This window comes from Camelus ferus, chromosome 17, assembly GCF_009834535.1.
Source record: "Camelus ferus isolate YT-003-E chromosome 17, BCGSAC_Cfer_1.0, whole genome shotgun sequence".
In the NCBI taxonomy this organism is placed as follows: Eukaryota; Metazoa; Chordata; class Mammalia; order Artiodactyla; family Camelidae; genus Camelus; species Camelus ferus.
Genome location: NC_045712.1, coordinates 23,824,611 through 24,850,670, shown reverse-complemented (window position 1 = coordinate 24,850,670; position 1,026,060 = coordinate 23,824,611). Strand labels below are relative to the sequence as shown.

Here is a 1,026,060-nt window from a genome sequence, read left to right as displayed (position 1 = left end):
GCCCCCGGCCAGCACTGACAGGGGCTCTAACTCTCCACGAGACGTGTTTTTCTGCCTCCAGGTGGAAGTGAAGAGTGTCAGCGCTGGGCTAAGTCAGGCTCTGATGGAGGCGGCCCTCCATCACCACCTAATGCCCCATCAGCACCTCAGCAGAATGGCCACGGCAAATTGCCTCCTCTGATAGCCACCCCTCCATGCCCTCAGAGAGTGGAGAGGAACAGGCGCTGGCCTCCCCCACCAAGACTGGGAAAGGGCTTCCCAGTCCGTTCCCATCCCTGCCCATTGCTGGGATCCATTTGTCTGTAATTCTGGAAACAAACTGTCCCTAACTTGCTCATTTTGCAGATGAGGAAATTAAGGCACAGAGGGTTTTGGCAACTTGGTGAATGAAACCAGCAAGCCAGGGATGTGTCTCCTGATGGAGTTATCTCTGCTCAATGTGAGAGCAGAGCATGAGATGTTTCCTGAGAGGGGGCAGGTCCACACATCCCGCCATCCACCTTCCCCTCTGCAACAGCCAGAGGCACCTGAAGTACATGGACATGAAATGGCAGGAGAGAGCAAGGCGAGACCCCAGGAAGTACCCACTTGAGCCATGGGCTGGGGAAACACCCTGGGAAGAGTCCTCAAACCTTCTGCTTCTTTTAAAAGCATCTCTTGGCTTTTGCCCACCAGAGGATTAGCCTCTGCTAGGTGGTTGAGGGGAGGACAGGACCTGGCTCCACTATCACTTAATTTAACTGATGGCTGCTGTTCCTGTGAGGGGCAGTTAGCACTTTTTTGCTGAGCCTTGAAGACAGATGAGGCTAGGTGTTCTTCGATTACTGAAAGAAGTTGATGCTGTGGGAGGTGGCAGCAGGGCCAGTAGGAGCAGTCTGCAGTGAGAGGCTAGACAGCCCAGAAGCTGCTCGGCCCCATTTCACAAGGCCCCTGCCTTCTAGGGGGTTGTGCCAGCACTCAGGACCCTCCCTGAGTTCCTTGGACACTAGACAGGGAGGAAAAGGGAGGCCTCCTGCCAGAAACCAGTCTAGCTTTTCCCATTAGCACTGAATATGGGGCTTTCCCTGAATCACGGCGCCACTGCAGCCCTGGGTTATGGCCTTGGATATCTCTGCCCGTTCTGGGGCCTGGGGTGACATTTGGCAAGGAGCAGGGAAGAAGGAGGTATGGACTCCTTCGTTACTGGTTGGAGTGGTCTGGAGATGTAGATCCTGGAGGATCCCCCCTCAGCCTGGAAATGTTGTCCCTGAAGCCAGGCCATTAGCCTCAAACACAGTCTAAATGCACTTATAATTCAGCAACTACCCAGGCCCTGGGAGGAGGAGGGTATTTTCCAACCCCTAACCCCCCGTCCCCTATGAAGTCTTCTATGACATTGACCCAAGGGGGAATGTGTGAGCCACGAGGATCTGCTGAGGAAGGTCATGCTGGATTGGAGGCTACTTTGCAGCCTGAGGGTACAAGGGAGGCTGGGGACACTCAAGACAGATGGGCAGCAGGCTGGAAGCTCCCGCTCCTCAGGCCACACAATGGGTCAAAGCAGACAGGGCTGTTCATCTCCCCGACCTGTATGGAAACACTCTCTCCTCTGCCAGCATGAAGTAGCACCAGGTTAGGCAAATGAAAGGAGCACCTGGTCTTAATGGAAGCCTGTGAGGTGTAGCAGGAAATGTGCAGGGCTGGAAGTTGGAGGGACAAGCAGGGCAGAGACTGGCTTGGGACCATTGTACCCCAGGTGGGGAAAGGGAAGTTGTTCAGGACACAAGGGCCCCAAGTGACTATGGCTTGCAGGGATTCTAGGTCCCTTCCCAACTGAAACCAGGGTCTAGGCAGGTAAGAAACAGCCTGGATGTTCTGGAGATGATCAAGCCACTTTCAAAGGACAACAGGACCTCTGTGGACTCCTCACTCTATTCCATAAATGGCAAATTGGGCCTCAGAGATGCCTTGGGCTGGACCCAAAGTCACCTAGTGAACAGTGGCACCTCTGAGGCCAGAACCCAGGCCCCTTGGGTCTTTGATTGGGGCCATTCATGGCACTCTCCTGTGGTCAGAGCTGGCCTATGTCCCATCTTGGGTATTTGTTTATCCTTTCCTTAATAGAGGCCAGTACTGTGGTCAGCAGAGCAAGGCAGTTACCAGGACAAATGCAGGCAGCAGAGGGCCCCATCAGCGGCCTAGAGACAGACCCTGGAGGTCTTGGAATTCCCAAGGCAGAGCCAAGCCCTCTGACTGCAGAGTAAGGCTGTCCTAGAGCCTCACTGGGCTCCAGGCAAGCAGAAGAGGGTGCTTGAAAAGCTGCACCCAGGTAGGCCAGTAAGGGTCTGGAGGAGAGTGAAGCGGCTTCTGCCTGCTTATGTTCCTACCAGCTGGAAGGCCTCTCCCACTCCAATTGCCACAGCCTCCTCGAGCCCAGTCTGGCAGCTCCAGAGCACCATCTTGCTGAGGTCTTAATTTCTAAATGAGTGAGGAGGAGCTTTGGAGAGGCAGAGGCGGGTGGAGAGACTCGCTGAGAGAGACAGAGAGACCTCGGGGAGGATGAGGATGTGGACTCAGCAGTTTGCAACAAACCACTCAGGTCTTGCCTGAAAATCCAAGCCAGCTGCCATCGGGTGGCTGGGAGCAGGCCATGGACAGGAAACACTGGCGATGAGTCAGGCATGGGGCAGGGGTGGGGGTGGTGCTTGACCCCAGGGATAGTAGGTACGCCAGGCATGGTCAGGCCCCTCAGAGGATAGGGCATGTCAAGTGCTGAGAATGACTAAATGACTATGTATTAATATATCACCTCTATCATGCTAGGGTCTGGGGTCAGGCCTGCCATGTGACCCCTGCCAGTCCTGCAGTCAGACCCCTGGGAGTGAGATGGATCCTGCCCTCATAACTCCACATAACCTCCTCCTAGGGCCCTGTACTGTTCTCTGCCAACCACATGTCTCTGATTGGACTGAGGGCTCCCCCTAAGCCCCCGTCACTCAGTGCCCCACCACAACCCCATACACGTACTGTAGAAATGCTGCTGAACACTCCAGGGCAACTTATTCCTGTTCTGGCTGGTCTCAGAACCCTGGCCCAGCTGTTCTTTAAAGCTGCTTTTTTTTTTTTTTTTAAATGGAGATGCTGGGGCTTGAACCACACTAAGCGCGCTCTCTACCACTGAGCTATTCCCCACCCTTGGTTTAGCTGTTCTTATAGAAATCTGGACAGGTCTGGAATCTCCTCATCCCAGGGTCTGCTGACCCCCTGGCCCTCTAGATTCGCTTTGACCTCACTGAGAGTTTTACTGTAGCTTCCTGGAAAACAGAGACTGCAAGGGCTTCACTCCCACTGGAGTGCCCCTACTCCCTACCTCCCCTTATATTCACTGTACAAAGGAAAAAGACTTACCCAGGTCATTGTGGCTTTCTTGTGATTTTCAGAAGAGAATTCTTGATGTTTCCTCCAGAAAGTGAATGAGAATCATAACCCCCATCATCATTGCCCCCTCTCCTCCAGCCTTTCCTTCCCCACTACATACCAGGCACGGGGCTGGAAAGATGCCTGATTCTCATAGTAACCTTCAAAGTAGATAGCATTAGCCCCATTGAGCAGATGGGGAAACTGAGGCTCCAGTGGTTCCAAGTGAATTGTTCCATCTGGCCGGGAAGCAGTAGAGATGGGATCTGACTCCCAGTCCAGCTCCTGCAGGGTTGAGGCATACTGTAGTCTTTAAAAAAAAAAAAATTAGTAAGTCCATCTTATCTCAATACGCAAAACTACGCACATGGCATGCAAATCAGCACTTCCTGCCCACCTTTGGGTTTGACTAACATTTAAAAGGCCTCCTCTGTCTTGCTTGGACTGAACCTCTCTGCTCTGCCTGCTCCACCTGAGGTACCTCCAGGCAGAGCTTTGCAGGAAGCATTTGGGGATCTGTCCCCACATAGCCAGGGAGCAGATCTCAGATCCCACGGGTAAGGTAAGGGTCCCCTGCCCCTTGCCTTGCCCTTCCCCTTTCCCTCCATGGATCCCTGGGCCCAGCAGAGATGAACATCTGCACTTTGGGATGCATGAGGAGAGGGAACTGCTTTCTGCTGCGAAAATACAGGAAGGCTCTCTAGAGGTAAAGGAGAGGACTTTCCAGGTGAAGGGAACATGGGAGAAGCAGTAAAAGGAGTGAAGGTAGGATCTGCTCCAGGGAAAGCCAGTGAAGCGTTTAAGGTCTGCTCTGTTTCGAGAAGTGAAGCTTCTCCATGATGAAAGAGCCCATTGCACTGGAGCAGGAAGGCCAGGAGGCCGGGAAGCAGGTGGCAGAGCTGGATACAGGCAGTGGCTGCAAATCATAGGAGAAATGTCCCATGAGCACAGGGTGGAAAGGACAGTCATCCCTGTGCTTTGGCCTGATTCATGGCTGGGGAGGCAGCAGACATCCACTCGGCCCAGGTGACCTTGAGCTCATTACCTAATGTCACTGCACCTCAGTCTCCTTGAAGGTAAAATGGGCTCAATAAGCCCCCTCATCTTCCTCTCAGAGCTGCTGAGAAGCCACTAGGGGCTTGACCCTTTGATACTAGTCGTAAGCACGCATGAAAGGGCTGCTCCCGTGGTGCCCTCCAGGTCCATGGAAGGAGGTGGGGCAATAGTGCCGCCCCCGCCCCTACACATTTCACCCAGTGGAGGTGATGAGCCAGGCCCAGCACACGCCAAGCCAGGGGCAGGACTGGGACCAGAGCACATTTCAGAGTGATGGGTCTGTGAGGTTGGGGCAAGGGGCAGAGGTCTTCCTGCAGCTACTGAGGCGCACAGGGAGAATGAGGTGGCCTGTGGGGCAATGTGACAGAAAGGGACAGGAGGTGGGTGGCCCAGGTCAGTTTAGAAGCTTCTCTTCTGTTAGAGAGGCTCCAGGAAGGATCCCAGGGACTAAAGAGATTTGCCCATTGAATTGTTCAGATAGGGGCAGTCGCTAAGTTAGGGGTGGGGGCGGTCCATCAAAGTCTTGTGGGCCTCTTCCACGACACTCGATTTCCAACTATCTTGTTAATCCACAAGAATTCATTTTAAACTAAACTTGATCAAATCCCCCATATAAAACAGATTGAAGAGGGGCCACTCTGATGGAGGATGGCAGGGGGTGGGGGTGGGGGCTCCAGAGGCTTCCAGAACAGAGTTAAAGTGCACACCCCATGCCAGAGGTGGGAATAAGGAGGGACAGGAGCTGGGCACAAGGCCTCAGCTCCAAACTGAGTCCGGACTCATTTCAAACCTCCTTGGAGGACGTTGGGAAAGGCCTTTCATAGCCATGGGTGTGCCTCAGGCTCCCATCTGCAGAATGGGTACCTCTTAGTACCCTCACCCTCAGTTGCCAAACAGGGGCTCCTGGGCTGCCTCCATCATGGAGAGGGGGCTATTTATTCATCATCCTGAAGCGCTGAGGTCTGGGCAAACTCATCTGCCTCCTAGCTCAGCTAATTGGAATCGCTTTCCCCCTTCTCCTCTGCCTCTCAGTAAATTATGCGAATTGCCCCAGTCAGAGGCCTGGGTGATGGACAGCCCTGTCACAGCAGCCTAAGTGTTTAGAGAGCAATTGTTCTGGGGAAGGCTGCCATTCCTCAAGCCTGTTCTGAGCCAGGGGCCATGGGGAGAGCCAGCCTGGCCCTGCCTGGGCGGCGGCCCCTGCTCCACCCCTGCCCAGCACCAGAGCCCGCTCCGCCCAGCCTGCCAAGCACCAGCTTCCTTACGTTATCCTTGTCATAACAATCAGAGCAGCCGAGAGGTATTGCTCTTAAACCCTCAACACACATTTTTATAACCTTTCTGTTTAATAAGAAAGAGACAGCTCCAATTAGCTGGGAATATGCTGCAGAAATGGGATTATTTTAAAAGCTCTGGCAATATTATAAAATAGCTTCAGTAAGTGAACAGCTGTTGCTGGGCCCCGCCCGCCATGCGCACTGCGCCTCCCGCACCCTCTCACCAGGCGGGGGGCCTCTCTCTCCTCCCCAGGCACCCCAGAGTCCCTGAGAACTTGTCTCTGGCCGGCAGTCACAGACCCCTCTTCTGGCAGCAGGAGTAAGCCGTGGGGTGCAGGACACAGCGCCCCCTGTTCCAGGCTGGAGGAGAGGGGTAGCTTAGGCGTCCCTCTATGACTGGACCATGGCCTTGCTGGAGTCCCGCCTTTCCCAGAAAAGCTTACGTGGGACATCACCTCTAAAGGGTGTCCAGTCCCCCACTGTTGCCCCATGACCTAGACATGTCCCCCGCTGTGACTGGACCACTGTCCACTGCTCAGGCCTTTCCAGCCTCTCTGTCTCTCTAACTAAGGAGGCAGGGCAGGGAGACCCAGCAACCCTGGTTACAGTTACTGTGCATTTTCTGAGTCCACTCTGCCCAAGCCTGCCCCAGGGCCAGGTAAGCATTTCACCTAAGGGTTCCCCACTCCTCCTTCTTAGGGCCAATTGCCACCCCCTCTTTGGAGCTTCCTCCACTCTCACCCACAGCCTGCGGCATTCCTTCCCTCCAGAAGGAGTCTTCTCTCTATTTCCTTGCCCACCACAGCTGGCAGCTTTATTAGTAAGAGTCCAAGCCCTATAGCTGTAGGTAGGGTCACGGGGGTCCTGTCCTTTCTCCCTCTTCCCATGTCTATTGGCAAAACTCTGCAGTAAGGGATTCTCAGACATCCCTCCAAAGCTCTGGGGTATATCTTCTCCATAGTCCCCACAGTGGCCGCCAGCCTCACCTGGGCCACTTGGGCAGTAGCTCAATGCCACCTGTTTCCTGGAGCCAGCCCAGCCACTGTGGGGAGGCCCTGGGTCCTCTTGGTCAGAAGGACAGAGGGTTCTGCCTTCCTACCCTTTCTGTCTGCTCAGCCCACAGTCCTAAGTCCCCCTCAAGGTTCAGGCTGAACAGTAGCTCAGGTCTGAACACCCTTCAGGGAAGGTTAGGCTTGGGAGGGAGCTCAGAGTTTGGCCCATGGAACCTGTCACTGCATGACTGGGGACACTGAGTCCAAAAGAGGGGACCCTCCAAGGCTATCTCCTAAAACAGGCTGGGAGGCAGGACCCAGGCTGTTGGTCTCGGCCCTGGCAGTTGACCCTTGTGGGCTCTGGCATCCGTGATGATGGAATTTGAACCCTTGGCCCTGCTGTGTTGGGATGGAATGAGCTCAGCCCTGGTTGCTCAGGGGACTACAAGCAACTCCCTCTCCTCTCTGAGAGTCTGGAGCTCAGTAAGGCCCTGCCTCTGAAGGCAGGACTCCTGGGACTGAGGAGGGTGAAGGGGACGCTGGGGCAAGCTGCTGGGCAGGGCAGCCTTCTGCGGGCACTCTGTGCCGGAGCCAGGGTAAGGACTGGGCCAGTGGGGAATCCTTGGGGTCCCCTAATGCTCCACTCATCCATCCCTGCCAAATCTCCTCCAGACCTGACTTGAGAGTGTAGAGCCTTAAGGTCCCTCTCAAGGTCCCTGGGAGGAGCAGCCTGTGGCCAAGGGAACACCTGCACGATGAGCTCCTCCCAGCACCATGACCCTGGCCTCACCAGGCCCAGGTCTTGGGGTCCCTGCCTGGGGAATAGGAACAATTTGGGGACATCCTTGGGAGGAGACCACAGCCCATCAACTGCAGTGCGATGCAAATGCACCATGTGCTAAATGGGGAAAAATGAATTTTACACCCAGACAAAGTGACTTTTATCATGTTAACGACCGTGGTTTGCTCATCATGTCTGCTGCAGTGAAATGGGGCCTGTGGATGTTTTCCTTTTAGTTCTGCTTTTAAATGGAGGCATTTTCCCCCCTCGTAGCAGACAAGCCAAGCCCCTCAGATTGGGATGACAGAAGTGCTGATTCAGCAAAAACAAAATGGAATAGTTTTTTTTTAAATCTTCATCTGTGCCTTCCAGCAAAAATAGAGCTCAGAATGAGGAGCTGGGGTGTGGTGTGAGGAGCCCTGGCCTGAGGCAGGAGAGTGACTCTGGCCCAGCTCACCCCCAAGTCCTCGTGTGACCTGGGACTTACCCATTCCTGACCTCAGCTTCCCCGTGGTACCAGAAAGGACGTGGGCTGGAGGTCCTTACAGTCAGAGAGCTGCTCTGCCCTGGCCCTTGCACAGATATCTGGGTCAAATTCATCATGCTCGGTGTGTCTGGGTCCAGAGCTGCCTTTTCCATCAGACTGGGACTTCCAGTGCGCAAGCCAGGGCAGCATCATCACTGAGTCCGTGGTGCCCCCAGTGGCAAGTACAAGGCCTTGCATGGAAGGGACACAGATGTTTGCTGATGGAGCCAGGATGAGTTCCTTGACATCTGCAAGGAGTGTCCAAGAGTAGATTCCGTTAGCCAAGATCCTAAGTTCCCCCACAAGCCCTGCAACCCGCACATATCATTGACACATGGCAACTCCATATTGTGCTCAACAAGAGTCAGGAAAACACCATCTGATGCTTTGTACAGCTGCCCAGCCTGGCACCCAGCTTCCCAGGAGGAGCTTGTGTTGCACCCAGTTGGGGAGTGCTCAGCTAAGGCAAATGAAGAGGCCTTTGGGGCTGGCATATCTGAGAAACCTCTGCTCTGACACTGTGCAGCACTGCTCTGGAAGGCTCACCCGGGTCAGGCAGGCAGGGCCTTGGATGAGCAGAGATCAGTGGACAATTAGCCAGCCCCAGTGGAGGTGATTAATCAACGTCTGAGACCTTCCATCTGGGTCTGCTGTGATCACTGCCGCGTCGGTGCCCTGGTGGAAGCCAGGGCCTGGGCTAGGCTGACAGGAGTGGTCTCGATTGCCGTCAGCATCTCCGTGGCCAGCCCAAACACCACTACCAACATTGCCTTCAGCAGCTCAGTGTTGCCATCACCATTACAGTCAGCCTTCACTGTCACCCCCACAGTAGCATCATCACCCAGCCAGGGACTCACCATCACCATCTCCATCCACGCTCACCTGTGCTTACTCTTTCCGATTCAAGACGCTTTCACACTGTCTCCTCATTCCATTCTCCCCAGTCCCAAAAGATACTTAGGTGCCTCACTAGTGGGGAGACTAAGGCATAGAGGAGGGAAAGGCCAGGGTGGTTAAACCAGAGTGAGAATCTGGCTTCCTGGCACATAGTCTACCATCACTGCCAACCCCTCCTCCCCTCACCCAGTACCACCTGCTCACAGAGCCATCAGCTTCCTCCCCACATCAATCAGAATAGGTTAAGTTAGGCTGCTGTAACAACAACGTAAAATCTTAGTGGCTTAAAATAATGAAGGTTTATTTCTTTTGGTTGCTACATGTCCTTCATAGGGCAGTCAAGGCTCTGCTCCATGTCATCCTCACATTGAGACCAGGCTGACTAAACAGTCAAAGTCTGGAAAACGGTCCTGGCAGAGGGAGAGAGGGCCTTGAAAGGTCTCACATCAGCAATTAACTGCTCTGGCTTGGAAATATTGCTTCTGCTCATCACTTATTGGTCAGAACCAGATGGCAGTCCCATTTGACCACTGAGGGCAGGAAGGGGCAATTCTACCTTCAGCCTGGAAGCAGGCAGAACAAGGACATTTGTCAACTGCCCAGTGGCTTTCACTGTTGTATTTCCTTCTCTCCCTGCCTCCACCTCCCAGCCCCATGCACCCACACTCTCCCCTGGCTCAGCAGGACTTTGAGTGTTGAGATAAAGCCTTCTCAGTCCCTCTGCATTCCTGCTGGGATTTCTGCTCCAGGAAAGGATGCCCCAAGGGGTTGAGGCTGAGTGAGCCTAGAGGACCTAGGAGCCTGTCCTTTCCCAGTGGAGCCTTGTGGAAAGGGAAGGAGAGTCTGAGCTGGGCTTCAGGGGGTGTCTCTGGCCACAGGTGTGGTAATGGTTGCAAAGGGAAAGGCTAAGTCATAGAGCGGCCTGTAGAGTCTTGTGAGGACTCAGAAAGGGTAGAAGACTCAACAGAAAGGCCAAGACAGAGGAGAATGATAAATGAGGTGGCCAGAGAGGCCCCCAGTGGCTCTGGGTGACCAGCTGTCTGGCTGGTTCTGGGCTGTGAGCCTCCTGGTCTGTGTGGGCATTTGTAAATCACCATTTGGGGTGCCTAGTCACAGACTGGATCTCCAGTTCTCTACCCTTGCAGCCTTGTCTCCAGGGGCTGAGATGCAGAAGGGGAGATTGAGGGGAGGGGGCTGCTTAGAGGCTCTGGATATCGGGTCTGAAATTCCAGATGTCAGCCCCAGGACTCTAGATTCCCAGCTTAGTGTTTATTTTGCTGTACTCCCATGGGCCAGGGCTGGGTGGGGGTGGGGGGGTGATGTGATGGGATAGGGAGAGTCTGCATCCAGGCGAGGTCACATCTGATTCTCCTGGTGCTGCGTGCCAGTGCCAAGGCAAATGTGGCTCTTCCCACATCATCCATCACTGGGCTACAGAAGGCTGGTCATGATCAATAAAACAAACAATTATCCTGTCATTACTGATTGCGAGCCTGGGGCAGGAGCAGCAGCTGAGGGAGGGGGCACTTGGGGTCTAGGGGAGCTTCTGATGAGGACAGTCCACATCTGGAGTTTTGGCCCAGGCTGCAGGTACAGGGGATGAGGATTGTGAAGGCTACCAGGCAAGGCTGCCCAGCAGTAGGGACAGGACCCAGAACAGGCAAAGCAGGGGCACTGAGCTCTGTCTGAAGGACTGGAGGAGGGGGCAGCACTGAATGAGCTGACTGGCCCCACCCTCTCACCCACTCCCCTCCTTCTGGGGTCTCTCACTGAGCAGCCTGAGCTTGGGGAAAGGGAAACATCATGGAAGGTAGTAACCATGAACCACAAATGGTAGTAACCAGCCACAAAGTAAGAACCCTTTTCTGCCTGCCTAGCCGACCTCCTGCATCTTGGGATCTTAAGTACTCAACCAGTATACCCAGGCAGGGGGGTGTCCAAGGCAGTGGGTATGGGTCTGACTGTGGGGGTTGGGGGAGGGGGAGCAACCGCAGCTCTGGAACCTGAGTTCCAGCTCCTGAAAGATGCTTGACTTCTGGCCTTGGAAAGGAGGACCTGCACTCCACATCCCTTGGAGGGGGGAGCAGGCCCATGGCCGGCTGACTCAACAGATAGGAACTGGGGCTGCACAGTTCAAACCCTCCAGTTCTGTTCCCTGTCCTATTCCCAGCCCCACTGAAGGGAAATCTCTCTCCATCAGAGGGAAGGGACGAAAGGAGAAGTGATTTATTATTCTATTCCATTATGCCTGTTTCCAGAGAAACTAATTACGGTGCATTGTTGTATTAGATACTTTCAGAAAGATTACATTTTCTTACTTTGGCCGATAAAAAAATTAAATCCATCAGTTTTCCTAAACACATTACAGTAAAGACAGACTTGCTCCTTGTAATTATTAATCAGTTGGATTTGGGGATGCAAAGCGTTTGACTTAAGCTCAGTACAGTCACGAACAATGTCCCGGGATCACATTTGGTATTGAAACAATTTTTCAATTTATTAAAAAGTCATTAAGGTGGTTGGGGTGGGAGGTGCAGGGAGCTGCGCTAAGCTGCTGAGTCAGGGCTGTGGATCCGCGAGTGGTGGCAGGCAAAGGGGGTTCTGCAAGCAGGAAGAGACCCCAGGACTGTCTCACTCCTAAGCCTGGCTCTATCTAAGGGGACTGTTCCGGGTGAAAGAGAATCCTAAGAAGTCAGCCCCTGCCTCCACCCCAGCAACCCTATCCTCTGCCTGTCCAGTCGTCCAGAGTCTGCCTTCCAGACTATGAGCTCCCTCGGACTTGGGAACAATTTGGCTACTGAGCCCTGAGCCACTTTCTGGTGCTCCCGTGACAAAAGCTGAGAGTCTGCCTGACTCCCACCCCTGGCAAGAGACAGATCCCTCCCACCAGCTCAGGCCCTCGGAGCCCCCAACTGAGACCATGTGGCTATTTGGAAGGACACCTGGTGTGGCCGAGTGCCTTGTTCCAATTACTGGCCCTGTTCACTCAATCATTTAATTACTCCTCTGACACTTCCTACTCCCAGGAGGGATTTGCAGGGGTTTAGGACGCTGGTGAGCTACAAGCCCAGCTCAGCCCGAGTCCTGGCTGGGGTGGGAGCTGAGGGGTAGCAGCTACTTGGGCTCAAGTCACAGCTCAACCACAGTGCAAACTGTCGACCTTGGACAAGTCAGTTAACCCTTCTGCGCCTCAGTGTCTGCTCCAGGAGAAAGGGCGAGCTGCCTTGTGTCCACACACGGGACAAGGGAGGTCACAAGATCTCATCTGTCCCTCTTCATCCAGAACTGTCATGCCACCCTCTGCCCCTCCGCCGTCAAAGTCCTGGCTCTTCTGTCAGGGGCTACTTCACACATGTTGTTCCCTCTGATTGTAATACCTACCCCCTCCCATGGAATTCTGGAGAATTCCACTCACCCTACCTTCAGGCCTCTGCTTTAATGACCTTCCGCAAATATGAATGGGCCTTGGAGTGATCCCCTGGCTCCTGGGCTGCTCCCTCTCATCACACAGTGCCCGACCAGGGTCTCGTCCGCCCTCATCAGGCATGGGCCCCAGAAAGGCCAAGTCCTGTCCCTGACATTCATCAGCAGAGCCAAGACCTTGTGCCCTCCCTTCATGTGAGGCCCCCCTGAGCCAGCCTTGGACCTTGGTGGACCAGACTGGCCATTCTTTCTGGGGCTTTCTGTTGGAGGACACGGGACCCCAGAGCCAGAGGACCAGACAATGCTGGACCTTCATAGGCTCTCTTGATCCAGTGCTGAGGGACCCTACCCAGCAGCAAGACCTCTCAGCTCTGTCCCTACCTCACTCCAGTGCCCTGCTCTGGACCTGTTTCCAGGGAGGGAGCCAGGCAGGGGAGCCAGCTCCACTCTCCGATGCCCCATACCCACCAAGAAACCCAGTATGAGGCAGGGGCTGGGGCATGGATTTGTGTTGCTACCGACTTCCGGGTTGCCCTGGCTAGCTCTGCCTCTATGTGCCTCAACTTTCCCCATATGTATAGCGTCCACCTATCCATTAGCTGAAGAGAGATGGAACTGGGGGTCAAATATTCTAATGGAAGGGAAGACTCCAGGCTAAGAAGAAGAACCGGGGAGCAGGGCTGGAGTTTGAGCGTCAGCATGATTGGGGGTGACTGGTGAGGTTGGGGCTGGCTCTGCTGCACAGGGTTGGGTTCCAAGCCTGACCTGCTCCCTATTGTCACAGGCACCACAGGCCACAGAGAAGGAACGCTGGGTGCTGGGCACCCTGCCCCCTGCACCTCTCACCTGCAGGCAGGTGGAATTGAGCGTGTTCCAGACACTCTATTTCCCAGGAATTTATGGAGGGTTTTATCTTCCCTCCTTGATCACCAGTGAGGGGAAGGAGAGGGCGCACTTGGCTCCCTCCCCGCCAGAGGGGCAAGGAACGGTAGCTGGCCACCCTGGAGCTTGGAAAATACTATCTAAATCCCACCTCAGCAAACCCCCCTTCCCCCTATGGGGCCTCGTCAGGGCCCGGCGGGTACGGGGAGGGGATGGCAGCCATTTAAGCTGTCACCAGCTCCATCAGAGGATTTAAATCACTGACACAGAGTAACAGCACTGTAGATTATAGTGCGGAAGCCACGAGGGCACAGCACAGCAGAGGCAGAGGAGGGGTGGGAGGGGAGTAAGGAGGTACGAGCTGAGAGAAGCATTGCCCTGGTACCTCAGTTGGGGGGCACTCTGCAGCTGAGGTGGGCCCAGAAGCAGGGAGCGCCTGAGCACCCTGCCTGCCCCTCCACTCAGACCAGCCTCTCACAGAAGCCCCCACACTCCTGGGCTACTCTAGGGCCCACTCCAGCTGGGGACCCATCCTTGGTGCCCTCCAGATAATGGCTGGGATCATGGCTCATGTCTCTCCCAGGCTCCCTGTGGCTCTTGTACCCAGAGGGCTCACAGCCATGGACACCCCTGTGAGTGGGTGGGGGTGAGGGAGGGGCCTGGGGGCACCTGGCAGGGATCCTGCCTGTTCCTGCTCAGAGGCGCCCAGCCATTGTCTTTGATTGCATGGTATTAGCCATAAATTACAGGCTTTGGGAGGCCGCATGTAAAAATAAAATAAAATAAGTGTCAAAAGACAGAGAAAATATTGATTCTTCAGGGAGAAGAAAGGATAGCTTGGTTAAATTAAAACTTTGAGAGGAAGGAGAGTGTGGGAAGATGGTTCCTAGGACTAGAGAGCAGCCTGGGGTGTGGTGGAGGTTGCGTGGGAGACCAAAATTCAGATGATCAACAAATATGCTGGTCCTGAGATCCTGGCCTATCCAGGACAACATGGAGGAGACAGGAGAAAGATGTGAAACATTCACTGGGAAGACAATAGACCCATGTGACTCACCAGGAGGGACCTCCAGGGACTCACTCACAGGCTGAGTGGGGCAGCTGGGCTCAGGCTGGGGTCTGGTTGGGATGTAGGAGCTCTCCGTGGTCACGAGGCCCATCTACTAAGTGAGAGGGCCAGTTCCCCACTTGCCCTCCCAGCCTAGGGAAAAATCCCAGGCCCCTCCCTCTCTGCCTGGGTCGGGGGACTGCAGGGAGGCCCATATTAGAGCCCAGCTTGCTCTACCCATCAGGCCCCCCCTCACCCTCTTTCTCCCCTCTCCCACTGAGAAAGACAGGGAGATTTCCCAAGGCTGCCTCAGTAAGGGCCGAAACAATAGAAAGATAGGGTGAAGGATGGACAGAGGCCCTGGCTGTCTGGCAGATGGACCATGTCCACAATGACATTTCTGCAGCAGGCAGGACTTCCTACTGGGGCCTGATACAGATCCCAGACCTGTAGCACCTTAAGGCCAAGGCAGGGAGGACACTCAGAACATGGGAGATGTCAGGCCCAAGGGGATAGACAGGAGTCCCTGGAAGTATTGGCTAATAAGAGCAGGAGTGGCAAAAGTGCCCCCCACCCCTCATCACAGTTTTCCTGGACCTCCAGGGACCACCGCTATAAAAGAAATCAGGACAATTCTGAAGCTACAGGCTATTTTTCTAGAGGCTCTTGGACTTCAGATTGGGGGACTCATTTGTTTCTTCAATGAACAAAATGCTCTAAAAGGACAACCTACTCCCAGTAACAGCCTTTGGGCCCTTCAGTCACTCATCATAGCCTTGGGAGGAGGGAGAGTCCAAGCTAGCCCTGCCAGGCTTCCTTTGTTCTTCTGAAGGGAGTCAAAGCAAGAGAATCCGTAGGGTGCTTGCCATGAGGAACAGAACTGGGCACAAGGGCTGGGCAGCTGGATGAAGCCTGACCTGGTTCCTGCCAGGGGTTGGGGGGCGGTTCCCAGAGGTGAGACACCTCATCATCAGGGTCACCTGCCTGAACGTCTCCCCTTTCCCTCACCTGCAGCCCCTGGCCCCATCCATCTAGCTGCTCCCACTTTCCTAGTTCACTGCACAGTCCTGCTTGACCTCAAAGGGTGGCAGGATGGGGCACTGCAGCAGGCTGGCTGGACCGGCCCTAGCATGGCCTGCGTCTAGCACCTGCTCCCCATCGGCAAGTGGGCCCCTGCCTGGGAGCACTTCCTCTGGTGAAGGTGTCCCCCTGACACCAGGCATCTGGGATGAAAGATGCCTGTCTTCCTGAAGTGGGGAGGGGAGCAGCCTCTGCTGCCAAGACCCCCCTATCCACCTTCCTGCCCAGTAGCCCTGAGGCTGGCCATGTTTGATTCTCCATTGGCACTCAAGGGCAAAGCTTGGTCCAGGCTTCTTCCTGCCACTCGGGCTCCCCAACCCTGCTAGTTAGATGTCTAGCTATGCTAGATGACCACACTGGATGACAACTCCAGGACTCAGGAGGTGTTGGGGTAGGTGACTCCTTGAGGGCCCCACTGGGATTGAGCCTAAAAGCCCCCTTCTCAGTGTCTACATCCTCAGCCAGTCCCTCCACCTCTGGTGTCCTTGAACTTGTCCTCCTGTCCCTGTAGACTGGCCCCTAGGGCAGCCTTTCTCCTCATCCTTCCTTCCTCAGGCTCCCTCACCCTGAGCCTCTTTGAGTCCCGTCCTTTTAACCCCCTCCCCCATCACCCCCTCCCCAGGCCAGCCAGGGGCCGTGCTGGCTGACTTCGCCTTGAAGCTCCCTTATCACAGTCTCCATCTCCTGCTGGCCTTAGCTGGAGCAAAATTGTTTTCTTTGCACCTGCCCTGAGCAGTGGGGCCAGAGCGGGTGCAGGGATGGGAATGGGCTATGGTGGGTGGAAATTTAAATTTTGAGATCCAAGGGCCTCCTGCACTTCCTCTTCCTGCACCTGGACCCCATCCCTGCCCCACCCCAACCCCGGAACCCAGGTACAGGCCTGGCCTAACCTGATTTGTCACTCATGCCCACACTCACCCTTCTCATCCTGGACTGAGCTGACCCAACAGACCCTTGGGGTGCCTCCTCCCACGTGCGAACATGCTCCCCCACCCCATGGGCTGGGACCCACACAAGCACAAGCCCAGATTCCTCTGGACCTCCATTGTGCACTTGTGCTCCCCTTTGGGCATGCACACACTCCCCCACATAAACATGTGCGCACTTAGTTGTGCATATGCCTAACACAGAGCTCCAGAAGGTCAGAGCTCAGAGAAGCCCAGAAGTCCTCCACTCCCCTAACCCAGTCCACATACCCTGATGTACAGATGGGAAAGCAGAGGCCCAGAGGAGAGGAATGGAAGCAGATATCCTGGGTGCAAAGTCCTGGGAGGGGTTAGGGGTCCAGGTAGTTTCCCCTCAGCTATGAAGAAAGGCCTCTCTGTTGGGCCACTCAGCTGGGGACATTCTCTCTCCAGCCTTTTTTCCTGCCTAGAGACATCAAGACCCCAGTGCTCTGCCCTGAGGTGCTCCAGCACCCCCTACATCCCTCATCCCCTGCCCTCCACTCTCTCCTCTCCGTCCCAGCTTTCTCTTAGAGCCACCTTCCCACCAGGAAAATCACCTCAGGCCCCAGCCATGCTCTGGAGGCCCAGCTCCAGGATATTGCTGTATGACTTCATGCAAGTCACTTCACCTCTCTGATCCTCCATTTCCTCAGCAAATGGGGATGATAACACATCTGACCTCATACCCTCACATGATCTTGTGAAGCTGAAAGACTCACCTGGAAGGAACTTAGTGCAGGGAACAGAATCCTGTACCAATATAATATTAAACAGCAACAATAAAGCTGCTGCCTTCCCTGCTCACCCTCCCTGGCCCCACCCTCGAGGATTTTTTCTTCTCTATCGAACTCCTTCCAAGAGTTGCCTGCACCCCAGCCACCACTTCCTCTCCATGCATACACTCCTAAATACGCATGCCCACCCACAGGAGTGTGCCCCTTAAATCCACACCCCCAACTGGTACTCGCACATGCTCACACACACGCACACACAAATGGTAAACAAAATATAATTCATTTGTAAAGGAGACTCCAGTTGTGCCATCCATCTTAAGCCAAAATTCAATACTTCCCAGCGCGGTCCACCGGGCCTTGATGAATGGACAGTACAAAAGGCTCCATCCCACGCACCCTGCTCTCTGGAATAACAGAACACTAGCCTCCAGGGGCCCCGCGGGGTGCAGAGGCAGGGCAGCGGCCTGGCCATCCAGAGAGGTGGTTCAAACAGTCTGGCTCACCAGGAGGGGCCAGAACTACTGGAACAGGAACTACTCTGATTTCAGCCTCCCATCTGTTCAGACAGGATTCAGACAGTCCCTCTCTGATTCTCTACTTTTTCTCTGGATCTTTTGGAGCCAGTGCAGCCTGACCTGAGGGTGAGATGAGGCCCCTTCAAATACCTGGACGCCAGCCCCCACCTCAATTCCACTCTCCCATCCTCAGCCTCTCCCCGTCTCTCAGACACCCCCTCTGAAACAAAAGTTCCCCATCCCTGCCTGCATCCATCTCTTTAGAGCCTGTGGCTACCTCCCAAATAACCCTGACCTTTGCTTAAGCAGATCCCCACCCCAGATCATCATTCCTTCCCTTCTTAATCTGGAGTTCTCCACATGATTCAAAGCCCAGCTCAAACGCCCTTCCTCCAGGAAGCCAGCCCTGACTCTCCTGGGAACAGCCTAAGCCCTAGACAGAGAGGGTGTCTGGAGCCACGAGGCGCGACTCAGTGAGCGAGGGCCCACCACGCAGGTCTCCGCAGGCCGAGGACGGGGCTCAGATGCAACCCAGGCCGGGGGTGGGGGGCATGCAAGGGATTAAGGGGAGCAGCGTGGCGAACGTGAGCTACCTGGCTGTGGCTCTGCAAGGCTGCTGCCGCGCCTTTCCCCCACCCTCAGCCTGAGTGAGCAGCCCGGCGTCGCTGTCGGCGCCCCGCGCCGCCGCGTTAGCTGCGGGGCTCGCTGAGCGAACATTCCTCCGCTCGCTCGCTCGGGGGAGTTTTATGGCCCGCGGTGCTTCCTCCGCAATGGCCTGTGCTGTTTACGAACCCCTCTCCGGCTTGGAAATAGACTGTCTTTCCTGAACGATTTTCTCTTTTCCCATTTACTAAACATTGATTTCCCCCCTCCTGCGCCTCTAATAGAGCAGAAACCAATACGTCTTTGTTTGCTTTTCTCGCGCGTTTGGGGCGCGGGCGGCGCGGGCGGCGGCGACAGGGCCAGGCGGCTGCTCCGCGCATGTGCATCCGGCTAGGTGGCACTGCCCTCCTCTGCGGCGACCCGGGCTGCCCCCGCACCGCTGCCCGCTGCCCGCAAGATACCGACGTCTGGGACACGGGGACGGGGTCGGGGCACATGTCAGGCCAACAGAGCCGACCAGGAGTCTGAGTCGTCTGAGACTGCTGCGAGGACTGGTAGCAGGGTTACCAGGACGCCAATTGGTTCCAATCGCCTCCAAGTCTTCTCCGTCCGCAATTCCATCAGCAGTGCCTCACCTCCTCCATATCCTCCTTTGAAGTCCAGGTGCTTCTGGATGAAGCTCCCATTGGTGCCTGGGGCTGCATTCAGTTGTGGCTAAGTGGGGCTGGGACGTTTATTCCTTCTTCCTTTCATGCATTCAGCCACCAAAGGTGTCAGAGCACCTGCTCTGAACCAGGCCCTATGCTGGGGACTTGGCATGGGGGACGCTGAGCAAGACAAGTGATGTGGTTCCTTTCCATCCTAGCCCTGCCCTCCCCTTCACACCACTGAAGAAGCAAACAGACCAGGGCAGGGAGGAGGGATAACTGGGCATGAGAAGACCTCAGTCACCTGTGAGTACAGCCTGATCCACACATTCCCCAGGCCAGCCCTCCCCCTGCAGTAGGGGGGCCATCTCCCTGCCACCAGGGAGCATGGGAGCCTGGCAGATGGAGCGCCTGCTAGACCAGGATTCACATGTGACCTTGTCAGTTTCTTCCTTTTCTGGGCCTCACTGTCTCCATCTGGAACATGGGTCCAGCACCAAAGTGAGCTAATATTACTGACCAAGGCCGGGGCTGCCCATCCCAACCTTTAGGAGTACCAGGCTTGCCAGCACCCAATGACCCACCCCAAGATAAGCTGCTACATCCCTGAGATCAAATTACACTGCCCTTAGTAGCTGTGGGATCTTGGGCTCATCTCTTCCCTCTCTGGAGCTGCTGGTGGTCCCTGCTTCATAAGGTTGTGCTGGGGATCAAATGGCATGAGGAAGCTCAGCTCCTGAAACACAGTAAGGACTCCATTGGTGGAGAACTCAGAGGGCTCAGAGATGGGAAATGTGGGTTTGGGTGAAAAGTCCCAAAGGGTGGGGAAAAACTGGGCCCCTGGCCTCCCTTCCCACTGGTTATATGGTTACACATTCACCCAGAACCCCTATGAGCCTCACAGCAGCCCTGTGAGGGGTCATGCAGAAACTATGGTTTGTTCCCATTTTACAGATGAGAAAGTGGGAGCTTAGAGAAAGGAAGGATCTTGCCCAAGTCACATAGCAAGAGAGAAGGAGACCTAGAACAGGGCCCAGGCCTACCAAGTCTAGGTTGGGGGGGTCTGCAGTCATTGAGTGGGTCAAGAGGAAGAGAGGGCACATCTGGCAGGCACACCTGCTGGGAGCAAAGGCCTGGAGGCAGAAACATATGTGACATAGGCTGGGGGAAGTGGAGGTCAGATTCAGTTTTGAAACTCCCCAGGAACTTGGCTCTGGCTTGTCTGTGACCAAGTAAAATGTGGGAGGGGCTTCTACAGAGTTGTGCCTTACAGAGAAGGGAAAACCAGAAGCCTTGTGGGCAGACACCCAGGGAAGGACTTAGGTTAGGGCAGATGCAAAGAGGGGCTTGGGCAGACAGAGGGGCAAAAAAATCAGACTAGGAGACACTGACAGGCTGGCAAATAGACAGGGAGACAGATGGGTAGATAGAGAGAGGCACAGATAGATGGGTAGACAATGGACAGATGGATAAACAAATGGACAGACCAATGAACTGACAGAGAGAGAGCACTGAGCAGGATTCAGCAGAGCCAAGAGGAGGAAGGGCAGCCCAGGCAGAAGTACTTGTGTGGACAATGGATCAGAGGTGAGGCTGAGAGTGATCTCTGGCCTTTGGGCAGTCAGGGAGGAGACTGACATCCTATTACAGTAAATCTCAGAGGCACAGGCCCCTGAGGAAAGCAGGGTTGGGTAGTGAGTGGTTGGGAAGTGGGAGAGGAGGTTGGTAGTTGCATCCCCACCAACCGCAGGCTGCTGTCCCACAACAGGACAAAGGCAGTACTCAGGTGGATCCGGTCATTCACATCCCCCAGGGATCACTGCACCCACAGCCCTGCATAGTTAGCTGGTGCCCAGTGTGCATTTGGAAGATGGACTTGGATCACAATGCCTTCTCTGCACCAAGAGCCAGCTGTGCAGCCGGCCTCTGGAGCAAGGTTGTGACTACCCAGGGCCGACTGGGGCAGGTGGTGGGCAAGCCTCGGCCACTCGGAGGAAGCCAGTTGCAGCCACAGCACAGGGAGCCTCCGTAGGGGCCTGGACCAATTAGGAAAGAAGGGGAGGCAGCAATAATTAAAAATTAAAAGCCAACAAGACAGCAGTTTAAAAATGGAAGGAGTGAGTGGAAAACAATTAGCAGAGATGAGGCAACAGGGCGGGCATGATACAAATGGAGCTGATCACAAAGCACTAATGACATCGGAAACCTAATTTTTACAGTGTCAGGACTTTGTGATGAAGCACTCGGCCTGCTCCCCTGAACCAGGCCTCGTGTTGTCTGGGGGCCATGGGACTCAATCTTCCTCTATGCACTGCAGAGGAGCCTGAATGGAGGGGCCAGGAGGGAGAGGGTATGGGCTGGTGGGGACTCTTGGAGGCAGGGAGGCCAAGCAAAAGTGCTGGGGGTGCCGAGCGAGGAGGCCAGGAAACCGAGGCACAAGCTGTGTGTGGGGGACAGATATTGCCCCCTCAGTGTCCCCACCAACAAGGCAGCAGTGGTGAAGGCACAGTCCTCCACAGCAGCCCGTTGCCGCGGAGACCAGGCGACCCTCCTGGCAGAGGGAGGCTGAGTCAGTTTGAGTAATGGCGGAGAACGCCGCTGCTGATGGGGAAAAATACATCTTCATAACAGGGTGAACCTTTTGGAAAATGGAATAAGTAAAATAATTGAGAGAAAGAAAATTGAGTTTTTATTGCTTTTTAAGTGTTTAAGTGGAGGTTTCATTTAGGGAAATTATCGTCGCTTTTATTTTTAGCCACTCCGTGGATTGGGGTGGGACCTGGGAGAGCTCTGATTCAGGAGGCTTGGGTCTCCCACCCCACTCCTAGGAGCGCCAGGGGCACCCTCATCTCACAGAAGAGAGAAGGATACCAAGGTCTCTAAGGAAAGTCTAGACCCCACTTTGCCTCCTAGTGTCTCTTGGGTCCTGCCTTCAGGCTGACCACTCACCTCCTCTCTTCTTGGTCCCCTGCTTTGGAATGGCCCCCCTTCACCTTGACAGCTCTTGCCACACAGTCTAGGATGGACCTGGAGCCTCCCCTGAGCCCCGTCACTCCCCTGAGCCTCCATGTGCTCTCTGTGTCATTTCCTGGCCCCTCCTGACTGGTCTTATGTCTCCTGTCCCTCGTCCCGAATGGCACGGCAGTGGAGGTGGAGAAGAGGGCTCAGTAAACCCTTACTGACTGACTCGTCGGTTCCATCAGAGGCGGGGGATGGAGAAGGATGCAGACAGTCTATGGATCTGATGCCCAGAAGGTGATGGCTGAGCCTCTCCAATACCCTCCTCCTAGTCCAGATGTCTACAGTCTCAGCCACGCTTCCCATCCCCATTTTCTCCCCTGCCCCAGCTCTGGCTGCAGCCCTTCTACACTCTGGAAATGGCTCAGGCCAAGGCCACCAAAGACCCCACCAGGCAGATCATGTGGCAAGCTTTTCTTAACCCCAGGGCCTTTGCTCATGCTATTCTCTCTGCTGAGAAAACTTCTTTCCTCTTACTTGACCCGACCAAGCATAGAGGGTATTCTCACTCTTCAGATCATGAATTAGGAGGCAGAAACTATGACATGCTCCTCCAGTCTCAAGACAGAATTTATTGGCACAAGTAACTGAAGAGTCCAAATTATGAGATTCAGGTATGGCTGGATACAGGTACTCAAACATTATTACCAGAACACAGCCTCTCTATCTTGTACTTCCTTGAGTGTAAACTTCTTGTCCAGTCAGGCCCTCCCATGTCCTTCCCTCTCTATATACCTCATACCTGCCCCTAGCAGAAGCCCTAGCATCAAATAGATCACATGCCCATCCCAGAAATTCACTATAGTCCTAGAGATGAAGGAAGCTAAATGGCCAGGCCTGTGTCAAACCAGAGAGATGGGGGGGGCATATGCTTATCCCCAGTCCATGGAGAGAGAATGATGGAGTCAGGGATTCCCCAGGGACAACTGGGAGTGCACAGCTGAGCCGGCCCCACCTCTACTGAGCATAAACAGGATCTTAACTCCCCTTTCCTTGATTAATTCCTTGAGGGCTGACTCTCTTCTTTTCTGGCCCCCTCTAGGCTGTAAACCCAGAGGCAGGAACTAGGCTGTCTTGTTCACTACGGCATCCCACTTAGTGCACATAAGTGATGGGGAGCCCCTCATGTTACAGTTGGGGAAACTGAGGCAGGGACTTGGCCAAGATCACACATGTATGTTCATGTTAAGTTGCCCTATGCTCTGCTCCTCACGTCATCTCCGTTGCTCCCTCCACCAACCCCTCCTCCCAGTATCTGTCTTGCCAAACCCTGAATCTGGTGCTTAGTGGGTGCTCAGGGCATATCACTGAATGAATGAATGAATGACTTTCTAGTGATAGGGGCTTTCACACATGGGGCCAATTCTTCTGTGCGCAAGATGTGGTAGGTCAAAAAGAACCCCCGGGCACCTGGGGCAGAGCCTAGGACCAGCATTGCCCATGGAGTAGGTCGTGGAGCATCCTGGAAGCTGGGTGGTATGTCTGTGTCCTGATGGCTGGCACTGCCCCGCCAGGGGAGGACCCCTGGGAAGCTGAGAGGACACACACTGCCCCCCTTGGGTCTCCTTCCCATGCTTTCCATTCTCTATGCCACCACCCAGTCCTGTCCTGGCCCCTCTGGTCTGTGACCTCAGTCATAATTCCTTTCCCCTTTCCTCAGCTTCTCTCTTGTCCCCAGGGTGCATTCCACAGCTGTCTCTGGCAGCCACCCCCTCCCACCCTGCCCTGGCAACTCCCCAGCCCCTCCCCACCCTGCCTCCACCTCCTGCAGCCCTGCCATCCCTCAGCCGAGTACGGCTGCTTTCCTCCAAGAAGTTAAGTTGAACTGATCAGCTGTTTAATGACCTGATGTGTTCATGGTCCACATGGCCCATTAGCAGAGGTGGCTGAGGTGGTGCACAGGTGGACAGCTGGGATGTCTCAGTGCCTGGGTGGACACCTGCCTGCCCACCTGGGAGCACAGCAGTGTAGGTGCGCTTCCTGGAGAGGCCAGGGCAACAGGAGAGGACTGTATACACACACACACACACACACACACACACACACACACACACACACCCCCTTGCTGAGTCTCCTCATGCATAAACACACACAGCCATGTCCCCACATCCCACATGGTTGGCCGTGTGGCCCCACACACACACACACCCACTAGCTTACTGTGCTGCAGCCAACAGTGGTTATAACCATCTCTCCTGGGCCTGGCACTCAAGGCCACCATGATCAAGCCTCAACAGACCACTCCAGCCAGATCTCCTCAAGTGGTCCCTGGACACAAGGACAGAGGAGGAGAGGCTCTCCATCTCCATCCATTAGTCTGTCTCTGTCTGTAGAGGTGCTCATCACTCTAGGGGAGCCCCTGGGGCAGACACTCTGAGATCCCTCTACAGGCGCCTTCTCTCTAAGCTTGAGCTGGGGTGCACTGTCCCTCGCTCTCTCTCAACCTGTGCTGGACAGCACCTGGGCTCTGACTTGCCCTGAGCTGATGCTCAGCACTGGAGGAGGCAGAACTCAGAGGAAAATGAGGCCTCACTGAGCACCTATTCTGTGCAAGGCTTTCACATCACTGTTGCATCTGGTCCTTGTCACTGTCCTAGTCACCCTGTCCCTGCCTGCACATCTTGCATCCCACTCCTCTCATGGACAAAGAATGAGGTCCTCAGGGAGTGCCCTTCCCCAGTCACACCCAGCCTGCCTAATCTCCAGTGTTCCTCGGCTGTTTTGCAAGCTCAGGGATAAATCTCAGTTGTATCTCTTCTCTGGACCAGACAGGAGTCGGGGCGGGGGGCAGGGTGTCCTTTTTGCTCACCACTAGCCCAGGCTCATCTTGCCACACTCAGCTGTGATACTCTGGTCCTGCCCTTTATGGGAGAAGTCCGCGTGCCAGGCAGTTCCTCAGGTCCTCACAGGCCCTGAAGCAGAAGTGCCCCATGATCCCATTTTACAGATGCAGAAAGTGAGACGTTGAGAGTTTAAGCAACTCACTTGCGAGTAAGCTCACAACAGAAGTGGCTGAGGTGAGAACTGACCCTGGGTCAGGTCATCAACAAGGCTGGCTGACACCCTGCACCTCTGATACAGAAGGGAGGACTGAAAGCCCGAGGCCAAGAAAGCAAGCTGCACGCTGGCCCCAAGCTCTCAGACTGCGGTATTCAGTGCACGGTGTTCTTTCAGGAGGACAAAGCCTCCTCCTAAGGATTTCCTGAGGCTCGGACTCCAGATTGCAGGGAGCGTGTAGCCTGCTGGGGCTGGGATGCGAACCCTTCCAGGCCACAGCTCATATTTGCATCTGGTAATGGGCTCCTTACTAGGCCCTTCTATCTCCACTGTCAAACAGCCTCCAGGGGCTTCTCTTTGTGGGGTGTCATTAGCTGTTCTTCCCCTTGGGAGGGAAGTGGCCAAAGGGGTCTTTGTCCAGTGGCCTTGAAAACTGACCTTGGATGAGTGAGTACAGTGGCCACTGTCCGCAGCCCCCTCAACTCCTTTTTCTCCCTAAGGGTGGGCGTGGCAGGGAGAGGAAGAAGGAAGGGGAGGGAGAAAGGAGAAGGGGGGAGGGAGAGGAAGAGATTGGGGGAAGATAGGGAGGAGGGAAAGGAGGCAGGGGAAGGGGGGAGGAGAGAGGGAAGGAGGAGGAAGGTGTAGGGAGAGAGGAGGAGGGAGGGAAGAGGAGGAGAGGAGGACGCACCAACCTGACCTGCAGAGAGGCTGGAGGGAGGGGGAGGCTGGCCGCAGGGGAGGCAGCGATGGCTGCAGGAGACAGATAAGGTTGGGGAGAAAGACACGCTCCACTGATGGGAGCACAGGGATTAGGGGCTCCAAGGGCCTGTCCTGGGCCTTTGGGTGGAAACTCGGGAAGAAGAGAAGCTGCCCTAATGAGAAGGGAGGAGAGAGAAGAGTGATCCCACTTCAGGGGACCCCTGTGCCCTTTGGGAGTGATGAAAAAGGCCCAGGCCCCTGGCCCCAGGCAGGGCAGCACAGAAGATCCCCTGAGCTCAGGGCCCACCCCCAATCAAAGATGACAAGTCATGGCTGTGGCCCGTCCTCTGCATGCTACCCTGACATCCTCACACCCTGGCAGGCGTATGCCAGCCCATGGTGGCAGCAGGGACTGTCCCTGCCCTGGTGGACCCTGGCGACCCTTCACACATGTGTCCACAGCCATGTCCTCACACACTCACAGTCACGCAGGTCTCTCAGATCCCCATATTCTGCCTGGTGCCTGTGGCCTCTCACCTGGGGCAGGTGAAGACATGCCCGTACCATCCAGGCTGCGCCCATTGCCAAGTGAGGGAAGAGCCCTGCGCCGCACACTGTCATTCTCAGCAGTAGATTCTGACACCTCTGTCCTCAGCCTCTGAGGCAGGATGAGGCAGGCCCCTTATGGAGGCCCCTGGGTTCCTGGACCCCAAGCTGGAGGAGCCCAGGCCTGAGGCTCCCTGAATCTGCACTGGTTGTGGGCCCGGGCCTGGAACCCAAGTCCCTCCTGGCCAGGGGAACACAGCTCTGCGTGGGTGGGGTGGGGCCCTGGCCTTGCTTGCAGTGCTGTGCCCAGTACCCGACCCACGTGGGCGCACTGTGGGCACTCACAGATGTCTCGGGTGCATGTGTCCTGAGCTGTTTGAAGTTGGGTCTCCCAGGGGCTTGGTGGGAAGGGGTGCCGCTTCTAGGCCCAGGTAGAACTGTTCAGGGACCTGCCTGAGGCAACCTCCTCCCTGGGGGAGTCCAGCTGATGAGACTAAGAGTCAGGAAAGGTGCTCAGTGTCAATGCTGTGGGATGAAGATAGGCCCTGTTGGCTGATAGCCTGGCTGCTGGGAGCAGGTGATGGAGATAAATGGTCCCTGTCCTGGGTGGGGGTCAGGGCTGGGTGAGGCAGCCTTGGGCCTGACGGATGACTCAGGGCTGGGCCAGGAAGTCGGGGAGGGCTCCTGCAGTGGATCTGCCTGGGTAGCAGGAGCCCAGCTGTCCACAGCCTACCAAGGCTACCTACCGCCTCCATGGGGGCTGAGGGTTTGGGGGGCAGAGGGGCTGGCCCCACCCTGTCACAGGTGTGGAAGCTGAAGCCCTGGTGAGCCCTCACCTGCCCTGGGCCAAGCCCCAACCTGGGCAGGAAGTGGGTTTTCCTGAGTGCTTTTGTCAAGGAGACCAAAACCTCCTCATGAATACCTCAGGGTGAGGGCTGGCTGCTAGAGGCTGGCTCCAGGCCTCATTTGTTCTTTGTTCATTTATTCATTCATTCCCATGTCTGCCCTGGTGTCCTTTCTGGGCTGCTAGAAACTCCTCTCTACCCAGGGAGCCCAGGCTCTCTCCTCTGGCCTGGAATCTCTTTGACCGTGTCACTCTCCTCCTGCCACACTGGCCTCCTGGCTGTTTCTCCAAGAAGCCTCTAGACCTTTACTTTTCCTGTTGTTGTTTTTCCACCTGGAACACCCCTGACTCAAGTGCATGTGGCCAGCAACCCCTGACATTCAGATGCTTCAGTGCCCTCCTCTCCTTGATTGCCCATCTGAAGCTGTCCCTGCCAATGTATATACATACAGTCCTGGTTTGTTTCCTTTAGAGCCTAAATATACCTTGTTTGTTGGTTCATTTGTTTATCATCTGTCTCCCATAGGCATTGGGAGCCCAAAGGAGAAGGCACCTCACCAAGCCCTCCCTGGGACCCAAGGTCTTAGCTGCTTTCTTTACTGGTCCATGAGTGCTCAGGTCCCCAGGGCCACTCAGGACAGTGTAAGGCAGGACCTGTTCATGGACCAGTAACAAGACTGTTGCCAGGGCAATGGGCTGCCCATCTCTGAGGGTCCCACATAAAGGCTTAACGCTTTGGATCCAGGTTGTCAGACAGAGTCTAGATGGCCAGGACCCCAAGGACCCTACACACCCAGAAAGCAGGTTCCCCAAGCCCTGCCTGGGCTAGGCCCTGGTTCTGGAGCCCAGACAGGATGCATGTGAAGGTTGACACCAAATCTGGTGCCTCCACCCCCAAGATGATGGAGATAAATGAGAAGTGCCTGGAGCTGTAGTGGATGACAAGGAGCCTGGTGCAGCCGAGGGATGCAGAGTTTGGGGACGAGATGCTGGAAGAATCTCTGATCCCTCCAGGACATTGCCCTCTGTGGCAAGGAAGAGATGGACTCCACAGGTTGTTGCCGGGGGTGGGTATGGGGTTGACTTCAGGGCCTAGTTCAGCCTCAGCCCACGAAGGGGCAATGCCAGAGCATTTAATGCCACCCTGGTGCCAAATCCTGGGTGGGGGACCAGCTTGGGGCTGTGGAACCTCAGTCAGCAGTTGTGGTTCCTCTCCTCACCTACTCCACCCTCTTATCTCCCTCTACCTGCCTAGCGTCCTCAGCCTCTAGGAAGGGTCTTCTTGGATACTGTCTAGGAATCAGTGGGCCTGGCTGGGGCATGGCTGTGGGTGCCTCGGGTAGTCAAGTTCCTGAGAACCATCCTAGTAGCTCCCAATCTCTGTTCCTTCCACCCAGCTACTATCCCAACCGCCCCCTGGGGAGGTGCTGGGATAGGAGCCACAAACCCCTTGTTCCTCTCATACGGAAGGGGTGTCCTGTGTCTTGGAGAAGTGTGGCTCCATCTTTCCTCAGCTCCTTGGAGGTCCAAGGCCACTAGATAACCTTAGGGTCTCTTTGGAGATCAAGTTCACAGCTCCAAAGAGAAAGGATGGAATGGGGCTGAATATGACTTCCACTGCTGCCACCTGGTGGTTGAAAGAGGCAAAGCACCTGCTATTGCAATTCCCAGAAGGAGGTGGAGGGAAGGGCATGCCTCACGTTTGGGGGCAGAGGCACAGGTGAGTCAGATATGCATCCCTCCCCCCGCCAGTCCTCCACTAGTATCCTGGCCGGGAATATGGGCCTTCATTTGCCTTGGATCAGAGCCTCCCAAAATGGTCTCAGACATGTGCCCATCAGAACCTTCCAGAATGCCTTCAAAGCAGATCTGGTATCAGAGATGGCCTGTTTGGCCTCCACTGTATTAAGGGAGGACCTAGGGCCTGAAGGACACCCAGGGCCACGCCTAATGGATCTTAGTGGCAGAGAAGAGGGGAAGGAGTGGGAGCTGGGAGGGTAGTGGGGAGAAGGGGGAGCAGAGAGGTGGGTGCAGCCCAGCTGAGCCCTGCCTGTCCTGTCCTTGCCTCACTCACAAATGCAGCTGGTTTTCTTTGCAGGACCTGAAGTGAGTCCCATAAGGCTCTCCTCAGTGCCCCACTGGTGTTGTAGTAACCCTCCTCCCTTCTCCAGAGCTGGGTGAGGGGGAAAGGGCTTGTTCAGGACCCAAAGGCCTTGGCCAATTGGCCTCAACAGAGGGTCCTCAGGAAGGAATAGATTTCCCTTCCTGCTACTCCTCAATTCCCCACAACTCTGCTGGCATCAAGGTTATTTCAAGGTCACCAAATCTACTGAAGGAATTATGATGTGGCAAGCAAAGTTAAAACTTGGTACCAAAAATGAACTTCTTGGAGTCCAAGGGGGAAAAAAATCAAATACATCCCATCAAATGGACTTTTTCTTCTTTCTTCTCAACCTCCTGGTACATCCTACCCTGCCATCCTGTCCTACTAGGGCTGGTCTCCTGACACAGTTTGCCCCTCCCCACCCACCACAGACCATGCTATTTCCCGAGTGGTACATTTCCTAAAGTCTCAATAATCATTCAGCCAAGAGTAACCTCCAAGAATAGATGATGTTGAAATCACTGCATGATAATCTGGAGGGAAAAAATGAACTTGGTTCCATACCTCATACCTTAAAACGAACACCAATTCCACTTGGATCAAAGCCAGATGGACTAAAGAATAAAGAACAAATTTCTAGAAGAAAACAAGGGGTTTTTGAAGAATAGATGATGTTGAAATCACTGCGTGATAATCTGGAGGGAAAAAATGAACTTGGTTCCATACCTCATACCTTAAAACGAACACCAATTCCACTTGGATCAAAGCCAGATGGACTAAAGAATAAAGAACAAATTTCTAGAAGAAAACAAGGGGTTTTTGTACAGCTTTAATCTGATATGACCTTTTATAAGTATAACAAAAAAATAGAAAAGCCATGAGAGAAAAAATTGGATACACTCAACTACATGAAAATCAAACATTTCCATATGGGGAAAAAAAATCAAAGTTTAAAGACAAACAACAAGCTGAGGGGAAAACTACTAATTTCGTATAGATAAAGGGTAAAGGGCCCCTATAAACCTAGAAGGGAAACACCAACAATCCCACCGAAAGTGGGCAGAGGAGAGGCACACAGAGTTACACAAAAGGGAATCCAAAAGACTTGACTGCTGAAATGATGCTCAACTTCATTTCTCTGAGAGAAATGCAGATTAAACAGGCGAAGTTGTGAAAGGTCGATGAACATTTCTGGTCAGCACATGGGAAACTTGTAGTGAGTTGCTTGTTAGAGTATAAATGGTGTGACCTCCATGAAAGCAACGTGGCAATATCTATCAAAATTAAAAATGCACATAGATCTTTTGGGCTAGCACTGCCCACTTCTAGGAATTTATCCTACAGATAAACTCACAAGCCTGTGAAATCCCACCCCAGGGTATTCGCTGTGTGATGTTTCTAAGAGTAATCGATTGGAAGCAGCCTACCCTGCGGAGCCTGGCTGAGCGTCCTCACCGTAAGTACTATGCAGCTATTAAAACGGAGGAGGGTGAGGCAGTGCCACACGAGGTGATGTATGAACAAGATGTGGTGTATGTTTAGGCTGTTAACCTTGTGTTCTTTAAAAGAAGGGTAAGTGTTCTGGAACCCTGCTGGTGCCCTTCAGAATGCTCAGCCCCCATCTCCCACACATCCTACGAAGTTGAGCTGCTTGGTGGCATCCACTTTGCCCTCTTGGTGATGGGTCTGGCCAAGGGGAGCTCACCGGGAATCTAGCAGGCACAAGGGGGACATCATGTTTATTCCCTGTTCCCTCCCAGACCATCCTCCTTTTGATGTTTCTAAACAGAGATCTGGTACATCCCTCCTTGCTCAAAATGCTGCATGGCTCCCTGTCACCCTCTGGATGGAAGCCAGATCCCTACCATGGACCGCAAAGCCCCACATGGCTTTTAAGGGTCTGCTTCTGCTGGCTGCCCGTTCGCTGTAATTCCAAACCTCTCCAAGATCCCTGGTCTCAGCAAAGTTCCCTCTGCCTCCAACCCTCCTCCTTTTCCAGGGGACAGCCTCAAAGGACCCCCTTGTCCTCCTCTGGCTACTGTGCCCCTGCCCTGAAAGCAGGGAGCACTCTTCCCTGCATCCCACCTGTGCTCCTGGAATGCAGTTTGGTGCAATGGACAGAGGTACCCCAAGGCTCTTGGTCTCTGAAGCCCTTTGGAGTCTGTGTTCTGCTGCAGGGCCCAGCTCTGGTCCTTCCAGACTTTGGAAAGAAGGTGGCCTGCTTGACTCACCCCTGGGAGGCTGGACCAAAAGAGGCCAGGGAGGACCTGGTGGGGGACTGGAGACCAAGGCTCAAGGAAAAGCCCTGGTAGGAAAGGATGTTGTTTGAGGCCAGGTAGGAACAGAACTGCAAGCAATCAGTAAGAAGCCATGTTTGTAAAAATAACTCGGCTGTCAGCAGTGATGAAACAATATAATAAATATGAGAAATAAATCTCGTTACCATGTAATGAGCTGCCTTATTAATGCGTTAAACTTGTAAGAAATCCTTAAGTGTTTAATTGGCACCTAATGAGGGTGCCAATTAGGGATCATTATACCTTCCTTGAAAAAACCCTAATTGGCAGGGGGTCATTTCAATCAATGCCACAGAGCCAGCTCCGGAGGGACCCCGTCCTGGAGGTGCATCTGGTAACTGTACCTGCAGGGCCACACCTCTGGTGGCTAGCCCCACTGGAGCCCACAGCAAGGTCAGGGCCACCGGGGTTGGACCCACCCAAAGTCACCAGGCACCAAGACTAAGTTTCTCCTGAGCCACCAAACCCCACTGCTGCTGAAAGCCCATCTGAAACGGTGCATCTGTCAGGAGGCTACCCTGTTCCTCCAACCAGACAGTGGGACTCAGGGCTGTCTGGAGGCTTCAAGAGGCCAAGAGCTCACTGAGCATCGTGACCATGGTTCTCCTCCAGTGCTCAGCACTCAGACTCTCAGCATCCCTCATGCAGCTAAATCTCATCCTGACTGCTTTTACAAGCAGCCTCATGTGCCTGGCGGGACCTGGGGTGGGCAATGGGACTCAGAGTGAATTCCATCCCTCCTATCTCCAGGACTCAGCCCCCCTTCCCAGGAAAAGTAAAGCCGAGCAGATCTATATTCCAGACCAGGCCAGCAGAAGAAAAGCGACCTGGGCAGCCAGAGCATGATTAATTACCAAATTAATCACTCGGGTAATTGCCAGAGAGCTGGGTGGAAAGCAGGGAAGGAGGCTGCTGCCCACCCGGGGCAAGGCCCAGCCAGGGGTAGGGGGCCATAACCCTGGCCCAGGCCTGGGGCGAGAGGGCAGAGGCAGGAGACTGGCTGCAGTCTGAGCAGATGGCTTGGACAGGATGGAGGCAGCAGACTGAGGGGCTTGGAAGCCAAACTAGGGGGTTCCAGAGTTCAGGAGAAGCCTTGCAGGCCTGTGAGTGGAGGATGGAGGTGCTGTGGGGGCAGTGGTGAGTGGGGCATGGCTGGGAGCCCCGGGAAAAGATGGCCAGCCAGGAGGACTGCGTGGGCACACTTGTAGGACTTGGAGGGAGGGAGGTAAGTGACTTTGGGGGCTATAGGTTGCAGGAAGGCCCCAGTTTCTTGCCTGGGGATGGGGAAGGCAGCTGGCATCTCTGAGATGGACAGAGCATGAAACAGGGCAAGGGACCAGCCCCTCCTCTGTGGCCTGTGGACTCCCAGGCTCCAGGGCCCTAAGCCAGGCTGGGGTTCTTGTAAAGGGAGAAGGGGACTAGTAGCCTCTACCATCTGCTGGTTTTCAGGAATTGTCAGGAACCTGAGGTATCCCATCCTTCCCCAGTGGAAGACCATTCAGGTGGCTAAGTGGAGTCAGGTCAGAGGGCTCTCTGTCCCCAGAGCTCAAGCCCTGACCTTTCTCTCCTGCCCCAGCTGTTCCCAGTTATTCCTCCCAGGCTGGATCCCAGAGGCTGGGCTGTGTTTTCAGGAGGCCCCAGATCAAGCCGGGTTTGGAGCAGGGGACTGCCCCATGGCCCTGCCCCTGCCTGGTAGTGGGAGGCTTGGTGGGACCACATGTGCTCCTGGGCAGAGGTAACTTTAGAACTTGGGCCACTCGGGAGGGTTTAGACCAGAGGCTGAGCCAGAAGGTATGACCTGAACCAGGTGCACCTGCAGCCCCTGTGGCCCCAGGGCTGCCCGAAGGCTGAGTCTACTGTGATTCAGAGTCTCCCACTCCTGTGAAGGCCCTGTAGCCCCTGGGCCACACTTTGAATCTTCAGCATGTTAAATTAGCAAATAATTACCTAGTGTTTCCTGTGTGTCAGGCACTGTTTTAGGCCCTCTACAAATACGAACTCTTAATCCTGTCAAGTAGTGGGTGACAGACACAACCAGCCTCTGATTTGCCCATCTGCCGGGACAAGCGGAGCCAATTGCAAGTATCAACTTCCACCTTCTGCAAAACCCACCAATCAGCATTTACTCTTTAGCATAATTTATTGGCATAACAACTTCCACCTCCCCCGACCTGAGTGAGGACTACTGGCGGAAAGTTCATCCCTGGCCCTCTCTTTTCAGACATGCCCCTTTCACTTTCAGTATATCCACCAATCAAAACTTCGCAGTACCCCTCATTTGCATAAGAACCCACCAATAAGCTCCTACCCATGGGGATAAATAACCAAGTCTGGGAGTTAGAAAGTAGGCCCCAGTCTGAATGGGAACCTGTTTTTGTGGGTCTTCCCTAAAGTCTGCATGCAGAGTGTGGGCTCCAGTATAACTGGAGATCTCTCTGCAAGTTTCCAAAAATAGGTCTGGATCTGCTGTTGCATTGTGTCTGTTTTTTTCTTTTTATTTTATTATTCCTTTCTGGCTCTAAGAGAGAGGGCCTGTCTTACACTTTACAGAGGAGGAAACTGAGTCAAGAAATTTAGGGCCTTACCTGTAGTCACTAGCGGATTAGTTGAGATTCAGGCCAGCTGGTTCATGGAGCAAAGAGCATTTGGCTGAGTCTAGTTGTCCCAGGGTCTTTGTGCAGAGGTCTCTGGTGTGTGTGGCATGTGCACCCACAGTGGGAGGCTGACTGTCCATGAGTTACACCCGGTTTTGATGGTGGTGTGCGGTCAGTCACACTGCTGGCTTCTCAGTCAGGCTGCATGTGGACACTTACCACTTTGTGGGAGCTGCCTGTTCCTTGCTTTCAGTTCCTGCCATCCCCAGCCCAGAGCGAGAAGTGGGACTGCCACATGGGATGCAGGCATGAACCACACCCATTCAGAGCGAGGCCATGGATTCCACAGAGCTAGCTTCAAAACTGGCTACAGGTGGGACAGTTAATTGATCTCATCTGGAAAGAAGTCTTCACAGTGGGGGAGGGGAGACAAGTCTCCTTTATCATCTTTCTATGCAATGCCCTTGTAGGCACTGAAAGGAGCTAAGATCTGAGGTAAAGACGGCATTGACAGTGGAAGTCCCAGGGCAGGCACAAGTGGCAGTGGGAAAGTTGCAGGAGGGAGTGATCTGCAGATATTGTGAGCTTAGCTCATGACCACCAAAGGGAATGCCCATCCTCCAGCCAGCTGAACCTGCCAGCAGGCCTGCCCTGTCTCCTGGGGACAAGAAGGTTGGCATTCTTCCCTCCCTATGGAAGCTGCCTGCTGAAGCTGAGGGGAGAGGCAGTCCCTGAACAACCCTCGGTGTTTGGCACAGACCCCTCCTGTCTCCAAATGCCCACAAGGGCTGCTCTGTTGACTGGTGAATCCTTGGGTTCAGCCTTTATCCCCTGCTGGGAGAAGTGACTAGATACCAAGTCAGGGCCCGCAGCCTAGACCTTCCAAAATATGCATGGAGGAGATCTTTGGGGATTGTTCTGGGAAGACCCATCCTCCATAATAAAAGTTCAAGTAAGCACATACGTTTATTGAAGACTCCACGTGCTTTCATATATTAAGTCTCATTTAATTCTCATGAGGGAAGGACCACTTACCAATCCTCCATTCAATGAATAGCCCTGAGCACCTGTTAGGTATCTGGCTCCGTTCTGGAGTCTCAAGACACAGACATGTGAAGTCTTCTTGACCCAGCCACAGTCCAGCCTGCTTCTGGCAGGGAGGAAGCAAACAGCTTCAGTGCACCAGCCACCCAGACTGCTGAAAAAAGCCTCAGGGACAAATTTCACTCAGAGCGCCCCAATATTGGCCCCACATGCTGAGCTCATGATCTAGGCCTGCACCGCCACCTGGTGGTCACATTGGAAAGAGCCCCAGAATACCCTTGCCAAGGGAAATTGGTCCACTCACCACTGAGGCTTGGGGAGGTTACCCTTGGGGATGGAAACAGGCCTCCTGGGTCCCTTTGGCATAGTGGAGAAGGGTGTGGTCTTTCTGGAGGAGTCATTCAGCAGCACCCTTGGCCTGGTGATCCTCGCAGAGCTGTCTGATAGACCCACTTCCCCACCAGCACCAGCGTGGAAGACAAGGGTACTCAGTAAGAGACAATGCTTATGGCACATAGGGTTGGCCCAGCGTAATGTAGGTGCCCCATGTTTGTAGGGGTCATCTGGTGAGATCTCCATCACTTGTGTCATGGCTGTGAGGAAGTCCATCGTCTCCTAAAACTTGTCCCTGCCCAGCCTGAAACGTCCCCCCTCAACTTGTGTCCAAACCCAGCACAAGGCCCAGCACCATGAAAGCCTTGCCTTATCCCTACTCAGAAGGGGTGTTTCTTCCTCTGAATTCCCTTGTCACTTTGCCTGTGCCTCTTGTCACCTCCTAGTGAGGGGTGAATTGTTGCTGTCAGCATTGTTGTTTGACTCTCATGCTGGGTGGGACTCTTCCAAGGCCAGCCCCCTGTGGGTGCCCCTCAGCCCCAGAGTCCAGCTGGGGCCTGGTTTGGAGGAGTTCGGAAGGACTGAAGAGAATAGTGAGTGGTGAGGGAAGGGACAGCTCTGTCTTCAGAGAACATTCCTTCTTTGGTAGTCTTGGATGTGAGCTCTGGGGTTAGCTCAGCTGGGGTCAAATCCAGGCCCTGCTGCATGCTAAGTAACCCTAGTGCTCTGTGCCCAGTTCCCCCACGTATAATACGAGGGCACAAGTGGTACCCAGGCTGTGGGGTTCCTGGGAGGAGTTAAACGGGCCTTGCTTCTGCCTGCCAGTGTCCTGGCAGGTTCACACACAGACTCCGGGGCTGACCCACCTGCAGGGATTTATGGCAGGAATTCTGCCCTCCTCCATTAGGGGCTTCAGAGTGTCACCTTATTGACCTGTTATTGAACTGCTGCTAAGTTCCTTAAGTCGCTCATAATCTGTTCTCAGCCTCCTCGGGGTGAAGAGCGTCTTGGCGATCTCTGCCAGGGAGGGGCCCACACTCCCATTACTTGGCTTTCTGGGGCCTCCAGCCTGCTGGCAGGGGAGCAGGGGTGGGGCAGTGGTTCTATATCTGCCTCCTGGACCTAAGTAGCAGGGCTGGGGCTAGGATGAGGTGAGTGAGGCACCCAGGGCACAGATTTGAGGAGGCATTCATGTTCAGGTTGGTGCAAGTGTAGTGCCAGCACCTGAGTGAGGGCTTCTGACATTTTAAACCCTAGGCTCCCATTCACCTCAGCCTAGTCCTGGCCCAGCCAGATAAGTCCCCACGTCAGGACCTGCAGTGTGAGGGCTGCTCTCCACACCACGTAGGGGAGAGGTTGAGTGCAGGAGGGATCCAAGGATGGGGCCAGAGGAGAATTCAGGGCCACCAGACAGGCGACTGGGCTGAGGATGGGGCAGGAAGGCATCTGCAGTGCCTATACATGCCAGCAGGTGGCAGCACAGGAGGGCATCCGAGGCTGGAAGGCTGACTGGAGAGCCAAGTGGGCAGTGCCTGCTGGGTGCCCCATCAGGCCCCAGCACCTTCCTATTTCTAGGATTGTCTGAGATTCCCTTCTCGAACGGTGTAGAGGAAGAGCCAGTCCCTGGGTGCTGGATCTCTTCCTCTGTACAATGGGTGACCGGATACCCTGCAAGAAGGGCACTGGCAATTAAGTGAGATTGTGTTGGGTTCACGTCAGCCGACTGACCTGGCCCTCTCTCCATGAGATGGTCCACTATATCTGGCACGTGGCAGGAGCTCAATAAACCATGCATAGTTATTATTATTATGTTATTAGTATTGGCATTGTTATTACCCTGTGCCCCTTTATCTCTTGCTGCACCGCAGGAAGTATACCTGACTACCCCCCCCAAACCCAGGCCTCCACGCCTCCAACAGAAGTACACTAGGGCTGGGCAGGCGGGAATGGCAGGGATAAACACCCCCTCTTCTCCTGTTTGACCAGAGGACAGGAGGCCTGTCAGCCACAAGGGCTGGGACATCTACTATTGTCCCTTCTACATTCTCCCAGGCTGGACCCCAGAGGCAGCCAGGTAGGAGGAGCTGAGGGCACTGGATGGGCCTCAGCCTGGCTGTCACTGGAAACATTGGGGAGGCCCCCAGGAGGTGGGCATATCCATCCATGCTGACATCCAGGAAGGCAGGAGCTGGACCAGTGATGTGAGAGTTGGGGAAACTGGGTGCCCCTTGAGAGTGATCTGTGGGGTGTTGGCAGATCCAGGTGGGAGGTGCCAGCACCCAGTGGCCACGTATCAGGGGAACAGAGCAGTGCAGACAAGGCCATGGCCTCCCACACCATCCCACACAGGCACACCTGGAGGATATGGGGCTGAGATTCAGGCTGCCATGGAGCCTCAGAGGTGACCAGGTCCTAGTCCTGGCCTAGGAAAGCTGGACTGAATCTGTGGCCCTTTCCCCTGAGATGGCTATGCATACGGGGTCTCAGGACATGCCCAACCTCCTGTCAGGTTAAAGGGAGTTGGGGGCTTAGAGCACCTTGAGCCACCCTGGTAGGGGCAGGCAGTATTGCTGTCCTCATGCTAAGGCCTGCTACAGGGACAGCTGGACAGGATAGGGTGGAGATGTCTGCTCTCAGCATCTGAACACCCCCCAGGCACACTCAGATCCTCTCCCTGCCTTCTTTTTCATAGAGATGTAGATATAAAGATATGGACGTACAGACTGTGTGTACACACATAACACACACACACTCATCCCTTCTTCCTATTTGACATCTATCTCTTCCCATCTCAAATGGCAATGCAGAGACCGGGCTGGTGCTGGGCCCCCAGTGAGGCTCGGTGATGTTTCTGGAAAGAATCCATTGCAAGGTCAGACTACTCCACCGGAGTTTCTGGGCTCACCTCCACAAGAACTTTCCTTTACATTCTGAACGCATCCCTGGCATCTGCCTGCAGTCAGGCAATGGGATTATTGTATTCACTTTGGCTTGAAGGTGACACCTCACTTGATTAAACAAGATGGCTCCTCCAAAGGCACCCATCTACGTCCACCCTGATACCACCCTGCAAACCGCTGCAGCTTCTGCCTGAAGCCCTGGTCGCTACTCATGAGGTGGGGTTTCATGTACTGATGTGTGGGGCTGGGGGCAGCTCCCAAGGGCCCTCTTGTAACAGTCAAGAGCAGCAACGGCAGGCAGGCAACACCATCTCACCCCTTCTGCCTGGCTGAGGGCAGTGAGGAGAGTTCTGATCAACCCACCAGGCCCAAGGTCACAGGGAGGACATGTCGCCTGGAAACTCTTACCCCGATGTTTATTGATCTCATACTCTGTGGAAGACCTGGGAACCTTCGGGAAATCTGGGTTTCCTCCAGGACTGGGAAAGAGCTAGAAAACAGAAGGTGGGTGGAAGGGAAGAGGTGACTGCGAGGGGACAAGGGATGAGGTGGCAGCTCCCGTCACCCACAGAAAGCCACCATTTGTCCATCACCTAGCCAAGCCCACCCACCAGGAAAGGGGTCTAGGGCAGGCAGTGGGAGAGAATGGGGACAGGGGTCCTCCTGGAGCCCCCGCCCCAGGCCCTGTTCTCCGTGCCAGCCTTACTCTGTAGACCGTTTTTAGGGTCTCCCAGACATCAGGTCTTCTGCAGCTCCACATTCTTTGGCTGAAGGGCTCTCCAACAGGATGCGGGTGCAAAGCCTATACATCCTGTCTCCTCTTGCCCTCAGGAGTCCTGCCAGTGTGCTGAGGAAAGGGGACACCTCCCCAAGGCCGGGGTTGGTCACGGAAAGACCCAGCTGTCTGACCCCAGTGTGGGAGGCCCATGGGGTGCTTGGCGCCCTCGCCCTTTACCCAAGGCCCTGTTCTGAAGCTCCCACCTCCAGCCCAGCCCTGGGAGCTCACCTCTTCCTTGTTTTCACTTAACTAGCCTGAAGGCTCAGCTCTCTAGCAGAGGGTCTGCATGTCACTTAGGGTCCTGGTTTGTGGGATTTTCAATGCTAAAATTGTGCGGCCCTGAGAAAACTAGGACAGTTGGTCACCCTGGTGTCATTCTCCCCCAGACCCTTTTGAACCATGCAGGTGGCTTCACACCCCCACCCACCCCCTGCACCCTTGTACTCTGGGAAAGACCATTTTTCCCCTATTGTTTCAGACCCAGCTCCTATGGGTCCAGAGGCACCATACCTCCCCTGCACCTTGGGGCTCCAGCCCCCTCCCACCTCTGGTCCCACAGGTCCTGTCCACTTGGCCTCTCCACCCAAGCGGATGGCAGGCATGTGACTCCATTCCACAGTTGAGGCATGAGGCCCCAGAGCAGCCTTGAACTCAGGACCAGAGGCGTTTCACCCAAATGAACAAGAAAGCCAACTCGGCTCCCACCTCATAGCTGGAATCCAAGCGGCCACACCTAGGTCCCCCACAGCTCCTCACCCATCCTGCCCCTCCTGGGGTTTCACACTCGGAGTGTCACAAGCTCACACTCTTTTTGTGTAAACATCTTAATTACATCTTTAATGCTCTTATATGGAGATACTGTGAGTTAAATTACAGCTTCTGTGCATCCTAAATTACCCACGGCCCTCCAGTTGGCTCAAGTGCTAACGTATTTATAGCATCTAGAGGAGGAATCAATCCAGAACCTTCCCCACGCAGGCCTCCTCGGCCCTCACATCCTGACACGTGGTATTTGCCCAGCAGAAGTTTTGTACATGCCACCCTCGTGTCCCCTCCAACCAGCAGAGGACAGCGAGGGCGGCAAGGCTGGGCCTGGGGGCATGCGGCTGTGCATGCTCATGTGCGCATGCGTGCCCAGTGGAGAAAAAGTGCTCAGTGCCTGGGGTCTGGCTTGGCCTACGGCCTTGTCCAGATGCCTCAGAATGGTAGAATTCCTGAGGGGCCTGGGGTGGGCGGACAATGGGTAGGTGGGCTGTGTGCTCAAAAAACAGACTAGGTCTCCTAGGTCTGTATCCCCACCAGGTTTCAGGCAGTCAGAATTCCCCCTGCTAGCCCGCAGCCTGCGGCCACTGCCCTTAGACCAATAGCCTCTCCCCCAACCCCAGATCACCAACATAACCAAGACAGGGAACCATTTCAGAAGCAGGTTACCTGGCATTTAGAGCCCAGTGAGGAGATGCAGTGGGCAGTGGACCCTCGCCTTTGCTTTCCTCTCCCTTCTGTCCCTGAACACTGAAGGCAGACAAGGTGGCCTACTCAGTGCTCTTCTACACACCATGGTGTAGGGGTCAGCTTGGAGTGTGGAGCTATGCAGAGGTCTCCATCCTGGCCCCTGTGCTGAGACAGGTGCAAATCCACATGTGGGCACATCTGCACACATCTATGAGGCCTCCCAGCAGGTCTGGCATGGCATCCCTCCACACCTGCTCCCCAACCTCCCCCCCCCTCAGCTCCCATCCTAGCTTGGGCCCAGCCAATAGCTGGCTGCCAGGGAGGGGTGTCTGGAAGACCTCATGGCCCCTCTGTAACATGGATGGACCCTGCATAGGAGCAGCCCTCCTCCTGGCATCCTTGCCCGCTGGGCATTCAGCTCTATCCCTGAGCCTCTCCCAGGGTGCCACCATACCGTCCCCAAGACCTGGCTGGTTGCCTCTCCCCACCCCAGAGGAGGCTCCAGATTGCAAAGACAGGTCTTGCCTTGACAGAAGGGAAACCCCCGACTCTCTTTCCCTTCCCATTCCCAACCCATGTCTCCTCCATTTCCTCCACATTAGAGGAACAGACTCTGATGTGAGGGGTCTGGAAAGGGAACAAGGCAGCCAGCAATGGCTCTTCACCTCCCTGACATGAGGGATGCTCTCCATGCCAGGCCCCTCAGATCAGAGGACATCAGTGGCCATAGGCCCAACCTGGCCAGGGGCCTCTCTTGGAGCATGGAAAGTTAGCAGGTGGGTCCTCGAAACAGCTGGGGCCTTGGCAGGGCAGGTCCTGAGAGTAGGTCTTAATGATCTCGGAGTAGGCAGCTCTGTGGGCACTGTGGCAGGTGTCTTCATCAGAGGTCCAGGCCACTCACGCGTGGATGGCGTTGGCTACGTCGGTGAACACCAGCCGGCTGGGCCTCTGCATCGGGCCCTGAGAAGGGAGAGTGGTCTGCAGAGAGATAGTCAGGGACATCAGGGACCTTGACCAAGGCCATGCACTCTCTGGCCCAGGCACCTCCACCTTCTGGTGGATGGACCAGGCTTGGAAAGCTATGTCTTTTGCCTGGAATGCCCTCTCACAAGCTCAGCTATGAAATTGGACCTGGCTCAGGTAACTCCTCCCCGATAGCCATCTCTAGCCTGTGCAGCAGCCTCAGCCTGCTGCAGCGCTTACCCTGTGGGCCCAGGGCCATGGAGGGGCTCACCTCTGTACCTCAAGCCCCAAAGCCCCAGCACAGGGGCTGGCACAAGGGAAGTGCACAGGAGACAGCTGTCAAATGGTCAGTAGGCCCACGTTCTGGGTGGACCGAGGTTCTCAGCCCAATTTCCTGACCATCCCAAGCAGGGAATGTATCCTAATCTGGATGACACAGGACTGGTAGAAAAACCAAGGGATCTCCGGACTCCCAGCCCAATTCTGCCTCTGTGGGGTCAAGGCTAGGAAGGATGCAAAGGGCATCATGGGTCGGGGGAGACCAAGCCTCCTCATGGTGCTCTGGCCCCTGAGGATTTCAGGGACTGGTGACAAGTGGCCAGGCAGCTCAGTGACTCTGGCAAGATAACAGCACAGGTACCTGACCCTTTGGACGTGGGAGGTGAATCTGTCTGGGGGCTCCACCTGACGGGGGTCTGCCAGTTACTAGGAACCCACCAGTCTACTCAGAGGTGCCACTGCCCCAGAGTCTGACCCCAATCACAACACACTCAGGACTGGGATCTCAGCAAGCAGAGGAACCCAGGGTCTAAGCCCCCCAACAGTCTCTCCCATCAGTCCTCTCCTGCTTTCCCCCTAGTTTGAGGGGGCGTACCAGGGGCAAGAATCAGGATTTTCATTTGTAAATGAGAAAATGAGGCTCAAAGAAGCCAATGGGGCTTTGAAGATCACTAGGCTATCAGTGGCAGAGCCACGCTGGATCCCAGAACTGCCCCAGTCTAGCCTTATGCAGTCAGCCTGTGGTGGCCACAGAGCAATTCTACCAGTTTCTAAACAAGCCTGGCTAAATCCCTATACCCAACACCTGCCACCTGACCACATGGCAGGTGCTAGAAAGCTGCATGAGAAAGGAGGGAGGGTGGGGGCAGAAGAGCCATGAACAGCCTGCGGGCTGGGTTGGGGAGCCTGCTCGGTGCCCACCTTGCCCTGCACGACCTGCACAGCGGCAGCGGCCTGCACGGAGGCAGCATCCCGCCCGTGCTCCAGCAGCTCTTGCTCCAGTTCATCTTGCTCCTCCGTGGGGTCGAAATTGTACATAGGCATGAGCTGGTGTCGTAGCTTCTCCAGCCTAGGGGTGGGGGCAGAGGCTGTTGGGGGCAGGGCAGGCCCGTCCCCTCCCACCAGCCCCCCAGCCCCTGCCTGCTGACCAGCTGACACCACTACATTTAGGACCCGAGGATTTCCCTTGGGATTGAATGAAAGACATTTTTGCCCCTATTGTGCTGGTTCTACCCCTCAGATGGGTGGCCTGGGAGGGATAGTCACCCACTCCTGGAACCAGGTGGGGCCATGGGCCACAGAGTTATCATTTGTAGGGGCCGTGGGGATGCCTAGGCCACGGCCTTGTGGGGTCCACAGCTCCTGAGGGGCTTGGGTGGGGAAAGGGTAGTCAAGGCAGCAGGTCAAGGGTGGCTCAGCCCTCCCCGAGGGAAAGAGATCACTCCCAACCCCAAGTGGGCAGAAGAGGCACTGACTCCCTGACAACAGAGGGGCCCTCATGATGGGAGGACTCTCCTTTCCCACCCGCGTCCCCTGGAGTCCAGCCCAGCATTGCCCGTGGACTGGAGTCTTAGATGGCACCTGGGGAGTTACCTCTTCTTCTTCCTGATGTACAAAACCTGCAAGAGAAGAGGCAGCATCAAATGGCCAGGAAAGGAGGCCCTGGTTAACCCAGCAGTCCCTCGGGACCGGGGACATGCTGAGGCTGATGAATGGGACATCTCTAGGTCCCCATGTCCTCAGGGACCCCATCCCAGAGACACATAAACCCCACATTCACACTTCCATTTGATGTTTATTAGATGCCAACAGTGCCTGGACTCAGATGCGGGCAGCGTTCCAGCCCGGGAAGAGCACACAGTCAGGCCTGGCTCACTAATACTGACTGTGGCTCCAGCCACTCACTGCGTGCCTCGGACTCCTCGGGGATGAAGTGGGGGTAAGGGGATACTTCAGCACACCCCCTCTTCTCAACTGTCCCCAGGCCCAAATTTCTTCCTCATGTATGGCCAAAAAGAACAGGGGCCAGGCAGTGGCCAGACTCTGCAAGGCAAGGCTGTGGGCCCAGTTCCTGGGATTTTCATGGGAGGCTGATGGCCCTCAGTGGACAGGGGCCGAGGAGGCAGGCCTGAGCCTCTGGACACCAGCCCAGACCAAACTTCAGAATCCTGATGCTGGAGGAACCTAGAAAGGCCCCTAAGTCCTAAGCCCCCATTGTACAGACTTGAAGATAAGGCCTAGGCAGCCTGAGAAAACATCCAAGACCCAAGAGCTCCAGGCTGGAGCAGGAAATCCTGGTACAAAGCACTAAGGGGAGGGAGGCAGGGGGTTAATCACGGTGACCACCTGAGCAGGGACTCCAGGGACCTCTGCCACCATGCTCATCCCTAAACTGGTGGTTTTTGACTACCAGTAGCATGACCACCTCTGACTGGGGAAAAGCTATGTCCCTAGACTCTGTCCCAAACCCCCACTCTTTGTGGCCCATTCACAGCTTGAATCTGGTTTGTTTCCTGGCTGGCCCACAGCTCCTCCTGCCGCTCACTCCTGAGGGACCCCAAAGGTGAAAGAAACCGAGGTGCCTCCTGCTCCCCCACCCGCTCCAGGACATCACATGTGGGCGTGCCTCTTGCTCTCCTGCGGATGGGATGCAACAGGAGCTCCAGGTTTCTGGCCCAGCCCCTGCCTGCCCTGAACCAGCGGCTGCAGCCCCAGCACCCTGTACTCCCTCCCCCTCAGCCCTGCCCCAACCTTTCCTCCCTGCCTTGCAGCCCAGTGATGCAGAAGGACCTTCAAGAGAGGCCAGAACATTTATCCAGTCTACACACCTTAGCTTTGCTGCTCCCTCTGCCCCAACTACTAACATCCACCCCACATGCCTTCCTTTTCAAATCTTCCCCACCCCTCACTGTCCAGCTGTAGCCCCACCTCCTCCAGGAAGCCCTCCCTGACTGTTCCACCTATGTGTGAGGCATAAAGCTTGGCACTGATTTACTCCTCCTCCTGGCTCCTTGAGTGACTCCTCCTCGTGGCTCAGGATTGGCATGACGGGAGAGGAAGCAGTACTCAAGGAACGTCTCTGGACCTGTCCTACAGTGCCCAGAGGCTGTTGCCTACCCTCCACTGCCTTTGCCCCATAATCTCCCTGCTGCTCTGATTTTGGTGATAAGGCCATCCATCGTGGCCCTCTGAATGTTCCTCCAGGATGAAGAGTAAGGAAGTCTTCCCAAGTTCCTGGGACAAAATCTTTGGCCAAGAGTGACAAGGGCAGATTTGAGACCCTTCTTTGCCTCTGAGGTTAGGGTGTCTCTGCCTGCTTAACCACCACATGGGTGCCAAACACTGGTGCTGTGCCTTGTCCCTGCCCCAGGAGACTGCCCAGTCCCCCACTTCACTCCGTGTGTTGCATCCCGGCTCTGCCTGCTGGCCAGCAGTTATTCCCTGGCAGCGATCCGGAGCCTGCAGGGATCACCGTATGGTGACCCTGGTTTATCAGCAGCTCCAGCCAGGCCATGGATGGACCATCCATTGCCCTGTTTATCAGAGAAACATGCCCCTGAGCCTAAGGCCAGCCGTCAGCCTGTGAGGGGCAGCGGGCAGAATGTAGGTGCACCACAGGTGCACTTCCACCCTCCCTGGTCTCAGCCTACACAATCTCCAGTGGTCCCTCAGTGACATTCTGAATGTCCAGGTATCATCTTAAGGGGAGAGCCCATATCTTCAGAGGCAGATTCCAGATCTGGGAGCATCACATCCACTCTCAGGGACATCCACAGACCTCACCCCAGCTCACCTCTGTCCTAGTCTGCCCAACTCTGCCCTTCTCATGACACTGGGGCCAGGCCTCCACTGTGAAGAATTAGCTTTAATGTTGCCCCCTCAGCTGTCCCAGACCACTCAGCCTAGGAAGCACCCCCCCCCAATTCCCCAACCCAGTCCCTATGGGCTTTCCTTGGCATCCCTGGTTTTATCTATCTCCCACTCCTTGTAAGAACCACAGAGCAGGACCTTGCCCCCCTAGTCCCTGGGGTCCCGGAGGTTTCACCCAGGGCAAGTGCTTAGTAAATGATTGCCAAGTAAACGAATGAATGAACACTGCCAGCAGCCTGCCATGCCTGGAGCTTCCCATCTGGACTCCACAGCCCACAATCTATCCCAATCGCCCTCTGGCCTCTACTTTTATTCCACCCCCACACTCACTTGCCTCACTGTCTGGCTTGCTGCTCACAGAACCTTCTGCCTACATCCAAACTTTTGCCCATCAGGACCCTCCCTCCACCTGGAACACCCTCCTTCATGACCCAGCTCAGAACACCATATATATCCCTCAGAACCTTCTCCAGTTCTTCCAATTGGAGGCAGCCTCTCTGGTCTCTGGACTCCAATAAGCAAATCCCCACAGAAGGGGAAGATTGGACTATCACTAACAGACAACTATGTTCTGATTAGATTCTCTAAAATCTAAACACTGACCACCCTCTGCCAACTGAAGGCCATCTGGGCCAGAACCAGCCTGCCCCAGCTCTCACCATGGCCACAGCCAGGCCAATCACTGTGATGATCCCAAAAGATAGAAGCATTGTGCCCACGCCGGCTGTGCCACCAGTCACATCAGGGATTCTGGTGTCATTAAAGCTGGTGGCTTCTGGGCTGAGGGTGGTGGTCTCAGAAGCTGGCCCATCTGTGGCAGGCTCCAGGTCAGGCTCAGAGGTGGGTGGGCGGCTGCTGAACCAGCCCCTAGCAGACGGGATCCTTGAGTCCATGCTGACACTGAGAGGGCCTGGCTGAGAGACAGCCTATGGTCGGTCAACCTGCCCACTCACTTCTGACATCAGGAGTGTCCCAGCCTGTGGCCCCCACTACCCATGTAGGTGGTCACGTCACTGGATAAAGGGAGCTCCCTGCCTCCCTGGGTGCTGGAAAGGAAAGAATAAAAAACATGAGGCTGAGGATGGGACTCCGTGGTGAGATGAAGTCCCCTAAGTTCTTAAGACACAGGAGAAACAGAAGTTTGAGGGCAAGGGCAAATTCAGGGGACATCAAGACATGTGTTTTCTATATCCATGGGTCCCCTGTGGATCTAGGAAACTGAAATGAAGCCCTGCCCCCTCTTTGTGGGTAAGAGGATCATAGTGATCACACTTGGAAGATGTGAAAGGTAGTGGAGAGGTTTGAAAGAAAAAGTCACTCCCCACTCCCCACGTTCCCATCTCTCACTCTCTGCACCCCACATCCCTCACCTCCTGTTTGGAGAAAAAAATTCTGCAGCTTTTTCCTTTCCTAGTGGGGAACACTTGCCCAAGAGTCAGACACGCCTGTCTTTGAACACCAGTTCAGCCACTTAACTGACCCTAGAGAAGTCACTCCCATCCCTCAGTGTCTCAGTTTTCCTGAGTCTAAGGTGGAGATATTAAGAGCATCTCCCACACAGAAAGGGTCAGAGAGTCACTGAAATGTCAGAATGAACCAGCCCCTAGAAAAGACTTGGCTCAGCACAAACTTCGACCACAGTAAGCAGCCAATAAATGTTAGATCTTCTACCCCTGGGCAACCCAGTTGCGAAAGGGGAGCCACAGAAGCCTTTGAACTCAGCCTGCTGTGTGGTCCAGCCTGTACTTGGAGTGGGGGCAGGGACAGGTGTGGTGAGACCAGAAGACAGGAAGGAGAGAGAGGCTAAGGTCAGGTCCTCTGGCAGAGGCTTCTCTGTAGGCTCTTGGGGTAATTGAACCCCCTAGAGCTAGGGGCTGTCAAGGACTAGGAGAAAATCAAGGAGAGCATATCTTCAGAGGGAAGGATGGAACTTCCACTCTGAAATGCCTTCTCTTCCCCTTCCCTCCTCCCTTGGGAGCAGAGGGTGGGAGATGCACCCAGTCCAGGGTGTGACTTAGGCCTTCCCAGGCCAAAGGGCCCTAGGCAAGCAGCGGGGAAGAGGTCCCAGCCAAACTGCAGAAGGGCAGGCCTAGGGAGAGGAGGGATGCACAGCTCACAGCTGCACGAACATCTCAGTGTGCAAGCTCATGGGTATACGTGGGGTGCCTCCCTGTGTAGGTGCATGGGTGTGTGAGGTGTGCACACAACCACGATGGCCTCTTAGGAAGGGGCAAGGCTGGCACAGGGATACGTGATGGCAGAGGCTCATTGTCCCTCTCTGTCCTTTTCCTCCAGCTACGCTGGGCACGTCAGGAAACCCAGGTTCTTTCTTGGCTCTGTCACTGACCCCAGATGTGACCTTGGGCCAGACCCTTAGCATTTGCTCTGGGTCTCTGTTTACTCCTCCTTTCAAACGAGAGAAAGGGCTCATCACTGCTGGGGACTGCCTCACAGTCCAAAGGACAAGTGAAGGAAACCAGGGAGAAAGGGGTGGGAACCACGACCTCCAAGAACCCAAGAACTGGCAAACCATTCTCCACCAGGTTCATCAGTCCTCCCTGCCCCAATCCCCATCTCCACCTCCGCGACTCAGATTCCTCCATTCTTGCACAAAAGTGGTGACCTCAGCACTTACTTAATCCTCTCTGGGGCGCCGAGCTCAGCCGAAGACGCTAGGAGTGGTGGCGACCCGCAGGATGCCAGGGCGGGGATGGGGGGAACCCCCCAGGCCCAGGGTGGGGGGCGGCAGATCCGACACAAGGTCCGCCCTCCCTGGGTGGACCTCCCTGGGCTGGGCCCGCGACGTCGCACCGCCCGCAAGCCGAGAGCGCCTGCTCTGCCAGCCTGGCCCGGGACTGGCAGAGCCGGGACTCACCGTGGGGGTGGGGTCGAGGCCAGCAGCCTCGCGGGTCTTCCAAGCTCCTGCTCCTCTCCTCCCTGGCCGCTCCGCGCCCCCGGCCCCGGATTGGCTGTCAGGCCCAGAGACCGCCCTGCATTGGCCCGCTTGCCTGCCGCTCGGATCTGGCTCTGCCCCCAACAGGAGCCGGAGCCGGGTGGCTGTTCTTGGGGGCCACCCCCCACCCCTCACGGCATATGCCGGAGTCCCGCCGGGGATGATGTGGGGCCAGGCCCTTCGTAAGCGCCAGAACTCCGGCCTCCTGCTAGCCCTAGCTCCACCTCCTCCAGGACAGACTCCCGCTCCCCAAACGCAGGTGGACGCAGGTTTGGGGAGAACACTAGACTGGAAGTCTTTGAGCCTGCGTCGAACTCTGGCTCGACCCACCACTAGCTTTGTGACCTAGAGCAAGATGCTTCTGTCCCCATGGATCTCAGCTTCCAGCTTAGATGGGCTCTGGTATGAGGGCTCTTAATAAACGACACCCACTCCGGGACAGAAATGGAGCATCTTTAGAGAAGTTGGGGCGGGATGGTATTATTACTGGAGTGATATATTGGTCACCTGGACCCAGGCAAGCCTACATACACCCCTCTATCCAAAGCGTAATCATCTCTGGGGAGGAGCCTTCAGATACCTTCTAATAATCCTCAGGTTTTCAAAGACGCTTATGGGGATCACCCGAATAGCTTGTTAACAAATACAGACCCTCCAGTCTGGGACGGATCCCGAGAAACCGTATGTTTAATAGTAGTTTAGTTAACAGTGATTTAGTTAATAGATTCGAGGGCAAAGGGGTAGCATTAGCAGACCACACTTCGCGGGACACTATCATGACTTTTAAAGGAGCAACTGAGGCTCACAGAGTTGCACCTGGACAAAATCTCCCGACGAATCAGACTTCAAACCATGGTCTACTACCTCCAGTTTCGAGCTCCCTGCTCCAAACCTAAACGGGAGCTGAAGGGTCAAGAGCGGCCCTGATGTCCAGTCACCAACCACCTGGACCTCAAGTCCTGGACGCTGGGTCCCTCCCCCCAAATTGGTACCCACCCCCCACCGTGGGACCCGCCCCAGTGCGGCCCTCTCGACATACAGACTACGTTAGGCCACGCCGCTGGGTCTCGCGCCCCAATTCTCGAACCCAGGGCGGCTGTTGATACGCCTGGATTTGAGCTGGCTACACACCTCCCCATCCGGGTACCCAAAACGCCGTCTCGGAGAAGCCACCGCAGGCTGGAGCCCTGTCCATGCTGTGACTTTCAGGAAGACTGTCCGTTCAGAGCCCTCGGGGAGCAACCCTAGACACAACACACGCTTTCCCACCCGTGGGCCTGCAGGCATAGTGGGCATGGCGTTCATGTCCTCCCTCACCCGCCCGCTGGGGCTTCCGAGGTGGAACGCAGCGGCTCTAGGAACCCTGGAGCTGGGTGACGGGATCCGCCCGAGCCCTCGCTCAGCTGCGCCGATCCCGGAAGCGGGGCGTCGGAAGGAGCTCACCGCGGCCCACGCACGTCCGGGAAACGAGCCCGCGGCAATTTCTTTAGTCGAGTGAGGTAACGCTTCAGGCAAGTATGAGGAACACACTCGAGACCCCCCTTTCCCCGTGTGCAGTTGGAAAAACAGGCCTGGGGAGAGGCGACCTCGCCTGTGTCAACGATACTGTGCGAAACTGAGGGAAACTGCACCCGTGACTTCGGGCCTCTCGAGGCAGCGCTCTGGTGGACAGAGCCGTCTCTGGAGTGCGAAGGACTTGGGTCTTGCCTGGGACCGTTCCTAGTTGGTGACGTTGGGCAAGTTACTTTCCTCTCGGAGTCTCCTTTTCTTCTCTGCTTGTCCCTGAAGATGTGGCACCACCTAGCAGGTGTTCAGTAAAGGCTAGTTTGAACCAAGCTTGGTCTCTGTGAAAGGAAAGGAGACCACTGATTTAAAATCTTCAGTTAAATTTGTTTGTGATAACTTAAATATAAAATTAACAAAAATTGTCAGTTTTTAGGTGGCATTTTTGGCTAATGTTTAGAATTATGGGTTAAATGGTGGGGGAGGGGATTTCCAGCATATAAATCAATGACAGTACGTGCAAAATGTCCGAAGCAAAGCTCCCAAGCAAAGGCAGTCTCCTCCCCTTAGTAGTATTGTTAAAAGCGTGCAACATTGAGTCCCTCTGTGTTGAGCTGGCTCCTAGGTCCTTGACATTCATTGACTGATGCACTGCTTGCCATGGAGCTGGTGTTATTTTCCCCATTTCAAGGATGAGGAAACTGAAACTCAGAAGTAATGACTTTCCCAAAGTCACACCTGCTGGGTTAAGTAGATCTGTCTAACCCCCAAGCCTGGGCCCTGATCCACACCGGCCCATTTATTAATAGGGACTGAGCAATGGGTTCAGATCACTTCAGCCAAAGATGTGAAGAAAACATCACTGGCCAAGATGAGAAGAATCAAATAGATGGGTGAGGGGCTAAAATGGAGTCAAGGAGGTAACAGAGCAAGAGCATGCCCTTTCTCAGGCAACAGGTCAGAGAGCGGTGAGTCATACAAGGCTCAGCTACTCTCCCGGTTCTCCTTCCCTATTCCAGGGTGACAGCCACACCTGAGGACCAGAGCCATGTTGAGGAGCCAGAGCCTGTGACTTCTCCATCTACACCCAGCTGGGGCCAGTCACCATCCTCAGCAGCTGACATCACAAGAAAGACTTGGGGACCTTGAGGAGTGCTCAAGGGATCCTTGGGGCAGAATGCTGAGGGCCCTCCTGTCTGGCCTAGGGTGGAGGGGAGGCATTTGGGGCTGCACCTTCACCTCATGGCGGCCTCATCTGCCTCTGGCTAGGTTGTTGAATGTCACAGAGCTGGTCAACCACTGGACAGCAGTCTTTGAGAAAAGGGGTATCCCTGAGGCCCGGGAATCCAGTGAGTACATCGTGGCTCATGTCCTTGGAGCCAAAACAGTTAAGTGCAGTGTTGTCAAGAGGACAGGAAGTAGGAGGAGGGAGGACCCTGGGGAAGAGACATCTAGGCTTTTTCACTCCAATGACAGTGCTGAGCTGAGAATGATGGGGTTTTTCTGAAGGAGTGTCTTGGGCAGATACTTATTCATTCATCCAAGAAACTTACAGTGGGTGCCAGGCACTAGGGGTTCAGGGATGACCAAGGTGGCTAGTGTTGGACCCACTGGCATTGTCCACAAAAGAAACCTGGATCAGGGGAGCCAGCCACTCACATTCTCTGTGGGGCAGTTTCAGAGCCTGAGGCCAGAACTTTGGACCCAGCCCCTGACACCTTGGCAGTTACAGTATATCCAGGAGCTGAGTAGCTACCGATTGCAAAGGTGAGCACCCATGAGCCAAACCTGAGGGCTCTGTGTAGGGAGCAAGGTCCAGCTCCCTTCGGCCCCACCAAGTCCATGGTCAGGGAGGAAGAAAGAGTCCAAGGACTAAGGAGGTGATGGGATGAGGGAGTGACTAGAGAGGGGTCATGGTAGTAAATAGGAAGAAGGGAGGGAGGGAAGGCCTTGGCTAGGAGTTCTTGGGCACAGGAGACGTGACTCTACCCAATACCTTTGGCCACAGTATCCCTCAACCCAGACATAGTCCTGTTGGTCCAGGCTCTGGCATTGATGATACCCTTCTGCCCCCTCTGCAGGATGCCTGTGCAGTACATCCTTGGTGAGTGGGACTTTCAGGGGCTCAGTCTGAAGATGGTGCCCCCAGTATTCATCCCTCGGCGGGAAACAGAGGTAAGTGTGCCTCCAGGACAGGGCAGGATGGGAATGAAGGGGGTTTAAGGCACCTGTCTTGTCCCAGACTTCCTCCAGGGGGCGCTGGGGCCCCATGGCTGCTATCTTTTAGAGGCAGTGCCCTTCCTGGCTGGCTGGGTAGGTGGGGCCAAGAGGAAAGAAGTCTCCTGCTGGCCTCCTTGACTGTCCTCATATCCCAAGCTACTGTCCCAGTCCCTAGGCTGGCAGTGGCTCAGGGTGCCCCAGTTAGTGCTGCCCACCAAGTGCTCAGCCTGTTCTTGTCATTTCCCCAGGAGCTGTCCAGTGGGCCCTCTGGCCTACCCAGCCCCGGGAAATAAGTGCCCACTTCTTCCTCGGGAGGCATGGGCAAAGTGGAGAGGGCTCCAGCTGGACATCTGGAAAGCTGGTACAGCTTTGTGACCTCGAGTAGTCACTGCCCCCTCTGGGCCCAGATGATGAGAGGGTTGGGCCTCCAAACCAGGGAATTGTTGGGATCTTTTTACCTTTTACACCCACTATCTAGTCAGGTAATCTCCTGTGTCTCTCAAATTACTAGGATTGGAAAGTGTGTGGTCCCAGCATGCTATCTCTAGGTGAGGCACCCTGATCCTGGGAGAGATGCTTTCTGTGGCCCTTTTTGGGCTTCTTCCTGACCTTGGAGGTGGCAGAGCTGGGAGCCAGTGAGAGCAGAGCAGGTAGAGGGATATGTGGGTGTGGCTGGTGGGCAAGCCAGAGGGCACCAGTTTCTGAGAAGGGATGTTTCTAGAAAGGCACACACATTCCTGGGAAAGATCAGGCCTCATCCACCTGCCCCAGCCAGGGACCCAGAGCCCCTCCTCACTTTCCGAGCCTCTCTTCCTCAGCCAAGAAACCCTCTGACCCCACCTGCTCCTGTACATCATGTGTTTGGGAGGCCAAGTCCTCGCCGTACTGCCAGTGTCAGGGCAGAGACAGTAGGGAATCTGAGACCTTGCTGAAGTCACAGGGCTGCCAAGGCAGGGAGCATGGGGGCAGCACTTGGACATCCTGACTTCTGGATCAGGGCCCCATACCTCACATGGGGCTGCCCCATCTCGGATTGGATGAGCTGGGATGAGTGCAGAGACCCAGAGCAGGATGTGGCCTGCAACCTGCAGGTTTTTGGGAGGTCAGCCCGTGGCTCCCCCAAGCATGTGACCTCTGGCCAGGAGGTCACTCAGTCTCTCCTGAGGCTGCCAAGGGTCAGGGCATGGGAGGGAAGCTACCCTGATGACCTTTGGGTCCCCTCAGAGCTGACCTGGCACCAACCATGTGTTTCAGGGTACTGAATGTTGGGTGTGGACTTCCGGCTCCCATGTGGGGGCCCCGCTTTCCTGGGTGGGTCTGGGCCAGGAGAACAGCTCTGCTGCAGGGGGTTGAGGGGAGGAGGGAGGCTGTGGTTGGGAGGCTAGATCCTTGCCTCACTGTACGGACATTTCTCAGAACTTGCCAGATTTGCCCCAGTGTGAAGCCGCATTGGGGGGGTGCTTTACCAGGAACTTGAGAGGACGTGGCCTGTGGCAGGGAGTGGGGAGAATGAGTGCAGGGGAAGGACCAAGTTGCCTGCATTCTCTCCATCCATTGTAGGGTGGTTTCTGATGATGAGTGCAAAATTCTAAAATGCAAAGTTGTAGGTGGCATGTGGCCTGACGAGTTGGATTTTCCCTGGGGGTGGGAAGGTGCCTCAGTCCCTGGCTTGGCAGTGTGAGCCATTGTCACCCAGCTTGGTGAGGTGAGGCTCTGTGCCCTATCTGTGATTAGCTTGAGAGAGGCAATGCCAATTTCCTGGGGCTGCCCGTCAGGAGTGTGATCCTAATGAAGGCGCTCATGGCACTCATGTCCTGCTGAGGCCTTGGGCTGACTTCTTGAGGGCTGTGGAGTCCTGTTGAGGCAGTGGCTCCAGGCAGAGCCGACAGCGGCCTGCTCTCTGCCTTCTTCCCACCTGCCCCTCTGCCCCCACCCCACTGTGCTCTTCTCTTGTTCACCTGGAAGTGGTGCCTTGGGCCTGTGACCAGCCTGGCTTTCAGCCTCCCTGAGGAACCTACCTACTTTAGGCTGAGGAGGCTCTTTACTAGGCAAGCAAGAGAGTTTCTGGACTTGCTGGGAGTGATCTCCACCCCTATCCACCCCCAGGTGGTCCCATAGCCAAGATGATCCCCTCATGGTCTGGAGTGTCAGAGAGAGACAAGAGGGCACTGATGACAGTGGGAGCCCAGTCTCAGCTTCACACCCTACCCAGGTAGCCATTCACATATATGATGTGTGCCTCTCAGGTCGAGGTGTCTCTGTGAGGTGGCTGGCCAGTGTGGTTGGCTGAGGGGTCATTCTCCAGCCAGGGTAGATCTGTCTGTGGCCAGGAAACCAAGGGAAGCTCATGCTCCTGACAAGTCTCAGCTGTCCAGTTGGCCGCTCAGTATGTGACCTCACCACTGAGACTGCAGACTCTCGGCCACAGCCCTCGACTGCTCACTCTGTGCCGGTCCCAGTGCTGTGGGCCCAGCTCGCTGCTGGCATCCTAAGTCTCCATAGTGCCTGGTATAGGGCCAGTGGGAGAGAGTGATGGAAAGCCTTCTCTGACTGGAGACAGACTGTTTGGTGCAGAAGGGGCTTGGAATAGGAAAGGTTAGACCCACTGATCAAGTTCTACCTGCCTTGGACTTGCTACCTTTGGGGACAGGTGAGCTTTACTCCTGGTTGGGGTGCCTGGAAGGATGAAATACTTCTGGGGACTTAGCACTGAGGAGCTTATGTGGAAAATGGGTTTGAGTGATCTAGAGCCCTCTGCTCCATTGGGGCCTAACTGTTGACATTGAGAGCTTGAGGGGACCTGGCGGTCTGAGACTCAGAGGGTAGCTTCCCGTGGCCACTGAACTGAGTGAGAGTTGGCCCAGCACTTGAGAAGTAGCCAAACCTAGAGGCCCCTCTGTGGGCCAAGCCCTGCTCATGTGGGACACACCGTGATGGGTTAGGTCCCTAGTCTTCCCATCATGGAGCCTTCAATCTGGCGGGAGAGGCAGACCCCATCCTAGATGTTAGGCACATAGTGAAGAAAGACCCTGGTGGGGGTTGAGGAAGCCTTTCTGAAGAATGTAGACCTATTTCAGATGAGGGAAATGCTTACTTGCTGACCCCTCCCATCATTCCCTGAGCCAGCCCTGCCTGGAATCCCAGGAGTCCCCAGCCTCCCCAGAACCTCTCCTGCTCTCATCCGAAGGGGCACCTTTGAGAAGGGACCACACTGCCCTTTCCCTGCTCCATGCCTGGCTACTTGGGCCCCCACTCTATTGCTGTTTAGAAACATTTTGGCCATTGGGCAGCATCTCTCCACCCTCACCTCCACCCTATAATGGCTTCCATGCACAGTCTGCAGGTGGCAGATGGATAGGTGAGACTTGAAACTCTGTTGTTTGTAAACAGCATCTGAAAGTGTCCCCCTGCCGCCAAGGCAGGTACGGTGCAGTTAGGCACCTCCCTCCATGTGGGCCCACTTACCCGCTGCCCTATGTATACCATAGCCCGCTTCAGATATGGGACTCAGGTGGGACTGTGTCATTCCCCATCCCTCCATGGAGGGAATTCTCCATCCTTTCAGCCTAGGAGCTTCTCTGGGGAGGTTATGAGGAAGCTGGGGACACATTGACCCCTGATTCTTGGCCACCATGAGCTGCAGGCCAGGCTCCAGGCGGGGCCTTAACCTCTGGGCCTTACTTTCCTTATGGACTGGTTGTGAGGATCTAACAGATTAGTATAGGGAAAGCTCTGGAAGCAGGGCCAGGAGAGGAGGTGGCCAGGGACCATCTTAGCACTGCTTTGAGCACAAAACAAGAAGATATCTCTAAAGGGATTAGCGAGGGCTTACTGAACACTTACCATGTATCAAGCCTGAAATCAATGCTTCATGAATGTGGTTCTGTTTAAACTACCCCCATCCCCTGTGAGGTGGGTTATCCACAACTGTGCTCAAGTTTACAGTTGGGGAAGTGGAGGCATGGAGAGACAGTGACCCACCTATGGCCTCAGCTGATACAAAGTTCAGTCTGGCTTTAGCCACCTCCCTTCTATGTTCACAAAGGGGCTAACCATGCTTCGGCTCTATGCCAAGACCTGCAGGGGCTAGGTCAGCACCAGCTCTGATCCAGATCTCTCTACCTTGTAGGAACTGGTTGAATGGGTGCTGGAAGAGGTGACCCAAAGATCCCGTGTGGTGAGAGCCCAAGGTGGCCCCCTGATCCTGGAGGTGGGCTGTGGATCAGGAGCCATCTCCCTCAGCCTGCTGAGCAAGCTCCCCCAGGTGAGCCCCCTGTGCATCCCTCCACCCCACCCTGGGTAGACTGTGACTGGCACTTACTGTCCTTCCTGCTGATCTCTCCGCAACCCATCTCTGCTAGAAGCCCTTGAGGGGGAATGACTGGAAGTAGGAGGAAGACAGAGCTCTTAGAGGTCACAGATTCCAGCTCCCATCCCCTTCTATCTGGCCTAACCCTGTCCACAGAGAGGAAAAAGCTATTGATAATTTTCCTCCTCTTCTAGTAGGGAATTGGAGGAGGGCTCTGGTCCCAAGGCCTGGCTTCTCCAAGCACCCTGCCTCCCATGTACCCTTTGTTCTTGGGGCAGAGCCAAGTCATTGCTGTGGACAAGGGAGAAGCTGCCATCTGCCTGGCCAATGAGAATGCTCACAGGTAGGTGGTCTTGGGGATAGAGGGTCAGGCTGGTGGAAGTCAGACTTAGGGGCCTGATCTCAACCCCTATGCAAGTATCAAACCCAGCACTGTCCGCACCCAAGAAGGAGGAGGCAATTGGGGTGGCTTGGCATGAGTCCCACAGGGTTACAAAAGAACAGTGGGAACCAGGTATATTGCTGATCCACGAAGGGTTTATTCTCCTAGTCAAGAGTAGGAGTCGGCCCCGCCATACTCACTTTTACTTTCCTATCTCTCCAGGCTTCAGTTGCAGGACAGGATTCGGATCATCCCCCTCGATGTGACCTTAGGTACCTTCCTCACCCATCTTCCCTGGGTGGGGATCCTGGGTACAGGTGCTGCTGGATGGATGAGGCACTCTGCAATGGTAGAGGGAGGGCTTCCCCAGCCTTCCTCGCTCTCTCACACGCGTGCGCGCGCACACACACACACACGTGGGGTATCTCAGAGTAGTCCTTGCTGAGGACAGGCAAGTCCCTATTGCCTCCTAGGCTGACCTGACCCCTGAAGAGATCAGCCTCAGTGTCTTCCTTACCTTCCATATCCCCGTACCTAGGGCTTGTTGTCAAGAGATAAGCAGAAGCTCAAAAGAAAGCCTTTGGGACCAGAATACTTGAGTGTCCCCCTGCCCCTGTCAGGCCCCAGCACAACACAACTTGGGCTCTGCCTTTACAGAGTGTCCTCGGGGGCCCTGGCACCAGTTCTGGTCCCATCACTTGTCCACAGGATCCTTGAGTTTGTGTGCCCCCTCCATGGAGTGTACAGCTGGTATAGCACTTGGCTCAGGATGGGACCAGTAGACAAAGTCACCAGGAATCAATTGACTGAGGCCAGGCCTGCCCTCCATACACTTAGTCCGTGTTGGCTATGAGGTGGAGTGGCAAGGCCTCTGGGGCTGCAGAGGACAGAGGCTCTTGCTTTGCGCAGGCAATCAGAGATGGCTGCCTCAAGGCGGCACCTGAGTTGAGTCTTGCTTACTGAGGAGATTTTTAACAGGAAGAAGAGAGGGCAGGGACACTCCAGGGGGAGAACTGCCATGTCACAGCATACACATTCCCAGCCAGGCTGCTGACTGGGGACCCTGGGCAGTAATCTGTAAGTCTAGTTTATTGGGTTCAGAGATAGGCTTGGGAAGAGGGATTACCCAAGGGACATGGTGGTGCCTGGAGCTACCACCCTTTACCTCCCATTCTCTGCTGTTTGTTCCCCTTGACCACAGAGGACAGCTGGGCACATATTCTACCCTGGGGCCCCGTGGACCTGATCGTCAGCAACCCTCCCTACGTCTTCCACCGGGACATGGAGCAGCTGGCCCCTGAGATCCTCAGGTGTGTGGTAGACCAGGGAGGCCAGGCCTGAGAAGGTCTAGTGGGATGGGCCTGTCCTGGAGGACCACACCATCAGGGGGATAGGGAGATTAGGGGGCTGAAAGGGGCAATGGTGTTGAAAGAGAGGCTCACTCTGGAACCCACAGACCTATTTGGGTTCAGCTTCTGCCTTCCCACTTAAGACCACTGAACCTCTCTGCACCTCAGTTTTCTGCCTCTGGAAAGGGAGTGGTAGAGCTTTGCAGGACCATGGAGAGGACTCAGTGATGACTAAAATATCAGACGTGGTGTACAGTACTTAGAAGGTGCTCGGATGGGTGCATCATTTTCCAGAAGACTGAGGCTAAGAGAGGGTCTTGTTCAAACTCGTGTGGGGGCTTAGCAGGAAAGCTGGGACTAAGACTCTACTCCAGGCTTTGCACTGAGCCATCCTGCTCTCAGAGGCTGAGAATCAGGGGTAGCCCAGAAGCTTCTGGATGAGGTAGTAGTGTGGGTTGGGGTGCTGGCTTCCCCTTTGCTGGCTCTCAGGAGTGGTCAGGGCCAGCTCTAGGCCTCCCCAGGCCAAGAATAGGAACATCTTTGTTGTGGGGAGGCCCTCATGCCCTGGACGTTGTCATTCTTTACGGATCACTGAACACTCCCAGCACTGCCTGGTGGGAGGCTGCCTATAAGAGGTAGGGGAATTGGAGCTGCCATCATTTGGGGGCTCCCCCTCTGGGTCCTCAGACTCTCCTTTCAGCCTAGAGCGTGAGTTCCATAGAGCCCTCTTTGTGGAAGCCCTGCTCAGCTTCTCCACAGCCATCCCAGGCCCTCACCTCCCACTGTTTTCCCCTTCAGCTATGAAGACCCAGTAGCCCTGGATGGTGGCGAGGAGGGCATGGACATCATTTCCCACATCCTGGCCCTGGCACCTCGACTCCTGAAGGACTCTGGGTATGGATGGGGTGTCTCCTGGGTCTAACCTCAGCAGCCTCTCCCTCCCAGTGTGTACTGGGCCTGCCCTGGCCATCATTCTACCTCTACTCCTCCCAGCTCAGGTAACCCAGAAGTGCAGGTCCAGCCCTGCCCAGTTGAGCTGACCCATTTCTCCCCCATATAGAAGCATCTTCTTAGAAGTGGACCCAAGACACCCAGAGCTCGTTGGCAGCTGGCTTCAGAGCCGGCCAGACCTGTTCCTCAATCTCGTGACTGTGCGCCGGGATTTCTGTGGGAGGTGAGGCTCTACCCAACCCCCAGCTCCCACAGCCACACTGGTCCTTCCACTCTGACTATTCCAGCTCTGGCTGTGGGGCAAGTGTGCAGTTCCCACACCCTGCTCATTCCCCAGGGCCCAGGCAGTGACTGCCCCCTTGTCCCTGTCTCCTTAGGCCCCGGTTCCTGCATATCCAGAGGTCTAGGCCACAGCGTGGTTGCCCTGCAGATGCCTGGCCCGTGCTCCAGCCTGCCAGAGTGGCTGGCTGACACTTCTACCTGGAATGCTACTTTAAGGGAGGTGGGTGGTGCCTTCCAGAACCTCAGATGCTTGCAGCATTTTCTGTGGCTCTGTGATTCCCCATGTTCTACATTTCTAGGAGATTTGAGGGTAGAAGCAAGGGCAGGGATGTCCTTCCTGGGGATGCCAAAAGCAAGGGTACCCACAGTCCAGCTTAGGAGCTGAACAGACCCAGGTTCCCAATCTGATTCTATCACATCAGTGTGGCAAAGGCAGGTTGCTCAGTGTCTCTGTGGGTGGAGTTGCTCTGGGGATGTTGAGAGATACAGCCAATAAAGTGGCAAGAGACCAGCAAGTGGTGACCTAATGTTTTGTTATTGTGGTTTGTGGGTCCCCTGACCCTTTGCCCCTAGGCAGTGCCGGGGGTAAGAGCTTCCTTCTGCCCCAGCGGGCCCGGCTGTCAGGCCCCACCTGGTGGGGGTGTGGGGTGCAGTGTGGAGAAGGGCACTTGTGCTCCTCCTGGCCTCAGATGCCAGGGCGCTTGGCACTGAGCTCCTCTCTCCCGGGGGTTGGCTTAGCCTTCCAGTGCCCCAGGTGCACTAAAGCACACTCCCTTGACTGGGTCTAGACTCTGAGCACAGTAATTGCATCTGAGCTTGAGCTTGGGGGTGGCTGCCTACTTTCTGGTGGGGAGGGGGCTGAGGGGTCTTGCTGCACAGTTCTGGGGTCACGTGTCCACATTCATTTAACAGTAGGGGGTGAGCAGGGCTTGTTTTACTTTTTATTCCCATAGTTTTTAGCTAAAATGTTCCTTCTAAGTCAGCCTTGGGGTTTCTGATAACCCATCTATCCCTGGTTGGGGCTGGGGAGAGTGAGAAGCTGAGGCGGTGAGCACAAGGTTGACCTCCACCCCAGCTCTGGTTGGCAGACTTGTGGCTGCCAGGAGGCCTGAAGGCCCAGCCCTTCTGTCCACAGCGGCAGGAGACCTCCAGGTTGGCAGGTGCTGGTGTTAGCCTGCATCAGAGTGGGTCCTGAGAAACATAGTGGACCAGGCTGGTGCGTTCTTTTGTATTCCCCTCTCCCATTCCTCCAACCTGTCACTTTCAAGGGCCTGACCTGGTGGTGCAGTGGCCAGAGGCAGTGTGGTCCAGTGGGCAGCATCCTCTGATGGAGCCAGGATGCTGGTTTCCAGGGCTGTGTCTTACAGTGGGACCTTGGCAGCTCCCTTCCCTGTGAGAAGTTGGCTCCAAGGTCAGTGCAAGGTAGCAGCCTCATTTTACTCTCAGTCAGCCAGTTGAAGGTTGTAGCTGGTATCTGAGTGCCCACTCCCGAGGCATGGACTCCACAAGAGGAGACATGGCCTGCCTGAGGTCACATAGTGGGAGGAAGTCAAATGGAGATGGGAAGTTAGGTCCCTGCCTTGGGGGGGGTCTGTATTGCTGGAGTTACACCTGGCCTGGGCGACTCCTCCGCTGTGGTTAGGGGTTGCGTTTGCCTTAGCAGAGGCCACGCTACAGCCCAAGGGCCCCAGTATCCTGCTTCTTGCCCAGCCCTAGCTGCATGGACCCTAAACTGCCTCTAGCTTCCTTTGAGGAGGAGCCAGGGACTTATCCTCATGGCTGCTCCAGAAGGACCTGGAAGGACAGGATGGGGCACAGCAGGGCAAGATGCCTGGCTTTCTGAGCCCCCATATACTCTCAGACCTTTGCCTGCCTCACCAGTGTTGCCCTTTCTCTCCTCCTACCTGTGCCCTTTGACTATTGATGCTGTCTTCAGCGGCATCTCAGGGCAGTTGCCCTGACCTAGCAGTCTCTTACCTCCTTGTCCCACAGCCTGGGCCACTCCTCAACCAGTGATGGCTTCCCTGATGGTCTAACCCTCCTGGCCTCAGGCTCATTACTGAGGAAGAACCTTGGCAAGCATGTGAGTATCACAGCCCAAGAGAGTGATGATGGGAAGTGACAGTATAGGGGCAGCTGGGGACACTGAAGCAGGAGCCACCCTTGGGACACCTTCCTTCTATAGGGCTTGACTCCCCTGGGGAAGAGGTTCAGGCCAAGTGGACTGGCAGGGTGGGTCTTCAAGCCTGCAGCCATGGGTTGACTGGGACTTGGACATTGAGCTCCAGTGTTGGAGCCACACCAGCCTGGATGCAGGTCCTGACATCTGCCCCTCGCTAGATGTGACCTTGGGTGGATGACTTCACCTCCCTCAGCCTTGGCTTCCAAATCTGAGAAATGGTATCAAGCGCTTTATCTTAATATGATTGCCAGGAGTCCATGGGTTGCACCTTTCATGGGGCACTATGAGTACCTCCATTGCCTGCCTTGGAGGGCAGACACAGGGAGGGCTCTGTACTCTCATGCTTTTCTTGTGCTTGGCACCAACACGAGGCAGACAGACACAGCAGTCTGGAAAGGAGGAAAGGCAGGGGTCTGAGTCTTGGGCTCTTGACTTCTCTCTGACCTCTGGAAATGGAGCCACTAAGGGGCTGGTAGCTTGGCAGCCAGATCTCCCCTTAGTCCCTCCTCTCCCTCCTCACCAGGACCTGAGTGCCCTGAGGTCCAAGCCAGAGTAACCAGTGCCTCTAGCATAGGGAAAACCAGTCTCACTCACCCTATCTCCTCCGTTCTCCTGGTGCCAGCGCCAGAGATGAGCTGCCTCCTTTAGCATGTGTTGTGGAGCCCTAAAGACAGAACAGCAGGAGAACGTGGGGCTGATGGTGGAATCTAGGTTCTGCAGGCACCTGAGGTCTTGAGGGATGTGCCTGCTACTCGCCCAGCCTCCTTTGAGCACAGGCAAAGGGGTAGGAGTCCCTGATGAATGTACTCTGGAAGAGCAATTCCCTCCCCTCTTCTGACAGTAGAGGAAACTGAGACTTTGCCTCACAGCTGGATGCTTTTCCCAGCTGCCATGGCTCTCTCCATGGGTCCTGTCTAGCTCCTTTATTGAAATGTGCCCTTTCTGCTCTCCCCTATTCCACCTGGACCCTGGGCCATTAACTTCTCTCAGTCCCCCCTTAAGCCCTTGGGTAGCTCCCCATGACCTGAGTGTGATCTCTGTGTCCTGCAGAGTCCAGGTCTGAAGAGGTGGGATGGCTATGAGAAGGGCCCTGGGGAGCCCTCCCAAAGCCCTATCAGTGCTCTGAGTAAGCGTCCATCAGAACAAAGTGTTCCACTGCTGATTGGCTTTGAGAGTTACTTTAACCTATTCAGGCCAACATGACCCTCCCTATTCACTTTCGGATTCTTTTTTCCACTGCTCTGGACTCCAGCCTCCCTATAGAGCTCTCCATTCCCTACACACCCCTCCTTCCCCTTGCCCCAGCAGTTCATTCATCAGGAATGCCCTTGCCTACCACTTCCAGTCCAAGATTATTCTTTTCTTCAAGTCCCAGCAGAAATGCTGTCTCCTCTGGAACACCCACTCTGACCTCTGTGTTCTCCCTTCTACAAGGTACCAGTGACATTCTACCCCATGCGTTTGGAACCTTTCTGTGTCTATCTCATCTCTGGGGTCCCATATGGATCTAGCATACTGCAAGCTCAGTGAATGTCCACCAGTAAGCCTATAGTATGTGCATTTTCTAGAATGGAGCTGGAATTTCCCATGTGGCTCACATCTGACCTGACAGCAGCTCTCACATATTCTGGGCAGCAGAGGGAGGAAGCTCTGAGGGCCTGGCCTCCCACCCGAGCCAGGCAGCTGTTTGGGTTGAGCCATAGCCACTAGGAGGGCTCAAGTGCAACTAATCTCTGCACAGTGGCCACGCCAGGAGTACAGGCTGTCCTTGGCGGCAGCAGGGGCGGGCACCAGGTTTCCTGGAGCTCTGGGCCCCAGCCAGAGTGTTGGCCAGAACAGCAGTCTGATCCCCGCCTCATGACCCCTCGGTTCTGGGACAGGCCGTCTGGGCAGGGATTGAGACCGTCAAAGCAACCCTCCCCCTCCTGTGGTCAGCAGGATGATGGCCCCAAAGATACCCACATCTTAATCCCCCAAACCTATGAGTGTGTTACCTTACGTGGCAAAAGGAACTTTGCAGATTTGATTAAGTTAAGGATCTTGAGATGGAATGATTATCCTGGATTATTCAGGTGGACTCAGTGTAATCACAGGTGAAAAGGCGAGGAAATGGATTCTCCCCAAGAGCCTCAAGAAAGAATGCCATCTTTCCAACACCTTGATTTTAACCTGGTAAAACTGATTTTGGATTTCTGACTTCCAGAACTGTAAGATGATATATTTGTGTTGTTTTAAAACACTGAATTTGTGGTTGTTATAGCAGCAATTAGAAACTAATACAGATTTTGGTACCCAAAATGAAGTGCTGCTCTAACAAGTACCTAAAAATGGAAGTAGCTTTGCAATTGAAATTTAGAAATGGGAAAAGACTGAAAATTTTTGAGGTGCATGATAGATTGCCTTGAATGCTTTTCCTCTGAGCAGTGAGGTGGCCGGGGTGGGGGTTGTGAACCCTCTACAATCTGGAGACATGAGCTGCCCAGGCCCACTGTCCACCTGTCTAAGAAAGGGGCCCAGCGTGGGCCCCAGAGAGTCTGGTCCGGGCACTGGGAGTGGGTGGAGAATGGGACTGAGACTGGGGAAGAGAGAGCAAAGCTGGCCTCCGTGGCCCATATCCATTGGCATGAGGACCACCTATGCTCTCAGAGATGATCTCAGAGACTGGATCTGAGCCTGTTCCTGGCTTCCATGGAGTCATGTGGTTGGCCCAGCATGCCTTGAGTTTGTAAGGATGAGCAGAGGGTGAGTAGGTACCATGTCTGTGAAATGAGTGCAGTAGCCCCTGACTCTAGGGGCAGAAAAGCAGCTCTGGCCAACACTCACCCCTCCATGTAAGCCTCGGAGATTCGGCTCCTTCCAGTCACCAGGCAGTGCCCAGCTCCTGCTATAGGTGTGGGCTGGGCTGTGTGGCTGGAATAGAATTTAGTCATTCCTGGGATTCTCAGCCTCATGGTCCCCAAAGCTGAAGTGGCTAATTGGAACCCTCGACTCTGCCTGTCCACGCCTGGACCAGGACCTCACTCCAGATGAGGGACACTCAGTGGCTCTGGAGGCACCATCCCACCTGGCCAAGGTCTGGGGCTCCTGAAGCCACAGCCCCAACTCAGGAGCCACATGGAGAGCTACTGGGGGGCCAGACAGTGGGCTGACGTGACTCATGCTGGGTCTGAGACTGAGAATCTGGGCGATGGACAGTCTGGACACCTGAGTTCAAGGGTCAGCTTAAGTCCCCTGATATGCTTTGGATGAAGCCAAGAAGGCCTGTTTGTATTGGCAGGGGTAAATTGTAGCAAGACACATGTCCAATCCCTGATTCCCTCTCTCTTAAACAGAGAAGGAAGGGGCTTACTCAAGATCATATAGCGCTTGCCTCCTGACTCCTGATGCAGTGCCCTCAGCCCCCATTGCTTCCAAGGGCCCTTGGTCATTTAATTGGATGGCTTGTGCGGCTGTTTTATATGGCTCTTCATGTAGCTCTGGGATGCACAAATTGTGGCTCATAAAGTCCTCAGGGCCAAACGGCTGATGTCAGCTCCATTAGCCCAACTGCACCAATGGGTGTGTGGACAGATCTGGGTCCCATCTGAAGCCTTGGTGGTAGTTGTGAGGAGAGTGGGATTTCCCCCAAGTAAGCGGCTCCTGCTCTGAGGGAACTGGTGATGCACCGCTGAAAGGACCTTTAGGCACCTTTGGCCTTGTAATCAGGAATCAGATGTGTAGGAGCTTCAAATTCTGGGACCACTCCACTTCCGAGACACACTCCCCTCAACCATCCTATAGGAAAATGGTCAAGAAAGGCCAGTTTGACAGTTCACAGAGTAGGAGAGGCAAAGGGAGCTTACCTCAGCCTTGCTGGGAGCCCTAGACTGAGCTGGCCTCCACTTGGTCCCCGGCCATGGCTGAGGATTCAAGGTGAGGTGGCTCAGACCAGCTCTGCCCCAGGGAAGGCAGGCCTGGCCTGGTGGCCCCTTTCCAGAGGCTGGGGTCTCTCCCAGAGACTCTGCCTCTCAGGGCTGGGGATGCCACCATATTGCCCCTTGTACTGAATCTGTAGCCCTCTCCTGGGACATGAGTTTGGGGGAGTGGAAAGATCAGATCTCCCACCTTGCTGAGCCCAGGGAGCGGATTGTTGGGGCTTGAGGCACCCACAAAGATCCCTGTGTGTAGATGAGAATATAAAGGCTCAGCAGGCCTGGGCTGGGGCTTGAACCCAAGTCTCTTCTTTGGCTCCCAGCCTCCAGCCTTTCATCAGCTGCAGACCCCGACCCTGCCTTGCTTTCCAAGAGTGGTCCTGCCTGCCAGGAGAGGCAGCCAAGGCCCTTTGCCATTCCTGGAAGTCAGTGTGAGGCCAAGCTGTGTGGGCAAGCAGAGTGAACCCCAAGCTAGAGCTGCCTGGGCCTTGCTTGCCCTTGGACCTTGCAGCTGAGCGAAGTATCCAACCAGCGCTCCCTGGGCCTTCCTCCTCCATCTCCTTGCCGTCATTTCTTGAGCTCCTGCTGGGCAATGGGCCCCAAGCAGCTGCTTTGCATTTATTAGTTTTAATCATGCTACCTCACACACTGGGTTTTTAATCATCTTCATGATGAGGAAACCAAGGCTCAGCAGGGTGCAGGTCACACAGCTGGACTGGAAGGGAGGCTGAGGCTGCTTTTGCTGCCCATATGACTGTCAGAGACACTGAGGTCAGCATAGCTGGATCCTGGGCTGCTCCCTTCAGGGCTCAATGCAGTGGTCCACCTGGGCTTATGGATCCTCGGAGCAGGAGCAGGGCTTGCCAGGGCTGATCCCAGAGGGCTTTCTGGAAGCCCAGTGTTTACGCCTATGGGCTCTTCTCCTGAGCTGTGTGCAACATAGGCCCAGACCTCGGTCTTCCAAGTCCCTACTGTGTGCCAGGCTCTGGGGAGATGACATCAATCAGAAGAGCCTATAAAATATGGAGATTGAATGGTGCACCCTGAACCAAGTGCTTCTGGGATTATCTCATTCGCCCTCAAGATATCCCATAAGGCAGAGTCTGTGAACCATCCCATCTTACAGACAAGGAAACGAACTGAAAAAGGTTAAGGAGCTTGCTCATATGCTGGCTGAACTGGGATTCTGGCACAAGCAGAATGACCCAGGACCTGGGCCTTTGCCATCACACCAGGCTTGAAGAGGATGAGGCACAGGACAGGGATAGAGCAGGCAGAGAGGGCAGTCTAGGCAGAAGCCTGGAGGCCTGAAATCATGTGAACAGAGATGTATAGGGGCAAGGCAGTGATGGTGGTGAATGCCCTTGGATGAGTTCTGAATGCATTTCTGGATACCAGGGGCCTAATTTAAGTTTCAGGGTATCTGAAGATCCAGATGTTAACATTTGGGGATGTAGCCTGGAGGCAGCACTTTAGATGGAGTTGAGAAGACCACCCTTCCAGGCCTGAGGGCTGTCAACCACAGTGACCAGGCATCTCCATGTGTAATGGTGCCATGTGCCACACATACTTTGTCATCAATCCTGTCTGCATGTCTTGGGCGCCTTCCTAGGCCCACTAGACAGATGAAAAGACTGAGGCTTAGCCTGCCCAACATCACACAAGCAGGAAGTGGCTGTGGTAGCATTTGAGCCCAGTCCTCTGACATCCCAGCTGGAAGGAGAGTGAGCAGGCCAACTGAGGCCAACTGCAGCTCAGGGCTCCAATTCCCCGAGGGGCCCCAGTGCCAAGCTGGGGTGGCCCCAGGGCTGACGTGGGCTTCCAGGGCAAAGAGGAAAGTGGTGAGTCAAACAAAAAGCACCAGATGTGGAGTGAGCTTTCCCCCCTCCCAGCTGCCCGGGTGCCAGACTTTCACACCCCACAGAAGAGGGGCCCACTGGGGAGGGGAGGGCAGTGAAAGTGGCTGCTACTGGAAGGAGGTTCCGATGTACTCCGGATGTGGGGTGGGACTGGCTGACTCCCAGACTCTGGTTCCCAGCTGACAGGTGGGTGAGGAAAGTGAGTCCCGTCTCTACATAAGCGGGTATAAAGCCTGCCGTATCATGGGAAGCACAGGTCCTCAGGTCTGGGTGGTTCCGGGAGGAGTGTGTGGATGTGCCTAAAACTCTTCTTGAAGGCATTCCACAGCTCAAGAACTGTCCAGAGCTCCCCACTGCCTGCCTGCATGGAAACCCTGCCTCTTGCTCATTCTGCCCAGCCCTCTTGCCCAGATCCCTAGAGCTGTGGAGTTTGTTCTGTTAAACTAAATTTCACATGGAACTCAAATAATATATATTTTTTTAAAGATAAAGACAGCATCTTAAACATAAATATATTTTATAAATTCAAATTCTCAACACTTTGTCAGTGTTAAGTCCATCAAGGCGAATAGTGATGAGTACTGTCGTTTGAACTGGGGGCTAGGGTGGAAGTGAATCTTATGTCAGCCTCAGAGTCCAGTTTCTTTCGGTGTTTGATTTTGGTGGCACAGGACCAAGTGACCCCTGATTCTCACAGATAAATGGTTACAAAAGTAGCAGTGTTTCCGACCACCTTGCAGTCTCCTTCATTCGCAGGGACAGCAGGAGAAGCTTTATGCCAAGCTCAGCCCAAATCTGGTTCTCTGGACACACAGGAAAGATTCTAAATGATCATAATTTGGTGTTGTGCCCATTTGAGTCTGTGTGGGGTTTTTTTAAAATTGGGCTTTTTCAATAGTTAAAAATATGAAAGAAAGAGGGGGAAAGGAAGAGAAGGGAAGGAGAGAGGGAAGGATGGGCAAGGGAGAGAGAAGGAACTCATGTGGGGCATCTGAGGATGCCCTCTCTCAGATTCTTGGTGAGGTTAGCCTCTGCCTCTCCTGGGAAGCCCACCCTGACTGCTCCATCCCTACGGGTCCTAAAGGTTCCAGTGTCTCCTCTCACCCAGCATTTGTCCCAGCAAGTGAATCTGGACTGCATGCTCCTGAAAAGTCTTTGGAGTTCACGACCTACTCCTGGCTCCAGCATGGACCTTCCAGATACTCAGTCCCTGGTTCTGGGGTGGGGAAGAAGGCCCCAAGCAGGGGACAAGGACTAGGGGCTTCCCTACACCCTGTGTGGTGCCTCTAGGGGTGGGAGGACTGGGGAACCCAGTGCCCCTGAGAGTCTGGGGTTTCTGTACCTTCATTTCTGGGAACTTGCTATGCTTTAGAAAGAGAGAAATGAGAAGCAAAACCCTAAGGCCCCAGCACACCCCCCACTCCTGTCTTCCTTCCGCTGAGTCACAGCCAAGAACCCAGCACCTCAGCCTCCTCTGAGGCCATCTGGGTGGGGTGGAATTCAGAGTCATGTGAGGACACAGCATCCGGGACAGGTCCTTTTTTCCTGCCAGTATTATCTGTGAGGGGCCCTGGGTTGCTAAGGCTGAAACTACCTCCCAAGCTTGGAGAAGGGGTGACTGAGGTCCTTATTTGTCGTGTCCCATTCCCAGGCATTTAGCATCAACTGTAAGACAGATGAGGTGGTTCAGGTGGGAACCTGTCATGGACTTGGACATCAGCTCCTCCTGACAGGCCTCCAATGAGTGGTTGGGTCCTTAGGCTTGCTCTGGTCAGCAGTGGGGAGCCATGAGGGCCAGGCCACATCACACGTGCACATCACAGAACCTGCACACCTCTACACAGGTGACCATAGGTACGTGCATGGTGACAGGTGTGGGACTTGAGCACTTGGGTCCATGTCCATGATCACAGGTGTCCACACAGGGCCTCCCTTGGATGGGGGAACTCCAGGCTCTGGGAACCAGTTCAGGACTGTATGTGTGTGGCATCTGTGAGGGTCCCTGTGTTGCTGAGGGTTGAGGCTACTTTCCAAGCTTGGAAAAGGGGTGACACGTTCTTAAGGGATGTCACCCTGTTTAGAGGCCCAACCACTATCTCTGAGTCATGGGAGCTCATGGGAACTCCCATTTTATGGAAAAGAAAGCTGAAGCCGAGAGGGCCTATGAATTGCCCAGGGTCACACAGCAAGTTGGGGAAGATCCGGAGGGGAATGAGCCAGACCCGGGCACCTGTCCATGTCCTTGACCTTTTTGGCCTGGTATTTGGGGCTTGGCACCCCTTGATGGCCACACTGCATCAAATTCTGGGTTGATTCTCCCAGCAAACCCACCTGGGGACCAACCACAGTGTCCTCCCAAGCCTCACTGACTATGCCCAGGGATTTCTCACACATTACATTGCTTTTTCTGTCCTAGCTGCCTGGAATGCCCTTTCTCTCAAGTAATCTCTGTCTCTCTGTGTCTGATTCCTCAGATAAAATCCAGACTTGCAAATTCTGCTGAAATTCTTCTTCCACTTTCTCTGATCCCCCCTGGAACTTTCCCCTGCCTCCAGCCTCCCTCAGCCTCTGTACCCCCTCACTCCCACCCACTGTTCACCCACCTATTCATCATAAAATTGACCCCCAGAGCCCTAGGCTGGGGGTACAGGGTTCTTTGGGGCTGAGAGAGTGGGAGCCACACCCAGGCCAGCTCCGCCCTCCAGACTTTGCCAGTCACTGGGGTGGGCCCAGGAACCAGGAGAGGAAACAGGGCCTCTGCCAGGCCTCAACCTTTGCCTGCAACTCTGCTTCTTCCCTGACGGTCCAGAGGCCTGGAGCACTGTACTCTAGGCAAGATTGACCCCTCAGAGTTTGCTATTCCAGGTTTTTCTTATTCCCCTGCACCCTGAGTACACCTCAGCTGGGAGCTAGAACTGTTTGGTAGGGTGGAGGGTAGGGTTTGAACAAAGAGTAGAGACCCCTCAGATTTGTTGGGTACTTCTCTTGTATTAAATGGCCCCAGACAGAGTTTTCTGCTCCTTTCCAGAGCTCTTGCCTTTCACTTGGTCTCAGGAAGCAGGTGAGAGGCTGCCTTTGCCCTATGAGACTGAGCCCCATCACTGCCTGGCTATCCCCTCGCTCCCCTCCACCCCTGACTGGGAGCCTAAGATTGTCAGGCCTACCCTTGGTGCTGGAGTGTGAAGGAAAAATTGACACTAACACTGCCCACAAGGAGCTCATGGCCTAGTGGAGGACAGAGGCAAGTAAACAGGCCCTTATCCTTGGGCCCTGCACCGTACATTCAGTCACTATCTGCTCAGCACTGTGCCAGGCACTGGGCATGGGCAGTGTGCAGATAAGGCCCTGCTCACATGGAGTATATCCCTTCACACTCAAGTTCCCACACAGCAGTTGCAATGCTTGGCTTGAGGTTTGTCTGCCTCAGAGGCCAGCTTGATAGGTGACCAAAATTGCCAGGGAGCTCACCCCCTGGAGTAGCCCTAAGCCAGCGAGGGGTGGCAGTTGGTGGATACGCACCCCAGCTTCCTTATCTCTTGGGTAGGACAACTCTAAGGTGTGTTCTGCACCATCTCTCAACCGAGGACTGACCTCAGTTGCCCACAGAGGGAACCCACTTATTAAGAAACCTTCTCTGGCTTCCTTTCCTTCCCTGTCTCACTTCTCCTCTCCTCCATGTCAGAAACTGGGAAGGTGCTGAGATTTCACCCAACCTGCAAGCTAGCAAATTGTCATACTGCTGAGGATGCTGGCAGAAGACACAAGACTCCTGCTTTAGGAACAAAGGTCAGTTTATTTTCTACAGTAACAGAGTAGACAGAGGATCAGCATTTTCTTGTACCACTTCCTGGAACCACAGTTCCCACAGAGTGACCCAATAAGGGCCAGATGATGCCTGCACATGCAATGGGTTGATGAGAGGAACCCTGAGCTCAGGGAACCCAAATCTTTTATAACAGGCTGTAAGCAAACTTGCCCAACCTTTGCCCCAGAGGGAGCTATTATCTTTATTAATGGTGGATAAAACAAATCTGCCTTTTTCCCTGGAGGGAGACAGTATCTCTACCTTCTAAGGCTGTTCACTGTAATCACCCTTGAAAGTGTTACTTGGAACAAGGGCAGTCAGTGCCTCTACCAGCAAGTGTACAGAAGTGGAAGACAACCAGGAAACATTGTCTTCCAATACCCTACTGGTGCTTCTTGACATCACCTCTGAAATAAGCTATTTATGTTTGGATCCTTGTCCCAGAGCCTGCCTCTGGGGAAAACCCTCCAAGAGTGGGAAGATGACACTAAACGGCATTAATGGATTTCTGATGTGGTTCTCATTTCTCCAGACCTGTCCTGCAAATAATGCAGGGGAGCCACACGAAGGAAGGTTTTTCCCTACCCAGAATCAATACTGTTGTGACTCCCAGGGAGGTGCTCTGAGGGACTCTTAGGGTTTCATTTTTCATGTTTAAATATTTAGTCCATATAGAATTTATCATGGTTGCCTGTGTGAAGTAGACATTGCACTTCATTTTTTCCCAATTGTTCCACTGCCATTTATTGGAAATTGTACCTGGTCTGTCACTCCTCTAATCTGCCTGGAGCCTATTATGTAGAATGTATCACAAGCACACAGATGATCAGTTCACAGTAAGTGGACTAGAGAACATGTGGGTATCACCATCACTGGTGAGGTGACACTCACCACTGGCACAGTGCGAGATAAACCCAACACTCACGGTGACACCATTCAGGCCCCAGGGAAATGCAGGGGGTTTTGAACCAGCCTCAGTGTTCACAGAGGATCTGAATGTGAATTGGGGAGGTTTATTTCTATAAAGATATTTAAAACTTAATAGAAATTTCAAAAAGTTGAATAAAATTTTAGTTTTAAATCTTTTTGATTTAGATTTTTACATTAGTTCATTATAACTCAATAGTTTGTATTTTGACTTAATTTTCACTAATTTTGATTATTTTAAAAACAACTTTTTGGACTATATTATAAATACTTTCAGTTTTAAAATATTTTAAATTTAATTTAGTTCATATTTTTGTGACCTTGGAATTTAATATTTTATTTTAACCTGTTAAATCACTACTGCTAATAGATAGAAATTATGAAAATCTTGATTAGAAAACATAATATTTTTCCTGGAATAAAAGCAAGAACAGTAAATGTTACAGAAAAAGTATGTAATACCTTTTAAATTAGGCACATCTTTACCTTCTGACTCACATCACTAGATGCCTGGACATGAGTAACAACTCTTAAACTCAAGCATATTTGATGTCTGACTTTCTGATATTTTATATGAATTTGAGACATATAAAAACTGCAGATTTACAGATTTATTATTGTTATGAAAGTTTATTTGTTGAGTAGGAGGATAGAGCATATTTTATTAGCAGTTTGTGGCTTGATTTATGATTTTAAATATTTAGATTCTGTAGTGAGGGCCTCTATTTGCCTTTCGCCTAGAGCACTGTGAACATCAGGGCCTGTGCTCCTGTGGAAGGAGCGGGTGTGTCCAGAGTTCTTCCTGCTGCAGTAAGGGCCAGAGAGAGAGTGCTTCTGGGACTCGTGTCTACATGGGCTCATGGCCAAGGGGGAGTCGGAGGAGTGGGGTGGGACTAGGGAGGAGACCCCAAGGAGAAAATTCATCAAATCTATACATTTACTCCTCACCAGGATTCTGTAAGATAAGAATTCATGACTGGCTCAAGTTATGCAGGGTGCCTGGCTCTGGAACCACCTATATGTAGCAGGACACCAGTGTCCCCTGCAAACCCAGTAGGTGCCACCTAGCAGCTCTTCCCACTCAGGTCGGGTGATTCCAGGTTCAGTCCTCCCATGGCAGCCTCCCAGTCAAGGCCAGCCTGGCCTTGGTGCAGATGTCATGGCCTCTGAGTGGTGGAGAATGCAGTGCTCCCACTGCCTGCTGCTGCAGGTCATGCCAGAGAATTATGATAATGAACTAGGTCCCTAGGCTGCCCCACCATCCTCCTGCAGGGCTCAAAGGACCTCTCAGTCACAGCCCCACCTCACAACCCCCGCCCAGGCACTGAATCTCAGCCCTTCTCAACCCCAGGCCTGGCCTCTAGGGGATGCGCTGGGGGCCCCCTTCTCTGTGACTTGTTGGGGGTGGGTGGGTAGCAGGCCTGGGGCTGTGCTCAGTCAGATCCAAGGATTGACCTGAGGACATGAGAGGAGAGGCAAGGGAGAGGAGAGTCTTGGCCAGTTAGGGTTCTCCATTCTTCTGAAGGCAAACAGGTTCTGAGTGGTTAAAAGGCTGCCCCAAGCCCCAAGGTCACCCAACCAGAGAGGGAGAACCTTACTTCTCTGTGCCAGCCCTGACATGCTCCCCGGTCCCCTCAGCCAGACTTCAAGGCCACTGCTGACCCTGGGACCCTGTGATAGGAATACTTATGGCAGCTCCCTGGAAGTGTGACTAGGCCCCAACCCAGTCTCAGAATAGGGTCACAACCCTCATGGCCTTCCTGGGGGCCCTGCAGCTTCTTTTTATTCTCTAAATAGGGTAACTATGGCTCTAATGGGCCAGATGTGTGCTCAGGATGCACAGCTGTGCACCGGTGGTAGGATCACACCAAGTGGCCTGACACTGGAGCAGGCCCCGTACCTCAGCTGTGGGACAGGGATCTGAGGGAGAGGCCCTGTAGGAAATGACTGGCCTGAAGGAGACACAGAAGTCCTGACCAGAAGTTGTCTGTCCACCAACAAGGGACTCAGCAAGCAGGGCCTGGCATTTTGCTCTCCCTTCTCCCTCTTAGCCCTTCATACCCCTGGCTGCTCACTCACACCTAACATCCCGCTTTCACCTGTGTCCCCACACCTGCACAAAGCCCTTCTCCCCAGGCACACACTCCCCTTTTCTCCCTACTCTTTCTGGTTGTCAACACTGTACCTGTCCCTGGGCTGGACGCTAGGTACTGAAGAGGCTGCACCAGATCTGGGCCTGTCCTGGCAGATCCCTTAGAAGGGCCCTCCAGACTCAGTGTCAAGATAGGGGAGTCTAAGGGGACACCCACAATCAGAGAGGGCTTACTGGAGGCAAGGACCCCGGCTGAGGCCTCAGCACCACATTCCCTTACCTAGGTCACAGCCCTGTCTCTGAGCCTCTCCCTGGAGTGGCCAGGAGGTTCCAGGAAGCATCCCCTCGCTCTGCAGCGCCAATTCCAAGAACTGAGGCTCCTGGCAGCTCTTGCCTAGGATCCTTTCCTAGAACACAGGCCTCACCCCGCCCAGGCTGCTGGGTCTTATTGGGCAGCTGGTGGAGGAAGGGAGGGAAGGGGTGCCCTGGGCGGGGCCTCTGGGGTCCAGACACTGAGAGGTGGGCTTAGGCTGTCAGTCTGGAGGGGGTGGCCACACTAGGGTTGAGGGGGAGGTCAATGTGTGTGAAGGCATTCTGACTCCCTGCCAGCTATGGGGGCGGGGGTAGGCCCAGTGTGTTCAGCTCAGAGCCTCCCTGCACACACAGGAGACTCACCCTTTAGTCTCAGAACTTGGGCCCAACTTGCTCCACTCCACCCTCCATCCCTCCACCACCACCCCAAAGTCCCATCTAGTAGGCAAATGACACAAGCCTTACTTTGGCCCCAGAGCAGGCCTTCATCAGATAACCTCCAGTGGTACAAGCCAGGGGACAGGAGTGGCAAGTTCTGAGCAGGGAAGGGGAGTGGAATAGTCAGTTCTTGGAAGGACATGACACCTATATTATTAATCTTGTTATAATTTCACCCTGCCTGATTATGACAGAGGAAATCATCTCACCCCACACCCTCAACAAGTTGGGTTGGGTAGGTGGGGTTGGGGGTGACAGGCCCTGATTCGTGGGCAAGGACAGGGCCCAACTTCCCTCAAGGTCACTGGGCCTCCCCCTCTGGGGCGTGTCCTCCACACACCCCGCTCAGCCTGAGCTGGCACCAGGCCCGCCCACCCGCCTGGGACCTGCCAGATCACATTGAGCAACCAGTTCCTGAGGAGCGTTGAAGGCTGTTTGGTTTAAAATTAACTCCCCCACTCCCCCCTCCCCTGCCTGCAGGCCTCCTCTGAGTTCTTGGAAGAGGCCTCTGCTCTTACTTCCTGGGAAGAGGCCTCTAGCCGCAGCTGCTTCGATTCTAGCGAAAACATCTCATCCAGGGTGGGGGCGGGGGTGCCCATGCCACGCCTTCTCTGCCTTCTACCAGGCCCAGGGATCCTCGTGGAGCCTAGCACTCCCTAATTCAGTCACTGAGACCCAGAGGAGATGGGGAGGTGGGGGGGATTATCACAGTGCTGAGAGGGGGTGCTACTGCCCCAAAGCTCACAGCCCCGGATCAGGCATCTGCTGGCTCTGAGTAGAGAAAAAGGGCTATAGAAACCCAGCCTGGGCACCTCTGGCATAGAGAGAGCGTGAGCTGATCATACTGACAGCAAACTCAGGACTTTGGTCTACTTTGAGACATATATGGCCCAGAGAGATAAAGCAATCTGCCCAGGGTCACCCAGCTTTGCCTGCCTCAGCTCAGCCTGCCCACTAGATGCCAGGGTGACAACACTGACCTGGGCAGGATGCCGAGGAGCCAGCCCCCTTAGGCACTCACACTGAGGTTAAGAGCTCTCTATTAGGACACTCCTCTTTGTCTCTTACCCACAATCCTCTAACTGCCCTGGGAACCCGTCTTCTGGATAAGCCTTCGTTTTCCAGTGTCTCCTTGCGCTCTTTGTCTCATGGGCTTTGGAGAAAAGATTTCCTGAGAACCTGCTCTCCTAACAGCTCCTCCTACTCTACCCGAAGGAACTGAGAAAAACAAAGGAATGTTGGCCAAGTGGAAAGGTCAACACGCGTGTGTGTACACACACACACACACACACACACTGTTGTTGCTCAAAAGTAGGACTGGTGGCAGTAGGGAGCAGAGAGGGGCTTCTTTGGAGAGGGCTGAGGGGTCAGGGGCACTTTTAGAACAAAGGTTTGGCTCAATCCAGACTATGAGTGAAATCCTCACTCCTGATGGAGGAGGAGCCCAGCTCTGGTGACGAGAATGGCACAGTCTGGCTCCTTGGTGCTGGGTGTGGGGTGAATCACTCCCTCTCCAGCCACACCATTGGAGTGTAGGTCTCCCTAGTGGGGGCTGTGCAAATGAGCAATCCTAGAGGACTGCCTGGAGGAGTTGTGGCAGTCTCAAGTTCCCTCAGCCCTCAGAGTCCACTTCTTGTGCTCTGGGCCTTGCCTGCTTCAGCCAGGCCTGGGTCATGGAAGCAACTGTCTTTCCATTGAGCATAAAGCTTTGGCCACACAAAAACCTCCTTCTTTGGGTCTGCTGCATCTCCTGCTTAGAGATGAGCATCAGCTTCTACTCACTCCGTATTTTCCCAAAGCCAGGCATGGCTACTCTCCAGCCACTCTGTGGCATGGGCACTACCACTATTTCTGTTTGACAGATGGGGAAACTGAGGCTCCAGGAGGTTAAATTATCCGCCTGTGATCCCAGGGTGATTTTGAAGGGGCTGAAATTTGAACTCTGCCAGAGTTCTTTCCACTTGGCTAATTTGCCTCTTCAAAGACATCCCCAGGGAACTTTCATGGGAAGCTGTGTGTGTGTGTGTGTGTGTGTGTGTGTGAGAGAGAGAGAGAGACAGACAGACAGACAGACAGACAGAGAGAAAGGGAGAAAAAGGGAAATAGAGAAATTTAGCCAAAGAATGGCTGTTTTGAACCTATTATAGAAAGTATGTTTTCTCCTCCCCAGGCTGGGGAGACCTGAGAAAACTCAAGTTCCAGGGAGATTCCCTAGGATGCATTGGGTGCCTAACACAGGCATGAATAAGTACTGGAGAAGTTAAGGAAGACTTCTCAGAAAAAGAGCATTTGAGTTTGGTTTTGAAGGGTGAGTAAGAGTTTGTCCTGGCAGAAGTGAGGAAGAAGGATATTCCAGGATGAATGATATAGTTGGAGGGCTGTTTGGAGGAAACCAGAATGGAATGGCTTGGCAGTTTGAGAAGCCATATCTTGGAGCCTAGGGTAAGACATGGGCGAGGTATGAGGGGAGCCTATGAAAATCACTAAGTGGGGAAGGCTGGACAAGATTGGGTTTGCAAGCCCCTCACTCTGAAGACGGTGGTAGGGCTGAAGGGGCCGATGAGGAGGCCATTAGGATGGTCCAGTCAGGTGAGTGACCAATGGTAAGCCTAGATCTGGGCAAAGCAGCCAGCAGGAGCAGCAAAAGGATAGCTTGAGAGGGATGAGGGGCAAAGGAGAGGGACTTGGAAATCAACAGGCTAGGGAGTTGAATGTGAGGGTTATCTCCAAGGTGGGAGGAGAGTGGAGGCATGTCTAGAGGGCAGTGAAGAGTCCAGGTCTGGACAAAGGGAGTCTGGGGGACCTTGAACCAGGCATTCAAGTTGCCAGAAGGCAGCCAACTCAAGTTCAAGAGTTCTAGGGTGGAGGGGGACAAGTCCTGGCCTGGGATTCAAAGCCCTGGGTTCCAACCCCATATGCCTGCTTCCTTTCTGGGTGTCTGGGTGACTCTGCCTCTCTGGGTCTCAGGCTTGCAGCTTTGAAATAGGACAGACCCAGAGGCACCTACCCAGCTTACCTCCCTCACTTATAACAGACCACTGAGGGCTGGGAGAGTAACAGGCCTGAGGGAATCCCATCTCCCAGGTGTGGGCAAGGGTAGCAGATGGCCTAGTCTCTACTGGAGCTACAAGAGAAGTTGCTAGACAGTTCGACTGGCTTAGCCTCCACCCCAGCCCATGCAGAGACCAGACAAAAGGTCTATTCACGAGGACTAGAACCCAAGGCCTTGGTTGGCAAATGATGCCTTAGGGTGAAGGGCTGGGCTGGAAGAGAGGGCAGCATCAGAGCTGGTGGGGTGAGGGGCTGCTTATAGCTATGGAGAGTTCCAGCCAGCTGCTCTGCAGGCCCCATGAGGCCCTCAGGGGCCCACCTGCCTGGCCCACCTCTCAAAGGGGATTAAAACAATGGACAAGGAATAGCTACAGTGACAGCTGCCGTGCTGCCAGGTTGAACTCTCTCAGACTTTTCTCTGTATCACCTCAAATAAATCCTCCTGGGGCCCCCCTGTCCCCTCTGAGAGCTGTGCTGTCACTGTTTCATAGCTGAGGAATCTTCTGAGGTTCAGTGAGTTTGCGGGAAACCCCCCAAAACCAAGTACACAGAACATGATGCACTTGTGTGCATCACTTGAGGGAAGGTGGGGGTAAAAGCAGGATGTGGGGGATGTGCTCACCAGGACTAGACCTCCAGGAACCTCCTCTACCTTGAGTCTCAGAAGTGGGAGCCCCAGCCTGCTGCCCCAGATTGTCCATTGGAATGACCCCTTGGGCAGCTGGCTGTGTGGCCTGCCTAAGCTGGGGAGGGGGCCCCACACCCTGCAGTCAAAGGTGGAGAGGACACATTCACCAGGAGAGGATGCTGAATTCCTGGCAAAGCTCCAACCTGCTTTATATTAAAACTGGTCTAACAGGTTGGCATGAAAGGGCTGCCCAGGCTTGCACGGGCTCCACTTCTTCTGGAGGAAGAGGGCCTTTGTGATGTCCTCAGAATCCTCCTGTCTTCTTGGTCAGGACTTATTTCAGGCTCTTTGCCCTTCTACTTCACTGTGGGCCAGGTGTGCAGGGTGGGAGAGTTCCCATCTAAGAGTGGAGCCAGCCCAGCCATAACCCCTGCCCTATTCAGACCTTTCTTTGGCTCTGATCCAGCAGGATTTGCTCAGTTGGCAGATTAGAAGCTGGACACAGGTACAGGGACCCTGATGATTCAGGGGGTGTTAGGACACTCCGTGATCATGAGTGAAGCATCCCAGCAAAACCTTTCATTGATTGACAAGAGAAACCTGGATGGCCTAGTGCCTCTGTCCCAGAGTCTTTCTAGAGGGACATCGTGAGTTCAAGGTGGGACACCACACAGGATCAATCTCTAAACCCACCTACCCTTGGTCTGGCAGAATCCTCCAGGGCCCAGCCCCTAGCCCTAACTCCTGCCCCCTCCTCCGGAAAGCCCTCCTGAATCATCCCACCCCTTCTGCATGCCCCCAGGGCATTGTGAGGGCCAAGGCTTTAGCATGCCAGCCCCTGGGAGGCAGAGCAGAGCAGCAGTTACACAAACAGCGTCTTGAGTCAGGGTTTGAACCCCGGCTCTGTCCCTCACAAGCTGTGTGATCCTGAAAAAGCCACAATTTCTCTCTCTCAGTCTTACTTACCTCTTCTGCTGTAAATGGGGACAACCTCTTCTGGTGTGGAAGGCTGCAGTGAGAACTTAATGGGGCACGAACCCCACCCAGATCACCTAGTTGCAGCCCTCGCCTCCTCCACTCTCCACCACACCCTATTCTGCCATATCCCATACCTCTCAACCTCCTTTCTGGGCTCCAGCCCCCAGGCCCTCATTAGGCCATCCCCATTCAGCTAACAGGTTCACCCCTTAGAAATGAGTATCAGATCATAGCATTTCCTTTCTAAACTCTGAAGAAATACTCCATCACACCAGAACACAGTCCATGTGCTCCCTCTGCCCTCTCTACCCATCCTGTCTCTTCAGCTCTCCTGGGCAGCCATCCCAGACTTCTTACTCCTGATCTTACCAGGTTTGTTCCTGCTTCAGGGCAGTTGCCCTGGCAGCTCCTTCCACCTGGATATCCTTTCTCTAAGTTGTCTGCATAACCAGCTCCTGCTCTTTGTTTGGATGTCCAGGATCAGTGCCACCCTGTTCCAGAGCTTTCCCCAACCCTCTCATTTGTGGCAATGTCCCCACCACCCAAAGCCACTCTCTTCCCTGCCCCCTGCTTTGCTTTCATTTCACTCTCAAAACCTGTCCTGAGTGCCCATTTGTCTACTTGTTTATTATCTTGTTTATTATTACCAGCCCATGAGCCCCACAAGGTTGAGGAATGTGTCCATCTTGTTCCCTGCTGTGACCCCAGGGCCTGGGTGAAGTCTGGCCTACTTGGTGCCCAAAGAGCACATGTACTGGGAAAGGATTTAATTGGTAATGGGTTACCACCAGTTATTGTTTGTATGTGGTATCTTTCTCCCCAGCCAGTGTGTGCTCCTTTCACCAGCCCAGAACCACCCAGGGGTGACTGCAGTGACCAGAGGATTTTCAGCATCTGTTAGTCTGGGTCTCTGACTTGGGTCTAGGGCCCAATGGCATGCCCTCCACTAATCCTGTTCTAGGCAGGCATCACTCACTCCCCTGATAGGTAAACGTGAAAAGAAGACTGAAACATAAAAATCTTGGAGGTCAGAAGTAGCTGCCAGCTCCTCCTTAGGCAAGAGCTAGACCCTGGCTTGGGCTGAGGTGAGGATGAGGGGGATAGGACCCTGTTGTCTAGGACACTGGTTCCAGAGACCTTAGCAGGTCTTAGCAGGCAGGGACACAGGGATAAAACCAGCATTCAAGAACAGCTCGCCTGAAAGCTGCCCCCCAGCCACCTGTCTTCGCTGCCTCCTGTAGTGCAGGGACAGGTGGGTAGTCGGGACCCTGAAGGGTTAGCTCTGTTCTGTGCCTCACCTCCTCAGACAGTCCCCTGCCCCCTCTGGGCCTCAGTTTCCTCAACTGTGGAGTATGGGTAATGTTTAGACACTCCCAGGGTTGTGGTGAACATGACATAAAGTGCAAAGCCTTTGTCCATTGCCAGCACCTGGCGGGCACCCTGAGACTTCTCCCTTCTGTGGACAACAAAGGGCTTCCTCCTGCTCCAGCAGCTTTCTCTCTGGGCCATGGCACCAGGTGGGAAATAGCCTGCCTTTGGCCGCTCTGTGTCCACTACCCCACTACTGGGTACTTGATCTGGGGGTGGAGCAGACAGAGGGGTCACCTCAGGCATTCTGGGAGTCACCAAGGGGCTGAGATCCAGGCTGAAACAATGAGGAACCAAAGACATCGCTGGCAGGGCCATGGTGACCTGGAGGAGGGCTGCTGTCGGGCCCTGCGGCCAGCAACAGACAAGGTGCCAGGCGGGACATGTGGGCCTGGGCCCCACTCCCAGTACAGAGAGCCCTCACCCACCTCTCACTCACTCTTACCCAGTAGCAGGTCCTTTCTTGGCCACAAATATCTCCATGCCTTCAAGGTCCTATGCCTCCATAGTTCTTGCTTTTTATCCTTTCCTGCCTCCTCCTTAACAACATGTCACTCCTCACACCTTCCTGCTTCCAACCTGCCAGCATTTGCCTCTTCTCAGCTGTAACTTCTAATTGCCTAGAGGCTAAGAAAATAGAAAGGTTAGAACTATTTCTAAACTAAGTGTTAAAAGGCTATGAATGAGGTTCAGAGGAGCTTTCCTGTGAGGTACTCAAGTAAAGGGGCAGAAAATTTCAGGACATGGTGGGATTCCAGGTGCTGAAGTGCTCCAAGATCAGACCATCAGACAATGGAGAGTGTTTACATTTTAGTTGCTCTTCCACCTACTTCTGGTTTCCAGGACCCTGAGTGCGAGAAGAGAGTCCTCAAACCCCAGCCAGCTGGGCCCAAACCCCATCACCACACCTCAGGTCAGATCCTGCCAGCTTACTGGCCACCATCCCCAACTCAACTGTCTGCAGCGCTGCACAGAATGACTCTTCCCCAGGCCTCCTTGTGGTTGGGAATATGAGCTTCCCAGTCATGCCCTGGTGCCTTTGCACTCCCTGTAAAGTGACTGGCCCTGACTTCTCTGACTGTTGGCCTCCTCATCTCAAAAGACGCTGGCCCCTGGAGCTGTCCATAGCACCCATTCCCCCCAGAATTCTCCACTTTGTCTTTAATTGACATCTCCTGTCTGTACCTCTATCAGGTCTGATGCTCCTCTGCCACCACCCCAAACCTGGCACTGGACCCTGCAGGCAATCCAACTGGCCTTTACCTCCTGCCTCCCACCCTCCAGAGGGAACAAGAGGAAAGGAGTGGAGAAAGGCCATTCCCTGCCCCCTCCACTCTTCAGTGGTCCACTAGCAGGGCTGCTCAGCCACATAGGTCTCTGGGCCTCTGCTGACCCAGATATAAAGTGGGGGATAACAATAATAAGATTGAAGGAGACAAACTGTGCAGAACTCAAAAGAGGCCCCACTGAGGGCTCTGTAAGTGAAAGATACAATTTTATTGTCGTTACAGAAAAATCAGTGGAAAAAAAAAAAGACTACCAAACTGTTTTTCAAAGTAATAATCACTTTATAAAGTCTTATCAGATATGTATTTCTTTCCCTCTCTCACGTGCAGGCACCTTCCTGGGCAGGAAACAGACCCAGAAGAGCTGGAGCAGCAGCTCTCAAAGTAGCATGTCCTCCCCACCAGCCCAGCACCCACACTCATGCAGGGCCTATGCCTCAGCGAGACCAGCTCTGTGCAGGTAGGGCTCTGCCCTGCGAGGGGGTGAGCGGCCAGCTCTGTTGGGCTCTAATGCCTTGGCTCCATTTTCTTGTCCATTTGCCCAATCTCCCAAAACAAGGTTGGGGGCAGAAGAGAGTGGACACTTTCACAGGGGGTGGGGCAGCACCAGGACATCCAGGACTGCCTTGGGTCCAGCAACACATCTCAGAATGGGGCTCTCCACCAGGAGGAGCTGGAGAAGCTGGGGCAGGGCTGGAGTCTCTGGAGCACTCAGGGCTCAGGGCAGAGAGGTATGGTTGGCTCACGCTGAGATCAACCCAAGGAGAATAAATAAATAAATACTGTATAACTGTGCAGTCCTTCAGCCTGGCCTGCTCTCCCATCAGGGGACTGTCACTGTTGACCTCAGTTCCTCTGGCTGCCATCCTCCCTGAGACAAAGGCTGGCTGGAAGGAGGGGGCCTGCTCCACTCTGTGGACTGAGAAACCAGGGCCAGCCAAGTCTATGCAGTTCAGGAGGCCACAGTAGGGAAGTGGGGGCCTGGGCCCAGCCCACAGGGTGAAACAAGGTCCTGCCTGTCTCCCTGTCTTCTGACAGATGGCCCACCACAATGGCTGCTGACCTCCAAGTCATGTGACACTTCCCCCTACCCCTGGCCCCAAGCTTTGCTCCTGCTGACTCTTCCTGGTCCAACTGCCAGATGCATGCAGGCACCAGGATAACTGGAGGAGGGATAGTGGGAGCCCAAGTCCAGCTAGGGCCGGCATCCCCTCTAGGATCTGGCTGGGTGAGGCTAGGTGATGCCTGGACAGGTCAGAGCTGGAAGGGGTACTGTCGGAGGTAGTCAGCCATGCGCCGGGGCAGTGGGAGGCAGTCCACGTCAGCCACCAGACGGTTGATGACGAGGCGGCACAGGTGCTGCAGGCTTCGAGCACTGCTTCTGCGCACAAAGGGCTGCACCAGTTTTAGGTGCACAGCAGTAGCAGGCAGTGCTGGGTCACCAGGCACATCTTCCTTAGGTGTAGACAGAGCCGGGGTAGGTGCAGGGTCAGGACTGTCGCTTCGGGTATCTGCAGCACAGGAGGCCACATAGTGCTGGACAAGGCTGACCACATCTGGGAAGGCCAGGATGCGCGGCCTGGACAGGCAGTTGGAGTCCAGGCGGAAGCTGGAGTCTGCATACTCGATGCGCACGTTGGTGGGGCCGCGGGTGGTTTTGACAGACAGTGTGAACAGGTAGCTGGGGTGGGTGCTGTCGCGTACTAGGAATGTGCCCTCTGGCATCCTCTGCAGGTGTTGCCGGGCCTCGCTGGCCGTAATGGAACCCCAATACCAGCCTAGGCAAGTGTAGAGGGGGCAAGAAAATGGTCACAGTGGAAATTAGCTGGGGGCACCAACCCAGGGCAGGGCAAGGCTCAGCTTCTCCCTTCATATGTCCCTAGGGAGGGCTGTACCTCCCCCATCAGACTCTTCTGGGCAGGGCCATGTCTCTCAAATTAGACTCAAAAGGCAGAACTAAACTTCTCCCATCAGACTTTCCAGGACAAGGCCTGTCTTCCTCCTCAGACTCACCAGATTCTCGAAGGTAGGAAAAGGTCTTGGCTATGCACAGCAGATCCTCCTCAGGGTCCAGAACCTTGGGCTCACTCTCTGACTTGGCTGGGGTCTCGTCGGCTGCCTCCTCCAGGAAGGTGCCAGCAGGCAAAGGCTGCATAGCTGGTTCGGGCAGCTCCAGGGACTGGGCCCACAGAGGCCGCTGCCCGATCTGCTCCACAGCCAGCAAAGGACAAGGTCTAGAAGAAGGTAGATGGGCAGTGAGTGGAGGCCCTGTGTTCTCCCTATTTCCAGGGATCCCCTATGCCCCAAACTGGCACATGACCTCCAGCCAGTCTGTCTCACTATGAACCCCAGTTTCTCCTCTGCCCACCCATGGGCTCAATGAGACCAGTACCCCACTTCCCACTTGTCATCAGTAAAGGCACCTTGATTACTTTCCCCACATATGAGCCCTCTTTTGAAAGAGACTTCTCCACCCTCCCACATTTATTAAACAGTAATTACAATCATCCCTCAGTATTCATGGGGACTGATTCCAGTTTGTGGGGACTGATGCCAGGAGCTGCTGTGGATACCAAAATCTGCTGATGCTAAAGTCTCTTATATGAATGGCATGGTACACTGAACACATGGGGCCCTCCGTATCCATGGGTTTCACATCTGCCACTATGGAGGGCCAACTGTAATCTCTGTATTTTGGACCAACCAAATACACAGATCATTCCCTATATGCCTTTTTAGCTCACAGTGGCCAGTTGGTGTCTCCACCACACTGATAGGATTCAATGCAAAGAGGCCTTACAATGGTGCTCTCCTGGCAGTGGTGGGCTGATTAAATGGCACTAGTCCTGGTTGAGCCAAGGGATGAGCCTGTGCGGGGTCCTCCAAGAGGCCCCAAGATTATGGTAGGATGTCTGAGGTCACATGTGACCTCTCCAATGATAAGAGTATCTGTTGGAGGGACCTAGGTCCACACTATCCAGGGCTTAGAGGCCAGAATAGTCTCCCCAAACAGATCAGACTCCCATCCTTTTCTCTGTTCCTCCAGCTGAGGGTCTGGGGTAGACAGTGGCCTCTAAAGGTGCTGGCAAGTCCCACCTCCCATAAACACAAGCTCCCACTGAAGGGCAGGGTACTCATTCCACCTTCCGGATCCCACCCTGACAAGCCTGCCCTACCAGGCACTAGATCTTATACAAACCTTGCTCTTCCCTAGACCTCAGCTTCTCTACCCGTGCCCCACCCCTCTCCATGAGGGTTCCTAGCAGCCCAGACACTGAGGGGTTTGGCCGCATTATATTCTCAGATGGCTAGAGTTGGGTTGTTGAACTGGCTGCAACTGGAGCAGTAGCTTCCCTTTAGGGGAAACCCACCCAGCATGGTGATCCTGGGGCTTCCTGGGAGTGAGGGGCATGGTCCTGGTTCCCAAGGAAGACTGCTTGTCCTCTCCTCCTCATCACAAAATCCTCAGGCCTAAGTTCTGGGTCTGGTCCCTTGCTGGATCTCAGGACACCAAGGTAATGAAACCCTGGGCCCTGCCCTAAAGGAGAACTAACAATCCAAAGTCATAAAAGCAAAGAATGTCATGGGGAAGTCAGGGTCTGCCTGCTCCTGAGCTGAGTTTGCTAGGCCAAAGGAAGGAGTAGCGGGGAAGGGACAGCAGGCAGAAATGACAGCATGGGTAAACACTGCCAGGTATTGCTTACGAGGCAGGAAGAGGTGGGCAGGAGCCGACAGCAGGAGCCAGACACAGGAACCAGATCTGGCAGTGTAGGTTATAGGTGACTCTTAGAAAATTTTAACAAATCAGGGCCCCATGATCACTTTGAGGAGAAGGGGCCCCAAGACCCTGGCACACCACAGCCTGCTAATACTTCTCCACCCCGACTCCCACTGCACTACAGAGCCCTGGAATCCCTTTTGGGGAGCTGGAGGCTGAGTTCCGAGGAACTGACTGGTGGCCTGCCTGCTGGGATCCAGGGCTCATCTCAGGCCCAGGAGACTTCCCGAAGTAGGGTAGGCTGCTAGCTGGTCAGGCCAGATGGAGCCCCCGGAGTTTAGCAGGGCACATGTGAATGTGGGTACCTCTAGGGCCAACATGGTGTCTGGGTGTGTGAATGGCTGTATTGGTCACCACAAGCTCCTGGTGAGTGAGTGTATATCTGGGAGGGGTGTGTCCACAGCTGTGTCATCGTCATGGTGGGGGCGGTGGCTGGTGTGTTCCAGGTGTGGGTGGCTTGTACGTGTGTGTGCCTACTATGGAGCTCAGCCTGTGAGTTCTGCCTGGGGACCAAGCCAATTAGGGCAAACAGCCCTGAGGGGGGATCCCTCAGCAAAGCCAACAACCCAGACCTATAGTGGAGAATCCCTGCTCCCTTCCTCAGGAGGGCACCAGCTGGTCTGTGGCTGTGTGTGTATGTGTAGGTCTTAAAAATCTCACTCCCTGACACCCAGCATCTGAGGTTCCAAGGGCATCTTCAGCTGGAGCAAAGTGAAAGAGAGTGTGGGACCCCAGAATTGGGGGGTTCCTGAAAACAAAGGCAGTGGTGGTGTGGGAAGGTGTTCTAGAATCCCAAAATTCAGAGAGGAGGAAGGGAGATACTGGAGACAATTAAGGAGAAATACTGAATTATTTCTTCCTAGCACCTAGTCTTCCTAGCACCTCCAGGACTCCTCCCTGGAAACAGGACTGCTCAGAACAAGGGGTACTTGAGCCTCACTCCACCTTCCACCCTTCCTCATTTGGTACCATGCCAGTTTTGATAACAGCAGCCACTGGGCCACCGAGCTCTCCCTGTCTGTGGAGCACCCACTCACATCTTTCTCTCTCCCTGGAGCTTTCTGAGCTCCTGTCAGATCAGTCTGGAGAGCATCAGACCCCTTGGTTGAAGGGGACCCTGAGGCTCTGGGCAGAAAGAACGTGCTAAGAATGCTTAGCTGAGGCCAAGACTGTCTTATCAGTGCCCACCCCCGCAAGTCTTTGGGAAACTTGGAGAAAGCAGGGCAGGAGCCAAGTTCCTTCTCACACTGGGATCCCAGACTGGGCTGAGAGGAGGGGTGAAGCTATTGTGGGGGTGCCCCAGACAGGACGGGGCTAAACCTAGGCTCTCCCAAGAGCTGCTTGTTTAGCAGGTGCCACCCTGAGGAGAGTCAAGGATCTCAGGCTGGCTTCTCCAGAAGAGCCTAATTGCTAGCAGGAGAGTGGATGACAGGACAGAGAGGGGCAGGGGCTGACCCAAGGTCATCAGTATGCCACCAGGCCAGCAGGCCAGGGTAGAGCTTTCTGGGCCCAGAAGGGGGTCTGGGCAGGTGAGCCAGGTCTTGAAGTCCGCGCTGCCTGAGGCGTCTACCTGCTTCGGCCTGAACCCCAGCTTAGCCCACCCTGTGTTTCTCCCGTCGCCAGTCGACCCTCAGTTTCCCTACCCACGGTGCGAGTAGAGGTGGTGACGATGTTGTCACCCCTCCCTATTGTCACTCCCGAGGTCTTTCCGGCGCTTTCTGACCCGTCAGGCTTTCTTAATACTCGGCACCTAGCACGAGGCCAGTACCCTGCCTTGTGCCAGCTCGGAGGCTGGGCGGGGGCGAAGAACAGCGCTTACCCCTGAACGCAGAGGACCATGTCCCGGCAGCGGCAGCGGCAGCTCCGGAGCTGGGGCTCGGCCAGACGGCGGTGGCTGGAGAGAGCGGGTCGCGCTCGCAGGTCTGGGTCCCGGGGCGCACAGGCGGCGGGCAGGGACTGAGAGGTGGCGGTGCGGGCGGGCCTGAAGGGAGCGGGGGGCAGGCCGGGAGGGCGGGGCGGGGCGAGCAGCCTAATCTTTTGTCCTCTGAGTTCCAGCCCTTCCCGGAAGCGATGTCTTCCTAGAACCGCCGGCTGTGCGGCCCGGCGGGGAGAGGTGCGGGCAGAGGCGTCGGCTCCCTAGTCTTGGGCCGAGGGCCGCTAAAGGAAACACCTTTGACAGATTTCCAAGAACTTTCCAGGAAAATGGGGCGGGACCCCGCTCACCGACCAATCGAAGTGCAGGAGGAGGAGCAGAGTGGTTGAGGAGGACCAATTATAGCGCTTGGACCCGAGGCTGACGTGACTATGTGGGGTTGAGCCTGACCTAGAGACCACTAGGGAATGACCGAGCAGAAGGCCAGGGAGGGGCCGGTGTTCTACAGACCCAAGTCCAGATTTTCTTCGGGCATTCCCCTTCCTTGGGGACAGGACCTCTTATCTCTGAAGAAGTGGTGACAGCAGGAGGGCGGGGTCACGGGCTCGTCTTCTTCAAGGCGGTTTGGTGTGCGGGCGCCCCCTGTGGGCTGCACCTGGACTCTGTGTGTGGGTCGCATGGGATATGGTTTGAAGAGGGACATTGGGGGATGGAAAAGATGTGGAAGGAGTACTCAGAACCGAGCAGGTCCACGGGGGTCAATCCTGACATCACCACAGCCAAAAGGATCCAGGCAAGAACGTTTTCTCTGAGACCTGGGGGAAAAGTCACCATAGCAACATTTGCACCAAGCAGGGCCATTCAGTCTCGACCCTAAGCTGGCCTCTGGCAGGCCCTCCAGTCAGGGAAGAAATGACTACTGACTTGGGGAGGCAGGCAAGGATAGTGAGCCCCCAGCTCAGCCCACTGGACAGTCTACATCTGTCTCTGGATTGGTGGGCCTCCTAAAAATGTGGGAGACCTGGAGCTCCAAACACCCAGAGAGAAACTGTAGGATGATAAGGTAGAGAGAAGGAGCAGTGACACCCCCTCCCATCTACATGGAGCACTTGCTACACTTTATCTTCAACAGCTGGTATTGCCCCCACTATGCAGACAAGACTGAGCCCCAGGAACAAAAGTCAGAAGCCCATGCTCCTACCTGCAATCCTCTCCACCTTTTCTGAGTTCACTGGACTCCCCAGGAAGCATCTTGAAAGACTATAGGGACTACGTACACCTTCTCCAAGCCCTTAGGCCAGAAAGAGAGGGAGAGAATTGGGGAAACGACAGGGTCTGCTCCCCACTCCCCACTGTCCAATGTGTATCCTCATGTTCCCAGGGAAGAAGGTAAGATTCAGATCTCCTGCCAGGGATGACAGACTGCTGGCAGTGTCCAGAGGCCTGGATGGTAGTGTCCAGACTTTCCCCAGGGCAGACAGGGCTGAGCTTGCCCTGCCTGGGAGGAGATGAAAAACAGAGAGATCCAAAAGCAAAGCCCTGTGAAACAGGACAAAATGACAAAATAATTGGTTCAAATGAGAAGTGACTTCAGGGAATCCACTTCTCCATAAATTTCCTAAAGAGAAGTTGAGCTTCAGTGTAGCCCCACCAAAATAGGCTAGAAGCTCCTTTAATGGGATGCTGATGGGCGTGGAACCCTTGTTACTCACTTTGACGGCTGGGGCACCTGGAGATCCCAGCCTGGGGCTCCTGCGTCAGATGCTATCTCTTCAGTAGGAACTGGCTACTGCCCTGCATTACTGTGAAGGCAAAGGGCCTTCGCAGTTGCCAAGCAACAGAGCTGGGATTTGAACCTAGTTCTCTGTGGGGACAAATCCCAAGCTCTCTACCCTAATACTGTACCGCTTCCTTCTCACTCTACTTTACTGAACACTTACTATGTGCCAGGTGTGCTCAGCAATTTCCAGCCCCATTTTATTTTCTTACTACTACATATTGCCCCCTCTTAATAGGTGATGAAACTGAGGCAGAGAGAGGTTACAGTATATCCTAGATCTCTCAGGCCCCATCCCTCCCCACACTTCCTCTTCTTGCGACATGCCAGCTTCTAGGCATCCTTCGGGATCCAACTTTCAGGTCCTCAGTGAAGCCTCCCTGTCTCCTGGCCAGTCAATGGCCGAGCACCAAGGATGTCCCCTTGAAAGCCCCCTACAGAAGTCGGTGATTATGCAGTTCTGTGTGTAAACTAAAGGGCCCCAAGGGTTTTGCCCTCCAACCGTCCTTTGTGAATTTGACAGTGTAATGCACCTTTCAGGCATGCTGGGGACAGTGATATGCCTCTGTTTTGCCCCAGGTGCCTGCTTGCCCTAGGTGTTGTGAGTCCCTGGAGCCATCTAATTATCACCTCTTGCCCTGATTGCTGGGCCAACACTGACACCCAGTGGCAATTCCTCTCCTAGTTTCTTGTGTCAAATCGCCTTAGATTCTCCCTTGCAGAAAAACCCCTGCCTTGCACCCCAGGAACTGGCCTTGCTGCAGGATCTCTCTGCCCCTCCCCACTCAGAACAGTCAGAAGATGGGTCACGAGACTATACGGGAGTTCCTTCCTCAAGGTCTGGCTCATTTGTCTCTATACTCTCACATGTGCAGCCTCTCTTCTCAAAGAACAGTGTGTGTGTGTTGGGGGAGGGAGGGTTCAGCTGCCCCCCTCCCATGCTGTTCAGGCACTTACTGGACCCCTTGGTCATTGTAAGCTACTCCAAAGGCCTCAGCCCCCATCCCCATAGATGTGCAGCTATCATGAAGGGCTGTGTGGCAGAATCTGCCACCATGAACCCACCCCTGCCCTGGCCCAGCCATCCCAAATACTAAATCCTCCCATCAGTGGGCAGGTGGCAGATACTTACTGGAACATGAGCAGTGAGGGGAAACCATGCATTCTGACTCACCTGGGTTAATTGGTCAGTTGCAAAACATGTGTCCATGATGTACCCATGTGGGGAATGTGTGTAAGCATTGGTACCGGTATGGACACCGCAAGGGGACAGACATCACCATTGCATACTTTTTACCTTTCTGTATGTTTTTTATTTATTATATAACAATCAAGTTTTACTTATGCAATTAAAATTTTTAATAAAAAGAGACCAGTTTGAAAACTACAAATATAAAAATTTTAGAACAATTGTAATCTAACTCTATTTTTAGAAAATAAGATATCTCAGAGACCATGGCATGCAGAGAAGTCCTTGTCTGTGACAAGGAGCCTGCCTCCACCCTCAACTCCCTAGCCTGCTGCTTATGAGTCGAGACCTGCTTGTCCAGAATGAAACATTGCTCAGCTTTGGGTTCATCTGGCTCAAACCAGCCACCCCCACAGAAGAAGGAGGATCCTTTTCTAGTCTCCAAGCAATGAAAATATCTGGATCACAGGCTTTATTCAAGGCTCTGGGATCTTGGATCAGATTCTCAGGTGAGGCTCAAGGAGAGAAGTCCTGGTCCAGCTAGGCATGAATGTGTGTGTGTTGTGTGCATGCCTGTGTATCTCTATGTGCATGTGTGCACACATGTAAATGTGTGATTGTGCATATGTGAACACGTGTGAGAATATGTACATATGGATGTGGGAGGGGGCAGAGGGGCACAGGAGAGGAGGGCATAATTTGAGGGTGAGAGCTGGGCCCTGGAGTTGTTCTTTGGGGGTTGGGATGGGGGCTCTGCCATGACAGCTACTGACTTCAGGCAGGTTTCTTGACCTCTCAAGACTTGTCTGTCTTATGTGTCTGTGTTGCAGGCTGTGTGGGATTGGTACTGCCCTCCCGTCTCCAGTCCCAGTGAGGTCATGGGGTGCCAGATAGAGCACTTCCCCAGTGTCTGGTCCAAAAGGATGGTTCAGTACTCTTAGTTGAGACTATCTTCAGGGCCTCTGCTTTTCTGAACCCTGCTAGCTTGAAGGTCTCCTTAAGGAAACAGAGCAGACCCTCAACACACCCTCATCCAGCTCAATCACTGTACAGAGAGGGTGCCCTTTCTCCTGGAGTTGCTGCACTGAAGAGCTTGGATAAGGCATCAGTGTGCATCCACATGTGTGTGTATGTGTGTTGGGGGTGCATAGGACAGGGAGCTTGCGGGGCCCCAATCCCAGAGCCAGAAGATACCTTTGAATACTTAAGCATATACATAGATAACCCATGGTTGGGACAGAGGTCGCGTTCCTGCAGTCCCGTTAATGGTCGGTAGATGGCAGCAGAGGACCGTGCAGGGATCCTGCCCCACCTCGCACCTTCCCAGTCCCAAGCACGACACCTCGTTTGGGATTGGGGGCGGGGTGTGAGAAGGATATACGGGAGTAGTGTAGATTTGTCCAAGGAGACAGCCACACACCCTGCGGCTCTAGACAAGTTGTTTCCTCTCAGGGGTCCTCAGTTTTCTCATCTGTGAAATGAGAGTTAACAGCCTGGGATGGGAAAACCGGTTTATTTATGTAAGGTAATCTAAGATGGGCTCAGAGTAGAGGCCTAAATGTGGAAGGGAAAACCATTTAGCTAATAAAGAATATCTGCCACTGGAGTGGAAGGAGGGGGCTTTTTAAACACACCAAAAGCTCAAACCATAAGGTGAAAAGTTGATGGATCTGACCAAATGGGAATTTAGAATTTTGGTCCAAGGACGCTGTATTCCCAACAGAATATGAGCAAGAGATGCACAGAAAGGGAGAGATGCCAGTGCTAGAGAGACGCCCAGAGCCACCAGGAACCAGAGAGACGAGAATCACAAAATTGCATTTCACTTGGCATGTTGGCAAAAATTAAGACTTTAGGTACTCTGGCGATCGGTCACTATTAAGGAAGTCAGAAGACTTACAAGTTACATACAGAAAGGTAAAAAGTACGCAATGGTGATGTCTGTCCCCTTGCGGTGTCCATACCGGTACCAATGCTTACACACATTCCCCACATGGGTACATCATGGATACATGTTTTGCAACTGACCAATTAACCCAGGTGAGTCAGAATGCATGGTTTCCCCTCACTGCTCCTAGCAACGTGCAGAGAAAACAACCGACTCAAGAGGCTACCTGAATCTCCAACAGAAACAAGACATCTGTGCTTTCACTTCCCTAGTGGTTGGTAAAATTCGGGGCTCACACAGCCCACGCGGGACCCGGCTGCGCTAGCCCTGGGAGCTCCCCGGCCGCCGGTGGAGCCTAGGAGGTTTCCGCCCCCTCGAGAAGCCACGTCCCCTATTTCTGCTGTGACTCTAGGGCTGGACCGCCAGGGGCTTCCGCCCCGTCCGGCCCCGTCCTGCAGGGCCCGCCTGGCCCTTTAAGGCTGACCGAGCCCGGCCCCAAGTCGGAGACGCGCGAGGGCGGGCGGGCGGTCACGTGGGCCGCCGGCGGCGCGACTCCCGGCTTTGGGCTCTGGGCGCTAGCGGCCGCCGGCTCCCGCGACCGCCGCCCCTGCCCGTCAACGGCGCCGCAGCCAGGTGCACCGCCGTCAGGTACGCCCTCGCCAGGTTCTCCCTCACTGGGCACCCTCCCCCTCCCCCTCCCGGAACCTCGCGGCCCATCCGCGCCCAGCCCTTTCCCCTTTGGACCTGTGGCCGGGCGGGACTCGCTTGTGCCCGGCTGCGCGACCACCGTCCCCTGCCGTGCGTCCTTACACTCCAACAATTCGCCCCGCTCTCCCAGCCCTGACCCGGCCCCGAAGCCCAGTCTAGTTTAGGGGCTCCAAGGCTGAGGTGTGTTTGAGGAGTCTGAGTGGAACTCACTCTTCTTCTCTCTCCCAGGTGCCCTGGACGCGCCAGGCTGGGGCCGCCGCCTCCGAGCGCCCCGCAGGGGCCATGGATGTCGAGACAACAGAGGAACAGGGGGGTCCTGTACCCGCGCCAGCCGCACCCAGCGGACCTTGCCCAGCCGGCGCTCCGGCCCTCGGGGGGCGGCGCGAGCCCAAGAAGTACGCAGTAACAGATGACTACCAGTTGTCCAAGCAGGTGCTGGGCTTGGGTGTGAACGGCAAGGTGCTGGAGTGCTTCCACAGGCGCACTGGGCAGAAGTGTGCCCTGAAGGTCAGTGACCCTTAGTGCTGCGTAGGTGACTTGGAGGGCCCAACAGCAGAGGCCTGTGGGTACAGGAAATGCCCAGGGCCCCTGTTAATCTTACTCTCAGCAGCACTTTTCATCCTCAAACTTCCTTGTAAAGTCAGGTCCTTCTTCCTTTAGAGATGGGGAAACTGAGGCTTAGCCTAGCTAAGCTCATGGTGTCCCAGGGAGCAGGGGGTGGAGTCAGTATGAGTAGAGCCTGCTGTACCCGGAAGTAGGGAAAGAGTGGCTCCTGATTCTGGGTTTCTGGCTGGGCTTATGTGTTTGGGCCCAAGGAGGACCTTCACTCAGCTTGGCTGTTCCTTCCATGAAAAGCTCTTCTGACTGAAATGGGTTTGAGTTTCTTTCTGCCTGTGACTGAGTCCCCATGAAAGCTTGAGGTGGGGCTACATTTTCCTGTGGCCCCTGCCTGCCCGGCTGCAGTGGTGGGAGCCTCTTAGGGCTGGCTGGTGGGCAAGGCTGATGCCCATCACACCTGTGGGCAGGAAGGTGCTGATGGGCTCTAGCTGAGTCACCAGACCCATGTTGAAAGGGGCAGGCCCTATTTCAAGTCTGACCCACCCTGTTTCCTGGGCAGAGGGCAGGCCAGCCATCTAGCCACGTCATGCCGCTGTAGGCCTGGCTAAGACCTCACTGATACAGGTGGAATCCAGGCAGTCCTGGGGATGGCTGATCTAGCCACATACTTCTGGGCCTAGGACCCTGCCCCATACCCAGAATCCCTTGAATCTGTCATCACTGGGAACTTTACTTAATTGCAGTTTGTGCCAGTGGCCACTTGGGTGGGTAGAGCATGGCAAGGAGAGTGGCTCCTGGAGGTTAGACTACAGCAAGGATCTTCTCATTTTATAGTCATTGCAATCATAAGCCTGAGCACAGAGTCCTGCAGATGTAGCTCTAATCTTTGGCCTGTATTTGCCAGCTCCATGACCTTGGACTAGCTCTTTGGACTCTTGAAATCAGGTTTCTGCCTCTCTGCAAGGGTTGATAAGATAAGGAGTTGATGTGAGCTTGGGATGAAATGATGCATGTAGAGTAATTGGTAAAGAAACTGGAGCAGCTCTGGAGAGGCTACAGGACTTATTTAGCATGCAGGGTTTGCAAGTGTCTGAGCAGGGGCCTGGGCCTAACTCTCTGTCTTCCCCAGTGGCACTAGGACTAATAGTCGTCTCCCCAGGGTGATCTTGGAAGGGATCATGAGAATGGGTCTTGAGGATGCTCAGGGCTGGGCCGGTGGGGCTAGGTCTCAGGCACAGCTTCTTGGCTTACTAACTCAGCAGTGGAGTGGGGTTAGGGGGCCCTTTTGGAGCCCCAGGCAGGGGATTCTCTGAGTCCTTCAGGGAAAAGGTGGCTCTTCTGAGGGGAGATGGGGGTAATGGGGTGAGAAGTGAGAATCTCCACCCTCTTCCTCAGCACTGTCTTAGCCCTTTCAGCCCTGCTAGGGTCAGGGGGCAGTCTGGGTAGACAAGAGGCTGACTGAGGCCAGAGTACCTCTTAATACTGAGGCTTTGGCCCTGTGAGCCAGGGCTGAGCTCTGACCAGCCCCTGTGGTACTCCAGATGCTGTGAGGGAGGAATGGAGAGTGTGAGAGGCTAGAGATCATGGGCCCAGGCAGCGCTGGCCTAGACCCAGGACTGGGTCTAGGCCCTTCCCCATAGGTGCTGTGTCTAACAAGTAACTTGGGGGAACTTGTGACTGCAACAACTTCCAAGGCATCTTCTCTTGAATCTAGGGCCTCAGTGCTCTCTGTTCTGGGCTGGGAACTGGGACAGGCTTACAGAACCCCTTAAGGCTTCAGGGGTGAGTGTGACTAGGGCTACTGGCTTGAGACCTTCAGGACCTGACCCTAGGTTGGCCCTCCAGGGGGACATGGATTAGATGTGGACCCCACCCCAGCACCTTCCTGTTCTTGCCAACCCCCACCCTCTCCAGTGACCAAGCCTAAAAGTCCGTACCCTACTGGGCAGGTTCACTCCATCTTTCAAGATGGGACAAACACAGCCTGAAGCACTTTGTACCTATACTGTGAGTGATGACTCTGCTTTGAGGAGGGAGGGGGCACCTTTCTGCTTATAGCCTCTGCTCCCTACCCAGGAGGCCCAGGACAGGGGGACCTCAGCACATGGGCAGGCCTGGGCCCCAGGAGCTCAGCCAGCCTGTGAATGGGTCTCAGCCCTCTCTCTGCCTCTACCTAGCCCCTTCTCCAGTTGCTCCAGGTCAGCCTAAGTAGAGGCCCTGGGCTCTGTGTCTCTCAGCTTCCCCAGACCATCCCAGGTCCCCAGGCTGGCCTGTCCTTGTCCTGTAGCCTGGATTTGTCCAGCCCACTCCTTCCTGGTGGTCCAGGTCTAGCGTCTTGATCGCTCTCTATGCCCATTCTCCTGGTCCTGTTGCTCAAGGTGGCAGATAGTGCTTAGTATGAAGCCTGAAACAGGGCAGGCGCTCATAAAGCAGGAAGAGCTGTGGTCGCTGTCCCTGTAGCTGTTGCTGCTCTTTGGGGGCCCTAGAGAAGTAGACTCCTCCTCCTTGGGGAGCTGGGCCTCTTCCCCTTTCCCTCAGCCCCTGATCACTGGCTTGGTCTATCTTGGCCTCATTCACACTCAGCGGCTCCCTCCCAAGGCCAGTTTCCGCCACCAGTGCTGTCAGTCCACTCTCCATTCCACCCTTAGCACTTGTTGCTGTCCCTTTGGCAGGAACTGGAGGTCTGCTTGCCAAGTATCCAGGGCAGGGGACTGCCTCCTACTGACCTCTTGCTTGTGACCCCTTCCAGTCCTAACTGGTTAATTGACACCCCTTAGCTTCACTCCTAACTGGACACAGCTCTGCCCATCTGTCCCCCATCAGTCACCCCATCATAGCTGAGATCCAGCCCCTCAATCCTTATCCCATATATGAAAATTGGAACCTGGAGTTAGTGGTCAGAAGTCACATGGCTTAACTGGGAGGGCGGATTATAGCAGAGGCCAGAATCCTCTTCCCTCCTGACTTCCTGCCAAGCCCACTTGTGGTCCTCAGCCTCTTGGCAGGCAGAAGTGACTTAAATAAAAACAATAAAAGAGGGGTTCTGCACATGGGAGGAGAAATGGAGTCTTCTTTCTGCCCCTGCTCTCTGGGCTCTGGGTCCACTGGAGCCTGTTGGAGGCCCCCAGGGCTCCCAGCGCCCTCCTCTTACTGTCTTTGTGGAGTGGAGTGGTGGGGTGCCAGATCCCCATGCCCAGGAAATCCCTGCATTGCTCCACAGGTGGGGCTGGCCTGTTGGAGCTGGTGCTGTAGAGCTGGATTTGAGGCTGGGTGGGGCTGCCAGGACAGCCAGGTACTTTCTCATCTGGCAGCTGCCACTCCTTCACCTGCCATCTCCAGACCGGTCAGATCAGCATCTGCGGGGCCTCTTGTTTACTGAGTCAACAAATCAGGAAGCATGTGGAGGGCTGGCAGCCCTGTACAGTGGGGTCTGGAGTCTGCAGTAGTGGTTTCACTGCACCTGAACATCTCCACAGGCTGCCCATCTCCTGGAAGGAAAGGCTCTGAGGAGGTCAAGCACTACCACACTCAAGTGGAGCCTTTGGAACTGCCAGGAGTAGGCCATTTGCTTTTTAAATGAGCATCCTAAGGAGGGCATCAAACCCTACGAAATGCCAATTGTGGGTTTTCCGCGGAGGTGGGTTGTTTTGAGATGCTTCACACCCTGCCTAGCCGGCCTTGGTCACAGCTTTAGAAGCTGTGCTCCTGGCTACTGTTGGGATTCCCTCTGCTGGGACTCCCAGAACCTTTTTCCCTTCCCACCCAGGAAGTGACTGCCATCTGTCCAGGTGTCAGGCCTTGGGGTTGTGGATTCTAATATTCTTGTAAATAGCTAACAGTTTTCCAGAGTGTTCTGTCTGGCTGACCCTGTTCTCAGTGTGCAATACGTGTTATCTTACCTAACTTGTTATTCCCATTTTATGGTTGAAGACACTGATACTCATAAAGGTGAATGCTTTGCCCAAGGTGGACAGCTGGTGAGTGGCAGGGCTGGGACATGAGCCTTGGCAGTTTGATGACAGAGTCTTAGCACCTTAGTCATCTCATGCCTCGTGCAAGTCTGTGGGGACATGGGAGGGTCTCTGAGACTTGGCCCCTGGAAGGATGCTGGCAACGTCCTCCATGGTTCCCCTGGGTCCTAAGTGATGCTGCTGGTATTTGTCTGTACCTGCCTAGCTCCCTCACTGTACAGGACTCTGTGCCTGTAAGTGGTGGTGGTCATGCAAGGCCAGTGCACGAGGACCATGATGGCCGTGGGACTGCACCAGAAAGGTTGTGTGGTTCGTCCCAGGCCTTCTGAATTTCAGGCAAGCGCAGCCTAGCAGAGTCCAGGGTGCCACAGGCAGGAAGTCAGGTTGGTGAGTGGGGGAGAGAAAACTGTCAGGACCGGGCCAGCCAGGGGCGGTTTCTGGAAGACATTGCCAGCTTTAATGCAGGCCTCTGGTCTGAGAAGGATGTGGATGACAGAGGAAGACCCAGGGTGTGACGACATGTCTGGCTTGGACAGCTCAGCACCTGCTGTGCAGTACCACTTCCCCACTCCCGAGTCTTGTGTCCTGGTCAGATATGGCTCATCTCAGCAGGGCTGGGGTCCGGGCCCTGACAAACTCTGGGGAGCTGTGGAGGGACCAAAGTGCTCCCGGAAGAAGAGGCGTTTACATAGGGCTTGAAGGATGGAGAGAAAAGGCCAGAGGTGACTCTCACTCTCCATCTGCCCACAACTCAGATTCATAGGTCGTCCACTAGAGGCCTCTCTCTTTGGTGACCTTCCCCACTAGGTGGGCAAAAATCTTCCCTCCTTCTCCCAGAGCTTATTTTTCTAGCATCACCAGGACCACCCTTGTGGACCACTGTTGCCAGGGGTTTTGTAGGGGCTTCTGGGTCACCTGGGCTGTTGTTCAGTTCAGGGCCTGGTCTCTATGACAACAGAGGTCTGTTATGTCTCTGCTGAGGTTTGCACTTGGGGAAGCTGTTTCCTACTTTGATCCCTTGTCTTCCTCTCCCAGGACCTCCTTGACACATCATCATAGGAGACCCCTGTGAGGGGGCAGCAGGTGGAGCATCTGGCTCTGTAGCCCCCCCAGCCTCCTTTCCTGGCAACGGGCTGCCATGTGTCCCAAGGTGATGGCCACCAGGCAAGAGCTGGGGACAGTGGTCATCCCTAGGTGAGGGCGTCTTCGCAGCACACCTGTATTGTAAAAGTGTTCACCAGGTCCCACCCGGATAGGTGAGTCTGCTGCTCTCAGGGCAGGGGGATCATGGCTCCAATGGACTCCCACAGGCTCCCATGTTTTCCCAGGAGAACTTCGGTTCTGCTGCCCTTTGTCCCACCTGTTCGAGGTCTCGTGTGGCTCCACATGAGAGGCCACCTGGGGTTGAGAGAGGAACAGGGCTCTGTGCTTAAAGTCCTTCCTGCTACTTTCTCCCCAAGTGACCTTGGAAAAAGGCAGTTTTGGAATTTTTTGCAAAACCACCATCATTTTGGTGCAGTTGAACCCTGGATTTGAATGTGTGGTGGGGAACGGGATGCGGTCTGGGTAGCTAACTCTCCCTGGGCTCCTGCTATGAGACTGCCCAGGCCCACAGACGCTGTCAGAGAGCGGAGATCTCATCTGGGGCGGCCTGGGTACAGTTTTTGGTGGCACTTTATTGGCCTTCATGAGGCCTCACTTGGGCTTACCCTGCACCTGGGGAAGCCAGCCCCTTGCAGGGTTGGAAAGAATGATGTGAAAGAAACGCCTCCCCACCTCTGCCCTTTTGGAACTAAGTGGATTAGGCCCTGTGTCATTGTGATGAGCACCCTGCTGTGTGGGAACCATGGGGGCCGGTTTACAGCAGGAGCACCAGGTGGGCCTTTTTGAGGATGAGGAGCCTCAGGAGGCCTTTTTAGCACTGGATGGATCAGGGATGCTGAGAAGATTGATTTTGCTTTTTTTGCAGGTTTGGTATTAGGTTTGCCTTTTTCTTTAGACGAGGGCTTTGTCCTTGCTACTTTCTCTTTGTGCTGCTTTCCCTCTTTCTGTCTTCTCTGCCTCCCTGTCCCTCTCCTTCTTGCCCATCTCTGTTTCTTCTGCTGTCGCTCAGTCCCTCCCCTCTCGGGCTGCCACCTTCTATCTGTCTCATGGGTTCGGGCCTGGCTTGCCTCTTCTCCACAGCCTGCGGGCTGAGAGCAGGCGGAGGACAGATGGGGGCTGGTCAGGTGCTCGGGACTCATCTTACTCATCCTAGTCACCCTGAAAGCCTGCCCCACCCCCCAGTGTCTGGTGGGGATAGGACAAGAAGGAGGCCGCTCACAGTGTTTCCTCCGCTCCTGGCCTTGACCGAGTGCTGTCCGCCTTGGCAGCTGGAGCATTGGAGTCAGGGGCATTTGGGCCAAGCTTGTAACCTGAGGCGGTTCCCTGTGGAGTCTGGGAAGTCAGCCTTGGCTGTGGCTTCTGCTAGTGGGTCTCCTTTTATGGCTCAGTGGTCTGAGACTTGCTGGGGACAATGGTGCAAGACCAGGAGCACTGTGACGCCCAAGGATTGCTGGATGAGGTCGGGGAGAGAAAGGGCCACAGCCTCCCAGCCAACTGAGAGAGCCTATGGAGGGGATGGGAGGGCTTGAGGTGCGAGGCGGAGTGTGCCTCTGTTTTAGGTTCAGAACTGCGCTGCCCCGCGCTAGCTGGGATGAGCACCCCAGAGCTGCTGGCTCTCTAGCCTGCACCCTGAACTTGACCCCACCCCACCCCCTAAGTGATGATCAGAGTCTATTTTCAGGAGCATGAAAGGCCAGGGCCTTGACCTGCCACAGTCATCACCCCATTCCTAAGGGTTCAGCCTCCAGGGGACTCAGCTTGTTCCATAGCTGTTCCCGCAACATAAACAGACCCCCTTCTCAGGATGTGGCAGTGGGACTGGCAGGTGGTCTTTATGCCCTCTGACAGGCAGCAGCATGGGGCGGGGGGATAAAAGCACCCACTTATCCCTGGAGTGCTTTCTACACACTGAACACAAACACAGCAGAGTCTAAGAATGGGTTGTCACCACCCCCATGTCCTGGATGCAGAGACTGAGGTCCAGGAAGGCAAACTAACTCACTCAGGATCACATAGCAGGACACGCCCAGGCTGGGCTGGAACCCCAGCCTGTCTGGCAGCCAAGCTGTGCTCTCAGCCATCCTTCCCTGTGTGCCAGGCCCCCTCCCGGGCCAGTGTGCCCATCTGTAATAAGGGGCTGGGTGCTCTGCTTGACCGGGGCCCCCCTTCTGGCTGTGAAGACCATTTTGGTGGGCAGTGACTATGAACAGTGCCAGGGGAACAGTCAGCTGGGGTGACACCACCGTGGGGTGTGTGTTCTGCTGGGAACAGGAGCTCTGGGGTTAAGACCCCTCTCCAGCGCACTCCGTGGCTCAGTTCGATCTCTGAGTCAGGCCAAGCCAGTACCAAGGTGCGTCTTTACCCTAGGAAGGCTGAGAGAGTACAGATGAGTCACTGCAGCCCATTCCCAGGGCAGGAGTGTCCCTCGGTGCTGCCAGGCCACCGTCCCAGCCTCCCAGAGGGTGAGGCCTTCCTCCCTCTTTCGCTTCCCCTTCCTCATGGCTGTGGCTCCAGAGACCAGGAGTTTCCCAGGAGCTGGTTGGGTGTTGGAGGCTTGGGAGCCTCCTAGCTGAACAGGAGCAGCAGAGAGAGGGGCCTGGGCCCAAGGCCAAGGAGGCTGGAAGCCTGGGCAGCCAGTTCCCCTGCCTCCCCTGGGAGGAGCCTGAGGAGGGCGATGGCTGCCCGCGCTCACCCAGGCCTGTGTGGGGAGCTGCAGGGACGTGGATGAAGCCCAGGGGAGTGGGAGAGCTGCCGAGCAGACGTGGTGTTGGCTTTGGGAGGAGCAGGTCTTGGGGGCAGAGTCAGACGTTTCTCTAGGGTCTCTGCAGCCCCCACTTCTTACTCTCTGTCATCTTTGTAACATCTCCTCTGGGAGAAAGAAACCAGCTGTCCTTCCGAGAGCTAGAGGCTGTTGGGTCCCCCTCTGCAGAGCTGGCCAGAGGCATGGCCAGCTGGGTGCCTCAGCAGGGGTCTCCTGGGCATGGCCTCACTCGCCCTGGTTGCCCCTGCTTAGGGAAGGTGGCCACTGCCTCTGTCGCCCTGCATGGGCTGGGCTGGCATGACTGCAGTACAGCTGGGGCACAGCCTCAGTGGCCGAGGTGGGGGTCTCTGCATGAGGAAGGCCCACTGAAGAGGCATTTCTGAGTTCAGAATAAAACACTTGTGTTTGCTAAAAGTTTTTCAGTCTTGCGAAGAATATGTCTTGTTTTCACGCTGTCATAGAAGAAATAGAACCAGGGTAATGTTTCACCAATTGTGTAGCTGATTTTGACAGAAAAATCATTTTCTCCTTTAAGAAGCTAAAGGAGAATAATAGGAGCTGGACCCTCTGAGCAAGCACTCGCAGGGCTCACGAGATGCCGTGCGGCCTCTCCTCAGCCCCGTGGGAAGGCCATGGGTGGAATGTGAGGGTCTGGCACCTGCCGGGGGCAGGGGAGTTCTGGTCCTGCTACTTACACACTGTGTAACCTCTGAGAGAGGGTGGAGGCCATAGCTCTTTCTGCTCCTCTTTCCCTACCTGTAAAGCAGGTGCTGATAGTCCCAGACCTGCCTGCCCCACTCATGGGTGAGGAGAGTGTGTGCCCATTTCACAGATGAGGAGCTGGGGCTCAGGGAGGTTAGGGGACCAACGCAAGGTTACCACACACTTTGCAGAAGGGGGCGTTGCTCGAGAGGGTGCTCAGAGGAGTTGCAGATGTAAAGGTGTCTGTCGAAGAAAGTGGGGGTGCCCCCTCCTCCAGTCTGCCAAAGCTGAGGGCTGGGTTAATTCCTTGACTTGGGTCCCTGGCTTAGGTTGTTTCCCATGGCCAGGGTTCCCCCCTGAGATCAGCCACGATCTCCCCACGCTGGAGGGTCTGCCCCCTCCTCACTGAGCCTTTCACAGCAAAACATGATCCACAGACTCTTGATCCTTGGTCCACTTTTGCAAAGCCCAGTCCTGCCTCTCTCGGGATCTGAGATCATTTTCTGTGACCTGCTGGATTGGAGGGAGCCCACCTCCCTGGGCCCCAGAGGCTGCACCTGAATATCCCCATAATCTGAAGAACATGGAGGTGAAGACTGTGAGGCCACCTCAAGGCAAGACACAGGAGAACCCTGAAGCCAAGCAAACCTTGAAGCCCATCTCTGCTCTGTGTGCACTTGGTCCTGTGCTAACCTGAGCTCTCTGTGTGTTCTCATTCCATCCTCACGGCCATTGAGGGATATGAGTACTGTCACTGTCCCCATTTTCCAGGTTGGTCCAGTAAGACTCAGAGAGATTGAATGGCCTGTGCATAGCCACAGGTGAGTGGAGGACGGAACTGTCCTCTGCATCTGGCACGCAGGTCTGTCTGACCTGGAGCCCTGTGTGGCCATAACTGGTTCTTCTTAGCTCATGGACCCTGGCCTAGGGCACTGGGACCCTTGGGCCTGCCCAGCTAGCACTCATGTTCCTCTGTCCCTCTCCCTCCCTGCCTAGGAGCCTAGCTTAGTTTTTTTTGGAAACCTTCATCCCCTCCCCCACACCTCTCTATTCCTCCCCAGACCTGGCACTTCTGCCTTTGTTTCCAGGTTTTCTGGGGCTGGTGGGAAGCAAACAAACTGAGACCACCAATATTTAGCAAATTGAAGGAGTTTTGTGTTCTTGAGACTTGACAATTTCAAGTGTGTGTTGGCTCTCCTGTTCGCAGAGCTTCCTGGGAAGACATTGAGCTTGGAGCCCCAGCTACTCCCTCCCGTCCCAGGACTATGGTGGGAGGTGAGGAGGGAGGCTCCCAGTCAGTCAGCTACTTGCACCCCCACTTCTGACCATCAGGTACCCAGCCTTGGCCTGGAATGTGAGCAGCTGTTTGGGGGCCCTCTTTGTTCCTGGGCTCCCTTGAGAGGGGCTGGCCTTCCCCATCTTGCCTGCTTTGCCAGGTTGTGGCTCTGGAAAGAAAGGAGAATGAAAGAGAAGGAGCCAGGACCAGTTCCCTAGGGCTTACATCCTCATCAAGCATCCTGATGGGCAGTAACTCATCCGTAGACCCGCACATGCTTGAGGACAGAGTGCCTGTGGTAGCATTCCCAGCCGCAGCTTCAGGCTTACCCACCCCTCGGCAGGGCAGGAAATGTTTGCAGGCATCGGGAGGAGATCTGTAAAATGGGCAGAACTTTCTGGGCATGAGAGTTGAATCCTGGTTCCCAAAGGACTCCTAGACTCGGAGATAGCCATGGGTGAACCCTGTAACCCAGAAAAACTATACAACTTCCCTGAGTCTCAGTCTTCTCAGCTGAAAATGATGGTCAGTGATGCCATTGTTGAAGGGGTATAATTGCCCAGTACCTAGCAGGGGCCCTGTGAACATCCGCCACCATCGTAATAACTGCCAAGTGGCAGAGCCTGGTCTAGCCCCAGGGACATGGGGCCAAGCTCCACATATAACAGGAGCAGAGCAGCCGTTTGCATTGTCCACACTGCTAGCGCTAACAGGTATGGATTCAAGTTTTGACTCTCACTACCCAGAGGTGTGACCGGGCAAGTTACTTAACCTCTTAGAGTCAGTTTCCCCACAGGTAAAGGATGATGCTGGTTCTTCTCAGGATATAGTGAGTGATGAATGAGGTGGTGTCTGTGGCCAAGCGCTGTGGCCAATGCAGCACTAGCTGAGCCCCAGGGAGAGACTGTTGTTATAAAGGCAGTCCTCACACTGCATCAGGCCTTGGGTCTTCAGCTGTGGCCTAGACGTTTGGGGTCAGTGGTATAATGTGAGCCAACCCTGAGACAGAGGACTGTATATGGCCAGAAGTTAATGGAGCGAGGTCTGTTCCCGCGTGGGGCCAACTAATCCATAGCAGCAAAATTGGTTCCATTCGTTCCCTTACTGAGCTACTAAAGCTGGGGAAATGAGTGCGTGAGAGAATAATGGCACATGTCTGAGGCTCTCACTTGAAACTGTGGCTAAAATGTTAGATTTGACATGGCCAGCAGATTTCCCGATAGCACTGGTGCCCTTGGCGGGAGGGAGAGGGTGAAGTCAGTGAGGAGGGGACGGCTCTGGCTTTAAAAGGAAGATACTGAGGCCCTAAGGAGGAAATTCCTGCTTAGAACCCTGAACTTGAGGTCAGTCTTCATCATCCCCTCACGAAACTATGGCCTATGCCCCAAGTTGGCAAAGCAGCCAGCAAGGGTCCCACGAGCTGGCCAGGAGCCAGGGCGCAGTGCAGTAATGACCCTCCCTGGTGCTAACAGCACAAAGGCAGGGTGGTCTCAACAACTGGCTATAAAGTGAATCCTCCTCTTCCAGTGGTGTCTCTCAGAAGATTAGAGCTACGACACATGGAAAAATTATCCTCACTAATCACAGAACTGGGAGCCAGAAGGGATGCCAGATGTGACTGAGTTGAAGACTCTTACAAGGAGGGAGTTTTGTCAGTTCAAAGTGCTTTTCTCATCCATGATCTCCCTCTGTAGAGAATTGGGGTTCTCCACATGAAAAAAATAACGAGTCATTTTTACAAATCTATGTATTTGTAAGTATTTTACAAATACGCAAACCTATGTTTTCCTATAACATTCTGTTCACTTTGGGCCCCCGAGCGTGTTTGCTGTGGTGTCATCAACAGCCCGGTCATCAGTGTACCTTTTCAGTGCTCCCGCCTGGCACTGAACAAAGCTGGAAGCCCAGGAAAGGGGAAACAATGTGACTTGTGGTGGCCCATAGGGCAGTGAGAAGAAATGGACCCGTGGCTTCCAGGAGGTTCCCTTTGCTATAGGGGTGGTGTCTATCAGGCTGTGGGTTGTCATGAAATCAAATTCGTATTTCTTAATTGCTGCTGCCTCACTGATGGGAGAGATTACAAGCCAGCTCTCCTCCCCCGGAAGGAGTGGGTGTTCCGGCAGAGGCCACAGAGCAGCTTGGCCTGGGCTGCAGGTTAATTGGCTGGGAGTATGGAGGTTGGGGTGGGGTTGGGGAGGCTACTTGTCCAGGCCCAGGCCTTGAGGCCTCCTGTGTGTGTGTGTAAGACAGACAGAGATACTGTGAACACTTAACTTGGGAAGAGCCTGCCCTGGGGTGAGCTGGGTGTGGACACTGACTATGTGTGTGGGCATTTGGGCCTGGGAAGGTGGCTGAAGAGTAGTGCTGGGGGCTGGTCCCAAGGCTGTCTTACAGAGTCACCGTAGACATCCCAGCTCTATTTGATTCTCTAGGAAGGCAGACAGGGTGCTTTTACAGCTCTGTGCAAGGGAGGCGATGGGCCCTGCCGTGGAGGTGGGGCCTCAGTGGGAGTGGAGGTCTGAGCAGAGTGGTCTGGGCTTGGTCACCTGCCCAGGCAAGGCTGTCAGAGGTTGAGTTGTTTTAGCAAGACCCCCAGTCTTTCTTGGGCACCTCTTTGTGCCTAGTTCTCTGTAGACACTTCAAAGAAATAGAAAATTTTGGACAAATAAATGGATAGTTGTATGGGTCCTACTCTCTGAGGGGGTTCAGAGTCAACATCACAGAGTATAGAGACACAAACATACCCACGGCCCACACACTGACACACATTCCTTGTCCCCAAACTACCTACACCCATACACACCCTTGCACACACTCCTTACATGCAGGTGCTTCTGTATGCACGCACCCATGTTTCCATGGGCACACATACGCACCTACATACACCTACACACACCCCTGCTCATGTGCACACCTCTGCACCCATGCACACATTTATTTCAGAACAAGTTGCCTGAGTTTTGCAAGCTGTAGTTTTGGCCAGGGCCCTCCGACTTGGGACCACACCGTCCTCTCAGTTCCCCTCGGGGGTGTGGGGGTTGTCTGGATGCTCTCTCAAAAGTCCTTTTCTCCCTGTCCCAGCCTCACCGTACTCCAGCCTGGCAGCCCCAGGGCAATGACTTCATCCTCTGGAGCGTCTTTTCCCTCAATCTTTAAATTGGGGCTGATGATCCCCACCCTGCTTGCCTCACAGGGTGGCTCTGAGCATTCCCATGAGATAAGGGAAAAGAGAGTGTCTTGTAAAATGCAAATTGTTTTCCAAACAGTCAAATGCTGCTGTTGAATTCCTGAACTCAGGAATTCCTCCACCTACATGTAAACCCTGTCCGCGGGTGAGAAGGGACACAGCGTGGAGGCAGTAAGGAGGCCTGGCCAGTTCCGAGGCTCCCATTCCTGCTGGTGATGCTGGAGGTGCGTGGGCAGGTGTCTGTGGGGCACAGGCTGCTCTGCCCTCAGCCTTTGCTGGGTTCACTGTCGGGTCAGATTGGCAGGGGTCTCAGGTGTCTGGCTGCAGGCTCTTGGGTAGGTAAGAGACTTTGGCAAAGGAGAGTGAGGGGAGAAGGATGGGGTGGGAAGCATTTGATCAAAGCTTGAAGCTAGTGTAGTATCATTGGTTTAAGGAAATGTCTCAGATTCGATGCTCGTCTGACTTCAGTGGGGACCCATGACACCAGTACACCTGGGAGCCAAGGTTCTGCCTCACAGGTGTGCGGGGATGCCTGTCGGGCACTAGCTGGAGCTGTGGAGCTGCCCGGGAGCCATCACAGACCCTCCAGCTTTGGTGGACCCCTTGGGGGGGGTGCTCAGGGGACGTAGGATGGGAGTGATGCTAGGGTGTAGGTCTGTTGGGTTGTCAGAAGGCCACCCCATCTTCTTTTCTCCAGAGCTATGACTGAGGACCAGGACACCAGGTGACCCCCATGAGGTTCAGGCATTTGGATATAGGGTCAGTGGAGACCCAGGGGCCAGTCCATGGGGGCAGTGATGTGGGAGTGGGGCTACAGTAGGTATTTTGCAAGGAGCCCTGACCAGAGGTCCTCCTTGTGGTTCCCATCCCCCTGGTCTAGCCCAAGCCTTGCCACTTAACACTGGGGAGAGAGAGGCACAGAAAGGCAAAGGACCAGCCCAAGGTCACACAGAATAGGAGTAGAACCTGGTGGCCTCCTGTCTCCTAGCCCTGTGCTCATTCCTGTGCCTGGGAAGGTGGAACCTGTGCTTGGGGACATCTTTTATGAAGGATGGTGAGGACTCATGTACACCTGCATGAATGAAGCCATCTTGTAATAATGGCCTTGTGAGCTGGAGCAGTCAGGATGGGCTCCTTGGAAGAGGAGGTAAAGTCTGGTTCACCAGAGAGGGTGGGTGAGGTACACTGGGGAGCAAGTTTGGCCAGGTTGTCATGTCTCCCATTTGTTGAGCCTTCCTGGGGCCTCCTCAATTTAATCTTATTCTGTCCTCGTGGTTGTGAGAATTTCTTTCTCTTACCCCCTCTCTACAAATTTGTTCATTAAATCTACAAATATTATCTGAGTCAGTGTTCTGGCCAATACTGGGACCCAGTGGTGACCAGGCAGACTGGCCCTGCCCTTGTGGGCCCACAGTCTGATGCAGTAGGCAGCATGGTGCCAGCCTTACTGGGAAACAGCTGTGTGATCTGGGGCCATTACTTTCCCTCTCTGTGCCTCAATTTCTCTGCTAAAGAGTGGTGGTAATAGTCTCTTCCTTGTAATATTTGTAAAGTGCTCAGAACAGAGCCAGTCACATTGGAAGTACAATATCTATAGTATGTATTTGTTTAAGGAGTCGTCAAAGGAATGCGCTAAGTGTAGGTGGTGAGAAAGTGCTGCACAGGAGGGAGGTAAAAAGAGCAATGATGGGAGCTTTCTGGGGAGCTGGCAGCATTTTCTGTCCAGGGCTGTGGGTCGTAGGGTGTGTGCAGTCATCAAAATTCACTGAACTGGATTTGAGGCCTGTATGAATGTAAAGTATACTCACTTCACTGTATGTGAAGTATACCTCAATAATCAAGCATCTATAGAAAGAAAAATAAAGGATGAAGGGAGAATCAGGGATCCTTTAGGTCCTCTTTAGACAGGGAAGTCAGGGAGGGCTTCTGAGAGGAGGTGACGTTGGGAGGAACTCCTGGAAGAGGTGAAGGCCCTGGCTGTGGGGAAGAAAGATGAGAACATTGAGGCTCTAAGAGGTTTGGGGCTATACTCAAGGTCAACTCGAGGGATCCAGAGTGACAGCCCAGGAAACATGTTGGCAGCTGGCCCTGGTTGAGGCCACTGCAGAGCTCTGGCCCCTGTAATCTCCCCTGCAGAGAGGCCCGAGGGCACTCATTGTGTTTTCAGGAGGCAGCTTCCTCCCTGCCCCTGTGCCTGTTCTAGTGGCCTTGGCATTCAGGGAAGGACTATTTTAATCTGTATGGGAAATTGGTTCCTAAATATGGACTGAGTAGGATGGGAGACGTTGAGAGGCTCCAACTCAGGGCAGTTCCACCTGCTCCTCCACCTCAGCAAAGCACAGGGTGCAGGCCCGGGCCATGAGGCTCTCTGGCCTCTCCTTGACCATCCACCTCCATCCTTCCTCCCCTCTTACCATACCCCTCTTCCCATCCTTTGTTTGTTCAGGAGCCCAATGTTTTCTGCTAGGCTCCAGCCAGGGACTTCCAGGTTAACCTGACCTACTTCTGCCTTCAAGCTCCTTCCAGTCTGGTGGGAGGTACAGAGGCAAAAACCACTGAGGGAACAGCTGGAGAATTTTCCAGAGGACAAGACATCTGAACTGAGCCCAGAAGGTTCCTCAAAGGGAGAAAGTTGGCTCAAAGGCGAAGGAGATGGAGTGAGAGTTCACATGGCATAAGCATAGAGTGAGGCCTATTTGAGACCAGCATGTACATCATTCTGACCAGAACCCAAAGTGTTCTGGGGTCAGAGGAATGAGCAGGGAGAGGAAGGCAAGGCCTGGATGCCAAGGGAGGAGGTGGCCTTTATTTGGAGGACCAAGGGTAGGGATTTAAAGGTAGAGAAGGGCCAGAGAGAGAGAGGTGGGGCTGAGGAACCCACCGAAAGTGTTCCAGCTGTGGGCTTGGGGTCTTATGAGAGAAGAGAGAGGACCCTGGTATAGGGATTGGGTACCAGAAGCAGGGCAGAGTGAGGAGGGGGTCCAGGAGCCAGCCTGGGGGCCCTGGTAGGACACAGTCAGGACAGGCTAGGGAAGAGGGGCCAGGGAGAAGTGTTAGGAGGCAAGCAGAGAAGGGGTGCAGAGAGGACAGAACAGGGAGGGAGGATGGCACATCTTTGACCCTGTGGCTAAAGTCTGAGGTCCCCCTGGCTAAAGCCACCTCAGGACACAATGTGGGTGAGCTGGTGTGGTGATTGGGGATGACCGAGCCTCTACCCCCAGCACTATTAAGTAAGAAGCTGGGGCTTGGGAGCTGTGTGGGCGTGGAACAGAGGGGTGTTCTGGGAGGCAGAGGCAGCATTCGCAAGGGATCCATGGTTTCCAGGCTGGGAGTGTCTCCTTACAGCTGCCTCCATGCACAGCCCGTCCTGGACTAGGGAGTGGAGCAGGGACCCTGGAGTGGAGGGGCTGGCCCAGCTCCTTGCACTCCAGGCCAGGGTCAAGGTGAATAGCTCCGGAGATGGAGCAGCCACGGGCCAGCAGATGCGAGAACCCACTGCCTTCCTCTCTACCCCGGTTGGTCTTTGCCTAGAGAGCTTGGTCCCAGAGCCTGCCCCACACAGTGCCCTGGCAGGAGGCACCATTCTGCAGGGGAGGAAACCAAGACCAGTAGTGGCCCAGGGTCCTGTGGGTGCTGAGCAAGATGAACCTGATCTGAGCCTATCTGGTCCTCAGCCCTGCTCCACTAGGAAACCAATGTGAGCAGCCCTACTAGGGGATGGCTCATCCCTGCTCTCCCTACTCTGGGCCATCTCCCTCTGCATGCTGACTTCTCCGCCCACTTCAGGATCTTGCTCATTTCCGGTGATTGGCCTTAAGGTTGGCAGCCAGAGCCCAGGGCTGAGTTAACCTGAACAAGGATCCTGCCGCCCGCCCGCCCACCTGCTGCCTACCTTGCTGTGATGCATCCTGTGGGGCTGACTCTGTCATTATTCAGTTTTACAGAGTTGTGGACTATGGCTTGGAGCTGTGATTGCCTGAGGTCACACTGAGTCATTGGAGGAATTTAGCCCCAGGCCCGGACCCCATGCCACCAGGCCATCTGTCACCTCCCTCAAGTAGGGTCCTCCCTGCCCCCAGACTCTATCTCTGGGTTTACATTCTTCTGCCATCCCACTGTGAAAATGAAGCTCGGGGATATGTGGCCCCTGGCCTGGGGTCTCACAGCTAATATGTGATTTGACTACAAAACCTACTCAATTTCCGCTTCCTTGCTGCCCCTGGGAAGGGAGACAGGGGTTTCTGTGGTCTTGAGCCCATCCAAGCTTTCCGCCACCTCCCAGGCCTTCCCAAGCTACCAGCTGGGCTGCTTGAAGCTAACCTCAATCAAATCCAGGTGCTCATTGGACCACGAATCAGGAAAACCTGGATTTGAGCCCTCATTTTGCCCTTCATAAGCTGAGTGACCTTAGGCAGGTCTCCGGTGTCTCTGAGCATACATGTCCTTGTCTGCAAAGTGAGGGCAGTGGCACCATCTGGGTGGCTACTGGAGAAGTGGGTTTTGAGTCTGACGCTTTCTGTGCCTACCTGCCCTCAGCTCCTGTACGACAGCCCCAAGGCCCGGCAGGAGGTGGAGCACCACTGGCAGGCCTCGGGCGGCCCCCACATCGTGCGCATCCTGGACGTGTATGAGAACATGCATCACAACAAGCGCTGTCTCCTCATTGTCATGGAATGGTATGCCCCCCCCACCCCCCACCTCAGCGCCTCACCGGTACCCCAGTGGCCCCCAGGCTCCCATCATTTTTTCAGGGCCCTCTCTGGTCTTTAGATAGCAGCCGCAGGAGACACCGCAGCCCCTGGGGGCGGGGGGGTGGAACCTGTGCAGCTGGCCACAGGGCATCCTACAAGGATGGGAAGGAAGCCACAGGGCTCTAATATGTCCTCCCTGGCTGTGATTTCCGCTCTGCGAGGAGAGGGTGGAAGAGCTGTCAGAGAAGGCCTCCAAGCCCTGAACACGGGTTGGGGGGAGATTTGGGGAAGAGCAGGACGTACACGGTCCCCTCAGCTTTCTCCTTCCCACCTGGATGTGTGCTCCCGTGGTCCCACCTGGTGCTGGAGCCAGCGGACTCCTCCACCCCAGGCTTCTCCACTAGCGCTGTGGCTCAGTCCTGACCTTTCTCAGACCCTGGGCCCTTTGTCTTGGCCTCCAGCTCCCCTCTGTCTTCCTTCCTTCCCCCTCACCCCACAGGGTAGCAGCTCTTGAGTCAGATTTGGGGTTCAGATCCTGGCTCTGCTGCCCACTAGCTGTGTGGCCTTGGGCAGTTGCTAACCTCTCTGAATCACTGTAACTCCCACATGAAATATGGAGGAAGATCTTAATGTAGCATTCACCCTGTTCATTCTAAGTGTTCCAGTGTATTGCTGATTCAATCTCCACTACTCTGTGAGGTTGGTGCTATAATCCCTGTTTTACAAACTAAGAAGCTGAGGCACAGAGAGGAGAAGGGACCAGCCCAGGATCACACAGCAGCACACATGAATGGTTTGCCCAGGGCACAGCCCACAGTAGATGCTCAGAGAACAATGGTCATGATGATGATAGTTGACATCCTCATTTGGGGAAACTTGGATGAGTGTGGGGCTACCAGGTAGGGACTGTGCCACTGGGAACACAGGGACTCCCTTGTGAAGATCTGAGCCCACCATCCTCCTCTAGTTCTAAGAGTTCAGTTCAACCCACCCAAGCTAACAGCCCACCACACAGCAGGCTCTGCAAGGCACAGGGAGGCTGAGAGTGACCTTTCCCCAGGGGAAGAGCAGCAGGGCTTGAGGCCTGGGCCTGTGATTCAGGGCAGGGGCGGGTTGACACCTGATTCTCCCTCTCCCTGCTTACAGTCACCTTGTCTTATAGCATGGAAGGTGGTGAGTTGTTCAGCAGGATTCAGGAGCGTGGTGACCAGGCTTTCACTGAGAGAGGTATGTGCGTGCAGCTGGACCAGGGATTTTGGCTGGGATGGATCATACAGAGTTTCTGTATGATGCTGGGCAAGGCCCTGCTCCTCTCTGTGTCTCAGTTTCCCCAGCTGAACAGGAGGGGGTGGGACAGAGTGTCCATCTCCCAAGGGGTTCTGTGAGTCTATGACACCTTGTCGGAGGTGGACTCCATGGCCTTGGGATGGAGGCTTCAAGGCCTCTTGATGCCAACCAGCAGCTGACCTGGGGAGAGGTAGCCCAGGCCTGCAGAAAGAGGTCCAGGTGAACTGCGGGCATTCCCAGAGGAACCTAGGCTGGTCTGAGTCAGGGTATGGGATGGGGGTTCTAGGTGGCAAGAGTGCTGTTACAGGCTCGTGCTTTCCCAGGAGGGATGATAGGGTGGAGTCCTCTAGGCTGCCTGACCCTTGACTGGCATCATTGACACCCCCTTACCTCCCATCTGTGTCTGCAGAAGCCGCAGAGATCATGCGGGATATTGGCACCGCCATCCAGTTCCTGCACAGCCAGAACATCGCCCACCGAGATGTCAAGGTGAGATTCCAGGACCCAGGTTGGGAGACCAGGGAAGAGAGTACCACCCATAAACCCCAATAGTCCCAGCATCCACCAGATGGAATCCAGGGTCCTTGGTCAGCATTCAAGACCTCTGCCCCCTGGCCCAGACTGCTCTTCTCAGCCTCTTCTCCCGTGGTCCCTGCAAACCCACTGTGCTCTAGTCAGACAGGTCTCCTTGTTTCCTTCAAAACTGTAATCTGAATTGCCATAAGAATGACTGAGTGCCGACCTCAAGCCAGTAGGTCCTAGTAAGAAGCATCTCATTTAATCCTCACCCAGCCTGTGAGATGGATGCTGTTACCCATTTTACAAATGAGGAGCCCTAGAGAGATTAAGTGTCTTGCTCAAGGCTGTGCAGTTGCTGCACTGGGATTCATTCATTCATTTGTTCATTCACCAAGGATTTTGGGGAGACACAATGTGCCAGGCCTCAGGCCGGGGCTGCCTCATGCTGTTGGGGCTTCTGTGAAGTAGCAGCCATAGTTTCAATAGGTTGGGCCCTCTAATGCCAGCATTTTAAGGCAAAGAAGCCATTGGCTGGGCACTGGAGAAAGGAGCAGAGGTAACCCAATCGCTGGACCTACTTGCCCTTCCAGTGGACAGGCTTGCGAGATGTTCTCTCCAAATTTCCTGCCCAGGGAGGACTGGATCTCAGAGGTGATCGGGATCAGGTGGATGAAATGTAAACTGAGGCAGCCTCACATACACACATACACACACTCAATGCATGTGCCAGCCCCCATCAGAGCAGAATCTATAACTCCCTTCGCCCCATTCCTAGAGCATGATCCCCTAGGCTGTTTCCTCCTGAGACTGGGCAGAGGAGACCTGAGGGTCCAGCTGCTGCATCAGGTCCTTCCTCTGGCTGAGTATCGCCAACCCATACAGTTAGCCTTTGATTTTGGATACAAGTGAAGCCACAATAGACTCACCTTCTGAACTCTTCCTTTATTTTGGCCTTGGCTTCCTTTTTTCCCTTGAGGGGAGAAAAGCCTTCTGCAGAGAAGATTCCTTTGTGTAGACTAAAACTGCTTCCTTGTTTTATCCCAATCCAAGGTAAGATTTTCTCAAATAGAACCTGAGAAATAGCTTTCACTGGCTCCAGACTGGAACTCCATCTAATGCCCCATCCTGCTACCCCAACTCTGCTGCCCTTCTCCATGGGCCTAGGTCCTACCTGTTCATTAAAAACCAGCTTCAGGGCTGCCTCCTCCATGCAGCCTTCATCCCTCAGACTCTCTGTGCTCTATAACCAGGAAGGTTGGCCTCTGTGCAGCTCCTTGGGGCCTAAGCAGAGAGGCCTTCTCCCTGAACAACCTCAAGGGGGCCTGTCCTGTGGGCTCATCCTGGGCTGGGCACAGGAAGTAGGCTTGACAGCACTGGATCAGAAGCCTAGCTTTCCCTCGAACCCTCATTTTGGCATTTCATGGCAGCATCACCAAATCAGCCTCAGAAGTTCCTGCCCCTGGGCTTTCTGTGGCACTTGGTTATCCACACCCTTGGTCGAACACCTGCCTCAGTTTCCACTCTGCCAAGTTACTTCTTAGCCAGCTTAGTCTTCTCCAAATTTGGCCCGCATTGTTGGTGGCCGAGAACAAGGTCTTTTTAATGAGATGGGCCTGGCTTCTCCTGCCTCAATCTAGAGGAAAGAGGGAGGGAGGAAGTCTGGCTAAAGATCACCCTGAGACTCTGCCCCCACCTGGAGCCTAACTCCAGACCAATGTTTTCTCTTCCCGGCCCAGCCTGAAAACCTGCTCTACACGTCCAAGGAGAAAGATGCGGTACTCAAGCTCACTGACTTTGGCTTTGCCAAGGAGACCACCCAAAATGCCCTGCAGACTCCCTGCTACACTCCCTATTATGTGGGTGAGTCCTTGGGTCACGCCTGGACCCTGCTGTGGTGTGAGGCAGCCGGTGGGTTGCCGAAGCCAAAGGGTTAAAGCCCAGTGAGGAGGGAGGGGAGGATTCTGTCTGCGTGGAGGCGGTGACTGGGGGGCCGGAGGCTGCAAAAATATTCTCTCAAACTCCAGCTTCTGCTTTTGAAAATAGATCCAGGAAAATTCTGGCTGTGGCCTGTGAGCTGAATGACATCACAGTGGCTCTAAATATATACGTGATAAAAGGCTGCCATCAGCTTGGGACAGAGCCCAAACGCGGTTGTTTTTCTCCAGTTTTTATCTTCCTGGGAGTCATGTTCAGAGAGGGAGCAGGCGTTTCCTCCTACATTAGAGGGATACAGGGTACCAGCCACCTGCCTTGTGGGAGAGAGTCCCTTAGGCCAGGGCACGGCTGGGACCCAGGGTGGTGCACAGACTCATGCTTCCTGGAGAAACTCCCTGCTCCCATGAGCGGGCAGCCCCCAGATCTGGACAGCCCCTGCTGCAAGTGGCCCTTCCCGGAGAGTGGGGCAATGACTCGTTTTACAGAAAGCTCTTCTCCTTCAGAATAAGCCTCCCAAGAGAGCTGGCTGTTTAAGGGGTAGGAAGCCCCTTGAGACAGCTGGAACAGCACTCTGTTTACCAGGATGTGTTTTGCGGTATTTTAACTTAGAAGTCTTCTGGCCTCCCCCTGCCATTGCACAGGTGGGAAGACCAAGGCCCCGTGGGAGGGTAGCGAAGCTGATAGTGGAACTCAGAGCCCTGGCCCCAGCTCTTCCTTGCCCGTGACCTAGCCTGTGCATTCAGGAGGCAAGGGACACAGGGCAGCTGGTGGGCTGAGGCCCTCTCACCTATGGCAGGACCCCACCAAACCCCAGACTGCCCCTTTCTCCCTCTCCTCTCTCACCAAGGCTGAGACTGGCCCAAAGTAGCTAGGAGGCTATCGTTTCTTACAACCCAGCCTAAAAGTGGATTTTTTTTTTCTGGGAGATGTTTTTCCTCCCCCAACTTCACACGCATGCTGCCTTCCCAGAAGGTGCCAGACACCAATCTGCTGTGCCCCTCCAGCAGCCCGGGCACCTGCTCTCCACCTTGCCCGGGCTTTAGGTACCTGCCTGGGCTCCAAGACCCTTGAGACTGAGAGCCCTCCTGTGCCCTCTGCCCTGGTAGCTCCTGAGGTCCTGGGTCCAGAAAAGTATGACAAGTCATGTGACATGTGGTCCCTGGGTGTCATCATGTACATCCTGTGAGTATAACCACCTCTGACTCCTGCACCCCCACCCCCATGTACCCTCAGTACCACTTCTGCCCCACCACCCGCCACCCTTGGTGAGGGGCTTAAGCAGGTCACACTTCATGTAGGTTGGCCTTCCCTCTGGTCATGGGACACCCCTCCTTCAGGCTGCCTGAAGGCCTCCCCAGGCCAAGGGCAGATGGTGTTCCTGGGATGAACCCCAGACTTGAGAGCCCTGGTGCCGTGGTGTCTGGCTGTCTGTCTCCCCAGTCAGGGTCTTGGGGAGGAGAAGGGGTCCACCCTGACACTGCCCCCATACCTGTGCCGAATGACTTCCGCCCTCCCCCAGCCTGTGCGGCTTCCCGCCCTTCTACTCCAATACCGGCCAGGCCATCTCCCCAGGGATGAAGAGAAGGATCCGCCTCGGCCAGTATGGCTTCCCCAATCCTGAGTGGTCAGAAGTCTCTGAAGATGGTGAGTGAACCTCTGCCCCAGCTTCTCCACCAGACCCCACCAGCCTTCCTTCTGGGAGAGACCACTTTTTTGACCTGATCCTAGCTCCCCCACATCTCAGCTGTGCGACCCTAGGCAAGTCACCTAACCTTTCTGAAACTCAATTTTTATGTCTACCAAATGGGCTCAAAACCTGCCTCCTCAAAACTTCCCCTAACTGTGTCTTTCATCCGTATTTTCCCTTTCAGGACCACAAACAAGTCTGCCTTTATCATTTATCTATTGCTGCTTCACAAATTACCCTGAACACTTAAAACAAGAAAAGAGGGTGGGGTAGGGCAGTAATAGCTCAGTGGTAAGAATGTGTGCTTAGCATGCATGAGGTCCTCAGTTCAGTCCCTGGTATCCATTAAAAATAAATAAATAAACTTAATTACGTCTCCCCCAAAAAATACAAATTAAGAAAGCAGGACAGGAAGCAGTTATTAACTCACTGTTTCTGTGGGTCAGGAATTAAGAGCATGTGTGGAGCTCGTGGTCTGTGGGAAGAGGGCTGGCTCTGAGGAACTGGGCAGCCTCACCACTCCCCTCTCTTCCATAGCCAAGCAACTGATCCGCCTCCTGTTGAAGACAGACCCCACAGAGAGGCTGACCATCACACAGTTCATGAACCATCCATGGATCAACGTAAGCGCCTTGTGGTCCCGTGGTGGGCAGGGTGACGACAAGCTAGAGGAGGGCTGCCAGGAGGGCGATGGCTCTGGAGGCCCTGACATGGGCCACAGATGTGTGGCAGTGCCCCACCTGTGACTTGCCTTTGCCCCTCACTGCTCCTATCAGGCTCCTTCACCCCCCGGGGCCTTGGTTTCCCCATCTGAGTCTGGAAGAAAGGGGGTGGGGTGGGGCAGCCAGTGCTGTCCCGGGTGCTTGCGGGATCTGATCCAGGGGCTTGGGGCTCCTTCCAGCAATCAATGGTGGTGCCGCAGACTCCACTCCATACGGCCCGGGTGCTGCAGGAGGACAGAGACCACTGGGATGAAGTCAAGGTGGGTGGACTCTACCTCAGTCTCCCTGCAGGTAACAGGGTTTTGGGAAAAGGGTAATGACCACCTAGAACCTGGGTCTTCCGCCCCCTCTCCCATTGACACAAGGTGTCAGTGACTGCACCAGTGGTCCAATCTTGGCACTCAGAGCACTGGGCTGCTACCCCATTCAGGGTAGTGCTCTGGGCTTGCTCCCTCAATGAAGCGGACCAGGGACTCAGTGAAGGGACTTTTGCCCCAGGCTTTGGCCACAACCCCTATTATAATCTGCAACATTGAAGAGTGTGGTCAGCATGGTTTTAAACTCAGCAGAGGCCAGATTTGAGCATATGGCGCAGCAGCTCAGAGCCAGGGCACCCAGGACACAATCTTTGGGTCCTAGTGCCCTGGGTGCACAGCAAGATGGCATTCCCTGTGGGCCTTGTGGTTCTGAGCAGGTGACATTGGTCCAAGTCCCTATCCTACTTATCCTTGGTGGTCCCAGGGATTCACTGTACTTCCTGTGCCTTAGTGGATAAGCTCAGAGTCTGCTGCAAGGGACTAGTGAGGATTAAGTGAGGCAAAAGGGTGGGCCCAGTGGTAGGTATACAGGAGGCCCTCGGGCAGCAAAGGCTGTCACTGACATAATTAAGGGGCTATCCAGACAGGAGGGTGATGGATCTTGAGGTCAGTATATACTGATCTTCCTCCACACCCGTCCCCAGGAGGAAATGACCAGCGCCCTGGCGACCATGCGTGTGGACTACGACCAGGTGAAGATCAAGGACCTGAAGACCTCTAACAACCGGCTCCTCAACAAGAGGAGGAAGAAGCAGGCAGGCGGCTCCTCGGCCTCGCAGGGCTGCAGTAATCAGTAGCTCATGGGGTCAGAGGAGCAGGGCCTCTCAGTCTGGAGGACACAGTGGAGTGTGCGGAAGCCTTGACCCGGAGAGCCCAGGGTCATTTTTTAAACAAAAGGGTTATTTTATTGTGTTTTAATTTGTTACTTGGAACTTCAGGATGGGGGACTATGACCCCAGTCCTTCAGGGTCCCAGCCTAGGTTGAGGCCCTAGAGAAGGGCCAAAGCCTGGGGGCTAGGGAGCGACCTGCTACAGCTGCTGTGCCTTTGGCCAGAGTGGCCTGAATGAACTGTGGCTCTGTGGTCCTGGGGCATGGCCTTAGACTTCTAGGCCACTGGGAGTTGTGGCTGGGCTTCCCTCCTTCTGTGGAAACAGTTCCCTGTAGGGTGGGCAGATGGGCCCGGCCTTGGGAAAGGCATCCGGTCACTGGTTGTCATGGTGACCAGGGACATGGTTGCTGTCTCTGAATGCTGAGTGAGTGAGCAAGGGAGGGAGAAGGGGCAATTGAGGGTCTGTGTGCCTTCTTGGGGAGGCTGCTCTCCCTCACGCTGCTTGCCCCGCTCAGACTCACCCCTCTTTGGTCTCACTGAGGACACAGGGTCAGTCTGCCAGCCTCCCGGGGTGGTCCAGCCCTGTCTTGCTGCAACCCCATCCCACAGGGCCCTTGGAATTCTCCTTCCATAGAGTTCCTGGGCCCAGCCACCCTGTTACTACAGCCCTCTACCCAAAGAGTGGCCTCTCATCTCAACTGAGGGTAGGAAGTATTTTTAACCCTTTTTTATTTTGGAGAATGTCACTGTGACAAAAGCCAGTGCAGTTTCCCTGCCCCAACCTGCTCATCGGATCCCAGAAAGGAAGGCCTCTCTCCTTAATGGCTCATCCTGTACTCTTGGTTGGTCCGAGGTGATGGCAGGGGTTGTCTCCTAGTGTACATCTGTGAGAGTGGATGGCTGGAGGCAGAGCCAAGAGGCTCCCGTTAATCAGGAGTCTCTCTATCCAGGTCAGACCCGAGGCAGCAGAAGGCTGCTCTGTGATGCTTAGAAGGTCTAGTCCTGGCTTTGGCCTGAGTCAGAGTGGAGAAGGCCCCTTCTTTCTGGTCCAGGCTCACCTAGTCCCATGCTGCCCACATAGCCTCAGGGTGCTGAATGCCTGATGTGGGCCCGGCAAGTGCCTGACACCCAGCTTGGTTCCTGGCTCCCAGTCCTTCTCTCACTGGCTGGGAAATCCTAGACCACCTTAGATAGGGCAACACTGCTGGGTTTTACATCCAAATATTAATAAACAACATTTTGGCATTTTCCCCTGGTCCCTGGGTTTCTCTCTGTCTATATGAGTGGACAAAAGTGGCCCAAGGGCATGTGCCCATACCCACTAGTGATTTCACTCCTGCTGCAGAGGGTGCCTCAGGCCTGGTAAACATGCCAGGCTGACTCCAGGGCCACCCTGGTCTCAGCAGGCATGGAGAGGTCAGAGGAGCTGAGGGATGGCAGCTACTCTGCACTGCTCCGGTGCACTGTGTGTGACACCCGCCCCCGGCCTGGTGTGCACCAGTGTCTGCCCACAGTGGCCACCCCCAGCTGTGTGCCAGCCTGCTGAAGGGCGGGCAGAGCGCCTGCTGCAATGCTGAGCTATTTTCAGAAGCTGCCAGATTTCATTTGGCAGCGAGAATGTTGAGGAGGGGAGGAGGCGGGACGCTGGAACCTGTCTTTTGATGACTCCAGCGACAGAGCACCCTCAGCCCTTGGGAGCCCTTGTGGGCAGCCTTGGGGGGGCCCTAACTGTGGCATATTCCCCCAGCCCCTGTCCTCCCAGTTTCCCAAGAGCTATCTGGCACCCACAGCCCCCGCCTCCCCCTCAATTCCCCCCAGGGGATGGGGGAGGGTGCGAAGATGTTAGAAGGCAGGGGCAGGCAAGCACATCTGAGGATGCTGCTTCCTAGCCTGCCGACCTTGGACAAGTCTCCCAGCTTTCCCGCCTCACACTCCTCAAGGGTGTAGTGGGGATGGTAGTGCCCACCCTGGGGAGTCATCTGGGGGATCTGGGCAGATGATGTGTGTGAAGTACTTGGTGAGGTGCCTGGTACATGGCTCGTGCCCAGCACCCATTTGCCACCCCAGCATACTTAGCTGTCAGGAAGGAGGGAAGTACCTGAAGTTGCTCAGAAAAAAAGCAGCCAGCATCAAATCTACCTCTGGGACTTTCCACCCAGAAAATCAGGCTCTCTCCACCCATGGGGTCTCACTCCCAAAGGCCTGCTCTCCAAAGCAACATCATATGGGCCTCCTGGACGTTGGTTCCAGCTCCAGGCTTCAAGGAGGGCGGCCCACCCTTCTGAAGGGCCCCTGGGCTCCCCAAATGAATTCTGGGGCCTTCACAGAGTCTGTGGTTCAGACCGACCCTCAACATGTACTTTGCCCAGTAAAACACAGGTCAGATGCAAAGGCAGGTGATTCTACCTAGTCACAAAGCTGCAGAGGTGCCGACTGACTCCTTCACTTGGCTGCTGAGTGGCCACTGCCCGAGACTGTGTGCTGGGTGCACGGGAGGCAGCAGTGGACGCTGTGCACAGAGTCTCACCTTGGGGAGTTTACACTCGTGAGGGAGAAGGACAAAATATCACACAAATACGTGTTCAGTCACGGGCTTGATACGGTCTGTGAAAGGAGGATGTGGCTTGAGAAGGTGTCATTATGTGGTTTAAGGCAAAGAGGGAATTTATGCTGCAGTGGCTGGGAAGGCTGCCTGATAGACTGCAGGGTTAAAGGCAGAACTGCAGGGACCAGGCCTCAGGGACAGAGGGGCGCTGTGCGCCCCTCAGCTCTGCCTGTCTGTGCCTCTGCTGAGGGCCAGCCTGGACCGTTTCCACATGAGGACCAGAGGTTCAGCAGTCCCAGCAGGGAGGCATCTGCTCAGGTGTCTGCACGCCAGCCCCAGGGAAGGATTCTTATTGGCCATACTTGGCCCCTGGCTGTTGTTGGGGAGGGCACGGCCTCTCCTGTGACTAGGTGGGGAGGTGTGCAGCAGAGGTAGTTAGCAGAGGATGGGAAGTTCACTCCTGTACCTCCCTCATCTGCTTGGCCACATCCAAGAGCCCATGAGGAAACTAGCCCAGGGACAAGCCCAGCCCTGCTGATTTCTAGCATCAGGCGCAACTCTCACGAGTCAGACCTGGGAGGCTGGATGCCTGGCTGAGTCACACTCTGGGGCCTCAATGTGGCTGTCTGTGAAATGGGAGCAAACCCTGACAATTAGCTGGTATCAGGTGAGCTAAGAAGCCAAGGGGCTACACGTGCACATCAGCCTATTTAGATACAGGCATTTGCACAGGTTTCATGTGGCTTCCATGGGAGCTTTTGGTAAACAACCCATAAGAGGTGTATTCACATGTGTGTGCGTGTGAGTGCACATGTATTTGTACGTGTGCATGTGTGGCGAGGGTTTCTTCCCAGTGATGCTCCCCCTGACCCAGCTGACAGCAGAGTTCTCTGTCTTGCAAACCTGGTGCTGGCTGGCTTCCAGAGGCCTGGCTCATTGCTATTCCACACCAGCCCCTCTCTGCCCTCGATTCAGCCCCTCCACTGCAGCGGCAGAATTGAGCCTCAAAATGCACCCTGCCGCAACCTCTGCAGGGGTCTCAATGATTCCAGACCTACTTGAAACTCTCTCTCTCTGGCAGGCATGCAGAGAGGGCACAGGCCCCGGGTAGCTGTCTCCAGACCTGGCTGCCTTGGATGAGCTTTTGCATCCCTAGTGAGTCCTCACAGCTGTCCCCATTCCTGGCAGGTTAAAATTCTTCCCTTTGTCCCTCTGGGCAGCCAGCATGTTCACCTCTTGGAATCGAGGCCAGCAGGCAGAGAAGGGTCTGGGAAGCCCACCTCCCACCCTGTGTGTGGGGTGGGCTGGGATTATTCAGTTTAGGGCCAGATCTGAGTTTTGGTTTACACGAAGCTGCGGACAAGGGAGTTCCTCTTTTTGAGGTTCTCCATCAATAAAATGAGACAATGATTAATCAGGGCCAGATGCTGTGGGCACCCTTGATAGACACGCTGCCATTGCTTCCTGGATTAGGAGTATACTCTGTGGTCTCAGGCAGAAAGTGCACTTTGCTGGGCTTCAGTTTTCTTATCTCTTAATATAGGAATAATCCTCACAAGGGCGGGGCAGGGCTTCAGTGGAGAAGGGGAAGGGTGGCCAAACCCAAAGGTGGTGGTCATCAATGCAGCCCAAGTGTCTGCTAGTCTGCCCAGCTGCCAAGACTCTGCCAGTTCTGCCCTCTCTCCAGTTCCCCTGATCAGGAGAAGGCAGCCAGTGACTCAAGGGAACCAGTTTCCTGGGACTCAGAGCACCTGGTCAGGGCAGGTTAATTGGGGTATGGGGCCACCTGCTGGTCACCTGGTGAGTATTTAGTAGATGCCTACTGTGTGCCACAGCCTGAGGGAACTGTGGTCCTGCCTGGGTGGAGGGGAAGACCACAACATCATGATGAATAGCTTGTTTACTGAGTGCCCGTTACACTCTAGGACTATACGGGATCACCTGGACCATCTCATTGAGTCCTCATGCTCCCATCTTACAGAGGGGGAGACAGCCCTCAATCTCTTAGGCAGAGGAGGTCAGAGGAAGGAATGCTGCTTTTGACTGGTGATAATCATAGAGGGCTTCCGAGAGGTGGTGGCACGTGAATTTGAAGGGCAAATTTGGATAGACGAAGATTTGGGAAAAGGGCATTCCAGCTGGCGGGTAAAGGGTGAGGCAACATAAGGAGGCAGGAGTGGGACGTGCCATATGGAGAACAAGTCTGCTTAATGAGTGAGAGGCAGCCATGGCAAGGAAGTCCCTCATTTCCTCATCCCATCTCCTGGAGGATGGGGAACTCAGGGGTGAAGCAGTCCCTCCTCCCCATATCCACATCTGCCTCCCCTAGAGATATACCTGGCTTTTGATGCTAGCTTGTCAGTCTGTCCACTTCCTACTGGTACAGCCTTTTCAGGTGGCTCCTGAAAATAGTTGCATCTTTTTACACTGGACTCCCTGGACCCTCAGGGTGTGGCAGGGGAGTCCTAGGGCCCTCCACCCCTGCTTCCAACAGAGCTGTTTTTTATATTGGAGTTTCTCCTGAGATTTGATTTGAATAAGAGCTTGTGTGCTTTTCCAAAGTGTACAGACCACTGAACTAGACACTTAACAAAATGTATCTCAAATCCTGTAGGTAGGCATTATGATTCCATTTTACAGATGGGAAACCAAGGCTCAGCATGATGAAGTAGCTTGCCAAGTTCCGTGACGGGACTCTGACATGGCAAAGTGGCTTCAAGATTATTCTTTCTCCCATTGCTCCTGTCCTCAGAATGTCCAGACTACTGGGGACAGGTGGACAACAGTTGCCTATACTGTCTGCTGGGCTGCTGCGGAGTGCCAACCAGGGAGCACGGCTGACAGGGTGAGCATGGCTGTCTTAGGCAGGGTTGCTTTCCTCTTTCTGGTGGGGAATTGAGAGAAAGTTGGGCAAAGGGGAGCCTACCTTATCCCCTAAAACCTGCCCCTGCTGCAGGGGCTGTGTGGATAAAGCAGACTATCCCCTATTCCCACCCCCAGGCTTCAGCTATGTTCACAGCAAGCCAGGGAGACCAGTCAGCTGTCAGACCTGATAGCTTCTCTGTGCAGGAGCAAGGTAGGCCCTTCAGCTGCCCTCGGGAGTAGCCCCCAGTGTGGAGACGCTCCCTAGGGCAGCCTAGCTTTCAGTTGACAGGACTTTGACTCATGGGCCATGTCTCCCCACCTGGGCGCTCAGAGCCCACCAAGGGAAGGGTGAGGGGCAGGCCTACTCAACTCTGGACCTGGTTTACCCCAGCCAATCCTTGGAGCCCATGTTTTGAGCACCCAGAGTGTGCCAAAGTGTCTCATACATGACCTCCTTTACATTTCTGTCCTTCCAATAGCCCTCCTAGGCAGGGGTTATGGCGATCTTGCAGATGAAGTCACTGAGGCTTGAGTGGCACTGGGATAAAGTGCCCAGGTCCCTATGTGTGGTGAGTGGCAGGGCCAGGGTCTGAACCCAAGAACATGGGGCTCTATGATCCCCTCCCTAACAGAAATGCTGTCCCTGCCCAAAAAGTCCCAGCCCTACCGGGTCCCTTCCCTGACCTGGCCTGGCTGGTGGTGTCACAAGCCTGCCAGTCCCTTCTCTGGATCTTCTGTGTCCTGGGCTGCTAGAGGAAGGGCCCTTCAGGGGAACCTCCCATTCTCTTTGCCCCCTGAACCTGGGCAGGGAGTGCCAGGTACCTTCCAGCAGGGTTTAAGTTCAGGACATTTCCCTGTAGATGAGATGGAAGGTGGGCTAGGTTGCAAAGCCTGGGACCCCCTTCCAGCTTTGCTCTGTGACCTTGGACAACCCCCTTAACTTCTCTGAGCCCATCTCCTCACTAGAACATGAGGACAACGACACTTGCCGCCTGGATTATGAGACTGAAAGGTAAGGAATGATGCCCTGAAGAACTCTTGGCATATCATAGATCCTGGAAAATGTCACCTCACTCAAGAGACTGTGGGGTTGGATGGTGTATTGGGAAATGTTGAGTTGTAGGCTAAAAGTCTTCAGAAAGGAGGCTGTCTTCCTGGGAAAAGCTGCAGTCAGAGCCCCCATCTAAGTAAGCTGCCCACCTGCCCTGGAGACCTCTCTCTTCCTGCAGGTCCCTGTCAGTAGGCCACTGAGGGAGACAGCAAGGCAGAGGAGGCAGCCAAGGCACGTCCAGAGAACTCCTCCTCACATGGTCATGAAGGTATCCAGGGACTGTGGGGCACAGGGCTGGTCACCACACCAGCCAGATGAGGCAATGGTCTGGCCTCAAGTACCTACTGTGGACAAGCCTCCTTGGACTATTGGCTGGGGCAACCTAAGCAGACGGAACTCCTTCTTTAATGACAGAGTCCATAACCAAAATGGGGTAACCAACAGGAATATGAAGGTCAGGGAAAGTCTCTGTGAAGAGGACACTCAGTTGAGGATGAATGACAAGAAGAGCAGAAGGCAGGGTATCCCAGGCAGAGAGAATAGCAAGTGCAAAGGCCCTGGGGCTGAAAAGACCTTCAAATATCTGAGGAGCAAAAATGAGTGCAGTATGCCTGGAGAGTGCTGGTCCAGCCTCCCTTGAACAGAAGTGAGCATGTAAACAGCCTTATGGGGCCCCAGGAAACTGGGCTTTTTGGAGCCTTTCTATAGGCTCTGCTACCGACTGCCTAGGGTCTTGCCCAGGGCTCAGGGTAGCTTGGCTAGATGTGAATCAACTACCCTCACCTGGCCCTCAAATCTACAAATGCACCATCTGCCCCTGAGATGGCTTTAATACTTTATTGTTAGCAATAAATTGAACTCACTAAACTGTGGATGCAAAGCTTGCTGGGGCTGTTAACATCAGGAAAACCAGTAGCTGTGTTTATTTCCACTTGGAGAAATTGCAATAAGATATAACTCACCTCTGGAGATAGATTCTATAAAGATAGGGCCTGTCTTCTGGGTCCCAGGAGAGAGAGGATCAATTCCTCCTAGTGAGCTCCCATAAAAGGGGTTCAATCTTGTTGGAATTATGGAAATTCTCCAGTGGGAGATCCTAGGGGGTGGGCTGTACAGAGATTCCTCAGCAGTAACCATGTACCATAATCTCAGCCAGCAGGAGACAAGGCCCTACTCTCTCTAGCCCACGAGTCAATGCAGGCCAGGGACCTGGGCTGGGAGCACTGCCAAGGGGTGAGTTGTCCCCAAGGTATTCTTCCCAGGATAGGCACCCCACTTCTCATACCTGCCCTTCAGGTCCTAACCCTGGTAAATTTTCTTCCTTTTGTTACTATGGTGGTCTAGTGGGTTTTCTCATAGAGCTAATTAGGTGGAATAAATCCTGCCCACTTAAAGATAGGAGGGCTGCCTGGAGGAGACAGAGATGCAGTGGATATGAAGAAATTTAGGAAAAGAGCAGGCAACCAGGTTCTGCCTTCTAGGATGAAGGTAATCAGAGGTCAGTTGACTCATCCAAGGTCATTCAAGGTAATTAGTGGGAGCTGTGAACAAAAGAAGGCTCCCTGGATATAGTCCTAAATTTGAGGATAAGGGAGGAGGGCATTGGGACTAGAGAGGCCTAGAGGAGCTTGTGGATTTCAGCTTCAGGGCTTCTGATGTTTCATTCTCAGAGTCCAGTTACCTGGATGTCATGGTCCTAGGTCTGGCACTGCTGATTCTAGGCTCTGCAGAAGGTTAAAGGTCAGCCCTTTTCCTCAAGGATTATAATCCTTCCTCAGCCTTATAATCCTCAAGGATTATAGCCACTGCTCTCTCCTGGTATAGAGAAGGGGGGTTGGTGTCAGGAAACACCTGGAGCTCTGGGGCTGGCTGCTGTGCACCATCCTGGACAAATTTCTTCCTCTCTTTGGAATCTCAGTTTCCTCACTGTAAAATGGCCACGATGATACTCATACGGTTCTCAGGAGGATTCAGTGTGAGAACATCATAACCACAGAACCTGCTGCTTCAAGAATTGAGATACTCCAACTCAGCTGGAGGGAGTGGTGGGCCTTGGACCATTTATACTGTGAGGAGGGGAGGGGAAGTGGTATCTGATTGACAGAGAGGGTTGGGGCAGCCAGGAGGCCAGATGCTCCTATGCCCTGCCAAGGCCTTTGCAGTGCATTGAGCGTTGTCTGCCACTTACTCAGGAGCGTTTCTAACAATCAAAATTTAAGGTCCAGGGAGCCAGAAGAAAACAGTCTTGAGAGGCCAGCAGCCAGCCTGGAGGAAAGAGAGAACAGGTGGAGGCAGGAGATGAATTCCTTTTCTCTGAAGGCCACACACGTACCCCTAAACTTGAATCACCCCCTGACTCCAGGACCAGTTGACAGGGCTGAGAAATCTTCAGATTGGGTAAGGGCCAAGGGCCACCTCCCAAGCACAAAACCAACCCTGAGGGTACATCTGGTCCTGGTCCAAAGAGGGAAAGCATTTAGCCCCCTGTTAGAGCCTCATCCCCTGGCAGTCTTTGTTCACCTGCCCCAGCACATATCTACAGCAACTCCTGCTTTCCAGGACTGAGATTCTGAGTCCAGTAGTCAAGGCCTGGCTTGGACCTGATGAATAATCAGATCGAAGACATGCAGTATGCTCCCAGGCCTGATTTACCCAACACCTCCAGACCACATCCACATTTCATCTGAGTCCACACCTTGGTTTCCACAAGAAGTAGCATTGGATTTGTGGTGGGCTTTAAAAACAGTCCATAGGTTTGTCAGTTGGTCACTGTTATGGTCAAACAAGTAACTTCCAAAGTTTGACTCTTTGGTATAATTGATACAAAGTGAAATCTTAAATGTAAAGTTAAACCATTTTAAATGAATGCATATACCGATGTAACCAGGGTCCCAGTCAGGGTATAGAACAATCCCATCATCTTAGAAACTCCCCAGTAACCCCTCATCACAGAATGCTGATCTGATTTCTATCATCATAGATGATATGATAACTTCTATTCTAGAAGTTCATATAAATGAAATTATATGGAATTTCAGTATGAAAGTAAATAGCTTTTTTGTGTCTGGTTTCTTTTGCTTCCTTGAGATTTATCCATGCTTTTGCAATAGTAGTCCTTTCCTTTTTTTTATTGCTGAAGAGTACTCCATTTTATGAATATATCATAATTTGGTGGTTACTTGACTCTAGTTTTTGACTATTATGAAAAAAGCTGCTATGAACATTCATGTATAAGTCTTTGTGTGAACATATGCTTTCATTTCTTTTGGGTAAATACTTAGGACTGAAATGGCTAGTAAATACCTAGTAAAATTTCTGGAAATAACATTAAGTGTATGTTTAACTGTCTGAGAAACTGCTAGATTTCAAAAGTGGTTGTATCATTTTGCATTCCCATCAGCAACTGATTGATTGACTGATTGATTGATTGAGGGGGGTAACTAGGTTTACTTATTTATTATTTTCTTTTTATTTAACAGAGGTACTGGGGATCAAACCCATGACCTCATGCACGCTAAGCATGCGCTCTACCACTGAGCTATATCCTTCCCTCACCATCAGGAATTTATGAGACTTCCAGTTACTCCACATCCTCATCATTTGGTGTTATTTGCCTTTTTTATCTTAGCCATTCTGATGGATATGTGGTAGTATTTCATTATAGTTTTAGTTTGCATTTTCCTGGTGATTAATGATGTTGGGAGCTTTTTCATGTGATTATTGGCCATTGACATACCTGTTCAAGTCTTAAGCCTATTTTCAAACATTGGGTTGCTTGCCTTTTTTATTATTGAGTTGTGGAAGGTTTTGATGTACTCTGGATACACAGCCATTGTCATAGGGTATGAGTTGGGAATGTTTTCTCCTGCACTATGGCTTACCCGCTCATTTTCATAATGGTGCTTTTGATGAGCAGTTTTTCATTTTTTTGAAATTCAATTTATCATTAGTTACTTTTATGATTAGTGTTTCCTATGTTTTCTCTAAGAAATTTTTACTTATCCCAAAGACACAAAGATATTCTTCATTTTTTTTTCCCTTTCCTAGAATCTGTATAATTTTAAATGCTTTTACATTTGGGGCCATGAGCCATCTATAATTGATTTTTTAGTAAGGTGAGAGCTCAGGATTGAGATTTATATTTTCATATGGATATCTAGATAGCTGCATTCTTCAAGAAAAATAAACATTTCTTTCCCTGCAGAATTGCTGGGGCACTCGTATCAAAAATCACTGGTATATACTTCTGGATTCTATTCTCTTCCATTGATTGTCTATATAATTGCCAACACCATACTGTCTTGATTACGTTTGGTCCATCAACATGGCATATCTTTCTATTTATTTAGGTCTTAGTTTTTCTTAGCAATATTTTATAGGCTAGAACATCTAGCATTACATTGAATCCCACCTAGTCTTTTTAGTTTTGGGGTTCTATTGGAAGTAGAATTTAAACAATTTTAATTTCCCTGTAGTTGATTACTATTTTATGACTAGTTTATGAAACTACAATTGATTTTTATATATTAATCTGTATTCTGTGACATTGCTAAATTTTCTCATCAGCTCTGGTAGTTTTCTACATTCACAATAACATTACCTGTGAATAAAGAGAGCTTTACTTCTTTATTTCCAATCTTTATGCCTCTATTTTTCCTGCAGAGTAAGACAGAGTAAGTATCTGAAGCTTTGTTTCTTGGGAGGCCATTCGATTGACTGCAGGGATGCCATGCTGTGATTTACACTTAAAAAACAATTCCTCTGGCTGCCTGGGAAGAATTGTAAGGGCAAAAGGGGAGGCAGGGAGACTGACAAGGAGGCTGCAGAATTCCAAGTGAGAGAGAGGGGTGGTTTAGCTTGGGATGATGGGAGATCTGGGGTGTATTTGGCCTTGGAGTCACAGAATTCACTGTGGAATGGATGTGGGGGAAGGAGAAGGGAACCAAAGATGATGCTAGACTGTTGCCTTGATGCTGCCTTTTGAGATGAGGACATTGGGGGTGAGGGTGCAGCTTTGGCCACTTTCATTTCAAGATGCTTTTAGACTTTCAGGGTGTCAGGAAGGCAGCTGGAGTGATGGAGCTTGAGGCACAGCGTTTTGGAAACATCATGATTTAGATGGACTCCAAAGCCACACAGCCAGACAAGACAGAAGAAAATGTGGAGAAGGATGAAAAGCAGACTTAATCCTGGGATAGAGGTTGGGAAGACATGAAGGAGTCAGGAAAGTCGACTGAGGAGGAACAGTGAGGTAGGAGGAAAACTAAAAGAGTATAGTCTTTTTGAAGTCCTCTTGAAGTAAGTGTTCCAAGAAAGAGATGGTCACTGTGTTCGATGCTGCCAAACAGGAAAAATGGAACAAGAACAGAGAAACCTTGATGACCATGTCGACTGAAATAAATGCACAGCCTAAAAGTTGAGAGTTATGTTTCATTTGGCAGGAGGACTTGAGCTGGGATGACAGCCCCTCAGATGGCTCTGAGGAACTGCTCCGAAGAGCTAGGGGAGGAGCTAGGATATACAGGAGCTTTACAATAAAGACCAGGTAGTTGGAACAACAAAAGATTGCTTGTTATCTAAAGAAAACTAGGCATCTCAAGTTAAAGAATTTAGTTCTTTTCTATGTATGGGAAGAAGCAAACATTTGGGCTCATTGAATTCATTCCTTTGACAAGCATCTAGCTATCTAGGGCCAGTATCTTGTCCTTTCTTATTCTGAGTCCCCTCAGAGGGCACCATTGTGAGTGGCTGCAGAGGCTGGGCTGCAGGCCTGTCCTCACTAGGGGGTGGCAGCAGCCTCTGATGACTTGGTTTCAGCATTCTTTGTTTACTGATATGGTTGCAGTATTTTCGTTCACAACCTCAACACAGGCATTTCAGTGGAGAAATAGGGCTCAAAGCCCAACTGGAGAGATGGGAGCTGTAGATACAGAAGTGGAGGCAGTGAGCGCAGAGAAGGGGAGTGGCAGCCTTTCTCTGAGCATCCATTGAGGAGCCTTGAGGGGCTCTAGGCATTTGCTGAGAGAACAAAGCCCTCACTGGCCATGGAGAAAGAGAAAAGTGGGCCCTGTGCTCTGGAAGTTAGGGCCTAGGCCAGCCAGGGTGGATGAGTTGATGAGACAGGCTGGGGCAAGAGTGGTGGATAAAGCTGGCACAGGAATCCATTGCCCAGTGCTGTCCCCTGCTCTCTACCATGAGTCCAGCTTCAAGACCTCCTCCATGCTCATCACCAGGAGGGATGAGCTCCAAGGAGGGTGGGAGGGTAGACTACAGAGTGCAGTGCTGCCCAGCTCCATGTCCTGACAATGTGTGTTATTTTCCCCAGAAAGCTGCACTGCTTTGCAGGTAAATTTGTCATAAAAGCACCATATATTCATTGGGAAATTGCAGAAAAGAGGGAAAGGTTCACTTCTTGGTACATTTTACTCTGCTTTGTTTCTACATGCAAGTGTTCTTGCATAATTATAACCATGCTGTGAATAGTTCAGGGCCTGATTATTTTTCATTGAATGTTATATAATAGACACTCTCCATGTTGATACATAACTTTCATTGTTGCTATTGGTTGCATAAAATTGCATGTGATAACGCCCTGTGTTCAATTAATTCATCTCCTAATGGTGGCCATTTGGGTTACTTCCAATATTTATAGACAGGTTTGCATTGGATGTCCATGTGTGGTGCTGTCCCTTGAACCATTTTCACAGAACTGACATTTTAGGGGTTTGTGATTCCCACTTACTATATTGCTGGTGGGGGGGTCAGCTAGACACACACCACTGAGAAACACTACATGAGGCAGGCTACTCTCATATTCGTAATTGTCTCCACACTATCATTTAAAACTTTTCTTTTTCATTGATGGGCCAAAGAAGGGGTCTCACTGTAGCTCCAATTGGTCTTTCTTTGATGGTGAGAGAAGATGCTCATTTTCTCACAGGTTCACTTACAGGTCTTACTTCCCCTCATGGGAGGGAGCAGATCCTATCAAGTGATCCACACTTTTACTTTCCAAATGGGCTCTCTGAATGGCTCTCCAGGCCCTGCCAGGGCTGTTCTTAACCACTGCAGCGATCTAGGGTCAAAACTTTGTGTCTTCCTGAACAGTCCCCATCCCGTACTCCAGCCAGTTTTCACAGTCACAGCAGTCCCTGCTGCCTGGTTTTCAGTGCCACTTCCCCAGGCCAGACCCACGTCCCGACATCAGGGAACAGTCACAGCAGCTTTTCAGCCTGCCCTGTAGATTCTCCGTAAGCCATCACTGTCATTCCCTCAGGAGGGAAACAGGCTCTCTTCTGAGAGCAGGCTGCAACTGAGGGGCAGGGTGTGGGGGCACAATTACTCTTGATGTCTTTGCACTAGGAATGAGGAAAGAGCCAAACCAGCAATTGGGATGGTACAGATATGTTTGCTTAACTTACAGTTGTGCTAAGAGCCTCTTTTGGGCCTTTACTGGACTGATTGATGAATCATCCAGAGCCTGGGGGATTAATTATTTTTGGCTAGGCAGGGGATTTCATGGACAGAGTCAGGTTACAAACTCCACTGCTCCTCTGGCTACTGCTCTCTAGAGGAATCAGAGCCCTCACACAATTTGGAGCCCACCTGATAATGCTTGGATTCCAGAGCTGTGGGTGCACACACATCATTGCACCATGTAGAGTTAGAAAAAGATTTCTCTAAAAATAACCACCGAGGAATATTTAATTTGATAGCAAGACTGTGACTAATGCATGAAACAGAGAGAGTCTGTGTGACAAGACACAGTACAATAATGGGGAGAAATTCATGTTTGACCTTTAAACCAGTGCAGAATGAAACAGACCTTAGCCTTGGCAGCTGAGGACCCTGTGGCTCTAGGGAAACTGGCTATGAGCAGGAGATAGATGGTCATGGAGGGGAACCAATGGGCTATGTGGTTCTCAAGGGTGTTACATCATGGAAATAGCTCGGGGAAATCAATACCTTTCGGTGTTAAATAGAGAGAAGGGGCTAGTGCTGAGCTAAGTGCTGCCTGGTAAGAGGCGGTTGCGGGAGACCAGCCCAGTTGGATGGGGGTGACCGAATCAGCTCTTACAGGCTTGCCTGGAGGAGAAGCAGGTTCCCCAAAGCAAAAAGACCCAGCATTTCTGGAAAGCAATCCAAGCTGGTGGGGTGGGAGCAAAGTTCCAATGTTGAGTGAACAATTACCTTCTGCTAGGTTCTGTGCTGAGAGTTTCCCAGGCATTTTCCTCATATGCATCCCTCATGTAGAAGCCATTATTATTCCCACTTGACAGAGGAGGCAACTGGGGTCAGAGAGGTTAAGCTACTTGCATGGAGTCCAGCTGCAAAGTGTCTGGAGCTGAATGTGAACCCAGAGCCTTCGAACTCTCTTTGCTCTTGCTAGGTCACTTATAACTTAAAAAAGCCCAAGAGCTGGCCATAGCCTCTAGTGACAGGTTGGGGTTGGAGTTGGGACAGGCTGAGTGTGGGTTGTGGTTTCGGCGGAGATCACCTGGTGATGAGTTCTCATGAAAAATTACCATGGCTCTTGGCATGGCATTTTTCTGGGTCAGAGTCGCTTCCACGATTGTTCCATAATTCATGATTACATATTTTAAATTCTGATCTATTGCCTTCAATGCTAATTGGAGAACAAAATAGGCTCCATTTTTTAGAGTTGTTTCTCAGTGGCAACAAGGTGGGCATTGGTGCTGCTGCTTTCTGGGTCAGAGTTCCTGGGGCACATTCCAAGTATACATCTAAGGTGTGCTCTCAGGGGCGAGTTCTTTAAATTTTTTTTTTTAACTTTTATCCTCTACTAAATGTTCCTCGAGAAAGAGATTAGCAGCAGTTCCTGATCAGACTCAGGGCCAGTTGTTTCTTGGCATGCTTGGTGACATTCTTTCCTAGACCCTCAGCACGGGCAGGGCTGTGGGGGACAGGCAGACTGTTAAGGTCGCAATTGAAGCAGGGGGCCCCAGGACCCCTCCTAGACTCTGGAGAGTTGGCCCTGCAGTGGGTAAGTTGCTCTTCTCTCTGAGCCTGGGAGAGAATGGCTGAGTCTACACTCAGGTGTGCCGCCTTGAGAATCAAGGAAGGATTGGCTTAAAGAGGAGAGGGAAGCCTGGAGCCGTCTTGGATGAGGAGTGGTTCTGCACAGCCTTTGTTGGGTATGCAGAGGATTAGGGAATGTATAGTGGTGTTTCTGAGCCCAGCACTCAAGTGGGTGGGTATTTGCCTAGGTTTCCCCCCAACATCCAAAGATCTCCTTGAGAGGTCTGGTCTTAGGGCCTGATCATACTCATGTCTTTCATCTCTGCTTCTGATCCAAGGCCCAGCACTGGTTGGTGCCCCATTGTCATGGGACCCGGTAAGGTCCCAAGACCTGGCCCTGCCTCCCACTCTAGCCACATGTCTCCCCACTCTCCACGTATTTACTTCCTCACTTATCACATCCTGGTCGCACCGGCCTTCCTGTTCTTCAGAGACATTGAGCTCCTTCCTCACCAGACCTACCTCCCCTAAATGCTGCTCTCTCTGCTTAGAGCACTTTCTCTCCTACTTTACCTGGCTGATTCATCTGCATTGTCAGGTTCCAGTTTAAACATCATTTCCTCCAGGAAGTCTTCTCTGATTTATCAAACCAGGTCAGGCCCCCTGGTGGATGCTCCCTTTGTGCACTGTGCTCCTCTGTCCTAGTACTTATGTCTCTAAATCAGAGATCTGCTTGTGTGATCATTGGTTCAGTGTCTCTGCCCCCGCACCCAGATGGTAAACTCTGTGACGGGAAAGACTGAACATCTTCTGCTTTGGACCTGGTCCATAACAGGTGCTCAATCAATATTTGGTGGATGAATGATTAAAATTTCCCATATGCTGAGGTGAAAATTATGAGGAGCTGGTGGGAGCAAAGTCTGAGTTCTCTTTCTAGCCCCAGCCCCACAGCAATTCAGAGATGGGGTAGGTGGTGCTACACCAAACAAACATGCTTTGTTTTGCACTTAATTCAAGCGAATTGGTGAAGGCATCGCAATTGGTTGCTTTTTATGTGCCGAGAAATTATCTCTGTCCTGATTTGCAATATCAGTGCTATTTTGGGCTGTTTTTCTCTTTTGGGTCTATTTGTATTGGAGCAATAATTTCACCCCTTGGCTACGCAGAGGCCCAATTAATATTACAAATACGGTCCCATAAAATTCACTTCTTGACATTAGAACGTTTTGTTGCTAATTACTCTCTAAGGTTTTTAATTTCAATTCCTCCTTGGTGACTTAGTGCAGAAATTCAAGGGCACAGTTATTTCCCCCAAAAGGAAAGGTGATCTAAGTGATGCCAAGTTTCTACCGTTTTGCCCCTCCTTCCAGGGGGTATCTTGTTTTTGATTCTATCTCCTTTCATTTTCTTGGGCAGAAATAAACAACAAACAAACAGAAACCATTTTGGAACAAAGATAAATTTCTGGGAAAAAAGCAAATACATATTTGCTAATGCATTCATTCAAGCTATATTTACTGAGTACCAACTATGTCTATGATCCTGCATGCTAGGCACTGAGAAAGCAACCCCCCCCAAAACCAAAAAAACCAGCATGATACTGGCTCTAGGTAGCTCACAGTCTTGAGTGGGCAGGAGGAAGGTGCTGAGAAGCCTGTGACTTTTCCAGAGGTGCTTCTCCTGGAGGGGCTTGATAGCTATAGCCCTGCCAGAAGTGTCAGATCAGTCTCCAGTGGTTGAAATCAGGGAAGCTTTGGTCACTTCTCATTTAAAAGACCCTGGCTAACTGGAAGGAATCTGCATTTTAATAATATTTTGAATGGGTTGGTAAAATAGGAACAGATGGTTAAAGTTTGTCATTTTAGGGAAAATAATGAAATATTGCACTGCTTAATCTGTCTCTTTTTCACACTCTTCCCTATCCCCTCCCCACCACAAAGATATTCACATGCAACAAAATCTAAAGCAAAATACTAATAATATCTTAGTCACTTAGGTCTCTTCACCTGAAAGGATTCTCTGTCAGCCATCTCTGTGTTAACCTACTCTGTTAGTCCTTTATTCCAATGTTACCTCCTGAGAGGAGGTTTCCTAAAAGGTGTTGCTTTGGGGGAACCTAAGGGGTGGTGGTGAAGTGAGACTAGCTTGGGTGTCTTTCTGCCATGAAGGGAATCAGCTCTGTAGATGTTTATTAATCAGAGCAGACTCGCTCTTAGATGAACCTAGCAGGCAGAGATGAGTTGGGTAACATGTGTTCTGAGCCTTCTATCCACCTGCCCCTGGGCTGCAGATGGGCATAAGTTCTAGGTGCAGGCACTTCCTGATCAGAAGGCATAATGTCACCACTATCACCTGCACTTTGTTTGCAATTGCCGCTATTCCCACTGCATTTCTCTAGGATTTTCCCATCATTCTGCTTGGACAGAGCATCAGCTGAGATCACCTGCTGGGAGAGGGAAGTGGGTGCTGCTCTGGCACCATGGCCAGAAACTCTTGGGAGAGTGAGCATCGTGTACCACTTGCCTATTGCTTGCTGACTTCAGTAGCAAGAGTCTCCAGGATGCTCCTGGATAAACATCATCTTTGTGGCCACACATTGTTTTATGAGCTGAGTCATCAGACTGGCTGGCTCCTTAAATGCTGCTGTCTGATTCTCCAGGCAGCAGAAAACATGGAGAGAAGATATGAAGTATAGCTCATTGAGCTTTGTAGAGGGCCAGTTTTATTTCACAAAGGTGATGAGGGATTTATCATTATGAAGTTTGCTTATGTTAAAAAACTGGTGATTAACTTGAGTTCCATTTAGGAGAAAAAGATGATGCTGTCTGCATTTCTTGTATGTTACTACAAAATGTTTGGTTATGGGCTATTTTTAATAGCCACCAGTCTTAAAGAATACCCTGCTGAAAGCTTGATTTCCTCTTCACTCATTTATTACAATGCAATTTATTATCTGAGGTTATGAGTTCAACCCCAAAGTAATAGTGACATGTTAATTCAAACTGTTTGCAGACTTCTTTATTTCTTAGATAAATTCCTCCACCATGATTATTTTTTACACAGCTACTCAGTAACATGTCTCAATGAATTTTTAATTAAAGCCAATGTGCCTATATCAAAAAAACTTAGTCTAATTAACTCAAGTTTCTGAATTTGGGGATTTGTGACTTGAAGTAAATTTCTCAGTTCTCTTTTCCAACCTATTTTATTAGACCTCAGGAAACATACAGGCAGATCATTCACCCAGGAGTATATGTTGAATTCCTATTAGGTGGCAGACACTATGTTAGTCTCTGTGGGGTAAAAATAAGTGAAGAGTGATCTTCACCATTGAAGAGGGAAACAGATGTTTGTCAATGTGCGTGGTGGACATGTTTGACCTCTTGGAGCAGGATGGGATAAGCAAGCAGTACAGGAAAAGCTCTCGTAGAAGAGCAAAATTCCCTTCAGTCAAGGGCAGTTGGGGAAGATTTCCTGGGGAAAGTGGCTCTTGGAGGGTGAGGAGGATCCATAAGTTTCAGGAGAGGAGAGTACATGGGCTGAGGGATATTTTACGCAAAGGCCCAGCAAGAGCCAGGGAATAGCATGTGCTATGTCTGGAGCTGGGATGGCCTTGGGGACTTCTGGGAGAGCAGTTTCCAGGAGATGACAGGATCTGAAATGAGACCTTAGGGGACAGAGAGCCAAATGGATTGTGTTGAAATAAAAGGGTCTGGAGTGGATAATTCTTCTTTGAACTCAGATGGAGAGAGGAGGAGGGAGGGAACGGGGGATGAGGGTACCAACAGGGCAGGTGTTCCTGGGACCACAGAAGGAGCCCATTGGGGCAGAACATGGTGAAAATGGGGGACAGGGGCAACAACAGTGCAGTAGGTTCCTGGGGATCCTGAGAAGGAGCAGGCAGTGCACCTGGGTGGTGGTGAGAACATACGGAAGAGTGGGTGGGAAGGAAGGGAGGGCAGGGTGCTGATTTGCAGAGGTCAGCTGGAAGTCAGTTCACATGCTAGGAGAGGTGTGTTTGTGTGAGGTGAGAGCGGATTGAAAGCCTTACTTAGTCGAGTGGACTGACAGCTTGAGGAAGGGCTCAGAGCACAAGCTGTGGGTAATGAGAGCAGGTGCATAGTCCTGATGAAGGCCGATTTTCCACAACGTGTGCTATGCCCTTTTGCTTCAACTCAGGACAACAATGTAAATTTAGTGCAAACAGCAAGACTGTAGGAGTCTGGGGCTTATGAGATGCCTTCCTTCTCACCTTGGCCCCTTTTCTTTTTCCTTTGCCCTCCCACCCCTGAGCTGAAGTGTGCAGTCATGGATTGGGATGGTCTTCATCTGGGGAAGTCATCATCTAAGATGGATTCAGATGGGAAACAACAGAGTAAACTTTGGGGAAAAGCTCTTGAGACTGTCATCACATACACCAGACAATGGAGTGGAACTAGAGGTTTTTTTTTTTTGTTTTGTTTGTTTTTTTTTTTTTTTTAAAGGAACTAGACCTTTTTAAGGTTGTTCAGAAGGTCTGTGTAACTTAGCCCTGCCTGCTGGATAGCTCTCTGGAGAAAGCTTTGTGGGACTGTGGCTTCATTCCGTGCCAAACATTCCACGGTGGCCATTGGCAGGGGGTCTATCTTCCTGGAACAGTAAGCTACATAAATAAGTATATCTCTTTCATTATGTTCTTGGACCAAAAAAAAAGTAGCTAGCTATTGAGAAACTCCATTATTTACAGAACATTTTCCAGGGGCAAGGGTGGGCAGCTTTCTTTGGTGGGAGGAGGAGTCCAGGTCAGGAATTGGGAGTCTGTGGCAATAATCCAGGTGAGCACAATCAGGCCTTAACAATCATAAAGGACATTGTGAATGAAGAATCAACAAGATCTGTTGATTGCCAAGATATAGATATTTTTGTATTAGTCTTGCTTCCTATTCAACAAGTGTGTGTCAGATGCTGGGCTGGGTGCTGATGGGCCAGAAAGGTGCCTTTGGCCTGGAGCTTGCCTTTTGGGAGCTGACAGTCTTATGGAAAAAGTAAGACACAAATGAACACAGCTTGAATCCCAGGCAAAAGAAGGATCCAATCTGCTAGCTGCAGGATCAGGGAAGGTTTTCTGCGGGTGAGGTGCTGAGCTGGGCTTTGAAGAGTGGGGATGTCCAAGAGGATGGTGAGCGGTAACATCACGGTTTTGACTTGGTAGTGCTGGTGACAGAGATGTATAGATTTGCTGGGATTAGGGCTAGGAACACCATGCGGTCCAGATGTAGGTGGAAAAAAGAAGTTCTACAGTTGCCATGACTTTCCTGGTCTTTGATGAGTTGTTGACCCAGGGCATGAGGTGATATTTGTAGGCCTAAGAGTGAATGAATTCTTAGGGAGGGGAGAAAGGAGGAAAGTTTAGGTACAGAACCAGAAACTCAGAATGGCCTGTAAGGGAGAGACCTAAGAATAGGAGAGAGAATACTCAGGGCAGGAACACAACTTCTCCCGCCCTCATCCCAACGAGGAAGTGCTTCCTTACAAGGAAGGTTGCTGATTGTTCCGGGGCCAAAAATTTACTGCGCAGGCCAAACAAGAACCAAGGAGGCGCCAGCGTCTTCGCCCTAAAAGGAGTCCCGGAGACCCAAGATCGAGGGGCACCACTATGCCCACCTGGTTCTCTCGCGGCGACCTCACCTTGCCGGTCCCGCGATGCGCAGGGTGGCTCCGGGACCTTTCCAGGGATGGGGTGGTGACAGCGCTTTGACGCTGGGTGACACCGGGAAGGGTCTGAAAACGGTATCGTTCCTTCCTTCCCCGGCTCTCCCCTTTCCGACTCGCGATTTAGCGGCGACCTCCGCCTGCCTGGCAGGAGGCAGTGGACGCCGAAGCCCGCGGGGGCCAGAGGGCCTCCCTCCTACCCAGCCCCGCCTCCTCCAGCTCCCACTGCCTCCCAGGGCCCTGGATCCGCCGAAGAGCTAGTCCTGACCCGGGCGGGGCCGTCCAATCGCCTCTCGCGGATTTCCCTCCGCTGGCGCGCGGCGGCGGCGGCGCGTGGGCTCGCGCTCCGGCGGCGCGAGCCCGGGCAGCGCGAGCCCCTGCGCGCCGGGGACCAGCGCATGCGCGGGCGTCCTGCGAGCCCGCTGAGGCGAGCCGAACCGCGGCGGCGCCGGGAGCCGAGCAGGGGAGCTGTGAGGGACGGAGCGGCGGCGCGGGAGCCGCGAGGACGGACAGGTGGCGAGCCCTCGCCCGCACCACCCGGGACTGCTGGGCCGGCCGTGGAGCCTCGCGGTCTGGACGTGTTGGCGGTAGCATCCCAGACGGCCTGTGAGGGATGCACCGCCCACTGCCCCGCGCCGCCTGACCGCCCCCGCCTCGGCTCGCGGTGCGCCACAGCCGGGCCCGCGGCCGTCCCCGCCGCTCTGTCGCCCGGCCGCCGCGCCCGCGGGGCCGCGTCCGGCCCGGCCATGTGGACCCCCACGGAGGAAGAGAAATACGGCGTAGGTAGGTGAGGCTCAGGCCTGACCGCGGCGGGGGTTCGGGGGACGCGCCCGTGCTCTCGGCCTCGTGCCGACCCCGCCTCGATTCGCGCCCGCGCGCCCCCGCCCCTGTCCGCAGGCTGCGCGGCCTCGGCGCGGGGCGAGCGCTGGGTGGGGGCGGCGCGGGCGCAGGGCGCGGGGGTGGGAGCGGGTCTCTGGGCGTCCGGAGGGCGGCAGGGGGCGCTGGCGGCGCGGCCTCGGAAGGTGCGGCGAGCGGGAGGGCCGGGCAGGGCCCCAGCGGCTGCGGGAGGAGGTTTCTGGTGTGGGGCACAGGACAGTTGTACCCAAGAAGCCAAATTCTGAGAATCTCTTTTCTCCGCTCCCAAACCTGTTTTAATGAGTTTCCGCACCTGAATTGATGAGACGGATGACTTTATTTTTGGACTGGAATCTTACCAAAAACAAAAAGGATAAAACACGTTGACATCATTTTCCCAGTTGAGAATTTTGCAGGCAATTGACTGGAAATGTTTGGTCCGTTTTAATTTGTATTAGAAATAATAATTACCTTATGGTAGGAAGTGTTTTTGCACATGTCCCAATGTTAAGTTTAGTGTGTATTAGAGTCATGGCTTTGTTAAGAAACCATCCAACCTCTTTTTAGATGAGACCATTTTCGTCTTAGAATCTTCTTTTTATCTGTTACAAGTATTAAACTCCAGAGGCTAAATAATTCTTCTAAAATTAAACTTCTTTAAAAATAATATTCAATAATTTAAGGGATTGAATGTTAGCTTTACTTTTATAGTGTTAATGTTTTGTGGCAATTTCATGATAGAGGAGTTTGGCCACATTGCATTATTCTAAGTCACCTGTCATCTTATTCAGTTAGAAACAGACTGAAAAATGAATGTACAGGTACCCCCTCCCCCAAGTTTTAATGGAAAATTATAGATGGATAATCTGTCTAAAGATAGATTTTTGTTTAGACAGATTCCAGTTTTACTGCAGCTCAGTCAAGGTTTAGTTCACAATTCACTACAAGAACATTTTAAACTGTCAGTGGTAACAAATGTTTAGGAATACCATCAGGCAAATTATGTAGAAGTTGAATTTATTTAAATTTAAGGACCTGCAGAGATCTGTGCTGGTAGGAAATCTTGTTTTGAAAGGTAACTTTCTGAAGTTTTAAATGAACTATGTGCTAAGGTCATATTGATGTGTGTTAGGATGGAAGTGATAAAAACAGCCCTAGTGCTAGTGTCTCTGTTGAGATGGAATCAGGAAATGATGTGAAGAGCTGGGATTCACCTCTGGGGACCATTTACCCTTTCTCTTAGAGCATTTCCTAAATACTAAAAGCATTCCGTAAAGAATTGATGATTTATCTTCTTCATGACTTTTTCTCAGACCTGCCTAGCCAGAATAACAAACAGTTGATGTGAAAGTGGTCGACTGTCCAGTGGCACCTAAGTGATAATTTCTTTCTTTCTGGGAAGGAACCTCTGTGTAGTGGAGTTAGCAGATTTCTGAGTCTTGGCTTCTTTTTATTGGTGTTGTGGGCAAGTTACTTAACATCATCTTCTTAATGTGTAAATTGGGGTTAATGTTTACCTACGGGGTTGTGAAAATCAAATGAGAGCGTACAAAGTGCTTAGTAAATGTTAATTTCTTCTTTTCCCCTTAGTACAGTACTTAGAATAATAATAACACGAGATATTTCCTCAGGTGTGTTAGTTCTGAAAAGGGGGCAATGCAAGGTAATCGAGATAGGCATACGTGAATCTCACAGCACTAGGATTTGGTATGTGATTTACTCAGGAAGATGAGTGAAATTCTTGCATTCCTAGGACTGTGGGTTTAGCTTTAGAAAAATTGTATTTTTTCCCTTCTGTGGAGGGGCACTGCATGGGGCACAGGGCAAGACTTAAATGGTTGTTAAAAGAGAGGGACATTTGTTCTGAAGACATAAGCAGCTGTGATCGAGTGTGATTTATTTGTCTTTTCTGCCAAACAAAGAATCTCTCTTCCTGCTTTTCTCATATCTTTCTTCTACTGTCTTTTCCTCAGCTATAGTCTAAAAGTTCTCGTATAGATTGTTTAAAACTCAGAATACGTTTTTTTCTATAAGCATGTTAAGGTTACACTCATAGGCCTTTTCATAAAAGCCAGTTCAATCTATAAAGTAGCCTGAATATTGTACTTACAGTGAGAAAAATAGTCAATTAAAAATGACATGTCAGCTACCTTGTTTAATTGCTAGCTTAAAAATCTAACCATTATCATTATTCCTATGAGAGAATGTTTTGAGTTTCAGCTTTGATTTTTATGATCAACTTGGAGCACAGATTTCTATTTCTGCTTGCTAATCCATAATCCTTACAGCAAGGAGGGAAAACTTGTACCTTCTCACCAATTTGGATAAATTGCTAGGATGTTGGTGAGGGAAGAAGTCCCCTGTTGCAGCGGTGCAAAGGAATTTTTTCCACTGTAGCTGTTCATCTGTATTTGACATTGGTAAGGTTTTTGAGACCCTGTGGTAATATCTTAATGCCTTTAAAATTTCTTACGATGTAGAAATTCTGTGTAGGTTGTAACATTTTCAAATTATTTGATTCATTCACTTAGGACTAGGCAATACCTAAGCCTCCCTTTCCATTGTAATGTTCTGTGATTGACTTTAGAGGGAGGGGAGGAAACTGCCCTTTTCTGAAGATGAGTGATGGTCCAGTCAGTGTGCTGGGGGCTCTCACTTATGTTACACCATGTAGATTCCAGGAGCAGTCCTAATGTTAACTTCATCATGCAGATGATGAAATTGCATCTCAGAGATTGTTAGTCCTTTTTTGTCCTTAACAATTGAATATCTCTTAATTTTCTTCTTGGCAATGGACAAAATTCTGTGATATACTTGTCTCTTACTGTCCTTCTCTAGTATTACAAGGGGCTGTTCTTTACCCTTTTAGCCTGTGTTCTGACTCCTTATGTTTCTTTCCATCTTAGATTCTCTGCTTTCCTTTCTATTGCCATGAATGCTTGGAAAGCCCTGCATCTTTTGACTCTTTATTTTACTTTTTCTAGAAGCTTCCTGTTCTAACGTGCATTGGGTGAGAAGAATCCAAGCATTTTTGCAAAACACCTGTCTTTTCCCATATTGATTGCACTCAAACTACCAAATATAGAAACCAAAGACCAAGAAAATACTTTGCCCATCCTCTAACAGCAGCAGCAGTAGTAACCATCACCAACAAATAAAACAAGAATGTTTTTAATTAAACTCCTAGACTAGGATAGTAGCAGAGGCTTGAGTACTTGTGTATTAGAAGTGGAAGCTGCTTCAGAAGGTCATCTTGTTTATTCTGCTGTCATGAGGTAAATTTTGTAATAATTGAGAGCATTTATTGCTTATTCTTTTCTAATCCCCACTTAGTAGACCATGAAAGAATTTCCTCATTACCAACCAGAATACCTTATATTTTAGTTTTGTAATGCTGTACTTATTTTTTTTTAATTTAAAAACATTGCATATTTTTTGCCTTACTTTTGATTTCCTTCTGCCTGATTTTCCCCAGATAGGGGAAAAAAAGCACTTAAAAAAAGCACTGAGTCCATAAAAGAAATTTAACTTCTTTTTAAAAATATTTATTTATTTATTTATTTATTTATTTATTTATTTATTTATTTATTTATTTATTTATTTATTTATATTGCCATGAAAATCACATTACATAAAATTTACCATGTTAATAATTTTTAAGTGTATGGTACAGTATATGTGCCTTCTTGTGCAACAGACCTCCAGAACTTTTTTATCTCATAAAATTGAATTCATTAAACAGCAACTCCCTCTCCACACTGCCACTCCCCCACCCCGCCTCCCCAGCCCTTGGCAACCACCATTCTATGTTCTGTTTCTAAGACCCTGCCAATGTTAGATAGCTCATGTAAGTGTAATCATCTAGCATTTGTCTTTTTGTGACTGGCCTAAAGAAATGTAACTTCTAATGATCCTGTAGTACAGAGGCATCTGAAGGTGAGGAAGGAATAGGTCCAAGAAGCCAGATCAGAAAGAACCAGTGTTCACAAAATTTCACTAAATCTGTTGGTAAATGAGCTTCAACTCAGTGAAACAGTGTGAGGGCAATGCCTCTCTAGTTACTTGCTCCATAAGGGAATCACAGCCTTTGAAGCCTCTGAAAGGGGCTCTCAGAGGTAAAGGTATCCACTTGCGGTAGAGAAGATGTCTCATACCCAGGACTTTATTTAGTTCTGAAGAGTGAGGATGTGCTTGATGTTTTATTATCAGGGGTTTAGTGTTCATAGGGAACATCCACGTCAGTGATTTTACTTGAGCCTTAAACATACTATCACCTTTCCCTTCTTTTTTTCTTTTTAAGCAGGTGAGAAAGAAATTAAGTGACTGATCTAAGGTACTTAAACCAATAAATGCCAAGTTGAGATTTGAACCTAGAACTTCGGAATTCTAATCCACAGCTGCTTTCATTACACCATGTTACCTCTGAAAGGAATTTGTCAGTAGTGTATGTCTCTGGCTCAAAAGATAAGACCTTCGTTACAGACTTTAACTTTAAATTGGCTAGTTATATTTAAGGAATTTTATTTCTATATTAAACATTTTTATATGACTACATAGTATGTATTCTGCTTCTGAATGTAGTGTTTGCATTGATGAGTACAGACTCAAGGCATGACAGTTCGGAAGGGAGATTTTAAATAGCTCTGAGGAGCTTGTTGAGTACTATTGCCCTCTTTTTAAATTTTATTTTATTTTTTTATTGAAGTACAGTCATTGCTGGTAGAGAGGAAAGAAGTTGAATTCAGGAAACATTTGTTGAGTGCCTTCTTAAACCAAACAAGCTTTGTTTTGATCTGATATTATGAAAAGCAAGCAGGAAATAAACAGCAGGAAATTACCAATATTTTAACAGAAGAGTCAATATGCAACAATATTCTATAGGCTATTGAAAAGTCATGGTTAATTTTATCATTGCAGTGCCATAAGAGACTATGCTTTTGAAATATTAAGCTAAATTGTAAACATGACACCATTTTCTTTTTAGACACATTCTGAAGCATCATGTCTCAAAGAATAGCCATTGAGGTTGACAGTGCTTTATAGGCATACCATACTTTTACATTGGTGCTGAATTTTAATTTTTAATAATTTGTATTACGAATGTTTGAATTCTTGTGTGTCTATTCTTGATGATAAGAATGATCTGAATTTATTTCCAATGAGTAAGCATTATTGGATATGTTATATTAGTGTTTTATTTCCAATGTTTTACTTTTACTGTAATGAACAAACCTGTTTATTGTTATTATGCTCTCAAGACTCTTGCATACCCCCTCTTGACTTCTGTATAGAAGAGCAAGATTTTTTTTCCACACAAAGGCTCTGGGAACTTTCATAAGTATTTTCAAATTATTTTAACTGTAGCCTGAGTACTTGTAGTTGACTTGCTATATCACACATTAGGATCCTCTAGTAAAGGTAATTACTATGTTGGGAAATGTCATTCAGAAACTTCCTGTTTTTCTACAATGGAATAAAATCCCAACCTCCTGCTTGCATCTGTTTTTTCCCTCTTCAGAACTCATTCGTGAGCTCTTGTTGATTGATGAGTGAGAACCAAAATTGTTGGAAGAATTAGCATATGATAAATGCAGAACTTTATATTACAGACTTAGTATCATACTTTGATCTTTCTTCAAATACATCTAGTGATGGTGCCCTCACCATTTTTTGAGATAGCCCATTTTATTCTTAGACAGCTGTGATGAGAACATTCTTCCTTGTTGAATAGACTCCCTATAATTTCTTATAAGTTTGTGTTCTGTATCTACACATAAATAATTTGCATCATAGCCCTTCAGTAATTCATAAAATTTTAGAATTGTAAAGGATTTTAGAGATAATATGGTTTAAGTCTCCAGTACTAAGTAAGACCAGTGGAATAGTTAACATTCATTGTTTACTGTATGCCCAGAACTTCCATATTATGGCTCTCATTTGCTTTTTTAGCCTCATTTGCTGACCTGCTTGTACTGTACACTTTAGCCAAACTGAACTTGCCCCAGGTCCTTCCGTCTGGACTTAATTATACCAGTGCTGCCATATGCCAGGATTGTTTGCCACCTCGCAAACACTTCTTGTTATTTGCTGCATCATGTCTTTGTCATATTATTCTTTCTACATGGGGTGCTTCCTCTCCCTCACCCCACTGTCCTTGTCTCTCAAATTCTTCCCTATCTGTTAAGGCTCCTGTTGTATGTTACTATCTTTGTAAATCTTTTTCTAGATCCTTGACCATACCCCTCTTTTTCTCCAACCAGACAGATTTTATTCTTTTAAATTCAGTGATACAGTGTACCTTACAGTGGTATATTTATTTTATCCTCTTCATTAGATTAATGTCTTTCCAACTTTTGACTATGATCTACAATAAGAAATACATTTGACATTATTATCTTTTATGTGTATATGTGTATACTGTACACATACATGAAAAAGTTAAACAAAAGTTTCATAATATAGTACTTTGTACAGTGTACTCTAATATTTTCTCTTCATTTCTATTTCATTAAAAAATTGCTCAATTGATTTTGTGACCCATGGTTAAAAAAACTGCTTTAGCCTGTGAACTCTTTAAAGTAAGGATTGTGCCATGTTTACAGTTGACCTTTGAGCAACACAAGGGATTGGGATGCTAACCCCTCACACAGTCAAAAATCTGTGCTCTGCTATTTCTGCCTCAGAAACAAAGAAATTGATAAATGACTCACCTGAGGGCAGGAAGCTGAAACATCTTGGGTGGAATCAGGACTCAAACCCTAGTTCTTTTGATTCTACATATTGTGATCTCTAATCAAATACAAGCTTTCCCCCACACTTAATTTAAAGATCTGTAAAATGAAAATATAGGTACTATATTTACTGAAAAAAATTGACATATAAATGGACCTGAACAGCTCAAGTCCCTGTTGTTCAAGGGTCAACTATATCTTTGTGTTCTTGACAGACGTAACTCAGTACCGCATGTAGAAGGTTTTATACACGTATTTGTAGCATTGAATTGTATACTTTTTGTTAATGTGATCTAAAGCTTGATATTTGGAGACTTTTGAGCTTCAATTTTATACTAATTACTCATACTGGTTTTATAACAGCTAAACTCTAGATTTTATATCATGTGAACTGAAGACAAGCTAGATCTCCTTTGTCCTGAACTTGTGCTATTGATAGTAAACATAAATGTGAAACTTTGTTTTTTTTTTTTTAACATTTTTTATTGATTTATAATCATTTTTCAATGTTGTGTCAACTTGGTTTTATTTTAGAAGATTTTACATTTATTTTCATTAAATTTCTTTGAGGGTAGGCTCTTTGTATTGGGCTTATCAGTACAACTTGTCTAGTCTTTTTGTAGCTTAAGTTTGTTATTCCACATATTATAATCTTTCCCTTGAGCCTTTCACTAAACAACTGATAAATCTGTCTTCTGTCCTTTTTCAAGTGGCTGATAAAACTGTCGAACAGAATAGGAAAAAATTTTACTACCTAGAGGGAAGTGTCCAGTTTATAAAGGAGTAGATTTTGTCCAGACGACTTACTGAAAATTTCATGACAGTACCAGCTGTGCCGCCTCTGTGACCCTGATAGTGTTTGAGGTTAGAGTGGGTTCCTAGCCAGACCATGATCTATGGCCAAGGAGGAAAGATGCTGCTAAGAGGTCTGTGTGGCCTTACATTTAAGTGTGGGGAGTGATAAAGATACAATAGCATTAAAAAATGTTAAGTCCATTTTCATCTTCATGTACAGGAGGCAGAGTGGCATCAAACTTTTCTTGAGTTTTGTTTCTGATATACTTTCTGCATTCCCTACACTTCGGATGTGCTGGACAACTCACTCTTTTCCAGACAAGCCTAAAACTTTCCTACCTTTGTCACTTTGCCTGGTTGTTATAATATGACAGGAATGCAATGACTGCCCTTCTCTGCCAGGGGAATGCCACCTTAAAAAGCTCAAATGTCATCTCCTCTTTGATGCCTTCCCCAGCTCTCCCTGATAATAAGCACTGCCTCTTGCTCCTGTAGCAGTTGGTACCAACCTCTAGTATGGCACTTATCCTTTAGATCATGTTTAATTGCATCTCTTTTCCCCAGGGGATTGAGCTTCTTGAGGACAAGGAATTTTGTCTACATGTTTGTAACCCTAGGATCTAGCATGTAGTGATCAATAAATGCTTAATTAGGAGTCCAACCTAGTGAAGAGTTTTATTTTGCTTTGTTAATCCTAATAGTATTTTCAAAAGCAGAGTACAACTCTAATAATATTTAATTGTTAGAAATTTGTGATGTCATGAATACACTTTTTTCCCCCTTGGCCTTTTCCTTTCTTGAACCTGTTAGGGAGATTTACTGCCTATAACTGAGTTTAGAGGACTGATTTGGGGTGGGAGCCTTAGGGTTATGAATCCATCTCATAGATTTTCATAGAGTTTCACAGTTATCACAACAGTGATTCAGAAAACTTGTAGCAGGTAATTGAGATGCAGTTTGAACTTACCCCAGCATACTTCTTTCATTTGACACTTTTGGGGAAGCTGTGTTTTATAAGGGACTTTTCCGGAAAACTCAAGATCAAACCTTTAAAAGCACCAAGGAAAGATTTTTTTGCTGGAATTTTTTCTAGAATATAATATGTTCTGTTCTTCCCTATATTATGAATTCAATATGTTGAATACATTTGATCTTTTTCTGTGTAGCATATCTCCTCTGATTACACAAGGTACATATTATAGAAATGTCAGTAAATACAGAAAAATACACAAACAAGAAAATAAGGGTTATCTTACTTTTGTTACCTAGACTTAACCTCTCTCAATATGTTGGTATATCTTTCCAGTCTTTTTTTTTCAGATGTGGACATTTAAAATAAATTTAGGATGGTACTGTTTATATTGCCCTATAGTCTTTTATTTTAAATCTATTATACTATGAATATTTTATATCTGGAATATTGTTTCAATGATTGGTGTTCCACCAATTGGGATTTTGATAGGGATTGCAGTGATTTTGTAGATTGCTTTGGGTAGTATTGTCATCTTTTTTCATTTATTTTTATTTTTTGGAGGGGTAATTAGGTTTATTTAGTTATTTTTAGTGGAGGTACCAGGGATTGAACCCAGGACCTTATGCATGCTAAGCACACATTCTGTCACTGAGCTATACCCTCCTTCCTTGTCATCTTAACCATATTAAGTCTTCTAGTCAGTGACCATGGATATCTTTACATTTATTTAGATTGTCTTTAATTTCTTTCAGTGGTGTCTTGTAATTAGCAGTGTACAAGACTTTCACCTTTTTGGTTAAATTTGTACCTAAGTTTTATTTTTATGACACTATAATAAATGGAATTATTTTGTTAATTTTGTTTTTATACTGTTCACTGTAAATGTATAGAAAAACAACTGATTTTTGCATGTTAATTTTATATCCTACAACTGCTGAGTTCATCTGTTAGCTGTAACATTTTTTTCTTTCTTTTTTGGGGGGGGTTCTTTTCTTTGAGGGGGGAGGTAATTAGGTTTATTTATTTATTTTACTTTTTTTTGGAGGAGTTACTGGGGATTGAACCCAGGACCTCATGCATGCTAAGCACATGCTCTACCACTGAGCTATATACCCTTGCCCCCCTGTTAGCTGTACATTTTTTTGAGGGGGAGTGGATTCTTTAAGGTTTTCTACATATAAGGTCTTGTCATCTACAGAGAAAGATAGTTTTATTTCTTCCTTTCATATTTGGATGCCTTTTGTTTCTTTTTCTTGCCTAATTACTACTCTGGCTAGAACTTCCAGCACTATGTTGAAAAGGTGAAAGCAGTCATCCTTTTCTTGTTCCTGATCTTAGAGGAAAAGCTTTCAGGCTTTCACCATTGAGTATGATGCTTGCTGTAGATTTTTCATATTTTTTCCTTTCTTTCTTAACAAGATTAATTTCCATTTCAGTTAACCAAGCTACTACTTGTTCATGTCCCTGCTGTGTGTGTTGTTGGTATTTGTAAAGCAACAAGTATTTGTTGTTTGTATTTGTAAAAATTTCTGGGCATTCTGTCTCTTCCTTCCTCTTAGTATTCATGCCCCATTTTGCTGCTAGTTCTGTGTCCTTCCCAAGATCAAAATATTAAAACTTTGTATGTATAATTTAAGAATAATTTAAAACCACACAAGTTAATATGTAGTTATTATTGGAAAAATAGCATGTAGAAATGAATAAAAGGAAAAGAAATTTACTTAGCCAGAATCTCACTACCCAGAGACTTATTTTATGTTTTCCCCCAGACTCCTAGTGAAATGAAAATGATTTGAAAGTTGAACTTCAGGATAAGTTTTAAAAGGTCAGTTTAATCTCCTTGAGTTAGCACATTAGAGTGGTTCTTTCAGATACTTTCACTTAGGAATATTCTTAATTGTGTGCTTCATAGAGACCATATAGTTTAAGATAAATTCCAACAATAGAAGAAAGCAACTCATGTTATTGTAGTGGTTGGAGATTGGTGGAAGCATTTCAAATATGTATGTTCAGTTTCCTTTAGAGTTACCATATGATCCAGCAATCCCACTCCTGAGCATATATCTAACTGGAAAGTTGGTACCTCATTGGATTCTTTTATTGATTCAGTAGACTTAAAAATTGAAGTTTAGTTAATTTACAGTGTTGTTTTAGTTTCTGGTGTACAGCAAAGAGATTCAATTATATATAAATAATGTTCTTTTCCATTATTCAGTACAAGGTACTGAATATAGTTCCCTGTGCTATACAGTAAGACCTTGTTGTTTATTTTGTATATAGTAGTTTGTATCTGCTAATCTCAAACTCCTAATTTATCCCTGCCCCCACTTCCCCTTTGGTAAGCATAAGTTTGTTTTCTATGTCTGTGAGTCTGTTTCTCTTCTGTAAATAAGTTCATTTGTACCATATTTTAGATTCCATGTATAAATGATATCATATGATAATTGTCTTTCTCTTACTTCACTTACTAGGATAACCTCTAGGTCTCTCCATGCTGGCATTAGACCCATCCATGGTACAGATAGCATTATTTCATTCTTTTTTATGGTTGAGTAGTAGTCTGTGTGTGTGTGTGTGTGTGTGTGTGTGTGTGTGTGTGTGTGTGTGTGTGTTTATCTATCTATATCTCTGTATCTATATCTCTATCTGTATAGATATAGAGATACAGATATATATCTCTCACATCATCTTTATCCTGTCATCTGTTGATGGACATTTAGCTTCCAAGTCTTGGCTACTCTAAATAGTACCTCTGTGACTTTGGGGTGCATGTATCTTATTGAATAGAATTTTCTCCAGATATATGCTCAGGAGTGGGATTGCTGGATCATATGGTAACTCTAAAGGAAATTGAAGATGATTCAAGGAAATGGAAAGATATCCCATGCTCTTCAATTGGAAAAATTAATAGTTAAAATGGTCATGCTACTCAGAGCAATCTGCAGATTTAATGTGATCCCTATCAAACTACCAAGGACGTTTTTCACAGAACTAGAACAAATCCTAAAATTTATATGGAACCATAAAAGGCGGGAATTGCCAAAGCAATCCTGAGGAAAAAGAGCAAAGCTGGAGGCATAACCCTTCCAGACTTCAGACAATACTATCAAGCTACAGAAATCAAAACAGCGTGGTATTGGCACAAAAACAGGTATTTGGATCAGTGGATCAGAGAGCCCAGAAATAAACCATCACACACCTATAGTTGATTAATCTTCAACAAAGTAGACAAGAATGTACAATGGAGAAAAGAGTGTCTCTTCAGGAAGTGGTGTTGAGAAAACTGGATGGCTGCATGTAAATCAGTGATGTTAGAACACTGTCTTACACCATATACACAAAAAAACTCAGAATGGCTTAAAGACTTAAATACAAGACATGACACCGTAAGACTCCTAGAAGAGAAAATAGGTAAAACATTTCTCTGATGTAAATTGCAGCAGTGCTTTTTCTTAGGTCAGTCTCCCAAGGCAACAAAAATAAAAGCAAAAATAAACAAATGGGACCTAATGAAACTTAAGCTTTTGCACAACAAAGGAAACCATAAACAAAATGCTAGTAGACAAGAATTTTTAGCTAAGAATTATATATTTATGTAATTTTAGATATAAAAGGAACCATAATGATGTAATTCAGTATTTTTGTTTTTCTCAGATAGGATCATCAAGGTCAGAGATAGTGACTTGCTCAAAGTCACACAGTTTGGCTATTTAGGTCTTGAGTTCACTGAAATCCTGATTTCCTGAACATTGTGTGCTATATCATCAAATCTTGGATAAAACCACCAGAAAATAGGAATCAGGCTAGATATATTTATTGGATGCTTACTATGTGGAAGGTTTATTTAATGGAGAAAACAAGCATACTCCTGTTCTTGAGAATTCTTTCAATTATAATTAATAGAAATTCACCTCAAACTGAAGCAGAAGGGAGAGTTCATTTGTTCACATAACCAAAAAAGGCATGAATTGATCTGGCCTTGGGATAGACTGGGAACAGGGACTCAAGACATTGGGACATCTATGTTTCCATTTTACTTTTTTGTGTATGCTGGTGGGTTGGACTCTCTTTTGCAGTCATTAACTTAAAAAAATTTTACTCTTTTCATTATTGGGGAACATAGCTCCTGGCAGCTCTGGGGTTACATCTTTACAGTGCATGATGGAATAGGAGCTACTTCCTGGTGGGAATGCTTCAGGGAATGAATGGTATGGCTCAGTCTACCATATATGCCACCTGTGGTTGAGAGGGTCTGACTGACAGCGTCACTGAAATCACATAGAATGGAAAAAATTCTGTAAAAAGTTTGGATTAGGAATGCTGGGCACATGGAACAGTAAGGCGATAAGACTACCTGATGCACATACACACCATGCATACAAAGCCATAGTTAATGTCAAATGTAAGGTAGAAATAGAATGTGCCAGAGGACTTTAGAGCCTGGGAGAAATATTTCTGAGAGTGAAAAGAATTGAGACTTGATGCATGATGCATGGGATCTTTGTGGGGGAAGAGGAAGCTTGAGAGGAGATCAAGGCAATAGGAAACAGTGAGGTATGAATTGGAGACTTGTGTAATGTGTTTTGAAGAACTGAACAGACCAAGTCTTGTGTCATTGGGTGAAGATTGGGAGGATAGGCTTGACTGAGAGTGTGAAGGGCCCTTGAATGTCAACATGAGAAATTTGGCTTTTATTTTGTGGGCAGTGGGGAGTCCATAAAACATTTTGATCAAGGGAAAAATCAATTTTAGGAATGGAAATGGAGGAGCATAAGAGTAATTTTAGATTCAGAAAAACTAGATAAAGAATAATGGGATTTACTTTCAGAGGAACTAGGGACTACTGTTCCTAACATGAAAAACCTATAATGATTGTGAACAGATCATTTAACTACCTTTATTTGCCTCTTCAGTAAAATAAAATAAAGGTACTGTACTTATCTTTCCTCACGTAAGATTAGAGTATATATATAATTTCAGTAAGAAAATATTGTGTTGTAGAATGCATTGTTACTTTATAAATTACCTTATTAACTTTGATTCATGTGAGAGAGTATTTTTCTCCATCGTATTTGGAGATTTTAAGTTGAAAATAGATTATTGATTGAGGAAATGATCATTACATTTTATCATCTCATAAAAGTAAATGGAACCAGTTCTTTGGGTTGCATTTTCTTTGAAGCTCTTTATTTTAATTAGGTAAATGACAGAAACAGGTTCTGAAACTAAGCTTCAGTGCTACATGTTAATACTCTTTTTCCTTCTAGTTGTATAATTTTTTTAACTACTAAGAATTCTCAAAACTGCCTTTGTAACTGTGATTTTTGACACCTGTTCCCTTAAACAGGGCTAGAACTATTAATGTGCTCTGCTTGTACTCCTGGGTCTCAAATACTTGGAGAGAAAGCTCCTTCCACTCCTCTTTCTGTATCTCTCCCTAATAATTCACTGTCTCTTTGGCCAAGATGAGAGACAGACCCCTTGCTGTCCTCTTCCATCTATCCTCCATGTGTCTACTCTTAGCTTCTCCATTTCCCACTCTGCAAACCACCTCTTTGAAATCTCTGTTCTTCTCCTGAGTCATCAGACATTACATGCTCCCCTCCCCACCTCATGGTACTTTGTACCAGGTACTGTTCTAAGCACTTTACGTATATTAACTCTAATCCTCACCATAATCCTGTGAAGTATATATTATTATCATCCCCATTTCTAAAGATGAGGAAACTGAGACACAGGAAGGCTAAATGTTTTGCCCATTTTCACACAACCAGTAAGTGGTAGAGTCAAGATTCAAACCCAGGGATTCTGCTTTTGGAGTCTGTATCATCAGCTTTAGCACCACTGGGAAGATGCATAACCTCTCTGGCCTCAGAACAAACCTACCTTTCTCCCAGAGCATAAACTTGAGAAACCATTTGGTTTTGCTTTTTAAGCCTTTTAAGTAAAAATTTTATTATATATCATTTGTTTTTTACAGCTGTTATCTTTAATTTAGTGGTGCTTTTTTAGGGGAAAAGGGGGCAAGTGTTAAGTTCTGTTTTGGGAATCTTATGAATGTTATGGGCAGTCTCTTCAGGGAAATCCACATGTGCAAAAATAAAAAAATTACCATGCATGTAAGACTATGGACTTCTTAAAGCTGATTTTTGGACTCAGGTTAAGAACCTTTACTTTAAAAATTTCAGCTTGTTTTTTTTCTCTACATTGTGTGTACATATTTTAGCCTGTCCTTAATGTTATTGATTTACTTTTCTAATTTTATTTTTTTATTGAAGTATAGTTGATTTACAGTGTTTCAGGTATACAGCAAAATGATTCAGTTATTCATATGTATACATATGTATGTGTTCTTTCCAGATTGTTTTCCATTATAGGTTATTATAAAATACTGAATATATTTCCTTGTGCTATACAGTAGGTCCTTGTTGTTTATCTATTTCACATAATAGATCTCAAATTCCAAATTTATCCCTCCTCCCCATTTCCCCTTTGGTAACCATAAGTTTGCTTTCTATGTCCATAAATCTATTTCTGTTTTGTAAATAACTTCATTTGTATCATTTTTTCAGATTCCATGTATAAGTGATATCATATAATATTTGCCTTTCTCTGTCTGACTTCACTTAGTATGATAATCTCTAGGTCCATCCATGTTGCTGCAGTTGGCATTATTTCATTCTTTTCTATGGCTGAATATTCCATTGTTTACACACACACACAACAAATCTTTTTTTCCTTTAAATGTATATATACTATTATAGTACTGTGCTCAGAACTTTATATGCTTTTTAAAATATTGAAGTACACTCAGTTACAATGCATCAATTTCTGCTATACAGCATCATGTCCCAGTCATGCATATACACATCTATATATATATTTGTCTTCATAATCTTTAAAGGTTATTAAAGAATTAAAGGTTATTAAAAATATTGAATATAGTTCCCTGTGCTATACAGAAGAAACTTTTAAAAAAATCTGTTTTTGTATGTAGTGGCTAATATTTGTAAATCTCAAACTCCCAAATTTATCCCTTCCCACTCTCTTTTCCCAGTAACTGTGTTTGTTTATTATGTCTGTGAGTCTGTTTCTGTTTTGTAGATGGGTTCATAGTGTCCTTTTATTTCTTTCTTTTTTTTTTTTTTTAAGATTCTACATATGAGTGACATCATATGCTATTTTACTTTCTCTTTCTGGCTTACTTCACTAGATTGATGATCTCTAGGTCCATCCATGTTGCTGCAAATGGAATTATTTTATTCTTTTTTATGGCTGAGTAGTATTCCTTTGTAAAAATATACCACAACTTCTTTATCCAGTCATCTGTTGATGGACATTAAGGTTGCTTCCATGTCTTGGCTATTGTAAATAGCACTGCTGTGAACATTGGGGTACATGTATCTTTTCGAATTAGAGTTCCCTCCAGATATATACCCAGAAGTGTGATTGCTGGATCATATGGTAGGTCTGTTTTCACTTTTTTTGAGAAATCTCCATACGGTTTTCCCTAATGGCTGCACCAAACTACATTCCCTCCAGCAGTGTAGGAGGGTTCCCTTTTCTCCACACCCTCTCTAACATTTCTCGTTCATGGACTTTTGAATGATGGCCATTCTGACCAGTGTGAGGTAGTTTTGGTTTGCATTTCTCTGATAACTAGTGATATTGAGCATTTTTTCATGTGCCTATCGGCTATTTGTATGTATTCATTGGAGAATTGCTTGTATAAAGCCTCTGCCCATTTTTGGATTGGGTTGTTTGTTTTTTTGTTGTTAAGTTGTATGAGCTGTTTATATATTCTGGTGATTAAGCCTTTGTCAGTCACATCATTTACAAATATTTTCTCCCATTCTGTAGGTTGTCATTTTGTTTTGCTTATGATTTCCTTTGCTGTGCAAAGCTTATAAATTTAATTAGGTCCCATTTGTTTATTTTTGCTCTTACTTCTATTGCCTGGGTAGATTGCCCTAGGAGAACATTGCTAAGATTTCTGTCTGATAATGTTTTGCCTGTGTTTTCTTCAAGGAGATTTATCATGTCTCATGTTAGGTTTCAGTCTTTAAGCCATTTTGAGTTTATTTTTGTGTATGGAGTGAGGGAGTTTTCTAACCTCATTGATTTACATGCTGCTATCCAGTTTTCCCAACACCACTTGCTGAAGAGATTGTCTTTTTTTATCACTGAGTAATATTCCATTGTGTATATATCCACACACACATACATACATATATATATATATATATATATATATATATGTATGTATGTATGTATGTATATATGTATATATACACACACCACTTATTCTTTATCCATTCATCTGTTAATGGACACTTAGGTTGCTTTCAAACCTTGGCAGTTGTAAATAGTGCTGCTTTGAATATTGGATGCATGTATCTTTTCAAACTAGTGTTTTTGTTTTTGTATATATATCCAGGAGTGAAACTGCCAGATCCTAGGGTAGTTCTATTTTTAGTTTTTTGAGGAACCTCCATATTGTTTTCCATAGTGGCTACACCAATTTACATTCCTACCAGTGATGTACTAGAGTTCCTTTTTCTCTGCACTCTCTCCAGCATTTGTTATTTGTGGTCTTTTTGATGATAGCTGTTGTAATGGATGTGAGGTGATATTTCATTGTGGTTTTATTTGCATTTCTCTGATGATTAGTAGTTTTGAGCAACTTTTCATGTGTCTGTTGGCCATCTGTATGTCTTCTTTGGAAAAATGTCTGTTTAGGTCTTCGCCATGTTTTCTGATTGGGTTGTTTGTTTTTCAATATTGAGTTGTATGAGTTGTTTGTATATTTTGAATATTAACCCATTGTTGGTCACAGCATTTGCAAATATTTTCTCCCATCTGTAGGTTAGCCTTTTGTTTTGTTGATGGTTTCCTTTTAAGTATGATTAGGTCCTATTTGTATATTTTTGCTTTTGTTTCCTTTGCCTTAGGAGTCAGATCCCAAAAATAATGCTGTAAATTATGTCAAAAAGTGTTCTTATTTTCTTTTAGAAATTTTATGATTTTCAGTCTTACATTTAGGTCTTCAATTCATTTTGAGTTTATTTTTGTATATGGTATGAGAAAATGTTCTAATTTTATTCTTTTACATGTAGCTGTCCAGTTTTCCAGCATCAGTCTCTTATTGAAGAGACTGTCTTTTCTCCATTGTATACTCTTGCCTCCTTTGTCATAGATTAATTGACTATAAGTGTGTGGATTTATTTCTGGGTTCTCTGTTGTGTTCTCTTGATCTATGTGTCTGTTTTTGTGCTAGTAGCGTGCTGTTTTGATTACTGTAGCTTTATAGTATAGTCTGAAGTCAGGGAGTGTGATACCTCCAGCTTTGTTCTTTTTTTCAATATTGCTTTAGTCATTTGGGGCCTTTTGTGATTCCATATAAATTTTAGGATTATTTGTTTTAATTCTATGAAAAATGTCATGGGCATTTTGATAGACATCGCATTAAATCTGTAAAATGGTTCGTGGACATTTTATTAGTATTAATTTTTCCAGTCCATGAACACAGGATCTCTTTCAATTTCTTTAAAGAATCTTCAGTTTCCTTCATCAGTGTCTTATAATTTTTGGAGCATATAGGTCTTTAACCTTCTTGGTTAAATTTATTCCTAGGGATTTTATTTATTTTTGAAGTGATTTTTACAGGGACATTGTTTTTGTACTTTCTCTTTCTGATAGTTCATTAGTAGTATATAGAAAAGCAACAGATTTCTGTATATTAATCTTGTCCCTGAACTTTACTGAATTCATTTTACTTCTGATAGTTTGTTGGTAGAGACTTAAGGATTTTCTCTATGTAGTATGATATCATCTGCAAAAAGTGACAGTTTTACTTCTTCTTTCTAATTTGGGTGTCTTTTTTTTTTTTTCTGGTTTGATTGTTGTAGCTAGGAGTTTCAATATGTGTGTTAAATAGAATTGGCAAAAGTGGGCATCCTTGTCTTTGTTGAATATGATGTTTGCTGTGGGTTTGTTGTAAATAGCCTTTACCAGGTTGAGATGTGCTCCCTCTTATACCCACTTTGATGACAGTTTTTATCATGAATGGATGTTGAATTTTGTCAGATGCTTTTTCTGCATCTACTTAGTGATCATATGATTTTTATCCTACGTTTTGTTAATGTGATGTATCACATTGACTGATTTGTGGATATTGAATAATCCTTGCATCTGTGGAATAAATCCCACTTGGTCATGGTGTATGATCCCTTTTATATATTGTTGGATTTGGTTTGCTAATATTTTGTTGATGAGTTTTGAATCTATATTCAGAGATATTGTCCTGTAACTTTCTTTTTTTGTAGTGTCTTTGTTTGGTTTTGGTGTCTGGGTAATGTTGGCCTCATAGAATATATTTGGGAGTGTTTCTTCTTCTTCAATTTTTTGGAATAATTTGAGAAGGATATATATTAGCCCTTCTTTGTATTTGGTAGAATTCTGTGAACCTGCCTGGACCTGGACTTTAGTATGCTGAGAGTTTTTGATTACTAATTCAGTTTCACTGCTATGATCAATCTGTTCAGATTGTCTATTTCTTCCTGATTTAGTCTTGGAAGATTTTATGTTTCTAGAAATTTATCCATTTTTTTTAGGTTGTCTAGTTTTTTGGTGTGCAACTGTTAATAGTACTCTCCTGTGATTTTTTTTTTTTTGTATTTTTCGTATCTGTGTGATACAGGTTGTAATATCTCCTCGTTCCTTTCTTATTTTGTAGTTTGTTTATTTAGGTCTTCTCTTTTTTTTCTGATGAACTTGCTAAAGGCTTATCAATTTTGGTTATCCTTTCAAAAAACTAGATCTTGGTTTCAATCATTTTTTCTGTTTTTTTTTTCCTCTTTTTTATTAATTTCCTTTCTGATATTTATTACTTCCTTCTTTCTGCTGACTTTGGGCTTCACTTTTATTTTTCTAATTACTTTAGATGATAGGTTAAGTTGTTTATTTGATATTTTTTTCACTTCTTGAGGTAGGCATGTATTAGAACTGCTTTTGCTGCATCCCATAGAGTTTGGAAAGTTGTGTATTTTCATTTGTCTTGATGTATTTTCTGATTTCCTCTTTGATTTCTTCATTGACTTTTTAGTAGCATGTTGTTTAGTCTCCACATGTTTGATTTTTCCCATTTTTTCTTCCTGTAATTGATTTCTAGTTTCATATTGTTGTGGTCCGGTTAAATGCTTGATATAAATTTTATTCTCTTAAATTTAAATAGATTCCAGCATGTGAATATCCTGGAGAATATTCTGTGTGCATTTGAAAAGAATCTGTATTCTGCTGTTTTTGAATGGATTATCCTGTAGATATCTATTAAATCCAATGGGTCTAATGTGTCATTTAAGACTACTATTTCCACATCCTCTGATATAAATCATAGCAATATTTTCTTAGCTCAGTCTCCTAAGGCACAAGAAATAAAATCAAAGATAGACAAATGGAACCTAATCAAACTTAAAAGCTTTTTGCACAGTGAAGGAAACCATCAACAAAATGAAAAGACAGCCTATGTAATGGGAGAATATATTTGCTAGTGACGTGACTGAGAAGGGGTTAATATCCAAAATATACAAACAGCTCATACAGCTCAATATGGAAAAAACAAACAACTCAATCAGAAAACAGGCAGGAGGGCTAAATAGACATTTTTCCAAAGAAGGCATACAGATGGCCAACAGGTATGTGAAAATATGCTCAACATCACTAAGTATTTAAAGAAATGCAAATCAAAACCACAATAAGATATCACCTCATACCAGTCAGAATGGCTAGCATCAAAAAGCATACAAATAATAAATGCTGAAGAGGGTGTGGAGCAAAGGGAACCCTTGTACACCATTGGTGTGAAGGTAAATTGATGTAGCCATTATGGAAAACAGTATGGAGATTCCTTAAAAAGCTAAAAATAGAGCTACCGTGTCATCCAGCAAACTCACTCCTTGGTTATATCAGGAAAAATGAAAAGATACATGCACCCAGTGTTCATAGAAGCACTATTTGTAATAGCAAATCATAGAAACAACCTGAGTGTCCATCAGCAGATGATTGGTTTAAGAAGATGTGGTATATACATATATATGTGTGTGTATACACATACATACATATATATGCATACACACACAGTGGAATATTATTCAGCCATAAAAATAATAAAATATTGCCATTTGAAGCAATGTAGTTGGACATAGAGAATATTATACTTAGTGAAATAAGTCACACTAAGACAGATATTAAATGATATCACTTATATGTGGAATCTAAAATACAGTACAAATGAATTTGTATACAAAACAGAAACAGACTCATAGACATGGAAAACAAACTTACGATTATTAAGGGGGAAAGGGAGGAGGGCAGGGACAAATTAGTATAGGATTAACAGATACAAACTACTATATGTAAAATAGATAATAAATATTTACTGTATAGCACAAAGAATTACATTCAGTATCTTGTAATAAACTATTATAGTATATACTCTGCAAAAAAACCTGAATCACTATGCTTTACACCTGAAACTAGCAAAACGTTGTAAATACTTAAAAAGAACTACTGTTTTCTTACTGATTTTCTGTCTGGATGATCTGTCCTTTGATATAAGCGGGGTGTTAAAATACCTTACTATTGTGTTATTGTATTTCTCCCTTAATATCTTTTAATATTTGATTTATATACTTAGGTGCGCCGGTATTAAAGTGCATATATGTTAATGAATGTTATATTCTCTTTTGTATTGAGCCCTTTACCCTTATATAATTCCCTTGGTCTTTTGTTATAGACTTTGTAGTTTCTTGTTAAAATTTTCACTGTATTCATCTATCATTTTCCCTAATTCATTAGCATTCTTTTTACTAATGCTTTGAAATCTTTATCTGGTAAATTATTTACCTCTGTTTTATTAGTTGTTTTTCCAGGTTTTGCCCTCATTATTTTATTTGAAACAAATTCCACTGCCTTCTCCTGTCTTCTCATTTTGCTTAATTTTCTCTCTTTAGGAAGTAAGATGAAGCATTTGCCTTTCCTTATCTTGAACGTATATTCTTGCATGGGTATGTCCTTGCATGGGTGTGTCCCTATACAGTTTGTGTGTGCATAGTGACTTTGGTGGCAGAGCTGTATCTGAATTGAGTATGAGTTATGTCTTCCCCCAGGGTGTTTTGGGAGCTATCACCTTGGTGGGAGGTAGGGCTGGAGATGGAGGGGTTAGATCTAGGTGTGAGCTGAGGGTTCTCCTGTGCTCAGGAGTGAGCCGGAGGTTCTCCTGTCCTCTTCAGAACTAGGTGTGAGCTGGGGGTTCTTCTGTGCTCAGTGGCTGACATTACCCTATAGGGGATAGGGTCAGGTCCCAAAGTGCTGGAGCAGCACCCCTGAGGGTTGGGTCCAAGTTGGCCCTGTTCGCATTAAATGCGTGCTCTCCCTTGTCTTAGCATCAGCACCTTCAGCCCAGAAGGGAGCAGTGCGGGAGGAGTAAGAATCAAAGTGTGCACCTGTTATTGGTGGGAACATGTTTTGGGGTGGTCCTGGTACACCAGTCAGAGTTCCAAATGCTCCTGATCTGCCTCTTCAGAGAGCACCAGCAGTGGCTGCCTCTATTTAGATGTATTTTTGGGTCCAGCCTGGCTCTGTCCCCATAACTGTGCATGCTCTTTGGCAACAACAGCCTTCACCCTAGTTAGGGAGCTGTGCTGCAGAGCAAGAGGGGCTGGGATGGGCACCCAGTGTGGGCTGGGGTGTCATGGGAAACTAGCCAGAGTCCCAGGCAGTCTCCTTCTGCTTCTTCCACCTTGTTTTGGGAGTGAGGTAATAGTAATTGAAAGTGGGATTTTGGAACAAGAATGATTGATACTTGGAACAGAATAATGTTCCAGAAATACATTGTTTATATTTATGAAACTAATATATGACATATGAAATATCTATGTAAACAATTAGAAGAAAATTAACTTAATAGTATAGGAGGAAGAATAATATAGATCAGTCCTGGAGTACAGTTCTTATAATGAATATCTTTTGTTTGACTTGGAGAAATAATTGAGTGGAAAGAGGTAGATATTTTTCTCTGAGCCACACTGGTACAGGCTCGGTTTGGACTATGAGTCTATTGCTAAGATAACCCATTTTCCAAATCAGAGATTTGATTTTGTAATATTACATTCGGCAGGCTGGTACAGCAATCCAAGACTGTGTAGTGGATTTGCTTCAGAATGTATCTTTTGACTCTTTATTTCATGATCTAGCCAAGATTAAACTTTCCTATGAATGTGTGTATGTATGTATATGTATATGTACATATATAAAGGTAGAAATGTTAGAGAAGTATATGTATAATTTAGACAAAATAGGTAAGCAAAACAAGAGACAAGTTAAAATATCCCTATTCTTATAACCTAGCTACAACCATTTTTATTTGTATGCTTCACACAAAAAAATGGAATCATGGTATAAATACTATTTATAATTTTTCTATTTAACATAGTATGAAAACTGTCAAGTATGTGTAAAATTTAAAAAAAAATTAGTATTTGTCTCTATTAATATGTTGTTTTTCAAAGGTCTTCAATCTTTCTTTGCCACCGATGAATTCTTAATTACTTGGATGTTGAAATGGTACAAAATTTAAAGAATAATGAATAGTAAAGGGCATAATTATTTTGAAGCTTACACTGACTAGTAATTTCTAATGTACCTGAAAGACACAGAGGATAATAGAGTGAAACAGTTTATTAATAATATGTTTATTCTTTGTGATATGCCTGCAAATAGGTTATAAGCCTGAAAATAGACCCATGATCATAGGGAGAAAACTCCACTTTCTTTCAAGCCTCTTGCTTCTCTAGGAAATAGTAATTTTTTTCTTTTCTATTTCTACATTTATTTAAAAAATCACTTGAAAGCCAGCCTTGAATGAAGATAGTTATTAAAATGGAAGGCTTACATAGGTTCTCTGAATATGCATGAAACACCCAGTTTCAAACAATGAAGGTTGTTGGTAATTTTAATGTTCTTAGTCAATTAGTGTTAAAGGTTAAGAAGACGGGAGTGCTGAATGCTCTGAAGATTGAAATAATAGCAAGGGTCTTGATAGAGAATTTGTTAGGGACTAGATGAACTGATGATGTTAAATTCTTAAATGCTCATGCAGTTAATTGTAGTTTTACTGTAAGTGATGACTTAGAGACTGCATACTTTTGATCTTAGCATTTGTAGACAGCTGTCTCGTGTTACTATGTGGGTGTCTGCAAGAACTTAAGAAACTCTGGAACATGATTTTTTTCTCCACTGTGATGAAGAGTTCAACCTAGTAAATCATAGGGAAGACCATTTTCTCCCCCACTTGGTACTTAAAGGAGGAAATGTTGATTAGTTTTTTCTGTTTCTTAACATTTTCCAAATCCGTATAGCATTAAATGATAGAAGTTGTATGACTGCTTTGTTATTTGTTCAGAATTTAGTTTTCCATTGGGAATTTAAAATATTTACAGAATACAAATATACGTTGGTAATGTTACAAGTATTTATAAATATAACCAAATACTCTAATTAAATAGTATAATAATTACCAATGTCTTAGTCCTGTTCAGGCTGCTGTAACAAAAATACTACAAACTGGATACCATAAACAACAGACATTTATTTCTTACAGTGCTGGTGGCTGTACAGTCTGAGATCAGGGTGCCAACATGGTCAGATTTGGATGAGGGCTCTTGTCAGGGTTGCAGACTGCCAACTTCTGTGTCCTTACATTGTAGTAGGAGTGAGGAATCTTTCTGGGTTCTTGATTTATAAAGGCACTAATCCCATTCATGAAGGATCCACTTTAATGATCTAATCATGTACCAAAGATCTCGCTTCCGAATACCATCACATTGGGGATTAGGTTTCAGCGTAGGAATTTTTGGGGGATATGAACGTTGTCTGTAGTAACCAGTAAGCAAATTTGATGTCTTTGGTTGAGATTAAATATATACATATATGTACACATACAAATAGATGATGATACACACACACACTTTTATAGCTTGGGTTTTTTTTTAAACAACTGAAAAGGCTGATATGAGGCAGTATGTCCCCTTCCTTCATCCTTTGCATTTTTATGCACATTGTAGAATCACAAGTGTCTGCTGGGATTTGGTTGATATTACATAGAATCTTATGATCAATTTGGGGAAAATCTGTATCTTAATACTGTTGAGTCTTGGAACCATTAGTATGAGGTATACCTTTATTTATTAGGCTCTTTACTATATCTAATGTCTTACAGTTTTCTATATAGAGTTCTTCCATATGTCTCTTAGATTTCTTTATAGTTACTTGACATTTTTGATGCTGTTGTAAGTGGTGTATTTCTAAAATATTTCATTTTCTAATTCTTTGTTCCTATATAGACTTTAAAAAATTCACCTTGTATCTTGTGACCTTGCTACACGTTCACATATTTTCTGTATTGGTTTCAGTTTTTAACTTCTGATTGTCAGTTTTTATAAGTTTATCTTTCTACAAATTTATCTAGATTCTAAATTTTCAAATTTTATTATGAAGTTTTATCTAATATCCTTTTATATATCATTTAATTATTGGTTACATTAATGTTTTTATTGCTGATATTTTGTACCTTTTTTGGATCAGTCTTGCGTAGATGTATATTAATGTCAATATTTCTAAAGAGTTTCAGATTATAAGACTTGATATATGAGAGTGTACATCCTTTAAGATTGACAAAGCTATTCTTGTTTTTTTGTATTATGTAAATTTTGGAATCAGTTTGTCAATTTCCTATTCTTTCTTTCTTTCTTTTCTTTTTTTTTTTTTAAATGGAGGTACTGGGAATTGAACCCAGGACCCTCATGCATGCTAAATGTGCACTCTACCGCTGAGTGATACCGTCCCCTAACAGTTTGTCAGTTTTCTAAAAATAAAAATACATGGGACTTTAATGGGTATCTAGATTTTCTCTGTTTTACATTTGCTTTTTATTTCATTAATCTTTGTTTATTTTTATTATGGGGATTCTGTTTCTTAAAGATAATCATATTTATTTATATAAAAATATCTTTCTGTCTGTAGTACATAAGAAGCTTACAATTTTTTTTTCTTTTTTTGAAGCTTACAATGTTTATTTTTTCTTAATTGGTACATACTTGCCACAAAAGGACGTATGAACTCAAGCCATGCTGAAAGAGAGTGAAAGACTCTGTTTACAGAAATGTTTTCACGCACATGCATCACTAAATAATAGTGATTTTGCCAACATGCACTTTGGTGTTCTGAACTACTAAATATTACCTTTCAAAATACAGATTAAGTTGGAAAGGACTTACATTTTTTGAAAAACGAATTAGAAAGGAGAGTATATATTTAAGAAAATTTAATGTTTAATTTCAGTGACACTGACCCTGTCTCAGTATTTAAAAATGCTAATTGATGTGTTTATCTTTGTTTTTCTAGTGATATGCAGCTTTCGAGGATCTGTCCCTCAAGGGTTGGTCTTAGAAATAGGAGAAACAGTCCAGATTCTTGAAAAGTGTGAAGGTAAGTATGGAACCATGAATTATAACACACAAATAGTGATTATTTTTTGCAGTATTTATATCTATTTTGTAATACTAGTTTATAAGCAATCATTCCGAAGCCATAATTAATCATGTTATGATACACTGCTATTTAAAATCATTCCTGATCTATGTTCAGCATAAAGCTATTTTGACTCTACTCTAATAGAGTAGACAAATATTAATAGAGCCAATAATTAAATAACTGTTGTTGGCTGTCAGGACATGATTCCTACGTACTATGTCAAATGATGATTTTTCATTTCCTATGGTCACATAGTCTTCCACTTAAGACTAGCTGCATTTGAATAGAATTGAACTATAATCAGTTCATTTCTATATTTCTGTCTCATTGGCTGGATGTGATCAGCCATAATTAAAACAAGGCAATAAATATGCTCAAATCAAGTTTGGCTTGACTGCTAGCCTTGTCCATGATATATTTGGATATTTCTCCTGTAATATTTATGCATTATTGAAAAATACCACATTCTTCAAAATTATGCACTCAAATCAGCAATCTATATGGGAGAAATACAGCTATGGAAACATTACAGAAAATCAGAGCACTGACAACAAAATTGACACCATAGGAAATAAGTTGGGCAGCCTAGGATAGCAATTTAGCATGACTAGAAACCATCTTAAATTATATAACAAGAGTGGAAATTTTGCCATGGGAGCATGGAGATAGTGCTCATGAAACTGGAGCTCTGATCCACTTGGCTACAGTTCAGATGGATATGGGAGTAAGTGCAACCTACCGTGACTCAGGAACCACATAAGTCTGGGAGTCCACTTTTCTGGAAAGGAAGCTCTAGTGCAGTACTTATTTTAGTAATTTTCTTAAAACAGAAGTATAAATCAAAACTACTTCATGATGCTCTTAGCAAAATAAGAATATAATTTTCTTAATCTGATACAGAATATCTACTAAATGCCTACAGAAAACATCATATTCAGTTGTGAAACATTGAAAGATTTCCCACTGAGATCTAAAAATGAGACTTATAAATTAAGACATTGTGGTTTGGGTGCAAAGACAGAATAATGACAGAGTAGAGGGTCCAGAAATAGATTGTCATGCTTATCATCCAGTGATATGTGAAAAAGGTGGTATTGCAGTGCAGTAGGGAAATGATGTTCTTTACACTAGGTGATGCTGGACCAGTTGGAATGAAAAATGATGGCCTCATCAATAAATGGTATTGCGTCAGTATTGAAATCAGTGAGCCTGGAATCCTACTTCACAGCATACACTCCGAACTCAATTCCAGTTGGATGGTAGATATAAATGTGAAATGTAAAACAGTAATGCACCTTGAAGGAAGCATAGGAAATATCCTTTTTGACCTAGAGGTAGACAAAGATCTTTTATTGATGAGTTGTACTTTTATTAAAATGAAGGTCTGTTCAACAGATATCATTAAGGAGAGGGGAAAGAATAAGTCACAGTGAGAGAGAGATGGATTAAAGGACTTGTATCCAGAGTGTATAAGGAACTATTGCGAATAAAAAATTAGAGGGAGAAGGGCAAAATGGCAGTATAGGAAGACCCTAAGCTCACCTCTTCTCCCGTGGACAAAGCAAATCTACACATGCACATAGAGCAGTTCTTCCCGCTAAAGACCTGAGAGCTGATTGAACAGCTGCTGTGCACATAGAAGGACCAAGTAGAAATGGGTAGAAAAGACGAAGACATGGTATCCACAGAAACCTCACCCCTGGTGACCTGCAGTAGTGAGGGATGTAACTGGGGATCCTGAGCACAGATTTGCCTGCCCTTGGACAAGGTTAAAAAAAAATAGCAGTTTAATGGGCATCTAGACTATATAGGAAGAAAATCCATTTACTAACTCTAGAGCTTCTGCCAAATTAACAAGGAACTGCTGGAGCCCTCTCTGAGGTCAGAGGCACCAGTGAGTGCCATTGTTTGAGTCTATCCAGAGCTCCCTTCAAGCCCACTCTAGCTCCAGCCATCCTGCAAAGATGACCTTGGGTGCAGTGTTCCCCAGGGACTACCTTTGCTTGGGCCTGATCCAGCCTAGACATTCCTTCAAGGCCACCTTGGATACAGCATTCCCCAGGGGTTGCCCCTTTCCCCCAGCCCAGACCTGATCCAGTTCTAGTCATCCCTCCACCACTACCTGCTGCTCTCCAGGGACTACGTCTAGCTTAGACCAGTCCAGCCCAGTCCATACCTTTGGCCTTGGGTGCAGCATTCCTCAGGGATGTCCCCTTGCCTGGACAGATGGCAGGTGCAAGCAGTCTGCACAGGTGATGCTCCCACATGAGACCATTCTTTCAAAACCAAGAGAGGTAGTAGCTATTTTGCCAGATTCATAGAAACAAAAACCAAAAGTCAAACAAAAGGAGATGGATGAGTACGTTTCAAATGAAAGAACAAAATAGGTGAGGGTATAGCTTAGTGGTAGAGTGTGTACCTAGCATGCACAAGGTCATGGATTTAGTCCCCAGTACTTCCATTAAAGGATAAATGAATAAATAAAAACCTAATCCCCCCCCAAATTAAAAAAATTTTAAGAATTAGGCACTAAAGCAAGCCTGATGAACAAGTGAAAGAACAAAATAAAACCCCATGAAAAGCCCCTAATGAAATGGAGAAATGGTCATAAGGATGCTCTCTGAACTTGGGAGAAAAATGGAGGAACTCAGTGAGAACTTCAACAAAGACTTAGAAGAAAGAGCCATTCAGAAATGAAGAATACAGTAACTGAAGAAAAAAAATACACTGGAGGGAATCAACAGCAGATCAGATGATACAGGACAGGTAAACTATCTGGAAGATAGAATAGTAGAAATCATCCAGTCAGAACAACAAAAAGAAGAAAGAATTTAAAAAACTTGAGAGTTTAAGGGACCTCTGGAACATCAAGTATACTAACATTTGCATTATAGGGGTCCCAGAAGGAGAAGAAAGAGAGAAAGGGACAGAAAACTTACTGGAAGAAGTAATGGCTGAAAACTTCCCTAACCTGGGGAAAGAAACAAGACATCCAGGACCAGGAGTCACAGAGAGTCCCAAACAAGATGAACCCAAAGGGGTCCACACCAAGACATATTATAATTAAAATGATTAAAGTTAAAGATAAAGAAGAATCTTAAAGGCAACAAGAGAAAAACAACTAACTAATTACATACAAGGGAAACCCCATAAGACTGTCAGCTGATTTCTCAGCAGAAACTTCATAGGCCAGAAGGGAATGACAGTATGTATTTACAGTGCTGAAAGGAAAGAACTTAAAACCTAGAGTACTCTATCCAGTAAGGTTATCATTCAAAATTGAAGGACAGGTGAAGAGTTTCCAACACAAGCAAAAACTAAAGGAGTTCATTACCACTTAACTGGCCTTACAAGAAATATTAAATATTAATTAAAAAATTTAAGTATAATACTAAGTTAGTTTCAGATGTACAGCATAGTGATTCAGTTATTATTTTTGCAGATTATATTCTACTATAGGTTATTATAAGATATTGAATATAATTCCCTGCTATACTGTAAATTCTCATTGTTTATCTATTTTATGTAGTAGTTTGTATCTGTTAATCCATACTCCTAATTTGTGCCTCTCTCCTGCCTCTCCCTTTTGGTAACCTTAAGTTTGTTTTCTGTGTCTATGAGTCTATTTCTGTTCTGTATATAGATACATTAGAATTATATTTTAGATTCCACATATAAGTGATTTCATAGAGTATTTGTCTTTGTCTGACTTATTTCACTAAGAATAATAGTCTCTAGGTCCATCCATGTTGCTGCAAATGGCAATGTTTCATCCTTTTTATGGCTGAGTAATATTCCATTTTGTACCACATCTTCTTAAGCCAGTCTTCTGGTGAGGGGCCATGGATTGTTTCCATGTCTTTGCTGTTGTGAATAGTGCTGCTGTGAAGACTGGGGTGTATTTATCTTTTCCAATAAGTGTTCAATTTTTCCAGATATACACCCAGGAGTGGGATTGCTGGATCACATGGTAGCTCTATTTTTAGTTTTTTAAGGAACCTACATACTGTTTGCCATAGTAGCTGCACAAATTTACATTCACACCAGTGGTATACAAAGATTCCCTTTTCTCCACACCCTCTCTAGCATTTGTTATTTGTAGGCTTTTTTTTTTGGTAGGCTTTTTGATAATAGCCATTCTAACTGGTGTGAGTGACATCTCCCTGTGGTTTTGATTTGAATTTCTCTAATAATTAATGATGTTAAGCATCTTTTCATGTGCGTGTTGGCCATCTGTATGTCTTCTTTGGAAAAATGCCTGTTTAGGTCTTGTGCCCATTTTCTGATTGGGTTGTTTGTTTTTTCCGTGTTGACTTGTATGAGCTGTTTGTATATTTTGGATATTAACCCCTTGTTGGTTGTATCATTTGCAAATACTTTTTCCCATGCTATAGGTTGTATTTTTGTTTTGTTGATGATTTCCTTTACTGTGAAAAAGCCTTTAATTTTGATTAGGTCTTATTTGCTTATCTTTGATTTTATTTCTTGTGCCTTAGGAGACTGATCTAAGAAAATATTGCTATGATTTATGTCAAAGAATGTTTTGCCTCTGTTGTCCCCAGGAGTTTCATGGTGTCGTGTCTTACAGTTAGGTCTTTAAATCATTTTGAGTTTATTTTTGTGTTTGGTGTGAGGTAATGTACTAATTTCATTGATTAACATGTAGTTGTCCAGCTTTTCCAGCACCATTGGTCAAAGAGACTGTCTTTTCTCCATGTATGATTCTTACCTCCTGTGTTGTAGATTAATTGACTGTAGATGCATGGCTTTATTTCTGGGCGCTCTATAGTGTTACATTGTCTTTGTGTATCTTTTTGTGCCAGTACCATGCTGTTTTGATTACTCTAGCTATGTAGTTTAGTCTGAAGTCTGGAAGGGTTATACCTCCAGCTTTGTCCTTTTTTCTCACAATTGTGTTGGCCATTCTGGGTCGTTTATGGTTACATATAAATTTTAGGATTATTTGTTTTTTTCTCTGAAAAATATCATGAGTATTTTGAGAGGAATTGCATTAACTTTGTCAATTGTTTTTGATAGTATGGCCATTTTAATAATATTAATTCTTCAAATTCAAGAGCATGGGATATCTTTCCATTTTTTTTAATCATCTTCAGTTTCCTTTATCAGTGTTCTGTGATTTTCAGCATATAAGTCTTTTACCTCCTTGGTTAAGTTTATTCCTGGATATTTTTTTTTTGATGTGATTTTAAATATAATTTCTAAAACTTTATTTTTCTGTTATTTCATTATTAATGGAAAGAAATGCAACAGATTCCTGTATGTTAATCTTGTATCCTGCTACCTTGCTGAATTTATTTATTAGTTCTAATAGTTTATATGTAGAGACTTTAGGGTTCTGTATACAGTATCATGTCATTGGCAAATAGTGACACTTTACCTCCTCTCTTCCAATTTGGATCCCTTTTATTTGTTTTTCTTGTCTGATTGCTGTGGCTAAGATTCTCAATATTGCGTTAAATAGAAGTGGTGAGAGTGGGCACCCTTGTCTTGTTCCTGAATTTAGTGGGAGGGCTTTCAGCTTTTCACTATTGAATATTATGTTAGTTGTGGATTTTTCATAAATAGCCTTTATTATGTTGAGATACGTCCCCTCTATAACCACTTTGATGAGGTTTTTAAATCATGAATAGATGTTGATTTTTGTCAGATGCTTTTTCTGCATCTGTTGAAATGATATGTGGTTTCGTCTTTTCCTTTTGTTAATGTGATATATAACATTGATTGATTTGCATATGTGGAACCATTCTTGTGACCCTGGAATAAATCCAGCTTGATCATGGTGTATGATCCGTTTTATGTGTTTGGATTTGGTTTGCTACTATTTTGTTGAGGATCAATATTCATCACAGATACTGGCCCATAACTGTGGTGTCCTTGGTTTTGGTTTCAGGGTGATGGTGGAATCATAGAATGAATTTTGGAGTGTTACCTTCTCGTTAATATTTTTTGGGGGAATAATTTGAGAAAGATAGGGTTAAGTTCTTTATATGTTTGGTAGAATTCCCCAGTGAAGCTGTCCAGTCTTGGACTTTGTTTGCAGGAAGTTTTTTTTTTTCCCCCTATTATAGATTATATTTCATTTCTAGTGATTTGTCTGCTGAAATTATCTGTTTCTTCTTCTTTTTTAAAATTTTGTTTTGGGGAGGTAATCAAGTTATTTATTTATTTTAATGGAGGTACTTGGGGATTGAACCCAGGACCTCATGAATGCTAGGCATGCACTCTACCACTGAGCTGTACCCTTCCCCTTATCTGTTTCTTCTTGATGCAGTTTTGGCAGGTTGTTTGTTTCTAGAAACTTGTCTATTTATTCTAGGTTGTCCAATTTGTTGACATGTAACTGTTAATAGTATTCTCTTATTTTTTTTTTTTTTGTATTTCTGTGATACTCACTGTTATTTCTCCTCTTTCATTTCTTATTTTGTTTATTTGGGTTCTGTCTCTTTACTTCATGGTCAGCCTGGATAGAGGTTTGTCAATTTTGTTTATCTTTTCAAAAATCTAGCTCTTGGCTTTATTGATCCATCCTTCCTTCCTTCCTTCCTTCCTTCCTTCCTTCCTTCCTTCCTTCCTTCCTCCCTCCCTCCCTCCCTTCCTCCCTTCCTTCCTCCTTTCCTTCCTTTCCTTCCTTTCCTCCCTTCCTCTCTTTCTTTCTTTCATCTCTATTATGTTTATTTCCTCTCTGATCTTTATTATTTCCTTCTTTCTGCTGACTGGGTTTTGTTTGTTCTTCTTTTTCTAATTCTCTTAGGTGGTAGGTTAGGTTGTTTATTTTAGATTTTTCTTGTTTCCTGAGGAAGGCCTGTATTGCCATGTACTTTCCTCTTAGACCTGCCTTTGCTGCATCCCATAGATTTTGTAAGGTTGTCTTTTCATTTTCACTTTTCTCAGGGTATTTTTTGATTTCTTCTGTTTTCATTGTTGACCCATTGGTTTTTTTAGTAGAATGTTGTTTAGTCTCCATGTGTTTGTTCTTTTCCCATTTTTCGTCCTGTGGTTGATTTCTAATTTCATACCATTATGGTCAGAAAAGATACTTGAAATAATTTCTATCCTCTTATATTTGTTGAGGCTTGTTTGTGACCTAGTATGTGCTCTATCCTAGAGAACATTCTGTGTGAATTTGAAAGACCATGTATTCTTTTTTTTTTTTTTAAATGTCGTGTCTTGGAGATATTAATTAAACCCAACTGGTCTGTTATGTCATTTAAGACCTAGTTTTGCCATATTGATTTTTTTTTTTGTCTGGATAATCTGTCCACTGATGTCAGTGGGATGTTAAATCTCCTCCTTATTATTGTATTGTATTGTCTATTTTTATTGTATTGTCTGTTTTTACCTTTATGTCTGTTAGTATTTGATTTATTTATTTAGGTGCTTCTGTATTAGGTGTGTACATGTTAACGAGTGTAATATCCTCTTGTATTGATCTCTGTCATTATACAACACCCTTTTTTTGTCTTAATGGCCTTTGTTTTAAAGTCTATTTTGTCTGATATGAACATTGCTGCCCCTGCTTTCTTGTTATTTCCATTTGCATGAAATACTTTTTCCATTCTCTCATTTTCAGTTTGAGTCTTTCATTCTGAAGTGAGTCATTTATAGGCAGCATATTGTAGGTTCTTGTTTTTTTAATCCAGTCTGCCACTCTGTGGCTTTTGATTGGTTCACTGAGTCCATTGACATTTAAAGTAAGTATGTACTTATTGCCATTTTAATCTTTGTTTTCCAGTTACTTTTATCATTCTTCTTTGTTCATTTCTTCTTTTAGTTTCTTTCTTTTTGTGGTTTGATTATTTTCTTTTATAGTTCCTTTCATTTTATTTTTGTATATATGTTGTATGTTTTTTGATTTGTGGTTACCATGGAGTTCAAGTATGTTGACCCATAACCATATCTACTTGCTTTAAACTGATTATCATTTAAGTTCAAACAGATTCTGAAGATCTACATTCTGTTACTTTGATGTCTTGTTTTATATCTTCATGATTATTCTTTTACTGTTAACTGTAGTTATAATCACTTTTACAATTTTTTGGTTATTTTTAATCTATGTACTGTCTTATTTAAGTGATCTTCAATCTTTTTATATATTTGCCTTTCCTATTGTGATTTTTGCTTTCCTATAGATTCTTCTTTTCTATTTAGAGAAGACCTTTCAATATTTCTTTTAGGTTAGGTTTAGTATTGCTGAATTCTTTTAGTTTTTGCTTCTCTGAGAAATTCTTCATTTTTCCTTCTATTCTAAATGATAATCTTGCTTGGTAGAGTATCCTAGGTTGCATGTTTTTTCCTTTCAGAATTTGAATATATTATGCTACACTCTTCTGACCTGCAAAGTTTCTGCAGGGAGATCATTTGATAACCTTACTGGGATTCCCTTGTACTTAACTCTGTTTTTCTTTTGCTGCCTTTAGAATCCCCTCTTTATCTTTAACTTTAGTCATTTTAATCATGATAATATCTTGTGTGTCTGAGTTCATCTTGTTTGGGACCCTCTGTGCTTCCTGTACCTGGATGTCTGTTTTCTTTTTTAGATTTGTTATGTTTTCAGGCATAAGTTCCTAAAATACATTTTCATTCCCTTCTGTCTCTCTTCTATTTCTGGAACCCCTATTATACATAGGTTGGCATGTTTTATATTATCCCATAGATCTTGTATGTTGCTTTTATTATTATTATTATTTTTTTTTCATTTGTCTTTCTGTCTGCTGTTCTGATTGGGTGATTTCCATTATTCTGTCTTCCAGGTCACTTATTCATTCTTTTGTATCATTTAGTTGTCTATTCATTGCTTCTAGTATTTGTTTTTATCTTGCCAACTGAATTATCTATTTTATATTGGTTCAACTTTGTAGTTTCTAGTTCCTTATTATAGTCACCTGCATTTCTATAAAAAGTCCTTCTTAATTCAGTTAGCATTTTTTTTAGCACCTTTTTGAACTTGGGATCTGGTAGACTGGTGAGCTCTTTTTCATTATTCTTTCAGGGGATTTATTTTGCTGTTTTAATGTGAGTAGTTCCTCTTCCTTTTCATTTTACTTAACTTTTTCTGTCTCTATGAATTTAAGAGTAATAGTTATCTACTGTGGTCTTGAAGGGCTTGCTTTCTTTCTTTCTTTCTTTCTTTCTTTCTTTCTTTCTTTCTTTCTTTCTTTCTTTCCTTTCTTTCCTTTCTTTCTTTCTCTCTCTCTTTCTCTCTCTCTTCCTCTCTTTCCTTTTGTGGAAGCGTTCTTGTGTAAACTGTGTGTGTCCAGTGTCTTCAGTGGGAGAGCTTATTTTGGTCTGGATGCCAGCCACATCTTTCCTCAGGGTATGCTGGCTGTTATTCCCTTGATAGGGGGTGTGATTGCTGTTGGAGGATTTATAGCCTATTCAGGGTGTGAGATGGGACTTCCTCTCTGCCCCTTGGCTGTCACTGCCCTGTCAGGGATGAGGTCTACTCCTTAGATGCTGGAGTAGAAGCCCTGAGGGTTGAGCTTAATCAGGCTGTGTTTCCCTTGAGTGTGTTCCCTACCCCATAGGAGGTGATTTCTGAAGCAAGTGAGATCTATGCACTCATAGGGGACCTATATGCTACCTTTGTAGACATCTATGACTCTGTTCAGAAACAGCACAAGATCACTTCCCTTCCTTTGTTGTGTTTGTCTCAGATCTGATGCAAGGCTGTGGTGTGGAGTTGACTGGGGTTGCAGGTCAGGGCACCTGTGGCTTTAGGAATTGAGGTGACTGGGTTGTCACCAGAGATCTGGGTTTCTTCTGTGGCAGTCTTCTGCCAGGACCTGTCTGGTCCAGATCCAGCTCTGAGCTGTGGTGTGGAGTGGGTGGAGTTTGGGCAGTGTCACTGGAAAATAAATCACTGCATGCCTCCTGCGTGCACTGACACTGGTCACTGCTGCCTTGCTCAGATCACACCCCAGGCCCTCCTAGTTGTCTCTGCATAGCTAGATCGAGTTCTCTCCCAGGGTTTGTCTGCCCGAGATTCAGCACTTCACTACTGCATGCTCCTGTGGCTCCATCCCATGTGCATCCTGACAGTGGCTGTATCTACTCAACTCACTGCCCTTGTGTGGAGTGGCCATCAGCACTCCACCTGGATCATGCCCTAGACCCACTGGTCTGTCTCTGCATAGCTAGACCAAATCTTTTCTGAGGGGCCCAGATCTCAAACCAGCTGTGGTGTGGAGTGAATGGGGCTGGGGTATTCAACTGTTTGGATTGGGGAGTGCAGTGAAGTAGCATCCGCCAGTGTGAGACTGTCTCTTCTCCAGTGTTGGCAAGTCAGCATGCACGCATTCTTCACAGATAGACTCTAGGCTTCTTCAGCCCTTCTGTCTCTCCCAGCAATTCTCCCAGCAGCCAAAGGGGCTTGTCTCCTTCATGCAGGGCCCCAGGACTGGGATGCTCAGATTGTAGCTTGACTTCCTTGCTCCCAGGACAGAAGAACTCCTTTACAACCAAAGCTTCAAGAAAGATCTCCATATAAAAGAGGCATTGGGTTAGGATCTGTGCCCCTGGGAGGGATCTGAAAGGGAGAGAAGGTCCACAGCAATTAGGCAAGAAAAATACTAAGAGTGGAATCCAAATTGGACAGGAGGAAATAAAACTGTCCCTGTTTTCAGATGACATGATACTATGTATAGAAAACCCCAAAGACTCCACCAAAAAACTGTTATTACCAATAAGTGAATTTAGTAAAGTTTCAGGATACAAAGTTAAGTTAAAGAAGTCAGTTGCATTTCTTTATGCTAAGAATGAACTGTCAGAAAGAGAAATTAAGAAAATAATCCCATTTACAATTGAAACAACAACAAAAAAAAAGCCTTCAGAATAAATTTAACCAGGGAGGTGAAAAATCTGTACTCTGAAAACTATAAGACATTGAATACAGAAATTGTAGACAACACACATAAATGGAAAGATGTACCATGTTCATGGATTGGATGAATCAGTATCATTAAAATGTCCATACTATCCAAAGCAGTCTGCAGGTTCATTGCAGTCCCTATCAAAATACTAACGTCATTTTCACAGAACTAGAACAAATAATCCTACAATTTGCAGGGAACCATAAAAGACCTTGTATAGCCAAAACAATGTTGGGAAAGAAGAATCAAGCTGGATGTATCATGCTCCCAGGATTGAAACTATACTACCAGGATATAGTAATCAAAACAGTATAGTACTGGCATAAAAACAGACACACAGATCAGTGGAACAGAATAGAGAGCCCAGAAATAAGCCCACATTTATATGGTCTATTAGTCTACAACAGAGAAAGCAAGAATATACAATGGAGAAAAGACAACCTATTTAGTAATGTTTGGAAAACTGGACAGCTGTATGCAAAAGAGTCAAACTGGATTTCTCACACTTTACACAAAAATAAACTCAAAATCAATTAAAGAGTTAATTATAAGCCCTAAAATCATAAAGAAAATATAGACAGTATGCTCTTTGACATTGGTCTTAGCAATATGTTTTTGCATCTGTCTTCTCAAGCAAGGGAACCAAAAGCAAAAATAAACGAATGGGACTATATCAAACTGAAAAGCTTTTGCACAGCGAAGAGAACCACCAACAAAACAAAAAGGCAGCCTACTGAATGGGAGAATATATCTGCCAACAATATATCAGATGGGGGTTCATATCCAAAATATACAAAGAACTCTTACAACTCAATATCAAAAAACCCCAAACAACCCAATTAAAAAGTGGGCAGAGGACCTGAATAGACATTTTTCCAAAGAAGACATACAGATAGGCAACATGCGCATGAAAAGATGTTCAACATCACTAATCATAAAGGAAAGCAAACTGAAACTGTAACGAGATACCACCCCACATGCGTGAGAAAAGATAAGAAACAATAGGTATTGGTCAGGATGTGGCGAAAAGAGAACTCTGATAAACCGTTTGTGGGAATGTAAATTTAGTGTAGCCACTATTGAAAACATTATGGAGGTTTCTCAAAAAATTAAAAATACAACTACTGTATGATCCAGCAATTCCATTTCTGGAACTTTATCTGAAGAAAACAAAAAAGTAATCCAAAGAGTTACATGTACCCCTATGTTCATTGAAGCACTATTTACAGTAGCCAAAATATGGGAGGAACTTTAGTGTCCATTAATAGATAAATGGATAAAGATGTGAGATATACACAGACACACACAGACACCCACACAGGAATATTTCTCAGCCATAAAAAAGAATTAGATCTTGCTGTTTGTGACTATAAAATAAGTAAGTCATGGGGATATAATATACACATAGGAAATACAGTTATTAATATTGTAACAACTTTTTATGGTGATGGATGGTAACCGGAATTATTCTGATGATTATTTCATAATGTGTAAAAATACGAAATCACTGTTTTGTACACCTTAAACTAATATAATATTGTGTGTTAATTGTAACTCAGTAAAACAAAATGAGACAGTGTGGTAGAAAAATGGGCAAAAGGGTTGGACTGGCTCCTCACTACACAGATATTCTGATGGCTTGTAAACATATGGGAAGGTATTTAGTCTCAGTCATCAGGGAAATGCAAATTAAACCACAGTGAGATACCATGACACAGCACTAGAATGACTGAAATTCAAAACACTGGCAATACCTAGTGCTGATGAGGATGTGGAACGACTGATACTCCCATACACTGCTGGTGGGAGAGACAGTGGGTTAACCACTTTGGAAGACTCTTTGGCACGGTTTACCAAAGCTGAATGTATGTGTACCTTATGATCCAGCAAGTCTACTCATAAGTGTAAATCCAACAGCAAAATACACATGTAAAATGTTAGTGGCAGCTTTATTCATAATTGCTGCAAACTAGAAAAAACCAAAATGCTCATCAGCAGTAGCATGGGCAAATAAATTATGATATATTCATATAATTGAATGTGACCCTGGAAGAAAAATTGATGTATTATTGCTACATACGATATGGATGAATATCATAGATAACACTTTTGACAAAAGAAGCCAGATGTAAGAGTTCATGCTGTTATGGTTTCATGTACATAAAATGTAGAACCAGGTCAAACTGTTAGCTGGTGATGTTTGTCAGATAGTGGTTAGATAACCACTTTATCTGGCTTCTCTTATCTAGAGTGTATCTGTGATACTGTTGTGTGTAGCAACCATTCATCCATTTTCCTTTCTGTATCACATTCAGTTTAAGGGTGTGTGTATGTTAGTGGTTGGAAGAGGTGTGCGTGCTTTTGGGATGCTGCTAATATTTTATTTACTGGGTGGTAGACATATGGATGCATACTCTGAAGATTTGTTTAGCTGTGTACTAATGATTTGCATACTTACGCATTTACACATCAGGAAAAAATGTATTTAAAAATAGAAGATCTTTGTAAACTAGGTAAAAATGTAAAGATGCAACAACATGGATGGATCCTAAAAATACTATGTTGAGCAAAGAACCAAATAGAAAAATTACATTCTGGATGGTTATATGAAATCCAAGAACAAGCAACACTGCAAATCTGTGGTGATGCGAAATGGAATAGTGATTACCTGTGGGAGAGGATTGACTGCAAAGAGGTATGAGGGAACTTTCGGGGTGATTGAGAAGTTCTGTGTTTTGATGAAATATGGGTTATATGGCTGTTGCATTTGTCAAAGCTCAGAGAACTATATGTTCATGAACTTTGCATTTCACTATATGTAAATTATGCATCAGTGAAATATATTCATGTGTAAAAAGGATGAAAATCAAATCACAGACTGGAAAATTTTTGCAATGATTTAGCTGACGAGGATAAACAACTAGAATATAAAAGAACACTTATAAACTAATAAGAATAAATAACAGATGAATAGAAAAATGAAAAAATATGATCAGGGACTACAGAAATGCTTAATCTTGTCAGCAGTCAAGGAATAGCAAGTTAAAACTGGAATAATGAACAATTTCACACATACTAGTTTGAGAAGACTAAATGTCTGACATATCTAAATATTGGCATGGATATATTTCAGTGGGAGTGCTTATACACTGCTGATACCTTGTCAGTTTAGATGTGTATATCCTGTGACTTAGCAGTTTAACTCTTAAGTTTATAACCTTAAAGAAGTGTTTTTAAAGCTATCCTCATCAAATCATTATGGGGTTATAAATTCTATTTAGTGGCTCACTATCAGCATTAATAAAAAGAATAAAATAAAAATATAAAAACTTTATTGCTGTATCACTTATGATCCAGTCAGGAGACAAATCACACTAATAATTTGCATAAGGAATATTTAATATCCATACATAATTGTTAACTAGTAAAAAGTGGCTAACTACTAAAAGGGGTGTAAGAAGATTCAAGGGGATATAGAAGTAGCAAATGCAGAAATCAACTATTTCTAGGGCTGAGGAAGAGCTGACAAGCAAGGAACCAAGAATTTAAAAGAATATTTTCCTGTCTCAAAGCTTAAGTTTAGATCCTTTTGGAAAGGGCATGGCTACCATAGAAACATCTAGCCTGCCCTTAATGAAGAAACTTGGTAGAGTGGATTGGAGCTGGTCTGTAGGAGCAACCTGCTAGGTAGTGTATGTATGTGTGTGCATACATTATATATGCATATAGTGTATACACACACAGATTTATTATAAGGAATTGACTCATGTGGTTACAGAGGCTGAAAAGTCACAGGATCTTAAGTCAGAAAGCTGGAGACTTAGGAGAGGGTCCTGAATCTCAGCATGTGAGATTTTGTGTGAGCTTCTTAAGAACAGTCTTTGTTTTCCTATAGCCCTCTGGCTCTCTGATATGCAAGTCCTACTAGCCTTAAAAGCCAGACGTTTTGGAAGCTCATCTTTTAGTGGAGGACCCCTAGACTGGGGAGCCCGATATGGAGTTCAGACCCCTTGCTTCTTGGGGAGAACCTCTTCAATTGTGATTATCTTCCCATTTGGGACTGCTTACTCAGGAGTGTGGGTCTTGACTATATCACATTTCTGCCCCTCCTATCCATCTTGTTGTGGTTCCTTTGTTATATCTTTAGTTGTAGAAAATCATTTCTGCTAGTCTTCAGGTTGTTCTCATTGGTAGTTGCTCTGTAAATAGGTGTAATTTTGGTATGCTTGTGGGAGAGGTGAGCTCAGGGTCTTCCTGCACTGCCATCTTGGCCACTGATGTGATTGGTTTTCCTTTTCTTATCTTGTCTTACTTTAGTATTTAGACTAAAATCACTGTAAGCATCAACAAAGGGGTGCTAACTTTCTAATTCATATAGAGAAATAGAGAAATGAAAGAAGATGTTTCATTATTACTAATATTATTGAAAAATTGTATAATAAATAAAGAGACTCCTTGGTTGGATACTTTTTTTATTAGTCTCTACTTTGCTGGATAAATATTCCCTATCACTTTCTAATGGCATGTAAAATTTTAAATTTTAATGAGATTTATGGATAATAAAATTTTGCATCTTTTTGATAAGAAGAAAGCCTTCTTGTAACTATAAAGGATTTATTTTTCTTAACTTTAGGAAATGATTTATGTGTGAAAATTATTAGAAAGTTTGAAATTACAGTATTTAGTGTATATTTGTGTAATACAGTTCTGAGCTATTACTTTTAAATGCCTTTGGCTGATTTCCCATTGTGCTTAGAAGTTAATGTTTAAAAGCAGATAAGAGTTTTATAATAATCATTTGCTCTTTACCTACCATATTCTAGGTAATAGTAGTTGATATTATACATTCATTATTTCAGCTAATTTTTAAAATAACCATATGAAACATTACCTCCATGTTTAGTTGAGGAAACTGAAGCTCAAAAGGTTGGAAGAAACATAGAGGGTATGTGGCAGAAAGAGGGTTCTGCTTGTCTGCCTGGAGTATTAAGCTGTTTGTCATTCATTGAGACTCTAGTTTTGGAAAATCCACTATTTATTGAGCTCCATTTCTAAAGTGTTGGATTGTTTGGGACTTGATATTTCTCCTAATAGGTTACTTTAATAACTGAATGAATGAACATGTATTTACTGTTTTTGGACATTTACACAATCAAGGTAGTTTTAATTCTCGATTTTCTGTTCACCAGGAACGTTTTCATTCATGGAGTATTATATGAGAGTTTAAGTTAGTAGTAGACAGTGGACCATAGAAAATAAGCCTCGGGATTTGAAGTTTTATATAGATAGGTGTTTGCCTCCCCTGGGTCTTTAAGATGGCCTGTTTTTGGTAGAGGAGCGTCGTAATTTTTAATTTTTGTAGTTTTCTGGACATATTTGAAACCAAATTTGTTGGGTGTCTAGAATGATGCTGATATTCTATGTTTCAAATGGCCTTTGATGAATGGCCTCAGGTACCTCAAACTGCTAAATCTCTTCTCTTTGTATTCTGAAGTCCTGTCTATTCACTGCTGTTTTGTCGTGTACCTTCATGTTCCTTGCTGCTATCTTAATGCTTTTTAAGTTTGAGGACAAAATGACCAGTTGAGCTTCCTGCAGGATTTTACATGTACTTGATTTGTTTTGACAAAATTCCTACTCTGCTTCATACTGTTCTGCCTATATCAGCTAAGAATACTCATTCTTCCACGATAAGCCTGTGTGTAGAGGGCAAGGAATAGTCCAGAGAGTCTATGTGAAAAAGAAATACCAGTCTTAAAAGGTGTTGCATCCGGAGGGGAAATGGGTAAGTAGGAGGGAAGCTCGCTTTGGAGATGTGGTAGTGAAGAGCTGTACAGGAGTAGCAGAAGCTCTGGAGTTAGCTCTGTTTAATTTGGATATTTTCTCTATGTAAATATGATTTGAAGTCCCTAGTATTCTCTGACAACTTAGTAATGTTGAAGACATAGATTATGTATGGCTTTATTTATTCTTCTTTTGATCTGTATGTCTTTTGGAAGCTATGTGGAGAGATTCAGCGCCTGCCATTTTTCTGGGGCCAAGTGAAAGTCACCCATTCTTTTACTTTCACCTTTTTTCCTTTTTTTTTGTTTATTAAGAAAAATGTCTTTAATAATTGTTTTACCAATTTTTCCATTTTGTCAAACTACTCGAAATCAAGTCACTTGAAACAACAATCTATCCTTACTTAATTTTAGTATGTGTGGGTCTAGAATCTGGGTGGGGCCAAGGGGCTTACCTCAGTTTCACAGCATCTGGGGTCTCTGCTGGGATGATTTGAATGGCTGGGGCTAGAAGAGCTGGGGCTGGTGGAGCTTCTCTCTCCCACGCACCGGCCGCTTCTCCTCAAGGCCTCTCCGTGTGATTACCTTGGGCTTTCATGTAACTTTTAGGCGTTCTTATGTTTAAGCGTGTGTGTATGTGTGTGGAATATGTAAATAGCACTTAATGGGGGATTATTTTTGTTTAGTCTGACAAGTTGGATTATTTAGTCCATTTGCATTTGATTTAATTATTGATCTAGTTAAGTTTAAGTCTGTCATCTTGGTCTTTGTGCCTTATTTTATTTTTTGACATCCTTTCTTGCCTTCTTAAAGTAACTTAGCATGTTATTATTCTGTTTATTTTCCTCTATTAGTGTGTTGGTTTTGAAGTATTTTGTTTGTCCCTTGGTGGTTACCCTAGAGTTTAAAACTGCATCCTTGACTTATTAGAGTCTACCTTAAATTTGTACTTTACCATTTCTAGCAATGTATGAACTTTACAGTGATTTGTTTACCCCTCTCTTACCTTTTGTATCATTGTTGTCATATATTTTACTTCTGTCTATATTCATTTGCCCACATTTTTTACCCTTTCCAGTTCTTTTTCTTTCTTTCTGCTTTTTCATGGTTCCATCTGGGATTATTTTCTTTTTACCATAAGTATTTCTTTTATAATGTTTTTTTAGTGCCGGTTTGCTGCAGATCCATTCAGCTTCTGTTTATGTGAATGTCTTTTTTAATTTGTCATCATTTTTGAAAGGTATTTTCCCTGAGTGTAGAATTCTAGGTTGATGAATATTTTTATTATTTTAAATATTTACTTCATTAATTTTTGGTTTCCATTGTTTCTGTGAAAAGTCAATGTGAGCATTGTTTCTCTAATGGTAATGTAGCTCCGTGTAGCTCTTTAGCCTCTCAGCTGCTTCTTTCTGCTGGGCTTCTTGGAACCTTACCCTGAATGAGCACTTTAGGAATTAGGCAATCCTGGGAGTGGAGATTGTATCAGGTAGCTCTTAGTGTCAACTCTTTTCTCCTTATCTCAACAGGACTCTTCATTTTTGCTGGTATATCCTCAGGGGAAAAACTCAGGTGAATGAGGAGCTCCTTTGATATGATTGATTCTCTTTCCCCAAGGATTTTAGTGCTTCAAATCTTGTCTATGATAGTTGCTTTACATTTCTCTTACATAATTGTTTCATATATTTTGCTCAGGTTTATTTTTAATGAAAAGTGTTTTGTCAGGGCTAGGACTAGAAGTTAGTAGAAGTATTTTATATATATTTGAATTCTAAAATAGTTTTAAAACTATCTTAATCAGTGGCAATATTATTGAAATTTGTTTACAGATTTCTGGAGTGACTGATCCTAAAGGAACAATAACTCATTTAGGAGTAAATGTTCTCAATTTTTAATGTACATTTATTTATTGCCAATTATTATCTTTTATACATCTCATAAATTAAGATTTAAAATAGCATTACATTGTGCAAATAAATATGCCAGGGTATTCTATAATAGTTATCAATGAAAATAATGGAAAGAGAACTTTGAACATAGACCTTTTGAATAATTATGTTCTCCCATTTTTGGGCTGAATTCTGTAAAAAGTTTCTTTTTTTGTACAAGTGGTTGGTACTTACTTTCCTACCTATTGGTTATAAAATTGGAAAAAGGATAAAGAATTGGATGGGCTGTGCATATTTTTATTGGTATACCAAAGAAAAAATTAGCATTTTTAGAAGTTTGTAGGGTTTTTTTTGGAGCTTAATTGTAAATTTGTTACTTAAATGGTCTCTAAGTGGATCTACATGTAAATCTGTCCTTCATAATGGATGATGATTTTTTTTTTTTGAATAGAGGTACTGGGAATAGAACCCCAGGACCTCATGCTTGCTAAGCTTGTGCTCTACCTCTGAGCTATACTCATTCCACCTGAATGATGATTTTTAAAATTAAACTATTTTAAATCATGATATGAAAGGAAGAGAAATTGTACTTGTTGTCTACCTGTCTCTACTTCCTCAGCAGCTGTTAGCCCTAGGGTGGGAGTTGGGGAATATATTTGTACTTTTTTTTCCTTTGTCAGATAGTGAAGAATACATTGTACCTTTGAAATAAAAAGTTTGAAACTTCTTATTGAAGGGTACTTTTTGTTGGACTTCATTTGATACTTTTGATCTAGCTTGATTGGTTTGCCCCCAGAATGTTTGTAAAGGACCGCTGATTGTTGACTGTCACATGGCTTGATCTTTATAGAGGCTTCATTCTTTTGGGTTAACACTGTGAACACTGTTCTGTAGCTTCTCTGTCAGTAGCAATTGTAGTGGTACTGTTGGCTCTCTTTGATAGTATAGCCTTACTTACATTGGGTGACTGGTAAGGACATTTCACAGTTTAAATGATGATGCATGTTTGACAAAGTCATATTCAGCAGTGTTTGAGTTTGTAGATATGAAAATGCCTAGCACAGATCATGGCACAGGGAGAGGTGACCACTATTTTTTGTCTGTATGTTGAAATAATTATAGCTTTCAGATGAATTAATCTTTAATATATATATTTATACACAAGATCCAGAGTGTTTTCCCAGTCTTCCCTCTTAATTTGTATTCCCTTTGTTATAAATCTAACCTAATAGAATTAAAATGTTCAAAAAATCTCTTTTTTTTTTAAATCAGGCTTGAACTGACTTTTAAATTTATATACCAAGTGTGTTTATACATTAGTCATGGAAGGTTAAGTTGGAAGGTTAACTCTGTTTAAGTTGAGAGTTAAGTTGAGAGATGTAAACCCTTAGACCTGTCTCATTTCATTTACACAGTAAATACTCACTGAGTACTTACTTAGAAACGGTAAGCACACATACACACTAGTGTGCTACTTTCCTATTTCTGTGACAGTTATCTAGTATTCTCAGTTCTATTTTTTGTACATTAATTACCTTCAAACAGTAGGAAATGTTTCTCTGAGTTCTATTATCTTTGAAAGCATAGTGAATCCCTAGCTGTCTTTCTAAAATCTACAGTTTGCTTTTTGTTCTTTAATCTAATGTGGTTATATTCTATTTAAAAATCTATTTTCCATATTTTTTCATCTCCTTTGTGGAATAATTGCTTAAATAGAATATACTTTGAATAACTCTTAAATTAAAATCCCTAGTGATTTCAGTATAAATTAGGGTTTAACATTATATCTCAATTAGAAATTGTCTCATTTATTACCTTAATTTTTAATCATATTTTATAACATGGCATTTTTAGAATCTAGATTTGTAATATTTTTAATGTAGACTTTTGGATATATGTTATTGAATTTCTGGCTTTACTAGTATATAATTAAAAAATTTATTTAGGCAAGCCAACTATTTTTAGTAAATGTAAGCAATAATGTTTAAGTTGATGAAATGCAAATGTGTCAGTTTTTCATTTATCTCCACGGGTATTATAATGCCTGGGTGAAGGAAATTTACATAGCATGGGGCTGCTTCTATATCAAATGAGGCCAAGATTGGAGAAATACAAAGTCCATAAGCAAACACTTTTATTAGACACTTGTGCCACAATGTCAGTATACTGCATGCTTTCACCAGGTCACTAAAATCAAATCTAATGTTTCAGGGTCCAGTTCATATCTTAGTAGCTTTTGGTTCTACTGTTGTTCTTCCACTTTAGTTTTCTGCTTTGTCATTTTCTATCTTATCTGTGAATCTTCTACAAATTAATATTTTTTAAAAGTGAGATTATGATTTGCGTTGATTTTTTTTTTAAAGTGGGATTACAACCTACATTTTATTTTGCTTTTTTACTTGGTACTCATTCTTTTTATGGCTCTTTTCAGCATAGAACTTTCTCAGTAGTGACTCTTACTTATTTCTTGTGTTGATGAATTTGATGTTAAAAAGAGTTTTTGTAAACCTAGCTTACAGGAAATGTAGTTTGACTTCTCATGAAAAACTATACATCTGGTGAAAAAATTATATAGACTAAGAAAGTAAGCTTTTTCTCTTAGGCCAGTCTGTATTTTGGGACAGTAAATCAAAAGAGACATTTTGGTTTATTATAGCTTATCCTATTTTTAATTTACTTTCTACATCTGGTTTATTTTGGTAGAAATCTTATTTCAAGTAACAAATAGAAAGACCACTAGTAGATGGATAGCTCTAGATGACATTTCGTATGAAGATGAGTTGTAACTAAAAGTCAGTTGAAACAGAGCTGTGGTTATAAACATGAGAGATTCAGTGGTGGCTTTTTAAGAGTAAAGGAATTACGGCTAAAGTCATGTACCTCATGTAAATAGTTTAGGTTCTATCAGAGATCACTAATTTTGGACAGGTTATATGGTGAAAAAATCATTTCTGTTTAATGTTGGAAGAGCTCCGTGGGTTTGGAGGCTCTTCATACTCGAAATTCTCTCCAGTTTTAGTTTCAGTGATTATACTTTCTGTTGCAGTAGTAAATCTTTTCTGTAAGAATGTTTGTATCAACAGACAGTGAGAAAGGAAGAAATAGATATTACTTCATGCACTAATTTGAACCTTTGTTAGATGGGTAAGAATATTTCTTTACTTGTATCCTTACTTTTCCAAAAATGATTTAAGAGGGTTGTTTAGGAGTATGTAGTTTTGGTTCCCTAATGTTTCTTAGAATGAATACCATTTCTATTAAGAAACTTGAGACTGCAATTTTTGTTTTCATAGGCCCAGTCTCCTTTGGAGAGGTTTAGAAATATGCTTTACAGTATTATTTAGAAAGCATAGGGTTTTAGTGTGTTTTGTTTCTCTGTCACTGCCCCCCCCCCACCAAATAATTGAGGTACTACAACGTATTAGACATTGTACAAAGCACTTCACATATATCAGCTTTAACTTTATCAGGTCCACTTGCCAGGTGAATATTTTCATCCCATGTATTACAGATTTATTCATTTTTTTCAGCCACTAAATATTTGAGTCTCTAATACAGGTCACACACTCTTTTGGGGCTCAGCTTTAAAAGTATGAAACAAAGTCCCTATTCAGGCCAGTATCCCTTGTGAACATAGATGGAAAAAATCCTCAACAAAATACTAGCAAATTGACTCTAGCAATGCATTAAAAGATACACCATGATCAAGTGGGATTTATCCTAGGATTGCAAGGGTTTTTCAAATATTTACATATCAGTCAGTGTGATATACCCCATTAACAAACTGAAGAATAAAAACTGTATGGTCATCTCAATAGATACAGAAAAAACTTTTGATAAAATTCAACATCCATTTATGATAAAAACTCTCCAAAAAATGGGCATAGAGGTACATACCTCAACATAATAAAGGCCAGATATAACATCATCATCATACTCAATGGTGAAAAGCCGAAAGCATTCCTTCTAAGATCAAGAACAAGACAAGAATCCCCAGTCTTGCCCCTTTTATTCAACATGGTTTTGGAAGTCTTTGCCACAGCAGTCAGAAAAGAAAAGGAAATAAAACGGATCCAAACTGGAAAAGAAGTAAAACTCACTGGTTGCAGATGACATGATACTATATATAGAAAATCCTAAAGATGCTACCAGAAAACTACTAGAGTTCATCAGTGAATCTGGCAAAATTAATTACACAATTAATACATGGAAATCTCTGTTGCATTTCTATATACTAACAACAAAATATCAGGAAAAGAAATTAAGGAAACAATCCAATTTACCATCACATCAAAAAAAATAAAATTCCTAGGAATAAACCTACCTAGGGAGGCAGAAGACCTGTACACTGAAAACTATAAGACACTAATGAAAGAAATTGATGGCAACACAAACAGTTGGAAAGATATACCGTGTTCTTGGACTGGAAGAATCAATGTAGTTAAAATGGCTGTACTACCCAAGGCAATCTACAGATGTATTGCAGTCCTTATCAAACTACCAATGGCATTTTTCACAGAACTGGGACAAAATTTTTTAAAATTTATATGGAAACATAGAAGACCCCAAATAGCCAAAACAATCTTGGGGAAGAAGAACAGAGCTGGAGGAATCACGCCCCCTAACTTCAGACTTTACTGCAAAGCTACCGTAATCAAAATGGTATGATACTGACACTCACAAAACAGACACATAGATCAGTGGAACAGGATAGAAAGCCCAGAAATAAACCCACATACCTGTAGTCAATTAATCTGCGACAAAGTAAGTAAGAATATACAATGGAGAAAAGATAGTCTCTTAAATAAGTCGTGCTGGGAGCACTGGACAGCTACATGTAAAAGAATGAAATCAGAACATTCTCTACACAAAAATAAACTGAAAATGGATTAAAGACCTAAGTGTAAGGCCAAATACCCTAAAACTCCTAGAGGAAAACATAGGCAGAACACTCTTTGACATAAATTGTAGCAATATTTTTTGGATCTGTCTCCTAAAGTAATGGAAATAAAAATAAAAATAAGCAAACGGGACCTAATTAAACTTAAAAGCTTTTGCACAGCAAAGGAAACCATAAACAAAATGAAAAGACAACTTACAGAACGGGAAAAAATATTTGCAAACAATGAGACTGAGAAGGAACTAATTTAGAAAATATACAAAGAGCTCATATATCTTAATATAAGAAAAAACCCTATAAAAAAATGGACAAAAGAAAATGCCATATGAGATCGCTTATATGTGGAATCTGAAAAAAATGACACAAATGAACTTATTTACAAAACAGAAACAGACTCACAGACATTGAAAATAAACATGATTACCCACGGGGAAGGTGGGGGTGGAGGGATAAATTGGGAGTTCAGAATTTGCATATACTATTATATATAAAATAGATAATCAACAAGGCCTTTCTGTATAGCACAGGGAGCTATATATTCAATACCTTGTAATAGCCTATAATGAAAAAGAAAGGAATATATATATATATATATATTTATATAACTAAATCAATATGCTGTACACCAGACATTAACAAAACATTGTAAATCGACTATACTTCAATAAAAGAGAGCAGAAGACCTAAATAGACATTTTTCAAAGACATCCAGATGGCCAATAGGCACATGAAAAGATGCTCAATATCACTAAGTATTTAGAGAAATGCAAATCAAAACCACAATGAGGTATCTATCACCTCATACCAGTCAGAATGGCATGCTGATGTATTACAGTGAGCATATAATGAGGCTCAAAGTCTAATAGTAGTCAGATCCTCTACCATCTTGAACCTGGTTGGTTCTTACTGGTTTTTGTTTTTTTCTCTTTGCAGCTTTGTCCTGAAACTTAGATAAGTTGGTTTCTATTTGAGGAAGGGCCAGAGATATGATCCTGGGGCAATAGAATGAGAGTAGTACATGGGAGATTTAATGAAACCAGGAAACAGAAAGTTTAGGCAGTACTCCCTGTCTGCCACCAGTAAGCTGTATGATTTTGGCATTTTCCTAACCCCTGACATTTTCATCTGGGAACTTTGAAGGACTTGATTATATATCCTCTGAAATCTTTTCTAATTTTTTTGTCTTAGTTGAAAGGAGTATTGTGCCTTTTGATGAAAATTGGAAATGTATTTATTCTAAGACTTTTTCTTTTGGAGTAAACTCCTAGTTAAGGTATACTAAGCACCTAAAACTTACTAGAGAGTTTTGTATGAATTTATTTATTTTCCTAAGAATATGTTTCTTACAAAAAATGACAGCAGTATGATTTTAATATCATTTTTATGCTTTGTTTTAGGTTGGTATAGAGGAGTTTCAACAAAGAAGCCAAATGTAAAGGTAATGAAAAGTTTGTTACCTTTTGTAATGTAGAAAGCTGCCTAGTATGTTTGATATAAAAACAATTCTTACTTGTCCATCTTTTAATCTTTTACAGTAGTCACATTCATTCTTTCCTTTACAGAATTGTATCAGACTCTACTCTGTCTCAGCAGTATTAAAATGGCTTTTTAAAAAGCACAGAAAATTCATGTGTGGTGACAGCTACAAAACTTACGTTGAAAAAGCCAATTTGGACATTTAATATTTTTTCCTTCAAATATTTGACAAAAAGTAAATCGACTTTTTCATAGACCTAGTCCTGTGGAGTCATATGATTAGTTAGATGAATTATTTCTAAAATGAAAAAAACTTTTAAATAATGTTCAATTAGATTGTCTCTGTTGGCGTAATGTTCTTATTAAAATATGAATTTAAATACAACTTTTAAGTGCAAAATACTAATTTTATGAAAGATTTTTGTGTTTATTTTATTACTAATTAATAGTAATTTGAGCAAACAAAATATTTTAATTGGCAGTTATAATACATTTAGCAACATTCTTCTCCAGTAATGCATTTGCAAAAGCTTTTTTCTGCTTTACTTTTTTCTATAATGTAATCAGTTTTCCTTATATATTTTCTGTAGCTTAATAATGTTTTATGCTTTTTCTTATATAGAAAATATCCAATTTATCATGTTATTTTTAATAAAAAAGAAAAATGTTCAGAGTTCTAACCATTAGTTTTGCCAGCAGAATTACTCATTTTGTTAGTTTTTAAGATAGTGATAATAAGACAGCATCTTCAAATTTTAATTCCTCATTGAGGCTTATTATCCTTGTCATTGTTGACATTTTGGGCCAGATAATTCTTTGTTATCTTGTGCATCGTAAGAAGTTTAACAGCATATATGACCTCTACTCACTAAATGTTAGTAAAACCCCCTTCTCACTTTGTGGCAATGGAAAATGTCTCCATACATTGCTAAAGGCTCTGGGCCTGGGGAAAGGTGGGGCGGTGGTGGTAAAATTTTCCCTGGTTGAGAATCACTGTGCATAGTTAATTTTTTCCCTCATATCTCTAGTTTAAAACACACTTTCAGGTGTTTTTCCCATTTCAGGGATGCTTATGTGGAAATAAATTATATTTATATTTTATGTTTTTTATCTTGATTTAAAGTTGTCAAATATTTAGAGCTTGAATAAATGAGAAATTTATAAATGATTGGAAAACAAAACAATACTAGTGTGGAGACGATGGCCTTTGAAATTATTTCATGTTTGTGTTTAAAATATCAATTGAAAACCTTGTAGAATGATACATCAGTGGTGATATTCTTGATGTATTATCCATTACTGTACAGAAAAGCACCCCAAAATGGTTAAAAATGAATCACCATTTTTGGTTAATGGTTAAAAATGAATCTCATGATTTTGTCTTTACTGGGATCATCTGGGCAGTTTTTCTGGTACAGGTGATGTCACCTGTAGCTACAGTTATCTGAGGGTTCAGCTGGCAGGAATATCCAAGAGTATTTCCGATGTCTGGCATCTTGGCAGGGATGGCTGGAAGGCTATCCTTAGCTAGATTTCTGAAATAGCTAGACTTCTCCATGTATAATCTCAAGGTCTCTCCCTCTCTGTATGGCTTCTCCAGCAGGGTAATCAGAGTTCTGTTGTAGAATTAAGGAAAATTGCTCCGAATCTCATACCTATTTTCTAAATTAGTTTTCCTACAATGAAGGTGTTTAGTCTGTGGGAGAGGCCATTTTTGTGATTAACTTAGCAATGATTTGATAAACTAATCAAAATGAGGAAGCCAAATTACGCTAAAGTGTTAGAGCTCGTTTTGTCTGATTGGACTCCTTTAATTTCTTCACTTTGGGCTATTGTGATACTTTTTGAGATTGTGTATTTTGGTAACACCAACTTAATTCTAGAATCTTAGATTACTGTAGTATTTATTAGCAACACATATCTGTTATACCTCTTGATAGCTTGTATTTGTATTCTTAAACTTAAAAAAATTAACAGATGGAAAGACAGTATTTATTAAATTTTATCTAGTGGCAGTGATATTTTGTGGACCCATGATTAAAATTCTTTTGTATTTGTGAAAGATAATCATTTAATGATTTTATACACATAGAATGATTTAAAAATGCATTCCTGTGTATCTTTTATTTGTCATAATATTGTGGTCACAGTAAATAAAAATTTCAGTAGGTTTTTCATACCTATTAGTTACAGAAAAATAAAAGAGGTGGCTTGTTAAATTGTATTTTAGTTACATATAATTTATACTAATAATAAACTTGAAATAACCCAAATAAAATAATACCTGAACCAGATAGCAAATACAGCATTCAGAAATTTGGTAAATGGTAAAACATTTTTTTGTATAAAAAAATTTCATTATAAAATACCCTTTCAGTTATGTAGTTTTGTGACCATGTGTTAAAATTGTACAATTTAAGAGAAGCATAATATGCAGGAAATATGTACTACTAAATTTATGAATTAAAGAATAAGAGAATAAGTTAAAATAAGAAAAAGGAGAACAGATATTTGATGGTAATTTTGTGCTTTTTATAAAGCATATGCCCAAAAGGAAAGGATGAAATTCAACAGAGTTTGTATTTATTTTCATTTTGTGGTTTCAGGATCAGTTTTTAAACCATAATTGTCTACTAGATACCTAGAATTCTGCCAGATAGGAACAGTACCTTATTGAATGTTTTGCACAGCAAAAGCAGAGGTATAGAGGCATGAAATTGCAAGATATGTTCAGGTAATGGTAAATAGTCCAAACTGGCTAGGGCATAGTGCAAGAGAATGATGGATAGTAAGTCAGGAAAGGTATGTTGGACCCATATTTAAAGGGTCTCATAATACGAAAGAATATAAGGAATGCTAAGGAATTTGGCTAATGTCTCTTTGACAACAGCGAATCTGTCATTTAACAGGGGTAAAGATTCACTATTGTCACAAGTATAACTATGGAATATGGTTTATTGCAAAAATGGTAAGCACCTGTTAAAAATACATATTGAAGTATTTATGGATGATTTCTGGAATTTGCTCTAAAATATGGCAGTGAATAAGAATATGTATGTGGGGATTAACTAATTAATGAGTCAAGATTGGCGAAATGTTGATCATTGTTGAAGCTGGGTGATATAGGTTCATGGAAGTTCATTATATTATTCTGTCTAAATTTTGTGTGTGTTTGAAATGGGGATGACATTATTTCTTATCTTGTAGAACTGTTAGTAATCAGTGTGCTTACATGAAGCTCTTAACACAGTGCCTAGCACAGCATAGTAAATACTTGTTTCTGTTGCTGTAACAACTACTATGATAGCACAGGGTGGAAATGAGACTTTAAAGACTGCCAGCACCTTGGAGGACAGAAAAAGAGGAACTAGCACAAAGACACTGAGAAATGGTGGTCATAGTTGGCTAAGGAGAAGAAAGCTTTTAAAAAACAGGGTAGTTAATGATTTCAAGTACTATGGAGTAGTCTAGTCTAGTAGAAAAGAATGGGTGCTGAGAAGGAGCCATTGCATTTGATAGTTAGAAGGCCATTGGTGATTTTTAAGAGAATCACATGTGATAGAATGATAGAATGGTAATGGCAGAAAGCCAGAGTCTGGTGAGTTCAGTGATTAGGAGAGAAGGCAGAGATGTTACTACAGTAGGTTACGGGTGAAAGAAAGGAGATGTAGATTCTCGAGAATACAATGTTGTAGAGCTGATTTTGTGAATAAAGGACTGATATTCGAATGTTTTCAGTTTGATTTATATAAAATTCTGGAAAATGCTAATAGTTTATAATGTCTTAAACCAGTTAAGTGGTTGCCTGCTAATAGTGTTGAAGAGGGGGTGGATTTCAAAAAGGTATGTGAAAACTTTTGGGGATGATTCAGATGTCATTATTTAATTGTGCCATGGTTTCACTGGTATATATATATATGCCAAAACATCAAATTCTACACTTTAAATATGTGTGGTTTGTGGTACATCAGCTATACCTTGGTAAAGATGTTAAAAAAATCATTAAATGGTTTTTATGTCAAGCCCTGAAGATACGATTTCACATTCACTTTGAGAGTTATCATCTCGGTTTCTCAATTTACTTTCTAGCTGTTGTTATTGTCTACAAAATAATCAGTAAACTATAATAAGAGAGTTTTATTCAGGCCAAGCTGAGGACTAGCGCAGAGTGTAGCCTCCCCCAAGGAAGAAAGCACTCCGGAGAGGCATGGTTTTCAGCACAGTTTTATATCTTGTCATAACAAAGAGCCTACATCAAACATGACAGGGGTACAAGATTTCAAAAGAGACAGATTAGCATATACACAATGAGTCAGTATGCCCTTGGTATCTGGGAGGCAAACCTTATCTTTGAAGAAGTAATAGCACTGGTGTCATAGGAAGGGAGGCATTTATCCCTGGTCTTCAAAGTGGACATTCTTTTTACTTCTGGATAACTCATTCTTTTCTTTAATGGTTAAACCAGATGTACAGTGTATGCTTAACAGAGTATAAGCCAGGCTATTCTAGTTGACATAAAGTTTAGGTCAAATCATGTATATGCCAGAATGGCTTCTCCCTACCCCTATATGCAAAAATTTCTTCCATCATTATACTTTATATTTCTGAGGTAATTAAAGATTTATATGCATTTATAGTAAGTAATATCAAGAGACCCGGTGTACCCTTTACCCCATATCTTCTGTTAATAACATCTTAGAAAACTGTAGTAAAGTATCAAAACCAAGGTATTGTTAACCAAGAATTTCAAGAATGGAGACCTGGTTGAGGCAAAAAAAAAAAAAAAAAAAAGTATTTATTTGGGGTTTATTAGGACTACGGCCCAGGAATTAAGCACTTGAATTGTGTTGTGCTGGACTACAAAATGGGGGAAGCTTATAAAGGCAAAACCCACAAGATTACATAAATTGTCAAGAATTAGAATTGGGGCCAACAAGAAGTGTTCTTGCTAAGCAAGGACTGGTTGGGGTTCAACATGATTACATAGTTGTGAAGCAAGATGGGTATGGAGGATGGAGGAAGGTGGGGAATACTTTGAAACTACAAGTTTGCAGCCAGCAACTGCTAGCAGCTGATGGTGTCCTTCAGTTTGACACAAGTTCAGAAAATTCAAGTTCTCAGTAGTGCAGGAACATGTCTGAAACCACATCTACAATGGCCCCTCAGCTCCATTTTGGCTTTTTGAACCATAGTTACTCTATTTTGATTTTTGGATGCTCTTAAATATGTCATCAATATTGACATAAATGTTCAAGGCAGAACATTTCCATCACAAGGATCTCTGGTGTTGCCTTTTTGTAGCTATACCCACTTCCCTCCACCTTTACCACTTCTTAATCTTTGACAACTACTAATCCGATCTCTCTTTTTATAATTTTGTCATTTTAAAATGTTGTATAAGTAGAATCATAAAATATGCATGTTTTTGAGAATGAGTATTTTCACTCAGCATAACTCTGGAAATTCATCCATGTTGTACATGTATTAATGGTTTATTACTTTTTACTTATTTTTGAGTTATATTCTATGGTATAGATATACCACCATTTGTTGGTGTATGATTGTAGTAGTCTCTTATGATCCTTTGTATATTTGTTCTATTAGTTATGGTGTCTCCTCTTTCCCTTTAAAAAAATTTTTTTTTACTTTTTTGAAGTATAGTCAGTTATAATGTGTTAATTTCTGACATACAGCATAATGTCCCAGTCATGTATATACATACGTATATTCGTTTTCATATTCTTTTTCATTAAAGATTATTATAAGATATTGAATGTAGTTCTCTGTACTATTCAGAAGAAATTTAAAAAAAATCTGTTTTTATATATAGTAGCTAACATTTGCAAATCTCAGACTCCCAAATTTATCCCTTTCTACTCGCTTTCCCTGGTAACCAACTTAATATTAATTAATTAATATGTAAAGTGGTTGCTACATTAAGAGATCTACTGTGTTGTTGATAGAGTATTTCTATGCTGAAATCTTGACTAACTAAATCTGCTGTTTTAATGTATATGAGATATTTAGTCACAAATTGCTTTTTCTAATGGAAAATCTTTTCTCTTTTACAGGGGATATTTCCTGCAAATTACATTCATTTGAAAAAAGCAATTGTCAGTAATAGAGGGTGAGTAGTTGGCCTTACTAAATTTATAATTTTTATTGGTTGCAGAAGAAGGTGTTTTTCTTTTTGGTTCATAGTATAAAATATGCCGTTGGCATGTTTTTCTGCTAAAAATATACTTGCTTTATCATATAAAATTCTCAGGACATAATTTTATCTTAATAAAATACTGACAACTATAATCTCTCTTCCTGTATACTGGAAAGGTAACCTGAGTTGTTATAAATTTTATAAAAATAGTTATGCATGCAGCATGTTTTTAAAAATAATACACTGTTTTGAGACTAGTCCTTGATAGGACAGGAGTTAGTGATAAGTCTGTCATTTTATTTTTGTATGTCAGAGTAAGGGAGACTTTTAAAATCTTCTCTTTTTGCAAGTAGAAATCGAAGAAATGGTAAAGGCATACCTTAAGGATAAAAAGACAGTGTACAAAATGGATGCATAATCACAAATTTGCAAAACAAAAGCAATCTCTGAATAGAAGAGAGACAAGATGTAAATAGGCCAAAATGTTCATATTTATTGTTTTTACACTTTTAAATTGTGGGTGTTTAAAATTTTTTTACTGTCATGTCTTATTTTTAAAAGTAATATGTATTACTATAAGATTGTGATTTTATTTTTTAAAATTCATCATTTTAAAATATAAATTTAGGGTACTATATAACTGTGATAGCTTTTGGTACTAGAAATAATGTTTTTGACCAGAAGTTGAATTAGTATCAGTATCCCTTTGGTAAGTTAAGGTTTAGTCAGCGAAAGAGATACTTATGAATCACTTTATGAGGTAGAATTTAATATAGGTAATTTTAGATACAGATTTGGAGAGTGAAAGAAAAAAAGGAGGAAATACTGATAGAACCTAGAATAATCACTAAATATACACTAAATAATCACTAAATAATAAACAGTAAAGCATTCAACACTCTAATGGCTGGGGATACAAAAGGTAATAGATTGGGTATACCAGAACCCAGAAACTTGGAAGATGGAACTTCAGATACTGGAATTCAAACATCTGAGGAGGGGATGTCACATGGCTACTGCAGGTATGTACAAAGAAGGGCAGTGAGGCTGTTTCTGGGAATGCCAAAAACAACTGGAGGCTGGATCCAGTTTTCTCTGGTTGAGAGTCATTTACAGAAACAGCTAGAAACATTTCTGCTTTCCTCCTTTTTTCCCTGAATCTTTCTAATGCCTCCAATTGACAAAGGAGTTTGTGAAACAAATTTGTAAATCCCAGCCTCAGAATCAGTATTTATAAGGGTAGACATGGAGATGAGAGTTATTGGTTAAATGTCTGGTATGCTTTCCAAGATAAAATTTGTTATTGAGGCACTGTAAGATTATAACTGAAAAGACTCTGACATGATTGTATAACCAGCATACTTCTTATTCTTCCCCTTCTCCTTTTATAAAACATCAAAGACACAGGATATAGAGAAGGAAAACATGAAAATCCAGTGTTGGTGAACCTTTGGGACAAATAATCTGCCACCTCAAGTTTATAAGTAAGGATGGCCAAAAGCATCAAGACCAGATAGAAGCTGTGTGAGGAAAGGAAAAGGGAGTAGTATCTAGACCAGGATCAGGAAAGCATATATTAGCAAGAGTGCTAATAAAATGTATTTTCTAAATGCAAATGAATCACTTTAAAATGCAGAAATAATACCCCTGATGTATAACACTATGATTAGGAATGGGACTAATGGGAGCTGAAATTGGGCAGAAGCTGCAGCCAGGGGACTGATACTGTAGGTCCCTACAGGCCATGTCAAGGATCTTAGCTTTTACTGAATGAGCCAAGAAGCTGGAAAAGACCTTTAGAAAGAGAAGGGACATGTTCTTATTTCATTTTAAAAGCGATATTCTGTGCTTCTAGTTGAGAGTAGAACTACAGCGGAGCAAGGGCAGAAGCAGGGAGATCTGGTAGAAGATTACAATACTCCATGGAAGACATCATGATCACTTGGACTCAGGTGTTCACTGGAGTGATAAGTGATAAAATGACTAGATATTCTGAAGTTAGAGCTGACAGAATTTGCTGATAGCATATGGCCCAAAGAGGAAATATAGATGCCTCCAAGCTTTGTGATCTTAATAACTGTAAGGATGTAGTTGCCATTCATTGACATGTGGAAGTTTGGGAAAACATACATTTTGGGGAAGAAAACCAAAGAATTCAATTTGGGGCATTTTAAATTTGAAATGACTCTTAGATATTCAAGTGGAAATGTCAGGTAGGCAGTTGGCTGTTTGTGGAGTTCTGGGGAGAGAGAGTATGGAGCTTGAGACATAAATTTGAAAGTCATCCGCTTATAGATGGTATTTAAAGCTGTGGGGCTGGATGAGAACAGTAAAGGAGTTACTGTAAGTGGAGAAGTGAAGTAAAGACAGAATTACTGGGGAACTGTAAGGTTTATAAACATAGGAGGAAAAGAAGAATCAGTCAAAAGAATCTGAAAAGATGTGGCCAGTGAGGAAGGTGGAGAAATGAAACAGTAGTGTCTTGGAGACCAAGCAAAGAAAATATTTAGGGGATGGACTAATCAAATATGTCTGGTGCTGTTGAAGTTGAGTGAGACTGAAGATGTTGTTCAAAGCAGTTTGGGTAGAGTGCGGGGAATGAAAGCCTGATGAGAAGGTATTTGAGAGAGAATGAAAGAAGAGGAAATAGAACACAGTTTTAAGACTCAAGTTATGGCCCTCATAAACAAAACTGAATGTCAAGTGACAGCATACTTAGTTTTGAAATAATTCTTCTATGTACTTCTTTTTAAAAAATCATTCTGACTCTTTTTATCTAATTTTTTATTTTGAAAAATTTCAAATCTACAGACAAGTTACAAGAATAATATAAATAAAACCCATATCCTTTTCTCTAGATTCACCAATTACCAACATTTTGCTGTATTGTGCTCATGTTCTCTTCCCAGCTCTGCTTTTTTATATGACAGTAAGTTTTAGGCATCCTAACCCGTTATTGCTAAATATTTTAGTATGTATACCTTAAGAAAAAACATATTATCTAACATAATCACAATTTGTTATATTCAAGAAGTGTAATGTTGATGTAATAATACTATAAAATATATAGTCCATATTCAAATGTCCCAAATTCTCCCATGAATGCCCTTTTATAACTGTTTTTATCTGACTGGTTTTTGCAGGTGGGGGTGTGGGGAGTGTCCATGATCCAATCAAGAATTAAATATTGTATTTCATCACTGTCACATTACAATCTCTTTTAGTTTAGTACAGTTCTCCAGCCTTGGTTTTCTTTTTCCCTTTCATGACATTGACTGTGTTGAAGTGTCCAGGCCAGTTGTTTTGTAAAATGTCCCTCAATTTGTGTTTGCCGGTTTCCTCATGGCTAGATTCAGCTTAAGCGTTTTGGATAGCAATACTGCATAGGTGGTGTTGCTGATTAAAATGGTCAAATTTCTCCTAGATATCTTCCCAGTGCTTGGTTAGATCAGCAGGACTGGAATTTAGGGCTCTCCCTTAGTGAATATTAGCCAGGAGTTGAAGGCCTCTTAGTCAGAGAACAGGCATTGCATTTCTATTGTGTGCATTCTTCATTGCATCCTACCACACTTGTGGGGAGCATGACTCTGTGCTCTCAGTGCTTCTTAGGGTGTATCATCTGCTTCTTGAAAAACTAGTGCCATTTGTATTGAAGTCCTTGTTTTTTATTTGGTTGACAGGGAGTGAAATTGCTTTACTAATTTATCTGTGGATATTTTCTTATGGGAACTTAATTTTCATATTTCAGTTATCTTTTTAAAGTGTTTCTTGATACCTGGGTTTTCTCATTCTTTAAAATGATTCAGGTATAGTTGCTACTTTTTGTAAAGTTTTGCTGAAAAACTTGCACATTTATTGTAAATTAAGAATTTCAGTGCTTATATCTCGTGCTTATACAGCCACGAGTTATTAGTGGCACACAATGAGCTTTATTTAGGCAGAGCTTTGACAAATTGCAAAGGAAAGTCCCTCAGAGCCAGAGACCTTCCAGAGACAGCAGGGCAGGGCATGGCACACCTAGAAGGGGGAGAGTGCACCGGAGAGGGGACTCAAGTGTCTAGATCATGTTACTCAGTTGCAAGATGGTAAGTCTCTGGGTTAGAGAGCATTGCAGGACAGCAGCAGCTTGGAGTCTTTTATAGCCTCAAGATTTGTCTTATCTATGGCTAGGAGGCATTGATTGCAATTTCATTAAATATGTAAAACAGGCAGGCTCTAAGTGGCTAAACATATTTCTACTTGGGCTATATTAAAAGCAGTTGGATGTGTAAAAATTTGGCATTGGTGGATTCTGAGTTACTGGTGCTCACTTGCTATGAAGAAGTAAACAACTTAGGGACCAATATATAGGAGGTCTTTTTGGCATATTTATATAACACCATGACATTATGAAACATATATTTTTATTCCTTAATTATGGGAAATTAGTGGCATGATTTGAATTAGGAATAACCAACTTCCGTAGTTTCAGGAGTTGTCAGTTTTACTGATCATTAGACAAATTTGAGTTCAATTGAAAAATACACCTTTTACTGCAGAAAAGAAGCTTGTAAATCTAGGGTCAAATTATAACTGACTAAATTTATTTTAGGAGGGAGTTATGAGGTATTGCAGGTACTCCTCTTATATTCTCTTTAAGGAAGTATTCATGTTTATATTATTTTTTGAATATTGCCTCTTTACTCTCAGTTTTAATCTCTGGCACTTTTATTCTTAACTTGTGTATTTACTGCAATAATTTCTGTCCTCATTAGAGATGAATGTGAATACAGTGATTTTTTTTTTTTTTAGAAATTCCCTCTTGCAGTAATTTCTTCTAAATTTTCAATCTTTCCCCTTTTACGAGATAATTTTCATCAACTTACCACTTCCTCAACTCATTTTTTTGTTTTTTCACAGCAAAACTATACAAGAGTTGGCTATACAACAGTGCTTATTGAAAACAGATAAGTAGTGCATTTGGTACATTATTTTTACTTAATATTTTTTATTTTTTGAAACACGTGCATATAATTCTATAACAAAACTTATTTATACTACTAAACATAAAACAAGCAAAGACTACTAAGTAGCTGATGGGAAAATAGTAACTTGTTAATGTTTTCTGAAGAATACTTAAGGTAGAGAGAAGTTTATGTATACACTCTAGGACTGTATTAAATCCTGAATTAAAATTCATATTTTCTTTGCTCAGGTCAGGATAACCACTTAATTCCCCACCTGAGTATCTGTTTTGTTAGTAACATTTTGAATTACTAAAGTAATTCAAGAATATTAGTTTCATGTTTGAAAAGTACTTCAATTTGAAGAGATGATTTTTAAATATATATTTTTATTGAAGTATAGTCAGTTGACCATGCTGCATCAGTTTCTGGTGTACAGCATAATTCTTCAGTCATACATGAACATACATATATTCCTTTTCATATTCTTTTTCATTATAGGCTACTACAAGATAATGAATATAGTTCCCTGTACTCTACATTATGTTATGTATTTTATATATATTAGTTAGTATCTGCAAAAGAAGAAATGATTTTTGAACATTTAGGAAAGAATGTGATGCTTGGTAAGAGTCATCATGCATTTGCCATGACCAAGTCATGCCAACACAGTGGATATAATGTGTTTTGGTTTCTGCAGTAATAGTCTCCCATTTCATATGTATGGATATATAAACAAGATGTTGACAGTGTTAAATTAATTTATAGTTGGTTGAAAATGTATCAAGGAATGTATATCACCTCTTTCTTTGTGCCAGTGCTTTATTATACTCCAGTTATTACCTGTGTTTCCTTTTCTTTAGCCCAATATTAAGTGCTTAGTAAACATAATAGGTAAATAAATGAATAAGTTAGAGTCTTTAATGATTTAATACTAACATAGTAGGTTTCTAGTGATGAGCTGTACAGTTTATCATTATCCATGTCTATACTGAATAAAAAAGACTAGATGATCTAGAAATACAAATTAGAGCACATTTTTTTCCATAAAAATTATTGGAAAAATCTGAGGTAGTTCACAAAATGAAAGGAAAAGGCTAAGGTACAAGTTTTCAGAAAGGATAGCAGCTGGAGTAGCTCTGTGATTCTGGATAGTAGGATTTACGTGATGGACAATCTTTTCAAGATGCCACTGCTCAAGCTTTACGCTGTTTTCCATCCTTATGTTGCTCCTCTTGAGATTTACATTATCAGGAAAGTGGAAGAATGGCAGAGGTGGGGTTGTGTGCACCTATTAGATTTAATAGATTAAATAGATACAATAGATGCAAAAAAAAAACCCCACTTAATTAAATCAGCATTCATTTAAAATACATATTTTTAGGAAAGTAGGAAAATAACACTGAAATTTTAGAGACAAGTCAAGAATATTCAGTATCAGTAGTTCTACTCTAAAAGTGCTATATCAATGGAATATTACTCAGCCATAAAATAGAAAGACATAATGCCATTTGTAGCAACATGGTGGACCTAGAGATTATAATACTAAGTGAAGTAAATCAGACAGAGAAAAACAACTATTATGTGATGTCATGTATATGTGGAATTAAAATTTTTTTTAAATTTACAAACCAGAAATAGACTCATAGACATAGAAAACAAACTGTGGTTACCAGGGGGAAAGAGGTGGGACTGATTAGGAGTTTGGGATTAACAGATACACATTACTGTATGTAAAATAGATAAACAACAAAGGCCTACTGTATAGTACAGGGAACTGTGTTCAGTTTCTTATAATGAACCATAATGTAATAGAAACTGAAAATAAATATGTATATGTATAACTGAATTGCTTTCCTATACGCCTGAAACTAACATTGTAAATTAACTATACTTCAATTTTAAAAAAGTGCTGTGTCTTAGGATATACCCTTCAGGGTCATAATATATTATTTTTAGCATGCTATTGCATTTCATTTTGTAGCATTTTCACTAACATTCTTGCTTCTCTATATACACATGAAATTTGTCACATGAAATAATTTTGATATAAAGATTATTCTGACTTTTTGATTGAGGCAGGTAACCTCTAGACTTTGAAAACATTAATGTAGAGATTAATTTTTCTTTAAGGATTTGATAAAACTTGTCAAAATGTCTGGGCCTGGAGAGTGACGAGAAAGACAGAGGAATAGGAATTTTCCACCATCATCTCCTGTGTCACCAAAGGATTGATTTTGACAACCTCCATGACAGGATTACTTTTGTGGAAGTCTGGGTGTCCAGTGAAGAAGCACATCATTAAAGCAAAAAATCTGAGAGTAGAAGCATGGAAGAGGGTAAGAAGAACAGTTTCACTTTACCTATGACATCCCTCTCCAGAGATGACACAGCTCAGTGCTACTAGAGACCCTGTCGGCCTGCAGTTTTTCCCTTGGACGAAAGTAAGACTATAGTGTGTGAGCAGTTGGCTTCCCTAGCCATGTGGGATGCTGCCCCAGAGGCCCACTTCTTTCTCACTTTAGCCAGAGTACTGAGGTGATTAGTACTGAGGTTGGGAGAGCCTGGGAGCATGGAAGAGAGGTAGGGATTTACAGCAAGCAGGACTCAGAAATCAACAAAGGGCCATGGATCCAACTACTTGGCGGGTTCCAGTCAGGAAGCTGCGTATGAGCTACTGGGAACACCTTTCTGCATACTCTGCCAGCTGGCCCACAAACACCTCACATGTTCCACACACCTCACCCAGCTCCCTGTGGCTGCATCACTGTACACACCCCCATGGATGGTAAGATGTGAGCTACTGTAGGTGGCTTACAGTTGTACACAGAAAGCCAGACAGGCTCTGTAGGTTCAGGAGAAGGTATACAACTTGAGCACTCTAGGGCACCACCCTAGGGAAAATAAATGAGGTCATCAGTCAGCATCTAACCTAGATTTGTGATGTTGAGAGAAGGCATACAATCTTAAGAATTCCTCTCCAAAAGGGAATAAGAGAGGTAGAGCAGAAGCATACATAGAAAAGATCTGCGAGAGCCTCAGGATTTTTACCTAGGCTGATTAGTAAAGGTGTTTGTCTCCTGAAGTCAGTCAGTAAAGACTGGAGGAAGTGGCTGCTTCTTCAAATAAAAGACAACAATGCAAGACTTCAAGGGATAAGAAGAATCAAGGAAACTCATGACACCACTGAAGGGACACATCAGTTTTCCATTAGCCATCCTGAAAGAAATTGAGATCTATGACTTGGCTGAAAAGGAACTAAACACAATTGTTTTAAAGAATCTCAGTGGCTATAAGAGTACATGGGTAGATAATGAAATCAGGAGAATATATGAGCAAAATGGGAAATTAATCAAAGAGATAGAAATCATAAAAAGAACCAAACATAAATTCTGGAGTTGAAAAGACAGCAGACTTGATCAAACAGAAGAAAGGATCTGTGAATTCAAATACAGGTCATTTGAAAGTATCCAGTCAGAAGAGAAAAAAGAAAAATGAATGAAAAGAAGTCCAGCCTATGGGACTTGTGGGCTACCATCAAGAGAACTAATAAATGTATTATATTAGTCCCAGAAAGAGAAGAGTGAGCAAGAAAGGGGGCAGAAAACTAATTTCAAGAAATGGCTGAAAACTTCTCAAACCTGAGGAAAGATAGAACATTCAGGTATGTGATGCTCAAAGCTCCCTAAACAGATTTAATTTAAAGACAGCTTCTCCAAGACATATTACATCAAACTTGCCAAAGTTAAAAACAAAGAGAATTTTGAAATATGTCAAAGATAAAGTCAAAAGGGTTATTAAAAATATCTTGAGATAAAGTAAAATGGAAACATACCCAAACTTACGGGATGCAGAAAAAGCATGTTTATGAGCGAAGCATATAGTGATAAATGCTTTCATTAAGGAAAAATATCTCCAAAAAACAATCTAACTTCATATCTCAAAAAACTAAAAAAAGAAGAACAAACTAAACCCAGAGTTATCAGAAGGAAGAAAATAATAATAAAAAAATAGAGCAGAAATATGAAATAGACTAGAAAAACAGTGTAAAAGATCATCAGAACTAAGAGTTGGTTTTTGAAAAGATAAAATTGACAGATCTTTGCTAGACTAAGAAAAAAGACTCAAAATCAGAAATGAAAGAGAAGACATTACAGCTGATACCACAAAAATAAAAAGGATCATAGGAATCTACCAGTAACACCTATACACCAACAAACTGGATAACTTGGAAGAGGATGGATTCCTAGAAACATACTAAGGCTGGATCATAAAGAAATAAACTCTGAACAGAGAAATGATGGGAAGGAGATTGAATCAGTTATTTAAAAACATGTAACAAAGACAAGCCTAGGACCTGATGATTTTCTGGTGACTTTGACCAAACATTTAAAGAATTAATGCCAGTTCTTCTCAAATTCTTCCAAAAAATTGAAGAGGAAGGGAGCTCCCAAACTCATTTCACAAGGTCAGTGTTACCCTGATACCAAAGCTAGACAAGAACATTACATGAAAAGAATTACAGGCCAGTATCATTGATGAACACAGATACAAAGCCCTCAAAAAAATCCTGGCTAACCAAATTCAACAGCGTGTTAAAAAACATACATCATGATCAAGTGAAATTTATCCCTGGGATGTAAGGATGGCTTAACATATGTAGATCAATAAATGTGATACACCACATTAAGAGAAGGAGTGATAGCCTCATATGATTATCTCAGTAGACATGGAAAAAGCATTTGATAAATACAGTATGCCTTCATATTAAAAACTCTCAAGAAGTTAGGTACAGAAGGAATATGCTTCATCATAATAAAGGCCATATGTAACAAGCCAGTAAGTTACTCTGGTACTCAGTGGTCAGGAATAAGATAAGAATGTCACTCTTACTAGTTCTGTTTAACACAGTACTGTAATTCTTAGGTAGAACAATTGAGAAAGAAAGAAAAAAAAAGGCATCTAAATGGGAAGGGAAGAAGTAAAATTGTTTCTTTTTACGTATGACATGATCGTATGTATTGAAAACCTTAAAGACTCCTCCAAAATATATTAGACCTAATAAACATATTTAGTAAAGTTGCAGGATACAAAATTAATATACAAAATCAGTAATGTTTCTATACAGTAACAATAAACCATCTGAAAAAGAAATTAAGAGAAAAATCCCATTTACAATAGCATAACAAATAAAATACTTAAGAATAAATTTCACTAAGGAAGTAAAAGATCTGTACACTGAAAACTACAAAACGCTGTTGAAAGAAGTTGAAAAAGACACAAATAAATGGAAATCTGTGTTTATGGATTAGAAGAATCAATATTGTTAAAATGTCCATACTATCCAATGCAACCTACAAAATTAGTGCAATCTCCTATGAATATTCTAATGACATTTTTCACAGTAATAGAAAAAACAATCACAAAATTCATATGGATCCAGAAAAGACTGCAAATAGCCAAAGAAATCTGGAGAAGGAAGAACAAAACTTGAGGCATCACACTTCTGATTTCAAACTTTATTACAGAATTGTAACAATCAAAATAGTATGACAAAAATATACACTTAGACCAGTGAAACAGCATCTACAGCCCACATTTATGGTCAACAAGTCTTCACCAAAGGTACCAAGAATATACAATGGGGAAAAGATAGCCTTTTTAATAAATGGTGTTGGGAAAACTAGATATACACATGCAAAAGAATGAATTTTACCTAATCTTACACCATATACAAAAACCAACTAAAAGTGAATTAAAGACTAAACTCTAAGACCTGAAACTGTAAAACTCCTAGAAAAAAAACTTAGGGGAAAAACTCCTTGACATTGTCCTTGTCAGTGATTTTTTTTTGATCTGATACCAGAAACACAGGCAACAAAAGCAAAAATAAATGCATGGGACTACATCAAGCAAAGGAAACAGTTAATAAAATGAAAAACCTGTGAAATGGAAGAAAATACTGCAAATCATATTTGATAATGGGTTAATATAAAAAATTATATATAAAAATTTATTTGGTCAGTGAATTGTTTGGGTAAAAGACAAAAACTTGATTATTAATTTACTTTCTGTAATGGTTTTTTAGGTGTTCTATTTCTCCTTAGTCAACTTTGTTAATATTTTTGTTAGTATATTGTTTCTATTTCCAGGAAATTTTTGCATCTCTCATTTTTCATATTTTTTGTCATAAAGGTTTTTATAGTATTTCTTAGGATATTTTAAAATCTTGACTGCAGTTTATGGTTATGTCCCTCCTTTTATACTGATATTGTTTTTGTGCTTTTTAAAATTCATTTTCACATCATCAGTCCTTTCTGAAGTTTGTTTTGATTTTGCAAAGAACCAGCCTTTTCACATTGCTGATCCTGACTCATCTCTCATTGTTTTCTATTCCATTTAGTATATTTGTCAGTTTTCATAAATAATGTTCTCTGTTTTCAATTTTTTGTTGACCTCTGAGTTTTAAAATTTTTTTAAATTGAAAATTTTGGTCAGTTTTTAGATTGGGCCCATAGTGAATTTATTTTTAGTCTTTTTTAATATAAGATTTGAAGATTATAGAATTCTCTCTGCATAATGCTTTAGCTGTATTACACAAAGTTTTATCCTTAGTATATGTTTCCAAATTGATTATCTGTAGAATATTCTCCTTTCTAGAGAAATGGAGACTAGTTTTATGTTTTTCTTTTGCTCTTCCATAATTTGTGGATTATAATGTAAACTAAAGCTCATCACCACACCCTTTAAAAATAGATGGGGAAAGGAAGAGGGAAGACATCAGTGAAGTAAAATTTATAAACATACACAATACAGCAAGGAATAATACATAGTAACTTCCCATCTTTGCTACCCATTTGATGATCTCTTTGCTTCAGCTAGTACCTCATCTATGGTATATGAACCCTTGGTAGCTCTCTATGTTTATGGATGCTGTAAGTCTTCCATAACTTTTACCACAGAGCATGGCAGTATTAGGCTGCTCCTTGAGGATCTCTTTGGGTTGCATCTATACTTTACCCCACTTCTGTTGTATAGCAGCAGACCTTTTTCTTCTTGGGGGCTGGTCAAAATTAATCATGCCAGCCAGTACCAAAACTGACTTTTTTTCCTGTTTACCCAGTGGCAGGAAGAACCTGAACCTGAAATGGCTTCATAATAACCTTAGATTTAACATAATTAATAATGTTCTCATCTGGTATATTCATGCTTCCATTGGATTCTGTATTGGCAGAGCCAGAGCCTGAGGGATGGGAAGCTAAAATATTGCAAGCGAGTCATTATGTTTGAGAGTAAGAAGTGCCCCTTCCATTTCTACTTCTCTCTCGACCCGTGTATTCTGCCTGTGGGAGAAACATAACTGTATATTGGTTGCTGGTTCAGAGCCTTTATTACATTATGTGGATAGCACCCCAGTCTTTAAAAAGATGGCATAACGAAGTCTTCTTTAGTTCTCTCTGTTGACTCTATACAGTCCAGTGCTCTGGGTAATGAAGTAATTAATAATATCAGTAAATCCTGTGGGTATCCGTTTCTTATTTTGCTTTTTTTTTTAAGTGAGTTCCTTCCTCATATTATAGTTTTAAACATTAATATGGTAGCAAATAAGGTATTCAAAAGACTACTGAAGGTCCATTGCCAGAAGTAAAGCAGGCATAGAAAGAAAATTCAAGTCCCATCCCTCTCATGATCAGTAGAGTCCACTGTAATAAACTTGCCTAACAGTGTTGGCTAATCCATCTGGAGTATGATACTGTAGCAGAGTCTCAGGGTAACCCACTGCTGTTGGCCAGTTCTCATTCAGCAGTTGTGGTACCAGATCAGCCTTGATGAGTGAAAGTCCATTCAGTTGAGCTTATGAATAGCTGCTGTCCCTTACACTACATTCATTTTGAGATGGCTGTGAAAGGAAACAGGTTGAATTTATGGGACACTGGGTGTATTAGGTGTAGAGCATAAGGAAAATTGACTTGTTCTGCAAGACAACTCACTTGGGTGAGCCAATCTAAAAGTCTCCAGGCAAGGCAAGGACACCTTCATCAGTAGAGAAGGAGGTCCTTTTTCTGCTGCAAAGGGAGAGTTAGTAGGAGTGAAACTTATGGTTTTCTAAGTTACTGGTGTTTCTTCTGTCTCTACCATTTTTTCCAAATCAGTAGCCTGCTTTTTATCTTAATATTTATAAAAGGCCAGACATTCAGCTTACATTGTAATTCATCAATGATCAAGATCAAAACTAGAGTTTGGTTTTTGGCTATTTGAACACTGAAGATGAAAGAGAAGATTGCTCAGAACTCTTACATAGAGCATCAGTAAAGTGAGCATTCAGCTTTTTGTAGCCCTGGTTTCTTGAGTAGAGATTATCCTTCCAATTAGATACTATGGAGTATATCAAATTGTCTCATCCATCTATTCTATGTCTGCTAGATTTATTTAACTCTTTGTTTGGCATACAGTTAAAGGGAGAAACAATAAGTCAGCAGTATCCAGAAGGTCTCTTGCTTTTGATTATGCTGGCCAAGTTATCCTTTTTTTTTTTTTTTCCTTAAACCTTATTGTTGGTATGTTTATCAACCTCAGACTTTCCCCCCAGGATACAGCAAAGAAGACAGTGTTAGACTCTTCTTATAATTGTATGGATTTCTGTTACATGTGTTCTGGGAAGCTTATCATTACCAGCATCACATATGGTTGGGGATCTGGGGCCTTGAAGTGGATGAGTAGATGCAAGAGGGAATAAAAAGGGAATCTATAAGGGTTCCCCCTATGGAACTATTGGGGGAGATACTTAGAGTCAGCTGCCAAAGAACAGTACGACGTGCATGAGCATCTCAAGGACTATGGGGTAGAGCTGTGTTTTGTGCAGTATTAGAGCAGGACAGGATTACGTCTTAAACTGTCATAGCTTGACATGGAATGAAAAGCAGGGACTTTTGTGATTATGCTTTCTTGCTTATGCTGTTACAATGCCTCCCAACTGTTCTCCCGCTTATATCCATGCCCTCCTACAGTTTATTGTCAGCACAGCTGCCAGAGTGGTTTTTAAAAAATATATAAATTAAATCATGTTATTCCTGTGCTTAAAACCCTTCAGTGGCTCCCATCTCACTCAAAGCAGAAACTAAAGTTCTTACAAAGGCTTATGAGGTTTTATGATTTGGCTTCCTGTTACTCTTCTGACCTCTTCTGCTGCTGTTCCTATTTCTCAATCTACTTCAATCACACTGGCTTCCTTGCTTTTAGTCAGACATATTAGGTATATTCCAGTCTTCAGGTTTTTGCTCATGCTGTTTCTTATGCTTGAATACTGTGCCTGGTTATCTCTTTACTTCCTTCTGGTCTTTTCACAAATATTCTCAGTGAGATACACCTTGACTTATGTATTTAATTCTGCCTCTCCCCCTTCCCTCCCTAACTCAAAACTGGATGTTCCCATAGGACTGCTGTCTCTGGAGACTGACTGTAGCTGCCACATAGTTGGTATCTTTATAATCTCTACTGCTTTGGAAATTGGGTTTTGTTTTTTTTTGTAAGTTTGGGGTGGTTGGAGCTCAGGTTATGAGCCTGTGCTATTGTCATAAGGAGTCTGAGGAATCAGGTGTCCACCATTTTCCACTTGTATAGTGGAAGGCAGCTCTGTCTCTACATTAGAGTTTTTCTCAAATATAGAATGGGAGTTACAATGCAGGACAGCTAGGAAAATAAAATCACAATTTTCTGTACCACTGCCACTCTCTTCTTCTGGGATTTTTGTTAGTAGTTTGAAGTTCTTTCACCTCACCCCCATGTCTCTTTAAGTACTCTTTTATACATCTTGTTACTGATTTTCTTTTGAATTATGTCTAGCATATACCCTTTGTGTTGAGGGTTTTTTTCCACTACTGGTATTTTTTGTCATTTAAAAAATTGTATCATTTATAAAATATATATAACATAGAATTTAGCATCTTAACTATTTTTTAGTGTATAATCCAGTGGCATTAAGAACATTCATAATATTATACAACCTTCACCAGGTACAATTCCAGAACTTTTTCCTCATCTCAAAGAGTAACTCTGAACCTTTAAGCAATAACTCTTTATTCCCCCTTTCACCCAGCCCCTGTTAATCTCTATTCTGCTTTCTTTCTCTGTGAATTTTCTTATTCTGGGTACCTTACATAAATGGAATCCTGCAATACTTGTCCTTTTGTGTCTGTCATATTTCACTTAGCATTGTGTTTTCAAAGCTCACCCGTGTTGTGGCATGTATCAAAATTTTACTCCATTTAAAGATTGAATAAAACTCCATTATATGTTTTATATATATATATAATTTACACATATATATAATTTACATATATATCACATTTCATTATTCCATTCAGTCATCATTTTGGCATTTTTGGCAATATTTTTCATATGCAAAATTCATAGTCGATTATTTTGCATACCCGTTGACTCTTGTTTTATTTCTTTTCTTTTGTTTCATATATTTCCTTTTTTAAATGAAAGTTACTCATTTCTCTTAGCATTTAATTATTTAATTTAAATTAAATATTTTAAAATGGTTATCAGACTTATAAAATCCTGAAAAGAATATTTTATTTTTAAGCCTTTGAATATTAGATTCTTTATGTGTTTTAGAATTTTGGTTTTTAGCAGTGGGAGATTTTGTTTTCCACCTCATTTTCTCTCTCTGAGCACATCTGTCTGGTGCTTGTATAGTTACTTCTACCTGCTTTCAAGGTCCCAATGTAGAACCAAGTCCTCCAGTAGCTTTTTAGATCTCCTTCCCCACAGTGACGTTCGCCTTATTCATACCAGCCTTCTTTGAATTCTTAGGTATGTGATATTCTTTTCCACCTCAGTGACTTCTTATATGCTGTTTCCTCTGAAGGTGGCACCACACCTAGTCCCTTCCGGTCACAACACACTTTTCCTGTCATGACCTTTTTTGCATCTTTTGGGCATTGCCAGTTCTTCAGAGAAGACTTCACTGATTCTCTTCTTAGGTCGTGTCCTCCAGCTAAAATCTCTGAGTGTACACTTTAATTTGTTCTTAGATTCATCACTGTCTGTATCTTTTTGTTGTGATTGTTTGTCTGTCTAATTCCCTATCCAGAATAAGAGCTCTCTGAAGATAGGGACCCTGTCAATTTTTGTCCACTGATAAATCCTTGGCATTTAGCACAGGGACTGGAATCATAATGGATGTTGCTTATAAGGTAGGCAGAGAGAAACCCAGTACCTTTCTGTTTCCAGGATCAGATTTCCTCTACCAGACCTAGAATTCCTCAATAGACACTAGTTTCTTAGAAAACACACCACCAGTATAAGGGAGAGCTTATAAAACTTTTTAAAACCTAATGTCTGAGTCTCCCCTGCCCAACCCATTTCCATCAGAGCATGAGCTAATTTGCATTGTTGATACATGTAAAGGACACAGATAATTTAAAATATTACTCTAAGCAAGACTTGGGTAGTGATGTGGTCTTACTTTAAAGAAAAAAGCTTAAAAACTGTCTTTAAAAGTTAAAAACTCTCTTTAAAGACAGTACTTCTAAAAGTAAAATTGTGGGTTTGTATAGAAAAACCTAAATGTTTTTACATTAATTCAGTTCAGTTATACTCTTGCAGTGTATTACTGCAAAAGAATCTTTATTCAGTTAGATGTACCTCTCTTTATATTTGCATGAGGTTAAATACGAGTTACACATGTTGAAAAGGGTAATGGATAGAATTATGGTATTTTATCAGAGATAATGTGGCTGTTTGTTGTGGCTTTGTTTCTAGGCAGTATGAAACTGTGGTTCCACTTGAAGATTCTATTGTGACTGAGGTTACATCGACTCTACAAGAATGGGCCAGTCTTTGGAAACAACTCTATGTGGTAAGTAGTAGATAACTAGTTTACCAGATCATTAAAGTTCCATTGTACTGAGCGAAAAAATTATTGTACCTATGCCGACTGCAAATTTTAAGATTTCTGAATATTTGCAGTTTTTCAAATGTATGTTTCTAATGTTTATTGAAACATAGCAGAGTTGACTTTTGTCCAACCTAAAGAGAGCACACTGTTCATATGCCTGCAGTTTCCTTTATTGTATACCAGTCAGTTTCATAACACAAGGACTATAGCTGTCTTACTCATTGCTGAATCACTAGAAGTTTTCATAAAATGTCTTTATTGAATGAATGAGCAAAATTCAGAATTACATTATAAACCTAATGGTGAGTAAGGGCCAAGAAGCTGTATCAACACTTTCTTACAGCTACTAACCTTAAAGGATATGTCATACATGATACTTTTTGCCAGATCAACAATTAATAGATTAATTAATAGATGAATAAAATCTCGGTTTATATCCTCTGGAAACTTAGAGAGTAGAGGGTGATAGGACACAAAAAATCTATACTAAAAATGAGTGACAAAGTTAACAACTTTGTAATAATTCAGTTGTACAAAGGCTCTTCTGACCATAATGGAGACAAACTAGAGATCCATAGCAGGTTACAGGAAAATATTGAAGAACTTAGGAATTAAACAACCCACTATTAAATAATCCATGTATCAAAGAGGAAGTCTTAAGAGAAATAAATATATTATAATGAATGTAAATTAAAATATAATATTAAAATCTGTGGAATGCAGCTAATGCAGTGCCACAAGGGGCATTTATTGCATTAAGTGCATCTAACAGAAAAAAGGCAGGGTGTCAAATCAGTAATTTTAGCTCCTACTTCAAGAATTTCAGTCAGATGGAGAAAGACACAGATAAATACGATATGAATATGATTTATCTTACATGTAAAATCTTAGAAAACAAAGCTCATAGATACAGATAACAGAGACAGATTGGTAATTGCCAGATGTGGGGGGGGAGTGTGGGAGAAAAGGGTGAAGGGGGTCAAAAGGTTAAAAAAAAACCACCCCATAAACCTAAGCAAGCAGAATAAAAGGAAAAAAAGAGCAGAAATTAATTAAATTAAAAATTGAAAAGCAATAGAGAAAAACCAATCAAACCAAAGCCAGTTTTTGAAGATACCAATAAAATTGATAAACATTTAGCAAAAGTCAAAAAATGAGATAAAATAGTAATTATCAATATATTAGGACTAAAGAAAGAGCTATCACTGTTGTTACCACAAACATTAAATGGGTAATAAGAGCGTAGTATAAACAACCTTATACATATAAATGACAGTTGAGATAAATAGAACAAATCCTTAATAACCACAAATTACCAAAACTCACTCAAGATAAAATAGATAATCTGAATATCCTAACAACTGTTAAAGTAATTGAATTTGTAATCAGCATCCTTCCAAAAAAGGAACGTCCAGGCACATATGGTTCCAGTGGTGAATTCTATTGGTAATCTAAAGACGAAGAACCACTACATAATATCAATGATTCAGAAAAAGCATTTGAGAAAATCCAATACTTTTATGATAAAAACTCTAAGCAGACTAGGAATAGAAGGGGACTTTCTCACCCTGATAAAGGGCATTTATAAAAACCTACTGCATACATCAAATACGTAATGTTAAAACTCTGCTTTGGGGAAAAGGTAAGGATGTCTATTCTCAACAAAGCTATTCAGCTTACTACTAGAAGATTTAACCAGTATGGTAAGGTAAGGCAAGGCAAGGAAAGAGGAGACGTATGTATTAGAATGAAGAAATAAAGCTGTTCCTGTTTGCAGACAATATGATTGGCTACGTAGGAAATCCCGGTGAAACTACAAACAAATACTAGAGTGTACAAAAGATAGTCCTGCAAATAAGTAAGTTTGCAGCTGCAGGATATCAGGTCAAAACATACACACAAACTCTCAGTCAATCATACTGCTGCATAATTGGCAGTGAACAATTAGAAACCAAATTTTAAAACACATAACATTTACAGTTGCTCAAAACTGAAACACTTGAGTATAAATCCAACAAAACATACAATTTCTGTATATTGAAAACCACAAAATGCTAATGAACAAAATCAAAGAAGACCTAAATAAATGGACAGACATGACATGTTCATGGATTGGAAGACTCATATTAAAATGCTTGTTCTGTTCCATTGATCCATATGTCTGTTTTTGTGCCAGTACCATGCTATTTTGATTACTGTAGCTCTGTAGTATTGTCTGAAGTCTGGGAGGGTTATTCCTCCAGCTTCATATAATTACTTTTTAAGTTATGTGTTACCTCTTTGGATTTGATGTTAATTCTACTGAGTTAACACAAGAGTGATTGACTTGGATAGAGTTTCGATAATTTTAAAACTGATAACTGCAGAATCAAATGACTGATTACAGTAAGGTCAAATTATACTAAAAGAAATAAACCAGTTTTGTCACTGTGAATATGAAAGGAGAAGCATTTTGGGGTATTAATTCAGTTTTGAGAAAACTTTTAAGCATGTTTGGAACAACTTGAGCATCTTAATCTGTTTTCTAACTGTAAATTTCTTAACTATAAATACAGATAAAATATTTATTATGAAAATTTAGCATCTGAAGTGAGACATGTTGTAACTATAAAATACATGTTAGAGTTCCAAGAGAGTACAAAGAAATGAATGGAAAATACTTGACATTTCTTACATGTTGAAATGATATAGAAGAACAGATCTGTGAGCTAGAGGACAAAGTAGTGAAACTCACTGCTGCAGAACAGAAAAAGGAAAAATAGTGAAGAGAAATGAGGACAGTTTAAGAGTCCTCTGGGACAACATCATGTGCACTAGTATTCTCATTATAAGGATCTCAGAAGGAGAAGAGGGAAAGTGCCTGAGAAAATATTTGAAGAGATAATAGCTGAAAACTTACCTAACCTATGAAAGAAAATAGTCACTTAAGTGCAGAAAGTACAGAGAATCCCATACAGGATGAACCCAAGGAGGGTCACAAGACACGTTGTGATTAAAAGGATAAAAATTAAAGATAAAGAGAGAATATTAAAAGCAGCAAAGGAAAAGCAACAAATAACATTCAGGGGAACTCCCAAAAGGTTATTAGCTGATTTTTTTTTTCCAGCAGAAACTACAGTCCAAAAGGTAGTGGCACAGTATATTTAAAGTGATTAAAGAGAAAAGCCTATTACCAAGAACACTCTACTCATCAAGACTCTTGTTCAGATTTGAGGGAGAAATCAAAAGCTTTACAGACAAGCGAAAGCAAAAAGAATTCAGCACTACCAAACCAGCTTTACAACAAATGTTAAAGGAACTTCTCTAGGAGAAAAAGAAAGGTCAGAACTAGAAACAAGAAAATTATAAAATGAAAAGCTCACCGGTAAAGGCAAACATACAGTAAAGTTAGGAAATCATCCACATACAAAGATAGTATTAGCGGTTAAAAGACAAGTAGTAAAATCATCTGCATCCACAATAAGTAGTTGAGGCTTACACAAAACAATTAGATATAAAATATGGTATTGAAAACAGAAACAATGAGGGGGAAGAGAGCACAAATGCAGGGTTTTAAAATGCATATGCAGTTAAGAGATCAGCAATTTAATGCAATCACACACACACACACACACACACACACATATATGTGTATATATATATATACAGAGAGAGAGAGAGACTGCTGTACAAAAACCTCACGGTTACTGCAAAGTCTGTAATAGATATACATATAAAAAAAGGAATCCAAACGTAACACTAAAAATAGTCAGATTACAAGAGAAGATAACAAAAGAAGGAAGGGGAAGAAAACCTACAAAAAAATTCAGAACAGGTAGCAAAATGGCAGTAAGAACATACATATCAGCAGTACCTTAAATGTAAACGGACTCAATGCTCCAACCAAAAGACACAGACTGGCTGAATGGATACAAAAACAAGACTCTTATATATGCTGTCTACAAAAGACTCATTTCAGATCTAGAACACATACAGACTGAGAGTTGGTGAGGGGGTGGAAATAAGTATTCTATGAAAATGGAAATCAAAAGAAAGCTGGAGTAGCAATACTTTCATCAGACAAAGTAGACTTTAAAATAATGTTACAAGAGACAAAGATCAAGGGATCAACCCAAGAATAAGGTGTAACAATTGTAAGTATATATGCACTTAACATAGGAGCATCTCAGTATATAAGGCAAATATTAACAGACATAAAAGGAGGAATTGTCAGTAACACAATAATAGTAGGTTTATATATTTGCTTACCAATTTTCCAGAGATATGAAAATACCTGAAATTGGGAGGCTGTATTGGAAAGAGGACTACTGCAAAGAATAATTTTTATGCTTTATATGCGAAGTTTGAAATTGCCATTACAGGTTTTAAATTCACTTTTTGATGAATGGAATGTTGCCTTTCTTTGCCATTTTAAAAAATCAGTGTTTCTGGTTAATTCTTTTCAGCCTGTTGTTAATATGGCAAGTGTCAAATGATTGTTTTTATTCTTTTATGCATGTAGGATGTCAGACATATAGCCAGTTGAATTCAAAACAAATGAATATAAGTCTTCTCCAAATGACTGTTTCTACTAGAAGAGAATAAAAATCTGTTATATTGCTAAAATCAGTCAGAAAAGTAAACATTCTCTGTTTTCCCTACTTAATTTCAACCCTTATATTTCTTTTCTTGATCTAACTTTACTAAGAGGCAATTAATTAACTGACTGTCCTCTGAGAATAAGTATACTTAAGAACCAGAAAGATCTAGGTCAGTAACGTCTAAAGTCTAATTTATCTGATTTTGAAACAAAAGGAAAATAATATAAATAAAAGATATTAAACTATGAGAAACAAGCCTCAACATATATGACTATAAAGATTAGTATTTTTCTGTATATAGACTTTATAAAAATCAGTAAGAAAACCAGTAAAGACACCAGTTCATAATCTGCAAAGGATCCAAACAAGCCATTCCATAGGCATTACATTAGGGAAGTAAGTATTCAGTCTTCCTAATAATCAAAGACATCCAAATTAAATCTATGAGATAAATTCTCATTAAAATTTACAGGTAAGAAAGTGGAAATTATCCTCTGCCATTGAATTTTTGCTAAAATGAACACCTCCATATTTTGCTGGTGGATATCAAGTGTTTGTTGGCACATTTGAAAAATAGTTTAGGAAAATTTAGATTCTTCTGACCGTATTAATTATAGTTCTGGGAATTTATTTTAAGATAATATTAAATATGGGAGTGTGGTGAATTGCAGTCTCATAAATTTATATTTCCATTAAAGCATTATTTGCAATGGCAAACAAATTTACTTCCTTGAATGTGCCAACTGTGGTCCGATTAAGACAGATGAGTTAGTGTTTATATCTAAAGAGTTGTTAGAAAAATTTTAATAATATGTTATATACTAAAATGAATATATACACAAATTATGTATAAAGTATAACATCATCTGTATTATAAAAACATTTTTGGAGAAAAATGAAGAATTCATCAAAATATTGAATCTTTCTGTTTTCAGAATTTTGAATTGTGAATATATATTACTTTGTTAGGAAAAATAAAGCTTTCATCAAAAAATAATGATATTGTGAAATAATACTACCAGTGTTAAGTGAATAGTATGTGTATACAAGAGCTTATGGTAAGAGATTACACTACCTAATTTGCTTTGTTGAGCTTTCATCATAGCATCAGCAAGTTATGTTACATTGTAGGGAAAGGGCTTTGGACCTGGACTCGAATTTGGGTTTTTTACTTTCTATGTCAGGCTTGTTATTAGGTCTTAGCTTCATAATACCCATTTTTAGCACAAGAGACTATTTCAAAGGCTTGTTAGAGATTAAATAAAATTGCATATAAAGCTTCAAGCATTCAATCAGTGTTAGTTGCATTATTCTGTTTTTGATATGAACTGTATGTCTCTTCTGGTATGCATAATTGATGTTTATTTTCTGATGTAGGTGATATTTAGGATGATAGGGATTTTGTCACTTAAGAAGTGTTTATGCATAGAGAAATAAATAGACTCAATGAAGTGGACTTCATTTATATAATGGAGCTTTTGGATAAGAGTACATATATACTCAAGCCAGGATAGAAAAACCCTCATCCCTCTGAGGCAGTTAAAACTGTAATCTCTCCATCCAGTAAGCTTATTTTGATGTGAAAAGGATTATCTGAGAATCATGATTTGTGGAAAACAGTGACATCATTACTCATTCCTGTCAAAACCAACATTGTCAAATTTTAGATAGATATTTATGCTACAAGTACTTTTTTTTTTAACTAAAAGCACATTAGAAGTCACATAGAGAAGACACCTTTCTCCTTTTGCCAAGATACCAATTGAGGCCAGTTATTAATAAAGCTGGAAAAAAATTTATTACCAATTATGCTTATTCTTCATTTTCAGAATTATCTAAATGAGAAAAAGAATTTTCCAACAACTAAGATGTCTTCCTCAAAAAAGTATGAGTTGTTTACATTTTCCATGATAGGGTTTAATATCCAATTATAGGGTCTATTAAGATGACACTATAAACTAGATAGAAAAGACACGTGTATTTGCATTAATTTTGGCCTATGAATTTTCCCTCATGTGTATAACTGAAATATTTTATAATTGTAGCTAAGTAGTTTTAATCATTTATTTGTACTATTTTAGGGTAACATAGTATTAGAAATTTTGCTTTTCTATTAAAAATTCACCTTTGAGTGGATATCTATGATGAAGTTTACCCTGTAGTTTACTTTTTTCCTTTGTGATGGAGTATAACAGTGCAGCAATGTTTTCATGTTATAGGAAGATACTAGAACATAGTTACTGAAGATGATATACTTTATAACAGTTCTACTATTGCTATAAAAGTTGAAAAAAATTTTAGGAATCCTAAAAATGAACAATTTTTAGATTTTACTAGAAATAAGGCACAGTTCTCCAAATTCTGATGAATATAGTGTCTTTGTAATCTTTGGAAGATTAAGTCTGTAAATGGAAGGCAGAATGTCATATTGAGACCCCACCTAAAGAGCAGAAGATACAAAATTTACTTTTATGTTTGTCTAAAGAATATTGATTTGTCAAATATTAAGAACATATGTGCTTACATCATCAGATGTTTAGGGTACATATAAGAGGAATTCAGCAGAGGGACATATAGTGGCTAAGTGCATGGGCTCTGGAGAGAGATTTCCTGAGTTCAGATTCTGATGTCACAACTTGCTAGTGGCATAATTTTGTGCCGATTAGCTTCCTCTTAGGAGATAATAATGGTGTCTGCCTCCTAGGGTTACCATGTTGTTTAAATGATATAAAAAGGTTGGAACAGTACCTGACACATTTTAAGTGCTTGGTTGAATGCTTGCTTACTTATTTCATTTTTGTTGTTATTTAATAAGAATGATATTTACTATTGTAGGAGTCTGTTCCTGAAGCAAGTCCTGTAGTTGCTTTAGTCCTATATTTTTTCAAATACATTCTAGCCCCATATCTCACCCTACCCTAAAAATTTCAATCTTTAGAACTGGCAAGCTCTTTTTCTTGCTGCATTTAAAAATATATTTTGTATATAACAAAATGATAAAGGGTTTCTCTCAAAATATGTTGTAAATCAGTATTTTAATAATTGAAGGCTTTTTTTAAAAAAATGATAATTTTTAGTGTGTTCTTTTTAATAGGTTTAAAATCTAAAAGAATATTTTGACAGACACACTGTGGCTATCCAGTAGCCAGATTCCTTTTCTTCCTTGTTAAGAGTCAGAACTGTTTAGGTTGGTGTCGTGTACAGCAAAAGTATCCATCTTCCCAGACTCCTTTGAAGCTAGGGGATGCTATGCAGTGTATTTCTGGCCATAAATTATACGCAGAAGTTTCTACAGGAATTTCTGGATAAGCCATTGCTTTTCTTCTAATAAATGACTTACTGTATTGGCATATTACTAAGAGATGACAATTATGTTAAAAAAATACCTTCTAAGGATTACAGAGCACAGAGATGGAAGATATTTAAGGTATTGCTGACATTGTAGAATCACCATAGAATCCCTAGACTGTTTACTTCTGAAATTTTTGTTATGTGAAAAAGTCTTTTATCTTGTCAAATCTTTTAATCATGTTTGTTAAATGCAGCCAAACACAACCCTAGTTGACTAATGAGATGTCATTGAAAGAATAATGAATTTACTCATTGAATGACTGATTCCTACTAATTTTAATTTAATGATTTTATTTGTTTTCCTCTAAAATGAGGGGCTTGCCTTCACTGTATCCAGTGAAATGGAAAGAAATTGATTTTTAAGTTTTTACACAAAATGCATGTTTTAAAATGTACTTTTTCTTTCAAATTGAAATTTCAATCATTTGATCTTTTTAATCCTATATGGCTTTAATACCAAAAATTCTGTAGAGTCCATGAAGACATAATAACTATAGAAAAGATAACCTTAAGTAGTTGATACCATTTCTCTTTATTTTTTTTCTGACTCTTTTTTCTTTTTATTTGCTGTTATTCATATTCACTTGTTTTAATCCTGATTTTGTTTTGTTTTGTTTTTAATTTGTGCTGATGTTCTTTGGACCTCTAACTGTAGGAATTTTTTAAAGGGTTAAAACATTTTTCAGAGAGGATTTGCACTTTATTTTGCCAGGTTCTTGGGATATTACTTTCCTGGAAATGTATTAAAATTTAGATTGAGGTTCCTTAGGCAATAGTCATAGTGTGAATTTTCTCCTCAGACCTATGCAAGTCCTCATTTGCAGTTAGTATTCCTTTTTGCTCCTCACCCCATCCAAAGCCAAAGCTGAGATGGATACCTAGTCTCAATATCTCTCTGTGCTTGGTAGGATTTTTTTTTCCCTCCTAACTCATTCACTAAGGATACCTGACCTGCCTTCTAGAATTCTAGCCTTCCCCCTTACCTCCACCCTAGCTCTTACCTCCCACCTAGCTCTGGCCTAAGATAGTTGGCTAAAGTCCAGGGATTGGTAGGTGCCCACAGGGCAAGTGCAGATTCCATGACAAATTCTCCTTGTTATGATGTTATAGTAGTTTATGGCCTTACTTTCCTAACCACTCAGCCATATATTAAATGTTTTATTTTCATTTTAATGTTATCTACCGTCTATAGATTTTATTTTATATGAAGGGGTTATCTCTGATTTGTGATATTTCTCCATTTTGTTCTATGCTCTTGAAAGCTTGTTTCTTTTTTAAAACAATTCTCTTCAAGGGTCCTCTTCTCTTGACTAAAAAAAAGGTAATTTATTGATGGTCTACTGTGGACTCAATACTGTTTATACATTTCTAACCATTTTGTATTCAGAGCAGTCTTTTGAGATGGCATTGATATTCTCACTTCATACTCTGGTGAAAAGTGAGGGAGTGACTAAGGTGACTTGATAATATGCTGTTTCCCTCTTCCTCTCTCATGGACCAGATTTTACTGGATAGGAGTTGGCGGGTGAACAAATCTTTTTGCTTCAAACCTTGCCTCCAACCAGATCCTAGAAAAATTCACCATACTGCTACATTGACTAATCTTTACCTTTCCATATTTGGCTTCATGTGAGTTCACAAATCAAAAATGAGTATCTTTCCCCTGTATGAATTCTTAATAGACTACATAATGGCGTTTCTTTAAACCCATTAAGAGTCAATATCAGGAAAAAAACTAATATTAATATCATGATCTGGCAAGTATTTGGTCCTGATCTATGTCAGTACAACAGTGGATGTAAAAGATTATTTAAAGATGTATGATTTTGTCTGATTTGCTTTTAGAGCTTTTCCTTCATATTGGGATCACTAAGACTGTTTTGGTTAATGGTTGTCCATAATTTTAGCAAGGATCTTTTAAACTATTGTCCTGGTTTAAAATAATCTTGAAAAAGAATACTGTTCATGAAAACTGTGAGAGGAGATTATGCAGTCCTAAAATTAGGCTAAAAAATGATACCTGGGACCTCATTACTGCTATGATGCCATAATGCATTTGGGTTTCATTTTACTTACCCTTGGATACCATTATGAACTGTGGTAGCTGTATTACAATGTTCATTTCCAATATTCTGTAAAAATAAATTTTCAGTGAGGAACGGCATCCTCCTGTTTAAAGGTAATTGGGATTGAGTTATTAGGCTTCTTTCAAACACACTTTTGATAGAAATGCATTTAATATTTCAGGCAAAGAGTGACAGATTGGCTGGGGAGCTGGAGTTCTTTCAGAGGCATCCCCAGCGGAGTTGCATGTCCTTTTACATTTACAATGTGCAGAGCACTAGGCCAGCAAATTATACCCAAGGACACTGTTTCAGGGAGACATTATCAGCTCTAAGGCTTGCTTTGTAAATCTGAGTTACGACAGCAGCATATTTTAAAAGCATAAAGTGTTATAATGTTTTCCTAATTTCTGGAAAATTTTGTTTTTACCTAACATAAACTGAAAGTGATTGTTTCAGATACGAAAGTTTCTAAAACTGTGGATCAAAAATATGCCGGAACATAGCAGTATTTAGAGATGGTTCAAAAGTATATAATTTCTTCCCCAAAAGAATAAGCAAGGGGCCAAGAAAATTTAGTATTATTCATGGAAAAGAGTATTTCTAAGAGAGCAGACATTTGCTTTTGTCAAAATTCTCTCCTAAATAAGAGCCCATTTTTCAGAAACTTGCTTTTAGAAGCTACATATATTTTCTTGCTTAATAAATCTACTTAATAATTTTTTCTTACATAAAGTTTTAATAATGTTTCCAAAATTGGCCAGCTTCTTTTTGCTTCCAGGTCACAACTTTCATCCAGGAGAATCTACCTCACTGGCTTCCATGACAAGTCATAATGGTCAAGTACAATACCAATTTAATTGCATTAGTAATTGGTAGAGGTGGAGGGTACATGGATTTTGGCATTATACAGCTAGGCCTGAATCCCAGCTTCCCAAGTTTTTCGCTTTGTGGCTTAGTGCAAGTTCTTTAAACACTCTTGAGTCTCAGTTTTCTCATCTGTAAAATTGAGACAAGAGCAAGCACAGAGGGTATCAGGAAGATAAGCAAAATAAATAACAGTATATGAGGGCCCTTTGCAGAGTATCTGCATATAGGAGGTGCTGAAGGTTGATCTAACTTAAGTGATTTTCTTAAAATTTTTGCTAATTGCTTGTGAAACTCTTTTTCCTCAGATGTCACAGTTCCTAAACCATCCTCTGGCTTCCTTATCCCTAACTAGATATTTTTAGAGTTGATACATTGTCATTAAATTGTTTCTTTGAAGCTTGATTGATCTTTCTTTGACAAAATATTCTTTTGAAGTTAAGATGACTCACTTTGTAGTATAAAGAAAGAGACCTTAGTCTTAAAATCTAATTTTAAAAATTCAGATTTCTTTCTGTTTAGAAAAAGACAGTATTTGATTTCCAAAATGTCCACAAGAATGCCTAGTTAACATACCAAATTGCCAAAAAACAAAAAAGTGGAGAAGGCATTATAGTATCCTGAAATTGGACATACCAGAGCTTATGTCCTTGCTGGTTTCCAGGAGAACTCATTTCATAGAAACAGGAAAGGATCATTCCCTGAATGACTAGAAATTTTGATTTCTTGAATGTTTAGAAAGCTCTAGAAAATTCATTGAATATAATATGCATGGAGGCAAACTCTCAAAGAATTTATTTCCTAAGAGAGACAATAAATATAAATCTATAAGCAAGTATACACATACAATAGATAGTCTCTTCCTGGAATATTTTTGGAAGAATGAGAGAGGTAATACACTCAAGTTTGTTTAGCTGTCTTTTTATTCTTTAGGGCTAATCTCACATTTTACCTCCTCAAGGAGGCTTGTCCTCATCACCCAATCTAAAGAGCCCTCATCTGTTTCTTCTTATTTTATTTATTGTTTCTTGTTGGCTGTATGTTACTCTGTGTTTGTGTATTTATTATCTGTCTTTACCACTAGACTTTTAGATCCACCATGGCAAGGGGCCAGGATTTTTCTTGTTTAATCTTGATATCTAGTACTTAACACTGTGCCTTTGCATCAGGCTGGATCCATTCAGGATGAAGAAACCACAGTAATTGGAATGGAGAAAGTGTAATGTATGTCTTGTTTGGATAAATGTCTGTTTAGGTCTTCTTATTTTTTGATTGGATTTTTTTTTTTTTTTGTTACTGAGTTGTATGAGGGTCAGTCGCATTACTTGCAAATATTTTCTCAGTCCGTAGGTAGTCTTGTTTTGTTTAAGGTTTCCTTTCCTGTGCAAAAGCTTGTGAGTTGAATTAGGTCCACTTCTTTATTTTTGTTTTTATTCCTTTTGCCTTGGGAGACTGATTGCTATGATTTTTGTCAGACAATGTTTTTGCCTGTGTTCTCTTCCAAGAGTTTTATTGTGTTATGTCTTATTTTTAAGTCTTTAAGCCATTTTGAGTTTATTTCTGTGTGTGATGTGAGGAAGTGTTTTAACTTCATTGATTTACATGTGGCTGTCCAGCTTTCCCACTAACACTTGCTGAGGAAACTGTCTTTTCTCCTTTGTATATTCTTGCCTCCTTTGTCAAAGATGAATCAACTGTATAGGTGTGTAGGTTTATTTCTTCTTCATTGATCTTTGTTTTTGTGCCAGTACCACACTGTTTTGATTACTATAGCTTTATAGTATTGTCTGAAGTCTGGGAGGGTTATGCCTCCAGCTTTGTTCTTTTTCCTCAGGATTGCTTTGGCAATTCTGGGTCTTTTGTGGTTCTATATAAATTTTAGGATTATTTGTTCTAGTTCTGTGGAAAATGTCCTGGGTAATTTGATAGGGATCACATTAAATCTGTAGATTGCTTTGGGTAGTATGGTCATTTTAACAATATTAATTCTTCCAATCCAAGAGCATGGGATCTCTTTTCCATTTCTTTAACACGTTATTCATCCACTGTGGATTGGGTCCCCCTTGAGGAAACACAACCGTCACACAGATTTGGGTGATGTGACAATCAGTGTTTAAATGATCATTAATTTTCTCTATCAGTATTTTATAGTTCTCAGCATATAAGTCTTTCACCTCTTTGGTCAGGTTTATTCGTAAGCATTTTATTTTTGGGGATGCAATTTTAAAAGGAATTTAAGAAATTTTCCTTTTCTGATATTTCGTCATTAGTGTAAAGAAATGCAATAGATTTCTGCATGTTAATCTTGTATCCTGCTACCTTGCTGAATTGTTTGTCAGCTCTAGTAGTTTTTGTGTGGAGCCTTTAGGGTTTCTATGTATAGTATCATGTTATCTGAATATAGTGACAATTTTACCTCTTCCCTTCCAATCCAAAAATGATTTCTTGTCTGATTGCTATGGCTAGGATTTCCAATATGATGTTGAATAGAAGTGGTCACCACCACCGAGACAAGAAGCAGACATCCTTGTTGTGGTCCAGATTTTAGCAAGAAGGCTTTGAACTTTTCATCATCGAGTATTATGTTGACTGTGGGTTTGTCATAAATAGTTTTCATTATGTTGAGGTATGTTCTCTCTGTATCCACTTTGGTAAGAGTTTTTATCATGAGGGGTGTTGAATTTATCAAATGTTTTTTCTGCATCTATTGAGAGGATCATGTGGGTTTTATCCTTTTGCTGATGTGGTGTATCACGTTGATTTTTTCATGTATGTTGAACTATCCTTGTGACACTGGGATGAATCCAACTTGATCATGGTGTATGATTTTTTTTGTATGTTGTTTATATATATCTTCTTTGCAGAAATGTCTGTTTAGATCCTTTGCCCATTTTTAATAGGATTATTTTTGCTATTGAGTTGTTTGAGTTCTTTATATTTTTTGATATTAACCCCTTATTGGATTCATGATTTGCAGATATTTTCTTCAGCTTAGTAGATTGCATTTTATTTTTGTTGATGGTTTCTTTAGCTGAGCAAAAACAAGCTTTTTAGGTTGATGTAGTCTCGCTTGTTTATTTTTTCTTTTTTTGCCTTTTCTTTTGGAGTCAGATCCAAAAATTCAGTGCCAAAATCTGTGTCAAATAGCTTGCTGCATATGTTTTCTTAACAGGAGTTTTATGGTTTCAAGTCTTACATGAAAGTCTAATCCACTTGAGGTAATTTTTGTTTGGCATAGTGGTCTGGTTTCATTCTTTTGCCTATGGCTGTCCAGTTTTTCCAAAACCATTTATTCAAGAGACTGTTCTTTCCCCATTGTATGCTTTTGGCTTTGTCAGAAATTAATTGACCATCTATGTGTGGGTTCATTTCTGGCCTCTCTCTTCTATTCCGTTGATCTATGTCTGTTTTTATACTAATATGATACTGTTTTTATTAATACAGCTTTGTAGTATAGTTGGAAATCAAGAAGCATGATACCTCCAGCTTTGTTCTTTCTCAAAATTGCTTTGGCTTTTCAGATTCTTTTGTGGTTCCATACACATTTTAGAATTATTTTTTCTAGTTCTGTGAAAAGTGAATTTGATAGGGATTATATTGAACCCACAGATTGTCTTGGGTAGAATGGACATTATAACACAATGTTAATTCTTCCAGTCCCTGAGTACAGAATATCTTTCCATTTGTTTGTGTCTTCTTCACTTTCTTTTGTCAGTGTCGTGTAGTTTTCAGTATAAAAGTCTCTCACCTTCTTGGTTAAATTTATTCCTATTTTGTTTCTTTTGATAAAACTAAATGGGGTTATTTTCTTAATTTCTGATAGTTCATTATTAGTGTATAGAAAACAAAGAAAGTCTAGCTAATGGCTTGTCTGTTTTTATGTTTTCAAAAAACTCTTAGTTTCATTGATTTTTTTTTTTTTTTTGACTCTGGGTCATTTATTACTGATTTAATTTTGTTATTTTTTCCTACTAACTTTATGCTTAGTTTGGCATCTGGGACACTTTTGCCTTCCGCCCCTGTGCTGATGAGTCCTGGAGGATAGCCAGTTAAGGACTTTCTTTTTCCTGCATCTTGTGAGAACCCTGAATGAAAGGCCCCCTGGCCACCAGAGACAGAAGATCAAGGTGTACATTCTCTGGCTGGTAGCCGCAGAAACCAGGGTACCAGGTGTGTGCACACACTTTTCCCAGGTAGATACCAGTGACCTGGAGTGGAGCAGAGGGAGAGTGCAAAAATGGCAGGTGCCAGCCTTCTCGATCCCTGGGGAAGGATTGCATTCTGTCCCTAGATTTTTCTAAGTTAGGAGCCTGACTCTCAGGCTACAGCTTTTAAGATATGCAAATGAGCCTAGGGAAAGACTGGGAGATAGACATTTGTGTTTGTTCCCTCTGTACTGAGCCCAAAGGCAGAACGGGGTGGGGGTGGGAGGGAAATAGCCACAGCAAGTTCTTGGGAGGCTGTTAAGAATTGTTTTTTTCAGATGTTTGCTATAGTGGGTAAGTCTTGTGGATGCAAGCCCTGTTGGCTTTCAGAGCTAGATGTTTTGGGGCCCCATCTCTCAGATGGAAGTTTTAAAAGGTGGAGTGCCAAATGTGCAGTCCAAACCCTTTATTTCTCAGAGAGGAGTAAAGAGTTGTGAATTTCCTCTCAGATTTGTCTCATTGTGCTATGGTTTGGGTTTATGTGTCTGGGACTTTCCTTCCCCTTTCAACGTGGACTTTTTCTCATGTGTAAGAGTCATTCAGCTAATTTCTGGGTTATTTTCTGAGGAAATTGTTCTGTGTGTAGCTATAGATTCAGTGCATCCTTGGAGGTGAGTTTAGGAGCCTCCTCTGTTGCCATCTTTTACCAGAACCCTTGCACTTCTGGTAAAATATCATACCAGAGTTTATGATATGCCTCTTACCCTTCAGGATTTTATATTTTAAATGAAAGAGAAAGTAAATATAAACCTCAGAGGAAGATAGTTTAACAAATAGGTTTTTGGCCAGATTATTTACTGTGATTTTTCATTTGTTTTTTGTTTCACCTACTTTTCTTTTCCTGCAGATTGCCTGTGTATGTTTTGATTGATTTGGAAGGAAAAACATCTTCAATTATTTGTTTAGTTTGCTTCAAAAATCATGTCACTGCCACTGTGGAAGTTCCTGTGATATTAAATGTGGATAGATACAGATGATCTTTATTGACATGTAGATATAGATGTAGATATATATCTGTTGTGTATTTCTTAAAGAAGATGAATTTGTTATAAATGAATTAATCAATCCTCATACTACTCCTAAGAGAGCTGGTTAATTTCTGTTTTTAGTGGCAAGGGAGCTGACATGTAGAGAAGTTAAATTACTTGACCATGTTATTTGCAGAGGTGGAAATAGAATTTTGAGTTTATGACTCATCTTATAACATAAAGACCAAACTGTACTTTTGGAAAATACATTTCTACTTTTTGCATTCTAATAAAAATGATTTTTACATTCTAATAAGAGCACCTAGATTCTAGTCCTGGATAATATTTAATCCCTTTGACCTATATTCTGAAAAATAGCCCCTGCTGTGATGAACAAGCCTCAAACCACTCTTTCACGTAGCTCCTTGAAAGTAAATGTTACTACCTTTGACTTTATAGATTAGCAAGTTGAGTTTAGGTTAGAAATGTTTTCAGATTCTTGCCTTCAGATGTATGAAACCATGTTTTTGAATGGTCTTTAAAAAAAGCATTCTGTGTCTATCTTATGGAATCATTCCTTTTCCTAAAGAAGAATTTAATTATTTAAAGATATTTCTATTTGATAAATATATAGAAAATTTTTAGAAAGTTTAGTAGTATAACTTACGCTTTCTGATTTGCCTGTGGATAATTATTGCACCACCGATCTGGGTATGTTACATGAGTAGATCTTATGGAATAAATAGTTCCGTACAATGTATATGGCTGCCAGTGACACTTGACATGTGTATGTGCAAAACTCATACCTTCCCATTAGGCTTAAGGAAGGTTTTACTGGCTTAACTAGTAATGACGTTTCCTATTAAGTTATCGGTTACTCATAGTCACTGATTAATCATGCCTGCTATTAGCTTGATTTCTTTGGTGCTCTAAGTAAACTATAATAAAGTTATAATAGATAATAGATAACTAATCCATTAATGTTAGACTGTGCTATGGTGATAGACTGATTTCAAGGTATTTTCACTAGGTTTTCAGTTAAAAGGACTTTTTAAGAATTTTTTATATCTATTTTATTTAATGCCACCTCCTTTCAGACAAGTTTTATTGACAATACTCTGTATTAACAGAAGAAAAAACTGAGTTTCAAAGAGGTAAAGTGCCTGATTCACAGTCATTTGGCTGGTAAATGATGGAGAGGAGTCTTTAGCCTTACAGACTACATATAACCTCTGTCTCATCACAGACCAATGCCAGAAGTCAGGCCCAGCTGGTAAAAGCTGCATGATGTAAAGTACCAGTGGCATGATGTGCTTGAGATTTTGAAGCAGGAAGAGGTCACTTCTGATAGAAGAGCAGTGTGGTGTAGGGGGATTTCTGGAAGACTCCCAAGTACACGTTAGCATTAAGATGGGTCCTAGAGGGTGGATGGATGGGAGGTCAGCAGGTAGAACTGAGCTATTCTCGCTGCTTCTGTTTACTGATTACAAAATCCAGGTAAATATGGCAGTAGGTTGATTTGAAGTAGTTTTTATACAATATGATCACGTTAGTGGATTTTATTAGTTGCCAAAAAGACCAAAATGAACAGTAAATTTGGGGACAATGAGCAAAAATGGTACTTATTATCAAGTTGGTTGGTAAATAATTCAAGTTCAGACATTCTAGGTTGAATGTTTATAAATAATTGGACAACATAAAGGTCAAGGCTAATTGTTGATGTTTATTTTTTGAAACTGTTCAACAAATATTCTAAAGCTGAGGTAAGGGAAAAATCTTTGTTTTCCCATTGCCTGGTGCACAGTAGGCACTGGTAAATAAATGAATGTTGAATTACTGATAAAATCTTATGCCTTTCTTAATTCACACTATGAGGTCACATTCTTTGATAGTTTTTTGATTGAACTTTCCTTCTTTAAAATTTGGGAACCAGTAGTAATCTCCTTGCTTATGGAACCATCTACAGATATGAGTATACACATAAATACAAATAGGCGTAAATACATATACATTTTAAAATCCTCAGCGACAGTAGCTTTATAGCTCAAAATCATTGTTAATGGCTGTATAATATTAAATATTACATCATGTGACTGCACTGTAATTTGTTCAACTATTCTTCTGTTGTTGGTTATTTACTTGATTTTCTATTATTTACAACTTTGACTAATACTGCAGTAAACGTATATATTTGGTGTGTATTATCTTTGCTCCTTAATTTAAGTTTTTAGTTTTTTCTTTTGAGCATTAGGAGTTGGAGGCCATATCACTGAGCAGTTAGTTCTGACTGTCTTGCTTACTCAGTGTTGTTGCTGTTTTAAATGTGGGGACCATTCAGTCTTACTTAGGATGCCTTAGTTTGAAAAACAGTTGTCATTTGGTCCACACTAGTTCAGAGGATACCTACTATCTATCATTTAGAAATGGGTAAGAAAAAAGCACAGATCAAAGGAATAATGAAGCCAGGAAAAACAAAAGTAAATATATTTTTGAACAGGTGATGGTAATGTTAAGTTTATGTATAGCAAAAATTTCCAAGAGAGAATATAGATCAAATGAGGATCTTTTTCAAGTTTTTAACTCAAAGTTAAAAGATAAGGAAAAAATGTTAAAAGACTGAGAAGGAAGGTAAGCAGAAACCATGCATAGTCAGTTTCTGAGGGAGATTTTCCACAGCCACTTGTGATTAGGGTCTGCTAATTACACAAACTGTGCATGATACATGGCAGAGAATCTTGGGGTTAGCATTCTCTGTGAATCCCAGGAATGAGGCTTGTAATATGAGAGTTTAGGAACAGATGAAATAGGAAAATGCTACATGAAGCAGAGAGACGCAGTGGTTCTAAGTTGGGGGAATTGCTTGCTGGGATGTTTCATAACTTAAAGCTGAAAGAAAGATTTGCACCACTGGCTGAACTTTGAAACCCTAGATACTTGTTTGCTAACAGAATGTCAGAGAATTTTGGTTTACTGTTTACATAACATCGTTTGTGGCTTCTCACCCATCTTTGAATTATTTGGATCAAGGGACTGCTTCTTTTGATATAAACAAATAAAGTTGTGTTCTGAGAGCTAGGGAGATAGACTTGAAAGACATTTACAATATAGCATTTTTTCCAACATGACCAAGGGGCCATCAGATGTTGACTTTGTTACAGTTCCGTTGTGTTGGGGTTTCTCCAGTTTGAGAACGCTAAACTCTAAAGGTTATGCAGTCTTTGCTCTGATCTTTTTTTGCTAATGATGAGGATACTTCTCCTAAGCAGTGTCAGGGCCATCAGGTAATTTTCTAACTCAGCCACAACTTTAATGTTAATTGTATCACTCCAGACGTAAGTTTCTTCACCGAGATCTCTGAGCACAACTTAGGAATGATTTTCCCCACCTTTTCTTGAATAAAGTTATTATGCCCAAAAGAGTTGGACACAGCAGTTCAGAAATGGTGCTTGGCGGTCTTTAAGTATAATTCATTGTTTGAAATTGGCCACTTAAATCCTCAACATGAGGGAATAATTGTGAATCTGTTGGAGTGAGTATGCTGACTGTGTGACCAGGTGGCAGCAGCAGACAGGGTATCTTGCCACAGTAACCTAGCAGGGTGCACAGTGGAGGTGACTATTGTCAGAAGCTCTGCTCGTCAAGCATGTCAGGATCTGCAGGAGCTGCTCCTCTCTCCTGATTAACGTTATGATAGGCTTGGGTTTGTTTTGTGTCTTTGCATCAGATAAATATATTTCCTTTCTTGTATGATTTAATATTTTTATTTGTAATTTTTTTTTCTTAAATTTACCTTGGTTATCCAGGATCTCATGTATATATGGAACCTGAGCTTTGCATATATAACAGTATTGGAAAGAACATAGATTTAGGAGTTAAGTATGCCTGGGTTCAAAACCTATATTTAGGCCACTCATACTCTGTGACTTTGATGTAGGTGTATAATTTCTGTGAGTCTCAGTCTCCCAGCCTACAAAATAATGAAGACAAAACCTTTCTGGTGGGTTGCTGTACAGATTACATTGTTTATCTAAAGCACCCAATACAATGATGGGCAATCAATGGTAGCAGTTGCTGTTATCCTTACTTCTAGCTCTAAATGGTGACTGATGTGTAAGCGCTGTTGTCTCTCCCTGCCCTCTGAGGATGAGGGCACTTGTGTTGCTAATTATCATTTCAAATCAGTATTTAATCATTCCTGGGACTTTCCCTTCACCCACAGTTCAAGCTGCTCTGATTGTGACTGTCACTTTTTACTGAGGACCACCGCTTCTTATTTCCTATGCATCACTTTTTAAACGCTGGTTAGTTCATCAGCCACTGTTTCATTTGTATTTCAAAATTTGTTAAATCACCTGACTTTGCAACATTCTGATGATATACCAAATCTATCTGAACTTCAAATTGCCTTTTAAAGAAGATGTTTTAGGGGGAAGTATGTGAGAATAGGAAAAAATTTTATTGGAGAGCAACTCCAATAAAAAATAAGAAACTTCACTATCCATGGACTACCTGTTTGAAGATTTTATTGGTGAGTACAGATACTTTAAGAACCACAGATTGTCAAATCTAGATTCCCTGTGTCTTCAGCGTAATTGCCGGTATATAATTAGATCTTTTCTCTTTACCTTGTGAGTCACAGAATTGGGTTTAATTCATTTTGGCTATTTATGATACGAGATTGGATAAAAATAAGTGCCTAGTATTTAATTTTGTGAAATACAGGTTAAATTTCAGTAACGATTATACCACTACATATTTGGTTGGAATGTTGCAACTTGAACGCTTGGCATCCCTTTTTCCATTGTATTTTCACTACATCCCAGAAGTTAGGCAGGAAAAATTGCTTTTCCCTTATCCCTTTGTTTTATAGATAAGGAAACTGAGGATTAGAGAATTGGTGTATCATAACCAAACTGAAGAAGATAGATTTGGTTTAGCTGAGTAGGCAAAATGGGAGTAGAATTTAGGTATCCTACTTTAACTCCAAGTTTTCCATTCTAAGAGATTTAGACTCGGTTAAATTGAACAAATTTATAGTACTTGTTAACCATTAATTATAAAGATATTAAAATGAAAAAGTTGGTGTTTTATATTATTCAGCTTTTCATTGTAATATCTGGATAATGCTAATACACATAAAATTTGTAATATTATACTGAGCCCTTTTCTTTAATATCTGTAAATTTATTTCAAGTGTTTAAAATTTGAAGAAAATTTTGATCTATGATATTGCAAATAAATAGCAACTGTTTATAGAAACAAGCAGAAAGGAAATAATTTGTAGCTAGATATTGATATTGAAATTAATTTGGTTTCAAATTGATATTTAATATAAAATAACTTAAAAAAAACCCTTACATTTAGGCCATAAAACAGCCATAAAAAAGAATGAAATTTTTCCATTTGCAGCAACATGAATGGACTTGGAGGGCATTATGCTCAGTGAAATAAGTCAGAGAAGAGAAAGACAAATACTGTGTGATACCACTTATATGTGGAATCTAAAAAATACAAAAAATTAGCGAGAATAACAAAAAAGAAGCAGACTCACAGATAAAGAGAACAAACTGGTGGCTCCCAGTGAGGAGGTGGGAGAGTGAGAGGTACAAACTATTGGGCATAAGATAGGCTACAAGGATATACTGTACAACGTGCGGAATATAGCCAGTATTTTGTGATAACTGTAAATGGAATGTAACCTTTAAAAAGTGTATAAAAGTAAAAGTAAAATAAACACATACCCCTGACATTTAATGAGCATTAAGTTTCATTTCCTCTTACTCTCTCAGCCTTCATGATCTAGAATTACCTAGTTGGAGTTTCAAATCTTGGATATTCTTAGGACTGCCTTGCTCTGAAAATTACTCTGCTAATCTGTCAGAACCAAATGCTGGGACACTTTTCCACTGGGTGTTACTACTGTAAAAACAAAGTGCCAGTCTTTTTTTGTCTCCTCATGCCGAGCATTTACATAACCACGCATTGTTAAAGTAGAACAATATATTTCAGGGAGGGATTTTTCTTTTCTTTTTTTTTTTTTTTAAGACAAATAGCATTTCTGTTCACTAGGTCTGTGGCACTCAGGTATTTTAAGGAATGCTTACATGTTGAACACCAGCCAGAATACTAGAATACATCAGATGGATACTTCCAGGTTTACATCTAGAAACCTGTCTGATGTGTGACAGATTGTTTGTATTATTCTCTAGATGTCTTTATTAAATTTTAAATATTTACATTAAAACATATAACTGAGCAGTGTATTAGAATAATTCTGGTTCTCTTTATTTGTTCATTGACTTTGCTCAGTTAATTTAGAAAGAGGGGTTCTTAAATTAGTTAAATTACCTAAAGCCAAATTATCCATTCCATAATTCCCTCCCTTTATTCTCTTTTTGTCTGTTTGAAAGCTTATTTGCAATTTAGCAGGGTTTTTTTGTTTTTGTTCTCATTTTATGGCCTTTTAGGTTTTGGTTTTTTCCCCCTGTATATTCCTCTTCTCTCTCCTGCCCTGCAGACATCATATATTCTCTCAACTGTAGCAATTCTTCCTTTGATATCTTTCAGCTTCTCTTTCTATCCAGTCCCTCTCCTGTCATCTGGAAATTCATCCTCTTTAACGAGATTTAGTTTGTTTCCTCCTCCAAACTGTTCATGTCACTCTTCTTTTACTAGGTTATTCTTCTACTCATAAGCTCTCCTTGACTTAGTTGTATTCTGCAGGAAGAATAGCTGAATTCTCTTCTCCGTATACACTACCTCTGCTCACTCAGTGTCGTGGTTTCACAAAAATGATTATTACCAAAGTGTAGTAACTAGATCGCTTCACTAAACAGCAGTTTCCTATTTCCAACTGTCTATTGGCTTGTTAGTCGTATCCGCTCAGATGTACTGCAGTTGGCTCAAGGCCAACATGTCCATTCCAGCCTCTGTGCTCTCTCATCTTTTATGTGTCATCAGGCTCTTGTGAGGATGAACTGGGATAATACATATGTAAGTCCTGGATAATTATGATTCAGGGTGCACTTGTGAAAGGGTATATGATCAATAGTGGGCAGTGCTAAGTATAACACAAGTTTGAAATTTATATTCTCATCAACAGTAAGTCATTCACTCAATCATTCATTCAACAATATTGAATGCTTTCGATGTTCAGTACATTACAGTATATGCCCCATATTTGCTGGGGATTCAGCAGTTAACAGAAAAGATAAGATCCCTGTCCTTTTGGAGCTTACTTTCTAGTGTAGGAAAGCAGATAATGAACAAACAGAAATGAATTAAATATATTCTGAGATACAGGGTATTTCACATTTCTGACTTATATCAAATCAGTAGGAAGTTATGGAGTTGGTGTTGCATTGCTATTTTAAAGGCAGTGTGAAAGAAGGTCTTCCAGATAGGGTGACTTCTGAAAGAGAGTTGAAGTAGGTGAGAAAATGAATCATGGTAATTTCTGGAAAGTGGTATTGTCAGATGAGTAACAAGTTCAAAGGCTCTGAGTTAGGAACACATTGGTTTTTTTCCAGGAACAAAGATGAGGTCATTGTATGTGTGGCTGTAGGGAACTGACAGGGGAGAGAGTTGTAAATGAAGTAAGAGCTACTTTAGACTTTGTATATCTTATTTATCTGAAGATTAAATGAAATGAAAGTCAGTGAGTATTTAGACAGAATATGGTTCTTTTCTTCCAAAGACAGTGCAAGCATTACATGACATAATTTATTCTCTTACCCATCTTGGTTCATTCCTTGGTCTTATTACACTTCTGATCTGTTCACTATGTTGTGTATGAAATGGCCTCACAATTTTAATAGAAAGGAACTAGAATTTTTGAAATGTTCTCCTATCCTCATTTCTTATGGGGAAAAAACTCAAGCATAATCTTGCTTAGTCCATAGTATATAACTACTAGAAGTCATTGAAATCATTTATCTAACAAGAAGCATGTCTTTACAACAAAAGACTTCAAGATATATTTTATGAAAGTTATGATGATTTATGATATATACTTGAGTGAAGCTTCCTCTGCTGGTATCTAAAAAGCTGTTACTTAGTTTCCTAATTGTGATATTAAAGTGACTTGAAAGACACTTTTCCCATACGGGTGAATCTTGTACTGTGACATTCTTTTGTGAGGTTTTATCTCTCACTTCCTAGTTTCCATGGAGACTTAGAATAATACATGCCATGGGACACAGCTATATTCTTAGATAGATGTAGAGAGTATCCAGTTTACTCTGAAGAGCAAGAAAGACTGACAATACTTTTTTTTCCCCGAGCTCAAATAATCCACGTATGGTATCAATATTTAAACCAAATGATTATACAAAGTCATCTGGCTTGCAGGACAATACTGTTACTATGCAAGGAGACAATGAGATCCAGTGAAATCTGTAGCTCAGAGAACACTGCTAACACCCAGGGTGAGCCTGTTCACTTGCTCAAGCATACTCTTTTCCCCCCTCCTTCTCCTCCTCCCTTTCTCTCATATGTATAGGAGATACATATATAGTATCTTACATCTATATATCTAAAATCCTGTTCTTCCTTGTACATGCTCTGATTCTTTCTAGTTCTACCTGATTCTTTTCAGTCACTGACTTAAGCAATCATATACATATATATATATATATATATATTCCTCCCTTTATATAATAACTTTATAAATTAATCTCAATTTTAAATGCAGTTGTCAAACTTGCTTTAAATTACATTGTTAAATTTTCTTTTAAAAAATGTGATATGTACCATTACTATATTATATGCAAGTCTTGAGTTTCTTTTATCAACACGTCTAAAGATATCCATAAGCTTTGTGCTTCTGTGACTGTCTTTATATTTCTCTCATTCTACTTACTAACAGTAGTGTGACAGGGTGGAGTGTTCTTCATCTCTCCCATTGTGGTAGTCATTGCGTCTATTTTAGTTTATGAACTTAGACATGAAACAAAATTTCAGCAAATTGAATCCAGCTATATAAGAAGGATAATACATCATGACCAAGTGTTGTTTATTTCAGAAGTAAAAACCTGGTTTAACTTTTAAAAATCAGGGTAGACTTCTGCATCTGCCCAAGATGAAGTAACTGGGACTATACATACCCTCCGACTTGAACAACAAAACACAGACAAAATATATAAAACAATGTCTTTAAAGAAATTGGATATCAGGCAACAAAAGGATAAGATAGTGCTCCTTGAGAGACGGGATATAAAGTGAGCTTTAAGATTACCTACGCTTATTGCCTGAAAGTTTCCACATTGCATCACAGGGAGATGGAATTCAGGTGGACCCTTATGTAAACTATGACTCTGGATAATAATTATGTGTAAATGTAGGTCATCGGTTATAACAGATGTACCACTGTGGTGGGGGACTTTATAATGGGGAGATTGCGTGTGTTGGGGCAGAGGGTATATGGGAAATGTCTGTGTCTTCATCTTAATTTTGCTGTGAACATAAAACTTACTTTTTTAAGTCTTTATTTTAAAAAACTGCAAGCATGGAGAAATAATCTAAAGTAAACCCCAATTATATTACATCCATTCATTCCTCCTTATCATAAACCCTTTTAATCATGTTTGTCTGAGTTTGTCTGTGACACATATCCCCAAATGACTAATTCCATATTCAACTGTGAAGATGTATCTTGCTGCTATAAATGCCATGTGCAATATGCAGATGTGACATATTCACATGCGCGCGCGCACACCCCCCCACTCTATCCCAACCCAATTACACAGTGATATGATCTTAGTATAGTCTGTCTTAGGCTGATTCCCATTCTTACTAGAGTATCTTTTGAAATTTCCTAATGAGCCTTATTATAGTTTGAGTTGTCTTTCTGAGTGTTTTAAATAATCATATTCTTTTGGATTTTCTCTGTTGAAAAATCTATATTTTCTCTTCCTGCCTTACATTAGACATGTTTCATATTTTGAAAGAATAGCATTAAAATATTTTTGATAGACATTAAATTATGTAGCTTGAATACAATATACATTTATGTAGAACTCTGTATGCCATTAGTCTAAGCTCAGACTTACATCTTACAAGAAAGGGTGTTAAAAAAGGATCCTAAAGTTGTTCAAGCAAACCACTTTGATTTAGGGGAAAAGTATTATTTCTAGGAGTGGCACATTGCTGCGGGCCTGAGGTGCTAGAGTCTGGAAACTCACTGCCTAGCAGCAGCCACGTAGTAACTGTCCATTCTCCAGGCAGCATTCTGCAGTCTCCAGTCCATTCTCGTGTCTTGGTGTATCACCTTTTTCAGCCACAGAGATTGTACTGTTTTAGCAAAGATTGCCTCTTACCTTTGTGATTACCTCCCATAAGGGCCACATGACAAGGGTTGTGTACATTCTTAATTACTTTTGTTTTGTTATAGTTTCTTTATCAAAATACTGATTTTCTGCTGTTGAACACACTTTGGTGGGATTGATAAATTAAATCTGTAACAAATGTTTCTTTTCACATTGATTAATATTTATTCTATTGAAATTCTATTGATAAAGAATATATTCTAGAATTTATCATCCTTGATCTTTTAAAATTTAGTCTAACGTATTAATAAAGGTAACTCAGTCATATTTTAAAATTACCATATGTTGATTATTTATCTGATCCAGTTTAATCATTACAACAATTTATGAGAAGAAACAGTTATTACCTCACTTGTTAGGAAAGATACTGAGGTGCAGAGAAGTTAGATGACCTGTTTGAGGTCACCTTTGGTCACTAACAAACTTTATGATTCACACCACCGACTTTGAAATTTTTTCATGCAAACCACATTAAGAAGTACATTTTACATTGCAACCTATTCCACGTATATAAATGTGTATGTATGTGTATATATACATATTTGTATGTAGACACCCATCGAAATACTGAAAAAAGTATTCTCTTTAAAATTTCTTTTTAAAATTTGCTGTACAATATTTTTTATTGAAGTATAGTTGATTTACAGTGTTGTGTTATTTTCTGGTGTACAGCAGAGTGATTCAGTTACATATATATTCTTTTTCATTATAAGTTATTACAAAATATTATAGTTCCCTGTGGTATGCAGTAAGTCCTTGTTGTTTATCTATTTTATGTGTAGTAATGTGTACCTGTTAATCCCAAACTCCTAATTTATCCCACCTTCTCCCTTTTCCCTCTTGTAACCATAAGTTTATTTTCTATGTCTGTGAGTTTTCTGTGTCTGTTTCTGTTTTGTAAATAAGTTCATTTGTCTCATTTTTTATATTCCACATATAAGTGGTATCATATAATATTTGTCTTTCTCTAACTTACTTCACTTAGTATGATAATCTCTGGGTCCATCCATGTTGCTGCAATTCACATTATTTCATTTTTTATGATTGAGTAATATTCCACCATTCTTTATGTATTCATCAGTTGATGGAGGTTTAGGTTGCTTCCATGTCTTGGCTAAATAGTGCTACTGTGAACACTGGGGTGCATGTATCTTTTCAAATTAAAGTTTTCATATTTTCCAGATATATGCCTGGGAGTGGGATTGCTGGATCATATGGTAACTCAATTTTTAGTTTTTAAGGAACCTCGGTACTTTTTTCCATAGTGGTTGCACCAATTTTGAAATAAGTGTTATTTGATAAAACAATACTTATTTCATACAGTATACTCTGTTACATCTGATCCAGTATAATTTAAAGCAGTTGCTGATCTCAACCCTCTAGATTTTATGACTTACTAATGGGATGCAATCCACGGTTTAAAGAATACTGATTTGCTAAGTGCTGTTAACTACATTACTTTATTTAATGTTAGTAATGACCTTTAGTAAGAAACATTGCTCCAGAGGAAAAGTCTTTCTCCAAGGCCAAAGAGCAAGTACCTTGTGAATCCAACATTTCCAACTCTGCCTAAGTCCCATGTTCTTACTTTTCCTCTCCTCCTTTCACCCCACTATCTCCAGCAGAAGGGAGAATAATTGTAAGCAAATTGTCATATTGTGGCTTATTTGGGTAGGAATAAGCCAGATAAATGCTTTGAGTCTTATGTTTAAAATTAATTTTCATGATGGTTAAAGTTAAATAGAAGAAATATATTAAAGCTTGCTGTTGAATTTGTTTTTCTAAGTAATTGAATTAAAGTTTTAATGTTTCAAAATTGAGCTTTCTCAAAGTGATTTATATTATCTTGCTTGTGCGGGAATAACATTTTTATAGATTTAACTCTCATATTCTGAAAGTAGAAAAGAACAAAGAATTTTTTCACAGACTTAAGTTAACTAAAATCTTGTATGTAGGTGAGACATACTATTATATTTCATATTCATAGTTTTATCTGTAGATTTTTTTCTGGGACTTTTTTATAAACTTTTATTTTCATTGTATCTATGTGTAGCCACCAAATATTAGAATCAGATATATTTAAATGCAAAACAGTAAAACCATATACATCGTTGGTATAAATATATAATTTAATCTAATGTGATCATATTTTATTCAGTGAAGAAACAAAAAGAGGGGAAGGGTATAGCTCAAGTGGTAGAGTGCATGCTTAGCATACACAAGGTCCTGGGTTCAATCCCCAGTACCTCCTCTAAAAATAAATAAGTAAACCTAAATAACCCCCCCTAAATGAAATAAAAATTTTTAAAAAGTTTAAAAAAGAAATTAAAATGATTTAAATAAAAATGTGAATGAATATTAAAGGCAACTTTTATAAATGGAATTAATATTAGTGTCATCTGAGAGTTTTCTGTTGTTATTTAAAACTGATAAGCTCACTACACATTTTATCCACCATTTGAGTATCTGCTGTTTGCAGATAACTTACACATAGTCCCTGCCCGCAGGAAGCCCATACTCTTACTAGACAGAGCAGCATGCAGCTGGTAGTGCTATGTGATGAATACTGTTTAAATTTTTTTAAAAAAAGATATGAGTAGAAGAGCCTGGGAAAGAGAGAGGTGGGGGGAATTTAACTGTGTCTGGTGGTCCTAGAGAAGGATACTAAAAGCAGAACCACGAACTGCCTCATAAATAATTAGTAGAATTCTGACTAGTAGAGAAAACGGGTAGTTTTCCAAGCAGAAGGAACATGGCATGAGAATGTGAAAAAGTGCATGGATGTTCTGAAGATTGTAGATGGTTTTGTATGATGTGATCCTTGATATGTGAAGGGAAAACAATGGAAGTTCATCATTCTGTTCAGGTTTTATATTTGTCAGACTCTCTCAGTCATTTTAAGTAATGAAAATTTACTACACAGGAACCTAGTAAAATCTAAAATGCTTAGGCCTCAAAAAGATTGAGTTTGGGGTTGGTTCTGGACCCAGAGTGGTTCTAGAAACTCTGGTTTAGGAGTTCCTCAGAGCTGAGTCCTAGACCCCCTTTTCTTCTGGCTCTCTTCCTAGGTCATACCCACAGCTTCAGAATCTACATACCAGTGTCTACCAGCTGTGTAGCTCTGGCCTTGACTTTTCTTCTGACATTCAGACCCATATATCTAGCTGCCTACTTGCTACCTGTAACTATAATAAGCATGGTTGTTTTATAATCTGTCTTATAATTCTGATAACTCAAGTCTTTGAAGTATCTTTCTGATGTTTGGTGTTTTACTGGCTCTACTCTGGTACCTCAGATGCTTGGATATCTGGCTATACTGTTCATTGTTTTAAAATTTTTTGTGTGGATATGTTTTGAGGCCTAGGATAAAAGTACCTTCCTCTAGAGAGAATTTGCATTTACATCTGCTGGATCTAGGGTACTAGTTTGGAACCATTTTCAACAAAACTAAGATTGAGGTTTCCTGGACTACACCAGTGATGCACATTGAACATCAAATTCACACAAAGCCACTGCAGTGGTGGTTACAGCCTCTAGGGAAAAGGCTCCTTACTCCATCTGTTTAGCACTAGACCATCTCCTCAGTCCCATAGGGTAATGTGATTTACTTCTAGTTTTCCTATCCAAAGTATAGCCCTTTGAGTTCCTAGTTTAATGGGGGAGTACCTCCTTTTAGATTCTCCACTTGGGTGAGCTCTTACATCTGTCCCCCCTAGCACAAAGGCTGTCAAACTGTGGTCTTGACTAGATTAGCAGTTGTCTTTAGGGCAAAAAGCAGGTTAGGTTATTTAGCTTCTTTCTCTGGGTTTTTGCTTTCTTTCAAAATTTGGCTTAATAATTCCTTACCATATTGTTGGCTCTTTGATTCTTTAAAGAAACTGGGTTTTGAAATATTTTATGTACTACTTTTAGATATTTTTAGTGAGAAGATTAAATAACTCAGTCTTAAATAACTGGAAGTGGAAATCTTCCTACTTACTTCTCCCTTGGATCTTCTCAGAGCACTTAAAACCTGGCACTTTCAAAATGAGACTCTCCCAGCCTCCTGTACTCTTTCAACTTGGTCTTTTCCCAGTACTTATTAGCTTACATGCACTTGAGAAGTCCATATGAACTCATCACCTCATTCACTATATTTTTATTGCTAAATATTTCTTTAATCTCTTAACCTCCATTGCTTCCATTCTGATCCATCATCTCTCACCAGTACAACTGTAATAGAATCTACATGTCCATTTTAAGGCTCCTATATTCAGTTCTTCATACTGTGTTCAAAATGACCTTTTAAAATTGACTTCATCATACCATTGCCCTTCCTAAAATCCTTTAATGGCTTTCTATAACTTTCAGAAAAAAACACCCAGGTGCTTACTGTTGACCAGGCTCTGATCTGTGCTGCCTCAGCCACAGGGGCTTAGTGATAGGTATCTATAATATATGACTAGAAAAGGCTGTTGGTCCCAGGTTATGAAGTTGCCTTTTATTTTTTAAGGCTATGGGGAGCCACAGTTTTTTTTTTTTAAGGAATAGAAGGATATAATTATATCTACTTTTGCAGCATTAATAATGGAATAGAGTAGCGTGGCAAGGCTAAGGAACCAGTGAATATGAGAAATAATGTAAGCCTGAGCCAGGGGAATTACAGAGGTTGCAGGGGTTGCATACAAGAAAATTTCTAGAAATAAAAATAGTGAGATCCAACAGCCAACTAACTGTGTGTTGTTAAGGGAAAAGAAGTCAAAGAAAATGTAGTAAAATATTTCACGTGTAAACTTATCAAGCAGTTACTATATATTGGGCACATAAAACTTTAGCATATTTTCTTTTATTCCTCACAGTCACCTTATGAGATAGGTATTATTAAAGTCTTCAGTTTTTCAGTAAGAGAAACTCTGATATAGAGAGGTTACTTCCTTTGCCCATTTCACACAGCTATCGTGTGATTGAGATACAATTTCAAACCTGGGTAGTGTGATTTCAAACCTGTGCTGTTTCTCAGCTGAGAGATTTAGTGGGCAGTAGTTGTGTTAGCTAAGATATAAAATGTAGCAAAGGACCATACTTTGAGGAACAAGTGTGTATATGTCTGAAGATGAGGAAGAAAGTGGGAAAATAGAAGATGAGTTTATTTCTGGACATCATGGAAAAGATATCCACACCCAAATGAAAACGTGGTTATGGATTTCCAGAGGGAGAGTGGAATTGGAGAATGAGGTTATGCAACCATCAGTCAGTGATATTTAGAGTCATGGAAGAGCCCAAGATTATGTAAGGAGAAAATATGACCTCATAAGTATTGTGTGAGGGTTCAGTTAGCTAACATGTAAAGAGCACTTCGCATAGTGCCTGGAGCACTCTTAAGTGATCAGTAAATGTTACCTATTATAATTATTATTGTATAACATAAATAGTAAGGATGAGAATGCAACAAAATTTTTGACGTGAAACATACAAGCATGATTTTCTTAAATTGAATTATGATGATATCATAGGTGTGTTGTGAAAGATCAGGCATTCTGTAGGAGGTGAGTAATTCTACATTCCTGAAACAGCAGAAAAGGTTTGGATTCTCATCTTTAGTATTATTTTTATATAGTGTTTTGTATTGATGTGAAGAACTCTTACTGTCAGTTTAAAAAATATTCTCAGTAGGATAAATATATTTCTTCAATGGTTAAATTTATTTGGAAAAATAAGCTGACTTAAATAATCTCTGACATCTGTAATAAAGAACCTAAGCTGTGATTGTCTGGCAGAGGAGTGACTGCTGTTAGTTTTTGCCTATTTTAAACAGATTCAAGTATGAATTTTTTTTAGCAATTTAATGAGTACAACCTACAAAGCTTATTTAATATTTAATGAAGAGACACAGTCATTAGCAGTAGGCTCTGAAATGTCACTGGTGTGCTGAGGTGCTGTTCGTCATTCACAAAGCTGAAAAGGTGGAGGCCAGCTTACCAAAGAAACTACCAAAGAGATAAAGCATGGAATCTGCAGTTAGGGGATGTGGAAGGCATGTTTTTTAGGACTCTGTGAAGCACGTAGGATGGCTGAGCCATCTATGACCATGAAGCAACAGCAGGAAACAAACCATTAGGTCTGCAGCAAAAAAATTTGTGGTCCACCATCATTTGATCTCCTACTTCTTCAAGGTCTGCATTTTGCAGTTGAAGGAAAGAGACAGGGTGAAATGTGGAGAATGTACTTAAATATAAAATATTGTTACAGACTTTTAAGTACTTAACAGACTTTGGGGAGGGAAAGTTTCAAAAGAAGAGGTGATAGAGGGCAATAAAAAAATTATAATGAGTAGTAAAGATGGTGAGTGCTACCGATCTTGAAAGTTAGAGATCAATGAGGATCACTTTGGGAAAGATGGTCAGGAATAGACAGTACATTTAAAAGATAGAAAGATTCCAAGAGGGTAGGAGGTAATAGGAAGTGTTCCAACCTCAAGAGACTGGGCAGTCTTATAATGTCATGCGTTGATCTTGTGGATAGGACCAACGTGGTACATCAGTTTAGTTAGCCATTTATTCTCTCGTTAAGTATTATTGAACTCCTCTTTGCAAGACCATCTGCAGGATATTGAGACCACATGTAATGTCCATTAACAGCAGTAGTTAGTTTTAGTTATCAATGCCAATGTAGGTGTCTTTATAAGGAATTTATTTTAATAGCATTGCAAAGTTACCAGAAATGTGAAGGGCAACCAAAATTTCTTATATACAGCTCATAGAAGGCAGTTTTGTATAAGGCAGAATTGAGAAGTGGGTCTGTAAAAATATCAGCCTGAAACTTAATTTAAACATTCCTGACTACACATATGAATAGCACCTCAAGTAAGAACATTTTAATACCTTCTACACTTGGAGGTACAGTTTTCTTTCTTCTGTCCCCAAGAGTGCGTTGGTGATCGTACCATGATACATTTTTCGTCTGTGAGAATAAGTAGGCTCCAGTAGACATCAGGCTAGTTATCCAGTAGACCAGGAGCTCGGTCTTAAACGCTCAGGCAACTAATTGGCAAATATATCCTGAAAGAGGTGGACTCTGCCTGGCATCTGTGTTGCCCCAGGGACCTTAAGCCAGTTTTTGCCTTGCTCACTTTTGTATCATGTACTCACTAACTTTTATGTCCACTCTATTAGGTTGCTTCATGTTTCCATATTTTGCCGTTTGCTTCCTAAAAACAGCCTACTTTCCTAAGGCTAAGGATCAAGAAATTTTAAGTATGTAAATAGCTGGCAGGGGTGGTTGTGGTGGGCAGTCTCTAAATACCATCCCCCTCCTTGTGAAATCCCTTCCACGTGAGTGTGGGCTGGACTTAATGACTGGAATACAGCCGAAATGATATGGTATTTCACTTCTGAGATTAGATTTTTTAAAGATTGGGATTTCCATCTTGGGTTCTCTCTGTCTCTTGGTCTCTCTCTCTTCCTGTCTGTTTGTCTCTGTCTCTGTCTCTTGGATCACTCACACTCTGGTGGAACCTAGCTGCCCTATTTCAAGATGGGCTATGGAGAAGCCCACGTGAGTGACTGAAAGCAGATTTTACTGCATTCAGGTCTTGAGATGACTGCAGCCCTGAGCCAGGACCATTCAACTAAGCCACTCCCAGATTCCCGATTCATAAAAATTGTGAGATCAAGTTTACAGTTTCCAACTTCTAAGTTGTAGGGTATTTTGTTATGCAGCAATAGATAGATAACTAAATAACTAACACAGCTAAGTGTTCTCTTGCCATGAATGTACGAGAAATTGTGATTCCATCCATGTTTACGAAAACAGAACTTTGAAACCAGTAACTGAGAGATGATTAATCATCCTGAGATATTATGTATTCTACTTATTTAATTATTTTCTCCCTTTCTACTATAATGCAAGATTCATGAAAGAAGGGATTTTGTTTTGTGCACTTCTATAACCCCAGTATGTAAATAGTCAAGCATACGCCTCTTGCACCATTTCTAAGTTGTTATAATTTACATATTCTCTGGAAATGTAGAATAGTGGTGATCACAATGACTTCCTATAAAGATATAGCTTACTTAAATGGAAATAGACTCTCCACAGTCTTTATTTTTAAGCTATCATATTGATCATTCAAGCCCATACATTTTTAATGTTTCATATTTTCATTTGAGAACAGTGCCTTGTAGAGATGGAGTTAATCTAATTTAAAAAGTCCTTCAATACCTCATTTAAGTAAGAGTGATGACCTCCTTCGCAGGTCACTCTTTCTCCTCCTGTCTCTGCTCATGTCACAGTCTCCTGGTCACCATATTTTAAATTGTACATGTTCCCTCTCAAACTCCTTATTCCCCTATCCTGCTTTTTCTCTGTAGCATTTATTACCTCTAAGATACTTTATATTCCTCTTATTTTATTTTTTTCTTTCTACTTTCTATTATAATTTAAACTTCATGAAAGAAGGGATTTTTTTAAATTATATTTTGTGCATTGCTGTAACCCCAGCATCTAAAATGATGCATGACACCATGTAGGTCCTCAGTAAACTTTGGATGAATTAGTGAATGCCTTTGTGTTTCTGGGAGAAGCATCTATTTTGACTCTTTTAAGTTAAGTCATATAAAATTGCTGATACTTGATTGATTTTGGACCTATAAAATGGCAGTTTCACATTCAACCTAATAAATGGCTGGTAACTTGGTTATTCATATGCAATATCACTAAATAAGAGGTTTTCTAAGAAAATTTATGCAATTTATTTATTGCCAATAACAGTATTATGTAGTGATAGTATATACATGCACTCTTGATATGAATATAATTTTGAAATTTTTAAGATTTCTATTAATAGGATTTTTCTATTACTTATGCCCCTTTTTACACTTAAAATTTTCCCATCTCTTTCACAAGCTATAGTAAGGAATATACTGAAGTTTTAATAGGTGTATTGTTCCTTTTCAGCTGCCATTGCTTAGAAACAAACAGTGCTGCTAACTGAATCTCAGAGATGCTTCTGGCTGATAAATAATAGGCTGGGTCTTAGCTTCTTTGTCAATATTTGCTGAAGAATGAGCATCCAAGAAGTAGTCTCAGAGTAAATTGAGTCTAACAGAAGGCAAAGCTGTCCTCTGCAGTCAGTATCAAGGAAGGGGGCCTACAGGGTGCTCTTTTTGAGAGGCTTCTGTGATGACAGGCCCAGAGCACTCTAAAAGATGGCTCCTTGCACCTCCACTGCATGATCCAAAAGACAAACCACCTGTCTGTGGACCCCGGTCCAGGACCTGCAGTCTTGCTCTACATTCTACTTTCTTACTTTCAGTATTTTAAAGCAATAAAAGCCCACAGCCTGACAGGATTTTTGTGCTGCCTTTAGATGACAGTCTGGGGGAAGAAATGCTGTATTACATGAGCATTTTGTTATTTTGTGGCAAAAATAGTTCAGAATATTAAGATATTATAGATTGGGGATAGTGCTGTTATTTGATAGCCTTATCTCATGTTCTTCGTATGTCATGTACTCATTGTATGTGCATTTTGGTGACTTGTGTGTAAAAATATGGGGAATTATGAGTACTAAATATTCTCTATCTGGATATGTGAGGTATAGTTATGCCACAGTCTTACTTCATAGGTTCCTCTCTTTTTTTGACCCCCTTAAATGTCTTCAGCCATGTTTTCTTGTTCATCTGTATAATCTCCCTGGGTGTCCTCATGCATATCCTCTACAGCCACAAACATATTTTCTGTATCTCTAACCCCATCCCAGCCTTATGCCATGAATTTATGACTCTTATAGCCAACAACCCACTGTATTTCTCTACTAAATCCCATAGATACTTCAATTCAACATGTTTAAAATTCTTCTCCTATACTCCCAAATACAGTCGGCTCAGACTCCTCTTGAAGAAACCTAGGAATCATCATAGGTTCTTTCCTTTCCTTCATGCCTTTGAATGATCAAGTTTCATCATTTCTGTTTCCTGAATACTTCCCAAATCTATTATTTCCTCTGTGGCTTTATCTCCACAGACCATCATCACTTCTTACCTGGACTTCTACAAAAGACTCTTACCTAGTTTTTCTGATCCAGGCTCATTCTGTCTCCACGTCTCATATTCCACATCTCTCAACAGTTGTACCCATCATTCCTACTACTACTACTTTCATAGTTACTTCATAAATCATAAATATGATATTATTTTCTAATTAAATACCTCCAATGACTTGCTGTCATCTACAGAATCCAGCCCACATTCTTTAACATGGTATAATACAAAGCTTTTCATGATTTGTCTCTGCTTCCCTCTCTAGCTTAATTTCTCCCTGTCTTCCCATAAATATTTAGTACTCTAAATGTTTCATTGCAAAAGATTCCAGTTCCCTGAAGGTGCCAGTTTTTCCACACCTCTGTGATTGTTTTCTTCATTCGGTTAACCACTGCTCTAATACATACCACTTGTGAGAAACCTTCCCAAGGTTAATTGCCCAACCTTTGTAGCTGCCTCTCCTAATATCACTTATCTGAGTATATTGTAGCTTACTGTTCATTCTTCTGGCCTTGTCACTAACCCTTCTGGACTTTAAGCCTTTTAGGCTTAAGGACTATTTTTTTTTTCCATCTATTTATCCACAGTATTACCGTAGGGTTTGGCACATAGTGGGTATTCAGTAAATGTGTGATTAATGAATGGGCAGAATGATACAGCAAAAGAGTAACGGATAAATTCACATGATCTCTCTGCCTAACAATTTCCTTACCAGTACATGGAGGTGATAGTATTTTCTCACAGTACTGCTATAATGATTCTGTGCACTAGGGAACTTGTTTGAGCTCTGTGTCTTACCTCTGCTGCATCTAAGTAGTGACCCTGGGTGAATCAGTTAGCCCTTCTGAATCTCAGATTCTTCCTTTGTCAAATGGAGGAGAGTATAATAATATCGGGCTCCGAGTGGTGTGGTGAAGATTACAAGAGATGTATTTTGCAAGAGCTTAGCAATGTCTGAAATGTAACAGGAGGTTCGTAGATTTTCCCTTTTTCCATCCTTCGTGTTCCCTAACTAATTTCTTTTCTTTAATTCAGCATCTGTTCTTGGGAAAGCTAAAATCTTTCTTTCAGTTTCATTCCGTTTGATCTCTCTTCTAAATTAACTGCTTTCTTTTGCTCCAGCTATTGAGTTCTTTATTTGATCTATTTTTCAATTTTGGGATCTTTATTTGATTTTTATAGATTTCAGTTCTGAGGTGAAATTATCTATCTTCTCATCCATTTAATGGAATATATTACTTATAGTTAATTTAAAGCCTTGTCTGATAATTCCAATTACAGACAAATATCTTGTGAGTCTCTTCCTATTTATTGTTTTTTCTTTGGTCATGTTTCTTGGTAAACCTGATAATTTTTTATTGAATGCCAGATATTTTATAAAAAAATTATAGAGGCTTTGTGTGGGATTCTAGTCCCCTAGAGAGAAATTTACCTTATCCCTGGCAGGCAGTTTCAGTAGGGGCAGATTATCTGATGAGGCTGCATTACAGTCTTGGTAAGGTGTGACCTACCTCTGATTCATATCCATTTCTAGGATATACCCTCTAATGGTTTCAACTGAGAAACTGGATTGTTTGCTGTGGCCTCTCTGCCTTGTCAAGCCCTGGCTCAAATTTTTGTATCCAAAACTCTGTTAAAATTTTTGTTCTACTTTAAGCTTGCTTTCTGTTAGGCTTTTTAACACTGAGGAATAAGCATTTTAAGAATCAGAAAATGCATAAAGAGGAAAAGTAGCACCCCTCAGTGAGCTTCTGTTTTCTTTTAAACCTTAATCCCACAAGTCCTGGAAGCCCTTGGCAGCATAAATCCCAGTTTTTATTTCCTAGTCCTTTGTGACTGACAAAAGCTCTCTCTTGGCTTCTCTGCCTCTTAGTCTGGCTTCTTAGCCTTTCTTTCCAACTCAAGAATAATTAAATGTCTGAGTGAGAAAGTGGCAGACAGAATGTGGCATTTACCTCATTGAGTTTTCCTTCCTTCCTGGGTCTTGGCCTTGTAAGGCCTAGCTCTCTGGCTTGAAAGCTCTTCAGCTTCAAAAAGATTTTCTTTGTACGTTTTCTAGCTTTTTTTTTTTTTTTTAAAGCTGTACTCACAGGACCATTGGGCCGCTGCCAGCTACTCCATCATCACTATGAGACAGAAGTTTTCATACTTTTTAATTTGATATGTCTTTAATCATTTACCTTTTTTTGATTTGCTTTTTGTGCTTTGCTTATTTGCATCCTTTTTTTCTTGATCATCAACTCTTTTGGTGATATATCTTGGTCCAAATTAGAGCTGAAATTTAGGCTTAGTGCCTATCTGTCCTGATCAATTTTTAAGGGATGAATCTTAGAAAGGAGAGTACAATAACCACAAAACCATATTGATCACTCCATTTTGTGTTACTTTTCCAGGCAACTTCTGGCCATTGCTGTACCTTTAAACTCTTAGGGAGAAGCAACATTGGAAGGAAGCTGTCTTATGTTTTAATCCACTAGCCTTGGGAATGAGAGGAAAGAGGATTCTGTGCCAGCACTTACTTCATCAGTATTTTGCCCAGCAAAGTTTGTCCTTTATCTTGATTTTATCCTGCTGATAGACAACCCTAATTGTTACTACTGATTTTATAGTGAAAGAACCATTAATAATGTTCTCAATGTTTGGTAGGGACAAAAGCATTATTGAAAGTGGTGCCCCATGGTACAGTACCCACCCTTCACACATACATCAGTTTAAGACAGTCTTCTTTGTCCTCAAGTGTTTCTCAAGGTGTTCTCTCTCTTCCCCATCTCTCTTTCCCTTCCCTGAGTGTGTGTGTGTTCTGGGAATCTTCACTTCTCACTTCAGTAGTTTTTCCAGTGTTTATTTTGAGACAGGTAGTTGACATCCCAAATCAGTTTATAATCTTACAAACAGAAAATTGCTTTTAAACAAGTTTTAGCCATATATGTTTTAGTCCCTCAAGCTATGTTTCATGTTAGTACCCCAAGCCCTAAATGCCACTCTAGTTTGATAAGTGCTTATTGATACTATATTATTTTCTTTTAATTTTATAACCATTTTTTATTGAAGTGTAGTTAATTTACAGTGTGTTAGTTTCAGGTGTACAGCAGAATGATTCAGTTATACATACATATATATTCTTTTTCAAATTCTTTTCCATTATAGGTTATTATAAGATATTGAATATAGTTTCCTGTGCAATACAGTAGGTCCTTGTTGTTTATCTATTTTATGAATAGTAGTGTGTATATGTTATATCCTAAACTGCTAATTTATCCTTACCCCCACCCCGCTTTCCCTTTTGGCAACTATAAGTTTGTTTTCTCTGTCTGTGAGTCCATTTCTGTTTTATAAATTTCATTTGTATCATTTTTTTTTATTTCCACATATAAGTGATAGCATATGATATTTGTCTTTGACTTACTTCACTTAATATGATGTATTACTTTTTAAAAAAATATATTGACGAATAGTTTACCTACAGTATAGTGCATCCATTTAGTGTCCAGTTTTATTAATTTTGACACTGGTGTTCTTGTCTTTAAGTTTATTTTATCCTATGTTAATATAGCCACTCCAGCCTTCTTATGCTTACTGTTTGCATGACATATTTTTTTTGTTTCATTTGCTTTCAACCTCTTCATGTCCTTATATTTAAAGTACATTTCTGTGACATGAATGTATATATGTTCATGTATAACTGAAAAATTGTGCTCTACACTGGAATTTGACACAACATTGTAAAATGATTATAAATCAATAAAAAATGTAAAAAAAAATCAGAGTTTGTCAGGGGATGGAGGGGTGGAAGGATGACTAGGTGGAGCAGGGGACTTTAAGGGCAATAAAAAAAAGTACATTTCTAGTAGGTAGCATTTAGTTGGGTCTTGCGTTTTATCCATTATGATATTATATGCCTTTTAATTAGAGCATTTATTATATTGGAGTTAATGTAATCATTTGATATATTTGATTTACATCTGCTATTTTTTGTTTGTCCCATCTTTCCTTTCTTTTTTTTCCTTTTCTATATTTTGTGGAATTACTTGAATACTTTTAGGAAATTGATTATAATTTATATTGACTTTGAGCTATATTTCTTTGGGTTTTTTTTGGTTATTTCTCTAGGAATGATAATATACATTTTAGCTTTTCATAGTCTGTGTAGAATTGATATTATACTACTTCACATGAAATGTAGATACCTTTCAACTGTGTAGGTGTATTTACAAAACACACCCACTGCCATTCTTTGTTACAGTTTTCATGTGTTTTACATCTCTCTATGCTATGACTCAATTAAGACAGTATTATAATTTTTTCTTTAATCAATCATACTTTAGAGAAATTAAGAGCAAAATAATAGTCTTTAACATTTGCCCTTATATTTACCATTTCCAATGTTACTCATCTCTGGAGATCCAGGATTTTCTCTTTGGTATCGTTTCTCTTCATTATAAAGAACTTTCTTTAGTATCTCTTGTAGTGTGAGTCTGGTAACAATGTAGTCTCTTAGTTTTCCTTTTTCTTAGAATGTCTTTATGTTATCTTCAGTTCTTAAATGATATTTTTTTCTGGATATTGAATTCTGAGTTGACTTTTTCTGGTACATTAAATACTGTTTTGCTATGATCTGGTTTCATAGTTTCTGATGAAAAGTCAGTGGAAATGTGAATCATTATTCTGCTGTGTGTAATTTACTGTTGTTCTCTGACTGCTTTAAAGATCTCTTCTTTATTTTTGGTTCTTAGTAGTTTGGCTAAGGTATACCTACACATGAATTCCTTTAGTTTGTTTGCAGATATGCTGAGCTTATTGAAAGTTCTAAATTTATACTTTTCACCAGTACTGGGAGGTTTTTTGCCATTATTTCTGCAAGTATTTTTTGTCTTACTTTCTCTCTGTCTCTGAGATCATAATTATATTAGAACTTTTGAAATTGTCCCACAGGGCTCTAAGGCTCTACTTATTTTTCGTTCAATTTTATTTTCTCTTTTCAGGTTAGATTAATTCTGTTGATTTGTCTTCAAGTCACTGACTTGTCTGTCATTTTTACTCTGCCATTAGCCTCAGTCTGAAATTTTTACTTTTCATATTGTATTTTCTGTTCTAAAATTTCTGAATTTTTTTTTAATGTTTTTCATTTTTTTTGCCTTGATGTCTTATTTTGTCATTTAATGTTTTTAATTTTTATGCTGAGATTTCTTATTTTGTCATTTATATATTTACTTTATTTCACTGAGTATAGTTATAATGGCTCTGTTAAAGTGTTTGTCTGACAATATCTTGACCTTCCCAGGTTTAGCATCTGTTGACTGTCTTTTCCCTTGAAACTGGGCTATATTTTCCTTCCTGATCGGATTTAGATCAAGTAACTTTACAACTTGGACACTATGAATACTATGTTGTAGAAAATCTGAATTCTCTTATATTGCTTCTGAGAGTGTTGATTTTATTTTAGCAATCAGTTATTTTAGCTAGACCAAAACTGCACACTATTATGCATGTGGTAAGCAGTGGCTCAGATCTTAGTTCAGTTTTCTAAGCCACAGGTATAAGCTGCCCTTATAAAAGAGAACCCAGAGAACATCCTAGACCCTTTCACTGTGTGAGGACATAGTGAGAAGTTCACAGTCTGCAGCCCAAAAGAGGGCCTTCACCAGAATCTGACCAGGCTGGCACTCTGATCTTGGACTTCCAGCCTTCCAAAACTGTGAGAAGTCAATTACTCTTTATAAGCCATCCAGCTTATGGTATTTTGTTATAGTAGCCCAAACAGACTAAGACTTATTATGTAAAAAACACTGGCTTTTTATTACTCTTCCTTGTCCTTAACCATTGATGAACTTTTTCAAAGCAACAGTATTGTAGCAACTATGTAAGTCATTCATTTCTAAGACTGAATATTTGTAAAGAAAGGAAATTGGTCTAGGTAAGTGAAAAATAAGCCTAAGAATGCTAAAAAGAAGTATTCTTTTTAATGTGGGAAAGAGGAGTAGCTTAACATAGATTTCTTGAACTTTTGTTTCTCTTATCAAATCTGAAAGGAGTGAAGAAGTTGGGCATATGTTGATTCATTGTTAATTACAGAGTATAGAGATAACAGGTTTCGTTATTAGTCACTGTTCTGCTTGTCTTTGACAATAGCTCTTAATGCAGGAAGAAAAGGCTTTTTTAGAAAAGAGAATTAGGAGCATTTCCAGTACCATTCCTTTGCATATGCCATTTCCTTGGATTTGAGCCTTGAAATAGCTTTACCCGGGTGTAATTCCAAAATAGACTTTTGTTTATTCTCTTTTGTATTTGAAAATGATACTGCTGATGATTTGAAATTACTTTTTATGGATAATCATAATGGCATGGTTTCTTTCCTCTAAGATGCAAATAGATTGATTCTGTTGTTAAAATAAGGACCAATACTGGCAGTAATAATTCAGAACTTATTATTGTCTCTTTTATTTTGCTTCCTACCTAATAGAAGTATAGTTAAAATGACAGCTTCATGGCATTTAATATCACTTACTTTTACAAATTCCTGGTCCCAAGTATTTCAGACTTTCATCTAAATGAGAACTCTTGATTTTCTGCCCATGGCCCTTGAACTGTGAGTTAAAGCTGCCATAAGCTTTAGCAAATGCTGATGAGATTCAAGGATCCCATAAGAGAGGTATACTGATGATTGAGAGAAAAAGCTTGCACTGGGGAAGAATTCATTGCACCAAGCAAATCAGTGACTCTAGGGAATGTCAGTAAGAGGCAATTCTCCCGTTTCCGTTCCCCATGCTTCAGACCTACCACACCCGTACATGCACATATACATCTTCAGAGGTTCCTGGTACCTCCAGTCCTTGAGCCTTTCTGCACATAAAGGGCTTGATTCTCACTGATTTCCTTCCTCTCCCCTCTACTCAACTGTCCTCCCACCCTGTCACCAGTGCTTAGTTTTCAGTCTTTTATTTTCGGCCAAGTTGTCTACTTTCAGGCTTTCAACGTTAACATTTGGAGGAGAGGGTAACAGTCTGATTTCTTACTGGTGTCTGCATCTGAGAAGAGGTACCTAGGGGAGCCAGGTTAAATGCTGCCTTTGAGTAGAGATTTGTTCTGTCTTACATAGAAGGCTGACTGAGCTTGAGAATACCTTAGCTGTCCATGCCCACTGTTAGGTAAGTCAGAATTGTGAATGGGTGCCCTTGGCACCAGCAAATGGAGTCTCCATTTTTCATACCACTAGTATTTTCCTTACCTTTCAGTTAGCTTTGTCCTTCTTATCAAGATGCTTGTCTGCTGTAGGGGAAGAATATGATCAGCTTACTTAATCTAACACTTAAGTCTTACCTCTCTGGCAAATATTTGTGTTGTGAAAAAGGATTGAAGCTATAAGGGGTGTTATTTTGATTATTAACAAGTCTGTGAGGGAGGATGAGTTTGGGTTGGGAGTGGAGTGAGGAAGACATCCTGGCCCCTGAGAGGTGGGGAATTAAATATATATGTCAAGCAAATAGATTGTATAGGAACACCCCATATTATTAAAGAGTTAAAAAAGAAAAGAATACATTGCTTCTTTGTGTTCTTATTTCTTACAAATATGTGCTTGAAGATCAGTATGAAATAGTTTGGGTTTAGAGATTTTGTTTTACAGAAATTTCCCTTTTGAAATTAATTTCAAGCCTTGGCCAACTATGTCGTTGAACAACCTAAAATGAAAGTTGAAATTCTTGGGCTTAAAGATATTTTTGGCAAAAAAGTTATTAAGGTTGCAAATACTGCAGTTTAGATATTTTTATGTTATACTGAGATGAGTTTTAGAGCTGTGGTGTATTATATAAACATTTTGAATAGGGTTATAGTTTAGTTGATATTAAGAAACTTAATTTTTTTCTGTTAAATATTTTTCAGTTTTGTTGAGATATATTTGATAAATACAGTTGTAATATATTTAAAAGGTACATGATGATTTGATATATATATACATTGTGAAAAGATTCCCGTGATTGAGTTAATATATTCATCACCTCACATACTTATCTTTTTTTTTTAACATTTTTTGAGTTATAGTCATTTTACAATGTTGTGTCAGATTCCAGTGTAGAGCACAATTTTTCAGCCATACATGAACATACATATATTCACTGTCACATTTTTTTTCGCTATGAGCTATGACAAGATCTTGTATATATTTCCCTGTGCTATACAGTATAATCTTGTTTATCTGTTCTACATTTTGGAATCCCAGTCTGTCCCTTCCTGCCCCCTGCCCCCTTGGCAACCACAAGTTTGTATTCTATGTCTGTAGTCTGTTTCTGTTTTGTATTTATGTTCTGTTTTGTTTTATTTTAGATTCCACATATGAGCGATCTCACATGGTATTTTTCTTTCTCTTTCTGGCTTACTTAGAATGACATTCTCCAGGAACATCCATGTTGCTGCAAATGGCATTATGTTGGTTTTTATCGCTGAATAGTATTCCATTGTATAAATATACCACATCTTCTTTATCCAGTCATCTGTTGATGGACATTTAGGCTGTTTCCATGTCTTGGCTATTGTAAATAGTGCTGCTATGAACATTGGGGTGCAGGTGTCATTTTGAAGCAGGGTTCCTTCTGGATATATGCCCAGGAGCGGGATTCCTGGGTCATATGGTAAGTCTATTCCTAGTCTTTTGAGGAATCTCCATACTGTTTTCCACAGTGGCTGCACCAAACTGCATTCCCACCAGCAGTGTAGGAGGGTTCCCTTTTCTTCACAGCCTCTCCAGCATTTGTCATTTGTGGACTTTTGAATGACGGCCATTCTGACTGGTGTGAGGTGATACCTCGTTGTAGTTTTGATTTGCATTTCTCTGATGATTAGTGATATTGAGCATTTTTTCATGTGCCTATTGATGATTTGTATTTCTTCCTTGGTGAATTGCTTGTTTAGGTCTTCTGCCCATTTTTGGATTGGGTTGTTTGTTTTTTTTCTTACTAAGTCGTATGAGCTGCTTATATATTCTGGAGAGCAAGCCTTTGTCGGTTTCATTTGCAAAAATTTTCTGCCATTCTGTAGGTTGTCATTTTGTTTGACTTACGGTTTCCTTTGCTGTGCAGAAGCTTGTAAGTTTGATTAGGTCCCATTTGTTTATTCTTGCTTTTATTTCTATTGCTTGGGTAGACTGCCCTAGAACATTTTTGAGATGTATGTCAGATAATGTTTTGCCTATATTTTCTTCTAAGAGGTTTATTGTATCTTGTCTTATGTTTAAGTCTTTGATCCATTTTGAGTCTATTTTTGTGTATGGTTTAAGGGAGTGTTCTAGCTTCATTATTTACATGCTGCTGTCCAGTATTCCCAACACCATTTGCTGAAGAGACTGTCTTTATTCCATTGTATATTCTTGCCTCCTTTGTCGAAGATTAGTTGACCAAAAGTTAGTGGGTTCATTTCTGGGCTCTCTATTCTGTTCCATTGGTCCATATGTCTGTTTTTGTACCAATACCATGCTGTTTTGATTACTGTAGCTCTGTAGTATTGTCTGAAGTCTGGGAGAGTTATTACTCCAGCCTCTTTCTTTTTCTTCAGTAATGTTTTGGCAATTCTAGATCTTTTGTGGTTCCATATAAATTTTATTATGATTTGTTCTAGTTCTGTGAAATATATCCTCGGTAATTTGATAGGGATTGCATTAAATCTATAGATTGCCTTGGCAGTATGACCATTTTGACAATATTGATTCTTCCATATCTTTATTTTTTCTCTTGCTATTCTTGTCAGTTACACTATCCTTATAAATCAAAGTTATTTTTGCCCCACAGGAGGAGACAGGTAATTTTCCCCTACTTTCTTCTCTGAAAATGTTTGTATAAAATGGAAATTATTTAAATGTATTTCTTACGTATTATCTGTTATTAAGATTTTCTGTTTCTTCTTGAGTCAAATTTAACATATTTTCTAGAAAAATACTGACTTTAATTTTGAAATATTCATTTAAAGTTTTCAAATAATTCCATTATGAGCTTTCAAATCTTAAAGTATATATCGTGTCTTATTTTGTTTTTCTCAGTTCTCAGAATGTTATATATCCACATCCCATATTTGAGACTTGATTATTAGTAGCAGTTAAAGAAAGAAGTATTGGAAAAGTTTGAATAAACTCAAGTTCTTAATGGTTAATCTTTTAGCAAGAAATAAAATGAGTAAGTAAGCCACCTACCTGTATATAAATAAAAGAATGTTCAAAAGTAAGAGGTAAAATGGAGAAGAGATCTGGACTTGTTCTCTTAACAACTTGAACTTTAGATGCAATGTTTAATTTCCATTAAGTTGAAACTAAATTACCATTAAGTTGAACTAGTTTTTAGTACCCATGGCAGGACATTTGTTCTCTTTGATGAGCAGTGCTTTTGATACAATTTTCTTTTAATTAGGTTTTAATAATTTTATATAGCATATATTAACCAATCTTTATGCATATGTAGTTTTAAAATAAAGATAGCATGCCTTATGACAGATCCTCTACAACTTTGCTCATTTATTGACTCAGGAGGCATCATTGTAGCACAATCTTTCTTTCCATACTGGGTTATAAGCAGTTTAGTAAAAGTCATTTTTAAATCAGGAGTATTAAAATTTAAAATTTCTCTGCAGAGTTCCAGGGATTCCTTCACAACAACGAGGCAAGTTCTACTTAACATGTGGTTGCAAAACAGCTTAATTATTTTAAATTTATGGTTTCCACTGACTCTTCAATATACTTTCCAAATACCCTGTGACCGTTCTTGCAAATATTAGATATTAGAGCTTTTGGAGAGGCTGAACGTCGTGTTGCTAAGATTTCTTTTTCTTCTTATTATTCTTTTTAAAAAATTCTTCAGCTTTGACAGGAACTAGGGATGATTATTCAGGAAAGCTAAATCTTAACCGCCAACCTAATTACAGGCATACCTCGTTTAATTGTGCTTTGCCTTTGTTGTGCTTCACAGACACTGCCGTTTTTACACATTGAAGGTTTGTGGCAACCTTGTGTCGAGCAAGTCTGTTAGTGCCATTTTTCCAATGGCATTTGCTCACTTCATGTTTCTGTGTCACATTTTGGTAATTCTCTCCATATTTCAAACTTTTTCATTATTATACTTGTTATGGTGATCTGTGATCAGTAATCTTTGTTGCTGCTACTCACTAAGGGCTCAGATGATGGTTAGTGGTTTTTAGCAGTGAAGTTTTTTTTAATTGAGGTACATGTATTGTTTCTTTAGACATAATACTATTACACATTTAATAGACTACAGTATAGCGTAAACATAATTTTTTACACATCTGGGAAACCACATTTACGTAACTTTCTTTATTGCAATATTCACTTGATCGTAGTGGTCTGGAACCAAACCTGCCCTATCTCTGAGGTATCCCTCATATACTGTTATTTGAATCTGCTGAGGATTAGGCGTCTCAGTAGAAAGGGATTTTTCAGCCTGAGTGAGGTATTTAGCTGTGGCATCAAGTAGTCCTAGGTAAATTGTGTACCCTGGGGCCAGTCTCCCAGATTGTTCATGTTGAATGTTCTGTGTTCTCTTCAGCTAATAAACCCAAGAATACCATGTGGTGTCGGGGCAATACTGGTGGAGCCTCTGGGGCTGGGACCTCTGGTCAAAAGAGCCCATTAGGTTGGCCTGGAAAAAGAAATTAACACTGCATTAATTGTAATAATCGTGCTGCATTCTGATTATATGATCCATTTCATTCTTAGTGCAGGGTTAGTATTCTTAGCTTTCTATTATTGGGAACAGTAGCTGATTTTCTGTTGGGAAAAAAAGTACTGTACAATTGTTCTGCTTATCTACATGACAAACTACCCCAAAGCTTAGTGGTTTAAAACAAATATTTATTATATTTCATTTTTCTCTGGCTGGATTGAGTTCAGTTTAGCAGTTTTCTCATAGGGTTTATTATTCTGCTGCAGTCAGATGCTGGTAGGATCTGTTGTCTCCTGAAGGCTTGACAGGGCTAAACATGGCATCTACATGGCCCACTCACACTCACATAGAGCCTCTCTTTGTGGCCTCTCTACGTAGCTTGGGCTTTTCACAGCATGGCAGCTGGATTCTGAGAGAGAACCTCCCAAGAGCATGTATTCCAAGAGATAGGAAGCATAAGAGCCAGACTAGTTAAGGGCTATGCTTAGAACTAGCCTAGCTCACTGCTGTCATGTTTGGTTGGTCAGAGCCTGCCAAATTTAAGGATGTAAAGAAATAGGCTCCACCTTATACCAGGGCACAGTCAGGGTCACATTTTTGTAGAAGAGAGTGTCAGGGACACATTTTTGGAATGGGAGATGTTATTGTCATCTTTGGAAAATACCATCTGCTAAAAGCTCTTGATTAAAAAAATAACTGTGTAATGCCTTAAAAGAGTATGTAAGTGTATTCTTGCATTGATATTGTATGTGTCTGCATGTTGTTACATAGATACTGTATGTACATGTATGCAAGTATATATTACGTGTATGCATATATAGATGCATACACACATATATATGATGTTTCAGTATCAGTGTATTTCATTATGTGTGGCTTTAAAAAACACACAACTGCACTTTTAATTAGTATTCACAATCTCAAAACCGTCTAACAGTTGAACTGTCTTTTCCCTGATGATTTGTGTTATCACTTCCTATGAAACTGTCTTATATCTGTTCCTCTGTTCTCAAACCTCTAACACCCCCTCCCACTGTACTCACTCTCAGCTAATGACCTTGCTTTTTATTTCCTTGAGAATAAAACAGCCAGAGGAAAAATTTAGTTCTATCACCAAATCTCCTACAACTACCTGTGTCATTACCCACTTTTGTGCCTTGTCTCTCTGTGACAATAGAGTATCCAGCCTAAATGAAACCTCCCCTTTTGCCCTGGGACCCATCCCTTCTTGGCTACTCAAGGATTTAATACCTGCATCATCAAATTTTCCCTTTACTAGATCATTCCCTTCAGCATACAAATAGCCTAAAATTGTGCTTCATTTTAAATCCCTCCTTGATGGCACAAACCTGTTTCACTACCCCATTTCTCTGCTTCCAGTTGTTGAAAATTCTACAAGAGTTGTCTGTGCTCTGTCTCCATTTCCTCCTTTTCCATTACTCTTAAACTCACTTTGGCCATTCCATCCATGGTCAGTGATGGCCACCACAAATCCAGTAGCCAGTTTTCAGTCTGTATTTTATGTAACCTTTCTGTGCATTTAGCAAAGTCCTCCTTAAAACATTGTTTTCAAAACTCTCCTTTTCCTCTTCCTCACTGCTTACTTCTTAATTTCCTTTGCTAGATTCTTTTCACTTTCCTGACCTCTAAATGTTTGACCTCAGGGTCAAACTTAGCATGTCCAAATTGAACCCTTTTCCTCTCTTCTAGGCATACCCCTCAGGCTAGGAAAAAGAATGATCCTTGATTCCATTCATATCCTGCATTTAATTTATCAGCTGATCATGACAGCTCTACCTGCAAAACTTGTCAAAATTCCAAACTCTAACATTTTTACCTTCACTCTTACTTTTGTCTAGTCAGCCACCATCCTGTGGATTGTTGCAATAAATAGCCTCCTAACTGGACACCCTCACCCCCAGTCCTCTTTGCCTTTTCATGGTTTATTCTCAACAGAGTACTCAGAGTAATCCTTTCAAGACTTAAGTCATATCATGTTACTCTTCTGCTCCAAATGTCACGTGGCTTCCCATCTTGCTGGGAATAAAAGCTAAAGCCCTTAACCTGGTTTGCAGAGGCCTTGCCTAATCTAGCTCGTGCTGCCTCTCTGACTGCATCATCACCACTTCCCCCTTGTTCGCTTTGCTCCAGGTGCACCGACCTTTATTCTCTGTGAACATGCCAAGTCCACTTCCACATCAAGGCATTTCCTCTTGCTGTTTCTTATGCCTCTAAAACTTCCCTAGTTTTCCCAAATGCTGTCTCCTTATTTCATTCAGGTTTCTACTTAAAGTTCTGCTTCCAAAGAAGCCTTTCCCTGACCATTCTACCCGAAGCAATAACTTCTCCCATGCCCCAGCCAAACCACCCTTGGTCACCTACTATCTCTATTCTGCTTTAATTTTTCTTCTTAGAACTTATCACCACCATTATTTATTTGTCTGTGGTCTGTCTCCGCTCTCTATAATGAAGGCATCATGAGAGTAGGGACTTTTGATCACAAGAAAGCGATAGAACTCAGCAGGTGCTCCATAAGCATTTGTTAATTGAGTGAATGCATAAAAACCTGTGTATGTATGCAGTGAATTGTTGTGTATGGCTTGATGGGAAAATAGTAATTCTAACTTTCTATTTTAAACTTGACCTGTGGCCCTGTTTTATCAAAAAGTAATGCATGTGCTGGAAGCAAACACCACATTGCCTTTATTGCTTATCTTCAAGATCTCAGTTTTCCAGATGCAATTTGCTTAGGCTTTGTTGCTTTCGAGCTGGCAAGAATTTGTGAGTTCTGCTGTTCTGTCAGCATTGTGTATTATCAGGGTGCTTAACTTTTCTTCATATGCTCACTAAGTGAAGAAAGTACGGCTTGATGTAGTTAGAGTATGTGATTCCTAAGGTCTTCTAGTTAAAAATAATTTCTCTTTAAGATGGGCCTTTAAAAATCTAATGCTCCATTAGGTGATTTCTAAATAGTATGATGTTACAAACATTTTAATCAATAAGATCATGGCCACTTAAAAACATTAGCAGATTCTACTAGTTTGTAATTTATTTTATAAGTAATTTTATTTACAAACACTTTAATCAAGCTTATTTTGGCAAGTATCTTTTTAGGGGAAATTCCAGATAGAGACTTTACTAACACGATGGTAAAGAATGATCTGTCTTTAAAGGCATTCTTTACAGATAAGTTACATTCCAAGAATTTTAATTATTATATAAAATTGTGCTTCTCTATAATAGAAATAGAAACTGAAAAATTCCTGAGTCAAGATTTCACTTGTGAGCAAATAGGAGTTTAGTTTTTAAACCTTTATTCTTAAGTAAACCTTTTTGCTAAGCATCTACAGTCACGGCATTTACGTTTTTTTGCTTGTAAGGTTAAAACCACTATGGTGTCCATAATTAAGTTCATTAAGATGTTTCTACTTAACTCTTACAAAGGTGACACTTTTTATTAAACTGAAGAGAGTAGAAATCTGTGACACTAGGGACACATACTGTTTTCTAAAGCTAATTAAAGCTAAATGAGGCCTGGAAACCTGGGATGACTCTCACTCCAGAGACTGTAGCTTTATAGTGAAACCTTAGTTCTTTCAAAATAGGGCAGATGATTCTCTCTCTTTCCCCAACCCCGACTTGAGTGTCCTTCCTGGAGAAACCAGAGATGTTGCTGGTGGTTGAGATCTTTGTTGTTACATACACAGTAATTTCAGTTAGAGAAAACAGCTCTACGCTCCTGTTCCATTCTATTCTGATTAAGTTTAGTAACTTTTACTGGAAAACAAACAGTCCAGGATGGAGTCGAGATAAACAGTATTTTGCATGATCCAGTTCAATCATATTGTTAGATTTCACTTTATAGAGATTTTTAAACAGTAGGAAGTAAGGACTTCGTTTTAAGATCTTTATTAAATAAGCCTCTTTTTACATTGCCTTTTTTAGAGGTTCAAAGAAATGAACACTTTTCATAGTTTAACTATTTCTCTTTCTTTTTTCATTCCCTTTCCATATCCCTTTTTTATTTTACCCAACACCAAAAATGCCCTTTCAGAAACATAAAGTAGATCTTTTCTACAAGCTACGCCATGTGATGAATGAACTTATTGACCTTCGAAGGCAGCTACTGTCTGGGCACCTGACTCAGGATCAGGTGCGGGAGGTTAAGCGGCACATCACCGTGCGCCTGGACTGGGGTAATGAGTAAGTATGAATATCGTTTGGGTATCTCTCAGTTTCATTTATGATCCGAGTTTATACCTGATCAAAGCTTCTCTTTAGTGATTAAAAGACGTTGTATTCTCCACTAAGCTTTGATCATGTTTACAATCAGTAGTTGTTTCTTTTAGTTTATAGCAAAGAACACTCATTGGTTCTACTCACTGAAACTCTCTCAGCCTCTGTTTTCACTTTTGGAAAATTAAATAATTGGACTACATTATATTCTGGAGTTTCTTCCAAATCAGATTTGTTGATTCTAGACCCCAGTAATCAGAATACTCTTTTGTTTCATCTTTTAGTACTTTTTAAATTTCATGTAAATTCAATGTCTTTTACATTTTATACAGTGAATCTGAATAAGCATATACTACAAATGGGAGCTGTCTACATCTGTACTTCAAAATATTCTTGACTTGTCATTTAAAAATAGTTCTGCATTTATGCAGTGGGTATGATTATTTGCTATCGCCAGACAAGTAAAATTCTAAGACTTTGGCAGGGAAGCTAGAGTAGATAGTATTCAGATTTTATTTCTTCCTAGATTTAATAATTGATACAATGTTCAAGTGCTTATCTCATTCTCTTAAAATGAGGTCCATTGAAACTTTGAAGTGCCTGAGTTGCTTCCTATTTAAGATAAATATATATAAATATATATATAATATATTTTATATATATATACACATACACACACACCCCTTAAGTATATTTTAGTACAAGTATTTAGTTCTTCTCCCCTTTGAGACATCATTGAAATGATAGAAAATAAAAGGAATGGGAGGAGCCCAGCAATAAATGGGATATATGAACCCATTTTTAGGAGCTGAAAAGTAGAGAGATGATTAGTGACGGAAGAAGCCCATAATATATGGAGGAACTTTAGCTAATGAAGGAGCTGCTCTGCCCTGCAGCTTCTAGAATCATGAAAGAAAGGGAGTATGCTTTGGAATTTAAAAAAGGACATGCTTAAAAGTCTGTAAAGGAATAATACTTCACCAACATGAGTAGAAAACCTGACAGCCAAGTGTTTCCCTTCGGATAAACAAATACAAATACCAACTGCCTAGAGGAAAACTGGGCAATGTAAGTTTGGCCTGGGACTTTGTTGCAGATTTCTTCAGATTGTGATATTTAAGGGTTTCAAAGTGTAATGACTAGATTTCTTCCATTTATGAGAAAGAGACGCTTGCTAGTCATCTACCCTCATAAAGAAAAGTCCCCCACACTCTTAGTGCCTTCTAAATTTGAGTGAACAGTTGACCCTTATCAGATATTTGGGAGAAATCCTTCCAGAGGGAAGAGAGAGACCAAGATAAACAAAATACCTGGCTCCAGAGAGACCTAGAGATAAGTAAAGAACTTGAAAAAAAATCTCTGAGTATCCTTAAAGAGAATCAGAAAGACTCATTATGTACTATAAAATGCTATGAAAAAGGATTGGAGAATGTGATTTCAAAAAAAAAATGCAGGAAGAGAACAGAAAGATAATTTTATCTTATATTTCGGAAAAGAAAACAGAGATGGGAAATGTTGAGGAAAGAATAATACAGAGGTTCAGTCCAGGGGGTCCAACATCAGACATTATAATTTCCAGGAAAAGAATAAAGGCGATAAAAGGGAAGTTCTAAAGAACTGATAGAAGATTTCCTAGAGCCAAAGGGCAGGTGAATTTAAAAGCTCTTAGAATTGAAAGAGCCCATCAGATACCTAGTGTAATGAATGGGGAGGAAGAACCAAAATCCACAGCGAGGCACCTTAAGATATTTCAGTATTCCAGGGATGAAGAGAAGCTTCTAAAAAGGTTGTCAGACAGAAAAACAGGTCTTACAAAAGAATAAGATTCACACCACAGCCTCACAAATTTTATCAGTAACACTTGATGCTAGAATATAATGATGTAATGTCTTCAAAATTCATTTGGGAAATGATTTGCCAGCCAGAATTTTATAAACAACTAAACTATCAAATCAAGTGTCAAGGCCAAATAAAGCCATTTTAAAGCATTCAAGGATATAGAAGTTACCTTTCATGGCTCCTTTCTTAAGAAGGGCCTTGAGGATGTGTCCTTGCAGAGTAATACCAGCCCAGCATGGTATTGTTTTTCAGTAGAAAAGAAAAAATTTACAACCCTAAATTAGTTATTTGTGACATTTTGAAGTTACAGCATCCTATCCTGGTTAATTTCATTAAATTACACTCTTTCTTGACTGTTAATAGGATTTCTTGACATGTACCACAGACTCCTGTATATACCATGAATTCAGGTGTACCATAGATCAGACAGTGTTCTCTAAATCTAACTTTGGGTAGTAAAAATCTTGGCAAAATGCAGTATGATAACTTACAGCATAGCTACTGATCCTGTCTCCTCATCCCCAAATAGTATGTTATTAAATGGTACCATTGCATTTATTTAAAAAAGCAATAATAGTAATAATTGCAAACATAATATGACTATGTGCCAAGCAAATTGTTGCACTGGAAATGACACTAACAGTTGCATAAATCATTATGTTGCAGTTTTAACTGCAACCATACATACCAGTAAATATAAGAGAAATATTTTAGAAATACTAGTATCTCTTTAGGATAAAGCTTGGAAAACAGACCAATTAGATTTTGCAGTCAAATCTGAAAACTTAAAGGTGATAGCTTGCAAACAAGTTCAATTACATTTGAAAAAGGTAGAGGCCATTATAAATACCTGTCAGTAAATTATAGTGCTATTCTACCTTCATTAATAACTTTTTATCTACAGAATGTGTATGTGCTTCTGTGTGTGTAGAGGGTAGTATTTATATGTTCATTTTGATAAAAACCAAAAACCAGGAGATTAGTTTTACCCCCAAACACATACTTTCCCCCTTCTCCCTCCCCTTTCCCCTGATCCTCCTCTCCTGGAGTCTCTGTATCTTCTTCCCTCCTTTTCCCCTCCCCTTCCACTTCTTTCCTTCCCCCTTCTTCTTCTTTTAATTTCTCTTTACCTACACTGGAAATTACAGTCACTTGAAAACTTAATTGAGAACTTTGTAGGTCTATAATATTATTAAAGGAAGCAGACATATGCTCCCCAAACAATAGGACTATTCTCTCTGATTCTCACTTGAATGAACCTTTTGAAAATTTTTCCTTCTTACTTTGAAAGAAGAAATGATTTAGTGCAAAAATAAAATCATATCATACTGTTCAGTTATATAAAGGAGACTGTTCTATGCAACAGTTGATCATTGATAACCATATCCGTTGTTCCCATTTTATGCCCTCATAGTTCCACACTTCTTATTCCACCACATTTTCATAAATGCCATAAAATATTGAAGCTTAGCACATGTTGGCATGTGGTGGGTGCACAATCCATGTTTGCTGATTGTATTTTTATGTTTTAATTGATGTAACTAAATATTAATCATATGTAAGTTTAAACCTTATGCCTTTTCCTGTATTTCAGAACCTGTTTCAGAAGCTATTAATAACAGCTACTAATTGTTTATTGAGCACATCTGTCTGTATCATTGTGGCAAGTGCATGGTCAAACTTTATATGCACTGTTACAATGAGATGCTGTTATGATCTTCCAAGGCAAGAAACATGTTTTCCATTGTTGCATAGTGAGTGGTAGAACTAGTGTTTGTACCTAGAACTGATCCCAAAAGCCGTATAGCTTCTGCAGGACTTTACTATCTCTATGATTATTTATAAGTGTAAGTCTTAAAACCAAATAAATTATTGTCAGTATTTCTGGTCTGTAGGTTATTCGATCTTTGTTCTATCATCTATACTCCTTGTCCCATAATGTGTATCTGCTTTAACACTGAGTTAGAACATTCAAGGATAGAAACTAAACTGGTACCCTTTTATTTAGAGTTTAAAAATACAGAGCTCTCCACATTTATATGACAACAATTTAAATTTTGTTTCCTGAGATTAGGAATTATTTATTTTGCCAAAAACTTGAAGATTCTGGCATTAAATGTATGTGACTTTCACTCGTTGGCCTCTTCGTGTATGTGTACACCCATTCCATAAGTGAAAGTTACTATAATTGTATTAGGCAGAAATCACATTTGTAATACTATGTTATAAAATACAGGAAGGGCATAAAACAAAGTAGTGTTCAAATTAACCAACCATTATTTCTGCTCAACTCTCCCGTTCAAAGAATAAGTCAGTTAATTACATTCTCTCCAAGGGAATTCTAAAATAATTTATCTAGCAATGTAATTTTAATGTGTTAATTTAATATTTTCATCACCTATTAAAGATGTTGAGAAAAGTTTCTTCTCAGTCTCTAATCTTATCACCATGGTAAATATAGCATAGCTGAGTTAAGTTGTGTAAGCCCACTACTGACACAGCTTAGTTGATCTCTGCCTTAGAAAAATACCTAAGTAAGAAATATTTTACTCTTAGAATAATTTATAGGAATTTTTGTATTTTTTCTTTAGGGAGAAAGTACAGATTTGAATAAAATATAAATATTTTATAAGCTGTTGAATTAGAATGTTTCTACAGATTTTAAGTATCAAATGAAAAAATTGGTATCTTTTTATTGTGAAGTCTTATCATTTAAGACAAATAACTGACAAATATGTAATAATTTCTAGTTATTTAATTGTCTTTCTCTCCCTCTCCCTCTATCATATTCTTTCCCTCCCCTGCCTCTCTTTTGTACCTTTTCTCAGATTTTCATAAATTGTATGTAACCCACCCACGTCTCTTTCTTCCTGCTTAGTTTATGTTGCTCACCAAGGGAATTACTCTTGGAGGAAGCAACACAAGCAGCAGTTTGGGTTGTAGTGTGTAGAAAATACTGCCACCCCATGCCCCACCCCAGCGAGTTTCCTCTGAGTAGATTTTTAGCTAGGACTCAGAAAGGTTTGTTCAGTACTTTCTCTTTAAGGGCATAGTGATATTTTCCAGCTTCAGGACATCTGAAATTAGCAGAAGCTTCCAGGGCTTTCTTAGATTTCTCCTGATGTAAGGTATTGTGCCCATCAATCAGTATTTTGCCCTACTTAAGAAGTCTGAGATAACTTTGTTTAAAGTGTACATGTGTCAGAATCGTCTGCCAAGTTACTATGTTCAGACGACTAATACCCACACACTCACTGGTTCTTGTGCATCTGTTTTGCCCACCATCATACCCTGCACTTAGCACAATGCCTGCACTTGACAGGCACTAGGTGAGCATATCTAAGTGCTAAGGTGGGTTTGTTCTTACGCCTGGTGGCCACTCATTCATCAGTCTGTATTTGTTTCCTTCTGGGTTAATGGATTGATACAAAAATCATTCCTCAGACTATTAATGACCAAATTGATTAAAATCACTTACAGCCATTAGTACTTAACTTCATGGTTATTAGTGGAAAGGCGGCAGTTACAGTGGAAATATCATGGGTTCAGAGTAAGACAGACCTAGCTTGAGACAAGCTCAACTCCACTCCCTTAAGAGACCACTTAGTTAACTTCTCTGGTCTTCAGTGTTCTCAATTATAAAATGGGTGTAATACTGTGTACTTCCCATAGTGCTTAGAGATGATATCCAAAAAACACCTATTCCAAGTAAATGTTCAGTAAAAAAGGTAGCTATTATCTTATATTTTATTATCTAAATACAAGTGTACCATGCTTTCATTAGTATATTATATCTGTATGCGCTCTTTACTCTAAGTGTTAGAAAAGGGCACTGCCCACAGAAAATCTTAGTATCTCTAGTCTTTTTCAACTGATTCTGGGGGAGAACTAAGTCATAAATGCATTAAAACTTCCTTTGTTTATAATTAATTAACTTTAAGTTATTTCCTGTGTTCTTTGGTTCGGGTGAGGAAACCCAGAAGAAAAAGAGGCAATAGAAAATAGACTAGAATATGGAACATTTAAAAGACATGTAAAATTCAAAGAATTTGATACAGAGATTCAGGGCCTTTAGAGAGGTGCATCTAAAAGAACATAGGAGCAAAAGTATGTCTCTTATTCACTCCTGCATCCCTAAGTTCAGCATGAGCCTAGTATGGAGTAGATGCCAATAAATATTTATTGAATTATTGGAATGAATGAACAAGTGATCAGTGACAAGTGGTGAGAGGCTAACTATTTTTGGGAAGACTGTTCACCTAAGCAATTAGACCACTTTGAAAACTCAGCTCTATACCACATCTGTATGTAGATATTTACATAGTTGTATGCCTCCTGCTTGTGTCCATCTGTTTAGGAGTCTATTTTTCAGACACTGTACCTCTTCAATCACAGCCCTTGTGCTGTAAGCCATAGTTTGGCTAATGATGTAACTACAACATAATGATAATTACAATAGCAGAAGCAGTTCACAATGCCTGATGAATGAGTGATTCACATGGATTAATCCTTAAAAACAGCTTATGATGGTAGAGAAGACAGTGTGACTTGGTGGGAGAGCCAAGATACAAACTAAGCAATCTGACATCAGAACCCATGCTCTTCAACTACTGTGTGGCACTGCCTACCTTTGCTGTGAAGATGGAGAAGAGACTAAGCTGACCATTCCCTGTGCTTACTGTTCACTGTTCTTAGAGAATACCATAGGAAGAAACAGCCAGAGTGAATATTATTCAGAGTGAATTTATAGTAAACATGTGTTGTTTCTCACTGTGCAGCATCTCTCCCTTCTTCCAATGAGGACATTCCTCCAATTTGACTTTTGAAAACTACTCTTTCTCCATTGAAGATGATCTTAGTAGAGGGAAATCAGTCTTTGGTTTTGTCAGATCACCTGTTAATCATTTTATTTCCTAAGATAATGAAATCAACTAAAAGGTACTGTGCTCTAGTGATTTCTAGGAGAGGGAAAACGCTCTGCTCTCAGGGGTAAATTAGCATGGTGAATGTGAACATTTGCTTGACTCAAAACTGCTGTATTCCCAGTATTTAGCACCACTGGTGTACATGATAGATCCTCAGAGAATATCTTTGAGGTTAGTGGGTGGATATATGGGTGGAGGGATAATTGAATGGACAAGCAAACTGAGGGTGTCGTAGTGCTAAGAGATGGAGTTTGCATGAATGCTGGTCTCCAGACAGGCCCCATCACTGTGCGGTGCACTACCACAGAACACGTACACTCAGCCCTGGCACTATTGACTTACATCCATCTGGATTTTTTTCTTAAACTATTGTATTGAAAACATCTATTTTGGAGGGAGGGTATAGCTCAAGTGGTAGAGCACATGCTTAGCTTGCACAAAGTCCTGGATTCATTTTCCGGTACCTCCTCTAAAAATAAATAAAGCTAACTACACGCACCCCAAAAAGAAAACACCTGTTTTGATTGGATTGTTTGTACAGTCCTTTTTGTTACTAAATTGTAATATTTAGATTATATCATACATTGTATGACCACCAGCAGTTAAAGAATACGTGTGAAATCTTCTCTCTTGATTTTTTTTATTTAAGAAGTTTCAATAGCATGACTACAGAAAATTTGTAAACTGTCTTAAGTGCTCATTGTATAATACCCCTTTCCTTATACAAGTACTAATATCATTTTTGTGATCTTTCCACTGTTTTTTCATATGCATGTAAAAGTATTTTAAATATTTGAGATCATTCTTTAAAGTGTAAATTGCTTTTTATCCTGAGAGAGGTAAAAAGGATGTGCTTCAGTGCTCTTTTGCTCTCCATGACACTGCTGCCTTTTCATGCTTTAAGTGTTAGAAACCAGAAGTCTGAAATAATTTCAGAGAAATTAAGAATAGTTAATAAGAGATGATTGAATAGAGTATTTCTTTGATTATGAAGGTAGGAAATAAAACCTCTTACAGATTTAAGTGCATTAACTTTAATAATCAGATTTGATGGCATAGTTTTACCATTAAACTATAAACTATTAAAATCATCCCCTCTTTAAAAACTCACATTTCTCTATTATAGAATAATGCAAGTTATAATAATAGATAATAGAAAAAGTTGAGTTTTTATCCTTTAGTAGAAAAATAGGTTTCTCCTTTTTTCTTGCCTACTAGAAGTACACATCTGAATTTTAATTCTTAATCACACTAATCATATTAGCCTATGTAATTAGTATCTTTGCTATACCTTCTTCATACAAGCTTGATTTCCCATTTTTATTTTAACAGTCTCACTACAATTTAACATCTTCATATCTTTTCCTATAAGTAGAATGTAAATTATAAATAAAATAAACCTGCATTTTGGATGTGTATATGGCCTTATTTTAAATAAATAAGATTTATGAAGAGAAAGAGCCTACAGAATTAGTTTTGCTAGCATATTCTGAACATAGTTCATAATCCAGGTGAAGAGAAAAAAAATAGACTTTAATAAGTGTGTGTGTGTGTATATATGGCCTGCATATATAAACATATATATATATAAGTTTAAAAAAAGAAGAAAAAATACATACTTGCATCATGTATGGAATAGTTTTGCTGGATGCGATAATTCATAACCCTTGTTTTAGAGTAGAGTGATCACAGAGCATCTCTGAAACCTTGATGAGAGTGATAGGCCCTCTCCTCGGAGAAAATGCATACATGAACACATGCACATACTTGTGTAAGTAGTTAAGAAACCATGACCCCATAATTCCGTCGGACTCCAGGTTTAGAACTGTTGTTCTAGAGAGTGAGGAAAGAGCTAACATATATTGAATACAGATTATGTACCATATTTGAACCCAAGAGTTCTGACTGTCCAGAGTTATTTCCACTGCCTCCCAGTCAGCCATTAACACCATCACTTATTCCTTCCTGCCCAAGTTATACCAGATCTTCTAAGTATTATTTTCTTTACTAGTAGTACTCCCCAGTTAAACTTACATCAAAAGTGTCTTAAGATACTGGCTAGTGTGGTAAGGTCTTTTCTATAAACCAGTGTCAGTAGTAATTAAATTTCAAATGAGATAAAAGTAAACCAAAACATATATGTCTTTGAATTTAATACCTTTTGAAGGTGATTTTTATATGTTTGACTTTGAATTATAAATCTACTTGGACCCTGAATAATTTTTTCATCTTAAGGGAAGTAATGCATGGCTGAGCCTTGAGCATATGTATGGGATGGGTAGAAATAGAAAAATAAATATGACTTATTAATCTAGGAAAACTCATCCTTAATGAACTCAAGGAGTCTATTATAAATGTGATACTGAATGAATCCTTTTTACCAACACAGGGGGAACCACTTCATGACTAAAACTGTCAGTTTAAAGATTCCTAGCCTCATTTATTTGCCTAAAGGTGAACACAGTTTGGTTACTGGATAAGATCATGTCCCTGCCAGAGCAGTGTCTGAACCTCTGTCCACAAGGTCATGGCAGGCATGGGCTTCCAGGCATACAGAGAGAGATGAATAATCTAAGGACATGACTTGCTGAATGTGGTCTTTCTCTTTACTAGGCATTTGGGCCTGGACCTGGTACCACGAAAGGACTTTGAAGTAGTGGATTCGGACCAGATTAGTGTTTCAGATCTTTATAAAATGGTAAGAAATACAACATGGGGTAGCTTGTTCCTGTACACTTTTTTTTCTCCTTTATTATCCCTAATTACATTATGAAACAATATTGCTAAAACCATTCCTTTGTCTTTGTTTCAGTGTATGTAAAGGGTCTTCCTTTTGGGGCAGTATATATATCACATTTGCTTTCTAAATGGAATTACTGTGTAGGGTTGTTGGGCCTACTGTAATGTCTAGGGATCAGTTCTCAGTTGGTTTTGCTGGTGAACAGAGCTCCTTCAGCCTGCAGCAGTTACTAAAATTCCAGCTCTTCCCACTTCTTAAAAAAGAGAAAGTAGTTGAAGCTGGAAAGAGGCGGTTATAAATGTAGTGATTAACCCTAGAAATAATGTACCAGTATTTCTAAGAGAGACAGAAACTGATAAATCCTTAGCTGTCTGTTGATTATAAAAGTGTATTGAGTTGATTAATGACCAAGATTATATTTTACAGGCTGAATGAGAGGAACTTTAAAGGTACAAAATTTTAAAGTAAAACAAATAAACATCAGAAACCTCAGGTGACTGTTAAGCTTAGAGTAAGGTACTGGGTAAAACCTCACTTTGAGGAGTATATATTGGTGAGAATTTCAAGTTTTAGAAGTAAAAATTTCTCTTTAAGAAGGTGTAATAATTTTAGGGCACATAGAGGATGCAAAGTATGTCACCTGGTCAGGGACCATGGGAAATTTACCTAAATAATACACAAATAACATATCAGTTGCTTTGGTATACTTGCTTCTGTATATTAAAAGTATACAGAAGGATTTGTGTTGCCTTAACTATGCTCTGTGCAAAGTGATAGGTGTGAGATACAGAAATTAAAGGTGAACAAGACTTATTCCTTCCCTCAATACTATTGCCATCTAGGGTATTGGTTCCTAACACTTTCTGGATTATGGAGGATCACATGAAATTTCTCCCCAGGACATGCAAGTATGGTTTTGCATATAAAATGTTGCACTCAGTTTTAGGGAATTGATGGTTGCCTCTGAAGCCCATGCACAATTTCTGTGTTTAGAAATTATTCTAGTGGGATCAAGTAGACCACAAACAGTTGCCATATATGTGCTGCATGTCATAATTAAGATATACACTGATGCTTTTAGAGGGAGTGACTGATTTCTTGGGTCTGGGAAAAATCAGTGAAAGCTTCCAGAGGCAGTAATGCTTAAGGTGAGTCTTAAGGGATGATCAGGGCTTCACCAGGAAGACAAAAAGGAAAAACATTCCAAAATGGCACAGAGCGTAGAGAAGTGGTAACTCCAGGAAACTATAAGATATTTGGTAACTGACTTGTAAGTATATGTTAGCAATTGGGAGATAAGGCCACAAAGGCAGCAAGAGCTAGATGATGAAGAGCTTTGTAAGCCCCAAGTTGATAGAACTGATAGTCTGGCAGAACCAAGGGAATAACATGATTGGATGTGGGTTTTAAATGCTGACTCTGGAAAGACAAACATTATATGATACCACTTATATGTGGAATCTGAAAAATAGTACTTATTTACAAAATAAACAGACTCATAGACATAGAAAACAAACTTATGGTTACCGAAGGGGGAAGGAAGGGAGGAGGGATAAATTGGGAGTATGGTGCAGTATTAGATGTCTTCAGTACCCCCACTTTGAACAACTGATAGATCATTCAGACAGAAAATCAATAAGGAGGACACATTGGACTTGAACTATACTTACTACCAAATGGACCTAACAGACATATACAGAATATTCTTTTCAAAGTCAGTGGCATCTAAAGTGCACACAGAAAAATTTCCAGGATAGATCATGTTAGGCTGCAAAATAAGTCTTAACAAATTTAAGAAGGTCAAAATCATATTAAATATCTTTTCTGACCACAGTGATTTGAAAATAGAAATCAATAACAGGAAGAAAACCAGAAGACTCACAAATATGTGCCAGTTAAGCAATACACTCCTGAACAAACAGGGGATCAAAGAAGAAATCAAAAGGGAAATTAAAAATCTTGAGACAAACAATAATGGAAACACAACATGCTAAAACTTAGGTATGCAGCAAAAGGAATTCTAAGAAGGAAGTTTATAGTGATAAATGCCTACATTAAGCAAAGAAAAATAACTTAAATAACTGAACTTTATACTTCAAAGAACTTAGAAAAGAACAAACTAAGCCCAAAGTTAGCAGAAGGAAGGAGATAACAAAGATCAGAGAAAAAATAATGAATAGAAAAGATCAGTGAAACTAAGAGTTGTTTTTTTGAAAAGATAAATAAGTTGGCAAGCCTTTAGCTGGACTTAGCAAGAAAAAAAGAGGACATAAACAAAATAATAAATGAAAAAAAAAGACATTACAGCTGATACAGTAGAAATACAGATGATCATAAGAGACTGCTATGAACAATTATACACCAACAAATTGGACAACCTAGATAGAAACATACAGCCTACCAAGAATTTAATTATGAAGAAATAGGAAAACTGTACAGACCAATAACGAGTAAGGAGATTGAATCAGTAATCAAAAACTTCCCAACACATAAAAGCCCAGGGCCAGATGGCTTCATGGGTGAATTTTATCAAACATTTAAGAAGGATAAACGCCAATCCTTCTGAAGCTCTTCCAAAAAAAAGTTGAAGAGGAGGGAACACTCCCAAACTTATTTTAAAATGCCAGCATTTCCCTGATACCAAAGCCAGATAAAGACACAACAAGAAAAGAAAACTGCAGGCCAATATCCCTGATGAATATAGATATAAAATTTTTGAATAAAATGCTAGGAAACCAAATTCAGCACAGTAAAAAGATCATACACCATGATCAAGTGGGATTTATTTCAGGATGGAAGAATGGTTCAGCATCTGCAAATCAATCAATGAAATACACTACATTAACAAAAGATAAAAATCATATGATGACTTCAGAAGATGTAGAAAGCATTTGACAAAATTCAACATCCTTTAATGATAAAAACTCACAACAAAGTGGGCACAGAAGAAGCGCACTTCAACAAAATGAAGCCATATATGATAAGCCCACAGTTAACATCATACCTAACAACGAAAGGTTCGAAGCTTTCCCTCTAAGATCAAGAACGAGACAAGAGTGCCCACTCTCACTATTCCTATTCAGCATAGTACTAGAAGTCCTAACCAGAGCAATTAGGCAAGAAAAAGAACGAAAGGCATCCAAATGGGAAAGAAGTGAACTGTCACTATTTGCAGATGGCCTGATCTTCTATATAGAAAACCCTGAAGACTCTACCAAAAAGCTGTTAGAATAAACAAATTTAGTAAAGTTTCAGGATACAAAATAAACATACATAAGTTAATTTTTCAAAAATCAGAATACACTGTGAACTATCTGAAAGAGAAGTAAAACAGTCCCATTTACAATAGCATCAAAACAATAAAGTGTTTAGGAATAAATTTAACCAAGGAAGTTAAAGATCTGTATACTGCAAACTATAAGACATTGGTGAAGAAATTAAAGAAGATAAAAATAAATGGAAAGATATCCCATGCTCAAGAACTGAAAGAGTTAATATTGTTAAAATACCCATATTACCAAAGCCATCTATAAATTCACTGTAGTCCCTACCAAAATTCCAGTGGTATTTTCCACAGAAATAGAATAACCAATCCTAAAATTCATATGGAACCACAGTAGTCCCTGAATAGACAAAGCAATCTTGAGAAAGAATATAGCTAGAGGCATCACACTCCCTGATTTCGAACTATATTACAAATCTAAAGTGATCAAAACAATGTGGTACTGGCATAAAAACAGGTACATAGACCAATAGAAAAGATTGGAACAGAATCAAGATCCCAGAAATAAACCCACACATATACAGTCAAGTAATATTTTGAAAAGAGAGTCAATACGGGGAAAGGATAGTCTCTTCAGTGAATGTTGACAAAACTGGATACTCACATGCAGAAGAATGAAATTGTACGCCTGTCTTACCCTACTCGCAAAAATTAACTCCAAATGGATTAAGGATGTAAATGTTAGACTTGAAACCATAAATATCCATAAAGAAATGGGAAAAGCTGCTTGACGTTGGTGTTGGCAATGATCTTTTGGATGTGACATCAAGAGCACAAGCGACAAATGTAAAAATCAACAAATGGAACTATATCAAACAAGAAGAGCTTCTGTACAGCAAAATACACAATCAACAAAATGAAAACCTGCAGAATAGGAGAAAATATTTGCAAACCATATATATGATAAAGGGTTAATATTCAAAATATGTAAGGAATACTTCATAACAAAGATGAAATGACCTGAGTTTTTAAATAGCCAAAAGATCTTTTTTTCTGAAGAGGACATAGAAATATATGAAAAGGTGTTCGGTATCACTAATCACCAGGGAAATGCAAATCAAAACCATAATGAGATATTGTCTCAATCTGTTAGATATTACTTCATACCTGTTTGCCTACCATCAAATAAATGCTGGCAAGGATGTGGAGAAAAGAGAACTCTTGTGCATTGTTGGTGGAAATATAAATTTGTATAGCCACTATGGAAAACAGTATGGAGGTTCCTCAAAAAATAGGAAATAGAACTATCATGTAATTTACAAATTCCACTCTGGGTATATATTCAAAGAAATTGAAATCAGAATCTCAAAAGAGATAGCTGCATTTCCATATTCATTGAAGTACTATTCACAATATCTGAGACATAGAAACAACCTAAGTGTCCATCGATGAATGAAGGGGTAAAGAAAATATGGTGTATATATAAGATGGAATTATTATTCAGCCTATAAAATAGAAGGAAATCCTGCCATTTGTGGCATGGATGAACTTGGAGAGTACTATGTTAAGTGAAGTAAGTCAGATAGAGAATGGCAGATACTTTGTGATCTCACTTATATGTGGAATCTAAAAAGGCTGAACTCACACAGGCAGAGTAGATCAGGGGCTGGGGAATAGCGGAAACGAGGAGGTGTTGGTCAAAGTGTACAAACATCCAGTTATAAGAGCATTAAATCCTGGGGGTCTAGTGTACAGCATGGTGATTGCACTTAACAGTAATGTATTATATACTTGAAAGTTACCAAAGGAGTAGATCTTAAAAGTTCTCACCATGGTGACAGCAACAACATAAAGGTAATTATGTTAGGTGAAGGATGTGTTAACTGACCTCATTGTGGTACTCATTTTGCAATAAATACATATATACCTTAAACTTATACAGTGTTGTATGTCAACTATATCTCAGTAAAGCTAAAAACAAAAAACTTTCCCAGAACATAGATCTGAGTATCTAGGTTGAAAAGGCCCAACAAGTATTTATTGCTTAATCGTGAAATTTCAGCTCACTAAAGCTGAAAGCTTCCAGAGAGAAAAATATGTCACCTACTGAAGGATTGTTGTAAGAATAAGCATTTGTCTTCCTAATAGCAAAATTGAAAAGCAGACAATAATGAACAATTGCCTTTAAAACTATGAGGGAAAGTAAAATTCACCTTAGAATTCTGTATTTACTTAGCCACATTATCCATCAAGTAGCCTAAAGAAAATTTTGGTCATTCAGAATCTCCAACCAAACCAAACCTCTCTCTTAGATCCCTTTTCAGGAAACTACTGAGAAATGAATTATTTCTTTAAAGTGAAGGAGTAAACCAAAAGATGTTGACAAGTACCATCCAGGAAAGGGATTCTGACTCAAATGGAAGGTACAAAGAATTCTTAGGTTAACATCAGTGGAAAGTCCCAGGATGATAGTTGTGAAGTAGGCCTAGAGAATAACTGGTCAAGATTAAAGCAGAAGGGCAGCCAGGAGGGATATGTATTTAATATAAATACAAATCCCTGGAAGGTATTTTATAGAGCTGTTGGAGGGCGCAGGAAAAGGCCCTGTAATGTAAGTAAAACTAAGTAGCTTCAGTATAAAAGCAGATAGTAGTAGAAGAAAGAAAGTTTAATTTTAAATTTTAAATGAAGTATACTGCGTGACTCGGCAGTGAATCATATTTGACAGTTATAGTACAATAAAAAGGTTTTAACCAAAACATGTGAGATATTAAGAAGATGGATTAAGGGAAATGGATGTAAACAACTACAAAAATCCTCAGCTACTGTAATAAGAAGCCCATAGATAAATCTCAAATTGGATTTTAAAAAGTGCAGTGTAAATATGACATTTAGAAATATTTGATAAATTCTAGGAAAAAATACATTAAAGAGTTGAAAGCACTTATCTCTGGGGAATAGGATAAAGTGAACAGAGGACTGATACTTTTACTGCAAGCCTTTAGGGCTTTTAACTTTTCATTAATTAATGTTTTAATAGATTAATATTTATATTTCCACTTCTGGATTTTTAAATCAGTTGATTATTTACTAACAATCAAGCATCATTTCCTTGGTGATCCTGACCCAGATATATCTTATATTTCCTTGTGAGACATACAATACCTAACACAATTCCCAACATACATAGCAGGCAATTAATTGTGTTATTCAGTTAAATAGAATGTCTAAAGCTACACCGTTTTTTCCCCATATTGGTAGACCTTTGTGAACTAAATGGACCAGAGACTTGAAAAGGCTGAAAATGACTTCTCTGTGGGGTAAAATTTGGCAGAGGCAATAATGTAGTTCATACATTCCGTGATTAATTTGTATTTTGATGTATTTTTGCAAAGCACTTTGGATATAAAAATTATGATAGATACTTTGTTCCCTAGGAGGGTAAAGTGGGTAAAGTGTAGACTTAGGTAGCAAACATGGGAACATAATACATTACAGCTCTAACACAGGTGATGGTGGCTCTAAAGAGGGAAGTACCAGCTGGCCAGCTGAAGGCTGCATGACAACAGGGTAGTGTTTTTTCCTTACTGTGGAAGACGTTCCAAAATGCTAGTTCCAGTGCCATTCTCTGGCCACTTGTGTGAGGTGCTTTCAGACTAGGCTGAAAAGTTCTCCCCAGATTTGATGCCTCTGAAGTTGTCAGCTGGGATGTTTTACACTGAAATTAGCTGTAAACTCCCATATACAGTTATAATTGAACATTTATGTTTGAGATTGGTAGTCATTTTTAAGAGTGAGTAAATTCACTTGAGAAAAATGACTTAGTGTAGCCCCTGAAAATAAGATAATGGAAAATATTTTAGGCCAGTAATCTTCCCAGTGCAATATGGGTCAGTAAACCATAGAAAGCTTGATATGTTTTGAAAGCCTGATTTTTTAAAAGCTTTTTTATAACCTGTTATATATAAAGTTTTCTCTTGTACATATACATTCTATGTGATGATTTCCCCAGTTGGTGAAAACCTGTTTTTGTTATATTTAATATGTATCATGGAAACATATAGTCCCATGGAATGAACATTAATCATTAATAATAATCAATGTAGCTAATAGTGCACATGAATATTTAATAATTAGCAAATATAGCTGGTGAGATACACTTAAATTAATATTTAATTAATATTAATTTTATTTAAGTTTTATTTAGAGTTAAATGTGTATATTTGTTAAAGAAATGAAACCATTCTGCTTAGCAACCATATTTCTTACCCACAGTTCACCAAATGAGCGCTGTCTCACAACCTCTAGGACCAAAAGGGAGCAGGATAGAAACTCGCATTTTTAAGTCTACCAGGACCAGAGAGTGAATGTGTGTGAACCCACCATTCTTGCTAACCAGGGTTTGCTTCTAAATGTGACTGACTTTTCTGAAATAACTAATAATGAAGAAGAATACCAATAATGAGAAGAAAACTAATTATAGATAACAGTGACCAACCACGTACAGTGTGTACTGGGCTGGGTTAATCTGCACAGAACCCTGTGAGGTTCAGCATAAAATGCTGTCCTCACTTTACAGATGAGGAAAAAATAAGTCAAGATTTAAAACCAGGATGTCCTGACTTGCACTTAGGTCCCTGACTACTATGTCATGCTGCTTCCCCGTCATGAAATTTTAGCCTCACAGTAATCTTGTGAGGAAGATAATAAAAGCTTTTATTTAAATTTTACAGTTGAGGAAAATGTCTCTTGAGAGAGTGAGCAATTTGTCCTATTTGCATGTAGCTGGGATTGCGATCTACTTCTAACTTTAGGCAGCAACAAAGAAACAGCATGGAGAGATGTTAGGGAGGGACTGCCTTGTGATTAAAGGCTATACCTTCTCCCATGTGGTGAGCCTGAAGAAGGTGGATCACACAGTGTAGGACGTGACGCAGTGTGTGGTGAGGACAGTGGCAAAGCAAAAATCTAGTAGCAAGCACCCACCTGTGAATTGGCTGGTACTCTAAAATGAAAGGGCCTGGATTTGGATCCAGACTTTGCCACCTTCTTGCTGTGTGGGACCCTTAGCATGTTAACTTCTTTACACTAAGCCTTAGTTTCCTCCATCAAATACAAATAATATTTGTCTAACAAGGTTATTAGGATTAAATGAGATCATATATGTAAAAGACATATCAGTGCCTAACATATAGAAGGTGCTTAATTAAAGTTAGTTTCCTTCCCAGTTGAGTGAAATTTCTTTCTTTCTTTCCATAGCATTTGTCAAGCCGGCAGAGCGTACAGCAAAGCACATCCCAGGTAAGCAGCTTAACCAGGCCTCGCAGTTTGTTCCCTCAGTTCTTATGACAAAATAGAGATGCAGCAGGAAATGACAGACACTGCTGACTTCCTGATTGTGTGGTGCCTCTCCTCTAAGGAGCCCTGACCTCCAGCTAGATTTAGCAAGTCTCCACTCCTCTGTGCAAATTTACATAAGCACAATGGAAACAAAGTAGACTGAGAGACTAAAATGAATCAGTCTGCAAACATCAAAATAGTATTCAGAATGGTATTTAGTATTAACATCTAACAGTGTAAATCAAGTGCATCACGATCATGACAGCAACTCTAAGAAATGACCTTGGAAATAGTTGTCTGGAGAATTTAGATGTTTCTAACCTGGTAGAGATTTTGAGTTCACGCAGAAGTTGAAATTACTGTTCCCATATCTCCTTCACTCTGTTTACTTTTCCCAGCTGCATATTTGCCCACTTCAGACCACACATATTGGTACAGCATCTGCTACTAGCAAAGAGAACACCTTCAGTCAATCTCTCTCTCTCAAATAGTCCCCTTCAGCGTATGAGGAGAGTTAATCAGTTAGTTTTAGTTTTATTTATGATCAATATAATGACTAACTAAAATAAAAATCACTGTTTTTTGCCTTCCTCATTAGGTAGATACAATGCGCCCACGTCATGGTGAAACCTGTCGGATACCAGTGCCACATCACTTCTTCCTCAGCCTGAAGAGTTTCACCTACAATACCATTGGGGAGGATACCGATGTCTTCTTTTCCTTATATGATATGAGAGAAGGCAAGCAGATCAGGTAAAAGTTATTAGAAGTTCTGGTGAGGTTGAGACTCTAGTAGGATGGTGTGTCCTGGTTCATAGGCATCTCTGGACTTCGGAGAAGATAGATGCACAGACAAGGCAAAACAAGATAAAGTAACCTCCCCTTATTTAGCTGAGAGTTTTGCCTCAAATCCCAGTGTACCTTGAAGTCATGTGTGGGCACTTTTGTATCTTGTGCCTATTTCCACATGGAAGCTCAAATCCTGATCTTGGCCATCACCACCTCAGGGAGAGAAAAGGATGCATCTATTCAATGCCAGAGAAAACACATAGGATAAACATAGAACAAAGCAAATTCAGCAAAGAGGCCCAGCTCTTGAATGCAGGAGACCCTGAGCTCTGCTCTCCTACATGTAGAGGAGAGGGTTCACAGGGAAATTGTCTAATGTCCTGTCTGAGAGCAGCCCCAGTCCTCACTATCAGTCTACGTTGTGAAAGGAAGGGCATCTTCTGGGCAAAAGGGAAAGCTGGCCTGACTCCATCACTGCTCTTTGTCTTGGATTGGAGGAGTAGCCACAGAAAGGGACTGACATGCATTAGACCATGTTTCTTGACAGAACAGTGAGACCCTTAGACATAAGCAACTGCAGCAGTGCTTTTTCCCTTGAAAGGTAGGGAGAAATCAAGGAAACACTCTAGCCTTCTCTTCCTCTAGAGGCTAGCCAAGGTTCTGAATGGATGAGATGCCCTTTGTAGCCAACTTGGAATTTTTGGAAGCCCAGGCATTTCTCTGTGGTTATTTTCTAGATGGGGCCAAGAGAAAATAAGTCTTGGGATATTTTTATATTGCTTGGGGACTTTCTGTGTTGAGTGCTTTATGGGTATTTTGTTGTTGTTGTTTTACTTAATAGCATTTTGAAATCAGTGGTTTCACTTTCCCAGTTGCATGTTACATGTGGCAAAATGAAAAATGAAAGTTGTAACAGAGTACAAAAGAGAAGCAGTTAATTTGCATGTTTCACAGTGCCTCTAATCTTATCCCTCCTCCCCACCAAAATTAAAGCACTGTGCTTCATTCTGGCATAAGAATAAAATAATACTCTCATTGACGAGGGCATGTGGGTTTTCCTTGCCTCCAGTGGCTCCCAGTATGTGCTTCTAGGAAAACTGTGGTAGAGGACGTGGTAGTGATGGTGATGGAAGCTCTAGCTGCTGCACAGGCAAGATTTACAGGCCAGGCAGGGCTGTGTGGACATAGATTCTGGCTGTTCTTATTTTTCTGCTAGACTAGAAGATTGTAAACTTTATTATTTATGTTTGTGTGTGAAAAAATCCTTTCTTCAAGATAAATTTTCTAAGAAAGTCCAATAAATTTTTAAATGACCTAATCATTTACAGCAACTCTACAAAAATTTTTTCTTAGTTTTTCCAATTTCTTCTTTTAAAATGTTTTATTGTTTCTTTTTTTTAACATTTTTTATTGATTTATAATCATTTTACAATGTGTCAAATTCCAGTGTTCAGCACAATTTTTCAGTCATTCATGGACATATACACACTCATTGTCACATTTTTTTCTCTGTGAGTTATCATAACATTTTGTGTATATTTCCCTGTGCTATACAGTGTAATCTTGTTTTGTTTTATTGTTTCTTGAGACTAAATTATAAGTAATAAATCCAAAGATAAAACAACTAGTGCATTGATGATCCTGCCTGGAACTACTCCACTGTTGAAGGAAAAGGGGAAATAACAGGAATCACATCATGCCCCTGCCTCTGCCTTACCTAGTACCCCATGGAACCACTGAAAGTCCATGGTTGCAGTTTGAAAATGAGAGCATACTACTTTGAGTGCCAGGGACTGTCTTCTCTCTCTGTGATCTGAGCACCACACACAGTGCCTGTGTCCAGTACGTTCTTTTTTGGGCTTACTGCACAGAGAAGAACCAGGCCCAGTAAAGGCACCCTCCTGCTCTGGTTTATAATCCGTGCAAGATCATCAATGCCCCAGTAGTTTTATCTTTGGATTTATTGTTTGTAATTTAGTCTCAAGAAATAATAAAACATTTTAAAAAAAGAAATGTTTAAAAAAATTTTTGTAGAGTTGCTGGCAATGATTAGGTCATTTAAAAATCCCCAGATATTAGAGAACTATACCACCTTCACATAATAAAATTGTAAGATTCTCAGTTGAAAATATCAATTTTCTTCAGTTTTGAGAGTGAACTAATAAGTAGAATTTTAGATTTAGGTTTAATCAATAAATGTTCTTCTTTCCATTAGGATTTGTGTACTTGTATAAGCCCTCAAAGATTTTAGGTCATTGGGCTGGTGTTACTAGATAAATATGCTTTCATTATGATTAGGTATTAAACTGGTCATACATTACTTTCTCAAAGCAGTTATCAGAAGTCACAAAAGGTTAGGGATGTATTACATCAAGTGTTCAGAGTGCTGAAACAGAGCTATCAGTTTAATTATTTCTGCTCCTCAAGATAACTCCTTGAGTGACTGTCTTTCCAATCCAATATTGCTAATCTAATCTCCAATCAAATGGTGCTAGTCTAGTGTTCAGTATTGCCGGGACACTCTTACCTTTGTGCTAAAGAACGCATGTGAGCAGGGGAACAGGCTAAAGAAAAAACCAGCTATTCCTCTACTGTAAGTTTCATTGCTGATTCCATAGGCAAACCTCGGGGGTCTAAAGTGAATGATAAATTGCAAATCCACATAGCACATTCTGATATATGTTGACTGATGAGTATTAGATGATCTACTGGAGAGCAGGAGCAGCAGCTGATAGGATAGGGCGTTGGCAGCTTTAACTATTTCTTGTGACATTTCATCGTTCCAAACAGAGTCATAAATATTTAGCCTTGAAACCTAAATCTCTAAGTAAGACCTCCCCCGGAGCTTCAGGTCCTGTTTCCTGCCAGACATAGTCCCTGGATGTCCTTCAGACACTTCTACCTCAACATATCTAAGCTGCATTCACTTTCTTTCCTCACACATATACTTCCTCCTGTGTTCTTTAAATCAAGTGAGAGGCATTATTGTTTGATCAGAGATCCAGGTCAGAAACTTAGGAGTCCTCTTAGGCTCCTCCTTCTCTATCTCCTCTTCTCAATTAATCACTGTATTCTGTTAACTTCTATCTTGTAATATCAGTCAGATCACTGCCTGCAGTTTATCCTTGCTGTCACCCCAGATCCTTCACATTTCTTCTGAAACATAGACTCCCTGAATGTCTCTTCTTACCCTAAGTTATTCTTCACACCACCATCATAATTCTCTAAAAAATGCAAATTGTTCATGTCAGTTCCCGCATAACCACATAATTGTTCATGCTGCTCTCAGTAAAGCTCTTGTGATTTAGCATGGCATAAAAGGTATAATTCTGCCTACTTCTCTAACCGTATTTCATGCATCCTCTTTTGCCCTGATGACTTATTTGGCTTTTTCTAAACATGCCTTACTCTTTTATGCCTCCCTACTTTTGTTGGCTTGGTAAATTCCATTTTTATTGCCTATGTCTCAACACTGAACTGTAAGCATCAAGAGAACAGAGATTTTTTTTTTTTAATCTGACTCACCGGAAAATTCCTTGAACATAGGAAGAGTATTGGCGTATAGTAGGTACTCAGTAGTTATTTGTTGAATGAATGAGTAGTCTACTTAAATGTAGCAACAAACCTAGTTATTTCTCTTACCACTTCCCTCTTTCTCTCTCTCCCTCCCTCTCTGTAAAACATATAACTCAGTGGTTTTTAATGTAAGAGTCAAGGAGAGTTTTACTGTAATTATTGAATCCAGCCAAGTGAAAAAATGATTAGTTCAATTTTGGCTATGTTGAATTTGAGGGGATTGCTAGACAAACCACAGGCCATGTGGTTGGGGCATCTGGGATACAGGTAAGCTGTCACAAATGAAGATGAGAATTTTCATAGGCATAGTTCCTGCATGCAAAAACAAAGCTGTCTAAAAATGTGATAGCATGTGAGAAGAGCAAAGAGCAAAACACAGGAAATATTTCAGTTATTAAGAAAACACTTTATGTAACTAACGTGCAGTGTGCTGTCAGGTAATGTAGGAGTTCATTTAAGGTTGGGGGAGAAGAGCAAGTAAAAGAGAAGAAACATTAAACAAAGCTGAAGGCATCACATTTCTTGATTTCAAAATATTTACAAAGCTACAGCAATCAAAACAGTATGGTACTAACACAACATTGTAAACTAACTATACTTCAATTGAAAAAACATTATGATACTGTCATAAAAACAGATACAAAGACTTGTGGAACAGAATAGACAGTTTGGAAATAAACCCACACATATACAGTCAACTGATCTTTGACAAAGGTGCTAAGAATACACAATGGGGAAAGGATAGCCTCTTCAATAAATGGTGTTGGGAAAGCTGGACACCCATATGCAAAAGAATGAAATTTTACCTTTGTAACACACACAAAAATCAACTCAAAATGGATTAAAGACTTAATGTAAGACCTGAAACCATAAAGCTCCTAAAAGGAAACAGAAAAAAAGCTTATGACATTGGCCTTGACAATGATTTTTTGGATACAACACCAAAAGAATAAGCAACAAGAGCAAAAGTAGACAAGTGAGATTATATCAAAATTAAAAATTTCATTCTGTACAGCAGAGGAAACAATCAAGAAAATGAAGGCAACCTATAAAATGGGAGAAAATTTTTGCAAAATAATATCCAAATCGGGTAAGGGATTAATATCCAAAATATATAAAGAACACAACTTAAAAACATAAAAACAAACAGAGCAATTAAAAAGCTGACAGAAGAACTAAACATTTTTCTGAAGAGAACATCAAAATGAAATGTTGCTCAGCATCACTAATCATCGGGGAGACGCAAATAAAAACCAAAATGAGATATCACCTCATACTGGTTAGAATGACTCGAGGATATGGTGAAAAGGGAACCCTGATATACTGTGGATGGGAATGTAATTTAATCCAACCACTGTGGAAAACAATATGGAGGTTCCTCAGAAATTAAAACTAGATCTACCATATGATCCGGCAACTCCACTTCTGGATATATACCCAAAGGAAATGAAAACATGATTTTGACAAGATAATGCACACTCATGTTCATCACAGCATTATTTACAATGATCAAGATACGGAAACAACCCAAATGCCTGTGGATGGATGAATGGATAAAAACAATGTGTTATATATACACAATGGAATATTACTCAGCCATGGGAAAGGAGGATGTCCTACTATTTTCAGCAGTATGGATGAATCTTGAGTACATTATGCTAAGTGAGTTAAGTCACACAGAGAAAGTATGGTATCACTTACATGTGGAATCTAAAGAAGTCAAATGGGGGAAAAAAGAATACAATGGTGATTGCCAGGGGATGTGAGGGGGGAATAAGATCAGTGGTGTTTAAGAGTACAAACTTGTAACAAGTAGTAAATAAGCTATAGAGATCTAACATACAGTATGATTAATAAAAGACAATAATATTGTACTATGATGCAGTGTGATAAGTGTTGCTTCAATGGCAATCATGTTACAATATATAAATATATCAAAGTAACACTGTACAGCTTAAGTTTACAAAATGTATCATGTCAAATTTATCAAATTAAAAAAAAAAAGATTAATGTTGGGGAGGATGTGGAGAAAAGGAAACCCTTGTACACTGCTGATGATGTAAACTAATGCAGCCACTATGGAAAACAATATAGGGGTTCCTCAAAAAATAGACAATAGAACTGTCCTATGATACAGCAATCCCACTTCTGGGTAAATGTATATATATACAAAGGAATTGAAATTAGGATCTCAAAGAGATAGCTGCATTCCCATGTTCATTACAGCATTATTTATAACAACCAAACAAGGAAGCAACTTAAGTTCCTACCAGTGGATGAATGGATAAAGAAATCTGTAGTATATACATACAGTGGAATATTGTTTAACCTTTAAAAAGAAGGAAATCCTGCCATTTGTAGTAAGATGGATAAACTTGGAGGATATTGTGCTTCATGAAATAAGCCAGATACAGAATAGATACTATGTAATACCACTTATATGAGGAGTCTAAACAGTCAGACTCTTAGGAGGAGAGAGTACAGTAGTGATTACTGGAGCCTAGGGGGAGAGGGAAATGGGGAGGTGTTAATTAAAGGGTACTTTTTCAGTTATACAAGATGAGTAAATTCTAGAGATCTACAATACAGCGTGGTGCCTACAGATAACTTATACTTAAATTTTTGCTAAGAGGATAAATCTTTTGTTAAGTGTTCTTATCTCGCAGTATAAATAAATACTAATAGGTAAAGTGAAAGGAAACTTCTGGAGATGATGGGTATGTTTATGGCTTAGATTGTGGTGATGGTTTCATGGGTGCATGCTTATCTCCAGACTCTTCCAGTTGTATACATTAAATATATACAGCTTTTCATATGTCAATCATGCCTCAATAAAGTTTAAAAAAAAAGAATTGTGGAGAAATGTGACTTTTTCTAGGAAGTGTTACATCTGACATCTGTGTAAGACAATGAGATGTATATGTATTTTCTATGTCATCACATAACCAGTATGACAAACATTATGCAGATTTTCTTCACTTGTGCTTTGAAACAGAATTTTCTAAGATAATCTGTGATCTCATTACAGACAAATAAAATTGTCTTTTTTTGAAATAAAAAAAGAAATTACCTTATTCTCATTTTTTTATTAAATGGCATTTATCACATTCTATATAGTTTAGTCATTTATTGTGTTTATCATTTATTGTCTATTTCCCCATTTTGTCTCTTCCTGGGCAGGGATGTATTTTGTTCACTAAGGTACCTGTGTGCCTGGAACACTTCTTGTCACCTAGTAAGTGTTCAGTAAATATTTGTTGAGTAAATGAGTGTAACTATCCAGAATGCTGCAAAGAGATAAAAAGGAAATGAAGAATGTGAAAGTATTAAGGTACATGGAGAATAGAATGAGAAAGGGTAATTAACATCTAGAATCACAGAAAAGGAGAAAAGTAAAAAATGAGAAGATGTACTTCAAGAAATAATGGCTGATAATTTTTCATCATTGATGAAAGGCATGAAGACACAAATATAAGGCTGCTTGTTTGCTTTGCTCTTACAAGGTTCCTGTTTGGGAGCCATGCACTTTGACAATTGTTAGAGGATGAAGAAGCCAAGGGTGTTAAACAGAACTTGCCCTCATTACCGCCACCTCACTCAATGGTAAATTTACAACATCCAAGTTGGGCCAAAATTAAAATGCTTTGTTCTTAACAAATACAGTATACGTTGGGAAAAGCCATGAAGCCCACTGATGGTTTATGGTATCTTGATTAAAGGTTTCACCAGTATCAAAAACGAAGAAGCCTTTTAAACTATTTGACTTTCTCTTTTTTATTGAAGTATAGTTGGTTTACAATGTTGTGTTAGTTTCTGATGTACAGCATAGTGATTCAGTTACACATATTCAGTATATATATATTCCTTTTCATATTCTTTTTCATTATAGGCTATTACAGAGTATCGAATGTAGTTAGCTGTGCCAGCAGATACTACTATTAGACTTTTTAAACACTGTTGCACATAGATTCAATTAGATTTTAAATTTAAAAAGTAAAGGTATTCACAGAATTCCTTAGGTTCCCTCACCCAACTTAAAGTCAGATGAGACCTTAAATACTGTCAAGGACTTCCATTGACACAGCACCCTTATGGAAGAGCCATGGTATAGCTGTTCCTTTAGCTGCTTCCCAACACTGACCTTTGTGAACAGCTGCCCAAGCATTGTTTGAGGGTTTGTCAGTAAATGGGTGCCTTTCTGTGCCCCTCAGTTTTGCTGAGTCTCTCCTCCACTTTTACACTCTAGTTGTCAACAAACCAGATCATTGGCAATTCCCCTGCCCCCAGATAAAGAAAAATAAATGAATTACATTTTCAGCTTAGGATATTAGAAAAAGAAAAATAAACCTAAAGAAAGTAGAAGAAAGTAATACAATAATAGAACTTAAAGAAATAAACAATAGAGAGGATCAATAAAATAAAAACTGATTCTTTGGGAAAAAACTTTAAAAAATAGACATACTAGTAGCAAGGGTAATCAAGAAGAAAGGCAAACTATAAGTATTAAAAATTTTATGGAACATTTTTAATTGATGTAAGAGTCACAAAACAAAATTAATCATTTTAAAGTGAGCAGTTGAATGTCATTTATTACATTCGCAATGTTGTGCAACCACCACCTCTGTTTAGTTCCAAAACATTGTCATCATCCCCAAAGGAAGCCCTGATAAACAGTTGTTCCTCATTCTCATTCATTCCTCCGCACCCCACTCCTGGAAGCTACCAGTCTGCATTCCATCTCTATGGATTTATCTGTTCTAGATATTTCATATAAGTGGATTCATACAGTGTGTGACCTTTTGCATCTGGAGTAATTTCACTTACGTTTTTAGGTTTTTTCATGTTGTTGCATGCATAAGGACCTCATTTCTTTATATGGCTGAATAATATTTCATTGTATGGTCATGCCACAATTTGTTTATTCAGTCATTCGTTGATAGACAGTTGTACTGTTTCTACCTTTTGGCTGTAGTGAAAAGTGCTGCTATAAACATGTATGTATGTGTATTTGTTTGAGTGCCTGTCTTCTGTTCTTTTAGGTTTATATATTGGTTTTAGGTATACACCTAGGAGTGGAACTGCTGGGTTATACAGTAATTCTGTATTTAACTTGAGAAACTGCCAAACTGTTTTCCACAGCAGCTGAACCATTTTACATTACTACCAGCAATGTATGAGGTTTCCAGTTTCTGCACATGCTCATCAGTGCTTGCTATTTTCTGGGTTTTTTTCCCTCCTCACTGTAACTTAAGTTGCATTTTCATGATGACTAATGATGGGAGCACATTTTCATGTTTTTAACCATTTGTGTATCTTCCTTGGAGAAATGTGTATTCAAGTCCTTTGCCCACTTTTAATTGGATGATTTGTCTTTTTGTTGAGTTTTAAGAGTTCTTTATGTTTCCTAGATACTAAGCCCTTATCTGATATATGATTTCCAAATCTTTCCCCTCCTGTAGGTTATCTTTTCACTTTCTTGATAGTGTCTTTTGATGCACAGCGGTTTTTGATGAAGCCTTGTATCTTTTTTTTTTTTTTGCTTGTATTTTTGGTGTCATGGTACACATTTTTAAATTGTATACATATACTATGAACAATTTGATACCAATAAATTTGTGCTCATATGTATAAGAATGCTGTTTTTGTAATAGCAAATATCTTAAGGCAGTCTAAATGTCCATAAGAGAAGAGAGGACTAAATAAGTAATAGTTTAGCCTTTGAAAAGATTGAGGTGAAAACAGGTGAGAGGGGGACTGAATTAGTTTTCTGTTGTTGCATAACAAATTAAAACAAATGTAATGGATTACAAAATTTCCCATTTTTTTAGTTCATAGTTCTGTAGGTTAGAAGTCTGCCAGGGCATTCTGGGTTCTTTGTTCAGGTTATCACAAGGCTGAAGTCAAAGGGTCAGTTGAGTTGTATTGTAATCTGAAAGCTGTAGGGGAAAATTTACTTACAAGTTTATGGTTTGTTATTGGCAGGATTCAGTTTCTTACGGTTGTCAGATAGAGGTTCCAGTTTCCTTGCTGGCTGTCAGCTGGGAACTGCTCTTAGCTCCTAATGGCCACCTGATTTTCTTGCTGTATAGCCCTCTGCATCTTCAGGTTAACAGCAACATCCTTCCCATGCCTTAAATCTCTTACTTTTCTGCAATTAGTGGGAGAAAATTCTGTGCTTTTAAAGGACTCATGGAATTAGGTCAGGCTCATCCACATAGTCTTCCTATTTTATGGTCAACTGTACCGTATAACATAACCTAATGCTGGGGTTAAAAGTCATCATACTTACAGTCCCAAGGATTATGCAACCCTAGGATTACTGGGGGGAAGTTTAGGAGACCATTTGAGGATTCTGCTTAAAACAGGGACTGCTTCTACATAAACATGTTCTATATAAGAAAGAAAGTTAATGAAATACTGTTCAGTGAAAATAGCAAGTTTACAACTGTATTATAGTTCGACTTGTCTTTGTGAGGAAAAACTATATATGTCTATATACATAAATATGTATTATAATAATATATTAAGAGGCTAAAATTTTTTAAAAGTCCTTGAACTGACAGATTTGAAGTTTTGATAGTAATTGTTTCTTAAAGTAGCTGACAACAGTCTTAAGGGAAAAATAGTTATAGCAAATTATAACAAATATTGGTTTTGCTGTATGAGTAGAAAAATATGAAAAAAATTTGTCATTTGTACTTCTCCCCTTCTTCCAGCCTTCTGGCTTGGTAGCCTGGAACAAAGATCTGCTTTGTTTTTGAGTGATAATGGGGTAAGAGAAAGATAAAGCTTATAAATGGCCAGAATTTAAAATGTCCTTTACATTTTTTTCCTAATATCATGGATTCCCTTTCTATAAGGAAGTCATCGCCTTTGTTAAAAATTTTTTTTTCTGCATATATGTCTGTCATGACTGTTAACCATTGTCTTAATCTATTTAATAATAACCACATAATCATCTCCTCAAAATAGTATAAACAATATTCTTTTAGAATTTGTGTGTTAAGATCTTTATTTGCTTCTGTATGGATAGTTTTTCTATTATGTGAATTTCCTTATTCACAGGAGGAGTATTACTGTGTAACTAATTTATTTCCTCTACACCACTGGTGTGCCTCTTGTTCTCGCTGGCCCTCTACAAATTTAGCAGAGTGCTCGAAAGCCTCTGAGTGCCAGTGATGGATTTCATCACTCAACTAGCTTTCCCTAAGGAGTCTTCAGTATACCACGTTTTTCTGCCAGGCCTTGGGAATACAGAGTTGCCCTCAAAAACTTAACCTCTCTTGATTATCATGTGAAAGCACTTATGGTAGCCATCTTTTCGTGGATGCTGTGCAAAGCAAGCCAAAATCCTTACTTCTTATTCTCTTGGAGTTTGCTCGACATTCAAAATACCCTTGTGTAGAATAAACTTTTTCTGGAAAATCAGCTGCTTCTGTAATTGAAGTAGAGGGCTCTGCCTGAGAGTCGAGCTTTGTACCCAAATGAGATAATCTGCCTCTATGAAAAATCTCAGGTACCTCTGGAGACAAATTTTCTTTTAAAATGGTGCCTTACACCTTTGTTTATTAAACCAGTTTTGCTCTTCTCTGCAAAAGAGGTCATGTCTTACAGTACAACAGGAGCTTATCTGTAGGAGCTCAGGCAGCCAGTCAAGGACCTGCACATCAGTCTTGATCTTTCCACCTAGGGCCCCATGGTATGGTCTAACCTATCTTAACTTGGTTTGGGACATAGACTCCAGCTTACTTCCAATACTCCCCCAAGGATTTTCTGTGAGTCCAAGCAGGAATAAGAGGAGCTAGTACCCTTGTCCTGGTGACTATCAACATCACTTTCATTTTCTACCCTGCTCTCATTGTCTGTATGCATAACTTCCCTGGAAATTACAAAGATCTAGGGAAATTAAAAATTAGTTCACTCTCTCATACAGAGTAAGCCAGGAATCTGTGCCCTATGGATGGAGAAGCCAATGCATGGATATTAAGTTAAACTATTTATAATCTTATTGTCTTACAAGTTTTCTCATTAATATATATTCTTATATAATGCAAAACTGAAAATATAGACGGAATGAATGCAAATATAGTTTAAAGCTAAATATATTTCACTCTAGTGGCCAAGCTAACCCAACATGCTTCTGCATATATGCCCAAGGCATCAGATCTTGCTCAGAAACTTTAGAGTGAAAATCTGCTTAGAGATAGGCAAAATGGAACTTTAATTTTAGATACGTACCTTGGCCTGTGGTTCAATCTGTGTCCTTTTTCATCTGAGCATAAGTTCAGAAATTGCTCTCCTATGTATGCCATCTCTTATTATATCCTGAGTCTAGATGTCAGACTGGAGAAAAATTTTAATACAATGTCCTACAGAGTCTGGACAAAAACAAAAGAAATGGTTGTGTTCTTTAAGAAGTTCTTTGTTTATAAGAAATTTGCCTTCTGCTCTGTCTAGACCATAATACACAGTGTAGAGTAGAATGCAAAGACTAATGCTTCTGATATAAGTTCAGAAAAATCCTCTGCCTAGAGAGGAATGTACAAAACTAAGGGGTTTCAGAATTAGAAGTTATAGTGGATTGGTACAGTCAAATGTTTATTTCTCACCTATTATGTGCTTCCACTAGTATGGGCTCTAGAGGTATGATAGTGAATAAGACACAAAAATTCTTGCCCTAGTGAAGCTTGTTTTCTAGTAGGGGTAGTCAGTCAATAAATAAAATAAATAAATAAGTTGTATAGTATATTTGGAAGGGTAAATGTCACAGGATAGAAAAAGTAGAGTATGAATGAGAATGTGCTATTTTGAATAAGGTATTCAGGGTAGGCCTTACTGAGAAGGTGAACATACCATGGGGCTATCTTCCAGGGGAGAGACCTCTTTTCTACCATCTTCTCACCTTTGGATCTCAAAATGACTTCCAAATTAATGAGGTGGAGCCAAGGGATGAAATTACAGCCATCCTTTTCACCCCTGGTCACTTAAAGGTAAATAAAGAAACTAAGTAGAAGGCCTTTGCAGTAATCCAGATGAGGGATGATGATGGCTTGGATTGGGGCTTTTTTTTAAGGTAGACCTGTGCTGGTTTCATTTCTGGTATGGAGGAGTGAGCTCCTAACAGCCTAGCCCTTCCACAACTATTAACAGTGGGTAAAATTCAAAAAAACAACCACATTAGGGTCCTGCAGAATGAACAAAACAAGCAAATTTTGGAGGGGAGTAAACCTTGGAGAAAGGGACTAACACAGGATGAGTTTCCTGTTTTTTGTGGGTTTGGTTGGAGCTGTAATCTCAGCATAGCATGGAGTAGCCAAAACTCCAATAGGAAGCCTGCCATATTTTTAGCCTGAGGTACCAAGAGACGGAGCTTGGGGCAAGCATGATCACTGATGGGAGTCCTGAAGAGAAGAGAGCAGGAGATAAAGAATCCCAAACTTTATATATCAACTCTTCCCATGTCACTGGCTGATCCCTCAGTCACACATATGCAAGGCATACTCAAAGCAGCTAGCAACTAAGACTAAGAGAAAACTGAGGTTTGACCTGCCATCAGTCACAGGAGAAACAGATTACAGGTTAAGTCTAACCAAGTTAATTCCTTATTAAAACAAAAATACTAACTGACCCTCTTCAGAAGAATATAAGAATATCGAGAGTCTTCACAACATAACTATGATGTCCAGGATACAACCCAAAATTATGGGACATAAGAGAACAAGGAAAACATGACCAGTCTTAGGGGAAAAGACAGTCAACAGAAGCCAATCCTGAGATAAATCAGATGTTGAAATTACCAGACAAGGATTTTAAAGCAGCTATTATAACATCTTCAGTAAATGAAAAGATAGTAAAAATTTCAACAGAAAAAACTTTTTAATACCAGATGGAAATTTTAGAATTGAAAAATAAAAATGTCACTGGAATAAAAATATCACTGGAAGAGACTAATTGAACCATGAGATGATAGCAGAGAGAACTGGTGAATTTGAAGACCAATATAAATCATCCAGTCTAAAGAAAAGAGAAAAATATTAAAGCAAAACAAAATAAACAACAAAGCATTAGGGTGACTATTTCAAAAGGCCCACATTGGAATTTCAGAAGAAAAGAAAAAGCATGGAACAGAGAGAACATTTGAAGAAATAATGGCAAATAACTTCCCAAATTTTGTGAAAGACGTAAATTTACAGATTTAAGAAGCCCATCAAAACCAAACAGGGTAAATATAACAAATTTTAAAAGCATCTAGTAAAAAATGACACGTTGTACACGGGAACAATTCATGTGATCATGGGCTTTTCATCAGAAACTATAGAGGCCATCTTTTAAATGTTGAAGGACAAACAAACACAAAATTATATATTCAGCAAAAAAGATCTTTCAAGGATGAAGAGAAAATAAAGACATTTTCAGATAAAGGAAAACAGAGAATTTGTCACCAGCAGAATTGCACTGCAAGACCTGTTAACAGAAGTTCTCCAGGCTAAAAGAAAGAATCGAAGGGAAACTCAGATATTCAGGAATGAATTAAGCATATTGTGGAAATGGTAAATATATTTTCCCCTTCATTTAAAAAAATGACTGTATAAAAAAAAGTAACATTTTCTTGAGTGTGTTCTAATGTATGTACATGTAGTGACTATGACAAGAATAGCAGAAAGGGTTGGGGAGTGGTTACTTAACCTCCACAGTTACAAAGTTTCTGCATTTTTTGTAAAATGGGAAGATATTAACTCTAAATTGCCTGTGAAAAGTTAAGGATGTGTAAAATAATGCAAAGAGGTACAGTTGAAAAGTCAGTAGATAAATGGAATTCTAAAATCTACCCAATAATGGAAGGTTCCTGAAACTGTTTTGGTTCTTTCTTCCTTCACATTCTAAAAGTACATGTTCATGGTGTCTTAGGGGCCAAATCCACATTAAGAAAGTATGATTTTAGGTATTATTCAAAACAGTAATGAGTTACCTTAGTGGCTAAATTTAATTAGTCTTTCTTAGAAAATTGCAAAACAGTAGAGGTGAAAATTATAAAGACAGTGGAAAAGAAAATATAACTTGTGGTAGGAGGAAAATCCTTTGTGAACAAAGTGGCAGTAAACTTCTGAACAAGTTTTCAACTTAAGTTGAAAACTAGAAAGTTGCCATAATATGCACACACTGATTCACTCCCTCAGTTCTTTAGTGTCAGCTGTGCAAGCAAAATGTTACAGAGCTTGCAGTGAACTGATAACCTTAATCAAATTAATTATTTGTTATAAACTCTCAAGAAACACTTTTAGCATTAAGTCTGTAGTTGCAGAAATTACTTTGTGTAGAATCTAGCTGAATTTATATTAAAGGCATTCTTTTCCCCATTTCTACTCCTTCTTCAAGGTCAAAGCCATAGTAGAGCGATTCACACAGGTTAGTCATTTCTATTCCTAGCATCCGCTTGGCTCCATGCCTCGGGATGGTAATTCCTACTAGGTACTGTCAGCACAAGACAATTCTCAAAGGATTCATTCCAGCCATTCTGGTCCAAAAGACCATTTAGCTGCTTTTTTCTTTTTAAATATGGCTACTGCAGATCACAATCTGCTAAAAACCAGCAGAGAGTATCTACCAGAGATATCAAGGGCCAGGTTGAGATATATCACCACTAAGGGCTTTGTTAAAGAAAAGAATTATTCAGACACTTAGTGGAGACAAGCAGACTTTGTTCAGGATTGTTGCAGTAGATACAAGGACCACTACAGTGGGGTCTTGCAGTAGAGGGGAGAGATTGGGCTCAGTTATGACTACAACAAGAGAAGGTAGGGATTTATAGACAGTGAGCCAGAGTAGAAGTCAAGGGATGGAAAATTACTAAAAAGAAACATCAGGGGTTGGGGGGATCCTGGCTACACTAGCCTAACAAGATTCTTCCTGAAGGCAAGCCAGTGTGATCAGATATCACCTGGGAGTAATGGGGAATGAGGAGCCTAATTGATACCGAGGGGGTAATATATTGAAGGTGGGGGATTCTGGCTAAACCAACTTAACACAGGATTCTTGCTACTATTAAACAAACTAAGAAGGACATGGAAGTCTAGAAGTGGAAACCTCATTGAAAAACTCAGAGGAACCTGACTAGAGTTTGGTCAAGGAGACAATCTCTTCCTACTCAAAATGTGCAGTCTTGGTGCGGCCAAAGAATGTCTGATCTAGCCCTGTTATGTTCCTGATCAAGAGAATCCCTGCTATCAGGAAAGCACAACTGGTAAATATGTAGACAAGACAGTTTCAGGTACTACAACAGCTAAGGAGACTGCTTTTTAAGAGGAAATTTCATAGCCCCAAGTGTTTTGTGAAGGCTTTTTGAGCCAGGTGATGAGCACAGCTTTGGGAAATAAGCTGTCAGGAAGCTTTTAAAGGTATGGGAGTGGAAGTCCTGTGATTCAGTGAATTGACAATAGGCTGTCGGCCCTTTTTCAGGAGAGGTGTGTAGACCTTTCTGTGCAAGGAGACTTTTACTCTTCAAACACATGCGGTGCCAGCCGGGGCCTGCTCTTTTCTGAGGCAACTGAATGTTCCCTTCTTTTTGCTTCTGTTACCAACTCTGATACCAACACAGACTTAATTTCTTTCATGATCTTAAATCTCAAATTTACAGAATACAGCTAAAGAGATTCCAAAGTAGTGGATGAAGGAAAATATGAAAAGATGAAAGAAAATACAGGATTGAAGTTTGTTATATTTCTTGTGTTTCTTTCAAAGAGCTTTATTGTTGTTAAAATATATTTAGCTGGGTGAGATTTAACTAATTTGTGTTCCTCTGGAAACCAGATGCTTAAAGAAACAGCTCAAATATAAGTCCTGTGGCTAGTGTCGTTAGAGTCACAATCTTGGAGGATCTCTGAGGCAAGATTCGCTGAGACACAACTTGTGGTGATTGGAAGTGTTTCTGTGAGAACCAGAGGCATTTCTTCATGAACTAGGGATTATTTTCTCTGCCTTCACAAAGCAGTGTAAAACATCTGCCTACATTTAAATCTGAAGTTATTAGAGATCATCTCAGGGCAAAAAGATTTTTTATTGACATGTAGTTGCCGTACAATATTATATGTTACAGATGTATAATATAGTGATCACAGTTTTTAAAGGTTATACTCCATTTATAGTTATTGTAAAATATCGGCTATAGTCCCCATGTTGTATGATATATCCTTGTAGTTTATTTTATACCTAGTAGTTTGTACCTCTTAATTCCCTATCCCTATATGCTCCTCTTGCCTTCCCTCTCCCCACTGGTAACCACTAGTTTGTTCTCTGTATCTGTGAGTCTGCTTCTTTTCTGTTATAGTCAGTAGTTTGTTGTATTTTTTAAATTTCACATTTAAGTGATATCATATAGTATTTGTCTTTGACTTATTTCACTTAGTTTTTCACTTAGTGTAATGCCCTCCAAGTCCATCTATGTTGTTGCAAATGGCAAAATGTCATTCTTTTTATGGCTGAGTAGTATTCCGTTGTGTGTGTGTATATATATTATACACACCACATCTTCTTTATCCATTCATCTGTTGATGGACACTTAGGTTGCTTCCATATCTTGACATTTGTAAATAAGACTCCTTTGAACATTAGGCTGCATATCTCTTTTACAGTTAGTGTTTTTGTTTGTTTGATAGATACCCAAGAGTGGAATCACTGGGACATATGGCAGTTCTATTTTTAGTTTTTTGAGAAACCTCTGTATTGTTTTCCACAGTGGTTGCACCAATTTACATTCTCACCAACAGTGTATGAGGGTTCCTTTCTCCCACATCCTCACAAACGTGTGTTATTTGTGTTCTTTTTCTTGATAGCCGTTCTGACAGGTGTGAGGTAATATGTCATTGTGGTTTTGATATGCATTTCCCTGATGATTAATGATGTTGAGCGTCTTTTCATGGGTCTTTTATGCCATCTGCTTTTCCTCTTTGGAAAAATGTCTATTCAGTTCCTCTGCCCAGTTTTTAATCGGGTTGTTTATTTTTTGCTGTTGAGTTGTATGAGCTGTTTTTGTACATTGGATATTAACCCTTTATCAGTCATATTATTTAAAAATATTTTCTCCCACTCAGTAGATCATCTTTTCATTTTGTTGATGGTTTCCTTTGCTGTGCAAAAGCTTTTAAGTTAATTAGATCCCATTTGTTTATTTTTGTTTCAATTTCCTTTGCTTTCGGAGACTGATCCAAAAAAATATTGCTTCAGCTTATGTCAGAGGGTTTTCTGCCTATGTTTTCCTCTAGTAGTTTTATAGTATCCAGTCTTACATTTAGGTCCATCTTGAGTTTATTTTTTTATATGGTATTAGAGAATGTTCTTTTCTAAAATTTTTTTTTATTGAAGTATGGTCAGTTTACAGTGTTGTTAATTTCTGGTATACAGCATTTATTTATATAAATTTATACATATATATATATATTCCTCTTCCTACTCTTTTTCACTATAGGCCATTACATGTATTGAATATAGTTCCCTGTGCTATACAGTAGGACCTTGTTGTTTATCTATTTTATATGTAGTAGTTAGTATCTACAAATCCTGAATTCCCAATTTATCCCTCCCCACCTGCTGCCTCCACACTCTGCTCTTAACCAGAGTGTGGTCAGCCATGACCAGTCTGTGGTTTTATCCTCCTGTCCATGAGGATAGCTCAATCTAGCCATGCTCTATCCCTAATATCAGCCCTGCTTAAAATTCTCCTGCCTCAGCCTTGTAAGTCAGGACGCATCAGGATTCCTGGACTTAACTTCTGAGGTCTCTCCTTGCCCTTGTCCTCAACTCTCTGAACTCACACTCCTGCTGGAGCCTACCTGCCTTACCCTGATTAGTGCTGCCAGATAAGCTGGGCTGCTTAACCCCTCTGTACTTCCATTTCGTCAGCTATAAAATAGTAGTGTCTGCTTCATCATTGTGTTAATACATGCAGGGTCCCTAGATTAGGCCTTGGCAGATAGAAAATTTCAGTAAGTATTCACAATTATCATTGTTATTACACATGTCAGAACTTTGCTCTTGAGTCCAAGCGTCAGTGGTTTTGTATGCTTTAGCTGGGCTTCTGAAAGACAGAAAGGGCAAATATAGGTCTATTGCCACTGCAAAGATTCTTTCTACCACAGAGGCCCCGCTTTTGCTGGGCACCTGGCAGACAGCCTCCCCTGAGACCTCAAGTGACCGAATCTCTGTTAGCTTTGCCTGGGAGGCAAGATAGCAGAGAGATTCCATCAAGCTAAGATGTCATCAGAGCCCTGTGGCAGCAGCAGGCACATTCAGAATGTTCATTTATTGCTATGGAGCCCATGAGAGCCTTTAAAGCAGGAAAAAGCTTTGTGTATATATATTGGAGTCTTCTTTGGGGAAAACTGCCCCTTTATTATTTTCTCATTTTGCCCTCAGCTACCTTGGTATTTTAATTGTGTTGTTTTTATAAAGTTATTAAAAGACAACAAGATTTTATTAGGTAAAATTTATTTTTATTTAGTAAGTCTCTTTAAGCTGTAAATTCTGTACTTGAGTCTTTGAGGGTTGCAGAGATGTAGGACATACAATCTCTGCTGCTTTACAGACAAGGACACTGGACTTAAAAGATGTGTTGGAGACCCCCAGGACAACCTCTTGTCCTTCACTAGAAGAACTTGTGGGACTCAGCATATAGTCTTACTCATAGCTGAGGTTTTTTACAATGACCCAGTAAGGATACACAGGTGGGTTGTAAGGAAGGTCTGAAGGGATCCTTGTGCAGGCTTCCGTATACCCTCTCCTTCACATGAGGGGTCACACATAGCACATTCTTCCAGCAGTGAAAATGCAGTAACGTGTGCAGTGTTTCTGGCTAAGAAGCCCATTAGAGACCCAGCAACCAGCATTCGTTGGGGCCTGTCACGTAGGCACCCCCTACCCCCTGCTTAGCATATACAAAATTCCCAGAAGGGAAGGAAGTGTTCAGCATAAACCATATTGTTCACGTAAACAGTCTAGGCATGGTGAGCCACCCTTAACTGTTGGAAACACTCCAAGAGCCAAATTCCCAGATGCCAGGCAAAAGCCAGCCTTGCAGGCAGGTTTTTCTAGGGATAGCAGTCTCAGTCCTGCTATATTAACTCTTCTCTGCACAGAGAAGTTGTCACATACGTACACAACTAGCTCTAATGCTACCCTGGTAGAGTCACTGCCATTATTGGTTAGATGTTAGAGAAAGAATAGGTCCCTCCTGACTGATGGTTCACAGAAACCTTTGTGATACCAAATGCTTGAGCAGTACCTTCAAAGGATAGGCAGGGTTTGAGCAGCAGAGAGAAGCAGGGAGACAGGATGCAGTGAACAAATAAGTACTTTTAGGGAAAGGCTATCAGGTATGTTGATGGCAGTAGGGGAACCTGGAAAGTCAGGGAGAGGACAGATGCTACAAAGCATGGACTACCAGGAGGAGGCTTTATCTGCAGAGATGGAGCATCTCTGAAAGTTTCTCTTTTTATGAGAAGAGTCGTATTGTTTAAGCCATATCTGCAGAAAATATGTCTAGCAGTAATTGATAGACTGACCTGGAGGTTGGAGTGCCTAGAGATAGAAGGCTACAGAAGATACTTGGATGTATTCCCGAAAGGCTTGGGCCTCAGAAGATGTTCATTTATTTATGGCCCACCTAAATCTATAGGAAATGTAAAATAAATGGAGAGGGCAAAAATGGAGTCTCCAAACACAGACTATGTCTGTGTCGTAAGATTACCCTTTAGTACCCTGGCTGGCAGGTCAGAGATGATTAGGCCTGTTTTAACACGTGCAGTGAATTTGTGCTAACTGCTGTAACGTTCTGAATGCAGAAAAGAGGTTGCATTTACTTAAAAATAATGTGTAACCTATACTTACTAGAGTACTCAGAAACTGCCAAGTTCCCATCCCAAGTCTGCACAAATATCTGGCTGTTTTGTCCCAGCCCCAGGCACAGATAGAGCACATTTTTCATGAAGCTGAAAATTACTCTATGTACACATCTGGGTTTCAAGTCTGCCCCACTCTCAACAAAAAGTTCAGAAGGGGCCAAAGGGCAGACTACATGGAACCTGTTCACTGGCAGTTTTTTATATCCTATCTGACCTTCCTAGATTCTTGTCCCAGATCCCTGGCCATTGACATCTCAGACTGCCTCACTTGGGACCTGTATTCCTGGCTCACAAAATTTTAGTTCACCCCATATGTGTAGATGTCTTCATCTATACTTTGACTGCTAGGTTCTCAGATGTCTCCTTGCCTCTCACATGCCCATTTCTAAGCCTTAGAGATCAGGAACTCCTGCCCTGGAGAGTGCCATTTCTTGCCCTGGCCCTCTGAACACCTTTCCTTCACCCCCAATACCCCATCTGTGTATCCTGACCCTAGTGTTGCCAGCACTGTAATTTTGTGCTTTGGAGCAATGCTGCTATGCAGTAGTACAGAGCCATTTGTCTCGGTGACCACCCCTCCCCTATAGAGCTATAGTGTCCAATAGAACTTTTTAGGATAATATAAATGTTCTGTTTATGGTAGAACATTATGGTATGCGTGGTAGCCACTAGATACATTTGCTGTTTAGCACTTGATACATGGCTAGCATGACTGAGAACTGAGTTGCTAATTTTATTAATTTTAATTAAACTTAAATATTCACAATTACATGTGGCTAGTGCCTGTCACATTGTGTGGCATGGCATGGAACCTGGTGGACTGAGTGATCTGGTGAACTGGTTGTGGAGGGCCATGGCAGAAAGGGTAGACTTGGTCCATGTGCACAGGATACCAAGAGGAGGGAAAGACATGAAGCCAAAGAGGAAAATTAAGGAAAAAGTCCTTTGTGGTCTCAAGTGCTTCCATTTGTGCACAATTTCTACATATATAATGCTTAGAGTTATGTACTATTTTTAAATTGGTTTACTTTTTTATCAATATTAAATCTCATTTTCACTATTTAAATATATATCACAAAAGACAATTATGTACAGGATTAGTGCAGACTTTGGAGCATTGAGACTTAAAGTCTTATCTCTATACATTACTAGCTATGTTACTGTAAGATTGTTTTTAAAATAATATAACCAATTTTCCATATTAAAGGAAAGTAAAAAAGAATTTGACATAGTGCAGTAGACATGGTTTCTATATCTTAAACTTAAAAAAAAATTAGAGTTCCTAAATACTTCTTTCAAAGTTTTAGTACTTAGGAAATCTTTATTTGCTGCTGTTCCCTGAGATTATTCCTGAGCTTCTCAGTTTTATACTTTAAAAGCCTAGAAAATATCTAGTGAAATATCTGACAGATTTAAATATTTATCTGGTTTTCAGGTTGGCTGAGGTTTCTAGCTTCTATTCAGGAAACAGTCAAGATTTTCCTGTTTCTTCTGAGTATGTTTATTTTGGTTTCTATAAACTCTGCCTTTCCCATCAGGACTCCCTCATGACATATAATATCATATTAAACAGCAAGACTTTGCCTCACCGAGGCACTGAAACAATAGCAGAATTAGTGACAAGAACAAGTTAATAAGTGTAAATAACATGTATTCTGGTATCCTTAATCAGAAGAATTACATAATTACAACAGGCCAAATTTGTAGAAATGTGTGTGTGTGTTTTATATGGCAGACCAGGAACAGCCTTAAACAAATACCATGATTTTTCTTTCATCTATGAATATGTATTCCTCTTTCCCTGTATCATGCCAGAGAGAAAACATGTGTAGTGAGTAAAGGAATGAAATTAAAAAGAACAATGTTCACATTTTGAACAAAGAGCCAAAGAAATGGAAATCACAGAACAAAAGAGTATCAGTAAGTATAAGTGTAGGTAATGAGGGAACGGGGAGCGAGATCAGGAAGATAACTCTTTTCATGGAAAACTTGGAGTATTCCTCCCAGGTTCCTATTTATCACATAAATTACTGTATGAAGGTGCTGATAAACTCTGAAATGTAGTACACACATTGGTAATTGCCATTTGTCCTGTTCAAAACCTTGGTGTGTGTTTGTGTCATTTTCATTGTGTTATATAGAAATTCCAAAGCCTGACTTTGAAGGCTGTGAAAAGTCTCAGAAATTAAATTCCTGGAGAGAATGCTGTTTGCTCTTTCAAATTTACTTGCAGTCAGATCCTGCTAGCGAAAGAATGAATTTTTGAGGTTATCTTCTTCCAGTTATTAGAATATTCATTAGGAAATGCCTTGATTGGAATATCTGGGGTATAATCTTTCATAAAAGACATTTATTTCTGTATTATTATCACCAAGACAGTATTTTTACATGAGGCCTTAGGGAGCAAGCACACTTTAGCATTTGTTTAAATCTTTCCAGTTTGCATAGTAAATAAATTGGAAAACATTGTAATAAATAAATAGGGAAACATTAGACCATGTTATCAGTGATTTTCTTTTAAAAGCTTTATTTTTCTGACAGTGCTTGGTCTTACATTTAAGTGCAATCGGATAAATTAAGAGGTAGCATTCTGTACACTTGATGAAAGAATTCTTGGATAAATTGTTTCTTTCAAACTTCATTCATTTATTGATTTGTCAGCATTTCTTTCAGGATTATGTACTCAGTCTGGGTTACTCTTGGGAAGTTGCAAAGAACCTGTTTACAAAGGGTACATTTGTCTATACCAGACAAAAGAGGTGTTCCCGAGTAGAGAGAAATGGCTGCTGTTCTAACATTGCTTGACATCAAGGGCTAGCATTACTTTTCTGTAATACTTCAGACTGCTTGCCCTTCAGCTGAGAAGTGTAAAAGTGTGGCACTTCTTTAGTCCGTCATTAGCAAAGTATATAGCAGGGTCATTCCCCACCCCACCCCCAGCTTCCCCACACAGAGGTACACCTTCCTCAGAAGCATTAAGACTTGAATGTTAGAGATGGCAAAGATAAACTGACTCAGTGTTGTGCTGTCCTGTCAGTAGAGCCTCACCCTCACTTCACCCCCATTTATTCATTAACATGATTTTTATCGTTAGAATCGGGAGCCTTATCCTGGGTGAGAGCATAAATCATTAGAGTAAAAACATCTGTTTGCAACTCCCCATGTAACTGATCGTTAAGTTACCATTTAGTTCATTTTCATGAGAAGTGCCTGATTTCTAAAGACCCTACAGGGGCTGTATAATTACAGAAACGCTATTAAAACTTTGAGAATATGTGATAACAGATTTACTCATGTGTCTCTTTTGCTTTAGAGAAAAGGAAAATAATCTGTTTTCTGGGATTTTTTGTCATTCAAGAGTCTCTGCTTATTCCATATTAGGCAAGGTATTGCCCTTCTGATCTCTCAGTCTTCTGGGTGGGAATGCCATGAACTTCAAAGAGACTAGGTGCCGTCAGCAGAGCTGGAATGGGGCTTGTCATAGAGTTTCTAATCAGAAGGATCAGGGTGCCCCATGTGTGTGATAGGAATCCTGGGAATAGCTCCGTTTCCTTCACCCAGCACCTCTGGGAGCCTGTGCAACTCAGATGCTCACTGTGCATCTCTCGGGCAGGATGTGGTTTGCAGCATTTCCCGGATATAGTTGCCCAGGGATCCCCTCCCCACTTCCACCGCAAACTTTTTTTTTCAATGCTCATTTCATAAGATGAAATACAGACAAAGCATGGGCTTTGAAGTCAAACGGCTTCAGATTTGAATTCTAGCCTTACCACTCTCTACTTTTTTATCTCAAGTCAGAAAAGTTTGACTCTCAGTTTCTTCAGAGGTGAAATACCTGTTAAGCAGATTAAATGCAATTAGGCAAGAAAAGAAACACTTTATACAACGCCTGGTACACAAAAAACACTCATTAAGTGGCTGGTGCTGCTGCTGCTGTACCAGGACTGTCTCCCAACCACATCTTTTCCCTGAGCTTCAGACTTGGGCTTTTAGCTGCCTGTTTTTTGTTCACCTACACATCCCAGAGAGATCTCGTATTCAGCATGCACATCTGAACTTTGTATCTTCCTCCTTGTATCTTCTCTCATTGACACTGCCACATTCGGTTAACTGCTAAACCTGCTCAGCTCTATCCCCTGAATATATCTCACATCCATTCACCTGTGTTGAGTCCCAGAATTGCATCATAGCTTTCCGGAACTACTTATTTTGTCTCTGGAGCGTTTTGTACTTTATCAATCTGCTTTCCACACTGCTGCCCAAGTGATCTTTCTAAAAAACTATGAGATCAACATGGCTTCTCATATTTGAACCCTCAAGCCTCTGTAAGGCACATAATGGGGTTTTCCAAACTTGCTGATCATAACAACCAATGGAGACCTTTTTAAAAATACAGATTCTTGGACTCCCTCCAGGAGTTCTTTCCTCTAGAGATTCTGATCCAGAAGACCTGGGATGAGGCACAGGAATCTGCACTTTTAATAAGCTGGCAGGTACTCCTGGTGATAGCCAAGCTTGGTGAACCCTCACATGTAATTAATACCATGGGTTTGCCCACTCTGTGTTGCATGACAATTTTGACCATGCCCTGGCTCTCCAGTGCCCTCTTAACTCATGACCTAAGCTTCCCCATTAACATGCTGCCTCATACTTAAGAGGGTCTGCACTTGGCACACTCTTCTCTTGGTATCCCCTTCTCTTCATCTCTAACTACCCTTTACCAAATGCCAGAAGCCTAGCAATATTGCAAGAATTTGGCCCAGTATCTCATTTAGGCAGCCTATCCTCATCCCGATGAAGCTTGTCAGCCTCTTTCTGTGCAATTAATTATAGCATTTGCATGTTGTGTTGCAGTTTTGGGTTTATGTATGTCTATCCCACTAGACTCAGAATCTTGAGGAGAGGGACCATTTCATTTCTATATTCCCAGCATCTAGCTCAGTTTCTGGAACATGGTAGGAGTTCATGAATGCTTGTTGAAAGAATAAAAAGGAGGGAGGAAAGCTGAGAAGAACTCTTAAACTGTACTAGGAGTCATAAAAATGTTCTTTGGAGCCTTGAAGTGTCTCACAGACAGGTAATGGTGAGGAGAGAGGCCTGAGTATGGAGGGTTCCTGCTCTTGTCCTTCCTCCCTGCGTCTAATTCAACCGAAGTATCTCTGTCTTTAAATTTTTCATATGTTGGTGAATAGTGTACGGTTTTGTTGAAAAGAAGGGAAAAGTTGATTCTAAAAATAAATTTGAAAGCCACAGCACTGATTTACCTTTATGAAACCCATTTATTCCTTTCTGCTCTCTGTGATTTAGAATGAAATGGGAAAACCTGAAGAACTTGAGAAATAAAGCCAAGGATCTAAATTGGAAAATGCGTCTGTGAGGAAATATTATAGATTTCCTAATCTTTTGGGTTTTACAGTGTAGTATGGCCTTGGGGCTACTTGCTGCTTTCAAGCACCTGGGAGGTTATCATGAGAGAGATGCTAAGTAGTTAGCATCCATCTCCATAGAGGACCAAATGAGAAGCATGAAGATTAAATTGAAAGAGTGGGGAGAATTCCTCTGAATTTATTTGAGAAGCGTGCTTATATTTCCAAAGCAGAGTCTTCAGGAAATAGCCTCCTTGAGGATTAGAAACTTTATCTCTGCCTCAGCACCTGGCACAGACTAGCGCCTCATTGTTGGTCACCAAACATTTGCTGTAGGGATGCATGAATTCCCATCAATGGAGAAGTGTATGAAATGCAGTGCCACCCAGGAATTAGAACTCTCATTAAAGCGAGTGATCTTAAAATTAAGACACTATTAGACTTGTCACAGATTCAAATTACGGTTTTCATTTGTAAGAACTTGCTCAATAATATGAAATTAATATAGCCTCATATACTGTTCATGCATAGCTCATCATAAAGACAAGTAAATATAGAGCAGTTCTCTCATAACATTGCTTATTGAAGAGTAAGAATTTAACCATCTCTTTTTTCTCTTGAAAGAATGGGTTTTCTTATCCAGATAAGAGAAAAACTGACCTGTTGTTCTCATATAGAAATGTGGATATTTGTAAGATCTCTGTAAATAAATTTTACTCTTTTGGCCATAGTTACTTTCACACTTTTGGGAAATAGGAGGAGATACTGTAGCTCTAGTTGGCAAATAGATTTAGTTAGCATTTATCAAACTATATTTGTGCTGACTCCATCTCCTTACACAAAGGCAGGTTGTGGGGTCGGAAGTCACCTATCCCGTTAAACTTAAACACAGTATTTTAAGCCTCTGAGAAGTCCTGAGGGTAGAAACCTGGCTAACTGTGTTTAATGTAGTATTTCCCAGCAGTGTTGATCACTTCTTTGCAGAACAGCTGTTGCCAAATCAGGAGCCATTGGTTAGATATTTGCCTTTAAATAGTTTGAATGTTAACAGAAAACAGCATTTATTTATCATACCCATTTATAAAGCTAGCAAAACAGGAAGTAATTTGATGTATACCTACAGCCCTTTGAAATGGAAAAGCAGTTATTTTGAGTTTCACAAATTGTAAAGAAGGCCAGATGAAACCAGATGCAGGAAAGGCTCTAGGAAATGTGAAGCTCAGGTGGGCACTGGAAGAACTGCCCAAGAAGAGACAGAAAACATGGATTTTAGTGAGCATCTGGGAGACTCTGACTGCCACAGCATGCTTGATCTCTTGCTCTTTCTCGCTCTGTGCTGACCATCTTATTTGCCCGTATTGGCCCATCCATGTTTCTGCACAGTGCGATGGTGATGCTACCCATCCAGTTTATGGTGACTTTTGTCAGCAAGCTTCCATATACCACACAGCAATTCTTAAGGGAATTTCCACTTTATTTCATTCAACATTTATTGAGCACCTGTCTTAGGTTAGCCTCTTGAAAGTACATGAGATATAGCACTAAGCAAAGGTCCTTGTTATTAAAGAGCTTATTCTCTCATGTAAGAGAAAGATAATAGGTAAAGAAAGAAAATAATTAGTGTGTGCTAAGTACTGTAAAGGAGAGAGAGGATAATGGGGGAGGGGTATTGCTCTTGCTAACATCATCAGAGTTGGCTTCTCTGGGAAACTTGACGTTTGAACTGAGCCACTTGGGCTGAAAGAGTAGCATTCTAGGCAGGAGTAATAGTATGTACAAAGGTCCTAAGGCAAGAGTGAGCTTGACTTGTTCAGGAAACTTACATCTAGGAGACCAGTGTGTGTGTGGAGAGTAATAAGAAAGGCTCTTGTGAGATGGGGCTATAAACATATGCCAAATGTTCCACATAAGGCCTTGCACATCTTAGAGATCTGATTTTTATTTTATCTGAGAGCAAGAGTAAGCCAAGAAAAGGTTTATTGTTGTTGCTTTTGTTTGTTTGTTGCAACAGCTTTAGGAGATAGATTTCACACACTGTAGAATTCATTCATTTAGTGGATACAGTTCAGTGACTTTGTATATTGAAGTTGTGCAAACTTTACCACAGTCAATTTTAGAACATTTTCATCACTCCCAAGAGAAATTCCATACCCTTTAAAAGTTACCCTGTTTCCTCCCAAACCCCTAGCTCTAGGATACCACTAATCTGTTTTCTGTTCCTATAGATTTGCCTGTTTTGGACAGTTCCTAGAAATGAGATCATACACTATGTGGTCTTTTGTGACTGGCTTTTATCACTCAGCATGATGTTTATGAGGTTCATCTACCTTGTAGCAAGTATCAATACGTCATTCCTTTTTTGACTAAATAATATTCCATTGTATGAATATACTTACCATGTTTTATTTGTCTATTCATTTGTTGATGGATATTTTGATTATTTTTACCTTTTGGCTATTATGAATAGTAGTGCTATGAATGTGCATGTACAAGTGTTTGGGTGGCCATATATTTCCATTTCTCTTTGATATATACTTAGGAGTGGAATTGCTGGATCATATATTAAACTATGCTTAATCTTTTGAGGAATTACCAGATGGTTTTCCAAAGTGGCTGCACCATTTTATATTCCACCAGCAATGTGTGATGGTTCCAATTTCTCTACCTCCTTGCCAACACTTGTTATTATCTGTCTTTTTGATTAAAGTCATTCTAGTAGAAGTGAAGCAGTACCTTCATTGTGGTTTTGATTTGCATTTCTCTAATGGTTAACAATGTTGAACAACTTTTCATATCCTTATTGGCCATTTGTTTATCATCTTTGTAGAAATGTCTATTGAAATCCTTTTATTATTGATTTGTAAGAATTCTTTATAAATTCTATATACAAGTCCCTTATCAGGTATATTATTTGAAAATATTTTCTTCCATTCTGTGGATTGCCTTTCCCTTTCTTGATGGTATACATTGAAACACAACAGTTTCTGATTTTGATTTAGTCCAGCTTATCTATTTTTTCTTTCATTGCTTTTGCTTTCAGTATCCTAGTCCTGCCTAAGAAACTATTGCTTAATCCCAGGTCATGAAGATGCATGCTTGTGTTTTCTTTTAAGAGTTGTATAGTTTTCACTCATACATTTACATCTGTAATCCATTTTTAGTTAATTTTTATATATAGTGTGAAATAGAGATTCAGCTTCATTCTTTTGCATGTGAATTTCCAGTTGTCCCATCATCATTTGTTAAAAATACTATTCTTTCCTCCATGAATTGTGTTGATACCCTTGTATAAAAAAAAATCACTTTAACCATATGAAAAGAGATTTTAAGATGGGAAGTGTTATAATTTGATTCACATTTTAAAAGGATAGGTCTTTTGAAGAATGAATTACAGAGAGGCAAAAAGGGAAGTAGAGAGATCAATTGGGAATATGTTATAGTAATCCCAGCTACAGTCCAGTGGTAGCCTAATCTAGTGGTACTAAAGGAGACAGAGAGATTTATAAAGTTTCAAGATTATTCTTTGGAGAAGGAATTGACTCAACTGAATGTCCTTTTTTCCACTCTCCTCTTGTCCACATGACAACCATAACTTCTACTTTTCCTTACTACATTTTCTTTCAGATGGTCTTGAGAATTTTTCCTGATGTTTTTGGTTGTCTTTTTTTCTTTTTTTTTTTTAACTTTACCTTTATGTTCTTAGTTCTTGTTTCTCTGATAAGCCTCAACTTCAGATTACTAAAACTACAGGCTTATTTGTATCTATACATACTGTTTCCTCCTTTACTCTCCTGTGTATTCTTGCAGTTCTCTGAGGAGGTAGGAACCTCTTTGGCTTTACCAATTATTTTTTCTCTCTCTGTCTCCAGTATCTCCCCTTCTGCTAGCATTTTTCCGTTGGACTGTAAATGTTCTTAGGTGTAGCCCATCTTTTTTTGAAGTCAAGTTTATTGAATTGTGATTTACATATATATAATAGAATTCACCCGTTTAATGCAGAGTTTAGTGAGTTTTCATAAATCTGTAGTTGGAAAACCACCACCATAGTCAAGAAATGGGCATTTACTACCCCAAGAATTTCCTTTAGGCACCTTAACAATCAGTTCTTGTTCTCCTTCCTCAGTCCTGGCAACTCCTGACCTGATTTCTAGCCCTACGGTGTTACTTTGTATAGAATTTAATGTGAATGGAAACATATAGTAAGTATATGGTCTTCTGTGATTGATTTCTTTCCCTTAGCATAATGCTTTGGAGATTCATGCATATTATTATAAATCTTTGTAGCTTGCTCTTTTTATTGTGAAGTAATATTCCGTTGTATGGATATACCGTTGTGTGGATTATCTGTTCATCTCTGATGAACATTTGGATTCTTTACTGTTTCTGGCTGTTATGAATAAAGCTGCTATAAACATTCACGTACAAGTCTTTGTGTGGACACATGTTTTCATTTCTCCTGAGTAAATAGCTAGGAAGAGAATTATTGGGTCATACAGTAAGTGTATGCTTAACTTTATATAAACTGTCAGGCTGTTTTGCAGAGTACCACTTTGCATTCTCCTCAACAGTTTATGAGAGTTCTAATTGCTCTGCATTCTTGCCAATCCTTGGTAGATTCAATTTTTAATTTTAGCCATTCCAGTAGGTGTGTAGTGATATCTCACTGTGCATTTTAATTTACATTTCTCTAGTTACTAATGATGTTTTCTTGAGCTTACTTGCCATCCCTTATAGTCTTTGGAAAAGATCTGTTCAGATTTTTTTGTCCATTTTTTGAGTTGTTACTTATTATTAAGTTCTGAGTTTTTTATATGTTTCCGATACAGTCCCTTCTTAGGTGAGTTTTTGTAAATACTTTCTTCCAGTCTGTAGCTTGTCTTTTCATTTTCTTAGCAGTGTCTTTCAAAGAGAAGATGGTTTTCATTTTGATAAAGTCCAGTTTGTTATTTTGTTGTGATTCACGGTATTTGCTTAATAATCCAAGATCACAAAGATTTTTCTACTGTGTGCTAAATATGGAAATACAAAAGTGAATAAGATACACAGAGGTACTTGTCTCATTTTTCTTGTATGTATTCTTACAGTTTTATACTTTTAGCTTTTATGTTTAGGTCTATGATCAATTCAAGTTAATTTCTTATAGGCAAGGATCAAGATTCATTTTTTTTTTACATGGATTGTTCAGCACCATTTGTTGAGACTACTGTGCTCCCTTACTGAATTTTGATACTTTTATTGAAAATTAATTGAATATGTACATGAGGGTTATCCATCTTTATAAACAGAGACTTCCCTCAACTCAACCTGCCCATTTAACTAAAAGTTCATCACTTTCCCCTCTTCACCTCTTCAAAGAGTCTTCAAAGACTATTTCTGCTTCCTTATTTCTTACTCTACACACTGACCTCTTTCTCTGTCATTCTGCTAAAATGGTTTTTGCCAGGATCACCAATGATCTCTGTCCTAACATCCGGTGGACACTGTTTTGTTGTTGTTTCCGGTGATTCCCAATGACCTTGGGCCTCACTGATTCCTCCTTCCTCTTTCAGATACTTTTTTCCCTTAACTAGTATAGCATCTCACCATCCTGTTTGTTTTGTTTGTTTGTTTGTTTGTTTTTCTGGCCTTTCTGTTTGTCCCTACATGTCTACTTTGCTAATTCTTTTAACTATTTCTTAAATATCAGTATCCCCCAGGATTCTAACCAAAGCCCTTTTTTCTTCTCATTCTGTGCATATTTCCTGCTGATTCTCATCTAATCCCCTAGCTGAAGAATCTCAAATTTATATCTGACCCAGATCGTTCCTGAGCTTCATTTCTGCACATTTAACTGCCTACCAGGGCCATGAGCTCTAGGAAGTAAAGTGCCTTGTATATATTGTTTTCACATTTCTGTTCCCATGTTTAGCACAGAGAATTTAATAACTTTGTTGAGTAAATGAGTACATGAACAAACTAAGCAACCTGTGCAGTTGATATTATAACACATCTTATAATTCTAATGTAATATTTAGTGTTGGCCCTTTTACTGATACCTCATATGTGTAAATAGTACATGACTCTGGGCACAGAAGTAAATTACTTTTAGAATCACATACTTCATCTGTGGCATGGCTCAATTTTCCTGTTATAGTTGGTAGAGATCCTTGGGATAAAGAGATGGGAATAAGATCCTGGGGAGGGACAGGAAGGAGATAAGAGAGCAAGGAGACATTTCTTCAGATGTTGGAAAAGCACTATTTCTAAAGCATTTCAGTCCAATAATTTCCTTTAGGAATTAACCTGCATTGTTTCGGAAATAAAATATTTTAATGGCCCTATTAAATTCTGATTACAGCTTTAGTTATAGTACATTATTTCTTTTTGACTTTTCACCCAATTTTTGTAAGCCCCTGCAACATTTTTTTCTTAGCCCTAAAATGATTCTCAAAAGTTATATAGGAAAATGTAAACTGGATAATGTAAGCTCTTTTGGACCTAGTATGATTGATATTTTTATGATGATCTATTTGTTCACATCAAAGAATGTATGTGCTTCTTATGGGCTTACTATCATACCCAAAGCTTTGAGGGTACTTTGGGAAAATAAAAGATGCAGTCCTCATTGGTGCCCTCAGGGAACACACACTTTTAGGGAGATAAGAGCCACAACTGGCAGATAAACTACAGCACCTGTTAAGCAGTGTGTAGTCTCTAATGCATGTTGCTTTGCAAGATAGTCTCCTGCCACTAGGCATGTACTTTTGGCCTCGCCTGTCACTTTGAGCTGTTCTGAAGGTGTTTAGGGTTTCTCTATAAATGCCCTTTTTATTTGTTCTGGAGCATGCGGTCCTTTACATTTCTTTGTTTCTCTCTCCTACGTTTCAGTGAGCGGTTTCTGGTGAGACTGAACAAGAATGGTGGGCCAAGGAACCCAGAGAAGATAGAACGAATGTGTGCCCTTTTTACAGTATGTGCAAATTCTCTTTCCCTTCTCTGCTATTGACTCTAACCAGGGTCCTGCTATGTGGATATTGTTGCCCTGGCAACAAGCATTTATTATTATTTCCCCCACATGCTGCGGAGAATAGAACTTGATTTATGTTTCTATCAGGTTTTAATGAAATATTTAAGAAAACTGAAATTAGCTACAGTTATTATTTGAAATTTTTGTTAAAGAAATACAATCAAGTACCTTTTACTGATACGCATTTTAGAAGCTATTTAATATAATAGATACTTACTATCTGAGAAAAGTCTTTCTTACTATTCTTATTGAAGACTATGGGGAATTTCTCTTTGTGTAAGTATAGTTTCTATAAAGGCACCCAGCAGATTTACAGCTTTGCAGAGTTTTAGTGAGTTCATATAAATAGAGACAAACTAGGTAGTCCTCCTCTTTCAAATACCAAACAGAGAGTCTTTTCCTGCCATGATCCATACTTTAGTTTTTTTCTGAATAACTATGCTGTGATTCATGGTCTCTGAGATCATGGACTCATGAGCTCAGAGAAGGCTTGGTAACCTGTTTATTGAAAGGTGCTAAGCCTCATAATCCTTGTGTATTCTTTAAGTTGATTCTGATCTACTAAAATTTTTTATCCAGTTACAAAACTTAACTGTTCAGCTTTATTTTTTTGAGTAACTAATTTGCTGAAGAAAACAAGACCGTGTCACAATTTTAAACCAGTTTTGACTATTGTGGATTCTTTGATCTGCTTCAGTGATACTGAGCTACATCAAAACCTCTTGAGTGCAGGGAGATGTGATGGTGTCACAGTGCCACTGCTCTTGTGTGTGATTGATGGATGACAGTCAGGTGTTTCAAAGCTTGTGGTGTGCCTCTTAAACATAAATGGGACTTACCTAGGGCTGTGATGTGTAACTTTCTCTAAGAGATAAAATTGGATTTGTTTTCTTGACTTTTTTGTTCATTTACTACAACTTTATCTATCAAAACCTCGAATGATGTTACTGCAGAATCAGAAGCCAGTTTTACAGGGATAACTTTTATTGAAAGCTTTCAAAGCTTAGGAGATAATTCAGGAAGAAAAAGCAGGAAAAGCAGATCCATGAAGGTGGCTAAGGGAGTTGAGATGGTTTAGTCTGGAAAGATCAGTACTCTTCAGTAGGAGAAGAACGAGGGAAAGAATCCACATTGCGGTTGATGGGATTTAGGTTAGAATTTTAGGAGAGAGCCTCTGAAGTAAGAGTGACTAAACACTGACATGGTTCTCTGGGGGCACCTTTCTGAAACAGTATTAGAGTGAGATGAGATACCCATTTGTCTAGAATGTCTCAGTGACCTTAAGAGATTTTTCTAGATCCTGGATCTCGATATTATTTGGCTAAAGCAGCAAAAGAAATCTTTGATTCCTTGTTCTTTGGCATTTTGGGAACAGAGCTGTGTGTGTGTACTGTCCTTGAAGATGATGAGTGCAGTCCTTGTCTCTTGAAAAATGAACTTAATTATGACGGTATTTGAATGTAATTACAGTAAATCAAAATTTTCACTTAGCAGCATTTTAATTATCTGTATGAGCCCAGAGGCCTAAGCTGTAGCTCCAGCTTTATAAATCAGAGATGCACATAATACTTACGATGTGCGGTTACTCTGCCACAACGGGAAGGCACAAGACTGCTAAAAATACCCACTTTTATAATTCCCTTTGCAGTACAGTCCTGGATTTTTTTTTAAAAAAAGATTCCAAAAATGATTTGAGAAATTTTTTCAAAGCACACAGGATTTTTGAACAAGATGGTGCTAGCCAGGATTTTCATGTTTTACTTTAAGCCATATGAAGTAATAATTTTGATAGAACCTGTTTTCTAATTATCTGAGACTTGAATTCCTCTTGTGAGCCAAAGGCATTCTCCAGATTGGCTATGTGTTACAGAGAAAATGACAGTTGTGGTCAGTGCCACCTGTTAGCTTACCTTAGCATCAAAGAAAGGGAACCATACAAGCAGAGCAGTTCTGCAAGGTTACTCAAGCTGACTTCGGAGCCACATTACAGATGGTCACATTATCCATGCACAGTCCTGTTCTTGGTAAAGCCTGTTTTTTTCTGACCATATTAGATTTCAGAGCTTCCTGTGCAGGAAGAATTTTATCCAAGAAGAGGTGTTTCACATTTACGTGAATGTCTAAATCAGTGAGGATTCTGATGACTTTCATGATTGACAGTGGCTGTGTGTATGAGCATGAGAGAGCACGTCTGTATATTTACTCTTTACTACATATCCAGTGCCTCCCACAAGTGCCTGGCAAGTACTAAGGTCTCAATAATGATTTGTTACATAAATAAATGAATATATGTTTATTTTCTGTTATAATTGAGTGACCAACTCAGAAAATGAACTTGTATTGTTTTGCATAAACTAGTTGGCATTGTATTTTTTACATTTATTTGCATTCTTTCACATTTCAAAATAGAATTTTAGGTAGTGATTTCTTGAGATTAAGAATGAACTTGGTTATTGTGTAGCAACATCATTTATTAAAATATTATGTTCTTTTCTGCAGCATGAGAATGAATAAATTGGCTGTGTTTTGTATTTGTAAATCCCATTATCTCTACAGGAAAAGGATATAGTCCAGGCACAAGGAAGTGCATTGACTTTTCCATGTTTTAAATGAAACATTAGTAACTGAGCCAAGATGCTGATCCCTGAGTTACTGCCCTCTCTACCCACCAGCTTGGGAATCAGCTTCCTAGTTATATAGGATGGAAGGGTATTACCCAGTGAGTAAATCTAAATTCAAACCCTGCTCACCAGATGAATGGTAGATGAGTCACCTCTCTTCCCTTCTTAGTTTTACAGGTTTTGTGACATAGATAGCCACACTTGGTACTTAGAGAGTGTATGTTTTGTAACTCTGTGGTAACTGTGTTTAACCATGTACTTATATTTAATAAGATAGCTTTTACATGGACCTCTGACATTGAAATTATGTAGAACTCACAAATAATAATTTTACTTAAATGATTTTCTTGTACTGATTATTATCATCTTATTTTTATTGACCTCAAATAAATACCACAGAGAGTTCTGGGTACCATGTACAACATGGTCATAAAGAGCCCCTGCCTATCCACTTAGAAAATACCGTAAGTTATATTTAAGGCTTCTTCCTTTTAGTCACTTGAACAGAGCCAAGGGAGAGGTCCCATGCTCTTGTATATAACCCATATGGTTAGTGTTTGGTCATCTTTGGTAACTGGCTTGAATTATTTAGGTATATGGGAATTTATAATTATACTAATCATTTGATAGTTTGGATTAACACAATTCAAGCTATGTAGAAGGAACCATTTCACTTTGAAATGTGCCAAACATTTATATATCCTTCAGTAATAGACATGTTTCAATCCCCAAAATTACATTAAAATGGTAATCTGGTTTTAAATTTGTTTGTATTTTAGTAGCCATCTTAATGTGTCAAAATACAGTGGTGTTTTGAGGATATCATTTTAAATGAAAGGAAATAGTGAAATAGAGCCTGAAACATCTTTTTTCAATATCAAAAGACAACTTTCATGTAAAAATATACCGTTTTGATTCCAGAGATACCAATTTATGTTGAATTATTTTGTAACCTATTTCATTATCAGCATAGTTCATTATTCCATCAAGAATTCGGCAAGATATTATAACCATCTAGAATCTAAAAGCTTCAATTTCCCCATTACACATTATTTTTTAATGTCTCCTTTTCTTTCATATACCTAGGACCAAGGAATCTTTTCCTAGAAGCAAAAGGGAAATCACAGGAACCTGTCCCTTTAAGGGCAGAGGTTACTATATCAGTCATCATTAATTCATAACAATGGCTGAGAGTGAGCAGCAAGCTGATGACCTGGTAAAAAGTCTGAAACAGAATATATGTTAAAGGGAGTTTTATTATTTCATGTATAACATGTTAAACAAAGTTTAAATATATACTCAAACATTTTATTTCAAAATGTGTTCTAAACATAAATAACTCAATATGTAAAATTATTTTCATAAGTCTAGTTTTAAAAGCTGCTGATTCTGGATCAGATTTGTTTACTTAAAGAAGGCCCTTAAAGTTTTCCAGATAGTTATTTTTAGCTTTATACTTTAGTACAAATGATACATATCCGAATTTAAAAGTGGGAGATCAAATTATTGAGGTTTCACTAAAATCAAATTAATCTCTTTTCAAAGGAACATATCTAGTGTATAATAATCTTTTGTGGACAACAGAATAAATGTAAAATTAGTAGAAAATAAAACTTTCAGAAATTCAGTCATTAAAGAACTCTTTAATGTTTTCCCATTTTTTTCTGTAGTAAAAACTTCTTTTATTACAAAATGTTTTTGTGTGATATTAGAATAAACATGGATAAGGCAATATCATGACAATTTCTAAAGTGGGAAGTTTCGTAGCTATTTGTTAGGTGGTCTAAATAAAAGCTGGAAAAAATTGTCAGTAAAATAAACTTTCAAAGACATGTAAGATATCCAAACTTTTACTGCAGGAATCTTATAAACACTAAACTGCTATATGCCTTAATCCCCTTCCCAGACCTTTAACATATGCTAAAAAGCGACGAAAGCAAACCATTGTGAGGCTCGAAATGGAATTTTAATTGTTTTCTGCGTATTTAATGCCTTAATTTACTTACTTTTTTCTCTTTTCTTAGGATCTGAGCAGCAAAGATATGAAGAGAGATTTATATATAGTTGCCCATGTGATACGCATAGGTACGGTCCACTTTATCCATTCACATGACTAAGACCAGCCCAGCTTGAGATGAGTATCTACTGTGTATGCCCTTTGTCGTCTCCCTCACTCTTACCTGTTACTTCAGGACTCAGCGTTAGCATCCAGCTGGTATCAGAGCTCTACCTTAAGTTCATCTGCTGTAGTAGCCGAGTTTGATATAAATGAATTCATTTTTTTCTCACTTGAAATTTTCTGCTTCGTATTTGTTTTTGGACCCATACTCTTTATTTCGAGTGGTCTGCTTTTTGACATTCTCTCCATCTAATGCCCTGTCTCTGTGCTAGCCCTCTGCCTCAGAGATCTTATAACAACTTTCTCGGGTTGCCAGCTCAATAGTGAATGGCCTTTGCTATGTTTTGTATCCAAAAGTATGTATCTATGCTATTTTCCACAAAATTAGAGTTTCTGTCATTACTGCAGTAGATGGATGGTATCTCACTTCTCCCCCACCCAAGATGAAAAAAAGGTGATTTTTTACTACCTGTGGTCCATTTGTCCAGTCTTATTTCAAGTTTCTGACATAATTTGGGGGCCTGAGACTAACCAAGTCTTCCTTAATAGATTTGGGTTCTGCCGTGTCTTGGACATTTTTGTCAAAGAGTATTTTTAATCCTTTGCCAACCAAACAATTTTGCTGTACTTTTCTTTTTTGTTTTGCCACACTTAATAAAGCATTTGTTGAGGTTCCAGTCTTTCATTTGCAAGTCTTCTTGCAGTTGTAGGCACGGCCTTGGTAAGCAGCTCAGAGAAGCTCCCATCCACTTTATGAGACTATTCTCACTCCCACAGTGGTTTGGGAGCAGCTTTGACAGCAGAATTTGGTTAGAAGAATAGCACGTTGCCCTCCTTATCTGTGTATATATGGTTTTTACCTGGCAGCTAAAATACTAAACTGTGTATCTTTAATACGTCTAAGAAGTTTATATCTATTAGCACACTGGTTTTTCTAAGAAATTCATGAAACCACTGTTTTATTCTCATATGATTAATAAATGGACTGTTGGTGTTGAGGTGGGTGGTGAGATTAATTGAATGTGGTGCAAGGGAAGAGCCCTGGCCAGAGGCTTGTTTGGCATTCCTCCACATAAATATCCTTGCATCTTTAAGTGGCTTTCTTTGTCTTTAGTCTCCAATTCAGAGGATCTCTAAAGTGCCTCTAGCTCTGGCATCCTTGCATGGCAATTCAGTGATGCTGTAGAGGAGCATGGAGTTCTTGGTCTGACTGGTGTTTTCTGCTGTGCTCCAGGCCGGATGCTCCTGAATGACTCCAAGAAGGGCCCTGCTCACCTGCACTACCGGCGACCATATGGCTGTGCGGTCCTAAGCATCCTGGATGTCCTGCAGTCGCTCACAGAATTAAAGGAAGAAAAAGATTTTGTTCTTAAGGTTTACACGTGAGTAATAGACATCAGAAATATTATCTGCAACATAAGACATCCCCAGCACTGCCCTTAAGAGTAGCATTTCTTGAGCTTTGCAGGGCAAAGAATCATCAGGATATGTAGGATAGGGAATTTTTTGAAAATGCAAAGATTTCCATCTAAGGTTTGGGGTGGGGCCCAGGCAAGTTGTGTTTTTAATAAACTTGCCAGGTGATTCTGAAGCCTCTGAACTTGGAACTTTCTATTCCAAAGTAAAAGTCTGGTAGTACACATTTCCTCTTCTATGTAAGACTAACCGACCTTATTTAAAGGAAAGCCAAAAATCTCGTTTCTCATGTGTCTTGGATATAAAAGAGTCATCTGTGTCTAATACTTGCCCACCAGCTATTGTAACTGAGCTGGCTACTGAAGTAGATTACTTCAAAGAATGATCATGAGTCAGGTTGTCCTGTCTTTGTAGAAAAGTCAGTTTTTCTGAGATGCTGAGGTTTCACTCTTGATTTCTGCCACCACAGATCTATAAGTCACATCTAGCTAAGCATGGCATTATTTTCAGTGTTCATTAGCCAGGGGATCTGCAGTGTGTATCCTCCTGACTCTTGTTAAGCACTAGAAGAAAACACAAAAAAGAAACAGAATCCAAGTATATTATCTGTCTTTGCTTATAGAGACTTAGGCATGAATCATAGCACTGAAAACATGCTCAGTGGTGAGTTTAGTGAGTTTTTAAAGCAAGTATATTTCTAATTGTGAGAATTTTTTAAAAAAACATCTGTCCTCTTTTGGTTTTAACTCAGTATTGGTTTTGCAAATTAAATCTAACACCGTCAATCACCAGGTTAATATATCTTCACCATAGTATTTGTGGGTATTTTTCTCTATTATCTGTTCTGTCTGATTCAGTCATCACGTGAACTAAATTCACAACTGTGCTTAATTTGGTCTTTGTATAATCAACCACATTTCATTAATTTCAAAATGAAAGCCCAAATCGCCGTATTAACCTGTTTTGCCTTAAACTCTGTTTTGTTCAGAGTTGTGTACTTGATGGGAGGAGGATCTTCCTTTGGAACAATAACTTACAGAGGAAATCTGGGTGGATTTTCTCTTCCTTTGATGCATCAGTCACAGACTCTTTCCGTACACCAGGATCTCTTCAGTGATGGGTGTTGGGACCTGCTTCTTGATACAACTTCCTCCCTTTGAAAAGGACTAAACAGAAATTGAGGATCATCATCATTATCATCTTACTCCACTCTATTCTTAACAAGGGCAGGGGCTTTATACAGTACTCCAGAATTGCATCTCTTTGCATATATCAGCTGTTCCTTGCTTCAGTGCAACTTCTCCTTGCAGATAGGGGCTTGCACAGCATCCCTCTTGAAATCATGCTGTCAAGCTTAACTGGCCTAATTGCTTCTAAAACAACAGCTTTCAGTACCAACATGTCACTCCGTAAGAAGTGGGATTCATGTGTAGCATTTTCTTAGCTTCTTCCTCTGAGCTGTGTCTAATGTATCAGTTCTAAAAAGCCAGAGAAAGTTGTTTTTATAGAGAAGAAAGTTTAAAAAAAATTTTGAAGGACTAACAGAGTTAAAATGTAGGATAATTTTTCCACTTGACAATACTAACAGACTTTCACAGAGACTTCCAACTGCATGTTTGTGAAATTGATTTTGTGTATTGTATGGAATTTCTCTATGATTAGTATTTTAAATCCACATTAGCACAGTGAATCCAGCCCTCAGGGGAAGTAATAGTTTCCAGTAAGTTTAAGGGGACATGTTTGATTGAATTGGAAGCTTTAAAGGTTTACTAATTGCTGCTGAAAGTGCTTTAACCTCTGCTAGGACAGAATTTTGAAATCTTTTGTATAGTTTTAATCAATGAACTGGCAAAATATCTCATTAGTTATTGACATTCTCATCATTTCTTTCATTATTTAGAGTCAATCTCAAGCCTCAGGCCCCTGTATGTCTTTTGCCATGATCACTTCTCTGGCTTTATAGACATTTAATATCATGTATTGGGAAGGCACCACATCCTTTTAAGAAAATCGCAGCAGGAAGCTGAGGCATAAAAATTATGTTCCTTTTTAATGAGCCAGAAGCCTTAAAAATCACAAATAAATAACCACTATATGAAGTTCATCCTGATGTAGATATCTTATATTTCCTCTTGGCCAGAGGGACAAGGGTCACAAGCAGGTGCAAGGTTTGCTGAACCTGGAGCCTAGAACATGAAAGGACAGGAATGCCAAGAAGCTAAAGCCAGCCTTGGGGTGGGGTGGGGGGTGTCCATAAATAATTCATGTGACCAAATATAAGATGCCTCTGAATATGTGATGACCACTGTCCAACTTAGAATGAAACAAGTCCAAACAAACATTTTTAGGCCAACCTAGTGATACAGGTAACTACTTAGAATATTAAATTTATCACTTTAGTTATATTTTAAATTATGTAGACTGTGTATTACACTTTATGAACTTAATCATATGTTATGTAAAATTGAGAAGTATTGCTTATTCCCCACTCTCGGATATTATAGGAAGATTTCATTCAAATTCTTTATGTGCAGTCATGCCATCAGGTCTTTGTCATCATTAGAACCATTTTCTGAGTCATCTGACAACAGTTTTCCAAGGTACATTATTTTCAGTTTCGTCAAGTTGATTTTGGTACATTGCTCCTTGATGATGCTTTCACTGGAAATTCATCATGAGGCCCAATTACATATTTGCTGAACAGTTGGACACTTGATGATTTCTTTGTTTTCATTTGTCCTGTAGTCCCATGTATGTGACTTTAATGATACAGCTACTGTGATGCTTTTAAGGTGAGTTTTACAGTAATATCCAACACTTCAATTTGGAGGTTACACCCAAGGATAATTACTAAATCTGTGTAGTTTTGCTCTTTAAAAACTTTTTTAACCAATTCTGTCAGGTAAACTTTATAAGCCTCTAAAACTTGCATTGATTGAACTTATTTGAGGAAAATGTAACTTACCCAAACAATGCTGTGATATTCGAAATAAAGGGATTCAGCAAAACAGCATGGTACTGGCACAATAACAGACATGTAGATCAGTGGAACAGAATAGAGAGCCCAGAAATAAACCCACAGACTTATGGTCAATTATTTTTGACAAAGGAGGCAAGAATAAACAATAGAGAAAAGAGAGTCTCTTCGGCAAGTTGTGTTGGGAAAACTGGACAACCACATGTAAATCAATGAGGTTAGAACACTCCTTCACACCATACACAAAAATAAACTCAAAACTGTTTAAAGACTTGTAAGACCAGACACTATAAACCTTCTAGAAGAAAACATAGGCAAGACATTTTCTGACAGAAATCTTAGCAGTGTTTTCCTAGGGCAGTCTACCAAGGCAATAGAAATAAAAGCAAAAATAAACAAATGGGACCTAATTAAATTTATAAGATTTTGCACAGCAAAGGAAACCATAGCAAAACAAAACAACTATCTACGGAATGGGAGAAAGTATTGGCAAAAGATGTGACTTACAGAGGCTTAATTTCCAAAATATATAAACACTCTTACAACTTAATAACAAAAAAACAAACAACCCAATCCCAAAATGGTCAGAAGACCTAAACAAGCAATTCTCCAATGAAGACATACAAATGGCCAGTAGGCGCATGAAAAAATGCCCAATGTCATTAATTATCAGAGAAATGCAAATTAAAACTACAGTGAGGTATCACCTCACACCAGTCAGAATGGCCATCATTAAAAAGTTTACAATGCTGGAGAGGGTGTGGAGAAAAGGGAACCATCCTACACTGTTGGTGGGAATGTAGTTTGGTACAGCCATTGTGGAAAACAGTATGGAGATTCTCCAAAAAACTAAAAATAGACTTACCATATGATCCAGCAATCCCACTCCTGGGCATATATCTAGAGGGAACTCTAATTCGAAAAGATACATGCACCCCAATGTTTATAGCAGCACTATTTACAATAGCCAAGACATGGAAACCTAAATATCCATCTGCAGAAGGATAAAGAAGTTGTATATTTATACAATGGAATACTACTCGACCATAAAAAACAATAAAATAATGCCATGTGCAGCAACATGGATGGACCTGGAGATCATCCTTCTAAGTTAAGTAAGCCAGAAAGAGAAAGAAAAATACCATATGATATCACTCATATGTGGAATATGAAAAAAGAAGACACTAATGAACTTACCTACAGAACAGAAACAGATTCACAGACTTAGGAAACAATCTTATGGCTACCAGGGGGAAAAGGGGTGGTAAGGGATAAATTGGGAATTCAAGATTTGCAAATATTAACTAGTATATATAAAATAGATACACAACAAGTTCATACTGGATAGCACAGGGAGCTATATTCAATATCTTGTAGTAACCTATAATGAAAAAGAATATGAAAACAAATATATGTGTGTATATGTATGACTGAAACATTATGCTGTACACCAGAAATTGACATTGAAAACTAACTAGACTTCAATAAATAAATCAATAAATAAAATTAATCTTTCATTTAATCTGTAATGATTCAAAAACAGCAATAACAAAAAGTATTAGAAATAGAAGTCATATCACAGGCTTTATAGAACATGTTATTTTTAAAGTATCTGTTCTTCTTTATGGTCAGCATTTAGTTTCTATTGCTGTTGGGTTATTATACCTTTTAGTAACCAATGTTAATAAGGGTACAAATCAGATTTAAAGGCTCCATTGATATTTTTATTAGTAAAGATTTAGACATTTCACATTTCTGTCCTAAAGGAAACTCTAATATAAATAAATGCAGTAGGTATAATCATTCATCACAAAGGTGCATGTAAGAATATAGACCATACAATACAAAAGCTGCTATAAAAGTGCATTTTAAAAATCATAAAGCGTAGCACAAAGGACAGTAGAAAGCCTGTATCAGTTATAATGAGAAATATAGTTGAGATGAAAAAAATCCCATTAGGTAAAAATTTCCAAAATAGAGGCAAAAACCAAAATTCACCTATATATTAATAAGTGACTTAGAAGTATAATAAGACACAAAAAATTAAGAATAAACAGGCTAAGTATAATAATTAAATACAAACAAAATGAAAACAAATGTCAAAATAATGGTGAAAAATAAACTGTAAGATGAAAGGTGTGAAATGAGTATACTGTATAAGAAGTATCAGGGATTGACAGGAAAAAAAATACATGCACACTGTAAAGTTAAATTTGTTTTCCTGTTTCATCCTCCAGGAACACATGTTCTCATGGGAAGCAGAGGGGCCCAGATAGGCACAGATATAACACGTCACAGCCTCACTCCCTCCCTCAACCCCACAAGCCATAGCAGAACCTGTGCCTGATACTTGGTCTCTGCAGAGTAGAGGGTGAATACACTGCTACCCTTAAATTTAGGTCCACACCCCATTCTGGAGATACTTACCTAAGAGTTCATGTTCTTAAGTTAAAGAAGTGTTGACCAGACTTACTTTTAACGTACCTACCTTCTCAGCTGGAGAAAGAAAGCAGAGTGAGAAGCCCAGGTGTCCTTGCCAACATCTGTGCCTCCAACTCACCAGTGTTCCAGAAAGCTCTTTTTCCCCTCCACAGGGATAGAAAGAGCACTTTATACCAATACAAGGTGGAATTTATAGTGAAGATCTGATTGTTGTGACCTTTGCATGTAATAATGAGTCGAAATTATTGTATCCAGTTTATTAGAAATACAACATAAAAGAACAATAAAAGCAAGAGATTTTAATATGCCTCTTGATAGGTAAGGCAAAAATTAAGGATGGAGATAAATATCTAAATCACATAAATAAATCTGACTTAGGAGAGAATCTGAATAAGGTTGGTGTGACAGGTAATAACAGCATCATTGAGCATTCACCGTGGGCTGTTATTACCTCTTTTGTTTACAGATGGGGAAACAGGACACAGAGTGGTGAGGCACATGCCTGAGCAGCCTTGTTAAGCGGCTCTTAGCCACTTGCTCTCCTACCTCTAAATAGGGTGAGCATAATTTATCATCTAAATCAGGAAGCTCTCATCAAACAGGGTGCTGTTGATGCCATGACAATAAATGTGACTGGAGTATCCCAGTCACCAGGCTTTAGGTATGGTCCTTCCAGCTCTAAAAAAAAATTTTGCCCAACAAACAGAATACAACTTTTCCAGTGCCCACGGAACATTTACAAAAATTATTCATAGAAAAAATTTCCATAAATTCCACAAAGTACAAGCCACACTCTGATCACAGTGCGATTAGCGTATTAGTCATCCAGAAGGGAAAAACCTTGCAATCATCCTGATATTAAAAAAGATACAAGACAAACGTCAACTTTCATTCCCAATTATTTAGCAATTTTAGCTTAGTAAACTAAGAATAAAAATGCCACTTGTTGCAGTTCACGGAGGCTAATGGATATCGGTAGATCGGTTCCAAGATTGGAATATTGAATATAGATTAAAAATGGATGTACCAGTGTAGAGTCACACAGGTATAAATTTGTGGTGTGTGTACATAATGTGTGTGTGTGTGTGTATGATATATTATATATGCAGTATAGACAAATGTGACACCTTTATTAGCAACAAAACTTAAATTTGAGATCATAGTTTACATATGTGAGCCACATTCATTTCCTATGGCTGCTGTGACAAATTACCACAAATTGGGTGGTTAAAAACAATAGAAATTTACTCTCACAGTCTGGAGTCCAGAAGTCCAAAATCAGTATGCCAGCAGGACAACACTCCTTCATGAGGCTTTAGACTAAAATGTGTTCTTTGCATCTTCCAGCTTCTGGAGGCCATCAGCATGCCTTGACTTGGGCCTTCATCACTCCAGTCTCTGTTAGTGTGGTCACATTGCTGCTTTCTCCTGCCTGTATCTTTTCTTGTGTCTATCTTAAATCTGTTACTGAACCTGGGCTTGCCCAGATAATCCAGGGTGATCTCATTTTAAGATCCTCAATTTAATTACGTCTGCAAAGACACTTTTTACAAATAAGGAAACATTCACAGGTTCCAGGGATTAGGATGTGGACATATCTTTTTAGGGCCTACTATTCAACCCACTCTAACTTGTGAATAACATTAACCATGAATTAGAAAGACTTTTAAAGTCTGGCAATGCAGAGATTGTGTGCTTTCTGAAAACAGGTTGGTCCCAAAAGAGGGAAGAGGCAGAACTGAGACGTTCATGTTAGGTCCTTCTAGAAGCACTGGCCAAAGAAGTCACTCCTTCTCCCAGGAAAGTGATGGGTGAGGTAGAAGTGTTACTCATGGAAGCCTTTAACCATCTAGAAAGAGGAGTAAAAGTAAATATTCCTGCTAACACACTATAATTATATTTATATATATGCTATTTGTCTTCCTTTTATATTGACTGTATTAAAATAAACATGTATAAGTTATAAATTTTTCAGAAATGAAAAGGCAGTTAGTTTCTCATGGCCCATGAAAGACCATCCAGAATGAAAGATTAGTTGATCTGTGTCAACTTGGTCTTAGAGACTCTGTTCAACTGGGCCACTTTTATAGAAATGTATGCTATTTTTCTTCATCCTTCTCAGTGCTTCTCTCTTCTTTTACACTACAAGTGAGGATGGCATAAACCAGTTGTCAGCATCAGTAGTGTTCCTAAATATGTAGATTGTTGCCTATTTTCTAGATTATTAGGACTTTCAGTCAAATAAAGGGAACATAAATCAGGTCATGCCCCAGGAAAAAGAATTTTAATATGAATTATTTGCACTAAATTAAGTTTTAAGCTGTGGTCAAAACTGAATACGTGCATGCAGTTAGGTGAAGTTAGACAGAATGGGAATGCTGACTGACATCAGGGAGACAAGTACCCTGCAGCCTGATTAGGAGTCAGGCTTTCAGGGTCACAGTACTCTGCAGCTTCTTCCTCTCTGGCCACCCATCCCGGCCCTGCTTTGGGGACCAGACAGACCTATGTTTAGACTACAGCTTCACCGCACTCTCCTCATGTGTAAAATGAACATGATAATTCCTGTCTTACAGAATTATGAGAATTAAGTGAAATAAAATATGGGAAAATACCCCAATCATATCCTGCCTATAGTAGGCATTCTTCTAAAAATGCAAACTTAAAGATCGTACAAATAACCGTTTAAAATTTCTTGAATACTCTCTTGTGTTGCCCACCTTGGAGAAAGATGAGAAGAAAGTTGGGTGAATACCTACAAGAAACACAGAAATCAAGAAGATAAGGAGGTAGTAGGGAAATGGGGCACAGTAACCTGTGCTCTAGCACATGAGTAAATGAGAAGAGTATTCTGAACCCTCTTTGTTGAGCAGAACCTGCACACCTGCTCTGATGCTTTAGAATGTTTAGAGAGCCCATGTAGAAAACCAAAAATCTCTCATCCTTCTATGTTATTCATTGAGTAAAATCCCTGGACATGCAGTGGTTGAAGTACTACTTCATTGCCTGTGCTGGTTGTCTCCTCTGTGGGGAAAGTGCCACAGAGACACACAGACCTCTTTCAGGTGACAATCCCTCATGCATCTTATGATTGAGGAAAAACTATCAAAATCAGTAATCATGCTCTAAATATTAATTTGATTGAATATAACATCATCATGCCTCATTATAATCACAACTCATTTGGTTAATAAATGCTTACATTTATAATTTGTCCTTACAAAATATCCTAGTGATTGGTTAAAATATGCTGATAATACTACATCCACTCAGTTTCAGATGATTTGAGTAGCTCCCTTGCATTCTGGAAAGGGAAATAATTGAAAAGCCAGTGTGGAGGTAGGTGATGATTACTCTGGTCCAAAAGAGAGGTGATAATGGCTGGACCAAGACCATGAAGAGGAGAGGTCAGATGTAATAGATTTTAAGATAGCAAAATCTACAGGACATGATGACAGCTGGAAGAGTTCTGGTTTAGTGAACTAGCAGGTCCCACTCAGTGAGAGGGAGACTCTGGGAGCAGACAGATGTGGAAGAAATGACAAACTCTTGTGTGGCCATGCAGGTCGGGAGCTTAGGGGTGATTCTTGACTGGAGATACTGCTTCGGGGCTTGGCAGCTTTTGGTGGTGGTTGAAACTATGGGAGCAGGTGAGATTGCCCAGAAAGCTTAAAAGATAAGAAGGAAATAGGCTGAAGGCAGATCTGTGAAGACCACTGGTAGTTAAGGGGTGTGCAGAAGGAGAGGCGCACCAGGGACAAGCCATCATGTGTCTGGCATCTGAATTGTGTGTGTTGGGTGGAAGGGTACATGTCGGTGAAATAATGCATGTTGTCACTGTTGATGTGGTTAATAAAGCACCAGCTGCATTATACTGCCAAAGAAACAGTGAGTGTTTTATTGGAGAAATACTAAAAATTATACCCCTATTGGAAGGAAGGAGTTAATTTTCAAGATTCTTCTGTTATTTATTTCTGTTTGTTTGTTTATAAGGATTTGAGATGGAACAGCGTGTTACTTTGATATATTTATATATTGCAATATAATTGCCAATCAGGCAATATTTATCACATTGCACCACTATAGTACAATACTATTGTCTGTGTTCATTATACCTGTGCATTAGTCAAGACTCTTCTTTTAATGTGAGGAGGGAGTATGCTATTTATGACAAACTGTAGTCAGATTTCTGTTAAACATGGTAACTACTGATTTTGTAAACCTAGAAAGTGACAAAAGTCTGACAGCAAGACAAGTCTTTGACTCCTCACTAGCAGGCACTTCTCTGATGCATTGACTGGTTGGAGGAGATGAGACAGTGTGCATGTCAGACAGGAAGGGCTGGATGTGCAGCTGCCAGCACCTCTCACTTTTGGTTTCCAACTGAGTTGCTAAATCACAAATGATCATTTTAAAGAACACTCTCTACCCTCCTTTGCTTGGAAGGAATTTTGCAAGCAGAAATGTTCCTCAAAGCTCTGGACTGTGAGAGCTTGTCTTTGACAGTGATAACATCTCTGAGTAAATGAGGCTTATCTATACTGACTGTGGAGTCTGAAGAGCCACTGATTGAATAACAAAATTAATCTAGTGACCAACCTCCTTTATCTCTGAATGGCCTCTACACAAACCATTTTATTTAGAAACCTGTTGTGCTTCACACTGCTGGATGGTATGTGATATAACTCCTGCTGGGATTCCTCCTTGGAAGTGGCTGTGCTGGACTGCATACTTCTAGTAACCATGGAGAGATCCTGTGGGTTTTTCTTTGTGCATGGGTTCTGTTTTCTAGGGTCAGTGAGTCCTCTTTATCCAACAGGGGAAGTGGGGAAGGGCCAAGGCTATGGAGACTCATGGTGTCACATGGAATTTTCAGGAAATGACCCTTATCTCATTGCAGTTTCATCAAGGGGTCTACATTAGGATAAGGAATTATTTCCTAGTCTCTGTTCCTAAGGTCTACCAAGGGGTTGTGTGGCTGCAGTGTTCTTGGAATTGTCCTTTAGAGGAGAGGACTCTAAATGTCAGAAATTAACAGAGGTGCAGTGTTGTTCCTCCATTCTCTCTTTTGTTCTAATCCCAAAGTCCCTAGGAAAGAACTTTAGTGTTACGTATTTAGTCATCCAGCCTTCTCTGCTAAGCCTTCTTCTGACTACAGAGGATTTCACAATGAACCAAATTCACTACTCTCCCAAACTTTTCTTTTTATCTTGGTCTGGCTGAAATACAGCCACAAGCAAATATCCATATTGCTCTGAGCTTAGCAGGATTTTCTTTGGGGACATTATAATGACAGTTGAATGACAGTATAAAGCCAATGCAAGGCATGGAAGTTTCTAAGCAGCAGTACTTGTCGAGAGGAACTATTTTTTTCTCCATCAGGAACTTTCCTCTAGTGCCTAGTTGTATGTGTGTGTGTAAGGGACTGAAAAAGAAAAATCTTATCACAAGGGAGAGTGCTACTTTAGTGCTATTTTTGCCACTTAAGAACATTTGCAGAGATTCATTTTAGAGTTTCTACTCTTTCCCCAAATGTGAATCTTCTGTGTGCCTTAACAGAAAATGAGCCTTGTCTAATTTAGTAAAATATACTGAATATACACTTTAGTTTCCCTTCAGACTTTGTGTTACACATTGAATGTCAGACCAGATGTGTATGACGCCTGTCCTTCTGTTGCAGGTGCAACAACGAGAGTGAGTGGTCCCAGATCCACGAGAATATCATCCGCAAGTCCAGTGCCAAGTACTCTGCCCCCAGTGCCAGTCACGGTAATGTACTTCTCCAGCTAGAAGACTGTGTGTTGCATTTGCAGTCACTGATCATACACACCTCAGTTGATTTGTGCTGATCTGTTGCCATATGTAAAGTTCAGTTCCCTACAGACATTTATTCTCCTGCCCAAGCAACTTCTATTTCTTTTTGTGATAATTTGAGACCTTCCCCAGTTACTTCTGACCAAGGTACATTTTCTTTTCTTTCTACTGTGGATTCCATTTGCTTTGAAAGGTAACTTGAGTTCCTGGTTGAATTCAGAGCGAAAGGAGGTGTTGCAGGGTTTGTCACATTGTGAAGTCTGTGTTTTTCTGAACAAAGATCACATAACCAGCCCCACCCTCAAAGACACAATATCACTTTTTCTATTCTTGTTCAGTGTTAGCATCATCAAGAAAGCCTGACACTAATGAGAATCAGTGATTAGTCTGCCAGTATCCATCATTCTGAAACTAAAATAGGAAATCTTTATTTCAAAGCAGCTTTCATCTTAGCTCAGCTTCTCCTTTTCTTTTTCCCTCCTTTTCTTTTAAAACTGTTTAATGTCTGTCTAAATTTTGGTGTAGTTCTATGTATTAGAATTAATTCTAAACTGAACATTAATTGCTTAATTAAATTAGAAGCACTATTTAAAAGCCTATGAGACCTAAATAGATATTTTTCCAAAGAAGACATACAGGTGATCAACAGGTACATGAAAAGATGCCCAACATCATCAATCATCAGAGAAATGCAAATTAAAACCACAGTGAAATACCACCTCATACTGTCAGAATATCTGTCATCAAAAAGGACACGAATAACGAGTGTTGGTGAGGATGTGAAGGAAAGGGAACCCTCATACACTATTGGTGGGAATGTAAATTGGTGCAGCCACTGTGGAAAACAGTATGGAGGATTCTCAAAAAAACTAAAAATAAAACTACCATATGATCCAGCAATTCGACTCCTGGGTATATATCCAAAAAAAAAGCACTAATTAAAAAAGATACGTGCACCCTACTGTTCATGGCAACATTATTTATAAGTGCCACATTATGAAAGCAGCCTAGGTGCCCATCAGCAGATGAATGGATAAAGAAGATGTGGTATAAATTCAATGAAATATTACTCAGCCATAAAAAAAGAATGAAATTTTGCCATTTGCAACAACACAGATAGAGTTGGAGGGTATTATGCTAAGTGACATAAGTTAAAGAAAGACAAATATTGTATGATATCACTTACATGTGGAATGTAAGAAGTAAAACAAACTAGTGAACATGACAAAAAAGAAAGACTCAGATATAGAGAACAAACTAGTGGTTACCAGTGGGAAGAGGGAAGCAGGGAGGGACAAGATAGGGGCATGAGATTAAGAGGTACAAACTACTATGTATAAAATCAATAAGCTGCAAGGATAGTTCACAGGGAATGTAGTCAATATTTTATAATAACTAAATGGAATATAACCTTTAAAAGTTGTGAATCACTATATTGTACACCTAAAACTTACATAATATTGTACATCAGCTATACCTCAATAAAAATACGTATATAATAAATAAAAATAAAAGCCTATGAACTTTTATATACCCTTTAAGATAGCTATCAAATTTACATAGAACTATGTTTCTCCTGATAGTTTTTAATCTCTAAATTATTTCATAACCTCTTTTATGTAATCTTCTTTGTTTTAACTTCCACAGACCTATTGTAAATAAAACATTGGTCTTAAATGACAACATAAAGTCACTACAAGGCATGACAGTTCCCAAAGTTGTTGAGAAAAACTTTTTTTCTCTATCAGGATCAGGAGATACTTCAACTAAGAGTGTCCTCAGAGCAGCCCCAAACTAGAGGCTACAAAGTTTGAGACCCTCAGCTGGAAGTCCTTGAATTCTCAAACTCTGCTGCATGGGCCTCTCTCCTTGTTTCTAAGTGACTGTTTTCTCTTATGTCTGTGCCTGGATGCGAAGGAAGTACATGCAGTGGCTGGAAGAGGGAAGGGAGTCCATATCTTTCACCTAAAATTAGGCTAAACCAAGAGGCAAATCTTGTTTTTAAAATATAGAAAAGTTACTAGCAATTTGGAAAACTGTTCATACCAGTATTTATAGTGTTCTTTGCTTTATTTACTTAATTCGGTTTATGAAGAGCTACTCTTGGCTACAAGTTCTTGGAACGTGATGTAATTAAAACATGGAGAACATTTTAAATGAGAGATGGTGGTAATAATACATTAAAAGAAATAACTGAAAGAGCAGTTTCTACCATCACCTCACCAGATTCAGATGTCGAATTTTGTCTTACTCCCCAGAGTGAGCAAGGGACCATGCTGTCTTCAGTGTGTGTGATTTTTGTCCAGAACTGACAGATACTGCCCATTTAAGCAGCTAGAAAAGCACTTCCCTTTGTGCTGGGGGCACCACAGGCTTCAGAGAGCCTCAGTTAGGACGGCCCTAGTGAGTGGAGGTCTCCACGTGTTTGTGGGATACCCAGAAGGAGAAATAGGCCGCTTTTCTTTGAAGCGTGTATCTCACTGCTTCTTGGCAAGGCTTAGCTTGGAAGCTTGTTAAGATCTTGGAAATTATGTGTTTCAACTCCCACATTAAAAGAAGAAATTGAAGCTCAAGGAAATGATTTAGTGGCTGAACCAGGAGCCCAGGTTTCCATACTCCAGGCCACTGGCATTTCCACTCTATTGTCAAGCTTCTGAACGTGGGTTTTCCACTGCTGGACTCTGGGGTCTTTGTGTCAGAGAATTTCATAGATTGTTCAAGGATAGTTCTGGTCTTTATTAGTCGCCTTAATTAAAGATACATCTTTATTAAAAATATTAATTCTTTTTGCTATAAACTCTCTCCCTTCTGAGTTAAGCGTCATGGCCAGCTTATTGCCTTGGCAATTCTGTTTCAGAAGTCAGTAGTGTTTTCCCCTCAAGTCAAATCATACAAAAATGCAGAAGGAATTGCGATATCGGTTTTGAGTGCTGAGAGTAAATGCGTCATCCAGCAGTAAACAGATCTCTTAGGTGCAGCTTTGATATGTGTGGCTCTTCATTTCCATTGTTGGCCTCTTAGATATGTAGCCACAAATCCAACTTTTAGCAAATAAAACAGTTGATGCATTGGTTTCCTGTATATTTTTTAATGGCTTTTAAGCACAGCTTTATTTATGTATCTTGGGCTAAAATTAATTTACATTATTAACTCTCATCCAGCTCTTCCACAAGGGATGGGGATAAAGAGGAACTGGGGCCAGGTTGCTGACCCTCCAATGTTCCATATAGGTTTCAGTTTATCCAGTTACTTTCTTATGGAATAGTCTCTAACTTGAGATGAAATTCAGTAAGAAAACAGTTTTCTTGTGTCAGGGATCAGATTAACAGAGAAATTGCATAGACTTAGTTGCTTTCACGCTCTTTGACTTGAGGGCTGGATGGTTGGTGGCAGAACACCAAGTGTTGCTGAGGGATGGTTGTGTACTTGGTAGGTGAGTGGGTCACTTTTCTGTGTTATTCATGGAGGCTCTTTGGTCCTGAGAACCATGCCTTAGCATTATTTGGCATGTGCCTTAATCACCCAGGGTTTCAGAACCAAAAAAGAGATCCAGAAGTTCCAGGATCCCAACCCCTTCAAAAGGAGATGGAGTTTTTTTTCTCCATTTTCTTTTTTTTTTTTTTTAATTGAAGTGTTGAAGTATAGTTGATTTACAGTATTAGTTTCAGGTATACAACATGTGATTCAGTATTTTTATAGATTATATGCCATTTAAAGTTATTACAAGATAATGATTGTACTTTCCTGTGCTGTACAATATATCCTTGTTGCTTATTTATTTTATACATAGTAGTTTGTATCTCTTAATCCAAGGAATGGAGTTTTTATAGCCTTCATTGGTGGTTTCTTTCATGTTTCATGTGCCTTTTCACTTGCTCTCTTGCATAAACTGAAGCCCTCTTATTGGTCACGTTTGGAGCCGGAGAGCAGCTACTCAGGTTCTCTCTCTTTTTTTTTTTTTTTTAACATTTTTTATTGATTTATAATAATTTTATAATGTTGTGTCAAATTCCAGTGTAGAGCACAATTTTTCAGTTATACATGAACATATATATATATTCACTGTCACATTTTTTTTGCTGTGAGCTACCACAAGATCTTGTATATATTTCCCTGTGCTATACAGTATAATCTTGTTTATCTATTCTACATTTTGAAATCCCAGTCTATCCCTTCCCACCCTCAGGTTCTCTTTGAGTAGCTCAGAAGCTACATATGACTTCTTGCCCCTTCAGTCTACATCCTCACAAATTGCACTTGGCATGTCTAGGCCAATTTGGTTGCTCAGAAAATAAGGTGATGGAAGGTAGTCTGTGAGTATTTGAATAAATCCTTGCCAATGCAGAATGGTAAGAGTGCCCTCATGGATTTTTTTTTCCTTTGCCTTCCAACTGCCATCTCAAATTCTGGAAAATGTCTCATCCTTAGCTATCTGCTCCAAGCTAGGCCATCTCCTAGGTCAGTGGATTCCTGTTCACTCAGAGGATATGATTTTAATGATAGCTGTGTAAAGATACTGCAGATAAATGAGCTGAGGTTGTGGTGTAGGGATGAGGACCTCCCAAACTGCTTTCTTCTGCAGAAATCATTGTGGTCTGGGTTCTGGCCCCCAGCCTTTCAGGTTCATAAACTAAATATAATTGAGTCCATCAAGTGATTAGGTTATAAAAATTACTTTAGGGTGACCAAATCCCAAACACAGATTATCTAACCAGAATGCCAACTGGAATACCATATGTCTGCTTTTCAGGGCACTGTGACCCTGGTGTTACTGACACCTGGGACTTCATGGGCATAAGCCCAGGATTTCTTGGGGAGATACATTTAGCTGAAGCAGTGAGATCATCCTGAGGTTCTATCTGGCTGCAGTAGAACTGTATTTCCTCCCCTGACCCAGCAGTGAGAGTACATGCTCCTAGTTACTAGAATACTTGGATCTGCTAGATCAGTGTCTGCGACTCTTCTGTCTGACTTCTCTCTTTCTCTGCTTCTCTGTCCCCTCTCCCCTCTCCATTCCCAGGCCATTCTTATTCTATAACTCTATTGGTTACTGTCTCCATTCTAGCTACCACTTTCTATATCAAAATTTTTCTCAAGAAAAATGCTGGATTTTGCACGTTTTCCTCTGAAAAAACTGTGATTCTTTGTATGTACTACAGTACAGAGTGGAAGTGTGGTTCTGAGTAAGATACTGCTTTTGTTTTTGCAGGTCTTATCATTTCTCTGCAGCTTCTTCGTGGAGACATGGAACAGATTAGGAGAGAAAATCCTATGATATTTAATAGGGGACTGGCAATTACAAGAAAATTGGGATTTCCTGATGTCATCATGCCAGGTAGGCAGAACTTCTTGGGGCTGGGATGGGAGAAGGGTTTGAGGATGGAGTCCAGTGCTTCTCTTATGGTGGAGCGGGTGGTGACGTGTGCGGTGGAGGAGCCCTGCAGCCATTAAAAGCCTCTATAGCCGAAGTCAGGTTGCTGGCTGCGGTCTGCAGCCAGTGGCTCCTTTGGCTCTTGTGGCATTTGTTCTTTTCCAGAAGCCCCCATATACGTATATTCACCAGTGCAACATGACAGTCCAGCAGCTGGGCTTCGTTGTCTCCTATGAAGACTAGATGGTAGGATTCAACACAGAACTTCTCATGGGGATGCTTTTTACACTCTTCTCTTTTATTACATTTCTTAGAAAAGAATCCCCTCACAATAACTTCCTCTTTAAGGAAAATAGTGCCTGTAGTATCAATGAATCCCAATTCATGTAGGAATAGCAGATAACATTTCTATCAGAAAAATGCATTGTAATGAAAAAAAAATTATATATTAGGAAAATGGATCAGGCAGAATGGTACAAATTGGGCACTGTGAATAGTACTACCTGGCCGGTTTCTCAGGAATTATTTAACCCCCTTCATCTAATGCCTGATGGGGAGCAAGGGAAGAGAGTGGGAATGCATTGACCCTCAAGTGTGGTTCCAGCAGATCAGTCCCTAGTTCATGCTTCCTAGTCAGGCAGATACAGGCGAAGCTGGAGAAGTGTATCCAAACAGGCCATCGGAGCCAAAGGGGCTGTAGGGAGTGAGGGAACAGTAGAGACATGGCTCAGGTGGATGGCAGGTGGTCTCATAACCACAGAAGATGTGAACAAGGAGGGGGAAAGCAGACCAGGCCAATAGCTGGTTGTCTGGATGGATTACAGAAGGAGTAGACCTACCCCTTCCCTTGAGTTTTAATGTTCCACTATAAGTTTGTTTGCCATTATTTAAAAGGGTCAAGCCAGACTAGACTGAACTAACTGATTGTGACCAGTCTAAATATCACCTACTTGGCTTCATGGTGCTCTAAAATCCTCTTGTTGGAAATATTCGCCAGCATGTACCCAGAGAGGAGTATGACCTGAGCGTAGGGAAGGCCCATATAATGGATTATAACACTGGCTGCCTTCTAACTGCCCACATTATGCCCAGACTTGTTCTCTGCTGCCTTCATTCTCTCTCCATAGACACTGTGAAAGCAGAGCAAGCTGCTGTGAACAGCTTTCATCTCCTGCTCATGCACACAGGAGGGACTTTTGGATAAGAATCCTGGGCCATTCGGTCAATTCCATATTTATCTTTAAATGTTAAGGAGACTTCATGCTTATGAAAGGCCCCCATCTGGCTGTTGTAGGATTGATGTCCTCCACAGGGTGTTTCTCCCATCCTGTCCTGACAGCATTCCTTAGCCCTCTATTGCCCTGGTAATCAGAAAAAGATGAGCCCAGGCATAGTCCTTGGCTTCTTGGTAATGTGTCATTGAAGAGAGAATCAGTGGTTACCAAAATTGACCTTGTGATCTTTTTAAAATTAGATATCCAGGCTCATGATGTGGAGTCATACATTCTTTAAAAAATGTACTTAAAGTCTTTTCTTTCTTTTAAGAAGGTATTTGTCTAAGATTCGGGCATTTCCTTCCTGTTGGCCTTCACAGAGTCATAGAATCAAAACAAAGTGAGCAAAGACTAGAAAAGAACAAGTAAGATTTGTAAAGCAAACTTTAATTTCAAGAGTTACAGTATTCAGACCTCATCTATGGAAAGAGATCTTTCTGTGGAGCACTCTGCATCTCTTTTTATCATTGGCACACAGGCTTATAAAGGACTTTTGGGTATGTTAGACATGACTGTGGAAATCAGCAGTATCAGGCATTGGTGAGGCAAACAGGTTAACGGGGTTTTCCCTCCCTTTGTCCCACAAGGCTGCAACACGGGCAGTCCTGGAATGTGCAGGCTGGAGCTGTGAGTGTACCACCTGCTGCGTTGTCTGCCCTTGAGGTACTGAGTGCTGGAGCTGAAAGTGAAGATTGATTCACAGGCAGGAAGCAGTTCTTGATGCATCTGTCCCTCTTTTACTCTTTCTCCCCCTGAGGAAAGAACTTTTTGAACAGATGGTCACTCTCAGGATTGTATGCTAATAATTGACAGCACCCTTAATGCACCCCAAGATACCATCAGACTGGGTTTGCCACCCTTGGGCAAGGTGATAGGGCTGGCCCTGCAGGTCCTGCTGGAGCAGTGGGAAAAGTGTGCAGCAGTGTTTTACACTGTGGTCAACCTGTCTTGGGAACCTGCCTGTGGCAGGAAGTCCCTTGGTAAGGTTGCGCCTCCACCTACAGCTGGCCCACTCTTTACCTGTGGGAATATTGTACCTGGGCTGCAGTGGTCCCTCAGCCCTTACAGTGCTGGCATGACCACATTACAAGTAGTTGCAACTTTTTGACACACAGACATATGGGAAATGAACAAGGAAATAAATTATGTCAGTAACTGTGAGCATGTCAACACTTAAGTCTGAGAAATTAGAGTAAATGGAAAAATTAGAATTATTCATATACTGTGATTCTTATTTTAAAACTACCAGCATTTGGCAGAAACCATCAGACACTCATTTGGGGAGGTCTTTTTTGTTAAATGACCCAGATAGGTCCTTGTCTGTAACTCTGTACAGTTACAGAGTTCAGACAGGCTTTAACCGCCCCGGCATCTAACTTACCATTTTGAGAAAGGTCCTTCCAGTGGTCTCCCCACTGCTTTCCGTGAGCGTGTATGTACACACCACGTGACTGCTGTGAACGGGAGATGTACTGCTCTTTGCCACAGCTGAGCCCTGACTCCATGGCCATCCAGCTGTGCTCATGACCCACGGTAGTGAGCAAGAGGCAAGGCACCGTTGCTGGTGGTCTGGGAGGTCCAAGAGAAGGCACATCAATCCAGGAAATGCCATCCTAGATTACAGAAGAATAAATAGATAAGAAAATTTAAGCCTAATTTTGAAACTGAGCACTTAACAATGTTTTGTTGATTTATCACAATATTTCTGTGGGTACTTCCTCCTTTCCTCCAGACTCAGTTTAGTACAAAAGCTAATAACTCCATAGTACACTTTTACTCCTTTCTTAGATTTTTTTCAAGAAAATGGGCAGGAAATACTGGAGCAGGAAAGGCATTTCAGGTGAACAAGTTGAAGTTAACTTTGTTTTCTGTGACTAATGTATCAGAATTAGCCAAAATAAAACTTTAAAGAAAACGGTCAGCCAGAAGACTGTAAACTGAAAGGAATGATCTAAAACCTCTTGCTCAGGAACAGACTGTACCCTTCTCCAGACCACATCTAAGCCCATAGAGATGTGCCACCAGCTTCTATGTAGTTCTCTAATTCTTAGCTTTCCTGGAAAGTCTGTTTCCTGGAGTTGGTGGAAATACAGAGCACTGCCATGGCTTTGTGGGAAATACAACATTTTAACTTGTTTTCTAAGTCTTGAATTTTCAAGATGTCATTAACTGTGGGTGATATGGGCCAAGTTTTCATAGTTAGTTAAATGAGCTTCTGTCTTGTCAGAAGAAACCTGCCCTTGATTGTGTTCTAGCTGATGACTAAGTGTTTCCTAAAGCAGTAGTTCTCTAGTTTCAGTGTCAGAATCACCAGCAAGGCTTGGAAAAACACAGATCGCTGAGCCCACCCCAAGGGTTTCTGATACAGCAGGATTGGGGTGGGACCCAGGAAGTCGCATTCCTCACAAGCTTTCGAGTGATGGTGATGCTGCTGGTTTAGGACCCTCTTTGAGAACTGGGTCCTACAGAGTAGTCTGCTTTAGGGATGCTTTGCTCCTCCCTGAGTCAGACCTGGCACAAGCTCCTCCCTGGGTTCCTCTCTGTGTTGCCCTGACCTTACCGGTTAGAAGGCAGCAAGCTATGCAGGCATGGCATCCCTCTAGGGAGCCCCCTGACTCTTGCCCTTGTGCTCAGAAATACACTCTGTCCTTTGTTTTGACCCCTGATAAAAAGTGCATGCTTCATCACCAACCTGCAAGTGAGGTTATTTTCTCTTTTCCTGTTTGTCTTAATTGTTCTTGTTTCTCTCTGTGCTGTCCCCTCATTCTCGCCCCTTTCTTTCTGGTGCAGAGATGAAGATAGTTGGGTGTAAGTTCCTGCTTTTGTGTGTCCTGTCTGCTTTTTGCCTGCTTTGTTTCCATCTTCATTTGTTTCATGGAATGTTGCAATACTCGGGTGGGATGTCATGTACATTATTAATCCTTCATCAGCCTCACATTTTGGGATGACTGACCAGACATTAGAGAAGCTGCCAGCTCAGCCTAGAAAACTGTGTATTACTTTGGGTGTTCATTAAGATCAGAGAAAACTAAGGACATGTTGGAATGTTTAGAAAACCGTAACAAGCCCTAGGTATATATAGATACAGGGATGGATTTATATGAGGTAGATCAGCTACTCCCATTGAAAAGAAAATGCGTAGTGCTTATCCCAAGCTACAGAGAATCAGAAAGGCAGAAAGCTTTTCTTTTCAGCTCTGCTGGACACATCTCATACAAACAGCAAACACACAGAGACATGACTTTTGAAGGAAAGCTCTCCTCAAGAGAGTGATGAAAGTATTTACCACAAGTAGATTCATAAGACTGTTGTCAGTCTGAGTGTCAAATGAAGCTTTGGCAATATCTTTAAGGCATTGTTTAGGAATGATTATATCTAATCCTACAGCAGGTAGGAAGACCATCACATCCCTTGCCCAGGAAAGGAGTAAGCATATACAGTGATGTCACACTATGCCCATTCCTGTCATCCTGTTGGAGCGGATAACATCACTGACTTGTAGCAATAGAAACCAGTAGAAGTGTGACACTGAAGACATGGTTAGAAAAATAAAGAACCTGTCTTTCCTGGATACTCTAAAGAAATCCTCCGAAGAGCCTTTTTATTTAGTCTCTTCCTCAAAATAAGAACTACTACAACATAAAACATTAGTGATGTGTCTGAAACTGTCCATATTGAATGGTAGTTAGCATCTCCACATCTCCGTGAATGCTGTCAGGAGACTCCTAATCTGACAACAGGTCAAATTGGCACCATCTCTAGCAGGCTGCTGTGTCTGCTGGGAGAAAGTTAATTCTAGTTTTTAGTCTTAAGGGAAAGAAAACACTATCCATAGAAGCCCTTCCTAATCCTATCTAGGATTAGACAAGGTCTAAATAATACAGTATTAGATACTATTATCCTAGAACCCAAAGCCTCCAAATATGTGACATGAGTAATTTATACAGAAGGAACATGAATATAATAAAGAATCCAAATAAGACCAAGTGTCCTAACCTGTGTGGGCTGTCCTGGATCATTTTTCCTGGGGTAGAATCCCACCTAGGCTGGGACAGTGTCGTTCCCAAATTCCAGGTAAGGCTGCAGTGTTTAGTAAGAGATTCTTTTGCCAACAGACATTCTGGTGCCTGAGCTGTACCTCAGAGGTTCTGCAACCTCTACAGAGACTGCTCTTAGAGAAGACCCGAAGAGCACCTTGTGAGCTGCTTCTCCAGAATCCTGCTGGAGGGCAGGTCTTTGGAGGACTAGACCTGGCCACTGAGCCATGCAATTCTCTCACTGCCGGATGCAGCTCTGTCACAGTGCTCCCCAGCCCCTGAATCTTTCTTGTAGTTGAAAAGCACTGTTTCATTCTAAGACCTCTCACTCCCTAAGAACCCATGTTACCGACCAATACCTGATATAATAAGATGGCCTCAGGTTCACTACTCTGCTCCTTCCCAACAGCTATTAAATGTAGATTTATAGGAATCTGGACTTTTAATGTGTAGTTGCAGTGTAGTGATGCTGTTATTGACAAATGAACACTCCAAGTGTCAGCAAACTATATATAGCCTACAGGCCAAATCCAACCAGCAGCCTGTTTTTGTACTACCTACCAGCTGAGAATGGTTTTTTACATTTTAAAAGAATTGTGAAAACAAAGAACATGTGAGAGTGATCTGTATGATCCACAAAGCCTAGAATACTTAACTATCTGGCCTCTTATAGAAAAAGTTTGCCAACCTCTGCTTACTCTTAAGTCCTTAGTTCTGTGGCATGCATCTATACCAACAATTGGCACTGGTTGCCATGTGAAACTGTGAAAGGGACAAAGATTATTTACTCTGAAGCTCTCTTACAAGAACAACCTCATCCATTCATCTTTCCATTCAAGGAACTCTGTTGCATGTTAGCCGAGCACCAATCATTCAGAGAAATGAAGCATTGCTGATGTTGTTAGATGCTCTGCCAACCTTGGGAAGCAGAGGACACCTAACAAAGGGAGGCAGGGCTGCCCTCATCAATACTTAATCCCACTCCCCACGGAGAAACCTCCCCTCTCCCAGCATTCCTCCATGCTGCCTGAGAGCTGCCCAGTTCCCCACCCCCAGCTAAATTTCACGAACGTCTTCCCAGCAGATTCCCACTTTCTGGTCCCCTGGTGTTAAACCCTGGAGAGCATCAGAATTACCTGATGATCATTAAAAATACATGTATACAAGCCCCACCCAAGGCCTACTGGCATCTCAAGGGGTGAATGTTAGAAACCTAGTTTTAACAAGCTCCCCTGGGTGATTCACATATAGCCAGCCAGTGGTCTGCAGACTAACTGCAGAAACCACTATTCAGGCCTCTCTTTCCCATCCTTATTGTAATGTGCCCATTCTCATCCCTCTCCTGGTAATATTTCCTGAAAATTGTTTCTGAAGTTTACAGGAGCTTCCTGGAGACAGTACCTTAACCCAAAGGCATGATTCCACTTGTAGGCTTGTGAACATGTAACATGCGATAAGGACAGCTAAAGAGCAGAGATCCTGGGAGGCTCCCTGTAAGGCAGGCCTGGGTCATTAGATCCTGGAGCTTTTCGCATTTGTTTCTTCTATTCCAGGAGAATTAGTGGAGAGCTCTATTTAAATGATCCCCCAGAGAGCTTTTGACAAGAAGGCCCTAACAACATTAACTATCACGAAGTGTCATTCTCAAAATTGAGGCTATAATTTGCAAAATTGCAACCCATAAGGCAGCCTAATACCCGTTCTAACTGAGAACGGCCCTGGTCTAGGCAGGTCTGCTCTCCAAATAACAGAGTGGCCAGAGATCTGATGAAATCAGGCTGCTTGAGTCTGTAACTCAGAGGGCACTTATATCGATAAATTTTCTCAGCTAGATGATCACCAAAGTCACTCTTTTTAAACAGAAAATTTTTACGTAAGACTATCTCAGTCCTTCCATTTGAAATTGGCATTTTGGTTTAAAATGCCCTGGAGAGTTGCTGTGTAGAAACTGTGAGCTCACTCTATAAAACCAACACAGACCAAATTCTGTCATTGTTAATCCCCAAGACAGTGCTCAATTTTATATTAATATTTTGTACATTACTAGGAAAAGTTTGAAATGTCTCATTTAAGGACGTATTCATTGTAATATGGTTAACCTTAATATAGAGCCGCAGAAATTTAAAACGTACAATCTAGAATTGTATTGCTGACAGCCAGCAGCTGCTTGTAGAAGTCACGTGGATTATCTTGAGAATAACTTCCAGGGTAATTTTAAACAAAGCACCTATTCCTTAGACGAGACATTAAAATCCTCTAGGCTGTTCACTTTATGCCAAGTCATCCTAGAAATGGAATAATTACTTAAATTCCATAGAAAAGCTAATAAGTAACTAAAAGGCTTTTATCAGAAGGTGCATGTTTCAATTGTTAAACATTCAAAGAGTAATCAACTCTGATTTATCCCATTATAATAGCAATAATCCATAGTAAAGTTCCCAGTTAACTTTGAATTTTACTTTCAGGACTGATTTTATTCGGTTTCTGTCCTGATACTAGCAAACTGATGAATCTGAGTTTCTCTTCTCCTTCTGCTAGCCTTCTCCACCCTCTCTGCACATGTGAGTGTTGTTTTAATGGTATGCCAGGAGGACCCAAGCAGTGATGTCCAAAAGAGGCAGATTAAAGTTCCAAACTCATCAGAATTCAAAGTAGAAGCTCTCCTCAGCCCAGGAGGAAAGTCTGTGCGGACTACAAGGGTGGGCGCCCTAAAGTCTGTCCCACCTACCCAGCAGTTGCATTTGTGTGTGATTTTCAGAACACATTTTCCTCTTCCCTCCATGGTGGCCTCAGGGCTATTTGTTTGGGGAAAATGACTTTCACACATTAGAGGAAGTTCTCTGGGCTGTCAAAGAATTGCTTCCCCACTTGTGCCAAGGTATTTTGAGAGCATCATGTGACCAGATAACCATAATTGCACTCTTGGGGTGCCTGAAGAATAGATGGTCTGGTCAGGAAGACCCCAAAAGCCCAAGATATATGCCAGACCTGGCCTTTCACTATTTCATGCATAAGAGACACTCAGGCACTTCCAAGTTAGGAAGGGTAGGCAGTGCAGAAAATAGGTCGTCATCATTATCTGACCAATCTGGGAAAACTCACTTGCTAACCAAAAACAAAACCTCTTTATGCCATTGTGATTCCAAGTAATGAACAGATTTAGATAGGCCAGTTTTTCTAAAAACAGAAGTAGAAAGAATTTCTGGCTTCTGAATTGGCTTGCTTTGCAAGTTAATTGTTCCATTAACTTTCAGTTGATTTCTTCAGGCTGCTAACACATCTTCACTTTGGCCTTACCTGTTTTCCTTTGCCATTTTCTTCCTTTAAAGATTTTTTCCCCCACAGCCTTTACTATGTTTTTTTGAAAGTCAAAACCCTTCTATAAAATGTGTAAGTAAAACTGTTCATGTTACAGGTTTAGAAGCCTAATTAATAAGCTCTTCCTATACATGGAAAGACAATCCCATCCCCCCTAAAAAACAGATGTGAGTTAGATCATTTCAGAACTGCAGTTTGAGCTACTCCTGCTCAGTCTCAAGCAGCAGGTATGAGCTGTGTGGGCTGGAGTCAGAGCGCGGCGAAGAAGGGCACAACAGACTGTCACCAGTGTTTTAGCACCTGTGCTTCTGGAGAATCATCTGCTCCCAGAGCACCTGCAACAAAAAGAAGAAAAACTAACAGTCCGGTGACTTCTGCCTGGCATTCCAGCAGGGAGTAGGATTTGGAGATAAGCCTCCAGAAGGAAGTAGTGTATCCTTTAGTTGGACTCAGAAGGGTTAAGGGTTGCACAAAGAAAACCTAGAAAAGACAAAGGAAACTACTTTTTTTTTTTTTTGAAGGAAAGGTGGAGGGAATGGTAGTTAAGACATAGAGGTGATTAAAATAAGTGTTATCCCCGTTGATTCTAAAATCTTTCCTCATTGGGAGGCTTAGATTACAGTTATTCTCCTGAAGAGGAGAGAGACTGAGCAGTTACCTGAAGTCTGCCTTTTCCCACCCTCGGCAAGCTGTGGTGAGCACCTTTAGCATTCAGATTTAGAGAGCACATGACTAACCAACCTGAGTTCTGCTGCTCTGATAACTGGTAGAATGTCCATTGTTATTAACCAAGCTTGGAATGCCCTGGGCACCCACCTGACCCTTGAAGGACCCAAATGCTAGCCTTGTCCTCCATGCATACAGGGCAGTGCGGCTTCTGTGGTCATGAAAACATGACTTTTCTTTCCCTACAGGCGATATCCGCAATGACCTGTACCTAACCCTGGAGAAGGGGGATTTCGAGAGAGGGGGAAAGAGTGTACAGAAGAATATTGAAGTGACCATGTATGTGCTTTATGCAGATGGAGAAATCTTGAAGGTAAGCTTTGCCAGTCAGTTTGGAGTGGAGCCTAATCCTGTAAAAATTTTAGTGCTTCTGTGGACTTGGTCCAGAGACCCATTCTCCTCAGGAAGGACTGAATTCAAATCACCCCATATGCACTCTTCTGTGCCTGTTCCTTTCTTCAAGGAATCCATGCAGCATGCTCTGATAATGACTTCTAGTGTCACACAGCCTTTTTAGAAACTTCCTACTGTCTGACCTGAATCCTTCCTGCTCCAATTTAGACCTATTCCCTTTAGTTCTGTCCTACATGTTACTTTTTCTGCTACCTGTCTAGCATCGAGCTGCCAACTTTTGGTAACTGTTACTAGTTCCCACTCTTTTTGTTCCTTGAGCTAATACAGGAAGTTATATTTGTTCTTTAGTAAAAGGTGGGACTTAGGTACTTGCTGGTTCCAAGTTATGGGACAAGGAATAGCAGACTCAGGCCCTAAAAGACTATTTCTAGCCAGTGCAGTACAAGGATTCTCTGTCACTCTTCATTAAAAGTGAAGACCGGGAGTGCTGTTTTTCTACTGCCATTATGTCAGTTTTCCCCTCAGCCATGTCATGGTGAAGTCCCTGGCAAATAAAAAGACACCATTTGTGTATCACTTGGTAGAGGGAAATCAGACTTTTACAAACCTTGCTTCTATACGTTGACAACAGCCTTATGTAGACAGCCTAGGAATGATCATCTACATTTTATAGAAGGAAAAAGGTAAAATTAGTCAAAATCATCTCCCAAAGTTAGAAAGAAACAGAAGATAATGTTGAAATGGTGGTAGAAAAAGTGATTTGTGTGTCATTTTAAAAACCCACCTCAAGAACTAAGTCATGTCTATTGTTTGCTGGATAATGCTGAGGTTAGCAGAGCTGTCAGCTGTTGACACTGCCCCATGTGGACAGGGAACTGCTCCTGATTGTATTGCCCACAGCAGACAGGGAAAGGGCATGGAATTGCATCTTCACAGCAATACTTGGGAACCAGGGTCAAGTTAAGTCTGGCCTACCTTGATTATATCCAAGGATAGTCAGCCAAGGGCAGCCTAAAATGCCAGTGCACCATTGGGCTGAAGATTAGAAAACAAGCACTCTCCTCTTAATTCTTTAATTATTTTTCTGATCTTGAAAGTGCTGTGTAAGTTGACTTCTCCTCTGAGTTCATTGTTTCCTTTCTTAATGAGGATGAAGAGCCAACCTTAGTGATTCAGACACACCACCAGGTTTATTGAACAATATATGTGGTTACTTCTGCCCCAAGGAAAACAAGGAGCATTGTGACTGCTGATTCCTTATGCCATCTGAACAGTTGTTTCCAAAAGTATCAAATCTAAGTCAAATGAATTTTCTCATCTAAAAGATTTGGCCTGATGGGAAAATGAGACCTGCACAATGGGGAAAGTGAAGTGTCCTCATAACACAGAAATCCAGGGGGTTCCTCCAGGAAGATAGTACCTTACTTTGCTTCTCTCTTCCAGGATTGCATCAGCTTGGGTTCAGGAGAGCCGAATAGGAGTTCCTACCACTCCTTCGTCCTCTACCACAGTAATAGTCCTCGCTGGGGAGAAATTATCAAATTGCCCATCCCCATTGACCGGTTCCGGGGCTCCCACCTGCGCTTTGAGTTCAGACACTGTTCTAGTGAGTGAGACTTCTCGTCACATTCCTTTGAGGATATGAATATAACCCTTTCCTCTCTGGAACAGAATTAAGAGGGTTCTTACTATTGGGGCAAGAAAATTAGATGGGATGTCATCAGAGGTTGTTCATTAGACAGTAATTCAAAAACATGGGCTCTGGTCTTGACTTTGCCTAGCATCTGCCCTGGACCCTCTGTCATTCCCTTTTGGGGGTTTCCTTTGTATGCTGCTTCTTAAAGAGGGCCTGCTTTATCAAGACTAGCAATTTAGTTTCTATTTGGGTCTGGATACCCTGTGTACCTTGGAATATAAATGGATACTCAGTCTAGTGCATCTCTCATCATTTTTGCCATCGGGTTACTACCTAATTAATGAACAAAATAAGGAACAAAGAAGTAAAGAGCATAAGTGATAAGCAAAAAGGGAATTTCTGTTAAAAAGCAAAGTTTGGGGCAAAACAACTAACTCTTGGCTCTGATTACAGCAAAGGACAAAGGGGAAAAGAAACTCTTTGGCTTTGCATTCTCACCCCTGATGCGGGACGATGGCACCACCCTCTCAGATGACATCCATGAGCTCTATGTATACAAGGTATGGGGCCTGGCTGTCTCTCACCCCGCTGAGGCCACTCTCACACGTGGTTCTCAGTTATGTAGTGTTCACTGGGCGGGCCAGGGTGTCCAGGGTGGTGAGCTGGCGGAGACAGCAGGACAGCTGTGGGCAGGCTTTTGTCTTCTAAATGTGGTGGGTTTCCTCCCACAAGTAATGCCAGCAGGGCCTTTGTTTCCCACCTCCTACTCCATTAGTAATGGAAATCTGTTCCAATACCTCTGTGCCATTGTGGCCTTGGCTAGTACATTCAGAGACCTGCTATTTGGGATTGTGGTTCTGTCAACTGTTGTAGCTGGTACTCTAGGTTGCCTGCACACCAGGCAGAGGCCACATGCCCTGCCATGTTCTCAAAAGCCGTGTAAGCCATTCTGGGGAGTTTCTGAACAGAAAGCACTCTTTTAAGAGGACCTGAGGCCCAAGGTCCGGCCTTAGGAAGATGAGGGCAAACATCAACCCAGGAATCCCTTGGGACCTGATTTTTACACATGGCATGGCTCAAGAGACATTTTATGTTCTCTACTTTTGCCTGCAGTGTGATGAGAATAGCACGTTTAACAACCACGCTCTGTACCTGGGCCTGCCCTGCTGCAAAGAGGACTACAATGGCTGTCCTAACATCCCCTCCAGCCTCATCTTCCAGCGCAGCACCAAAGAGTCTTTCTTTATTTCCACACAGCTCTCTTCCACCAAACTCACCCAGAACGGTAGGTGATGATGCCTACAGGGTGGTGCCCTGCACTGTCTTCAGTTGCTGGTTCCATGTTGTTGGTATATGTTAAGAGAGACAGAAAATACCACTTTTTCATGCCACAGTGAGGGGATTCTTTCCATTCAAAGTTGAAGGAATCATTTGGCAGTAGCAGCCTATGAGGTTTCCATGGTTTTAGCAGCTCACTAGTGCACTGTCAGACTTCACAGATGTGTCTTTAGCCTTGATCTCAGCACTCAAGACGCTGTTGTACTGCTCACAGCTATTTCTCTTGCTCCAGATCCCACTTGCCCTTGGCAGGGAGAGTCTGGGCTTTGCTTGTCCATGACATAGACAGGGTTCACCATCTTTTGGGCTTGCTTCCTAGTGGACCTCCTTGCTTTGCTGAAATGGAAGGCCTTTCCAGACCGGATCATGGACATCCTAGGGCGGCTGCGGCATGTCAGCGGGGAGGAAATTGTTAAGGTACGTCTTCACGCAGTTCACACATGCTGCCTGAGCAAGAATCTGGCCATAAGGCCTTATTTCCCCTTGATTTCTGCCAGTAAGCCTCTAAGACCACTTTTGGAGATTATATAATTAGCTGTCTAGAAATAAAAAAATTTTTTTAATTAGCCTCTTTTTTTAAAGGAGATATCACATCAATTTTATCACCTTTCAGAAACTGTATTTAAGCTTTAAGCCAATTTTCTGACTTGTTTTTCTTCCTAGAAAGCAAAACAGTAACTAAAGGGCAGTGGTAAAAGCACCCTCTCAGAAGTAGTCTCAGCCTGCAAGCCTCTAGGTCTCTCTCTCTCCCTTCCTTGGTTCCCTCACTTTGTAACGCTTTATTTACCACAGACCCAGCCTAATGTCTTTCTGGCTCTACTCTCTTGACTCTCTAGAGGAACTCTCAATACTCTACATTAACTGTAACTGCTGATTTTCCCCAGTCTCTCACTTAGATTCTGTATGAGAGAACTGTTCCTTATTCCCAGCCTCAACTGCTTTATGAAATACTTTTGTGGCATTTCCTATCAAAGGCCTGAGCAGACTGACTGCAACACTGCCAGACCCTAGTTGTTTTCTATAGGGCTTCCCTGCAGTTTGTAGAAACCAGCCTTTTGCCTTACCTGACTTTAGCTCTAGAAAACCCCCAGGCACTTCCTGATGGTGACAGCCCAGCAGATGGATTCTACACAATGGACTGAACTCAGATGAAGGAAAATGGAGGTGCTTTTGGTGATCAGCAAGAGCAGTGGAATGTAGGATAGAAATTAAATCTCAAGAAGGCAACCTGTCTATCAGTGTGCATTCTAACTTCTGTTGTTAGCACAGATGCACTGTCCATACTTTCATTTTACAGCTCCATTGACTCAATACCACACATCATGGTGTCTTCAAATGAGGAACAGTTTTAAAGCTGTGTACCTCTTTGCACTTTTATGGAGTCCTGTATAAACTTTGTGTTAATTAATTGATCAGAGTATCATAAAGTTTTAAAAGAACTCTTTTCAAATAAGCTAATACTAGTTTTTGAAACTTAAGATAAATTTACACTCCATACATTTTTTTCCTTCTAAACACATTAAAAATATTAACCAGTAAACAGACCAGGTATTAAGAAAAGTCTGTGATCTCTGTAAGGCTGAGTTGATGCATCCCTGACAGGAGAACATCCTAGTAGCACATCTGATTTTAGCATCAATATTTGTCTCAAACCAAAAGAGAATGTAAAGAGAATATGCTAGTGTTTTAAATTTTTTTACTTTTTATTAGAAGATTTGAAACATACAAAAAAAGTAGATAGACTAGTATATATAACCCTGCATGTACCCACCACCCAGCCCCAACTATCATCATAAACCTTTGGCCAGTCCTGCCCATCAACCCCCCACCCATGCCTTCTATCTTACATTGTTTTGAAATAAGTTGTAAACATTGTATCATTAAATTGCATTTTGACCTATTTATTATTCTCTCCCAGGACTTTTGCATTTTAGAAAGAAAAAGGCTCATGCTCAAAAAAAAAGATTCTTCCAGATCTTTTACCCTCATTGACAGTCCTCATCAGCTACACTCTCCCTTCTTCAGGGATACTTATTTCTAGACCAAAAAATAGTTTCTGTTGGTAAGGCCTAGATTGCCCCACCCTCATCCAGATGTCCTCTACAGAGCAAGGCCATAGTAGAGAATGAGGGACTACTGAACCTTATGGGTGTCCCAGGAAAGTGACCTCTTTTTCTCAAAACGAATTTGCCATCAAAATTATTTAGATTATCTCTATTTCAAGATTACTGTTCTACATGGATGTCCTAGGTTTTTTAGGTAATTGTTCTTTCCTTGGAAGTTTAGCACTTACCCAACAGGAAGAGCCTTTCTGGGTCTCTCTCTCAGGGCCCTTTGGACTATAAGCACACACCCCAGGTCCACCTGGTTGTCTCTTAGCTCGGTGGAGGCGGGGTACTAGATTGTTTATAAGTGGTGGTGTGAGATCTTAGATCTTTGACTGTTTATTGGGAGATAAATTCATTGATGTGTGGAAGTCTGACCATGCGTACAAGGTCCTAAGACCTGAACCTTTGACTTTTATGCTTTTGCAGTTTCTTCAGGACATCTTAGATACACTCTTTGTGATTTTGGATGATAATACAGAGAAATACGGCCTGTTGGTGTTTCAGTCTTTGGTAAGGCTCACCTTTCCTGATTTTTATTAATTATTACTGTCACATATTTTTAAAAATCTACGGATAACAGTTTATTAGAGAGACTCAATACAAGATGTAGATACTTTCTAGTAGAAAAGGAACTGAGGCATGTCACCCAAGGAAAACCAACAACCAACCTATCAGGCAGATCTCTGCGAGATCAAATGTGAAGAATTCAGTGTGGTCAGGTCTGGACCTCAACTTTGTAGTTTTGATACTCAGTCTCACCACTATTGCATGGTTGCCTACCCCCTGAAATAGTGACCTTCACCAACAAAAGGCCCAGAGACTAATACAGGAAATAGGACAGCCCGGTTTTGCACTTCTAAAGTAGGATACAGTCACCACCAGGAAAGGCAGAGACTCACTTGTTGTGGTTTGAGCATCACACGCTCCCTCTGCAGTTGTTTGGGAACCAGAATCCCAGAAGGTGGCTTAGTGAGAATGGATAGTGATTTGAATGGTTAGTGCATTTTCTTTAACATATCCAGTCCCACAGGAGGTCTGTGTATTCAAGGAGAATCAAATACTCTAAGTCTACCTGATAGATGAGGAGCAGAGGCAAGAATTAGAATGGTACTTGCAATGTTTGTGTCTCTCACTTTTCTTCCTCACTTCATTGGCCAGCCAGCCCCATGCACAGACTTTCTTAGGCGGGTTTGGCTCAGCATACAATTTTTTTTTTTTGAGACATCTTAGTGTTTATGCCACCTACGCGGGTATTGTTTTGCCTTCCCCTGGTCCATGTTGTACCGCCCAGCATTATTGTGAAGAGAGAAGCTCAAAGACTGGCATAGACAGATGAGTCCCAAGTTTGAAATGGGAGGCCAGAACGAACATGATGGAAATACAGACACAGAATGGAAATCTTACATTCCGTGGAAACACTAGAGAAAACAATGAGAGTTTGCCATTCCTTGAAGAATCAAGAGTTGTTTCCTGGGGATAGGTTTGAGTCCCCCAGTGAACCCTACTATCCTCCATCTCTCCCAGGTATTCATCATCAACCTGCTCCGAGACATCAAATATTTCCATTTCCGGCCTGTAATGGACACATACATCCAGAAGCACTTTGCTGGAGCCCTGGCATACAAGTAGGTAGTGCTTGGCATCATCATTAGGACTTGTGTTTGTATAGAAAGACAGGCTTTTAAAAAGTTCACTGGCAACCACCATTCATTCAGCTGACGTTTATTTTAAAGCTTCATTTATCTGTTTTTTCCTAGCTGTCGTAAAATACACATAACAAAATTTATCATCTTAATCATTTATAAGTGTACAGCTCAGTGACATTAAGTATGTTTACATTTTTATACAGCCATCAATCACCACCATCCATCTCCAGAACTCTTTTCATCTTGCAAAACTGAAACTCCTCATTCCCCGGGACCCAGTTCTTCTGTAATCACCATTATATTTTCTGTCTATAAATTTGCCTAATCTAGGTACCTCATATAAATTGAATCATACAATATTTGTCTCTTTGTGACTGACTTATCTCACTAATCATAATGTCCTCAGTGTTCATCCATGATGTAGCATGTGTCAGAATCTCCTTCCTTTTAAAGGCTGGATAATGTTCCATTGTATGTATATACCACATTTTGTTTATCCATTCATCTGTCAGGGAATACTTGGCTATATTCAACCACCTTTTAGCTATCATGAATAGTGCTGCTATGAATATGGGCATACAAATATCTCTTTGAGACCCTGCTTTCAGTTCTTTTGGGTGATCATATGGTAATTCTATTTTTAAATTTTTGAGGAACTACACAACAGTTTTTTACAGTAGCTGCACCATTTTACATCCCCACCAACATACACAAGGGTTCCAGTATCTCTCCATTCTCACCAATACTTGTTACTTTCTGGGTTTTGGGGTTTGTTTGGGTTTTTTTTTTGCATTTTGGAGTTTTTTTTAGTAGTAGCCTTTCTGATGAGTATGATGTGTATCTTGTGGTTTTGAGGTTTTGATCTGTATTGTCCTAATGATTAGTGATTTTGAGTATCTCTTCAAGTGCTTATTCACCATTTGTATATCTTCTTTGGAGAAGAATCTATTAAAGTCCTTTGCCCATTTTTGAATCAGGTTCGTTGGTTCTTTGTTGTTGAGCTGTAGCAGTTCTTTATATATTCTGGATATTAACCCTTTATCAGGGACATGATTTGCAAATCCTTTCTCCCATTGTATTTCAATGTGTTGATTGTGTCCTTTGATGCACTGAAGTCTTCCATTTTGATATAGTTCAGTTTATCTATTTGTATTTTGTTGCCTGTGCTTTTGATGTCATATCCAAGAAATGATTGCTTAATCTGATGTCATGAAGCTTTTCTCTTGTTTTTGTATGAGTTTACAGTTTTACCTCTTACATTTAAGTCTTTGATCCATTTTGAGTTAATTTTTGTTTACTGTGTAACTTGAGTCCAATTTTATTCTTCTGTGTGAATATTTAGTTTTCACAATGTAGTTTGTTGAAAAAGACTATTCTTTCCCCATTTAATGGTCCTGGCATCCCTGTTGAAAGTTATTTATTTATTTATTTATTTATTTATTTATTTATTTATTTATTTATTTATATTTGTGAGGATTTATTTCTGGACTATTTTATTCTGTTGATGTATATATCAGTCTTAATGCAAGTACCACCCTGTTTAAACTACTCTTTATAATCAGTTACTCTTTGTAGCAAGTCTGAAATCAGGAAGTATGAGTCCTCTAACTTTGTTCTTCTTTTTCAAGGTTTTGGCTATTTGGGGTCCCTGGAGATTCCATATGAGCTTTAGGATGGATTTTTCTATTTCTGCAAAAAATGCCATTGGGATTTTGATAGAGATTGCATTGAATTTGTAAATCACTTTGAGTAGTGTTGACATCTTAACCATACTGAGTCTTTTAGTCCATAAACACAGATGTGTTTCCACTTATTAGTATCTTCTTTAGTTTCTTCAGCAACATTTTGTAGCTTTCAAAGTACTAGTCTTTTACCCCTTTGGTTAAGTTTATCCCTAAGTATTTTATTCTTTTTTGATTCTACTGTGAATGGATCATTTTCTTGATTTCCTTTTTTGATTGTTCAGCATTAGTGTATAGAAAAACAATCAGTTTATGTATATTGATTTTTGTACCTGCAGTGTTGCTGAATTTATTTATTAGTTCTAACAGGGTTTCATACATACAAGATCATGGTAGCTGCAAATAGAAATAATTTTACTATTTCCTTTCCAATTTGGATGCCTTTTATTGCTCTTTCTTACTCAGTTGCTCTTCTAGTAATAATATGTCGAACAGAAGTAGCAAAAGCAGGCAAGCATCCTTGCCTTGTTCCTGATCTTAGAGGAACAGCTTTAAGTCTCTTACTGTTGAGTATGATGTTAGTTGTGGGCTTTTCACTGACATTTTAAACTATAGTTTATTACATGGTTGTCATACTTTTCCTCCTAAGAAATGGTGGCAAAGCTGCTAAAAATAGGTCTTGGTCTTTTGATGAGAAACATGTGAATAGCTAAATATATCACCCACAAATAAATGTCAAAGAAAATAAAAAGACAGTCAATAAGAGAGGTGGTATGAACAGTAAACATGGGAGACACTCACAGGTTATCTAGAACCATTAAAGCCATTTTAAAAGTCACCATGTTATTCTGTGGAATGAGCACAGTTTTTGGAAACATAAATAAAACCGAAGGTGGTAAGGCTGTGGAGTCACTGGAACTCTGACACTTTGATGTCACTTTGGAGAGCAGGCACTGTGCTATGTGCTTTACATGTGTCGTCTCATTAGAATTCACAATATTTTTGAGATGTTATATTGTTTCTTCTCTATTTTAAATGAAGAGAATGAGGACAGAGTGCACAAATAACTTGCCCAAGGATACAGAGCTAGAAACTGAGAGGCCCCCGAGGTGAATCCTGCTGTCTGACGAGGGCCTGTACTCTTGATCTCTGTGCTTCTAGCCATGTAAACGTGCAGAATTTCTGACGCTGTAACCCCATTCCACGCGAATGACTTCATCCTAAGGAAATGAGACCAGTGAGATGGAGGTGAAGCAAGGCGGGGGAATGTGGAACTGTACACCTTTATTCAGAGTGTTTTTCTTAAGTTACTTTTTTAGTTGCCTTTTAACCATGTCATTGGTGTATGTTCTGGAGCCTTAGCAAATTTAAACAAAACAAGAACATGCATCCAGTCCAAGACTTTGGTAGAACTTTCTTGTAATCAGAATAGATGTATGTCAGGGAGAGTGAAAAAAAGTGATTGTAACTGATAATTGCAATGTGGCAACTCTTTTTGGACAAGGAGTGTTGTCTGGTCTCAGATGATCTAAAGATTTCACAGCTGTAATGGATTCATCACTCCATTCTAGTTCATCAGCAGGATTATTTCCTGTGTGGCTAATTGAGAGCTGCAGATATTTCAGGCTGCATTGCTTTTCGATTAAAGTGGGGTCTCTATAACTGTTCTCTTTCCCAGGGAGCTAATCCGCTGTTTGAAGTGGTACATGGACTGCTCAGCGGAACTGATTCGGCAGGACCACATTCAGGAAGCCATGCGGGTAATGTACTGAGCTCGCTGTAGCCAAAGGGCTCACTCCTGCAGAACTTTGTGAGTAATCTCAATGGTGTGGTGTGCAGGACAAGTGTAGACATTCCATACACTTCTCTGCTTTCAGGAATCACCGCCTTGATCCACATAACTCCCATTTCCTCACTTTGATTTTTTTCCCTGGAAGGTCTTTATTCCTGATAGTTCTAAACAGGAGGAAGGGATGATGTGCATGTGGTTCCTGGCCTGCCTGGTTTTTGCCAACAACATCAGTCTTTGCTTCTACTGGCTAAAGTATCATATCTCCTTCTAAGCCAATGTTGGTGGCAACATTGATTAGAAATAAGATCTTTCAGTACTTTTCCCTTCTTTAGTAGTTAGTAAAAATTGTTTTTTGTAACTGTTTTAAGTAAAAAGAACTGAGTGAATGTACTGTATGTGGATATGTTGAGAAGAAGATAATCGTAAAACCTTGACCTTTGGAGGAACCCAGAGTCCCCCATGGTGACACCCCTGCTTGGACAGGTTCCATGACCAGGCAGCCCTTTGCATTGCTGGGCAGCTCCAGTTTACAGGCGACTGTCCTCATTGTGAATTATCTATACTTCCTAGTAACTTCTTTTCATGGCTACTGCTTCTACTGTAGAGAACCACTTATGAGGATGTTGATTGCTCTTTTGCTCAACAGTTCTCCAGATAGCTATTTGAAGAAATCTGTTGTATCCTGTGGGAACTCAATTGAAGCAAGTTCATGCTTGCTTATTTCTGTCCCTGTCTTTCCTTGTTCTTGAGTTACCTTTTTTAGTTGCCTTTTAACTATGTCTTTCCCACCCTTTCTAGTTAGTAATAGAAGAATGGCAGCAAAGTAGTTTTGCTCTTTCTCTTAATATACCATCATCTGTTCTAAGTACTAGTGGACCTATAATTTTGTTATTCTTGTCCACAAGATGTTTCTGTAAGTATCATCAGATTAAAGAGGCAAAATCAAGCCATAAATCCACGTTTCCTCTTGGGTCCTTCTCTGCACATTCTGTAAAAATCTAAGGCCACAAGTCTCATTTCTGTCCTCCTTCATGCAGTACATGTCTGCTAAGCAGTCCGCATCTGTCATGGGTGCTAAGATGCAAAGAGAAGATTGACTGACCTCTTTCCTTGAAGAACGCATCACCTGTGTTCTTAGAGGGTAGAGCACGGTTCTGAGTGTAATGTGAGGACAGGGCCTGGGTTTTGCTCTTCTCTCAGCCCCAGCATCCAGGATGTGCCTCATCTAGTATTAGAAGGGATACAAGTTGAGTTAAATGCCAAAGATTCTGTGTGAGTCATGAATTAATTGCTTAAAGTTACTGGAGAAGATATCTCAGAAGTTTTCTCCTAAGAATCATTCAGGCAGTCAGTATTGCTTGGTACCTACCATGTGTCAGACACTGTGTCAAACACTGGGGATTCAGCAGGGGCTCAAGCAGAAAAGGCTAGGCCTTCCTAGCACTTCCATTCAGGTGGAGAAAAGGTAGACAATAAACATGTCAGATAAATAACAAAGTCAGTGAGGGAAAATATTGATGAGTGCTCTGAGGGAAATAAACAGGATCATGGGATAGACTGGCTGTAGAGGAAGGTTTACTTCAGATCAAGAGTTTGGGGAAAGCTTCTATGAGGAGGTGACCTCTGAGCTGAAATCAGTGTTAAGAGTTGGGGAATAAGCATTCCAGACTGAGGAAACAGCATGTTTAAAAGCCTGGATGGGAAAGAGCTAGAGTTTTTAAGCAGCCATAAAGGGGCTGATGTGACCAAAGTAGGGGCTTTCAAATGCTAGAGTGGATGTGGGAGGTGACAGAGAGGAGGACCTGAGGGTCTGGCTAGATGGGCTGGTTGATGACAGGGTCTCTGATGAAGGTACAGAATTCCTGGAGAAGATCAGGTTTGGGTGGGGAAAAGAAAGAGTCCCATTTGGGGGAGCACTTTTCAGGGGCACTTTTTTGCTACTACCATTTCAAACTAACTTGAATGGTATCTAATACTGATGCATCTAGACATAAAGTTTTATGAGGCATTTCCCTGTTTTTCATCAGATTTCAGGTTACAAGTCCTCTTGACCAAACTGTTAAGTCTCCATCTGATCCTATTTTCATCCTTCTGCTCCGGATGCATATGCTTCTGGCCTGGCACCCCTTATTCTGGTACCATAAGCTGTGGACCAGGAAACCTCCTCTTCTTTATTGGTCATGATTCAGTATATCTTTTCACTCATGTCCCATCTCTTCCTTTCATTCTCAGTCATGACCTTTCCCAAAGTTCCTGTTGCTAAAGAAGATGAAAATAAAAGAGTCCTTATTTTCTTACTTGGTTATATGATTTGTTCCTGTGTGAATGACCTCTCGGGGAGTATCTTTGGTGGATTTGAGGGTAGCTTTTGGTGAGAGGTTCCAAAAAGACAGCACACTTTTCACTGCTAATCTACATCAGATCCTTACCAGGAAGCCAGGAAAAAGAAAGCACAATTGTCTCCTTGGTAATAGAAAGGTTGTAATAACTTTTAGGATCTCTTTTTCTTTCAGGTTTAGTAAGTAGAAAAAGACAGAGCAGCTGCTTCAGCAATAGTTAAGTGTTCCATTGTCTCCGCATGGGCTTGGGAACACTTGTGAACTTTGAACAGCTTCCATAAGATCCACCCTCACCTTTTACTCCACTCTTCTGCCCTCCTCTCTTTCCCCAGTTGTGTCTGCCACAGGTGACCAGCTCTACCTGGGTAAAAATCGAGAGGCGTAGGGAAAGGGGAAGTCAGGTGTTGATGGATGGCTGAAAGTGAGCTTGTTTTCCTTGCCCTCATCCAGGTTTTCACAGGGCCATCTTCAACAACAGCCTTGTACTCCTTTGCAGAGTGTTTTATGTTTTAGGACTTGATGGAGGAACTAAGCCCTCATACCCAGGAAGAACAAGCGACTTTGCTGTCTGGTTCTGCCTCCACTGTGCAACTAGTGGATGTTTCAGACCACTCAAAACATGTCTTATGTGGTAGTTGTTTCAAAATGAAAAACTGGTGATAAGGAAAACATTTTCCCTTTAAAAATTAGAGTATGTAGCAGACTTTCCAGGTTCGTTACAGGCCAGGTATTAAAAGGCTACTAGTAGGGAGATATAGCATTTATGGATATGAGGCCACACACTAACTTATTCTACGCGATCCTCTGGTGCAAACATCAGAACACACTTTTTTCTGAGGTAGCCATTTTTCACTGCCAACTAGGTTTAGTGTAGGGTACACACACCCTTCCCCCCAAAAAATGTTGCTTTGCTAAACCTGATAGATGGATAGATTATGAAAAGTGGGTTGGGAATTGTCTCCTGTTACATATTTCAGGTAACTGAGCTCCATTTGTTTCATCCTTGGATAAGTTTCTCCTCAGGGTTCAGTGTCTCTGCCTTTCTATTGTCTGGGATATCTTTAGCCTTTCTTTGAATAGAAAGTATAGTCTTGGATCTTGAATTTTCTAAAAAGAGAATTACTTTGCTCATAAGCACAGGCCAAGCTACATGGACTCCTCAGAATCAGATTTTCCTCCCAAGACATGTTATGGGAGGTTTTTCTTCTGTATTGGTCATGAACTGTTATGGCAAGTGTCCTGGTCTGGAAGAGGTTAGAGAGTGGGTGTGTCTGCTTCACCAGCTGCTGTGCAACTAGGGCAGGTTTTCTCCAGACTTGATCTCTGGCACCAAGTCAGGCCCCAGCTATTTTTCAGAGAAATAGAAGACTCTTTAAAGGATTCTTCCTTCTTGAAATAAATTCAGGAGAGGTTCTTACATCATTGCCTTTTAGCCTTTTATTTGTGGATATGAAAAAATGCAGAAAAATATAACATTCTTTTGAGCCTGTATGTTCTTGAATTCAGCTGCTTCCATAATAATTGGTGGTTCCTCACTTCCAGAACCTCATGAAATAATTTGATGATTCTCTCAGTAAGAAGAAAGTTTGGACTTTTGAGAAAGGCTTAAAAAGTTAAAGTGCTTGTCTTCATAGTTGAAATTGTCTGTCTCCTGATTGTGGTGTATAATTCACTGGTACTCTATCTTACATTCCCCCTTGTGTTAGTTCCTAGCCATCTTTAACACCTCTCTATCCCTTTTTCTCCCACACCTCCAGGCCTTGGAGTACCTTTTCAAGTTCATCGTGCAGTCAAGGATCCTGTACTCACGTGCCACCTGTGGGATGGAAGAGGAGCAATTCCGGTCCAGCATCCAAGAGCTTTTCCAGTCCATCCGGTTTGTGCTCAGTTTGGACAGCAGAAACTCAGAAACACTCCTTTTCACTCAGGTCTGTGAGCTGCAGGGAAGCTTTGCTGCTGGATTCTTGTCTGTCTTAGCAGGTGGTTTCTTTGTCCTCTGGCTTCCAGAGTCGAAGAAGCCCTGCCAGGCTCCTATGTGTTAGATAAGGGGTAATTTATAAGGAAATACCTAATAGAACAAAATGCTGCTTTTACTTCAAATCCAGCTATGCCTCAGCTTCCAAATATAAAATAGCCCAGTGGTGCTTTATTGTGGAGAAGAAGCACAACTTTGTTCTCAGGAGCTGCCTTTAGACCAGATTTATTTAGCTACCATAGTATTAGTGGTTCATGAACATCTTATTTATGGAGGATATTCAGACTATAGAGAGAATTTTATTTCCTAGTCACTATATTAATTTTTAAAACCTTATGTTAGTATTGGTCCATTTTAGGAATTTAGAGTGAAGTAGGTTGAAAAACAGCAGAAATAACTACAAAACTTCGGCTGAGAATTAGGATTAGATTCTGTTAGAAATAACAGTGTGGGAAGGAGTTTTGCTTCCTTATGTTAAAAATGTCTGGTCAGCTATTCAATTAACTTTTCCATGCAAGCTTACCCTGCAAAGGATCAAGGATATTGTTCATTACCCTAGTCACAAGGGAGTTTTCTCTCTCATAAATGAATGTCAGAATTTTATCTAATTAATTGCGCTTCTTTGATTTTTTTGAAGCCAGTTATTAACATCAAAACCTGTCAGCAAAGACCAGACAGCCTCTCTCATGTCCATTCAGTCAGTCATTACCAGGTCTGTCATTAGTGCAGATATATTTTAAAATATCTCACTTAAGATTAGAATAGTCTGCTTTTTCTGTTTTTCACTTGCTTAAATGTTGCCCCTTGATGCCAATTGCCTATAGGCCCGTTGCCCCAGAGAACAAGTAAGCAACTGGGAGGTAGTCTCTATAAAAGAGTGGAACATCTCAAGGTCACCAGGTATCTCTAATGAGAAAGGCTCCTTCCATGGGCTCCCCTTGTAAATACTGCAAGCAACTCATCTTTTCCTCCCTTTCTCTCCCCAAGCCTATCTATTCCTGCCAACAAGGGCTCAGAACACCTACTCCTCCCTTAGCTTGTGGAGATATGGTAGCTCAGAGGTAGCTGGCAGAGCCAGGCAGATATACTTTCTGAGAACTAAGCAATGCCCTCAATGGCTTATTCCTACCACATCAGGATAAATAGCTTAGATCTAGTCTCAGCTTAGACCTAAGTCAGAGTCAGACCTGCTCCTTTGGTGCCAGACTCATGTTTCATGAGTTTCAGAACTCTCAGCAAGTTTACTGTTCAATCAGACTTTATGTCTCTAATTCTAACCACTAGGACATGTTAGGGTGCAAGTATCCTGTCCTGGTGCGTAAGTTTAGGAAATTTCACCCTTTAAGAGAGCAAATCAGCTGCTGTTTGTTGCTGATTATGAAATACTTGCTTTTCCCCCTTTATCTTTTGTATCTAGCTGTTTATGATGCTTTGTGTTTGTACCGGTTCTAATTACTACAAAATGATCTCCTTGATATCCCAGGGCGTTATAAATCTGCAGATGGAATTTGCATAAGTTCGGTACTTGGGCCTGGCGTGAGCATAGACTGCAGTATGACAGACCTGTTTCCCCATGGTGTAAATGTTCACTCGCTCTAGGCCAGCATCTCACTGCCTGATGAAGCAGTCAGGAAAAACTGCCCCCTCCCTCCCAACCTGCCTCTTAGGAAGAGTACACTCTTGTGAAGAGTGTCGCAAAGTGACACTCCATTTCTCTTTGCAGGTCTTGGGTTAGTAGTGTAAGAGGACTGAGAAGCAGAAAAAGCCTCCTTTATGCTGCTTCCATTTAGCCAAGAAAGAATACAAGCCAGCATTTATTTAAAGCGTGTTGTGTACCAGTCATTCTACTGGAAACTAACTTTGCGCAGCTAATCTTTTTCCTCATACCCATACCAGGAGAGAAGTAATTGCATCATCCCCATTTTATAGATGAGAAAAATGAGGATTAGGCAGTAATTCACCCAAGGTTATGTGGCAGGTAAATGATAAAGCTGGCATTTAAACTCATGTCTGTCCAATTCCAAAATCCATTCTCTTTCTCCTAAACTACTCTGCCCCACAGAGGCTCAGCTTGCCCTCAGGAGGCCCAAAGCTGAGATCCTGGGAGAGAAGTCTCCAGACGCACACTCTCCCCTTGCTCGGGTCATCTGGGTCACTGAACACTGTGCCAACATCATCATCAGTCCTCAAAGTTCATGAGTAACTAAATCCACACATTCTCCATCCTTTTGGATTTATACTTGGGACTGCCAGGCATCATGTGAAGGAAATAATTTACAAAGTCTTCAGATTTCATGGTTTCAAATAAATGCTACTATTCTGGGGAAACAGTCCCGCCTTCAGAGCTGGATTGCTGGCTGCAGGGCTGTAAATGGAGTTCAACTACTGCTGCTTCGTGATGCTCAGTTTCTTCTGCCATGCTTTCTTTGAGAAGTTCCTAGCCTGAATTTGGGACCAAAATTAGAAAATCAAGAGCTCAATCACAGAAACAAACTAAAAATTATTATTTCATTTTATGAGCAAAAACAGCTGTGCATATTAAGTCATGTTGAGCTGGCTTCTCTATGTATTTCCTTCTCTTGCCAGCAAATGCCTTGGCAAGTTCTGAAAGCTTCAAGTGGCCTAGCCTCCAGTAAATTGTCTTATTTTGGTTTCCTTTTTGGTTCTCCCTGCTCCATATCCCAAGAGTGCTACAGGGATTGGTGGAGTCAAAGGCCAGAGAGGAGGCCACTGGAGGCACGGGTGCTGCAGTGCCTTCTCAGCCTCTCATCACCTTGTATCATCGTCTAAACATGCAAGATGGACACACACCTAACTCTGAGCTAACCAAGGCTTGGCTTTCTTCCACAGGCTGCACTCCTCAATTCCTTCCCAACCATCTTTGACGAGCTGCTGCAGATGTTCACTGTGCAGGAGGTGGCAGAGTTTGTGAGAGGGACTCTGGGGAGCATGCCCAGCACTGTGCACATCGGGCAGTCAATGGATGTGGTGAAGCTGCAGTCCATTGCCAGAACTGTGGACAGCCGCCTGTTTTCTTTCTCAGGTAAATCAAGTTAGGATAAGAGTCACACTCACCTTTCCTCCTTACTGGGATGTTGGTAATCAAAGGATCAGTTTTATCAACCATTATGCAAGAAACCAGTGGCTCTTAAAATGCAGAGTTTTTGGCAAAGTCTGTTAGGGAATGCAGCCAAAACCTAGGCCTACTGCCTTACTCACAGTTTATTCCCAGGGACCTGCATGGGGTGGCCTGCAGAACAACCTCCAGGCTCACAAATCTAGGCAGCTGCCAAAAATGGGGCAGGATGAGAAAGCAGAAGGAAAGGAGGGGGAACAAGAGAGAAGGGTCCAGCCAAAGGGAATAAGGTAAGTCAAGGAAATAAGAGACCCTGAAAGGGGACCCTGAGGACCCACTGTGCTTTCTTGGTTCCTTGCCTTACCAGTTAGATTCCTTTTCCTCTCTTTGAAGGAGCCATAAAGATTAGACAAAGAGATGGACAGGTAGGCCTCCATACTCCGAAAGAGACCAGGAGAGCCTAACAGATACCATCAGCAGCCCAGACTGTCTTTCGGGAAGAACTTCCAAATTCATACCTGAAACCACATTGAATGTGATTGGATACTCACTGGCCAGATGTTAACATCAGTATGAGCCTGGTCCTTTAAGCAGAGTATCACTATTATGAAATAAACTTCTTGGGCACAGAAATAAATCTGAAATACTAGCAAAACAGTTACTACCAGAATTTTTATAATTAGAATTTTTTGGTAGTAAAATCTTTTAAGTTTGACTTTTAAAGTACAAGAACAACAATTTCTCAGCCCAGGGCTACACACATTTGCGATAGTGAATAGATGCTCCCTTTAACTTATCTCTGCCTGTGTAAAATATTGCTGATGGTAAAGCTGCCACCAAGGAAGTCAGCTTTTCTCCATTAGTAACTGTTTATAGTAAATACTTCTCTTTTCACCAGTTCCTGGATTGAAGATAAAATCAGTGGGTTGGACGCACTATCACTGGGCTATTGTACATACTCAAGCCTTGAGCACTGCTTAAAGGCAGGTGCTTTCTGAATATATGAAAAGGCAGACAGCAGACTGCCCTTGTTGATATACTTTATTTCTAATATTTTTGCATATACTTGCTGCATCTCATGATCACTTAAGAAAAATTGTTCTTAAACTTTATGTGGCAGGAACTGTGTAGTTGAATTTTGAGATAACAAGCCACCATCAAATTTTTGTTTGCATCTCAATTTTATTGAATGCCTGAGTTGCAGCATCTTCCTTGAAGCAAGAGGACTTTTACTAGTAGTGTCATTTAACCAAATGACTTATATTCTAATATAGCTTATATTCTCAGGGCACATCAGTCTGGTCTCTTCTTCAGCAGGTTCCAATAATGAAATACTATTTTGTCTGCCGGCAGCTATTGGTTGTTACAAATCCTGTTCTGTTGGTATTTTAGTCTACAAAATACAGTAAGAACTTCTCTTTTATCCAAGGATCCTTTTAAGCATAGAATAATTGTCATTCCATTTTGTTTGAACATATTCTAAGTATTTGACAAGGCAGTCCCAAAATCTCTTGTATGCCATGTAATTTGTCTTCTGCTGGAAAAGGTTTTCATTCTGAATTTCATCGGAATACTTAGTTATGGTCAGCTATGAACAATAAATTCAAAACATCATGGCTTGTTCGTGTTACTGGTAGTCTGACTGAATCATGCTGGCCAGGTATGATGGTACTTGCATCACGCAGTCATTAACCACATAGGAGTGCAGGACACCAGAAACATGTTCACACTTGTATTTTACTTTGTCTTCTCACCACACCTGTGAAGTAAATGCAGACAAGGCCATTAGCACCTCATTCTACAGATGAGGGAAATAAGCCCACAGGAGGAGTCAACTTGCCTAGGGTCTTAGAGTGAATTAATAAAAGAACTTGAACTAGGATTTAGCCTTCCTTGATTCTGGAGTTCTAGAAATAGTCACCTGATGAAATGCTATTCAGTTAACAATGAGGAGAAAAGAAAAGAAGAACATGTGAATGTATGCAGTAGGATTGGCAGTGAGGGTTAGCTAATTATCAAAGGCTTATGACAAAAGTCCCGCTTCTGTTCCTTTCATTGCTGCGGACACTCGTAGTGTCCCAGAGGCCTGAGGGGAAAAGGGGGCAGACCTGGTGGCTGACACAAAGTAAATGCTCATGGGAGTGGAAGTGCCAGGTTGCCTGGCCAGGGTATCGTGAAGAGGGACCATTTATAATCCTGTTAAGTCTGTAAGTTCAATCAGTGTAGGTCATAGAACTAAATATGTCATTTAAATGGAGTTTTCACTGTAATCTGTGCTTTTAATTGGGAGTCTAGTCAGTTAAGAGATTTTATTTGGAAGCAACCTCCTAACATTCATCTTGCACAAAACACCATAGACATTTTGGTCTAAAATGAGAAAGAAGGAAAGAGAGATGGGAAGATAATGCTGTGGGTTGTCTCACAATGTCCAGGAAGTGGGCTTTTAGGCCCACATAAGGAAAGGGGGTGACTTCCAGCCTGGCTCCAGTCCCGGCCCCACCTGCTCTGAGACCAGCTGCATTCCCACAATGCCACTAGCTTCCAAAAGGAGCCAGTTCTCCTCTGAAGGGCATTTTCTCCTTTGTGTTTCCTCTCCCAGAATCCCGCCGCATCCTGCTTCCTGTGGTTCTCCATCACATTCACCTTCACCTGAGGCAGCAGAAAGAGCTGCTAATCTGCTCAGGGATTCTTGGCAGCATCTTCTCCATCGTCAAGACCAGCTCTCTGGTAGTGGCCCTAGATGCACTCCACCCCCCTCCCCCAGCTCTGTCCCTATCTTGTGTTACTTTAGCCAGAAGCACACCAGCAAAGATCACTGTACACTTCTCAGTCAGAGAAGCTTTCATCAGTGACAAGAAGGTGCTCAAGTGAATGGAGGCCTGCCTGTGTGTGCCCAGCAGGCTTCTCAACACAACAAAGTCTTGCTTTTTGAAAAAACTGCTCTATCATAGATACACCCAGAAATGTAATTATCAGTAGTGCCAGAAAGCTCAGTCCTGTGCATGCTGTGTTTCTACCTAAAGGTATAAATTCTGTGTTCCTGGGAGTGTTCTGAGGATACTCAGGCACAAGCACAGAGAGGCAGGCCCAGGCTGAGAGGCAGCTTGCTCATTCAGACTTTTCTGTCAGCTTCCTGGCAGCTTGATTCTACCCATATGGCATTGCTATACCATGCCAGATGAGATCAGGGTGTACTAGAGATAAATGATGCCTACAGGAGTTCTGAGCCTCATGGGATCAGGACTGTACTTTAGGGATCAGGTTTCAACTAGTAATGCTTTTGCCTATTTTCTTTCCTCTTTGCTTAATTTTCTAGAAGAGCTCCGTGGTAGGAGAGGAGGGAGGGAGGAAAGGAGGAAAGACATGTATTAGGCATGGCTAAGAGTAAGAATTTATTTTAATTATGTCTATTGTATATATTTATGATAATAGAAATACATATCTCTTATAGAAAATTTGGAAACGATAAGGAATTAGAAAGAAATTAAAAACAAGAATGAGGTTTTTATTACACCATCTTATTGAGATAAGGTTTCTAGAGAATAAAATTTCAAGTGCATTTAAAATGAAGGCCAGTAGCCAAGTGATAAGAGCATACAAGGTTAGGTTACCCATGAAGATAGAGCAGGAGAGGTGCTGAAAAGAGTGTGTTTGGTTTGAGCAAGATACAAGGACTCAATAGGGTACACTGGTATCCAGACTTAAAGTACCATCTGGTGATGAGGGCCCAGTCTGGCAGTGACACTGGTGGTTGTAGAGGCCCTATTGTTTGCTCTTGGCTCCAGACAAGGCCTGGCAGCTCTCCTTCCCACCAGGCCTCAGAGAGGCAACACCAGACACATAAGGTCTACCAGTAACTCAGGGTCACAGACTTGAGGGAGTGGGAAGCTTATTGGTAAAGGAAGGCGAGAAATTGAAGGGCAAAAAAAAAGGGAGGGAAGGAATGGAAGAGGCATGGGAACAGGTAAAAACCTGAAGGAGATGATCTGGTTGTATTTATGGGGCTAGAGAGTCAAGTGCAATTAGTTGCTTACAACTACTCAAAGAACCATCACAGGTAAGAGTGTTATGATCAGTTCAACAGATGAGAAAGAAGACTTGATTCCAAAAGCTGCTTAAATTCTTCATGTAGAATGGGGCAGAGAATAACTATATTGAATGGATGGGTAAGGGATTGATGAAATTTAAGCTCTGTGAGAGCAGATACCATCTTTCTTGTTCACTTCTGTATACTCAGGTTCTCAAACAGTGACTGGCACATGGTAAATACTTAATGAATGATGGGTTTGATGGATGAATGGACAGATGGACATTTGAACCAGTAATAATATAGACTGGAGATGGGGCAATGGATATCTCTTTGTGAGATAATGAAAATCAAGCTATAGGGTTTGAGATTGCATGTGAGAAGTCTATAAAAAGATAGCACAGACTCTTCCTAAATTCAGAACCCGCTGGCTGGGAAGCAGCCATTCGTGAGGAGGCATGCTCTGTTGTTTTTGTGAAGCTGCCCAAGAAAGACACACTGAGGCAGAGTCCTTCTGGTGGACCAGGGAACATGAGGAAAAATGCCCAGGAGCTAGAAGTAGGACCCAGGCATATCTGGGCAGCAGTCAGAGGCAAAGATTGAGGTCACTCAAGGAGAAAATGGTCCTCAGAAAGACTGACATACTTCTGTGTGCATTAGCAGTAGTGAAGGTGCTGCCACCACACCCTGTGGTGTGAGTACTCTTTACCATTTTCTTGAAGTATTAGTCAGCGGTGTTGTGCTTTCTCCTGACTTTTCTAGGGAAATCAAAGAAAACATTTAACCTCTGCCCTGTAGATTGAACTACTGTATCTGCCTGAGGTTCAGAATTGTGGGTATCAAGGTGGTGCTGGGTTAGGGTAAGGCCCCAGCCACCAGACCAGGGCAGCAGTGGCAGGTGTGCCTCACCTCCTCTCAGAGCCCTCATTCCAGGTTCTTTGACACTGCATGCCAGTGAGGCCGAGAGCTCAGTGTTGAGGATTCAGTCAGAAGACCGCTCCTGACATGGCTGACTTAGTAAGTACTGCCAGCTGCATGTCAGCCGGCCTGGTGCTAACGGTGTGCTCTCTCGCTGCTCGCTCCAGGAGGCAGATGTCATGGAGGAGGTAGAAATGATGGTGGAGAGCCTCTTGGACGTGCTCTTACAGACTCTGCTCACCATCATGAGCAAATCGCACGCTCAGGAGGCGGTAAGAGGGCAGCGGTGCCCGCAGTGCACAGCGGAGATCACTGTTAGTAACTAACATTCAGGTTTTCTTGCTTTCTTTTCTAACCTGGGGCTCCTCCACACCAAACCCCACCTCACCATCACACCACATTCATCGCAGCCTCCCTTCCTGCATGATTGTCAGCATGCTGCCTTCTTTCCTTCTTGAATCAGACTTCATCTCCACTCTGAAAGTTCTAGGGTCATACTCACAGGAGTCTGCTTAAGGGTAGATCCAGAGACTGCTTCTTGTCCTCTTTTCCTGCACACTGTCTCTATTGGCCTTTGCCTTTGAGCCAAGTAATTTTCTGTGATGGGGAATGAAGCAGAGATGTAGTACCAGGTTGGAGGTGAAAAATAGACTATTCCTTCTAGGAGCAGACTCAGCAGGCACTCGTAAATGATGTATGTGACAATAATTTTCTCAGTAATTGCTTGTATCTACAAATTAGTTGCATTTGTCCATAGTGTTTGTATCTAAATATCTAGCATCAGGAATAATGTGATGACGTAGAATTGCACCAGCATTACTGGACAATGATCTCCTGTGATCTAAATCTAATTAGAAACAGACTTGGAAAGCCTCTCAGGAGGGGCAGAGAGACACCCCTCAGGACTCTCACTCCTGTACACAGTGGACTTCTTAGCCCTGATGTTGGAACATGATAAACAGAGTGTATCAAATATTCCGGTTGGCAGGTGGGAGATTACAATGATCCCTTTGTAGAAAACCTTCTGAGGAAACAAGTCAAGCTCCAGCCTGTTAGGGAGAGCAGAGAGCAGGCATGTGTTCTGGAGCATTGGGCTTGGAAGGAATGTCTGCTCCCTTAGGAGCACCTATTGAGGGTACTCTCCTATTGAGGGTAAAAACATATGTGCTCTGGCATGTCCTGGTAACTCATCCTTCTTACTAACAAGAGCACAGTACTGGCAGTGAGCCAGACCTTGCTTTATGCACTTTACAAATATTAACTCATTTAGCAATACTAATGAAGTGATTAATTTTATGTGGATTTAGTGAAGATGATAATAAAAGTTTATTGAGCACTTCTTTTTATACTGAACTTTTTACTTCAATGTTTATGTACATTAATTCATCTGATCCTCACAACAAATCTATAAATTACGGCTTATTCTGCCCATTTTTTTAGATAAAACTGAAGATCATGTAAATGTATATATTTTATATACATATATGTATAATAATTTCATGGGTCTAAAAAGGATTTGAGAGACTAAAAAAAGTGTTGTCAAATTCCCATGAGTTTAAAAACATTTGAAAACTGCCCAAGTGAATTAACTTCCCTCCATTTCTTCTGAGGAGGTAACCTTCTAAGAGAAGGCTATGCTCAGCTGCCCTGTGCCAAAATTTTCCGTGAGATGATGAGTCTTTGGAGTCCTTAAGGTGGGGCTTTTGTCTGTGTGCCCCAGTTGGAACATGAAGAAATTTTAAAGACTCAGTTTTTATCTTTAAATTTTCATTTGTCCTAAAGCCCATAGCTCATCTTCTCATAAAGTTCATTTTGACCCCTCTGCTTTCCAGAGACTTTTGTTAACCTACTTTGTTTTGTCTGCCTAGTCTAGTGATCACATATAAGCTCTGGGAGGTCTCCAAGGAGATCCTTGTAGAAGGGCTGCTCCAGCCCAGCAGGATAGGCACAGTCCAGAAGCAGAAAAGGCTGAGCACCCTGTTCCCAGTAGCCCCTCCAGACTTCAGTATGGTACTCTGACAGCATATAATGACAGAGGATGATGTAGCCAAAACTTTCCTAGGAAGAAAGCTAGATTATCTGTCTCACTTTGTAGTACTTCATTATTATAGGTTAAGGTTTTCCAATTAACCCCATGCTGCAGAGGTTCCAAGCCCTCCAGGCCTCCCTTAGCAGAGAAGTAAACTCACTTTCAGGGCCAGAGTTGTTACCTTCACTTTCATGATCACTGGGGCCATCTCAGACCCTTCCTTCTCTCCTTGCCCTCTGTGGATTGGGGGAACACAGCTCTTGTGACTGGCCATGCTAAATGTTTTTTGGGTTGGTCCCCAGGGCGAGTATGTATCCTGCCTTCTCTCACTGCTCCGCCAGATGTGTGACACCCATTACCAACACCTCCTGGACAACTTCCAGAGCAAAGATGAACTCAAGGTAGGCAGAAAAGCACTGACCTTTCACCGGGAAAGGAAGCGTGCAGCTAAAACTGTGGAGGAGTTTTCCCCCTGCCAGGGGGTGAGTGCAAGTGACCAGTGCTGCCAAGGGTGTAGGATTTATCAGCCCCACTGTACAGCTGACTGTATGGCTTCCAGAAGCTAAAAGCCAGCAATATTCCCATACAGCCAGACCCCAGTTACTCTGGCAAGTTTTCCCTGAATGATAGCAGCCCTGTGACAATGTGCCTCTATGAGAGGCTACTTTGGGCCACGCTGATTGTCAGCAAACCAGGACTTTTCCCTTTCTTATGAACTCAACAGTCAATTTGTAGATTGCCCCTGAAACAAGTATCACTGTTTAGTAACTATAGTAATAATAGTGATGACAACTTTTCTTCAGTAAAATGTGTATCTGGAAGTTACCTGTAGAGAGCAAAAATGAGCACTTTCCATTGGCTGCCAGACTGGATCCAGAAAACTGAGGAACAGATAGTGCAGAAAAATGGACCTATGATCGGATGACAGGAGAGTATTCCCAAGTTTTGAATAATATCAGCTGCTGACAGACCCCTAGGGCTTTGCATTAGCACATGCTACTCAGTTCATCCCTGGATAAAGGAACTGTTACAAACTTTAAGGTCTATACTCTGCCTCCATCCAGAGTCAGGTCTCTTGCATTTCATAGTAATACATTACACTGTTTCTCTTTTGTGATCCTTACTAATCATATTGTATCAGTTAATAAGTATCACTTGTAACTTTCCAATATCTGATCCTGCCTGCCTTTTCACAGACATGGGTCTCTGCACATTGTTTTCATTAACTCATTGCAGTGAGGCCAGCCTGTCTTCTGGGAGGGATGACCCTGACAGCCCTCGAAGCAAGCCAAAAGTTAGCTAGAGCCAGGAGCTCACATCCAGGTCAAGCAGTTCTTGAGCTGAGTTGTGGAGCCTAGTTCTGGCTGTTCTAGATAATTTTCTCTCTCTCTCTGTGTGTGGCTAATTGATTCTCAATCAGAAGCTGAGGCTAGCATCATTCTCTTACTTTTTAATTAAGTATTTGTTTTTATCACAGCAATGTGTGTGTGTGTAATTTTAAAAGCCAAAAAATATTACAAAGCATGTAACATAAAACTGGTTCCTTGGCTCAGCCTGACCCATGTCTAATCACTACTCCTGTAAGCAGCCACTTTGAACTCTTGCTGTTCTTCAGGCAGCTTCTACTGACATTTTAAATTTTAAATTTTAGTTACTATTTCTTTCTACCACAGAAAATGAGGCTGACTCTCCTGAATCATTCCTCTCTCTTTCACACATGTCCTTCCTTTCATTCTTCCAATATAGTTTGCATACGTCTTTGTTTAAATTGGTCAACACTTCTTTATAACAGCTAAGTAAGTACTATGGTGAGCCAAGATTGTATTATTACAGTTCTTTTCTTGTAAAAATTTTTGTTTTTCCTGGAATTAATTGCCTCTTTTGTTATTTTTTTATTTATTTTTTGTTTTCTTTTAGTTTTCAAATCTGGCTAGGATCTCTTTCTCCCTCTATCAGTTCTGTAATATCTACCTCTTCTTCCAGCTTTCCTCGTGGTCAAATCTGTCAGTTGCTGTCAGATCACTTTTTTCCCCTTGAGACTTGCCCTGTTTTTATTTGTTTAGTCTCTTTCATGTCAGAGACTTTCCTCCTATATGTGTAGACTCCTGGATGTCAGACTGTGTCTGTAAGTGAGGTTCTTTGGTGCTAATTAGAAACTGTGTGTGCAGGGCTTGTCTCCAGCAGACTTTCCTGTAGATGACTAAAGAGGGTCTGACTGTTTGGTCATAGCATCCTCTAATTCCTCTATGTGTTGGCCTGTTCTCTTGGACTTGTCTGTTTCCTCAGTGGAAACTGTTCCTATTGATGGAGTAGCCTGTCAGTATTTGGGGAACCAGATAGCAAAAAGAGAGTCCAGGAGTCTTCCAGTACAGCAGGTAAACTTTCTGTCAGTGCCTATCTCATTTTGGCACTTCAGTACTCAACTGTTGCTGTATTCTTGAGGACAGATCCTCAGTGAGCAATACTCCAGAGGGCAGCTGTCAGCCTTCTGACAGGGTGAAGAAAGGCTGGTCACCTAGTGGCATGAGATGGCAAAAGAGATCTTAGGAAGACAATAAGCCAGCCTTCCTGTTTTTAGCCCTCATACCCAAGTCCCACAGAGATGCCTGGTGATGCCTACAGTTTCTGAGATTCTTGCTTCCTGTTGCTGTCACCTCCAAAGGCCCTTGGCTGTAGGCTTTCTCAAATAAACTACATCAGTTACCATGAGAGCTTTCAAAATTTATTGACCTCTTTTGATTACTGTGTTCTCCTCCCTTCTCTTCTTTGTCTCTGAGGGGGTGTGTATTTCTGTTGCTTGACTGTCATTTTAGGGAATTTGAGGAGAAACAGAAATGAGGGAACATGTTCAGTCCACTGCACTGAATATAGAATTCTGTGCATGTGTTCTTTTTTGTGACAGCCTTATTGAGATATAATTTGCATATTATAAAATTCACACTTTTAAATTATACAATTCAGTGTCTCTTTGATTATCCATCTTAAAAGACTTTCTCAAGTAGCAAGATTAAGTTAATAATTTAAAACTTCCCAAAAAGAAAAGCACAAGACAAGTTGGCTTAATTGGTGAATTCTACCAAATTTTTAAAAAAGAATTAATACCAATTCTTCACAAACTCTTCCAAAAATAGAAGAGCAGCTTTCCAACTAATTTAATGATGTCAGTGTTACCCAGATACAAAAATCAAAGACATCACCAGAAAAGCAAACTACAAACCAATGTCCCTTATGAATATAAATATAAAAATCTTCAGCAAAATACTAGCAAATTGAATCCAGCAACCTACTAAAAAAAATTGCATGCCATGATCAAGTGGGATTTACCCCAGAAATGCAAGGTTGACTTAACATATGACAATCAATTAGTGTGATACACCATTAAATAGAACAAAGGACAAAAAAAAAAAATGATCATCATTATGGATATAGAGAAAGTATTTTTTAAATCCACTAAGCTTTCATGATAAAATCATACAACAAACTAGAAATAGAAGGGAACTTCTTTAAACTGATAAAAGCATCTTTGAAAAACCCACAGCTAACATCATACTTAATAAAAAGACTGAATGCTTTCCTCTTAAGATCAGGAACAAGAGAAAAATGTCTACTCTAGCCAATTATATTCATTATATTGAAGGATCTAGCTAGGGCAATTAGACACAAAAAGGAAATAAAAGGCATCCAGATTGGAAAGGAAGAAGTAAAACTATCTCTATCTTCAAATGACATGATTTTGTACACAGAAAATTCTAAGGCATCCACAGAAAACAGTATCAGAATTAAGAAACAAGTTTGGCAAGGTTGCAGGATGCATAGTCAATATACAAAAAACAATTATGTTTCTTTACACTAGCAGTAAACAATCCAAAAATGAATTTAAGAAACCAGTTCCACTTACAGTATCATGAAATGGATAAAATAATTAGAGAAAGATATAAAGAAGACCTAAATTAAAGGAAAGACATCCATGTGCATGAATTAGAATACTTAATATCATTAGGATCACAATACTTACTGAAGTGATCTACAGGTTTGATACAAGACCTATCAAAGTTTCAGCTGCCTTTATGCAGAGAGTGATAATCTGATCCATAATTCATATGGAAATTTAAAGGACTCAGAATAGCCAAATAGTCTTAAAAACAGATAACAAAATTGGAGGATTCATACTTCCCAGTTTCAAAACTTACAACAAAATAACAGTAATCAAGATTGGTACTGGCATAAATATAGATATGTAAATCAGTGAAATAGGATTGAGAGTCCAGAAATAAACCTTTATATTTATAGTCAGTTGATATTCAGTAATGGTGCCAAGACAATACAATTAGGAAAGAAGAGTCTTTTCAACAGACTGTGGTGGAACAATTTGATACCTACATTCAAAAGAATGAAATTGTACCCCTACCTCACACCACATTAAAAATTAACTAGAAGAGGATCATAGACCTAAATGTAAGAGCTAAACTATAAAACTCTTAGAAAGAAACGTAGGAGTATATCTTTATGTCCTTTGGTTTAGCAGTAGTTTCTGAGATATGACACCAGAAAAACAAACAACAAAAGAAAAAATAGATAAGTTAGACTTTGTCAAAATTAGAAGCTCTTGTATTTCAAAGGACACCATCAAGAAAGTGAAAGACAACCCACAGAATGGAAGACAATATTGGCAAATCATATGTCTAATAAAGGACTTTTACCTAAACTATGTAAAGAATTCTTACAACTCAACAATAGAAAGACAAATAACCCAGTTTAATAATAGGCAAAGGCTTTTAATAGACATTTCCCCAAATAAGACATATAAATAGTCAATATACACATGAACAGATGTTCAACATCATTAGTCATAAGGGAAATGCAGATCAAAACCACTGCTACTTTACTTTGAAAATGGGTATAATCAAAAAAACAAGTATTGATATTAATTCTAACTTAAACATTTGGTAGAATTCACCAGTGAAGCCATCTGGTCCTGCGCTTTTCTTTGTGTGAAGCTTCTTAATTTTTAATTTGATCTCTTCACTTATGATAGGTATATCCACATTTTCTGTGTCTTCTTAAATGAATTTTGGTAGTTTGTATCTTTCTAAGAATTTGTCCATTTCATCTAGGTTATACAATTTGTTGGCATGCATTTATTCTTAGTAATCCCTTATAATCCTTTCTAGTTCTGTAGCATTGGTAATAATATCCCTTCTTCCATCCCTAATTTTAATAATTTGAGTCTTTTTTCTTAGGCTAGCTAAGGATTTGTCAATTTTGTTGATCTTTTTAAAGAACCAACTTTTGGTTTCTTTTTTCCTCTATTTTCCTCTTCTCTGTTTCATTAATTTCTGCTCTTTTATTATTCCCTTCCTTGGGCTTGCTTTAGTTTGCTCTTCTTTTTCTAGTTTCCTAAGGTGTAAGATAGGTTATTGATTTCAGATCTTGCTTCTCTTTATTATAGGCACCTAAGCTTTAGCTTCATTTGTTAAGTTTTGATTTGATATGATTTCACTTTTATTCATCTCAGAGTATTCCTAAGTTCCCTTGTGGTTTCTTCTCTGATGTGTTGGTTATTTGGAAAGGTACTGTTTAATTTCACATTTTTAAGGTTTCCCAGATTTCCTTCTGTTATTAATTTCTAACTCTCTTTCATAGTGGTTGGAGAACGTGCTATATTTGATTTCAGTTCTTTTAAATTCATTGAGGTTTTGTCTGTGGCCTAACATGATCTACCCTAGAGAAGAGAATGCACGTATCCTTCTATGTGCATTTGAGAAGAATGTGTATATTCTGCTGTTGTTGGATGAGTGTTCTATAGATGTCAGTTAGGTCTAGTTAGTCTGTAATATTGTTTAAAATTTCTTTCTTCTGCTGATCTTCCATTTAGTTTTTCTGTAGATTATTGAAAGTGGTACACTCCACTTAGTCTCCAAATATCATTGTTGAACTGTCTGTTTTTCCTTTAAGTTTTGTCAGGTTTTGTTTCATTCTAAGACTCTGTTTTAAGTGCATATGTTTATAATTCTGTCTTCCAGATCTATTGACCCCTTTATCATTATAACATGTTTTTTTTTTTTGTTAAGGTCTCTTGTTTGATGTTAACATAGCCATACCAGTTCTCTTTTGGGTACTGTTTTCATTGTACATTATTTATTTTTTTTACATTACATTTGTGTCTTTGCATCTAAAGTATTTTTGTATCTTGTAGACAGCATATAACTGGATTTTGTTTTATTTTTTATCCATTCTTTCTACCTCTGCCTTTTGATTGAAGTTTACATTTACTGTAATTACAGATAAGTTGGGATTTACACCTGCCATTTTGCTATTTGTTTTATATCAGCCTTATGTCTTTTTTGTTCCTTTATTCCTCCATTTCTGCCTTCTTTTATGTTAAAAAAAATACTTTTATTTAGCATGCTATTTTAATTCCCTTATTGTCTCCTTTAGTATATTTTTAACGTTATATTCTTAGTAGTTGCCGTAAGAATGACAATTAACAATTTAAAACAATCTAATTTGGATTAATACCAATTTAGTTTAATAGTATACAAAAAATTTACTCCAGTACAGGTTCAATCCTTCCCCTTCCTTTGAGCTATCATTGTCATGTAAATTATATCTTATACATTGTAATCTCATCAACACAGTTTTATAATTATTGCTTTATGCAGTTGTCTTGTAAGTTAAATAGAAGAGTTACAAACAAATGTACATATATACTGTCTTTTATATTTATCTATATAGTCGTCTTTCCTAGTGCACTTTATTTTTTCATGTAGATTCAAGTTACTGTCTAGTGTCCTTTTGTTTAAGTCTGAGAGACTCCCTTTAGTATTTCTTGTAGGGCAGGTCTACTGCTAACATTCTCTGGTTTTTGTTTTTTTTTTTTAATCTGAGAATGTCTTAATTTCTTCTTCATTTTTGAATGATAGTTCTCCTAGGTTTAGGATTCTTGGTAACATTCTTTCAGTACTTTGATATGTCATCCCACTGCCTTCTGGCCTCTATCATTTCTACTGACAAGTTGCCTGTTAATCTTATTGAGAATCATTTGTACACCATGAGTTGTTTTTCTCTTGTTTTTAAGATTCTCTCTTGTTTGGGCATCTGTCAGTTTAACTATGATGTGTCTATATGTAGGTCTCTTTGATTTTATCCTATTTGGAATTTACTGAGCTGCTTGGATGTATAGATTAAAGGGTTTTTTTTTTTTTTAATCAAATTTGGGGATTTTTTTGGCCAGTATCTCCTCTCTTTCTGATATTTTTAGTATTTGTATATTTGAACACTGGATGATGTCTGATGCTCTGTTCATTTTCCTTCATTTTTTCCCCTTTTTGTTCCTTGATATAATCTCAGTTGCCCTATGTTTAAATTCACTAATTCTTCTGCCAGTTCAAATCTGCTTTCAGCTCCTCTGGTGAAATTTTCATTTCAGTTATGGTGCTTTTCAATCCCAGAATTTCTGTTCAATGCTTTATAATAATACCTATTTTATTGATGTTCTCTATTTGGTAATATATTATTTGTATACTTCTATTTAATTCTCTAGGCATGATTTCCTTTAGTTCTTTGAACATATTATAATAGCCCATTTAAAGTCTTTTCCTAGTAAGTCCAACATTTAAGCTATCTCAGGAAAAGTTTCTCTTGACTTCATTCTTGTGTATGGGCCCTACTTTCCTATTTCATTTCACGTCTTACAATTTCTTTGTTGAAAACTGGACAACTTAAATAATGTAGCAGTTCTGGAAATCAGATTCCCTTTCCCCTGCCCACATCCCTAGGGTTTATTGTTCTTTTGTTTTTGTTGATGTTTGTTTGCTTGTTTAGTGACTTTCCTGGACTAATTCTTTAATGTCTATATTTTTTATTGTGTGCAGCCACTGAAGTCTTCAGTTAGCTTAATGTTCAGCTAATAACTGGACAGAAATGCCTTTAAATGCCTTAAATCAATGTCTTCCACACTTTCTAGATGTCTGTGTGTGAGGCTTGGAGCTTGCCTTCATGGTTCAGCAGTTTACCTCACTGCCTTAGACTTCACTTGCTTGCATAGAGCCTCAAAGTCAGCCAGAGGTGAAAGATTAGACTTCTTAGATCTTTTCTGGGAATGTGTATAGCCCTGCACACGTATGTGGTCTTCTAGGTTCTTAGGAATATGTCAGGGCTTTTCAAAACCCCATGTGATTGTCTCATTCCCCAGATTCTTTTAAGTGTTTTTACCATTCTCTTGTTTGCTTCAACTGATATAATTGCTTCATACATCTGGGATGTTAAATCTTTATGGCTGATTTTTTTCAACAAATGACCTTGGGATAAGGCTTTTCTCACTTAGTGAGCTCTGAGTCTGGTCAAATAAGACCTCTGAATGGGGCTTTCTCAGGTTGCTGCCAAACAGATCAAACAGTAACAGTTCTTTTAGGATGGTGCTTTTTTGGGAGCTCCAAAACCAGTTTGTCCCGTCTAGTGACTGCTAGGCTACTGGTTTTCACTACTACCATGGTTCTACAGCTGCTTGTTTTCAAGGATACCTTGAAGGTAGGGAGAGAGAGAAGATGGGAATGGGAAAATTTAGAATGCAATAAGGCTCACTATTCCTACTGAGGTTCAGTCATTTTTCTTGAATAATACTCCTTGGATTGTTGCAAACCTTTGATTAACCAGTCTTGGCCACTGTTCTTATTGTTTTCATGGAGAAGCACATTTTTGGAGGTATTTATTCTGCCATTCCTAATGTGCTTCTCCTGTCATTGTGTTCTTAACATCCAGGAGAGCAAGTTCTTATGGTCAAGTGCTCAGGGGCCATGCCCCAAAGATTGAAACTTATGAACTTAGGTGGATACCATTTCTGCTGAACTCCCTGTGCTTTGGTCTTTAGGTGTGGGCTGAGCAGCTGTAGAGTTGCCTCTGTTCTGCCCAGTTTGGGTCTGCTCCCATCTGGCCTGTGAGAGTGCCTTGAACTCACTCTCATGCAGCACTCTAGGAGAAAAGCAACTCACAAAGGGAACCAGAGTCTTACCCACTGGTCCCACCCATTCTTATGGTCTAGAGGTCAGGAGAGCCCTGTTGAGGAAATGTATGCTGCAGTGGTAGTGATGGTGTCTTACATGAGATTTTCCTCTCTGATCAGGAATTCCTGCTGAAGATTTTCTGTGTGTTCCGGAACCTAATGAAGATGAGTGTCTTTCCGCGGGACTGGATGGTGATGAGACTTCTCACAAGCAAGTGAGTGTGGAAGGGCCCTACACCAGCATCCACAGAACTGTTCTCAGACTAAGGAGAGTGTGTGTATGTGTGGGAAAGAAAGCAAAACAGAAATCAAGGTCAAGGCCATGGGAACAGAGAGGAGAGGGTAAATGTGAAAATGTTTGTAGGCACAATCAGCATGACTTGGCCATTTACCATAAGTTCAAGGAGAAGAAAGAGTCAATGATAGTTCAAAAATGCATTTTTAAGTGCCTGACAGATGATGTCATGGTAAGGATAGAGAAGGAAATATAATACCCAAAGAAGGATTCCTCCCTGAGGAATTTCTGTTCATTTGGCCTCTGTTGCTCTGTAGTTTCAGGCAGTATCCCAAGCCCTCTTGATTTGATTTATATTGTCTACCAGACACTGCTTACCTCCCACAGATTGTGCTAATTACCTACCAGAGACCTGGCTGTGAGGCTCTGACCACTTCTGCCTCTGGCCATAGAATTCATTCTAAGGCTGACTGCAAATTTTCTGCCCCATTCATATTTCTATCCTGCGCTTCTAACTGGCAAGCCAGACAAGTATTGCAGATGGTAAGGTACTGGCTCATCCAGTCTCCCTCCACTCAGGAGAAAACCACTCTCTAGCTTACTGCCTCCTCCCACTGATCTGCATTCTATGTTGGCATTATGCAGAATGTAGTGAAATTATTTATATTATACATATATTAGCAACGTATTAGCATGGTTTTTCTCCTTTGTACCTTTTATAGTGCTCTTTCTTTTCTTTTTTCAAAACTGCAAACATTGTATACACAACAGAAGAATGATTATAAAAAGAGTTGCACAGATACTTCCTCAAATAGTGGATTTTCCATTTAACTCCCTCTTGTTTCTATCTCTTAGCTCTCTACTGAGGGTTCTTCAGGCTCCCCAGACCATTCTGCAGGAGCAGCCTCTTCTTTCAAGGCTTTTACCTTTCAAATTTGTTACCCACTCTGCTGATGAACTAGTCTCTCTAATGCACTATTTGCCTTGCCCCTCTTCTGCACCAAAGCTTAGGTAGTTATTGTTAGTTGTAAGCTCCTTTTCCAGGCATCCAAAGCCCTCTGTAATCAAACGCTTACCTACCTGTCCTACTTCTCTTCCCCCTCCCTCAACCTATGCCCTCGTTTCCAGCAAGTCAGCCTCCCACTACCCACTATATGTGCCCGGGCTAAAATTGAGAATGATATTCTAGACCAAAGGCTGAAATCAAATGACTTATAGATGAAAATAATAATATATGACAAAAGTAGGGGTTTAATAACTATAAACTCCTATTAACAAGGGAAATAATAAGATTATACTGTAAGTCCTTTGGTGATCATAATATATGTTCATTATTCAGTCTTTGATCTGGAAGAAACCTTGAAGAACCGTCAAGCCCACTCCCCTCCTTTTATAGTCAGGGAATCAGGGGCCCAGAGAGAAGTAGTAGCAAGGCTAGGTAACAGCAGAGCGAGATCTAGAACCCTCTCTTGTGTTCTGTGCTGTTCTGCCAATTTTGTGGGGTTTGTGCCATCTGTCTCTTTCCTTTCTAGTCACATCTTACATGTGAGCTAGTTGTACTCCAGAAGTCTGTACACGGGCCGTAGACCATTGATGCAAAGCTAACTAATGCCATTGTTAGTCTTTTAACTCTGCCAACACCTTGTTCCCTTACTGCAGTATTATCGTCACTACTGTCCAGTACCTGTCTTCTGCGCTACACAAGAATTTCACAGAGACAGACTTCGACTTTAAGGTAGGAGCTTCTGAGATCCATCACTATCTAGGGTAATAACCAAAGGGTTACAGATAACCCTAGGGTAATAGTAAGCCAAAAGCCAAGTTCACTACTTTTGTTTTGTTTTACCTAAAACAACCATTTTCTTTTGCTCACAGTTTTGCAGGTCAGGAATTTGAGAAAGATTCAGCTAGGTGACTGCTAGGTGACTGGGGGCCTTCTTAATATGTTCATAGCTTCCAAACTTGGTAGTGATTAAAATATGACCTAGGAGTCCCCCTGTTGGAGATGTTGGGAGCCAGCCATGCATGAGGACGTTTTCTAGTCCAGAATCAACACGTTGTTTTCAGAGAAGTCAAAAAAAGGGGGGGAAAGTCCTGTTTGCAAAGATATTTTTTAAAAATCAATATCTTAACATTGTAAAATGAATTCTGTGCTACATGCATATATTTAGAATCTCTCCTTGCAAGGTTAAAGGCTTAGGCTGTCACATGTTTCCTCTCTCTCTGTCTCTCTAGGTGTGGAATTCTTATTTTAGCCTGGCAGTTCTGTTCATAAATCAGCCAAGCCTTCAGCTAGAAATCATTACTTCAGCCAAGAGGAAAAAGATTCTAGATAAGTAAGACATATGTCTCTTATTCATATCCCTACCATGTGCCCAGATGGGATTATATTTCCATGAGAGGCTCCTTCAGAAGTCCACAAGGTTCTCACCGGGGTAGCTTCCCAAGGAGCTAAATGTGAAAGTTGTTTAGAGCCAAATGACTTAGTATTTTGGGAAGCATTAGAAACAGTGCTGAAGTACTGGCCTCCTTGGGTTTGTAGCCCCATCTTCCTGAACCTTCTTCTGCTAATAGCTGATGCCTGTGTTCTATTCCCAGGTATGGGGACATGCGTGTGATGATGGCTTATGAACTGTTCAGCATGTGGCAGAACTTGGGTAGGTCTTTTCTCCATATTTTTCCCTTCCACATATTGCATAGCCAAATAAAAAGTGACAAGACTAATAACTTCCCCCAAGTTTTATGAATGTTAGCTCAAACCCAAGAGACCTTTACATATCTTTAACATAACACCTCAGATGGATGGCAGAGTGTAGCACATGTGCACAAAGCCCTTGGCAGGGAGAGTGGACTGAGAAATAAGACCCCAGTTATACATATGCACAGTCCCTTTTTTGGAGAACTAAAGTCAAAGGAGAAAAAGATGAGGACTACAGTAGTTTTTCCCAGCTTGAGAACTCATGCCTGTAAGATCCTCTGGGCTCTTCCTGCCCCAGTCCAGATGTTACAGGCCCAGAAGCATAGATCTTGGAGATACTCAGCACATGAGCAAGGGCAGCTATTCAGTTTAATTAAGATTGAAACACTTCTTGGGTCTCCGGTATTCAGGCATCCAGACCAGGTTCCTGCTGCCAATTGCATGAAGATCGCATGTAAGAAGGGAATTGCAGTCCCTAGGTCAGATTGATTTTAGTCTCCTTTCTTTTGACAGCTTCTCTTTACAGCTTCTCTAATATCCACTGCTTTGGATCTGAAATTTTTAGAGTTTTTAGTAGAATCCTTGGATCACCCTGGTGACTAGGTGGGCCATCCTTTGGTACTATAGGTTTCTTAGTGGCCTGTCAGGATGCTAGAGAAGCTGCTTTTACTCTTCCTAGTGAAGTCTGCTTTCAACTAAGCTCTGAAGTCTTAGGAATGATTGCCATAAAATCTTAAGAGTCCTCTGTTAACCATCCCAGTCACCAACACGAGAAGCAGCACGCAAGATACAAGTTATTCCCGCCAGCACCAAGGCCTTCCATCCGTAAGTGGGGATGCATGTCCCCAAATAGGCTTTCTGGGTTCAGTACTCTTACTCCCTGTATCTGGCACAGTTTGGGTATAGATTTTAACCTTGAAGTTGAAATTCCCAGGAACACAGGAGACTAACAGCTGTACCAAAGACGAAGATTAGAATATATAGAATCTGCCTCAGAGCTAACATCTGCTCCTCAGATAGCTTTCAACATGGAAAAAATCAAAAAGGTGTCAAATTTGGCTGATAAAGCCATTCCTGTCTCGTTGTTTTTGGTGGAAATGACATTTTCTGGTCCTCAAGAACTGACTTTACTTGATTGTAACAATTATTACAGAGTCCCACAGTTTGTCTCCTTGGTCTCTGAAGGACTAAAAGCAGAGCTCTGGAAGATAATTCTATTACTGTTTTGCCATTGCAAGGAAGAGAAAAGTTCTGTCCCATGGTCCTCAAAACTGGTCCTGGCTTCACATAATATGTCCCACATGGCAGTCTAGTCACAGGGAAACTCATATCACCCACTTCCCATGGAAAGGCCTCATTAGGAAAAATGAGGAATGAGCCAAGCTGATCTGAATAAATGTAGTGCTACCATCAAAAATGCAATGTGAAGACAAGAGATAGGGGTGGAGTAGGGATACACATAGAGTCTCTCAGCCAGTCTGTCAGGGTAGGACTGTGTAGGAGGCTCCTGCTAACTCAGGAGGGGCCCTCTTGGACATACTTGAGCACCTCAATGAAAGAGGTCCGTGACCTTCAGACCTCTCGTGGCTCGACCTAGGACTGAACATCCTCATCACTTACATGCCTCTGGGCTAGAGGCAGAAACTGCAGAGATAGAGCATTGTGTTTAAGCAGAAATTGATGGATTTTCCTTGCTAAATAAATGCTATAAACAGACCATCTGAAACTGTTGCAGGGTACTCAGAAATCCTATTCAATTTAGAGTAGTGAACTCTGTTCCTTGACCTCAGAATGATCTTCAGGTAGTTTGTAGAATCTCCCAGTAAATTCTTTAGAAAGACCATTTGTGCCTGTTGAACATTTGTTTTAACAAGGCTGGTCCAGTTTAGTCCTTGACCTCTAAAAAGCCAAGAGAAGGGAGTATCTCAGAAAACCATAGGGGAGAACTTGCTTTGGTCTCAGATGCTTCCAGTGCAGATCAGATCATGTGCTGTGACCCCACTTGGGAAGCTTCTGTGGAAGAAGCAATGCAAGCATGAACTAATATCTGTTGGGTTTTGTTGTTCAGGTGAACATAAGATCCATTTTATTCCGGGAATGATTGGTCCTTTTCTGGGTGTGACACTGGTCCCACAGCCAGAAGTGCGGAATATCATGATTCCCATCTTTCATGACATGATGGACTGGGAGCAAAGGAAAAATGGCAACTTCAAACAGGTAAGACAACACCTGGCAGTGTTAAGGGTGCTGTCCCCTGCAGTGGACCCCTTTTGCATGGATCTAGATGTCCAGGCTATATAGTTCCATTAGGATGGGCTATGACGTGGCTATCTTGAATCTTGTTCAAGGGTTCCCTTACTTTCTGGCCAGAATTGATTTGTGGATTTTCTTCATGAAGTTAGAAGCCAGAAAAGAATCAAAGGAAAGAAATTGAACATCATGTGAAAGGAACTTTCTGATCAAGTAGAGAATGGCTGAGACTAACTTCCCAGCTTCATTCAGGAGAAGGCTGGGAGTGTGTTGTCTTTCCTCCCCGGAAAATCCCCAAGGTATATGGTCCAGGTATTGGTAGGGCTAGAGCCCAGACCAGATGACTTCTTGTAACCTAGAATTTCATAGGCTCCTACAGAGAAGGGTGGGTCCATGAGGTGTAAGCCCTCAGCTTCTGATAAAGTGGCTTCAGGCTGTCCCTCTGTGCAATTCTTCTGCCACCCCTAAGGTAGAGGAGGTAGCCCCTGCCCTTTTATCTATAGCTCCAGGGACTAGGCCTAGAACCAATAGAGGTCAGTGGTAGAAAAGCCAATTTTAGCTAATAAAAGAAATAGCTTGCTAGCAACAAGAACTATCCACTGTAAGCTGAGAGTTCCTCTTTGCTGGTGGTTCTCAAAGAGAAGCTCCCAGGAGACCTCTAGGGGAGATTTCTATATTGGCTTGGGGATTGTACCAGTTCCTGACTAAGCTCACTCTCAGCCCTGTGATTCTGGGATGAACCAGTGATCTCAGAGTGAGTGACTGTAACAGTGAGGAGCAGACCAGGCAAACAGTAATTTTTAAATTATTTATTTATTTTTAACTATTTTAAAATTTAGATTAAAATTCACTCTTTGTGATTTACAGTTCTATAAATTTTGGCAAATACATAAAGTTATGTCACTACCACCATGAAGATTTTTTAAATTCCTTAGTTTCTGTTCTGTGGAAAGTGTAAAGTATTCCAACCAAGGGTTTTAATGTAGATTTTTTTTTTTTGCACCTATGCTGTTGATTGCTAAATGTGATAGTCTCATCATGATGCTGAATACATGTGTCTTTTTTTTTTAAGGTTTTTTAAATTCCTAAAAATCACATCTTGCTCCTCTTTTGTGGTCAGACCCTTCCCCTACCTTTAACCTATGACAGCCATTGATCTCCATCTCTATAGGTGTGCCTTTTCCAGAATGCCATGTGAATGGAATCATGTAGACTGTAGTCTTTTGAGACTGGCTACTTTCACTTCACATAATGCCTTTGAGAGATTCATCTGTGTTGTTAATGCTGTTGCTGAGTAGTATTCCATTACAGTTTATTCATTCACCATTTGAAAGACATTTGGGTTATTTACACTTTTTGGTGATTATGAATCACCAAAAATTTCTTTACAAGTTTTTGGATGACTATAAACTTTCATTTTAGGTAAATACCTAAGAATGGGGTTGTTGGTTATTATGGTAAATGTATAGTTAACTTTATAAGAAGCTATCAAACTGTTTTCCAAAGTGACTATAACATTTTGAAATCCCAGCAGCAGATTTTGAAAATTCCAGTTGATCTATATACTCATCAGCATTTGATATTATCTGTTTATTTTAGCCGTTCTAATAGGTGTACAGATGTTCATCATTTTGGTTTTAATTTCTGTTTCCCTAATGACTGATGATGATAAACATCTTTTAATGTGCTTGTTTACCACCTTTATATCTTCTTTGGTGAAATTATTTATTCAGAATTTGTATTCATTCTTAACTAGACTGTTTCCTTATTGTTGAGTTTTTAGGGATCTTTATATGTTCTGGATGTAAGTTCTTTGTTGAATATATGATTTACCAATATTTTCTCCCAGTCTTTAGCTTGTCTTTTCACTTATTAACCAGCATCTTTCATAGAACAAAAGCTTTAAATTTTTATGCAGTCTAATTGATCATTGTTTTTCCTGTATGGGTCTTGCTTTTAGGGGCATACCTGAGAACTCTTTGCCTAATTCAGGACCATAAAATTTTTTTCTCCTATGTTTCTTCTAGAAGTTTTATAATTTTACATTTAGATCCGTGATCTATTTTTTGAGATAATGTTTGTATAAAGTGTGAAGTATAGCTCAGGCCTTTTTTTTCCTTTTTGCATATGGATATTCAACACCTTTTGTTGAAAAGATTATTCTTTGTCAAAAATCAATTGACCATATACATGTGGTTCTCTTTCTGGACTCACCTGTCTTTTCTTTGATCTGTATGTCTAATCTTTCACCCATACCACATAGTCTTGATTATAGTAGCTTTATAGTTAGTCTTAAAATTAGGTGGTGTGAATTCTCCAATTTTGTTCTTTTTTTTTTTTTTAATATTGTATTAGCTATTCCAATTTGTTTTCTTATAAACCTCAGAATCACCATTTCAGTATCTACAAAAATTCCATCTTGGATTTTTATTGGGACTGTATTATAATCTATAGATCAAATTGGGAAGAATTTATATCTTAATAGTACTTAATAAATACTTCTAGTCCATGAAGACAGTATTTCTCTCTATTTAGGTGTTCTTTGATTTCTTTCATTAGTGTTTTGTAGTTTCAGTACACAGATCTTGCACATGTTGTTAGATTTATATGTAACTATTTCCTGGTTTTGGTGCTATTATAAACTATTCTGACTTAAAATTTTTAATTTCCAGTTGTTTGTTGCTAGTATATAGAAATATAGTTGTTTTGTACAGTAACATTGTATCTTGCAATGTTAAATTCACTTAATAGATCTGGAAGCTTTTTTGGAGACTCTTTGTGATTTTATATTTAGATAATCCTGTCACCTGCAAAAAGTCATGATTTTATTTCTTTCTTTCTAATCTGTTAGCCTCATTTCTTTTTATTGACTCGTTTCACTGGCTAGGACCTCTTGTCTAATGTTAAAGAAGAGTGATGAGAGTGGACATCCTTGCCTTGTTCTTAGTCTTAGGGGAAAGCATTCAGTGTTTCACTGAAGTATAATGCTAGCTCTAGGTGTTTCATAGATGCTCTTTATAATGGGTAAATAGTATTTAAGATAAGAATCCATTTTTGGAATGTGCAGCTCTAATGCCTTCAGAACTTCAGGAAATAACGACTTCAAACAGAAAGAAATTGTCGCTTTTGTATGTTGGTTCAATGTGTACCTCCTAATTGTGTAAAATGCACAACTGCCTGATGAAGGAACCCAGTTACCAAGAAGCAGATGACACTGCAGAACTGCACCGTAGGTCATCAGAGTCCACCAAAAGAAGATCCGGGCTGCACTGCACCACCACTAACACTGAAAACGGAAGGTTAGCTTTGTGGAAGCCTAAGTTGGAGCTCATTTGTTTCGCATTTCAGGACTCAGTTGATGAGCTGTGTTCTTTCCCCCAATAAGACTGTCATGAATAATTAATATCTAACAAGCCATACAAATCTTATTGCCCTTGATTTAAAAAATCTTGCTCTAGATTCCCTTTGATATTACATATTTTTAAAGAATGGTCTATTCTTCCCCACATTTCCACTTCCCACCCTCCTGTCAATTCAGTCTAATATATATTGTGCACCCACTTTTGTAGAAACTGCTGTCTCACATAACCTTCTAATCACCAAAATCCAGTGACTTTTTGGTCTCGGTTCTAGTTAGGCTTTCCACAGCTTTGGCTCTGTTTACTACTCCTGTACTTCTTACCACCTACTAAAACGATTTCTTCTAATTATAAAAATAATACTTATTTAATGTAGAAAAATTAAAACTGCAAATAAACTATAATGAAGAAAATTAACTCATAATCATACTACTATTAGTAACTCAAGGGGGAGAGGGACCAAGTATGTCTTTTTTTAGACTGTATTTCCCAATACATAGAGATTTTAAAGTTAAAAAGTGAGATCATTGTGTACATTGGTTTTTAATCTCCTTTTTTTAGTAACACCTTGTCAGCACTATCTCTTCATGTCAGTTAATGCTCCCCTGCACTACACTGTCAGTTTAGAGGCTACATGGTCTCCCATTGCATGGCTTGGACCACAGTGTAGTTTGTCATTCCAAATTTTTACCATTAATATTGAGAAAAACATGCCCATTTCTAATTATTTTCTTAAGTGAATCTTTCACCTGTAATTGCTGGATCAAAGAGCAAAACCATTTACGTTTGTACAATACTGTTTCTTCAGACAACCACTGTTCTCTGTAGACTGCTCAGACCCCAGGCCACCTTTTCTTTGTGTGCCCCATCCAAGCATTGCACATTTTGAGCCGGGTAGGCCATTGTCCCTGCCTCCTCTACCAGATGATGAGTTACTGGGGCCAAGTCTATTTCTTGTGCTTTTAGTTCTTAGAACCTATGCCTGAGACATGGGGGGTTCATGGAGATGAAAATCAAAGCTAACAATCATTGAGCACTTCCCATGAGTTAGGGCACAGGGATGCTGAAGAGAAGTATTAACTGCCATTACATTTCACAAATGAGGAAGCTTAGGCTTTGAGAGGTAGATATTTTGTACAGTAGGCAGCTGGTTATGTCACAGGACAAATATTTTTTGAATGACAAGGTGTCACATCAGGAATATTGGTTTTTTAGAATAAAACGAACTCCGCAGACCTGAAATTGTCAGTATTTCCAATTATGACGTGATATATTTGAAGAACTTATTAGCATTCTGTTTGACTTAGAGACATTGATTTTGCATACATTGATCTTCAGTGTCCCTGTTTTGGATTTCTCAATTTCTCCGAGTAACTTCTTCCTTTATCAGCACTGCAGAGGGTAATGAAGTCATGTCCCCAGATTCTTCCATCACTAGATCCTTTGCCCAGTACAGAAGTTCTAACACTTGAATAGGCATCAAAATGACCTGCAGGACTTGTTAAAATACAGACTGCTGCCCTTCAGCCCCTGACTTTCTGATCTAGTGGAGCCTGAGAATTTGCATCTCTATTTTTCTAACAAGATCTCTAGTGACTGATGTTGCCGGCCCAAGGACCCGTTTTGAGAACTCCCGGGAGTTGCTGCACCCATATTTGCACTGTTATGCTCTCTGCCGCTCCAGGTCCCCTCCCCACCTTTGCTCTGTTCTGGAAAGCACAACATGTACCTGCAAGTGTGAAGGGAGATCCCTCCCTGACTTTGCATGACCCCAGGCAAGTCCCTGGTGGGGCCTCTTCTCCACACAGAGAAAGCCAGATGGCCTCTCTCCCTCAGGGCTCCTAATCTCAGACTTTGTATTTCCTCTGAAATGTATATTCAAACAGCTGACTTCTCAGGCCAAACACAAATGTACGACAGTCTTCAACCTGGCCAGAGCAGACCACTATAAAAAGGACCATATTTATTCATCCATTCTCATTTTCTGCTGATGGGATTTCAGAAACTGTAATTGCCTTCAGTGAATTTCCTAATTCAATTATTCTTTTATTACTTCATTGCCTTAGGACTCTGGCCCTATGTGGAGTGAGAAAATGCTTTCATTTTTATTTTTATTTCATTAAATGCAGCTATGCCATTTTTTGTTTATATAAAAATCTATATAAATGATACCACAATTCCACATTTTAAAGGCTAATGAAGAGTTTAAAAGATTTTATCTCACATCACTTACAACTAACTTCTCACCTCAGTGTAAATCCAGTAAAGCCTATTAGAAAAGTGGCTAAGCAAATAAATGCCTTGCAGGTTAGTGGGAACAATGCAGTACTGTTCCTCACAGTTTAGGAATCCAATAACAAGTGCAGGGGACCCCAGTGATGAAGGAAGCAGCGAAGGAAGCAGCAACAGGGGCAGCAGCTCCAAGGACTTTAGGTCCTGTGAGGACAAAGACTGGAGACTTTTATCCTAAAGGAGACTCTCTGAAGGAAACACTCACATCTTCCTCAGCCCAGACTAGTGCCAGCCATTAGTGTGAGGACCAGCCCCCCAGAAGTCTTCCTTTGTGACTGGCTAACTAGACAGTAAAATTCTAACCAAATGTATTTTATACATACGGATTCTTTGGAGTGAATATTTTTTTAAGAAAGAAAAACACTTGACCAAGTCCTCTTTTGAATCCAAAATATTTTTCTCTCCAGGGAATCCTTGCCTTTTGCCACTAGATTGGGTAAAGAGTGTCTGAGATGTGTCAGTTCCAACTCTTATTTAAACTGCTAGAGTGAGAACCCTTCCTAATTGGGAGAGGCAGGATGGTTTCTTGGTGATAGATGAGATCCAGCCTTCTCCAGGATTTATTTGATACAAGGACAAAATCAGGAAGCAGTTCTCCAACATTCCTCACCCATTGCGGGGGCTGGGTTTCCTATTCTTCCTCTGAGGTCAGCTCACATTTACAAAGTCTCTGCTTCCCTCTAGGTGGAGGCCGAGCTGATTGACAAGCTGGACAGCATGGTGTCAGAAGGGAAAGGCGACGAGAGCTACAGGGAGCTCTTCAGCCTGCTGTAAGCTGCTTCAGCTCCAGGCACCCACTTTGGGGGCTGCTGAGGGGGGCTGATGAAGGATAGGGGTGCAGCCTGCACTGGGCAGGCTTCAGAGGTTGGGTATCAGGAGAGACTCGGGTTGTTCCTGGTGGTGGCAGTGCTCATCTTCTGTCAACAAGAAAGTGGCATCATGATGGCAAGCTTTCCCAGGAATTGCCATATTGACTGAAGAGGTGGAAACAAGTGGTAACTCTGAGCTCTTAGATTTGCTGATAGGAAAAGGATCATTGTATGTCTTCACAGCATGCACTGTATCCAGCTGAGCAAGGAGCTCTTGGGGACTCATTGAGAGCTCAGTGCCTGGTGTTTCTGGGGGAAAAAATTAAATCTCTGCTGTGTAAGACTAGTACAATCAGCTTGAAAAACACTACCATGGATTTTGTGACTTGAACAAGCCATACCCTCTTCTCCAGACCAGTTTCCATTTGTGAAGAAACAGGGTGGTTGTCTGCATAACGTCAGGGGCCCCGGGTGCACCAGTTGTGGCGTCTGCCTTGAGTTGAGGGAGGCCAAAAGAGCTTACAGAACTCGCCACAGGGCTAAGTCCAAAGAAGGGCCTCAGGAGAGCCATGGTCCTCCCAGATAGATAGTAGAGTTGGGTATTATATCTCCCTAAAAAACAAAAATTTAAGACATTTACAGCTCTAGAGCCCCCTCCCATCTCACTCATTATTTCTAGCTTTGATATTTGTTTTAGTGCCATTTTGAAGATAAGCCTGTAACATGTTTTCCGATAATAATACTGTACATTTACTTAGAACTTTATAGTGTACAGAATGTGTTGACTTTTCTTATTTAATCCTCACAACATACCTGTGAGGTGGGCAGGGCAGATCTTATCCGGATGAATAGAGGTGATGAAACTGAGCTCAGAGAAGTGGCAGGATGCCCTCGGTTGCATTGCCAGTAAGAAGCAGCTCTGGGTGCAACCTAGATGTTCCAGTTTCAAGAGGGGGAAATCTGGGGGAAATTATAGCTCAAGTGGTAGAGCGCATGTTTAACATACACAAGGTCCTGGGTTCAATCCCCAGTACTTCCTCTAAAGATAAATAAATAAATCTAGTTATCACCCCCCACCAAAAAAGGGGGAAATCTTAGGGTTTTGAGGGGTTTTTTGGTGGGGAATGGGAAGGGAGATATTTAGGTTTATTACTTATTTTTAGAGGACTGGAGACTTGAACCCAGGACCTTGTACATGCCAAGCATGCACTCTACCCCTTGAGCTATATCCTCCCCCTTCAAGAGGGGGAAATCTTACTGCGATACCCTGCCTACTTTGTTCCTGGAAGAGTCATACACTAAAATGTGAATTTATTTGAAATTTAAATAATTTTAATTTGGGAAAATGAATCCATCCTGTAGTATTTTAGTATTTGTCTTATGGCTGAAGATGTTTCTAGTTGTGGAAATAAGGCAGAGAAATCTCTTCCTAAGCCACTAACAGATGATTTTACTACAAAGTAAAATGCACAAAACTAATTTGCTGTTAATAATTATCTGACCAAATAGTGTTTCAAAAACTCTTCTAAATCATGTCTCAGAACTGAAAACTGCTGATGACCATGGAACAGCATTTCCCAACTTGTGTTTTAGGGAAGATGTTTGTAGGTGTGCTGAGAAAACAAAAACAAGTGGATCATAGGCTAATCTGGTTAGAAAAGACTCAATTAAACAAAATTGAATGGGCATCTATTAAAGAACTTCTCAAAGCCTTTAATGTACAGAAAGATGTGAAAAGTCTCCAAAAGGAAGGTGTAGTGATCAGCATTTTCTATGCTTGTTTGCCCACAGAACACCTCTCTCTGTCCTCTAGGGAAATGCCAATACAGTGGGAAATGCCAATACAGTGGCTTTATCCGCACAGCTCAGAGGTGATACCCAATGGTCCTGCCTTCTCTGTCTAGTAACATGGATCACTTGGGAAACCTTTACTTTCCCAGAAGCCTCAGGCTCAGTTTAGGTACTCTGAGCAATGAAGTTAATACAGTTGTCATCATAGTAGTAGTAGCAGTCAGGCTGTGGGTATGAGTCCCCAGTGCTGGGCCCTTGCCTGAGCCTTCCACTCCAGCTGACTTTCATGATCTTAGGGAGCTGCAGACAGTGTAGAAAGAAATCAGGAAAGAAACCTGGATCTGGGATTATCACTAGAGCAAACAAAGAGTCCAGGTCACCATCCGCTAGGAGAGATCCGTGGGAAGGCAGAGGATCTCAGAAGCCAGGCTCTTGGGAAGTCAGAGGCTGCTCTGAGGTAATAGGAACATGGGCTGGCAAGTGAGAAAAAACACCTGGGCATTTAGCTCTTGGCTGTGGTACATTTTGCATGGGAGCATCCCCTGACAGTGCAGATGACCTGCCCTCATGCTGGGCCCTCGAGACTGGTTGGAATCTTTCCCTTGATTTACATGAAAAGGTTGGTTTGTGTATTTTCTAAGTATGGCTCTAAGCAGTGATAGAGGCAGCCAGCCAATTGGCAAAGCCGGGCCCATCGCTCAGTGGACCCTTACTTAAGTGCTTGTTCAAAACAGACCTACCTTGCAGTGTGTACACCCTAAAGGAGCTGGGGGCATTGAAACCCCTCCCTCAGTTATGGCATCCATAGGAGCTTGTACAGGAGAGGGAAGATGTGTTCATTTTTTGCTTCCAGTTCAGTAATTGCTTTGTCTTTGCTTTCTGCTGCATGGAGTAGAACCCAGCTGTTTGGGCCCTACCCCAGGTAAGACTGCAGTGTGGTAAGTCTGCCGTCTCCAGATCCATCACAGGCCCCATGGACTCTGGGACCTCACTCTGGTGCCCAAGGAAAGCTCATGAGTTGTGCATTGTGTTTGCTTCTGCCAATAGCTTGCTGGAGAAGGTCGAACAGGAAACATGGCGAGAGACCGGCATTTCCTTTGTGACCTCAGTCACTCGCCTCATGGAACGTCTTCTTGACTACAGGTATTTCCTCAGGCACCTACCTGACCTGTTCTCTGGTTAGGATACTCTCCCCAGCAAGAGGATCCCCTGGCCTTAAAATTGAGACCCTGTGGCCATCAAAGTAGGACTGTTCTGGTGTTGAGTGCATCACCCGTCATTAGGAATCTACTGATGGCAAAGAGAGAGAAGGAGGAAGCCTCCCAGGGGTAGGCCAGGGCTTCCTGGGCTTACCCCCTGATGTGTGGGCACAGGTACCCAGGAGGGATCCCAGGGACATGCAGCCATCTGGCTTTTCATCCAGAAAGGTGAGGGCTCAGAGAAGTGGGCACAGCATAGGGGAAGAGAAAGGCTGTCTCCAGAGCAAGGCAGGGAACAACTGTAGGTCATTAGTGCAGACTTTTCTCAGAGTCATGTGGCAGATGGGCAGGAAAATATCACCTGGTACAGAAATGTGACGCAGGAAGACTTTCAGCTGGTTTTTCCAGGGACTGAGGACCCTACTTTGCCTTGCCTCCATTCTTTGTGTGAAGTCTGTTTATTTCTGCCCCTTGGTCCTGGCCATGAGCAGATTAGAGGAGGCAGCCTGTGAGCTCAGAGATCACTATGCTCTGTCCAATCTGAGAGTTGATATGAAATTAATTTTTTTCATGAAAGTCTGCCTTCTCAGTCATATCATGTCTTTTGAATTAGACTAAAAGTAACAATGAAGCTGTCATTGCAGCCTTAGCTGTTCTCTCAGCAGACTTCAGTTGGTAGCTAAGGATGCCTTTTGGGAACATAGAAGGTGATAAGGAATGAGGAGGAATGAGAGAGGAAACTCAGCTCCAGGCAGTAGCTGTCTTCTCTGTGCTACAAGTTGTGCAGTTACCATGGTGGAGCATTTTCAACCCATGGATCAGGAAATGAAGGAGCTTAGGCCACCTCTAATTGCTGCCAAGCAGAAGGTACTGCTATGCCAAGACTTCTGCTCAGCAGAAAACTCAGGTGTCCATTACACTGGCCTGGACATGGAAATGCAGTTCCTGAGAAATATGCTCACATCTTGAACATCCCCTCTTCCTGTAGCACAGTTGTGCTGATGCAAGCTTCAGCACATTTTTCCTGGACCTTGTAAGGTCACAGGTGGCCTTTGGGGGACCCCTTTTGGAAAGGGAATTCCTTTGTTCATGCCATATTCCCAGCCTTCCCTGTACTTGCCATCAGACAGGGAAGAGGGGTGGACAGAACTCTGTACCTGCCCCTCACTGCAGCATTTACTGACGCTCAGCCCTGTTCACTGTGGCCTACCAGAAAGAGCAGACATTACTTTCTTAGTCTCCAAGGCCTAGTTCTGGCTACCTGTTTGATTTATGTATCTATACGCAACTCAAACTCATATCCAAAATCAATTTCATTCTCCATAATTTCTTGTCTCAGTGATGGTACCTGTAAAACAAAGTTCATACTCTTTCATGTGGATCAAAGGCCCTTCCTAAACTGGCCTTTGCCCACCTTTCCAGCCCTGTCTCCTGCCAGTCCCCAGTACTCATGCCCTGCGCCCCAGCCTCTCAGTGTAGCTCCTTGGTAACTTGAAAGGAAACACCGTGATGTTTATGATGGCCTCATCTATTACAAGTATACCATGTGCTCTGTGCTTTACAAACATTGGCTCTGATCCCATAAGCAGCCCTAATGGGCAATCATCGTTTTTAACCAATGAGGAAATTTCATTGGTAAGAAGTGCCATTGCCAGAATTTGAACCAGATCTGTCTGACTCACGAGCTGTGCCCTAGCTCCTCATCCATGTTGTTGCCACTCACATCCTTCCCTTCAGGCTTCTCTAATACTGTACCCTAGCATTAGAGCAGTCTTCCCAGGAGTAGACTTCCAACCCACCCCTATCAAGGAGGCTTTCAAAGACAGGAGCTTACCTGGCTCTCTGTGCACATCTCAGAGGATGAGTCACCTTGGATGATAATTATTTATCACCTTTGTGACTCATCCAGCAGAAGAGAGCCAGCTCCTTGAGTACAGGGGCCTTGTTCTTATCTCCCTGGTCCCCTGCATGGAGCCTTGATGGTCCCCTGGCAGGTATGCAGTAATACTGATCGATTGGGTGAACCTACTGGGAAAACATGCAGGAACCAAAGAAATCTCTTCTTCTAACTCAGTGCAGTTTAGTTCAACAAGAACTTACTAATAAAATAGTTGTTGAAAGTTAAAATACATATATATCGATTATACAAATAATCAATAGGTTGTACTCCAGAGTGACCTGAACCTATAGTGTAGGGCTCAATTTTAGGCTGACATGAACCTTGGGTATTCAGAAGAGTACCTCTTCAACTTTTGTGTCAATGTCTTCAACTTCTGTGTGAATCCCAGACACCCTGTACCAGATGTAAAGGTGCTCATTGGTAGGAGCTGTGTATCCCAGGTCAGGAAGCAGAGCCTTAGGGAAGGTTTTCTTAGTGCCCAGGAATAGTCAGGGACAGAGCTTGAGTTGCCAAGCCCTTGGGGCTCTTCAAGTAAAATCTCCACCCAGAAGAGGCGACTGTGGGTTATGGAGCTTTCCTTTCCCAGGCCCCTCCAGTAGCACTGAGGGCTACCCCGCCTCTGGTCTAGGCCACAGCTAGTACACTGCACATAGCCAGATGCCTCAGAAGCCTCTTTAAGGAGACTCCCCTGCTCATCCCCCAGAGATAGAGTGAAAGGGGCACAATGGCTGCACCCAAATCAGAGACTTTAAAAGGTGTCCTGTCTGTTGAGCAGCCACACGGAAGTGATGCAAATCCACTTAGAAGGTAAGAGTTTGCTGTTAACAGGGCATGGAAGAGGCAGTCACGGAGAACAGAGGTGTGTAGGAATGCCCTTGGCATCACAGTGTTGAGGCCATTGCTTTTCTGTTTAATTGACTTGGCTGTAAAGTTCTGGTCATGGCCAAACAGAAGGTGATGCCTGGTAAATGTTTCAGATGCTTTCTAGGAAAAAAACAAACAATTGAATGCCAGCGTAGCTTGTTGAGATGTCACTGCCTTGCATGAGTCAACTTACTGCAGATGCCTTCTGTCACTTTGTGGGTATTTTGGAACAAGTTGGCCATCTGGTCCTTAAGTTCACTCCTCTTGAAAAGTCACAGCAGTTTACTGTCCCTGATAGCACTAAAGGACAGGTTCCGCAGTGGTGTGTTCAGGACCTTCATGTCTGGCTACAAAGGAGCCACATGCCTTATAGGGTGAAGACAAACCTTGGTTCCAAACCCTACAGAGCTGCCAACTCTTGACAGTGGCCTTCCAGAGGGGGAAGGACACTTGGCTTCACAGGATACCATGAGAGTTGTGTGGATTCTCAGTCTCCCTTTCTTTCAAAGAAACCACCTAAAAGAAGCCATCTCTCTGTGTGCTGGGATGCAGCTAGGAAGGTGGGACAACTGTTTGTGTCACATGACTATCCAGAGGCTCAGTGACTTGAATTAGGGCTCCTCACTCCCAGCCATGAGTCTCACTGGGTCCTGTGCCTGTCCATGGAGCAAAGCCAAGACACACTCTCCACTTGATCCTAGTGGTCCACAAACCCCCTTACGCAGCCTTTCCCCAGAGCTGCTAACACAGCTGCACAAGGAATTATATCTTCTCCAGAGTGGTGCAGGCTGCCATGGAAGGAGACACAGCAGACAGATGGGACTCTGGCTGGCTGGATGTACAGGAGGCTTCTTGCTGGATTCACTACTCTGGTTCTCATTCTTTCATCTCCTTGTGCTAGACCTCTGCTCCTTCCCAGAGGAGCTTGGCTTTGACCAGTCCCCTCCCTCCCTTGGCAAGGATCCCTTCTCTGTGTTCCCATTGTTCTGTGACAGGCCAGCCATGACCCCTCCTGCACCCTACCCTGCTCAGTGTGAATGCAGCTCAGCCCTGGCTGAAGCTACCCTTTAATCAGAAAGAAGCTCCAAACTCACTGCTCCTAGTTAGAGGGGATTCCAGAGACTAGTGCACAGGAAGGAGACCATAGGGAGAAATGCCAAAGAGGTGATGAACATGGCAGCCATGCCATGGTTGCTGTGGCCACAGGGTCCTGAAGGTAGGTCCCTGGAGTGGAGTGTCTTAGCTTCTATTAAACACTATCCTTCAAAATGAAACCTGCACTTTAAGGAAAGCTCTGTACCACCCCTTTTGGGAACTTGAGAATTTAACCTTCTACCTCACTACCTACCATACTCTGTTATGCTGAAGGCATTGGTAGGGCTCTACACTCTGCCACCAGAACAAGAGGTTCAGTTGAACAGAGATCTTTGAACCCTACAGATGGGTCCAAAGCTTAGAGGGAACTCGTAGTACAGTCTCAACTGTGGAAGAAGTTTCTGTTGGAGAGCAACCTAATCTTGAGTTTGGTCACATCAATACCTTAGTGACACTGCAGGTCTCTGTGTTGTCCCCAGAGCACCACTTCATGCCATGGGACATTCAACTGTGCTCTCCCTTCCAGGGACTGCATGAAAGGAGAGGAAACGGAGAATAAGAAGATTGGCTGCACTGTTAACCTGATGGTGAGAGAACATGGGCTCTTCCTCCTATCTGCCTTGTGGAATGGCTTCTGTCCTGCCCTGTGTTTGGCTTGTTCTTCCTATAATACATGGCTAGAAGCCTAAGGTTCTGAGTCATCAGCTCTGTTACTGGTATCTTAGAGACCTGTACCTCATCACTCCCATTCCCACTTGGGAAAGAAATGAAATGAGCTTCTCTTCGGACAGAGCTCTAGCCTGACTTCTTGGCAAGGTCCTGACAACCCTGACATACTCTAATTTCCATTCTGCCCTGGACCTCTTCCTCTTTCTCACTCCTCAGGGCTCCTGCAGATCTGCCAGTGGTTTCAGCCCCAGCAGGTGTGCCTTCTGGCTGGTCCTTTCTCTTTGTGGTCTGGCTGCCTCTACAGCCTGTCCTCCTGTCCTGTCCAGCACACCAGGGTTTTGGCCAACTGCCTAGAGCTCAGATACGGCCTCCACAGGTGGCAGCCTCTCTCAGCTTCATGTATATTTCCTTCTCTCTTACAGAACTTTTACAAATCTGAGATTAACAAAGAAGAGATGTATATTCGCTACATCCATAAGCTTTGTGACATGCATTTGCAGGCTGAAAACTACACAGGTGAGTGCGAAGGGAGAGAGCCACGCCAGCCCATGAGGACAGACTGACAGACGTGCACAGGTGGCAGAGAAAGGCTCTGGGCTGGTTCCTGCCAGATTTTAGCAGAGTATCAGGGCCCATGCTGCCCTCTCACCTCGCTTCTTTCCCACAACTCCTTTGTAACACGTGGTTAGAGAAAAAGCAGGTAGAACTTCCACTTGTGCCTTCATGCCTTGTCCTCTGCTGCCTCAGGCTGTTCCTCTCTCCTTGCCTCCTATTCACCGCTTCTGAGGCGGCAAGGGTGACCTCCCACTTCTGGTGTGCCAGTTTCAGAGCATCTTCAGCTCCCTGTCACTCCGTGTGAGCAGAGCTTTTTCAAGGACCCTCACAGCTGGAGCTAAGTGAGGCCATGACACAGGAACATCAGCCTAACCCTAGGACTTCCAGAACTTGCTGGCAGACCTGCCCTGCAGGCTGGCCTCTTTCCCTGCAGCTACACAGCAGCCCCACAATGAGCTCCCAATGCAGAGTATGGACCATGTTCACCTGACTTTCTAACAGGCCAGACAAGTGCCTTTTCATTGTATCTTCAATTTAATCCATTACTAAGGCATTTTGTAAAAGAACAAATTTAAAAGCATTTCAACTGAACTGCCACACTCTTATTTACTGAGCACTCCTCTGAGTCAGGAGGATATGTGTATCCATGTGTGTCCTGCCTGATCACCTTGTGCCATAGTCCCCCAAAATAGCCACCTTCTTCACTATGCTGACCAGCCATCACATCTTGGCCCTTGAGCCATTGGACTTGAATTTGTGTGATAGAGCAGAAAATGGAAGCTGTTCTTGTTCACAAGCTTTACTAGAATTAGATGAATTTTTAGAAACACAGAATCTTCCTTCCTTGTGTTATGTTAGATGTTAGAGAGTTTGGAATAGATGCCGCCTTTCCTGACCACAAAACTTGGCATGAATAAATCTGAAACGACCAGGCTGAATCTGCCATTTTCTGCGTCCACATGCACGCATGATCCCAGAAAACCTTTGAGAGGGCAGTGAAGTGATAGACTTTGAAAAATTCCGTGTATCAGTAGAAGCATTTACTAAACTCCTGGAGGACTGGACCATAACTAAGAGCCTAGGTCAGGAATTTGGACAGAGAAAGACCTTATCTCTGGTGGCTTCAGGAACAACATCTGAAAAGAACATAGACAGGAAAGAAAAAAAGATTTAACATGGTTTCCTAGATTCCAAAAGGAGGCCTTGAGGACCTCAGGGGCTTGTCCCCAGAGAAAAAGGGCTTCCCAGATCCAGTGAGGAGGCATGTATATCCCTGGCCAGGAGGTCTGATGACCAGAGCATAGGCAGAGAGGCAAGGATGATGAGGCGGAGCCTAGAAAGTGGCTGCAGGCGAATATGCCTGGCTAAAACTAGAAGTAGGTCACAAAATAATTAGAAAAGAGATTCTTCATAGTCATGGGGAGCAGATTTGAATAGGGCCTTGAAGGCCAGGCAGAAGTTAGAACTAATTAACTTGCCAGTAGGAGACACCCACTAAAATGAGCAAATAGAACAGGAGGGAGCAGACTGTGGAATGAGGACCCTGAGCAGCAGCCGTAATCCAGTGTGATTCACTCCTTGGGATTTAGGGAGCTGCAGTATTTAGCTGCAGTGGTTTCATAAACCCTCTCTAACTCCCCTACCTGTACGGGATGTGTCACTAGGCCTCTGCCCTGGGCCCAGCATCGACTTTAGTTTCCTCCTGGAATGGAGCCCATCACACAGCCATCAGCATACACACTCCTCCTCTCTGGTCCTTTTAGGAACAGTTGAGATGAGGAGAAACAGTCATTCCCAAGGCCATGGAAATGGAGGTCAGAAAATGGACCTGGAAGCACTGAGGCTGGCTTTGGGGGGGCTGGGAAAAGCCTTGGTCCATGCTCACCCCTCACAGCCAGTTCTGAGAAAGTTAAAAGAGAAGCTTTAGTCAGTTGAGCAAAAAGGAACCCAGGAACTCACTCTGACACGTCAGTGTGTTCCAAAGCAAAGTGGCTTGTGCAGACTGTCAGGTAGCTGGGCCATACTGTATCTGCAGCCGGAGCAGATGGCCAGGCTGAGAGAGGAAGGTGTTGACTAGAATATTTGTTTCCTTCATGCTGTGGTCAAGGGCTGTTGGCTGGCTGGACAACCCCCTCTCTCTCAGCTTTGGTATATCCAGCATCCTTGACCTGGCTTGCACATGCCTTGCCCTGGCATGCTGCTTAGCCGGGTCCCCTGGCACCTGGCTGCCCCTGGACCTCATATCGCCTGTCCCCACAGAGGCCGCATTCACACTGCTCCTCTACTGTGAGTTGCTGCAGTGGGAAGAACGGCCGCTTCGCGAATTCCTCCACTACCCGTCCCAGACAGAGTGGCAGCGGAAAGAGGGACTGTGCCGCAAGATCATCCACTACTTCAACAAAGGCAAGGTAGGTGTTATTAGGCAGGGCTTTGAGCCCCTAAGCTTCTGCTGTACCGCGTGGCATTCATTGTCAGGATGGCAGCAGCTGCAGAGGGTGCTGTGTGGGGCGGTGAGGGGGTGGATGCCCACGTGTGTGCATTAGATTTGGAGGCAGCATGATTTTCTCTAGGGAAAAAAATAACAGCTTAATTCTGTGGCTTGGAAGCCAATTCCAGATTAGGGGTGTAAGAGACAAGCCCACATGCCAGCTTTACACGTCTATAACTGCTGATGCTCCAAAGCAGGGGCTTCTGGGCCAGATTCACTTAAATTATTGTAGCTTTCTAGTCTGCCATGGAAAATGTGAGCTAAAAAATAAATGGATTTTAACCATAGCTGAAGAAGGCCTGTACTCCCTCTTACAGGGAGTTCTTGTCTTGGATTTCCCTTCCTCACAGCACAGCCTGGGCTCCCCTCATTAGAGTTAATTCTCCATCAAACTTGATTCTGTGGAATTAGTAGGCATTGTCAGCATTGGTTCAGACTTCCTTGGGGCTTCCCAGCTATTCTGCTCCCATCTCTGGGAGAGCTCCTTGTGGAGCCCTCTGACCATCATGTACTTTTGGGTGTGGCCCATGCACTGGAAAGGCTGGGGCTGTGTAAGTTGTTGAAGCTGTTCTCTCATTACTCAGCTTTGAGCATGTCTTAAAAAATAAGCTCTTTCAGGCAACTGTAGTGACTGACCTCCTGACTTATATGGAAATTGGTTTTTTGAAATGAGTTTTTTCATCATAAGAAAAAAGATTTAGACATTAATAGCTTTCACCCATAAACTGGAAAACATTCATCAATTTTACACAGCATAGATGATTTCTGTGTTTGTCAGAAACATTCACCCATGTGAGGGAATGCACTGTAAGCAAGAACCTTCCCAAAACCTCAGGAGCGCTCATGTAACCCAGTCCAGAACAAAGACCCATGCTTAGCTCTCAGCCAGCCACAGACGACTGACCCAAAGCCACCTCTCCTTGCTGGTCCAGGGATGGACTTAGAGTCCCATGCCAGCAAATTTTTAGGCTTTTCTTCCTGGCACCCAACTCACCTGGAGCTGCCACTTACCCATATGCCCAGGAAGCCCTCCCAGCTTGAAAGTAATGGTATAAGCGTGGTGTGAGTGCATTAAGTGTTTTCAGCGTATTAGCTCTCTTTTCTTTTCATGAGTACAGAGTAGAGAGTTAGGCTAATCTGATTGAGCCTAACAGTGGGTCATGTGAGCATTAGTGGTCCCCTTTTCATGCCACACGACAGGCTTAAAGCTTAAATTGGGGAGAAGGGTATAGCTCAATGGTGGAGCGCATGCTTAGCTTGCATGAGGTCCTGGGTTCAATCCCCAGTACCTCCATTAAAATAAATAAATAAATAACACCCCCCAACACCAAAAAAAGGCTTAATATGAATAAAGTAATGAAATGCAAACCCTGCCTGAATATTGTAAATGAGCAGGAACTGGCGGGCTGGGCTGGGAGGTCCCATGGGCCACCTTCTTGGGGATCTCTCCCTCCTTCCTGCCTTTGCTGTGACTTTCTGGGGGAGCAGGTTCTGTGTTGAGTACAGACCACTCAGTGAGCCTTTTCATGAGCTTATCCTCTAAGGGGTATTTATCAGATTCATTCTCTTGGTTTCATACAGAAGGCCCACTTTTTCTATTTCTGTGCCTCAGTACCTGATGGAGCCACTGGGTAGGGCTAACCAGTTCTCTTGAAAGCATTCAGGGTTGTTGTTTTTTTTTTTTTGAGGGGGGACATTGTTCTGGTTTTTTTTTTTTAACGGCTCCAGAAAAGCAAAACCTGGCTGCTGCAGGAAAAGTGCTCCTGTAGGGTTATTAGTGCCAGGAGGAAAGCTACCTTGGCAGCAGGAAGAGGGCAGAAAAGGAGGCTGCCAGAGGGGCCAGTAAAGGCGTTCTAACCCCCAGCACTTCCAGCATACCCTGCCTCGCAAGGCACGCCCTCCTAACTTTTTTTCCACACACTCCAACCTCTCTGTTACCTGCCTTGTACAGACAACCCAGTCTCCTTCGGTCCTTTCCTGAGTATCCAGAAGGACTGAATTAGACGTTCAATTCATGATCAGAGCCTAGCCCTGGGTATTCTCTCCAGTGGTTGTGGTTAACCTAGGAACCTGCTCCAAGGTGAGTTGGGCTTTGATCACAGAGGGTCAGCTCCTCCAGACCAGACAAGGAGAGAGGGACACTCCAAAGGGTATGGCATAGTGGGAGTTAAAAGAAGGAAGGAGAGGGATGAAGATGGGAGCTGGTGCTTCATCCCAGGGCAGAGGGAGTGGACAGGAAGGGAAGCTGGACAGAGGATTCGGACCCCTTTATCTGGCGTACACACCATCAGGACTGAACCAGCCTTCTCTGAGGGGGGCAGGCTTGCACCCGCCTGCCTGAGGGTTGCTATTGCTTACACTCCTTTGAAGGAATGAAGAGTCTGTTGTTCCTGTTATGTTGTTCGTAGACAGAGGTACAAAAACTGCCAGTCTGGAGTCCTAGACTTTTGCCTTCCTTTCCAGTTTGATTAGAGTGAGCCCTAAGTCAGTGCAACTTTTATGCCGTCAGTGGGGCAACAAGGATGTGTAAACACACGCCTGCCCAAGCTGGTAGAAGTGATTGTATTTCAAACACTGGTAAGGAATTTTAGAGCTGACTTTGCCTCCTGCCAGAAGGAAGGAAACCAAGAGAAAAGATGTAGGTGGGGAGGCATTATACCTGCAGCACATTCCCTTCCTGTGTTCAAAGATAGCTCTTGAAACTCCCAGACCCACCAGCACAACTCCTCAAGGCTGACAGAGTGTTTTAAAACTCTTGGTCCTGGCTGACTCTTGGGCTGTGGGAGCGGGCATAGAGCAGCAGGGCTATGAATTAGGCCAGAGATGCCAGCAAGGCAGATAAGCCCTGATCCTAGTAAGCGAGCAGACCCGCTTTGCTGGGAGCTGCCGTCAGCAGGCAGAGTGCCTTTAGCCCCACGTGGGGCCCTCATCACCTAAATGGGCAGTTTCCCGTGGGGCACTCCTGGTGGGCTGGCTGTCCGTCTGCACACAGCTCAGCTGCTTAGCCAACCCCCTTGGAGGCTGCCTGCCAGGCAGACTCTTTTATGGGCCCTTCGCTAAAACCTGCCCAGGCAGCACTTGGAGCGAAAAAGACAACGGACATGTGCCCCCATGAAAGCTATGATATGGAAGTACAAAAGGCTTTTTAGCTCTCTGAAGCAGAGGCATTGTGTTGGAGCAGGGAGTCAGGGTCTATTTAAAATCCTGTTTGTTTTGTTTCAGTATTTTTAATTGGCCCTGCAGTTCAATCCATATGGCATTAATTTCTTCAAAGGATGGAAATAACATGCTCTTTTTAAGAAACACAGTCCCACATGAAATAGAGCTGTTCTTCTCCCTGATGCTATTTCAAACCGATTTTTTAAACATAGTCCATATTAAACACTCATATTGAAATATTTATGGGTAAAATTATATGATGTCTGAGATTTGCTTTCAAAACTATGGGGAGGAGTAGATGGGTGGGGTATGAATGATCCAAGACTGACTATGAGTTGGTCATTGTTGAGGCTGGGTGATAAGTATCTAGGGGTTCATTCTTCTATTTTTCTATATGCTTAAATTTTTCCTATAATAAAAAATTTTGATCAGTAGTTAGAAGTTGGGGAGAAGAGCCTGGCTAAAATATCGAGTAAACCTATAGCACTCAATCTAACCAAGAAAGAAAGCACTATATTAAAAAGAGGAGGAAATGGGCAATATTGCCCCTTAGTGAAGGCCACTGCAGCCCTCCTCAGGCACCTGTTAGATGGACCTATCACTGTAACAGGAGCCACACCACAGAAACAGCCAGGGGCCTTGCCAGGCAAGGATTATCTGATGCCTACTCTAAAATTTGAATATTTCTATAAAGTAAATTGTCAGGCCTACTCCCAAGTCCTTGGGTAGCCACTTCCTGCTTGGTGTCCATACTTGTTTCTAAACTTAAATGATCTTAATTTAAAAGTCATTGTTTCCTTCATTAACTCATTAAATCAATCTTTACTGAGTACCTGCTCCTGCCTGGCACTGTTCTAGACTCTGAGGATAGAGTATATAAGCAGGATCCCTGCCCTCATGCAGTTTGTCATCTAACTGAGAGTAATACAACATAAAAGTAAGTATTTTTTAAAATAAGATGCTTACAGGGTAATGAAACAGAGAATGGGCAAGTGTCTGTCCTTGACAAGGTAGTCAGGGAAAGGCCTCTTGGAGGCGGAAACATTTGAGTAGAAACCTACTCACAGAGGTGGAAAGCTCTGCCTTGAGCCAGAAAGCCACTGGGCGGTGTATTGTGCTCCACAAATTGGTTCTGAGCATATGTTCTTTGTGACATACGAGTTGCAGGAGGCCTTTGGTTGTGCCCTGTGATGTGTTTGATATGGGCTTGGGCCATTCCGAGGATGCTTGAGATGCTGAAGCCTTGTTCCTATTTCTGACACAGAGCTGGGAGTTTGGGATCCCACTGTGCAGGGAGCTGGCATGTCAGTATGAGAGTCTCTACGATTATCAGAGCCTCAGCTGGATTCGGGTGAGCTTTGCCCCTTCCCCTACCCCAACCCTGACTCGGGGAGCAAGCACTTTGCTGGCATCAACTTCTGAGGGAGCATTCATTGTGGGCCCAGCCCTTGGTTTAGTGCTGTGGACAGTACAAGAGAAGCAGAGGCCAAGGTTCCTGTCCTCAAGATGCTTGCATTCTGGCTGGGGAACCAAAACTCGCACCTGACAAATGATTCTATGATCCAGCCCCAAGGGCCACTGGTGTGCAGGGAAGAGAGAAGCAGCATACGCAGGACAGGATGGGGGTTTCAGGGAGGAGGTGGAAGAAGCTTTTCCTGCAATGATTTTGTTCAGGGATGCTTCATCTGAAAACTTTATAAGATCTTTCCCTGCTTTGGCTTATGGTCACTTCTAAGCACCCAAGTAAGGGAAGTTTTTATTCCCTTCTTTGATGCAAAATATTCAGAATTAAGTGAAATGGACTTTGAAGATTTCCATAAAATTTTTCCTAGTTGCTGGTGCTGGGTTATGAATCATAACAGCTGCTAACTTCATTGGCAAAGAGAAGTCAAGAGCCTCAGTTCATCCTCCTCTTGCATCCTCATCAGCATGGCTAGCTCTGCTATGTCCCCTAATCCTCACCAGGATCTGGGCCTATATAGTAGATGCGGTTCTCTAGCAATAGCTTTTTGGTTGGTCTTTGAAGGCCACTGCTCCTTGGCAGGCTGGTTTGATTGAGTGAGTTAGAGCCATCTTCCCAATCAAAGTTCAGTGAGTTTCTCTGAATGTGAAGTCAGATGATCCAAGAGTAAAAAACTTACCAACTAATTGCAGACATCATGGTTATTTTTTGTTCAACTTTTAAAATTTTAAATCTCCTAAATGGGAATCAGTACCAGTGATGCTGGCAACTAAGCCTTGCTCACTCTGTTAGCATCTTCATTCAGATGATCAATGAACAAGAGCAATGCATTTGGACTGATGGAAAATGGTGCTGAGAATTGCTGTTAGCCACCTATAAGCAACACTAGCCAGAGGTCAGTTGGTACAGTATCAGTCAAAACCAGGAATCCCTGTCCAAAAAAAAAAAAATCCCATGTTAAGTGTGTGCCCCTGAAAGTACAGCAAGCCTGGTCTCTGTAGGGCTGGGTCTGCTCACTGGGAAGGACACTCAGGGCAGCCTCTCAGGCGTGTCCCTACTCCACCGTCAGGTGACAATGGAGAGAAAGGGCTTCAGCCTGTTCCATCAGGCGGCTCTTGGAGGAGAGGTTGATCATGGCTTGGGGTTCACTTTTCATCTAGATTGAGTCACCATATTCTCTTTCCAAAAGACAGTGTCTCTTTGGGCCTGGGAGAACTTGCTTCAGACACCCCTAGCAGTCAGGCCAACCTGAAGGCAACTGCCTTTCTTGTTCACAGAAAATGGAGGCCAGCTACTATGACAACATCATGGAGCAGCAACGCCTGGAGCCGGAGTTCTTTCGCGTGGGCTTCTATGGCAGGAAGTTTCCTTTCTTCCTTCGGGTGAGTTCATTCAGGTAGTCACAAGAGTTTCTATCATATTTTACACATAATTCATTTATATTTTTTTTCACTGTTTTCCCTATTCTACTGAATACTTCTTTTTGAAGGACTGACGAGTCAACAAAAAACACTTGGCTTTCACTGGACTGGCTACCAACTTTAGACTCTGTTTTACTCTGCTATATTTTGTAGCAACCTGGAACGTATGAGGGTGGTTTTCTTACTAAATCAACAAAGCTCCTTCAGGAAAAGACCAGGTTCTGAGAATGTCCCATAGGTATGTTTAGAAACCTTCCAACTTCTGCTTCCAGTGCCTGGAATCCTCCATTGTGACTGTTCTCAGCCAGGCAGGACATCAGTACAGTCCTGACCTCAACAGTAGGCTGGCCTCTTAGCATTTGTCATTTAAGATGAAGGTCCTTCCTCCTACCTGTGCTATAGGCTGTGCAGCCAGGATGGAGAACTGTTGATTTGTGATTTTTGTTTTCTTCATTCAGCACAGCCCAGAGGCTCCAGGATGAGCCAGCCTGGGCTTGTAGGCTGTGGCCCATAGGGATTTGTTGTTCTTAGATGACCTTAGTGAATCTGTGCTGATGAAAGGGCCCTAGGGCTGCAGTCGAGACCTAAGACTAGCTCTGATTGTTCCCAGTTCTAATGTCTTACTAAGGTTCAGGGTCCACAAGTCTCAAGAAGCAGCTGGGGAAGCTCATAGAATTCAGTGATATGTTTGGGATTCTGTCTTATTGGAGAAATTGCTTTAGCCAATGAGCAATAATAAGCTGGGTATCGAAGGTCAACTGGGCTTAATGGCTCCTTAAAAAAAAAAAAAAGTCTGCTAAGCAACAGAGTCCAGGCTGACCACATTTTAGATGTAAGGCTGGTCAACTTGCTCATTTCCTGGGCAGTAATCATTCTAGGCTATAAAAGAGAAATGATTTCTGTGACAACTAGTAATAGTGACAGAGACAGCATGCGCACTGCCCGATTGTGATCCCCATTCCACAAGAATGTTTCTAGTAGCAGAATGTGAGTGAGTTTCTCCTCTGGAAACAACCTCCTCCACTCTTGTTACCATCCGGCCCAGGTGTTTCCGAAGTGGCATATTTGTTGCCCCATCAGCGTGGATCCTACAGCAGCAGTAGAGGTAGATGTCAGCAGAAGAGGAAGAAGGAATTGTACAAGGAATTGTACAAAAGCATTTCTAGAAAGTCTTTTGATAAGCTAATGATTCTGGCCCTGTAACTCATTTCCATTTTACCTTTGCAAATTATGCCTTATTGTCATTTTCTTCTCCTGTTTAGTTCCACAATTTGTACATTATTAGCCAGACTTTACTTCCAAGCATCATTATTTGGGGTATTACAAAATCAGGCTGTGGTGTCCCCCATGTCTGTCCCTGCCAAGCAGGAGGTCTCCATCATGGTTCGACCTGGCTCCCTCCTGTCATGCTCATGTCAGAGGGCGCACCAGTGTCTCAGGTCTCTCAGAGCTTTCTGACAAGTAGGACCTGGCATAGAACCTGCACCTGAGGCATTCCATATAACGTTCAGAAGTGACAGTCTAAATATTCAAATGTGTTTCGAGGGTGCTGGTAATGGAGGAAAAATAACAAGGGGTGTTAGGAAGTGTCACCCATCAGTCCATCCTCTTCTCCACAGAAGGAGCTCTATTTCATGCATACAAATCTGCCTGGCCTGGCCACATGCTGCCTTACCCTCCCTCAGCTGCTCAGTTCATCTGTGGCAAATGGAAGACATCCAGTGGAGGTGGCCGTTTGCCTTGTAGATGGCAAGGACAAATGTAAAGCAGTGGCGGCCAGATCTGTCTCGTGTGGGGATACTGATGCTCTTGCCTGAGCAGATTTGAAACCAACAACCAGCCTCAAGGTCAATGCTATGTCCCTTCCTCCTGCTGGGTCTTCCCCAGAAGGCTAGGCCACTCTTTCACCGTCCCTGAACACCTAGGCCATCTATTACTTTAAGCCCTGTCAGCTTGAGTCTTTGGACCATCTGCCTGCCCTGCTTCACAGATGTGATTATCTACTAAATCCACTTGGAGACAGGAAAACATCCAGCCCTCCCTTCTCGGGGGAATTTCTCTTTCTCTTCATTTGACCCATGATCAGACACTGGTGAGGACTGTACATTTTTGAGTGGATATGAAAAGGCCAGTTTGTCACAGTTGCCTTCTTTGTCAGCTCTGCTTATCAAGCAAGTGTCTCTGTCTGTTGACTACTGGCCTGTTCCACTGGAGAGGCCATCCTGCTCCTCCTGATCTTGACCTCCCTTCCAGTGTTACCCTTCCATTCTGATCCATCTGGTCATGTGGCCTACCCTTAGCTGAGTTCTCCCATAGTAGGAGAAGAAGTGAAAAGTGGGCAGATTTCTTGTTCCAAAAAGGCTGAAGTCATCCACAGCCTGGCCTGTGATTATCTCTGTATCGGGAAGCGTACAGCTGGCCCTGTGGAACCCCTCCCTCTCTCCTCCTCTGCCTCACACTATGAGTCAAAGAATCTGATGAGGCAGCTAGACAGGCAAACAGATGTCCCCAGAGGGCTTCAGAGGGCTTCTCCAGCCACTCACTCTTGACCCACCATGACTTAGTCAGAGCAGCAGGGTTGAGGGTGCTTTATCCTGCCTTCAGTCCACAAAGAGAAAAACTGAGACCTAACCCATACCAAATATGATGTAACATGAGGTTTGAAGAAATGTGTAGTTAGAATGATGTTCTGCTGACACAGTTGCAAAGGAATTGCTGTCAGAGGGGTTTATTAATGCTCTCTGGACACTGCGCTGGATTTAGACTGTTTCTCCCAGCTGACAAAAGTGATCCTTCAGAAGCACACACCTGATCCCTGCCCATTGCTTGATGGCACCCATGGCAGCACCCTGCGACACACACCTGCAGGCCTCTTTGGTCACCTTCCCACCCGTTCTCCATAAGCACCTTCTTTCTAGCTGTGCCTTTTCCTGTCTTGGCTGTTGTTACCCTGGTTGTCATTGTACCCACATAGATTGCCCCCCACCGTTCACTGCTACGCTAACCCAGGTGCACCTTTCTGGACCCTTTCCAGGCCTGTCTGTTTCCAAAATCCCACTTCCCCCCCTGCAACCTTGAATCCCTTCCTGAGTGAGGTGCCCTCCCTCCTGCGAGCCTCCTGCAGCCTGTGCCCTGCCTCCCACCCTGGACTACCACATCACAGTGCACTTCTCCCTTCTCTCCCTCTCCCTTCTTGACCGTATTTTCCCTTAAGGGGCAGAGACTGAGTGCTGTGCACCACGCCTGCCACAGAGGCTCCAAGGACATGCTTGTGAGATGAGGGGGTGGGGGCTGCAGGCAAGGCATAGAGTGTGCTCTCCTGTTTGTGGCAGAACAAAGAATATGTGTGCCGTGGCCACGACTACGAGAGGCTGGAGGCCTTCCAGCAGAGGATGCTCAGCGAGTTCCCACAGGCCGTCGCCATGCAGCACCCCAACCACCCTGATGATGCCATCCTGCAGTGTGACGCCCAGTGTATCTTTTGACACTTGGTCGGGGGAGGAGGGCTGGGGCCCTGGGAGGTACAACCCACCCAGACAGCTGCCCCTCTGCCATGGTGTCAGCCTTACAGGCTAGGTCACCCATCAGTCCTGAACCAGAATGTGTCCTTATTACGGACCCACACTTAGCAGAGCTCTCGGCTGGCTCCTGCCAGCGCCTTCGTCCTCACCCTGCCCTCTGAAGGGCCTGCCTAGGCAGCCAGCAGCCATCACTGTGGACTCCTGCCAGAGGGATGCTACCACTTACTTCTGTGCCCTGCTCCACTCCCATGTACACCTCTTGTTACCCGGAGCCTTTGTCAGGAGGACTGAGGCACAGCTCTGGGGTTGGGGCAGAGGGAGTGCGAAAGAGATGGGGAGTGCCTGTTGTCTTAGTGGCACTTGCAAGTCTGAATGCAAACACTGGCCTGCCCCCTGTCCCTCACACACAGCTTTCTTAGAGACCTCATGACTGTCACCATGACTGGGAAGCTTTTTCCAGAGAAAGGAGGGCTGGTGGGGTCCTATGTGTTCTCTCTCCAGAGACCCCAGAGAGTATTTTATTAAAGGGTTGTTTTGCGGTGAATATAGTTTACCTACAGTGAGTGGGCAGGCCCAGGCCCTTGCAACTTTCTCATTCCTGTGGGGTAGGCACCTGCATTCTCCTGAACCCTTTCCCTTCTTTCTTAAAGGGGCACTGAGGAGCACCTGGCTATTGACATCTCACCATGGCTGAGTGCTCGGAGACTCACTACTGGAGCAGGGAGCAGGGCAGACAGGGAGATTTGGTCTAACTGTATTTGGGTCTGATCTGCCCTTTGAAATGCTGCTTTTACCATTAGAGAACAGGGGCTGTGGTGTCCTTCTCTCCTTTGGGGAGATGACAGGGGTCAGCTACTCAGGTCCATCTCTTTCAAGTCTGGGGTTCTCCTTCACTTCCTGCCCAGACTTGCAGATCTATGCAGTGACACCCATTCCAGATTATGTGGACGTCTTGCAGATGGACAGGGTCCCGGATCGTGTTAAGAGCTTCTACCGCGTCAACAATGTGAGGAAGTTCCGGTACGACAGGCCTTTTCACAAAGGCCCCAAGGACAAGGAGAATGAATTCAAGGTGAACAAATCTAGGGAAGCAGGGACAGCGTTTATAGTGAGGCCAGCAGCAAGCCCCACTTTCTCAGGAACTCATCAGTGTCTCATCCTTCGGGCAGGCGGGGTGTGGTAAAAATTGCTTAATGGCCTGAACCTACCTGTGCCTTCCCTACAGAGCCTGTGGATCGAGCGCACCACTCTGACCCTGACCCACAGCTTGCCTGGCATCTCTCGGTGGTTCGAAGTGGAGAGGAGAGAACTGGTGAGCCACATTTCAGGTGGGGCTGATGTTCTCAGCGGCTCCCTTAGCCCTTGCTTTGGGGGCCTTTCTCTACAGACTGTAGAAAGAGAATGCTCTGGCCACCTGCCTGCCTAGGCTGCCACAGGCAGTCCTGTGCCGGAGGCTTTGTGCCCCTTCCTTCTCTCATGTAATCCTCACAGCACCCCTAGGCAGCATGTGTTTTTGTTCTCCCAGTTTACAAATGTTAAATCTGTACTCTGAGATCCAGGAAGCCAGAGCTCTCTGACTTCAGAACCGGTGCTTGTCACTATTTACTGGACTTCTAAGTGCCTACAAATGGGATGAGAACATTAGAAAGGGCTCAGGAAGTCTCAAGTCCACAGGAACAAGGAAATCAGCATCACAGATCATAGGTCCCTGCTCTCAGGACCATAATGAGGGAGGGGTTGTCATTGTGCCTGGGATGACACCACCATGTGCTGTGTGCCCCCAGGTGGAGGTGAGTCCTCTGGAGAATGCTATCCAGGTCGTTGAGAATAAGAACCAGGAGCTGCGGGCCCTGATCAGCCAGTATCAGCACAAGCAGGTGCACGGCAACATCAATCTGCTCAGCATGTGCCTGAATGGCGTCATTGATGCAGCTGTCAACGGAGGCATCGCCCGCTACCAAGAGGTGAGCTCGGCCCTAGACCCAACCCACACAGGCAGTGTGGCTGGAAAGGTGGATCTCAGGCACTGCTTCTTGAGATTCCAGCCTCCTAGGACAAGCCCTCTCCTGGCTGTGCCTCAGCTGACTGAGGATGGTCCTGGGATGAGGCTTTAAGCTCCCCACCACTCCCTGTTTCCATGGCACAGCTCTCTTGTGGGGCCTTTTCTGCCTTTTTACTCTGTGAACTCTGGCAGATGGGTAACTCATCTGATTATGGAAGGATATTAAGTGGCCTCCAAGAGGAGCCCTGGGCTTTAGAAGAAGTGAGTTGTGGGCTAGCTAAGAGACTTGCCTCCTCACCCTGGCCACCAGCCCTGCCTGCCCTACCCAGGACATCCAGGCTCCAGGAAGGACTGGAACCAGCATTCAGGCTTAGATGACGTGGCTACCTGCAGTCCTTCTTAGACACAAAAAACACATCTGTGATTACAGGAGGTTCATGCAGGCCAACTAGAGGTACATTGGTGTGTGTATCTGTAAAGAGGCAGCCCAGTTTCCCTTCAGGTGGCACCTTCAGACTCTAAGTAGTAACCCTGGGAAGAGTCTTCCTGACTTGGCCTTTCCTTTCACAGGCCTTCTTTGATAAAGATTACATCACCAAGCACCCAGGAGATGCTGAGAAGATCAGCCAGCTCAAGGAGCTCATGCAAGAACAGGTCTGTCTTACACCAGCACCCCAATGTTCATAGCAGCACTATTTAAAATAGCCAAGTCATGGAAATAGCCTAAACGTCCATCGACAGATGACTGGCTAAGAAGTTGTGGTATATTTATACAATGGAATACAATTCAGCCATAAAAAAATTACAACATAATGCCAGTAGCAGCAACATAGATGTCCCTGGAGAGTGTCATTCTAAGTGAAGTAAGCCAGAAAGAGAAAGAAAAATACCATATGATATCACTCATATGTGGAATCTGAAAAAAAAAAGAAGACAAATGAACTTAAATATAAAACAGAAACAGACTCATAGACAGAATAAAAACTTATGGTTGCCAGTGGGGAGGGGGTGGGAAGGGATAGACTGGGAGTTTGAAATTTGTAGATACTGACAGGTGTATATAGAAAAACAAGTTTATACTGTATAGCACAGGGAAATATATACAAGATCTTGTGGTAGTTCATGGTGAAAAAGAATGTGAAAATGAATATATGTATATTCATGTATGACTGAAAAATTGTGCTCTACACCAGAAATTGACACAACATTGTAAACTGACTGTAACTCAATAAAAAAAAAAAAAAAAAAAAAAAAAACCGAACAGGTCTGTCTTAGAGGAGTTGGAGGCCAGTGTCTAGGAGGGAAAGGCCAGGCACCACTGGATGGCTATAGTACCAAGGGCTTCTTCCTGGCTAATAGAGTGGCCTTGTCTGTTACCCTAATAGGTCCATGTCCTTGGCGTCGGGCTGGCAGTTCATGAGAAGTTCGTGCACCCAGAAATGCGCCCTCTGCATAAGAAGCTGATTGATCAGTTCCAGATGATGCGGGCCAGCCTCTACCACGTAAGCTGGTCCCTGTCCTGCCCTGCTGCAGTATAACCAGGTGTCCCTTCCTCCAGATCTGTGCAGCAAGTCAAAGGAAGGGAAGTGAGAGGAGCAGAGGAGGCAAGTGTGAAGGAAAAGCTGTTCCACCGCAGGGGAGCAGGAGGCACAGGGTGTCTGCTCTATCCAGGAGAAGGATGCCCAGGATCCCTTGCTCACTCCCTCCCTAGGGAGGAGTCAGATTCAGGGTCAGAGAATGTTTTTATTCAGTGTGCTGTGCTGGTGAAGAGAGGTTTTCATATGAGGAGGAAAAGAGCTAAAAGTATATGGCCCACATGCAGGGATCTCTTTGGAGTTATTTTTCATCCCAAGAACTTACGAGGTAAGGCATAGCCTGAGCCAGCCTTCTCTCCCCATCTCCCTCCTTCTCCTCTCTCCTTTCCAATATTCACCCCTCTCTTTCCTCTCCCTCTCTTTTCCCTCTCTTTACCCTTCCCCTCTAACTCCCTGCCTTCCGTCTCTCCCTTTTCCTCTGTCATGTGTGGTGACCCAGGCTCATGTCTGAGAAAACCCAGGTGAGTAGTGCTTCTGTACTGGCTGCTCTTGGAGGGTCAGGCAGGTTCTGGGGTTGGCCCAGACCCTAGAAGGTCTCTCTGACTCTGACCTGACTCCTAGGTCTCCATGGCAGGGTTTGACTCAAGGACTGATGCACGCATGTGGAAGCAGGGCCTGTATTCCAAGGCTGCTTTCCCTCCAAGGGTTTTATGGGGAATGCTGGCTGGCTGAGATGAGAGTTCAGATGGTTATGAGCCTCCTGTTCACATACCCTTGCCTCATTTTCAACCACAGGGCTGACTCCAAGTGTTTTCTAGAGAAGGCTGCCCAGCAGGCTGGCTGTCAGATCTCAAAGGGTGTGAGCCCAATTACCTGCCACCCTCTTCTCACTGCCCAGGCGCACTAGGTAGAGGTGACAAGGAGATGATGCAAATTACTGTGGACAGAGCAGATGAACGACTAGCTACTGTATAGCACAGGGAACTACATTCAGTGGCTTGTACAGGGTAACCTGTAATGAAAAGGAATATGAAAAAGAATATGTATATATAACTGAATCACTGTGCTGTACACCGGAAACTAATACAACATTGTAAATCAACTATACTTCAATCAAAAAAGTTTTAAAGAAATAAAAATTTAAATTAAAAAAAAAGAAATGGCAAGGAGGCAAAGGAAGTAGAGCTGTTTGGTGTTGGGCAAGGCCATCATGGACAAGAAGTTCCCCTTCAGGGATGACCACTGGCCACAGACGCCCTGGGGAGGCTGGACCACTCAGACTCAGTGGGCCTGACCTGTTGACTTGCCTTGTGCTTGGCTGCTGGAGATTCTGGTCATCTCAGTCTCTCCAAGCCCTAGTGTGGGTCTCAGCCTGGTCCTGCACAAGTAAGGACAACATGAAATGTAAAAAGACAAAAAGATTGTCTGTAGTTTGAGAAGTGGGCCCTCTGGAAAGCTCATAAAACCTGAAGTTTCTCCTTGCTGTAATGGTTATACCCTGTGATAGTTCAAAGTGAAATATGCAGGGAAAGTTTATGTTTTCCCCTTAAAATTAGGATGTGCACTCAGTAAAGAGCTTGTGTCTGAATCTGATGGGTATTCCATTCCTTCTCATTCCCCTCTGTCTCCTGCCAGCTTGGGTAGTCTCTCTGTGTACAAACTTCCCCATCACAGCAGGTGACCCAGGTGAGCTGGGCCTGGCCACTGCGGGAAGAGGGTGTAGGGGAGGAGGGAGCTCTCTACCATGCAGGCTGTCAGGTCACTGCAGAGAGAAGCACAGGATGCTCGCCTACATGTGTCAAGGTCTCCAGGGCACACCTGGAGGTGTCCTCCCTAGCTGCAGAAACACATTTCAGCCTTCTTCGTACTTTGGAAAAAAGGGGTGGGAAAACTCCTGCTTCTTCAAGCCAAGCTCAGAAACATCCCCGGTGGACTTAGGGCCCACAGACTGTGAAGGACTTGAGGAAACCTTGGCAGTTGTGCTTTGTTTCCTCATAGTTGCAAATAGGGACACAAACCAACGTGCTGTCATCTAGGAGGATTTGGGATCAAAAGTTTCTGCCAAGTTTTCTACATACTTAATTTAATTATGCTAAAATAGAACTGTGCTGTCTTTCAGTTACTTGCATCAGGATTTTGTGTCCTGTCTCCCCATAGACTGGGTAACTTAGAGCTGGGCCATCTAGCAATCCAATAAAACCCAATTCCAGTCCTTATGTAAGAGGTGCGCACGCACTGACAGCTGCTGATCAGCTCTTTCTCTCCTATTTCCCAACTCTTGTTCTACTTACTCTGTAGTGAGAAAGTCTGTTAACATGCTCCTATGAACTCAGACCAGCCTCAGCCTACTCCAGGTGTTCTCCTAGGTGGTCGACCTGGGCTTCCCTCTGGTCTAGGCTGCGGTGAGGTTAGAAGGGTGCTTTAGCCATGAAGGGGTCACTGTCCAAAAGAAGCCAGCAGGTCAGGTTCAGCTGAAGTGTATGATTCTTTTGTTTTCTTTTACATTCCTATCCCCAGCCTGCTCTTCCCTCTCACCCCTTAATTACTTATTTATTCTTCACTCTCTGATGAAAGTGCATTCATTTCTCAGCAGGAGTTTCCGGGTTTGGACAAGCTAAGTCCTGCATGTTCAGGCACCAGCACCCCACGGGGAAATGTCCTAGCATCCCATAGTCCCATGAGCCCCGAGAGCATCAAGATGACCCACCGGCACAGGTATGACCTTAGGACTGAGGAGAGTCCCCTCCACAAAGGTAAGTCTGAATGTCAGAGATCAGAGCAAGGAAGTCCAAAATAGTGCTTGTGTGTATTTGCATGCTCTCTCACCCATGTGCACAGCAAACACGCAGCTCCTGCCACAGAATCCACACACTGCATCCAGTCATCCTGGATGACAGAGGGGTATACGTGGTGTTGTGGGAACACGGAGGAGGAGGCAGTTGGGTAAGTCTTGAAGGATAAGTAGAAGTTTGCTAGGCAGAAAAGAGTTGGGGTTAGGAGAGTGATGGAGCAAGGCCCAGGCAAAGTGACCAACATGTGCAGATGCCTCAAGATGTGAACAAGCCAGTCTGGTCAGCACTACAGGTAGAGCCAGGTGGCTGGAGTGTAGGATTCTGGGGCATGGAAGGGGGCTAGGACCAGCTCTGGATGGGCTCTGTTCATTCAGGCCTTTGGACTTGATCCCAGGGGGAGTGAGGATCACCAGTTGGCTTTAAGGAGGAGAACAACACGGACATTGAGGTGTGCCTGCTGTGCACCCAGGAGTCATGGTCGCTGGGGCTCCACTGAGGAGACTCCAAGTCTCCAGGGCAGGAAGACCAGGCCAGGGGAGGCGCCTGGAGAGGAGCCCCCACTTGGGTTTGTTTTCCAGTGTGAGCAGTAAGTCAGCACAGAGTGGGCACTCAGCAAATGGGAAGGAACGAGTGAATGGGGGCTGCGTAGCGCTGACAGAAGAGAACTGCTGGCAAGCCCGTGTCCACAGAGGTGGAAGGAAGCCAACAGATGGCTCACAGCCAGCTATTTTGATAGCTTCCCCAAACCAGGAAGACACCCCAACTGCCGAGCAGATCCCAGCAGGGGGCTGGTGCTGGCTCAGGGTAACAGGCCATTGCAAGGGGCACCTGGGACCCTTGATCTGATTCAGCGTATCTCCTTCATTCCTCCTGAGAAACTGCTGATCTCATCAGACTGAGTGGCCATAAACCACTTAATTCTAAGTAGAGGCTATGCCAGGCGACTGTTGGCCCTCCCAGACTGGGGGCCCCTGAGCAGCAGGGTGGGGTTCAGGACTCTTCAGGCCTCAGGTGGGTATGAGCATTAGCAATGGAACTGTCTAAACCAGTGATGACTGGGGCTTGGAGATGACTGTTGCACACACCCCATCACTCTCCCCTCACCACCTAGCAAGGTTCCTCAGCTCCAGGCCTGACTCCTTCCTATTTTCCACTCTTGTTCGCAGCCCCATGAACTTAATGGGCACCGGCCGCCATTCATCATCCTCTCTGTCCTCACACACATCTAGCGAAGCAGGAAATGTGGTGATGCTGGGTGACAGCTCCATGGGCGAGGCTCCCGAGGACCTGTACCACCATATGCAGGTACCAGAGCTGTCCGAGGAAAATGGCCAGGGCACTGTACCTGGAGGACTCACCTCTCTGCTGGCTGGTCTGGTGTGAGGGCTGGCATCCCTACCTAGTTCTCTAGTTCCTGAATTCAGAACAGCCAGAGCTCGCAAAGCTGCCTTCCCTCCACACCATCCCATGTTGCAGTTCCCAGGCCTTATTTCACAAGGAGATCTAGCTTCAATCTTGGCTACTTTTAGAGATACTGTGGGATAGCTCCTCTACCAAATTGCCCTCCTGCTTGGCATCCCTGATGGCTAAATCTTGCTTCCTCCATGGACAGCATCGCTAGAGTCGACCCAACAGCCCTGCTCCTTGGGGGGTATGGGTGGCCCTTAGTGCTGGCCAACAGCCTGACCTGCAACACGGCCAGGGTACAGACTCTGGGTCTGGGCACCTCATGGCATGAAGAAGCCAACTCTAGGCCAGTCTTACAGTGTTGGCCTCTATCCTGCTGATTTTTCTCCCTTTGCAGCTCGCGTATCCCAACCCCAGGTACCAGGGCTCAGTCACCAACGTCTCTGTTCTGTCCTCGTCCCAGGCAAGCCCTTCTTCCTCCAGCCTGAGTTCCACTCACTCAGCACCATCCCAGATGATTACCTCTGCCCCTTCCAGTGCCCGAGGTAAGGATGGCAGGGCGCTGCTTGCAGAAGGGAGAGGAGAGAGCCTCATGGGCCCCTCTTGTCCTCCTCTCATCTGTGGCTGTGTCTTTGAAAGCGGCCCTGTAACTTAGAGAATGCTCACCTGTACTTTCAGCACTAAGGACTAAGGGTTCCTACCTCCAGATGTCTTTCTCTGGCTGGCTTCAGACCCTGCTCTGGGCAGTGGCTGCAGTGGTGCTGCCCCTGAGGTAGCTAACCTTCACATCTCCACCTCAAAAGAGGACACAGCCTGGGAGAAAGCTCAGTTCTTCTCAGATGAAGTGTTTGTAAGAATAAAGCTCAAAGTTAAGGCAAAAGTGAGTTTTGTCTTGAGTAAGCAAACATGATGAAAAAGTATGAAAATTAAATTTGAAGACTAAAATTAATCCTGGAAAACAATGTTCTAAATGGTAACAATAACCAAAAAAAAAACTTTGTTCAGTTGGGAAAGGCTTTCTCAGGAGAGATGGCTCTATAAAAAGCTATTCACTTTGCCAATTATTGCTTGATTTCTTATTCAGTTGGATAAATATTGTTCTCTGAGGGCCAGCATCTTTTTCACATTCTCATTCTAGTTCCTGCAGTGAGACTTAATTCTCTGTCCTTTTAGATAGAAACATTTGCAGTGGAATGGAAATTAGCTATGGTGACTAAGGTCTAATGCTTCCCAGGGTTGGCTACACAGGATAGTAACAGAAGAGTAAGTGATCTGAGTTTACCAGCCAGTCACTGACTGTTGCTTCCAGACTTCAAAGGGATGGGAGTCTCTTTGTTCTTCTCATTATACTGAAGACAAAGAGAAACTGCACAAATGCATGACATAGAAGGTCATTAAGGAAAAAAAAACCAAAACGTCTTTCTTCAAAGCACACAAACCTGAGAGGTCCACAGTGGAAATGATAGAGAGAGAGAGAGGCAGTGGCCAACTGGAAAAAGCCTTGGCATATGGCAGAAGGGGATACGGTTGCAGCAGGCGCAGTTACAGACTTTCACCTGAAGCGTCTAGCCCAACCCCTCATTTCCTGTGGAGGAAACCGGTCCAGTGAGAGAGGCTTAAGACCATCCACCCAGTTCACGGCCAGGTTGATTTGGAGTACAAGTCTTTAGACTTGCCAGCCCTCAGTCTGATGCCCATTCCACTCCCATGATGGCCTTCCTAACATGGACTAAGGCACTTAGAAAAGGGGAGCCAGCATTTGAAGCAGGTGTTTCTAGTGTTAAGAAAAATAGATCAACATGCTGAAGATTTATCAATATGTGAGGGCTGCTCATATAAAGAAGGAACATGATCTGTTGTTATAAGGCACACTGAAAGATGGCTTTGGGAATAAAGCCAGGAAACCCTGTGAAGTTAGCCACGAATGCTGTACTGGAGTTCAATGGGTCTTAAGGTAAATGCTCCTGAATAGAGCTGCAGAAACAGATTTTTGTTGTGTGGGTTTTCCCCTAACCTGAAAACTCTCTTATATACTCGGCCATATCTAAGTCTTTATCTGAGTATTCTTGCTGAAGTCAGATCTCTGAACCATGATTGCTGATAAAAACAGGAGGCAGTAGGGAGGGATGTTTTAACTCACTTCCACTCTGACATTGCTCAGACACTTCCTGTAGGTGGTGCCCTGGAGAGGACAGAGACACCATCAGGGACCTCAAGGCTGGCTGGTATCACTTTTGTCCTTCCAGCTAACATTCACTGATCTATTCACTCATCAAGCTTTTATGAGTACTCAGTGAGGAGTCTGCCCGGCTCTTGCACCATCAGAGTAGAATAGAAATTATGTTCTGTTTGGAAGTAATCCCTCTATTTCAGATGGCTTGGTTATTGATCGCTGCATAATAAACCACCCACCAAAACTTAGTAGCTTAAAACAACAATTTACGGTCATCTCGCATGGTTCTGTGGGTTGATGGGGCTCACTGAGCAGTTCTCAGCTGCAGTCTCTCATTGGCTTGCAGTCAGATGTCACCAGGGGCTCAACTAGACTGGACACCAAGATGGCTTGGTCACGTGGCTGGCAGTTGATAGTGCCTGTCGGTGGGAGCTCAGCTGGAGCTGTCAACCTGAGTCCCTACGTGTGACCTCTCTCTGTAGTTAAGAGTTTCTCAGAGCACAAAACTGGCCTTCCCCAGAGCAAGCACCCCAAGCCACCCAGGCAAAAATGGCAAGACTTCCTATCACCCAGTCTTGGAAGTCCCAGAATGTTGCTTTTGTCACATTCTGTTGGTTAATCAAGTCACTAAGGCCAACCCAGATGCCAAGGTGGGGAATAAGACTCCAGCTCATGATGTGAGGAGGTGCATGTGTGTTTGGGGAAGGAAGGCATCGATGGTTGCTGTCTCTGGAGATAAGCTATCACAATGGCCAAACTCCAGAATATCCAGAATATCCAATAGCAAAAGGCTGATAGCAGCCCCTGTGCAGGCCCAGCATGTGTCAGGCCCACGTGTGAGGGAAGATAAAGACTGTGACCTGGTGTCATAGAGGAAGACTGATGTTTTTAGATAAATGAGGTAGATGCAGTGGTAGATGCACTAGGGGCACAGAAGGGAGGGAACAGTATCCTCTGGGGTTTGTGTCTGGTGTTACGGGTGAGGGGAAGGCCTTCATGGAGAAAGTGATCAGGAGAGTCCTTTGCGATGGAGTCGCTTTCCCCACTCCTAGGGGTGGTCCTGACACCATAGCTCTCCTCGCTGTGCCCACTGACACTCAGCTGCAGTTTTTGTTGCTTTGAAAACCTTCAAGGTGAAAGGCCCGCAAGACACAGTCTAGACTCTTGTAAGGCAGCGGCGCCCCCTGGTGGTCAAAAGACTGAGCAGGCTAGGAAACGGGGATTATGATTGATCTTGAATAAACTCACTCCGTCATGCAGAGACTTAGCCTCTACGGGGTTTACCAGACTACAGCTCAGGTAGTTCAGGTCCTGTGACACAGAAGCCCTTGTGGTGTTTAAATGTTCTCATGCACAGTAGCCATCACTCTCTCCTACCATGGGAAGAGGGCAGGGGGAAGGAAGTGAGATGGTAGAGTTAGAAGATCTGGTGGTAGCACATAGCACCCTTTTGTTTTGGCACCAGAGGGGCCTCCATAACATGGATACAAATCCTCAGCAGAGTCCCTGGGGCCTGCAGGCTGCTTTCCCTCCATCCTAGCCCCAGAGCGTGTATTGTACAGCTCTGGGGTTGGCTTGGTGAGCCAGACTGAGATCTGTGAGGTCAGGGACCATGGCCAACCGGAGCAAGGCAGTATACCATGTTCCAGCCACATGTCTGGTGTGGGATGCGTATTACGCCTGAGTGTGATGTAACCGAGTTGGTGCAAAGGGGCTGTGTCTCTGTGCACGCTAAGTGGAGGGCAGCCCTGTCCAGAGCTGTGGCCAGCAGGGCTCCCACTATAGAACTCAGTGGCATTAGGAGACATTTCCTTTTTTCTTTACACAGCCATCTTTCTGAGGTTACCTTAGAGCACACGTTCTAAAAGAAAATACTGAAACCAGTAAAGATCACCGAATAGTAGCAATTCAGGCCTGGTTGTTCAAAAAAGTATACTTTACTCATTCCCTTATCAATGAAGGATATTTTTAATAAGACTAGATTTTAAAGCCAGCCTTGAGGTTCTACAAACAGTATCACTCAGACCAAGTGTGGAAGAAGTCTACACAAATAATAATTGCATTACTGATTTTATACTGACTTCTTCGGTGTACTTAAGCCTCATCTTCTTGGACTAAAATGAGTACGAGAGGAATTTTTTGGTAACTCCTGGGGCAAGATGGCTGTAGAAGACCGCTTTAAGTTGTGCTCTGACAGTGTCTGCACAGCACACTCAAGGAAAGGCCCTGGAGAGCTTGGTTTTCAGGGACACAGATCCTCCAGAGCTACAGGTTCACCTCTCAGGTGGACCCCGTGGCTGGTCTCAGCTCTCCAGCCTCACTAAGAGAACACCACGAAGACTTTCAGTCACTTGAACCAGCAAGAGGCTGCCGGGCTGCCAGGGTCCAGTGACCCTCCCATGAGAGGTCCAGAAGATCCCCACTAGTTTGAAATGGGCATGCTGTGTCTGGCACAGTGGGTGATGCACATTTGGAGGGCTTTCTCAATTCTGTATCCCCAGGGAAAGCCAGCAAGTTTATTCTTACTACTTCTGAAGAAGGTCCCCTTGAGGACTGTTGGTTGATTCCTGGGCCCGTAGCTATGGCCTGCTCCAGTAGGGACTGAGCCACACCACCTCTGGCATGGTCTGGCCTCTGTAATGGCCCCTCAGGCCAGAGGGGTCACCACAGAGACATCATAATTATAGAGCATGAACGAAGTCAACTCAAGAGCCTGGGTTAAAGCCCCACAACTCCTAGACTAGCTCCACAGCCCCCTGAATTCACTGAAGAGCGGTCTTAGAGTGAGAAACCCTGGAGAGCCCTCCGTGTTCAGGGCCCTGGCCCCCCAGCCAGTCTGGCCAGGTCTGCAGTAGGATGGCCAGGAAGGCAGAGGCCAGGCACTGGGGGCCTGGAGTCTGGGAAAAGGTGGTAGGAGGCCAGCTGAGAACAGGGCCAGTGGTGTCTGGAGAAGGTAAGTGTGTGGAGACACACTGGGTCAAGTTAGAACTGTGCTGCTATGTTATCTGAGTGTCTCTGTTTTTGTGCGGTGGCTCCATTGTAAGCTGGCCTGGGTCCCCTGAGTGAGCCCAGCATCCCGGCCACACCTATCTCCCAATGCCGGATGCAGGGGGCCTCTAGGGCCTCAGCTCCAGTCCCCACTTCTCCTCACCACCTGCCTCTGAGCACAGCGAGGGGCCGTCAGTGGGTCCACACCGCTCCAGTCTGTAGTATGTCTGCCGTGGCTGGGATGCCAGGTGCAGGCCCCACCACTATCTAACCACCAGGCTCTGCTTCATTCCTCCTGCGCTTGCTGAGCTCATCCTCACCCCAACTACAGGGGACACTTACCCTGGTTCCGTGGCCCCAGGGATGCTTGCCTTCTGGGCCCTCCATCTGTGGCTTGTCATCTGTGCGTGATTGTTCTCACTTGGTTACAGGCTCTCCCTCTCTGCCAGATAAGTACCGCCATGCCCGGGAAATGATGTTGCTGCTGCCCACACACCGGGACCGCCCAAGCAGCGCCATGTATCCAGCAGCCATCCTGGAGAACGGACAGGTAGTAGACCCGGCCTACCGACTGCCCTCTGCTGCAAGTGTGTTGGCCTGGGCTTCCCTCATTGCACTTGCTAGGCTTTCTGTCTTGTCCTTTGTGTCTCCTTCATTCTGCCATAAGACCCTCAGAGGGCTGCTCCGGGCTCCTGGTGAGGACTGCAGTGAATCTGAGGACCAGCAGTCCAGACAGAGTACAGCTGTGGGTAGACCCACCATTGTTTGTGTGGCTCTCTGTCCTGACCAGACTCCCAAATTCCTCATCTGTAAACAGATGTAGATTGGCAGAGTAGATTGGTTCTTTGAAGGCAGTGGTGGGCGTGGTCTGGATGATGGCCTTCCGCCCTGTATGTATGAAGGACATCCTCATTGGAGCAAACTGCTTCTTTCATCCATCAGTCCATACACCTGAAGCCCCTCTCTACCTGCTGGGACTATTCTCCACACCATTTGCACAGCTCTCCAAATACCCTATCTGGGGGCCTTGCACAAGAAGCTGCAGAGATGAACTCTTTCCCTGTCTAGTCTGCCCTGCCTTTCTATCAGAGTCCATGAAAGTCACCTCCCCACAACTGTTACCTAGTCCCAGACGTGCCAGGACTTTCTCAGCCATACTCCCTCCCTGTGCCTCATCAGCCCTGCCAGGTGGAAGGAGCAGGTCTGCTTGGCAGCTGCCCATCAGAACAGTGAGTCCTGTCTGGGACTCAGGCTTGAGTGCTGCCCTTTGCCCTACCCCCAGTGCTAACGTGGAACAGGGCATCTCCAGGAGGCCAAACCTGCCGGTGCTCAGGGATGAAAGGGGTCCGTAAATCCTTTCTACCAGTGGGTCTACTTGGCAGGACAGAAGGATGTATTTAGATACCCTCAGGCGCCTGTGTCCTTTTCTTTTGGCCATGGACAAGACAGCCTGGAGCCCAGCCAGACACTGGAGGGTGGAGCTTCAAACGTTGCATATGGCAGGACTCAGAGCCGGAGAGTACGGACAGTTTTCCAGCTGGCCTGAAGTTCCCAACACGTCTCAAGCATGAGCTGTGCCACTGCTTTGATTTTCCAGTCTGATCTTGGAATGTCCTGGCTCCTGTGGCCCACCACACTGCCCCCAAGGTGTGACTGGTTGTTTTCACTCTATTTGATGTTTTTCTCCTTCCCTCAGCTGCCAAATTTCCAGCGGGCCCTGTTCCAGCAAGTGGTCGGAACCTGCAAACCCTGTAGTGATCCCAATCTGTCTGTGGCTGAAAAAGGTATTATTCCCTTTCCCAGGTGGCCTCCTCCCATGTCTGTCCCCATCCTGAACGTCTGACTCTTGTCCCTGAGCACCAGCTGGCCAAGTCAGAGCCACACTCTAACACCCAGGCCCGTCTATTTGTCCAGAGTCCCAACCAGTTCCTGTGTTCACTGTTTAACCCACGTCTGGCTTTATGCTGAGGTTTGGATCCTGTTTGTTTGTATCTCTCCCTTCTCAGGGTCCACCCTCAGGAAGACCATAGTGGCCGCCTGTCCTGAGTCCATCTTTATGCAGTCTCAGGCTGCTGTGTGAAAACGGTGGGCACCCACTCCCCTGGGATCCTCCCAGCCAGCCCCAGAATTCAGCAGGCCCTGTGACGCTTTTGGTTCCTCTTAACTTAAGCCCACAGGGACCTCTCCTTGTTGCTGAGAACAGACCTGTGACCAAGCAAGCCCCCCAAAATAATGGGAAGGACAGGCCATGGCAGTGAATTTGCCAGAGGCAGCCCTGTTCAAGGGACGCTCTGTGTCCCCAGAGGGAGTTCAGTCCTCCTGTAGCGGCTCTGGCCCGCAGCTGCCATGAGTCCCTTTTTTAAACTGCAAGCCCATCAACTGTACCATGCAACTGGGCAGTCCTTAGAACAGAGGCTGTTTAGATAGTGGGGTTTTACCTTATGTTCTGCTCCAGCAAGCTGGTGGAAGAACCAGGCTTGGACCCATATGACCCCAGCCCAGAGCCCCAGACTTGGAAACCTGAGTTAATCTCAACACAGAATACCTGTGTGGGGACTGTGCAGCCTACCTGCAACACAGAACCTGGCCCCACATCAGCCCCTCTCCCTGTCGGTTGCCCTCCCCTGTCCTCCATCTGTTGGAGTGTAGGGCACACTTAGTCCCCAACATATAACCTGCTGTCCCATCAGAACATGTCCCTCCAAAGCTGTTGTTGTGTTGTCATTGCACCTCCTCACCAAGTGCTGTCTGCTGTCCCCACTGTCATCATCCTCCCTTGCTCATCACGGAGGACATACCTCTGTGTCCTCTTTAAGGAGACCAAACACTGAGTCCACAACCTCAGCACCTGGTAGGCATCGGCACCTGGTGCTCGACAGCAGGGGCCACAGAGATTCTGGTCGAAGATGCCTTCCCACCCTCAAGGCTGCACACCCCAAAACATGTGGCTTACCTGGAACACTGCACCTGTGCCCCAAAACAGATTGCCTTTTTGGCCTCAATAGCCAGACTCTGCAGAGGCTTTTCTTTACCTGAGTTGTGGAGTGATCTCAGATCTAGCCAAGAGCACAGATGGGCTCAGCTCAAATGGGTACTGGTGGACAGACCAGGACCTTATGCCAAGTGGACCCAGAAGAGCTGCAGGCCTCAGACCAACCAAGCTGCAGCAAGAAACGACATGTCCACCCCCAGGTGTGGGAAGGAAAGAGGGCTGTCTGAGAACAAAGGGTGAGCCCAGAGCAGGCATGTTCAAACCACAAGGTCAGGACTTAGTGGGCAGCAAACTAGACATTTGCCTAGGGAGACAGGTAGGCCAGAGTAACAAATCCCTAAGCCTCTGCCTGGATTCCCCAGGGCAGGAACTGTACGTGCTTGTCACCATTCTCTTGTCATTAGGATCTTGAGTCCCACAAGGACTCCACTTCTCACTTACAGGTGCCTCTCTTTGCCAGACAGGGACTCCCAGACCAGGCAAGCCTGCCCTCAGGGCTGTGGGTTGTGCACTGGTGACCTCAGGCCAGTGGTAGCCTGTAACACAAAGAGAGAGAGAGAGAAATGGCCAGGACACAGTGGAGATTGCCCCCTCTTTTCCTAGGATAGGTCACTCCATCTTAGATTTTCCACTCGCCCCAAGGCACTTGTGTTGCATAGAAAAGGTCCACAGGTCTCACTGGTCACCAACAGCAGGCTCCAGGGTGAGGTGATGGTTCCTGGTTCATGTGGAGTGGCTCAGACAGGTACCCTGTGTAAACCATTGCAGCCTTGCCGGCTTTCTTCCCTCATAGCCTTCCTGCCCGCAAGCTCCTTCGGGCCCTTGTGGGTCACTTCTGCAGTCCCACGATCCTTGTAGGGTCTAGATGTGCACTTGAGATCTTGGCTGCCAGAGCCCCTTTGGGGAAGCTACCCAGACCCACCTCCAAGCTTCTTACTCCCTGAGATTTGGTGGCTTTTTATGGAGATGGAACTTTTCTTTCTGAGGAAAGGGAGTCTCAGTGCTGAGGGCCAGGAAACTCGCGCCACAGCTTGGGGAGAGCCGGCATGGGAATAGGCCCGCCCTGTTCTTAGGATGCTCAGGCTCTCTGAGGAGGCCCTCTGGCAGAATCCACCTGGTACTTGCCAGAGTAGAATTCTTTCCTCCTGAGTGCCCGTCCACCCAGCCACTGCCACACCCTCTGTCCTGCCACCAGCCACCAGCCATCCCATGAGACCTAGCTCTCCTTCTCAGGACTGAAGCTATAGAGGTACTTGAGTTCCTCCCTGTGTTCTGCTGCAACTCCACGGCAGTTCTTGACCAGTGAGGGAGATGAGGGTGGACATTATACCTGGCCACCTCCTCCTCAAAGACTGGGCTCCAGCTCCTCTTCCAGAGCCTTTCAGGTCCCATTAGGCCCTGGCATTCTGCACTCAGAACCTGGAGTGGGGAGAACCCGCACCCCAGCTCCTCAGGCTCACTTTAGCTGTGACTGCCTCAAATAAAGCCAGGTGCAGAGTGCTTCTCTCTTGCTGCTGAGAGCCCAAAAGGGAGATTGTGCTTGCCTGGCTCCGTCAGAGAAAGGGCATATTTCTTGTCAGTGGTATCCATTCTCCAGGAGGACTTGGCCAACAGCATTCACAGGTCCCCTGCTGCTCCTGCAGAGTGGCACCCTCGGACCCCAAGGTCCAGCCGTTCCTCCCCCTCTCCCCTCTTATAGAGTCACTCCCCCATCTGTGGCTGAGGGGCCAGTATTCTGGCGCTGGACCTTCCTTCGCACAGGTGGACACTCATGTGTTTCCGTTTGTCCAGGGCCCACTCTCCCCTGCATCCGTACCATGTGGGTGCCAGTAACCTGGCCTCTCTGTGTGCCCAAAAGCACCCACAGACTCCACAGCCCTCCTTCCTCCTGGGAAGCAGTAGGTCCTGCTGGACCTGAGCCATGGCTCCTCGGCTTTACACTCTTTCCTCCAGTGGGCACAGTGAATACCAGTCCTTGCCTCGAAAACCCCTCTCTGGATCCCAAATCTGGCCACGGGGCACAGAAGCATCAGGGATGGTCAGAGTGTGTACATTACCACAGGCCCTTTGGGGGGCAGCTCCTGCCCACGCAGCGGCTGTGGACGGAGGCAGTCTCTGCGCCCATCCTGCTCCCTGCGTTCCTGTTGGGCTGGGGCTCTGGGAGAGCCCTGACTCTTGATTTGAGTCAGAAGCTCCGCGGCTGCGCTCTGTTGTCTCAGTCTCGTCAGCCTGTTCTCTCTCCTCTTTTCTGCTCTCTCCTCTTCCTGGCAAATCTTGGAGGCTACAGACGTTGACTCCTTGCTGTGCTTCACTCAGCACTTGTCTCATCCTGACAGCTCTTCAGACATCAGTTCACTTGTTGCCATCCTCTTACATGGCTCTGTCCCTGGCCACTCTCCCCTGTGGGCCACTGTGTATTGCTTGGCCAGCGTTTTTTGTCCCAGGGGCTGGCATGTCATCCCCATGTGTGCACCACAGTACACACCAGGAGAAGCCGTAGGCTGTAGGACGGGCTTCTCCCAGAGGGTGGCTCAGGAAGTAATGTCCCTTCATGCCATCTGTTTTCACCCTTCAGCGGTGCCAGCAGCCCCCAGCAGCTGGAGCCTGGATAGCGGAGCCCGAGAGGCCCAGCCCTTCCTGTCTGCCCACATGGGGTGCATCCTGCCCCCCCCAGTGCCTCCCCGAAGCCTGCTGCATGGTAAGAAGACCTCCAGCGGGTCCCCCCAGGTAGTCCCTGGTCTCAGACCCTGCTCAGGGTCAAGGTCAGCAGCCCTCCAGGCTAAGACAGGCTGACTCAGCCAAGGAAGAATCATCCCCACCACAGAAAGGACCCTGCTGGGCTTTGGGGTCAGGAGGTGTCCAGGTGCAGCAGGTGAGCTCAGTAAGGCTTTTCTGACCCAGGAGGCTGAGGACAGAGGAACTGACTGTGCCAAGCTTGACAGTCACCAGCCCGTCATGGGCGGAGAGCTGCCACTGTCTGCGGCCTGTTGTTCTGCAGGCTCTGATGCACTTGACTTTCTTGACCTCCTGTGTGGTGTGGGGGTCTTTACTCCAGCAGCCTGTGTTTTGGAGAACTTGAGTGAAAAGAGAGCTTTTTCTGTGGCCTCCACTGCTGAGGGGTCCGCAGGAGATGCTTTCCATGTCTGCCCAGTTGGCCCAGCAAGATGTGCTGACGTGCAGCCCAAGAGGGGCCCCGGCTGAGGCTCTGGTTCTGTTCCCTTTGCAGGTCATTACTCCCTACACTTTGACGCCTTCCACCACCCTCTGGGTGACACCCCACCGGCCCTTCCTGCCCGGACCCTGCGCAAGGTAATGTACTGAAGTGACAGCCCCACCCGCTGTGAGATGGGTCATCTTGTCTGCTGGGATCCCCCTGAGGTTCTCCTCCTCTGCTCCTGTCCCCGAGATCCCAGCCTGGTAGAAGCTGGGGTAGGGCCAGAGCCACACTCGGGATGCAGGTGACCATTGTGTCCTGCAGCAGGTATGATGGGGGCAGGGAGGTCAGAGGGTCCTGGAGACAGCAACACATGGTACTCAGAGTGTGTGGGTGGCGAGCAGAGAGAAGCCAGGGGGTTCTCTGCCAACACCACAGCAGTTCAAGAGGTAAAGAAACATTCCTGTGGCGGATCGTAGGGCATCTTAAACTAGAATCCAGTCAAAACAAAAAGCATCAGGTACAAAACATTTATGAAAAACTCGTTAGTTTTCCTGCAAATTAAAAAAGACAGATTTTAGCAGCAGAACGCACTCATCTGATCCATGGCCCCCGCGAGGTTCTTTCTACCCTCCCCAACTGGCCTGACGATCCAGCCTTTCTGTCAGTACCCTAGAGCCACAGCCAGTGGCCTGGGATGCCCAGCAGCCAGGATGGGGCCATCTTTTGGTTGCAGGCGATTCTGGAGCTGCCCTGGCTTGCTGGGGACAGGGAGGAACGAGGGGTTGCTGGTGACAGAACAAGAACCATTCTGTTGATGAGGTCACTTTAGAGCTCAGTAAAAAGCAGTCTCTTGATCTCTTCATGTGGTAGGCCGGTCAGCCTACCTGGAAATAGGGATCCTAACATTTCTTGCTCTTCTTTTGCAGTCACCCCTGCACCCTATCCCAGCCTCCCCCACAAGCCCCCAGTCAGGCCTGGATGGCAGCAACTCGACGCTGTCCGGCAGTGCCAGCAGCGGCGTGTCTTCCTTAAGTGAGAGTAACTTTGGGCACTCCTCGGAGGCCCCTCCTCGAACCGACACCATGGACTCCATGCCAAGCCAGGCCTGGAACGCTGATGAAGACCTGGAGCCGCCCTACCTCCCTGTCCACTACAGTCTCTCCGAGTCCGCCGTCCTGGACTCCATCAAGGCCCAGCCATGCCGAAGCCACTCAGCCCCAGGATGTGTCATCCCTCAGGACCCCATGGACCCACCTGCGCTGCCCCCCAAGCCCTACCATCCCCGCCTGCCAGCCCTGGAGCACGACGAGGGTGTGCTGCTACGTGAGGAGGCCGAGAGGCCTCGGGGCCTGCACCGCAAGGCCTCGCTGCCTCCTGGGAGCACCAAGGAAGAGCAGGCTCGCATGGCCTGGGAGCACGGCCGAGGGGAACAGTGAGGGGCCGGGAGGCAGCTGGGACACCACCCTCAGTGAGCAGCTCACCCAACCACTCCAGGTCTGAAAAGCAAGTTCCCCTGCAGGGAGCCAGAGAGGCCTGGCACTCAGGAGAGAACCACCCCGAGTCTACGTTCTACTGCCGTGAACTCGTGTGTTGCCATGTACAGAGGCCACAGCAGCATGAAGGGTTGTGGCTTCTGTTTTTATTTCATTTTCTACATCTCCATTTCTATGGGTTTTCCTTTTTCCCTTGTGCAGTAGATGCTTTCTTCCTCCTGCAGTTCCAGACCACGTGGAGCTATGTGGAGATATTGCACAGACAGAATTGCTTTGCAGCTTTCCCGGGCCCCAGGAGTAGGAACCCAGGCCTTCCCTCCAGGGTAGAGACGCACAGAAGAATGGAAATTGCACTAGGAACCTCTTCCTTTACTGTGTGGACAGAAGAGCTCATGGTTGTATTCAGGGATTGCAAGGACCACGTGGACTACATGTCACAGGTGGACAAGGGGGCTACAAGCCATTTTGCACAAATACCTGCCCACCTGCCTGCTCTTCCATCCAGGAGTGTGTGACTGAGGGGCTGGTTGGGCCAACCTGCTGGCTCAGGCATGTGACCTGGCCTAACTGCACACCCGGGCACACTGCCAGGCTCCTGTGGGCCAGCCCTGCCTCCTGCTCTACCTTGGATTTTTCCCTCCATCGTTTTTTATTTCTGACCATTTGCTCCCCTCCACTCTTAATACATCCCATGCCCTGCAGAAGCCCCCTTGGCAAACAGATCTACAGTAGTTATCTCCGACCCTCTGGGGCTTGAATTGGGGTGTGAAGTCAGAGGGACTACCCTAGCCACCTTCCTCCCCAGGGCCCGGGTGGCCATGTGTTGAGAGATGAGTTGATATAGGAGGGAGGCTGAGGTGTGGCAGGGGCCGGAAATCCTCTGAGCTTTCAGAAGTGGCCAGAGTGCCTGTCATCCAGCTCCTGAATCAGGGATTTTCAGCACTACCTCCAAGCAGTGGGGTTGTCTGCCCAGCCAGGCTTCCAAGGCCTGAGGACTTGTGGTCAGATCAGCAAGCTCTTGGGTAAAAAGGGTGGGAGGGAGCTTCTCCTTTTAGAAGCAGAAGCCACACAGGTTGAATTGTCCTCTCCCAGTGGCCAAGTGCAGGGCCCCCGCTCCAGGCCCATGGGGACCACCACTCAGGGTTCAGGGCGGGCAGGAGGGCAGCTTCTCCAGCCTCCCCAGTCTGTTGGGCAGAAGACAGTGGTGTCTTTATAGGAAACTCTTTCAAGTCAGGGCACTGATTTTCCTCTTGCTTTATTATTTGGGGAGATAGGGTAGGGTGGTAATTAGTATTTTACCAGGGTGCTTCTAAGTTACTTAAAAGTCTACAAAACATTGTTTTCTCTCATTTGCTTGCGTTCACAACTTTTTTGGTCACAAGGCTGCCTTCTTGCTGAGCAGGTGTATTCTCTCCTAAATCCTCTTCTGCTGGCCCATCTGACCTCCATGGTCAGGGTGTTTTATGCTTGTAAACAAATGCCAGCTTGTTTTAACAGGAATGCCAGCAAAGTACGTATGAGGAAAGATGAGGGCCATGTTACCTTCAGGGCAGCTGGGAGTGTTCACCACCAGTCTGGGTCCTTTCTGATACTGTAAGGGTGACCCCAGGCAGAGTGGGTCAGTCCTGGCAGCCCTGACCTCGCAGGGCAGGCCTGGACCATCTGGTGTTCACAAGTGTGGCAGTCAGTGGGGACTAACTTTGGATTTCTTTGGTAGGAGGGCATCTTTAGATCTTAGGGCACTTCTGAACCTCAATCCCTGGACAAGGCAGTCATCATGTAAGAACATCTAACTTGTCCACCTGGTGACATGGGAGGGCAGAGAGGGGAGTGTGGGTTTGTTTGGCCTTGCCTCATGCAAGGTGAGCCAGGTCTGTTTTCCCTCTCCATTTTCCCTAGTTGGATGAAAAGGACATGTTCCAAACCCCCTTTTTTTTTTTTTTTTTTTTTTGGAGAATCAGCCAGTCTGAGGGGAAGTGGGAGGCCAGAGATGAGAATCCTCTGAAATGATTGTGAAATACTAATTTTCATTCTTTCAAGCTTATTTGTAAATACCTATTTGAATGCTGTGTATTTGTACAGGAATTTGAGCAAAAAATGTATAGAGTGTGATGTCCAATTGGTATTCAGCCCTATAAATGTTTTTAACCTCGGCATTCTGTGCTTATTTAAAATAAGAAAACTTCTAACCATTTCTTTTGTGTATTTATGTTTAAAATAAGAAATGATTTAAAAATGATCTTACCTGTACCAGAGAGCAAAGTTCAAAGAAAAAAATTTGTACTAGTGTCCTAAGAGGTATTTTACTGTATATATTGTGGTAGCATGTTCTCAATCCAACAAGTAATGTGAATTTTAGATGTAAATATCTGCCACTTGATTTCCCTACTCCCTTGACTGCTGTGATGTGAATTAAAGATGAATACCTGATACTGATCCACTGAATTCACTGAATGGGAGCAACGCAAGTGCCCCTCTCCAACCCTTGTCGCTGGGCTCCAAGCCCCATAGAAACCTCGTTTCTACCCTGAGCACAGAGCCAACCTTTCCCATGTCCTGCCTTCGAGAAAAGCCAGCCAAGGAGGACACCCCCTCCGAAGCCTGTCCGCTGACCCACAGGACCCTGCTCCGGAGGCGCCCTCGGCAGCCGGGGCCCTGAGCGCTCGGCTGGGAAGCAGAAGGCGGCGGGCCAGCGAGCCGGGCCAGGCTTCCGGAGCTTGTGAGGAAAACGGCGTGCTCTTCCCAACGTGGGGGGACAAACCTCTGAAGCCCCCGACAACCCGCAGTGAGGGGGGACGGTTCAGATCCCAGCACCACACAACTAGCCCTGACCCGGGCTGCTCTGAGCTCTGGGACTGCAGCCCCGAGGGGAGCCTTCCTGTGGGCCGCCCTCCAGCCCAGAGTCTGTCCACCCCGGCCGGGGTCCTTCTGTCGGAACGGGCGAGGCGGGCTCCGGCCACCCGCGGCTCAAGCGAGTGGGCACCTAAGCTGCTGGGGAAATTCGGCCATGGTCATCCCGCCTCGCAGGTGCTCCCCAAAGGCCAGGTCCCCCGCCCACGCGATCGTTTTTAAAAAAATAAAGAAACCTCTTCAGAGCGTTGCCTGCAGCCGGCCGCCCTCCCTATCCTGTCGGGTTGTGGCTGACCCCAGAGCCCATGACCTGCGCCACGAGTCGGCGCCTGGCCGGGGAGGTCGGCAAGGTTTTTCAGGCGGGCGTTAGGCCCAGAACAGGGCGTATGCTGGACAACTCAACAAGCCGCGGGGAAACGGCCGAATCCCACTTCAGCCCACGGTGCCCGGCCTCAGTCACAACCGCTGCCCATACTCAAGATGGCCGCCTGAGCCGCTTCCGTCGCCTCTGTGGCCGCTTCCTGCGGGCTGCTCTGGTTCAATCAGCGGCCGACAACTGTCTAGGGCCGAGGGCGGGCGACCCACCAGCCAATGGGGGAGGGTAGCGTGGAGCCGCCGGTCTGGGCTCCGAGGAGCGTGGGCCAATGGGGGTGCGGCGGGTGGGAGGGGGCGAAGGCCTCCCGCCAATGGGGAGCTAGGGCGCGCGGCCGGGACCTGAGGCAGCGCCGCGCGGCGGGCGCGGTTCAGTCGGGCGGTGGCGGCGGCGGGTGGAGGAGGATGTGGGCTACGCACGGGCTGGCGGTGGCGCTGGCTCTGAGCGTGCTGCCGGGCGGCCGGGCTCTGCGGCAGGGCGATTGCGAAGGTGCGGCGGGGTCGGGGTCCGTGCGCTGTGGCCGGCCAGGCGACGGCGCTGAACCCAGTCAAGCCGTGGGGCCGCCGAGAGGCTCGGGCTGGAATGGGCGGGGGTGGCGGCGGCGGCCGGCCCCAGAGGGGTCCTCCCGAGTTGGGGCCGACGCCGGGCCTGGAAGAGATTTCTTGGACCTAAAAAGCATTGGTCCGACGAGAAAAAGTTGGAACCAGATCGTTGAGAAAACTTGGCCTGAAATTGAGATAACGCCGGAGTTTTGGTCCTTTCCCATCACTGGGCAGAGGCTCTCGGGAGCGTCCCTGGCCCGGTTGGGAGTCCTAAGGGCCGGCCTTCGGCACCGCGCCTGGTCTGGTAGGGTTGCAGAGCCGCATTTCAGGGTTCGGTATTGTATTTGGAAATGAGCAGCATTTGGATCATTTTCCTTTTCGGCCTCCAGTTTGTCCATTTTGAGGGTCACAGTGAGTCCATCTCAAGGACACGTGTTCAGTCTCGGCTTACACTTTATGGAAAGAGCAGACAGAAGGCGTTTGTGGGTCATTAGGTGATGCTCGTTCCCCGCATGCCTTGGGTGTGCCAGGGGACCCAGCAACCTGGAGCCCCGTTCTGTCCACCTGTGGGCACTTGAAGAAATCCGGTGATGGAAAAACACCCTTCTCCATGTTTGCTGAGCATCTCTCTTCCCTCTCTTTTCCAGTTTGTATTTCTTATCTGGGAAGATTTTACCAGGACCTCAAAGACAGAGATGTCACATTCTCACCAGCCTCTATTGAAAAAGAACTTATAAAGTTCTGCCGTGAAGCAAGAGGCAAAGAGAATCGGTTGGTGAGTAGCCATTTGACCCTCCCCAGGCTGGCCTTAGCTGGCGTTTAACCCTCGGCTTCACCAGCCTCTGAGTTAAAGGTCCTGCCCACTTGTCTGTTCCGGAGGCCAGCTGCTCTCTCAGTGAACTAATGTGGGACTGAAGTGCTTCCCGTATTCTGTAGGTGTGATGTTACCCTCTTACTACTGATTAAGCATCTGTCTACTGTGTGCTGTGCACCAGGACTACTGGGGAGAGGAATGATAGACAAATGATGCAGTGGGATGGGTGTCATGAAGAAAATGGACCAGGGTGGTATGGTAGAGGGGGTGAGTGCTGATTTAGACAAAGTAGTCAAGAATTCTTCTGAGAAAGGGTCATCATTGTGGTGGGGGAAGAGCATCCCAGGCAGAGGGACCAGCTAGTGTGAGTGCCCAGAGGCCAGAAGTCTTGGCATGTGTGAGAACCGAAGAAGATAACAAAGTGCACACTGGGTAGATCAGGGCTGAACTGAGGACGAGAGCCCTAATGAAAAGATGGCTTTTGTAGCTTTAATTTCCCTGGCTGTCTCTGGTTTGTCTGTCTTTCTGTTTAAAGGTTTGAACCCTGGTGACTTTTAAATTCATACGGTGGCTGTCAGCTCTGGGACCGAGTGTGTAGTGAGAGCCTGGGTTGACACTGACTGAATCTGACTGCCAGTACAGGCGGGGACATGGGAGAATGAGGCCCTGGCAGAGAAGGAAAATGTTTTGAGATGTCAATACTCTTTGGAGAAGATGGCTCTCGAGTAGCACCTCCTGAAGGCCATTGTCCTTTCTTGCTGCAGTGCTACTACATTGGGGCCACAGATGATGCAGCCACCAAGATCATCAATGAGGTGTCGAAGCCCTTGGCCCACCACATCCCTGTGGAGAAGATCTGTGAGAAACTCAAGAAGAAGGACAGCCAGATCTGTGAGCTCAAGTACGGTGAGTGTGGCCAGGCCTTGTGCAGGCAACACTGTAGCCCTTCTGTGCTCCGGCAGTGATGGACTTGACTTTCTGGCTGGGGAGGCACGGGGAACTAGAGCCTCTGTGAGTGTGCCATGTGGCCTGGTAGGTGGTGCCCATGGTGCGGGTGGGGGGCGGCCTCAGGGTAGAGGTCAGAATCAACCTCTTTGAGGAAGTGACACTTCAGCAGACTCTGAAGGAGGTAGGGGGTTAGTCCAGGGCACAATCAATAGAAGAGCATTTCAAAGGCAACCCAGTGGCATGACAGGTGGGTGGTCAGGTCCCAGAGGGCAGGTGAGTGAAGATTTGGCTTTTAGTCTGAGGAAAGATGGGACTGTTAGTTTTGGAGCACAGAAGGGATGTGGGTTGACTGGGGTTTAACAGGCTTGTCCTGACTATAAGCGCTGAGGGCCAAGCGATCTTTATTTTAAGAAGTGCTGTGTTCCATCAGCCAAGCCCAAGGTTATGGGCTCATGGCATCTCTCTTGCTGAATAAGTCCGTGGTGGAAAAAACACTCCAGGTCTTCAGAAAGTCAGGGGCAGGAATATTGTCCTCTTCTGTAAAATTTTAAAACGGCACCAGCATATTTCATTGTGAATTGAGTGTCCAAGGGCCTGTGTTTGCCCACGTGCCTCAAGGATTCCAGGTCTTCTGAGAGTGATCCTGGTTCAGTGCTGATGGCTCAAGGTCTCTGCATGGTCACAAGTGGTTATGGAGAGTGAGCTCCTAATTCAAACGGGCCTGACCAGGGCCTGTGTTGGGAAACTGGGGCTAGGGGATCTGTCTACTCTGTCACGCTGTAGCTGTCCTTCTACGGTGATGTGAGCTCTACTGTGACTACTGAAGAGGCATTTGGAGTGGGAGCCACATTCCTCCTATACAGTTCCTCCTGTAAGGACCGTGTGGGCTCCATTCCTGTCCCTGGTGACATTGCACGTCTGTGGTGGACGTTGCCAGCATGAAACTCACCTTCCTGGTGAAGGGACCTTGGCCAGTTGCCCCTCTTGGAGGCAGTGGTCACTGACACACATGCATGTGTCTGGAAGTGTCTCTGCCCCTATGACCAGGAGGGCTGCTTGTTTAAGGGATGGTTTGGCTGTGCAGGACTATTGGGGGTCCCAAGCTGCTCCTGCCCAGCTGGTTACTCTCCCTGCTCTCACCTCCAGACAAGCAGATCGACCTGAGCACAGTGGACCTGAAGAAGCTTCGGGTTAAAGAGCTAAAGAAGATCCTGGACGACTGGGGCGAGACGTGCAAAGGCTGTGCAGAAAAGTCTGACTACATCCGGAAGATTAATGAACTGATGCCTAAATACGCCCCCAAGGCAGCCAGTTCACGGACTGATTTGTAGTCTGCCTGATCCCTGCTGCACCTGAGGGGAAAACAGTTCATCTGTGTCTTCCCCAAACAGCCTTTTTGTAATTTATTTTTTAGGCCGGCTCCTGACAAAGTCAGGTGTGAAGCCTGGAGCTTTCCTGATGATGCTGGGTCTACAACATCCCCTTGGGGGGATTCACTTTGTTCTGTGGCCGGTTTACTCTAGGACTTCGAAGTGTGTCTGGGATTTTTTTATTAAAGGAAGAAAATTTCTAGCTGTCCTTGGAGAATTAAAGTGAATACTGAAATAGGATTTTACCCCGAATGAAGATTTCACCGGTTTATGCTTTCCGGTTTACAGAGTTTTCAGGTATATTCACATTTGTCCCTCAGCCACCAGCCAGTACTGGAGATAGCAGGGCAGGACAGGGGGACCAAGGCCTGCGGGGTTGTACAGGACTGGAGCAGGGCCTGGGGAGCAGGCTGGGCTTGATAACCCTAACCCCGCATAGGACTATCTTATACCCACATGAGAAAGGCTGACATCAGGGCTTGGTGTGAACCCTTGTGGAGGGGATGTATAGTGTGCTTTTTCTGCAATGATGTTTTCAATAACTGCAAATGTTCAGTACTGTCACATTTCTAAAGATGCTCTTGGCCTGGCTACCTCCACCAATCACTGTCCAGATCTTGCCATCTACTCGCTCATTTGGGTTTGTGGTCTAGTGTCAGTCCCAAGCCTCTGATGCCTAATTGGGATTTTGCAAGACTGGAAGGAGTTGGTTTGTACAACAAGCTGAGGAGAGGATGCCTTTTGCCTTTGTTTACCCAAGAGAAGTCTTAACAGTTGAGGTCCTGAGAGCTTGTAAGCAGAGTGTCCCTAGTGTCTGATTTCTAAGTTGCTCTCTTTGGGGTTGGTGCTTGGGAAACCCAGTTGCCTGCGTGAGCTATGACTCCACAGAGACACTTCTGCTCCTCATACCTGCAGAGACCACCTGAAGGGAAGGACTAAGAAGCAGCACTTTCCAAGGAATTGCTTTGACCTCAGGTCACATCCTTTGTGCAGCGGATCCATTTGCCTATTGGAAGGGACTTCAGCCTGCTGTAAAGTCCATCAATGCTTGGTAGCAGCAGGACCACATATTTCACTTCCACCACACCATGTCTGAGGAAAGCAAGAAGGTGGAGCCACTTCTCAGGCCAGGCCTTCCCTGTTAGGGGAATTAGAAGGGCTGTTAAGATTTAACAAGCATTGTATCCTGAGCCCCTGAAAAGTGCTGGAGCCAGAAGTCTTAGAAGATGGAGCTGTCTCCCCTTACCACCCTAGGTCTGTGTTTCTGTGGCCCCCGTGTCCTCCAGGCCACACTGAACAGGGAAAACAACCCAACTACTACCACCCTAGGGCTGATAGCCAAGGTTATCTCTGCAGGGCTTAACTCCTTTCTGGAATATTTCCCGAGGCACGAAGTGTTACAGGTGTTACTTCTGTTTCCTCTTGCACGTGCCTTAGTCATTAACAGGAGCTGCTTTCTGGTTGTGGGAGGAGGGCAGGGCTGTGGTGCTCTCCACTCCACACTTTCTGTGGCTGAAGTTGGGTCAAGTTCTGCTGCGAAGCCTCCAGCAACTCTCCCTGGAGAATGAAAGATTCCCCAAGGGGCTTGGGCACGTGGGCAAGACTCCCGTCACCTTACCACCGGGAGAGGTAAGTGTTGCAAACTGAGTAACCACTGGTTTTGACCTCTTTGCCAGTGGCTCGGATGCCCAGAGCAGAGGGCAGGGCCCCGAGGCACCAAGGAGCCCATTCCCACTCCAGGAACTGCAGGTTTACGATTCCGGGTTTCTGTGCCTGGGCCTAGACGGGTCTCGCCTTCCTGCATGCATAGCCAGAGTCCTCATGGCCTTTCTGGGGACCAATGCCGGTGAACCTGAATGCAGGGAGTCGGCGTGCGACTTAGGGAGTGCCGTGTTTTGGTCCTCGCGTTTGTCAAGCCCCGAGTCGAGTTAGGAGATGCCGTGGCAGGGTATGGGGGTCACCCAAGCCTAGTGCTGGAATTGAGGGGAGCACTATGTAAAGAGGGCGCTGGGTCAAGGCCTAGTGCCCCCCACGCCTACAGAGGCTGCCACTCCACCCATCAGTGCGGGCTCCTGACGCGGGAGCCAGAGGCCGGGGTCTCGCAGCCTGCTGAGGTCGGGGACCGCAAAAGCCAGCTCTCGAGGGCGCGGAGCTCTCGGTCGAGCGGTGGCGCCAGAGCCCACTGCGCGGCCGCACTAGACCATTTGCCGCTGGGTCACGTGGCACGGGGCGGCGCAGCCGGATGACGCACGCCCGGCGGAGCTCTCGCCCCGCCCGTACGGGATCACGTGGCCGGCGCAGCCTGATAACGCAACGCCCAGCTCCTGGGCTCCGCTCCCGCCCCGCCGCCGCGCCGAGTCCTTTTGTCCAAGATGGCGGCGCCGGGGGCGCTGCCTCCTCGGCCGCCGCCGCCGCCGCTGTGAGGGGCCTGCGGGCCGCCCGCCCGCCTGCCGCGCCGGCGCCATGAAGAGGCAGAGCGAGCGAGACTCGAGCCCGAGCGGGCGCGGCTCGTCGTCGTCGGCCAAGCGGCCGCGGGAGCGCGAACGGGAGGCGGAGGCGGGCGGGCGGCGGGCGGCGCACAAGGCCTCGGGTGGCGCCAAGCATCCCGTTCCAACGCGGGCCCGCGACAAACCTCGCGGTAGCGGGGCCAGTGGGAGCGGGCATCGCGACGGCCGCGGCGCCGGGGACGCGAATCACCGTGCGAGCAGCGGCCGCTCCTCCGGTTCGGGCGCCGGTGGCGGGGGACGCGGTGGCAAGGCCTCAGGGGACCCAGGCGCTTCAGGGGCTTCGCCCCGCGTGTCTCCACTACCACCTCCTCCACCACCACCCGGGGCCGAGCCTGCGGGTCCCGGCTCGTCGGCGGCCGCACCCGAGTACAAGACTCTGCTCATCAGTAGCCTGAGCCCCGCGCTGCCCGCCGAGCACCTCGAGGACCGGCTTTTCCACCAGTTCAAGCGCTTTGGAGAGATCAGCTTGCGGCTGTCGCACACGCCTGAGCTGGGCCGCGTGGCTTACGTGAATTTCCGGCACCCACAGGACGCGCGTGAGGCCCGCCAGCACGCCCTGGCCCGCCAGCTGCTGCTCTACGACCGCCCGCTCAAGGTGGAGCCGGTGTACCTGCGCGGAGGCGGCGGCGGCGGCGGCGGTGGTGGCGGCGGCGGGAGCAGCCGCCGAAGCAGCAGCAGCAGCGCCGCCGCCTCCACGCCGCCCCCCGGGCCACCCGCGCCTGCCGACCCGCTCGGCTACCTCCCACTGCACGGCGGCTACCAGTACAAGCAGCGTTCGCTGTCCCCAGTTGCCGCCCCGCCACTGCGGGAACCCCGCGCCCGCCACGCCGCCGCAGCGTTTGCCCTGGATGCTGCCGCCGCCGCCGCCGTAGGACTGTCCCGGGAGCGGGCCCTGGACTACTACGGGCTCTACGACGACCGCGGGCGCCCCTACGGCTACCCGGCCGTGTGTGAGGAGGACCTGATGCCTGAGGACGACCAGCGGGCCACTCGCAACCTCTTCATCGGGAACCTGGACCACAGCGTGTCAGAGGTGGAGCTGCGACGGGCTTTCGAGAAGTACGGCATCATTGAGGAGGTGGTCATTAAGAGACCCGCCCGTGGTCAGGGTGGTGCATACGCCTTCCTCAAGTTCCAGAACCTGGACATGGCCCATAGGGCTAAGGTGGCCATGTCAGGCCGAGTGATTGGCCGCAACCCCATTAAGATAGGCTATGGCAAGGCTAACCCCACCACACGCCTCTGGGTGGGTGGCCTGGGACCTAACACCTCACTGGCAGCGCTAGCCCGGGAGTTTGACCGCTTTGGGAGCATTCGGACCATTGATCACGTCAAAGGGGATAGCTTTGCCTACATCCAGTATGAGAGCTTGGACGCCGCCCAGGCCGCTTGTGCTAAAATGAGGGGCTTTCCCTTGGGTGGTCCCGACCGCAGGCTGCGTGTGGATTTTGCCAAAGCAGAGGAGACTCGGTATCCCCAGCAGTACCAGCCTTCACCCCTCCCTGTGCATTATGAGCTTCTCCCAGATGGATATACTCGGCACCGAAACCTGGACGCTGATCTGCGGGTGCGGGATAGGACCCCCCCACACCTCCTGTACTCAGACCGAGACCGGACCTTTTTGGAAGGGGACTGGACCAGCCCCAGTAAAAGCTCTGACCGCCGAAACAGCCTCGAGGGCTACAGCCGCTCAGTGCGCAGCCGGAGTGGTGAGCGCTGGGGAGGAGATGGGGACCGGGGCCTGCCTAAGCCCTGGGAGGAGAGGCGGAAGCGGAGGAGCCTTTCCAGTGATCGCGGAAGGACAGCCCACTCCCCTTATGAGGAACGGAGCAGGACCAAGGGTGGTGGGCAGCAGGCGGACCGAGGCTCTGATCGCACCCCTGAGCGCAGCCGCAAGGAAAACCACTCCAGTGAAGGGACCAAGGAATCCGGCAGCAACTCCCTCAGCAACAGCAGACACGGGGCTGAGGAGCGGAGCCACCACCACCACCATGAGGCTCCAGACTCTTCCCACGGGAAGAAGACACGAGAGGGCGAGCGCAATCATCGGACCATTGAGGCTGAGCCCAAGTCTCTCGAAGAGCCAAAACACGAGACCAAAAAGCTCAAGAATCTTTCAGAGTATGCCCAGACACTGCAGCTGGGTTGGAATGGGCTTCTAGTGTTGAAAAACAGCTGCTTCCCAACATCTATGCACATCTTAGAGGGGGACCAAGGGGTTATCAGCGGTCTCCTCAAAGACCACACTTCTGGGAGTAAGCTGACCCAGCTGAAGATTGCCCAGCGCCTTCGACTGGACCAGCCCAAGCTCGACGAGGTCACACGACGCATCAAGCAGGGGAGCCCCAATGGCTACGCAGTGCTCCTAGCCACCCAGGCTTCCCCCATTGGGCCTGGCACTGAGGGGATGCCCGCGGTGGAACCAGGCCTACAGAGGCGGCTTCTCAGGAACCTGGTCTCCTACTTGAAACAGAAGCAGGCTGCAGGGGTGATCAGCCTGCCAGTGGGTGGGTCCAAGGGCAGAGACAGCACAGGCATGCTTTATGCCTTCCCGCCCTGCGACTTTTCTCAGCAGTACCTCCAGTCAGCACTGAGGACATTGGGCAAGTTAGAAGAAGAACACATGGTGATAGTTATAGTAAGAGACACAGCCTAGCCCAAACCTGTCTTCTCCAGCTCCACGTTTGTGTCACAAAAGCAGTTATTTTAAAATCTGAATCCTCTGCTGGGTTATTTCAGTTCATTTGGTAGGGGACCAAAGTCCTGTCCCCCACCAAAGCTAAGTTCTTAGGTTTTGGGGGGGTTTTTTTACAGTGATGAGAAGGGACTCCTTGTCATGTTGGTTTCTAGTGTACGAGATCCTGTCTGCTGTGTTCTGTATTTTTTTATTTTTTGACTAACTGTATGGAAAGCTGTCAGTAAAGCCTTTGTCAGAGGATGGATTTTTAATCCTGCTCAGCTCCTGGTTTAATCACGTTTTTGTTTTTGTTTTTTGTTTTTTTGCTCAAAGAATGGAAGGCTTTTCCCCGCTACATGCACACAAATGCCCTGTCATCTTTCCACCACTGGCATAGCTCACCGTCCTGCTGCACTAGTGGGTCTCAGCCCTTCAGATCTTTGGGCTGTCGGGACTATGTTCACATTTTTTAATCTTGGCTGAGAGCAGGTGGGTTTCAGTCTGCACGCAACCCTGCCTTGCCAACCAGAGGACCCCACGCACAGGAAGGGGTTGAGCCTAAGTCTGTACCCAGCAGCTGTGGTAGCTACTAGTTTTTGTTTTCCTGCCCCAAACTGTGTGTGTCCATCAAGCCTTTTTGAAGACAAGTAGTCTTTAGCAGTTGTGTGGTCTTGTAGTCATGGGAGGAGCAGTGCAATATTGATGTCAAGGGGTCTTGGTGCCATGGATCCGTGCAGCCTCCTTCTCTCGTTCAGCCTCCCTTCTAGCCTTAATGCAGCAGCCCAGGGATACCCAGTTGGGAGACAGAGCTGCCTCAGACTCCCAGGGACACTGGAGACCAAATGCTGGAATGGAGGGTGGGAGGCAGCTTTCCTTGGACTTTTTCTTGAACTTTACCCGGTGTTTGAATTCTTTTTTTTCCTTTGGTTGGTTGGGGGTGATGTGTCAATGGAGTGGGCCTCTGCCCAGTCTCTAGGGCTTTGTGGGAGACACTGAATCCCTGGGGCCCGAAGAGTTTTTGAGCGAGTATGGCGGGTTCGGAAGAGGCTGCTCTCCCCGGGGCAGGCGAGAGTGTGTGCCGAGGCCACCTGCCCTGCTGTCGAGGTGGGGACCACTGGGGGAGGTGCTTCTGTGGGGAAGCGTCGCATTGCCAAGGTGTTGGGCAGTGCTCGAGCTCAAAACCACTCGAGCTGAGTTGGGGAGGAATGTGGAGTCATCCTCAAGCTGGTAGGGAAAGATGGCTTGAAGGAGTCTTAAGTTCTGTGGCGACCTGTCTCTGCTATGGTAGTGTGGCCAGCATTGGCAGAAAAAGCCAGCAGTGTTGGGTCAGGAAGGGAAATCAGTCACACAGCAACTGACACCACAGAGCACAGCCCAGACACTATTTCAGGATGTTTGTGGCAGTTCAGATGTTCCAAAAGGATCATTGTCAAGGGTGAGGGAGAACAGAAGCTCCAGTAAGGGAAACAAGTCCCTAAATGACCAGGAACTCTGGGTTCTGTTGACCATGCCATCCCCTGTCTAGGTCTGGTGACTACCCTGGCTGGCACGAGGCAGCACAGGTGACAACTCATGCGGTGGAAGCTGGGGCTCAGTGCGGACTGCGTGCAGAATGCACGCCTCTCCACAAGGACAGTGGGAGGTGTCTTTTCAAGACCTTGGAGATCTAAGGTAAACAAGGGAATGTGCCTGGGGGAAGTGCCGCTCACTGGGCTTCAGCTGGTGTTCACGACTGAGAACAAGCATGTTCGTAACGGAAAACATTAACATAAGGAAGTGTGTTATGTGCCTGTTTGTACTCGAGCTTTGGCCACAACTGCCAGGTATCTGAGCAAATCAGTGTGGGGCACAGTGGCACCATTCCGGGCAGGAGTGGGCCTCGCCTCGATTAGAGCAGATGAGGTAGGGGGTGTCTTGAAGGCACACTGACAAATGCCATGGGCACAGGTCACAGCCACCTTGCTGTATTTAAGCCTGAAACTTCTCTGGGCTGTTCCTTCATAAAGTGGGTGCTCAGGACCCAGAATAAATACTATGCCTCCTAGCTTTCCCAGACAGAAACCTAAGAAATCTGGTTGGAGAAGACACTTAAACCCTTGCCTTGTTCACCCTTCTTCAGGGATAGGTGCTTTCTGGCCCCAAAATGAACTAGAGTGTTGATGAAGAACCACAGCTTGTGTGTGACTGTCTCTCTTGCTTGGACCCTCTTCTCAACTCCTTCCTTCCTTTCGCTCTTAAAGACACAGCAGGTTCTGTGACCGTCTCAGAAAGGCCTTGACTAGCACTACGGGGATCGGTCAGGTGGTCAAGGCCCTGGCAGATGTATGACATGCCCCCAGGGAGAGGTTTAGCTGCAGGCACCCAGTGCCTCCACCTGTGGTTCTGGTCCTGTCTGAGGTGTGGCTTTAACGCAAAATTTGCATTGGTGTTCTGCTACTGTTCCACTGTTTCTTCCTGAATTACTCAGAGCTCAAGCCCTGGCAGAGTAAGAGGGCTGATGTTTCCTTAGTCTCTTAGGGCACTTCCCTAAGGATGTGTTGTCAAGTCGACCAGGATTCTGCTTTCCTGTAGCAGGTTCCCATCTCCACCCAAGAGACCTGTGGGTGCTCCCAGCAGCTGCTGGCAGAGCTCAGGGAGACTGTCTCAGCTGAGTTGATGGCTAGAATATAATGCTTTTAGTACTTCTGGCTTTTAGCCTGTTTTCTTCTAATGCACCAGCAGAGTATTCCACTGGGTAGGTGTTAGCAACCCCTTTAAGCTAAGGCCTCTGCTCTCTGGAGGACCAAGAGGTGCCTGAGTGACACAGGCCCACTTCCGCATGTGTCATACATGCACAGTGCTCTGAAGCCCAGCAGGGCTTTACTGGCCCCTGATGAGTTTAGCTATCTTGTCTTGCTTGTTTACTTCACAAGTTTGTCCTCTTTTCTCAGCAGAGGGAGAAAAATCTCTTTAGCTATATCATACCTATAAGACAGAAACTGGGCAAACTCGAAGAGACTACATTCTATTTATTGTGGGAAAGATGGGGGTGGGGTGAGTGAAAAGGTAAGAGCAGCTGGTCCTTTCCCTGGTGGTGGCACAGCTGAACCACAGGCCAGTTTTCAAGGCCTGTGAAGTACCTGCAAAGCCAGCCCGCCCAAGCCCCACAAACTGCCAAAACTGAAGAAGTGCCCGGGTCTACCGTTGTAGTCCCTTAAAGGTACAGTAATGACAGTCACCCAACTACAGGGATGGCCAAAATGCTTTTGCTCCTTAGCTTTGCCAGCTCATTGCTCCAAAACTTCCCAGGACCCCTACCTTTCCAGCTCCACCAAATCTGTACTCCGGAGCTGCCTTCTTGATTCAGAACCCAGGATAGAGATGAGATGGGCACACAGTGAACGATGCCCTGAGCACCTCCCTCAACCCCATGCCTGGTCCTTCTCTGGGGGAGAGCGGCAGGCCAGGGTGAGGCACTGTAACTAAGCTGCTTTTCTCCCCAGAGCGCTTTATTTGGGCAGAATGTGTTCTCACCACCGTGCTGGACTGCCTCTCCTGGAAGGCGTCCTCTCTATTGCCTGGCTAGCGCTGCAAGGAAAGGGACAGACCCCCACTTTGGTAAGAGAACAGGGAAAGGCCATAAACAAAGACAGACTTGTAGTTTATTTTGTATTTTTTTTAAATAAATACACTTTACATTAAAGAAAAAGGCTTTTGATTTGTAATTTCCACATTGGGGAGAAAGGGAAGAAAAAAAGATTTTTGAAAAACTGAATCACAAAGAAAAATAGAGGGAGTGAACTTATATCCTAAGTTCCCTCAACTCCACAAAACCAATATCCACAACGACCTTGCTGCCCCCAAACCGAGAAGGCGGGTGAACCTAGGCATTTATTCAGCAAACAAGCAGTGCCTTCCTCCCCACCTCTGGCACCTCTGGAAGGAAAACAAATTATCCTGACAGCATATGAGGCAACAAAACAGGTTAAAAAATCATATATTATATTTATAATAAAATATTCTTAATCCTTATCAATTTAAGAAACCACGATTTTCCTTTTCATTTAAATATGTATGTAAAAATGCCTCTATATTGTTCTTTAGACATCATTTTCTTCCCTTAGAAAATGAAGTGCAGGGACAAGAGACCTGGTGGATATAAGTTCATACCCTCAGTTATAAATGCCTTTTTTTTTTCTTTTTAAGTTTTATAAAAAACTATTTCTTGTTCTTTAAGTAAAGAACATTATACAAAGAAAATATATTGTGAAATAACCCCAGAGACATGTTTTTTTTTCCCTTGAGGAAAGATATGTCCATCCTAGGAGAAGGGGGAAGCAGAATAGGGCCTAACCCCTGCTGTCTTTTTTTTGTGGTTGTTATTGTTTTTAGAAGGACCCTCAAGATTCCAGTGAGACTCTCTAAGCTATAATCCTCTGAATGCAGGGCATGCAGTTCGTTAAAAGAGCCCTGGGAGAAGGGGAAGGGAAGATGTTCTGAATTCATTTGACTCAGTTTCTCGCCTGCCAAGAATCTCTTCCACGTGGTGATGGCTCCTCACTCATTTAGAGATAGAATGATGTCATCTTCCAAATCAGAGTTGTCAGAGCTGTCGGCTGAAAGGTAAGAAAAGGGAGAGACTAGATTATGCACTAGGCTTACAGGAAGCTTTCTGAAGAAGGCACCTACATACACATACATTTATGCCTGAGCAAGGTTAATTACCAGTTTCCAGAAAGAAAACACATCAATTAACTCCTTGGAGCTGGCTCTGGAGAATATACTGTTTTGGCAACGGTGGTTCCCCTGGGACCTCTCGCTTGCTTACCTTTCAGAGGGCCTGGACATGGTGCCCTCTGCTTCCTAGAGGTTCTTCCTCCTGCCTGGAAGGCCCTAAAGGAACCAGGCAAGCCCACGCTAAAGCTTTCACCCATGGTGCTTTGGCTGCAGAGGGGTTGAGGTGATGTGAGCCCATGTAGTCCTTTGGCCTCCAGAGTCCTTCAGGGGTGAGCACAGGCCTGCCTGACCCCTAAGACCACTAAAAAGACAGGCTGGGCCTGAGCAAAGATGAAAGTTCTCTTAAACTCCTCCACCACTCTTCTCAGAAGACCTCATAAAGGCAGAGATACTCAACCGAGGATTCATTCCTCTGCAATTTCTGAATATAATCTGCAGGGAACAAATTCCCTAGAAGGTACAGGCCAGCATGCAGCAATCCCAGAGAGGGAGTGCCTAGGAACACAGGGCTGGAAGCCAGCAGTGGGTAGCTATGACACCCTGGAAGGTGGCACTGTGTCTCTGGCACACAAGGAATCTTCTGCTTGACCCTCTGCCTTCCAGGCAGTGAAGAGACCACATGAACACCTGGAAGGATCCATTAAGGGGTGACACTAAGCAGTAACAGAAAGAACCCTCAAAATGAGGTAGATACACACATCTAGCTGATGGAAATCGGACAGAAACATAGGAGCTAGCTGTAGTATTTGTTGAGCGAAGGTAAAGGGAAGATCTCAGTGCCCATTTGGATCACTCACAGCTCAGGAAACTGAAACAATTTTAACAAGGTCCCCAGGGAAGTGGGAAGACATCCTGAGCTGGAGCCCTGCAAATGCCCACAGGCTCTGAGGTCCCCCTGTGGAGAGGGACAGCCAGTGGTTCCAAAGAACCCCTCATCAGCCCCTTCCCAGATAACCTGAGAGACTCCACTCGAGGAAAGCTGAGGAAGAACTGCGTGTTCCCAAACCTTCATTCACTACAATCTCCTTTAGGAAGAAAACTGGAAGTGGATAAAGTAAAACTAAGAAAAGTAGGGCTGTGATTTAAAAGACAAAAAAAAAAGGCCTGAAAGTAAGCAAAAGAGTTGACTGGGAAAGAAAAAAATTTAAACAAAAAGAAAACAGAAAAAAAAAAAAGATGGCTGGGAAAAACCAGTGTTCCTGGGTCTAACAGGATGCAAGCACAGCCTGACTTCACAGTGAGGAGTGGGGAAAACAGGACGGAGATCAAACTAATACCTGACACAGCCAAACCACAAACTAGGCCTCGTCGGCTTCCTTACTGAAGGACCTCCAGGAGGAAGTGCCAGCAGGGAAGGGGGAGAAGCAGGGGCAGCACCGTGTCCCGGCCCACGGGATTGGGAAGAATCCCCCGGTGCTCATGCGACCTGTGAACCGACAATGCAAGCCCCACCTGCCTAACAGTATGTAACCGTCAGGTGTAGAGCCACTAAGAATTAAGAGTCTTCACAGCTGCATCACATCTAAGGACTAAATGCAGCCGAAGGAGAACACCACCACAATCATCTTTAAGCAAATAACCCGTCAGGCACAGGATTAACAGAACCCTCAGTGGTCAGGCACCGACTCCCCTCCTGGTGGTCAGGTGGCAGGTCACTCCCTCTACCTTCTTTAGCCTTTTCTCATCCTCCAAATGCTGAAGAGACCCAACCCCAGACTCTGGTCGGGACCTCTCCCTCTGAAAGGCCCTGGAGGCAAAGGCAGTTGATGTTACAGTCCCAGCAATGTGCAACCTCTTGCTCTACAACATACAGGCTTTTCAAAGGAGGGCAGAGCAGACAAACAAACACAAAGACCTCAGTGTCAAGGTATTTCTCTTCTGAGGGCCGGGGTTTTGCATCTGAAATCTATCACGTCTCTGTGGGATCCAAGGCTTACGCCAGGTTACATGTGGGGCACATGGGTGTGGTTTTCTATAGTCAACAGTGGCTTTTATCACACACTAAAGGGGCTCCATAAACCCCAAAAGCTTAAGAGCTAACGCTTTAGATGATTAGTGTGAGGCAAATGGTAAACCCAGGGTACAGAGGCTGCCCCCGTCTGCTCCGCTGTGAGCCGCTGTCGGTCTCTACAGGGAAGGAGCAGTGGAGGACGCACGCTGCCACCTCGGTGTCACCACCTCAGTTCTAGCCCCCAAGCTGCCATGTCCTCACACTGTCACCTACAACGGCATTTTCACATAAATATCCCCACCAAGTTAAAGTAACATTTTTACTGCTGACAGAAATGAGAGTTCTCCACATTACCTCTTGGGCTTGAAAGAAGGCATGTCCTAGACTAAACAGTTAAAGGCTGAAGGAGGCAGTAATGCTACAGGCCAAATACAAACTTAGTGGTTTTATATTCAAATTGAGAATGGAAAAAATCAGTGATACTCTTAGGTCAGGGGTACCAGCTGCTTCCCTAAACTACCTTATTACTTGTAATTGAAGGGAAACAGAACTTGTGCCCCACATCACAGATGACAAGAAAGTCCACTAAAACTTTCCCTTTTATTCCCATCAATACTGTCAAGTGTCCCTTGCCCCTTAGTCCCTCTTACCTGGCTCTCTGACCATGGCCAGGGGCAAGGCAAGTCCTCCTCGACTGAATCACCTCAACCTCCAAGTACGAAAAAATGGAAGTTGGCAAACAGCAGACGGGCAGATATAAGGAACTCCCGCCCAGCCCCACAGAGCTTCCTCAAAATACAGCTTTGGCAAGAAAGACAGTCTCCCCTAAGCCAACTGCCTTCAATCTTTGAGCGCTAGAATCATGTATAAGGTTCATCCCAAAGAAAATGGATTCAGGTCACTGGGGACTAGGAGAATCTCTTATATATGTGTTTAAATATATACAGCTAACTGCCCTCTCCTCCTACCACACACACTCCCATCCCGGCCCTCCCCCCTGCCACCAAACAAGCAATTACAAAAACCAAGCGTCTGCTCTGAAGAGGCCTGGCGTGTGCTGGGCCTAGGCCAGCACAATGAAACTCTGTACCTGTGCTGTTCAGTGTGGTAGCCACGTGTTGCTACTGAGCACTTGAAATGTGGACATGAAAATGAGGAAATGAACTTTTAACTGAATTAAAATTTTAATGGCCACAGGTAGGTAGTGGCTACCATGTTATGCATAACACCTCCCGTGGCTGTGAGAACGCTAGCCAGGTTAGCTACATGAAAAACGGGTGGTCATCACAGGGAGGGTTCCCCCGTCAGGCAGGGCAGCGCTAGGAAGAACCAGAGCCTGAGCAAGCAGGAATCTGTCAGCAGTGCCACATGTCACAGTGATGAGGCCAAATCTGCCCTCAAACAGAGCACAGCACAGAGCTTGCAGGCTCTTAGAACTACCAGCTGGTTTACCCAGGACCCGTTAGTAAAGTCAGGGGGCAACTTGACTTCAGAAAGCTATTCTAATGGGAAAGTACTAGAAAAATTGGAGCTTGTTCTTCATAACTTGGAACAAGAAAGGGGGAAAAAAAGGAACAATACAGAAGCCAAAGAAAAACATTTGTCCCCTGGTCCTTAAGAGGGATTAGGCAAAAGCAGACAGGAAAGGGCTCGCCACAAGAGCGCTGTTATTTCTTTATAACTTTAGAAAGGAGAAAGTAGAGAACCCCCACGAGCAGCTGTGTCTGACGATGTCTGATGTTCTGCCTCTTGGGAGAATGACACTGTGGCCTTTCATTCTAAGGCTAATCCTCTGAAGCAGGGGTTGACAAACTATAGTCTGGGCCAAACAAAACCTGCCACCTATTTTTGTAAATAGAATTTTATTAGAACACAGCCACATCATTAATTTATGTCTTGTTTCTGGCTGCTCTCACACAACAGCAGAGCTGAGGAGCTGCAACACAAAACCAAAAATATTTACTGTCCAGCCTTTATAAAAGAAGTTTGTCAACCCCTGTTTTAAAGATAAAAGATAGCAGCTATTTGGTTACACAGTCATCATGACAGGAGTGCAGAAGATCAGAGATGTGAAACTGCTCTTCCTCGTAGGGCACAGAGCCCCAGCACGGCTTGCCCTCTGGGCTGGGCTGACACAGGGAAGGGACCTTTCCCTGGGTACCAAGGCTCAGCCTCACGGTCAGCCCTAGACTTACTGTCCCCCAGGATCAGTTCCACTTCCTCGTCTGCATCAGAGTCTTCATCCTCCCCGTCCTCTCCCTCCTCTAGCAGGTTTGCTAGTTCCTCGTCAGAGGGAGAAAAGTCATTGTCCCCATCCTCCCCTGCATTCTCGTTGTTGTCATCCTCCTCCAACTCCGCCTCCAGCAACTGGTCAGTGTCAAGCTCATCTAGATCATCAGTGTCGTCGTCATCTTCATCATCATCTTCTTCCTCCTGTTCTTCCTCTTCCTGGTAAGAGAGCATGAGGCCCATTAGGACAAACACAGGCCCAGCCCATGTAGGCCACATGGGGAGTCTCTCCCTCCTTCCCAAAGGGGAGGAAGCTGTCAGCAGAGAGTGGTGATCTAGCTTAGCACCGACTTCATGGGCCAGCTAGTCGTGCCAATAAAGGGTAAGACAGGCACATACATGTCCCCCAAGACACTCAGAGCATTCCTCAGACAAGGATTACCGGTCACTCCACAAAGGCATTACCGGTCACGCGGCCCTCATCCAAGGAAACAGACAACTCACTTCACAGAAGTCTCTGCCATCAATATTCTGTGTTCCTAACTAACTAATAATGAACCTAAAAGGGCTCCTTCTCTCCTGCATCAACCAAACCAAATGAAATCAGTTGAGGCACTGGAACAAAAACTTCCACCTGGGATCTAAAAACAAATGCTTTAAGACAACAGAGGAAGCGGAGTGGTAGAGTGCACGCTTCGCATGCACAAGGCCATGGGTTCAATCCCCAATACCTCCATTAACTGAAAATAGAAAAGAAAGAACACAGCTGCTGAGTCATCAAATTCTTGTCCTTGCATGGATGTCAGTAAGCCCCTAACAGTGCTATCACAAGTGTCCAGTGATCTGAACGTCCAACAGAATAGACTTACAATATAGAACACTAACATAAGACACACACAAAGTATGCCAGAGAAACTGTCCATCCTTCCATTCTTAACAGATCTTCCCAAAGGTAGGAAAACTCACTAGAAAACTAATGAAATACTTGGCTCTGGGTACCCTAGGCTTTGCAAATGATATTTTGGCATCTGCCAGATTTCAATTTTGCACTAAAATCCAAACTGTTTCCCTACAAGCAAGAGAGGACACAAAGACACCTCTGCTTTGATAAGGATGACAAGTGTTCCCAAGTAAATGTGACCAATCCTTCTGCTCAAACATCAACTATCAGCACTGCCAGGAGCAAAATGATTCTAATTTCTGCAATAATAAAATATAAAATGCGTTTAACGCATGAGCCTAATGAAAGCCAAGACAGAACAAGCCCTACATCAGCAGAAGAAATATTTTTAAAACATTTTTTAAAGTGCTGCTGCATGCCAATCACTTAAAAACCAAACATCCCGTGCTCATCCAGCCACTGGTGCTCACTAGCTGTGAAGTAAACGAGGCTCACAGTCAGCAGAGCAGCTCTGCTTTATGAACTTTTGGTAATTTGGAACCACCATTTAGAGACTTTTTGATACACTGTTTGACCCACTGATTTAGACTTTTCAACAATTTCTGGCAGCTATGTAGAAAAACTGACCCCGTTAAATACCCACTAATTCTAATGCCTGTGCAAATATGTGTATGGTCTATACCAGAGTGGGTGTGCGCTGTGTGTACACGCGCACCCGTGATGACCTGAGAGCAATGTTCCACAGCCTTGCCACACGTCACCTCCATGGGGACAGCTGCTAAGCACTCGCCCACTGGAAAGGAACTAAGACTGCTTGGAGGCAGTAAAAATGAGCTGAGGCACAGACAAGCTTCTGGCCCCTACAAGCACATCAGCTCATACAAATAACTGGGAACGGAGAGAGGGATCAAAATTTAAGGAAATAATTCAAAGCGTTTACCAGATTACAACTTTTGCCTCTTTTTTCCAGGCACATTTTCATGGCCTTGACCAAAATTAGTTCTAATCCATGAATAAAGGTACCACAGTTAAAAACAAGCACATTAAGGAAGAGAGTCCCCAGGGCCCTGTGTTTCCTGAGCCTCTGTGGAAGAGAGTAATTACATTTAAAACTGAAGACAGTGTTAACTGTTTTCATTTTGAAGTTAACTTAATACATAGTTACTGAGATGCACATTCATCACTGTTGTCAGAGTCCAGGCCAGGAGAAAATGCTCGGGCTTTGGGATCCAACAAGCCTGGGTTACAATCTTGGCTCTGCTAAGTACATGTTGTGTGAACTTGGGCAATTTACATAAATTTTCAGTGTCTAAGGATGGCGTAACTTTGAAAAGCCCACATCTGAGTGGGTATGTAAAAGGTTAAGCTGTTCAAATAAGCAAATTTAAGGAAGATCAATCTTCATTTCTGAAAATATCAAAAGCTTAGCTGACCCAGGAGAACTGAGGAAAAGCTCCCAAATCAAGAGCAATCAGTGAAAATAGGTCAACCAAGGTCTAAGCTTTGGACTACAGACACCATTCCAAATTCTTCCAAGAATCTACAAACCCAACCTTTACTCCATCTTGTAGAAATAGTCTGTATTTATTCATCCCAGAAGGCCATGAGGACATATGTGACCATCCCAGGAGAAGGGAAATGAATACGAAGGGGGAGATCTACCTGAATTTCAAATAAAACACATCACTTCATCATTTATACTCTGTATTTAATGACCAATGGTTTAACATGTATTTTGTTACACATGAATATGGCTATAAACTCACTTTCCTAATTTTAAATCTGAAACCTGGATCATAAAACAGAGGCTCACAAGATATGTCCAAAATGCTGTGGTAGAATCTAATCCTGTGGCTGAACCCCAAAAAAGTCTAGGAAGCAATTTTAAGAGCATTTTTTGCAGGTTTAAGTACTGGTTGGTAACATGAGCCTCTCTTCTTCCTATCTAGACAATAAAACTTCCAGTGATGAGTGGTCAAAAAAGTGATCCAAAAAACTTAAAAGGATTATTTAATGAAAAAAGCAAATTTTGCTAGAATCCTGACTCAACTCCATTAACACTTAGATGAGGTTTTGGACCTAGGAATATCATTTTTTTAATTCTCTAAGACTGCTATTTTAGGGCTTAGAAACAGAGGAATTTAGGGCCAGGCTGTTTTAAACTACTAATAAATTTTCCTAAACAAAGAATTCCAAAACTCTTCCCTTCTCGGTTCCACCTTAAGTCGATTTCATGGTTACCGAAAGCCCAAACCCATGCAGATAAACCAACCCATTCCCCTCCTGTACAGAGACCAGGTCAACTGACAGGAGCTCACTCAGCTGCCCTCTGCTCCCCTCTCCACATCTAAACATGACTTGAACCCTAGTCTGAGGAAGAAGCAAGACTTCCACTCCCACTCTGACCTCAGTCTGTCCCAGGATCTTATAACCACAGCTGCATCTCTCTTACCCTCACTCCCTCACACTTGTCTCCACTGGCTTCTCACCTTCTCTGAAGATTTAGCTTCTCCAAACCTAACAACGTCTCAATTTACACAGGTTTCAAACTCCTTCCATCTATGGACTTTTGAAAAAGGTGACCTGAACGCTATGCCTGGCCTCCAGGTCTTCAGCTGCCACTTGCTCTCTCATCTACTCACTCAGTCTTCTCTTTAACTCTCAACAGTCCAGCTCCTGCCCACACCCCTCCCACAGTGCAGCAGTTAACGGTGTGTGCTCTGGAGGCAGACTGTCTCTGCAGAATCCAAACTCTACAGACACTACAATTGACTGTGAGGCAACAGACTTAGCCTCATAAGGTTGTTATTAGGATTTACAGGGGGAAAAAATGTATGCATGTATGTATATAATCTCTTTGGAAAGTGCCTGACTCATATGAAGTGACCAGTTAGTCTGTTGTTCTGTTATAATAACTAGAACCTTCATAAAGGAATACGAAGGCCTGAATGGCCAACCACGGAGCTTCTCTACAGTGACTGACTAACCAATCCTGGCCTCTACACTGGGCTGCTGATCTTTATCTGGTCCCTTCCAGATTTCCTAGGCACAGAGGTTCCTACAACTTAAAATTTATTTCTGCCTTCACATCTCCTCCAATTCATAAATCCTGAAGTCTCATTAGAAAGCTCTCATCTGTACCACAGAAATTTAAAATCCCTTAATGCTAAAACTGAATTAAAAGCACCCCTAAACCTAGCACCTTTCCACACTTTGCCCAGTTACCAGGTGAAAATCTCAAGCACCTTTCACTTCTCCCACTTCTGTGGCTTCATATCCAGTTTACTACCTCCCACAGACCTGGGGCCCCGGTACTCCCTCGCACTGCACTCACCACCTGCCTCCGCCCCCCTCCTGTCCATCCGCAGTCTCTCCAGCCCTCACGGTCTTATCCCCACATCAAAAGCCTCAGGAGCTCCAAAACGCTGCCCATGTTACAGAATGACAACAGAAGCAAAGACTATTTACTAAACATCTATTTAATGCTAACCTCTCTAAAATCTCAACTGCTTGTTAAAGGAGATGATTTAATTAAATGAGTGGCTCCTACTCAGAATCACCTGAGAAAGCTTTCTAAAATACACATGCCTCAATCTCACCCAGGGTCCAGGCCGATGGAACCAATCTCTACAAATGAAGCTCCCACAAGCCACCCTGTGCCCAGCAAGTCTATCCGGGCTATTTTTCCAACAGCATTTGCTTACTTCACGTCTCATGTCACATTTTGTAATTCTCACAATGTCTAACTTTTTCATTATTATAATATTTGTCAGCAGTGATCTTTGATGACTCATTGTAAGCTCAGATGATGGTTAGCACTTTTTCAGCAATATTTTTAAATTAAGGTATATACGTTTTTTTAAGACATAATGCACACCTAGACCACAACACAGTGTAAACATGACTTTTATATGCACTGGGAAACCAAACAAAATTCTTATGACTCACTTTACTGCAATATCCACTTTCATGCAGTGGTCTGGAACTGAACCCACATTATCTCCAAGGTATTCCTGTGTAAGTACTATGATTGACCTTCCCTCCTATATCAAAATGCCTTGCTCTCTAGGAGTTAATTTGATTTTTTAAATTAGTGCAGCATTTGTTTCTAGACCATTCGACATTCTTCTTGAATACATGTCTATTTTTCAAGAGAAATAGCTTTTAGCCTATACTGCCTTCAAAAAAATAACCAATCTTTTGGAAAACCAAACCTCTGGTCACACTTTAAGAACGGTTAATCTAAAAACCAGGATAGCTTTTTTAAAAATGCAATTAAAACCAAAGCCTACTGTCTTGACATTTCACCACGTCATATCTGCAAAATTTAAACTCCTGCTTCTCCTTTTGATACCTGTTCCTGGTGTTAACTATCCTTAAAAGCTACAGATTCACCTCAGGGTCATAAATGCTTGTGTTTTTCTCTCTTTGCCAGCAGAATATAACTCACATATATTTTAAATATTTTAGGGGGTGGAAAGCCTTTGAGGAGTCACTGACCAAGCTTTACAGCAGGTGTGTCATCAGTAAAGGCACTCAGCATATGCTTCTAGGCAGCGGAGAACACACAGGAAGCACAGCACAGTGCGTCCCGGATTCCAAAATGGAGTGGCGAAAAGAAAGCATTCTTCCCTTGTGTTTTTTGTTTTTTTTAAAGAAATTTAAGATTAATATAATTAGTTGAAATGTACTGCCTATTCAAAATCTAGGAATGCTGACCAATTACTAACCTTTGGTTTTTATAATTTTCCTAAAAGCCAACATCTAGTTGATTGAATTTATTTTTTTTAAAACAATACAGATACAAAATTCCAATGGATGTTAGGACCTTTGATAAGTGACTGACTTATCTCTGCTTTCATCAAATGCCTCAAGGCTAGTAGACTAGCAGCCTCAGGTATGGCTGTCAAATACACTGTACTACGTTTTCATTCAACAATACTGTGGTACAGTTCATCCTTTCTTCTTAATCTCTAAACTTATTTAAACATAAGGCCAAAAGACAACCATTTTTACTGTACATACATTATATCTCAATAAAGCTCTTTCAATAAATAAATATCAACCATTTATATAGGCACTTTATGCTAAACTATTTTATCAGATAGCAGCTGACCATTCAGGCTTCTGACTTTATTTTGCTAAAGTGAAAAGGCAAATTCAAAGGTGTCAGTCACAGGTGCCTACATCCCTGAGCCATGTAAGTCATACCTAGAACATCTGAGAAGACCTGAGAGCAGGTACCTGGACTAGGACAAAACTTTGAATAGCAAATGACTCATGAAAATGAAGTCTCCAGTTTTAAAATCAGGTGAAGCAAACAAAGGGAAGAGAGTTTAAAAAAAAAAAATCAAGGTGAAACAGGGAAGAGGGAGTGAGGAGAAATCTGATGGAGACAGAAAATGTAGCGAAACACTACTGCAGCAAAATACTAGGACACGTGAATCAACAGAATTAAGGTTAAAAATTCTTAAATTGCTTAAACAGATACGGTATTATTCCATTTAAACATCCCTAAATAAAAATCAAAACCTCAAGCTTAAGGGTAAAAACAGTTCTCTAATGGATGTCCTTCAAACATGACGTGCACTAGCTGATGCATAAGGTTCGTGGTATCAGTATGTAATGCAATGCGCCTTGCTCCTAAGAAATCCAGAAGCAATGCTTCACACACATTGCCACCTACAGACATCTAGTCCTCTCCCAGCTGGAAAACTTTCAGGCTCTTCCAGACAATGAGCCCTGGCCACTAGTCAGGGCCCTCTTTGAGTCTGCCCCTCTTCACCTTGGCTGTCTATGCCATGACAGCCTCTATTTTTCCTTCCTGCACCATAGTCAGAAATCCTAAAAACCAGCCGACACCTCTGTCTAATATCTTTCTCCCTTAACCTCTCAAAATGAAAGTTTAACAGAATCACAGAAGAAGATTGAATCAGCCTCTTCTCTGACCCAAGCCTCCCTGGAGAGGATGGAATGAGAAGAGAGGAACACTGACTTGTTCCTTTATAGTGGTCTCTTGCTTCCACAGCCAGCTACCCAAGATTCACTTCTCATCCATCACTCTACATTTGCCAGAAGAATGAGACCAGCCCAAAGAATAACCCCCCAGCATCCAAATATCTAGCTTCTCTTTTCTTGACCTCCTCCTCAAAGACAGACACTGGGTATTACATGGACCCAGGTGACAGTTTCCAGAGAAGACTACTTCCCACTGCTTTGTGAACTGCAAGGATGTGGGAGAGTAGGGATAAAGATAAATAAACCCAGTTTTTGCTTCAGACTTATAGTTCAACATGTAACATCCAAGAAGCTTGAGACAAAACTAGTACCTTGTAGTGATCTATAGTGACAGGTGTAGTGATGCATGAACCAAGGAGAACAGACAGTCTGCAGCCACCTATACCACTGTAATATACCAACAAACAGCTTAACAACATCACCATCTACATCTACTCAAGGATAAACTACATCCTGATTTATGACAGCTAAAGTGGAAAAGAGAATGCATAAAGTGAAGGTGGTGTCTAAGGAAGCAAAAGGCTACAAGAATAAAAGAACAGACACTACCAAGAAACTGACCCAAAGCAATCACACGACATTTGGAGGATCTTAAACCACTTGCAAGCTCTGGTACCAAGAAAGACTAGCAACACGTTCAAGTTAAACACTACAGCACTCAAGAAAACATGAAGATCCACATCACAAATAAATCAAAGATCTCAAGTATTCATCTGAAGACCTCTCCCGTTCACACATATCTCATAACTCGTGAAGTTTAAACGCTGCAGGCTCCTCTCACCCGTGAAACCAAGACTGAGACCCCTACAGCCACACAGCTGGAATGCATTAAAGGAAATCCTTTCTATAAGAGGGATTTCCTGGCTGCATTTGGTGAAGTGGTTTAAACTCTGGATCCTAACTGTCCTCTATAATAAACATGGTTTTTAAAAAACAATGGTACTTGTTCTGGGTTCTAGGCAGGTAAGAAGCTGGAGTCATCACTCCACCCTAACAAGTAAAAAGCTGAACGAACTAAAACATCATTAACCTTAGATTTGACAAAGAGGTGGGGTGACAGGGTAACCACTGCCTCCCAAATCGGAGAGACCAACATGCAAATGCAGACAACTACAACTTGCTAGAGCATAAACCCAGAAGAACAAACCTCCACAGGAACCAGTGCCAACATAGGAAAACCTAAACTGTAACTGACCAATGGCTGGAGACAATTCTGAGGAAAGTCTGAGAGAGAAACTTCCAGGGGACCCAGTCATCAGGGCCCCACACTTTTGTGAGTTTTACTACCAGGAACTTGACCGAGTTCTCATGGTGAATATTGGAGAAAAATCCCCTGTGCTTCTGGCAGGGGGAAGGAAAAGGTAACATGTATTTTGAAATGTATCAGAGCATTCTGTTCCTAACAAGGCCTACACTCAGGAGAAACTATTTAACAAGAGCCTAATCTGCTGAGATTTTATCAGAGCCTAACTGACCTGAGGGAAGGGAAATACCCATCTCCAGCCCACTCTAGCCATCCTGTCCTACCGAAAAAGGATGGAAGAAACTGAGAAGCATGTGTGAAGTTCACAGGACAGAGGTACAGACTCACTGAAAGACTGAGACCCACTTAGAGGACTATAAAATGCTTCCACTTCCCCAACACCTTACCACATTACTAGGCCTACAACAGTTCCTTTTATCCAGCACATCATATCCAGTTGTCAAGAAAAATTACAAGACATACTAAAAGGGGAAAAAACACAGTTTGAAGAGTCAAAGTAAGGATCAGATCCAGACTCAGATATGGGAGGGATTATCAGACTGGAAATTTAAAACACCTATGATGAAGATGCTAAGGGCTCCCTCATAGATAAAGCAGACAGCATACAAGAAGAGACAGGCAATGGAAGCAGAGAGCTGGAAATTCTAGAAAGAACCAAAAAGAAATGTTACCAATCAAAAATACCATAATAGAAATGAAGAGTGCTTTTGACGGGCTTTATTAGTAGACTGGACACTGCTAGGGAAAGAATCTGAGCTTGAGGATATCTCAATATATACCACCACAACCAAAAAGCAAAGAGAACGAAGACTGAAGACACAGAACAACATCCAATATCAACTGTGGTATAACTACAAAAGGTGTAACATACATGTAATGGGATTCTAGAAGGAGAAGGAAAAAAAGGAACAGAAAAAAGTATTTGAAATAATAATGACTGAAAATATCCCCCAAATTAATGTCAAACACCAAATCACAGATCCAGGAAGCTCTGAGGACACTGAGCAAGATAAATGTCCCCCAAACTCATACCTAGTCACATAATTTTCAAACTACAGAAAATCAAAGATAAGGAAAAAATCCTAAAGAAGCCAGAGTGGGGAAAACACCTTACCTATAACAGAACAAAGAAAAAAATTACATTCCACGTCTCCTCAGAAACTATGAAAGCAAGAAAAGGGTGGAGAGGAATATTTTAAATGTTGAGAGACAAAAACTACTAACCTATAATTCTGTGCCCTATAAAAGTATCCTTCAACAAGGATACTTGAAGGAGAACAAGTTTATACTGTAGAGCACAGGGAACTATATTCAGCATCTTGTAGTAACTTATGGTGAAAAAGAATATAAAAATGAATATATGTATGTTCATATATAACCGAAGCATCATGATATACACCAGAAATTGACACATTGTAAACTGACTATACTTCAATAAAAATATACCCCCAAAAAAGTGAAGAAATACTTTTTCAGTCACACAAAAACTGAGAGAATGTGTTGCCAGTAAACCTGCTTTGCAAGAAATGTTCAATAACTAATAGCCTTCCAAAACAGAAAGCACCAGGCCCTCATCGGTTCATGCTGAATTCTTTCTTTTTTTTTAACGAGAAAATCAAACAGAAGTTTAATAACATGTATACATGGGAGAGACTCAGGGAAAACTGAGTTAACTCCAAATTCTACCAAACACTTTAAAAAGAAATTATATCATTTCTTTAAAATTTCTCTTCTAGAAGACAGAAGCAGACTGAATAATTCCTAGCTCAGTCTGCGAAGCCAGCATTACCCTAATACCAAAGCCAAAAACATTGCAAGAAACAAAACTACAGACCAGTATTTTTTATGAACTCAGATGTAAAAATCCTGAACAAAACATTAGCAAACGAAATCCCACAATATATAAAAATAATAATACACCACAACCAAGTAGAAAGGTATTTTGTGGATATCAACAAACTGATTCAAAAGTTTATATGCAATGGCCCCAGAATAGCCAACACAATATTGAAGGAGAACAAAGGTTGAGGACTGACACTACTCAACTTTAAAATTCACTGTAAAGCTACAGTAATCAAAACAGTGTGGTATTGGAGAAAGAACAAACAGATCAATGGAACAGAATAGAGAACCAGAAATAGACCCAAATATAGCCAACTGAATCTTTTACAAAGGAGCACAGGTAGTATAATGAGAAAAAGTCTTTTAACAATAGATGTTTAAACAAATGGGCATCTACATGCAAAAAAATGAATCTAGACACAGATCTTACACCCTTCACAAAAATTAACTCAAAATGGATCACAGGCCTCAATGTAAAATGCAAAGCTATAAAACTCCTAGAAGATACAGTATAGGAGAAAATCTAGATGATCTCGGGTTTGGTGATAACTTTTTAGATGCAACCCCAAAAGCATAACATGTGACATAAATGACTGAGAAGCTGGACTTCATTAAAATAAAAACTTCTACTCTGTGAAAGACACTGTCAAGAGAATGAGAAGACAAACCACAGACTAGGAGAAAATATTTGCAAATGATATATCCAAAGATATTAGTTAGGCAAAATATTCAAAGAGCCCTTCAAACTTAGTAAAAACACAAGCAATCCAATTTTAAAATGGGCCAAAGAAGATAAACAGATGGCAAATAAGCATATGGAAAGATACTCCACATCATATGTCATCAGGAAAATGTAAAATAAAATGAAAGAGTCTTCCACTGGAAAGAAGCTTCCTGAAGTAGGGGAGAAGTTCAAAAAAGATTGTGGGAGAAAGACTCCTTCCTTTTGGTCTGGTAGCAGCCAGCCATGAGGAGGAGTCTCAAAAGGCTCAGTTATATAGTTTGCAGAAAACATTTGTAGCAGACTCACAACTGCAAGACTTAAATTTCTTTCTATTCAAAAAAGTTTGGGAGGAGGGTATAGCTCAGCAGTAGAGCGCATGCTTAACATGCACAATGTCCTGGGTTCAATCCCCAGTACCTCCATTAAAATAAATATAAATAAATAACCTAATAACCTCCCCCCACCCCAAAATTTTAAAAGTCTTAAACCACGTATTCTGACTATGTATAGGGGTTGTTCAACCGAAGGAATAAGTGTCTACTAATTTTTTAATTAAGCAAATAGTGAGAAACCACTACATACCTATTAAAATGGCCAAAATCCAAAACACTGACAGCACCTAATGCAGAAAAGATCATGGAGCAACAGAAACTCTCATTCACTGATGGCAGAAATGCAAAATCATACAGCCATTTTGGTACAGTTTGGCAGTTTCTTACAAAATTAAACATAACTCTTACTGTATGATCCAATAATCACACTCCTTGGTATTTACACAAAGGATTTGAAAACTGATGTCCACGCAAAAACCTGCACATGGATGTTTACAGGAGTTTTATTCTTTTTTTTAAATAGGTAATCTGAGTTTCATTTTTCTGAGATACAACTGACATATAACATTGTGTAAGTTTAAGGTGCACAATGTGTGGGTTTTGTTTTGTTTTGGTTTTTTTTTGAGGTATAGTTGATACAGGAGCTTTTATTCTTTTTTTTTTAATTGAAGTATAGTTGATTTACAATGTTGTCTTTCTGGTATATAGCAAAGTGATACACTTTGAGTACATACATTCTTTTTCAAATTCTTTTCCATTATAGGTCATTACAGCATATTGAATATAGTTCCCTACACGATACAGTAGGGCCTCATTGTTTTATCTGTTTTATATATAGTAGTTTGTATCTGCTAAATCCAAACAGCTAATTTATCCCTCCCTCACGCCATCTCCCCTTTGGAAATCATAAGTTTATTTTTCATGTCTGTGAGTCTGTTTATGTTCTGTAAATAAGTTCATTTGCGTTATACAGTATCTGTCTTTCTCTTCCTGACTTACTTCACTTAATATGATAATCTCTAGGTCTATCCATGTTGCTGCAAATGGCATTACTTCACTCTTTTTATGGCTGAGTAGTATTCCATTGTGTGTGTGTGTGTGTGTATATATATACATAGCCATGTATACACACACACACACACACACACACACACACCACATCTTCATCCATTCATCTGTCGATGAACATTTAGGTTGCTTCCATGTCTTGACTATTGTAAATAGTGCTGCTATGAACACAGGGGTGCATGTATATTTCCAAATTAGAGTTTTTTCTGGATATATGCCCAGGAATGAAATTGCTGGATCATACGGCAACTCTATTTTTAGTTTTTTAAGGAACCTCCATACTACTTTCCATAGTGGCTGTACCAATTCACATTCCCACCAAAAGTATAGGAGGGTTCCCTTTTTTGCACGCCCTCCAGGAGCTTTATACTTATTTGCCAAAACTTTATTCAAATTATGCCAAAACATAATTGCCAAAACTATTCAAAATTGCAAGCAAGATGTTCAGTATGTGAATGAATAAAGTGTGGTACATCCAAACAATGAACTATTCAGCATTAAAATGAAATGAACTATCAAGTCATGAAAAGATAAAGAACAAATCTAAATGCATATTACTAAATGAAAGAAGCCAATCTGAAAAGGCTTATACTGTGCGATTCCAACTATGTGACACTCTGGAAAAAGCAAAGCTATGGAACAGTAAACATATCAGTGGTTGTCAGGGGCTGGGGCAGGGAAGAATGAACCAGTGGAGCACAGAGGATGAGAGCAGTGAAACTACTATGTATGGGACTACAACAGAGGTACCATACTTCTGTCCAGACGTGAATGTACACTATCAAGAGTGAACCCTAATGTAAACCCATGGACTCTGGGTGATAATGATGTGTCAGTGTAGGTTCATCAGTTGTAACAAATGTACTACTGTGGTGCGGGATGCTGTTAACGGGGGAGGCTATGCCTATGGGGTCAGGGCGTTTATGGGAGATCTCTGTACCTTCTGCTCAATTTTGCTGTGAACCTAAAACTGCTCTAAAAAAAAATAATCTATTCCAGAAAAAGCAGAAAGTATTGTACTGAGGATGTCATTTTCAGTAAAGTGCTTTATAAAATAATATTCCCATGGTATCCAACAAGGATCATGACTATCTTTATCTGTGGGCAAAGGGAGAGGAAAGATAGGGCTGACAAACTGCCCTTCCCTAAGAGGGCTTCCCTCAGAGGAAGCACTGGTGCACAGTCCCTCTGGGATAAGAAGCAAGTCCTAAAGAAGGCTGTGCTCCAATCCCACAGTGACTACTAACTCCAAACACATACAAGCCCCCTTTCCCCATTCTGCTCAGAAACCCATTTCTTGGGATTATGAATTATCTCTGAGCTCTAGTAAAATTCATGCTTAGCCAGCTAGAACATTCCACCAGAGACAGAGATCAAGAGAGCTCACACAATGGATTGTAAAGTGAGTCTGTTTTAGCTTGATGATCCCAAGTGACAGAGAACTCAAGGATTCAATTTAGAGAACAAAGCATAGGTTCTTAACCTATGAAGCCCAACAGTGGAACACATACCTAAATCTCAAACTGGCGCAACAAAACGCCCTTGCTTAGTCAGTACTAAGTCCTGTCAGAAAGTGGCCCATAGTATTACACTTGCATCAGAAAAAAAAACCACTTTTAAAATTACCACTTTCAAAATGTTTGCTCTCACAAATTATTCTAAATCTTAAGTACAAACTGCTTGGGAAGGATGCTATTCCATTAGCCCTAAGCACTAGCATGATTCACCAAAGAGTAGCTGAGGGATGAGAATCAGACAGCGATGGCAGAGCAAACAGAAGAAAGTGCACCTCCTCTTGTCTTATGGTGGCCCCTGCTCTCACCCAGAACACCTCTGTGCCCTTAAAGAGGAGACAAAGCACCAAGACTAAGCAACACCATAGCAAAGGAAAGAAACAGAACTGAATCCAAGATCTGGAAAAAGGACACATTATCTGCTTTATTATCTGCAACAAGAAAGTAAAAAACCCAGTCATTCATTTTCAATTTTACATTACTCAGCAATTAATATTTCTCAGATTTGTCTGAAGAATCAGGCTAAGGGTGTATGCTTGGAAAGAGAATGTGTGAGTCTAGTAGGCAGTAAAGATCTGCTGAAACTCATTAAGTTTGAGAAACACTTCATAACTGACATCAACTGACTCACCACACAGGCCAGCACCTAGCATAACATGATCGTAAATTAAAATTCCCTATGAGAAAGGAAAAGCTAAGACTGGGACATTGATACCATCTACTCACCTTTTATAAATGTTTAATTTCTCAAAAGCATCAGTATCTTCCCTGTATCTATAAACTCACTCTATTGTTCTAAAAATAGATTATGCCATAAAAGCGAGAAAATGCAAACCAGAACTTTAAAAGGTTAAGCCATTTCTATGACCTATCCCAGCAGAGTGACTTCTCTGTTTTGTATTGACATTGGGAAAATGGCAGTCCGCTTATCCAGAAGCCAGACAGGGCACTGATACTGAGGGCGAGTTAAAGGAAATCTCTAAAACAAAATCAGAGATTGCTGAACTGCAAATCAATCTATAAATGGAAGTCAAGGACCATCAGGTACTGGTTAAAAGTTTTGTAATAACAGGATCTGCTTCCTTCTGAGTTTTAGTCATCAAGGGCCTTCAAAATATGCCAAATGGTAGCAAACACCCCTACAGCAAAAACTTAAACAAACAAACAAACAAACAAAAAAACCCTGATAGCAAAAAGCAGAAGAGCATAATCTCTATAAAGCATTATTTAGAAGGAAGAAATTTCAAAGACCACTGACCTGGTCCTCCTCTTCATCTTCATCCTCTGCCAGACGCTGCCTGCCCACTTCATACAGCCTGCATACTGTGTCCATGTTCAGAGAATCTATGCTGCCTTGGTTCTGAAATAGAACACCCAGTCCACAAGGGGCAGTTAGTTTTCAGAAGGCCCACATCCATGCCTCAACTATGCCTGGCACTCACATACCATGACCCTGTAACTATCAAAGCTTCTGATAACCAAAATTCTTGAACTGACTCTAAAAATGTTACACCTAGGATACAGAGGGAAAGAAAAACAGAATGAGAAGGCTTGGGCAGAGAAGGATATGGGCACAAAAGAGACCACCATCCCTGGAGCAAACCTGTTGCAAAGATGCTCTGGCGAGAGATCCAGACTCCTCTAAAATAAAGGGATGACAATGTGAGTCCAGGATAATAGGAGATAGAACTCTCTATGCTGGAAAATACTGGGATTTTCCTACTACTTCTCTTATACAGTGTATCTCTCCATGAAATGAGTGGGTTATCAATAATCTACCATCAGGAATGCACCAACTTGAGAACACATCTTCTATCAGACAATACCTGGATTACAAATTGGAAATGATCTTAAACATCACAATAGAACAGCAGGGTTTCTGCTAACTCCCTTTACCTCAATGACAGCAAGATAACAGTCTTTGGTGTCTGTGCATAGGTCAAAGATGTTCCGTTTCACATCAATGGTCGCTGGAAAACAGAATGTGACAAGACTCGGGATTGGACTACTGCTGTGATCTTAAAACCAGCTTTTCTGTTAGAGAATTCAAGTTGATTGTTCATAAATATTGCCATAACTCCTCTGCTTTTCAGTGAAAAATTATAATCCTCTCAGAAAATGGAGGATCTTAGAAAAGGAACACCAATACATGGCAAAATGACCAATGTCTGCCCCTTCATGCTTACCTATAGGTTTGTAGTCAGTTGCATTAAATGTTCGGAAGGATGACCCAAAAGGGCTTTTCATCCTCTCTTCCATTAAGTCTTCTTCATCATCTGCCTGCAGCATAGCTAGTTGGGAGGAAAAGGGGAAATGGGGCAGGGGAACAAAACACTATTAGAATCAGAAACATCCCCCATTCACAACTGTAGATACTAATTTTCACTGAAATCTTGAGACTTCAGTGAGTTTCCCTGTAGTAAATTCACTCTGCATCTAGTTAGTTCCTCTCAAAGCATCCTCTCCTTGCAAATCCAAACAATATCCTGAACCTCCCACAACAGTTAAAGCTGAAAGCTTACAAAATCCCAAGACCAAAAATGCAAAGGTTTTTCTTTACATTCATAATGATAACATATGGGAAATCACTGCATGAAATTTCTTTGTATACAAGATTTACTTGTTATCTTCAAAGCCAGTCACCTTGCACCCTAAATCAACATTGTTTTCATCAACAAATTTTGTTACCATTTATGCTATTATCTTTTATGTTTCAACTTTGAAATGTTTTCCAGTTCATACTTGAGAGACTTCTTAATAGGAAGTATCCAATTAAGTGAGGGGAGGGGAGAGAAGAAAGAGAAAATGATGAAAAATAAAACATTTATTACCTCCATACATCACTGTCCCCGTGTGGTTGAACACCACACGACACTGATCCAGTGCAGGAACTGTGTGTAAAAGATGGAAAGTACGAAGGTCCCACTAGGAGGGGAGTGGTCAAGGAAAACTGTTTTACCCGAAACTTCTTATCTAACCTCTTGGAGGAAATTCTGAAACATCACTTTTCTCCTCCTTCTTATTAATGATTTATAAGTCAATGAGATCAAGGTAAAACGATATCCTCACATACATGAAAGCCACATGAGTTCCCCTTCTCTTATCAGCAGTGCTTCATTTCACTCTTATGTATAGCAATCGATTTCTATAGAGTAAAAGCAAAATTCTTCTGAAGATAAATAAAACTCAATTTGATACTTGGGGAAGTGGGAGGCAGAAATCTGGTCATTCTTCCCAACACAAAGAAAACATGCTAGTAAGAATCATCAATAATTACCAATATCAACAAGAATCCACTGGAGATTCAATGACACTTCAAACCAAAGGAGAGGCACCAGGTTATTACCTGTGTGGTTACTTCAACTAGGTATTGGTAGAAAGATAAATTATTTCTGCATTACAAACTAGATAACAAATGGAAAGTGAGACATGGCTGTAAAGGATACAATCTCAGTATTAATGATGACCTCCAGCCCATTCGGATGGAAAACTCCACTGATGTTCATGTTGAACTTGTCAAACTTGTGGATGGCCTGCGCAGAGCGGACATCCCAAAGGACGCCGTCATTTAAGACAAGATCATCTGTAGGATTAAAGGTGGCACAGTTCCTCTTGTAGTTGTTGGCAAGATCTGGGTTAAACAGAGTCAACAGCTTGTTGCCAGTCTGAATATCATAAATCTTTAGAGAAGAAGGGGTGGGAAGAGAAAAGTCAGACCAATCCATCCGTTGACAAATTCAAACAGAAGCTGTGTTAAGTATCTTTCCCACACTTTCCAAATCCCATCAAAATTATAAAAGCCCTAATACTGAAAAATAACTGGAAAGTAGGAAGGCCACACACATCCAAGCAAAGTTTATGTGCTGTGCTTTCCATTCAGGGTTTGAAAAGTCTCTTTCCCACAAGTAAGAAAGTGAGAAGCTAAGACTGTAACAGGGATAAGAAAACCCTCTTCTTCCCAGTCCCCCTTTCAAGAAAAAGAAAATATTTCTAAGATTGAAAATGAGAAATTCTCCATATGGATTAACCAACGGTTATCCATAAAATACTCTTACAGGTTACTTTTTGGAGAAAGGCATCAATGAAATATATTTTTCTCCTTAAACTCCCAATATACCAGTTTAGCCCTACAATAGTAACAATTCCAAAGTCTACAATGTGCAACCCATGCAGAGACCAGATCTATCCCATCAGCTTACAGACATGATGTAATATTTCCAATCTTTAAAAAAAAAAAATCCTCCTTTAACAGAGGAACAAATAAGGAGACACCACAAGGAAACAAACAAATCCAGATCATGGGACAAGACAACTAGCCTGGTCTCTTCAAAATTCAATGTCATGAAAACTGGAGAAATGGTTCTTGGCTTTAAAATATTAGTGAGACATAACAATCAAATGCAATATGTGAATCTTGGCTGGATCCTGGTTCAAAAAAACAAAACAAAACATTTGAAACCAAACATATCAGAGAACAATTGGGAAAACTGAGTATGGAATGGTATTAGATGGTATTTGGGAATTACTATAAATTTCTTATATTTGATAACAGTGTGATTATGTAATAAAATGTCATTATTGCTAGGATATACATGCTATGAGACTTAGGGATAAAATGTCACAATGTTTGCAACTTACTTTCAGTGATTCAGAAAAACACACATTTACACAGAAAGAAAATACGGCAAAATATTAAACTGATCAATCTAGGTGATAGTTATATGTACTACTATTTCAACTTTTCTACATATTTTAACATTTTCAAATGAGAAGGTTGGGGAAAACCCTCCTTTCACCACCCCATATCCTCCACCTTAAGCTACTACCCCCACTTCTCTACCTATTTTTTTCAGCAAAACACTTCAGCAAAAGACTTATCTATACTCAGTGTCTCCACTTCTTTTCTCCTGTTCTCTCATGAACCGAGTCTAATCAGATTTTCATTCCAGTACACAAACTAGCTCCTGACAGGGTTAACAATGACCACCCTGTAACCAAGTCAAAGGTCATCTCTCAATTCTCATCTTATGCACCCCATCAGCAGTTTCTGACCCAGAAGATCAATCGGAAGCTTTTGAGTACCCTTACCTTCTAGGGCACATGTTTTTCCCAGGATCTCCTGCTGCCTAACTAGCCACTATCTTGGTCTCCTTCCCAAGTTCCTCCTCATAACGGCAACTTCTAAATATTGGCACATGCCAGGACTCCGTCCTCACTTTACTTCTCTAGCCTCCTTAATGACCTCATCCAAGTTCGTGGCTCTAAAAATACTGACAAGTGGATGACTCCCATGTTTATATCTCCCATCACAGACTTTTCTCCTGAACCCTGAATTTGTATATTCAACCATCCATTCCCTATCTGAATATCTAAGAGAATCACACATTTCATGTGTCCAAAACCCAGGGCCCAGAAGCATCACTTCTCATCACCTCCACCATGCCTACCTGGGCCCAGCCCCCCTGCAGCTCTCACATGTTAGTGGGCACAATATCCTCCTAACTGGACAGCCTGCTCTTGCTTCTCTCATAGAAACCAGACTCACACTTTAGGAAGTTTATATCTAGTCACATGCCCTCTTGCTCACCCTCCAGTGTCTTCATCTCTCAGAGGAAAAGCCAAAGGTCCTAAATAACACACTGCAAGATACTACATGGTATTCCGTACCTCCCCCGCCACTGACCTCAGTTCTTACCCTCCCCTTCTCCCTCCCACCTCCCAATTAAGGGCTTTTCCCTTGTCATTCCCTGTCTTAGATCACATTCCCCCAGACATCTGCGTGACACCCACACTTCCTTCAAGACGCTACATAAACATTATCCAATCAGTGACAATGATTATCCTAGTTAAAAAAGAAGTCTCCCATACCATCACCAAGCACTTCCTGCCTTTTGCCCTGCTTTCTTTTCACTGGCAGCACTTACCACCTGACATACCATATATTTGCTTCTTTACTGTCTCCTCAGTGAGGGTCCATAAAGGCAGGGACTTTATTTCATCTAAAACTTACTGCTTAAAAATATCTGCTGTGCTATATGAAATCGTTCTCAAATTGCCAGGTTAAGTTCATGTGCAGTCTTTTCACATTTTTCCCATAGAGGTTAGAACTACCCCATTACACTTCTGGATGCCATCTGGAAACACTATGACTGAGTAATTTCTTGTCACCGAAAGGACTTAAGTCCTCACATTCAGTCCATAAGAGTTCAGAATAAATGGACAAATCAGCTTGAAAGCAGTGGATTCTTAAGTACTTACGTGGGCAATGTCTCCTTTTGTGCCTATGACTCGATCCTGAGAGTGCTTACTGAACTCGACATAGTGATCTTCTGTGAAGGAATGCCTGTGAACAAACAACAAAAGTAATTAAGTAACTGACCTTCAGGACAGACTCATTCAACTGACTGAAAATAAAGCGATCCTCAGCCTCTTGCCTGACTATACTCACCTAAAGATTCTCAGTTCCCAAAGAGGAAAAAATTGTACACTTAATATTAAAAAGCAAATCCCTCCATCAGTTTTGTCCAAGCAGATCCAAAGTAATTAATGGGAACTACCTGGTTAAAAAATGGCTAGAAGGACACATGTGCCTTTGAATTATGCCCCAACAAAGTGCAACTTTCACATGTGAACATGAGAAAACATACAGATGTGCCATTTCGGATTAGTGAAGGGTCTACTGTATGATGGGAATGTATATACTGGGTGAGAATGTCCAGGAACTAAAAAAGATAAAATCTTGTTAAACATGAACCACAGATGAGGAAGAGAAGTGAGCAAAATAACTTACAGCATTCCTCTTTTTCCCAAAAGGCTTTGAGTCAAAGAATCAGATGAAAAGGGTAAATCATAAAACAGAGAGACTAGGTTGTAAAAGTAGATACATACTTCATATCAAATACTGATTTCATTCCCCAAAGTGCAGACAGAGGCTGGCTCCAAGTAGCAGATGTCAGCAGCAAGGACCCGTCCTAAAAGATGAGGGGAGGCCCAAGGTGGGTAATAATATGTTTATATAAATGCTACTTACCATGAGCATTTTAAAATCCAAGCATACAAAATATTGTTGGATTATGAAGAAAACAGAAATACTCTTAGGAACCAAGAAATGGTCAGAAGCTGCTGGGATTTAAGTAACATGTACCTCCTATGTCCTAAAAAGTAACTAAATTTAAGAGAATATTACATCCTCCTGAACTAGTAACAAAAATCCCAAGGGGGGGTGGCTTGGAAAGATGTCAGAGATGGTTCCTCCTTAATATTTGGCCATATTTCTGTCTCCTTCATCTGAAATATCAGTCAACTGAAAACAAGTGTTAGCCTCTCTAGCTAAGGATTCTTAAAGGTTTCTCAAGGAGAAAGCCCAATAAAAGGTGAGCCTCCTTTACTCTAAAATCAGAAAAATTATCCTTGTCATCTTAGCAGTCTTGACTTTTAGAAACAGCAAAGGTGTCAATTCCATCCACAGAACAGTACTAATAAATTATGAGCCACCACTGGAATCAAATAATGCTTGTTCTTCTAAAAATTCACAGTACGTAAGAGATTTCCTTCTGACATACACAAAAAACTCTTGTGGTCATAGCTGATAATCTGTTTCCAACCGAAGCAAATTTTTAAAAAATCTATCTTAAGGTCTTAGAACAAAGACTGGCAAACATAGGGCCAGAGAGTGAATACGTCAGGTTCTGCAGGCCATATGGTCTGTGTTTCATGCCACTATGGTACACAACTCTGCCACTGTAGCACAGAAGCAGCCATGATAATACACAAACGTATGAGCATGGCTGTGCTCCAATAAAACTTTATGTACAAATACAGGCAACTAGCCAGCCAGCCCACCGGCCCATAGTTCACCAACCTATCCTAGAAGAATGACTGGGAACAACCTAGAAGGAACCTTTACCCTAGAAGGTTCGAGGTGTGTGATAGCTGAGTTGTGACAGTTATAGCTGGCCTCTTCTTGTCCACTAAACACATTATAGAGCTTCAACTGCCCAGTGCAGGTGCCAAGCATCAGGAACCGCTCCCGTGCTGAGAATGCACAGCAGGTGAAGCCACTCTCATCCTCATTGGCTTCCCGGAACACTGAAATGGGGCGGAATCTAAGCAAAAAAAAAAGAAAAAAAGACAGAATCAGAGATAAGGAACATGCAAGAACATGGAAAAAGGAAACTGTTAGAAGGACAAAAGTATGTTTGAAATGGGTTCTTCATAAATATCATAGTGACCTTCAGCGGTTTATCTTCATTTTAAAAGAGAGAAAAGGACCTTCATTTAAAATTTTTAACATTAACAAAAATGCCCATGTTTAAAACCTGAGATCCTATGACCTGTATGTAAGACTGTAAAGAATCAGAATAGGAGGGGAGGAGCTACAGCTCAGTGGTAGAGTATGTGCTTGGCATGCACAAGGTCCTGGGTTCAATCCCCAGCACCTCCATTAAGAAAAATAAAGAATCAGAAAAGGAGACAACTTGGACCAGCACAAAAACAAATTTGGGAGCCTAGTTAGGGACAGAGTATTGCATGGGTTCTAGAAAATATACTAGTTATAACAAGAATGAAGATTATCTTATCAACGTTGCCAATAATCACACAAGGAATCCACCGCTGACAAAAGAAGGTATAGTTACAGTGTTCATGTAGTCCCACAAAGTAGGAATTCCTGGTATTGCAGGCCAAGAAATGGTTTTCTGGACTAATCACTCCATGCTGATACTGCCCATACATTTTGATTTAAACAGAAAAATCCTTCCAATTCCCAGGGAGTGAGGTTACCTCTCCTTACCTGCTAAAGATAAGGTGCCTATCAAAGCATCCGCCATCCACCCCTCCATACTTTGGAAATGATGCCCTGCGGTTTAGCCTTGAGGTAAAGTTTATTGGCGCTTGCCGCCTCTGTTTTGGCTCAGGACATTGGTGAGGAGTAAAGAGAGAGAAAGGTGGGCAGGTGGCAACTGGGTTCTTGCAGCGCGCGTGCTGCTCTCTAAGATATTCTGTGATGATACTGTCCAACGTAGGTGGGGAAGGAAGATGTCTGTCCAACTGCTTTTTTATGGCTGGGCTTTGGCTGTAGGCGCCATGGTCCGACTTCTGCCGCAACACTCTGATTTTCCTGCCATTGCAGGGTGATGGCCTCTCTCTGATAAAACTGATCCTACCAATCAAAGGGGAGTTGCCTGCATAAGATGGGCCAGGCAGAGCTAGTGAACCCTGGGGGGCCCGTGGCTGAGGATGAGCAGCAGGGGCAGAAGGGGCAGAGGCACCCACAGCAGTATGGCTGCCCAGTCGAGTTGCAATGCCATTGGCAATGCGAGGGGTACGGGGGAGAGACACAGGAGAAGCAGCAGCAGTGACTGGGGTGAAGGCAGAAGAATGGGAGGCAGCAGTCATGGGCAGGTCAGCTTCTTTAGTCAGCACGGTTGCTGTCTCCCCAAGCCCTTTAGAAATGAGATGGTTCCGTATCAGCAGAAGCAGCTCTTTCTCAGGAAAGGAGATCCTCGACTGGGCAACAACATCTGCTTTCTGCAGTCGTGCCAGGGACACATCAGTGCCAATGAGAAGTGGCTTTCCTGACACGCGTTCAATGAGCTCAGCAGCATACTTGCAGAACTTGACGTGGTCACTGCGCTTGTCCTGCAGCACAGGCTCCTTCATCAGCTGCTGGATCTGGCAGCTGCTAAAAAGGGGCAGTTTGCTGATGATCTGCCGGACAGTGCTACTGCGAGACAGGCCCACCAGGGCCTTGCAAGCCAGGGCCCGGATCTGGTCTGCATCTGTGATGGGCATCTTGATGGACAGTAAGGACAGAAGCACCTTGATGCCATTGTTGGACTGGACCACATTCCACATCTTGGCCAGAGTGTGCTCGCTGCTTTTGGGAGTCTGAGGCAGCTTTCTCCGAGGAGTTCCAGAGATAAATTTGCCAATACTAGAAATTCTGTTATCCGGGCCACACACACAATTGATGATAATCTGAAGTGCTGACTTCTGAATTTCAGCATCATGAATAAAAAACTCACCCTCAGCCACTCCCAAAATAATGCTGATACCTATCGGGGGGAAAAAAAACATTTCATATAACTCCTCATAAAACTAATAGCCAACTTCACTGGTTATTCCAGAGTCAAAATTTCTATTCATTTTGTTCCATTTAAAAGAAAATTACCACACTTTTTAAGAAAAGCACAAGGAATAGTTTGTGTAAAATGCAATCAGTTCTACTACAATGTATCTTTATGACGCAATACCTCATAAGCAGTTGTTAAATAGGGGAATGATGTCAGTATAATGTGGAAGTCACCAAGGTTCATGTGCAATTTTTCCTAGGTAAGGAGAGCAAAAATAGTGGGAATAAATTAAAACCTTCAGGAGGAAAGGAAAAAGCCCTCAGCCTGGCTGCTATAGTGGCAGCAGGAACTCTTTCTTCTATATATGAGAAAAGTTAAAAACAAGTGGCTATGCCTTGGACTTTCAGAGTGGTGCATCCTAGGACCCAGAGCAGGCACACTATTTGTCATGCTCACCTTAGCAGCAGCCCCCATAAGCCTGCTTATGAGGTATTTTCAAACAAAGTGTATGCTTTTGTTTTGTATATAACAGCTGCTATCCATTCTGAGCTGCCTGCCACTTACTAATTTTGTTAGGGCTCAGCTAACAAAGTTGCTTATTTTCACTGTCTGCCCCAACCCATTTTTCTCATGAATTCTATTTTTAGCACAACACTCTGCAGAGTAAAAAGGTTTCAGGAATGCACATGTAAACCATTATAGCAGAAACACCTGTACAACCCAGAAAACCTGAGTTTACTCACATGACTACCCTATATGAATCTAATGGCATGACTTACAAGGTACCCTCCTCTATTACCTTCTACTCTAATATTGCAAAATTCGGTCAGGTAAGTAACCACAACCAGAATGGCAAAGGAAAAAAATCCAGACCACGCAGTAACAAAAATGGCAAGGTACAACCTACCTACAGTAGAGACAGTGGAGCCGGCCTCATCTAGCACATCCACTGATTCTGCCAACTGGAGCTGGATTTTTGGCACAACAGTGAGAATAGCCAGGACATCCAAAGCAAAGCGCACAGTGTCATTCCTGGACAGGAAGAAGAATTAGTCAAAGGGAAACTAGGATACAGTCACAAGAAACAACAGTTAAAAGAGACAGACAGACAGACATACGATGGATCCGAACTACTACCTGTTTGGCTCTGTCCCTAGTCATGGCGTCAAAAGAGGTTCTGTAAGTCACTATGACATTACTTTCAAAAAACATGGGACTGGAATTTTCACCCATCAAATTGCTAAGATTAGAAACAAAGGATAATCCCCAGTGCTGGTGAAGATGTACAGAGACAAATGTTCTCAAACTTTTGGTGGGAGTAGAAATTAGGATACTCTTTTTAGAAAATAATCTGGAAATATGAAACAAGGTTCTTAAAATGTTCATAACCTTTGGCCCAGGAATTTCCCCTCTAGGAATCTGTCCTAAGAAAATAATCAGAAGCACAAACAAATATTTATGTATTAAGATGTCCATTATCACATCATGTAAAATAGCAAAAGAATTAAGAAAACTTACACAAATAAGAATACACGTGTTAAATTATGGTACACTCATACGATGAACTACTTTGACAATTATTTTCAAAGAACTCTAAAGGACAAAGGAAAAGGCTCAAAATAGAACATTAATGAAATAGAAAACTTAAGATAAAAAATTTTAAATCTGACAATACCAAGTATTGGCAAGAAGGTAGAAAAATGAAAACTCCCATTGACTGCTGTTGGGAGAAGAAAACACTACGATCATTTTCCAAGCAACTTGGCAACATCCACTAAAGATGAAATGCAGACACACTACAACCAAGGTTGTACACATCATGTCCTCAAGAGAGACTCCAAAAAGAGGTTTGTGGTACCATTCATTTGACAAGAAGAAAAGAAGTAACAGATACTAAATGTCCATCAATAGGAGAATAAAGTATAATATAGAAATATAAGAGTTCAAATAAATATCAACATGTATAAATCTCAAACACATAAGGATGACTGTATATCTAAAACTTATATTAAAAAAGTAAATAAAAATACAGGGCAAAAACCAAGTTGGCAAAAGACGCATACAGGATATATTTACATAATTTTAAGGAATACAAAAGAGTACTATATTGTTATTTATACACCCACACACGTATGGCATAGAAACATGAATGGAGACAATGCACACCAAATTCAGAAGATTGGTCACTTTGGGAGGCAGAAAGAGGAAAGGAATTGAGAAAGAAACAAATACAGCAACATGCCAACCCTGGGTATGGAGTAGTTGTTATTTTATTCTTGACCTTTAAGTATTTTGAGATATTTCATTTAAAAGATTTGCTTAAATATTATAATCTCAATTATGTATATTTACATACATTATGGAAAAAAGACTGAAGAAATTAACAGTGGCTGAGAATAATTTTCATTTCTAAGGTTCTGTATAATCTAAGCAGAAACAAGAGTTTAATTTTATTTTTAAAAATAAGCTTTTAAAGAACATACTTATATTTTAAGTAACCAAATATGGATTTACCACTCAGAAAATGTATTTATAACCTTCCTAGTTATCTTCTGAGTTTTCATCATCTTTAAAGCAATGTTCTCCAAGTAAATATAATAACCTACTTTAGTGCTCTAAAACAGTGGTTCTCAAATTTTAGCTAGGGGACCCCAGGAGTCTCTGAGACCCTTTCAAAAGGTGCTGAGATATAAAAACCATTTTCATAGTAACACTAAGCGGTTATTTCCATTTCTCAGTCTCATTCTCTCACGAGTGTATTGTAAAGCTTTCCAGAGGCTGTCATGTGTGATGTCACATAAGACTGAACACAAAAGCAGATATGAAATATGAAGCCAGACATTTTAAAAACTTGATGAAATCATCTGGTTTTATTTTAGAAACTTCATTAAAAAATACTAATAAGCAATGGGTTCAGATTTTTTAAATAAATTCATAAATAAATATTCTTACATCGTCTCAGTTTTCATTTCTAATATGTTAAGTATCAATAGATATAATACAAAAACAAAAGTTTTAGGGGGGGGTTCTAATAATTTTTAATATGGATCCTGAGTCCAAAAAGTTTGAAAGTGGCCGCTCCAAAAATACTCCCCTAGATTTAATATCCTGGGATTTTAGCAAACAAGCCATGTGCACCCTAAATAAGCCCCTTGTGTCTTATGGTAGTGGGCAGATAGGAAAAGAAAGTCAAGAACCACTGTTTATTAACCTTGTTACTATCTTCTCTTCAGATTCCTTTCCAAAATATGATTTAATTCTGTTTGTATCATCCTGAAATAGAATCCATCCAACCTTCTGATTCCATCAGCTGTCTTTTTTTCCTGACCCTTGTCCTGCTCTGCTCTGTTTTTAACTGAATGGTGAAAATCATAACAAGAGTAAAAAATAGTTTTATGTGAAGGTAAGATAAATATTATACATGGTTGTCAAGCAGTGGAGAGACATTTTAAGTCTAAGTACCAAAGGATACTGGACTCTAGTCTCAAGACAGGACTTCAACCCCACCTCTGCAGCTGTCACCTATGTAAATTACATAACTTCTCTAAGAGTACAGATGCTGATCCCTGCCTACTGTGCAGTATTCACAATCACCAAGACAAAGCACCCTATAAATTTAACATTACATTATCACACTTAATCTAGTTTCTCAGATTCAAGCCCAAAATTTCAATTCAACGGGTTTTTGTTAAGCACACACTATGAGAAAACCAACATCAATCTAGCAAAAAGCAAAATCTAACTTCTTTTGAAATCCCTCTCTGATCCCACCTTGCATAATAGGTCTTCCAATTGCAGGCAATAGAAATAAGCTGCAACAAGAGTTGGACACAAGACAGTTTGAGGAAGACTTCTGCTGGTTCCCAGTATAGCTGCGCTGGGCCATATTCTATCAAAAACTCCATCATCTCCACAATTTGTTCATGAGTATATGAACATGCCTAAAAGGAGAAAGATATATCACTAAAGAACTCTATCAATTTGCCTGCTTTCTTCAGCACAACTCAATGGCCAAAAGGTTTTAATAACAAAGCTTAGTAATAAATGCTTTCAAATCCCACAATTTTTGAGTCCACAGCCCATATGTGAAATAATAAATACATATATATTGTTTAATCTTTTATTTATAACTAGATTCACAATACCTTTTGCCCAAAAAAAATAACATAATGTTCAAATTATTGGTGCCTATATCTCACAGCTTAAGAAGAAAAAGAAGCACCATGTAAAATAATGGGTTTCTTTTCAATTTGTGATTTTTAAGACATGCAGTTACTAATCTTTGTTCCAAGACATACCAAGTTAAGTTCAAAAATGATAGAGAAGTGGAATTAGACACACCCTCTGAGAAAAGAAATTCCACACAGAAGGAAGTAGTACACAGGAGGATATCCAGTACTTTTCATAAAATAAAGCCCTTTTACGCACATTGCAGCTCATCTTTTAGTTCTAGTATCCCAGAGACGCACCAACTTACAAATGGAAGCAAAATAAGTCCCTGATACCTCCATTTTCAAGTATTCTGCCTCCACATAGTGCAAGTATAATCCGACAATGTACATCTCATGTCGACTTCACTGATATGAATGTGCATTTCAGGCCCAAGATGCTACAGAGAATATTAACAACATTCCCTTTAAGACACGGTTCTCTCACCTTGTATGGGGGCTGAGGATGAACAAGAATGCCACCCTCAGTCCTCTGAAGTGACTGCTTCACTTGTTCCAATTTAATAGCTAGGTGAGCCTCAAAGTACTTGCGCAAGGCCATGCAGGTATGTTTCCCAGTTTGGCGGCTGGCAAATATTTCATCATCGCTCAGAAGTGCACCCTGATCTTCCAAATTTAGAATCTCCAAAGTACTGATCTATTAAGAAAGAATGGACAAAAGATGGAGAAAACAAAAAAGAAAAGTAAAAGGAGAAGATTTCAGTTTATGCTCAAGAAGACTAACAAATATCAAAGTACATCTGTCTATACACATGCTAAGAGTAGCCACAAGAAAGCAAAACATTAAACTCATACTGAAAAATTACATAGCTTTCAATCATGTCAAAAGACACAGAGGCACAAAACTATTGCTTTTAGAAAGATCAAGCAATTCCCCCTACAGAATTACTATATTCAAGGCAAGTCTACAATGGCACAGTCCTCTAACTGCTTAAGAGGAAGAGAAATTTGTGAATGAACGAGAAAAAAAGACTTTATGAGAATGACAGGAAAATTCCTCCAGTCAGAAGCTTCCTCTCCTCAATGCTGCTGAAAGGCAACCTAGATAAGCAGGACCCCTGTTCCTCACAAAGAGAAGCCACTGAAGAACCTCACCAAGTTCACCAGACGACGAAGACCATCATAGCGGTCAAAGAGTTCCAACACAGCCCGGAAGGAGAAGCAGATTGAGAAAAACATAGTAGCATGGCAGCATCCTGAGGCATGAGAACATTCCATTAACCACAGGGTATAGTTCACCACATCAGATAGAACATTGTGGGGATGCATGCAAACCTGTAAAAAAATAAAAATAAAAACATAATTTTTAAAAACTAGGGTCAAAGGAGCTTTCAAAAGGGATGAAAAATTCACCAATGTAGACAGATAGCTTTGCAGAATACAATCATCATTCCTGGTCAAGTCATTCTGAGTTTAAAGCTTAAGTTACAAATGAAATTTTATAACAATCTACTCCAAGCTTGGAAACAACCTAAATTTAGAGAAATATTTAAATCCAACCTACACTTACTGAGTGCCAAATTTTGCAAATATTTACATCCTTTAATGCTCACAATGCTCTGTTGTACAGGTATTAGGATTCTCATGTAACAGATAAGGAAGAGGCTCAGGGAAGCACAGGACTGCCCAAGGGTGATAAAAGTGACCAAGCTGTCTGATAATAAATTCTCCAAGTTTATTATCCTCTCACTCACTCATTCATTCAAACATATTCTTGGCTTCTAAAGGTCAGACAATGAATTCTGAAGCATTATCCAGGTTTGCATGGTACTTTTTTTTTTTAATCTTAACCACAATTAATTTTGTACATACACACACAGATTAGGTTACTATTCTCAAAAGACCATATATTCTTGCATAATGTTGATCTCATGAGGTGAAAACATTAAAATCAAAACACTGCCTTACTAATAAATAAAGATGAAAAAAGACATTGTCCAAGAAGAATTTACCAGCTTCACTCTACCAGAAGAGTCACACCACACAGAATAGTAGAAAAATATTCCAGGCACAGGAATGACGAGCGCTTCCCTAGTAAGTGTCTAGGGACCCACTTATTTGCAAATGTACAACCCACTTACACTTTTTAAAAAAATCACTAAATAAAAAGTCTTAACTGGAAAAACAGAAAAACCAGCTAGGGGACCTCTGGAGCCCTGAGAACTGGGATGATTTTACTATTTCCACCACAAACTACTTGTTAACATATACAAAGTATCCTCTGTTGTTTTTACAACAGACTGACTCAAAAAAGCAAAATGTAACTCTACTGAGGGACATCTGAAATGAGCTTGACAATATCCTAATATCCTAATGCAACAGAAATGGCAAAAAGAAGCTCCCAGACCTGTCTTGGATTTTGTTGGTTTTTTTTTTTTTTTTTTTTCCAGAAAGTTAAGGGGGGGAAAGGACCTTTTCTAAAGAACCTTACATTTGGGAACTTTTCTAAAGAATTTTACATTTTTAAAATGTTGTAAAGATCAGACATTTATGCTCCTTGCTTCGTTCATTAAAACTTAATGCAGCTATTCATTTTTTTTTTTATCCAAAAGTCGTTCTGTCAGCGTACTAGAGTGTTCCCCACCCTATTCCACTCCCATACATTTGAAATGGACTGGACTTAACTCTTTCCATGGCATCCTGGTTGTAGGACAGGTAATACAAGCACATGGACACACCAGTTGCAGCCATAGAAGGACGAGGAATTTCCAGTAATTTCTGTACTCCACCATGGGCAACAAATTCTGTGGCAAACTTGTTATGGAGCAGGAGAGATGCTAGGTGCTAAACAAAGAGGACATATGTTACCATGGAATAATCTAGAACAAATATTTCTTCACAAAATATTAAGTTGCTAAATATAGGACTCCTCTGAAGTAGACAATCACTCCCTCACAACAGAAGTAAAACCGATACTGCTTATGGGAAACAAAAAACAAAAACATAACAAACTCTAAGAATCCATAACACTCCCTCCCAATATCAAAGGTTTCCATGAAGGTGAAAAACAAGAAAGGAAAAATACTGCTGTAAGTAATGACATAATCCTACAACCAATCTATCGTTACATAGCTTCGCTAAGAATTTCTGTTACCCTTCCCATTTTAATCATAGTCAGCTCTACGTTTTATTTAACTTTGGCTCAGTCACTGACTCATCATCTAATAAAATCCAAAACTGCCTTCTTTTAACTTGATCTTTAGTATATCCCCAAAGAACAATCTGTAGCAAATTATCAAAAGTAGTAAATTTTTAGAACTAAGCAGAATGTACTTTAAATAGATCTTCATTAAAAAACTGTTTTACTAAGTCTACAAAAGACAGGCCTTTGCTATCTTTTAAGCTTTGTTAACTTAATGTTCAATTCTTACTAGCCTCTCTGGGTGGACCTGATCTTCTGGGCAATTTTAAGGGCAGGGAGTGCAATGCAAGCAGCAGGCTACTCAATGACTCTGAACCCAGGCCAATGCGGATGGGGCCTCGGGAGAACTATGGCTCCCCCTCCTGTTTCTCATGCCAAGGTGTCTTATGGGTGGTGACACAGGCACATGGTACGAACAAGACACACATGATTTGATACCTGTATAAATCTCACTAAGGTCAATGGCAAAAAACAGGTATGTACCCTGTTCATAAGTTCTCTCAACACCTAGACTCAGACTGATCCTTACACATGATTCAAATCTCTTCCCTCTTTACTCTTCTTGTCTGTTACACAAACTTCTACCACACTCACACCCAGTCTTTCCCCAAGGAACAGCTAAACCATGTATGGTTCTCTCTCCAATACCTAGGCCATTGCATGTGGTGGTTTTTCTCAAAGTCACTACCATAAAGTGGCAGTTCCACCAGCAGGTGGGGAAAAAGAACAAGCAGGTTCAACTCTTACCTGCTCCTTAATTTTATTTGGCTCAACACAGTCCATAACCTGGCTCACCTCACTCATGTAGGCAAAGACAGTATTTTCTCTCTTTATATTGTACCTCCATGTAAGACATAGTTCTTAATTTACTACTTTAATTTACTACCTTCATCTATTTTGTTTCTACTACCTTCAACACCTGTTCCTTCTCCTACACAACTGAGTCTTCCTTTAAAGCGAAACAGTACACATAACTTTCTGCATTTTTTTATATCCCTATAAGGATCTGTTGTGTGATTTTTCCTTTTGTCCCTATTTCATCTTCTTTAATCCTTTATATGACTCTGCATCAAAACAGCTGAATAATGACAACCATTATAGTTCCTCATAACAAAAATCTATAGAAATAGCAACTGCCCAAATTCCTTCTTTCACTACATCCTTTTCAGGACAGGATGCTGCATCTAAAAGCAACACCTTTGGGCCACTGGAGACAATCTCATCTCTAGCTTCATCCCACTGTTCAAAGCATAATCATGAGTTTACACACTTTATACACACACACACACACTATATCCCACACAAGGGATACATGTTACTCCAAAGTATGTCTGACATCCTCCAAATTTAAAATTTCTGGGATCTGAAAGGAAAATTTCTTCATTTCATACACTCTGGAACTGTGCTATCCAATGCGGTAGTCACTGGCCACATGTGCTAATTTAATTTAAATTAACTAAAATTAAGTTAAAAATTCAGTGCCTTAGTGGCACTAACTACATTTTAAGTGCTTATATATGGCTTGCAGCTACTATACTGAACAGCAGAAAGAACATTTCCATCATCACAGAAAGTTCTACTTGACAGCATAGTTCTGGAATATCAGGAATAAAACTGCTAACTTTAAAGAGCCAGAGAGAACGTCATCTCTCTTTCAGAGGTCTTGTCTGGTAGCTATTATTTCTCAGGAAGAACAGACTAGTCCTTCCTTTGTGCCCCACATTTTTTTCACAACATCCGTAATATCTAAAAGAAACCACAGGTTTACATGCCTGTCTCTCTTAACCAAACCATAAAGAGCAGAGACTTAATTTGTCTAATATTGTAAACATCACAGAAGAGTCCTATGTTCATTAGTTACCTGTTGGGTAGAACTGTAACAGCCACGATGGTATGCATTCAACTTAACCTCTCTCTATTCAGTTTACCTTAATTATCATGAATAGGTATGGCTCTGGTGGGCTAGACTGACCTGCCCTCCCATATTTAGCCTCTTTGCAACCTAGAAAATCATTCACCTTTACTGAATTTGGGTATGCCTCTATTTCTTTATTCATTTTCTGGTTTATATTTTGTTCACCCTAGATAATCTAATATCATACAATATGCACATAGTTAAGAATTCAGAAAAAGTGTTGACTGGCAGAGGGAATACTGAAAAAGTAGTATGACATAAAGTACTATACACGTAGTTTCCCATTCCTAAATGTAACAATAACTGAGGCCACTCCCAGGTCTAGATCCACTTTCTCCCTTAACATTCAATCCTCTAGGACTGACCCCTGAATTTCTGTGGAGGCACTTGGTAAGCCTCATCTTTTCTACCTAAATAGGAAATTTTCATTTGTAACTATTTTGACACATCTGGCAATAGAAATACCCTGAACAATAAAATCCAGAGATGCACTATAGCAAACCACACAGGCCCATCCATGTCAAAATGTTCAGTGATCTAATATTCTTAAGAATTTTACCTTGAGTGCCTCAAATGTAAGCAGGACATCATTAGTCTGTTTCAAGTCAATATAGAACATCATCAACTCCCGTGATCCAAGTTGCATGAATATGGGAAGTAACTGAAATCAATACCAAAAGCAAGTCTTAACATTTGGATTTATTTTCACATATTTCCTATTCCATTATGAGGACAGAAGATTAAAGAAATGAGGTACCTCCTCCCACCTGTTTTATGAAGATAAACACAAACACACTTTGATCTAAAAGGCCTTATCAGAGGTGACATGCATAAGACTTTACCAGTTTGAGGCAGAGTTTTCTGTTTTAGAGTAAAAACACATTAATGTATGAAATGCTACAATAAAATATCCCAGAAATAAACACAGTAATCCCAAAGTGTGAACAGTACTTTCCTAATAAGCTTACCTCCTGATATTCTCCTAATGGGGTCAAATATTGGAGAATAAGTCGCTGCTCGATAGCAGGAGTCATAGGATAAAGAGTGTAATTGGTGCCAATCACCCAGGGGGACATTTCTGACCAGCTGCTGTTAGACAGCTCAACAAACATGCGATCTGGATCAGATGATGAGAAACCCAACTTTTGCTTGGCTTTCCTAAAGCTCTCTCTGTCACCCTGTTTTGCTGACTTGTTTTTCCTCAATCCTCCTTCCTCAGGTTTGGTTGCTGAGTTCATTCTGCTACTGGTCTTGTGGCCTGAATCAAGATGAAAGGAGATCTCCATGTCTCCAGAGGCTTCCTCTTGTTCACCATCCACTACATCTACAGCCATGTCGCCATAGTCCATATCCACAGCTTCTTCATCCAGAGGCAAAAGAGGCTCAGAGGAGAGCTTTCGAGGGCTAGGACGCTTGCTTTCTTGCCTCAAAGCCACTTCCTGAAGCTGTAGCTCCCTCAGTCTTCGAAGCACTATTGCCACCTTTCAACAGATAATGGAATAAAAGGGGTTATCTCTTCTACATCTTAATTTAAATGACTCTTAATAAGAAAATCTCATTTCTACTTAAGGAGAACTGGATGCTCATGCAGTTATCTCAATGCCTGGTAATAGTAAAGATTTGAAAAATACGTTGACTTCATTCCTACAGCTTGATGAAATAAATAATTCCCCAAAAAATTCCCCAGAGAACCCAAACCAGAAAACCTGCACATGAAACACATAATTCACAACACATCTGTCTGGATCAAGCTGGGCTGGGCCATCACACCTGAAGAGGCAGACACTAGTTACATTCACAATTTTTAAAAAATGTCTTTGAAAGTCAAAAGTTTCTCAAACTTTATCTGTTATAAGTTGTATTGTTAGATATTATCTACATTATACATATAATTACACAATCTATTTTTCAAATTTTCCACTTATGTTTTACATTTTCCTTTAAGTACTCATTTTTTGGGCCAATCCTAAACCACAGTATTATGCTTAGTTTTAAAAAGAGAAGAGTGATTAGGTTGGCAATTTACTTTAAACTGCATTTTAAAAAATGTGGATGGATAGAAAAATTGGAGAATGGATGGATGGGTATGTCATAAAACATAAGTGTAGAACAGTATGTATGCAGGTGTTCACTGTAAAATTCTTTCTATTTTGCCATATGTTTGAAATTTTTCATAATCCAAATATTGGGAAGGGAAAGAGAATGGTACAATTTTATTTGGTATAAACTAAGACGATTCTTGACAAATTAAAAACAGCTATTTTCAAGTTAAAAAAAAATAAAGTCAAAACTCTTATAAAAAAGTAATCTTGAAATACTGAAATTATAGCTACACTCTAGTACAAGGCAGTGAATAAAATCTATCTACTCAAGTTCGGATAGCAAGAAAGAACATGTGAATACTCTCCCATCTTATGCAAAAAAATCATTCTAACATGGTCCATACCAGCTGTGAATTTTCGTCCCTGTAGTTGGCAGCAATGTCTTGATTTTCCATAGCACCTCCTAAAAGACCAGTAGAATATGTCCTCAATGGCTGATCAGCCTCTCGGGCCCATTTGAAAAGATTTTCAACAATTCCTTCCTATAGCAAAGGAAATGAAATAGTATAATGCAGGGAGGAAAGAAAATCAATTTTCATAATTAAAGATACAAGCAAAGATTTCAGTCTTTTTTTTTTAACATTTTTTATTGATTTATAATCATTTTACAATGTTGTGTCAAATTCCAGTGTTCAGCACAATTTTTCAGTCATTCATGGACATATACACACTCATTGTCACATTTTTTTCTCTGTGAGTTATCATAACATTTTGTGTATATTTCCCTGTGCTATACAGCGTAATCTTGTTTATCTATTCTACAATTTTGAAATCCCAGTCTATCCCTTCCCACCCTCCACCCCAAAGATTTCAGTCTTGTAAAAAAAATTTTAATAAAGTATTTCAGTATTGCTCATAAGATTAAAAAATGCAAGTAAACTAAATGTACAAGAGTAAGAGTAGGTTTAGTTAAATAAAGTTTCTGTGCATCTGTGAAACAGAATCCTATTTATCCATTATAAATCAACCTAAAGATCAACAATCACATAATATAGCCCTATTTTAGCTGTTAAGACCCAAAAGGTTCCATGACCAAGTGGGGAGCACTAAAAATTCTATGTCCCTCTTTGAAGTTCACAATGCACAATTAACATTATCAATGCTCTGAGAAGTCCTCCATCAAACAAGTATTTAATTCCACTATCCCACTTTTTTAAATTAGTTTTTATTATGAAATATAATACATATAAACATGTGTAGTCCAAAGAAAATGAAAATCACCTATGTGATTTACCGAGTTTAAGAAGCAGAAACCTACTGAAAAATTGTGCTGTACACCAGAAAGTGACACAACATTGTAAACTGAGTATAACTCAACTGAAAAAAAAAAAAAAGAAGAAACAAAACTGGGGAAAAGAGTCTTTTCTATATTCAAGGAGACTTCAAAGACTGCCATTTCTTTTTTTATTTCTGTGAGATTTCATTGTTTAGCATAAAATCTGAAATGACTACTTTCAGTGTACAAAATTCACTATTAAAACTTTGAAAATTTAAAAAAAAGCAGAAACCTCCCATGTGTCCCTCCTTGTATCACCTGCCCCCTCCCTCCCCAAAGGGTACCTATATTGCTAAATTTTAACAATTTTCTCCTAAAGCTTTTGTCAAAAATTATGCTTTCAACTCTATAAATTGTGTGGTGCCATATGTATTTTTCTGCAACTTGTTTCTTTTATTCAACATTATGTTTCTTACATTCATCTATACTGTTGTAATCGTCACAAACAGCACTCAACAGGCTTTATACATAACTTATTTAATCCTCATATCAACCCTATATGATTGGGTAAGTACTTACTGTATTTACAGAAGAGAAAACTGAGTCACAATGAGGTTGAGTAACTTACCAAAAGTAACAAAACTAGTAAGTGGCAGAGCTGGGATCTGATCCCGGGCAGTATACCTCCAGGTGCTCTTCACCTCCACATTCTGCTGCTGCTATTTCATTGACTTAACCAACTATACCTATTTTTGTGCCAGCATGTCCCTAGGGTAAACATCTAGGAATGGAACTGCCAAGTCACAGGTGTGTATGCTCAACTTTACCAGAGGATACCAAACTATTTTCAAAGTGACCACAACAATTCACATTTCCAACAGTGAATAGTTGTTTTTTTTCTGATACCAACACTTGGGCACTATCAGACTTTTTCTTTTTTTGTAGTCTGGTGGGTATAAAAAAAAATTATTCTGTTTAACTTCAATTTTCTTATTTACTAATGAGATTCAGTAATTTTTTTTCATGCCTCTGACTATTCAGGATTCCACTTTCTGTAAAATAGTCATGTCTTTTATGATAAACAAGTTCTTTTTATTTAATCATACTTAATAATATTTTCTTTTAATTTTGTGCACTTTATATCTTAAGAAACTCTTCCCTAGGATCATGGATTCATTCTATGTATTTCTAAGTTTCAAGCTTTAAAAAAAATTAACACTCTGAAAAACACGTTTTGAGAAATTTTGTTTTAAAATATTTATTGATATGAAAATATATGTACCATCTATTTTAAATGTCTTTCATTCTTTTCTCTTTCCAGTGTAATAAGCTTAAAATACAAACTCCACCTGCATGTTACCCCAAATTTCTGTTCCCCCTTTTGCTGTCCAAAGTTGTTTATTTCAGTCAGTATTTCTAGGTTTATAGAAATTCCCTGAGGACATTTCCTACTATTATCTGGCCTCTATTGCTGCTGTGGCAAAAAGCCTGCTATGTTTATCTGCAGGAATTTTCTTGACTCTAGTTGCGTCTAAAATCTTCTTTGTCTTTGGTATTCTTCGTTGGGCTTCCTGCATCTGAGTGGTCATATCGTTCATTAATCGAAAAAATCCTAACCTCATTTCTCTGAATACTGCCTTTTCCTTACCTCTCTATTCTCTTTTCCCGAAACTCCTTTTAGATATATTTTTAATTTTCTAATTCTACTCCCTATATCTCAACTTCATTCAAATCTTTCATATTTTATTTCTAAGAGCTTCATTATTATCCTGGCAGATCTTCTAGTTTATTAAGTCTATTTTTAGCTGTGTCTAAACTTCACTCTAACTCATTTATGTCGTTTTAAAATTCAGTATCTGTAATTTTTATTTCCAGTAGTTCCTTGCTTCACTTTCCAAATGGCTATTTTTTTTTAATGTCTTGGACTCTTCTTAGAGTTCTGATTCTTTCTTTTACATCCAATAATTTGTAACCATTTTTAAGCATGCAATTCAGTGGGATTAAGTACACTCACATTGTTGTGTAACCATCTCTGCTATATATTTCCAGAACTTCATTACGCCAAATTGAAAACTCTTAACTTCCACTTTCAATAATGGATAGAATAACCAACCAGAAAAATCAATAAGAAAACAGAGGTTGAACAACACTAAAAACCAATTAGAGCTAAAAAACATATAGAGAAAATGGAACATTACAGGATAGATCATTATGTTAGGCCACAAAACAAGTCTTAACAATTTAAAAAAGACTGATCTCTTATAAAGAATTGTTTCCAATCACAATGGAATGAAATGAGGAGTCAACAACCTAAGCGAAAACTGGAAAATTTATATATGGAAATTAACACACTCTTAAAAAATGAATGGGTCAAAGAAGAAATACAGGGAAATTAGAAAATACCTAGAGATGAAAGCAAACAAAAATGCAACATACCAAAATTTATGGGATGCCACAAAAGCAGTACAAAGAGGGAAATCTACAGCCACAAGCACATAAAGTTAAAAAGAGAAAAAGGTCACAAATTAATAACCTAACTGTACACTTTAAGGAACAAAGAAAGGGAGCAAACAAAATCCAAAGATAAGAGAAGTATAAATAAATAAATAGATAAATAAACAAACAAACAATAGAGATAAATCAAATAGTGAATAGAAAAATAGAGAAAATTAATGAAACCAAAACTTGTTTCCTTGAAAAGAACAACAAAATTGACAAACCTTTAGCAGACTGACCAAGGTGGGGAAAAGGCTCAAATTACTAGAAACAAAAATGAAAGTGACATGACTACCAATTTTACAAGAATAAAAAGGACTGTAAGAGAACACTATAAATAACAATACACCAACAAATTGGGTAACTTAGATAAAATGGACAAATTCCTAGAAACACAATCTACCAAAACTGACTCATGAAGAAAGAGAAAAACTGAATGAACAGACCTATAACCAGTAAGGAGATTGAATCAGTTGTCAAAAACCTCCCCAAAACAGAAAAACCTAAGACCAGATTGCTTCACTGATGAATTCTACCAAACATTTAAAGAATTAATACCAATCCTTCTCAAACTTTCAAAAAATTAATGAGATGGGAACACTTCCTAACTCATTCTATGAGGCCATCATTACCCTGATATCAAAGCCAGATGAAGACAGTACAAGAAAACTATAGCTACCCCTTTTCAATACTGATGCAAAAATCCTCCATAAAATACTAGGAAATTGAGTTCAGCAGCAGAGTAAATGTATTACATGACACAGTCAAGTGGATTTACCCAGGAATGCAAATATGGTTCAAAATACAAAAATCAATCAATGGAACAAACCACATTAGCAGAATTAGTGTGAAATTAATTTTTGTGAACTAGCAAGAAAATCACATGAGCATGTCAAATGACGCAGAGAATCTGAGAAAAATCAACATGTTTTCATTAAAAAGCACTTAATAAACTAGCAAAAGAAGAAAACTACCTCAACAAAATAAAGGCCAGGTATGAAAAATTCACAGCTAACATTATAGTCAACAGTGAAAGGCTGACAGGCTTTTTCCCCTACAATTAAGAACAAGACAAGACAATGTCTGCTTTCACCAGTTCTATTCAACATAGTACTGGAAGTTCTAGTCAGAATTAGGCAAGAAAGAGAAATTAAAAGTACATATGTTGTAAAGGAAGAAATAAAATTATCTCTGTTCACAGACAAGACCTTATACATAGAAAACAATAAAGACTCCACACACGTACTCACACACACACACACACACACACACAAAACTGTTAGAATAAATGAATTCAGCAAACTAGGACACAAAATCAACACACAAAAATCAGTTGCATATCTATATACTAGTAATGAAAAATCTGAAAAGGAAACACATTCAATCACTTAAGAGGCATTTTCTTTTTAGTACCTTTCAGATAACTACTCTATTTAATTACCGTTTGTTTAATTGTTGACTCCGAATCATGGAGGACTATTTGTTGGGATTATTTTGCAGTATTTTTGTGAATTCACTTTTTGTGGAAATTGCTTTTTCCGTGAGAATCCCTTGTGGCCTGGATTGTGAGACCCTCCTCCCAGAGAAGTTTCACATTTGCTTTTGCCAGACACACAAGGAATATCCAGAACAATTTTGCTGTTGCCAGTAATATCTTGACTTTGGGGTCCCTAATCATATGATAGAAATTTCAAACATAAACCCAAATAAGGCCCATGTCCAGAGTTTCTCAAAGAAGACTTACCTGCCCCTAAGAGTGGAGTCAAAGACTGAGAAACCTGTCATTTTCCCAAAGCAAGAGGCAGATATATTTTCCTCATTGTTTCAATTAAGGTCCTTTGGGAGTCGCAGTTTTACACAGAGGTCAGGGTCTCCATTCTAACTCCTCACCCAAGATTTTGTCTCCTGTCCTCAATTACTCCTTTGGTTTTACAGTTGGCTCTTCATGTCTGGCACCTAGGGATTTCTCTTTCTAAGAGTTTGTTATAGTTTACCCAGAATTTGTATTTGTCTTCAACAGGAGAGCTTGTAAGTTATCCTGGTCAATCATCTTGGTAGATCTGGGTTTCCTCCCTTCTGTCTTAAAACCATTTCTTTCCTCTCTGCTTCTAAAACACCGCAGACTCATGGTTTTCTTCCTACCTCATGGAAGACTGTGAGGATTAAGTGACATAATACAAATCAAATGCTTGGCACAGGGCTGGCACTCAATAAATAGTAGCCATCCAACTGACCCCATGAACACTTTCTTCATAAAACACCTATTAACATTTTAGAGGAATTTTAATGACTCAGAGTATGAAATCTTGAAAATGCCGACTTATACTTTCTGAGATTTCATTCTCTCCAATTCTATCCCTCCCACCTCAAATAATTTAAGACAATCTCAAAGAGAACTGTTAAAGCAGTACTCTTAAAGAGTTAAGTCCATAAAGGTCCTGATCTTACTGGACTAAGAACAAACACTGACAAACTAAACAGTACGAAAAACCTGGTACATAAACAATATAAAAGTACTCAGTTCTATACTATACTTAATATAATGAAGAAACTATTCAGTCAGTTAATTATTTTATTTTATTTTTGGGGGAGGCGAGATGTAATTAGATTTACTTATTTATTTATTTATTTTTTTAGAGAAGAAACTGGGGATTGAACCCAGGATCTCGTGCATGCTAAGCATGTGCTCTACCACTTGAACTATACTCTTTCCCTCAGCCAATTAATTTTAAATAAAAATGAAATTTAAAGCTATTTCAATATCTCTGAAAGTAAAAGCCAGCAACTTTTTAAAATAGCTAGAATACAACTGATTTAGTAACTTACAACTAGCTCTTAAATAAAAAAGAAATGAAATAGAAAATATAAGAATGCATGCTGTACACCAGAAACTGCCATAACATAAACTGACTACACTTTAATAAAAATATATTTTAAAAAAAAGAATGCACTGCACAAAGGGTAAACAATGTTCAAGAAAACTCTCTTTCATATATATAATGTATGGACTGAGTTGCAATGTAAAAAGAAATGTAAAGTGTGTAACTATGGTTCACAAAGTTTGAGAAACACTGCTTTAAAGCAATGAGTCTTAACTGTAGCTTTGTGACACACCAGTAGCCAATCTGCCCAAAAATAATTTTTGACTCATTAATTTAACACACTATAATTAAATGTTTTTTAAAGAAGTAAAACATTAATTAATACCAAAAAATGTGTACAGGATGTTTCTGAAGGGTAAAAGACCATCATGTAATCCAATGGTAAGGTCTCATAAGGTCAAAGAGGTTAACAATCTGTGCTCTAGGACAATGGATTCAAGGCAATGTTATTTCCAACCTAATACAGCATTATCTTTGAATAATTTACCTCTTCCAACTTAACAGAAATCAGTTATTAAAGAAACAAAACTGTTCTTGCAGAAAGCTTTGTTATTCAAAATATCCCTCATGTTTCCAACATCTGAAGGGTAGTCACTTCATTCTAAACAAACAACGATGAACTATAAAGGACTAGAGATGATTTTCCTATAAATGGCAACCAGGAAACTTTTACAAAGCATGGTAAAATCATCTATAACCTTCAATAAATCTTGCATGTACAAATATACTGCTATAAATGCTTCATTTTCATCCTGGTTTTCAAAAGAATTCATGTTAAAACACTTTTGACAAGGAAATAGATTTTTTTAGTCTCCCACAATGGCAGCTAATTGGAGATTCTTAAATCTGTTCTGCACAATATTGCAAAATATAGCATTCATTACAATTTTACTTTCTAAAATACATTATGTAGTAAAATTCGTGTAATAAAATTTTCTCAAAAGTTAAGAAAATCTATTTCTAGCTCTTTCATTTGGTTTATATGTTTAGCCATACTGAGACTTTCAGATTGTTTCAGAAGAATTAAATTTTTAGCATCTTTAAAAACAAAGAAAGCTATGTGGCATACCCAGTTCACACTGCAAACTCTTAATGCTAAGGTACAAAATATTTATATTGCTTCTAGAAATAGAGCAACTAATTTTTGGCAGTCGAAGGACACACCCAGTCACTATCAAATTACCATTTTCTGGTCTTCATAGCACTTATCCTTACGTGAAATTATCAGTGTCTGCCCTCCCAAACACGTATATAAATGTAAGCTCCTATCTTGCTTACAAAATATTCCCAGCACATAGCATAAAATACAGCACTGAATAGGTCTTCAAATATTAACCAAATGAATATTAAATATCATCAAATATAGGACAGGCTTGCTCACAATACAAAGTCCTTTATCACTGGGGAAGACCACTCATCATTAAGAATAAGAGTTTGGATAAGATCATAAATCCATTCTAAAAATATATGATCTTGGGGGGGTGGGAACAGCTCAAGTGATAGAGCACATGCTTAGCATACATGAGGTCCTGTGTTCAATCCCCAGTACCTCCTCCAAAAAAAATAAATAAACCTCCCCTCTAAAATAGCAAAGAAAAAAAAAGTGAAAGTTTGGTAGCCATGTCAATACACAATAAAGGAAGACTATTTAAAAAAACAATATTATCTTAAGATTTTTTTTTACTTTTAAAAAATTTATTTATTTATTTTTTGCAGGGGGGATGTAATTAGGTTTATTTATTTGGTTTTTTTCAATGGAGGTACTGGGGCTTGAACTAAGCATGTGCTCTACCACTTGAGCTATACCCTCCCCCACAATCTTAAGATTTTAAAAAATACTACAGCACCCAAACAGCAAGTACTCATTAAAATAGTTACTTCAAATTTTTTCTTATTGTCTTGATTTCTTAAATTCCTGTAATACAGATTACTACTGTAATAAGAAAAAACATAACAATTATCTTAAGAGACAAATCAAACAAATCACCATTCAATTAAAAAATAAAATGGTTTCTTTTCTTTTCAGTAAGTACCTTTTCTTGAAAGACAACAGCAGTTTCCAGCCCTGGCATGATGTCCAGTAGGAGTCTGCAAGCTGCAGTGTTTAAAGGTGGCTCTCGGCTTGTCATCACATATGCATTTACCAGCTGTAAAGAAAAGGGATACTTTAATCTGAAATTCAATCCAATCAACTTAATGAAGTCTAATAAATCCTTAATACAGTTCCATTGCTTGCCTAAAGTGTACTGAAGAACACTATACCTATCATTACCAATTAAACCTTTAATTAGATAAACAAGTTCATACTGTTTAGCACAGGGAACTATATCTAATATCTTGTAGTAACTTATGGTGACAAAGAATATGAAAATGAATATATGTATGTTCATGTATGACTGACACATTGCAAATTGACTATACTTCAATAAAAAATATATACAGAAAAAAACTTTAATTATTATAGTTATGATCCTGCTGAGCCATAATATCATATATAATTTCTTCTTCAGCTTTAAAGCCAAACCTCCCCCTAAAACAGTAACTCAGCAATCACAGAAATGAAAGATCAAAGGGTATCACAAAGAAATCACCCCCCATCCTCACGTACACTTTTTCAGATGGATAAAGCAGGGCAAGATAAGCCTCCCTTAACTACCCACATTTTTAACAATGGTTAATGAAAAACTTGATTTTTATATTTATAAATAAATGTATTAATAAAACTTTCCTTTTGGCAGTCATCATATATTTACTAAATCCCTACTACTAAGTGGCATTGTGTTCTGTTGCTGGGTATACAATTCACTGTTGAGTGAATAAGACACAGTCCTACCATCAAAGGATTCATAATCCAACACAGGTGACAGCTGGAAAAACAAGTATCTACCATAAATTTGGGATGCTACAGAAGCCTATGAGAGGCCGTACAAAGGCAAAGATCTCAGAGAAGGCTTTAGAGAGGAAAGGATTCTAAGCAAGAACATAAAGGACAAGCAGGGGTAGCTAAGGAGGAGTTGGAAGGAGAGGAGGGCCAAAGGGCAAGAACTGAAAATTGAGAGAACAAAGGCCAGAGACAGACTGGGTTTATAAACCAAAATAAGAAACTTAAATTTTATCTTGAGGGCAATGAGAAACCACTAATGGATTTTAAGCAAGAGAGTACCATGATCACTTTTTGCATTTCATAAAGATATCTGGGCTACAAAGAATGGGTTGGAGGAAGACAAGAAGAGAAACCAACTAAGAGGCTATTGCACTAATCAAGAGATAGTGGTGGCTAAACTAAGGTCTGGCAACAAGGGCAGAAAGAAGTGGAGGGATTTGTGAAGGTTAGGGGAAAGGAACAATAAGACCTATAAGTTCACTGAATAAGAAAGCTTACAGGAATAAACGATAACTTCTAGCTGGTTGAAACACCATTACTGAGCTAGAGAACAAGAGAAACAGACTGTGGGGCAAACAATTAGACATGCAGAATTCAAGGTGCCTGTGGGAAATAACCACGTGGGAATGTCTAGGAGGCAACTGGAAGTGATATGAAGCTGAGAAAAGACACCAGCAATAAAGAAATATAATTAGGTATTAATATGATACAAATAATACTAACAGCTAATAATTACTGAGCCCTCATGTGCCAGGTTCTGAGCTACGCACTTTTCATGCTTAATTTCATTCAAAGATTACAAAAACATTTTAAGGTAAGAACGATCATCCTTATTTTATAGATCAGGGAAATAAAGCTTGGGGAAAATAAAGCTTGAAGAGGCTTAAGTTGCCTAAAGATCAAAATGTCAATGAACAATGGAGCTGCACTTCAAGCCAAAACATGGACCCCAAAGCCCATGCTCTCAAGCATTATGCTATTCCACATCCAAAAACAAACCTAACAGCCACAATGTACTGAACAATTACTATGTTCAGGAACTATAAGTAATACATGTATATTTTCCCCCCTCATTTACTCCTCAACAGACTTAAGTAAGGCACCTTTCTCTCCCTCCACATACCCAATGCACACACCGATACTGTCAGTGCAGAATCATGCTGCACACAACACTCATTTTTCTATTCAGGAACCCAAGAGGACTCCTATATCTCCAAACTCAAAATCATCTTGCCCCAGAATGAGCACAGACGCCGTGGGAACCCTCGCCAATATTCAACTGAACAAACTACACACCAAAGAGAAAACACCCTGGCCACAACCAGGACTTTGGTAATAAAGAAGTCCATGATTACTCTTATTTAATTGAACCAATACCAAATGTAAAAATCTACCCAGTCTATTCCCAACTTTGGAAAGGGTTCAGGAGAAAGCAAACTATTTACAAAAAAAACAATAAAGGTATAGCATCTGGTGATGATCTCTGGAGAAAAGTAAGAAGCAAACCTACTGCATTCATGAAATCATCATTCTTGAAGAGTATTCTCAGCAAGTGGCCCAGCATACACTCTGGATCAGCTCGACCTACCAAAAGAAGAGGGGAGGAACAAACAAAGGAATGAGTAAGTCATCCCACTCAAGCAATTTAGACCTCTGGAAAGGCACCTGGGTTGTTCAAGTGTTTTTAAAAGGTCAGCAAAAATAAACAGAAACAAAAGATTCTTTTGATGAATTAGATTTCATAAGAAACATTTTTTAAAATTAAAAGTGACAATAAAAAATTTGAGATGCTGCTCTCTAACCTTCCCATTATCCAGCATTTGCCTACACATCAATGACAAATCAAATAAATGAGCACTAGACCCAGACCAGCATCACTAAGAGTATACAAAGTCTACAAAAGAATCATATGGGGGCCTAAGAGTCAGAAAAACCCCAATTTCCCAGCCAGAGAAAGGAAGGAAGCACAGCTTCTTTTTGATGGGTGGCCTGGAGAAGACAGGCTCCAAGCCCAATCTCTCTTTCAACTATAATGCCAACAGCAGCAGAGATGTGTCCTCAAACCTGTAATGACACCCCAGGTTTGGGGGAGGAGGGGAATCCCACCAAGAAATCACCAATTCTAAAGATAAAGTAACATTGGCCATTTTAACTTCTGAGCTCCTGAGGATAGAGAAGGCCAGGAACCCAGGATCTACTCAACACATAGCCTAAAAGTAAAAGAATTAGTTAATGGTCAGGAAAATTCTTGGTTTGTTTTTTAAACAGATACCATACATTTCATTTAATTTTCATTTCAGAGTGACAAATTTAGTCAAAGGATACAATTTAGGATGAAGAAAAAATGTAAACTGCTGATAAAGTTTTTACCAAGCTGTAATGAATATCCCAAATTCACAAAAACAGAAGTTAGAGAACGATATTATAAAAACAAATGAGGATATCAGATTACCTAACTTTCTCTGTTTATAAATAATAAAACTGAGACCTTCATTTTTATTAACAGAAATTATGCCTAATGACAGATATTGCTTAACGTAAGAAGTAGGGAGGAAAAAAACTGTCTTTAAATTTCTACTGAAAAAAGGAGTATCATTCTGACTTTCCTTTCTTACTTGTTACTATTTCATCCTTTCCAAGGCAATGCACTAAGCGTAATTATCTTTTAATTCTTTTCATAACCCCAGTGAATTAACTTCATTTCTTATTTCATATTCACTTTCATATTTCTTCATGCTATGATTGCCTTACTGACGATGTGACTTAAACAGGTAAATAGTTCTCAAAATCACAAGTAGGGATGTCTAGGACAAGAGCAACAGGTAATGTCACATAAACAAAGAACACTCAGTCTGAAATGCATAGCTTATTCAGATTTGAGAATAAAAGTCCAAGAAATAGAAATAAACTCTGGAATATTCAGGTAAATGCTTTTATTTTTATAGGTCCCACTCTTTCTATTTCTCCACATACAAAATTTCAGACTCTTGACTCATAAAGAACTGCTCTGGCTTTATAAAGAGAAAGTTTATATGCAGTGTGGGCCCATTCCACTTAAGCTTTGTCCCCTTATAATCTACCTTAGAGAAAACATAAAATGGCAGTCTCAAGTCACATACAGTTCTATATTATAGCAAATTCCATGCCGAAGCAGGCTCGGTTGTCATGGCTCTAATTAAATTAGCCCAAAATAAAACCACATTAATATGAGATGGCATATATTAGCTACTGAGACACTAAAATAGTCATCAAGAAGTCTGTTTATTATTCAAGATTCCAAGTATCAATTTCATAACTAAACGCAAGGCACTGAATGCATTCTCAACCACATTTCCCCATTAGTAAAAGGATAATTACCATTGTTAGAAAGGCAAAGGCACAGAGGATAACATTTTTTGGTTTAAAAGTCAAAGAGGGAAGATATTTTTCTCTTTTTAAATCTTTGTAATCCTATCAACCGAATTAATAAGGTATACTTAATATAATTTAGTTTCTTTAAGTTATAACTAACTTTTTAGTAACTCCTTTTTGATACATAAATATTTAAAATACTTCAGTTTTTCCAGGAATTTATTTTTCCTCACTGCCCCTACCTTGAGCAATATTTTAACAAGTAAAAGGTCTTAAAACTTAGCATGAAAGATGTTATTTCAATTGAAAAATAGTCCCTATATTAAGCAATTTTTTGTATGAAAATTAGAGCCAGGTTTAAGAGAACACAGGTCTCACCAGGATGTCGATCATCAAATGGGTCTGGATCCCCCTTACGATATTCTTCAGTCTCTTTTTCAATTAATTCAGACATCCTAGCACAAAGGGAAGACAGGATCAATTCTAGACAAGCATACAGAAAAAAATGTACCACCATCTGCAGTAATCAATTCAACAGTCAAGATACAAAATAAAAGCAAAAAGTCACAAAAAGGGCATTCTCCTGACAAACATAAAGATCTATACATTATCTTGTAAAACAATTTCCACTCCCAAATTCATCCTTCTCTCCAACTCTCCTGTCTCAAAAAAAAAAAAAAAAAACTACCACCCCCTCAGAAGCCAAAAACCTAGGAGTTATCATTAAAGCCTTCCTTTTCTCATCCCCCACAACAGAAATTCCTATTAGCTCTACCTACAAAATATCTCCTGACTTCAATCATTTCTTTAAATCTTGACCATTCCTACCTTTGTCCAGACCAACTTTATCAATTTCCTGGACTATGTGCAATAGACTTTTCCCTGGTCTCCTTGTTTCTTGCTTCTATGCTTAACCTGACACAATTCATCTCCAACCTCCAATGACTTACTACAACAACTTGAATTAAACCCAAGCACTGCCATGGTTTACACTGGTTTTTGTCTGCATCTCTGACCATTCTACTCCTGCACTCTTCCTTTATTAAGCTGCAGCCACATGGCCTTCCCTACTCTTCAGAGTCCAAATTCATAACTACTTCAGGGCTTTTCTAGGTTACCTCAGCCTATAATATTTTTCCACCCACTCAAGCTCCCATCTCCGCCCCAAGCAACCACTCATCTGCCTTTTCTCACTAAAGATCATTTTTCCTGTTTTAGAATTTCATATAAATGAAATCATATATACTCTTTTTATGTCTGACCTTTTTTTTATCCATTTTATTTTTTTCATGTTATTTGGGGGGGGTAATTAGGTTTATTTATTTATTTTAATGGAGGTACTGGGGATTGAACCCAGGACCCCATTCATGCTAAGCCCAAACTCTACCACTAAGCTATACCCTCTCCCTTACGTCTGGTTTCTTTCACTCAGCACACTGAGTCATCCATGTTGCTGCATGTATCAATTGTTCTTTTATATTCACACATTCTTTGGAAATAAGAAAAATCACTTATTGAGTACCCTAAGCAAGACTGACATTTTAACCTATTACAATGACAATCAAATACAAGGCTATCATGCTCTCCAGTATCCAGCATGCTCTGTCCCAACTCAAACTCTCCTATATGCTTTATTTCCATAAAATCATACTTCCTAGTCTTAAGGATAAAGCTACCTACAAATTCTTGCCCACTTTGGTATATTTTTCTCCATCAATCTTCAACAGTATTTCTACCTTTCCCCCTAAACCTGAAAATTCTCTTTGCCACAAAGGGTGACCACACAAAATATACTTTAAATTACATATTATAAGATCTACTAGTATCTCAGCAGAAACTAGACAATATAGCACAGCAGAAGTTAAAAACATGGATTCTGGAGTCAGATAGCCAAAGTTCAAGCCATACCTCTTCCACTGTTTGTGACTTTGGTCAAGTTACCTAACCTCTCTGTGCCTAATCTGTAAAATGAGGGTAACAGTCCCTATCTTATAGTTCCCCTGAGGTTTAAGTTAATATATGTACTTTGCTTAGAACAGAGCTTGATATGTCAGAACTATTTAGGTACTGTTCCTATGAAAACTGGAAATCAAAAACAAATAGAAAACCAATTAATTAAAGGTAGATATTGACTGGGATAGGGCAGGAAGGAGACATCTGGAGGTGGTACTCATGTTTTGTAACTTGATTTGGGTGATGATTTCACAAGTAAAGAATCCATCAGGCAGAGCACTATATAGTATATACAGTCACTCCTCAGTATCTGCAGGAAATTGGTTCCAGGACCCTCCCAGGGATACCAAAATCCTTGGATACTCAAGTCCCTTATATACAATGTCACAGTACCACACTGGCCCTCCACATCCACAGATTCAAGCAACCATGGATCGACTATAAGTTGTATCTCAATAATATAAAAAAAACCCCACAGAACCCAGGTTAAGCTCATATAGCTTGGCCCAATGCCAGTCGCTTTTCACAGAATCAAGTCAAAATACTTGATTATAATAAAACAACATAAAGAATAAAAAGTCAATTAAAGTTATAAACAGTTGTGTATTTTTCTTAGGAAAATGGCCAAAAAGATAATTAAAAACAGTAGTCAATAAAAGAGTAGGTAGGCCTGAAATTCATTTGCTTTCATGGAATACAGCAAACACCCAAATCCACAGCCAGCTGGGGAAGGGGGGGTAAGGGGTGACAGATGTGAATGTACTTTAGGAAATATCCAGTGAACAGACCCACAATTTGGAGGATGGTAGCAGCTGCCCCTCTCTAAAACAAACTATACTCTTCTCATCCTACTGTCTCTTAAAGTCTCCATCTAACCTTGAAGATCTTTTTAAGAGCTTGTTCCATACAACGTTATCTTCCATTCCTACTTTATATTAACCCTCCACTCTGGTGAGGCCCATTTCTTCACTGCCACAAAAACATGTCCCAGTTCATTCTCCCCTGGATGCCTTTTTCAGTCACATTTTCACTTTTCCTAGAAAACTCTGTCTCTGCATATCATCAAGCTATATTCTACCAACTTTCAAGTCCTTGTTCCAAGGAATCTTTACCACATCCTGTAACTGGAAAGCCCACCAGAATTGGAGTTAAAACCCAGTATCCTAACTTTAGCTTTCCATCGCCCGACTATGTAGTCTTTTGCAAGTAGCTCTGAGGATGCCTACCTTTTAACAATGTAGCTCTCAGTGATATTTTTAGTGACAAATGAGGAAGCCAGGGTTCAGAGAAGTGTCTCCTACAGTTCTGACACACAAAACGTCCTCAAACATTTGTTGAGTAAATAAAAAAACTGACTCATTCAAATCTTTCCATTCTCTTAGCCCCTACAATATTTACAAACCACACTGCCCAATCTAGCACTTCATTATATACTACTTGTACAACTATGCATTGTTTTGTATCCATTAGTTGCCTCCCATACAGTTATCTCCTTGAAGACAAAGCCCCTCTATTTTAGGCTTTGCACTGCTGAATACCATAGCATAATTACAAAGTTCAGGGTCGAATATGATAATGAACATGAAATAATTCTGAAAATAAAATTGACTATTTTTAGGGTGCATGCTCAATATTTTTTGAGCAATTAAATGAATTACCACTAACATCATCATCCCCATTTATGACTCTCTCCTCCTTTCAGTTACATCAATCAATAATCCACATGTTAACTGCACAATACTTAAGATTCTTTAATTCACTGTGGTTGCATTTCAAGTAGCTTGTGATTAGTAGTTCTTAATCTCCAATGCCTCTATAAACGATAATCCACTTTTCACCAGTCAGCAATAATTCTTTTCCTAAAAAAAAAAAACTGTAACTTCACATGTTCCCCATGTATCAAGAGCAGTTATGAACAAAGCATTTATCCCTATTTAAATGTTTATAAGATCAGAGTTCTCTTTATCCCTAACAAATAGATCACTGCATAAACAAAAAGGTTTTTTCTCCACTGCTATGATATCAAAGATTAGATGTTAAAGTTCCCCTCCAGTGACCTCCTGCTTAGAAAAACCATGAGCATCCCTACCTAGCCTTTATTTTTCACTGTCTCTCCTTCTTAACACATTCATTCGATACAATTATGTCACACACAGCTTATTATGTACCAGGCGTTGGGCAAGTCATTGTCTGAGAAGACACCAATAAAAAGGAGTAGTACCTGCCTTCAAAAAGCTTACAATTTAATGAGGAGACACATGTAAAAAGATAATTATAGTACAATGTGGTAATTAAAATGGGAGGGATTATAATATTTATATTCAAATGACAGGAGTAATTTAAAGAAAAAAACGCGGAAGAGGTGGGTGAAGGGAGGGCCCAAACCCAGCAGGGACATTAAAATCAGAAAAGGTTTTACAGACATGATTTTCTTTTCCCCCTGCCATCCCTTTTACCCACTGGAACCATAAGTTTGTTCTCTATGTCTGTGAGACAGACATGATTTTTTAACTGCTTTCTGAAAGGACTAGAGCTTGCCAGGCAGATGTACCAAGAAAAGGCATTTCAGGCCAAAGAAACAACAAATGTAAAGGCACATAGATGCTGGAAAACACGGTACTATTCCTTACTGAAGGAGAACAACACTATGAAGCAGGAAAAGGAAGTTAAGGCCAAATCACAAATGGCATCATAGGCCACTCTGAAAAATTTACATTTCATTCTGTAGGAAAAGGGAGCCAGAGAAGAATAACGAGCAGAGGTATGACTATCAGATTTGTGTATGAGAAAGAGGAATCTTTCAGCAAAGGAGATGATGTATTAGAAGCGGTAAATTGGAGACAGAGGGAAAATGCACACTGCCTAATGGGCCAGTCAAGACATGATCAATACCTAATGAAGGAAGTAGTAATGAGAATGAGGAAGAAGAGCACGTAGAAATCCACAAGGCTTAGAGACTAAGTTGTGCTAGTAGAGGAATACACTGGGGAGAATGGTTTTCAGTTTTTAGTTTAAAACCATTTACATCAAGCAGGGGGTACAAAAGCACAAGCGGTGAATGACGAGGGAGGTAGGATAAAGATGATAAGCTCTATTTTCGACAAGGTATGTTTCAGGTGTCTATAGAATAATCAAGTAAAGATATATACACCAAGCAGCTGAGAAATGGGTCTGAAATTTTTAAAAAGAGAGGTCTGAAGTAGAAATAGAGATTTGAAAGTTAACATGAGAATAATTTTTTAAATCATGGACAGAGAGAAAACTATCTAGGTAGAATATTTAGGATGAAGAGAAAAGAGAATCACAAACAACACCTTGGGGCTAAAACACTGGCAGAAGAACCTGGAAAGGAGAATGATGACAAAGGGAGTGAGAGGAAGGTAAGAAATTTTAAAAGCTTCAAGAAGTAGAGTAAGAAAGACTAGCTCTGACAGGGAGAAAATGGATTTAGAATTCACAAAGTGAAAATATTCTATACTATTCTCCAATTTCTTCTTTAAAAAAAAAAAAAAACCTTAATTGTTCATACCTGGTAAGGATAGGTACCATGTCCTGCCCACTGCCATGTTCCTTTTCCCACTGCTCCAGCAGGGTAGTGAGCTCAGCTTTCGAGTCCACATGTACCGCTACTGTAGTCATGGCTTGGCCTAAGGAAGCAGAAAAAAAAAAAAAGAGAGAGAGAGAGAGAGAAACAAATGAACACAGGCAAATAAACCTGACACACTTCCTACAAAAGGAAAAGTGAGGAGGGAGAAAAAAAGGGATGAGCAAGTAAGGGAAAGAATTTAAAGCAAGAGAAACTTAACCCTTGGACCCTGTAGATAATTTTATTCATTGTACAGTAGAAAAGCAGGGATTGGGAGCCCGGATACTTATTAAGTCATGATGGACAAGTCTTTTTACCTCTCTCAACTTCAGTTTGCTCACTGTCAAATGACAGGGAACTGGATCATAATCATGATTCTTAACCTTTCTAGATAAGGAATCCCTCTGAGAAGTGGGCAAAACCTATGGTCCCTTTCTCCCCTCAAAAATGCACATACAGGTACCCCCACATTTCAAAAGTTCACTTTATGCCCACTTTGCTTTTATGAAAGATCTACATTAGTATATGTTTTTGCTAAACCAAAGGAATCTGAAGAGGATTTTTGCTTTTATGAAAAAAAGCAAAAAGCAAAAACAGCATTCAGCATGTTTTGCAGCAAACCATTATAAAGGCAGTGTGCACCCCAAGCACTGAGAGTGGCACCTCCAAGCTCCTTCCACAGGAACTACACTCAGCATCAAGCTACCATAGCTTCGAACCGCTGTGAGCATCTGTGCTTTATCTCAATTTATTTTGTGTATCTGTTAGCAAGATATGTCCTAGGGTAACTGCTTCTTCACTTTACGTCATTTCACCTGAGGAAAAGTTTCACAGGAACACTCTAAACCTGCACCTTCATACCAAACAAACAATAATCCCACGTCTAGATCTTGAGGTCCAAATCTTTGAGGCCACAATTTTTTTTTAAAATACAGAATGCAGCAAAAAACTACTCCCAGAAATATTTTGTTCTTATAAGTCTTTGGGGGGAAAGTTCTATGAAAGATAAAAAACACAACTCTGTTAATTAACAAAAGATCAAGTACTGAAGTAGATATCATTACCAGCATGAAAGTTGGGAAGGAATATTATAAACCCATTTGTCTTCAAAATTCCTAACCTGTCTCACAACTGACCTCCTGGAAGAAAGATAAGAGGCCAGAGAAAGGCAGAAAAAGTGCTGGGTTGAGTGATCAGCCCGGGATATAGAAGGACAAGGAGCTGAGACAGGCTTTAAAGGAGCCGTGTAAGACATCCACACGGGGAAGAGAGGTTTATAAGGGACTCCAAGCGGGATAAATGAGACCTGAATGTTTAGATGGTTCAAAGATCAACTTTGCCAAAGTAGTCTTCAGATCAAAATGTCAGATCCTGTAATGCAAAGTATGTATTTCCACAGAAATAGCAACCATTCCACAAAAAGTTTCACACCAGAAAGGGATTACTAGCTGACCTAGGATTATTGGTCATTCTTCTAAAGATATCTACCATAAGACCAAATAAATAAAAGATGATACTACCAACTCTCTAAATTTTAAATACTTATGTTTTATACAGTTGAGACAATTTTAATGGTAGATAGTGATTCATGTCACCTGGGCTACCCCTAACTCCAAAGGAGAAAAAATATTTCCAAAACAAAAAAATTAAAAGGCTTCTTTTCTGCAAAGAATTCACATTTTCAGTCTTTCTAAACAAAGTCATAAAAAAGAAATACTACAGATGTGACAAATTAATATGGACTTCTGACCTTACCTTGAGAAAACCCAGGCTGTAATTTTGACTGCAATCAATTTTGACTAATCTACATTTTAAAAAATTTATTTGGAATAAAACTTAAAAACTTATTTGGAATAATTATAGATTTACTAAAAAGTTGCAAGAATAGTTAAGAGAATTCCCATATACCCCTCACCTACTTCAGGTTCCTCTAATGTTATCATCTCATTTTATAGTGGTATGGTGTCAAAATAAAGAAAACTTGGTTCGTTATCATTAACTACACTCCAGACTTGATTCATATTTCACCAGTTTCTCCATTCATGTCCTTTTCCCGTTCCAAGATCTCATCCAGGATACATCACATTTAGTTGTCATGTCTCCCTAGTGTCCTCTGGTCTATGACCGTTTTTGAGTCTTCTCTTTTTCTTTATGACCTTGACAATCTTGAGAAGAGTGGGGCAATAATTTAATCAATTTTTTTGACAGTAAAATTTTATGCAGAAGTAAAAGATCTAGAGAGTGGGCGAAGTAGTAACATAAGGTAACAGCAAAATTTATCTCCTAAAACACATCCTAAAAGTGCGAGAGAGAGAGAGACAGAGAGAGACGGCTTTACTGGTGAATTCCATCAAATATTTAAAGAATTAACATCAATCCTGGGGACTAGGCATAGCTCAATGGTAGAGTCCATGTTTAGCATGCACCAGGTCCTGGGTTCAATCCCCAGTACCTCCATTAAAAAAAAAAAATCCTCAGATTCTTCCAAAAAAATGAAGACAGACACTTCCTAACTTTTTGCATGAGGCCAGCAGTACCCTGATACCAAAGATAGACATCACAAGAAAACTATAAATCAATATGCTTTATGAAAATAGATGCAAAAATCAACAAAATACCAGGAAGATGAATACAGTAGTATATTAAGAGGATTATATACCACGACCAAGAGGGATTTACCCCAGGAATTTACCCCAGGGTGGTGCAACTTATGAAAATCAACTAATGTAATACAATTACATTAATTGAATAAAGGGGGAAAATGATCATCTGACTGATAAGAAAAACCATCTGACAAAATTCAACATCCTTTCAACATTAGGTAAACTGGGAACAGAGGAGAACTTCCTCAATATGATAAAGGGCATTAAAAAAAAAAAACCACAGCCAACATTATACTGAATGGTGGAAGACTGAAAGCTTTCCCCTTAAAATCAGAAACAAGACAAGGATGTCTGCTTTTACCACTTAAACACTGTACTGAGTTCCAGTCAGAGCATTTGGACAAGAAAAAGAAAAGGCATCCAAGGTGGAAAGGAAAAAATAAAATTATCTTTATTCACAGATGACATGACCCTATATATAATAAATCCTAACAAATCTACAAAAAGACTATTGGAATTAATAAACAAATTAGCAAGTTACATGGTACAAGATTAACATACAAAAATTAGTTATATTGCTATACACTAGCAATAAACAATCCAAATATGAAATCAAGAAAACAATTTCACTTAAAATAGCACTAAAAAGAATAAAATATTAAGGAATAAATTTAACCCAAAAAGGCACCAGACTTCCATACTGAAAACTGCAGAACACTGCTGTAGAAGACCTAAATAAATGGAAAGACATCTTATGTTCATGGATTAGAAGACTTAATATTGTTAAGATGGCAATACCCTCCAAAGCAGTTAACCATCAATACAATCCCTACCAAAAACCTAATGATTTTTTCTGAATTAATGAAAACATCAATCCTCAAATTTATATGTAATTGCAAGGGACCCTGAATAGCCAGAACAATCTTAAAAAAGAAGAAAGTTGGAGAATTCACACTTCTGATTTCAAAACTACAAAGTACAGCAATCAAAGCAGTGTACTACTCACAGCAAAGGAAACCATCAACAATATGAAAAGACCACCTGCAGAATGAGAGAAAATATTTGCAAATGATGTGACTGACAAAGGATTAATATCTGAAATATACAAACAGCGCATACAACTCAATACCAAAAATCCACAAACAACCCAGTCAAAAAATAGGCAGAAGGCCTAAATAGGCATTTCTCCAAAAAGACATGCAGGTGGCCAACAGGCACATGAAAAAATGCTCAACATCGCTAATCATTAGAGAAATGCAAACTAAAACCACAATAAGGTATAACCTCACACCAGTCAGAATGTCTATCATGAAAAAGCCTATAAATAATAAATGCTGGAGAGGGTGTGGAGAAAAAGAGAACCATTGTACACTGTTGGTGGGAATGGAAGTTGGTGCAGCCACTACGGACAATAGTACAGAGGTTCCTTAAAAAAACAAAAATAGAACTACCATATAATCCAGCAATCCTACTCCTGGGCATATATCTGGCAAAGACAAAAACTCTAATTTAAAAAGATACATGTACCCCAATGCTCACAGCAACACTATTTACAACAGCCAAGACATGGAAACAACCCAAGTGCCCATACACAGATGACTGGCTCAAGAAGATGTGATGTACATATGCAATGGAGTATTACTCAGCCATAAGGAGAAAGAAATATTGTCATTTGCAGCAACATGGATGGACCTATAAAATATCACACTAAGTGAATTAAGTCAGACAGAGAAAGAATTATCACTTATATGTGGAATCTGAAAAAATATATATAACTTGAATCTATATACAAAATAGAAGCAGACTCACAGACACAGGAAACAAACTTATGGTTACCAATGTGGAAAGGGAGATGGAGGAGGGATAAATTAGGAGTATGCGATTAACAGATACAAAACACTATATGTAAGATAGACACAATATGAATTTACTGTATAGCACAGGAAACTATATTCAATCCTATAATAACCTATAATGGAAAATAATCTGAAAAAAATTCACAGATATAACTAAATCATTTTGCTGTATACCTGAAACTAACACGATATTGTAAATCTACTATACTTCAATCAAAAAATAAAAATCAAAAAAAAAAAAAAAAACCCAAAACAGTGTAGTACTGGCATAAAAAAAGACATACATACAAATACAACAGAATGGAGAGTCCAGAAATAAAATCTTACATTTATGGTCAACTGATATTCAACAAGTAGGCCAGACCAAGACCAGTCAACAGGGAAAGAATTTTTTGAGAAACCATTATCTTTCAATAAATTGTGCTGAAACAACTGGATATCCACATACAAAAGAATGAAGTTGGATCCTTGCCTCACATCACATACAAAAATTAATTCAAAATGGATCAAAGACTTCAATGTAAGAACTTAAACTACAAAATTCTTAAGAGGGAAATATAGGGGCAAATCTTCATGACTTTGAAATTGGCAAGGAATTTTCATCTGATATCAACAGCATAAGCCACAAATGAATAAATTAGATTTCAACATTTAAAACTTTGTGCATCAAAGTGCATTATCAAGAAAGTGAAAAGACACCCCACAGAATGGGAGAAAATATTTGCAAATCACCTATCTGATAAAGATTTAGTATCATTGTAATATATAAAGAACTCCTACAACTCAACAAAAAACCCTGATTCAAAAACGGACAAAGGACTTGAATAGACATTTCTCCAAAGAAGATATACAAAGGGCCAACAAATACATGAAAAGATGTTCAACATCATTAGCCATTAGGGAAATGAAAACCAAAACTACAATGAGATACCAGTCGTACCTACTAGGATGACCAAAACCAAAAAATCAGAAAATAACAAGCACTGGCAAGGATGTGGAGAAACTGGAATGTATACTGCTGATGGGAATGAAAACTGACATAGCAGCTACAGAAAACAGTTCGGTAGCTCCTCAGAAAGTTTAAAAAAAAAAGTTAAACATAGAATTACCATATGACCCAGCAATTCCACTCCAAGGTATATACCCAAAAGAACTGAAAACAAATATTGAAACAAATACTTGTACACAAATGTTCAAAGCAACATATTCACAATAGCCAAATGGTGGAAACAACCCCAAATGTTCACCAACAGATGAATGGATAAACAAAATATGGTTATATTCATACAATGCAATGTTATTCAGCCATAAAAAGAAATGAAGTAATGATATGTGTTACAGCCATGGATGAACCTTTAAAACAACGTTAAGTGAAAAAAGTCAGACATAAAAGGTCACACATCGTGTGATTCTATTTATATGGAACATCCACAATGGGTAAATATACCCTAAAGCTGCCTAGTGGTTACCAGGGGCATGGGGGAGGGGGAAATAGGGAATGACTGCTTAATGGATATGGGGTTTCCTTTCGGGGTGATGAAAATGTCTGGGAACTAAAAGAGGTAATGGTTGCACAACACTGTTAATCTACTAAGTACAAATGAATTGTGCACTTTAAAACAGTTAATGGTTAATTTATGATACATAGATTTTACCAAATTTTTTCATAAATGGGGGAAAAAAAGGTCCAGGAGGGAATGCCTCCTGGATAACTTAAGCAATCAGCCCAGTAGAGCACATAAGGCAAAATTTAAAAGAAAAACAACCTCTAGTAAAGGTCAACTTAAGAGCATTAAAATAACATTTTAGAGTTCAATTTAGGAACACATATGTACTTTTGGTAGCATTTTCAAAATTAATTATGCCTAAGAATAATTATAACTTTGGGACTAATCACTTGCCCAGGGAAAATATAAACTTATAATAGACTAAAATAGTAACATCAATGATAATTCATTCTACTATTAATGAAAGACTATTAACAAAATGCAAAAGGTGCAGTCATCTTGTTATGGACAACATGGTGAAGGGGCATTATTCAATTCACCATGTTTCAAAGTGAGTTCTTTAAGTCGTATACAGAATTTATGGCCCGTCTAAAAGTGATACAATAGTTACCCATCAGTGAATATTAGTATGAGATATACACTTAGTTAAGTAATTTACTTACATTACTCTGAATTTTCATAACCACCCTGTCCTTTTCTACAGATGAGAAAAGGGGCTCAGGAAGGTTTCCAAGACTAATCAATTGGTACTTGGTAGAAAAGGGTTTCAAGCATTCAAATCCCAACTCTGCCAACATACCTGTGAGATCTTGACCAAGTTATTTAACTTCTCCAAATCTCTATTTCCTTATCTGTAAAATGGAAATGGCTGTTGTGAGGGTTAAAAGATAAGACTGCCCATACAATGCAAGAACATAAAGCCCTACAAAAAAAAATGTAGAAAATCCTTATCCTAAAGGATGCTTGCCAAACTATTTAGGAGTGCTATGTCTGCAACTTATTTTCAAATAGTTCCACAAAATAAACATACACCACATCTACCTATTAAGAGAAAATACGGCAAAATATTAACAATTGTTGAATCTGGATGGATAAACGAGTATTCATTTTACTATTCTTTCAACTTTAGTATGCTTGAGCTTTTTTCCTAATTAAAAAGTAGGGAAAAAACTACAAAGCATTTCCTTTCCTAATGTGCACCAACTCTGAATATGTTGTCAACTGAGAAAAGCAAAGCATGTGTGTGCCTCTGGAAGAATACATAAGAAGTGGATATATTTATCACCTCTGTGGCAGGTAACTGACTTTCTGAGGGATAAAGGTAGGTGAAAGATTTTTTTTAACCACATGTTATTACCCTCGCTCTACCACTTTTCTACCATTTTGATATCTTTTGTAACTTTTGAATTAAACCATAAAATCAGTGCTCTTCTAACACACAATACTGAATGACCTATTGGTCAGAAAGTATCCCAATGCCTAAAAAAAAGTTCACTTTAAGGATAGGTCCTGTAAGGCTACAATCCTGAAACAAAGTCTGTAAGCATTCCTGTTTATTTGGAGAAAAGAAAAAGAAAACGGGGGGGAGGGGAGACCCAAGTTTGGAGCTTCAAGTAAAATTTACCCAGTAATTAGTATAACATTTGAGATTACATATAACAATAACCTATTACTGTCCACGACCATGACAAAAACGTCAGAACACTGGTAACAAACCGACTTCAAACACTTCAAACATGTGGCTCATTCTACCAGATTGCTCCTCTATTAAGTTTAACTACTGTACAACAGGTAGAATAGTAAGACACTGAGCTCAACAACTACTCGAGAGATTTTGAGCATAAAAGGATTTCCTTTATAGTCTCCAAATTCTGTACCTATTATCTTCTTAACAACCAAAAATATATCACCACTCGAAAATGGGTAACGTTACATTCAAAACCCAAATCTTAACAGCATCAAGCAGAGAAATATCAAACCGACTCCCAGAGTCTAGATATACAAGCTTATATAAATCTCAAAAATAAACTCCAGTAAAGTGGGACAAGAAAATTAAAGGGTAACACTATCAACGAACCTCTTACTTTGTACATTAATTAAGCGTTTAGAACAGGAAGATGCTGCTAATAATTAAAACGCGTAAACTAATTAAAAGACTTCACTGAAAAGATAGTAATAAGTAAAAACTGAGGCCAAAGTGACACGGACAAGGACGAGTCATCTGGGACTCAAAAAGAACTACTACAAACACTTCAGAACTACTTCAACACAAGCGAAACACGAGCGCTAACACTGCAATAAGAGGAAGTGAGACGCAAACCGTCTAGGAAGAGAATAGTGTGTTAAGAAAATGCCTGACACTCAGTTAAAAACGACTATAACCCCAGAAATAGGCTCCCGGGAAGCTTGGTGGGCATTCCCATGTTTGGCTCCAAACTGTAGGACCCGCACGTCTCTCCCACTCCTCCCCTCCACCATGAGGGTGGGAGGAGATTCCGGAAAGCTCCGCCCCCTTGCCCCGTCCGAGAGCCCGGCGGGTGCAGGAGGTGGTGGCACGAGGCTGAGGGAGGGGAGAGCCCGCCCAGGTGACTAGAGCTGGAGGCGGAGACACAATACGAGAAAGGAAGGGGGCCGCCGTACGGAAGGGAAGATGGAGCCCCCCAGCCCGTACGGAACAAGACTGGTAGGATTGGAAGGAAAAAGGTGATGAGGGGAATGAGAAGCGCCCCTCCTCCAGGGAGGGGCGGGCACACCCTTGCCCCCCACTCCGGGCGGAAGAGTTACTCTCGGGAAGCTTCTCTTGCAGACTAGAGGAAGAACGTGGAGGCCCCGCCCCTGGGCCAAAAATCTAGAAGAGGAAAAGTGCTGTCATACCTGGACCAAGCCTCCTCGGCAGGCCCGGCCCGCCCCCTCCCCGCCGGCGGCCCAGGCAGGTGCCGCCCCTCCCCCAGCCCGGCGCCCACTCTCCCGCCGGCCCGGCCACGCGCCCCACCTCCTCGCTCCCCTCCCAGAGAGCCGTCTCCCTCCCTTCCCCACTCACCTTTCCGGGCGGCTCCGCCGCTCCCCCCTGACCCCGCCAGCGGCCACAGTTCACACACACCGCCTCAGGTCCCGCACTCTGTCCCTCACTCACACACAGCGCGACCACGGCTCCAGAGCGGCCCACATATTATGCGTCACTCGCGTACTACGTCCCCCACTCGCACGCGCACGCGCCCCCCGACTTGGCGCGAGGCTCGCTGGCAGGAGGCGGGAGGAAAACGCCAGGGCGAGCCGAGGAATATGGACGAGCGCCGAAGCCGCCTGGGAAATGAAGTTCCTCCTCTAGGAGCGGGGCCCGCCCGTCTTGATTGGCGCATGGGCACTTTGCCCTGCGCGTTGACTTCTGGGGTTTGTAGTTTTTAGCGAACTGCTAGGTACTCATTGGCTGCTTAGGAAGGCGGAAGCGGAAAGTGAAAGACCGGATCCTCCCAAGCCAAGGTTGTATACCTTTCAGTACCTTATTCTGCCTTGTTTGATAGGGGAGAGTCGTTGTTTTATTTTTTTCATTTGTCCCATTATTCCTATAACATACCAGGATCTAAGAAAATATTTCTCAAAGCATATGAGAAATCACAGCACTCATTAAACAGACGCTCTGGGTTTTTTGGGTTTTGTTTTTTTTTTTTTTGTATTTCTGCTTAAGACTTAGCCCGTAGGATCAATAAATATTTATCCTAAGTATTATATGTGAGGCAGGGGAAAGGGGGGAAAAAGGCCATAGATTGAGGCTGAGCTGACCTCAGAAGTCAGCTAATTTAGTTCTTTTATTTTGCAGCTGGAAAAAGTGAGACCCGGAAAGAGTGAATGACTTGAATATCGCAACCAATCAGCAGCAAAACCAGAACGACTCCTGACTCTGACTGAGGGACCCCTTTTTGGAGATATGAAAGATAAACGTGACTCCACAGGTGAGCAGAATCTCTCCCCGACAAGATCCTACCCAGTCTTTATCTCTGGGAGTCCTGAGCAAGTTTCTGTGTATTTCTATGGAGTCCTCATATTCAGCGCTTACACATGGGGAACATGAGACGCAAAAAGCCTGCTGTCATGCTCAGGTTCCATAGCTAATAAGAAGCCAGCTAGTAAGTAAAGTAAGTCAGACAGAGAGAGACAAATACTGGAAGATATCACACAAGGAATCTAAAAAACTACAGCAAACTAGTGAATATAACAGAAAAGAAACAGACTCACGGATGTAGAGAAGGTACTAGTGGTTACCAGTGGGGAGAGGGAAGGGAGGGGAAAATGAAGGTGGAGGATTAAGAAGTACAAACTATCAGGTATAAAATAAGCTACAAGGATGTACTGTACAACATGAAGAATATAGCCAATATTTTATAATAACTATAAATAGAGTGTAACCTTTAAAAATTGTGAATTACTATATTGTATACCTGTAACATATAATATTGTACATCAACTATACTTCAATTTTTAAAATATGATATTGTAAAATAAATACATAAATTTAAAAAAACCCTGGTGAATGAAGAAGATACACACACACACAAACACACACACACACACAATGGAATATTACTCAGCTATTGAAAGGAAATTTTGCTGTTTGGAACAACGTGAATGGACTTGGAGGTTATTACGCTAAGTGAAATAAGTCAGACAAATATTGTATGGTATCACTTACGTGTGGAATCTGAAAAATACAACAAACTAGTGGATATAAAAGAAAAAAAAATAAGCTAGGTAGAACCTGGATGCTAGGTCTCTTAGTTCTGTTTCCCATCAGACCCCATTCCCCTCTTTCCAGAAAAGAGACCTCCTTCCTTTACTTGAACGTGTAACTTGCAGCAGCTATTCAGGCCCAAAATTCTAGAATGTTGGGTAGCAGCATCACAGACGTGTCACCTCTCTGAAACCCTTTCATCTGCCACAACACACAGCTCTCTTCTCTGTGCTTCTGGGACTTTGCCTCTATCAGTAATGGCCACTACCATTTTCTTTGGCTTTATAGCTCTGAGCCAGATATTTTACTCATTTTTCATACAACCCTCACTACCATCCCACAGGGTAGGTACACTTAGCCACGTATACAGATGAGAAATCTGAGCCCAGATTGGTAGCCCAAGGAATGGGGCCCAGGTTCATGGGCCCAAAGGCTGGACTCTTAACTTTCCTACACCAGTCTTCCAGCACTCCCTAGGCCATGAACCACAAATGCATAAGGGTGGAGCATTCAAGCCTTAGACATCTTCCCTCTGTCCATCATCTAGCCAGTGTGGTGCTGACTTCTCCACTAGCTGGGGTCCTGAAAGGCAGAGAGCCGTTGTGGGAACCCAGGGTCCAGCTCACCTGCTCCTGGCATATTCTCAGCCTGCCACCAGATAGCACTGCTTTCCTTAAGAAAATCAGCCTGGGGCCCTGAGTAAATGATGGGAATAAGGGAAATCCCAGAGGGCCTTTGGAGAAGCCAGGGCCCGGGAGACTGGGGAAGCAGAGCAGGAGCTATGCAGGGCCTATCTAGCAACTGCTCCCCCTAGAATCTCTGTTTTATAATGCCTGCAGCTCCCCTACTTCTGCCATCACCTCCTATACACATACAGCCACACACTTGCAGGCACTCCAAGACTCCCACTCTGGGAAGAGGAAAAGACTGCACTCGGGTTTTCCAGGCTGCACATACATTTCATGCCTGTTCACTGACACATTTCACAGGCCAGGCATGCATTCCAGAGACACAGCATGCACACCTATGCATTGGCACCAGTCCTCACAGTCAACACTTTCACAACTAAGTACATGCAAGCAGAAGGCCACAGATAAATCAGGCACACACACCCAGCTTGGTCTGGCACATCCACCTGAATCATTGGAGAGAGAGTCCTTGGCCTCTTTGGAAGAACATTTCTGGACTCTGTCTCCTGCTATTCTGGCTGTGCCCACCTCCCCCAGTGGTATGCCTCAGAAAAGCAGCCACCATCCAAAAGGGCAAGAAGTCATGCTTGCAGAGCTGCCCTGTGGCAGAAGAAAGGCAAGAGCAGCCCTTCTTTGGCCCCAGCACCAAGGGCTACAGAATTAGGTTTACTCCAGTCTGTCCCCATCCCCAAGCATGCACAACCCCTGGGGTAGGAAAATCAATAGCATCAAGTCCTCTGGCCTTCAGGATGCTCCTCCCCTCTCTACTGTCTCCCCCATCATCCCCCTCTTCCCTTTTCTCCACCCTTTCTCTATCACTTACTTCCTGGCTCACCAGACCCAAGTGCTTCCATCAGCCCATCCCCACCCTGGTGCCACACAACTCTTTTGCCTTCTCCTGTCCTGCTCCCACTATGCTGTTGGCTACTGCTACTGCAAGTGTCCAGGGGTCACAGGAGCCACCAAGGAGAGGCCCCAGGATGCTAGGCTCTAGGGATCCCAGCCTGGACAAAGAGGGAATTCTAATCATTCACTTGTTGCCCTCCTCCTTCCTGGGAGCCCCTCAAGCCCCCTAGAAATATGGAATACTACCTCCATTACCCAAGAGTTGTGCTAAGCAGCCACCCTATATGACTACATCCATGTCCACCATTCTCATTTCACAGAGGGAGGAACTGAGGGTCTACCTTGTCCGGTGGCCACAGACGCTGCAGTCTCCAGAAGTCAGTCCCAACCTCGTGCTCCCACAAGCACAACTTCAGAGAGGGACCTAAGACCTAAATGGGAAATGAAGCCATGACTTCCTCCCCAGCTCCATCCCAACTCCCATGTACCAGGGCCCCAGCCAGAATGAGGAGCCCCCAGAAGAGTCCCATGCAATATTTAGGGCATACTTATATTTTTAAATTACTGTTCATTTGAAATGAAAATTAAACTGGACATTCTATATTTTATCTGGCAACTACTGAGAACCACTGCTCAGCCACAGACCCCAAGGACTCCCCTCAGTAGCCCCCAGGGCCTCACTTAGTTCATCTACAAAATAGAAGCAAATCAGAACAGCTACCTCCCAATGGCTCTCATTAAAGATTAGACTGGCCAAGCAGTCAAGGCTCCCTTATCCAAAAGCTGATGATGTGGGCGATATCAGGCTCAAATTCCACCCTTCTCCACTTCTCTCTTTAACCCTATCACTGATGGTTGAGGATGAGAAAATAGCTTCTTTTCCTCTTTATTGGGAAAAGAGTGTGCAGAAGGAGACAAGTCAACAACTGAATTCAGCTTTGGAGGCAGACAAATCTGCGTCGTAACACTGGTGCTCCCATTTCCCAGTTGTGAGACCCTGGAATAATTACTTTACCTCTTGAGCTTCAGTTTCTCCAGCTAGAAAATGGGAATCAAATGCCTCCTTGCTAGCACTGCTGCGAGGACTAAATGTGATCATGCTTGTAAGTGCTTCACTTGCGGCCTGGCACGTGGGAGGTACTAGCTAAGTGATGGCTATTCCTATGGTGAATATTCTTGGTCTGTGGCTGTCCCTGCTACCATTCTTCAGGACCGCCTCAGCCCTGGCTGATGTCTCTTTTCCCCCCGTACTCCTGCCTGCTGGAAGAGCTCGAGCTTTCCTCATCAAAATGAGAGACGAGCTCCTTATGAGAAAAATCCTAGGGCACATTTTCAGACACCCTGGGAAGTAGTGGAGTAACTACTCTTAGGGATCATCTGTCCACTCTCTGTCCCAGCAAAGAACTGAGAACCGAGTGGGTCAGAGGGTGGATTGAAAAGGATGTGCTCTTAGGTCTCCTCAGGCCTGCAAAGGCTACCATTGAACAAGAGTGAGGGCTGTCAAGGCCAAGGAGCCCCTTGGATGTGAAGCCAGCCATGTCACCCTCCCCAAACCACCCCTTGGCTCTGCCTCCCTGCTGAGATGGAGCCTACGTCTGGAACCCTTGCCCAGAGCACACTCACCTCTTTCCCTGGGGTCCTCTGGCAGGATGGTGATGTCACAATCAAAGTAGAAGCCAGAGGGATGGTCAGAGATGGTATCCCCTGAGCCACCCTTACAGTGAATCTTCCCAGCACGGAGAGGGGCTGTAGCAGGAAAAGGGCTGAACTCTGCTCTCCAGATACCCCTGGGACCTGTCAGATCCCTGAGCCTGGCTGCCAGTTATCCTCCTTGCTGACTCCTGGGGCCTTGCCCTTCCCAGAAGCTATGCTCCAGGTAAGAGTTCGAGGTTGGAGAACAGGTGCAGAGAAGGTAAGTGGAAAGCACCCTCAGCCTCTTTTGCCTCAGGTTCCTAGAATCATAAATCTTTCCAGGAAGAAACAACAGTGGCGCCAGCATTAGAGAGAGAAGCCCTTAAATTTTTATAATGACTGTTTCTGGCCACAGGACAGGATTCAGGGGTCCCTGGCCTGACCCATTTGATGGCACTCTGGGGACTGCTGGAGCAGACCCTGATGAAGACTCAGGTCAGGTAAAGCTTCTCCCTCCAACAGTTCCTTCACTTTGAAAGGCCTCAAGGGGAATGACTGTTTAATGGGAGGAGGCTGGTCTGACCCCCATTTCAGAGGTCAGAGACCCACCATCAGCACCTAAATGAATCACTTCCTGCCCAACCCCCAAATATTGCTGCAATGGGCCTGGACGTTGCAGAGATACTGCCAGATATAGCCAGGAGTACCCAGCTAGGCCTGGGAGCTGAAGTCATCAAGGGGAGGGGTTTCTAAGTGTGGAGGGTGTCCTGGGCTCTTACTATGAGGCAGTTCCTCTTCATTCCCTCAGAGGTAGGGGTGTCTTGCCATGAAAAGTTACATGATGTTCCTGGGGGGAGCCCCTCTGCCCAGCTCCTGCTTCATTCACCAGGCCCAAACTTGTCACAGGATAGCCTTTTGTGAAGTCACAAAGCTGGCTGACTCCCTACAAGACCAGGGTCTGGGACAACCAGGGACTAGTGAGTATGACTGAGGGAGACAGAAGGCTCCAGAAGTGGCCTTTGGACTCTGGAGAGGGGCCTGCAGGGACTCAGGTTGTAGGGGGTGAGGGGATCTGTTGGAGACCTGGGGAAGAAGATGGTTTCTCAGGTCCTAGTCAGGGAGGTACGAAAAGCGGGGCCTGGGTCTGTGGTCTTTGGCTATGGGTCTGTCCCTGGAAACCCAGGGGGAGAGGGAAATGGGGGGCTCTGCCCCAAATGAGTACTATAGAGGTCCTGATCACTGATGTTCTGGGCGTCCAATGACAAAGAGAGGTTAAGACCTCTAAGCAGGAACCAGCTCTTCCCCTCAGCTCAATCCATTCATCATCATCTACTGATTGAATATTCCACATGCTTCTTGGACAAGCACATGTGGCCAAATCCTGCTGCACTGATAAGCAGCCTTGATGGCCTTGGGGCGTATTTACCTGTTGGACTGCTCAGAAGAAGAAGCATATCAAAAGAAATGGCCCAGAGTTTACTGTCTCCAGAGTGTAGAGATCCTCACCTCCAGAGGAGCCAACCCAGGGGAGAAACAGGAGGGAAGAGAAAGCTTCACTACATAAAATGTGGGAAGTTAGCCGCTATTGTGAAGTTAAGGATTCCTGTGCCTGGCTGTGGCCCTGTGTCCCTTGGGCTGAGGAGGATGCAGCCCACAGTGGAGATGAAAGGCCCTGTCCTCAAGGGCCCACGGTCTAGGGACTGAGTGACTGTGCCCAGCTGCCTCCGTTAAAGAGAAGGCTAATGTCCCAGGAAATGGTGGGCAGTCTGGAATCCAGGAGCCCCACTTCCCAGGCCAAGGCCCTACATTTCCCTGAAGGTAAAAAGAGATTAGAATCTTGAGAGCTTTTGACAGTTGAGCCAAGTCAGCCTCACACTGCCTATCAGGGTCAGCAAGTCTGGGTCTTAGGGTCACTCATTCTTTTGAGAGTGGCTGTCCCTCATGTGACTCCTCTCCTGGGCATGTGTGTTGCTGCATTCAGGTCATGCCTCCGGAGAGAACCTCCTGCTTTCTGCTCCATGTATGCTGTGGGGACAGGCCTGGCCTGAGGGGTAAGTGACTAGAGGGGAACTCTGGACAAGTTTCCCCTTCCATCTCTCATAAGTTTACTAAATCTATGGTTTTCAAATTTTGTTAGCGTTATTTTACCACAAAATCTTTTTCCCCCTTGTACACCGGCTCATTAAATAGATAAAGGAGCCACGTTGGGAGTTGCAGAACACTGTGTGGCAGCATCCCTACAAATCCTGAGGAACTCCCTAGGGTTCTAAGAAGCTCAGTTTGAAAACCACATGCCACATGGCTTCTAGGCCCTTCCAGATTTGGCCTTCCTTGCAGCTGTGACTTCAAAGCCCAGGCTTTATGGAGGATGAGAACAGGCCAAGGAACGCCATGTTTAGTAGCCACCTCAGAGCTCTGCCCCCGAGTACCTTCCCCCACCACTTCCAGTTCCTGGTTCTGACAACTTATTTACAACTTCTAGTGCATCCTCTCACCTGGCTCTCTGCTCCCAACTTTGCTTCTCTCTTGCAGGCTCTAAAATCATCATCCAAGGCTCTGCGGCCCAAAGCCCACATAGGCCTCCTAAGTCAGGAGCACAAGCACCTTTCTGTACCTGAGCTCAGTAAGCAAGAAACGGGAGACTGTCTTCCTTCAGATTACATTCAGTTTTGCTGGACTTGCTTCTGAGACCCTTGTAGCCTCTGGAATTGTCCTTTTCCTCTTTTGAATATGGGATGTCTTTGATTTCGTGGGGCTGGTAGCCTCACCTAGGAGCCAGAAAACGCCCAGGGCACCCTGGGTGGAGAACAAACCCTGTCCTCCCCATTTCTTTTCCCCTAAGATGCAAAGCAGAGAAGACTCGGGCGAATGGGCTCCTCATCCCACAAGCCAGGGCAGGACTGGATTTCAGAGACTTTTCTTCCAGAGTTTCCTTAAGAAACATCATGGCCTTGGCTACTCCAAGGAGAACAAATTCAGCAGAGCAGAGTAGTGGTGCTGTGAACCTTGTTACAGAGAAAACAGCTACACTCTAGCTGAAAGCAAAGGTTGCTCTGCCTTTATAGCTGGAGAGGCAGGGCCAGGAAGTGCAGACACTCCCTAGAACCCCGCGGGGTGAAGGAAGTAGCAAGGCTCTTCAGAAACTGACAGGATCCGATGAGGTTCCCAGCCCAGCACATCTGAATCACCTGTGGAGCTTTTATGACCAACCAGGGCCATGACCCTTTTCCAGACCAATCAAGTCAGTATCTCTACAGGCGGGGCACAGCCATCATTGTTGTCCAAAGCTCCCTAGGTGACTAGTTCACAGCCCAGGGCAGAGAACTCACAGCCGAGGAGGAAAGATTAGCATTAAACAGAATGTAGGCATACGTAATGGTCTTCACCCTGAGGTGAGGGCTAGAGGCTTGAAATCCTGGGGGCCGAGTCAGCTGGGCCCCCCTGTTACTCAAAGCCATGGGACCCCCTCTTACCCACCTACCTACACACTCTCCCACCTGCCACATATACACCAGAGCACTATTTTGGGGAAAACGGGCCAGAAGTCTCAAAGACCCAGCCGCAGGGAAGAACATGCCACTCCAGTTTAGAATCTCCACTGCCCCTCTCTTGCTTTACGGCCCTAACAGCCCTTCTGAGTGTCAATCCTCATCGGTGAAATGGGGCAATACTGCCTACTTTGAGGTGGTTCCAAGGAAGCACCCAGTTCACAGGAAGAGCTCTAGACATGGGGCTGTTAGCAGCAGCAGCACAAACTCAATCTGTCAGCACAGGCAGGGCCCTAGTGATCACCTGGCCAACTCCTTGGGTTTTTTTGCATGAAAATCTCAAGGTCTAGAGGGGAGAAATTTTTGCAGGCCACGCAGCCAACCAGAGCCTGAATCTCCCTGCATCCAGGCAGCTTCGCATCACAGTGGTCTTCCCATGTGAGGCTTTAGTTCCCCTCATCTAGCAAAATTCTGCAAATGATGACTGGGGCTTCTAAAGAAACAAGCAAGGATTTTAAAATACCTTTAGAATGTCTTGTATGAGATGCCTGGTTGACTTCTTGGAGCAGAGGGTTTTTCCAGCCCATCTGGCCCCTTGACCCTAATGGGCTGTTTGTCTCCTGTGCCTTTTGATGTTCCTGATCAGAGCAGGAGGTTCATTACCTTGGTGCCAACTGTGTGGCCCCTTGAATATATAAGGATGCCGTCCTGGTCCTGGGGCCTGGGCCTGGGGTTAGAAAGGGCGGAGAGGGCAAGGAAGAGGCATACCTGGTTTTCCATATAAGCCATTTTTGTACTCTTCACTTTGAAGCCGCTGAGCATGTACTACTTTGTTTGTTTGTTTATTTTCTTAGAGGGAGTAGTAATTAGGTTTATTTATTTATTTGCTATTTTTTTAATGGCAGGACTGGGGATTGAATCCAGGACCTCTTGTGTGCTAAGCATGTGCTCTTCCACTAAGCCATACCATCACCCCTCTCAATGTACTACTTTGATAAAAATAAAATTGGGGGTGGGTGGGGGTATAGCTCAGTGGTAGAGCATATGCTTAGCATGTGCAAGGTCCTGGGTTCAATTCCCAGTACTTCCATTAAAAAAGTAATAATAAATTAAAAAAAGTAAAATTGGTATTAAAAAGTAAAACTCTGCATGTGATTATACATTTGTCAAAACCCATAGAAGGTACAAGCACCAGATGTAAACTATGGACTTTGGGTGATATGGACTATGGGACTTTTGGGGAAGAAGATTTTGGGGGAACTCTACTTTCTTTCTGCTCAGTTTCGCTGTGAACCTAAAACTGCCCTAAAAATATTCTATTTATAAACAAACAAACAAAAGTAAAACTGACAAAGGCAGAGAACAGTACCCTCCCCTGGTGTTTGCAAGGGTTATATGACCTAAGGGACATAAAGGGCTTAGCCTAACCCCAGTCATTACTCAGTATCAGTTGGCTTTTGTGTTTTATCCTAAAGCCATCTATGTCCTGTGCTTCCCTCTCAGGTGCCACTCATGGGAGGGAGATGGCAAGTACAGGCCCTTCCCGCCTTTTATTTCAGGATGCTGAGGCACCAAAGGCTTTGTCCCTAGCTCGGTCACATGGTTTAACTGGTGATGCTACAGCCAGTCCTCTAGTGGGTTACTAACCTCCTTTGGGGCTGAAGTTCTGCAGTCAGTCCAGACTCCTGACAGGCCCTGAGCACCTACTTTGTGCAAGATCCTATGCTCAGCCCTTCAAAATGTTCCTTCATCAGTCCTATGGAAAGGCATTATGCTCCATTTTGACAGATGAGTAAGCTCTGGCTCTGAGAAGTTACTAACTTGTTCAAGGCTGCTCAGCTCTAAGGACAAAGTCTGGAGCTTCTGTTCTCTCCTCCATTTGGAAAGAAGACACAGGAGGTGAGCATTCAGCCAACACACCAGGGACTGCTTGGTCTGTGGCCCTCAATCCTCCACACACACCCCCATCACCAGCAGCTGAATGAAGATGCCACCTTGGAGGACAACATCTTCCCAGAGGGGCTGGAGCAGCCCAGTGACCTCTACCAGGTGTTAGGACACCTGTCCTGGGGAAGGATGAGCCAGCTACCCACCTTCTAGGGCCTGAGGTCAGAGGTGCTGGAGGAGGATTCCCCATCCTCCCTCCCCTGGCCTGCCGCATTCATTTTAGGCAGCTCATGCCTCCCTTTGTAAGCCCCCTTGCCTGCCACCTCCTCCCTCCCAGTAAGAGGGACATGGGGAGGAGAAGCTATCCTGGAGGTCCAGACCTTCAATGTGTTGTGTATGTGGTATTAAATATATTCATAGAGTGTAACCATCTCCACCATCCATCTCCATAAGTCTTTTCATCTTGTGAAACTGAAACTCCATAGCCATTAAACAATAACTCCCCATTCTCCACTCCCCTTAACTCCTGGCAGCCACTGTCCTACTTTCTGTTCTGTGCATTTGATGGCTTTAGATACCTCATGTAAGTGGAATCACACATTATATGACTTACTGTGACTGGCTTTGACTTAGCATAATGTCCTCAAGGTTCAGTTATGCTATAGCATATGTCAGAATTTCCTTCCTCTGTAAAGTTGAATGATACTCCATCGTATGTATATACCATATTTTGTTTATCCATTTATCAGTTGATAGACACTTGGGTTGCTCCCACATTTTAGCTATTGTGAATGATGTTGCTATGAACATGGGGGTACAAATAATCTGCTTTCAGTTCTTTGAAGTACTTACTCAGCAGTGGAATTGCTAAATCATATGATAATTCCATTCTTAATTTTTTGAGCAACTGCCATACTGTTTTCCATAGCAGTAGTTACCATTTTACAGTCCCACCAACAATGCACAAGGGTTCCAATTTCTCCACATTCTTGGCAACCTTTGTTATTCTGTTTACTTCATTATGAATGTATAGACATGTGAAGGAAAAGCCCAGCTGAGCTAACGAGCTAAGTCACAAATCTAAGTGTGATAAGTGTCAGTTTACTGATCTAAGTTCTGCTGGGCTAACTCATAAATCTGAAGTTTAGTGTCAGTTTACTGGGCTAACAAGCTAACTCGTAAATCCAAGCTCAACAAGTGTCAGTAACGTGATCTGTTCCAAATTGATAAGCTCCAGTGTACTGATTCCTTGCTTTTTGTTGTTTGAACCTTATTGGCTAATAGCCCCATACTTGTAATTAACCCTGTAAAACCTCATGTGCACGTCTTGGAGGTGCTCAGAGCTTCGGAGCAGAAGCCCCTCTGAGCCCGCCGGCGTAATAAATCTGAGTACTCCAGCCCTCCGAGTGGTGCTTGTTTCTTGGCTGGCCTGTCATTTCCGTAACAGACATACACAGTGGTGTATTGAGTTTGTATCTACCTGGTTTGCTGAATTCATTTATTAGTTCTGACAGCTTTTTTGATGTGGAAACTTCAGTATTTCCTACATATAAGGTCCTATTATCTGTGAACAGTGATTATTTTACTTCTTTCCTATTTGAATGTCTTTAATTTCTTTTTCTTGCCTAATTGCTCTGGTTAGAAATTCCAGTACTGAAGTGGCAAAGCAGGCATCCTTACCCTGTTCCTCATGTTAGAGGAACAGCTTTCAGACTTTTACCATTAAGTAGGAATTTTGCTGTGGGTTTTTCATTTATGGCTTTTATTATGTTGAAGTAGTTTCCTTCTGTTCCTAGTTTATTGAGCATTTTTATCATGAAAAAGTGTTGAATTTTGTCAAATGCCTTTTCTGCCTCAATTGAGATGACCAAGTGTTTTTCCCCCTTCATTCTATTAACATGATGTTATTACATTGATCAATTTTCATGTGATAAACATCCTTGCATTCCAGGAGTAAATTGCACTTGGTTGTGGCATATAATCCTCTTAACATGCTACTAAATTCAGTTTGCTAGTATTTTGTTGAGGATTTTTGCATCAGTGTTCATAAGGGATAGTGGTATGTAGTTTTCTTTTCTTATAGTATCTTCATCTAACTTTGGTATCAGGGTAATCCTGACCTCACAGAATGAGTTAGCAGGTGTTCTCTCTTCTTCAATTTGTTTTGTTTGAAAAGTTTAGAAAGTCTTGGTGTTAGTTCTTTAAATGTTTGGTAGTAATCACCCAAGAAGCTGTCAGGTCCAGGGCCTTTCTTTGTTGGAGATTTTTGATGGCTGATTAATCTTCTTACTAGTTATAGGTCTATTCATATTTTATATTCATGATTTAGTCTTGGTAGGTTTTGTGTTTCTAGGAAGTTATCCACTTCATTTAGGTTAGCCAAGTGGTTCATATACAATTATTCATAGTAATCTCTTATAGTCCTTTTTATTTCTGTAGAATCAGTAGTAATATTCCCACTTTCATTTTCTGATTTTGGTTATTAGAATCTTTTTTTTCCCATGGTCAGACTAGCTAAAGGGTTGTCAATTTTATTGATCTTTCAAAGAATCAACTTTTGGTTTCATTAATTTTCTCTGTTTTTCTGTTCTCTGTTTTGTTTATCTTCTAGGTCCTTACCTTGCTATGAGTCCTCTCCCCAGGAAACTGTCCATACACATCAAAGTCTGCAGACATATTCAGCTCTTGACCTGATCCTGAAATCCAGAGATCTCCATTTAGAAATTTTGGTGCTGAAGGGCTTAAAATTCCACTGGTCTCTGAAAGATTAACGTGGGTGAAGAACAAGACAAAAGAAAAGGAGAAGGACCAGCCGTGACAACTCAGCAGGCTCTGCATTGGAGAGAGCCTCTTGAGCTCTATTGTGGTAGGTTGGGTTGGGCCCGAATGTCTGCATTTCTAAAAGCTCCCAGCCCTGCTTCTTTGTAACTTACTCATGCAGTTCTTGGCCTCTTGACCTTTACCTATACTCAGAATCTTCTTGTCCACCCTTCACCCAACTCCCACTCCTGCTCCCAAACCTGGCTTGCCTATTTTCTCCTTCCTTTCACCCCGATATGAGTTGGGAGCCTGCCTAGCCAATCTGTCTGAACTAGGGCTGTTGTGATGATATCCAAAGCCGCTGAAGCTCCTTTAAGCAAAACAAAGACCTGATTATAGAGAGCGAAGTGGGGGTAATTTTTGGACTCCACAGGCAGGGACCCTGGTACTTTTTTCCCTTCCTCGTCTGGGACTCTCAGCCCAGTGGCCTCTGACTTATTTCATAGCTCTCTGCATCTTCGAACTTGACTCCAAATTTTAGGGCTATAAAATCCAGTTGGCCCATCTGTAATTAGGTATTCTCCCTGGGCCAATCAGCTACTGCTAGGGAACTGACCCATAGCACAAACATGTTTTATAGGCTTTACTCCTGAGTGGGTGTGCAGTTTTGTAAAGGGGAGTATGGACTTAGTAGACCCCAAAAGTGTCTCCTGCAACCCTTAAGGTATTTACCCTGTGTTTCCCTCTTGTAGTGGTGTAACTGCCTTTAGTTGCTCTGCCTCCCTCAGTTGACACAAGCTCTTAATACAGAGGCCAAATTGGATAACTCTATCTACAGGGCTGAAACAGAATATGCCCAATAAGTATTTGTGGACCGAAGTGCCAAGAAAGCACAGAAAAAGGACTGGTCTTCAGGTTCATAGAGGCATTGCAGAAGAGATGACATTTGGGCCAGGCATTAAAGCACAGTAAGTTTACTAACTGGGAGTAGAGGTTTAGCAAGAAGTAATGGTGGCCCTCTGACCTGAATTGGTCCAACCACACATTACTGAGCACCCAAAGATTAACAACACATTGAGTGATGCTATGGGAGTAGGTAAGGCCTGGAAATGACTGAGGAGTAGCTGAAGGGAGGATTTAACTACTGGAGTGTCTGAACCAAATGTTTCTTCCTCTGAAGCCCTGCCGATAGTTGGTTCTCACAGGAGTTAAGACTGTATTATAATTATGTTTGTGTGCCTGTATCCCTCAGGAGCCTCAGGGGCTGCATGCTTTTCATCTTTGTATAACAAATCCCCAGGGTTCTTTTTTTTTTTCAATGAAACTGAATCCCCTCGTGGAAAATGGGGGCTGTGGACAACTTTAATATTCTATTCAGTACGTGTTCATGGAACCCAGTCCTGTACTAGACTTTGAGGCTACTGAGAGGAACCAATGTGGTCCCAGCTAGAAGAGTCAGACACAGTTCCAGTAAGAATGAGGTAGATGCTATAACCAAGATAATTGCAAAAGTGCTGGTGAGTCTGGGGAATCCCAGCCAATCTTACATAGTAAGAGCTTATAATCTTCTCTAGGAGAAGATCATGGAATTGACTTAAAACAGCAAAGATGTTAGCCAAATTTTCTGTGAACTAAATAAACCTGCACATAGACTTAGTACTTTCAAAGAGTGTTTATAGCCGTTTCCCCATTTCTTGCTCACCATTGCACACACGTTATTCACATTTTACAGATGAAGAACCCATCTCAGGGAGGTTAAGTGATTTCCCCAAGGTCACATTGCCTGTAAAAGCAGTTGCCCCCACACCATCCCTGAGGAAGAACCCTACACTGCATGGAGGGAGTGTCAACCCTTCCCAGATACTCCAAGTTCTCTCCAGACCTCAGGATATATAAATGTTATTCTTCTTCCTCTACTCAGAAAAACATGTATTGAACACCTGCCATGTGGGAGGCATCATCCCCCCTCCCTTATTGAACCCTGCTCTCAGGGAAGCACCAGCATAACAATCATTTGCCTCTGGATTAGTAAATGCTTTGTCTTCTCACTGTGCACCATACATATATAAATATGTATTTGAATGTAGATCTGGGTTTAAATTCTGACTCTACCAGTTACCAGCCATGAGAACTCATGTAACTCAACTCTTCCTTCAGTTTCTTTAAGTTGAGGTAAAATTCATATAACAGAAAATTAACCATTTTCAGTGTACAACTCAGTGGCATTTAGGACATTCACTTCTATCTAATTCCAATTTTCATCACCTGAAAATGAAACCTCATACCTATTAAGCAGTTATTCTCCATTGTCTTCCCTTCCCCTCCTTCAGCCCATGGCAACTACCAACTTGCTTTCTGTCTCTATGGATTTGCCTTTTTTGCATATTTCATATAAATAGAATCATACAATGTGTGACCTTTTATGTCTGGTTTCTTTCACTTAGCATATTGTTTTCACTGTGTTAGTACATGTTATAGTATATATATATATATATATATGTATATATATGTGTGTGTGTGTGTGTGTGTTTCATTCTTTTTTATGAATAAATACCATTTCATTGTATGGATATACCACATTTTGTTTTTTTATTCATCTGTTGATGAATATTTGGGTTTCTTCCACTTTGGCTATTGTGAATAATGCTTACAATGTATCAGTATCTGTTTGAGTCCTTGGTTTTGATTCTTTTAGGTATATATATCAGTATCTGTTTGAGTCCTTGGTTTTGATTCTTTTAGGTATATATATATGTTAAAGTGAAATTGCTGGGTCTTGTCATCATCAGTTTTCCACTGTGGCTTCACCATATTACATTTCCATCAGCAAAACACAAGGGTTCTAATTTCCCTGTATCCTCACTAACACTTGTAATTTTCTATGGTTTGTTTTTTTTTTTTATCTCAGAAATCATTGCCAAATCCAATGTTAGGAAGCTTTTCCCCTATGTTTTCTTCTAAGAGTTTTATAGTTTTAGATTTTTACATTAGGTCTTTAATCCACTTTGAGTTCATTTTTGTGTATGGTGTAAGGTAAGGGTCTAATTTCATTCTTTTGTGTGTGGATATCCAATTTTTCCAGCACAATTTTTTGAAAAGACTGTCCTTTCCCCACTGGATGATCTTGACATCCTTATCAAAAATCATTTGACTATGCATGTAAGGGTTTATTTCTGGGCTTGCTATTCTATTCCATGACAGTCTTTATACCCATACCATACTGTTTTGATGACTACAGCTTTGTATTAAGTTTTGAAATCAGGAAGTAGTGAGTCTTCCAGCTTCACTTTTTTTTTCAAGATGGTTTTGGCTATTTTGAGACTCCATATGAACTTTATGATGAATTTTTCTATTTCTGCAAAAATGTTGGGATTTGATAGGGATTGTATCAAATTTGTAGATTGCTTTGGGCAGCACTAATATTTTAACAATCCATGCACACAGAATGTCTTTCTGTTTATTTGTATCTTCTTGAATTTTGTTAGCAACATTTTATAGTTTTTTGTGTATGTACTAGTCTTTTCTCTCTGGTTAAGTTTGTTACCAAGTATTTTATTCCTTTTGATGCTCATGTAAATGGAATTGTTTTCTTAATTTCCTTTTCATATTGTTCAGTATTAGTGTATGACTACATAACTGATTTTTGTGTGGGTTTTGTATCCTGCAACTTTGTTGGCTTCATTTATTAGGTTTTTTTTTTTTTGATGTGGTATCTTTAGAGTTTTCTGCATATATGATCATGTCATCTGTGAACAGAAATCATTTTACTTCTTTTTCAATTTTGATGTCTTATTTCTGTTTCTTGCCTAACTGCTCTAGCTAGGACTTCCAGTACTGTGTTGAATAGGAGTGATGAATGTGGGCACTCTTGTCTTATTCCTGATCTTATATAAAAAAGTTTCACGTTTCATCGTTGAATATGATATTAGCCATGCTTTTCATATATGGCCTTTATTGTGTTGAGGTAGTCTCCTTCTACTCCTAGTTTGTTGAGTGTTTAAACTTTTTTTTTTAGCCATCAAAAGGCTGATTTTGATGGCCTTCATCTTTTTCTTGCCTAATTGCTCTGGCTAGACCTTCCAGTGCAATGGTTAAATAGCAGTGGAGGAAGCAGACATCCTTATCTTGTTCCTGGTCTTAAGTAGAAAGCTTTCAAAGCTTTCAGCATTTCACCATTGAGTACAGTTTTAGCTGTGGATTTTTTGTAAATACACTTTATAATGTTAAGGAAGTTTCTTTCTTTCCCAGTTTGCTGAATATTTTTTTTTTATCATGAAAGCTAACCCTGCCTCTGGGAGTATCCACATGTAGTGAGGGTGGGCAGATTCTCATGGCCTTGGAGCCATGGCCCAGGGCCCCTCACATTTCCCACCCAGCCCAATAGGGTTGGTTAAATGGAACCTGAGTCACCAAAACTTTGGCTCTAAAGTGATCAGGGAGTGGCCACTGACTGAGCTGTCAGGAGTTACACTGAGAAGCCAGGAATGACCCTGACCATCCCAGCCTGCACAGCTAAACCCTGAAGTCCAGCTAGTACTACCTCTATCTTGTCTTTCCTATATTCATGCCCTTTCCCATGCTGTTCTGCTATCCTCCTCATCTTTAAAGGCCCTTTTTTAGCGAGTCTTCTTCTATTGCAGTACACTTTCACCTTGTGCATGGGAGTTCTCCCTTTCCATTTTCCCATGACCTGTGATTTGTACCATCCTTGGAGAAATGACCTCACTCTGAATTATCACAATCATATGAGATTTACCTGGTTTGCCAAAAGCTCCAAGGGATCCCCACCCCTCCCCTTTCATTCCCAGTGCCTCACAGGCCTGCTTCAAGGATGGGCACAACACATATTTTTGTTTGTTAAGCATATTTATTGAACTCTTCTGTGGCTGTCCTCGGTCTTGGTGATCCTGATAAGACTGACAAGATCCTTTTGCCTTGGCCTCACAATCTTATAAAGGGAGAGAGGTGCTAAAAGATAAATAAAAATATTGGATAGCATTAAGTTCTCTGTGGGTAGAGAAAATAGGGTGATATCATGATGACTGGGCAGCTGCTTAAATTGGGTAGGTGGTCATGGAGGGCTTCTTTGAGGAAGCTGATGGAACTCCATCTTGGAGACAATGGAATTATTTCCTGTAGGACTTTTTTTAAAGCAACTGTTTCTACGGCATCTGTCTATTGACTTGGCAAATATGCATGGTCATTTATCAGGTACGACAGTAATCTGGGCTGCTTCCCTAGGAGTTGATGGCTGTATCTTTCTCATCCTCCCAGGATCAGCCCTGAAAGTAGTGATTCCTTCAGGACCATGCAATCTGGGAGCAAAACTACAAGTACTTTTCCACTCTCCAGGGTAGTCATTTGGGGGTTCTTACTCCACCCCATGCCACTTCTGAGCTCTGGTCCTTTTGCCTAGATTTCTCCTTCCCTGAGTTTTCACATGCTCCTCTTGGCATTCAGATTTCAGCTCAAAGGTCACCTCATCAGGGTGGTCTTACCCAATGCCTCCCTCTCTTGACAGCCTCTCTCCTATATAGGTCTCTGGTTTATGTTCTTTTCAGCACTTATTAGAATTTGAAATTATTTTATATTATTTGTCTCCCCTGTTTAGAAAGTAAGTGACTTTAGGGCAGAGACCTGTATCTCTTGTTCAGTGCTAGATTAACATCTGAAATACAGTGTGAGGACAACAAATATCTGAACATCCACATGGGACAGGTTTTTATTAATTACACTTTACAGACCAGAATCGTTCAAGCTCAACTTTGAATATAAATTTTGATTCACTTCAGTGCATCGTTATAAGAGTATTCTATGCTCAAACCCCACCCCCTACTTATATCCCGGCTTCAATTTTTTCCATCTTTAAAGTGGGATAGTACTTGTACATACCTCATAATGTCAATGTGAAGATTAAATGCACCAATACCCCAAAATGCTTACATTTATGCTTGCATGTCTTATTAATATCCCCCAGCATCCAGCCCAGTGCCTGGTGCAAGGTAGGTACCCAGTATGTAATTCCTGAATGGAGAATTGTATAGTGTAGCAATTTTGCCAGTCCTTCCTTAAACATTGGGGTGGACTTTTAAAAGCCTCCCAGAGATTATAATCCAGTAGAAGAGAAGTTGTGTACAAGCAGAAAGTTTAAAAAACATTCCAAGAATGTTTTTTGAAGAAAGAAAAACAACTCTGTCACCTTGGAACCCTGTTTCAGAGTGATCATGGCTTTGGCATCCAGAAAAGGAGATGGCTTGGAAGCATGGCTGGTGGAAAAAGGACTGAGATGGCTTTCATAGAGTAAGGAGTAGATGAAACAGGTGAAAGGAAGTGGGTGTTTTCACAGGTGTGAGTTCACAGTGATGAAGAAGACCTAGTTCTAGTTTCTGATTAACAAGTCGCTGGTGAGTCTCATCTAATCCCAGCAGGAAGACCTTAGATTTTTAAACCTAACTTGAAGGCAGAGCCATCAATAGGCAGCTGTGTGTGTGTCACTCTAGGGAATACCGCCCCCCCCAACAGAACCCATTTTCTTACAAGTGAATTGGGGGTAGCGTTATCTCCAAAGGCGATGGTGAGGGCATAACATCATCCAAGTTGTCAGGGAAGCTCCTGGAGGGCAAAGAAGCAGTAATGTCACAGAAGGGCAATGGCATCTTGGGAGGAGGAAATGGAAGGCACTTCCATCACCAGGGGAGCCAGCCCTGGCCCTTGTTGCTCCAAGCTCAGTGACAGAGGAGGAAGGTAAGTGTCGGTGTCTTAGATGGTTGTGTATGGGGTCTTTTTGGAGAGTGGAGAGGAATGAACACTAAGACTCTCAAGTTTCTGCCCAGTTCTACTGGTCTCTTTTTCCACCCTTTGGTCATCTTTAGGGCTCTCACTTGAACTCACTTCAACATTTGAGCGTTGAAATCTGCTTTATGTGTCACATAGGTGGTCCAAGCTAAGAGGCCAATTGGGGAAAATGCAAGGCCTGCAGCAGGGAGGGGTAAGAGTGCTGGTCTGATCTTGGGATTCTGAGAAAAGTGAATCAGCTTTGGGAGCATCTTTGTCCCTTTAGATCGTAGGATGAAATCCCTTACATGAGGGAATAGAGAGCCTCCAGATGTTTTGAGCATGCTGCTTTCTAACCTATGAGCCTGCTGTTTCCAGATGGTTACAAAAATGCCTTTAGCCAGCAGAGCCTTTTCCTTACTTCCAGAAGGTAATCTAAATGGAAATCCATGTGTGATACAGCTACAAAAATTAATTTAGGTTCAAGTGACTGATACCAGACCCTTTCTGGAAAGTCTCTCCAGACAAGGGAGAAGGGTATCAAGGGAGAATTTCCTAAATCTCAGAGGCCAAGGGGCCAAGTGGGAATGGAAAGCTTGAGGACATGTGAAAGCTATGATACTTTTGGAGCACTTTCTGCAGATCTAAATTGCCATCAATAGTTTGGGAATACACACTTGTGTTTTTATAACCTAATTTGCTCGAAAAGGAACTGATCTCTAGAGGTGTGATGGCCCAAACGAAAAAGGAAATGGGAAGGAGAAAGGATTTTTTTAATCATGATTTTATGAGAAGAACAAAATCCACTTTTAGAAATTTTTCATCATCTTATCAGTGTTCATTTCTTGGGAAGAGGGGGAGGAGGAAGAAGAGGAAGAAGGGAACCTGGGGCTGTAGTGGAGAGAGCTGACACAATCTCTCTTTTTCTTACCTGGAGCCCACATGGCAGTAATTCCCAACTTGAGGGAGGAGAACCTGCATCCTTAACCTCCCCGAATGTCAGTGATCAAGAAAGCCCTTTCTTGTCCTTGCTTCTTTTCAGGCTTTAGTCCACAGGAAACGGGCAGGAGGTTGTGGTGGAAGAAAGAAAACCGAGGGTTACATGGTGCTTATCAATTTCAGGGGTCCTTCAGGGCTGCGCACAACCTCTCTAGGAGGCGATAGTAGTAGTAGCAATCATCATTGGCAGCATCAGTAATTACCGATCCCCAATGTTGAGCCCCATATCTCTGCTCCTGACATTTACATCATCTCATTCAATCTTAACAAGCCACCGAAGTTATCCCCAAGTGAGGAATGAGAACGAACCGAGGATCACAACTGAAGCATCAACTAGCCAGCGTTCCTCTCTGGTGGCTAGCGGGGTGCAAACCCATTCCGTCAGACCCACCACTAAAACCAGTTCCCAGGTTTCTAACCTGAAATTTCCATTTTTCGTTCACTCTTGAAACAGTTCTCTATACCAAAGACGGCTCAGTTCAGTGAGGAATCGCGGTCCACCCCACGCGGGTTAAGAGGGGCCTCCGCTAGGTTCTCAGCGGAACTTTCCTGTCGGCGGCGCGTGTTCCCGTCCGGGAGGCCGGGCGCGCGGGCCGGGAGGGGGACGCTTTCTGGCGCGGACCGCCAGCGGAGGCTGCGAGCGCCGCCGCCGGAGAAGACCGACGCTCAGCCGGAGGCAGCCTGCGGCGCCCGGGCCTGGCCGGCTGCTTTTCTCCACCTTCGCCGCCGCGGCCGGAGGCACTGCCCAGGCGGGCGCAGCGGAACGCTCAGTCACTTGGCCCTGCCCGGCCCGTCGCGGCCTGGAGCCGCGGCGCGGGAGGTGAGTGTGGGTGCCGGCCCCCGGCTCCCGGCTCGGGCCGCCGGGACCCGCAACAATGGGGGCCGAGTACGGACGCGGCCCGGGCCCCTGGCGCTCAGCGGCCTGGGGCAGCTAGTCGGTCCCGGCAGCCCGGGCCTTGAGGGGCTGGATCCGACCTGGGAAACTCCAGTGGCCGGAGGCTTGGCGGGGGTCTTGGCCTCCACTCGGGGCCTCGTTGGCTTGGTATTTTGGATTTTTGTACCCAGGAAAGGAAGTCATAGGGGCTCGGAGACTTAACTCTAGCGGCGTGCGCTCTTAGCATTTGATCCAGGCGTCCTGGCGACTGACCATAGCGGGGTGGATGGGGAGGGGGTGGCTTGCTTTTGGAACTCTAGGGGCCTCAGTGTGCCTGGTCCCTAAGACAAATCGAGATGCGTTTTCTCCGCCCTATCCCCCCATCTCCACGTCCCGAGGTTTGTGAACTTAGCTGACTGGGGTCTGGCTGGGAAGAAGGGGCATTGAGAGTTTAGCTTCTATGAGGTAGCTGGTGATTAGTTCCTGGAAAGGCAGTAGCTCAACTGGGCACAGGGGAGTTGAGCAAAGAGCTGGATTCTCCAGGGCCCAGATGCATCCTGGCGTTGAGTGCTTCTCAGGCAGGGAACTTGTCACAAGAGTGTCACGGTGAGCAGTGTTGGCTACGTTGGCATTAGGATGAAGCTAGAATTGTGAATTGGGAGACTATAGAGGAGGCTGCTGAGGTTGGGGAATTCGCCTTTTGTGGGCCACGGCAGTGGCAGCTTGTGAGATGAACAAGGGACCATTGCAGAGTGGGCTTTCTTACAGAGAATGACCTCTTGCTGCGGGGGAAGGGGTGACTCAGATTTGTTAGAATTCCCTGCCTTTGCTAGTGGATGTGGCTGACTGTTGGCACTGAGGCAAATGGAGCTGAAAGGGGCATTTGGGGGCTGAATTAAGTTTGCTCCCGAATAGAAGACAGTGTAGACCATTCCTTCTTACTCCCAGTCAGAATGGTAGCTGTCATTGACAATAATTTTAAGAATTTCTTCATGGTATTTGGAGCCAAAGCTTTCCTCTGTTCGTTTTTTTCCTCATTTGTTTTTGAATTGTGACTCATACTTTCTTTTTAGCAGTATGGCTATTGTTTGTGATGACAGACAAATTTAGACACCATAATATATGTAAATTCTAGGGATTTTCAGTCCAATTTTTATAAATCTAAATTAATTTAAGAGCCTGTTTTTACTAATTTGTATGTCACTCTTTTAATGTATGCAACTCTAGAGAAGGATGTGAAAACAGTGTATGTTGTAAAAAGTTCTTTATATCCCTAAATCCATGAAACTTCATTTTCTCCTACTACCATGAAGTCATTACATTAAATCTCTTACATCTTAGTGACTGGCATTTTAGCTCTCCCAGGACATTATTTTCACTAGAAGTGTTGTCTTTCTTCAGTAAATTTGGTCTGTACACTGTGTCTCATCTGTATCCTTGAAAGGCAGTGTGCAAACTCCAGACAGTAGAGTGTTAGGAAGTATATTGCCTAGTTGGAGTATACTGGAGTATAAATTTTCAGGTGAGATTTGAGGTTAATTCTATTTGTAGTTATACTGATAGTTCTGGGGATTGTTTTTTCCCTTAATTTTAAAAAATCATATATTCCCGTTGAACTGTATTCTTTCTCTTTCTTTCTTGTAAGTTTTCTATCTTACGTAATTCATTGTTTCATAAACCACTATCTATTGAATTATGCCAGGCATTGTATTAGGCACCTCCACAATGGTTATGTTTTTGATGTTTTAATAGTAGTAGTTCATATTTCACAAGTGGCTATAGTTCTGTGAGGAAAGAAGTGATTCAGGCAAGCATTTAATCAGTAAAGCTGTTGAATGAAGTTTTTATAAAGTATTGATTTTGACTAGTGACAATTGATTATCTTCATATATTTCCATGGAAAAAGTTCACAGTGGTATGAGATTGTTTTTGTATTGTTTTATTTAGATAAATCTGTTAACTTTAAATACACCTGTAGACAAACACAAGGTAGTTTGTTTCTGTGTGTGTATGAATGAGTAGTGATTTACAAATCCTGTGTATGTGCTTAGGTTCCCCAGGAAGCCATCACACTTTCCTTCCCACTGTGGTTTTGGGAGACTGAAGGCGTTGCTTACCCTCCTTTGTCTGGTTCACTGTATGTAGGCTGGGAGTGTCTGCTGATGGCTTGGAGTGCTGTCTCCTAGAACAGGAGGAATAAGGTTGAGGTAAGGCTCAATCTACTTGAAATTCCTTGCCTCTTAATTTTTACTGCATAAATTGTATTTTAATGCTTTTTGGCTTTGTTAATCTCCATTCTGATCTAGTTAAATGAAATTCTGTCTTGGCTCTCTTCTCTATCTCCCTGTGTATGTATTTTGGCCAAAAAAAAAAAAAAAGATAAGATTTAAAATCAAGGCATTTAGATAATAAATAAATTCTTTGAAGTATCTGTTTCCATCTGGAATATTCACTTGATCAAATCAAATAAAAACTGCTTAAATAAAGCAAATAGTTGTTTAGAAGGCAAAGTAATTGCTGAAAAATGTTTTTGACTGCCTCTTTGTCAGATGGATCAACTTCAGAAACTCTTGGAAAGAAGACTTAGAGTATTTGATTTCTTTGGAAAAATTCTAAGATGTCTAAATATAATGGAAAGAGCATGGTCTTTGGAGTCATCTCATCTCTACCTCTTGCTTGCTTTTTGGCCTGAGTAAACTGTTAACCTCTCTGAACCTTTTTTCCTTCCTTTCTTCCTTCTTTCCTTCCTTCCTTCCTTTTTTGGTGTTTTTGGGGGGGGGCGTGGAAATGAGTTTTATTTATTTATTTATTTATTAATGGAGATACTGGACATTGAACCCAGGACCTCGTGCATGCTAAGAATGCACTCTACTGCTGAACTATACACTACCCTCGCCCCCGAGCTCTGTTTTTTAATTTAATTTTTTTCAATCTGTAAAATGAGGCTAATATAACTTCTGCAGGTTGTAGTGAGGACTGGAGATGAGTGCCTAATGCTTCATGGGTGGTCAGTGCTTGCTGTTAGTAGTAGTTGGTGTATATCATTAAGTAGGGGGTACTATTCTCAGTAGTAGTAGTAGTAGGAGTGTAGCTGGGTGCTATGCATGGAAGAGAGGTTCAGTTTCCTTGTGTGGTGAGGAAGGCAGCCCTCTGTCTACACCTGTTGGCACCCTGGAAGGTGACAGAATTGTTGAGATAGTCTTTATCCAGTACTGGTAGGCGAGTCCACACTATAAAGTCCAAGGTCATTCCTGGCACTGGTAGGTTTTTTTCCTGGCAGTTTCTGTGGGGAAGCCAGGAGGTAGCTGTTTGGCATGTCCTTGTTTTGGGAACAGTGGGCATTTCTATAGACAGAGTGCTAACATGTGCCAAGCAGCGTCATGTCCTGTGTAGCCCCTGATCAGGATGTTTCTCTAGCTTTCTTCTGTTGGTATCAGATATCTGACTTTGGTCTTTTTACCTAGAAGGCTCCAGATACTGGAGAGATTTGTCATCTTTCTCTAATTTGGGCTAGTTTGATAGAATATAGCACTCTGTTCAGAAATGTTTTTGATGAACAGAAGGTTCACAGGATTTGTTATAGAATTGTTCAGTTTTATTTTTTCCCTGTGAGAGGGGGAAAAAAAGTCAAGAGAAAAATAAGTATGAGCCAGACAGAAATGATTCAAAATAACTGGCCCTAAATCTCTTCTAGTCTTCCTTAGCCAAATCCCCCCTCCATTCTGGGTGGTCTTTAACTCCAGTTAAAAGTAAATAATATTCCTCTGGCCTCAAAATACATGAACATCTAGATCCTGATATGTATCTACTTCAGCATCTCACAAGGATGTTTATGACCTGGCTTCTGCTTTCTTCCTTTCTAGTCTCTCTTGCCATAATTCTTCTGTTACCTGAAGCTCTAGTTATAGTGAGCTCCTTGAAGGTCCCAGCATCCTCAAACTATTTCTCCTGCTAATTTTTCTCCCCATTCTAGTGTTTGTTTGACTCTTGGACTTGAATTCACTAGGAATTCAGGCACCACTATCACTTAAAGGTCTTCCTTGATTTTTTCCAAATTAAGCTGAATGCCTTTTCTTTGTATGGCTATTACAATCTGTGAAAACTTCTTTCATAATCACTATACTTTTAACTTCGGGTATTTTCGTGTGTTTTCCATTCCTACATCTATTTGAGGGCAGGATCCAGTCTTGATTAACTTTATATCCCAGTACCTAACCATTTCTGACACAGAAATAGCTACTCAGTAAATGTCAAGTGAAGAAATGAATGTCCTCTGCATACAAAATGATGTGGAATGGTTACGTGATGAGAGTTCTGACTTCATGGCTGTGTCTGATCCTGGCTGAAGCAGTGCCTCTACCTTTGTATTTCCAAGTTACTATAAGCAATAGTTTATTTAGCTGAAAATTTTGTTGCTTATTCCATATGTTCATGGTGTGATGCTGGGGAGCTATTACTTGTTCTCTTTGGGTCTTGCAGAAGTTTCCCTTGGAAGAGAACGTGACAGTTCTTCATGGGTATTATCTAGATCTTTCGTTGGCCACTTACTGCTTTGAGCACTTTGTCCTCATGTGTGAAGAACAGTGACTAATCAGTTTGAGCTACAAGGTCTCCAGACAACTGCTGTCCAGCCAGGGAGTGGGTAATGGACTTAACACTAGGATATTGTGACTTTTGTCAGCTGATGGACCTTTTGAAGACGTAGCTGAGCTCAATGTCACTATATTCAGGATATAAAATCATTTGCCCAAACTTTATTTAGGAATTTGAACTCAGTGATTATGAAATTATCTGTATTAGGTCTTTGCTTAGCCTAATACTGTACTAACACTGAAACTGATATATTAATTCTTTGTTAGGAAGCTATATGTTCTGAGTTAACCTGGAAGTAATGGAATTGTGCCAATTCATTTAGTCACTCTCTTGGTTCTTCTTAGTGGTAAAATAACTTGAGAGTATACTATCTAAATTACTTTGATTTAATTTTCATGGTTGATCAGACCACATAGGAATCCCACTGGCCAGCTTATTGGAGCCTACGTAATGCAGTTATTCTTTCATGCAGGTGACAAACATAACAGACTGCAGAAAAGGCCAAAGCTTGAAAAATAACTGTAGTTAGATTAAAGATAAAAATTGACATGAGATAAAAAGGAAAACTGAGACAAAGCATAAGGCACTTTAAATATGGCAAGCAACTGTTAAATTGAAGACATTTTGTGAGCAGTGTTGAAATTTTAAGAAGGAAATTGTTATAATATAGGTTAAAAGCAATAAAAACATGGATAGTTTCAGCCAGTGTAGACGCATTGAAGGTACTAGCACCTACTCATGATTTTATAGCACCATTGATGAAAGTTATATATAGATAGAATTGAAAAATATCTGCTTTACTATCATAAGTATGCCTTGCATATGTATGATATTATAGTTTATAAAACACTCTCATGTATATTTACTGCATCCTTCCAACAACCCTGTGAGGCAGATATCCCCATTTTATAGATGAAGAGGCAAACACAAAAAAGGAAAGTGGCTTGCTTTCAAGTGCACAAAGCCAATAAAAAGAAAAGCTGGGACTTGATGCGAGGTTTCTAAGTTTAGGGGCCTTTTTAATGTCCTTATGACATACTGTTAGTATTTCACTTTAGGGTGACAGTCGCCCCTTATTCCAGGCTTCCGGCCAGTAGAGGATTCACACAAAGAAGGTAGTGCCACACAAGAAGTAGCCAAGTAACTCTGAAAGAGCTGGATGGGGGAGGATCCTTGGAGGGAGCCCCCACCTTCCACATAGATCCCTCAATGTTCATGAGAAAAACCCAGAACCAGATGGAGATGGTTTTGCACTTGATACCCAGTGACACAAATTGGGGTCTTTCTCTTAATGTGATGAAGTATAGAAATTGGAAGAAAAATATGGAAGTTTGGGAAGGAATCTTTTAGGTGCGATCCTGGATTGAGCTCAGGCTTTTTGTTCTCATTGTGTCTTCCAGTGTCACTGTCTCCCCCACCCCTTCTCTCTACCTTTCTCTTCTCCACTGTTTCACCCACCTCCCCCACCTTGGTTTGGATGCTGGCTTGCCATGGTCCATAGTTTCAGTGCTACCTTCCCCAGGTCTGAGAATCTGCCTGACTTTGTCCTCTGCTCTGCCAGTTGCTATCCGTGAATTCTCTCTCCTAGCTTCTTTCACTGCCCCTAGGCTGCCCAGTGTTTCTGAGGAGTCAGGAAAATGGGCTGCTTTGGTTGTCTGCAGTTCCCTCTGCCTCACTTGAGCTGAGCTCTCACTGCCCATCTGGATGCTCTTGTGTTGTATTCTCATGGTCCCGTTTTCCACAGCAGCTTCTTGCCCATTTCCCAAGGCTCGTTTTTCCCTCAAGCCCCAGACCTGCCCCCATCTCCCTTATTCTTGACCAGCGACCTCACTTCAGGGTTTATGCTCCCTAATTTTTCTCCTTTTCCTTTCTATCATGACACTTTCATCACTCAGAGTCTCTTGCTTTTGGAAAGTCCTTAACTTTTTGACTTTTTTCCCCCCTGATTATGTAGGTAAAATTTACATGAGCACAGTAAAATTCTGGCATTTTTAAATAAGGTAAGAAACCTATAATCCCATACGTCAATGTTAACTGCTATTCTAAATTTGATTTATATTTATCTACACTTTTTTCCTGCTATGTATACTAACATGTATGTGTTTATTAGTCTGTATGTGTGTAGGATAAAGTAATTCCATTTTACAGAAATGGAATCACAGTATATCTACTTTTCTGTAATTTTCTCTTTTTCTTTAATGCTTTTATATTGGGCATTTCCCCAAGTTTAGGACACATATCTATTGTAACTTGTAATAGTTATATAGTATTATATATTTGTATCAATTTTCCTAGTCCCCTGGTGATAGGCATTTGTTTCTATTTGCAGTTACAAGGATCCTTGTATACATATCTGTGTACCTCTTTGTATACACTGTATACAGCTTTCTGTACTTTGTATACTTCTTAGGATAAATTCCTACAAGTGAAATTTCTGTGTCAAAGGTTATGCATGTTTAAAATTTTGCTAGATATTACCACATAACTTTCAAATGATTGTATCAGTTTATATTTCTTCTCTAGCACTGAACATTATCAGTAATTTTAATCTTTGCCAATAGAAGCATAGATAATTTTTATTTACATTTCCTTGAGGAGGAGGAGCATCTTTTCACATTTTTATTCAATAGATAGGTTGATCAGTTAATTAATTGACTACACAATTATCTTCCTAGCATCTTCCTGTCCTCCCTCTCTCCCCTTTTTGTTTTTATCTGCATGCAGGGTAGGATTTTACTTAGCTCTGAGCCTCTCATGCTACCCTAGCCCTCTTTCATCTAAAATGCAGCTTTACTGCTATTTCCTCACCACCTGCTTTATCTGTAGCTCCTAATACTTTGTAGTCTGGCTTCTGGTCCTGTTTTTCTCCTGAATACTATCTCTGAGGTGAATTCCTTGTTAACCTAACAAAGATTTTTTCTTTATGTTTGTTTTCTTTTGTTTTGACTAATTCCCCATTCCCCACCATCTTTACATAGAAGGAAGCTGTGCGTGGGTAGATTTTTTTATTATGGAAAATTTCAAGCATATACAACAGCAAGGAGTATAGTATAATGAACCCTGTGTACCTATCACCCAATTTTAGTAATGACTGGGCATTTCTCCAATTTTTTTCTTTCAATTGTCCTTCCCAATTTTCTGCTGCTTTTGGCATACTTTAAAGCTAAATCTTAAACATTGTTGCTGAGTGTGTCTCTAACTAATAACATTTTATTTCTTAAGTATCATTACCTTGCCATTTTCTACCCTAATAAAATTTAACGTTTCCTTAACAGTGAGAACTTGATTTTTAATCCGGGCTGTGATACCTGCTGTTTAACTTGAGCAGTTTTTAAACTTGTTTTCTCATCTTGAAATATAGTGATGACAATGCTACCTCATAGGGTGGTTTTGAGGTTATCTCATCTACTCCCACATGAAGCGCTCAGCACCCTGCTTTGTTTATGTGGGTAATTTTTTGTCTTTACTTTCTTCATTCATCCGTCTATTCGTTTAGCAGCTATTTATTGAAAGCATACGTGTCAGCTGAGTAGGAGACGCTGACCTTGGTTTCTAAGATTCTGCCGTATCCTGAGTCTCTGCCTGCCTTTCAGCTCAGGTGCCTTTTTAAAACCCCTTCCCCCCCCCCCCCACCAGATGTGGATGTAACCCAGGTTTGTTTGTTTTTTCCTCTTCTGTTCCCTCTGTAGTCTGACCTGCAGAAATCTAGCTCTTTTACTCCCACCACTTCAGGCTATCCAAGTGACTCCATTCTATAATGCTGGTTCCTTTACTAAGCAACAAACCTACATGTCATCCTGGCTTTTGGGCATGTTTGTCTCATCTTGGAGACGAGTGCAAAGTGCCCTGAACTGAGTCTGCAGACCAAGACTGCACTCAGTGTCACCACTAACTTCATGGCTTGGGTGATTCAGTCACCTCTCTTGGTCTTTGTGTCCTCAGTCAGAAGGATGGTAGGGCTGGATTAGAATCTGAAGTCCTTTAGCTTTAAAAGTATCAGCTGTGAGAGGATGGTTTTAGAAATGTCCTAGTTAGCCTATGTGGAACCATATTCACCATTCTGCTCCCAAACAAGTTTCTGGCTTCCTCCACCTTGTCTCTTCTCCTGGGAAATCCAGGCTTCATTCTGTGGCTGGTTCTTCCTTCTCATTTGTCCTCAGTGTAGGGCCAGGTATCTCATGGCTAGTCCTGACTCCTGGTTCTTCCCAGAACACAGCTTTGGCCCTTTACAGCTTTGTATCTATAGTCACATTGTTTCCTTTGGATGTCCTGTTCAGTTATTTCCCCTGAACCTATGTTCTGGCAAGTTGAAATTTTGACCATCTATCTAGACTAAGTTTAGGTGACAGCTTCATCCACATTGGAAGTGAGTCCTCCCTCTCCTGACTTGCATGACTGGCAGTGCATCAGTGACGTTTCCCAGTAGGCCTGGTACTTAAGCTATTTGTGTGTGTAAGTTTTTCTTGCCTTCTAATGTAATCTTCTTGAGTGTAGGTACCACATTAACACTGTGTGTAATTTTGCATCCTACAGTGTCTAGAACAATTCTTTGTACTAATAGTTTTGCAATAAATACTGATTGAATAAGTGTCTGAGCTAAAGTAAACTTTGCTTCAAGTTAAAAACATTTACAGAAATATTTTTAAACCCAAGTGTTCTAAGGATGTGATGACTACATAGTCAAGCATGAAGAAGGCCTAGCTTGTGAAGTGGTACTAATTCAGGTACCAATTCCTTGATGTCAAAATTCAAAGAATACTCAGCTGTCCTGTCCTGTCTCAGAGTTAGGAAGATTTTTCTGACTTTTTGGGTAATTTAGCTTCTCCAAAGCATAGCTGGTCATACTATGTACTGTCATCACGGAGTAGCTAAAGGTTATCCCCAACATTAATTGAAAGCTAACTTGCATGTGTTAGGCAATGTACTCATTTTTTCACTTAATTAGAAAAATTTATATGAGATATGTACTGTTGTTCTTCTTTTATAAATGAAGAAATCTAGGTTTAGAGAAATTAGGAAACTTCTTAAGTCTCCCTTAGATAGAAAGTGGCAATGCTGGGACTCAGACCCACGCCATCTCATCCCAGAGCCTATATTCTTAACTGGTACTGCTTTCCTGTCCAAAATATGATTGCTGCCAGTTGGCTCTTTTATGCTTATTTTTTAATACTTAACAAATATCTTGCATGGATTTTTTTCACTTCTCCCCACCAAACCAGCTATCCTTCTGTTCTTCCTGATTTTGATGAAGGGTATGCCATTGTTTTTGCAGTCACCCAGACTTCAAGCCTCGGGTCCATAAATAATTTTTCCTTTTCCGTCCTGTGAGTTCTTCTTGGTAATGCCTCACCCCTGCTCCATTCTTTCTGGTTTCTTTGCCTTCGTCTTAGCCCAGGCCCTCCAGGTCTAGTCCTGGATTATGATGGCTGATTTTCCTTCCTTTCTTCTCTCATTTTCACAGTCTTTCTAAAAGCGTTGCCTGTCATCCATTTCTATCTCCAGTTAAAAATCCTTCTGTTGTTCCTGTAGTTGGATTTCCTAAAAATCAATTTTCAGATAGTGTCATAATCATCTGGGAGGGGAGGGGGCCTCTTTTCAAGCATGTATTAATACAGTCCTCACAATAACACTATGAAGTTGATGCTGTTGTTCCCAGATTAAAGAGGAGATAACAAGAGGCTCAAAGAGACTGAATCACTTGCACAAGATAACTGTTGGCGGTCTATGTATTTTAAATAGCCTCCCCAGACTCTTGTCCTGGCAGGTTTAGAAAACACCAGGCAGCCTTCAACCCCTTTTAGAATCCCTTTCCTAAATGCTGTCTTTCTCTGTGGTTTCCCCTCTATCTAATGCATCTGAAATTTTTGTAGCATTTGAATCTTGATCATGGTTGCCTTGCTGATGTCTTTCCTGATTGCATACTCCCCTGCTTGGTTCTTTCCCTGCCTCTCTGACTTACTGTGCAAACTCCATTCCTTCATGGTTTGACTCATCCTTGACTACCCTTTCCCCACTACATACACTCCCTGAGTATCTTCCATATTTGAGGCTTCAGCTCTCTGAATGTGGCAAGAACACCCAAGCCTGTATTTCTGACCCGCCTCCATTTTCCAGCCATTTCTGGCATTTCGTCATTAACAATATTACCTGCTTCATTGTTCAAGCTGGAAACCTGGGCCATGGATAAGAGCTTGGAGTCTGGAGTTAGAAGTCTGGGTTGGGATTGAGTTCTACCACTCTCTAGCTGGGTATATTTGGGACAGATCACTTAACCTCTCTAAATCTTAGATGCCTTATCAGTGAAATGGGGATAACATTTTTTTCTTCATGGTATTATTGTGAAGGTTCAGGGAGAGAATGTAGGAAAAAAAACAATAATTTGGTTGATATCTATGGAACCCTTCCAGCATACCAAATACTGTGGTGGATGCTGGGAGGTAGTGGTGAGCAAAGCTGCCCTCAAGGGGCTCCATTTGGCTCCTGAAGTCTTACTGGTTTTACCTCCTTGTCTCTAATGTTTCCTTTTTTTCTCCTTTCTTATTTCCACTACCATAGTTCAGGATCTCATCACCTTTTGTCCAGCCTGTTTCAACAGCTTCCTACCCAATTTTGCCTTCACTTAGCCACCAGTGTTCTTTTTAATTTGGGGATTCAGATGATGCCACTTCCCTGCTTGAGATCCTTTAGTGACTCCCACTGGGGGCGCCTGGACTGTGGGGAGGATTGATTGTATGGAGATAGATATTGAGTCCACTTCTGAGCTCAGCAGAGAAGGCCCCAGTGGCATAATAGTTATGTCTGCCAGAGGTGCAGACAGGAAAGTGTTGCCAAGTGCCACATATTTGGCAATCCTTGTATAGGACAAAGTTCAGTCTCCTCAACAAGGTCCTCAGGACACTGATGGATCAAGATCTGGCCTGTCTTCTTCTCGTCTCTTGTGATTTTCCTCATTTAGTACGCCCAATCTCTAGTGCTAGGAAACTGTACTTCTGTATATGTCATTCCCTCTCCCTGAATGACTTCATCACTCCCTTCTTAAGGAAAGCTGTCTTTATCCTTTGACATTCAGATCTCTTGCCTCCTCTGGGAAGACTTCACCAGTCTTTCCAGGCAAAATTATTTCCTGCTCTGTCCTGTAGAACCTTTGTCTTTCTTTCCTTTTTTTTTTTTCTTTTAAAATATAATTCACATACCATAAATTTCCACCACTTTTAAGTGTTGAATTCAGTGATTTTGAGTGTATTCACAAAGGTATGCAATCATCAGCACTGGCTATTACAAAAAGAAACCTGTACTCATTAAGCTATCACTCCCTATTCTTCTTTCCCTTTACCCCCTGGTAACCACTAAGCTACTTTCTGTGTCTATATATTTGCCTTTTCCAGACATTTCAGGTAAATGGAATCATATTTGGCTTTCTATGACTGGCTTGTCTCACTGTTGTAGCATGTATCAGTGCATCATTCTCTTTTACCACTAGATAATATTCTGCTCTGTGGATATGCTACATTTTGCTTATCTATTCATCAGTTGACTGAAGAAGAATTTTAGTCATATGTTGTACCCATCAGATAGCTTATGGTATATGCTTACATATTTGTGTCAGTTGACTGGATGATTCCTGGGGTGGTTCCAATCACCATTCTGTGACCAGGGTTCTCTCATTTGTGTATCTTCAGCACCTACCAGTACTGGTCAATGGTAGGTGCTTAATCCGTATTTATTGATGAATCATTTTATCTCCCTTTCCAGAAAACCTTACACCTTCTGCCTTTTCAGCGTTCTTCAGATCCAAGCGATGATTCTTGTGTGGAATGTCTTCTCCCCTCCTCTCTTGTCTAATTCTGCCTTGCTTCAGGGATTGTCTCAAGGTCTGCCTCTTCTAGGAAGCCTTCCAACATTATCCAAGCCTGACTATTGCTTTCTTCTCTGAATTCTAGTGTTATCTCTATCATTCACTAGGCACTTAATAAGGCATTGTGTCCTTAACTGGAATGACAGTAAGCCCAACGACACTAAGATTCCCTTTTTGCACTCCCAATACAAAGGTCCTCTGATTATGTAATGGAATTATATCTAACAGTTATCCTTACTTAAATTCAATCACACACTTTGCAAAAGAAAGAAAAAAGAGAGTATAATGATTTGAATAGTGAGGTAATTTCTACTCACCATTTTACTCAGTGAATGAGTCCCCAAAGGCACTGGATGTAGTCAGTGTTGTTACAGTTAATATGATTGACAAAACTGGTAAGTTTAAACAATTCTTGACCATTGGCAGAAGATAAATTGTTTAGGTGGTGTGGTCATGAGTTGGTAAGTATTTTACTGGGGGTGGGGAGTCAGGGGAGGAAAAATTAAGGGCCAGTGAAGAATTGTTGGACTGATCCAAGCAGTAAAACACATGAGGGGCTTAATTTCTGAATATCATACCCTTTTGGAATTATTTTTGGTGTATATATCTACAGGAGTACAACATAAAACTATACTGTATTTATGTGAACAATTGAGAAGACTTTTCAAGGGTGACTTTAAGTATTGATGGTCATTTTTCACATGCTCCTTTAGGCCCTCATGTTAGCCCTGGCCAAGGTGGGGCCTCTGTAGTAGATACCCAGTGAACTTTTGTTGGCAGTGTGCGAGCTTACCCTGTTGGTCACTGGGTGTGGCTACAGATAGGAGCAGTCACAGCCTGAAAAACATGATGCTGCTAAGGATGGGGATGAGGCTAAATAGGATTTGTTCACTGATGGTTCGATTTTACAGAGAGAATACATGTGTAAAGATATTGATTTTATAATTATAGTCACATCTATTTATTGTAAGACAAAAGAATGAAGAAGAAAATAGTAACTTTTTTGGTAAAACTACCATGCAGAGATAAAACCTGTTAACCTTTAGGTACATTTCTTCACTTTTTTTCTTTGCATATATTAATACTTGCACATGTGTGGTTTTAGTTTTAAATTGGGATCTAAATATATGTAAGTTTTTTTGTGCTTTTTATACAACATTATATTGTAAAAATGGTCTTGAAAATCTCCTGAAGTTTGCTCTACTGTATCTATTTTATGTTCTCAGAAAGACTCCTCTAATAGGTCAGAGCCTCTTTGGCAGAGCCATCTGTTTCATACATTGGTAGATTTGTTCACGCACCTTGCCAGGTCTGTCCTGCAAGCTTTGCTTAGGGCAAATTAAAATTCACTGATTGACCCAACTGGTGCTTTTAGCCCAGATTCGTCTATCAGAGACTTGTGACCTGGTCTCATCTGTCAGTTGGCCCCTGTTAGACTTGCTCTTCATCCACTGACTCTGAAGTGGATGTTTTAGATTAAATGTTTTAAAAACATTTTAGATGTTTAGAGGAAGGCTTAACTTATTTTTTAAATCAAAACCATGTACTATGGCAGCATCTTAAAGAACAATTCCATGTCAACACATTTTGGCAAGTTTTTCTCCTTTGAAGATTCATTTTTCTTACTATTCCATAAATGAAAGTAGCAAGAAATGCCTTGTGACATTTACAATCAATACAACCCTTATGAGAAATCAAATCTGTGAAGTAGTTGCAGCATCAGTAAATTAGCCTATTGAAGTGGAAACTGTTACTCATTCACATTTAATATGTTTAAAGTTTGTTTCCATTGATACTCTTTCTTCCCCAGGTAATATCTCTCCAGCTGCCTAATGTCTCGTATGGAATCTTGAACCTTAATGTGAATAGAGCATTTAGGTGTACTGTTTACATAAATCTGAACTCTGGCATAACAGGGGAAATATCTATGTCCCAGGTATTTTTTATTTAGTAACTTTGGTATGTTACACTTAGTAGCTTTTGCCTCACCTGAATGCTTCAGATCTGAACTGGTACATTCCAGAGTCTTCCTTTGTTCCCTTCTTGACTGTGAATTGGCCTTTTGGTGTGATTATTCTGATTGTCTCCATATCTTTCCTTCCCTACTGTTTTATCCACACATTGTTTGTAGACTTGATTTATCCAGTTTTGTCTAGAAGGAATGCCTGTTTTCTGGGCTTGGGGCCAATTTTTTTCTTAACTTTTGGGTAAAACTACAGTATCTTAGTTCTGTTTCCAAAGATGAGCTCTCCAAAACCAGCTTTATTTGTTTATAAACCAGATAGCACATATTATGGTGGAAGATGTTACACACATTTTGGAAATAAAAGCAGGCTCCCCCTAAACGGAACAAGAGTTGCCTGTATGAGAACCAACATACTGATGTGTATTGGACAGTCTTGGCTACCAGGGCTGCCAGGTAGCTGGAGCTGTGATAAGACTGTAGTGTTTTTATGATGGACACTGTAAAATAAGCTTCACATCTTCATAGGATTTGTTTGTGTTGTATTAAGTTACTGAGTCCTTATTATGTTGCCGGGTCATATGCTGCATGAACGCTCGCAGCACTTGAAGTGTAGGTGTCATTGCTCCAAATGAGGAGAAGGTGTGTAATTTGCTTCAGTTAAAAGGTGCCAGTTGGGTCTCTCTGACACTGAAGAGCCCCCACTCCATGATATACCTGTTGCCTCTTCAGCAGTACTGATAGTAAAAGCTGAGATATATTGTGGCGTCTGGTCTCCAGTCTGGGTTGGTATCCAAGGAGGAGGTGACAGCGGTATCATAGGCCCTGGTTAGGGAAACCTGGTAGAGAAGCCTCATGTGTCTTTTACTCTTTCACTGAGGCTCAAAGAACAGTACTCCACTGCCTAAACTACTAAACAGCCCTATTTCCCTCCTAAATAGTTCTCAAATCGGGCCTTTCCTCTGGATTTTTATTTTTATTTTTTTATTTTTTGGCCTCTGGATTTTTAACTGGCTGTTTCTTGCCTCCTCTTATTCCATCTTACACATTTCTTCCAGCAAATATTTCATCCAGACCATGTTTTGAATACTTACAATGTGCTAAATACTGAACTGTCTGTCTTCATAGTACAGTTTGCATTTATATTCATTCACCACATCATTCCCTTAATAATCCTTGAAAGTAGAGGGTACCTCCATTTTACAGGTAAGGAAACTGTGGCCCGGAGAGATTGACTTGCCCAAGGTCACACTGAAGAGTGATTTGGGATTTCAGTTTTGAGACTGCATATACCTATGCTTTTATTCAACATTTTATGCTGCAGAGTGACCTTTATAGAAGACAGATCTGATCATGTCATTTTGATCTTCCTTGTAGGATAAAATCCAGTCTCTTTAGTATATTCAGGGTGTTCCATGATCTTGGCCCTGTTGCTTCTCCAGGCTTATTTTGTACTCTTCCCCCGTACTTGCTACTTTATGCTCCAGTAAGACAACCTTCTTGGATTTCTTTAAACACATTCTGCTCTTTCTTGTCTCTCAGTTATGTTCATAGAATTCCATATCTTTGAACTCTTCCCTCTTCCCACCTCTTTTCCATTCATCTCCAGCAATCCCAGCCCCAATATTACCTAACTCTGTCCAACTCTTTCTTCAGAACTCTTTGGGCCTCATTCCTCTTAATGCTTGATCTGCCTGACCTGTGCCTGCTCTTTATCTTTTTGTCCCTAGTAGATGGTAGTTGTTTAGTAAGTTTTTCTTGAGCTGGGCAGAATCTCTGGAGATGTGACTCTCTAAAAAGACATTCTAGAGACCACCAAAGAATCCACAATGGTTAGCTGTTTTGTCAGTTTTAGTAAGTTGGAATAGGTAGGGGTCAATTTCTGGCATGATGGATTGTAACCATTTTCTGATTTTGGCACTTGGATGTATTAGAACTATCTTTGTGGAACCATCTTTATCCTCCTTTTTAAATTGGACCTCTATTGCTATTTACTGTTCTTTGTTGGCTAGTACCCTTCCTAGAGGGACAAATCCTTGGGGAATGGCTTTGGTGTCATATAGTGTATGAACTTTCCAAGTGTTGATTCTCAGTCATTATCACTTCTGTTCTTTCTCTGAAGCTTCATAGAGCAGCCTGATTCAAGATCTCAGGGCCTCTTTATGTCAGGGTACAGAGAATATGCATTTTAGAGAAAGAACCTCTTGATTTGTAAGTCATGGTCTTCATACATCCCCACTCCCCAACCCCCTAATGTGTTTGTCAGAAATCACCAGTCAGCAATTTGAATGCAGACTACCACAGCATTTGCTTCATCATTTTGCTGAGAAGGGTTTATTCCTTTTTAACTCTTTTCTGTGTGTAAGCATTTGGTAGTATCTTTAGTGAGTTTTAACTGATTGTTAAGTCTGCAGATAATGAAATTGACTTTCCCTGACATTGGAAAAGGCCCAGGTGCAGGAGGATTAGTTACTAGGTGGTAGAAGCTTGTCCTGTACAGATCATGATGTCTTTTCCTTCACCGAAGTTTTCTCTCAAATAATTCTCTAAACATGCTGTGGTTATTTTAAAATCTTCCTTAAAAAAAGTTACTTTCTGTTAAGTTTAGGGGCAGCCCAGAGGGCGACAGCTTTTGGAAAACAAAATTAAGTAGTTGATTCAGCTACTAATGGACTCTTCAGGGTTTCAAGTCAGCTGGCTACGCCATCTTTATCCCATTGTTAACGTGTTGTATAGATATAGCCTTCTGAAGTGTTTGAAACTGCTGCCAGGGCCTAGTAAGATCTGAGGAAATCCACAAGCTAAAAGTATCTTGAAGCAATTTGTCTGGTTGACTTACAAAGGAAAACAACAAATGCCCACTCTGGGCCACAGTTAGCAGAATATAATAGGTTTGGGGTCCTCCATTAGATGTAACTGAAAATGTGAAATTTGTTATGTAGGATGCCTAATCAAAAATAAGCATAGAGTGAGGAGTCAGAAGTAGAGGGACTAGGTCAGAGGTATGAGAGGGGCTCTTGGAGTCTGCTCTTTCCTTTAACCCTCTGAAGAAGAGGCTGATTAACATTATTAGGATTCAGTAAAACATAGACACTGGCTTCTTGGGTAAACCAGATCTAGCCTATTGAAGAAACTAGCCCAGATGTGATGTTATAATAGATGGAAAAAAGAGTTAAAAGGAGACAGTCACAGCTTTGTGGGAGTGTGTGGCTCATGTTGTTTGTATGTTTATAATAGGATGTTAAGCAACAGCATTTCATTTGATTTCCTTTTTACAAGTTCAAATGAAGGAAGCTTTATTCTTTACCATTTTGTTGATGACAGTGGAGGGTGTGGGGCACTTGAAGGCAATGTCTAGAGATGAGAACGAGGAGGATTCTTCACTCCTGTACGCTACTCATTCTAATTGCCAATCTCAGATGCTTAGGAAGCCTACATAAGTTGCCAGGATTGAGCTTCACAAAAATGTGTAATGATGGGACCTCTTCAGCTTCTCAGATTCTTTTCTGTTGAGATCTAGATCTTTTGTCTTTAGAGTTGCTTAACATCAGTGTTCATGGGCCCCATTTCCCTTGTTTTTAAGGAAAAGAGGCTTTGAGGCAACAGCACTCTCAGTTTCCTGGGCAGGTGACTGGCCTTCCCCAGGAGTAGTGCCCTTGTCCAGCACAGGCTGCCAAGCAGAGGAGAGCCTGATGTCCTTCTGTTGCATCCCTGCAAGAATGTTCTTCCTTCACAATATAGATATATTTTTAAGAGTCTGACCCTATTGGCTCTTGCTTTTATATGATTAATCCCTCCTGTGTTTATACTTTTGAATTGTGAGTTCATCTTCAGTAAGGCTTTATATGTGGGAATCTTATGTGGTCCAGGTTGAGGTATATCCCAGAGATGTTTTACTTTTGTTTCAAGGCAGTTAGGATGTATCACTTGCTTGGGACCACTTTAATTTTGGTTAATTTCTTGGACCATGTAGGTAAGTATGTATTTCAACCTCAAATTGGCTTGAGGGCATACTCTTGGTTACAGACTCCCATTGGATCTCTTTTTTCTCTCCTCCAACCTAGGTTAACTCAAGATTTTATGTTGTCTTCTTTGTTGGTGGTTAGATTTTTTTCTAGTCCACTCTTTCCTGAGAGTATAACTCTTCAAGATCTTGGCTTTATGTAGAGATCATAATCCTCTTTTAGCTTCTTTGAGCCCAAGGCATTGTCTTTTATCTCCCCTCCATTTTCCCCCACCACCCCACCTCGCTGCAAGATTGATACCCTTCTCTTCCCCTAGGACTGCTGTAGCGTCAGCTCTCAAGAGTATTTGTGTTTTCAGTTTGCCTTTCCTTTGTGGTCCTTGGGGAGTTCTGTTACTTTTGTGTGTCTGTGAAAACAGCTGTACATTTAGAATGGATGCTTATTAGAAGTTTACCCATATTTTTAAGTGTTTTGCAGTGACAGAATTTGCAGGCTCTTCCCCTCTGCCAAGGGGCCAAGCAGGAAGTCCTTGTCCAACTTGTTAGATGTACCTTGTCCATTGTGGTACTATCTTACTGGTTTCCACCAGATAGTTCCTAGAGCTGTTGACCTGAAATCTTCCTCTGATGCTGTCCTGCCTTCATGACTGTGCTATACCCAGTATTCAAGTACTCACTCCCAGTTAATAATTTCTTTGTGAATCATTTTATAGACTTTTGCTGTAATAGTGGAGTCAAGTGGGGAAGCTATCAAATGACACACTTAATCTTGGTTTGTGTTCATTCCAAAATTTAAAATGGAGTGTATTTCATAGTTTTTGGTCAAGATAACAGCAGCGCTAAATGCATTTGTAAGACTACATGGATTCTTTCTATCCTTTTATGTGAGTGGCATTTTTTAGAAGCCTGTCAAAGTTCAAAATCTGTAATTATTCTTAAAATTTCAGTATTTTATTTATTGTAAAGAGTAAAATATAATTTGTATAATACTAATATCAAATCAAAAATCTAAGTAGAGGCCTGCCTAGTATGTCATATCCAAGTTGGTACAAAAATAACTTAATAATATGATCTTCATTAAGAGCAGAACTATCTTTAAATGGGGACATTTGAATGTGAAGAGGCCCACCTGTCAAAATTGTTTGTTATGGAAGTCAGTGGTTTTTGTTTTTAGTTAGTGGAAGAGATGATGAGGAGATCCTGGAAATAGCTGTGATGTGGGGTGTTCAGTAGTTATTAGCATGGCAAAGTGCCAGCCTCTAGCCCTGGGTTTGTAATGCTCTGCAGATGCCTCCATTGCCTTAGCTGGGCCTTTTGTTCAGCTTCTGTTATGTAACAGTGAGGTGCACTGCTTCATTCTTGCTTGCTGTGGTGAGCAGGAGGGAGGATTAGCTTCTCATCCTGTCGTTTTTCTATCACTCACTTCCCTTCTCTTTTTTGGGCATTTTTATTTTGGCTGCAGTGCTGGGGCATGTCCATTTGAGAATAGGTCACAAAAATATTTAATAACTGCTTGTTGACTGAATGACCAGAAGATTGGAACTATATAAACCTTCTTTCCCAAATGTGGGCCTAGAGTCTCTATCCTTGAGATTTGGCAGTTGTCTCTAGGTGTTCCTCTTTTATGCTTCAGTCTTAGTTAACTAGATTGTTCTTGGACGGTGGTTGCCCACTGTTGTAAGTTGGCATAGTAAGTGTGGATGAGGTAGAGGTGTGGGGTTTAATTCCAGGATACAGCCTCACCCTGGTTGGAGAGAAACCATGCAGCCCCAGACTATACCATTAAATGCACTAGGGTGAATGAGTATTCTTAGGCACCAAGGGACCAAGTGAAAGAGTAGTAGATGTGTTTAGGGCAGATAATGAGGGGAGAAAAAGCATTGTAAATTTCCAACTGAGACAACAATGCCATTTTTCATTTTTATGTTAGGGATATAGTTTTAAATTATGATTAGATTTGATTTGGTATTTGGTATTTATTCAAATGCTGCAGACTTCCTTGGTGTCCAAAAATGACATTTTTGTTGTTTCTGTTTTGGAGTCAGGTAGTCTTATGGCTTCTTGCTCTATGTCTGAGTTTTCTTCTTTGAGACATATGTTTATATCACCCCTCACAGTGGCCAGGACAGTGTCTTTATCATAGAAAATACCTAAGCTTTGGACTGAATAAATTGCTAGCCTTTCTCTTTGACCATTCTTTCTCCAAATAACTGTCAGCCACCTTTTCCCTTAAAATGTTTCCTCAAGCTTTTAGTTCATCTCAGCTCTTGCCCTTTATCCCCACTATCATAACAATTTCTCGTAGCCATAACGGCCCTGTGTGAATTATTTATTTTCTACATTATATCACTTCCCACTTGGTATGATGAAGTTTGGCCTTGTCTCTATAGAATAGCATCTTTATCTGAAGAGTGATGGGAGGTACATGACTTGGTGTGCACATGCACACAGGCCATGTTCATCTTTGACAGATGGCCCTTCTTCCCAAGGGTTAGCATTCATTATTTTCTGCCTACAGAAATGAGGTTTTCCTGAAGGTTCTCCTCTTACTTGCAAAATCTATAGCTTGAGTTTTGTCCAGACAGTATATGCTTTCCCCCAGAGACTTTATAGGAGTTTTAATTTGAAAAAAGATGCCTTTTTTCTATATAGGCTTTATGTCAGGTGCACACTTTCTTTCCTGCTTATATTTGCTGATATTCAGATGTCACTGTTTTCTTCAGTATTTTTGTCCAGTTCTAGACTAGAGAGAGACCGATAGCACAAGCTGCTAGACATTAAGTTAACTCTGATTGGTTCAGTAGTATGAATCTTAAACTACTTACTTCCACATTGCTGAAGAGTGAGTGTGTGTGTGTGTGCATGCGTGCGCGCACACCTAAGAACTTAAGAATGGGACACAGGTTAAATAACTTTGGCCATAAAGTAACAGTGAAACACATAATCTAGATCGATTACATAAGTCCCCTTAGAAGACTGTTAATAACTGGGCCACATCTACACCAAGAAGGAGGGAGGGCAAGCTAATGAGTCTAATTTCTACCTGCCAGGGGGGTGCTATTTGTTTATGACATTGATTAAACCTGGAGCCCTCAAGAGGGAACTCAAGTGAGATTTGCCTTAGAGATGGTTCCAGTTCCTGCTGGGCTCAGGGGAAGAGGGAGGGAAGCCTACCCCCTAGTAAGAGGACATCCTCTCTGTTTATGAGGATGCTGGGAGGCTTAATTAGCCTTTTTAACCTGAAGTTATTGTGTCTTAAAGGAAAGGAAGTTTGTTACTAATTTGTTACTAATTAACTAGAGAGAATAGTTAGCTAGGTAATCTTTCAAAACTGTACTTTGAAATGGGATATTTTTGTACTTGTTAAGTATTTAAATCTTTGAAGAACCAGGAACAGATAATTTTATTCTCCTCCTTGTTAACAGTCTTTTAGAAGGTTTTTTATTTATTCTTACCTCTAAATACTTGATTGTATATATCCTAAAATATTTTTCTTTTTGGTTATATTTCAGTTTAAAAATAGATTTTTTACACTAGCATACAATAAAATTATTTTGAGTGCATTTGTCTATAAATTTGAAGATACTGTATAGATTTATGTAACCACCATCACACTCAGGATTCAGAACAGTCCCATTACTCCCAGGAAAGAGCTGCTTCCTGCTATTCCAGAAAAGTCCCCCCACCCCAACCCACGGATCTGTTCTCCATCCCTATAGTTTTGTCTTTTGGAGAATGACAAATAGAATCAAGCCATGTGTAACTTTTTGAGACCGACTTCTTTCAGTCAGCATGGCGCCTTTTAAGAGTCATCCAAGACATTGTATACACTAGTAATTTTTTCTTTTTCATGTTGGTTAGTAGTTGGTTGTGAATGTTCCACAGTTTGTTATTCATTCATCAGTTAAAGGACTTTTGGGTGGTTTCTAATTTTCAGTGATTATGAACAGAACTGCTATAGATGTTCACATACAGATTTTTGTGTGAATATAAATTTTCATTTCTCTAGGCAAAATATTTAAGAGTGGATATTAAGTGTATGTTTTAGTTTATAAGAAACTTCCAAACTGTTTTCTAGAGTGGTTTTAACGTTTTGTGCTCCCAGTAGCAGTGGAGGAGAGGTCCAGCTTCTCTGTATCCTTGTCAGCACTTGGCATTATCAGAAATTTTTATTTTATTTAAATTTTATTTTAGCCATTCTAATAGGTGTGTAGTTAAAATATGTTTCTTACATAAGCACAAAACAGTTCTCAAAATCAGGAAATATAATATTGATACAATACTATTATCTAATTCATAGTCCTCACAATTGCATCAGCTATTATCCTCAGTACAGGCTTTTAGGGCTATTGTCTTCCCTGGGTCCAGGATCCAATTCAGAATCTCACATTGCATTTAGTCTCCTCTAATCTGAAATGGTCCGTAGAGAATTATTTTACATACATGTTGGGATATACACAGTCCCAGGATTCTTCCAATTCTCATTCTGATCCTGGCTTCCTCCTGCAATCTAGAAAAAGCTGATGCCACCTTGAGAGGAAAAGGATTGTGTTTGAATAGAACTCAGTATAATTCAGTTCTTCCGTGTTTACCAGCTGCTAATAGTTTTGGTTGTCTAATGGAGTGTGTTGGCCAAGGGAGGGGTGGTATCTAAAAGACAGGTGATGGCTAGACCCTTTACATATTTTGAATTGCTTAAATCACTAAATAATTCTCCTTGGTTCTGCTAGTTTTCTCCTAGTTCTCATAATCAGTTTTTATTATGCATTGAAAATATGGAAAACAGTATTGGAAACAGATTTGGTGTATCTGTGGTTCTTTTCTTCCTTTGCGATTTGAGGGGGTGAACCCACTATGGACTCTCATTCCATGTATCATTTAGTAACTAATTTAAGTCAACTGGAAATTTAGTAGTTTAAAGGCACATTTAGTAGTTTAAAGGCACAGGTTACCTGTTGCGTTGAAGTATATGACACTATTTTTGCACATGAGAAGTCAAGAAATAATAGATTGTTAAATTTTCTCTTGTACTTTACAGATACGAATTTTCCCTGTGATTTTGTCACTTAAATCCTTGTGGCACTGGGATGTTTTTCAGCACGAAATACAAATTCTCTGACTCTCTACTAACTGGATGTTCAACAATTCAACTCTGACACTAAGTACTCAGAATTAGTGCAGACTATACAGATTAAAGACTCAGTCCCACACGACTGCGCCTGCTTCAGATGCTAGTCAGCAGTTCTTGACTACTCATACTTCTGACAGACTGACTATAAATCAGGGGTTCTTATGAGTCCCTTTAGGTTCAAAAGTTTGCAAGAATGACTCACGGAACTCAGGAACATACTTAGGTTTACTGGTTTATTTTAAAGGATACAACTGAAGACTAGCCAAATGGAAGAGATGCATAGGGCAATGTATGGGGGAGGGGGGATTATTGTGGCGCTTCAGTGCCCTTTCTAGGTGCCACCCTCCCAGCACCTTGATGTGTTCACTGACCCAGAAGCCCTCTGAAGCTCAGTGTTCAGGAATTTTTGTACAACTTAATCTCCAGCTCCCTGCCCCCATCTTGGGTGTTGGTAGATACGACTGAAAGTTCCAGCCCTCTAGTCATTTGGTCTTACTGGTGACCAGTCCCATCCTGAGGCTTTCTAGGGACCACACCCTGAGTCACTTCATTAACATAAATTCAGGTGTGGTCAAAAGGGGCTTGACATGAATAACAAAAGACATTCCTATCACTCAGAAAAGTCCAGGGGCTTGGGGAGCTCTGTGCCAGGAACCAGGGGCAAAGACCAAAATGTATTTTTGTATTGTGCTACAGGCACCATAATTGGTCTGCACCTGACTGGCATTACCAGTTCATTTTAGAACTATGAGAAATGGAGCCAGAGGAATTTACCTATGTCATTAAGGAGCTAAGTGCACAGAGTGCCCAAGTCACTGACAAAGCCAAAGTGAAAAACTTGAGTAACCATAGAAATGCATTTGTATTAGTATATTATATTTTCCCTGTAGAATATTTTGAAAATATGAATATATATCATAAAATAGTAATCATCCATGAAAACTTTTATTTATAGTAGATACCAATTTAGGAAAGACCACAGTATACAACCTGTATATCATGTAGGTATAGCTATTTTAAAAGAAATGGTGATTGATAATCTAAAGTGATCAGCATCAATTCAGAAAATTAGTGATTATTGTGTTACAGAAGAATTCATGTAAGGTCCCTGCTATAGTCTTATTTTTTTAAAGCTTTGGTTTGTTGAAATGCTTACCTGCATAGAACTTTTCAGGATTGTGTCTAGTGGGTAGGTTGACTAGATACAGGGAAGTCTTTACTAATGTACATGTTGAATGTTTGCAGGTCTGTGAAGGGTAAACCATCCCTTCTGCACAGCTTGTACTTGTCTGGGTTTGAAGGCTCCCACACTGAGTTCCATGGCTTTATGATTGGCAGAACTCTTAGGAGAGGGAGGAGCCTCAGAGAGTTTAAGGAAGAGATTGGTGAGGGAAGTTGAGATGGTTGTGATGGGGGATTTGGAGGTATGGGACACTGAGCATGCTTGGCTTGCCAAGCCTCTTCAATCTCACCATCTGGTAGATAAACCTGACCTGCCTTTAAGCTGATATGGACTCAGGGTTGGCTTAGGCTCCAGGAAGCCTGGGGAAGGTGGGCCATCCATGCCTCTGCCAAGCGGGCCCTTATCTTTGTAATCTGCAAGAAGTTAGAGCTGCGTGGAAAGAAATAACAGGGCTCACAAGTTGAATGGTAACATATTTAGCCAGAATTGCTTTTATTCTTGCCGTTTTACTTTTTTTTAACCACCCCTCAGATTACGCTGATCTGATGTTTTAACATATGTGGTAGGGTGTGTGTATATGTGTGTGTGTGTGTGTGTGTGTGTGTGTGTGTGTGTGTAATTTTTTTCAGAGCTCAGATTTCTCTGGGGAGCAGTGGCTATTTCACATAGGCTTCTCATGGCCAAATCTGTCATCACGGCTTTAGCTTGTGTTTCCCAACTTGAATGCTTGTGTTTTTTCTCTCTCTCACCCCTCCCCAAATCTTTCCTCCCTCTCCATCCACTTGCCCCTCCTTTTTTTTTTTTTTCCAGCTGAGTCCATAGAGAATGAAATGAATCTTTAATTTGCTCCCCTCAGCAGTAGCCTTTGAGCTTTACTCCTACTTATTCAAAACTCCTGGGACTGACTCTGCAGGGATGTGTTGTTCAGTGACCTCTTAGATGAAGGGCCTAAGCCAGGGGAGCTTTGGAGGGGCAGGCATACGGAACCTCAGCCCTTGGCCATTTTAAAGGGGGTGTGGATAGCAGAGATTCAGTGGTAAAGTCATTTTAAGTCAAATTATCATTTGACTTTGCAGATGTAGTATTTTTAAAAAATATATTTTTATGGACGTGTAGTCAGTTTACAATGTGTCAATTTCTGGTGTATAGCACAATACTTCGGTCATATAGGAACATATATTTGTTTTCATATTCTCTTTCACTATGTTACTACAACATATTGAATATAGTTCTCTGTGCTATACCATATAAACTTGGTTGTTTATCTGGTTTTGCAAATGTAGTATTAACTTCATTCAGAAAGTTTGCCTTTGATGGTTAATTAGTTATAAAAAAAAACCCCTGTGTATATCATTTATATATCAAATTAATTTTGTAGCTTTTTATTTAAATATAGTATGGAACTACTCAGATATTTTATACTTGTGATACCTGAAAATTTGGGCAGAAGACAAATAGATCTTAGAGTCTTATTGTCTTAGAATAGCAGTTCTCAAATGTTTTGGTCTTAGGGCCCTTTTATACTCTTAAAAATTGTTGAAGACCCCAAAGAACTTTTGTATATATGGGTTACATTAGTCAATATTTGCTGTGTTAGAAATTAAAACTGAGAAATTAAAAAAATTCATTTAAAAAAATAAAATAATTATATATTAACATAAGTAACTTTTTTAATGAAAAATAAGTAATCTGCCCTCTTAGTGCAGCAGGCAGCGTCTCAGTCTTCTAAATGAAAAATAACTATATTTTCCAAAACAAAAGAAATTAGGCAGAATTGTTTTACATATTTGAAAATTTGAAAATGTCTGTTTGAATAGAGACAGCTGAATTCTCAGCTCTGGTTCTGCATTTAGTCTGTTGTGACATTGTTTTATTGCTGGCTTATTATATTGTTGAAGTACATGAAGAATGTAGTTGAAAAAGGGAGGAGTGTTTTAACAGCCTTTTCAGATAATTGTGGGCACTCTTTGGTACTATATCAAAACTCTGAAAAGTAGTAGTTTCTTAAAGATTAATTATAATAAAGACTTTGAAAATGTATCAGGGAACTTTTTGTATTCTGTTACATTAAAATCCATTGGTCTATCTTGCACTTTGAGTGGCTCTTTAACCTGTGCATGATTCTGACTTTTTGGCTCCCTTGAAAGGATCTTGAGGACCCTCCGGGGTTCCTGGACTACCCTTTAAGAACTGCTGTCAGAGAAATTGGAAGGGATCTTGAAGATGAACTCAGGCCCATCTCTCCCCTAGGCTGGAAAAAGAGCCTCAGTGGAAGCTGAGGGAGAATCAATCTGCCTAAGGTCATGCAGCTGGTTTCCTGTAGACTGGGGCTAGAATTTAGGTTATTTGACTGCTTCTTTAAATATGGCTCCAGTGCCTCTGCTGTGCTTGGTGCTGAGTTTCTAGGCCTGGCCTCACTCACTGCATTGCCTTTTGGGAGAGTTGTCTCCTGTGGCTCTTCTCTCTGGAGTCTTGAATCTATTTGTTCATCTTTCCTTCCTTATTTTGTCTTAAGTTCCTAATTGCCAAAAATCTTACTAGATTTACAAACAAAATATTTTGAGCTCTGTCAGTTTAGTTCTGTGGCTGCTTTGTATGTGTTCAATGTGTTTTCCAGTAACTGAAAGATAATCAAAAGACATTTGGGCTACCTGGAAGTTTAAAGTATACGTCATCTTTGTCTTGCACGGGAAAGGTGTTTTGAAATAACTTTAGAGATCCACAGTAGCTCTCTCACAGCAGACTGGAAGAATCCTGTGGGTACTTAGTGAGTAATTGTTTTTCTTTAAATTATATAAATTATTTGACCAATGGGTTTCTTTGAAGGGGCGTTGCTTAAAATTTTGGCCTGAATATTATCATGCTCTGAAGACTTTTCTCCTCTTGTAAATGTATAAATGCATGGGTTTTTATTTATATTCTTAATGGGAAAAAAGTATGAGTGGCACTTGCTGTTGAGTTGCTTTGAGATCATTTGAGGAAATTTAACATTACTCAAAGTCACCAAAATTAATGAGGACATGGTAGTTTGGAATTGGTTATTTTATATCAAAGGCAGGATCAAGATGCTGCTGAGGACCACAAAGACATCTCTAAAACTGCACTGGCTGCCCTGCGGTGGTGAAGCAGTATGTGCTTGCAGTTTTATGCTTTCATTGTGGGCTCTCCAAACGTGGTCTGCTTTGTGAACAAAGGCTTTGAGTGTATGTACATGTGTGTATGTCTCTCTGTCTGTCTTTGTATGTTTAATTTCCTCTTGTGTGTTCTCCCTGCCAGGAGTATGTCTAAGGGCTGTGCCCACATGATTAATTCTGCTGATTCTTGGCCAGGCAACACTCTATAGACAGGCATCATTGTCTTTGAATTTAGGAGGGCGGAAGAACTTCTTCCTTCACTCTCAAGATTGCTGTGAGGGGCTCGACTGGGATTGGTTGTATGTTTCTTCATAATTATAGCCTCCTTTTAGCAAACCCAATATATTAAACTGTAGACATTAACATGTTACTTAGGAATTGAATATTTGTCTTTCAGATTGGTTCTCTTTGGAGTTCCTTTAAATAGTTCTCTATTTTCATTAAAATAGACTTTGATTACCAGAATTTGCTGTGTAGGAGTATTGGTCCTTATTAAGGTGCGGCACATCCATAATCACTCTCCTGGTTTCTGTGTCTTAGAAGCTGAGCTCCTCTTCGCTAGAGATTGAAGCAGTGTTTCACATGGGATAAGGAGCAAATGGGGAGATGCATTTTTTTTCTTACCAACTTTTTTCTCATGTCTGTCTAACATTTCTACTTAGAGCTAATTTCTTGACTTAGGTCTGCCTTCCCTGTGTTCTGAAAGGCTGTGCCCACATAGAAGTGCCTGTCTGTGTATGTGGAGCCTCTTACAGTGTAACTGACTGCTGCTTCCCCTCAAGGTTGGCTATTTTTTTTTTTAAGGTGATCAATAATAGCAAAATCTGTCCCTTAAGTAATTGGTATGGTTCTAAAGAGCTGAGAAAAGAATTCATTGTGTCATCTCTTTAAAGAAATTTCATGGCTTGTGGAAGACAGACAAAGAGAAATACCACATTTGGTGGGAGTTAAGAAATCTATTACTTTCCAGTTTCTTCTCTGTTATAGACATCTGATGACCTGAGTGCTATGTTAAAGTGTCCTCTGTTTTTAAAATGTTTTGAGAAGAGGACTGGACCAATGTCTTTCATATTCTAGTAATATGTGTGGCTGTTGGATGTTTGATGTTTACTTCTCTCAGGAGCTAGGGGCTGAGATTGTTTTGAAGATGTTTTTTAACTGGGGTTTACAGGAGGCTTTTCACTGTTATTGCTTACCTCTGAGTGATTGTCATTCTTCCACCACCACACAATTTCTTCTCTAAAATGACAAGCATTCAGTTACCTAAATGTACTTGCTAATTAAAAATTGTTCTCTAAAAGCTACTCCATAATCAGCCATGCACACTGTAAGCAAAACACTTACCTCAAGCAGTCTAGGATGAAACAAGGGGATTATGCTGATTATGAACATTGACTTCTAAGTACAGAGTAGTTGCTGATAAATTATCATTATACTAATGTTCAGAAATAAATTTCACTTCTAAACCCCTCTGATGTTTAATTTTAATTGATTTACTACTTCCTTTCTAAAGCCTGATGAATTAAAGACATAGGATTCTCTGAACATTGGTTATATTCATGTGTGTTTGTAGATCAGTTTTCTTCTCTTTGTACCTAAATGCCCTTTATAAATGTTTTTGAAAGTGTTCTATTAGTGCAAAAATTTAAATTTTATAACTAAATCATTTCACAGCTATTCTTTGATTTGGTTGTCCGGAGAAGCTAAGTGTGATGCATTGGGACACACACTCATAATTCCTGTCATTTTTAACTGAGCAGTCTTAAACTTAACAGTTTTCTAACACTCTAAATGATCCAGTTTGCTTGTTTTGTTTCTGTTCAGGAGAACATAGACATTCTTTTTCAAATTGTGTCTGGACCTTAATAAAAGATTCCAGTTCTGGAATAGTATTTGTGTTGAATAATTAGAGACTTATGTTTCCCTTTTTTTTTTTTTAATTTTAATTTTGGGAGATGGGAGGAATGACCTAATTGTTGTTGTGGTTGTCAACAGCAGTTTGTCTTATAAAAGATTATTTATCTTGTGCCTCCCTCCCCCATATTTTATTATAAAAAATTTGAAATACATGAAAAATCAAAATAATTAGTGAATCTCATGTTAATATTTTGCTATATTTGCTTTATCACAGAGCAACCATCTAGCTTTCTCTTTTTCTTGTTTTTTCTTTCCTCTCAAGAAATTACCTTTAATAGCTAATAGTAAAGTGGAGAGAGAGAAACAGACAGACATGCACTGTGCCTGACACATAGTAGACATGATAGAGCAGGTTGGCAAAAGAGGGAGTGAATGCAAATGAATGAATGATTTGGAATAGAACATGCTGCTAGCTCTAGGATACAGAGAAACAATTCCCAGCTAAATCCCTGCCCATAGGGGCCTACTGCTGGGTCAGGAGTTGAGAAACAGAAGGCAGCAAATCACTTTGCCAGGTAGCTCATGTAAAGCCTTCGGTGAAGGTCAGCATGGTCAGCATGGCTACTAGAGTTCAGAAGGCTGTGGCAGTTGACAGAGGCTTCTTGGAAAAAAAATGGAGCTGGAACTGGGCCAAGAAGTGTGGCAGAGCCTGAAAGCAGTGATGTTGGCACAAGGATATTCTGAGCTATGGGAAACCTGAGGCTCCCTACATGCTTTGGAGGAGTGACAGTGTGGTGACTAGCCAGTTGCCCACTGGAAGCTCTTCATTCAGATGATTGGAAAGTGGACCATCTTCCTTGCAGTGCTCCAAGGCAGGGTCCACTCCTTATCCCATGTGCACTCCCAGTTACTCCCACTCTAGGGCTCTGCCTTTGCTGCCCAGTCTGCCTGGACACACCACTTCCAGATGTCTGTGTGACTCTTCTTCTGGCCTCTGCTCAGTGGGGGGCCCACCACCCTAACATAAAATAGTAGCTCCTTCTGGCACACACCAGCCTCCTAGCATCCCCTAACATGCTTTTTTCTCTTTCCTACTCTGTCCCCAAAGCCTAGCACAGTGCCTGTGACTATATATCTGTATTTGTTTATGTGTATATATAAATAGAGAGAGAGTTGGTGCTCAGGAAACAGTTGATGCATGAGGGAATGAACAAATGGGAATTCTGAGGTGTATAGTGTGTTTGGACAAGAAAATATCTTAAAGTGACCAAACAAGCAGCTAAGAGAAGCTTGAGCTGGGCAGAGAAACACCAAAATATGTTTTGGGGCCAGTGCACTTTGGAGGAAGTTTGGGAATTTGGTATGATTAGCTGGCCTGCTTAGAAAAGCTCCAGGGAATTCACCCTTGACATTTTCTACTTGAAAAATTCATGCTCCTAAGTGAAGCCCTTGGTGATTCTGATGCCTCCTTTCCTCCTCCCAGGACCCCTGCAGTGGACCATGAGTCGGTAATGTCCACTGAGGACCTCTGGGAGCCATGTCAGACGAATCCGCCTCAGGGAGCGATCCAGACCTGGACCCAGATGTGGAGCTGGAGGATGCGGAAGAGGAGGAGGAGGAGGAGGAGGAGGTGGCAGTGGAGGAGCATGGCAGGGATGATGAGGAAGACCTGCTGGATGGTGAGTAGCTCCAGTGAGTGACAGAGGTTGCTTTATCTTTCTTCTCATATAATTTTTCCTGAGAGAGCTTGGTGTTTGCAGTTGGATATCTTAGGTCATCTAAGACAAACACAGCAACAATGAACTCATGTGCTCCTTCCCAGGAAATGGATTGTTCCTCCTCTCCAGAAGCCTCACTTTAGTGCTGGAAGGACCTTTAGCATTCAGCTCATTTTTGACAGACGTGCAGACTTGGGTCCAAGGATTTGAGAGTGGAGCATACTTGTTCAAATCATGAAGGGAGTCAGTGGCAGAGTCCCTATGTTGAGACTTTGTGGTCTAGTGGTCTTGGACCCATAGATTCCTGTAATTTCCTTGCCTGTGATATGTTTGCTTTCTTTCTTAATTTGTGCTTTGAGGGAAGAAATTGATTGGTAATATTGTTGAGCAGAGATGAGAGGACAGTTAGAAGTAATAGCATGAATAAAGGTGAAGCAGAAGGGAAAGTATAGCATATGCTAGTGCATGATGAGCTATCTTACTTGGTATAGAATTGAACACATTAGGAGGACAGCCAGAGTGGAGTGATGGCCTCTGGTCAGATCATGAAGGAGTTTAGAATTTGTTTTATAGGCAGCACGGAATTGATAGAGGTTTTTACTGAGGAGCGTTCATTAGGCCTTTTATTTTAGGAATGTTATTCTAGCAGTATACAGCAGAAATGGCCTGTAGATAGGTAAAACCAGTTAGGTCTGTGCTAGAGCTTTATGGGAAGGGTTAATGAGGTTTTGAACTGTTTGAGTCAGTTAATCTGCACAGGAGGAATATATAGTAAGATTTGTTGCAGTGGAATTTATAGAACTTGATAACTTATTGGCTATGTGGGGCAGGTTGAAGATGGAGTATATAAAGCCTGGAAGGATGATGAAAGCTTTTCAAAGGTGGGAGGAACAAGATAGGGAGTGGTTGGGGGAGTTAAAGATATTTTTAGCTTTGCTGCATTAAGTTGGGGCATTATCTTCCCTTGATATTGACCTTTGAGTGTTGACTTATGAGATATTAGTCTGAGAACTGGCTGTGGTAGAACATGGAGGCTTTGACTACTGGGGGACAGCACCATGACTTCATCTTCAAAAAAGTGAGGAAGAAGATAGTACTTTCTGTTTATAACATGTTAGGGAACCTGTGGCATGTTGTGAGATGTTTTAGATTGGTGTTTCATTCCTGTTTTTTTTTTTTCCTCTGTTTTGGAATGGCAGGGAAGGTTGGATGTCAGCCCCTTTGGGGTCTGTCATTGTTAGAGGCAGAGATTCAAAACCTGCTTTCCTATGCAATGGTTTTTCTGGCTCAGTATTTTATTCTAGCTCAGCTTCAGGTTTAATCTCTTGCTGTAGATAAGGTACTTAGAAATATTCAGATGAAGGGAACTCCTAGAATAATCTAGGCTTTACAGAGAAAGTTTGTTCTCAGTTACTGCTTAATGTGTGTTCCAGTAGATGTGAAAGTATGGCATGGCTGATGCATGTGACAGTCTTTTATTTTCATGTTTGCAAAGAGGTTTTCCTGTATCTTGCTGGTTCATTGGCACATTTGTTTTCCTCAGTGTCGCTCAACTCTTTAAGCCTACAATAGATTCTTCCTTTCATGTCCTTGACAACTACAGGTGATAGAGTGTCTAGACCAAGGGATATTTCCAAGGGTCTTTCTGTCTGTAAAAATGGCAAAAATCCTAACTTAATTTACCCAATGTAGTTTCCTGTCCCCTTGCAGCAGGGGGACACATTGGAGAAACTTGGGCCTAAATATTCACCAAAGGTTGGAGGGTGGGGGAGATTCTGAGAACTTAATTTGTTCGCTCAACAAGAACTTCATGTAATTTTTATTAACATTCATCTGGATTAACAAATACAATTCCTGGTTTCACTCCCAAATTCCAGTTGTTTTCCAGGTGTACCATAATCTTAGTTAATAATGAGATTCTCCCTCCCCCTAGTGCTTCTTTTAAGCTAACCTTATTCTTATGGAATATTGGCAAAGAAAAGCCAGATGCCCCACTTCTTTTCCTCCAGTGTTTTTTACTTTGTTACCTGTGCTGATTTCTCTGGTATTTTCCTGGTTCTTCAGCAGGGGTACTGGGGCCACCACCACCCTTTTCTTCTGAGAGCCCTCTGCTCATCCAAGCTATTTGGCACATTTGAACAACCTCTTTTGGCTAAGAGAAGAGTAGGGTTTTTCTAAAGGAATTGTGCTGTAAAACAAACTGAAGCCCCAGACAGAAACTATGTACTTAAAACAAGTTACTGGTTATTCTAAGAATGATTGTTCACCAAAAGGTTTTATTTCCAAATTTGGTTCCTTAGGTTTTGGTAGGGATACTGGGATTTTATGGAGCTTCAGAATAAACATGACAAACTTTGTTAGAGTGTCAGTTTTATTGGAAAATTGGTGGAGTAGTGTCAGGGCTTGGGGGTTCAGTACTTTAACTGGTAAGGATGTAAAAGTTTTTGTTTTTGTAATGGAAATAAAGGCAGAGAAATCAGAATTCACATGAATTTTTAAAATAAAAATTTCTTCAAATAAATTTTATTTATTTATTTATTTATTTTTAAATTTTGATTGCAAAATGTCCCCCTTTTTTAAAGAAAAAATGTGGAATGCTTCCAAATTTGTGTCATCCTTGTGCAGGGACCATGCTAATCTCCGTATCGTTCCAATTTTGGTATATGCGCTGCCAAAGCAAACACTCAAATAAATTTTAGAATAGAGTTTGAATGCTTTGGAGGTGCCCTAAGAGCCCCAAAGAGACATTTTCTGCGGGAATTAAGGATTGCTCAGTGGAAAAGTTTGAGAAGCCCTTGTTTAAGTTGATCAATATTTGGACACAGAAAACTGACTTGATGGGCTCATACGTTCTTTAAAACTTATAGACCTTTTTTTTCATTTTATTCTTGTCTCTTTTACATGGCATATCAGGGTACTAGGATCCTGGAATTGCAGCTAGAGATGGGCATGCTTAGTCTCTTCTGGAACCTGCTTCGTAGCTGTCTTGTTGACAGAAGGCTAGCTTCCTGTATGTGAACTTTGGTTGGGGGGTAGGTAATTAGGTTTGTTTGTTGTTTGTTTGTTTAATGGAGGTACTAGGGATTGAACCCAGGATCTAGTGCATTCTAAGCATGTGCTCTACCCCTTGAGCTATACCCTCCCCCTGCTGTATATCAACTTTGGCCTCAGGCTGACCCCCTTCACCTTGGACCACTGGGTAGGGAAAGCTGGGTCTCTTACTCTCCTCCAGGGAGTTTAATTTTCGCTTTTTCTCTGACTGCCTTCTATTTGTTCCTCTTTGCTTGCAATATAAAGAATCAGGGGTAAAGTGTTCTAGGCAGAGGACCAGGGCAAAGGCCCTGGAGTAGGAACAGCTTTGCTTGTTTAAAAATCAAGAAGGTGGAGGCCAGGGTGGCTGGAGTGTAGAAAGCAAAGGACACAGTGGTCTGGGGTGAGATAGACAGGGGTTTGAGCACGTAAGGCCAGCAATGGTGGTCTGAGATACATCTAGAACTCTGAGTTTATTTGCTTGAGTTCTAACAGCTGCTATTTTGAGTTCTGAACCTATCAGAAAATCGCAGCAGTCTGCAGAAAAAGTCATGCTCTTTGAGCAGTTGAAAGTGGAAGAAGTAAAGAGGAACCTCCAGAGTTTTGGAATAAGATCAGAGTGGGTGGCTTTTGTCTTGTAAAGAATTGCACTGGGAGTAGTTTCAGCAGTCTAATGGGAATCCTAGCCATTGTTTTTTCCCTCCTGTGGAAGCCCCCAGGGCCCTTCAAAAGGCAGCATAGGTTATGGAGGTTATAGTTTTCACCATTTATTATGGCCTTTCTGTCACACTAGACATCCCTATTTTGAGCTTAGATGTCTTCTTCTTCTAAGAACATTTATAAATAAATGTTATGAACCTTGCGATTGCTTAATAATCCTAGATCCTTCTTTAGAGAGTTTGGATAATATTTCAAAATCTATTATAATGCCAAACCAGTTGTTGACTTTGCTATCTAACAGTAACAATCTGATTATATGTGCTTATTAAACAAATTTTGGAAATATAGAACATTATAAAGAATACAAAAATCACCCATAATTCCATCAGCCAGAGATAGTAAGAGTACTGATATTTTGTTTTTCCAGTTATTTTGCTATGCAAATGTATATTTTTTAAAAACTGGGGAATCCCATTGTGTATCTTTTTTTTGCATGTGCCATGTAAGATTTTTCAAAATCAGAACTGTTTTGTAATTCCATGGCATTCCATTCATATTTACTTTTCTAAGTTTTTACTCTTAAGAAATAAAAGTAAATAATCAGTTATAGCCAGAGGTTTGTTGAGGGAGGAGGGATGAGTCAGTAGAGCACAGAGGACTTTTAGGGCAGTGAAACTACTCTGTATGATACTATAGTGGCGGATACATGTTATTATATATTTGTCCAAACCCATAAAATGTACAACACGAAGAGTGAACCCTAATGTAAACTATGGACTTTGGATAATAATGATGTGTTAATGTAGGTTTAGCCATTATAACAAAGGTACCACTGTGGTGGGGAACTTTGATAATGGAGGAGGGCTATGCATATGTAGGGACAGGAAGTATATGGGAAATCTCTGTTTCTTCCTCTCGGTTTTGCTCTGAACCTAAAACTATGGAAATACCACTGCCTCCAGTCTTTAATGCAGTATTTTCAGCTTCCATTTATGATTCTTGCCTGAATCAGTTTTTAATATGGTAGGTGCAAAATGGTGATTTTTCTGATTCTATATTTCTTCTATATTCATTTGCATTTCTTGAGATAAAGATGAGCCTTCTCTCTCCACTTTACTTGGATTCCTTTTTTTAAGAAAGTCAGTGTGATAGAATCCACTCCTATGTTTGTTTTGATGCTCAAGTTGTCCCAGATTTGGCTAGTGGGAGCCCCTTCCAGCTGACTTCTGTTCCTTTGACATGTCCCTTACAATTTGTGGGGGGGGGGGGTTCCTTTTTTTTTTCCTGGCACAAAAATATTTCTAGACATAGCTTGTATTTTCTCTGTTCCAATGCGGGAATTCTTGGTTTCTTTCAGAGGGGAATGGCTATTTAGAAACCAAGATCTGGTGTGTACATGTGCTCATGACTACTGAGGTATCTTTGCTCATGATTACTCAGAAGCCTCTTTTGGTGGTCAGAGCTAGGAAATACATTTATTTTTAAATGATATATTCGTAACAGTCGTTCATAATTTTAATCCTTCTCCCATTCACTATCTGTATCTCCCTTCTCTCACAGTGACAACTGGTTCCCAGCAGCATCAATATATCTACTCATTTGCTCAGTCCTATAGTACATACAAAATAGTTTCAAATAGTTCCACTGCAAGCAATAAATCTAAGTAAAGTTCAAAATTTTTGGGGGGGGTAGTTTTGTTTTTTCCTTTTTGCTATATCCTACTGAGGCTGTATAGTCAGAATTCTATACAGTTCAAAAGTTACTTGGATTTTCTTCTTTTTTTCCAGCTCTATTGAGGTTTAATTGTATGCTGTGTACATGAAACCATCATCAAAATCAAGGTGATGAGCATATCCATCACCTCTGAAAGTTTTCTTATGCCCCTTTGAAATCTCTCCCTCTCCTCCCTACCCTCTAACCCTGTCCCTAGGGAACCACTTATTTGCTTTGTGTCCTTACTAATTAGTTATATTTTCTAGACTTTTGTATAAATGGAGCCATATAGTACATTCATTCTCTTTCTCTTTCTGGGGGATTGGCTTCTTTCACTCAGCATTTTTTTTTTGGCAGGGAAAGGTAATTAGGTTTTATTATTTATTTTTAGAAGAGGTACTGGGGATTGAACCCAGGGCTTCATGCATGCTAAGCATATGCTCTACCACTTGAGCTATACCCTCCTGCCTACTCAGCATAATTATTTTAAGATTCATCCATGTGTGTATATCAATTGTTCATTACTTTTCATTGCCAAGTAGTAGTCCATGGTATGGATATACCCCAATTTGTTTATTCCCTGGCTTCCCTGTTTTTTAATGGGGGGGGGGTGTTCTTTGTTGTTTTTATTACAAATAAAGCCACTGTGAACATTCATGCATAAGCTTTTGTATTGACACATTCTTTCATTTTGCTTGGATAATGGATTTGTCATCTCCATTGGCTGTCCAAGACATTGGGGACAATGGAATTGGATAGAACTAAGAATAGAACCTGGTGATGTTTTGCCAGACACCTCCCTTCAGATGAACCATTAACATTCAGTGAATAAGATTACTTATCTATCTGTGCGTCCAAGTGACTATTCTCCAGCCCACAGACCACCATTTATATGGAAGACTACCATAGTAAACTTTGTCACATGCATTAGTTGAAATCAAGGTATTGTTAGAAAGGTACCTAATAGAGTCTGTTGGGGTCAAAGTTGCTTAAAAATCTATATATCCCATTAAGTATTAGTGCCTAAAAGAGTAGCAGGTCTCAAAGAGCGCATGGGGCATCAGGAGAGCAATACAGTGTAATGAGAATGACAAGGGAAAGGGATGCATTCAATCATTAAATAATATTTATTTATTGAGCAGCTACTCTTTTGCTAGGCGTTGGCGTGGGCATTGGGAATATAGCAGGGAATAAAAATGCCTCTTCTATAAGAGTCTGGAAAAAAAATGCTTCTCCTCATGGGATTTTCATTTTAGTTAGGTAGAGACAGATGATAAATAAGTACATAAACCGTATGTCAGAGGTGTTAAGTGCTATGAAGAAAGGGGAACTAGGTGAAGTATGTATGTGGGGTGATGCTTCTTTATGTGGAGTGGTCAAGAAAGACTCCACTTGATTAGGTGACTTTGTATTGAGCCATGGAGGAAATGAGGGAGCTAGCTTGGTGACTGTCTAGGGAAAGAGCATTCCAGGCAGGTAGGATAGCAAGAGAAAAAATCCAAAGGTAGGAGCTTTTCTTTTGGTGTGTGGAGGGAACAGCAAGGAGCCAGGGTAGCTGAAGCAGAGTATACCAGGATGAGGGTGGTAGAGGAAAGACCTTGGGGTCAGACGATGGGAGACCTTACTCTGTGAGGTGGGAGCCATTGCAGGGTTTGAACAGATCACCCTGGCTGATACACAGGGAACAGGCTGTGAGAGAGATAAGGGCAAAAGCAAGGAGGCTAATTAGGAGGATATTGCAAAATTCCAGGCAGGAGGGATGGTGGCTTGGTGGAGGTGGTAGAATTAGTTGGATTCTGAATATGTTTTGAAGATAGAGCCAGTAGGATTTATTGATGAAATGGATATAGATTGTGTCAGAGATAGATTGTGTAAGAGGGTAGATAAGGATGAGTTCCAATGTTTTAATTGAACAATGTGAAGATGCCATTTTCTGAGCTTGGGAGAAGCACAGATTGGGGGCAGACAGGAGTTCAGTTTGGGAGACATGTTATGTTTGATGTGTCTTATGCCTCCAAGTTGAGATGTCCAGAGGGCAGTTAGACTATTGAGTTGAAGTTCAGAGAACTCTACATTGGAGATTTTTTAAAAGTGGAATATATCTGTGTATGAATGGTACTTATATCACAGGACAGGATGAGATTTGATTATTCCAGGAATAAGAGAAGTTAAAGAGAAGTGATCTGAGCGACTAAGCACTGGATAAGCAGAGGTGAGGAGGGAATGATGATGATCTAGGAAAGAACACTTGGAAGAAATGGCCACTGAAGAGTAGGAGACTCAAGAGAAAAGTGCTGTGGAAGCCGGCTAGAAAAAAATCATTTCAAAGAGGAAGTGATCAACTGTGTTAGTTAAAGTCTATCAGTAGTCATTGTAGTATGAGGACTAAGAATTGACCATTGGAGTTAGCAATGTGGGGGCCCTTGGGGCCCTTGGGGCCCTTTGTGCCCTTGATGTTCAGTTTCAGTGTAGTGATAGAGGCTCAAACAAGAATAGGTAGAGAACAGGTTTTGTCCTTTTAAATTTTTGCCAGTGAGATTGATCAGGTAGGGAGGGAGAAATTGATGATGCAGGAGAGATTAGGGGCAGTCCATACTGGCTAAAGCCAAGCTGTAACTGTGGCCTGGGAACCTCAGTACTCACCTCAGTACTTCAACATATAATAGAGAGAGGAACACCCCTCAAGACAAGGCAACTGTCTTCATCGAAACTTTTGTAATCTTGGGCAAGTTGTTGCTGAGCCTTTAGGTTCTCTTTCACAAAATGAAAAGTCTACAACCTGAACTCTGGGTCTATTGTTCTCTTGTTCTGGATGAAGACAGGGAAGATGCACATGTTTTTAGGAACAAAAAGGAATCACCAAAACAGAGAAAAGGACTATGAATCAACTTAGAGGAACAGTTAGCCCATGTGACTGAATGCACTAAGACAAAACAAGACAGTGTTAATAGCACTCTGTTACATTTCAGCATTTTGTTCTCAACATAGATGATCAGCAGGATTCTATAAATTATGGATTCGAGCCAGTTCTTTTTATACTGTATTTCTATCCTCCTTCTCTTCTTCCCCAGAAACTTGTATCTCTTTTTCCTAAGACAACTTGAGTATCTGTCATTGGACTGATTTTTCAGAATAGTCTATGTTAGAGTTTATGGTGACCTCCTGGTTAGAAATAAAGTAGTACTGATTTTGATACTTACTCCTGTCCTTTTCTGTGTGCCAGGCTTAGAGACACAAGGGGGCACAGAGTTTGGGTGTACAGAAGATTGTTTTATAAACCTCCATCAGAAAAGTATGTCAGACATTGACCCAGTTGTTCAGAGTGACTTTGTGGGACCTTTAACATTCCTTCCCAACAATCCAGGGGATAAGAGCATCTGATTTTGGGTTTAATTTGCATTTCCCTGATTACTTCAGATGTTGAGCTCTTTTTCATAAGCTTATGATCGCTTTCATTTTTGCAAAGTGCCTGAACATGTGTTTTTGACCATTTTTCTTTCTTCCACAACATTCTTTTTGATTTATAGGAATTCTTTGTATCTGGATATGGACCTTTTGGATAAACATGCACATACATGTGTCTTTCTCATCTATGTTGCTTGATTTACCTCTTAATTGTGTATTTTTTGAAGTTTTATGCTCTTTTCTAAAATTGTATTTTTGGTGAATAGATGTTTTAATTTTAATGAGATTGAATTGATCATTTTTTCCTTTTATGTTTAGTGCTTTTTGTCCTTTGTTTAAGAAATATTTGTCTACCCCCAAGGTCATGAAGATACTCTCCTGTTATCTTCTAGAAGCTTTAATGTTTTACCTTCATGTTTAGGTCTAGAATCTATCCAGAATTGATTATTGTGTGGTGTGAGGGAGGGGTCAAGTTTCATCCCTCCACATCCCCAATATGATTATCTAACTGATCTAGTGTTCTGCGTTACATTTTTGTTTTACCCTGTGTTGTAAACCAAGGCACAGTACATATGAGGCTTTGTCTCTGAACTCTATTTTCTTCCCTCATAACTTTCAGGGAGATGAGATTAGGTTATGTAGTGTAGTGGCTAAGAGCATGACCTCTGGAGCCAGATCAACCACCAGGGTTCAAATCTTGTCTTTACTACTTATCACTCTGTGAGACAAGTTTTCTCATCTGTAAAATGGGAATATTTATAGCATCATCTACTGAATAGGGATGTTTTTGAGGACTGAATGAGTAATATTTGTAACATGAATAAACCTGGCTAAAGGAGGATATAACAGGCATTACTGGTGGGCTGGGCCACAGTGCTTCTGGAAGCAGAGCTAGTGACTGGAGCAGTTTTGGATGGACTTGGGCATGACCAAGGATGGAGTGGGATCCATATCTAGCAGGGCTCACCACAGACCTGTGCTGGGACTGTAGCTGTTCCCCAGTTGCTGTGCCCTGACTTCAGAGTTACCCAGCAATCCTCCTGAGGGGAAGGTCTTTTAAGTATTTTCTGAATCATCCTTTGAAATCTTCAAGTTGTTTTTGGTCCAGTTCAGAATACAGAAGCAGGATGTGCCAGGTTTGAATGAAGTTCCCTAAACAGCATACCAGGGGAGGCAGCAACAGCTAGCTATTAACTTTCTGCAGCTATACTGACAGACAGTGCAGCTTAGCAGTTGGGCACATGCTGAAATAAAAAGGAAGAAACCTAGAGAAGGCTTTCTAGAGGCTAACTTTTAAGCAAAGACCCAAAAGAGACTATGGGTTAGAATTAAGTCATTAGACTAACACAACTGTTAGATCAAGAGATGGGGAAAGAGGGACACGGCATCAACCAATGCCCAGAAGAGACCCTGAGAGCACTGTGCTTTTGAGTCCAGGGAGCAGAGAGTGTGTGGGTGCAGGTTGGAGGGAGGTACTTGGTGATCAGAGAGCAGGGGGACACTAGCAGTCAGAAAAGGCCTTAAGCATTTTAGGTTTTATCCTAAGGGCAGAAGAGACCGTTTTGAAGTATCCTAGAAGATCCTGTGAGTGGAGACTGACATCATCAGATTCAGAAAGTTCACTCTTTCTGCAGCGGGGATTGGAGGGGGCGCAATCAAGGAGGCGGGGAGACCCTTTGGAGGCCCACAGAATTTGTGATTGAACATGAGGAGAAGGGAGAAGGCAAGGATGAGGTTTTTCCCTTGACAGTGACCATATATAGTAGAGGTCCATAGAGTTGCTGCACTGTGGGGTGTAAGATCCCGAGAGAGCCACTGCTGAATGCCCTTCCATCACAGAGACTTTGTACTTGTGTACCAGCCACTCTTCTAACCAGGAAGCAAAGCTGCAGTGTGCTGCCAGATAGATGCTTATTTTCTTTACATTTTCTGTGGCCCTAAGGAAAAGATTTGTTGCTTTATTTCTAATATGGTCAGTCCAAAAGGGCTTTACCTGTCTTTGTCTGACCAGACTTTACTCTCCAGCCTTTTGATTCATGTTAACATTTAAGATTTCAATTAATGAAGACAGTTCAGGAGATCTCTGATGTCCAATAGTTTATTATTTTGCCAAGGCATGACTTTAACTGATGCTCTCTGGGGTACGGGAACTGATAATTGAGCCCTGCCCTTTACAGTGTCTGCTCCTCAACCTACCCTGTTCTCTGCTCTCAAATCAAAAATTCTTATCATCATTAAGAATCTGAAGAGATCATTTAAATGTTTCAGTTATATGTGAATGCATTTTGTGGAGGAAATTTTGTGCTATAGTTGTATTCTCTGATTTTGGGATTTTGTAAAGGTATCTTACCTCTCCCGCCTCCTGTGCTTTCCCAGCGTGATGTCTGCTGCAAAGTCTATACTCTCCTTGTGAAACCCCAGTCTTTGTTCACAGCCCTTTCTCAACTACTGAATCCTTCTGAGAATTGTGTGTGTTTTGTGGTTTGTAGCCTCAGTGTTCAAAGTGTTCATCAGTAGAATGGGAAAATAAACTGAGTTTCATTGATTTCCGCCCCCACATACACACGCAGGTTAATGGCATACTTTTGTTTGTTCATAGGACCAGTTTTACTCTCTTAAGTTAACACATACAACAGTAACAAATTTCAGAGGTTTATCACCTTGGTGTGTGTACCCAAGTCCTCCCTCAAATAAAAACAGCAGAATGAGCTGTTGGTGTTACTCTTTGTCCATTCCCTCTTAAAAGGGACAGCACCCGTACCCTCCTAGTTTCCTCTTGCTTGTTATGGACACCCTTACATGGGGCCCTAGTGGAGTTTGTATGTTATAGAAAGATTTGAATGTTATTCTGTGTTTCTGCCACCACTTAAAATGAATTTCTAGGTGGGAGAGTGTGGGGCTTTACCTGCCTGAGCTCCTGAGGGAAGGGCCACAAGTTCCTTGAGCTGCAAGCAGGCTTGTTCTCTTCATTCCTCTTTGAAATTTCCACTTTGTGGCTGCAGAGATCCTGTTAACTCTCAGCTCGCAGGTTCATCAGAGATGCCAGGAGATTGCCTTCTAGCCTCCTTGAGAGAGACCGCCAGTTGGAGCCCTCAAGAAGAGCAAGAAGCCCAGCATGGATTGACATGGCCCTCGGACCAGCTCCAGTCCTGACACCTCTCTCAGGTTATATAACATCCAGCAGCTGCAGCATCTGATACCACTTTATTCCCTGTAGTGTTGAATGGCAGGTAGAGAAGCACTGGCCCTTTAGTTGTTCTGAAGTTTCCAGGAATAATTTACTTGAGTTTCTAATTCTATTTTTATTTCTCGCATATTTGGATCACTCATACTTTGGGAAACAAGCAAAAAACATTTCACTGCCTCTGTCTCTGTCTTCGCATTCATATCCCTAGCCTTTTTTTTTTTTTTTTTTGCCTTTTTTTTTAAATGAAGATACAATTGATTTACAATATTATGTTAATTTCAGGTATACAGAGTAGTGATTCAAAAATTTTATAGATTATACTCCATTTATAGTTACTATAAAATATTGACTATATTCCCTGTGCTATACAATATATCCTTGTAGCTTATTTTTGTTTTTTTATCTCAAAAAAATTTTTTTTGCTTTTGTTTTTCGGGTTTTTTAAAGTTTATTTATTTTATACGTGGTGGTTTGTACTTCTTAATCCCCTACTCCTATCTTGCCCCCCTCCCCTACCCCCACTAGTTTGTTCTCTGTATCTCTGAGTCTTTCTTTTTTGTTATATTCACTAGTTTATTTTTTAGATTCCACCTATTAGTGATAACATACACTGTTTGTCTTCCTCTGTCTGACTTATTAAACTAAACATGATACCCTCCACGTCCATCCATATTGTTGTAAATGGCAAAATTTCATTTTTATGCCTAGCCCATTTCTGTTTTAAAAAAAAATCTTTGCTAGAGAATTGAGAGTCCCTTAGAGAACTCTTAAGGAAAGAATAGTCAGCCTATTGTCACTTGAGGCTTTTGGCAGAGTCTGGAAGGAAGGGCTCTCCCCCAGGAAGCTTCCTGCAGGTTGCCAGGTGCCATGGTCACCAGGTGCCTTGGGTGGTGTGTTGCTCTCAATGAGCAGCAGCCATTTCCAGATAGGAGTTAGCTCTTTCTCTGCTTCCTGTTTCCTGGGCAGCAGCAGCGTTTCTCTTTGTAAGGTGTGGTGATGGCTGGGTGTGGGGATGCTTCTGGAATCCTGGGGGATGGACCGAGTCAGGGAAATCAAGCTGAAGAGATGATTTAGCTTTCGTGTTTGCCACAAAGAAATCGGTTAAGGATGTTAGTGGATGTTTTCTCAAGGCTGATGGAATAATAAAATTGAGTGATTGGAGAAAGTAGGGGAATACTTCAAGAACCAGCTCAAATTTCTAAAGTGATGTCAGTTTTGACTATTTGTGGTGATGATGTTTTTCCTATTTAAGTGTTCATATCTGTAAGTATTGTATTCTAGATATACTAATCCTTTGCTATTTGTATTGTTAATAGCATCAAGTCTGTGGATTATCTCTTAACATTGTTCACAGTGTTCTTTATTGTAAAAAAAATCTCTAATTTCATTGTAGTCAGTTTAAGCAATCTTTTCTGTTGTTTGATAGTCATTTATTTCATGAGTGAAAAAGAAGACATAGGAGCGGCATATTTTAAAGTTTGGAATGTGGTTTTGATCAGCATCTTTGGGTTTAATTTGGATTTTTAAAATTTTGATTTTGTGAAATTATTCTAGACATTACCTTGTCTGTAAGATTTAGTAGAGCCAAGCGTTCACTTTATGTTTTCTCATAACTCTTTATATCTTATTCAGAAATTGAACTAGAATCCTTCAAGGTATCAGCCTTAGTCTGTCTTCTTTCTACGTTTGCTCAGAAGTTCCTGCTTTGCGGTTGATGTGCTGAGAACTCGGTAATTCTTGCTATGGTTGCAGAGATAGCCAAAAATCTTCATTATCATGCTGAGCAGGATCAAAATTAAATCCGTTTGCAACACAAGGCTTAAATTTCAGATGGGTTGAAAGAGGAGCAGTTGTGTTTACAAATGACTGTGTCTTTACTATTTTGACTTTGATTGTGCTAAAAGCAATGGTTCTCTATAGGGATTGATTTTGTCCCCAGGAGACATCTGGCAATGGGTGGAGACAACTGGGAAGGTGCTTCTAGAATCTAGTGGACAGAGGGTGGGGATGCTACTAAGCATTCTGCAGTGCACAGGGCAGCCCCTACAACAAAGGATCATCTAGTCCAAAATGTCAGCAGTGCTAAGATTGAGAGCAGTCTTGGTATCTTTTACTGATGATTTGCAGTTGTTCCCCTTCCCTATGAGGACTAAGTGGAGAGGCCAGACATTTCTTTTCTTCATATCTCAGGTTGTTTCATGAGTTAGTCAGAATAATAGTGGTTCCCTTGCTCTCAGATCTCATTTTAAAGGATGTGTTTAACTTATAATCCACTAGTGCCTTCTATATTAATGCTATGAAGATTTATTTCTTCCCAAGGAGCTTCTATGATGAGAATTTTTTTTCTCTCTCAAACTGGCTTCCATGACTATTCTGAAGGTGAATCACATTTTGCTTTGCATGAGTTTTTAACTTTTGAAGACTTATTGGCAAATATATTGGCCTTTCATGCCATTTATTGAGTCAGGTAAAGCTTGGGCCATGGAAAACATCAGTATGTTCTCATAAATGGTGATGTGTTGAACATATTTGAATATGAACATATTGAGTGAGAACTGATATGCTTCAGTGGATTTTTTATTCATGTGTATTTTTCTCTAGTGGCAATTTTTATGAAAACAAGCACAATTTAAAAATACTCAACATCCATTCATTGAGCATCTGTTAGACAGCTGGCATTTTTGTTAGACTTGAGAGATACAGTGGAGAATGAGATGGTCAGAATCCCTGCCCTCAAGGAGCTACATTCTAGACAGATGATAAGTGTTGAATCAAGTTACTAAAATAACTTCAGATCTTGAGAAGAACCATGTAAACAAAAAAGAAAGGGAATGAGCCCCAGGGGTAGTGAGGAAGGGCCTATTTCAGCTAGAGTGGTATAGTGGTGGTGGTGGTAGGGCTCTCTGACGGTGTAGTATTTATGCTTGTTTTTCAAAGAATCAACTTTTGGTTTTGCTGTTGCTTTTAGTCTTAAAGTATGTTTTCCTCTGTTTCATTAACCTGCTCTTATCTTCATTTGTCTTCCTGCTACTTTCTTTGGGTTTAGTTTCCTGTTCTTTTTCTAATTTTTTTGTGAAAAAAATTTACATCATTAATTTTCACTCTTCATTATTTTTTGACATTAATTTAAGGCTATGAATTTCTTTTTAAGGATGACTTTAGTGATATCACAAAATTTTAAAAATCAATTATATAATTTGCACACATTAAAATTCACATCTTTTGCCTGTATAGGTCGATGACTGTTGACAAATGTATATACGTACATTATCATCAATCTAATCAGGATGTGGAAAATATCCATTTTCCCAGAAAGTTCTCTCATGCCCCTTTGTAGTCCGTTTTCCAGGCACTGAACTGAATTCTGTCATTATAGGTTAGCATTATATAGAATTTTATATAAATGGAATTATATGATACCTATTCTTTTGTCCTTGGCCTCTTGCTCATCTGTGTTGTTGCACAAGGGTTCCAATTTCTCTGTGTTCCTTTTTCATTGCTGAGTAGTGTTTCAGTTCCATAAATGTACTGCTCCTTGTTTATACATCACCTGTTGATGGACATTCAATCTTATGACTAAAGCTGCTTTGAACATTCCTGTAAAAGTTGATGGGTTTTTCTTTTAATTAGAGATATGCTTTCATTTCTTTATAGATAGAATACCAATAAGTAAATTGTGAGGTTGTACGGTAGGTGTATGTTTAACTTTATCAGAAACTGCCAAAATGTTTTCCACAGTGATTGTACCACTTCACACTCCTACCAGCAGTGCATGAGAGTTCCAGGTGCCCCATATCCTTGCCAGCAATTGGTATGGCCAGTCTTATTAATCTTAGCCATTCTAGTGGGTGTCAAGTGGTGTCTGATTATACTTTAAATTTGTATTTCCCTAATGATTTTGAGCACCTTTTCATGTGTTCATTGGCCATTTGTATCTCTTTTCCTGAGGTGTCTGTTCCTCCCCTTTTGCTCTTCTTTATTGGGTTATTTGTTGTCATTTTACTGAGTTATAAGAGTTTTTTAAAAAATATATTCTAAATACAAGTCTTTTGTCAGATATATATACTGCTGTTGTCTACAAGACTGTGACTTTTCTTTTTTATTGAGTTATAATTAACATACAATATTATATTCATTTCAGGTGTACAACCTAGTGATTCAATATTTTATACATTATGAAATAATCACCACAATATGACCAGTTACCATCCATCACATAAAAAGTTGTTACAATATTATTAACTATATTCCTTATGTATACATTACATTTCCGTGATTTTTTTTAATAGCTAGAAGTTTATATCTTTTTTTAAGAATTTTTTTTTTTTTTTGCTGGGGTAGGGGAGGTAATTAGGTTTGTTTATTTTGTATATATATAAAAAAGGAGGTACTAGGGATTGAACCCAGGACCTTGTGCATGCTAAGCATGTGCTCTAACGCTTGAACTATACCCTCCCATGCCTTGGTAGTTTGTACCTCTTAATCCTCTTCACCTATTTCCTTCATCCCCACCCCCACCCCCCCTTCCCTCTGGCAACCACCAGTTTGTTCTCTATATCTGAGAGTCTGTTTATGTTTAATTTTGTTTGTTTGTTTTGTTGTTTTAGATTCCATTAAGTAAAATCACATGGATTTTGTCTTTCTTTGTTTAACTTATTTCACTTAGCTTAATACCCTCCAGGTCCATCCAAGTTGCCGTAAATGGCAAGATTTCATTCTTTTTATGGCTGCATAGTATTCCCCTTCTCTGGAATCTTGTCCCTTCAACCCCTGGTTGTCTTAGAATCTCTTCCATGCCTTCAAAGGGGTTTTGTTGTTGTTTGTTTAAATTTGGTAACATATTTCTAGTAGTTCTTGGTACAAGCTTTGGTTTGCCTCAAGATATTACACCTTAGCTGGACGCAGAAGCAAGCCAACTTAAAAAAAATATGTTTATTGAGATATAATACACCGTTTTTAAGTGTACAATTCAGTGATTTTTAGTGTATTTGCAAGGTTGTACAACCATCAATACTGTCTAATATCAGAACATTTTCATCACTCCAAAAAGAAACCCTGTTACCTGTAAGCAGTCATTCTTATTATCCTCTCCCCTAGCTCCTTTCATCCACTGTCCTAGTTTCTGTCTATATAGATTACCTCTTCTGTGCATTTCTATAAGTGGAATCATGCAATATGTGGCCTTTGTGTCTAACTTGAACTTAGCATAATAACTAAGTCAACTCTGTGTGTGTGGTAAAATATGTGTAACAAAATTTAGCATCTTAGCTATTTTTAAGTGTACAATACTATGGCATTAAGTATATTCACATTGTTGTGCAACCATCATCACTATCTATCACTGTAACTTTTTTATCATTTCATTCTGAAACTCTGTACCCATTAAACAATTACTCTCCATTCCCTCCTCCCTCCCAGCCCTTGGGAACCTTGGGAGCCACCCTTTTCTGTCTCTATGATTTTAACTACTCTATGTACCTCATATAAGTGGAATCATACAGTGTTTGTCTTTTTGTGACTGGCTTATTTCACTTAACATAGTGTCCTCCAGATTCATCCATGTTGTAGCATGTATCAGAATTTCCTTCCTTATGTAAGGCTAAATAATAGTCCATTGTACATATATACCACATTTTGCTCCTTCTTTCATCTGTCCATGGATGCCTGGGCTGCTATGAACATGAATGTATAAATATTTCTTTGAGACATTACTTTCAGTTTTCTTGAATATATGTCTAGAAGTGGACTGGTATATATATATAAAAGTGGAACATATGGTAATTCTGTGGGTAATCTTTTGAAGAATTGTTTTCCACAGCAGCTGTGCCATTTTACATTCCGACCAATAGTGCACAAGGGTTCCAATTTCTCTGCATCCTTGCTGATACTTTTTTTTTTGATAGTAGCCATCCTAACAGGTGTGAGATGGTATGTTATTGTAGTTTTGATTACATTTCACTAATGATTAGTGGTGTTGAACATCTTGTCACGTGCTTTTTGGCCATTTGTATATCTTCTTTGGAGAAATGCCTGTTCATATCCTTTGCCCATTTTTGAATCAGTTTGTTTTTTGTTACTGAGTTTTAGGAGTTCACTATATATTCTGGATACTAATCCCTTATTAACTATATGATTTGGAAATATTTTCTCCCATTTCATAGATTGCCTTTTTACTCTGTTGATAGTGTATTTTGATACACAAAATTACAAAATTTTGATGCACAAAATTAAAAATTTATGATGTCCAGTGTTCCTTTTTTTTTCTTTTATTGCCTGTGCCTTTGGTGTCATATCTAAGAAGTCATTTCTAAACCCAGTGTCATGAAATTTTCTGCCTAAGTTTTCTTCTAAGAGTTTTGTAGTTTTAGGTTTCACAGTTAGATCTTTGATCCATTTTGAATTAATTTTTGTATAAGGTAAGAATCCAGTTTCATTCTTCTGCATGTGAATATCTAGTTTTCCCAGCACCTTTTATCAGAGTGGCTGTCCTTTTTCTGTGGAATGGTATTGATACTTTTGCTGAACACCCTTTGACCACATATGTGAGAGTTTATCTCTGGGCTCCATTCTCTTTCATTGGTGTATATATTTCTGTTTATGCCAGCTCTACACTGTTTTGATTACTGTAGCTTTGTAGGAAGTTTTGAAATCAGGAATTGTGAGTCCTCCAATTTTGTTCTTTTTCAAAATTATTTTCTCCTGTTTTTGTAAATAATGTTTTACTGGCACACAGCTGTGTTCATTCACTCATTTGTTTATGTATGGTTGCTTTTGAGCTACAAGGGCAAAGTTGAGTAGTTGCAACAAAGACCTCATATCTAAAGTATTTACTATCTGACTCTTTACAGAAAAAAAAAAAGTTTGCCAATCTCTGAACATTAAAATTCCATGCTTATTTCCCCAGCTGTAGTGCATTGTACCACAAATAAGAAAATCAAAAGGGGAAAATGTTTGTACAAAGATGCTTATGCCGCTGTAAGTGTGAATGAAAAATAAGAAACAGCACAAATGCCCAACATCAGGGGAATGACAAAATATTCTGTGATATGCTGATACCTTGCCATTAAAATGACATGTGGAATATATCAAAGAAATATTTATATATAAAACAAGTGACCAAAAGCAGAACACAAGATGATATGTATTCATCGATTACCAGTATAAAGTAAATGTATATTAACAAATATGGGACAGTTGAGATCTAAATAGTTTAGAGATTAGTGCTTGTTACATTTTGTTCTTCATTAAAACTTCTAAAATTAAAAAAAAATATTGAATTTTTTATTCTGGAAAATCTCAAACATAATTTAAAAAAATAAAGACATAGTTTTAAAAATTGGTAAAATGAACCATGTGTTCCCAGTACTCTCTTTCAGTTGTTATGAATACAGGGCTAGTCTTTTTTTATCTGTTCCCCCCTAGCCATGGATTATTTGGAAGTACTAGTTCCTTGACATTGTAAGATTTTATCTATACAAACTTCAGAGTGTATTTGCTCTCTAACATAAAAAGTCCCTAAAAAACAACAAAACAAAACAAACACCATACCATCATCACATCTAAATTTTTAAAATCAATAATCCCTTACATTGTAAAATATCCAGATAATCCTTGATTATCTTTGAAAAGTTATTTTTACTGATATGCTAATTTATTTAAGTCCCTACTAGGCCCACATTTAGTTAATTTGTCTTTTTAATTTCCTTAACATATAAGCTTTTAAAATAATATCTAAGATGTAACCTACCTCTTTTTCATTTTCTTTTTTTTATTGCAATTTATTTGTAAAAGAAAAGGATTCACATATTTTGTAGTTTTGCACATTTCTAGACTTTGCTGATTGCACTACTGTGGTCTTGTTTATCAGGTTTAATGTAGTCCTTTGTTCCCTGTATTTTTGCAAACCAGGAGTGAGATATCAAGATGTGTTTGGATTCAGGTTCAGTGTTTTGGCGCACATACATCACAGGCATGTATGTATCCTATCGCATTGTGTCAGGAGACACATGGTAAGACTTGAAATCCACTGATCTTTGTTTATACAGATGGCATTATGGAGGAAGAAAATAATAGAATAGCTGGAGAGAGGGCTCTGGAAGTGTTTGTACCTTATACCCCTAATGAATGAAATATAGGGATTTTTTTTTTTTTCAGAGCTACTCATTTACCTATCATATTTGTTGTTGTGGTGGTCATAATGCCTGAGGAGTTTATGTAAGAGTTCATTGGTGTTTATATAACTCTGGTGATTATTGCTTACAACTGGCTCACATGAAGGAGAAAGTTCAGAGGTGTTTGCCACCAGATCTGATTTCATGATCCTGAACTTGGGTGATAATAGTCACTGACTTTTAAATCATGCGGACACTAATTTTCCTTTGTCAAAGCACATATCTCTAACTTCTTGTTGAATCTTTTATCTTTTTTCCTCAGTGGCTTTTGGTGGATTATCTAGAATTTTGGGGTGGGCTGTTTTTCGAAAGTTAAATTATTTATTTTAGTTAGGTTGTGAATTCACATGGTTCAATATTCAGAAGGTACAAAAGAGCATAGTGAAAAGTTACATTTTGACTTAGGGAAAAATTAACTATATTTTGAAATAGCTGTTTTATTATTAAGAATAGTTTAAGATGTGGTTTCTACTATAATGTTATGTGGAAACCAGAAACTTCACAATAAGCATCATGAAGCAGTAATGAAGGACTTGTAAAACACTGACTTACATTGCAGCAAACTTTAAATATCAGAACATCCATAAACTAAAACCCTTTCACAAGCAAACAGTTGTTGAACACAGAAGCTAAGGATTCATTCAAAGAATGCTAGGTGGTAAGGAGCTGGTTTAAACCTGTATCCTGTATATAAAGGAAAGGAGAAACCTGTGTCTGAACTCACTGTGCATGAGAGTTGTATAAACTATGTCTGATCATTTAAAAATTGCTGCAGTGCTTGGCTGCATTCAACCCATGCCAGACAGGAATTCACAGTTGAGCTTCACAAGTTGGAATGTTTGATGGTGAATGTGTGACACTGAAAGGCTATCAGGTTCTGTTCTTCCTCCTCCCAGAAACAGCCCACTCTGCAAGGCAGAAACCAGAAGAAAGAAATACAATAGTTAGCAACAAGTTCCCACTGCCCAACACATTAAGTTCAAACGTTTTTGCCTGACATTTAAAACCTGCCCTCTACATTCTGACTCTGTCTTGTTGCCTACTCTCTAACCTTGCCTCCAACTGTTCCTCCAAGTGGTTACTCAATAAATTTGCTTGTGAAATAGAAACAAAACAAAAGGCCTTAAGGCCAGAAGAACATCAAAGGTCATTACCAGAACAGGTCAAAGGACCCAGCAAAACACCATGTTCAAGTGTGCCAACCCAGCCCCAAGTGTAATTGGTGTGTCAGTCAGGCTGCAGTGTTGGTGAAGTGGCCAAATTAGCAGTGGGTGTTCCCTGTTAGGGAATGTGCTGTCCAGCCACCTGTCCTTTGGGAGGAGAAATTTGATGGCCTCCCTTTTTAGGAGGGAAGAATCGTGGGCTGTGACTTAGGAGGGAGGTGACAGTAGTACTGTGTGACAGTGCCATAGAAATATTAGCTCTTTGGAGGGGTGGGGTGCCTGAAGGAATAATAGTCCTTAAGGAAAACCAAGAATTGCTGAGCTTTCCTCCTGTGGTGCTTCAGATGGAAATGAGAAAGGACTACTTAAGCAGAGTAGTGCATTTGGGAGGACATCTTGTCAGACTTGCAGCTCTACCTTAGAGCTTCTTTTTTAGTTCTCATGTCCAGCTGGACACTGGAGCGATGACACCGTGCTTCCTCAGCAGGCAGAACATGTTCCCAAGCCAAGGCTCATGTTGCATTCTCAATGCCACTTGCCGTGCTGGACTCTGCTGCCTTTAGGAGGCCTTTTATAAAACATCTGCTGTGGGCCCAGTGGTAATAGAGAGGGGACTGTGATGTTTTAACCTCTTGCTCATTTTAATAGTATTGCAGTGTTCCGTCATGAACATTTTTTGGTGCCTCCCTTGGCCATTTCCCCTTTGCTCTTCAGAAAGCAAAGGTTGTTTGCCTGATACCTTCAGTGATCTCTCAGTGTGTAAGGGCCAAGGAAGATGCTCCCAGTGCTGCTTCTGGGCATTCACATGTGAGTGTGTGTGCATGTATGCACCCACCATCCACCTTCACCCCCAGCTTCTACAATGGCCACTTGAGCTTCCTCTCCCCACCGAACCACCAGGCACTGGGATGTAGAATGCTAGGGAAAGAAAAGGCTTTGCAAGTAGTCCTCTCTAGGACAGGGGTTGACTTGTGTGCTGTCCAGCATCCAGGGAGAATCTTGGATCTACACCTAAATTTTCCTTGGAAAAGGAGCTCCCGGGAAGACGCAGAAAAGTGGGTGTTGGGTTGGAAGGCCACTCCTCCTGCTGTTTTGCTTAATTCATTTTAGCCAATATTGAACCTCATCTACTTTCCTAACCATTCCACCTTGTTTATTTATTATCTTTTTTTTTAAATGGAGATACTGGAGATTGAACCCAGAACTTCATGCATGCTAAGCATACTCTGCCACTTGAGCTATACCCTCCCCACCATTCCACCTTGCTTAGAGGTTCTGTTCCTTTTGCTCATGCTTCTAAAAATATCTATCTAGAATGTTCTTTCTTTTCTTTCTTTATAAGCTGGCGCCTGCCCATTCTGTTAGATCAAACCCAGGTCTCACTTTTCCCAAGGAAACAGTCCCCATTACCGATAGGCAAGCCTGGACTAGGTGTCCTTTCCCCAAGTGTTGTTGCTATTAGGCACTCCACTGTCATATACGTGTGTATGTGTTTCCCCGTGTGGACCATTCCATTATGCCTTGGCACAGGGCTGCTACATAGTAAGTAGATGCTCAAATGTATGTTAGGCTAAACTAAAAGCAGGGATGGAGAGGTGACAGTGGCTGGTTTGTGGCGGTCTCATGTGCAGAGGTTTAGAATGGAGTAATCTACAACTTCATGTGGGGTTTGTGTGTGTGTGTGTGTGTGTGTGTGTGTAAGAAACACTCATTTTCTAAGAACAAAATGCAGTTTGCATATGTTATTTCTGCATATCCATTTGCTTTCTTATTTCTGATCTTTGATTAGGATATATAATTGAAGTCTGAGTTCTCCACACAAATGAATAGTGCTACCTAGCATGGCTGACCAAGACCCAGAGCTTTGTATGCCTCCAGGCTGTTGAATGTGGTTGGGAGTATGGAGTTTGACAGACTTGAGTTTAAAGAATAATATTTTCAATGGGAGAGCTATTTACATCCTCATTTTACAAATTTAGGAACTATGGCTCAGAGAATTTGAACCCATGAACATAGAGCTAATAAGTGACAGAGCCAGGATTGCCTGACTACAAAGCGTGTTCTCTTAACTGTCTGTTCTTGTTTTCCTGTATACCCATAGACAAGTCTTCTTAAGTTTTTAGGGCTTCATTGTATCATACTTAGAATGAGAGGAGCAAAAATCACTTTGTAGAAAGAAAGATGAAACCAAACGTATTCCTTGTATCTGGGATAGTGGTAGTCATAGTGAAAGCAGCAGCTTGTTTTATTTAGTTTTTATTATATGCCAGGCATTGTTCTAGTGCTTTATTTAGGCTATTTCATATAGTCATCACCACAAACCCTCTGAGGTTAAGGACTAACAGTGCAGTTGTTATTCTCTTTATAAGTGAGGAACAGAAAGGTTGTAACAAGGGGCAGAGCTGATGTTCACATCCCAGTAGTATGGCTTCAGTGTCCATACTGAACCCCTAACCTCTGTCATCTTTTAGGAAATATTAGTTTCCAACTCCATGCTATTCTAAAATCTGGCACCAATATGAAAGAGACCATAAGGAACTCAGAATGGTAACAGGGCAAGGAGGGCATCCTCAAGGCATGGAAGATGAGCAGTAACAGTATGTCTGGGAAACTCATGATTCCCTGATTCAGCCACGGATTGGTAAGATGGCCCATTTGTTATTTTTATGTGGTTGAGTGCATTGGATGATGACCCAAGGTATGTCTTTTTTTCAGCTTGGGGATGCTAACTGGTTCAATTAACTGATTCACTCATTGAAATCTATGGCAGCCCTGGCCTCCCTTTACCAAAGTCTACAGGGTTGAGTGTTTCTTCTTGAATCCATACTGTCATAAAATGTTGAATATATAAATGAAGAAGAAGGGACAAATCTCCCTTCCAGAAAAACTCCAAGTAATAAATGTGGAAGCAAAGAGGAAAATTGAAAAGCACCATTAGAACAGCACAATACTAATTGCTCTAGGTAAGATCCACTGATGAATGTTAAAATTAGTGGGTGAAACGTCTAAGAAACAGGATATTTGCATTTGCATTTGCATTCTCAAAGCCCCTCCCCAAACATTTTTTTGTATGTGGTTTTAACATATGTTCAGAAATTCTTTGATACCCCTCCCAGCAGGTAATGGAGCTTAATTCTCTCCCCACTGAATGTGGCCAGACTTAGTGATTGGCATCTAATGAATAAAAAAAATGGAAAGGGAAAAATAGTAATTTTACAGTGAAGAAATTTTGTAGACACCACTTCAAGGTCAATGTCACCAGTAATAAGCCATGTTGATATCATGTACTCTGATAAGGTGATGAGAAGCGCACTTCACCTCTGGTGTTCTTTCCTAAATACCACAACCCCAATCTAATCATCAGACAAACCCAAATTGGGGGACAGTCTGCAAAACACCTGACCAGTACTCTTCAAAAAAGTGTCAAATTCATGAAAGACAAGAATAGACTGAGAAACTGCTGCAGTTTAGGGGAGACTAAAGAGACAAGACAACTAAATGCAATATGATATCCTAGATGGGATCCTATGATGGGAAAAGGATAATAGTGGAAAACTGGTAAATCCAAAATAACAAATAAAAATAATCCCACCAAAACCCCCAACTTCCTGTGTCCTTCCTGCCTGAGAGCCAAATGGCACTAATTAGAGGACCTCAGTTTCAGCATTTATGTTCTAGTTTTGAATTCCTCTTACCTTTGGGAAAGAAGACCTTTTAGTTGTGTAGTGCTTGTATCTGGGAGGCTCTGGTGGACTTGGGCACAGGTCTATGTGATTGTCAAAGCCTGCCCATCCAGTGAACAGAATGCTGCTCTGCAGATGAGGAGAGGGATGTACATACACATGGACCCTCCTACCCAACCCTAGTCCTTGCTGGTGGTTGATACCATAAATCACATTCCCTCTGCTAGGAATTTCTTCCCTTTTTCCTGCTATCCCCAAGGCAAATACCTTTAGACGTTCTATTCATCTTTCAAGGCCTCACTCACATTTTACCTCCCATATAATTCCTTGTGGGATCATCCCACAAAGTAGCACTTTTCGTATTCTGCGACCCTAACACAATTATTTGTGGTTTAACTAATTACCGCTGGCTGAAAAATGGTGTCTTGAACTTTTAAGTTCTTTAGTTCAGTTGGTCTGCCCCTCCTTTGGTTTTTAGCATGCTTTGCCTTATTATGTCTAGAAAACAAAGTCCTTGAAGGGAAGAGTTCTTATCAATGTCCCTTGAGGCAACCAGAGCAGTGCTTGCCATGTTGTAAACCCTTATTAAATGGTTGGTAAATTGGATAGGTGAACTTTTTAAGATACTGCAGGAAGGAGTATTTTCCCTGCTGGCAGACAAGATTTGCTTAGAGTCACACACAAGTGAGTGTGAGCTGTACTTGGAACCCATTTGTCCCTTTCTGAGCAGTCGAGGCCATGATGCTTCCTCACTCTGATCATAGTGCTAAATCATATCAAGAGTGATGGCTCTCATTTGTCGTAAGTCTGCTCTGAGCATGCACACTATTTGGTCCCCACAGCAGCTCTAAAGTGTGGGCATTACTATCCTAATTTTATAGATAAGTCCATTGAGGTTCAGAGAGATGTAACTTGGCTTATTAGATCATCAGCTAATAAGTTGCTGAGTTGAGATTTGAATACTGGTGTGTCTGGCATCAAAACCCATTTTTCTTCCAGTAAAGTTTGGTCCCTGACACTTCTTTCCCCTTGTCTTTTCAGACCCATCCCTGGAAGACATGTGTGGCACTGAGTGTGCCCAGCTGGAGGAAGATGGGCAGCAGCCACTGCGGTGCACTTCAACTACCTCATCTCAGTCTGAGCCTTCAGAGCAGCTTAGGCACCACCAAGGCAAAAGCCTAGCCTCCGAGGACCCCAAAAAGAAGAGAGCTCAGAAGCCCTCCCACATGAGGAGAAACATACGGTGAGCTGTGCTCTGGGTAGGAGGAGAAGCGAGGGAGTAGAAGTATTACTTTCATTTGATGGCTGTTGGTAGAAGAAGGGCTGGTTTGAGAAGGAGAGTCCTATTTCCAAAGGAGAAAAGTGTAAGCTGCGTGCCCCAATTAATAGTGAAGATGCAGCTCAGGACCACTGGGTCTGGGCTGTCAGAGGATACAGAGTGGATGTGGATGGCACTTGAGCACCACTGGGGAGTGCACTACTCTCTAGAGGCCCTGGGAAGCAACCATAGGGTGCTCTGGTTAGACTCTGTTTCTTCCTTTATTTTTTCCTAATGTCTCAAAATTAGAGGAGATAAAAAGTTGAGTTCTCATCCTCCTAGAACTCAAATTCAGTTGGCAGGGAACTGTCTGGTCCAAAGCAGGGCTTCTTCCTTGACCTAAGAGAACAGCAGATGTGAACTTCCTTAACTATCCAAATCCTCAACAGTCCTTTCTTCTACCAGTAACAATTTTACTATTGAAAGAAGATAAGTGATACTTTTCTCCTCCGACCCTCATTTTTTTTTAAACATGACCCCTTGAAAATATTACTCTAAGTTTGGAAAATAAGCCTGTAGAATCATCCATAATCCCACTTCCCCATGCAACAACTGATTTTTTATACTGCTTTTCAGCTTTATGAATCACATATTATTCTGTTTTACTCTTGGTCTGTTATATGCAGAGATGAGTCAGCAGGGGCATCTGTCAGGAAGTTAAATAATATGAAAAATATGTTAGCCCAGAACCACCTGAGCCTTGAAGTCCCATTTATTTTTTTATCTTGCCCATTGCATGGGTGTAGTGAGACTGATATGGCTTCTCCTCCCACCTCAGCTCTCTGAGCTCAGCAATGGTGATTTCCCTCTTTAGCTTGACATTACATTGCCCAAATCTCAAGTGAACCCAAGTACTCTATCTTATTTTAATGTTTAGAAAGCTGCTCCGGGAAGATCAATTGGAGCCAGTTACCAAAGCAGCACAACAGGAAGAATTGGAAAGAAGGAAACGCCTGGAACAGCAGAGGAAGGATTATGCAGCCCCTATTCCCACTGTTCCCCTGGAGTTCCTTCCCGGTAAGCAGAGGAGGTGGCAGGAAAGGCCCGGTGCTGCACAGAGAAGAGGCCCTTGATGTGTACAGTGGTCAAGGACAGATATGGAGTAAGATTGTGGCCTCTCAGGAATGCTTTCAAGTCATCTGTCTTCTTAGGAGCACACAGTCAGTAGGATCTCATATTAAAAGTTAAGATGGATAAAAGTGTGCCTCCTCAAATTGATCTTATTTCGATTTTCCCCTCATAACTTTGGATTTTAACATGCCAGGGGTTAGGTCCTTTTCTAGTGGCGCAGTGTAGATACCAGGAAATAAGAACCAGTAGAGAAAATGGAATTTGGAAAGGGGGCTGAGGTTTCTGAGATGTCCTTTACTTCTCTCCTCAGAGGGTAATCCCTCTGAGAACAACAAGAGGAGGATGGCAAGTCATTTGGGGGAAGATGTTTGAGCTAAATGTGGTTTTGACATTCCCGTCTGTCTTTTTTTTTTCTTTCCTAGAGGAAATTGTCTTAAGAGCAAGTGATGGTCCCCAACTGCCTCCTCGGGTCTTAACCCAGGAAGTCATTTGTTTGGACAGTAGTAGTGGCAGTGAGGATGAAAAAAGCAGTCGAGATGGTAAGATCGAGCCAGAGGTGCCCCTCCTTCCTCCTGACCAATGTTCACCCTGAGAAATTGGCTGTACCTTTGCCTAGTACAAAGTTCAGTCCTTCCTCATTCAGTTTGGGGTCTGACTGTGACAAATTTCTCTGAGTCTCCTTGGTAAATTTAAGTTTTCCTCTTGTCTTAACTTGAAGCAGAAAGAGAGAAATAATAGAAAGAAACATTTTTATAAGTGTTAACAAGTTCTAACTTTGTTTCCATGCTCTTTTGTTTTAACAAGGGGCAGTAAGTTATCTCTGCTCCCTGGGTTTTTGTTTTTGTTTTGTTGGCTGTCTCAGAGGTGATTGAACTGAGCTCTGGAGAGGAGGACACTCTGCACATTGTGGACAGCAGTGAGTCCGTCAGTGAGGAGGATGAGGAAGAGGAGAAGGGTGGCACCCATGTGAATGACGTCTTAAATCAGCGTGATGCTCTGGGGCGGGTCCTCGTCAACCTGAACCACCCTCCAGAGGAGGAGAATGTCTTCCTGGCCCCACAGTTGGCACGGGCAGTGAAACCTCATCAGGTACAGCAAATCTGGGCTCTCCTCTTTGTCTCCTTTCAGCTTCCTTGCTGTGGATATCACCTGCTGGTGGTTGTTAGCATCACAGCCTGTGAAGTACTTGTTTGGTACCACGAGCAGCTGTTGAAAAGGCCTGATTCTTCCTCCCAGCAGTTGATGCTTCAGGATTCCTGATGAATGGGAAGGAACAAGATTTGCCCCATCACGTAAAAGGTGCTGATCTCTTGGCTTAATAATCTTGAGCCTCCTTCTGTGAGATCTGCAAGACTGATTGAGCTGCTCTCTGGAGAGCAGCGGTGTGGTTAGGAACTTGTGGCTCCAGAAGAAATGTGAGACTCAGAGTCTGAGGGACTTTCTAATAGGAGGGATCAGAGTAGTTTGTATTGATCCAGAACTGGGAACCAGGACCAGTGAGTGAAAGCTCCATGAAGGCAGAGGTTGACACAGCATAAGAATCTTAATAATAGGAACTGCTCCTCGTGGAATGGGCTGCCTCTAGGTAAACAACCAAAGGCAGCCAGGCCAAGGCTGAGTGAAAGAACCCTGTGGGAATTTGTTACTGAAGAGTCCTGCCTCAGATGGGCCATTGTACTAGGTGAATGCTTTTCTGTTTCCTCCAAGAAGACTGTCACCAGCCAATAAACTAGTCAGGGTACAGGGAAACTTCTGTAGCCGTCCACACTAGCTGTCTGGTATAATGTCTGCTCATTTACTTAATTTTGACTAATTCCAAAGTAAGTAAAAGTGGACTCCTGGTCTTTGTCAGCCCCTCTGATATTTGTCTGTGCTTATCCCTTGTCAGATTGGCGGGATCCGGTTCCTGTATGATAACCTTGTTGAGTCCTTGGAGAGGTTTAAGAGCAGTAGTGGCTTTGGCTGTATCCTGGCCCACAGCATGGGTCTAGGGAAAACTTTGCAAGTGATCTCCTTCATCGATGTCCTCTTCCGCCACACGCCAGCCAAAACTGTCCTTGCCATCGTGCCGGTAAGAGTTGGGGAAGGCAGCTCTTAGTCACCCCTCTGAAGCACTGGGTTAATGCCTTACTAGGCACTAGACATCTTGACAGAAAGCTCAGCTCTGAGCTTGTTCCCTAAAACTCTCTTTTTGGATGTGACTTTCTGACAGGTTAATACTCTTCAGAATTGGCTGGCAGAGTTCAACATGTGGCTCCCTGCTCCTGAAGCCCTTCCAGCTGACAACAAGCCTGAAGAAATCCAACCTCGGTTCTTTAAAGTTCACATCTTGAATGATGAGCACAAGTAGGTGGCCTGCCCTCTCCTCTCTGCCCCTTTCCTTGTAGACTTCTTCCCAGGATCTGGATGTCAAGGCAGTCTGTTTGGGTATGTGCCTTCACCTCCCAGATCCCTTTTGGTTTCTTGATGTGTCCCTCTCTCTCTTCTTGCTGCTCATTTTTTTCTCTGTCTGGTTTTTCAGTAAAGTCAGAGTTACGTAGCCTGGGACATTTCTTATAGTAATAAAATTCAACATGATAAAACTTTCCATCTTCTAACTTTTCACCTTTTAGATTTATCTTTACTTAGAAACCTAATCACCAATCTCTTCTCTTAAGCATCAATCTACAGTTGACCTTCAGTGCTACAGCTTCCAAGCTTTGAAAGATGCAACTCTTTTTTTTGTTTTCCAAAAATCTAAAGCTATTTTTTGGTCCAAACCAGCTATCCATGCTACCCTTCCCCCACTGATATATTGGATAATTGAGAAGGTAGACTTTCTTTTCTGCAGAGGGTGCCTTTTGTGATGTTTGATTACACACAGCAAAATGAGGAAACTGTGAGTGGCCCCACAGGTGGCTGATCACCTGCTCTTTTCTCCTAGATTTCAGGACTGTTAGTCCCTGTGCAGCTAATGAAATACAGCCAGGGCTCAGTTGTTTAGGAGTAAAGGGACTGTGCTGAGCATCATCTTATCTCCGCTGCTCTTTTTTCCCTTTACTGCATGTCCTTTACTCACAAGGCCTGAGCAGGTGAAATATAAAATTGCCTCTGCTTTTACTGCCTTGTGTTTATTGTGGGAATAACTTGAAATTCTCCCTCAGATGTAGTACTATAGTCATGCATGCACATCCAAGGGAGATGTCACTTTTGCTTGTCTTGTACCTTTGAATTCTGTTTTGTGTTTTTTTGTTTTTTTTTTTTTACTGTTTAACCATCATCAATGACCCAATCTGTCCTCAGTTTCTGTAGGATGATGGGAAAGTCTTCGGGTAGCTAGCCAGCCCTGTGATGTTGCCACATGAAGTCTTTGGCAATAAGGACTTCTGAATATACATCAACACAGCTTTGATTGTGAGAAATTCTTCCTAGGGAGCTGGAGAAGCCATAATATTTTCTTTCTGTTTATTCTTGCAGGACAATGGCGGCTCGTGCTAAAGTGATGGCTGATTGGGTGTCAGAGGGTGGGGTGCTGCTGATGGGGTACGAAATGTACAGACTCCTCACCCTGAAGAAATCCTTTGCCACAGGTAGACCGAAGAAAACCAAGAAACGTTCTCACCCGGTCATCATTGATCTGGATGAGGAAGATCGACAGCAGGAGTTTCGGAGAGGTGGGCAGGCTCTCTGGAAGTACTCCTAGGGGTGTTTCAGGAGAAAAGAAATAGTGTCTGCTCTAGCACGTGGTCAAGGGGGAGGCATTATTGATGTGAGTTGTATTGTTAGGAACCAGAAATCCTGGTCTGCAAGATAGGTGGGGTGACCTGCACTGGCTCTCAGAAGGTGCTGGTTTCTCTGCAGGCAGTGGAGTTCTGGTTAGGCCAGGCCACAGACTGGCTTGGGGAAGACTCCCCAGTGTCTTTGATAGAATAGTTAGAAGAGTAACTGCTGCCTCTGCCACTTCCCAGAGATGCTCTGACGTAGCATTAAGAAAATATTTCTAAAGTATTTTGAAAATGAATATGCAGAGTAGTAATGATACTGTTTGTGAATTTATCCTAGTTTTCTTTTTTCTTTTTTTTTGGTGAAAGCTATTCTCATGTTCTAGTTCTGTTCCCTCTTCAAAGGGGCCTTTGCCTATTTGGGGAGGAAAGTTTTTTTTTAGGGTTCAGGGTCTGTTTCATTTTATAAGTCTCTTCATCTACGAGATTATGTTTGGTGTAGGTTTGCTTCTGTGGTAGAGCTGGGATGAATTTGCCATTTAGCAATGACTGGCGAGTAACTCCAGGAAGACCTTGTCCTTTAGCAAACTCCCACCAGCCCACCTTCAGATGGTGCCAAGACACTGGTGAGAGCTGACAGAAGTGTCTGGGTTATTCCCATCAATATCCTTCAGGCTAATTTTTAATCCTAAGCTGGTACTCTGTAAAGTCATGTTCTCTGCTGCCCAGTTTGAATAAACCCTAGGAATGCAAGCCAGCTTTTACTCTTAGCCTAAAGGGAAGACAGTTAAGGAAAGGAAAGAGGGAAAAGGGACATTTACTGCAAGAGTCAACAGGCCAGGTGAACATGTCACACCAAATGCGCAGGAACTTGGATGGCTGGCTCCCTTTCACCAATGGGGGCTGACTCTTGCTTTCCTGCTTCCTTCATTTCTTCTGTCTCCTCCAGGGTGCACCCCTACTTCTCATATTGTTGACTAAGAGCAGGCCCTCTCACCCTCTTACTCCGGATCCTCTTCCCTCCCTAGAGTTTGAGAAGGCCTTATGCCGCCCTGGCCCTGATGTGGTGATCTGTGACGAAGGACACCGCATCAAAAACTGCCAGGCCAGCACCTCACAGGCCCTGAAGAACATTCGCTCTCGCCGCCGGGTAGTGCTGACCGGGTACCCCCTGCAGAACAACCTCATCGAGTACTGGTGCATGGTGGACTTTGTGCGCCCAGACTTCCTCGGCACCCGGCAGGAGTTCAGCAACATGTTTGAGCGGCCTATCCTGAATGGACAGTGTATTGACAGCACACCTCAGGATGTCCGCCTCATGCGGTACCGGAGCCATGTCCTGCACAGCCTCCTGGAGGGCTTTGTGCAGAGGTGAGCCATCTCTAGGGCCCTATTTTCTGAATCCTTGGAGAGCCTTCGTGGAAGAGCTTGCCGAGTTTTCCTGAAGGGGAAAGGTTGTTACAGTGCAAGGGCCCCTCCGTAGTAGGGCAATAGTAAAACTTTCCTTTCACTGAGCACATTTTCCTGAATAGCTAGCAAATGGTGGATATATGCAGTGTTTCAGTCTCTGAAAGTATGGTCCAGAAGTGCTTCTCTCAGAAGTTAATCTTTGAAGTTACTAGGGATAACTGCCTAACTTGCTGTGAGAAGCAAGAGACAGCTAGCATTCTAATGACTTGAATAAAAGAACAAAATGATGATTCTAAGGGGTAGGGGCTAGCCAATTTCAGCATCTTAAAATACATAGATTAGGCAAGTCTGAAGTATCCCTGTGTTTTTCCTTGTTAAGATGACATGTGTGGGAAAAGCTTAGAGAAGCAGCCCTAGATCAGAATGCGAACCTGGAGTTCCCTTGGTCACCATCACCCTTTCAGGGACCTGGGACAGATCACTCTACCTCTTGCTTTAGTTTTTATCCTCAAAACGAATTTCTTCTTGATGATTGGTGAACTAGTCCTCATTATTGCAAGACTGCTGTGAACGTTGAGATCCTAAAGAAGGAGGTGTGGCAGAAATGCAGGGTTCTGTTTCTGTCCTGCACTGACCCCTCCTGGCCACACTACCTTGTCAATTATGACCTTTGTAGGAGAGGCCACACTGTGCTGAAGATTCATCTCCCTGCCAAGGAAGAAAATGTGATCCTGGTGCGGCTTTCCAAGATCCAGCGAGATCTGTACACACAGTTCATGGACCGCTTCCGGGACTGTGGTAGCAGCGGCTGGCTGGGGCTGAACCCCCTCAAAGCTTTCTGTGTGTGCTGCAAGGTGTGTTGAGGTCTCATGAGATACTAAGATACAGACTAAGGGTGCCCACGGTCCCAAGGGAGTTAGTCCTGCTAGGAGTCCTTGATAAAGGAAGACTGATGTGAGAGGGGCCACCTCAGTTCACTGCATTGGGGGCTTCAAGGTGGGGCAATTCCTGGGAGTGCCACTCATGGGCTATAATGTAAATGGTGCCCTTTAGGGCAATTGTGCAACTCAGCCACACAACTTGTTATACCAAACTTGAGAAATCACTTCCTTTCTCACTGATTTTTTTCACTTGAAAAGTGAGGTGATAGAGAAACATTGTGGGGCAGAGTTTTTGACTGCTAGTGTATTCAAGATTCAAGAAATATATAGCTTAGACAAGTTATGAGGAGTACCTTCCCTTTTAATCCATAGTTAATCAGATCAAGATCTCTTTCATTGTGACAATGCTTGAGATGGTTTAGGGACAGCAAGGCCTAGGTATCTTTAGCACTAAGGCTCGTGAACAGGTTGATGAACCCTGACTTACTTTTGATCTGGCCAGATGCTCACTGTTGCCTCACAAGGGGCCTGTTTCTTTGACAGCTCTCAACCAACCTGTTGGGTATTATTCCTATTTGACCACTGCTTTAATCAGTCAGCTGAAGGTGTGTGTCTGGTTATTGATGGGGTTTCAAAATATTTCTCCTGTAGCCACAGCCCTAGACCAGGGCCAGGAAGCTAAAGCAGACGTGGTCTGTGAGGATGCTGCATTGCTAATATACCCTTCCCACCACCTCCCTACCCCTTTCCTCAGAATTCTCACCTTCTGCCAGGAATAGTCCCCGAAATGACTTACGGTTGCTCATCTGTAAGTTAGGTACATTTGTCCATAGGGAGAGCTTGGTCTTGTTTCATAGTTTCATACAGTAGTTAACTGTAGCTACATGGTGAAACAGGAATATTCTTGTTTCTGTTTAAATAAGAATACAAGGCTTGTGACGTAGCCTTTTTGGTTGTGTGCCAAACATACTGGCATGCCTTCTGGTATGAACTCTCCCATTTATGTATCATGGCAAACAGCTATTTAGTGAAAATGAACGTGCAGTCTCTTTGGCTAAGAGAGGGGTGGGGAGACTAATTTTTGGTGAGACAGTTTGTGCTGTGGGAGGTGTGTGTTTGAGCAAGTGTGTGTTTCCAGGCTCCCTGGGACACCTTTAGATTGTTCTCTGCCCTGTGCTACCTCTCCTTTAACTTGAACCTCAGATCTGGAATCACCCTGATGTGCTATATGAAGCCCTTCAGAAGGAGAGCCTGGCCAATGAGCAGGACTTGGACGTGGAAGAGCTTGGTTCAGCAGGGACTAGTTCCCGCTGCCCATCACAGGGAACAAAAGGCAAGGGGGAGGACAGCGCCTTGGCCTCCTCAATGGGAGAGGCAACCAATAGCAAGTTCCTACAAGGGGTCGGCTTTAACCCTTTCCAGGAGCGAGGCAACAACATTGTCACTTATGAATGGGTGAGTTGAGCAGATCCTTCTATGGCCATAAACCACTGCTGAGAAAAGCCTTTGTGGGGAGCCGGTGGGATGTGCTTAGTGCCTTATACTGCCAAGATCTCTGCAGGGAACTATAAAGAATGTTCGTGAGCTACTACCTTGGAGGGAGAGAATTGTATTTCTAGTAATCTGGCCATGGATCTCCTCCACGCTACCTCATTTCTCTCCTACAGGCCAAAGACCTTTTGGCTAATTACCAGACTGGTGTCTTGGAGAATTCTCCCAAGATGGTACTGCTTTTCCATTTGATTGAGGAAAGTGTGAAGCTTGGGGACAAGATCCTTGTGTTCAGGTAGGAAGAGAAATTTCCAAGAATGTGTCTTTGGTTAAGAGAGACACAGTGCCTACACAGTGAGACTGGCTGGGTTTGCACCAGCCCCTTTTTCTTTCTCCATGCCTCTGCAATCAGTGCTTCTTGTGAGGACCTTCTTGTGTTTTGTCTTTTTTGGAGTTTGTTTCTTTGTCCAATACAATTTCTCTGCAGAGAACAATTTGAAACCCTAGGCTAACATTAGAGATCATAGTCAAATCCTTCAAATTATAGCTCAGGCCATATCTGGCCTGTGACCTGTTTTTGTGCAGCCTGAGAGCTAGTTTTTACATTTTAAAAGTTTTGTTGTTGTTGTTGTTTTTAATAAAGAAGCATATGCAGCAGAGACTGTGTGTGGTCTGCAAAGCCTTAAACTATTTACTATCTGGCCCTTCACAGAAAACATTTGCTGACCTCTGGTCTAATTTGCTTCTATGCCTCCCCAGCCTTTTTTTTTTAAACTTTGTATGTAAGGCCAGATAAGTGATCTGATTTGTTCCAGAGTCACATTCTCAGTCTTGCCACAACTTTGAGTCCCATGAAGGCCTCACTCCTCAGGGAAACAGACATAAAGTAGATTGCTTCTCTTTTGTTCTGAGCAGTTTATGCTCCAGTGAGAGCTAAGTGGCAGGAGCCTGGCTTGGAAGTCTCAGAGTGAGGGTTTCCATGTGTGACATACTTTGAGAGCAAAGCAGTGATTCTAACTTGGGGAGAACCTAGTGTTCCCCCTAGGTTTATGGACTGACTCTCTGCATAAATAACTTGGAAGCAGCTGAGTGATCTGTCTCCTTAGTAAGACCCATAATATTGCCTGTGGCCCATATTAATAGATCTGATGTATGTGCATGCAGTGTTGGTTTTTAATGCTGATGCTGTTTGTTACTCTGCACTGAGCTAAAGCCCAGAATTTTTCAATTGAGAAAGTAATAGGATAGAGAGTTTTTTAGTAGGGTGGTGCTAATAAGTGGGTAGATGACTCTCCTCCCTTATGAGCTAGAAAGAATACCCTTGGTGGTTCTTTGTGGGGTTACCTTTTATGGGGAGTTGTGGGAGCTCTGACTGTCAGACGGGAGCCTATTGGTGTGGGCCTGTTGGGGAACAAGATTCCCTTGGGTCTGGGAGCCTTCTGAACCAAATGTGTCCCTTTCAGCCAGAGCCTTTCCACATTGGCTCTAATTGAGGAGTTCCTGGGGAAGCGAGAAGTGCCCTGTCTACCTGGTGCTGAGGGGCAAGGAGTACAGAAGTGGGTTCGAAACGTCAGCTACTTCCGTGAGTTCACTGCTGCTTTGTTCCTAGAGCCTTGGCAAGGTCTGCCCATGGGTTTCCTTTTCTGCTCTCTCTTTCTCTCCTCCTACTCCATTCTTCATCAAATGCGTAGGAATATTTGTGATTAGCTAAGGAGCAGAGAGATACTGAGAGGAAGCTGCTGTGTATGAGGCACTGGACTGGGGCTGGGGAGCTTAGGGGAGATAGTGGGAGTGCAGAGACACAGAAGGCATAGGCCTTGTCATTACCTGAGATGCAGCAACTCGAGGACAGATTCAAAGTAGCACTGATTGATTGAGTGCCCTAATGAAGATTCTATGGAGGACAGCATCATCATGGTGAGGTCGCTTGGAGAAGATTTCCTGGAGGAGGTGGAACTTGTGCTGGACTTGCAAAGGTGGGGAGAATTTGAATATACAGAACTAGTGTGACCTGAAGATCACTCTAGGTGGGAGGAACAGAATGAACACAGCCTAGATCATGCATTCTGTGTGGGGAAGATAGCATCTCTGAGGGGGTGCAAATCAGTTCTTGAGGGGATGAAAAAATGTTTAACTTTAAAAGTATAAAGCATATGCATAAAATATGCATACAGAAAATAAATGTATACAGTATATCTGTGGTGTTGAAATTTTATGGAGGACAAGGTAATTGAGAAAAATATTTTAAAATGCTCCTTAAGAGGGTGATAATGAAAAAAAGTTGAGAAATACTGACCTCAGGCACTTATTGAGCAGATACTGACATTTGGGCCAGATAATTCTTTGCTGTACTGTAGCATGTTTAGCAGCATTCCTGGTCTCTACTCACTAGGTGGCACTAGCATCCACCCAGTTATAACAACTGGAAATGTCTCCAGACATTGCCAGATGTTCCCTATAGGGTAGGAGGGTGGGGAAATCACCCTTGCTGAGAAGCCCTGGCCTTTAAATCAGGAAGAATTTAGAGAAATGGAGGTTTAGAAGATGGTGAAGAGACCCCAGCACAGGATCTAGCCTGGAGCCTTGTGTTGACTATCTGTATCCCAATGAGTCGGTGCTGAGCTGTGGTTGGAAACTGTGGGAACTCAGGTTGAAAAGGTAGATTGGAGTGCTGACTGAGGAGCCTCTAATACCAGGCAATTCAACTAATGCTTCCTACAGTCGTCATGTTTCAGTTCTCCAAATGGTATTTCATAGCCTGAGTTTTGCCCTTTTCTCTGCTTTACCTCAGGTGACAAACATAGCCCCTCCTCTCTTAATCATGCTTCTTAAGCTTAGTTTTTCTCCTTTAAGCCTCCCTCTTTTCACTCCTTAAGCTCCATCCTACTGCTCCAGATCTATTTCTTTTATGTATCCTTCTAGCCGCTTCTTAGCCTGAGGAGCTTGTTAACAATGCAGATTCCTGGTGGAGGAACATCATCTATATCAAAACACAAAACCCTTGACCCTTGTGCACTCACTAGGATTCACAGGACTGAGGCAGAGAGGTCACCGTGAGCCAGTGTTTTCCAAGCTTCTTGATTACAGCTATTCTTATGCACTCTTTGGTCTAGGAACTTTGGCCTTAGAACTAACGCAAGATACTAAAGGGAGAAACACAGTTTATAGTCGTTGTTGCATGTAAGAATCACAGTGTTATTTTAGAATGATAGATACCTGAGTCTCATGGTAGATCCCATGGAATCTGAGCAGGGACAGGGTGTGGGATCAAGCACTGTAGTGTGTTTGTTTTGTTTTTAAAACACATTTGCCAAATAATTTTGCTCTGTACCCCTGCCCTCATCTGTTCATTTCTTGTGTTTTTCCTTCTGTCCTAGGGCTAGATGGTAGCACCCCTGCCTTTGAGAGGGAGCGACTCATTAATCAGTTCAATGATCCCAGCAACCTCACCACCTGGCTGTTCCTTCTCTCCACAAGGTGAGTGGATCCTGAGAGGGGAGGTCAGAGGACTGTATTCAGAGCAGTTGGCTACATGGACAGCTATCCCAGAGGCTTGTTCAAGTTCTGTCAGAAGAGATCTCCTCAGGTTTGTGACTTGTTTTTGAGGTCAGAGAGGGGACCCCAAATGGAATTTGTGTTAGCAGGGCAATTATGATAGGGTCATGAATTTCTTTGAGATCTTCATCGATAATGGTCATAATTAGCTTTCTCTCAGGACTGTTCTGAGGCTTAGACAATGTGACGAATGTGAAAGTACTGTAAAAAGTAGCCAGTGTAATGTAACTGCTGTAAAAGGCTGCTGCCGTTATTTGTCTCATGCCCAGCAGCCTAAAGGCCGTGGTGCCTTCTGCCATCTGAATGCCCTTGATCAAAGGGTTTAAACCAGTCACTCTCCTAAGCTGTTAGACTGAACGCACCAGAAACTTCAGTATGCAGGCATTTCCCCTCACCAAGTGGCATTACTCTGGGGACAGGATATAGGGCCTTACTCCATACAGAGGGATGGAGAGTAGGTTTTCTTCCCAAGCTGGTAGGCACTTTCATGGTGGATTTTCAGGGCATACTTTTCAGTGCTTGAGAAATGTACTGTTCATCAGCAGATCAGTGAAATCCTCTGCTATATTCTGCTTAGAACAAAGAGGATGATACTAGGGTAGGGGTCACAGGGTAAAATTGATTTGAAAAACATCTTTAAAACTAAAGGTTCTGTGATTATTGGCTTGTGTTTTAAAGGGCTGGGTGCTTGGGCGTGAATCTGATCGGTGCCAACAGAGTGGTGGTGTTTGATGCTTCCTGGAACCCTTGTCACGATGCCCAGGCAGTATGTCGGGTATACCGTTACGGCCAGAAAAAGCCCTGTCACATCTATCGCCTGGTGGCTGATTTCACCCTCGAAAAGAAGATCTATGACCGTCAGATTTCCAAGCAGGGCATGTCAGGTGAGCCACCTTTTAGGCTCAGAGGAGGCAGATTTATACAGGCTGCCATTCTTACTGTACAAAGGCTGGGAGAGGAGGGGCAGGATGTGGGAACACAGACAGGTTTTCAATCATAGAAAGCCAGCAGTTACTTCCATCTTATTCTGATTCAAATAATTGCTTAAGAGGGGATTTACCTCAGATTATTAAAGATGGGTTTAATGATAAGAGCTGAGCTAATTATGCAGATTTCTTTTAAGGTATTTCTATTTCATGAGGGCCTCAGACCTGGTCTTTGACTTTCAGGTATGAGTGGCCCGAGGTGGTTTAGGTGTTAGTGACACTTTTGTCACTCCCAACCTCTCTTCTCTTTGCCGATCTTTGTAGCTGTGCTTTTGCAGTCTTCTTCGCTATGAACTGACTTTCTCCATGTCTTCTCCCTTCTAGATCGGGTGGTAGATGATCTCAATCCAATGCTGAACTTTACTCGGAAGGAGGTGGAGAACCTACTGCACTTTGTTGAGAAGGAGCCGGCCCCGCAGGCATCCCTGAATATAAAGGGGATCAAGGAGCCAGTCCTTCAACTTGCCTGTCTGAAGTACCCTCACCTCATCACCAAGGTAAGACCCTTTATGCTTGGGTGCCCCGTACCACACTCTCCACTGAAGGAGGCTTGTCTGGCAAGCTTGCTTCCTTCATCTGAAGTTTTGTTTCATCCAGGTGACTTAAACTCAACTGTTACTTTTCCTTGCCTCATACAGCCCCCTCCCCACTCCCAACCCTAATCTTATCTTAGAAGTGCTGAGCTCAGCCATGAGAATGATTTGGCCAGTGTAAGTTTTCCTAGCAGAAAAAGAGGGGGAAATTCTGGAAATATACTCTATTAATTCTCTGAACTCTCCCATCCTTTTGATATGGAAAGCAGTTTTGAGTTATCTAAAGCTGGGGCTAGGTTAGAGTTGTGTGTGAATTTATACTCTTGGCAGAAAGACAGTAAGCCTGCCTGTGTGTCTGTGAGTAGGCTCTTTGCTAAGTGCTGCACACAGCCAGCCCTTTCTTGGTTTTAAAGTAGGCTTGCTGTATGTCAGCCATGTTGGAACGAAGACTGGTAATTAAATCAACATCCTCCTGTGTCCCCAGGAGCCTTTTGAGCATGAGTCATTGCTCCTTAACCGAAAGGATCACAAGCTGACCAAGGCTGAGAAAAAAGCAGCAAAGAAAAGCTACGAGGAAGACAAACGCACTTCAGTTCCATATACCCGCCCATCATACGCTCAGTATTACCCTGCCAGCGACCAGAGCCTGACCAGCATCCCCGCCTTCAGTCAGAGAAACTGGTGAGTCACTGAAAGGGGAGAAACGTCTGCTGCTGGGCCAGGCCCAGACTTTTCAACTGGTCCCTTCTTTAAACAAAGGGAAAGCCTATGACTTGCTCTTTGGCTGCTGTAAACTGACATGTTCTGTTCTTGGATGAGGTGCTGAAGCAGTTCAGCACTCCGAGTGTTTTAAGTGGCTCTGGCTGGAAGAGTGAGCTGCTGGCCTTGTGACTGAGGAGAGTCCTTGTGGATTCCCAGGGAGGTGCAGTTTCCTGTAACACAGACGCCCAGCCCTCCCACATAGCTGCCTCCTACCGTAGCACCTTGGTCCTAGACCTTGCTTAGCAGCGAAGTTCAAGGGTGAAAGCTGGGTCCTCCATAGGTCTTAGATTGTAGACAGGAGATTCTGTTGTTCCTAATGGGATTTCATTCTGTGTCTGTGCCATGTTCCTGAGCAAAAAATCTTTTTCTTGAATACAACGTCTAGAACTGTTCAGAATACAAACAGGATGGAAGCCAATTGCTAAGTGGGGGGGAGAGGCTCTTTGTAATAAATTACAGAATAGTTACCTATGTTTAAAAAAATTTTTTTTCATTTCAACAAAAAGTGCCTTGTAACCCTTACCAGATCAGCTTCCCGAGCTGGTATAGGCACTTTGCATTTTTTCATTGATGATCTTGAATTAAAGATAATTATTTTATTTGAGAGGGATAGATATAAGACTTTTCTTTTGAAGATTCTGTTAAAACAGGAAAAAAACTTACAAAATGAGCTGCTGCTGCTTTTTTGGGAGGCGGGGGGTTGGGGAGGAGGTAATTAGGTTTATTTATTTATTTTTAGAGGAGGTACTGGATATGAACCCAGGACCTTGTGCATGCTAGGCATGTGCTCTACCACTTGAGCTATACCCTCCCCTGCAAATGAGCTTCTTAAGAAACTGAACCCTTGTAAAATTTTAAATAAGACTAATTTTTAGTGAGTAAACTTGCTACTTTTTATGTACCCTTCAAGTGGAGAATTGCTGTCTTTCAAAGCCTTCACACTTTATTTCTAGGTTGTTTTCTAAGATACTATTGCCTGAGTATGTCCTCTTCTCTTGTCCTGCACCCCTTTTTTCTCTTTTCTGGGCTTTTCCTTGTAGCAGCAGGAATGGAACAAGTCTGAACCCAGTGGGAGAAAAGCCACATGGGGGGAAGATGTGACAAATGGGCTGGGCTGTGAGGAGATGTCAGCTCGTTTTCTGGCCCAGCTCCGGCCCTGTGGGAGGCCTCAGCCTCTCACAGCACTTGATGAGCCATCCCATGATCCTGCTGATTCCCTATCCTTTCTGGGTACAGATGATGAGGCCTTCCCACCCAAATTCCTTACCTTGGCCCCTGCAGTATGGGGCTTGGGCTACCCTTCTGACTTCGTATCCTGAAAAGAATCCCATTGACATCTGAGCAGAGCCTCCAGCTCCTGCAAAGCCACCCTGGACCAACTTTGAGGAGATGGGCCCCAGACCCTGGTGAGCTTGCTGTGTTATCTGGGAATGTGGACATCCACAGGGCCCCAGGAGCTGCCCACAGAGGCTTATAGCAACCGAAGAGCAGTGTGATTGAGGAGTCATGCAGACTGACTCCAACTGCAGGGTGATATATAAAAGTGTGTTCTTTCATGTGCCAGTCTTCTGTCGGATGAGGAAGAACATACCAATCCAAGAGGGTCTCTTTCCTAGGACTAAAGATCAAAAATACAGACTTTAGGGACTTAACTTCAAAAATCTTAAATCAGGAGCTGCTTTCTCAAGGTTGTCGGATCATCTGCTTAAAAGGAAGGTGAAGAGTGAGGAATGCATCACTGACCATAGGAAAACATTTCGGCATGGACATAGTAAGAGGTGCACAACCAGTGCTCAGGTTGGCTGTGGCCATGTACCATTTAGAAGCCCAACTTCTGTGCACACATTTTGGCTGCTGCTGCTTTTGTGATGGCCATGACTAGTGGGTCACTTTGGGGACTGGCCCCAGGAGAAGCCCACTGAAAAGTAATGCAGAGGAGAGAGAGGTGTCTGTATTACTTATTGAATCTTAAGGTTTCAGAGGTTAAAGATGGTTAAAGTTGGACAGACGGTCTCAAGATCACCTGAACATGTGGCATCACATGGCCCTTTTCCCTTGGGTGAGTGGGAAAATTCCACTCATTTGTCTTCAAATTAGCATGCACTGTGTTCTGAAGAACTTTTCCTCCCTTATGGCATCTTTGCCTCTTCCTAACTTCCAAGGACGAATTCCTGATGTATGTAGACAGTCCAGATTCTAGAGGAGCACATGTCACCTCATAGTTCCAAAAAGGTATTATTCCGATGACATCTGATTCTTCTTAGACTCTGAGAGGCCTTATCCCTCACTGTCTCTCTGTCTCAGCCTTGCCTCTAGTCTCCTTTTGAATTTGCCATACCCTGCAGGTTCTTCTGATCCTTCTCTCAGCAGCATTTGAGGCTTTAGAATGGGTTAAGTCTGGACAGGCTCAGCAGTCTTTGCTGAAAGGTAAGTAAGGGCTGTTCTGCCAAACTCTCTTAGTGTGCTTGTCTTTCTCTTCTAGGCAGCCAACCCTGAAGAGTGATGAGAAGCCCGTGGCCAGTGTTCGTCCTGTTCAGTCCACCCCCATCCCCATGATGCCCCGACATGTCCCACTGGGAGGCAGTGTAAGCTCTGCCTCCAGCACCAATCCAGCTATGAACTTCCCAATCAACTACCTGCAGCGTGCGGGAGTCCTTGTGCAGAAAGTGGTCACCACAACAGGTTGGGAGTTTCTGGGTTCTCTTTCCCGGGGTGCTGTCCCTTTTAAAATTACTTTGTTCAGTTCAGGAAGTTTTTATTCAACAATGTTTGCATTCTAGGCCATACTGTATTGGCATTCTTGGTAAAAATGGAGAAAGCAGCAGTCCCTGATCTTGAAGAATTTGCATTCTAATGAGAAATATCTGAAGAATAATAACTCAGAACTGGTGGGTGGGATGGACTCTGAATACCACAGAGATTGTGGAAATGTCACTGGACATAGAGTTGGTCTTCTGAGAGAGGTTTGAGTGTGTTTGAATCCTGCCTGTACTGTAGGGCCAGCTGGGTATGAAGGACAGCTGTCACCCTTGCTACTTACTTGGAAGACTTGAATGTCGCTTTCTTTTTGCTTTGTGAGTTTAATGTGGACTGAACCTGGTGGGTTTAATGTGGGCCAGTGGTAGGAGGTGGGTAGCCCATCTAACCCTGTAGTTGATTCTGTGATTCAAGGTAATGGGGGAAGGAAAGCATTTCGTGATGCTGTTTTTCATCTTGTTATCTAGAAATATTCATGATAGATACATTTTAATGAAAATACATTAATTGGGTTTTTTGAGTATGAAAATAACACACAGCCATTCTAAAAAAAATTAAAGCAAATAAAAACAAAAAGACAGCCTCTTGTAATCCTGCTTCTTTGCTGATTCTTGAAAGTACTCTTCTCTTCATTCTTTAGTTAGGTATGGAGTAATGCCAGCAAAGAAGAGGATGAGGCCACTTTTGGAGCCTAAAGTGTTATGGAACACATACGTGCAAATAGCTTCAGGAGAAGAAGGGAAAAAGTAGAAATAACCATTTAGCTAAAACTTTTTCTAAGCCAAAAACTCTGATTTTTAAATTAAATCAAGGAAAATTGATCAGAAAGACAGATTTCTAAAAAGTGTCTTGTTTTCATAGTAGTCTTTGTTTAGACAGTTGTGAGAGGTTCTGCTTGCTCCACCTTCCATCGTTCTGACCTTTGCTCCACTGAGACACTTTAGGTAAACCACTGAGGAACAGGGGTAGATGTGGACTTTGCATTTTCTTTTCCTCCTTCAGTCAGGCCCATGTAATCTAAATATGAGATCTGTGTCTTTACTAGATATTGTTATTCCTGGACTCAACAGCTCCACAGATGTACAGGCAAGAATTACTGCTGGTGAGAGCATCCACATCATACGTGGGACAAAAGGTGAGAACCTGACCCAAGAGGCTCATCCCCTACCTTTGGTTGAAAGTGGTGGACTGGGAAGCAGAATAAATACATATGGCTTGAGCTAGAGAGGGCGTAGGAATCATCCTATAAGAGTGTTACATGTTGGAGAAACATAGGAATGATACTTCTAGGAGCTCAGCCAAATTGGGGTGGGCCCAGTGGGTATCTGTCAGTGGCTTAAAAGAAGGGAGTTAGGGTCCCTGCATTCCTTTATTTTGCTGTTGTTTTTATGGAGAATCTTGGAGTGGGTTTGGATAGACAGTGCTTTGTGTTAGTCTCAGCCTATGGATAGTGTCAGCTAGGAATGCCTGGGACAGTCATCCAGTCCTGTACTACTTGTGGCAAGCCCCCATAGACATTTCCTCAGAGCCAGTGTAGTGGCTGGACCAGCCTTGTGGTTCATATTATGACTGCAAAATGTACCTCAGCAAAAGCCATCAGGGAACTTTGAAAAATCAAGGTTTATTACCCACAGGTTCTGAATGGTACATGGTAAACTCGAGGTCCACACAGGAAAGTTGTGGGGAGAGAGAGAAAAAGACTGTGGACCTGGGTCTGTCTTTACTAGGGTCCAAGAATTCCATGGCTAGAGTTTCACGGGTTCACTCTATTGGTGAATTTGAAACATAAGAGTGGGAATTAGGGTACGGGAAGGGAAAAGTGGGGTTACTCACGGGTTAGTTATCTAAGTTATCTTGGGCTTTCTAAAGGAGAACTTTTCATGGGTGGGAGCAGCCTGGATCCCTAGTCTAGTAGTTTAGCTAGTACTGTGTCCTAGAGCTGGCAATTTGTTTATCCAAAATGGATGTCTTTGAAATGGATGCCTTGGCAATCAAAAGCTTAATGTCTGGCACTATGCTACACATAGGGAGACCAGAATCTGAGGGAATGAGCTGTGGAATGGGTTATAAACCAACATGTATGTTGTTGTGCCATCTTATCTACTTTCTTAGAGTAGGGTGGAGGTCTCCGACTAGGAAATGTAGTGGTATACCTGGGTTGCATGACAGAATTTTCGAGTGTGGTCATTTAAGAAGTCCACTGCCTCTGGCCTCCTTATGGAGAGAGATGAGATTGCTGGAGGGAGAAATCTGGGCTGGATGGTGTCAGGACTCAGCTGAAGCCTGTCTTTCCTGTCAGCCTCTGCTGTGTGAGGCTCCCCTGAAGTGTGAGGGTCTTTGTTTAGTAAGGAGAGTTTGCCTTAGCCTCTGTTGGGTTAAAGTACCTTCAGTCTCAGGGAAAAGATGCCATGAAACATATACACACAGAGTATGTCGCATGCAACCCCCTGATGGGGTTCTCCGTAGCCCAGAGCAGGGGTGCAGACTATGGCCCATGGGCCAAATCACACCTGCTTCCTGTGAACCAAGAATGAGTTTTACATTTTCAACCATTTTCAACTGGTTGGAAAAAAAATCAAAAGAATGATATTTTGTGACATGTGAAAACTATGAAATTCACATTTCGTTGTCCATAAAGAAAGCTCTTTGGAGCACAGCTACACCCAGCAGCAGAGCTGAGTAGTTACAACAGAGACATTACAGCCCACAAAACCAAAAATATTTACTAACCGACCCTTTAAGGAAAAGTTTTCGACCTCTGGCCAGGAGACAGCTCTGACATCAAGAGATAGATCAAAAGACATGCCCAAGACCAAGGGAAGGTAGACTAGTGCCGTGTGGGACTAGAATGGCCCGTCTTGAATTATTCCTACCAAGGGAGGGAGGGTGCTGAGGCAGTAAGACTCCCTCCTCCCAAATCAAGAGGAGGACCTGAGCTGGAGTACCTGGTCCACAACAGAGGGAGCCTACTTACTCTCTTTCACAGCACCCTGTTTTATTTCCTCCTGTCCTGCATTTAACCTGTCCTGATGTTTTCTAGTATAATTGTCTGTCTCCTCCTCTGGAGGTTAAGCTCCATGAGACAGGGCCCTTTTCTGTCTTGTGTACTGCAGTGTCTAGAACAGTGTCTGATATATGGTAGTCATGAAATCAGTGTTTGTGAAATAAATGAATAATATTGGGTCCCCAGCTCAGTCACCCCACTCATTTCAGGGATACTGAGAGAGAGTGTGAGACCTAATATGCAGCTGTTTCCTAACCCACAGTGCCTAGGCCTGGAGTCTCCCAGGGTTGGCTGTATTGCATGTCTGTTCATAACAGTCTTCCTCATGTTTCTTCTTAGGGACATACATCCGCACCAGCGATGGGCGAATCTTTGCTGTCCGGGCGACTGGCAAACCAAAGGCCCCTGAAGATGGTCGGATGGCTGCCTCAGGTATAGTGCCTTCTACTTTCCATTGACCTAGGTGGCATTTTTTTTGGTTTGGTTTGTAATTAATTTATTTTTTGAATAGAGAATGTATACATGGTTCACAATTCAAAGGGGTAAAGTGAAAAGTAAGTTTTTCTTCCCCCACACTCCCAGCCATCCATTGCTTCTCCTGGAGGTGCTACTCCATCCACCTGGAGGTGTTTTTTCCAGAGATACTCTATACAAACACATGGTACAGGGATATGTATGTGCATGTGTGTATGTGTGTATATAAAAAAAACAGTATGTATGTAGATAACTTTTCTTTTAAAACAGATACTTACTATTATCTACTGTTTGCCCTTTTCTTCATTCACTAATGTATCTCAGTGCTTGTTCCTTATCATTTCTTTAGCTATTCCTCAGTGAAGGTTTGCACAGGACACCGTCAGATGGGTATAATAGTGCATTACCAAGTTCCCTGTCCCTGGACATAAATTGTACTTCACCATTCCAATTCTGATTCACAGTCATGTGGGTGTATCTATAGGACAAATTCCTAGAAGTGGGAGTGCCAGGTCAAAGAGTGTATGTGTGGCATATTAACAATGTCAGGAACTCTTGGAAAATTCTCCTCTCTGGGAGTGGTTCTCATTTATCCTCCTATCAGGAGGCATGAGAGCTGGACTGCTTTTATTATGGACATTTTCATACGTGCAGACAAGTTGAAAGAACAGCACTGTGGCACCCACATACTGCACCTGGAGCCAGCGATTGTCCCATTCTCACTAACTTTCTTCTCTCTCTACCTTCCTATTATTTGAACTGTTTGTAAGTTGAAGTCATCATGTCATTTCACCCCTAAATATTTCAGCATACATTGATTAAGATTAAGGACATACTCCTCTGAGTCATAACACCATTATTACACTAAAAAAAAGTTAACAATTGCATCCTACTATCCAGGCCATATTCAGATTTCCCAGTTGTCTCAACCATCTTTCATGGCCATGAATTTTGTTTTGTTTTTAAACTAGGATGGACTGCTTTTTAAATGTCATTTTCCTCTATTCTCCCATCCTGGTCACTAACTGTCTTTGCCTCCAGAAAGAGTCTCACTAAAAGAATGATCTTTTAGCATTTCATATACATTATTTCATAGGATTCACCTTGGTGGAGTTTCATAGATTGGGGAACTGGGGTACAAAGAAGTTGCATGTCTTGTTATGGATAGACTTGTTTCCTCCATCAAAGGATTCCGTTCTTTGTGACTGAGAAAAGTTGACTGGATAATATCATTTGTACATCAAACTATTTGAATTTGGGGGACCATAGGATAGGATTTTTTTTTTTAATGTAATTTTTTCCTATACTCTCTTTCTCTCCCTGGCCATTCTGGTTCTCAGTTACCTACATTTTGTCCCTAGGTTCCCAAGGGCCTTCTCTCGAGTCCACAAGCAACGGCAGACACAGTGCCTCATCACCCAAAGCCCCTGACCCCGAGGGGCTGGCCAGACCCGTCTCTCCAGACAGCCCGGAGATCATCAGTGAGCTCCAGCAGTATGCAGATGTGGCTGCTGCCCGGGAATCCCGTCAGAGTTCCCCAAGCTCCAATGCCGCCCTGCCTGGTCCCCCGGCTCAACTTGTGGACAGCAGTGCTGTTCCTGGGACAGCTCTTGGGACTGAGCCTCGACATGGGGGTCATTGCCTCAATAGTTCCCTCTTGGTAACGGGCCAGCCCTGTGGTGACAGGCACCCAGTGTTGGACTTAAGGGGCCACAAGCGAAAGTTGGCCACACCATCTGCTGCCCAGGAGTCATCCCGCCGGCGGTCCAGGAAGGGCCATCTGCCAGCCCCCGTGCAGCCGTATGAACACGGGTATCCAGTTTCTGGCGGGTTTGCCGTGCCACCCGTCTCCTTAAACCATAACCTCACCCCACCCTTCACCTCCCAGGCTGGGGAGAACTCCCTGTTTATGGGCAGTACCCCCTCCTACTACCAGCTGTCCAATTTGCTGGCAGATGCCCGCCTGGTATTTCCAGTGACTACTGACCCTCTGGTGCCAGGAGGCCCCGTCAGTTCCTCTTCCACGGCTACCTCAGTCACTGCCAGCAACCCCTCTTTCATGCTCAACCCCTCTGTACCAGGGATACTACCCAGCTACTCACTCCCATTCTCACAGCCACTCCTGTCCGAGCCGAGGATGTTTGCGCCTTTTCCTTCCCCTGTCTTGTCCAGCAACCTTTCACGGGGCATGTCTGTCTACCCAGGCTACATGTCCCCACATGCAGGCTACCCCGCTGGTGGCCTCCTCCGGTCCCAGGTGCCTCCATTTGACTCTCATGAGGTTGCCGAAGTGGGGTTCAGCTCCAATGATGATGAGGAAAAGGATGATGATGTGATAGAGGTCACGGGGAAATAGCTGGGGAGCCCCTCTCCACCTCACTCGGGGCCCCTGGCAGGTTGCCCACCAAGATGGAAGGCAGCAATCTGGGCTTTCTGAGAACAGGGCACTAGGCAGGAGGGAAAAGGAAGAAAACGAAGAAGGGTGGCTGGCCATAGGTGGCAGGGCTCTGTTGCTGTTTCTAAGAAAAGAAGCAAAAAAATCCGACAGAGCAGCAATAGTGGGAAATCAGGGACCTAAAACAGGAATGGAGGGGCAAGGTGGCCTGCCTCTTTTCCTGCCTGCCTTGTTTATGCTGTCTGCTTGCTTGCTTGCCCATTTGAGCGTAGAAGCTCATGTCCCATTTCTGTCTTTGGGAACATTCTCTCCCAAGAGAGCTGCCTTACTGGGTGACTTAGCTTGGCCTGGAGAGGGGAGGGGAGGGAGGGAGGGTAAGAAAAGAAGGGTGGGCAGACTGAGATTCCATGTAAGTGGAATCTTTTTAGGGGATGGGAAAGAAGCAGACCAGGTATGTGTGTTAGTGCGTGTGTGTGCTTATGTATGTATGTACGTGTATGTAACAGAGCAGGGGTGATGGTGGGTGGGAAGGGAGGGAGGGGGGACTAAGGGGGAAACTAAGAAATGAATTTACCTTTTTAAAAATGGAAATCAGAGTGTGGTGGTTCTTGGCAACTATTAGGATGAACATCAGGGTGAGCCCAGGAGAAGAGCCATGGAAACCACAAGTTTCCTTCTAGTTGGGTGCAGACAAGGCCCAGCTAACCCAAGTCCCTGGTTTTCAGAGCCACATTTGTTTTTAAGTTTGGGGGAAATTATGAGAGAAAACGGGCATTACCAATCTCTGTCTCTTTCCCCAGTGGCTGTCTCTGAGCAGATCTCCCTTACCAGGGCATGCGATTGTCTGTGTGCAGAGGCTGGGAGGGAGAAGCACTGTGGTGTATGAGTGAGAGGTCATGGAGTTGTGGCCAGAAAAGACATTCTTCACAAGGATGGAACTGAGCCCCCAGCTACCTGTCCTGGAGGCCTTTCCTTTCCTTTCCTTCCCCATAAGAGAGCTCCATGTTAATTTATTTCTTACGGGCAATTATTTATTATTTGGACTTTTCATGTGTCTTGGTTCTTTTTGGGGGGTGGGTGGGAGGGGGAGTTAGGGTAAAGAGGGTAGGAGATGGGAAGGGAAATTTTCAGATATCCCAGACCCCATAGCTGCTGGTGAGTAAATCCTGGGTGGATGGTGAATTGACCAAGGAAAGAGAGTTCAGTTTGACCAAGGTTTATTAAAGAACTATGTTTTCAGGAAATGGCCTCTCAGGAAGATCAGGGAATCCTGTGACTGGATAGTTGGTGAGGGTGAGACTCATTCCACAGTGATTGAAACTTAGCATCATGGAGTTTGCAGTTGGAAAGTGACCCCAAATTTGGAGCTGTGTCCTCCTGGGATGACTTCAGAGGCAGGCTTTCTATGCTGAATAGTGAAAGCTGTGTATAGGTGGCTGCTGGGTTGAGGAAACAGACTACTGATTTCCTATTGGAAAGTGTCTGGGCTTCCCCAGCCTGTCAGATAGATGCTCAGTGTGGGCCTGGTGTCTGCTACCTCCATCCTCTTCGAAGGAACATGGAGGAGCCCTTCCTCTGTAGGAGCCTTAAATCATTTTAAAAGAACACATCAGTCATTGTGGGTCTCCCCTTTCTTGTTGCCAGTGCTGGGGGTGGGGGCAGGGGGCATCTAGTCTTTAAGCATAAACACTGGCTGTCTTCCTATTGGCTTTTCCCCTCACTGCTACTGAGACCTTGCTAGGAAGTTCTTTATGATGAACAAACCCTGTATGGCTTTAGCGCTTTACCACCTACACATGGGTCCCTCCTCACTGGGCAGCTGCTGCACCTGCCTCTTCCCAGCCCTGGAAGCAGCTTGGCCAGCTCACCCCTAGTAAGTAGCTGCTTCTGCAACTCTTCTGATCAGCCCATCTCCCCTGTTGGAAGGCCTTAGCGCACTCTGGATGTTATCCCCAGAGAAGAGACGGAGATGGCTGATGGCGGTGTGTGTGTGCTGTCCAGTTACACAAAAAGTGGAACTTAAGGAGCTTTCTTTCTCTGTTTTCATAAGCACCCTTCAGACACTTAACTCTCCTACTCATAGAAGCCTTAGACCTACAATTTAGCTATGCAAGTTATTTTAATAATTTTAAAACAGCAGTTACAACCAGTGCTTTCTCTTCCAGATGCATCCCAAGAATGAATGGTGAAGGGACTCAGCTGGCATGGGCTCTCTGGTTGAGGCTGGTGCAGTAGGAGTAAGCTAGCCTGGATCTCCAATTTGCAGAGCACAGTCACAACCTGAGCTACTGATGCCTCTAAGGCCCCAGAGCACTGGGATCCCAGAGACGTGTATGTGTGTGTGTTTGTGTGTGTGTTTAGGGAAGAAGGGGTATTTCTGTGTTTACCTCTAGGAAATCACAGTAGCAGGCTTTGAGAATCCAGAAACTATCCCAGCAAGGAATTGAAACCAGTCACTAGAGGGATAGGCTTTTGAAGGCACTGGGAAGTGAATTGATATTCTGAGAGGCCGCCCGTGCCTGCTCTCTACGCAGTAGTTCCACAGCCTGGGTCTTGCTTCAACTCAGGAGAGGCCATAGTTTTGGGAGGCTGACCTGACTAGACAAGGCTTTCTTTGATATGTGCAGCTTATGTTGTGTAAGGGGGTAGGGTGGAATCATGGGAAATTAGAGTGCTACTGGTTCCATGGTTTGCTTCTTTTCTTTTTTCTTTTTTTTTTTTTTTTCCAAATGAACCTGAAAACACTTTTGTGACTTTTCTGCTGTCTCTTTGTATGTGCTGGTAGACAAGCGTGCATGCACATCAAACATGAGCATATGTAGGAAGGAAGCAGGAAATGTCTCAGAGTCTGAGAGCCGTATTTTGCAGTTTCTTTGATCAGAGACACTTGGTGGTGGCCTCCACCCACCATCCGAGCCTGAGTAAGGGAAGGATGGTGACATGAGGGAGAGCAGAAGATCAGACTTAGGTATTTTCCCTCACTATTGTCTTCCACAGAATGTTTTCAAGGTCCTCTCAAGCCCCATCTGTTTGGTTTAGCCTAAATCCTCGACCTAGGGAATATAGTACTATTTAATGATTCAGGATTACCATTTGTAGCAATGCTTGATTTCCTTTTGTCAGTATCTTCGTAGGTAAAAATTGAAGAGAGACAAATTAGCTTAATTTAAGTGAGAAAGTAAATGAACCATGTTGGATACAGATCTGTTTTTTCACATTAGATATCTGCAAAGTTCTCACCCCCTTGTGTTATGCTTCTTAAGCATCTATCTTAAGCATCTTGTGACTTAAGAATAACTCTGGTCCTTGGAACTCTCTTCCCTAGGAATTCGTGTGTGGAATCTCTATGTACTTGTGATTCACAACTAAATATGAAATTTTCCCACTCCAGAGCATGAAGCAAATAGTTGGGGTAACATTTTGCCGATAGGTTGAAAACACTCAACTATACTTTAGCAATCTGGGTGGGACTGTCACTCCCAAAGCTGTTGCCAGAGCAAGTTCCTCTGCTTCAGTCTGTTCATGCCTGGCATTGCACTGGAACTGAATCCTCATCCCATGGGGAAGGTCTTCTGGGGCTTTACATTCCTTGTTCCTAGTGTTCCTGGCCATGACCCCCTTGTGCCTCCCAGTCCCCTGTGATTCCACAAAGGACCAGTCTCCTTTCTGAGCTGTGGCCTCCTGTGCATCCAGCTAGGTGGCTCTTTCCCCACCAGAACTCCTGAGAGAAGAGCTCTTTCCCTCACTGGACCTCCAGGAGACTTTCTGGCCCCCTGCTGACTGTTCCCAAGAAATCCTCACCTCAAGGTCTGTCTGAGAATGCTACACTCTCCATCAGACTCGACTCCATTCCCCTCCTCCTTACTCTTGTCTTCTGCCCTGTGTATTCTGCTGTGATCCCTTAATGTCTATTCTGTGCCACTAACTTGGCCTTAGGCCTTTTATGAATACCCAAGTCTTACAATGAATTTCCTGAGCAGGCAGTGTCCAACTTCTTTGCTCTTCAGGGACCTGAATCTGTTCCTTTTCTCTCTCATAGGTCTGTTTGCCACAGTAATCTAGTGCATTGGGGAGAGGTAGCTAGACAGGCTGCAGAGTCTAGTGCCGGGGGCTGGGGGAGATTTGGGTGCTCTCTTACCACTACTGGGATGATACTCAGAAGAGAGGGGACCTCATACTGTGACCTGACCCAGGACCCTCCCTTGGAAGAGAGCTCAGCCCAGGTTTGTGTGTGTGTATATATGTGTGTGTGTGTGTGTGTGTGTGTGCGCGTGCGCGTGCACATGCTTGCTCATGTGCACATGGGTGTAAACTGACTGTTATCTGGTTATGTTACTCAGGGTGGGCTGGGGACTCACCGGAAGAATCCGCTCAGCTTGCCCGAGACTGTTTTTTTTCTTGTACCCTCTCCAGAAGGGTCGGGGGAAGAGGGTCCAGGTGGGTTGAGGGGGTCGCAATGGATAACCACTAAGGCCACACTGCTGCCAGGAGGAGTGGGGGGAGATGAGGTGGCCCCAGGGACCTGGCACCTGGCTTTGGTTTTCCGTCTTCTTTCCTCAGGACGCCCCCTGAGGCCTGGGACTTGCCCCTGACTTTGAGGATCATCTGCGGCTGGGTGCTCCAGCTGCTGGTGTGATCATGGGCTTCCCTCCTCTCAGCAGGGCAGGTGCTCCTGCCCCAGAGACTGGGCAACTGGCTGTTTCTATGACGTATTTATTTTTACTTGTGTTTCATGTCACTTTTTTAAAAAAGCAAACAGAACAATTGTAAGTCAGTATAACTGCCTATCAGTTTTCTTTATTTCTCTTTTTGTAAAATAAAATTTAAACTGATCAAACTGTTGTTTGATCAAGGAATTGTCTGAACAGCTGTTTGGCTGGGTGGTGGTGAAAGGGAGCATAGTGGATGCTGGGATGACACCTGTGGGGTAGAGGGTAGGAACAGAGGACAGATTGCTGGCAGGCTTTTTTTATGCAGTAGGGTTCACTACGCTTTTTCTGCCTTTGCTCACTTGAAGAGGACTTCATTTCCTGGCTCTAGAGGAAACAGCGAAGCTGACTCAAGAATGGCTTGAGGCTAGCTGGTCCTGAGTCGTGGCAAGTCCTGCAGGGCCAGCCCTAACTAGGCTGTGAGTGGCCAGGGATTTGGGCACAGCATCAGTGCCTTCAGAGGGTCTTCTTCAAAGGGAGATGGCTGGTGGCAGGGTTTGCAGAGCACCTTACACTGCATACTGCATGTGTGCTCTCCGTTTATCATCTGAGTTAGAGGATCTAACCACCGCCTCGAAGAGAAATACCAAGGGCTTTGGAACATGAGAAGATAGGGGAAGGAGGGGACCGTCTACACTTGGGTTTCCAAGCTTGGTCCCTTTAAGGGGAAGAGCCCTGGGGAAACATCCTCTGAAAATTTACTAGGAGAATTAAAGAGCCTGTGTAGGGATTCCTTGGACAGAGGAAGGCAGGAGGAGACAGAGGCCAAATTTGGACTCATGAGAGGAGAAAATGTGTGTTAGGAGATAGGAGTGGGAGTTGAGCATGGGTGAGGCAGCTAGGAGATGGAGTCTGCTCAAACTTGCCGCAAGGGGGAGAGGACAGTGCCTGAGCTACTTCCTCCTTGTGGCTAGTGGAGGCCTTGCTGGGATCCTACCAAGGGTGGGGCTTGCTTTGTTGGGAGCAGCCTGCAGTGAAGCCAGGGAGGCTGATGGCTGCAGCCTCAGTCACTGGCCAACTTTTATTTCACCACAGAGATGCTGGGGCTCCTAAGGCACACCCTGAACTCTGACGTGGGGCTCTGTAGTTCCCCAACCAAGCTAAAGGAAGTGAGCAGAGAGAACAAGATGAGGAAAGGGCAGCTCCAGACAACAGTTTCCTGGGAGAAGCTCATCAGGTTTTGAGAAGCAAAACTGACCATTCAGAAGCTGTCTGTCTCCGAGGGCACTGGCCCTTCCTTGTCTCACAGGAAATGCTTCCAAGTGTGGTGCAAATGCCAGTCCACTTGCCTGGGGCACCCAGATGATTTGATCATGTGCCTAATGTTTCTCAGCAGAATGGAATTGCTACAACCCTGCCAGCCCAGTCCTGAGTGCCTGTGAGGGGTCAGCTACCCTTTCTGCTAGTTGGCCCAGAGCCCTGTGGGTGAGGTTTAATCTTCCCTGCCTGTGGACAGAACAATGTGAAGCAGAAGGAAAGGAAACCAGGATTGCAAGTGCCTCTGTGTGCCTAGTCTGTCCTTTGCTAGTACAGTAATGGATCCACAATAAGATGATTCTCCTCCCAAACATCTATCCTCCATGTGAGGAAAACCAAATTAGCTCTTGGCCCAGCTTGTCTAGTGGCCAAGCTTATGAGCATAGTTGTCCCCTCCCCTAACCCCTCCACTGCAAGATTGGACCTCTTAGGAGGACGAGGTTTTATCTCAGGGGCTCTAGAAGAGTGCTTTGTTGTTTGTAGATCCTCAGAAATATGAGCTGAAGATCAACCTGTCTTCAAGGAGTTTACACTTGACCTGGGGTTACGTTAAGCTAGAAGGGCAGACTAGCCTCCCCCAGCCACGTGTAGGGCACTGAAGGGGGAGCCTGAAAGGAGAGCGAAGTTCACGTGGTGAGCTCCAGGAGGGCGGGGCCTTGGTTTTGTTCAATTAGTATCTCCACCCTTCAGAACCGTCCTAGCAGGGAGTGGTACTCAATAAAAGTTGGATGGATGAATAATCACCCTTGTGCTCTGGTTGGGGGGCCAGGAAGGGAGGAGGTGGCGGTGGAGGATTGGAGGCAGGAAGCTGATATTTGCACTGTCCGGAGATTGGATCCAGTTTTTTCCCTGAGCCTCAGCTGTAAAATGGGAGCAAGTGGCCTTGCCTGGCTGGGTTCCCAGGTCTGTCACGAAGCCTCAAGTGAAAGAAAGTGGCATTACCCAGGATAACGCTCCTCTCCGGTGCCGCCTTCCAGGACTCCAGACTGGCTCTCTACTGCGGGCCACCAAGCCCACTTTCCCCCACACCTGGGGCCGGGCAGTCATGGTGCGCTCGACAACCAAGATGCTAAGGGTTGTTGCTAAGTCACCCTTGGCAACCCAATAATTTGTGAGAGGCAGGAAGGTGCCGCGTGGGCTCCTCCCTGGACAGCTCCAGGGAGTAGGCGCGGGTTCGTCGCCATGGATACGGGGCGGGGCGGGGCGGGCCTCTGCCCTACCGGTCCCGCGCGCACGCGCCCACAGCCACGGCCACGTCCTGCCGCTAGAGGGGGCGGGGCGAGCGTGCGCAGCGGGCGCGCGCAGGCTCCGCGACTGAGCCTGGAACCGCGTGCGCAGATCGGCGTTCGCGGCTGGCGGCCGCTGAGGTGAGGGCTGGGCGCTAGAGGTGTTCCCGCCGGGGTGGCTCTAGGCGCGCCGAGGGCCTGGGACCTCCGTCCGCCCCAGCAACTCAAGGCCGCCGCGTCTCCACTGTGACCCCCGCGGCCCAGCCAACCTTTGCATCTCTTCTCGCCCACAGCTGGCCCTGGCCGGGTTCAAGGGCCCGAACGCGACCTTGGACCAGTCCTGCCAGCCGGGTCCCCTTCTGCCTCGGCCACGGGTGACGGGCACACCCAGAGGCAGTGGAGCCTGTGGCGGGCGAGGGGGCGGGGGGCACGACGACGGAGGCCAGAACCGCACTTTTAACTCCACCCCGGTTTCCTGAGGACGCGCCTCGCAGCTGTGGCTGCAAAGTTTAGCTTCCTTTAAGTTGCCGAGGTGCGCGGGGCCCCGTGAAGTCGTAGTTGAAAAGAAAAGGGCGTGGGTAAATAGGCGAGGCGAGGGTGAGCAGGGGCTGGAAGCCGAGAGTGAGGATGAAGAATGGAGGCAGCGTCCCTTCCTCCGGGCGTGGGCCCCTCGAGCCCCCAAGTCTTCCCGCGCCCAGCACGCGCTTAAGTTTTGCCTGCGGCAGGGCCCTTTAAGGGCCCTCCCGGCCTCCGCGACGCACGTGAGCTGCCTCAGGAAGCCTGCGCGGGGCAGCCTGGGCTTCTGACCGAGGAGAAACCGAGGCCGGAGAGGTTATCAGCCTGTCCAGGATCAGGGCCAGATGCAGTGGCTGGAGCCTTCCAGGAAGAGGGCTCTCCAAGAACAGGGACATGGATAGGGCTCTAATGAAGAGCTGACATTTTGAGACAGAGTTTGGCTTCTGGTTTCCCTAAGAGGTCTGAGGACTGGGAGGTGCAACCTGTGGTGAGGAGAGAATTCTTGTAGAGAGGGGCCTGGGCTTTCCCTGAAAGAGGATCAGTCAGGGCACGGTTCCCGGCTCAGTGGTTATTTTCTTTCTGCCCCCAGCCCTGGAGCACTTGGAGCATTTGGTCCTTGCCGCCTGGATGCCATGAGTTGCTAAAAGTGAGCCTGGCTTTAGAGGTGAGCTTCCCCAGCCCTTCTCCTTCCCTTTCTCTTGAGTACTGGGAAATTCACGTAGCCCTGCCTACTAACAGTGCTGACCAAAGCTCTGGGGCCCTCAGGTACATTTCCCTCCTTTTCTGAGCAGTTTAGCAGGTGAGAGGAGGAGAAAGGTGGGAACTAAGCTCCTTTGAGTGGACAGGAAGTGTGCAGCTGAGAGAATGGGGGTAGGTTAAGGTGAGGGGTGGTCAGTCCCAAGACAAGTGGGAGACTTAGATGCTGAGAGCTTCCAGCTGAAAGCTATGGGTTCAGAGATGTCCATAAAAACTTGGACTGTTCTGGAAGCCCTGTCACCAGGGAGGAGAGAGAAAGTGGAAATGGCAGCCTGGAATCAGACTCCCTGGATTCCCATTGCCTGCATTTTGTCCAGGTGGCTCTGTTTGGTACCTGTGTGACCTTGGGCAGGTCTCTTAACCTCTAACCATTTGCTTTCTGATCCACATCCACCTTGTGATGATTAATGAAATAGCTCTGTTTCAACATTGAGACAGTGCCTGGCATATAGTAAATACCCAATGACAGATTTATCATCATCATTATCATCAAAGAAAACAAGAGTGAAAGTAACTGAAGGCAACATGAGTAGGACATGGAATGCATCCAAAAAAGTGCAACTATTGGGCAGGAACACGGATGAGTGAGAAGAGGCGGCTCAATGTCATGACGCTATAGGTTTAGGCATTTATTTTGCTTTTTGTAACACAAATACTGTGTGCACGTTGACTCCAAAGACAATTTTTCAGCAAAAAAATTTGATACCCAGAACCCATAGGGAACAAATTATTCCACAGAGCCAAGTTTTCCATAGGCCTGAAGTGCTGGCTTTCAACTCCTAAACCTTTTAAATTTTAAATACTTGGGGTGGGAATGTTCCTCCAGTGGGTCACATGCTTCCATTCCTCTGTAAACATTCTTCCCTGTGGTATGATTTTTTTTTCCCTCCTTGGGTGACTCAGGTCATACCCTGTGTATAAGAGGGTTAGGCTTCTGGCCCTAAGTTTCACAGAGGGCCCGATGGTCTGTCTTGAATGGCTCACACACCATCCTCTGTGTTGTGTCCCTAGGCCTGCTCTTGGATAGCTTCTCTGCTTCTAATTTTTTCCCCTGAAACAAGTGTCTTTTTTTTGCTTATACCATGCAAATAGGAATAGGGAAAGGCCAATGGGGAAGAGGGAAAATTGCCAAATACATGATATACACAAAAAGAAAAAAAACCTCTGCCCCCCAACCCACCCCAGGATGCCTTTCTGTGAACTACCTAGTACGAGTGGTCAGGTGGGGAGATCAAGACCATGAAAACTAAATTCCAAACACCCGGAGATGTTGGGGAGAAGGGAAGGAAGGGGGAGGGACAGGGCAGCAAGTGGGCCCTAGGTGTGGCTACCCCTAGGCCAGCACCCCTCCCCCGTGGGATGAAATGCTCAGGGGTGAGTGACTCTCATGCTTCCCATTGTGTATCTCTACTTCTAGCAGTCTTTTCCCCTTCCTAGCAGTTTCTAGTCTATGGGCTGGAAAAGCAAGATAGAACTTGTTAGCACTGGCAGCTAGCTCAAGTCTGGACTTTGTTCCGCCTGCTCAGGCTGTTTTGATCTGGTCTCTCCTCTGGTTCTGGATGGGTGAGCTTACTGGGTAGCAATATTCCATGGGCCAGATGTCCTTAGCCAAGGAGGATTTCTTATGAGAGTCTCTTCCTCTGGCACATTTTCCTCCTGAGGTTTTGTTCTTCATGGTTTCCCTGTTTTTAAATAAGTATTTGGACCCTGTGCTTGCCTGTCCTTCCTCTGGCAGTGGTCCATGAGGCTTAGGGAGGCTGGGCAGGCAGTGTGGCTCAATTGTGGTAAGGAAGAGGCAGTGTGGGGAAAAGGCAAGCTTGCTAACGTCTGGCCCATCAGGGGAGCCTGGTTAGGGCCAGGAATATGTCCCTGGTTGACAGGCTTCTGTGCCTCTCTCTGACTCAGTTTCCCCCAGGTGTGACCAAGGCTGCCAGCTGACAGAGCTGCTCTGAGAGCCCCAACAATTATGATTGAGAAATAAAGAGGCTTGTGGCTACAGTCATCCTTTGTAGCTCCCTTCTAGGTCACTCTGTGTGTAAACACCTCTGGCCCCTCCCTCTCCTGGGTCAGAGCACCCAAGGCAGGGCTGAGGTTGAGCTAGAACTGGCTGGCGGGCAGGTGGGCACGTTGGTCAGAGCTGGCTACCAGCCTCCTCTCCCTTCTGTCTCCTTTGCAGCTGCCTTGGGGTGCGGCGTGGGGGGCACAGAGCCATGTCGGACCTGCTACTCCTGGGCCTGATTGGGTGCCTGACGCTGCTGCTGCTGCTGACTCTGCTGGCCTTTGCTGGGTACTCAGGGCTACTGGCTGGGGTGGCAGTGAGTGCTGGCTCACCTCCCATCCGCAACGTCACCGTGGCCTACAAGTTCCACATGGGGCCCTATGGTGAGACCGGGCGGCTTTTCACAGAGAGCTGCAGCGTCTCCCCCAAGCTCCGCTCCATTGCCGTCTACTATGACAACCCCCATCTGGTAAGGAGCCTCTTGTGCCCTGGGTGGGGTTCTGCCCCATGGACAGACATGAGGCAGGGCTTGTTGGGTTTTGGTTTCTGAGGAGGGGGTGGGAAAATGTTTGAGCTGGCCCTGCAGACCACCTCCTCTCTGAGCTTAAAGCTCCTTCCAGATTTAGTCTGGACTTCTGCTCCAGGCATCCATATGCTGGCTTTTTGTTTGTCCAGATCTGATTCCCCTGGCTCATGGCTACCCATGGACTTCTGAGTGCAGGGGGCCACACCATTGTGAGTCCCTAGCCTCTACTGGGGCTTTGGTCTATTGCCTCCTCTTCTCGCTCTCCGTCCCTCTTCCAGCCCTATCTGAGGCCAGCGCTCTAAGGCCAGGCCATTCCGATTCCGCCCTATCTTTGAGGTCCTATCTTGTTCCTGTGCCTTCCCTCTTTCAGCTCTCCTACTAAAAGAAGGTGGAATCCCACCTCTCCAACCATTGTGGTGTCCCCTGGCCCTGTGGTATGGCATTTCTTTGGATATCAAGCTGCCTGGTTAGGATAGGGCCTGGGGGGGCAAGTGGAGCCAGGTGAGCTGTCCAGGATGCTAGGGTCAGAGACTAACCTGGCGTCCCTGGCATCCTGTGGGTGCATGGCTGTGCTTACAGCCTGTGGTGACTCAGGACTCACCAATGTGGCCTCCTGCCATGTCATGCGATGGTGCTGCCCACAGCTGCATGGGCTGGCAGCTCTGCCAAGAGTCCTGCGACCTCTAGTGCAAGCATTGGGAATCCCCAGCTCTGTTCTCTTGCCCTAGAGAGCTCAAGTGGGCAAGGCCTATAGCCTACACACTGTCTGCTGACCGGGCCTTGTTGGGGTGCTCTGTTGAAACAAAGGTGTGTTCACTCCCTCTCTGTGCAAGGTTCTTCTTGACACCTGCACTCTGGAGATGAACAGACTGGCCCTGCCCTCAAGAAGCTTTGTGTGGTTGGCAAGTCATCCCTACATAAATGAATCTCCAGCAGGGCACTGTGCTCAGTGCCCACAGAGCTTTGAGCTGTGGGTTTTCAGAGCATGCCTCCAGCCTGCTGGGGAGGCTCAGGGAGGAAGTCTTCTGCCATGGATAGAATTTTGCTCTCCTGGGAAGGGCCTCCTGCCTAAGGGAACTACAGCTGTGCAGGCCTACAGACATAAGGTGACAGGGGAAGTGTGTCCAGTGGACACATGATGAGGGGAGAAAGAGGTAGAAGGGTTTGCTGGCCGAGGCAGTGGGTGGTACAGTAGGCTGGGAGGAAGGGTGCAGCACAGTTTGCCACCTGCAGTTCAGGAAACTACGGGATAGCAGGTGGAGGAGGGAAAGAGTTGAGGCAGGGGGCCATTGCAGACATTGAGCTGGGCTTGGGTGAGCGGTGACCTGGCCTGGATGAGGAATGAGTAGACATTGAGGTTTTGAGGTCACGTGGCTGGGAGATGCCACTAAATGGGAGCCAAGAGCACTGGGGCCCAAGTGGGATGGGGCAGATGCTGGGCTATGAGAAGCTCCTAGACCAGATGCCAGACCCCCACCCTTACAGGATTCCGGTCTGTAAGTCCCTGCCCCTCCTTCCACACCTAATGCAGTTGGAACCTTTTGCAAGACCTCAGTGGGAGGGATGAGAATCCTTGCAGCTGCCTTTTTCCTCATCAGCATGTCCTGTTCTGGAAGCAGTATGCTGCCTTTTGGGTTGAAAGTGCTAATTCCAGGATGGGAAAGGGCCCAGGCAGTGGGGTACCTTGGGGTCAGTGCTGGAGGCTGGTCCAGGGAAAAGTGAGATAGAAGAATCCTGGCATGGGGCACTCTCCCCATGGCCTCGTGACCCAGCCACCTCCAGGCAGCCCACCATACAGTTCTCCTAGAGGTATGGTGGATCCTCTGGGGTGATCCCTGGGTGTCTAGGATTGGTGGGGCACAGCCCGACTTGATACCAGTCTAGGGGTCCATGACCTGAGAGTTCAGCCTTGAGGCCAGTGATTCTGTCTCACCACTGTCCTGCTGTGTGACCTGGGCATATCACATTCCCTCTGTGAGCCTCCCATTTTCTCCTCTATGGAGTCATGTTAAAGTACCTGCTTATAGGTAGGCTGGCAGGGGTTAAATTAAGTGACATAGGTGAGGCATTCACCCCAGCACCTGGCCCTCAACAGAACTATAACAACAACAACAACAACAACAAAAGGGTGGAAAAAAACATTCATGCTAATTAGTTGTGATGACGGATTGTTAGGCTGGGCACTCATAACCAGGCCTAGACCCTGTGAACATCTGGTTGGCACAGACGGTGGACATATAGGTCAAAGTGGCCACTCTGACCCTGTCCATCCTGGTCCTGGGTCACTCCAGGAAACACTTGAGTTCCCATTTAGAGTTGGGTCGCACCTTGAACCTGGGATGGCTCAGGGATGCTTAGTCTCCATGTACTCTAGAAGCTGGGCAGTGTGATCTCTGCCTGGCGGAGATCCTGAAAGATTCAGGGAACCCTGGACCCCAGGCTTCGGGTGCTCATGGCTGTCACAGGCTGATCTATAAGGACCTGAGGCCTCTGGGTCCATGCTACTGATATTATAGAGGAGGAGAGTAAGGAGCAGATAGGAGCTGGGGTGCTATCTCACACAGTTTAATCGTGCTCTTTAATTTCATTTAACAAAGATTTGAGCACCTGCTCTGTGCCACTCTATCCTGGGCACTAGGGCACTATGGAGACCAAGAGGCCCAGACCTCAGGAACTCTCAGTGGGCAAGGGGTATGAGGGAAGCCTATAGGAGAGGCCTCATCTGGTCCTAGGGAAGGGAAGAGCCCAAGCTTTCTGTTCCCTAGCTGCCTCCCACAGTGGTGTTCAGCATGGGGCCCTGTATATTGTGGTTCACAGAAGGAAGAGACAGGATGTAGGCTGAGCTGTTGAGTGTCCCATCCCCACTCCACCCTCCCTAGCCAGCACAACAGGAGCTAAAACCTGCTTCTCTGTGAGTGTGGGAGGAAGTAAGGCTATTTCAGGCTCTGTGAGTGGGGCAGTGAGTGACCAGGTGAGGGGTGGCCACATGCTGTGTGTGCTGCCCACCCCCATGAGGTATGGACTAACAGCTCCCCAGCCATGCCCCTTCCAGACCTCAGCTGGGCAAGGGGAGGCTGGTTCCTGAGAAAAGCCTGGTGAGGCCTCACCTGGTCTGACTCTGGGCCCAGGAAGTGACACAGGAAAGGGCACCACCACAGTAAGATTGTGGCGATTGCCACATCCTGGGGACACGTATGTATGTATGTATGTATGTATGTATGTATGAATGTATGTCAGCCAGCCAGCCAGCCAGCCGGCCCTCTCTCCTGGAGTCGTTTTTGGGAGGAGGCTGTAAGATCTGGGCGAGTGCTTATTGTGGTGCCGGAAGGATTCCATTCTCCATCCCTGAGGACCTTGATAGCAATGGGGGGAGGAAGGAAGGAGTATGTGGCAGGAAGTTGACAGACCCTGGCAGTGGCTCATAGGTGTCCCTCTGCACTCCCAGGCTCAGCATTCATGGAGTGTGGCCATTTCCTCTTCTAAGTACCAAAGAAGCGAGTGAGTTCCAGAGTCAGGGATCTGTCTTCACCCCTCCACCCCACCTCCCTACCTCCCTCAGTGCGTGCGTGCGCGCGCACACACACATATCCAGTACTGCTCTGTCCTCTCCCCTACTGCTGAGGTGGGGGCTGGTGGGGTTGGACAGTGACTTTTGCCTCCCCTTGGGTGTTAGGAAGGAGCTGGAGAGGACCCTGAGCACCTCATATGATCCTGACCATATGAGCCTGACCAGTTCTGTCCTGTCTGCTAGCCTGGCCCTCCACCTCCTGCCCCACCCTCTGCTGCCACTGCCTCGGCTGCTGTCTTTGGGGCTTAAGTACCTACCTATCTGCCCTTGTGGGGAGCTTGGCTGAGGCAAGTAGGGCGTGGCAGCTGGTTCAGTTTACCTGGCCAAGGAGAAGGTGCTTGCCCCAGGCATGGAGTGATGGCGATGGGAACGGGTAGCGCTTGGGTTCTGCCTTTAGTAAGCTAGACCGCATTAGACCTCCTTTTTCCCCCTAGACCACTGAGAGACAGCCTGGGCCACCAAGTCTACAGGGCCTAAGGCTGGTAAGAGTTTGTTGCCCCTCTTCCCCTTCAATGTGTGTAGGGGTATGGGCCCCCCCGTTCTCCCTGGAAACACTGAGGTCCCATGGATCGTGGGAATAGTTGGGGTGAGGGAATAGAATTTCCCTGAATTGAGTCCTCAACAGGATCAGTGGGAATGTGGGCTGGGCTGATGCTTCCTGAAGGCCCAGGCCATCCCATACCCCCATTACCTGGTAATGATTTTTGGCCAGATGGAGTCCAGGCTTTTGCTCTGCAACAGGTTAACTGTGGGGCAGCTGTGGAAAGGTGAGCCCACTCTGCCCAGCAGAGCTGCCTTTGGAAGGGAGAAGGGGTGAGGTGTGGGAGAAGAGGGCTTTGGACTCTGGGTTTGAATCAAGGCTCCACTGCTAACCAGCATGTTACTCTGAACAAGTCGCTTTGGCCATCTGGTAATTCCTGCTTCAGAAGTTTTGTTTTTCTGGGGATTAGATAGTAAGGATAAGGCCAAACACCCAGCTCCTAAAAGGTGCTTTAGGGCTCTGGGCATCCCCCCCACCACTTCTGAGGACCTTGTGCTTTTAGGAACTCTCCCTGCCTGCCTCTGGCCTAGCCTCCTGTGGGCTGCCTGGGCCATATGAGGAGGCGCAGTGGAGGGAGAGGCCCTGGCACAGGCCATTCCTAGTCAGGGCCTATTTCTTGGTCTCAGAGTGGCTGTAAGTAGTGTGGCACACTCTAGAGCCAGTCTGCCTAGGTTTGAATCCTGATTCCAAACTTGCCTTGCTGGGTGACCTTTGCTGAATAGCTTTGTTCTCTGGATCTCAGGAACAGTGTTCTTTGGATTTAATAAGCTGAAGCATGGAAAGCAGCATCTGGGGCCGGTGGTGAGCTCCTTGTCAGGTACTAGCTGTTGTTAGGTCTTGGCCAGGCAGGAACCCTCTCTTCACTAAGGGCTCACACAGCAGGGTCAGCAGGGTCAGCAGGGTACTGTGAGGCTTCTCTGGAAGGGGCAGTGAGGCCAGCTTGTACTCGGTAGCTGGAGGTTCTAAGCAGACTGCCCTCTTCTCACAATGCTGGGACTCAGGAGGCCTCACAGCCCAAAGGAGATACTCTGGCATCTCTTACCTGACACTTTTGCTCTGAGGGCGGATTCTGGATGGGCCTGCCTTACTCACATTGGTGGTGGGTCTGGCCACTGCTCTGTCTCCCTGATGTGGGTCCTTGCTGATACTAGTTCTGGTCTAGCTCTTGTTCTGGGCATAGATACTCAGAAATGACTGATATGGGGAGGAAAAGACAAATGGAACTAGGAGACTCAGGCTGACTTCCTGGGGTCAGGCTCAGATAAAGCCATTGCATTGAACCAAGATGGGTGGGGTTTCTAGCCATCAGAGCACTCCTACCTTCTGGGCCCTTGACAGCCTAGGTGGGCCATTCCCCTGGAGGTAGGCCTGGGCTCTCCAGGGAGCCCAGGGAAGCTTTCCACTCCTCCAAGACCAGCCTTGCCATTCCCAGCTTGTGTTAGGGCCTGCCAGTCTCCTTGCTGGTTCCTGGTTCCGACTGCCTTCCAGTTCCCACCTGGTATGGGGCTGCTTAGCAGGTGGTGGGCTTGCTGGGTAGCCTCCTAGGCTGCCCCTTAGCCACTTGTGCAGGGGAGAGGGCAGGAAGTGTCCTCACTTGTAGAACTGAGCGATTCCTCAGGCAGAAAGGGAGGGAGTACCTCTGTGCCCCACACCTCCGGGATCTCAGGAGCCCTGTCTCATTAGCTGTTTCCCTCCCATGTGATAAGAGTTCTTCCTTTTTCAAGGTGGAGGGAGAGGATGTTTGCTCATGGTTCAGGGCCCATGTGTGCATGTGTATGCATTCACGTACTATTGCTGAGCACACCCAAGAACTTTCTGTGTGCACAAGATCCTGGACGTTACTGCCCAAAGGCCTGGAGTGGTAGGGAGAGATGGAGAGGCCATCAGTTACAATACAGCACAAGACCTACTCCATCTGGTGGGCATTTGGGGATGAGAGAGGAGGGATTGCTTAGCGAGGAGCAACAGAGGCTTTCAGGATGAGAGTTGAGCTGTGTCTTGAAGGATGGGAGAGTTTCCCAGGCAGAAGGGACTCTGGAGTAGGGTTAGGAGGACATTCCAGGCAGGGGAAGTAGCCTACGCAAAGACAGGAAGCATAGGAGGATGTGGTATGTTTGGAGAGCTGCAAATAGTTCCATGTGGGTGTTTGCGGGGTGTGGAAGGAGAGGAGGCTGCAAGGCGGATTGACCAGAGCCTGGGTTTATCTCTCCCTCTGCCACTCAGATGCTTAGTGGGTGCCTGCCCACCTGGGTCCTGGCCCCTACTCAGGCCTGGGGATGCAGAAAAGGAGTGCGAGGTGAGTGTGTGGACAAAGTGGGCAGTGTGGTGTGGGCCACTCGGAGGCAGCCTTGCATGCTTGGCTCAGGAGTTTCATCTTAGAGGTGAATTGGGAGCTGTTGAGAGATTCTAAGCAGGATGATCATAGGTGCTCTTGTGCCTTTGGGGGACTAAGGAGGATGTGGAGCTGGGAGCTCCAGTAGGGCTGCTGACGATCAAGACCCTGGGACCCAAACCCAGGCAGGCCAGGAGTTAGAGAGGAGATTATCAAGTGACCCTCCATTCATTTTTCTATTTAGCCTATATTGGATGTTTCTTTTGTACAGCATAGATTGCAAGGGTTAGGAACAAGATAGGCTTTGCCACGGGCACTGTCGCTTGGTCTGTCAGCAAGGCCTGTCAGACCTTCTGTCGCAAATCTTGGGTGTGAATGGGGCAGTTGCACCATCTAGAGACAAGAGGTGGTACTGCAGTGATTTCCCATGCCTCTGGGTAGGATGGGAGGAACATAGGGCTCGGAGAAGTGACTGTGCTGCAAGGTAGACTTGATGTGGGCAAGAGATTACAGCACGATGTTGGGATGTGTGTGGGAGCCACCCGGAAAGGCTCCCCAAGGGGGTATTTGGACTTGAAGGATGGGCAGGGAGGAGCTGCACGCTCAGAGATTTGGATAGGTGAGAATTCTAAGCCAAGGGTTACTTGTTTGGCCTGTGTCATAGCTACTAATAATAAAACAACAATGGAGTGCTTGCTGAGTGCTGGACCGTGCTAAGCCCTCATGTGAAGGATCTCATTTAATACAACAGTTCTGTAAATTGCTATCAAGGAACTGGGACTTTAGGAAACCAAGGGACTCATCCAGAACACAGGACTCGAGATTCATGCCCAGGCCTGCCTCTCTCCAGAATTTGCACCATATTGCCTGCCACAAAAGCCCTGAGTTATGCTTAATGACAGAGGATTCAAGGGACCAGAAAGGGGACCAAAACTTCAGAGAGCCGAGGGTGACCCGCAGGGACTACATAGAGGTGAGAGTGCCCAAATCTAAGGCAAAGTGAGACTCCAAGGGCAAGTTTGAGTTGGCCAAAGTAGAGCGGCAGAGCAGAGGTCAGAAACCCCTAGGGGATTATTGACAGGACTTGGAGAGGGCCAGTGGGAGGGCAGGGAGAGGTAAAAATGACTTTACCGTACTTGGAAGGTAGGCTGGGGAGGAGAGCAAGTGGAGGTAGAGGGAGTTTAAATTTAAAGGTCCGTGGGCCCTGAGTAGGGCCTTAAGATTGAAGAAAACCCAGGATGGAGAGTACAAGGTCTGTGGTAAGTCTCTAGGATTTAGGAACAGATACCCCTGGGGGCTGGTACAGATTCAGGTGGCATGAGGTGATACAAACTGGGCCTCTTTATGCCAGGAGGAGAAGCAAGCACTGGGCCTTGCAGGCCTGGGGTCAGGTCTAGGAACTGTTGGAGACTCACATAGGAGCCTCTACCTGGCTAGGGTTTCTGGGAACCAGGGGAGGGAGGGCAGCTAGGGAGGGGAGCAGAGTGCTGTGTAGTGTAGGCACTGCGGGCCCAGAGAGACTTGTAGGAACCAACAGTCTCGGCCAGGAAGGTGCCTGGGAAGTGGGGCAAGTTTGGGATGGGGCCTGGGGTGGAGAGGAGATCTGGAGGCCCTGGAGATGTTGGTTGGCCCCCACCTGAGAGTCTGGGAAGAGGATCTCTCAATTTCATCAGCAACCCAGAGTTCATTGTGATTCTGCTTCCTGACCAGTGCTTCCTGCAGCCCCTCCACAACCAGCACAGGGCCTGGCCTGTGTGTTGGAGGAATACATGAAGGGATGGATGAGTCTTGCAGCAGGATACCACAGGCCAGGGCCGTGGATGGATTTCAGCAGGAAAATCCTAGGGTCTGGGGCTGCATGGCCTGTAGCAGCTGGTGGTTATGCCAAGCCCGAGCTGGCACAGAAGCCAGGAGGCAAGAGGTCTTAGGGCCTCCTTCCTTTGCCCAGCCCTGACACTTCTTCTCTGCCTCCCTAGGTGCCCCCTGAGAAGTGCCGCTGTGCAGTGGGCAGCATTCTCAGTGAAGGTGATGAGTCGCCCTCCCCTGAGCTCATCCGACTGTATCAGAAATTTGGCTTCAGGGTGTTCTCCTTCCCGGCACCCAGCCATGTGGTGACGGCCACCTTCCCCTACACCACCACCCTGTCCATCTGGCTGGCTACCCGCCGTGTCCATCCTGCCCTGGACGCCTACATCAAGGTGAGACAAGGTCTGGTGTGTGTGTCAAGGGGCAGCCAGTCGTTTGGAGGTCAGGGAGGCCTGCCGTGTCTGGGAGGAAAAGGTGGTTTTGGGAGGGCAGCAGTCCGGGGCCCTTGTAGTGTAGCTGCCTATGTAACTAAGAAGATGGGCAGAAGCTGCTGGCATCTCTTCCACGTGCCTGACACCCTGTGGGCCCCAGAACATCTCCCAGGAGCATGAGGAGTTTGTTCAGAAACCTAGCCTTGTTACTTCAGCTCTGGCTTGGAACAGAGATATCCTTAGTGCTCAGTCCCCACTCCAGACCTACCATGCCCCCTTCCTGCTAGAGGCCTGCAGAGCAAGGGCTCTGAGGCTTCCAGTGGCTGGGAGGCCCCAGGTGTATATGTGTTGCCCTGGCCTTGCCTCTGTGTGGGCTTATGCACCTGCTCCCTGAGTCCAGGACTGGGGCAGCAGTGGCAGACTCTGTCTTCCTCAGTTCCTGACCTGGCCCTTGGCAGTGCTGGTGGACCATCCTGCCTGAAAGAAGAAAGAAAGCTAGACACCAGGAGATCTGATAGGAGTCTCTTGTGTCTGTGGAGTTCTTTGTAAACTTTCCCTGTTGTAAATCCCTCCTCCTCTATTACATTTTGTAAACTTGGGTGCTAGGGAAATGACCCCAGTTTGGGCTTGGAAGTGATTGTTTATTCATCTGTTCAATTTGTATTTATTGAATGTTTGTGCCAGGTATTGTGCTGGACGTGGTGTGAGACGTTGGTGTGTGAAATAGGCATTTACAGTGAGGTGGTGGAGATAGGTAATAATGTCAGACAAAAACGGGACGTGCTAGGAAAGAACAGGGTGAGAAAAGGCAGGGAGCCAACTTGAACGGAGTAGTCAGGGACAGCCTGTCGGGGGAAGTAGCCTCTTAGGCAGAATCCTGTGAAAGCACTTGCAGAGGGGTAAGAATGTTCTAGGCAGAGCAGGATGAGGAGCATGGGGGTGATCTAAAGTCAGTGGGAAGTCACTGCAGTGTTCTAGCCAGGAGAGTAGCAGGATATGAGCCATGTAAGATGGGCTGTGCCATCTCTGGGCAGGGTGGGACTGGATTAAAACTAATTACAATTTGTTTTGGAGGTAGAACTGATGGATTTGTGGGTGGGTTGGATCATGTGGCGGGGAAGGAATGGGAGGAGTCACAGGCTCTGGTCACCTCTGGCCCAGGGCAGGTGGGGGAGCACATAGTGGTGCTTTGCACTGAGATATGGAATGGCTGAGGAACTGGCTTGCGGGGCAGCCAGCTCTGTGGGCTGTGTCAGAGAGACATCTGAGTCAGGGTGTGGAGTCAGCAGTGATGTGTGTAGTCTGGTAGACATGCTTTGGGACATGAGCCTATTGACAGTGCTTGCCCTGGGGGGCAGCTGTGCAGCAAAGGTTGTGCAGAGAGCTTGACCAGTGTGGCTGGGGTCAGGATACAGGAGGAAGAAAGTTAGCAGGACTGTGAACTTGGGGGTTTTGAAAGAGCCTGGTGGTTTTGTTCCCCAAAGCAGCTTGGGAAAAGGGACAGGGCCCTGGTGATGAAAATGGGAGCTCAGACAGGTCCTGGTTAAGGAGATGTAAGGGTCTGGGATCAGGGCTGGGGAATCAATAAATTGGGCCCTGGGTCACCAGCTGTGGACCTGATAGCCAGAGATAGGAAGAGGAGAAACAGGAGGGTGGTCATGGTAGGCCAGGCATGAGGAAGATAGAGGAGGATTTCCTTTGTGAACTGGAGGGTGGCAGCCAGAAGGGTGCTAGGGCAGGGTGGCGATGGGGGCGCTGTGCTTGCCTGGGGGTGGGTTGGGCAGGAGGTGGGGAAGCTGGTTGGTGGTGAGGGCAGGAAGGAGACGTCAGTGACCAAGGCCTGCTCAGCATTTCACCCACGAAAGGGCTGGTGTGTGGTGTCTCCAGTCCTGTCTGTGCCATCCTCAGCCTCAAGGGCTGGTCTGGAGGAGCACCCCTAGGAAGAGACTTTCTGGGTTCCAGATCTCAGAACAGGACGGGTAGCATGCGGTGTGGTGGCAAGCAGCTCAGCCACCAAAGCCTTTTCCTGGCTTCAGGGGTTTATTTTTAGACACCTTTGTCCAGATTTCCCGGCCCCTGACAGCTTCACAGGTTGCCCGGTTTTGACGTCACCTCTTAGATGAAAGCCCTTCCTCTGCCTCCTCCTCCCATGGGGGCCTGTCGTCTGTGGTCTGAGCTTGGTTTTCCTGGGGTTATGGCTGGAGCAGGGGGAGTACCATCCTCTTTCCTGCCTGGGATGAGGAAGCAGGGGTGCAGGGCAAGGGGCTTCTCCAGAGGTGTCTGAGGCATGCTGTGTGGGAGAGTGAGAGATGCCAGGCTGCCCACAGTTGGGGCGCAGCCCAGGTGCTCTGCTGGTTTCTGGGGGTGGCATTCACCTCTACCCCCATGTATAGCCTGGTCTTTCATCCTGAGGGTCAAAGCCAGGTGAAACACGAGGAAGAGCTGGTTTTGTTTGTTGGTCTCTGCCTGCAGTGGACAAGGGGAGGCCCTGTGCCTCTCTCAGCCTCGATGACAGAGAGCAGAGAATATAAGGCTCGCTCTCACACCTGCCCTCTTCCCCACTGCCCTGAGAGCAGAGAAAGGAGGCTGCTAATGAGACTGGGCGCTTCTGACTCTTCCAACCCCGACAGCTGGCTGCCTTTAACCATGTGTCATGTTACATACATGAGCCCACGTCCTTCTTTTTCTCCACCTTGCTGGCTTCTCTCTGGATCTGAGGCTGGTTCTGCTGTGGAGTTGCTTCAGATGCAGTGACAGCAGCCATCGACTTTCTATTTCAAGAGGGGTGAGGGAGGGCTTGGCAGGCTCACCTGCCTCCCCAGATGCTGGGGCGCGAGTTGGAGGTGAATGATCTCAGAGCTTTGGAGGAGGGAGGTAGAGAGCAGCTGCTGTCCTGGCAGTTGCAGGTATGCCTGAGCCTGGGACAGGATTGGTCTTATGAGACAGCAGGGGTCCTCAGTGTCACCATGAGGAGCCTGAAGAGAAGCACTTGTCAGGCCTCTGCAGAAATTCTGGAAGGACGACCAGATCTCAGCTTTGTGGTCTGTGTGGCAGCCCCTGGCTCTCTGGCCCAGGCTTCTCTAGTTTGGCAGCCTGGTAAGCTGAGCTATTGGGGCTGGAACTCTGCCTTCCTCCACGTAAACCACTGGGGGCCTCCAAGCCAAGCCCCCTGGGACAGCATATGTGTGACGGGTCCCTGGGTGCTGTGTGACCATCAGTCCACATGGAAGATGCCCCAGCTTTTTCAGCCTGCTCCACCAGAGTCCAAGATATGAGCTTCCAGGGCAGGAGGAGACCACTCTCCCTGAGCACCTGGCAGCTGCAGGAGGGAACTGAGCTCCCTTGAAATTGCAAGGCCACAGAGAAGGTGGGTCCCAGATGTCAGTCCCAAGTAATAGGCAGAAGCCCCAGAATTCACCTCAGAGTGGGACCAGTCTTAATGAACCTCCCGGGAAGAATTGGGACACATGGAGGAGTCCAGAACTGAGTGGGAGGCCTGGGGACCCATGTGTGGGATTGTGTGTGAGGTCCCAACACTCGATACTTGACTTATATCTGCCTGCAGTTGGCAGTGGAGGTCACTGAGAGTGTTAGAATCTCCAGCCAAGCCCCCTATGCCTGAATTCCTCGCAACAGGATCTGTGATTTTTTTTCCCCATAAACCCTCTTCCCAGAGTCTCTGCTTTCCCGGAAGTTTTTGGTGGGTGTTGAGGGAGTGGTCTGTGATGTTAGGGCATCTTCTCCTGAGTTCAGGGAGACACCGGGCATTGTCTGCATGGAGGCAGGTTGGCTGGGAAATGCAGGTCGGCCCTGGAGGTTGGATAGTGGCTCTTTCTCCATAGAATTGAACAGGTGTGGTAGGCAGGGCAGGTATACTGAGCCCTTCGGGGGAACCTCAGTGGTAGAGTTCTGGGACAGCTGGGTTGATGGGGTTATCCTACCAGGGATAGCCGTGGGCAGGGAGACCTTAGTTCTCAGACTCCTCTGGGACAGGAGCCTAGGGGCTGTACCAAGGTGCCCCCATGACTGGCAGCCAGGGGTCGGGGAGCTGCACTCAGACCTTTACCTGCTTCAACTGGAGTTGCTCTGCCCTTGGGTTTTACAAATCAGATGGCCTTGTGAACTTTTTTTTGGAGGAGGATGTTTAAGACTTAACTGGTTTGAAAACCTCTGTCCTGTGAGGGATGCAGAGTTGGGCAGATGCATGTCTGTTCCAGATCCTCAGGACACCATGACAGTTGCAGTGTGAGTGGAGCTGGGAGGCACCGGGCAGGGGCGGGAGCTCTCAGAAGAGGCACTTGTTTCTGGAGGAGCTGGAAGCTGGACCTGGAGGAGGCCTTGGGGAGTGTCAGGGTGGAGATCTCCCTGGAGTGGTTGTGACTGAAGTCCTGAATGGTGGGTGATAGGCTGGCAGTGTCAAGGGGCAGCCAGCTGGCAACTAAGGAGCAGGGGCCTCAGCAGGTTGCCTACAGAAGTGGGTCAGCCTGTTGAGCTGTGGGTTGTGAGGAAGCTTCCAGCAGCATGGTTAGCCTGGGTCCCATCCAGTGGCTCATAATCTCCTGTGTTTGTTTCCCCTTAAGCTGTCTGGGGGACTTTGAGGGCATCAGAGGTGGAGGAGGTTTGAGTCCACGCTGGGGCCAGAACACCAGTGGGGAATAGCGTGGCCCTGGCAGTGGGAATCCAGGTGAGGAAGCCCCAGTGGAAAATGAAATTTGGGGTCATCTCTCCCCCTGCTCATCACCTTTGCTGAGCTAATGTGGGAGGGTTCCCGAGCTTTATTTTTAATAAGAAAGGCCCTCCTGGTATCTCAGCTCAGTCACTTACTCAGTAGTTATTTACTGGGCCCTCTTTTGTGTGGCCTTGTTGGCGGCATGGGGGAACCAGTTAGGAGGCAGGCATAAAGTCCTAATCAAAGCCAGCATCCCTATTATTTTATCAATAGGGCTACTGAGGCCTGGGGTGGGGCGGTTACCCAAGGGCAAGGGATGAAGCAGTGGCTGAGTCCAGGCTAGGTCCCTTGGGCTGAGAATCATTGTGATGACTACAGGCCTTTTGCCACTCTGCCCTGTCCATGAGTGGGGCTGGGCCCTAAAAGCTGAGGACTTGTCATGAACTTGGGATACACTGGGGATGGTGCTCAGAATGGGCCTGGAATAGCAGTGCCGTGGCACAACACACTTTTGACCCTCTGTCTCCAACCCTGGTGGGCAAGGTCAGGGACTGAAGCTGTCAGTCTGGGAGACTAAACCAGAAGCAAAGGGCAGGAAGAGTCTGGCTGCCAGTTTGCCCAGCAGGCATTCATTAAGGGACACCTTGGCAGCTGTTCTGGGCACAGGCAGCAGCTGCTGCAGGTACCTTATTGGGCCTCATGTCCTCACCCTCAGTGAGGTGGAGGCGGCTCCATTCCCAGGCTTCCCTCACTGGGGCTCCAGGGCCAGCTCACCTGCCAGTGCTGCCGCCTGCTAATTGGCCTTCCCCAGCTCAGGGAGGAGGGAACTCTCAGAAGCATCAGGATTGGGGCTGAGTGATAAGTCCCCAGAACTCTTTCCTCCTACCCATTCTGCCAGCCACAGGGCTTAGCTGTGCCCACAGAGGGAGTGGGGTGGGGAGGGGGAGATGAATTAACTGGGAAAGGCAAAGCAAGCTTTGGGGTTGGTGGCATTTGGACTGAGCTTTGCAGGGTGGGTAGCCTTTTCCAGGTGGGAAGGCAGGTCAGGCGGAGGCACTGACTTGGGCATGGCTTGTGTATCCAGTCTGGCTGGAGAGCAGAGTTGGAGCAAGAGATGAGGCTGAGTCCTGCAGGCTCAAGGGAGCCACTGATGATTTCTGAGCCGATAAGTGACAGCATCCAGGATGACTTTGGAACAGGACTATGAGCACTGAGAGGTGGGGAGGAAGAGCTGGAGGCCACAAACTCTGAACAAGAGTAACAGAAGTTAGCTCAGGGTAGCTGTGACTCCACTCCCAGATCCCCCTCCCCACGAGCCAAGAGGAGACCCCCGTTCCCTACCCCAGACACACACCTGACTCTCTTTAGGGAGTTGCCCCTGGGTGTTGAGGTGTTGGGGGACCCCACAGGAGCTAGGCCTCTCCCCTCTGCAAGCCTGGGCCCTGGAACCTGTTCCTCAGCCTCTCTGGCTTCACCCCTCCCCACTCCCCTACCCCCGGAATGAAAGCACAAAGCCAGCCTTTGCTGGGGCGGGCGTGGGAGCCACCACTCTCGAAATACCAGCTCAGATATGGTAGCTTGGCAGCCCTGCAGGACCCTGGGGGCTGAGGCTTGTCTGGATGGTGCTGTGGGGTTGGGCTGTCACCAATCCAGAGAGAGCCTTCTTCCTCTGGCAGATGGGCCTTACCAAGGAAGAATTCTTTTGCTCTTCTCCAGAGAACTTGAGATTCCGGGAACAAGGAAGGAGAGATTCCTAGGAGGGGGAATCCCTCCAGAGCAGAACAACTCTGTCCTTTAGCAGAGCCCTCAGACAAAGAAAGACTATTTGTCTGGTTATGCAGACAGGCAATCTAAGGCTCCAGAGAGAAGGTCTTCCCTGAGGGATGGGTGGAGGTGCCAGTCCCAGATGAGAAATTCAGGGCCCTCTCCTCCTCCCCTACCTTCTCTCCTTCCCCCACCTCTCCATCCCCACTTGCCCACCTGTCCTTCCCTTTGGCACATCATGATTCCTCTGGCTCCCTGATCCCTTGGCTTCAAAGCTCCATCTGCACCAAGCAGCTTTCCTGCTGCTGGATAATCAATCAGCAACATTTTCGTTGGCTTATGAGCTGGACTGGCTCAAGGTCCTCGACTGCACAGATGCTGCAGAGAGTGGCTGGATCTTGGAGAGGGGTGGGCTGTGGAGCCTGCCATGGCAACAATGTCATCTGGGAGGCTGTGGCTCCCCTCCCAGATTTGGAAAGGAGAGTGATAGGATCCCAAGTCTGAGCCCCTGAGCTCTCCATGGAGTACCCACCCCAGTGCTTCCCAGTGCTGTGGTCCTGCTCCATGAAGGCCCAGAAGGCCAGAGCAGGGCTGAACTGGGGTTGAGTATTGGCCACTTGAGCATGGCTGTGGGTCAGGGTCTTCTTAGCCCAACCAGGCACTGAGATGCTTAAGGGCCTGTGTCCCCTGTGTCTGCTTAGAGGGAACCACCCTCCCCTGCTTCTCATTGCCCAACCCTGGTCTCCATTGCTGCTGAGGCCCCCCTCATAGGCTTCCCAGGAAGCCAGGGCCTGGGTGTGCAGGATATGAGCAGAGGTGTAAATTGTGTGGCAAGCTGCCAGCTCTGAGGTGAAAATGAAAAGTCTTCAGGCAGTGGCAGCAGCAGGCACAGCAGGCTGGGTGCCAGGCACAGCACCCCACCTTCCCGCCCCTACTCTGCCTCACACCTTCCCCTTTTCTGCCATCTTCCCCAGGCTCCCACCCAGGCCTGGCTCCTCTACCATCCCCTCCCCTGCCATTTAGGGGGGCTCCCAGTTCAGCCCAGGCTAGACCTGACTCCAAGAGGGCCTTCTCTTGCTTCCATTACATTTTCTAACTGGCTGACTAGTGCACAGAAAAATGGGCTGTGCTTTTGTCAATTTTATGAGCTTAATGTTTGTGGTAGTTTCTCCATTAATTCTGAGTTTTCCAAGTATACAATTGTCTTGTCTTTAATAATGGATTTTTTATTAATCTTTTCTGGTTCCTCACTTCTTTTGAGGTCATCTATCCCAATCTCTTTATTTTATATTTGGGAAGATTGAGACCCAGAGAGAAGCTACCTGTTTGTCAGTAGCTAGGCCAAGGCTCAGGACTCCTGCCTGGAGCTGTCTGTGCTACTTCCTGCCCCTTCTGTCCCCTCCCTGGTAGTCTGTCTCATTCCTTGTCTCCTTTGCCTCTCATTTTCAGACCTTTGGGCCTCCTGCTCCAAGGAGGAAGGGTGCTCACCAGCCCTTCTGCAGGCTCTCCCTGCTGGCACTGCAAAGTCCCCAAAGCTGTCTCCTGCTGTCACCTCTTGTCCCACAGACAGGTTTAGGTTCTGGGCCAGAGGCTGTTGAGAGGCCCACTGGGGATGAGAGGGAGCCAGAGAGGGGGAAGTTGACAGAAGTTCCTGGGCAGAATAATAACAATGTGCCACATTCCAGCCATAGCCCCTGCTGTGCCTACCCTATCACTTTGCACTTCAATGCAGACCGGCTGCCAAAGGGGCCTCCAGGGTCTGAGCCCCCACTTGCAGGGACTGCTGTGTGCAGGCGGGTGCATGTCAGTGTCTGTGTAATTAAAAATGAGCATGCCTCACTTCACCCAGTGAAGAGATGTCACCACCTCGGGTGGGATGCAACAGCTGTTTGCCGGCTGTGTGGCTAACTGGCTGTCCAGCCTGGTGTGGAGGAATGGGTAGGACAGGGCCCCTCACCCCAGTGAGACAAGAAGTAAAGGGCTGTGATGGAGCAGAGATGGATGGAGCAGACCTCATCCCTTTGTAGGCCTAGAGCTCATGTAGGAGATTTGTGACCCAGTCCTTGGCCTACACCCATTGCCTCATCCTCCTGGGGACTTGAGGCCACCTACTGCTGAGCACACCCAGGCTCTGGGCAGCCTGGGAATGGGATCCACCCTCAGTCTCCCTCCTGGGCCTGACCTCTTCTGCACACCACACCCTCCCCACCCCTAGCCGAGGCCAGGGCACAGGCTGATGCTCCGGGAGCAGAAGACCAAGTGGGGTAGTTCAGGTCCCCTGTCTTGCCTCCCTCCTCCCCTCCCCTAGTTCAGTAAGAACTACCGGGGAAGCACTGGCGCAGCATCCCAGTCTAGCCCCTTTGCAGGAGCCCTGAGCTGTATGGGCCGAATGTTTGCCCCTGCACCAAGGAGATGAGTTCAACCTGAGGTGAGGAGAGAGTGAGTGGCATGTTCCCAAAGTAGCCGAGGCAGTGGCACCATGACAGCCTTTTGTGCATCACTCCTTCCCTTATCTGCCAGCACCCTTATAGGGGTGAGCTGGTGTCAGTGCAGAGATGCTGGTAGGGGGAAGTGCTCTGACTGAGTCTCCTGGAAACCCCTGCATTATGGATGGTGTCCCAAGTCCCCCTCTTGTTTCTGTTTGTGGAAGGCCAGGTGGGAGGGAAGCCTTGGAGGTGTGTCTGAGAAACTGGAACTCCAGAATCCAGTTTCTAGCAGTCCCTGGTGACACCTTAGCGTGATTAGCTTACTTCTTGCTGTTAGGTGGGGAAGACTCTAGGTGTCTGCATCTCTCCCACCTTGGAGCAGGGCTTTGTGATCCCCTTGAGTCTGTGTGTAGGGGTGAGTTGCCCTGGGTTGTGGCCTCGTCAGATAGCCAGTGGCTTCAGTGGCCCACGCAGGTTCTCCTGTCCCGGTGCTGCTTCCTCAGGCCTCTGGCTGCTTGGGCTGTGGGAAGGGGTGTGCCCAGGTCTGGGAGGACTCTAGGCCCCTTTCCCTGGCAGTACCAGCCCAGTGTGGCATTGGCTTGGTGTCCTTGGCAGTCTGTTCTCCAAGGGCTCCCTGGGGCTAGCTGAGGGAGAGGCAGCTGGCCTTGCCTTCCTCTGATGATTTTCCAATATTTACCAGCTCACTGACATGCTGCCTGGGCCATAGCTCCTGCTGTGCAGTGAGGACCTGAGAGCTGGCCTGTGGCTTCCCTCTCCTCCCTCAGAGGCTACACCTGGCTGGGAGGGAAAGGGCTTGTCTTCTCTGCCTGATCTCTTAGGGGCAGAGCATATGGCTAGTCCTTCCCCTGTCCCACACCCTCCATCCCCAGCCCCCACTGGGACTCATTGTTGGTCAGTGGGCAGAGCATGGAGAGGGGTCTCAAGGAGAGGCTACAGGGACAGTTATAAGCCCCTCCTGTATCTATGGGCCTGGGTTGGAAGTTTGTGCCTTTGCCTTCTTCCTGCCTGAGTCTGAATTTTGATAGGATCCGGCATGTGTTAAAATAATTTGGGGCTGAGCCGTCAATGAGATTTTAATTAGCTCTGTGCCTCCTTCCAGTAGGGAGGGCCAGGGACCCCAGGTGGCAGGGGTAAGACTGGGCTTGACTCAGGTATGAGGCTGCCCTTCCAGGGGCCTGGAGGCAGGCTTGGGCAGCTGGCACTCCCTATGTGGGATGCTGTGAGGAGGGAGGGCTGGGCAGGGGAGGAATGGCTGCATAGCCCCAGGCCACAGTTTTCTCTCCCTGCTCTGCTCCCTTGTTCCTCTGTTCTCCCCAATGGCTTTGAAATGAAGACGACGGCAAGGATGGAGGATGCAGTTTCCATGGCAACAGGGCTGTCCACCGCCAGGCAACTTCAGAGCTGGGCTCTCTGGAGGAGGCAGATGCGCAGAGCAGCCACAGAGCTGCCTCCTGCCTGCCAATGAGGGGGCTGGAGAGCAGGTGGCAAGGGTGGCTGCTTGGTGCTACCCACCTTGATGCCTGGCCTAGAGGGGAGGGTGGAAGGGAGACTACTCCCTCTTATTATCCCTGTTACTTCCAGAAGGAAAGCTAGGCAGGTGGCTTGAGTGTTGGTGAGGTTTGGGGTACTGTCCCATTGTCCCTGGGATTTCTAGGTGGGCACAGGCTCTGGTTCCTGGAAGTATCCCCAAAAGTCATCTGTCTACAGCCCTTGAGATATGGGCCTCTGGGTAGCTGATGGCCACTCAGCAGCTTCCTTTTAGACCCTTTGAATGCCGTGAGCATGGGATGCTGGTGAAGGCCATGCTCTGATTGGGTTCAGGGGCCTTTTATTCCCTCTAGCTTCAGGAAAGGCCCTGGACCTTCAGGAGGCCTCTGACCCTGGCCTTGGCAACATGACCCAGTCACTGAGTGGGGTTCAGGTTTGGCAGATGCTTGCCCCCAAGTGCTGGCATTAGTGGAGCCCCAGAGCCTCCTCATTCCTGATGTCGTGCTCTTATTTACCCTCCTTATTCCTGATGTCATGTTCTTATTTACCCTCCTTCTGAAGACCAGGCCTTGGGTGGGTGTGTGGGCAGGTAGAAAGCAGAAGCAGCCATTGGTGTGTTCAGAGATGGGAAGAGCTGGGGGCCGAGATGGCCCATAGAGCTCTCAAGTTGGCAAAAAAGGTCAGACTCAATCTTAAAAATAGTGATTTTCCTTCACTGTCCCTGGAGGTGTTAGGGCTAGCATGTCCTACTCTGTGTTTGAGCACACAGAGACTTAGGATGAGAGGCCTTGCCTGGGTCATGTGTGGAGTCAGAGGCTAAGCTGCAGCTAGACCTTGGGCCAGGACATCCACCCCCATGTGGCTTCCATCAGGCTGCTGAGGACCCTGGCTGGATGAACCTTTCAGCCTCACTCTTCCCTCCCTCTTTTCTCCAGGGTTTCATTTTTACCCCTCTTCACTTGCTTTAATTGGACGTTGGTTTCTCAGCTCTAAGGTTGGCCAGGCAGTCACACAAGTGGAGCCCTGGAGTGGCTTTCCCCACCAGGCGATAAGTCTCTCATTACCGCTAAATGGAAGGCTCATTTCAGAGCTCATGGTGAGAGCTGGGCGGGTGCTATAAATAGCCATGTTGTGAAGGTTGGTGGGTGAGCGGTGACAGGGCATGGACCTCGCAGTCGTCTTAGTGGATAATTGTGCTCCGATGTAGGAAAGGGAGGCAGGCTCGGGAGCAATATTCACTTGACCCCTGTTCTGATTGTTCTGCCTGTCTCAGGGAAGCTCTGGCATGAGTCTGTGCACCTTCCACACACCCTGGGGGATGCAGAGCTTTAGGTTCTGTGTCCAGGCAGAGGAGAGTGGAGTGCCTGTCTCCTCTTGGGGCCCTATAAGCTGCTACTTCAGCCGACTGGGGAGCCAGGCAATATCCAGTGTTAGACCTTCTTGTCCTGTCTGCTCCTCTAGCCTAGGGTCTGCCTCTTCCCCTCTGCTGAAACTCTGGGCTGAGGTGTGAGAAGGGGTGGGAACTAGCCACATCTGATAGTCTCGGAGGTTGGCGTAGACCTGAACCAGCAGGGGAATAGGAGTAGGAGAGATTTTTAGCTGGCCTGGAACTCCAATCCAGGGTTTGTCAGTCACATGCCTGCAAGGGCAGGGGCTAGAGGCCTAAGAGTCAGTGGCACTGACCTCTCCTGATACTGGTGGGTCAGTCAGCATTGTCCAGGGCAGAGAGGAGGTCAGGGCCACGGGGTCCTGAGATGGAAAGTCTGGCAGGTCAGAGCTTGGCATGACTTGGGCACCTGGAGCCTGGAGTCCCTGACTTAGGGTAGTCTGCAGTGCGAAGCTTCATGGCTCTATGAGACCACTGCTTTCTGGAGCAGCTTTTTGGTCCCAGGATTAGCAGTGGTGGGCCCTTGGGATTTTTAGTACCTGTCCTAGGATGTTGTCCTGGGTCCTCAGACCACTGCCCCCCTGGAGTGTGGGACTCTACCCTTAGGGTGCTGTGTGTGTGCCTCACTCAGCAGGGATTTGGAACTTAGGGGAGATTGGGGCAGGAGGCGGAGCCAGCCCCCTGGGAGGGAATAAAAAATAGATGGTTCCTGGGGCCACTCAGGGACGAGTGGGTTAAAGGCCCTGGAGAGCTCATCCCACCTTCCACACTCTGACAAGGAGCGGAAGCTCTGTGCCCACCCGCGGCTGGAGATCTACCAGGAAGACCAGATCTATTTCATGTGCCCGCTGGCACGACAGGGAGACTTCTATGTGCCTGAGGTGAAGGAGACAGAGCGGAAAAGCCGGGGGCCTGCGGAGGCTGACGACACCCAGGTGGATGGCACAGGTACGGAGGGTGGAGGAAGGAGGGTGGGGCCCTGTCTGGAGCCCCCCTCCCTGGATGTGTGGGGCATGGTGGAGGAGCCATCTCCCTGGCTGGGTTGGCACTGTGGTTCCAGGCTAAGCTTGGCAGAGTCAGAAGGAGGAGACCCTTGCCCAACCACCTGCCCACATGCAGAGTTGCCTGTTCCTAGACACGCGGATCCATGCAGATGTGGATTCACACACTTTATCCCTGGTAACACAGACACAAGACCCTACACACATTCCCTTCAGATGCAGCAAGAGTACCCCTGGAAACACAGATCACAGACAGCTGGATGCTCGTGGGAGGGGGCTGAGGATGCTCAGGAAAGGTGTCACTTGGGTGGGGCTCATCAGGAAGTAAGATTGGCACTGGATCTGGAACGTAAGGTGGGGAACAAGTATTCTCCTGTCCCCCAGTCTGGGGCCCTGCCCAGAGCCAGCTGCTTTCTTCCTGCCAAAGAGCAACCAGAGAGCATGCAGAGGGGAGCCAGGAGGTCAGTGCCGGGCCCCTTCCATCAGATCCAGGTTTTGTAGATCCAGGCTAGCAGGTTGCTTGCCTGCTCTCAGCACACCCTCCTGTCATGACCTCTTGTGACCCTGGGCTGTCCCCAGTTGTGTGAGAGGGCTTGCTGGTAGCATTCCAGGTAATCCTTGAGAGTCCAACCCTTGTGCTGGTGGAACCTCATGTGACTCTGGAGGTCCATGACCTGTGGGAGTGGTAAAGGGCTGAGAGAAAAGTGGCTGTCCCTCTTCACCTCCTGTTTTAGGAGATTCCCGCTGTCCATCCAATCTTCAACAGCCAAGGTCACCCTGAGAGACATGTGTTGGTGGGGGAGGGGGACTGGGAGGCAGTCTTCACTCCCTAGGGGCCATGTCCAACACAGTTAACTTCATCTGCCACTTAATTACCTCCATGGGGCACTGCTCCCACCCGCCTGGTAGTGCCTGGCAGACACTCTTCAGTGCCCCTACTGTGGGCACAGGACATGGCACAAGGTCAGCAGGCCTGGGCAGTCCCCAGGGCAGGAAAGGGAGCGACTTGACCTTCCTTTGACCTCCCTCTGCTGCCTGCGCCCCCCTCCTTGGCCCACCCCTTCCAAACACCGCCTGCCAGGGGTGTTGAAGGACTTCTTGGCACTCACTACAGCTGGCTGCAGCTTAGCTCCCCCGCCCCCAGCTCCTTGGCCTATCCTCCCCACCAGCCTGCCCGCCCACTCCCTGGTGTAGGGGCTGAGGGGTCTGCCCACCTCTGACAGGGTCTGCCCTGACACCCGGGCAGACTCTGGGTGTCTGCTTGCCAGGTGCATGCCATTGTGCAGCAGCATGTGGTGGGCGCCTGGCTGCCCAAGGCTTGGCCTGTCCCTGTCTGCCTCCCTGCTGTGGCCCCCACTTGGGCTGGGAGGTGAAAGGGGGTGATTAGCTGCCTTGCGCCTGTTATTACATTGATGTATTATTTAGCTCCAGAGAGGCGATGAATATTTGATCTCCTTGCACTGGCTATGGGCAGTGGAGGAGACGGGGACTAGGGTGAAGGTGGCAGCTTCATTCTCTGTCCCAGCAGCCTTCAGGATTCAGGTACTGCTCTGCCTTGCCTGGCCTCTTCTGCCCTGGGACACAGGCCCAGGACTCCAGGACTTCTTTCTGTGCAGACCTTGGTAGGGCTAGAAGGATACTGCTTCACTGCCTTAGACTCATTTGCCAGAGGTGTCTGCACATGCCCAGGGGCTGTCCTTATCCCAGCGTGTTGGGCCTTGGCCTAAAGGGACACCCCTGGGCTCCTTCCTCTGGTCACTTCTCACCTAGGAACTGGGAGAGGGAGGAGGCATCCGGCCGGCAAGCAGGCAGATTCCCATACCCAAGTCCCAAGAGAGCCATTGGATGGGTGGGACGGTAGAACTTAGTTTAATGGGGCCAGGGAGAAATTACCCACCTCCTTTGCTCCTTTCAGGCTTGCAGCCAGTGTGGCATCAGTAATCATTTAAGGAGCAAAAGAAGGGCTGGAGTCCTGCCCCGGGGTCAGAGGGTACTACGCATAACTTAGGGAGTAGCCCTGGCTCACTGTTGAATGTCTCCACTCTGGGAGCCATGACTAGGGCCCCAGCAAGAAGGCGGCCCTGGGCCAGGAGCTTGGCACTTGCAGGGCTCACCTCACCTCTGCCAGTAGAGCTCAGAGGGCATCTTCTTGGGGCTAAAGGGACTGGGGGAGCAGATCCCAAATCCCCTCACCCCCACCCTGGGTCACAGCTGAGGCTCAGTGAAAGTTCCAGGTCAAGTCCAAATGCCAAGCAGTCCCCAGCTGCACTGGGCTTGGGACTCCATCACCATGGAGATAGGATCTGAGGAAGCTGGCTCACCCCTCACCTTCTGTGATGTTTGACAGCTGCCCCCCTCCCTCTCACACAGGAAGGGAGGCATATCCATCCGCCTTCTCTCAATCTGGATTCCTACACACAGTGGGCCTGAGCCCTTTGCCCCTCCTTGCCACCTCCAACTGCTGCCAGTGCCTCTGATCTGGGAAGATGAATTTTGGGGGTTGCTCCTGAACAGGACAGATGAACCTGCCCTGGAGGAGGTGTTGGGGGTAGGAGGAGCAGGCTGGGAGGGATTTTAGGGCTCTCCAGCCACCAGCGGAGTTCTCCAGGGTCCCCTTCAGCTGCTTTGTGGCTCAGGAGCCACCAGTGGTTGGGGGTGGGTAAGGGCTCTACTGGGGTGACCCAGGCATAGAAGAAGAAAGCCCTTAAAATGCTTCATTCCAGCATCCTTCTCCCATGCAACTTGTTGAGGATTTCTCAGGACTTCCCCTTCCCACTCCTTCCCCAACCTCCTCCTCAAATTGGGGTTCAGTGTGGGCCAGAGGCAGAAGCCAGCTGACTTCCCAGATATGGCTGCTTTTGGGGAGCTCTGCATGGGGAAAAGGGGACAGGAGAGTAGGCCTCTTGGACCATTCTCCTGTCCTTGAGCCTTATGGGCAGGGTTCTTTAGCTGGCTTTGGACAAACCTTTCTCCAAGCGTGAAATGGGGGATGGAGGAGGGGACACTGCTTGAGTCTCTTTGTTCTACCCTCAGCTCCTCACCTCACCTCTGGGCTGAGTGGTCCTTAATGGACTGTTTGGTGGTGGGGAGGGAGCAGGCTTTGTGGGAGTGCAGGGAGCTGAGGCTAATTCAGGCTAGGGAGAGGAGTGCACAGCAGACTGCCCTCCTTTCTCCCTCCCCATTCTCTCCATCTGCCCTGTCAGTGCAGCCCCAGTCAGGGCAGAGGGCAGAGGGCAGCTGGAATAGGCCTCTTGAGCCAGGCCCAGCTTTATTATTCATGAGTGCATGTCTATGCTGAGTTGCTGGACCAGTGGTAGAGCCTCTGTCCTTGCCCTGAAGGTGGGGGTGGGGGTCCTAGCTAACTTGTGCTCCCTCTTCTTGGCCCAGGAGCTGACACAATGAGTGACACGAGTTCTGTGAGCCTGGAGGTGGGTCCTGGCAGCCGGGAGACTTCAGCTGCCACCCTGTCCCCTGGGGTGAGCAGCCGCGGCTGGGATGATGGTGACACCCGCAGTGAGCACAGCTACAGCGAGTCGGGTGCCAGTGGCTCGTCCTTTGAGGAGCTGGATCTGGAGGGTGAGGGACCCATGGGGGAGCCAAGGCCAAGCCTCGAGGCTGAGCCCCTGGGGGCTGCCAAGTGGTTGCGGGAGCCCAGTACCCCTGAGAAGGGCGAGGAGTAACCCGAGGCCTGCACCTTTCTATGGTGCAATTTCTAAGGAACTGAACAGTCTTCTGCCTCTTTCTCCTCCACCTCCTCGGCTCAGGCTGGAGACTCGGGGGGCCTAACTTCTGTCCCGGGCCTCTGGCTAAGCCTCCTCACTGCCCTCTGGGCTCCCAGGGCCAGAGGAGCCAGGACTGTTGTCTGCACCCAGCCCTTAGGGCTGCTGCCCCTGTTACATCTTTTTTCGGATTCACGTTGGAGCTTCCAGGACCCAGAATAAAGCAAATGATTTTTCTTGTTCCACCTGGATTTGCGATGTGCATTTGTTCTACCTTGGGGAGCCCTCAGATAGTCGAGGAGTGGGCAGGAGCATCCTGAGGAAAGGGAGGAACTTGGCTAGGTACCCTGAGGTGGGGTGAGGAAGGAGGGTATTGGAGGCCCTCACTTCCTGCTCTGTGGCCCCACTTAACAGCTGCTTCTCTCCCCCAGGCTGCTGGAGAGCAGGCAGATCAGGACAAGGGGTATGAAAGCTGAGCATGCCCTCCAGGGCTCAGGAGTGGAGAGCTCACAGCCTGCCTTTGTCTGCTTCCAAGAGATGCCTTTGTGTCTGTGGCCAGAGTGTGCCTGTGCTCACACTGGTGTCTGCCCAGCCAGTGAGGACATCCCCGCTGTGCCCGCCAGTGTCTGTGTACCTGTGTGTGTGCATGCGCACATGCACATGCCTTTGGTTTTGTGTGCGTAACTATGGATGGGTCAGCTGGTGGTGGTCCTGGGTGAGGCTGTGCCAAGTGGGCATCCAGATGTGATTGTGGCTAGGCATAGCTGTACTTGTGTGGATGGCTGTGTGGCTATGTGCACGTGTTCCTGTGCTTAGTGTCTTACTGTCTGGTTGTATTACAGGGGTGTGGGACTGGCTAACTGGGGGTATCAGTCTGGGGGTTTTGTCTGTATACAGCCATCAGTGTGTAGCTATGTGTCTGTACAGCTGTATGTGTATGGTTGTGTGTTCATGTGTAAAGCTGTGTGTTTTTCTGTGTCCACATGTAAAGCCAGACATCTGTGCAGCTGTGTGTCCATGAATATAGCTATATATGTGTGGACACGTCCGCATGTGCAGCTCTGCAGGTAAACCTGGGTGTGTCTGTGTGCACAGCAGGAGTAGTGACTGCATAGCTGAGTATGTAACAGCATGTCCATGCTGCACGCGGGACCATGCAGCGCACTTGATGTGGGTCACGTAATGGGCCACTGGAGCTGGCACTGTCTTTTGGGAGATTGCCTTGGTGAATGGGCTGGGATTACTCTGAAGCTTCCTCTCCTCAGCACCCTGCTGCTGTCAACCCCTCTGCTCCAGGGGCCCAGCACCTCACTCACCTGCCCCAGGAAACAGTTGCTCTGAGGCAGCCAGAGAGGGTGAAAGCACGGGAGCTGGAAGACAGCATGTCTGTCTCCCCAGCCTTGTCTGACAGCTCTGAACTCTCATCCTGCTGCCTCCCATTAGCGATGGAGTTTGTGTTTGTTTGGGTTTGATGTGTTGATCTGTTTCACAGCTGTGCTCTTTCCAGAGCAGTGGGGCTTTGGGTTTCTGTGTCCAGGGGAAAAGCCTGTCCTTCCTTGGTGACAGCCCCCCACCCCCTCAACTGTCAAACCCACATGTAGACGTGTACCAGAGGGACCTGGGCTTGGTGTGTGCTCATTAGCATGTGTCTGAGCTAGCCTTGCCTCTACTGACACCTGTGGAAGAAAGGGCAGTGCCAGGAGAACATGTGTAGAGATGCTGTGCCCCTTAGCACTTATTAGTGTGTGTGCATTATGACTCTGGGGCTAAATCTGGGTGCAAGCCCCCTCCCCAGATACTTGAGCACAGTATGGTGCTTCGGATTATCCACCACACTACCCAGGGGCATCCTTCCCCACTCTGCTGCAGGAGGGAAGAAGAGTCAAGAACATCTCACAGCTGTCCTCCCTCTGCTGCGGCTCCAGCTCCCGCTCCAGCTTCTGCTCCCTCCTACACAGCAGCCAGTTTCAGGAGCCTCTTCCCCAGCCCCCTCCTCTCCCAGATCCCCCTGCCAGTCCCAGCTTGTCTTCTTTAGGGTTGACACTAGTCCCTGGTCCTGCAGCACCCATCCCCCCATTAGGTTGGTATCTCTTTGCCATAAATACCCTTTGCACATGAGAGTGGAGATTAGTGGAGGGGTGGGGCTGGGGAGGTCAGGGCTAGGTGTGTGTGTGTGTGTATGTGTGTGTGTGTGTGTGGTGGGGAGGTAGCAGCTTTAAAGGTCATCTGCAGGAAGGAAGAGAAGGTCCCATCCTCCTCTGACCCTTCCCTCCCTCCCCCCCATATCGTCCTAATGACTCAGGCCTCAGCTCTCACTTAGGGCAGAAGACACATGCCCCCACCCCAGGCCTGGCATGTGGACTGAACTGCAGTACATGGGTGGGGAGAATGGACATGAGGACAGGGACGCAGCAGGCTAAGTGCTCCGACTACCTCCCATGTGCCCCCTTACCTATCCCCAAATGGCACTTCTCAACCCTAGGGCCTACCCTCCTTCTCTCGCAGATGGGAACCTATAGTCCTGTGCACACCTCCTGGGGCTCAGTGACCTTCCCAGCCCCTTGCTCCATGCCCGCTGCTCTCTGGGACGCAGTCTGACTTCAGGTGGAGGGGGCAAAGAGGCACCTGCTCCAGCGCAGCGCGGGAGTGCCCGCGGGTTCAGCACCACGCGGCGGACAGCTCCGGGCCTGTGGCCCTAAGGAGTCGGAGGGGAGAAGTGGAGGAATCCAGAGGGAGGCGGAGGCCGGGTTGGGCGCGGGAGATCAGGAGTTGGGAGGAACGGAGGAGGGGCTGGGGGCGGGCCGGGGCCGGGGGCGGGGCGGGCCGCGATTGAAAGCGGCTGGGCGAGCAGGCGGGCCGAGAGATCAGAGCCGCGGAACCAGCGAGCCAGCGAGCTAGCCGGAGCTGGAACCCCACGCTCCCGGCTCCTCTCCGTTTTTTCTCCGCGCCTGAGCCGGGCGCGCAAGGTAGGGTAAGCCGGGTGGTGCCGCGGCCGCCGCCGACCTTATTGATCCTGACCCCGTGTCCCAGAGTCCCGCGGACCCTTGGGTTCTGAGGTGCTCGGGCCGGGACTGGCCCAGGCGTCCAGACAGCGCTCGCCAGGAGCTCCGGGAAGCGGGATGACAGCCCCAGGCGTCCCACCTTTCTTTCCCAGAGAACGCATGCCCTGCAACGCGCTTCCTCGTTCCTCCTGCCCCTCTGTCCTTTGGTCAGTCTGTCTGTGCCTCTGTCTTTGTCTCAGCCTCTCAGGCTCCATCGCTCCCTGCCGGAATTTTGTGGCCCAGGCCCCCAGGCTGCCCCCTCCCAGGGTTCCATCTCCATGGTCCTGTCCCTATCAGAGCTTTGGTCCCAGCTGCCCTGTGGGAGGCTTGCGGTCTTGACTGGTAAGGGCCTCAGCCCCCATCTGAGTCCCTGTCTCCATCTGCGTTGGTCTTCACGCTTGCCTCTCCTTTTTGCCTGGTTGAGCTGTTTCTTCCTCAGTATCCACAGGATCCCAGTCCCCCTGGCCTGACTCGGCCTCAGCGGGAGATTAACCGTGGGGAGGTGAGGGGACAAAGTGAAGAGCCCAGTCTCTGTGGCCAGGATGTGGGGTCCCTGAACGAGTTTTGCCCTTCTTCAGGCTCAGTTACCCTCTCCTAGTCTCCCCAGACCTGTGTGATTGTGACAGCCCTTGTCGGGTAGGTGTCTGGGAGAGCAGCTGGGGCACAAATGATGGGTGCGGAGTGAAAGAAGGAGGCGAGGGTCTCTGAGGGCCAGAGCCAGGGTGCACAGGGCCCTGAGGCTGAGGACGGGGAGACTGGAAATGATGACTTTTCTGCTTGTTTCTGAGCTGAAGAGAAAATGGGAAGCCAAAAGTCTCAGTGTTCTACGTAGAGCTAAGGTTTACAAAAGTCTTAACCTTGAGCCCTGTTTTGAGATTTTTGACTAGATGAACTGACCCCCAGCCCTAACACATACATACACTCACATCTACTTTCCTTGTTGACTTTAGGACCTGTGGCCACTTCGGTGTCCCTCCTTGGGGCCAGACTCTCTACCTTGCTGTCTAACTTCCAGGAGCTAGAATCTCTATTACTTCCTCAGTCAGGGGGCTTTGAGGATGGCTTTTTAAGAACCAGAGGCTGGGACCCTGGGGTGTTCACCTGGGCTCCAGTCTCCCTAGGAGTTGGAGACTAACTACTCTTTAAAGACTCTTCCTTCCCTCTTCCCTGGTGGGTTCTCAGCCTGCAATGGCTCCTCTCTGGAAATCCAAAGCTCAGGATGGGGACTGGACCCATCCCCTAAGTTTGTAACTGTGACTTTATGCTGCAAAGCTGTTGACTCTGGGGTTCCAGGAGATTTGTGTAGGGTGTTGGACATTCTGTGACTCACAGTGGGATTGGTGTTGGCTGGGGTCTCCTGTCTTCCGTCTGGGACTCTACTCTCTGCAGTGCTCCAACTCTGCTAAGTTTGGGATGGGCACAGAGCTTATCTCCAGCCCCAGATCAGGGCAGGGCTGAGAGGCAGGCCTCGGGGATGTCCCAGGAGCTTCTCATCCTAGTTAGTGATACCACCTCTCCCTGGTTCCTCAGTCCCTGTGAAAGGAGCTTGGGGGAGGCAGAGTCAGAGGGGTAGTCACTCTCAGATTCCACTTTTCCCTATCTGCCTGTCTGTCTCTCTCTTTCTCTGCAGGAGCTGGGTCCCTCCTCACCCTCTTCCTGTCTGTCCTTTCCTGGTCCATTTCCACCTCTCTTTGCCTTTGCTGCTTCTACCCTCATCCCCTAGAGGCCCAGGTCTGCTGGACCCATCCATCCCCTTTGTGGCCATGGGATCACTGCTTGGGCTTCTGGCTCTGCTGCTGCTGTGGGGTGCTGTGGCTGAGGGCCCAGCCAAGAAGGTGCTGACCCTGGAGGGGGACCTGGTTCTGGGTGGGCTGTTTCCGGTACACCAGAAGGGCGGCCCGGCAGAGGAGTGTGGTCCTGTCAATGAACATCGTGGCATCCAGCGCCTGGAGGCCATGCTTTTTGCGCTGGACCGTATCAACCGTGACCCAAGCCTGCTACCGGGTGTGCGCTTAGGTGCGCACATACTCGACAGCTGCTCCAAAGACACACACGCTCTGGAGCAGGCACTTGACTTCGTGCGTGCCTCACTCAGCCGGGGTGCCGATGGCTCACGCCACATTTGCCCCGACGGCTCTTATGCCACCCACGGTGATGCTCCCACTGCCATAACTGGTGTCATTGGCGGCTCCTACAGCGATGTCTCCATCCAGGTACATGGGGGCTGTTTAAATGGGGGGTGGGAGGGGAGGCTGGAGGTGGAGACCTGGAATTCCTGCTGAGCAGAGGCTCTGAGCTGCCATGCATTGGAAGAGGGACCAGAAGCTTCCTTTGAGTAGCTCTTTACTGAAGACTAAGAAAGTGTCCCTGTGATGTAATGGGGGTCAATTTTTAGAGACTGTGCAAGGAAAATATTCCCTGTACGTGCGCGTGCACACACACACACACACACACACAAACACACATCTGATGTTAAATAGTCCCGAGAAGCTTAATAACCAGGACTTTTGAGCCAGAACTCAAGTTTTGACTCCTAGCTCCCCACCCCACCTCCCCACCTACTGTGTGACTCTGGGCATTATTTCTCTCTTCTGCGCCTCAGTTTCATCCTTATAAAATGGGACTTGTAATATTTACTGCTCTTAGGGGTGTGATGGAAATTTAAAATACATGCAAAGCATGTATCACAGGGCCTGGCAAGTCATAAGGGCATAATCAATATTCGCTGCTATTGTTATTAAGCCATTTTATAGATGAGGAAACTGAGGCTTGGAGAGAGGCAAGTCACAAGTCAAGGTGCTCACAAAGTGGAGACATGAACCTAGAGCTCTCAGCCAAGAACAAGGGACTGTCAGATCATCTCTCTGTGGATTGGGAAGGGGTGGAAGGTAGAAGCCCAGAGCAGCCCAGAGAAGAGAAACAGGGGTGGGGGACCCAGAAGGAAGAGAAGCAGGATGTGTGGGAAGGTGAGGGGGAGGGTACCCCAGGGTCTTCAGGGGATGCAGGATTTGAAGGGGTGGGAAGGGATGGGAACCAGTCCTCCATCCTCCTGCTCTCCTATAAGAGGTCAGCACAGGGGACTGGCTCAGCTGATGTCCCTTGGCCCACCTGGTGGCTTTAGCCCAAGTGGGATCCTCCCCATCCCTGAATGGGTTCCACTCTTGTCTGGACCCTTGTCTGCCTGGTGCCTGGTGTAGGCTGCTGCATAATTGAGGCCAGAACTGGGCTTGGGGCTGGTGGTTATAAGGAAGGCCTTGTCTGGGGCCTCAGCTTCCTTTAGGAGGCCAGCTGAGAGCACTACCAGAAGCAAGGCCAGGACCCATGACCTGGAATTCTTGTTTAGGAGAAAGGAAGCAGGAGCTGAACCACGGAGGCAGCTTCTGGCCTGGGCTGGGGGAGGCCTGCTCATCCCCCTTTTGCAGGGAGTGAATTACTGGTCCTGCTGGTCCCAGATACTGGAGGTGGCTGGTAGTAGCTTGGAGGGGTGTGGCTGTGCTGGCACCTACATCTGTGGCCCTGGCTGGGGCAGGGATGGATGGGCAGTCTCCTACTTGCTGATGTCTTCAGGAGCTCTGAGGTACTTTCCCAGCACTCCCTCCAGAATTCTCTTAAGGGCCCCATGCATTCATCTCCAGGAGCCCAGTTACCTCCCTCTCCCCAAGTTGCCTGTCATAGCCTTGGTTGGCCTTTTCCTTGTCTGGGTCAAGACCAAGCTCAGCCCTTTATCTTTAGACTGCACCTGCCTGGTAATGATCCCTCCACATGCCTGCCCCTTCTCTCTTCCCCAAATCCCTGTCATCTTCCATATGCCAGGTACTGTGGCTGCATCATACATCATTACTTTTATCTGCTCAGCAACCTTGTAAGGCAGGAATGAGAAACTGAAGCTCAGGGAGGTTTGCCAATTTGCTAAGGGGCACAGAGTTAGAAAGTACAGAGAAGGCATTGACATTGTTGGCATAAGAGTGAACCTGTGGCAAATAGGCTGCTTCAGACCTAACTCCCTCTTGTGGAACCAGGAGCAGGCCCTGCTGTTACCTACCCACCATCCCACCAGGCCCTTGGCTGCACCCCACTCTTGGGGACAGGTCCCAAAGATCTGAGGGTGGAGACTGTTTGCCAGGCAGGCAGTGGTATGTAGGGAGCCTTGCTTATTTCAGGCTCAGGCATCCAGTGGAGACTCTTGGATGCTCAGAGCTATGGAGCCCTCAAATCTGGGTTTTCCTTCCAGGAGAGTCTTTTTCTTCTTTCTCCATCATCCTATCAGGATTGACTCTGGAAAGGGTTACCTGCCTCAAACAGGTGGAGAGCTTAAGAGCCCCGAGCATCCCAGATGCCATCTAGTGCCTCTTTCTCCCTGCACAGCCAACTGTCAACCTCTCTCCACCCAGGACTTGGGCCTTCCGTTAGCTCCCTCCTTTTGCTACTGCCATGCATCTGTCAGAGGGGGTCAGGTGTGGCTCAGGACTCTGCTACCTCAGCCCTGGGTCTTCTCTCTCTCAGCCATTGGGAAAGGACAGGGAACTCCCTGACCCCTGGAGAAGACACCTCAAAATAGGATATAGGTCTTTGAGGAGAGGGGGACCTCAGGGCCGACCTCACGGGCACTTGATCCCAAGGTCTGATAGCTGTGGGGGACACATTTGTCTCTAGCATTTGACTTGGTGTCTGTCTTCACCTCCTCTCCCTCTCCCCCAGGTGGCCAACCTCCTGCGACTATTTCAGATCCCACAGATCAGCTATGCCTCCACCAGTGCCAAGCTAAGTGACAAGTCTCGCTATGACTACTTTGCCCGCACGGTGCCCCCTGACTTCTACCAAGCCAAAGCCATGGCTGAGATTCTCCGCTTCTTCAACTGGACCTATGTGTCCACTGTGGCATCCGAGGGTGACTATGGCGAGACAGGCATCGAAGCATTTGAGCTAGAGGCCCGTGCCCGCAACATCTGTGTGGCCACCTCGGAGAAGGTGGGCCGCGCCATGAACCGGGCAGCCTTCGAGGGCGTGGTGCGGGCCCTGCTGCAGAAGCCCAGTGCCCGCGTGGCTGTCCTGTTCACCCGTTCCGAGGATGCCCGCGAGCTCCTTGCTGCCACCCAGCGCCTCAACGCCAGCTTCACCTGGGTGGCCAGTGATGGCTGGGGGGCCCTGGAGAGCGTGGTGGCAGGCAGCGAGGGTGCTGCTGAAGGTGCCATCACCATCGAGCTGGCTTCCTACCCCATCAGCGATTTTGCCTCCTACTTCCGGAGCCTGGACCCCTGGAACAACAGCCGGAACCCCTGGTTCCGTGAGTTCTGGGAGCAGAGATTCCACTGCAGCTTCCGGCAGCGAGACTGTGCAGCCCACTCCCTGCGGGCTGTGCCCTTTGAACAAGAGTCCAAGATCATGTTTGTGGTCAATGCGGTGTATGCCATGGCCCACGCGCTGCACAACATGCATCGTGCCCTCTGCCCCAACACCACCCACCTCTGTGATGCAATGCGGCCAGTCAATGGACGCCGCCTCTACAAAGACTTCGTTCTCAACGTCAAGTTTGATGGTAATGGTGCTGGCCAGTGTCCACCAGGCTGCTAGCCCTCAGAGGGTGAGAGGGAGCCGGCCCTCAGGTTCTAGTACATGGCTAAGAAAACACAGCCTGCAGCAAGTCAGGGACTTACCCAAGGGGCTGGGGTCAGAGCCACGACAAGTACAGCTAGGCTGAGAGGACTGAGGTTCCATTTTCTGACACCCTTTCATAGAGTAGACGTCTGGCCTGGTCCAGCACTGTGAAGGTCTCTGGTTCCTGCTCAAGCCTTGCCCTCTCTCTCCTGTCTCTTTATCATGCAGGGAGGAGGCATTGGGAGATCTCAAGCTGATTGTCAGGCAGCAAAATATCAGTGAGAGTCAGAATAAAGGTGCATTAGGATTTTCCACTCAAGGTGGTTTCTTCAAACCAAAAGTTATTTGAATGAAAGTTCCAGCTTCAAGAAAAATAAATGCCTGAGAATCATTGCTCTGCTTCAGAAAGCATCACTGTGGGAACTGTGGGAGAGGGTGCCAGGGCTGGCCCAGGAATAAGACGAATAGTAATTCCAATACGATTGACATTCAGAGTTATGGGAGAATCAGGATGAGAGTTTGTGTTGCATTTGAGTCTGATTGGGTTGACATTAGAGCAAGGCTAAATTTAGCCCACTGGGCTTGGTGGAATTTATGGTAGGGCTCAAGTTGGATTTTGAGGATTTTGAGGCTGGGTGGAAAGTAGGGACTGCAAGGGACCTGCATTCGACTCCAGGCCGCACCATTCACCACGGGGCCTTCAGCACATCATCTGCTAACTTGAACCCCATTTCTCACTGGAACCTGGGACGGCAGGGGTCCTGCCTCCTAAGCCTGGCTGGGAGACGTGAGGTTCACGGGGGAATGGGGGTGGGGAGTAGAGTGGCTTGTGAGCTGTCTGCCAGGAACATTCTGGTGAACATCAGTGGTTCCAGGTGACTGCTGAGGTTGGGATTCAGCTTACCCTGGGATCAATGTTGGGACTGACAGGGGCTGGAGCTAGGGTTGTCATTTTTAGGATTAAGTGGGGCCAGGACTGGACCTGAGGTTGAGTTTAGCTTTGGAAGGGTCTCCAAGCTAAGTTTTGCAGAAAGGGCTATGGTTTGTGTCAGGATAAAATTGGAGTCTGGATTGGAAGGTCTAAGGCTGGGTTTTGGGAGTCATAACTGGGGGTTAGTGTGGGCATTTGGGTTCTGGAGATGCCTGGACTTTAAGCTGGGGTTCTAATTGAAGCTTAGGGTTGGGGTTTGTTGTAGCCTCTCATTTAGAGAAACGTCTGGGGTTAGGCCAGCTTTAGCATTGGGGTGAGGATCAGAAGGACGAGAACTGGCCTCAGCTCTGGGCTTTGGGTTCCACATTCGGGGGAGGGCTGAGGTCACTTCAGGATGACCCACCAATCCATCCCTCTCTTCCTTCCCTCCCTGACCCCAGCCCCCTTCCGCCCAGCTGACACCCACAGTGAGGTCCGCTTCGACCGCTTTGGTGACGGTATCGGTCGCTACAACATCTTCACCTATCTGCGGGCGGGCAGTGGGCGCTATCGCTACCAGAAGGTGGGCTACTGGGCAGAAGGCCTGACCCTGGACACCAGCCTCATCCCATGGGCCTCCGCCTCAGCCGGGCCCCTGCCCGCCTCTCGCTGCAGTGAGCCCTGCCTGCAGAACGAGGTGAAGAGCGTGCAGCCGGGGGAAGTCTGCTGCTGGCTCTGCATCCCCTGCCAGCCCTATGAGTACCGGCTGGATGAGTTCACCTGTGCTGACTGTGGCCTGGGCTACTGGCCCAATGCCAGCCTGACAGGCTGCTTCGAGCTGCCCCAGGAGTACATCCGCTGGGGCGATGCCTGGGCGGTAGGACCCGTCACCATCGCCTGCCTGGGGGCCCTGGCCACCCTCTTTGTGCTAGGTGTCTTCGTACGGCACAATGCCACACCAGTGGTCAAGGCCTCGGGCCGGGAGCTTTGCTACATCCTGCTGGGTGGCGTCTTCCTCTGCTATTGCATGACCTTCGTCTTCATTGCCAAGCCGTCCACAGTGGTGTGCACCTTACGGCGCCTCGGTTTGGGCACTGCCTTCTCCGTCTGCTACTCAGCCCTGCTCACCAAGACCAACCGCATTGCGCGCATTTTCGGAGGGGCCCGGGAGGGAGCCCAGCGGCCGCGCTTCATCAGCCCTGCCTCCCAGGTGGCCATCTGCCTGGCCCTGATCTCAGGCCAGCTGCTCATTGTGGTTGCCTGGCTGGTGGTGGAGGCACCGGGCACGGGCAAGGAGACAGCCCCCGAGCGGCGCGAGGTGGTGACATTGCGCTGCAACCACCGCGACGCCAGCATGCTGGGCTCACTGGCCTACAACGTTCTCCTCATCGCACTCTGCACACTCTATGCCTTCAAGACCCGCAAGTGCCCTGAGAACTTCAATGAGGCCAAGTTCATCGGCTTCACCATGTACACCACCTGCATCATCTGGCTGGCCTTCCTGCCCATCTTCTATGTCACCTCCAGTGACTACCGGGTGAGTCCCCACTACAGGGCGGGCGGGGGTTGGGGGAGCAAGCAGGACATGGGACCTTCTGTTTCCTGGCATCCCATTCAATCTGATCACTTTGAGGCTCCAACAGGTTTAGTGCTCACCTAGAGGCCTACAGCTTGTGGTGGCCCAGTTGGGACTGGACCCCAGGGGAAGGTGGGAAAGCTGAGTGGGGCCTGGGGAAATGGCTATGGAGATGGAGGGGTCAGAGCTGAGAAGAGATTTCAGGACTCAGATATCATCTCCTGACCTGGGAGGAGATGGAGGTGCCAAAATACGTCCAAATGAGCAGAGGTTTTGCCCTGCTGCACTGAGGGGTTGGTTGCAGAAGGGGAGCCCCGGTCTCTGCTCTTGGTGAGCTCCTGGACTAGCAGGGTGATTGACCAAAGAACTAAGTCAGGCAATGCTGCTGATTGCTTTAGGTTGACAAAAGGCCCCAACGAGAGTGTGGAAGAGGGAGATGTGTAGGTGGTGGTGGTGGTGGTGGTGGTGGTGGTGGTGTGTGAAGGGAGTCAGAGAGGGTTTCTTGGAAGAGGAGTCCTTGAACCGGACTCTGCCGCGCAGGCAGGTTGGGATAGGTAGAGTGGAGGAGGTGGGGAAGGGCAGCCAAAATGGAAGCTGATTGGAGCAGAGGGTCTGCATTGCCCCTCACTCCGGGTTGAGGTGGGGAGGCATAAATGAGGTGAGCAGGGGTGGGAATGTGGGAATGGCAGGGCTCTTGAGCCAGCGGCCCCAGAGGGTGCCATGCTCTGATGCCCCTTGAAGCCATGCAGTGTGGCCCGGTGCCCCTGGAGCTGTGTGACTCTGGGATTGAGAGATGAAACTGGGGAGGACAGGAAAGGTGAAGCAAAGAGGGGGAGGAGAGCTGGGGTGTAGGGTCAGGGAAGGTCAAAGCCAGTGAAAACTGTATCCCGGGTGGTGGCTTCCATCCAAGTGGCACCGAGTGTCTCAATGGGTCTCCTCAGCTTCAAGAGGCAAAGGCTGCTTCGGATGGGGTGGTCAGGGAAGGCTCCTCTAAGGAGGCGACAGATGACCTGAGCTCTGAACAGTAAGAGGATAATCTTGGTTAATCCTCACAACTCTGGAGTAAACTCCATGGCTCTCCCCATTTTACAGATGAAGAAACGGAGGCTCAGGGAGGTTCAGTCCCTTGCCTAAGGTCTCTCAGCTTGGGAGTATAGAGCAGGGTCTGAATTGACAATCTTAACAATTAAAGAAGCAGGAAAATCAAGGCAAGAGCCCCTGCAAAGGCCCTTTCCCTCAGGACAGAGGTATGGTGGGCAGTACTGGGGGCCAGGGGTGGCTGGGCTTGGCTGCTCTTCCACCTGCTGGGCCACCTGCCTGGGTGGTGGAGGCCAGAGCTTGGGAGGGAATCTGCTCTAACGCAGCCTGCATTTGCATATGATTTGCATTTGCATGCCAATCATCAGTGGCAAAGGACCCACCCGGAATATATACACTCAGTACCCACATATGCATGCAGACACACACACACCAGCACCTATGCATGCAGACACACACGTACCCCTACACTCACTTGTGCACACACAGGCACACCTGGCATACATCCAGGTCTTCTCAGCTACACACATCCATATACATGCATTCTATATGTGCACATATCTGCACACTTTCAAGACCCACTGCACACACACCGCCACACAGATATACATGCATTTATACGCAGGCACTCTATATCTGCATCTCGACATACATAACACCTGCACACACACTCCCATGTGTACACGTGCCCCTGCATGTTCACCCCCACAGCTAGAACTTTGGTCTCCCTGGGAAGACGGTGCACTGGGGCTGATGCTCTGGTTGTGCCCAACCTGCCTAAAAATCCTTTGGGGCTTGGCAAACGGACCAAGGCCCAGTGTTGGATGCTTATTGTCTCCCTCACTCCCTACCCCACCGCCTGGGCAGGGTTCCTGGGGCCAGGCCCAGGCCTTTGGGACAGACTCATCCTTGACCTCTCCCACCACAGGTACAGACCACCACCATGTGTGTGTCGGTCAGCCTCAGCGGCTCCGTGGTGCTCGGCTGTCTCTTTGCGCCCAAGCTGCACATCATCCTCTTCCAGCCGCAAAAGAACGTGGTTAGCCACCGTGCACCCACCAGCCGCTTCGGCAGTGCTGCCACCAGGGCCAGCTCCAGCGGCCAAGGTCGGCATCCCCCCTAAGCACCCCTCTCCACCTGGGCCTCCTCTCCCTGCCTCAGCTCCTCAGCATGGGGCCCACTCCCTGGGTTGCTGAGATTCCTTGGCTGGGGGTGGAGGGCCCCCTAGATGAGGCTGGACAGGAGAGGGCAGGGTGGTGGCGGGGAGCCGCCCTCTGCAGCCCTTCTTCCCCTGCTGCCTGCCCTGCCCAAGGGACCTTGGGGCTGGCCCCAACCTCCAGCTTCCTTTCCCCAGGGTCTAGCTCCCAGTTCGTCCCCACTGTGTGCAATGGCCGTGAGGTGGTGGACTCGACGACATCGTCGCTGTGAGGATCCCCACACTCCTGCCCCCACACGGCTGCTCCCTGGAGCCCGGTGCAGACCCATGTCCCGGGCCAGGAGGAGGATGTGGCTGAAGCACTGCAATAACACCCCCCCGCCCCCCAGCACCACTTACCAATGGACTTCCTCCAACCCTCCAGAGTCAGAAAAGGTCCTGGGCCAGGGAGCCTCTATAACCACCACCAACTGCCCCTGCAGCTGTGTCCCCTCCCTGCCAGGCCCAGGACTCAGAAGGGAGCAAGCCAGGGTCCACTTTGCCCTGGAACAGGGTGGCTGAGGACTGCAGGCCCCAGTCCCCAATCAGCAAAGGTGCTTCCAGCCCTGCCCCTCCCTCCTTCTAGGGCCTTTTAAATTTTTTATATGAGTTATTCTGGGTTGGGGAGCGGGGTTATTATAGAGGCCGTTCCTCCCCCTGCACAGTAGTTTTGTCCTGTGGTTTATTTTGTATTATCTGTAAATAAAGTGTCTTTATTAAAAAAAAAAAAAAAAACCACTCTGCCCCTGATCCAGGGAGGCCCCTCACCCCTGCCACAGATTCTCAACCATCATTTTGCCAGTATTTGTTCACTCTGCTTTGTGCCAATGCTAGGACCTGATGGCCATAAGATAGACCTTGTTCTGCCCAGGGACCGAAGGGTGGAGGGGAGACAGAAAATGAATAAGCCATCCTCCCTTGAAAGGAGCTGCTGCAGACCGGCCAAGGCCCTGCTAGGGTGAGGGCTGGTGGTTTAAATGGATACAGGCTTGTCTGGCAGTCTGGGGGACGGGGCGGGGTGGGGACCTCGATCGTGTGGGTGAGGGGGCAGGAGGGACAGCTGACTATGACCCTTTGGAACTGTGGGCTTTTCCACGTCTGGCCTGCCTGGCACTTGGAGGAACCATCCATCAGCATAGACCCAGGCTGAGCGTCTGAGATGGAGGGACCCAAGAGGAGGCACAGGCTCGAGCATCACCTGTTCACGTGGCGCGAACAGAGCCAGAAAGAGCGTATGAGGAAGGAGGAAGTGAGGCAGGGAGGGCAGGGTCTGGGCAGTTGGAGAGGCCATCTGCTGTCGCGCCACGCCCGACGAGAAGTGGGAGAAGCAGGCCTTTCTCAGGGGTTAAGAGTGCCTCAGCGCCCTCTGCTGGTGAGCCCCAGACTGCAAACGCGGGGGCTGCCCGAGGGCTCTGGGCTCTACAATCCTGCGGGGCCGGGCTCCAGGTTCGGCCACACGGCTCAGCCAGGCAAATGCTGCCCTCCTGTGGCCGGGTGGGGGCCTCTCCCAGGCCGACACCAGGAGCAAAACCTGACTTAAGTTCTGACCTCACTGTTTGGGGTCGGCTTCAGACTGTGGGACAGAGGGTCAAGGTCCTGCACTGGGAGACGGGCAGGCCAGGGACATCTGTTATTTTTAAGTGAATTCATTTGCCTCGACAGGCTGGTGAAGCTGTGGAAATTTGGGTTAACGACTTAAGAACTGAAAAAAGGAAATTGCAGGAACCCTTCTTTCTCTCCAGCCAAAATTTGGGGTGGAGGATGCCAAATAAAATACAGAATGCCTGGTCAAGTTTGAATGTCATATAAACAATGAAAACTTTTTATTGTAAGTATGTCCCATGCCGTATTTAGGACATACTTATTTATACTAGGCATTTTTACTGTTTATCTGATATTCAAATTTAACTGGGCATCCTGTATTTTCATTTGCTAATCTTGACAACCCTACTGGGGTGTCTCTGCTCCAGATCCCTAGCCCTGAATGACCCAGGTCTGGGTGCAGCCCCCAGTGGCCAGGCACCAGGACGCTGAGCCCCATGGGAACTGGTGCTGTTCCTTGCTCCTAGGGGCCCTTTTCTGGGTCTTCCTGTCAAACTGGACCCAAGGAACGTTTGCCCACCCTCCCAGGCCCTGGACAGGCCAAGACAGGACTCTGATCCCCTTGCAACCGAAAAGCAAACCTCCTTTGCATGGCTCAAGTATATTTTCCTTAAAATGGAATAATACTTTTTAAAAGGTAGTCATTAACATTTTTATTTGGTTCACAGCCAAAAAGGTACGAAGGGTATTACAGTGAAGAATCTCTGTCCCTGCCACCCATCCAGGGGGAAGGGCCCAGAGGCCTGGGGGTAGGGGAGGAGGGCTGGAGGTCAGTGAAGAATTCCTAAGGGTCAGGCCTCTGTGGGGCCACACCCCTTTCCTTCCCTGGGCCCCTCCTCCCTCCTTCGGCGTCCCCTCCGATAGACACCACGAACCTGCGTTTCGCCCGTCTGCCACTCCTTTCGCCAGTCCGCTGCTATTTCAGGACAAGCTGAGCCAACCTCAAGTAATAACTTCCGCCTTCTGCAAAACCCACCAATCAGCACTTATCCATCAGCATACCTTACGTGCATAACTTCCTCCTCCCCAGACCTGAGTGAGAACTACAGACGGGAACGTTCTTCCCTGCCCCTCTATCTTTCAGGCACGCCCCTTTCACGTTCAGTAAACCCACCAATCAAAACTTACCTCTCAGTACCCCTCATTTGCATAAGAATTCACCAATAAGCTCCTACCCAAGGGGATAAATAACCAAGGCTGTACAGACTAGTGCCTGGAGGCAGTCACAGTAGGTTTCTCTAAAAGCGTGTATGTGGAGCACAGGCTCCAATATAACTCGAGACCCCTCTGCACGCTTCCAAAAATAAACCTGACTCTGCCTTTGAGCTCTTTCTCTCTTTCCTTTGTTTCTGTCCGACCCACTTCCGCACAGGGTTGTAGGCGGAGAATCTGGAGAAATCTCTTGGCCTTCGCTCCTCAGCTGTTAGTCTTTGTCATACCTTGTTACCAAACTCTCTCTGCCTGCAGTCCTCCTGCCGGTCCTGAGCGGTCCGTCTGGATTTAAGTCTTTGCTCTTCTCTCCAATGCCACGTCCATGTCCACAAACCCCTGAAAGAGTAGGGGCTTAGGTGTCCCTACTGGAATGGCCCTGCTCCTGTGAGACTTGGAACCCTCAAAGAAGAGGCCTGACAGCTGAGATACCAAGTATTGGCGGTTCTCTCCCATCCTAGAGCCGCCTATCTGGGTAAGTTGACTCTCCTTGAGTATGATCATCAGTTTGCTTTGTTTGGGTAGCCTGATTTACCCTGGAGCTTGGCTGTTTCTCCCTGTGGCTTTGTTCCAAGACCGCCCCTCCCCCCATACGTCCGTCAGCTTTTCATATTTTCACCTGTCTACCTGTCTCTGGAATGGGTCATGTGCAAACAACAGGTATCCTCTCTGGGTGCACCCGGGTCTCCCACTCAACTGTGGCTCCCCACAGCTTGGGTGAGGGTGGTTCAGGCCACTCTGCTCACTGCTCCTCCAGTCTAGGCTCAGTGTAGGGGCCAGTAAGCTCTCTGCAGAGGCGGAGCATTGATAGAATATCGCAACCCAAGAAGTTGGTGATATACTGAGCAAAAGTATAGGAGGAGATGGGGGGAGGAGATGAGAAGGGGGAAGGGAGGGGGAGCAAAAAATGGAGCTAAGGGGCTGACACAGAGCCAGGAAGAAGACTCAAGCGCTTCCACATGGCAGAATTATGTGGGGAGCCTTGCACCTTTCATGCCAGAGCTCTCTCTCCGTCCCTCTTACAGCCCTGGTGGCTCTCACCTCCTCTCCTGCTGTGGCGGGTCATGGTAAGTAGCGGGCAAACGAGGGGTGTTACCAAAGGCAAGTTCGTGTGCTGCTGCACCATGAGGCCAAACTGAAACATGGAAGTTTGGAGCAGAGAAAGATTTATTGCAGGGCTGAGTGAGAAGGACAGGGTGGCTCATGCCAAAAAAACCCCCAAACTCCCTGAAGGATTTCAGCAAAACATATTTAAGGGCCAGGTAAGGGAGAGGGGGTCACAGGGTACGTGATCAGCTAGTGCACACAGTTCTCTGATGGTTGATGTAGAGGTAACAGGGAGGTTAACACCATCAACCCCCATGCGCCAGAAGGTCTGGGGGCAATGCGCCCTTGATCATCAAATAGTTAATTTCTTCCCTTTGGTGGTGGTTTTAAGCATCTGAAAAATTCAGGAAATATACATGAGATACTATAATTTGGGTGCTTCAGAGAGGAGCTGCAGCAGAGGATATGGGGGAGGGGTCTGACCCTGGAAGTCCCCCCAGGGTCCTGCTCGGTTATAGGGGAGGTCACTGAGGGTCTCAAAACCACTGAGAAAGGTGCTTATCCCAACCGCCTGCAGAAAAAGGAAAGGAGCCTATCCTTCCCACACCCATGGACCAGCAGGGCATCTGCAGGAAAGATAGGGTTCTCAGTCTGGAGTAGAGGGGCTAGAACTAGGGAAAGCAGGGGGTGGAGAAAGGGAGGGGGCTAAAGGGAAGTGAAAAGGGAGGGAGGAGGGAAATGGAGGAGACTTGGGGTGGGGGGAGCGGGGAGGAGGAGCAAGAGGAAGTAAAACATGGAAGCTTTAAACCCTGAGGACTCTGGCCAAAATGTTAGATCTTCTTTTCTTTTTTTTTAAATTACTGTATTCTTTCTGTGAAAATAATATCTGCTCCCCATAAACAGTTTAAGCAGAAAAGTACGAAAAGAAAAAGCATTACCTAAAGTTTCATCATTCAAATATAACCATCTTTACCGTTTCTAGTACAGCATCCTAGACATAGTTCTGTGCTTTTTTACAGATAGAACGAGAGATAGAAATACTTTCATAAAAATGAGATCATGCCATATGTTTATTTTTTTTTTTTAGTGAAGATTTAATTTTACTTGATGCCAATTGAAGAAAATGAATCTGATGTGAAACTGGAGAAACTCTTGAACGTCACACACATTTCTTCTCCATTAAAGATATTTCAACCACCCCCCCCCCCCCCAGAAAAAGAAAAAAAACCCTCTTAAGTTTAAGAAAAGACACAGTGACATTTAGAGGTAAACATTCTTTGGTCTTAGGGAATTGGAGGAGAGTCTGACCCGTGGGCAGCCTTCTCACAGCATGAACGGGAGTGGAGTGGGCTGGTGCTCGCCCTTCCTGAAGTGCACTGCACCTGCTCCTGGGGTTGCTGACTGTCTGACCTGTCGCTGATGCGCTACCAGCACAATGATGGGAGCTGGGAGCGAGGCAGACAGCCATAGGTGCTAGGTGGCTGGCGAGGTATTTCAGCAGAGGGAGCCCAGGCACCGCAGCTTCTCTGTGCTGATGTGGTCTGAACTCACGTCAGTTTCCATCCCTCAGGGATGCTGGCCTGAGAGCCTGCATCTTTGTCTCTGAGGCTCCTGGGATATGGGGCTCCTTGTTCTGAATCCTTTCTGCAAGTGAGATCAACTTGATGCTGGAACAGCCTCTTGTGTTTCATAAGTTTGATTCACAAAATCTGAAACTCACCCTGGTAGTCTTATAGCATCACGATTTAAAAAAATTTATTAATCACATTTTTATGGTAGGCCGTAGTGATTGATTAATTCCTTGCTGAGAAATTGAGAACATTTCTCATTAGTATTTTGACATGCATTAAAATATGAATTAGAGAATCAATGAGTAGTTTTACACCGTCTAATTTCATCAAGTTTAAATTCTGTTTTGTAACAATAATTTACTTAGTTACTTAATACTCATTCTATATCTAATGTATGCACAGGTCACCACCAGTCCATTTATGTCAGTTTTTTCATTCCTGAGTTTTAAGTTTTTATTTACTTTTAACTGATGGAATTTTATTAACTAGTTTTTATTTTCCCTGAAAGACTTGTGGTTCCCATATTCTGAGTTCTTTTAATATTTGACGATGCCCTTTCCCTCTCTTTGTATGTTATTATAAAGATTAGATTTTTTCCTCCAGTTTTATTGAGATATAATTAACATACATCCCTGTATAACTTTAAGGTGTACTGCATAATGATTTGACTTACATACATCATAAATTATCACAATAAGTTTAGCGAACATACATCATCTCATATAGATACAAAAGAAGTAGAAACATTTTTTCTTGTGATGAGAACCCAGGATTTATTCTCTTAACTTTCATATATAACATACAGCAGTATTAATCATATTTATCATGTTGTACATTATATCCCTAGTACTTAAGTTTGTACCTTTTGACAGCCTTTATCCAATTCCCTCTCCCCTGGACCCTCTGCCTCTGGTTACCACAAATCTGATCTCTTTTTCTATGAGTTCATTTGTTTTTGAAGTATAATTGACCTCCAACACTATGTTAGTTCCTGTTACACAACACAGTGTTTTGGTATTACTACACATTTCAAAATGATCACCATGATAAGTCTAGTTATGATATGTCACCGTATAAAGATATTGCATGGTTATTGACTGTATTCCCCACACTGTACATTTCATACAAGTGACTCATTTATTTTGCAACTGGAAGTTTTTACCTCTTTGTTTTTAATTGAAGTATGGTTGATTTACAATGTTGTGTTAGTTTCTGGTGCATAGCATAGTGATTCAGTTATATATATTCGTTTTCATATTCTTTTTCATTATAGGTTATGCCAAGCTATTGAATATAGTTCCCTGTGCTACACAGTAGGTCCTTGTTTATCTGTTTTGTATCTAGTAGTTTGTATCTGCTAATCCCAAACTCCTAATTTATCCTTTCCCACTCCTTCCCCCGCGGTAACCATAAGTTTGTTTTCTATGTCTGTAAGTCTGTTTCTGTTTTGTAAATACATTCATTTGTGTCATTTTTTTAGAATCCACATATAAGTGATATCATGTGATGTCTGTCTTTCTCTAATTTAATTCACTTAGTATGATAATCTTTAGGTCCATCCATGTTGCTTCAAATGGCATTGTTTCATTTTTCCTGGCTGAGTAGTATTCCATTGTATAAATATACCACAACATCTTTATCCAGTCATCTGTTGATGGACATTTAGGTTGTCTCCATGTCTTGGCTACTGTAAACAGTGCTGCTGTGAACATTGGGGTGCATATATCTTTTTGAATTAGAGTTCCCTTCAGATATATGCCCAGGAATGGGATTGCTGGATCCCATGGTAAAGCTATTTTTAGTTTTTAAAGGATTCTCCATACTGTTTTCCATAGTGGCTGCACCAAATTACATTCCTACCAACAGTATAGGAGGGTTCTCTTTTCTTGACACCCTCTCCAGCATTATCTTTTGTGGATTTTTTAATGATGGGCATTCTGATCAGTGCGAGATCATACCTCATTGCAGTTTTGATTTGCATTTCTCTGATAATTAGCAATATTTAGTACCTTTTCACGTACCTATTGGCCACCATATATCTCCTAGAAGAGAACACAGGCAAAACATTCTCTGACATAAACCGTAGCAATGTTTTCCAAGTCAGTCTACCAAGGCAACAGAAATAAAACAACAACAACAAATAGAACCTAATTAAACTTATAAGCTTTTGCACAGCAAAGGAAACCATAAACAAAATGAAAAGACAACCTTCAGAATAGAAGAAAATATCTGCAAATGATGCAACTGACAAGGGCTTAACTTCCAGAATATACAAACCACTCATATAGCTCAATAACAACAAAAAACAACCCAATCAAAAATATGGGCAGGAGACCTAAACAGACATTTCTCCAATGAAGACATACAGATGGCTAATTCATTGTAAGTATACAGAAATGCAAGAGACTCCTGGGCTGGGGAGCCCAGTGAGGGGATCGGGTCACTCCCTCCTTGGGCAGAACCTCTGCAGTTACAATTGTCCTCCCCCTTGTGGATTACCCTCCTGGGGGTGTAGGTCTTGACGATACCAGATCTCTGCCCCCCTTCCCATCTCATTGTGGTTCCTTGTTTATGTCTTTAGTTGTAGATCTTTTCTGCTAGTCATCTGGTTTTGTTCATCAGTGGTTGCTCTGTAAATAGTTGTAATTTTGGTGTGCCTGTGTGAGCTCAGGGTCCTCCTACTCTGCCATCTTGGCCACTCCCCCCATGAAAGATTTCAAAGACTAGGTTTTGTTAGTTTACTTTGCCAAATTTTAATAATTTCTTCTTCATAAAAAGAACGCTTGTTTCTAATGATTACTTCCCCTTTTTATTATGAGAAAATATTTATATATAAAAAAGTAGAATACCCTCATGAGCCCATTAACTACCTTTAGAATTATTAACTTCTGCCTAGCATTTTTTCAGATACACCCCCATTCTATTTTTCCTCCCCTTCCAGAGTTTTTAAAATATAAATCAAGGGTATTCTTTTCTTTTAATTAAAACAATGTACAACATTTATCGAGTATTTACTGTGTTCTAGAATCTATCATTGTATATACATGTTATTGTATATATTGTACATAGCTTTTTCAATATCCAATAGCTATATTAGGTACATTTTATTAATATACCCATTTTATGGATATGAAACAAATTCTTACTGAAAAATGCACACAATTCATAGAGATAAATCTCAATAAATTTTTTCACAAAGTGAACATATCTTACAATCATCACCCAGATTAGTGATGGGAATGTTTACCTCCTGACTTTTTATTTGAATAAAAGATTGACTGGTTTTAATATTTTGGGGTCCACACTTAAAATTTTTTTTAATTTTGTATTATTTTTATTATTATTTTAATATAATAATGTTTTTTGGTTTATAAAAAAATTGTGATGATAGTACAGAGGGTTCCCCCATGCCCCACACCCAGATTTCTCTACTACTAACAATTTACATTAGTAAATTAGTAGCAAATAGTACACCTGTTACAATTAATGGACAGATATTCACACATTATTATTAACTAAAATCCATAGTTTAATCAGATTTCCTGGTTTTTGCCTACTATCCTTTTTCTCTCCCAGGACCCCATCCAGGACACCACATTATATTTAGTTGTCATGTCTCCTTAGGCTTTTTGGGAGGTCATCCAGGCAGTGTGTTGCTAGTTGACCCCTGAGCTGGACTCAGGCAGTCAGAGGCTCCTCACCCCGTCCCTGTCCTTGGAGTGTATGCTCTGCCTGCCATTCCCACCGTGGGAGCTGTTTCAAGGGCAGCCTTGACAGTGTAGGCTGCGAGTGGATGTCTTGTTGAGAACATCTGGTTGGAATACATGACTGAACCCCATTAAGGCCTCTATATAAACTTAAAGATTCTGGTGGGTGGGTGCAGAAATCTTGTCTGGCTGCCCAAGACAAGCCTGGCAAGTAAATTCCCTTGTTTATTAAACCTGCCACCTGCTAATCTGGAGTGAGCTGCCTCTTTCTTTTCTCCTTGCCCTTTGTGTACGGGCCAATTTGTGAAACAACAGGCTCCTCTTTTTTTAAATTTGCATTCTTTATATTGAAGTATAATCAGTTTACAATGTTGTGTCAATGTCTGGTGTACAGCATAATGTCATACACATACATACATATATTCATGTTCATATTCTTCTTCATTACAGTTACTACAAGATATTGAATATAGTTCCCTGTGCTCTACAGTATGAACTTGTTGTTTATCTATTTTATATATAGTACTTAGTATCTGGAAATCTCAAGCTCTCAATTTATCCCTTCCCACCCTCTTCCCCTCAGTAACTGTAAGTTTGCTCTCTATGCCTGTGAACAGGTTCCTCTTCTAGAACTTTTAAAAAAAGTTATTTTTTCTCCAGTTTCATTGAGATATAATTGACATACATCACTGTATAAGTTTAAGGTATACAGCATAATGGTTTGACTTAACATATATTGTGAAATGTTTACTGAAATCAGTTTAGTTCACATCCATCATCTCATATAGACACAATAAAAAGAAAAAAGAAAAAACATTTTCCTTGTGATGAGAACTATTAGGATCTACTCTTAACAACTGTCGTACAGGTCACATGGCCATGTCAACGATAGTCGTATTGTACCTTACAGCCCTCATACTTACTTACCTTGTAACTGGAAGTTTGTACCTTTTGATCACCTTCTTCATGGTCCACACTCTCTCCTTCAGAACTCGGTAGACATTTCTCTATTGTCTTCTAGCTTTGAGTGTTGCTGGTAGAGAAGTCTGATGCCTGTCTGATTTTAAAACAAATATTAAGTATTTCATATATATAAAATGAGTAGATTCTTAAGGGTACAAATCCGTGAATTTTGACATACATGTACGCCCATGCAAACATCACCCAAAATCTACATTTCCCGTTTCTTTTGAGAATTCCCTTAGGCCCCTTTCCAGTAACTACCACCTCCTCCCAGAGACAACTGTTGTTTTGATTTTGATCATCATAGACTAGTTTTTGCCTGTTCTGGAACTTTATATAAATGGAATCATACCTTTATGTAAATGGAATCTTGTGTCTGAATTTTTTCTCTCAATTTGTTTACCATCATGTTGTTCGTGTTGCTGTGAGAATCAGATCTTTATTCCTTTTTATTGCTGAGTAGTATTTCATTGTACAAACATGTCATAATTTAGCCATCCATTCTCCTGTTGATATATATTTTGGACTATTTCCAACTTTTGAAGCTTTTATAAATATATATACTGTGAACACCTCTGGGCATTTTTTTTTTTTTGTAGACATAGGTTTTCACTTGTCTCTGGTAAATACCTAAGAGTGGAACAGCTGAGTCATAGGGTCAGCATTTTTTTTAATCTTTATTAGAAATTGCCAAATATTTTACTCAAGTAATTGTATCATTTTACAGCAATGTATGAGAGTTCCAGATACTCACCTCCTTCTTGCCTCCTGTCAGTCCTTTTAACTCTAATGGATATGTAGTGGTATCTTACTGTGGTTTTAATTTGTATTTCTCTGGTGACTAATTATTCTAAACATCTCCTCATGTACTCCTTGGCTATTCATGTATCTTCTTTTCTGAGGTATTTGTTCAAGCCTTTTGCTCGGTCTTGTTGGGTTATTTATCTTTTAATATTGATTTGGAGGAGTTCTTTATATATCTAGGTGAGTCCTTTATCAGATAAATGCATTTTGAATCTTTCTCCTACCCTGTAGCTTTGCTTTTAATTATCTTGCTCTGTTAATGAGCAAAGACTTAAATTTGGCTGAAGTACAGTTTGTCAGTTTTTAAAAAATGGTTAGTGATTTTTATGTCCTGTCTAGGAATTCTGTGCTTGCTCAAGGTTTGTGAAAATTTTCTCCTGTTTTTTTTTGGTATACACTTTTTTTTTTAACGAGGTAAGATTAAGAGAACGTGAACTAACTAATTTTAAGGTAAACAATTCAGTGGCATTTAGTAAATTCACAGTGTTGCTCAACTTACACCTTTACCTAGTTCTGAAGCATTTTCATCACCTCCAAAAAAACCCCTGTTCCCATTAAACAGTTACTCCCCATTCCTCCCTTCTCTGGCCCTTGGCGAAACCACCAATCTACTTTCTGTCTGTATTTATTTACCTATCCTAGATATTGCATACAAATGGAACCATGCGATATGTGACTTTGTGTGTCTGGCTTCTTACACTTAGCGTGATATTTTTTATGTTTATCCATGTTGCATTAATAAATACTTCATTCTTCTTCATGGCTGAATGATATTCCATTGTCCATATATGCCACATTTTGCTTATTCATTTATCCACTGATGAACGTTTGAGTTGTTTCCACCTTTTGTTTGTTGTAAATAGTGTTGGTGTAAATGTTCATGTACCAGTATTTATTTGAGTACCTGTTCTCAATTCCCATGGTGTTTATGCCTGGGGTTTAAAAAGAGGATCATATGGAATTCTCTGTTTAACATTTTGAGGATCCACAGCTGAATCATTTTTACATTCCCATCAGCAACATATGAGAGTTCAGATTCCTTCACATTCTTATCCAATACTTGTTTTCTATTTTTTTTTAATAGTCATCCTAATGGGTGTGAAGTGGTATATGTCATTGTAGTTTTCTTTCTTTTCTGCACTTGCTTACTTTATAGGAAATCCTTCTATATCACCAGGTATGGCTCTTACCTAGTTAATGTTTTATTTTTACTAATTTTTATTTTTTATTTATTAATGTATTTATTTTACAATAGCATGTTTTTTAAATTGAAGTGTAGTTGTACAATATTATGTGTTACAGGTGTACATTACAGTAATTCACAATTTTTAAAGGTTATACTCCATTTATAGTTATAAAATATTGGCTATATTCCCCATCATTGTAGTTTTGATTTGCATTTCTCTCATGACTAATGGTATTGACCATCTTGTCATGTGCTTGTTGGCCATTTGCATAATTTCTTTGGAAAAATGTCTGTTCAAGTCCTTTGCCCATTTTTAAATTGGCTTGTTTGCATTTTTGTTGTTGAGTTGTAAAAGTCTTTTATATATTCTGGATACTAGACCCTTATCAGTTATATGCTTTGCAAATATTTTCTCCTATTTTGTAAGTTGTCTTTTTGCTTTCTTGACAATGTCCTTTGTCAAGAAAAGTTTTTAATTTTAACGAATAATTTATCTATTTTTGCTTTTGTTGCTCATGCTTTTGGTGTCATATCTAAGAATCCATTGCCAAATCCAAGCTCATAAAGATTTACCCCTTTGTCTTCTTATAAGAATTTTATGGCTTTAGCTTTTATATTTAGGTCGTTGAACCATTTTAATTTTTATATATGGTGGTAGAAGTCCCAGTTAATTTTTTGCATATGAATATCCAGGTGTCCCAGCACTATGTCTATCCTTATGTCAGTATCACATTGTTTTTATTACTGTAGTTTTATAGTAAGTTTTGAAACCAGAAACCGTGAGCCCTCCAAATTTGTTCTTTCTTTTTAGATTGTTTTGGCGCTTCAGGATTCATTGAAGTTTCATAAGAATTTGAAGATCTGGTTTTTCCTTTCTGTAAATAAGACTGTTGGAATTTTGATAGGAATTGCGTTGGATTCATAGACCACCTTGAAGAGTACAGTCATCCCTTGGTATCTGCGGGGGATTGGTTGCAAGACCTCCCCTAGATACCAAAATCCGCAGGTGCTCAAGTCCCTTGTAAAGTGGCAAAGTATATAGTCCACCTCCATATCCATGGATGTGGAAGCTGTGGATAGAGAGGGCCGACTGTATTGCCATCCTAACAAAAATTAAGTCCTCAAATCCATGAACACAAGATGTTTTCTCATTTGCATCTTTTATAATTTCTTTCAGCAATGCTTTGTAGTTTCCATGTACAAGTCTTTCGAGTCCTTGAGTAAATTGATTCCTAGATCTGTAACCAGGCAGGACTTAATGGGGCCTTCCTGGGACAGACCCCTCCCCCATATTCTCTGCTGCAGCTCCTCTGTGAAGTACCCAGATAATAGTATCTGATGCATATTTCCTGAGTTTTTCAGCTCCTAAAAACCACCACCACATGGAAGAAGTTAACAACTTGATGATTATGGGCAAGTAGCCCCCAGACCTTCCAGTGCCTTCCTGATCACCATCAATTAGAGAATTGTGCACAGCTGATCACAAACCCTGGGCTGCCCCTCCCTCAGCTAGCCTTTAGACATGCTCCGCTGAAACCATTCAGGGAGTTTGGGGGCGTGGGCGGGGGGTGGAGTTTGGGTTTGAGCCACTTTTTCTCCTGGCTCGGCCTGCAGTAAGCCTGTCTCTCCTCCAAACGCCCACGTTTCAGTTTGTTTGGTCTCCCTGCGTGTGGAGCACACGAACTTGTGTTCAGTAACAATTTTGGCCAAGCCAGCCAGGAGTCTGTCCCATGATGGGTCAGCCCTACCTGGGGCAGCCCTTCCCTGGGTCCCCAGCAGCTGCCGGACCTCACTTTGCTCCAGGGAACCGGGCACCTGACCGGCACCAGCCGCCGCCCCACGACATGAGGTTGTTTGGAGCCCAGAAACGTTCAGAGCTGAGGTCCGCATTCAGTGTCGCTTGGGGGTGAGTCACTCCAGCCTGTGCAGGGTGGGAATTCTCTCCACAGTCTGGGTCTGTTCTCTTTCAAGTGCTGGGTCACTCTGGAAGCCTCCATCTGGGAATGGAGTGGAATTTTGGGGCTACACCTTGTCTGGTCCTTTTTTGTGGGGCCATGTTTTTTTGTTTGTGTGTGTGTATCAGTACTTTGCATTGGCAGTTTGAGACGTCTTTGGTGGGCAATGGGCTTGCGTGTGATGGACGACACCAGGGTATCCCTCCCTAGTGTGTCGGTTGGGATTGTCCCTTTCTAGCTTGGTCTTTCAGCCTCATCTCAGAGGGCACTGGCTGGGGTTCGCCCCTTTTGGACTGATGAGGAATTGGTTGGGAAGCTCCCTTTCTGGGGCTAGGGAACTGTGATTCTGAGAGACTGTTTTGAATTGCTGTTTCCTGTTGTTTCCTTGAATATTTGACAACACCAACTATGAATAATTCTTATGGGTATTCAGAGCTCTGTTCCATCTTATAGTTCCCTGGGGTATTTTTGCAAAACTGGGAGATCTTTAGCTTTGCTCCTATAAATGGAAGAAAATGGTTGGCTTTTTTTTTTTTTTTTTTCAAACCAGAATCTTATCTTTAGAAATCAGAAACATAAAGGTGGGAAAGACTTACTTATTTGTGGGGGAAGATAATAAGGTTTTATTTATTTATTTTTTTAACGGAAGTACTAGGGAGCGAACCCAGGACCTTGTGCATGCTAGGCATGGGCTGTACCACTGAGCTATACCCGCTCCCTGGAAAATGATCGGCTTTTATCTTAGGGGTGTATGTGTGGCGTGTATCTCAGTACCTGAGTCCAAATCCTGTTATGTCTCCCTGGTTTTGCTGAAAGTGAGGCATGTCAATGTGAGGGAATGATGTATATCTATTATTGTTGGATTGTATAGGAAGTATTGTCAAATGAGTGATAAGCCGCCTCTGATTGTATGGTATGGATGGATGTTATTAGTGTGAACATTCTAGGAACTGCAGAGTTTCTGAAATTTGGATATTTCCTGGTACAACGCTATCAGTTGTGATTCTGGTTGTTATCTTGGAATGTTGTATGTCACAGTAACTTGATTAAGCTTCTTTGTCAAAAATATTGTTAATGAGATCTTTTCCCTTGCCTTTTTGGGGCTTTTGTCATTCAGACACTTAAACTGATGCTTAGCAGGACTGCTTTGTCTTGAGGAGGATTAGTAGAGGGGTGCATTTTGACAAGTGCAGGTTTCCTTTAAATCATGCCACTGAGCTGGGTAGGATATTTAAAAAGTCTAATGAAAACTCTGATTTTATGAAGCTGTTGGTAAGGAGAATTGGTTGCATGGGATTGAGTGGACTGATGAATATGGTTGTAATTTTTTGGTTTTGTCTGAAATATTGCTGGCTTTTAATCCTCATTTTTAAATTAAACTGTTTACCAAATGTCTGTCTCCCTATCAATATTGAAGGTTACTGTTTTACTTGTAACCACACTGTTGCCCCCAATGTTTAGGATAGAAAGAGAATTCTCTAATGGAGTTGTCACAGAGTATAACTAGTCAAGATGTATAACAATACTCGCTTTAAGTCTATTGCTAAAAGCACATGTACCATAGAATACTATTGAGTCATAAAGAATGAAATAGTGCCATTTGCAGCAACATGGTTGGATCTAGAGATATCATACTAAGAGAAGTCAGGCAGAGAAACACAATTATCACTTATATGTGGAATTTAAAAAAAATGAAACAAATGAACTCATTTATAAGACAGAAACAGACTCACAGACATAGAAAAGAAATTTACGGTTCCCAAAGCAGAATTGGGGTGGAGGGAGGGATAAATTAGGAGTTTGGGATTAACAGATACAAACTTCTATATACAAAATAGGCAAACAATAAGGACCTATTGTATAGCACAAGGAACTATATTCAATAGCTTATAATAACCTATAATGAACAAGAATATTGAAAAGAACATATGTATGTATAACTGAGTCACTATGCTATACACCAGAAACTAACACAACATTGTAAATCAACTATACTTTAAAAAAACAAACAAAAAAGCATATGTACAATGCTTGTGTAACAATTGGCTGTAAGTGATAAAATGTATGGCCTATAAAGGGTTTCCCCATTAATATACCTCTGAGCCTGTTCTCCATGTCTGATGAGTTTCCCCCCAGTGTGGATAACTAGGCAAATACAAAGGAGGCCTAGCACCAGGGACATGATCTGAACCTGATGTGGGAAAACAGATGGGGGGCGTGAGGAGGACCGTGTCCCAGGTCTCAGTTTAATCCCTGGGACGTGCCCCGCCAAGTGTGGGTCCTTGACCTCGCGCAGGAAAGAATTCAAGTGCGAGCCACCGTTGAGTAACGGTAGATTTATTTAGAGAGATACATACTGCATAGAGAGTGAGGCAAGAGGTGCGGGAATTAGGTGCTCAGGTTAAAGTAAAAGTCGGTACACGCTCCACAGACAGAGTGCGGGCCACCTCCAAAGAGAAGGGAGCAAAAAAAGGGCCACTGGGCTTGGTGTTGCCTGTTTTTATGACTCAGTAGTTTCACAAAGGTACTGGTGGGATCATTCCAACTGCCCTGGGGAAGGGGCTGGGATTCCCAGGGATCGGGCCACCACCCATTCTTTGGCAGTTTGCGGTTAGCTTTGGGGCTGTCATGGCGCCTGCGGGCATGTTATTTATCACTGTTACAATGAGCATATAATGAAGCTCAAGGTCTACTAGAAGTCAAACCTCTTAATCCTCAAGGCCAACTGGGAGTTGAATCTTCCACCATTTTGGTGTTAAATTGCTGTCATTCCTTAAGTGGCTGTGCCCTGACCCCTTCCCTCCTGCCTCAAACCTGGGGCAAGAGCCACCACTCCAGCATTAAGGAATAGATATTCTGATCATCAGCTTTCTATTGAAAGATTTGCAATCAGAATGATGCAAAATGATGGAAGAACCATGTATTGAAGTATGGGAAATCATTCTGGCTTCTACATGGTTTAACTTAAACTTTACTGACCAAAGCAGCCTGTTTTCTGGCCTTCTGGACATGCATTGTACATCTGCTTTGGCCTTGAAGAGGGGAATGCATTTGAAAGTCTAAATGGAGTAGCTGTGGTCCATTCCCCAAACCGAGGTGGGACTACACCCATTTCAGCAGGAATTTTCCAATAAACTTCCAGGAAGTTTATTGCCCTCTTCCCTGAAAGATTTGGGGAAAGATGAAACAGGATTGGAAATTAAAACCGAGTTCCTCTGCCAAGTTTATGATTAACCTTTCTATCCGAAACATTATCCTCCTTCTTGTCCAACACCTGTTCTCAAGAGTGTGGCGTATCAAGGAAAAGGGGAGAAATTGTAGTGGAGCAGGACCCTATGAGGCCTTCCCAGGTCAGACCCCTCCCCCATATCCTCTGCTGTAGCTCCTCTCTGAAGTACTCAGATAATAGTATCTGATGTATATTTCCTGAGTTTTTCAGATGCTAATAACCACCACCAAATGGGAGAAATTAACTACTTGATTGGTCATCATGAGCGTGTAACCCCCAGCCCTTCTGGTGCCTAAGAGCTGATCACCATCAACCAATCAGAGACTTGTGCACAGCTGATCACATGCCCAAGGCTGCCCCCCCCCCCCACCTGGTCTTTAAAAATGCTTTGCTGAAATCCTTCAGGGAGTTTGGGGGTTTTTGAGCAATAGCTACTGGTTCTCCTTCCTCTGCCCTGCAATAAACCCTTCTTTGCTGCAGACTACAACATTTCAGTATTGTTTGGCCTCCCTGCGCCTCAGGCACATGAAGTTGCCTTTGGTACAAGATGTATTATTCTTTTTGATACTATTGTGAATTATGGAATTATTTTCTCAATTTTCTTTAAAGACTGTTGCCAAAAAAAGAAAGATTGTTCATTGCTGGCGTATAATACATAGCTAGTTTTTGTGTGTTGGTCTTATGTTTGCAACTTTGCTGCATTCATTTATTAGCTTTAATAGTTTTTATTATTTTTTAAAATTTTTAATAGGTTTTTTAAAAAATTACTTGGAATGTTCTATATGTGGGATCAAGTCATCTGCAAACAGAGATAATTTTACTCTTTGCTTTCTGATTTGGATGCTTTTAATTTTGTTTTTCTTGCCTAATTGCTGGTTAGAATTTCACTACAGTGTTGAAAAACAGTGAAAGTGGGCATCCTTGTCAGGTTCTTAACTCTGAGGGGGCTGCTCTCAGTCTTTTAAGTGTGAGGTTAGCTGGCATTTTTTCATAAGTGCTCTTCATGTGGAGGATCTTCCATTTGGCTTTCTGAGTGTTTTTATAAACCTGAAATGATGTTGGATTTTGTCCAAAGCTTTTAATGCATCAATTGAGAGGGTCGTGTGATTTCCCCTCTCCCCTACCACTTTGTTCTACTAATGTGCTACATTACTTTGAATGGATTTTTGCATGTTGAACCTTAAATCCTGGGGGTAAGTCTTACTTTGTCGTGGTGTGCAGTTCTTTTAATATGCTGTAGGATCTGCCTTATTAATGTCTGTTGAGGATTTTTGCATCTATGTTCATAAGGGATATTGTTGGGCCCACTGATGTCCTTCAAAGTCCAATGACCCCCATTTCTGGGCTCTCAGATGTCTGCCTGTGATGTCTCAACAGATAAAGTACATTCTTTACTGCCCATGTTTCCTCTAACAAACTAACAGCCCTAGGGTAAGGCTCAGGCTGGCTTGTTTCAGCCCACCTTATCAGAGTAAAACCCCACTGCCTGAAAGGTGACCCTAAACCTCTTACCTCACCTACAACCAATCAGAGACTTGTGAACAAGCAGATCAGGCACCTTATGACCTGACCTTAGAAACCACCCCGACAACCTGCCCTCGGTGCTCCCATGGGCGCCCCTCGCCTCTATGGCCTGCGATCGCCTGTGACAGGCAGTGTACCCTAATACACTCCCGCTATACTTATATTTAACCTCCGATGAACTCTCACCAACCCGCCTTACCGGCCCGCCCCGTTGTGCCCACAACAGATACTGAGATGCAGTTTTCTGTCATCATGATGTCCCTGTCTGGTTTTGATTGGAGGGTAATACTGGTCTTATGGAATGATTAAGGAAACGTTTTCTCCTCTTATGTTTTCCAAAAGGATTGGCATTCATTCTTCAGATGTTTGTTTAGAATTCAGTAGCAGAGCCACCTGACCTAAATTTTTCTTGTTGGGAAGTTTTTGATTAGTGATTTAATCTCTTTGTTATATATCTATTCATATTGTCTGTTTCTTCTTGGGTCACTTCATAATTTTTTTTCTAGGAATTTGACCCTTTCATCTGTGTTATCTATTTTGTTGGAGTACAGTTGTTCATAATAATTTGTTTAAAAGCCACTATATTGAGGCATGATTGACATACAAAAAGCTACATATTTAATATATACATAATAATATTTACATATTTAATATATACAACTTGATGAGTTTGGAGATAAATGTACTCCCATAAGATCACCAAAATCAAGACCATAAATGTATCCATCAGATCTAAAAGATTCCTTCCATTCCCTTATTTATTAAATTAAATAATTCTTCTTTTGTGTAAGGGCAATTTACATAAGTTCTACCTTCTTAGCACATTTTAAGTATACAATACAGTATTGTTACTTATAGACTCTGTTATACTATAGACCTCCAGAATTTATTCAGACACTTGTCCATTTCCCTTTCCTCCTAGTCCTGGGAGTCATTATTCTGTTCTCTGAATTTGACTATTTTAGATTCTTCATAAAGGTGGGATCATGCAGTATTTTGTCCCTCTGTGTCTTGCCCATTTCACTTGGCATCATGTCCTCCAGGTCCATCCATGTTATTGTAAATGGCAGGATTCCACTCTTTTTTTATGACTGAATAATATTCCAATGTATATATATGTGCGTGTGCACACATATTCTTTATACAGGTCACATTTTCTTTATCCATTCATTTGTTGTCGGGTATCTAGGTCATGTCCATATCTTGGTGCTTGTGAATAATGCTGCAATGAACACGAGAGTGCAGATACCTCTGAGATCCTGGCTTCAGTTCCTTTAGACAATATACCCAGAAATGAGATTTCCAGATCAAATGGTAATTCTGTTTTTAATTCTTTGAGGAAACTTCATAATGTTTTCCATAGTGACTGCACCAGTTTACATTCCCACCAACAGTACTCAAGGGTTACCTTTTCTTTAAATCTTTGCCAGCATTTGTTACCTTCTGTTTTTGGTAATAGCCATTCTAACAGGTGTGAGGTGATGTCTCATCGTGGTTTGGATTTGAGTTTCCCTAAGGGCTATATCCAGCAGTGTCCAGCACCCCAGGGGACATCCTCACTGGGCCTGCACCTTCATGGATGCCCTTGCTCTTGTTGTGCTCTTTTCTAGGCAGAGAGAGAATTTCTTGCCACCCTTCTCAGTCTCAGGGTGTCTCTGGAACAGCCTGGATTCTTATTAACAGTCAGCCCTTCCTTAAAGTTCAGGGAGTTAGCAGTGACTGGAGCCAGGATACCTGAGTGGTAACCCCTCTCCCCTTAAGGGCATACCACTCTGTTCTTTGAGTTTGAGCTTCCTGTACTACTTTTTGCATGTTCGATCTGGAGGACACCATATGAGTTTCTGGAATTCTCTTCTGCCGGCCTTCATAATTTCAGGGCTCGTCCCTTCCCCATAGACTCCACCCACGCAGCGGCCCTCTGATTTGCTCAGCACGTCCATGGCTAACCCTGCCAGTCCTAGCCCAGTGCCGTGGCTTCCTATACGCTGCCACCTATTCACCCAGAAGACTTTGAACCTTTCTTATCTTTCTCCCAACTTCTCTTGATTCTCAGGCCTTTACTCTTACTCCCTTACCACGTATATCTTGTCCAGGTCTTCCATATACAGCTCCTTCCAGTCCCTAGTCTTGTCCTTCTCTCCTGTTCCCTGTTCACACTTTGCCGATTCTTCTTCCCACCATTCATGCTCCATCTCTCATCCAGAAACATCCCTCCCCCTAGTCTGGAAAGGGGAGGATGAGAGGCAGCAAGAGAGGTGTTGAGCTCTCAATATGGAAGACTCTGGATCCAACAAAAAGACCAAATTCTCTGTCCTGGGATCCCAAGGGTTCATATTTAAACAGTTAAGATTCTCTTTATCCCTGTGGAGCTTCCATGTGTCTTTTGTTTCTGTTTTATTAAGTAAGTACACTTACCTATTCTTGTGCCATTGGATTGTGTCTTCAGAGTCTTCAATTCTAATACATTGGCCACTTTTCTGTTGTTATTACAAGGATGAGTAGAAAACGAGGTGTTTTATTCCTTGTGGCTTCCTATCCTGTCTCAGGACTTAAGAAGGCACGTGATACTCCCAGTCTTGTGGAAACCACCAGAATAGATCTGGCCACGGCTCTGGATGACAGCCAAGTCTCATGTGGTTGCTGAGAGTCCTGGCACTGGTAGGAAGGGAGAGAGAGGTGAGTTACAAGATCATAATCATAACTGTGACATAAGGGTTTTATACCCACCACACTGTTGTGTCTTCCGTAACCAGTGCCATGGGGCAGGTTGTAACATCTGTCCGCTTCACCTCCATCAGAGACAGAGAGGAGCCCAGGATGGAAATGCAGGATCTCTGAGTCGCATCCACACCAAAGTCCTCTTCTTTTGTAGCCCATCTGTAATCCCTGCCTGTTACCAGCTACTTAGGAGAGCAGGGATATTGGTGCCACATGTCCTCTCTCAGATTTTACAGGGCTCAAGCCTTTCCTGTCTTCTCTTGATCTGGGTTTCATGACTTGTATCTGTTCCTTCCTCCTCTTATGGCTGCTAGCACCACCCTCTCAGTTTCTGTCCTTATATTTGTACAATAAAGTAATGGCTTTTTTGTTTTCTGGATTTTGTACACTGCTATGTTGGTGGTCCCCCAGGGCATCTCCAGGTTTAGTGATTCTCTAGGACTCATAGGATTCCACGTATAGACATACTTGTGGCTGAGATTTATTCCAGGAAAATGATACAGGCAAAATCAGCAAAGGGAAAAAACACAGTAGGTGAAGTCTAGAGGAAGCCACGTGCAAGCTTCCAAGAGTACTCTCCAAGGGGAGTCACACAGGAAGTGTGTAATTCCTCCTGCAATGACTTGAGACAACATGTATACCAGGGAGGGTAACTTGATTCAAGGGGTGCAGGGTTTTTATTGGGGTTCAGCCATATAGACACCCTCTGGATAGCATATACCAAAATTCCAGGGTCTCATAAGGAAAGCAGGTATTCAGCACAAATGACATTGCTTGTACAAACAGTTCAGATGCAGTAAATGACCTTATCAGTTAGGGAATTGTGGGAACCCTCTGAAAATCCAAATTCCTTGACATGAGCTAATGGCTGACTTTTCAAGCATGCCTTCCTAAGGATAGCGTTCTCAGGCCTGCTATGTTAACCCTCTTCCGCACAACTGGGAATAAAAGGAAAAAGCAACATAGGGGATATGTCACAGTGTTCACGTAGCACATATCCCAAGACCTTGGGTTATTAGTCCCTTTGATATGGTAGCAGGACCCAAGACTTCCACTCACTTGTTCAATCACATCATGGATTGTGCTTCTGTTACCTCCCAGAGGAATTAAAATCCTATCAGGATAATATATAAGTCAGCCAGCTTCAGGCTGCTGGACAAAAACTGCAAGGGCTTCCTTGCTGACCAAGTTCTCCTGGACTTTTATGTGCTCACCTGTGGATCTACCATGGTATTACATCATGGCTGTGATGAAATAGTCATAGGAGGTTTTACTGTTTGCATTAGTTTCGAGGAGTGTCACAAAAGGTAGCATGCATGATGAGGGACCATTGCAGGGATCGATAAGAGAGTAGATATGTCCTGGGGATTAGAGTAATGGAATTGTAGAAAGACCAGCATCCCAGAAACCTGAACAGAATGGGGTGCTTCTCTAGAACTCAGAACTTTGTGGACCTGCTCTCTTGGGCTCCTTCGGGTTTCTCTGCTTCTTTTACCTTCTCCTCCTGTCAACTAATGTCTTCATCTCCTCTGTGGGCCTTCTCTATGTCATACCTTTGGTTTTCTCAGATTGTTCATGTTCTACCCTCTATCTGATGGAATCTAAGACATGTGAAGCCTTAGCACATGCTGTTCAAAGACTGGCTCCATATTTACAAATTCTAGCTCATGAGAGACTGATCCAGATCTTCCTTGTTGGGCAACGGTTTCTCATGCCATGCCATCCTTCTTGTAATGGATCAGGTTTCATGGGCTCCGACTGACGTAAGAAATATATGGCACAGAATATAGATGCTGTGGGATATTTCTATCTTCGGGGTCTATGGACCAGGATGTCTGTTTTAAACGGTTATGGATCTGGTGAAACGGGATTTGAAAGTCATGTCCATTATGCTATTACGTTTTAAGCAATCTAGTGGACTAGGAATCCTGATTAGTCTACATGCTGAGGATAATTTAAATGTTGAACAAAAATTAAAAACTATATTTTAAAAGCATTGATAGTATGGCAAGATGAAAAGAATAGAGACTCAACCAAATCAAGATGGGAATTCAGAGAGGTATGTAACTGGAGTTGTAAACTTGCCTTTTTGTCTTGAGGAAATTTACCAAACCATATGAATTTGAGCTCAGGTTGTCACAGCATTATATGGATCAGGGGACAAGAAGACATGCCCAAAGTGGGAAGTCAAATAGGAGATCCTTTTATATATTTGGGACCCCCAAATACTATTATCACCCAACCCTTGAACATGGCAGAGAACATTTCTTGAGTAGATTTTTGGTACTGTGCAGAGAAAGAAAAATTGCTCCTGAGGATTTATAACCAAAGATCTCCCTATTGCAGGTTTTCAGCCAAAATTCGCACTGCATAGTTTATCCAAAAACATACAAGCTGAGATGTTAGTTTGCAGTCCTCCTGGACTAATTGTCTGCCCAAGCATCTGAGAGAAGCAACAAAGTCCTCTTCTGGATTCATCCCAGGAATTAAGTAATTCTCACAGGTAAAATGAGCAGATGACTTTTTAAAAAACCCTAGTAAACACACAAGGAAAGAAGGCACCTTGAGAGTGAGAACTAGCAGGAATGGATCTGCAAAGACTTAAGATACTAATACTGTCAAGCCAAGAAATAAGGTAACTCTATGCTGTATTTTGAAATAAGTGAAAGACAAATATAAAAATTTGGAAGAAATAAGAAATTATACATAATCATCAAATTTAGAAGTAAGACCAAGAAAATTTACAGAAGTGAGAAAATACAATAACTGGAATAGAAAATTAATGATAGTATTTATGGTTTCCAGTCCATCATGTAAGGACTTTAGAAGCCTTCCCTCCATCCTAACAAGTAAAAAACTGAACAAACTAAAAAATCAACAACTCTTCTGAATGTGTCAGAGAAGGGAGGTCACGGGGCAAACCATTACCCCCAAATTGGAGATACAGATAGGTAGACACAAAGAATCACAACTTACCAGAACAGAAACCTCCATGAGAACCAGTGTGAGGTGGGAACAGCTGAACTATAACCGATGAATTACTGGACGTTCAGCGTGGACAAGCATGAGAGAGAAGAACACCAGGGGGACCTAGCCCGAGAGGGGCCCTCATATTTTGTGAGTTTAATCTCCAGGAGCTCAAGCAGATCCTTACAGTGAATATCAGAGAAAGATACCCTTGTACTTCTGACAAGGGAAGGGGAAATAAACCATTTTGAATTATTCAAGAGCATTCTGTTCTCCTTAATAAGACTTGCCCTCACAAGAAATCATTACCAGAGCCTAACCTGCTGGTGTTACATCTCAGTCCAAGGTGGAGGAGAAATACTCAAGTCTAGTTGGCTTTGCCTACCGCATGTGGGAAGAGAAATACACAACTCCAGTCCCCTCCAGTCGATCTGTTCCATGCGAGGAGGAAAAAAATGGAGAAGCGCTGGTGAAATTGATAGTCCAGGGGCACAGAATCACCAAAAGACATATAATCACAGAACTTTGAATGCTTCCCCTCCCTCCACACCTTACCACTATATCACTGAGGGTCTGTTTACCATAATTCCTTTTACACAGTATATAACGTCTATCTTTCAGCAAAAAATTACAAGGCGTAATTAAAAGACAAAAACAAAAAACCAACCAACTTTATTAAAGTGTAATTGACAAATAAAATTGTACATTGTGATAATTTGGTGTATAAATACATTATGAAAGGATTCTTCCCATCTAGTTAATTAACATATCTGTCTCTGTCTATCTAGTGAGAATATTTACTTGCAGCAAATTTCAACTACACAATACAGTGTTATCAAATATAGTCACCAGGTTATATATTTGATCCTCAGAATACTTGTCTGGTTTTGATATCAGTGCTATGCTAGCATCATAAAGATAGCTGGGTAAGTTTCTGTTCTTTCAGTACTCCGGAATACTTTATATTAGCTGGAATCGTCAGCTGTTTTACATTTTGCTGAACTTCCTGGTGGCAAGGACTGCCCATTGCCCTCAATACTCATTTTATCCTTAAAATAAAGGTGTGTGTGTGTGTTTTCTTCAAGCGCTCCATTCTGTCATTCTATCAGGGCTTTCTTACACAAGTCTCCTGGAGGAGGCAGTTGGGAGAGTGGTTAAGAGCCCAGATCCTGGAGTCAGATGTCTGCATTTGAGTCCTGGTCCCTCGTTCTTTTGCCCCGAGCATTTGTCCTTCAGTGTCCTCCTTCCTGCCTCACCTGGTAGCCCTCTCCTCTTGCTTTCCCCTTTCCCAAGCTGCGGTCCCTCTTATTCATTGATGGCCCTTATTTCACTTTGTTAATAATTGTGAGCTTTTTTGGTGAAGTCAATTGCTTTCTTTTCATTTTCCTTAGATCTCAGGAGAGAGGAGATTACGTATATTTTGAAATAGCTAAATGTTCTCTTCTGCTTTATCTTTTTCTGTTGTTTCAGTTTTAATCTCCAGCTTTCTTTTATTTTAGATGTCTGAATTATAAACAACATATGGTTGGATAGTTTTAAAAACCTAGTGTGAGATTCTGTCAACAGACAAATTTTACCCATTTCCATTTAATACAGATTTATTCCCATCTTTGGGTTTTCTATCACTGCTTTCTTACTTGTTTTTTTCCATTTCATATTCCTGTTGAATTGATTGAGATTTCTTCATGTTTCCCCCTGACGTTTCAGGAGCGTGGCAGAGGCTGCTGGTTGCCTCCCAGTACTTACTTACTCTCCCTTCTGTCTTGTAAATGGAACGCTGAGGTGGCGCACATTGACTTGTTCACCAATATTCTTGTTTTCCGCTCCTTTCAGGCACGTTGGAAGATGGCGTTTTCCTTCTCCTTGAAGTTAGACACAGCTACATGGCTGTTGAGCCAATAAAACCGGAGCGTAAGTGAACTATGACTCTTCCAATGCCAGTGCTCTTCTCTCCAGACCTTCCTGCCCAGACTTCGACCAGTTCAGTCACAGGAGCTCATGTCCACGTGGAGGTGAGGTAGGAGTGGGAGCAGCCTGGTAGGCTGAGCAAACACACAGTGGGACACTGCGTGGAGAGGTGCCTGGAGCCCAGCAGGTTTGTGTGAGTGAGAAATACATTTCTTTTGAGCCATTGAGATTTGGAAGTTTGTATCACAGCAGAATCTAGCCTTCTGGGATGCACCTGAGTTTGGTCACGGTGTCCTTATATGTAGCAGGGAGGGTCTGGTAGCAGTTCTAGCCACTGAAATATCAGTGGAGGGGGCTGGATGAGTGAGCCTTGTGGGAAAGGCCTTTAAAAGAAATGAAGTCAGCTGGCATAAGTGGCTCTCTTCTCTCTCCTGAAATGTGGAATGATGGCTGGAACTCTAGGAGCCATCCTAGAGTAAAAGGGCTAGCCCCATCCCAGGGGTGCAGCGTGGAAACAGAGAGGATGGGGCCTCTTGACATCATGCAGCTGCTGTCCCTTGGCCTTCCCATTGCTGGGCTTTATTTATGGGAGAAGAAAACAAACTTGTTTAAGCCACGGGTTTTCAGGTTTCTGTTCCTAAGAGCCCAATATAATTCCTAACAGTTTGGAAGTTATTTAAGTTATTTTTTATTCTTCTATTATTTCTACTGAAGTTATTTTTTCATGTTTTTATTGTGGAAATGTTTAAACACATCCAGAGTTAGAGGAGTGCTCCTCCAGCTTCAACAGTTACCGACTCATAGCCAATCATCATTCCCCGATACCCCCGCCTCCCCTCCTGGGTTGGGTCTTGTGGGTGGTCCTGCTTGCTCTTGTGGAAACCATGTTGTCTTCAGCCCACTCCTAATAGATGACCCTACTGTGTCCCCCACCCACAGACCTGAAGCCACTTTCTGTGATGCCCTTGCTCCCTACTTTGGCCTCAGGTGGTGAGGTTGCCACAGTCTGTGGCTTCTTGTCTCTGTCCCAGGCCTCCTTAGGAGGCTGGTCCTTTTGGCACGTCTTGCCTCTCCCATCTTGGGGGGGCGCAGGAACTCTTGGCTACTTCCCAGCCCCATGGGGAGTATCCAGGGCTCATTGGGGGCAGCCCTCAGGCCCACTCGTTTGGCCCCTCCCTTTTCACCTCTGAGCCGTGCAGCCTCCCCAGGTTGTGTTCTCAGAGTCCCCTGTGCCTGCCGGGGTGACCTGGGGAGGGCTGAGGGCAGGATCTGGCGGCAGGCTGCAGCAGTAGCTGTGCCCCCTCATCCTCCTTTGTCGCAGGGCCATGAGTGGGCTTTTGTCTCTCCCTGTGTGGCTGGAACCGTCTCTACCTGCCCTGTCTCCCACCCCTTTCACCGTCAGAATCTGTGGTCACCCTCTACAGAATCACACTCTCCTAAGTTCTTGGTTCTGGACAGGTGATATGGAAGCCCAGCTTGGGAGTGCCCAGAAAACAACTTTTCTTCTCAACTCAGTCCAGCTCTTCTGCCTAACAAGTGCTTGCTTCCAGACTACTCTCTTGTGGTGGACTCAAACAAACTCGATTTTTAGAAACAAAGCTGAACAAAGACCTCCTTACACTGAGCAACATACACCTGGCACAGTGAGGGTGGCTGGGGTGGCGGTCAGAACCAGTGCCCTCCAGTAACGCGTGTGGATATGTGGGAGTGATGGGTGGGATGCTGGTCAGCCCACTCAGCCTTCCCGGCACGGCACGGCACGGCACGGCAGTGGCTCTGGGCGTCTCGTTTCGGGTTTGGCACGTGGGGCAGAGAATGGCAGAAGGTGAGGCAGGCTGAGACCCTGGAGCTGTGGGATCAGAGATGAGGTTGGCGGTGTGTCAGGTGAGGGGCTTGAGAGCATGAGGCGGGCATCCTGGGGCAAGGAGACTAGAAGCCACCTGGGGCTCCCTTCCCAGGGCTGGAATGACCTGCAGGAGATGGGCCTTTACTTACTGAACTGCCTTCTCAGGGGCCCAGGAGGCTGGGCCAGTCTGAGGGTCAGCATATGTCTTTGCTGATTGGGCCTCGGGCACATAGCTCTTGGGGCCTTCATGTCACCTCCAGGAGGAACAATAGTAGGGATACCAAGTCCCCCAGACTGCTCTTAAACCCACTTCTGCCCCACAGCTGCAAGCACACGCCTCCCCTCCCCACTTGCAGTGTTTCAGTGTATTCTCAGGAAGAGGTCCTTGTGCAGCTCAATTCTCAGTGATGGCAGAGAAGAGAAGGGAGGGTCTGTGAGGTCCCCCTCTAAAAAGTCCTACCTGGCTCTACCAGTCTAGGCCAACACTAGACACAGACTTTGCTCTAAAAGGAGCTTCTGTCCTGACTCCCGTTCTGTGCCTCCTTCACTTCCTCGGCATGGGGCTCTCTGATGTCCACCGTCCACAGGGCTAGGCCATCCATGGCTTCTCAAGACCCCTGAACTTTGGAGGGACTCTTGCAGGTGGCAGGGAAGACTTTGGATGAGACTTGGCCTTCTTGGGCTAGCCCCAGGGTCTCCGTTGCCCACAACCTGTGTGGCACCATCTTCCTGAGATCTGGTCTACCTGGGACAAGAGGCCCAGCCTACTTTGCTTCCAACAGCCTCTCCCCCTCCAGGCCCCAGCTCTCCGGAGGGGCTGTGTCTTCCTGTTTCCAAAGGTTTTTGACCCAAAGTAGCTCTGCCTCTAGATCCCTGTTTAACTTTGCTCCCTGATGAGCTAAGAATGCAGAAAGCCTTGATTACCTTGAGCCCACTGAGCGTTCAGCTTGGAATTCTGCATGACCATCCCCGCGTGGGACCACGCAGGCTGACTGAGGGCCAGATAACCTGGCCTGGGAAGGGCTTAACTCAGCAGTTTCCAAATTGTGGCCACATAATGAATTTTAATGCCCACGCCTCTCCCCAGTCCAATTAAAACAGAATTTCTGGGTGGGCCCAGGCACAAGTATTTTTGTGTGTGTGTTTTAGGGGATTCCAACGCCCAATTTAGGTTGTGAATCAGAGTTAAACTCTCGCCAGCACAGGTTTTGAACACCTCTCACTGCAGGGGTGGGTGCCTGCTGGGCTAGTCATGCAGAACTCCTGCCACGTCCAGCTTGCAGACATAACCAGTTTCCTACCCATCTCTGCTGTCAGCAGGGGAGGAGAGAGCTGTGTCTGAAGCTCCTAAAAGGGGTCCCTTGGAAGACTGAGGTACCCAGCTGCATCAGTGCCACCTGCAGCTACTGGAGGCGATGGATATTGAACTGATCTCTGAATCCCTCACATCTGTCAACAACTATTCTGGAGACACCCTGCCCTGAATCCCACACACATCCAAGGGGGCCTGGGGTGAGAGAAAACCTTACCCAGCTGCAAGGCCCATGAAGACCTCTGGCTTCTGTACACCTCCCCGGCTGGTCCTCCCATCCCTTGTGCAAGGCCACCCATTGCAAAATCCTGGGGAGGGTCATGGACCTCAGACTTCTGGGATGCAGGTTCAGAGACAAACATCATACCTGCCACAGGCTGAGGGTGAGGGACCTTGGGCAGGGATGACAAAGCAGAGACGGTGAGAGATCTTATACAGAGATGGTTGAGTCAGAAATGCCAAAAGATAATGAGAGATTCAGAAAAGCGGAGACCCACCAGCACCCACTAGACGCAGGCCCAGCAGAGGGTGTGGTAGATGGTGGGAGGCTGGGGGAGAAAGGGGGTTCTGCAGGGAGGCTGGCACCGCTGCTTCTGAGGACATGGTAGGATTTAGAGCCTGCATCCCCAAGCCAGTGACCTCCAATGAAAAAGGGATCGCCCTCCCCGATCCCCACCCCTAATCCTCCCCTGCTTGTTTACCCACATCCCCGCAAACCACCCCCAACTCTCTCTCCCCTCCCCAGTCCCACGCTTGGTTCTCACAGGCAGCGGCCAGCAGAGGGGATGGAAGCCTTGTCTCTCGGCCCCGGGGAGGGAGGCATAGCTGCAGCATCTCAGCCCCTCCCCCGGGCCAGCTCTGCCTGGCTGTCCCCCCTTGAGGCCCAGCGCCTGTCCCGCTGTTGCTCCTCTGGGGTACCCTGTCCTCCTGGTTCCCTGCCAAGCTCTGTGCTGGCCCTGAGGGCCCTGCCAATCATAGGCCTGTGGAATCCTGGCCTTCCCAGCTGGCTCTGACTGCAGCCAGACTCTCTAACGTCCTGCCTGAATGGAGATGCCCGGGCAGAGGCTGCGGAAAAATAAAGCCCAATGGATAACCCCACTTACGGAGGGAGCTGGGATCAGGCTGGCCGAGGTGTCAGAGCCTGACCTGAGCCCTGGGGTTTCTTTTCAGTACAAGATTGGTCAGGTTGGCATTAGGAGTGAGGGCCTACCTATCGTGGGCTGCACTGGGACGGGCTCTAGACCATGCCAGGGAACCTGTTTGCGGGTGGAAGGTAGGGAGATAAGGGGCTGATCCCCCTCCTCTGGGTCTCATTTCCGAAGTGCAAGACCATGATCTGTAAATGTCTTTATTGGAAGAGAGATCCAGTCTCCTTGGCTCTGCCCGCACCCTAGGTCATGAGGATTTCGATGTCGAGCTCTAGCCGGCTGGCTCTGACCTCGTAGCGGCCCTGGATCAGGCCTCGGGTTTGGCTGGCATGCCAGCGCCAGTGAGACTGGATGATGCAGGCTGCTTGGCGTGCCTGGAGAAACCGTCTGCGGGCCTGCCACATCCGAACCTGTGCCTGCACCTTCACCACGGCCCACTCCTGGCAGGTGTAGAGTCTTAGTGCCAGGCGCCGTCTTTGCTCCAGCATCTTGGCCTGCATCGACCTCCACCAGCACTGGATGACCCAGGCCCTGAGTGCTGCGTGCAGTAATGTCCGGCGTACCATGTTGCCACGCCACCAGGACTGAATCTTTATGGCTGCCTTCTCTAACTGATTGGGGGAAGGAAGAACACGGAGATGCTCAGTGGGGTACCCTCCCGTGCCCGTCCCCACCTCTGGTGCTGGCAAGAAAGGGGCCTGACCCAGGCAGCCCTGGCCTCTCAGTTCTAGGCCCCATCCATCTTATTTCCAAACCCCTACTCACCTTTAAACACTGCTCATCATCCGCTGGGCAGGTCCCTTCTGTACGGGCCTCACTCACATTTTGTGTGTCCATGGCCCTGATCTTCAGAGTCCACTCATCCATCAGTTAGGCCACCCTAGACTTTAGCCCCACCCTCAACTGTTAGTCACCCCCATCATTAGACTCCGCCCACCTGCGCACATGGCTCCCCTCATCAGGTCCTGTCTGTCCACGTTTCGGCCACATGTCTTTCCCCTCTTCTCTTGCTTGTGTCTCCTTATAGATCACCCAGTCCCCTGACATATTCATTCCCACCATTTTGGGGGGCCGGCTGTGATCTCTTGCCTTCAGTTTATTTCTCAGACCCAACTGTCATCTTAAGTCTTGCTCTTTTCTACAACTTCCAGGCACTCACTTCTGTTCCTGCTGGTGGCAACAAAGAGAGAGACTCATGCAGCTTTCCTTCAAGTAAGTGATTTTGCTTAGGAATACTCCTCACCCATGTGGATTTCTGGAAGCTTCTGTGTCAGCCTTTGGGAGGGACCCAAGCAGTGTGTTCCTGGGCTAGTATGGTTTTTTTGTAAATTTCGTGAAAGCAAGATATTTTCACTGCGACTGGAGAGGGCTTCTGTCTCCCCCTCTCTGACTCCTTCTGTCACCCTTTTCTTGTTGGGTGCTGTGGAACGGCTACAGTCTCTCTGGGGATGTGACTTAGGCGGGAGGCTGAGTTGGGATACACTTATTATGGGTTAATGGGATAGGTTTATGTGGTTCACAACCACCTCTGGAAAGAGAGAAATTCTCGCTCCCCATCCTGCTAGCTGTGGCTTCCAGGAGTACTGCTGCCAGTTACCACATCTGTTCATCTGGGTCACAGTATGAAGATGCGGGGACAGAAGTGCTGCTGCAGTGGTACGGACGTGCCCTGCAGGGCCCAGCACCAGAGTGAATGGGCAGGGAAGGAAAACCCAGCTTTGGAGAGTGTGGAGAACAAAAGCTGGTCTGTAGAGAATTCTTCCTATTCTCAGACATGGTAAACTGTAACTGGAGGATTCTGTTCTCATTGATTCCTGGTGAAAATTGAAGTTTTGTCACATCATGAATATATTTGATAATGCAATACGACAGTTAGAAACATTCTAAATTTCCTTCTTTCTTGGGTATAAATTTGGTGAAATAGATTTATCACAGAATTCCTGTGATTGCAGAGGACCAAGCAGAACTGCCATGAACAGTGTGTAAGTCAGCAAGAGAAATCACATGTTTCTGTTTTGGGGTTTGTGTTTTTTTTTTTTTAACTCATGTATAATTGATTTACAATGTGTCAGGTATATAGCAAAGTGATTCAAGAAATCACATTTTATGCAATATCAATAACAAACAAGTTTCTATAGAAAATCCTATTACAAAATCATCATATGAAAAAGTAATCAGAGGTTATGCAGCTAAAAATGTAGGAAATAGTGAGGTAGGACAGTTAACTAACATGTACACTGTTGTTTGTGCTACCTGCCAACCTTTAAAAATGTGTAATTTATGATTTCTTTACTTGTCCTAAATACTCATTTGCCTGATTTTAAGTCTAAATTTTTTTTTCTTAAAGTAGGCCTTCCAAATTACATAAGCTTCAGGTCCCACAAAACCTGGATCGGCCCTGCTGTGCTATAAGAATGCAACTGTGTGGCCAGGGCTCCTGGGAGCTCACAGAGAGCTGCGTTTCTAGGATTCAGAATTAGGACTGGAACGGCAGGCACGGGTGATGCAGAGATGCTGTGAGTCCTTTGGGATTTGGAAGGCCATTCTGGCTCTGGCTTTAGCATGCCTGTTATTGCTCATTTTTCTACATGAGGGTTTGCTGGGTGCCCACCGCTTGTGGGGCCATGTACTGTCTGTGGTTCCTGTTTTTGTGTATTCGAGGCTTTGTACCATCACTTGTACTAATTGCCATGGCGCTGTTTATTGGCGTGTCTTAGGGTTTCTGATCCTTTTGTCAACCAAGCAGCCTCTTTATGTCACATTAAAAGTCCTCAAGGGTGGACCTATTGCTTCCTTTAATGCCTGTCAATCAGGGTGAGCAGAGCGCTGGTCTTAACAGGTCTCTATCAGTGCATTAAGCCATTGGTCTTGGCATCAGGCACCTACTTCCACCCCAGTCTGCTGCGTTCTGCAGAAGGGATCGCTCAGAAGGGGGCTCTGGACGCGGCTGGCATGCCGAGGTTCAGTCCATCCAGGTCAGGTTGCCATGGTCACAACACTAGAGCCCCCTGTTCTTGAGGACCTCTCCCCTACCCCACGCTGGTCTGGCTGTTGCCGGAATATCCTGGTTTTGTCTTGAAAGTCCCTGGAAAAACCTGCCAGCACCTTTTCTATTCATGCTTTGGCAGTTATTCACAAAGTGGCATGGGATGGGGCTGAAGGCCATGCATGATCCTTGGCCTCGGTTTCCTCACTGCGCCTCTCTTCGGCTTCAGGTTCTCTTCTTCTTGCTTAATTTTTTTTGCTGTTTATGAATATGGTGTGTCTGTTTCTAAAATTTCAAATAATGCAGAGATATATAAGGTGGAAAGTGAATTTCCCATGAAATTTGCCCCCAGAGCTGTTCCTATAGGTCTTATACTCATACACAGCCTAACATTTTTTAATTAATAATTTATTTCTAATTCATACATTTCAAAATAAATTTCCCTTGGCGATCAATGTTCCCGCCTTATACTATTACTGCTCCCAGCTTAGAGTGTATCCTGGACTATTAGCTATATATTTATAGACATAGTACATCCATGTACCTAAACAAATATAAAGCTATTTTGTGTTTCTGCGTGTCTTTTTCAATTAATTTGAGGTAAAAATAATATAACAAAATTAGCCATTTTAAAGTGTACAATTCAGTTGCTTTTAGTACATTCACAATGTTGTATAACCATCACTACTAAGTCCAGTTTCTAATTTCATCGTATTTTAACTTTAATTTCACCGTTCTCAAAAGAAACCCCATACCCATTACGTAGTCACTTCCCATTACCTTTCCCTCACCCCACACCCTGGCAACCACTAATCTGCTTTTAGTCTCTATGGATGTGCTTGCTCTGGACACTTCATGTAAACAGAATCATATCATATATGGTCTGGCTTCTTCCATGTAGCATGTTTTCAAGGTTCATCCACTTTGTAGAATGTTTCGGTGCTTCATTCGTTTTTATGGCTAAATAATACTCCATTGTATAGATAAACCACATTTCATTTGTACATTCATAGGTTGACAGATACTTGAGCTGTTTTCACTCTTTGGTGGTTATGAACAGTACTGCTATGAGCATTGGTGTGCAAGTATTTGTTTGAACACCTGTTTTCAGTTCTTCTGCATACATACCTGGGAGTGGAATTGCTGGGTCATCTGGTAATTCTTTGTTCAACTTTCCGAGGAACCACCAAGCTCCTCCACAGCAGCGATACCATTTTAGCTTCCTACCAATCAACATATCCCCCCAGGTTATTTTCCATTTTCCTAATTATAGTCACCCTAGTGTGAAATGGTGTCTCAGTGCGGTTATGATTTACATTTCTCTAGGACTAATGATGTTGAGCATCTTTTCATGTGCTTCTTGGGCATTTGTACATCTTTCTTTGGAGAAATGTCTATTCCAGTCCATTTCCCACTTTTCAATTGGCTTATTTGTTGTTGAATTGTAAGAGTCGTCTATATATTCTGGACACTAGATCCTTACCAGATACATTTTGAAAATATTTTCTCTCATTCTGTGGGTTGTCTTTTCACTTTCTTCATCATGTTCTTTGAAGCACAAAAGTTTTAAATTCTGATGAAGTCCAGTTTATCTATTTTTCTTTTGTTGCTTGTGCTTTGGTCTCAGAACTAAAAATCCATTGCCAAATCTTAAAGATTTACCCCTATGGTTTTTATTCTAAGAATTTCTTAGTTTTCTCTCTTACATTTAGGACCTCAATCAATTATGAGTTAATATTTGTGTATGTTGTGAAGTAAGAGGCCACCTTCATTCTTTTGCACGGGGCTATCCAGTTATCCCAGCACCATTTGTTGAAGATACTATTCTTTCCCCCAGATCTTGGTACCCTTGTTGAAAAATCAATTGAACATAGATCCATAGGTTTACTTCTCATCTCTCGATTCAAATCCATTGATTTATATATCTATCCCCCTGCCAGTACACTGTCTTGATTACTGGAGCTTTGTAGTAGCAAGTTTTAAAATCAAGAAGTTTGAGTCCTCCAACTTTATCTTTTTCAAGATTATTTTGGCTATTCTGGGACCCTTGCAATTCCATACTAACATCAAGATTAGCTTGTCTGGAGGGTGTGTGGTGGGAATAGCTCAGTGGTAGAGTGTGTGCTTATCATTCAGGAGGTCCTGGGTTCAATCCCCAGTACCCCCATTTAAAAAGAAGAGAGATTAGCTTGTCCATTACTGCAAAAAAAAAAGGGGGGGTAGTGTGTGTGTGTGTGTGTATCAGTACTTGCATTGGCAGTTTGAGACGTCTCTGGTGAGTAATGGGCTTGCGTGTGACAGCACCAGGGGTAGTCTTCCCTTTGTGTTGGCTTTGCCTGCGATAGAGCATTGACTGGGATTTTCCCTTTTGGACCCGCCTGGATCATTCATTCAGCCTCATCTCTGACGGGGCATTGGTTGGGGTTCTTTCCTTTTGGACTGATGGGGAATTGGCTGAGAATCTCCGTTTTTGGGGCTAGGGAACCGTGATCCTGAGAGACCATTCTGAATTGTTTCCTTGATATTTGACAACACCAACCATGAATAATTATTATGGGTATTCAGAGCTCTGTTCCATTTTATAGTCCCCTGGGGTATTTTTGCAAAACTGGGAGAGCTTAAGCTATGCTCTCTTAAATGAAAGAAAATGATATTTTTATTGTAACACTGTGTGGCCTCAGTACTTCCTGAGATCTGGAGAAAAAATGGCCCCTAATGGCTCTGCTATTATATCAAAGTGGCCTGTTGTAGTTGCTTCAGGTTTATCGCATGTGCACCTGCGCGCGCGTGTGTCGGTACCTGAGTCCAAGTCGTGTTGTCTCTTCCTGGTTTTGCTGAAAGTGAGGCACGTGAAAGTGAATGATAGATCTGCTACTGTCTGTTACTGTTGCTTTTTTTTTTTTTTTAAAGCTGAAGTGGATATTTGGGAACTGAAAGAAAAAAAAAATCCCTGAAAATAGCCAAGATGATTGGTTTTTGTAAAAACAGTAAGAGGAAGAACTGAAAAAAAAAAATCTCTTGATATTGTGCTAAAAGAAGTTAAATGATGGAATTTTGTTGAATAGCTAGGTCATTCCTAAATAAGATACTGAATCATTATTTACTGGGCATTGGCTTCCACCTGCAGAGAAGTTAAAAGATGTTTAGGACTATTGTTAAATATGTTTGGTGCCGCAGTGAGATATTTTCTGTACAGAGCATGTGTTTTGGAAATTATTATTGGTGTTTGTGTTTGCCAATCTATAGAAAATGGAAAAGACAGTTCATGATTATCTTCTTGGTTTTCACTAGAAGTTGAGCTTTTTAAGAGTTGAGGATTCTAATTTAAATATGTCTTTAAAACTACTAAAAATAATAAAGGGAACATTTCAGTATATAGTAGGAAAGTAGAATGTATGTTTTGAGTAAGAGATAGTGGGAATGGAATTGCATTTTGTTAAAAAAAAATGATTTTGTCCTAAAGCTGGTTGTTTCTAGATGAAAAAAAATAAGAGAAACTAATAGAGATACAGAAAGTTGTGGAGAGTTTGTGGAAAGGGAGACCTTCATGGTCGGGCTGAGATTAAACTTAATGGATGAATGGATCTTGTTATTGAATGTAGGCTGCTGCAGGACGGGATTTGGTTCCTCGCTTAAGAAAAGAAATTTAACGCAGAATTATTCTGATAACAACTGGTGTGAAACTTTTTGATATTTTTGACAAACTTCCTATCAAATTCTAATTAAAGTTCTGTTTGACTTCAGCTAACTTTGGGATGCTTCAGAGGGCCCCTGAGGCATCTCAAAGAAAAATATTTAACTAGGATCGGTTGGTATGTTGAATTGCACAGGAAGCACTGTCAAATGAGCGGTGTCTCCTCAGACTGTACATTATGGGTAAATATTAATTTAGACATTCTAGAAATTATATGAAATTTCTGAAATTTGGGTGTGTCCTGGTTTAATGCTGTCAGTCAGGATTCTGGTTGCCATGGAACGTTGTATGTCACAGCAACTTGATTAAGCTTGTCAGGCACACTGTATTCGCATCTTTTACCTTGCCTTTTGCGTTCTTTTGTCCTTCATGGACAGTTAAGCTGATGCTTTGCAAGACTTCACCTTCAAGAGGATTCATAAAAGGGACTTCTGGACAAGTGCCGGTTTCTTTAAAATCATACTGCTGAGCTGGGTAAGATATTTTAAAAGTCTAATGAAAACTTCATAAAGCTGTTAGTGAAAAGGATGGATTTCATAGGATTGAATGAACTGATGAATATGGTTGTAGTTTTTTGGTTTTGTCTGAAATATTAGCTGGCTTTTAATCTACGTTCTTTAATTGAACTGTTTACCAAGTGTTTGGTTCCCTCTCCGTACTGAAAGTTATTGTTTAACTTCTAACCACACTGTTGCCCCCATACATTTAGGATAGAAAGAGAATTCTCTAATGGAGTTGTCACAGAGTATAACTAGTCAACATGTGTAACAATGCTAGCTTCAAGTCTGTTGCTAAAAGCACATGTAAAATGTTTGTGTAACAACGTATAAGTGATAAAATGGATGGCCTATAACATGTTCCCGCATTAGCATACCTCTGAGCCTTTTGCTGATACCTGATTAGTTTTTCCCCAACGTGAATAACCAGATATAAAGGAGGCCTAGCACCAGGGACATGATCTGAAGCTGGGGCAGGAGCCACCATCCCAACAGAGGGATGGCCATTTTGATCATCAGTGCTTTCTATTGAAAGATTTGCAATCAAAAGGGGAAATGATGGAAAAACCTGCACACGTTGAGATAGGGGGATATCACTCTTGCTTATACATAGTTTAACTTAAACTTTACTGACCATAGCGGCCTGCTTGTGGCCTTGTGGATGTGCATTGTACCTCTGCTTTGGCCTTGAGGGGAATACGTTTGAAAGTCTAAATGGAGTAGCTGTGGTTCAGACATCCAAGGTAAAAACTACGTGGCCACTGTGGACGTGATCTCAGGCGCATTCCTGTATTGTTGAGAACTTGGAACTATCTAAGCTGCGTCATACTTGGGACACCACCAGCCATTCTGGGGAGGCTAGGGAAAAGATCTGGTCATCATGCAGCTTCGTTTTCCCCCTCTGGTGGCAGAGTATCTGTGACACAACTGAGGAAAGTGCATCAGGCAGTGGATCTCTGCCTGTTGTCTTAGTCATCAACTGCTCGAGCCTGTTCTTTCATGACTCAGGGGGACCTGGGAGATTCAGCTTTTCTATACACATGTGGCAGGGGTTTGGGGGGTGCCCCACAGGGTCCTGCTCGGTCTCGGTGGGACTGTGCCCCATTTCAGCAGGAAGGAGAGCAGCCGTTGCCTCATTCCCTGAAAGATTTGTGGAAGGATGAGACAGGATTGGAGATTAAAACAGAGTTCTTCTGAGTTTATGATGAACCAAAACATTATTCCCCTTCTCATCCAACACCTCTTCTCAATACTGAGAAGTATTGAAGAAAAAAGGGGAATTATAACTGAGAAGGACCCTATGGGGCCTTCCCAAGACAGACCCCTCCCCTGTATCTCTGAAGTACCCAGATAATAATACCTAGTACACATTCCCTGAGGTTTTCAGCGCTAAAAACCACCACCAAGTGGAAGAAATTAACTGTCTGATGACCATGAGCAGGTAGCTCCCAGACCTTCTGGCACCTAAGAACTGCTCATCAGAAGCGTGCACAGCTGATCACATGCCCTGGGCTGCCCCTCCCTCACCTGTTCTTTAAAAACGCTTTGCTGAAGTCCTTCAGGGGGCTGGGGTGGGGGCAGCGGGACGGGTGGGGGGTTGGGCAGGAGGCGCCTGTTCCTGCTTGGCCCTGCAACAAACCTTTGTCTGCTCCAGACTCTGACATTTTGGTACTGTTTGGCCTCACTGCGCATCACATGAGCACATGAACTTGGATTCGGTAAATATATTTAGGTCTCCTTTAAGGTACTTCAATGATGTCTTGTAGTTTTAAGTGTCCAAGTCTTGCATCTGCTTGGTTAATTTTTTTCTCAAGTAATTTAGTATTTTTGACACTATTATAAATAGAATTGTTTTCTTAATTTCATTTTTTAAATTTCCATTGTTATTGTTTAGAAATACAAATGGTTTTGTGTAGAAATAAAAATGTTTATCTTGCATGTTGCCACTTAGCTGAATTAGTTTATAACAACTTTTTTTGTGTGAATTCTTTAGGATTTTCTATGTGTAAGATCATGTCATCTGCAAATAGAGATAGTTTTACTTCTTCCTGTCCAATTTGAATGTAATTTCATTCTCTCTTGCTTAATTGCCCTGGCTAAAACTTCCAGTACAATAATGAATAGCAGCAATGGAGGAAGGTATCTTTGTTTCATTCCTCATCTTAGAGAAAAAAAAAAAAAACTTTCAGTCTGTCACCACTAAGTATGTCAGCTGTGGTTTTTTCATAGCTGCCCTTTATTAGTTTGAGAAGTTCCCTTCTACTACCAGTTTATTGTATGGTTTTTGTTTTAATCATGAAAGGGTCTTAAATTTTGTCAAATTCTTTTTCTGTATTAATTGAGATAATCATGTGACTTTCCCCCCTTTTTTCTATTAATACAGTGTATTACATTGATCTTCATATGTGGAAGCTGCCTTGCGTTCCTGGGATAAATCCTGTTAGGTCATGGTGTATAACCCTTTCAATATGCTTTTGGATTTAATTTCCTAGTATCTTGCTGAAGATTTTTATATCTGTACTCATAATTGGTATTGGTCTTCAGTTTTCTTATAGTGTCTTTGGCTTTTGTGTCATGGTAATCCTGACCTCCAGGAAATGAGTGAGGGAGCAGTTCCTTTTCTCCTATTTTTGGGAAGAATGTGAGAAGACTTGGTGTTAGTTCTTCTTTCATGTGTATAAAATTCACCAGCAAAGCCAACTGGTCCTTGGCTTTCTTTGAAGTTTTGGATTACTGATGCATCTCTTCACTTCTTATAGGCTTGTTCAGATCTGTTACCTTTTCAGTTAGTTTTGAGAGTTTGTGCTTTTAGGGATCTGTCCATTTCATCTAGGTTATCTAATTTGTTGGTATACAATTATTCATGGTATTCTCTTATGATCCCTTTTATTTCATAAGGTCCCCAAAGTCATTCCTAATTTTAGTAATTTGAGTTTATTGCTGTTGTTACACAAGGATTCTGGTACAGTGTTAAAAAGGATCTGGTGGGGCGTGGCACCTCTTCTCCCTCTGACCTTAACATTTGTTATGCTTTCCCACCAATGAGGATGTTAGTGGGTGGTTATTTTAGTTACGCTTTTCAAAATAATTATGTTTCTTCCTGCTCTGATATTCTAATGGTTTTTTTTGACTTTATTTTTTTAAGATTATATTCTATTTTTTCCAGTTTTATTGAGAAATAATTGACATATGTCACAGTATAAGTTTAAGGTTTACTGTATGATGGTTTGATTTACATATATTGTGAAATGATAGGTTCAGCTAAAATCCATCTTCGCACGTAGATACAATAAAAAGAAAAGAAAGAAGAAAAAAGAATTTCCTCCTTGTGATGAGGACTCTTAGGATTTACTCTTAACAACTTTCCTATATAGCATACGGTGATAGCTATCGCCATCGTGTTGTACATTACATCCCTAGTGCTTATTTATCTTATAACTGGAAGTTTGTACGTTTTGACCAGCCTCCTCCAATCCCCCATTCCCATCCCTGCCTCTGGTAACCACAAGTCTGATCTCTTTTTCTAAGAGCTTGTTCTGTTTTGTTTTTTTAAGGTTCCACATATAAGTGAGATCATACAGTATTTGTCTTTCTCTGAAAATATTTTCTAGAGCAGTTTTAGTTTCACAGCAAAACTGAGCAGAAGATACAGGGAATCCGCATTTGCCTTCTGCCCCTACACATGCAAAACCTCCTCCACTATCAATATCCCTCACCAAAGTGGTATATTTGTTAAAATTGATGAACCTACCCTGACACATTAATGTAAACTATAAATTTTGGGTGATAGAGTTCATTCTTTGTGTTGTACATTCTGTGGATGTAGACAAATGTATAATGAATGGCATGTATCCGCCATTATAGGATCATACAGAGTATTTTTACTGCCCTAAAAATTCTTTGAGCTCCTCTTAGTCATCCCTCCCTCACCCAACCCCTGGCAACCACTGATACTTTTTACTGACTCCACAGTTTGGCCTTTTCTAGAATGTCATATAGTTGGAATCATACAGTTTGTAGCCTTTTCACTTGGTAATACGCATATATTGAAGCTCCATGTCTTTTCATCGATAGCTTTTTTTCCTTTGGTGTTGGATAATGTTCCATTGTATGGATGTGTTACAGTCTATCCAGTCACCTACTCAAAGACATCTGGGTTGCTTCCAAGTTTTGGCAGTTGTGAATAAAGCTGCTCTAATAATCTGTTTGCAGATTTTTGTGCGGACGTAAATTTTAGCTCCTTTAGATAAATACTAAGGAACAAGATTGCTGGGTCATATGATAAGAGTATGCTTATTTTGTAAGAGACTGCCAAACTGTCTTCCAAGGTGGCTGAACCATTCTGCATTACCACTAGCAATGAATGAGAGCATTTTGTGTTGCCAGTATTCTGGATTTTGGCCATTCTAACATGTGTGTCATGGTATCTCATTGTTTTAATTTGCATTTTCCTGATGACATGATATGGAGTATCTCTTCACGTGCTTATCTGCCATCTGTATGTCTTCTTTGGTGAGGTATCTGGTAAGGTCTTGGGCTTATTTTTTTAAGCTAGGTTGTTTGCTATTTTTTTTTTTAATGAAATGCTTTTTTCCCCCACAGCCATAGAGAAGATTACATGGTTTTCCTCTTTGATCTGTTAATACTGTGAATTACATCAAAAGATTTTTTTACTGTGGAAATCTCACAGTGGCGGGTCTCGGCCATATTTAAGACTTCCTGGCACCTGAGTCTCTTCCCTGTGTTTGGGAATTACCCTTCTTATCTGTCTTGGTGGGAGACAGCCTGCTTCTAGTGCCAGAGCTGTAAATGCCAATTTCTTCCTTTCCCAGCTTCCTTGGCTGCTGAGCAGACATGTGACAGTTCTGGCCAATCAAATGTACCCACGAGGAGTTTTCAGCTTGCAGTATGGGATCTGGAGAACCGAGGGCGCGTCCTTTGTGCCCATGGCGGAATCCTCATCAGGCTAGTTCTTGGGTATGGCATTTTCTATGGTTCTAGACATGATCTATTTCTGAGCCTAGTCTCCAGACTTCCTGAAAATTTGGTGAGCTAATAAATATTGTTTCACTACTTTTATTTTCTGCTTAAATAAATATGGGTCAGCTTGTGTTGTTTCCAGTTAGGAACAACGATCAATATACTTGCATTCATAGGATAAATCCTACCCTTTGGAGTCAGTCTGCTAATATTTGCATCTGGGTTCACAAGCCAGGCTGGCCTATGGTTTTCTAATCCCGTGCTAACCTAATTACAGATTTTGATGTCAAGTGGATGCTGACTTTTGGTAGGAGTATTTGTGTAGAAAAAATACCCAGAGTACAATTGCTGGATCAGTTGTACTGCTGCATTTTTAGTTTTGATGGATTTTGTTAAATTGTTATTCAGAGAGGTTTTGCCAGTTTGCATTCTGACCAACAACATGTGATACAGCCTGTTTCTCTTCACCCTTACCAACCTGAAGGACTGGTAATCACCAGTCACCATTTTTTTAAGAGCATCTTTGCATATGTTCAGAATCCTTTCCCCCTTGCTGTTTCTTTTTCTATGACTTGTCTGTTCACATCCTTTGCCTAGGTGATTGTTTTTTCTTCTTATTTGGGTTAAGTCTTGGTTTATTTTTGTCTTGGGAGGGATCTGCTGGTCTGGAGTTGAAGCTCAGTTCCCTCTGATACTGATTTTAATGGCTGCTGAAGCTAGGAAAGACTCTCACAAAGACCTGCTGCTTAGAGGGAAACTGGCCTTGTTGGTTCTGCCTCCTAATCTAACACACTTTCCAGTTGTATCCACTAATTATGCAAAGGTTGTATTGAAATCTGGCTTTAAAAGTTTGTACTTCATAATGACAATCAGCTATTCTAAAACAAACCAGAAGGTGTTGCATTTTAATACTTTGAACAAATAAATTAAAATTGGGCTGGAGGGATAAGTGATACTGGGTGAGGAAATTATATTTCCAAAGCTCTAAGCATTAAGCTGAAAGAATTTTTATGAGTGAACCACTTGGCTTTTCCCAACAAAAATCTCACGGAGAAAATGTTTCAGAACGTGTTCTAAAAGCATTTTCCATGGCATCCCATTTTGGCTGGTGAGGAGCTCCCTCTACAGGAAGGAAAATTATCAGCACCATAGTTTCTTCTGGTTCCTTGAGCTCACGGGTAACATTTCAGACTAGGATATTTTGCAACTAAATTTTTAACCCACTTGCCCATGTTGGTGAGGGTTAGCGTTGTCAAAAGTAGACAATGCGGTCCATAAACATCTTTCTCAGTGCACAGTCCAAAATGGTCATCTGGCCCAATTCACAGAAAGCACACTTACCGATTTGTCTCCCTCAAGTAGAATGTGATCTCTATGCGGCTAGAGACTGCCTGTCTTACTCTGATTTAACAAATGCTTGTAACAGTACTTGGCACACAGCAGGGCTGGATAATGTTTTTTTTTTTCTTACAAAAATTTCCTCTGATTTGTTTCCATTTTCATGAAAAGTTATTATAAGCTATTGAATATATTTCCATGTGCTATACAGTAGAAAATTGTTGTTTCTCTATTTTATATATGGTAGTTAGTATCTGCAAACCTCATACTCCCAATTTATCCCTTCCCAACCCTTCCCCCACTCACTTGGGTAACCATCCGTTTGTTTTGGATGTCTGTGAGTCTGTCTCTTTTGTAATTAAGTCCCATTTGTCTTTATTTGTTTAGATTCCACATATAAGTGATGTCATATGGAATTTTTTCTTTTCCTGTCTGGCTTTCTTCTCTTAGAATGACAATCTCCAGATCCATCCGTGTCGTTGCAAATGACATTATTTTGTTATTTTTCATGGCTGAGTAGTAGTCCATTGTATACACACACCACAACGTCTTTATCCAGTCATCTGTCAGTGGACATTTAGACTGTCTCCATGTCTTCTTGTCTGTTGTCAGTAGTGCTGCAGTGAACACTGGGATGCGTGTCTCCTTTTGATTTAAGGTTCCTCTGGATGCATGCCCAGGAGTGGGATTGCTGGATCCTATGGTACGTCTGTTTTTCATCTGTTGAGGAATCTCCGTACTGTTTTCCCTTATGGCTGCCCCAAACTACATTCCCACCAACCGTGTAGGAGGATTCCCTCTTCACCACTCCCTCTCCAGCATTTATAGCTTGTGGACTTTTGAATGAAGGCCGCTGTGACTGGTGAGAGGTGATACACCTAGCTGTAGTTTTGATGTGCATTTCTCTGATGAGCAGTGATATTGAGCGATTGTTTTCCATGTGCCTCTTGGCCATTTGTATGTCTTCATTGGAGAATTGCTTGTTTTTTTGAGATTGGGTTGTTTGTTTTAGTGTTACTAAATTGTATGAGCTGTTTATATAGTCTGGAAATTAAGCCCTTGTTGGTCTCATCTTTTGCAAGTATTTTCTCGCATTCTGTAGGTTGGGTTTCTGTTTTGCTTCTGGTTTCCTTTGCTTTGCAAAAGCTTATGAGTTTAATTAGGTCCATTGGAATACTTTTGCTTTTCTTTCTGTTGCCTGGCTAGACTGCCCTAGGAGAACCTTGCTAGGATTTCTGTCTGATAATGTTTTGCCCATGTTTTCTTCTAAGAGGTTTAGAGTGTCTTCTCTTAGGTCTAAGTCTTTAAGCCATTTTGAGTTTATTTTTGTGTGGGCTACGAGGGAGTATTCTGACTTCGTGGATTTACCTGCAGCTGTCCAGTAATCCCAACCCCATTTGCTGAAGAGACTGTCTTTACTCCATGGTATGTTCTTGCCTCCTGTGTCAAAGATTAATTGACCAAAAGTCTGTGGGTTTCTTTCTGGGCTCCCCCTTCTGTTCCATTGATCCATATGTGTGTTTTGGGACCAGCACTATGCTGCTGTGATTACCGCGGCTCTGTAGTATTGTCTGACATCTGGGAGGGTTACGGTTGGGCGCTGTTTACATCTTCCGACGCTTTGCTAAAATCTTTGCTCTGTGCTTCTGTATTCCTCCTGAGTCCTCCGACCCTATTTGCCATCATTAGTTTAAACTCTTTCTCGGATAAACTGCCTATCTCCTCATCCCCTATTCCTTTTCCTGGGATTTTCTCTTGTGCCTTGCTCGGCCTGGGGGATATTCCTCTGCTTCCTCACGCTATCTTTCTATTTGTATTTTTGAGGTAGGTTAGTTCCATTTGTCAACTTTGGAGAGAGGTGGCCCTCTGTGGGAAACGTCCTATGCGTCCCAGGAGTACACTCCTCTCTTGTCACCCAAGAGCCAGGGTCCAGCCGGTCCCAGGATAGAGTGTGGCCTGGGTTTGTGGATTCCTTCCACAGGGTTTGGGGCTGTTTTCTTATTTCTGGTGTCTGCCCTCTGGTGGGTGAGGCTGAACTAGCGCCTTATGCAGGTTTCCTGGCAGGAGGAGTGGGTGCTGCCGGGTGAAGCTTGGTCCTGGACCTCCAGCGGGTAGGGCCGTGTCTAGAGGCATCTGTGGCTCAGGAAGTCTGCTGATGGGGTGGGCTGTGTTCACAGCCAGGACGTTTTTCTTTAACTTTATTATATACAATATCATATTTTTTAAATTGCAGTAGTTTGACGTACAATGTTCTATCTTACAGGTATTCACTATAGTGATTCTCAATTTCTAAAGGCTGTACTCCATTCATAGGTGTTATAAAATGTCAGCTATATCCCCCCATGTTGTACAATCCTCCTTGCAGCTCACTGGATACCTGCTAGTTTGGACCTCTTCCTCCTCCGCCTCCACCTCGCCCCCCCTTCCCTCTGCCCCCTGGTAACCACTAGTTCCTTCTCTACATCTGTGAGTCTGTTTCTTTTCTGCTATCTTCACTAGTTGGTTCTAATTGTTTTAGATTCCATGTGGAAGTGATATCTTCCAGCATTTGTCTTTCTCTGTCTGACGTATTTCCCTCAGCATCATGCCCTCCCAGTCTACCCACACTGTACACCAGAAACGAATACAACACTTTGAATCCACTGTAGTTCCGTTAAAAAGCAAACAGACTGTGTGGAACTCTGTGCTTCCTGGACTTGGGTGAGTGTTTCCTTTCCCAGGCTTGGGAGCTTTTTGGTTACGATCTCTTCAGAGATCTTCTCAGGTCCTTTCCCTCTCTCTTCTCTTTCTCGGACCCCTATCATGTGAACAGCAGTGCTCTTCATGTTGTGCCAGAGTTCCCTCAAACTATCCTCATTTCTTTTCATTCTCTTCTTTTTTTTCTGTGCTGCACTAGTGATTTCCACTAACATGTCTTCTAGCTCACTGATCCGTTCTTCTGCCTCATTGAGTCTATTCGTGGTTCCTTCTTGGGTGGTATTCATTTCACTGATTTCATTCTTCAGTTCTGTTTTGGTATTCTCTTGTTCTCTGTATGTATGTGTGTGTGTATATATACACACATATATAATTGAAGTAAAGTCAGTTTACAATGTTTGCGTCAGTTTCTGGTGTGCATGAGCATACATATTTGTTTTCATATTCTTTTTCACGGTAAGTTACTACAAGATATTGAATATAGTTCTCTCTGGGATCCAGTAGAAACTTCTTGTTTACCTATTTTGTATATAGTAGTTAGTATCTGCAGCTCTCACACTACCAAGTTATCCCTCCCCTGCCCCCCCTCAACAGTAACCATCAGTTTGTTTTGGATGTCTGTAAGTCTGTCTGTTTTGTAAATAAGTCCCACTGTCTTCATATAAGTGATATCATATGGAATTTTTCTTTTTCTGTCTGGCTTACTTCCCTTAGAATGCCAATCTCCAGGTCCATCCATGTCGCTGCAAATGGCATAGTAGTATTCCATTGTATACACACACCACAACGTCTTTATCCAGTCATCTGTCCATGGACATTTAGGTTGTCTCCATGTTTTGGCTGCTGGAGATAGTGCTGCTGTGAACACTGAGGTGCGTGTATCTTTTTGAATTAAGGTTCCCTCTGGATATATGCCCCGGAGTGGGATTGCTGGGTCATATGGTAAGTCTGTTTTTCATCTGTTGAGGAATCTCTATACTGTTTTCCTTTACGGCTGCCCCAAACTATTCCCACCAACTGTGTAGAAGGGTTCCCTCTTCTCCACACCCTCTCCAGCATTTATAGCTTGTGGATTTTTGAATGATGGCCACTGTGACTGCTGTGATGTGATAGCTCATTGTGGTTTTGATTGGAAGTTCTCTGATAATTAGCAATACTGAACAGTTTTCAGGTGCCTCTAGGCCATTTGTATGTCTTCATTTGAGAATTGCTTATATACATCCTCCGCTCATCTTTGGATTTGGTTATTTTAGTATTACTAAATTGTATGAGCTGTTTACATATCCTGGAAATTAAGCCCTCATCCGTCTCAATTTTTGCAAAATATTCCTTATTCTGAAGGTTGTCTTTTTTTCTTATCCGCTACTGTGAAAAAGTGGCTAGCTGCATGTCAATCAATGGAATTAGAATAATCTATCATAGCATACACAAAAATAAACTCAAAATGGCTTAAAGACTTAGACCTAAGAGAAGATACTCTAAACCTCTTAGAAGAAAACATGGGCAAAACATTATTGGACAGAAATCCTAGCAAAGTTCTCCTAGGGCAGTCTAGCCAGGCAACAGAAAGAAAAGCAAAAACACACAAATGGGACCTAATTAAACTTTAAAGCTGTTGCACAGTTAAGGAAACCAGAAGCAAAACAAAGACAATCTACAGAAGGGGAGAAAATATTTGCAAAACATGAGACCAAGGGCTTAATTTCCAGACTATATAAACAGCTCATACAACTTAATGATTTAAAAAAAAAAGCAAACCAACCCATCCCAAAATGGGCAGAAGCCCTAAACAAGCAATTCTCCAATGAAAACATACAAATGGCCAAGAGGCACATGGAAAACAATCGCTCAATATCACTGCTCATCAGAGAAATGCACATCAAAACTACAGCTAGGTGTATCACCTCTCACCAGTCACAGCGGCCTTCATTCAAAAGTCCACAAACGATAAATGCTGGAGAGGGTGTGCAGAAGAGGGAATCCTCCTACATGGTTGGTGGGAATGTAGTTTGGGGCAGCCATAAGGGAAAACAGTACGGAGATTCCTCAACAGATGAAAAACAGACGTACCATAGGATCCAGCAATCCCACTCCTGGGCATGCATCCAGAGGGAACCTTAAATCAAAAGGAGACACGCACCCCAGTGTTCACTGCAGCACTATTTACAACAGCCAAGAAGACATGGAGACAACCTAAATATTCATTGACAGATGACTGGATAAAGACGTTGTGGTATGTGTATACAATGGAATACTACTCAGCCATGAAAATAACAAAATAATATCATTTGCAGACACAGATGGACCTGGAGATTGTCATTCTAAGGGAAGTAAGCTAGAAAAGGAAAGAAAAATTCCATAATATAGGGAATCTGGGGGAAAAAAAAGACAAACGAACTTCTTTACAAAACAGAAGCAGACTCAGACAGAGCAAACTTGTGGTTTCCATTGGGGGAAGGGAGTGGGAAGGGATAAATTGGGAGTCCGAGATTTGCAGATATACTAACTACTATATATAAAATAGAGAAACAACAAGTTTCTCTTGTATACTACAGGGAACTATATTCAGCATCTTGTAGTAACTTATGGTGAAAAAGAATATGAAAAGAAATATATGGATGTTCATCCATGACTAAAGCATTATGCTGTACACCAGAAACTGACAACACTGTAAACTCACTATCCTTCAATAAAAAAAAACACACACAGACGCACACACAAAGAATACCCAGAATTGAGAATGAAATCAGTGAAATGAACACCACCCAAGAAGGAACCACAAATAGACTCAATGAGGCAGAAGAACGGATCAGTGAGCTAGAAGACATGTTAGTGGAAATCACTAGTGCAGCACAGAAAAAAAAGAAGAGAATGAAAAGAAATGAGGATAGTTTGAGGGAACTCTGGCACAACATGAAGAGCACTGCTGTTCACATGATAGGGGTCCGAGAAAGAGAAGAGAGAGGGAAAGGACCTGAGAAGATCTCTGAAGAGATCGTAACCAAAAAGCTCCCAAGCCTGGGAAAGGAAACACTCACCCAAGTCCAGGAAGCACAGAGTTCCACACAGTCTGTTTGCTTTTTAACGGAACTACAGTGGATTCAAAGTGTTGTATTCGTTTCTGGTGTACAGTGTGGGTAGACTGGGAGGGCATGATGCTGAGGGAAATACGTCAGACAGAGAAAGACAAATGCTGGAAGATATCACTTCCACATGGAATCTAAAACAATTAGAACCAACTAGTGAAGATAGCAGAAAAGAAACAGACTCACAGATGTAGAGAAGGAACTAGTGGTTACCAGGGGACAGAGGGAAGGGGGGGCGAGGTGGAGGCGGAGGAGGAAGAGGTCCAAACTAGCAGGTATCCAGTGAGCTGCAAGGAGGATTGTACAACATGGGGGGATATAGCTGACATTTTATAACACCTATGAATGGAGTACAACCTTTCAAAATTGTATCACTATATTGTATACCTGTAGCATCTAATTTTGTACATCAGCTATTCTTCAATTTATAAAATATGATATTGTAAAATAAATATGTGGATTAAAAATGATAATAGAATATTTGAATATCTAATGGATATATGTGGAGCTTTGTTTTTAAATATGTATGTAATAACTATCAGAAAATATTCTCTTGGCCTCAAATTTGAATTTTATAAAAAGAGTTTGAAAGAGACAATTGGAATGAGAGCAGCAGAGCTGAGGATCACTTGCATAAATGATGCAATATGAGGGGTCACGAGGGGTCATAACCAGGCTCAAGTTATGAAGTAGTTAATGTTATAAGGCAGAGGAAATAGAATAAAGAGAATGTAGACATGAAATGGTAGTAACAAATGTAATTAGAACACAAAAAGGTTCCCAACTGGAGCATCTAGACGAGAGTGAATGCCACTAACGTCCTGGGGAGTCCTGGAGCTGCCTTGCATTCCATTCATATCTTTGAGATGCTACATTTTATGACCGTTTCTCCCCTGCATCTCCTAAACATCCTTTTCCTTGTTCTGATCCTGTATTGCTCCTCCATCATTTGGGCTAGCCTAAAGTAAGCCATAATACTTGGAATGAAGAGAAAAAGTAAAATCTCTTCCTGATCATCTCAATGGAGCCAAGATCCAGTGCAATGGTAGACACATGTATGGGTAAAAGTCCAGAAGTATCCTGTCTACCAAGAGGTCCTGGTGAGATGTGTCCCTGCACCTTGAGCTGGCTGTCACAGCGAATTTTGAGGTGACTGGCTTCCCATGCAAGGCAATGGAAGCACAAACTGAGATACTAAAACAAGCACGTGGATACCTTAGTTTCCTACACCATCCCATGTAGTAACAAGCAAGAATTTGGGACTGGATACTGTATTAATGCTCTAAACTTTGCTGCAATGCCCATTTTGTTTTTCTTTGTTCCCCATGTAGAAAATCTTAAAAAGGAACAACATTGTGTTCATCTGGGATGCACTGAGGAGAGCTGGAGACGGATGTGCTGGCCAGCATCTAGATTTGGCTTAGAGGGACATCCTCAAGGACCCACAGGAGGAGAGAGAAGAAAGCTGACCCAAGGACATGGGATCACGGCCATGAGAAGCATGTGTGGGACTGCCTAGAAAGAAAACTACACACCAATATTCCTTTTGAACACTGATGGAAAACATCTCCACCAAAATACTAGCAAACTGAATTTAGCAGCATATTAAAAGGATTATACACTAGGGCAAAGTGGGATTGATTCCCAGTGTGCAAAGTTGGTTCACATACAAAATCCATCAATGTAATACACTACATTAGCAGAATGAAGGGAAAAACCCATATGATGCATAAAACGCATTATGACAAAATTTAATACCCTTTCATGATAAAGAAAAATACTCAACAAACTAGGAATAGAAGGAAACTACCTCAACATAATAGAAAACCACACATGAAAAACCCACAGGGAACATCACACTCAGTGGTGGAAGTCTGAAACCTTCCACTAACGTCAAGAACAAGGCAGAGATGTCCATTTTCACAACTTCTGTTTGACATTACTGGAAATTTTAGCCAGAGCAGTTAGGCAAGAAACAGAAGTAAAAGCCACTTAAATCACAGAGAAGATGGAAAACTCTCTCTGTTAACAGAGGATAGAGTCGGATAAAGAAAATCCTAAGGAATACAATCAAATACTGTTATGGCTAGTAAATGAAGTCAGCAAGGTAGCAGAATACAAAATTAAAGACTGAAATCAGTTGTATTGCAGAGGGTGGGTAGAATGCCCAGGGGCAGAATGCATGCTTAGCACACAGGAGGTCCTAGGTGCAATCCCCACTTCCTCCATTAGAAAAAAAAAAAGTCAGTTGCATTTGTATACACTAACAATGAACAATCCTAAACGAAAACTACCCCCCAAATCCATTTACAATAGCATTAAAATAAAATACTTAGGAACAAACTTAACCAAGAAACTGAAAGACTTGTACAATGCAAACTATAAAACATTGCTGGGAATAATTAAAGAAAACATAAATAGAAATATATTCCATGTTCATGGAATGAAAGACTTAATAAAGATATAATCTGTAGATTCAGTGCAATCCCTATCAGTACCTGATGCCCATTTTTTTTTGCAGAAATAGAAGTCTATCCTAAAATTTATATGGAACTCAAAGAACCCTGAATAGCCCAAACAATCCTGAAAAAAAAAAAACAAAAAACTGAAGGACTCACACTCCTTCATTTCAAAGCGTACGACATTACAATAATCAAAACAGTAGAGTACTGGCATAAAAACAGACCAAGACCGATGGAACAGAAAAGAGGGCCCAGAAATAAACCCTGACACATACGTTCGAATTATTTCTTACAAGAATGCCAAGACCTTTCAGCGGGGGAAAGGACAGTGTTTTCAACAAATGGCCCTGGGCAAAGTGGATATCTACATGCAAAATAATGAAACTGGACCCATACCTAACACCATATAAAAAATAAATTTGATCAAAGACATAAAACTCTAAAACTCTTAGAGGAAAACATAGGACAAAAATTGTACAACATTAAATTTGGCGATGATTTCTTGGATATGACACCAAAGGCACAGGCAACAAGCAAAAAAATAGACAAACTGGATTACATGAAAATTTAAAATTTTTATGCATCAAAAGACACTGTTGAACCCCAATGTTCATAGTAGCACTATTTACAATAGCCAAGACATGGAAACAGCCTGAATGTCCATTGAGAGATGAGAGATGACTGGATAAAGGAGCTATAGTGCATGAATACAATGAATAGTACTCAGCCATAAAATAATGCCATTTACAGCAACATGGATGGACCTGGAGATTGTCATTCTAAGTGAAGTAAGCCAGAAAGAGAAAGAAAAATACCATATATTCTATTACTTACTTATACCATACGATATTACTCTAAAAAAAAAAAAAGACTTATTTACAAAACAGAAACAAGAGTCAGAGAAAACAAATTTATGGTTACCAGGGGTGAGGGGGTGGGAAGGGATAAATTGGAAGTTCGTGATTTGCAGATAATAACTAATTATGTAAAATAGACAAACAACAAGTTCACACTGTATAGCACAGGGAACTATATTCGATATCTTACAGTAACTTACAGTGGAAAAGAATACGAAAATGAATATATGTACATGTACGACTGAACCATTATGCTGTACACCAGAAATTAACACAACATTTTAAACTGACTATACTTCAGTTTAAAAAAAAGACACTACCAACAGAACAAAAAGGCAATCCACATAATGGAAGAAAATATTTGAAATCACATATCTGATAAATACCCAGAATACACTAAAAAAAACTTCTAAAGATAATAACAAAAATAAAGTTAAACATGAGCAAAGGACTTGAATATACACTTGTCCAAAGAAGATACACAAATGGCCAATAAGTACAAATGAAAATGCTCAACATTACTGATCATTAGGGAAATGCAAATCATAATTACAATGAGATACCACCTCACCCAAAATAACAAGTGTCGATGAGAATGTGGAGACGTTGAAACCCTTGTACACTATTGGTGGGAATGTAAGATGGTTCAGCTGCTGGGAAAACAGCATGGTGGTTCCTCAAAAAATTAAAGACGGAATTACCAAATGATGTGGCAGTTTCATTCTAGGTATATACCCAAAATAATTGAGCACACAATCTCAAAATATATTTGCACACCTGTGTTCATAGCAGCAGCATTCACAATAGCTAAAATATAGCACCTACATGTCTATTAATGAATAAACAGATAAGTAAAATGTGCACACATACAGTGGAATATTTAGCCTTAAAAAGGAAGGTAGTTCTGACTTAAGCCACAGCTGATGAAACCTGAGGACAATTATGCTAAGCAAAATAAGTCACAAAACAATCAACACTGAATGACTCCGCTTATAAGAGGTACTGAGAGTGAGATCAGAGACAATTGCGGTTTCCTGGGGCTGGAGGTGGAGGAATGGGTGGTTACTGTTTAATGGGTATAGAGTTTCAATTTTACAAGAAGAAAAGAGTTATGGAGATGAATGGTGGTGATAGTTGTACATCATGAGCATATTTAATAGCACTGAACTGTACATTTAAAAATGGTTAAGATGGTATATTTTCTGTGTATTTTATGACTAAAAAAGTAAACAGTAATTTAAAGTAAGGAAGTTGAAACATTTTTAGGGAAGCAGAAGAAAGACAGCTGTTTCATATAAATAAATAAAATTTAGATTATTGATGTCACAACCATTAAGTGTTCTGGACACAGAAGTCAAAAATAAAAAGGTCAGCTCAACATTAGCATCTTGTTATTCACAGCCCCGGTTAGTGGGAGGGGTGGTGAAGAGGCAGTTGGAAAGTCAACAAGCTGAATTTTTTAGCAGAATTTTTGACGGTTTCTTTAGGAGAAGGCACAGAATTTAGAGACCACACCTGCCAAGAATGAGGGCACCCTGATAAACCCCAATGTTCAGTGTTGGAAATTGAGAGGGCTTACCATCCTAGGAGAACAGTGAACTAGAAATAGACTAGCATTTCCAATGACAGAAGACCAGTTTCACAACATCTAAATCTCTGGCATTGGATTAAGGTGACCCAGGATTGCTAATGCTCCAGTCACCAGCCAGAGCAAACGTAAGTCATCTCTGAAGAAGGAGAACATCTCTCAGATTTCAACTTACTTTGAAAATTTTTCCTACACATCCTCACACCTATTATTTTTATAGCCAAACTTAAGACCAAAAAAAAAAAGCTTTATAACAAGAGAAATTACAGAAATAGACTTCCAGTGGAGCCAGATAATGAAGTCACAAGATTCAAAGTTCAAAATAAATATGCTTAATGTGTTGATGAAAATAGAAGACAACATGAGAAATTTAGCAGAAAACTGAAACCAATTTAAAAAGTGCATGGATCGTTTTAGAATAGAAATACACAATACACGTACTGCTCAGCCTAATGACTTTCAGACTGAAATGTTCAGGAGATAAAGGAAGAAAATAGAAGGGAAGAACAGGAAGAAACTAAGTTTACATTTTTCATTAAAAACAAGATAAGAGACACACCATCAGCAGAGGAAATGCACAGGCACTAGCTAAAATCTGCTTCAGTGTTTTCACCACAAACCTCAAGGAAACATGACCTCAAAGAAAACTCAGGAACTGTCCATGAGAAAATGGATTAAAATACTTGAGCACAGGTTCAGACCTTCCTCTTCCACTGCAAATTCATGGGAATAACAGAAAAGAAATGCATTAAAACAAAAAAAACTAATAGTACCTAAAAAAAAATAGAGAACGTCACTGGACAGAAATTACATGGATGCTTTAAAGGACAGAGGCAGATATGAAAAGACTGAAAGAAAATTAATCAAAGCTCTAAAAACAAAAAAGGTCTCAAAGTGCGGAGTGGCCATGCACTCCCTCCAAGCTTGGAGGCATCCGGTCCGGGGGCAGCAGAGGCTGCGGGCTACCACCGGGACTGGTTGGAATACGTATGGAGGAGGAGGAGCCAGCTTTACAGATGAGTCTTGCAGTTGGCAAGACAGGGCCGTCTTCAGGGAGGAACTGTGAGTGACCTGGGAAGGGGAGGCAGGGCCTGGTGCCATGTAACCCTCTTGTACAGTAAGACTCCTGCCCAGGAGGCCACCCACTGACACCCAACTCCGACAGTTTGTCTCACACTGGCTCATGTGATCTGCGGAATCAGGGACTGACGCACTCATCAGCAGGCTAAGGGGAGTCTCAGAACAAAGATGAACACCCAGCCAGGAATCATCAAGCTTTAGGGGAAACCAACAGCATGAAAAAGCCTCCCTAAATCTAACAAGCAGAAACACAGTAGCCAAAGGGAAGACTTAAGAAGATAATTTAAGGAAATAAAGTTAATATTTTTGACAGATGGGAGAACACTTAGACATGAAAAAAACAACACATTCTTTGAAAGAACCACTTATGGATCTTACAGAGGAACAAGAAAGTTGTCAAAATTAAAACCCAAGGGCTGGACAGTGGCCAAGATAGCAGAACAGGAAGACCCTAAACTCACCTCCTGCTACAGACACACCAAAATTACAACTACTTACAGAGAAACTGTCTATGAGAATGACCTGAAGACTGGAAGAAAATCTCTTCCACAACTAAAGACATAAAATAGGGACCACAACAAAATGAGCAGGAATGCAGTACAGTCAGAGCCCAAACCCCTGTGAAGGGGAAGGGGACCCACAAATGGAAAGAACAGCGCAGCTGGAGAGGTCCTCCCTGAGGATCGAGGGGTTTGAGCCCCACATCAGGGTCTGCAGCTCAGGGAGCTGCACTGGGAAGATGAGCCCCCAGAGTGTCTGGCTTTGAAAATCAGTGGGCTTATTTTGGGGAGAGCCAGAGGGCTTTAGGAAACAGAAAGTTCACTCTTAAAGGGTGAATGCAAAATCTTGAACATTCCAAGCCAAGGTACAGAAGCAACAGTTTGAAAAGAGCCTGGGTCAGACCCACTTGCTGATCTTGGAGAGCCGCCTGGAGAGGTAGGGTACACTCTTCCTAGGGATGGAGACACTGGCAGCAGCCATTTGGGGGAGCTCATTCTACCACAATAATACCTGCACCGGTCAGCACCAGTTTGGAATCCTTTCTCTAGCCTATTAGCACCAGAGACCAAGCCCCTCTGGACCATGCAGACAGCTAAGTTAGAATTTCAAAAAAGTTAGAAAGGCTAAAGAAGAACCGAAGAGCCGAGGAATACAATAACTGAAATGGAAAATATACTAGAGGCATCAACAGTAGATTAATGACACAGAGAAGGGACCCAAAAACTGGAAACAGATTAGAGAAAATAACACTGGCCAAGCCTAGGAGAAAAAAAAAGAATTTTAAAAAATAAAGATAGTTTAAGAGACCTCTAGGACAATATCAAGCATACTGACACGTGATATGGGTCCCAGAAGGGGAAGAAAGAAAAGGACAGAGAACTTATTTGAAGAAATACTTGCTGAAAACACCCCTATCCTAGGAAACAGATAGCCAGGAAGTACAGAGAGTCCCAAACAAGATGAACCCTAAAATGTTCACACTAAGACACATTATAATTAAAATGGCAAAAAATAAATAGAATCTCAAAAGCAGCAAGAGAAAACTACTCTTTACATATAAGCGAACTCCCCTTAGACTACCAGCTGACTCTTCAGCAGAAACTTTCCAGGCCAGAAGGGATAGCACAACATATTCCATGTGGTGAAAAGGGAAAAATCTACAACCTAGGATACTCTGCTCAGCAAGGTATCATTCAGATATGAAGGAAAGATAAAGAATTTTACAGACAAGTTCAGCACCATGAAGCCAGCCTTACAGGAAATGTAAAAGGGGCTTCTCTCAGTGTAAAAGAAAAGGCCACAACTAGAATACGAAAATTAAAACAGGAAAATCTCATTAGTAAAGGCAAACGTACAATAAAGGTAATAGATCAGCCACTTACACAGCCTGTAGGAAGGTGAAAAATCAAAAGTAGTAAAACCATTGATATCCACAATAAGCAGTTAAGTCTAGATCATTTAGGTGAGCTTTCACAATTCTATATTGCCTAGTAAGCACCACCCAGAACAAGGTAACAGCACATTTCTCTGTTTCTTCCTGTTGTTTGCAGGTGATGTCTTATACATCTACTCTAGATGTAACCTCTATTCTGCATTATTTTACCCCTAGTTTAATTTCACTTGTTGTAAAATTTGGTATAAATGAAATCATCTTGTAAGTACCGTCCTATTAATGGCTCCTTTCATTTAGCATGATGTTTTTGAGATTCCTCTATGATATTGTATGTTTCAGTAGTTTGTTCTTTTTTTAACTGAAGTACAGGCGATTACAATGTGTCAATTTCAGTGTACAGCACAGTGTCCCACTGATGCATATACACCCATATATTTGTTTTCATCACTTTATTACTGTTTATTACTTCATTATATGAATATACTACAATTGCTTTGTCTGGTCACCTTTGGTGAACATTTCAGTTTCCAATTTTGACCTATTTGAATAAATTTGCTATGAACATTCATGCATAAATCCTTGAAGATACGTGTTTTCATTTGTCCTGTGTAAATACCTAGGAGTAGAATTGCTGAGTTACAGGGTAGAGATATGCTTAACTTTATTGGAAACTGCCAAACCAGTTTTCAAAGTATTTCTACTGCTTCATACATTCCCATCCGCAGAGTGTAAGAGATTCAGCTGTTGTACATCCTGGTCAATATTTAATGCTTTCAGTATTTTTCATTTTAGCCATTCTCTCGGGTGTCTGGAAAATAATCTCATTGTGGTTCTAATTTTATTTCCGTCCTGACTACTGATATTGGCCATCATTTCATGTCCTTCTCGGCCATTTGTAAATCTCCTTTTGTGCAGACTTGTTTAAGATTTTGCTCCAAACTCGTTCTTTCTAAATATTATTTGTTTCCATTGTTTGATTGAACTGAAATCCACAAAATTGAACTCCCTATTTATGATGTTTAAATTGTCTCAAATTTGTTTTTATCAACCAGCCATGTTATCAAAGACATGACTGACTTTGTACAATTTTGTACTAATGGGCCAGTATTTTCAGTGACCTGCTATGTTAGCCAAATTTTGGTTATTTATGGCAGGAAGAATGGACAGGACTTCTGCCTTTTCACCAGAATGGCTCAATGGTCAGGAACCATCCTGGTGCCCGAGTCACAGGTGCCCTTAAGACATCATCTCTCTCTCCCCTCCTCCTCTCTACCTCCCAGAGCTCTTCCCAGAAGAGTACAGACCCGAGACCTGCTTCCTAACTACGGGAAATTTAGGGGACCTAAATTTTGCAGAACTCGGAGATTTGAACCATTTATCAAGTCATGGGGATTCAATGCTGTGTAAGAGAGAGGTCTACCCAAAGTTGCAGGCAGGGGAAGGTGGATTTCCACAGTTAATTAAGGATGCAAGTCCTACATCTAGGGTCTCTGGGCAAGGCAGGAGGTTGAGCACATGGTGGATTCGGCACAGAGTTTACAGAGAACCTACCCATATATTTCCCCTCTAAACACTGATTACAGAAGGATGGCCATGTTTGTCAAATTGTAATAGAAGATGTTGATGAAACCACATTAATAATAGAGAGAGAGGAAGAGCCGAAGCATCCACCTTCACCCCCTCCACCAAAGGTAGGCTGACAGAGGCCCTCAGACTTGAGGGGGATCCCAACCTGCACCATGTCTGATCCAAGTCACCCAGGAGTGATGGGTTGTCTTCCATGTGGCCCATAGCTTGGGATGATCAGGGAATTTGTCGCCCAAAGCAGGATACATTCGTGAGTGAAAGATGGTGCTATGAATTATTGCTCAGGAACAACCACCATCAACTGAGAATGTCCCAGGCCAACCAGGATGAAAGGTTGTCAGATAGGACCTAGAACGAATAGGAACTGACTCACCCTTGTTATCCTTTCGTCTTAGTTCCCTCTCGGTCTGAGAAAGGTGGGTGTGACTGAGACATGGAGACTTGGTCGTGGGGAGGAGAAACCCTGACTAGTGGGAATCAGACCATGCCAGGCTGGGGAGGGGGTTCTGAGGGCTATGTTTAGGGGATGCATAGTCAAGTACATGGTCAAGAAACTCAAGTCTAGAATTCGGGGGAGGGGGCTGGGTGTTTACATGAGTGGCTGTATGTGTGTTAACCGAAGTCGAAGGTATGATAACCAAAAGAAGTACAAGTCAAGAGTAAGTGAGAAAGACTCCAAACTGTGCGGCGCAGGCAGACTTCTGACACTATGACCTGACAGAGGGGGAGCGCAGGCTGTGCACTGGAGCTGGAGTCAGGCATGAAAGCAGAGCAAAGGATGCCCCTTGTCCAGCTGTGGGCGAGGGCTGAAGGAAGTGATATGCATCCCAGGTGGGTGCTCAGGCCCAGGAACGTGATAAACCTTTGACCCATAGATCATGGTGTTCTTGTGTAGACTGGCCAACCAGGGCCACGTAACCAGGTGACAGCTAGGGCAGGTGTGCCCCAGGTTTCAGATGAGGTCCCTGAGACTCAGAGTTCCACGTCGTGTGTCTGTTAGCCAAATGTGACAGAAACGGGACACCTGTCTGGTCTTCAAGCTCCAGCCAAGGGCCTGCCCAGTGCTCCTGAACTTCTGAGGAAGAGGCCATTCTTGATGAAGGATCAGGACTCCTTCCTGGCTCACTCCAGGACTGAGGTGTATCCGGAATGTCCCCTGACTGTCCCTACTTTTTCCTTACAGGCCCCTGACAAAGAGCTGCAAGCAATAAAGATCCAGGCCTGGTGGCGGGGCGCCCTGGTGCGCAGGACGCTGCTGCACGCGGCGCTCAGAGCGTGTATCATTCAGTGGTGGTGGAAGCAGAAGCTGGCAGAGCTGCTGGAGAAGAGGCGGCGGGCTGCGCTGCAGCAGGACATGCGGCAAAACTGGGCAGTGGTCAAGCTACAGTCCTATGTCCGCATGTGGCGCATCCGCCTCCGTTACTGCCGTTTGCTCAACGCTGTTCGCATCATCCAGGTCTACTGGCACTGGTATACATGTCAAAACCGTGGCTTTTTCCAGGGCAGCTATGAACTCACAGCAAGTCGGCTAGGACTTGAGCTTGAGATCTCTCTGGGTTCAAAGATCTGTCAGATTACAGACTGCATCCCCTACCCAATAAAGAACTGATCAGGTCGGCTCCAAAACTGTGTCACCAGGTCTCTGTCAGACAAGCTCCTCATCTCAGTGAGGGGTCAGGGTAAATGACGGCAGATACTGGGCATCTCACAGGTCAGCTCTGAGGAAGCAGTGGGAGTTGTCGGGGGCCCCATATGGAGGAGGATTCTGAGAGCCAGGGGCTGGATGAGTGGGGCCTGGGATTGATTAGTAATGTCTGCCCATGGGTAGGAGACTTGGGGTTGCAGGGCCACCAAGTCAGCCAAACTCCAGGGAAACTCCTTCACAGTATCATCTGTGCCCCCTCCACCACCACCACCACCACCAGTTCTGCAGCATGAAGGCCTGGGTCATCTGATGCTCTGAATCAGTGTCTTCCCATTAAATTTAGAACAGGGCTCATTAAAGCAGATTTCAGGGCACCATTCAGCATTTCTCATTCAGCATGTCAGGTTCTCAAGAATGAGTATTTCTAACAAGGTTCCTGGTGATGCTGCGGATCTAGGGAACCTCACTAAGTTAGAAACACCTCCAGTTCTTCCCCTTCGAAGTAGGAAAAGCTCAGTTTCTGCCTCGTACAAGTCTTTCCCCTGAGTGTCTCCTTTAGTACTCATACAAAACAATTTGGCACTTTTTGGAAAAACCCATTTCAATTATTTCCCTTCTCAAGGAAATGGGCTTTGAAGCTGGAAATGCCACTCTCTAATCACGGACTGATCTTTTCTATGACCAGCTTTCATTGTTAGTCCTTCTAAGAGCTCACCCAGAGTCACCTCATGAGAACAGATGACACGTCTGTCACCCAGGAAATTACAAGAATTTCAGGAGCTCTGTTTCAGGATCCAGTTCAAAGACCAAATATTAGAACAAAAGTTGCTCTTAGTGCTCTTATCACTTAAGAAATTACACAGGTTTCAGGAGTTCTGTGCCAGGGTCTAGGGGCAAAGATCAATATATATTTTCTATTATCTCACAAATCTGTTATAACTTGGTGTAAGAAATAATCAAAGGTGAAAGGGACACATCAAAAGAACAGAGACCAGCAGGAAGGGCTCCCAGTGGCCAAACTTCGGTCATTTTCAGCACCAAAGCTATTTTGATGATAGCAGATTATAACCTATTGAATTAAATATGAACCCATCAGTTCACACTGATACAAATTAATATTTGAAAAGTTAATGAGAAGAGAAATATCTTCCTTACAGTAGAAAGCAACTAATATATGTATGAAAAATTATGGTATTAGAAATTCACCGCTTAGAGACAACTATAGTAATAAATAACTCAGGCAAGAATCATCAAGAAATGCTAACCTGAAGGTGTGGCCAAGACGGTGGCCCAGGAAGACCCTGGCTCACCTCCTCCCACGGGCACACCAAAATTACAACTATTAACAAAGCAGCTATCTATGACAATGACCTGAAGACCAACAGAAAATATTTTTCTACAACTAAAGATATAAAGAAGGAACCACAACGAGATGGGTGGGAGGGGTGGAGACACAGTACACTCAAGCCCCAAACCCCCGGGGGACAACCCACAAACAGAAGGAGGACAATGACTACAGAGCTTCTCCCCAGGGTGTCAGGGGTCCGAGCCCCACACTGGGCTCCGCAGCCCGGGGATCCTGCACTGGGATGACGAGGACCCAGAATCGCTGGCTTTGAAGGCCAGCGGGGCTTGTGTGGGGGAGAGCTGGAGGGCTGTATGAAACAGAGACTCTGTTCTTAAAAGACTCATGAAAAATCCCACGTGCTCTGACACCCAGCACAGAGGCAGTAATTTGAAAAATATCATCTTTTCCATTTATCATCCACCACTCGCTTTTGTTTTCTATTTAATTAATTTTAAGGTTTTATTTTTATTTTACGACTTTCTAGATTGATTTAGTCTCTCTCCTTCCAATTTCCTATAGTGCACTGAAGGACTGAGACCTGAATCAAGGGGAGACAAAGTGCCAAGTCTGAGAAGACATGAGAGAGCTGTCTGGAGACAGACAGCCACAGTCCCTCCCTCCTGCTCTCCTGGGTGACTGGGAATGAGAAAGGACATGGTTGGGGCGCCCTAGAGGACAGCCTTGGTACACAGTGGCACTCACCTGCAGTTCCACATTGAGATCATCAACCCCTAAGGGAGGGCAAGAAGGGGCACTGTGTCTCCCGTCCCCAGTAAAGCTCTAACCTGATCTCATATGTCTCATCCTCTCCCCCAACCTAATGGAAATTTGAGGACTTAAGCCATGCTGCCTCCTCTCCTCTCTGCGAGAGAACTTCAGTGAGCTTTTCCCCTTGTGCCCATGGACCCTGCTCTGGAATGACAAGGTCCACATGCTACTTACTTAGTTGTCTAAAAAGAAACTGAGGTCCTACTCTACCCTGACACATAACAGAGCCACAAGTCCCAGTTCCGATCCCAGCCCCATTCCTTTCTTCTCACCGGGGACCTGAGAGACAGGTGGGTTGCATCTTCCTGGAGACTCTGGGTACCTCTGCACATGACAACAGACCCTGAGGCTCTTCCCTGTCAGCCTGGGGTTGCGAATTGGCTGCCATCTCAGATGCCTCAGACAACGGGTCCTTGGCAATCACCTAGTGAAAAGGTCAACGTGTAGCTGACTTGCTGGGAGCAGGGCGGTGCAGCCCCACGTGAAGGACGGGAGGCCGGCCTTAGTGTCAGGTGTCACTGGACATGCTGATGAGCAGGTGATGCCCCTGGGGACAGGTAGAAAAGAGGACTTCATGGCCCTTTAACTCCATCTCCACAATTCCCTGACCAGAACACCCCCCGACAGATGTGCAACAAACAGGGCTCCCTCTCATATTACCCCCAACCCTACTCTTGTCTCCATTCTCACTCCCGTGGTCATGCTAAAGCAGTGCTACTCAATACTAATTTCTGTAATGATGGAGATGTTCTGTATGCTTGCTGTCCACTGTGCTAGCCACTACCCACACATGGTTGTGGAGCCCTTGAAACGGGCCTGGTGCAACTAAAGAACTGAATTTTTTATTTTAATTTAATTTAAATGGATTTAAGTTTAAATAACCGTATGTGGCTAGTGGCTATTCCATTGAATAGACTGGCTCTAAACCTCACCATTACCAACAATTATGCTATTGTCCAAATTGCTTTTTCTGGTGTTCCATTCTCTTTTTACTTTATTCTCTCCTTCCACTTCACCTTTCAAAGATCCCTAATAGAAGGTTCCTTCAGATGGGATAAGGTCTTCCAGTCCACTGATTCTACAAAAAATGTTTTACAGCATCACACCTGAGAAGCCCCTGTATCTCTGTTTACCCAGTTAAGATGCTGTACTTAATTACTGTAAACTCTCTCCTGCATAACTTGACTTCCCTTGGCCCTCCCTCTGCAAACTTGTATGGGATGAACTCAGTCATCCACCTGCTCTTTGCCTGCAGAAGATGGAGCGAGGCTAGAGCAACAACCACGAGGGGTGGCCTCAGCTGATATTCGTGACGGCAGGTCTCCACTATACAACTTTCCCAAGAAATTTCTCTAGTGTCTTTGCATTTCTTTCTTCTGAGTTGAATAATTCATATCACCTCCTCTCCCAACGTCCAATTCCACATCTTCTCCCCTTGAACTCCATAACAATGATGTATGTCACCACACACTTAACTGAAGAAATGGGAGCAGACTGGACCCCCATCTTCCTACCACCTCATTTTCCATCCCAGCTCCATCTGGACCACACTTGCTGCCTTCCCTCCAGTTGGAACACATGAAGGGTCTTTGATCCCATCAAAGCCTAACCCCCTCCACTATCCTGTGCCATCTCAAATACGTGATCCTGCATTCATAACCCCACTATCCAAATGATCAATGTCTGCTTCTCCCATCTTTAAAAGATCTGATGTCAATTTCTTTTCCAGTTCTCTATTTCTCCTCATGGTATAAAACATGCCGTCACTGTTTCCACTTCTGTTCCTACAATTTTCTCTTCCACCCATTCCAGTCATGCATCTTCCCCTCTCACTCCGCTGAGACTGCACTGATCAACATCACCAATATTCCCACTGGCAAAATCCAATGCTTATTTCTCTGTTCAGACCTTATGCATCCTCTCTACATTAGGCTACGGAGTTAACTACTACTTTTTACTGAAAAACATCATTTATAAAAGGCAAGCAACAAAAGCCACCCCACTTAATCCAGAGAGAATATATCTCTTTGAAGATGAGACCGTCGTAAAAATATAACATCAATGTATCATATCTTTCAACATCCACAATAATTCCTTAATATCACAGAATCAGTATGTTCCTTACAACCGACCTTCAGGAGACGTAAAGCAGAACTCCCCTGGGCCCCTTTGTAGTCACCCACTACTCTACCACCCAACCCTAGCAACCACTCTGTACCTATTGTGTTCCCTTTCCCAGAGTGTCACATAAAAGAATTAATAGTTTGTAGACTTTTGAGTCTGCCTTCTGTCATTCAGCGTAATGTGAGTGAGAGCTCTCGGTGGTGCTGTGGGTATTCACTTGTTTCAATTGCTGAGTGCCATTCTGTCACACGGATGTATCAGAAGCTGTTCCCCACTGAAATATCTTAGAGTGGTTTCTAGTTTGGGTGATTACAAATTAATCTGCTATGTATACTTGTGAACAGTTTTTGTGTGAATCTAAGTTTTACACTTTATTTGGTTAAAAACCTAGGAGTGGGAGCTTCCAATCTGGCACAGGATGGTGTCAACTCACTTTTCTCTTCTCCTCCCCTCTAAATATAAAATAAATATTCTGAAAATAATTCAACAGATTATCATAAAAGGACTTTGAAATATGGAAAATGGGAAATCAGCAGGAATCTCAAGATTTTGCAAAGTTTCCTTGATGAATTCCTTGGGTTTTTGTTTTATGTGTCATATAATTCAGACCGGACAGTAGAGATGTCTACAACCTAGAAACACAAAGAGGCATAGGGAAAACAAAACAAAAGAAACAAACAGAACAAGAAAAGCATGCCCTCTCTGGTTAAAAGAAGGGGAAGGCCAGCAGAGACTAAGCAGGGAGTCCCATACCTAGTGACAACATCCAAATGAATCTCCTACGGAAGTGACTCCAGTGCCCATATGAGCCAACCATCCCCGTGCCCCACCCCCACCGGTAGCAGCAGTCATGATCCACACACAGCAGCAACAGTAGAACCTGCAACCCATCTCCTGCCCCAAACTACACAGAGGGAGAGAGGGCATTCTCCTGTTCCTCAGCATCTCCTGGCCTCCATCCGTGGCAGAGGGCAACCCAGACCCAGCAGCCCCTGCCTGTCCTTCCAGCCACGGGAGACGACCCGGAACAGGACTCTCATCACCTTCCACCCAACAGCAAAGTGCAGTCCAGGTAGCCCCTTCTCTCCTCCAGGGGCACCAGCACAGGTAGAGTGGGAAACCCACTGCAACCAGGTGGCCAGAGAACAGGTCAGGGTATTGCTCTCTACCTCAGAGGTCCAACATCCTGAACCTTCCATCTAATGACAACAGGAGACCCAGGAAAAAGCCCTCCACCTCGCAGGTGACACCAGAAAGGATCCAGCAGAACCAAAAGAATAAAGCAGACCAGAATTGCATTGAAGGAGCCCAGAAAAGAAAATTTTCATTGGAAAAAGGGTCCACAAAAGGAGGCCAGAATCCACATGCTAAATCTAAACAGGATGCTGCCTTCTAAAAGAGAAGGTTTACATAGCATCAAAAGCCTCCACCATAATATATAATATCCAAAATGTCCACCATACAATAGAAGATCACTCATTATACCAAGAACCCACAAAATCACAACTTGAGTGAGAAAAGACAATCAACTCATCCTGAAGTGAATCAGATCTTAGAACTATCTGGCAACAATTTTAATGCAATCCTCATCAAATTGCCTCAACACGTAATTACAAGTTGTCTGGAAACAAAAGAAAAAATAGAAAACCTCACTTAAGAAATAAAAGTTAAAAAGAACAAAATGCAAAGTATAAAGCTGAAAAAACAATTACTGAAATTTTAAAAAGACTTGCTAGATGGGCTCAATATTACATTGGAGACAACATAAAATAAAAATTTTTAAACTTAAAGGTCAGGGGGAGGGTATAACTCAGTGGTGGAGTGTGTGCCTAGCATGCATGAGGTCCTGGGTTCCAATTCCAGCACCTTCATTAAAAAATAAATAAATAAGATTAATTGCCTGTGCCCCCCCAAAAGAAACACACTTAAGGGTAGATCAATAGAATTACTCAGATTGAACAATGGAGAGAAAAACCGAAAAAAAGGTGAACAGAGCTTCAGGGACCTCTGGGACAATAACAAAAGATCTAAACATCTATATCATTAGAGTCTGTGGAGAAGAGAAAGAATGTGATGCTCAAAAAGTACTGGAAGAAACAATGGCTGAAAACTTCTCAAATTTAGTGAAATACATAAACCTACAGATTCAAGAAGCTGATCAAGCTTCAAAGAGAATAAACTAAAATAAATCCATGCCAAAACACAGCATCATCAACCTTCGGAAAACTAAACACAGAAAACAATTTTGGAAGCAACCAGAGAGATACAACGCACTCACTATAGGGAAAAATAATTTAAGTAATTCAAAAATACCTGAAACAGTCAAAGTCAGAAAAAAAGTATCCCATTTTCAAGTGCTGAAAGAAAACAACTGTCAAACTCAAATTCTTTATCCCCCAAAACCATCCTACAGGAATTCAGAGGAAATAAAAACTTTCTCGGACAGAGAAAAACTAAGACGATTTGTCACTAACAGATCTATCATTAAAGAATGGCTAAAAGAAACAACAGAAAGGAAATGATAACAGAAGAAGGCTTAGAACTTCAAGAATGAAAGAACAGTGGAATGGGTAAAATTAGCTCTAATGGACTATCCTTCTCTGAGATTCGTAAGTCACACTTGATGGTTGAAGTAAAAATTATAACGTCTGTTTTGGTGCTCAATGTATGGAATGAAGACTTGAGGCAATTACATTTTAAAAGTGAGGAGGGTGAAGGGTCAGAAGTAGAAGCAAAGTTTCACTACTTCACTCCACGTGGTAAACGTCAGTGCAGGCTGCGGTAAGTCATGTAAGTGCATGGTGTTACCTACAGCATCCACTCAGAAGTTATTCAAAGTCATATATTCAAAATCAATATACATTTTAAGATATGGAATTCTAAAAACTGTTTCAGTAACTCACAGAAATCCAGGTAAAGAGAAACAGAAAATAGAAAACAAATAATAAAATGGAGACTTAATCGTGATCAATAATTACTTTAAAGGTTAATGGTCTAAGTACCCCATTTAAAATACAAAGATTGATAGATTGCATTAAAAAACATAACCCACTTATGTGCTGTCTATAAAAAAATTCACTTCAAACACAACAAAACAGGTAGGTTCGAAGTACAATGATGAAAAAAGATGTATCATGCTAACAAATGTTTAAAAAATAGTAATAGATATATTAATATCACATAAAATAGGCTTCAGAGCACAAAAAATTAATAAAGATAAAAAGGGATATTACCCAATGATAAAAGGATCGATGCACCAAGAAGACATAACAATCCTAATTCTGTATGCACCGAACAACAGAGTTCCCACATATATGAAATAAAACTTGACAGAGCTGAAAGAATAGAGAGAGCCACCACAATTATAGTTAGGACTTCAACACCATACTCAGCAATCAATAGAACTACTAGACAGAAAAAATTAGAGAATCTACAAAAGAAGTGAACAACAGCACCAACCAACAGGGGCTAACTGACATTCATAGAACAATCCACCCAACAGCAGAATACCCAGCAACCAAGGAACATGCACCAAGATAGAATCATCCTGATTCATAAAACAAACCTCAACAAATTTAAAAGAATTTAAATAACAGAGTATTTTTCTGACATAATGGAATAAAAGTAAAATTCAATAACAGAAAGATAATAGGAAAATCTTCAAACACTTATGTATTAAACAACATGCTTTAAAAAAAAGGATCAGAGAGGAAATGTCACAAATTTAACATACAGAAATCAGTTGCATTTCTATACACTAACAACAAAATAGCAGAAAAAAAGTTAAGGAAACAATACCATTTACCATTGTACCAAAAGGAACAAAATACCTAGGAATCAAGCTACCCAAGGAGGCAAAACACGTGTACTCCAAACACTGTAAGACCCTGATGAAAGATATTGAAGGTGACATAAACAAAGGGAAAGATGTACCCTGTTCTTGGATTGGAACAATCAATATTGTTAAAATGGCCAGACTACCCAAGGCAATATACAGATTCAATGCAATCCCTATCAAATTACCAACGATATTTTTCACAGAGCTGGAACACAAAATGTTAAAATTTGTATGGAAACACAAAAGAGTCTGAATAGCCAAAACAATCTTGATAAAGAACGGAGCTGGGGGAATCATGCTCCCTGACTTCAGACTCTACTACAAAGCTACAGTAATCAAAACAATATGGTACTGGCATAAAAACAGACACATAGATCAATGGAACAGGATAGAAAGTCCACAAACACACCCACCCACTCATGGTCAATCACCTATGACAAAGGAGGCAAGAATACACAATGGAGAAAAGACACTCTCTTCAATAAGTGGTGGGAAAACTGGGCAGCTACCTGTAAAAGACTGAAATTAGAACATTCTCTAAAAACATACACAAAATAAACTCAAAATGGATTAAAGACTTAAATGTAAAACCAGAGACTATAAAACTCCTAGAGTAAGATGTAGGCAAAACACTCTTGGACATAAATCGCAGCAATATATTTTTGAACCAGTACCTGGAGCAATGGAAATAAAAGCAAAAATAAACAAATGGGGTCTAATTAAACTTAAAAGCTTTTGCACAGCTAGGATACCATCAACAAAGTGAAACGACAATCTACAGAATGGGAGAAAATATTTGCAAACGATGCGACTGACAAGGGACTCATTTCTAAAATATACAAACAGCTCATACAACTTACTATCAAAAGAACAAGCAACTCAATCAAAAAATGGACAGAACCTAAATAGACATCTCTCCAAAGACAACATCCAGATGGCCAACAAGCATGTGAAAAGATGCTCAACATCAGTAATTGTTAGAGACATGCAAATCAAAACTACAGTGAGATATCACCTCATACCAGCAGAATGGGCATCATTAAAAAGCTACAAACGATAAATGCTGGAGAGGGTTTGGAGAAAAAGGCCCTCCTACACTGTTGGTGGGAATGTAAATTGATGCAGTCACTACAGAGGACATTATGGAGTTTCCTTAAAAAAAAAAAAAATAGACTTACAATATGATCCTTCAATCCCACTCCCGGGCATATACACAGAGAAAAATTAAATTCAAAAAGACACAGGCACCCCAATGTTCATAGCAGTATTATTTACAATTGCCAAGACATGGAAACAACCCAAATGTCCATCAACAGATGACTGGATAAAGAAGGCCTGGTATATAAATATACAGAATGGAATAGTACTCAGCCATAAAAATAAAATAATGCCATTTGCAGCAACATGGATGGACCTGGAGATCGTCATTCTAAGTGAAGTAAGCCAGAAAGAGAAAGAAAAATGCCATATGATATCACTTATATGTGAAATCTAAAAAAGGACACAAATGAATTACTTATATTTATAATTTAATGATTGATTTCTTTATATGTGTAAGCACATTTGACTGTCCTTTATGATTGGATTACTGCATTCTGTTCATTCTTATTTTGTGGTTGGTTTTATTCCTTTGATAACTATGCAAGGGTAAAAAGTTAAAGCTCTAAACTGTTCTTAAAAACACTGAATAGTACACATATGTTTATTTTTTAAAATATGTGCAGTATATTGCATATGTGCATTTACATGCACTATGTTGTCTATGTGAGTCAAATTGTATCAATTTTACCTAATAAATCTGAAAAATGAAAAAAAGTGATTTATGCACCACCATTACAGTATGAGAGCATTCTGAATTTGACTATATATTTGACTTTACCAGTGAGTTTGACACTTCCATATGTTTCCAGGATGTTTCTGAGTGTCCTTTCATTTCAACTTGAAGAACTTCCTTGAGCATTTCTTTCAAGGCAGGTCTAGTGATAAATTCACCCTGCTTTTCTCTGTCTGCCCTTAATGTTAATCTGAAGGATAACATTTCTGGATATAGTGTTCTTGGTTGGCAGTCTTTTCTCTCAGCTCTTTGAATACATCATCCCATCCCTTTCTGGCCTACAAGACTTCTGGGCTAGACACAGATAACATGGCAGGGTGGGGCATGGGTTTCTTCTATGGAATTGTTGGGCAAAACCTTCTTACTATACTGTCTCATCTAAGCCGAGGGCATGGAATTCTCCTGGACTACTTTGCAGACACTAATGAGCCCCTTTCCCCACCCTGGGTTCATAACTTGTCCCTTCCATGGATCTGGATGGCTGCTTCCTTGATGAACTGCTCTTCTCCCAGATCTCTTATTGCACCTTCAGGATATGTCTGGACATGTGGCACTCCCCACAATGAGGGCCCAAAGACAAGGGCACCCCAGGGCAAATGTGGCCCCTATGTAAATGCTTAGCCTTATATCAATAATGTGTGGCACGAGGGAGCCTGTACATAAGGACATTTGGACCCATTCACAGTCACAGTCAATCAGATTAACACTGGCAGGAATAGGACAGGAAGGGGGATAGGCAGCTCCATGGGGAAGCTTTGCCTACTAGGAGGTAACCCTAGAAATTCAGCACTTTAGAAACACTAGCCCTGACCACTGGAAGTGCCCTAAATAGACTTTCAGCTTCTTTAAACTCACTGGTCAATGCAGTCATGGACAACGGATTGGCCTTGGATTAATTGCTGGCCAAGCAAAATGGCGTCTGTGAGGTCAGAAACAAAACCTGCTGTACCTGTGTCATTAATTCTGGCCAGATCCAGATGGACATCAAAAAGATTTATGAACAGGCATCATGGTTACACCACTACAACCAGGGGTCAGACCCTAATGCCATCTGGTCCACCAATCAGAGCACCATCCCTAGCCTTACTTGGTTCCTGCCCCTCCTGGGCCCAGGAATGATCATGGTCCTTCTCCTCTTTGGACCCTGCCTCTTTAACCTCTTGGTAAAGTTCACATCTAACAGGTTACAACAGTTCCATGTCAAAGTTCCATCCTGCCTCTTGGACCCTAGACCAGGCATCCAAAGATTTTTTACTCTCTGATAGGCCGGGTCCATGCCCCTACTCAGCCCTGAAGCAGCTACACAAGACAGACTGTCACCCCTCTGCTTCCCATAAAAATATGACAGTAAAATCTCTTCGGGGGGAATGAGGCAGGAGGGAAAGGGGAGAGACAAACGTTAGATAAATGAAGAGGGGGCACCACTGTTGGGTGCAAAAAAACTGTCCAGAACCAGCTGAAACCAAGGTGGCTTTTAAAATAGTTCGGTCATTGACCTTTAGCTCATTATACCTTCACTGTAACACTCAAAACCACTCCTCTTTATACCAAGACACCTCTGAGATAGACCATAAAAGGATAAAAAGTGGGCAGTCACCCAATGCCTGGAAAATCCCCTTCTTTCCCTGAAATAGCAAGAATACCCCTCCCACTCATTAGCATATGAAATTACTTAGCCCCTAAAGACCTATGACCCCCATGCCCCAGGCCGCTCCCACTTTCTGAGATGGTCCGCCTTCTGCCTATGGAGTGTGTATCCCTCTAAATAAACATACCTTTGCTTTTCTGTTGTTGTTTTTTTTTTTTTTTTAGTATTACAACTTTATTTTATTTATTTATTTTTGGTAGTGGGGTTATTTGATTTATTTATTGATTTATTGATTTAAATGGAGGTACTGGGGATTGACCCCAGGACCTCAAGCACGCTAAGCCTGCACTCTACCACTGGTTCCCTCTTGAATTCCTTCCTGCAGGAAGCTAAGGACCCTCATTTTGTGGTCCGTCTGAAGGACTCCTGCAGGTCTCAAGATGTGAGGTTTCTCGCTTTTGCAACTATGAGAGTCCTTTACCCTCCTTGTGGATCTCGACTAGCTCTGTGGGATAGGTTCTCCTCCGCAAAGCGCTGGTTCCCGACTCCCTGCTAAATTCCAAGCATCTCTGGGAAGTTACGAGGTCCTCTGGCAGGCTGAGGTCCTTCTCCAGGACAGGCTAGTGGGCACCCTGACAGCACAGCCCACAGGGACCCATTTAATGCGCTCCCCTCATATTCCCCAACTTCAATGCAGCATTAGCCTGCGACGCCTGGACACAGCTGCCTAGGCCCGGGGAAGCTCAGGGCTGCACAGGCCTGGGGGGTCATTTGTCCCTCACCTGCCTACACGCCCTGCTGCCTGCAAACCTTTATTTTTCAAACAGGAGGCAAGTGGAACTTCCGGCCTGGGTACCTCCTGTGTGCCTCCAAGAGACAGAAGAAACACAAGCTGCTGGGCCATGAACACAACACAGTGATGAGGTAATTAATCCACCCGCCCCGCAGGACTCATGCAAAAGGTTACCTGCCCCCCAGGAGCTCACAGGCCAACTGAGTGAGGGAATGGGAAACTCCAAGGAGGCGGCCTCCTGCGTGCAGGCTGTGTCCCAGGCACACATCCCTATTTCAGCCTCATGAGACGCGGTTTTTCTCCCCGTCATTTGGACCACGGAACAGAGACTTACCGGGAGGATAAGGCGCTGAGCCAGGAAGCTGAGCAGTGATCCTGCAGGCGGTCCGGAGGGAGCCCTCGGAGGCGCGAGCAGGGGGCAGGCCAGGCAGGGGTCCCTGAGGCCGTCTGGTTGGTGCCGCAGCTGGTGCTGGGGGAGGATCTGCTCAGGCCTCTCCCAGCCACGCAGCCCCTGCTGCAGCCCTGGGATGTGCCCGGAACGCCAAAGCGGAGCAGCAGAATCCACCGCCCAGCGCCTAGCCAGCTACCCGGCTCCAGGCCAGGCTGGGCCCGCCTCTCCACGCTGCTCGTGCCGCTGAAGCGTCGGCTCCACCCGCCCGGAGAGACCTGGAGTGAATTCAGCTGTGGCCACCCGCTCCTGTTCCAGCTGGGAGAGAGGTGCTGGGGGGAGGGAGGCTCCTGCAGAGCCCAGCTCACCCGCCTGCGCTCAGAGCCCACTCTGGGGGGCTCCACAGAGCCACGCGGATGCGCTCGGTGTCCAGCGGCTCACATGTCCTGAGATGCAGCACAGAAAACCCCGTGCAATATGTACAGTGGAATAATACTCAGCCTTAAAAAAAATGAAATAACGCCATTTGCAGCAACATAAATGGACCCAGAGATTATCACACTAAATGAAGTCAGAAAGACAAAGATAAATACCATATTATATCACTTATATGTGGAATCTAAAATATGACACAAATTAACTTATTTATAAAACAGAAACAGACTCACACAGAAATCAAATTGATGGTTACCAAATGGGAACAGGGGTAGGGAGGGCTAAATTGGGAGTTTGGGATTAGCAGATACAAATTACTATATATATAAAATAGGTAAACAACAAGGTGTTCCTGTATAGCACGGGGTACTATATTCAATATCCTGTGGTAAACCATAATGGAAAAGAATATGAAAAGAAGAAACATGTTTTTCCTCAGCTTTTTGAAAAACACAGGAAGAAAAATTATTGCTATTAGGTGTATCATTCCAAAAAATAAAAAATAAAAAACAAAATAAAATAAAATAAAATGACATCATGTATGCCCAGAGAAAGGTTCAGGCTCAAAAAAGACCAAGGAAGACCTTCAGTTTACACCTTACACTGATCCCCAACACAGAGACACCCTACAACAAAGGAACAACAACAACAACAAAAAAAGGTAAAAGCATGGAAAGGGTGAGAATCTGACCTCTAGAAAAAACTGTATTATAAGATTAAAATGTCCAGTTTCCAACAACAATAAAAAATACAAGCCATACAAGCAAAAGGAAAATATGGCCCATTCAAAGAAAAGGGCAAATCAACAGAAACTGTCCCGGAGTAAGACAAGACGGTGGACTCTATAGAAAAAGACTTGACAACAATTGTCTTAAAGGTGTTCAAAGAGCTAAAAGAAGACATGAGAAAAATCAAGAAAATGATGTATGAACACAGTGGAGATGTCAATAGAGAGAGAGAAAACATAAAAAGAAACAAAAAGCATTGCTGGGTTTGATGAATATGATAACTGAATGAAAATTTCACTAAGGGGTTCAAAAGCAGATTTCAGCAGAGAAAACAGAACCAGTAAACTTAAAGATAGGACAATTGAAATCATTGAGTTTGAGGAATATCCACAGTTTGTGGACTCTGTTTCTGACCATCCACAGATGAATGCGTAAACAAAATGTGGTATAATCATACAGTGAAATATTACTGAGCCTTAGAAAAGAATGAAATTCTGGCACATGCTACAACATAGACGAACCTAGAAGACCTTATGCTAAGTGGAATAAGTCAGTCACAAAAGGATAAATATTGCATGATTCCACTCATATGAGGCATTTAAATAATCCAGTTCATAGAGACAAAGTAGAGCAGTGGTTGCCAGAGGCTGGGGGAGGGGAGAATGAAGAATTATTGTTCAACAGCACAGAGTTTCAAGTTCGCAAGATAAAGTTCTGGAGGTGGATGGTGGTGACAGTTGCACAACAGTGTAAATATACTTACTGTCACTGAGCTGTATATAAAAAATAGTTAAAGTGTAATTTTATGTTATGTATATTTACCAGTTTTTTCATAGTAGTTTTAAAGACTTTGGGGAAAAGAACAAAAGATGACACAGGCTTCCCTGTTGCACAGCGACATCGGGGCGCCATTTACACAGACCACACTGTGAAGGAGTCTCCCTAGAGCTGGCAGCCCTGGAAGACCTGGCAGCCCTGAAACCCCAACTCTCCTACCCACGGAGACACTGCTGATCAACACAGGCCCTGCTCATCCAGCACCAGACTCAAATCCTCCACACTAGACCCAGACTACCCCTGCCACTTCCTCAGAGCCTATTTATGAGATGCCACGTATCTGCCATCATTAGCTCAATGACATCCTTGAAATGGCTGCAAAGAGCTGGGGACACACATATAGCAGACCTGGTCATTCCTTTATTGGAAGGGGTATGCTTTGTTGAACTCTACAAGCTTGCGAGCCCAAAGAGATTTCAAGTTGAAGATTCAGGTGGTTTTCTTTGAGGTTGTAATGGCCCTGAATAAAGCCCCGGGTGTGGCAGCTATGCCAGCGCCAATAGATCTGGATGATGTGGACAGCGTGGAGCAAACGGCAGTAACGAAGGCGGATGCACCACATGCGGACCCAGGACTGCAGTTTCACAGCTGCCCATTCTTGCCGCGCATACAATTCTAGGGACGCCCACCGCCTCTTCTCCAGCAGTTTCGCCAGCTTCTGTTTCCACCAGCACTGAATAATCCACGCCCTGAGCGCCGCGTGCAGCAGCGTCCGGCGCACCAGGGTGCCCCGCCACCAGGCCTGGATAAACACGGCCGCTTTGTCTTCTCCCAGCATCACGATCCTTACTTTGGGGCCTTGCAAGAGAAAACAGGGGACCGTTGGGAAACCCGTATGTTGCGGCCCCACGTCTGCCAGGAAGGGGCCCCGATCCTCTAACAACAATCACCCCTTTCTCTGACGGTCAGGAGAGCTGTGATGGGCAGCGGCTGCACCTCAGAGGTAAGAGATATCTCGCTTCTGCCACTCTCTGATTAACCGACACGGACACATCATCTTACCCTCTGAGTCTCAGGGTCTCCAGCTGTAAAATGGAGGTACCCTGCACTTGCTACCTTCACCGGCTTTACGTGGAACTGGCTGACCATCTAGACAAGAATACTCTGATCTAGAGGGGAAACAGAGACAACTTTAACCCGGGCCTCAACACAAGCCTGAGATCCACATCTCTACCCTTCAGACCCCTCTCATATGCTGACAAAGTGACATCCTTGTTCCCCTGCCCCCTCACCTGTGACTTCAAGTTAAAACTGCAACCTACTATCTCTCCTCTGCCTCACCAAAATACTGAGATTCCTCCACCTCACATGCTCTATTAAGAGCTTAACACAATTAACACACACATCAGTACAAAGACACGTGCACACACATGCACACACACAGACACAATCCACTCTTCCTTGACCTTTGCATCCCCCAAACACAGTCCCCACTTTGAGCTCTCAACCCTGCATGGTCTGGGCTCACGCTCCTTGCCCTCGTCCTTGGCACAATCTGCACACCTTGGTTAGACTCACATCTCTCAGCCTAAGGAGGAAATAGGGGGAAAGAACAGCCAAGGAACAGTCGATCCCTGTTCATTTCCTGCTCTGTGACGGTGGCCATTCATCCCACTTTGCCTGGCACATGCTGGGTTTATGCCTGTTGTCCTGGTGTAATGTTGATAAGTGCCCTTTCACTCACTGAAGCATCTCTCTTTGGACAACAAATTACACGCTCACAGACCTTTGGGTCACTCCACTAGACCATGAGGGTCAGAGGGTCAGAGATGTCACAAGTCAAGGCTGTCCCCAACAGTACAGCCTGGCTCCATCTACCCACGGAGCAGAGGGAGGGAAGTGGCAGAGGTGTGGGTAGGTTGTTGCGGGTGGAGTCCCTTCCTCTTCTCTCCTTTGCTCCTTTAAGTTCTGTTCTATCAATGCGATTTCATCGTTATCATTGACTATACTTTGGAAGGTTTTCTGTCCTTATCAGAGACAAAAACATGAAAGTAAGGGTGCTTTCCCCAGCACTAGGTGCCAAGGTGCCAAGTCAACCACACACTAGGCTTCCTGGACTTTCGTAGGATCTCCAACATGGCGAAGGGATCCCCTCCAGAGGTAACTCTGGGACATGTACTGCCCTCCAGAAAGTCTGGGGAAATCGGACTGTCTCTTACAAAACATCAAATGCCCATGCCTTGGGGTGGATGTCAAATGCCCTCAGGTCTGCACTCTACCAAATTACCCACGGTTAGGATGCTTAAGGGCTAGATGTTCCCATCGCTTCCAGGTCTGTTCTCCTTCCAGCCACAGCTCTGGCAGGAAGAGGGGAGGAGGGGATGGTCGTGATGTCATAAGGGCACCTATGACTCAGGCACCAGCATGGCTCCCAACAGTTGAGCCCCTTCTAAGGAAAACCCAGAAGATCCTTTCTTTCCTACCTAAGTAGCTAGAGTTCCGGCTACAAAAAATATCCCCAAATACTGACCCATTCACACCAAAATGTATAGTGATACTCATTAAAGCCTGGCTGGTATTCATTAAATGGGTTTCAATTCATTTAAACAATGGCATACCAAATATCAATTAGAAGGAATGAGTGTGCTCTGTATTTACTGATACAGAAGAGTGTACAAGATCTAGCAAATTTATCAGATCAAGATGAACTCAATATAAGCATATATATATATACACGTGTCTTGTAAAGGCATTATTTTAAAAGGCAGTGGAGTCGCAGGTGGTATAGCTCAGTGGTAGAGTGCGTGCTTGGCATGCACGAGGTCCTGGGTTCAATCCTAGTGCCTCAGTTTAGAGGGAGGGAGGGAGGGAGGGACGGATGGATGGATAGATATATAGGCAGGCAGGCAGTGGAAATTAGGAAGATAGCCACAAAAATTAGCAATGATCATCTCTGATGAGGATACCTGAGTTGAGAGAACAGAGTAAACTTCCTTGCTGTGGCCACACCCCCTATATCTTGCCTGTCTGTCAGTCACCTAATTATCAGGCCCCAGGGAGAGCAAGACCCACACAGGCCAGAGAAGCCATAAGCTCCCAGGACCAGCTAGGGCCCCCATCTTGAGCTCAGTTGGCCTCAAGCACTCTCCTGCCTTCTTCCCCTGAGGGCCAAGGTCACAGTCAGGAGATGGGGGAGGGTCAGCCCCTAGGCCCCAATTTTGCTACCTCCTGGCCTCTGAAGACCCACCTGTCATCGTGAGGTCCTGGTTCCCTCTCAGGGCCATAGCACCAGGGGGTCACTGAGATGTGCATTTGCAAAGTGTGGGGTGGGTATGGAGGAAGTCGATGTGGGGCTATGGGGTGAGTGGATGTGGAGAAGAGGAGGAGGCCATTTAACGGGGTGTCAATGTGAAGTTAACAGGATGTGGGGGTGGGAAGGACAAGAGTGAACTGGAGACTGGGGGGAAATAGTGGAGTATGACACATGGGACAGTGAAGGTACCAGAAGCATCTGTTTGAAGATAAAGGCATTGGCCAGGCCCCTGGGAGACCCGCATCAGTTTAATGCCTCCCTTAGTCTGGCCCCTAGTCACCACATTCTGCTGTTCCTGGTAATAATAATGGCGTGATGACATTCAACCCACTTTACAGATGAGGAAACTGAGGTGCAGAGGCCTTACATGGCTTACTCTGGTCTCACAGCTGATTAGTCCTGGAGCTGGCACTTGGTCCCAGAGCTGCCCTACTCCGAGACTCCACTCTGGACCACTACACCTCGTGGACTCCAGCACCCCTATCTCCTCCAGTGCTCTGATTCTCCTTTTTTCTAAGAAAAAATTTTAAGAAACCTCTATTCTGAATCTTTAAAAATTACCAAGCAAAAGAAGCTTAGACTCCAAAGGGGGCAAACTATGTGAATCCATACATTTCTGGTGCAGAAAGGAAAAATGTTATCCATGGGGACATAACAATAGTTGCTAAGACTTGGGGGATGGATGCACATGGGAACTTTGTGGATAATGGAATGTTCTATATTTTCATTTTCATGGTGGCCACAGGTGTGCAAACTTGTAGGAATAAAATCAATGAAATATACAACTAAAATGGACATATGCTGTCATATGTATCCAAATTACACCTCAGTGAAATTTGTTTGAAATGCCTTCATCCACGTTGGCTATAATGCAGAGTCTTGTAGGATCTGATTGTGTTGGAGGTTGTAGGGGAGGGGTTCGAGTCCCTGCACTCCAAGGGCACAGGACAGATCTCACATATGGAGCCCAAGGGAACAAGGGCTGGGTCTCAGGGTGGAGCGAAACTCAGACAAGGAAGGGTCCCAGGGGCTGCGTTGTTGGTAGACGTGGTAACCCTAGGGATAGGGAGGGTGCTGGGGCCTTGAGTGTCACTAGGACCTGCCCAGATTCAAGCCAGTGGGCAGGGAGGAGCCTCCCCAGGGACTGAGAAACAGAGGGGTGACACTATCCCAGAGGAAGTTTTGATCATGTGCTGGGCAAGGGGCCTGGAGCGATGGGGTTATGCCTCTTAGAACTGGAGTAAGGGACACAGCACAAGGGACAAAATACAAACACCCTTCAGGGTCACTGTGTGTGAACCACGGAAGTACTTGCATTCTGGGATCTCTCCCCATTCTCCCACTCCATCCCCACCATTCTCTGCCACCTCTACCAGAATTTCCCCCTAGAGATTCTCAGCAGACCCCTTCAGGGAGGGGCAGAAAAGAGAGAAGAAAGCAGGGGTCAGTGAAGATCTCTAGGGGATCAGCCCTCTGAATCTGCTCCCAGCCCCAGAGCCTACAGGGGGCGGAAAGCAGGTCTGCTGGGCGGGGCCTGCGCTAAGGCAGCCCTTTCCTGTCAGCCCCTGCCTGGGTCCCTTCTTCTGCCTCCACCCCACACTCAGCTGGATTCCCCTAGCACGCAGACCCCGGCACAGCTGTCTTCCTGGCAGCCCCTCAGAGGAGGACTTGGTAGATCTACACCCTGAGAAATCCCAACTCCTCTTCCAGACCTCCACTCTGGCCCTCGTGGGATCCTGCTGTCGCCCTCTGTCTGCTGACCAGACTCTTCCCTCACTGCTTCCCGGAGCCACTTTCACATTTGTGGCCCCTGAGGCTGCACAATATCAGAACATGGTAAGTTAAAAAAAAAAATGTTCATTGAGTGAGTAATGAATGGATGAATGAATGGACTCCAGCCCCAGTGCACTTCTCTAGACACCCAAAGGCTTCAGGACCTGCTACCCTTCTCTCCATAACTAGGGACAGAGGCTGTCACGCCCTACCCTGTCCCCTCTGTCCTGGCAGGAGTGGGAGTGGGCTCGGGGTGGTGCTGAAAATCCCCAGGTCTGAGATAAGGAGGCCAGAGCACTTTGGGGCCAGGAGAGAAGTTGACACTAGGAAAGCCTAGGAAGGAGAAATGGAGAAACCTGGGGTAGGGGCAGTGTCATGGGGACCTGGAGTCTGAAAGAGAAAGGTAGGGAGAAGGGCGGAAGAAAGTGTAACCAAATGTGACTTATTCAGGCTACACCCAGGGGAAGCCCTGAATCCTCAGGCTCTCCCCACTCAGCAGGCCTGCTGCTGCTCTCCTCTGTCCACAAAACGCCCACTGTCCCTGCCATGAGGTCTTGGCAGCTGGCTTTTGAGGTTGAGTCCAAGACCCTGTAGTGGCCCAACTTGTATCCTTGCTCTAGGGCTGGGGGGGGGGCGGTATGGTCGCCCACAAAAGACTCTTCCTCTTTCCTTCCTAGTGGTCCCAACTCTGACCCCAGCGTGGGTGCTGGAGACCTGGAGCCACAACAGAACCCGAGTTTACCTCACCAGGAGAGGGGCCCTGGCCCAAGAGACACATTCACTTACACTGGGCGTCAGATCTGGGAGGTCTGGAGAGTCTCCATATTGCTTGTTCAGGGTGTTGTGGGATCGGGGGAGTTCAAGACTGGATAGTCCTGGGTAGCTGACATAATTCAACTCCTAATACCAATCATAAGAGTCACCAGTTGCAGGCTTCGCCTTAGGAAGGTCATACCTCGGCCTAACCTCTTCCCTGTGGCCAAGGCGATTCCCAGTACAGGACGCAGCAATGACCCAGCAGCAGCCGATATTCCCAAGAGCTGCGGGATGAGTCATCAGCTAAGAGAGAGGGTCTACTTACTACATCCACACAATCACTACCGCCCACCCCTTCACATCACTCAGAGGTACTTGCTTTCCATAGCAAGATTTCACCAAGTTAAAAAACAGCTTCTTTGGGATTCAGGTGGTCTTGTCTCCTGGGAAGACTTAGAAGAGGGACAAACTTCAGTCCCTACTGCTCCAGTTTATTTTGAAGCCATTACTCACACTCCTTTCCCTCCTTCCTCCACCACCCTTTCTAGAATCCCCCTCACCTTTGACTAGCATTTCTGCCAGTCTAGGCAGTGTCTGAAGGGGAGCAGTGATTCGGACCCTCATCCCCGAGGGATTGAGTTCTTTGATCACCACGTACTTCTCAGGAAGTACATTTGTACTTGAATAGACATTTGTCCAAAGAAGATATACAAATGGTCAATAAGTACACATAAAAGTGCTCAACATTACTGATCATGAGGGAAGTGCAAATCACAATTACAGTGAGATACCACCTCACACCAATTAGGATGGAGACTATCAAAAAACAGAAAATAACAAGTGTTGATGAGAATGTGGAGGAATTGGAACCCTTGTGCACTGTTGATGGGAATATAAGATGGTACAGCTGCTGTGGAAAACAGCATGGCAGCTCCTCAAAAAATTAAGGATAGACATTTGCAGCAACATGGATGTCCCTGAAGAATGTCATTCTAAGTGAAGTAAGCCAGAAAGAGAAAGAAAAATACCATATGAGATCGCTCATATGTCGAATCTAGAAGAAAAGAAAAGAAAAGAAAAGAAAAGTAAAGACAAATGAACATAAATACAAAACAGAAACAGACTCATAGACATAGAATACAAACTTGTGGTAGCCAAGGGGGAGGGAGGTTGGGAAGGGACGGACTGGGATCAAAATTTGTAGATACTGGCAGGTATATATAGAATAGATAAACAAGACTGTACTGTGTAGCACAGGGAAAGATCTTGTGGTAGCTCACGGTGAAAAAGAATGCAGCAATGAATATATGTATGTTCATGTATAACTGAAAAATTGTGCTCTGCACTGGAAATTGACACAACATTGTAAACTGACTATAACTCAACAAAATGAAATTAAAAAAAATTAAGGATAGAATTACCATATGATTTGGCAGTCTCATTCTAGGTATATAACCAAGATCACTGAAAGCTCAATATTAAATAATACTTGTACATCAGGGTTCACAGCAGCATCATTCACAACAGCTAAAATATCAAAGCAACCACATGTCCATCAATGGATAAGTAGATAAGCAAAATATCATGTACACATAAAATGGAATATTACTTAGCCTTAAAAATGAAGGTAATTCTGACTCATGCCCCGACATTGATGAAACTTGAGGACATTATACTAAGTGAAATAAGTCAGTCACAAAATGACAAACACTGAATGACTCCACTTACAAGAAGTATTGAGAGGAGTTAAGATCATAAGACAGAAAGAATAATGGTTTCCTGGGGCTGGAGGTGGAGGAATGGGTGGTTATTGTTTAATGGGTATAGAGTTTCAATTTTACAAGAAGAAAAGAGTTATGGAGATGAATGGTGGTGACAGTTATATAAAATTATGAACATATGAGTAACACTGAACCATATACTTAAAAATGGTTACGATAGAGCAGGCGGCGGGTTTGGCATGAACAGCAGGCCTGAGTATTTTACAGACAAGTTCAGCACTACGAAGCCAGCTTTACAAGAAATGTAAAAGGGGCTTCTCTAAATATAAAACAAAAGGCCACAACTAGAAATATGAAAATTACAAAAGAAAATCTCATTGGTAAAGGCAAACATACAGTAAAGGTAGAAGATCAGCCACTTGTAGAGCCCGTAGGAAGGTTAAAATCAAAGTCGTAAAGCCATCTATATCCACAATAAGCAGTTAAGGGATACACAATATACGTCCTCTAAAATCAAGAACAAAACAAGGATGCCCACACTTGCCACATTTATTCCACAAAGTATTGGAAGTCCTAGCCACGGCAATCAGACAAAATAAACACAAGGAATCCAAATTGGAAAGAAACCTAGACAACAGTGACTCAAATAAATTAGAGGATTATTTTTGTCTCACATAGGAAAAACCTAGATGTGGGAAGTCCCTGACCAGTATCCAGACTTCTGTCACTCTCCTTTCCCAGGCTCATGATTGGACCCTTATCCTCATACTCTCAATATAGCTACCAGAGTGCCGGACATCACATGAACATTGGAGGAAAGAAGACAGATAAAGGCAAAGGGCAAAAAAGCCCTCCTGGCTTGAGGCAGCCTTTTTATAAGCTTTCCTAAAAGACCCACCGAATGACTTCTGCTGACATCTCACTGGCCAGTGAGTGCCACATGACCACACCTACCTGCTCAGGAGGCTTTTGCAGGTCGCCTTTTCCTCCTCCTTACTCCACATCCAATTATCACGGTTCTATTAGTAAATGAATCCTGGCTAGGCAACTAACACTCTCTGTCTCAACTTCAAAACAGTAAAAGGAATACATTTAAAAGAAAATTCAACCAATCCAACAAAAATAGGGCAAATAGGGACAAAAAAGATGATAAATGGAAACCATTAAACAATACGACAACATGTCCAGGCATAACAGAAATCATAACAAATATGAATTGGCAGTGTTCATCTATTAAAAATACATAGACTTTCTTACTGGATCAAAAAAGACACATCTGGATTTTCCTAACAAAAGGAAATAAGTTAAATATAAAGTGGTAGGAAAAACACTTTGCCTTTACCAATGAGAAAGCGCCCACTTCTAACAATGGTGTACTAAGTAATTAGCATTAATCCTATAACTAAGAATAATTGGAAAAGCAGATCAAAATCTTTTTTTAAATTTCTGCTTGAAGGAATTGAAAAGTAATAAGATAATAAAAAAATTTCTGGGCCATGATCTAAACTAAGAAAGAAAACCAGAGATGCAAGCCTGGCATCGTCTAACACCTTTATTTCCAGATGCTTCCCAAGTAAGCCTTCCCCGTCCCATGCACTGCACCCACAACTTCGCTTGTCTTCCCACTCACTCTTACCTTCCCCTCTGCCTTCATTCCATTAACTTTACACTGACACCCTCGGCCTTAAATGGCCTCCTGCTCTTCTCTATACACCCTGTCATACTGGCCTCCCCCATACTCACCCACCACACTCCAAATGTGCTTCTTACCAACTCTTGGGATGGTGACTCTGAGAGAGAACCAGGGTTTCTCAATAACCCCCAGGCCTTAGGAGGTGGGAAGGGGTAAATTTGAGAGTTTGAGATTTACAAACGTTAGCTACTATGCATAAAAATAGGTTAAAGAAAAAGAAGTTTCTTGTCCATGAATAACTGAAAAATTGTGCTGAACACTGGAATTTGACACAACATTGTAAAATGATTATAAATCAATAAAAAATGTTAAAAAAAAAAAGAAAAAGAAGTTTCTGCTGTATAACATAGGGAACTATGTTCAATATTCTGTAATAACTTTTAATGAAAAAGAATATGCAAATAAATATATGTATGTATATGCATGACTGGGACATTGTGCTGTATACCAGAAATTGATACATTGTAACTGACTATAATTCAGTTTTTTAAAAAACCTAAAAAATAATAATAACCCCCAGGCCTTGGCCAGGGCTTCTCTGTTCAGCACTGACCTTGTGGCTCCAGGTGAGTCTTCTGAGGCCAGAAATAGGCAGAGGAGGGCCCTGCTTGTGCAGTGGCTGACCATCCCCATCTCCTTACTGTGACCTTGAGGTCCTGACGTAAAGAGGAAGGCAGAAGACTGCTTGAGGCCACTAGAGCCTGAGATGGGGGCCCTAGCTGGCCCTGGAGGCTTCGTGGGTTTTCAGGATTCCTCTCCCAGGAAGCTGATAACTGGGTACCTGGCACATGAGCCAGACACAGGGGATTCAGCCACAGTGAAGGGGTTTACTGTCTCCCCAACTACACTAGTCTCAAAGATGATCGTTGTTAAATTTTATACTGTGTAACTCCCTAATCGCCTCCTTTTAAAAATAATGTCTTTATAATGCATCCATATAAATATGTACCTAGATAGGAACCATATTGTTCAATTTGTTTTACTTTTACCTTCCATGTTGGTACATAGAGAACAAACTCATTCTTTGTGGTTTTATTAAGTGGAGATGATTAGGTGAGTTTTCACAGTTCTATATTGCCTAGTAAGCACCACCAAGAACAAGGTAACAGCACATTTCTCTGTTTCTTTCTGTTGTTTGCAGGTGATGTCTTATACGTCTACTCTAGATGTACCCTCTATTCTGAATTATTTTACCCATAGTTTAATTTTGCCTGTTGTAAAATTTTGTATAAATGAAATCATCTTGTAAGTACTGTCCTATTAATGGCTCCTTTCATTTAGCATGATGTTTTTGAGATTCCTCTATGATATTGTATGTTTCAGTAGTTTGTTCTTTTTTTAACTGAAGTACAGGTGATTACAATGTGTCAATTTCAGTGTACAGCACAGTGTCCCACTGATGCATATACACCCATATATTTGTTTTCATCACTTTATTACTGTTTATTACTTCATTATATGAATATACTACAATTGCTTTGTCTGGTCACCTTTGGTGAACATCAGTTGTTTCTAATTTTGACCTATTTGAATAAATTTGCTATGAACATTCATGCATAAATCCTTCAAAGATACGTGTTTTCATTTGTCCTGTGTAAATACCTAGGAGTAGAATTGCTGAGTTACAGGGTAGAGATATGCTTAACTTTATTGGAAACTGCCAAACCAGTTTTCAAAGTATTTCTACTGCTTCATACATTCCCATTAAGAGATTCAGCTATTGTACATCCTGGTCAATATTTAATGCTTTCAGTATTTTTCATTTTAGCCATTCTCTCGGGTGTCTAGAAAATATCTCATTGTGGTTCTAATTTTATTTCTGTCCTGACTACTGATGTTGGCCATCATTTCATGTCCTTCTCAGCCATTTGTAAATCTCCTTTTGTGCAGACTTGTTTAAGATTTTGCTCCAAACTCATTCTTTCTAAATATTATTTGTTTCCATTGTTTGATTGAACTGAAATCCACAAAATTGAACTCCCTATTAATGATGTTTAAATTGTCTCAAATTTGTTTTTATCAACCAGCCATGTTATCAGACATGACTGACTTTGTACAATTTTGTGCTAATGGGCCAGTATTTTCAGTGTCCTGCTCTTTTAGCCAAATTTTGGTCATTTATGGCAGGAAGAATGGACAGGACTTCTGCATTTTCACCAACATGGCTCAATGGTTGGGAACCATCCTGGTGACTGAGTCACAGGTGCCCGAGTCACAGGTGCCCTTATGACATCATCTCTCTCTCCCCTCCTCCTCTCTTCCTGCTGGAGCTCTGTCTGACAGAGTACAGACCTGAGAGCAATGGAGCCACCTACTTCGTAACTATGGGAAATATACGGGATCGCAGACTTGAGGGATCTGAACCATCTATTCCCAAGTGATGGGGATTCGATGTTGTGTAAGAGACAGCAGGTCTACCCAAAGTTGCAGGCAGGGTGGATTTCCACAGTTAATTAAGGATGCAAGTCCTACATCTAGGGTCTCTGGGCAAGGCAGGAGGTTGAGCACATGGTGGATTTGGCACAGAGTTTACAGACAACAACCTACCCATACCTTTCCCCTCTAAACTCTGATTACAGAAGGATGGCCATGTTTGTCAAATTGTAATAGAAGATGTTGATGAAACCACATTAATAAGAGAGAAAAAGAAGGAAAAAGAGCTGAAGTCTCCACCTTCACCCCCTCCACCAAAGGTAGGCTGATAGAAGCCCTCAAAGTTGAGGGGATCCCAACCTGCACCATGTCTGATCCAAGTCACCCAGGAGTGACAGGTTGTTTTCTATGTTGCCCATAGCTTGGGATGATCAGGAAATTTGTCACCCAAAGCAGGATACATTCATGAGTGAAAGATGGTGCTATGAATTATTGCTCAGGAACCACCACCATAAACTGAGAATGTCCCAGGCCAACCAGGATGAAAGGTTGTCAGATACGACCTAGAACGAATAGGAACTGACTCACTCTTGTTATCCTTTCGTCCTAGTTCCCTCTCGGTCTGAGGAAGGTGGGTGTGACTGAGACATGGAGACTTGGTCGTGGGGAGGAGAAACCCTGACAAGTGGGAATCAGACCATGCCAGGCTGGGGAGGGGGTGGTGAGGGCTGTGTTTAGGGGATGCATAGTCAAGTGCAGGGAAACAAGTCTAAAACTATGTAGAAGTGTGTGTGTGTTTACCTGAGTGCGTGTACATGTGTTAACTGGAGTTGAAGGTGTGAGAACGAAAAGTGAAAGTGAGCAGTTAGTGAGAAAGACTCCAAACTGTGCGGCGCAGGCAGACTTCTGACACTATGACTTGACAGAGGGGGAGCGCAGGCTGTGCACTGGAGCTGGAGTCAGGCATGAAAGCAGAGCAAAGGATGCCACTTGTCCAGCCTGTGGGTGAGGGCTGAAGGAAGTGATACGCATCCCAGGTGGGTGCTCAGGCCGAGGTAGGAAATGATAAACTTTTGACCCATAGATCATGGTGTTCTTATGTAGACTGGCCAACCAGGTCCACGTAACCAGGTGACAGCTAGGGCAGGTGTGCCCCAGGTTACAGATGAGGTCCCTGAGACTCAAGAATTTCACGTCATGTGTCTTTTAACCAAGAGTGACAGAGACAGGACACCTGTCTGGTCTTCTGGCTCCAGCCAAGGGCCTGCCCAGTGCTCCTGAACTTCTGAGGAAGGGGCCATTCTTGATGAAGGATCAGAACCCTTTTCTAGCTCAGGCTGGGGCTGAGGTGGGTGGGGAATGTTCTCTGACTGTCTCTTCATTTTCCTTGCAGCCCCCCCCACCAGTGAAAAAGCCACCCCCTGACAAAGAGCTGCAAGCAATAAAGATCCAGGCCTGGTGGCGGGGCGCCCTGGTGCGCAGGACGCTGCTGCATGCGGCGCTCAGGGCGTGTATCATTCAGTGGTGGTGGAAGCAGAAGCTGGCAGAGCTGCTGGAGAAGAGGCGGCGGGCTGCACTGGAGCAGTATGCGCAGCAAATATGGGCAGTGGTCAAACTACAGTCCTTGGTCCGCATGTGGCGCATCCGCCTCCGTTACTGCCGTTTGCTCAACGCTGTTCGCATCATCCAGGTCTACTGGCGCTGGCATAATTGCCATACCCGTGGCTTTTTCCAGGGCAGCTATGAACTCACAGCGAGCCAGCTGGAACTTGAGCTTGAGATCTTTCTGGGTTCACAGATCTGTCGAATTACAGACTGCATCCCTTTCCCAATAAAGAACTGATCAGGTCTGCTCCAAAACTGTGTCACCAGGTCTCTGTCAGACAAACTCCTCATCTCAGTGAGGGGTCAGGGTAAATGATGGCAGATACTGGGCATCTCACAGGTCAGCTCTGAGGAAGCAGTGGGAGTTGTCGGGGGCCCCATGTGGAGGAGGATTCTGAGAGCCAGGGGCTGGATAAGTGGGGCCTGGGATTGATTAGTAATGTCTGCTATGGGTAGGAGAGTTGGGGTTACAGGACCACCAAGTCAGCCAACTCCAGGGAAACTCCTTGGCAGTGCCATCTATGTAAATGAACATTAAATATATATATATACATACACACATACATAAAATACATATACATGTACATGTATATATGAGATATAAGTATAATTCACTTAACCATTGTTAGATTAGCTATGTAATAGTAACCATTATTTAAGATTAACAATTCAGCGGCATTTACTACATTCACAGTGTTAAGCAACCACTATTATGTATATCAAGTTCTAAAATATTTTTATTGTCCTAAAAGAAAACCTCATACCAATAAAGCAATCATTCCCCAGTACCTGCACCTCCAGCCAATGGTGACAACTAATCTGCATTCTGTCTTCATATATTTAGCTTGTGTGGTCTTTTCATATAAATGGAATCATACAATATCTGTGTCTGGTTTCTTTCACTTAACGTGATGTTTTTCTAGGTTCTTCCACAATGTAGCATGCCTCAGTGCTTCATTACTTTCTGTAGTAGCGTATATAACTATTATATGGATATATCACTGTTTGTTTACACATTCTTGATATTTGGACCTTTCGCAACTTTTGGCTCTTATGAGTAATGCCACTATAAATACTTAGTAGCTAAACCATTCTACATCCCACCAGCAACATACAAAGGTTCCAATACTTCTATATCCTTATCAACTCTTATTTTTCCTTTTAAAAAAAATCTAGTCATTCTATCGCCAACAGACACATGAAAAGATGCTCAATATCGCTAATTATCAGAGAAATGCCAATCAAAACTACAATGAGGTATCACCTCACACCAGTCAGAATGGTCATCATTCAAAAGTCCACAAACAAACAAATAAATAAATGCTGGAGAGGGTGTGGAGTAAAGGGAACCCTCCCACACTGCTGGTGGGAATGTAGTTTGGTGCAGCCATTTTGGAAAACAGTATGGAGATTCCTCAACAGACGAAAAATAGACCTACCATATGATCTGACAATCCCATTCCTGGGCATACATCCAGAGGGAACCTTAATTCAAAAAGATACATGCACCCCAATGTTCACAGCAGCACTATTTACAATAGCCAAGACATGGAAGCAACCTCAATGTCCGCTGACAGATGACTGGATAAAGACATTGTGGTATATTTATACAATGGAATACTACTCAGACATAATAAAATAATGCCATTTGCAACCACATGGATGGGCCTGGAGACTGTCAATCTAAGGACGAGAGCCACAAAGAGAAAGAAAAATTCCGTATGATATCACTTATATGTGGGATTAAAAAAAAAAAAAAAGACAAACGAACTTATTTACAAAACAGAAACAGACTCACATACATTGAAAATAAACTTATGGTTACCAGAGGGGGAAGGGGGTGGGATGGGATAAATTGGGAGTTCAAGATTTGCGGATACTATTATATATAAAATAGATAAACAAGTTCATACTGGATAGCACAGGGAACTATATTCAGTATCTCGTAGTAACTTATGGTGAAAAAGAATATGGAAACAAATATATGTATGTTCATGTATACTGAAGCATTATGCTGTACACCAGAAATTGACACAACATTGTAAACTGACTATACTTCAATAAATATACACACACACACATACACAAGAAATCTAGCCATTCTAGTGAGTATCAAGTGATGTCTTGCTGTGTTTTGTTTGGCATTTCCCTCATGACGAATGACGATGGACATCTTAATGTGCTTGCTGTTTACTTGTATATCTTCCTTGGAGAAAAATTTAATCCAGTTTTGAAAAAATGTTTAATTGGGTTGTGGTTTCCTTTTTGTTGTTTCAATAAATATTTAGGTAATGAATGAATACACAATTCTATCCAGGCCCTGGGTTTGTGGCTTTACCATGGTTCAATCCCCCTCCCTGAAACGACTGTCCCACCACCCCGAATGAATGGTTCTCTTGACAACCATCCCAGATCCACCATACCGCAAAGACATGTCTTTCTCAACCTCTTTGAATTTTTATTTCTCTTTGCCAGTGTTTGTGTGTGTGCACGTGCGCACACACGCTGGGTGGTGGAAAGAGGAGGTGTTATTGTGTCTCCATTTCTCCAGTACTGTGTTGCATACTTTTCTCCATCTCCATTGGAGATTGGTCTTCCACGCTGTCTCTCTGTCTACACTTCATAATCTTGTCTTTCACTGTATCTATAATGATCTCTTTATGTTCAACAGTAGTTTCTCCCTCCGTCTCTGCCTCCTTCTACCTACATCTTTTATAATGTTGTCTCCTTGTGTGTTTCTCTGACTCAGTGGATTTTCTGATCTGTAAATTGCTAGTAGGGATCATTTTCTTTAACCTGCCAATCCTCAGACACAGATCTGCTCTTCTAAGCCCTGACACCCCTTATCCCTAATAGCTCCACAGAGACGGGATAGAGAATCCCCACGCAAGGCACCCACATGATTGCTCCCAGGTGATGGAGGCACTTACTTAAGCCTCAGCCCAGGATGCACAAGTAGTGAGAGGGATGTCAGAATAATTTACACATATGGCCACAGTGATTGGTTCCAGGATCTGCACACGATGCAAGCCAGGCCAATGAGACTCAGTCTGGAGCTGACTATAAGAATTATGAAACCAGAGCTGCTGCGGAACACCACAGGGAAATAGCTGGCTGAGAATGGAGCCAACACAGAGGAAAGTAGAGCCAAAAGATGGAAAGAAAGCAACTAAGTCCTAAGGATTCCTTTGGGCCTCTAGATCCAGTCGTGTCTGAAGCTACCACCCACTGTGCTATGGGAATTCTTCGTTTTGTGAGCCAAAAAGCCTCCATTTTCACTTAAGTCAGTTTGCTAAGACAGACAGCAAAAAAGCAGGAGACCTCAGCAGATTAGTAAACACTTAAAGGAGATTGAATTTTATGTATGTTGCTTTTTAGGAAGTGGTTTCCAAAGATTGGTTTTTGAATTAAAAACTTGGCAGAAGGTATACCTAGGAAATTCTTGACAGCAAACATGGGATTATCTCTCATTTAATGTGCCCAGAAGACTGGGACATTCTTGTAATGCTATGTAGTGTTGTAAAAAAAAGGAAACTGCTGTGGACTGATAAATAAATCAGCTTATCGTCTAGAATAAAAATGGTCTGAGTGTGAATCTAATCATGGATTGGTCACCTATGAGCCAAATGTGGAGTTTTATCATTTGCCTAGTTCAACAAGTCAGCAGGAGGAAGCCTTGGGCAACCATCAGCCAGAAACAACTGCATGAAGACTAGACAAACCAGTCAGGTCCTTCTCTTGCCTTCTGCTCCATTTATGTGAAGCTTATGTGCTGTGGATAACCTCTGAGCTCTGCCCTCTAAAGGAAGTGGGCAGTCTTCCCATGAAGAGAGCCTATCAGGGGTGTTGGACCTGAGAGAGAAATAGTTAGGGCAATGTTTTTCAAACTTTAACATACGTCCCAATCATGTGGAGGGCTCATTAAAGCAGATTTCTGGGCCCCACCTAGCATTTCTGATTCAGTATATCAGGTTCCCAAGAATGAGTATTTCAAACAAGGTTCCAGGTAATGCTGTGGCTACCATTTTAGGGAACTTCACTATGTTGATCCCTGGGGCAGTGTTTAATGACGATGTGGTGGCTGTACATGAAAGCAGAACCAAAGTAACAGTGGTTTGAACAAATGGAGGTTTCTCTTTCCCATAGAAGTTCAGAAACAGGTGTTCCAGGCATCGTGTGGCCCCCACAGGGTAACAAATCCTGGCCCCTTCCAACTAGTTATTCTGCTCTATGTGGCCTCTGTTCCTAAGGTCACTTCATGATCCAAAATGGCAGCTTCAGAATCAGTAATTACATCCACAATCAAGCCAGCAAGGATGAAAGAGAAGGAGAAAGGCATGCTACCTCTCTTTAAGGGCATATCCTTGAAGTTACACATGCCACTTTTGTCCCCAGCACAGAAGGACATAAAAGAAGACCTGAATAAATAGGAAAAAAATACTATATAGTCATTGATAAAATGACTTAACATTGTAAAGTTGCCAATTATCTCTAAGGTAATCTGTAAATTAAACTCAATCCCAATAAAAATCTCATCAGGAGTTTTTGGGAAATCATCAAACTGAGGCAAAAAAAATCATATTGAAGAATACATTTCCACAATTAACACAATTTTGAAAAAGGAGACTGGGAGAATGATCAGTCACACTGAAATACGTTACAAACCTATAACAGCAAAGTGTTAACGTGAAGCGCCGGCGATTAAGAATCTAAGGTGAGGCTTAAACATTTATTTAAGGATTTGTTGGGATTCTCCTTTTACTCCATTTCCCCTCCTTCATGTGTACAGCTGGGCAATAGCCTCTTCTCCACCCTGGCCAAAAAAAGAGGTTTATTTTCTGGATAAGTTAAACCAAAGAGCATCTGGACTCAGGGATTTCAGGCTGAAGGCAGAGGCGAAGTGCCAGACTGAAATGGAGAGGCTGGTTGGAAGTGTGCAGGCTGAACAGTGAGACCTCCAGCCCTCTGTGCCAGCTCAGCTTCCTGAAGGCCTGTGGTCAAGTTTCATTTTCCTACTCTGACTCAAGGTCCTGGGATCCTTCCCTAGGGAATCAGTCCGTTACTGCTACCCAAATGCTGCGTAACAAACTACCACAAGCCTCAGTGGCATGCAACAGTGAGTGTGTTGACCTAAGCTGGATTCAGCTGGGGTGGCTTCGCTGGGAAAGCTGTGCTCCATGTGCTCCTCCTCCTCCTCCCACCAGCAAGCTACCCGGGCATCTTCTTGTCTTGCCAATGGCAGAAGTGCAAAAGGGCAAACATAAATGGGCAAAGCCTTTCAAAGCCAAGGCCAAACTTGCATGCCATCATTCTACCTCATTCTACTGGCCAAAGCAAGTCACGTAGCCAAACCCAAGGCACAGGAAGATGGATTCTGTTCCCTTATGGGAAGAAACTTCAAAGTTCCACAGCAGAAGATGTGAATATAAGACCACTCATGCAACCTTACACAAGCTCCAAAGAGTAAGACAAATGAATACTGATGGCTAGGCTCTCCCCCACTGAAGCAAACCCCAGCTCTGCCTTATGAGTCTATACTGAACAGCATTAGTAAGCCCCACCCAGGCCCGCTGAGCTTCCCTTGGACTTTTTAGTGTTCTTCTCTTACACATAAATAGGCAACATTCAACGTAAATTGTTACAATTTGCATAAATCTTCTAACATGAAAGACTGAGACAAAAACAGAAAAGAAATAGAGGGAATACTGGGAACAGAAGAAAAATGTTAAAAAAAAAAACCCTATAACTAATATTATAGACTAATAAGACGATAAATCAATGAAATAAGAATAGTATCCCATTAAAGAAAAGACTATTTGGAGGACAGGAAAGAGCTCTTGAAAGTTAAGATTCTTTTAAAAATGGAGAGAATAAAAAAAAATAATAAATTTTTAAAAAATTTAAAAATGGAGAAAATCTTCCAAAAAATAGAACAAAAAATACAGAGTTGGAAAATAATGTCGAAAATATTGAAAAATTAGAAGATCAATCTATGATCTCACTAATAGGATTTATATATGAAAATGAGAAAATTGAAGGGGAGAAATTATTATTTTTTAACTAATACAATAAAGGTTTCCAGAGTTGGAGGACATGAATTTTCTAAACTAAAAGGCTAATCAAGCATCTAACATAATGAATGAGAGAAAAATCTTGGAGACGTTGAGAACAACATGTTTATTGGGTATGAGGGACCTGGGATGGTTAGCTGAGAGAACTGTCAGGGGAGGTGCGACAGCTGTTTCTAGAGAGTAGGATTGAAGCCACAAATCTAAGACCTGGATAGAATGGTGTACTCGTTACGTAAGTATATATATTGAAACAACAATAAATTCTTCACATCAGGGATAAAGAAAAGATCTTAAAGCTTCCAGAGAGGAAAAAATAGGTCATATCCCATGGACAAAAAAAAATCAGAGTAGCAATAGACTTCTAGAAGAAACTGGAAAAAAGTCCTCAAAATTCTGAGGAAAATGATTTTCAATCTAGAATTCTATACTAAAGCAACACCATCTACCAGTCTTGAGACTAGAATAAAGTCATTTTCAAACATGCAACTCTCTACAAATGCACATCCATGCACCTTTCCTTAGGAAACTATGATAGAATGTGCTCAATCAAAATCAGGGACTAAATACAAGAAAGAGGGAGACACACTGGGCAGGATCATGTTTCTGTCACTTGGGGACGATGTCAATGTAAAACATAAATGAGAATCTAATAGAAAAAAATACGTGACCCTGGGTGGGAAAGCATGATTATAAAGGGGGAAATGAATGGAAAGATATCTGTGCAACGAAAGACATCATGGAAAAAGTTAACAGGCAGATGATGTCTGGGAAGGGATATTTGCAACATTTCTATCCAGCAAAGGATTATCCAAGGAAGTCGTACAAGAGAATGCTGGGAATCCAGTAGAAAAAGAGGACAAGGATAGGATCAGGCAATTACACAGATACCAAATGGCCAAGATGCAGTAATCACAAGAGCTAAAAGACACGGAGAAGTATGGGAACACAATGCCATTCCAAGGACTTCACCTGCGTGAGTCACCACAACAGCACCATGATGGAGGAACTATGTCACTATCTCCACTTTACCCAGGAGGAAACAGACGTAAAAAGGCTGAAAGACTTGCCAAATTCACACAGCCAGAAAGGGTCTGTGTCAAGACTGGAGCCCAGGTACCCACCCTTAAGAATCACACTCTGCTCAAGTCTCTGGTCGGAGAAATGCAAATTAGAACAGCAAGGCGATACCACCTGACATCTTTCAGTTCAGGAAAAATTAGTCAGTGATTGACAGAGATTAGACTGGTGCTGGTGCGGCCACTGTGGAGAGCAATCTGCCAGGATTTAGTGGCATGGAGGAGCCACCTGTCCTCCGACTCAGCAAGCCACCCCGTGTGTATTCCTGGAAAACACCTCCCACAGCTGCAAAGAGAGGAAAATGCTCCTTGCAGCATTGACTGCTGTAGACAATCATGGGAGGTCACTCAGAAATTAATTCAGAGGAGACAAACGGGTTGTGCTGGGTCATGAGTACATATGGAGTCATTATCTGTTGTCCGATTATGCATATTTTTAAACATCCTGGTAATAAAAAGAGCTTCTATGAAACTGGGAAGAAAGGGAATCGGAGTGTGCTCCATGGCACAGTGTCATGGCACCTGTGCAGTCAAGAAAATGTAAACATTAAATCATGATTGGACCTCAACTGCAAAAAACCTCATGGGGAGGAAGAGGGGAGGGGAAAGTGGGGTTGTTCTGAGTAGGGCAGAAAGCTAAATCTGCATCTTCTTTAGTGAGAAGTTGATAGATAATGCCTTCAAATAAAGAGGCCATGCCAGTGTCAGCGTGTTGCTGGGATCTAGAGGGAGCTATCCAGAGTCCGTTAAGAGAAAGTGAATGTGGCTGGGAAGTGTCTGTCAAGACAGACAGAAAACAGCTGGTTTTTGAAGCAAGCCTGGATAACTGACTCCTTTAAAATATGACCACCGCCACAACCAGAGGACTCCACAGTGGGGGCGGGGGGTAGGATAGGGAGCGATGCTATCTCTATCTCCTAGGTAATGACTCATGTTTGGGAAATTCCTCCAGCTCACTAACTTTCAGACATAGGATAAAAGGACTTGTTTTGTTATAAGGAACACGTATTGTCATGCTAAATGCAACAAAACAGCTTCAGAAGGACAGGGGATTACTACAGCTGGAGGGAGGGAATAGAAATTGGCTGAGGTACATCCACGCCAACCCTTCCTTGGCCCCTTCTAGTCATCCTCCATACCCACGCTGATCCCCATTAAAGGAAGGACTTTCTCACCCACTGAAGAAGGGCACCCTGGCAGACAAAGCAGATGGGCATGGGCGACAGCCTGAGCCCACGCACCTTCCTCTGCATCATATGAGCTGCTCTACTCAGTGGCTGCAGACAGGACAGTCTTGTGGGTGGACCAGACCAGAGAACATCCTTGGGAGAAGGCAGACTTTCTGGGGCTGTGGCTCTACCGAAGACCCACGTCCATCCCTGGTAGGAGGGAAATGGACAGGTGTGTTTCCACTTTATCCAACAACTTTGAGACTGGAAAAGTCAATATGGTTCCTGAGTCATAGTTGCCCTTGTGACATCGTGACTATCTCCTCATCTACCATCCTTCCTGCCTCTGCCAGGGCCAATGGAGCAGCGACCAGAGGGGGGTGTGAACACCTGAAACACTGCCCCCAAACCATGGGCAGTAAATGCTGTGTAAGACTTAGACGCTCCCTTCCTCAGGGGTGGGGAGTTGCCCCATGGCCGAGAGAAACAGCAGATGATTTCAGAGGACCCAGTGAAAGAATCGGGAGCTGGGGCTATGAGGACTTTGCATAGAGGCTGATCCTCACTCATGTTTTCTCTCTACATTCTTTTTTCTTTTATTTCTACTGAAGTACAGTTGATTTACAATGTTGTGTTAGTTTCTGCTTGTATAGCATAGTGATTCAGTTATACATATATATTCTTTTTCATAGTCTTTTCAATTACAGGTTATTACAAGCTATTGAATGTAGTTCCCTGTGCTATACAGTAGGACTTTGTTGTTTATCTATTCTGTATATAGTAGTTTATATCTGCTAATCCCAAAATCCTCACTTATACCTCTCCTCCCCAGTCCCCCTTTAGTAACTGTAAGTCTATTTTCTATGTCTCTGAGTCTATTTTGTAAATAAGTTCATTTGGGTCATTTTTTTTTTAGATTCCACATATAAGTGATATATGTTTGTCTTTGTCTGTCTTCACTTATGATAATTTCTAGGTCCATTCATGTTGCTGCAAATGGCATTATTTCATTCTTTTTTATGGCTGAGTAATATTCCACTGTATGTGTATACATACATACACACACACACACACCCCTTCTTTACCCAATCATCTGTCGATGGACATGTAGTCTGCTTCCATGTCTTGGCTACTGTAAATAGTGCTTCTGTGAACACTGGGGTGCATGTATCTTTTTGACTTGGAGTTTTCTCTGGATATATGCCTAGGAGTGGGGTTGTTGGATCATATGGCAAGTTTATTTTTAGTTTTTCAAGGAATCTCCATACTATTTTCCATAGTGGCTACACCAAACTACATCGCCACCAACAATATAGGAGGGTTCCCTTTTCTCCACACCCTCACCAGCATTTATTGTTTGTGGACTTTTGAATGATGGCCATTCTGACTGATGTGAGGTGATACCTCATGGTAGTTTTGATTTGCATTTCTTTGATAATTAGCAATGTTGAGCACCTTTTCATGTGCCTATTGGCCATTTGTATATCTTCATTGGCAAACTGTCTGTTTAGGTCTTCTGCCCATTTTTGGATTGGGTTGTTTGTTTTTTTGTTATTGAGTTGTTTGTATATTCTGGAAGTTAAGCCCTTGTCAGTTGCATCATTTGCAAATGTTTTCTCCTGCTCTGTAGATTGTCTTTTCATTTTATTTATGGTTTCCTTTGCTGTGCAAAAGCTCTTAAGTGTAGTTAGGTCCTATTTGTTTATTGGTGCTTTTATTTCTATTGCCTGGGTGGACTGACCCACAAAAACATTGATACAATTTATATCAGAGAATGTTTCACCTATGTTCTCTTCTAGATTTATGGTGTCCTGTCTTATGTTTATATCTTTAAGCCATTTTGAGTTTATTTTGTGTATGGAGTGAGGGAGTGTTCTAACTTCATTGATTTACATGCAGCTGCCCAGTTTTCCCAACACTATTTGCTGAAGAGACTATCTTTTCTCCATTGTATATTGTTGCCTCCTTTGTTGAAAATTAATTGACCATAGGCGTGTGGGTTTATTACTGGGCTCTCTGTTCTGTTCCGTTGATCCACATGTCTGTTTTTGTGCTAATACCATGCTGTTTTGATTACTATAGCTTTGTAGTATTGTGTGAAATCTGAGACAGCTGTTTCCAGCTTCATTCTTTTTCTTCAGCATTGCTTTGGCAATTCTGGGTCTTTTGTAATTCCATTTAAATTTCAGGATTACTTATTCTAGTTCTGTGAAAAATGTCCTGGGTAACTTGGTATCTCCCTACATTTTTATTGCAGAAATCTGCTCCAGATGATGATGCAGCAGAGAGAGAGAGGCAGAAGGTAGGTGGGGTCCAGGAGCATGAGAGACCCACAGATCATTTGCCCTCTGACACGAGAGTCCCTGGAAGTGGAGACTCCATCTCTAGTCTCACCAGAGTCAGCTCAGTATTGCCCTCCAGTTCTTGTAAATATCCTCTCTACTCTGGGTGATCTGTGTTAAGGATAAAGAAGTGAGGAATCAGGATGCCCACAGGCAACATGGAAGGTGGGATGCAGTACAGGGGGAACTGGAGAGCTGGAGAAAGAGCAGCCTGGGCCTAGAAGGATATGGGGGTGACTGAGAGGTAGCAGTGGACATCAAAAGAAATAAGCTGGGGGGAGACCCCAAGGGGCTATGACATGGTATGAGGCATCAGGAGTCAGCATCATGGGCTGGAATTTGGGCTGAGATGCAAGCTATAAATGCAGAGGTTCATCCTCATGAGGACCATTTGGTTCCTTACGTGCAAGTGAGGTCTTCTGGGTCAGAAATCATTTCCACTGATTCCAAGAACCTGTGAAGACCACAGGACAAGAAGCCTATCTCCATTTTATGGACAAAGACTCTGTGACCCAGAGCATGAGCAGATGTGTTCATGATCACAGACAAGACAGAAGTAGAGTCAAGAACCCACCCAGGTTTCCTGGGTCCTCAGAACCAACAGGGGAAAGGCCGACTATTAAGAGGGTAGATCAAGTCCTCTGGGGCAGACACTAGAGCTGTGCTTGATGGTAACAAATTCACTGGGAGTCCTCTGCTTTGCTTGGTTAGTTGCTTCTTGCCAAACAACGTCAGAGAGCAAGAGAGAAGGCGGCTGGGAAGATCCAGGCCTGGTGGCGTGGCACCCTGGTGCGTAGGACCCTGCTGGCAGCCGCCCTCAGGGCCTGGATGATTCAGTACTGGTGGAAAACGCTCGTGTGGAAGCAGCTGCATAAGCAGCGGCAGGCCATTTTGAAGAACTATGTAGTCCAGGAGCAGGCGGCGGTCAAGCTCCAGTCCTGGGTTCGCATGTGGCAGTGCCATCAACGTTACTGCCAAGTGTGCAATGCTATCTGCATACTCCAAGCCCCAAAGAGCTGCTTCACCTTCCAGACCAATGATGTTTCACAGGCACAGTATGGAGGCACTTTCAATCAGCCAGAGTTCCACATTGAAATCCTATCAGTCTAAGAGTGCTATAGAGTGGGGAACTGGCTCCACTGCCCCAATAAATGTCTGACCAGGTTTTGTGTGTTTCAGTGACTCCCACACGATGGGGAACCCAAGGATTCAGGCCCTGCCCTTCCTCTTCTGCTTGGGGAAATACTTCAGTATAGGTACCTCTCCCTCCCTCCTCCACCCCCACCCATTACTGCCCATGGCTCCTACTCTAGACTCAGTGGCCATATGCCACTGACTCTATCCAAATCAGAAACTGCTGATGAGCCAGGTGTCCCATTCCACAGCCCTAGCACCACTCTTGTCTCCTAAACTTGCAATTGGGAAGTGTTGGGCTTTATATTCCTGGAGACTCTGGGTACCTCCCCTTATAAGAGTTGCCTCCAAGCCCATGCCACACACTCAGCCTGCCTTCACGGGCTAGCTGGGGTTGCACCCACTGGCTTTCTATTTCTACCCAAGTCAGTTACTTGGGTGGCTCTCCTGGGAACAGAGCAGCCTAGAGAAAGCACAGGAGGCTGGTCTTAGTGATGACTGGACACAAGGTTTTGCAAGCTTCATGCTAACTTGGATACTACTTTCTCTGGGAAATCGCAGATATCATGATCTTAAGAAACTTGAGTTCTGCCTCCATCCTCCCTCCTTAGGACCAGCTTCTCCAGGCTTCTGAACACTAAGAACATTCTCACTGATATCAATCACCTCCCCCCTATGCATGACATCATTCTTAGTGACTTCAACATTGACTGGATGATGCCCCCAAGCCCCCTGCCTCTCACCTCCAGTGATTTTGGCTTCCATCCTAGCTTAGTCATCCACTCCTATGATCCCACTGTAAATCAATCCTTCTGAAGCTGTCTACAGGGAAGGACCTTTTTTTTTTAAATCCAATCCATCATAGACCAAATCTTTTGTAAAACGATAAAAATAAATGGAAAAGGAACACAGAATATAAGGCTTGTTTTTAATTATTAGAGTGAACATACATAAAATTACTATTTCAATTTGCTTTGAAGTTTCTAAATGCTTACTCTCCATCTCTGTACTTATCTCAGCAGTAACAAAGGCACACCACACTTGAGTGGCCTCGCCCTAGTCCTTGTGTCACCAAACTTAGGTTCAACTGCTCATCGTTTAAGAATTCAATATTAAGAGACATCTGCTGGGTAAAAGGAAAGATAGCTTTATTGGGAAAGCTGGCAATCCTGGGGATAAGGTAAACTCATGTCCCGAAGAACCAATACCTGACTTTTTAGGTTTTGTTCAGAGGTAATATGAAGAAAAGAGGAAGGGGCTACGTGCTGAGAGGGCTGTGGGAGTGCATGATCAGTTCATGGACATTCTTTTGATTGGTTGATAGTGAGTAACCGGGAATCAACATCAACCTTTTGGTTCCAACTGGTCTGAGGTCTACATGCTTGCAGGCAACACAGAGTTAACTTCCTCCACCTGGTCAGGGTTTCAATACAAAGTGTGCCCCATAATTAAAAAGTCCATCCAGACTATCCCCTATTCTAGCTTTTACATCTCCTCATAGCAAAATATGTTGTCACTGACTCCCCTTCCACTCCTCCCATTCTCTCCTACACTCCCTCCAGCTGGGCTTCCCGTACCTCCAACTCCACAGAAACCATGCTCATCAAGGGTACTCAATGAGAGAGACTGTGGCGAAAATGACCAAAATTACTTCCCTGGTTGTATCTGTGCCTCTTTGCAATGTGACTCTAAATCCATTGGTCAAGGGATGGAGGCTACTTTGCCTCCTCTTGTATCTAGGCTTCCTTTGGACTTTCTTTGGCCAACAATATGCAACAGAAACAGTATTGTGCCAGTTGCAAGCCTAGGCTCTAAAAAGCCTTGTACAGCCATCTGCCACATGCACAGAAGATTACTGTTGTAGCATGAGAGACCACATGGGGCAGAGACGAGCCATCTTTGATGGGGCCATCCTACATCACCAGCCCCCCCCCCCCCGGTTCGCCTGCCAACTGACCACATATATCTGAGTGGGCCTTGCTGAAAGCAGAACAATCACCCAGAAGAGCCTAGCCCAAGCTGTGACTTCACAGAACCGAATGTTGTTTGAAGCCTCCATGTTTTGAGTGTTTCATTAAATGACAAAAACTAAACACTCTAAAATTACCAACTAACCTGCCTAGTCCAGTGGTCAATTCTCTGCTCTCATTTGTCATCCTGTCTGCATCAGATTGCACAGTTGAAAACTCTCTCCTTGAAATTCTCCTTTTGGATTCAGGAACACCTTCAGTGTCCTGTTTCTCCTTTCTACACTGGCTGCTCTTTCTTATCAATGGCTTCTCCACTGATCAGCCTATGAGGAGCTCAATCCTCAAACTTCTTTTCGTTCCTCTTTATGTTTACTCCTATCTGGTCATGTGGTCTTAAATATTTCGCTCTATCCTTATTCAAATCTACATTTCCATTCTAGATACCTCCTAGGCATTCCATACCCCAAAGTGCAACATACCACTTGACATCCTGCTGTGATGTCTAATTGGTTTTTCGGACATGATGTAGCAGAAACAAAACCTCTCACTCCCCACACCTTATGTTTCTGTCCAAAACTTGCTTCTCGTTATGCCTTAACCATTCGCGCAGTCTGTTTGATTGAAATTTCTCTCTCAATACTGTTTTACTTACCTCCATTCATTCCCTCCCATATCAACCTATCAGGAAATGCTGTTGGCTTTATCTCTGCAGTACTGGAATATCTAAAATACAGCAGGTAGTGAAGATTGGAAAAACTCTCTCTCATGCAACGCTATGGGAATGTAAAATGGGGTAACTGCAGTGGAAAACAGCCTGATGGTCTTTCAAAAAGTTAATACAGAATTACCATATAACCCAGCACTTCTACCCTTAGATACCCAAGAGAATTGAAAACATTTGTCCAAATAAAAACTTGTACAAAAATTTCATAGCTGGATAATAGCCAAAAACTTGGAAACAACACAAACAGCTAAATGAATGAACAGCAAAACAAACTGTAGTACATTCAAACCATGGTAAACTGATCAGCAATAAAAAGAAATGAACTACTGATACCTACATCAACCCGTATGGATCTCAAGGAAGAGTACAGATCTGAAGAGCGATAGAAGCATAGCTCCTGACTTTGGGAAATTTAGGGACTCACAGACCTGAGGGATTTGAACCACCTTTTTCCAAGTCATGGGCATTCGATGTGTAAGAGAGAGCCAGACCACCCAAAGCTGCAGGCAGGGGAAAGGTGCATTTCCACAGTTAATTAAGGATGTGAGTCCCTATCTAAGGGTCTCTAGGCAAGGCAGAAGGTTGAGCATGTAGTGAACTTGGTAAAGGGTTTATAGAGAACAACCTACCCATACTTTTCCCCTCTAAACTCTGATTACAGAAGGGTGGCAAGTCGGATGAAATCATAACGAAGGATTTTGATAAAACCACATTGAAAACAACGGGAAAAAAAAAGAAAGAAAAGCCTCAATCTTCACCCACCACAGCAAAGGTAGGCTGATAGAGGCCCTCAAAGTTGAGGGGGATCCTGACCTGCACCATGTCTGATCAAAGTCATCCAGGAGTGACAGGTTGTCTTCCATGTGGCCCATAGCTTGGGATGATCAGGGAATTTGTCACCCAAAGCAGGATACATTCATGAGTGAAAGATACTGCTATGAATTATTGCTCAGGAACAACCACCATAAACTGAGAATGTCCCAGGCCAACCAGGATGAAAGGTTGTCCTACCAGACCTGGAACAAAAAGGAACTGACTCATCCTTGTCCTTTTGTCCTAGTTCCCTCTCTGTCCGAGAAAGATGGGTGTGACTGAGACATGGAGACTTGGTCGTGGGGAGGAGAAACCCTGACAAGTGGGAATCAGACCATGCCAGGCTGGGGAGGGGGTGCTGAGGGCTGTGTTTAGGGGATGCATAGTCAAGTGCAGGGAAACAAGTCTAAAACTATGTAGAAGTGTGTGTGTATTTACCTGAGTGCGTGTACATGTGTTAACTGGAGTTGAAGGTGTGAGAACGAAAAGTGAAAGTGAGCAGTTAGTGAGAAAGACTCCAAACTGTGCGGCGCAGGCAGACTTCTGACACTATGACTTGACAGAGGGGGAGCGCAGGCTGTGCACTGGAGCTGGAGTCAGGCATGAAAGCAGAGCAAAGGATGCCCCTTGTCCAGCTGTGGGCGAGGGCTGAAGGAAGTGATACGCATCCCAGGTGGGTGCTCAGGCCCAGGAACGTGATAAACCTTTGACCCATAGATCATGGTGTTCTTGTGTAGACTGGCCAACCAGGGCCACGTAACCAGGTGACAGCTAGGGCAGGTGTGCCCCAGGTTTCAGATGAGGTCCCTGAGATTCAGAGTTCCACGTCGTGTGTCTGTTAACCAAGAGTGACAGAGACAGGACACCTATCTGGTCTTCTGGCTCCAGCCAGGGGCCTGCCCAGTGCTCTTGAATTTCTGAGGAAGAGGCCATTCTTGATGAAGGATCAGGACTCCTTCCTGGCTCACTCCGGGACTGAGGTGTGTCCAGAATGTCCCCTGACTGTCCCCACTTTTTCCTTACAGGCCCCTGACAAAGAGCTGCAAGCAATAAAGATCCAGGCCTGGTGGCGGGGCGCCCTGGTGCGCAGGACGCTGCTGCACGCGGCGCTCAGGGCGTGTATCATTCAGTGGTGGTGGAAGCAGAAGCTGGCCGAGCTGCTGGAGAAGAGGCGGCGGGCTGCGCTGCAGCAGGACATGCGGCAAAACTGGGCAGTGGTCAAGCTACAGTCCTATGTCCGCATGTGGCGCATCCGCCTCCGTTACTGCCGTTTGCTCAACGCTGTTCGCATCATCCAGGTCTACTGGCGCTGGTATACATGTCAAAACCGTGGCTTTTTCCAGGGCAGCTATGAACTCACAGCAAGTCGGCTAGGACTTGAGCTTGAGATCTCTCTGGGTTCAAAGATCTGTCGGATTACAGACTGCATCCCCTTCCCAATAAAGAACTGATCAGGTCGGCTCCAAAACTGTGTCACCAGGTCTCTGTCAGACAAGCTCCTCATCTCAGTGAGGGGTCAGGGTAACTGATGGAAGATACTGGGCATCTCACAGGTCAGCTCTGAGGAAGCAGTGGGAGTTGTCGGGGGCCCCATGTGAAGGAGGATTCTGAGAGCCAGGGGCTGGATGAGTGGGGCCTGGGATTGATTAGTAATGTCTGCCATGGGTAGGAGACTTGGGGTTGCAGGGCCACCAAGTCAGCCAAACTCCAGGGAAACTCCTTCACAGTATCATCTGTGCCCCCTCCACCACCACCACCACCACCACCACCAGTTCTGCAGCATGAAGGCCTGGGTCATCTGATGCTCTGAATCAATCAGTGTATTCCCATTAATTTTAGAACAGGGCTCATTAAAGCAGATTTCTGGGCACCATTCAGCATTTCTCATTCAGCATATCAGGTTCTCAAGAACGAGTATTTCTAACAAGGTTCCTGGTGATGCTGCGGATCTAGGGAACCTCACTAAGTTAGAAACACCTCCAGTTCTTCCCCTTTGAAGTAGGAAAAGCTCAGTTTCTGCCTCGTACAAGTCTTCTCCCTGAGTGTCTCCTTTAGTACTCATACAAAACACTTAATTTCTGACACTTTTTGGAAAAATCCATTTCAATCCTTTCCCTTCTCAAGAAAATGGGCTGTGAAGCTGGAAATGCCACACTCTAATCATGGACTGATCTTTTCTATGACCAGCTTTCATTGTTAGTCCTTCTAAGAGCTCACCCAGAGTCACCTCATGAGAACAGATGACACGTCTGTCACCCAGGAAATCACAAGAATTTCAGGAGCTCTGTTTCAGGATCCAGTTCAAAGACTAAATATTAGAACAAAAGATGCTCTTATCACTTAAGAAATTACAAAGGTTTCAGGAGTTTTGTGCCAGGGTCTAGGGGCAAAGATCAATATATATTTTCTATTATCTCATAAGTCTAATATCTCAATGTAAGAAACAATCAAAGGTGAAGGGAGTGCCAAGATGGTGGAGTAGAAGGACATTCATCATTCTAAGTGAAGTAAGCCAGAAAGAGAAAGAAAAATACCATATGATGTCATTCATGTGTGAAGTATTAAAAAAAAGAAAAAAGGAGGACACTAATGAACTCATTTACAAAACAGACACACTCGCAGACATAGTAAACAATCTTCTGGTTACTGCAGGAAAGGAGGTGGGAAAGGAAAAATTTGGGCGTTTGAGATTTGCAAATGATAACCACTGTATATAAATAGGTAAAAATCAAATTTCTTCTGTATAGCAGAGGGAACTATATTCAATACCTTGTAATAACTTTTAATGAAAAAGAACAGGAAAACAAATACATGTGTATATACATATGCATGACTAGGACATTATGCAGTACACCAGAAACTGACACATTGTAACTGACTATACTCGAATTAAAAAAAAAAAGAAAGGGGAGGGTATAGCTCAGTGGTAGAGCACATGCCAAGCACCCACGAGGTCCCAGGTTCAATCCCTGGTACCTCCACCAAAAGTAATAAACAAATGGATGAACCTAATTACCACCACCATCCCCCCAAAAAAAGAAAGAAAAAAAGAAAGAATCAAAGGTAAAGGGGACACATCAAAAGAATAGAGACCAGCATGAAGGGCTCCCAGTGGCCAAACTTCGGTCATTTTCAGCACCAAAGCTATTATGATGACAGCAGATTATGACCTATTGAATTAAATATGAACCCATCAGTTCACACTGATACAAATTAATATTTGAAAAGTTAATGAGAAGAGAAATATCTTCCTTACAGTAGAAAGCAACTAATATATGTACGAAAAATTATGGTATTAGAAATTCACCGCTTAGAGACAACTATAGTAATAAATAACTCAGGCAAGAATCATCAAGAAATGCTAACCTGAAGGTGTGGCCAAGACGGTGGCCCAGGAAGACCCTGGCTCACCTCCTCCCACGGGCACACCAAAATTACAACTATTAACAAAGCAGCTATCTATGACAATGACCTGAAGACCAGCAGAAAATATTTTTCTACAACTAAAGATATAAAGAAGGAACCACAACGAGATGGGTGGGAGGGGTGGAGACACAGTACACTCAAGCCCCAAACCCCCGGGGGACAACCCACAAACAGAAGGAGGACAATGACTGCAGAGCTTCTCCCCAAGGTGTCAGGGGTCTGAGCCCCAAACTGGGCTCCGCAGCCCGGGGATCCTGCACTTGGATGACAAGGACCCAGAATCGCTGGCTTTGAAGGCCAGCGGGGCTTGTGCGGGGGAGAGCTGGAGGGCTGTATGAAACAGAGACTCTGTTCTTAAAAGACTCATGAAAAATCCCACGTGCTCTGACACCCAGCACAGAGGCAGTAATTTGAAAAAGATCACCTTTTCCATTTATCATCTACCACTCATTTTTGTTTTCTATTTAATTAATTTTAAGGTTTTACTTTACTGCTTTCTAGATTCATCTAGTCTCTCTCCTTCCAGTTCCTACGGTGCACTGAGGGACTGAGACCTGAATCAAGGGGAGACAAAGTGCCAAGTCTGAGAAGACACGAGAGAGCTGTCTGGAGACAGACTGCCACAGTCTCTCCTGCTCTCCCGGGTGACTGAGAATGAGAAAGGACGTGGTCAGGCCTCCCTGGAGGAGAGCCTTGGTACACAATGGCACTTAGGTGCCCAATCCCTCCACTCTGAGCGCTGGTACATCTCTGACAGAAGGGACCTGAACAGGGAGATCAAGTTCCATGGAGCTTGTTTCTGAGGAAGACTCACTTATGTGGCAAATATCCTAATCCTCATGTCATAAACCGATTGTTAAGTCATAGCTCCTTCCCTCATATTACTCATGCCAGACCTTGGGAAGTAGACAAATCAAAGCTAAAGAACCATCTAGAGACAGGCGCCATGGGGATTCGATTTTGTGTAAGAGACATGGCCAGATACACCTGGCAGGCCCGGGGTGGGTGGTGATCACCTGGACGTCACAGGTTTGGGGAAAAGAAGGGACACTGAGGCCGTGGGCATCTCTGTGTACAGCCTACAGACAAACAGTAGTCTTAGCTCATCCATTCATTTTGTTTAATTCTGATAACAGAAAGATGGCCATTTAATTTTAATTGTAATTGAGGATTCGGAAGAAATAACTGCATGGAAGATGAAGAAGCAGAGGCAGCTGTCGAAAAAAAAGGTAGGTAAAATCTCCACATAGTTCACAGATATCCAGAACATTCCTGTCTGTCACAAGGGTGTGGAATCATGCCTCTTGTGGCTCCAGAGTTTAAAATAATCAGGAGTCAACTCAATATTGGCTTATTTTTCCTCCACTCCCTTCCGAGCATGGGTTCTCTGGGTCTGGGTTTTGGAAAGAATGAAAGCCATTAAGACATGCCTGAACAGATGAGAATGTGAGGACTCTGAATGGAAGAGCAGGAAGTTCACAATATGCGAAAGCTGGGAGTACGGGGGGGGGGGGGGGGGGGTAGAGCTCAGGGTAGAGCACTGCTTACCATGCATGAGGTCCTGGGTTCAATCCCCAGTAGCCCCATTAAAAAAGAAATTATGGGAAGGTTAGGGGCACAGGATGTGATGAAGGTGTTAAAAAACCTACTGCCAGATTGAAATACATTGTTGTGGCACAAAGAAATCAGCCAATGGGGTTAGAATTAGCAGAGAATACTAGGCAAAAGCATTGAGGCCAAATCTCCCAAACCCAATAAATACCGAAGAGGTAGAGAGTGACTAACCAAGTCCCTCAGATCCCTACTGCACCCTCCTAGTTCCTAATGGTTTTTCCCAAGCACCTGTGAGCTAGTCAAGAGGAGGATGCTGTGACTCAGGGCAAGGTGATGTGTCCATATTGACAGAGGAGGACTCACCACCCACGACTTCTGCCTCTTAGGCAGTGTCCGGCTAACTCTCCTGAACTCTCCAAGTAAAGGCTGACTGTTAAGAGAATCCAGGCCCTTTCCAGCAATATCCTAGAAGTTGGTGGCAGGCAGTTCCCTGAGTGGTCTCTCTTATCTCTGCCTAGAAAGCTTTAAAAGAGAGAATAAAAGCAGCCACGAAGATCCAGGCCTGGTGGCGGGGCACCCTGGTACGCCGGACCTTGTTGCATGCGGCCCTCAGGGCCTGGGTCATTCAGTGCTGGTGGAGAATGACCCTGGACAGGCGGCTGCAGAAGAAGCGGAGGGCAGCCCTGATCACCTACGCACACGCCGAGAGGGCGGTGGTCAAGCTCCAGTCTTTGGTCCGTATGTGGCGCGTCCACTGGCGATACTGCCAGGTGCTCAACGCCATCTACATCATCCAGTGCCACTGGCAATGCCACAACTGCCAGACCTGTGCTCTCCTCAGGGGCCACTGTGTGGTCACAGCCACTCACCTGCAGTTCCACATTGAGATCATCAACCCCTGAGGGAGGACAAGAAGGGGCACTGTGTCTCCCGTCCCCAGTAAAGCTCTAACCTGATCTCATATGTCTCATCCTCTCCCCCAACCTAATGGAAATTTGAGGACTTAAGCCATGCTGCCTCCTCTCCTCTCTGCGAGAGAACTTCAGTGAGCTTTTCCCCTTGTGCCCATGGACCCTGCTCTGGAATGACAAGGTCCACATGCTACTTACTTAGTTGTCTAAAAAGAAACTGAGGTCCTACTCTACCCTGACACATAACAGAGCCACAAGTCCCAGTTCCGATCCCAGCCCCATTCCTTTCTTCTCACCGGGGACCTGAGAGACAGGTGGGTTGCATCTTCCTGGAGACTCTGGGTACCTCTGCACATGACAACAGACCCTGAGGCTCTTCCCTGTCAGCCTGGGGTTGCGAATTGGCTGCCATCTCAGATGCCTCAGACAACGGGTCCTTGGCAATCACCTAGTGAAAAGGTCAATGTGTAGCTGACTTGCTGGGAGCAGGGCGGTGCAGCCCCACGTGAAGGACGGGAGGCCGGCCTTAGCAGGTATCACTGGACATGCTGATGAGCAGGTGATGCCCCTGGGGACAGGTAGAAAAGAGGACTTCATGGCCCTTTAACTCCATCTCCACAATTCCCTGACCAGAACACCCCCCGACAGATGTGCAACAAACAGGGCTCCCTCTCATATTACCCCCAACCCTACTCTTGTCTCCATTCTCACTCCTGTGGTCATGCTAAAGCAGTGCTACTCAATACTAATTTCTGTAATGATGGAGATGTTCTGTATGCTTGCTGTCCACTGTGCTAGCCACTACCCACACATGGTTGTGGAGCCCTTGAAACGGGCCTGGTGCAACTAAAGAACTGAATTTTTTTATTTTAATTTAATTTAAATGGATTTAAGTTTAAATAACCGTATGTGGCTAGTGGCTATTCCATTGAATAGACTGGCTCTAAACCTCACCATTACCAACAATTATGCTATTGTCCAAATTGCTTTTTCTGGTGTTCCATTCTCTTTTTACTTTATTCTCTCCTTCCACTTCACCTTTCAAAGATCCCTAATAGAAGGTTCCTTCAGATGGGATAAGGTCTTCCAGTCCACTGATTCTACAAAAAATGTTTTACAGCATCACACCTGAGAAGCCCCTGTATCTCTGTTTTTACCCAGTTAAGATGCTGTACTTAATTACTGTAAACTCTCTCCTGCATAACTTGACTTCCCTTGGCCCTCCCTCTGTAAACTTGTATGGGATGGACTCAGTCATCCACCTGCTCTGTGCCTGCAGAAGATGGAGCGAGGCTAGAGCAACAACCACGAGGGGTGGCCTCAGCTGATATTCGTGACGGCAGGTCTCCACTATACAACTTTCCCAAGAAATTTCCCTAGTGTCTTTGCATTTCTTTCTTCTGAGTTGAATAATTCATATCACCTCCTCTCCCAACGTCCAATTCCACATCTTCTCCCCTTGAACTCCATAACAATGATGTATGTCACCACACACTTAACTGAAGAAATGGGAGCAGACTGGACCCCCATCTTCCTACCGCCTCATTTTCCATCCCAGCTCCATCTGGACCACACTTGCTGCCTTCCCTCCAGTTGGAACACATGAAGGGTCTTTGATCCCATCAAAGCCTAACCCCCTCCACTATCCTGTGCCATCTCAAATACGTGATCCTGCATTCATAACCCCACTATCCAAATGATCAATGTCTGCTTCTCCCATCTTTAAAAGATCTGATGTCAATTTCTTTTCCAGTTCTCTATTTCTCCTCATGGTATAAAACATGCCGTCACTGTTTCCACTTCTGTTCCTACAATTTTCTTTTCCACCCATTCCAGTCATGCATCTTCCCCTCTCACTCCACTGAGACTGCACTGATCAACATCACCAATATTCCCACTGGCAAAATCCAATGCTTATTTCTCTGTTCAGACCTTACGCATCCTCTCTACATTAGGCTACGGAGTTAACTACTACTTTTTACTGAAAAACATAATTTACAAAAGGCAAACAAAAAAAGTCATACCACTTAATTCAGAGAGAATATCTCTTTGATAGGTGAGACCATCGTAAAAATGTAACATCAATGTATCATATCTTTCAACATCCACAATAATTCCTTAATATCACAGAATCAGTATGTTCCTTACAACTGACCTTCAGGAGACGTAAAGCAGAACTCCCCTGGGCCCCTTTGTAGTCACCCACTACTCTACCACCCGACCCTAGCAACCACTCTGTACCTATTGTGTTCCCTTTCCCAGAGTGTCACATAAAAGAATTAATAGTTTGTAGACTTTTGAGTCTGCCTTCTGTCATTCAGCGTAATGTGAGTGAGAGCTCTCGGTGGTGCTGTGGGTATTCACTTGTTTCAATTGCTGAGTGCCATTCTGTCACACGGATGTATCAGAAGCTGTTCCCCACTGAAATATCTTGGAGTGGTTTCTAGTTTGGGTGATTACAAATTAATCTGCTATGTATACTTGTGAACAGTTTTTTTGGGTAATCTAAGTTTTGTGCTTTATCTGGTTAAAGATGTAGGAGTGGGAGCTTCCAATTCTTGCATAGGATGGTGTCAACTCACTTTTCCCTTCTCCTCCTCTCTAAACACAAAATAAATATTCTGAAAATAATTCAACAGACAATTATAAAAGGACTCTTAATGTGGAAAGATGGTAACTCAGCAGGAATCTCAAGATTTTTTAAAGTACAACTTGATGAATTCCCTGCCTTTTCTTTTTACCTATCATATATTTCAGACTGGACAGCAGAGATGTCTACAACCTAAAACCACCAACAGGCATAGGGAAAACAAAACAAAACAAAACAAGCAAACAGACCAAGAAAAGCATGACCTTTCTGGTTAAAAGAAGGGGAAGGCCAGCAGAGACTAAGCAGGGAGTCCCATACCTAGTGACAACATTCAAATGAATCTCCTACGGAAGTGACTCCAGTGCCCATATGAGACAACCATCCCCGTGCCCCACCCCCACTGGTAGCAGCAGGCGAGATCTGCTCACAGCAGCTGCAGCAGCACTGGAACCGAGGCTTGTCCACCCACTCCACACACCACATCTGACAGCAGCAGTGGCCCAACCTGTCCTCAGCAGCAATAACAGCAGAACCCACATGGGTCAACCCACTGCATTTCTAATCTGCTCACAGAAGCAGGCCTGATCCACCCACAGCAGCAACAGTAGAACCTGAGCATGCCAACCCATCTCCTGCCCCAAACTACATGGGGGAAAGAGGGCATTCTCCTGTTCCTCAGCATCTCCTGGCCTCCATCTGTGGCAGAGGCAACCCAGACCCAGCAGTCCCTGCCTGTCCTTCCAGCCACGGGAGACGACCCGGAACAGGACTCTCATCACCTTCCACCCAACAGCAAAATGCAGTCCAGGTAGTCCCTTCTCTCCTCCAGGGGCACCAGCACAGGTAGAGTGGGAAACCCACTGCAACCAGGTGGCCAGAGAACTGGTGAGGGTATTGCTCTCTACCTCAGAGGTCCAACATCCTGAACCTTCCATCTAATGACAACAGGAGACCCAGGAAAAAGCCCTCCACCTCGCAGGTGACACCAGAAAGGATCCAGCAGAACCAAAAGAATAAAGCAGAATTGCATTGAAGGAGCCCAGAAAAGAAAATTTTCATTGGAAAAAGGGTCCACAAAAGGAGGCCAGAATCCACATGCTAAATCTAAACAAGATGCTGCCTTCTAAAAGAGAAGGTTTACATAGCATCAAAAGCCTCCTAATATAATATCCAAAATCTCCACCATACAATAGAAGATCACTCATTATACCAAGAACCCATAAAATCACAACTTGAATGAGAAAAGACAATCAACTCATCCTGAAGTGAATCAGATCTTAGAACTATCTTACGACAATTTTAATGCAATCCTCATAAAAATTGCCTCAACACGTAATTACAAGTTGTCTGGAAACAAAAGAAAAAATAGAAAACCTCACTTAAGAAATGAACATTAAAAAGAACAAAATGCAAAGTATAAAGCTGAAAAAACAATTACTGAAATTTTAAAAAGACTTGCTAGATGGGCTCAATATTACATTGGAGACAACATAAAATAAAAATTTTTAAACTTAAAGGTCAGGGGGAGGGTATAACTCAGTGGTGGAGTGTGTGCCTAGCATGCATGAGGTCCTGGGTTCCAATCCCAGCACCTTCATTAAGAAAAAAAATAAATAAGATTAATTGCCTATGCTCCCCCCCCCCCAAAAAAAATTAAGGGTAGATCAATAGAATTACTCAGATTGAACAATTGAGAGAAAAACTAAAAAAAAAAAAAAAAGATGAACAGAGGTTCTGGGACCTCTGGGACAATAAAAAAGAGATAAACATCTATATCATTGGAGTCCCTGGAGAAGACAAAGCATGTGATGCTGAAAAACTACTGGAAGAAATAATGGCTGAAAACTTCTCAAATTTAGTGAAATACATAAACCTACAGATTCAAGAAGCTGATCAAGCTTCAAAGAGAATAAACTAAAATAAATCTATACCAAAACACGTCATCATCAAACTTTGGAAAACTAAACACAGAGAAAACAATTTTGGAAGCAACCAGAGAGAAACAACGCACTCCCTACAGGAAAAAATAATTTAAGTAATTCAAAAATACCTGAAACAATCAAAGTCAGAAAAAAAGCATCCCATTTTTCAAGTGCTGAAAGAAAACAACTGTCAAACTCAAATTCTTTATCCCCCAAAACCATCCTACAGGAATTCAGAGGAAATAAAAACTTTCTCGGACAGAGAAAAACTAAGACGATTTGTCACTAACAGATCTATCATTAAAGAATGGCTAAAAGAAACAACAGAAAGGAAATGATAGAAGAAGGCTTAGAACTTCAAGAATGAAAGAACAGTGGAATGGGTAAAATTAGGTCTAATGGACTATCCTTCTCTGAGATTCAAAAGTCACACTTGATGGTTGAGGTAAAAATTATAACATCTGTTTTGGTGCTCAATGTATGGAAGAGAAGACTTGAGGCAATTACATTTTAAAAGTGAGGAGGGTGAAGGGACAGAAGTAGAAGCAAAGTTTCAATACCTCACTCAGCGTGGTAAACATCAATACAGGCTGCGGTCAGTTATGTAAGTACATGGTATTACCTACAGCATCCACTCAGAAGTTATTCAAAGTCATATATTCAAAATCAATATACATTTTTAGATATGGACTTCTAAAAACTGTTCCAGTAACTCACAGAAATCCAGGTAAAGAGAAACAGGAAACAGAATACAAATAAAATGCAGACTTAATCGTGATCAATAATTACTTTAAAGGTGAATGGTCTAAGTACCCCATTTAAAATACAAAGATTGATAGATTGCATTAAAAAACATAACCCACTACATGCTGTCCATAAAAAATTCACTTCAAACACAACAAAACAGGTAGGTTCGAAGTATAATGATGAAAAAAGATGTATCATGCTAACAAATGTTTAAAAAATAGTAATAGACATATTAATATCACATAAAATAGGCTTCAGAGCACAAAAAATTAATAAAGATAAAAAGGGATATTACCCAATGATAAAAGGATCGATGCACCAAGAAGACATAACAATCCCAATTCTGTATGCACCGAACAACAGAGTTCCCACATATATGAAATAAAACTTGACAGAGCTGAAAAAAAAGTTAGAGCCACAATTATAGTTAGGACTTCAACACCATACTCAGCAATCAATAGAACTACTAGACAGAAAAAGTCAGAAAATCTACAAAAGAAGTGAACAAAAACATCAACCAACAGGGGTTAACTGACATTCATAGAACACTCCATCCAATAGCAGAATACCAAGCAACCAAGGAACATGCGCCAAGATAGACTCATCCCGATTCATAAAACAAACCTCAACAAATTTAAAAGAATTTAAATAATACAGAGTATTTTTCTGACATAACGGAATAAAGTAAAATTCAATAACAGGAAGGCATCAGGAAAACCTTCAAACACTTATGTATTAAACAACATGCTTTAAAAAAAAGGAACAGAGGAAATGTCACAAAATTAACATACAGAAATCAGTTGCATTTCTATACACTAACAACAAAATAGCAGAAAAAAAGTTAAGGAAACAATACCATTTACCATTGTACCAAAAGGAACAAAATACCTAGGAATCAAGCTACCCAAGGAGGCAAAACACGTGTACTCCAAACACTGTAAGACCCTGATGAAAGATATTGAAGGTGACATAAACAAAGGGAAAGATGTACCCTGTTCTTGGATTGGAACAATCAATATTGTTAAAATGGCCAGACTACCCAAGGCAATATACAGATTCAATGCAATCCCTATCAAATTACCAACGATATTTTTCACAGAGCTGGAACACAAAATGTTAAAATTTGTATGGAAACACAAAAGAGTCTGAATAGTCAAAACAATCTTGATAAAGAACGGAGCTGGGGGAATCATGCTCCCTGACTTCAGACTCTACTACAAAGCTACAGTAATCAAAACAATATGGTACTGGCATAAAAACAGACACATAGATCAATGGAACAGGATAGAAAGTCCACAAACACACCCACCCACTCATGGTCAATCACCTATGACAAAGGAGGCAAGAATACACAATGGAGAAAAGACACTCTCTTCAATAAGTGGTGGGAAAACTGGGCAGCTACCTGTAAAAGACTGAAATTAGAACATTCTCTAAAAACATACACAAAATAAACTCAAAATGGATTAAAGACTTAAATGTAAAACCAGAGACTATAAAACTCCTAGAGTAAGATGTAGGCAAAACACTCTTGGACATAAATCGCAGCAATATATTTTTGAACCAGTACCTGGAGTAATGGAAATAAAAGCAAAAATAAACAAATGGGGTCTAATTAAACTTAAAAGCTTTTGCACAGCTAGGATACCATCAACAAAGTGAAACGACAATCTACAGAATGGGAGAAAATATTTGCAAACGATGCGACTGACAAGGGACTCATTTCTAAAATATACAAACAGCTCATACAACTTACTATCAAAAGAACAAGCAACTCAATCAAAAAATGGACAGAACCTAAATAGACATCTCTCCAAAGACAACATCCAGATGGCCAACAAGCATGTGAAAAGATGCTCAACATCAGTAATTGTTAGAGACATGCAAATCAAAACTACAGTGAGATATCACCTCACACCAGCAGAATGGGCATCATTAAAAAGCTACAAACGATAAATGCTGGAGAGGGTTTGGAGAAAAAGGCCCTCCTACACTGTTGGTGGGAATGTAAATTGATGCAGTCACTACAGAGGACATTATGGAGTTTCCTTAAAAAAAAAAAAAAATAGACTTACAATATGATCCTTCAATCCCACTCCCGGGCATATACACAGAGAAAAATTAAATTCAAAAAGACACAGGCACCCCAATGTTCATAGCAGTATTATTTACAATTGCCAAGACATGGAAACAACCCAAATGTCCATCAACAGATGACTGGATAAAGAAGGCCTGGTGTATAAATATACAGAATGGAATAGTACTCAGCCATAAAAATAAAATAATGCCATTTGCAGCAACATGGATGGACCTGGAGATCGTCATTCTAAGTGAAGTAAGCCAGAAAGAGAAAGAAAAATGCCATATGATATCACTTATATGTGGAATCTAAAAAAGGACACAAATGAATTACTTATATTTATAATTTAATGATTGATTTCTTTATATGTGTAAGCACATTTGACTGTCCTTTATGATTGGATTACTGCATTCTGTTCATTCTTATTTTGTGGTTGGTTTTATTCCTTTGATAACTATGCAAGGGTAAAAAGTTAAAGCTCTAAACTGTTCTTAAAAACACTGAATAGTACACATATGTTTATTTTTTAAAATATGTGTAGTATATTGCATATATGTATTTACATGCACTATGTTGTCTGTGAGTCAAACTGTATCAATTTTACCTAATAAATCTGAAAAATGAAAAAAAGTGATTTATGCACCACCATTACAGTATGAGAGCATTCTGAATTTGACTATATATTTGACTTTACCAGTGAGTTTGACACTTCCATGTGTTTCCAGGATGTTTCTGAGTGTCCTTTCATTTCAACTTGAAGAACTTCCTTGAGCGTTTCTTTCAAGGCAGGTCTAGTGATAAACTCACCCTGCTTTTCTTTGTCTGCCCTTAATGTTAATCTGAAGGATAACATTTCTGGATATAGTGTTCTTGGTTGGCAGTCTTTTCTCTCAGCTCTTTGAATACATCATCCCATCCCCTTCTGGCCTACAAGACTTCTGGGCTAGACACAGATAACATGGCAGGGGCATGGGTTTCTTCTATGGAATTGTTGGGCAAAACCTTCTTACTATACTGTCTCATCTAAGCCGAGGGCATGGAATTCTCCTGGACTACTTTGCAGACACTAATGAGCCCCTTTCCCCACCCTGGGTTCATAACTTGTCCCTTCCATGGATCTGGATGGCTGCTTCCTTGATGAACTGCTCTTCTCCCAGATCTCTTATTGCACCTTCAGGATGTCTGGACATGTGGCACTCCCCACAATGAGGGCCCAAAGACAAGGGCACCCCAGGGCAAATGTGGCCCCTATGTAAATGCTTAGCCTTATATCAATAATGTGTGGCACGAGGGAGCCTGTACATAAGGACATTTGGACCCATTCACAGTCACAGTCAATCAGATTAACACTGGCAAGAATAGGACGGGAAGGGGGATAGGCAGCTCCATGGGGAAGCTTTGCCTACAAGGAGGTAACCCTAGAAATTCAGCACTTTAGAAACACTAGCCCTGACCACTGGAAGTGCCCTAAATAGACTTTCAGCTTCTTTAAACTCACTGGTCAATGCAGTCATGGACAACGGATTGGCCTTGGATTAATTGCTGGCCAAGCAAAATGGCGTCTGTGAGGTCAGAAACAAAACCTGCTGTACCTCTGTCATTAATTCAGGCCAGATCCAGATGGACATCAAAAAGATTTATGAACAGGCATCACGGTTACACCACTGCAACCAGGGGTCAGACCCTAATGCCATCTGGTCCACCAGTCAGAGCACCATCCCTAGCCTTACTTGGTTCCTGCCCCTCCTGGGCCCAGGAATGGTCATACTCCTCTTCCTCTTTGGACCCTGCCTCTTTAACCTCTTGGTAAAGTCGCATCTTCCAGGTTACAACAGTTCCATGTCAAAGTGAAGGCTACACGAGGATTCCAGCCCATTCCGCCCTCTGATTTAAAACAGAAGCCATCCTGCCCCTGGGACCCTACACCAGGCATCCAAAGATTTTTTTACTCTCTGATAGGCCGGGTCCATGCCCCTACTCAGCCCTGAAGCAGCTACAGAAGACAGTCACCCCTCTGCTTCCCATAATAATATGACAGTAAAATCTCTTCGGCGGGAATGAGGCAGAAGGGAAAGGGGCGGGACACAAACGTAGATAAATGAAGAGGGGGCTGCAGCTGTTGCGATGTGATAAAGACTGTCCAGAACCAGCTGAAATCAAGGTGGCTTTTAAAATAGTTTGGTCATTGACCTTTAGCTCATTATACCTTCATTGTAACACTCAAAACCACCCCCCCTTGATGGTATAAGCAAACAAATAAAACATGTTTATAAAAGTCGTATCTTGAAAACACTGGTGTTCAACAGCTAGTAGCTTATGTGGTTCACTCCACGCAGTTAGTGTTAAAAAATTTTATGGTTATCTCCAACAGCTATTTCTGTAGTACCTGCACTTATCTTTTGTCTAACCCTAACTGAATTACCCTTTTCTCGTGGAGGTATTTATATTCAAAGTGGTGATTTCTTCCCTTAGATGTACAGGGACAGTCCCAAGTTTGATGGAGATGGACAGGTTAGTAATTTACGTACTAAGCTGAAATTTGTGCTAGCAGTTGGAGCACTAGTTCTGTGTGCCTATGAACTTAATGCTGCTTGTATCGCACTTCGACTTCATGGAGAATTAATCCCATTAAGCAAAGGCTACTAAGTTAATGGTATTTTCTGTGCAGAAATTGAATTTTTTTTCCAGCCATTAGCTAAAGAATTTTTCCAGTAGGTGCTCAGCTACTTAAAGACAACAAACCCATAAAACTATTCTCAAACATTCATCATTAGACAACTGGAGTTTTTGCTGGCTTTGTACCCTAAAATGAATAGGCTATTGAACATTCAAAAGTTTTGTAGGGTGGTAGGGAACGGGGGTGGGGGGGGTGTTCGTCAATGTTCATTTTAAAATAAAATAAATTCTTGACTTTAAAAAAAAAACCACTCCCCCCTTGCACCAAGACACCTCCGAGATGGAATATAAAAACCAAAAGTAAGTGGTCAGCCAATGCCTGGAAAACCCCCTACCTTCCCCGAAATAGTAGGAACATTTCTCTCACTCATTTGCATACGAAATTACTTAGCCCCTAAAGACCTATGACCCCATGCCCCAGGCCGCTCCCACTTTCTGAGATGGTCCGCCTTCTGCCTATGGAGTGTGTATCCCTCTAAATAAACCCACCTTTGCTTTTCTCTGGCTCGCTCTTGAATTCCTTCCTGCAACAAGCCAAGGACCCTCACTTGGTGGTCTGTCCAAAGGACTCCTGCAGGTCCCGGGATGTGAGGTTTCTCTCTCCTGCAACCATGAGAGGCCTCTACCCTCCCTGTGGATCTCGATTAGGGCTGGGGCAGGGACAGGCTCTCCTCTGCACGTTGCTGGTTCCCCCACCCCCTGCTAAATTCCAAGCACCTCTAGGAAGGTATGAGGCTGAGGTCCTTCTCCAGGACAGGTTAGTGGGCATCCTGACAGCACAGCCCACAGGGACCCATTAATGGGTCATAACCTCAACACAGCATTAGCCTGCGATGCCTGGACACAGCTGTCTAGGCCTGGGGAAGGTCAGGGCTGCAGAGGCCTGGGGGGTCATTTGTCCCTCACCTGCCTCCACGCCCTGCTGCCTGCAAACCTTTGTTTTTCCAACAGGAGGCAAGTGGAACTTGGCCTGGGCGTCCCGTGTGTGTGCAAGAGACAGAAACACAAGCTGCTGGGCCATGAACACAACACAGTGATGAGATAATTAATCCACCCACCCTGCGGGCCTCACGCGAAAGGCTGCCTGCCTCCCAGGAGCTCACAGGCCAGCTGAGTGAGGGAAGGGGAAACTCTAAGGAGTCGGCCTCCTGGGTGCAGGCTGTGTCTCAGGCACACACCCCCTTATTTCAGCCTCATGAGACGTGTCATTTGGACCACGGAACAGAGACTTACCGGGAGGATAAGGCACTGAGCCAGGAAGCTGAGCTGTATTCATGCAGGCAGTCCGGAGGGAGCCCTCGGAGGCGCGAGCAGGGAGCAGGCCAGGTGGGGGTCCCTGAGGCCGTCCGGTTGGTGCTGCAGCCGGTGCTGGGTAGGATCTGCTCAGGCCTCTCCCAGCCACACAGCCTAGGCCCTGGCTTCTCCCTGTCGCCTCTGCTGCAGCCCTGGGATGTGCCCGGAACGCCAAAGCGGAGCAGCAGAATCCACCACCCAGCGCCTAGCCAGCTACCCGGCTCCAGGCCAGGCTGGGCCCGCCTCTCCACGCTGCTCGTGCCGCTGAAGCGTCGGCTCCACCCGCCCGGAGAGACCCGGAGTGAATTCAGCTGTGGCCACACGCTCCTGTCCCACCTGGGAGAGAGGTGTTGTGGGGACGGAGGCTCCTGCAGAGCCCAGCTCACCCGCCTGCGCTCAGAGCCCACTCTGGGGGGCTCCACAGAGCCACGCGGATGCGCTCGGTGTCCAGCGGCTCACATGTCCTGAGATGCAGCACAGAAAACCCCGTGCAATATGTACAGTGGAATAATACTCAGCCTTAAAAAAAATGAAATAACGCCATTTGCAGCAACATAAATGGACCCAGAGATTATCACACTAAATGAAGTCAGAAAGACAAAGATAAATACCATATTATATCACTTATATGTGGAATCTAAAATATGACACAAATTAACTTATTTATAAAACAGAAACAGACTCACACATAAAACAAATTGATAGTTACCAAATGGGAATGGGGGTAGGGAGGGCTAAATTGGGAGTTTGGGATTAGCAGATACAAATTACTATATATATAAAATAGGTAAACAACAAGGTGTCCCTGTATACCACGGGGTACTATATTCAATATCCTGTGGTAAACCATAATGGAAAAGAATATGAAAAGAAGAAACATGTTTTTCCTCAGCTTTCTATGAAATACAGGAAGAAAAATTATTGCTATTAGGTGTATCATTCCAAAAAATAAAAAATAAAAACAAAATACAATAAAATAAAATGACATCATGTATGCCCAGAGAAAGGTTCAGGCTCAAAAAAGACCAAGGAAGACCTTCAGTTTACACCTTACACTGATCCCCAACACAGAGACACCCTACAACAAAGGAACAATACAAAAAAAAAAGGTAAAAGCATGGAAAGGGTGAGAATCTGATCTCTAGAAAAACTGTACTATAAGATTAAAATGTCCAGTTTCCAACAACAACAAAAAATACAAGCCATACAAGCAAAAGGAAAATATGGCCCATTCAAAGAAAAGGGTAAATCAACAGAAACTGTCCCGGAGTAAGACAAGACGGTGGACTCTATAGAAAAAGACTTGACAACAATTGTCTTAAAGGTGTTCAAAGAGCTAAAAGAAGACATGAGAAAAATCAAGAAAATGATGTATGAACACAGTGGAGATATCAATAAAGAGAGAGAAAACATAAAAAGAAACAAAAAGCATTGCTGGGTTTGATGAGTATGATAACTGAATGAAAATTTCACTAAGGGATTCAGAAGCAGATTTCAGCAGAGAAAACAGAACCAGTAAACTTAAAGATAGGACAATTGAAATCATTGAGTTTGAGGAATATCCACAGTTTGTGGACTCTGTTTCTGACCATCCACAGATGAATGCGTAAACAAAATGTGGTATATACATACAGTGAAATATTACTGAGCCTTAGAAAAGAATGAAATTCTGGCACATGCTACAACATAGATGAACCTAGAAGACCTTATGCTAAGTGGAATAAGTCAGTCACAAAAGGATAAAGATTGCATGATTCCACTCATATGAAGCATTTAAATAATCCAGTTCATAGAGACAGAAAGTAGAGCAGGGGTTGCCAGAGGCTGGGGGAGGGGAGAATGAAGAATTATTGTTCAACAGCACAGAGTTTCAAGTTCGCAAGATAAAGTTCTGGAGGTGGATGGTGGTGACAGTTGCACAACAGTGTAAATATACTTACTGTCACTGAGCTGTATATTTAAAAATAGTTAAAGTGTAATTTTATGTTATGTATATTTACCAGTTTTTTCATAGTAGTTTTAAAGACTTTGGGGAAAAGAACAAAAGATGACACAGGCTTCCCTGTTGCACAGCGACATCGGGGCGCCATTTACACAGACCACACTGTGAAGGAGTCTCCCTAGAGCTGGCAGCCCTGGAAGACCTGGCAGCCCTGAAACCCCAACTCTCCTACCCACGGAGACACTGCTGATCAACACAGGCCCTGCTCATCCAGCACCAGACTCAAATCCTCCACACTAGACCCAGACTACCCCTGCCACTTCCTCAGAGCCTATTTATGAGATGCCACGTATCTGCCATCATTAGCTCAATGACATCCTTGAAATGGCTGCAAAGAGCTGGGGACACACATATAGCAGACCTGGTCATTCCTTTATTGGAAGGGGTATGCTTTGTTGAACTCTACAAGCTTGCGAGCCCAAAGAGATTTCAAGTTGAAGATTCAGGTGGTTTTCTTTGAGGTTGTAATGGCCCTGAATAAAGCCCCGGGTGTGGCAGCTATGCCAGCGCCAATAGACCTGGATGATGCGGACAGCGTGGAGCAAACGGCAGTAACGAAGGCGGATGCACCACATGCGGACCCAGGACTGCAGTTTCACAGCTGCCCATTCTTGCCGCGCATACAATTCTAGGGACGCCCACCGCCTCTTCTCCAGCAGTTTCGCCAGCTTCTGTTTCCACCAGCACTGAATAATCCACGCCCTGAGCGCCGCGTGCAGCAGCGTCCGGCGCACCAGGGTGCCCCGCCACCAGGCCTGGATAAACACGGCCGCTTTGTCTTCTCCCAGCATCACGATCCTTACTTTGGGGCCTTGCAAGAGAAAACAGGGGACCGTTGGGAAACCCGTATGTTGCGGCCCCACGTCTGCCAGGAAGGGGCCCCGATCCTCTAACAACAATCACCCCTTTCTCTGACGGTCAGGAGAGCTGTGATGGGCAGCGGCTGCACCTCAGAGGTAAGAGATATCTCGCTTCTGCCACTCTCTGATTAACCGACACGGACACATCATCTTACCCTCTGAGTCTCAGGGTCTCCAGCTGTAAAATGGAGGTACCCTGCACTTGCTACCTTCACTGGCTTTACGTGGAACTGGCTGACCATCTAGACAAGAATACTCTGATCTAGAGGGGAAACAGAGACAACTTTAACCCAGGCCTCAACACAAGCCTGAGATCCACATCTCTACCCTTCAGACCCCTCTCATATGCTGACAAAGTGACATCCTTGTTCCCCTGCCCCCTCACCTGTGACTTCAAGTTAAAACTGCAACCTACTATCTCTCCTCTGCCTCACCAAAATACTGAGATTCCTCCACCTCACATGCTCTATTAAGAGCTTAACACAATTAACACACACATCAGTACAAAGACACGTGCACACACATGCACACACACAGACACAATCCACTCTTCCTTGACCTTTGCATCCCCCAAACAGTCCCCACTTTGAGCTCTCAACCCTGCATGGTCTGGGCTCACGCTCCTTGCCCTCGTCCTTGGCACAATCTGCACACCTTGGTTAGACTCACATCTCTCAGCCTAAGGAGGAAATAGGGGGAAAGAACAGCCAAGGAACAGTCGATCCCTGTTCATTTCCTGCTCTGTGACGGTGGCCATTCATCCCACTTTGCCTGGCACATGCTGGGTTTATGCCTGTTGTCCTGGTGTAATGTTGATAAGTGCCCTTTCACTCACTGAAGCATCTCTCTTTGGACAACAAATTACACGCTCACAGACCTTTGGGTCACTCCACTAGACCATGAGGGTCAGAGGGTCAGAGATGTCACAAGTCAAGGCTGTCCCCAACAGTACAGCCTGGCTCCATCTACCCACGGAGCAGAGGGAGGGAAGTGGCAGAGGTGTGGGTAGGTTGTTGCGGGTGGAGTCCCTTCCTCTTCTCTCCTTTGCTCCTTTAAGTTCTGTTCTATCAATGCGATTTCATCGTTATCATTGACTATACTTTGGAAGGTTTTCTGTCCTTATCAGAGACAAAAATATGAAAGTAAGGGTGCTTTCCCCAGCACTAGGTGCCAAGGTGCCAAGTCAACCACACACTAGGCTTCCTGGACTTTCGTAGGATCTCCAACATGGCGAAGGGATCCCCTCCAGAGGTAACTCTGGGACATGTACTGCCCTCCAGAAAGTCTGGGGAAATCGGACTGTCTCTTACAAAACATCAAATGCCCATGCCTTGGGGTGGATGTCAAATGCCCTCAGGTCTGCACTCTACCAAATTACCCACGGTTAGGATGCTTAAGGGCTAGATGTTCCCATCGCTTCCAGGTCTGTTCTCCTTCCAGCCACAGCTCTGGCAGGAAGAGGGGAGGAGGGGATGGTCGTGATGTCATAAGGGCACCAATGACTCAGGCACCAGCATGGCTCCCAACAGTTGAGCCCCTTCTAAGGAAAACCTAGAAGATCCTTTCTTTCCTACCTAAGTAGCTAGAGTTCCGGCTACAAAAAATATCCCCAAATACTGACCCATTCACACCAAAATGTATAGTGATACTCATTAAAGCCTGGCTGGTATTCATTAAATGGGTTTCAATTCATTTAAACAATGGCATACCAAGTATCAATTAGAAGGAATGAGTGTGCTCTGTATTTACTGATACAGAAGAGTGTACAAGATCTAGCAAGTTTATCAGATCAAGATGAACTCAGTATAAGCATATATATATATATACACATGTCTTGTAAAGGCATTATTTTAAAAGGCAGTGGAGTCGCAGGTGGTATAGCTCAGTGGTAGAGTGCGTGCTTGGCATGCACGAGGTCCTGGGTTCAATCCTAGTGCCTCAGTTAAGAGGGAGGGAGGGATACATAGATGGATAGATAGGTAGGTGATGCAAATTAGGAAGATAGCCACAAAAATTAGCAATGATCATCTCTGATGAGGATACCTGAGTTGAGAGAACAGAGTAAACTTCCTTGCTGTGGCCACACCCCCTATATCTTGCCTGTCTGTCAGTCACCTAATTATCAGGCCCCAGGGAGAGCAAGACCCACACAGGCCAGAGAAGCCATAAGCTCCCAGGACCAGCTAGGGCCCCCATCTTGAGCTCAGTTGGCCTCAAGCACTCTCCTGCCTTCTTCCCCTGAGGGCCAAGGTCACAGTCAGGAGATGGGGGAGGGTCAGCCACTGCAGATGCAAGGTCTCACTTTTGCTACCTCCTGGCCTCTGAAGACCCACCTGGTCATCGTGAGGTCCTGGATACCTCTCAGGGCCATAGCACCAGGGGTCACTGAGATGTGCATTTGCAAAGTGTGGGGTGGGTATGGAGGAAGTCGATGTGGGGCTATGGGGTGAGTGGATGTGGAGAAGAGGAGGAGGCCATTTAAGGGGGTGTCAATGTGAAGTTAATGGGATGCGGGGGTGGGAAGGACAAGAGTGAACTGGAGACTGGGGGGAAATAGTGGAGTATGACACATGGGACAGTGAAGGTACCAGAAGCATCTGTTTGAAGATAAAGGCATTGGCCAGGCCCCTGGGAGACCCGCATCAGTTTAATGCCTCCCTTAGTCTGGCCCCTAGTCACCACATTCTGCTGTTCCTGGTAATAATAATGGCGTGATGACGTTCAACCCACTTCACAGATGAGGAAACTGAGGTGCAGAGACCTTACATGGCTTACTCTGGTCTCACAGCTGATCAGTCCTGGAGCTGGCGCTTGGTCCCAAAGCTGCCCTACTCCGAGGCTCCACTGTGGACCACTACACCTTGTGGACTCCAGCACCCCTATCTCCTCCAGCACTCTGATTCTCTTTGTTTATAGGAAAAAACACTAAGAAACCTCCATTGAATCTTTAAAAATTACCTAAGCAAAAGAAGCTCAGACTCTGAAGGGGGCACACGATGTGAATCACACATTTGTGGTGCAGAAAGGAAAAGTATTATCCATGGGGACAGAACAACAGTTGCTCAGATTTGGGGGGTTGGACGTGCATAGGAACTTTGTGGATAATGGAATGTTCTGTATTTTGACTTTCATGGTGGCCACATAGGTGTGTAAATTTGTGAGGATAAAATCAATGAATTACACACCTAAAATGATACATGTCACGTGTATCCAAATTACACCTCAATGAAATTTGATTGCAACGCCTTCATCCACGTTGGCTGTAATGCATACAGCCTTGTAGGATCTGAGTGTGTTGGAGGTTGTAGGGGAGGGGTTCGAGTCCCTTTACTCCAAGGGCACAGGACAGATCTCACATATGGAGCCCAAGGGAACAAGGGCTGGGTCTCAGGATGGAGGTAGGCAGACAGGGGTGAGGCCCGGGTGAGACAGGAGGGAAGGAGGCAGAGCACAGCCATTAAAAGAATGACACAGCAATTAGCACCAAGAGAGCGGAAGATTCAACTCCCAGGAGACCTTGAGGCCCAAGATGGTGGGAGATTCAACCTCCAGGGGACCTTGAGCTTCATTAAACCCATTGTAAAGTATTAGTATGGTGAATGACCCACCTGCATAACAGTGAGAGGTCAAAAAGAGGGCGGTGGCCCAATTCCTAGGAATCTGCGCCCCTTCTCCAAAGTAGCTGGAATAATCCTCCCACTTGCTAGCATATAAAAACTAGCAACACTGCTCTCTCTGCTTTCTGAGATGGCCCACATTCTGTCTATGGAATAAATCTCTAAACAAATGTACTTTCACTCAACTATGGCTCGCTCTTGAATTCTTTCCTACATAAAGCCAAGGACCCTCACTTTCGTGGGATGCATCCCAGGGACTCAACCCAGACCTGGAACATGGCCTCGTACTCCCTCATTTTTTCCTGTATTACAGTGAAAAGATGAATGAATGGACTCCACCCCCAGAGCCCACTATCCTTCCCCGACGAGGTCTTGGCAGCTGGCTTTGAGGTTAGGTCCAAGACCCCATCGTGGCCCAACTTGCATCCTTGCTCTAGGGCTTGGGGGGGGGGTGTCGCCCACAAAAGACTCTTCCTCTTTGGAAAATACTTGAATACCTAGTGGTCCCCAGCCGAACTCTGACCCCAGTGTGGGCGCTGGAGACCTGGAGCCACAACAGAACCCGAGTTTACCTCACCAGGAGAGGGGCCCTGGCCCAAGAGACACATTCACTTACATTGGGCGTCAGATCTGGGAGGTCTGGAGGGTCTCCATATTGGTTGTTCAGGGTGTTGTGGGATCGGGGGAGTTCAAGACTGGATAGTCCTGGGTAGCTGACATAATTCAACTCCTAACACCAACCATAAGAGTCGCCAGTTGCAGGCTTCGCCTTAGGAAAGGTCATACCTCAGTCTAATGTCTTCCCTGTGGCCAAAGGCGATTCCCAGTACAGGACACAGCAGTGACCCAGCAGCAGCCGATATTCCCAAGAGCTGCGGGATGAGTCATCAGCTAAGAGAGAGGGTCTACTTACTACATTCACACAATCACTACCGCCCACCCCTTCACATCACTCAGAGGTACTTGCTTTCCATAGCAAGCTTTCACCAAGTTAAAAAACAGCTTCTTTGGGATTCAGGTGGTCTTGTCTCCTGGGAAGACTTAGAAGAGGGACAAACTTCAGTCCCTACTGCTCCAGTTTATTTTGAAGCCATTACTCACACTCCTTTCCCTCCTTCCTCCACCACCCTTTCTAGAATCCCCCTCACCTTTGACTAGCATTTCTGCCAATCTAGGCAGTGTCTGAAGGGGAGCAGTGATTCAGACCCTCATCCCTCAGGGATCGGGTTCTCTGGTCACCACGTACTTCTTAAGCCATGGCTGTATGCGTCTACCATTACACCTGGGAAGCAAAAGCATCGAGAGATCTTCCAATGAATCACTCAAGCAGCATCCTTAGTCTTCCCTACCCCCATAGTGTAGCCGCAGCCCCCTCGCCTGCTCCTCAGAATCAGGGTTAATTATCCCTGCCAGTATGGTGACCCCTTTCATCATCTGCTTGTCTCCTGACAAAATGAGTCTGAAGTGACCAGGTCACAGCTAGAGCTTTAAGTTTAACAGGACTCCTACTATGACCCCTAATGACTGCCTTCGCTGTCTACAACTAGAACCTCCAGTGAGATGGAGCCTCAAGTTGCAGGGACAGAAAGGACAAACACACAAGCGGACCAGTACAAGGTATGGTCACAGGGGCACACCATTTCCATGCATCAGTTCTGAGACACATACCTCCTACCTGTTAGGGACTCAGCACCGTGATAATGGGCGTGGATTTGGGGCTTGGGTTCGCAAACTACAGCCTGTGGGTGAGGCAGGCTCTTTGCAGCTGAAGCAATCCCTGAAGGGGCTGACGGCTGCAGTCAGCACTCCCAGGAGCTGAGACAAGTCTTTCCTTGAAGGGGAGTCTGAGTAGTGCATCTCCACATCCACCATAAGCAAGATCTGTTTGAGCCAGCGTGAGTCTCATTTTTTAATGGGGGATATTACTAACTCACATTTATTGATACCTAATATGTAAGGACTTATTCCCATCTTACTTTGTGCGTTAAATCTATCATTTTTTTCTTATGGTCTGTTTTTCTTTCCTTATCTTTTGTTAGATTAAGTTTTCAGTGAGTTTTGAGATTGGTGAGTATTTTCCCCACTACTGCTTTAGAAACTGTGGCAGAGACTGCTGAGTTGCTCACCCATATCCACACCTCACTTACTCCTCACCAAAAGATATGCCAGTTTATTGGGGTTGGCAACATGCTTACTTAAATGAATGACATTTCCCAGCCTCCCTTGCAGTTGGAAGGGTCATGATACTCACTGGCCAATGAGATGTTGCTGGATGAGTTTTTTGGGAAGCTCTTTAACAACTCAAATGGTTGGATTTTTTTTTTTTTTGCCATTTCACCTTTTTAAATATTTTATTTATTATTGTATTTTTTGTTTTGGGGGGAGGAGGTAATTAGGTTTATTTTTTTAGAGGAGGTACTGGGGAATTGAATCCAGGGCCTTGTGCATGCTAAGCATGTGCTCAAGCACTTGAGCTACACCCTCTGGCCCCTTTGCCCTTGTACCTTAACCCTATTCTCTGAAATACAGACACGATGGCCAGCACTCTGGTAACTACTTTGAGATTATGAGGACAAGGGTCACCTCCCTGAGATGGTGGGGAGGGAGTGAGATAATAGTAGCTTAGTCCCATGATGGTATCCCATACAAGGCCTGGGCTGCCCACTCTCAGATTTCTTTTATGTGATGTAAAAATTTCCAATTTTTTCGACTCACTATATTTTAGAGTTCTGTTAGCTGAACACAGTTTCTAATTTATATGGTTATACATCTTATCCCTTTTCCTCTGATAAGACTTACACTTAAACACGTACTTAATTTTACATTGTGGAGTTCTTGGAGCAAATCAGTACATCGCTCTTCTGCCCCAAGCACATAAGAACTTTACCCCAATTTTCTTTTCTCTACCCATTGCCTCCAGCAACCTCCCATGTCAGTATCTTCTAAACTGCTATACATATTTTTAGAGAAATATGCATTCTTATAGGAAAATCTTGTCTGCAACAATAAATTTTACACATTTAGGGGAAGGGTGTAGCTCAGTGGCACTGTATGCTTAGCATGCAATCAATCCCCAGTACATCTATTAAAATAAATAGGAGAAAAGTATAGCTCAGTGGTAGTGTGTGCTTAGCATGCACGAGGTCCTGGGTTCAATCCCCAGTACCTCCACTAAAAATAATATTAATTAAAAAATACATAAAGACCTAATTACACCCCCCCAAAAAATAAATTTTACAAATCCATACTCACTACTTCTCATGTCATTCTCCTGGATTTGTTTTTGTCACAGAATTCATTTCCCAGAAAGACTTTCAGAGACTTTTGATGTAAACTTTGAGTTAGTAAGTCTTTGAATGAGTGAAAATGGTTTTTTGTTTTGCCCTTACCCTTGAATAATGTGTTAGGTCGTCTATCAGTCAGTCTTTTCTTGCAGAGCCCTGAGGATGTCACTCCGCTTTCTCCTTGCACCAGCATTGCTGCTGAGAAAGCCGATCGCAACCTGAAACTTATTCTTTAGTGGATAGTTTTGCCAATTTTCTTTCTCTCTAAATATTCAGTTATTTTCTCTTCATCAGCTATGAGATTGTGCTGCAACCTGTTGGGAGCTCCATCTGTTTTCCTTCACCTTTTGAGGGCAATCAATCCGTCTCTAAGCTCTGGGAGGCTCATTAATACTTTGAATGTTCCTGCTCTCCATCTCTGTTCTCCCTTTCTCAGGAACACTAATTCAACTACGACTGGAACTTCTGGGTTTTTATTTCCTATTTTTAGCCTCTTCATTTCTCTGCCCTTTGGTGCTAAATTCCAGGAGGATTTCTCACGTCAAATTTTCCACTCTCCAATCTGCACCTTAGTTACATCCACTCTGCTCTTTATCCCATCCGTCAGGTTTTAATTTGAACACTGTTTTATTCTAAGATCTATAAATGACTCTTTTTAATAACACTTTACTTGTTTGTGGCCAAGATATCTTCTCCCATTCACTGAGAATATTAATTTCACTTCTTTAAATTGCCTTCTTAGTCTTTCCATTGGCCACCATGTTTCTGATTGGTGAATTTTCATGCTGTTGGTTTCCTCCCAGGCTTGGTGATTCCTGGTTGGGTGCTCATCTTTGTTTTGAGAATCCTCCCGTGCCTGCTGATGCCATGTCCCTAATTCCACAGACTGAAGGCGAGGTGTGGGGTGGGCTGAATTCGGTCTGAGTCATTAGACTGGGCAGTGCAACACAGGTGCACCTGGTGGGGAGAGCCACCATGGAAGAACAGAATAGGGTGTGGATTTCCTAAGAGCAGGAAGAAAGTGTTGGCAAAGGAGGGGTGCCCAGCACAGAACCCGGGCAGGGGAAAGAGGGGGGCCTGCTGGCAGCGTCAGAACCCATGCAGGGAGAAGAGTGTCAGACCACCAGTTGAGCCATGAGCTGGACCCAGGCAGTGGAGGTCTGTCACCCCCTTCCGTCCTTGGAATGTACGTTCTGCCCAACATTCCCAGAGGCACTTTCAAGGATGCAGCGTTAAGAGAGCATGTTGTTGTTGAGAACATCTGGATGGTACACATGATGACTGCATCCCAGTAAGGCCTCTATTTAAACTTTCAAGATTCTGGCAAGCAAGTACCGAGATCTACTTGTCTGTTGCCGCCCAAGAGAAGACTTGAAAGTTCCCCTACTTAGTAAACCTGCCACTTACCAATCTGATGTGGTCTGCTTCTTTCTTCGGTCTTTTCTTGCCCTCTTGAGTACCGGAACCAATTTATGAACCAACAGGAGCCACAATCAAGAGCTTGGGGTGGGTGGGCTCCTCTCAATCAGGGGGTGGGGAAATGAGCCCTGAGCAACCAGACCCAGGTGGGTGAATTCCAGGCCAGTGTGCTGCCATTGGCATCACAACACTCACACAACCTTGCAGAGAGGAACCATGTGCACAGACCAAGCATGAAAGATGCTCCCCAAGTTGGTGACATGGCAGATCTGTACCCTCAACTTTCCTACCTATGTCAGACACTGCTAGTCAATCACAGTCTCTGCTCAGTCTGGACAAGGGCGGACAATCGTCCTCCCTGACAACCTTGGGGCCTCAGAAAACCCCTGCTGGTTCCTCAGAGCTAGCCTATGAGATGCCAAGTATTTGCTATCAATGGCTCTGACCAGCATCAAGCAGAGAGGCTGGGAAAGATCACTTCACTGCTTTATTGGAAGGGGGATACACTCTGTCACAATGCAAGGCCCTGAGCCCAGCAAGATCTCGAGTTCGAGATGCAGCTGGTTGGCCGTGACTCTGTAGTGGCCCTTGATGAAGCCCCGGGAAGCGCAGGAGTGGCACCTCCAGTAGGCCTGGATGATGCGGGCAGCACTGAGCAAACGGCAGTAGCGCCGACGGATGCGCCACATGCGGACCCAGGACTGTAGCCTGACTGCTGCCCACTCCTTCCGAGTAAAGATCTCCAGGGCTGCCCGCCGCCTCCTTTGGTCCAGCTTCACCAGTGTTTGCTTCCACCAGGACTGAATGATCCACACCTGGAGTGCCGCGTGCAGCAGCGTCCTGCGCACCAGGGTGCCCCGCCACCAGGCCTGGATCTTGACTACTTCTGGATAACTGACAGGAGGCCTATTTGGGGTTCTTGGGATCTAGTAAGAAAAAAGAGGAGACATTTGGAGAATATACCCCACCCCCTCCAGCCCCAGGGTGTACCAGTAAGGGACCCTGATGCCCTATCAGCAATCAGCCCTTCTTCTGAACCTCAGGAGAACTGGGCAAGACACTGGCAAGAACCAGAAGACCAGGTACTTGCCCCATCTCTGCTCCCGTCTAGTTAATGAACACAAACATATCACATTAAGCTCTGAATCTCAGAGTTCCTGTCTGTAAAATGGAAGTATATCTGTCCAGGCTACCCAGTTTTACATGGGTCAAGTTGGCCACCTGAGGGCAATAATGCCATGATCAAATGGTTATCATATTCCACCTGAGCCTGCCTACTTGACCAGGACCCATGACCCTTCCCCTTAGACCCCACCCACCTGCTGGAGCATCGGCATCCTTTGTTAATCCTACCCTTTAATCCTTGACTCCAGCTCCAATCCACAACCTGCTCTCTTCCTCTGTAATACCACAGTATTAAAGGTTTCTCCCACGTCATAAAGTTCTACCTCTCACCTCTTCCCCATCTTCACTTCTCTTGACTTTCACACTTGAAACCTTCATGAGAGAGCAAACGTACATGCACACATTCAAACACCGCCCCCCAATGATTAAGCCCAGCTTCCCATATGGTGGCCATTCCATTCTGCAAACAGAGCTCCCACATTCCCACCCCCAGCCCTGCGGCATCTGGGTGGGGGGATCATACTCTACTGGGTCTATTGGTAGCACCATCCACTCCCTTTGTCACAACTATATTTTGGGGAAAGAACACAGACAAAAATGAGTTTATTCCTGTTCTTAGCTCTGAAACCTACAAAAGAAACTAGCAACCAGCATAAGACACAAAACCAGAGACTTCCAAGTCAGGGCTCCTCCTACCTCCGCCTTCTTCTCTAAGGTCGGTGGTGGTGCTTGCACTGGCGGTAAAGAGGTCAGCCCCTCATTCTTCAGAGGCTCATTTTCAGCCTGTTCATTTATTGTTTTAGGCTGGTCCTTCTCCTGCAATCAGCAGTTAGGGGAAAGGCACGAGTGAGGCTCAGTAACCCACACAGACCCAGGTTCCAGGGCTTCCCAGAGTATGCAGATGTCAGGGGGATCCTCTCATCCCAAGAGATCTATGGGGTCATCCCTAAAGAGTCTAGTGTGTGGGTCTCTCTCTTACTCACCATTGGTCCCACATGGATTGGGTGTAGATGGTTCAAATCCCCTCAGGTCTGTGTTCCTCTAGCCATGGCATAGAGACAAAGAATGGAGAAGGGAGACCTATGATGTCATAAGGGCACTTATGACTCAAGCACCTGGATGGCTCCCAATAGTTGAGCCCCTACAAGGAGAAGACAGAAGTGCTGTCTATTCTTTTCTGCTGGAAATGGCCAAAGCCCTGGCTCCAACAGCAAGACACCAGAAATGGTGGCCTACTGATGTGAAGGTGGATAGTCGGTCATTGGTGACTTCCCCAGTTGGTAAAATTGGGCATTGATCTTATGGTTTACAGTCCATTCATACAATAGACTACAACATAACTATTGAAAAATAATGAATTTGATCTATATGTACTGATGAAAAAGTGTACCCAAGATGTATGTAAGTGAAAAAGTTGAACATCATTATGACTCCATTGATGTAAATAAAACCATGAAGGTACATAATTATACATATACGTTATAAATGCAGATGAAGGGGGAGGAAGGTATATTTGCCAAACCGCTACCAATGACTGTCTTAGACCCATCCATGCAATGCCCAGGGAATTCTGTGAGGCCCCCAGGAGCAGCCATTCACCCACATACTCCCCTACCTGTGGCAGACTCCCTGTGTGGGCCCCTGAGGATGGCAAGTAGGAGACGTTGCAGATGATTCATGAGCATGCGTAGAAAGCCGGTCCACTCTGCAGGGTCCGGAGAAAGCACACAGGCTTGAGCACCACCCTAGGGAAAGCAAAGGAGGCTATCAGAATCCCACCTGGCTTTGGGGGATTGAGGGAAGGCACACATTCTTAAGAACTCCCTACCCCACCCTCAGAAGGAACATGAAGTGTGGAGCAGGTGTATCCACAGAAAAGCTCAGAGAAAGCCTCAGATTCCCTCCTAGGAATTCTGACAGAAAAAGAAAGGAGCAGAAAGCTAATTTAAAGAAATAATAGCTGAGAACATCCAAATCCAGCAAGAGATTTAGGCATCCAGTTCATGACACTCATAGGTCCCCCAGGTTCAATCCAAAGCCATATTATAGTAACACTGTCTAAAATCTCATCTCCTTGTGACTACAATGAAACCACAACTGATTGCCAAACAACCATTAAAAAAAAGACTCGAATCTAGCAAAAAATATCGTATTCAACTGGAAACGTAAAGGGGGAACCACAGCAGGACGGTAGGAAGGACATGCTCACAATATAATCGGGCCCCATACCCCCAGGTGGGTGATCCACAAGCTGAAGAATAATTAAGTCGCAGAGGGCCTCTCACAGGAGTGAGAGCTCTAAGCCCCATGTCAGGCTCCCCAGGCCAGGAGGAGGAGGAGACCCCAGGACATCTGGTTTTGAAGCTCCTGGGCTTAGCTCCAAGAGCCCCACAGGACTGGAGGAAACAGAGACTTCATTCTCTGGGGAAGCATACACAGAATCTCATGTGCACCAGGTCCAAGGGCAGAGGCGGTAATTTCATAGGAACCGGGGCCAGACCTGCCTGCTGGTTTTAGAAGGTCTCCTGGGGACTTAGGGGACAGCTGCAGCTTGCCCAGGAGACATAAAGGCTGGTGGAGGACTTTCCAGGAGTGTTCATCTACATGTGCTTTCCTAGAGGCTGACATCTTGACTGGATCATTAGCACCAAGACATAGCCCCAACACCCTGTAGGGAAGCCTCAGGCCAAACATCACCCGTCAACAGACTTCCTAAGCCACAAACGCCTCTAGACACGGCCCTACCCCACAGAGGTCCAGGACTAAGCTTTACCTGTCAGTGGGAACACACACACACTTCTGCCAGGAAACCTGCATAAGGCGCTAGTCCAGCCTCATCCACCAGAGGGCAGACACCAGAAATAAGAAAACAGCAGCCCCAAAGCCTGTGGAAGGAATCCACAAACCCAGTCCAGACTCTGCCCTGGGACCCGCTGGACCGTGGCCCTTGGATGACAAGAGAAGAGTGTACTCCTGGGACGCACAGGACGTTTCCCACAGAGGGCCACCTCTCTCTAAGGTTGACAAATGGAACTAACTTACCTCAAAATACAAATAGAAAGATAGACAATATGAAGCAGCAGAGGAATATCTCCCAGGCCAAAACACAAGATAAAATCCCAGAAGAAGAAATAAGTGATGAGGAGATAGGCAATTTATCTGAGAAAAAGTTTAAAGTAATGATGGCGAAGATGTTCAGAGAACTCAAGAGGAGTACAGGTGCACAGAGTGAAGTTTTTAGCAAAGAGTTGAAAAATATAAATACCAAAACAGAGCTGAATAAAATCACTGAAATGTGTAACACACTAGAAGGAATCAAGAATTGACTAAATAAGGCAGAAGAACGGATCAATGAGCTAGAAAACAGATTAGTGGAAATCATTAGAACAGAACAGAGAAAAGAAAAAAGAATGAAAAGAAATGAGGATAGTTTAAGAGAACTCTGGGATAACGTGAAGCACGCTATTCGCATCATGTGGGTCCCAGAAAAAGGAGAGAGAGAGAAAAGGCCCAAAAAATTTTTTGGAGAGATAGTAACTGAAAACTTGCCCAACTTGGGAAAGGAAACAGTCACCCAAGTCCAGGAGGCACAGAGAGTTTCACACAGGATCAACCCAAAGAGGAACACACCAAGGCACACGGTAATCAAATTGACAAAAAATAAGGACAAGGAGAAAATATTAAAATTAGCAAGAGAAAACCAACAAATAACACACAAGAGAACTCCCATAAGGTTATCAGCTGATTTTTCAGCAGAAACTCTACAGGCCAGAAGGAAATAGCACAATATATTTAAAGTGATGAAAGGGGAAAACTTACAACTAAGAATACTCAATGCCACAAGGCTCTCGTTCAGATTTGATGGAGAAACCAAAAGCTTCACAAACAAAAGCTAAAAGATTTCAGCACCACCAAACCACCTTTACAACAAATGTTAAAGGAACTTCTCTAGTCATCAAACCATAAGAAAAGAGAACAAAAGAAGAAAGAGAAAAAAAAAAAAAAAAAAAAAAAAAAGATCTACAAGAGATTGCTTTGGCTGTTCCGGGCCTTTTATGGTCCCATACAAATTTTGGGAATTGTTCGTTCTAGTTCTGTAAAAAACGTATTTTGACAGGAGTTGCACTGGATTGCTTTGGGTAGTACGGCCATTTTGATAAGGTTGATTCTTCCAATCCTAGAGCACAAGGTATCTTTCCAATTTTTTGTATCTTCAGTTTCTTTCATCAGTGGTTTTACTGTTTTCAGAGTACAGGTAATCTCCTTGGTTGAGTTTACGTCTAGGTATTTTATTGTTTTTGATGCAATGGAAATATTTATACCAGGTATAAAACTCCGGTTTTTGAAGTGAAAAGAAAAAAAAAGTAAATGCAGGACTGCAAATGATACAGTATTTTTCTTTTTTATGGGTGAGTTGTATTCCACTACATATATATGCTGCATTGTCTTTGTCCACTCATCTATTGATGTGCACTTGGGATGCTTCCATACCTTGGCAATTATAAATAATATTGCCATTAATAGGAGGGTGTATGTATCTTTTTGAATTAATTCTTATTTTGTGGTTGGCTTTATTCCTTTGATAGAGATGTAAGTTTAAAAACCTAAAGCTCTAAACATTCTTGGAAACAATAAACAGTACATACACGTAAGTTTTTTAAAACATGGGTATATTGTATGTATGTATTTACATGCAATGCATTGTTATGTGCAAATTATAACAATTCTACCTCATAAAACTGAAAAATGAAAAAACTGTCTAAAATTAAAGACAAAAAAGAATTTTAAAAGCAGCAAGGGGAAAAAGAAAGTTCATACATACAAAGAAAGTTCCGTAGGAAATGAATTTCCCGCAAGCTTACCTGAGCCATGGCTCCAGCAGGGCCCACGGGGAACAGGAGAGCAAACGCAGGGCTGGCAGGGAGAGAACAGAACTGAGCGCGCGGGCTGGAGGAACAGGGCCCCGGCCTGGCTTCCCGTCGCTCCGCATCCACCGCCCTCGTCACACGGTCCAGGCGCCGTCACAGCCCCGTCCCGCCACGGCCCCGTCCCGCCACGGCGCGGGCTCCGAGCCCGGAGCTGACCCGCGCGCAGCGCCACCCCCCTTAACGGGCCCAGCTCGGGTCTTCCACCTGCGCGCCGGCCTGGCAGGCCTGGTGTCCGCGAGCTCGGGATGGAGCCGAGCCCAGCGCACTCCGGCGTGGCTCGGGCAGGGCCGGCCCTCACCTACCCCAGCCCGCGCGGTCAGGTTCTCGGCTCTGCGATAGGGACCCGGCGACAGCGCCCCGCAAACCGCGCCTTCCAGAGCCTCAGGGACCAACCGCCACTAAGCCGCAGGCCTGGAGCAGCTTTGCTACCCAGGGTCCACCGCGGCCTCCGCGCGGACGCACCCACGTACTACAACTACCAGGACGCCCCGTGCACAGGAGGCGCAGCGCCAGGGCCCAGGGAAGCCACACTTCCCAGGTTCCACCGCGGCCTCCGCGCAGGCGCCCAGAGCACAATTCCCAGTACGCCCCGCGCGCACGAGGCGCAGAGCGCGGGCCTCGGGCAGCCACGCTTCCCAGGGTCGACCGCGGCCTCAGCGGGAGGCCAGGCCCTCCGCACTCAGACGACTACAACTCCCAGAACCGACTGCAGCCCAGCACTTCCATCCAGGGCCTCCAACCCTGACAGCCGTCGTGGGCGGTACCGCCGTCGCACAGGGCCGCAATTCCCAGTTCGTGGAACCTGCGGTGTGTACAGCCCGCGAGTCTTGGTGTCCTGCGCTCCGTAAGCGCGGTGGGCTCGGTCCCGGGCGTGTGGCGGAGGTTTTGGGACCTGCTCTTTACCAGCTCGTGATCGAGTGGGGCAGGATGGGGCTAGACTTTGGGTGGAGATGGGAGGGTCAGGAGCGCGTCAGGCCCGTCGCAACAGGGAGCAGTGTCCAGGTGGAGGGACAATTTACTTGTGAGTTTGTGTGAAAGGGAGACTCAGGAAAGAAAAACAGCCCGTGACAAGCACTGAAAGAGAAAAAAGGAAGAAATTAATTCGCTGGCCCGGTGAAAAGCGGTCCAGGGAGAGGCGGTATGAGAGCAGACTGGAAAGTACGCAGGGCCTCGCGCCCGCTGTGCAGAAGGAAAACACGGTTTATCTCCAGGGGGTGTGACGTCCTCTTGGCGGTACAGGGCGCAGCGCTTGGGTGAGATGTTTGCAGCAGGCCGTTCCTTCAAACCTCGTCTACCACTGTTTCTCACCTGCTCATGACCAGCTCGACGATACCACGGATGACTTGCCCAGATCTCTTAGTTAATCACTTTATTTCATTAAGATGATAAACACAAGAAAAGACAAATTTAGGAAAGAAATGGATTCGTCTGGGGACATGTTGAGAGTGACGTGTGTCTGTGTTTAATCTTAACTACTAAGCTTGTCCAAACTATTCTCACCCGCAGTCTTGTGTAGCTCCACCATTTTCTCCAAATCTTCTCTTCATTCAGAATTCGGCCTAATGTTTATAAAAGCATTTCCAAACATACTCCTCTGCTTGACATGATTTGATGGCTTTTGATTGCCCTGAAGCGAAGGCAAAAGTCCTTCACATGGTCCCTGAGGCTGTGCGCGACCTCACCTGTCTTTTCTCCGCCTCTTGCATTGCTTTCCTCCTCTGGCCGAGCTGACTTTGTTTCCCCAGTGGCCGCGAGAATGTGCTCCACCCCCGAAGAGGTTGTAGGTGCCTTCACAGCACGACTTGATCAGGGCATTTCAATTTATCGTTCATATTTCAACTCAAGCAACTTGTTTTTTGAAGATAGGTTCTCTGATTCCAGTGTGATCTCTGAACAAGGCTCCTTTGGTTGTAAACTCTCATGGGATCTACACTTTCGTTATCACTTAAAATAATTTGCAATTATGTTTGTAAGTATATATGTGTATTCATGATTATCTGTCTCTCTAGGCTCCAAGCATTATGAATCTAAGACTGTTTTGTGCAGAGTGAGGATTCAATGAATGACAAATGAATATTATCAAAGTTTAACTTTGTCGTATGTTGAGTTAAAACGTCTTGTTTGAATTTACTTTTCATGAGAATAAACAGATCTGTTTATTGACTAGTTCTTATTTCTCTGCTGTGAAATACCTGTTCATATCCTCTGCCTATTTTTCTATTAGGATCCCTGTGTTTTTATTATTGTTTTTATTATTGGGGGGGTAATTAGGTTTATTTAATTTTCAATGGAGTTACCGTGGATTGAACTCAGGACCTCATTCATGCTAAGCATGCGCTTTACCACTGAGCTATACCCCTTCTCCGGTGTTTTTGTCATTGATTTGTAGTTCTTTGTGTGGTGGGATTTTATAACTTTCATATCTATCTTGCAGATACAGAATATTCTCACAAGATATCACTTGTATTTTGTCTTAGTATGTAGTAGGACTGTGTGTGCTCGTGCGTGCGCGCACGCACGTGCATGCTGTACTTTGAAATTTTATGCAGTCCAATCTGTGTCTTTTCCCGTCAGACTTCTGAATTTCTCTCATTTAGAAAGAGTATCCACATAGTAAGTTTTTAAATATATCCTAAAACCCACAAACTTTTGGTCAATTAATCTTTGACAGAAGAAGCAAGAACATACAATGGAGTAAAGACAGTCTCTTAAGCAAATGGCGTTGGGAGAACTGGACAGCTGCAGGTAAATCAATGTAGTTAGAATACTCCCTCACACCATACACAAAAATAAACTCAAAATGGCTTAAAGACAGAACACGCTAAACCTCTCAGACGGAAACATAGGCAAAACATTATCTGACATAAATCTCAGCAATGTTCTTCTAAGGCAGTCTACCCAGGCAAAAGAAATAAAAGCAAAAATAAACAAAGGGGACCTAATTAAACTTAAAAGCTTTTGCACAGCAAAGGAAACCATAAGCAAAACAGACAATCTACAGAATGGGAAAAAATATTTGCAAAAGATGAGACTGACAAGGGCTTAATCTCCTGAATATATAAACAGCTCACACAACTTAATAAGAAAAATACAAACAACCCAATCCAAAAATGGGCAGAAGACCTAAACAAGCAATTCTCCAGTGAAGACATACAAATGGCCAATAGGCACATGAAAAAATGCTCAATATCACTATCAGAGAAACGCAAATCAAAACTACAATGAGGTATTACCTCACACCAGTCACAATGGCCATCGTTCAGAAGTCCACAAAAGATAAATGTTGGATAGGGTGTGGAAAAAAGGGAACCCTCCTACACTGTTGGTGGGAATGTAGTTTGGTGCAGCTGTTATGGAAAACAGTATGGAGATTCCTCAAAAAGCTAAAAACAGACTTACCATATGATCCAGCAATCCCACTCCTGGGCATATATCCGGAGGGAAGCTTAATTCAAAAAAGACACACGCACCCCAATGTTCATAGCAGCACTACTTACAATAGCCAAGACATGGAAAAACACCTAAATGTCCGTTGACAAATGATTGGATAAAGAAGTGGTGGTATATTTATACAATGGAATGCTACTCAGCCATAAAAAATAATAAAATAATGCCATTTGCAGCAACATGGATGGACCTAGAGATTCTCATTCTAAGTGAAGTAAGAGAAAGAAAAATACCACATATCACTTATATGTGGAATCTGGGGTAGGGGGGAGACAAACGAACTTATTTACAAAACAGAAACAGACTCACGGGCATAGAAAACAAACTTATGGTTACCAGTGGGGGAGGGGGTGGGAAGGGATAAACTGGGAGTTTGAGATCTGCAGACACTAACTACTATATATATATAAATAGATAAACAACAGGTTTATACTGTATAGCACAGGGAACCATATTCAATATCCTGTAGTAACCTATGGTGAAGACTATGGGAACAAATGTATGTATGTTCCTATGTGACTGAAGTAATGTGCTGTACACCAGAAATTGACACATTGTAAACTAACTGTACTTCAATAAAAATATATAAAATAATAATAAAAAAATATACCCTAGATGGGTGGGGATACTCAGTGGTAGAGCTCATGCATGAGGTCCTGGGTTCAACCCCTAGTACCTCCATCAAAAATAAATAAATTTTTTAAAATAAAATAAGATAAAAATAAGATTAAAAGTTTAAAAATTATAAAGTAAAATAAAATATACCGTATATTCTTCTAATAGTAAATCTTCTGTCTGGGTCTCTTTCAGGACCCTCTGTTTTGTCTCCCTGATCTGGCCATCTGTTCCTTACGTATCAGACTGTTTTAATTACCAGAGCTTTCTGATAGGGCATGTCTCCTCTTACCCTCTTCTCTAATTTTTCCGGGTTAGTCTTATGACTTTGCCTCTCTGGACAAGTTTTAGAATAATCTTGCCTTATTCCTACAGAAAATTCACTGGGGATTCAGTGTGAAGAGAGAAACAACATGTTTCCTATAAGGGAACAGTTAAATGTCAGTGGATTTCTCATTTGGAGTCATAGAGGCCAGGAGATGGCACAACCTTTTTCAAGTACTGAAAAAAATACTGTAATTCTTAATTCTACATCTTAATTATTAATCCTATACCTTAATTATGTATCTATCAAAAATACTCTTCAGAAATGAAGGGGAAAGAAAGACCTTAAAGATGATGAAGACCTTCAGATAAAGGAAAAGTAAGATTTTGTCACCAGCAGGCCTAACCCTGAAGACTGACTAAAGGAAGTCCTATAATTATAAAGGAGATGATAATAGGAGGCAGGTTAGGTGAAAAAAAAAAACTTAAAAAGAAAAAAAATTGTGGTATACTTATATAATGGACTACTACTCAGCCATAAAAAGAATAAAATAATGTCATTTGCAGCAACATGGATAGAGCTAGAGATTGTCATTCTAAGTGAAGTAAGCCAGAAAGAGAAAGAAAAATACGATATGATATCACTCATATGTGGAATCTAATAAAAAAAGAAAAAAGAGGACACTAATGAACTCATCTACATAACAAAAATAGACTCGCAAACATAATAAATCTCATGGTTACTGGGGATAAGGGGGTGGGAAGGGATAAATTTGGGAGTTTGAGATTTTCAAATGTTAACCATTATATATAAAAATAAATAAAAAATGAGTTTCTTCTGTGTATCACAAGGAACTATACTCAGTATCTTGTAATAACATTTAATGAAAAAGAATATGAAAACGAATATATGTAATATCTCTGGGACATTATGCTGTACCCCAGAAATTGATACATTGTAACCGACTATACGTCAATAAAAAATAAATAAAAATAAAAATAAATTTCCCAGCAGAAATGTTGTACACCAGGAGAGAGTAGAATGATTATATTCAAAGTGCTGAAAGAAAAAAAAAGCCAACTGAAAATACTTTTCCCATGGGGGAAAAAAAAAGAATACTTTTCCCAGGAAAGCTGTCCTTTAGAAATGAAGGCAAGATAAAAGACTTTCCCAGATAGAAGCTGAGGGAGTTCACCACCACTAGACCAGCCTTACAAGCAATGCTGAAAGGAGTTCTTCAAGCTGAAATGAAAGGACACTAATTAGTAGAGGAAAACATGCATATATAGAGCATGCTGGTAAAAGTAAGTAGAGACTTTTCAAATTCAGAATAGTCTAATACTGTATACAGTGGTTTGTTAATCACTTAACTCTAGTATGAAAGTTAAATGATGAATGTATTAAAGACAACTACAGCTACAATAATTTGTTAATAGATACCCAGTATAAAAGATATAAATTGTGACATCAAAAAGAAAACTAGGGAGAGGAGTAAAAGGATAGAGTTTGTGTATGCAGATGAAACTGTTATCACCTTAAAGTAGAATATTGTAATTATAAGATGTTTTATGTAAGACTCATGGTAACCACAAGGCAAAAATAACCCACCACGTATATAGCCAACTAATGTTTTACAAGGAAGCCAAGAATATGCAATGGGGAAAGGACAATCTCTTCAATAAACGGTGCTGGGAAAACTGGATATTCACATATAAAAGAACGAAATTGCACCTTATCTCACACCAATCATGAAAACCAACTTGAAACAGATTAAAGACTTAAACATTAAGACCTGAAATCATAAAACTCCTAGAAGATAACAAAGAGAAAATGCTCCTTGACATTGGTCTTGGCTATGATTTTTTTAATGACACTAAAGCACAAATAACAAAAGCAAAAATCAACAAGTGGTACTGTATCAAACTAAAAAGCTTCTGCACAGCAAATGAAACAAACCACAAAATGAAAAGGCAACCTATGAAATGAGGGAAAATATTTTCAAACCATCTGGTAAGGGATTAATATTAAAATATATAAGGAATATGTACAACTCAATAGCAAAAATTTAATAACCTAATTTAAATTTAGGCAAAGGACCTGGATAAACATTTTTCCAAAGACACACAAATGGCCAACAGGTAGATGAAAAGATGCTCAACATCACTAATCATCAGAGAAATGCAAATCAAAACCATAATGAGGTATCACCTCATTCCTGTTAAAATGGTTCTTATCAAAAAGACAAGAGAAGCGGTTAAGTGTATATAGCTCAGTGGTAAAGCATGTGCTTCATGAGCACAAGGTCCTGGGTTCAATCCCCAGTACCTCTATGAAAGAAAGGAAGAAAGAAAGAAAGATAACAAGTCGTGGTGAGGATACAGAGGTAAGGGGACTCCTGCGCACTGTTTGTGGGAATGTAAATTGATACCATCAACAGATGACTGGATAAAGATGTGATGTGTCAGACAGATGGACAGAGTAGGAGAGAGGAGACAGAGAGAGAGTCTGGAATATTACTCAGCAATGAGAAAGAAGACATTTGCAACAATATAGAGGAACGTAGAGGACATTAAGTGAAATAAGTCAGTCAGAGAAAGAAATACTGTCTGATATCACTTATCTGTGGAATCATTAAAAAAAAAAAATCACATTCACAGACACAGAGAAGAATGGTGGTTACCAAGGCCAGGGGGTTAAGAAGATGCAAAGATGCTAGTCAAAGGATACAAATCTTCATTATAAGATAAGTAAGTTATGGGGATCTAATAATACACAGCACAGTGGCGATAGTTGATAATACTGTATGTATACTTGAAATTTGCTAAAAGGGTATAAGCATTCTCACAGGGAGCAGAGATGGTAACCATGTGATGTGATGGATGTGTTAATCAACCTGACTGGTAATCATTTCACAAAGTATACTTATATCAAATCAGATAGAACTATTAAGAAAATTTAGCAAGCATGCAAGATACCCAAGGTATTGTATGCATGTATCTGTGAATATACTAAAAACCACTGAACTGTGCACTTTAAGGGGGTGAATTATATGGTGTGTGAATTATTTTCCAATAAAGCTATTTAAGAATAAAAATTAAAATTGCCCCCAAAACTGAAAGATTAAAAGGCAATATACAAAAATCAACTGTATGAACAGTTGGGAAATTACTGTTACAGAAGTGCAAGTTGAACGATTTACATTAATTGATTTCAAGACTTACCGTCTGGAAACAATATAAAGTTACAGTAATCAGGACAGGTGGCATTAGTGTAAGAAGAGACAAACAGATCAATGAAATAGACTAGAGAAGCCAGAAATAGACTCACATTTACACAGTCTATTGATTTTTTGATTGTATCAAGATAATTCAATGCAGAAAGGAAATGCATTTTTCGATGGAAAAAAAAAGAATCTTGACCCTTAACATCATAGACAAAAAAAAAAAAAAGACAAAATGGCTCATAGATCAAAAAAAAAAAAAAAAACAAACCTAAAGCTAAACCTATAAAGCTTCTAGAAGAAAACCTACCAGAATTATTTTGTGACCTTGGAGCTGACAAAGATTTCTTAGGACAGAGAAAGCACTAAGTATAAAATACTGATAGACTGGATTTTATTCAAATGAAAACCACCTGTTCATCAAAAGATGGCACTTTAAAAAGTCACCAGCTGAGGAAAAGAACATTTATAATACATATATGTGACAAAGAACTCATAACCAGAATATAAGAACTTCCACAACTCTATAATAAAGACAAACAAACCAATAAAAATGGACAAAAGGCTTAAACCAATACTTCATAAAAGAAGATACAAAAATGGCCACTAAACACGTGAAAAGTTGCTTGACATCATTATTCATTAGGGAAAGGCAAAATTTAAACCACAGTGGGATACCACTACATATCCATCAAAATGGCTAAAATGAAAGAAAAAAACTAAAAACTATATGTTGGCGAGACGGAACAACCAATTTGGAATTAGTTTGGCTGTTTCTGATAAAATGAATCATACACCTACACCGACTCTATGATTGAGCAATTCCACTCCTAAGTATTTGCTCCGGAGAAACGAAAACATACGTTCACAAAAAGTCTTGTACTGGACACTCGTAGCACTATATTCATGATAGCCAAATACTGAAAAGACGTCAAATGTCCATAAAAAAGAGAATGGGTAAGTAAATTTTAAAAGAATACCCATAAAATGAAATACTATTCAACTATAAAACTATAAAAAGTAAAGAACTAATGATACATGTAATGACATGGATAAATCTTCAGTTGAGTAAAAAAAAGGAAAGAAAGAAAAAGAAAAAGAGCCAAATACGTTTTACAGAACATATATAATTTCATTTTTATGAAGTTTTAAAACATGCAAAACTAATCTACAGTGATAGAAATCAGAACATTGGTTTCCACTGGGAGTTGAGATTGATTAGGAAGAGGCACAAAGGAACTTTCTGGAGTGACAGAAAGATTCTGTAGCTTGATGAGGTGCAGATTATGGACTATATGCATTTGTCAAAACTCATTTAACTGCACATTTAAGATTTCCTCATATCACTATACACAAATTATACCTTGATTTTTTTTTAGATGAAGTTGAAATAAAGACATTTTCAGAAAAACAAGAGTTATGCTACTTTATCACCAGCAGATTTCCACTATAAGAAATGCTAATGGAAGCCCAGAACAGCAGGCAGAAACACCACCCAGTGGTGGTCAATGTGCAGGTAAACAGTAGAGGCCATCTCTTAAAATTTCTTTAAAATACTGCTGAGTCCACAGACATAAAGAACAAACTTATAGTCACCAGGGTATAAAGGGGGTGGGAAGGGATAAATTAGGAATTCAAAATTTGCACCTCTTGGGGAGCGATGGAAATGTTATCTATCTTGACTGTGGCGGTGGTTTCATTGGTGTATATATCTTAACAAAATTCATCAAATTGTACATCTGAAGTATGTGTAGTTTACTGTACAGGAATCATAACAAAGCTGTTAAAAATAAATAAAATAAAAACTGTTGAGTCCAGCACTGGCAAGATGGAGTAAGTGTACTCTAGCTGATACTTCCTATTGAATACAACTAAAACATCTGGAGTACAAAAAAAAAAACAAACAAAAATCTGGACTCTGAATAGTAAACACTAGCAGGCTGACTGGGAAAGAGGGTCAAAACCTGAAGAATAATCAGTTCTAGCTTCCAGGTTAAAGTTGAGGGCAGCTCAAAATGCAGAATTTTGCAAGTGCAGACAGCAAATAATCCAAGAGAAAGCCCTTCTTTTTCACCAGAGCATAAGAAAAAGACACCTCAAGCCAGAGATTATAGACAGCATTTGTTTTCCTTTTTTTTTTTCTTCTGTCTTTCTTTCTTCTCCCCTGGCTCTGCCCCAAGGTTAAGCTACAGAGCTGTGTTGCTACAGTGGTAGTGCTATGAACTCCAGAAAACCCATCTCCTTGGCTACAGTAAATGCCCAAGATACAATTCAAAATTGCTCATATGAAAAGCCAGGAAAATCTGATTACTTCTCAAGGGAAAAAGCAATCAATTAATGTTATAAATATCAGACAAATACTTTTAAGTGCTTATTATAACCAACATCCATGAGCTAAAGATTGAACACTTTCTAAATGAATGGAAAGATAGGGGTTCTCAGAAGAGACAAACTAAGACAAAACAAAGCAAAAAAGGAACTAATTGCAAGTTTTACCACTGTAAAATACAACGCCTGAAAGAATTCACTAACAGTCTCAATAGCAGAATGGAGAAGACACAGGAATCAGTCAGTGAACTTGAATATAGAGCAATAGAAATATCTGAACAGAGAGAAAAAAAGATTTAAAAAAAATAAAAAGAGCCTCAATCATCTGTGGAATTATATCAAAAGATCTAACATTACATTATTGGAGTCCCAGAAAAAAAGGAGAAAGAAATCGGATAGAAAAAATTTTTGAAGAAATAAAGCTAAAAACTTCCCAAATTTGGCTAAAGGCGTAAATTTACAGAGTCAGTCTCAGCAAACACCAGAAAGGATATACTCAGTCAACAAAAATAAATAAACAACCTGATTCAAAAATGGGGAAAACACCTGGAGACATTTTTCCAAAGAAGATATACGAATGGTCAATAAGCACAGGAAAAGATGCTCAACATCACTAATCATTAAGGAAATGTAAATCAAAACTACAGTAAAACACCACCTCACATTTATTAGTATGGCTACTGTTAAAAACAAAAAAACAAGCAGAAAACAAGTGTTAGTGTTTCAGTGCTGGTCTCAGCCTGTCACTAACCAATGCTGTAGCTGGACCAGCCCTTGCGGTTCCTGTTACAACTGCAAGGCGCCCTTCAGCAGTAACTATCAGGAAACTTTGAAAAAAATAGAGGTTTATTATTTAAAAGACGTGGAAGTTACATAGCATACCTGGTGCCACACAGCGAGGTTGCAGGAATAATGAGAGTGCTCAGGTCTGGGGTTCTGCTATCACTGGGGTTGAGGGTGGGGACCTATGGTTTCACGTTTGGTTAATTTAAAGCTTAAGAGTAGGAGAACTTAAAGCCTGGGAAGAAAACAAACAAACAGCCCAATGGTTAGTTATTGAAATCACCCAAGATTGCTAAAACAAAGAAGACTTGGGAGTGGGGAACCGCTGGCTCTTTCTCTAGTTAAGTCTCTGGCAATGTGTTTATTCAAGTAGCCAGCCGTCTTTGAAGGGACTGCCTCTTTGAAATGGATGCCTCAGCAACAAAGCTAAAATCAGGCACTTACATTACAAAACAAAACAGAGCAAAAGGAGACCTGTCAGGGATTACACTACAGTTGGCCGGGATGTGGAGAAATTGAAACCCTGTACACTCTGGATGGGAATGCACAATGGGACAGCCACTGTGGAAAACAGTGTGGAGCTTCCTCAAAAAATTAAAAATAGAATCACTGTATGATCCAGAAATTCTATTTCTAAGTATATACCCAAAAGAAATGAAAGCAGGGTCTCAAAGAGATATCTGTACATCCACATTCATGGCAGCATTATTCATAGTAGCTAAAACGTTGAAGGAAGCCAAGTGTCCGCTGACCAATGAATGGATAAGCAAAATGCATATACATATACATAGAATGGAATATTATTTAGCCTTAAAAGGGAAGGAAATTCTGCTATGCACTACAACATGGATGAACCTTGAGAACCTTATGCTAAGTGACATAAGCCAGTCACAAAAAGACCAATACTGTATCATTCTACTTATATGAGGTACTTAGTCACAATCATAAAGACAAAAAGTTGCCAGGGGCTGTGGGGAGGGGAGAAGGAGGAGCTATTGCTTAATTGGTATAGAGTTTCAGATCTACACAAGTTATGGGGAGGGGTGATGATGATGGCTGCACAGCAATGTGAATATATTTAATACCTCTAACTGTACACCTAAAATGATTAAGATAGTAAATTTTATATTACATACATTTTAATACAATAAAAAAAGAGAAAAGAGATACACTCAAGAAAACCAAGGCCAGAAACATCATAATCAAACTGATGAAAACTAAAGATAAAGGAAAAAAATCACAAAAGCAGCCCAGAGGAAAAATGATTCTAACGACTGTGGATATTTTATCAGAAACCATGGAGACCAGAAAACAGTGAAACAATATCCTTAAAGTGCTTAAACAGAATACCTGTCACCCAGAATTCTATCTATAGCCAGCAAAAATATCCTTCAGGTATAATTGTGACATAAAGACCTTTTCAGGTGATAGAAATAAGCAACTTCACTGCTAGCAGACTTGCTCTTAAAGAAATGTTAAAGGCAGTTCTGCAGAAAGAAGGGAAATAATGCCAGAGAGAAACCTGGGACTTCAGTAACAAAGACAATACAACAGAAATATCTTGAGTAAATATAATAGATTATTTTCCTTGTAAGTCCTTTAAATCTTGCTATAGCATTGTCTGGTGGGACTCTCAAGGATATGTGTAATACGCATGGCAACTATTACATAAAAGGATGAAGGTAAAGGGTTGTGAGGTTTCTACATTTTACTTCAAGTGGTAAAATATTAATTCTAAGTAGACTGCGAAGAGTTAAGTATGTATATTGTAATCCCTGGAGCAAACACTACTTAAAAAAAGGAGAGAGAGCCAAAAGATATATTAAAATGGAACACTAAAACATATTCAAATAACCCCAAAAAAATCAAGAATGGGGGTAGGGGAAAGATATCAGAAGGAATTCACAGAAAACAAAAAATATAATGTAGACTTAAATCAAATGATATCAATAATTATATTAAATGTAAACAGTCTAAGTATGGCAAATAAAAAAGGTATTATAAGATTGGTTATTTTAAAAAGACAAATTATAGGCTTTGTAAAAGAAACCCATTTAGAATGTAGTTTGGAGCAGCCATTATGGAAAACAGTACGGAGATTCTTCAAAAAACTAAAAATAGACTTACCATATGATCCAGTAACCCCACTTCTGGGTATATATTCGAAGGGAACTCTAATGCAAAAAGATACATGCACCCTAGTTTTCATAGCAGCACTATATACAATAGCTAAGACATGGAAGCAACCTAAATGTCCATCGACAGATGACTGGATAAAGTTGTGGTATATTTATACAATGGAATGCTACTCTGCCATAAAAAAGAATAAAATAATGCCATTTACAGCAACATGGATGTCCTTGGAGAATGTCATTCCAAGTGAAGTAAGCCAGAAAAAGAAAAGACAGAAAAATACCATATGATCTCATTCATATGTGGAATGTGAAAAATAAAAAAAAAAAGGACACTATGAACTCATCTACAAAACAGAAACAGACTTGCAGACAATCTTATGGTTACTGGGGAAAGGGGGTGGGAGGGGATAAATGTGGGAGTTTGAGATTTACAAATGTTAGCTGCTATATATAAAAATAGATTTTTAAAAAGTTTCTTTTGTATAGCACAGGGTACTATGTTCAATATCTTGTAATAACCTTTAATGGAAAAAAATATGAAAATGAATATATGTAGGTATATGCATGACTGGGACATGGTGCTATACACCAGAGATCCACACATTATAATTGACTGTACTTCAATAAAATAAATAAATAAATAAATAAATAAATAAATAAATAAATAAATAAATAAATAAAAGAAACCCACTTAAAATATAATGATGTAAGCAGGTTAAAAGTAAGAGTCATTAATAATAAGTAAACGAACAACCCAGTTAAAAATAGGCAGAGGACTTGAACAAAGATTTCACCAAAGAGGATGGCAAAGTAAGTGCATGAAAAGATACTGAACATCATTAGTCACTATGGAAATGTAAACTAAAACCACAATGAGATGTCACTATGTCCCTATTAGAATTACTAAAATTAAAAATCTTGACACCATGAAGCACTGGCAAGAATGAGTAACCAGAATGCTCAGAGATTGCTGGTTGTAATGAGAATACAGTCACTCTGCAAAATGGTGTGGCAGCTTCTTATAAAGGTCAACATATACTTACCGTATGACCCAGCAATTATGCTCCCAGTCATTTGTCCTAGTGAAATTAACTTACATAAATGTTCACAGCAGCCTTATTTGTATTAGCCATAAACTGGAAATAACCCAAATATCTTTCAACAATTAATGAATAAACACCAACGCTGGAACATGCGCAAAAAGGAACATAACTCAGCAGTACAAAGAAACAAACTATTGATACACACAACTCATATGAATCTCAAAGACATTATGCTAACAGACATTACACCCGTCTCAAAAGATCGTATACTGTAGGATACAGGACTTTCCAATGATCCCAAGGCCCCACCTGCACCTGCCCTGCTGAAATCTACAGCTGACTCTCCCCACCTTCCCATCATCAGCCACAATGGCCACCTCTCTGCTTCTCTTGTCTTGGAGCCTTTGCACAGGCTGTTCCAGGTGTGGGGATGCTCTTCCCCCAGATCTTCCCATCATTCGGGTCACACTCAATGTGCTTCTCCAGAGTGACCTAAGAGACCACCCACCCCAGTCTCTGCCCTCCTGCCCAGCTTTATCTCTTCGTAACACCAATCTGAATTTGTGTTACGTGTGTGCTTGTTTACACATCTATGGTCCTCCACTTGAAAATGTTTCTGTTCACATTTCTGGATCCCTACAGCCTAAAACAGGGGTATCACTGGAATTTAGTAAAGTTTTGTTGAACAGATGGATGGATGAACATGCTACACAGAGGATGGGATAGTTTTCCAAGAGAAATGGAAATTCCCTTTCCAGGAAAGGAAATGAGTACATGGCAGAAAAAAAAACATACCAGGGATGGAGGGTATAGCTCAGTGGTAGAGTGCATGCTTAGTATGCATGAGGTCCTGAGTTTAAGCCCCAGCACATCCATTAAAAATCATCATCATCATCATCAATAAAAACCTCATTACCTACCCTTTCCTCAAAAGAAGATTAAAACACACACACACACACACACACACACACACACACACACACACACACACACTCATAACCAGGACAGGTAATACTGTCATCATCGCCAGGAAGTGGCATCACCCTTGCCACTGCCACCAGAGGGTACATCCCAGGACTGCAGAAAGATGAAGCCCAGGATGCAAGATCTAGGCCAATTCTGGGAAGGTGGGATGCCAGCCCCACTGCCTTCACCTCTTAGTCTCCGTTTGTCAGGGCTGGTGGGAGCATCCCTGAGAGTGCTATATGGGAGGATGGTGGGTAGAGCTGGGTCAGAGATTCAGTCCTTACTCCTAGTCGCATTCTCAAGCAGGGGGAAGGAACAGTGGATACTAGCTTCTTATCTGATGTTCAATGTGGGGTCTAGTCACTCAATCCTTGACTCCTCCTGGACCCTCAGAGTCTGATACTGCCCTCTAGCAACATCCTCTAGCTACTCAGGAGCAGAAGACCACAGGTCCAGCAGGAGGGAAGGGGAGCGATGCTCTGGACTGAGCAGTAGGGCATGTGGCAGACTGCCTGCACAACATGTGGGCTATCCACACACTGCATCTTTCAGCCTTTAAAAGGAGGGAAATCCTGCCACATGCTGCATGGATGAACATCATGCCGAGTGAAGTAAGTCAGACACAAATACTGTATGATTCCATTTATATGAAGTATCTAAAGTAGTTAAATTCATAGAAACAGAAAGTGGAAGGATGGTTACCAGAGGCTGGGGGAAAGAGGAGAGTTGTTGTTTAATGAGTATAGAGTTTTGTAAGATGAAAAAGTTTCAGAGATCTGTTATATAACATGAATACACTCACCACTACCATGGCCCTGTACACTGAAAAATGGGTGAGATGGTATATTCTGTGTTTTTTCCTGCAATTTAAATAAATAAATAAGAAAGACAGAGCCCAACTACAGTAGAGGTCTCAGCTGGCCAAAGCTGAGAAGCTGTAGGATAGACTATTTTCAGTTTCAATTCCAAGGGCATTTATTTTTGAACTTTTTCTCTGAGAATGTGCTAATAGGAAAGGGATTCATGTACCAGGGGCATTTCTGTGTGACTTGCAATGTTATTCAGGAGGTACATTTATGCCATTGTTGAGATCAATTAATGGCAGGACGTAGGGAGTGAATTCTAGAACATCCTCTGATCCCTAGCAGGATTTTCAGCGGTTCAATCTGCACCTGACACTTCTGGCCCCCCGGAGAATGAAGGCAGGAGCAGGTCTGTCTAAGGAGCAGGCCTCATGAGCGTGGGAGCAGGAAGGAACCCTGTGGCCTCCTCCTCTGAGGTGACCGCACTGCCCCTTGAGAACCACAGGCTCAGCTGTTGGACGCAAGGCATTAAGGAAAGGCTGGAGCCGAATCTTTAGCATTCCCTGCTCATTTCCCACTGAGAAGAGACTTCCACCCCTCCAGTCAGCCCCTCCACCTCCTCTTTACTTCACCCCAAGGCAGAAGAAAATTGTCCAGTTGGTGAAATCAGGACACGTTCACCTGGCAGGGTCACTGCTGCGAGGAGTAGAGCAGACTGTCATTTGGACCAAGGGCAGAGCTATTCCCCTACTCTGACCCTTGTCCCCAAGCAGTGAGCAATGCAGGGTCCCACCTCTATCCCCCACCCCCACCCCAAGGGCAGTCTGGCTCCTAGAGCTTCCTGACCTGGCCTGGGTGGGGTAGGTCAGCCTGACTGGGAGGCTGAGCTGTCTTCATTGCAGTTCTCAGCCCCCACAGCCAGCCCTTACACACAACTGGACAGCCACAGCTTCTCAGCTGAGGGGTCAGCAGCTTCTCACCCCTACCAGCCCGGTCAGAGAAGACACTCAGGGTCCAGGAGCCAGAAGCCAGCTGAGGGCTCCATCCCCAAGTTCCCTGAAAAGGATAAAAGCCCTCAGGCCCTTCTTTACCAGGCCACAGTCCCTGACACCATTCCCCACCCCGCCCTCCTTGCCCAAGAAGCTGGAGGAGACAAAGCCCAAAAGAGGCTTTTAATACAAAGAAGGCAGGGGATGGCCTGGGAAGAACTTAAATAAAGGGGACAAGGGTGTCAGGAGCCAGCAGTGGGGGGCCTGGGGGCCCTGCGGAGAGGGATGATACAGACAGAGTTCCGAGCCTCTTTGATCCGCCACCACCGGCCAAGCCTGCAGGGGTGAGAGGAGCATCTGAGGCAGGGCCCAGCCCCAGCCGGTGTCCACCCCCATTCCCACCCAGCCACCCAAACGGTGCCACCTGCTCCACCCTCACCCCCTGAGGGGTGCATCATACCTGTGCTCCTGCCCCACCCCAGCCACCAGGAAGTCCCCAGCGCTGGAGAACTTGAGGCTATTGATAAAGCCCACCTGGGAAGAGGGAGGTAAGACGTGAGAACAGATCCCCCACCACAGCCCTAGCATCATAGTTAAAGGCCTGGCCTGGGTTAAATCCCTGCTCTGCCTCTGGCCACCTGGGCCAGCCCTCCCTCCCTCAGGACCTCGACCTCCACATCTGTGAGATGGAGGAAGTGGAGTGCGGGCCTCACAGTGAATTTATGGGGATTAAGGAAACACCGTATGCCAAGTATGGCCTGGCTCTTCACCCTGGAGACCCCTTGATCATCACCACTGACCCAAGCCATGCATGTCACTAGAAGTCACTGACAGATCCTGCCACTCTGCCCTAGGTTGCCCCGAGTCCACACACCCTAGCCTGGCGTTCAACCCAGCACCAGCCATGCAGAACTGATGACAGTGCCAGGCCCCTCAGGCCTTTCCCCACACTGTTCCCTGCCTTGTACCTCAGTCCTCAGGACAGGGCCTAGGACAAGGAGGGAAGTGGTAGCAGGGGAGAAGGGAGAGGAAGATGGGAGGGTTCCTGTGGGCCCTGTGCTAGGAACTGGGGCTAGAAAGAGAAGTCACAGCTGGCCCTACTCTGAGGAGGTGCCTTTCTGGCAGGAAAAGGCTGTAAGGGGCCTTGGGAGTGTGGCAAAGACAGGCTGGACATTCAAGCTACACTTACCAGGGGAATGTCGCAGAGAAGGTCAAGCTGCCGGAAGCCCTCTCCGCACCGCCAGAGCCGCACAGAGTTGTTATGAGAGCCTGGGGAGCAGGGAGACGGTGAGCACCGCCCACCCTGTGGCCCCCCTCCTCTCTGCCACACAGGGCACCCACCTGTGGCCACGAGATCTGTGTTGAGCAGGGCTGCCACCGATGACACCCAGAAGGGCTGCTCCAAGCCTGGCTCCCCCCGTAGCCCATGGGCCTCACGCTGCAGGGCAAGTGGCCGCTTCTTGGAGAGGCCCCACAAGGCCACAGAGCTGTGGACAAGGAGCAGGCCAGTGAGGGGGCAGGGCAGAAAGGCCACATGGCAGGATGGGATCAAGTGCACACCAGCCACAAGAAGCAGACAAATGCACCTGAATTCTCTGCCTCAATGTCCTCATCTATGAGAAGGGTTTACGAGAGCCCCCAAGCAGGGAGTACTCCATGAAGCAAGTCCGGGGGCAGCGGCAGTGGTGGAAGATGTCAAAAAGGCAGCTCTTACCCATCGTCTGCACCCGACACCATGTGCTCTTCGTTGATGAGCTGGATACTGTCGATGGAGCCCCTGGAGAAAGGAACCGTGAGAGGCGTGGCCCGACCTCACCCCCAACCCACGCAGCACCCCGACGCCTAGCACAGCGAGCCGCCCCCACGCCCAGCGCAGTGAACCGCCTTACTGGTGGCCATAGAAGACCAGCTGGGACTCCTCGGGGATCTTCCACACACGCACGGTCCCATCTCGCCCCCCGGCAGTCACGCAGCACTCCCTGCTCAGGGCGTCCAGTGCAGCCACTGCATCCTGGTGCCCAAAACTGGAGCAGAAGATAGAGGGAGGACAGAGGTGGATGGGGCCCACATGTAAATGCGCATGCGCAGAGCCACACACCACCAATCCCCACCACCACGTGCGTGCGCCCAACTGCACTTACAGCGTCTCCACGTAGGAGTTCTCCGCCACGTTCCACACCTTCACAGAGCGATCGTGGGATGTGCTGTAGAGCTGGTGGGTTCCTCTGCGGAACGCCAGCCCCTGGGGGTGCATGGAGAGAGGGCAAATGGGACCTGAACTACAGCAGGCGAGACAGAGGTCAGGCCCAGGCAGGACATCGGGAAAAGCACATCACTGAAAAGCACACCACGTGGCACAGAGAGCCGGCTCCCTGCGAGAGCGCTTTGCGGGGCTCTGTGCGGGGCCAGGGCCACGCTCTCCTGCCCTCCGGCAGTTGCAGACTTCTCAAAGCCTCCCTCTCCCTGGGCAAGCTCGACTCCCTATTGTTTCACCCTGTTTCTGCCCTTTACACCAAAGTGCAGGTTCCCTGAGGATGGGGGCCCTCTGCCCCATTCACCCCGTTCCCCAGAGCCCAGCACCAAGCCTGGCCCACTCAGGTGCTCTATAAAACGTCCACGAAAGGAGGCCCAGCTCCTTACCGAAACGGCATCCCGGTGTCCGGTGAAGGTGTACAGGTGCTGGCAGCTCTGGGCGTCCCAAATGAGAATGAGCTTGCTGCGGTCACCTGAGGCCTGTGGGAGGACGACAATGGTCACGGGCACCTGTTGTGTGCCCAGATCTCATACCCACCCTCAGGGCCAACCCTGCCTTACCAGGTACTTGCCGTCGGAGGAGATGGCCATGCAGAGGATGTGGCTGCTGTGGCTGGAGGGCTTTCCGTCGGCACCCTTCTTGGCCCGAGGGATCACGTGAAGCTTCCGGCCACTCTCCACGCTCCCTGACACCAAGGAGGAAAAGAGGTGCTACTGGGATGGGGGGTAGGACTGCCAGGCAACCCCCATCAAGGGCAGTGTGGGGTCATGGAAAAAGTCCTGGCCTCAGATCAGAAGATCTGGCTCAGCCACTGTGAGTCCCTAGACAAATCATCTCAGTTTCCTCATCTGTCATGTGGTGACAATAATCCCAAAGGGCAGCCATGAAGCCCAGAAGATAAAGGACAGGAAAGTGCTTTGGGACTGATGGTGTGAGGTCTTCTGTTACTACTGTGGGTGGATGAAGACAGTGCTCAGTGGAAGAAGGCTGGGAACCCAGGAGGACCAGGAACTCAGTCCCAGGGCTGTGCAGAGCCTCATGTGTCCTCCAGTCCAACTTCCCACCTGCAGCATCAATGCTCATTAAATGGCACTGCCTCTGCTCCACCATCTCCAATGACAGTGACAGGGAGCTCACAAACCCCACTCCCGGGCAGAAGCCTCCGCTGTCACCCAGAAAACACCTCTTAGGGAACCAACCTGCAACCAGAAGCTTTCCCCATCAGGCCTCAGTTTGCCCTGATTATCCCCTCCTCCCTAGAACAGCCCTCCCAGATGACCCCTGGGTGTGGCACCCCACCCAGACACTCACTCACACTTAATAATGGTGCAGTCTTTGGCGGCAGAAAAGATGGCCAGGTCATCTGGGGTGATAACCAAACATGTGATGGACAGCTGGTGGCCCCGTAAGATTCGAATGTCGGCTGGGGCTGGGGCCTGAACCTAGGCAGGTAGGGGCCAGGTCACTGTGACTGGGGTCAGGAAGGCACCCCTACACACACACACACACACACACACACACGCCGTCCTTTCCCACCACCCTGCCCAGATGGAAAACCAGACCCAGGGCTGCCAGGACCAGATCCTTCTGACTGTCTGCCCTAGTGTGTTTCAGGGCAAAGACTCCACAGCCTGAGTTCCCACTTAGGCCATCTGCCCACCAACCCAGGTGATTCCCTCCGATCTGATGCTAAAGTGCCCTGCCCACTCACCTCTTTTGCCACCGACTTCTGCAGCCTGCCCCTCTGCTCAAGCTGCATGGAGAGGAGAGGGGTGAGATCCAGGAGCAGGACCAGCCCCACCCCTTCCCTCCTACCTTCCTCCCTCCACACTCACCACATCCTCCTTCAGCCTCCCCGCCACCTGGTCCTCCTCAAATTCACGGGCTTCAGCCTTCTCCTCCTCTGTGGAGGACAGACCAGGCCAAGTAAACCCAGGCCAAGACCCCACTTGTCCCTTCCCATCTCCACCCACCACCTCAGTCCTGGGTTCTGAACACTTGGGCTGTGTCTCATGGACGTTCGGGCTACTTCTGGCAAAGGGGAGGGAGAACTAGATGGTCTCCTGCTCACCCCCTGCCTTTACTTATCAGATCAATCTAAAACCCCCTGGAGGCCTGGCCTGCCCAGGAGGCCATGAGAGCTCCCAGCCACCCTCTCACAGGACAGCCAGCACCAGCAGCCACCAGGTACCTGCACCAGTCACCCATCAGGTTGCTGGGACTGCAGCAGGCAGACAAAGGCATAGGCCCCACCCACCACTTGCCCAACCCACGGGCTCACCTTGCTGCCTGAGCTGCTCAAGGTAGAGCTTGGCCAAGCGCAGCTTCTTCTCCTGTGCAGTCTCCTCCAGCTCCTCTTCCTCCTCCTCCTCAGTCCTCCTGGGAGCCAGGCTGTGGGGAGGAGGGGGCTGGGCTTGAGGGAGCTCGGCCGGCTCCTCTGGCCACTAGGACTGGGACTCCTCACTGCTTCCCTTGCCACTCGACCGCCCCCATTCCTGCCAGCCCTTGTGGCCAATGATCACACATGCAGGAAACTGAAAGATGTGACTTACAACTGAAAGGGCCCACCCAGTGCCCAACCGAAGGATAAAAACAGACCCAAAACCCAAAGAGATTACTGTGAAATCTCTCAACTCCCGAGGAAAGAGAAGGCTCAATAGGCTTCCAAGAAAAATCAGGTCCCATGTACAAAGGGTCAGGAATCAAAATGGTTTCAGATGACTCAACAGCAACAACGAGAGCAGGAAAAAAAGAGCCGCACACACAAAATTTGGAAGAAAAAGCTAACCCCTGGAATGGCGTGTCAGTTAAACGTTTAAAGATGAGTGAAGATACTATCAGAAGTACAAGGTGCCACAGAGTCCTTTTTCCTCCTTTTAAGGATGGAGGATGTGCTTCCAGGACGAGAGAGTAAACTAAGAATGAGGAAGGCATGGAAGACAGAAGGAAACAGAAGATCCAACATGGAAAGCAGAAAAGGTAGATCTCAGAACGACCACTTCCAGACACAAGAGGAGCAGTCAGCCCAGATCTGATGCAAGGAACCAAGAGGCAGACACGTGGGGACCATCATTGCCCCATCCTCCCTGTCATGGCACCATCCTCTACCCCGAGAATGAGATTCCAGGTGAAGCTTAACTGCTCTTGGCTTAACCTGGTGCTGGTGAAATTCTTGCTTTTCCCTCCACACCCCTCGCTCAAGACAAGTCCTACTTTGACTTGCTCCTGGGAGCTGGAGATAGGTCATGGGATCTCAGAAGCAGAAAATCCAGGCAGCCTGTTCCCTCAGATCACGTGCCTGCAGATATCTAGTCCCTGTCAGGTGTCCCAGCTGTTTCCCAGACTCACTCATGACCTTATCCGTTGGAACGGACCTTGGAAACTCTCAAGGAAGCCGAGGCCTAACCATGCTCCAGATATCATTTAGTGCCCAGTACCCAGCAAGTGTTCAGCCAACAGGCTTGGTGCTACCCTCCTCTCATACAACCACGGTCAGAACATCTACTCAGTTTACCCAGACTAATCAATCTATTGTTTATGGGTTCACACATAGGAGACAGAACTCTAAAGAAAATCAAGGGAAGGGAAGTATATAATGTTACAATTCCACTCATACGATATTCTGAAAAAGGCAAAACTTCAGGGACAGTAGTTACCTGGGGTTGGGGCGGCTAGGGGGAATTGACTACAAAGAAGCAGGGGGAATTTTAGAGGGGTAGAAACCTTCTTTATCTTCATAGTGCTGGTGGTTATGTGACTATATGCATCTGCCAAAACTCACAGAACTATACACTACAAAGGGTGAATATTACTGTATGTGATACCTGAATCAGAAAATGAAAAAAAGAAGAAGAAGGAAAAGGAGAAGGAGAGGAAGAGGCAGAAGAGGAGGAAGAGGAGGAGGAAGAAGAAGAAGGAGGAGGAGGAGGATTAAAAGAAAAAGATAAAGAAAAAGGAAGGAAGGAAACCAAAGAAATGATTGACTCAAGTCAGGAACAACAGATGGGGCTTCTAAGTTTCTGTGAATGGTCTAGCTCTGGTGGGTACACAGAGGTTCATCATTTCATCATTACTCTCTATAGGACAATTACATTTTGTTAACTCTTCTGTAGCTAATACACTTCATGACACATTTTTAAAGTATTTAAAGGTGCTTAGCACAGGGCCCGGCACACACTCAGCCCCAGTAACCTTAGGACTACAAAAAGCATATTAGGTCCTTCTGTGAGCAGGTTAAGGCCAACATGTATGCAATTTTAGAAGCAGAATTTCTAAAGCCAGCTCTTAAGAAAGGCACCAGGATTCCCTGGTATGACAGTTTCCATTCCAGAGTCAGGCCTGACACCTTGCTAGCCCCCTTTGAGACTCTGCAACATGGTCCACCTTGGTCACCTGCAGAATGAAGGAGGTACTCAAAGCCCTCCACAGTCCAAATGCACCTTCCACCTGCCCTTCCACCCTCTCCATCTTCCATTTGCCCACTTAACCCTCAGACTTTCCTCTGATCCCTGACTGCCTTCCCTCCCTCTCCATGAGGGACCCTTCCTCATCTCTCCAGACTGGATTTAAACTCCCCAAACACACAGCAATAAGATACACACCCCATCACAATACATTCTGCCTTCACCTGCTCATCTCCAGTCTTTCAGCAGTGAAGCCAGTGGCTGGCATATGCTGAGAGTTGGGGCAAGACTCTCAGTACTTGTGAAATGGTGGGAAAACAGAATGAAGAACTAGCAAGCATTTCTTGCATCCCTCTCTCCTTGTCTGGAGTTCAGTTCCCTGTCTTGAGCCAGGAAGGTCTCACTGGTCTCCCATTGGAACTCGGGGGTCCTCCCCACACAGAGACCCTGCAGGAAAGATGAGACTTCTCAGGGTCAGAAACTGGAGGAAAGAGCCAAGATCTGAGAACCAACGGCCAGAATCCTGGGTTCCAGGCCCAGCTCTGTACCCACTCACTGAGTACTCCTTCCATACACCGTGGGCCTCCGTGTTCCCTTCCACTAAGTGTAAAAAAGAGCTTACCTCTCAGTTTCCGAGTCGCTGGAGATCTCTTCATTCATCTTGCTGCCACCCTTGGACTTGCTCTTGTCCCCGGCAGAATCGCCCTAGGAATTATAAAATACTTTATTTGGTCACTGGTCTCGACCACCCCAGCACTGACCAAGTCCCCTTTCGGTCCCTCGAGAGCCACAGAGAAAGGCGTTGGCCCTCGGTTCAAGTGCAAGGCCTTTCAGGATTTGGCCCGCTGAAAGAGAAAAGACGCTGACTCCAGCTGGGATCCCGGAGGGAGGGGACCGGGGCACTGGTCCCCGGGATGGGTAGACCGTGGTCCCAGTAGCGGGACTGATCCCCTCCCACGGAAACGCCATGCTCACCTTTCGCCGCCGCTTGCTGGCCCCTGCGCCGGCCCCGGCCCCGGCCCCGGAGGCTGGCTTTCCCCGCTTTCGAGCTGCCGCTGTCGCAGACATGGTGCCCACCGTGTGTGTTGCCGCGGCCACCAGAGAACTCACGTGGCGGCTAAACCCGAGCGGTCCCGCAAGACTCCAAGCCCGGATAGGCTCCCACCTCTTGGCGGGCCCCGCCTCCCTCAGCTCCTCCGGGTCCTTCCGTAGGTTCTGTCACGCCCCTATACGCCCATAGGATAAACGCCTATGGCCTCGCCTCCTAGAGCTCCTATAGGCTCCCGCGCCAGGCTCCAGGAGGAAGCAAACCTCTCCCTGGCGCTTCCGGCCCAAAGCTTTGGCGCGTGCGCCCTGCCGCTGGCTGACGTCTAAAGAGGGAGGGGTCGGACCATGACGCATTCTCTGTGTTTGCGCCCCTTGGACGCTGGGGGGCGCCAAAGACACGGAGTCCCGGAACGTGACTCCTCCCGGTCAGGGGCGGGGGCAAGGGTGAACCAGTCTGGCACTAGAAAACCGGGGGAGGGGGCTCCAGACAGCCCCGAGGAGAGGGAGGTAATGCCCGCACCTGGGCCCAAAGTCACTCGGCAACCGGTGGACACGTATGGCATGCCTCAGGCCAGATGAGCAGCGCTAAGGGCGCGTCAATCCCAGGGCCTTGGCCGTGTCTGGATCAAGTGTCCATCCATCCGTGGGACAGGCTGCCGCCTCCTGACTCACCAGACTGGTGGCCAAATAGCTGGAATCCTACCCATCCCCAGTTCTTCCTCCGCCCCACTAAGGCTTACAGAGGGTTGTCAGAACCGGGACCGCCTGGGAGGTACTGACCCGGTGGCTGCCACCTCTCCCAGGTCCCTGCTTCTCTTAGGTGAGTGCCCTGTGGCCCTGCCCATAGCCGGCTGCAGGGCTGGACAGGGCAGGGCAGGGCAGGGCGGACGCGACTGGCCCTCGCCCTCTGGCAGTTATGGGCTGGGACCCTGGCTGGCACCCAAAACTCTTCAGCCTGCTGGGAAAAGTTTCTGCACCACTGGGTCCCAGACTCCAGAGGGACAGATCTGGCCTCAGGAGTGCTGGGCCTCAGAGCCACTGCCCACTCTCCTCCATACCTGAGGTGACTCAGCCCAGCAGCTATGCCAGGTCCAAGGGGGAGGGGGTCGGGGGAGCCCAGAAGTGGGAGGGAGGGAGATTTTCCTTTCACTTTCCCTTCTACCTTAGGATACACAGGAGAGCTAGAGAGGGTGCAGAGCCCCCACTCCTTGACCAGAGTGGACAGACCGGACAGGGGTCCTGTGACTGGAGAAAAGGGCGTATCTGGGTTGCAGAGAGCTGGGTTTGGTCAGAGGCTGGGAGGGAGGAGATGCAGGCAGGGGGAGGCAGTGGGAGGTCACCAAAGGGCAAACCCAGTGTGGGACAAGTTGGTGCTATGCCAGCCACGTGGGGTGCAAAGGCCAGGGAGGCCCAAGGGCCCCCTCTGTGCCCCAGAATAGCCATGGCCCCAAAGTGCAAGCCCCAAGTGCAGCATGAGGGCCTTGAGAAGAAGAGGCAGCCAGGTACAGAAGAAGAGGACAATTTCCACTCCACTGCCGAGGCCCTGAGGGCCGCACCCACAGAGAAGCATGTAGTCCGAGTGGACCCCCTGTGCCCGCTCAGCAGCAACCCCGGGACCCAGGTAAGCTGTAGCTTCTGGCCAGTCCTGGTGCCTGCTCCCTCCTGAGTACAAATACACTCAGACCTGCTCCCCTCCCACTTGGCTCTTACCACTAGCTCAAGGTTCCCAAGTTAGCTCTGTTCTCCCAAGACCTCAGAGGTCAGGCTGGGCTATATCCCACCAGATCCAGGCAGGTCATTTCTGCTCTTCAGACTCCAGGGCCAGTCCCCCTCACTTCTCAGGCCTCCCCCACCACACCTAAGGCAGTGTTCCCAGACAGGGCCTTCTCTGACACCCCAGCACAGTCTGACCCCCTGGGCGGCCCAAGCCAGCCTGCCCTCCCCATCCCTCCTCTGGCCACAGGTGCACAGACTACGACTGCATCCTGAACCAGACCAACATCACGAGCAACAACAAGTTCTACATCATCCAACTGCTGGAGGAGGGCGACCACTTCGTCTGCTGGAACCGCTGGGGCCGTGTGGTGAGTGCCACCCGCCCACCCTGTGACCGCATCCTCCCCACCTCTCCCTGCTCAACGCATGCTCCCTGCTCCCCAGTTCCCTACAGCTTACTCAGGCCAAAAGGCCACAGCTGCTGACTGTGGCCCCTCCCCGCCTCTGACATCCAGGGGCCCTCATCACAGGGCCTGCACAATAGAGGCCAACATTTACGGTGGGCACTGTGGTAGGCACACCCCTGAAAGTCGTTGGTTGCAGGGAGAGGTGGGCCAGTCAAAGCTCAGCCCCTTCGTGTCACTGGAGGACAAAAGAAAGACTTTGAAAAGAAATTTCGGAACAAGACCGAGAACATTTGGGCAGAGCGGGACCACTTTGTGGCCCACCCCAGCAAGTACACACTTATCGAAGTACAGAGAGAAGATGAGGCCCAGGAAGCCATGGTGAAGGTGAAGTGGCCAGGGAGGGTGGCTGGGCCTGGGCGGAGGGAGGGGACTGCACAGAGTGACCTGGCTTGTTGGGCTCCGCCACTGCTTGGCTCTGCAACCTCAGGCACAGGCCTCCCCCATCCAGCCTCGGTCTGGCCAGTCTGTCTAATGCCAGGGTCTGCTCCCGGTGTGGCTGCCCCTGCCCACGTGTGCCCTCTGCCCCTAGGTAGACGGAGGCTCCATGAGGACTGTGGTTTAACGGGTGCGGCCCTGCTCCCTGGACCCAGCCACACAGAAGCTCATCACCAACATCTTCAGCAAGGACGTGTTCAAGAATGCCATGGCCCTCATGAACCTGGGTGAGGGGAGAGGGGCCAGGCAGGGTAGCAGGGACCCGGGGGTGACAGGGCTGCAGGGCTGAGTCCCCCACTCTCTCCACTCCCCTAGATGTGAAGAAGATGCCCCTGGGGAAGTTGAGCAAGCAGCAGATTGCCTGAGGCTTTGAGGCCCCGGAGGCACTGGAGGTGACTCTGAAAGCCCCCACAGATGGTGGCTGCAGCCTGGAGGAGCTGTCCTCCCACTTCTACACTGTCATTCCCCACAACTTCAGCCACAACCGGCCCCCCCCCCCACCAACTCCCCGGAGCTTCTGCAGGCCAAGAAGGACATGCTGCTGGTGAGGGTTGGCAGGTGGGCAGGCAGTGGGGGTACTGAAAAGGCGAACTGGGCAAGGGAGAAGGGGGACAGATAGATGGACTGCGATGGGCAGGCCCTGAAGGACAGGGGAGGAGAAGGCCAGAAGGACAGGGGCAGGGGTGAACAGTGGAAAGACAGGTGGGGAGACCATGGTCCTGGTCATGTGGGAGGGAGGGGGGGGTCCAGGGTTAAGTGGACAGACAGGCTGCCAATGCCCATCACCTTAGGTGCTGGCCAAGACTCTGAAGGCAGCCCCAGAGGAGACAAAGCAGGTGGAGGAGGTGCCACACCCACTGGACCAATATTATCAGCTCCTCAAATGCCAGCTCCAGCTGCTGGACCCAGAGGCGCCGGAGTACCAGATGCCCCACAGAGGAACGGGGCTCGCAGTGGGCACTGTCCCTCAGCCCATCTGCCCTCAAGGGGCCAGGAGGAGTCCCTCACCCTGTGCCTTCTCTCCCCATGTCTCCAGGGCCTGAGGATCGCTCTGGGACTAGTAGGGTTGGTCCACACGTTTGTCGCTCTTGGCACCCAGCTTCTGCTCTCCCCACAGGTGATGCATACCTATTTAGAACAGACTGGCAACAACTACAGGTGTTCTGCTCTCCAACACATTTGGAAAGTGAACCGAGAAGGGGCGGTAAGGGAGAGCTCCCCACCCATCACTACCTTGTCCGTTAAGGAGATGACCATGGCTTATCTGCCCATTAGCGAGTCGGCTGAGCAACTCTGACCAGTTTCCACCAGGCCTAGGTTTTATGCACGTGTGCATGTGTGCAAGGGGGCCCTTGGCCTTGGTCATACCCTCTGATGACCTTGGATGGTGTGACTCTGCCTGTTCCCACCTCCTCCCCACCACAGGGCAATCAGTTCCAGGCTCACTCCAAGCTGGGTAATCAGAAGCTACTGTGGCATGGCACCAACATGGCTGCGGTGGCCGCCATCCTCACCAGCGGGCTCCGCATCATGCCACATTCTGGTGGCCGTGTTGGCAAGGGCATCTACTTCGCCCCAGAGTCAGCTAGCTGTGGTGAGGCATCTCTTGGGGCCAAGCCCTGAGTGGGTGTGGGGACGCCAAGGAGTTTGGGGCCCAGGGATTGACCAGCTTGTGGTGGGTCCCGGCGAGGAACCCTGGCACAGTTACTAACTCGAGTGCTCAGTGGGGCATCCTGGGGATTGGGAGCACTCAGAGGAAACCCCGGGTGGTCAGGGGCAGCTTCCTGGAGAAGGTGATGCAGATAGGATGAGTGGACCACCCTGACCTGGGAGCAGGGGAAAGAGGAGCCTTCGAAGTAAAGCAGCCAGTGGGTGGCACCAAGGCTGTGAGGCCGCAGCAGGTCAGCAGCCTGATAGTAAAGCTTAGAGCAAATGCCTGGTGTGGGTGGGGGGCCTGGGGGCCCAGGAGGATCAAGGAGCCTTATTCAGAGAGCAATGGGGAGCACAGCTGAACATGTATATAGCAGGATCTCAAAGGCTGCAGGGAGGCTGTGTGAGAGGGAGAGGTGTGTGTGGGATGTGGGATGGGCAGCATGTGGGAAAGGGTCGTAGGTGTCGCTAATGACCCTTAAGTTTCTGTCCAGCGGTGTCCTCAATGAGGTGATCTCCCCCCACTGGCTCCTCAGCCCATGCTGACCCCATTAATGGAGACCACCAACACCCACCCACCCAAGAGAGCAAAGTTGGAGGATTCATCCAAAAGCAGATGGGGCTAAAGGTTGCTTGAGGCCCAGGGGTCCGCTAGGAGGGCAGAGGACCCGAAGAAGGAGTGGAGGGTGGCCTCAGGAAAGCCATTGCAGGGAGGTCCCAGGGTTGAGGGTGAAGGATGCCAGTGGCAAAATCAGCAGAGCAGGACAGAGAGAAAAGCCCCTGCCCCAGATACAGTCATGGGGAGGCCACCACTGACCTTGGTGAAGGCAGCAGAGGCCTGGCCTCAGGGAGCCAAGGAGTGGAGGAGGGAGGAGGGAGGGAGCACGGCCAAGACAAGGGGGCTGGAGAAATGGTTGGAGGAAGGATGGAAAATGAACGAACACTTTTCTGGGCTGGGGCAGCAAAGCCAGAGGAGCTAACAGTGCAGCTGAGAGGGACCCCAGGAGTCAGGCAGGAGGGCCCATCGCCTACCCTGAGCCTCCCTGCATCCCCCAGTTACTGGTATGTCCTGCGGGGCCCATCACATTGACTACATGTTCCTGGGTGAGGTGGCACTGGGCACAGAGTACCACTTCACCGACGACAAGCCCAGCTTGAAACAGCCACCCGCTTGCTTCAACAGTGTCATCACCTGAGGCCACACAGAGCCTGGTGAGTCCCAGGAAGCTGCTGAACAGGCCTAAGGGTAGAGGTGGGGCTGAGATGGAGCAGGACTCTTACAGGTAGGAAGTGAGCAGAGAGGGGGATGTGAAGAGGGACAAAAAGTAGCTGGCTTCCTCAGTGCACTCACTCACTTTGTCATTCAACAAACATTCACGATTTAGCTAATCATTCCTGGGCATCCAAGAGGGCTTCAGAGAAGAGGTGTCATCAACTGAGCACTGAAAGATGAGTAGGCAGAGAAATGGGGGAGGAGATTCCAGGGAAAGGGCCCAGCCTGTGCAGTGGTTTGGAGGTTGGCAAGGTGGGAATGAGCAGGCCCTCCCTGTGGCAGAAGTGGAGAGCATAGTGGGCCAGGACCTACTGGTAAAGCCGAGGACCAGTGACCCTTGGGTCACCCATGGCCCTTGCTGTGCCCTGCAAACCCAACCCAGGACACCGAGCTGGAGCTGGATGGACAGCAAGTGGCAGTGCCCCAAGGCCAACCCGTGCCCTGCCCAGAATTCAGCAGCTCCAGTTTCTCCCAGAGCGAGTATCTCATCTACCAGGAGAGCCAGTGCCACCTGCGCTACCTGCAGGAAGTTCGCTTCTGAGCTGTCTGCCTGCACCCCAACTGCCCAGCCAGGGCCCTGCTAGGAGCTCACCCATCCTCCTCAATCTTTCTGCCCATCCCTGGTGTCCCCATATCACTCCTTCTTCCTACTCTTAAACCTCCCTCCTGGGTTCCAGACAGTGATCGCCTCTCCCTCCATTCCTTGTTAGTCCTGACGTGGCTGTAGCCTCAGGGTCTCGCCTTCTCAGGTGATGAGCCTGATGAACTGGCATTATTACTGGGACCTGGATACAGCAGTTTGGGGGGCACAGGCTGAGAGTGGGTGGGTTCCTCATCCATTCGGGCCGTCCACTTAGCCCAGACCGTCCTTCCGAGAGGTGTGATCACCAAGGTGGGCCGAACTTCAGGCACGCAGGGGCGTGTTTATTAAATGTTGTATTCACTCACCCTTGGCCTCTGCTTGTCGGTGCCACAGCTGCACCAGGCCCGGGCCTCCTCACTCTCCACGGCGACCTCTAGGGAGTTCACAGCAGTTCCAGCCCCACTCTAGGGAGCGACCGCTCACAAGGGTTGATGTGGGTCACACACTCCCACCCACCTGGTCAATCTACATCAGTCACTGCAACAGCCAGCCTCCTCTGATCACTGAGCCTTCAGAGGGGACCCTTGCCATCAACTCAGAACTGTTAGTCACGTGGGACCCACCTGGTGATTCTGTCCTTCAGCCCAAACGTGGCCACGCACATCAAGCGGGCCTCATGTCTGGGCACCAAACACCCATGTGTGTCTTATATCTGAATATTATAGACAAGCTGAGAATATGTCCAAGGGGCACAGCTCTGGTGTCACAAAAGGCATGCTAGTTATCACCCCTGGTAACCCTGTCCACAGACGAGGGGTGCAGGCACTAGACAACAGGTCAGGATCTGGTGCAGAGTCACACACTGCATTTTGTTTTCATGTCTCTGTGGCCTCCTTTCATCTGAAACCATTCCTCAGCTTTTCTTTTTCCCCATAACTTTGACACCTTCGACACTCCCGAGGAGTACAGGCCAGTTGTTTGATGGACTGTCTCTCAATTTGGGCTTGTCTGATGTTTTGCAGTGATTAGATGCAGGCATTGCAGTTTGGGCAGGAACATTAGGTGAACGATGTGTCCTCGGTGCACTGTATCAGGAGGGACACATCCTATTGTTAGTGATGTTAACTTTGATCACTTAAGGTGGTGTCCACCAGGTTTCTCCACTGGGAAGTTACCACTTCTCCCATTTGTAATTAATCAGCAATCTGTGGGGAAATATTTTGAGGTGTGACTGTCCCATTCCTCATCAACCTTCACCAGCTAGCTTTCACATCCAATGATGATTTTTACCTGAAATCAATGGCTTGAATCAACTTTTGCTTAGATGGTTGCAAATGAGTTACCTAATTCCATCATTTCTTCTATATTTAATAGTCCCCTTTCATTCTTTCTTATCAGTATGGATTTATGGGTTGTTATTTCTATGCAATGGGTTATAATCTGTTACTGTTATTATTTTGATCCTTAAATTTTCCTAGCTTTGGCCAGCAGAAGGTCCTTCACGATGACTCTTGTGGCTACATCGTTTTGTGAGCACTTCCTTAGCTTCTGGCATCACGAGATGTTCCAGGCTCATCTTGCACAAACCTGGAATCTGCCATTTCTCCAAGGAGCCCTGGTTCTCTGGAGCCAGAAATGGTATTTAGAATCCAAGATCTGAGCAGTAGGTTTGTTCTTTGATATTGTGTGTCACTGCTTTTAAGTCCTTGTAGCAAAGAGAGCTAGGAAATAGGTCTATGAAAATTAACAAACACATCTATCTGTATCTATTTCTCTAATTCCAATTCAGCACCACAGGGTCCTTCCATTCTTCCCCAAATCCATGTTTATACCCCTTTCTCTAACAGTCAGAGCCTTGGTTCCCAACAACATCAGTACATTTACTTATTTGTTCAATTCCACAGAAAAAGAAGTTCCAGAATTGCTACATCCAAGCCATTGTGAAAAACAAAGTTTCTAAGTAGAGTTCAAGATTTATTGAATCTTATTCAAAATCTCTTTTTGTCTTTAGATGGAGGGTCAATGGTCAAAGTAACAGTTTGAGCCCAGGTTCCAATGTTACTTGGATTAGTTATCTGTTTCCCTTCAGTGTAGTTATGTTATTCATTTGAAATGCTGGTCGGTTCATTTGTTTCTGGTTCTGTTATTCTTGGGTTTTCCTCATCGTTGTTAATTTATTTTTTTTCAATACGTAGAACATTAACATGGTTCCCAAAAGTCCAAGTTGTACAAAAGTCCAAGCAGAGTGTCCTTCTAGTCATCTTAATCCATGCCAGCCAACCTGCTGTAGAGGGGGTGGGTGAAGTTTATCCTTCCTGCATTTCTTTTTGCAAATTAAAAAAATAAAAAACCATAAACTACAAAGTGTTTTCATTGTTCATTAAGTGGAAGGGTTTCGGAGGGAGCACTCTCCAACCCACCTTGGTCCCCATCCCTCCCTATTGCCTTGCCCAGTCTAGTTTTCTCATTTCTCAGCTCTTCCCACCTGGCCCTGCTGAGCCCTCCTTGGGCCCTGGTGGCTTGGAGGTTGCCCTGGACCTGCAGGCCTAACTGAGCAGGGAGAAAGCCAACACCTTCTCCTTCCTCTCAACCGAGACCTCAAAAATCCAGCTTCACCTCCTGGAGGCAAATGCTTAAATTCAAGCTGTGTCCAAGTCCAGGAAGTGGTACCTATGTGGACAGAGCCTACGAAACAGGTGCTCTGGGGTCAAGGTGTGATCTAGAACATTCTTTCCCTCTTTGAGCACCACTTTTCTCATCTGAATAATACAGAATCAGACTGGGGCCCTGCAAATTCCAGCAACAGATGAATCAAACCTGGAGGTCTGTGCCCTGTCTCTTACCACCTACATCTGTACTGCTGCTAACTAATGTGCCTGGGATGGGTTCTAGGAGTACAGACATGAACAAGACACAGACAAGGTCCCTGCTCTCAAGGGGCTTACATTCTAGCAAAACAGGCTCTAAACCAGTACGTGCATAGTCATGAACTATAATAGCAGGTAGGAAAAGTGTCAGGAAGAATAATAATGTGGGATAAAAGGATTAGTGCTGAGAAGGTGTAACGAGTTTAGCAAAGATGGTCACTGAAGCCTCTCTCAGGCGGAGACCTGAATTAGGTGAGGGAGCAGGCCATGGGGAGGGCTCAGGGAAGGATGTTCTTTTGCAGGGTAAACAGCACATGCAAAGACCCTGAGGTCTTTGAAATCATGGAAACAAGTTTGACATGTGGGAGGACCAGCAAGATGATTGTATGGCTGGAAGTATGGTAGGCGAGGAGGAAGTGGGTGAGGTCAGAGAGGTGGGGAGAGGGCCACCTCAGCACAGAGCAGGTGAGATTCTATTCTATGATGGGAGGCTCTTGGAGGGATAAGTGCAGGGTCATGACCTGTTTTGATTCATTTTTAAAGGGATTCTCTTCAGCTGCTGTGTAGAAAGTGGGCTGTCTGGTGTCAGTCAAGAGCCAATCAGCAAAACAGAAACCACTCTAGGTATTCCAAACAAGGGGAACTTGACACAGGGAAGGAATTGAACTACCAAAGGGAATAGTGAGGTGATCCCAGGATCAGCAACAGCAGGAAGTTGCTACCTCCCCTAGGCTGGAAGGCTAAGGGAAGGAAATAGTATTCTAATACCCAGAGACCAGAGTCACCCTGCAGGCACCAGACCCACAGAGGGGGCTGCCTGAAGGGAGCCAGAGCGATGGAGAGAGAGGCTGTCTTCCACAGAGGGAGTTCCAGAATCCCAGGCTGAGCATGAGAGGGAAAATACCCTAGCTTCTTCGCTCCTGCCACACTCCAGCCTTCTGCTGGTAACTTCCAGTGGCTGAATCTACCCCTAAACCAACTGGCAGAGGAGCCTGGGGACACAGTTTCCTGGAAGGCAGAGCAGGCTCAGGGAAGACCGGAGAATGGGTCTGAGGGCAAACAGGCCAATAACCAGCACAAAGTGCAGGAGCAGAGGCCAGGAGACCAGTTAGCAGGATGCTGAAATGGTCCCAATGAGGGGTAATGGAGTTTGGGAACATGGTAGCAGTGGTGAGAAATGGTTGGATTCAGACAGGCTGATGGATTAGATGTGAGGCGTGGGGGGGGGGGGGAGGCATCAGTGGAAAATTCTGAGATGGCATTTACTAAGATAGGGAAGACTGGAAGGAGCAGACGGGAGGGGTCAAGAGTCATGGTTCTATCTTGGACACAGGATGTTTGAGATGCCCAGTGGTCAAAGCACTGGGGGAGATGTTGAAGAGACAATTGGATACCCAAGTCTGGGGTTCAGGGGAGAGGAAGGAGCTTCGGACACCAATGCAAGCCATCAGGGTATAGATGGGGTTCTGCCATGGGACTGGGTGACTACACCTGGGTGGCATATGTCCCACTGGAGTCACGTGGCTTTCCCTGAGCCAATACTGTGGGTTGGGGAGTACCATACACTGACTGGTCAGGACTGGGTTTTGTGTCTAATCAGGAATCTGGAAGGTGGGGGTCTTGCTCACCAAACCATATGTCCTGAGAGTTGGGGAGGGGTGGCTTCCTAAAGAAAACTCAGGGTGTTCTTAGCAGAAGGGGACTTGTTTGCTAACAGCAAAAACAAAACAAAACAAACAAAAAAACCCAGCAGTTGCCTCCTAAGGTCTCCTCTCATTAATTCCACACACTGTCATGAAGCATCTATTCTGTGCCAAGCAAATACCACCTGAGCAGCTACTATGTGCCAAGCCCTGTGATTTTTTCCCCTCACTTTACCTTGCCTCCTCTTTCTGAGAGAACCAGCCCTCCTGCGGACCAGAGGGTACCTAGAGGTCTCCCTGCTCCAGCTCTTGTGTCACTGGTACCTCAGCTTCCCTTCAGTACAAAGGCCGAACCATCTGATTACTCCCACTGTCGGGGATGGCAGAAGAGAGCAGATGGGGGGAGCGGGGCACTTCCCATCCCTGGGAAAGACAGAAGAGGGTCTGGCCAACTCCAAAGCCCACATGCTAACATCCTCAGTCTAGACTCCAGCCTGTGCCTGCCCTGGGCCCCCCTTCAGAGGCACCCCCAGCACTTCCACAGCACAGCCTCCAGCTGGCAGCTGCTAGGACCCAGGGGGCTGGTGCCAGGCCCTGCCCCTCCCTTGTCAGCTCTGTGTATCTCCAAAGGGCAACATCAGAGTGACAGCCAGTACCATCTCCAGCAGGGGCTGAGTTGCTGGGGCGGAGAAGAGAGCCGCAGTCCCAGCCTTGCACCCTTCCATGGGGACGGCCAAGTCCCCAAGAGGATGGCAGTCTGGGCGACCGAGCCAGCGCCTGGGCAGCCTGTGAGGTGAGAGGCCAGAGGAGCAAGGGACGGGTGAAGGGAATGGCGGGGAAGAGGGAAGCTCCATTTAGCTCTCTGCATCCCAGCACAGGGTGAAGCCTGAGCCCTCGAATGGCCAACACCACAGAGCTGAACGCCCCAGAAGTCGCAGCCTCAATAGGGTTGATCCTGGCGGCTGTCGTGGAGGCGGCAGCACTTCTGGGCAACAGCGCACTTTTGGTCGTGGTGCTGCGCACGCCGGGACTGCGCGACGCGCTCTACCTGGTGCACCTGTGTATCGTGGACCTGCTGGCGGCCGCCTCCATCATGCCGCTGGGCCTGCTGGCAGCACCACCGCCGGGGCTGGGCCGCGTGCGCCTGGGCCCCGCTCCCTGCTGCGCCGCGCGCTTCCTCTCGGCGGCGCTGCTGCCCGCCTGCACGCTCGGTGTGGCCGCGCTCGGCCTGGCGCGCTACCGCCTCATAGTGCACCCACTACGGCCCGGCGCGCGGCCTCCGCCCACCCTCGTACTCACCGCCGTGTGGGCCGCGGCGGCGCTGCTGGGCGCGCTCTCCCTGCTTGGGCCGCCGCCCGCACCGCCCCCGGCCCCGGCTCGCTGCTCGGTCCTGGCCGGGGGCCTCGGGCCCTTCCGGCCGCTCTGGGCGCTACTGGCCTTCGCGCTGCCCGCCCTCCTGCTGCTCGGCGCCTACGGCAGCATCTTTCTCGTGGCGCGCCGCGCTGCCCTGAGGCCCCCACGGCCCGCGCGCGGGTCCCGGCCGCGCTCCGACTCTCTGGATAGCCGCCTCTCCATCTTGCCGCCCCTCCGACCTCGCCTGCGCGGGGTCAAAGCAGCCCTGGCCCCAGCACTGGCTGTGGGCCAGTTCGCAGCCTGCTGGTTGCCTTACGGCTGTGCGTGCCTGGCGCCCGCTGCGCAGGCCGCAGCGGCCGAGGCGGCCGTCACCTGGGTAGCCTACTCGGCCTTCGCCGCTCACCCCTTCCTGTATGGCCTGCTGCAGCGCCCCGTGCGCCGAACGCTGGGCCGCCTCGCCCGCCGAGCGCTGCCCCGGCCTCCGCGGGCCTGCACTTCGCGGGCCTGGCACCTTCGCGCACTCCTGCAGCACCTCCAGGGACCTCCAGAGGGCCCTGTTCTAGGCTCTTCTGAGGCACCAGAACAAACCCAGGTTTTGGCAGGAGGAGAGAGCCTGAGCATGCCAGAGGCCACCTGAGAGATCTGTCTGTTAAGCTGAGCAGGGACTGGAGAAAGCAGGGTGGTATCAGAAGGGGCCCATCCAGCCTCCTGCACAGCGTGTGGCAAATGCCCTGCCTGGACTTCTGGCTCTGGAATGGGAGAAAGGAGGCCTGCAGCCTAGTAAGGCCCAGAGGCTTCTAGGAGCTCGGAATCCTTGGTTCTGGACCCATCTCTTCATGACCTTGAGCACAGACTTACCCTTCCCTAGGTCTGTTTTCCCATCTGTGTCTTGGACCATCTCTAAGGGCTCCTCCAGCTTGGGTGATTTGGACACTCATGGATGGTCCCCGGGCCAAGGAAGGAGCAGAGGTGGGCAGGATCACAGTGAAGAGGGCCCTAAGGGCTCACAGCCAAAGGGATGGGCCAAGCAGAACAGGGTCTGGGTTATAGCCACAGCAAGAGGAACCAGTGGGGAGACACCCAGAAAGAACCCCCACCCTCCTGACATCTGCACCCAGGAGAGATTGGACAAAACTACCGGAGCTCCTCCATCAGCTTCTAAAATGCTCGGAAAACAACCGTATCTACTTGGTGCCAGCAGCAGGAGGCTGGACAACATGACCCCCAAGGAGCCCTGAAGCTCTAGAACTGGCATGTGGAAGGGGCTGAAGCCCAACCGCGGCTGTTGGAGTCACAGGTGGGGATCCTCTGGGGCCTCCCTTAGCCACACCCTTTTTCTGGAGGTTTTGCCAACACCCACAGTGTTTCACAGCTTCCTGGTCTCTGAGAATATTTATTCAAAAACAGGGATTGAAAAAACTGTACAGAGTGTCTGCTGCTGAGAACTCGGCCCCTGCCCCCATGCCACTCCCCCAGCTGCCCGGCAGTGCCCCCTTTTTGGGTTGCCCTCTGCCAAGCCCAGTCAGTCCATTCCAGTCAAAAGGGTATCAGTGGAAGCAGCAGGAATCTGCAGGGAGGTGGGGAGAGAAGCATGGCCCACAGCCACCCCCCAGGTCTCCTCCCTGATCCCCACAGTGGGGGCAGTAGGTGGGAAGACCCTAAGGGATGGGGAGTGCATGAGTGACCCCCCCCCCAAAGTGGGGGCACTAAGGATGCTCCCTGCATCCAAGCACAGAGCTAGAGGAGGTGGAGCCCCCTACACTGGGGCTGCCGCAGCTCCCAAAACCCTGGGCTGGAAACTGTTCCCACTTTGAGAGCAGGAACACCCACAGACCGGGGCAGGACAGAGGGTGCATCCATGCGTCTGGGCATTAGCGGCGTTTGGGACCCTGGGACTGGAGTCTCCTTGGGCAGGTAAGGTGAGGAGGCAGCCCCCTGCCGGCGGTCCAGCCTGCCCCCGCGCCTGTGCCTCAGCTGGCCTCAGTAGGGGGAGAATTTCTGCCGCTCGGCTTTCTTGCTCCCATTGGCCGCTGCCATCTTGGCAGTGTAGGCCGCCAAGCCCGGCGGCGGCCCTGGGGAGGCAGGTGGAAGAGCCAGGAAGGGTACAGGCTTGAGGCCGATGAAGTTGGAGAGGGAGATGGCATAGGGCGTGCCCAGCAGGCCTGGGGGAGCTGTGGGCAGGGCCGTCAGGGGTGGCGAGAAGGGGGCAGGCAGGTCTGTGGGGGCCGAGCCAGGTGTCCCCCCAGAGGTAGACTTGGCCGTTTCTAGACTGGAAAGAGGGATAGAGGGAGGAGATGAAGGGGAAGGTGGAGGGGTGGGTGAGAAAGGGGGCAGTGAGGGCAAATATAAGGGGTGAGATTAGATGAAAAATAGAGAGGAATTGAGAACAATGACATAGGGTCGATGTCTTTGGGGAGAAGATGGGAAAGGCTGGAAGAGTAGGGATAGGAAGAAGGGACAAACACATATGGGGTGAGGGGAGAAATGGGGAAGCCAAAGACCCAGGGAGAAGTGTCAGGGATGGGGAAAGAGGACATGAGGGACAGATGGGGCAACACGGACTGAGTGGGACAGAATTAGGGGAGGCAGGGGACAGGCCCCCGAAGAAGGGAGTTCAGCTCTCCCCACCCGACCTCAGCCTTTCTCAGGCACCTAAGCCCCACAACCTGTAATCCCCTACCCCACACTCACCAGGCAGTGATGAGGTACTGGGCCAGGGCGATGGAGACTGGGGAACCAGTGATGGTCACATGCCGCTCACCAGAGCCCTCTGCTTGGTTCCCGATCTTGATATGTGCCCCTGACATCTGCCGGATCTCACTGATCTTGCTGCCCTGGCGCCCAATCACGCAGCCGATCAGCTGGGGGAGGGTGTGCAGAAGTCAACCCTCGGTGAGGCCCAGGCCCCTGGGCCCCCTACCCGCCCTCAAACCACCTCATCCCCTGCTCACGTCATTGGGAACCAAGAACTCCTGTGAGCTGGTCTGGGTGCCAGGATCCAGTCCTGCTAGAGGGAGAGAGGGATTGGGTGTGATTCCAGGCCTTTCCTGCCACCCCACGTCCTTTCCAGGGGGCGCTGCCCGGCCCCTTGGGATCTCCCCCGCCTTCTGCTGCAGGGGCTGCTCACCTGGCACCATGCTGGGTGAGGCAAAGGGGACTGCGTGGCCTGAGAGCTGCTGGAGCTTGGTGACCTGTGCCGAGAAGAGGGGTCAGGAGTCAGAGGAGGCTTGGTACAGGAAGGGGTGCCTGGGCTGTAGTCACTCACCTCAGCTGGGGTTACAGCCCCATACTGACCCTGGACGGAGAAGCCCTGTGGACACAAAGTGGGTAAAAGTGGTTATGTGACAGGTCAGGGCAATTTGGCCAGGGTCACTCCTCCCCACCTCTCCCTGGACCCCCAATTCTTTCTTCCGTTTCCTCCCCCTGCTCCAGTAACACGTCCCACCCCTCCTGCTGTCCCCCCTCACCTGGTTGGTGGAGAGAAGGACAGTACCTAAGGAGAGGCTTGGATGATATGGGATAGTGGCTCCTTTGGGTGGGGACTGGAAGGCACAAATGGGGAGGCTCTATCAGGACCCTCTCAGGACTCCCTGACCTCCCCAAGGCCCTCCCCATAGCCCCCAGGTAAATGTATCCCAACATCCTGGAGCTCCTAATCCATCCCTGCAGCCCCGCCCTGCCCTCTACCTGGGGTCACATGCAGAGGATTTAGGGGCCTGACAAGGCAGGGGATGGGCCCATCCCCTGCCCTCTCTCCCTGCCCCAGGGCAGCACCTCCAGGATAACAGCACAGATCTGGCGCACACACAGGATGATGGCATCAGGCACCCCGGACACGGTGACAGCACGCTCAGTGGAGTTGGGGAGCAGGTCACCTGCCACCTGCACCTGGGCACCTGTAGTCTGCAAGCAGAGAACAGGGCCACCTCCGGCTACTCCCATAACCCAGAGTAGAGTGCCCAGGCTTGGAGTTCCTCAGGGGACAGGAAGCCATAAGCCCAGGTGCCCCTCGAAACAGAAGGGTAAGACCTGAGGCTGGTAGCCCCTTCCCCTTACCTCTCGGATCTCCTTGATCTTAGTGCCGGCCTTCCCAATAAGCGAGCCACACTGGCTTGCGGGGATGACCAGGCGTAGGGTCACTGGAGGCCTGGAGACATTCCCCCCATTTGCCGGAGCAGCACAAAGGTCCTGGGCAGGAAGACTGTGGGTTGGCTGTGCACACCCCTGCTGCTTCTCCACCCCCGGGACACCTTCCTGCTGCGGGATGAAGGAGCAAAGCCCTCCCCCATCCCACTCCGAGAGAAGCCTGCCCTGGGCTTGGCCTTCCCTCCCACCTGTAGCCATCCTGTGGCGTCGGAATCCTGTTTCTCCCCAGGAACCACCCTTGGCCTCCCACCCTAGCAAGCCCCAGACCTCATCCAGCTTGAAAGCGATCATGGAGACTGCATGGAACACAGCTGCTGTAGACCCGGTGATGGTGGTGATGCGCTCGGGACAAGAGCCTTCAGAGATGGTGATCCGGGCGCTGCTCTGCGGATACAGGACAACCGCCGGGCAGTGCGGCTCCTTCTCTGTTTCCCGGGCAGGAACCTGCCTACCCCTCCACTCAGCAGGCCCCAGGATGGAAACGGCCACCTTCTAGGGGCACTCACTGGTCATCCCAGATGGTGGGTTCAGGGACAAGGTGGGGCAGGGATTTCCCCTCCCCTCCAAACCAGGTGCCCTGGGCTCCTCTCCCAAACTCCATCCTCACCTGTTCCCGGATTCGCTTTACAGTCTCTCCTTTCTGCAGGAGACAAAATAGAGAATGGCTCTTAGGCTGACTGGTCATTGCCTCCTTTCATGGACTGAGGCCTCACGTTGAAGGGGACATGCAGAACAGAACCGGGCACCTACCTTCCCGATTATGCTGCCCACCTCCTGCAAACAAGACAAGAGTGGAGTCAGCAGGTACCAATGCCCCAGGCCCTGCCCTTTCCCCCACTTGGGGCAGGGGCTCTGCAAAAGACTGGACACCCAAGATCAAACTCTCTCCCAGCTGGCCTGGCCTTGCCCTCTACCTCCTCCCGAGCCATTGAGAACCACCCCCCTCACCTTCCCGTGCATCAGCATCCGCAGCGTGAGGGTGATGCTGAGCTCTGGCTCCTCCTCCAGCCCCGCATCTGAGCCGCTCATCCTGTCAGGCGGGGCTGGGGCCGAGGTGGCCTTGGAATATGTCCACGCTGTGGCCTGGCCGGCTCTGCAGGGGTGGCGGAAGAGGGATTAGAGAGAAGCCCAGCTCTCTTTTGGGTCCCCTGCCCTTACCTGGGAATCCCAGAGCCAGGCTAGCCAAACTCCCAGAGCAGGGAGACAGTGTGGACCCCAAGTTTCAATGTCACATTGACCTGTGTGCTATGTGCAACTCACTAGCTGTGTCAACCTGGCCAGCCTCAGCTGCCCCACGTGTAAGAAGGGGATACCCAGCCCTACCTGCAGTGTTAGGGGAATTAACATGAGATAAGCACACGTGGCAGGCACCCAGTCTCCATGAGTATCCTTCCCTTCCCTTTGTACATTAGAAGAAAGAATTAACTAGGAGGGTATGAGAGTCCAGAGAAGGGGTGCCTCCTCCCTGACCTCCTGGAAGAGGGGACCCCTGTGAATGGGGCCTTGAAGGTTGGGTTAAGGTTGAAAGGTTACTTTAAACAAGAGGCACTTGTGTCTAGGGGCCAGAGCCCCACTGGCTAGAGCATGAAGAGTAGCTGGAGAGGAAGCTGGAGCAGCCATGGGAGCCATGGCGGTCTTGAAAGGAGGGTGGAAGTGAAGGTGGTGAGGCTCCAGGAAGTCCCACTAGAGGTCTGCCCACTAGAGGTCTGCCCACTAGAGGTCACTAAAGCAGAGGCTCCTGCAAATCAGCTGTGGGCAAGGTTCATTCAGGACTAGGGGATGGCGGTTGGGTGTCAGAGGACCAGCAGTCTGTACAGTGGCTTTCCAAGCACACCTCCTATGTGCTGAGGAGGTAAGAAGTGTCCAGGCTCGCCACATTCTCAGCCTGGAGCACTTCCTACTTTACAAGAAACAAGTCACTTGGGCTCTGAGTCCCAATGTCCTCACCCGTAAAATTGAGGGACTACTTCCCCCTGGGACTGGGTAATGGGTAAGAAAGGGACTGCGGGGCTGGGTAATGTCAAGGCCGTTAACTGATGGAGGAAGGAGCTGGAGATTAGCTGCTGGGATTAGCCCAGCCACCAGCCCTCCCCATCCGACCCCTTTTCATGCCCCAACTTAATCCTGAACCTTAATCCTGCTTGGAAATCCCTCTCCTCCAGTGGCTGTCTCCCGCCAAGGCTCAGCCTTAATGGGGAGCTCACTGGAGGACCAGACCCCGAGTAGGAAAACAGGGAGGGAACCAACTGGGACCAAGTCTGAGCCAACACCAAGCCCCCACCCTGCAAACTTCTACCATCCGGGAGGGCATCAGCCGTAATGAGTGTACTGGGCTCGAGCACTCCGGAGTCCTCTGGGCACCTCCCTGCCCTATCCTGACATGATGGTCAACGGTATGGAGCTCTGTCCAATGCCCTCTTCAGAACCTCCCTTGCTAGCCAGAGCTTGCGTGTGGAGGAGGAGGGCTGGGGCTCCCAGCCTGGCTTTCTCAGGAAGTCTGAGCAAGCCACTGTATGGCCTGAGGCCTGTTTCTTCATCTGTACCATGGGGGTGACAATCCTGTCTCCCCAGGCACCCAGTAACTGTCGCCTCCCCAGCACTTGCTCCTCTGTCTCAAGTTCTGCCCATAGGCTCTCCAGAGGTCAGAGGTCAACACTGGATGCAGGGATGGTGCTCTGTGAGCATCCTGGCCAACCTCATGCTAGCTGCCCTTGTAACAATCCCCCAGCTGCCTGCACTTCTCCCAGAGAAACACTCATGATGACGCGTTTGGTTTCTGTTGTCCTAACCAGCCCGGGAGTCCCTTAGAGCAGGAGCGAAGGCTGCCTGCCGCCTTCTCCTTGTGTTCCCAGAGGTCAGGCCAGAGCCAGGCCTGAGAAGGTGCTCAGAACACACTGGTTATCTGAACAGACCAATTCTCCAAAGGGAAATTGAGCCTGATGCCTGGAGAGGGTCTGTAACCTGCCCAAGGTCACAGAGAGGTGGGGCGTGGTGGGACTAGCAGGGTCCTTCCTGCTAGTGCGAGGCTCTGTCACAGGCCCTGTCTGCCTCCCGTTTCTGGCTGTCCCGTCTGGGTCTGTCAGTCCTCTTCCTAGGTGTGGGGGTGCTCTTCAAAGGTGGGAGCAGGCATCAGTAATCCCTGAGACCTCTGCCTGGCTAGTAGACGTGGGCTGTGTTTGGAAAGGACTGACAGCTCATCCAGAGCCACAGTCTTAAGCTCCAGAATTTTCTGGGGCTTAGGGACCCCTTTGGGGCAGTCTCCTGTGGGAGACCTGACACTGACCCCGTACCATTTCTACGTACCCTCTGTGGGCAAAGGCTCCTGGGAAAATAGGGCAGAAGGGCCATGACATGGCAGAACTAGGGCTCCTGCCCTAAAAAAGGTACCTGGGACCACGGCAGAGCCCCATTTCCCCAAATTCAGAGGGTGGCCTTGGTTAGGCCTGGACCAGACCTGGACCTCAGTTTACCAACCTGTGCTATATATGTACATGGGCTGGGGGCAGGGGGCAGTGGCTGGTCTCTCTGTGTCATTTCTGTTCTGAGGGACATCCAAGGTTCTTCCTGTCTTTAGGGGAGAACCAGGGGTTGTGACACAGGTTTCCCTAATTATTTCCCTAAGAGCCCTAAGAACAAGCAGCCCTACTAGGCGTACTGGCGCCCCTTCTACCCTCACTGGGTCTCTAAGGAGTTATTTGCTGCTCCAGCCTAGTGGGCCCTGGGTCCCTGCTGGGTCACCCACATGGCAGCCACGCGTCAAGCCATACTGACCTCCAGCTCACCTTTGGGGGTGCCCAGCCCCCTCTGCTCAGCAGGGCTCCCTGGCAGAACATACTAAGCTCAGAGCAGGCCTCTGACCTCAGGCTTTCCCTCCTGCTCCCCAGACCCCCTCCCCAGATGCAGTGCCCACTCCTTCTGTCCCTGGCTTCCTGCCACTCAAGCTGGAGGGGGCAGGGGGGGTGTGTGTGACAGCTGTGTAAGCGATGGCGACTGCCCCTTCCTGCCCCTCCCCCCCAGCTGTCTCTCTCTCATGACAGCTGCCCAATCAAAGGGCCGGGGGCTTAGCCAGCTCCCCCCCCCCCCGCATGCAGGGATCAAGTGTCCACCCTGGCTTTGTTCTGGAGCAAGAACAATCCGGGGGAGGGGAGGGCTCCTGGGGCCAGGCGACTCAAGTGGACCGGCCCGCCCCTTGGGGGATTCCCTCGGCTCTGCTAGCCACAGTGTCTGGACCAGCTAGGGATTAGAGACCCACCTGGGCTGGGAAGAGAGGAAAGTCCAGTCTCCAAGTTCATCCCCCACCTCACATCCCCCAACATCCCCCTCAGCATCTCCAGCCTCCAACCTAACAGCTTCCTTCTACTCCCACTCCAAAAGCAGCCATGCTGGCCACACCCAGTGATGCTGGGGAATGGCTCGGGGCATCAGGCAAAGCAGGGCGTGGTGGTGGGTCAGGCAGGGTGGACTCTGGGCCTGGAGGGGATTGGCACTGAGGGATCCTGACTCCCCTGCCCATCTCCTTCTCTGGGCATGCTCACCCTTCCTGATTAGCCAGGCCTCCATAAGGACTGCCCCAGCATCCTCAGACCCATGCACCCAGGCTCTAAGCCTTACAACCTACCAGGATAGCCATTCATAGCCATTTCTTAGGAGAGTGAGGGGACAAGGGCCCTGAAGGCGGGCAGCCTGAGGTCCATGAGCTCCAGCCTCTGTTTTCTTGACCTAGAACTGTCCTGTAGACTCAATGCGAGGCAGAGGAGGGACACTCTGACAGGCTGGCTGGTGCCAGAAGGGCTACAGCCTCCTTTGAGCATCATTAGACAACCCCCCAAGAGTCCTCACAGCCAAGGGAAAGTAAGGCAGGCTCAGGCCCAGACTGGATTCCAGGAGAAAGGGCTCAACTTCATAGTACAGCCCCACCCACTGGTACCCATCCTGTCACTGTCTCACCCAAATTGAGAAATGTCTCTAGCTTCCATTCTGCAGGCTGGAGACTGGGCCACTCTGCTGCTCATCCTTTGCTCCCCAGTGCCTCCAATGACAGGCACTCAAGGCCCTTCATGATTTGACCCCTGCCAATTTCTCTTGTCTCATTTCCACCCCATCCCCCACACACAACAGACTGCAAAACATGCCTAGCACCTCCAGGCCTCTGGGCCTCTGGGCCTCTGCCCAGGCTGATCCCAGCTTGAAATGCCCATCCTCCCCACTGTCTGTCCAAATCCTTCTGAAATGCCACCTCCTCTGTGAAGCCCTCCCCAACTTTCCAAGTCAGATGTAATCACTCAGGCCTATCTGCTCCCCCAAAGATGCCTGCAACTCAAAGGAGCCTCAACTGAGCATTTCCAAGCCTGTCTTTCCTCTACACAGAGAGTTCCAGGAGAGCAGGAGGTCCTTCAGGAGGGTAGAAGCTAGGACCAGGTTTAGTGTGCGGGAAGAAGAAAGGGCTTGCAGGGCCCAGAGGAATTAGGGATGAGACATGGGGCTAAGGGTCCCAGAGGAGCAGTGAGGGTAGAGTGAGAAGAGGACCAGTCACATGGGAGAGTGAGGATCTGCCTGGACAGTATTCCCAGTTCCCATTCCTCAGCACCTCCAGCCCCTGCTCCTGCTGTTTCTCTGGGTTTAGGGGCTCCCTGTACATATTACTGGAGTGGGGGATTTGTGCTGTGCTTTGAGACTTCTGGGGGCCCAGAGTGGGTTTCCCCATGGGGAAGGGGAGCTGGAAGAAGAGCTGTGGAGTGGTGTGGGTTTCACAAAGTCAGGCTCGGCCTGTCACAGCTGTAAGGGCCCCACCAGAGAGGAACCTGAGGTCCAGAGAGGAAGGGGCTTGTTTGTAAGGCTACATGAGAGGCAACTGGCTGAGCTGGGAGAACCCAGGGGTCCACCTGTGCAGCTCAGAGCTCTTCCCTCAAGAGATCAGTGCCACTAAGCAATGGTGATGGAGGCTGCAGGGGAGCAGTGATGGGAGTAGGGAGGGTGGACAGAGCCTGTCTGGGGACACAGGGTGGGGCAAAACCAGCCTCCCTATGGCCTGGGCCTGCCAGGGTGTGTGGGCCGCCTGCTCCCAGCCCCCCACCCTGAGCATGCAAGAAGAACAATCCCCTTGTGTTTGGGCAGCCTGAGCCTGCATGCTGATGAAGGCTGGGGGGTGGGGGCTGGGATGGGGGTGCCTTGGAGGTTGAAGGGGCTCCTAGGGCCTGGAGGGGCTGGGGGATCTTCAGATGGTAAAGATAGGGTCTCAGTTGCTGGCTCTGAAGCAATGAGGATAACCTCAGTAAAAAGTGAAGGTGGGAGCCGAGATTTAAGGTCCTGGGGAGTCCCTGGGTTCTAAATGCTCTTTGTAGGGGAAGAAGGGCCCCCGGGACACAAGCTCTGTTGGTCCAGCAAGAAGGTGATCACCCTGGGCTTGAGGGGGCCAAGAGCCTACATTCTGGGAGAAGGGAATGCACCTGGCCTTGGGTGCATCCCCTTGAAGACCACTCCCCAGGGTGCTGGAGCCGGGCAGGGCACAGGGTGCCACAGGTCTCAAGATGGCGGGCCTGGGATAGGAGAGTGAGGAGGCGGGTACCTCCATCTCCTGGCCAGGGAGGCTCCAGGGCCGTGCTGAAGTGAGTAGCCAGAGCCCCCGCACCTCCCAGGACTTCAGCTAAGAAGCTAGGTCTGAGCCCAGGAGCTGAAGAGCCCCAGGGCACGAGGGGCCACTCGGAGCCCCCAACTGTCATCTCCACACACCCCTGGCCTGGAGGTCTGTCTGGCTCCCCTAAGGATTGCAGAGAATGGGAAGGGGTGTGTGCTGAGCCAGGAACTGCAGGGAAATGGCATATGGGGACACAGATGGAGCAGAACCAGAACCCAAAGCAGGAGGACAAGAGAGGAGCAGGTCCAAAGGACAGAAACAGCAGGTGGGATGAGGGCCTCAAATCTGGGGTCTCAGGTCCAAGAAGCCCCTCCCTGGTGTTGGGGGCTCCTCTGGCAGACCAGCTCCCCCCACCTGTGCAGGCCTGGGCCCGTGTGGGACAGACAGGGAACATGTTCCTCGCAGTCTCCCAGTCTCTCAAACCCGGGACCCCAGCCTGTGGACTCGAGCGCGGGCTCCCCGCCCCTGGCCGAACCCCCAAACTTCGCGGCCCGCGGTGCCCCGCCCGGCCCGCGCCCTACCTCGCTGGGGCTGTCCTGCGGCGGCGGCGGCGGCGGCGGCGGCGCGGCGGCTGGGCCGCTCAGTCCCACATTGTCCCCGGGAGAGGCGGCCGCTCACAACTGCGAGTGACATCAGCTGCGAACAATGAGGGGTTTGACAGGCGCGGAGCCCGGCCGGCCCGGAGCCCGGCTCCGCGCCCCCCCCCCACCCCCGGCCCGCCGGGCCCGGCCCCTCCCCGCCCCCTCCCCGGATCCGATTACAGCGCGGCGGGCCCGCCCCAGCCGCCCAAGTGCCGCAGCCGCCCGCCCCGCCCCGCGCACCGCGGTGCGCCCGGAGCGGCGGCCGCTTCCGGGAGGGCTGGGGCGACCCTTCCCTGGCGGCTCCTCCAACCCCCAGGAGTCGGGAGCGAGGCGGGGAACCGGCCTAAAACGCGGTCCCGGCCGCGGTCCTTCCCGCACAGCCCGCGCTGCGCCCCACTCCCAGTCCCTCCGCTCTCCGCTGGCCGGTCCTTCCCGCCCGCGCCGCCAGCCCGGCGCCTCTGCCGAGCCCCCTGCACCCCCATCTCGGCCTCGGCCCTGCTGCCAGCCCCCGCGCTGCCCTGCTCCGGCTCGGCTCCCTCGGAGCTCGGGTTTCGACCCTCGGCCGGGCCGGGTTCCCGGAGCTCCTGGCTTTTGCGCCATCCATCCCCGCGCGGGGCTCTCCCCCACCAAGCCCCACACTCCTCAGCCACCCACAGCTTCCGCGAGGCCCGGCCCTTGTCCGTCCAGTACAGGTTACCAGACCAGCTGGAGGAGGTGCCTGAGAGCGGTGTGACCCTGTGCACCCGTCCCGTGATTCCCCCAAAGCTACCCCCACAATTCCTTTTCGGGCTAGGGTCGCCAGGGACGCCGCACAGTTGAGTACTCGACTAGGGAAGGCGTAAGAGTAGGGGGAGGAGCTGGGCGGTTCCCAAGCTCTCCCCTTCCCGCACCGCACCTCCCGCCGCCGCGGGCGCAAATCTACCTCCCCCCTCTCATCCGTAATCGGCTCAGTCTGGTCCCACTGACCTCCACCTCCCCCTACAGCTGAGTCTCTTGGCACCTGGGTGTGTGTGGGTGGGGAGGGGAATCCAATCTCCCTTCCCCTCCATCTGGCCCGGTGGACAAAGGGCAGGGGGACCATCTGGTCCCGCCAGGGTGGGGGAGGGGCCACCGTGGCCGGCCCAAGGGGGGCGGGGGAGGGGCGGCGCTCCGGAGACAGCGAGAGCCTGCGGGGTCTAATTGCATCACTTTATTTCACAGACCTCCGCTCTCCGTCTCCCCAGCCCCCAAACCTCAGCGCAGGAAGCAAGCTCGATTGAGAAGACCCAGGCCTAATAACCTGAGGCTCTGTGGAGCACCCAGAAGGAGGGGGGAAAGCTGGGAGACCTGAGGATGGAATGGGTGGCCCTCTGCTTTTGGGGGCATTTCTTATCTAAGGCCAGTTGCAGCCTGTGGGTAAATGAAGTTCAGAGCTGGCCACACCTAAGCCTGGCAGAGGATCTCCTGCAAGGCCTGGCCCATGAGGTCCCCACCTTCCCAGATGTGGCATGCTATATGGTTGAGAAGGGCAGCATGTGCCTGTGCAAGTGTTGTATGAGAGGCACAGTTTGCGTGTATGCGCGCGTGCGTGTGTGCGCGCGCGCGCAATGCATAGCTGCTGGGAGAGTGTGCCTGTCCCTCCAGAAACATGTGGGTGGGCATGTATGTATCCGTGGCCTGAGAGGTGGGGGTAAGGGGTGTGAATGCTCAGCAGGGCAGCCAAAGGAGCAGAGGAGGTGGGAGGTGGGGGAAGGCTGGTCAGAGCAGAGGAAGGAGTGCAGGCCCAGCAGGAATGTCTATAAGGGAAGCTCATCTAATGGATTACCCTCCACCAGATTATGTTCCTTGATTCCTTAATTTTTTTCTCTGGATTTCACCGCTCCAGTCTGTCACTGCAAGAGAAAGAGGAAGAGGAAAAGACAGATAGACCCTAAGAGACAAAAGACAGACAGACACACGTGTTGCGTGTGCATAATGAGCAGGAGCCCTGGAGGGAGAGAGAATGAGAGAGAGCCCAAGGCAGGCAGGTTGCCCCACCGCCATCAGCAGGCCTGGGCCTCATGCTAACCCCTGCAGGAAATCCAGGAGCCCTGTATGCCACTCCTCGGGTTTGTCAAGGTAACAGGGGTGCCCCGCCCCCTCCAGGACCAACACCCGGTGGTTGGGCAGCTGCTTCAGGTGCTCAAAGCTGGTCTGACCCATGGGGTCCTGGTCTCCATATACGATAAGAACCGAGGTCTAGAGAAAAGAAAGGGAGGCAGAGTCAACAGGGACCTGCCACACCAGCCCCAGTCTCCTGGAGATCAGCTCCAGCCCTCCCCATCATGTCAGTCCCTGGGGTCACCTCAGATGAGAGGGAGAGACAAGGTGGCCCATAGCGGGGGTAGAGTCGGGCAGGGGAACAGAGAGGCATGAATTTGTGTCTGCCCGGCACACAGTTTAGCATAAGGCTTGGCACAGTAATCTGCTGATAAGTTACCAAAAGGGCAGAATTTGGTGGTTCAGCTCCCCACAGAAGCCACTCATTGGTTACCCCCTCCCCAGATGAGGAAGAGTCCTGGAATGGACCCTTCCTTGCTCCCGGCAGGGATATCTCAGCCTCCCGCACAGGGGTACCTTCACACCAGCATAGTCAGCAGCGTTGATTTTGTCAGTGCAGATGGGGGCCACTGGCACATAGCCCCGGAGCTGGGAGCCTGGGGCCGTGAGGAAGGGCAGGGAGTACATGCCACTCAACGACGGGCTGATCACAACAGGGGGGCCCAGGGCCAAGGCATCCACCACAGCTGCCAGGAAGCTGCTCGGGGCTAGCTCCCCGATAGGGGCAGGGGCTGCCGCTTCCTTGGAGCGCCCCAGACCTGCAGGGATTCAGGTGTGGGAGAGACAGAGGTGGTGAGTAGGAAAACAGGGGAGAGAGGTTTCCTTCCTCCAGGAAGCCCTCCTAGGTCAATCTCTGGCAGCATGCAACGTACCTGAGTTTATTCCTAAAGCAGCCTAGATCTGTCATATCTGGAGCAAGCTATAAGGCATTTCCCTATGTGTTTGTGCCCATCTCCCCCAGCAGTATAGTGTCCTCAAAGAATCAGGCTCTGAAGTCCAACATGGCTGAGTCCAAGTCCCAGTTCTCCACTTACTATGTGACCTTGGGAAAGTCCCCTCAGCCCTCTCTCAGCTGCTCAGTTACCCCATCTGTTAAAAGGAGATAACCAAAGTATCTGCCATTTAAAATTGTTGTGAAAATTAAGTGAGTTAACTGCTTCAGAGACATCTGTCCCAGGACCAGCAGGGTGGATGCCTCCAGCACTGTGGCTGAGGGGCTAGCTCTGCCCACATACCTCCCCTCCAATTAGTCCCTACCTTCTACAGAGAGATTAGTTCAAGGCCTTGGCCTTGAAGTTCAACCCAACCCACTGTCAGAACCAATCCTAACCTGGCCTGGAGGCCCGCCCTTGGACACTGAAAACCATACTGGCCATGGCCAGTGAGGGGAGCAGGTCAGCCATGCTGCCCCTTCCACACTTGGCACCATAAGCTGGGGCCTGCCAGTCATGTCTGGCAGTCTGGGGTGGACCCTGCCTCTCCAGGATCTAACTTTGAGCTTTGTAGGTGAAATCATGACTGAGGGCTTAGCCACCCACCAGGCCCTGCCCTGTCCACAGAGTGTCAGGAGACTCAGTCTCACTTCTCCACAGAGCCTGTGGTTATGGCTCTTTCAAAATATTTTACTTCCAATCAGCTGAGCACAGATTATGTGTCAGGTACTGGCCACAAATTTACATGGATAATCTCATTCCATTCTCACCAGAGCCAACCCCCAGAATGATTGTGGTTATCTCCCTTTACAGACGAGGAAACAGAGGCTCAGAAACACTGCCTGGGCAACACAGTTGGGCACTTCCAGACCATATTCGGACGAGGATTAGAGAGGCCCGAAGGCCCTTGCAGTGTACACTGTGTCCTATCAAGCTCAGAGGTCAGCCTGGCTAGGTCCTCCCAGTCTCCCAGCCCCCAGCCCTTGGTCCCCTGTGAGGCCCCCACAATCCCTGTCCAGAAGGCTGCCCCAGAGATACCTGGCAGGTCAATGGCCACAGCTCGGTAGCCAGCCTGGGCGAGCCTGTGCAGCGTGCCCAGGTTCTTCCAGGTCTCAGAGGAGAAGCGTATACCATGCAACAGCAGCACGGAGAAGCAGGCAGCCTGCCCACCGCCCGGCCCAGCCTCTCGGAAGAAGAGACTCTGACCCTGCACCTGGATGGTGCCCTCACGCAGCTCCACGCCCGCCATACCTGCCTCTGTGCTGGTGAAGTGCCTGTAGTTCAAGGCCAGACTGATGAGGAGCCCCGGAACACCCTGCCCCAGGGGGCACCGGGAAGACTGCCACAGAGAGGGTGGGGGACCCTCCCGAAGCAACAAGGAGGCCTCTAGGAGGCCCCCAGAACTCTGCAAACATGCTCTAGGGTGAGGAAGACAGAGGTGTTATTTCTGCCTTTGCTACTCACCTAATTGTACAGCCTTGGGCCTTGGTTTCCTCATCTGAAATTTGGGACATTAAAGCCTACCTCAATAATTTACCAGTTTAAAAAAAAAAGGAATCGACAAGTGAGGGTGCCCAATCTTAGAAATAACTCAATACATGGGGCTCCCATTACGATTATTGTTCTCATTGTTATTATCCTTTTCTACGAATGGGGCTAACAAAATAGTACTCAGCTCATAGGCGGCTGATAGGATTGAATGAGGCCGGGCACGTAAAACACTCAGCCGGTGCCTAGCCCGTAGTAAGCATAGTCAATGTTCAATCAACTCTGAGTAGCTGACTATTGCTTGTCAACTTCTTCCTCTTCTAGACACTGTTACAGGTCGTGGGTTGGCACCGCAAGCCGGAGAGGGTCGAGGTTGGAGTAAAAAATCCTATCTTCCAGGGGCGGAAACCAGAGCGCTGAGCGGTGAGCGGGAACTTTGGAGTTCCGGCCAGCAAGGGATGGGGGGTGCTCAGCACGCTGCCCGCTGGGGCCCAACGCACTGACGCCGCGGTCAAGGGCGCGGTCACCGGCGCCACCACCGCTCGCTCTGTCCCCTCCGAGGACCTCGGTTCTGGCTCGCTGGGTCTGGTAGGGCGCACGCAGAAGGTGTGGGGGCAGACCCGAGGAAAGGGACCGGGGGAGCCGATATGGGAAGGGCAGAAACTTGGGGTAGGTGGGGGCGGGCTCTAGCTGGAGAGAGGAAGAGAGGGTCGGGGGCGCGGGGCAGGTACCTGGGGAGCTGCGTGGGCTTGCGCAGACAGGAGGCCGGCGAGGGGAGGCGGCGACTGGGGCCCGGGGCAGGGAAGCAGAGAAGGGGCTGGAGCGGGGATGTGGCCCTCCGGAGGGCGGGGACCGAGCCGTGCCCCGGCTCCGAGGCTCCCTCTTGTGGTCACAGGCCGTCGCAGGGCCGGTGGGTGCTGCTGCGCCCATCTTTTCACAGCGGCCCCACGTGCTCCCAGCACTGCGCTGGGTCGCGCCTGAGACCCTCAGCGACCTGCCCCACGTGCACATGGTGTGGCTTGAGAAAGAAGGTTCCTTTGTGGTCTCATCCCTGTTGCTCTCAGCACCCTTTCTCCCTATCCCCCTCAATCTCAGCCTGGGCTGTCCAGGCCGGGAGTTGTGAGCCTGGCACGCAGTTGAGGCCCGACAGGTTTGAGTGAGAAGCTTTGCCAATGTCCAGCCTTGATCTTTTTCCCAACGCCTCCGAGCCAATTTCCTTGCCTGTAGAATCGGTGTGATGTTGCCTGCCTCAAAGAGCGCTAATAAGAAGTGAGTCCTGTAGGTTCCCTGCAGCCTCCCTGTGCGGGGCCTCGCAGCACAGGCCAGAGGAAGACCAAATATTGGTCATATGTCGCCAAGGATAGGTGACCTATGGGGACGTGAAGGAGCCTAGAGGCCACCCCGGGTTTTAACCGAACGCGTGCCACCTGTGTATTTGTAGGAGTCAGGGCAGTGGTTGGGTTCAGACCTGGGGCTGCTGCGTAATGGTACTAATATCTGGCAGTTATGCAGCGAGACCTCCGCGCCGGACACTGTTCTAAGGTTCGACAGGCCCCCAAGTCCTTAATACAGTTCTCCGTGGTGGTGACAACCCTATATGGTCCTCTTAAGATAACCGTTATCCTAAACTCAACTGTCCAGAACAGAAACTGAGCATGGGTGGAGCCTGGTGGGAAGAAGCCGTGTGGTTCTTCCCCGAAAGCAATCTGGAAAATCTAGACTGAGGGGCCAGGACTGTGTGCTGTGTTGGGACGCCACCCCCAGTCCCCTCTCCAAGGCGTCTACAAGGCGCGGACCCTACGACTGCGGACTGCGCAAGCGCGCCTCAGTGGCCGCGCTCTCCGCCGCCTAGTGCCGGTAGCCTTTCGCAGAGCTGCGCAGGCAGCGCACTGGTCGCCGCGCTGTCTGGGGCTGTTTGCGCCTGTGCTGAGCCCGCCCCGCAGTGGCCGAGCCGGTCGATCATCCCAGTCGGCCGGGTGAGTGTCCCAGGGGAGTGAGGCCAGCAGGGTGCCCGGGGCGGGCTGTCCTTACCCCGCCCCATGTCCTGGCGCCTTGGGGAAGAGTCCTGCGGGAGGGGCCGCGCCTGGACAGCGGGTGTGCGTATGTTCGTGTGATGTGTGTGTGTGCGCGCGCGCGCGCGTGTTGTGTGCGTGTGTGTGCACGCCCGCGAACGTTTGTCGGCGTGTGTTCTTGGGGGTCTGGGTGTACGTGTGTGTCAGTGTATTGTGTGTTAGTGTTTCTCTGTGCCTGCGTTGGGAGAGTGTGTGGGTCTGTCTGCCCGCTGGTGTCTGTGTATGTCTACTGTGTGCATTTCTGTGAGTGTGATTTTAAGGGTCTGTTTCTACCTGAGAGTCTGTGTATGTATTTCTGAGGGTCTGTGTTTGCGGGGTCCATCTGTCTGCCTGTGCATGTGTTTCTTGTGAGCATGTGTAGTTTTAGGGTTGTGTGTATGACTGTGCTTGAAATATGAGGGTCTGCAAATGATTTTGAAAGCGTATGTCTATCTGTATCTGACTGTGTGTGATTTTTGAGGGTGTGTATTTCCAAGTATCGATTGCACACAGGCCCGCGCGTGTGCAAGGAAGCTGCGTGTACGTGCAGGGAATTGATTGTACAAATGAAGTGTTTGGGGACAAGACTCATTGTGTGCACGTGTGTACACCTATGTGTCATTGTCAACGTGGCTGCCAAGCACCTAACGCGGGTACAGCTCCCCCCTCCCCCCCATATCTGTAGAGTATATTGTCTAGTGTGCCAGCTGCCTGGGTTACCATAGCAACAAGTCCCGTCCCTCTTTTCCTGGAGAGAAGCCCCAGTGCCCCAGGACCACCACGAAGAGAGGTTCAGCGTGCATGCTTGGCCTGGTGGGAACCTAGGGTGACACCAGTTGGAGGCTTGCATGCGAGTCTGGCTGGTCACGGTCAGAAAGAAGAGAGGAGCCCGCTCTTCCTCCACCCAGCTGCTGGGTTTCCATTAGCCCTAGTTGGCCTGCCACTGCAGTCACCACCTAACCCTGACTCCTGGGGGTGGGGCTTGGGAAACATCCCCAAAGCTTCTGGGAGAGGTGGTAGGGCATAGGCGATTCCCCAGCTCCCAGTTGGCACTTATTAAAGACGTGTTTACTGGAATCTGGGAACAAGGCAGGCCCGCTCATCCTAGACCCAAGACATGATGACCCAACAGCCCCCATCAAGTTCACTGTATTATTGAAATCTCACAGGAAGCTTGGGAAGGCAGCCATGAAGTTGTCACCCCCGTTTTATTGACAAACTGAAGGCACATAGCCAGCAATTGACAGAGCAGAATCTCAAAGGCAGGGCTAACTGCTCTGCCTGGGTCCTGGATCCTGAGGTCTGTCTTCTGGGCTGGCAAAGGATCCAGACTGGAGGAGCCCACGAAGCAGGTCATTTGCCGTGAAGCTGGGGGGTGGGATACATTCGTCTCTCCAGCCTCCATGCTGCCCTTTCTGTTTCTAGGTGGGCCATGCTCCTCCCTAGCCTCATACCCCCTCGTGCCTAGGCACTTCCTCCATCAAGGATATTCTCCATAATCTGCCCTCCCACTTAATATTAGCTGGGGTAGAGTATTAGATATTCCCTTCAATTATAAAACACATTCTGATTTTAGCATTGTTATATGCAGCGTGATAAAAAGAACCATTTCCAAACATGCTTTTACCTTTTAATGTCTTTCACCTTTAATAACCCTCCCAACTCCCATCCCACTAGCAAGGTTCCCGTTCATCCATTACCTCCCAGCTCAGGTTTCCATCTTGGCAAACCAAGTGTGGCCTGGTGGTTAGCAAGCCAGACATGGGCTCAAGTCCCAGTTCCCCTACTGGCTACTCTGCACGTTGGGCATGAGAATTTACCTCTCTGAGCTTCAATTTCCTCATTTGTTGGAGACCTATAGTCATATCTGCTCCACAGCATTCTTAATTGGATTCATGAGGAATTACATGTGAAGGGCCAAGGACAGAGCCTGGTTGTCAGAAGCTCTTGATGAGTGGAAGTGGTTTCAGCTGGCACAAGGATAATGGTGGCCACCGATGCTAGGGGGACATCTCAGATGCTCCTCATGCTGTGAGGTATCTGAGCCCTTGCCCTGGCATGTGGAGTAGTGGGTGTGAACCCTCAGACCCTTGCCCAGAGCAGGAGAAAGGGCAAGGGCTGAGCTTTTCCTCTCCGGGGACTTCTGGGTGGGGTTTGAGGAAGAGTTCAGGGGGCCTTGTGGATCTCAGCCCTACCCTCTTCTCCCTCTCCTCTCCTCCTACAGACTGGTTCAGACCTCCATGAGCCGGTCCCAGGTAGCCCTGCTGGGCCTGGGCCTGCTGCTCATGCTGCTACTGTACATGGGACTGCCAGGACCCCCTGACCAGACCTCCTGGCTCTGGAGAGATCCCAATGTCACGATCCTGGCTGGTTTCACCCCTGGCAACGCCCCCATTTTTTACCGCGAGGTGATCCCATTCCACCGGGTCCGCAGGTGGGTGCTGACCCCAGGGCATAGTGCCAGGACTAGGCCCAAGGGGAGTCCCTTTGTGGAACCCCCAGCTTAATTCAGGGTGCTCAGGGCCTGGGAAGGCGGGCTGTGGGAGAAGCCTAGGATGAAAGAACCGTGGGCCACTCCCAGACCCCCAGAACACACATTCCCCTGTGTGCCTACCCACAGGTTGGATGTGGTACTGCTCCACGGAAAGGCCTTTAACTCCTACACATGGGAGCAGCTGGGCACGCTGCAGCTGCTGGCACAGAGGGGCTACCGGGCCGTGGCCCTCGACCTCCCAGGTGAGAGCCCCTACCCATGGGTCTACGGGGGCAGTTTCCTAGAGCGGACAACTGGAGGAGTAGGAGAGCCCTAAGGTGTGACTGGGGAGCATCTAGACCCCAATATCTGGACAGGCAGTGGCAGATTGCAAGGCAAGGTGGCAACACAAAAAGGTCTGTGTTTTTATTTTCTATCTTGAAGACAGCAGTGTGGTTGGTTGCATGTCCCAGAGCGGTTAGAAACATGACCCTCCTTACAAGCGATTGCCTGGGGAGATCTCACTGGACTTTTCGATGACAAACTAGGCAGCTTTTTGTTTGTTTTTCAGCTATACAAATGATTTATGCTATTTTTTTTTTAAATTTTGGGCAGGGGTAATAGGTTTATTTATTTATTTATTTTTATCGGAGGGCCTGGGGATTGAACCCAGGACCTTGTACATGCTAAGCACGCACTCTACCAATGAGCTGTACCCTCCCCCCATGCTATTATTCTTGTCATTAAAAAATCAAACAGGAGTGATGCCCTCAGAGGCCCATGCCATGTTTCTCTCCCTCTTACCTCTCTAAGGAGTCTGGGGGTGCCAGCCCCTCTTGGGGCGTTTCCATACCTAGAGACACAGACTATATGCAGGATTGTGTGTGTGGATGGCTATAAACATGACAGGGGTCCTGCCTGCTTAGCCAGTCTATCTGCAGCCTGGGTCTCTCCTCCTTTACCATGTCTCAGGGATCATGCTAGGTAGTCTGACCCTCCCTCGCTGTAGTGTGAGCCACCAGAGGGATAGAGCAGTTTTATCTGGCCATTTCTTTCCTGGTGGCTGATTTAGCTTTTAGTGTCAGTTGAAATGCTTGAGTAAGGAAGTCAAAGCATCTTTGGATGTGCTTCTCTGAGCATGTGGGCAATAATTTCTGTAGGGTAGCCATCAAGGACAACTGATGGGTTAAAGGACATATTTTTAAAAAATTTTTATCTTTAAAATAAATATTTATAATCTATCTTACTCTCCAAAAAATGCTATATGGAATTATCCTCCAATTAGTCATGTATGACTGTGCACATTTCCCCACATCTTCCCTAACACTTCATGTTATCAGTCTTTTTAGTTTTGCCAATATAATGAATGAAAGATGTTTTTTCTAGCAGGCCTATCACATTACAAAAAAAAAATAGCTCTGGGAAGTCTGGGGTAGCAGGTGCTATGTGCCACTGCCCCCCATCTCTTTTCCCTACCGTGGTGGGCAAGAAGGCCTGAATTCCTTCCCAGCCCCCCTCAGCAGATGCCTTCTGCTGTTCCCAGGTTTTGGGAACTCAGCACCTTCAAAGGAGGCAGGCACAGAGGCAGGGCGGGCAGAGCTGCTGGAGCGAGTGCTGCAGGACCTGGAGGTGAAGAATGCCGTGTTGGTGAGCCCTTCGCTGAGTGGCCGCTATGCTCTGCCATTCCTGATGAGAGGCCACCACCAGCTGCAGGGATTCGTGCCCATTGCACCCACTTCCACCCAGAACTACACCCAGGAACAATTCTGGGCTGTGAAGGTACTGGGAGGAGGGTTTCCAAAGGGTCTCCTGGCTCCCTGTCCCTGGCTCGAATCATGGTGGGGAAAGGATTCAGGTCTTACCTGGAGGACACATGGCCCCATTCCTGATCTGGATGGAAGAAATGGGGTGTTTGGGGAAGATTTCCTAAGGAGGTGGCTTCAGGGTCAGTCCTCATCAGACCCCAGGATCACAGCCCCTTGCCTTGCTCTGCAGACCCCAACTCTCATCCTGTATGGGGAGCTGGACCGCATCCTGGCACGAGAGTCACTGCGGCAGCTCCGCCACCTGCCTAACCACTCAGTGGTGAAGCTGCGTGACGCAGGCCATGCCTGCTACCTTCACAAGCCGCAAGACTTCCACCTCGCCCTCCTTGCCTTCCTTGACCACCTGCCTTGAGCTCACCCACTGTCCAGGCCCCCTAGGCCTGGCCTGAGTTTGAAGGGTCAGACCAGTCCCCCACCAGGGAGGCAGCCCCTGGGATTGGAGGGCAGAGGCCAGAGGACTGGGCCCTGTCAGGACCTCTCATTTCATCTCAGAGACACAATAAAAAAAAACATTTTTGTCATGCCTGGGGAGTGACAGGTCCTGTTTCCTGGCTTTGCTGCAATTGTGGTGGGAGTTGGAGACAACTCTGGATTGCTTCAAGGCTGGGAGATTGAGGGAGGGCTCCAGAGCCTGGGAAGGCTTAGGACATGGGCTGCTTCATAGCTGGCTACCCTCACCACTCTGTGACTCAGTTTCCTCATCTGTAAAATGGGCATGATGGTAACACCTAGCTCAGAGAATGGTTTTAGGATTGCGTGAATCTGGGTAAGCAGAGCACTTGGCCACACAGTGTTGGGGTGTGGGGGGTGGGGTCAGGGATATGGGGACATTAGTATTGCTAAATGACCACTGGGTTTGGTGGGAAATCCAGGGTCTGGCAGCTGAGCTGACTGAAAGTCAGGAATGCAGGACCTACTGCCTAAGGGAACCTGATGTTTAGAGATGGGGCTGGGGAATGTGGTTTAACAAGTAACAGTGCTAGTGCTGGGGAGAGGGAAACTCTTCTTGAGTTCTTGCCAGCTGGGCTAACAGTAAAATTGACACAAACAGATTAACAGGAGAAAAAGAGACAGATTTTTAATCATGCCCATGGAGGTCTCATTGGACCTAAGAAGTGGCCAAAGCAGGCAGCTTTTCTTACTTTTCAGACAAAGAATATATTTGTGAGGACTTGACAAAACAAAGAAAATTATGTTTTAGATGCTCAATTAATGAAGAATCTAGACAGAGTTTGGGCTTGGGGGTAGTACATTAAAGAAGTTAACAAGGTTTGTTTATACAGGCCTCTTGGCCTAAATTCTCTATTTCTGGCAATAAGGATGTCCTACCTCCAGATGCAGGAGCGTACCTTTCACCTGACAGATTTATTTCTTGCTTTCAAGGAGACAGAAAAGAGGGTCAGAATGTCCCTTTGCATTGGACATTTCTTAAGTAACTTTAATGCAAAATAATCAATATGCCAGTGAGGCAAAGTTTGGGGCAACCTACCCTGGGCCCCAACAATAGCATTGTTGGTGAACCAGCAAGTCTGCTTGCCTCTGGGAATGTGTGGGACAGCAGCCAAGGCTTAAACCCCAGGAGGTTTGGAAGGGACTCTTACCCTAGCCTCCCAGCCTGCCTCCGCCGTACCCAGAGGTCGAAGTCTTCAACCCTGATCCTCCCCAAGCTGATTCAACCCCAGGAGCAAAGGGCAGAACCCACTGAGAGTACAAAGGGCAGCCGGACGCACAAATGGTCAGCTACAACTGTGTGCAGTCTGTGGGTGGCCAGTGGAACTACCTGTGCCTCTTTATCCTTCCTCTCTGGTGGCCGCAGAAGAACCAGGGAGCCTGGCACAGGGTCAGCTAAGAATGTGCCATATGTATGCTTTTGTATACAAAAGCCTTTCATTCTGCCATATAGTGTCACGATGACATCCTCTCACCGTGACATCCTCTGTCATATCCAACCCCCATTTCTCACACTGTCATGCATTCATACCCACTGATACACACTGTTAGATTTGCCCACACAGCAGCACAATCACACGAGCGAGCACACATGCGCCTGTCCGTCCATTTATCCTTCATTCCTGGCACATTGTCTGAGCGTCTGCTCTGTGTCCTACCAGGGACAGAATCTTGCGGGTACATGGACCAACCTCCTGGAGCTCACAGTATGTAAGAACAAATATTAACCAATAAATTCTCCACACTGGAGGCCGAGGAGTCAGGGAGGCCTTCCCTGAGGAGCTGAGGCGTGAAGAAGGGAGAAGTCGAAAAGTCGCGAGAGGGGGTTGGAGGGCAGGCAGGGGCCAGCTTCGGAAGGACTTTTCAGGGCTGTACCCTGAGAGCGAGGGGGCGCCCAAGGAGTCAGCTGCGATGCTTAGGGTCAGTGCCCGCCCTCCTCCTCTCTGGCCCAATCGGGAGGTTGCAGGAGGTGGCGCCTGCTGCCCAGGACCAAGGGCGGGGCCTGGAGGGGGCGTATCCTGTTGGGCGGGACAGGGCCTGCGGGGGCGGGGCCAGCCTGGAGTCGCAGTCGGCCGCGGGGTGGAGCTGGCGGCGGAGGCAGCTTCCCCGGGGCGTGCTCCTGAATTCGAGACTTGGGTAACTGGCGGAGGCTGGAACCTAGGGCGGGCGTAGAGGTCCAAGACGACTGGGCCTTAGGGACTGGGACGGCCCTTACTCGCAGTCTTCGGTCCCGCCCAGTAGTCTGGATCCGGCCACGTGGTGGGCGGACCGGGGCGGTTCTGAACCTGAGACCTCGCTAGACCCTGAGTCTCGCCCAGAGTTCAGGGCGGGCGCTGAGGGGCGAGCGCGGACCCAAGACCAGCAGAGAGCGAGGTGGGGAGCCCTGGAGACGGGTAGAGGGATTCGGGGACTCCTTGACATGAAATCCGGGCAATTGGGAGAAATTTTTTTAGGAGGGCGGGGGAGTCAGTGTCTGGGTTCAAACCTGGCTCAGCTACTCCCTATCTGTCCCTGAACCTCTCTTAGCTTTTTCCCCTGTAATGTGGGCATTCAGAGGCACGAACTTCATGAGGCTCTTTGGGGGAGTAAATACGGAAATGTGTTGAAAGAGGCCAGCACAGCGCCTGACACAGATTGAGGGCTCTGTAACTGGGGGCTCCGAAACATGGTGTGCTCTCCCTGTGGGACGTCCGGGGAACCCCCGCCCGGAAAGGGGCAGCGTGCAGGAGTCCACCGGCCCCAGCGGCCCGGAGGGGTAGGTAGTCATTCGCTTTGCCCCCAGCTCACGGTGGCAGGGCAGCGCCATGGCCAGCAAGGGTCGCGAGGGCGAGCACCCATCCGTGACGCTCTTCCGTCAGTACCTGCGCATCCGCACCGTCCAGCCCGAGCCCGACTATGGTGAGAACGCGGCGGTTCAAGGCCCTGCAGTGGGGCTTCAGGGGCTGGGACTGTGCCCTAAACCAGGCTCCAACCGTTGTCACCCAGCTGAGCCCAATCTGCTGCCTCAAATGGCATCTCCACCCCTGTAGCAATCCACCCTAGATTGCTCAGCAGTCCCTCCAGGCTGTGGAGGGACAGTTTCTCCAGAGGCTGTCCTGCTCCAAAAGTTACTCCTAGCTTTAAATAAGGAACAACTTCACCTGACTCCCCAGGACTTGGGGTGGGGGAGGGGAGGATGGGGCAGCCACAAGGGAAAAAGTGGCCCCAGAAGCCCTTAGGGAATCAAGTTTGGTGGCTGGGAACTGTGTACACGGGCCCAGTCCAAATCCTTGATGTGTGTTTTACTATCTGGGAGACGGTGGGTGAGCCTCATGTCTCTGCCCCTGTTGCCCCATCTTTAAGGAAGATAATGTTGACACCTGCTTCTCACCCTGACTTCCCACCTGGCCTTCTACAAAGGGTTACTGACTGGCCAGATGTGTCTTCTTCCTTGGGGACAGAAATGCAGGTGTCTCTGGAAGGATGTAGAATTGCATTGAGGTGGGGGTCTGCTCCCCCTCTCTGGATGTACCCCCAGCTTTGCCTGGGCCGGTGGGAGGTGTAGGGAGGCAGAAACAGCAGCAAAACTCTCTGTGTCCCCAGGGGCTGCCGTGACCTTCCTTGAGGAGAGAGCCCGTCAGCTGGGCCTGGGCTGTCAGAAAGTGGAGGTGAGCCTGTGGCCTTGCCTGGGGAGGGGAGGTGGCCCTGGGGCAGCTCCTCAGCCTGCACTGACTAACTCTCCTCCTGGCCTTCTCCAGGTGGCACCTGGCCGTGTGGTGACTGTGCTGACCTGGCCAGGCACCAACCCCAGACTCTCCTCTCTGTTGCTCAACTCCCACACAGATGTGGTGCCTGTCTTCAAGGTGTGGGGGTTGTCCTTGGGGACAGAGATGCTGCAGACCCCCCATTTGACCGCAGGGAGACCACAGTGCTGGACCTGGCACTGACTCTCGATCTCATACGCACTACTCCACTCTAGCAGCCTCTGCCCAGTAGCCATTCCATGCCAGGGGTTGGGTGGGCATGGGAGGGTGGTGGGAGTGGGAGACAGAGATGAGGGATGGCTGTCAGCTGCCCTCTTCAGCCTTCTTTTGTCCCTTTCATCACCCCAACCCTCTGGTGGTGTGGGCTCCTGGGGCACCTGCTCGTAGGGCAGAGTGGATTAATGACTGCATTTGGGGCTTGGGTCCCTCTTCCTGCCTCTGCCTCCAGGAACATTGGAGTCATGACCCCTTTGAAGCCTTCAAGGATGCTGATGGCTACATCTATGGCAGGGGTACCCAGGATATGAAGTGTGTCAGCATCCAGTGAGTCCTTGTTCCCAGTGTCCCCACTGGCTCATTGGATTGAGCCCAGACCCAGGTGTTTGGAAAACCTCAAAGCCAAGGAACATCTTGACCCCTTCTCATGGGCAGGAATTACTGCTATGACCATTGCACGGATGGGGAGACAGGGACAGGGACTCTCTGGAATCACCTGCTGGGCTGTAGCAGAGCAGGGCTAAGGGCTCTAGCCTGCCCACTGAAGCATCTGGTGGTTCTCTACAGCACCTGGCTCACACCCTCTCACTACCCCTCAGGTACCTGGAGGCTGTGAGGAGGCTGAAGGATGAGGGCCACCATTTCCCCAGAACCATCCATATGACCTTTGTGCCAGGTAGGAGTGGCTTAGGGAGGTGCTCCTTCTAGGGCAGGGAGAGTGTGTTGTGGGCAGCCCCCTCATCTCACATTCCTGCTGCTTTTACAGATGAGGAGACTGGGGGTCACCAAGGCATGGAGCTGTTTGTAAAGCGGCCTGAGTTCCAGGCCCTGAGGGCTGGCTTTGCCCTGGATGAGGGTGAGCAGGGTGGCAGGCTGCTGAGTGGCCAGCAGGTGATAGGGAGGCTGCTAGTGAGGGCTGGGCCACTCCGCCCTCTGAACCCCCTTTCCCTCCTCAGGCCTGGCCAACCCCACTGACGCCTTCACCGTCTTTTACAGTGAGCGGAGTCCCTGGTGTGAGTATACGCTTGGAGGGAGGGGGTCCATATGCAGGTGGCAGACTGGGCTGGAAGGAGCAGGGGGCTGCCAAGGGTTCCCCAGCAAGTCAGGGCCTGAGTAGGCCTTGAACCCAGGTCCTCTGCCTCCCAGCCCCCATCCTACCTGGGCATCTCCTTCCTGAGCTTCTGAGGGGAGGCTCTAACTTCAGGCAGAAACCAGCTCTACACTGTGTATTCTGAGGGGGACAGAGCCCTGCCAGAGGAGCTGGGAATGAGGGGAAGGCCCTGGGCCCACCCAGGGCTGGTTGCTTTCCCAGCCCCTCCCGTGCTGAGGACATCCCCTTGTTCCTACCTCTCCCAGGGGTGCAGGTCACAAGCACTGGGAAGCCAGGCCACGGCTCGCGCTTCATTGAGGACACAGCAGCAGAGAAGCTGGTGCGGGACGCATGGGGAGGGAGTTGGGGAGTTCCGAAGGCTCTGTCCTGGGGCCACTAACCTCACACACATCTAATCTCACACTCTTCTAGCACAAGGTTGTGAGCTCCATCCTGGCTTTTCGGGAGAAGGAGAGGCAGAGGTAAGGCAGCCTGGGAAACGGCGCAGGGCTCTGGGACTCTGTGCAGGGGAGGATGGAGGCTGAGCCACCTTTTAATCTGTTCTTCCTCCTTGCTGCTGTTGCCACCCCGCCCCCAGGCTGCAGTCAAACCCTCAACTGAAGGAGGGGACTGTGACTTCTGTGAACCTGACGAAGATAGAAGGCGGTGTGGCCTATAATGTGGTACCTGCCACTATGAGTGCCAGCTTTGACTTCCGTGTGGCACCAGATGTGGATTTGAAGGTGCCACCTATGCCGGGGTCAGAAGGGAGTCTGGGTCCTCAGCCTGTCCTAGAGGCTCAGGGAGAGCCTGAGGGGTCAGGTTATCTCCCTTCTCATAGGCTTTCGAGGAGCAGCTGCAGGGCTGGTGCCAGGCAGCTGGTGAGGGCGTCACCTTGGAGTTCGCTCAGGTATGGACTCAGGACCTACGATGGGGGACTCGTGGGAGCTGGGGAGATGGTATGCCGAGTGTGTCACTGCATGAGTGTTTGCTGGCAGTGTTTGCGTACATCCAGGCATTTATTTGGCTGCAAGACGTCTTATTCACCAACAAACATTGGTTGTGGGGGCCACTGTTGTGTGCTGGGGAATAAATTCTAGGGAGGAAAATTAGAGCAGAGTTCTTGCCCTCACAGAACTTACAATATGAAGGGAAGACTTAAGACATGAATCAAATATATTATTTTTACATAAATATGAACACCATGGTCCAGGAAAGGCTGGGACCTTATACTGTGAGAACCAGTAACTGGAGGATGTGACCAGTCTGAGATGTCTGGGAACACCATCTTGAGGAAGGGACACTTGGGCTAGGATCTGAAGGAAGGATGGACACGAAATAAGTGAATGGAGGGGAAGGCCCCAGACCTGCAGCCTTTGAGGGACTGAAAGAGGGTCTCTTGCTGGACTGGCCAGCTGGATATCTGGGTAGGTGGGTGGATGTGTGCCCTGCGACAGGGCAAGATGCCAGGCCCTGCCCTGACCCTGCCATCCTTCTCCCCACAGAAGTGGACAGACTTCCAAGTGACATCTATTGATGACTCAGACCCCTGGTGGGCAGCATTTAGTGGGGTCTGCAAGGACATGTGAGCATACTGGCCAGCCCTTCTCTCCCCTTCCACCCTCCTTTGCCCCTTCAGTCCTTCCCTCACCCTCTCCCCTCTGCCTCCACCTTCACCAGGCTCTCTCTGCAGGAACCTCACTCTGGAGCCAGAGATCTTCCCTGCTTCCACCGATAGCCGCTATCTTCGCGCAGTGAGCCTCTTGCAGTAGGGTGGGCAGTAGGGTGGTTCTGGGCACTGGCCTTCCCCCTAATGGCTCCTCCTTGCCCCCTGCAGGCGGGGGTCCCAGCTCTGGGCTTCTCACCCATGAACCGCACACCCGTGCTGCTCCACGACCATGATGAGCGGCTGCATGAGGCCGTGTTCCTCCGCGGGATTGACATATACACTCGGCTCCTGCCCGCCCTGGCCAGTGTGCCCGCCCTGCCCAGTGATGGCTGAGCCCCACACTCCCTAACCTCCACCCTTGGCCAATGCCAAGGACCCCTTTTCTCTCCTGCCCAACAATAAAGTCTATGTGGACAGGGTCACTTCTGAAGTATTTAACAGCAAGGATGTTCATGGAGCAGGAGTTCAAAGATTTAACTGTTAACACCTACTTCAGACATGAGGGCCACACACCATGGGGGGCACTTGTTGCCCCAGCATAATTAACACCAACTCGTCCCAAGAACTCGGGGGACCATAAAACCCAGAGCAGTGGATGCTAGCCAGGCACACTAGGAACCTAGAACTCCTCAGGCCAGAGTGCAGAATTCTTCCGCAGGGTCCCTCCCCTGTCTTTTCATAGGCTTCAAGACCTGACAAGGATGTTGGGATTTCTCCCTTTCCTCACCACCCTGCCCAGTCCAGCAAATCACGTGCCCGTGTCCCTAAGGCACCCAACCACTCCTCATTTACCAGCCACTTCTTGCACTCTAGGGCTCTATTTTCCCAGACTTCCCCCAATACGCTACCATCAAGGGAAGGCTAAACTTTTCTCCTACACACACCGACCCCACCTAAACCCTAGTTCCAACTCTTGAATCACAGACACAGGATGACTGACAGATCCTGCCTCAGGTTTATTTGTACAAACAGCACAGGTAGACATGAGCCCCATGCAGACAACTGCCCAGGGGTTACACTAGTCCTTACATCCTCACATCAATAGATGAAAGCCTCTACTCTGGAGCCTTTGTGGGGGCCTGGGTGCCTTTGGGAGACTGAGCCGGAGCTGGAGCTGGAGCCAGAGCCGGAGCCGGAGCCGGAGCCGGAGCTGTAGCTGCAGCCTTGGTCTGAGCCTTGTCCTTGGCCTTTGGCCAACAGAGCCTGAGACCCTTGGCAATGTGGGTACGAGCACATTTCCCGAGCTTGGGGTAAGCAATGTAGGCAAGTGGACTGAGCTTTCGGCTGCTGCCCTTTGGAATCTTGGGCTTGACCTCCTTGGGCTTTACGAGAGCCTTGATAGCCTCAGCACGTGCATTCATGGCCTTGACATTGTTGGCCTGCATCTTCTTCAGGCCCTTCTTGTTGTGCTTCTTGGCAAAGCGCATGTTCCTCAGGAACTTGGGGTCTACCTGGAAGGCAAGGAAAGTATAGACGGCTGTATGTGGGGGCCCCCAAGTTACCCCTAGTGCCCCTCTCCACAGCAGTAAGCAAAAGGTCAGGCTCCACCTGAGACCCACTGAGAGCTTAGACAGCATCAAGTCAACCTTAAATTCACAAATACCCGAACCTTAAAAACTATCCCAGGGAAACATGTATCTCCACCCCAAAGCCAGTAATTCCACCCTTCTAATGCTATACAGACCACATTTTCAGGGCTACAGGCCTAGAGCCCAAAAGAGCTAAAATGCAAGCACAGAAGGAAAGAAATTCCTTGAGCAGGAATTTTAGTTTTTTTCTGAAACCCCCTCAGGGCCACCCCACCCCCTCTCCCTTAAGGATACAGGGGAGAAGCAAACTGAGGACAGGGGCTCAGTTCTCCTGCTCAGACCCTACAGTCTCAGCCTTCTCAGCTAACCCTCACAACTCCCTAGCACAGAAAGAGAAGCTGCTCACCACCGCTTGGCCAAGCACTGGGTCAGATTAAGATCATATGGCTGGTTAATGTACAACAGAAGACTCACAAAGACACCAGGTGCACACAAACAAGGCCATTCCTTCCCTTGAAAAGTTCTGGGTGAGCAAGGGAGATGATCAGACACACTGTCCTCAGGAAGCAGGTTATACCTGACCAGGGGGTTATACCTTGGGTGGGTAAAGGCTGAGTAAAGCTTTATTACAGGTCTAGCAGACCTTGAAGTTCAAGCAAAAACTGGCTGGGTAGAGAAAGAAATTGTGGGCTTTGGTAGGCCAGGTAAGATAAGTGACAGTTACTAGCGGTGCTCAGGCAGATGCTGAAGCTGGAAAAAGACCTTGACTGTGCAACTGGGGCCTAAGAGACACACTTCTATGTGATTCAGTGCACAAACTCACCCCCTTAAGAGATTCGTATCGTTGTGATCGGGGTTTTTTGATGCCGTTTCTGTGCCATTTTCGGGCTGTGGGGAAGAAAAGGAATTAGACCAAAAGAGATGTCCTCTATTAAGACCACTATCACAGCTGGCAAGCCTGGGAGAACCATTACTTGAGATCCGTTTAGGAAACCTGTTATAACTAAATGCAATGCACTGTGGGTATCTCAAGTGGACCTCTAGCTTCTAAGTCCACAACTCCAAAGGTAATAGTGGCTGAAAACAAAATCAGCTCCAGTCCCACAGTAGAAACGTGCCCCCTCGCCCTGCCCAGGAACCATAATGTTGGCCAAAGTCTGGGGCATTAGATGAAGGCTGGGCCAGGGAAACTTACACTGGTTGTGTGTGGTGTGGTTCTTCGACTTGGCCATGCCTGTACCTGGAGGACGAGAGCGCAGATCAGGGCTGGGGGCTCGCTGTGCTGGGCCTACCGCTGCCGCCCTGGCTGGAAGAACGTGCGACCAGAAGCCAGAAGGAGGCTGCAGCACAGATGCCTTGCCTCCACGGCCTCCACCCGCCTCAATTCACTCTGCACGACCCGATGCCAGTCGCCCCCTCCCAAGCTCAGGTAATGGTGCCTCGAAACCAACCGCCCCCCAGCCAAAAGGTTGCGCTCTCCCCCAAAATCCTGGTTCTCCCCTTCCCATCTACCCCATGAGAATCCACGAACACCTCCCCTGCCTAGCGGCCTCCGTTCCCCACAGCCACACACAGCCTCCCTGTCCTCCTCAGGCCTTGGGCCCCGCCGCCGGCCGGGAGTCACGGATGGCTTCGGATGCCGCGCGGCTTGCACTCACCGGAGCCAGGAGATCCCGAATCGCCTGGGACCGGAAGAGAAAGAGGAAGGCCGCGGTGCAGCACGGGAAGTAGGGTCGTCGCGGCAGGAAGGTACTACTGGAAAAGCTTCCCCCAGAGCCTTGAAGAAAGGTTCCTAATCCCGGGAAGGCACAAGCCAGACGGGCAGGCGGTGCTCCTTCAGGTTTTACCGGCCCTTTTCCCTTCTCCTATTCCTCCTAGACTTGGGTCCCAAGTCTCATTAAAGGTCCTGAAGGCGAAGGGAGTCCTTGAGGAATTTAAGTGGGGCGGGGCGTGATGGGAGATTTGTGTTCTGAAAGAGTACCCCTGGCTACTGCGGGGAGAATGAACTGTAGGGGGCAGAGGAGAGGAGAGAGAGCTATGAGGAGTGATGGCGCCCAGAGCCGAGTTGGGCGTGGGGATGGATAGGAGTGGATAAAGAAAGAGAATAGACTGGGCTTGGGATGCAGAAGATGGGGGTGAGGAAGAAGGCCAGTGTAGCCCCTAAGTTTTTGGCTTGAACAAGGAGGTGAATGACGGTGCGGTTTACAGAAATGGGGAAGATTGGGGGAGGAGGGGCAGGGGTCTTGTTGCTTTGTTTTCAAGGAGACAGTGATCCAGATGTTTCTTTTTAGATGCATTAAATGTGCTATGCATCTGGACATCCAAAGTGAGTAAACGTTGCCTCCTCATAACTTACTCTCTCCACCTCTTACCCTACAGTTCATTTTCCACACAGCAGTGGTGCCTGAGGGCATTTTTAAAGATACAAATCACATTTTATCACTTACAAGGACTTCCCCTTGCACTGGGGATACGTTCTTTACCTCCCCACCCTAACCTTGGCCATGCTCTCCTTATCATCCACTTCTCTCCAAACCCACGGACTTCTTTCCTGCCAGGCACAAACACTTGTTCCTGCTTCAGTGCTTTTGTACTTACTATCCCCTCTGCCTGGGCCACCTTCTCCCACCTCTTTGAATGGTGTACCTTCTTGAAGAGACCTCCCTACGCTAACCTATCTAAACTAGATACCTTCTGCTCTATCTCCCAAGTTACTCTGTGTCCTCTCATTCTGTTTCCTTCATAGAACTTTCCCAAACTCTAATTATATTCCTTTCTTTGGTTCTGATTTCTTTCTTGCCATTCTTTTTTTTTTTAATTGGAATATAGTTAGTTTACAACGTTGTGTTTAATTTCTGGTGTACTGCTATATTCCTTATTGATTTCTGAATGTGTTCATAGGCTCAAGCACCATGAGTTTGGGATTGGTTTGGTCACCTTCATTTTCCCACTGCCTGACACAGCACTTGATGTAGAACAGGAGCTTAACAAACACCTACTGAACTGGACATACTTGGCAGGCAAGTTGATGTGACAGGAGCATTTTGCAAAGAGTTGAGGAGTGAAGGGGAAAGGAGGATGTGGAGGCAGGACACAGAAGTGACTCCTCACTGAAGCATTCCTGAGAAGAGGGAGAGAAATCTGGCAGATGTGATTTCAGAGAATGAAGAGCAGGCTCAGATGCTCACAGGGTGACCTAGTGCCACCAAAGAAACAACTGAGGCCAGAAAGACAGGTGGAGGAGCTAGTGGGAGAGGTGGGGCCAGAAGTTGGGACAAGGAGGAGAAGGTCTGACTGCTGCACCTTGAGAAAGGGAAGCAAGCAAGTGGGGGCCGGCAAAAAAGGCCATGACTGCTGTAAAGAAAGCAGGCTGCCCCATTGTGTGGCCTTCCAGCTAGGCAGCAGCTCTCACAGCTCCTAAAAAGTGAGTGATGACACCTGCCGAGGACTTGGTGTTGCCAGGTTGTTCTGACTGTGTCAGAAAGAGCAGTGAGCAGAGAGCCATAGTCTGATGAGGAGGCAGATTCAGAGATGGATGATAGCCATGCAGAACCACTGGAGCTGCTGTAGGGATAGGCCCCGGGTAAGATCCCGGCCGTCAGGCAAGGGAGGAGGCAGTGACAAGAATGAGGACCTTTGACTGAGTCTGAGGAGGCCATTTAGAGAGCCAAAGGGGACCATGATCTGGAGCCACTAGCCTGCCGTGCTTTTCAAAGTGGGAAAGACTGTAGGGCTGGCCAAGTGTATATAGAGAGAGTTTTTCTACCTTCCTTTCTCTTTTTCTCTTTCCTCCCTCTGTCTTTCTTTCCCTTTCTTTCTTTCTTCCTTCCTCCCTCCCTTCCTTCCTTCCTTCCTCCTCCCTCCATTCCTGCCCTCTTCCCTCACCTCTTCCTCCTCCTTCTCTCTCCCTCCCTCTCTCATAGTAAATGTATAAAGAGCTTACACAGGCTCTTCTGTAACCTGATTTCATTTGTTCAATCGTAATTCGTGGACATCTTTTCCTTTCATGAAAATTCTTTGTAAACCTATTTTATTTTACACATTTAAAAATCTTACTCTGAAGAGGGAGGGTATAGCTCAGTGGTAGAGCTCATGCTTAGCATGCAGGAGGTCCTGGGTTCAACCCCAAGTACCTCCATTACAAAAAAATGAATGAATGAATGAATGAATGAATAAATAAAAATCTTACTCTGAGAAGAAGTCCATAAACATCACCATTTGTCAGAGGAGCTTCTAACACAAAAAAAAGGTGAAGAACTTGCCCTTTTTCCAGGGTCAGCATACTCCCACCTTCCATGTATGAGTGGCTCTTGCCCCATCTCTTTCTGTACGGAGGCCTGGGTCCATTTGCCCTGCTCTATGGCAGAGTCTTGGGCAGAGCTGCTGGCTGGACTCCGCAAAATGTCTATTACCCAGGTTCCTTGCAGATGCCTTTAGCCCCAGACAAAGAGAGATGTGAGGCCTTGGTGAGCAGACCAACCCTGGGCTGAGCGGGGCTGGATATGACCCACCTGAACCGTGTCGCCTGCAGGGGCGTTGTCTTGTCTCGGCCTTGTCTGGAGCTACAGTCCCAACCACATCCTGAGTGGGATCCAGTGTGGCCTGCTCACTGAAGTTACAGGGTCAGAGACATCTGGGGTTATTGATATTTCTTAATTCTTCAATTTCTTTTTTATTTTTAAATTTTTTTTTTTTTAATTTTCAGGTGGGGTGAGGTCCTTAGGGTTCTTTATTTATTTTTAATGAAAGTACTGGGAAGTGAACCCAGGACATCGTGATCTGGGGTTATTACTGTTGTGCCTGGCGCAGTGCCAGGTACATGTGGGGACCTGATAAATGTTTGAGGAATTAAATGTACACATTTCACAAATCCGGGCAGGTGGCAGAATAAGGAGGCAAGAGGTTAGTTGGCCAGGAGGGATTTCACAGAAATAAAAAAGTCTCTTCTTGGTCCAGATCTCTGCTCTCTAAGCCTCAGTTCTGAGTGTAACTTGATAAAAATAGTAATTGTCTCATGGGGTTAAAATGGACAATTTTTAAAAATTGAAGTATAATTGATTTACAATGTTGTGTTAGTTTCCAGTGTATAGCAAAATGATTCAGTTTATATATATATGTGTGTATGTATTTGTGTATTTTTTCATTCTTTTCCATTATTTTTTGTTGCAGAATATTGAATATAGTTCACTGTGCTCTATCGTAAGACCTTGTTTATCTATTTTATATACAGTAGTTTGTATCTGCTAATCCCAAACTCCTAATTTATCCCTCCCCCACCCCCTTTCCCCTTTGGTAACTGTAAGTTTTTTTTCTATGCCTGTGAGTCTGTTTCTGTTTTGTAAATAAGTTCATTTGTATCATATTTTAGATGCCACATATAAGTGGTCACACGACATTTGTCTTGTTCTTTCTGACTTACTTCACTTAATATGATAATCTCTTAGGTCCACCCATGTTGCTACAAGTGGCATTATTCATTCTTTTTTATGGCATATATGTTGTATATACATACCACACCTTCTTTATCCAGTCATCTGTCAGTAGACATTTAGGTTGCTTCCATGGCTTGGCTAATTTAAAAGATGCTGCTGTGAATGTTGGGGTGCATATATCTATTCAAAATAGGGTCTTCTCCGGATATACATCTAAGAGTGGAATTGCTGGATCATATGGTAAGTCTATTTTTTGTTTTTTAAGACATACTGTTTTCCGTAGTGGCTGCACCAATTTACACTCCCACCAACAGTGTACGAGTGTCCCCGTTTCTCCACACCCTCTCTGGAATTTATTATTTGTAGACTTTTTGATGATGGCCATTCTGACTGGTGTGAGGTAATACCTCATTGTAGTTTTGATTTACATTTCTGTAACAGTTAGCAGTGGTGAGCATCTTTTCATGTGCCTTTTGGCCATCTTTATGTCTTTGTTGGAGGAATGTCTATTAAGGTCTTCTGCCCATTTTTGGATTGGACTGTTTTTGTTGTTGTTGTTGTTGTTATTGAGTTGTGTGAGCTGTTTGTATATTTTGGAAATTAAGCCCTTGTCGGTTGCATGATTTGCAAATATTTCTCCCATTCCATAGGTTGTCTTTTCATTTTGTTTATGGTTTCCTTTGTTGTGCAAAAGCTTATAAGTTTGATTAGATCCCATTTGTTTATTTTTGCTTTTATTTCTATTGCCTTGGTAGACTGACCTAGGAAAACATTGCTACGATTTATATCAGAGAATGTTTTGCCAATGTTCTCTTCTAGGAGCTTTATGGTGTCCTGTTTTATGTTTAAGTCTTAAGCCACTTTTAGTTTTTTTGTGTGGATGGTGTGAGGAAGTGTTCTAACTTCACTGATTTACATGCAGCTGTCCTGCTTTCCCAGCACCACTCGCTGAAAACACTGTCTTTTCTCTATTGTATATTCTTGTATCCTTTGTTAATCGACTGTAGGTGTGAAGATTTATTTCTGGGCTCTCTATTCTGTGCCATTGATACATATATCTGTTTTTGTGCTAACACCATGCTCTTTTGATTACTGTAACTCTGTACTATTGTCTGAAGTCTGGGAAGGGTTATGCCTCCAGTTTTGTTCCTTTTCCTCAGGATTGCTTTGGCAATTCTGGGTCTTTTATGGTTCTATATAAACTTTAGGATTATTTATTCTAGTTCTGTGAAAAATGTCACGGGTAGTTTGATAGAGATCGCATTAAATCCGTAGATTGCTTTGGGTAGGTGACCATTTTAACAATATTAATTCTTCCAGTCCAAGAGCATGGAATATCTTTCCATTTCTTTGAATCATCTTCAAGTTCCTTTATCAATTAAACTGGAAATCTGAGTTAAGCACCGAACACTGCGCTGAGTATACATTAGGTGCTCAATCATTGTTAATCCCAGCCATGCTTATTTCCTCACAAGGCCTCTGGGGAGGAAGACATGGCTTAGGGAAAGAATGTCAGTATCAAGTGAATGCTAAAACTGAGGACAGATCTAAGGAAGGGCCAGGATGGAGGGAAATGACAGTCCTCAGAGGTGCTGGGTCCCTTCAGTCCTGAAGTTCCAGAGGAAAGGGCCTACCAGTGTGCCCAGATTAAGAGGGGCCATTAGTGGGTTAAAACCCACTAAGGGACACTGCCAGGATTTTTTACCTGTAGGGGAGGACTGGAGGGCAGAGAGGAGGCCCCTAAGCACAAGGTTAAGCTTTGAGTCTGCTTAGAAATTCCCCAGTGAGAGGCCATGTGGTTCTTGTGGCCCCAGAGGGCAGAGCTATCACTGAGGGAGACAAAAACTAGCTCCTCGGCCAGGGGTCATTTTAACAATCAGAGTTTCCTCCAAACCATGAGCTGCTCCCAGAGGTAGTGAGCTCTTAGATACAAGGGATTACTGGAGGTGGAGGTTGAAATATGGGATGAAGGGTTGGAAGATAAAACTCTCAAGTTCACTTCCTTCCAAGAGTCTGGGATTCAGAGCTCCCGGGAGAAGGAAAGGTGGTGGGCAGCGTGCAGGGCCGGGCTGAGGCCCAGGATCTGTGGGGAAGAGAGAAAACAGGCTCTGCAGAGGCTTGGGAGTGCAGCTCATTGGTCATTGGGGACACCTTCACAGCCCTAGACCACTGATTTTTCCCTCTGGGTGGGGCCCCTTGCCCAGAAGTGATGCACCGTCCCCAGCAGGGAATGTGAGCCCGTCGTCCACATGGGGGCAGCATGGGACCTCAGGTGGAGTGGTGCTGATGCAGGTCGGCTGGAGCACCCCTCCTTTGAGAAGGAGGCCCTTTGAGCCTCCCAGACCTCTCCCATCCCTGCTTCTGGCACCAATCCTCCCACCTCCCCCACCCATGGACCAAGCCTCTGTCATCCTCAGCAGGTTCTCTGGGTGGGTTGGGTCTCCCCTGGCTTCAAGCTTCTGGTAGTGGTGGTGGATGGTGTCTTCCCCCAGAGAGGGATCAGGGCAGAGAACATGGCGCCTGCAGGTATTCCTGGGCACAGCCCCTGCTGGTCCACCTCAGAGTTACTGGATGCTATGTCTGTTGGAGTTTAAAGGAACAGGTTTTGAATCAGACAGACTTGGGTGCAAATTCTGACTGCCACTCACCAGCAGAGTGACTTCACCTCTTTGAGCCTCAGCCTCTTCACTTGTGACAGTGGAGAGGGAGACAGTGAAGGCAGAGACAGTGGAGGGAGTGCTGAGCAGGCAAGAAGCCTCCTGGAGTCCGGCTGAGCATTCCTGAGACTGCCCAGCAGCCTAGGGAGCTAGTGGGGTTCTTATCACCCTGTTTCACAGATGGGGAGATGGAGTCCTTGGGCGTGACTTGCTAGTGGTCCCACAGCCAAATGGAGAGCTATCCTGGTCCAGATGCCCCCCCAGGACTTGAGGAGCATGGGATGGTGTGTGCTTGGTAAGGTCATGGAGGAAGCCCTGTGACACTGACCACCAGGTGACCTGGGGGAAGCCCCTGGCCTTCATGGCCAACAGATACCCAGAGTAGGGGCCTGTGTCGACTCAGACCCACTCACCCCACCCAGAACAGGCCTAGAAAGGAGGGGGTGTTTGTGGTGGTGGCAGTGTCCCTGGGAGGAGGGCAGGCTCGGGGTGGGGCTGGGGTCCGCTGGCCTCAGGAAGGCAGGGACTGGCCGAGTGTGAAGGGGGAGATGCTTGGTAGCACAGAGGACTGTCCCGCTAGGAAGGGAGGGATGGAAAATGTGGGCACACGTTGGGGCTGGACAGTGCAGGGCTGCACACCAGAGGGGCTCCCACTCCTGCATCTGAGGTTTTGAGAGGATCTGAAAAGGAAAAATGAAGCTGAGGGTTGAGAAGGACCCCTTCCCTTCTCCCTTAGCAGCCTCCAGTGGAGCCAGCAACGTCATTGCCATGGCAACCACGGCCCCTCCAGCTCCCCTTTCTCCTTTCGCCCCATCCTACCTGGATGCCCCTCTCTCCTGTGCGTGCCTCCCTAGCCCGGGTAAAGAGAGGCTGGGGACAGGGGCAGGTTCCTTTCTCAGCCCTGGTTATAGCCCAGGAGCTGGATCCCAGGGCCACTCCTGCCTCAGGATCAGATGGAAGATTCTTAAGTGGAGAGAGGGCAGGATGAAGTGGCTTTTGCAAGAATTCTTCTGAATGAACCAGGGGTCTGTCACCTCCCTAAAATCTCAAGCCCCCAACTCTCCAAGTCCCAACCCTCTCCCAGGAGACAAAAGCTGCAACCCAGGAGCCCCTGGGAGAGTTGGGAAAACCAGCACTGGGGCAGGGACCTTGACAATCACCTAGTTGCCCTCTCTAAGCCTATAGATGGGAAATGGGGGTCTGGAGAGAAGGGACTTGCCCAAGGGCACACAAAGAGTGGGTGGCAAAGTCAAGCAGGGAACCCAGATGGTCAGAGGAGGGGATTGGGGCCATCCTTATTGTTGGGTTAAAGGACAGGCGATGAGGTCATTGGATGCTGCACCCCACAGGGGTGGGAGTCTGGGGGCAGCTGTGGGCCTGCCCTTGTCTGCTGCCTGTTTAGTGCTTCAGTAAACCCCCTCTCAGCCCCAGCACATAATGGACTAGTGAGGGAGGAGGCCTATCCCTGTTTAGGGAGGAACAGAGGACACCAGAAAGAGCAGAAAGGAGCTGGGGATCTGAAGAGGGGCACAGTCAGGAGGGCTAGAGATCCTAATGGTCTTATCAGGTGCCCTGAGTAAGAAGGGCTTGTGGCCCTAGACAATGGGCTTTGGCCCAATTGCTGCCTTTTCTAAGCTGTGGGTCCCTGGGCAAATCACCCGCCTACCCAGGGGCTGCCCCTCACCCGCCCTGCCATCCCCATCCCTTGTAAAACAAGGAGATTCTCCATGATGGAGCAAACAGAAAGGGTGACCCCTGGTTCCACTTGGGAGATCAGTGGGTGGGCCTTTTGAGGCCCCAAGTTTGAAACCTTTATGTCTGCTGAGCCAGGGCTACTGCCATGATCACCTGGAAGATCTCCTATGCTCAAAGTCTGAGGGGCTGGGACAAGAGGAAGCTGCGGGGCACAGCACCCCAAGATGCAGAACAGAGAGAGGTCCATCTAGGCAGGAGCCTCAGGTTTGGAAGGGGACGCGGAGGCCTTCCTGGGAGACGAGGCATGCTTCTGGGGCTCAAAGGCAGGCCATGTAAGTCCGGCAGAGGTGGGAGGGGGTGAGGCAAATACAGTGGGCCGAGCAGGCACAAGCCGGCGTTTGCTCCCCATGGTCTCTGGCACTGGAACCCAGCTGATTAGGGCGTGCCTAGGCTGTTGCTGCACCTACTGCAAAGTCCCGGAGGCTTGGCCCACAGTGAATGTCCTTACCTTCCAGCATACCATCCTTCCAGCTTGGGCAGGAAAGAGGAAACCTGCCAGGGCCTGGAGCCAGGAGCTGTGCATCAGCTGTCACTGTCCTCGCCACACCCGCAGAGTGGCCTCTCTTGTTGCAGATGAGGGAACTGAGGTTCAGAAAGGTTAAGTGACTTGCCCAGGGTCACCCTGCTCCTTTTCTGTCAAGGTCACTCCTGGGAGCTCTTCTGGGCTTGGACGTTGTTGCCTGAGACTCAACACTGGTGACCACTGAGTATCGAGCCTGTGAGAGAGTGTGCTCTGGCATCATGGCCTGTGGATCCCAGTACAACATCCCCCCAGTACAACATTATCAGTCTTCCTTTCTGTTCTTTAGTTGGTTGTTAGATGGTCGTCACATTCTCAGGCATTCACGGCCTGTCCACTAGTGAAGGCTGGAGGGCATGACTCAGATGCCGTTATGACACTCAGCAGCTGGGTAACCTTGAGCAAATGCTCCGTCCTCCTGTGGCTCTGTGACCTGGCCTGAGAGATGGGGATGAGGGCGCCACCTACTATGCTGCTACGGCTCCAGGCACTCTTTCATGCCAAGTACTTCCGGGGCCTGGACCATGGTGTCCGTCCCATTTGGTAGCCCTCCTAGGGCCAGGCAGAAGGCCAGGCAGGTGATATCAGGAAGGGGGGTCTTCCCTGCCCCCAAATCTCCCCTGGAAACACAGAAGCTGCCCACTCCCAAGGCACCTTGCCCAGAGGGGGATGGCTCCCAGAATGCCCTCCTCAGTGCAGGCAGGGAGGATGGGGATGGAACCAGGAGAGGGCAGGCTGAGGACAGCTGCTGAGTGGTGGCAGTGAGGGGCATGTGGGGGACACCCGTCACCCTTAACAAGCTTGCCCCAGTGTGGGGAGCTTACTGGTGAAAAGCCCAGGGTCCTGGCTCCACCCATCTCAGCGGCGGTGGCCTGCCTGGCCCAAGCCCTGGAAGCACTGGTTTTAATCCATCTTTTTCTGCAAGCAGCTCCTGGAGGCACGGGGGCGGCTTCCCCTTGACTTGCATCTCCAGGAGGATGCGGCTTGGCTAAAAATAACTCAAATTACTGTGCTCCCACCCTGGCTCGGAGGAGGAGCCTGGGGGCTACGGGGGCGGGAGCCTGGAGGGAATGTTGCTGCTGCAGCAGCAGCCAGGACGGGGTTCCCTGAGAGGAGATGGGAAAAAACCAGCGTTGACAGGTGGGAAGGGGTGCAGAACGTTGAAGGGAGCCGGCCCTTTCTCACCCAGTTCTCTACAGGCCTGCTCTCGGAGGACAGTGCTGTGGGAGCAGAACTGGGGGTGAAGGCCCGCCTCGATCCCTGGCCTTGCACCATGAAAGGGGCTAGCCTGGCTGGGTGGTAGCAGTGGGCTCGGTCCAGCAGGAAGTCTGGAGGAGACCCCTGTACCCTTCAGCCCAGTATTGTTGAATGCAAGCAGTAACAGTAATGGTGGAGGCGGGGATATATAGAGCCTGGGGACCAGATGTACTTAGGAGGGTGACTCAAGGTGCAGTGCACGTAGGATCCAGATTTGAAATAAACAGAGTTGCTGCAGCTGCACCCCTACCCAGACCTCCCCATCCCTCACCCCTCCAGGGTGGGCTCAGGTCACAAGGAGCCTCATTCTGGGGCACCAGTGTGCCTAGGACGTGCCTGCGTGTGCAGGAGGGTCAGGGAAATGGAGGAGCAGTGAACTCTGCCGGGATGGGAACCAGACAAGTGATAACAATAATGATCATAAAATCACCCCCACCCTGGGGATGTTTTTAGCAGCACTGTTTCTAAGGAGAAACTAAGCAACACAAATACCCAGTGAGAGGAGAACTGAGAAATCAACTACTGCTCCCACAGCAACATGGGTGAATCCTAAACCATAATGGGGAGTAAAGAAAACAAATTGCAGGAAACTACATTCAGTTCAAAGCCATTTTTATAAAGCTCCCTCCCAAAGTAAAACTAAACAGTATTGTTTTAAGCATTCATATGTTTATGATAGAACTATTTACAAAAGGCCAAAATGTGATAAACCAAGATTCTTGATATGCTGGAGGGGACAGGAGTTGGTTAGAGGTGGCACTCACGGGGAGATTCCACCAGTGAACATGTGTTGCTGGCCCAGGGGTGCCAGGCGCTACTCAGGGTGTGCGGGGCAGGGATGCAGGGACAGCAAGACAGACATGAACCCCAGACCTCATTGCACTTACAGTCTCACAAGGCACATTTAATTCCTGTTCTTATATCGTGTGGTGGGTCACCAGTGTCCATTATATGATTATGCATCGTCACAAATATTCCTTTACATTAATCAAATATTATATTTAAAGAGAGAAATAAGGAATAAACACAAAGTTAATTGACCTCTTCCACCAAAAAATATCCCACCAAGTGGGTGAACTATGGAGGCTGAACACCTCTCCCTGCCTCCTCTCACTGATACTCCATCACATTCATCCAGGAGGAGTCCCAACCCCTGGACCCCATCCCTCCTCCAATCTCCAGTCCCAGCTGAATGTCCCACAAGGTGATTCTCTCACTGATCAGCAGGCAAAGGTCAAATTTGGCTTGGAGTGCCAGGTTGGTAGATGGGGCAGGAAACCCAACCTCTGGGAGAGCTAGAGCCAGTGGGGGAGATGAAATGCAATAGAGAGACATGCAGAGCCTAGGAAAGAGCCCTCTTCCTGGCCCAGGACTCTCGCACTATGTTAATAGAGGTGGAGGCTGCAGAAGATTGGAAGTAACGGTCTGCTCTGTCTCTTCATCTTTACCTGAGGGGCTCAGTCTGCCATCCATCCATCCATTCATCCATCCAACCACACATTATATAATGGACACTGGTGACCTACCACACAACACAAGAACAGCAACAAAGTGTGCTGCCTTGCGAGACTGTAAACTCCACAAGGCCAGGAGTTCATGTCTGTCTGGCTCATGCCTGCATCCCTTACCTGCCCCCCACAACTTCCCTGTTCAGCTGTCTGGGGTCAGGGCCAGTCTAGCCACCTCCACCCTATGGCCTGGTGCATGGTAGATACTTACTGAGGAGGTATCCTGCCTCTCTGTCACTGCTTTCAGCAGAAAAGGATGCACCTCCAGGCCCTCACATGGGCTGTTCCCTCTGCCTGGGACAGTGTACCCACCACCTGGCTCAGCCTAAAGGTCATTGCCTCTGGGAGGCCTTCCAGGACCACCACAGGCAGGCCAAGCCCCTCTCTTCACACCTCCCCCAACACCACAAGCTGTACCCTGCTCATCTTTGTCTAGGTCCCTCTTGCCTTCTGAGTTGGGGGACTCCCCCAGGGCAGACCCAGGACCCCCAGCATCCCCAGGGTCCACGGGAGGGCTCTCAGCTTCATCTTCTCAGCCATTCCGACTCCTGAACAGTCTGGCAATTTTCCCTGGAGGAGCCAGGCAGAAGGGGGAGGTCAACCACTTCATCAGGCCCCATACCTCTTGGACCCCCTATCTGGGTCCTTGCCCCTCCCCTAGTAGCCCACCCATATTCCCTGAGCACCACCGGGACTTCAGGCATCCATCTCTTCTGTTCCAGAGCTGCCTTCAACAGGAGAGGTAGTGGGTGGGAAGGGTCTGGGCAGGGGAAGAGGGGCTACAGGAAGATCCCTGAGAGAACCCTCCCCCCTGCTCTCTATGTCCACAGCCTGTGATGGATGCAGGGTGGGAGGTGGGGGAGATGGCAGTGGCTAGTCTTCAGTCCAAATCCAGGTCACTCCTGGCCTGCTCAGCAGACATCAGTAATTAGGGGCCAGCAGGACGTAGGCAGGCGGGTGGCAGGAGGCCTAATTGTCTGATTTTTCAGGTAATTAACGGGAGGCTGTCTGGCCTGTCCCCACGGGGCCCAGCATCTGCCACCCCATCCCCTGGGCAGCCCCAGCCGCCTAACGAGGCCAATTACTGAGTGGTTCCTGGGCCCTCATTAGCCACCTGGAAAGGTCATGTGGGAATGGCACCGGTGTTGGGGCTCCGCCAGCCTTGGTGGCCACTGGGAGCCCCCAGATATCAGGATGCAGGATGTGCTGGCCATAGGTCTCTGCTGCTGCCCACTGAGGGGTAGCCTGCTCACACCCGGGACCCCACTTCTTGCCTCTCAGGACTGTAGCTTTAGATCAAATCCTCCCCCGCCGCTTCCCAGCCATGTGGCTTTGGGCGTGTCACTCCCCTGTCCGACCCTCTGTTTCCTGAATCAGAGATGGTGGGTGTAAAGGGCCTGATGCACAGTAGGTTCCCAGGGCACCAGTGCTCACCTTCTTCCAACGGGGTTAACTCCTTTACTTCACTCTTGAGGAATGGGAGGCCCAGAGCAGGTAGGGCCTGAGGTCACTGATGTGTCCAGAGCCCACTCTGCAGGGCCTCTGGTGGCTAATTCACCCCTGGGACCTCAGCAGCTGGGTGAGGAGTCCTGGGAAGGGTCATAGAGGCGATCTGGCTGGGGAGGAGGGCCCGGGAGCAGCTGGACCTTCCGGACACCTGAGCAGAGTGACAGTGGGGAAGCAAGAGATCTCCAGGATATGTGGGGCTTTGGAGATCGCGATGGAGCTGGAGGCCCTCCACCTCGCTGGATGCTGCAGGACACCCAGGGAAAGCCGAGGGGCACATGGCGGTGCCCAGCCTGCTGTCCAAGGCAGGGATCCATCCTTTCTTGGTTGGTCCACACCATTCTTGGCCCAGGAGATCACTGTGCCTTCAGATGTTGAGTTTTTTTGGCTTCTGTAGCTCCTCTGTTTTAAGAATTCAGTGACCTAATTCCATGCTGACAAATTCCATGCTGTTCTGCCTCCTGTAATCGTCAGCTAATGCTACTTTTGGTCCTACTGCCAGCCCAGAATCTAGGCCAAGGGTTTCCAAACTGTGTACCCCAGGAGCCCTGGGGTGAGAGCGGAAGGAGGAGGCTATGGACCCTCCAATTGGAACAGCTGGGCTTTGATCTTTTGATAAAATATTAGTAGCTACTCCTTCGTAAGCTTTTGCTGTGTGCTAGGCATGCTCAGGGACTCTGCCTCCACAATTGCATTTTTGTCCTCATAAAACCCCATGAGGAAGATTGCATCATATCCCCATTTTACAGATGAGGCTGCTAACACTGTTGGAGGCTGAGGCTCAGCAGCATGCCCCAGGGCTCACAGCCTGTAGGAAGGAGAGCCGGAACTTGGACCGTTTCCACTCTGAGCCACTGGGAAGATGGGTTCTGCAGCTAGAAAGGAAACTAGGTGCAGGAGTTGGGGGGAGTGCCACGTTTATCATGATTTGTTTCCTCCAGGTCGGAGTGGGTGAGAGTGCCTACCTCTGCCCCAGGAGAGCGTGGCCCCAGTCCCAGGTCACCACGTGGTTGGTGTCTGTGCGTCTATCTGTCTGTATGTGTTTCCCGTCCCTCTCCTATGGGCTCTGCTTCCCTGCGGTCCAAACCAACAGGATCCAGCTCAGAAATAGCATATGTTTCCAGCCTCTGCTAGTCCAAGTCATAAATCGCCTGGTGTGATGTGCTTCTTGTGTCAGCTTGCTTCAGAACTCAGGGTGGGGGTGGCTGAATGAGTGTGAGGAGCACGCAGGGCCTCCTCCAGGCTGAGAAGCTGAGAGCTGGGGGCCAGGCTGAGCCAGGGAGGGAAGTGGGGACCAGTCCTTGCTAGGCCTAGGGCTGGCTTGGGGGCTCAGCCAGGGGTGGGAGCCAGCGGGTGGTGGCCCGGATTCAACCTGGGCCTAAGGGTTGAAACTTAAACTGGAGCTGAGGTTGGAGACCAGAGGGCTGGGCTTCAGTCTTGTCCAGCGATCAGTGGTCCAGACTTGGCATGGAGTCAGGGGTCAGAGGGCAGGGGCCATCGTTCAGCATTTGATGAGGATGGAGAGCTAAGCTCATTCTGAGGTCAGGGGCAGGACTCAGGCTGAGGTAGGGCCAGAGGTCGAGGTCAGGATCAGCCCTCAGCTGACAGAGGAGGAAGTCCCCAAAGACTCAGAAGCCTTCCTGTATCCTGGAAATGACCTGGGGCAGGACCAGTGACGGAGGACCTACGATAAATAAGATGAGAGCTTCCAGGGATTGACCATGACTGAAAAGGACTGGGCGTAGATCTTCTATCCAAAACCATGAGAGCAGGGCTAGGGGTCTCCAGCCCCAGCTTCCTGCCCTTCAGATGGGATTCTCAGTTGCTCATCTCTAAAACATGGATGATCGTGGCACCCACCTCCATGTTGATCATGCCCTACGAGAGTGTGAGCCCTGGGATGGGGGTAGGTGGGCTAACAGAGAGAGGATGAGCGGATGGGGCAGGTACGTGAGATGCCTTGTGGCATGGGAGGGTGCTTCAGGGGAAGAACTGTGCTGAGGCCCTAGGTGTCCAGTCATTACCCAGGTCCCCATCACTCCCCAGGCTACCCCTGAGAGGTGGCTCTGCAGCCCCTCAGGCCTCAGCTGCCCCACCTGAGCCGTGTGCAGGCAGCACCATCCCAGGCACCTTTTCCAGGCCTCCACTCTGCCAGCTGAGTTTTCCCGCCTCTTCTCCGTTCTAGGCCCAGCACGGACAGATATTTGGGGACCAGCCCACATGGCAGCCAGTGAGGGAGCTGGGGTGGAGTAGGCAAGCAGGAATGAGAGGCCAGCGGGCAGAGGAGATGGGTGCCAAGGAGGAAGCCTTATCACAGGCCTCTCTGTTCTCATCTCCCACGGAGCCTGGTCAAGGACCAGCCTCAGCCGTTCCCCCACTGCTGGAGCTCTGACCCCAGAGGTCTCTCCCACACCATAGGAGAGGACAGGGAGGTTCAACCAAGGAGGGAACCAGGTATGTATGAGTGGGTGGGGGCTAGAGGCCATTGAGAGTACCTGAGGGGACAGGAATAGGGGGAGCGAGTGGAGGACATGTGGATGACAAGAGGGCTGCCCTGTCCGCCCAGGATGTGAGGCCTCTAGGGTTTGGCTGTGAAAGTCCCGGTCACCTCCTCCAGCTGAGCTATTAATACCCAGCTACGACCCACGCACCCTCGCTGGGAGGACGCCGAGTTCCTTGGGGGCTAAAAACGGTCTGAGATGGGGATGGGCCCTGGTGTTCTCCCTCTCTTCTTGTCAGAGGAGCTGGGGCCAAAGGCCAGGCTGGCCTGCAAGGGGGCCGGAGCCAGGGTGGGGAGACAGAGGGTGACTGAGCCCTGGGGGTGGCCTGAGGATTCCAGGCTGGGTCAAGAAGGCACCCAGCAGTCCAGTCCCCACTGCTCAGAGACTGAGGGCAAGGGCAGAGGTCTTGCCAGTGGTCCCACCCAGGAGGGGCCCACCACCTAGCTCTCCTGGCTCCTTGCCTTCACCCAGGCGTTCCCCTTCCCCTCAGACCTCAGCTTGGCCTGCCCAGGCTGCCATGAGACTGGGGGCCGAGGGCTGCCTGTCTCCTCCTGCCAGGAGGATCCTAGAAGGGAAAGGGGGCTTGGGGGTGGTGCAGGGAGGCCTGGAGCCTCTGGTGGGATCTGAGCCAGCCACCTGAAACAGAGCCATCCACATTTCAGCTTCATGTGTGAAATCTTGATCATTCACAGCACTCTCTGAGGGGGAAGTTACGGGCAGCACCATTTTATAGCTGAAGAAACTGAGGCTTGGTCATCTTCCCAGAGCCTGAGCTGGATGGACCCAGTTTGTTAGACTCCAACCCCTACTTTGTGTTGCTTCCTGTTACATCATTACAAAGGGAGGTTTCTTGGTTTGTTTGGGGAACCCATGAAACAAGTGTTTTCATCAAAATATCCTGATCACCATATTGTCCTAGGCCCAGCAGGGTGGCTGGACCAAGAACGGGGGGCCTGCAGGGGCACCTTTCTCCTGCACTGGTCAGCCCCCTCCCGGGGATCAGCAGCCACTTTCCCCTCCTTCCTGGGGCTCAAGGGCACATCCTAGGAGGCTGTGCTGGGCTGCTGGGCTTCTGGGCTCAGGGCCACCCAAGGCCACCTGCTCCCGGCTGTGTCACCCTCCCTTCCCATGACAGATGCTCCAGGATCCAGACACGGACCCCAGAAGAGCCCAGACTTGGCTGGCAGAGTCCAGATGAGAATGTGGCTGAGAGGTGTCAGCCCCAGAGGCCCCGGGAGCCGGAAATCCCGACAGCTGCCTGGCTCACGGGTCCTGGGCATTGGGCCCTGACCCAGGGCGGGCAGTGGCCGTGTCAGGTGTCCAGAGGAGTTGGGGGAGGTGATGGCTGGAGCTAGGGGCAGTCTGCCTGTGGTTAGCAAGGCTGTCGACACCTCCCAGGCTGCCAAGGCAGAGCAGGCGAGGAGCCTGGGGGAGGGGTCCTACCTTGGCCTGGAAGGTCTGAGGGGAGAGACAGGTCTTGTCTTGAAGATCTGGGGTAAGAAGAACAGTCTTTCCTAAGCTGAGAGACCTGGCCTGGCTGAGAAATCTGAAGATGGGGACAGACCCCTAGCCTTGAGGGCTGGTAGAGGGGGTATGTTCCTAATGGCTGGTGGGGCATAGGGTGTGAGGGTTGTCCCATCTTGACCACAGGGAAGGCTACCCATACCCTGGGCTTGGGGAGGGGAAGCTCTGAACCTGTCTCCCACCAGTTCCCCCTCAGCTGGGAGGCGGGTGGCTCTGCAGGACAAGACAGGAGGCCTCCAGCCTCAGGCTGACCACACCAACAGCCCCAGGGTTTCACTTCTCTATGGAGAAAAGGAGAGGCCTAGTCCTGCCTGGATTTTCCTCAGTCCCTGGGGAGGGTCTCTGCCTCTGTGCTGGTGGAGGGGGTGGGCAGGCTAACCTCAGCCGGTTCCAGAGGAGCCCTTCTGGGATGGGCCCCCCTGCCCACCTGACCCATGCCCCCTCAGCTCTCCTCATGCCCACATGCTCAACTCCCCTGGAGCCACCTCCCGCAGCAGTCTTCCTGGATTGCTAGAGATCAGGAGGCACCAGGCTCCCAACCCCCATAACAGGCCTGAAGGGCCCATGGCCGCCCTATCTCCTTGAGGGCCCAGCCGGCAGAGCCTAACCTTGTAGGGCTTTGGGCTGCCATCTCTCTTCTCCCACTTTCCTTTCAATGTGCCCTCTTTCCTGGCTTTCCTAGACTTTCCAAACCAGCCCCTGGGCCACACCAGGTCTGGGGTCCCCTCCCATCTCTGCTGTCCCGCCTGCCCAGTCTGGGGCTCAGTCCCCATGCCCTGCACCTCTGTCTTTTCTTTCTGGGTTTATCTTTGTTCTCTGGCCTCTGACTCAGACCTGACCCTATCTTTCTGTTTCAGTCTCCATGTCTGCCCCCTCTCCATCTCTGTCTGGCTCCCTCACCCAGTCTCAGACATCTCAGCCTTTCTGTCACTGTTGCTCTAGGACCTGATCCCGGCAGTGTCTCCTCTCCCCACCTGGCCGGGGCACCAGCTCAGACATCTGCTCTGACGTCTGCTCACTGGGCCCCATGAAGAGCTCAGACAACACTTGTGGTCTCAACTCTGGCCCAGCTCCAGGGGAACTGCTGTGATTCCTCGAAGGTGGGTGAGAGAGAGAGACAAGCCAGAGGGCCATGGGCTGGCCTTTCCCTTGGAGGCCTAGTGGTCCAGGGCCTCCCTCTGTTCAGGCCACAGCTCCCGGCACCACAGGCTGCACGTTTCTCCCCACCACTGAGGGCTCTGGGTTCCTGCGCAAGTTCTGAACTTTAATTTCCTCTTTTCCAGAGTGGGGCCCATAGGGCTACTTCAGCAGGTGTCAGAGGATGAAATGTCCATGCACTTGGCACTGTGCCCAGCACTTAGTAGTGCTCAATAGAGCCCCCATGACTGTTCCTGTAACTGTCATTCCCCAGGGTCCCCAGAGCCAAGGTGGGTGGAGTGGGGGATGGACTGAGCCTCTGCTGCTTGAAGTGCCCCATGTCCACCCCAAGGTCCCACGCCCCTCCCTTCCTCTGTTGGACAGAAGACATCTCCCCACACCTGGGACCTTCCCGTCCTCAGAGTCTGTCTGAATTGCACACTGGTGCTCACCAAATTAATTACTGCTGGCTTGGGAATATGTTTTTTTAAGAAGACATTTTTTCCAGGGGGAGAAACACGCAGGAGCTATAATTAGTCAGGAAGAGGAAAGAAGAGTGGAGCGTGTGAATCACCAGCCCCGGTGACAGACGGCAGAGCCGAGAAGAAGTTTAGGGAGAAGCTGCTGGGATGTGGGTGAGTTGAGGATGGGGTGCAGCCCCCAAGCAGGCTGGGGTCCTGGAACACCAGGCATGTTCAGCGAGGGAGACTGTACCTGGCACCCTGAAGTCTTTCTGCCCTCCCACCAAGACTTGGTCACCCATCACCCTATCAAGGTCCCAGTGTCTCAGCTCCGCTGCCACTCCTGCCAGCCCTGACCGTCCCTGGGGCTTCTGCCTACCTCATCCCAAGGCCAATGCCAGTCCCTGCCGACATGTACCTGGGCAGAGAGCCATGCAGCTTGAATGAGGAGAAGAAACTCTAGAAGGTTTGAGTTGTCAGGGTTTACAAAACTTCTAGACCAGCCTCTCATTCATTCATTTACATGTTCATCAAACACTGGAATGCTTCCATCTGCCTGGTCCACAGATAAGCAAACTGAGGCCCAGAGAAGTGCCGCTTCTGGGCCAAGGCCACACAGCTGGGAGTAGAGCAGCCTCTCTGCCTGTCCTGTCATACTAGCTCTGCCCAGCTAGACCCTGGGCAGGGATCTGGGCCACCAAGATGACCATGACCAGGCACCTGTAGGGCAGAACACCCAGTGCCATGAAATGAAAAGTCCAGCATGGTGGGAGCCTGAAAGTGGCTCTTGATCCAGCCTGGTGGTCACAGAGGGCTTCACAGAGGAGGAGGTGAAAGGTGTTCAAAGGATGGAAATGACGTGATAGCCCATCATGCCAGAGCAATGTTAAGGGACTCTGTGGCTGGGCTCAGGGAGCAGCAGGAGTGGGGGAGTTTCTGGGGAATGCGGCTTCTGGGCCAGGTTCCCATTTCCCCCGTGTTTCTCCTGAGCAGTTGGCTGGGGTACTCTGGGACCCTGGTCCTTGGGGACCCTCCACTGGTTTTTTTTGATGTCTGAGACACACTGACCGAGGTAACCCCTGTCTGGGCAGTCAGTGGCCCAAGGGACTAGACCCCAGGTTTCTCTTTCTTCCTTTCCTCTGGCTGAGGGCTGGCTACTCTGTGTTCTAGGGATATTAGCCTGGGCCTCAGGGAGACGCTGGAGCAGTGTAGCCTGTGCCTGAGAGCAGAGGCCCCAGCTCCCCAGGGAGAGGACACTTCCTCCTCTGGGAGGGGATAGCATCGCTCAGTACACAGAGAGCTCCCTTCTAACCCCAGACCAAATTAGCCTTCCAAATTACAGGCTGCACGCCCTCCAAATTGGGGACTGGGTGGGAGAACAGAGGCCCAGCTCTCCTTCCTGCTTCCTGCTCATGGAGGGCTCTCAGCTGGTCTATCTAAATAACAGGACCGCGTTAGGAAAGAATTCTGGGAACACACACCCTCCCACCCCAGGTTGCAGGGATCCCCAAGTCCCAGGCCCCAGACCTGTATCTAGACTCAGGGCAAGGCTGTGCCCTTTTGGGCTTTTACAATGGGCTTGGAACTAGAACATCTAGTCAGCGCCAGCTTAGGGTTCTGAGAGCATTAAGGGGGACATTAATTCATTCATCAAACACTTTCTAGGCACATTTTCTGTGCCAGGCATTGTGCTGGGCCCTGAGACACTGAGTGGCAATGGAAGTAACAGACATGTGAGAAGGAAAGTATGTGTCAGAATGAGCAGGCTTGTGACAGGGGGTGTACAAGTGGCTGTGAAAACCTCTGATTAGGTCAAGGAGAGCTTCCTGGAGGAGGGGGTATACAAGCTGAGTTCCAAAGGATGCATGTACCCTTAGCCAAGATAAGAGAGGGGAAAAGAGTTCAGGGAGGAAGGAACATTAAGTGCAAAGGCCAGGAGCAGAGAGTGAGGAAGTGGGCATGAAGAAGTGGGTGGAGGCCCTGGTTTGTTCAGATCCAGGGCCCTGTCAGCCATGCTGGGGGTGGGGGTGGATTTCATCAGAAGTACAAGAGAAGAGGAAGCCGGTTATCTGGGGACTAGAGGAGGATGGGTGTGTGTCTGCAGGGGCAAAACTGGACCCCGGGCCCCAACCTGAGGGCTCCTGGTAGGTATTAAGGGGCACAGGGGCAGAGGATGGGGTCCTGGGACCTCCCACTCTGGCCTCCCTCAGACCCCTTCCAGACAGCCTCAGGCCTTTGGAGAAGCAATCCAGTTTACCACAAGTAGCCTGATGGTATTTCTTTGTGTCCTGAAATTAAGGTGACTTCTTATGTTCTCTCTAATTGGTTTGGGACTTTACATGTTTTTGTTTTAGAAGAAAATGTTTATGGATATTGAGAATAAATACAATTCTTGTGTGGTGCTTGGAGGGCGGAGAATGAAAGAGAAACACCTCCTGAGCTCATCCACTCTTATGTCATGGAAGAGGCAAGTGAGATGGGGAGGGAGGGGCGATGAGACCACACAGGAGCCGTGATCGTCCCCCAGGAGTAGGAGGGGTGGCTTTTAGGGGTCAGTAGAGAGAGGATGCTGGGTAGGGGATTCTTACAGAGTGAAGGAGGGGATCTGGAAGTTCCGCCAGCTTCTGGTCTTGCTTACACACCTCCTGGGACAGAGAGCTCACTGATTCCCTGGCTGCCTGTGGTGAATTGGCCTAGCTGTAGCTGGTGAGCAGTTCCTCCTGAGTAGGAGGCACTGCTCTCCTCCAGTCCCACCCAAGTTTCTCTGCATCCTAATCTCTACCCTACCTTTGACTTCTTGTCTTGCCTCCACTGCCTGAGGTAAGTTTGAGGCCAAGGTGGACTCCATGAGCAGGGCCCTGGGCTTCTGCAGGCTGCATGGCTCTGGATCTGATCTGGCCCCAGTAGATGGTGCCTGCAATTCTGAGCCTGATGGCTGGGAGGGCTTCCGGACCAGAACTTCCCCGGCTGGCAGCCAGTGTGGGAGCATGAGGAAAGGCACGGAGTCGGCTTCCTGGATGCCCGGCCTGCTGTCCAGCACGTCCTGCAGGGCCCGGCCCAGCTCAGCTGAGGATGTGAGCCAGTGGGTAGAGGCAGGGTCTGACGGACAGTTCCCCGGGCATCTATGGGCAGACAGGTGGGGCACCAGGTCAGTGGGATCCCTCACTCAGCAGGCTTCTGTTTGACCCCTGCTGTATGTCTGGCCTGTGATGGCTTCTGGGCCCTCAGAAATGAATGAGATACAGACTCTCCCTTGTCCCTGAGAGCCTGCAGTCTGGACAAGCATGGAGGAGATGACAGAGAACAATGAAAAACTGCATCCCTGTCTCTACTGGCAAAATCAGCTCCAGACTTTGGGGAGTGAAATTCTCCATAACCCTCTTCCACACCACAGCTGGAGAGGGATCTCTCGAAGTTGCCTCTGGCCTCCTGCTCCTTCTGCTTGACCTGCCATGGCTCCCCATTGCTTGCCCCCATAGGCCCTGTGTGCTCTGGTCCAGCCTCTCCCTGGAACTGGACTCCCTCCTCCACTCAACTGCAACCAACAGTCAGGCTTTTGCGGTCTCTCTGGCCCTCTGGCCTTTGCCCAGGTTCTTCTCTGTGTCTGGAAAGTGTCCCTTTCCTTTTCCCTTGCTGACTCCCACTCACTCTTCACAGTCAGCTCCCCAGTCCTCTCCCTGGGCAGCTTTCCCAGCCTGCAGATCGTGACAGCCCCCTGGTACCCGTCTCTGTAGCGCCCTCACTGCCCCTCAGAGCACTCACGGAACCTGGAATCGGGCCTTTCATGGTGTGCTTACACATTTCACGTCACCCTTAGCTCGCAACACAGGCGGGTTTCTCATGGTCCCTGCTGGACCACGTCTTCTCACTCCTGATGAGCCCAGGGCATGCGCATCATCAGTGTATGTCGAATGAGGAGTAAATTAATGTAAAAGCCACAGCTATTGTTTCTATCAATGGAGATTTAAGTTCAGGCACAAACAGCTAGGAGGATTTAAATGCCTATTCATACCCATATGCTGAGAATGTTGGAAAGATGGTTTTATTGGCCCCTAAAATGTAACCACCCCCAGGCCTGCCCCCCAAGTCACTGGCAGTGGCTGGTTCAGGGCAGCTCTGAAGTGAACAGCAACAGCAGTGACACTGGCTGTGTGTTGAGAGCCACCTCAGCCCCGAGTAAGTGCAGAATGTTTTTCAATGAAACATCATATTTGGATGTAAGAACCTAGAGTATCAAAGATTCATGTGGAGCCAAGATTCATTCATCAACAGACATTTCTTCAGAGCCAACTACGTGCCAGGGGTTGGCACAGTCCAAGATTCAGGCTGTGGACAGAGGACCTGCCTTTGCCAGGCTGAAGCCAGAAGGAAAAGCGGGGTCAGCAGACCCGACCCTCGGCCCTGGACCAAAGGGAAGAGAAGACGTCTCCTCCTATGGGATGTGTGGTCTCTGAGCGCAGCTCTGTCTGCAAAGAGGCACAGGCTGACCCTGTCTGCATAGCCCCAGAGACTCCAGGCGTTCTGCTGGATGCCTGGGCCAGTCCCCCTGTTCCCTGGGGCCAGTGTTCCAACAGCTGTGGAGGTAGGATGGGCAAAAGGACCTCATGGAGACAGGCTCGCCGCCTTTCCTGCTGGCACCCGCCCCTTCCACGGGATGTCACTGCATGGCCTGTACGTGGCCAGCATCTGCCAAGGGTCACTTTAGGGTCATGTACAAATCATGGCTCAAAGCAAGCCCCTCCCTGCTGCCAGATTGTGGTTGGGGTATCCTACGGTGCATGTGTGTGTGTGTGTGTGTGTGTGTGTGTGTGTGTGTGTGTTTGTGTCAGGTGGGGAGGGTGCGAGTAGGGCCTGGGAGGTTCTGGGAGAAAATAATGAGCTCCTTGTGAGAAGAGGGCCTGGCTTTCCCCCCAACTCCCCAAGACATGACCTTTCTCCTGCTTTAGACCAGAGTCCCCAAGGGCCTTAACCAGGAAGACAACCAGCAGTGAGATAGCCAGCCAGCCTCCCTGGGGCTGGGGTCCCCATCCCACCTGGCCAGAATCTTGGGTCAGTGGCCTGGGATCTTCAGCCACCGTGCTGACGTGCTGAGGCCCGAGTCCTCACCCAGCTATGCCCTGCCAGAGCAGGGAGGGCTCTGAAGGACACAGACAGCTCTTCCTCTGTCAGGACAGTGGGGCCATTTATCAGGGAGATAAGCAGTAGCCAGAGGACAGAGTTGGCGGAAGGAGCTGTCTGGAGGAGATAACTTAGGGTCATTTGGAGGGCACAGAAGGCCCCATGTCCCCCTGCCTTGGCCGCCCAGGCCCCGCCCCTATGCCTGCTGGCCAGGACATCTGGCTGTCTTATTTGTGGAAAAACCTGATGCCCTCCGGGATGACGAGCTGGGCTTCTGTTGAGCGTGGAGTGTGTTTCCTCTTCATATTTGGTGCCATGGCCAGGCCCCATGAGTCTGCCTCACCCATTCACAGATGGGGAAACTGAGGCCCAGGGAATGGGCTTTGGGCTGCTCTTGTCAGAGGGAGCAAGCTCGGGGTCCTGACCCTGCCTTCAGCCTCCTGCACAGGGTGGGAAGGGAAACCGACATGGCGCTGCATCACTGGGCACTTACTCTGTTCAGGTGCCTGTCTGCATGGCCTGTGTCCTGTCCTTTCTACCCTGGGGACCAGGCATTGCCTTGGCCTCATTTTCCTGAGAAAGGCAATGCCCAGAGCGCTGAGGGCACCAGCCCAGTGCTGAACCGCTGGGAAGTGGCTCAATTAGGGTCTGAACACAGGGCTCTCAGAGCACTGTCTACCCAGAGGGGTTTTGGGTGCCCGGCAGAGGCCACCTCTGGGATCCCTCTGCGAGCTAAAAGCTGACACCCCCAAACTGTTAGAAACCCCTAGGCTGACCTCACCTCCCTACCTTGGCTCAATAAATATTTGAAGAAATTAAGAAGTCAAAAACGAACAAACACATGAGCATAAATCATGACATTTCCCCTTTATGAGCCCCTGGAGGTGGTCAGGCCTTCTCTCGGGGCTGTGCACACTGGTCTTGCTATCTCCCTGCCTGGGCCACGTCTAGCCACCACCTGCTGGGTCCTCAGGGTGGTCCCATCTGAAGAGATGGTGCCCACCTTAGGAGCCGAGAGAAGAACCCAGGCCTTGGGCTACAGAGACAGGAAGGAGGAGGAGGAGGCAGAGGGAACAAGGAGACCCCTCTCCTGGGCTGGAAGATGGACTCATCACGGCCCCACCGGGGGCACTCTTGGAACCCTGCAACCCTTGCCATTGGGATCATGAAGGGTTGGTGTGTTCAGGGTGTGGCAGGGACCAGGCCTGGTTGTGGGGATGAACCCTGGATCTCCTTTCTCTGTCCTGGTGTCCAGGGCAGTGGATTTGACCCAGAACTAGCCAGAGGCTTTTCTGGGAAGTATTTGCTACATGAAATGTAGGAGGGGGCACCCTGGGAGCCTTGAATTCATCAGGCAGGCATGGGAGCCTGGGTGGCTTTTGAGAGCCTTTTTACTCGTGACCATCTTCAGGGGTTCTGGGTACTCTTCAGCCTGGGCCATGCTGGGCAGGGAGGGGTGTCTGAGTTGTGCAGGGAAGGGGCCCTGGACATGGGGAAGGAGCCAGTGAACGTGGCAGTCATGCAGAAAGGAGCCGCCAGGGGCTGTTGGGGAGGGGAGGGGACAGACATGCACAGCCGTGTCAGCCCCACCACCACATTCCCCTATAAGCCCCGTACCCTGGAGGGGCCCTTCCTTGGATTTGGCTAGAGGCATTGGCACCTGAGGTGTGGAAAGCTTTTTATCCTAGGACACTGATTGGGTCACCTCATGGCAAGCCAAGGGAAGATACAGACAGACCTCCAATCCTCAGGAGATAAGCACGGGGCTGCCTCTGAACTTGTTCTGTAGGTGGAAGCTGCTGGGTTAATCATGGAGGCCAGCCAGGAGGAGGGCCCCAGTATTGGCTGTTTCTCTGCTTGCTGCGGGGTGGGGCAAGGAATTCATTCATACTCTGAGACTTCTCTGGGAGCCTGGCCAGCTCCGATGTGCAGGCTGGAGAGAAGTTGTTGGTCCTCCTAGGCAGAGACTCGGCAGGGAGGCAAGGGCGACAATGATGTCCCAGGGACAGCCTAGCGCTGAAGAAGTCTCCATCCCTGGCCTCCTGGAGTCTGCCTGCTTCTTCCTGAGCTGTGTTAGCGCCTGTCTTGTGCCTACCAGGCTAGTGAGTAGTGAGGATCAGGGTCTCCTGGGAGCCCTGACAGCAGGATTTGGGGGCTTAGGAGAGGCATCTGCTCAGAACAGACCAGGGACCTCAGTTCCTGTTCTGTCTCCCTTCCTAGCAGGGTGGGAGGTTATCTGGACCAGTCCCACTCTGGGATCTCAACAAGCTGGTCCAGCACCTGCCCCGCTTGATCTGCCTCCTTCCTGTTCCTCTAGCCTGGACAGACCCCATGCCCTTTAACCCCCTCATTCCTGCCCCTAGCCTGTAGCTGCAACAGGCTGCCCCCTCAAGACAGCATCTGCTCACATCCCCCACTCCCATCACTCCTTCCTGAGAACAGGTTGTGTCTCAGCCTTTCTGAGCCTCAGTTTCTTCTTCTGTAAGATGGGGAAAATGACGCCTATCTCTTGGGCTTTTTGTGAAGATCCAGTGAGATTGAGCATACAGAATGCTTGCTACAGGGTCTGTAGAGAGCAAAGCCACACTAAATGGGGTGTTCTCATTACCACGCCCGGCCCTGCACTGCCCATCTAAACCTCTGGGGTACCTGTCTGACAGTCCTTATTTTCCCAATGAGGAATGTGGGGCTTTGCAGGGCTAGTTAGCAATGTGCCCAAAGTCACACAGCTGCAGGTGGCAGAGGTGTCCTGCACCTGCAGGAATAACTCCGCTATGATGACCTGTTAACCGCACACAGAGAGGGTATCTGTGGCCCTCAGCAGAAGGCAGCTTGTTTCTCACAGGATTATCTCTTTTTTTTTTCTTTTTTATTGAAGTATAGTTGATTTACAATGTTGTGTTAGTTTCTGGTGTAAAGCAGAGTAATTCAGTTATACATGTATGTTCTTTTCCATTATGATTTATTATAGGATATTGAATATAGTTCCCTGTGCTATACAGTAGGACCATATTTTTTTACCTATTTTATATATAGTAGTTTGTATCTGCTAATCCCAAACTCCTGATTTCTCCCTCCCCCACCCTTTTTCCCCTTTGGTAACCATAAGTTTGTTTCTGTTTTCTAAATAAGTGTATTTGTGTCATATTTTAGATTCTACATATAAGTGATATAATATGGTATTTATCTTTGTCTTTCTGACTTCATTTAGTGTGATAATCTCTGGGTCCATTTATGTTGCTGCAAATGGCGTTATTTCATTTTTTTTAAGGCTGAGTATTATTCCACTGTACATATTGCACGGGGTTTTCTGTGCTGCATCTCAGGACATGTGAGCCGCTGGACACCGAGCGCATCCACGTGGCTCTGTGGAGCCCCCCAGAGTGGGCTCTGAGCGCAGGCGGGTGAGCTGGGCTCTGCAGGAGCCTCCGTCCCCACAACACCTCTCTCCCAGGTGGGACAGGAGCGGGTGGCCACAGCTGAATTCACTCCGGGTCTCTCCGGGCGGGTGGAGCCGACGCTTCAGCGGCACGAGCAGCGTGGAGAGGCGGGCCCAGCCTGGCCTGGAGCCGGGTAGCTGGCTAGGCGCCGGGCGGTGGATTCTGCTGCTCCGCTTTGGCGTTCCGGGCACATCCCAGGGCTGCAGCAGAGGCGACAGGGAGAAGCCAGGGCCTAGGCTGTGTGGCTGGGAGAGGCCTGAGCAGATCCTACCCAGCACCAGCTGCAGCACCAACCGGACGGCCTCAGGGACCCCTGCCTGGCCTGGCCCTGCTCGCGCCTCCGAGGGCTCCCTCCGGACCGCCTGCAGGATCACAGCTCAGCTTCCTGGCTCAGCGCCTTATCCTCCCGGTAAGTCTCTGTTCCGTGGTCCAAATGACGGGGTGAAAAACCGCATCTCATGAGGCTGAAATAAGGGGGTGTGTGCCTGGGACACAGCCCGCCTCCTTGGAGTTTCCGCTTCCCTCACTCAGCTGGCCTGTGAGCTCCTGGGAGGCAGGCAGCCTTTCGCATGAGGCCTGCGGGGCGGGTGGATTAGTTACCTCTTCACTGTGTTGTGATCGTGGCCCAGCAGCTTGTGTTTCTGTCTCTTGGACGCACACGGGACACCCAGGCCAAGTTCCACTTGCCTCCTGTTGGTAAAACAAAGGTTTGCAGGCTGCAGGGCCTGGAGCCAGGGGAGGGACAAATGACCCCCTAGGCCTGTGCAGCCCTGACCTTCCACAGGCCTAGACAGGTGTGTTCAGATGTTGCAGGCTAATGCTGCGTTGAGGTTATGACCCATTAGATGGGTCCCTGTGGGCTGTGCTGTCAGGATGCCCACTAGCCTGTCCTGGAGAAGGACCTCAGCCTCATACCTTCCCAGAGGTGCTTGGAATTTAGCAGGGGGTGGGGGAACCAGCAATGTGCAGAGGAGAGCCTGTCCCCGCCCCAGCCCTAATCGAGATCCACAGGGAGGGTAGAGGCCTCTCATGGTTGCAGGAGAGAGAAACCTCACATCCCGGGACCTGCAGGAGTCCTTTGGACAGACCACCAAGTGAGGGTCCTTGGCTTGTCGCAGGAAGGAATTCAAGAGCGAGCCAGAGAAAAGCAAAGGTGGGTTTATTTAGAGGGATACACACTCCATAGGCAGAAGGCGGACCATCTCAGAAAGTGGGAGCGGCCTGGGGCATGGGGGTCATAGGTCTTTAGGGGCTAAATAATTTCATATGCTAACAAATGGGAGGAATGTTCTTGCTATTTTGGTGAAACAAGGGGGGTTTTCCAGGCATTGGGTGACTGCTCATTTTTTTGGTCTTTCATGGTCCATCTTGGAAGAGTCTTGGTGTAAGGAGGAGTCATTTTGAGTGTCATAATGAAGGTATAATGAGCTTAAAGTCAATGCCCAGACTATTCTAAAAGCCACCTTGATTTCAGCTGGTTCTGGACAGACTTTATCGCATCCCAACAGTGGTGCCCCTTCTTCGTTTATCTAACCTTTGTGTCCATCCCCTTTCCCTCCTGCCTCATTCCTGCTTCAGAAATTTTACTCTCATTATTTTATGGGAAGCAGAGGGGTGACTGTCTTCTGTAGCTGCTTCAGGGCTGAGTAGGGGCATGGACCCGGCCTATCAGGGAGTAAAAAAATCTTTGGATGCCTGGTGTAGGGTCCCAGGGGCAGGATGTCTTCTGTTTTAAATCAGAGGGCGGAATGGGCTGGAATCCTCGTGTAGCCTTCACTTTGACATGGAACTGTTGTAACCTGGAAGATGTGAACTTTACCAAGAGGTTAAAGAGGCAGGGTCCAAAGAGGAGGAGAAGGAGCATGATCATTCCTGGGCCCAGGAGGGGCAGGAACCAAGTAAGGCTAGGGATGGTGCTCTGATTGGTGGACCAGATGGCATTAGGGTCTGCCCCCTGGTTGTAGTGGTGTAACCATGATGCCTGTTCATAAATCTTTTTGATGTCCATCTGGATCTGGCCCGAATTGTTGACATAGAATACGGCAGGTTTTGTTTCTGACCTCACAAACGCCACCTTGCTTGGCCAGCAATTAATCCAAGGCCAATCTATTGTCTATGATCGCATTGGCCAGTGAGTTTAAAGAAGTTAGATGTCTGTTTCGGGCTTTTCCAGTGGTCAGGGCTAGTGTCTCCAAAGTGCTGATTAGATTTCTAGGGTTACCACCTAGTAGGCAAAGCCTCCCCATGGAGCTGCCCATCCCCCTGCCAGTCCTATTCCTGCCAGTGTTAATCTGATGGCCCTCCTGGGACAATATTTAGTGTTATTATGACTGTGAATGGGCTCAAATGTCCTAATGTACAGGCTCCCTCGTGCCACACATTACTGATATAAGGCTAAGCACTTACATAGGGGCCACATTTGCCCAGGGGTGCCCTTGTCTTTGGGCCCTCATTGTGGGGAGTGCCACATGTCCAGACATATCCTGAAGGTGCAATAAGAGATCTGGGAGAAGAGCAGTTCATCAAGGAAGCAGCTGCTTGCAAGCTCAGAAGGGACAAGTTAGAACATAATGTGGGGAAAAGGGCCCTTTAATATTTGCAAAATAGTTAAGTTGGGGAATATTCCATGCCCTCTGCTTAGATGAGATGGTGTAGTATGAAGGTTTTACTTACCACTTCCATAGAGCCCGACCACTTGTAGCCCAATTTTTAGTCCATTCCATCCCTATCCCCTAGGCACCTTGGGTCTGGGCTTCATTATAAGCACACCTTTTGGAGGCATTTGTGGGAATGTATTTTGGGTCTGGGTTCAAAAACATTGTGGCAATATTACCACCCAGGGGCCAGGGATCATTCCAAAGAGGTTTACCACAGCCAAGAGAACCATTAGAGGTATAGTGGCGTCAGAAGCATGACTGGTTTTCTGGATAACAGAAGTAGCCATGATTAATGCAAAAATTTTAAGTCACCTTGTTTAAAAGAGTTAAATGCAGGCAAGGAATGAGGCCTGACGGGGGTATTACCCATGGCACTAGTATCGGTGATGGGGGGGTGGAGGTGGGCTTCCGTGTGTTTGATTGATAAGCTCTGGTCATGTGTACCTATGTGTACCTGTAATGATTGCTATAAGTCAGGGGTTTTATGACAGACACAACAATTAACTAGGTTTTCTCCCCGGGCGACTCTTAGATACGTGTACTACAGCATTATTGCCCATTCCCCCTGAGCCGCCACCACCGTCAGAAGTCCTACTGGGACTATCATGGCTTTTGACATCATATTACTGTACTTTTTCTTTTCAGACCCAGCAGGGACAAAGAAGATGTTTATCAAGGGGAGGGGGTTCTGAAAAGCAGCAGAGTAAGGGCATGATAGAAACACAAGAAGTAGGAGGCCAACCCACCACGGCCACGTGAAGTCAGTTATCTGTTCTCATGAACAGGTATCTGAGGTCTTCCACTGGCTCCCAGGAGTGGGTCGCCTCTGGTTCCTGTTGGGACTTACAAGATACAGGTTTTATTCTAGACAGACGTACCCAACCAGTAACTCCCTTGACAGCAGTTGGGGTACTCAATAACACTTCATAAGGTCCTTTCCATTTTGGTGGTAGCTGGTCTTCAGGGGACCCTTCCTTCCAAGTTTTAGTAGGACAGAGTCTCCTGACTGGATGGAGAAGACCTTTTCTTTTGTGAGGTGGGGAGCACTTTGTTTCCATATTCTTGGAGGGCCCTTTGAACTTGGCTCAAGCTAACAGTGGGAGACCAGTTGGTGGGTTTCTTCATCAAACACGAGGTCTGAAGTCAAGGGCCACCTATCAGTCATTTCAAATAAAGTTTTAAAATTCCCTTGGGGACCATCCTGTTCTGCAGAAGGGCTACAGGGGGCAGGGGTGGAGACCCAGGTTTTTGAAGTCTCTTGGCACAGCTTACCAAGCGTTCTTTGTAGAACATGATTGGCTTTTTCTACCTTGCCTGAGGATGAGGGCCTCCAGAAAGAGCAGAGGCGGTAGTTAATACCCAGAGCCTGGGTCACCTCGGCAGTGAAGGAAGGTCCATTATCATTCTGTAGGCTTTTTGGTAACCCAAATCTCGGAATTTTCTCTTTAAGCAGAAATTTGGACACTTGTGTTACCTTTTCAGTCCTAGTAGGGGAAGCTTCTATCCATCCTGTAAAGGTGTCTGTGAACACCAATAGGTTTTTCCATCCCCTGTGTGGTGGCATCTGGGTCAAGTCCATCTGCCAGTCTTCCCCGGGATAGGTTCCTCGATGTTGAATGGGCTGACTTAGGGGTGGGGTTATGGGATGGCTTCTTGGGTCATTGTGGGCACAAAGTTTGCAAGCCCTGGTGACATTCTTATCAGTTTGGGACAGTCCTCACCCAGGAACACCTGGGTGACCAGTTTGAATAGGGAGTCTCACCCTAAGTGGGAGGATTCGTGGAGGTGCTTAATTATTTTCCATTGCTCGGCCCCTAGAATAAGAAGCTTGTTATCTCTCGTCAGCCACCCTGAGAGTTCTCTGTCCAGTCCCCAGTGTTTAGCCCACTGGGTTTCTTCAAGCATATAGGATGGCGGCGTTGGGAAGGGGAGACTGTCGGGTTTGAGAGCTGCAGCTGGTGGGACGGCTGTTCTTGGGCTGCAGGCTGCCCAGCCTTGTGGACTAGGGCGTTTCCCCTTATGAGAGAAATGTTGCCCCTTCGGTGACCCCTGCAATGAATGACTGACTGCAAACTCCTTTGGAAGCTGGACTGCTTCTACTTCTAGAATTTCCGCCTGGTTGTTTTATAGGGGACCCTGTGGCCGTTAGTTGTCCCCTGTGTTTCCCCTTGGCAGCAGGGCACAGAGCACTGAGAATCCATACTTAAGATCAGGATATATATATTGGTTCTAATGCCTTTCCTGGCTGCAGTGCTCTGGTCAAGATGATCAACTCGGCTTTTGGGGCAGAAGTGTGAAGAGTGCAGAGCTCCAGACTCAACAATTGTCTGCAGGCTGCCTGTGGCCAAGCCAGTCTGTCTCCCCGGTCTGTGCATGAAACTGCTTCCATCAGTAAACCGCTCTGCATCGGGATCGGTCAGGGGCTCATCCTTGAGGTCAGGCCTCCTGGAGTGAACATGCTCAGAAGTCTCCACGTGGGAGTGAACAAGGGACCCGTGGGGTGGGGGTCCGGCATTAGAGTAGCTGGGTTCAGGGCTTGGCAAACTTTCCGAGTTACTCCTGGAGTGTCAAGTAGGAGCGCTTGGTATTTTAGCGATCATCCACCCATCAGCCATTGGTGTCCTTTTGCCTCTAGGACTCCTTGTACCTGGTAAGGAGTTAGGACTTGCAATGACTGTCCCAGGGTGAACTTACTGGCCTCTTCTACTGGCAAAGCAGTGGCAGCCACTGCCCTAAGACATCCTGGCCATCCAGGGACCACCTGATCAAGGTGTTTTGAGATAAAAGCTATTGGTCTAGGCAGGGGCCTGAGTTTTTGAGTGAGGACACCCAAAGCTATCCCTTGCTTCTCAGCTATATAAAGGGTAAAGGGTTTTTCTAAGTTCAGGAGACAATGCAAGGGGGGGGGTGTCCCTAATTTTTGTTTTAGAGCTAGGAACGCCTGTTGGCAATTTTCAGCCCAGTTAAGGGGTTCGTGGTCATGTCCTTTTAGGGCCTCGTAGAAGGGGATCTGGATCCAGGGATCCAGATTACACAAAATCCTGCCATCCCCAGAAAGGCCCTCAGTTGCCTCTTAGTCTGGGGGTTTAAGGGTTAAAGTGGCTTCCTTTTGGTCCTGGACTAGAGTCCTTGTCCCAGGGGTGAGCACATATCCCAGATACTTAATGTGTTGGGTGAAAATCTGGGCTCTGTGAGGAGAAACTTGATATCCTCGTTCCCCTAGGAAGTTGAGGACCTGAACGGTGTTTTTATCTGAGTCTTCCCTGAGACTGGAAGTTAGGAGATTGCCCACATACTGTAGGAGAGACCCATTAACTGAATGTAATTCTCTTAATTCCTTTGCTAATGCATTACCAGACAGGTGGTGGCTATCCCTGAAGCCTTGGGGCAGCACAGTCCAGGTTAGCCGGGGAGTGTTAGTGTGTCTGGATCTGTCCACTCAAAGGCAAAGAGATATTGAGAATCTGGGTGCAGGGGAATGCAGAAGAAGGAATCCTTCGGGTCCAGCACAGTACGCCAGTTTGCATTTTCCAGAACTTGGGTCAGTATGGCGTATGGATTAGGGATTATTGGATGAACTGGGACCACTTCCTCATTAACTACCCTGAGGCCTTAAACAAATCTGTACTCTCCACTTTGCTTTTCTATGGGCAGAATGGGGGTATTATGCAGCTCAGGGTCGTAACAGCCCATATTTTAAGAACTTGGTTATTAAAAGCTGGATACCTCGCTGGGCCTCAGGCCCAAGGGAGACTGTTTTTTCCACGGGTAATCAGCATTGGGTTTCAATGAAATCTGAACTGGGAGCACATTAGTAGCTCTGCCAGGAATCTCAGTGTCCCAGACAGAAGGGTTTATTTGAGAAACAATCTGGTGGGGGAGGGAGACCCCGTCTGATTTGGGACTGAGCAGGCTCCCGTGGTTAAGAGCAGTTGTTTCTCCTGGTGGTGCCTTTTCTGAAGGGATCTGCAAATTGAACTATTATCTGTTGTCTGGAATTTAGTGAGCAAATCCCTTCTCAACAAGGGGACGGGGCACTCAGGCATGAGCAGGAACTGGTATGTGAGGGTAACTTCCTAGTAAGCAGCTGAAGGGGAGGGGGTGGTGATCATTTGGCCTCGGACCGTCCATCCATCCTCCTTACTGTGCAGAATTTGGAGGACAGCAGTCCAGGGAAATCAGCACAGAGTAGGTGGCCCCCACATCTAGTAAGAAAATAACTTTCCTACTGCCACATCAAGGGTTACCTGGGACACCTCTGGGGAAATCACCAGTTGTCCTTCAGGAAACAGGGAGGGCCCCAGAACCCATCATTCTTTGGTCGTCTCAGCCATTATCGGTTTGGGACCCCCAAGCCCCCTTAGGACCAGGGTGGTAGTGGGCAGTCCCGCTCCCAGTGGCCTTCTCCTTTGCATATCGGGTAGGGTTCGGGTAGACTCTTCCATACAGGAGGGTCATTCGTCCTTCCAGTGACCCTCTTGGCTGCAATTTCAAACAGGTCCCTTCAGGGGGAGGATATAGCTCAGTGGTAGAGAGCATGCTTAGCATACATGAGGTCCTGGGTTCAGTCCCCAGTACCTCTCTCTATATATAAAAATCATAATTACCTCCCCCCTAAAAAACAAAACAAACAAATAAATAAAACCAGGTCCCTGATCCAGATTTTCTAGATCCTGCCCGCCACCTCCTCACCCCATGGACTTTCTGAAGGGAGATGACCCTGAGATGGTTCAGGGGCTAAGCTGCCACCAATGATTCTGCCTTTTGTTGTTGACCTTCAATCCTTCTTGCTTCCTCAACCCTATCTCTATTGTCAGATACTCCAAAGACCAAGTCCATGAACTGAGTCATGGGGGTTTGGGGTCCCATAGCTGCCTTCTGTAATTTCCTCCTAATGTCTGGGGCAGATTGAGTGATAAAATGGGTATTTACTAGGACTTGCCCTTTGGAGGGTGTCGCAATTGCTTTTGATATACTTTCTAAAGGCCTTCACCAAGGGGCCCTGGAAGAGGGCTGGATTCTCATCTTTTCCCTGTGTTACTTCTCTGACTTTGTTATAATTAAAAGGCTTAACAACACAGCCTTTCATCCCTTCTCTGAGGCAAGTTATAATGTGGTTCCTGGGTTCAAGCCCTGTACCTCCCTATTGGTAGTCCCAGTGTGGGTCTTGGTCGAGGATTGCGTCCCTTCCAGTAAGATAGACTATACGTCCTTGACATTGTTGTGTGCCCAGGCTGCACCAAGGATCCAGCTTTTCTCTTCAAAAAATGCAGCATGTAGGAAGGGGGACCACATGTAAGTTCATAGGACATTGTCGGCTTAGTGAATTCCTCTATGAGTTGTCGGAAAAACATCCAAATTTCTCTTTGCAGGTAGCTAGGTCAGCCATAGGAAGAGGCACAAGGACTCTGATTGTTCCTCTGTCAACAGCTGGTACTTCCCTAAGGGACAGAGTTTGGTATTGGGAGGCTGGTACACTGCATGTAGTATTGGCAGGACTCCCCCCCAGTAAAGGATACAGGACAGCACTGGAGGAATAAGATGGTGGGATTTTCCAGCAGCCCAGGAAGGGCACTAAGGGGGATGGTCCGGAAAGCTGTCCACCCTCAGAATTTGGGGCGGGGAATAGGAGCTACCGGTTGTAGACGTCTAGGAGGTAAACTCATCAGGGGACCATCTAAAACATGGGCTCCTGTAGCGGAAGAAGGCACTTTGAAGGGGTGTGAACCAGGCACACCCAGCAGGAGTCGTTTATTTATTTATTTATCCATTTATTTATTTATTATTACTGAAGTACAATTGATTTACAATGTGTTGATTTCTCATGTACAACAAAGTGATTCGGTTAAACATATATATTCGTTTTCATATTCTTTTCCATTATAGTTTATTACAGGCTGTTGAATATGGGTCTTTGTGCTATACAGTAGGACCTTGTTGTTTATCTATTATATATATTGTAGTTTTGTATCTGCTAATCCCAAACTCCTAATTTATCCCTCTCCCACCCCCCTTTCCCCTTTGGTAACCATAAGTTTGTTTTCTATGTCTGTGAGTCTGTTTCTGTTTTGTAAATAAGTTCATTTGTATCATGTTTTAGTTTCCAAATGTAGGTGATATATGATATCTGTCTTTCCCTTTCTGATTCACTTCACTTAGTATGATAATCTCTAGGTCCACCCATGTTGCTGCAAATGGCATTATTTCACTCTTCTTTATGGCTGGTACATACATACCTCGCCTTCTTTATCCAGTCATCTGTTGGTGGACATTGAGGTTGCTTCCATGTCTTGACTATTATAAACAGTGCTGCTGTGAACACTGGGGTGTATGTATCTTTTCAAAATAGGGGTTTCTTTGGAGGAGGGTATAGCTCAAGTGGTAGAGCACATGCTTAGCATACACAAGGTCCTGGGTTTGATCCCTAGTACCTCCTCTAAACATAAGTAAGTAAGTAAACCTAATTATCTCCTCCCTCAAAAAAAAAGTTGGCAAAAAAAAAAAAAGAGAATGATGAAATAGAGTTTTCTCCTGATAAGTAAACCTAATTATCTCCCCCCTCAAAAAAAAAAATTGGCAAAAAAAAAAAAAGGGAAAAGAAAAAAGAGAGAATGACAGAATAGAGTTTTCTCCTGATATATGCCCAGGAGTGGAATTGCTGGATCATATAGTAACTCTATTTTTGGTTTTTTAAGAATCTCCATGTTATTTTCCATAGTGGCTGCACCAATTACATTCCCACCAACAAGTGTAGGAGGGTTCCCTTTTCTCCACACCCTCTTCAGCATTTATTGTTTGTGAACTTTTTAATAATGGGCATTCTTACTGGTGTGAGGTGATACCTCACTGTAGTTTTGATTTGCATCTCTCAAATAATTAGCAATATTGAACATCTTTTCATGTGCCTGTTGGCCATCTGTATGTCTTTGTTGGAGAAATGTCTATTTAGGGTTTCTGTCCATTTTTTGATTGGGTTGTTTGTTTTTTATGTTATTAAGTAATATGTACTGTTTGTGTATTTTGGAAATTAAGCCCTTGTCATTTGCATCATTTGCAAATATTTTCTCCCATTCCATAGGTGGTCTTTTCATTTTGTTTATGGTTTCATTTGCTGTGCAAAAGCTTGCAAGTTTGATTAGGTCCCACTTGTTTATTTTTGCCTTTATTTATATTGCTTTTGTAGACTGACCTAGGAAAACATTGTCACGATTTATGTCAGAGAATGTTTTGCCTATGTTCTCTTCCAGTTTGGATCCCTTTTATTTCTTTTTCTTGTCTGATTGATATGGCTAGGACTTCCAATACTATGTTGAATAGAAGTGGTGAGACTGGGCATCCTTGTTTTGTTCCAGATTTTAGTGGGAAAGCTTTCAGCTTTTCATCCTTGAGTATTTTGTTGGCTGTGAGTTTGTCATAAATAGCTTTTATTATGTTGAGATATGTCCCTTCTATGCCCACTTTGGTAAGTGTTTTTATCATGAATGGATGTTGAATTTTATCACATGCTTTTTCTGTATCTATTGAGATGATCATGTAGTTTTTGTCTTTTTTGTTGACGTGGTATATATCACATTGATTTGTGTATATTGAACCCTCCTGTGACCCTGGGATGAATCCAGCTTGATTGTGGTGTATGATCTTTTTTATGTATTGTTAGATTCGGTGTGCTAATATTGTGTTGAGGATTTTTGCATCTATATTCATCAACAATATTGGCCTGTAATTTTCTTTTTTGGTAATGTCTTTGTTTGCTTTTGGTATCAGGGTGATGGTGGCTTCATAGAATGACTTTGGGAGTATTCCCTCCTCTTCAATCTTTTGGAAGAGTTTGAGAAGGAATGGTATAAGTTCTTCTTTGTATATGTGGTAGAATTCCCCAGTAAAGCCAGCTGGTCCTGGACTTTTGTTCGCAGGGAGTTTTTTAAAATTACAAATTCTATTTCACTTCTAGTGATTGGTCTGTTCAAATTATCTGTTTCTTCTTGATTGAGTTTTTGTGGACTGTATGCTTCTAGAAACTTGAGGTGTGTTGGCCATGTGTTTGCAATCCTTCATTGTGTAGTCGGGGAAACTGAGGTCCAGAAAGTAATTCTCTGAAGACCACAGAGCAAGTTAGAGGCTAATTGCTTCTCCTTTCCTTCCAGTGGTGATCTCTGTGGGGCAAATTCCCAGGAACAGGACTGCTGGGCCACAAGTTATTTTGACACAAGGGGCCAAATGGCCTTCAGAAAGCATCTCTGGGTCCATGCCCTTGGCGGGTGGTGAGGCAGTTATACCTGTGGCCCAGCTGTCTTCTGGAAGCTGTTATACCTGTGGCCTGGGAGCGAAAGCCCCTGGGCTCCCCCTGTGATAGAAGGACTCTGGCCCCAGGGCAGAGTGGCCCAGCATCCTGTTCCTCCTACCCACCTGCAGGGTTACCAGACTGTGTCCCCCATCTTCAAGGAGGCATGTCCACCCCCTCAGTCCTCCAGCTGGGGCACACTCCGCAGTGTGGCTGCTTGGGCAGTGCCTGAAGGTGTGTCCTGGGGATCTCCCCACAGTGCCTTTGGAATCCAGCCCCAGCCCAGGGCCAGTGGGCTCCAAGGAGTGTGTGGGAGCTTCTGCTTTCCCACCTCGTGCCCACCTCCCCCCGCCAGCAGCCACACCCAATAACACCTGTTCCTCTACCCTGCCCCACCCCCCAGGGCCTGGTGGCTCAGACAAGTCACTCCCACACCTGGTGAGACTGGTATCTTTATTGTCCCCACTGAGTGAGGCTCAGAGAAGTGAAGGGTCACACAGCGATAGCTTCTGAAGGTGGAATTACAAACCAGTCTGCAAAGCCAGACTCTCAGCTAGGCCTCAGAGCCCACCCCACTGGACATGGCTGTGTGTGATACCCACCTGGCTCATTCATGAGACATCTCTGATCCTGACCACAGCCCCCGAGGAGGGGAAGGACTCACTGCGTAGAGGTGGCAGCTGAGGCCCAGGGAGAGCAGAGTTGGCCCTGGATCACACAGTTTGGAGCTGCTTACTGAGCCTAGGGCAACAGTGGGGTGCACACTGACACAGAGGCTCTCAGGAGCCTTGGGGCTGAGGGAAGGAGCCATTAGGGCATCGTGTGTCCTCCTCAGAGTGACCATTCATGGGAGATCAGGGGCTGAGGACAGAGTAGGGTCCCCTACCAGAACCCTTGAGACACATGAGGTGGCCATTTGGGGTGGGCTGTTAGACCGTGGGATGTCTGGCCTGGCAGGTATTATACAAGAATTCAGGGTATCTGAACTGGGAGCAGCCCTCGTTGAGTCCAGCCAGGGTGCAGCTCTGGAGACTGAGGTCCAGAGGGCTCAGGAACCTAGTCACAGGCCCACAGCCGTTTGGGGCCAGAGCTGGAGCCAGAATCCAGAGCCTCAGCCTCCCGGCCCTGCTGAGAAACGTTTGGGCATCTGTGCCTCTTCCTCAGGCCTCAGTAGCCGCCTCTGCTTCCTACAGGCCCAGCTTGGGCAGGTTCTGGCTGCTGCTGGGGCCCAAGCCTTGGGAAAAGCCTGGAGACGGAGGGCTGTGTTGGAGCTGTGACCCCGCTTGGAGCTGAAAGCTGCCTGAAGCCCCATCCCCCCGACCCTCGCCTCACCCTGATGGCGGCTGCAGACCATCCAGGGATCTGAGAAGGGGAGCCCTCCAGTGTCTTCAGGCCAGGCTCCCACTTCTGTCCTCAGGCGTCTTGAGACAGACTCAACCTCTCTATTCCCTGGAGGGAAACAGTTCAGAGGCCACATTGGAATTGAAGGAGATTGAAACTGTGCTCAGAGCCCAGATCTTGGCCTTCTGCAGCTGGAGTTATAGCAGGGGCTCAGCCCTGAGCCCCCTCCCAGGCTCCTGGGCTTGAGTGGACTGGGGGAGGCCTCAGGCACCAGGGACTCTGAGGCTAGAAGTCAACAAGATGGGCAGTTGGGACAGAAGGGGCTGTTGGCCAGGTCTGAGTGGGAGAGCACTCACCTCCACTCCAAGCCTGAGCCTGGCACGCTCCACCCAGGGCAGTGGCCCCTCCCGCACCACACGTTCCTGGGAGTCCAGATTAGGGTGAGGGATGTGCAGGGCAGGCAGGCTCTGGGGAGGGTTGGGCTAGGCATTTCCTGCTGATGGGTGCCAGGCTCCAGTCCCCTGAAGGGGTGATTCTTTAGTCTTAGTCAGAGGAAGTGAGGCAGGGCAAAGGGGCAGTGTGTGTGCAGTGCCGCCGGGCCTGGCGGGGCAGGGTTGAGAGGACAGGCAGCTGTAGGAAGCAGGGAGCATGCCTGGCCCTGCAGGTCCCCCGCAGCCGTAGACACAGTGTCTGCCCTTGACAGCTGGCCTGTTGCCCAGCGCCCAGGAGGGTCACCTGGAGACCAAGCCCCAGTGGTGACCAGCCCCAGACTCCGGCTCCCTGGTCGCCACTTGATGAGTCTCTGCTCTGTCGCTCACCTGCTGTGTGGCTGAGACTGGTCACTTCGCTCCTCTGAGCCTCAGGATTCTCATCTGGGAGGTGGGGAAACCTGTGCCTCCCCAACGCCCCCGGCTTTCCACCGCCCCAGCGTCAGGAACCCACCCTCCCAGTTTGGCCCACTTGCGGGGTCCTGGGGAAGGAGCCCCACCAGGGCAGAGCCCACCAAGGTAGAGCCTATGCCCTCCTTGAGCAGAAGGTGGGGATTCGGGACCCAAGTGCAGGGCCTTCTCAAAGAGTGGCTGCTTGAAGGGTTTATGTCATGTGCGTGTACCCGGGGTGACCCCTACCCCATCAGCCCTGGCTGAGCTGTCTGCATCCCCACCCTCTGGTGGCACCCACCAGATGCAGCCTCCCTGCACTCTGCTGGGGGGACGGGGGAGTTACCAGCACTGTGGCTCCCAAACCTGCGGCTTCCTCACACCCCTACCAACACAGGAGTTTTCACAATTAATGTTAACCTTTGTCTATCTGATCCTTAAATATGACAGTTCACTGATTTTTTTTCGTGCATTCTTCTAAAACTATCAAGGCCACCATCCTGTCCCACAGCCCTGCTTCTGAGCGTGTGCCTCAGACCCCTGATGTCTGGCTTTTCTCTGACTCACCTCTGACCTCAGGGTAGGAGGTGTAGTTTCTACCTTGATCCCCAGACTAGGGCCTCTTCCCCAAGATCCCAGCCCTCCCTCTCTTAGGAAGCCCCAGCAAACCCTGGCCAAAAAGAGAAGGGAGGAAGCCTGGGAGCTCAGGGCTCCAATTCCCAGTCCCTAACAAAGGAGGCAGGAGACAGGGCTGCACACTGGAGAGTCTGCCCTCGGTAGAGCCCTGGCCCTCTCGGCCTCTGTACAGCTAGGTGCTCGTGGAGGTGAGGCTAGCCCAGGGATGAGCAAAGGTGGCTTTGAACTAGCTCACAGTACAGAAGGTCACTGGGAGCAGAGGCTAAGCAGGGGCCTGGCAAGGACTCAGACTAAGAAACCCCCTGGTCTTCCCTACCCTGTGGGCCAGTAACCCCTCCTCTAGGAGTATCGCTGCTTCCCTCTAGGGGCCAGCGCTGGCTGGGGTGGGAGCACAGGTGGAGTCTTCCCCACCAGGGTCAGGGTGGCAGATGGGGATGGAGATTGGGAGACCATCTCACCCAGCCCTCTTCCCACAGATAGGGAGACCGAGGCTCAGGAGGGGAAGGACAGGGACTGAGCCCGCAGGGGAAAGGCAAGGACTGCGATGAGGGTCTCTGGGACGGCTGGCTGTGGCTGGGCTGGGTGGGGAGAAGGTGCCGGGCTCTGGCCAGGCTGGGCAGTCGGCCTCCCTGCTCGGGCCTGGGCTGGGTGGGGGCAGCAGGGCTCAGGCGGGGCGGGCTGTTGATCCAGCCCAACAATGATGAAACGGCCCCTTTGTCCTGCGGCGCCAAAGTTGCTGTGACTGGAGGAGGCGTGACGTGAAAGGGTCATTGTTCCCACTTGGGCAGCCACTCAGGGAGCTGGAGGACCGGCCCGGGGTCGGCTTCCTGCCAAGGCTGCAGCCCTGCTTGCTGCTGTGGCGGTCGGAGTGTCCTGGGCTCTTGGCCTCCTACCCACTGCCAGCTCCCTCCCTGGGACCAGCCTGGGACCAGCACAGGTATCTCCCCCACCAAGGTGTCCCCCTCCCTCCCCTGAGCTCCTCTGGCTTGGAATCAAGATGTTACAGATCAGTGTTGGGGGCTGGGCTCTGCTTGTCACATACATGTGAACCCTGTTGGGCAGGATGCCTGGGTGCCAAGAGAGCTTGAGGGTAAATAAGGTGCTTTGTCCTGGGGCAAGGAAACATGTCCGTGACTTCACATCCCGAGCAAGGGGCCTCAGGGAACCCCTTCCCCAAACGTGCAGGTGATGGGGGAGAGGCCTAGAGAAGGGAGCTCGTGGCCCCAGGCCACACAGCCCTAGATGGTCTGCTGACTCCCAGGTTAGACCTCCTTCCCCACAAGTTCCCACCCCGATGGACCGCTACTCTCTCTGGACAGTGAAGCCCCTCTCTGTTAGCTCCCATCTCTCTCCTGCCCCTCCCATCCACTCTTCCCTGAGCAACTGTCTGCTAGTCGCCATCCCCGAGATCTTTCCAAAACCCAAACCTGGTCACCTCAGCTTCAGACCTGCTGTGTCCTCCCACATCCAGAGAAAGTTCCAGCTCTAGTGCTGGCATTCAAGTCCCTCACTGTGCTTGAGCAGCCAAGGGTGAGAAGCCCTTTCTAGAGGCTAGCCTCTTCCTCAGCCCGTGCGTGGGAACCAAGTAAAGGCTGTTGTGTCTTCCCAGGTCCAGCCTCCACTCCTTTGCTCCCATGGGTCCTGCCTCCTTGGGTGCACCTCTCCCCCCTCTTCCAGGTCCAGCTGCCCCTGGCATCTGGGGCCCAGGTGAAGGGCCAGGAGGCTGGACGAGGTGAGCGGGAGTGGCTGGTCCAGGCCAAATCTGGAGCTCCCTCTCCCCATCCCAGGAGGCCCAGCTCCAGTGCCCTGAACTACTCTCCTCCCTGGCTCGGCTCGCCACTGCCCCCAGCAGCTGGCATCAGGCTCAGCCTGACCCAGGCTAATTAAACCCTCCCCCAGCCCAGAGGAGGCTCTGGCTCCAGCTCTAGAGTTTTTTCCCCAGAGGGATGGAGCTAATTAACCGAGAGGGTTTAATTAATCAATTAGCGTGGCCTCCAGACCCCTCCACTTAGCTGTTGCAGTGGCAGATATTTATAAACAGGAGCTCTGCCTGGAACCAGAGGGGAGGGCTGGCGATCATGGTGGGCACAGAGGCGGTGAGAACAGGGGCTGCAGAGGCAAAAGATCCTGTCGGTGGTGTAGAGGTTCCCAGTCCCACCTCCTCAGCAACTCCAATGGCAGGTGCAGAATCAGCAATGCTTGGACATGTGAGGACACAGTAAGGCAGGGACCCTGGGGCCACAGGTGACATCTCTGTGTATGCAGGTCATGCAGGCCTGACATCCAGAGCTGAGTAAGTTCTCAGAGGTGCCCCAGGCAGTGGCCAGAGGGCTGAGGATGCCAAGATGGACCCAGCACCCTGGCTAGCAAGGCCTCCAGAGGACGGGGCTGCAAGAGGGCCATGGGAACCAGAGGGAGCACCAGAACCTTAGCTGGAGGAGGAGGTGGGGAAGGCTTCCTGGAGGAGGAGGCATCTGAGCCAAGCTCAGGGAAAGAGTAGACAGAGGTAGCCAGTCAAAGGGCACGGTAGGGATGCAGAATCTTCAAGGGGAGGAAATAGCAAGTGCAAAGGCCTGGAGGCAGGAATAGCAGAAGCTTCATCTTCACACAGAGATGTCCCCTTCTCTGGGAAGCCTCCCAGACCGCCTTACCTGTTAGAATTAGATGTCCCTGAGTCTCTTCCCCTCCAGCCTGTGCACTCAGGGACACTCCCTCCCAAGCCTCCCGAGCTCTGCCTCCCCTGCCTGGCCCCAGAACCCACAGAGGCATCACAGCCCCTTCAGAAGGGGGCTGCAGGCTCCATCCCTCAAGATGCTGCTTTCCCAGGGTTGGCACCACCACCTGGTGGGAGCCCAGGTAGTGTCGGGATTGGGAGGGGCCAGATGCCCCAAAGCCACTGTGGACCTCTCAGGCCTGGAATTTTTGAGAGTAGGGATTCCTGAGTCAGCCAGACATGCACTCCAATGTGGACCCTTCCCAGGCTGGCTTCCTCATCTGCCCACCGGGGATAGTCAGCACCTCCCTCCAAGGGCTGAAGGGAGGATTAAATGAGTTTATCATGTAAAGCCAGCAGACATGCTGGCCCAGAGTAAGGGCTATGCATGCATGTGTGTGTTATTATTACTCTTACTGCAATTAGAGCTGCCAGCCGATCAGATAGCAGCAAAACTCCCAGGCCGGACAGCTATGAGGGGCAGCTGGAGCCTGCTTTTTCCTCTTAGAGCTTACAACTCTTATCCCCACTGTACAGATGAGAAGACTGAGGCTCTGAGAGGGGCCGCCAGGGCTATGCTATCCCAGGAAAGTCTCCAGTATGAGGAAGGACCCTGGTGGCTACTGCTTCCAGCTGGGTGGTCAGCATGTGGGTACACAGAGAGTGAGGGATGGGGGCAGGTGAGTAGGGACTCAGACTCCAGTGGCTAGGGTTCCGTCCTGGACCCATGCACGGCCTGGCTAAGACCCATCCTCTCCATGGCAGGGTGGCTGGCATTCAGGTCACGGGTATGGAGTCAGACAAGCTGGGACCCTCCGCTTGCACTAGGAGTCCTCCCTCCCATGAGGCTCAAGTCCTGCGGGTCCTGATGTGTCCTTCTCTCTCCCCTTCCTCTAATGCCACAATGGTCCAGCCCCCAGCAGCCACCGTAAATGACTGTCCCAGCCTCCCCAACATCCCCTGTCCTGAACACCTTCCTTCAGCCTGTTCTCCATTCAGAAACTAGGGGATCTTTCTAATGACAACTAGACCCTGCCAGCCCTGGGCTTAAAGCTCTTTAGGGGCTCCTTTGTCCCCTAGACACAACCCCTTACCCCCCTCCTGGCCCATCCAGCCCTGGAGAAGGGGCTGCAGCTTCTCCTTTGCTTGAAGCAGGGGTAGAAGGGTGCTGGGCCCAGAGGAGGAGGCGCTGGTGTGGAGGCACTGGATGGACATGCTATAGATGCACAGAAACCACAGGCGAGATGATGCCCCTGGAGGTACATGACAGACCAGCCCTGGGAAAGGAGATGGCTGCCTGAGCAAAGGGGGCGCGGCAGGGGCTGGAGTGGGGACCCCCGTTGCCTGTCAGGGCTCATCTGGCCCACCAGAGACAATGGGGCTGAGGCCTCGTCTTCCCTCTGGAGAGTTGCTAATGATGGTCTTTAATGGCCTCGCTTGGGAAGGGATGACCTCACTGGGCCGCACCCTGATGAGAGGAGGCTGGAGTCAGAGGCAGGCGGCTCCTCCATCACTATGAGACCTGCTTGGGCTTGTCCTGTCTGAGAAATGAGGGGGCAGTGTGTGCACGTGTGCGTCAGGTCCTTCATAGGGACAGAAGGAGAAGGCTCCTAGACCGATGAGGGCGGCAGGACCTGGGTGAAAAGATTCAGGGCTGCAAGCTTGTGTGTGTTGGGGGTGGGCTTGCTTCTACTGTGACTGACTCTGTGACACCCTGGCTTAGACTTGCTTTGCCTGTCTACATGGGGTGAAGGGGAACAGGACGAATCTGAACTCTCCCTGGGCTCTCAGGTCTGCTGGGCATTGGAATTCAGACGAGACCAATCCCAGAAGGCCTCTGAGAGGAGGCGAGAGGGCTGTGTCTGGGTAGGGAGGGCCTAGAACAAGCAGCAGAAAAGTATCAAAGATCAGGACCCAGACACCCCCAATGCCACCCAGGCCCCTGAGGTGCCCCGAGGTTAACATGTTAGCATGCTCCCTCCAGTGACACCTGGCTCCCGCACCAGCCTCTCTGGCTTTCGTCAGGGGTTTGGGTGTGGGTGTGGGTATCCCTGGCCACATCCTTGCTGATGCAGAGGCTCTGCCCGCTGCACACAGTGTCCGGGCAGGCCTGCGTGTGTCCGGGGCGGCAGCAGGGGAGGGGGCGGGTTCTAGCACAGGCTTGCTGCTGGCCCCGCCCCCCCATTCATAATGGATGACTATGTTTGCACTCTGGGGAGGGGCCCCATTGGGGTGGGCCCTCTCCAGAGGGCTGCCTCCCCCTCCCCCAGGCTTAGAGCCGGACCACCTAGGGAAGTGTTCGTCTCTTTTGTGGTTTCCTTGTCAGACCCCATTCGGGGTGACTCTTCCACAGCGCTACGAGTTCCTGCTCGGGCCCAACCTCAGTCACGCCTGCTTTTGCACCTGAGTCATTTCTCAGAGGGCAAGTTAAGGGCCCCATTATCCTGCCACCCAGCCTGACATCACTGAACTTCCCTCGGGCATGTTCCCACTCCTGGGACAGCCCAGGAGGCACAGGAAATGGCTCCTGGATGAATGTGCGAGGGAGCGAGTCAGTGAGTGAGTAGCTCAGATCCTCCTCCCATGAGAAAGCTAAGAAGTGGCTAAGAAGGGAGTGAGGGGGTCCCCAGGGCCTGGGCTGAGATGGAGACAACAGCGACCCAAAGAGAGGCATAAAGAAGGTCGAGAGGAAAGAGTGAACTGAGGGCGCAGAGATGAAGCAGATGCAGCCCAGACAGCCAGGTGTCCATGAGCTCTGGGGACACCAGCATCCAAGGCCTCAGCCAAAGATGGCCTGGGATAGACAGAGTCCATGGGGGGACAGCACAGCCAAGACAAGGTGGAACAGCGGGAGCTCAGAGTGAGGGACCATGAGGCAGGAACCTGGGACCCAGGGTGGGATCAGCAGTCCAGAGTAAGCATGGCCTAGGCTAAGGTCAGAGCCAGGACCAGGGGCCCCAGTCACCTAGCCATGACCTTTTCCTCTGTCTTCACTGGAAGGAAGCTGAAGGGAACCTCAGCTAGGCATAGGACTGAGGTGGGAGTTTTTACAGATGAGGACACTGAGGGTCAGAGAGGCCACCTGGCTTCAGGTTGCATGGAAGGTCAAGCCCCTGAGTCCTTGATTGGAGGAGGCAGCTCAGGAGGCAACTGCCACTCCCGCCCCTCACCCTGTGCTTGGGCACGCCGGCACTGCCAGGCACTTACTCGGTCTAGGGCCCAGCCCCCAGCCCAGCACCCGCGGGCTTCCCCAGCCCTGGCCAAGGGCAGCGAGAGGGAACAAAGGTCCAGTCTCTGCCTGCTCAGGCCCCCACCCCCTTGCCTGCCCCTGGCACAGAAGGACCAGGGCCCTGAGGGAGCCCAAGAGCAAAAGCAGCCCCCGCCCCTTTGCCGATGCTGCGAGAAACCACCTCCTCTTCCCCATTCACTGGCCTGCTGGCTTCACTCCAGTGTTGCCCCATTCTCAAGATGGGAAGCCGGAGTAAGAGCGTTGAGGAGCCAGCAGCCACACAGCTGGGATTTGAACCCATGTCCCTTGACCTGCAGAAGCTGACCTCTAGCCTTCATCAGACGCATGAAGTTGTGACTGTTCTGGTCAGACTTAACTCCTGGGAGAGATGGGGCAGGGACAGAGACAGAGACAGGAGGGACTGAAAAACCCAAAGGGGAGAGTCCTGGGGAGGGGGCTGGGTGGCTCCTGCCCACTCTCTCCACCTGGGGCCAGCCCAGTGCTGGGCACAGCAAAGGGATAAAGCGAGGGGAGAGGCAGAGATGGGGAAACTGAGTCAGCATCCAGGCTCCCCCGCCCTTCCTGACGGGCTCACTCAATCCAGCCAGAGTGAGGTGGACGCCAGCCCCTGTAGAGCTCCCATTTCGTCTGTAACATGGGGCTGTGTGGCCCACTGGGGGCCTCACTCCCCAAGCCATGGCCCTCATCTTTCTCCAGGTCCCTTCCCTACTCCTGCCCAGGGCCTTGAGCCTCCAGAGGGGCCTGCATAGAGGCCTGGCCCTCACCTGCTCTGGAGAGGCCAGGCACGGCCAAAGCCTCCCTGTAGGTCCAGACCAGGAAAAGAACATAATGGGCTCATCGTGCCTGAGCACGAAAAGCACTGGGTATCTGGGTGTGACTGGCCCCACTTTACAGAAATGGATACTAAGGCTGAGGGACCTGTCTGAGGCCACACAGTTCCTAAGGAGCAAAGAAGGGCTGACCTGCTCACTGACCAGGCTTCACGTCCTACAGGCATCCCCAGGCCAGTGGGGGAAGGAGTGGGGTAGATAAACGGACCCCCTGTCCCATCCACAAGAGCAGCAAGAGAAGGGGCCAGGGCCCTGGGGCTGCAGCGGGCTGGGTCAGGAGCCTAGAGCGCTTGGGCAGTCTGGGCAACATCCAAGCGGACAGCCTTGGGCAATTCTGGGCGAGCAGGGGCTCAGTTGTGTGACTTTGGGCCACAAAACTTCTCCAAGCCTCATCTCCTGCCAACCAATGAGCCAAAGTCCTCTGAGAAAGCCCAGATGCCCCTGCCTGCCTGCGCCTGAACGGCTGGGGAAATGCCCGCACTCCAGCTTCTCCAGAGGGCCAGTGGCTCCTCCCAGCTGACCAGTCAAAGCTAGCACTCAGCAGGCCCAGGCCACTGCCTCCTTCCCAGCAGGAGCTGGGACACTGGCCACAGTGCCCGTCCTTGCCACTCCACCCCGACCCTAGGCCCTGATCAGACACAAGTCATTTTAAAGAAAAAATAATATTTATTTGCAATATAAACAAAGTCCCGTTGCTGGTTCGGGATATATATATGTATGTGTGTATATATGTAGGGTCACAAATTTTCCTTCATAAGATCATAAAGCAAAACTGGCCACCCTCTTGGCATACCCTCATTTACACAAATCTGATGCATCTTTCTGGGTTTTTCTTTTTAAAGGTAAAAAAGAGAGGAAGAGAACCATGTACAGCATGGAAGCTTTTTGTCAATTTCTCAACTGTGGCAAGATTTTAATCTGCTGCCTTAAAGAATCCCTGAAAACCACCCCCGTGAGGTAAGATGCAGTGGGGGCGGAGTTTCCGTGGCCTCGCTCTCATGCTGAGGGTGGGCTCGCTCAGGGACCCCGGCTCGACTGCTCACCCCTCCCGGGGACCCCATGCAGTCCTGACACCTGGGAGAACTGAGCTTGGAGAAGGAACAGAACTGGAGGAGGATAACGGAATCCGTGGCTTTGTTCTGTGGATACAGGGGCAGGGTGGGGGATGGACAGAGCCTCACACCCCTTTCTTTCCTAGTCTATCCTTGCTGCCTCCCTGTGCTGGGATTGAAATGGGTGCGAGTTTCTTAATGGAAGGCATGGGTGAGATGAGCGCAGGGCAGGCTTCCACGGGACAAGGGGGCTGGGGGTGGCAGCTGAACCAGAGCGAAGGCCAGGGTATGGGAAGAAACTTGGGAGGTGGGGCTGGGCCGCACCACCAAAAAGCTTCCCCGGTCCCTGGGCCTCTACTCTCAGCTACAAACAGAGAGAGAGAGACAGACAGAAGTAGTGAGTACATATAGAAAAGGGCCTGGGGCCCAGCCCCCCCAACCCAGGGCTGAGCCCAAAGGGCTAATGCTACTGTTTGGCAGTCCCACGTGGCCCCACGTCCAGCAGGACAGCGACAGGGCCTCTATCTCCTGCCTCAGGCAGTCTGCAGGGACCACCAGAAGGGCAGCTGGGAGGGCAGAGAACACCAAGGCCGCCTGTCCAGCCCCTGACTCACAACCCGGGGCAGTCATCATAGGTAAATGCAGTGCCAAGTCGGGTTGGGCAGAGGTGGGAGGTCTGGGCGGGGCTGGGGGTCCCGATGCCGGGAGAGCAGCAAGCCACCCCTTTTAAGAAGGGCTGCTGCAGAAATGGAGGCTTCACACATGTGCAAAACGCATTTGGTCAAGATCAACGTGGGGTTTGTCTTCTCCATTAAAAACAAAAACCCAAAAACTGCTTTTTGAAATAGAAAAACAAAACTAAGAACGTTTCTCTCTCTCGCAGGATCAAGAAAGGGATGAAATACTGGTTTATACAATCCACTGTTGCATGTAGCCTGAAAATAACACTTTTCATTAAAAAAAGAAAAATCAAGAAGAGCATGAACACTCTGTGCTCCAGGGAGCTCGGATTTACCTGCCAAAAGTAAAAAGTAAACTCAGGTCCATGGATGTGTCTTTAAAAAAACTAGCCAAACTGGCTGGGCCATCAGCAGAAAAGAGTGTCCTGGGACAAGGAGGGGGCCCCCGCGGGACTCACCAAGCCACGGGTCTGAGCGCAGAGGGCCCCGCCAAAAAGTCCTGCCGGGGGAGGCCTTGCTGGGGGCTGCGCCAGCCCTGAGATGGCGCGGGAAGCTCGGCCGCCCGTCAGCCCGGGCCTCTGGGCACAGGCGATGTCCAGGTTCCTCAGGCCAGAGGCAGCGGGTGTGGGCCCTCCCAGCTGGCCCCAGGGAGGACCGGGGAGGGACCAGCCCCCGGGCCCCGGCCTCACGTGGACTCGAGCGTGTTGAGCGGGAACAGGTTGTGGTTGGTGGGCGTGGAGAAGTAGAGCTGCTCGCTGGGGGTGTGGTTGTCACACGGGCTGCTCAGCCCCAGCGTCCGCTCGAAGTCCAGCAGCTGCCCCATAAAGTTGAAGTTGGGTGAGATGTTGGACTTTTTCCTCTTGACAAAGTCGTAGGCGTCGTTGAGTGACAGGTTCATCTTCTGCATCAGGTAGGCCACCGTGACGGTCACCGAGCGGCTGATGCCGGCCAGGCAGTGCACCAGGACCCCACACTTCTTGGAGCGGGCCTCATCTGAAACACACAGGCACGGGTCAGGGAGGCACCTCCTCCAGGGAGCCACCACAGGTGGCATGGTGATGAGCTGGTGCTGCCTGACTCTCAAGGGATCTGGTGACGTCCCAGGCGGGGGGCACAGTGACTTGGGTAGAGGTCAAGAGGATGACTGTGGAGAGGGCCCGGCCACACATGAACTGCAAGTCACTGGACCTCCCTGCAACTCCGTTTTCTCATCTGTCAGAGGGGCTGGCTTAGTCACAGGGCTCTGAGGAGGACCTGAGGGTGTCATAAACAGTGTGATCACTGCCAGTCCTACTGCTGCCATAACTGTGCTACGACTATGCCAAGGGTGTCACCTGCATCCTCTCAGGTCATCTGCACTGTGGCTACCAAGCTAATTTTATAAATGAGGAAACAGACACAGCAACAAAGTGACGAGCCCAAGGCCACACACAGGCTCCTCCTAACTCATTGCACCCACCACTGCCAGCTCATGACCTGGGGCAGCTCCCAGGGGTACCCCCGAGAGCCTGCTGGGAAACAGGCTAGAAGAGGCTCCTCCACAAGAGAACAGGGGGTGCCTGGCCCTGTATTCATCTCTTCCTTGTGACCAGCCAGTCCCTGGGGTCTTAGCCCTGCTCCTGAACAGTCAGGGATGAGGGCCACGCCTCAAGTTTCACAAGTGGGGTTTGCTTAGGTGGGGCCCACCCAGCCCATGTGCCTGTGACAACTCCCACCACAGCCGACCAGGTTCTGCCAGCTCCCCCTCCACCCCCCCAGTCCCCCCAGTGCTGCTGTCAGACTCCTCTGCCTGACATGTAGTACGAGCTCAGTAAACACTGGTTTGAGCCACTGAGCAACTCAGTCCTGTCATCGCTCCTCCACAGAACCCTGGGGCAGCTACGTCACCATGCCAGAAACATAGATTAACAAGACACAGACCTGCAGCCTTCAAGGTCCCCCTCCTGAGCCCACTGGGAGCCAGGCATACAGCTGGCACTTAAACAGTGCACTCCTACAGGATGCTGCACAGGTTCTCAAATTGCTCCTCATCTGGTGTTTGCTGCCTCTGGCCTGGCAGGACTTTCCCTCCCCACCCCTACATGAGGGTGGCCAGGGCTAACATGCAGGAGGTGCTTCATCCAGACTTGGGGACCAACTGGGAGCAAGACCAGCAGGGGAAGAGACAAATGTTGCGGCTTCATGGGGAATCACACTGTCTGACCTTGCGATGTGGGGCAGCAGAAGGGGATGGTGGCGATAAGCCTCCAGTGGTGACACATCAAGATACAGGGAAGGCCTGGCCCCCAAACCTACTCCCGGGTGATCCAAGGTAAAACCACTTCCGCTGGCTTTATTTTTAGCCCTCTCAGGGTGCAGCTGAGCCGTGGGGGTGCTGGTGTTTGATCCTGCCCCATTGAGTCCTATGGGATGCTTGAGCATGAATTCCTTCACTTGTCAAATGAGGACAGTGGTTCCCTCTACCTCTGCACCCTGGTCTGTCCCCCTCCCCAGATAGAAAGGGGACTTCAAGAAGGATAAAGGCACCTATAAACCAGGCTCAGCCCTGGGGAATCCGGGGGCCCCCCTCCACTCCCTCACCGGGGAGAACACGAATGCCGAGGTGGCACCAGAGCCCTCTTGGCCATGTCCTCCTGGGCGGCCCCTCCCCCAGGCCTCTGGCTTCCTTCCTTCCCCCAAGCCAGGCACCTAGTTTTGGTTCCCAGTAAGCGGATGAGGCGGGGAAGCCTCCCACTTCCTGTTATTAAAGCTAGCCCAGCCCAGCTGACACCAAAACGCCCTCCACTGGACACAGCTGCCAGCAGGAAAAGCCTGCCTGGGCCACCCTCTCCCTGCCACCGGAGGCTGGGCAGAACCCTGGGTTACCAGGCTCAGAGAGCCCAGGGTTTATGTCCACCCTGATCTGGTGTCCCTTTCCCAAACCCTGGTGAGAACTGAGGCCAAGGAAGACGACCTGCAATCTAACAGCCTCCAGCTGGCCAGGGAGGAAGCGGATGGGAGGTCAGAAATAAGGCGATTCGTGGAGTCAGCTGAGGCTGCGGATGCTGGGGGCTCAGAGGGCTCTAAGCCAGACGGCACAGCACACTGCCCTGGGGGAGGCCTTCCTCATCCTCCCCCACACTCTCTGGATACCCTCTACATGCCAATCAAGCCCCACAGACTGCCAGGAGTATCTGGAGCCCTGAAGAGACCCTTAGAGTCACCATGTTCCAACAGCTGCCTATTTGGGGGAGGCCTCTGGCTCCAGGCCATCCTTTGGCCCCCTCAGGTACACTGTAAAGCCCAAAGAGGAACCGTGACAGCCCCATCCTAAAGAGACACGTGTGCTGAGGCATGACGCAGAGCAAGTGAGACCCGTGGGAGGTCTGAGAGCTAGGATGTTTCAGCTTGCTGAGCCCAAAACAGCGCAGCCAGGAAAACCCAAGCTGGACAGCAGAGTCCATGGAGGTGCCGACAGCTGTAGGGAGCCTGGGACTCAGGCCCTGAGGCCCACTGTGACTCACAGCGGGCCTGGGTACACCCATGGGCACACGCTGGCACATGTAGGGCACACACAGGTCTCAACAGGCCCAGAGGTACCTGGCCAGGCACAGGCAACACCCAGAGTCTCACACACACCTTGACACGCCTGCGCACCCACCCTGCCCAAAGCCCGGCAGCACCTACCAATGAAGCTGATGGCCTCAGGGAAGAACTGGGAGAGGTTCTGGCTCCAGTGGTCAGAGATGGGGATCTGCTTGTAGGTGAACTCGCCCCCGTGCTCGAAGGCGTTGGGCAGGTTGGGCGTGACATTGAGGATATACTTGATGCCGTACTTGCCGAGCACATCCAGGTTGGTGGAGTCCTTGGCGCAGCCGAGGTAGAGGTAGGGCAGGATCTGGACGGGGAAGGTCGGTTGGCTGGATGGCACAGGGCTGCCGTCCGACTCGGTGGCACTGCTGGGCAGCTCTCGGTCCGACTCACCATCGGAGCAGTCAGAGCTGATGCGGAGGCCCCCCAGGCCCAGCACCGAGGTGGGCGGCGAGCCACTTGGCGAGGACGAGCTATCCACATTGGTCTCGCAGTGCTCTGAGTACTCTGTCTGGAACTTGTTGAAACCACCTGTGGCCAGGGTGAGACAGGGCCTGGGTGAGAGGCTGACAATGTCACCAGCCAGTGCCCCCAGACCAAACAGGCTGCACGAGACCAGCGACAGCCAGGGCTCCCCCTCGGCAAGCACTGAACCATGGACAACGTGGGCGGTGCCAAGTATTTACATATGTATCTTCTGTTTTCTCCACATCTGTCCTATGACCCACTTCACAGATGGGGAGATGGGGAAACTGAGACCCTGGGCGGTGAAGTAACATGCCTGAGCTCCATACCCTTACCCATAAGGCTTCAGGGCCCCAGCTACACCACCAGCTTTAGGGCACTTGAGGACAGACCCCAGCTCATTCTTCTTCCACAGCTCCCAAGCACACCTGGCACCCACAAGTGCTAAGTAACTGCTGTGCTAAAGGAAAGCAAACCCCATCTCAGGCCAGCACTTATGGGTTTGCAAACTCCTCCTAGATGTGAGTCTAAGGCGCCAGAGCTGTGGCTGGGTCAGCTAGAGGCTGAGAGGGCCTGGGCCTCCTGACTAAGAATCCAGTGCTTGCCCCAGACCCTCAACCACAGTCAAGAAAGGGAGTGTGAAGGTATTGGCTGGCTCTTTCCCCCAGTAAGGGCAGGTTCAGAAAAGGGGTCCCAGCTCCACCTCTCCAGAACCCCCCTTAGAACACAAGGTTCCTGCCCAGCCTTGGACCTACAGAAGGGGAGGCTGCTTGGGGTTGTACAGGAACAAGAAATGGGGAGCGCCTTGCAGCTAAGCATGGGCCCTGCGCCCGAGGGTGCCGCAGGCCTCCCCTCCCCTCTCGTCTGCCCGCCCCGCTGCCAGCAAGAGGCCATTTTGGAATGTTAATTGGAAACACCGGCTGCAGCCACTCGCCTCCCAGCGCTGACTCCCTCTTCCACAATCTCTGGGCAGCAGGCTAAGGACTTGGGGGTCCCGGAAAACCATAGCTGGGGCAAGGCACACTGCTTACAGCCCTGCTCCCAGCGCCTCCAAGAGGCGGTGACTCCCCAAGCGGTGAGACTCATGCCAGGATGCCCGGAGTCCCCCAACCTAATCGGTCTCTATGCCCTAGCAGGGGCAGGAATCGTTGTGAAATGTTATTGTCCTAACCCTGGCCTTCCAGGGACACGCATTCTAGGCTGGAGGAGCTGGATTTGGGTGCCCAGGAGGGAACCCTCCCTCCGCAGAGGGGCTCAGCTGGGACCTGGGAGCTGCAAAGGCTCCAAAAGGCAAAAAAGGAAAGTCCAGACGGGGAAAAGTTTGTTCAGCCCACTCGAATCGTGCCCAGAAAGGGGTATAGAGGAGGCCCCCGGCGCCGGCCTAAACCTGCACCGCAGGGGCCGGGCTCCCGGGAGGAACGGATGCGGGCCGGGGGCGACGTGGCGCCGACCTGGGAGGCTGCGGGCACGGGGAGAGAAAGCAGCCTCTCACGGGGCTATCAGAGAGCCGCGGAAGAGCCCCAATCCCGGACGGGATCTGGGTCCTGCCCTCACCTTGGAGGTAGTAGGCCTGGCAGCCGTCGTCGCGCAGCTTTTGCAGGAGAAGGCCAAGCACCGAGGCTGGAGCGCCGGGCTCTGGCTGCCACTCAGCCGTGGCCTCGTCGTAGAGCAGCACGGTGGCCGCCTTGCAGCGCGTAGCGAAGCGCTCCTTGTCGGCGTGGTTGGGGATGATGGAGCGGATGGGCAGGTTGCCCTTGCGCAGGCGGCGCAGCATGAGGCCCGGGATGGCCAGGTTGATGGCCGTCTCGATGTGCGAAGACTCGAAGAGCTCGTGCGGCCGGCAGTCGAGCAACAGCAAGGACGCGCCGCCGCGCGCCTCCAGCTCCTCCTGCAGCCACTCGGCGCTCTTGCATGGCATGGCCCCCGCACCCGTCGCCGCGCCTGCCCCGGTGCTCGCGCCGGACCCGGACCCCGCACCGGGCTCGGACCCCGCCCCGGTGTCCCCAGCCGCCGACGCCCCCGAGGCCGACATGTGCGCCCGCGCTGGGGGGCCGCGGAGCTGGTTTTTCATGGGGAGCGCGGGCGGCCCGGGGCCGGGGCCGGGCAGCCCTGCCCTGGGACGCGCCCCGGCCGCGCGGGCCCCAGCGGCGTCTCTGGGCGCCCGCCTCCCGCCGAGCTGCACGCCGGCCACCCCGGCCTCCCGGCCTCCGTCCCGCCCGGCCCTCCGCGCGCGCCGCGGCCTGACAGCCCCAATTAAACGGCAGCTCCGGCGGCCGCGCGCCGAGGCGTCCTCCGGGGGGCGGGGCCGCGACGCCGGCGCCCGGGCTTAAAGGAGCCGCGCCTCCGCCGCCCCTCCCCACCGAGTACGCGGGCTCGCGAGCGGTCCCGTGCGCCCACAGACCTGCGTCCGGAGACTGGCGTCCGGGCCTTCTTCCGGCCCCAGCGCTGCCGTCCTCTCACCTTGCCCAGAACAGGTTATGACTCGTCTAGGGGGCCTGGCCAAGACGCCTATGCCCAGGTCCCCTATGTCAGCGCTCCCAGCTCCTCTGCGCCTACCTTGAAGGGCTGCCCTGGGGGCGTCCGGCACCTGGCACCCTCTTCCCACATTCCCTGAAGCAGAGTTTCCCCGGGGATGTGGCGGAGGGAGGGGGCGATCAAGCTGACCCAATGTCCCCTCCTTCTGTCAACCGCATTCATTCATTCTTTCAGCGAGTTCATTCAACAAATTGAAATCGAACGCCTACTATGTGCCAGGCCCTGTGCTTATGCTGTCACTGTTTTAGGCGACTGCACAGTCCCAACTGAGGACCACAGGCTCGGGAACCTGAAGGTAGTCTCACCTCAGCAGGCCTGAGGGGAAATCATCACCTAGACGACTGCGGAGTAGGACGGCTTAGGGCCTTGCCACCCTCCGAGGGCAAGGGTGAAGAAATCCTGGAAAGGACCAGCCCAGGGAAAAGAGAACGGTCACTTTAAGAAAGCTTTCCAAGCAGGGTGGTGACGGGGGGGAACCTAGTGAAGCGCCACGTGACTTTTACTTTGGAGCGGGTGGGAGAGTGCTCCTTTATAATCGACTGTCCTCCGCCTACCTCCTCCCAACGCACCAATCAACTTTTGCGGTAGGTGGGAGTGCGCCACGCAGATGGCCAATCGCAGCCGAAGGAGACACTGCGGGGGAGAGGGAGGCGGGGCCGGCCGAAAATCCCACCCAGCGCGGGAAATGGGCGGGGTCTCAGCGAGCGCTGTGCTTCGGCTCGCTGGCTGGCTGGGCGGAGGAGGTGAATGGATCCGCAGGTAGCGCTAGAACAAAGCGGCCCCACTCGAGCGGCGCGCGCGCGCGCGTGCGCAGGGCATGCCGCGCTTTCCCTACAGAACCAGGGCTGTCTGCCCTGGGAGGGAGCTCGCAGCGGAGCCCTGCGGTTTCTCTGGTCCTTTCCTTGACGAGCAGAGTGCCCCCACCTCTTTGGGGCTTACCCCTCCCACTCTGCCCGAGGCTGGTCGACTCACAGCCACGCAGCCTCTACACCCAGCTGGAGGGAGTCAGGGTCAGAGGTGAGGGGAGGTAGTGCTTGAGATTTGCCGAAGGGAGGGCTTCTGGAACCTGCAGGATCTGAGCTTTCTGTTGACCTGAAGGCACGAAGAGGGGTGGCCCTGAAGCAGTCCCGCTAACCACCTTCCCCTCCACACACCCACCCCTGCTGACCAGTGACTCATTCCTCCATGGGCTCGTTAGGGGCTGTTGGAGCTAAGACTGTGCCTCTCACTAGTAGGGGCACAACTGATTAGGAACCTCCACTGTGTCCCCACAGTCTGGTCCTCTGTGTGTGACGAAGCACCTCCCTGGAAGAGAGTAGGAGGGCCACCACCCCTCACATTAGCTGGTGATGGCTCCCTTGGGTCTCCACCCCCTCTGGACTCCTCTAGGGAGACATACAGCCTGGAGGAGAGACCTATGAGAATGTGCGGAATTGGAAAAACTCGCCGGGGGGGTGGGCACCCGCCAGCAGGGATGTAAGAAGAAGCAGGCTTTGGCTGAGTACAGGAGAAGGGAGAGCATCTGGGGAGGGGGTGACAGTGGAAACAAAATGGTGAGAGAATTACCCTGGCCCTGTGAGATGCTGGCAGGGTCCTGGGCCCCCAGCACCCTGGCTGGAGGAGAGGCCCAAAGCCATGGTTCCTGAATGGAAGCCCTGCCTCCTGTCCTGAACAGCTAGACACAATGTATAAAATGGATCACAGCAGGGCTGCCCTTGGGGGTTGATGACAGAGCTGTGGACAGACACAAAACCCTCTGACTTACAAGGCTCAGAGCATAACATGTACTTGCCTATGGTCAGAGCAAGAGGACAGAGCTGCCCCTGCCCAGGGGCCTCGCCCTCCAACTGTCAGCCTCTCTCAAGGATGCTGGGAGAGGGGACTTGGGGCCCTGGGCTAGAACATGGGATCAAAGACATTCCTCCTCTTTAGGAATGTGGCCTTTCCTGTCTGTCAAAGTTCAGACCCCTCACCTGCAGCCCCTGAGAGAGATGCCCCACTCATCAGGGTCTTCCTGAGGGGCAGGGTGAGGACCCCAGAACAGGTCTCTGGGTCTCTCAGGAGTGGGGTGTGTTTGAGCTCACTGCAGCCGTACCCTCTCCCACACACCTCCGGGTCTTTGCACACAGTTCCCTCAGCTGGGGCATTCTTTTGCCCTCACCCTTCACCTGCCTTCTAGAAGATCCCAGCTCAGTTTTCACCCTCAGGGAGGCCTCCTTTAATCCTCCAGGCTAGATCAGCACCCCCTGCCCCGTGATCCTGGGACCCCTGCCCCAAATCTTTGCTCTGGACTCTATCACAGTCACAGTTCAAAACCCTCCACCAGACTCTCCCTTTGGAGGCCCAATGGCGCATCTGCCCCTCATGAAGCCCATTCCTCCTCCTGCCATCTGCCTCATCCCTAGTCATCCAGGTGCCAGGCCCAAGCCGGCGAGGCATGTTTGGAGCTACCTTCCCTGTCTGCCCATATCCAGCCCCAGAACTGCACAGTGAAGGGACATTCCCAGCAGGGCGAGGCTTGGCCACGATAGTGGAATATTTGATGTGAACTGAACAGATAAGAACTACTATGCAGTGCACCCCCCCCACCCCCAACACATCCATGTGGCATAGTCTCCCAGGAGCGGTGTCACCAAGAATTGTTTAAGCATCTTGGAAGAAGACTTTCCTTTTCCCTCTGGTACCCATGGGTTTCTTAGAGATGGGCCACCAGGTTTTGAATGACATATGCCAGAAGGGGAGGAGAGGAAGGGGGTCAGTTCCTTGCCTTCCTATCCTAATGAGGCTAGCAGAAATCTAGGGTTAGCTCCTGCTTGCTTCCAGGAGAGCAGCTTTCCAGTTGGGGTCTATTTCCCACTAGGAGAGCTGATCAGGACCTGGGGCAGGGGCCGGGCACTCTAGTCCATGGTGCCTGTGGCTGGTGACAAAGCCAGCCTCTGCCCACGGCAGCTCTAGCAGGCTGGGGGAGATGTCCCATCAGGACCCTGCCTGAGAACCAGACTAGGGGTCACCCACTTACCCCTGAAACTTGGAACAGCTTCTCCCCCATCCCTCGGTGAGACACCTGTCTGGGTTACAGTGAGAACAGGTAATGTCAAAGCCAGGCCAGGAGTGGACTGTGAAAGACCTGGCAACTCTCCTGCCCTGGATGGAAGTCCTGGCTGTACACCCCCATGTGTGCATGTACAGACACACATAGGGACACACAGTGCAGGCATAAACACGCACAGACCTACCTGTACGTGCTCGTATGCTCAAAGGCACATATACATATGAAATACACAGATACAGACCTATGCACGAGTGCAGAAATATACAATACACATGCAAACAGACCCGGTACATCTGGGCACTTGCCCTTTTGTTGGAGGGGTGCCCACAGAGGGGTTGTTCCAGGGTGGTGGAATCCACACTTCCCTCCCCCAGCCCTCCAGGCACCTGGGCTCACTCTTCCCTATTGCCTGTTGCTGGGATCTCCGTGGTGACAAGCTCTGGATGGACGGGAAGTCCATCCCTGCCTTCCTTCCAGCAGGGGGCTGCCAGGCCCTGGGCGATGGCAGGCATGGCCCAGGGAAGCTCGTGCTGGGGAACCAGCCTGTCTGTTCTCCCCCTGCCCGGCCCAGGTGTGCTGGGCAGAGAGGGTAGGACAGGGCCCTGGGGAGCAGGTGGGAGAGAGGGTCACACCCAGGAAAGTCAGAGAACAAGACCTGGCAGGATGGAAGCCAGGGCCTAGAAGATCTGGGAACTCCCCAAGGCCGCATGGAGAAGGCAGAGTGCAGGGAGCCATGCCTCTGTGGGAGCCTCCTGATCAGTTCCTGCTCATTTTTTGAGCACCTGCCCTGGGCGAGGGAGTGTGCCGGGCGGTGAAGTGGGACTTCAGAGGGAAATGAGACAGATTCTTCCCTCTCCCAGCTCCCCACCTAGGAGTGACTGCAGGCCCTGGGCCAACCTCCCCAGGTGGATTCACCATGGCCACTTACCAGCCCACTGGGGCCAGCCACCTTCACCACTGTGCTATGATTTGTCCCTGGCGGACATTACTAGTCAATCACAGCACCTTCTCTTGCTGAACCATCCTCTGGCCTCAAAACCCATCCAAGCAGACAGGACCAATCGACTGACTTTGGTAGACAAGGGAGATAAAGCCTGTTTGCTGAGACCCCAGTTCATAGCTAGACCAGCCATGGCTTCTCTGTCCCCACCCCCAGCTCATTTCACCCTGACTTTCTTCTGCTTCTTACTTGGTGCCCCAGACACGGTGCCCCTGCCTCTATGCACTTCCTCATTCCACACCCCCACCCTCTGAAATCATCTCCAGCTTCTGAGGGGCCATGGCCTTAGAAAGCCTGCCCTGTTTAACCTCAGCAGAGTCTGCTCTTGCTCCGAGTCCTCCCAGGCAGGGCCCAGCATTTTCCACTCTCTGCCCACTTATGGGCTGCTCAGCCTGCAGGGGTCTGGGGTGGAGCAGGGCTGGGTGTGGAGCCTTCTCTCTCTGCGACTTTTCCTGTGTGAGCCTCCCTTCAACACTGGAGTCCTCCAGGAGGTCGCCCAGAGATTTTGGGCCTCACCCATCCTCCATTCCAAGCCCTCTCCAGTGTGGGGCTCCCCTAAGAGGAGGGGGTCTGCTGGGCTGGTCAGCCTGGGCAAGTGAGCATTTTAAGCCCTGCTCGGGGCTGTCTTGGAACTGATGTCAAGCAGGCCTGGTCCCAACACAAAGGCTGTCCCCTACTTTGCCCTCACCCTGTTGCAGCTTTCACCTCCTCAGGTCTGCGTTGCCCCAGATTCTCCAGTAACGTGAGCAGAGCAGGGCTTGTCTATCCATTCTCCAAACGGGAAAACTGAGGCCTAGGAAGGGAAATGTCTGGCCCAAGGGCTTGGCTCCAACCCCAGCCAGTTACTCACTCACCCACTGGGCCTGGGGTGAGTCACGGTGGCCCAGGTGATGGGAAGGAAACACATAAACACGGGCGAGTGGAAAGGCGGTCGGTGGGGGAGGGGGGATGTGCCTGCCTAGGGCTCCCACACACAGGCCCCTGTGGGCTTACTGGTCAGGAGCACACCTGATCGTCTCAAGTCGTGTTTCCTTCTGGCCCCATGTCCAGGCTTTGCACCAACCCTTGGAGGGCTGTCAACTCACTTGACAGATGGGGAAAATAAGGCCCATGGTTCTAACCCCTGCTGTGGCAAGGGGCTGGGCCCTGGACTAAGACCCACACCCCCAGCCAGCTCTCACTGTGGCTCCAGGCTCCTGCAGAGGAGACCCAAGCACGCTCTTCAGGGGGCCCTTTGCTCTGCCAGTCCTTTCCCATCACTGGGGTGGCAAGGGGCCAACACTGGCAGGGTGAGGGGCAGACTGGGGGCCTGGACAAGCTACTCGCCCTGTCAGGAGGGGAGGCTATATCCCGCAGGTGGCGTATGTGCTATCAAATGCTCTTCCCACTTCCATGGCACATGTAGCTGATCCTTCCCGCCACCCAGTTTCAAAATCTGTCCACTGACACAGTCCACATCCTCCTCTTTCACCCCTGGACCATCTCACTAGCCTCCTTGCTGGCCCCCTGCCCCATCCCCACAGTGCATTCCCCACACAGCAGCCAGAGGGGTCGTCCAGGACTCTCTGGCTGCCCTCCAATCTCCCTCGCTACCCCGCTGCCCCTACATCATCCTGCCCACTGTCTCTTCAGGGTCTTTACACTCAGCCCTCCTCAGCCCTCCTTTCCAGCCTCTTTTCTTTGACTGCTTTCTTATTCTTCCCCCTAAATCCACTCATCCTCCAGAGCCAGAGTGGGCACCCGGGAAGGAGCTGAGTCAGAATTGGGATCCTGACTTCCTTCTGGACTCTGTCCTGCCAGTCATGAGCACATGGTCCTGTGATTTCAAATGCTTTCGGCCCTCCCCTGCCATACTAGAGGATTCCAGAAGCTCTCACTTCCATTCCCCACCTGGGCCTCAGCCTGTCCTGCATGACCTGCCCAGAGTCACTCAGTGAGATCACCTGGAGCCAGAAGGCTCCTCACCATGATGGGATGGATCCCTGCTCCTGCAGGGCCTCAATTTCCGTTTCAGAGAGGGCGCTCCCTCCCCCATCTGAGTGTCGCTAGCTCAGCCTCCCTCTGCAGGTTGAACCCAAACTCCCACCTCTTGGTGGACCCAGGGGCCCCTCAGTTCCCAAGCCTGGGTTCCAGGCCTGCCCACTACCCCTCGTGAGCCTGGAAGAGGGGCTGAGCTGGGTCGGGGAGCCCCATCTGCTAACACTGAGGTCATCCCTAGAGGGCCAGGAGGAGCAGCTCAGCAATCCGGAAAAACTTGGCGGCTAGCGCTGATTTCCTTGGGGCTGGGAGGAAGGCAGAGGAGAGAGGAAAAGGACTCAGGTTAGCCTGGGTGGGCCGGTCCCCTGCCCCAAAGTCGTGAGTGAAGGCAAGCCCTTTCCTGTTGCAGGCCCCTCTGCTGTTGGCCAATCTCCCCTCCCTTTAACACTTCAGGGCTTATAGGCAGCACCTCCTGAGCCCACCTGGGGCTCTGAGGGTTAGAAGCCAGGGCTTTGGGGAACAAGGGTCCTCAGGTGTTGGCCTCTGGCCACCATGTCACCCTTGGCTTCCTGCCTGAAGCTTCTGATCCTTCTGAGGCTACTTTGGCCAGGAAGGGCCTGGAGCCCTGGATGGTTTGAGCAGGGGCGGGGGGACGGGAGGGCATCTTGGGCAGGCATTCCCAGCCAGAGCAAAGACAAGGAGCTGGGGTGGAGTCTGGGGTGGTGCCCTGGTCTGTCTTTGCCAAACCAGCTCTGGTTTTTTGATTAGGAGAGCTAGCAGTGGCAGGCTCCTGACAGCAAAGCCAGTCCAACCTTTGAGGTTGGGAGGGTGGGGGAGGCTGGGAATTCCCAGGGTACCTGGCGGGCGGATGTGCCAGGGGCCTGGGCTGGGTCAGCTTCTGGTGGGCCAAGGGGCACAGCCTGCTAGGTCTCTGTACCTGCCAGGCCTAACGCCTCATTAGCATCTGCCTGCCGCCAGCCTGGGCCTGTCTGGTCCCCTCCCCATCCGCCCACACAGCCCTGTTTTTCAGGAATCCCTCCTATGAGGCATTGATCGTGACAGTGACAGTGCTCACGTGACCATGATGAGGCTGGGGACATGGTCTGGGAGCCAGCTGGTCTGGCCCAGGCACGAGGTGGCTGGGTTGAAGCCTCAGTGCTCAGCCCCATCCAGGTTTCATGCCCAGTGCCACCCTACATGGGCTTAGCTGTCCAGCAGCAGCCTGGAGCTGGATGTGCAGCGTTCCCAGGCAGGCAGGCAGCCTTGGAAGCACTAGGAACTCCCCTTCTTGGTTTGGCCCCACGCAGCCCTATTCCTGCCACTGGGGCACATGCCCCAAGACCTGGGAGGCTCCCTCCCTGCAAAGACTACGGTCCCCTGGGAGAGAGGAGGGAGCCAATGAACCCTCAGGGTGGCTTCTAGTGGGGCTCTCTGAGGGCCAGCCCTCTGGCCTGAGCCCTAAGGGCAGCTCTGAAACCAGGGCTGGTGAGGGTGGGTTTGGCCAGAGCTGGAGCCCTCTGTCGAAACCTCCCCAGAACCACCAGGCCAGGCCCAAGAACTCAGGCTGGGGAGTGGCTGGATTCTCCAGGTGGTGAACACTAGTGGGTCATGGAGTCCCCAGGTAGGAGGGAGCTAGAACCCACAGATCTGGGAAGCTGTTGTGGACTTGGGTGGCCCCTGGAGGTGCCCCTGCCTCTCCATCTGTGAAATGGGGCAATACTTTCTGCCTACTCTAGTTCCCTGGGGTGCAGGCAGCCAGGCAGGTTCTGCATTGGAACCATCAGAGGGAAAGGCCTCTTTGGCCCAAGGGGCTGGGCACAGACCCCAACCACCCTCGTGCACTGCGAGCAGCAGTGGCCTTGGCCCGGCACCTGTACCAGACAAGGTCAAGTGCTGACCACCTGCCAGGCCCTGCACTGGACAAAGCAAGACAACCCAGTGTGGCTGTTAGACGACCAAGGAGTGAGTGTGCCATGCGTGTTGGGACAAGCAAAGGTAAGATGGGAGGATGGAGACTGGGGAGCCTGACCAGGAGGCCTGGTTGTTATCCTGACTCTACCAGCAGCCTCCCCTCTCCAGGCCTATTTCCTCCTCTATATAACGGGGTACAGGATACCATACAAGACTGCTGTGAGGCAGGAGGAAATGTGCCCTGTGAAGGGTCTGGCCCAGGGCTGAGCACATGTCTCCCTCTTATGCCTGGACGGTGGGGAATAGGGCCCTGGGGGCAGGCAGTGAGTCCCTGTGGGAAGGGCTCCGAAAGCGGAGGGATGGGAAGGGGACTGGAAGCAGCTATGCTAGGGAGTGTGGATAGAATGGGCTCTGAGCAGAGAGGCTGGCCCCAACAGGAAGGGAAACAGGGACAGAGGAGACAGAGTAACTTTTCTGAACCTAGAGCCATGACTGCCCTGTCTTGAGGCTGATGTGGGGCATGGATGCTCCCAACATCCCATGGGGCAAGGCCCTACCCACCAGCCTCATGCCTCTGCCTCTGTGCCCACACCTGCCCCCACCCCCAATAAGGAAGGGTAGGGAGGGAATCAGTCACAGCTCAAGCCTGGTCCCACCTCCAAACCTTGGCCACACCAGCCTCCTGCTGCCTCCTGCTGCCTCCTGCTGCCCCCTCCTTAGCTGTCATCACTATTCAATTCCCATCCTTTGCTCAGACCCAGCAGACAACAGCCCCTGCTTTGACCCTCAGGGAGCCTTTCCCATCAGAGGGTTTTGACACGTGCCTCCTGCCCTCTGAGGGCTCTTTCTGTCGAATTACCCAGAGTGGGGTCCATAGAACACTAGGCCCGCCAGGCACACCTCAATAAAGAGCGTCGTGTGGTCAAGTGTCTCCGAAACACTGTCAATTCTGTGGCCCCAGCTGCATAGCTTAGGAGTGTGTTAGAGGCTCTGAAAAGTCCTGCAGGGATGTAGCTGGCTTTTTGTTCATCTGGCATGTCCCAAACTCCAGTGACCACAGCATCAGTTTTTTTGCATAACCTCTACTTCCAGCCCATGGGACTGTGCCCTTCCGGAGAGAAAATGGCTTTATTCATACATGCCCAGTTCAAACCATGCTCCCTTCCCTGGACTTCCCTTCCCATTTTCAGATGAAAAGCTGAGGGTCATCAGGTAGCAGGTCAGAACCCCACACCCTTCCTCTGGTCTTCTCTAGGAGCCCTGAGGTTGGCTTTTCACCAGCAGGTCCAGCTGCCACAGTAGGACCAGAAGCTGCCCTGGCCTGGCTCCTGAGGAGGCTTGGATGATGAAATGGGCACCAGACTGAGATGAGCCGGACGCCTGGCCACACTCCCCCAACCCGCACTGCCCAGCTCTTGGCCATGACCGGCTCCTGTGGTCTCTAGCTCAAGGCTGCACAGAGCCAGACGGGGGCCAGACGGGGAGGCTGTTTCGCCTCAGCGTGGGGGCTGAGGACAGACCCCCTCCCTGAGCCCAGGCCAGAGTTGGGTTACGAGCCCTCAGGGTCTCCTAATGAGTTCCACATTGGAGTCAATGCCTCTGAGAGGAAATGGGAAGGGGCTGGGGAGGGGGAGAGGGGCCCGAGAGGGGATTGGAAACATGTGTTTGGAGGAAGAAAGGGGAGGGGTAGGGAGGGTTAGGGAGGGGGAAGAGGGAGAGGAGCGGAGGACCATCCCTAGAAATCCCAGTGCCCACCCGCTACAAGGGTGGCTGCTAGCCTCCCAGGCCCCTGCAGGAGGCCTCCAGGCCCACAGTGTTGGGGTGCAGCAGTAGGAGAGACCACTTAGGGGGCCCACTCCTCTCCTTTAGGCAGAAAAAATCCCAAATCCCTGGCCTTGTTTGACTGGGATTCTGAGCCATTCGGGGCAGGATAAAAACAGGTGGGTGGGAGGGTCCCTGCGGGCAGGAGGCAGCCCCTCCACAGCCAGCCAGCTGGCCAGCAGCAAGAGGCTCCTTCAGATCCAGCCCAGTGGCCCCTACCACACCAGAGAGCCGTGGGTGCGGTGAAGCCACTGCCCCATTGGCCCTGACCCCCATCTCAGCCCCTCTCAGCTATCAGGCACCCAGACTGGCCTGGTGGCTGGAAGCCTGGTTGGGAGAAGGCTAAGTAGGAGCCACGTCAGCATGTGTGGTGAGGTCTCCAGGGAGACAGACCCATAGCAGTTAGGGAGCAGAGTCTGTGGGCCTCACGGGGTACAACAGATCCCCCTTCCAGGAACACTGTTTGAGCCCCAGGTTTCTAGCCAGCCGACCAAGGCCGAGCCTGGGGTAGGCCTTGTAGCCAGCTGGCTGGCCTGTAGAACTCTGATGATGGGGCCTAGCCCTCCCTAGGCCATGGATCGGAGCCCTGCAGGGACAAAGCCTGTTCTCAGAGCTTTGTGCGGAATGTTTCAGCAAATCTTTCCAGAAGCCTTATGAGACCACTACTGCTGTTACCTCATGTTATGGATGAGGAGGCCAAGGCACAGAAAGGTGAAGTCAGAGCATTCCTGGCAGTAGGAATAGTAGGTGCAAAGGCCCTGTGGCTGGAATGTTCCTGTTGTGTCCAGGGAACACTAAGGAGGCTGGTGTGGCTGGAGGGGAATGAAGGGAGGGTGAAGGGTGGTCAGAGATGGGGGTGGGGGAATGGACAGGATGGAGAAGGGCCTCTTGGCTGTGGTGAACGTTGTGGCTTATACTTGAAGGGGGCTGGGGAACCACTGAAAGGGATTGGGCAGGGATGGCCTAAGCTGTCTTACAGGTTTTCTTTTTTGATTTATTATTTTTTAATCTTATAGCTTAGCCGACTCTGGCTGCTGTTGAGAACAGATGGAGTGGGCCAAAGGCAGAAGCAGACCAGGCAGGAAAGGAGCAGGCACCATCTCAGTGAGTCCTGGCTCCTTGGGGGTCCAGCTTTGGGATGGTCTTAGTGGTGGGCAGGTTGGAAGGGCTCTCACCTGACCTGCCCCAGCCTAAGGCCCCCTTCCCTCACCAGAGAGGCCTTCAGACCTGGAGTTTCTCCAAGCCAGTGGCATTCATCCCACCAGGAGACTTCAGGACATGCCTCATCCTGGGGCCTCACAGATGGCTCTACTCCCAAGCACACCCCAACTCTTAGGGGAACTGGACCCAACCTCAGGACCAGGGCCACCCCAGGAGCAAAGGTCAGCTTCACAATTCCAGCCAAGAGGTCTCATGGCAGCAGCCCTGACCTGGGCCAGCCCAGGCCCCTGTGACAGAGCACCTTCTGTTTTCTGTTAGCAGGCACATGTGAGCTGCTGCCTGGAGGGTCTGGAAGACTAATTACATTGCTTCTCCCGCTCGAAGTTTCCGAGGCTTCTGAGGAGCCAACCCAGGAGCAGCTGTCATGGAGGAAGATTCTGGGGGCTGAGCTGAGGGTGGAGGTCAGGGGGTGTGCTGGCCCTGGGGAACATGGTTGGCCCTCCCATGCCAACCTTGGGCATGAGGGCATGTCCTTGGGGTGACTCTGGCTGGAGTCACAGTTTGAGTGGAGAGGTGGAGAGGCACCGTATGAACTTCTAGGGGAGCTGGATGGTTCCAAAGAGACCTGCCAGGTCAAAGCAAGGCCCTGGGCTGAGCCTAATTTGTGGAGGGGAGGGGCAGCGCAGTTATCTAGGAGAGGCCAGCTGAGCAGATGTGCCCTGGGTCAGGCCTGAGACTCAAACGACACGGATTGGGTGAACATGGGGGAAGGCCATGGCTCCAAAGTCAGTCTCCCTTCCAAAGCTGAGTCTGGGTGCCCAGCTGGGGAAGGATGGAGATGGACAGGGGCTGACGTCAGTATGCGTGGCTGAGCGACACTGCCGGCACCAGCCTGGGTCCTGCGGGCAGGCCTCTCTCTGCCCACTGGGCACCCACGACAGATGCCTAAGTCCCGCTTTCGGGAACACACACTTGTGCCTGAAACAGCAGCTCAAGGGCTGAGAAAGGGAAGCTGCAGGAGAGTATGACTTCCTCTCTTGCCTGAGTTCCTTGTCCAGCAGCGCTCAGCTTCCTCATGGGTGGTAGGAGAGGGTGCGTGGGGACCGGGGTTCCTGCCACAAGCTGCAGGCCCGGGCAGATGGGGCTCGAGGTGGCCTCACCTGAAGTGAAAGCACTCCTGGGGCCTTGCTCTATAAATAGGTTCTTGGGAGAGTGTTTCCACACAGCGGCTCTCAGCTGGAGGAGGGGCTGGCACTGAAAGCATCCTAATGGCTTTGCCCCAGGCTCTCTGGGCTGGCTCCAGCCTCATCTGGAGCATGGCTGGGAGAGCCCCACGTCCTGGGTCTCTTGAAAGACTTCTCCAGAGCGGCCAAGCAAGGGAACCCAGGGTGCCAGGGCAGCCAGCTGGGGTGCGCTGGAGCCCACCCAGCAACAGAACAAGGCTGCGTCAGGCGGCGATGCTCGCAGGAAGTGGAGTGATGTCCCGGGGGCCGGTGCCGCCAGCTGGCCACTGCTGCTTTGGCAAGGTGGTTCCCTCCTCAGCAGCCTGGGGCAGGCTAGGGTGGAGGGGGGGTGCTTGGAGAGAACCCCTTGGGGGGATTTTTGTCCCCCTTAAATGGCCACACCCCAATTAAGGCTGGAGCCATCAGGGGCCCATCTTGAGCAAACCGTTTAGGAAGATGAGGCTATTGACAGGGAGCCGGGACGGCAGGCCAGTGTGACTCACTGTGCTCTCGCTTGCTCAGCGGGCTGGGTTTCCGGGATTCCCGGCAATCACAAACACCCACCCCAAAGCCTGTGCTGGCCCTCCAGAGTAGCGGCCTCGGCCTCGGCCTCTGTGATGGCTGAAGAGGTGGCCTTGGAGTGCTTGCCTCCTTGGGTGGGGAAGGGCTGCCTGCCATCCCAACTTCCTCTTCACCACTGGATCAAGAGACCGTAAGTCTGGCTACTGAGAATTTCAGAGCCAGAAGGACCCTAGGACCATCAAACCCCATTTCTATGGACACACAGGCCAAGTTCTAGGGAAAGGGTAAAACCTGCCAGAAGACTCCCTCCAGTCACACAGTGATCGCACGCTTGTTCTGAGCGCCTCATGTGCCCAGCAAGACAGGTACTAGCTTACAAACGGTCTCCACAAGGTTACTGAACAGGTTCAAGGTCATAGAGCTAACAGGGGACAGATTTAGACTCCGGCTGTGGGTCAGGGGCCCGTCTCCTCTGATCTGCCCTCTCGCCAGCCTGCTCTCACGTATCTGGCCACCACGGAGATCAGAGGACAGAGGGACAAGGACAGTGCCGGGTGGGAGGATAACAGAGTTTCCAGGACAGGAAGACAGGCCTGCAGGGAGCTAGCAACACAGCCTGTCCAGTGCTCCTGGGAGTGGTGACCCAGGAATAAAGGGCAGCACGCTTGCCACGGGCAGGGGTTGGACTCAGCTGCTTCTTGCTGGCTTTGTCATCCAGCCCACCTGACCTGCCTCCCTTGGTTTTTCTGGCAGGAAGTGCAGATTCATCCCCGGAACCCCAAGAATCTGGTGAAGGGTAGGTGGGGGATCATGATTTAAATCACAGATAACTGTTCTTTTATTTCACGTTAGGAAAATTAGGGCATGAAGGGGTGGGGTAGGAATTGCCCTGAGATGCTCTTCCTAACAAAAAACTCCTAACCTAACCTCCTCTTTCTAGGAAGGAAGGAAGGAAGGAAGAAAAATAAAGATGCCTGCAATTTGGTTTTCTGGGAGCTCAGTTACCAAAATCCAAAATTAGGAGAGATGACGGCCGAGCTAAGGCATCTACATTTCCAGAGGGCTGGCAGCCCCAGTGGGGGACTGGTAAGAGCCCAGCCCCAGGGGAGCCGTGGGGAGGGCTAGCAGGGAGTGTCATTTTGGGAAGCACCGCAACAAAGGACCTCTGTTGTTGCCCTCAACCTGGCCAAGCCACCTCAAGGACCCGAGGCCCCATACTCCTCCTCGTCTCGTGCAGGCCCCGTAGCCAGTCCTGCCTGCCACCAGCCCCAGCAGTGTCGCCCAGCTCAGGGTCCTGCAGCACCTTCACAGGGAAAAGGGGTTGGAAATGAGGCTGGAGAGACAGAGCTCAGAGAGAGCAGAGCACCCCAGGGTCCCCTGTCCCCCTGCCCCCAGCAGCAACCTGGCCCCTAGATTCTCAGAGCAGTGAGGTCCTGGGTCGGGCCCCACATGAGCAAGAAAAGGAACTCTCTGGGGAAGAACTGGCCCAAATGAGAGCCCGAGTCGAGTCCCCCACAGCTCTGACCTCGGTGTGGTCATACACACTGGCTTGGACGAGGCAGCTCTATGCTGTTTTAAAGACATATGCAGCTCTCTAAGAACCATCCTTTGCCCCAGTTGCAGGTCTGGCTGGTGGCTCTGTCGAGGCCGGAGTGTGATGTGCAGGCCATTCTAACAAAGCCCTCCCAGACAGCCCGCGCCCAGAGCCCGCCTCCACCTGGGGGGCCCAGGTCAGACGTCCTAGGACACGCTGATCCTGCACTGTGGGGGGGGGGGGGCCCTTTCCAGACTGTTTACACCTAGTAGCCACGGTGGGGCTTCCAGACCATTTCCCAAATCCCTAGCAGACCCTCAAATCCACATTTTCTCCCACACAGAAAGGCAGATTTCAGAGAGAAATTCAAGGCGAGATCCTTGTATACACTGAAGATGGCAACGACGGCAGCCCTTGCCAGGCCTGTGAGCAGAGCTGCCACCCGGTGCCCTGGAGATGCTGCTCCTGCCCTGCTGTCCCCAGCAAGGGGCACCATCTGGGTCTTTGGAGAGGATCTCGCCCTGGGCTGGAGCCCCACCACCTGGGAGCCCCAGCTCTGCTGGCCACAGCACGACAGCTGAGGGCTCAGCAGTGGTAGGACAGCGAGCGTGGGCCGGGATGACGAGCCCGACCCACAGGCACTGGACCCTCTGCGCAAGCTGACTTAGGGTTGCCCAGACTCCCCGTAAAAGCCTCCCATGGGAGCCCATGACTTCCCAAGGCAGTTGGGGGGTCTTAACCTGTCAATTTAGACCAGCAGGCCTGCTGGGCTCTTCTACACACCAGCAGGGCCACGTGGGAGGACTGTAGCAGGTCCTGGGGGCCTCCAGAACGTCCTGAGCCAGCAGCGTCTTCCCCACCTACAGCAGGCCCCGTCGGCCTAGAGGGACTGGTGGGGCCCGGGAGCGACGGGCCTCTGTTAAGCACCTACTGCAGAACCGACCTCATCACCACCTGGTGCGGGTGGTTACCACCACCACCTAATATAAGCACCTGAGGCTTACAGAGCTCATGTCACCATGTTGAGGTCACACAGATTGACCAAAGGCAGAGCCTGAGGCCTGACCCCAGATTGCAGCTCCCTCTCTGCCCAGTGGGAAGAGGCAGCTTCCCCGGGTTCGGGTTCGGGTTCGTTCATCAGGACTCAACACAGGCTGCCTCTTGTCAGTCCAAGCCCTTAGGCATCCAGGCTCTGCTCCTACCTGGAAACTGCAGAGTCTGGGAAGCTCATCAGCTGCCTGGTACTGACAGCTCTAGGGAAGATCTAACAGTGCCTTCCCCTAGCCCCCAGGGCAGGGCAGGTGTGTTGCAGGATAAATACATCCTTGGCTGGCCACGCCCCCAGAAGCGCAAAGCTGAAGGCACAGACTGCACTCAGACATATAAGAAACACTTGCCTGGCTTTCCTGCAAGGATGCACGAGAAGGAGCCTATGGAATCCTCACAAGCAAGTAGAAAGGCAGGTGCCTGAGACCTCCAGGTCCCAGGTGAAGCAGCCAGCAGCCAGGCCAGCCAGAGGGAGGGCATATGTGCAGGGGCTCTGGCTGTCTTGCTTCCCAAGGCTCTGAACAGCTGTAAACAGGGTGTGCTGGGCTTCAGAGGTCATCCCAATAGAGGCCCTCCCAAGACGCCATTTTTATTCTCCCTTCATGGGCCCTGGGGATGGGGGTGGGCGCTGATTAGGTCTCACTCAGAACAAGCCATTTCTACGACAAGCTCAATAAAGTGTATTTTTTAATGTTCAGATTCCTTTGCCCTCACACATGCAGAGGGGGAAGCCACCAGGACCCAGTGGACATGTGTGGGGCAGAAATCAAGGCCACTACAAAGCCACCCCCTCCCCACCAGAGTGCTTGTTCCTGGATAAAACAGACTCAGGTGGGCCTATGCTGGGCCTTTTGTCATATTTAGAGGAAACTGCGGGCTTATCCAACCAACGAGTAGTCCATTTCTACGCTGAGATGGGAAAAGCCTGTCACGTGGCAGAAAGGGTGACAAGCCCCAGTAAGATAAATGAAAAGCAAGGTGGCTTGAAGCCACCTCCTCCGGCGGAGAGCTGCCATCTGAGGGCTCCTTAGGACTCCAAGGCCACAGACATTTTCAAGTGGTTCCTTCACATTAAACTAAATGTGGTCCATGGTGCAGATGTGGGCCCCGCCTATAGGGGCCCCCCACTGCCAGGTGGAGAGTATCCAGGTGTGGACAGCAGGTGAAGAGCAAAAGAGCACCACCCCTGGGGCTCCGGACGGATGTGATTCCCAGAGCCGAAGCCCCTTTATTTATTCACCCACGTCCCACAGTACAAATCCCCGGCCTGCCACCCCGCAAATCGACCGAGCTCTTGATTCTTGCTCCCCTGATCACGGTGTTGTTCTCTGCATGATTAGCTGCTGGTTCTCCAGACACTGCTTCAGCTTGTCTTCTGTCAGTGTCAACCGCTGTTCCAGGATGGAGACTGTCTGCAAAACAAATGGTCAGCCCCAGAGGATGGAGGGGCCACTAGGCTGCCTTGGGGATCCCCTCAACCAGTCCTGCTCAGCTGCCTCGGTCCGCCAAACAAAGACAAGCTCTTCCTACCCAGGGATCCTGCCTGGCGCCTTGTCTCTGGGCTTCCTGTCCACCCCTGCTGGTTCCGGACGGTTGTTCTCTGATGTTGGTGAGCAGGGGAAGGACACAGGGAGGAAGAGTAGGCAGCAGGCCCCACGGCCCTTGGTCATTCCCCAAGACAACCAAAGGCCAGGCACCCCCAACCCTGGTGGTCTGGCGTTTAGACTGGGCTTCCAGAGCAGAACCACTTTCTCGGTTGGGCCACACTCTGTCCATAACCAATTGGAGACCATCTACCATCTCTGTTCCAAAGGTGAGAAAATTACCAACAAATGAAGACGCCCCCACCTTGGGTCCTGCCCATGCCTCGGGCCCTTGCTCGCTACACCCGGAGGGCTTCCCAGGCTGGGAGGTGATTCCCCCGAGCCCAGGGGGGCCTCTTCCTGTCCAAGTCCACTGAGGACCATTGCAAGGATGATGTGCTGTCTGGGGGTTAGGCCCGAACTCCCTGTTTCTGAGCCGTTTTTCCTCTCTAATGGGAATGATGTCAAGCTCACAGTGGTCCTGGAGACTGCAAGCATGGTGCCCAGCATGTGTTGGCCTGACCCACGCTGGCCACTGTGCCAATGCTTGTCATCATGTTGGCTTCCAGAGGCCGAGTCTTTGCTCCCTGGCCTCTCTCGTACACCCAGTCTGAAGGCTGGCCTGCAGACCTGGCCGTCTGGCCCGTCCAATGCTCTCACCCCTGGTGCTGCATGTGATTCGTGGGCCAGGACCAGTCTCACAGACATGGCTCCCAGACAAGGCTGCAAAAACCTGCGCCCCTCCTCTGGCTTTGGACAGAGTGTTGGCAGAGGGGCAGTGGTGTCCAGGAGCCCATGTGCTCCCCAGAGAGGGGCTAGCTGACTGCCCTCAAGTACTCCCCCCAAAAGCCCACCTCATTAGTCAATGCCCACTCCAGCACTCGCTCAGCCTGATGCACGCTGGGCATCAAGTCCCTGCTTGTCACTCCCCTCGTCCAGGGTTGGTTGGGTGCCTGTGCACGCCAGGCCCTGGGCAAGTCCATTGTGAATGGGGCAGGCTCAGTTCCTGTGCCGTGGAGCCTGCAGGCATCAGAAACAGGTCAGGTTCAGAAACAAAACTTTCTATTAATTTCACCCATTTGTCTGTGGGCTCCCCCAGGAGGTTCTGCCACCTTCCCTGAGGCTCCATAGAGGCTCTGGGCCTTGGTCCAGTGGAAAGGAAAGTTTCCTGTCATACGTTTAATAAAACATTGAAACATTTTGGGAGGGAGTTTCCCCTCTGAGGCCGCTATAAATTCTCTCAGCATACCGCATGGATGTCACTGTTCACGGAGGCCACCGTTCACAGAGGCTGCTCCTCCTGGGGGCAGGCCCCTTCTAAAGAGCTGGCCCAGCAGCAAGGGCTCCATGCCCTGGGGTATGGGACAGAGCCTGAAAAGTTGCTGCCTGTGGAGCATGAACTGAACTCTGAGAGGCAGAGCTGAGCTGGAAGAGACCGTCACGCTTCCCCTGTGCTGGCCGGCCAGCCGTGGAGGGGGTCTGCGTCTCGTAAAAGTGGTGGCGGAAACAGCCCCCGGCTGGCCCAGAGCAGCATTCCTGGAAGTTTCCACTGGCTGCTGTGAAACTCACACTGAGCCAAGCTCCAAAATCATTTTTCATCCAGACTTTTTCCGATGGCTCCAGACTCCAGGCCCCAGTAGGGGAGCCAGCCAGCTTTTCCTCTTCTGCTCAACCCCCAGCACTGCCCCCAGCACACACACACACTTCACAGGGACGAAATTTCCAAATGTCGAGGCAGTGGGTGCTGGGCCAACATCAATACCAGGGGTGTCACGCATTTCATGAGGCCTCCGCTTAGTTCCACAGGGGACCCAGATTTCAGCTTGGTAGAAATATGGTTATTAAGTCTGATGTTAAATTTCTTTGAACAGAAAAGTATCATCTACTTCCCCTCCTGCCCGCTGAATGGAGGGTGCTGGCCCAGTTATGGGTCCTTCCTTTGGGAGCTTTGAAGGGATGCTTCATAGCACGTTAAAGACAAACAGGCTGAAAAAATGTCCACCCCCTCTTAAACCTGCAGCTCCTCCCTCCCCTGCCGCTCTCTGGCTTCTCCCCTTCCCAGGCAAGCTTCTGGAAGAGTCACATCATCTCCGTGTTTGATCTCCGCTCCCCCTATTCCCTCTGCCTCCAGCTACTCTGAGAAGATGCTGGGTGGCAGCCATCATCCAAGGATTAAGTCTACCCGGCTCTTCCCAGTGACATCTGATCCCACCAAATCCCCTCTGAGCTGGAAGGATGGGCCAGGGAGAGGAGGGCACTTTGGATTTCTGTACTTTAGAACACCGACTGGTAGTCTCTGTTTCACAAATTTGTCTGAATAATCCTACTCCAATAAAGCATGGGCCCTCATTTTCATAGAAAATGGTTATCGCTCCTGAGAAAGTGAAACCTAGAAAGCCTGACCTCTGATTTGCTGACATGCCTTCCCTCCACCAAGGAAAGGGCTTCCCCAGTGATGGAAAGGCTCCTATCAGAGCAGCCAAGTAGCAGTGGTCAGCCTGAGTACACTCAGGGCTGGTGGTGCAGACAGTGAGAGGGTAGCGCATCCCTAGCAAGGATGGGTTCCCGGCCACCTCTGCCATGTGAACTTTCCCTGTTGGTTCAGAGCAATATCCCCACACCAAATGTCAGGGGCACAGCAAGCCTCCGCGAGTATGTGCTGTCCCAATGTTCAGAGAGTGGAGCAGAGCCCACAGTCCTTCCCCGCCAGGCCCGGTGCCACACCAAGCAGGCTGCTCGCAGCTGCCCCGACCTCGTGCTCCAGGTCCAGCCCTGGGAATTTTCCTGCCACACTGTGTCCCGCTCCCCAGGCCCAGAGACAAGGCCCACCTGCCTTGGAGGGTGAGGAGAGGCACTGGAAAGGCAAACACCTCTGCAGTCCTTCTGAGTCTACTCTCCTAAGGGCGAATGAGATCTGACCTGGTTCCAGCCTCTCACAAAGTCCCCAAGGAGGTGCACGCTGGGTGTGGTGGCAGATGCCAAAGAGGGAAATGGCCCTGCCTGACACGGGTGTCCTTGGGTCTCTGATTTAATTTTAAGCAGAGCAAAGGGAAACTAGAGAAAGAGATGAGTCCAGGGTTCTGGCTGTTGGGCGGACCTGTCTGGGCAAGGTAGCTGGGAAAGATGGCCATCACCGGGGACCAAATTCTTCCTCAGAGATGTCCCTCCTGTCTGCTGACCTTGGAGAAACCAGGCAGCTCATGCCCTCTCCCTGGCTCTGGTGCCATCCAGGCACAAGGTCCCCTCTGTAACTGGGTGTAGAGCCCAGGCACAAGGGAAGACCAGCGGGAGAAGCCAGGACTGGGCTCTGGGGGCCCCTCCCGATTCCTGACACACTCTGCTCCGGGGGCTGCTCTAGGCAGCTGACGTTCGTTCCCGCAGCGTGCATGATGTGCCAGGCACTCTACAAGGACCCTTCAGGATAGGAGCCTGTTTTTCCTAATGAGGAAACCAAGGCACAGTGATACTAACTCGCCCAAAGTCACACAGCTTGTAAATGACTAACGTGGACCATGAACCGTGGTGGCCTGGCTTCAGAGTGCAGAATGAGGTACCAGGAACTGTGTACCCTGTTCTGTCCGCATTGAGCACGTATAAGGAAAGGGCTGGCTACTTCCTGTTCCCCACTGGCTCTGGCAGTGCCTGAGGGCTACAGGCCCTGTGACCCCAGGATATCTGCTTGTCCCCCGCCCGATGCCCAAGCTTGAGCAGCCTAAGGACAAACTCCTGGATCTCTCTTCTCACCCAGTGGCAGCCACTTGTCAGGCCACTTAGCTCGATGGCTCTGGATTAAATGAGCAGAAGTGCTTGGAAGGGACATCCGTCAGGGTCACCCAGCAGTCCCCTCATACTATCAGGCCACTCTCAGAGGCAGTTCCCAGGCCTCAGATGCCCCCAGTGCCCATGAAACAGACTCTCTTATCCGGCTAAATGTTTAGGTTTGGAATGATCACAAAAGTCACAATTTTATGCTATGAAAAGGCAAAACTATAGGGACAAAAGGGACATACCAACAAGAACCTTTAAACAGACAGGGAATGAGAAAATACCCTAACACCTTAATTTTAGATGCCGTCTCTCACTGGGGCGCTTGTGTCACTACAGCGTAAGTGATCAGTCTCAAACCACTCTGTGGTACTCACCCAGGTCACTGCTAACACCCTGCCCCTCACAAGATTGGGCTCCACTTTAAATAAGGCACTTCCCTCCCTGAAGTGGAGCAACAGGACCCCACACCTGGACACTGTTACCCTTCTGCCAACACTATCTGCCTCTAGGGGTCATGGCCTCCACCTGCAAGTCAGGTGAGGTCGTAAGAGATCCAGAAATGTCGTTTTCCAAGTTGCACCTGCCAGGGGGTCACCTGGGGGGCTTCTTTCAGAACCACCTTCTCCTGCTGTTACCAGCAATTTCTAGGAAGCCACAGCCCTTCTCATGGAAAATCGGTCCTTTAGAAACTCTCCTGTTTGCTGTTGAATTCTGTTGTCTCTCCAGACCAAGGCTTGGCACAGTCAGCCTGCTGCCTGTTTTTGTCAGTCAGGTTTACTGCCGTGCCTGTTTGCTTACATACTGTCTATGGCTGCTTTCCGGCTACAATGGCATGTTGGGTAGTTGTGACAGACTCTACGGCCCACAAAGCCCAGAATATTCACTGTTAAGAAAAAGTGTGCCGACCCTGGCCCTCGACTGACTCTTCGCTCACTCATCCCCTCTCGTGCTCTCTTGCCTCCATCACGCCTCACCACGGCCACACAGCCACTCCCAGACCAGACCCCATGTAGCAGCCAGCAGGGTCTCACCCCTCCTCGGCTTAGGAGCCCCACTGCCTTCCTGCTGCTCTGGGACTGAAGGTGAGGCTGCCAAGCATGGCCTGCAGGGCCAGGCCCCTTCCAGCAGCTGCTCCTCCTCCCAGAGCCACTGCTGCCGTCACCTTTACTGAAGGCCTCTTGCACGCACTCCCCGTGCAGATGTAGTGGGAAGACTGGAGCCTTCTGGAGAGGCCACAGGACACCCACAACACGGGCCCTCCTGACACCATCGTCTGCTCCCACACATTTGTCAGGTGCCCCCCATGTGCAGCAACCGACACTCTGGCTCTTCGGGGCTTCCAGGTACTGATGGGGTTACAGTACCAGTCCTATCCTGGTGGGCTTTCGGCAAAGCTGCTCAGCCATTACCAACAGTGAATAACATTCTGGAGGAAGGGGAAACAACGAGGGTGATCGGCCAGCCGTTCTATCTGCATTTCCCAGCTATTTGGTTAGTTCCTTACAAAATGCTTCCCCGGGTGCAGGCCTCACTCCAGGCTTCCCCACTGCACTCCCCAATCTGTCCAGCTGGGGGCAGCTCTTTTTCCCAGTGCCCCAGTCCCTGGAGCCACCTTTAAGCAGGGCCCCACATGGAGCATTGGGCCCCTCTTAGGTCAGTGGTATTGGTTTCTGTGGCTGCACATCCCTCCTGGGCCTCCCTTGAACGTGGAAGACAGGCGGCATGAGGTGGACACAGTGGCTGGGCCAGAGACAGACTGATGGCAGAGGCAGAGAGCTGACATCCTCTGCCTGGGGGCGAGGGGAGCGAAAACTGCTCTTTCTCTCCCAGGAAGCCAGGAGACTGGGCCTCGGGGTCTGAACAGGGCAAGACAGGGAGTGGGCTAAGAGGGCTGAAATGGTTGGGGGTCAGAGCACCACACGAGCACAAGTCTGCCAGGGCTCCAGCATGGGGAGACACTCAGCCAAGAGAAGGGACGTGTCGGGTGGAGGCAGCACTGGGCAGTGGGAGTGGTGAGCACATGGGCCCTGGGGCGGGCAAGGGGCTGCAGGACGGGGTGATGGAGGTGCCAGAAATAAATAACGTGATAGGATCTGGGCTGCCCAAGCCCACTGTGGCTGCTGTGCGGGGCCAGGCTCTGCCCGAGGAGATGCCTCACCTGACTCAAGCAGGCCCTCCCTTCCCCTGGACCCCGACAGTCAGTGCTGTAGTCCCCCCGGCATTTCCCACTCAGTGACTGCTTCCCAGTCTCGCTCCTTCTGTCTTGGCTTCCTGGTGACTCTGGGTCCCTCTTCACCCCTTTGCCCTCCACCCTGCTTCTGCTGTATTTCTTTCCTGTTCAAGAGCTCAAGAATAAAGGCCAACTCCTCGGCGTGGCATTCACCTGGCACCCAAGGCCCGGGTTGCTTGTCACTACTGCTCTCCTGGGGCAAACCACACCTACCCGACGCCCCACTCCGGCCCCCCTCCCCCAAGAAGTCCTCCTTATCCCCACCCCAGCACCCAGGTCCCTGCCCTCCTCCTCTCTCAGCAGGTCCTGGCTGTAGCAAAGGCGTGGGCCCTTGGAAAGTGCTGTCAGAGTGACTCCCAGTCCCCACCTTTGACCTGGGTGGTAAGAGCACAGGCTCAGGAGCTGTACCACGTGGGTCCAAATCTGAACTTGACCGCTAACTTGCTGAGTGGCCTTGGACAAGTTATCTGACTCATGGCTTTAGACTCCTCCTCTGTACAACGCATCTCTTGAAGAGCCACTGTAATACTTTATGAATAGCTCTGGGCTGTTGGGGGGCCCTAGGCACACACTGGGCTTGATGAAGCCCTGAAGAAGGTGGCCTGTGGTCAAGCCTTGTAGGGTCTGAGCCATCAGGGCACGTGGTGGTCTGGCTGCTTCTTAAAGTTCTCCTGTGATGGAAAGTTCCTTTTAATCATTTCCAGGCTTGTGGCTGATTTGGCTCCTCCAGGCGGTCTCCCCATAGTGGGTGGGGCACCCCAGCCCCCTTCTCCCAACACAGCAGCCAGATTTCTAGGGGGTAGAGGGTCCCAGGTGTCCTGGGTCTCAAGAAGAGAGCACAGTCACCCAGCCATGGCACTGGGGCACTTGTGCCAGGCCATGGGAAACATCCAGGGGCTGGCCTTTGGCTCAACACCCCTGTCTCGACTGTGCCGCACAGAATGTCTAACTTTCCTTTGGTTTCATTGCAAAGATGGAAAAATGTGGAATTAATCTCCCCTTAGCATGGTTTTGACTTTACTCAGATTCTAAAGATCTAAAACAGATGCAATAAAAAGGGAATCTCTTTGCTGTGGGGTCTTGTGAGCTATCAAAACAAAGTGGGGCTGCTGGGCCAGCGCCTGCCCAGCTCTGCCTTGTCTCCTGCCAGCTCCAGTTCTGTCTCTTGGTGTATGTGCGCGGGCCTGTGCACACACGCAGGGCCCTGGCTTGCTGATGGTGCCCTGGCCACATGTCAGGGATGAATGGGGGATGAAGTGGCCAGCCCAGATCCCTGGGGACAGGGGTTGCTGGTCTGGGCCTAGCTCCTACCAACAAAGGCTCTGCCTCTTAGCCCCAGCCTCTGTCCAGTGCCTAAAGGTCTGTGACACAGGGGCCTTCGAGTCAGAGGTGTGATGCATCCTCCCCGAGCAGCCTGCAGATGGCCATCAGTCTGAGTGCCAGCCCCATGAGGATAGGGGTTCTGTCTACTCTCACTCACTGCTATCTTCTCGGTCCAGGCACAGCTCCTGGCACCTAATAGGTGCACAATGAGTGCTGGATGGACAAATGCCAGACCCTGAGAACCATGGGGATGCAGAGAAGGCAAGTCCTGCACCAGCCAGTCCAGGTCCCCCGGGCCTGGGGAGCCGTACTCTGGGGATGAGCCCGCCTGGCTGGTGGGGAACATTCCCCCCAGCTTGGGCCTCGGACCTCGAGGACTTGGGGTGGCGGAGGAGGGAGAGGAGGGCGGGCAGGCTGGAGCCTGGAGGGGCCACTAACAGCTGGCCTTAGGAGGGAGGAAGCCTCCTGGCCTCAGCAGGACGTGGTGGGGGCACAAAGTGGGGCAGGAGTCCAGGAAGCAGCCCAGTTCCTCCCCTCCCACCTCAGGCCTGATTTGATGAGGACTAAAAGCTTTGAGGCCTGAAATGGAGATTCCCACTCACACTGACGTGTGACACGTTAACTTGTCCAGGATCACAAACACAGCTGATGCACACAAAAATACACGTTTCTAAAGAAATTCCTCCCAATCTTTCTGGGCTCAGCAAATGTCTTTATAGCTACTCCTCATCACCCCACAGCCTGCTGCTAACAACACGAAATGAGCTTTTGTCCCTTGGGCCCAGAAGTCCATGTTTCTGTTTCACATTATCTCAGGGATATAGGATTTCTCTGGCATTTCTGCATCCCCCAGCCCCCACCTCTAATGAGGATTAGCTCTCTTCGGGAAATACATGAAAAACTATTTTCTATTGGTAGATTAGTCACCAGATTAAAGAATCTTGGCTAATTTACCTTCCTTGTGGCTTTATAGCAACTTCTTTTAAATAAACACAGGCTTTTCCACATTATTGCTTACCCCGCAAAAGAGAAGCTATAAAAAGTGGGTCCGCTCACCACCATCCATAAAACCGGATGCTCTGGGACCCACGGGGCACCACCCACACCAGGAGGAAGATCCGAGCTATACCTGCTGCCAACACTGGACTGGGTTCAAGCTCATCTCTGGCAGCCATGAGCAGGCCACCAGGGAAGCCAAGTGTCTGACAGGAACAGGCCTCAAGGTGCAGGATGCCAGTCACTGCTCGATAGGCTGTACTCTAGTTCCAGGGTGAGTCCAAACAGGGCTAAGCGAGGGGCATGTACTGTGGCCTTGGCCCCGTTTAGCATCCCTTTTCTTCAGATGCTCATTTTTCCAACAATCCATTTAAAATAGTTAATTTGCCAATACCTGATAAAACACAGTCTTCACAAGTCAGAGGGACTGCTTGGCAGCTTGTTGGAAGTCTGGAAAAGCTCAGTATAGCCTGACAAGTCAGGCCGTGGCCCAGGTCCAATAGGACCACCTCAGGAATGAAGGGCTCACAGGCCCCTCTGCCCTGCCCAGTACCTACTGAGCCCTGGTGCGAAACCTGGCCTCTCATCTTGGCTGGTTTTGTGGAGCCACTGGCTAGACCCAGATCAGAATGGGGGACACAGAACCACTCCCCTAAAGACCATGTTCTCCTGAGTTCAAAGCTTCTTTCTGCTTTATCTCCTCAACCCAGCCGTGGCTATTGTGGGTCCAGTGGGAGTCTGTATGACAGACCAGGCCCAGGTAGTCTGTACAGAGTGGGAGGAGAGAGATGGCAGGTCCAACTGTAGCCTTTCCTGACCCAGCTCTCATGGTGCTTCGTTCAGAAGATCGCCAAGTGGCCACGGGGTCAGCTGTGGCTTGCTTAATCTCAGAGCCATGCAGGCCCATTTGGGGCTGCCTGTCACAACCAAAAGACTCCTAGGCCCTTTCTCATGAAGTGTGCTTGACTCTTCTTTGGAGAGCCCTTGAACAAATCACCTGGAGTCCCCTTTGTCCCTGCTCTTAGAATCATCCCAGAGTCAGTCTGAATGAGATGTCCCTATACGGGCCTTGCTCTCCCGCTGCAGCTCCTGCTCCTCCTCCCCCAGCTCTAGGCCTGCTCTGGGTCTCACAGGAGAAATCTCATAAGACCGTGAACATTCCCAGGCCCCAGAGGTAACCGCAGCCATCCCAAACCCATCTGGTGGGCGGGGGCCTTCCATCTGCAGCCTCTTTGGAAAGGCGGTGCTTTTGGTCACAACTGCAGATGGGATAGAAGATGGAGCTGCCATCCAGCCCCCTCATGCAATAACAAACACAAGCTCGGGCCACCTTTGAGTGCTGCCACCAGCCCCACCCCTGGTTTGGTACTCCCCTGTGCCTCTGCATTTGCAAAGCCAGAGAAGGCTGCAGATAAACTGTCAAAATGAGCAACAGGGCTTGGGAAAAGCCAGGGCCCAGCCTCTCTGCAACCGGCTAGAGAGAGACCCAAAGTGTCTAAGAGACCAGAGTGTCTTCAGTCCTTTGTTCCCAGGAAGTAGCCTCTTAACAGAGGAAAACCAGTCTCTTGTCTCCAAACCCCAAGTGGCAGGAGCTTAGGCTGTCCAGAACTCAACTTTGGCCCAAGAGCAGCCTTTAAATATCCATGAAGAGGATGGCTAAACAAGGTCTAGGCCAGGTGGCTAGATGTGCTGCAGTGGAGGGAGGGCCCTCTCTCGTGGGAACCAGCAACAGTCACCCCTAGGTACTGCCTGCGTGTGCGACTGACATCAGGAGGGCTGCACACACCCGACAAGCAGGGATCACTGGGAGGGGCGGGGCACAGGGTGACTTTCACTCTGTAACTTCCCAGCAAGATCCATCTGGGCACACCTGGGAGGACCAGCCCCCACAGAAAATGGCATAACTGCTATAAAATCTGGAGTCTGTTTCCACAAACAACAGCTGGTCTGTCCAGGAAAGAGGGACACCGAGAGCCCCTGAGAGTGGTCAGGCAGTTCAGCCCACATCAGGGTGGGCCCAGTGTTCCCACCTTCCCACCAGTGTGAAACTAGCAAACTAGCTCCTTGGAGGGGAGCGGCAGGATGCCTCAAAGTAACGGGTCACTCTATCCAAGTCCTCAAAGCAAAGAAGCCCAAATCCTTAGACTTGTTGAGTTAGGTCAGCAGAGTTTCAATAATCTGGACCTTTAAACCAGTGGGGCTGGGTGGGCCTGCCTCCCCCCACTTCCCACTGTGCACACGTTCCAGTCTCAGAGCCCAGCAGCCCCCGGTGAGTCACAGGAACCTGAATGTGTGACGTCACAGCCTTGCTGTGGCCAGCTTGAAACGCGGATTCCATGAAAAACACAGTTGGCGCAGGAATTTCAGGGCTCGGTATTTTTAAAAAGCAGCAAGACGTGAAACCAGAGTCAAAAATAACTTTGCTATGGGCTTCTGGGGCGAAACCACCAGCCGCCTGCCAGGCCCAGGCCCAGGCCCCAGCCCCTCACTGCAGCCTCCCCAGCTCCTGGGTACTGTCTACATCTCCACACCCACACCCTGGTCCTTGAGGAAGACCTGGGGCCCCTGCAACTTCCAGACCCCACCCAACTTCTGTCACTCAGGAGCCCGTGAAGGAAGCGAAGGAAGCCAAAGCAGGAGGTGAGCTCACGTGGAATGCCAGCAGAGGGAAACAGACCCCTAAATCACCTGTGGCACCCCCACAAGAACACAAGGGGAAAGGTCAGGGCTTCTGTCTGGACACCCACTGAATGCCCATCACCAAGCAGGCAGGCCTGGCAGGGGTCCACCCTAGAGTCCTTCCTCTAGGCGTGGCCATGAGGGGAGGGGCGTGGCTATGGGCAGATGGGAGGGGTGACACATGGAAAGAAGGCCCTAAGGGAAGTCCCAGCCCCACCTGAGACACTGACCGCTGCTGCGCACCCCATGGGACAGACAGACGGGCTGTGCCTCAAGTCTCTCCTCTATGGAAGAGGAAACCATGGCTTCCCCAGGTCCACACAGATGGAAAGAGGCAAGGCTAGGCCAGAGCAGCTGGGCTGAACTTTTCTCTGGACCTGGGGACCTTTGAGGTTAAGCCAATCCTCTCAAGAAGAGAAGACTGGGGCAGGCCTGGCAGGTCAGTGACCAGGGCAGCCGCGGGACAGGCGTGTGTTCTCCCCAGAGGTGGCAGGAGAGGGTGGGACCCAGGGCCAGCTCACAAGAGGAAGAGAGGGGCACATACAGTACCCAGCACCCACACTTGTAACCTCAGCCCTAGCTGCTCTTGAGAATTCCCACGAGGGGTTTTGAAAAACAAAAAGTCTCCCAAAGAAAAACCTAAATCCCCAACAACCATTTCGGTAACTGGATTCAAAGAACGGCTATCACAAGATGTATGTAAATCTTTGAAGAGCTTCAGTCTCTGCCTCTGATGCCTGGCTCTGGATTCAGGGCTCCCATCTAATGGGCCCTATGACCCATCTGATTCTCAACAGCCCCCAGGCACCCTAGTCCCTCTTGTCACCTCCTGGGCTGTCCTCCTTCCTGGAACTGGAGAAAGACCTCCTCTTTCTCTCCCTCACATCCTACTGTCCAGCCAGACCACTAGTCTCACCAGCAGCCCAAAAGCACTCCTGGGACTCCAGCAGTCAGAGCCTGTGGAATGTCCACTCCTGTGTCACTTGGCCGCTTGGGTGCTTTCCTACACTGCCCCTCGGAGAACATCAACTTAATACTTAACGCTGTGCTTCACAAAACAGCTGGCGCCAGTCAAGCCCATCCAGGCAATCAAGAGCTTCACAACAGTGCTCAGGGAACACAAGCAGGCTTGACTGTCCCCACTTTCCAAGCGAGGAAGCTGAGGCTCTGGGAAGCAACATCACCTGCCCAAGGTCACCTACGTGGTGAACGGTAGAGTTGGCCCTCAAGTCCAGGAGGGCAAGCTAACAGGCAGGGCTCACTGGGCTGAGCAGAGCAGCTCTGAAACCCAAGGAGGGACCTCTGCTCCCAACAGCTGGTAAGGATGTATGAGGCCAAATAAACCCTGGCTGCCTAGGACATGGCATCCAGCTGGGGTCAGAGTCCTGAGGAGCTCAGTGGAGGAACCAGTGAAGCCCCAAATAGCAACCTCACAGGGGTAAGGCGGGGGGGTGTCTCTCCCAAACATGGAAGGGTCAGGGCAAGGGGCTGTGCTCTCTGGTCAGCGAACTCAGGGGCCATGCCTGCTGGGCTCTGTGATCACAGAGCACTGAGCAAGAGATTTTGCCCTTAACTTTCAGGAAGCTCAAGTTTGGTTTGCAGATGAACTTCCTGATGAAGCCATCCCTAACTACACCAAAACCGGTTATCAAAGAAAGCTGGGGAAGTTCTGATCTACATGGGTTGAGCTCAGGATCATATGGCATCCTGGAGAAGCCCCAGGCTGAACAGACCCTGGAGCTGGTCCAGGCACAACAAGCCATTATGAATACCCTATCTGCACTGGGCATGATGGCAGCAGTGGGCACCATGCAGGAAGGTAACACGAGGGTTGTGGAGGAAAGTCCTTGGCAAGTTGTAGGCCTCAGACAAACATCAGGAGGAAAATTATGATGAAGATATGATCCCTTCACTCTGAGGACCTTCCATCTAAAACAACACTGTGGGGAGACCCAACAGCCCAGGACAGCCGAAGAGTGAACCTGCTTGGGAGTAGGTACCTTGAAGCACCTTGAAGGCCATCCCGGCATCTATTTCCCCGAATAAATACATTTACAAAAAACAATGTGTGCATTTTATGAAAAAGATATTCCTAAAAAATAAAACAGCACAACTTCAATGCAGAAGTTAAAAGAAGGGCTGGATTCAGATGCTGCACACACCCCTAGGGCCTAGGAGGGCCAGAGGAAGCCCTCATTCCTCAGGAGCCCAAGGGCCGATTGCCGTCTGCTCCTCTCCTCACCTTTCCTCCCCTGCAGGGAAACCTGGCTCCAGGGAAACCTAAGCAGGGGCAGCTGCAGAAGTCACCTCCTGAGGGTAGGACCATGACAGCTCCACCCCGACCTGGGTCCCAGCCTCTCTGAGTCCCTATCTCCACTCCACCCCAGACCCTCAGCATGAGTCTGGCCCCGACTTCTGCCCACTAGAAGCCCGAACTCCTGTGCTGCCTCTTCCATTAGCCCACGTCAAGGGACCCATGGCTTTCTCGATCTGGCCTGCTGGACTCCCACCTGGCGTGCTCTGCCCAGCTGTCTCCAGCGGCCCTAGTGGCCTGCTCCTCCTTGGAGGCTTGGCTCCTACATTAGCAGATTCAGTTGTGGGGCCCTCCCAAGGGTGGGACTGGGTCTCACCCAGGGCCCCCTACACAGAAGAGGCTCAGTGAATGTATGTGAATGGAGGGAAACCACCACCTCCACTGTGAGGGCTGAGGAATGGCTCTCCTGAGGTGGTGGGGAACTAGAGAGCTATTTCTGGTGCTGTCGTGAGGATTCCCCATACCCACACCAGCCAGGCTCTGAATAATGACCGAGGCAGAGCAGGAGCAGCACTGACCACAACAGCAGCACAGGGCAGTGCTGGGACCATTCAAAGAGCTTCACACAAGCTGACACATCTAATCCACACAGGAGGCCCGTGAAGTGGGTGCAATCATCAGCTCTGTGTTCCAGATTTGGAAACTGAGGCACAGAGGTTAAGTGACTTGCCCAAGGTCACTGAGCTAGAGGTGGGAAAGCCAGGACTTGCACCTAAATGAGCTCTGAGCCACATCTCTCCCCAGGCTTGCTCAGCCACATGACTTCTGGGCCTCTGCTTTGCACAGAGCTGCGCTGACGAGGACTGAGGCGGGGTCCTTGGCCTTCGGACCAGTGCCAAATGGGCCACAAACCTCGAGAAGAACCCAATCACTGGGCTGCACCCAGCCTGACAAGCCGGAGGGAAGGCAGGCTCTGAAGACAGTGAGCCTCCACGGTGGGGCGCCTGCTCTGTCACCCAGGGGCTAGAGGCTCGTGACTCACTCAGTAAACAACCCATCCCGGCCACTGCCCACTGCGGCCCCATGCTTCTTCCCAGAAGGATGTTCTGCAGGACGGAGGCCTGAAGGACCCAGAAGGCACTGTCTCTCTCACAGGCTGCTTAGAAGACTTCCTTGTGGGGGAGGGAAGGGGCAGTGATGGGGCGGGACAGAGGAGAACAAGCACGATTCAGACGGAAGACACTGAAGTAGGAGTCAGTGCTGGGGTGGCCGAGGCATCCCCGACCTCCAGAGCAGAGGTGTGTCAGGCTGGTGAGGGGCACCCGCTGTGGCGGCAGCATCCGAGGGCAATACTTACATAACAAGGAGGCTCAGAGCCCCGCTGAGGTACTGGCAGGGGGAGGATGCCGCTGGTCGCCCAAGTCTACGCCCCAGGGGATCCTCCAGGGAGGGGGCTACCCCAGCAAGGCTGGTCCCAAGAGGAGGCGGCAGGGAACCTCCAACCCCAGTGGGGGAAGCCCTGGTTGTAGTTGGAACACCTCAGCTAGAGCCCTGACTCCAGGACAGGAGGTGGGCCTGGAAGACAACCGGCGACCAAGCTTGAAGGGAGCACGTGCAAACACCACTCCGCATTCTGAAAATGGGCTGCGCTCCAAGGCCCGAACTGGGGCTTCATCTGTGGAACCCACGTTTCCTCAGGACACACTGAGTCCATCAGGAACGCGCCTCCCTGCGTGGCATTTAGGAACGCACGCTGGCCAGCAGAGCAGGCGACTGGCTCAGGGGCTTGGCACTGGGTCAGGGTGGAGTGTTGTTTGGATTTGCAAACAGGCTGAATGGTGTGAGCAGGACGAGGGTGTCTGAGACATCCAGACCCCAGCCACACGCCAAGGCCACCAGAGAGCCTTCGCTAGTTTCGTGCAATGCCAGTTTCTTCCAAAGTTACTACCGTACTCCTGACGGCTAACACATAATGAAACCTTCCATGTACACCCTTCAAACACAGTGACAGGAAATGTTTTCAGTGTTATACTCCTCTGGATCCAATGAAGCTATTTTTAACCATCCTCTCAGACTTAATTTCCAATTTTATTCTATGAAGTTCTAATTCATTCCACCTCCCCTGATCTCTCACTTGATGATGCCGCGAAGAACAGGAGGCGGGCACGGCAGTTTCTGACAGGTCTGAGGGGGATAATTTTTTCAGTCTTTGCCCATTGCTCATCTGTCTTAACTCACGCCTTCTTCTCAAGGGTAAAGAAACTCAGAACCATCTGGATGATGTGCACATAGTCCCACCAGCCCCTAGTCACCGAGGTCTGACCTCTCCCTTCAAACGTCCTTCCTTCAGTGGGTCCACGGTGTGCAGTAGCAGCTGGGGTGCTGTGACACACTGAGGACCAGGCGACACAATGTGGAGGAACTTGGTGCACTTGGTCCCAGATCCAGAGCTAGGGAAGGGACGCCACGTCACTTCAGTTCAATTTCTGTCAGAGACTCCAGGGTCCTCTGCCTCCCTCCTGCATCCTTGCTCTACCCCTGAGCTGGCACAGGAAACAGGGGCCTGCACCCAGATCCAAGGAGGGGAGGAACCCCAAGGATCTTTAAATCCCACATTGGCCCAGCTGCCGCCACCACCTATATGCCCCATGCCAGCCGCGCTGGGCTTAGCTCACTGCCTGGATGTACCCATGGCCTCCTCCAGACCTGCAGGCAGGCCGCTCCCTCTGCCAGGACTGCTCTCCCACTCGAGGATGAGACACCCCTCTGGGCAGGCCTGCAGTGCTGGCCGCCCCCTCTGCCAGGGATACTGCTCTCACTGGAGCCACTGTATTGCAAGTCTGTGTTATGAGTTGCCAGATGCACTGACACTCTGGGAGGTTGGGGGCATGTTGACCTCACTGATGAGGGTAGACAGCTAACAAGCACTGAGCAGCTCCCTAGGGCCAGGCACAGGCCAAACACTTCCTGCAGACTCATCTCCTTTAATCCTGATCACAAATGTGGCTGGTGTAGCCCACCTCACTGCACATCACAGATAAACACACCGGGGCTTGGAGAGCTGAAGATGTTTCTCCAAGGTTGCTCAGAGGGTAAGGAGCAGTGCCCGCTCGATCCCGCAGCCTGGGCTCTCAGACGCCCTGATTCTCACTGCATGTGGTTCCCTGGCACGTCCCTGGAGTGCCCACCCAGTGAAGAGTCAGAGGAAGGGACAGACAGTGTTTCTTTCTAAGCTGCTGCGGCCCAAGCCAGCACTGGGTGGGGTGCTCCCTAGCAGGATCCAGGGTTGGTGATTTTGGGGTCCAGTTGTCTGGCCAGGGATTGGATGGCTCTGAGAACCAGGATCCCAGGGCAGGCACAGCTGTTTCATTCATGTGGGTTGGCAAATAGGTATGTTATAATGTTTTTTAAAAACCCAATTTCAAATGGCCCAAATGCGAGGCCAGTGCAGACGATGGGGTGAATTTACAGCACAGCTTACCTGGGTGAGGACGTCCAGCTGGCCCACGATATGCTCCAGCGTGCTGGTCAGTGTCTGGGGCATGCTGACAGGCTCCTGGGGCTGGCTCTGCATCGACTCCTGACTTCTGCCTCTGCCTGGTGGGACAGGAAAATCCACTTCTGGCTAAAGACAACGAAAAGGAAAGAGAGCCCCTTAGTCTTGATTTAGTGCTGAGGAAACACAATGAGGAATAGCCCTCTGATGGATTAAGTGGATTAAACCACCAGCAAACTTGAGAAAACGAGTTCCAAATGTTGGTGAGTAACGGCAGTGTGGCAGGACTCCCATGTCCGGGCCTGTACGCTCCCTTCTGGGGCCTCCTTTCTGACCAGAGGCCATGAGTGAGGAGCAGAATCAGAGCGCCTGGCAGTCTGGCCTGGAGGGGCCTGGGAGGGCTGTGAGGTGGGCTGACGAGTGCCCTCCGCCAGCTCTTGGAGGCCCTCAGAGAGGCTGGGGGCTGCCAACTCTTCACATCACCTGAACCTCCCTGTAGGCCTCTCAAGAGTCAAGACCCTGAAGGCCGGCCTGGCTCTGAAGTCAGCCCTCCTCCTGGTCAGCTCAATGCCAACTTCCTCACTCAAGGGATGGGGATGGCCCAGAACAACCCTGCCCTGGTGCAGACACCCTGGGTAAACAGGGATTCTATGTGAACGTCCTGGCCTGGTGGCTGGCAGGAGTCAGAATCCAGAGGACAGGCGGCTTGCTTAGACAAGACTCCAGGAACCCACTGAGGGGCTTGGCATCTCTGCCTAAGATCCTTCAGTCCCCAGCTGCAGAAGCCATCCCCTCCCCGCCGCCCACCACCACTGAGGATCCGTGATTTCCAAAGGGGGCTCATTCCAGTCCAGCATGTTTCCCCGAAAGTCAGGCACGGCTCTGCACACAAAGGCTTCTCGGGACCTCAAAAGCATCATGCATGTGTTCAGTGGGTGGGATTCTGGGAGCCACTCGGTTCTCAAGGACACAGTGGGCAGATGTCCCAGTTTTGGTCCTGGAACCCACAATTCCTCTGTGGACTTGTTCCCTGTGGGCATGACAAGCCCCAAAGCCCCAGTCACCCAGAAATGCAGCCACACTGGGGACTCAGTGTTTTAAACCATGACTTCACTGACAGACCTTCCAAGTGTTACCACACCAGTCCTCAGTTCTGCCAGTCCTCCAGGGATCTCTACCACCTTCAGGAGAAAATTCAAGCCCCTTCACGGGCACCCTGCTCTGGCCTGCCTCCTTCCACAGCTCCCCCACGCCTCTGCATCCCCAGGCCCAGCTCCCATGGTCCCCACTGCTGGGCAGGCCCTCCTCCACCCTTCCTTTCCCCTGCTCTGAGCATCCCATCCTCAACTCACCCACAACCTTGCACTCCCAATCAGAAGCTCCTCTGTGCTCCTGAACACCTGGACCTGCCCCATCCCTATCCTGTTCCTCCAGCCACTGCATCTCCAGGGCCAGAACACATGAGTGGGATGAATCAATGCCAGACCGCCCACAAGGCCCACCACCTGCCCATGTATCTTTGTCCCTCTCCTTGTCTCCCATCTACACTCATCACTCCTCTCCCCTCCAAATCCAGCACATCACTGGGCTCAAAGCTTGTCAACTACCCCTACATCACAGAGCCAGGGTACTCCACCCAGCACCCCTCCCTGCCACGGCCACTGGAGTATACTGGCTATGACTGGGGCTCACCAAGGATACCTGCACACTAGCCCACCTCCTAGCTCTGACACTAGGCTGGCCTGCATGCCCACCATCAGCAGCCGGCTTACATCTCCTCTGAGTCGACCCATCTCTTGGATGAATCCAATGGCCCGGCCCCAGGAAGGTGCTCAGCCCTGGACATGCTCACCTTGGGCAGGCCTCAGAGTTCCTGAAAAGACTCAGCCCAGGAAAGGATTCCCAACCAGCAGAGGAGGGCAGTTCAGCACACAGGCCCTACCTGCGTATTTTCCTTTATTCGGCAAGTGTTCTAATTTCATAGATAACAAACTCTCAAATGCATGTCAACTTGAACTTGGAAAAATGCAGGCCCTGGCAGTTAAAGAGAACTTGAATGTGAGACACAAGCCAAAAGAGTGTGCTTGAAAACAGGAACAGCGCCACATCCACATGCCCACTGTCCACATGTCTGCTGTGGTGCCCACGGGACTGGGGCCCTTCCAGTCCTCCAGGAAGCGATACACTTCAGTCTCAAAGCCCACCCAGAAGTCCATCCCAAAAGGAAATGTTTCAGAAGCCTTGACTGGCCTCCACCTCACTGCAGCGGCCTCCAGACCCAGGCAGCTGTCAGGAGACACAGTAGTGGACGGTAGGGAAGAGACGGCCTTGACTGATATCTGAGCTCCACCACTGACCAGGGCTGGGGGGCCCTGGGCAAGAGGTTTAATCTATCTTGGGAATCCCTCCCCTTCCTCAGAATAAATGGGGGTGATGACTGAGCTGCAAGAGGCGCTTCTCTGAAAATCACCAGCGCCTTTCTTGAGACGCCTGTGCCCACTACCTCCGAAGGACCCCCTTTCAGACAGGCATGCTCTTCCTCTAGACAGAGTCTCCCGGTTTCCTCAGGAAAGGCCACTCTGTCCTGACAGCCAGCATCCTCAAGGAGTGGCCAGACCAGCACCGCCTGCTGCCTGGGAAGGAGGGGATGGAAATTCTGAGTGCTTTTACTGAGCAGCCCAGAAATGGACAGCGCCGAGCCTCTGGAAGCTCACTGACAGTGGGAAGCGGGGCGGAGTGAGCACCACTGACTTCAGCGGCAGAAACCCTCCTAAGCCCAAAACCAGCCAGCTCCAAAGGAGTCCCGAGGACAGCAGCCACGTGCCCGAGCCAGGGAGGTGGCCTCTGGCAGACAGAGCAGCAGGAACCTGAGGCTCAGACAGGAAGTGACCATCGGAAGGCGCCCAGCCTCCAGCCTCACTCACGAGTCCAGGGTTCTGGCCACGCTCTTTGGTCCTGGTCTCACCTTCACCAGGAAACAGCCCTCTCTACTGCCCGTCCACGCTCATCCGCAGACATCACAGCATTTAACACACGGCCAGTCTAGCACCATCAGGATGGCAATCGCTGTGGTTCACTTGCCACCTTCTATGTGCCAGCATTTTTATGGCACTTCATTTAGTCCTAACAATGACCCTCCACAGCAGGCATTACTAACCTCACTTTTCAGATGAGGAAGCAAGCTCAGAGAGGTTAAATAACCTGCTCTAACACAGGAAACGACAGAGCTGGGATCTGAACCCAAAGTACAGGCAGTTCCCTGACAGGAAGCAGCCTCTGACAGGAGTTGTCGCCTGCAGACCTGCTTCCCGTGCCCAGCTCCTCTCTTACCTCCCGGTAGAGGCTCCTGGCTCTGGCTCTAACACTTTTTGTGTCACTCCCCCACCTTGCCTGACCTGGAATGCCTGCTGGGAACAGAGCTGAACACAGAGTGGGCCCTCCACACACACTCCACGCCTCCCAGAGCCAAGCCCACCAAGGTGACATTCCTGTGGAATGAAACCTTCCCCAGGCCAAGGGCCAGCAGCCCTACCCCCGCACAGCATTTCAGCCACTCACCTGCACTCCAGCACTCTGGAGACAGCCAGGCCAGTTTCCCCCAGAGCTTGGCAAATAAGTATGCGATAAAGCAGAGATAAGAAGGCAAGAAGAGGAAGGGCTGTGAGGAATAACAAAGGCAGTGTTTAGGGGGAAACGTCCTATCAGGGCTTTGTCTGTTCAACATCAAGGGCCACTTGGGGCCTTGCCTGGTCGTCCTCCCTTAGGTATATCACCCCTAAAATCACAACTTAACTCATGCTTACATACCTACATACGCAGAGAGCTGCACCAAGTCAACAACTTTCAGTTTTATCAAATAGAAACATCTTAACATCACAAGAACAAAAAGGTGAAACTCTGAATAGATGAATCTACTTAAGTTTGTGGAAATCTCATTTGGGGTCTGGGGAGGTGTCCCCTCTCACCCACCTGGTGTGGGAGCTCGGGCTCTCACATGTTAACCTTTTTTTTTTTTTTTAAATTTTATCTTTTATTGAAGTGTAGTTGATTTACAATGTTAGTTTCAGGTTTAGAGCAAAGCAATTCAGTTATATGTGTACATACACATATAGATACATATATTATCAGATTCTTTTCCATCATAACTTGTTACAAGAAATTAATCTAGTTCTCTGTGCTATACAGTAGGCCTTTGTTGTTTATCTACTTTATATATAGTACTGTGTATCTGTTAATCCCAAAGTCCTAATTTATCCTTCCCCCAGTAGATTAATCTTCTGCTTCCCTCAGTTCTGCTGCTGCCAGCCTGTCATATGCCACCAGGAGCTTAGCACTGTGCACACAGTAGGAATTGCATAAATATCATGGTGACTAATGTAAATTTTCATTAAAAAACAAAACCTAAGAGCAGAGCTTGCAGGTCTTCCTTGGGACAAGAAATCAACCCATCAGGTTGAGACCATTCTTGACTGCTCTCTGGATTGACTACGGTCTCACTTTTTCATCATCAAGATGCAGGTATGGATAGGAGCTTTGGCTATATAAGATATAAAGTTAGGGGAAGCATTTATCCCAGCCTAACAAGAAAAAGGCCGACAATCTAAAAGAACCATAAGTTTTCTTAAATCAGAGAGCTGAGGTCACAGAGCAAACAACTAGCCTGAAATCTAAGGGAAAGGCAGGCTCTTCCAAGGAAAACAGGAAGTGGGCTTCAGCTGACTGCTGGCAAAGCATGGGAAGAAGAGACACTGAATGCCACACAAGTGGCTGAGAAGAATTAAGTTACACATTTTAACAAATCGCCACAGTGTGGACAGGGTGAGAGTGAAGAACCGCTGGGAGTCAAAGACACGGGAAGTTTGCCTCTCCTCACAGGGTCTCCACAAACCTCCACTGGGCATTCAGGAGAAAGAAGGGGGCAGGGCCATGAGTGGGAGAAACTCATTCTCCAGGGTGCAGGCCTGGAGGCAGGGAGTAGACATAGAAAAGGCATGAAGTCCCGCCAGGACCCTTCTTACCTATGGAACAAAATCCTTAAGCTACTGGGGACAGAGCAAAAAAAGATAAAAACCCCTCTTCCCTGGGGGAGAGGCAGGAAACCACCCTGAGTGGAGACGACTGAGGGCTCCAATGGCCGAGGAAGGGCAGGGCTACTAAGAATGCCCTACTTCTGAGACCCAGGGACACAGGGCCTGACTAAGACTGTAGCTGGGCCTGGACAGCAGAGAATCCCTCCAACAAAGCCAGCAAGCAACAGGAACAAGCAACAGAAGCCTGTTGCTGGGGGAAGCACAAGAACACGGAAACAGACACCCTCGGAGGAGCAGGCCTCAGGGTGGGCTGAAAGCTGGGGATGGAGCAAGGACATTGAGGAAAATCCTCCAACACCGGGACCGCTCCCTAAGTGCCAGGTAATGCTACACTGAGCTCACCTCCTGATCAGACCGACTATGTATCTTAGTTTCTGCTATCCTAAACACAATGTCTGGCATTCAATCAAAAATTCAACCAAAAAAATTCTAAGACACTCAAAAAGACAAGGAAAAATAAATCTTATTGTCAAGAGACAAAGTAACGAGCAGAATCAGATTCAGATGACAGATGCTGGCACTATCAGATGGAGAACTGAAAATAATTATGAGTAGTATGTTAAAGGTTTCATTGAAAAATTGTGGACAACATGCACGAACAGGTAGAATTTCAGCAGAGAGGTAAAGTTATAAGAACGAGTCGATGGAAACGCTAGAAATAAGAAACCCAGTAACAGATAAGAAGAATCGCTTTCCTGGGCTAGTAGTTGGCTCAATTCAGCTGAGGAAAATAAATCAATGACCTTGAAGACAGATCAAGTCCTCAAACTGAAACATAACAGGGACGAGGAAAGCAGAAGAGAGCATCCATAACAACAAATTGTCTAAATGTGTGACTGGAATCTCAGAGAGAGAAGAAAGAGAACAGAGACATTTATTTTTTGGAGGTACTGGGCATTGAACCCAGGACTTGGAGTATGCTAAGCATGTGCCCTGCCACTGAGCTATACCCTCTCCCAAGACATTTCTTATAGTACGAGTTTACGGGTAATGAATTCTCTCAGCTTTGGTTTGTCTGGGGAAAAAAAGTTTCTATTTCTCCATTTCTAAAAGTTTTTTTTTTCTGCATATAGAATTCTGGGTTGACAGGTTTTTTTTTTTTTTTTGGAATACTTTAAACATGTTACTTCCATGTCTTTGGGCTTGTGTAGTTTCATATGAGAATAAGAACAGAATTCTTACCTTTGATCCTCTGTACATAATGCATCTCCTTTCTCTGACCACCTTCAAGAATTTCTCTTAATCTTTGCTTTCAAAAGCTTGAATATAATTTGTGTGGGCTTTTGGTTTGTTTTTCTTGTTTCTTTAACCGGCTTGTCATTTCTCTGAGCTTCTTGGATCTATGGTTGGATACCTTTCATTACTTTCCAAAAATTCTTGGCCATTATCTTTTGAATAGCACCAAAAAACATGTGTTATCAGTTTCCTAGAGCTGTCTAAAAAACTGTCACACTTGGTGGCTTAAAACAAGAGAAATGTATTCTCGCAGAGTTCTGGAGGCCATAAGTCTGAAATTAAGACTTCAAAAGGGCCACGTTCCCTCTGGAAGCACCAAAAAGGAATCCATTTCAGTTTCTTGTGGCTCCAGGATTCCTTGGCTTATCGCTGCATAACTCTACTCTCTGCCTCCATCTTCACAGGGCCTTCTCTTCTCTCTGTGTCCCCTGTAAGAACACCTGTCACTGGATTTAGAGCCAACCTAATAATCCAGGATGATCTAATCTTGAGATCCTTAATTACATAAGCAAAGACCCTTTTCCCAAGTAAAGCCACATTCACAGGTTCTGGGGGTTAAGACATGGACATTTTTTTGGGGGGAGGCACCATTCAACCCATTACAAAAATGCTTAGATAGAACTCTACATCATATGTACAAAATCTGTGTGCTGAAAACGATAATACACTGATGAGAAAAACCAGATTAATAATATCAACAAAGAGATACATCATGTTCATGTATTGAAGACTCAATGTTGTTAAGAGATCAATTTCTCCCCCAAAATCATCTAAAGAAATCAAAAAGCTGACTCTAAAATTTATATGGAAAGGCAAAGGAACTAGAAAAGCCAAAACAATTTTGAAAGGGAAAACAAAATTAGAAGACTCACGTTACCTGATTTTAAGACAGTCTAAAGCTATAGAAATCAAGACAGTGTGGTACTGGTGAAAGGATATACACATAGATCAATGAACAAATAGAGTCAGAAATAGACCCACACATATTGGGTCAATTAATTTGTAACAAAGGTACACAAACAACTTAGTGGAGAAAAGACAGTATTTTCACCAATTGCTGGAACAACTGGATATCCATTAAAAAAAAAAAAGAAGAACCTCAGTACATTCACACCATACACAAAAAGTAACTCCAAATGGTTCACAGACCTAAATGTAAACTCTAAAACTATAATACTGGTATATATTTTTCTTCTAAAATGGAGAAAATCTTTGTGACCTCGGGTCAGGTGAAGATTTCTTAGATATGACACCCAAAGCGTGATCCGAAAAGAGAAAGTTGATAAAATGAACTTCATCAAAATTCAAAACATCTCCTCTCTGGAAGACGCTGTTATGAAAACACAGACTGGGAGAAAATATTTGCAAGTCACATAACTGGTAAAGGACTTATATCCAGAATATACAAGAACTTTCAAAATCCAATACGACAAACAACGTTAAAAAAAAAAAAAAGGCAAAAGATTTGAACAGTCACTTCACTAAAGAACATATAAAGATGGCAAACAAACTTGTAAAAAGATGCTCTACATTATTTGTCATTAGAAAAATTCAGGTTATAATCATAGTGAGATACCATTATATACCTATTACAATGATCTAAAGTTAAAAAGACTGATCACCTCAAGTGCTGGCGAGGAAGTGGAGAAACTTGAACTCTTATACACTGCTAGGGAGAATGTAAGATGTTATAACCATTATGGAAGACAGTTTGACAGTTACTTAAAAGATTAAACATTTCAAAAAAAAAAAAAAAGGTTAAACATATACCTATTATATGTTGCAGCCATTCCACTCCTAGGTATTTATCCAAGACAAATGGAAACGTATGCCCATAGATATTTATATAGAAATTAACAGCAGCTTTATTTGTAATAGCCCCAAATTGAAAATAACCCAAACATGAACAGGCAAATAAAAAATTGTTTATCTATCTGATGGAAAAGTACTCAGAAATAAGTAGAAGTGAACTACTGATACATGTAACAACATGGGTGAATCTCGAAATAATTAGGCTGAAAGAAACCAGATCCCCCCAAAATATATATGTAACTACATGATTTCATTTATATCAAATTCTGAAAACTGCAAACTCATCTACAGTGACAGAAAGCATATTAACAGTTGCGTGGAACTGGAGGTGGAAGAAGTGGATTGACTACAAAGAGGCACAAAGGAATTTTGGGGGCTGATGGAAAGATTCTATAACTTGATCATGACGGCGATCACACAGAATGGTTCACTTTCTAAAATGGTGAATGTTACTATTTGTATACTAATAAACCTGACTTTCAAAAGGTGCAGTTACAACTGAAATGCCCCTAGGACCCCCACCTGCCCATCGTGACACTGCACTTGACATTACGCATCACTGCCATTCTGCACTCAAGGTGAAAATCACTGCTTCTCCACAGGACATTACCAGTGGGCAAAACCCAAGGTTGAAGACCACAGGTGAGGCCCGTGAGGTCCACCACTGGTCTGGGGATGGACCTCAGATGCTGAAGGGCCAGAGTCACATTTCAGTGACTCCCCAGTTGTCAGCAGATGTCCCAGGCAGGGTTTCCTGAGCAGCAGCGGCCCAGTCCATGGAACTTCAGGACTCAGCTGCTTAGGGGCCTATACACAGCCTGACAGTCACGAGCAAGTGAGGTCTGCACGCACCTGGCCAACAGCCAGCAGTGGCTGGAGTTTTACCATAAAGATGTCATGAGCTGACTTGACAGAATGCCCCCCTCTAGTTGAGTGGGGTGGTCAATCATTAACACCTGCTCAAGATGGAAATTTCTCTTTTTCTATTAATCTCTAACACTGGACCTTGCCCCTGCCCAGCTTGCTCCAGAAACTGAAACTCTGTAACAGACAAAAGCAACCAGCAACTGGTCCATGGCCTGAGATTGGCCAGAGAGAGGAGAGGAGAGGACAGTGACCCAGGCCCCAGATCTGGGCTGTCTCACTAGTACCCTCCTAGTATACAGTATAGACCCTTAGCGCAAAACTGGAAGAAATGGACAGACACACACGATTATGTCTTTTCAACTTCATCTTTCATCAAACTGTTCATCACGTAGTCACTGAGGATATGGAGCTTCACGGACTCAGATGTTTCTTAGTCTCCACCTCAGGCCTTTGGCTTTGACAATTTGCCTCATGGAGAGTTAACAGGCATCCAGTCTGCCTCCTCCCTGTTTGCTAAACCAGCCCTGATGAGGAGAGCGGGGACAGGGCAGAGCTCACTTGGGCTCCTCTCAGCTCCAGCTTGTCAAATGGAAATAGGCACAGCTGTTTCCTCAAATCAACGCTCAAAAGAAACCTGGTACTGTATTCTCCCCATATATTTGTGGACTAGAGATACTACGGCCTTGTTTGCCCTATAATTTAGGGTTCCGGCCGGGAGACTAACAAGAGGGAAAACTTCTGGTTCTAAACATAGCCCTGAGCCCAAGATGAATTCTGGTTTCTTAAAATCATCTAATTGTTCGGCAGTCTTACGAATGTTCTTCCAAGCCAGTCCAAGTATGAGTATGGGGTTTGGTTACTGCTATTGGCTTCTACCCAGAGTATGACTATACAGGGTGCCTCCACACAGACAGGGTGTCCTTGGAACTACAAACTGTGAAGGGGTTTAAGGATGGGTCTAACGTGGAGGGTGAGGGATCCACGTGCCCAACCCAGGACTCTGTACAGAACCAGTGCCGTCCAGACCCCAGGACCACAGCTGTCCCTGTCATCCTAGTACACTTGTCACAGATCTCCTGGGCATGTGGGAGGTGTTAAATGCACAAACCAAGGAACCCCCATCTCCTCACTCAGGCCCAAAGCCAGACGGAGGCCCCATATCAGGGCTCTGTCGGCCACCCCTGGGCTCCACCCCCAGCTGTCTCCTGCTGACCCCGCAGCCAAACTCGCTGAGGATTTCCACGCATTTCCCCACAGACAAGAGGGCTGACTTATAAAGCCAAATGTTTCCACAGGGAATTATGTTCAATATCTTGTAATAACTTTTAATGGAAAAAAAATGAAAATGAATATATGTATGTATATGCATGACTGGGACACTGTGCTGTACACCAGAGAACGACGCATTGTAATTGACTGTACTTCAATAAATTAAAAAAAAAAGTCAAAAAAAAAAAATAAAGCCAAATGTTTTAAAGGCATGAAAGAATTGCCTTGGCAAGCAGGAAATGGAAAGTCATTCCAATGTCCAAATATGCCCCCAGGAGAAAAAAGGAGGGTGGGGGAGGACTGTCCTACTGAAAGGACACACCCGTATGAGGGAAGCTATGGGCAGAAAGGAGCGGGGATGGAATGGGGAGAGGAAGGCTGAGGAACTGAACTGGTGGCTAGCATGAGAAAGCAGACTCTCATGCATCGAGAATGTCCTCTGCATAGAGGACAGCCCTCCTGGTTCTGAGGACAGAGGAAAATCATCCCAGGCCTTTAGGGGCTGAAGCCCTCCAGGTCACCACGCCTGGTCCAGCCAGAAACACACACTGGTTGGCAGCAAGGCTAGAGCCCAAGGGTCAGGGACTCGGACGAGGAGGAACAGGGCAGGGCAGGGTGAGGGGGTCCTCCACACAGCCCAGGGGAGCCTTGGGAGGAGGCAATGCTGGAGAGCATCTGCTGCGCCCCAAGTTCCTGGAGCAAATGCACCTTGGGAGCATTTGGAGAAACAACCACATTGCCAAGCAGACACCACCGCACTGCGGTCCCCATGCTGGTGACCAACACCTTTGTAACAGCATTCCCTTTGCACACAACCTGCTTTCCGGAGGGCTGGCTCCTCAACAGTTCAGTTCCACACATGTTCGCAAGGGCCCCCTTCCAGGCTGTCTACCTCCTGCCTCAAGACAGGAACACCTACCAGCCCCACCACAGACACCTAAACTGAGACACCCTGGGAGGGAGATCAAGGCTTCTGATAAAGCTCAAGTGTTGACTGTAGTTTTTGTGTGTGTGTGTGTGTTTTTTTTTTTAAATTAAACTGCTTTGAACTAATTTTAGACTTAGAGAAAATTTGCAAAAAATAGTACAGGAAATTTCCATATCTCCCTCCCCCAGGCTCTTCCAGAGTTACCATCTTACATAACCATCAGTACAATGGTCACACCAGGAAGTTAACATCGGGACAATTCCATTAACCACACTAAGGAAGGGCTCCACCTGAGCTTCACCAATTTTTCTATTAATGTCCTTGGATCCTGATGTTCCAGAATCCTACCCAGGATGTCCCACTGCATTTAGCTCTTTCTCCTTTGTTTTCTGCAATCTGTGTCAGTTCCTTGGTTTTCCTTTGTCTTTCATGATCTTGACACTTTTGAAGAGTGCTGATCAGTTATGTTGTCAAGTGTCCCTCAGTTTGGGTCTGTCAGACGTTTCTCATGACTGGATGGGAGTGATGCAATTTTTGACAAGAACACCATAAAAGCCACGTGCACGACATCGTGGGACTCATGTAGACAGGTGAGGTTGACCTCTGTCAGGTTTCTCTAATGCAAAGCTACATCTTTCATCTTTCTCTGTGTAGTTAATCTTGGGGGGCTGTGGCTTTTTAAAAGGGAACGTGTGGCTGTCATTACAAACTCTGCGTGTCAGCCCAGCTTGCTGATGGCTGCAGCTGCCCCACAGATGAGAGGCATCTAATGAAGATGAGTGGCAGAGCCGACGTCTCTGGAAGACGCCGAAGCTCTCGGTGACAAAGAGGAACAGTAGCAGTTTATTTATAGATCCACTTGAAGACAGCTCATTGTAACTACTGGAGTTGAATTTTTAAAACCTCGGGAACAAAGGCTAGCTATTTTAAACTCTCCTTGCACTTAGTTCAATGGAGAGTGTTAGAGGCACTGACCATACCCGGGCACCACTCCCAAGCTCGGCAATTCATATTTTGTGCAGCATCTCAGGACACGAGCAAAGCCTGCCAAGACAGAACCAGGACTGGCTCTGCCTGCCCCAGAGAGGCAGCAGGCATCCGATGGGCCAAAGTCCTCACCTCAGTGCTGCCCAGGGAGGAGGTGAGGGAGGCTGCCTCCTCTGACCCCAGGGTCTCACAGCCTCCCTTTCCTGGAAACTGAAGTTGCACACAGCTGTTGTGAGTCAAGGTTACATCACCTCTCTCTCTCCCTCCCTGAGGGCTGCAGGCTGCAAAGAGGGACAGCGCACCCCAGAGGATGCCAGCCGGGGACAGCTGGCTGTGGCTGGTGCACCTGCGCTGACACATCTCCCGGCTGGAACAGAGGCGTCCTGGATGGAGCTCAGAGTCCACAGCCATCCCTGAGGACAGAGGGAGGGGGCAGCCCCAAGGGTCCGCCTGCCTCTGGCCCAACTGTGGCTCGACCTCTCCACGCTCCAGAACTGTGGTGAAGAGGGAAGAGATGGGTTTCCTCAAAGCCTCCCACATCTTTATTTGAACAAAGAGCACAAAACAACGATCTCTACACAATGCAGAAAAATGTGAACACAGACTAGGCATCTTATATTAAGGAATTATTAATTTTGTTGGATGTGATAAGAGCACTGCAGTTATTTAACCAAGAAAAGTCTGTATTTAGGGTAAAATAATGTTATCTGGGATTAAACAAACAAAAAAGCCCTCCAGCTCTTCTAAAAAATGTGGGAGATGAATGAAATAAGATTGGCAAAATGTTGAAGCTAGGTACAGGGTACACGGGGGTGGGGGTCATATTATCCTCTTGACTTTGCGTTAGCTTGAAAATTTCCCCAATAGAGAGGTTTTGTTTTGTTTAATTAAAAAAAAAAAAAAAAAAAGGCTCCCAAGTGACTGGAATGAACTGCAGGAATGAACTGCGGAGCCGAGGCTGGGCAAGTGGGACCCAGAGGCAGCTGAGGCACAGGACCACCCCCCACCCCTCAGTGGGACTGGCATTGTTAGCATAGGAGGCGAATTCATCTGAATCCAGGCATGTTCGCACTAGCCTCTGGCACTGCCGCAGAGAAAGGCGGATGGCACCCAGAGCCTTCAGTGAACCCTGCAGCAATGTCCGGACCTTCAAAGAAACTAATTTTAAGATAATCTCCATGGAAACGATCTATTCTGATTTTTTTCCATGGTAACCAATGAGAACATAAACACAAGCATTATCCAACACCCTTACACCACCACATGGGCAATGCTGCCATCCAATCTGGAAAATATAAGCTGCAAAGGGCTTCTTCCCATTGAAAAAGAAAACAAGGACTAAAACTTCTAGTCCAGACACATGGATTTTCCCACCCTCCACTGCCAGACAAAGCCCACGCCACCTGCCCCCACACTGCCAAACCAGGCCAGAGGGTGGTTTCCTGGGACCATCAAAAATGCCAAAAGGAAAGAGCCAGAGCCGGCCTCTAGCCTCACACACACAGCCCACGCTGCCCACAGACAGCAGGCATGTGCCCACTGAGCTGATTTCCTTGAGCATTCTGTGTCCCAGACGTATGCTGGCCACGACGGGGAGACCAAGGTCCCAGCCCTCCAGAGAAACAAGGCAGGCCTGCGAAGAGCTGGCCACAGAAGAGGGGCTGCTGCAGCAGCAGAGCCTCTGGGCAGGCAGAGCAGAACGAATTCATAACCTGCTGCCCTTCCAGGGAAGGCTGCGTGGAGGAGGAGCCATCTGGAAACAGACTAAAAGAATGAGTACAGCTCCACTAGGGAACAGGGGATGTGGGCCAAAGAATCAGAGTCAGATGTGAGCAACTGGGTCTATTTCCACTTGTGGCTCATTTCTTCCATTTTCAGGTTTCTGGGTTTGAAAGCAGCATGGAACCAAAAAGAAAGAAAGAAAAGAAAGAAAGAGAGAAAGAGAAAGAGAGAAAGAGAAAGAAAGAAAGAAAGAAAGAAAGAAAGAAAGAAAGAGAGAAAGAGAGAAAGAGAGAAAGAGAGAAAGAGAGAAAGAGAGAGAGAGAGAGAGAGAGAGAGAGAGGGAGAGAGGGAGAGAGGGAGAGAGAAAGGAAGGAAGGAAGAAAGACTCTCAGATGCCTGTGGCCTCAGTTCTAGCCCACCCTCTCTGCTCCACATGCATGACCTCAGCTGGCTGCCCTTTGAGAGGGGACTTGTCAGCGTGGCCTGACCAGGCATGCTGATGCTCATCATCGCTGTCACCAAAAGAGCAGCATCACAGCAGTGGCCCCAGGGCTGAAATAAAGGCACTCTGAGGCATGCAGCCTGCCCTGCCTGGGGCCACGTGTACCTTGAAGTAAAGCACCACAATGTCAGGACCCCACAGTCCTGCGATTGGGCTCACTTCCCAATGTGCAACTGTGGAATCTCCACTGACCCTGAACCCACGCTTTGGCTGCCAGTGGGAAAGGAAACCCAGAATAGTTTTGAGACCCTTGAAAGAGATAAAAGAGCTCTCAAAAGTGTGTGTGTGCCCAGGTTTATGCACCAGGTGTGTCCAGATGCACACAGAGCTGACACGAGGGTGTTCCGGTTTCCTCTGGATTCCAGAGTGAAGTTCAGAATAATTAAATCTACAGAAAAAGAAGGCAGACTAGTGGCTGCCAGGGACTGGGGAAGTGGGGAATGGAAAGTAACTGCTTAAATGAATACGGAGTTTTATTTTGGAGTGATCACGTTTCGGAACTAGATATAAATGGTGGTTGCACAACATGGTGAATGCACTAAATTGCTTACTTTAGAAAAAGGTTAATTTTATGTTATGTGAAATTCACCCCAGTTTTTAAAAAGGGGGAGGGAATACATATTAATACTTTTGTAGATAGTGTCCTATATGAAGATTGCACCAGTCTATTTCCCCATCCTTTAACCATCACAGTTTTTTTTATTATTTAAGTTTTTCATCTTTACCTGGAACAGCAGCAACAGCATCACCTAGAAATTTGTTAGAAATGCAAATTCCTTACTGAATCAGACCCTCTGGGGAGGGAGTAAGCTGAGTTTTAACAAGTCTGCAGGGTGATTCTGATGCACACAAACATTTAAGAACCAATCTAAGAGGCTTACTGCAATGAATGTGAAACGTTAAAAGGCCCACCTCCTCACTACACTGCGTCTCCCCACTCACTACCTGGAAGCCCACAGTAACTCCTCCTGATGCATTTCTGCAAACATTGTTCTTGTTTTGCCAAAGGCAACCCCTCTATTCTGGTAAACACCGTAATTATTTAACATGTGCCTGGTAGCAGCCCTGACCCATCTCCCAGTAAATCAGTTGTAGCCTCTGGAGGGAAAAGGAGAAGGGATCCTGCCTGCTTCCCAGGACTGAACACAACAGGTCGGAAGGAAGGGCCCAGCCCCAACCGTGACCCCTAGCAGAGGCATCAGAATCTCTGGTGCTCTTAGACTATTCACAGCCAAGTCACCCACCAGCTACTGCCCAAGGATGCTGTTTCAAGCAGGAAACTTTCTTTAAGAATTGTAATTTGGTAACAAATATTGAATCTTTTAAATTTCTAGTCTCTTCTGTTTTCCCATGGAAACCAAGAAACCCAGAGCACAGGTGGGAAAATGCAATCCACTGTGAAGTGAGGCAACTTGTCTGACGGCCTCTGTCACCCAGAGGTAGCAAAGGCCGCTGCAGCTGCCCTGCTCCCCTCGACCCCCCGCAGGATGGTCTTCTGCAGAGTGAGCCTGTAAAATGGAAAATGCCCAAAGGAGTAATGTAGGCCGACAGAGAGAAATCAGGGTACAGAGAATCCAGATGACTTGCCTGAGGTTACAGGAGAGATGTGCCACATCCAGCCAGGCCCCAGCTCAGCTTGGAACAGGATACTGGAGCAATGCAGCTCTTACTGCCAGCCAAGCTCTTAAAGTGGCTCCCAGAGCCAGAAGTTTCCAGCATCATCCACCTCCCTAGCAGGGCTGCCCAGGAATCCTTTCCAGGACAGCCATCCTTGTAAGATTGCTGTCCCCATCCCAGGAAGTGCCAGGCCGTGGCCAGCCAGGTCTCTTATTGTTCACCTGTACTGTGCCCAGCCCCAGGCCATGCAGGGGATCTGGAGATGCCTCACAGAAGAGGAACCTTGGGGTCTTGGTGGCAGGAATAACAGGGACATGCAGTGGGGAGTCAAATTTTACCGATGGTAATGGGTATGCAGACACCAGAGGCTGTGAGGCAGTGCTGCCAGGGCTCCACACAAGTGCACACCCACAAAAGTGACGGACAGCTGTATTTCTGAGTCACCAGACTCTAGGGCTTGGGTATCTGTCTCAGGGGCTGAGGATGCTAGGATCATTTTTCCCACTGAGAAATGGGGAGAATCCCTCTTGTTCTTTTCCAGTCAAGGATCTCTTAGTTTTGCTAACAAAAAGGCTGAGACTGAGGGGCATGGCTTTGATCGGGGCCTGGGCCACTCACCAGTAGGTGACCTTCAGGCTCAGGTTTCTCCTCTGCACAGCGAACAGGGCAGGAATGAATCATCCCAAGGGAACTACACAGAAATGTGCTGCCAAGTAAGTCCCAGGAAACATGATCCCACTGTTCCTAAGTCAGCCCCCAAAGCCCAGGCCCTGCCAGGCCCAATCATGGTCAAACCAGGCAGGAAGGTGCTGGGAGAGGGTCTGCTTTCCTGTGCTTCTCATCAGGGTGTTTCTCACCAGGGGCTCTCATTCACGTGGATGAAGGAGACTGTGGATGGCCAGCTATTCAGCCAGGTGTCACGATGCGAGAGCCCCCAGCACATTAAGAGGCACATCTCAACCCCAACAGATGCCCTGAGCCCAGGGCAAGGACAGCCAATGTGTTAGGAGTCAGGGCCCCAGGAAACCAACACTTTCCCAAGATGCCTAAGTGCCTGGCATCTGATTCACCTGCTGCCAAGAGCCCCCTTTAACAGCCTTAGAAAATTCAGAGACAGAATTGGCGTCAAATGGAGAAAGGAGAGGCTCCTTTCTAAGACACGTAAATTTGGGTTCACTCCTGCTCTAAATACCCACAATGCCCCATCTGCCAAGCATCTCCAATCCACACTCTTATCACTACAGAAAGCAAATGCCAGCCAGAAGTATGTGTTCTCAGTAACAGACCCAAGTCATCCAAGTTCCCAAGGCAGAAAGGAAATCTGTTAGGCAGGTGGAAAAGGACCCCTTCTCCCACCTTGACCCTGACTCCACAAGCCAGGTGTCTGTGTGAGAACCCAGATCTTGAGCAACCACCACCCAGAACCCCCCAGATCCTCAGCACAGGACAAGATCTAGTACCAAGACTCTGTGGGCCAGGAATCAGGGCCAAAGAACCCCTAAGACAAGCCTACCCTGTGCAGAGCCCCAAAACAGAACCATGGGAGCTACCATGGGGGCCCAGGGGGGTCTGGGGCTCCCCATTCAGAACCAGAGGAACTCGAAAGAAGAAACGAGTCATCCTGAGAGAAAGTCGAGGCCTTGGACTAGACATCTTCGGCTAGCCTGGCTGCCTCTTCCTGTGGACAGTTCTAGCACTGAGGCTCCGGGGGTCCTGGGCACCATGCCCTGAGGAATCATGGGGGTGAAGGAGGAAAAGAGGCTAGTTTCTACCCACCTTGTGGATTTGCTTTTGTGTCTGGGAGCAGAGAGGGCTTGGACCTCTCATCAGGAAACACAGCTGACACCTGCAAAAGTCTAGAACCCACCCTGGACCTCACAGGGACAGCCAGCTGAGCTGACCCAGTAGCAGGGTCCCCACCATTGCCTGCTGTCTGTCCCATACTCCAACAGGTTTGGGACCCACAAAGCCCCTGATGGGGCAGAGGGCTCATCCAGCTCTGTCAGACAGAGGAAGAAAGAGGAACAATTTGAAGATAGCTAAAGCTTGGTGAGCACTTGCCATGTGCCTCGCACGGTTCCAAGTGCCTCTTGGCATGTACCATCTTGTGAAATCTTGCGGAGGGACCAGGCATCTCCCCATTTGAGGTGAGTAGAGAAAAGCCCTCAGTCCTAGCCCTCAAGGTTGCCTGGACTCAGGAAGTGGTTTTTCAGTTTTACTGAAAATACCTAGAATTCGGCCGTCCTCCCCTTCTGCCCCACCCAGAACAATTTTCCTTCCCAATTGCATAAGGGCTCTCAGATGGTTGAACGGAGGGCAAGAATAAGACTAAATCAGAATTAACGCACCTTTGCTATTAAAGGTGTTTTTAAAATATTCTGTGTTTGAGGCAAAAATCAGTCCTACAAGGGCTGGGACCTGGGAGGCAGGTGCTAAATCCAAGGTCAGCCAAGACACAGTGGTCCTTGTGCCTCAGGGACAGACCCCAAAGCACAGACAGCAGGAGGGAGTGAGAACTGTGAGGATGAGTGCAGAGAGGGCAAGGTGACCAGGGCCGCAGCAGGGAACAGAGCTAAATGCTCCACCCTTGAAAACGCCAGGACAAGCCCCTGCCACAGACAGCTCAGGGACCCCCAACAAGCCCCTCTGGGAGGCACTGCTCTGTCCGAAACCTTCCAGCCTTTCTCCGTGCTGCATGTCAGGGGCAGAATGTGGAGTTTCCTTCCCACCCTCAGCCTGGTGTCTGGGCTGGAGTCCTTCCTCTGCAGCCTCCCAGGCAGAGAAAGCTCCCCAGCCATGGCCCTGAAATCCCTCCTCATCACAAGTGAGCCAAGAATAGAGGGAAAATGGAACCCATTATTCTCATTCTGAAGGGCTGGGAAATGGCTTTTGCTTTTCAACATGAAATGTGTCTAAAAATAAGCTGTGAATTTCAACCAGAGGTTGAAAATAGCTCCCGCAGTGAACAGAGCTCTGTTCAGAGTGGGCTCAAGGATGGCCTTCATTCCAAGAGTGAGAGTTGAATGCCACAGTCAAAGCAGGGGGCTGTCACAGCTTCACAGGGCTGCCCTGGCCATGGTCTGCTCCTCTGGCTTTAAACTGCCAAACTCTAACGGGCACATGGTCCAGAATTCAAGATACAGCACCTGGCCCGATGGGCTTCCTAAAATCCCCAAATGCCCGGGTGTGACTCATGCGGCTTCAGGGCCTGAGGCCCAGTGTGTTGACAAAGCTGGATGCGGCACGGCGGCGGTGCTCGTGAGCTCTCTGAGAAGCCAAGTCACCAAACCACTCCCCAGGTACTATCTCAGAGCCAGGGAAGCCCGCTGGCAGGAAGGACCAGAACACACTTCGAGTGTGAGTTATGGAAACCAAGTTGCTAAAGGTCTTTTTTTTGTTGTTTACCATCACCTCTGGAAGATTCTAAAGTGTGATAAGCCAAATGACATTTCTACAAAATGAGTTTGTGTTAGAAACCCAGGCTGAGAGACCTGGGCCACACCTGCTGAGGGGAGCCCAGCTCCGGCCCAGTGGAGCAGGAGCACAGGCACCGGCGTCCTCGGTGCCCTCCCACCCTGACAGCAGCCACGCTCACAGTCCCACCCTCCTGTCGCTGCAGCAACCCCTCCTCTAGGCTCACTCTGACGCAGGAGTTACTACGGTGATTCTCAACCGGAAGCACCTCTAGCCCCCAGGAGGCATATGCCTGAAGACATTTTTGACTATCACTAGGGCTGGGGAGATGCTACCAGCAGCTAGTGGGGCACTCCTAAACATCCTACAATGTGCAGGAGAGCCCCCCAGCGAAGACTTGTCTGGCCCAAAGGATAGACAGTGCCAAGGTTGAGAACCCCTGGGTTGCTGAAAGGATGGTGTGTGGACAGAGCTGGAGGGGCGGAGGCTCCCTGAACTCACCAGCTCCTGGCACATGGCTGCAGAGCACCTGGGCTCCCTGAGGAGCTGAGACCCCTGGACAGTCACAGAATCGATCACCAGGCACCGATCTCAGCACCAAGGAAGCCCTTGGGCAGGAAGGGTGAGACCACACTTGCCAGCTTGCCTCCCCACCTCAGGGGAAACCACTAGCCTAGCCACTTAGCAGCGCTATACCAACTGGTTCGCCCCAGCTTGGGAAGATGAAAAAGTTCTGTGTACAGTGGTGGTGATAGTTGCCCAGACAGTGTGAATGTACTTAAAGCTAATCAACTGCACACTTAAAAATAAGTAAAATAAATTTTATGTTATGTATATAAAGCAAAACAAACAAAACAAACCCCTAGATCTCCTCTTGGCCTGGCAGTCCTGAGATCAGAGCAGCCCCTGAAAGTGTACACCGGTGGCACACGTGTGTCTGGAGGAGAACTTTTGTGGCAACTCAGAGTCTCAAAGGGGCTTGTAACAAATGAGGAAAAAGCCCTAAACAAGGAACAATTTTAGGATTAGTAAGTCAAGTCACTTCGTGAGTTGGCAGAGCTCACCTGTGTCACATGTGGGGTCCTCGGATCCTGCCTCTGGGGATATTCAGGTCCCGTGGTGGAAATGAAAGCTTGGGAAGAGTGGGTGCTTTACCTGGGACCACACAGCCAGGGTTCAGACACCAGAGCCCATACGTGTTCCCTGATTTGAGCCCCATGTGGTGACGCCCACTGGGCGGACCTGTGACAACAGCTCCGTCACGGGCCTGTCTTCCTAAGCCCTGCTGATGGTTCGCCCACCCAGGCCCTACCCTGCCTGTCCTGCTGGCTTTCCCCACCCCACACCCTTCATCCTAGATGATCAGGCCCCACAGCCATGGGAAGTGATGATGCCCCACAGCCCAGCTCTGAGCCAGGACTGCAGAGACAAGAGGCAACTTGTTACTTTCCCAACAGCTACAAGAAAAGGAGCACAGGGTTCTCTCCTTGCTGATGATTACTAGCCATTCCCAAGAGACAAGTGGCAGGGCCCTCCCCTGGGAAGGGGAAGCGCTTCCAGGCAGCCCTCGACCATGTGCAATATCCAGCTCAGTCAGTCCTACTCAGAGGGACCAGCACGGTGGGTCCCCAGGTCCGGGCACCGGGGCGAGTGACTAAGCCCCAGGTGTCTCATCTGTGAATGAGAACAGTAACCTTACCCACTCTCCCTGACAAGGTAAGGAATGCACGGGGCGGTACACAAAAAGGCCTCAGCTGGGCCTGGCTCACTATAAACATCCAAAAGAAGGGGAGCCGGTAGGGGGAGCTGGCCGAAGACCCCAGAGGACCCCAATTCCACAGCCTGGAAAATTATTTTCTAGGTGGATATAAAATGGCAGCAAGCAGACCACCAGGAAACCCAGCCACCCCCAGCAAACCTGGAAGCTGAGAACTGGCCACTCCTTAGCAAACGTGGAGGGAGAACAAAAACTCTGGGCCAAGGGTGATCCTTGGAAGGAAAGCTTTAAATCCCAACCTAGCCTATTCCTAGAGACATGCAGGCCGGGCATGTGCGGGGTGGGGCCCTCTGCTGGAGCCAAAGAAAGCCCCAGGATGGACTCGGAGGCTTCCTGGTTCTATTCTGGGCCAACCTTGACTCGTTGGGGGCCTTGGGCAAGCCACTTCCTGTTGTTCAGGCCAGTTTCCGCGGTGGGAGAGGCCACGCTGCCTCTAAGGTCCAGGAGGGAGAGATTTAAACAGCCTGCGGCCACTGGCACTTACAACCCTCAGGGCTCCGCCTCCTTGGCTTTACTGTTTATTTCAGCCAAAGCTGAATGTGACCTTATTCATTGAGACCCTATCAGTTATCTTCCTCTCCCTAAATATTTGTCCAACAAATATTGTTAACTATTTTAATTCAGGAACACTGATGCCCTTTTACCAACAAAGGAACTAAAAATGGTCTGTGGCTGAGAAACTTCCTTTCCATGGTTTAAAAAAAAAAGGAAGTGAGAACAGCAGGGCTGGGGCCCTTCCTATTCCTCCCAGCTGTGGCTTCAGGCCCCATACCCTCTAGGAACCTGACGTTGGGTCCTGTGGCTCCAGGCTCAGCATGGGACAGGTCCCTCCTTTCCTCGGGCCTCAACCAGCAGCCTGTGCCATGGAAACACCCCCTACCAGACGGTATGGGGCCTAGGCACCCAGCTGTCTACTCTTAACAGCCTCTTCATGTCTTGTCTGTTCATTCCAGGTTTGAAACCAAGCCCCATGAGCACCTAAGTAATTTTTGGTAAGTGACCAGGGTCTCTTCTGCATGACTGGCCTAAGCCTGCAGCCCCACCATCCCCGAGCCCAGTGCTGTTCACCATGACCCAGCCCACCAGTCACAGGGCTTGGGATGTGCCTGTCAAGCCACTTACCAGAGTCCCAGAGGAGCTGGCCAGCGTGGCTGGGGGCCTCTGCACTTTCATGACTTCTCCATAGTCGACAATGTCAAAGTTACTCTTCCAAACCATCACCTGCCGAGACCAACAAGCACACATCAGGGGGAAGAAAAAACCCTTGCCAGTCCTTCTCCAGGGAGAAAATGGGCCCAAAGGCCATCCCCAAAGTTCTGGACCAGTGGTGGGATTACGGTCCCCACTTGACACCCCCACTCATCTCTGGGACCTGCCCCACCTCCCTGGAGAGCAGGCTTTTTAGACAGGTCCCCAGGGGACCAGGGTGCCCTGGCAGGATGGGGAGACACTATCACTATCGGGCCTTTGAACTGGCTGCTTCCTGTGCCTGGGGCGTCCCAGGCCCAAGTTCCATGTAGCTGGCTCCTCGGGCTGAAGTGTCTGCTCTAACACCTCAGAGAAGCCTTCCCTGGCCCTCCTGCTAGTTTTTATCATAGCCCTCCATTTACTTCCTTCATAGCATCAGAGTCGGTAGTTATTTCATCTCTGTCCCTTTTCTTTGTTTATCATCTGTCTCTCCACTAAAACAGATGTTCCTTAGAGGGGTGGCCTGGTCAGCTTCACTGTGAGAAGTGGTTCAGACACAGACTCCAGGCCAGACAGACCACTAGGGTTAAGATCCTGGCTCTTACCATGTGGCACTAGGGAAGGACCTCAACCTCTCCGTTCCTCAGTTTCCTCATCTGTGAAAAGGGGATGATTGTAGTTTCTGCCTCACAGGGCTGTAGGCACAGACACTGGCCCCCAGGGAGGAGTCAGTATCACACCCATTACTCCACATCCCAGGACCTTCATGCCCTGAGGCTCCTCCAACAAAAGCTGAACAAGAGCGCTCCCTGCTGGAGGGTGTCGGCCACATGCAGCTGCACTCATCTAAGGACACTCCCAGGATGGCAGGAATTGTGAAACATGGCCAGTTATGAACTGAAGCCACAGAAACACCCCCGTATCCACAGATTAAAACTCAACGTGCCCAGGATGCTTTCCCCATCAAGATGCAGCTACGAGCCTGGTTCTTAGGGAAGCTCCTCATCACTCGTAGAGCAGCACCACTGTTTACTGCTACCCTGATGGGCATCTAGGGTCTCTCATGTGTCCCCTTCCCAAACAGAACGTTGGCAGACACACCCCTGCTTATGGGGTCCTGTGATGGCAGCGGCTGCCTGAGGACAGGCCAGGGTAGGGGAAGTCCTACCTCCTACCAGGTTACCTCTTGTGCTATGCAAATTTCGTTTACCGTGACTTTATTTGTGAATTTACTGTACCAGTTTCCCTAGTCTTTCTAAGCAATGAGATGGGCCTCCACTCCCAGGGAAGCCTCAGGAGTCCCCTTTGCTTCCTCTACCCTGTCTGGTTAGCACAGGAACTGGTGCTGGCGTGGGAAGATGCCTGCCAGCTCTTATCCAGGCTGTGCTGAAAAAGCCTCCAACCTCCCTCTGCTTTACTGGCAGAGGTGCAACCAAAACCAGTCCATTTGGCTGGGGCTGGGGCTCACTGGGAGGCCAGTGGGACTATCCTGGGAAGCCCGGCAGCAATGGGATGAACATTCTGAGCAACCCACCAGGCCAACATTGGCTCAAAACGGCCACCGCTTCCTCCCCCTGAGGGAAGTGCAGTTCTCTGAACAAGCAGCACCACACATAAACTGGAGAAAGACCTCTGACGAGTGGAATCTTCAATGCTCCTGAAGCCTCCCAGGTGCCAGAATCTGGGCCAGATCCCAGGGCCAGGGTGCCTTGCAGGAGGCAGGTCATAAGGGCTGAGCAGTCTGGGCAGGAGGCACCAGGGCTGGCAGGTGGAAAGCCTCGGGGCAAAGGGTGACAAGGCGGGGCAGGACCTCCTCACACACATCCTCTCCCTGAAGCTGTGGACACAGCACATGAGCAGCCAGGAAGCAAAGGTCGTCAGACGATGGAGTAGAGGCCCGGGGGCAACCTCCACCCCGCCATCTGCTGAGACCTGGTTTCCCCATCCATAGAACAGGGGAAGAAAGGGCCCATCCCATGGGGCTGCTACGAGGAATAAATGAGGTGAGAAGCTCTTGCCACGTTACCCACAGTACCAGGCCCAGGGTAAACATCCAATAATTATCTAATCATTCACTTATAATCAGGAAAAAGAAGTTACTAACGAACTTTGTTTTAACTTTTTCATGGCAGCAACAACCCAGACTCCTTCCAACTCATGCTGGTTTGAGCAGTCAGGGTTTTGAGATGTGGCCACGGGGTCAGCACCTGCAGCACATCTGCTCTGGGGGGCAAGCGCCCGGGGTCTGAGTGCCCCACCCCAAGATCCAGCCTTCCAGGTCGCTGAAAGCCACCAAGGAAGCTGGTGAAACCCAGCCCAGGCGTCCCCAAGACACCTCAGCCCCCGTCTGTCCTGATCGGTATCAGCTGAGGCCTCTGCAACCATTCCTCACTTACTTGTTCATCAGAACCTCCAGAAGCAAAATACTCTCCCGTTCTTGAAAAGGCAACAGTGGTGGCTGGACCCTATCAGAATAAACCAAAAAGAACAAACACCACAGGTCACTCTAGGCACTCAATACATGGGAAGAAAACCAGAAGCTCCTGAGTGAAGGCAGCAGCAGGACAAAGGGCTGAGAGCCTCATTCAGCCCAGGGTCCTCCCCAACCTTTGGCCAAGGAACCTGCAGGTGCCCAAGCACAAGGACTACTGCTGAGACCTCTGTCCCCGAGCACCACTAACAGGACAAAGGCCAGGCCACGAGGTCGAGGGATGGCAGAGAGAAATAAGTGGGACAGTCCCTGCTGACAGTCCCACTGGGGCCAGCACCACTGTCCCCCTGCCCAAGGAGAAGCCGGAGGTCACAGAGATGAAGCGACTTAACCCAGGCCCAGCAATGGGACTAGAACTCGATGCCCCTGACCCAGGTTGTGCTCCCTGCCTCCACCCCCAACACCCTGTGACTGACCAGAGAAGCCCGGAGCCCCACGGAGGAGCCAATGAGCGGAGGCAGGGCGCAGTCGGGGAGCCCAGGAGGCACAAGAGGCCAGAACCAGGGCAGGAACGAAGCTGGCAGGGATTTACTGAAGGTGCCCGGCAGGGGAGCAATGTGACAGCTCTTCTAACAGGCACGTCACTTTCCTCACGTTGGGGCCTTGGGAGGAGACGTGCCACTCTGGCTTCTCAGGTGCTGAGACGGCACGACTGTCCCAAGGGTGGTGCCAGGCCTGCCCCCAGCCGCACTCTGAGGACCAGTGAGCATAGGCAGACTTGGGGCAGGGGGCATGATCTCCCAGGGAGGGGGGAGGGCTCTTCTCCATGCCTGAAATCCATTACAGGAAGATGCACAGAGCAGCACACCACCACAAACCATCTCCTCTTTTTGGCCAGACTTTCAGAGTGGCAGTACCTGGCATTCCCCAAGCAAAACCAGGTAAGAGAGGTTCTCTCCTTGATAACAACAATGTGACCACTGTCACAAAGGCCACCTCAGCTACTCCAGACCAGCCTGGGGAGCAACAGGAGCCCCAGCTGCCCATATAAGGGGACTCCGGCAGTGGGGCTGACAAAGCAGTGGAACCATGAAGAACACTGGCAAGCTCTTCCACTCATGCCAGAAAAGACCAGAAAAGTTGTAGGCTGGAAAGGGACCCAAGGTCTCGGAGCAAGGCCAGCCTCTGCTTGCCCAGAAGAGACAGGCAGGTTAGACTGAGTTGCCCCCTGGGCCCAGGCACTCTAGACAGGAGGAATCATGTCTGCCCGTGCTTCTGGAATCTACCCACAGCTCCTCCTCCCCAAGCTGCCCGTAACGAGGGTGATGAAGGAGAAAGCAGCACAAGGCCGGCTGCTACTAGGTGCTCAGGCTGCTCGGAGCGCTTCATCTGCATTAACCCGCTTAATGCTTGGGGATGGTCTGTACATTTATCCTTCTGAAGGGTGACATGTCCAAGAGGAGAGAACAGGGCCGGAGGGGTCAGAGATGAGGTCCCAGCCATGTCTCTCACTGCCTTCTCATGCAGGTGGGGCCCAAGGGGCTGGGATCACAGCAGCGTGGGAGTCCTGTGCAGCCATCCAACAGGACAAAGCGATCCGTTCTAACTGACAGTGAGTGTGAAATGCCAGGTGCACGGCATCACGCGCGGGGTGCAGGATGGGGGCAGCTCAGGCGTCACTCAGACATCCTTCCAGGTGGACAGTCATCACACATTGACAGGACTTACAGGGGGACACAATTTCAGGTGACTTTTACTTGACTCTTGGAAATCTCTGTAATATCCCCTATTTGAAATTTTTAGTAACGAGTATGTAGAATTGTTACATTAATACAAAAACAAAACAACAAAACTGTTTTCATTTTGAAGAAAAACAAAGAGGGAAGACAGAAAAGGGAAGGAAAACAGTACATGGAGTATCCAAAAAGCCGGGCTCTTTGCCCATCCAGAGCCCGCTGAAGAATGGCAGGTCCCTGAGAAGTCACAACTAAGGAATCAAACAAATATTTATGGGTCTGTCTCCTTTCCTGGTGTCACTCAACTATCACTCAACCATCAAATGCCAAGCTGGGGACAAGATGCTGGAGGCCAAGCAGCAGCAGCACCACTGAGGAATGTGGCCGGCAGCCCACAGTTCGGCAGGGGGATTGAGACCAGAAAGCAGGTGCTGGGAGCCGTCCGGGCAGGAAAGGTTGGTCGTGGGAAACTCTGGGGTGGCTGCAAGCGACAAGGGCGCTGTGAGGAAATCTCCAGGGTAGAGGCTCGTAGTCCTCCCAATGGTGCCTGTTCACCAAGAGGACTGCATGGCTCCTCCACCGGGTACCCTGGTGCTCCTGGAAAGAGCGGCCTTCTACAAAGGCTCCTACCCATCCATCCAGGGCCCTCGAAAGCAGCTCAGGGTGCTCAAAACACAGCCCAGAGAATGGCTGGCCCTGGGCTCCGCTGCGGGCTGAAGGCAGCATGGACTGGAATGCAGACAGATCTCTTCACTGCCGACACCCCAACCCCTCAGTGGGCCCTCAGGGCCCCAGACAACCCAGCCCCACTCCTTTGCCCTCATTAATGCTCCAGCGCCTCTGGACTGCTCACCGCACTTCAAACACCGTGAGCTCCAGAAGGTCTCTCTCTGTGTTCCCTCTGTAGCCTCCTGAACTAAGCTCTTAATTCAGGTATTTTCCATCTTTCTTGGTTTTAATAAATTCATTCAAGGATACAAGTTTGCCTTGGACTACTACCTTACATAGATCCCCAAAGTCTGCAATACGCAACATGTTCACTGTCGCCCCTCTCCCAACGTTTCCTTTCTACCGCGGTTTTCTCTAGCCCAGCAGTTACTGAGTGCATGCTAGTTTCCAAACCCCGGGGGCTGGGGGAGCCTCTTTTATCACCAGCAGGGCTCAGATGTGATGTGTGTTCTCTGAGACTGTTCCGCCTTCACGGCGGCTTACTCCTCTCAGTCAATTAGTCACTCTTGATTCATTTGTTCACCAGCTCAGGGCGGGCATGTTGCCAAGTTGTTTCTTCCCACAGGCAAGGTCCAGGGCCTCTGCAGTGACTCCCAAGCATGACTCAGAGCAGCAGTTCTCAGCTGGGACCTCAGCAGTGGGGATCTGACCTTCCCCTGATCGCCGGGGGTGCCCACCTGCCTGATGTCCTGGTCCCCACGTGGCTCCAGGCTGGGTCCACTGGCAGGGACGCTTCACAGGCTCCACCAGCTCCGTCCTTCTCCCACTCTGGGTCGGGTGGTCAGAGTCTTTCATGAGATGACCATCATGAGCACTGGATGTGGCCCGGCCTCCCACCTCTCTCCTCGCTGCCCCAGCCACACGTGGCCCTTGAGCTCGGCTGGACTCACACACGGTCATTTCACCACACACCACCTCTGCCGTGTGAACTTCTAGATCCAGGGGACCCATACTGGCTGGTTCCTTCACTCTCAAATGGCAGAGCGTCAACGGAGTGGGGAAAATCGGCAAAACAAAGGATCCTGTGGTGTTTAGATCCCACAGCTCTAGGTAACTCTCACTCCGCAGGCCCTGCAGCTTGTCCAGACCTCTCCACTCTCCTCACCAGCTGCCGCCTGACTCCCTGACACCCTGCACGTTGTACCCACAACAACTACAGTGGTAAAGGCCCCGCAAGGTACCCCCACCCCCACCTTGCAAGGGTTTTGACAAGTTTTTCACTGGCTGCCAACATATAGGAATGTCACACCACATGCCCCACGTCAGAGGTAATAGAAGAGTGACCATCAAACAGACATGGAGACCAAGGAGGCCCGGGAGGCCTGTAGCGTGGGTGCCCCAGTCTCTGACCCTCGTGCTCAGGCAGTCACCGCAACCCAGTGCAGCGGGCCGTGTCTTCCACAAACCCCCGCCAGAGAGGCTGTGCACTCACTCACTTGCAGCGGCTGTCGGATGGCGCCTGTGCCCCATGCGGACACCTGCTCCCAACCCTCAACCTTGGGCTGTCGGCAGGGAACAGGGGGCCGGGCCGAGCTCACGGTTACTTAAGTTGGGGTCAATGAGCTGATCTTCCTCTTGATGTCCCTTTACCTCTCCTCATCAAAGTCAGATCTGAGCCTCTCAAGCAGCAAAGCAAGTCTCCAAAATGGAAGGACTACACAACAGCCATAGGGCCGCAAAGAAATGAGGGAAAAGGGGCAATTCTGAGAGCTTCCTTCCAGCTGGGGGTGGCCCACGTCCCCGGGCCACTCTGTCCCACTGCTGCCTCTCCTCCTAAAGGGTCAGCCCCTTTGTTGCCACTTCCCCAATCCCAGCCTAGGCTCCAGGATGGCACAATCTGCCAACAGCATCAGCCAATCTCATTCTCTGAACCTGTGATTTCTCAACAACCAAGCACAGCCCCTTGCATAGACGGTTGCCCTGGATCGGGGCTCTGGGCCCTCAGTGGTGGCTGCTTGCCCCACTGTGGGCCAGCTGTGGTAAGTGGAACCACAGGCCCATCAGTCCCTGTGCCGTTCATCACTCCACAGAGACACGAACACCAACTGCACAGCCACAAACACCAGATTTAACTTCCCACCCACGTCCCGCCTACCATCCTTTCCCAAATAGCTCTGGGGACTTAAACCAAATGAGCACGGCTCAAGATTATGTTTCAGAAAATACAGAAAAATAAATCTGCATTTCTAGCACACTGCCCCCACATTTGCCACAGAGAACTATGGGGGCCTTGCTCAGGGCACAAGGCTTGGAAAGACAGCTATGGGTGCAGGGAAAGCCCTTCCCTCTCCTGGACTTTCCTGCTGCAAAGTGAGGGATGCGGTAGGATGAGGAGGCTCCTGCGCAGCCCTGACACTCCCAAGTCTGTGCTGGACCCAGCAAGAATTAGGGACTCCCCTTCTTCCTGCTGAACTGTCCCAGGCACAGCAGATCCCCACAGCAAGACGTTCCAGAGCCTCAGAGAGGGTGCTGGCCCCCTCAGCCAGCCTGGTATCCTTGGATATCTGGCCTGTCCTCCGGGACTCGGGCCCTGGAAACGATGACCCAATGGGCAGGACTGAGAGGGCAATGCAAACAGACCTATAGACCCCGAGTCAGCAGGCCAAACCCATCTAGGGCAGCTAATGGGGACAAGCGCCTATGGGTCAGGGGAATCACTATGGCCCACCCACCGTGGGACAGATTTTAGAAGTTGTGTGACCGAAAAGCCAGAGCAAGAGGATGTTCTGGGGCAGATGAGGACAACCCTAAACAAAACCAGAAGCCAGATAAGCCGCTGAGAGACTCTGTGGCTGAGTGGGGGGAGGGGAAACAGGCGATCCTCATCCAGGGGTGGTGGGGGCTGAGGGCTATGGCCCTGTGCCCATCCATGGGGGCTAACTCGTCAGAGCCCCCTACCACAGACTCTGTTTTCTAACAGACAGTGACTGCCCACCCATGGGGGCAGGACCAGGACCGTTAACAGGAACATTAAATGGCCTTTTAAAGAGCTCTCACCTAGAACAGCATGGGATCATTTTCCCCAAGCAGCACAGGAAAGGGACGAACATCTGTGAGGACCTACTGTCTGCAGGGGCAACACAGACGCATCCTCTCGCAGTATGACAGGTAAGGGCGTGGTTCTTACAGAGGAGGAAAGGCTCAGCAAAGGCAAGGTCTTGCCCGCTGTCACAGGGTAAGAGGCAGAGCCAGAATGGTTTGACTCCAGTATCCGAGCCCTTTCCTTCCATCTGTCGCCTCCTGAAATTCAGTTTTTTCAGGCTGAACGATGGTTTTTCCAAACCAGAAACAGTGGGTACAAGCTGTTTGTCCTCCAAAATATTGGGGTGGTTCCCTAAAGCTGGGCATCAGGCAAGGCTGTGAACCCTCCCCAGCCGAACACATCCAGCACTTGGCCTCAGTCAGAGCGGCTGGCAAGGTAACTGGAGCAGGCTCCCTACCAGCCCAACCACTGAGAGAGAAGTCGCACTGGTGTCCCGGGGTCGAAGGTGGAGGAAGGAGGATGGTGCGTTATCTCCAGGCTGGCAATGCCTTCCCGCTCTGTACACACCCGATCCGGGATGGGCAGATTCATCTGGAGTCAGAAGCACCTGGTGGCAGCTGTGCTGGATGAGGCCCTTAGCCACCTCCAGGGACAGAATGTGGAAGCTCAAGTCACCAAGGAGCACAGCTGCACGTCTTCCCGGAAGGATGGGGCAGGGAAGGGACTTCATGAGTCGGGGGACTAAGAGAACCAGACACTGCACAGAGCATCCAGGTGGGGCTCCAGCCCACTCCCCAGCACGTGATGCAGCGCCTCTGCCAGGTCCTCTCCCTGGGGCTTGGCAGGGGTGATACATACCCCAAAAAGGTCAACAAATATGTCAAAGACCTTTTTCCTGGAGCGAAGCCACTCTGGCCCAACAGCATGTCACAAACTCTCACAAGTCAGGGACATCCTCAGAACACACTGACTCCCAAGTGACAACAAAGGCCCAACTTCCACAGGTTTCTCCTGTCAGGCTGAGCAGAGCAGCTCCCAGCCACAGATGTCCACCTGCATTGGGTGGCTGGCTCTGTTTTTAACAACTGCCCAAATCAAGGCTGCTCAACTGCACTATATTCTCCCTCAGGAAGGCATCCTCAGCTGTCTTTGAATTGTCCCAAACCCAGGGGCAGAGCCAGGTGCAACAAGGAGCCACAGCAAACCCTGGTGGACCTGGGGCACGGAGGGTGGGGACGGGGGGCTTTGCTGGGCACATAGGCTCTCCTCAGGCAGCTGCACCACGTGCCTGCACCCCAGCATCAGCTCCAAGACCAGACTCTTCAATCACAATGCTGCTTCCATATCATTAGAAAGTGCCCTGGAGGCAGAGGCGGCAAAGGAATCGGGCCTGATCTGCCCTGAAGGCTTGCTGGAGAATCCAGCACCCAGCTGCCACCAAGTGCATGGAGGTTCTTACCACAGGTCTCCGGGAAGAGGGGGAGGAGGAAGGGAGGGTTCAGCTTTTTAGGAAGAGGAGAGAGGTTAAAGCCAGCTCAGGAATGGAACAGAGTCAGGGCCATCCTGGACGGCTCCTTCCTCCCCAGATTGGTCTGCAGAACCATGAGCAAGCCAGGCCCCGGGGCTCCCATCCCCCGGCACCACACAGTGGGGCTGGGTCGTGGGCCCCCTGGAGGAAGAGCCCCTAAGACCCGTGGCACACCAATCCTGAAGTTCCTGTATTTGACAGGGACTTTGGAGGGTTGGAACAGAAACAAATTTGAGCCTCACACTCAGACTCCCACTTTCACGGGAGCAGCAGCCTGGGGAGAAGCCCATCTTCCATCGCCCAACCCTCCAAGTACCGCACAGACTCAACCTGCCTCCCAGCCCATCTCACGTGAGCTCCATTCGGCTGACATTCTCAGGGAGTCCCCCACTTCCCAGGCCACGAGCCTCAGTGGGTGGGACCATGACATCCATTTCCTACCCCTGGTGCTCAGCCCAGTGAGCTGGCGAATGGATGATGGATGGACAAGAAGATGGCAAGACGAACAGAGTGAGCTCACTTTCCTTCTACTCACGTCCTCTGGGCACTGCGAGCTTGGTGCCCAGAGGAAGAAATGACTCCTGGAGCCACCTCCATTCTCCACACCCCAACCCTGTCCCTCAGCCTAGTTCCCACTCTTCCAGGTTCATCAGCAGACAAGTCACCACGCCGTTTCTCTTGGCCCCGGTCTCACTTCTTGGGGAGAACAACATCCACAGGTTTACTGTATGTGCTGCTGCTGGGCCCCGTCACAGGAAGGGCCTTTCAGATGCCACATTCAAGGGTGTAAGACTTCTCCGGCTAAGAGGTGAGTCAGCGGTTTAAGAATGCTCACAAGAAAAGAGAAGGCTCTGAGTGATCACTATGCATGCACCTGCTGGCGTGGTGTTTCTATGCATGGCTTTTCCTTTTTGTGGGAGCAGGAGAGGTAGCAGCATTTATGTGGTTTTCAAAGGCCCTCCTGGTTAGATCCCAAACTGGGTATGTGTGAATCTACACGGTTGACTTGCCAAACAGCTAACAGAGGTGGGGCCTCCACCAGCTGATAGGAGCAGCAGTCACCCCAGCCCAGTGGCCCCACAGAATACCGAGATGTGCCGGCCTCCGGGGGGACAGGCCCGCTGGTCCTGCACCCGAGATGCGTCTCTGACAGAGAGGACAAGGACTCACCATGGGCTGAGGACAAGCGGCCTCCATATCCTAAAGAAGCATAATGAAAGGCCTGCGCCCCAACTCCAAGCCATGACCAAGGCCCCCTGTGCCCCAACTCAGAGGGCAGTGAGGTCCAGAGAGCCCTAGGATGGACACCTCATACCTGGCTGCCAGCCTAAGAGACAGGCGCACCCCAGGGCCTCCTTCAGCCCTCGAGAGCCTGTCCCCACTCTCTACCCCGCCTGCCTCCTGCTCACAGGTGGCAAAGCAGACCAACTGCAAAGCTCTGGTCTCTGTATCCCTGGCCCCACCAGGTGTGGCAACTACATCCCAGAAGACAGCTCTGCCTCAACTTCCTGGTGGTGGACATGAGAGGTCCACACCCAGGCCAGATGCTAAAGGGAGCCGCAGCCCACTGCCTGCCCACAGAGCCAGGGCACCAGATGGTGAAAGCAGCTCAGGAAGAAGGCCTCTCTCCCTTGATTCAACTCTAGGAATTTCCAAACGAACGTGCAGGAAGATTTCCCTCCTTCACACTGGCCTCTGCAAGACATCTGTTGTTTCTGCCTCCAAAGGGCCCTAGGAGGCCCATGCAATTCAGACCAGGGGTTCCAGGGCACTACTCAACCGCTGGATCAAGGGATGCCCAAGGTCACTGGGGACAGATTCCATTCAGCCCCTGGGAAAAGTGTGCCAACTATGTCCAAATGTCTCCTGTCCCACTCCCCACCCAACTGAACTTCCGCACTCCCTTCTCAGCTGCAGCACCAGGACCAGCATTTCTACCAGGGCAGGTCGTGAGTGGGAAACCTGTTCCTGCCTCTCACCCCTCTGCCCAGGCTTCGAGGGGACCACAGAAGCCACCCCATTGGGCTCCAAGGGAAGGGCCACCTTCAGGCAGCCTCTGCCCCATTCCATGCCACTCAGGCCAGGCCGATGCCCTCACCTGATGCCCATGGAGCGTGTAGAGCAGCCGGCCCTCCATGAGGTCCAGGATCTTCAGGGTTGAGTCACTGGAGGCCGTGACCAGGTAGTTTCCCGACGGGTGGAAGGAGAGGGCATTCACCGCTGCGCTGTGCACTGCAGGGAGGACGTGAGTCAGGCCTGGCTGGGGGTGCCCAGGGAAGCCTGAAGATGGGCCATCGGGGCCAACCGAGGCTGGTCTAGTGGCCATCCCTCAGAGGAGCTGTGAGGAGGCCCACAAGGATTTCCCAGGGGAGCAGCACAAGCAAAGGATGGGGGAGGCTCATCAGAGCTGAGGGCAGGCAGCAGGAGCACATGAAGCCAGGCCGGAGGCATCAAGAGATTCCTCTGCTTCTCCCCCTCACCAAGCAGTCAAGCTAGAGCAGAACAGAGTGCTCAAATATAATGCTCAGTCTGTCTAACATGCTACTGCTTTAGTGAAACCAAACAGAAAAGAAAAGCCTTTACCCAAATCAACAGCTCAGCCCCATCATGACTCTCTCCCCCACTGCTCCAGCCCAAGTCCCACCATCCATGCCGGTAGCCCTCGCTCTCCAAAATCTGGCCACCCCAGCCCCGTCGGCTCCCTAATTGTGGTACCTGTCCACCCCTTAATCCCCATGGCCCATGGGCCCGGGAGACTCTTGCCCACCTCTTCCCCTGACCCTGAAGCTCACTGCTCAGTTACCTCCTCTAGGAAGACCCCCCTGACCTCCCCATCAGGGCCACCACCTGGATTTGTCCTCCTGAAGCACCAGGAGTCTCTACACAGCAGAGGTTTTACATTTATGTGCAGCTCTTTGGTTCACAGCTGGGTCCCCCATGAGACCATGTGCCCCATAAGGGGCTGATGTTGGGTCCACGGCTCCTGGCCTAGGGCCTGACACAGAGCAGGACTCAAAAGCGGTTGGTGAAGGGGTGAACTAGACTCAAGCAGGGCACATGGGGACAGATGGCAATGCGTGGACCAGCTACATCACAGCTTCTTAGGGAAGCTGCTGAGGAAGACCATGGTGCCTTTGTATCCGTTACCACAGGCCTGGTGAGGGAAACAAACAGGGCTAAGATAACAAGGACCCCGCCAAGTCAAAACTGCCACAAACATAGGGGCAGATTCTCCAAACCAACCCCTCGCCTGGAACTGTGAGAACACAGGAACCACTTCTGGACCAGTCAACCCACCCACCACTAAATGGAGGTGCACGGAGCCCCTCAGACACCAGTCCAGCTGATGTGCCGACTCCCCTGGGGAATGTGGATCCATGTTCCCAAGAACACTCAGGGGAGACAGTCAGGGCTTTATATAACACAGTTTTTAGGTCTGAACATTCTCTAAGCACTAGGAACTCCAAGAGATGGCCTGGAGTGGGGCTGACGGGGTCTCCACAGCCAGCTCCTGGAGGCCGAGTATGGAGCCCCCACAGCCCGACGCCCTCCCCACACTCAAGGCCACAGAGGAGGGGAGCAGCACCCCCAGCGTTTATCACAAATGGGGGCATGAAGAGAAGGGGGGAAAAAGCCACAGCCGATCGAAGCAGGAACTGAACAGGCACCAGCCACAGGCAGTAGCAGAAAGAACATCAGTAGCACACAGAGCCGTATGTGACCGCCCACTTGCGGAGGGACGCAGCTATGTGTGCAGACCCAGAGCAGGTGTGGACAGAAGCTCCAGACAGAGCGCAGGGGCCCTCTCTGCGCTGGGGAGGACAGGAACAGGGGGACTTCTCATCTCTACTCTGCAGACTTACATGATATAGTTTTTAACCATCAGAATATAGGTGCTATGATTACACAACTGAGCAAATCATAAAAAGTGAACCCTTCCCTCCCTCTAAAAGAGTGTGTCACATCTGGGGAGGCAGGAGACCCAGGGCCTGCAGGCACTTGATGTTGTGTGTGCTTGTGCCCGCCACATCATTGTTCAAACCAGCACTGAAGGGGGTGGGAGAGGGGCCCAAACACTGTGAGATCCCCCAGGGGGTCCTGCCCACCCTTGACCCCTAAGCCCCTCAGCAGGACCGCTTTGAGAGACAGCCGCCCTGCATTGACCTCACCACGCCCCCATCTTCCCTCAGGTCTCCTGAAATGCCGCTCCTGGCACATGTGCCTCCCCTAGCCTGGAGCCCGTGGCAGCCTGTGCCAGCATGAACACCACCCCTGCTCCACCTGAGACGAAGCTGGCGGGGAGAGCCAGCAGCAGGGTGGATCGGGGGAGGCGAGCTCAGGGAGCCCAGGGATTCCTCGGCATCCGTAGGGCGGCAGGGGCAGGGTGTGGCTACCACGCGAGGGCCCCCTACCTTGGTCGAGCCCACCCAAGGGAGGGAGTCCGCCCCGGAGGAAGTGTGCCCAAAAAGCTCTGCTGCACTATAAACAGCAGGAATAGCAAAGGCCTCCTGGCTGGAGTAGAAACATCTGGAACCATTTACTCCAGAAGAGGGCCCAGCCTGGCATGGCAGGCTCTGAGGTATGTGCCGGACACCAGGACCAAACCTCCTTTCCCACTTGCTCTCCCACCTCCCTCACTGGCCTCACCAGCCTAGGGCAGCCTCTCCAGCTCGGCAGAGTGGGGGCTGTTCCAGGGAGGCCTCATCCTAAGAATCATCCCTGCCAGTCTCCACGGAGGCCCAGCTGCCCCCCAAGGGGGTGAGCCTCCTGTCACGAAGCCCTGAGCAGTGACAGCCCACGAACGATCCACTTTCACCAGGCCCAAAGCTGCAGGCCCTCCTCCCGGCCGCATGGCAGAGATGAGTGATGACTGACAGCAGACTGCCACTCGGGCACAGCTGTGGGCTACTCCCCCGGCCCCACCTCAGCCCCAAAGAGAGGACTCCAACCCAGGGATGGAGATGTACCAACATCAAGATTTTACAGATGAAAAAATAAAAGTAAAAATAAACAAATGGGACCTAATTAAACTTACAAGCTTTTGCACAGCAAAGGAAACCATAAGCAAAACAAAATGACAGCCTTTGGAATGGGAGAAAATATTTGCCAAAGATGAAACTGACAAGGGCTTGATTTCCAGAAATATATAAACAGCTCATATGACAATAAGAAAAAAACAAACAACCCAATCCAAAAATGGGCAGAAGACCTAAACAAGCAATTCTCCAATGAAGACATACGAAAGACCAATAGGCACATGAAAAAATCCTCAGTATCACTAATTATCAGAAACATGCAAATCAAAACTACAATGAGGTATCACCTCCCACTAGTCAAAATGGCCATCATTCAAAAGTCCACAAATGACAAATGCTGGAGAGGGTGTGGAGAAAAGGGAACCCTGCTACACTGTTGGTGGGAATGCAGTTTGGTGCAGCCACTGTGGAAAATAGTATGGAGAGTCCTCAAAAGCCTGAAAAAAGACTTACCATATGACCCAGTAACCCCACTCCTGGGCATATATCCAGAGGGAACCCTAATTCAAAAAGACACCCACACCCCAATGTTCATAGCAGCAGTATTTACAATAGCCAAGACATGGAAACAACCTAAACGTCCATTGACAGGTCACTGGATAAAGAAGTTGTGGTATATTTACACAATGGAATATTACTCAGCCATAAAAAATGATAAAATAATGCCATTTGCAGCAACATGGATGGCCCTGGAGAATGTCATTCTAAGTGAACTTAGCCAGAAAAAGAAAAATACCATGTATCACTTATATGTGGAATCTAAAAACACAAGACAAATGAACTTCTATGTAAAACAGAAACAGACTCACAGACATAGAATACAGACTTGTGGTTGCCAGAGGGGAGCGGGGTGGGAAGGGATAAACTGGGAGTTTGCAATTTGAAGATACTGACTGGTATACACAAAATAGGTAAACAAGTTTACACTGTATAGCACAGGGAAATATATTCAATATTCTGTAGTAGCTCACGGTAAAAAAGAATATGAAAATGAATATATGTATGTTCATGTATGACTGAAGAATTGTGCTGTACGCCAAATTTTAAAAAGTCTACAGAGGGAAAAAAAAAAAAAAAAAAAAAGATTCTACAGATGACCAGGATGCCAGGGAGGTTGTAGACCTTGCCCCCAAGTACCAGGAGTGGACCACTGCCTGTGGGCCACAGGTGGCCTAAGGAGAGACCTGGTACCCACAATCTACACTGTGTGCACACCTCTGCCTGTAGAAGCCCTCAGCAAATCTGGCCCACTGCCTGATGGGCTTCAAACTGACCAAGGAGCCCAGAGAAACCCCCGGTGCTCCAGGAAGAGGTACCTTTCTGGAGCAGGCCACACCAGGGTGGATCCCCACGGCAGTCCCCACCACGAGGGGCTCAGCTCACTCTGCTCAGGGTGGCTTCTCATGATGCACAATGGGTATTACCAGTGACACAGAAGCTGTGGGCTATGGGTTCACACAATGAAGATGCACTGACACCAGCAGCATAACCCTCAAAACACTCCTCCTCGCAAACGTCACATAAACACCCACTTAGGGATGGTGAGAAAGAGCCAGTGACTTGGCCAGATCAGGTGGGACACTGCACTGCCTCCCAATCAATCTTTTTGGTCTCAAAACACCAAAAAGGATGCAGGCCTGCCCTGCTGGCTGCAGAGTGGCTTTAAAACCCTCCATGATCATGTCTGGGGCAAGGTGGGGGTCCAGGGGTGTCCTAAGGACCAGTAGACAGAGAGTCTTGGACTCAGAGCTCTAAATGGAGTTTCTGGAGAGAACCAAGCCAAGTCGTCCCAGGGGCCTCGGGCAAGTACACGACTAGAATCAACACGGTGTAAGGAACCCAGCTTGGGATGGTGGAGAAAACACCAGACTCAGAGGCCCTCAGGTGGAAACCCAGACTCATGGCTTCCTAGCTGTGTGACCCCACCTGTGAAATGCTGACCACTCAGGCCTGTCCCTGGAAAATGGGCCCTCACGTGCCTGTGAACCACATGGCACATTAAGGGACAAGGCTGCTGCTCAGATGTCTGAACAGCCTTAATGTGGGCTCCTCCGTGGGGACTGGCACTTCCAGGGCTCCCGGAGCCCCACCAACTCCTTGCTGAATTGGGAAATCAGAACTGTTCGCTGCACTGACAGGCTGGAGCAAAAAATCTCCTTGCCTGAGACAAATGGTGCCAGCTGCCTGCTGGAGCCCAAAGTGATTCCTACAACCCAACATGGGACCAGAAGTGCCCTCCATGGAGCAAGACCATGGGCAGCTGGACATGGGCAGGCTGGGTGGGCCAGCCACACACTGCAATATCATGAATCAGTTTCTCTCTGAAGAGCCCGACAGCCTTGTGCACCCAAAGCACAGTCAGGGGAGGCACTGGATGTCACTGTCCTTAAAAACTTCCCCCTGGGTTTCCAAGGGATCAAGGACAAAAAACAGCTCAGTGTCCACTGCCAGGGGGCTGGGATACCCCTTCTTGGGGTATCAGCCTCCAAAGAGATCCCCCTGCACCTCTTGGCTGGAGGGGTGGATGGTCAGAGGACAGCAGCTACTTGGGGCTCTCTAGGGGAGCCACTGGACTGAGCCCACCTGACCAGGCCCCTCTAGCAGCAAAGAGGGTGAAGGTGTGCCCCCAGCCAGAGCTCCGATCTGCCAGGCTCTCCTTGAGCCCCGGAGAGGGAGCCCAGAGGTGGTGGGATGAGTTTGCTGCCTTTTGAATACCCATCGTGTGCCATGCATCGGGCAGGGAGCTCAGAGGGAGTATTCCAGGCCCCCTGAAACCTCTGGTTTCCATGAAGGGTGGCTTAGGAATAAGATGCTGCAGGCTCGCTGAGTAGCTCTGTCACAAGAGGAAAGGACAGCTGCAAAAACAGACTCAAATCTCTCTGCGGAGCCTGTCAATCTCCTGCACCTCAGGGCCCCTCAGGACTCAACTTCTGATGCTATCTGAGTCCACTCACCACCTCCCTGGCACTGTCTCTTCCCTACCGCCCACAAAGCCTGCTCACTCAAGAACTCCAGGGACCTCTCCCCTACTGCTCTGCGTCACTCCACCTCCTGACCACTCTCTTTGTGAGACACCCTCAATCCTTCACTACCCTGGCTCTGCTCTCCTCAGCCCTCCATTGCCAGGAGAAGGGGCTCCCACCCCTCACTCTGGCAGCTTTATGGACCTTTTCTTCCATGGCCCCTCAATTACAGGGATGCAGGATATGGCCTTAGCCTTTCTCACACCCCAGCTGGCCCCTCTACTCCATAGCATCAGCTTCTGCTTCTATTCAATCTCCAAAACCCATCCCCTGGGTTTGCCCACGCTGACCCCTGCCCACTCTGATGCACAGCCCTCACGGGACATCGAGCATGGACAGCCTGCCCACAAGTCACCCAGGTATGTGGCTTCCTACCCAAGCAGGCTCTCAGCATTGCTGTCCTCTCAGATGCCCCTCACCCCTTCCCTCCTCTCCCAGCACTTCCAGTCAGGCTACAACTTTGGAACCCTGGGCTAAGGCATGGCATTCAAGGCCCTCCCCAGTGGGTACCTGTGGCTGCACCCCGCCAACACCAGACCCAGGCTCCCAACCATCAGAGGTAGGCCTGGCCTCTCCCAAGGTCACCTAGAGATTCTCTCCTCCCAGTGTCAAGCCTTACGTGGTACAAGCCACATACCCAGAACTCTGTTATACTCCTCATGTGGATTGTAATACCCTGACCCTCCCTCCCCACCTCTCCCTGCCCAAACCCTCCCTCCTGACCCCACACTCAGAGGCGGCCTTCTGGCCCAGCACTCCTCTGTGCCTCCCACCTTCCCCTAGTCAACTATGCAGATGTAGCCAGTCTCCATCTCAGGCCTGGCCCAGAACAGGAGGAGAAAGCCCTCTAAGACTGAAGGAGGAAAGGGAGAGGCGTGGTCTCCAAGTAGAGAGCAGCCCCCGCTGCTGCTCTGTTCTCCAAGCCTCTGTCTGAAACAACGTCAGTGACAAACCTCAGGGCTCCCTAGTTGAGGAAAGAACCAGTTCTTGTAGCTGGCCGCCTGGTGGTGGTGTACGGTACTGCAGGCCTTGACCAACCCGGCCAGCCTTGCTGAGAGCAGTCCTGCAGACTCCAGCCAGGACTGAGACTTGGCATCTGTTAGTCATTGCCACTAACAATGCACCTGGATCCCACTTTGTGTGAGGCATTCAGTTCATGACAGAGACCAACTCATTACCCTCCCAACACCACCTATGAAACAGGCTTTATCATTGTCCCAGGGGGCCCAGAGAATTCAAGTAACCCAGCTAGGAATGCTGAAGCTGGCTGCAGAGGCACCTCCCATCATGTGCTTTTTAAGACCAGGATACACTCCCCCTTCTTTGAAGGTCTGTTCCCCTGGTTACCCCAAGAAAGTGCCATCCTCAAACGTCTAAGAATCAGCTAGGAAGGGCTTGTTGGGGGTGTCGAGTGGAGAGCTCTGAACCCTAAGCCCCACACTTTTGTCCAGATACATCCTTCCCATTTTCAGGTGTGAATTGTGTAAATGGGCCATGGACTTTAAATTTAGTCCCAAGTCAACAACTACAGTTCTTCAAACAACTCCAGCCCTGACCTTCCCTGGTGGCAGCCCTGAGCCCACAGGCCTGCCCACCCATTTGGCCTGCTGCACAACTCCCAGTTCCTCTTGCAGCCCCGTACCAGCTCCCTTCCTGGGCCCCATCCCACAACCAGGGTGAGTTATGGCTCTGCCCAGTCACACCTGCTCTGAGGCCAGCCCCCTACCCCCGTCCCTCCAGCTCTCTCATCCTAATCAGAGCCAAGTCTCCCTCACCCCCGCCACCTCCCTCCTGGAGCCTGATACCAGCCCATGTCGACTGCCCAAGGCCCTGCCTATCAAGGCTACAATTAAACAAGGGGACACAACCTGGGGGTGGCTCCTGAGCCTGGCCCCCAAACAAAATCGACCCTTCATACAGCTCATGGCTCCACACCTGTGGAGGACACCATAGAACCAGAGGTGGCCAACACTGACCTCTTTTGACAGACCTGCCCCCTTCACCACACATCAAGGGTTGTCACGTTGGCCCTGGAAGGCAGAGCTTCCATTACAGGGGGAGGTGACTGGCATGGGCAGCCCCCAAGAAGTGCCCCTCAAGAGAAGGCCTGGTGAGAGAGACATCAAGGGCCCCACATCGGGCACGCAGTGTGCGTGAGACTCTGACACCTCATCAGTGGGCAGCAAAGGGCTCGGTAGATTCCAGGTAGCACCATGCTCCATCTCCCAGCCAAGATTCCAGGACAGCCACGCCATAGACTACCCACCCTGGAGATCCCAACAGACCCAGGACTCCTCCCATCCATTCTCAAGCCCATTCAGGCACCACAGCCATGAGCTACATGCCTGGTGCAACACAGCCCCAGCACAGCTGCTCCGGGACACTCACACTGATAATGCTGCAGGAGCCGGTGCGTCCGCACATCCCACACCTTCACTGTGTTGTCCATGCCGGCAGCAGCGATGCACGTGCCGCTGGGGTGGAAGTCCACGTAGGTGACAAAGCTGGAGAGACAAGGGCCGCCACGTGCTGTAGGAGGTCTGCCCTGGATCAGAACAGACCCTAAAACATCCAACACGTCCCCCTCTCTGCACATCTGCTCACGTTGTTCCCTCAGCCCAGAATACTTCCCTTTTGCCCTGTTTCTTTACCTGGTGGCCGAGGGAGAGCATGAAGGAGAGGGTGAGAACAATACCTAGCAGTGACCTGAGGTGGACTCACCAGGGAGCAAGTCCCAGCATCAACTTCAAAATACAAGCAGAGAAAGTGGCCTTCAGACCAAAGGTCAGCTGGCCACTCGAGGGCTTTCACTGACAGCTGACGCCCCAACCAGAGCCAGAGGCAGGGCAGGCCCTGCCAGCTGAGGGCCAGATGTGAAGGGCCAACAGGGTGGCAGGGCCACTGGCTCACCTTATCCAGGAGTCAGGCCAGGGGCCTCAATATATACAGATGTGACACCAGGCTGGCATCATAGCCAGCTCTCAGGGGGAGCCCTTACCTAGGCTCCCAGCCCAACAGGGGGCAGAAGTTGGGGTTCATTTAGGAACCCAGATCAGGAAGTCCCTGCTCAGAGGCAGGCTCCTCCCTCTCTCAATGATGTGGCACAAAGTGAACAGCCACCATCCATTACAAGAACCAGATTAGCCTTTCATTTATAAAGCCATCACCATGGAGAACATGTTAACATCTTTTTGGGTTCTGGGTACAACTTTCAGACAGACATGTCACAATTCTGTAAAACAGTAAGTAAAGGGAAGAGAGGCCCCAGGAATGGCAAGCCTTGAGGTTAAGCATTCCGATCGTTTGTAGGAATGGGGATAAGGCCAAACCTTCCAGCCACACGGGAGGGGATGCTGAGACAGAGAGCAGCAGAGATATGGCTGCAGGTTCCAGCTGCCACCACCTGAGGCCACTAAGGGCCTCATCGAGCCCAGATCTGTGCTTTCCTCGAATGCCTACAGGTGGAGGACCGGGTCTGGGGACTCACCCGCCATGCTCACAGTATGAGTGGACACATTCCCGGCTGCTCTTGTCCCACAGCTTGACCGTCTTGTCGTCACTGGCGGACACGATGAGCCGCCCATCGGGGGAGAACCTGACCGGGCATGGCATGGGTCACACCACCGACTGACAGACATCAGGGCACCCCACACCGTCTGCCACGGCCACCCTTCCTGCGTTGCCCACCACCTGACCCCAGGAACCAGCTGAAGCCACATGACCTGCTCTGACACTGAGTGATCCTGGGCGAGTGCCTTCCTCTCTGCAAGATGGGTAAGGAGGTAAGCAGGTAAGCAGTAGTGCCATACACAAGGCCCCCAGCACTGCACACGGCAACACGTGCTGGTGCTATTAACATCAACGTGCCCCAAAGCCCACCAACAGCATCCTTATCGCAGTCCCAGGTCCCTTGAGTCTACACTGCCTCTGTGAATGGGTCATCAAGATACAACCTGCCAACAAAAAGGTGTGGCGGTTCTGAGAGACCCACCCTCAAAGGCCTGGTGTGGGCTTGACACATGTTTTCTGGCCAGGCCCCTCCTGTTCTCAGCAGCCCAATGGTGAGGCCTCTCAGAGCAATCAGGGACCTCCTGGGACAGAGGAACAGGTCCCCAGAACACACCTCAACAGTCCCCATTGGACCTCTGACCCCAGAAGAAAGTAGGTAAGACTTTGTGCCAGAGACTCAGCTTCAAACCCCAGCTCTGCCACTTACTATGTGCCCCAGGGCAAGATACTGCACTGTTCTGAGCCTCAGTTTCCTCATCTGCAAAATGGCAATGATGTCACCGACTTGCAGGACTGCCATGAGGAATTAAAAAAAAAAAATCTAGCAGTGGTACTGAAATTATCTTACTGTTGTTGTGGCTACTGCTAGTAAGTGGCCCCTGATGATGCACCTTGGGCTGCTTCTGCACAGATGTTGGGGGTCAACAGTGTCTGGCAAGGAACTAACTCACTCATCATGCATCAGCTCAACGAAGCTTTGCCAATTCACAACATAAGGACGATTATCATTCTTATTCACAGATAAGGGATTTGGGCTCAGGAATATTAAAGAGGGGCTAAGTAACTGGCCCAGGGTCATGATGCCGGCACCTGGCAGCTCCCCTGTGTCCCCCAACCCCCCGGGTTCCTCCAACAGTCTCCAGGCAGAGCCACACTCACCTGGCACAGCGGACCCAGTTGATGTGCTGGCTCAGGGAGAACAGGAATTTCTGGCGATGAGTTGACCACACCTTGACTGTCTTGTCGTCGGAGGCTGTCACAAAGGACTGGCCATCACTGCAGAAATGCACGCTCCTCACTGTGGCCGTGTGTGCACGAAACACGGTTGACTCGCCTTTGCTGCAGGGAGGGGTACCCAGAGTCAGGAAACCCTCACACCCCAAACAGCAACATAAGGGCACATGGAAGCTCTCCCCACCCTTCAGTACCCCTCCCAAAGTCAATCCCAGCCTGAGTTCCCCAGTCCCAGAAAGGGAGGTCAGAGCCTCCCCTACAAGAGCAGAACCCCCTGCCTGCCTCACTCCTGGGCGAGCAGCATCAGTGGAATCCCTTCCAGGATGGCTGAGGTCAGCCCAGACTCCCTGGTGACCCTGAGGGGAGGGCTGCAGCCGAAGCCTCACCTTCCTATAGCTCGTCCTTGGAAGTGAGGGAGATGTCCCCCTGTAACCAGTCTGGCACCAGGGCCCAGACTTGAACAAGCCCCTCAAAAGTCTGTAACTCACACATTGGGTATCCAGATGCGGACAGTCTTGTCACGGGAGCCTGAGGCAAGCAGGTGTCCCGAAGGGGAGAAGTTCACACAGGTGACAGAGTCCTTGTGGCCGGTGAAGCGGTAGGCACGTGACTGGGGCTTCATGTGCCACACCATGAGGCACGAGTCCATGGAGCCACTGGCTGAGGAGAGAGGGGACACTAGGACCCTCGGCTCTAGGGGGCCTGGAGCCTCCACCAGGACGCTGGGGCAGGGGGAGCAGCAGGGAAACATGCGTGACAGTTTGGCTCCGCCTTCCCCACCTCCAGTAACTGCAGAGAGGAGTTCGGAAAGACTACGGTCTGCCAGCTCTCCAAGCAGCAGGCCCACACAGGAACCAGACCAGAGATGCCCTTCACATGCCAGCCCTGAGCTGCAACTGAGGGCCCCAGGTCTCCCCAAAGACATATGCTGAGGCCCTATAGAGCGAGTCCTCCTAAAACTGGGAAACCAGCTCAATCTAATGGGCTTTTTACCATTAAGAGGACCCATCAAAAGCCTAGAGGAGGTCCCCCAAAACAGACCAAAAATGATTTCAGTTTCCTTTTAATCTACAGCGCATCATGAGACCAGCAGCCTCTGGTGGGGACCTTGACTGAAGAGGGAGCCTCGTCCATAGAAACAAGAAAGCTGCAGCCATGACAGTTTGTTGAACCCACAGGGGGCCCAGCAGGGGGGCCTCAGCTGTAGCACAAGGGCAGTGAGGGGAGAGGAGTACCCATCTCTGCTCCACACCTTTCCCACTGGTGGGCATCTTCAACAAGAAGGTGTGCCCACATTACTGTGGCCAACAGAGCCAATAAAGACCCAAAGGAAAAAGAGCCACTATTTAAAGCCCATACTGCAGGCCAGACCCAAGAGGTAGGTAGGGTGTACATGGAAAAGCCCAGAACCTGGTCCCACCCTGAAAGGCTGTGTGACCTTAGCAAGGCCCCCAACCTCTCTGAGCCTCACACTCTACATGCAGAATGGAGCTCACAAAGCCCAGCGCCCAGAGAGACTGCTGGCTCAAGCAGGATGTAGGTCTAGATAAAGCACCTGGGTCCCTACGGCACCCTGTTCCCCACACGCCACACCTCCCAGGTAGAAATTAGACTAGCTCAGCTCATAACTCAGTGCCTAACAAGTGGCATAACAACAAGATGCCTTCTCTTACCCAGATGCTTTGTGTTGAGACTGAAGTCCACACAGGTAACAGCATCTCGGTGGCCCTTAAAATGCCTCTCCAGCGAGGGGTCCTCCTGGGAGAGAGCCAGGGTCAAATGTGTGAAGCCTGAATGAGGAAGGGGCTTCCCCACGTCCAAGACTCTTCCTATAATAGCCAGGAAGGTTTAAAAATGCTCAAGGCATGATCTTGTATACAGAAAATCCTAAGGAATCACTAAAAAAGTAACAAACAAGTTTAGCAAGGTTACAGGATACATAATCAATATACAATAATCAAGTACACCAGCAATCAACAATGTGAAAAATAAAAGTATGGTAACAATTCCATTTAAAATATATAAAAAAGAGCAAAATATTTAGGAATAACTTGACAAAACAAATGTAAGACTTACAAGGTGAAAATTAAAAAACATCATTGAAAGAAATATTAAAAGACCTAGATAAATGGAAAAACATCCCACATACATAGTTTAGAAAACTTAATACTGTTAAGATGCAATATTTACTAAATTGATCTACAGAGTCAACAGAATTCCTATCAAAATCTTAGGTGCCTTTTTTTTTTGCAGAAATTTGACAAGCTGATTCTAAAATTCACATGAAACGTAAGACAGCCAGAACAGCCAGAGTAGACAAAACAATTTAAAAAAAAAAAAAAAGGAAAAGCAGTCACTGTAGAAAACATTTTGGTAGTTGCTTAAAAAGTTAAACAGAGTTATCAAGTGGGGACCCAGCAATTCTAGGTAAATACGCATAAGAAGTTGAAAGCATCTTCACACAAAAACTTGTACACTAATGTTCATAGCAATATTATTCATAATAGCCCAAAAGTGAGTAAATCCTAATGTCCATCAACAGATAATGGATAAACAAAACGTGGTATATAGCCACACAACAGATTATTATTTAATCATAAAAAAGGATGAAGTACTGATACATGCGACAACATGGATGAAACTTGAAAACATTATGCTAAGTGAAAGAAGCCAGAAACCAAAGGACACATTCTGTCTGATTCCATTTATATGAAATGTCCAGAACTGGCAAATCTATAGAGACAGAAAATAGGTTAGTGGCTGACAGGGATGGAGGGAGCGAGGAGAGGAAGGGGAGGGACTGCTTAATGAGCATGGGTTTCTCTTTGGGGTGTCAAAAATGTTCTGGAACCTCCCACACACACACAAAATTTTTTTTAATGTTCTGGACAGAGATAGTGATGGTTGCACAATATTGTGAGTGTAATAGAAAACCAATGAATTTTACACTTCAAAGGGGTGAATTTTATGGTGCATGAATAATAAAAGTTATTTTTCAAAAGGCCCAAGAGGAGAAAATGGTGACTTTCAGCATCCCTGTCTCAGGAATCAGATCCCATACCCTTAATTCCACTGTGGACTGGCCAGTCAATCCGAAGGTCAGCCCTGGAACAGGCCCCCCACGGCTTTACCACTATTTCCACTCCACCCAGCATCAGAGGAGCAGTAGCTTAGGAAGACGTGGAGATAATATTCCAGAGACTTCCCCCATCCAACAGCAACTCATGTCTCAGCACTTGAAGAGTTATATCCCAGCCATGCAAACATCTCTCCCTTTCCCAAACATCAGAAACCTCAAAGAAGCACTTTGGGTGCACCAGGGAGCCCAGCAAAGCCTCCTCTTGGGAGGAAAATGTCCTTGGGGGAGAGCAAGGCCACTGCCACTCCAGAGAGCTGTAACCGGAACAAAACCTCTATGTCTCTGTGCCCAGCTCCACCCCCAACACACCTGCCAGAGTCCTTCTTTCAACAAGAGGAGTGGCAGCTGGGGGAGGGCCCCCAATAGAGCAGCAACTGCTCCACCTGAGCTTCTTGGAAGAACAAAAGTAAAACAGTACCCGCCTCTAAAGGCAAGTGCAGATCCACGCCTAACCAGGGAACCCCTGAAATCTCCCAACACCCTCTCCTCCAATCCCAAAGGCTTGCTCGTTCCTCATCTCCCCCAAAAGGTGGAGTATATATTGAGGTGGGGGAGAACACCAGATTAGGGATCAAAGGCCTGGCTCCTAGTCTGGGCCCTCTGCTCAAGTGCCCTTACACCTAAGAAAGCCAATAAGCCACCACCCAGCCTCCCTGACTTTCAACCCAGTCAGAAGGCCAGGCAAATTCAAAATAATCTCTCAAAACAAGGGGCTTTGAAGTGCTCCCCTCTGCCTCTGACAGGACCTGGCACTCAGAGGGGGCTGCCTGGTCCAGGTCACACTGCAGGCCTGGGACGTCTCAGGCAAGCAGAGATCCCGCTGCTCCCACCAGTCGAAGCCGAGTGCACCCTCAAAAGCCATCCACTGCTTAGGATAACGAGACTTAGGCCAGAGAGGCCCGGCGCTGGCCCCACGTCACACTTCCAGTCGGGCAGTACTAGTGACTCCTCTAGGATGCAAATCGTCGGGGTAGAAAATGGTTTGTTAGCCGCGCACAAGGCCTGGCATGTAGGAGGCGCTCACTAGGTGCCCCGACCCGGCGCCTCCTGCATAGACGGTAAACTGTGGCCGGAGAGGACCGGCTTGGAACCCGGGGTCCGGCCAGAGTCCCACTGTCCCCGAGGGGAGACCAAGTCCCGGGCGGCCGCCGCCGGCAGGAACTTACCGGGCAGGGCGCGGCCATGGCGAGGCCGGGGGTGCCCAGGACGCCTGAGGAGCCGGAGGAAGCAGCGGCTGCCGTTGCCGCCCGTTCAGTTTCCGCGCCCCTAACCGCCGCCAATAGCAACGCGGGTCGCTTCGCCGCGCCCCGCCCACCGCGATTAAAGGAGACGCGGCGCCTCGACTTTTTGTCCCCCGACCGGAAGGAGCGCTGTATGACCGCCTCCATAGCCTCCGCGCCCAGCTCCACCAGGCCCAGCAGCCTACGGACGGCGCCGCCAAAGGCCTCTGTCCACCGTCACTCATTCCCCCTGAGAAATTAAAAAGCCCAGGATGAGGGGTTCGCTCTACCGACCCGTAGCCCGGCTAAAGAAACGGCGAGCACAGCCTTCTGGGAAATGCAGTTCGAAGACGACCACATCCTTGTATTGGGGGTGGGTGGGACTACATTTCCCAGGATGGCCTGGGATGGGGCCGTGATTAACCACCCGAAGTAAACACTTTAAGGATCCCGGAAGTGGAGGAACGTGGCTTGTCGTTTAAGTGTCTCTTAAAGCGCCCGCTAGGCCAGCTTTTCTTTCAGTACCCCATTAAGAGCCAATTATTCGTCCTTCCGGAATTCTTTAAATGGTTCGCTCCTCCGAAAGCGCTTAAAACAAGTGTCGATTTAAAAGAACACTAGTCCTTTGGAATCACATCCTCAAAGTGTAGAGATCTGGGTTCTAGTCTCAGTTCTTACCCTGATTTTCAGTGTGACCTCGGGAAAATTAACCCTGTTCTGTGGGCCTCAAGTTTCCCATTTCTAATAGTGTGACGCAGCCTGGCCCTCTCAGGACCCTTCAGCCCTGGGAAGCCGTTGTTTAAAAAAAAAAGGAGACAATTCAGGGCCCTGGCCACCAGAGGTCGTCCCTGCTCACTTTTTGCTGTCTCTAGACCTTTCCTCTACCCCGCCTCACTGTGAACATCGTCCCAGCCTGGACCTGACCTGGACTGGATGATTGCAAGATTTGGCAATCTTCCATCACTTCCCCTGGGCAGATTGGATTGGCCATACTCCATTGTCGATTAGGATCTGGCCAGGCCCTGAGGTTTCTTAGAACATCCTGAGACCTAAGATGGTGTGTACCTGGACCTGCAAACCAGAGGCCAATTCAGTGAACTCAGAAATTGGCATGTGGCTGGAGCAGGAATATGGAGGAGTCTCTTCTTTGGACCTGGAAGTTCTGGGGCCAGATACAGGAGATAGATACATTTAATTCCATCTTCACTGTGATTTGGCATAAAATTGGTTCCTGTGTGTTAGAAATGTTCAGGTGCATTTGACACTATGAAATTTCCTTAAAACAAGTGTAGTATCACTCACCCACACCCCGAAATTGTTCAACACTTTTCAAAGGACAGTTTTTAATCCTTCCCACCAACATTTGCATCTTATTCAGATATTCTTTTGCCTACTGGCCAAACATTTAAAGTGAAAAAAGTTAAGGAAGAAAAAAATTAAATACAGAAAACTGTATCTATTACACATAAAGGTTCATTCATTCTTGTTGTTGAGTAGTGTGTTTTGTTTTGTTTGTGTCGATTTTAGCTATAGAATACTCCTGGTCTAGAGTTCATAATCTGCAAAACTGAATTTAGAGAAATCCTTCTGTAAAATGTCAGTTTTGCTAAAAGTAAGAGGCACTGGAAGAGTTTATTCATCCTCCCTATCTTTCCAAATCCCTCTGTCTGCTGTCCTTACCCATCAGGGAGAGGGCGCTGGGGATGCCCCACTTCCTCTTAGTCATTTACTCACCATAAAAATGCAAAGAAGTCAACTCTGCCAACACCATGTAGATAGCCCAGGATCCACCACTGGCACAGCCTGCATAACCAACACTGGTGCTTCCATGTTTTGACTGAGCAGTCCTCAGCCCATGCCACCTCTACCAGATTGAACTCCATTTCTGATCGGGGCCTCCCTGGGAGGGGAGCACTCAAAGTTGGAAAAGCCTTAATGTCAGGGGGCCTCCACGTTGAGGGTCTGGAAGAGAGCTTCTTTTTCAAGCCCCTCCACCCTGTCAGAGATGTCTCTGTCCTGGTACAGAACCCACACATGGACCCCCTTACTAGAGCCTCTTGCCCGCTCCTCACTCCCAGACCCCCTGCCCAAGGGCCATGGCTACCCCAGGGTGGGACAGAGAAAGAAGGAAACCAGGGATCACACCCTCCCACCTAGCCCAACCCAACCTGTGCCTGAAAAACCCCATCAGTGCTCTCAGTCTGCCTGGCATCTGCCAGAGGCCTGGTTTTGAAACTCTGAACCAGGCAGCTCAGGGCTTTTCCCAGGGTCAGGCATATCTAGGGGTGAGTCCAGGCCCTGCCAGCTCCAAGCTGGGAGATCTCACAGGAGTCACACCACCTCTCCAAGACTCTGTGGCCTCAGTTATAAAATAATCATAATAATATACTTGCTGTGATGGGGGAGGGAAGACTCCATGAACTATTAATTCATGTCAGAGCTCAATGCTGAGCTGCCACTGAATACATACATGTGACTTCTTACTACCGCCTCAGTAACATCTCATACCCGCTTCGTTCCAGTGATCTGGCCAACACCCCTCGGCCTCCACTCCCACCACCCTCCCCTGGCTCCCTCTGCTCCAGCCACACTGGCCTTCTCACTGTTCCTTAAATAAGAATGTGTCAGGTACACTCCCACCTCAGGACTCTTGCACTGGCTTATCATCCCTGGGTCCACGTGGCTCAACCCATCACTTTCATCAGGACTTTGTTCAAAAGTTACTTTCTCAATGGAGCCTGACCACCTGATGGAAAATGATAACCCTCCCTCCCCTTTCTCTGCTTTGTTTCCTGCCTGTGACATCACCATCTGACACTCTGGACTTGCTACATTGTCTTCTCCCCACAGAGAACATCAGCTCCAGGGAATCCAGGGAACAGATGTGACTGTACTCCTACACCCAGCACAGGACCCAGACAGAGTAGGGGGCATAATAAATATTTGCCAAATAAACAAATGAATCCTGACAAGATTGCTCATAGATTGTAATAGGGTCTGTGACTGGCAGGACTTGCTCTCAGCTGGGAAGAAGGGATTAGGGTAATCACGAAAAGCTTCTGTGAGCGAGCAGGGAGATCTGAGCTTTGGAACATGAGTAGCGCATAGGTAGACAGGAGAGAAGAGGAAGGACAGTTTCAGTGCAGGGGACAGCCTAGGCAATGGTCTGGTGACAGGACTGAACAGAGGGTGTCTAATGAGGAGGGACAAACCAGGAGGGCTCAGGAGTAAGGCCAGACGGTAAGGCCACAAGTGTAGACAAGACTTGGGATTGGTCTCAAAGGGGCAGGAAGTCACATGTCCCTTCCTGAGGCTGAGGTGAGCCAAAGGAGATCCCTTACAGATGGGGCTCTAGTATCAGGTCTTTCTGTTGTGGGAAAGACTCCTGCAGGGTGACCCTCCCCAGAAAGTCCCATTGCAATTCTGGGCCGCAGCGGTGCCCACCATGAAACTGGCATGCCCCTGCAGGTCAGCCTTCAATATGGCAGGCCCACCCCAAAGTGGGAGAGGTCCAGGGGAGCCCCAAGCCTTCAACCTCACCTAACCCTGCTCCTCCATCCAACAGCAGTGGCCACTCTGGGTAATCGTCCAGCTTGGGCCTGTCCTTGCACATTGCAAACAGTGAGTGGTATGACTAAAGGTCATGGCAATTCCTGGGACAGTGATGTCAATGGACCCAGGGGTCCCTGGGACCAGTTTCTTGGAAGACACAGAGCTGGTCAGTAACCACATTCCACATTATCCACTCAAGTCAGATAGAGAAGCTTATCTCATAAGCATGGTACATGGCCTCTCTCCCATAGCCTCAAGCAACCCCATCAGAGATGCTGGGCCTCCGTATCATGTTGTTCAGGGAGAGTGGAAGGGGCCAGGGCAGCCCAACTGTGTGATAAGAGAGAGAATTCCATAAAACTGAGCCCCACCCCACCCCCAAGCCTTGGCTCTGCACACATGCGCTGGGGACAGGGTGCAGACAGGGCTTCAGAGCAGTGGTTCTCAGCCCTGGCTGCATTCAGAACCTCTGCAGGTGGGGCCAGGCACCAGTGTTTCTAAAAGGCTCTCCAAGTGAGTCCATTGGGCAGCCAAGGCTGAGAACTGCCTCTCTAGACCTCTTGTGACCAAGAGGACTTTCTGGGATGCTGGAAATGTTCTACATCTGCACTCTCCAATAAGGTAGCCACCGGTCACATGTGATTATCCAACCTTTGAAATGTGGCTACTGTGCCTAAGGAGTGGAATTTTAAATTTTATTTAATTTTAATTAATTTAACCATAAATAGCCATATGTGGCTAGTGGCTACTGTATTGGACAGCACAGTCCTAGACTGGGGACTCGCTCTGTAGCCCTGGACAAGTCACTGAGCCCTTTGGACTTCAGTCTCCCAGTGAGGCTGTGGGGAGCATAGTGTCCAGTTCACAGTGTCCAGAGCAACCCTTTGTCCCTATATCCCACTGCCCAGCTGAGAGGGGTTTGGAGACACCAGCCCAAACCCAGTGACCTGCAGCAAGACAGAAGGGTGCAGGCCACAGCTCCTCAGGCTCCCTAGCAGATCTTTGCTGTCTGCCCACAGAGCATTTGGGGTGGGGAGCTAGGGCCAGGTGCCCAAGAAACCAGAGGATAATCGGATTTCCCTCCTCCAGGGAGCCCTGAATTGTGGTGTGGTGAACCAGCCTGGAAGAGTGCCGGCAACAGAATAACTGACAATTATCACTTACCTAAGAGTCATTGCCGGTTCTACACCTTCCTTCTGCCTGGGACACCCCTGCATCCAGGCCTCTGGGGGAGATCCTGCCCTCTAACCTTGGTTCATATGCCCCCACCCTGGATCTGCAGAAGGAGTGGCTGCCTTGCCCCCAGACAGCCCCCCACCCACCCTGGGCTCAGGCTGCTCAGACTCCATCAGGCCAGACCCTCTGCCTGCTACTGGGCCTGGGTCTTATTCTGAGGAGCCATGTGCTTCCAGAGGGAGGATCCCATCAGTTCATTCTAGCCACTTCTCTGCAGCAGATGGGGTGGATGAAGGGGTGTGACTGTGTGTGTGTGCGCCCGGCGGTGTCTCTGAGTGCTACCTGTGATTGTGTCTGTGACACATGTGCGCGTGCCTATGGAAGACTCTCAATGCATGTACCTGTGCCTGCATACCTTCGTTTGGGGTCCTCTGGAAGCTGAGAAAGGATTCAAAGGGAATTCATTTATTTGGGAGGTGATTCTAGAGGACACCAGTAGGGAGTGAGAAAGTGAGACAGAGTGGGGAGAGCAGCCATGGCGGGTGTCATTAAGGAAGTTACTACTGCAGGGGGCCAGAGCCCAATCGTCCTGGAGAGCCTGAAACCCCATACAGACCATGCCTAGGCTCATCTCACCTGAGGCGGGGGAGTTAAGGAGTTTATCTACCCACACTCGACAGCTGTGGCTGAGGCCTGGCACTTCCAGCCAGTCCAACACCAGGCCTAGGGGCTTTGGAGACAAAGAAAACCTTTAGTACACACAGGGTCTCTGGTACTGGCAGTAAGAAGTCAGGCTTGGGTTCCCCAAACCAGTAAGTGGGACAGGCCAGGTAGAGTGCCGACACCATCTGCTACCCTGCGTGTCTGTGTTTATGTGTATGAGCCATTGCCACATTACGTCACATGGACACACAGACTCCCATGACCTCTCCTTGTGCAAATATCCACTGGTCCGGCAAAGGTCAGCACAACATCAAGCGAGCTCTGGCCTTGATCTCCTTCCCTCCCCTAAACAGGCCAGCTCAGAGTTTGTCAAATCATACCAGGCCTGAACCAAATTTGGCTGAACAGACCTGTATCTGCTTTGGTCAGTGGCAGCTTTTGCCCTTGGGCCAGGGTGGGGGCCAGGGGTCAGAGCTGGCTGGGGGAAGGGCCATGAGGGAGGCCCTACTGCTGAGAAGGCACCAGGACTAGAACCGGGCCTCCTCTGTCTGGACCTTGCTGCCAACATTTGTAAAGACCCTATTTCCTAATAAAGTCACATTCATAGGTACGGGGTGGGGGATGGTTAAGACTATATCTTTTAGGGGGACACAACCCTAGGGCATAGGGTTGCATTAGGATTAGACTCCAGGCCTGGCACATAGTAAGTTCTCAATAAATGGTAGCTTAAAAAAGAACATTTTCTGTTATAAAATGAGTAAGCCCTGGGGATGTAACATACAGCATGGTGACTATAGGTAATATTACTGCAGTGCATATTTGAAAGTAGCTAGAAGAGTGGCTCTTAAAAGTTCTCATCACAAGAAAAATAATTTTTTTGGAACTGCATCTGGTGATGGATGTTAACTGACTTACTGTGGTGATCATTTTGGAATATATACAAATATCAAATCAATGCATTGTACACCTGAAACTAACACAATGTTTTGTCAATTAAAAAAAAGAAGGGTGAGGGTTGGGGTTGCGGGAGCTGACTGGCAGACTTTTCCTGCAGGTGCTCGTGTGTAGGGGCAGATATGAGCACACAAGAAGCAGAACGCTGCCCATAGAGTTCCACCTAGGAGGGTTGGGACAGGTAACCCAGGGACCCCAGCCTGCAGCCCACCTGCCAGGCAGATCCATTCAGAGCAAGACTCAAGGCCTAATGTCAGCTCCCTGGGCAGGAGGCCTCTAAAGTCATAGCCTTGCTCATCAGAAAATTCCTTGGGAAGCCTGAGCAAGGCCACCACTGACATCATGGGCAATTTCACAGACTATTCATGGCTAAGGCTACTTATACCCACAGCCTTGGCATGAGAGAGGAGTACAGCCAGCACAGCTACTTTCAAGGCGGGCAGGATGCAGAGTCAGACAGGCCCCAGGGACCCAAGTGCAGATTCTGGGCAGCCACCCCTGAGGAGTGGGGCCACCTACAGAGGAGGAGGTCAGAGAGGGGGTCTGCCACTCCCCTACTCTCTCTCCGTCACTCCTGAGCATGTGACAGTCAGCCAGGCCTAGACTAACCCTTCTTATCCCAGCTGCCCACTAGGGCCACCCCTAGGCCAGGCCAAAGGCAGTAGAGGGTGTGATGGGGAGAAAAGGCCTGGCCCCAGATCCTCAGAACATTCTGGTTTCTGCTCCATCCAGGTAACTGTGGGCAGCTGGGTGAGCTGAGTTCATCCGCACTACCATGACCTCTGGGGAGATGTGTCAGGAACACCGAGTGCTCCAAGGAAAGGACACGGGTCAGCACTGATAAGGT

At 45.8% G+C, this 1,026,060-nt stretch overlaps 30 protein-coding genes, 8 long non-coding RNA genes, 1 other non-coding gene and 1 pseudogene across 105 annotated transcripts; 24 read left to right on the top strand and 16 right to left on the bottom strand.

Moving 5' to 3' along the window:
- Positions 1–39,766: 39,766 nt before the first annotated feature.
- On the bottom strand, positions 39,767–49,981 carry C17H3orf18 (chromosome 17 C3orf18 homolog). Of its 10 annotated transcripts, none has more exons than XM_032458425.1 (5): positions 49,607–49,922; positions 46,182–46,436; positions 43,246–43,271; positions 42,574–42,721; positions 39,767–41,388 (listed from the first exon to the last, which is right to left on the bottom strand). In XM_032458425.1, exons 1-5 carry the CDS (start codon positions 49,778–49,780, stop codon positions 41,308–41,310), a joined length of 684 nt encoding a protein of 227 aa, XP_032314316.1. In that variant the 5' UTR covers positions 49,781–49,922; the 3' UTR covers positions 39,767–41,307. The 10 variants fall into 10 exon arrangements, with proteins under 10 accessions (XP_032314316.1, XP_032314318.1, XP_032314322.1 ...); XM_032458427.1 differs by having other exon boundaries at positions 46,182–46,432; positions 49,607–49,829; XM_032458431.1 differs by having other exon boundaries at positions 46,182–46,568; positions 49,607–49,717.
- A 1,016-nt stretch (positions 49,982–50,997) lies between these two features.
- Positions 50,998–87,920, top strand: HEMK1 (HemK methyltransferase family member 1). Of its 12 annotated transcripts, XR_004312156.1 has the most exons (15): positions 50,998–51,365; positions 51,654–51,745; positions 52,060–52,153; positions 56,328–56,462; positions 56,786–56,850; positions 57,112–57,161; positions 58,091–58,199; positions 59,037–59,132; positions 59,299–59,412; positions 59,567–59,691; positions 61,464–61,554; positions 63,088–63,193; positions 71,106–71,209; positions 77,168–77,305; positions 82,639–83,095. XR_004312156.1 is itself a non-coding variant. In XM_014563439.2 (10 exons), exons 1-10 carry the CDS (start codon positions 51,256–51,258, stop codon positions 59,658–59,660), a joined length of 921 nt encoding a protein of 306 aa, XP_014418925.1. In that variant the 5' UTR covers positions 50,998–51,255; the 3' UTR covers positions 59,661–59,998. The 12 variants fall into 12 exon arrangements, 4 of the variants coding, with proteins under 4 accessions (XP_014418925.1, XP_006174143.2, XP_014418929.1 ...); XR_004312158.1 differs by lacking the exons at positions 63,088–63,193; positions 77,168–77,305 and adding an exon at positions 87,789–87,920 and having other exon boundaries at positions 82,639–82,768; XR_004312155.1 differs by lacking the exon at positions 63,088–63,193.
- On the bottom strand, positions 60,864–79,676 carry LOC116657143. 2 transcript variants are annotated; one of them, XR_004312163.1, is made up of 3 exons: positions 79,643–79,676; positions 62,248–62,317; positions 60,864–60,996 (listed from the first exon to the last, which is right to left on the bottom strand). It is a non-coding gene; the product is annotated as an uncharacterized LOC116657143 (long non-coding RNA). The 2 variants fall into 2 exon arrangements; XR_004312162.1 differs by lacking the exon at positions 60,864–60,996 and adding an exon at positions 61,568–62,042 and having other exon boundaries at positions 79,643–79,662.
- On the bottom strand, positions 82,464–88,038 carry CISH (cytokine inducible SH2 containing protein). Its single transcript, XM_006174080.3, has 3 exons — positions 87,906–88,038; positions 84,322–84,542; positions 82,464–84,086 (listed from the first exon to the last, which is right to left on the bottom strand). The coding sequence occupies exons 1-3, from the start codon at positions 87,923–87,925 to the stop codon at positions 83,563–83,565; spliced, it is 765 nt and encodes a 254-aa protein (XP_006174142.1). The 5' UTR covers positions 87,926–88,038; the 3' UTR covers positions 82,464–83,562.
- A 5,270-nt stretch (positions 88,039–93,308) lies between these two features.
- Positions 93,309–120,318, top strand: MAPKAPK3 (MAPK activated protein kinase 3). 2 transcript variants are annotated; one of them, XM_032458420.1, is made up of 12 exons: positions 93,309–93,461; positions 93,750–94,028; positions 111,617–111,756; positions 112,934–112,998; positions 113,468–113,547; positions 115,314–115,437; positions 116,619–116,694; positions 117,032–117,156; positions 117,737–117,822; positions 118,101–118,181; positions 118,883–118,993; positions 119,057–120,318. In XM_032458420.1, exons 2-12 carry the CDS (start codon positions 93,804–93,806, stop codon positions 119,099–119,101), a joined length of 1,158 nt encoding a protein of 385 aa, XP_032314311.1. In that variant the 5' UTR covers positions 93,309–93,461; positions 93,750–93,803; the 3' UTR covers positions 119,102–120,318. The 2 variants fall into 2 exon arrangements, with proteins under 2 accessions (XP_032314311.1, XP_032314312.1); XM_032458421.1 differs by having other exon boundaries at positions 118,883–120,318.
- A 20,264-nt stretch (positions 120,319–140,582) lies between these two features.
- DOCK3 (dedicator of cytokinesis 3) lies at positions 140,583–439,823 on the top strand. 9 transcript variants are annotated; one of them, XM_032458411.1, is made up of 54 exons: positions 140,583–140,982; positions 167,014–167,097; positions 191,998–192,038; positions 198,148–198,203; positions 214,946–215,042; positions 267,168–267,316; positions 276,727–276,811; positions 285,336–285,377; positions 286,015–286,169; positions 318,907–318,988; positions 323,691–323,751; positions 325,020–325,167; positions 336,301–336,389; positions 341,644–341,769; positions 351,349–351,473; positions 352,958–353,120; positions 353,604–353,710; positions 354,264–354,435; positions 354,808–354,905; positions 357,023–357,106; positions 358,121–358,221; positions 361,603–361,684; positions 365,813–365,983; positions 368,881–369,073; positions 371,706–371,833; positions 374,219–374,365; positions 376,383–376,481; positions 385,202–385,296; positions 386,976–387,051; positions 387,552–387,652; positions 387,915–387,973; positions 390,083–390,231; positions 396,600–396,685; positions 399,411–399,437; positions 399,563–399,658; positions 404,100–404,160; positions 404,665–404,758; positions 407,057–407,205; positions 411,709–411,795; positions 413,184–413,288; positions 416,660–416,801; positions 417,754–417,920; positions 418,074–418,160; positions 418,633–418,812; positions 419,421–419,504; positions 420,236–420,352; positions 422,979–423,100; positions 424,344–424,482; positions 424,982–425,129; positions 430,177–430,295; positions 431,442–431,529; positions 435,313–435,435; positions 435,964–436,046; positions 436,821–439,823. In XM_032458411.1, exons 1-54 carry the CDS (start codon positions 140,598–140,600, stop codon positions 437,328–437,330), a joined length of 6,564 nt encoding a protein of 2,187 aa, XP_032314302.1. In that variant the 5' UTR covers positions 140,583–140,597; the 3' UTR covers positions 437,331–439,823. The 9 variants fall into 9 exon arrangements, with proteins under 9 accessions (XP_032314302.1, XP_032314306.1, XP_032314305.1 ...); XM_032458415.1 differs by having other exon boundaries at positions 422,976–423,100; positions 425,048–425,129; positions 430,195–430,295; XM_032458414.1 differs by having other exon boundaries at positions 422,976–423,100; positions 425,048–425,129.
- LOC116657140 lies at positions 214,917–236,658 on the bottom strand. The gene is made up of 3 exons (XR_004312159.1): positions 236,648–236,658; positions 231,970–231,974; positions 214,917–215,057 (listed from the first exon to the last, which is right to left on the bottom strand). It is a non-coding gene; the product is annotated as an uncharacterized LOC116657140 (long non-coding RNA).
- Positions 255,246–263,567, top strand: LOC116657141. Its single transcript, XR_004312160.1, has 3 exons — positions 255,246–255,332; positions 260,617–260,618; positions 263,558–263,567. It is a non-coding gene; the product is annotated as an uncharacterized LOC116657141 (long non-coding RNA).
- LOC116657142 lies at positions 300,683–317,204 on the top strand. Its single transcript, XR_004312161.1, has 3 exons — positions 300,683–300,841; positions 316,843–316,852; positions 317,195–317,204. It is a non-coding gene; the product is annotated as an uncharacterized LOC116657142 (long non-coding RNA).
- A 1,121-nt stretch (positions 439,824–440,944) lies between the features above and the next one.
- Positions 440,945–444,536, top strand: MANF (mesencephalic astrocyte derived neurotrophic factor). The gene is made up of 4 exons (XM_032458409.1): positions 440,945–441,099; positions 441,800–441,927; positions 442,731–442,872; positions 444,061–444,536. The coding sequence occupies exons 1-4, from the start codon at positions 441,015–441,017 to the stop codon at positions 444,243–444,245; spliced, it is 540 nt and encodes a 179-aa protein (XP_032314300.1). The 5' UTR covers positions 440,945–441,014; the 3' UTR covers positions 444,246–444,536.
- A 2,079-nt stretch (positions 444,537–446,615) lies between these two features.
- On the top strand, positions 446,616–450,115 carry RBM15B (RNA binding motif protein 15B). The gene has a single exon (XM_006174078.3). The coding sequence runs from the start codon at positions 446,748–446,750 to the stop codon at positions 449,445–449,447; it is 2,700 nt and encodes an 899-aa protein (XP_006174140.2). The 5' UTR covers positions 446,616–446,747; the 3' UTR covers positions 449,448–450,115.
- Positions 450,116–453,087: 2,972 nt separating this feature from the next.
- DCAF1 (DDB1 and CUL4 associated factor 1) lies at positions 453,088–521,031 on the bottom strand. Of its 2 annotated transcripts, XR_004312150.1 has the most exons (25): positions 520,864–521,031; positions 511,800–511,917; positions 506,696–506,772; positions 504,477–504,550; positions 502,116–502,229; positions 493,833–493,970; positions 492,355–492,867; positions 491,946–492,047; positions 488,955–489,113; positions 487,425–487,604; positions 486,757–486,966; positions 485,872–486,041; positions 483,008–483,132; positions 480,819–482,082; positions 479,934–480,132; positions 478,916–478,998; positions 478,286–478,370; positions 475,474–475,707; positions 474,859–474,952; positions 474,214–474,318; positions 473,924–473,997; positions 473,286–473,387; positions 458,331–458,583; positions 456,786–456,844; positions 453,088–454,063 (listed from the first exon to the last, which is right to left on the bottom strand). XR_004312150.1 is itself a non-coding variant. In XM_032458396.1 (24 exons), the coding sequence occupies exons 2-24, from the start codon at positions 511,907–511,909 to the stop codon at positions 454,005–454,007; spliced, it is 4,524 nt and encodes a 1,507-aa protein (XP_032314287.1). In that variant the 5' UTR covers positions 511,910–511,917; positions 520,864–521,031; the 3' UTR covers positions 453,088–454,004. The 2 variants fall into 2 exon arrangements, 1 of the variants encoding a protein (XP_032314287.1); XM_032458396.1 differs by lacking the exon at positions 456,786–456,844.
- Positions 521,032–521,185: 154 nt separating this feature from the next.
- On the top strand, positions 521,186–628,083 carry RAD54L2 (RAD54 like 2). 5 transcript variants are annotated; one of them, XM_032458398.1, is made up of 25 exons: positions 521,186–521,303; positions 521,641–521,773; positions 525,866–525,960; positions 533,703–533,957; positions 573,662–573,857; positions 599,950–600,151; positions 601,104–601,243; positions 601,720–601,836; positions 602,160–602,386; positions 603,186–603,368; positions 603,510–603,643; positions 604,754–604,950; positions 606,027–606,369; positions 607,085–607,262; positions 608,493–608,744; positions 608,957–609,075; positions 610,244–610,362; positions 612,158–612,257; positions 613,014–613,219; positions 613,646–613,818; positions 614,339–614,535; positions 617,099–617,298; positions 618,419–618,508; positions 620,717–620,809; positions 622,213–628,083. In XM_032458398.1, exons 5-25 carry the CDS (start codon positions 573,716–573,718, stop codon positions 623,205–623,207), a joined length of 4,407 nt encoding a protein of 1,468 aa, XP_032314289.1. In that variant the 5' UTR covers positions 521,186–521,303; positions 521,641–521,773; positions 525,866–525,960; positions 533,703–533,957; positions 573,662–573,715; the 3' UTR covers positions 623,208–628,083. The 5 variants fall into 5 exon arrangements, with proteins under 5 accessions (XP_032314289.1, XP_014418834.1, XP_032314290.1 ...); XM_014563348.2 differs by lacking the exon at positions 525,866–525,960; XM_032458399.1 differs by lacking the exons at positions 521,186–521,303; positions 521,641–521,773; positions 525,866–525,960; positions 533,703–533,957 and adding exons at positions 542,263–542,444; positions 544,550–544,705.
- Positions 538,699–542,192, bottom strand: LOC106730244. Its single transcript, XR_001366694.2, has 4 exons — positions 542,044–542,192; positions 541,557–541,668; positions 540,389–540,463; positions 538,699–538,819 (listed from the first exon to the last, which is right to left on the bottom strand). It is a non-coding gene; the product is annotated as an uncharacterized LOC106730244 (long non-coding RNA).
- On the bottom strand, positions 576,480–576,580 carry LOC116657346 (annotated as a pseudogene).
- A 2,348-nt stretch (positions 628,084–630,431) lies between the features above and the next one.
- Positions 630,432–659,633, top strand: TEX264 (testis expressed 264, ER-phagy receptor). Of its 5 annotated transcripts, none has more exons than XM_032458404.1 (6): positions 630,432–630,579; positions 631,544–631,618; positions 633,887–634,178; positions 642,653–642,874; positions 655,448–655,616; positions 659,057–659,633. In XM_032458404.1, the coding sequence occupies exons 3-6, from the start codon at positions 633,921–633,923 to the stop codon at positions 659,347–659,349; spliced, it is 942 nt and encodes a 313-aa protein (XP_032314295.1). In that variant the 5' UTR covers positions 630,432–630,579; positions 631,544–631,618; positions 633,887–633,920; the 3' UTR covers positions 659,350–659,633. The 5 variants fall into 5 exon arrangements, with proteins under 5 accessions (XP_032314295.1, XP_032314297.1, XP_032314298.1 ...); XM_006174073.3 differs by lacking the exon at positions 630,432–630,579 and adding an exon at positions 630,751–630,970; XM_032458405.1 differs by lacking the exon at positions 630,432–630,579 and adding an exon at positions 631,268–631,441.
- A 2,584-nt stretch (positions 659,634–662,217) lies between these two features.
- Positions 662,218–673,478, top strand: GRM2 (glutamate metabotropic receptor 2). 5 transcript variants are annotated; one of them, XM_032458402.1, is made up of 6 exons: positions 662,268–662,354; positions 664,060–664,642; positions 667,128–667,965; positions 669,396–670,471; positions 672,477–672,654; positions 672,903–673,478. In XM_032458402.1, the coding sequence occupies exons 2-6, from the start codon at positions 664,193–664,195 to the stop codon at positions 672,974–672,976; spliced, it is 2,616 nt and encodes an 871-aa protein (XP_032314293.1). In that variant the 5' UTR covers positions 662,268–662,354; positions 664,060–664,192; the 3' UTR covers positions 672,977–673,478. The 5 variants fall into 5 exon arrangements, 4 of the variants coding, with proteins under 4 accessions (XP_006174134.2, XP_032314293.1, XP_032314294.1 ...); XM_032458403.1 differs by lacking the exon at positions 662,268–662,354 and adding an exon at positions 665,773–666,006 and having other exon boundaries at positions 664,534–664,642; XR_004312151.1 differs by lacking the exon at positions 672,903–673,478 and adding an exon at positions 671,603–671,757 and having other exon boundaries at positions 662,218–664,642; positions 672,477–672,604.
- Positions 673,479–674,921: 1,443 nt separating this feature from the next.
- LOC116657138 lies at positions 674,922–725,190 on the top strand. Of its 3 annotated transcripts, none has more exons than XR_004312146.1 (5): positions 674,922–676,029; positions 699,059–699,326; positions 704,591–704,651; positions 715,449–715,593; positions 724,049–725,190. It is a non-coding gene; the product is annotated as an uncharacterized LOC116657138 (long non-coding RNA). The 3 variants fall into 3 exon arrangements; XR_004312148.1 differs by lacking the exon at positions 674,922–676,029 and adding an exon at positions 685,342–686,738; XR_004312147.1 differs by lacking the exon at positions 715,449–715,593 and having other exon boundaries at positions 674,925–676,029.
- On the bottom strand, positions 702,676–704,652 carry IQCF6 (IQ motif containing F6). Its single transcript, XM_006174071.3, has 2 exons — positions 704,205–704,652; positions 702,676–704,050 (listed from the first exon to the last, which is right to left on the bottom strand). Exons 1-2 carry the CDS (start codon positions 704,304–704,306, stop codon positions 703,682–703,684), a joined length of 471 nt encoding a protein of 156 aa, XP_006174133.2. The 5' UTR covers positions 704,307–704,652; the 3' UTR covers positions 702,676–703,681.
- Positions 725,191–726,452: 1,262 nt separating the features above from the next.
- Positions 726,453–733,794, top strand: LOC116657308 (IQ domain-containing protein F5-like). The gene is made up of 2 exons (XM_032459432.1): positions 726,453–728,285; positions 733,378–733,794. The coding sequence occupies exons 1-2, from the start codon at positions 728,256–728,258 to the stop codon at positions 733,792–733,794; spliced, it is 447 nt and encodes a 148-aa protein (XP_032315323.1). The 5' UTR covers positions 726,453–728,255.
- Positions 733,795–748,851: 15,057 nt separating this feature from the next.
- On the bottom strand, positions 748,852–749,529 carry LOC102519379 (IQ domain-containing protein F5). The gene has a single exon (XM_032458394.1). It carries the CDS (start codon positions 749,287–749,289, stop codon positions 748,864–748,866), a length of 426 nt encoding a protein of 141 aa, XP_032314285.1. The 5' UTR covers positions 749,290–749,529; the 3' UTR covers positions 748,852–748,863.
- An 11,857-nt stretch (positions 749,530–761,386) lies between these two features.
- Positions 761,387–761,923, top strand: LOC102516896 (IQ domain-containing protein F5). Its single transcript, XM_032459431.1, has one exon. The coding sequence runs from the start codon at positions 761,387–761,389 to the stop codon at positions 761,921–761,923; it is 537 nt and encodes a 178-aa protein (XP_032315322.1).
- An 8,489-nt stretch (positions 761,924–770,412) lies between these two features.
- On the top strand, positions 770,413–773,453 carry IQCF3 (IQ motif containing F3). The gene is made up of 3 exons (XM_006174070.3): positions 770,413–770,430; positions 772,259–772,303; positions 773,055–773,453. The coding sequence occupies exons 1-3, from the start codon at positions 770,413–770,415 to the stop codon at positions 773,451–773,453; spliced, it is 462 nt and encodes a 153-aa protein (XP_006174132.1).
- Positions 773,454–774,152: 699 nt separating this feature from the next.
- Positions 774,153–778,566, top strand: LOC102516647 (IQ domain-containing protein F5). The gene is made up of 2 exons (XM_006174165.2): positions 774,153–774,275; positions 778,010–778,566. The coding sequence occupies exons 1-2, from the start codon at positions 774,153–774,155 to the stop codon at positions 778,433–778,435; spliced, it is 549 nt and encodes a 182-aa protein (XP_006174227.2). The 3' UTR covers positions 778,436–778,566.
- Positions 778,567–781,356: 2,790 nt separating this feature from the next.
- On the top strand, positions 781,357–783,023 carry IQCF2 (IQ motif containing F2). The gene is made up of 3 exons (XM_032459430.1): positions 781,357–781,374; positions 781,547–781,639; positions 782,483–783,023. The coding sequence occupies exons 1-3, from the start codon at positions 781,357–781,359 to the stop codon at positions 782,864–782,866; spliced, it is 495 nt and encodes a 164-aa protein (XP_032315321.1). The 3' UTR covers positions 782,867–783,023.
- Positions 783,024–792,842: 9,819 nt separating this feature from the next.
- On the top strand, positions 792,843–806,882 carry LOC116657139. Its single transcript, XR_004312149.1, has 3 exons — positions 792,843–793,048; positions 800,329–800,335; positions 806,872–806,882. It is a non-coding gene; the product is annotated as an uncharacterized LOC116657139 (long non-coding RNA).
- On the bottom strand, positions 796,539–797,413 carry LOC116657137 (IQ domain-containing protein F5-like). Its single transcript, XM_032458393.1, has one exon. The coding sequence runs from the start codon at positions 796,974–796,976 to the stop codon at positions 796,551–796,553; it is 426 nt and encodes a 141-aa protein (XP_032314284.1). The 5' UTR covers positions 796,977–797,413; the 3' UTR covers positions 796,539–796,550.
- LOC102519628 (IQ domain-containing protein F1) lies at positions 805,835–811,892 on the bottom strand. 4 transcript variants are annotated; one of them, XM_032458392.1, is made up of 6 exons: positions 811,721–811,892; positions 811,353–811,404; positions 808,106–808,235; positions 807,474–807,531; positions 807,187–807,306; positions 805,835–806,291 (listed from the first exon to the last, which is right to left on the bottom strand). In XM_032458392.1, the coding sequence occupies exons 4-6, from the start codon at positions 807,474–807,476 to the stop codon at positions 805,845–805,847; spliced, it is 570 nt and encodes a 189-aa protein (XP_032314283.1). In that variant the 5' UTR covers positions 807,477–807,531; positions 808,106–808,235; positions 811,353–811,404; positions 811,721–811,892; the 3' UTR covers positions 805,835–805,844. The 4 variants fall into 4 exon arrangements, with proteins under 4 accessions (XP_032314283.1, XP_032314282.1, XP_032314281.1 ...); XM_032458391.1 differs by having other exon boundaries at positions 807,474–807,631; positions 811,623–811,890; XM_032458390.1 differs by having other exon boundaries at positions 807,474–807,631; positions 811,717–811,890.
- A 6,111-nt stretch (positions 811,893–818,003) lies between these two features.
- Positions 818,004–818,075, top strand: TRNAM-CAU. Its single transcript has one exon. It is a non-coding gene; the product is annotated as a tRNA-Met (tRNA).
- A 10,105-nt stretch (positions 818,076–828,180) lies between these two features.
- RRP9 (ribosomal RNA processing 9, U3 small nucleolar RNA binding protein) lies at positions 828,181–835,892 on the bottom strand. The gene is made up of 15 exons (XM_006179969.3): positions 835,645–835,892; positions 835,292–835,374; positions 832,548–832,657; positions 832,102–832,169; positions 831,978–832,019; positions 831,582–831,708; positions 830,827–830,951; positions 830,653–830,745; positions 830,154–830,254; positions 829,902–830,036; positions 829,727–829,789; positions 829,354–829,499; positions 829,202–829,281; positions 828,473–828,546; positions 828,181–828,348 (listed from the first exon to the last, which is right to left on the bottom strand). The coding sequence occupies exons 1-15, from the start codon at positions 835,735–835,737 to the stop codon at positions 828,255–828,257; spliced, it is 1,434 nt and encodes a 477-aa protein (XP_006180031.1). The 5' UTR covers positions 835,738–835,892; the 3' UTR covers positions 828,181–828,254.
- A 213-nt stretch (positions 835,893–836,105) lies between these two features.
- On the top strand, positions 836,106–844,197 carry PARP3 (poly(ADP-ribose) polymerase family member 3). The gene is given in 12 exon segments (XM_032458388.1): positions 836,106–837,347; positions 837,688–837,800; positions 838,036–838,081; positions 838,084–838,223; positions 838,429–838,561; positions 838,650–838,822; positions 838,825–838,884; positions 839,126–839,287; positions 839,452–839,538; positions 839,760–839,928; positions 841,041–841,196; positions 841,629–844,197. Coding segments are annotated over 12 exon segments (2,124 nt in total). The 5' UTR covers positions 836,106–836,632; the 3' UTR covers positions 841,799–844,197.
- On the bottom strand, positions 843,802–864,508 carry PCBP4 (poly(rC) binding protein 4). 6 transcript variants are annotated; one of them, XM_032458374.1, is made up of 17 exons: positions 864,295–864,508; positions 863,540–863,573; positions 863,114–863,349; positions 861,660–861,901; positions 861,112–861,281; positions 852,798–852,942; positions 852,600–852,623; positions 852,457–852,489; positions 852,117–852,233; positions 851,760–851,891; positions 851,478–851,606; positions 851,171–851,245; positions 850,969–851,013; positions 850,831–850,894; positions 850,655–850,710; positions 850,395–850,564; positions 843,802–844,124 (listed from the first exon to the last, which is right to left on the bottom strand). In XM_032458374.1, exons 1-17 carry the CDS (start codon positions 864,491–864,493, stop codon positions 844,103–844,105), a joined length of 1,893 nt encoding a protein of 630 aa, XP_032314265.1. In that variant the 5' UTR covers positions 864,494–864,508; the 3' UTR covers positions 843,802–844,102. The 6 variants fall into 6 exon arrangements, with proteins under 6 accessions (XP_032314265.1, XP_032314266.1, XP_032314262.1 ...); XM_032458371.1 differs by lacking the exon at positions 843,802–844,124 and adding an exon at positions 849,081–849,775; XM_032458372.1 differs by lacking the exon at positions 843,802–844,124 and adding an exon at positions 849,081–849,775 and having other exon boundaries at positions 850,655–850,707.
- GPR62 (G protein-coupled receptor 62) lies at positions 846,592–849,127 on the top strand. Of its 3 annotated transcripts, none has more exons than XM_032458378.1 (2): positions 846,592–847,143; positions 847,224–849,127. In XM_032458378.1, exon 2 carries the CDS (start codon positions 847,249–847,251, stop codon positions 848,338–848,340), a length of 1,092 nt encoding a protein of 363 aa, XP_032314269.1. In that variant the 5' UTR covers positions 846,592–847,143; positions 847,224–847,248; the 3' UTR covers positions 848,341–849,127. The 3 variants fall into 3 exon arrangements, with proteins under 3 accessions (XP_032314269.1, XP_032314271.1, XP_032314270.1); XM_032458380.1 differs by having other exon boundaries at positions 847,229–848,554; XM_032458379.1 differs by having other exon boundaries at positions 847,209–848,554.
- On the top strand, positions 863,804–870,437 carry ABHD14A (abhydrolase domain containing 14A). Of its 6 annotated transcripts, XM_032458386.1 has the most exons (6): positions 865,427–865,539; positions 866,784–866,966; positions 867,839–868,048; positions 868,235–868,350; positions 869,598–869,866; positions 870,083–870,437. In XM_032458386.1, exons 3-6 carry the CDS (start codon positions 867,855–867,857, stop codon positions 870,263–870,265), a joined length of 762 nt encoding a protein of 253 aa, XP_032314277.1. In that variant the 5' UTR covers positions 865,427–865,539; positions 866,784–866,966; positions 867,839–867,854; the 3' UTR covers positions 870,266–870,437. The 6 variants fall into 6 exon arrangements, with proteins under 6 accessions (XP_032314272.1, XP_032314273.1, XP_032314274.1 ...); XM_032458381.1 differs by lacking the exons at positions 865,427–865,539; positions 866,784–866,966 and adding an exon at positions 863,804–863,986; XM_032458382.1 differs by lacking the exons at positions 865,427–865,539; positions 866,784–866,966 and adding an exon at positions 864,006–864,151.
- A 1,978-nt stretch (positions 870,438–872,415) lies between these two features.
- On the top strand, positions 872,416–877,512 carry LOC102512036 (aminoacylase-1). Of its 3 annotated transcripts, none has more exons than XM_014555306.2 (15): positions 872,416–872,499; positions 873,146–873,261; positions 873,946–874,010; positions 874,101–874,205; positions 874,555–874,649; positions 874,922–874,998; positions 875,089–875,178; positions 875,279–875,335; positions 875,679–875,752; positions 875,845–875,894; positions 876,011–876,155; positions 876,254–876,322; positions 876,918–876,997; positions 877,106–877,166; positions 877,250–877,512. In XM_014555306.2, exons 2-15 carry the CDS (start codon positions 873,168–873,170, stop codon positions 877,412–877,414), a joined length of 1,227 nt encoding a protein of 408 aa, XP_014410792.2. In that variant the 5' UTR covers positions 872,416–872,499; positions 873,146–873,167; the 3' UTR covers positions 877,415–877,512. The 3 variants fall into 3 exon arrangements, with proteins under 3 accessions (XP_014410792.2, XP_014410791.2, XP_006180036.2); XM_014555305.2 differs by lacking the exon at positions 872,416–872,499 and adding an exon at positions 872,540–872,736 and having other exon boundaries at positions 877,093–877,166; positions 877,250–877,395; XM_006179974.3 differs by lacking the exon at positions 872,416–872,499 and adding an exon at positions 872,572–872,736.
- Positions 877,513–878,013: 501 nt separating this feature from the next.
- RPL29 (ribosomal protein L29) lies at positions 878,014–880,386 on the bottom strand. Of its 2 annotated transcripts, none has more exons than XM_032458387.1 (4): positions 880,269–880,386; positions 879,806–879,916; positions 879,434–879,498; positions 878,014–878,532 (listed from the first exon to the last, which is right to left on the bottom strand). In XM_032458387.1, the coding sequence occupies exons 2-4, from the start codon at positions 879,840–879,842 to the stop codon at positions 878,137–878,139; spliced, it is 498 nt and encodes a 165-aa protein (XP_032314278.1). In that variant the 5' UTR covers positions 879,843–879,916; positions 880,269–880,386; the 3' UTR covers positions 878,014–878,136. The 2 variants fall into 2 exon arrangements, with proteins under 2 accessions (XP_032314278.1, XP_014410797.2); XM_014555311.2 differs by having other exon boundaries at positions 879,806–879,850; positions 880,269–880,375.
- A 501-nt stretch (positions 880,387–880,887) lies between these two features.
- Positions 880,888–899,044, top strand: LOC106729031. Its single transcript, XR_004312145.1, has 3 exons — positions 880,888–882,859; positions 898,213–898,370; positions 898,916–899,044. It is a non-coding gene; the product is annotated as an uncharacterized LOC106729031 (long non-coding RNA).
- A 6,933-nt stretch (positions 899,045–905,977) lies between these two features.
- LOC116657307 lies at positions 905,978–929,794 on the top strand. The gene is made up of 5 exons (XM_032459429.1): positions 905,978–906,088; positions 906,350–906,428; positions 907,323–907,835; positions 928,855–928,969; positions 929,602–929,794. Exons 1-5 carry the CDS (start codon positions 905,978–905,980, stop codon positions 929,792–929,794), a joined length of 1,011 nt encoding a protein of 336 aa, XP_032315320.1.
- DUSP7 (dual specificity phosphatase 7) lies at positions 928,659–936,242 on the bottom strand. The gene is made up of 3 exons (XM_032458377.1): positions 935,334–936,242; positions 933,411–933,845; positions 928,659–930,737 (listed from the first exon to the last, which is right to left on the bottom strand). The coding sequence occupies exons 1-3, from the start codon at positions 935,848–935,850 to the stop codon at positions 930,430–930,432; spliced, it is 1,260 nt and encodes a 419-aa protein (XP_032314268.1). The 5' UTR covers positions 935,851–936,242; the 3' UTR covers positions 928,659–930,429.
- Positions 936,243–952,232: 15,990 nt separating this feature from the next.
- On the bottom strand, positions 952,233–1,019,209 carry POC1A (POC1 centriolar protein A). 4 transcript variants are annotated; one of them, XM_006179981.3, is made up of 11 exons: positions 1,018,815–1,019,209; positions 1,016,183–1,016,267; positions 1,014,998–1,015,169; positions 1,014,435–1,014,614; positions 1,013,254–1,013,361; positions 1,012,155–1,012,270; positions 1,003,806–1,003,939; positions 994,697–994,765; positions 992,235–992,333; positions 969,877–970,020; positions 952,233–952,974 (listed from the first exon to the last, which is right to left on the bottom strand). In XM_006179981.3, exons 1-11 carry the CDS (start codon positions 1,019,034–1,019,036, stop codon positions 952,876–952,878), a joined length of 1,428 nt encoding a protein of 475 aa, XP_006180043.2. In that variant the 5' UTR covers positions 1,019,037–1,019,209; the 3' UTR covers positions 952,233–952,875. The 4 variants fall into 4 exon arrangements, with proteins under 4 accessions (XP_006180043.2, XP_032314259.1, XP_006180045.1 ...); XM_032458368.1 differs by having other exon boundaries at positions 1,016,183–1,016,264; positions 1,018,815–1,019,128; XM_006179983.3 differs by having other exon boundaries at positions 1,016,183–1,016,338; positions 1,018,815–1,018,919.
- Between the last annotated feature and the right edge of the window lie 6,851 nt (positions 1,019,210–1,026,060).

Excerpts from the sequence above, each read along its gene's own strand:
- MANF (XM_032458409.1), top strand. The coding sequence starts at position 441,015 with ATGTGGGCTACGCACGGGCTGGCGGTGGCGCTGGCTCTGAGCGTGCTG. Across the intron at positions 441,928-442,730 it reads GAGGCAAAGAGAATCGGTTG|TGCTACTACATTGGGGCCAC; the intron begins GTGAGTAGCCAT and ends TTCTTGCTGCAG. Across the intron at positions 442,873-444,060 it reads GATCTGTGAGCTCAAGTACG|ACAAGCAGATCGACCTGAGC; the intron begins GTGAGTGTGGCC and ends TCTCACCTCCAG.
- LOC102516647 (XM_006174165.2), top strand. The coding sequence starts at position 774,153 with ATGCATGACATCATTCTTAGTGACTTCAACATTGACTGGATGATGCCC. Across the intron at positions 774,276-778,009 it reads TCCACTCCTATGATCCCACT|GCCCCTGACAAAGAGCTGCA; the intron begins GTAAATCAATCC and ends TTTTCCTTACAG.
- RBM15B (XM_006174078.3), top strand. The coding sequence starts at position 446,748 with ATGAAGAGGCAGAGCGAGCGAGACTCGAGCCCGAGCGGGCGCGGCTCG.
- LOC116657137 (XM_032458393.1), bottom strand. The coding sequence starts at position 796,976 with ATGCTGGGAGAAGACAAAGCGGCCGTGTTTATCCAGGCCTGGTGGCGG.
- C17H3orf18 (XM_032458425.1), bottom strand. The coding sequence starts at position 49,780 with ATGAACGCCATGCCCACTATGCCTGCAGGCCCACGGGTGGGAAAGCGT. Across the intron at positions 42,722-43,245 it reads TACATCAGGAAGAAGAAGAG|GCTGGAGAAGCTACGACACC; the intron begins GTAACTCCCCAG and ends CCCCACCCCTAG. Across the intron at positions 41,389-42,573 it reads TGCAGGTCGTGCAGGGCAAG|ACCACTCTCCCTTCTCAGGG; the intron begins GTGGGCACCGAG and ends ATCTCTCTGCAG.
- HEMK1 (XM_006174081.3), top strand. The coding sequence starts at position 51,156 with ATGCTGAGGGCCCTCCTGTCTGGCCTAGGGTGGAGGGGAGGCATTTGG. Across the intron at positions 56,463-56,785 it reads TGCTGAGCAAGCTCCCCCAG|AGCCAAGTCATTGCTGTGGA; the intron begins GTGAGCCCCCTG and ends TTCTTGGGGCAG. Across the intron at positions 59,133-59,298 it reads CGACTCCTGAAGGACTCTGG|AAGCATCTTCTTAGAAGTGG; the intron begins GTATGGATGGGG and ends TCCCCCATATAG.
- IQCF6 (XM_006174071.3), bottom strand. The coding sequence starts at position 704,306 with ATGGATGAGTGGACTCTGAAGATCAGGGCCATGGACACACAAAATGTG. Across the intron at positions 704,051-704,204 it reads ATGATGAGCAGTGTTTAAAG|TTAGAGAAGGCAGCCATAAA; the intron begins GTGAGTAGGGGT and ends TCCCCCAATCAG.
- DOCK3 (XM_032458410.1), top strand. The coding sequence starts at position 140,598 with ATGCGCGGGCGTCCTGCGAGCCCGCTGAGGCGAGCCGAACCGCGGCGG. Across the intron at positions 198,204-214,945 it reads GCAATTGTCAGTAATAGAGG|GCAGTATGAAACTGTGGTTC; the intron begins GTGAGTAGTTGG and ends CTTTGTTTCTAG. Across the intron at positions 399,659-404,099 it reads GAACGTCTTCTTGACTACAG|GGACTGCATGAAAGGAGAGG; the intron begins GTATTTCCTCAG and ends TCTCCCTTCCAG.
- LOC116657308 (XM_032459432.1), top strand. The coding sequence starts at position 728,256 with ATGACCTCAAAGAAAACTCAGGAACTGTCC. Across the intron at positions 728,286-733,377 it reads AGAAAACTCAGGAACTGTCC|AAAGAGCTGCAAGCAATAAA; the intron begins ATGAGAAAATGG and ends CAGGCCCCTGAC.
- LOC116657307 (XM_032459429.1), top strand. The coding sequence starts at position 905,978 with ATGATGTCCCAGGGACAGCCTAGCGCTGAAGAAGTCTCCATCCCTGGC. Across the intron at positions 906,429-907,322 it reads TCACTCCTTCCTGAGAACAG|CCGCTGGACACCGAGCGCAT; the intron begins GTTGTGTCTCAG and ends AGGACATGTGAG. Across the intron at positions 907,836-928,854 it reads CTCAGCGCCTTATCCTCCCG|GTAAAAAAGAGAGGAAGAGA; the intron begins GTAAGTCTCTGT and ends TTCTTTTTAAAG.
- TEX264 (XM_032458404.1), top strand. The coding sequence starts at position 633,921 with ATGTCGGACCTGCTACTCCTGGGCCTGATTGGGTGCCTGACGCTGCTG. Across the intron at positions 634,179-642,652 it reads ACTATGACAACCCCCATCTG|GTGCCCCCTGAGAAGTGCCG; the intron begins GTAAGGAGCCTC and ends CTGCCTCCCTAG. Across the intron at positions 655,617-659,056 it reads CACCCAGGTGGATGGCACAG|GAGCTGACACAATGAGTGAC; the intron begins GTACGGAGGGTG and ends TTCTTGGCCCAG.
- LOC102512036 (XM_014555306.2), top strand. The coding sequence starts at position 873,168 with ATGGCCAGCAAGGGTCGCGAGGGCGAGCACCCATCCGTGACGCTCTTC. Across the intron at positions 875,179-875,278 it reads TGGCTTTGCCCTGGATGAGG|GCCTGGCCAACCCCACTGAC; the intron begins GTGAGCAGGGTG and ends TTCCCTCCTCAG. Across the intron at positions 875,753-875,844 it reads ACACAGCAGCAGAGAAGCTG|CACAAGGTTGTGAGCTCCAT; the intron begins GTGCGGGACGCA and ends ACACTCTTCTAG.
- LOC102516896 (XM_032459431.1), top strand. The coding sequence starts at position 761,387 with ATGAAGGATCAGAACCCTTTTCTAGCTCAGGCTGGGGCTGAGGTGGGT.
- CISH (XM_006174080.3), bottom strand. The coding sequence starts at position 87,925 with ATGGTCCTCTGCGTTCAGGG. Across the intron at positions 84,543-87,905 it reads ATGGTCCTCTGCGTTCAGGG|ACCTTGTCCTTTGCTGGCTG; the intron begins GTAAGCGCTGTT and ends ACCTTCTTCTAG. Across the intron at positions 84,087-84,321 it reads TTCCTACCTTCGAGAATCTG|GCTGGTATTGGGGTTCCATT; the intron begins GTGAGTCTGAGG and ends ACACTTGCCTAG.
- DUSP7 (XM_032458377.1), bottom strand. The coding sequence starts at position 935,850 with ATGAAAAACCAGCTCCGCGGCCCCCCAGCGCGGGCGCACATGTCGGCC. Across the intron at positions 933,846-935,333 it reads CCAGGCCTACTACCTCCAAG|GTGGTTTCAACAAGTTCCAG; the intron begins GTGAGGGCAGGA and ends CCCTGGCCACAG. Across the intron at positions 930,738-933,410 it reads TGAGGCCATCAGCTTCATTG|ATGAGGCCCGCTCCAAGAAG; the intron begins GTAGGTGCTGCC and ends TGTGTGTTTCAG.
- RAD54L2 (XM_014563348.2), top strand. The coding sequence starts at position 573,716 with ATGTCAGACGAATCCGCCTCAGGGAGCGATCCAGACCTGGACCCAGAT. Across the intron at positions 613,819-614,338 it reads ACCCTCACCTCATCACCAAG|GAGCCTTTTGAGCATGAGTC; the intron begins GTAAGACCCTTT and ends CTGTGTCCCCAG. Across the intron at positions 617,299-618,418 it reads GAAAGTGGTCACCACAACAG|ATATTGTTATTCCTGGACTC; the intron begins GTTGGGAGTTTC and ends TGTCTTTACTAG.
- GPR62 (XM_032458378.1), top strand. The coding sequence starts at position 847,249 with ATGGCCAACACCACAGAGCTGAACGCCCCAGAAGTCGCAGCCTCAATA.
- POC1A (XM_006179981.3), bottom strand. The coding sequence starts at position 1,019,036 with ATGGAGGCGGTCATACAGCGCTCCTTCCGGTCGGGGGACAAAAAGTCG. Across the intron at positions 1,013,362-1,014,434 it reads AACTGGGTCCGCTGTGCCAG|GTTCTCCCCCGATGGGCGGC; the intron begins GTGAGTGTGGCT and ends ATGCCCGGTCAG. Across the intron at positions 992,334-994,696 it reads CTGGAGGTTCTGATGAACAA|GTGATGGTTTGGAAGAGTAA; the intron begins GTAAGTGAGGAA and ends TGGTCTCGGCAG.
- IQCF3 (XM_006174070.3), top strand. Across the intron at positions 772,304-773,054 it reads CAGAGAGAGAGAGGCAGAAG|TTGCTTCTTGCCAAACAACG; the intron begins GTAGGTGGGGTC and ends TTGCTTGGTTAG.
- MAPKAPK3 (XM_032458420.1), top strand. The coding sequence starts at position 93,804 with ATGGATGTCGAGACAACAGAGGAACAGGGGGGTCCTGTACCCGCGCCA. Across the intron at positions 117,823-118,100 it reads TGAACCATCCATGGATCAAC|CAATCAATGGTGGTGCCGCA; the intron begins GTAAGCGCCTTG and ends GGCTCCTTCCAG. Across the intron at positions 118,994-119,056 it reads ACAAGAGGAGGAAGAAGCAG|GGCCTCTCAGTCTGGAGGAC; the intron begins GCAGGCGGCTCC and ends TCAGAGGAGCAG.
- ABHD14A (XM_032458381.1), top strand. The coding sequence starts at position 867,855 with ATGAGCCGGTCCCAGGTAGCCCTGCTGGGCCTGGGCCTGCTGCTCATG. Across the intron at positions 868,049-868,234 it reads CCATTCCACCGGGTCCGCAG|GTTGGATGTGGTACTGCTCC; the intron begins GTGGGTGCTGAC and ends GCCTACCCACAG. Across the intron at positions 869,867-870,082 it reads AACAATTCTGGGCTGTGAAG|ACCCCAACTCTCATCCTGTA; the intron begins GTACTGGGAGGA and ends CTTGCTCTGCAG.
- RPL29 (XM_032458387.1), bottom strand. The coding sequence starts at position 879,842 with ATGGCCAAGTCGAAGAACCACACCACACACAACCAGT. Across the intron at positions 879,499-879,805 it reads CCACACCACACACAACCAGT|CCCGAAAATGGCACAGAAAC; the intron begins GTAAGTTTCCCT and ends TCTTCCCCACAG. Across the intron at positions 878,533-879,433 it reads GATACGAATCTCTTAAGGGG|GTAGACCCCAAGTTCCTGAG; the intron begins GTGAGTTTGTGC and ends CTTGCCTTCCAG.
- GRM2 (XM_006174072.3), top strand. The coding sequence starts at position 664,193 with ATGGGATCACTGCTTGGGCTTCTGGCTCTGCTGCTGCTGTGGGGTGCT. Across the intron at positions 664,643-667,127 it reads ACAGCGATGTCTCCATCCAG|GTGGCCAACCTCCTGCGACT; the intron begins GTACATGGGGGC and ends CCTCTCCCCCAG. Across the intron at positions 670,472-672,476 it reads TCACCTCCAGTGACTACCGG|GTACAGACCACCACCATGTG; the intron begins GTGAGTCCCCAC and ends CTCCCACCACAG.
- IQCF2 (XM_032459430.1), top strand. Across the intron at positions 781,640-782,482 it reads GGCAGCTGTCGAAAAAAAAG|AAAGCTTTAAAAGAGAGAAT; the intron begins GTAGGTAAAATC and ends ATCTCTGCCTAG.
- PCBP4 (XM_032458371.1), bottom strand. The coding sequence starts at position 864,493 with ATGGGCGCAGCAGCACCCACCGGCCCTGCGACGGCCTGTGACCACAAG. Across the intron at positions 863,574-864,294 it reads AAGCCCACGCAGCTCCCCAG|ATGAGGAAACCAAGGCCCAA; the intron begins GTACCTGCCCCG and ends CCCAAATTTCAG. Across the intron at positions 852,943-861,111 it reads CTCCTGGATTTCCTGCAGGG|AGCCGGCCAGGCCACAGCGT; the intron begins GTTAGCATGAGG and ends CCACCCCTGCAG.
- RRP9 (XM_006179969.3), bottom strand. The coding sequence starts at position 835,737 with ATGTCTGCGACAGCGGCAGCTCGAAAGCGGGGAAAGCCAGCCTCCGGG. Across the intron at positions 832,170-832,547 it reads TGAGCAGCTCAGGCAGCAAG|AGGAGGAGAAGGCTGAAGCC; the intron begins GTGAGCCCGTGG and ends TGTCCTCCACAG. Across the intron at positions 832,020-832,101 it reads GGAGGCTGAAGGAGGATGTG|CTTGAGCAGAGGGGCAGGCT; the intron begins GTGAGTGTGGAG and ends CTCTCCATGCAG.
- DCAF1 (XM_032458396.1), bottom strand. The coding sequence starts at position 511,909 with ATGACTACAGTAGCGGTACATGTGGACTCGAAAGCTGAGCTCACTACC. Across the intron at positions 486,967-487,424 it reads TTCGTCGTCTGGTGAACTTG|ATCAGTACTTTGGAGATTCT; the intron begins GTGAGGTTCTTC and ends CTTTCTTAATAG. Across the intron at positions 473,388-473,923 it reads GTTATCTTGCTGTCATTGAG|AACCAAGGCAGCATAGATTC; the intron begins GTAAAGGGAGTT and ends GTTCTATTTCAG.
- LOC102519628 (XM_032458392.1), bottom strand. Across the intron at positions 806,292-807,186 it reads CCTTAGAGAAGAAGGCGGAG|ATCCCAAGAACCCCAAATAG; the intron begins GTAGGAGGAGCC and ends TTTTCTTACTAG.
- LOC102519379 (XM_032458394.1), bottom strand. The coding sequence starts at position 749,289 with ATGCTGGGAGAAGACAAAGCGGCCGTGTTTATCCAGGCCTGGTGGCGG.